Below are 1007273 nucleotides of genomic sequence, written 5' to 3' on the forward strand. Positions count from 1 at the left end.
GGGATATTAACTAAATGGGGCTCCCAGGTGATAAAGCTAGTGGTAAAGAACCTGCCTGCCAATGCAGGAGATGATATGTGATGCAGGTTTTATCCCTGGGTTGGAAGGATCTCTTGGAGCAGGGCATGGCAACCCACTCCAGTAGTCTTCCCTGGAGAATCTCATGGACAGAGGAGCCTGGCAGGCTACAGTGCATAGGGTCACAGAGTCAGACACGACTGAAGTGGCTTAGCGCACACGCGCGCGCGCACACACATACACACACACACACCACCTAAATGAAGGTCCCCACAGTTGTTAAGTATTATTATTGGTCTGGAATAATAATACTTCATTCCTGTAGAAAGCCACTTTCCTCCGTTCAAAAAACAAATCAAGTCTTTCCTTACTCTCTGATTCCTACCAAAGCCTGGACTTATGTTACATTTCTATAGGGGAAAAAATGGGACAAGTGGGTGGAGGAATTTTTTTTCTTATATGTAGATTTAATTATATCAAATCTTGCAAAACTTTTCAAATGAATTACACTCAGGTCTACACTAATAACTTACTTTTCTTGAAAAAAATTAATGAAGTAAAATGTAGATTGCCCAGGAAAAAGAAAGCAAAAGCATTACGCCCTGAGGGTCTTACTTCTAGCAGTCTGACAACTCAGACATTTTCTGATGTGAATGTGTTACAAGAGAAAGCCTGCTGAACAGCACTTGGGCTTCTAAGTATCTGCATTTTAATAGAGTCTACTTGAAAATCAGACTTTTCTAGACCCCAATAATGGGACTTTAATCATGGGCTGACCTGTTGTTGAGCTAATGTTTTGGACAATAGTCCTTATTTTCCTAGATGATCTTGTCACAGCTGTGGTCTCCTCAAAACTCCAATACTTCTTCTGATCTCTTTCGGCTTATGACTTTTTCCCTGTTTCACTGAGAAAAAGAGAAGCAGTCAGATGAGAATGGCCACAAATGTCAACCCCCAACTCCCCACATGACTGCATCTATCACCATATATCCTGCCTTCCCTCCATTTACCAAAGACGAATGGTCTCTGCTTCCATCTAAGTCCAAGCCTCATGCTTTATCATCCTCTTTCATCAGCTCACTAACATCATTTAACGTCCTCTCTCCTGTATCAACATTTCTTTCCTTTTCTATTGGACCATTTCCATCTGCATACAACTCTGCTGCAATTTCATCCATCTTTAAAACAAAAGAAAACAACAACCACAAAAATAAGACACCCTCTGTTGACCATATATCTCTAATCCGCTTTATAGAAAATGCCTCAAAAGAGTTCTCTTTATTCATCATTTCCTCCTCTTCTTTTCTCTTGACCTCATTTGCACACCAAGTTTTATCCCTACCACTCAATGAAATAGCTCTTTTCAAAGTAACCAATAAATTCTGAGCTCTCTCTTCCTGGATGAAGCTGAGGTATTGAACATAGTTGCTCAACCTCTTCCCCTTCATTTTCTTCTCTTGGCTGCCAGGATGCCAAGCTCTTTGGCCATTGCCTGTCTTCTTTGATACTTCATCTTCATGTCCTCATTAATATTGAATGGCCCCAAGCTTGGTGCTTCATCCTCTGCTGAATCTCTGCTCTTCTAGAGATGTCATCTAGTTTCCTGTTTTTAAATACCATCTTTTCACTGCATGTGTATCTCCAAGTCAGATCACTCTCCTGAATTCCAGTCTTGCATAACCAACCACCTGCTTGGCATCTTCACACAGTTATTTCGGTCTTCTCGACCTTAAGATATCACCTTGAACCTGCTCTTCATATAGTCTTCCCTCTCTCAGTAGATGTCAGCTTTATCCTTCCAGCTTCTCAGAGCCAAAACCTTGAAGGCAGAAAAAGGAGGACAAAAATAGTACCTATCTCATGGGCCTATTGCGTAGATTAAATGAGTCAATATTTGTCAAGAACTTGGAACAGTGCCATGTATATAATTAGCACTATATAAACTTCTCTTGAATAATTAAAATAAATCATCATCTTTGGCTCTTCTCTTTTTCTCACACTCTTTATCCCTCGTGGCTCAGACGGTAAAGAATGTGTGCAATATAGGAGACTGGGGATCGATCCCTGGGTAGGGAAGATCCCCTGGGGAAGGAAATTGCAATCCACTCCAGTATTCCTGCCTGGAAAATTCCATGGGCAGAGGAGCCTGGCAGACTACAGTCCATGGGGTTGCAAAGAATCAGACATGACTGAGTGACTAACAGTTTCACACTTTCAAATTTCTGTTAAATATTTAAAATAAATTGTCATCTTTGGCTCTTCTCCTTCTCTCACACCCATTACCTAATCATTAGCTAATCATGTCGGCTCTTCTTTAGAAATATGTATAAAGCATGGGAAACACTGGGCTGGAGGAAGCACAAGCTGGAATCAAGATTGCTGGGAGAAATATCAATAACCTCAGATATGCAGATGACACCACCCTTATGGGAGAAAGTGAAGAAGAACTACAGAGCCTCTTGATGAAAGTGAAAGAAGAGAGTGAAAAAGTTGGCTTATAGCTCAACATTCAGAAAACTAAGATCATGGCATCCAGTCCTATCAGTTCATGGCAAATAGATGGGGAAACAGTGGCTGACTTTATTTTTCTGGGCTCCAAAATCACTGCAGATGGAGATTGCAGCCATGAAATTAAAAGACGCTTACTCCTTGGAAGGAAAGTGATGACCAACCTAGACAGCATATTGAAAAGCAGAGACATTATTTTGCCAACAACGGTCTGTCTAGTCAAGGCTATGGTTTTTCCAGTAGTCATGTATGGACATGAGAGTTGGACTATAAAGAAAGCTGAGCACCAAAGAATTGATCATTTTGAACTGTGGTGTTGGAGAAGACTCTTGAGAGTCCCTTGGACTGCAAGGAGATCCAACCAGTCCATAATAAAGGAGATCAGTCCTGGGTGTTCATTGGAAGGACTGATGTTGAAGCTGAAACTCCAATACTTTGGCCGCCTGATGCAAAGAGCTGACTCATTTGAAAAGACCCTGATGCCAGGAAATACTGAGGGCAGGAGGAGAAGGGGATGACAGAGGATGAGATGGTTAGATGGCATCACTGACTCAATGGACATAGGTTTGGGTGGACTCAGGGAATTGCTGACGGACAGGGAGGCCTGGTGTGCTGCGGTTCATGGGGTCACAAAGAGTCGGACACGACTGAGCGACTGAACTGAACTGAATAAAGCATGGTCTCTTCTTGTCTCTCCCATTGCTTACACCCTGATTTAAGCTACCATCACCTCTTGCCTATATTATTGCAATAATCCCAGCTTCTGTTCCCCAGCTTCTACCTCTGTCCTACTGCAGTCAGCCTCAACACAGCAACCAGAGTAATCTTGTTAAAACAGAAGTCAGATTGTATCACTTCTTTGCTCAAAACCCTTCACTCAGAGTGAAATCACAGGTCTTAAAATGCCCTGCAAGACCCTTCATGCTCTACAAGCCACACCAAGTCTACGCCTCTGCACTAATCTCCACCATGTACCCTCTCCACTCCATGCCACACCCACTCACATGCCCTTAAATGAATACACCGAGAGTGCTCCTGCCTACAATCCTTTCTACACTGTGTTTTCTCTCTGCCTGGGTTGCTTTTTCCCAAAGGAGCTGCATGATCCCCTCCCTTGCTTCCTATAGATGTTGCTGTCGTTTAGTCGCTCAGTCATGTCCGACTCTTTGCGACCCCATAGACTATAGCCTGCCAGGCTCCTCTGTTCATGGGATTCTCTAGGCAAGAAAACTGGAATTTCCTTCTCCAGAGGATCTTCCTGAGCCAGGGACTGAACCTGAATCTCCTGCATTGGTAGGTGGATTCTTCACCAATGAGCCACCTGGGAAGTCTACCTGACACAATGCCTGCATTTTAATATAGCATTTGTACTAAACCTCATCTTGTTGGAAAAGCTTTGGACCTCCACGCCACATACAATGGTGACTGCCACTTCTGTCATTCCAATTTCTCCTTTTCCTGCTTTTCAAGGTTTCCCAAAGTCCTAACAGACCAAACATCAACAATTATTTGTTTTGTGATTATCTCTCCCACAACTGCAGACCCCATGAGAGCGGGAACTTTTGAATACAGCTGTGCCTCCAATACCTAGAACAGTGCTTGGCACAGAGCAGTTGTTCAATACATATTGGCTGAAGTAATGAAGTCTTATTACTAGGGCAGCTGCTCACTTGCTTCCTTATAAGATCGGCTTTCATGTGCATATAGACCAAGGAACCCATATTTTGGAAACATTCTGAAACATGAAATCCTTCATATTCCACTTGTGCTAAAGAAAAGAAAAAGACGTATTCCATGAGTGTGTGTCAAAGTTGTCTAGGCACATCTGATAAAGGCTCTCTTCAGCTTGTGAATATCCCACTAACAAATGGCCTGTTTACATAATGCATTTGTCTCTCTCAAACTATCCTGAGGTCTTTCGATTAGCAACTAAGCTTTAAGTGCCAAAAGTACCACCTAGTGGATGAAGGGTTCAGAATCAGAAAAGGGTCAGAAATGAGAAAGGGGTACAAGAAGCTGCTTTGAGTAGATAGAATGAGTTATAGTGAAGACATGTAATAACTCAAATGCTAGGCTTTAGATTTTATAGTCCATGGAATATGGTTAGTTTTTTAAATCTCAATTGAGTAAACCACTAAAGATTGAGCAATCTTAATGAGCTGTGCTCCAAAGAGAACATAGTAAAGGTACACTTCCTGCTTATAGCATCTTCTGCTGATGAGAATTAAACACTATAGGCATTTTTTAAAATAATAGTTACCCTGAGATATAATTTTTGTGTAATAAAATTTGTCTATTGTAATTACACAATTAAATGACTTGCAGCAAATTTAGAGTATTGAGAAAGCATCACTACATTCATAGGTAGGAGAAATTCCAACTGAGAAATTCTATTAATTGTGTGGTTGAATTTTTAATTATGAATGACTATGATGTTTTGTCAAATGCTTTTACTGCTTCTATTGATGATCATGTGGTGCTTGTCCTCCCTATTTTAAGCTGATTTTCAGATCTTGAACCAACTTTGCATTCTTGTGATAAATCTTACCTTGTCTTCATTTTTTATGTCACTGGATTCAATTACACTAAAATTGTCTTAACTATTATTGTGTCCATAATTATAAAGGTTATTGGTCTGTAGTTTTATTTTCTTGTGAGGTATTTGTTTGACTTTGGTATCAGAGTAATACTGGCCTCATAAAATGAGTTGGGTAGTGTTCCCACTTCTACTTTCTGGAAGGTTTTGTGAAGGATTGTATTACTTCTGTAAATATTAGATAGACTATTAGATAGAATTCACCAATGAAACTCTCTGGACTTGAGTTTGTCCTTGTGGGATTTTTAATTACTAATTTAGTTTCTTTATTTATTACAGATCTATTTCAATTTTCTATCTCTTCCTGAGTCAGTTTTGGTAATTTGGAACTTTCTCAAAATTTGTCCATTTAACCTAACCTGTTGAAATTATGGGTATACAGTTATTCATAAAATTCCCTTTTAATCCTTTTAATTTCTCGAGGAAGAGAATTAGCTTTCAGCCTAAACTCTGCACCAGTTTTTATTATGTGCATGTATTATGTTGATATAAAAATGTTTAAGAGTTTATAGTTTTTTCAACAAGTGAAGAATCAGTGCTGTCTACATGCTTAGTACTAAAATTGTACCAGTCAATATGACCTAGATATTTATCTACTTTTCTTTGAAGAAGTCATGTGTACTAAACAATGACATAGGTACTGTGCTTTACTCCTCTGATATAGAAATCAAATAATTTTCAATGCTGCTTCATTAAAAAAAATTCTCCTGCTCCCCACAGCTATTTTTATTCCTTTTAAGATGCCAGTGAGTATTAATTCAGAATGCCTTTTTTGTATTGGCTTCCTGTGATTGCTGAGTCAGTTTCACCAAACCAAAACCAAGGTATCAACAGAGCTGCCCCTCTCCAGAGGTTGTCAGGAAGACCCCATTCCTTGCCTCTTTCAGCTCCAATGGCTGCCAGCACACCTAAGCTTGTGGCCACATCACACCAACTGCTGACTCAGTGCTCACACTGTCTTCTCCTCCTCTGTGTCAAATGTCCTTCTCCTGTCTCTTATAGGAATGCATGTGATTATGTTTAGTGCCTATCCAGATAATCCAGGATGATCACTCAAGGTTCTTCACTTAATCACATTTGCAAAATCCTTTTTTGCCATGTAAAATAACATTCATGGGATCTAGGGATTAGAAAATGGATACCTACTGGGGGCCAGTGATCCATCTCCCAAACTTCAGTTCTTTAGATTTTTAGTCATTGAGTTAAATTCCAATGTCTGCTTAAATGAAGGAACTATCTTTGAGGTGAAAATGAAATTTAAAAATTTAAGTTATTTAGGGCTCAGAATCACTGTGAAATGTAGGAGGAAATGGCAACCCACTTCACTATTCTTGCTGGGAAAATACCATGGACAGAGGAGCCTGGCAGGCTATATATAGTCCATGAGGTCGTGAAGAGTTGGACACGACTGAGCTACTGAGAGCACCACTGTGAAACTGAAGTATGTGATGGCAGAAAGTGTTCACATTTTCAGAGTTAAGTATTTTGCTTAATTAGAGTAGCTTCTCCTACTCTTTATACTCTCCCTATCTTATATAATGTTCAACTTCTTTTTACTCATTTAAAATATTTTGTATTTCATTAATGTCTTTAAGTTGGCAAAGGATTAATATAATGAACTGAATAAAAATATATCTACAAGAAATTCATGTTTTCATTTATTATTTGTTAATAACTACGTTGCTCAAGTCCATCATAGTCTTTCTTCAAATGTTAACTTTGTTTTATAAAAAGGTATGTGTTTGACTTTTGTACATATTTGCTTTAGACAACAAGAAATTCTGTGGATATGGAGTCTCTGTTTACCTGTAGTCTGAAAAATGCCTCTAATCACTAGGTGTTTAAAACTTCATCCTTTTACAAGAATAGCATTATGTAATTTTAGCTTTCTTAGACACAATCACAGTTCATAATAAAAATCATCTCCCTTTTCTGTCAGATTTTCCTTTCATTAAAAGTTTTGAAAAAAAAGAAAGAAAGGAAGGAAGGAGGAAGGAAATAAAGAAAGAAAAAAAATGACATAGAAAAAGGAGTATTTAAAGGAGTTTCATAGGTCAACACCCCAAAACATTTACTTGTTCAAGTCCTTTCATTGACTGGATCTTCCAGCTTGGTGCCAACGTCCTGGAACAAAGAGAAACCATTGTGGTTAAACAAGTGAGTAAAACTGAAGGTTCTCGTCTGGATCTCAGAGGGAGACCTGGTACTCTCTGCAAATATGGATAAACCACGCCACTTGTAAATTACTGGTTGCTGGTTTCTTAAACCAAGTCGTGCCTTCTCTTAACGGATATGTAAGCCCTGGGGACTTAGTGAGAAAGCCATCTAGCTTTCTCTTCCCTGTTGTGTCCCTATTCTAGCCATAACAAAATATCTTAACAGTTGGCTTTGAAAGATTAATGTCCCCCATGACTTGTGTGTGGATGGCGCTATTCCATTTCAGGTACTAATTTTATAAAAGGGCTTCAAGGAAACATTTGCCTTATTTTGCAATGTAGCCCTTCTTCTTGCCTTTCTGAAAAAGAGTTCAACCTTCTAAATATCAAATCTGAAGTAACATGCAATTATAAAAAGTATTTGCATAACCCAAGCTCAGTTTCTACTCATGTATCTTCCTTATGTGTGTGTGTGTGTGTGTGTGTACATATGTCATATGTGGGAATGAGAAACAGAGAGGCAGACTTCCCATGACTGCATGGCTTACAAACACTCCAGTATCTCCCAAACTCTTTTCCCAGATCCCAAATGGATCTGACCTCAACTTACCTCCTCACCCCTATCTGGTAGCCGCCTGCCCCTTCGGCACTTTGATTAAGATTCCTTCATCTTCTTTCTCTGATTGCCTAACCTCACTGTTAGGTATGAACTCTTGCTGTTCCTCCTGCCTGGAATGCTTTCCCTCAAAAATCATTTCTTCTCAATACTAAGGTCCCAGATCAAATGGTATGTCCCAAAAGAGGTCTTCCCTTATTATCTCAATGTTGCCATGCCCCTACACTCTCTCCCAAAAGACTCTGCTGTTCATAATACTTACTGCTATCTAAAATGTTTTTGTTTGCTTACATTTCATTGTCTGTTTCTCCTGCATGAATGTAAGTTTTGTTACTCTCTATACAACCAGCTCCTAGAATGATGACTAACACAAAATAAGTATTCAACAAACATGTATTAGAGTGTTAAATCTTTTACATTTCCTTTTCCTCTTGCTTTTGCTTCCCCACCCCCACCCCCACCCCACCCCAGTGGCTCAGCAGTAAAGAATCTGCCTGCAATGCGGGAGACGTGGCAGGAGACTCAGATTTGACCCCTGGGTCCGGAAGATGCCCTAAAGGAGGAAACGGCAACCCACTCCAGTATTTTTGCCTGGAAAATCCCATGGGCAGAGAAGCCTGGTGGGCTACAGCCCATGAGGTGGCAAAGACTTGGACACGACTGAGCCACTAAACAACAAACAAGAGGCACAATTGTTCTGAAAAGGCTCAGAGCATTCAAAGATCTGTGGATCCAGTTGTAATAAAAGGCACATTGGGGCTAAGATCAGTTATGGGCTTGGAGGGCTAAGACCGTGAATGCTTGGGGATCTGGCAAGGAGAGATAATACCCACACTTCTACTTACCATATTCCCATCCATCCACCCCAATCTTGGCTGGCTTAGTAGAGCCAAGAAATAGCTTCCTAGTCACCTCTTCCCTAAAAGATGCTTGGACAATGGAGTACAAAAATGATTTAATGATCTAGGTGCTATTGCCCATGTCTGGTAGATGAGCTTTGGGACAGCGTGAATAGGCAGGCTGAAATGATGGTGCACACTCACATGGCCATGTTACAAGCTCCCTGCCCTGTTCCCACACTGCAAGGGGTTGCCTGGCTGAGTTATTCCAGGTAGGGGTAAGGCTGGGCAGTAGAGCCAGCTGTGGGGAAGGCCTCCTTCTGGAACTGTGATTTTCTTGTCCCAGAGGAGGAGAGCTGAAGTGGAAACTTCTAGCTAAATAAAGTTGAAAGGTGGGTAGCAAGGATAGTGGTGGTCCTGTCTTTCTGCACCAGGCTGAATCACTTTCATTATCGTTCAATTTGAGTTAGGTTAAAAGCAGACAGGTTGTCTCTTCAGTGTTGTTTTTTTTTTTTTTCTCCTTTCAGTAGGTATCCAAAAGTCTAGAAATTGATATGATTTAAAGTTAATGAAAAGAAAGTTCAGCAGCTGCATCGTATTTCATGCCATTCTTTCCTTGTCCTCGGTCAGGCCTCTCCCAGCTCCCCCCAGCCTTCTGTTGTGTTGCCAAGGGCACCACACAGAGCAGAGGAGCCTGTTCTGAGACCGTGGCAGGCTTCCCCATGGCTGATTTCACATTATTCACTTGCTCAGCAGGAGATAAGCAGGAACCCAGTCATTTTTTCATGTTGAACAGGTGAAGAATGTTTCTGTTTTGGTGGCATTGACCGATGATGGTGCTTGTTTCTGTTTTACCTACTAACTCCACAGTCTGATGTGTTTTAGCTTTAAGTTGCATGTTTGATTTATCTGTCAAATGCAGTGGGGAAGGACAATCCTGATCGCTTTGGAAGGAGTTTACGCAATTCACCAGCTTACCCAGTCATTGTGGGTGTCACCCGTTTGCACTGGTGGTTGTACACAAGACAAAGATGAAAAAGCAGAAGCAGTGGAAGTTTCTCCTGCAGCATGGTTCCATTAGAGTCACAGAGATTTCTAGATCACTGTTTTTCTTCCTAGCATAAGATGGCCTTCAAAATCTGCTGATGTCAGGCCCATTAACTGCCACTGGAAATTTTCTTTAGCGCCTCTCCTGACTTTTTTGTGTTATGTGATACTTCCTGAGAGATCTACAACAACCCTTCTAAAGGCAAAAAACTGACACAATACTAGAAAGAGTGATGACTTGATGAAGGGGAGAAATATCTCATTATTTGCACACCAAACCTCTTCATGCATCTAAAAGGGCTGGCTCTGAAATCTTGGTGCTCTTTAGAAATATCAGGACGTAGCTCCGCAGGGGATAAGCCCAGGTTTGAAAAGGGAATCACTAAAGGGACAGGAAGATGACTGGGAAGAAGTAACTACTGCTTATTGACAAGGAGCTTACTGTTTGTCATTCAGTCGTGTCCAACTCTTTCTGACCCCATGGACTGTAGCCCACCAGGAGAATTCTGTCCATGGAATTCTCCAGGCAAGAAAGGCACAGTGGGTTGCCATTCCCTTCTCCAAGGGATCTTCCCCACCCAGAGATCAAACCCGGGTCTCCCACACTGCAGGCAGATTCTTTACCATCTGAGCCACAAGGGAAGCCCAACATTTGGAGCAGTGACCCCAAATAGCAAGATTGAGGTTGGTGGGACTGTCATTCCTGTTGTAGTCTCACGTCACACTGAGAAAACCCAGTGTATATTAGATACACAGAGGTTTGTTATATTAACCAGAGGCCAGACTTTCATCTAAAAGTTTGAAGTCTATGAGAAAATTCTCTAAGAAAGCATGTTTTGGAAACTGTTCTCTATTTTGAATGTTAATTGTGAGCAAGTATGCCTTGATGACTAGACTAGACTAGATGGACCTTTGTTGGCAAAGGTCTAGTCAAGGCTATGGTTTTTCCAGTAGTCATGTATGGATGTGAGAGTTGGATGGTGAAGAAAGCTGAGCACCAAAGAATTGATGCTTTCGAACTGTAGTGTTGGAGAAGACTCTTGAGAGTCCCTTGGACTGCAAGAAGATCCAACCAGTCCATCCTAAAGGTGATCAGTCCTGGGTGTTCATTGGAAGGACTGATGCTGAAGCTGAAACTCCAATACTTTGGCCACCTTATGCGAAAAGTTGACTCACTGGAAAAGACCCTAATGCTGGGAAGGATTGGGGGCGGGAGGAGAAGGGGATGACAGAGAATGAGATGGTTGGATGGCATCACTGACTCGATGGACATGGGTTTGGGTAAACTCTGGGAGTTAGTGATGGACAGGGAGGCCTGGCGTGCTGCGATTCATGGGGTTGCAAAGAGTCGGACACTATTGAGTGACTAAACTGAACTGATGCCTTGATGGTTAAAGTTGGGTGTAGGGTTAGGAGAAAGGATTCCTCTTGTCCAGTCAAGATATCACTGTGCTATTTTCCTGAGCATCTGGTTGAACATGATAAAACAGTTCCCTTACTCTTCCATCTTTGGCTTGTATTTCCAGATTTAAAGTTGGGCTGGGAAACAGGGTTCATTACAGGTAATGATAATAATAAGCACAGATTGATCCTTTACAATATTCTAGGCACTGTTTCCAGTACATTACAGATACAAACTCTTACAATCTTCACAACGACTCTGTGAGGTAAGTGCTCTTATTAATTTTATGGATGAAGGAACGTAGGTATAGAGTAGTTAAGGAATTTTTCTAAGAGTCTGTAGTTGGTTGTTGTGGTTGTTGTTGTCATTTAGTCACTAAGGAAGATCCCCTGCAGAAGGAAAGGGCAACCCACTCCAGTATTCTTGCCTAGGAATTTCCATGGATAGAGGAGCCTGGTGGACTATAGTCCATGGGGTGGCAAAAGAGTTGGACATGACTTAGTGACTAAACCATATGTCCTGATAAATAGTAGCAAAACCTAGATTTGGACCCTTAGCAATCCGACTGGTTCTGGAGTATGTGTCTTTAAGTGAGGGCAACGGCAGCTCCCTGGAGGATTCCAGTCCCCAGCGTCATCTCATCAGCACGAAATGCACATTGTCCGGGGCTGTTTATTCTGCCCCTCAGTGTTCCCCAGTCACTTAGAGCTGCTCCTCTTCAAGTAGGTTCTTGGGTTCCCCTGAATCACTCTTTCCTTTCCTCTGCTTACTCAGGGTAATTGAGGTTGGGAGCACATGAGTAACTTTTATTTTATTACCTTATTTTATTCTACAAAAAAACAGTATAGAAGAAATGTCCTGGAATATATTAGCAAAATGAATGTGGGGTTTTCACCTTGTTCCGGAAAAATACAAAACCACGCTTACTCTCCTTGAGAATATGGAGTGGGGATTTCCAATCTGTTGAAGTCATAAAGTGTGTCATTGCAGATTCCAATCAAACAGCAAAATATGGCAAAGAGTAAAGAAACAAAATAGAAAGAACTTATGCCAAAGACAAGTTAAATAGAGAAAAGAGAGAAGTTGAGTAACCTTGAGCAAGTCACTTACCCTCATGTGGCCTCAGTTTGCTTTTCTGTAAAAGGAAACAAGTTGGACAAGAGGCTTCCTTCCAGCTAAAATGCAATGATGTTAAGATAAAGAAGCAAATGCTAAGGAGAAAGGTTTGAGAGCGAACTACAGAAATTGTAAAACATTTTCTTTTCCCTTTTCATATTTTTTCCTTATTACAGTAAAACAAGTGTACTGAATAACTGATCCTGTAAATAACAAGACTCAATAGTTAAAACCTGAGAGCAGACAAATATTTCTCCTTTTGGATTTATGTCAAGGGCCCTGACTGTACTTGGAAAAAAAATGCAAGGTTGTAGAGTGTGGAAGGGAGTAGAATCTGGGGATCAGAGGACAAAAATACTATTTCTAAAAAAACATTTTAAAATCTGATAATTTCATTAAAAAAACAACAACAAAAAATCACCTACTCTCTCAAAAGGGTACACGAACCTTCAGTAAATCCTAGGTTTCCATAGAACATAGTGTAAAAAGAAAAACCCTGGTGCTGCCCTTTGAGCCCCTCACATGTGTATTCAGTCTGACCTTCCAAGTCTTTTTCGTCCAGAACTGCTTTTGGAGGAAAGAATACAAAATACACAGTACAAAACTCTGCGGGCACATATCCTGTCCCCACTCTTAGCCCCGCCCCATTGTGTGTCTTCCTCTACGTGAAAAAAAAGCGTGAAAAGAGAGCGAACTTGGGGTAGAAGGGGAGGTGGTTTAGAGTCAGGGTTAGTCCTGGGTGGTGGTGGTTTAGTCACTAAGTTGTATGGGACTCTTGCGACCCCATGGACTGTAGCCTGCCAGGCTCCTCTGTCCATGGGATTCTCCAGGCAAGAATACTGGAGTGGGTTGCCATTTCCTTCTCCAAGGGGTAGTCCTGGCTATGCCCTATTTCTACAATTATCGGAGTCATGGGTGTGGCTTGTAGTGTCTGCTGGTGGTCAGATGAGATCTCAGTACATTTCTCCTAAAGAAAAGAAGAAACTGCCCCCTAATCAAATAGTTCTCTTCTTGTCTGTATTTAATTTCTATTTTTAATGCACAGGCATGCTGTGAATCTAAATCTCATCTGTCTCAGCTCTTTAGAGAACCCAAGACGTCAATTTATAGAACTCTGCATTTATAGGCCCATTTATAAGCCTGAGAGGAGGCTTCCATCTTAAGCCCACTCTGGCACCTGCCGGGGGCCTCTGGGGCCAGCAACATGGCCTGGTAAGAACAGCTTTGAAAAAGTCCTCTGCAGATTTTATCTCTTGGCTTCTAGGGCTGACCTTGGCTATCTAGACATGGATCCAAAAAGTTCAAAGATCCCAGTTTGCTTTGAGCCATCTTACTATCACACAGAGGTCCCTCCTAGGGCTTTGCCAAGGTCCTGTCCCTGTGTGGAGCCTGGTGCTGGGCACAGACTCAGAGCTGATGGACGGGGAGGAAGAAAGCAGTTCTTCCAGCTGGGTTTGAAAGAAGAAAGAAGTCACATGTAACTGTGCAAACACTTAATTCATAAACCATCTAGCATCTCCAAAGCAGAAATGGTGGTTTCCCTTCCCAGTGTGTACTGCCCATGATTGGAAGTTCTTTGTGACTTTTTTACTCCCTCAAAGCCTACATGAGGCTTTTTTTTTATAACCTGGAGTTCTCTATATCTATGAGAGTAGACAAGTGGCCCACGGGGTGGCTCTGGGCTCTAAAAATCTTCCTCTGGCCCTGGTACATCATTTCCCAGGTCAGTGAGCCTCAGGCTTCCCAGATGCCAGGACTGCAAAGCCCTGAGTAGAGATCGTGGCTGGGAAATAAACATAACAATATCATCTGAATTGCACTTCCAATGTTTGTAAGGGGCAGAGGGATCACTGTTTCGTACTTAGGCTCCAGAGTATTATTGTTGTTCAGTAGCTAACTCGTGTCTGACTCTTTGTGACCCTATGAACTGCAGCACGCCAAGCTTCCCTGTCCTTCACCATCTCCCAGAGTTTGCTCAAACTCATGTCCATTGAGTCCATGATGTCATCCAACCATCTCATCCTCTGTCATCTCCTTCTCCTCCTGCTCTCCATCTTTCCAAGCATCAGGGTTTTTTTCCCAACGAGTCGGCTCTTTGCATCAGGTGGCCAGAGTATTGGCGCTTCAGCTTTAGCATCAGTCCTTCCAACGAATATTCAGGATTGATTTCCTTTAGGATTGACTGGTTTGATCTCCTTGCAGTCCAAGGGACTCTCAAGAGTCTTCTTCAGCATCACAGTTTGAAAGCATCAATTCTTTGGTGCTCAGCCTTCTTTATGATCTGACTCTCATCATCTGAATTGCATTTCCAATGTTTGCAAGGGGCAGAGGGATTAAATTTTGTACTTAGGCTCCAGAGGACAGAAACTATTAATTTGTGTGTTGCCGCACCATGATTTGTTATAGGAATTACAAGTGCTACCACTGTTTTCCTGGTTTCCTGACATTTCCCTTAATTTCAGTTGCTTGCAGTTTACACTCATCAACGAGTTTCCCAGGTGGCGCTAGTGATAAAGATCCCTCCTGCAAATGCAGGAGACATAAGATGCAGTTTTGATCCCTGGATTGGGAAGATCCTCAGGAAGAGGGCATGGCAACCCACTCCAGTATTCTTGCCTGGAGAATACCATAGACAGAGGAGCCTGGTGGGCTACAGTCCATAGAGTCGCAAAGAGTCAGACATGACTGAAGCGACTTCGGGCACATGCACACACTCACCAGCTTCATCATCATCAGTTACATAGCACTGACCATAGGCACCATTCTAAACCTATTACAGACAATCATCTGTTCATTCACTCATTGGTTTAGTCTTCACAAAAACCTTATAATTACCCTTCAGATGAGGAAACAGAGTCAGAGAGGCACAGCAAGGGTATTTGGCTTGCCCGAGGCCACACACTAGAATTTAAACCCAGGCAGCCTAATTTTAGAACCATGTACTTAATGGCCATTATATATATATGTATATATACATATATATATATACACACACACACATGGCCTCTCAAATGCATATAAACACTGAATTCAAAGGGTCCTTAAAATAGCTTTCTGGGATTTCTCAAATCTACTCAAACAGGACTGTGTTTTTGCATATTATTTTAATGCATACACTTAAAATATGTAGTCCAAGCTTAAGAATTTTTTTCATTAAGTTTTATTTTTGTTGTTACCTTAAAATAATAATTTTATATTTCAAATACACTCCTATCTACTGTTCCTTAACTTCCCTACTTTTGACTCTGTCTCCAAAATACCCCAAGCTGGAAGTATTTTTAGCGATAGAAGAGACCAGGAGACAAATAAAAAGGGACAGTGACAACATTAGAAATCTGTTGGTTTGGTAAATTCCCATGATTTACAGTTGAAAGAATTTTTTTCTTATAATTCAGATAAGATTATTTTGTAGTCTGGAAAGACTGGGATTCTATAATTGCCCTTGGTAATCTCTTCCATATCTTGCACATTAATAGTTAAGAATGCCATTCTAATATGTATTTTCATTCATTCCTAGGCAGCAAGTTAGCATTAGAAAAGAAGATGGATTTACAGTGTCACTTCCATTAGCTGTGATGAGTTGCCTTTTGAGTTGTTCTTGCAGTACAAGTAGCCCTCATCCACTTCCGGCTGCAGATTGTATTCAAATAAAACAGAAACAATCTGATGTTCTCACTTAAGGCAGACTTGAACTCCGCTTTGTCTCCTGGAAATCAGAAACCACAAGAAGCTAAACTTTGTTTCTTATTATTTCAAGGTTGGTTGCGATTTTCAAACTATGTGCCCTAAAATTTTTCACTGTAATGCAGCCCTGTAGCTCTCGGTTCTTGTAGAGGCTTGGGCTTCAGAGATCCTTGTAAAATCACTCTTGTGAAGCCAGAATGGAAGCCCTGTTCTGCTGTCAGCTTTTTCTAACTCAGTGAGCTGATATGATGAGACCTGGAGGCATATTTGGGCTTCCCAGGTGGCGCTAGTGGTAAAGAACCTGCCTGCCAATGCAGGAAACATAAGAGATGTGGGTTTGATCCGTGGGTCAGGAAGTCCCCTGGAGGAGGGCATGGCAACCCACTCCACTGTTCTTGCTTGGAGAATCCCATGGACAGAGAAACCTAGTGAGCCACAGTCCATAGGGTCACAAAGAGTTGGACACAACTGAAGTGACTTAGCATGCACACGGAGGCACATTTGCACACAAGACTTGGCACAGCACAGTTTCTTACACATTTAGTTTGGTTGCTGTCCAGAGACACACACACACTGCACTCGGTGGACTGGTATCTGGTACAAAGACCTCGAGTAAATGGCAGAGGGTAGCAGGCACAGGGGGAGGCAGCCCCTCACCTCTTCTCTCCAGGCTGCCGGGGGACACTTCATGAGGCAGTTGGAGTTGGCTGCACTTCACCAAGTTTAGGGAGGGGCCCCTTCTGAAAGCTTTGCTGAGGGCTCCCATGTCACCAAGCAGGGACAGAAATGTACCTCCAACTGAAACTAATCACATGTTCGTCCCAGGTGAGAAAACGTCTGCTGCAGAAAGAAATGAGTAAGAGCCTTGAGGGATCCTTGAAGAAGAAGAGGTCCATGGGGAAGAACGAGCAGGCTGAAGCAGGCTGTCCCCTCTCTCTCTCTCTCCAGCATCTCTCTCTCGGGCGGCTCTGGCAGCAGAACCAGATGTCACCTAATCCAGAGTGTTTTATTCGTCCTGGTCTACACCCCTGCCTTATATAGCAAAAGCTCCTTGGCAACACCCTGCAGAGATTCTTCTCATTTTTAATTGAATCCAAGGAGGTTTTTTTCTAGAGATACCAGCTTATAACTAATTCCCAGCAGGGCTAATCAGGGATTCATAGACAATAAAGATGGAGAAGACCTTACCAGTGGGTTTCTGTCATTCTTCTCAGAGGGTTCTCCAGTCTGGGGCAGTGATCACAGTTCTTGGCATCATGGGCTATTAACAGGAGCCTTGAAATAAATCCCTACTCAGTGAGATAAGAACAACTGATTTCACTGCCTGAGTATCTCTCCTCTGGTGACCAGACACACACACCTTCCATTTTCATCAGTTGTTTATCAAAATCAGATTAGTAAGAGAATCATCAGATTGGAGTTGTTTATGCCTGTCTCAATCTTGAATTACAAATGACTTTCTTGTGCTGTTTGAGCAAAACACCGTGACCTATAGATGAACCAGGCTTTGTATTTCCTGAGCCTTGTCCTGAACTTATAATTCCCCAAAGACCACAGTTGTTAAGTCTCACTGGAACTGGGATTGTTGATCCAAGTAAGATAGGTGAGGCTCACTCCTTGGGGGCTGTGGCTAGGTGGGTAATAGATTCCATCTTTGTGATAAGTCATAAGTCACGAATGGGTTATTTTGAGCTCTCCCAAGTGGAAGACAATGGAGCATTTAGTAGGTTGTGTGGTTACGTAAGACATCTCTTTCCAAACAAAGAGGAGGCAAGACACCCAGCCAAAGGATTGAGCCCAGGAGGCTGTGTGGTCTGGTGGTTCCAGGGAGAGACATGGGGCCAGAGCTTCCTGGGTTCAGCTACCAGCCGAGACTCTGACTCAGGGGGAGTGGAGCCAAGTCTCTTGGCTTGAGGCAGAAAGACTGTAAAACCCAAGAGAGAAAACCACAGGTCTGTGCTCAAGGACTCTGGGGGGAAAGCACATTTTGGAAATAAAAAATTAGAAAGAAGATCATCCTGTTAAGTTACAATTTGGGCCTTTTTCAATAAGACATGAGCATTTTTTCCTGCTTATTGCCTGACATGTTCTCCCCTGGGCATCAGGGTGAAGCCAAGCCAGGCTCCGAGGGTGTTCTGTGTGGGATGAATAGGGGAGCCTGGGGTCTGAGCGAAGGCAGTCAACCTTGGTGAGTTGTCACAGGCAATGCTCAGGGAGCCTGGCACTGGGGGCAGCGAGGTTCCGCATGGATTCTTCCCTTTGCCTCCCCATTCTGTCTTCCACAATAAAGAGCCCTCTGAGATGGTGGGAGGAGAGAGCCCTTCCCACAGACTCTGCATACTTCCCTTCCATGAGTCTGAGCTGGCGTTTGCTCAGCTGTAACCGGCGGCCACAGCCTCCACAAACCTACGCGGGTTCCCAAGCCACAGCCGGAGTCAGGGCCCAGGGCAAATGTTCTCCACGTCCCGCAAGCTCTGAAGCTCTGTTTCCCCTGCCCAGACAGAGTAGGTGGCTGCCCACAGGGTTGGGTTGGAAGGATAACTGGGCAGGTCTCCCTCTTTGGCATCATGCCTCCTTTCTCTGGACCTGAGACATTTTCTGATCTTTAGAAATAGCCTATGAAAATGGAAACCATACTTTCAAGCATCTCTGTGTTTAAAGGAAATCAAACCTGAATCAGTTCAGCTCAGTTCAATCGCTCAGTTGTGTCCGACTCTTTGCGACCCCATGAATCGCAGCATGCCAGGCCTCCCTGTCCATCACCAACTCCCAGAGTCCACCCAAACCCATGTCCACTGAGTCAGTGATGCCATCCAGCCATCCCATCCTCTGTCATCCCCTTCTCCTCCTGCCCCCAATCCTTCCCAGAATCAGGGTCTTTTCAAATGAGTCAGCTCTTCGCATCAGGTGGCCAAAGTATTGGAGTTTCAGCTTCAAAATCAGTCCTTCCAATGAACACCCAGGACTGATCTCCTTTTGGATGGACTGGTTGGATCTCTTTGCAGGCCAAGGGGCTCTCAAGAGTCTTCTCCAACACCACACTTCAAAAGCATCAATTCTTCAGCGCTCAGCTTTCTTTATAGTCCAACTCTCACATCCATACATGACTACTGGAAAAACCATAGCCTTGACTAGACAGACCTTTGTTGACAAAGTAATGTCTCTGCTTTTCAATATGTTGTCTGGATTGGTCATAACTTTCCTTCTAAGGAGTAAGCATCTTTTAATTTCATGGCTGCAATCACCATCTGCAGTGATTTTGGAGCCCAGAAAAATGAATATCAACCCTTAGTATTCATTGGAAGGACTGCTGCTGAAGCCGAAGCTCTAATACTCTGGCCACCTGATGTCAAGAGTCAACTCATTGGAAAAGACTCTGATGCTGGGAAAGATGTAGGGCAGGAGGAGAAGGGGGCGACAGCAGATGAGGTGGTTGGATGGCATCACCGACTCAATGGGCATGAATTTGAGCAAATTCTGGGAGATGGTGAAGGATAGGGAAGCCTGGTGAGCTGCAGTTCATGAGGTCACTGAACAACTGTATTCAAGGTCTTTACCCAACCCTGCACCCTGCACCTGAGTGAACACCTTAGTTGAGTCTCATGGGCATGGGTCAGGACATGAAGAAGGGGCAGGTTTTGCTGTGGAATGGGGTGGAGGTGGGGAGCTGTCTCTTCTCTGGAAGAGTAGAGAGCCCAGAAGAGAGATATACATCTCAGAAGTAGAGGTGGCCTTCTTGGACATTTGACCTAGAGTTGTCAGGTCAACTTCAAAATCTTCAAAATCTGGCACTGTGAGGGTTGTACCAGGATGGCTGCTGTTACTCTAAGCCAAACTGAGCCAAGTAGAACCCAGTTTCCCTCTCACAGCCCTCTCACCAGGGCCCAGATATACTCAAGATATCTCTCCTCGCTACATCTGTCCAAGGACATGCTCCCAGCTGCTGGATACATAGCCAAGTTCAATGTCCACAGTGTAAACTTCTCCATAGTAAAATACATAAGTGCGCTCTCTCCTTTCAGTTGTATAACCATCCTTTGGTCACTTTCATTGCAATCTAAGAAAAAAATTTAATAAAAAATTGGAAATCCACTCTTGCCCATAAAAGTATCTGAGGGAACATTACCTACTTTGTAAGAATATGTGAATTCTATCCTGAGGGAAAGAGAAGTAAACATAATCCAATGAGGCTGGTAAGAACTTTAATCCCATAATGTTCAGACTCTGGTTCCTCTACTTCTGATGGTTCACTCTGCTGGCACACCACTTTCACACCCTCCCTAGGTACTAACAGTCTATTAAACACGGACCTTGGAAGATGTGGGCTTCCCAGGTGACACTAATGGTTAAGAACCCGTCTGCCAATGCAAGAGACATAAGATATGCGGGTTCGATCCCTGGGTCAGGAAGATCCTTTGGAGGAGAGCATAGCAACCCACTCCAGTATTCTTGCCTGGAGAATCCCATGGACTGAGGAGCCTGGCAGGCTATGGTCCATAGGGTCACAAAGAGTTAGACATGACTGAAGAAACTTAGCAGCAGCAGCAGCTAGGAAGATATTGGGAGACGAATCGTAAGATTACAGTCATCTTCTCCGGTCACAAGAGCCATTGCTTCTTTGGTCCTTGAGAGTAATCCTCTTGCTCTCTACAAGCACACTCGATTGGGAAGACAATACACTAAGTTTCTGGAGAGAAGGGTCTGAATAGAAAGTCGGAGTAAACAGAGAACTCCACCCAGAGAGATGTGTCTCCAATGTGTCCTGGTCCAGAGACCCCAAAGTGCCTCTGGCCTCTCACTGTTCAGCCCCTCTTCGGGCACTGTCCAAGCCTCCTCCGTAATTCCTGGCAGCAGCATCTCGGGGACCCCTACCTCCCTCTCCAGAAGGACTCATATGGAAGAGGAAGAACCAACACAAGTCCCACAAATGAATCTCCAGTCCTCACCCCATCTTCATCCCTTGCCCCAGTCAGAGGGTCTTGTTAAACAAAAGGCTTCATTCTCAGTTGAAATCAATTCAATTGAATTGAAAGAATTCAATAATTTGAATTATTGCCCTAATATCTGCTTTCCCCCCAAAATAAGGCTGAGTGTATATCCCTCATCTCTTTGATTAAAGAATCTTTCTGACGACCTTTCCAAACAGAAAAAGACTTCCTCTAAGAACCCAGGCTTTGGGAGGAATCAATGAACATGCTCAGCTGTGTGCTTAGTGGCTCAGTCATGTCCGACTCTTTGCAACCCCATGGACTATAGCCCACCAGGCTCCTTTGTCCATGGAACTCTCCAGGCAAGAATACTAGAGTGGGTAGCCATGCCCTCCACCGGGGGATCTTCCAAACCCAGGTCTCCCTCATTGCAGGCAGATTCTTTACTGTCTAAGCCACCAGGGAAGCCCAAGAATACTTGAGTGGGCAGCCTATCCCTTCTCTAGGGGGTCTTCCCTACCCAGAAATTGAACTGGGGTTTCCTGCATTGCAGGCACATTCTTTACCAGCTGAGCTACCAGGGAAACCTGAATAAACATATATGTGTATACATATGTATGTATATATATATATATATATATTTTTTTTTTTTTGGAAAGAAATAGACAAATGAAATATTGTCTCCAAGCTGGCATCCCCACACATTAGTTTTATTTTAATTTGCTTACAATCTGAATTTTCAATGTGCAGTAGCTGACATTAGTCCTGTACTTCATAAACACTAACTTATAAAAGATGAATCTGTCAAGTAAAAAAACAACTTATAATAATTCGACTGAAGTACAAAGATAGATAGACTTTATCAAGGGAAAAAGTAGATTTTTGGCTGTAGGGTTTTAATAATTAAATTCACCACAAATATAAAGATTTATATGAATGTTTTCCTATCCAGCCTGGAGATTCTCTGGTGTTTTCTGACTGTACACAAAAATAAAACCTTTTATGATTGTTGAATAAGAATCAGTGATCCACAGAATCAAGCATATTAAAGGTGTTCGATGGTTGGTTTTTAAATAAATGAGGGATTGTATGTTACAACCTAATAAGCAGTAGAGTGATAATGCATAATACCAATGCTTGATAAAGTTACACTTTAAGAGTTGGGGTTAAACCTGCTTCTGTTACATTAAATTCCAAGGGCTATGAAAATCAGGAGAAATGTCTCAGTTTCTACTTCTGCCAGAGAGAAGAGTTGAGAGAAGATGACACATCCAGGTGTGTAAGCCAACAAATAGGGATCCCACCAGCAAATGATTCCATGCACATCATGAGTAAGAACTGGTACTATCTTATTTTAAAAGCAGAATTTCTGTTTGAGGTCCATTTGATATTGTTCCTGGCTTATTAAAAGGAAGTAGCACCAGTGTTAAAGAACCCACCTGCCAATGCAAGAGATGCAGGCTCAATCCCTGAGTTAGGAAGATACTCTGGAGGAGGAAATGGCAACCCACTCCAGTATTCACGCCTGGAAAATTCCATGAACAGAGAAGCCTCGCAGGCTACAGTCGTGCATGCTAAGTTGCTTCAGTCATGTCTGACTCTTTGATATCCTATGGATTGCAGCCCATCAGGCTCCTCTGTCCATGGGATTTTCCAGGCAAGAACACTGGAGTGTGTTGCCATTTCCTCCTCCAGGGAATCTTCCCAACCCAGAGATCAAACCCACATCTCTTACATCTCCTCTTTATCAGGCAGGTTCTTTACCACTAGTGCCACCTGGGATGATGCAATTGATGGGGTTGCAAAGAGTTGGATATGACTGAAATGACTTAGCATGCATGCATGCAAGGAAGGAGGAAACCAAATAGTCATCAAGCCCTTTCTATGAGCCATTTTGCGAAGTGCTATTTCATCTAACCTTTCCCATGACTCTATGAGGCAGTTAGGTTTTTCTCCACTTTACAGATGAAGAAACAAAACTAAATGGTTTGTCCAAAGTCACACAGCCAGAAAGTGACAATCAGATTCCTAACCCTAGGACTTGCAGTCTTAGGACTATGGATAGTAAGTCCAGCTCAGAGCATGTGTCCTAATCGTTACCCCTTTCCTCTGGCATTCTACAAGCTGAACTACTTCATTTTACAGTTTAATCAACTATTTAAATTGCCTTCGAGTTGGTATAAGGAGCCCTTGTTTTCAGATTTGAAATGGAATAGGCTGTCTGTTTTTATGTATAATTCAGGGTTGAATATGATTGAGCATGTAATACTCGACATGTATCCCATTCTTTTAGGCCAAACTTGGGGCTTCCTAGATGACTCAGTGGTAAAGAACCTGCCTGCCAATGCAGAAGCAGCAGGAGATGTGGGTTCGATCCCGGGGTCAGGAAGATCCCCTGGAGGAAGAAAAGGCAACCCACTGCAGCATTCTTGCTGGAAAATCCCATAGTTAGAGGAGCCTGGCGGGCTACAGTTCATGGGGTCAGAAAAAGTTGGACACAACTGAGCTCGCATGTTACTTAACATTTATATGTATAAATGAAGATCAGTATTCCAAGTTTTGCATCAGTATTCCATCTTTTGCAAAAAAATGTTTTCAACTCCCTTGGCCTAGGGCAAATTTACAACCTCAACTTCAACACTGGAACAAAGGAGTCAAAATTCATATTGGTGCTTGTCTACTCTAAACCCAGATTTTTGATGTAAACACTAAATTGAGAGATTTTATGTAGACTAGTTCATGTGCAATGTACCATCACTTTAAAACATATTCAAACACAGCATTTTCTGAGATTATGAAAATTTTATTAACAAAGAAAATCTACATGATACACACCCTCTCAAAAACAACCACCTCAAACATGTAAGATACGCTTTGTTTTCTACTCACTATACCCTCAATGCCAGAAGAACAAAACCGCAGCACCAAAGTTCAGACCGATATTTTCAAAGGGGCTAATTCTATGAGATAATAAAATACTAGACAGTTAGAAGAACCAATCACAGGCTCATTTCACAGGCTGAGCCACTGAGGCTTTATCCAAATGCATGTTTCCACTGTGAGTCAACATATGTGGCCATCCACACTTTGTAACACTACCCTGAAAACACAGCGTATATCTAAACACACAATCGAGTTCTTTGAGTACAGTGAGAACTGAGTCAACAGGACTTATAGAAATGTATGGCTACACAGCAACAGTTCAGCAACAGGAGCTAGAAAACATAAAGGTATGCGTCATGATAGGATGTGATTGGTTTTTCAAGGCAACTTTTAAGTTCATTTCTGATTATCGTTAACTGATCCATCTCTGTCCCTCGGAAACTCCCTTGGATACCCTCTATCCCACCCTTTACTAAACAGATCTATAAACATAGTCCAGATATACTACATGCAAGAGAGGAAGTGCAAGAATATGAACAGATCCTGATGTCCTGGATACAAATAGAAAACACATACATAACGTGTCTCGCTGTCAGAACACACTTGATGCCTGCAGCTTGAAAGGTCCCTCAAAAGAGATCTAATGGAGGTTTAACTCAAGGAGGGAAAAAACTTAGGCCTGTTACTTGACTACAGTTTCCAGGGCCTGGTGTAGCTATATTTTTAGGAATGGCTCCAAGGAGCTGCCTACACAAATTTGGATGGAGCGAGGGAGGCACAGATGGTGGTCACGTGAAAGCACAGACCGAACTCGGGTGGGCTTGGTTACAAAGTCTGCACATTTAGGCTGCTGTACTCCTCCTATTTCAAGTGCTGCCAAGTCCTGACTGTTTCCCCTCTTTTCAAAATCTTGATTCATTTAATTCTCCTGAAGGAGGTGAGAGAGGAGGAGGATTGCGCAAATCTTACTGTTTCATGGTTTAGAAGAGACAGTCACCATCTTGGCTCCTTGTCAGATTTTAAATGTAACATTTTGCTAAGTGTAAAGCTCTGTATCTGTTCCTTTTTTGTTGCCATTACTGTAACTTCAATATTTGCAAAACACAACCTCAAAATACTTCAAGTTCAGCCCAAAGCAGTTTGTTATTCATGCAACACAATTCTCACATGTATCAATACACAGTGAATTTGCAGCACAGAAATCTTCCCTTTTTTAATTTTTTTCATTTAATTTTTTATTCTTTCACTTAATGATTTTTTTTCTTTCTTTATGGATTTCAGAATGATTCAGTCACACAATAGCAAAATTCTCATTGTATATACAACATATATGTGTGTGTGTTCACTCAGTCGTGTCTGACTCTTTGTGACCCCATGGACTGTAGCCCGCCAGGCTCCTCTATCCATGGGATTCTCCAGGCAAGAATGCTGGAGTGGGTTACCATTTCCTTCTCCAAAGAATCTTCCCAACCCAGGAATTGAACCCACGTCTCCTGTGTCTCCTGAATTGGCATGCAGATTCTTTACCACTGAGCCACCTGAGAAGCCATACACCATATATATATATATATATATATATATATATATATCCTAATTATTATTAAGTTTATCATTATGTCAGTTCTTACTGGCTGCATTATTTTACAAAAAGGAAGCACATAACCTAGAATTATTCTATCATTTGAAACACCCTGTGAGTTGCTTGTAAAGCAGGGAGCACCTTAGTCTTGTGTAGGATTTAATTTTCTGATAGAAAAATTTGTAGTGTTTGCCATAAAAAAGTTGTTTAAGGTATTCAGAGTGTGCTTCCAGGGTGCCTTAATTAGCATTAAAGCACCAGTTTCTTACTCTTTAAAAAAGAGCCCACAGAGTATCAGTCATTTTCTTTTGTAGGAAACTATCAAAATAAAAAATGGACTCAGTTATTGGAATTTTTTAAAAACAGGGCACAAAGTATTTTTCAGGTCGTCACCAAGAGGCTTGGTGTTGTGTTGATGTAATTTTTGTGCATGATCAAACCTCTGCTCTCGAGTCATCCACTAAGCCCCCAAATGTGCATTTTTGGCCTGAGCTAGTGTGTAGGAAGGTCATTTTTAAAGCAAGTCAATACATAAAAAGGTTTTAACATCTGTTAATCAAGTGTTTTATCTGGAGGCATAAACTGTATTTACAATCCTCCAACTAACTTAATATTTCCTGTTTTTTTAATATTTATATCATGTAATAATTGACACTTCTGTCACAATCAATGGAATTATTCAAATGCCTTTTAAGGCAAACATGGAAATTATTTTTTAAGGGTAGGATTTAATGATTAGTAAAATATATCTATAGGCAATGTGGAGAAGGAAGCAAATTAAGCTCAATTATTATCTTGAGTTTCTGCTTTCAACAGAGCAGCGTAATAGAGAAAGTTTTTGGTAACATTTATGATACATGAATTTGCATCTGAGCTCCTTCCTTAAAGCATTGATATTGTTCCAAATTCAATGATAACAATAATTAGGGAGGAAAGTCTCCCACCATAGTGTACTTGTACTCTTTTAAGTCAGTCACTTCAAAACAAAACCAAACCAAAAACTACCCTACAAGTCAATGGCCCAATGTTCAAACAAGGACCTCAAAATGTTAGTTTAAGGCTCTAGCTGACTGTGCATACAAATCAACAATAGGATTACATATCAAATAGAGTTTCGTGAATGGAACACATCAGCATTACCCAATCTTCCTCAAAAGTACTTAGCTGCCCAGAGAGAAACTTTATAAAACATCACAAATGTGCTATTTGTATAAACATTCCCCATTACAAATGCTCTTGTTTTTATTTAAATGAGTATTTTTAACCTGAGCTATTAATAAAAAAAATTTTTTTTTCTCCCTTGTAAAGCTTGGCTTTCAGAAGGAAGAATCATTGAGTCTCCTCTCTTGTGAGTAATTTCTCCTAATACCGATGGTTCTACGTAAGTACAGCCAGAGCTCATTAAATAGGCTTCTGAGCATCGTTATAATTAACAATTAGCTAGAAATTAGTTTTAATGATTTGTTTTAGATGACAGAATAGAAGCATAATGTAATTATTTTTAAGCCTTCTACATCAGGGAAGCCCCATTAAGAATATAGCTACCACCAACTTTCAATTATTGAGAAGCAGACAATCATCCAAAGTATTCACTAAGTGATCTGCTTACAGACCCAAACTGAGGGAGCGCAGGAGAAAGGCTGCCCCAGGCCAGGTGTTTGTAATTATTTAGCCTTTACAAAGTCTCTTCCTTTTCTACTCTGCTCTTTTAAGCTGTTTTCATGCCTTGGAGACATCGCTACCAGGGAAAAGAGAACAGAAAGAGGCAACCTGGCTGTTCAGTTCTCCCCTAGGTCCTGCCTCCTGCCTTCCTCTGAAGTGTAGTGACAGTCATGGCAGGAAGGGTGAGGGGCTGGAGGAAGATTCCAGAAAATTTAGCAAGTGGGCCTGAAACTATCCTAATGAAACTGGACTAACAGGAAAGAAGATTATATAAGTAATAGATATAAGAGTATTAAGAATAGACTCCAGACTCTAAAGGTAGATCTATACCTTTCTCTCTCTGTTCTGTGGTTTTGTTTTGTTTTTTCAATATCTCAAAGTCAATTTAGATCTTAAGAATTTATTTAAAAAAATACTATGGAAACCTGAAAAAGTGCTCTTTCATTTCTTGAAAAATAGAAAAATATTCATTTAGAACGGTGAATACTGATTATTGTCAAAAGTTTTACTTCCTTTTCTTTCTCTTCTTTAAAAAAGAATCTCAGTTAGGCTGCTGTTTTCTTTTCCACCTTTGAGCAAGAATGTTAGACCTTTTGCTGCTGACCTTCGGAAGTTGTCCCAGAGCACATCCTGACACCCACATAAAAGACCTGGTACCTGTGTTTCCACATCACAAAGCAGGCCAACAAGCACACCAAGCCACAGACCAAGTTCAGAATCATCTGGATGAGTAGGAACAGTTTGAAAGTGCCAGTGATGCTGGTACAGTCAGTCACATCCTGGTACACAAAGGTCCTGCTGAGGGGCTCGGAGGAGGGCAGTTTGCACTGGCAGGAGTCGAACGCGGTTCCGCAGGTAAACTGTGCGAGCTGGGCATAGTGGTGAGCGGCGAACGCCACGGCCAACACACAGACTGTCAGGCCAAGGGCACTCAGCACAAAGTACAAGAGCTGCAAGAAAGCAGAAGAAAGGCTTTCCAGTGACAGATAATGCTGGATGACTACCGCTAAAGCTAATACAGAAGACTTCTTCTCTCCTAGTACGCTCCCCCTCTATCCTCAGAAACGCGGTGCCCAAGACGTGACAATGGCTCCTTACAGACTGTTAGTGAGCCTTCCTGGAACTCTGATGGTCTTTTCATTTGTCGTACAGATGGAGGGTGTTTTCATGAATCGAGCCAACAATCTGAGCTTGATCTGGGGATGTTTGTGTGTGGGTGTAGCAGGCAGCTTAGATGAATCCCAAACATAAGAGCCATCCCTGAAGGACAGACTGTGCTTGTTTTGACCTTAATGATTGCTGATATAAAGACTGCAACTACACTAGAAGTGGAGAACAAGTTTCTGTGATGTAAACACTGTGTTGGCCAAAACTGGCAATGATTGGTCAACTAGCAACATGTGTTAATAAAAAAACAAGAAACTATGTTCGGCGGCTTGTGTATGTGCTAAGTTACTTCAGTCGTGTCCGACTCTTTGCGACCCTATGGACTGTAGCCCGCCAGACTCCTCTGTCCATGGAATTCTCCAGGCAAGAATAATGGAGTGGGTTGCCATTTCCTTCTTCAGGAGATCTGCCCAACCCAGGGATTGAACCAGGGTCTCTAACATCTCCTGCACTGGCAAGCAGGTTCTTTACCACTAGCATCACCTGGGAAGCATGCTCAATGGAGTGGTTGCCAAACTATGTCCAGGAATGCCAAGATCCCCAGTCAGAGGTTGCTGGGAGAAAAAAAATATAGCTCCAGAAAGTAGGTTGCTCAATGTTAGCTTCATCATCTATAAGTCTCATCTCAAGACCACCTATAACCATGTAGTTTCTGAGCATAAAAATAAGCTGTTAAATGGTCCCTTGGTCACCAAGGTCCTAAACACCATTAGCCTACGTGTTAGCCTTGGAATGGAAAAGTCTGGTGAAAGTTCTAACTCTGCTATTAAAGAACCATAGAATCCCTGAACAACTCAGACATTTACCCTAAACCTGAAATATTTTGATCATGAAATTGTGAATGCTTGTTGATGTGACCGCTATATAAACCATTTTATAGAACAAGAAATCTTCTTGTGATTGGACTTCCCTACTGGAATCCTTCCTCTTAATGGTCCAGCCTACTGAGGATCTAGATAAGGAACAGAGTCCCCAGCTGTTGGCACTGGTGTACTGAACTAAGTTCTTAGTGTAAGAGTTACACACCTATAGTCAAAAGGTGCTCATAGAGCAGTTCTGGTGCATGTGAACTCCTCAAAGGAAGATCAGGTACATCCAGTCCAGGTTCAGATTAAAGTTGATCTGAGGGAGGGGGAGGGACTCTCAAGAGGGAGGGGGTATTTATATATATATATCTTTGAAAGTGTTAGTCGCTCAGTTATGTCCGACTCTTTGTGACCCCATGGACTGTAGCCCGCCAGGCTCCTCTGTCCGTGGAATTCTCCAAGCAAGAGTATATAAATATATATATATATATATACATATATACACACACACACACACACACACATATATATATATATAATGACTGATTTCCGTTGTATGGCAGAAACCAACACAACATTGTAAAGCATTTATTCTCCAAATAAAAAATTGCTCTGAAAAGATTATGCCCTCCTCCCACCTCCAAGTAAATGCAACTCAAAATAAAAATATACATGTAAGATTATAAAATACATGCACATAAGTCCTACAGATAAGTGATTTTCCACACAGGGACAATTTCAAGTCTTAAATATACAATACTTCAAAATTTATTTTTTCCTTCTTGAGTGGGGTATGTGGTGTGTGTGTGTGTGTGTGTGTGTGTGGTGTGGTGTGTGTGTGTGTGTGTGTGTGTGTGTGTGTGTGTGTGTGTGTGTGTGTGTGTGTGTGTGCTGTGCATGGATCTGGCTTGGAAGCTTCACTGCAGACACAAGAAGAGAACAGACCCCAGTTAAAGCCACTTGGACTTCACGTGTCTGTAGGAGCAAAGAATGCAGGGGTTCTTTGGATCTTCTCAACAAAAACATCTTAAACACACACTCCCTTTTTCATTTTCAAATCATATGAAGGATTGTCACATATAACCCATGTTTCTTCACATGTGACACAGTTTATGGAAATCCCTATCTCAGGGACGTAACAAGGATAACCTATGCACAACATGTTTAATCTCTCTTGGAGGAAGGGAACCACACACTCACACAGTGGCACTATTTCAATAAAAATTGAGAGGAACTATTTGATTTGTAATATTGAATGCATCGCCTTGGTTCTGCCTGTCCCCCAAATTTTCAGTGGGCATATTTTCTACAAAAATAGACTAAAAAGTATGGATTTATTCTGTGGGGTCATTGAGGTAGAAAATCTGAAACAGTTTGGGTTGTTTTGAAATATTCAGGTTTGACAACTGACTTTAAACCCTTGATGCCAAGGACCAGACTAAACTGTGCTGGCCACGTGGTGCGTGCCTGACTCTGGAAGCTGCGTCTCCAGCGCAGACGCAAGGGACTGGGAACAAACTGCTCTGGGAACACGGACACAGCAGAGACTCTACCAGCAGAGAAGGCTTAAATTAAAGGGATAATTTCCCACCCGAGAGTCACCTGCTTCTTTAGAAAGGCCCCAACTAGAGTCTTCTTTACACATTTTATTGTCATCAATGAATGGCACTAAGGAAGTCTTGTCATAACACGCCCCCCCGACCCCCGCAACACACACATATATATCCTTAGAGAATTTCTAGAGCATCCACTGATGTATTATCTTGAAACAATGACAATAATCCCTTATTCTTGATCTGTAAGTTAGACAAACTGTTGCAAAAAAAATTTTTTTCTCATAGCCATTATGAAAATCCATTTGCTGAAATGACAGTTTTGTCTCTTTTTAAAAGAGAACTTTTTGGCCTAAACATCAAAAGATTTGCCAAGACATTTACCAAGTGCACAGCAGGGCTGGATGAGGATTACAGGCATGTGCTGGGGAGCCAGACAGCCTGGGTTAGAATCCTGGTTCTCCCCCCTTAACTATGAACCTTGGGCAAATTAATCAATCCCATGTGTCCCTCTGTTTCTTCATCTAACACTGGCTTCACAGCATTACTCTAAGGATCCAAAGAGTTGATGTATGTACAGGGCTTAGAACACTGGCTGGTACCAGTAGCACTATTTAAGTATGTGTGAAATAAATACATTAGTAGACGTGGGAAGAGCTGCCTGTTCTCAGGACTTTCAGGATATCAATCCTACTGACTTTGTTTTCTATGTCATGTGAGAGTAACAACACATACTTGGCTTGTAGAAAAGATGTAAATATTTACACAAATACGGAGAGATTACTCAGTTTTAACCGAGTATCTTAAATATGATAAAAGGCTCAAGAGCACCAATGAAAGCCATGCCCCTCCGCTCCTTTAAATATAAATACATTTTCATTGGTGCACTAGCTCACACATGGTGATTCTGCTTCTCCCACTGCAGAAAAGCATCGGGCCAAGTAAACAAGAGTAAGCCACAGCATCAAGTTTCTTCTCCATTTCAAGACATAAATATAGACTTGATCGGCCAAAGCCTATGGGCCACTTCTGCAGCGCTATAGCCTTTTTCCTTCGCGGCTTTCAACTCAGCCGACAGCAACAAGCTTCTGGGTCAGAATCTGTAATTTAAAATCAAGTGGCTGGTTTTACCTACAAGGCATAAATAAACTATCAATGAAAGTGTTTACGATGACCTTGGGAATGCCAGCAAATATATCGTGCTAGCAACGCGGCTCCGGCCGCATCTGTCTTGCGGGTGACAGGCCGGCGGTCGGCGCAGGACAGCGGGCGGAGGCGGGCGCCCCCTGCACTTATGTAACCGCGGCCCCGCGCTCGCCGCCTCAAATTGGTACCCGGCCGCCGCTTCAGCGTTCAGTTACTTCGGGAGGAGGGCGGTTCGGCTTCAATTTAATTATCTTCCCGGTGCCAGGCGGGGTAAGGCCCCTCTGCTCCTCGATGGGCAGGGGGAAGCGGCGGCAGCCCAGGGGCCTCCCAGAGGGCGGTGGGTACCGGGCCTTTTGCGCCTCCAATACCCTTGTGGGGGAATGTAACTCCAGAGTGTTCCGCAAGCACATGAACCGGACACGATTCTGAAAACCATCAAGGTGAGCCCTGAGGAAATAGAGCCACAGGAGGCCCAATCTGCGGCCGAGTGGCCCCCCAAGCCCAGGAGCAGAGTCCAGGGAGAAAATGGAAGGATGCTTACAGGGCCTGCCAAAGGGCCGCCGGAAAAGACTGTGCTAGCTTGAGATGAAAAGACAAGCCGCTGTGGCTATTGTCTGTAAGGAAAAGGGGAGGGGTGTGTGTGTGTGTGTGTGTGTAAGGAAAAGGGGAGGGGTGTGTGTGTGTGTGTGTGTGTAAGGAAAAGGGGAGGGGTGTGTGTGTGTGTGTGTGTGTAAGGAAAAGGGGAGGGGTGTGTGTGTGTGTGTGTGTGTGTAAGGAAAGGGGGAGGTGTGTGTGTGGGTGTGGGTGTGTGTGTGGTGTGTGGGTGTGTGTGTGCGCACTAGCCCAGGCTGCAGTGAGGCGCTGTCATCACCTCCGGAGGATGGCTTGTGCTGGCTATCTGGGCGTTCAACACAAGGAAATAAGTTCTCTCCAAAGTGTGGCCAGGATATCAAGCACTAAAATCGTTTTGCTAGTGAGAAACACCGCAGGAAGGTGCGTTTCATCCCCTCTCCTCTAAACGATGTGAGAAGCACAAGGGTAGTGTGGCTATAACCTGTCTTGATTTTGGAAAACCGGGAGATTGACTGAAGCTCATTTTAGACCTGAAGATAATACAGCGGGCACCTCAGAGAGCTGGAAACTAGCATCACTAAAGGTCACATTCGGGAAAAGAGAAAGCGTCTCTGTATTTGTCAATGTCTGTCACAGGTGGGGGAAAAAAAAAGCTAATGAGATCTTCCTAGTGGGGACTTCTCAACCTGGCTGACATTAGCAATGCCTTTTTTATTTATTTGTCCTTACTCCTTAAGTGAAGACGTTGAGATGGCTTTAGGGGCCTCTGTGAAGATGATGCTGTTGCCTCTACCGTCTCCTGGAATCATGGGGGAGAGGGAGATGAGGGCGTTTCACATAAACTGATGAACCCAGCTTAGAGCCCTTTTTACCTGATGAATGAAATTCACATGGTTTAACATGTCATTTCTTACTAGGCTTTCTGGCTTTGAAAAAAAACATTACTAAGCCTTACAGTTTATTCAGACTTCTACTCAAAAAGTAAACAGGGATGATGTCTGCTTAGTCTGGCCCTCAGACAGAAAAAGTAAAACTTCCAAGCGAGGCATATCCACCAAAATTCTAACTCTATCAATTTTTAAAATAGCATCCATTCAATTTTTAAATTAGAAAAGTTACATCTAACTATTGGAGAACACCTCAAAATTGAAGGAAAAACCTACCAAAATGTATCTATGATCCCACCACTCAGAGAAACTATTGTTTTCCTCTGTATGTAAGAGCTATTTTTTTATTTTTGTATAATCATACCATATATTTTGTGTAGCCAGTTTTTTTGCTAGTCAAAATAATTTGAATATTTCTTCACTAGTTACTCTTTTACAGTGTGACTTAAATACGTATACATATATGTATGTATCAGCACATTTTTTTTTATGTCAACATGCTAGAATATACTGACATCTTATTTTCTGCATTTTTGTAATTTCCAAATGACATAGTTAACTTACTCTTATGCCTTACACTTTCTTATTTTAGTGAACAAAAGAGTATCCAGTTTTTATGTGTTTTCTTGTAGAAGAAAAGTAAACAATGTGAGTGGCCCCCCCCCCAAAAATAAACACCACCAATATTACAGAAAGCTTTTTGTTCTCTGCTGCAGGAGTTGAAAGAGAATGTAGGAACTGAATTTCTACTAATTCTGATGGCTGAGTGGGGTATTTATCTCACTAAACTCTGAAAGGGTGTTGTCTGTGTTTCCCTTTGGAGCAGATTCTACTGTGCAGTGAAAATGCTGTGTACTTGAATTGGCTCCAACGAAACGCACCATCTCTAACAGGAAAAAGACACATACAGGAAAGACACACACATTTGCTACACCAAGCATATCCCTATCTCCCACCTTTGCCCTCAGATTCTTGGCACAGATCATTTGGGTGCACCCGATATACTTTTCTCTGTCTCACTGATCCCACCTACAAGGGGAAATGCACTTAGACTGCTTCATTATTAAAGCATTCTGAAAAAAAAAAACAAACAAACCCAAAATAGGAAAGTGGGCACTGATCTAAGACACCTTTTCCTTAGCCAAGTGTTTTGTTGACCTGATGAATTGTCTATATTCCTTTTAAGGGCATTGGAGGACAGACTTCATATGCTCCGTGCAAATACAGTTCATGGAAATTAAGACTTAACCCCCCCCCCAAAAAAAATCTGCATTACGTCTGGGGGCTGGATGAATGCCCAACTAAAACATTTTTTGGCCTGCCTAAAAATCCAATTTCTAGAATAATCAGATATGCAACCCCTTAAAAAGTCCTCCTTGATTTTGTACTCATGTTTCTTTCTATGTGACAATAAAAGAGAAAGAAAAATGACAACTTACTTTCATGGCAAACTGGATGCATGTCCGTTCGTCAACTTGATAGGAGACACAAAGCATAAACAAACCGAGATAGGCCACTAGGCAGACCTGCAACCAAGAACAAGGATGAAAGGATGTTATCAGGGCAAGCTTTCTAATAACATCAATCTCTGTGCCTTTCACCAGTAACATCCTTGTTATCAAGGTGTTCATTTCATTTGCTTATCTTTATGGGATATTTTTCCTCAGCTTGTGGAATGGAGTTTTAAAAATAGGAAAGTCAATTTATTTCAATTTAGCCAGTATTTATTAAGTCCTTTTGATGTGCCAGGTGCTATGCAAGGTCCTTCAGTGCATACAATGATGAACAAAATTTCCTCAACCTCAGTAACTGTATAGTCCAGGCCAGGCCACAATAAGTGCACACACTATTCTAAGGCAGGGCATTCTGTGTCAAATGCTATTCAGAGAAGTACAAAAAGAGGAAAAAAACAACATTGAGTTGGGCAATTAAAAAAGCCTTCGCTAAAGAGGTGGATTTGAAATGGTTCTTGAAAGGGATGATGATAATAATAATGATCACTAACGGTCACTGGATACTTACTTTGTGGCTGGGGCTTTTCTAAGTGCTTTGTGTGGATTTCTTCATGTAATCAGGACAAAACCCTATGAAGTAGGTGCTATTATGATCCCTGTATTATAAATGGGGAAACAGAAGCACAAAGGTAGTAAATGCTAGAACCAGCCCTCAAATCAGGTAGCTTGGGTGAAACAGTATGGGCAATAGCACAGATGCAGGAGTGTGTGTGGAAAGAAGGGTAAACATGTATCCACAGTGGAAATAACAAAATATAGAGCAGGAAAGGTAGGTGGAAAATCTGCGGAGGTAGAACTGATTTAGCAAAGAGTGGGGCTCCCTTGAGAACTTTTGATCAGGTGAATGACATTTTTCAAGACATGTTTCAGGAAAATGAGCAGTGGATGTTGGGTGGTTTGGCAGTGAAAACATCAGAATCTTGTTTTACTAATCTAAAAGCAGGATTAATCCATCCAGTGGGCCAGAGCTCAGAGGGTGGTGGACAAAGTCAGAGAAAGAGATGAGAGGAAAGGTGAAGTAAAAGTAAAATCTATACATCTTGACTATTGTGTGACTGATGGGTGGACAGTGAATGGGAGAAACAGAAAGCTATCTTCAAGCTCTTGAGTGTCAGTGATGGAAAAAGCGGGGCTGCACCTGACAGAAAGAAGGCTGCAAGAGGCATGGCAGCTTAAAAAACATAATCAACATTTAAAACAATTTTTAAAATCAAAGTACAGTTAATTTATAATGTGTTAGCTTCGGGTGTACAGCAAGGTGATTCAGATACACACACACACACACACACACATATATATTTCTTTCTTAGGTTCTTTTCTATTACAGGTTATTTTAAGACACTGAATATAGTTCTTTGTGCTATACAGTAGGTCCTTGTTGTTTACCTATTTTATATAGTAGTGTTTATCTGCTAATCCCAAACTCCTAATTTATCTCCCTCCTCAGACAGTAAAGAATCTGCCTGCAATGCGGAAGACCTGGGTGCAATCCCTGGGTCAGGAAGATCCCCTGGAGAAGGAAATGGCAACCCACTCCAGTATTCTTGCCTGGAAAATCCCACAGGCAAAGAAGCCTGGCAGGTTACCATTCATGAGGTCACAAAGAGTCGGACATGACTGAGCAAGTAACACTTTCACTATATACATATATTTCTTTTTAAGGTTCTTTTCCATTATAGGTTATTACAAGACACTGGATATAGTTCCCTGTGCTAAAGAGTAGGTCTTCGTTGTTTATCTATTTTATATATAGTAGTTTGTATCTGCTAATCCCAAACTCCGAATTTTTCTCCCCCTCCACCCCCACTATCCCCTCTGGTAACTGTAATCTTGTTTTCTATGTCTGTAAGTTTATTTCTGATTTGTAAATAAGGTCATTTATATCATTTCTTAAGAGCCCATATATAAGTGATATCATATGCTATTTTGCTTTTTCTGACTTCACTTAATGTGATAATCTCTACGTCCATCCATGTTGTTGCAAATGGCATTATTTTATTCTTTTCTATGGCTGAATAATGTTCTGGAGAAGAGACTAATTTCTAAAGGTATGAACTCCAGAGTTCATAGCAGCACTATTTACAGTGGTCAAAACATGGAAGCAACCTTAGTGTCCATCAACAGATGAGTGGATAAAGAAGATGTGGCACATTAAACATGTGTGTGTGTAGTGCTCAGTTGTGTCCAACTTCTTGTGACTCCATGGACCAGCCAGGCTCCGCTGTCCATGTAATTTTCCAGGCAAGAAGACTGGAGTGGGTTGCCATTTCCTACTCCAGGGGCTCTTCCTGATCCAGGGACTGAACCCACGTCTCTTGTGTCTCCTGCACTGGCAGCAGATTCTTTACCACTGTGCCACCTGGGCTTCCCGACATAAAACATACTCGATCTGATTTCCTTTTTAGTGTATTAGAGTTTCTTAAACTCTGATTTAGAGTTTCTAATCAAAGCATACCTATTCACACTCAACTTTGGAAACTTTAAAATGTTGCTAAGTTCTACTTTAGGATGGAAAACATAAGCAACCAAACTGCATTTTCCAATAAGCACAGTTTTCCTAGATACAAAGTTGGAAGCGTGGCTGAGAGTCGCCCAGCAAGTCATCTAATGGCTGGTTTGGTGATATCATAACTCCTAACCCCCAGGGCCAGCTTTGAACCTCGGACCATCTCTGCTAGAGCAGTAGATCTATTTATTTACAAAGCCCACAAAGCATTTTAAGGTAGCACCTCTATTCCATTCTCCCTTTGATTACAAAATCAGCAAGTATCTTGTGCCTTCACGGGTTCCCAAGTTGAGAGTTGGTCAGTTTCCACTGGGCTGTGCAGCCAAAGCCAAGCCTTCTTTGAGTACAAGCTGTTTTCAGGGTTTTCTGCCATTAGGACAGGCTGATGGTTAAAGAACATAGATGACATTTCTGGTGGAGAGACAGAGTGTGGATTGGAGAGGTTTGGGTAGAAAATACAGCAGATAGAACCCAGAAAGGCAGCTTTTCAGCAGAGCACTGACAAATGTGGAGGTAATGATACAGAAATTATTCGTGTAGTCCACAATGTGGCTGTATTTTCAAGTGAGGCATGAAGTTCTTTTTCAAATTTTGTTTTAAAAATATATCTAGGGAGGGAGGTTCAAGAGAGAGGGAACATATGTACATCTATGGCTAATTCATGTTGATGTATGGCAGAAATCAAACCAATATTGTAAAGCAATTATCCTTCCATTAAAAATAAATAAATTTTAAAAATATATAAATATATCTAATTGAAGTGTAAATTTGATAAGGTCTATAGGAGCTTATTATGTATTTTTCAAATTAAGAATCTACAGAACTGAAACAATGGAAGAAAGACCTTTTTTTGTTTATTGGCCACAAGCCCAATGGAGACTTTTAAACTTGCTTCCATGGGGACTGTCAGACCCTAAGCACCTGTCTGGGCTCCTTTGTTAACATCTGTCCACAGGTGCACAGAGTCAGGATGTCTCCCACGTAACTGCTTTTGTCCCTAGCGGCTGCTGGAAAGTTGGCAACTGCCAAGACTCTCCCCTTTGTCTTTAGGACAGACACGTTCCAACAATCAAGCCTAACTGGCTAGCATCTTAAAAATCTAACTCTGCCTTCCTTGCACAATTTTTTTGACTTCAGTAGTATCTACTTCTGTGAAGCCTTCATTTAGCTGGTTTCCAGCAAGAAGTAGTACAGGAACATATAATGTCACTCTAGAGTATTTCATTTAGTCATTTGATAGGTTTTTTTTGAGGCCAGACTTTTTTCAACATCTCCAGGAACTGAGTGGTAAAAAAATAGTTTCAGCCTTCAAGGAGCTCTCAGTCCAGTGGGGAAACAGAGTGAAGTTACAATACCATGTAAGTTCTATACCGTGTCTGCTGTAATACATGGAAGGGGTGATTAATCTGAAGGTAACCTGAAGAAACTTCCTGGAAGATGGATTTTAAAAGGTAAGCAGAAATCAAGCAGAAGGATGTGAGAAGAGTAGAGAGAGTACTAGCAGGTACAGAAGCATGGAGAAATGCAGAGTAAACATTTGAAGACTCCCGTAGTTCTGGTGCAGAGGATAGAAGAAGAAAAAGCAAAAGATGAGCCGGAAGTAGGTCACAAAGGACTCTTATTTCAGTCTAGGACATTTGAAGCAAAGGAATTATGTGATTGACTTTGTCTTTTAGAATGGGCTTTCTGGCTGTGAAGAACAGATTAGGGGAGGAAGACCAGGTAGAAAATTGTTCTCATCTACAGAGAAATGCAGCATGCCTGAGTTCAGGTAACTGAGAGAAAGTAAGTGTGTCTGAGTGATGTGAAGGAAGCAGAATTCAAGGCTGTGAGAACTAATTAGATGTGAGGGCTGAAGGAGAGGGAGGGATCTGTGAGGTGCTCAGTTACTGGCATGAGCTGCCAGGTGGATGGAGTTCACATTTAATAAGTCACGTTTAATAAGAGGAAAAGCAGAATGGGAACTGAAACCAATGAAGCCCACGTGAACTCAAAGGTCAGTCACACGGGCCTAGAACTCAGGAAAGAGGTCTGAGCTGAAGATAAGCCCTTGAGGCAATGGAAACCATCAGAAATGCTGTTTCACCCAGAGACAGTCTAGGGAAAACAAAAAAGAGCCAAAGAAGTTACCCAGTTATGAAGAACTTTTGGATAGTTTGAACAGGAAGCACCTCAAATACACTTCTTAAAACTTTGGTTGTACCCCATGACATATCTAAATACTATGAAAATGATCATCCTTTTTTGGATTTTTGAAACTTTCAGCTTCTATGTTCTAGTATAGGTTATTTGCTATAAAGCCTGGATCAGTCCAACGTATTTTAACTTCTTGGCTCAGTTGGCTCTGGAAGGATAGTGAGGGAGTTCATTTTCTCACCTACAGCTCTGCATATTAGAACAATACTTTTTTTTTTTTAATGTTTGTCCAAATTATTTTAGATAAATGTTAAAATACAAAATATTATAGATACAATTGACACCATTATTACCCTCCCAGTCCCAAGGATGAACACTATCCTGAGGTTGATCTGCAACTTTCCTAATTATTTTTCCCATACCCTCAATTACATATATCTCCATAACAAAACATGGTATCATATTACTTCTTAAATTTGTGTAAGTCTTACCATACTGCAGTATGCTTTTGTAACTTGCTTTTAAATTTATTCATTTTTAATTTAAGGATAATTGCTTCACAGTATTATGTTGGTTTCTACCAAACATCAGTATGAATCAGTCACAGAGAACAATACTTCATCAGAGAGTTTATTGGAGTTTAGAATGCAAGCACCTTATAGAAAAGCAGTATTTATTGAATCGTTGTTGTTCAGTCACCAAGTCGTGTCCGACTCTTTGTGACCCCATAGACTGCAGTACTCCAGGCTTCCCTGTCCTTCACCATCTCCCGGAGTTTGCTTAGATTCATGTCCATGAGTCAGTGATGCTATCTAACCATCTTATCCCCCACCGCCCTCTTCTCCTTTTAGCTTCAATCTTTCCCAGCATCAGGGTCTTTCCTAATGAGTTGGCTCTTCCCATCAGGTAGCCAAAGTATTGGAGCTTCAGCTTTAGCATCAGTCCTTCCAGTGAATATTCAGGGTTGATTTCCTTTAGGATTTATTGAATAGTTAAAGCTGAAAGCTTTATGACCACAGGAGGCAAAGCAGATTTCTCATACCAGACCAAGGGTCTTGTTTCCTGAGCTGGCAGGACCTGGGCATGCCAGGAAGACACGGTGTTCTGGCTTCCCAAGGTGGGGAAGGGCGAGTTTTTGCTCATGAGCAGTGACACTCGCCAGGCGTCTCTGGAACAACATTCTTAGATTCTGGGCAAGGGCTTCCATTAGATATGGTGAGGTGAAGCCCATGGAATAGGAAAAAGGCAGTTATGTAAGACATTTAAGAAGGCATCCATTGGACCAGGGGCAGACAGGTGGTATCACTGAACAAAATCAGACACGACCTGGGTGGCAATGAGAAAACTGGTGCTAGGGGTTAGCCTTGAAAAGCTTGTTAAGATCTAGTTCATGTACAGATGGATAATTACGTTGATAGGAAAAGCTTGAAAGAAGTTTTTAATGAATAAAGAAAAAAGCCATCATTTAAAACCTATTCTTGGATGCCTGTTTCTGCAGTCTGTTTAGCAAGAAGAGAAAACCTAAGTCCTGAATTTCACATTCTAAAGAGCTTCTTTGTCTGCTCAGAGTGAAGACTGCATCGTCTCTTGTGAGTTAGAAAGTTAAGCAGAGTTAAAATGTTCTCTGAATCTTAAGAGTTAGAAAGTTAAGCAGAGTTGAAATGTTCTCTGAATCTTAAATCCATGTCCTGAGTCTTGTCACTCTTGGTCTTTGTTTGTGTTATTTGGCCTGTTGTACCTGCAGTGGTGTATTTTGAGGGTTGGCTTATTATGAATAAAGAGTGAATGTTGCACTCAGCGTCTTGCAGATTTACCTACATATCATTTTTTTCCTTTCCATTTTGACATAGCAAGAAGGTATCACCCTAAAACATTTTGTGTGAATGTGAATTATTGGTATTTACTTCACTCCATGTCATATTTATATTCTGGTCTTGTGACATTCACACAACCTCCAATTTATTTGTTTTCTTCTTTTTGTTGTCGACAGAGCTGCCTGACAGGGCTATCTGGGGAATATAACCTCCCCTGTCAAATGCCGTTCAAGGTTTCTCTCCTCCTTTCATCCCCCCTTCCATTTGTGTACCTGAAATGTGATTCTATTTCTGTAAGTTAATCAACGTTCATCCTTGTATTTAAAGTACTTTAATTCAGTCAATAGAGTAACAACATGAACTCTCTTCTCATGTTTGCACAGCCAAAATGATCAACAAGAGATGAAGCAGAACTATAAATGCTTCTCTGGATATTTCTTAAGAGAATTTCTATGGATTTTCACCTATTTAGTAGAATTTAAGGTAGTGTATCAGAAATAATTTGCAACAAATGATGTATTACGATCTGTCAAATGAAGCAGTCTCAAAAGAATTGCTTATGAATACACAGCTTATCAGAGGCTTAAATAATATACAAGAGGACATTTCATGAGAAATTATTAAAGGATGTCTATTGGATCAAGATTTCAGAAGAATGGGACAGAATATTTTAGTACAGCTTAAGCATTTTAACTAGATTCTCATTGAAACTGCCTCTGGTAAGAGGTAACCACAAGTCTAAGCTAGTGGTTCAGAGTTCCTTGGAAGACTTGGTGAAAACTCGTTTATTTGGTGAAAACTCGTTTATCACCAGAATTTCTGATCCAATAGGTCTAGGGCAGAGACTGAGAACTTGCATTTCTAACAAGTAAGACCACACTTTGAGAACCACTGCCTGCCTGCTAAGTTGCTTCAGTCGTGTCTGACTCTTTGCAACCCTATGGACTGGAGACCACCAGGCTCCTCTGTCCATGGGATTCTCCAGGCAAGAATACTGGAATGGGCTGCCACACCATCCTCCAGGGGATCTACCCAAGCCAGGGATCGAAACCCCATCTCCTGCATTGCAGGAGGATTCTTTACTGCTGTACCACCGGGGAAGCCCTTAAAAACACTATTCTAAGCTAAAAATGTACTCTTCTAAATGCTGATGCCGAGTATGGGGTTTATCTGAATGGTTAGGGATTAGAAGTGATACACTGACTTGTGGGGTTTCCTACAGAAGAGTTGTTTATTACCAGTAGTAATGAGATGTAACAACAGTTTCCCCATAAATAAATTCAGTCATGGCTATTGTAGCAAAATTCCTTCAAACTGGAGGGAAAAACGCTTTGTCTTCATTACTACTTGAATATGACCTCATTCTAGAGTCTATAGCCTCAGTGTGTGTGGTCGATGATTGGGGAGCATATCTAAATCATCACAGTGTGATGTGGCACTCTGCTACTGTTGACAGGCACTGCCCACTACACTCCAAGCCAGAGCAAAGCAAACATCCAATACTGGGCCATCTCTCTAGCAGGGTGCTGGTAAATGATTACCAGCTGCAGGGGTGGGAGCTGCTATTTGCAGCATTTGCTAATTTTCATGGTGGAAATACTGCTACCAGTGCTGATTTAAAGCTACCAATGTGAAGTCACTGAGCACAGAGTTGGGAAGAGATGTACACAATCAGTTTTCACTAGCCCATCAGCTGTACCCTAGCACACCCCACACCCCTACCGCACTGTCTGTCCATCAGAGGTGCCCTAGAGCACCCTGCACCCCCTACCACATTGTATGCCTCCTCTTTGGAAGCATCTCGTTACCACGTGGGATTAGTTTGTAACTAAAGAGCAAAGTTTGGCACCTGATGCAAAAAGCCAACTCATTGGAAAAGACTCTGATGCTGGGAAAGATTGAGGGCAGGAGGAGAAAGGGACGACAGAGGATGAGATGGTTGGATGGCATCACCGACTCAATGGACATGCGTTTGAGCAAGCTCCAGAAGATGGTGAAGGACAGGGAAGCCTGGCGTGCTGTACTCCATGGGTTCACACAGTCAGACATGACTGAGCAACTGAACAGCAACAGCAAAGAGTAAAGTTTGACACATTACTTTTTATTAGTTGTTTGGAATCACTGAAACTAGCCTACAAAATCAGTATAAAGGTGAAATAGTATAAAGGTGCAGGGGAATAAGCCAGGGAGAAATCCTAGTACTCATTTCCTCATTTGTGAAAATGGAGTAAGAATTGTGGCAGCACAGTCTCTGAGCTCATCATGACCATGCCAATGTAGGCATCAGTCCCCAACTGAGTTGAGCTCAGCAGCTTTATTGTGGTAGGCACTAGGAAGAAGAGTAAGATAGGGTCTTTGTTTTTCAGAAATTTACAGTTTAATCTCTACTTTGCAGAGAAATTGAGGCATGGGAAAATTAATTTCCATGGAGAATGTCATTTGACCAGGACAGATACAGTGTAAGAATGAGCAGCCCATAGCAACTCATTTAAACTGTGACTTCCTGACTGCCCATCAAAACCTCTCATGCTGGGACTTCCCTGGTGGTCCAGTGGTTAAGAATCTGCCTGACAATGCACAGGACCCAAGTTCTATCCCAGATCTGGGAAGATCCCACATGCTGCGGGACAACAAAGCCCATGAGCCACAACTACTGAGCCCAAGCTCTACAGCCCATGAGCCACAACTATTGAGCCCATGTGCCATAACTACTGAAGCCTGTGCACCTACAGCCTGTGCCCCACAATAAAAGAAGCCACCAAAATGAGATGCCTATGCACTGCAACTACGCAGTAAGCCCCTGCTTCTTGCAACTAAAGCCCATGCGCAGCAACAAAGACCCAGTGTAGCCAAAAATTAATTAACTAATTAATTAAAAAACTCTCATGCATTCCATAATGTAAGGAACATTGAATCAACTGTGATTTTTTTTTCCTGCTGTGCCTTAGTTTTTAAAGACAACAAAGTGTTTTCTGTTAATCAGATAGGCTGTAAATATGGTAGAATGATCCACTCTCCACGTTTGTTATTATTGTCATTTTAAGTTGCATTTTAAGGTAAAAGCAAGATAAAAGGACTAAAAACTACTCTAATCAGATGAGATGAGAAAGGTAAAAATAACTCAAAAGCACGAAATATCAAGTTACAGTTCATTCAACAAGTGATTACTGCTTCTTTAGTTTTGTTAAAATCAAGTCTAGAACTATAATCAAGGAGACAGTGCTGCATAGTGGAACAAATGTGGACTTTAGAGTCTGAATCTTGACTTTGCCACTTTGCACCTAAATGATATTGAACAAAATTATAGCTTCTTAGCCTTGGTTTTGTTATCTGTGAGATGGAAACAATATTGCCTTCTTTTGATGGTCAATTAAAGAATTAATGACAATGTAAGTAAGGGGCCTAGGATAATATCTTAACAAATGGATAATAACTTCTAGTGGTTACTACCATAATTATTATTGCAATTAGAGTCACTCATACATTTATTACAGTAAGCCAAATTTAGAGTATATTTCAAGGGTCAGAAAATGTATTACCAACTTAAGCAGGTTTAGAACTGAAAACACAAGTTCTGTCTTGGTTACAAATATTATACTGTCTATTTTTTATTAGCACCAGTGGATACTTGGTGTGATCTTTATGTAAGAAAAACTAATTAACAAGTCTAGATTGTTTGACATTTTAATGTGAATATTGAACAGTTTTATGTGCCAGGCATTAAACTAGAACTCTTTGAAATTATCCTCTTTGGTCTTCGTAAAATATGCTTGAGTTAGTTGCTGTTATTATCTCATTTTTATAGATGAGGAAACTAAAGTTCAGAACAGTTTTATGCTCAAGGTCATATAGCAAATACAGAGCTCAAGGCTGTTTGTGGTCAGGAGTACAGAGCCTGACTCTTAAGCATTACAAATCCTGGCTGCCTCTCTCTGGAGGACTCTAGACAGCCCTATAAGAGAAGGAGAGCTGCAGAGATTTAGAAAACATTCCATCATCTGCTCCTCTCCTTGTGGGAGGGCAGGAAGCCCTGCTCCTGAGCCATTGTGTAAAGATCAGTCTTTGAGATCCAGACTCTGTCTAAGCTGGGGGATGGGGACACAGTCGTTGAGACTCAATCTCATCATGTATAAAACAGAGAAAATAAAACTTACTTTATAATTTAAGGATCATAAATAATGTGCCCAGAAGAGTAGTAGGTATTATTTTTTCCATCTCATATGACCTCAAACTGTGCCAGTGCAACTTACTCTGAAATTTGAGCTGAAATGAACGATATAAATAAATGTAGCACTCTATCACATCTTAGAAATAATCTCATTCTCTTCATTTAAAAAGTGTTTACTGTGTATCTACCATGTGTTAGAAAGTCTTTCACGCTCTGGAGATACTAGAGGCTCCAGAGGCTCTGGCGAGTTAAGAGAAGAGGCAAAAATCGCTGCTTTGATAGAGCCAATGCTTTAAAGTGGAGAGGCAGACCTTAACAAGTAAATTAAGTAGAAATATAATGTGTTGGGGCTTCCCTGATGGTCCAATGGCTGAGACTCTGTGCTCCCAATGCAGGGGGCCTGGGTTTGATCCCTGATCAGGGAAGTAGATCCCATATGCCACAATTAAGGATCCCACATGCCGCAAATAAGATTTGGTGCAGCCAAATAAATAAATATATGTTTTTTTAAAGAAATGTAACGTGTCAGTCATTGAGAAGAGCTATGGAGAGCGTAGCACTTAACATCACGGCTTCTTTTTTCACACAAGCATGACATATAGTAATCAGCAAAAGATAAATAAATAAATAAATCCTTAAAGTGATATGTTCTCCCTAAAAATGATTTGGTAATACCCAGCAATTCCTTAAGAAAATATGGTAGACTCTAGGTTGTTTCTTATGAGAATCTCATTGATTATTATTCCAAGAACATGTATCCACTCTAAGTTAGCTAAGACCTCACAGGCTCCCAGAGAACGGACAACAGAGGGTAACTACATAGAAGTTTAGAGCAAAACGGGCTGCATCCAAATGGCAGAAACTGGGTCAGTATATCTTAGCTCTGGATCTGACAGATTAGGATTCAAAAGCCACCTCCATCACTTTCTAGCTTTCAGTCTCAGACAAGGTAACCTCTTTGAGCCTCAGTTGCATCATCTTGGGATGATAACCACAGTACCTACTTCATAAATTGCTGTGAAGATTATATAAGACAGCATGTGTAAAAGGTTTATTATAGTACCAGCACACATGAAGCAGTCAATACTTGTTTGTCAAATACATAAATGAATAAATGAATCCATTCATTGAGAGATTTGGGCTACTTTTGCTTTCATAGCAAAGACCCACTTTTCAAAAATCTTTCTAATAATGTGACCTAAATAGTTTGCAAACACCTAAGAATTATAAAACCTCTTTCTCTATTTCTTTTCTTTTGTGCTACAAATCTAAATATTTATTATGTACTACTCAGGAAGTGCCAATCCTGGTAACCATGCCAAGCTGTATATGTTTCTCTGATTACACTATTATGGTTTTACAAAGATAAGCATTTAATTTCTGAAAAAAAATGCCATGCAGTTAAAAATATTTTCTATCCATAACAGATCCAAAATTAATGTTACTTTTTTTAAAAAGCAAAATTGTTTTAGCCGAACTTAGTGTGCAGATATATTATAGGAAGTTCCAAAAGTGAAAAGCATGTAAAAGTAAAGGTTCCAAATTAACCAGAATTTATGGCAGAATTGAACATCAGGATGAGAAGAGAACACACTTATGGTCAATTAATCTACAACAGAGGCAAGAATATACAGTGGAGAAAAGGCAGTCTCTTCAATAAGTGGTGCCAGGAAAACTGCACAGCTCCATGTAAAAGAATCACATTAGTATACCATCTAACACTGCATACAAAAATAAACTGCAAATGGATTAAAGACCTAAATGTAAGACCAGAAACCATAAAACTCCTAGAGGAAAACATAGGCAGAACACTGTTTGACATAAATCATAGCAATATTTTTTGGATCTGTCTCCTAAAGCAAAAAAATAAAAGCAAAAATAAACAAATGGTGCCTAATTAAACTTAAAAGCTTTTGCACCGCAAGGAAACCATTGACAAAATAAAAAGGCAACCTGCTTAATGGGAGAAAATACTTGCAAATGATATGACCAATAAGGGGTTAATATCCAAAATGTATAAACAGCTCATACAACTGTTTATACATATCAAAAAAACAACCCAATTTAAAAATGGGCAGAAGACCTAAATAGACATTTTTCCAAAGAGGAAATGCAGATGGCCAACAGGCACATTAAAAGATGCTCAACGTTGCTAGTCATCAGGGGAATACACATCAAAACCACAATGAAGTATCACCTCATACCTGTCAGAATGGTTGTCGTCAAAGAGAACACAGATAACAAATGTAGGCAAGGATATGGAGAAAAAGGAACTCTCCTGCACTGTTGGTGGGAATGTAAATTGACACAGTCATTAAGGAAAACAGTTTGTAGGTTCCTAAAAATAGAACTACCATATGATAAAGCAATTCCATTCTCAGGTATATACACATGAAAAAAAGAAAAACATAATTTGAAAAGATACATGAACCCCAATGTTCATAGCAGCAATATTTTCAAAACAGGCAAGACATGGAAGCAACCTAACTGTCCATCAACAGATAAATGGATAAAGCAGATGTGATATATATATTATATATGTGACACATATGATAGTGATATATATGATCTATATATGAAGATGTGAGATATATATATATATATCATATACACATATATAATGGAATACTACTCAGCCATAAAAAAGAATGAAATTTTGCCATTTGCAGTAATATGGATGGACTTGGAGGGTATTATACTAAGTGAATTAAGTCAGACAGAGAAAGACAAATACTATAAGCACTTATATGTGGAATCTAAACACAATAAACTAGTGAACACAACAAAAAGGAAGCAAACCTACAGATATAGAGAATAAACTACTGGTTACCAGTGGCAAGATGGGGAGAGGGCAATATAGGGGTAGGAGATTAAAATGTTCACATTATTTTGTATAAAATAACATACAAGGATATATTGTACTACACAGGAAATATAGCCAATATTTTATAATAACCATAAATGGAGTATAACCTTTAAAAATTGTGAATCACTATATTTTACACCTATAACATATAATCACCTATACTTCAATTTAAAAATTCCAACAAGAATAAAAAAAGATGAGGGGGTAAACTGTAACTATCTGTCTCTAAACACTACAAATATAACTGTATAAGCATTAAAATATAGCACACTAATTATAATTTTGAAAAAAAATTTCCTTGGTTTTTATCAAACTAAGCTGGTAGTGCTAGAGGTAAAGAACCTGCCTGCCAATGCAGAAGACACAAGAGACCTGTGTTCGATCTCTGGGTCAGGAAGATCCCTGGAGGAGGGTACAGCAGCCCACTCCAGTATTCTTGCCTGGGAATCCCATGGACAGAGAAGCCTGGCAGGCTATGGTCCATAGGGTTGCAAAGAGTCAGACATGACTGAAGCAATTTAGCGTGCAAAATGGCAGCTTCTTTTCTACTACAAATAAAGCTATAGCTAGCAACAACTTTTTATAGCTAGTAAGTTTTGCTAAGGAGTGTTTTATTTGGCTTACATATATTAGGAAGATACTCAATGCCTTTCCACTTGCTTTAGGAATCTACAACCCCAGAACTTCTTTGCTCTACCCTTGCTATTTTTATTTTTCCATTTCAGTAAAAGTTGCCAATGAAGAGATGCAGTACAGAAATACTCTCTTCATCTAAGGATTAAGTTTCACCTGGCCCAGGAAGAGTTTGGGTTATGACACACATCCCCATCTGTGCATTTCTACTCATTTCTTGGAGGGAACAATTTGTAATCTTTAGTTTGCAAGTAAGATTATTTTTACAAGAAGCTGATAAAGATCCAGGTCAAAATTTCTCAGCAAAGAGGTAATTCTAGATGATGAATTCTCTCAGAGAAAATTATTTCTTTGCAGAGTCTAAAGAGAGAAGACACTTGCTGAACCACACCTAAGCTGAGCTCATCTGTAACATCTCAGTCTTTTTCTTCCCCTTTGTTAACTATCATTGTCTTCTCACCTGAGGAGTTGATTCCTGACAGATCTATGTCTGAATTGCTGTAATTCTATGGACCTTTCATCTATGAGTTTGCAAAGACATTCCAATTGAAGCAAAATGAGTGATTTATGTGCTAATAAATTGAAAAAAGCAGGTCTATCATCACCTAGAACTTTCTTTAATCTAGATCACTTTGGAAAATAAATTGTAGAAGTAAAATTTCTAAGAATTTAGGAGACAATTCTTCAGGAAATTATTGGTCTTGCCATTGCCAGCAATGAGAGTAGATTCAACTGATTTGTTGTGATAAAAGATCTGATTGGCTGGCCAAGAAGTATGAAGTGTTAAGAAGCACATACCAGACTGAAGTCCTTTGTTTGGTAAAATATATCCTTTCTAATTCCAAGTAATGGGTTTTATCATGATTTGAAGCTATCCAATAACCAGAATTTTATATCTATATCTGTGTTTATTTTGATATTAATATAGCTATATATCTTTATAAATCTCTTATATACAGAAAGATTACATATATGTATAATTCATGATAGGTAGATTTTATACATGTGTTTAGAAAAAATTTTTAACCAGTGTTGCATTATACTTTGCACTGCTGTGGAATTTAGCCAGATCTGTTGTATCAACACATCATCACAGTGTGGGAAGGACAATGTGCTTGTTAGGTGACTACCCTGTTTCTTAGCACACATTGTGCTTTGCAGATGTTTGCTTATATCTCCTATGTTGCTTTAGAAGATGTTAGAAAACTATCTTGATGGGACTGATAAAAATGAGTTGGAACCTGTGACCAGCAGCTGGATGAAGGAAGCCTGAATTCTCCAAATCCTATGGATATAGTGTGCTTTCCTTGATGTTCCTGCCAAAATAAGGTTGGAAAGCTAGGGAGATCTGCAAGAAATGTGTCAGAACAAAGCTGTTACAATTTCTAAGTTTCAAAAACCTTGCTTGCAAATGACTGCAAATTAGCTCATAATTTTAAACCAATAAATCTCACAACTGTTTCATCAAATCACTTACAGAAAACTGAGAGAAAAATCTGATAACTATCCTAGTGCATGACTTGTCAAGCAGACATTCAAGTAGAGTCCATTTAGTTTGGGTCCTATTTTAATATTGCAATGCAAATTTGCACATCTATGCCAAGATACATGTTTTATAGGAACTGCTGAGACCTTTGCAATTACACCCTCAAAAAACTGAATAAGCACAGGGGACTTCCCTGGTGGTCCAGTGTCTAAGACTCTGCACTCCCATGCAGAGGATTTGAGTTTGATCCTTGGTCAAGGAACTAGATCCCACATGTTGTGGGGCAACAAAGCCCATAAGCTGCAACTAGAGAGGCCCATGCACTGCAACTACTGAGCCCACATGCTCTAGAGCCCACATGCCACAACTACAGAGAAGCTCCTACATGCTGCAACAAGACCCAACACAGCCAAAAATAAACCAAAGTCTGTAAATGACATTAAAACCTTTTAAAAAAAGATTGAGTAAGCATGAACAACAAAATTGTAGAGGAATAAAGTTATTTCTTTATCATCCTGGTATAGTACTCCTCCTTCAACCATTTTGAATCTAGTATATTCATTCTTCAAACTCTGTTCAAAGATCCTCTATACTCATTGCCCACTTTGTACACTTTAGCTCATTTATTCCCCCAAACAAGGTAATAAGAAAAAAAATTACCCCACTTTATAGAATATTATAACTTAGGTTAAGAAATTTGCAAAAAAAAAATCCAAAGAAGATTTTTTTAAAGCAGTAAGAGGTTTCACTTTTACATAGTATTAAGGACAAGATGGTAAGAGACTTCTCTCTATAAAACACTTTCAAATGCATTGAGCTTCTATAGGCTAAGAGATGGAACCAAGACCATGGCATAAAGGTAGGCCCCTAAATGGCTACACCCTTGTAGGACTACAAAACAATTAACCTGCTGCTGCTGCTGCTGCTAAGTCGCTTCAGTCGTGTCCGACTCTGTGCGACCCCATAGACGGCAGCCCACCAGGCTCCTCCGTCCCTGGGATTCTCCAGGCAAGAACACTGGAGTGGGTTGCCGTTTCCTTCTCCAATGCATGAAAGGGAAAAGTGAAAGTGAAGTCGCTCAGTCGTGTCCGACTCTTCGCGACCCCATGGACTGCAGCCTACCAGGCTCCTCCGTCCATGGGATTTTCCAGGCAAGAGTATTGGAGTGGGGTGCCATTGCCTTCTCCAACAATTAACCTAGTAGCACTGAAATTCATCAAGAAAATTGTTTTGTCTCAGTCAACAGTGTGGGGTAGAGACTTTGATGGATTTTAATTGCACAGTCCTGGAAACCATGAAGGTGAGAAAGTAGAAAGTAACATGAAAGTGATCCTGAAAAAAAAAAAGTGTTCTTTTTCAACAAATAAATTGTAAGAGGGAGAGAGAGAGAGAGAAGAAAGAAAGGAAAAAGGCAAAGAGAGAAGACAAAGGAGAGAGAAAGGTAAATCTTTGAGTAAAGGGGATGTAAAAAATATGTGAACCAACTGCTGTTTGTGAATTTTGTTGGGATCCTGATTTCAACAAACGGTGAAGAAATATTCACGAGTTAATCATGAATGTTCAAACTCCGATTTCATCTTATTAACTTCTTAGGTGTGACTGCTATTTTGATTATTTTTTAGTCTTCATCTTTTGACTTAGTGGAATATTTATGGATGAAATTACATAATATCCAAGATTTACTTCAAAATAATCCAGTGTGTGATGTGTCAGTGTGGAGAAAGTGCCAGAATAGGCAAATGAAGCAACATTGATCATCTTGTAATAATTACTGAAACCGGATGGTGGAATCATAGGAATTCATTATACTATTTTATCTACTTTTGAGTATGCTTGAAAATTTTCCACTGTAAATAGGTAAATTTTTTTAAAAAGGCAGTTCTTGGATCATGATACCATTGGGACACTTGGCAAGGCAAACTGTCTGGAAAGGTTACACCACACCAAATTATCACATATAAAGCCTCTTAGAAAATGAACTCACAGACCACTTACACCAAACATATGAAGAACCAATTCATTAGTAAAAGCCAGCAACCACACGCATATAAATGTGTACGTATGCACATGCACACATTCTCTTTCTCTCCTCTCTCTTTTCCTCTTTCCCAGAATTAAAGCCACATGAATTTCAATAGCAGAACTAACAAATAGAGCCTATAAAAAAGTACATTCAGTATATAACTATACTATTGCTTTACAAAATAATTTTATATTACATATATGATTTGTAACTATTTTTTATATAACCATCTACTGTGAATATATTTGAATAAATAAACATTTTTCAAAGTACATTCAAAATAAACAGATGTAAAAGAAGGAATTGAAAATACAAATAAACAACAGGGCACTTTTGAAAATTCCAGGAACATATTAAAAAATCAATAAAAGCAAAATAGAAGCTCTAGCAATGCAATGAAAAATAAAATCATTGCAATTAAAAGCTCCTGGAAAAGTAAGAGGCAGATTAAATTCAACTGAAAAGGTGAATATTGAACTAGAGAATAGATATGAAGAAATAACCCAAAATATGGTATAGAGGATACAGGGAGATGAAACTTAACAGAGAGGTTGAGAAATATGGAAAATAAAACAAGAATGTCCAAATACATCTGACAGCATTTCCAGCAAAGTGACTAAAGGGAAGAGGGAGATAATATTTGGAAAAAATAAATAATGGCTCAATCTTTTTAATTGATGAAAGACACAAAAATCTTAGATTCAGGAAACATACAACAGAACCCACAGATAGGCATATTGTAGTTAAACTACAAAACCCCAAAGGGAGAAAATCAGAAAAGCAACCAGAGGAAAGGGGTATGTTATCTATAAAGGAAGAAAAATTCTACACCAAACTGCTTAGCAGCAATAACCAAAGTCAGAAGACAATGAAATGGTATATTTTTTAATGGGAAAAAATAGCTGTTAACCTCAGACTAGAGAAATATTTTATAATCACTATCTTGTACGTAGTTATTAAGTAGACTAAAAATGTTTAATGAAAATGGGAGAACGAGGAGAAACATTCATCTAACGTTGGGAAACTTGAATACACATCTCTTAGTGTGAACTTCATATCACGCTGAAAAACATTGGTAAAGATGCAGAAAATTAAACAACATGATTAAAAAGCTTTATTTTTAGATGAAATACAGAACCCTAATTTCAAAATGAGAGAATTCACATTTTTTCCAAGCTAGATGTAACATTTATAAAAAAATTAGTCACATACCAGATCACAAAGTAAGTCTCATATAATGTCAAAGGATTGATAGTATGAAAAACACATGAAATGATCACAAAGGAATTAAGTTGAAATTAATAATCAAAAGATAACCAAAAGGGATATTAGAGAAAATTCAAATAAATGGTGAGATATTCTTTGCTCATACAGAAAGTACAAACTGAATGAAAATACAAAAGTATTTTTCTTGGAACATGATAAGCCAAGTCTAAAATATATACAGAAGAAAATATAGCTAAGACTCAGGACAATTTTGAAGGCGAATAAGATAGGGGTAGGATTCCCAGGTGGCACAGTGGTAAAGAATTTGCCTGCCAATGCAGGAAACACAGGAGTTACACGTTCGATCCCTGTGTCAACAAGGTCCCCTGGAGTAGGAAATGGCAACCCACTCCAGTATTCTTGCCTGGGAAATCCCATGGAGAGAGGAGCCTGGTGGGCTATAGTTTATGGGGTCACACAGAGTTGAACACTTATGAGCGACTGAGCAACCATGCAGGGAAGAGTGGGAGTGGATTTGCTTATGCCATCATCTTTGTAACAAGATGCATTATAGTGCTACTTTAATTTAGACAATGTGATATCAACACAGTGACGGACAAATAAAACAACGAGATTGAAGAGAATCATAGATACACTCCTCAAATCTAATATGGAAACTTGGTAGATGATAAGTGGAAATTGCAGATCAGTGTGAATGGACTGATTATTGATGGTATTAAGATAATTAACACTCCAAGAATAAAATATGAACACTACCTCGCATCCATATGCAAAAAGTTAGACCATTTAAAGATATAAATACAAAAGCACACCTTCAACATTTTCAGAAAACACTAGAGAAAAATACCTTTTTGACCTTGAAGTTGGGGGAGATTTCCTTAAAATATATCAAATCATATACCATAAAAAGCTTAATATATGTAAATGCATTAAAATTAAGTATTTTCCACAACAAAACTATCATAAACAAAAGTAAAAGAGATGGTACCAACTAGGAGAAGATATTTGCAGCACCTAAAACCACAAGTGCTAAGTCACAATGATAATAAATCTTATAAAACAATAAGTAAGAGAAAAACAACTCACAGAAAATATTCACTGAATAAAAAAAGGATAGAAAACACAATTAAGCTGTCAATAAACATATATGTTCAACTCCAGTAGTAATCAGAAAAATATAAATTAAAATAACATTGCACACAAATAAGAGAGGCAAAAACTAAAATTATCTGCTACTTTGCCATAAAAAATAATGAAATTTTCCCACTTGCAACCAAATAAATTAACTTGAACAGCATTATACAAAGTGAAATAAGTCAAACAGAAAAAGACAAAGAACAAATACTATATGATATTGCTAATATGTGGAATCTAACAAATACAACAAACTAATGAATATAACAAAAAAAAAGCAGACTTATAGAACAAACTAGTGTTTACTGGTGTTCAGGAAGGAGCAATATAAGATGAGGGGCAATGTTCACTGCAGCACTGTTTACAAAAGCTAGGACATGGAAGCAACCTAAACGTCCATTGACAGATGAATAAATAAAGAAGCTATGGTACACATATACAATGGAATATTACTCAGCCATAAAAAGGAATATATTTGAGTCATTTCTAATCAGGTGGATGAACCTAGAGCCTATTACATAGAGTGAAGTTAAGTCAGAAAGAGAAAAACAAATAAAGGGGGGATGAGAAGCATAAAATATTGGATGTACGATAGGCTCAAGGATGTTGCACAACCTGGGCAATATAGCCAATATTTTGTAATAACTGCAAATGGAAAGAAACTTTTAAAAACTGCACTAAAATTTGTTAATTAAAAAATAAAAGTTTTTTTTTTAAGTTAAAATTTTCTGGAAGTAACAAAAGTTGGCATGTATATAGAACAGCGGGTGGGACTTCTGACTTACTGGGAGTGTAAATCTATACAACTTTGGGTTTGCAGTACTGATTTGGCAATATCTAAAAAGTTGAAAATGTCTGTATCTGAAGACCCAAATTCCTAGGAATATTCTTTAAAAACTTTGAAATGTATGTGTAAAGAGCCATGAACAGAACATCCACTATGTCACTGTGTGTAATTGCAAGGAAAAAATTCTCTTTTGAAAGCAACCTAAATTTTCATTAACAGGAGAATGAGTAAATTAATTGCTGCACACTTGTATAATGAAATATAGTATAGCAAAAATGAATGAATGATATCCATGAATTATTATAAATAAATCTCAAAAACAATATTTAAAAATGATATTTTGCTACTATTTATATAAAATTTAAAATAGAAAATAATTGTTGGTTATGGATCTCTACATTAAAAAGTATGAAAACATGCATAGGCATGATAAATACCAAATTCAAGATATAATCAATAGATACCTCTGGAGAAGGAGGGTGAGGTAGGAGAGTATGATTAAGAAAGGAAAGAGGCAACTTCAATGTATTGCAGTGTTTTCTTTCTTAACAAAATGAAAACAATTATGACAAAATATTAAAACTTGAGGAATCTGGATAGGAAGTTGTTTTATTATTCTGTCTATGCTATTATATAGGATTCCCAGGTGGCGCTAGTGGTAAAGAACCCTCCTGCCAATGCAGGAGACGTAAAGTGATGAGGGTTTGATCCCTGGGTTGGAAATATCCCCTGGAGGAGAGCATGGTAACCCATTCCAGTATTCTTGCCCGGAGGATCCCATGGACAGAGGATCCTGGTGGGCTACAGTCCATAGGGTCGCAAAGAGTCTGACATGACTGAAGCAACTTACCATACATACATGCATGCTATTATACAGTTACACCTTTTCATAGTTAAAATCATAGGATTGTATACAACTGGCTATACTTGTTCAAACCCACACAAAAATAAAAACAACCTAAATTTATTTGAAAATGGTAGAGCTGGGATTGTACCCACATTTGTTTTATTCCAAAATTAGAGCCCCTCCTGCAATCTCAGGCCCCTCTCTTTGTCTTTTCTGATTCTTCTCAGGCAAGATTAATCACATCTTCCTCTGTGCCACTTTCTTCAAACACTTGGTTTTTAAACTTATTGTAGTTGATTGTATGTGTGTGCACGTTCGTGTGTGTGTATTCCCCCATACACAGCTCCTGGTGGCAAGGTGGATGGCATATGGAAAGACACAGGGAGAATGGCTAAATGTGAAAGGTTTCTGTTTTACAAGTCAGTAATCTTTCTTTAGGGCTTCTCAGGTGCCTCAGTGGTAAAGAACCCAACTGCAATGCAGGAGATGCAGGTTCAGTTCCTGGGTGGGAAAGATCCCCTGGAGGAGGGCATGGAAACCCACTCCAGTATTCTTGCCTGAAGAATCCCATGGACAGAGGAGCTTGGCAGGATACAGTCCATGGTGTCGTAAAAGAGTTGGACATGACTTAGCGACTGAATAACAATCTTTCTTTTATAGGCTTCTGTTCTGTTGCTTTTCAACCACCTACCTCACTCTTGTGGTGACTTACCAGGAGCTAATCATCAATAGGTTCTACAAATACATACTTTTGCAAAGTAATCTATTTTCAAAGAATATAAGAGAAACTAAAATTGTGTTTCAGCATTTCTCATGAATCAACACAAGGGTTAGAAGTGCTACATATTTGTAGGAAAAAATAAAGTACAGCTCATTTGTTCCACTTTGGGATTTTTCAAGTCCTCAGAAACGAAAGGAATCTTATAAATGTGGATTTAGCCTACTCCAGAGGTAGAGAGAGGCTTCCCAGGTTGTACTAGTGGTAAAGAACCCATCTGCCAATGCAGGAGACATCAGAGACATGGGTTTAAATCTCTGGGTTGGGAAGATGCCCTGGAGGAGGGCATGGCAATCTACTCCAGTATTCTTGCCTGGAGAATCCCATGGACAGAGGAGCCTGGTGGGCTATGGTCCATAGGGTTGCAAAGAATGGGACATGACTGAAGTGACTTGCACACACATGCAGAGGTATAGAGTTCGGCTGTATTTTATGATACAGGCATAATTAAGTAGGTTCTCAAATTAGGTCCCATTTTAGAAATGATTGCACAGATAGTTCTACATGAATACTCCTGGGCCCATCTCTCTGAAACAGCACAATAAATGAAATTTGATGAAATGGTCCAGTATATAGGAATTATACAGTAAATCAATACAAAGTCAATCATAACTGGAACGTAAACGAGAGAACCATCCTGTACAGCCTTTAAAAAACATTATCAGGTGGCTTTTCTAATGAAGAGTAATTTTTACCAAAACAACAACAACAACAAAACAGGATATAATGGAACACCAAGTAATATAGAGTAATATTACTTCTTTAAAATGTGTTTTGTCCTCTTCATCATGAAGAGGTCAGTGTCCCCAGGCAGCCTGTAGCCTCTCCTGCATTTCCTCTCTTCCCTTCCATGGCAACATGGGTTAGCAAGACACTGAGCTTTTTGTGATGTGTGTATGAGGACAGGGAGAAGGGGGAGCAAGCCTTCAGGGAGGTCTCCAGGTGGAAAAATTCCTGACGCACTAGATTCAGTGACTGATTGAGAATTGTTTACCGAGGGTTCTCGAACACAATAGTTACGGTTACCTTATGTTCATTTTAGAATTTTTTGCATGGTCTCAGGGCCCGTAACTCTGAAACCCTCTCATCGTAGGCATCCCAGACAACTTATTCATGAAAGGTTACATGACAAAGCCAGCCTGAGTGGTTTGATCCGTCTGTTTCAGCATCTGAGTAGCCGGATGCATGACTGACATGCATAAACTTCCCAAACGTGGAACGTGTATACTAAAATGGTCAAATTCTGCCTTTCGTTTGTAGGCAGTCATGGAGAAGTTATTTTGCTTCAATTATGAAGTGTCCACCTTACAGAGACCTAGCTTGCCCTTTCACTGCCTCCCTCCACTGAGGCAGGAGGGATGTTTTTCCTGTGTTCTCCCTGCATCCTCCACCCTCCACCAGAAAGGATGAAGGCTGAAATGCTATTTCCCTTATCTTAGAAAATGCCTCCTTCATACTTTTCCTGGCACAGCTAAATGGCATGGCTTACAGCCTCATATGTGTGCCACACCTGATACTTTAGAAGGAAGCTGGTAAGTGTTATTTTTTTCCTTAGTAATAAAGCAAAAATCCATTCCCTAGTCAGGGTCTAGTTAACACATTAGCGATTCCCTCTTTTTTTCTTGTCACCTGTCATTATCTTCTACACAAGAGAGACGCCTTGATAACAATCTATCTTAAAGGGATTTTAATGGCTCGTTACAGCAAATGCCTAATCAAACACTTTCAAAGCAACAGTTGAGTGGGATGCCGCTAAAAGAGCCTCCTTGAGGTTTCCACAGCCTCTCCCAGCCAGGGAGAAGTTGCTCATTTCTGCAACAACAGACGCAGGCCCAGCAGAGCTTCTTCAGCAGAATGTGGGAATGCGATTTGTGAACAAACCATTTGCTTTCTAACAGCCACTTAGCGGCCTCATGTCAGAGCGCAGGAAAGACAGCACTGAAGTACTCAGATTCATGACTGTGTTAGGCTGTGGATGTGGCTCTAACAACCTTAGATCAGAGAGCATCGACTTTAAATAAGCTCAAAAATCAAACCAGCGACATTCCAGGATGTCTCTGGAACCATGGCCCTGCCTTTGTTTACTACTCGTTTTGGACTGGGATTGGACCAAAAGGCGGTGTAGCAGATGGTTTTAGTCACTCCTCTAGTCTTTCTCTCTGGGATGGTTGGGGTTTGTGCAGCACAGTTCAGGATTTCTAAGCTGGACAAACAGGATCAGATGAGAAGCACTGTGCGTGAGTGCTCAGTCGTTTCAGTCTCGTGTAACTCTTTGAGACCCTATGGACTGTAGCCTGCCAGGCTCCTCTGTCCGTGGGATTCTCCAGGTAAGAATACTGGAGAGAGTTGCCATGCTCTCCTCCAGGGGACCTTCCCTACCCAGGGATCGAACTCACATCTCTTGTGTTTCCTGGATCACAGGCAGGTTCTTTACCACTGAGCCACCGGGGAACCGGGCAGACTCCCTGATGGTAGACCAAGGAGGGGTCCACCAGGGGCTGCGGGCTGGAGGCTGTGACAGCATGAGCCCCCAGGTGGAAGCACCCCTCAGGTTTTATTTTGACCCATTCCACAGAAAAAAGACTGTTCACCTAATTTTCAAAATCATCATCATAAAATGAAAGCATCAGCTGCATTATTATAAAGAAATCATTAGCTGCATATTAAAAAGCATCAGCTGTACATTATTCGGGGAAGGGAGCTGGCTTCCCTGAATTCTAGAAAGACCAAGCCTGAGATCACTGCTCCCAGAGGCCAGAGGGCTCATCCAATTGCTGAAAATCTGAGCATGACCCCAAGGCTGGGCTCAGTCTGCCATCCTCATTTCCTTGCCTCAGAAGCCAGGGTGTCATGTAGCTAGATCTTGACAGTGACTCACTCCTGGAGCAATAAGAAAAGTTAGAGATTTACTAAACGGTGAGTACTAAGCTGTAAAGAACTGAGGGGAGAAGTGAAACGCCTAAGCTACCCTTAGAATTGTATGCACCACCTTAATCTACTTGATATTATTTTTATTGAAATTTGACACACACACACAAAAAAAACAATTACTAAAATGCCCTGAAAATATCTTCCTCCATATGTTTCACTACTGGCATGAACCTCAGTCATGCCACCTCACAGCACTGCCAAGTGTCAGCTAACTGACACAACATTCAGACTTCTAGATGTTCCATGAAAGCCATGGGATCTTCATGAAAAAGATGAGAAACACATTTATGAATCACCGAGGTGGCTGTACAAGTGGATATTCTTCACTGAAAGGGCTATGGACTGAATTATTCCCCCCTCCACCTAATTCCTAAATTTAAGCCTTAATTCTCTGCTGCTGCTGCTACTGCTGCTAAGTCGCTTCAGTCGTGTCCGACTCTGTGCGACCCCATAGACGGCAGCCCACCAGGCTCCCCCGTCCCTGGGATTCTCCAGGCAAGAACACTGGAGTGGGTTGCCATTTCCTTCTCCAATGCATGAAAGTGAAAAGTGAAAGTGAAGTCGCTCAGTCATGACCGACTCTTAGCGACCCCATGGACTGCAGCCTACCAAGCTCCTCCATCCATGGGATTTTCCAGGTGAGAATACTGGAGTGGGGTGCCATTGCCTTCTCCCTTAATCCTCTATGTGACTGTATTTGGAGATAGGGCTTTTAGGAGGTAATTATGGTAAAAGAAGTTATAAGGTGAGGTCCTAATCCCACAGGACTGGTGATCTTAAAGAAGAGGAAGATAAAGATCCCCTGTTCTCTCTTCATACATGCATCAAGGAAGGGCCACATGAGCACATAGCGAGGGAAGCCATCTGCAAGCTAGGAAGAGAGCTCCTCACCAGAACCCCACTGTGCTGGAGCAGACGAAGACAGAAAGGAAAATGCACTTTAGTTATTGCTGTACATGTAAGAAGAGGTGGCAAGAATACACAGAAGAACTGTATAAAAAAGATCTTCATGACCCAGATAACCACGATGGTGTGATTACTCACCTAGAGCCAGACATCCTGGAATGTGAAGTCAAATGGGCCTTAGGAAGGATCACTACGAACAAAGCTAGTGGAGGTGATGGAATTCCAGTCGAGCTATTTCAAATCTTAAAAGATGATGCTGTGAAAGTGTTGCACTCAATATGCAAGCAAATTTGGAAAACTCAGCAGTGGCCATGGGACTGGAAAAGGTCAGTTTTCATTCCAATCCCAAAGAAAGGTGATGCCAAAGAATGCACAAACTACCACACAATTGCACTCATCCCACACACTAGTAAAGTAATGCTCAAAATTCTCCAAGCCAGGCTTCAATAGTATGTGAACCATGAACTTCCAGATGTTCAAGCTGGATTTAGAAAAGGCAGGGGAACCATAGATCAACTTGCCAACATCTATTGGATCATTGAAAAAGCAAGAGAGTTCCAGAAAAACATCCATTTCTGCTTTATTGACTACGCCAAAGCCTCTGACTGTGTGGATCACCACAAACTGTGGAAAATTCTTCAAGAGTTGGGAGTACGAGACCACCTGACCTGCCTCCTGAGAAACCTGTATGCAGGTCAGGAAGCAACAGTGAAAACTACATGGAACAACAGACTGGTTCTAAATAGGAAAAGGAGTACGTCAAGGCTGTATATTGTCACCCTGCTTATTTAACTTATATGCAGAGTAACATCATGGGCTGGATGAAGCACAAGCTGGAATCAAGATTGCCGGGAGAAATATCAATAACTTCAGATATGCAGATGACACCACCCTTATGGCAGAAAGTGAAGAAAAACTAAAGAGCCTCTTGATGAAAGTGAGAGAGGAGAGTGAAAAAGTTGGGTTAAAACTCAATATTCAGAAAACTAAGATCATGGCATCTGGTCCCATCACTTCATGGAAAATAGATGGGAAAACAGTGAGAGGTTTCATTTTTGGGGGCTCCAAAATCACTGCAGATGGTGACTGCAGCCATGAAATTAAAAGACGCTTATTCCTTGGAAGAAAAGTTATGACCAACCTAGACAACATATAAAAAGCAGAGACACTACTTTACCAACAAAGGTCCATCTAGTCAAAGCTATGGTTTTTCCAGTAGTCATGTATGGATGTGAGAGTTGGAGTATAAAGAAAGCTGAGTGCCAAAGAATTAATGATTTTGAACTGTGGTGTTGGAGAAGACTCTTGAGAGTCCCTTGGACTGCAAGGAGATCCAACCAGTCCATCCTAAAGGAGATCAGTCCTGGGTATTCATTGGAAGGACTGATGTTGAAGCTGAAACTCTAATACTTTGGCCACCTGATGTGAAGAGCTGACTCATTTGAAAAGACCCCGATGCTGGGAAAGATTGAGGGCAGGAGGAGAAGGGGACAAAGGATGAGATAGTTGGATGGAACCAGTGACTCAATGGACATGAGTTTGGTTAAACTCTGGAAGTTGGTGATGGACAGGGAGGCCTGGCGTGCTGCAGTTCATGGGGTCACAAAGAGTCGGACACGACTGAGCGACTGAACTGAACTGAACTGTACATGTAAGTTCACATATATAAATTTTAAAATCTACCAGGGCGATCAAGTGAGTTGCCTTGCTCAGTCTTCTGACAGTCCTGCCAAGTTTTATCTCATACACTGAGATCCAAGGCAGCATCCAAACCATTTGAAAGAGGACATGCCTCTAAAATATGCTTTCATACAGCTGCAAATACTGTTCCCAACATCCATACTTTAAAAGAAGTTCCCCTTCAGTTAATAAACTCATTGTATTAAGCCTAGACTTGAGTATTTATAGCAAGTAGTAACTAGAGGGTTAAATATGTCATCCCTAGGTCTCATACAACTCTGGATTTTGATGCGCTCTTTTAAGCAACATTTCTCTGGTTTTCCAAGACCTACGTCCTAAAAGTGAACTATGCTTTGCAGCAAAATGGTGTCTAATTAAAGCTTAACGAGTCGATTCCACCGTTATTCTACAGTAACACAGAAATATGCACACTGAACTCTTCACATACCTTTGTGTGGATCGATGGCAGTCCTTCAGGGTGCAACACAGGCAAGTGGACCCAGGTAAAGAACACCCTTAATAGAAATGTCACGGGCAAGGCTAATTGCAAGAAAAAGTCTAGAAAACATCCATTTCCTCAGACCAAATTGAAAGTAGACATCATAATGGCAATCTATGAAACTATTAGACCAAATATTAGGAAAACCTATACCATTGCTCTCTTTGTAAAAAGGTAAGGTTGCAAATATTGACATCTATCATTCAGCCACATCGATCCCAATTTGTCCTAATTTATTCAAGTTAGGGGAATGCAAAATAAATCATGTGACTTCTTGTTTCTTTTTTAAATCCTGCAGTCATCTTATAATCTGAAATAAAATATCTCAATAATGCTAAGTTAACATATTCTGAATATTTTTGAAACTCAAGAGCCCAAAATGGAGTAATAATACACTCCTTATTATTACCTCTCAGCGTTTTTCAGGATTATCAATAAACTTAAAATTCTCTATTTTGGAAAATACATTTGTAAGTCATTTTTTCAAACCATAGTTCAAAGTGGATATACACAAGTTCAAACAGAAACTCGAATAATAAGTATGGAATACAGTTCAATTCAACACACATTGGATACCATGTGTCAGAATACATAATGGCCCCATGGATACCTAATACACTTAAAGAGAATTACCTGCTTTACTTTTTATTTGATCACCCCCAAAGTCTATGCAGGGCTTCCCAGGTGGCACAGTGGTAGAGAATCCATCTGCCAATGTAGGAGACACAAGAGACACGGGCTCGATCCCTAGGTTGGGAAGATGCCCTGGAGTAGGAAATGGCAACCCACTCCAGTATTCTTGCCTGGAAAATTCCAAGGACAGAGGATCCTGGCAGGCTACAGTCCATGGGGTTGCAAAGAGTTGGGACACGAGTGAATGCCTGAGCATACACACACAAAGTCTATGTATTCCTATATCTAACATAAAAAAATCAAAATGATTATTGTCAATATTAAAAGTTTCTAGAGACTGACTTACTAAATTGAATATCCACACTACAAGGCTAATAAAAATCAGAACCTGTCCCTTATCCTTATTTTAAAAGGAGAGAAAAGATTCAGGAACAACTTTCTCATTGCATAACTACTCCCTTGGCCTTTGCATATCTGGCTTAGTATGAGGCTAGCAGTAGAGGTGAGAACACATTTTCCTAATGATTCTGGATTCCCTGGTAAGTCAGATAAATGGTAAAGAGCCTGTCTGCAATGCAGAAGACCTGGGTTTGACCCCAGATTGGGAAGATCCCTTGGCGAAGGGAATGGCTACCCACTCCAGTATTCTTGCCTGGGAAATCCCATGGACAGAGGAGCCTGGTGGGCTATAGTTTATGGGGTCACAAGCGTCGGACATGACTGAGCAACTAACACAATTCTATGCATCTAACGATTTTGTTCCAACTTTACTTATTTTTCTGTTTTTTTCTTTTTTGTTGTTTTCTTTTTATTGTTGTTATTTTATTATTTTTTTATTTTATTTATTATTCTTTTGTTTTTTCTTTTATGTTGTAATATTATAAGAATATTATTTTATTCCTATTAATAATAACTTACTCTTTATTCAGTATTCTTAAAATTTTTTAGGAAGCCTGTCACCAAGTTCTTGAATATTCCCTTTTATGTTCATACACTTATTAAAATTAACTTTTTGCCAAATTAATTATATTCCATTTCTATACTTATTACAACATGCTCAGCTTCATGTACCTATAGGATAATTATCCTCCCATTATTTATTGTACATACTCAGTGGAGACTGAGTTAGGCCATGTAATTATCACTCCGCAGGTCCTAACAATCCTGTGACAGTTGCTATAATAAAAGTTATTAATATTTCCCAGTGGTACCAATGATGCAATATTACTTTTAGAAGCATATTAAAGCCATAATATGAAAAATAATGTACTAGTATTCAATATGTTCCTAAAATTATAGTTCCAGATGACATTCTCAAATGTCAATACACCTAAATAGAAATTTGACATCGTTTTTTGCTTCTTGACTTATTTCAGTGTCTGTCCAAAACCCCAGCACCAGATCTTTCTCACTTCCTATTTTTCTTCATAAGCATGATCAAATCATTTAGTCAAACTATTGTGTCTCCACTAATAAATTATAGATAATAACAATGCTTGTTCCTTATGTCCCATATATATGTGTCACATACCTACTTGTGAATTTCAGAGTACATTCTGTTTCAAAATAAATAACCCCCCAATTTTCCCTTCCATTAAGATTAAAAATCGGCTTAGAAAAATCTGAATACACCAGGTTTTTAATTCCTTAGAGTAAGTTAACATATGAAAACTGTTAATAAAATCCTTGACAGGACTCTTAATTATTACAATTCATAAGATAAGTTTTATGAATGATATTAAAGAAAAACAACATTCTTCCCTAAAAGCCCTTTTCTTAAACTTTCTAAAGTGATTCATGTAGTATATATCTCAGGGATTTTATTCCAGGTAGACGGGGGTGGGAGGTGGGGTATGTGAGCAATGGAACAAGAGTGAGGAAAACTAAAACCACAATAAGGCGAAAAAGTTCCCACTTTTCATGGGAATATTCCCTACATGGGCCAAGAGACTAACAAATACTAAACATCCCCATTGGGATGAGAAGCAAGAGTCTGCTCTTAAATTGACTTCAGAGTAAAGATGCCAAAGCAAATAAATCACTGTAAGTGAAATACTTTGAAAGGTAAATGGACTTTAAAAATATTTGCGTAGGTTAAATTTTTTAATCGGAAGTATTCATTACTGTCAGATATGATAAGGCCACATGTCCATCAGGATCTCTGGAGATCTCCTCCTAGTATATGATTCATTATTTTTAAACCAATACTCATCTGGGCAGACATCCCCAACAAATGTTACTGAGTGAAGAAAAGTAAGCCAAGATTCAAACATGTTATGCTTCACCTAAACCAAAACTGTATTAATTTAAGTAAAATGGAAGCAAAGGCCCCAAAGTTCTCAGATTTCTTCAATCCACACCCAGCTTTTCATCAAGAATAATTCTGGAATGACGACAAACTCGAATGCCTATTCAACCCAGCTACTCAAGCCATTAATAGAATAAAACGCTGCGCAAACTTGTGTTTCCTAGAATCCCTTTTCCCTAGCCAAGTGCATCCTCAAAGACCCTGGTTCACTTTGCATTGTCTTTATGAAGTGACTTGCAACCCTGAAGCTACGTAGAAAAAAATTTAAGAGAAGAATGGCATCTTACAGGTTACATAGTCTCCATAGTGGCTCCATTTTTTTTTTCTTTCCTTTATGAGAATCTTTTGTAATTGAAGTAAAAAGACTTCAGTCATCTCTCTGATGGAGAGTGAGAGGTAGGTAAGAAATAAGGTGTTTTTCTAAAATTCCTCAACATAAATCTCAGATCAGAGAACACCAATGTCTTTTTTATAACTAGAATTTCACTGCATATTCCTCAAGTCACCCAGATACTGGTCACGAAGAAGTTGCTTAAGTGAATTTATCCATATACCTAGATTCTATCATGGGAATGGTGATACCCAAATCCCAACGTAATGGGATAGCAAGCCTTGTAAAATGAAGGAAGTATCATGGTCAGAGGCAATCAATACAAACAGAAATAGAGGAGTGAAGCAGGTCAAGCTGTGGATGAGGAGGGTGCCTCAGTCCAGGTGCCCTGCTTGAATTCAGCATGCATTCCAGAAGCAGGACTCTGCCCTATTCCCAGGGATTGTTGACCTGTACTTTGGTCTAGTATGTCTGCTAAACAGGGCAAACTTTCCAGTATTCCCTGGAGGATATACCAGGCCAGAATCACTCCCTGTCCCAACGGAAAAATGACCCCGAGGAGGCCTTTTCCCCCCACCCCCCAAGTTAGTTTTTAGAAACCTCCAGAGAGATTCGGAAAGTTTTTTCAGTTCAGTCGCTCAGTCGTGTCATTCAGAAAGTACCGGACTCAACTAATACCGCTAAGACTGCTAACAGTAACTTGGCTGAGATCAGAGAAAGGTGAGATGGCCGAGCCGATACTTCCTTTAAGGTTCAAACTGGTCTTAGAAATGGAGCAAGTCCAAAGTGACTGTTCTTCATGATCAGAGATAAAACAGAGCTACTGCTACTTCCAAGAGTGCTGCTACCAGTGACTGCTTCACTCTTCGCTAATAAAAAGAGCAAACTCACTGAACGTGTACCCCAAGTCAGGACTCTAGGTGTAAGGACATGTATTCACTTATCTATTCCTCAGGACAACCCTAAGAGGTAGGAATTATTATTAACATTTGGATTTCATCAATGAAGACACAGAAGCCTGGAGAAGTTAAAGGAACTTGCCTTAACTGAGTTATTCACCTCAGAGTTATTCAGCGAATAACGGTGAGGGGTGGGGGGCTGGGTTCGTCTCCAGGCAGAGTTCTGCTTCTGTACTTTACCATCCTGCCTCCCTGCCTTTTCTCTTCCCTGAAAACTTGGAAGAGCGCCCCAGGACCAACCACAGACAGCGTGACAAGGACAACAAGCATGGTGTCCGTGGGAAATGGAGACAAGTTGCCTGCAGCTTTGGCCCAGCTGGGTTGAATTTTTCCTCGCCAGGCTCCTCAGGGTCCCTCCCCACTTGTCTCAGGCCATTTCCACTAACTGCTCTGCTCTACAGATGCCCTCCGTTGAAAGAGAAGACTACAGATATCATCAGCACAGATATCACTACCAGAAAACTCCAAATGGATCCCAGATCATAACCTATAAAATTGAAAAGGAAAAAAAACCAGAACTGGCTATAGATAATGCTCTTTGCAACACACCCAAGGAGCTTCCTGAGCAACTAGGAACATGTGATGCTCCTACAAGGTGCTCATGAAATTTCAGAGCTGCAACGTTTGTACGCTCCTGTCTTGAACATTAAGACAATTTTTTCCCAGCTAATCTGCTTTTTTGGCACTGGACTTTTTTAAAGTTGGAGTAAAGAATGGATAGAAAATACATTTGCAAATAATATTCAAAACCATCACCATATAAGAAGTTTCATTCCTTTCTTCTATGAATGCGCCTAGCCTTAAAGAAGAGACATATTTTCCCTCTGAGTCTGTTGACAGTCACTGAAGTGACTAAAATACCCAGTATATCTTAGCGAAAAGCTATTTTTAAAATCACTTGATTTAGAAAACTCCAATCATGATAATTTCATGGGGACTTCTTAGTACACAAATTAAAAGTTTTAAATTACTCTGCAAAAATTTGAGAGTTCAAATACTCTTAATTAGAAAATACCTGCATCAATGCATATTTAATCAGGTGTTTTTAACATCTGTCCCTGATACAAAATTATTTTGAGGGTTGTTTTGTGAGTTCCGGTTCATCTGGTCAGTAATTACAGTGAGGATGCCATGTGAGACTGGGAGCCAGAAATGTGGATCCTGGTCCCTCCTGGCTCTCCCATGCCTCAACTCTGGACTTTGAGAACGTCATTTAACTTCTCTTAGCCTGTTTCCTCATGCCCACAGATGAATGACAGTTCCCACCTCAAAGTGTTGTTTCATAGACCAAATGAAATGATGCAGGTGGAAGAGATTTTAGTGTCTCTGAGGCAATATCATATAATATTAAAAATTACAAAATAAATGTAGGAGTGGAACAGCTTAGTGAGGAAAGCTCAGTTGTATTCTGGGGCAAAAAGGGATCAACTTGGCTGATTTGCCAACTCATGACCTTGGTTCTCTCAGCTGAGAAATGGAAGGCTAAGAACTACCCCATAAGACTGATGTAGGGTTAGAAATAGTATGTAGGGCCTCTAGCAGGACAGGCCCAAGTAGGTGCTCAATAAATGGCACCCGTTTTGTATCAGAGAAAACCCTTAATTAAGCTAAGTATGCTGTGTGCAAACACAACAGCTGAGCAGGGTTCTGCTTGGAACAGTACATCCATTAGCTGGGTCCCAAATAGACTCCCGCCTCGGCCAGCGCCCTGGGTTTATCCCACTTTGGACTCCAGTGGATTAAGGCTGTGCTTCCTGTATTCGCATTTCCTGCCTTCCACCACTGTTTTCTAAAACTTCCTAATGGAACCTCCGATTTAAAAAATAAAATCAATTCTACCTAATGGGGCCACTCCAAGCACAGGATTTTTCCTAACTTGTTTTCACAAGATGAACTTATTCACTTTTTTGCTACTCCTGGAGGGACGAGGGTGGGGTCCGCGGGGCTAGGGAAAGGAAAGAGCCGAAGTGGATCTGCTGTTGTTACTGAGAATGTTCAACGTGACCAGAATAAACAGCCTGGGCCTCGCCTCCCCAGCGCCAGCGCCCGAGGGTCAGGAGTGTTGGAGGCGTTCGGAGCCGCAAGCAGGACACGGGCACGAGCCCCGCAGCGCCGGGCCTGGGCAGACCCGGTGCGGCGGGCATCGGTAACTGAGCGGGCGCGAGTTAGAGGCTTGTTGTCGGGGAAGGGCGCATGCAGGTGGGTTAGTGGTAACTCGACCATGCGGCGTGGCATTCCTGTCTGGCAAACGCGCTCAGGCAAAACAGACTCGATGCTTACAATAATCCCAGCCCAAAATGGAGTGTCTCTGACTAGCAGGGAGGAGCTGATGCCGGCCATGAGGAAGCCCACCACGGTCACGGCGATGCCCAGCGCCAGCTGCAGCAGCGCGAGCAGCAGCGGGAACCGGCAGCCGCAGCACGTCCGGGCCTCCTCCTCCCCACTCTCCTTGGGCGCCCCCGCGCCCCTCTTCGGCCCCATGTCGTCGGGCCCCGCGGCGTCGGCGGCTGGCGGTCCCCCTTGGCTCCGCGCGCCGCGGCCGGGCCGCTCCCTGCCCATGGCGGCTGCGGGGGCGGCGGCGGCGCGGGGCGGGTCGCGCCGGCCCGGCTCGGCGAGTTACGGAGGCTGAACAAATATGGAAAACATTTGGAGCGACTGGCCGAGCCTCCGAAAGCCACGGGGAGCCCGCGGCGGAGGGGGAGTCGAGGGGGGTCGCCAACTGCCAACGCGCCGGGCAGGACGCAGCGCCCGCAGACTCCGGCAGGGTGGCCGGGCGCCTCCCCAACCCCGCGCTCTTTGGACAGGCTGCGTGTGCGCGCGCGTGCGTGTGTATATGTGCGCACGTGGGGGTGGGGGTGGTAGGGTGCGTGCATGTGCGCGTCTGTGTGTGCTGTCTGTTTTCCCCACTTCAAACCCCAGGATTTTTTCGCTTTTGTTTTTGTGTTCTGAGAGGTGCAATGCAAGGTGATGAATGTTTAAATCACTTGAGTTTAATTAGTAGACAATTTAATCCAAAAGAGGCGTTGCTAGGCTCCAAGCTGTGAAGTCGTTTCCAGAAGTTAAATTGTTCCCTATTTTCCAACCAAGGCCTGGGCTCTTTCTTTTTATTAAAGTTCTGCGATTCAGCTGACAAATCAAGGCATTTTTCCCATTGAGGTATTTGCTTTTGAAATGACTGTTTATAGAGATCCTCGGCTAATTGGGAACTCTCTCACGTGTATTTGTTTTTAAAAGCCCGTTTGTTTAATCGTTTATGCAAAGTCCCCAGCCAGTCTTTGCCAATCTCCACAACGGTGCCTAGTGGGATTATTATATACCTTGAAGCCAGAGGATTTAATAACTCTGTCCACATTTGAGATATGGTTAACTCACCTACAGTGTGCTAGAAAAGAAGGATGCTCAAGGTAGATTTGGTCCCTGCCTTAAGTCACCAAACAAATCAATAAAACCAATTATTCTTATTCCTACATAGCTCTCCTCAGTAGCACTTAGAGCAAACTTCAGTAAAACCACTAAGAAATGATCCCATCACTTTGGAGTATTTTTATCTACTTTGGTATGGTCATTTTAGCGTTCAGAGAGCTTTATTAGAAAATAAGTGATGTTGCCAGGATGCTAGGATAAAGGCTACTCCTAGATTGTTTGCTATCAGCTAATTTAAAGAAAAATCGAACTCCTTGCTTTGTCTCCAAATAAGAAACTGATCGTCATCAGCTTTTCCTTGGGTACCTTTGAAGTGAAGTGAAGTCGCTCAGTCGTGTCCGACTCTTTGCGACCCCATGGACTATAGCCTACCAGTACCTCTGAAGGTATTAAATATATTCTTATTTTATGAACTGCAGTGTTTTCCTTATACCTTCTTTCTGGATCAGGCTTCCCAGATGGCTCAGTGGTAAGAGAACCCACCTGCAATGCAGGAGACACGGGTTCAATCCCTGCGTCTAGAAGAGCCCCTGGAGAAGGAGATGGCAACCCACTCCAGTATTCTTGCCTGGAAAATCCCATAGACAGAGGAGCCTGAGGGGTTTCAGTCTCTGGGGTCGCAAAGAGTTGGACTTGACTTAGGGACATGTGAGTCCTTCTGGCTCAGTGAGAAAAATATGGTCCATGGAACAAATGCAGTAACTTAAAAAGCAGAAACCAAACTGCACTTCGCAGTGCTCCACCTACAAGCAGTAGAAGCAGCACTCACTCTCGCAGGAGGAGCAGTGGGAAGGAGGAAAGGTTGCTGTCAGCTTTGGGGCCCTTATGCCATTAGGATTTTTAGTGAGAACAAATGAAAGCTCTTGCTACACCAAGGTACCCACGTGACTTGTGCCTGATTGAGAACAACCCAAATGACCAAGTGTTTCTAGATAAACCTAGAAAACATTTTTAGGAAACTGACTACCTGGAATTAATTATTTGTTCTTAGGGATGATCCAGCTACTGGTTACTGAGTATGTATTCTGTAACAAGCACATGGTAGCTACTTTATTTCCTGACTATTACTCCTTACAAACACCTTGTAATTATAGTTTCTTCTTTTAAAGATGAAAACATTGAGTATCGGAGTTATTCACTAACCAGATTGTTTTGTGACACGTCTAGTTAGGGATGAGTGAGGGGAATTAAATATGAACCCTTGTAGATTATCTGTTTTATTCATTATTTCCTGTAAACAAACAAGTGGGAGAACTGTTTAAATCATTTGTGATGTGAAACAATTTAATGATCATTGTTGTTTGTCACCAAGTTGTGTCTGACTCTTTGCGACCCCATGGACTGAAAGCACGTTAGCCCTCTCTTTCCCTCACCATCTCCCAAAGTTTGCCCAAATTCATGTCCATTGCTTCGGTGATGCCATCCAGCCATCTTGTCCTCTGATGGGCCCTCTTCTCCTTCTGCCCTCAGTCTTTCCCAGCATCAGGGACTTTCCCAATGAGTCAGCTGTTCTTATCAGATGACCAAAATACTGAAGTTTCAGCTTCAGCATCAGTCCTTCCGCTGAGTATTCAGGGTTGATTTCCCTTAAGATTGAATTGTTTGATCTCCTTGCTGTCCAAGGGATCTCAGGAGTCCCTTAATGATCACAGGTAGTATTTTATCTATCACAGAATTCAGTATTAGCCTTGAACCTAAGAGTATTTGAGTACATTACAAAAAAATATGTTGATGTTGATCCACCACCATAATATATATGATCGTTGATTGAGACCCTTATTTTTATTAATGACATACCTAGATACAAGCTTTATTTGCTGACCATTCTACTGGGTTATCAGTTAGTTAAGAACACTCTTAGCCTTTTCCTCAATACCTTAAATTGGAATAGTTAAATAAAATAATAGGATATTCCTGTAGGTTGGTCTTCTGAGTTTCAGAACTAGTGTGGCTTACGGTGGCACATAAATTATTATAATGAAGGCTTACTTTTAATTGCCTAGCTGAGACAAGTTACAAATGAAACCAGTAGCAGTGAACAACAGCCCAGATAAATTGCAATCCTTCTAGTCTGATTACAACTGCCAACTTCAGTTTTCAGCTTCCACTAGAGGAAGGTGGCAGTAGCTTGGGGAGCCTTACACTTGCTCAGATTCTCAACCGAATTCTTAAATCCGTGTCCAGTGGGGGCCTGGTCTTTGGTAATACCACAAGGGAGTAGTGATGCGGATATTTTCACTTCATTGATGTTACGTAGTAGAAACAAAGAAGAGAGTGAGAAAAGTGGTCAGAAAGTTAGTGGCTTCTCTGGTGGCTCAGTAGTAAAGAATCCACTTCCAGTGCAGGAGACATAGATTTGATCCCTGGGTCAGGAAGATCCTCTGAAGAAGGCAATGGCAACCCATTCCAGTATTCTTGCCTGGGAGATCCCATGGACAGAGTAGCCTGGCAGGGTACAGTCCATAGAGTTATAAAGAGTCATGACTTAGTGACTAAACAACAACAACAAAAGTTATAGAAAGCAATCAAGGCTACATTGGGATCAAAGGGTCTTTAAAGACAACAACGAGAAAGCTCTTCCTTTAATATGTCCTTCCCACGAGAAAAATCACCATTTCTAGTTCATCACATAGTTTAACAGAAATGAACAGGATTTTTTAGTATTCATAAATTATAACGTCTCTGTTTTATAGGTTAAGCAATAACCTCTTCAGATATTTATATTACTAGGAAAAAAAGGCAAAGTAGAAAGAAATTGTCTTCAGATACTCTATTGGCTGCTTCCATTATTCAAAACTGACAGAGATTGTAAATTAGAAATTGCAGTGGCACCCCACTCCAGTACTCTTGCCTGGAAAATCCCATGGACAGAGGAGCCTGGTAGGCTGCAGTCCATGGGGTCGCTAAGAGTCAGACACGACTGAGCGACTTCACTTTCACTTTTCACTTTCATGCATTGGAGAAGGAAATGGCAACCCACTCCAGTGTTCTTGCCTGGAGAATCCCAGGGACGGAGGAGCCTGGTGGGCTGCCATCTATGGGATCGCACAGAGTCGGACACGACTGAAGTGACTTAGCAGCAGCAGCAGGTAATATAAGGCTTGAGATTATTTTGATCCTCTGGGGAAAATAACAAAGATAAGCTTAGTATTTCTATTTGCTGTATTTCAATATTATTTGGACAAACTTATGCTTCAGGATTTAGAACTGGCGAAAAAATTAATGTCATTACAGGAAGTCCTTAGGAAATATTAATACAACTAGAAATAATCCAAATCAACATGATCTTAGATTCACTGAGAACAAAAAGGTTTCATAGGAGAAATTATTACAGTTTCAAAGTCTGTGTCAAGTTTCTTTAGCATGTAATGAACTCTATTTTAAATATTCAATTAGGTTTGATTTAAAGAAGTATCAAATACTCTACAGAGAACAACATTTATGATTCGAAGCACCATTGACTTCTCTGTATCATCTAAAATGACACGAGATATTGCCGATGTGTGTGTGCACACAACAAATAAAAGAAAACCTAAAATTTTTTGTGTTTTATTTATATATCATTAATTCTAATGATATCTTCTGGCTCAATTTTTCTCTAAAGAATCGACCTATTTATGATCTTTGTACAACAATTTGTGTTCTCGAGTTAAACATCATATATGCAGTGTACTCTCTGTGATACACAGGAGGCTTATAACTTTCTAATTCTGTAGAGAATTGATAGTGATAACTATCAATTCTTTACTAATGTATTCCACCTCTTTATATGACGTTATTTATAATACCAAATTATTCTATGTGTAATTTTGTAAATATCTTTGTCTATACAATTTTGATATGTCCACTGCATATAAGGCAGAAATAACTATTTATTATAATTAAGAAACACAGGGAGAAGAATGGACAAACAAATTGTGGTGCGATCATACCATGAACACTACTTGCTAATTAGAAGGAATGAACCACTGATACAGGCAATGACTTGAATGAATCTCACTAAGAGTTTGCTGAGTGAAAGAAACTAGACACAGAAGAATACACACAGCGTAATTCCACTTATATAAATATTAAAAAGGCAAAATCTATGATAATTGCATTTTAAAAGTATTTGTGGAGTTGGGATGAGAGAATTGACCAGAAAGGAACAGGAGGGGATGCCCTGGGGTGCTGGAAGTCTTTTATATCCTGGTTTGGGTAGTAGTTACAAGGGTGTTAACAACTGTGAAAAACTCACTGAACAGCACTTAAGATCTATGCATATTACTATATGTAATGATGTCTCAATTTTTGAAATGTAATAAAAGGAGAAATATGGGAAGTGATTGTATATCCATTGGTTATTAACAATAGAAAAAGTAAAGTTTTTTTATCTGAATTATCTTACTGAATTTATTTTTCCCATGCCATTCTGATTCTTCTATTGCTGTATAATAAATCACCCAAAACTTAAAACTTACTAGTTTGGAATAACAGTAGTTTTTGTGTGTTAAATATTCAAATAGGGTATAGCAGGGATCATTTGTTTTTCACATTTTCTGGGGTCTCAGCTGAAAGACTTAAACACTGGGGCCTGGAACTATCGAAGTATTGAATAAGGCAGAAAGATTTATTTTCAAGGTGGCTCCTTCATCCGGCTGCAGGTTGGCTCCTTTCCATGAGGCCTCTCCCTGCATTGGCCATTCCACAGGGTTGGTTGAGTGTCCTCAAAACATGGTGGCTGACTTCAACAAGAACAAGAGATTCAGAGATTGAAAGAACAAGACAACAAGCTATCCTTTATATGACGCAGCCTCAGAAGTCACTTAGCAACAATTGAACCACTTTCTTTTCTTTAAAAGGGATTCATTCAATCCAGATCACACTTAAGGGGGAAAGAATTAAGACCTGTCTATTCAAAGAAAGAGCATTAAAGAATCAAAGAGTATTCATAATGAGAACCTACTGTATAGCACAGGGAACTCTACTCAGCACCCTGTGGAGACCTAAATGGGAAGGAAATCCAAAAGAGAGGGCATATATTTATATCGGTGCTAGTGGTAAAGAATCAGTCTGCCAATGCAGGGGACATACGAGAGGTGAGTTCAATCCCTGGGTCAGAAAGATCTCCTGGAGGAGGGCATGGCAACCCATATTCTTGCCTGGAGAATCCCATGGACAGTACGGTCCATAGGGTTGCAAAGAGTCAGATACAACTGAAGCAACTTAACACACCCACATGAAGGGGAAGAAAGAGGAAAAGCTGTAGCAAAGGGGATAATTTAGAGTTGAGGAAAAGTCTGCCTCTCTTTTTATCGACAATTGATTAGATAAGTTCCTTGAGGTGGGAGAATCAGTCAAAAGGAAAGTCCCTTCACAGGCTGAGATATAAAGAAAGAATGTAAGATTAGATAAAACACAGGTTAGTGAGCAGGTGTAGGAGGAAGGCGGTTGATGGAATTTCTATCTTCTGGCCTTGTCTAGAATATGCAGACAATGAATATAGTCTCAATATTCTTCTAAATGATACAGAGCCACTCTACTTCCAAAGCCATCCCATAGCACATTTTACTGCTGTATCTCATGGATAAGTTCTAATGAAACTACATTATTTTCTGAAATATTCCTCTGAAAGAACAAAACCCATTGTTTTCTATAAAGTACAATAATAATGATGTCTGGGATGTATATACATATATAGATATATACACACACATACTTACATATATTTTATAGGTTGTGAAGTACTCAAATGATTAAATCTAACCAAAACCCTATGAAGTTGAAATTTCTTCAGGGGTTAAGTGACTTGTTCACGGCTACATTTTTTAAACCATTCTTAAAATTATAATTAGTTTACACTGTTGTGTTAGTTTCAGGTGTGCAGCAAAGTGATTCATATATATATATATAATATACATATATAATATTTTTGAAGATTCTTTTCCATTAAAGATTATTATAGGATATTAAATATAGTTCCCTGTGCTATAGAGTAGGTCCTTGGTATTTGTCTGTTTTATATATAGTAGTGTGTATATAGGGCTTCCCAGATAGCTCAGCTGGTAAAGAATCCTCCTGCAATTTGTGAGACCCCAGTTCGATCCCTGGGACAGAAAGTTCCCCTGGAGAAGGGATAGGCTACCCACTCCAGTATTCTTGGGAGTCCCTAGTGGCTCAGATGGTAAAGAATCTGCCTGCAATGAGGGTGGCCTGGGTTTGATCCCTAGGTCAGGAAGATCCCCTGGAGGAGGGCATGGCAACCCACTCCACTATTCTTGCCTAGAGAATCCCCATGGACAGGGGCGTCTGGCAGGATACAGTCCATGGGATCGCAAAGAGCTGGACATGACTGAGCGACTAAGCACAGCACAGTGTGTATATGTTAATCCCAAACTCCTAATTTATCTCCCCCAACTCTTGCTATCCCCTTTGAAGGCTACAAATCCTAAGCTCTAATTCCACGGCTCTTGCCACTTATATTTTAGCTGAATGACATGGAATTTTTTTTCAGCTTTATTGAGATTTGATTGGTACACACACACACACACAAATTGAACAAAATTACTGTATATATCTTGATGAATTTTTACTGTATATATCTTGATGGATTTTATTGTTTTTATTGAGAAATGGCATTAATACATTGCACACACAGGCAGTCATGCATGGTTGAGGCAAATGTGTGCTAACATATATATTAAATATGCTCACATATATGTTAAACGTACATATTTAGGGCTATGCTCTCAATTCTATTGTGTGGGTTTTCCCACCAAGCAATTCTCCAATACCAGCTGGCTGTCCTACAATTCAACTCAATTCTGACACTGTACTAGACTAGGTACACCATCAGAGTCTACAGGTTAGGGCGGTCCCACAAGACTGCCCCCACTTCATATGCAAATTGAAAGTGCAGATGGTAATCTGTACTCCTGACCCATTGATGATAAATCAGAGGTTTCCAAAACTCCTTCCTTGGGGTCCATGAATTTAGAACTCAGGAAACGAGTTTACTCACTAAATTGCAAGTTTATTACAAAGGATATTAACAGACACAAATCAATAATCAGATGAAGAGATACAGAGTCAGGTTCCTAACAAAGGAGCTTCTGTCCTCCTGGAGTTTGGGGCCATTCAGTGTGGCGTGTGGAAGTGTTCTGGCTCACCAACCTGGAAGTTCTCCCAATTCTTTTCTTTTTTGTTTGATTTTTAATGGAGTCTTCTACCAGGAAAGCCCCAGTGACATAGGCATGATTGATTAAATCAGTGGCTGGTGGCTCAGACAGCATAGAATCCTCCTGCAATGTGGGAGACCTGGGTTTGATCCCTGGGCTGGGGAGTCCCTGGCGGAGGGCATGGCAACTCACTCCAGTATTCTTGCCTAAAGAATACCCATGGACAGAGGAGCCTGGTGGACTACAGTCCATGGGGATGCAAAGAGTCCGATAAGACTGAGTGACTAAGCACATTGGTGATTGGTTCAACCTCCATGGTGGGAGGGGGCAGTGCAGGCGGCAGGGCTGTCTTCCCTGGGGGTCTTGGGGTTGGGACTGAGATTTCCAACCCTCTAATCACATGGCTGTGAAAGATGATGCTGTGAAAGTGCTGCACTCAATATGACAGCAAATTTGGAAAACTCAGCAGTGGCCACAGGACTGGAATTCCAATCCCAAAGAAAGGCAATGCCAAATAATGTTCAAACTACTGCAAAATTGCACTCATCTCACATGCTAGCAAAGTAATTCTCAAAATTCTCCAAGCCAGGCTTCAACAGTAGGTGAACAGTGAACTTCCAGATGTTCAAGCTCGATTTAGAAAAGGCAGAGGAACCAGAGATCAAACTGCCAACATCCACTGGATCATCGAAAAAGTAAGAGAGTTCCAGAAAAACATCTAATTCTGCTTTACTGACTATGCCAAAGCCTTTGACTGTGTGTATCACAACAAACTGTGGAAAATTCTGAAAGTGATGGGAATACCAGACCACCTGACCTGCCACTTGAGAAATCTGTGTGCAGGTCAAGAAGCAACAGTTAGAACTGGACATGGAACAACTGATTCCAAATCGGGAAAGGAGTACGTCAAAGCTGTATATTGTCCCTCTGCTTATTTAACTTATATGCAGAGTACATCATGCGAAATGCTGGGTTGGATGAAACACAAGCAGGAATCAAGATTGTTGGGAGAAATATCAATAACCTCCAATACGCAGATGGCACCACCCTTAAGGCAGAAAGGGAAAAAGAACTAAAGAGCCTCTTGATGAAAGTGAAAGAGAAGAGTGAAAAAGTTGGCTTAAAACTAAACATTCAGAAAACTAAGATCATGGCATCTGGTCCCATCACTTCATGGCAAATAGATGGGGAAACAATGGAAACAGTGAGAGGCTTCATTTTTTGTGGCTCCAAAATCACTGCAGATAGTGATTGCAGCCATGAAATTAAAAGATGCTTGCTCCTTGGGAGGAAAGTTATGACCAACCTAGACAGCATATTAAAGAGCAGAGACATTACTTTACCAACAAAGGTCCATCTAGTCAAAGCTATGGTTTTTCCGGTAGTCCTGTATGGATGTGAGAGTTGGACAATAAAGAAAGCTGAGCGCCAAAGAACTGATGCTTTTGAACTCTGGTGTTGGAGAAGACTCCTGAGAGTCCCTTGGACTGCAAGGAGATCCAACAAATCCATCCTAAAGGAAATCAGTCCTGAATATTCATTGGAAGGACTGATGCTGAAGCTGAAACTCCAATCATTTGGCTACCTGATGCAAAGAACTGACTCATTTGAAAAGACCCTGATGCTGGAAAGATTGAAGGTGGGAAGAGAAGGGGATGACAGAGGATGAGGTGATTGGGTGGCATCACCAACTCTATGGATATGAGTTTGAGTAAGCTCTGGTGATGGACAGGGAAGCCTGCAGGCGTGCTGCAGTCCACGGGGTTGCAAAGAGTCGGACAGGACTTAGCGACTAAACTGAACTGAACTGAACTGAATCACGTGACTGGTTCTCCTGGTAACCAGCCCACACCTTTAGGTGTGTTCCAAAAGTCATCTCATTAACATAACAGAACACAACTCTGTGGCTTTCTCACTTAGGAAATTCCAGGGATTTTAGGAGCTCTATGCCAGAAACAGTGATGAAGACCAAATATATATCTTTTGTTATAAATCACAAGAGCATAAGTGCCTTGTGCATAGATATTCCTACCAAGTTCCAGGGTAGTAAGAACAGAAGTGATGTAGAGTCTGTACCATAAACATGGTGAGGGCAGATATCTTGCTTTTTAGTCTCTATTGTTTCCACAGTACCCAGCTTGGTGCCAAGAACACTGTATGGTTTTAATAAATATTTATAGATAATTGGGGAAGGAAATGGCAACCCACTCCAGTGTTCTTGCCTGGAGAATCCCAGGGACAGGGGAGCCTGGTGGGCTACCGTCCATGGGGTTGCACAGAGTCGGACACGACTGAAGCGACTTAGCAGCAGCAGCAGCAAAGATCCTAAATATTCATACAATTTTTACACACAAGATTCATCTGGATTCAGATATTTTTTATATATAAAATATATCTTTAAAATCCTTGAACTGCATATTTTGTCCATTTTTCTTTTTCTTTTAAGAGTTGTCTTTAGGAATAACTCAACCAAGGCAGTTTGGATGAATTCTAATCAGGTTTTCTAAATAATAACATTAAAAACACCATGAAGTCATTTTAAATATCCTATGTGTTATAAACAAACTGTATGATTTTCACTTTGACTGCTAATCTTCCTCTTTAGAGTAACTGAGTCACTGTCTGACTTTAAGCCAGACTGACATCTTTTTTCATTTTTATAATATGCAGAGTTCCATAGACTTTACAACTCCCTGCATTTGATTCTATATCCAGTCCTCACTCTCTCTAGAGACATTTTTGGCCCTAAGACAAATCTTTGTAGTCTGTTCTTTTCCCCCTACCGTTCCTCTATGGATTCTCTCTCATATTTATGTGGCAATTAGTGCAAACACCAGACTCAGACAGCCTGAGTTCCAACTGAGGCTCTAATTCTTACCAGCTGTGTGTTCCTTCACCTCTCTAGGCCTCAATTTCCTATCTATGAAATGTGAATATTAGAAGTACTTACCTCATTTATACTATGTAGTGTAAATACAATAGTTCATGCAAACACAGAGGATGTTTCCTGACATGGATAACTAATCAGCAGTTGTTAACTATTGTCCTAGCCTCTCTCTCTTTTCTAAATCACTTTTCCTTCCTCTGCATTATCTTCCTTTGCTTTTTGGTAAGTCTGTCCTTGTTTCTCCTGCTACACTCCCCACAGAATGTTTAACCCTCCCCATTGTTCTCTTATACTCAGTATCTGATACCTCTGAAATTTCATCTACTGAATTGTTTGCTTCACAACGTAATTTTATTTTTCCTCATCACCACTCTCTACTCAGTCCCTTTTCCAGAATGACCTGTAGAGAAAGATGAGTTATCCCCCTAGAACACTAGAAATAGTGTTCTATTTCTTTAGAGGGCCCCCTCACCTGAGCTTTGACCCCACCCCCTGCTTCAGAGAAGGGTATGTGCTCAGTTGCTAAGTCCCGTCCAACTCTTTTGTGACCGCATGGACTGAAGCCCGCCAGGCTCCTCTGTCCATGGCATTCTCCAGGCAAGAATACTGGAGTGGATTGCTGTTTTATCCTCCAATCGGATCTTCCCAACTCAGGGATTGAACTCTCGTCTCCTGTACTGGCAGGTGGATTCTTTACCACTGAGCCACCTGGGAAGCCTCTCAGGGAAGTGACCAAACTGAAATACTGTCTGTCATCCACCCCAGACAATCAGAAAAGGATTGCCATTTTATTTATAATCTTTTGCTATGCCCCTTGTGAAGGTAACATCAAAATAAATAGGAAATTCTCACTTGATTTCCCCAAATGATTTCAGATTATTTCACAGAATTACTGATATTGCTGATACTTCAAAAACAATGTTTTGATCATCTCACATTAAGCTAGATTAGTGAAATCTTGACAAAAAGAAAGTTCACATTTCTCAAGTGCTATATTCCCTAAAAGAGCATACATGGTATAGTATATTTGTCAATGATTTTGGCCTAATATCTGTCTTTATGTTGGGGGAATGACTCCTTACCCATGCCAACTGCTGCCCACCCCATGATCACAAGAGTGGGCCTTTGGACATGGTCTGGCCAATTGTAGTACCCCTGCCCTCTGCCCTATGTATAAGGGCCAGGCACATGAAGGACTAATTCAATGCAGGCATGAGATAAGGATGCTGGGATGGGGTATGGTCCTCTCTTCTTTCAGAAGGAAGGCTACCAATTGTAGGGTTTCTTTCCCATAACCCACTCCAGTACTCTTGCCTGGAAAATCCCACGGACGGAGGAGCCTGGTAGGCCACAGTCCATGGGGTTGCTAAGAGTCGGACACGACTGAGCGACTTCACTTTCACTTTTCCCTTTCATGCACTGGAGAAAGAAATGGCAACCCACTCCAGTATTCTTGCCTGGAGAATCCTAGGGACAGCGGAGCCTGGTGAGCTGCCGTCTATGGGATCACACAGAGTCGGACACGACTGAAGCGACTTAGCATAGCATAGCATTTCCCATAACCTGGAGGGGTTATTCCTATGATAGGTGAGAATAAGGCCAATGAGCAAAGAGGAACAGAGGCTAGAAGAACCAAAAAGATTGGGGGGTTTATGGAGGGGTGAAAAGTAGAGAGGTTTGTTGACATTTGAGCCTCAGAAAACAATTGTACCGAAAGCAGCTCAAACAATTGCACCTAAATCAGCTCACTGATGTTCTGACATCCCAAGGCAGGAGGTGGTCTTGCTCACACTGCACCATCACTCTTGACCTGCACAAGGGACTCAATCAGTATTTGCTGAATGGTTAAATAAGTAAACAAGACAACAAATATTCCTTTTGCTTAATTATTTTTATCCCTCGAAACTGAAGGTACCCTGAATAATGCACCCGCCCAGGTGAATCTCAGCTCTGCTGTGAGCATCCTTGCCTCAGCAACACCAGACCTGCAGTCACCTAATAAAAACATACAGGAGTAACAAGTGAGCAGTGAATTCATTTCCAAAGACAGGAATGTTAAAATATCGAGGTGGGGTTTTCTCTGTCGAATTATATCAGAAGATACAAATTATATCAGAAGATATGAAGCCTTTGTAGGGCAGGATAGATATTTTATAAAGTGTCTATTTACAATATGTTTGCAATGTGGCAGATGAGGAAATGCCAAGTGCTATTTTATAATCTACACCACTTTCAGCTTAGATGTATTTGTATGAGTATTATGCTCAACTAGCTAATTATACTTGGAATTTTTGTTGCTCTTTTATTAGCCTAAGTCATAAAATTAAGTACTAGGTTAACAGATACTTGTATGCACTGCTTTTAAGCCAGAGATGTTGGTGGGAATCACCTATAGAATATTGAAGACATGTTTTTGTTTTGAATGTCTGATTTAGTTATATTTTAGGTGGGATCTAGGTAGTTAGTCCATTTGGGTTGCACCCGATCCCTGGGTCAGGAAGATCCCCTGGAGGAGGAAATGGCAAACCACTCCAATATTCCTGCCTGGAAAATCCCATGGACAGAGGAACCTGGTGGGGTACAATCCTTGGGGTCTCAAAGAGTCAGACACAACTGGGTATGCATGCTTGTGATTACCACTCTGAAAATTTGCCCAGAATACACTCCAAGCTAACTCAACACTCTATCACCTAAGGCAATAAGAAACATTCCTTTTTCAAAGATCAACTGTAACTTTATAATTTTATTTCTTCTTGGTACTTCTTTCTCAAGAGTGAGCAATGTACCATGTTCTTTCTTGAGTTCATACAGTAAACATTTATTGACTACTTAATATGGCCAAGTAAGCCAGCAGGCACTGATGGTGAAAAGGCAGCAGGTTCCTGCCCTCAGGGAGCTCACACTCAACTGGAGGGAGACAAACACATAAACAGAGAAGTGCAATAAAGTGTTACATGTGCACGGACAGAAGAGTGTATAAGGTATAGCAAAACTAAGGGTGCAGTGACTCTACTAGAGTGCATCACAATCTAAGGCACACAGCCTATGTACCTGGGAAATGTGTGTGGAGCAGAGGGACCATTCAACCTTGTGGATTTTTATCTATGGGGTAACTCTTGGATGTGAGATGTTGGACCTACTGGGTCAGACTTACCGCATCATGGCATCCAGTCAACAGCTCCTTCCTTATGCCTGGTCCTTGAAGACAAACCTTCCAAGTTTCAGTTTGGTGGTCCTCTACTTCAGGATAGTGAAGATATAATCAGATCAGGACACGGTGGGCGGAGCTGATTGATTCAATGTGTGCACGTTAAGTCATTTCAGTTGTGTCTGACTCTTTGCACCAGGCTCCTCTGTCCATGGGATTCTCCAGGCAAGAAGAGTGGAGTGGGTGGTCATTCCCTTCTCCGGGGATCTTCCTGACCCAGGGATCGAACCCAGGTCTCTTATGTCTCCTGCTTTGCCAAACATGTTATTTACCACTAGTGCCACACCTGGGAAGCCCCTCAACCATATGGCTGGGCCCTCAGAGGACAGCCCTCTCTCAGCTCTCCTAAGTACTGAAGAACCAAGGTCTTTCTGGAGTTCATGAACCCCATGCCTGTCAATCATTTGCAACTTTCTTCAGCATCTATTTTTCACTTAGTCATATTTTTTATCCCTAAGCCATTTGAAGGGGCATTGTTTTCAATATCATGCATTATTTTTTTTCCTGTTCCTAAAAGCCTAAACAATCCATATTTTAAATCAAAAGAATCTTCTTGTGCATCCTGTTTAGAGAGAGCTGAGAAAGCATGTGAAATGCTTATTGAAGGAAGCTCCTTGAGGCTTAATAAGAATGAAACTAGCACCTAGAAAAAAATTCATCAAGATGCTCAAAGCGGTTGCTTGGGGGCAGTGGGACATGCATGATGTTTTCCTCTTCTTCCTATATTTCTATTGTTCATGAATGGGCACATTGTATTATGATGTAACCAAAACAAAACACAAACCAAACTAAACACCCTCCTATACCCTTAGTTTTCAAAAGAAACTCACTTCAGTAGAGATTGAGTCTTTAATTTATTTTAGAGTCACCCAAATAACGGAGACTTAGGTACATAACAGATGCTCAGTTAAAAAGATACTATACTTGGTAGATAAAGAAATTCTCTCTGAATTGAATCTTCATATATTAATTTAATTTAGTTTCAGTAATGAGATTCTGCTAAGGTTACATTTTTAAAAGAAAATATAGGTATAATATACTAAGATAACAGCAAAAATTTCTGAAAGTATGAGGGATTACAGTAAGCCAGTGGTTCTTATCCTTGACTGTATCAGAATCACTCATAATACTCTTTTTAAATGTTTGTGACCAAGACCTTCCTCTAGAGATTCTAATTCAGGAAGTGGGTTGACATACAGCGTCTGTACTTTTCAGAGGTTCCATAGATAATCTTGATGGATAGCTGGGGTTGTAGGCCATTATCCCAAATGAAATTCATCAATCAATCCAGGCACCTGGGTCCTCCAACTTTGTCAATGAAAAGAAGGTAAACTTTTACTAAGTAAAGCTCTAATTGCTCAAACATTTGGAACTTTTCTTTGGGAAATTTAGTAAAAAGATGATTGAAGAGCCAACCAATAATCATCCTTATTACTTAAGGCTTGTGTAAACCTAGCCTGCTAATTTTATTATATTAAAGATTGATTGCTAACTTGGGACAGAAATGTAAAATCAGGTAATCACCTTATCCCTCCCATCCCGTTATCTGCTCTGCATAGTGAATGCTGGCTTAGCTTCTATTGGATGAACAAGTGAGTGAGTGAGTGAATGAATGGATGAATGATTCTGCTTCCTCATTTTCACCGAGGGCCTCAGGTTAGCTGTGCCATTTGCCCACGGACTCACGACTAGTCGATGGCCGTGTTGTGTCTCAAAATCAGAAGGGCACATTCTCAGTGCTCCATTCCCCTCAACCGGCCACACGCTTTACTCATCTCCAACAAGTGTTGATTGTCCCAAAAGATAAATCCATCCTTCTAAAATACTGTTAAGCTTCTTTAGAGAATATCTAAAATAATGTGCCACACAGAGCTTAAAAGCAATTCTATAACCTTAATTAACAAAACTACCTAGAGCAACAGTAACACCATGTGAGTGGAACACCTTCCAAAGTGACTGCTTTGAAAGAAACAAATTGATTCTGGTTTCTTAAAACTCAGTCTTTGATTTCTAAGTTGCACAGTGTAACTTTCATTTGTAGGTGTTCCAATGAGGGGCATCAATGTGCCAGGTTTAGTTACTGATTTCCATCAGGCCAGTATCTCACTGGACAAATTTGGCTCAGATCACCCTACAAATAATAATAAAAAAAAATAGCTAAACTTTGATCTGTAATTAATGGGCATCTCTGTTTCCACAGCTCTACATTTTTAGATATGATTGCCAGATTGCCTACCTAATTGCCTTGTGTAAACTGTCCTGTCAAATCAAGAGAAACTAGTTTTTTTTTTAATGCATTCTCACTACACCCCTTTTATAAGCCACCTTTGGGGAAAAAATTGTAAGAAAAAGGTATCACAAGAAGGCTACCATTGTTGACCAATCTCCTTTCATCAATAAGAAAGTTGGAGTAGGACTTTGGTCTTAAATAATAACTTTTGTTTAACAACACAATTTTTGCTGTGATCATTTCTTCAAATAGAAGATAACACAGAATTTGGATAAACAAAGAAATGGATAAAATGCCTCAACTATACTGAGAACAGCTTCTTTAGATATAAAGGGGGAAATGAGTATTAAACTCTAGGAAAAGAAAAGGATTTTCACAGATATCATAGTTTTGTGCTGATATGACCAAAATGAGAGGAAAAAAAAAAAGTGTGTGTATGCTCAGTAATGTCCAACTCTTTGTGACCCCATGGACTGTAGCCCTCCAGGCTCCTCTGTCCATGGGATTCTTCAGGCAAGAATACTGGAGAGGGCTGCCATTTCCTATTCCAGGGGATCTTCTCAACCCAGGGATCGAATCCGTGTCTCTTGCAACTCCTGCACTGGCAGGCAGATTCTTTACTACTGCGCCACCTGGGAAGCCCAAGAAGGAAAATAAATCCCTTTTAAGCAAAAGTAAAACCTGTATGAGATTCTGTGCAGTGTAAGAGAATCATTCTGGTTTTGTTAAGCCTGCTTCTCATTCTCAAACAGTATCTTCTCTGGAGCACAGCCAAACCAGCAAGGATTATGGAGGGTGTATCAGTGTGAACATCTGAATGAACTGGCAGACAATAGGGCTTATTTCTCCCTTGTTGTTGTTGTTTATTCACTAAGCCATGTCTGACTCTTTTGGGATCACATGGACTATAGCTCACCAGCCCCCTTGTCATGGAATTGACATGGGATTTCCCAGGCAAGAATGCTGGAGTGGGTTGTGATTTCCATCTCCAGGGATCTTCCTGACCCAGGGATAGAACCTAGGTCCCCTGCATTGCAGGCAGATTCTTTACCGCTGAGCCACTGGGGAAAACCTATTTCCCCCTTACACGATTTTAATTCTTCTATCCAGACCTATAAATTCTGCTGTGTATCTTTCCACTTTTATTCTTGCCCTCAGGATGCTCTATGCATGCAAACAATCCTTGATAGATGTTTAGCTTGGAGCTGAACTCAGCATTTGAGTCCCTTACTTATGTGAGATGCTGTATGATTAGGAGAAAATGAAAAGACAAACAAAAAAATCTAATTTCCTCTCCATTCCTCTGAAAAGATCTCAAGCACCTTTCAAGTTTTCTTGTATCTTAAAGTAAAGCTTCTTTCACCCCAGAATATCTCTCTGGACTCAAATTGTTTTGTTATTAAACCATGAATTTGAAAGTTAAATTTCAGATTTGGGAAAAATATGCTATTGTACCCAGAACACCCAGGAGACAGTTAAATGAGAGAAATCAAATTTCTTAAACTCAGCGGTGCAGTTTATATTTTGTAGCCTGAGCTTATGTATGTCAGGTAGGTCGTGTGACGCTGGGGATTTCTGAGCTGGTGTGGGAGGTGAAGTAAAAAGTCCCTTCCCTTCCTGTCACCTCTGACGAGGTTCTGCCAGCATCCTAGTGTCTAAAGGTGTCGGGACATTCTGTTCATTGTGTCAAGAAAAGAAAGTTCACCACTCGTTGCAAGATTGTGTGAATGAATATTCAGCACCTCCAACTCAGATTCTCGGCTAATGGTCGAGATGCTGAATTTTCAAGGGCCAATTGTGTGGCCTCCTTCTTGCAAGCTGCCTTTCCTTTTTAGCAGTTTCATTATTTGTTCACACCTCCAGGAGAAGAAGTGGAGAAAAAAGATGAAATATAAATTCACCAATTTTTTTTCAACTACTTCCAAAGTTCTTCAACTACTTGCCAAAGTACTGTAGTTCCGAGAGGGCTTGTGGGAGAGCGCAGACTAGTCATGGGGCGCTAGCCTTTGCTGTGCGAACAAAAATGCCACACGGGGCACACTTCTTTACATCAGGACCAGCTGAGTCTCTCCATACAAAAAGACAGCGTCTGAAGTAAATATTTGACTATGGCACTGAAAGAAAGAAAATAAAAGAGCCTGGCTAAACCCAGGATCCAACTCTCTGAAGGTGCCAATTACCCAAGTGCTGCCCTGAGCAAAGAGACTGCAGCACCATGTGTGTGTGTGAGGAAGACACACGCAGAGTGTACACAGCGGAAAATGGATCGGTTCTGTTGCCGCTTTCAACAGGTAGCCTTAAGCTGAGGCATGAACTTGAGTTTGTTTGTTCTTGATGACTTTCACATAGTTTGCTGACACCATTTTGCAAGGCCTCATAGAAGGTATTTGGAACTAAAATCATAAGCAGGACAGCCAGTGTTTCTGATGCTGTTGTGGGTACAGTCCTGAGAACCTGAACATAACGCCCATGCAGAGCTTTTGTTTATCAGTGATGGATTAAGGAATACAGAGTCCCCAGGTGAAACTGTGAAGTAGAGGGGATTTCTCTTGACATGGGCCTGCATTGCTTTTGAATCCTCCTGTGTCCTGATGGTACCGTGTTCCCAACCTCCCTTCCCCACCGCATGTCCTAGTGCCTGGCTTCTACACCCAACAAAAGAGGAGAAGGTAATCTATCAGAATGCATGAAAGCCAGTCCATAAGTGACAAGTTCAATCTCTTCCATCCCTTCCCATTACCCTCTGCAGAAAAGTGCAAACCTCTTAGCCAGATTCCCTTGCTGTTCACTCTGCCCTCACCTTCTCCTCACTGTCTCTTCTCCAGCCACATGAGAATCCTTCCCTCCCTCAAGATCTGCTACCTTCTTGTCAGTCACTGGGGCTTTGAACACTCTGTTCTCCGTGCCCGGAACACTCTTCTCTGCCCTCCCCTCCTAGCCATCTCCCAGGGAGCCTGCTTGGACCTCACAGCCATGGTCAGCTCTGCCCTTCAAGCCCTTTTGCAGAGCACCCATGCTTCTCCTGTGAAAGTCCCCCATCATGGTTAGTCCTTTGTGTCCTGTGATTCTTCCTCTGCTGTCAGCCTATGAGTGTCTGAGCACTTACATGTTTATTGCTGCAGTCCCAGCACAGAGCCTGGCCTACAGAAAGTGCCAAATAAATACTTACCATGCTCTTAATTGGGGGACTTCCCTAATGGTTCAGATGGTCAAGAATCTGCCTACAATGAAGGGGACCTCGGTTCAACCCCTGGGTTGGGAAGATCCCCTGGAGAAGAAAATGGTTCAGTTCAGTTCAGTCGCTCAGTTCTGTCTGATTCTTTGCGGCCCCATGGACTGCAGCACACCAGGCCTCCCTGTCCATCACCAGCTCCCAGAGTTTACTCAAACTCATGTCCATTGAGTCAGTGATGCCATCCAATCATCTCATCCTCTGTCATCCCCTTCTCCTCCCGCCTTCAATCTTTCCCAGCATCAGGGTCTTTTCCAATGAGTCAGCACTTTGCATCAGGTGGCCAAAGGGTTGGAGTTTCATATTCAGCATCAGTCCCTCCAACGAATATTCAGGACTGACTTCGTTTAGGATGGACTGGTTGGATCTCCTTGCAGTCCGAGGGACTGTCAAGAGTTTTCTCCAACACCACACTTCAAAAGCACCGATTCTTCTGCACTCCGCTTTCTTTACAGTCCAACTCTCCCATCCATACATGACTACTGGAAAAACCATAGCTTTGACTAGATGGACCTTTGTTGGCAAAGTAGTGTCTCCGCTTTTTAATATGTTATCTAGGTTGGTCATAACTTTTCTTCCAAGGAGTAAGCGTCTTTTAATTTCATGGCTGCAATCACCATCTGCCGTGATTTTGGAGCCCCCCAAAATAGAGTCTCTTACTGTTTCCACTGTTTGCCCATCTATTTGCCATGAAGTGATGGGACCAGATGCCATGATCTTAGTATTCTGAATACTGAGTTTTAACCCAACTTTTTCACTCTCCTCTTTCACTTTCATCAAGAGGCTCTTTCGTTCTTCTTCACTTTCTCCCATAAGGGTGGTGTCATCTGCATATCTGAGGTTATTGATATTTCTCCCAGCAATTTTGATTCCATCTTGTGCTTCCTCTAGTCCAGCATTTCACATGATGTACTACTCTGCATAGAAGTTAAATAAGCGGGGTGACAATATACAGCCTTGACATATCCCTTTCCCAATTTGGAATGAGTCCATTGTTCCATGTCCTGTTCTAATGGTTGCTTCCTGACCTGCATACAGATTTCTCAAGAGGCAAGTAAGGTGGTCTGGTATTCCTATCTCTTTAAGAATTTTCCACAGTTTATTGTGGTCGCCATAGTCAAAGGCCTAGAGCAAGATACTACATCTCAGTTTCTTCATCTATAAAATAAGGATAAAAGTAGTCCAGACTTGTAAAGTTACTGTGATGGTGAAATGTGATAATTTATATAAAGTAATTATTTTTTATTACTATTAGAATATAGTTGCTTCACAATGCTAATTTCTACCGTACAGCAAAGTGAATCAGTTATATGTATATGTATTACACAGTTATACGTATACATATATCCCTACTTTTTTGGATTTCCTTTCCATTTAGTTCCTAGAGCACTGAATAGAGTTCCCTGTGCTATATGGTAGGACTTCATTAGTTATCTGTTTTATACATAGCATCAATAGTGTATATATATTAATCCAAACCTCTCAATTCGTACCACTGGCTTTCCCCCCTTGGTATCCATACACTTGTTCTCTATGTCTGTATCCCTATTTCTGCTTTGTAAATAAGATTGTCTATACCAATTTTTTCAGATTCCACATATATGTGTTAATATACGATATTTGTTTTTCTCTTTCTGACTTATTTCACCCAGCATGACAATTTCTAGGTCCACCCACGTCTCTACAAATGAACCAGTTTCATTCCTTTTTATGTCTGAGTTAATATTCCATTGTATATACGTTCCACGTCTTCTTTATCCATTCCTCTGTTGATGGACATTTATGTTGTTCCCTTGTCCTGGCTGGGGTGGGCTCCCTGGTGGCTCAGAGGGTAAAGCGTCTACCCGCAATGTGGGAAACCCAGGTTCGATCCCTGGGTCAGGAAAGGCCCCTGGAGAAGGAAATGGCAACCCACTCCAGTACTCTTGCCTGGAAAATCCATGGATGGAGAAGCTTGGTAGGCTTCATTGGGTCGCAAAGAGTCGGACATGACTGAGCAACTTCACTTTCACTTTTTACTTGTCCTGGCTATTGTAAATAGTGCTGTAATGAACATTAAGGTGCATGCATCTTTTGAATTATGGTTTTCTCATGATATACGCCCAGTAGTGGGATTGCTTGGTCATGTGGTAGTTCAATTTTTAGTTTTTTAAGGAATTTCCATACTGTTCTCCACAGTGGCTGTATCAATTTACATTCCCATCAACAGTGCAAGAGGGTTCCCTTTTCTCCACACCCACTCCAGCAGTTATTCTTTGTAGCTTTTGTGATTGTGGCCATTCTGACCCATGTGAGGTGATACCCATTGTAGTTTTGATCATGCTTGACAAATGATGAGCACTTTTACATTTACTATTACTTTTGTAACCGAATGAACAAAGCTGTGTCTCTCCATCTCTGCCCTTTGACTAATAAGTGAGACCAAAACAGGAGGTAATATCTCACTCGGAAGAAGCACTTGCTCAATAACTATTTATTCGATGAATTTCAAAATATAAAATATCAGATTGTGAACAGAAGCAAATTTCCTCTAACATACTTGGAATTAGCAAATCACAGACCACAGGGAAAAATTAGAGTAATGACAATAGATGATTAGAGAAGAAGAGGTGAAGCATACAATTCAGAAATGGGTATATAGATTTTTCACAGTTCTTTGTTACTTTGAAAGGATTTCAATAGTGATAATCAATCCACTTGTTTGGATCTCAGTAAATACATAAAGACTCTTAAATTAGCTCTATATTCGAAGTCGGCTTTAATGTCATTGGAGGAAGATGGTCTGATAATGGCTTAGAACAGTTCTTACTCAGAGCAATTGGAACTAATTCTGCACATTTTGAAGACAAGTTTCTTAGTTCAGCTTTATCCTATACTTACTGAGTTACACTGAAAATAAGTTATTGCTGTCAGTCCTCACTTATTTCCTAATTTTAATGATATGTAGTAGTGCTGAATATTCACTTACATGGTATACATTCAGATGTACCCCAAAATACAATTTCTTTATTATGTTACAACTTTTCAGATTTAAGTCTGCACATTGTTGGAGGATTGCAAAGTGTGAGGGTGGTCAGTGGGTACATAGTTTCTTTACACATAGTAATCCTATCCAGTCATTTCCACTATCTCTTCAGATAACACAGCTTCTGCTTAGATGACTTCAGATAAATGCTTAGCCATTTAGAAGTCGCCTCCCTCCTCTGTTCCTCTCTTTGAAAGCTTCTGGGTGTAGGATAGGGGGCTGAGGCTCTGCGTCCTCGTAGCAGAAGCTTGGGGAGATGTGGAGTGTGCCACTCCTTAGACCGGTGACCTCTGAGATGTGACAAAAAAGCTGTCTAGCTTTTTTCTAGCTTTTTTCCGATTAGATTTAAAAACTCGGTCTTTTTTGTTGTTGTTGTTATTGAAGTGGAAGGAAAGCTATGACAAACCTAGACAGCATATTAAAAACAGAGACATCATTTCACTGAGAAAGGTCTGTATAGTCAAAGTTATGATTTTTCCAGTAGTCCTGTACTGATGTGAAGAGTTGGCCATAAAGAAGGCTGAGTACAGAAGAACTGATGCTTTTGAACTGTGGTGCTGGAGAAGATTCCTGAGAGTCCCTTGGACTGCAAGGAGATCCAACCAGTCCATTCTAAAGGAGATCAGTCCTGGGTGTTCATTGGAAGGACTGATGCTGAAGCTGAAGCTCCAATACTCCAATCCTGATGCTGGGAAAGATTGAAGGCGGGAGGAGAAGGGGACGACAGAGGATGAGATGGTTGGATGGCATCACCAACTCAATGGACATGAGTTTGAGTAAAATCTGGGAGTTGGTATGGACAGGGACGCCTGGTGTGCTGCAGCCCATGGGGTCGCAATGAATCGGACACGACTGAGTGACTGAACTGAACTGAACTGATGCTGGGAAAGATTGAGGGCAGGAGGAGAGGGGAAGGCAGAGAATGAGATGATTAGATAGCATCACCTACTCTGATGAATTTGAGCAAACTCTGGGAGATAGTGGAGGAGAGAGGAGCCTGGTGTGCTGCAGTCCATGGAGTTGCAAGGACTCAGACACAACTTAGTGGCTGAACAAGAACAACAAAATAGTTGATTTACAATGTTGTGTTAATTTCTTATGTACAGCAAAACGATTGTTATACACACACACACACATTCTTTTCCATTATAGGATGTTGAATATAGTTCTCTGTGCAATATAGTAGAATGTTGCTGTTTATTGTCTAGCTTTTGAACTGAAAGCCTAGTCTCCAACACTAGAATCTGTGGTTCAGGTTACTTGCCTCTAAGTCTTCAACTCTTCAGTCTCCTCTCTCCATACCTAAGCCTCTGCTGGTCTACAGCCTCTTTCTGCACCCCTGGCACCTTTGCAGGAGGGTCCCCTCTAAGGGCACATATGTGAGCAGGAGGAACCAGTTGCTCACCTCTTGACCCGTGTTGCCCTCTACCCTGATGCCACCTTCTTCATGCCATCTTGGATGTGTATAAAGCCAAAGGCTGGAGCTTTTTCTCAAAGCCACAACTTCTCCTACAACACTAGCATCACAAAAGTAAGACATCAGTCCAAATGTCCTCAGCTTCCACATACCTATCTGGATGTTTCTAAAACCTTACTAACGGAGCTTTCAGTTTCACATGGGAGGTAGGAGTGCGAGGTTGATTATCTGACCTCCTCAAAATTCTTGTCTTCCTTCCCTTGGACCAGAAGGCACAGGATTCAATTTTTCTGCTTCATCTGTGTCATATCTGTTTTTCTCCTCAGTCAGCCACCTTCATAGCTTAACTCTCTTAAGGAGTAAGAGCTATCTTCTCTGAACTGTGGAAGAAAATCTATGATTTAAATTATCATTGCTTAGTCTTTATAGTTAAAGAAACTTAGAAAAATCTTTCCTTCTGGGAGAAATCTAGCTTAAATGACTATCGTCTTTTTGAAAATCATATTTTAATGTCTGAGGATAAATACTAACCCCACAGAAGCCCTTTGTATTTATTCCTTCTATAACATTCCTAAATCCTCTCAAGGCAAATGGATGCCCTGGAAGAACGAGAGAAATATATGAGAAAACCTAATAAATATATTTCAAAAACATCCCTCATCATGAGTGATTTTCATTACTCAGAATCCAGGCAACATTATTCAGTTCAGTTGCTCAGCCATGTCTGACTCTTTGCGACCAGGACCGCATTGGACCCCATGGACCGCAGCGCGCCAGGCCTCCCTGTCCATCACCAACTCCCCAAGCTTGCTCAAACTCATGTCCTTTGAGTCAGTGATGCCATCTAACCATCTCATCCTCAGGCAATATTACTGGACAACATTAATTTGCACATTAACTGAAACCCTTCCAACTACTTTTGAAAGGCTGAAAAAAAAAAGAGCCAAAATTGTTAGTAAAAAGCAGAATCAATTCTTTGGGAGTTTCAAAACTAAAGAAATGCTTGCTGACTATAGAAATAGTTTTCAAAAGTTCCCCTAGCATTCCATAATTCCAATCAGCTAACAAGATATTTGATGTTGGATAATCCACCATTATATTGAATTATTTTTCCAAAACTATGCTCAGAATCTTTCTTTTTTAAAAATTTAGGGCTTCCTTGGTGGCTCAGTTGTAAAGAATCCACCTGCCAACGCAAGAGACGCGGGTTCAATCCCTGGTCCGGAAGATCCCACACATAGAGGAGCAACTAAGCCCATTCACCACAACCATTGAGCCTGTGCTCTAGAGCCCGGGAGCCACAACTTCTGAAGCCCTCATGCTCTAGAGCCCGTGCTGTGCAACGAGAGAAGCCACTGCAATGAGAAGCCTGTGCACCACAACTAGAGAGTAGCCCCTAGAGAAAAGCCCAAGCAGCAACAAAGACCCAGTACAGCTAAAAATAATTTTAAAAAATAATTTAAAAAAAACCTTAAAGTAAATCTAGCTTTCTTTCTTTATCTTTTAATCTTGTTGAGGGTACCACATTTCTCCCAGCCTGACAATCATCTTCAGCCCATTTCATCCAAACCACATTTGAATGGCAGGTACCATGTTAGCCACTGTGGCTTGTCTAGGGCACAAACACTGTCCTCAAGGAAACTTCTATATAGAGCTCTATATCTAATCAATCACTAAGCCATACAGATCTAGCCTTTGAAATGTGTCTCATGTTTCCTTTTGTTCTTCTTTGCTACTGTCACCATGTCCTCATGTCTGAATGACAGCCATGGCAGTTTGATGCCCACCCTCTCCACACCACCTTCCTCCTGTCAACCAAGTACACCATCTTCTGATACTTTTTAACCTCCATGTTGCTGAGGTTAGATTAGATTTAATTCCACTTTCCAAAGCCCCCATAGATGACTCTGACCAGCAATAAGAACTGTATCCAGAGGTAAAGAGAGAGGATAGTCTGCAAGGTCAGTATGATTTCATTCATGGGGAGCAACCATCCGTGCTTGCCGCCTACTCCCACTGGGTGGTCCACAACTGCCTTGGAATACTGGGTCAGATAGATCCTCCCTTCTTTGCGTCATTCTGGCATTTTTTGAACTTATTTTCTTCATCTTTCTGTGGATGTCTTATGTGCAGAATAATTTCTTAGTGTCCCTTCTTTCAGTGTTTTGTGTCAGTCACAAATTTAATCCTATGTTTTCTTTGCTATTTATTTTCATTCTTACTGTCTCAAAATATTGAACCAGCAATATTAAGGAATGATGATACCATTACCTTAAGGACTGCAATTAATGGCCATTTCCTCACTGGGGAAGGAGAGGAAGGAGCTGGGTGTTTGGTATCTAAGCTCCAGAACCACTTCTACTTCAGAAAAACTCCCACTTTGCCTTGCTCCTGTGTTAGTCCTTAGATCACTGTGAAGAACGTGCACGCTAAATCACTTCAGCTGTGTCTGACTTTTTGAGACCCTATGAACTGTAGCCCACCAGGCTCCACTGTCCATGGGATTCTTCAGGTAAGAATACTGGAATGGGTTCCCATGCCCTCCTCCAGGGGATCTTGCTGACCCAGGGATCAACCCGCTTCTCTTACGTCTTTTGCACTGGCATACAGGTTCTTTACACCTACCACCACCTGGGCACACAGAATACCATTAAATCTCTTCAGAGAAAAACTTGAAGTTTCCTCACATGGTACAACTATTGGTAAAAGCTTATCTATCTTTTCTGAATGGAGGGAAAGTCTTTCATGCCTATTGGCTCCTTGGGTGGATGTGGGTAGAAAGCAGAGAAGGTTTTTTAAAAGAAAGCCTGTTTTTTCCTTTTATAGAGAGAAATATGCTAACTGAGGAGATAAAGACTGAGAAGTTGCTGGAGCAGAACAAGCCACAGACACCAAAGTCAAGGGTCCTCTGCAAACCCCACCGGGCAGTTTCAGTCTTACAGAGAGCTGTTCATCATCCTTCTGTGCATTCTGATGCTTTGTCCAATATTTCTCTACAAGGTTTTTAATATGTAAGTAACATAAACATCATAAAAAAAAAGTAAAAGGAGATGAGAAACAAAATCTATAACTTTTCCCCAGTTGCTATGTATAAATGTTTCCAGGTTTTTTTCCCCCTCTCATGTGTATATCTCAATAATATTCTAGACTCCAATAAATGTTTGTTGGATAACTAAATTAATTTTTTAATTAGAGGATAATTACTTTACAATACTGTGATAGTCTCTGCCATAGATCAGCATGAATTGGCCATAGGTATACTTATATCCCCTCCCTCTTGAACCCCCCTCCCACCTCCCTCCCCCTCCCACCTCCCTCCCCATCCCACCTCCCTCCCCATCCCACCTCCCTCCCCCTCCCACCTCCCTCCCCCTCCCACCTCCCTCCCCCTCCCACCTCCCTCCCCACCCCACCTCCCTCCCCATCCCACCTCCCTCCCCATCCCACCTCCCTCCCCATCCCACCTCTATAGGTTGTCACAGAGCACCAGTTTGGGGTGTTGGATAACTAAATTAATTGAATGATGAAAGGCTATAATTATATAGTTACACAACTTGGTGCTCTGATTTTTTCCACTTTAGTTAACATAACCATTTTACTTTTCAATATTGTTAATGATGCTGAAGCTGAAACTCCAATCCTTTGGCCACCTGATTCAAAGAACTGACTCATTGGAAAAGACCCTGATGCTGGGAAAGATTGGAGGCGGGAGGAGAAGGGGGCGACAGAGGATGAGACGGTTGGATGGCATCACCGACTCAATGGACATGAGTTTGAGTAAACTCCGGGAGTTGGTGATGGACAGGGAGGCCTGGCGTGCTGCAGTCCATGGAGTCACAAAGAGTTGGACCCAACTGAGCGACTGAACTGAACTGAACTGATTGTTAAATTGTCACTGTCTTCTTTTTTCATGGTTTTGAAACATTCCATTGAGTGGATGTGACACAGTTTACTTAATAATTCTTATATACTTGGGGAACCTTTACAATTTTTCCCAATTTTTCTATGTAACACTATGATGACAAGAGTATTCTATTCTTCTGGATAGATTCTCTAGATCAGGAATAGGCAAACTGTTCTTGTGAAGGGCCAGATATAAATCTGTTTGGCTTTGCAGACCATATGGTCTCTGTCTCAACCACTCAGCTCTGCTGATGTAATGCAAAAGCAGTCACAAATAATATGTAAATGAATGAGCATATCTGTGTTCAGAGAAAACTTTATACAGGTGCAATGAAATTCAAATTTATTTAGCTTTTAATGGGTCATTAAATATTAATCTTTTAAAATTTTGGTTCAATCCAGTGAAAACCATTCTTAGTTCACAAGCTGTACAAAAATAGGTGGCAGGCCTATGGCCAGATGGCCTACAGTTTGCTCTAGAGTCTAAGGATTCCTGAGTCAAAGAATATACAATCAGCCAGGGCCTTGCTGGTAATTTTGACAGCTTCCTTCAACCATATTTCTTGGTTGTTAAATTTCCAAGTGTAGGTATTTAAATAATCAATGTTTTTATCCTAGAGTACATAATTATTAAGAGATTGTGCAAAAGAGCTCCCATTGCAGTTTGTTACCTCTAAATCATAACAGTTTCCTGAAATTGACTTAAGTGATGAGATTGTATGAGATCATCTGATCCAACCTTCTGCAGTGGCCATCTGAAGCAAGAAAACCCAGTTAAAAGGTGTCCAGCAGGAGCATTCCAGAATTTCATCATTTAACCTTAATCTTCCCAGTTCCAACACATTTCATTCTAATTCTTCAGTTGAGTCTGAGAACACCTGGCCAGCTGCCACCTTAACACACAAAGACAATTATTAACTTAATCGCTTTGCATTTCTTTTTCTATCCTGGATTGATAATGATGAATAAGAACTATTTCCTTTTGTGGGTTGTGAAACTGAAGTATAAAAGTACCTTTTCTCTGATTGCTTGGTGACTCAGAGAGAAGGAAAACCATGTTCCCTGCCTCTAGGGCTAACTGTCGTGGTCATAAATTAATATTTATTAACCATCTACTGCTTGCATTACACTGTATGAGGCAAAACAGCTATTAGTCCCATTCATTACTGTACATTTAAAAAAATTTTTCAATTTATTAAAACTGTATCCCAGTTGATTAGATTGCTTCAGGCCATAAGTACAAAATTGAAAATATTCAATTAGGAAGCACAAAACAAAGCAGCAGTAGTTAAAACATGGTGCATTAAAATATCAGCTTGACAGCCACTATTCTCAAAATCTAGAAGGGCAGATTTATAAGATGTCCTGAAGGCCAAAGGACTGGGTCAGACCAAGAAAGACAGTGAACTCTTTACAAAGAGGAAATCTTTTATTTTCCCAGATTTCTATAGATGCTATTTGGGGCTCAAGATTTGTGGTGACTTATCTTCTAGAGCTTTTCTCAGTTATTTATTAATTTTAAAATATGAAGATGGTATAAACCTTTATTCTTATTCCAACTAGAAGTTAATAACCTTTCAAATAAATATACTCATTCAAGAACTCTTCTTCCTATAACCACCGCTACCCCTACCCCACCCCCACCACCCTCTAAGTATTTTTGTATGGGATGTTTGTATAAACCAGACAATAAACTATGTACAAAGAAAACAGTCATTTATCTTTATGGGAATGACATGAGAGTTAAGGCCAAAGTTACTTATGGTTGAGGACCACTAATGGGTAAAGTGATATTCCACAAAAATCCGTTTGAAGAGAAGAGTTAGGAGGGGGTTTGCCTATCTCCATCTTTACAAATAAAAGAAGAAATCAAATGTGGGCTTAGTAAATATGTCACTAGTTCTAACTTATACTGAACTGTTGAAAAATACTATAAAGAAAGAGATAAATTCAAATCAATAATAGAGTGTCATTAGGAGATAAGCTAATATAAATTTAGGATATTTTGATGTTTGTCATCCTGTCATAGGTTCAGATGTGTAAAAATCATTCTGTGTTAAACCCAAACAGCATGACTCTGAAATAGTGCCTGAGAATTACCTAGAGATTCTTTAAAACAAAGACTCCAGCACCCAACACTGCAAATATGATATAGTAAGTTCTTGAGAAGGAATCTCAAGAATCTGTATTTTAAACAAGTTTGAAACATAATTTATATGCAGGTTTGTCTCTGGACGAGGCTTTGAAAAACATTACTCTAGGGGGTGATCAATTCTTTTTTAGTCACTGTTTGTAGTTCAGGTATCTACCCTTGGTACGTGGTGCTGCTATAACTTTCAGTTGAGTGATCTGCTTACTGGGCTTTGTACAGACCTGAGAATTAAGAGTAGCTATAATACATTCATGCAGGCAATCCACTTCTGCTTTTTATTTCTTTTAAAACAACTCTTCATTAAAACAATTGCTCAAAAGATACACAGTATGGACAGAATTTCCTCTGTCCTCTAAGCTTCTTGAAAGCAGGAACTGTTTTTGTTCACCCTGGTGGCCTTAGTACTTAGCACACTGGAGTTCCATTATATTTTTTGCTCTATGTTAGGCACAGCACTACTGATGTTTAATGTTTTGAGATATGCCATATGATATATAACATATCTGTGCCTAAAGAAATATAAATCTTTACTGGAGTAACAGAGGTTCCCACTTTTAAGTAAATAAGTAAGTGTTGGTCACTCAGTTGTGTTTGACTCTTTGTGACCCCATGGACTGTAGCCCTCCAGGCTCCTCTGTCCATGGAATTCTCCAGGCAAGAATACTGGAGTGGGTTGCATTCCCTTCTCCAGGGGATCTTCCCGACCCAGGGATCAAACCCAGGTCTCCTGCATTGCAGGCAGATTCTTTATTTTCTGAGCCACCAGGGAATCCCTTTCACTTATATTCAAGCTTTATCACTATGAATAGAAAAATTTTCTCACTTATTCTTATGTTCCACATTCACCTATTTCACTTGCTCTGGCTGAGGACTTCAGAGTCATTTCGTATTATCTTAACAACTGATTACAACTTGTCAGAGAAAAGGTATTGATTGCCTTTTTAAGTCTAGTGTGTCTCACTAGACTCCCTGCATTTTACTGTCAGTACATTCAAGTCTAAATCTGCCCTCACTCAAGAAAAACTGCTTTTCTTGTCCTACCAAACTTAGCAGGTAGGCTTGGCCCAGGCTGATACTCCCTCACAACCCCACCCTGCCAAACCCAGCAGGAGTGCAGTGCATATAGGGGACACGTTTTGGCATTGGTGGTCAGGGAATTTGCATTTCAGGGCCCCACGGGACTGAAACAATCAGAGAGACAAGTCTTGGCAGGCTGACTCCCCCAGGGCACTTCACAGACAGTAGACTAAAACACAACCCCAGTGTTCCTACAAGCACTCCTTCAAGACTGGAAGGGGTAGTTATTTCATGTTACACATAGAAACAAACACAAAGAGTCAAGAAAAAGGAAGTAGCAGGGGACTGTGTTCCAAAGGAAAGAATAAGACAAAATCCCAGGGGAAAAAAAAGCAAAAGCTTAGTGAAACAGAGATAACTAATTTACCTCATTAAGGGCTCAAAGTAATGGTCACTAAGAAAACTTCCCAATCTCAGGAGAAGAATGGGTGATCACAGAACCTCAATAAAGAGACAGAAAAATATAAGAAAGTACCAAACAGAAGTCATAGAGCTGAAGAATATAATAGCTGAACTGAAAAATACAGTAGAGGGCTCAACAGAAGACTAGATGAAATTGGAGAAAGGATTAGAGATCTGAAAGACAGGGCAGTGGAACTCATCCAAACAGAGCACCAAGAAGGAAAAGGATTTATTAAAATGAAGATAGTTTAAGGGATCTCAAGCTATATACATCAAGCAGAATAATATTTGTATTACAGGATCTCAGAAAGAGAAGAGAGAGAAAAGGGACAGAAAAGCTATTTGAAGAAATAATGGCTTTAAACTTCCTTAACCTGAAGAAGGAAACAGATATTAAGATCAGATTCAGAAAGCTCACAGAGTACCAAATAAGTTGAACACAAAGATATCCTCACCAAGACATATTACAGTTAAAATGCCAAAAGTTAAAAGAGAGTATCCTAAAAGCAGCAAGAAAAAACAACTTGTTATATACAAGGGAACCCCTATAAGACCAGTGGCAGATTTTTCAGCAGAGACTTTGCATATCAGAAGGGAGTGACATGATATATTCAAAGTGCTGAAAGCAAAAAACTTCTAACCAAGAACACTCTACCTAGCAAGGTTATCATTGAGAACTGAAGGAGAAATAAAAGGGTCCTCCAGTTAAGCAAAAACTAAAGGAAGTCACCAGCACTAAACTTGTCTTACAAGAAATATTAAAGGAACTTCCTTAAGTTGAAAAGAAAGGGCACTAGTTAGTAACAAGAAAACACAGGAAAGGAAAAAATCTCACTAGTAAAAGTAAGTGTATAGTAAATGTAGTGAACTAATCACTTGTAGAATATGAAGGTTAAAAGACAAAAGTATATTGTCACCTTGCTTATTTAACTTATATGAAACATTAAGTAGAATAATATTTGTATTACAGGATCTCAGAAAGAGATGAGAGAGAATAAGGACAGAAAAGCTATTTGAAGAAATAATGGCTATAAACTTCCTTAACCTGGAGAAGGAAACAGATATTCAGATCAGATTCAGAAAGCTGAGTACATCATGTGAAATGCAGGGTTGGGTAAAGCACAAGCTGGAATCAAGATTGCAGGGAGAAATATCAATAACCTCAGATATGTAGATGACACCACCTTAGAGCAGAAAGTGAAAAGGAACTAAAGAGCTTCTTGATGAAACTGAAAGAGGAGAGTGGAAAACCTGGCTTAAAACTCAACATTCAAAAAACTAAGATCATGGTATGTGGTCCCATCACCACATGGCAAATAGATTGGGAAACAATGAAAACACTGAAAGACTATTTTCTTGGGCTCCAAAATCACTGCAGATGGTGACTGCACCCATGAAATTAAAAGACGCTTGCTCCTTGGAAGAAAGCGCTGACTAACCTAGACAGCATATTAAAAAGCAGAGACATTACTTTGCTGACAAAGGTCTGTCTAGTCAAAGCTATGGCTTTTCCAGTAGTCATGTATGGATATGAAAGTTGGACCATAAAGAAAGCTGAGTACCAAAAAACCGTTGCTTTCAAACTGTGGTGTTGGGAATACTCCTGAGAGTCCCTTGTACAGCAAGGAGATCCAACCAGTCCATCCTAAAGGAAATCAGTCCTGAATATTCATTGGAAGGACTGATGTTGAAGCTGAAACTCCAATCCTTTGGCCACCTGACGCAAAGAACTGACTCATTGGAAAAGACTCTGATGCTGGGAAAGATTGAGGCAGGAGGAAAAGGGGATGACAGAGGATGAGATTGTTGGATGGCATCCCCGACTCAATGTATATGAGTTTGAGCAAGCTCCTGGAGTTGGTGATGGAGTAGGAAGTCTGGTGTGCTGCAGTTCATGGAGTTGCAAAGAGTTAGACATGACTGAGTGACTGAACTGAACTGAAAAGACAAAAGCGGTAATAGTTAAAGGATCCACAAAATAAAAACGATGCAAAATATGACATCAAAAACTTGTTAATATGTGGTAGAGGGAGTAAAAATGTAGTTTTAGAATGCATTCACATGTAACAATTTCAACTTAAACTAAACTAATATATATATACACACACACACACATATATATATATATCTTTTGGTAATCATAAAGCAAAACCTATAGAAAATACCAAAAAAGATAATGAGAATGGGATCTAAACATAACACTAAAGGAAATCATCAAATCACAAGGAAAGAGAACGAGAGAAGAAGAAAGGCACATAGAGGAACTGTAAAACAACCCCAAAACAATTAACAAAATGGTAACAAATATATAACTATCTATAGTTACTTTATGCAGATAGTAATAAGTATGCACTGACCTATAATTATTTTAAATGTAAACAGACTAAATTCTCAAAAGACATAGAATCAGTCAGTTCAGTCGCTCAGTCATGTCCGACTCTTTGCGATCCCATGTACTGCAGCACGTCAGGCTTCCCTGTCCATCACCAACTCTCAGAGCCTGCTCAAACTCACATCCATCGCATCGGTGACGCCATCCAATGATCTCATCCTCAGTCCTCCCCTTCTCCTCCTGCCTTCAATCTTTCCCAGCATCAGGGTCCTTTCCAATGAGTTAGTTCTTCTCATCAGGTGGCCAAAGGATTGGAGTTTCAGGTTCAGCATCAGTCCTTACAATGAATACTCAGGACTGATTTCCTTTAGGTTGGACTGGTTGTATCTCCTTGCAGTCCAAGGGATTCTCAAGAGTCTTCTCCAACACCACAGTTCAAAAGCATCAATTCTTCAGCACTCAGCTTTCCTTTTTTTTTCTTTTTTCTTTATCTATTTTAATTGGAGGCTAATTACTTTACAATATTGTGGTGGTTTTGCCATACATTGACATGAATCAGCCATGGGTGTACATGTGTTCCCCATCGCGAACCCCCCCTCCCACCTCCCTCCCCATCCCATCCCTCAGGGTCATCCCAGTGCACCAGCCCCGAGCACCCTGTCGCATGCATCGAACCTGGACTGGCTATCTATTTCACATATGATAATATATATGTTTCAATGCTATTCTCTCAAATCATCCCACCCTTGCCTTCTTCCACAGAGTCCAAAAGTCTGTTCTTTACATCTGTGTCTCTTTTGCTGTCTCGCATATAGGGTCATCGTTACCATCTTTCTAAATTCCCTATCTATGCATTAATATACTGTATTGGTGTTTTTCTTTCTGACTTACTTCGCCCTGCATAACAGGCTCCAGTTTCATCCACCTCATTAGAACTGATTCAAATGCATTCTTTTTAATAGCTGAGTAATATTCCATTGTGCATATGTACCACAGCTTTCTTATCCATTCATCTGCTGATGGACATCTAGGTTGCTTCCATGTCCTGGCTATTGTAAACAGTGCTGTGATGAACAATGGGGTACATGCATCTCTTTCAATTCTGGCTTCCTTGGTGTGTATGCCCAGCAGTGGGATTGCTGGGTCGTATGGCAGTTCTATTTCCAGTTTTTTAAGGAATCTCCACACTGTTCTCCATAGTGGCTATACAGTTTGCATTCCCACCAACAGTGTAAGAGGGTTCTTTTTTCTCCTCACTCTCTCCAGCATTTATTGCTTGTAGACTTTTGGATAGCAGCCATTCTGACTGGCATGAGATGGAGCCTCATTGTGGTTTTGATTTGCATTTCTCTGATAATGAGTGATGTTGAGCATCTTTTCATGTGTTTGTTAGCCATCTGTATGTCTTCTTTGGAGAAATGTCTCTTTAGTTCTTTGGCCCATTTTTTGATTGGGTCACTTATTTTTCTGGAATTGAGCTGAAGGAGTTGCTTGTATATTTTTGAGATTAACTCTTTGTCAGGTGCTTCATTTACTATTATTTTCTCCCATTCTGAAGGCTGTCTTTTCACCTTGCTTATAGTTTCCTTCATTGTACAAAAGCTTTTAAGTTTAATTAGGTCCAATTTATTTATTTTAGCTTTTATTTCCATTACTCTGGGAGGTGGGTCATAGAGGATCTTGCTATGATTTACGTGAGAGAGTGTTTTGCCTATGTTTTCCTCTAGGAGTTTTATAGTTTCTGGTCTTACCTTTAGATCTTTAATCCACTTTGAGTTTATTTTTGTGTATGGTGTTAGAAAGTGTTCTAGTTTCATTCTTTTTCAGGTGGTTGACCATTTTTCCCAGCACCACTTGTTAAAGAGATTGTATTTTCTCCATTGTATATTCTTGCCTCCTTTGTCAAAGATAAGGTGTCCAAAGGGGTGTGGATTTATCTCTGGGCTTTCTATTTTGTTCCATTGATCTATATTTCTGTCTTTGTGCCAGTACCATACTGTCTTCATGACTGTAGCTTTGTAGTATAGTCTGAAGTCAGGCAAGTTGATTCCTCCTGTTCCATTCTTCTTTCTCAAGATTGCTTTGGCTATTCGAGGTTTTATGTATTTCCATACAAACTGTGAAATTATTTGTTCTAGTTCTCTGAAAAATACCATTGGTAGCTTGATAGGGATTGCAATGAATCTGTAGATTGCTTTGGGTAGTATACTCATTTTCACTATATTGATTTTTCTGATCCATGAACATGGTATATTTCTCCATCTATTTGTGTCATCTTTGATTTCTTTCATCAGTGTTTTATAGTTTTCTATATATAGGTCTTTTGTTTCTTTAAGTAGCTTTATTCCTAATTATTTTATTCTTTTCATTGTAATGGTAAATGGAATTATTTCCTTAATTTCTCTTTCTGTTTTCTCACTGTTAGTATATAGGAATGCAAGGGATTCCTGTGGGTTAATTTTATATCCTGCAACTTTACTATATTCATTGATTAGCTCTAGTAATTTTCTAGTGGAGTCTTTATGGTTTTCTGTGTAGAGGATCATGTCATCTGCAAATAGTGAGATTTTTACTTCTTTGTTTCCAATCTGGATTCCTTTTACTTCTTTTTCTTCTCTGATTGCTGTGGCTAAAACTTCCAAAACTATGTTGAATAGCAGTGGTGAGAGTGGGCATCCTTGTCTTGTTCCTGACTTTAGGGGGAATGCTTTCAATTTTTCACCACTGAGGATAATGTTTGCTGTGGGTTTATCATATATGGCTTTTATTATGTTGAGGTATATTCTTTCTATGCCTGATTTCTGGAGGGTTTTTATCATAAATGGATGTTGAATTTTGTCAAAGGCTTTCTCTGCATCTATTGAGATAATCATATGGTTTTTATCTTTCAATTTGTTAATGTGGTGTATCACATTGATTGATTTGCAGTGTTCAGCTTTCTTTATAGTCCAACTCTCATATTCATACATGACTACTGGAACAACCATAGCTTTGATCGGAAGGACTTTGTTGGTAAAATAATGTCTCTGCTTTTTAATATGCTGTCTAAGTTGGTCATGGCTTTTCTTCCAAGGAGCAAGCATCTTTTAATTTCATGGCTACAGTCACCATCTGCAGTGATTCTGGAGCCCAAAAAAATAAAATCTCTCACTGTTTCCATTGTTTCCCCATCTATTTGCCATGAAGTGATGGGACCGGATGCCATGATCTTAGTCTTCTGAGTGTTCAGTTTTAAGCCAACTTTTTCATTCTCCTCTTTCACTTTCATCAAAAGGCTCTTTAGTTCTTCTTCACTTTCTGCCATAAGGGTGATGTCATGTGCATATCTGAGGTTATTGATATTTCTCCTGGAAATCTTGATTTCAGCTTGTGCTTCATTCCAGACCAGCATTTCACATGATGTACTCTGCATATAAGTTAAATAAGTGGGTGACAATTTACAGCCTTGATGTACTCCTTTCCCGATTTGGAACTAGTCTGTTGTTCTGTGTCCAGTTCTTACTGTTGCCTCTTGATCTGCATACAGATTTCTCAGGAGGCAAGTCAGGTGGTCTGGTATTCCCACCTCTTTAAGAATTTTCCACAGTTTGTTGTGATCCACACACTCAATGCCTCTGGCGTAGTCAATAAAGCAAAATTAGATGTTTTTCTGGAATTTTCTTGCTGTTTTGATGATCCACTGAATGTTGGGAATTTGATCTCTGGTTTCTCTGCCTTTTCTAAATGCAGCTTGAACAACTGGAAGTTCACGGTTCACATACTGTTGAAGCCTGGCTTGGATAATTTTGAGCATTACTTTGCTAGCCTGTGAGATGAATGCAGTTGTGAGGTAGTTTGAACATTCTTTGGCATTGCCTTCCTTTGGGATTGGAATGAAAACTGACCTTTTCCAGTCCTGTGGCCACTGCTGAGTTTTCCAGATTTGCTGGCATAGTGAGTGCAGCACTTTCACAGCATCATGTTTTAGGAACATCTCAAGACACAGAATAGCTGAGTGGATAATATGCTGCCCAAAGAAATTCGCTTCAGATATAAGAAAACACATATGTGGAAAGTGAAGAGATGGAAAGACATGTTTCATGCAAAAGAAAACCAAAAAAGGCTGGAGTAGCTATACTTATATCTGACAAAATAGACTTTAAAACAAAAATTTTAATAAAAGACAAAGATGAACACTATATAAATGATAAAAGGTCAATCCAACAAGATGGATATAACATTTGTAAATATTCATCATGCACCCAACATAAAATCACCTAAACATGTAAAGGAAATAGTAACAGACCTTAAAAAAAAGATTTACAAAAATATAGTAGTAGTATATGTTGTTGTTATTGTTGTTAAGTCACTAAGCCATGTCTGACTCTTTTGTAACCCCATGGACTGTAGCCTGTCAGGCCCCTCTGTCTATGAGATTTCCCAGACAAAGTAGGGGACTTCAGTACTCCACTTACATAAGTAGATAGACAATCCAAACAGAAAATCAGTAAGGAAAAATTGGCCTTAAATAATACATTAGACCAAATGGACTTTATATATAAGCACACACATAGAGAGAGAATATTACAAATCATGTATGTGATAAGGGGTGAATATCCAAAATATATAAAGAACTCATATAACTCAGTAACAAAATATACAATTAAATATTACTCAGTCCTAAAAAAGAATAAAATCTTGCCATTTCCAACAACACGGATGGACCTTGAGGGCATTACACTGTCAGACAATGAAAGACAAATACTGTATGATTTCACTTTTATGTGAAATCTAAAAACACAAAACAGTCAAAATAAGACTCATAGACACGGAGAAAAGATTGGTAGTTGTCAGAAGGGAGGAAGTTTGGATGGTAGGCAAAATTGGGGGAGGGGGTCAAGAGATACAAACTTTCAGTCATTAAGAAAAAGTAAGTCAGCATATAATATACAGTATGCTGACTATAGTAATAATATTGCATTATATGTTTTGTAACTTTGTATGGTGACAGGAGGAAACTAGACTTATGATCACTTCATAACATATACAGATTGTTATGTTGTACACCTGAAACTAATATAATGTTGTATTTATAATATTATACCTCAATTTTAAAAAAAGAAAGAGAGAAAGAAAACACTGCTTTCAATTTCTTCATGCTGTGATGCTATGGCCATATTTGTATTCTATGTTCCAAAGTCCCAGGCCTCATGCTTTTTGTTCTGTTGGTTAGCAGATACTGGTCTCTCTGTCACTTTACCCCGCCCCAACCCCCCACACACATACATTGAAACATACAATGTTTGGTTCTGATTAATCCTCTATATCTAACCTTTCTTGTCCCCTCTAGTTAAACTTCCTCCTACCTAATTATTGACTTCATTTGGATGGTCTGTAGAATTTGTTTTCAGGTAACACATTAAGTCATCTTCACAAGATTTCAGGTCATTTTGAAGTTGTACCTTAATGGGATTTTTCCTACCATGAACATTTTAGTGTTTAAACCAAGCAAAACTCTTTTAAGACAAGTTTATGTGGTTTCCTCATAAAGGCCATTCTTGCTCCCCACTAAAGTCTGAACTTTAGTCAACTGATGCAGTCAGTAAATTGCTGTGAAATATGTTTTTTAAAGTGGCATCTTTTCAGGAAAAAACTATGTCTCCTGGAGAAAGATTAATGGTATTGGTCTATAGACTAGAATGCTGAGGGTTAGATTTATTTTCTTCAGCTACATGGAGGGCTTCGTGGGAAGATATGTCTGGTGACTAGTTATCTGGGTTTAAAGAGAATAAAGGAGAAATTCAGGGCTTCAGTTAAAGCAAGAGAGCCATAAGTTTAACAGCAGGAGGAACTCAGCTGCAACAGTCAATTGATAACAGCAAAGTCATTGGATTTTCATTTGCCTAAAAGTAGGACTGGCTGAGAGGCTCTCTTGCAGTCTTACAGACCTGGATGAATGACAGAAAGCACAATTACATGGGTAAATGTGGAAGTGATTTTTCTCAAGTTAAAACAAAAAATTGAGGATTTGATACCATTGCATGCAAGATGATCAAATGAGATAGCAACAGGTACCCAAAAGGCAAATGAGGTGATGACTAAAAGGACTGGCCAGTGATACGTCACACAAAAAAAGGACAAATGTTCAAACAAACTGACATGTACCACAAATATTTGCTTGTTCACTCACTCACTCAACAATATGTACTGGGTTGCTACTACATGCCAAATATTGTTCTAGGTACTTGAACAAAATACAGATCCTTGTCTTTGTGGCGTTTACATGCTATTAGAGGGACAGTAAAAAACAAGCAATAAACATTAAGTGAAAGTGTTAGTCACTCAGTTATGTCTGACTCTTTGCAACCCCATAGGACTGTAGCCCACCAGATTCCTCTGTCCATGGAATTCTCCAGGCAAGAATAGTGGAGTGGGTTGCCATTCCCTTCTCCAGGGGATCTTCCCAACCCAGGGATTGAACCTGAGTCTCCCACATTGTAGGCAGATTCTTTACTGTCTGAGCTACCAGGGAAGCCCCATAAATAAGCATAAAATGCAAGTAAATCATAATGTATTTTAAGGCAAGAAAGAAAAGAAAAAATAGAGCAGGTTAAGGGTGGCTGCTGCAGAATAAAACTTTGGTTCGCGTGCTGGTGCACAGTAAAGCCAGTCTACCGACACCAGGTTGTGGTAAGAGAAAGTGAAGCATTTATTATAGGGCACCAAGCAAGAAGTCCAGACAAAGGTGAAGGTGACAGTTGCTCAGTCATGTCTGACTCTTTGCGACTCTATGGACTGTAGCCCACCAGGCTTCTCTGTCCATGGAGTTCTCCAGGCAAGAAAACTGGAGTGGGTAGCCATTCCCTTCTCCAGGGCATCTTCCCAATCCAGGGGTCAAACTCGGGTGTCCTGCATTGCAGGCAGATTCTTTACCACTGAGCCATCAGGTAAGCCTGGAGTTCAGATAGCTAGTGCTCAAAACTCTCAAACTCCTTAATGGATATCATCAAAGTATTTTTAAAAGCCAGGTGAGGGAGAGGGAGTCCCAGGGCATGTGATCAGCTCACGCACAGTTCTCTAATTGGCTGACAGTGAGGTAACAAGGTGGTGTCACAGGGGTTAACATTATTAATTCCTAGGTGCCAGTCAGTCTGGGGGCTATGTATGCATTGGCATCAAGTAGTTAATTTCTTCCATTTGGTGGTGGTTTTGGCATTTGTAGAAAAACACAGGAAATGTGCATCAGATACTGTTATCTAGGTACTTCAGAGAAGGGCTAAAGCAGAGGATTTGGGGGAGCAGTCTGTCCCAGGAAGGCCCCATACCTGCTCAGGTACAGGATTAGGAGCACAGAGGGGCACAGTGAGTTGCAGATTAACAGTGGTCAGGGCAGGCCTCACTGAGAACAAAGATTTGATCAAAGACTTACGGAAGACAGGGAGTGAGCCTGATGGCTGTCATTGGGGAAGACTGTTCCAGGATGATGAAAGAGCTAATGCAAGGGTTCTAAGGCCCAAAGCACTTGATAGGTTCCAGGAACAGCGTGGAAGCCACGTGGCTGGGAGTGAGGGAAGAGAAAAAGGAGATTGAAGTTAAGAAGGGTGAAAACAGATCATGAAGGGCTCTGTAGACCTTGCTAAAATACTCTGAATTTTACTGCGAGTGAAACAAGAGCCATAGCAAGGGTTTAAGCAGAAGAGTGATGGGATATGACTTTATTTTAAAATGCTCTCTCAGACTGCTGTGTTGGGAATAGGCTGAAGATGGGAAGAGCAGAAGCAGAGCGATCTTCCTGAGGCTCCTGCCATAAGACTATAGATGGGGGGCTTTCCTGGTGGTTCAGTGGTGGAGAGTCCACCTGCCAGTGCAGGAGACATGGGGTTCAATCCCTGATCCAGGAGGATCCCACATGCCATGGAGCACCTAAGCCTGTGTGCCACAACTACTGAGCCTGTACTCTAGAGCCTGGGAGCAGCCACTACTGAGCCCACATGAGGCAACTATATAAGCCTGTGCACCCTAGAGCCTGTGCTTGCAACAAGAGAAGCCACTGCATTGAGAAGCCCATGCACCACAACTAGAGAGTAGTCCCCCAACTCCACAACTAACAGCCTTCACAGCAATGAAGATACAGCACACCCAAAAATAATAAATAAATAAGTAAAGACTAGAGATGGCAGTGGCTCTGACCAGGGTGGCAACAGTAGAGGTAATAAGTGAGCAGGAACCAAGCAGGTTATAAAGAAGGAAGAAAAATGGTGAAAGAGCTGCCATTGACAAGCTGGACTGATACAGAAAAAATTCACACATCCCTTTCTCTTATCAAGGAGACAAACCACGGTATGTTTATGGTGAATGTTGCTGCTTGCATAAATTCTCAAAATGACTGACAGCATTTGATATAAAGATGGGCTTGCTCTGACAGTAACTGTAGAATAGCAGAGGAATTTCTCGTACCACCTAACACAATGATGTCATTTGTGTTTAGATGGCAGTGATTAGTTGGGTCTGCAAACAAAGTAAATTGACTTCAAATTGGAAATAAAAATAAAGAATAAACTTGAAAGTATAAAAGCAACATGAAAGGGCAGAGGGGAATTAGAAATATAAAATGAGTGTCCATGTGTATATTATATTGCGAGGACAGGGTAGTCAACGTCATGTCCGTGGTATGAGAACAATCTTTCAACAGCATTCGACGAGGACTCACAGCACCTGGCTTTCAAGGGGCCACTATGTGACACTGGGCAAATCAGAGTGTCCTAGACATAACAACTAAATGAGATCCTAGTGGTCCTCTTTGGGAGCAGCCCTTCCTTCTGGGCTCCTCAGCTCTATATGTTTAGCAACCTTCCATCCAACTTCTCTCGGCGAGGACCTTCTCTGCCTCTTCTGGTTACAGAAAGGATTGCTAGCGCCTTTTAGAGTCAGTGAGGATTGTCACAGGGACTTCCTGCCAGTCTGTGGTGCAGGTGTAAGAAGCTCTGTCATTCAGAGCTTAAAGGCGCTACAACTAAGCCATTAAGCTGTCTCTCTCCTGGCCAGTTTGTTGCCCAGGGATGTTAGATGTGGCCAGAAAGGTTATGTGTCTGTTTAGACAACCCGGGCAGGGTAGGCTCCTACATGGGGAAGAGGAGGTCTAGAACAGGAAGTAGGTAAGGATGTACAAATACAGAAGCTCAGTCACTCAGTTGTGTCCAACTCTTTGCGACCCCATAGACCATAGCCCACCAGGCTCCTCTGTCCATGGGATTCTCCAGGCAAGAATACTGGAGTGGGTTGTCATTTCCTCCTCCAGGGGATCTTCCTGACTCAGGGATCAAACTCACATCTCCTGCATCTCCTGCACTGGCAGACAGATTCTTTACTACTAGCACCACCCGGGAAGCCCCACAAATACAGAATAATTAAAAGCAAAAGGAAGGAAGAAAGACAGAGTTAGAGGAAGGAAAGGATGAGGGAAGGGGGGAAGAAGGAGAGAGAGAGGAAGGAAAGGAGGGAAAGAGCAAAAAAGAAAGAACAAAAGAAATGACAAAAGTGAGGGAGGGAAGGAGGAAATACGGCGAGGTGGGGAAGAGACTGAATGGTGAATGAGGGTTAGCAGTTAAGATTCTAGAGATCTTCTCTCTCACCAAGCTACACTGATTAATATCCCACTTCTGTCTTCTGTTATGTTAAAACAAACAAGCTTTCTACCATCTAAAACAAAACTTCTTCTCCAATTCTAATTGCCTTGGATTTGAGATTTTGAGCAAAGAAAAAAGATAAAGTACCCCTTTATCACAGCTCAGAAGGTAGATAATGAGATTTGTGTGCTTTTTCTTGTAAAAATACTTTGAATCCTGAACAAACCATGTCAGAAGGAGAAATGATCAAGCACATTACCCATCTGGACTCAGGAAATAGCTGATTCTTCATGAAGAGCCTGGATAGTGGTCAAGGCATTGATTTTTGTCCTCTACTTTGGGGTTGCCACGCTGTTAATGAGCCACTTAGTCTTACTGATACCAGGGAATATTTATTTTATCCAAATGGAATGAAGCAGGGATGCCGAATATAACCACAGAGTGTCTACAGACATTCAACAGAAAACTTTAAAATCACTTGGACCATAATTTCTAGTGTCTTCTACTCATCCTAGTACAGAAATTGGGAAAAGAGAGCTGGGCATTTTCTCTGACTTCCTTAAAGAAGAGCAAAATTGGTTATCTGAACAGTCCAAGAGTGTCAGCATGCATTGGTAATTGTGAATATATCCAACATAAAGTTTTGTGGGATGAAATGAGTGGATTCTATTTTGAATGGGTCAGAGTTCATTCAGTCCAGTGTACTCAGACAAGTTTAAGAGTGAAACAAAGACTTCAGGGTCAGGGTGAGGGGTGGGGGTTGGGGGGTGGCTGTGGTGTGCATTTCCCAGCTGTCAGTTTACATCTGTGAATGACCTTTAGCTGGCCATCAGAGAATTTCTTTCCAGAGGATAACTGTATCCTGGATGGCTGCAAACAAAAGGATCTGCTGTCAAATCCCCAATCACTTTGTGAAGTCAGCGTCCACCTTTGTTAATTATTAGCTCATACAGGGTTAAGGTTCTATATGCATCCGCACCTGGAAAATACTACGGCAACCAAACACAGCATGAACAAGACTGAACTGAATGTCATTTTCATCTAGAAACCAAGGTTGCTTTTATTAAAAACTAGAAAAGTTTTTTAAAATTGCTACCTGTATGGCACAAGTAAAGAGCTCAGCTCAAAAATATTTCCCGCATAATCTGAATCTCCAAATTCACCATTAGAAACATATTGCTTTACATGACAACTGGTTCATGTACTAATCACACTTGATTTAGGGTCTGACACCTAGAGTCTAAAACTTAGGCACCACGGGCAAGTCCTCAAACTCTATGAGCCACAGTTTCCTTCTATGCAAAGTGGTGATAATTAAACCTAACCCACCAGCTTTGCAGGGTTGTTTTTCATCCACAGCTATGTGGCTCCTGATCCTATCTATACAGTAACCACACTTCCTGCCAAACACCTCTAGAGAATGCATCTTCCTGAGCTCCTCTCTGTTTATCCTTTTTTAAATGATTGTTTTCTGTGACATATCTGTTGCAGTCAGCAGCAGTATGTCAATTGTCTGGAATCTCTTTCTTGTCACAGTTTGGGGTTTCTTGAAATCACATGTTTAGCATCTCTGAGCATCTCATGCAATGACCCATGTTGGCCTTTCTGAGCCATTCCGTTGCTTTGTTTGTCACTCAGAGCCTTGAAGAGAGACCTCTTTGGCCAAAGGAAAAAACAGGTGGTGTGAGCTTAATTATCACCTTGTGGTCCTCCCTTTCTCATTTCCTTTTTTTGTCTTTCTAGTCATGCTTTATTTGCATGTTTGCCCCACCATTCGAAGGAGAGGCCATTTCTGCTCTCTCACACCCAGCCTCAGCACTTCCTTTCCCAAGGCAGCTGTTCAAATGGAAATACTGTGGGCTTTCTAATGCAGCCGACAGCGGTTCTAATCCTGGCTCTGGTATTTACGAACTCAGTGATTAACGGTGACTTCTGCACTTCGATCTCCTCATCTGTGTGAACGGAAATCATGTCTATTTCAAGAGTTCTTGGGTGATGAAGAGACATTATATATGTGCTCCTGAGTTTGCAAGATGATCAATAAATACGAATTCCTTTACTCCTTTAGAAACATTTTCCTCTTTGCTGTGTCTTACTTTCATTTTAAAATTCTTTAACATCAAAGTTCTTTGTATTCCCCCTTCCCAGTCCTTTCCGGAGCTTCATCATCTTCTCTCAGCTGGGCAGAAGGCTTAAGCACCCGAGTCATTGTCTCAGAGAGCCTAGATGTGAAATTCAGATCTCCTGCCTCCAAGACCCACCTCCACAAAGTTATCAAGTAACCCCATTAAGTGGGGTTAACCAAGGACTCATCTTATGGGTGGCTGTCATTCAATCTGGCGGTACGTAAAAGGCTTGCCATGGTGGGCTTCACGTGTCATAAGTATATGGTTCCTATTGTTAGCGCTAATCTTTGTGCAGCTTCCCTTGTGGCTCAGCTGGTAGAGAATCTGCCTGCAATGCGGGAGACCTGGGTTCGATCCCTGGCTTGGGAAGATCTTTGTCCCCCTGATTCATTACTAAACCTTGCTCTTTCCTTTACATTCATCATGAATGATCTGCTTTCATGTTCTCCTAACCTCAGATTTCCTCTTATAGATTAACTCTTCCCCTTTCTGCCAAATCACTCTCTCGCCTACACACCTATTTCAAAGCCATTTAAGGGGCATTAGTCTATTACTGATGGGCCAGGAGATACTTTCTTAAACGTTAAGGTATTTTTCCTTTGAGGTCTTAAAGTTGTATGCTATAGCCATTCAGGGATAAAGTCTGGGTCATTTTTACATTGTTAAGGCTTGTTTATCTCTCATTTTTTTCTCTACCCCAAACCATCCCCTTCTATTTCAGACACCTGCTCCTATTCCCTACATCTGTGGCCCTCTCTTCCCTGTTCACAATTATTTCTTCTTTTTCTCCACTTATCTGGTGATTTACCTCTCCCTGGTCAATCTGAACTGGTAACTTTAATTCACGATTCTCTCCCTATTATTTGACCTACCCAATATAAGAATGAACAGAGGTTACCCAGTGACCTGGCCTCATATGATGAACCGTCATTCATTTAAAATGAGCCCACAGCAAAGTTGTTCTGCTTCAATGGTCTTGGAACATGGTTTTGCTTTTTTCTCTAAAAAATAGATATTCAGAAGTGAAGAACAGAGATTCTCCAATATTTTGATAAATATCCAGATATCATTCCTAATAACATTTTCCATCTATGAAAACTGATTTATTACTGATTTATTCCTCTGTCATTCTATTGTCATGAGCAACCATCTCATTACACAGTTACCATCATGGTGCCCAACCTCTAGGCCCAAACTCCACTTCTTCCTAAGGCCCAGGATCTGCTATGACTCTGTGTTACTGGTTCCAGTTCTACTGTGCTCTAGACACTCTCCTGTTCTTTAATCTGCTTGCTGATAATATGCAAACAAACAGCATTCTATAGCTTCTAGTCATTGAGCTCATACTAGGTACCACATTCTGAGCTAAAAAGTTTCCTTACTCTATCTCAATTAATTCTCATAGGTACCATTTGTATTCTTATTTTACAGATTAGGAAACTCAGAGTTTACAACCACTGAGGAAAACATTACAGTTCCTCCCATTTAACATACTGCAAAGTTGAGACATAAAAAAGGCTAAGTAATTTGCATGAGTTCATGGGAATAAGGTAATAAGACAGACAATGGTAACGTGGAGAGTGGGGGCTACTTTAGATAAAATCATCAAGGAAGACTCTCCTAGACATTATATTAGTTAGAGTTCTCCAAAGAAACAAGAACAATACAGGAGATAGATAGACAAACAGATAGATGATAAAGAGATTTATTATAAGGTATTGATTCATGTATGGGCTTCCCTGGTGGCTCAGATGGTAAAGAATCCACCTGCAGTGCAGGAGATCTGGGGTTGATCCCTGGGTTGGGAAGATCCCCTGGAGGAAAGCATGGCAATCCACTCCAGTATTCTTGCCTGGAGAATCCCCATGGACAGAGGAACCTGGTGGGCTAGAGTCCATGGGGTCACAAAGAGTTGGACACAACTGTGCACCTAAGCACACACATACACATTAAGCCATACTTAGTCTCCAAATATAGACAATAATGAAGTCATAACTCCACCTAACCTGATCTACCTATCCTTCATGCAACCTATAACATCCTAATCTCTTCCTCCGAAGAAAAGGTGAAGTTCTGAGCATTGTTGACTCTTCTCTCTGATTTCTCATAACTGAAATACTATGATATAAATTAACAACACTTAAAAAGACTATGATATAAAATCAATATATCTTATGTTACATGATAAGGAAATGAGAGGGAAATAAAGATATTTGATACACACACCTATTCATAACTAATTAAGGAGGAAATACTCTTTATAATACAATCCTCATTTCTGTGACTGGTCACAGGGTATTTATAACTATTTCCTTCTTCCATTACCCACGCCATATTCCCCTTGCCTTCAGTAAGCACCAAGCAAAGTGAACAGCTAGGAGCACTGCTCAAAGTTCTGCTCCCTGAGAAGATTTCCCTTCACCACTCTCCTTCAGGGATGGCCCAGAAAGGAGCTGTAGTGCCCTAGCTACCCACCTTTGGGTTCTGGCTGCATGACATGCAAAACCATCTATACACCAGGCCTGCGTCTTCTCTCTTCTTCTATGAACTGATTTTCAGGAAGGCCCCATCAGGTCTCAAGTACAGTGTGGGAAAGAGAAGCCAGTGCAGCAGGAGTGGGGACCGTGGGCAGTTGCACCACTTCTTTATGCAACTTACTGATATCTCCAGAGCCTGCTCAGGCATGATCAGAGATACTAACCTTCCAACTGAGGATGCAGTGCTGCTGGGCATGTCTGATTTTATGGCTTGGTGGACCAGACAACACCCTGTTCATGACGGGCAGCTCAGGTTGCCTGGTAACTTGGTGGCCCATGGTTAACTGTTCAGTCTCTACTAAGACCCAGTAGCAGGTCAAAAACTGTTTCTCAAAAGGAGAGTAATTATCTACAGAGAGTGGAAAGGCTTTGTTCTAAAGCCATAAGGGCCCACACTGTGATTCTCCTATGTGAAAGAGAAAGTCACATATGACTCTTTGTGATCCCATGGACTATAGCTGCCAGGCTTTCCTATCCACAGAATTCTCCAGGCAAGAATACTGGAGTGACCTGCCATGCCCTTCTCCAGGGGATCTTCCCAACCCAGGGACTGAACTTGGGTCTCCCACATTGTGCGCAGATTCTTTACCATCTGAGCCACTCCTACAGAGGCTGCCAAATGCTCCAACAGCATCCCTCTCTGCCTCTGACACCTGAAGGACCACTAGATCTCCTGGGTCACATGGTCCAAGTGGCAGAGCAGCTTGCACAACAGCCCAGACCTGTGGCAGAGTCTTCTCTTGTTCTGGGTCTCATCAAAACTCGCAGCTGTTGGATCCCTGGATTGGGAAGATCCCCTGGAGAAGGGAAAGGCTACCCACTCCAGTATTCTGGCCTGGAGAATTCCATGGACTGAATAGTCCATGGGGTCGCCAAGAGTTGGACATGAGTGAGTTACTTTCACTTTCTTTCAGATCACTCAGTAAATGGGCCACAGCAACACACCCCAAATGAGGACTATGTTGCCCCTCAAATCCAAAGAGACTGACTAGATGCCATGCCTCTTTCTTGGTGGTAAGAGGGCCTGGGTGGAACAATTTATCCTTCAGCTTAGAAAAAATCTCCCTACACGCCCCACCCCATCAGTTCAGTTCAGTTCAGTTCAGTCGCTCAGTCGTGTCTGACTCTTTGCAACCCCGTGAATCGCAGCACGCCAGGCCTCCCTGTCCATCACCAACTCCCGGAGTCTACCCAAACCCTTGTCCATAGAGTCGGTGATGCCATCCAGCCATCTCATCCTCTGTCATCCCCCTCTCCTCCTACCCCCAGTCCTTCCCAGCATTAGGGTCTTTTCCAATGAGTCAACTCTGCATGAGGTGGCCAAAGTATTGGAGTTTCAGCTTCAACATCAGTCCTTCCAATGAACACCCAGGACTGATCTCCTTTAGGATGGACTGGTTGGATCTTCTTGCAGTCCAAGGGACTCTCAAGAGTCTTCTCCAATACCACACTTCAAAAGCATCAATTCTTTGGCGCTCAGCTTTCTTCACCATCCAACTCTCACATCCATACATGACTACTGGAAAAACCATAGCCTTGACTAGACAGACCTTTGTTGGCAAAGTAATGTCTCTGCTTTTAAATATGCTATCTAGGTTGGTCATGACCTTCCTTCCAAGGAGTAAGTATCTTTTAATTTCATGGCTGCAATCACCATCTGCAGTGATTTTGGAGCCCCCAAAAATAAAGTCTGACACTGTATCCACTGTTTCCCCATCTATTTCCCATGAAGTTATGCCATGATCTTAGTTTTCTGAATGTTGAGCTTTAAGCCAACGTTTTCACTCTCCTCTTTCACTTTCATCAAGAGGCTCTTTAGTTCTTCGCTTTCTGCCATAAGGGTGGTGCCATCTGCATATCTGAGGTTATTGATATTTTTCCCAGCAATCTTGATTCCAGCTTGTGTTTCTTCCAGCCCAGTGTTTCTCATGATGTACTCTGCATATAAGTTAAATAAGCAGGGTGACATTAGGCTCCAACATACGTGAACCATGAACTTCCAGATGTTCAAACTGGTTTTAGAAAAGGCAGAGAAACCAGAGATCAAATTGCCAACATCTGCTGGATCATCAAAAAAGCAAGAGAGTTCCAGAAAAACATCTATTTCTGCTTCATTGACTATGTCAAAGCCTTTGACTGTGTAGATCACAATAAACTGTGGAAAATTCTGAAAGAGATGGGAATACCAGACCACCTGACCTGCCTCTTGAGAAACCTATATGCAGGTCAGGAAGCAACAGTTAGAACTGGACATGGAACAACAGACTGGTTCCAAATAGGAAAAGGAGTACGTCAAAGCTGTATATTGTCACCCTACTTATTTAACTTCTATGCAGAGTACATCATGCGAAACTCTGGCCTGGAGGAAGCACAAGCTGGAATCAAGATTGCTGGGAGAAATATCAATAACCTCAGATATGCAGATGACACCACCCTTGTGGCAGAAAGTGAAGAAGAACTAAAGAGCCCCTTGATGAAAGTGAAAGAGGAGAGTGAAAAAGTTGGCTTAAAGCTCAACATTCAGAAAACTAAGATCATGGCATCACTTCATGGCAAATAGATGGGGAAACAGTGGAAACAGTGAGAGACTTTATTTTGGGGGGCTCCAAAATCACTGCAGATAGTGATTGCAGCCATGAAATTAAAAGACGCTTACTCCTTGGAAGGAAAGTTATGACCAACCTAGATAGCATATTAAAAAGCAGAGACATTACTTTGTCAACAAAGGTCCATCTAGTCAAGGCTATGGTTTTTCCAGTAGTCATGTATGGACATGAGAGTTGGACTATAAAGAAAGCTGAGCGCTGAAGAATTGATGCTTTTGAAGTGTGGTGTTGGAGAAGACTCTTGAGAGTTCCTTGGACTGCAAGGAAATCCAACCAGTCCATCCTAAAGGAGATCAGTCCTGGGTGTTCATTGGAAGGACTGATGTTGAAGCTGAAACTCCAATACTTTGGCCAACTCATGCAAAGTGCTGACTCATTGAAAAAGACCTTGATTCTGGGAAAGATTGAGGGCAGGAGGAGAAGAGGACGACAGAGGATGAGATGGTTAGATGGCATCACCGACTCAATGGACATGAGTTCGGGTGGACTCCAGGAGTTGGTGATGGACAGGGAGGCCTGGTGTGCTGCGGTTCATGGGGTTGCAAAGAGTCAGACACGACTGAGCAACTGAACTGAACTGAACTACAGATTTCAGGGGGACAGAAACACCCAGTTGACAGCATTCCTCAAGGGAACCCAGCCTCCCCTTCATTCAAGAGGCTTTGGGTCTGTAAACTGGCTTAAGTCGGGATTTAGTTAAAGGGCCATGACCCTGTTCAGGTTAGATTTCACTTGACCTAGAATGTTCCTGCTTATAAAGGAAAGAATTTAGTAAGCATCCTATCTACTTGATTTCTAGAAGCACCATGATCAACATCATAGGCAACTCCATAGGTCTGCATGAGTCAGGCTATTCTGATTGCTGCTTTGATTCTACTGCTCATCACAGTGACCATGCTCACTTTGCCATTGGTGATGAGTGCCGCCAATTGGCCCCAGCTGCCTTTGATCCAATAGCTCCCATTGCATTTAGATTTCCCAATTCAGTGATTATAGTTCTCACTGTGAGGACTGGCCTGCAGAGAACAGTCAAAGGACTCTTTAAGGATGTCAGGGTCCCCCTCCCAAATTGATTTTTCACAGTGTTAGTGAAAGGTATGTCCTCTGAATTCTCCCAGTATAGGTGAGAAAGTCTTAAATGACAAATCCACTGTAACATTCCAGTCTCCCTAAGCCATTCAATCCTTTCCTATACTTTAAACAAAGGCAAGTTGGGCATTTTCAATTCATTCCCTTGGGCTACCTTTGATCTATGTTTCAGCCAACCAAGCAAACTTTCTAAATCTCTAAACTACAACATTAAATGCAGAGTCTCTGCTTAGCAATCCATATCAGTCAATTTGTTTTCATGCAACCTTATGTTCCTTTCTCCTTTATCCCACATTCTTAGTATCCATTCCAGCACATATTGCTTGTCTTTTTAATCTGTGTAAATTAGGAAACTCAAGCAGTTCTTTTGGACTGCAGTGTACTTCCTTGTGGGTCTGTAAACTCTGTACTCATCTCTTGAGGTCTGCTGGGATTTGAGTCTAGTTATCTGTCTAGAAGCAAAGTGGGGAGGGAGGGGTGAGTCCTGAGGAGAAGCAGCTTTGTCTTGCACGGCAACTGCTTCAGGAGGGGCCTTTACAAATTCTCAGGAAATACAGGGTTAACTTTCCATACTGTTCATGGGGTTCTCAAGGCAAGAATACTGAAATTGTTTGCCATTCCCTTCTCCAGTGGACCACATTTTGCCAGAACTTTCCACCATGACCCGTCCGTCTTGGGTGGCCCTACATGGCATGGATCATAGTTTCATTGAGTTAGACAAGGCTGTGGTCCATGTGATCAGATTGGTTAGTTTTCTGTGATTGTGGTTTTCACTCTGTCTGCCCTGTGATGGAGAAGGATAAGAGGCTTATGGAAGCTTCCTGATGGGAGAGACTGACTGAGGGGGAAACTGGGTCTTGTTCTGATGGGCAAGGCCATGTGCAGTAAATCTTTAATCCAATTTTCTGTTGATGAGTGGAGCTGTGTTCCCTCCCTGTTATTTACATGGGGCCAAACTATGGTGGAGGTAATGAAGATAATGGTGACCTCCCTCAAAAGATACCAGGCATGTACTGCTACAGTCTGTGCCCCCAACCCTGCAGCAGGCCACCACGGACCCACGCCTTCTCCAGAGACCCCAGGACACCCACAGTCAAGTCTCCTGTGGGGTCACTGTTCATTTCTCCTGGGTCCTGGTGTACAAAGTTCTATTTGTGCCTTCAAGACCCTGTTTCCCCAGTCCTGTGTAAGTTCTGGCAGCTCTATGGTGGGGTTAATGGTGACCTCCTCCAAGAGGGCTTATGCCATGCCCAAGTCTGTTGTACCCAGAGCCCTTATCCCTGTGTGGCAGTCCACTGCTGACCCAAACCTCCACAGGAGACGCTCAAATACAGTTCTGTCTCAGTCTCTGTGGGGTCCCTGGGTCCAGGTGCACACAAGGTTTGTTTGAGCCCTCTGAGCATCTCTGGCAGGAATGGCGTTTGATTCTAAACATGAATTCACCCCTCCTACCGTCTTGCTGGCACTTCTCTTTTGCCCTTGGACATGGGGTATCTCCTCACAGCTGCTCCAGTGCCTACTGTCTTACTGGGGTTTCTCCGACCTTGGAACTGGGGTATCTCCTCACGGCCAGTCCAGTGAAACGTAGCTGCCACTTCTGACCTTGGATGTGGGGTATCTCTTCACGGCTGCTCTAGTAAAGTGCAGCCACCGCTCCTGACCTTGGATGTGGGGTATCTCCTCTCAGCCTACCCATCACCCATTTGAATGCAGAGTTCCAAAGAATAGCAAGGAGAGAAAAGAAAGCCTTCCTCAGTGATCAGTGCAAAGAAATAGAGGAAAACAATAGAATGGGAAAGACTAGAGATCTCTTCAAGAAAATTAGAGATAAGGGAACATTTCATGCAAAGATGGGCTCAATAAAGGACAGAAATGGTAGGGACCTGACAGAAGCAGAAGTTATTAAGAAGTGGCAAGAAAACACAGAAGAACTATACAAAACAGATTTTCATGAACCAGATAACCAAGATGGTGTGATCACTCACGTAGAGCCAGACATCCTGGAGTGCAAAGTCAAGTGGGCCTTAGGAAGCATCCCTACGAACAAAGCTAGCGGAGGTGATGGAATTCCAGCTGAGCTATTTCAAATTCTAAAAGATGATGCTGTGAAAGTGCTGCACTCGATATGCCAGCAAATCTGGAAAACTCCGCAGTGGCCACAGGACTGGAAAAGGTCAGTTTTCATTTCAATCCCAAAGAAAGGCAATGCCAAAAAATGCTCTCAAACTACCGCACAATTGCACTCATCTCACATGCTAGTAAAGTAATGCTCAAAATTCTCCAAGCCAGGCTTCAGCAATACGTGAACTGTGAACCTCCAGATGTTCAAGCTGGTTTTAGAAAAGGCAGAGGAACCAGAGATCAAATTGCCAACATCCGCTGGATCATCAAATAAGCAAGAGAGTTCCAGAAAAACATCTACTTCTGCTTTATTGACTATGCCAAAGCCTTTGACTGTGTGGATCACAATAAACTGTGGAAAATTCTGAAAGAGATGGGAATACCAGACCACCTGACTTGCCTCTTAGAAATCTGTATGCAGGTCAGGAAGCAACAGTTAGAACTGGACATGGAACAACAGATTGGTTCCAAATAGGAAAAGGAGTTCATCAAGGCTGTCACCCTGCTTATTTAACTTATATACAAAGTACATCATGAGAAACACTGGGCTGGATGAAGCACAAGCTGGAATCAAGATTGCTGGGAGAAATATCAATAACCTCAGATATGCAGATGACACCACCCTTATGGCAGAAAGTGAAGAAGAACTAAAGAGCCTCTTGATGAAAGTGAAAGAGGAGAGTGAAAAAGTTGCCTTAAAGCTCAAATTCAGAAAATTAAGATCATGGCATCCAGTCCCATCACTTCATGGAAAATAGATGAGGAAACAGTGGAAACAGTGGCTGACTTTATTTTGGGGGGCTTCAAAATCACTCCAGATGGTGATTGCAGCCATGAAATTAAAAGACACATACTCTTTAGAAGGAAAGTTATGACCAACCTAGATAGCATATTAAAAAGCAGAGACATTACTTTGTCAACAAAGGTCCATCTAGTCAGTTCAGTTCAGTTCAGTTCAGTCGCTCAGTCGTGTCCGACTCTTTGCGACCCCATGACTTGTAGCACGCCAGGCCTCTCTGTCCATCACCAACTCCTGGAGTCCACCCAAACCCATGTCCATCGAATCGGTGATGCCATCCAACCATCTCATCCTCTGTCGTCCCCTTCTCCTCCTGCCCCCAATCCTTCCCAGCTTTAGGGTCTTTTCCAATGAGTCAACTCTTCGCGTGAGGTGGCCAAAGTATTGGAGTTTCAGCTTCAACATCAGTCCTTCCAATGAACACCCAGGATTGATGTCCTTTAGGCTATGGTTTTTCCAGTGGTCATGTATGGAGGTGAGAGTTGGACTATAAAGAAAGCTGAGCACCAAAGAATTGATGCTTTTGAAGTGTGGTGTTGGAGAAGACTCTTGAGATCCCTTGGACTGCAAGGAGTTCCAACCAGTCCATCCTAAAGGAGATCAGTCCTGGGTGTTCATTGGAAGGACTGATCTGGAAGCTGAAACTCCAATCCTTTGGCCACCTGCTGCAAAGAGCTGACTCATTTGAAAAGACCCTGATTCTGGGAAAGACTGAGGGCAGGAGAAGAAGGGGACGACAGATGATGAGATGGTTGGATAGCATCACCGACTCAATGGACACGGGTTTGGGTGGACTCCGGGAGTTGGTGATGGACAGGGAGGCCCAGCACGCTGTGGTTCATGGGGTTGCAAAGAGTCAGACACGACTTAGCGACTGAACTGAACTGAGTGATTTCACAGAAACCTAATGAGAACGAATCAGGCCCAGAATTCTGTGAAAGAAGAAAGAGCATTTCCAGCAGAGGGAAAAAGTGCCAAGGCCCCAAGATCAACTATGTTTTAGAAAAAGAAAGGCAAGTGTTCCTGAAATGTAGTGCTTGAGTAGGCCAATGGGCAAGATGAAGTTGTATGGGAGGCTGTAGCCAGATGATGTAGGGTGTTAGCAGGCACAATAAGAGTTTGGGTTTTCTTCTAAGGACAATGAGAGTGTTGAAGATGGGAAGTGATACTGCTATGATGTGATGTACATTTTAAAAGTATGACTCTGGTTACTGTATGAAGAATGAACTGCAGATAAAAGTGGAGGCAGAGAGAGCAGGGAGGAGGACATTGCAGGGAGGAGGACATTGCAGGAACACAGGTGAGACGTGTTGGTGATGAGAAGTATGATGGGAAAAGGGAAGAGAGTGATTCAAGGTGTGTTTCAGAAGGAGAGTCAATATGATTTGCTATTGGACTGAAGGAGAATGATAAAAGAATTAGAGGGATCATTTATGATTTACTCTGATTTTGACCTGACACAGTGACTTGTGAGAGTCAATTCTTAAATTTTTAGGAATTCTATAAGCCAGTTGTTAAAAATAGCCACTGTTAAAAATTAAATTGTATAAATTTATAATTATATTAAAATTTTAATGTTTTAAACTCTCAAAAATCCACCACTTCCTAAATATTTTACTTGCACTACATGTTTACTATATCTAGGATCTTGAAGTCATCTATGGCTACATATCTGTTTGGTGGAAACAGTATATAATGATGAACTGTGGCACTTCTTGTCTACACTCACTGACGTCACATCGGCAGCCTGAAATCAGCCACGATCAGAGTATATACACCATGGAAACTGTAAATGCTATAATCAGGGCTTGACTTACTGTTCTGTTGATTGTCTAGACTTACAAAAATGACGGGGGAAATGTAAACCATGCCAATTAGACAAGTGTGTTGTGTCTATAGTCACTGAATTATGAATAGCACAAAATATTGAGAAAATGGTCTTCCAGCATACGGACGTACCTGAGGCAGCACTTCTTCTTTCAGTCCAGAGACTAAGTATTACCCCAGAGCAATACATCGTTGCATTGGATGAGAAAACATCTAGCTGTTTTGTTTTTATTTTCTTCCAGGCAGAGTACATAAGGAAGATCAGATCACATATGAACAAAATTTTAAAAAATATTTATTTTCTTCATGTCTGAGTATAACATGTTAGTGAATTTCCAGTCACACTACAAGCAATTTGTAATAGACCCCTTTGGGCCACATGGACCCTTTAAGCAAGCTCAAGTCTGGCTCTTGTCATTCACAGATATGTCAGATGCTCTCTGTGAGCTAAATTGCAAGGTCCCTGAGAGCAGAGAGAGTTGTCTGTTCACCAACGTAGCCTGAGAACTTTGAACAACTCCCAATAGACACTAGGCATTTAATAAATATGTGTTGAATTTTCTAAATGTGACAGTGGAAGTTTATATGAAAAGTATAAACTTTATTATATAAATATGTATATATATATAAAATATAAACTTCGCCAAAAAGAAATTTAGAGACTCAATCAAGGATTTTAAGAAGCAGTCGTGCTGGGTAACAGCAAGAGAAAAATTAACACAATGTATGTGACTAATTTTTCACAGTCGACAAGAGATCTAACCAGGAAAATAATGTAAATATAAATCTAAATATTCCAGAATGAACTTTTTCTCCCTTCACTTTCTCTCTGGCTCTCTTCTAACACCTCCAAAAGGATTTGGTAATGTCCGATGGTTTTACTTGGGTATTCTAACAAAAGCTGATCTCATGCTGGCATTACAGTACGATTGTTTTATTCAACAGACCTGTTCAAAAGACAAACAGGCGCTTAAAAGTTCTCTGAGAGAAAGAACAGTCCTAGAGATTTTCAAATATATAATAGCCCCTTTATTTCTAAGTCCCACCCGAAAACCCCACCAAGATTTGTCTTTCCAGGGCCTGAAACACAATGAAGATGAATTTCTGTATCTTCACAAATTGTGGAAAGGATTGCTACAGCAAATCATTTCTTAACCACTGTTCACACTGGCTGATGAATAGCATTCTTGAGTCCTCTAGTAACAGAGCCAAGCAAGTGACTTCAGACTTCAAATCCCAGGGGTGATTTTGGCCTGGCTCTGACTTTCCCAGAGGCAAAACTATCCTCATGCAGAACACATCACAAATCCCACCGATGCCTCTCTTTCCAGGTTTTAAGAAGGGTCTGAGGAAACAAAGCCTTTGCTTCCTTCCAAAATCCACTTGCATTCACAGCTCTGGGCCTTATGCTCATTTATTACAAAATGTCCTCAGCTCAGGGTCTCAAGAATCCCCCTTAAGACTTTTTTTCAGTAGGTAAGTAGGTTATAATAATTTTGATGACTCCCTAAATTAAAAATGTACAGGGATTTGCACAAAAAGAAAATATGTAGCTTTTCTCTTGACTTTTTTTTTAACAAGGACACTTATAAACAGCTCTTTATGAAGCATATTTAAACTCTATGTATAGGACAAAGAAACAACTTAGTCATTCCTGGGAAGATAAAATCATGAGCTTAAAATCAGTTTTATAGAGTCAATATGATGTAAAACTATAACTGGTTAATAATAGACTCAACTCTGAGGGTGCCTTTTGGGGGTGGCTGTCATATAGACATTAATAAAAAACTTTCACTAAAATGCGGTGTTCAGGATTAGAATATTTAGCTGTGAGATGTTGCCACAGCACTTTGTATGAAGTGGAATGTGTGAGACCATGGGTAGGACAATCACAGCACCCTTGTGCTGCCCCAGAGTGAAATCCACTTTTTGATCTCTGCAGAGTGCTTTCTTTCTTCCGGCTAATGCAAGCTTGGCCTTGAGCCCTCCTGACACAATCAAGAGGGAGCTATAAACCATGGGTGCCCTAGGTTAAGATGGTGTTCAGTCAGCCGGAATTATCTTCAAATTTGAGACAGTGCACCATATAGCATAGTTATGTGCCCATGTTTCTTCCTGCATTTGAGAAGACATGAGATAGTATTGACCTTGGGGATATATGTATCCCAACATAGGAGGATTTAAATTCTAGGACCTCTCCTTAAAAACTTCAGATGCAGACTTGTGGACACAGTAGGGGAAGGAGAGAGTGGGACGAGTGGAGAAAGTAGCATCGACATATATACACGATCATGTGTCAAATAGATGGCTGGTGAGAAGCTGCTGTATAACACAAGGATCCCAGCCTGGTGCTCTGTGATGACACAGAGGGGTGGGATGGGGGGAGGAGAGGGAAGCTCAAGAGGGAGGTCTTATATGTATAGTTATGGTTGATTTGTACAGCCGTATGGCAGAAAACAACACAACAGTGTGAAGCAATCTCCCCCAATTAAAAATAAATTTAAAAAAACTTCAGATGCAGTGTATATGGACTTGTGTGTGTGTGAGCATACATGTTTATACATGTGTGCATAGCTACATATATTACCTACATAATAAAAAGTGTAGTAACTGAGTCATAGGGTATCACATTATTTGATTAATAAAGATTACAACCCAGGTCCCACATAGAATAACACGTATTTCCAAAGTAGTAGTATTGTTGCCATTGCTGTTGTTGACAATAGCAAGAGGCAACACGTACTGAAGACAAATTATGTGCCAGATAAGTATATGCATTGGCTTGCTTAATTCTCACAAGAAACTTATGAGCTATATGTGATTATCAATGAAACAGAGATGAGGAAAAGGAGGCTAAGAGATGTGAGATAACTTGCCCATGATCAGAGCTAGACAAAGATGAAGCTGGGCTTCAAGTCTGATGTTTGGCTTCTCTGAGGCTAATTTTTTATGCTAAAATAAAATGAATTAAATATTGAAATCATTAGGGACAAAATTTGTTCTTTCTTTGATGATTTTTTAAAAATTCCCATTGTCCCAGTGCCTCTCAATCACCAATTTGGTCACTAATTACCACATATGATAAATGTATAAAAAGTAGAAAGTATTAAGATTTCCAATCCTGAGAGTTACAAATGAGTAAACTTTCATGGATGCTTACAAATGCAGCAACACAAGCAAATAGACACAGTACTTTTGAGGTGGAATTTATAAACTGCATCACATCTAAGCCAATTTAAAAATAGTTTTTATACACCAAGTAAAGGGAGCAAGCCCTACATTCATCAATTTATACTAAGTGCTTCTCCACAATAGATAAATGTTTCAGAAGGAAAATCTACCATTACTTTAAAATACAACATCATTTGATGCTTTTCTAATTGCAAACCTTAAACAGGAATAATGCTTGATGGGGGACAAAGAGAATTTCTGATTAAAAAAAAAAAAATCCAGGAATTGGCATGGGTCACCTAGTAGGTCTGAGTATGTAACAATACAGATGAGAATGGTAATTGCACTAAGATTAGCCAGTAATGATAGGGCAGACAGAGCATTTTGTCCACTATGATTCTGGAAAGTCTTCATTTATTTTTAAGACATTTCTGAATGGAAATGTCGCTTAAGAGCACCACTGAGAGAATCTCATAAGATAAAGAAAGCTTTTTTAAGAAGAAAAATTCACCATGTTACAATCCTTTGAGCTCATGGTGTTCACTTGATGTAGACATAGTTTTAGAAAGCCATGATGAAACAAGATGGAATTGAATGAAAATATTATAGAACACAAGATGCAAAAATCATAAAACCTGAAGCAAAGGAATTCTGACTTGTTCCAACCGAAGTTTTTACTTACATCCATTCTATAAAGCTGCACATCAAGTTGGTCTATATTTTATCATCACACAAGCCTACAGTATTCATTTATTTGTCTTACAAAATCAGAACTAGAGGGTTCAACTGCCTGGGTTTTATTCAGATCAATTAGGGTTTCCTACCAGCAGCGCCCAAAACAAAAATACAAACGAGGCAGTATCCTACTTTATTTACTTCACAATAGCATTATCTTGGGCCATGCCACCTATTAGAATGTGAGGAAGCAGCTAGGTGACTCTTCAAAGTAAGGTTGGGATACACAAAGCCATGGAGGTAACCTGACTCTCAGTGCGTAAAAGGAGGAGTGGTAGGAGGATGGAAAAGGAGCCAGAGCTGGATCACACAGATCCTTAAAAAGTGGACTGTGTTAATTTACAGGGTTTTATCCACAGGCAAGATCTCTGAGTCCCTCCCTTAACAGAAATTCACATAATAGAATTCCAAATCACAAAATAAATATACTAATTATTTTTAATCTCTTGGCCATCTCTATTAATGAAGCTTTTACTTCATTATATAAATATTAAGATGTATTCTAAACTCCAAAAAGTTCTTAGATACAATGTAGATATGTATTTTAAATACTACTTCTTAGGTTGAATAAAACAAATCTTAAAAATTTTAAGCTATTTGCACTTATTGCCAGTAAATAAGGGAGATCATGACTTCACATGCCTCACTTTGACATTTGTCATGCCATCTATTACTTACAGTGTGGAGAAATTAATACCCTCCTATACTTCTGGTGGGCGTGAATGATGCAGCCACTTTGGAAACCCTTCTGGCAGTTCAGGTACCATATGATCCAGCAATTCAACTCCTAGTTCTATACCCAAGAGAACTGAAAGCATGTGTCTACACAAAAACTTGTACATGAGTATTTACAGGAGATTATTCATAATAGCTAGAAGCGGAAATAGCCTAAACATCCATCAACTGATAAATAGAGTGTAGTATGTCTTTGCAACTCCATGGACTGTAGCCTGCCAGGTTCCTCTGTCCATGGGATTTCCAGGCAAGAATACTGGAGTCGGTTGCCATTTCCTTCTCCAGGGGATCTTCCGCAAACAGGGATCGAACCCAGGTCTCCTGCATTGTAGGCAGATTCTTTACTGTCTGAGCCACCAGGAAAGCCCCATATCCATAAGATGGAATGTCATTCAGCTATAAAAGGGAATAAAGAATTGATACATGGTATAACATCAAGGAACCTTGAAAACATTGCCTAAGTGAAAGAAGCCAGTAACAAAGGACAACATGTGATATGATTCCATTTATATGAGATGTCGAGAATAGGCAAATTCATGAAGACAAAGTACATGGATGGTTGCATAGGGCTGGGGGGGAGGGGGAAATACAGAGTGACAGATAAAGAATAAGGGGTTATTTGAGGGGGGTGATGAAAATGATCTCAAGTTGATGGTGGTAAAGGCTGCACAACTCTGCAAATACACTAAAAATTAGTTGTACATTTTGCATGCATATATGCTAAGCTGCTTTAGTCATGTCCGACTCTGCATGACCCTGCCAGGCTCCTCTGTCCATGGGATTCTCCAGGCAAGAATACCAGAGTGGGTTGCCTTGCCCTCCTCCAAGGGGTCTTCCTGATCCAGGGATCGAACCCTCATCTTTTATGTCTCCTGCATTGGCAGGCAGGTTCTCTACCACTGGCACTACCTGGGGAGCCCCATTGTACGCTTTAAATAGGTGGATTTTGTAGTATGTGAATTATACCTCAATAAAACTGTTATTTAAAAAATTTACAAACAGTAAGTTTCCCTTAACTCGCTCTCTGCATGGTTTAAAAGGTTAATAGTTGTGTGTGGAGGGGGTTGGGTTCCTATTACTGCTAAAGTTAAGATGAATTTGCATTTTAAGAAATTATACAGATAACTAAATCAACTGATATCAGAGAATCACTCCTGGGGGATACAATTCAACAGCATAAGGGTTCCTTACACCTCTTAACTTGAAATGGTTCCAACAGAGGTCAGAATGAGGATGAGACTGAGGTTGCTCCAAAACTCACCCTAAGAGTGAAGGTAACTAACCCAATCATACCTCTGTCCATCCCAGCACATACACCAAAGTAGATTACGTCTCTGGAAGAGGAACGTTATTTAGAAGCAACTATCTCAAGGCAAGCACGAGAACTGCAGGCTCTGGTGGAAGGACACCAGGCAGCATTCCAATTCTATCCTCATGGAGTAGGTAGTCATCTTCACCAGTACCCAACCCAAGGCTGTGGCCCCACTCCTATATGAGGAGTGTCAGGAACATGTCTAGGATAGTGGGAGCAATAGGGAGTGAAAGCTAAGACTGGGTCTTGGATACTTGGAGGCATTCTGAGGAACCCCAGAAGTATTAGTGGACAGAGGCTCTGTACACATCAGAATTCCCTGCTGTCCCCAATGTGGGAGCCCACAGCCATTGGGGAATGAATGCTGATGTCCCAGGGGTAGGGGACACCACCGCTTTTCCTGCCCTGTGCCCCCACCCCTTTGATATAGATCCCACCTCACTCCCAATCATAAGGGCAGACCTGTCACTGAGGCTAATGGATCAGAGCCCCTTCCCAGTCCTTCTAGGACACTTCTAGGACATAAAGATGATCAACTCCCAAGAGGAGCCAGTCAGAATCCTTGAGCTAAAACTGAAAGGGTTAATCCTTCTCTCTGATGACAAATCTGTGAAGACGGTCTTAAAGCCGCAGCCCCGCCCCTCCACCCCCAACCCCCATCCCCCACCTCTGGTTTAGCCTGGGGAAGGAACTGGCTTGAGAAGAAAAAGCTAATTTGCCGAGAGAACTCAGATGAGAGCGGGAGAGAAGGACACCTAGTGATGTTCTCAGCTGTAGTTCTGTCGCCTTGCCCTCTGCTCAGTTGGTTCCAGTCACCGTTAATCTCTCTCGCAGCTTAGGCTAACTTGAGTCTGGTTTCAGCCACTTGCAGTGGGGTGAATCCTAAAGAACACAATGGTGTTATCTGACCAGTGAAGTCTGAGATATTCTGATTACACAAATATAGAGTGACAGGAGTTTGACAGACATGTCAATTCTAGTTTTTCTTAATAACCGGCAAAAACACAGACTATATACAATTCATAGACCATGGATTTGAGTGGGTGGGTTTGACGGTATTAGAATTCTTTCTTGCTCCAACATATAATAAAAAAGTCAGTCATTTAACTTTGCTCTGTTATTGAATTAATTGAAATAATAGTTGAAAACATACTATATGGGGCTATAGAAGTACTTACATACTAGCAAATTTATCATTATGTTGAAGAATCTGGAAAAGTAAACTGAAAATAATAGTTTGTACTGCTTTGGCAGAGAAAAAAGGTGACCAACTACTAATTTTTCAATAGGATTGGACTGTGAATAATATAATCACAGACTTTGAAATGGAAAGATTTAGTATATATTCCGTTTCACCTGTCAGACAGTTATCCCATTCTATAAAACCATTCTTCAACAAGTATTCGCTGACTTCAGGATCTGTCTTGGAGGTCAGTGGCAAACAAAAATGGCAGAGCCCCTATCTCTGATAGTTTGTACCTGCCTCATATTGCAAAATTGCTACAGGTTGTAGCCTACCCATTGACAGATCTTGTTTTGTATTTGTTACAGCATAATGGGGAAACTGAGCTCTGCTTGAGAGGCTCAAAGCCTGAGAAAGCACAATTTATGTATTATAGGTTACAATTTCAACAGGCCAGTGGGAACAAAGACCATTCCCCAGCTTACTGTTAAACAGTCAAGAACCAGGAGGACTGGCTACTACGACTAAGGCTGAAGTAACAATTTCTCTTAAAGCTCATCTACTTTGGGCACTGAACTCTCTTTAGGTCTTTCACTCCATTAGATTCACTTGCTCCTACCTTAGAGTATTTGGCCAGGATTTTATTTTCGTGCTCTTGTATACTATGGCAAAATTCTGCATCCCACATCTCTAACTAAATGAATTGATCTTATTCTAGTATTTGTTTCAATCAGCAAGTCTTTTGTTTCACCAAAGAAATGCAACTGTTTGTTTCACATGCAAATATATTTTTATTTCTAACCATTCAAAATGCATACCTGCGTATGGGCAATTAATTACAAAATCCTTTTGTAGGTCTCTGAAGTACCCCCTCTTGTATTCTACTTGCCTTGGCTCAAGACTGCCTACAAAGTCACCTGAAAGGCACTAGAGAGACAGGCTCTGAAGACAGGCTGCCAGCTTTAAATCTTAGCCTTTCATTGACTGTGTGGTCCTAAGCAAGTTACTCAACCTCTCTGAGATTCCTATCCTTCACCTGTGAAATGGGAATAATAATAATACCAACCATATAGGTTATCGTGAAGATTAAAAGAAACCGTATGTATAAAGCTCTTGTAGAATGTCTGTGACAGTAAGCATTCCGTAAATAATTCCCTATTATGACTACATGGGAACTCATAATGACCAAGTGTCTCAACATGATACACTTCAGTCATCTTGAAGAAATACTTGGTTTAGCTGTTTGGTATCACCTATATTTATTCAAATGATTACTACTTTCTTTTAAATGTGAATAAATGTTGGTCTCCAAAATATTTGGTACATTCAGTGGTCATATTCGTCATAAGCATATGTGTGAGATATTCTACCGAGAACCGCAAGACATGAAAACTAAGTAAATCATTGTCTCTGCTTTCAAGAAATTTACAAGCTAGGAGGGAGATAATTAGATTAAAGTACAAAAAAATACAATGTAACAACCACCATAAGATTGGTACAGGTGAGGAGTGGTAGTAATTCGATGAAAAGTGATGGCATTCATCTGAGATGACCTGAAAGGGCAACATTTGCAACAGGTGCTAAATCACAAGTGCAGATGAAGAACCCAGGCACCTCTGGGCAAGAGAGTTTATTCCTGATTCTTTTCCTTCCTCTCTGACTATTCCACCTTGGTCCCATTCTTGGATTACTCTTCTTCCATCCAATGCATAAAAATTTCTACTCGACAGCGTTCCACCATTGACCCACTTCTCTTCTAGTCTCTGTGGAACTCTCTCAGCCACTCACATCATGTATGCCATTGACTCTCAAATGTAAACCTCACACCCGATCCTTCCCACAAGCTTCAGATCCAATTATCCAAGGGTCTCTCAGGCGTCTCCTCCACCCTCTTGGCACCTCAAACATGTCATAGTGAGATCCGTCTCACATTCTCCTCCTGTACTCTCTATTCTTGTTGGTGGTATCACTCTCTGCCCAGTTACCCAAGCCAGAGCCCTGAGAGCCATTCCTAATCCTTCTTCTCCCTTATTCAATGCAATAAATTGGTCTTCAATCCCATAAAATCTACTTCTAAACTATTTCTCCCTATCATTCTCTATCTTCATTGCTACTTCCCTAGGGTCTTTTGTCTTGACAATGGCAATACCTACCCAACTAATATCCTACTTCAGCATCCCTCCCCTTCAATCTATTCTCCAGAATATCATCAAAATAAATTTTTTACAATGCAGAAGTGACACAGCTTATAACCCTTCAAGGACCCCTGTCACTTGGACAAATTTAAAATCTCTCTGTAGGTCATACAAAGTCATCTGTGATGAGGCATTTTCTTACTTTTCACTTTAGGCTCCCAGGTAACCAAAACACCTGCAATGCCCTTAATACCTTTCTATTTCACACCACTGTGCCCTTGCCCCACCAACCTCCTCTGCCTGAAAACCCACCTGCTCTTTTTCTCTTTAACCTGTCTTTACTTTCCTATTTGTGCATCAAGATTCTTCCCAGTAGTCATTCCTCTGGCAAGACTGCCAAGGTATTTTTCCTACAGATGCCTAGAACACCCCATATGAACCCCTTTCATTGCAGTCATTACATTGTTCCATGAACCCCTTTCATAGCACTTCTTATGCTGCTTCATTCATCTTCTTGTCCATCTACTGTGTGCATCCTGGGGCAAGATGCCTGTTTTCATTCATTTTTTTCAACAAATATTCACTGAGTGCTTACTGAGTGAATGTGGTACACTAGATTTCTGATTTCATGAAGTTTCTGTTTTAATGATGTGCCTGGTAAGAGGTTACAAAGACAACAAACATTATTAAGACAATTTCGAGCCCTGATTAAGGCTATAAGGAAAATAAAATGCAGATGCAGACGTGGAGAACAAACGTGGATGCACTTGGGAAAGGAGAGGGTAGGACAGATTGAGAGAGTAGCCCTGAAACTTATACATTACCATATGTAAAATAGACGGCTAATGGAAAGTTGCTACATAACACAGGGAGCTCAAGCTGGTACTCTGTGACCACCTAGAGGGGTGGGATGAGGTTGTCCTAGATGGGAGTGGGAGGGAGGTTCAAGAGGAAGGGGACATACGTGTACTTACAGCTGATTCACATTGTTTTACGGCAGAAATCAACAAAACATTGTAAAGCAATTATTCTCCAATTAAAAGTTTAAAAAAATAAAATACAGATTAAAAAGCGACTGGGGGATGGTGCCTTTCTGAGGAGGTTTTGAAAATCCAAATGATGGAGAGCCAGCTGTGCGAAGATTTGCGGAAGAAAGTCACAGGCAAAGTCACAGCTGTACAAAAGCCTTAAGGAAGGATCCGCTTGTTATGTAGACAAGATGGAAGTGCAGGTAGCTATAGAGCATGCTGAACATACGCAGAAAATGCGAGCAGGTGAGATCACAGAGACTCACAGGAAGTAGATCTGGTAGGGTCTTGTAGGCTATTGTGTTACTATTCTGTTGCTGTTTTATGTAACAATTGTCACAAATTTAACAGCTGAAGTAATGCACACTTATCTATAGTCCTATCACTTAGAAGGCTGACAAGATTTTCACTGGGTTAACATAAAGCTGTTGGCAGGCAGCACTCCTTTCTGGAGAATCTAGAAAAAGCCATTCCCTGCAGCTTCCAGCTTCTAGAGGCTGCCATAGTCCTTGGATCTTGCCCTCCTTCCTCCGTATTCAAAACCAACAGTGCTGCATCTCCCTGATCGTTCCATAGTCACATAATTCCTTTGACTCTCTTCTACTGTCTTTTCCCATTTTTAAGGACCCTTGTGATTACACTGATCCCACGTGGATCATCTTCCTATTCCAAGGTCCTTAATTTAGTTACATCTGCAGAGTTCTTTCTGCCATGTAAGGAAATATGTATTCACAGTCTCCAAGGACTAGGACACATACACGTTTGGGGACCCATGACTCTGCCTACCACAGACACAGAAAGAATTAATGGACTTGAATTGCAATAAATAACCAATGGAGAGATTTTATGCAAAAAAAAAAAAAGTGACATGAGCTGGGTTATATTTTAAGAGTTAATTCTTCATACTTTGTGTAAATTTAGATGAGGGCAAAGTGGAGAAGGAAGATCAAATGAGAGTCTCTTCCAAGTCCCAAGGGATGAGACCAGGCTGGTAGCACTGAAGATGGTGACGACTGCCCACATTCAGGAAATATTTTAGAACAGAACTTGCTATTGGACTGGATACAGAGAGCAATGAGAGTGGAGGACCAAGGATATGTCTTAAATTTGGGGTTCAAATTTGTACAGTAAATTTGTACTGTAGTGTCATTGATTGAGAATTGTGAAAAACAGAAGAGCGGCTTTGGGGCAGAAGGTGGACATTAAGATGTATCAGACTGAAACAATCAAGTTTAAGACAACTAGTTTAAGATATCCAAGGGGAGTCATCAATTAGGCAGCTGGATTTATGAGTCTGGAGCTTGCCATGAGAATGAAGGTAGAAACATAAATTTGGAAGTCATCAAGGTAAAGAAGATATTAAAGCCATAAGCCTAGATGAGATCATCAAGGGAGAAAAAGTAGGTAGAGAGAGAGCAAGCACATGTTTTGGGCAGGCTCTGTTCATATTTATAGCCCTAGCACTTAGTCTTGGCAAAGAGCAGCCCCTCAATAAAATGCTGATGAATACAAGACTAATTCTGGGCTAGACATTATTAGAAATTAAATTATATCAACAGAAACTAAATAAATCATATTAACAACAAAAGTAATAAATACTCAAAACTCATCACTTCCTAATTGTTTTACTACATTTTTCTATTCTCTGTCCTCTTGAGATTAATTATGTCTATTGTAGCTTCCCAATTCCATGTTCAGTGATATTGCATCAGTAGCTTAAAATTGGTGGTGGTAGGAGTGTGTATGCCGTGGAAATTGGCAAGCGCTACAGATGAGGGCTTGGTTTACTATTTTGTCAACTCTTAGACTCAAGAAAGTGATAGAGAAAATGTTAATCATGCAGATTAAATGTGTCATGTCTATAGTCATCATATGTGAATAGGACAAAAAAATGCAGGAAATATTTTTCCAGAATGTGGAAATTATCTGGTTTAGCAAAGAAGTTGCTCATATCGTTGATGAGTGATTGAGGTTCTACCAGATGTCTTCATTCCTTCACTTTCACCTTTAGTTATGAACATAATATTACAGAACATTAACATAGCAACTCATAACATAACAAATAAAAAAATAAACCAACATTCATGTAGGAATTACACTTGTAAATTAACTGCAACCATAGGTTGGCAAGGGATAAAGAGTTTGGCAAAAAACCAATAAAAGCATTCAGTGAGAATCAATTGACTACATGGAGTTTAGAAGATAGTGTAATTTTATTGTCATGTGTAAATGTGTGCTTTGCTACATATTCTTTAAAATAGTAAAAAAGTATACTGAACTATATACATATACACAAACATACATGCACATATTTTCCCCAGAGAACTAATTAATAGTTTACCAGCATCCTACTTCTTACATACAGATCCAATAGGCATATGGTATTATATGCAGTATTAAAATTATTACATTACTATCTATTTATGGGAAGCAACTAAAATATTCACAGCAAATTCATGATCAAAATATTGATGAGCTATGTCATTTGGATTCCAGTAAAATTAAAATGGATCTGTCAAACATCATAAAACCCAGAGGTTGAGGGCTATAGCTTCTCTTTATTTGCTTGAATTTGTGCTTGATAATTGGTATTTTTTCTTTCCCACACAGAGGTCTTAGATACCTTAGAAAAAGAACAGACTGAGAAACTGACTTGACTTTTTTTGAAAGAATTATCTGCTTGTGAGCCATTTGGACCTGATTAAACCATCTACACTTTCAATGAGCAATACAATTATCCAGTAAGCACATGTGGCTATTTAAACTCAAATTTTAATTCTTTAAAATTAAATAAAAATTGAAAATCAGTGTCTTAGTTAAACTAATCACATTTCAAAAGCTCAATAACCGCACGAGGCTAGCGGCCACCATTCTGGGCAGCACAAATTATAGAACATTTCCATCATCACAGAAAGTTCTGCTGAACAGCACTGATGAAGAAAATGCTTTCCACATAGACGTGCTTCATTATTAACTGAGTGATCAAGTTTTTCCCTATTTTTCTAAGCTGAAAAATTAAAAGAAGGCAAGAATTTAATATTCAGGAGGAAAGAAACCACCAATAATTGGGCATTTGGATATATTTAGATATTTAGTAAACAACGTAGGGACATCCTTCTTGGGCATGCATCCTTCTATGTATCACACGAAGTATTTGTCACCCTCAAAACAGGTATATAATATCTTCACTATATAAATAGTGAGGATGCTGGGGTTTGCAGAAGCTTAATACCTTGCCTTCAGACAAACAAGGCAAAGTTTAACTTTGTGCTCAGAGTTTCAGGTTCCAAAGCCCAAGTTCCTTCTGGCACCATGAACCTCTCTTCTCTAAACAAAAGTCACGGATGGCAAATAGAAATGTTTCATTTTCCTCTGGATATTGGAGAGGCCATTATGCAGAGAGGCAATAAAACAGGGGATTGTGGGCACTGACTATGGAACCCTGGCTCTGCCACTTACGAGCTGTGTGACGCGGGCAGATTAGTGCTTCCTGTGCCTCAGTTTCCCTCTTTTCTGAATGGCTTCATCACAGTTTCCATCTCAAAGGACCACTTAGCAGTTAGATAAGTTAACATTTGTAAAACACTGAGACAGAGCATGACACCAAATAACTGCTATAAAAGTGCTTGCTATTATCATTAGGGTAGATGGCGTATAGCAGAAATAAGACCATGTATACTCTACGGCCAGGTAACAAAACTTGAAACTGAGGGGCTTCCCTGCTGGTCCAGTGGTTAAGAATCTACTTTGCAGTTCTGTCCCTGGTCCAGGAAAATCCCACATGCCCCGGGGTAACCAAGCCCTTGTACCACAACTACTGAGCCTGTGTGCTGCAACGCCTGAAGCCCGTGTGCCTAGAGCCCATGCTCCGCAACAAGCAAGCCACCATAACAATAAGCCTGAGCGCCGCAACTAGAGAGCAGCCCCAGCTAGCCGCAACTAGAGGAAGCCCGGGGGCAGCAACAAAGACCCAGTGCAGCCAAAATACATAAATAATTAAAAAAAAAAACACACCTTGAAACTGAATTCAGTCATGTCATTCAGTGAAGACCTGAAGAAGACTTTAATTAAGACAAAGCATGGGCTGACAGTGTCTCCCCACACTCATGCAAAGATGTGGAGCTGTGTGACCTCTCAGAAGAGCTTTCTGATGAAAAGTATGATTCAAAATCATATGGTTGTGGTGAGTGGTGCCCATTTTCAACCAGGACATGAAACAGAATTACACCTCGTTAATGGAAAATCATAGAGACAGGTCTGGCCTTCTATTTTACTGTTATTCACCTATTAGCAAAGGAAAGAATAACTGAAAGCAATAGGTTTACCTCTTGAACTTAAAATATGTTAGTTAATCTATCAATTATTTTCAAACCATACTCTATGATACCCATAATTTTAACCTGGCAGCTAAAGGAAGATAATAATAGCTGTCATTTACTGCTCACCTCTTTGGCCACCTGATTTGAAGAGCCAACTCACTGGAAAAGACCCTGAGGCTGGGAAAGATTGAAGACAGGATGAGAAGGAAACAATGGAGAATGAGATGGTTGGATGGCATCACTGACTCAATGGACATGAGTTTGAGCAAACTCTGGGAGATAGTGAAGGACAGTGAAGGCTGGTGTGCTGCGGTCCATGGGGTTGCAAAGAGTCGGATACAACTGAGCAACTGCACAACTGGTCACCCAGTAGGCTGCAGGGGTTCTCCATGCACTGTTGCCAACCTGCACAAAAACCAGGTAGAGGTAGGCACCAATACCTCTGTGCTACATTTGAGAAAACGGACACATGAATAACTTTCCCAAGGTCAGCTGGACAGGGGAAAGCAACACTTGAATGCAAGTCTCTTGGTCTTAAAGCCAGAGCCCACAACGTTCTGCCACCATAAGCAGGAATGTGAAATAATATGAAACAGGAGAGAAATATGCGATGTGTCTACTTCATTACCTATGTCTGAGGCAGAACTTCTAAAACATTAAAAAAACAAAACAAAACCATAGGTTCCGGAAAAATCATTAGCATTACTATCTAAAATCACAATAGGCTCAGAGTTGTATGAACCGGATCACCAAGGACCTGGGTTTGGTATGTGTAGCCTTTATTTTGCAACCTCATGATCAGGAAAATCAATGCAATCTGTCTGAATATATTAGGAAACAGGACCTCTGTGTTTCTGCAAATATGAGTGCCAGGAGTAAATGCAAAGTTGGTTTGGGGGTGAGGGTGGAAGTGGTTCTCCCCACTGGAAAACACCCCACATCAGCAGCATCTCATGCCGACCTGGTTCCCGCCTCCTGCGTCTCACTCCAGCTCTTTTGTGTGCACTGTCGCCTCACTCCTTGTCTCCTCTGTGCCTACCAGTTTGGCATTCTGATGGGCTGGCTTCACTGGCTCCCAACCCTCCCACTTTGTTCCGCAGTCTGAGGACTGACTCCTACACCCTGGCACAGAGCTTGTTTCTCGCTGCACTCCTGGTAACCGAGCTCGCTGGCACTGCCCCATGACCCCCTCCTATGATCCACTCTGCCCAGCAGACCTGTAAACACAGCCTGCCATGCCAAACACTGCACCCTCTCCCCACTGCTGGCCTCAGAGAGCCAGGCCCTGGATGTCATATCACCAGCCCACAGTCTCTAGAGGACCTGTGGAATTCAGCTGGGCTAGTTTCAGCCCCTGAAGTTTCCGCCTTGCCTATGCACACTGCAAAAGGAAGTACAATTCTGTGAGTGAGAACACCAACTCACCAAGACTGGTAGGAAGCATGCTGGCAGAGTTGACTGCCTTCTGGGCACAGAACACGTCCACCCTGGCATGGTGACCAACGGCCATTCCAGAGGCCCAGAGCCTAGGTTCCAACAGAACTGCCTACGCCTCCAGTAGAGACCCTGCTGGGCTCCTGGGGTTCCTGCTATCTTAGGAGCATTTATGATTCTGATCTTCATATACCTGGCAAGGCCAAGAAAGAAATATGCAGAAGTGCCTAGTGCTTCTGCTCATCAGAGCCAGATCATATGGGGAGGTGCCAAGAGGAGGATGGGAGGGTAGGAGCCAATGCTACATTTCCTACCTCCTGCACCTATGAGGCCCCTTCAAATGCTAGGTGGCTGGCTTATGACTTTTCCTGGAACAAGGCTTCAGTTCACATGACCCTTGAAAGATGACTAGGAGGACAAGAGTTGAAGGGAGTTTGTGATGTGGGGAAAAGGCATTTCAATCTGTTGGGAAGTTGGGACAATATTAGTGAAGGACCTGAAAGGTCAGGGTACATTTTAAAAAGAAAGATTAAAGGGAAGCCAGCATGCTGGAAAGAGAGACAGAGAAATGAGAGATGCATGGAGGACTCTGGCAGGGGCCAAGTCATAGACAGTGTTTCTCAGGCCACTGAAGAATTTCTTATTTTTATTTTAACCTGACGGAAATAGAAAACAAAAAGTTTTGATCAAGGGACTGACATGAACAGAAAGATTGCTCTGGTCATCGTGTAGAACTGAATTAGGTGTGGCAGAGGCAGAAGGCAGTCCTACACAGTGGGTACGGGCGTGAGCTGTCTGCTGTCAACTCTACCCTAGATCCACTGCCTTCTCCCCGGGGTCTCATGACAGGTGGTTTGGGAATGACGTTTTACACTCTCCCGTGCCCACAGGGTTTCAGGTTAGATGACACTGATGAGAGGCCCTTGTGCAAGAGGTGGAAAGTGGAAGAGATACACTATGTTTCTCCAGCCACGTCAGCGGAGAGGAGGTTCATATTCGCTTCCAGGCAAGCCCCTGCAAGTCAGCCTCTTCAGCAAGGCAGACTGCTGAGCCCAAAGGCATTCAGGCTTTCCTGAAATTTCAAACGGTCAAGATTCCCTTAAGGTTGGTAGCTATTATTTCTAACCTCGATTGCCCCAGCTTATATATCCAAAATTATGTATGCTTCCAATCTCCTAGGTTAAATCCTTCCTACTTGAGATATGTAGAGTTTCTGTTTTCCTCACTCAACCTCAACTGTTACAGTCAGTTAAGAAATTTTTGCAGTATTGGGAGTAAGAAATTATGAGGGCTTGATCTTGGGTATAGGCAGTAAGGATAGAAAAAAAATTAAGATGGATTTAATGTGGATTTAAGAAATGGCATTTGCAGGACATTGTTATTAATTGGATGAGGGCAATAGGGAAGAAGAAGGGGTCAAAAATCACCACCAAGTTTTTGGCTTTATGTTCTAGCAATCTTATTAAATTTGCCATCCAGCCCATGCAGCAAAAGGGGTATGGACACCAGGCTGCTCCAAGTCGCCAGCCCTACCCAGGCTCCTTTCCAGATTGAAGAGCTGAAGCCAAAGAAGTGAGGAAGTCAACAGACTGGTGGTGAGGAAGACGTGCCCTTTTACAGGATGGAAAAATCTATACCGTGGATGCTAAGGGCCATTGTAATGGCTTATCATCTTTTTCAAAACTGCTCCAACTTGTTGTGGAGCAGAGGAAGTCAGTTAAGCCAAGATCTGTCCATATCACCCCCTAAAAGAAGGGGCAACAACCAAGCAGCTGGGGCCAGGGTGAGGGCTGAGTGACAAGGATGAGTAGGAGCTTTGTACTGGAGACTACAAAGGATATGGAACACCAAGGAGGCAAACAGATTCATAAGCCACAGGGCAAAGTTTAGATTCAAAGATCAAAGAGAGAAAGCTCAAACACTAAGCTATGAGAAGATCACAACAGAGGTCACAGGAGATGGCGGAATAAGAGACAGAGCAGATAAGAGCATATAAAGTAAAGTTGTAGATGCTTGGAGAGGGTGGGTATTGAAGGGGGCATTCCCACCAATATCAAGAAGTCAGGGTACACCAGGGGAGGATAATGATGGTCTCGGCAGCTTGTGGGAGCGGGGCAGATAGTATTTTCCTTGTCCATCTTCCCATTGAGGGATATTCTGTTTACAGGAGGACAAGGCTTACCCGTAGACAAAGGTCACTGACTACACCTTCTGGAATGACTTCCAAAGTGCTTTCTAGAGAAGCATAGCTGCAAGTGTTATCTCAAATGCACTGAAAAGGAGGTGTCTGAATATAGACCTTGGAACATGAGAAGGCTTTAGGATAACTACTCAGCTTCCTTAGTGACAGCTCCTCTTTGAGAAGTTATGATCCATTAAATTGTAAGGTTGTTGAGACAAGGTTCCTTACTGAATCCCTAATGCTCCTCACAGTGCACAATAAATATCAGTTTAGCAGGTGAAGATAGAATGGCAGATTTCAATATGCTGGGCAGCTTCATCCAGTGGGCTAACCACAATGCTTATCCATGTGTCCATCTGTGAGGAAACACTCAGAATTCCCACTCAGGAACACCCGTATCAGGAATACCACTCCACAATTAGAATGGGATCAAGACTGGCCCCTCTCACTATCTTCTTCATTTCTCAATAACTCCTCAAAACAGCCTCTGGGGATGGCCCCCAAAGCCTGGAGTATCGGCTTTACCAAAGGAGGTGAAAGTCTGGACTGGGGATTCCCCTGAGGGCTGAAGGGGGAAGGTTTCTGTAAGAGCACTAGACTCCTGCTGGTGACACCACCAGGAGCACACCTCAGGACCCGGGTTCCCAGCTGTCTGGCTTTGCAACTTACCTAAAGTCTCTAAATCTGAGTTTATCCAGCTATAAAGTGGAGTTACTGGTGCCTCATTCAAAAAAACGGAGAGATCTAAATAATGTTTGTAAGACACCTGCCTTAATAACTGTCCACTAAAATGTTCAAAAGCTGCATTCTCTTCCAGAATTCACCTCCCAATTCCAGTCTCAGAGACTAGCCCTGCTTGCTGCTGCTGCTGCTAAGTCGCTTCAGTCGTGTCCGACTCTGTGCGACCCCATAGACGGTAGCCCACCAGGCTCCCCCGTCCCTGGGATTCTCCAGGCAAGAATACTGGAGTGGGTTGCCATTTCCTTCTCCAGTATATGAAAGGGAAAAGTGAAAGGGAAGTCGCTCAGTCGTGTCCGACTCTTAGCGACCCCATGGACTGTAGCCTACCAGGCTCCTCCATCCATGGGATTTTCCAGGCAAGAGTACTGGAGTGGGGTGCCATTGCCTTCTCCACTAGCCCTGCTTACTCTCATCTTATTACATTCACCCACCTCTCCTCTCCTCCCTCATCTGCTCCAAAACTCAGTGCAGTCACAAAGCTCTTCTCCTAATCTCCTGATATAAAGTATCCTATATCAACATGGCTCCAAGCAGACAGAAAAACAAAGTCCTAGCTCCCTTCAGGTGGGAACTATCAGAAGATAAATTTCTGCTGGAAGTTTTTGTTCAGTCGCTCAGTCTCTCTTCAATTCAAATGCCTGGGACAGAAGGCAGAGCAAGAAGACAGATGCAACTACATTAAGAGGAAGACAATTGTTTTCCAGAAAACACTGCAGCTGCAATTTGCATTCTAAAGGAAGTAGAGCAAACACTTTAAATTCCCTCCCTTGAAAAGCAGAGTTCTGCAATTAATAGAACTTAAAAATACAGATGTTAAAGACCATGTGCTTAAAGAGTTCGTTAAGTATATGCAATTGCATATGGAAAGACTGAAATTTTTCTGAAATTGGTTTTAAATACCTTATACAATAAAGGGACATTGCCAACACATGGCATGGTGGAGGGAAAAAAAGGCCCACTGTTGAAAAAATGAAAAGGACCCGAACAAGCCATTTCCTTTAGTTGTTACCACCACAGAGATGGCTAGTGCCAACTGAATATCTTCTCTACTCCCTCTTTACTAAAGAACTCCCTACATTTTGGAGGGAGCCTTAAATAGAAAACTGTATTTCTAGTCCCTTGTGATAGGATTGCACAAAGCAGAAATCAATGGGTGGAGCTTATAAGAAAAGCTCTTTAAAGGAGACTCAGCTAGTAAACACCCTTTTAGGAGCTCCAGCATTCATGTGATGACAATGAGGCAATCCTGAAGATGATGTAGAATGGAACACAAGTCTGGGACAGTGATGGCACTATTACTACTACACATTACCCCTGGACTCATTTCCCCCACACTTCTTTTAAGGGATAGGGAAAGAAATTCCTCCTTTGTTTAAGCTGCTATTATTTTGGCTTAAATGCAGTTCTTAACCGCACTTAACTCATACCTAGCTTAGGTTGCCATTAGTTTCCTTGTGCATGAGAACTATAAATTAATATCATAAACATATGATTTTTTTTCATAATTATACATGAATTCTTGCTTTAGTGAATAAAATTTATGCCAATAATTCTAAGTGTAGGTTAAATCTAGTCTTTTGCTGCCTTTATAAAAGTGCCAGATCTATTATAGATAACTCTCTGTATTGGGTGGACACCATCAGAAGACTGAGTCAAGAACCATGCCCTTAGTGGGCAGGTGAAATAAGTGGCTATTTAGTATATCTTACTCCTATTGTGTTTCACACAATAGCACAAACATATCTCTCTCTCAAAGAATTTCTAAGGATTTTCACCAACAGTGACAAAAGAAACACAGGAGTTAAAAAGTCCCCTCTTCATGCAGCTTCTCTTATTGGCACTATCCAGCTGGCCTGAGAACCCAGAAATGGGCAGTGATCACTTTGCGAAAATTCTTACGGATGTGTCATCTGCTTCTCACTCTACTTTTCCAGTCTCTGTTAGTATGAGAAGCCCCTGGGCACGGAGGAACCAGGCAGATACTTAAGAAGAGAAGAGCCAGGGGGATCCCCTGCAGTGGTCTTAGGCGTGGCTCTCCTCTAGTTGTCTTCTGTATGTAAGAACTCCAGGAACATTGAGCATATGTTAAATTCAGGCCCACATGCATGAGTGTTTGTGATAAGCACAAAATAATTTCATATAACTATTTCAACAATTTCAATAATTCTGCAGATAATTTCAGTAGTAATAAAATTCATTTCCTATATTTAATATTACCTGCTCCATGGTGCTAAGCAAAGTCTAGTAAGTATATAAACTTCTTGAGCGGTGCTGCATATATAAAATGTGATTCATGTGTATGTTTACAACCACAAAGACACATTAATTGGTAGCCTACGGAAAGACTGAAGTTCTTTTACGAATTAAATGGAGACACTTGTGCTAATTCGCTGAAGATGCAACTAGAAAACCCAGCCTTCTATTCTGGGATCTTAAACCTGGCGCCTTCAGCAAAGAGAGTTATCAATGATGTGAAGTCATATTTGGCTTCTGGTGAATAGCAGTGGGGTTTTCCCTCCTAAGATGCTCCTACGAGGTGTGTCTTCTTTCTGTGATGTGCCTGACAACACTAACCTTCCTCCCCTGAGAGCAGTGTGCATGCCCAGAGGAGGCGTACCCAGGGGCTTCACACATCCCTGATCTATCATCTCCCTCTGGTCCATGGCCCCCATGGCCTCCACTTGGATTTTCGCATCAAGCCTAAACTTTTTTGATTTTCTTAAACTGATTCATGAAGGTTTTTATTTAATGTAAAATGATACAGAATGACCAAATTCTTGTCAACTACCCAAAACAGAGGTGATTAAGAAAGGCCTCTGCACACCTGATGGCGCACCTCTACAGCAGGACAGGCAGGAGGCTCCACACCCCTGGGCAGATCTGGGGCCTTAAAGGCCATTAGAGATGCAGGGGTAGTTTGTCGCGAACACTGTAGTCACTGCTCCAGGAGACTGGCAAAGCTTGTAGAATCCTAAAAAGATAGGACACCTCTTCTCCATGGAAACTCTAATCCTCTCTGGAGAGTTCACTTTCTGTTGGAAATTCAAGACTTTGCAAACACCATAAGACCTTCCAAAGTCACAAGGTGACTATAATGAGTGCTGGGCTTAGAATAATTAGGCCGGGGTGACAGGAGAGGGGTGGGACCTGCAGTAAGTGTTCTCTTTAATTAGAGTCCCAAATGATTTTAAGTGATTTCCCTACTTAACCAAAAAAAGCAATAACAGCAGCACCCCCTCCCTCCACCATTAAAAGAAGAAAGATGAGTATCTTTAATTGAAAGCAAAGCAGCACAAAACTCTTTAATTATAGGCTCAAAGGGGCTTTGAGCTCACCTTGTAGCTTTTTGGCTTTCAGCAGGACAGTATTAAACCTTCCTAAAAAGATAAGACTCAACCTATTTTTAAACATACCCAAAGAGGGCATTCTAGTCTTCTGTTCCTTTGTTGCTGCTGCTAAGTTGCTTCAGTCGTGTCTGACTCTGTGCGACCCCATAGACAGCAGCCCCCCAGGCTCCCCCGTCCCTGGGATTCTCCAGGCAAGAACACTGGAGTGGGTTGCCATTTCCTTCTCCAATGCATGAAAGTGAAAAGTGAAAGTGAAGTCGCTCAGTCGTGTCCGACTCTCAGCGACCCCCATGGACTGCAGCCCACCAGGCTCCTCCGTCCATGGGATTTTCCAGTCCATGGGATTTTCCAGGCGAGAGCACTGGAGAGGGAGTTCCTTTGTTAGGGAAGTTTTTTCCTTTTCTAACCTCACCACAGGTGAGCTTCCCTGTCACTAACCTGAAACATCACATTCAAATTTCACTTAGTTTGCTCAGCAGAAGTGAACAGCTGGTCACAATTAGCCTTTGTCTAAACGGTCCTTTCCTCTGTCCATCTGTATGAAATTATAACAAATTATGACAATTAATTAAGATATTTGGGTTTAAGTCAATACGTTTGGGGCTAGATGCCAATGAAATCACTTACTGATTAAAGACTGCCACCCTTCCTTTTTTTTTCGTACCTTTTACTTTCTCTACCATGGGCTCCAATACTAATGTCTCTCCCTTTCCCATCTCTCTTCTACATACACACACACAACAATAACAAATGTGCACATTCCCTCTTAATGTAAATTAAGAAATATCCCTGAAACAGCTAGTTAATGTTTAGATCTTGTCCTCACTGTTCACATCCAGGGGTAATAGTGAAGGACGCAGACATTGGAGCCCAATGTCTGAGCTTAAATTCTAGCTCTGGCACCATGAGCATATTTTATCTCCCTACGTGTCTCTTTTCTCATCTGAGGAGTGGAGACAATAAATAGTATCTACCTTACATGAGTTACTACGTTAAAAGCCTTTTAGAATGGTGCCCAGTACTCTAATTGTATGTGCTATACATTTGTAGTTATTGTTACACTCTCCTTGCAGCAAAGTGACATTCAGAGGCATTAAATGATGCCTGATGTCCCAGTAGGCAAAAGTCTGTGAAAGAAAAGGAGTAGGATTTAAGTTTAAGGGGAGTGAAAAAGCAAGAAGAGTGAGGTGAGAAATTTAAAAAGACAAAAAGGAAATAAGACAGCAAAAGCTACAAGGAAAGAGTAAAGCAGACATTTAATGAGGGGAAAGGTAGGAAGAGAAAAATACAAGGCGGGGGTCGGGGGAAGCAGTAAAAAGCAAACAAGAGTAAAAAGGTGGGCATGAAAAAGGAAGAAATGGAGGAATGAGAGTAACAAAAGAGACCAAACATGAGAAAAGACTCCACTTAGAGCCTGAGCTATCAGAAAAAGAAAGGAGTGAAAGAGAAAACAGAAATGTTGGAACAGAAGAGATAGGGAAGAGAGGGAGATGAAAATGGTGACAGGAAGGCTTCATTTGCAGCAAGGCCTCTCTGTCTTTGAATTAGGGGAAGTTTACACCCAAAATTAACACACCTCTGATCGTCCAGACTTCCTTCCCAATTCTTCCTATTGCCTTAGAGTCTGCCCCGGACTAGCTCCCTAAGGTTTGTCCTGGTCAGCTGTCTGCCTTGCGTCTGGTCCGCTCTACCCTCAAGGCCAAGACGCAGTCTTCACTACGTTTTCCCTAAATACTCCAACCATCCTTTTCAAGTGAAAAATTAGCTCTAGAGCAAATATTTACACCCTCTTCCTTCTCCAAACCGTCAGAAACCTATAAGGGGTGCTGGTATTTCATTTTTTTAAATTATTCACTTTGAAACATCCCCCGCCCCCCCTCTTTTTTGGGGGGCGGGGGGAGGGGGGTTTATTTAGAACAAGAGGACAAAACGATCCAGTGCCGCAGGGGTATGCCGCTTTTAGACCTACCATTTGTCCTTCCCACCAAAGGGAATTAATCACCCAATCAGTTGGAAACGAAAGGCTGGCTCTAGGTATAAAAAATACGATCAGTATTTAACAAATACTTTTTAAGTATTATCATGATTAAATTGCCTGTTTGGTGCAAAATACGCCTCCCTTTTGGAGGAAGTCGAGAGACCTTAGAGGGCCCTCTGGGCAAACGGAGCGGACGGGCAGCGAGCGTCTGCTCACGCTGGGGTGAGCCTGGGCCGCCGCCGCCGCCGCCGCCGGAGTCACGAAGCCAGACGCGGCGCGTCTCCGCCCAGGACCCGGGAGACTGCAGCAACGCGGCCGCAGCCCCGGCGGTTCCCGGAGGCGGGGAGGAGACGCGACTCCCGCAGACACGTGACCTCCTCCCGGCCGCCGCTTCCCGCGACCCAGACCCGTCCCCGGAACCCGCGCTCGGCGGGGCGGGCCGGGGGACACGTAGCGACGGCCCCGGTCCCTGCTGCGCCCGGGTGCGCGTGTATCTCGGCGTACTTCGCCCCTTGGTTCACGTGCCACTGGCAATAACGAAATGTTTCGGGGATCACCCGGGAGAATGCAGGAAGGAAAGACATTGGGTTTGAAATCGATCTACTTGTATACAGACAGATTTACATATCTGCTCTCCATCCTTGCCCTGGCAGACGCGAGTGGTGGCAGCGGGGCCAGAGAACTGGGGGTCCCGCAGAAGGCGTTTCCCTACGCTTGGTCTCCAAGGCCCCTTGCCCTCCGCTGCGCAAATGCGGGCACCTCCGGGTAACTCTCACTAGCAGTGAGTCATGCTCCCGGGATGGCTCTGGGAAAGGTAGCCCTGCTCCGCTGGCCTGTGCTTTCCCCGCGCCGAGCGCCGAGCGCCTCGGCTGCAGGGCGAGCGCGCGCGCGCACGGGTTCCCCGCGCAGTGATGTGGCAGCCGCGGCAGGTCGGATCACGTTGCTGGCCCTGTGCTGGTACCCGTTGGAGACAGGATTAAGGAGGGAGGCTTTGGAGGTGCCAGCGGTAGTAAACGTGGGCTCTGCACACTCCCGGCGTCGCTTATCACACGCGGGGGGAGGGGGCGGGGAAAGCACGCAGCGCCACCCGAGGCGCGGAGGGGCGGCGAAGTTGAGCCGCGAACGGTACTGCTGCATTGCTTCTCCGCCGTCGCCCCTCTCTTGCCATCCCATCCTCTCCCCCTCCCTCCCCGCCGCGTCCCTCCGGGAGCGCCTGAGGCCCCGAACGTCGTCATCTGCGGCTGTGACTAGTGGCACCGCAATTCCGGCGGCTGCGGGAAGTTTGGGTGGCCCAGGGACACCGTGTGGCCGAAAGACACTGGGGTTGCGACATTCTGTCCTAGTGGCTACAGTTGCATTGATCTTAAATCCTTTAGGGAGCGGATTTCAAATTGTCCCTTTTCAGGACAACCTCCAATCAGGGCTATAAGAGGTTCCCCCCAACCCAGGCCGCCCAGCAGCGAGCAAACAAGTTTCCAAATTGTCCTCTGGGACTGAAGTTGACCCACCGCGAATTCTCTTTCTCTTTCCTTTCTCTGGTCCAAACCAACAGCACAGTCGGTGGAAAGGCAAAAAGCCACGTTCACGTTCCTGAACCGTCATGACAGACCGGTGGAGGGAGTCGCACTTCCGAGGCGAGGAAGCCCCGGCGGCCCCGCACCCCCGGCGCCCCCTCCCACTCCCCAGCTGACTGCACCGCCCTCGGGAAGATGAATAGCTTGGCTGAAGTTGTTTTTCCTTTCCGGTGGCCCTGATCAGGTGTCCCCGCCCCCTGCCGCCGTTCGCCTCCCCTCGCAGCCTGCTCCCTGCGCCCCCTCCCGGCCCGGCCCCTCCTCCCCCGCCCCCCTCCGGGCTGGACCGCGGATGGTACGTTCCGCACGTGAGCTGGGTGCTGGTCTGGCCGGCGACGCGCGTGCCCTGCGGCCAAACACTGCCCGGAGTGAGAGCAAACTACCAGCGCAGTGGGGCCGGCGCGAGTGTGCGTGCGTGTGTGTGCGTGTGTGTGCGAGAGAGCAAGCGCGGCGGGAGGGGGGACTAACTGCTTCACACTTTCAACACTGCACTGAAGAGGCAGAGAGAGAAAGAGAAAGACTGGAGACCTACAGATCCCCCAAGAGCTCCCAAAGCTACCGTCCCACAGATTATAAACCCCAAAAATCGAAACAGAGGAAACGGACAGCGGTTGAACATGGACGAAGGAATTCCTCATTTGCAAGAGAGACAGTTACTGGAACATAGAGATTTTATAGGGTAAGGTGCACGCACCCTTGCGAATATCTGTCTAGGCTTCAGTTTGATTTTTTTTTTTTCCTCCAGAAAGTGGTATGGAGCGGGCGAGGGCAGAGCCCCTCCCCGAATGGGTGCCTGATGCTGATTTCTGTTTTGCAGACTGGATTATCCCTCTTTGTATATGTGTAAGCCCAAAAGGAGCATGAAGCGAGACGATAGCAAGGTAAGTGTAGTTTCCGATGTTCCCCATAACCTGCCTGGGTAGTTAATTAGGGCCATTGATTTCACAGGGAAGCTCTGCCCGCAAATATATTCCAGCCTTTGAGCTTCCCCAACTGTGAATTTTAAGTGGTTTGCTGGATATTCTCAAGGGGAGATTAAACATCATACCTGAATTTAAATTGCATTTCAGAACAGCCCAGAGGAAAGAGGTGTGTTGGGCATAGTTTCTCACATAGTATGTGTGTGGGGGGGCAGTATTATTATATCCAGTAAGTGAATATTTAGCTTATCGTTTTTTCTCTTCCATGACTCTCATATTTGTAGGATACCTACAAATTACCGCACAGATTAATAGAAAAGAAAAGAAGAGACCGAATTAATGAATGCATTGCTCAGCTGAAAGACTTACTGCCTGAACATCTAAAGTTGACAGTAAGATGCACATTTTTATTCTTTGCTGTTCTCTAGGGTCGTGCTAATAGCCTGGTACCACTCCCAAGAGATAAAAGAATAAATGTAAATATTACATGCCTTACAACTTGTGCTATAGTGTAGAGTTTCCTGCAAACTCAAGAGTAGGTGTTCACAACTGAAGGCAAGAAATCATTTATAACCTGTATGGTGGAAAACTCAAGAAGTATAGGAATAGTACTTCTTTCAAGTATTTGCTTAAGTTGCTGTGCCGAATGGAGCGCCAGTCAAGCCAAATGTATGTTTTTAAGTAACCAAGTGCCCCCTTCTTTTTTGCACCATTGCAGACTCTGGGGCATCTGGAGAAAGCGGTAGTCCTGGAATTAACTTTGAAACACTTAAAAGCTTTGACAGCCTTAACGGAGCAGCAACATCAGAAGATAATTGCTTTACAGAATGGTAAGTCAGTTCAGGGAGGCCAACCCACCCCCGATGAAGCAGGGCAACCCACAGAGAAGCAGTGTTAGGATTCTTCCCCCACCTCCACCTCCTTCCCAGGGCTCACTTTCATTTGTTAAATTGCTTACACTTTGCCTTCATTGGAAAGTGCCCACTTCCCGAAGCATCCCAGAGGCTTCCAGCAGAATTCGGAGGAATCAAATTTTTATTTAAAGTGGTGGTTGCGCCCTCTTCACTTTGGTTTCTCAGCTGGGACTAGAGCGCCCCCCTGCTTCCCCACCCCCGCCACCCCCTACTCCTCCCACCCCTCGGCAACCGGTGGATAATATCATTCGAATACAGAGGAAAAACCGAGATCACTTTAGTCAGTGCAGGGCCCACGTGATAAGCAGATGTTTCAACGTCGATATTTTTCTTCTTGCCTTCATTCCTCTGTGTTCTTCCCCCGCCCCCACCCCTTCCTCATCCTAGGGGAGCGATCTCTGAAATCGCCCATTCAGTCCGACTTGGATGCGTTCCACTCGGGATTTCAAACATGCGCCAAAGAAGTCTTGCAATACCTCGCCCGGTTTGAGAGCTGGACGCCCAGGGAGCCGCGGTGTGTCCAGCTGATCAACCACTTGCACGCCGTGGCCACCCAGTTCTTGCCCACCCCGCAGCTGTTGACTCAACAGGTTCCTCTGAGCAAAGGCACCGGCGCGCCCACAGCCACCGCCCCCGCCGGCTCCGGGGCCGCCCCCTGCCTGGAGCGCGCGGGGCAGAAGCTGGAGCCCCTCGCCCACTGCGTGCCGGTCATCCAGCGGACTCAACCCAGCGCCGAGCTCGCCGCCGCCGAGAACGACACGGACACCGACAGCGGCTACGGTGGCGAGGCCGAGGCCCGGCCGGACCGCGAGAAGGGCAAAGGCGCGGGGGCGAGCCGCGTCACCATCAAGCAGGAGCCCCCCGGGGAGGACTCGCCGGCGCCCAAGAGGATGAGGCTGGATACCCGCGGCGGCGGCAGCGGCGGCGGCCCGGGGGGCGGCGCGGCGGCGGCAGCGGCCGCGCTCCTGGGGCCCGACCCGGCCGCCGCGGCCGCGCTGCTGAGACCCGACGCCGCCCTGCTCAGCTCGCTGGTGGCGTTCGGCGGAGGCGGGGGCGCGCCCTTCGCGCAGCCCGCGGCCGCCGCGGCCCCCTTCTGCCTGCCCTTCTACTTCCTCTCGCCTTCGGCGGCCGCCGCCTACGTGCAGCCCTTCCTGGACAAGAGCGGCCTGGAGAAGTACCTGTACCCGGCGGCGGCCGCCGCCCCGTTCCCATTGCTGTACCCCGGCATCCCCGCTCCGGCCGCCGCCGCCGCCGCGGCCGCGGCCGCCGCCGCCGCCGCCGCCTTCCCCTGCCTGTCCTCCGTGTTGTCGCCCCCTCCCGAGAAGGCGGCGGCCGCCGCCGCAGCCGCGACCCTCCTGCCGCACGAGGTGGCGCCCCCTGGGGCTCTGCACCCGGCGCACCCTCACGGCCGCACCCACCTGCCCTTCGGCCGCGCTCGCGAGCCCGGGAACCCGGAGAGCTCCGCTCAGGAAGATCCCTTGCAGCCAGCAAAGGAAACCCTCTGAATCCGTGCTCCACTCAAGAGGGGACCAGGGTTCACGCGGAATAATAATATTAATAAGTTAAAACACCCGTAACGTTTTTAAGGGAGGAAGTGTAAGAGATGCACGACAGGCTTTAAAAAAAAAAAAAAACCAACACAACAACACAGGTGTTTTGTGTACATGTGGAGTTCCTGTTTTGCTCACCCCTCACCGCCCACTATCCTCCACACACCTACATCCCTTTTTTCCCCCACCAGCTGTCAAAGAACCTCATAGATACCGATTCTTTTCTTTCTTTGAAGAACTCCCCATAATAAGTTTGGCCTTCTTTTAGGACACGTACCATTCTCTTTTAAAATACAGAACCGAATTCTCGAGGAAGTGAGAACGGTCTGCTCTCTGAACCAGGGTAGGAGAAGGTAACGTGGAACCCCAGGTCGCTGGTCTCTGCTTGCGTCTCAGAGCTGTCCTGCCTGCTTTAGGAGGGTTTCCACAGGCAGAAGGAGGACCTTTTCGAATTCGACTTACTCTTCAGTATTTTGTAATGTTCAGCTTTTTTAAAGGCGTGCATTTGTCCAAGAGGAAGAGGTGAGAGTGCAGGCGCTCGCGTTGCAACCCATTCTGAAGTGGTTTGAGTGGTATCTCTTACTTGGTACTTGTACTCGTTTGAAAGAGATGCGGAGTTGGGCCATGGTCGGAACTAAGTCAGGGAAAGAGGGATGAGGAAGGCCAGAGTCATTCTCAGTACATTTGCTAGCACTTTATTGAGAAATTGACCGTGAATCAATTAACTCATCTTAATTTCATATATATATACATATATATGTGAAATTGAGTGCCTCTGTTCTTACCCTGTCATTATTTAATCCGTCATGTTTCTAAGTTTGCATCATCTTACTGTTAAAAAAACAAAAAAAAGAATGTGCACTGAACTTTAAAAAGTCCAAACTGATTTATCGTATATTCTGTTAATTCACAAAAGTGGAGGAGGAAGGCATGGACAGTTTCCTTTGGAAATGCTGTAAACATGTGGAATGGAGCCCTGTGAGGCCTTCCTATCTCCAAGTCTATGTATTTTCTGGAGACCAAACCAGATACTAGATAATCACAAAGAAAGCTTTTTTAATAAGGCTTAAACCAAGACCTTGTCTAGATATTTTTAGTGTGTTGCCAAGGTAGCACTGTGAGAAATCTCACTTGAATGTTATGTAAGGGGTGAGACACAACAGTCTGACTATGAGTGAAGAAAATATCTGGGTCGTTCAGTCCGTTTGGTGCATTTGCTGCTGCTGTTGCTACTGTTTGCCTCAAACGCTGTGTTTAAACAACGTTAAACTCTTAGCCTAAAAGGTGGCTCTTATGTACATAGTTGTTAATACATCCAATTAATGATGTCTGACATGCTATTTTTGTAGGGAGAAAATATGTGCTAATGATATTTTGAGTTAAAATATCTTTGGGGGAGGACTTGCTGAAAAGTTGCACTTTTGTTACAATGCTTATGCTTGGTACAAGCTTATGCTGTCTTAAATTATTAAAAAAAATAAATACTGTCTGCAAGAAACCAGCTGGTTTAGAAAAGTTTAGTATGTGAAGATAAACTAGAAATCATCTTTATATTCTAGTATTTTCAGCACTCCGTAAATTCTGTTACCGAAAATAAATATTGCCACGCTATTTTGTGATTTTAAAATTCTTACTAAGGAATAAAAACTTTAATATATGTATGCTATGAGATCGTCTAATAATTAAAAAGGCATAGGGGATGCTCGATTAGTTGTAAGAGATCTAAGAATACAGGGATGAAGGTCATTTAGGTTCTCAGACACCCAATTTTGTCTTTGGCTTGATATCACACATTTCAAATGTCTTGCAAATCTCCAGGTTCTAGCTGTATCTACTTGCTTGTTCCCAGAGTATCTACGTGAAAAGTGCAAAAGAAAAACCTACTAATCACTCACCTAGTTTGTTTATGTCACACCCAGTTTTTTAATGCTTTCATGATTGAGGGGTGTTTCCCTTTTCATCTTTGACACCAGATAGCCTCTGATATATGGCCTGGTGTTTCTCTTTTACTGGACCCCATATAAATACTATACCACTTAGGAGTGGCTAATTTCTCAGTATATTTTAGCTTCTGAAGCTTTATAAAGTAAGTCTCCTGTGGGACTTTATTATGGAATTCAAGTAAGAGAAATAATTTCTAGGCTTTTCTCAAGTTTATAATCAGATTTGTGATTTGATACCAACTGTGTGAAGAACTGTCAATCTTTAGTTTCAATAATGTTCACAAACGCCTTGATTTCTTAGAGGTATTGAAATAATAGTCAAAATTTATGAGATGTAGAAAAAGTGCTCCCTCTGCTGACTTTATGGCAACCAAACTGCAAGTCATAGAAAGTGGATCCGGAAGGAAGCTCAGAGAACAGCTGTCCAGTCCCCTGCATTTTAAATAGAAATGAAGCCCAGAGTGATCAGGTATCTGCCCAAGGTCACACAGCTACCTAGAGCGAGCACTAGAGGCCAGATCTGTTGTATTCCCCAGTCAGTGAACTACTGCCCACTGCAGCAACTTGAACCAAATAAACCAAATTTGATTGGGCAGCATTCAAATAAGCCACAGGAACAAAGGAAACAAATATTAACATTGCAAAACTATATAGGATTTTTGAGCATTTTAACTTATTGAACTTGAAAAAAATATTCTGTCTAAACCAAAATAAAGGAAAAAAATAGCATTTTGAATACTTTAAGCTACATGTTAATGACATGTTGTAATAATACATTTTATAGCCAAAAGAGATGCAAAGTCAGGATAATAAAATGTTTTTGCATTTGTATCATTTTGGTGTAATGAAAAAACCTTAGGGTTGGATCAGATTTTAGAGATTAGTTTTTTAGTTCAAATGCCTTTACACTAGCATGGTGATCTTTTGTTATTGCCCATTACCTGAGGTTTGTTCAAAAGTATGTCAAGCCTCAGGCTGTTCCTGTCCATGTCACAGGTCAATTCTGAACCTCTTTATGGGAGGTGAACTCCAGTAGAGACTCAGAGAAGACAAGGCTGTACAGACTAGGCAGGACTTTTTACTTTAGACAGAAATGATCAGAGCCCTCATGAACAGATTAAGCCCATTATAATGCCAAAAGTTGGCTATATTATTGTGATAATAGTGTTTTACTTCAGAGAGCAGTCTGAAGTTTTTCATTCAACAAAAATTCTTAACCTATTAGACCCTCAGATCAATCTACTTAGGCCCACCCATTGTTCTAACTGTGCTGTTTTAAATAAGTCCAAATGGGTATAGAGTGCATATGTGTGTGAAGTCACTTCAGTCCTGAAGTGGGTTGCCATTTCCTTTTCCAGAGGATCTTCTTGACCCAGGGATCGAACCCACATCTCTTGCATTGCCTGCATGGGTGGCGGATTCTTTACCACTAGGGTCACCTGGGAAGCCCCCATGAGGATGCGTAACTCTCCATACAGTGCATGCTGAAGCCCAGTGTAAGTTCCAGTTTTTCATAGAATTTAATAGGGGATTGACATAGAAAATTATCACATTTTCTATGATTAGGATGGGATTTATACTAAAAACTTCTTGTGCAGCATGTACTTTTAAAAAAATGCTCCGGGAAAGGAACTGGACACTTGTCTTAAAATTAGGTTTTTTGCACATGTTCAGTGATTCCACATTGAAAACTCTGAACAAATGTAAAACTAAACCTTTATATAAGTAGATGTTTTAAAATCTTGAACTAAGTGATGTCCAATTTATGTGACTTCAGGGAATGATATGTGCCCCATGAAACAATGGTTGAAGCTTTTATGTGCAGATGCCAACACTGTCTATCTTTTATTTTTTTTCTTTAGTATTTCAGTGAAAAGCTTAGTAAAATATGTTACACATATCTTAGAAAGAAATACCTTATCTGTAGTTAACCTTTCTCAATAATTCAGGGTCATCATTATAAACACCACTTCTGCACTACGAATATCATCTGAGAAGACTGGCACCTGCACTAAATCTCTTTTTAGTCCTTATATCTGCTTTTTTATAGGTTTTTCAGTCTCTTTGCTCAGGGTCAGGCTACCAGCTTCACTTCTTGATGTGTCAGAGCCTCTGCCTCCAAGTCTTATCTAATTTGCTACTTCTGCCTTACTGTAGCCTGGGAAACCATTTAACCAAAACCATACCCTTTGAAACTCATATAAAATGAGAATAAATACGTTCTAACAGAGTACCTGAGGGACACTTCTCTAAATTCTGTGAGTTTGTAGAATCAATGACATGTTGGTTTTGCCAACTTATTTTCTTCCTTTAACTTTCACATTCTCAGCAATATTCCATATCAGAAACACTTATGCAAAAGCCTTCAAACACTTTATATGTATATATATTTAATCATTTTATTACATAAAAATGGTTTTATTTTACAGTTACTGCAAAATAAATTCCAATGCCAGAAGCCAATTATTTGATTTGATGAATACTCTCTCAGGTTGATGGGAATAGGGGACCAGTGGCCTTCAGGGAAAACTGATCCTGCATTTTGATTCACTGATGACTCTGGACCCTGCTTCTGGTGTACCATCTCCTCTGCCTCTGGGTTTTGGATATCTTGGTTGGCAGGTCCAGCTAAAGCACTCTGGGAACTGACAGGGAAGACATCTAGGCCCCGATGCTGCCTCTGAATTTAGACATGCCCATTGGAGAGCCTTGAGAGGTCCCAGACTCCTTGTGTGTGGGTTGCAACAGACTCCTTTTTCCTTGAGCCGACATATTCAAGAAATAGTGGACATGGGGTTACGGGCATTTGTTTTTCTCCTACTGTATGTGAGGTGCTGTGGTAAGAGCTGGAAAAGCAAAGATTAATGATCTCAGGATCTCAAAGTCGTCTAGGAGTGACAGACCTACACTAAGATAAATTACAATGCAACATAGTAAGTGCTCTGTAGCCGTGATTATAATACTTGGGGGTGAAGGTTGCTAACTTCATCTGGGTGGACCAGAGAAGACCTTAAGTAGCTGGGTTTTACAGAAGGAATAGGAGAGTAAGTCCATCTCCAAAGAGAAGGCTCTGGCACAGTCTGGTCCTGTGCTAAGCACCAGGACCATTTAATTGGTTATATTTGACTTGAAGTTTGAGTAAGTACTTCCTAACTTCTCAAGTCTCTTTCTAACTTGACTGCCATACTGACTCTCACCAACATCTCCTCCTGAGGATCTGGGCCATAAGGTGGGATTGAGGCAAGGTCATGATATTTCCTACTGCAAAGAATAGTATTCATAACTTGATAATATCTAATGAAGTAAAGCGGGAAAAAATAGTACCTGGCAAGCAGCTCTGTCCACCTCACCCATCCATTTTAAAAAGAAACTAAGAAGGACTTCTTCCCCTAGAGGTAGGGGCATGATGATCATGTTCTCTACTCAGTACCCAAAGGGGAAATGAGAGAAAGGAGCCCTAGAGGGAAACAAGAATCGTAAAGCCTGTTTTTCCAAACTTCCGGGACAAAGCTGAAGCAGCCAACTAATCCGAGGTCAGGTAGCTCAGTAAGTCACAGAACCAAGACTAGAACCAGATTTTTTGGTTTTAAGTTCTGCATATTATCCTATAGTCTAGTAATTAGGAGGCGATAGGCTGAGGTTTTCTCTTGAAATGAGGTAAGCCAGTCCATTTGAAGTCATAAGAAGCAGACTATATGTTTTTGGTGAACAAGGTAAGATTAGCACGGTGATAGCCTTTTCAAATTATGTCATAAGAGCATGCAATAATTATGATGGCGAAATTCTGGAAAAACAATTTTCAACATACCCTACAAAGAACCATACAATTTTGCTGTCTACTCACTTTGGAGACATCCAGAAAGGTTTCCTCCTTGGTTTGGAAGTCCGCACATAATCTGGTGAGCTTACCACCTCTGTCTCTACCCCTCTGTACCTAGTGATCCTAAAGTTTCTCCATGAAAGAAGGGATCAAGCTAAGCCAAGCATCTGGACCAAGAGAATCTTTAGAATTGAGGAAGTAGAAAAGAGGGTGATTTGCTACAGTTTTTATATGGGGTATTTTTAGGGTGTTGTCAACTTTACAAGGCTTCCCTTGTGGCTCAGCTGGTAAAGAATCCGCCTGCAAGGCGGGAGACCTGGGATCCATCCCTGGGCTGGGAAAACCCCCTGGAGAAGGAAAAGGCTACCCACTCCAGTATTCTGGCCTGGAGAATTCCATGGACTTTATAGTCCATGCGGTCACAAAGAGTCGGACACGACTGAGCGACTTTCACTTCACTTCACAACTTTACGGTTTCAGTTTGAAGTCTCTTACATAGGGGTTTGCACGTGTATGTACACAGACTATCAAATGCTGAGTATCCACCACGTAACTCTGTAAGACTTTGCTTTCATATGCGGCTTTACAGGTTCAAGCAGTGTTTCAAAAGCTAGTTTTGACAGGGGGACTGCAGTTTGGATTAAATTTCTTAAGACCTCAGTTACTTCGAGTAATTATAAAATTCCCTCTGATAGGGGATTTTAAAGACACCGGCTTCTCTTTCGGTGGTTTAAGCGGAGTTTTGTTTTCGAGTATATATGTGTTAACGGGGCTTATCTGCACAGCTAGAACGTAGCTGTGTGGTCCGCATGAGACCCAACTGGTGAAGAAACCCGACTAGCCACCCGCATCCTGGCGAGCTCTGCAGACACAAGTGGGCGCGATAAAGGATCTATTTCTGAGCTCTGTGTTTGAAACGTACTCATTTAAAAACTGGAAAACCAACCCTAGTTCTGAAATCGCCGTTCGAGCGCGGCGTGGTGGGGGGAGTTAAAGCAAGAGGGGAATAATGTCATCAGCCTGCAGATCTTCAAGGAGCTCTAGGATTGGAAAGAGAGACGCATTCTTAGGTTGCCTAGCGATAAATCGGCCGATGATATCATTCTCCCGGAGGCCGGCCTCCTCCTCCCGTCCCGCCCGGCTTTCCTTCCTCCGGCCCCCCTCCCCCTCCTCTCCCCCCTCCCACGCCCGGGTTCAAAGTACAGCCGAGCCGGGTGAGGGAGCCTGGGCCGGACGCGGCGCTGTCACGTGCACCCACACATGCCGCGGCGCACGCTGCGCAGCACGTGAGAGGGGGCGGGGCGGGGACCTGGAGACTCCGGCGCGCTGCTTTCTGCGCGTGCGCGCTGGCCCCCGTTCTCGCTCCCCGCCCCCGCCAAGAAACGGACTCCAGGGAGCCGGCGGGCTGCTGGGGTGGATTGGAGGGCGGTCGGGGCGGAGGGCCGAGCAGAGGGTTGGGTGAGGCGGTCGGGCGGGGACGGGGACGCGCCCTCCCCGACAGCTGCGCCGCACCCTTCTTCTCCGAGTCTTAGCGGGCCGGCCCGCGGTAGTCATTCCTCCCGAATTAAAGCTGGCTGTGACTCCGTGCTCCTCAAACCATTCTGACACAGCAGTTTCCGAGCAGCCCTGCCGGGCGCGGGTTAGAGGAAGGTCGACAGCCGCCCCGGAGGGCCTGGGGGCGGGAACTTCATGCCTGGGCTGGCCGCAGCCGGGGGAAGTGACAAGCTGGGGGGTGGGGGGTAACACCCTGTGACACACCCGGCGGCGCCGGGACGCGGGCCATACCCTGGCCTGACCTGGGCACGTCTTGTTGGAGAAGCCTCTGGCAGTGGCAAGGGGCAAGGTTGGGGGGGCGGGGTTTGGGGGAGCATCTTTCATTGGTCTCAGTTTTGCAAATTGAATTAATTAAGCAGAAGGGGATTTATTTACTTGTGATAAATATATTGGGACTTTACAGGCAAGGTATAAAGTAAAAGGAGTGATTCTATGGCTCTAAAGGATTCTACAGGGTGCAGTAAAGTGGAGGAAATTATTCAGGGGCTGGGGGATGGGTTTTATATATTTTTTAATTATTTAGAAACGCTTTCTGTTAGGAAAAATGAGCAAGTCTCACACTTTGACTTTTTGAAGTGATCGCAGTAACTTGATTTGGTAACACGTCTGGAAACGTGCATGTTTATAAAGGATCTAAAGTGAGTAATTCCTCTGAAGGAATGTGGAGTTCATGAGGCCCTCTGGCCAAGCGGGTGCACACGGCAGTGTTACAAAGATAGAGAAGCCTCACTACCCCTTTGCAGATTTGGTTCGGGTCATGTGATGGAAAGTGAGCTCGGGGGTTGCCAATAATATTTGGACAAGTCAGGTGCCAGTATTTGCTGAGACGTGCTAGAGTGGTTGCAAACTCTCCAGAGTAAAGGGCACACTGAGTGCCACCCTGGAGGCAGACTGCTGTGAGCAAACAGACATTCACAAAGCACAAAACGAATTCATGGTTGTTTGCCTCTTAATGATAGATATGCATAATGTCTTAGGTTGAGTTTGAATAACACTTCTGTACCACCCAGTGTTTGTAGGAGACAGCTTAGTTATCAGAAATACTTTGAAAGTTGAAAAAGCAAAGGTAGACTTTGAACATTCAGTCAACAAATATCTATCAAGTTCTTACTATATGCCAAGCATTGGCCGATACAGCAGTGACCCATATAGACGTATTCATCACCCATCACGGTGCTCAAAACTTGCAATAAAGCCTTGCAAGTTCCCAGGCATTTGCCAACCAATTATTATTTATGGCCTCTAGAGATCATATCTCTCAGTGCACTGGATTTTTTTCATTTGGTGCTTAGGAAGAGGCCAGGCAAAAGGCATCAATTCCCCTCCCCTCTCCCTTCCCTCACCTCTTGGAGCCTGCTAGCCTCCCTGCTGCTCTTCCAGCAGGACAAGCTTGATCCTTTCCGGTAATGTGTGCGCTTGCTCATACATCTGCCTGCAACACTGCGTCCCCAGAAGGGGATAGCTGATTCCATCCGCACCCCCGCCTTTTTTTAGGTCTTTGCTCAAATGCCAGCTTCTTCAGAGAGGTTCCCCCTGAGCAGCCTGTAGGCAATATATAAAATGCTACTTCTCTATCATTTTATTTTTGCTCTTCTTTCTTCATAGCAGAAATCACCCAGACATCATGTATGTGCGGATTTGTATGAATACACAGGCATATCATTTGTTTATTGCTTGTCTCATTGGGATGAACATGGACTTTATTTTGTTCACAGCTCTTTGTCTAATGCCAAGAATGGCTGCTGCTGCTGCTGCTGCTAAGTCGCTTCAGTCGTTTCCAACTCTGTGCGACCCCATAGACGGCAGCCCACCTGGCAATAAATAAATATTTATTTGCTTTTTTTTTTTAATGTATGCTGCGAACCGGGTTTCTTTGGTTGCAGTGATCAGGGGCTACTCGTCATTGTGGTGCATGGCCTTCTTATTGTGATGGCTTCTCCTAGATCACTGGGCTTTAGGTGCATAGGCTTCAGTAGTTGCATCACATAGGCTCAGTAGTTGCAGCTTGCTGGCCCTAGGACACACAGGCTTCAGTAGTTGTGGAGTGCAGAGGCTTTGCCCTTCGGCAGCATGTGGAATCTGCCCAGACCAGGGATCTACCAGAGTCCCTTGTGTTGGCAGGTGGATTCTTATCCAACTGTGCCACCGGGGAAGTCCTATTTGCCTTTTATTTATTATTTGTTACTAAACATGTATTGATCTTCGATAAACATTTGCTGGATGAATGAATGAACATCTCTGGCAAGCATTTCAGCTTGATTACCTCACTAAAGACAACAGAACACAGCCTCTCAAAGCAACCCTTGCATGTTAAAGTTCATTTCCTCAACACTTATTGAGCACCTGGGTGACACAGAGCCACCAGCAAGTGGTAAGGAGTCAAAGGCAGTTAACGCCTGATACCTGCAAATGGGAAATGACTTGGGAGTGATTTGGAGGCTGATTGAATTTTATTGTCACAATAAAATTACAGATATGGTATTTAAGCATTAATAGGTTTCCCCTAACGATAGAATTAATATCATTTCCACCTTAGTCCAAATGATTACAAGTTATGGTTAAAAGAAATTGTTCACGAAACTGAAATACTTGCTTTGAAATTAAAAATTAGACTGATCATTTCCCCATCCCCTGAGGCAACTTGTAGAAGTAAGTTTCAAAGATTCAATCTCAGCTCTTAGATGGCTACTGAGCCTATGTGGAACTGAGTGGGACCCTCAGACTTCAACCCATGATGGAATTTACAGTACATAGGGCTTGAAGGTCCCAAATGCTTCTATTCTTCATTGGCTCTGCCGGGTGTGATAACCTTTGTCCCTTAGGCAATGAGCTTCTTCACGGGGAGAGCCAGTCGGTATTTGTCAGTGTATGCTCAGCATCTAGCACAATGCCTGGTATACAGTAAGCGCTCAATAAATGGCTGATGAAATCCAAACTCTCCTCTCCATTTCCACAATCATTGTCCTAGTTCCAAGTATTATCGTCTCACACCTGGATTATTGCAAGAACATGCTCAGTGGCCTTTTCCCAGTCTTTCTTTCCCATGCATTGACCACACCGCCAGCTCAGTTAACTCTTTCAATATCAACACTAAAGAATAGTTAGAGACAACCCATTACATGAAGAAGTCATGAAAACTTCAATTTCCCTTCTAGTTTTATTTCCCTTGACTCTGCCTCTTCTCCTATTGCCCCCAGCCAGACGATGGGTGTCAATTGCCCTAGTTGCACTGAACTACCACAAGTTCCTTAATATGCTTTGTACTCTCAAATGTTTGTCTTTGGGTGAAATAACCTTATTGGGAAGTCTCCTATTCATGCGTCAAAACTCAGCCCAAATTACATCTCCTTTGTCAAAACTTCCAGAACTATCTGAATCAAGAGGGAACCTCACCTACTCCTTTGCTTTGTGTTCTCTTAGCCCTTTCTTTAAATCTCCACTTGGCTGTTTAAACTCTCACTGCACAAGCATGCGTATGCAAGAAATGATGTCCTTATTTCTCTCATTAAGTCTAACTTCAAGCCACCTCCCCAAGGGCTGGTGGGAAGAAATCTCAGTCACTATGGGCCGTCCCGCTTCCACCCTCCTTAGGATTTCACAAGGACTTGGGACTCCAGGATAACAAGGAAAGGCCTTCTTCATACTCATACTGTCTGAGATACTTGTCAGTGTCCAAGGCTGCCACTTTCAGTATAGTCTTTGCTGAGGCTGGGGATCCAGACCTTAGGGCCGTTGAGTCCCCATTCCCACTTAGGCCTTTGCCACATCAAAAGAACTGTAGACCTGTGACCCTGATGCCTTATTGCTTCTGCCTCTACTCCTAAGGTAATCTCCAACTTTGGAGAGGGTTATAGGAACCAGGCAGTTAACCTAAATGAGTGATGTTGGCTGAGAATAAGACCATAGAGAATGACAGAGGCCACAGTGAACTGGAGGTTGTACCCCCGTAAGAGAGGCAGACATTACTTCAGCTAATTGTAGCCAGGTGAAAAGGTCACCCAGGACTTCCAGGTCACTGGACTTTTCCAGGAGAATCTGAAGTCTAGATTTTAATGTGAAATCTACTCCCAGAATGTTGGCAACTATTTTTAAAAACCTCAAAACACTATTCCTTATAAATGAAGCATGTCTGTCAAAAGTATTGACCTGGGGAAGTCACTCTGAGACCTCTGCTCTAAAGGAGGGTGGGAGGAAGGCATGATGAGAGGTTTTCTTCAAGCATTTAACCCCAAATTTCCCTGATACAAATAGCCCTGAAGTCATTCTTGAAAATGGGTGAAGGGAAAAATGCAATGGGAACAGACATTGATAATGTCTCAATAAATTACCCTGTCACCTGGGGACTGTTCACATTGTGTTGTAATTAACTGGGTGTGTCTTCCACACCCTGGCACCCAAACATTGCTCCTGCTCAGATTGGCACCATCTCCAGCCTCTCTCGGCCCTCGCTGCTGTGACTGTTGACTTGTCCTTAGCTCCTTCTCAGATTTCCTTTATGATTCTCCTCTGTCTCAGACCTCTGTCCCACTTACCTCAAGTCCTCTGCGAATCTTCCCAGTCTCAGGAAACTCCTACTTCAAATCATAAGGCATCATCTCCCAGCTCTCTCCTCTTCCTACCTACCTCCTCCCACACTCTCGTTTTCCTTCCTGCCACTACAGAGGGAAAAGTCACCCTTCTGTTCAGAGCCAGCCCTTCGATTTGTGTCACTGATGACTGTTAAACCACCACTGTCCTTTCCACACGGTGAGTCCAGATTTCTGTTAAAGGAGTTCTGTTATTCATTCATCATTGTATTCCTGGAGTCTAGTACACTGTCAGGGACAGGCAAGATGCATAATAAACATTTATCAAATAAAGTGTGAAAGTGTTAGTCTCTCAGTCATGTCCGACTCTTTGCAACCCCATGGACCATAGCCCGCCAAAATCCTCTGTCCATGGAATTCTCCACGCAAGAATAATGGAGAGTAAAACGCGCCTCCCCCCCCCCCCCTTTTTTAAATCTGGGGGCTATAGCCCAGTTCCTAAAAAATTGTCTAGATAAGTAAGACAACTGTTGACACCTGATGCTTCGTGGGTATTGATGTAGAGACAGTAGTTTCCCCTGACTCTTGAGTGTGGGCTAAATTTGGAGGAGATAATCCAGGCGTGAATGTGGCTGGCAGGCTAGGGAGTTCCTCCTGGGTCAGGGCAGTGCCGTCCAGCTGTGAGTCTGCTGTATTAATACCTCCTATTTGTCTTCTCTGATTACTGCTGGTGAGGCTGGCTTCTGGCACTTGCTGAGGAGAGCAATGGGGAAGCCTCCATGTCCAAGGTGTCACATTGCTCTCTGTCCCCTTGGGTTCTACCTAAGGACACCACTGTTGAGTTACCAGATTGTCCCCTGGAGAAAGACTATAAAAGCACTAAGCTTTCTTACCTCTTGTATGTTTTGAGACATTTTTCTATTCTCTTTCCCTCCAAATTTTAAACCTTTAAAAAATATATTTTGATGGTATTTTAAAGTCTGTATAAATTAATTATATTTATCTTTAATCCTACTCTCATATTCTAGTTTATATCTTCCTTATTACCCTGTTCACCTTCAAACCTTTTTTTATTTTGATTTTCATCTGTTTAAAATTATTTCATAACTAACTTTCATTTTTATTTTAATTTTAATAGTTATTTTAACCTTCTGGTATCCTTGCAAATTTTACGTTCTTGTTCTAATCTTTATTCAGCTTATTTTATAGTCCATGTTATACTTCTGTTTTTGTAAGTTTTTATAATTCTCCTGGTTTAAGATTTCACCTTGTTATTCCTTGAAGAGTTTCTTATTTCTGAATTTTCAGCTTTTAATTGGTTTTAAGTCTTCCAGAATCTTTTAGGATCACATTTTAATCTGTATTCTCTCTTCCCTTCCTTTTTGGCTCTGTAATTTTCTACATTTTCTCTTATTTATTATCTGTCAATCAGTCTAGTTCAAATAATTATTTGTAAGAAGCACATTGAAATTAAGAAAATATCTGTCCCCTACTAGCTGCCAGCCATCATTGTAAGTACATTTTTCTTTTTGCATTCATGTTTTTTTGACACAGCTTTCTGTGCAATCTTGATTTTCATATTGTGTATTTTTTAATCTATGGTTTCTAATGTTTTAATTAATTTCTTTTGGTTGCAAGGAACAGACTCACTCCAGTTCCCTCAAGTGATGGCATTTTATTTTAAGAATGAATGTGCAAAAGAGAAAACAGGAGTCTCAGCCACTCTGCAGGCCAGGTATCATGCCTATCCTATGGACTGTCTTCAGCAAGAACTGAAACTGTTATGCATTTGGGCACCAGAAAAAAAAATTAGAAGCAAATGTCATATCAAAGTGGGAATCTTCATTCTGTTCTTTGTTAATACTCGTAACCTGACTAAATCCGAATTTCAAAGAAGAGAATCTTATCAATACCCAGGAATAAGAATCACGTTACCCAAAAGGGGAAAAAGAGGAAAAGTTCAGGTAGCTCCAGATTCCTCCACAGCAACATTCACTGCAGAGGAAAGAGGAGTAGCACTGTTACCCAGAAGTGTGGTACATGAACCAGCAGCATTGGCATTTGGGGGAGGCTTATTAGAGATGCAGGGTTTCAGTCGCCATTCCATAGCTGTTGAATCAGAATCTGTGCTTGACCAGGTTTTTGGGTGACTCCTAGGCTGCTTATTTGAACTTTGCTTGCAATTTTCTTTGGTCCTTTGTTTTTCTTTTTCCTAAGAAAGCCTATATGTAATTTGTTTGAAATTGGAAGTATTTGTCTGCAAATTATAACCACTTGAGGAATTTCTTAAAAACCTCTGTTGCATGGATCATATGCTCAGAGAACTTGATTGAATTGGTCCGAGAGGATGACCAGAAGCCAACAGTTTTTCAGAAGCTGCCAAGGTCATTACAAAATGAAACTCAGACTGAAAATCATTGAATCAAGGGAAACCAAATCCATGATTCCTTTTTTCAGCAAAAAATTACTGAAAGATGGACATTTAGAGAACAGAGAAGTGAATCAAAAGAAAGAGTTCAGAAATGAAGATGCTGTGGTGAAATAATTATGGAGGTAAATAAAAAATACACTACCCCTAAATAACTCGAAGTTGTAGTTAAGTAATATCTAATTGGCACTCTAGAAGGTAGACATGCTACTGTGTACTCTCTAAATTTCTACTTGTGTTCGGGGCCCCCTCTGTCCCCAGATCCATTACTTTTTGTGTTTTCTATCATTTGTCCTCAGGGGTTCACACAAGTGATGGCTGCTCCTGGTCCCTCTTTTTGTCACGTCACCCCTGGCAAGCTCTTCTTCAGCTGAGAGACTTGACAGTGAGAATGGTGACTTACCTTACCAGTCTGCTCTGGCTTTCTAAGAGTGCCAGCAGTATGGACTAGAAGACTAGGGAAAGCCTTGTGATACTAGATTAGAGTTGGAAGGATCAGTGTGAACTCATGATGGTATTTATATAAACGGCACAGCTCCTGCCTCTGAGGCCCTGCCTTGCAGATTCCAGTGCTTCAGCTGCCCGAGGCCCCGTCTCCTCCTCCTCAGCTCAGAGGGACTGCTGCTCTCGGCTTGGATTCAGCTCGCTACACTGCAAGCAGGCAAATTTCCCCAGGCAGACAGCCGGGAGTCATGAGGCACAGCTCTTAGGTTTCCCTGCCTTCAGGGATTGATTCTCTGCCTGCTGTACCCTGTGTTGTTGCTTCTCCAATGTCTGAAGACACTTGCCTTAGACATTTCGTCTAATTTTATAGTTAAGGTGAGAAGCTTAGTACCAGATCCTCCATCACAGACAAAAGCAGAAATGCTGAACTCTATCGTATTTGATGATAGTATTGTATTTATGTAAAAGTTCCTGGAATTGATCACTGTAGTGTGGCTATGAAAGAACTCCTTATTCTTGGGATATACATGTGGAAGTATTTGGGACAAAGCTGTCTAAAACTTACTCTGAAATGGTTAGTCAAAACAATAACAATACAAATAGTATTAATACGTAGATTTGTAGAGGGAGTGAGAAAGACTGATAAAGCTTGTATGGAAAATGCTCTTGGGGAGAAACTAGATGAAGCATATATGGGAATTCATCACGCTATTTTTATTAACTTTTCTGGAAGTTTGAAGTGTTTTCAAAATAAATAGTAAACAAAACATCCTGCTGGAGTGTAGACTGGGATTAGGCTTCACATCCAAAGTTAGTATGGAAAGCAAAAGTAGTAATTTATAGTGAAGAACCCTGGAAAATACCACCTTCACTCGGATATCAAGGTCAACATCACCACTTGTAAGTCAGGTGAACATCAAGTATCCACTAACACTATGTGATGAGCAGATTTTCTTAACTCAAAATTCACAACCCAAATTAAGAACTAAAGGGGATCCTTAAATACACGTTCCCTTAAATACATTTTCAAATAGATAAATATTAGCTATTTCATTTATGTCTACCCAATTTACATAGCATCTGTCTCTAGAGAAATAAGGATGATATATCTGTATTTATCAACTCTATTCTAGTTTTAGAGTCCTGAGAAATTCATGACATTGAGAAATCAGGCGCTCTGGCCACTGTCCTCCTACCCAACCCCACCCATCCCATCAGAGTGGTAGTCTGGATCTCCCTCACTGTGTGGCCTCTGTGTTACCTGTTGATAAAGGCCTACCTTCTTACAGCTGACCTGGCTTGAACCCAGATTGTCCAGTTTCAAAGGACTGGATGTCAAGCTGTTGAGTTGGCTTGCCATGTCAGTAAACTCTCCACCTTCCTGTGGAGACTAGGACTCCTTTCCTGGAAAGTTGGCTGTGGTAAGGATCGAGATGCGCTGGCTCTCCTCACAGGGTTTAGCATCAGCCTGCAAGTCATCTGAAAGTTTAATACTCCGCTTCCCTCCCCACATTTGTGGTTTTAGTCATTTTTCTTTCAGGTTGTTGGGAGTAGATATTTTGGTAGAGGCAAAGATGAATTGCCCATCTTTATTATTTTTTCAATTTTATTGGAAAATAGTTGATTTATGGTAAAGAGTCTGTCTGCAATGCAGGAGACCCAGGTTCCATCCCTGGGTCAGGAAGACCTCCTGGAGAAGGGAATGGCAACTCACTCCAGTATTCTTGCCTGGGAAATCCCACGGACAGAATAGCCTGGCGGGCTACAGTCCATGGGGCGGAAAGAGTTGGACACAACTCAGCGACTGACACATGCACGTGCAGGCATACACACACACACACACACACACACACACACACACACACACACACACACTTGGGCTTCCCTGGTGGCTCACTGGTAAAGAATCTGACTGCAATGCCATAGACATGGGTTCAGTCTCTGGGTCAGGAAGATTCCCTGGAGGAGGGCATGGCAAACCACTCCAGTATTCTTGCCTGGAGAATCCCGTGCAAAGGGGGGCCTGGTAGGCTACAGTCCATAGGGTCGTAAAGAGTCAGACACAATTGAAGTGACTTAGCACGCAGGCGGAGTTAATTTACAATATGTGTTAGTTTCAGGTGTACAACAAAATGATTCAGTTATACATAAAGTCATTATTTTTCAGATTCTTTTCCCATATAGGTCATTACAGAATATTGAGCATAGTTCTCTGTGCTTTATAGTAGGTCTTTGTTGGTTATCTATTTTATATATAGTAGTGAGTGATTCTTAATCCTGGGAACATTTTTTTTTTGATGGTGTCACGTGGCTTGTGGGATCTTAGTTCCTCAACCAAGGATTGAACCCTTCCCTTGGCAGTGAAAGTATGGAATCCTAACCACTGGACTGCCAAGAAACTCCTGAATTGCTCGTCTTTACATCTATCAAGCTCCAAAGCACTGTTATCAGGAATTCAAGGTTATATTTCAGGAATCTTTTTCCTTCAGTTTGGATATAGGTTTACAATAAACTGTAAATGTTTTGTCTTACCATTGATAGGTTCTGCCCAAAAAACATGTAGTTGGTTTGAAGTGCTTGTCACCCCTTTTCTCTCACAGTGGGAGAATGTGTGCTCTCTGGCTCCCATAGACAACAAAGTAATTGAGCCAGAATAGGACAAAAATAATGTCTCCTAAATTCTATTTTGGAATTTTACTCAAATGTCCTCACTTAGAATACTTCCAATGGACTTACTTTTCTTGTTGCTGCTCATGAAGTTATACTGATTATATTGACCACGTAGGCTACTGGGTTTTGGTTAATTATTAATCTGGATAGCCCCAGTACCTAACACCATGCCTGGCATTAAGTAAATATTTTAAAAATTAGTTAATGCATCCATTCACCCATAAAATGAATGGACCTTCTAAAAGTTTAATATCTCTAATATTGGAAATAGGTAAAATTTGGCAGTATCGATAATTTATTATGTAGTTGAGAAAAGCATTGCATTACTTTTTACTTCACGGGCTGAAAATATTTTTGAGAAAGTTTTATCTTGTGAGAATGGTATATTCTACATTTATTATAAATTGATAGTTGATAAATTAACTAGAGCTTCCTAGGTGGCTCAGTGGTAAAGAATCTTCCTGACAATGCAGGAGCCATAGGAGACCTGAGTTCGATCCCTGGGTTAGGAAGATCCCCTGAAGGAGGAAATGGCAAGCCACACCAGTATGCTTGCCTGGAAAATCCCATGGACAGAGGAGCCTGGTGGGCTTCAGTCCATGGGGTTGCAAAAGAGAGGGACACAACTGAACACCCATGTTACTTGAGATAACATTAAATAAACTTTACAACTGAGCCTAAAGAGATAAACTGGTGAAACACTGTATCATGTTTTATAGCTGAGAAACATAGTTTTCCCGGGGAGGGAGGGGAAATGTGGTGAAACGGGTATGAGGTTATTGATGCCTGTAACTCTCTTTTACATTGAGACACTAAGGTCCTTGTGATCGCAGACATCACTGAGCTCACAAGACCTCCTGGTGATGCCTGCCAGTGTTATGAGACAGGCACCACCGAGGCTCAAGACCAGCTTGGGGGCTTCAGCTGTAACCAAGATTGTTATCTCTATTTTCTTTCTCATGCTCAGCAATCCCCTCTAGATTTAACTACTCTTCCCTGTCAGATCTTCTGAAATCCACAGTAAGCAGTAGGTTATTGGATCACAGTAGTGGAGTGAGCTTGAAAATTTAGAGAGCTTTTGTCCTCAAGGGGGATGGAAGGTTCTCATCTTGTGATCTCTTACTGAGTCTTGGCTTCTTAGACAGACAGTTCAGTTCAGTCGCTCAGTCCTGTACAACTCTTTGCGACCCCATGGACTGCAGCACGCCAAGCCTCCCTGTCCATCACCAACTCCCAGAGTTTACTTAAACTCATGTCCATTGAGTCAGTGATGCCATCCAACCATCTCATCCTCTGTCATCCCCTTCTCCTCCTGCCCTCAATCTTTCCCAGCATTAGGGTCTTTTCAAATGAGTCATGTCTTCACATCAGGTAGCCAAAGGATTGGAGTTTCAGCTTCCACGTCAGTCCTTCCAATGAATATTCAGGACTGATTTCTTTAGGATGGACTGGTTGGATCTCCTTGCAGTCCAAGGGACTCTCAAGAGTCTTCTCCAACACCACAGTTCAAAAGCATCAATTCTTCTGTGCTCAGCTTTCTTTATAGTCCAACTCTCACATCCATACATGACTACTGGAAAAACCATAGCCTTGACTAGACAGATCTTTGTTGGCAACGTAATGTCTCTGCTTTTTAATATGCTATCTAGGTTGGTCATAACCTTCCTTCCAAGGAGCAAGTGTCTTTTAATATCATTGCTGCAATCACCATCTGCAGTGATTTTGGAGCCCCCCAAAATAAAGTCAGCCACTGTTTCCACTGTTTGCCCATCTATCTGCCATGAAGTGATGGGACTGGATGCCATGATCTTAGTTTTCTGAATGTTGAGCTTTAAGCCAACTTTTTCACTCTCCTCTCTCACTTTCATCAAGAGGCTCTTTAGTTCTTCTTCACTTTCTGCCATAAGGGTGGTGTCATCTGCATATATGAGGTTATTGGTATTTCTCCCAGCAATTTGATTCCAGCTTGTGCTTCCTCCAGCCCAGCGTTTCTCATGATATGCTCTGCATATAAGTTAAATAAGCATGGTGACAATATACAGCCTTGACATACTCCTTTTCCTATCTGGAACCAGTCTGTTGTTCCATGTCCATTTCTAACTGTTGCTTCCTGACCTGCATACAGGTTTCTCAAGAGGCATGTCAGGTGGTCTGGTATTCCCATCTCTTTCAGAATTTTCCACATTTTATTGTGATCCACACAGTCAAAGGCTTTGCTGTAGACAGACAGTGCTTGCTCACTAAAGCTGGAAGGATTTCCATGTGGAGTGGAATACTCCTGACCTATTACTTTAAAGATATTGCTTAAATCTCAAGGTGTACTCTGCAATACTCATCTTCAATAGACAAGACATTTCCAGATTACACAAATCCTACATGTCACTGTAATATATCTAGACTGTACAAATGCAGTAACCAGGATACAGGTTATCATCGGGTAATTCTATCCGTGTAAAAGCGGTGTCTGGACAGGCAAAGCAAAGGCAAAAATAGGTGAAGGTCTTGGCCTCAGCACTCTTTCCCCTTAAGCTGGGTGCTCAGCGTAGCTCACCCTGTTCCATTTGAGCATTCCAATTGTAAATTCTGCTGAGATTCAAAACGTCTGGGGTGCAGATCCTGGCTCCACTGTCTAATTGCATAAACTTGGGAGAATCGCTTGCACAGCCTTCTGTCCATATCCTTACCGATGTAAAGAAACGGTGATGGTATAAGATCCTTGAGTGTTTGGAGCTTCATGAATGTTCAGATGCTAAACAAACGTTAGCTGTAGTTGGTTCTTAGGAGGCAGTCTAGCACAGAGGTCAAGAGCATGGACTCTGAAGTGAGACAGCCTAGTTTCAGTCTCACTTACCGCTTTATAACCTTAGGTGTTACTTCTTTAAATCTATGTTTCCTTGCCTGTAAAAAGGATGATTTTAATGAGCTAAAAATAGCTATAAGGGTTAAATGACGTCATCTTAGACTTGCTGTATTTGCATTACTTTCTGGGTGAGTCCCCTGGCCATGCTGTGGAAGGAAGGGAGACAGGTGTGGTCTCTGCTTGGGATGAGGGATCAGCATGCCCCAGCTAGGTTGGCCCTTTCTGGGGCCACAGAGCTGCTGAGGCTCTGCAGCTCATTCCCACGCTTGTCCCTTTGGGGGGCAGTGAGGGGCAGTGGCCCTGCTCTTCCTGCTCCCCAGACAATGAGACCAACCTTCAGCCACTCTGTAGGTTGTAAAACTAGTTTTCTTTGTGTCTCACCATCTAATCAGTTCTCACGTGAGGGTTTTTCTGGGTCAGAGGACCGTGAGCTCTTGCATTCACTGTGGTCAGAGTCAATAGCCACTCTACAGGAAGCTGCTTCACGAATGAGGTACGAGATAACTCAGAATTTCTTCAAGAAGTTCTGTCTGTTGCTGGGTAACAAACTCCTGTATCTGAAATCCACACAGATCTTCCATGTTTCTAACCAGCACAAAACTGAATATCTGCTTAGTCAGAACATCCCAGGAGTCCCAGGCGGTCAGCTACCCTTAATTGCATCCAGACAGATCTCATGTCTGGAGCCCTGAACTGCTAAGGAAGTCACGTGAGTCTAGTCAGGTCAAGATGGTCTTTTCTCAGTCTGGATGGAGGAGAGTTTGGGGGAGAATGGATACATGTTTACATATGGTTGAATCCCTTTGCTGTACAGGTGAAACTATCACAATGTTGTTAATCGGCTGTTTTCCAATATAAGGTAAAAAGCTTAAAAAATTAAAAAAATAGAATGTGTAATGCCCTGTAGCCTTGTAGCATAGTTAATGCTTAAAAAAAAAAAAAAAAAAAGATGGCCCTTCCTGAGTTAGGCGATTGTTCCCATGAACGGTCTTTGTATTTCTGGTGTGGAAAAGGGATATGATGGTGGCTATTTGCTATGTGCCTCTTACTGTATATACTGCTGGGTACTGTGCTAAGCACATAGCATGCACTAATTTATGAAATTTATGAAGTAGGTGCTAACAGATAAGGAAACCCAGGCACTGAGAGATTAAGCAACTTGCTCTAGTCACACAGCCACCCTCTCCGGGCTTGTTTTGCCCTTTGCTAGTCTATACCTGATTTTAGCAACCAGTCAGAGTTAAGAAAAACAAATTTCTGTAGTAATGTTTGATTTGTCTCTAATAATTGCTGAAGACTTCTTTCTATCACTAAACTTACTGTAAAGAATTTGATTCCAAATAGTTATATAAAAGAACTTCAAAAACTAGACTAATTTTACAGTCATGTAATTCTGACTCTAAGAAATGTATATTTGTGTTAAAAATAATGTATCATTTTATTACTGAGTTGTTTTCTTAAAAATTGCTTTATCCCCCTAATGTGAAATCTTACTTTCATCTTATTATTCTTGCATATCTACTCTGCTTTTGGTTTATTGGGACCTAACCTGCCTAATACGGATAGGATTCTAATTAAATGCTTCCAAATATCCAGACGAAAATTTCATGCAGTGAATAGGGCTTCCTTGTGGCTCAGATGGAAAGAGTCTGCCAGCAATGAAGGAGACCTGGGTTCAGTCCCTGGGTTGGGAAGATCCTCTGGAGAAGGGAGTGGCAAACCAGTCCAGTATTCTTGCCTGGAGAATTGCATGGACAGAGGAGCCTAGTGGGCTATAGTCTATGGCGTCACAAAGAATCAGACACAACTGAGCAACTAATGCTTTCACTTTTTTCACAAATTAAATGCTTCCAAAATATCAAGATGAAAATTTCACCCAGTCAATTGTTTTGTCATGTATAGTAAATAGCCTTATATTAAAAACCATATTTTTTTTTGTTTGTTTCATTTTACCAGAATGAGATTTTCTTTACGGTAACAATGATTTTGTTGCTATTTAGATACTTAGCTGTTTAACTGCAAAATGTCTTACACCTAGTAGGGACTTAATAATACTTAATGAATGACATTAATTAATATGTACTTTTCACAGTTCTATATTTATACCCATATCATATGAGAATGCTCAATTTATAACTGTTTGTTTAAAAAACTATTAATCAGAAGAAAAATTTGTTCATGGACTAGCTACTAACCATTTCTTATTACTTACTATTCCCTTCTGTGCAAACATCAAGAGTATGGTGGGGCAAGGAGGAGGGATGATGAGGTAGCTACACCCTTAGAACTTTGGGTCTCAAACCTATCAGACCCAAAGCCCCCTTTGTATAACAAATATTTTGGTATCTTCCCTTACTACCCTGAAACAAAATCCATAGAAAATATAATCTATAATACACATAATCTAAAAATATATATTATTTTCCCTGTAATATAAAGAAGAAATAACTGGAAAGAAATATATTAATGTATATGAAAATACATAGATATAACTCTGCTGTAAAACACAATGTCATCAGATGCTTACACTGATAAGTGAAAGTGAAAGTGAAGTTGCTCAGTCGTGTCCGACTCTTTGTGACCCCATGGACTGTAGCCTACCAGGCTTCTCTGTCCATGGGATTTTCCAGGCAAGAGTACTGGAGTGGGTTGCCATGTCCTTCTCCAGGGAATCTTCCCGACCCAGGGATTGAACCCAGGTCTCCCGCATTGCAAGCGGACACTTTACCCTCTGAGCCACCAGGGAAGCCCCTTACACTGATAATATGTGGAATTTAAGAGATGTAGGAAAATCTTCAAGTTGATTCTCTTGTATTTGACATCATGAATGAAGACCGAGAGGCAGTAAGTCTCCTACATACTGACAGGTTCCATACCAAGAACATATTCATAGGTCCAATTTGTTCATAAGTCCAACAAATTTAGCCTAGGTACTCAACTAACACAATCCGTTATATAGTGCTGTAATAGGTTTATAATATGTTCGCATCTTTGCAAGTTTACAACTTGAAGGTTCATACATAGGGAACTCACTGTATTTAAATGTACACACAGAATCACCATAAATCAAAAGTTACTGACACAAACTGTTGCCAGTGTGTTCTACTGATAACCCAGTACCATAAGTGGAGATGCTGCTGGTGACATGATCTTCAGAGATAGTTCACGACTGGTAAAGTTTGGAAAAAATAAAGCACAAGTTTCCCTCGATGAACCTGGTAGTTATATTCTTGGAACGCTCAATTTTATTAAAAACACACTAGAAATGATTCGTGCTTATACATAAAATAGACTTCATTTCCAGGATCAAAAGATTATTCACAAGTTTTCCACTGGTCAATTGAAGTGTTAGTCACTTCAGTCATGTCCAACTCTTGGCGACTCCATGGACCATAGCCCACCAAGTTCCTCTGCCCATGGAATTCTCCAGGCAAGAGTACTGGAGTGGGTTGCCATGTCCTTCTCTAGGGGATCTTCTCAATCCAGGGATTGAACCTGGGTCTCCTTGCAGGTGGAGTCTTTACCATCTGAGCCACCAGGGATGCCCTGGTAAATTTAAGGCAGGGCGTTAAAAGCTGTGAGGCACACACGGTGATACTGTTTTATTGTTTGCGGTTCCCCTGGACATTGTAGGAGGTTTACCATCCCTGCTCTCCACTGTGCACCAAGGTGGTAGTGCCCCTAATTACTGATGCTGCCAGGAATACCCTGCAGATCTCCAAATGCCCCTCGTAGGTAGAACTGCCTTTGTTGAGACGCACCTCCCTGGATGTTGGTGATAACCTGAGATTTTTTTTTTTTTTTTTTAACAAAGGCTTTCCAAAGAGTCTGGAATACCCAGAAATGGTTTCTTATTATATTGTTTCACTGAACTTTCAATCTAGTTTTTACAAAATTTTTATTTGGGAAATCTTGTTGGAGCAATGGAATATGATACTGCTATGTTTGAGCCAAATCATCTGTAGGGTAATGCTATGCCCACTTTACGGTAACTGGATAGCTTTCCATAACTGGACAAATAAAGTCATTTTTATAAATTATTTCCTTTAAAAATATGGACTTGTAGATTCTTGTTTCTGTTTAGGACACTCCGATTCTTCAGTAATTCAAGCCAAGTTGAGTGACTGAGTGTGGACTTTGCAATGGTTACTAATCCTTGCAGTCTTGGCAGTAATCTCTGAAATCTGCACACCCTTCATGAGTTACAAAATTATCACCTGACAGCTGCTAAGTGGCCTCAGTGAAATGAGTTGTTCTCTTTGATCAAATGCATGGGAGATAAAAATGACCAATGGCTACCAAGTTTTACAGAGAAACTGTTTAAAACCATCTTTCAGACTGTATTACTTTGTCACTTTAGAAATGAGTCACAGAGTGTGAACAAATAAAATATGTTTACTATTTATTTCTTTTCTGGCAAAGAAACACTCTAAGTCCTTGGGGTAAGAGGTCCATATACTTTCAAAAACAATACAGCAAGGCAAATTAAAATAAACAGCAAACTTCTTAGGTAGCGAGTACTTTCTGTCTCTTCAAGGACGCCTAATCCTGCCTAGTTGGAGCCCCAGAAAGTTGATGAAGGGTAGCTGCTGCCCCCTAGTGTAGAGCTTCTTGTTACTGCAGGCATCTCCAGTAGCCCACTGCCAGATGCATGGGAAATAAACGAAGGTGCTGTGTTTAAGTGATGCAGATAATTGAGAACTTTTAAAAGTGTATCATTCTCTTAGAATGAGTAGCTATAAAACTTATTTGTAATTGTTTGAAGAAAAAGTCGTATAAATGTTTTCCTGTCATTGCTTCAAATTTGATGTTCTCATCATCATTTTCTGCTTTTTCCGTTTCAGGGCTACGCACCTAATGTGCAAAGCCCACCGCTAAATGAAAATGTGGGATCATTTGTTTAAAAAGCGGGACAAAAGTACCATTAAAATTACTAAAATGTATATTAAAATATTTTTCTTTTCTACTTCAACCCTTCCCTTAACTTGTTATGGTGATTTTATTTGCTATTTTATGTAAATAATGTAAAAATTAAAAACAAAATTTTATTACTTGAATGAATTTTATCTTTCATTCTTATATTGTGCAATATATTATGCCCCTTATCTTGTGCCCCACATGAGCTCTGACAACATTTAAAATGTTACAGGCCCTGGACAAGTTTTGCCTACTTCACTCTGTGCAAATCCTTAAGAACAAAAAAGTGCAAATATAAGAATAAATATAATTCTATTAGGCACAAATGTAGCTCACACTGTGAAATTATTGAAACTACACAATTCGTATTTTGTAGCTCATATGCACTTATGTATTTTATTCTTCCCAGAACAATGGAAATGCTCAACAAAAATACTTCAACTATTTTTTTTTATTTCACTTCCTGATTCACGCACATTCAACCAACATTCTTTACCTTTGGCTTACTGATGAATAAGTAAGGATGGAAAGGAAAAGGGACTGTGGGTTGCCCAATGTTTCCCCCTTTTCTTCTATGTCAAAACATACAGCATAAATGCTTGGATAGATAACAGGAGGGGGAAAGAATATGATAGGGTTTCTTAGTCATTTTGTGTTTTAAAACACCACTGCCTTCTATTTGCACTGAAAGCAAGTTATGGTTCCAAAGGAAAGAATGTCTCTCCTTGCTCCCACTGACTCAATCATTAATGTAGACACTTACGTCATACTAGCCTTGCATGTTGCTGAACTCCTTGGCACTGTGGGCCCACTGGGCTTCTGTGCTCATGGGACGTGGAGAATGCCGTTTGCAGATGAGGGGCCAAGGAACGATGGACACGCATGTCTTGTATATCTCTTCTGCTCACGGGCTTGCTCCACTCTCCAGTTTGACTTCACTTACAAATCACAAAGTCAGAAATAAAATTATCATGAATTTCATGACAGTCACAGTAGAGCATTAATCCAAGCACAGGGAGGGCCCCTCAATTTCAGGGCCCTGCACAGACTGAAGGCTTTGTGTAAGTTTCATCTGTTCCACAAATGTACATCCCAAATCTGTTTTGCATGTTCGGACTTCATCAGTCCTGAATGGGAATGTGTAATTCCGGGTCTTTGGGAGAATATGGAGGCACTTTTCTTCGTGTAAAATCACCAGTCGACAGTTACTTGCAGGCAGGGGCAGATGAAGTGACAGCTTGGGTCCTACCTGGGGGGAGGGGGGGTTCACTCAGCGCCATCATTTTGAGGTGAGAATAAAGATCATTATTGTAGGAATTGTGAGGGCATGTTTACTACATCTAATGGGGCATATTCTAAAACAGCAGTTCCCAATCTTTAGACAGTAAAGAGTCTGCCTGAAATGCAGGAGACCTGGGTCAGGAAGATCCCCTGGAGAAGGAAATGGCAACCCACTCCAGTATTCTTGCCTGGAGAATCCCATGGACAGAGGAGCCTGGCTGATTACAGTCCACAGGGTCACAAACAGCTGGACACGACTGACTGACTAACACACACACAACCTTTTTGGCACCAGGGACTGGTTTCGTGGAAGACAATTTTTCCTTGATTGGGGGTGGGGGGATGGTTTTGGGATGATTCAAGAGCATTACATTTATTGTGCACTTTATTTCTATCATTATTACATCAGCTCCACCTCAGATCATCAGGCATTAGATCCTGGAGGTTGGGGAATCTCTGTCTAAAAGACTAGAAAGATATTTGCTGTAAAGAAACTAGAAAAGATTTTCTGACTCCTCAGCATAATTATGTGACAAGAGGCAAACTTAAGTTAAATTTTTCAACTTCATAATATTTAAGAAGAGACTAGTACTAGTGTTCCTTCAGCTTAAACTTTCAAGGTGTGACTAAATAGGCCTGGTATCTGGACCAAATTTTAGTTGAAAATTTGTGCAATTAATTTATCAAGGATTCAATCACAGTGCACTTGTTCTGTGAGTCTCAGGCTTAGAGCCTGTGCTGAGAGTGAGGGAGTCTGGAGGTAGAAGGCAGAATTCCTGCCTTCCAAGACCCATCTGGTTTGGAAATCAGAACAGCAGCCACAAAATTATAAAGAAACAGTGTAAGGCCAGTTTTAAATTTTTTACTAGTCTTGTAATGAAATTTTAGCTTACTCAGTTTAAACAAAAAATCTCTTAAAGGCATAGCTTGGCTTCCCACTCTCTTCAACCATATCTTGAACGTGGTTTGATTTTTTTCTTGATGTCCAACCCTAACTGGCATTAGCCCATTAGGATTTTAAAATTATTTCTTCTTTTCTGTCTTTTCCTCCTCCAAGAATTTTTTTCCCCTCTTTTCTTCCCTGGATGTAGAGTTATCAGCTGTTCCTTCTGCAAATGATCAGCTTATGTGTTTACCAGACCTTTGATCTGTTTCTACCATTTCTTCATTTGCTGTCTTTCATCTGGTAGAGGCTGGAATATGAGCAAATGAAATTTGTTCTCTTTACTCCTTTGGGTAGATCCATACTTCCAACTGGTATCATTTTCTTTCTGCCTGAAGGACTTCCTTGAACATCTCTTGTACTTCAGGTATTTTGGCCATGGAATCTTTCAACTTTGTTCATCTCTACTTTTTTAAAAAAGATGATAATGATCTTCACAATCAGCCAGATATGAGATTTGTTTTTGAATGCACGTGCCTCTGTTTTAATTAAGCTTTTATTCCACTGATATTGCGATCTTGACCAATTAGTCCACCGCTGTAGATATGTATTTGATTTTCCTACAAGAAAAGAGTCTATGGATTTGGCTTCATTTCTTCTAGTTTATAAAGCATTATGCTACTTTATGAAGAAGTAAAGTCTTGTCTCTTATCAATTATTAAAAGCACTGTATACTGACCTATAAGTCCAAACCACAGATCTATAAGAATTAGAATGAATCTTAGAATCGTGTAGTCTTACTGCCTGCCGTTAAGTCCACACACAAAACTACATTTTACAGATCAAGAAGCTGAGACAATCATATAAGAATTTTCATTTGCCACATATATATAAGAGAAGCCATATTTTATGTATGAAGATCATATTCCTCTTCCTCAGATTATCTGTCCACATCAGGGACTGGAGATCCAGTGTCATATCTTTGAAATCAGTTTGGGGATAAAGCAAGAATAATGAGGAGCAGGCAGCAACACATTAACTTCTAAACAGCACAGGAACATTTCGTCTTAGCTTTAGTTTACAGGGTCCAGGGTTAGTCTGTCTTTGTATTCACAGGACCTGGCAGAATATCTGACTCATAGTAGGTGCTCAGTAAATGTTTTTATTGTTGGTTGATAAAAGATCATTAACTATTATCCTTTCAGAGTCTGATGCTGGATACTAAAGAATCTACAGAGTAAAGAAATATCTATGTAATACATAATTGGAAAGAGGATGGAGAAAGAAAGAAAAATTTTTTAAAAAAATTTAAAAAACATGATCAAAATGACTATGGTGTCATCGCTTTTTCTTGAGAAATTTACATGTAAGATCATTGACCTCTGTTTAAGAGAGTACAGCAAATGCAACAGACTCATAAATATGACCAGTAAATAGCACAAAACACAAGGTAGGGGATAAAAATGATTATAGGACTTTTTTAAAAAGTGATAAATATTGACAGAGAAAGGTGACCCAGGAGTAAGCATAAGGTGACTAATTCTCAGAGCTGGAAGAAATCTTAGGGAATCATGCTGGTATGGCCTTTAATTTTACAGAAAATAACACCAAAGCCCACAGGAGTGAGATGGCTTTTCAAGGCATCACAATAAGCAGAAGATGAGGCTTAGAGCCTAATTTCTCTCTCACCATAACCCTTTCTACTCTTCAGCTCAGCCTGCTCCAAATACTTTCTCTTCAATCTGGAAGATCAAATGAAATATAGACTTAGGTTAAAGATCTAGAACAAGGGGAAAACAAGATTTGAAAGTCGGCCACTCACCAGAGTTTCTGTGTAGACAGACATTTTTTAGTGAAATTTAGTAGCGTGGAAACAAATCCCCAGTTTTAAACAGATGGGAATTTAGGGGGGCAATTAGCAGGTAACAGTGTCACAAGATCAGGCTTCCGGTTTTGTAAAGACTGCGGGAACTTAACTTGAGGGAGCTTTGGCTACAATGAAGCCAAGACAGAGTACTCCTGCAGAGGGCGCCGGCGACCAGGCAGGGAGAGCGTGGCTGTAGCTCACTGCATCCCCTGGGAAGGTGAGAGCCTTAAATCAGGCTTTGATTCATAATCACTCTCCAGGGCAACTGAATCACTTCCGGCTTGACCTTCGTACTCCACGCAGGCAAACGTCCTCACTCTTTCTTCACATGTTCTCGGTGCTAAGGCTGGTTTGGAAAAAGACTTTTTAAAAAATCCAATAAATGGTCAACAGAGGTAGAGGAAAGTCTGTAGAGAATGCATTTTCTCTGAGTTGTGATAAATAGAACAAACAAGTAAAAGGATCATTGAAAAGTACTTCGAGTCATTCAAACTTTGAGAATTTGCTTCAATGACATTATACTGCGAAAAAGGGTAGTTAAACTAATTTCCATTTAGGCAAGAATGTGTTTATCCTATTTTTCTTGGGGATATTAAGCCTAATGGAATTTTGAAGAAATATTTTATTTATTGAAATATAGAGGATTTACAATGTTAATTTCTGCTGTACAACAGTGATTGTTATATAGCTATATACATTTTTTCTATATTTTTTTCTGCTATGGTTTACTCCAGGATATTGAATATATAGTTCCCTGTGCTCTACAGTAGGACTTTGTTGTTTATCCATTCTATATGTAATAATTTGTATCTGCTAATCTCAAACTCCCAAGAAAGATTTTAATAAGAGGGAGCCGTGGGCATGGAAGACAGAAAGAGGGAGGTAAGCAGATGTAGCAGATGGAGTGGACATGTTGAGGAATGTAGCTCTGGGCAAGAGAAAGGAAATTGAGGCAAAGGACACCTGGGCTTTGGAAATGGACCTCGAGCTTGGCTTGGTGGATCAGGGACTAGCCTCAGGTTACATAACCCAGGTATCTGGGACACAGACGGAATTGCTGCGTTAGGAATGAGAGGTGATCCTACTGGAAAAAATGAAAGTACCATATGTTTACACGAGTGTTTGTGTACTGGAAGAAACACAAGATGGAATCAAGATTGCCAGGAGAAATATCAATAACCTCAGATATGCAGATGACAACACCCTTATGGCAGAAAGTGAAGAAGAACTAAAGAGCCTCTTGATGAAAGTGAAAGAGGAGAGTGAAAAAGTTGGCTTAAAGCTCAACATTCAGAGAACTAAGATCATGGCATCCAGTCCCATCACTTCATGGCAGATAGATGGGCAAACAGTGGAAACAGTGGCTGACTTTATTTTTCTGGGCTCCAAAATCACTGCAGATGGTGATTGCAGCAATGAAATTAAAAAATGCTTACTCCTTGGAAGGAAAGTTATGACCAACCTAGAACAGCATATTGAAAAGCAGAGATATTACTTTGCCAACAAAGGTCCGTCTAGTCAAAGCTATGGTTTTTCCAGTAGTCATGTATGGATGTGAGAGTTGGACTATAAAGAAAGCTGAGCGCTGAAGAATTGATGCTTTTCAACTGTGGTGTTGGAGAAGACTCTTGAGAGTCCCTGGGACTGCAAGGAGATCCAACCAGTCCATCCTAAAGGAGATCAGTCCTGGGTGTTCATTGGAAGGACTGATGTGGAAGCTGAAACTCCAATCCTTTGGCCACCTGATGCGAAGAGCTGGCTCATTTGAAAAGACCCTGATGCTGGGAAAGATTGAGGGCAGGAGAAGAAGGGGACGACAGAGGATGAGATGGTTGGATGGCATCATCGACTCTATGGACATGGGTTTGGGTGGACTCTGGGAGTTGATGATGGACAGGGAGGCTTAGCGTGCTGTGGTTCATGGGGTCGCAAAGAGTCGGACATGACTGAGAGACTGAACTGAACTGAACACTTCAAAAGCATCAGTTCTTTGGCTCTCAGCCTTCTTTATTGATCTCTGGTTCCTCTGCCTTTTCTAAAACCAGCTTGAACATCTGGAAGTTCACGGTTCACATATTGCTTAAGCCTGGCTTGGAGAATTTTGAGCATTACTTTACTAGCGTGTAAGATGAGTGCAATTGTGCGGTAGTTTGAGCATTCTTTGGCATTACTTTTCTTTGGGATTGAAATGAAAACTGACCTTTTTCAGTCCTGTGGCCACTGCTGAGTTTTCCAAATTTGCTGACATATTGAGTGCAGCACTTTCACAGCATCAATTCATGTTGATGAACAGCAGAAACAAATGCAATATTGTAAAACAATTAGCCTTTAAATAAAAATAAATAAATTAAAAAAAATAAACATGACTGAGTGAAAGCTAACTAGTTCTTCCAGAGCCTATGCTCTCTCCTTGATCAGAGCTTGTTCCTGCTTTCTGCTCACCTCTGATGTGCTCCAACAGCACTCTGCCCTCCCAAAAAAGTAACCTCATTATTGATTTGACTAAAGTTCACGTATTCCTTCTGGGATTTATTATTTTCAGAGTGTTTAGGGGTGATAAGTATTGTGATAAATTAAGATTCTGCACATGGTTCCCCGGACTCAATTCCATACACATACAAATCAGGAAAGACTTGACTAGCAGCAGAAAATGTAAAAAAACCAAAAAACCAAAAACCAGGATTTTAGCCAACTTTCAGCTCCATGATTCAATAATGAAACAAAGTTCACCAAAACCTAACCACCCACCCAGTTGAGTTTTAGGCTGCATAACAATGAATCAATTTCCTCCATGTTGACCTGGTCAGATCACAGATGGAGTTTTGTGCTCAGTTCTCTTTGCCACATTCAAGTGTGGAGACTGGAAAATACACTATTTAAAGCTTTGGAAAGAGAACACTTGAGGGCATAAGAGATGCCTTCAAATATATGTGTGTGTGCTCAGTCGCTCAGTCATGTCTGACTCTTTGCAAACCTATGACCTATAGCCCATCAGGCTCCTCTGTCCATAGGACAAAGATATTGGAGTGGGTTGACATTTCTTTCTCTGGGGATCTTCCTGACCCAGGAATCAGACCCACATCTCCTACAGGTGATGGTGGGTTGGCAGGTGGATTCTCTACCACTCCTGTGAAGCCCTCAAACATCTGATGTGCTGTCATATTGGTGAAAAATTGTTTCTTCTGTCTGGGTTTTAAGGAAAGTTGGAAACAGCAAGGAAATCTATTTAGGCCCAATAAAATGGAGATCTTTTTAGCCTGTCGAGGTGGCCTGGGTGGGTTTAGTCCTTGGGGGTTCGGATGCAAGCTGTGTTTGGTGGGGATAGTGTGGAAGCAGTTGAGCAGTGCTGTGACTGCCCCTCTGGGTAGAGTGGGGCATTCCTGGTACATACTGCTCACCCCTGCTCTCCCCAGCCTCTTGTGTGCTGTTTGTGGCTGTACAGCATGTAGCTCATTGTGTTCTTTGCTTAAAGTGTCTATGATTTGCTTTATTATTTAAAAACAGCATTTATTACTAAGAATTCCAAGGAAACAAGGAAAACAACAGAAAGGGTAAGACGAGAGATCTCAAGAAAATTGGAAACAATCAAAAACCCAGCAGTGGCCACAGGATTGAAAAGCTCAGTCCTCATCCCAATTCCCAGGAAGGGTAGTACTAAAGAATGTTTGAAACACCAGACAACTGCACTCATCTCTTCCTTTGTAGTTCAGTCGGTAGAGTCTGCCTGCAATGCAGGAGACTTGGGTTCGATTCCTGAGTCGGCAAGATCCCCTGGAGAAGGAAATGGCAACCCACTCCAGTATTCTTGCCTGGAGAATCCCATGGAGCCTGGCAGGCTACAGTCTATGGGGCCGCAAGAGTCGGACACGACTGAGTGACTAAGCACACACACACCCGTGCAAGGTTAGACTAGAGATCTCTTCAAGTAAGGTTATATTCAAAATCCTCCAAGCTAGGCTTCAGCATTATGTGAATCGAGAACTTCCAGGTGTTCAAGCTGGGTTTAGAAAAGGCAGAGCAACCAGAGATCAAATTGCCAACATCCACTGGATCATAGAGAAAGCAAGAGAATTCCATAAAAACATCTACTTCTGTTTCATTGACTGTGCTAAAGCCTTTGACTGTGTGGATCAAAACAAACTGTGGAAAACTCTTAAAGAGGTGGGAATACCAGATCATCTTACCTGTCTCTTGAGAAACTTGTATGCGGGTCAAGAAGCAACAGTTAGATCCCTGTGTGGAACAATTGACTGGTTTAGGATTGAGAAAGGAGTATGATAAGGCTGTTTATTGTCAGCCTACCTGTTTATTTAACCTATACGCAGAGCACATTATGCAAAATGCTGAGCTGGATGAGCTACAAGCTGGAATCAAGATTGATGGGAGAAATATCAACAATCTCAGATATGCGGATGATACACTCTAATGGCAGAAAGCAAAGAGGAACTAAAGAGCCCCTTGATGAGGGTGAAGGAGAGTGAAAAAGCCAGCTTAAAACTCAACATTAAAAGAATTAAGATCATGGCATCCGGTCCCACCACTTTACGGCAAATAGAAGGGGGAAAAGGTGGAAGCGGTGACAGATTTCCTCTCCTTGGGCTCTAAAATCAGTGCAGATGGTGACTGCAGCCATAAAATTAGAAGACAATTGCTTCTTGGCAGGAAAGCTATGACAAACCTAGACAGTGTGTTAAAAAGCAGACATCACTTTCCTGACAAAGGTCCGTCTAGTCAAGGCTATGGTCTTTTCAGTAGCCATGTACGGATGTTAGAGCTGGACCATAAAGAAGGCAGAGCACTGAACAATCGATGGTTTTGAACTGTGGTTCTGGAGAAGACTCTTGAGTGTCCCTTGGGCAGCAGAGATCAAACCAGTCAATCCTAAAGGAAATCAACCCTGAATAGTCTTTGGAAGGACTGATGCGGAAGCTCCAATTCTTTGGCCACCTGACGCGAAGAACTGATTGATTGGGAAACACCCTGATGCTGGGAAAGATTGAAGGCAGAAAAGGGAGACAGGATGAGATGGTTGGACGGCACCACTGATTCAATGGACACAAGTTTGAGCAAACTCCGGGAAATGGTGAAGGGACAGGGAAGGCTGGTATGCTGCAGTCCCTGGGGTTGCCAAGAGCTGGACACGACATGGCGACTAAACAACAACAAAATCCCAATTCACTTATTTTTCACCAGCGGTTGCAAGAAACTTGTAAATACTGACTTGGCATAAACAGAGGTGAGTTTGTATTGTCCATCTTCTCTTCGCTTCTTTTCATTCTGGACCAGTCAGACCTTTCTATCATCTTGGGTATGTACTCATGGCAGATGAATGAAAGTGGTGGATGTAGAACACAAAGTGAAGTATAAATGTGGGAAAAAAGGACTTCAACATTTCAGAGGAAGAGACTGGGATGATTAAATTTGGTGCTTCAAGGAGCTTTTCCCTCAAACCTCACCATTCTCACAGGAAAGACTGCAGGGGATGTGTATTGGGAGGGGGCTCACTGAAGGCCCATCTCTCAAATACATATTCTCTGTGTCTTGATTCTCTCCCTTCCCTTCCTCCTGTCCCAAGCTTTTCCTTTTAGCAAACAGAACAGAGTACCTGGACTCATCCTTGAGACCCACAATACCATTTCCACCCTTTCATTTAAGGATGCAGACAGCTGTCAAACACCTGGGGTTTCTTGGATTCTTTTTTCCCTCCTTTGCCATTTAAACATCATATCCTTTGCTACTGTCTACTTCAGATGTTCATGATCTGTTTGGTTCTCTTTTCCTGATGCATAGTAGGTGCTCAATAAAACTTGTTACTGAATACACCCCAACAGCCTTCTTAGTTCAGTATCCCAGACGACTGCAGAGCTCATAAGTGGTCCTTCTTGCCTCTAGTCTTGACCCTTCTGGCAGTTCTCCATGATGCCACTCAGAAAGATCTCTCTAATATACTAATCTGATCACTTCATTTCCATGCTTAAGACTCCTCTGTGGCCCTAAGGATAAAGTCTAAATTTCCAGGGCAACCCAGGCCCTTCAGGATGGATTCCTACCTTCTCTCTTAGCCTTCCCAGCCTTTTCATCATTCTGTCTTCTAGTCTGTGCGGGCAGCCCTCTCCAGTTTACATCCTCCCCTCTGGGGTTGCCAACAACCTGGGTTGGGGTGAAGCCCTCCTTTAGTGGTGGTCATTAGACTATAAACCTCCTTGAGGTGCAAAACAGATCATATTAACTTCAGTCCAGTGTCTGGCCAATAGCAGAGGCTCTCTGAATGTCTGTAGAAAACATGCATGTGCCTAGCATGTTTATGTCCGTTTTATTGAACTCTGCTGGTCCTTCCTTAGGGAGCCAGCACAGACATGTGGAGTGGGCAGCAGGTAAGGAAGACAGGATGGAAATTAAAATTCTAAAAGCCCTCCAAATTAAGACATAGAATAATTTACACTTGGAATTACTATTTCTCATTTCTCTTTGCTTTTATAACATACTATTATTTACATGTATAATTTCATGATCAAGATCTAAATTCTAATTATAAAAAATATAAAGACTATTTATATACTTGCATATTACGTCCCAGGTGGCACTAGTAACAATCTGCCTGCCAATTCAGGAGATGCAACAGATGCAGTTGGATCCCTGGGTCGGGAAGATTGCCTGGAGGAGGAAATGGCAACATACTCCAGTGTTCTTGCCTGGGGAATCCCATGGACAGAAGAACCTGGTGGCCTACATAGTCTATGGGGCCACAAAGAGTTGAACACGACTGAGCACATACACACAGATATTCGGTTAAGTTCAGTTCAGTCGCTCAGTCGCGTCTGACTCTTTGTGACCCCATGAACCACAGCACTCCAGGCTTCCCTGTCCATCACCAACTCCTGGAGTCTACCCAAACCCATGTCCAGTGAGTCGGTGATGCCATCCAACCATCTCATCCTCTGTCATCCCCTTCTTCTCCTGCCCTCAATCTTTCCTAGCATCAGGGTCTTTTCCAGTGAGTCAGCTCTTCGCATCAGGTGGCCAAAGGATTGGAGTTTCAGCTTCCACATCAGTCCTTCCAATGAACATCCAGGACTGATCTCCTTTAGGATGGACTGGTTGGATCTCCTTGCAGTCCAAGGGACTCTCAAGAGTCTTCTCCAACACCACAGTTGAAAAGCATCAATTCTTCAGCGCTCAGCTTTCTTTATAGTCCAACTCTCACATCCATACATGACCACTGGAAAAACCACAGCCTTGACTATTACTTTCACATTAATAAGTGATTAGGGACCTTCCTGGCAGTCCAGTGGTTAAGGCTCTGTGCTAAACCAGGAGACGGACAAGGCTGAGCACACGTGCACGCACATATCATGCACAACTGAGTAGGACGCACGGGGAACCTAAGACCCCCCATGCCAAGCAGCGCAGTCAAAAAAAGAGGTGGTTAAAATGTAGAAGCTGGTTATTGTATAGCTGATTACACAGCTTTATCATGGAATACAGGAAAGGACTTCGGTATCTGGAAGGACTAAATTCAAGGGCCCTGTGAACTACTCATGAATTATGTAAAGTTCTGGAATGGTGGAACACACCTCCTATTGTGCCCGGCAGGCCAGGTGGGAAGTCCTGAACTTCTTTTTCTTCCTTTCACTGGTGGTTTTAAAGAGATCTGGGAATACAGAGCTACAATAATAAATAATTTTTCTTTTACTTTTGAAATAAAAGCGAGGCGTATTAGTTTAATTCAGTTTCATTTAGATGAAGCAGCTGTCTTGGCAGCAACAGGTAATACCTTACCTATAATAATTGACATTACTTTTAGAAAAATGTAATTCTGTGTCACTGCTAGGCAGACCTTTTCTCTTGGGCATCTTTTTAAAGGAAATAAAATTATATTTCAAAATATTAAAGAAACAAGCCAGCAACTGTAATGCCCCAGTGAATCCTGAAAATTTATTATTTGGGAGAATATCAGATATTGATCCTTTGTTTTACAACTCATGATAATAAAAGGAAAATATACATTTTGAAATGACAGTCAAAAGAAAAGAAATAATTACATATAATACAGATTACAGGTATTTTACTTGTACATAAGCAAAGCAGTACTAAAAGCATACTTATGGGTTCATAGTAGGTGAACATGGCAATTTTCTGTTTAAAGCTGCAGCAACTCAAATCCTTTTTGGGTCAATAAAGAAAGACAGATTGAGAAATACATTTAGGGCTTATCACTGTGTCTGGCTGTAAACCTATTTTTTTAACCTTTCCCCTCCCCCCATATATATATGTATATACTTTATTGCCTTTATATTTCTGCTGGTTTAATATAATTAGTATACTAAATAGTTATCTGCATTTATTTGGTTTCTAAAAATATATAAAATGCATTGGAATAGAGCTCCTGCAGCTTTCAAGCAGTCACTGTCCTGGCATCGAAAGCTTATTCTGGAAATGTAAAGCAGCAATACTGAATAAATAGTGATTGTTTTGTCTTCTCCATACAGCTGATGGCCTTCAATCCAAACTGAAAAACACTGTAGCAAATAGCATAAACATGCAACTTAAAAAAACAAAAAACTGACATAATATAAAAGACTTAACAAGCTAAATTTTAATACAATATGGACCAATAAAGACAACTTTCGGTAGAGGAGGGATGTGAACACAGCACTGTTATTTACATATAAATTAAGGCCCAATTTTTCAAAGGCAATGTACACAGGGAACCATCCATCTGCTCATGCCCTTTGCACACCTGAAGTCAAGAGTTTTCTTTTGCCTTTTCCATGTTATTTCCTCAATCCGTTATGATAGTTCTAACTTGGAAAGGTTCACAGAAATGGATTTAAATGAAGTTTCTTTTTCTTGAAAGGCCACTTTGCTCTTATTCACAAAGAAAATATTCTTTTAGTGGAGGTACAAAATGTATTTATGTTCTGGAAGCGAGTGCTTTTTTGTTCTTCTTAAACATTGTTAATATTCACATTTCACACCATAAGTTCTATGTTTTTACTGTCTTAGTCTTGTTTTAGCTCTCATCTACAGTTAATTTGAACTACAGAAATTGATGACTAGCTCAGTGATGGCTGAGGGAATTAATTAATTGGGTAACTCCTATTAACACCAACCGAAATCTCACATATAAATTCCCCATGCATCAGGAAAAAAAAAAAAAGCTAAACAAAATATTTCATCAGAAAAAAAAAAAGGAAGGACTGAGGCAACCCACTATGGATCATTCTCTGAGGATGACAAACACTCCAAAGGGTCAAATACACTAACACTATTTCAAATTATCCTTCGGTAAGAAAAAAAAACAATCTTCTAATGTATTTAATATCTGTAGAAAATCACAATAAAACAACTTTCATAGTGTAATAATAATTTTAAAAACTTATAATCCAATTTAGTATTCAGAAACTGAATATTCCCCCAGATGCAAAATTTTCTATTTAGTATTTTTGCATACCAGTGCCCACTTCCCCTCTCTGAAATATATCCAAAGATGTGGTACTCAATCTAACTCATTGTATTTACAATAGATAAAAATGATCAGAAATAGACTAAGATATTTTTAATAGGTTCTAGGGAGATGAGTTTTCTTTCCTCTATTTTAAAAAAAGACTTAGAAAAGATTTCTTAGAGGTGTACTTCCAGAAGTTATATAACTGATTAAAAAGTACAGCTGCTCGTTGTATTAATCAAGTTCACATTTATATCATCTTATCTAGGAAATATTATTTCTATCTGTAATTAGGTCTGTGAAGATTATTTGGCAGCTTGAAAATTCAGATGAACTGTCAGGATCTTGCCAGCCTTTCTTTAAAGTTATTAGGTTAATGCTGATAATAATTGACAACAATTGAGTTGGATCCTGACTGCGTTTTTCATGGTATGCCCAGGCATCTTTGCAATGAAAAATTACAAAGTCTAATATGTCTTCAGTTTAACGTTTTGATTTAAATAGAATGTAATCAATTTATAAAAATTGTCTTTCTTTGTGAATAAGATCTCAATTCTCTGAACACAGTAACAAAATGACACAGTATAGAATGGAACCTTTTAAAAATAAGGCATATATCGGGCATACATAAACCATTATTATCAGAAAATCTACAAATTACTTTGATTTTTTAATTCTAATTTTTAAATATATATAGATATGAAATAACTATTACAAACTGAGAGCAAATGTGTATAGGTTGTGGTTATTAGGTAAGAATCATTGATTTATCAAGTTTTTTTGCAAAACAATATAATGGCAAGGTCAACTTGGTAATTCTAAGAACCGCCCCCCCAAAGAAAATATCTTTAGTTGAGGTCTGCCATCTAGCTGTCCTAGAAAAGGCAACTATGCATTATTACTTTCAGTTCTCTAGAAGCTTCTACATATTGTCATAGCCATTCTTAAAAATTTTCATTGGAAACCTAAATATAGCAGCATTCTTAGCATTCATTAAACCAAAAATACGTCAAATATGTTTAAAACATCCAAGGTTGCCCTCATGCATAGCATATAACTTACATCTTTTTATTGTTACCATGGCATTAATATACTAACCCACTTTTATTCTGTTGCATGTCAATAATACAGACAATATGTTTTCCTCAGAATTAAAAACTATTTTAAATTTTAGAATAAAGTCTAAATTATATTGTACCAAATTCTGATCAGAGGGAATGTAAAAATGGCTAGGTATCTGACCACATTCCATCCAAATAATCTGGTGCATCTCAGTTAGGTCAGTACTCATGGGAGGGGTGTTGACTCATTTTTGGTTTTATAAATAAGAAAATAGATGCACAAAGGGAGCTTCATGTCCTGTAAAAGTTGAACTGAAAATTAATGAAAACAAACACTGAATTTAACTTTATTTCCTTAGTAAAAAGTACCTAACTCCAATCTACTTTCTGTCTAAATGACTGGAGAAATTGCAACCGTTTATAATGTACACAGTAAATTATGTGCAAGCAATAACTTATCCAGGGTGCTTTCAGCAATAGACCATACACACAAAGTGGGTTATTTAAAAAAATATATCACTTAAAGCAACCTTCCTGAAAATAGCCTCAGACATCTCTAATTTGTCTATTATGGCAACTCTGAGGATCCATGAGACTAAAAGAAAAGTCAGGGCAGAAACAAAACACATCATGTTACGGGAAACCCCATACCTGTTTGGATAGATATTCAACAAGTATATTTTTGTTCAACAGTGTCTGAAGCACTGCAAACTTTTAAACATATATATAAAATTTACTTCATGAAAATATTTCTGTTTTTGTATGTGGTCATTCCTATGCTGGAAATACTGTAAAGGAAAAATTAAGCTTCAGATTAAAAAGAAAACCTGAATTCTCTCACCTAATTAAGCTGTGCCTAGCATGGGTTCACAATGGCAGAGCGCCCTATGACACTCGTGGAGCGGTAAATCAGCAATGCGTGGAGTCTGGCGACATGCACACAAAGTCATTATCACACGATATGTAATGTAATTCAGTCACAGGATAAGTATTAATAAAAAATATTAAAACATCAACATTCACTCATTAATTGATTACATGGAATAAATAAACTAAGCCAGTCACATATTTCTCTTCACTCTTAAGTCACGGTTTTATTTACGTATGCACACTGTATAATACTTTCCTAATGCTCTCAAAATGCTACAAATAAAAATGAAGGCTTGGCATTACAGCTGCTGGACAAAAACGTCAACACTGTGGATGTGTGAAAACACAGTTTCTTTGTTCTTTAGCATCAGTGCACAGGGTATGGCTCCAAGTGGTATGCAACTTAGGACAGAAAAAAGATACGGTGGCTTGTGAAATAGATCCTCTGTTCATCATTGGCACAAAATCAAAGAAGGAATCTTCACTATCCTTGGTACCTTTACTGGATCTCTACCCTGAAGACAGGTAACATTATACATATATGCCTTCAGGATTAAAACCGGACGAGATAGGATTCTGTAGAATACGCAGGTTACTGGGGAGCTGCCGAGAGGAGCCAGGCCGCTTCAGAGACCCGGACTGGAATGGTGCCTCTAAACAAGAAACAGAGAAAGTCGTTTGATGTTTGCACCAGTGACCTGATATGTCACTGATATGAAAAATTAGTACTCACTGATATGTGAAATTAGAACTTTCCCTGTTTTCAAGAACCAAATGATACAGAGTAATGACTGCACCCCCATGGGTTCTGGGTGAGAGGACAGGCTGAGTCTGCTTGACCCTCTCAGTTGATAAAATAATTTCCAGTCATCTGAGCAGTTCATGATCTTTTAAAAAAGGTGAGCACTGTGCCTCTCTTTCTGGGTTGTTCGTATCATATACATAGGCAGATTTAGAACTGTCTTTTAAATGCCAGCACAAATTAATAACGAAGACTTTTAGGAGAGGAAGAAGGGGCCTTAGGAACAGAGAGAAGTTAACACTCAATTTAATAGACCATGCTGCTGCTGCTGCTGCTGCTGCTGCTGCTGCTGCTAAGTCGCTTCAGTCATGTCCGACTCTGTGCGACCCCATAGACGGCAGCCCACCAGGCTCCTCCGTCCCTGGGATTCTCCAGGCAAGAACACTGGAGTGGGTTGCCATTGCCTTCTCCAATGCATGAAAGTGAAAAGCGAAAGTAAAGTCGCTCAGTCGTGTCCGACTCTTAGCGACCCCATGGACTGCAGCCCGCCAGGCTCCTCCGTCCATGGGATTTTCCAGGCAAGAGTACTGGAGTGGGTTGCCCTAGACCATGATTCACACATATTTCAGGAAAAGTTTGCAAGGAAACAGTTTAAAATTAATGATAGGATATCTGCCCATCTAAGTAAATAAATAATGTAAATATTATTGATTCTTCCCAGAAAAAATTTCTGTAAGTGACCCAAGAATCAGCTTTGAGTAGTAGGAGAATGTTGCAACCAAATGTAAGCAGTTTATTCAAAGTTAACAGTGAAAATAAAGTTTTTTAAAGATGGTTTCTCAAATCTTACCCCTTTCTATGTCTGCATGCAAGGCCTCCACTTCAATGGGTTCCGCTGGCAGAACGGTGACTTTCGTCCCTGTCTGCTGGATAAACTGCTGGAGGTTGACTTGCCGCAGCTCTTTGGTCAACTGCTCCAATTCTTGTTCTTTGTCCTAGACGGAAGTTAAATTTTTTCTAAAATTTGAGGATTCACTATTGGCCAGCTACAGACATCCTGGTCACTGTCCACCTGCTATGGAGTTAAATGTGGGATGCTCACTTTGACAAGAGTGCTTGTAACAAACCCAGTTTATATTGACATACTGGGCTGAGGAGGTGAAGTTCACTCTGTGGCATGGGCCAAAAAATAGGCAAATAAAAGACAACAGCTTCTTCAGTTTGTCCTTTTAAATGTCATGCCTTCCTCTGCTAGGAGTACACTATATACCTGATGAAATAAATCTATGTCTACAGACTTTCATGAATAAAATACTGGATGCCATCTATCCCGGTGTTTACAACAATCTTGCTAAGCTCTTCATAACTGTACTTCCCCATTATCTACTTCATAATAAGTGTTAGTCAATCAGTTGTGTCCGACTCTTTGTGACCCCATGGTCTGTAGCCCATCAGGCTCCTCTGTCCATGGAATTCTCCAGGCAAGAATACCGGAACGGGTTACCATTTCCTTCTCCAGGGGATCTTCCTGACTCAGGGATTGAACCCAGGTCTCCTGCATTGCAGGCAGACTCTTTACTGACTGAGCCACCAGGGAAGCCCATCTACTTCATAATGTACAGCAAAATTAACAGTCATTTGGTTCATGAGATTTGGGCTCCTTGTTTTTTTTTAAAACTGTTTTTAAGTTTTCATGAGATGCTTTACTGAGATTTATTTTAGAGCATGAGGAAAGCAAGATTCCCACTATGGGGTTTTTAAATCCTTGACAAGCAGGTCTGAGAACTGAAGAGCTCTAAAGTAAGGAGACCAAGTTTGGATGGCCAGAAAGCTCTAAAAGCAAGGAGAAGCATTCTGTTATTCAAATGGACTTTCTTCTCTTTCTCTCTTAGGGCACTGTAAGAAAAGGCAGCAGGGCCTCATCTAAGCTGGGTGTGTCTGAAGGACCTGGTAAGGGTAGGGAAGAGAAAAGAGAAAGCAGGGGTTGTTTTTTGCTACTTTGAGTGTAGGGGGTACTTGGAGATATGTGAGTAATTTGATTATCAGATACTTTTCACAGGCGGTGGGGTTTACTAATAACAATTTTCATAAATTAGTGTGTAATATCAAGGCAATATCATTTCCAAATGTACCCTTAAGTGTCTAAATAAGGGGTTGACAGAGGATGAGAAGGTTGTATGGCATCACCGACTCAATGGATGTGAGTTTGAGCAAACTCCAGGGGATGGTGAAGGACAGGGAAGCCTAGTGTGCTGCAGCCCACGGGGTTGCCAAAGAGTCAAACACGATTGAGCAAATGAACATAACAGTACAATACTGACCAAACATAGGTTAAGAACCTTCTATTACTGAGAAATTCCTGATTTTCCAAATTTTGGTGGTAGTTCTAACTCTCACCGTAATGAGTGGCAGAGACAGGAAATCCTAACAGTTCTTCCTGAAACCTCAGCTTTCTCTGCTTGTGGAACTGTTCCTCCTCTAGAGCATCTCTTCTCAAACTCCAATGTGCGTGGGCGCTATTTGGAGATGCTCTTACTACAGTCTGAATTTCTAACCATTGTGCCCTGGAGCCTCATGGTTCACTCTCTGACCCATGATTACAGAGCTTCTACGCCAGCACTGTCCAATACAGTAGCCCCCGAACATATATGCTACTTGAGCACTGGAAATGTGGCCAAATATGACTAAAACAGAAATTTAACTTAATATTAAATATATTAATATTTTTAAACAGCTTTATTGAATATTATTTAACTTCCATTTAAATGTAAGTAGCCAGGGACTTCCCCTGTGGTGCAGTGGTTAAGTGTGATTTCTATCCCTGGTATGCCTCATGACCAGAACACTAAAAATAAATAAATAAATAAATAAAACAGATGCAATACTGTAACAAACTCAGTAAGGACTTGAAAAATGGTCCACATCCAAAAACAAAAAATTTTTAAAAAAAAATGTTAAGTAACCATTTTATAATCAATTGTGTCTCCTTCTCATTTCAGCTGTTAGAAACTGATACCTCTTTGCAACTCCCATAACATTTACTACCACACTGTCTTTCCAAGAATGGGCATCCAAGAAATATAAGCTGAGTGATCACGGTCTGAGTGTGAAATATAAATGTTCCTGTATGTGGGTTAGAGATGGGAAAAAGTCAACAGAGGAACCTGCCCGTCTGGAGAGGAGAGAAGACATGGTTAGCAACAAAGGAGAGGCGATCAGCTACGCAGCCAGCTAGCCACACAACCTTTGTGAACCTCTCCTCGGTGATCTCTTTCAGCTTTGGTTTCTCTACCGTTAAAAGGAGGAGGTCAGATTCACTATCTCATCATTAGTGTCCACTCCCGCTCTGAGATTCTCATCTCCTGTCTCCAATTACCTAGTGCTGCCACCGCCACAGTAAGAAAGCTGCTTTCAGGGAACAGGACCTGTGGCTCCAGCTCTCATCTCTGTTTAGTCTCCTATCTTAGCATTGTCATAAGTCACAGAAATTCTAAGAAACTTATAAACCAAGGTAGCTTTCTAACTCTAAATGTAAGGGGAAATGAATAATCATTAAAGAAGATGCCAAAAGATATTAATTCTTTTAAACAGATGAAACATTCTTTTTATAAAAATGTTCCTACCTGTAATCGTTTGGTGGCTTGGCCAAGAGATCTTTCCACAGCTTTAATACCATTTTCCAGCCTTAGACTCTGCTGGCCTTGAATGTCAATTTCCCCTCTGACCTTACCGATCTTGCCTTTAACCTCTTCTTCATTTACTTGTGCCTCTTGGACTTCCCGTTGCAATTTTTCTGCTTCAAGACCACTTTCCATTGTCTGAATTTGAGCCAAATAGTCCTTTAACTTGCTTTCACATTCTGTTATTTTCTGTCTTATTTCTTGAAGTTGATCTTTCAGCTGTTTTTCATTTTCCTGTTCAATCTGTAATTCATTTTCCCAAAACTCTTCCTCTTCAATTTCTACATCATTTCTTTTGATCTTTTGCTCCAGGCGGACAATTTCCTCTTCAAGGTTAGAATTATATTTTTGCTCCCAAAATCGTATTTCTATGTCATTTGATTCTAGCTCTTTCTCAATGGATTGGAGCTTCTCTGTCTGCAAACGGATCAGCTTCTTCAACTCATCTGCTGTTGTTTTGCAGTTATTCAGCACCTTTTGCTTAAATTCAGTTTCTTTACCTTTTCCAAAAATGTCCATTAATCCTTTGGCACCTCCTGTAAATGTTAATGATTTTCTTTTAGGTTCTCTCCTTTTGATTGTTTTGTCAATCTGAGGCCTCAGTTTAGCTAAGGGGGGCAAACTCTGCCTGTACAAAGTTCTTTCAGGAATTCGAGCCACACTATCCGACGTGGGTCGCTCGCTGAGAGATGGCCCCGTACGACGTAAGATCAGCTGTACATCACTAGCATACTGCCCCCACTTGTTTAAGGATATGATAGGATTTTCATGAGGTGCTAAGTGCCTTTCAGTATCTCTCCATTTTTCTATAAGAGTGTACCTTCCAGTTCGACCTAGATAAAAAAGACAAAAATAAACTTTCAAGATGGGATATGTAATAGCTAAAATAATGTCTCCAAACAGAGGACCAATAGGATAATTATGTCTTCTCAATAAGCATCACATTCCAGTCTATGATGCCTTTAAAACTTTCACTTGAAGATACTGAACTCCTTAAGATATGTAACACATAAAATATGGGATGTGAATTGCATATACCCTTCAGACTTGCTTTAGAAAATCATCTCTCTACTTTAAACCTCAATGAGAATCTTAACCTATCTTCCTGTCAAATGTCTGACTGCCCAGACCTCGTCTGGGGCAAGACCTCCCACTGAAACTAAGGAGGGCACTGGAGAGTCCTGCTGGAAGCCAGGACCTGGTTCAGGAACCAGGCAGGACTTCAGAACCCGAGCAAACGTCTAGCTGGTGAATCCCACTGATTTCCCTGCACATCAGGACTTGGGAAGCTGGAGCCCCTGTTTCTCCTCCTGAAGGGAGACATGGAGCCAACGGAGGGCCTGCTACTCAGTGAAGAGGCACTGGACAGGCCTTTCCTCTGCCCCCACCTTCCTGTACACCTGTGGCAAATAAAAAAAAAAACATCACCTCAAAGAAAACAACCCTTCAAAACAATTTCATATAAAAAGTGGGACCTGAAGAGAAGTCCTGCTCACTTTTGATAAATAATAACTTCAAAGAGTCTTTAAAAAAATTTAACAAGGCAAAAATGATACTATTAAAGAACAAAAATAGAATAAAATTATATTTATACTAAAATATACTGAATATAACAGTAATTATGGAAGATAAAGATTCAGAAGAATTTATGTCATATAGTTTGAATACACTTCCTAAACATTTCCATTTAAGATGTATGGGTCAGCGGCGGCGGCAGCTACAAAAAAAAAAAAAAAGAAAAAAAAAAAAGATGTATGGGTCAGATGGGTATTAATTTGTGAAAAGTGCTCATTAGACATCTGAAACTAATGTTATAAATCAATGAAAGTGAAAGTTGCACAGTTGTGTCTGACTCTTCACGACCCCATGAACTGTAGCCTGCCAGGCTCCTCTGTCCATGGAATTCTCCAGGGTAGAATGTTGGAGTGGGTAGCCATTCCCTTCTCCAGGGGAATCTTCCCAACCCAGGGATGGAACCCAGGTCTCCCACATTGCAGGCAGATTCTTTACCATCTGAGCCACCAAGGAAGTCCCTATATATCAATGATATCTCAATTTTAAAAAGTATCCATTAATAGTTAATATTATTACAAAAAACCTCACCCTGCCATCTAGCAATTATAATACTGGCATATACAGCTACAGATTTATTTTCTGTGTCTTTTTTAATTTCATGAACTTCTGGACCAGTAGCAGTATTTCCTCAACTACTGGTCCAACAAATGGAAATCTGGATACGTACATATGAACAGCCACATATGCAATTCAAAAGCTGAAAAATGACATTGCTGTAAGTATATGTATATGATCTTCCTTAAGGAAACCTGAATTTTGGATGCAGGGGAAAACTTGGAAGATTTGAAAGCAAACAGACTGGAGTTTCCATTTTGGGTAAAATACTGAATGGATGAGCAGCAGACCTTCACTTCTACAAGGGCGAGGGCAGTAGCACCTCACAGGTTCTGAGAGTCAGTGTGTTAGTCACTCAGTTGTGTCCGACTCTTTCCGACCCCATGGACTGTAGCCCGCCAGGTTCCTCTATCCTTGGGATTTTCCAGGCAAGAACACTGGAGCAGGTTGCATTTCCTACCCCAAGGGACCTTCCCAACCCAGGGATCGAACCCACGTCTCTTGTGCCTCCTGCATTGGCAGGCGGATTCCTTATCACCAGTGCCATTAGTTGTTACTATTATCGAAATACCTGGGCAAACAAGGAGACCGAAATGTCTTAGCACCCTGGATTTGGCTTTCCGCAATAAAAGTGTTCTTAACATTTTTAGGTTAAAAATGACTGTAATTACCCCCAGAAAAACCACATGACCAATCTTCAAGGTTAAACTCGTTCCACATGTATACACTGCTTCAAAGATCACAGCACTTTGTGTTCCTGGCTCTGGTGTCTGTCAGCAACTTTTAGGATCTCCCTCCTGCCACCTGGACCCCGTGTCCTCACCAGTTCATATGAAGGGTTAGACAAGACCAGTAGAATGTTCTCTAGTCCTACCAGGCCATGAAGTGTCTTTAAAAAGAAAACTGAATAATTACACTGTGTGAACGAAATTAAAATTTTTAAGGCCTGTAACTGAGTCATAATTATATATAAAGCTGATTCTTCCAATGCTTAATGGTACTGCTACTCCGTGAGAATGCCTTGGTAGGTTATTTAGAATTGCTTTTACTGCCAGCTTTTCCTTTTTGTTAAATAATGCATATTTAGTGCAATTAGGCAAAAAAAAAAAAAAAAATCCAGCAACATAAAAAAGCTTTTTAAGAGGTAAACGAATTAATACTTTGATTTTATTATAGAAATTGGGTTTTAGATAGTTTATGTAAGAGTAAATCCCATAATCACTGTTTTTAACACCTATACTTGGCAAGGTTTAACAGAATCTGAATACTTCATTTAGACAGATTCCAATTCTTCCTGCAGAACTCCCTTTAGTGCAGTTTATTAAATGGATACATTTAGTTCTACCTTGTATACTATCTCATGTAGCCTAAGACAAATAAAAAGGAATATCTACCTATCTGTGATATCTGTAGTTTAAACTTTTGGCTGCCTGGGTCTGAATGCCATAATCTGTAATGATAAATAAAATACTGGCTACACTTTAGAAGAGTTGAAGCAATTGAGTATAATCCCAAGAATCATTAACTTCATATAATAAGGAAAATCACAAAGAGATTTTAGTACATTAGTAGAATCTCACTGTATAAGTGACATCATAAAAAGGAGGTGACAGATGCCTTTCACCTAATTTAAAGCAGAATACATGACTATGGAGTAATATGAAGTTTTAGGAATATATACCCAAATATATACTCAAATATTATGAGTCATCCAGAAGCATTATGCCCTTATTTCAACCATTTAAAAAGAGTGGCAACTATTGTTTTAGAAACAATTTTAGGAAATTTCTCCTTAGAGACAAAAAGTAAAATCATCATTTAAAAGGGTCACATCTTTTTATTTATTCAACAAATATACACTGAACAAACACTTATCAGAAATAGTGTCAGGCCATGAAAATATATTCAATTAAACACCCTGATTATGAATGCTCTGCAGAAATTTTAGTTTTAACTGACATTTGATTTTTTTCTCCAGTATCAAATTCTCCTTACTCCAAAGATGAATAATGTATGTTCTTCAAAAGAACATGACAGAGAGCTAGTACTGATTTCTTATGAGCTTAATGCTAACATATCCTCCTGTTTCTGGACATATTATAAGTAATTTTAGTTAACATTTGGCTTATTCTTTATCTGTAGTGAAAAATCTATCCTGCCCGACTCAGTTTTTCTGACAATACTTTGCCCCTTGAGTTACAAACATTTTGGAATTAGTTAGTGAACCTAATTAATTCATTCCATAACGGCTTAGAATTCTTACAATAAACATTGCTCTGTAGCAGAACTTACACTGTATCATATATATAAATACACACACACACAGAGATATACGGTCTCTTCCCTGGTGGCTCAGGTGGTACAGAATCTGCCTGCAATGCTGGAGACCTGGGTTCAATCCCTGGGTTGGGAAGATCCTCTGGAGAAGGGAATGGCAACCCCATGGATTTCCCAGACAAGAAAACTGGAGTGGGTTGCTTCTCAGGGGGATCTTCCTGACCCAGGAATCAAACCTAAGTCTCCTGCACTGGAAGGCAGATTATATACATATACATATACACACATATATATATATAAATTTCCTGGTGATATACAAGTATTCTGCAAATTTGTCAGTGAATTTTCTATAGGTCCTGCATGTAGCTATTAAGATAACTTACCACAGAGTATTTATCTTATGATGACAGTGACACAGTATAACCTGTCAGCTAGCTGTGCATTCAACACATTGTTAAATCATTCCCAGTGTGTTGATGAGACTATCACATAATCACAGAATTACTGCATATTAATTTAGGACTTACTTAGGATTTTATTACAAATTTACTACCATTAAAAATAATAAACATTTATTGATTTCATAATGATTAACATTGAGTATGTTCCCTGTATGCTAGGCTTTGTGCTGGTTACTTAACATAAATAGTATTAACCAAAATAATAGCTAACACATCAATATAAACCACTAAGTTTTGGGGGATTGTTTATTAATGCAGTATAATCTTACCCATCCTGACTGATGCACGTTGTGCATCACATGTGTTCACACTCGTTAAAATCTTCTAGGGATGTGGAAAATAAAGAAGATACTTAGAATTATGGCTGATACACTATACTACTGCTATAAATATAAAAATTGTAAAAGATGATCTTGGTTATAAAAAAGCCATATATTTTACTACTAAGGATTTTTAGTTTTCACTTCAATGTAATTCAGTCGGTAACTATATTTTCTAACAGTTGTCCACTGGGATTATAGAGGATATAAATAACGCAGTATAACAGTAGTTATTAGCGGGGTTCTTGAACCAGACTTCTGGTTTGAATCCCAGGATGCTCCTTACCAGCTACAGGAGCTTGGGCAAGTCATTTAACATCTCTTTGCCTTGCTCCATCCCCTCCAAAATAGGGGTCATAACAGGGCTCTTCTCATAAGACTGTTATGAGGATTAAATGATATGGAAAATTTAATTCCCAATTCAGTAGTGAAAAGTGAGACTTTAACTATGAAGCTTTATGAAGAGTGAAATCTTTTTTTTTTAAAAAAGCTCATCTGTAGGTACATACAAAGCATTGCTTGTAATGTTTACTTCTAGGAAGCAAGGTCATGAGTGATTCTTTTACCTTCCCTGTGTTTTGTTAAACTTCAAAACAGTCTACAATAGATAGTGCCACTTTGTAAGCAGATACAAAATTAACCAATTCATAATTTTCTAAAGTTGATCATTTATATATGAAATTAAGAGTTAAATGTGATGATATATTATTTTCTTTATCTTCTAAAGGATCATATAATCTTACAGATGAATAGGATATTAGATGGTCACCAAGTTCAGTCTGCACTGTACAGTTCAGCCTGCATCAATTTCAACCAAGTTCACAGAAACTTTAAAAAATTCATTCATATATTCATAAGTATGTGTGAGTGTCTACTACATGCTAGACATGGTTTTAAGCTATGGCAATAAGGAACAACCAAACAGTGGCAATACACAGCATATGGATGAATGAACGTAGGTCTATTCATTATCCAACAGGTCTGTCCATTATCCAACAGCTTTAAGGTCAGATATGCTAAAAATTAAGAATTTTTTGGATGACAGAAAGACAGCAGAGTGCGATCCTGCAAGTCCACAGTCAAACATATTGAAAATTCTAAAGTAAAATATATCAATTTCATGCTGAATTGAATAAATATAGATTAAAAACAGCCTCAGCTTCATATAAATCACATCAGTTTTTACTCCCAAATGAGTTCAAGGCATACAGGTATGGCTAACAAACTATGATTAAACTTTAGGGTTTCAGAATTTGTTAGGTTTCAAAAATGTGGATAATGGATTGTGGCCTCTAGGTAATGTATTGGGGTACAATAGAGAAAAATAGAGCATGGCAGATGCGGAGTATGTGCATGTGTGTGGATATGTGTGCGCAGGTGTGCATGGATGGGCAGTCAGGGAGGGGCTCTGGGATAAAACGGCATTTAAGAGACCTACTTAAAAGCTTTTGCACAGCAAATGAAAAACAGAAACAAAATGAAAAGCAACCCACAGATTGGGAGAATATATTTGCACATGATGTGACCAAGAAAGGATTAGTCTCCAAAATTTACAAACAGCTCATGATGCTTAACAGCATCAAAACAAACAACCCAGTCAACAAGTGGGCAGAAGAACTAAACAGACATTTCTCCAAAGAACACATACTGGTGGCCAATAAGTACATGAAAGATGTTTGATATGGCTAATGATTAGAGAAATGTAAATCAAAACTACAAGGAGATATCACTTCACACCAGTCAGAATAGCTATCATCAAAAAATCCACAAACAATAAATGATGGAGAGGGTGTAGAAATAAGGGAACCCTCCCACCCTGTTGGTGGGTATGTAAACTGGTACTGACACTATGGAGAACAGTATGGACATTCCTTAAAAAACTAAACATAGAGCTACCATGTGACCTTGCAATCCCACTCCTGGGTGTATATCTGGAGAAAAACATGATCTAAAAGGATACATGCGCCCCAGTGTTCATTGCAGCACTGTTTATATTAGCCAAGACAAGGAAGCAACCTAAATGTCCACTGACAGAGGAATGGATAAGGAAGATGTGGCATGTACATACAATGGAATATTACTCAGCCATTCAAATAAAATAATGCCACTTGCAGCAACATGGATATACTAGAGACTGTCATACTGAAAGAAGTAAGGCAGAGAAGGAGAAATATCCTATGACAACCCTTATATGTGGAATCTAAAAAGAAATGATATAATTGTACACACTGTTATACTTAAAATGAATAACCAACAAGGACCTACTGTATAGCACAGGGGACTCTGCTCACTGTTATGTGGCAGCCTGGATGGGAGGGGAGCTTGGGGGACAATGGATTGTATATGTTTGGCTGAGTCCCTTTGCTGTTCACCTGAAACTATCACAACACTGTTAATCAGCTGTGAAAGTGAAAGTTGCTCAGTTGTGTCCTACTCTTGGTGACCCCATGGACTATACAGTCCATGGAATTCTCCAGGCCAGAATACTGGAGTGGGTAGCCTTTCCCTTCTCCAGGGGATCTTCCCAACCCAGGGATTGAACCGGGGTCTCCTGCATTGCAAGTGGATTCTTTACCAACTGAACTATATTCCAAAACAAAATAAAAAGTTAAAAGAAAAAGACCAAGTGCTAGCCAAAAATAAATAAGTAAATAAAATTATTAAAAAATATTTTTAAAAAGATGACATTTAAGCAGTGAGCCAAGGAAGTGAATTTGGAAGATATCTGGGTGCACAGTAGTCTCAGCAGAGAGAAGAACAGATACAAAGACTAAGGAAGACATGTCTCTGATATGTTTAAGAGGAAGCAATCAACAGTGAATGAGATTGTGGGTAGAGCAGGGATTCATCTAGGGCCCTGAAGACCAGTGCGTGGACTTTAAAATTTTCTGAGTGAGTCTCGTGACTATTAAGGGGTTTTGAGCAGAATACTGATGATAATGTGCATTTTCAAAGTATTACTTTAAAATAAATCTGTTGAGAATAGGCTGGAGGGGATCAGAATGATACAGGGAAATGAGCTGGAAGGCCATCACAAAAATCTGAGTTAGTCATGATGGTGGTTTCACTTTCAGTTACTGTCTTGTAATTTTAGAAAGTGTTCGATTTCTACCACCCAAATATAACCTGTCAAGTAGTCAAATATCAGAGCAGAAAGGATTTTCATCTATACTAGTAGATAACATTTAAAATCTTTTATCAAGGGACTTCTCTGGTGGTCCAGTGGTTGGGAGTTTGCCTTTCAGTGCAGGGGCCATGGGTTCGATCCCTGGTCAGGGAACTAGAAGCCCACGTGCTGCAAAGAAAGATCTTGCCGGCAGCAACCAAGACTCGATGCAGCCAAATAAATATTTAAAAAAATCTTTTATCAAATTATGGTTTGTCTTAAACTCTTTTCTAACTTCATTTGATTGATCAGTATTAACAACATTGAGTCAGAAACTGTTGGCTGTCATATATATTTGCAAACTGCCAATTTGTGTACATGTTTTTATATCCTGATGGTTTCCTGAAAGCAATTTTAGCTATCCAGAAAAACTCAATAATCCCTAATCATATGTATAGTGCCCCTATATGAGGCAAATAAGTGGACTTAAACCCAAGAAGCTATTCTATAGGTTGCTTCACTATAAATTTTTTAGAAACGTCTGCAGTTTTGCTCAGTCCATATGCTGCTATTAGTGTAACTAAACTTTTACTATGTGAAGCCACAGAGATTTCTCCAGCTATTTGTTATAGCAGAAATTTCCCTAATTAATAAGTCCTCTATTATTTTTTACAGTAGAAATAAGGTCAAAATAGAGTAACATTTTCATTTAATGTTTAGAGGAGTATCAATAACTCTCATGACAAGGGAGATAAATATATAAGTGTGTATCAGAAGCACACTGAACATGAGCCTGAGAAAATCTCATGGCACAACAGAAGCGGGGATCAACAGTTGAATCATCTCTCAAGTGAATTCTAAATTCAATGAAGTATTTATGAATCAGAAAAAGAGTTGCTTAGCCAGGTATGGAAAAATGTCATAAAGCATCTTGTACTCAAGTTGTCAACTTTTCAAAACAGATCTGGACTGAGTTACTGAGACAGCAAAATTGGGGGATAGGTTCAGTTAAAGCTTCTTTTTAGCTTGTCCAAAAACAAGTATCCTTTTTAGTCCAAACGGATAAACACACACCTGGTACATCTGGACAGTTTCCCCTTGAAATTCTGTGTAGAGAACATGGTTACCATTTGAACAGAGGCAGCTTATTGTAGTCTTCAACTACTCTGACTTTTCTAAAAACTTATTGTTGTTTTCTAACAACTGTCCATGCCTTGATTCTCAAATATAACAAAAGAAAGTTAGATTTGATACCTGCTAATTCTAGTTTTCACTAAGAAAAATAATTAAACCAACAATACTAAACATTTAATCCAAATAAATTATGTGAGGCTTTTAAAGGGGGCGATGACTAAGTTGCAAAGAATATGAGATAAAATTAAATGCCTTAATTTCCTCCTCTCTAATAACTAAATTTATGTCCATAAACATAACAATAGTGCCAAATGTAAGAAAATTTCAAGGGATGTGAAAGCCTAGCACTCTCAGCATTGTTTTAATATATGAATGTGCTATACAGTGTTTCAGGAAAAATCAAAAAGGCGTCAGCATTAAAGGAAAGCCTCTGTCTTTGCAAAGGGACACTGACAACTTCTAACAGTGCATCTGCCACAAGGCTGGGCTATAGTCACCTCTACCAGATGCAAAGGTGCCATAGCAACAGTGACTTGTCTTCAGCCTGAGCTAGCTCGACATGCTTGCAATAAAATCTAGCATGACACCTAGCACAGCGAACAATGCAGGGGTTGGGGCACCAACTCTTCACACAGTTGAAAATCTGCCTGTAACTTACAGTCAGCTGGCCCCCTCTATCTGCAGATCCTCCACATTCATGGATTCAACTAACCTGGAATTGTGTAGTAGAGCAGGATTTACTACTGGGAAAAAAGCCACATGTAAGTGGATCTCACAGTTAAAACCTGTGTGGTTCAAGGGTCAACTCTACATGTTTGCTAAGTGATAGATTTAAGACTCAAATACAAACTTTAGCCCACATCACTGGCTTTACTGGTATAGGTGTTTATGTGCTCATCATGTTCCAAAAGGAATTACGGCAACTAAAAAATATGCATAAAATATGATAAAGATGAATTGAGAATAAATAAGAAGAAAAGTTGCAGCGGGGTAAGTGGATAAGATGCAGCCAGCAAGCATGGATTTGACAACTTCACCTTCACGGTGTAAAATTTAAAAAGTGCATGTTATCTTCCTGCACTTTTTACAGGAAGAAATATGTCATTTAACTTGTTGTATTTTCTTTTCTAATAGTATTCAGAATAATAAGTAAATTGGATATTCCCTAATGAAGGGTCTTAGAACTTGAAATCCATGTTTTGGCTCAAGAAAACATTTTCAGCTCCAGAAGTTGTTGTTTAGGATAAACATCAGGAGATGAAAAGACAGTGCGGACTCTAGACTCAAGATCAGTAAAATCTAGGAGAGGCAGAGAAAAGCGGCTTCACAGATTGACCTAAGCTGGGCGTGGGGGACAGCGATAAAGAAAAGTGCACCTGAGAGACGTATTACAGAACCAGGTGAACGAAACCCACACGACTCCTACACTTAAACAAAAAGAAACAACGGCAGAGAACATAGGTATAAACTGTCTGTCTCAGACACCCCGAGAGTTCACTTACCTATTGCTTGAGCTAAGGCTATGACAACCTCCTGGCAAGTTGTGACCTCGGTGACCCCGCAAACAATCCTCTGAACTCCGTCCACCCATACTTTTAGTTCCATGGTGCCCCAGCCAGTCACCCGAGGGCCCTGAGACTGGTCATCAAGGTGTCAGGTCATGTCTCTGCCCACGAAAACACGGAAAAGGCAGAGACTGTGTAGTCAGCTAAAAAGAGGAAAAAACACTGTTAAGAAAACAAATCTTAACATTTCTTCTAACAAGTAAATGTTACCAAAACAAATTTTAATACAGCATAGTCCTACCACCATTAATGACCATGGGCTTACTTATTCACAGAACTGAACTGAACTGAACAGTGTAAATACAACCATGGCCACCTTTCATGACATCTCATGGTACTACCATCTTCACAATTGGAGTATTACTCATAACATCACTCTCCATTGACTATAAGAAATCATATTTACTTGCCTAAGCCCTTTTGCTCAACTTACAAACTATTAATTAAAAAAAAAATATTTCATTAGGATAATTTCTGAGGTTAAAAAAAAGAAAAAAGTTTTTTCTGGTCATTTTAGAAATCATTAATAATTGAACCAGCTTCTGCAGCATTGCCAACATTTGTAAAGATAGCTTCCTAAGGTTATGTAATCCTTCTTTGACTGAACTTTCCCATGTATGAGCTACTTGTCCTCTTCCTATTTATTTAACAAGAGTTAGATAATTGCCTTAAATTAAAGAGTTATTCCAATAATGTAAACCTTCACCTTTTTCTTGTTTTACTTGTTGTGCTTCCCCAGTGTTTGATATTTTATTTAGCTGCATAAATAAAGTGAAACAGAAAATTTCACATTCTCATACGGTCAAATCAAATGCCTTGATTTCTTCTATTGATTAGAAAGTTATTACTACCCTACTAAAAATCAATTACATGCAATTCTTTTTCCTGTGGGTTTTTAAAAACTCAACTGGTCCTGTGTTTAATAAAAATCCTTAGTCAGTCTACAATTTGTTTGCCCATTGTCCTGTCATCTTCCTATTCCTTTGCTGTTTTTAAAAAAGAATGTTAAAGTTTATGAGATATAATAAAGATTGATTTAATTAAAGAAAACATCTAAATGTGTTTAATGGTTTACAATGGTACTGGCATTTCAGGATTAATTACTTATCAAAAAACTTATTTAAAAAACAGTAAAACTTATCCTACAAAATATTAACTTAGTCCTTGCACATTCTCTTACAGGACCTAAGACAGTTCTAGGTCGCCTGGTCACCCGGCTAGAGTCAGAACACATGTGAAATAAAGGCGAATAAACCTAATTACTTTTTCTAGAGAAGGTACAAAAATATTTTCTATCATCCTGAAAACAAGGGGAAGAAAGACCTGAGGTTCCCAGTATGCTGCTTCAGCTCTCTGTCTCCACTGAAGCCAAGGTGGCTTCACAAACTCCCTTTCTGCCCAGAGAAAGGGCCATTTTCCTGCAACAAGCTGATTCCCATAACTGTGTTCCTTCACTTACAAAGTAATGTAAGATGTTAAAATTTCTGGGGAAATAGGGTTCCAAAGCCAAGGAAATGTAAGAATTCCAGTAGAAAAAGCCTGAAAAGTTCCTTTGCAGCTAGACTTCCTGGAGCATTATATAGGCTGGTGTACACACCAGATTTCAAACAAGAGGTCTATATGCTACTATTCCTAATCTATTTACAGACCACTTATAGAAAGGAAACCTAAGAGCTCTGACTTAAATAAGATTGATTTTCTTCTCTGGTAGGCTCTCTATTTCCTAAAAATAGAATAGGCATTATTTGTTTTGGGGATAAATTAAGATGAAAAGTAGTCAAACACTAATATATTGTATTACATTAATATATTTAAATTATTTTATCAAAAATAAAAAACCGCTGAATTTTTAAAGCTGAAATAAAACGTATTTAATACCTAGTCCTTTATGTTTCATTTAAAGATTAAACTTGGACCTAATTAAAAGCTTTTGCCCAGCAAAGGAAACCACTAACAAAACAAAAAGACAACTTACTGAATGGGAGAAAATATTTGCAAATAATACGGCTAGTAAAAGATTAATATCCAACATATATAAAATAGAGTTCATACAACTCAACATCAAAAAAACAAACACTTCAATTTAAAAAAATAGGCAGAAGAATTGAATAGACATTTTTCCAAAGAGGAAATGCAGATGTCCAATAGGCACATGAAAAGATGCTCAACATCACTAGTCATCAGGAAAATGCTAATAAAAATCATAAGATATCATCTCACATCTGTCCGAATGGCTGTCATTAAAAAGAACACAAATGACAAATGTTGGCCAGGATGCAGAGAAAAGGGAACCCTCATACACTGTTGATGGGAATGTAAACTGGTGCAGCTACTGTGGAAAAACAGTATGGAGGTTTCTCAAAAAAACTGAACAAAGAACTACTATATGACCCAGCAATTCCACTTCTGGGTATATATCTGAAAAAACCAAAAATGCTAATTTGAAAAGATACATGCACCCCAATGTACACAGCAGCATTATTTACAATTGCCAAGACAGGGAAGCAACCTAAGTGTCCATCAACAGATGAAGATGTGGTATATATATCCAATGGAAACTGCTGCTGCTGCTGCTAAGTCGCTTCAGTCGTGTCCGACTCTGTGCGACCCTATAGACGGCAGCCCACCAGGCTCCGCCGTCCCTGGGATTCTCCAGGCAAGAATACTGGAGTGGGTTGCCGTTTCCTTCTCCAGTGCATGAAAGGGAAAAGTGAAAGTGAAGTCGCTCAGTCGTCCGACTCTTAGCGACCCCATGGACTGTAGCCTACCAGACTCCTCCACCCATGGGATTTTCCAGGCAAGAGTACTGGAGTGGGGTGCCATTGCCTTCTCCGCAATGGAAACTACTCAGCCATTAAAAATAATGAAAGTCTGCCTTTTGCAGCAACATGGACAAACTTGCTATGCTAAGTGAAGTAAGTCAGAGAAAGACAAATACTATATATCACTTACATGTGGAATCTAAAAAAAAATACAATAAACTAGTGAATATTAAAAAAAAGGAAGACATACAGAGGACAAACTAGTGATTACTAGTTGTGGGGGACAATATAGAGTGGGGGAGTGGCTGGTACAAACTATTGGACCTGAGATAGGCTCAAGGATGTACTGTACAACATTGGGAATATAGCCAATGTTTTGCAATAACTGTAAATGGAAATAAACCTTTAAAGTATTAAAATTTTAAACATTATAAAAGTAAACAATTATTTTTAAAAAGATTAAATTTGGGAAAAATAACAAGAAAGACAGCAGATCTCATTAAAAGTCCTCCTCTCCCACCCCAGGAAGCCTGTTGTTTAAAAGAAACCTCTGAGGCTCATTATTAAGTTCCATAAAGGTTTTAGTATACCATCACATATTTTCCTATCTGCATTATTGCCTTTTCACCTTGAATTTTTAATCATTAACTGAATACAAATAAACATAAAACATATACATCTATTAAATATCACAGGGTATAGTAATGTTGTGGGAAAACACAGAGCATAAATAATACTGCTTAGTTAATATAAACTTCAGGGTATTTATCCTCTTGATCAGAGACATCCTACCACAGCTCATCATTGCGAAGATCAGCATCTGCGTTTTTAACACCACTAGCAATATCTTTCAGATTCTTAAGAAGGGTAGGAAACACCCTTATGGATCAGATCAAAGAACCATATGGTCCAAAATTCTATTGCAGAAGGATCACTTTGCTTTTGTCAAGTTTGGAGCTATATTGATAATAATCCCTTCCTTTCCTTATGATCAGGGTTACTCATGAGAGTCATTTGAAAAATATCTTCCCAGCAGAAGCCCCAAGTACTATCTTTTAAAAGCTGCAACCCTGTTCTTTCCTTTATACCCTCTGAGTCCAACTCTTAAGCTCTGCTCCCAGAACTAGACTAGAGGGGAAAATGGAAGTCCTACACTGCAGATGCGTGTGGTGGATTGGTCATCATTGGAACTAAAAACTCAGGAAGCAGAAGGACCATAGCATCTTAATTGGAATTTGGAATACATTTTTTCCATGGAAACAGTGATGTAGGTAGAAGTAAGGTTCTACTGTAGAGCTGTTATTGTTTTCATTGTGAGGTTTCTATATTCAAATCACTATTATTTTAATAATTTTTATAATGAAGAACTAGGTTTATTCAGTAACTTGCAACTGGGGAGCAAGTATTCTTTTAGCTAAGAAGTATTTATTATCTTAAAAGTTGATTGGAGCCATGCACTTACAGTCAACTAATCTATGACAAAGAAGGCAAGAATATACAATGGAGAAAAGACAGTCTCTTCAACAAGTAGTGTTGGGAAAGCCAGATAGCTACATATAAATCAAAGAAATTAGAACAGTCCCTTACACCATATACAAAACTACACTCAAAATGGTTTAATTATAAATTTAAGACATGACATCATTAAATTCCTAGGAGAGAAAATAAGCAAAACATTCTCTGGGACAAATTGTAGCAATGTTTTCTTAGATCAATCTGCCAAGGCAAAAGAAATAAAAGCAAAAATAAGTGGGACCTAATCAAACTTAATGGGTTAGGTTGGTGGCTCACTCGTAAAGAATTCGCCTGCCAATACAGGAGCCGTGGGTTCGATCCCTGGTCTGGGAAGATAATGCTGGAGAAGGAAACGGCAACGGCAACCCTACTCCAGTATTCTTGCCTGGAAAAACCCCATTGACACAGGAGCCTGGTAGGCTATAGTCCCTGGGGTGGCAAAGAGTAGGCTGTGACTTAGTGACTGAACAACAATCAAACTTTAAAGTTTCTGCACAGCAAAGGAAACCATCAACAAAACAAAAAGACAACCTACAGACTGGTAGAAAATACTTGCAAGCGATGCAATAGACAAGGGGTTAACTTCCAAAATGTACAAATAGCTTTTACAACTCAGTATAAAAAACATCAACCCAATCAGAAAATGGGCGGAAGACCTAAACAGACATTTCTCCAAAGAAGACAAACAGCTGGCCAACAGGCAAGCAAAAAGATGCTCAACATTGCTGATTATTAGAGACATGCAAATCAAAATCACAACAGGGTATCACCTCACACCAGTCACAATAGCTATCATCAAAAATTCTATAAGTAGTAAATGCTGGGGAGTGTGTGGAAAAAAGGGAACCCTCATACACTGTTGGTGTAGTAGTTGTAGTAGTAGTGGTTTTAGTCGCTCAGTCGCGTCCGACTCCTTTGCGACCCCATGGACTGTAGCTTGCCAGGCTTCTCTGTCCATGGAATTCTCCAGGCGAGAGTACTGGAGTGGGTGGCCATTCTCTTCCCCAGGGGATCTTCCTGACCCAGGGCTCGTACTGGGTCTCCTGCACTGCAGGCAGATTCTTTACCATCTGAGCCACCAGGGAAGTCTAACACTGTTGGGAATGTAAATTGGTGCAGTTACTATGGAAAATAATAGAGATTCGATAAAAAACTAGAGCTACCACTCCACTCCTGGGTATATATCTGGAAAAAAATGAACACTCTAATTCGAAAAGATATGTATGATTTCTCTGTATGTTCATATACCCAAATGTTCACAGCAGCAGTATTTATAATAACCAATACATAGAAACCACCCAAATGCCCAATCAACAGACAACTGGCTTAAGAAGACGTGGTATACATATATACAATAGCGTATTACTCAGCCATAAACAAAAGAATGAAATATTGCCATTTGCAGCAATATAGATGGACCTAGAAAATATTCTTAGTGAAGTTAGACAAAGACAAATAATTGTATTACATGTGGAATCTAAAAAATAATACAAATAAATCTACATACAAAATAGGAACCGACTTACAGACACAGAAAACAAACATGGTTACCAAAGGAGGGAAGGAGAGAGGGAGAGAGAAATCAGGAATATGGGATTAACATATACAAACTGCTATAAATAAAATAGATAAGCAACAAGGATTTACTGTATAGAACAAGGATTCAGTATTTTGTAATGACCTATGTGTGTGTGCTAAGTCGTTTCAGTGTGACCCTATGGACTGTAGCCCACCAGGCTCCTCTGTCCATGGGATTCTCCAGGCAAGAATACTGGAGTGGGTTGCCATGCCCTCCTCCAGGGGATCTTCTCGACCCAGGGATCCAACTTGTGTCTCTTATGTCTCCTGCATTGGCAGGCAGGTTCTTTACCACTAGCACCGCCTAGATTTATAATGGAATATAATCTGGAAAAAAAAAAAACAACTGAATCATTTTGCTGTGCTCCTGAAACTAACACAGTATTGTACATCAACTATACTTCAATTTTAAAAGTGTCTATTAGAATTAAGCACCTAAATATGTGGAGACATATCCCCCCAAGACCAGTGCTTTTAATAAAGCAATTACATTCAATCCTCATTATTTGTGGATTCCTTACATGTGAATTCACCAACTCACTAAAATGTATTTGTAACCCCCAAATCCACACTTGTGGTGCTTTCATGGTCACTCATAGCCACGTATAAAGAGGTGAAAAATTGGAGTTGTCTGGCCTACATGTTCCCTGCTGAGGTTTGAAAAAAATCAGTGCTGTCTTATTTCAGCTTCCATTCTGTCAACAAATGTCCTTTTCTCAGTCTATATAGGGTCATATTTTGCATTTTTGTAATTTCTGTTGGTGACTTCACTGTTTAAAATAGTCCCCACGCACTGTGCTGAAGTGCTGTCTAGGGTTCCTAAGGGCACGAAGGCTCTGATGTGACCTAGAGAAAAATACACATTGTTAGGTAAGCTTTGTTCAGGCATGTACTGTAGTGCTGTTGACTGTGAATTCAGTGTTGGTTAATCAATGATATATATTAAATAAAGTGTCTTTAAATGGAAAAACACATAAAGCAAGGTGATATACTATCAGTTATGAAACTGTTGTGACCAAAGGCTCTTGCAAATGATGAGAACTGATGGCGTATCTCTAAATGATACAACTTCCTTGTGATAGCAACCATCAAACTGTTGAGCAAATCTCAACACTCCCTGGACACTGCACACAAGCATACACTAGCTTACTGCCAACTTTAACATTTCTTTTGTTGTTAGCTTTGTTCAAGATCTGACATTAATGCACATCAAAGAATTCTGTATAAAAATAGCATACAGATAAACTGGGTTATAATAAAATTTTCACGATCAAACTAGTTACTTTAGTTAAGTCAAATACTGATGCTGGCCCCTAGCTCTTTCTGCATCACAGAGAAAGAGATTCAGCACAATGAACACAATATATATTCTGAACAGTACTTATAAGAACTACTAATAACCAGATACTAAAATTCTCCTTTGTGTAAAAAATTGGTAAAAAAATATTACTAAAAGGAGTTCATATTAGCTCATTCTAAAACTAACTTGATGTGAGAATTCAATGAAATTGTATAGAATAACTGCTACCAACTAAAGAAGTATTAACTTCTTAATGTTCAAATATTACTGATGTACAAAATGTCTATGGGTACCTGCTGTCTGCAGAAATGGGAAAAGAACTGAAGAGAAAAACAGCCTGGAGAGCATGACAGGATGAAGCATAACGTGAGAGGAGAAGAGAGACAGTGAACACACATTAGAGAAAAGGAAGGTGATGAGAAACCAGATTTGGCAGCTAGAGGTAACAGTCTTTGGAGAGCTGCCTCAGATGCCAGTCAAAGGTTACTTTAATCAAACCCATTATTTCATTAGAACACAGTTCTGTAAATGGTGTCACAGAAAGTGGGTTGTTATAAAAAGGTACACAAGGTCAAGAGTGGTGCTAAGGAAGATGACCTTAGTAACATAAATAAGCGTCTCCCAAAATGAATTCTGGATGAAGCACAAGCTGGAATCAAGATAGCTGGGAGAAATATCAATAACCTCAGATACATAGATGACACCACTCTTACGGCAGAAAGCAAAGAAGAACTAAAGGGCTTCTTGATGAAAGTGAAAGAAGAGAGTGAAAAAGTTGGCTTAAAACTCAACTTTCAGAAAACTAAGGTCATGGCATCTGGTCCCATTACTTCATAGCAAATAGATGGGGAAACAATGGAAACAGTGACAGACTTTATTTTTTGGGGGTTCCAAAATCATTACAGATGGTGACTGCAGCCATGAAATTAAAAGACGCTTGCTCCTTGGAAGAAAAGCTATGACCAACCTAGACAGTATAATAAAAAGCAGATTATGGCAAAACCACTACAATATTGTAAAAAAAAAAAAAAAGCAGCAGAAATATTACTTAACCAACAAAGGTCCATCTAGTCAAAGCTATGGTTTTTCCAGTAGTCATGTATGGATGTGAGAGTTGGACTATGAAGAAAGTTGAGCGCAGAAGAATTGATGTTTTTGAACTGTGGTGTTGGAGAAGACTCTTGAGAGTCCTTTGGACTACAAGGAGATCCAACCAGTCAAATCCTAAAGGAAATCAGTCCTGAATATTCATTGGAAGGACTGACGTTGAAGCTGAAACTCCAATTCTTTGGCTACATGATGCAAAGAACTTACTCACTGAAAAAGACCCTGATGCTGGGAAAGATTGAAGGCAGGAGGAGAAGCGGACGACAGAGGATGAGATGGTTGGATGGCATCACCGATGTGATGGACATTTGAGTAGGAGTTTGAGTTTGAGTTTTGAGTAGGCTCCAGGAGTTGGTGATGGACACGGAAGCCTGGTGTGCTGCAGTCCATGGAGTTGCAAAGAGTTGGACACGACTGAGCAACTGAACTGAACTGAAAATGAAACCTTGAGGATGGCAGTCCTGAGAGACGCATCATGAGAAATAAAGTCTTCCAGTTCAGTAACTTTGGGAAACTTTTCATAACATGTCATCTCTGGGAGACAAAGGTTCTGATACTCCATGGTAGAGAAACTAGTGAAACTCTGTTAAACTTACTCAGTGACTTAGCATGGGGGGTGGGGGGAAGGTGAGCAGTGAAAGTGGCCACAATGCCTATAAAAAGTCTCTATACTATAGGATGCAAACTACTAGCTTTTAGAAAATATGTCTATGTATAAGAATAAGATTTCTGCCCGCTCTTCAATGTATTCTGAGGCACTGAGAGGCACTTAGAAGTGGTGATGGATACACTGTTGGAAGTTTTACTTGTAGGAACAATAAAGGACAAATGAGAAAATTTAATAGAACCCTTGCTTTCTCTTTTGCTTATAAAAAAAGGTCTTCATTGCCATAACAAAGCCATCTCTTCTAAAGATGGGCTTTATATCGTTTCTTTTCAGATATCTAAATCATAGAATTTTTCTTTAATAGTATGTTTTTAAAGGTTCATAATGCTAAGTACTACGTGTGTATTAACTATTAAATCCAATAAACCCATAATCTTTCCTCTATCACTCATCATCCTCAGGTCACAGCATTCAAACACATGCAATGACCTAATACTTCCCAACCAGGACACGTGCATGTGACCACTCTGCAACCATGGCAAGGAGTGGCATGAGTATTACCCATCTGCCAAGCTCAGAGTATAATGCCTCATTTATTCCTTACAGCACAGTTCACTGAGTTTGGTGCCACTCACCTTATTTTAAAGGTGAAAAAACTGAGTCTCAGGAAGCTTAACTAACTAACTGTCTCGAGGTCATGAACCTAGCAATTTGGGGGCATATATTCGCAACTGGGGTGAATAAAGAAACCAAGAAATGAATAAGGCTAGTCTCTAAAAGGATTCACTGTACCCAAATAAATGCTCTTAAAATGTCCTAAATTACACTTAAAAATCTCATCTGTCATCTCTTGGAAATTTACTTCTAGTAATAAACAACGAGACAGTAGGTACAAATCTGCCATTCCAGGAGAAAGAGGAGGCAAATCAACTATTAATAAACTGTGCTAAGAGACTACAGTTTTAGTTCAGAGAAACTATGATAAATAAATGTGCATTTCAGCAAAATAAGTGTTTCATCACATTTATTTTTCAGTGCCAACAAATAATTCCTCCGGTTTTAGAAAATTATGTTGACATTTATTTTACAGAGTCCCTAAATAAAATATGCTTGCCTGTTTGTGATGATTTTTAACTCTTGCTTTAAATATACAGCAAAGCTTCTTAGATACTTCCAGCATTTCCTTAAATTCACACTATTAAAAACTACTTCCTGGAATAAGCCACTTTTTTCAAGGGAACATTGATCAGGGTGATATAGCATTCGGAGATTCAAATCCTGAGTATATCACTTCAGTCAAGATGCATAACTTCTCGAGTGACATTTGTGAGAAATAGAATGCCTTAAAAAAAAAAGTCATTGATATGAAAATACTGATCCTTCTACTAAGAACTATCTTTTTTAAAAAATAAAATTTTAAAATAAACATATCTAGCAACTTCAGTTTTTTCTTTAGCATGAAATTTTGAGTTTCTTATTGAAAGCTCATTTCCAGATACCTTATTGACAACTATTTTTTTCTGAATCAAATATAAGGTTAAACCCATATCTATGATTTTGAAATGGAGACTTCTCCCACACCAAGAGGTGTAAACCAATAGGTCATAGAGCAGTTATCGAAAATCTTTTAGGAATATAGTACTTTGCCAGGACAGTACTTATATATGGGCTAACAATTTGGGTAGATTTTGATCTGTGAATTGAAGCTCTGAATAGGAAATACAGGATTTCTATGTAATAATTATAATTTAAGGAAAAGCAAAATCTTTCATTATCCATTTTAGAGAACAGATGTTTTTCCAGTAACCAAAGTTCATCTCAAAAGCAAGCTCTTCTAAATAACTCCTTTTATCAGTCTAATATACTGACATCACCAAAAAGTAATTTATTCCCTAATGCTCTCAAAATGGTTACCATTTGTAAAATGATTCTAATACCCCATGGAAACACAAAGACATGTTTATTAGCTTGAATTCTTTGACTTCTGGCTAACAGAATACTCATAAGGGAAGTGTTCGGCTTTGGAATTTAACCTGGAAATTCGTATCTTGGAAAAGGTCACAGGAGAACAAGTCATGGAGAAGCCAGGGAGCTACGGGTGGCTGAGACAAAGGCCACTTGGTTAGTCTGAAGGCATGTCCTCAAAGTGATGGAAATGAAGCAAGACCAACACACAAAGATGAACAATTCAGTCTAGGTCAGGGCCTCCAAGACCCTCTACAGCCCTGACTGTAAGCCAGTTCCTGATGGCTGAAATCTTCCAAGTGGTAGTAACCCTGAGTCAACTTCATCTGGAATGCCACCATTCTGCATGAATGCTACTGACCTCAACATGCTTCTTTCTTCTTTTTTTCTGTTGTTTCAGCCTTGCCATATTTTCCCTTTTAAGTCACAAGCCTACCAATGTCAGTCAAAAATAATCTGGCTCTGCAGGGTGAGGTCCCAAGGAAGCTGTGGATTCTTTACACCTAGACATGAAAGGGAGGGATGACCACATGATAGTGCTTTCTGCAGACACAGACGGGCACTCACTTCAGAGAGCTCACTGAAACCAGATGCACAGATACCTTGCTTTTCAGAGCTAGCAATCTGCTGTCCAACAGCTAGTATAATCAGTTCACTGAACAGAGAAGGCTGAGGTCTGGCCAAACTTTATCATTTGATCAAGGTCACATGGATAGACATTAGCCAATCTCTGGAGTAATATCAATTTAGATTATTCTGAAAACTGAGATTAAATAATTAAATTTAACACACATTGAGATGAATTAAGTGCCCAGTATAGAAGATGTTGAGGGAGCTGCTCCTGTTAAGAACTCGAACGAAAACAGTTGGACCATAAAATGGGGGTTGCCACTGACATAAGAAAATTAGCATGAAAACACTGTATGTTGCTTGTTTTTGCCAATTTTCTGAAATGTTCATGGAAGGTGGAATAGTGGGTGACCGTTCAACTTGATTTTACTGGCTAAAAAAATCTAAAAATACAAAAATAACACACCATTGGGGTCCACTTTGTGCTGCCATACTATTGACAAAAAGGAACATAAAGTCATCTGTTTTGAGATGGATAATAAACAAGTGAAAAGATGCTGAACACCGCTCATTAGAGAAATGCAAATCAAAAATACAATGAGGTATCATCTCACACCAGTCAGAATGACCATCATCAAAAAATCTACAAACAACAAATGCTGTCGAGGGTATAGAGAAAAGGGAACCCCCTTGCACTGTTGGTGGGAATGCAAATTGATACAGCCACTGTGGAGAACAGTATGGAGATTCCCTTAAAAAAACTAGGAATAAAACTACCATATGACCTAGTAATTCCACTACTGGGCATACACCCTCAGGAAACTATAATTGAAAAAGACAAATGTACCCACCCCAAAGTTCACTGCAGTGCTATTTACAATAGCTAGGACTGGTGGCTCAGACAGCAAAGAATCAATATACTGAAACATACGTATTGCCCAAAGTAAAAGAGACAGCCAGTGGGAATCTGCTGTATGATGCAGGGAACCCAGAGCCAGTGCTCTATGACTACCTAGAGGGGTGGGAGGGGGAGGGAGGGGGGGTTTAAGAGGGAAGGGACAAGTGTATGCCTGTGGCTGTTTAATGTTGATGTATAACAGAAACCATCACAATACGGTAAAGTAATCATCCTCCAATTAAAAATAAAATAAAAAATTTAAAAAGTCATCTGTTTTACAGTTACATCTTCTGTAGATGTCCGAGTCTACCCTGTGACACTTTAGAGACAGCTTCAGGCATGTGTGTAGAGCCACCTTCTGTGATGGTTTTTCTGTTGGAGCTCTCAGGACCAGGAAAGATATCACATTTAATATGAAAACCCTGAATTCTGGCATCAGTTAAATTATGCTTTTTATTACATATGCTATTTCATGGCTCTCCTTTAAGTTCATTAGAAAACCGGCAGCGAGCAATAATGGTATTTCTACTAAAACAGTCACTGAAAACTTGGTGATATTTTAAAAGACAGATTGAAGTACAAACAGATTTGTGCTGTGTGCTGTGCTTAGTCGTTCAGCCGAGTCCGACTTTTTGTGACCCTATGGACTGTAGCCCGACAGGCTCCTCTGACAATGGGGATTCTCCAGGCAAGAATACTGGAGTGGGTTGCCATGCCCTTCCTCCAGGGGAACTTCCCAATCCAGGAATCAAACCCGGGTCTCCTGCATTGCAGGCGGATTCTTTACCAGCTGAGCTACCAGGGAAGCCCTGATTCATGCTATTTCTCCTTAAATAGATACCAAAGTATATATATGTATCAAGATACCTCAATTGTAAACCAAACACTTCACATGAAAGTATGTCTTTGTTACTTAATCTAGCAACAACAATAATCAACAGCTAACACTTACTGAACTCGTACTATGTGAGAGATGCAAAGTTAAGTGTGTATATATTTATATGTATCATATATGTAATAAGTGTGTGTATATAAAAGTTTATGTAATCCTTCTGATACTCATCTATGTGACATGAATTATTATGAAACAAATGAGGAAACTGAGGCATAGAGGAATCAGTAACTAGGCCAGCGTCACTAAACCAGCACGTGGCAGATCCTTATCTGATAATACTCATAACTACTAAAAAATTTATTTATACTGGAGTGCCCTCACCTGGGCAGTTAAAGGCGTGGCCAATCACTGCTGCTGCTGGAGGGGTGCAAGCTCAGAGGTCATCAGGAGATCGGAGGAGACTGTCAGAGCCTGGGAGGCATGGGGCTGTGTCTGTCACTGTGCCAGGGAAGGTGCCCGGGGACCACTGCCCCTGAGCGAGCCCAAGAGCTGTTTGCATGGAGACCCTGGATTCTGACCCCTCAGGATGCTGACCCCACCAGAACTGGAAGTGAGCCTGAGCCAGGGGGTGAACAACAAACCTTTGGGTTGAAAGGGCCCTGGGGTTTCAGCATCCCGTAAGACTTCAGCTACCCATTTCTAAGTGTCAAGAGTGTGAGCCTGAGCCAGGGGGTGAACAACAAACCTTTGGGTTGAAAGGGCCTTGGGGTTCCAGCTTCCTGTAAGACTTCAGCTACCCATTTCTAAGTGTCAAGAGTATCTGCAGAGTCCCAGGGAGAAGGCGTCAGCCAGTTTCCCAGTGTGAGTCACATTCACTTCTACAACAATGAGTAGCAGGAGGAAGACACCCAGCCCTCCCACCCCCAGTGCGAGGAGGCCCAGGAGGAAAGAGCAGAGACAGGTCGATGAACCCACGATGGTGATTTGGAGGCCGCGGTGGCCTCAGTGGTTAAGGGTTGACTCCCTGACTATGTCCCTCCAGGGGGTGCTGTGTGCCCCTCATCCAAATAAGTCAGTTTCTCATGCACCCACCTCCCACCACACCCATCTCCCATGCGCCCTAAGGGACAGCTGTGGGAGATGGCCATGCCAGGACACGTTGTGTTCCCACTGGCGGTACAAGGACATAACCGTCTCTGGTCAGCACCTGATACATAGGACAGGGCCTTTACTCATCCTTCTCCTGGTGAGTCTTTGTGCTTCATTCATACCTTTGAGAAAGGATTCAAGGACCATGAAGTTTGCATCCCAAGGGTTGTTTCTTGGGTGGGGCCAACTTTCAAAGCACCTTCAGTAATGTCACTGTGCTGATCAAATTGACATTCCATGTCAATTAGTAACCCACCCATGCCTCTCGCTTAAGCTGAGACCCCTTATTGGGCTATTTCCACTTCTGTAAAAATGATTTAGATACTGTCCAAAGTTGATTGTGGCTCCTTAGTGGCATTCTGAAAAAAAATTTATTTATGGAAAACACATAAACACACGGAATAATTTCCATAAAAGTAACAAAGTAAAAAGATAAGGAAGGGGAGGCGAGACCATTCTGGATAAAAATGTGTATGATTCCTGTCTAAGGGCTGCTTGTATGAATAGAAGAGCTTTAACTCTTAGTTGGAATCTGCTTTTGGGTCGCTGGAATAGAACATTGCTGTTTTCAAAGTATCGAATGCAATATTATTTTCAGCTTTTTATATTTTGATGACCAAATGATCGTATTCGTCAAGGTTTTTTACTTAACTATTTTACATGTGATTGTCTTCCCAGTTTCTACTTGAAGCAAGTAGTTTGAAAGACAAAAAAAAATTATTCATACTGATGAAATAAAGTTACTAGTAAAGCTTGCCAGGACATTTGTAATCATCAGTCCTGGCTCAGAAGAGAAAGTAATCAAGTAGATAGAACCATCAGTCAGTTCAGTTCAGTCACTCAATCGTGTCCGACTCTGCGACCCCATGAATTGCAGCACGCCAGGCCTCTCTGTCCATCACCAACTCCCGGAGTCTACCCAAACCCATGTCCATCGAGTCGGTGATGCCATCCAACCATCTCATCCTCTGTCGTCCCCTTCTCCTCCTGCCCCCAATCCTTCCCAGCATCAGGGTCTTTTCCAACGAGTCAACTCTTTGCATGAGGTGGCCAAAGTATTGGAGTTTCAGCTTCCACATCAGTCCTTCCAATGAACACCCAGGACTGATCTCCTTTAGGATGGACTGGTTGGATCTCCTTGCAGTCCAAGGGACTCTCAAGACTCTTCTCCAACACCACAGTTCAAAAGCACCAATTCTTCGGCGCTCAGCTTTCTTCACCGTCCAACTCTCACATCCATACACGACCACTGGAAAAACCATAGCCTTGACTAGACGGACCTTTGTTGGCAAAGTAATGTCTCTGCTTTTAAATATGCTACCTAGGTTGGTCATAACCTTCCTTCCAAGGAGTAAGCGTCTTTTAATCTCATGGCTGCAATCACCATCAGCAGTGATTTTGGAGCCCAAAAAAATAAAGTCTGACACTGTTTCCACTGTTTCCCCATCTATTTCCCATGAAGTGATGGGACCAGATGCCATGATCTTAGTTTTCTGAACACTGAGCTTTAAGTCAACTTTTTCACTCTCCTCTTTCACTTTCATCAAGAGGCTCTTCAGTCCTTCTTCACTTTCTGCCATAAGGGTGGTGTCATCTGCATATCTGAGGTTATTGATATTTCTCCCGGCAATTTTGATTCCAGCTTGTGTTTCTTCCAGTCCAGTGTTTCAGGAGCTATTAATTCTAATACCACTAGGCTGAATGACTTGAATGTATGTGTGCTAAGTCGCTTCAGTCGTGTCCAACTATTTGCGACCTACGGACTGTAGCTTGGCAGGCTCTTCTGTCCATGGGATTCTCCAGGCAAGAAAACCGGAGGGGGTTGCCATTTTTTTCTCCAGGGGATCTTCCCGACCGAGAGATCAAACCTGCATCTTTTATGTCTCCTGCACTGGCAGGCAAGTTCTTTACCACTGCTGCTGCTGCTGCTGCTAAGTCACTTCAGTTGTTACCACTAGCGCCACTAATACCACTAGGGTGAATAACATACTTAGCCTAATTACTGCCACAGAACTGAGAAGCAGCACGGAGCTGATGTTCAATGATCCAATCAGACTTAGTAAGGAATACATGATCCCTGAGGTTCCTGCCAGTCACCCTCGTCTCAGTAAAGCAGGGACAGAGCTTGTGTCTGAATCCAAATGCTTTCAGACTTCTGGAGTCTATATTCTTTCCACTACAATAAGCCATGTGCAAGGTAGAATTATTTTTCTTCTCCATACCCAAATAGATATGGGACATTTCATTGTTGGTTTTCATCCATTTACATGATATTAAATCAGGTTCAATCCTTTATAGCCTCCATTCAGGTAAAGGGAATCTGTTTTCTAAATTTAGCATTAATGACATTCTGCAATGACACCCATAGTTTTACTTAATATAAGATAAAAGTAAATGTGCTTTTCATCTATAGATTTCTCACTCTTAATATCATAAACATCAAGTCCATTAATTCTGACAAACAAGCCCATTTTTACAGCTATGATGAATTAAGTGCATAAACTTTTCGACAAAACACTTTTTGACTAACAGTTACAAAAGTGAAGTCGCTCAGTCGTGTCCAACTCTGCGACTCCATGGACTGTAGCCCACCAGGCTTCTCCGCCCATGCGGTTTTTCCAGGCAAGAGTACTGGAGTGGGTTGCCATTTCCTTCTCCAGGGGATCTTCCCCACCCAGAGATTGAACCCAGGTCTCCCACATTGCAGGCAGACGCTTTACCCTCTGAGCCACCAGGGAAGTCCTACACAGTTACAATGGTGACTTAAATAGCCAAATTTTATATACTGAACATGGGCTTCCCTTCTGGTTCAGTGGTAAAGAATCCACCTGCAATGCAGGAGATGGGGGTTGGATCCCTGGATCAGGGAGATCCCCTAGAAGGAAATGGCAATTCACTTCAATATTCTTGCCTGGGAATTCCCATGGACAGAGGAACCTGGTGGGCTACAGTCCATGGGGTTGCTAGAGTCAGACAACTTAGTAAATAAATCACTACCACTATATATCAAACATGCTCCTTTTCAGGTATGTATTTCTAAGCTAAATTAGTATATGAACATTTCAAGGCCAAAATAATAATCTGAGGAGGAAATAGTAATAAAATAAGTATATAAAATTAAGGAAAAGGTGAGCACCTTTCTTTGACTGACTGTCAAAGTGGTTATTAGACTATAAAACTTTACAACTTCAATTTTAAGATTTAATTAACACAATAGAGCAAGGGTAACAACTGTCTTTCTTAAATACAAATTTGACTTTACACTCCTGCTCAGATTCCTCCCATGGCTCTCTACTGCCATCAGGAACGGGCTTACAAAGAGGCTGGTGGTAGCGGCTGTTGGGAGGCCCTTTTGTAGACTGATTTGTTTTCTTCTGTGCATTGGTCTTTGTTTCCATCACTTCTATGACACCCCTTCATACCAAACAAGTGGTCACTGTCTCATGCTACCCATGGCTCCCTGGCCTTTCCAGGCCTTCTTCTCCTGGGACCAGTTGATATAAGTACGAAATGCTTTAAAAGTATGGAAGGTAGAAATTATATTTGGTGAAATTAAACAGGCGTGATCTCTAAGAATCTTTGTTAAATTAGAACTATAACAAATTGCAGAAAGAAAATTTTAAAAGTATCTACTCAAACAATTTGAAAAGGTAGTTTAACCTTTAAGAGCCAAAATTATTTTGCTTATTCTATGTATTTCCTGAAGAAAATACAAGTTAATTAAGTAATGAAATCCCTAGATGATGTGCAAAAATAGGTACATCTTTTGGTGATATTTTAAAGTACAGGCATAGTTTGGAGATATTGAAGGTTTGGTTCTAGATCACTGCAATAAAATGATTACAGCAATAAAGTGAGGCTCACAAATTATTTTCTGTTTTCCCAGAGCATATAGAAGTTATGCCAAAGTCTATTAAGTGTGTGATAGCATTCTGTCTAAAAAAACAATGTACATACATACCCTCCTTAAAGAATAACCACCATCTGAATCTTTTTTGCAACAGCAACATCAAAAATCACTGACCACCATAACAAATACAATAATAGTATGAAAGTTGAAAATACTGTGAGAATTACAAAAATGTGACACATATGTTGTTGGAAAAATAGTGCCAACAGACTTACTCGATGAAGGGTTGCCATAAATATTCAATTTGTAATAAACACAAATTGAAGAATTCCTGGAGAATTCCATGGACAGAGGAGCCTGGTGGGCTACAGTCCATGGGGTCACAGAGTCAGAACTAGGTAACTAACATTTTCACTTTCACTAGATAGAAGGGGGTTGGGAATGGTCCTGGGGTAATGTACATGCCTAGCAGTTGAGAAAAGCTGATTTTTGAAGAAACATTTTAATTAAAGTAAAACATACTACAGAAAAATTCAGCAATTAAGTGTGATGAATTTTCACACAGCAAACACACTCATGTCTAATCACTTCCAAGATCAAGAAGAAGCCTTCTGCTAATCCTGACCCCTCCTTGAAGGGGCCTCTCATCACAGACTAGTTTTGCCTGGTTTTGGATTCTGCATAAATGGAGTTTATCTTATGAAGTGGTGCCTGTTTTTTTTGGTAATGGTATGTTTGCTGGGCTTCATCCACATTGCTGTTCAAATCAGGTACTTCATTCTTTCTCACTGCAGTAGGATTTCCCATTGTACAAATAACCATGACTTATTCTTCTGTCTTCTGTTGATGGACAGCATGGTTGTTATAATTTTTGGTTATTACAAACAAGGCCACCTGGCTTGGAGTGGAGTTGCTCCAGTCTGTGATGGCCTGCCAACTGGTCCCTCTGCCTTCCCTCCCATCTCTCTCTCTACACATTCATTTTATACATTATTGCTATAGAAGATCTTTCTTAAACACAAATTTGATTCTATATTCCTGCTCAGAGTCCTTTGATAGCTCTCCGCTGCCCTCTGGTCATTGATGTACTACCACTTATTTACGTTGCAACTCTCCCACCTCCAAGATATTTCAGTTCTTTGAATATATCATTCTCTCAAGCATCTTTACCCTGCATCCACTGCTCTCCTTCACCGGAAAACATTTCTGATTCCTGCACATCCTTCAAGTTCATTGCAACCTCCTTCTAGGCATCGTTCTCCAGTCTTTTGGCCCCTGTTCCGATCTGGAGGTGGCTACTCTCCCCTGTGCTTCCAAAGCACTGTTTTGGTTTTACCATGGCAGCTCTCAAAGTGTTTATCTGCTAACTCCTCTGATTCTCATTCTACCTCCTGAACACTCCAGCACAGTGGCTGACACATATGTTTGTTGAGTAACATGGATGCTAACTGAACATGAAAGAAATCACAGTTTATATTTAACTGAGGGGAAAAAAAGCACAGTCGGTGTTGGAGAAGACTCTTGAGAGTCCCTTGGACTGCAAGGAGACCCAACCAGTCCATCCTAAAGGAGGTCAGTTCTGGGTATTCATTGGAAGGACTGATGTGGAAGCTGAAATGCCAATACTTTGGCCACCTGATGCGAAGAACTGACTCATTTGAACAGACCCTGATGCTGGGAAAGACTGAGGGCAGGAGGAGAAGGGGACGACAGAGGATGAGATGGTTGGATGGCATCATCAACTCGATGGACATGGGTTTGGGTGGACTCCGGGAGTTGGTGATGGACAGGGAGGCCTGGCATGCTGTGGTTCATGGGGTCGCAAAGAGTCGGACACGACTGAGCGACTGAATTAACTGAACTGAACTAGTGAGAAAGTGTCAGTGTGAACCTAGAGGTGACAAAATTGGCATTCAAGTATTTTAAGGTCAGTAAAACCTTGTGTTATTGATTTAAACTAAATCAATAAACTGAATAAATGTTAAATCTTACCATTAAAGATGCTACTGTGACTATTACACCATATTGTAAAGTTCTTAAATATATCCCAAGTCAATACCTAGAGAAGGAATACTATTGTTTTAACCTACAATTTGTGGCTTCCATGTGATCTCAAATAACACACACACACACACACACACACACACACATACATATATATTTTGGGGGGCAGGGGTGTGCCATGTGGCTTGCAGGATCTCAACTCCCTAACCATGGATTGAATCTGGTCCATGCAGTCAAAGCCCAGAATCCTAACCACTAGGCAACCAGGGAACTCCCAAATAAAACATTTCATTTAAATAATTTTAGAACTATTAGTTTTAAAATAATTAGTGAAACAAAATGCACAAGTACATCACACTTATGAAAGAGGAGAGAGAAAAATAATTGCAAAAAATGTCTAATGTTGTTCAGAAGTGGCCAAAAAAATCAATGTAGTATAAAATTCTCCTGACACAGCTCTTTCTCAACACCTTATCACCTAAGCAAAGCTTCTCCCTCTCTAAAAACAAATTAATCAAAATAGGCCAAATGTCACCAGTCAAGAAGGAACACAAGCACCACCCTACAAACTAAGAGGGTTTTTAAGAAAAAGAATGTAAGGAATCTAATGAAATCAAAACAAAGGAGTTGATAAAAGTAAACAGCACAGACTTCTCAAGCCATTTTCAGATTCTGGTTTATGAACTATCTATCTGAATAACTTAAGATTATGGAGATAAATAAACCCACAGACAGCCTGTGGTTAATATCCTTTCCCATTTCATAGCCTGGAAATATACAGAGTGAATACAACACATGCTCTTTACCCAACTGTTCCTTCAAATACATTATTTGTTTTCTCGGTCAGCAAGTTCCAAAATTTCTATGTTTAGCTTCTTTAGGTAGGGAAAAGATAAACAGACCTTTTTGACTTATATTATTTCAGGATAGAACTAACATATACCTCATCTCATTTTTAAAACTAGACTCTAAAAATGCCAAAACATCCACAATAACTAGCAATTCATTATCTTAGTGTGATTCTGCCATAAATGAAAAGTTAATTATGTTTTAGGTATTTTGAATTTGTAAGAGCAATAAATATTTCTGTAGAGCATCCAACGAAATTAAAATTTGTACTTCGTACTAAGAAGACAGATCCAACACATCGAAGTATCAGAGAGGAGACATAAAGCTATAAAACTCACTCATGTGTATGCTAATTATCCTTTAAAACAGCTTCTCTTTAGAATTACTGTACAAATTTATATTGGGTTGTCCTATGCTTTCACTTTACGACTGACCTAGACAATTAGTATTTTAGATCTAGCAATTTATATTTTAACACATGTATATGTGTATGATGGTTTCCCTGGTGGCTCAGTTGGTAAAGAGTCTGCCTGCAATACAGGAGACCTGGGATTGATCCCTGGGTCAGGAAGATCCCCTGGAGAAGGAAATGGCAACCCACTCCAGTATTTTTGCCTGGAGAATTCATACATGTGTATATACACATGTATATGCTAAGTTGCTTCAGTCATGTCCGACTCTGTGTGACCCCACAGACGGCAGCTCACCAGGCTCCGCCGTCCCTAGGATTCTCCAGGCAAGAATGCTGGAGTGTATTGCCATTTCCTTCTCCAGTGCATGAAAGGGAAAAGTGAAAGTGAAGTCGCTCAGTCGTGTCCGACTCTTAGCGACCCCATGGACTGTAGCCTACCAGGCTCCTCCGTCCATGGGATTCTCCAGGCAAGAGTACTGGAGTGGGGTGCCATTGCCTTCAATATATTTATGTATATATACATGTATCTATATTATACATATGCACATATATTCACACAAGTGCCCATGTATACATATACACACTCTCTTTGTTTATAGCTTAAACTAGAAATCAGGATACCCTCTTCTTCAAAACTATTAATCCTGTAAACACACTGCATGCTCATTAATTAATGAATTACCCAGTAGATAACTGTTAAAATTATATAATCATTCAATGTCAAAGCCAGGAGATTTATGCATTTCTGATTGCCTAAATTTCCACAAATCCATAATATTAATCTGAATTCCCAAAGAAGCAACTGTATGAACCTCTAAGGAATAAGTTAAACAATGAAATACTCTAAAAGCTGTATATTTGAAAACTAATGTGAAAAAATTCATAGCTTGTGTTTAATATGATGGATAACAATATATTCGGGAGAGAAGATAGATTATTAAATTTTAGATATGAAAACATCATACAGAATAAAACTATGCTAATCATGGTCTAAAAAATGAAATAAAATACTGTTAGTTCTATATATTCAGTGCTCAGAAAACAATAAAAAGTCAAAGTCCAATAAAGAGTCAGCAGTTACCTCATTAATAAAAGGGGAATCAAGGATTGATTCAAGACCTAAGGAGTTTACTCTCAGATGGCGGGGTTGGGGTGTGGGGAGGAGGGTGGGGTGGGGGGAGGCGGGGTGGGGATGGGACTAATATTTTCACTGTCAAGAGGTGTCTACCGCCAGTCATCTGAAGCACTAGTAGAAGTCTAAATCTGGACTCCTTGTGAAAATTTACCCACTGTTCAAAATTTACCTAATAGTGGCAAAATGATTAGAGAATGAAGCTGCTAATTTTTTTTTTTGATTCAAATCCAATCATTTGTGCTTAGCTACTGAACCATAAATCTTACATTATGGAGAGAAACAATGTGCTAAATTCCTTTTGAAAAAGTAAGAATACTATTCATAAATGGGGTTATTTGACATAAAAAAAAAGTACTGTCTTTAAATATTCCATCTTTGGCTTGAAAATATCCTTCACTTGTATAGACCCTAAGCTGGAGAGCTTTCCTTTCTGTCATTTCCCCTTTGCTTTCATATGACCACATGTTTTCCATACCAATCACTTAGCAAAGAAGTGAGCTCTCTCTTCATTGTTTTAGAGTTTTGCTTGTCTATTTAGCATTCCTTTTTGAGTCTTAAGATGTATGGAACAATAAATGTCATTTAATGCTGAAAAAAAAAGTAAGAATACTAGTATGTTTAGTTACTATTCAAAATTAACTAAAAACACAAAAACAATGTGACTATTTCTAATAAAAAAAACAAAAAGGCCACTGTTTAAATGAATCCAACACAAATTTGTGGAGAGAATAATCAAAGTCAAGGAAATAAAATTATTTTAAATATACAACGTGATTCCCATGCTCTTTGTTAATCATGGTACCATTGGGATCAGACATTCAGCAACATGTGATTATACAGAAAAGACACAAGTAACAAATATTCTTTTTCTTTTCATAGTTACTCATTAAATCTAGGCAAATTAGTTGATTTCTCTAAATTAAGCCAGTAGTTATAATTTTTTCCCAGGTGGTTTAGTGGTAAAGAATCCACCTGCCAATGCAGGAGACGCAGGAGACAAGGATTCGATCCCTTGGTCAGGAAGATCTCCTGAAGGAAAGAAGGAAAATGGCAACCTACTCCAGTATTTTTGCCTGGAAAATCCCATTGACAGAGGAGCCTGGTGGGCTACAGTCCGTAGGGGCACAAACAGACACGACTGAGCACGGATAATCTTTATCGAAATAAATCCACTCAAGAACTAAACAGCAAGTAAAAGCAAAAGGCACCCTTTCAACTCTCAAGTCACAGGAAGACTCCTTTGAAGGTAACAGGCTAAGAGCACTGACATGAAATCATACTATTAGAAAAATCAGGAGCCAATGACATGGAAATCATTAATTACTACTGTTGTTTACAGACCATGATGTTTTACACAATTGACCACAGTGTGGGAATCATTAAACCTCAAGATAATATTTCTTTTATCCTGAAAGATTCAAATAGTGTTGATAAGTGTTAGATCATTTATAAAGTTAGGCAAGGCAGTTATCACAATGATTTTGTTAACACCCCTTCCTACCACCAAAAACAAAACAAAACACAGCAAAACAGCTGGTTAGCTAAACTGCTCAAGAGTTAAGTTAATAAGAACTCAGGTTTCTAATCTTCAGTTCTCTAATTGCCAGCACTAATAGAATTACCATAAAACTCACCATTCAGACCCCTATCATCTCCCCTAATTTATCACAAGGAACTATAAGCAGATGAATCAAAAGGCCACTGTACACCTGCCTGCAAAACCAAGGAATGGAGATTGACCTGTCTACTTAGCAAAGCTAATTCTTCTGGAAAATGCTGTGAAAGTCCCCTTCCTGACCTTTGGAGCCTGATCCTGAGCAGTAGGCTCTATTTCACTGGCGGAGGAGCCTCACAGGTAACCCACAGTCTTGGATCCTGTTTCCAGCTGAGTCACGAGGAAATCCTATGATGTTCCTCCCAGTCCTGTGATTCCAATACCTCACACTGCAAGTGCCATTAACGTAGTTTTTAAAAGAAAAGACAACTCAAAACACACTTGAAGAATATAAATATTTTCTATGGAAAAAAAGAAGTCCTACAATCATATAGGAAGAATGAACATCTGTGAATGTTCCACAAACCTCTAAGTAGAAAAAACTAACAGAGACCTGAGTGATAGGAAAGGTTTGTCTCTGAAAACAAAGGAGTAATTTATCAGGCCAATAAATTCATTGTGAAGACACTAAAGTCAAATTAAATAAAACCAACAAGAGACAAAGCAATGTCCTAGTTTTGTGTGCTGGGAGCTGAGGCTTCACTGAGCACTAATTATATCTGCTTGGAAATGAAGCAAATTAAATATGTTCCCTTTTAAATGGGCTTAAAGAAAAAAAAAAACACCCAAAACTTTTGAAGAAGAAAGCATTTTGAATTATTTTCCTAAATTAATTTTGGGAATTAGAGTAGGTTATACAAGTAATTTTTTTTTCTAACATGCCCTGGGTAAAATGATGAAAGTGTATGCTGAAGACATATTTAAAAACCAAATATCTAGTTCTACAGTTTTGGGCTCTCCAACATGCCTCAGAAGCTGGAGTTCTAAACACAAAGTATAAAAAACATAAGTAATTATGCAGGGTCTGGGGTGCTCAAAATTAACGGAGAATGTTAATGCTTTCAGGAAACTGTCAAAACCACATATTTTGGCTTATTTGTCTTTGTGGTCTTCATTGCTTTTTTTTTAAAATGGTCTCTTTCCAAAAGGGCTTAGGAAGCTCTCCTTTGAGACTTTGATTCTGAAACAAAGCTTCACTCTAAAAGTGTAACAGTAGAGAAGACATTATTCAGAGAACAAACTTTTATTATGTGGCATGAGTTCATCTCAAGCACATATATAATACTATGGTATGGCTTGTTTACAGACAATCACAGGCTTGGTATGCTAAGTGACAGTGGAGACATGTAGGGTAGAAAGACAATATCCCAAAGAGAAAGTGAGATCCTAAGTATACACACATCACAGGCACTCAAGTTCAGGTCAAGAATTGAGCTGGGCTCAGTTTAATTTACATTGAGGTTGGCTGGGCCATTACTTTCCTTTAGTCTCTGACTCTTGGGGAAGTGGTGACCTTTAGAGGCAGCTTTTGATTTTAGGACACAACCACTCTTCTGAAGCTCTTTCCCTGCAACCAGCTTCCTTTCCTCAATCCGTGTTCATGAACATGTAAATGCGCACCTCCCCCCCTCCCTCCCACCCCTGCCAACCACCACAAGTAGTTGTGGAGGTCCATGGCCATACAAAGGCTGACGATGCTATGAAACAGATTCGCTTTTGAAAATAATTACCTACATTTACTGTGCTAAACTTATCATTTCAATGCTAACCTGACTGCTGGTTGTCTAATGAAAAAAATAAGACATTTATTAATCTTTGCTAAATAATTTTCTGTTTATTCCCCAGTTACGATTTTCCACTTCAGAAAAGAGAAGTCCTTGTCAAAAGGTTTGAAATGAATCTATACAGTGAGTCACAGATTTCTCCAACATGCACTGCAATCACAGAGGTATGATTTACAAACAATATTCAGATGGTTTCTATCACCAATGAACTAAAAATTCGTTAAGCCAGTTGTTTCTAACTCTTGTCAAAATGTGGGTACAGAAACAAGAAGGAAGAAATATCATGGAAACCATGGAAACCTTTGAAGATACCTGCCATAACCCAAGTTAAATGTAGATATACAAAGCACCACCTTTCTGAATGTTCTGGTCTTCTCCATATTAAATTGAGAGGCTGAAATGGTTTCTCGCCTTTGTTTGCTTCCTATTTTTCCTTGCTGCCAATTAAAAGAAGAGAATTTAACCAACTCTGAGGAAAACAGGGGCTTCCCTGGTGACTCAACAGTGCTAGGCTACTGTTTTTCATCATCTCCTAACTAGTCTGTTTTAATATGCTCTACTTCAGAGTGATTGATATTCAGAATTCATTGAAACATACATGCTACATCGCCAGGCACAATTGCTTCTCCACCTTCTGTTTTAGGGCAGTCTCCCACCTACCTTGGGCTTCCCAGGTAGCTCTGTGGTAAAGAATCCACCTGCCGAGGCAGGGGCCGCAGGTTCAATCCCTGGATCGGGAAGATCCCTTGGAGATGGAAGTGGTTACTCACTCCAGTATTCTTGCCTTGGAAATCTCACGGACAGAGGAGCCTGGTGAGCTACAGTCCAAGGGGTCACAAAGAGTCGGACACAACTGAGTACACATGCACGCCCATCTCCCTTACTATGGGAGTTCTTTAGCAGCAATTACACACATTTAAAAGGGTGTGGACCTCTTGCACTTGAAAGGACCTGGAGATCATCTGGGTCAGGGTTTCTGTGTCTGTTTTCCAGCTCTGACATCACAAGGACAGGATACTCAGCTTCCACGAATACAGTGGCCAAGGGCTGAGGCAGGGGGATGGGAGATGTGTCCACTGAGGCACGAAGGAAGAGCCCCATGCTTACCTAGGATTTTCATCACTCTTACTACTTCAAAAAGTAAAACTTTTGAGTGGGAATGATCAAACAAATAATCTTCTTAGAAGATTACTCATGATTTTTTTTCTGATAGGCTTAGTAACTCCAGGTCCTCCAGCATTTACTGTCTGCACTTCAAATTCAGAAAACTTTGCAACACTTCCTGTGACTTTATTAAAAAGCAGAGCGGAAGGGGAGGTGAAGTCAAATAAGGGTGAGACATGGTCCAAATACAGCAAAGTATTTATTACGTCTTTTCTATGTAATATACCCATTAAAATTTGTGATACTGGATTAAGAACTGTTTTAAAAGTCCATCTAACTAAAAACCATACAGCAGATTCACCAAGAAGCTACAGAGTTGTTCTAATTGGTCTGGTATAGACTGTTCTTACCTTTTCAGGTACCGTCTCTGTATTGAAACAGTTTGGTTTTAATTTCTACGTGTATTAGTCGTTATGAACTTCATCCTATCTTTGAGATTCATGAAGATAACTCCAGTGTTTCCCTATAAACTTTAATGGGCATTTTTCCAATTGTTCAATACCATTGATAAAAATTATTAACTCCCAGAGGTAAGGTTAATGAACTTCTCTAGGCTGTACCAAAGCAATGACCCTTCTTGCGTGGGCATGACTGTCTGCCAGTTTTACTCTTGCTTAATGAGTTGTATGGTTTAAAGACAGTCCACTCCTATCTTCACAGTTGGCTGAGAATAAATCACCTGGGTTGAAAAAGAGCTTTTTTCATACATTTAACATTTCTTTAACAACAACAAAAAAAGAAATGTTCATTGAAGGGGGAAAAAAATAGAAAATACTGAAAAGATGAATATATAAAGCCACCTATGCCTCATTCCTCTAATCATAAGTGTTCAAACTCAGCCTACCTAGCAGATACTAGACTCCCCTGTGGTCCAGTGGTTCAGACTCTGTGCACACTACCCTGTGTCTGATCCCTGGTCAGGTAACTAAGACCCTGCAGCTGTGCAGTGCAGCCAAATAAAAAAAGCAGATACCATGACAACCTCTTAAGTTTTAGCTTTTTCTCAGAAAAAATGTATCCAAAAGTAACCTAGTTCATTTCCTCATTGATTCCTTCCTTCATTCACTCTTAATATACATCTAGGCCTATTATGCTCAAATCCATGACTGTTCCTCACTGACGTTTAGGATAAAGTCCACGTTCCTACCATTGCCCATGTCACTCCAGCCCCTTCCTCAACTACACTTTCCCTTTGTGAGGCAACCAAATCTCCCTGTCCCTCCATGTATAATATTCTCTGCTTGGAACATCTTCTTCCTTCCTATCTACCTCCCCAGGTGAGCCCCAGGTACCTTCTGGTCCTGCTTGATGGGGTAGTGGTAGTAAGGAGGCACCAGCAGATGCCAAGAGCTTCCTCTATGCCAGGACACTTGTGAACTCAGAACCACTAAGGAAATGCTGTTATCGTGCTCATTTTACAAGTGAGAATGTAGAGGCTTTGAAAGATTAATTAACTTGATACAATACAGCTAGTACATGGAGATGGGACTTGAACTGAGTCTGACTCTAGTCCTTGTGGTTAATCTTTACCTGGAGGGTTGCAAACCCCTCATTGGCCAGGCAGGTTTGCATATTAAAGGCAAAGAAACAGTTTTCACCTCCACAAGGAAATATGCTTAAACAAAACGATACTTAATGACTCTTTAAGTTTATTTCTGTGAGGATGGGAATATCCACTTTCATGTAATATCTATCATAGGAAAACCAACAACCCTTCATGTTATTCCTTTTCCTTCTAAAATAAGAATCTAGATAAATAATGTGATTTTTCTAGAGAAACTATTTCTATTCTGGAAAACTTTAATATGCTTAGGATGAAAGAGTGAGATAACTTACTAAAAGCATACCTTAGGAACATAGTGGAAAAAATATGGGAAAGCTCACTATTCTTGTTGTTTTATGTTGTAAAACCAAAAAAATGATACTAATAATTCGTGGTTTTTCTGTTGCAACCTGAAAGATCACAAGTTTTACTTAGAGCTTCAGTATTTATGTAAGTAGATACCAAATTCTTTTGATCAAAGGAGTTCCAATAGGTTCTGTAGCCGCCTGGGAACTGAGCCACACAGTTTTAGTAAGAATTTGATCTCCAACTGATCCCGTCTGTCTCATTATGGAGTATTTGGGGTTGAACTGAACTCTTCAGCAACATTTAACCTGTCCTTATTTTTACCTTAAAGAAAAAGTCACGTTTCAAGGGTAGTTGAAACATCTGATATATTTAGTTCCTAACACATCTGCTTTAAAATAAGATCACACACAAAAATTGCTCTCTGTAGGACATCTGTGGGTAAGAAGCTCTTTTGACTGACTAGGTTTAATATTTTAGTTTTGGTAGTAAAAGATTCCAGATGTTTACCCTAACAGCTTTTGTAGACACATGGGATTAATGTTAGGCACATAATCCCTGGGTTTGGAATACAGCCAAAGTGTGTACATATGCCATTTAATTATGTGGACAATCTTGGCATTTCAAACATCATCAGAATTTCTCAGCTGGTATTCCCACTACTAATCCTGTTTTAAATAATCAAAGAGGGGTAAAGAAACTGGCCTTGCACAGACTAATGAAATCTATGTAGCCCCTTTTAATAGATTTGGAGATTTTTATGGATTAAAAATTCATGTGTTTTATGGATTAAAAACACAGGTAAATATAATATAAAAATTGCCAGAAAATATTTTCTTCAAAATTTTTTGCTTCATACCAGTGTAGCAATTTCCAAATTCTTTTTTGTTATCGTTCGTCTTTCTAAAATTTCATCTATCCCAAGGGAACCTTTGACTAAGCCCTGATGATTTCCCATGAGTCCTCGAACTTGACTTTGGGATATACTTCTCTATACAAACAGTGCCAGAAGTTTGTTTTGAATAAACATTCCAAAGTTCCTTACCTAGATGATTTTGAACAACCTGCTGTGAATTGAAAAGCACACAGACACAGTAGAATTGTTGTATATTAATGACTCAAATTTCTCCCACTTCCTTTTAGGAAAAATGCAGCAAAAACAAGAAAAATATTTCCACACGTTTTCCATAAGACATTTAGAAGTTTTATATGTGAAAATAAATTAGTAAATCATCACAAAAAGAATGGATGAAGTGAACTAAAAGAAAGTGCTACAAACTATCCGAGAGGAAAGATATTTTCAGTGAAGCAAGCTCAGTGGAAAAATTCCTAATCCAAAAGTTTTCCAGATATAAAATTTTCAAGTTTCCCAAGGCCATAATTTAGTTAGTTGCTCTCCTGGGATATAGGAAGTTTCCTTTATGTGCTGTAGGCTGCTGTATCATGCATATAAATTTAAAATAAACACACACAAATATATACTGCATTAAAATAGCATATGATGATGAGAAACAAGATATTTTGCTACATTTATCTGGAACATATTTATAAGTAAAATATAGGTCAGATCAAACCATTAAAGCATTTTTTTTCATATTTGTTTAATTTCTTTAAATAAGAAATATTTTTAATAATGATGGGGACAGCTGTAATTTTACATGTAAATTTTTACTGAAATCTCTATTAAACCCTCTTTTCTCAAGCTCTCCTACCCCAACTCTGATTATCCAGACTTAAAAAGCACCTTTAGAAGCAGACATTGGTTTTCCAATACTTTATTTTGAAATTTCTCAGTCAGTTGACTGACATTCTCACTGCCAATAGTTCAAACCCCTTATTATCTCAGGCATTCATAACTTTATAACTGCTATGCCTTTCTACTGTCCACCTGGCCCACTGCTACCAAACTGTATGCTTCCCTCAGCCTGGCTCAAATCTGGTCTGTATCTCTATTAAGCTTCCCTGGGGGCTCAGTGGTAAGGAACCTGCCTGCCAAGACAGGAGACAAGAGTTTGATTCCTGAGTCGGGAAGATCCCTGGAGAAGGAAATGGCCGCCAACTCCAGTATTCTTGCCCGGAAAATACCATGGACAGAGGGGCCTGGTGGGCTACAGTCGATAGGGTCACAAAGAGTCAGACACAATTTAGCACACATGTACACCTCTACTAAGCACAATAACAGAGGTTTAAGAAAAGGTGGGTAATCCAGCTCAAGAACTCTATATTAACTTCATAGCATCTTGATGAGGAAGGATGGATCCCAAATGTAACACAGAGCCAAAGCATACTCTGAAAATTCAAGTAAGTGATACAACTGAAAAGGAAAAATCCTAACCAAATCTAGCACCCTGTAGTGTTGACATTTTAAAGGTTTGAATGAAGTCGCTCAGTCGTGTCCAACTCTTTATGACCCCATGGACTGTAGCCTACCAGGCTCCTCCATCCATGGGATTTTCTAGGCAAGAGTACTGGAGTGGGTTGCCATTTCCTTCTCCAGGGGATCTTCCCGACCCAGGGATTGAACCCAGGTCTCCTGCATTGCAGGCAGACGCTCTACCATCTGAGTCACCAGGGAAGTTCCTTTAAAGGTTCAGCAGTTAGCAAAATCAAAGTAATCCAGAAATCTAGCACAATGAAACTCCCCAAACCTATGCCTGAGGTAAGGAGACTATAATGCTGGCAAAATGATATGAAAGACATCCTACCATTATCAAATGCTTCATTTACAGAGTGGCAAAACATCATAAACTTCCAAATACCTCAAAAAATAGAAGAAAAAAAGTCTGCAAGTAGATCCAATGTTTGGGAAAGCCGACTGCATTGTTTTGTCAGGCAGTATATCACTGTAAAGAATCTTTGAAAGTGAAGTTGCTCAGTCGTGTCCGACTCTTTGCGACCCCATGGGCTGTAGCCTACCAGGCTCCTCCATCCATGGGATTTTCCAGGCAACAGTACTGGAGTGCTTTACTGACGGTGAAAGCAGCAGCAGTCAAGCTGGTCAGAAGTCAGATATTTATACTGCTTCAACTTGTTATCTCTATGATCATATTGCAAGGGATTATTAGTAAGCTATGTATGGCCTGCTGCTTGTTTCTGTAAATAAAGTTTTTTTGAAACAGAGTCATGTTCATTAACTTACCTACTACTGTCTATGGCTGCCATGTGCTACAATGTGGGAACTGAGTGGTTTTACCATATGGCCAGGAAAGCCTGAAATATTTACTGCTTGGCCCTCTACAGAAACAGTTTGTAGACCTCTGACTAGATGATAAAAAGGAAGATAAATAACCTTGATGTGAAGTGCAGCCATGAGAGGTGTGGTAGCAAATAAACTACTTTTTCCCCTCTTTACATTATATTTACATTATTATTTTCTAATCATGTTTCAACAGTGAATAGGATAGGAAACAATAGTGATTAAAATATTACTATGTTTCATTTAAAAATTCTGTAAACACAGTAATTGGATGTATGTTCCTATATATGGTATAGTATATTTATTTGTACTTTACAGATCATCTCCATGGTACTGATACTCTGTAAAACATATTTGCAGAATTAAGTAATTAGTACATTCTTTCTGTAACAATTACACAGTCTCTATATTGCTTTATTACCATATGACATTGAAATACTCTTTCTCTAGGAACTAATACATTAAAATAGTGTATTATATCTATCTGAGATTTCAAGATGTCTTAGATTATCAATAAAAGTGAAAGTTGCTCAGTTGTGTCTGACTCTTTGCAACCCCATGGACGATACAGTCCATGGAATTTTCCAGGCCAGAATACTACAGTGGGTAGCTTTTCCTTTTCTCCAGGGATCTTCCCAACCCCCAGATTGAACCCAGGTCTCTTGCATTGCGGGCGGATTCTTTACCAGCTGAGCCACAAGGGAAGCCCAAGAATACTAGAGTGGGTAGCCTATCCCTTCTCCAGCGGATTTTCCCAACCCAGGAATCGAACCAGGGTCTCCTGCATTGCAGGTGGATTCTTTACCAACTGAGATATCAGGGAAGCCCAGATTATCAACAGAATAGTGGTTAATGGTTCAAGAAATGTAGTAATTAAGCATAGTCTGGCTTTTGACTTAATTGCTTTCTTTGTGCCATAGTTTTGATATTTTGTGATACACAATTGACCTTGAAAACCAGTTGTTGGTATACTATATGTTAAAAAAACTCCTTTTGAGTCTTAACTGTTTGAGATGTTACTTTGAAGTTGCTTATCTATAAAAATCTAATTCTGGGAAAAAAAGAGAAATTCAAAGATACCTACTTGATTTACAATACAGGTTAAATACTATCCACTAGAATACACTTTTCTACTACATTTAGAGTAACATGGGAATTACTGTATCATAGCAAGTGTTAGTTGCTCAGTTGTGTCCGACTCTTTGCAACCCCATGGACTGTAGCCTGCCAGGATCCTCTGTTCATGGAATTCTCCAGGCAAGAGTACTGGAGTGGGTTGCCGTTTCCTTTTCCAGGGGATCTTCCCGACCCAGGAATCAAATCCAGGTCTCCCACACTGCAGTCAGATTCTTTACTGTCTGAGCCACCAGGGAAGCCCCAAACACCTCGGCAAAAATGCCTGTGGTATGAGTGACAGTTCTGCTGAACATAACAGGCTGATATTTCTGGGTGTGATAGACAAAAATTCAATACTGGATTATAAAATCCATCTTCTCCAGACAAGCAGCTTTAAAAAGTCATCCCACAGAGCCTCGCCTCACAGAAAGTTCTTTCAAAGCAAGCATAATTATGTGGAATGAATTCACTTCTGCTTCTTAAAATCCCACTACTCAGGATTATAAGGCATGAGAAACAATGTAGGTCTAAATTCTGAAAACCATGCTGCTGCTGCTAAGTCGCTTCAGTCATGTCCGACCCTGTGCGACCCCATAGACGGAAGCCCACTAGGCTCCGCTGTCCCTGGGATTCTCCAGGCAAGAACACTGGAGTGGGTTGCCATTTCCTTCTCCAATGCATGAAAGTGAAAAGTGAAAGTGAAGTCGCTCAGTCGTGTCCGACTCTTCGCGACCCCACGGACTGCAGCCTACCAGGCTCTTCTGTCCATGGGATTTTCCAGGCAAGAGTACTGGAGTGGGGTGCCATTGAAAACCATGGCTCCTGAACAAAAATGCCTTTTATTTTCTTGTGAATATAAAGCATTCTTTTGATCATGGGGAAAAACTACCAAGAATTATTTTATCATTAACTGTAACTATATTGATCACTATAACATTTATCAACTGCCTATTAAAAAACAAATGAATTAAAATCAGTTTTGAGAAAATTTTGGGATACAATAGTGCAATCTGTACTCTAAGAGAAAGATCCCTTTATCTCTTTGCCTCATTTTTACTTTAAAATAATTTTTATACTTTTTAGTTATATGCTTTTGTTGCCCTAAAGCCTTTTTTTTTTTCTTTTAAAACAAAGTGAGGCAAAATAACCAAACCAATGAAAACTACCTGAAAACAAAACTGACATTCTGGTTGCCATTTACTGATGGACTAAACAAGTTAAGGATAAGTATCTCTGAGGAAGCAACTCAATTAAATATTGGATAGAGAGTTGATTCAAAGATAAACAGAAGCTAGGAGTATAAATCATACAGCATAATTTCAGGTAGATAGTTTCTTTAACCATTAGGTAAAACTGTTTTTCTATTAGAATGATCACTAACAATTAAGAACTTAAAACTAACAGAAAAGTTTTAGGTTTAATTACATAAAAGAGTATAAAGAAGACAGTCTTGTTAGGAAACATTCTGTTAAGGAAATATTTTGGATCTTGAATTAAGGCCAAGCATGAATAAGGAACACAGATGATGAGTAACAAAAGAGGCAGTATTTAAACATGGTGGCAAAAACACTGGTTTACTTGGAATGAGTACATGGGACACTGCAAAAAAAAAAAAAAAAAAGATAAAACACGAACATTTGCACACAATTTCAGCAGAAATGTGATACCTCAAGCTTTAGATCTCTTGAATTGGGGCTTGTTGTTTCAGCCACCAGATGTCACCCTTCCCCAGAGAGATAAAAAAAATGTGTGAAGCACTTGTGTTTTGTTATAAGGATACAATTAAAAAAAAATACATGTTTGCAACATTCTTCTCTCCCTAGACTCCCCCGCCCCCTGCCACCACCTTGCTCCTTAATGAAGAATCGCAGGTACTGGAGAACAGAAGTGAAAACAGCCTGAGAGGCTGACACGATAAACAGAGTTGAGTTAAGCAGTGACGGATGAACACGGGGATGCAGTTTCTTGGCAGAAGTAAAATGTGTCGAATGGCTACCATGCTAGAGAGGGAGAAGGGAGAGAACTGGATGAGACTTGAAGACTTTCTACTCTGTATTATAAAAATAACCATTCTTGGACATTTTCAACTAAAGGCTGCCGTAAAGATTTATATTGCTTTTTAAATCTAGTTTTGCATGTCAAAGCTACATTTTATCTACCAAATCTAGCTTTCAGGAAAAAGGAAACTAGCCAGGGCTAATTGGAGAGAAACAAACAAATTGGAGAGAAAAAGACCCTGACTTCTTCACAGTGTTTTGCACTAAACACATGGTAGGTAAACACTTTTCCACTCACCACACCTCATACATAATACAAGCAAGGAGGTGATGATCAAAAGTTCAATCTCTTTTTTTCAGTCCCATTAGGTAAGCGAGGGCCCTATTCTCTCTCTTTGCTGTCACTCTACTACAGCTACAAGGAGAAATAAAACTCAAGGGTTAGAATAAGTTAATAAGTCCATGTGTGTGGATTATAGTAGCCAAAAGACAATTCAGCAGAGACTCTTACGATTACCCAAGGCTTCAGAACTTTCCAAAACACAATTTTTCTTATTCCATGTAAAATTAAAGGAAATTCCAAAGAAAAGGGTCTTTTGTAGCCCAGAAATTTTTAGCAAAATTGTGAAATACTTGTTTAGACAACATTTTTTTGTATTCCAACATATTGATAGATAAGGCTATTGCACACTGTTGTATCTTTTGGATACATTCTGGATACACTGTATCTTTTAGACACTTTCTTTCTCAACTACAAAGGCAAAATATGTTCATTATAGAAAATTTCAAAAGAAGGCAGGCTCCAGATAATAAAATCACCTATAATCCTACAGAATATGGGAAAAGAGAATGAAGTTATGAGTGAGACATATTTTCAAATACACAAAATATTAAATTTACACATGGTTCAAGTTTTTACAATTATAATTCATTTCCATTCATCTCACAGAATTCACTATAACCTGTCCTCCATTTACCAATGAAATATTCCCAACAAGTTTCCCAAGAATCTCATGCTTGGTGGCCCATATCTTCATACTCAGGTTACTCTTTTATCTTCTTTGGTGCTTCTACAGCACTGATGCTGCTGACCATTCTTTTGCAAACACTCTTTCCTCATTTTTTATATCCTACTTTTCATAGCTTCTCCTATCCATCTGGTCATTCCCCACTAGACAGCATTGTGGGCTGTTTTTTTTCAGGCTGAGGTTAACTAGTGAATTTCCGGCTCTACCCTCTATGCCACTCATTTATACCCTCTCCCTGAGTGAGCAAAGTCATTGTCATGGTATCAATGACTAGCTACATATTGACAGGCCAAACGCACAATAGATGCTTAATATGTTTAATTTTATTAATGACTTAACAACTTTCAAACCCAGTCTCCAGGAAGTTCTTAGCTCCAAGGCCAGAGCTTCATAGCAGAAGTCTCTTATCTACTACAATTGAGAATGGTAATTGGCTGGTTAAATTGTAAACGTGGGTTAGGCAGTAAATAATAACACATGACAAGTATTTTACATATTTGACATTAATCAAATACATGTCCAATCATCTGCCAATATTTTTAGAGTCATTGTCATGAGATAATGGTAATGGGTAAAATTCCCCAGGAAGACACAACAGTTATAAAATACATGCACTCAAAATCACAACATCTAAATATATGAAGCAAACATTGACAGAACTGAAGGGAAACACAGACAGCAATACAATAATAATAGGGAACAGCCATACCCCACTTTAAACAATGGGTGGATCATTCAGAGTAGATTAGGAAACAAAGGATTTGGACAACACCACAGACCAAATGGATCTAAAGACATATATATACACAGAACATTCCACTCAACAAAAGTAGAATATATATTCTTCTCAAGTGTACATAAAACACTGTCCAGGATAGATCAAATATTAAATAACCAAAAAATTTTATCAAATTTAAGGTTGAAATCATAACATGTATCTTTTCTAACCACAATGTAATGAAATTAGAGACCGATGACAGAAGCAAAACAGGAAAATCCAGAAATATTCAGAAGTTAAACAGAATGTTCTTGAACAACCAGTGGGTCAAAAAGCAAAAGGGAAATTAGGAAATACCTTGAGACAAAATAGAAAACACAATAAATCAAAATTTATGGACCAACAAACTCAGTACTAAGGGGACTGTTTACAGCAATAAACATCTATATTAAAAGAAAAAAAAAAAAAACTCAAATAAACAACCTAACTCTATACCTTAAGGAACCACAAAAAGAAAAACAAACTATGTGCAAATTTAGCAGAAGGAGGGAACCAATAAATATGAGAGCAGAAATTTTAAAAAACTGAATTAATGCCACTCTTTCTCAAACTCTTCTTCTCAAACTCCTCAAAAACTGAAGAGGAGGGAACATATCCAAACTTATTTTGAGCCCAGAATTACTCTGATACCAAAGCCAGACAAGCATAGTATAAGAAAATTAGAGGTCAATATCCTGAAGAATACCAAAGCAAAAATCCTAAATAATATACAGGCAATTCAAATTAAAAAACACATTAAAAGGATCATATACTATGACCAAGTGCAATCTACCCCTGGGATACAAGGATGGTTCAAAATACAAAAACCAATTAATATGACATCCCATATATCTGAGTGAAGGATAAAAATCACATCATCTCATCAATGTAAAAAAGCATCTGACAAAATTCAATGCCTTTTCATAATAAATACTCTTAACAGACTAGGAGTACAGAAAATTAACTCAACTTATAAAGGCCACATATGAAAAGCCACCATCTATCATCATCCTCAAAAGTGAAAAGTTGAAAGCTTTTATTCTAAGATTGAGAATAAGGCAAGGATTCTCACTCCCACCACTTCTATTCAACATAGTACTGGAATTCCTAGCCAGAGCAATTAGGCAAGAAAAAGAAATAAAAGCCATCCCAATAAGGAAGAAAGAAGTAAAATTATCTGTTTGCAGATGTTACTATCTTATATGCAGAAAACAAGCATCCACACACACAAAAAATGTTACAACTAACAAATTCAGTGAAGCAGGATACAAAACCAATACACAAAAATCAGATATCTATACACTAATGACAAAACATCCATTAAAAGACATTAAGAAAACAATTCCATTTACAATAGCATTAAAGAATGAAATACTTAGGAATTAAGTTAACCAAGCAGGTGGAAGACCTGTAAACTAAAAGGAAGACTTGGATGAAAGAAATTAAAGAGTACAACAAATGGAAAGACACCCTATGCTCGGGTACAGATAGTTTAGTACTGTTAAAATGTCCAATCTATCAAAAGTAATCTATAGGGTCAATGAAATCTCTATTAAAATCTCAATGACATTTTTTACAGAAATGGAGAAAATAATTTTAAAATTCATATGGAACTGCAAATAACCACAAATAGTACCGCCCCCCAAAAAAATCTTTAGAAAGAAGAATAAAGCTGGTGGCATCACACTTTGCGATTTAAAAACATATAATAATATATCCACAAGTAAATAAATGAAATTGGACTCTCATCTCACAGAATACACAAAAATCAACTCAAAATGGATTAAAGACTTCAATGTAAGACCTGAAACTGTAAAATTCTCAGAGGGTAACATACTAGAAGCTTCATGACATTAGGCTTGAAAATAATTTCTTGGATATGGCACCAAAATCACAGCAACAAAAGCAAAAATAGACAAGTGGGAGGACATAAAACTAAACAGCTCTGTACAATAAAGGAAGAAGTCAACAAAGTGAAAAGGCAACCTACAAAATGGGAAAACATTTGCAACACTTGCAAAACATATGTGATAAGATTTTAATGTCCATAATTTACAGGGAGCTCTTACAACTCAACAAAAATGAGCAAACAAAAACAAAAACAACCAAATAACCGAACTTAAAACTGGGCAAAAAATTTTGAATAGATAATATTTTTCCAAAGGTGACAAACATATGGTCCACAGATGCTCATCACTAATCATCAAGGAAACAAATATCAAAAACACAGTAAAACATCAACTCACACCTGTTAGGACAGTGATTACTAAAACAAAAACAGAAAGTGCTGGTGAGGATGTGGAGAAACTGCAACCTTTGTATGCTGTTGGCAGGTGAAAGATCATGAAATGGTGCAGGCTCTTTCAAACAGTATGGAACTTCCTTCAAAAATAAAAATAGAACTACCATATGAACCAGCAATCCCACTTCTGAGTATTTATCCAAAATAACTGGAAATCAGGATCTCAAAGAGATATTTATACACCTACGTCCACTGCAACATTATTCACAGTAGCTAAGAGCTGGAAATAATCTAAGTGTCCATCAATGGATGGATGCATAAAGCAAATGTAGTATATACATGCAACCAAAAAGAAAAGAAAGAAATCCTAGCATAGCTACAACATAGACGAAGCTGGAACACATTATGAAGTGAAATGAGGCAGTCACGGAAGGACAAATTCTGCAACATTCTCCTTATATGAGGAATGCAAAGCAGTCAAACAGAAGCAGAAAGTAGAATGGTGGCTGCCAGGGGATGGGGTGCCAGGCACTGGGGAGTTGCTGTTCAATAGGTATAAAATTTCAGTCAAGCGAAATGAAAAAGATCCAGTGATGTAATATATAACAGTGTGTGTATAGTTAGCAATACTGTATTATATACTTAAGTTTGTTGAGTATAAATCCCATGTTATTACTATTTTTAAAAAAAGAACTTCCTTTAGGATTACTTGCAAGGTGAATCTGTAAGCAAAAATTCTCGAGTTTTGTTAATCCGGAAATGTCACTTTGACTTTATTTCTGAAAGACAGTTTTATAGGACAGAAGACTGTTAATTGACAATTTTTTCTTTATCATCCTTCTGACCCCCATTATTTCTGATGAGAAGTCAGCTATTAATTTTATTGGGATTCCATTCTAAGTGACTGGTTGTTTTTTCTTTTTGCTGCTTTTATAACAGATTTTCTCTTTGTTTTTCTGCATTTTATAATGATGCGCCTGAGTATGAATCTCTTTTTGTTTATCCTTGTTGGAGTTCATCAAGCTCTTTGGATGTATAGATTAATGTTTCTCATCAAATTGGGGATATTTTCAGCTATTATTTATTCCATTTTTTCCCCTGCTCTTTTCTCTTTCTTCTCTCCTTCTAGTACTCCCATTACACCTATGTCAGTAGCCCTAGTGGTACCATTCTCTGAGGCGCTGTCCATTTTTCTTCATTCTTTATCCTACTTTTTTTTTTTGTATTGCATGGCCTCCTGTCAATCCATCTTTGAGTTCATTAGTTTCTTTAGCCAGTGCAAACCAACTGCTGAGCCCCTCTAGTGAATTTTTCATTTTGGTTACTGCACTTTTTATTGTACTTTAGAATTTCTATTTGGCTCTCTTTTACAGTTTTCATACTGATAATTTATTTATTCTCTCAATGCGATGAGAAGCTGTCATCATGGCTTCCTTTACTTCATAAAACATAGTTTCCTTTGGTTATTTGAAGATCTTTACAACAGCCGCTTTGAGGTCTTGTTCTGTTAAATTCAACACCTGAGTCCTCTCAAAAGCAGTTTCTGTTACCAGTTACCTGCACCCCCACCTTACCCCCGCTTAAGGTATCTACCTAGGTTTGGGGCTTAAGGAATTGCTGACTGATTGCTCTATTGTTGCAAACAATGCTATGGGGCATAAATTGTTTCATAGTCTGATGCAATTCAGTGTGGGCAGTGGCAGTTTTTTCAGCTAGTCTTTGAGGTTTGTTCTGACTTCAGGAAGGCTTTTCTTAGCTCTTTCCCTAGGTTCTCTTTTGTGAAACTGGTCTATGGTTTAGCATTTTGCTTACTAAGAGGGTCTACCAGCCTTTTTTCATTTGCTTACTCTAGAGATTTCCATTGTTTTTGAGAGTATCCTGAAACTTGAACTTCCCCACACTCTGTTTCAAATAAAATCAGTTCCTGTGGAAAGAGCTTTGAAGCTCTCTGTTCTTATGGACTGTCTCTTCCCCTAGGTAAAATCTCTTAGCCACTGCTCCAAGGGCTGAGTGCAGGCAGTAGCTCTGGTCTTCTTGGCTTGCCTCTCCCAGTGTGGAACTTCTGACCTTCAAGCAAGATGGAGTGGCGGCACTTGGGGCCCTAGTATTCCAGGCATGGTGTCTGCAATGGTGTCTTCATTCTGTCAGCAGGGGCTGAGTGAGGGAAGGGAGCTCCTGACCTCTTAGCTGCACTTACCAGGAATCCAGCCTCTGTAACTTGACACTGGAGGGGGTGAGAAATGCTGGCAGCCTACCCTCCTGGTAAGACATGGTATCCTTTCATGGGAGATGAAAGGAGAGGAAGCCTGTCTTCTTAGCCACACCAGTTGAGTGGAGATATTGTAATGCTGAGCTGAGGGCAACAGGGTAGGAGTAGGTCATGATTCGGCTGCCATATTGGTTGTTCTTACCAAGTGTGAGCAGATTTTCTTGAATAAATCTTTCTTCATTTGGTACATACCTGTGGGGCAATACCCAGTGACTTTTTTATTCTTTTAATAGTTTCTATCAGTTATGTTTGTAGTCTGCTGTGGGGCAGGTCTGCTATTGTGGAAGTGGAGCCTTTTTTCGTATCTGTGTTTCAAACGCAGGAAGAAGGAAATGAATTTTGAAGTAATTAGGTAAAGAACTCTCCTAGATTAAAATTTGTTACACACAAACAAAAACACTACATTGCACACTTAAGAGTATGCTAGTCATTGTTTTCAGCACTGAGAAAATACCACCACATTTAGTTCTCTATAAGGTGCATAGGTTGTTTTATCATGCTTTTTGTAGATGGAAACAGAAGCTTAGGAATCTTCAGTACTTTGCCCAGACTGCACAGCTAAGAAGTGGAAAAGCAAGGATTAAATTAAGGCAGATTTGTTCCATAGGTTGCTTTTTACTTCACATTTCTTTTCCTATGGAATAGATTAACTAGATACTTAAAATTTGGTTCATAATGTAAAAAAAAAAACAAACTGTTTTTACTTAGGATTATGTGGTAGTCATATTTTGACCTTAAATACTCTTGGAAAACAGTTTCTAATAGCTCTACAATCTTGTTCCATTTTGAAGTGTATGAAAATGCTTGTCTTATTATCTCCTCACTATCACTAAATACAATAATCTCTTTTATTTTATTTTATTAAATTAGTTTATTTTCTATTTTTTAATTTTGCAATATTGTATTTGTTTTGCAATACAATGACATGAATCCACCATGGGTGTACATGTTTTCCCCTTCCAGAACCCCCCTTCCACCTCCCTCCCCATCCTATCCCTCTGGGTCATCCCAGTGCACCAGCCCTGAGCACCCTGCATCATGCATTGAACCTGGACTGGCAATTCGTTTCACATATAATTTACATGCTTCCATGCCATTCTCCCATATCATCCCGCCCTCACCCTCTCACGTGGAGTCCATAATACTGTTCTATCTGCGTCTCTTTTGATGTCTCGCATACAGGGTTATCTTTACTGATTGACTAAATACCATATATATGTGTTAGCATACTGTATTGGTGTTTTTCTTTCTGGCTTACTTCACTCTGTATAATAGGCTCCAGTTTCGTCCACCTCGTTAGAACTGATTCGAATGTATTCTTTTTAATGACTGAATAATATTCCATTGTGTATATGTACCACAGCTTCCTTATCCATTCATCTGCTGATGGGCATCTAGGCTGCTTCCATGTCCTGGCTATTGTAAACAGTGCTGCAATGAACATTGGGGTACACGTGTCTCTTTCAAGTCTGGTTTCCTCAGTGTGTATGCCCAGCAGTGGGATTGCTGGGTCATATGGCAGTTCTATTTCCAGTTTTTTGAGGAATCTCCACACTGTTCTCCATAGTGGCTGTACTAGTTTGCATTCCCACCAACAGTGTAAGAGGGTTCGCTTTTCTCCACACTCTCTCCAGCATTTGTTGCTTGTAGTCTTTTGGATAGCAGCCATTCTGATGGGCGTGAAATGGTACCTCATTGTGGTTTTGATTTGCATTTCTCTGATAATGAGTGATGTTGAGCATATTTTCATATGTCTGTTAGCCATCTGTACGTCTTCTTTGGAGAAGTGTCTGTTTAGTTCTTTGGCCCACTTTTTGATTGGGTCATTTATTTTTCTGGAATTCAGCTGCAGGAGTTGCTTGTATATTTTTGAGATTGTTTGTCCATTGCTTCGTTTGCTATTATTTTCTCCCATTCTGAAGGCTGTCTTTTCACCTTGCTTATAGTTTCCTTTGTTGTGACAAAGCTTTTAATTTTAATTAGGTCCCATTTGTTTATTTTTGCTTTTATTTCCAATATTCTGGGAGGTGGGTCATAGAGGATCCTGCTATGGTTTATGTCGGAGAGTGTTTTGTCTATGTTTTCCTCTAGGAGTTTTATAGTTTCTGGTCTTACGTTTAGATCTTTAATCCATTTTGAGTTTATTTTTGTGTATGGTGTTAGGAAGTGTTCTAGTTTCATTCTTTTACAAGTGGTTGACCAGTTTTCCCAGCACCACTTGTTAAAGAGGTCTTTTCTCCATTGTATATTCTTGCCTCCTTTGTCAAAGATAAGGTGTCCATAGGTGCGTGGATTTATCTCTGGGCTTTCTATTTTGTTCCATTGATCTATATTTCTGTCCTTGGGCCAGTACCATACTGTCTTGATGACTGTGGCTTTGTAGTAGAGCCTGAAGTCAGGCAGGTTGATTCCTCCAGTTCCATTCTTCTTTCTCAAGATTGCTTTGGCTATTTGAGGTTTTTTCAATACTCTCTTTTAAAAAGTAGTTATCATTCTCTTTGTAAAATATTTTCTCCTATGATTTACCTTATATCTACATTTTATCATTGCATTTGTGTCATTACTGAGTATCTTAGTTCAGGCTGCTGGCACAAAATATACAGACTTGATAACTTAAACAACAGTTATTTCTCACAAGTCTGGAGGCTGGGAGGTCCAAGATCAAGATGCCAGCAGATCTGTTGTCTAATGAGAGCCCACTTTCTGGTTTTTAGACAGCCACCTTCTTGTTGTATCCTTATATGATGGAGAGAAAGAGAACTAGCTCTCTGGTCTCTTCCTATATGGGCATGAAATCCATCATAGGAGCTCTATCCTCATGACCTCATCTAAGCCTGATTACCTCCTGAAGGTCTCACCTCCAAATACCATCACAATGGGGTAAGACCACAACACATGAATTTTAGGGGAAAACAAACATTCAGTCCATGCACAAAGTGATCAACAAAGAATTTTCTCTTACAGTTCTAGGGATCAGAAGTCCAAAATCAAAGTATCAGCAGAGCCAGGTCCCTCCCAAGGTACTGAGAGAAGTTCTAAGATTCCTTCCTCAAACCTCCAGTGGCTCAGGCATTCCTTGGCTTGCGACCACATCACCATCACTATTGTCTCTGCCTCCCACTGACTTATCATCTTTGGCCTCAAAAATTCCCTCTGCCTCTCTCTTGCAAGGATAGATATGACTGCATGAGGGCTCATCTAGATAATCCGGGATAAGGATTTGAGATCCTTAACACTTCTTTTTCCATATAAAGTAATATTCAGTCTTTTATCACATGAATATACTTGTGATATGTACCAAATGATATTTATTTTTATACTTTTCCTGTTACATCTTAGACAAATGCCATAAAGTTATAACTTTTAAACTATAACCCCTAGAGACACAAGTTAAAAATCACTATCAAACAATGGATATTTGGAAAATTAAATTCCCTTTCATGAGAGAATTATCTAAAATACCACAATTTAAAATGTGGCATTAAAATCTAAGTAGTGCGTTTTAAAAACTAATCCAAACATTTCTTTAAAAGAATAATAACTCAGTGTCCTGCAAAATGATAAATTAAGAAACAATCCAATTACAACTACATCAAAATGAATAAAATAGAAATAAATTTTGCCAAGGCAGTAATATGACATTGGTGAAATATGAAGAAGACACACTAAATGAAAAGATATTCTGTGCTCCTGGGTTGGAAGAATTAGTACTGTTAAAATTTCCGTACTATTAGTGATTTACAGATTCAATGCAATCCTTATCAAAATCTCAATGGTATTTTTCATAGAAATAGAATTATATAATCCTAAAATTTATATGGAATCACAGAACACCCTAAAGAGTCAAAGCATTCTTGAGAAAAAACAAAGGTATTCAAGAGGCGTCACACTCCCCGATTTCAAACTATACTATAAAGCCATAGTAATAAAAACAGTGTGTTACTGGACTAAAAACAGATACATAGATCAACGAAACAGAAGGGAAAGCCCAGAAATAAACCCTTGTATATATGGTCAATTCATTTATGATGAAGGAGCCAAGAAGATATAATGGAAATATGACAGGTTTTTCAAAAAACAGTTTTGGGGAAACTGGACAGCCACATGCGGAAGAATAAAACTAGGTTACTATTTTACATTATATAGAAAAATTAACTAAAAGTGGATTAAAGACTTTAATGGAAGACCTGAAGACAAAAAATTCCCAGAAGAAAAGATAGGCAGTAAGTTCCCTGACAGTGGTTTTGCTAAGATTTTTTGAATCTGACTTCAAAAAGCAGAAGCAACAATAGCAAAAATAAACAACTTTGGGATTACATCAAGCTAAAAAGTTCCTGCACAGCAAAGGAAACTCAAGAAAATTAAAAGGCAAGATGTTGAATGTGAAAGAATATCTGCAAATTCTATGTTCAATTAGGGGTTGATACCCAAACTATATAAAGAACTCATACAACTCAATATCAAAAATAAACAAAAAACCCCAAAGCCAAGCAACCAGATTAAAAAATGGGCAGAGGACCTGAATAAGCATTTTGCCAAAGAAAATATGCACATGGCCAATAGGCGTGTGAAAAGATGTTCAACAGCACTAATCATTAGGAAAATACAAATGGAAATCACAATCAGGTATCACCTTACACTTGTCAGAATGAATATTATAAAAGGACAACAAATAACAAGTGTTGGAGAGGATATGGAGAAAAAGGAAGCTTGGTGTACTGTAGGTGGAAATGTGAACTTGGTGGAGAACAGAGGTCCTTTAGAAAATTAAAAATATAAGTATATACAATCCAGCAATTCCACTTCTGGATATTTATCCAAAAAAGAAAAAACACGCTAACTCAAAAATATATATCTTAGATAGTCAGTGGAAATTTGCTGTATGATGCAGGGACTCAAACCTGATGCTCTGAGACAACCTAGAGGAATGGCATGGAGTGGGAGGGAAGTTCAAGAGGGAGGGAATATATGTATACATATGGCTGATTCATGTTGATGTATGGCAGAAACCAATACAATATGGTAAAGCAATTATCCTTCAATAAAATAAATGAATTTAAAAAATTGTCAATAATTTCTGGCAATGAGAAAATTCTTTTGGGAATAAAAACTCATGTATTTTTGTAAGTGTGTAACAAATGTGAAAACAGTAGTTTGTTAGATTAATGTGAAACAATTTTACACATGCTGGAAAATACATCTGTTATAGATATATTAAGATAAACTTGGACAATCTAACAGTTTTTATTCCAGATATTTTTAATTTAGAAAATGCTTTAAAATAATTAAAGGGTTTGTAAAACAGGTATATCAGGAGTATGCATCAAATAAACTCACCTGCTATTTTCTCTCATTCTCAAGACAGGTTCAACATATTGATTCATTACTTTAACAAAACAAATACTCAAAAATTGATTTGTATGTATAATGCACATGTATTAAATACTATGATTCTCAAAAGAAAATCATACATGCACCCTTATGTTCACTGTAGCATTACTTAACAATAGCCAAGAAATGGAAACAACCTAAACATCCATTATGGATAAATAAAGAATATGTGGTATGTATATACATACACATAAATATTATTCAAGGAAATCTTGCTATTTGCAACAACATGGAAGGACTCTGAAGCATTACACTAAGTGAAATAAGTGAGAGGAAGATATATCATGTGATCTCATTTGTAGGTGGAATCTAAAACAATAACAACAAAACCCCAAGTTTATAGCTACACAGTGGTGGTTGCCAGAGGCAGGAGGTGATGGAGGGGGTGGGCAAATTGGGTTAAGGGAGTCAAAAGGTACAAGCTTCCAGTTATAAAATAAGTAAGCATGGGGATATAATTGGTAGCTCAGATGGTAAAGAATCTGCCTGCAATGCAGGGGACCCAGGTTTGATCCCTGGGTCGGGAAGATCCCCTGGAGAAGGTCATGGCAACCCATTCCAGTATTCTTGCCTGGAGAATCCCATGGACAGAGGAGCCTGGAGGGCTACAATTCATGGGGTCACAAAGAATCAGACACAACTGAGTGACTAATACACACACACACAGGGTGACTCTAGTTAGTAATACTGTATTTGAAAGTTGCTAAGAGAAATCGTAAAAACTCTCACTGCAAGGAAAAAAAAACACACACACATACAAAAAGAAAAAGTTCTCATTTTAAGAAAAAACACATCTTGTAAGGGGCTGGTGTTAACTTACTGCAGTGACTGTTTCACAATATCAAATCCTTATGTTGTACACCCAAAATGAATATGCTATATGTCATTTTTACCTCGATGAAATATTAATATATTAAAAAAGCCCTGAGCCACTTGGTACTCCTGTGTGTTTGAACTGGTCCCCATGTTCTCCTCTGCAGCCTCTGGACTCTGAAGACTGATGAGAGACATTTGCAACCCAGTCACATAAGTGTAATAAGGAAGTATTGGTCCTGATGGAAGAAGAGCAAGATTTACCAGTGAAAATACCAAGATACAGGAATCAGGAGAGCAAACTTTAAGTCAAGTAAGCAACTCTGAAGTCAATGATCAGAAATCCCAAACTTCACGTCTTGCTTCAAACCTGATCATGTCAGGAAAGGAGGTACCATTCTCAATGAACCATGCAAGATCGGTGATGCCAATCTTTTAAAATTGGTTTTCACTGATCGCCTTGTTTGTCTCAGAATACCCAGAATCCTTTTGTTGCCTTGTGCATCTTCATCCCTGTGCTCCCTGTAAGTCTTACTGACATACCAGCTAAGGAACAAAATCACACGGAATCCACTCCCCAGGGTTTGGTGATTGTGTTTTTGAGGTTGGATATTCTTCTAAAAGTAATAAATAGTGCTTTACTTAAAAAAAAAAAAAAAAAAAGCCTTCCTTTGTCTCTACCCACCCACCCTGCGTCACGCATCAAACCCCAAATTGTGATTGTAAAATAGGCAGCAAGAATATGCAGATTAATTAAAGTAACGTTACCTGAAAAATCCTGGACACACAAGCTATGGTCCGAGGTTATTGAGAGATGTTAAAATTAGTGAGAAGTTAATTATTTATCTAAAGGAACACTATAAATCAAGCAAAGAAAAAGCACTGGTTAGACATCAGAAAAAGGGTGTCACAAAATCCAAAAACAAAACAAAAAACACCAATCAAACAAGCAACCAAACCCCCAAATAGCCCATCATAACTTCCAGGCTTTTAAGAGTTTAAAACAAAAGAAAATGAATGAATTTCCCATGTGTTTCAAGGGTAAATAGGCTCTTCCTGTCTCTAGTTAAACAAACTCTTCAGTTAAAGGTTTTGACTCTACAATTTTGGACAGTATGACTGCCTGACAGGCAAAATACAGGATAAAAATAAAGATAATAGTAATTTGGTAACAAATTATAAACTTCAACTGGCCACCAGCACTTCAAAGTAACCATTAGTTAGAGTTAGTGGGTTCTGTGGTCACAGTCTTACAGAGAAGTATTATCTTCTGTTTTAAAAGTATGAATAGCTAGAACCTTATCAATAAGGAAGAAATAGAAATGGTATTACTGAGAACAAGCAGAGTGACTGAAGAAATACTGCTGCTGCTGCTGCTGCTAACTCGCTTCAGTTGTGTTCGACTCTGTGTGATCCCATAGACGGCAGCCCACCAGGCTCTGCGGTCCCTGGGATTCTCCAGGCAAGAACACTGGAGTGGGTTGCCATGGCCTTCTCCGGAAGAAATACTACTAACCAGTTATTTCATTTCTTTGCAAATTGAGATAAGTAACTTAAAGTACTTAAAGTTACTTAGGTTAAAAGACACCCACAAAAGACAAGCAATTTTCCATGACCTTACACATTCTTCCAGGGGACTCTTCTCAACCCAGGGATCAAACCCAGGTCTCCCGCATTGCAGGTGGATACTTTACCATCTGAGCCATCAGGTAAGCCCAAGAATACTGGAGTGGGTTGCCATGACCTTCTTCAGGGGAACTTCCCGACCCAGGAATCAAACCAGGGTCTCCTGCACTGCAGGTGGATTCTTTACCAGCTGAGATACAGGAAGCCCCACATTACACATTAATTTGGATTAAATCTCACCCTCAATCTCTGTTGATTGAATTGCCTACCTATAAAAACATACTTTGATATGTTTTCTATTTTCTATTTCTCAGTTTATATCTCAGATTTCAGAGGAGAAAAGAATGAATTTTCTAGAAATTTGAACACTAAGCAGCAGACAGGAATGACAATTGAATATTGTAGGTGTTACTGATCTTTGGCTCAAGAATTCTGACACTGAATTCTGTGCCAAGATGCTCTTCAATAATCCTGCAGTGGGAGCAGCCCCTTTATATCAAGGAGTCAGAAGAGGGGCTTTCCAGGTGGTCCAGTGGTTAAGAATCCACCTGCCAATGCAGGGAACATGGGCTTGATCCCTGGATCAGGAAGATCCCACAGGCCTTGGAGCAACTAAGCCCGTGTGCCACAGCTACTGAGCCCACTGAGTCTGTGTTCTAGAGTCTGTGAGCTGCAACTACTGGAGCCTGTGTGCCTAGAATCAGAGCTCTGCCACAAGAGAAGCCACGACAATGACAAGCCTGCCCATCGCAACTGAAGAACAGCCGCAGCTTGCTATGACTTGAGAAAGTCTGTGTGCAGCAATGAAGACCCAGCAGCCCCCCCAAAAAAATTAATTAATTTAAAAAAACTTAAAAAGGGGAGAGGGGCAGGAGAGACACTGGAATGTCTATCTAACCATTTGTGGAATTAAAAATAAAACCAAAACCCACTATCTTCAGTTGAAGTAGCAGCTACGGTCAAAAGGAAAAAGGACTGAATAACTAAAAGCTGTAATCCTAACAATTTTCACAGTTTTAACCATAACACAATTTTAAATTCAATGCTTAAAGGATTAGTATTTTGATCTATGATTAAAATTTAATAAGGATTCCATAGTTAGTTTCTGCTGATTGTAAAAAAAAAATCTAATTTCATTAAAAACTCCGTGAGCATTGTCAAAATTTGTTCTTTTATTTCAAATATCTGTGAGAAAAATTTCAAATAAATGTACATAAATCAGTAATCAACTTGTCTTAAATTTTTTTTGACATGGGGATCATTTTATGTTATTTAAAGTGGAATTTAACCTGTATTAAATTTAATTGTTGAAGAGGAATTGAAGAGCCTCTTGATGAAAGTGAAAGAGGAGAGTGAAAAAGTTGGCTTGAAGCTCAACATTCAAAAAACTAAGATCATGGCATCCAGTCCCATCACTTCATGGGAAATAGATGGGGAAACAGAGGAAACAGTGACAGACTTTATTTTTTGGGGCTCCAAAATCACTGCAGATGGTGACTGCAGCCATGAAATTAAAAGACATTTGCTCCTTGGAAGGAAAGTTATGACCAACCTAGAGAGCATATTAAAAAGCAGAGACATTATTTTGCCAACAAAGGTCCATCTAGTCAAAGCTATGGCTTTTCCAGCAGTCATGTATGGATGTGAGAGCCGGACTATAAAGAAAGCTGAGCACCAAATAATTGATACTTTTGAACTGTGGTGTTGGAGAAGACTCGTAAGAGTCCCTTGGACTGCAAGGAGATCCAACCAGTCCATCCTAAAGGAGATCAGTCCTGGGTGTTCATTGGAAGGACTGATGTTGAAGCTGAAACTCCAGTACTTTGGCCACCTCATGCAAAGAGTTGACTCATTGGAAAAGACCTTGATGCTGGGAAGGATTGAGGGCAGGAGGAGAAGGGGACAACAGAGGATGAGATGGTTAGATGGCATCACCGAATCAATGGACATGACTTTGGGTAAACTCCAGGAGTTGGTGATGGACAGGGAGGCCTGGTGTGCTGCATTTCATGGGATCGCAAAGAGTCGGACGTGACTGAGCGACTGAACTGAACTGAACTGAACTTCAACCAAGACCTGTATAGAAAAATACTGCATGTTTGTTCTTCTGATAAAATACAGCAATTATTTACTTTATTACTTCCCCAAAGCAAATCAGTCCAATTTCAACACACCCACTGGTGTGTTGAATTCCACGGAGAGGAGCCTGGTGGGTTACAGTCCATGGGGCCACAAAGAGTAGGACATGATTGAGCACAGACATTGACAGGCAGCACACACACGTGACATATTTCACCATCCCTCCTATGGAAGCTGCTAGTTAGGGACACATTTTAGTGCTCAGACAGCCCTGGGTTCAGATGCTGACCTCTCCACTCATTAGGTATAGTACCTTAGACAAATTACTAGCTTCCTTGGCTCTAAAATGGGAATTGTTGTTGTTTCGTCACTAAGTCATGCCAAATGGACTATAGCCCACCAGGTTCCTCTGTCGATGGGATTTTCCAGGCAAGAATATGGGAGTAGGTTGCCATTTCCTTCTCCAAAATGGGAATAATAATCCTTACATTTGTCAGAGCTAAGTTACAATAACTATGAAGACTTAAATACAACCTGGCATGTAGTAATGACTTTAAAAATAGCTGCTATTAGTATTACTGAAGGAGTTTGAGTCTTTCAGAGCTCATTAGTGACTGATCAGTGAATGTGATCTTGGAATAGGCAGGCCTCTGCCCACATCTGCTGAGCAGACGCACTGGCAGCTCATGCCAGGCACACAAACACAACTCCACGAAGCAGCGAACGGCCAGGGCCACCCTCTTACATACCTCAAACCAATGCTACGGGTCTGCGGTTTGTCCACGCAATACAGAAATGTGCCTTTTACTCAGAATGAGGCTTAGGAAAATAATGGTTACAAAAATAGAACCACTTTACCCCTCCTGGGACCACTCACCTACCTACCAGTATAGGATAAGAACTGGTAATTACACTTTTCTAAGAATTTCAGAGCCTTAATCTAGGCCTGCTCAATACCAGCTACAGTGAAAGAGAACAAACTTCAGTCAACATGAAATCCACTTTAAAGACAAGGAGTATATATCTATATACATATATATACATAAAATGAAAAAAGGACTTTTAAAAATGTAAAGCTGGTTAGAAGATTCTTATGTTATATGTGAATGAACAATATTGCTAAAAGGAAACTAGGTCCTTTTATTATAAAAAGCAGCTTTCAACAGTTAAAAACAGTATCAAATATAATAGCATTACTTGAAATTCTAACTCCATGATTATGATTTCTAATTAATAGGATTGGTTTTGACACCTGGTACTATTACATGATTTTACTGAGCCTGAGTGACTCTGACTGGACAGCAGGAAAATGGAAGGGCCTAGGATTTAAAGAATCAGCAGACCTGGGGGTTCGCTGCTTATTTTACTGTCTAACCCCGTACACCCTTAAACCCATGGATTCTTATTTCTCCTTCTGTAGAATACTGATAAGATTATTTCTCTCCTTAGTTTGCTGTGACTGTCAAACCAGACTCATCTACTTAGAAGTGTTGTATGAACACTGAAGTGCTGTCGCACCAGGTGGCTATTGCTAGAGAAGCCACATCTTACCATGGATTTATAAAACAGACTCGGGTTGTTGGGAACAAATCTGGAAGCTGGGAGGGTGGTCCCTGGGCACACCACACAAGGAGAACTCTGCCCTCATTACTGGGCAGAACTGCCAAGCTCCCTGAGGACAAGTCCATGCCAACACAGACCCAGAGGATAACAGGGTACTGACTGCATGGAAATCTCATCTTTTTTTAAATTCTGGAGATACAGTTTCCTTTATTTTGATTCTATAAATTTAGGTGGAGGGACAAAGCAGAAAGATGGACAAACTCACATGATATGAAAGATCATAGATACTGAAGGTCTAAGAAAAAAACAAATCAAGATATTAATCACAATCTCCACCAATTTTTAAAAATCCAACTTACTCTCATATGAGCACAGTTACGTTTAGGTGTCCAAGGTGATCTATAGACATGAGGCCAGATAGGAAGATGACTTCTATTTCTCCATTTTCAGAAATACAAGAAGCTGTTCACAGCCACTGAAAAAAGGCTAAATAACTACAGTTCACACAGCCAATACTCAAAGCATTCATTGCCAGTTATAATTCTATTTGGGGAAAAAGTGGAGATTTGGTTTTCTCACTTAAAAATATTAAATGCCTGACAGCTTTTGTTAAAGTATTAACATTTATTAAATATTTACCATATGCCAGGCACTATTCTAAGTGCTGTGAATGTAAAAATTTAATTCTCATAATAATCTTAAGAGACTAGTACCATTATTGTCCCTACTTTTTAGAAGAGGAAACCATGGCACAGATAAGTTATAAAACTTGCCCAAGACCACATACCTCATTAGGGGAAAAGCCAAGACCTGAATTCAGGCAGCCTGCAAGCAGAGATCAAACTCTGAACTAATAAATACTCTACTGCCTAATAAAATGATAAATAATTAAGCAGAATATATACTTTTTAAAAAAGCATCTCCTAAAGGCCTACTATTCTTGCACATATGAAACAAAAGATTTAAAGACACTAGATTTAAATGGAAGTTCATGGGCCAATCTCCATTTATTAGTTAATTAATCATGTCATCGAATTTATTTGGCTTGGGTGTTTGAGGGATAGGAGGTGAAGAGGAAGTAATGGCTGAGAAAAGTTACTACCACTATTAAAAATAATATTGCTTATCTGGGAAACACCTGACTAATCTAGTCTTCATAAACAGGTTTGATCCTAATCAGTCTCCCTTCTACTCCAGGTTCCCCATACACTCTCCTTGTAGGGATCCAACAGTTCCTCATGTTGCCCTTTGTTCGTCCAAAAGCCCCGATCAACCATCTCCTGCTGTGCCATCACAATAGAATTTTGCAGCCCAGAGCACTCTTCATCAAGTCCTCTTCAAGTTGGCTCCAGTGGTGAAGTCAACCAGATATGAAGGCAGAAAGGGTATATCAGACTAACTAAAGCTCTAAAGTTTCCCAGGTGGCCCAGTGTAAAGAATCTGCCTGCTAATGCAGGCGACGCAGGTCTGATCCTGAAGCAGGAAATGGCAACCCACTCCAGTATTCTTGTCTGGAAAATTCCATGGACAGAGGAACCTGGAGGGCTACAGTCCACGGGGTCGCAAAGCACACACAACTGAGCATGCACACAGAGAGAAAGTAAGTACATTAAATTCATTTCCAACTAGTAATATGAGAAGAGATAAATAGGGCAAAGAGCCTTCCTGGTGGTGGTTGTTTAGGTGCTTTAAAGAGAGCTTCTTAGTTGCTCAGTGGTGTCCGACTGTTGTGACCCTATTGACTGTAGCCTTACAGGCTCCTCTATGGGATTTCCAAAGCAACAATACTGGAGTGAGTTGACAATTCCCTCTCCAGGGGATCTTCCTGACCCAAAGAGCGAACCTGGGTCTCCCGCATTGCAGGCAGATTCTTTACCACTGAGCCACCTGGGAAGTCCAAAGAGCTTTCCTACTGTCCCTTAAACAAATCACAGCCCCTTTTCAGGTAAGTCGGGGGTGGCAAGCACAGCACAAAATGTAAGGGAGCTTCACTGTCAAGTGCCAACACTACATGCATGACTGAGAGCGAGTGTCTCCTTACACTCCGTGCGCTCCTCGGTGTCTCACTTTCCTTATTCTAAAGGCCTTGCATCATTCTGCCTGCAAGTCAAAATGGTTAAGATGGTTCTACCGGACAGGAAGGGAAAACTTTACCTGCTCTCAAGTCATTGCCTAAGGTGAAGCAACTGATTCTACTTTCCTTTCTAATTTTCCAATGATTTCTAATTTAGTTTCTGGCTAAAATCTAAGCTCTTGGTTGATGGCTGACCAACTTTCTTACACAAAAAAGAAATACCAGAGAATGGGAACACCTCTGGCCTGAGGGCCTCAAAACCTATTAGGTATGGGTTAGCTCTTCCTGGGTTACAGCACACTAGCTGCCTCAAGAATGGGTGCTGCAGCCTCAAGGACCCCGTGGAGAACCAGGATGCCAGCCCACACACATCTGCTCCAGCAACACCGCTCTGTCCACTAATTTTTATACTGGATCAGGGAATAAAATAAGTCAGTAGCTGTCTTAGTCATCTTAAAAACAGCAAAAACAAAAAACATAAACAGGGACTCCCCTAGTGGTCCAGTGGTTAAGAATCTGCCTTCCAATGCAGGGGACATGGGTTTGATCCCTGGCTGGCAAATTAAGATCTCACATGCTGTAGGGCAACTAAGCTTGTGAGCCACAACTACTGAGCCTGCACGCTGCAGTGAAGAGCCTGTGTGCCACAAGACCCAACACAGCCACATGCACACACACAACACATACACAAACAGCATTCTTCTGATCCCACTTTCCCTACCAGCTATCCTTCATTTCTCGTTCCCTTTTTATTTTCTTACCTCCCACTCTCTACTGAGCTCATTCCTGTCAGGCTCTTACCCCCATCACTCTACCAAATCCCCTTCATCAAGGCCACAAACCACCTTAATGTTGCTAAATATGGAGTCAATTTACCCCTCTGTCTTCCTGATACACTTTCTCCTTTGGCTGCCAGGATGCTTTCTTAATGCCTGAGGGTCCCAGATCTACTCTTGGTCTTCCACTCTTTTCTCTCCATATTCATACCTTTGATGGTATCATTCAACTTATAACTTGAAATGCCATATACTTGACAATTCCCACATTTGTATTTTTAGCTCAGACCTCTCTCTGACTTCAGCCTCAAATTCAGACGCCAACTCAACACTGGCACTTGGGTGTAGACAACTTGAACTCAACTGCCTGCCAAAGGAACTCTTTTTCTTTCTTATTTATTTTTAATTGAAGGATAATCACAATATTGTGTTGGTTTCTGCCATAAATCAACACGGATCAGTCACAGGTATACATATGTCCCCTCCCTCCTGAGCATCCCTCCCACCTCCCACCCCAACCCACCCCTCTAGGTTGTCATAGAACCCTGGTTTGAGTTCCCTGAATCATACGGCATATTCCCATTGGGTATCTGTTTTACATATGTTAGTGTATATGTTTCCATGCTGCTGCTGCTGCTAAGTTACCTCAGTCGTGTTTGACTCTGTGCGACCCCATAGATGGCAGCCCACCAGGCTCTGCCGTCCCTGGGATTCTCCAGGCAAGAACACTGGAGTGGGTTGCCATTTCCTTCTCCAATGCATGAAACTGAAAAGTGAAAGTGAAGTTGCTCAGTCGTGTCCGACTCTTAGCGACCCCATGGACTGACTGCAGCCTACCAGGTTCCGCCGTCCGTGGGATTTTCCAGGCAAGAGTACTGGAGTGGGGTGCCACTGCCTTCTCCGTTACTCTCTCCATTAATCCCACCCTTTCCTTCCTACCCCCACCCCATGTCCTTAAGTCTGTTCTCTATGTTTGCATCTCTACTGCCGCAAATAGGCTCATCAATACCATCTTTCTAGATTCCACATATATGCATTAATATACAATATTTGTTCTTCTCTTTCTGATTTACTTCACTCTGTATAATAGGCTCTAGGTTCATCCACTTCATTAGTACTGACTCAAATGTGTTCCTTTTTATGTCTGAGTAATATTCAATTGTGTATGTGTGTGTGCACACACATATATACCATAGCTTCTTTATCCATTCATCTGTCAATGGATATTGAGGTTGCTTCCATGTCCTAGCTATTATAAACAGTGCTGCAGTGAATACTTGGGGACACATGTTCAAAAGGAACTCTTGATCTTACCTCTCTAATCTGTTGCACCCACACTCTTTCATCTCAGTTCAAACCATCCAGAATGCATCCTTTTAGGTGCTTAGGCCAAAATGCCTACTGTTATACTGACTCCTCTCTCTCATTACCCATTACCCAATCTGTCAGAAGGTCCTGTTGGCTCTGAGTCTATCCACCCTACGATACTCTCCACCTGAATTACTCCAACTGCCTCCTAATGAGTTTCACTGCTTCTCCCTGCACTTCCTTCACCTTCAAATTGATAATTCTCAACACAGAAGTCAGAGAGAAGAGAAATAAAAGAAAAAAATATGAGACATTAACTTAAATTCATAAATAATAAGACATATGAAGTACAGCTGACCCTTGAATAACCTGAGTTTGAACTGTGTGGGTCCACTTACAGATGGATTTTTATTCAATAAATACTAGAGTACTACATGATCCACAGCTGGTTGAATCTGTGGCTGCGGACACTCAGCCATGGGACTTCAGCAACCTCAGATTTTGGTATCTGTGGTGGGTCCTGGAACCAGCCCTCCGCAGGTACTGAAGGATGACTATAACTAACGATAACACGTACACCTATATCATGACTACAGCAATGATGAAGTACAGGCTACTAACAGGTATGCCGACAGGAAACTCAAATCCTGTAAAAGACACTGCTGTCTGTGAAACAGGTTTTTTAAGACTGGGACAATACTTTTTCAAATTCTAATTAAATATGTTTTCCCTTAACTGGGGCTTCTCTAGTGGCGCAGATATTAAAGAAATACTACTACTAGGTTAATAGTAAAAGTCACTATTTATATTTCTACCTCTTGATATAATGAAAAGATTGCGAGTACACATTCAAATGACCCTTGGAAGCAAAATGGAGTAGAAATGGCAGTTAATATCAGCCTATTTTTCTGAAAGGCATTATTTGTCTTTAAAAAAAATGCAGTCTTTAATGATTTCATCCCTCACACAGTCCCCATTCTGACAAGGCAAAATTTGCAAAGAATCTGCACAGTAACATTGTCCAGTGGCTGGAGCAGCTCACAGGAGAAAGTATTAAAGTGAATGGAACATTAAATCAACTGGCTAGAGATAGTATAGCTTTCAGTGTTATCTGTTTATACCTATTTTTTAAAGTGAGAACATTTTATTTATTTATTTATTTTTTTAAAAGTGAGAACATTTTAAAGTAGCAATCTCCTTCTGAAGAACAAACATGTTAAATATTTAACTTCTTGAGACTATAATGAAATTATCAAGAATGAAAAGCGTGAACAAATTTTTTTCCTTACAGAGATATCTGAAGTTTAGGTTACTCCAAACCATCAATATTTCTACTTATCCTCCAACTAGAACTTTATTTACTTATGTATCATTTTGATCCATTCAATTACCATAAAGCCCAGAGCCCCTAAAAGGAAAGCTTGTTTCTATCAAACTAGAAAATGAATACTGTTTTTAAAAATCAGTCATCTGCTTCTCATCCATATTCATCTTTACACCAAGATGTACTTGTTTATCCTCAAACACATCATGCTCCTTATGCGCCTTTCTAGGTTCTGTATATGCTATTTCCCAGGCTATTCGAGAAGGCCTTCGCCTGCCTCCCTGCAGACCAACTCATCTTTAAACAGTTGACTCAAATGACCTCCACAAGCAGTCTTCCTTAACCTCTACAGCTGCAGTGCTCCCCCATGGGCTCCCACAGCACCTCCATCATTCCACTATCTTTCTTTTTAAACTTTTTTGTATTGGGGTATGGTCAGTGGCTCAGATGGTAAAGAATTTGCCTGCAATGCAGGAGACCTGGGTTTGATCCATGGGTTGGGAAGATCCCCTGGAGAAGGAAATGGCCACCCACTCCTGTATTCTTGCCTGGAGAATTCCATGGACAGAAAAGCCTGGTGGGCTACAGTCCGTGGGGTTGCAAAGAGTTGGATACAACTGAGTGACTAACACTACTACTATCATGGCTGATTAACAATGTTGTGACAGTTTCAGGAGAACAGCTAAGGGACTCAGCCAGACATATACATGTATCCATTCTCCCTCTCATTTCAGTAATGCATAATTTATAACATGACCATAACCACTCACCTATCTAGCCCCTAGTAGACTCTCTGTGAGTCAAAAGACTGGGCCATACCATGTCCAACAGAATTGCTGATGAAGAGAACAGCTATGGAAGATAATGGTGAAAGGCTCCAATCATTTTACAAAAGATCCAAACTTGGAGGTTTACTATTTCCTCCAGTTTTGTGTTGGGACTTCCCTGGTGATTCAGTGACTAAGAATTCACCACCAATGTAGGGAACACAGGTCTGATCACTGGTGGGGGAACTGAGATCCCACATACCAAGGGGCAACTCAGCCCTTTCACTGCAATCAGAGAAGCCCATGTACTGCAACTAGAGAAGTCAGCACATCACAACTAAGATTCCGTGGGCCACAACTAAGACCCAATAGAGCCAAATAAATAAATCAATATTAAAAAAAAGAAAATACTACCAATTATCCTATCAATTTAAGGTTTAGCTAGTAGATTTTTTTTCCCAGGGAAGAAATACATCTCTACAACTGACATTTAAAACAAGTGTCTTTGATTCACACAAAGTCTATTAAATGCACATAAACATTCACACTTACCAGATATTTACCAAAAAAAAAAAATTCCCCTTTTTAGATTATGATTCATCCAAAAAATAGTAAGCACACATACCAAAAAGCATACCACAGACACTTCACAGGGAAAGTGGGTGTGGCTACTGAATACTACAACTCATGCCTTTCAGGGTCAAAAAGTGCTTGAACTTGGGCAAACTCCAGGAGATAGTGAGGGACAGGGAGGCCTGGTGTGCTGCAGTCCATTGGGTCACAAAGAGTCAGACACGACTTGGCAACTGAACAACAACAAGACTAAACTCCCACTGTAAACTGTAGAGCCATGTGTGCAGTTAGTTACGATTACCACCTACAATGTCCACTCAAAAGATACAGAAAGGAAGTATGAGAGGTAAGTACATAGCACGCAGAAACATCTATGCACAAAACTTAGCCACCAGAGCCACTAAAGTAATCTACAGAGATGGAGAGGGGATTTAAGAGGTATGCAATTATCAGATGTACACTCCATGCTTTATGAGATCACGGTTTCATTTCATCTTTACAGCCACCATGTAAGACAGTTATTGTTAACCTCAATTTACCGATTTAATGATTTCTGATAAACCCTGAAAGACAAAAGCAACCTCACTTGTCCCATGTGCCCCCATCTCACTCAATGGACAACGGCCCAAGTTCTCTGAGCCTGCACCACAAATCAGGTACTAGGGACGTATATACACCTGGGGTGACCACTCATCCAGGTTTGCCTGGAATAGCCAGAGTTTACATTGGTATGCCAGCATAATTACCAACAGCACCATGGTTCAGAGAGTAAAGAATGTGCCTACAATGCAGGAGACCGGGGTTCGATCCCTGGGTCAGGATACCCTGGAGAAGGGAATGGCTACCCACTCCAGTATTCTTGCCTGGAGAATTCCATGGACAGAGGAGCCCGGCAGGTTAGAGTCTCTGTATCACAAAGAGTCAGACACGACTGAGCGACTTAATACTTTCACTTCACTTTCACTCTCTAAAGTGTCTGGTTTGAACAATTACATAGTCTCCTTAACCACAAAAGAAAGAAAATCTACTTACATAAAAATACATCTAGCCTTTGTCTGAAATGAGACTGAAGCATTTGGGGAGAATGCACTATTTTGATAAAAATGATGACCGTTATCATTCATTAAATTTTTCACATACAATATCCTTTACATATGTAACTTACTCTTACCCAACATCAAATGAGAAAACTGCAGTTAGAGGATTCCAGATCACACAGCGAACTGAATGGTACCTAGACTGAACGGTGCATTCAGGTAGATGGAGGCACTGTCTCAATTCACTGGGATAGAAACCAGGTCATAGACAACGACTCTACTAAGACGAAAGTCACTGGTGCAATCAGGAGGAGATGTGGTCAGTCTCATATAATTACATACTAATCTCATTTTCACAAACTTAGCCAAATGGAAGAATGGAAACCAGCAATAAATATTCAATGTGTAATCTGATAATCATATTTGCCTTTAAGATTATTTTGGTGATAAAAGGAGTCAACTTGTAAAGAATCTTGTGTAATACACACACACACGTGTGTGTGTGCGTGCAGATGCGGCAATTGTTATATAATTTTAAAAAAGATACAAATACATGTTCCTTGCATACAAATATACCCAAGAAACTGTTAACAGTGGTTACTTTTAGTTAAAAGATGAAAACTGAAAGGAGGTAATCTTATTTTGCATTTTATCCCTTTCTATACATTTTGTACTTACTGAATTACTTTAAGTTAGCAATTTCTTTCAATATAGAAGTTAATACTTCATCACAAAGGGGCTGTGGTGCCCTCAAATCTATAAGAATTACTGGAAAATATAAGGTCATCGTTAAGAGTTGTATTCAGGAAAAATAGCATAAGTAAATTAACAAGGTAATACTTCAGCATTGAGAGGTACAGCATCTCTGTGAAAAGAAAGAACTGGGGACAGAAGGGAGACTGGTTAGGACAATCTTGTTTACGAAGACTACATTAGAATAGGTGTATTTCCTAAAAATTCCTTAAATTTCTTACTCAGGTATAATCACTGTAAACAAAGCAGAGTCAATGGGGAAGTGGGGCAGAAATAAATCATAAATCAAAGTATCTATGAAATTAAAATAAACATCCTAATTCTCTCATTCAATCTATAAAGATTTTATTAAGTTTGATTCAATGTCACTGGCAATCAATCCTGGAACATTTAGACTGCCGTGACCCTTGATATCACAGGCACGGGGAAAGGGAGAAGATTTAAACATAGGGACCCACTGCTGTTTATCATTCCCAGGGATGCTGGGTCCCACTTCGGGGAAGCACAATCCCAAATACACAGGTACATGCCACAGTCTAATATGAATGGCAGCCTGGGAATGCAGACTGTTCAGCCCTGCCCAGAGACTGATGATCCCTTCAATACTTGATTCCGTGCATAGTCCATCTCAAGAAATATGTCTTTATGGTAAAATTTTCTTTTCAATAAGGCATAGGTTGAATCTCAGACATGGTCAGAGTCATGGTCAAATTTAAAAAAAAAAAATCTATTTTCAAATTTCTGAATACAAATATATTTGTTTCAGAGAACCTATAATAAACTATCTACAGATAAACAGGTAGGTTAGGTAGACAAAAAGATTCTAGTACTGGCCACAGAGTAGTCTATCTTCTAATTGCATTACATGAACACTTTGATCTTTCTTATTTCTCCCAGTGCCAACATTAGGAATTACACGTCTGCTTATGTTACATTTTGCATACAGGTCACTCATACCACATGATATTAAAACTGAACAAACCTTTAGGTCTACACCTGTTTGTATTTTTGTTTAAACTGTCCACTAGGAACTATTTAATACAATCTAAGTTTTCTTTAGGTTGTTATGGAATATTGAGCAGAGTTATACAAGAGGTTCTTGTTGGTTATCTATTTAAATATAGTAATGTGTTCATGTCAATCTCAAACTCCAAAGACATACAGGGGGCCAAGAGGCACAAGAAAAGATGCTCAACATTGCTAATTATTAGAGAAATGCAAATCAAAACTACAATGAGATATTATCTCACACCAGTCTAAATGGCCATCATCAGAAAGTCTATAGTAAATGCTTGAGAGGACATGGAGAAAAGGGAACCCTCCTACACTGTTTGTGGGAATGTAAACTGTATAGTGACTATGGAGAACAGTACGGAGGTTCCTTAAGAAATTAAAAACAGAGCTAAAAACTAATTTTTTCAAAAATATTTACTTATTTATTTTTGGCTGTGCTGGGTCCTCGTTTTGGCGCATGAGCTCTTGGCTGCGATACTGGGCTCTGTAGCTGTGGTGCACAGCCATAGTTGCCCAGCAGCATGTCAGATCTTAGTTCCCAGACCAGGGATGGAACCCAAACACATGTCCCCTGCACTGGCAGGTGAATTCTTAACTACTGGACCACCAGGGAAGTTCCTACGAACTAATTTTTAACTGGGCATTTATTTTCTTACTGACTTGAAGGAGTTCTTTACATACGGGTATTAAAATGTTCAGAAAACTTTCCTACATCCCACAACTTACAAAGAATAATGCTCCATATCTGTTCAGCAAAAACATCAACAGATGTCATCCCATTTCTTACAGTGTAGAAAGGACTGCAGAAAGTATGCTCTGGGGAAAGTATGCTCTGGGGAGAAAGTCTGACCAGAAGACCTTCAAGATGTTATGATTTAATGTAAACAAAATTTTACACACACAAAAAAAATAAAAATAAAAATATATATGTAATAATATTCACACACACACACATAGAGAGAATACTTTTTATGAGTTGACATATGCAAATTTTAATTATTTTTAATGTAACTATATGTATAAATCATTCTCTTTTTAAATCTTTACATCTGTATTTTAGTTTATCTTTCCCTAAACCCCAAGACAGTTATTTCTGAACATTCTCTTCTAGTGTATTTATTACTACATTTTTATATTTGTTAGTTGTCATTTTTAATCAACATAACATTCTTCTGAGCTGTCTATTCTGTTTCAAGTATTGTTCTGCTATTTTTGACATCATGCTATTTTTGAATCACTATTTATTAAAAAGCAGAGACATTACTTTGTCCACAAAGGTCCATCTAGTCAAGGCTATGGTTTTTCCAGTAGTCATGTATGGATGTGAGAGTTGGACTATAAAGAAAGCTGAGCGCTGAAGAATTGATGCTTTTGAAGTGTGGTGTTGGAGAAGACTCTTGAGAGTCCCTTGGACTGCAAGGAGATCCAACCAGTCCATCCTAAAGAAGATCAATCCTGGGTGTTCATTGGAAGGACTGACGCTGAAGCTGAAACTCCAATACTTTGACCACTTGATGCGAAGAGCTGACTCATTGGAAAAGACTTTGATGCTGGGAAAGATTGAGGGGAGGAGGAGAAGCGGACGATAGAGGATAAGATGGCTGGATGGCATCACCGACTCAATGGACATGAGTTTGGGTGGACTCCGGGAGCTGGTGATGGACAGGGAGGCCTGGCCTACTGTGGTTCATGGGGTCGCAAAGAGTCGGACATGACTGAGTGACTGAACTGAACTGAGTTCACCTTTATTATTCTTTATATAAATATTTCTCAGCTCTTATTTATTTTATAAATATGAAATTCAGAATCACTGACCTGTAAAAAAATTCCTGCAGATACTTTGATTAGATTATATTAAACTTACAAATCAATGTAAAGAGATGGAAAATAATTAATGAATTTTCTTCCATAAGGGAGTCTCTGCATTCCTGAAAGGTTAATGGTTTCCTTCCTACATGCCACTTGCAGTTCTCACAAAGTTTAATCCTCAGCACAATTTTTGTTGCTACTATGAATGGGTTCCTTTTTTCTCACATTTTGGAACAGGTTATTACTACTATATAGATCATGATATTTCCGTTATTTGCGTTGGAACTTTACTACAGTCTATAGGTTTTAGTTGATTGTCTTTGTGATTTTTTTTCATTATCTACAAATAATTTTATCCTCCTTTCCAACCGTTTTCTCTCTTGCTCTTTTTTCTTAATATACTGATTAGGTATTTCAAAGATATTTTAGGTAGTAGTGTTGACAGCTAGTTTGCTGCTTATTCTAATAGGAGAAAAAAATCCTGTGTTTCACCATTATTGGTATTCTGGCTATTAACAGCTTGATTCCAATTTTGTTTATAAAATTATAGCTACTTCCCAGACAACAGAAAGAGCTGAAATATCTCTCAACAGTGAGATAGGGGGTGATTTTATTTTGCTTCACATTTTCCCAGTAAATTATTGACTAGGTTCTCTCAATCTACCTTTATATATTTTAAAATTTCAATTTTATTGATTTATGTTTTTTAAAAAATCATCCATTTGGTTAAGAGTCTCAAACATATGTGGAGAAGTATATACAAAAGCATTACCACTTTTCATTTAGATAACTAGTTACATCCCATAACTGCTCGTTGTGTATATATTTGTGAAATGAGACTAGCCATAAACTCTTCCAATTTATTTTCCATGTTTCCTAAATTGAATGGACACACACATGCTTACCTCACTATTCCTAAGATTTCTTGCTTCAGGAGAACACTTTTAACTCCAAATGATCTTGGTTAGCAATCAGTATCTTGCAGAAGGCAAGAAAGAAGCAAACCCCCAAAAAACTTTCTCTTTAGAAATATTGTATTGTTCCTTGTAAAAGATAACAGATCTAAACATAATATCTAGATACAAATTTCTCAAAGTAAACCTATTTTGCTAATAAAAATGAACTTCATCCACTTTATTAAAATATATTCATGCTTAAGACAACAGTCCAAGATGCTATAAAATATTAACAATCTGATATTAGGAAATTCATAACATTCCCAAATCACAGCTTCATGAAAAACAGATTCTAATACTGTTTAAGACTTGCATGTTAATAAATGTGTGTGGCAATCTCTTCAAATCCTCAGCAAATCCTGTTTCTTTCATATTTCATTAAGTAACCATTATACTGAATCTGTCTTGCCATCTGAAATAGCTTGAGATACATTATCAGAAAAATATCAACTTCCAATACAAGCAGCTACATTTTTCATTTTTACCCTACCAGGGAAGTTTCAAAGTGCTAAAAAATGCAAACTGCTAACTGTTTTCTAAAAACAGAAATGAAATAATTAGGTCACAATAGACAGCTCCTTTCTCTTAGAGAAAAAAGATGATGATGAATGCAACTGGAATGTTTATTGTCACTGAAATTCTTCAGGCCTGGATTCCAGGCCTTGATGCAGGTTACTATGACAACTTAAATTACAGAAAATATTCCCCCTTCTTCTATCAAGTTGCTTTCTCCACATGACCATTTCAAGCCTCCTGAAGCCTGTATGGATCAATCTATAACAACAAAAAACATCTCTTTACAAGTTTTAACAAAAATGCCCCAGTCTAAACCCTTAAAACTAAGAACAAGCATATAAAAATAAATTCCATTAAATCTACAGGGGATAGAACACCTAACCTGAAAATGTACATACAAAGCTTCAAATATAAAATCCTGAGAGTACTCTGAAACTGCTCCCCATTACCAGAGGCACAGGGTGTATTACCACCATATGCTTCATTACAGAAACTATGGGAAATTACTTGCAAGGCAGTTTTGAAAGAAGATTATAGAGCTAAGCCTTGTTTACCATTATTTTCCCCTCACTAATGCTTTTTACAGGAAAGCACCAGAAAAGGAGGGTGGGGGAATACTACAGTGCTATTTAGAACAGAAAGAGAAGCATAAATAAGCAATCTGTAAAATCCAAACTTGGTTTTACCTAATCGTTTACACAAAACATGGGCTTTATAGTTAGCTCTCAGAGAGCCTCAACTTTATAAAAGTAACAAAGATGCCTTTTGATAAATAACACTGTGAATTATTCTCTATCCTCATTCTCTAAGAGAATAATGGCTTGGGAGAAATTGCATTGTGATGGAGAAATGTAATTTAGTAGAGTTATTCTGATTTTTAAGTCAGTAAAAATTTAAAGTAGCTGCATTTAAAAAAAAAGAGGTAGTTTTACAATATAGCAATACTAAGAATTTCAAAGTTGGTTTTGCTGCTCATCAAAGTTAACATGACTAAAATGACATGCTTCATTTGAGAAGGCTAAGGAACTCACACATCCTGTTTGTGTGAGTAAGCTGGCTCAGTATTCGGCATGGGCAAAAAAGTTTTGTTAGTTCAAACAAAGCTTTATTTAAAAAAGAAAAACAGAGCAGTATGCTAAATGCTAAAGGGGTCTCTCTGCTCTTGAAGTCAAGAATCAAAGAGTGTTACTGAGCATTTAAGAAGAAACAGTAAAAAATGAAAACTCTTTAGCAGTAAACTTCAAACAACTCAGACATCGCTGTCCTATTTGTATTAATAAATAAGTACTAGTGTTCCAAGAGAAACAAAATAATTGAAGCATTCAAATACAAATGTATACAATCCTTAAATGTTAAACCTGAAGCACAGTTCCTTCACGGTGTGACTTAAACATCAATCCTCCTGTATAGAAAATAATGAATGTGTAAGAGAAAGACCTGTAGAACAGTTCCATCAATAATAGAAGCTAAAACTAAAACTTAAGTGATGATACAATCATGGAGAGAATTTAGTCAATGGAGCTACACAATACAATACAATTCTTCTTTATGCTTTTTTCTTTATTTTTCTTTTTTATTTTTTTGATCATGCCTATTGCATATGCTTTATTTTTATTTTTTTTAATTTTAATTGGAGGCTAATTACTTTATAATATTGTGGTGGTTTTGCCATACATTGACATGAATCAGCCATGGGTGTACAAGTGTTCCCTATCCTGACCCTCCCTCCCACCTCCCTCCCCATCCCATCCCTCAGCGTCATTCCAGTGCACCAGCCCTGAGAGCCCAGTCTCATGCATCGAACCTGGACTGGCAATCTATTTCACATATGATAATATACATGTTTCAGTGCTATTCTCTCAAATCATTCCACCCTCGCCTTCTCCCACAGAGTCCAAAAGTCTGTTCTTTACATCTGTGTCTCTTGGTTTTTTTCTTTAGACTGTATTACAAATTGCAGGGCTCAACTAGGATTTTTCAGTGCTCACGTGAATATAATGAATTTACCTTATTACAACCAGACTATCCTTCATTCTCAACACTTGGAGCCTTCCACTCATGGCTTTTGCTAATGCCAGAGCAATGCAGTAGAGTAGAGTCCACAAGAGAACTGAACCGGTGCGGATGTGAACTTGTGGTTCTAGAAATCCACTCCTTCCACAGCCTAGCAATTACTAGAAGGCTCTAAGGGGAAATTAATTTATAGGAGACCTTCAAAACTCATCATCTAGGCAAAAATGCAAGCACATAACTTTTGTAAATGAGGGACTATGGAATTTATATGACAGCATGCTGGTTGGTGCCCTTAAAGAGTTTATTCACCTGTAAAATGTGAACAGTTTATTAGTAAGTGATTCACTGACTACAAACAAGGTCAAATTATTTCCCCTCTTGAGACCAATAAGTCACCTTAATGTTCAAGAGACAAGAGACCATACACATTGAACATACAAAAAGCAAGTGGAAAATAGTTGTATATTCGCACCTCAGGGGCTTTTGTGCCAAGTTATTTAATGAAGCCAATTATTGACACTATTACATTAAGATGGAAACGCAAACTATAGGATATATTTCATACTTGCCAAGATCTTCTAATCTTCAACTGTTAGAAATTACTTCTCTGTTTTAAAAGAAATTGCCAAGTTTAAAGCATTAATAGAACAGTGCTCAGGAAGCCCAAGAATGGTGATACACCAGTTTGCAAAATGTTGCCTCAGACTCCACGTTTGAATCTAGAATTTATAATGCAGTGAGACAAAAGATATTATTGCTAACCACGCTTCATACTTATTTAAATGAAGGGTTTACAAATGATGATTTGCTAGTGAACACAAGCTCTGAAAGTCTCTGAAAACTTTGAAAATTATTCTTTAAAAAGCCACTGGAAGTGGTAGTCTTCTAGGATGTAGGAATGAAGTACAAACTTGCTGACTCACCTTCTCGTGCTGGAGTCCCCAGCTGGGAGCAGTGTGAGGTAGTCTTGAGGAAGGGCGGAGCACCAGACAGGTATTCTAGGAGGAGCTACACAGGCACCTGAAAAGGGACACAGTGTTCTTACAATCCTGGCTAACTTTTATCTTAGACATGCGAAATCATTCCCATTTTAACTCTTAATGAAAGAGAAAAATACATAAGCTTTTAGCTCCAAATGGTTTTTCCAAAAAGAATTTTTCCTCCCCTCGTGGGCCCTCCCCTCTGGTCATTTGACTGCAGTGCTTGTGGGGTAGATTGGTTTGGTTTCAATTAGTGTGCCTTTGAAAGAGGAATTTTCGTTGTTTCTCTAAAAGGTCATTTGATGGGCCCATGGTGTTCTAGGAAAGATGTTGTGCCTTCTTTTTCTCCTGACCAAAGTTCTCTGAAATACCACAATAATTTCTTGAAAGCAGTTTAGCAGTTAGACATTTGGAAAGTTGCCTAAAGCCAGGGTCTAAAAATGAAGCTGAAGGGGAGAACTTGGGGTTTTCAGTCTTTAAAAAATAAAAACAAAAACATGCCGCATTCTTCCTTGGTGAGTACAAATGACAACCATTGGCTAACCTAAGAAACAGGGTAACTTGGCACCAGTTCTTTTGACCATTCACTTGCCTAATACTGTGAGAATGTGAAACTCTGCCGTGACATTAGTTATAAAGAAAGCCGGAGAAAGAAATCTTGGCCACAAGACGGGAATTGACGCAATTCTTATGTCTGCCACATTCAGACTATGCCCTTTGCAGAAGTTTCTGCGTTTATTTATAGAAAGGTTGACTTTAGTAACAAGACCATGTTCCATTAACGATACTTTTTAAAAATATACCAAAACACCCAGCTACTTTTATTATGAATAGGAAATACCACCCCCAAAAGTTGATAATCCTTAAAGTCTTAGCTATGACATAAAACAAAGTATCAAATTAGAAACAGTATAGAACTATCTGGTGGACCCCAAATCTGAAGCAAGCTATCAGAAAATATATACATTCCAAACACAACTGAGAAGGGAAAATTAGACCAAACTTCCCTCTTCCAGAGAGCACTGGGTTCTCCCTGTTCAGCTTCTACACCCCTGCACGGAGACATTGCTTTCAAATCTGGTTACTAGTCAAGTACTTCATATAAGTCAATAGCTGTTGTAAAAGTGCCCTTCATTTTCAAGTTACTTTTTCCATGGTGTTACAGCTCCAAGTGCAGAGGTGCATTAGTGCATGCTTCTAAGTTTTAAAGGAAAGAGTAGCACTCACATTAAAATATCTTCTAATGAAAATGAGCAGGCTTTAAGCCAACTAGATACCATAGAATTCTTGTTTCATCATCTTCTATCAGATGGGTTAGAGCCTTCTGGCTTCAACAAGACCGACATACCTCCTCAAGAAGCTACAAGACAGAAACAGATTTGAAGCTAACACCTCTTTGGTAAAAGCCTGTCTACAGAGTGTGACATTGTCCAAAAAGCAAGGAAGGGTCCACCCTGCTGGGGGAGAGGGCTGGCAGAGAACTGGGTGGCGAATTCAGAGCCACGTGAGAAGAGGCGAAATAGACTAATTACCCTGATTTCCACCTTGGACCTAGAAGCTATCTATATGTAGTTTGGCTGGCAAAGGGATTCTTAATTATATAATTCAGAATTTCTTTCCCCATCCATCTTCTTTTCTTTTAAGCCTCATCACTCTTTTTAGCTTTGCTTTTAAGCAAGTCTTTTGGAATTGGGAAGTGGGTACTTGAAAAACAGTTTCTAAAACTGACATTTGTTGTTGTTTAGTCGCTAAGTAGTGTCTGACTCTGTGACCCCATGGACTGCAGCACGCCAGGCTTCCCTGTCCTTCACTGTCTCCCAGAGTTTGCTCAGATTCATGTCCACTGAGTCCATGATGCTATCTAACCATCTCACCCTCTGCTGCTCCCTTCTCCTTTTGCCTTCTATTTCTCCCAGCATGAGGGTCTTTCCCAACGAGTCAGTTCTTCACAACAGGTGGCCAAAGTACTGAAGCTTCAGCTTCTGTATCAGTCCTTCCAATGAACATTCAGGGTTGCTTTCCTTTAGGATTGACTGGTTTGATCTCCTTGCAGTCCAAGGGACTCTCAAGAGTCTTCTCCAGCAACAGAGTTTGAGAGCATCAGTTCTTCTGTGCTCAGCCTTCTTTATGGTCCAACTCTCACATCTGTACATGACTGGCTTCCTGCCAAAAACCTGATCAAGTTTGCCAGGCCTGTGAGGAAACTACCTTGGCAGAAGATCTTCTAGTTCCAGTCAAGCCTTCCTGTGGACCACTTACATCACAGGAAGAAATCTGGGCCGCAACCTCATGAAACATCTTGAGCCAGAGCTGCCCACCTAGGACTTTCCTGATTTCCTAATACAAAGAAACTGCTGCTGCTGCTGCTGCTAAGTCGCTTCAGTCGTGTCCGACTCTGTGCGACCCTATAGACGGCAGCCCACCAGGTTCCGCCGTCCCTAGGATTCTCCAGGCAAGAATACTGGAGTGGGTTGCCATTTCCTTCTCCAGTGCATGAAAGGTAAAAGTTAAAGTGAAGTTGCTCAGTCGTGTCCGACTCTTAGCGACCCCATGGACTATAGCCTACCAGGCTCCTCCGTCCATGGGATTTTCCAGGCAAGAGTACTGGAGTGGGGTGCCATTGCCTTCTCCGACAAAGAAACTAGGTGAGATAAAATGCTTAAGTCCCTAAGTTTCTGGCAACTTGTTATGCAGCAATAGATACTGTCACCCAAACATCATTTAAATTAGCTCATAAGAATGCAAACAGAAGTTGTTGATGTAAATGAACACAGTATCAGGATATTATGGGCTTTCCAGGTGGCTCAGGGTAAAGAATCTGCCTGTCTTTGCAGCAGTCACAAGAGATGCAACCCCTGGATCAGGAAGATTGCCTGGAGTATTAAATGGCAAGCCACTCCAGTATTCTTGCCAGGATAATGCCATGGACAGAGGAGACTGGTGGGCTAAAGCCCATGGGGTTGCAAAGAGTCAGACACAATTGAGTGACTGTGCACGCATGCATGTATCAGGATATTGCAATTCCTAGATACTGAGTCCAAGCAAAACAGGATGATTAAGGATAACTCAAGAGCAAAGTAAATTCCAGTTTCTAACAAGTGTTGCCTTTTTTTTCCATTAGAATGCACAAAATGCAAAAAAAAAAAAAAATTTTTTTTTTTTTCCAAGAAGGCAGGCCCTTCATTTGCTTGTATTAATACATGTCTCTGCACAACTGCTGATTAATTGTTGGATATATTCTCTTCCCCAAACTAGGTCCACCAGGATGGATAATAAATGGACAGTAGGGGCATTTTTATTACTATAGAAATCAGAAAAGAGCTTATTGCTCTGCCTGTTCAAGTCTCACAGGTGATATAAGAAAAAGCCTAAAGGAAGCTACTCTCTACTCTCCAAGATGCCAGAAAGTTCAAAAAGCACATTCCTTCTTATTGAAAAGAGAAAGCCATCTATCTAAACATTCAAATGTAAATATTCAACTGTAAATAAAATGTGATAGCACATTTTCATAAGTGCTATCCTTTTATTTTCACAAAATAAAACCACAAATACAAAAATCAGAAATTCTCCTAAATTCCTAATTTTTTCTAATAAAAGAAAGTAGGAACATTCAGGTTTTTTTTTCCTTTTTTGATACCAAAACTCACAGATGTCCCACATCTCTGAATCATCAGCTCTGCTAAGAGCAACATGCAAAGGTAGTCGGAAATGTATCTTGGGTTCTACATATTCCATATGAAATATTAAAACAATAACATGACTACAGAAACAGTAATGGAGATTTTCTATGGAAATGAATCCATTATGAGGCTACCAGCTATATTAGTTTGTAAAGCAGAGGGCAATGGTAGTAACAATAAAAATAATTATTCAATTTTAATAAACATTTACTAACTCCTTACTATATTTAAAATACAGTAGAAATATAAGGGGCTTTCCTGGTGGCTCAGATGGTAAAGAATCTGCCTGTAATGAAGGAGACCCAGGTTGAGTCCCTGGGTCAGGAAGATCCCCTGGAGAAGGGAATAGTAACCCACTCCAGTATTCTTGGGGCTTCCCTGGTGGCTCAGATGGTAAAGAAACAGACAGTAAATAAATTATGAAGGTAAATTAACAAATGAATTTCATTCTATCAACTGTGCAGTTTTGTGAGATGTAACTAATATTGGGTTGACCAACCCAATATGTAGTTATAATACCACCAAATAAATGTTTTGGAAGCATTAAAAAGACTTGTACTTGTAAAAAAAAGCCTACAGTAGAGTTCATATCCTGGGAGATATTCAGGGAGTTTTTGTGAAATAAGTCTTTCTACTTGTACTATGGCTGTAAATTTTCTTAGCTTTTTCATATTAACATGTTTGAAGTCCCTAGATGACAAAGCTGAGTTTCACAAAGATTAGACAATTTGATTTGAACCCAGTTAATGCCTTTTAAATGGTTGAACCCATGTATCCTGTGGCTCTTGCATTGGTAGGTGGATTCTTTACCACTTGAGCCACCTGGAAGCCCAAGTAATAGTTCAGTTTGCTCAGTTGTGTCCGACTCTTTGTGACCCCATGGGCTGTAGCCAGGCTTCCCTGTCCATCACCAACTCCCGAAGCTTGCTCAAACTCATGTCCATTGAGTCTTTGATGCCATCCAACCATCTCATCCTCTGTTGTCTCCTTCTCCTCCTGCCTTCAGTCTTTCTTGGCATCAGGGTCTTTTCCAATGAGTCAGTACTTCGCATCAGGTGGCCAAAGGGTTGAAGCTTCAGCTTCAGCATCAGTCTTTCCAATGAATATTCAGGACTGATTTCCTTTATGATTGACTGGTTTGATCTCCTTGCAGTCCAAGGGACTCTCAAGAATCTTCTCCAACACCACAGTTCAAAAGCATCAATTCTTCAGCACTTAGCTTTCTTTACTGTCTAACTCTCACATCCATACATGACTACTGGAAAAACCATACCTTTGACTAGATGGACCTTTGTTGGCAAAGTAATGTCTCTGCTTGTTAATATGCTGTCTAGGTTGGTTGTATCTTTCCTTCCAAGGAGAAAGCATCTTAAATTTCATGACTTCAGTCACAATCCGCAGTGATTTTGTAGCACAAAAATATAGTCTCTCACTGTTTCCACTGTTCCCCCATCTATTTGCCACGAAGTGATGAGAACGGACGCCATGAGCTTAGTTTTTTGAATGTTGAGTTTTAAGCCAACTTTTTCCCTCTCTTCTTTCACTTTCATCAAGAGGCTCTTTAGTTCTTCTTCGCTTTCTGTCATGAGGGTGGTGTCATCTGTGTGTCTGAGGTTATTGATATTTCTCCCAGCAATCTTGATTCTAGCTTGTGCTTCATTCAGCTCGGCATTTCTCATTATGTACTCTGCATATAAATTAAATAAGCAGGGTGCAGGGTGACAATATACAGCTTTGATATACCCCTTCCCCAATTTGGAAGCAGTCCATTGTTCCATGTCCGGTTCTAACTATTGTTTCTTGACCTGTATACAGATTTCTCAGAAGGCAGGTAAGGTGGTCTCGTATTCCCATCTCTTGAAGAATTTTCCACAGTTCATTGTGATCCACACAAAGGTTTTGGTAAAGTCAGGAAGTCAGAAGTAGATGTTTTTCTGGAACTCTCTTGCTTTTTCAATGATCCACGGGGTCTCAAAGCGTCAGACAGGACTGAGTGACTAAGGCACACCCACAGGGATGCTGGCAATTTAATCTCTGGTTCCTCTGCCTTTTCTAAATTCAGGCTCAACATCTGGAAGTTCACAGCTCATGTACTGTTGAAGAGTTATTTTCAGAAGATCAACTGCAGAGTTTGTAGAAAGTAGTCTCAAATTATCTAGGTGTCTTCACTGAAGATCCTTTACTCCAGCTTCAGTTGGCCCCAAACCAAGAACACTGTTAAATGCATCCAGATGAAAGGACAAACATAACCATGCTAATAGAAGCTGTGTTTCCTTATAGAACACTTACCAGAAAAACGTGACACTGAGACATGTGAAAGAACTACATCAAGCGAGCACTGAGAAAAGAACAGGAGGATAATGGGTGTGGCCCAGGGATTAGGGCAGAACACATGGTTGGGTTAACCTTTTAAGAGGAAACAAATGGGAGAGAAATGTTAGCAAGGAAAAAGGCCTGAAGAATAGAAAAGGAAGCAGAAACAGGCTCCTTCTGCAAAGGACATATCATAAAGCTGTCTTTGCCGCTGCTCAGATAGTGCAAGGCTCCGGGAAGGCACAGTGATTTTCAGAAGAATTTTAGGTGGAATTGCTATTCCACCTCTGAACCCCTATACTCTTCCACGACTGGGACAAACTCAAAGAAATTAACTGGTCTTTAATTTAAATGAAGTAAACTACAAAGGTTAAAAAAAAAAAAAAACCTGATAAAGTTGTGAATTGTTATCAGCAGATAACAATTTTTCTGAACACAATGAAAAGATTCTTTGGCAGCTTCCACAGTCTGTTGTGTTATTTGTCAGACCCACGCCCCTCCTGCATCATGGACTTCTGTCTCGTTTCTTCTTTATAGTCCCAGCACCTAGCACCAAATCTAGCCCGCTCAATAAACGAGGATGAAGGGCAGGCCAGGAGGAGGGTCTAGATAAAGCAGGAATTTGACATGCTATTTCCTGAGGTGGCAATGCAGGCAGCCAGCTGACAAATTTCTCTTTTCCTTTTCTCCCTACAAGGAAGGACTGGTGAGGGAGACTGGAGGAGGGTAATTCTTTTAACTGAAAGAAAACAATTTTTAACTACCAAACTTGTGGCTTTATTTTTGCATTAATGTAAGTGAAAGCTCAAATACTGATTTCAACTGCCACTCCCCAATGACCCTGGAAATTTTCCTAAATACTACAGATTGATCTAGTTAACCTCTTCCTAGCTTATCAGATTTCATTATTCAGCTGGATTGCTATCAATTAACCATCTGTTCAATACTGCTACCAGACAACAGGAAAAATCCCAAGGTTGTTTTTAAAGACCTGACAGTTCTGACTAGAAGGTTGTTTGCATGGATGTTTTAAACTTTCTCCTATTTTTTTCCCTAATGGTCTCAAGAGAACTAATTTTAAAAAGCCCCTACCTAGGTGGTTCAGTGGTAAAGAATTTGCCTGCCAATGCAGGAGCCACAGGAGATGTGGGTTTCATAAGATCTCCTGGAGGAGAAAATGGCAACCCCATACCAGATTCTTGCCTGGAGAATCCCATGGACAGAGGAGCCTGGCGGGCTACAGTCTATCGGGTTGCAAAGAGTCGGACATGACTTAGTGACTAAATATGAGGGATTTCTTTTTTAAATAATGTGAATTAATTTCAAGTGACAATGATTTTCATTCTTCATTTAAAATAAGGGACGGTGGAAAATTTTTAGCCTGTGTTTAAAAAAAAACAAAAATAATAAAGAGCAAAGAATATTCTACTACTAAAATTGAAAATTACTATAGTATGTTGGCATGTTCAAGTACACTTTAAACAATTACCTAATTTCCTAAGTTGCACTATTTCAAAATTACATTAATCTTGAATAAATGTCATTTCAATACAAAGAAAAGTATAAGCAATAAGGCTACCTTAAGCTGCAGAAAAGAGTACCTTTATGTTTAAACACTACTTATGCCAGGCACTTGTGTGGCTTACACTTTACCAATTTCTGAAACCTTATCACTTCTTGTCTGAATGTCTTAAAGAAGGGACATCCTTAGATCGTTTTTGGAATTACCATCTCCCACAGTTTGTGGACTTCTGATGTACTCTCTCCCCTTGCTGAGAGCACATGGTATTGACTATAATGCTGTGTTAATAACATCCACTTTGGCTCCAGGCTAATTAAAAGAACGCTGAGAGGGGAGACTGCACAGATCATAGCACCTATGATGGATTCAACTCAGACCTTGTTCAGTGCGGGAAAACGGCAGAAACACACAAGGGCTACAAGCAGGGAAAGAGGGTAAAGAAGGGGAAATTATTAAAGCCAACAGAAGCAGCAGCAAGTCGCAGAGAACTTCATCAGAGTTGTGAGAAGCCAGTGACCACAGGTCAGACACGAGGGGAACTCAGAGAATAAGTCAATGGATATCTCTTCTCCACACACTTTAGAAAGAAACTGGGTTAGGAGGGCAGACGGGCTCCCCTAAAAGGCAAGCTGCCCTGGCACGCTGTGCACAGTCTGCATCTCAAAAGGCCCCAAAGGGCACATGGAATCCAGGAGTCCCGATGGCCCTGCTGACCCAAGAAGTGCAAGGTCATATGCACTGTATGAAGTCAGGGCTCCAAAGAGGAAACTGGCCTTGTCCTCTGCACATCCTAGAAGCAGCACAGCCCATACCCTCCCCCAGCTCTGCTGAAGTGACTCTGGAACAGTCAGAACCTCCCTGGGCCACACGGTCTCATCTGCAGGGCCAGCTCTGGGGAATGAGTGCAGCTGAGTGTCTGTTCACTGGCAACATCCCTCTGGCCCTGGAAGACCACAGGATCCTGGAGGAGGAGGACCTGATGCATGTCAATCATCAAGGCCACGCCCACCTTCCTGGTGCAGGGAGAACCCAGATTGGGATGCTGGGGAAACCAGACCAGATACAAGTATCTCAGCCCCTTCAGACTGAGGGCAGGCTTGCTACAGGCCGGAGACCAGGAGAACTGTCTGCTTCTTCTGGTGTTTCTCTCAACACTGCAGTTTACAGCCTTTTCTGTGTCAAGCCACTGTTCTAAGTACTTATACATATTATTTCATTTACTTCCATTAATTCATAAGAATCTCTCATTTTTTTTTTATTTTCCTTTAGCCACAGACTTTGTTTGAATATTTGCAACTATTATTCTATACACAGGTTTTAATTTCTTACAAAACTCTATATTCTGTAATTGCTAGGTCACTTCACTCTCCATTTTATGCCACATTTCCATCCAGAACTATTTCCTCAAATCAGTCTGCCTGATTGTATGCTGTTGTTCAGTTGCTAAGTTGTGTCCAACTCTTTGCAGTGCCATGGACTGTAGCCCACCAGGCTCCTCTGTCCATGGGATTCTCCAGACAAGAATACTGGAGTGGGTTGCAATTTCCTTTCCTAATCCCTGATTTTTTGATGAGGTAAAAGACATGGGGTGGTTAGACAGCTTACAACCCAGCCCCTTGCCACCATGCACAACACCCCCCGCTCCCTGCCCCCCGCTAGCAAACAGCAGTCAGCACATGTGCCCACTCCTGCTACTGCAGTCCGTGCTCTGAAGCTCCCCCAAACACAGCCTCTGGCAGGGAACCCGGAAGCTGGCTCTCCTGCCTAGAAGGCCTTCTCTCCCCCAAATGACTGATTTCAGCCATCCCTCCCTAACTTCCACATCAGTAAGATGGGGTAAGACCACCACTTTCTCCCCACTGAAACAGAATATTTTAATGTGAAAATGACTAACCATTATATGAAAAGATGCTCTACACTAGGAGTCCCCAGCCCCTAGACAGGTACCAGTTCGTCGTCTGTTAGGAACTGGGTCGCATGGCAGGAGGTAAGTGGTGGGTAGAAAGTGAAGAAGAACCAAAGAGCCTCTTGATGAAAGTGAAAGAGGAGAGTGAAAAAGTTGGCTTAAAACTCAACATTCAGAAAATTAAGATCATGGCATCTGGTCCCATCACTTCATGGCAAATAGATGGGGAAACAATGGAAACAGTGAGAGACTTTATTTTTGGGGACTCCAAAATCACTGCAGATGGTGACTGCAGCCATGAAATTAAAAGACGCTTGCTCCTTGGAAGAAAAGTTATATGCTAGACAGCATATTAAGAAGCAGAGACGTTACTTTGCCAACAAAGGTCCATGTAGTCAAGGCTATGGTTTTTCCAGTAGTCATGTATGGATGTGAGAGTTGGACTATAAAGAGAGCTGAGCACTGAAGAATCGATGCTTTTGAAATGTGGTGTTGGAGAAGACTCTTGAGAGTCCCTTGGACTGCAAGGAGATCCAACCAGTCAATCCTAAAGGAGATCAATCCTGAGTATTCATTGGAAGGACTGGTGCTGAAGCTAAACTCCAATACTTTGGCCATCTGATGCGAAGAACTGACTCATTGGAAAAGACCCTGATGCTGGGAAAGATTGAAGGCGGGAGGAGAAGGGGACAACAGAGGATGAGATGGTTGGATGGCATCACTGACTCGATGGACCTGAGTTTGAGTAGGCTCCGGGAGTTGGTAATGGACAGGGAAGCCTGGTGTGCTGTAGTCCATGGGGTCGCAAAGAGTGGGACACGACTGAGCGACTGAACTGAACTTAGCAAGCAAAGCTTCATTTGTATTTATAGCCAATCCCCATCACATGCATTACCACCTGAGCTCTGCCTCCTATGGTTCTGCAACAGCATGACATTCTCATAGGAGCTCAAATCTTACTGTGAACTCTGCATGTGAGGGATCTAGGTTGCCCCCTCCTTAAGAGAATCATCCGGAAACCATCCCCCTGACACCTGTCCCAGTCCGTGGAAAAACTATCTTCCACAAAACCAGTCCCTGGTGCCAGAAAGGTTGGAGACTTCTGCTCTACACTGTATGTCATCAGGGAAATGCAAATGAGCACAACGAGATCCACTATACGCCTATTAGAACGGCCCACATCTGGAACAGACGCCACCAGATGCTGGTGAGACTGTGGAGCAACAGGAACTCATTCACTGCTGGTGGGAATGCAAGATGATGCGGTCACTTTGGAAGGCGGTTCAGTGGTTTTCTTATAAAACTAAACAACCTCTTACCATACAGTCCTGCAACTGTTCTCCTTGGTACTGACCCAAAGGAGTTAAAAACTATGTGCACACAACACGTGCACAGGGGTACTTGCAGCAGCTTTATTCATAACTGCCAAAACTTGAAAGTACCCAAGATGTCCTCCAACAGATGAATGGATAAATCAACTGTGCCACATGCAGACAATGGAATATTACTTAGCATTAAAAAGAAATGAGCTAACAAGCCCTGAAAAGACATAGAGGAAACACAAACGCCTGTTACTAAGTGAAAGAGCCAGTCTGAAGAGGCTGCACACTATAATTTCAATGATAGGACATTTAGGAATAGGCAAAACCATGGAGACAGTAAAAAGACTAGGGGTTGCCAGTGGTTAGGAGAGAGGGTGAGATGAGTGGGCAAAGCACAGAAGATTTTCAGGGCAGTGAAAATACTCAGCATGAGGTTATGATGGTGGATACATATCATTATTTGTATGTCATTAGGATACATTTGTCCAAAAACACAGAATGTACAACACCAAAAGCAAACAGTAATGTAAACTATGGGCTTTCGACCACAAAGACGTGTTACTGTAGGCTAGTCAGCTGTAACAAATGTGCCACTCTGGTAGAGGGATGTTGGTGATAGGGTAAGCTATGTGTATGAGGGGGTGGGGGTAAACAGGAAATCTCTGTACCTCCCCCTTGACCTTACTGTAAATCTAAAACTGCTTTAAAAAAATGAAAGTCATGCCCAACAACAGCTGGCACACTGCAGATACCCAATGATCACTAATTCACTCCTTCACCTCACGTAACCACCACCTAGATGGAGGCCACCCTCTGCCCAGCCCTCCATGTTTACATCTAGCTGAGGCCCTGGTCATACTGGCTCCCTGCACAGCCAAAGAGCAATCACAGGACGGAGACTGCCTTTCCCCCCAAAAGCACCAGATGAAACTACCCAGTGTGTGTGCCCCTGTGAAGGACACAACCTGAATCAAGAGATGCCCCGAGAGCTATGGACAGCAGAGGGCTTGTCTGAAGCCAGCAACAAAAGATCCCCCGTTTCTGAGCTGTTGGATGGTATACTATTAGAACATGCCACAGGCCCACAGTTATAGCATTTGACAGAAAAAAAAAAAAAAACTTTAGCAAACCACAGAACAACTGTGGGATGTTTTTTAGAACATCTTTCTGTACAGTGCAGCAAAGGCACGTTACCCTCAGAGTTTACCTGGGAGCTCTCTCCTACTTCTACCAGCCAACAGACCAGGGGGAAATCAAAACCCCACACTCAGAATCCACGTGATCTGCATCTGAAAAATGAAAGGCTCACAAGCAGGTCTGTATCACCACCCTGGATGTTTTCCTCTGGACACACTCCAGCTTGTTAATGTTCAGAAAACTTGGCTCCCAAATGGCCTGATTTGCACAAAGATTTACTACCTGTGCCGATCCCTCCTTGGCTTTCTCGAGTTAAATTATTTTCATTAAATGTTAAATAGGTACAAAATATAAAGAATGAGATGCTTAGATAGCATCACTGACTCAACAAACATGAATCTGAGCAAACGTCAGGAAATAGTGAAGGACAGGGAAGCCTGGCAAGCTACAGTCCATGGGGTCAGAGTCAGACATGACTTGGCAACTAAACAACAACAAAGAATTTCAAGGGAGCAAACATTTGTGTACCCATGACCAATTTTACAAAGAAAAAGTAAATTACTAAAACCTCTGAAGCTCCTTTTGACTCTTCCTTATACACTCCCTTTATCCTCCATTAGCAGGCAGTAACTCTAAATTCTGTGTTTATTCTTGCCTTTTAAAAATAGTCAAATCACACCTCTGTATCCCTAAACTACTGTATCCCTAAAATCTACCGTTTGGTGTGCTCAAATCTCTGAACCTTATCTAAGTAGAATTAGACCACATATGATCTTTGCCTTCTGCTTTTCCCACTCAACATTATGTCGATATATGAATCAGTGATCCATTCATTTTCAAAGCTGGGAAAGGGGCCGACATGCACAGGTGTGGGCTCAGGGTAGCTATTTCTGGGCAGCGTCCCTTCTGACTGAGTGGTGTCTCGCTGTACTGGCTGTTCATCATTTCCAGTATATTATTCCATTCTACAGTAGTTCACTGCATAAACTATACCACAGTTGTTTTATACAATCAATGTTTTGTTTTCTTCCAGGTGTTCTGTGGTGGGCCACGTAAAGTGCTGTGAACAGTGGTGGCTATAACAATATCCATGTTTTCAACTTTATTAAAATTAGTTTTCCTCAAAACTGTGGTAATGACCATTGTGGTTTGTAAAATTTTCTAGATAAAATCCAACTCTTTTTTTTTTAATGAAAAAGTGCAAATTAGAAAGGAAAACAGCAAAGAACACTACCCTTAGGAGGATATGATCAGTTTCTCAAAACGTTGGCTTAAATTACACACATGTATCTGTAGGTCTACACGTGTCAGTAAATGAGTGCCTTACTATGAGTCACAGTCAAAAGGCTCAGAACCTCCTTCTAGTTGATTAACTCTCTTTGCCTATGTCAAATTTACCATTAAGCCTGTTTGATTTTTAAATTCCAATTATATATTTAATTTCTCAAAGCTCTATTTAGTTTTCAGACCTCCTCTGTCATGTTTACATTCATTTGCTATTTACTCACATTTTTAACCTTCTAATTTCTTCAGTACAAAGCTATTTTACGTTCTCTGTCTGACAACTATATCTGGAATCACTACATGTCTAATTCTGTTCCTACTATTTAGGCTGGTTCTATTCATGACACTTTGCTTTACTTGTCTGTTTTATAGTTTTTGACTGTGAGTTAAATTTTCTTGTGGTTACATTTTTTTTGAACTCTTTGAAGCCTAGGTTGAAGAAAGATTCCTCCAGAAAGATCCTGTGCCTGCTTCTGCCTTGAGCTACTATGCTGGAACCACTGTTTACAACTGTATATATTTCCCCCTTTAGGGGCTTGCCTGTATAGATTCAAATTAGGACTGTAAATCTGCACGGATACTGGTTACTGGTTATAAAATATTAGATAGGCAGTTTTCCTTTGAGTTGCTAAGGGGCTGGGAGGAGGTCAGGGGGAAAGCTGTGTTTCTTGTTCAACACTGCACTATGGAAGTAGCCTTCAGGGAGGTGGTCCCAGATTTCTGTGGAGACATCTTATATCAAACATTTTCCCCTAGCACAGACTCTGGGCTTTGTCTCCTGCCTCCAAAGCAACAGGAGACCGAGGAAATCAAAGCATACATTTGCTGGATTTGGCAAGCACTCTCACACTGGATGTCCACTCACCTCTCTGGGTTCTCACTTTAAGTCCAATGTTTCTTTCTCAACAATTTTATAGCTATATTTACAAAATTTATCTAGCATTTTTATTTTTAGTTTGTGGTGGAAGAGTATACAGTCTCAAATACCACCAGAAATCAAAGTTTGGGTTAACTTCTTAAACAACCGGTATTTCCTATTAGCTTGTACTAAACTTGTTCAACTAAAACCATTAGGTCTTTTTCATATGAGCTGTGTTAAGTTTCCTCATTCCTATACTTGCTTAACTGTTATTATTTTGAATCTAAATGCAGAAATTCATATTCTGACCCATTAAATTTAGTCTTTTAGTGTTTAATAAGTCATTGTTTTAAGTCATTAAAATCATTCTGAATTCTCAATCTGTCATTTTTAGATTTTTATCTATGTCCTCAGACTTTTCCATTCACAAACTTGATTAACATACCCCTATAGATTAATCCCAAATTGAAAAAGATGTGGACTATCATATTATCCAGCATATAATTCACTATAAAAATAATTTCTGAAAACAACTGATATATCCAGAAAGTAGCACCCAATATCTCCAATTTTATACAAGATGTTTGCCTAGAAATGTGCTTTTCTATCAATAAAATCAATGTTTTATTATCTTTACCTCAGTGCAATTTAAGGATGATTATGAAGAAGTTTTAATATAGACCCTTGGCACGGGGATTGCTATGCTTCCATCACACACAAGTTAAATTTGATACAGACGTGAAAGTAGGAGAGTAGGTTAAAGTTAACAAGAAGGATGCCTTTGAAAACTATAAGGTAGAAATCATCAATCACCCTTTAAGTGGTGCAGACAAGTAAAACCCTGACAGTAACAGCAAGATCCTTCAGGAAAGGCTGAGAGTCACTCTGAGGTGAACACGCCTTTGTTTCAATGATTAATTTTACAAGAAGTAGCACGGCCATCCAGCACGCCTGCCTCATTCCACCTCTACGGGAAAGAGACCAGCAACTAAAAAACACATTAATGTTATGTAGGGTGACCATATAATTTATCATTCAGGACAAATTATCTTCTATGCCAAAATAAGACAAGTGAAACAGGCCTGACCCAGCAGATAAGGAGAGAATTCACCCTAACAATATATGTCTTTCCTTTTTTAATAAAACAATTGCCTCAGTATTTCCTTATACTGCCTATAAACCCATAAAAAGCACTCATCCATTGCTTATTTTCTATTGGACAAAATCTAACTTTACAGGATAATATGTTAATAATGTCCTTTAACACTCCCCAATATTATATTTAATATATTGTTTGTTAACACTGGCAGTTTGATATCCTTCATTCTTAAGGTGAAAGTTTTAAAGGAATTTATCTTTAAAAAAATCACTGAATTAAAATCTCATTCCATGAATTAAAAAAAAAATTAGCTTGATTTCAATTATTCTTGAAATGAGACTCTCCTGACAGTCCAACATTTCCATCCCCCGGCAGAGGCTCCTCAGGCAGCCAAGCAGTCCTCTCCCACAAGCCTAGCACCTTAGCGCTGCCCCGACCCCACTCCCACCAGCTAACAGGGGGACACTGTTAAAGTTTTCAAAGCACAAACCCACCTTCCGTTATCTGGGATTTTGTTCTGTTTGACCAAAGTAAGTGGTTGTCTTTTTTTTAAGGATGGAAGTTACCCCAAAATTTCAAACATATGACTTCTCTGAAAAAAAGCCTTGAAGATTTGTCAAACCCTGGTCCACTCATGTGTCCTAACGGCAGTGATCAGCTGGAGCTGAGCAGGGACTGCCCCCCACCACCCACCGCCTTAGGTAATTCCGTGCTTTCTGATTTGCCACAGTCCTCACCACTCATCTTTACACCAAAGCCACTTTTCCCTTCATGCCATCTCTCTGCTTGCTGCCATGAGTGCAAACTCTGCCATAAAGGGCTTGTAAATAAACACGACCCCCCCCCCGCCCCAGACGAGAAGGCTCACTCATGCAAGACCAGGGAGGGCACTGTGTGCCCAGAGCCCCCAGCACCACCCCAGGCGGCATTCTTGGCTCAGTGAAGGCTCCTCCTCGGCTCTGCTGCTTCTCCATATGCCAACCGCATTCTAGCAGACCAGTTTCCCCAGTGGGCACTTAACTTTCTGTCGTTTAAGAAATCTCTCCCAGGCTATTTTCTCATTTCTTAAATGAGTAAATTTACCTCGCAGAATTGTGAAGATAAACCAAAATGTGAGTGAAGAACTTACCACAGCCCTGAACATATGATAACCACTTAGTTTGTGGTTCTTACTATTATTTAGGTCGAAAAACCCTCAAGCAAAACCAAGAGTGAGCCACTGGAATAAAACAACTTTTGGATAAGTCAACTGTACTTTAGTAAAAAAAAAAACAAAAAACACCCCAGAAAAAACCCTGTTTTATGGAATTTATTGGGTTTCAAAAAGTTATAATTTGCTTGCTTTTAAAGACTAGATAGCAAAACTATTACATAAATAAGAAACAATAAATTCAGCTGCATCACATAACCACATAGAGGAGAGCAGGCACCTGTGGCCCAGAGGGACATCCACTCAGAAGGGCGGGAGAGATTTCCAGAACTGTTTGGTGCTAATTTCTCCGTTCTCCTCATTTAGGCAACAATTTTATTTCTTGTAAGGTGCTTTTAGGGAAAGCACAGAAATGATTACAGAAGAAGAGTGAAGACTCCACAGAAAGCATAATGGTTACTCCATCTTTTTAACCAAAAAAACTGACCACTTTACTGCATATACGTATGTGCTTTTTTCTTAAAATAGAACATGCGAGGGAAGTCTTTGGTTTTTCTTTCTCTAGAGAGAAAGTCACATGTAATTATGAGTAATAGAGCACACTGACGCACCTAGCCAAAACAAATAACAACAAAATGTCCACATTTGTGGGTTCAAGACCTCATTAGGACAAACTCACTGCAGGCTTTTAAAGACATGGAATGTTTGCTTGAGTCAGTTTTTAACCATGAGAGAAGGGTACTTAGAAAATTTGATAAAAACATAAAGAAGTAGACCTAAGGATGAAATCCAGTTTCTCACATGTGATGTTTTAAATCAACACTCTGAAGTTTGCCACTGTGAACCTCAGTTTAAGGGTCTTCTTCTCCAAGAGGCCTTTCCTGATTCTCCTCTCCCACCTCCCACCACGAAAGCTGGCCCCGGCCTCCCTGAGTCCTGACTCCACCTCAGCAGTGGAAACTACCTGTGCTGTTGAACCATCCTCAAGCCTTGTGAGATTTCCTCAAGGCACTGTCTCTGCGTCACCATCACTCAACTCAGGACAAAGAATACATGAGCACCAGCTTCTCTCATCCACAGTGAAGCTTCAGGATGAAATGGCAGCTGACGTCCACAGTGGTGGAGCCATGCCTGAGTTAGAACCCGAGCTCTTCTGCCCGGCTCTTCCACCCCTGCGAGTTTGGGAAATTATTCTGTGCCTCAATTTTTGCACAGATTAAAAGGTGTGGGAAAAAGTAGAGACTCTCTGAAGTGGTTGTGAGATTTAAATGAATTAATGCATATAAAGTGCTTAGGACCTGGTACATTACAAGTACTCAGATACATTATACATCAAATGACTCTCATCATTTAAAAATCGGCCTACATTTCCTCAGACTCCTTAACTCAGTGTTACCTCACTCTTCTGGAGACAATCACAAAGGCTCTCCTCATCGCCAGAGGTTAAGTCCTTACCCTACCTGGCTTCCATCTTCAGCCTCAGCGCCGCTGGCTAGCTCTTTGTTCATGAGGCCGAACCCTTCACGTTTGGGAGGGTGCTTCTCTCAGTCTTTCTCTCTAATTTACCTTCCTGCCCGGGCCAGTGTGAGCGCTCCCCGCAGCTGACTCTCTTCTTCACCAGCTTCCAGCACAAGCTTGTCTAGTCATTGTTCTTCATCTACTACCAACTGTGGTAACTACTGCCACATGTTGGTAAGTAGAGTGGAAAATTCAATATATTTTTCCTTTGGGGGACAGCAATAGAATATAGTGACATATAGGTTAAATTTGGGAGAAGGCAATGGCACCCCACTCCAGTACTCTTGCCTGGAAAATCCCATGGACAGAAGAGCCTGGTAGGCTGCAGTCCGTGGGGTTGCGAAGAGTCGGACATGGCTGAGCGACTTCACTTTCACTTTTCACTTTCATGCATTGGAGAAGGAAATGGCAACCCACTCCAGTGTTCCTGCCTGGAGAATCCCAGGGACGGCGGAGCCTGCTGCTGCCGTCTATGGAGTCGCACAGAGTCGGACACGACTGAAGCGACTTAGCAGCAGCAGCAGCAGCAGGTTAAATTTAAATTAAGACTTAGAAAATACATATACATGCATGCCATTGCCTCACATCTATTCTACAGGTAATGCATCCAACCTCTCTCCCCAAATCACGTATATCAAGTTTAACTCCCAAACTGCATCTACCACATACTCAAATATGTAAATATTTGCACATAGCATTCACCAGGCTGTAGCTTGTCTAAAGTGTTTGTACGTATGAGTGGGTGTCAAAACCTTAGCTTTACCTCAGCTAGAAATGTTTAAATCTTTAGCCCATATGTTTTCTTAGAAAATTACACCTGAGACTCACTCAGTCTTTAGGCTGTCTAAAATTGGTATAATGCAAACAGACATTAAGCAGATAATACACACATGTCCAACCCACGTTACCTTAGTTTGGGCAAAACCCACTTTCCACATTTTGTTGAGACTATCCTCTAATCAAACTAATGTGACCACTAATAAGCACACTTCTCTTTTTTATTAAATAGAGCACACAAATAATAATGTAACCTTCCAAGATATTGCAACAGCCGAGATGAGTTTCAACATCTGTAATATACTTTTGGAAGCATTTCAGCAGACACAGCCTGTGCTAGTCTGTGACAGTGCTGAGGCTGATGGGAGAAGGAGTGCATTGTCCACGGGGGGCGGCCCACACTCGAGAGGGCTTACAACAGACAAATGCTTTGGGGACACTTAGCTCATTACCTACTGGGTGGATTTTCTTTGATGGAATCAGCAGCTTGCTAATTAGCATGATGAGTGTTAGAAACAGGATCACATTGGTGAAATTAGACAATTCTGGTAAGTGAGCTTGCTAAAGTGTTTCAGAGACACCTCTACCCTTGAATGAACAGGGTAAGATCATCTAGTAAAGCCTCAATCTCTGATGGTAACTGAAAGACCAAGAACCTTCTCTGCCATGCTGTTGTCTGTTTTGAGTAAGCATTTCTCGAAAGGTGTACCAGAACATCTAAAGACACAAAGCTCAAAGCTTAAAAGTCAACTGCGTGTGCAGTAGTAGAGTTGAAACTTGCTTTTAACCTGATTGTGAGGTTGTAAGAGAACAGAGAAGCCCTGCTGATTCAGACTTCTTTCATAGACACTCTCATGTACTGACTCTCTCAAAAAAGACACCTAGAAGATGGCCAAGACCAATGTGACTGTGGAAGAATGTTCTGGATACCTGTTATATTAGACGATGTAGTCTTTCTATGATTGAACTTGACATGGAGAATGTGAATGATGTTTAAGCCTACCTTTCGCACACGTTTGCTGTGATCATCAAATAATTGAAAAGATGTAAGATCGACCTGAGAGCTGTAAGGCACCACCGTCATGGGCAATACTCTTATAACTTTATTGACTAGACTTTGAAACTGAAGGACGCTGGCCTAGCTGTTGCCCTGCCTCTTTCCTGGATATGAATTTTATCCATGTGCCTGTTTTTTAAGGTTCTCATCCCACGGCTTTCAAATTGGCTCCCCACCAAAATACATGTACACATGCAGGATTCCGTCTAAAATTGAAAACATTCTGGACTGCAAGTGAAACAATATTTATTATTAACACAATTAATATCATTATTGATAAATTATATACATAGTATGTGTATAATCAATGTAATATTAAATAAATACAGATAGGAATGAGGGAGCTTGGCGGTTTTGTAACTACCACTGCAGGTATTCTTACTAAACAGGAGAGGCTGGCCAGTCTGGCTTCCAGATATATATGGGTATTATATTCAGGCCTTGCCCCAGTCATTTAGGAGCTTAAAAATAACTTGATTTGACCTTAGAATTTTACAAAGTGTTCCAGAATGGCTCTCTCTACTGGCAGCTCAGATGCCTCTGCATACTTGATTAGAGTCTATTTTATTTTTTAAAATAGTATGTTAGACGAGTTCCATCTTCACAGGCCTAAAACTTATTGTCATTAATATAATGCCATCAAATTGCATTCACTCAGTGCTGATAAACAACTACTTACTTTTATCTATTCTCTCTTCAGTTCCTTTGTTATCAGACGAGGAAATGCCTCCATCTCCCACACTTCCTTCAGAGACAAGAAAGGCCAGGTAGGGGAGTGAGGCCTGGCCCTACTGGTAGCAGAGAGCACTTGAGGATTTGAACAGAGAAGTGTGGCAAATTCAAGTCCCACATCAACCACTATGTGACCTCTCACTTCTATTCTCCAGGGGCTGCTCTCTCCCAAGCCTCTCCCAGGGTCACCACCACCACACCTCTATAGGAATCCTACAGGTTAGTACTCAATGTCAGTGGTTAATTATAAAAACCAGTATCTTCTCCCTTATTATAGCTGCCTCACAACATAGTTGTTTTCAATAGTGACTGTCAAAGCGCCAACTCTGCTGCTCTGGACAAAATCAAAGAGCATATTTATAGAGCAAGTTTCTCAGTTTTTTTTTCCTTACAAGTATTTTAAGTTGTGTACTTAACTTGGCAAGTTCTATTGCTTAAAAATGATTCACTAAAGTAGTACACACTTAACTGTCTTAGCTTGCTAAATATCTGAAAGACGGAAAGACAATTTTCCTGCTAAATGTATGAGGTTAAGAATAAAAATTCCAATGATTTGAGTGGATTATTTCCAGAAAAAAAAAATCAGTTGAATGATAAATGCTTACTAAGAAGTTAGGCTGTACCTTAGAGGAAAAATAATAATATGGCTATGGGCAAACTCCCATATAAGCCAGTCAATTTCTATCTGTATAATAATTATGGATGTAACCCATAATCTCAGCCATTTCAAAATACTTAAGTCACACCTTATTGCCAAATTCAGACTTAAATTGAAGAAAGTAGGGAAAACCACTAGTCCATTCAGGTATGACCTAGATCAAATCCCTTATGAGTATACAGTAGAAGTGACTAATAGATTTAAGGGACTAGATCTGATAGACAGAGTGCCTGTGAACTATGGACAGAGGTTCGTGACATTGTACAGCAGACAGGGATCAAGACAATCCCCATGGAAAAGAAATGCAAAAAAGCAAAATGGCTGTCTGAGGAGGCCTTACAGATAGCTGGGAAGAGAAGAGAGGCGAAAAGCAAAGGAGAAAAGGAAAGATATTCCCATCTGAATGCAGAGTTCCAAAGAATAGCAAGGAGAGATAAGAAAGCCTTCCTCAGTGATCAATGCAAAGAAATAGAGGAAAACAACAGATTGGGAAAGACTAGAGATCTTTTCAAGAAAATTAGAGATACCAAAGGAATATTTCATGCAAAGATAGGCTCGATAAAGGACAGAAATGGTATGGACCTAACAGAAGCAGAAGATATTAAGAAGAGGTGGCAAGAATACACAGAAGAACTGTACAAAAAAGATCTTCACGACCCAGATAATCATGATGGTGTGATCACTCACCTAGAGCCAGACATCCTGGAATGTGAAGTCAAGTGGGCCTTAGAAAGCATTACTATGAACAAAGCTAGTGGAGGTGATGAAATTCCAGTTGAGCTATTTCAAATCCTCAAAGGTGATGCTGTGAAAGTGCTGCACTCGATATGCCAGCAAATTTGGAAAACTCAGCAGTGGCCACAGGACTGGAAAAGGTCAGTTTTCGTTCCAATCCCAAAGAAAGGCAATGCCAAAGAATGCTCAAACGACTGCACAATTGCACTCATCCTACATGCTAGTAAAGTAATGCTCAAAATTCTCCAAGCCAGGCTTCAGCAATACGTGAACCATGAACTTCCAGATGTTCAAGCTGGTTTTAGAAAAGGCAAGGGAACCAGAGATCAAATTGCCAATATCCCCTGGATCATCGAAAAAGCCAGAGAGTTCCAGAAAAAACATCTATTTCTGCTTTCTTGACTATGCCAAAGCCTTTGACTGTGTGGATCACAATAAACTGTGGAAAATTCTGAAAGAGAAGGGAATACCAGACCATCTGACCTGTCTCTTGAGAAACCTGTATGCAGGTCAGGAAGCAACAGTTAGAACTGGACATGGAACGACTGGTTCCAAATAGGAAAAGGAGTACGTCAAGGCTGTATATTGTCACCCTGCTTATTTAACTTATATGCAGAGTACATCATGAGAAACGCTAGGCTGGAAGAAACACAAGTTGGAATTAAGATTGCCAGGAGAAGTATCAATAACCTCAGATATATGGATAACACCACCCTTGTGGCACACAGTGAAGAAGAACTAAAGAGCCTCTTGATGAAAGTGAAAGAGGAGAGTGAAAAAGTTGGCTAAAAGCTCAACGTTCAGAAAACTAAGATCATGGCATCTGGTCCCATCACTTCATGGGACATAGATGGGGAAACAGTGGAAACAGTGTCAGACTTTATTTTTTTGGGCTCCAAAATCACTGCTGATGGTGACTGCAGCCATGAAATTAAAAGACGCTTACTCCTTAGAAGGAAGGTTATGGCCCATCTAGATAGCATATTTAAAAGCAGAGACATTACTTTGCCAACAAAAGTCCATCTAGTCAAGGCTATGGTTTTTCCAGTGGTCATGTATGTATGTGAGAGTTGGACGATGAAGAAAGCTGAGCGCTGCAGAATTATGCTTTTGAACTGTGGTGTTGGAGAAGACTCTTTGGAGTCCCTTGGACTGCAAGGAGATGCAATCAATCATCCTAAAGGAGATCAATCCTGGGTGTTCATTGGAAGGACTGATGTTGAAGCTGAAACTTCAATACTTTGGCCACCTCATGTGAAGAGTTGACTCATTGGAAAAGACCCTAATGCTGGGTGGGATTGGGGGCAGGAGGAGAAGGGGACGACAGAGGATGAGATGGTTGGATGGCATCACTAACTCGATGGACAAGGGTTTGGGTAGACTCCGGGAGTTGGTGATGGACAGGGAGGCCTGGCGTGCTGTGATTCATGGGGTCGCAAAGAGTCGGACACGACTGAGCGACTGAACTAAGTCACACCCAATGGGGATGAACCCATGTAAACATCTTCTCGATGTCATAACAACAGGGTAGGCATGCATTTATAAGCCGTCAGAATCAGCAGAATGGAAGGCCATGGCATAAGGACTTCATGGAAGGAACCCTGGACCAAAGAGGGTCCTGACGTTGCTATTTCTAATCCGTCCTCAAATTCTCCTAGCTGAACCATCTTGGGCTACTCAGTTAGGGTTTTGGAAGTGATTTCTCTGACTGTAAATTATCTGATCTATTTCCAGTAACTGTTAACAGTTAAATTATAAAATGAACACAAAAATGGTTGAAAAACTGAATAGTGGGACTTCCCTGGTGGTACAGTGGATCACAGTGGATAGGAATCTGCCTGCCAATGCAGGAGACGTGGTCCGGGAAGATTCCACATGCCATGGAACAGCGAAGCCTGTGTGCCACAACTACTGAGCCCTCTTGCCTAGTGCCTGAGATCAGCCACTGCAATGAGAAGCCCACGCACCACAACGAAGAGTAGCCTCTGCTTTCAACAACTAGAGAAAGCCTGCGCTGAAACAAAGACCCAGCGCAGCCAAGAATAAAAAAATAATTTTTCATTTAAAAAAGAGAAAAATAGGCCACACTCACAGGGGAGATGCAGATCACATCCCCCACGAGACACATGACTGCCAGAACCAAGACCCTTAAAGGGACTGACAAGTGTGTCATGGGTGAAAAAAAACAGAAAAAGAAAAACTGAATTGTGTTCTGAAAAAAATCTAAAGTGAGAATCAACACTGAGGGATTAAGCTTCAACCAGGGAAACATCCTTAAGATTTTAAACCAAAAATCACAACTTTCCTGGTAATCTGTGCAAAACCAGGAGAGCCCCAGTCACGTGGTGTCAGGATAAGGTCTACTGGTTTTTCCTTTTTTTTCCTCTTTTGGCCACAGCCTGCAGCATGTGGGATCTTAGTTCCCTGACCAGTGATTGAACCCATGTCCCCTGTAGTGGGGGGCTTCCCTGGTGGCTCAGACAGTAAAGAATCTGCCTATGATGTGGGAGACCTGGGTTCGATCCCTGGGTTGGAACATCCCTTGGAGGAGGGCATGGCAACCCACTCCAGTATTCTTGCCTGAAAAATCCCATGGACAGAGGAGCCTGGCGGCTATGGTCCATGGGGTAGCAGAAAGTAGGACACAGCATAGCGACTAACACTTTCACTTTTCTTTCCTCTGTAGTGGAAGTCCAGGGAGTCTTAACCACTGGACCATCAGGGAAGTCCCAAGGTGTTTTCAACCCAGCAGATAGGAGACTAGAGACAGTGATGGCCTGGGATGGAGAGAAGACCCATAGAAAACTTGTTCGTAAAAGCTTGGAATAAAGTCCAAATTCCTCAGCGCAGCAGGTAAGATACTCACGGTCGGGGATCAGCCACATTTTCAGCCCTGTTTCTCTTACTCCCAACAACACTCCCAACAACACCCCCAGACTGAGTGACTCCAGACACTGTGCTACGTCCTAAGGGTACTCTACATACCCACGATCCTGGGCTGGCCTCCACCGAGCTCCTCTTTCCAGCCCTGGGCCCACCTTCACACCACTGTCCACCTGTCACATTTCTTTTGGTCCTTCAGTCCTCGATCAGAGTGAACCGTCTTCTAAATAGATTTCTCTGGTTTCCATGGTTGTAAGGAACAAGCCCTTCCTCTATGCTTTTGGTATTATCTTTATTTCCATAAGGAGGCTTTTGAAAGTTCAAGTTTGCTTTGTTAACTGTAAGCTTCCTGAAAGGCAGAAGCCATTTCCTGTCTCTGTATTACCATCCACAGCAAAGAGAATTCCTTGGACTTCACGTGTGCTTCACGAACGTTTGTGGGCTAAATAAAAGGTGACCTCAATACACTGAACAGGAAGGCACAGAATCCTGGCTAATTCTGAAACAATCTCAACATTTCCCAATGTAAAATCTGAAGAGGTAGAACTCTTAATTCAGGATAGAGTTGGAAAAATTGTGTTTCTCATAACCAACATTGTTATCAACAAAAAACTAAACAAACTTCAGGAGAAGGTGATATCCTTTCCCCTAGGGAGGATCAATGACTCCTATGCTGAGCTCCTGCCATTCCCCACTCCAGGATGCCCATCTAACCTCAGTGACACCAAGACTAGCTGCAGTTCTCCAACAGGCCACGTTCTCCCTCCCACACTGTACCTTTGTACCTACTATTTTATCAGTATGGAATACACACAGGAGAAAAAGCCTTTTCATCCTCAAGTCTCAGTTCACTCAGAGAGTGAACTTTCCTTTTAAACCTCCCCCTGATTTCCTCAGACAGACTAAGGACCACCTTTCCAGCAGCACTCACTTCCAACCCCTCCCCCAGGATCCTACATCTCCACTTGATCATTATCACATTCCAAAAATGACTTCTTCAAAGGCCCAGCCCAGATAAAAAGGAGCTCAAAGATAAGACTGGTTCTTTTTCACTTTTGCATATCCAGCCCACAGGCCCTCAACAGATGCTGTCTGAAGGGATTAACAATGAGGAAAGAAAGGTGCTTTACAAACTACCAACCTCACACAGCTAAGCTCTACAACTGGTTCAGGGTGAGCTGCTCAGCCACTGCTTTCCTTGGAAGAGGCTGACAAGCTAGACTGCATCTCCAGCAGTTTTCACCAGACTGGAGTACCACTCCCATAGAAATCCTAGGTAGTGCTAATGGTAAAGAACCCGCCTGACAATGCAGATGTCAGAGATGCAAGTTCCATCCCTGGGTCATAAGATCCCCTAGAGGAGGGCATGGCAACCCACTTCAGTATTCTTGCCTGGAGAATCCCATGGACAGAGGAGCCTGGCGAGCTACAGTCCACAGCATCGCAAAGAATTGGATATGGCTGGAGCGACTTAGCATGCACCCATACAAACAATACTACCCATGATTAGGGTTCCAGGCTGGCCCTTGAAGCCCTCTTCTATTTGAAAAGATCTCAAATAATTAAAATTGCTAGTGCTTTGAGGACTCTCAGAGCTAGAAAACATAATATGGGCACACTTCATCTTATTGCCCTTCACTTCACTGAGCTATAGAGATAGTGCATTTTTTACAAATTGAAGGCATGGGGCAATCCCGTGTTGAGTAAACCTATGGGCACCATTTTTTCAACAGCATTCTCCACAGCATTGTTTCTATGTCATTTTTATGTATTTTTTCACAATATTTCAAACATTTTCACCATTATACTTGCCACAGTGATCTGTGATTAGTGATCTCTGATGTTACTACTGTAATTACTTTGCGGCACCATGAACCCTGCTCCTAGGAGAACTTAATCGATTGATAAATGTGTGTGTTCTGACTGCTCCACCCACTGGCCTTTTCCCTGTTTTTCTGTCTCTCCTTGAGTGTGTGCTAAGTTGCTCAGTCGTGTCCGACTTTGTGCGACCCTATGGACTGTAGCCCTCTAGGTTCCTCTGTCAATGGGGATTCTCCAGGCAAGAATACTGCGGTGGGCTGCCATGCCCTCCTCCTCTCTCTTCTTGGCCCTCTCTATTTCCTGAGACACAACAATATTAAAATTAAGCCAGTTAATAACTATACAGTGGCCCCGAAGTGTTTATAAGAAAGGAAGAACTGCATGTTCTCACTTTAAATCCAAAGCTAGAAATGATTAAGCTCAGTAAAGAAGGCATGTTGAAAGCAGAGGCAGGTCAAAAACTAGGCCTCTTGGGCTAAAGAGTAAGCCAAGTTGTGAATGCAAAGGAAAAGTTCTTGAACAAAATTAAAAGTGCTACTCCAGTGAACAGAGACATAAGAAAGTGAAACAGCCTTATTGCTGATATGAAGTTTTAACAGTCTCCTTAGAAGATCAAGCTAGCCACAACATTCCCTTAAGCCAAAGCCTATTCCAGGTCAAGGCCCTCACTCTCTTCAATTCAGTAAAGGCTGAGAGAGGTGAGGAATCTGCAGAAGAAAAGTTTGAAGCTAGCAGAGGTTGGTTCATGAGGCTTAAGGGAAGAAGGTGTCTCTGTAACATGAAAGTGCAAGGTGAAGCAGCAAGCGCTGATGTAGAAGCTGCAGTAAGTAATCCAGAAGATCTAGCTCAGATAGTTCATGAAAGTGAGTACACTAAACAACAGATTTTCAGTGTGGATGAAGCAGCCTTCTGTTAGAAAACGACACTACCTAGGACTTTCATAGCTAGAGAGGAGAAGTCAATGCCTGGCTTCAAAGCTTTAAGGAAAAGCTGACAATTTTGTGAGGGGCTAATGCAGCTGGTGACTTTATACTGAAGCCAGTGCTCCTTTAGCGTTGTGAAAATCCTAGGACCCTTCAGAATTAACACTAAATCCACTCTGCCTGTGCTCTATAAAGGGAACAACAAAGCTTGGATGATAGCACATCTGTTTACAACATGGTCTGCTAAATATTTTCAGCCTATTCTTGAGCTCAGGGGGAAAAAAAAAGATTACTTTAAAAATATTACTATTCACTGACAGTGCACGTGGTCACCTAAGACCTCTGATGAAGATGTATAATGAGATTAGTGTTGTTTTCAAGACTGCTAACACAACATCCATTCTGCAGCCCATGGATCAAGGACTAATTTTGGTTTTCAAGTCCTATGATTTAAGAAATACATTTCATATGGCTATGGCACCCACAGGTAGTGAGTCCTCTGATGAATCTGGGAAAAATAAACTGAAAACATTCTGGAAAGGAATCGCAATCCTGGATGCCATTACGAACATTCATGATTCATGGGAGGAGGTCAAAACATCCATTCACAACAGGAGTCTGGAAGCAGTTTGTTCCAGTCCTCATAAATGACTTTGAGGGATTCAAAACTCCAGTGGAGGAAACAACTGCAGATGTGGTAGAAACAGCAAGAGAACTAAAATTAGAAGTGGAGTCCAAAGACGTAACTGAATTGTTGCAATCTCATGACCAAATGTGAATGGGTGAGGAGTTGCTTCTTAAGGACAAGCAAAGAAAAGTGGCTTCTTGAAATTAAATCTTAGTCTACTTCTGGTGAAGACTGTTGAAATGACAACAAAGGATTTAGATTAGTATATCAACTTAGTTGACAAAGCAGTGGCGGGTTTGAGAGGAATGACCCTAATTTTGAATGAAGGTCTGCTGTGGGTGAAATGCTAACAAATAGCACTGCATGTTACAGAAAATTCATTTGTGAAAGGAACAGTCAATGAACAAAGCAAACTCCACTACTGTCTTATTTTAAGAAATTGACACAGCTACCTTAACCTCAATAATCATCACAGTGATCAGTCAGCAGTCATCAACAATGAAGACCCTCCCCTAGCAAAAAGATATGACTTGTTGAAGGTGCATACGATACTTAACATTTTTTTTAGCAATAAAATGTTTTAAAATTATGTACATTTGTCATTTTAGACATATGCTATTGCATACTTAATAGACTATGGTATAGTGTAAACACAACCTTAAATGCACTGGAAAACCAAAAAATTCGTATGACTTTGCTTTATTGCAGGGGTCTGGAACTAAACCCATAATATTCCTGAGGCACACCCATATTAATAGAAGTTCCCTGCCTCTGTTGTGGGCACGACTAAAATCTTGGCCTTCCCTTTTAACGTAAATACCATGGAGAAAGATAACCTGAAGTCCAAATCACCATGGACTTTATGGGATTCACATTATAATCAGAATGTACTCTCTTTGTGGATTGGTAATGGCCCTTCTTATGTGTCAGGTGGGCTTTCTCCCTCCTTCCCTTTTCTACCTCCTCCACTTGTAGGATCAGGAAGAACTGGTTGAATATTAGCCCAAGTAAATCATATAAATGCAGCTTCTAGAAGAAAAACTCATACACTGCCTGCACATTTATGCTCCCACCATAGCTGGGCCCTCAACAGGGCTGAACTCTCCCTCTATTTTCCCTGGAATCCCCAGCTCACCGAGGACTTGCACTGCCCACCCTAAAGCTTCTCTGCTGTGCTCAGACCCCCACCTCAAAGCTATGTACTTTCACTTGTGAATAACCCCCACCTCACTTCATAGAGAAAACGAATGGCAACTGGACAGGAGTTCCCTCCCTGAGCATCTGCCCTTTCTAACTCCAAATTTTATCCATTCATTTTTAATGTTTGTTTATTGGGCTCCACCGAGTCTTCGTTGTGGCATGCAGAATCTTTAGCTGTGGCATGTGGGATCCAACTCCCTGACCAGGGATTGAACCTGGGCCCCCTGCACTGGGTGCACAGTCTGTGGCTAACTCCAAACTTTAAATGAAGGACCTCACCATCTGGCTGACCACCTCACAGACTCATCATGTGATCTCAATCAATCCTCATGCCAGGTTTCTAAGGAAGATATCATCACACCCAGATGAACTGAGGGTTAAAGAAATTAAGGAATTCAAGGATGTGTCCACAGTCCCATGATCACTAAATGACAAAACAGAATCTGGGTCTCCTAACGCTGAGTTCACATTGTACTGTACCACATGTTTCAGGACAGCCTCAACCTACATTCTCAACTCTCCTTCACACGTCCCGTGGTTTAATCTAATTGACCAACTGAGTCTACACAAGCACTTTACAAATAAATTGCCTTTGCTCTTTAAAAAAAAAAGCTTTTTCTGATTGTAAGATACATGCTCGTTATAGAAAATTCTGGAAAACATAGGAAAAAGATGAAAGCGTAAGATTAAAAGTCATCCATAAAGGACTTCCCTGGTGGTACCGTGGCTAAGAATCTGCCTGCTAATGCAGAGGACACGGGTTCTATCCCTGAGCCAGGAAGATCCCCCATGCTGTGGAGCAACTACTGAGCCTGAGCTCTAGAGCCTGCAAGCAGAAGCTACTGAAGCCCAGGCACTAGAGCCCGTGCTCTGCAACAAGTAGCCCCTGTTCTCTGCAACTACTGAAAGCCCACATGCAGCAATGAAGACCAGCAAAACCAAAAATAAATAAATAAATAATTTTAAAAAGTCATCCCTAATAATAAGAATAAACAATCTACAGTCATACACAATGTGGATGAATCACACAATGCTGAGTGTGAGAAACTAGACATTAAAGAGTACATGCTGTCTGATTCCATTTATATCAGGAACAAAAAATACTCAACTACAGAATGCCATTAGAAGACAGGAGCACACAGGCGTTTGTGGGAATGAGGGTAACATCCTATTTCTTCATCTGGGCACTTGTTGCATGAGTATGTTCATGTGTGAACATTCAATGAAGCTTAATTTATGATATGTATGCATATGTATACATAACTGTACATGTACAAACATACATACACACATATAATATACTTGAAGTCAGACAAAATGTTTATATTTTGGTGTTTTCTTCCTGGTGCTTTTTTTTCCATTGTTAAATTATGATTACATTGTATATAGAACTTTATATTCTATCATTTCAGTAACAAAAAGCATATGCACTTACCCCAGTTACTATAAATGCTTCATAAATACTTTTAATGGCTGTGTGACAGTCTCTGGTGCCTGTATCAGGCAGGTGCCCTGCTATCAACCATTTAGATGTTTCCAATGTTTATTATTACAGATACTGCTGTAAGTGAATACCTTTACCCTTTAAGTCATTTAGGCACTCTCCTGCTCTCCTTTATATATTTATAATATTTATCTTACGGCATATTCTGCCACAGGTACTCACTAATCATACCCTCATTGTTCATAATAAGCTTCCCCACACTACAGAACCACATAACCTTCCCTGCAATCTCCACAGAACCTTCCTTCTGAACACAGTAAGCGCTTACTATTTGTTGAAGTGTTTCCAGAAGCCAAAGAAAACCTTCATTCCTACAAACCTAGATTTTAGTTATCATCTCAGTCATTCATGTAAAATGAATGATTCAGTCAGCTATATGCCAACTCTTAGTTTAGTCAGCATAGCTAAATACTTAAGAGGCAGTTTAGCACGGTTCCTCTTGAGGGGATAAATGTTAGCCAGAATTCATCCAACAACTAACAGTGTTGTTAGTTGTTAGTGTGTTGATCCAAGTCCTAAGGATCTAATGAGAATCAAACAAGTTCCTCCCATCAAAGAGTTTACAGTTGGTGGAGCGTTAAATATAGATCTTGCATTCAGGAAACCGTAGTCTAGTAGGAAAGGTAACAGGAAACAAACCTCAACTCCTCCTGAGCTTTCAAATCACAACTGTACAGATGGGAACAAATACCGGCCCCAGAGCCAAGTTCTGAAGACTCGGCCTGGGTGGGTGCCTTCATGTCTGTTGTCTGTGAACAAAGATGCTTGCTGTCTTTAAAATACACTTTAAATAATTTTACAAATACTGTTAATCCCATCATATCTGATAATGTAAAAAGTACAACATGTTTAAAGTGCTAATAAAAAATAGATGCAAATATGACAAACACAAAAGGAAAGCTAATAAAAATAGCTGAGTAGGGTAAAAAATATTTTTTCCCCTTTTGCATATGGAATGAACATTGGGAAGAAGCCTGAAGAGCAAAGGATGAATGGGGCGAGGGTGAAAAAAGTTAACTTACACCTATTATAACCTAGCAGTCATAATTAACCAAAGAACTTCAGATGCTTCTCCATCCTGAACACAACAGGATGATCAGAACCAAAGGCGCAAACTTGGCCCAATGTTAGTTCAGGAGGCCAGGAAATTGCTCTAGAACAGAAAGGCTGAGCACACAGGGCTGAGCCCATTGAGGCTCCTGCAAATCAGGAGGTGATGAGTGACCCTGGACACCAAGGGCTACTAAAGGGCTCCCCAGGGCTCCAAAGAGAGCATGGAGGAGCCACCTGCCTCAAGAGATTTTTAATATGGACAAAGCCACTCCACTTCAGAAAGAGATGCCACACAGAACATCCAGCAGCAAGGGCAGAGCGGGCTATAAAGCTTCAAAGAGCCAACTTACACTCCTTGAACCGGATCAGGAGACTGCAAGCTTAGAGTCTTCTTAGTCACTTTGAACCTGTGAACAAATGAGCTTAAGAAGAGCCCCTCAGAAGCTCAGCTGTTTGAAGTAGAGAGCCTCTGAAATTACAATGCAAAGGAAGGAGAGAAATATACATGCACGTGGTAGAGAAGGCAGGCAAGATGGACTCCTGAGGGAGTGAGCACCTCCTTCAGGAACAGAGGTTAGCCAGGTTGAAGGGTATTTTCGTAGGGAAGGGAAAGGTTGAACCGTTTTTTTCATGTGATCAAATAGCACGTTTAGACGTTTTAGCATCAGTGCATGAAACAGCGTGTTAATTCAGTTCTGCTAGAGCCTGGCTCGTCCAGATGACAGGGGAAAGCTGGAGGACAGCCAAGCCGGGAGGCAGGGAAGCCACAGGGTGGGAGACCAGCGGCGGCTTTCACAGGTCTTGTGGGCTGCAAAAGAGTCCGAACTCAAGCCGGCAGGCAGTGACGGAGTGGAGCTTTTAGCAAGTCAGTGAGCTCCATGTATCCAAAAGCTCTGGTGATATGCAGAAAATGGGTCTCAGGCAGGGAGACCAATGATGTGGCAGCTGTCCAAATGAGATGCTAAATTAGGGTAGTGAATGGTGGAGAAATGGAAATGATTTCCTGAGCTATCCAGAAGAGCGCATCAGGACTAGATGGATTAGTCAAGGTGAGGCAGTACAGGAAAGGCAAGATTAGGAACAAGGTGGATGATGGTGCCACAAACCCAGGTCAAGCATCAAGGAAGAAGTCAAGTGGCATGCTGATCCTGAGGGGGTGCTGTATGTTTTGTGGAGAGGGGTCTGCAAGTCACAGTACAGAAACAAACAGCATTTTGAAAAAAATATTCCAGGTGGCTCAGAGGCCCCCTGCTATCCACATAGACCTGGAGTTTAAGAAATCATCGGTGTCGGGGGCAGAGAGGGAAGGTAGAAAGGAGGTCTCAAGCAGCCTTTCTCAACCGGAAGGCTACTAACAAAATACAAGGGGCATGTCTTCACCATCTGGCCCAGGTTCTGCCCACTACACATCGGAAATACCTGGACTCGGTGACAACCAAAAGATGCCCCATGTATCTCCAAATGGTACCTGTGTTTGGGAGCTTCTGGTCAAAAAGGAGAGGAAAAAGCAAAGAATGTTTAGTCTGAAAGATCAGAGATGGAAGGAAAAGCAGATCTCACCCTCCCCTCCAGCCAACAGGTCATCCCCCTTTTCCAAACACACCACTATGTGACCCTTCTCTCCATTTACACCACTAGCATCTTATCTACTCCATCCCTTGCGTGAATTATTGCAGCCATTTCCTCACTGCTCTTCCTGCTTCCATTCTTTTTTTTTCCTTTTTATTAAGTCACCATGCTGTATATGACTTCCCTCGGGACTTATAACTTTAAGTTTGTACCATGTGACCCCCTTCACCCATTTCATGCCCCCCTATTTCCACGCCTTGTTTGTGCAATTGTAAAAGACTGCACATATAAGAGAGATCGAGATCATACAGTATTTGTCTCACTCTAACTTGTTTCACTTAGCATAATGCCCTCAAGGTCCATCCATGATGTGGCGAATAATGGGATCTCCCTCTTTCTCCTGGCAGAATAATATTTCACTGTATATGGACACATTTCCTTTATCCATTCATCCACTGATGAGCACTTAGGCTGTTTCCACCTTTTGGCTTCCCGCTTCTATTCTTTTTTAAAGAATATTTATCTACTCATTTATTTGGCTGTGTGGGATCTTTTGCTGCAGTGTAAGGACTCTCTAGTTGTGTCCTGCTTCTGTTCTTAATTTCCCTTGACAAGCCCTTTTTACAAGACAGCAAAGTGAACCTTTTCAATATTACTATTTTATCTAACAAATACTTTTGTAATGTTTGGGGCTTCCCTGGTAACTCAGATGGTAAAGAATCTGCCTGCAATGCAAGAGACCTGGGGGTTCAATCCTTGGGTTGGGGAGATGCCCTGGAGAAGGGAATGGCTACCCCTCCAGTATTCTTGTCTGGAGAAATCCATGGACAGAAGATACAACCCACGGGGTCACAAAGAGTCGGACACGACTGAGCAACTAACCCTTGACAATGTTTACGATCTGCCATGCTCTGTTCTTTACAAGCATTAACTCACTGAATACTCAGAACACTGGGAGAAAGGTATCATTCCTAATCCAACTCTACCAGTGAGGTGCAGAAGTTACTGGACTACTCCAAGGTCACAGAGCCAGTATATGCAGGGCTGGGATTTCAACCCAGACAGCCAGCCCCCGAGTTCATGCTCTTGCCGACTACTCCATGTTACTCTCCAATTCATTCATTCCTCTGTTCAAGACCCTCAACTGTCTTCTCACTCAAGAGTAAAAACCAAAATTCATGTTACAGCCAATAAAGCTCTAGTACAGGGGTTCCTACTACCTCTTTTCCTTCAACTCCTACAACTGGTCTGGCTACTCTGATGGGCACACCCCATATGTGCCTGCTCCAGGGTCTCTGCACTCACTGTTCCCTCAACCTGGAGAGTGTCCTCCTCCAGACAGCTACAGGGTTGGCACCTTCACTTCATTACTGTCTCTGCTCAAATGTGCTCTCCTCAGTGAGAACTTCCTGCCCATCCAATACCAGATTACATCTCCATTCCCACCCTAGTACTCTCAATTCCTCCACCTTCCTGTATTTTTTCCTCCAAAACATTTATCATTATAAAATGAGTGTACAATTACTCATTCATTTATTATCTAACTCCCCCTAGTAGGGTACACTTTTCATGAGAACAGGAGTCCGTGTGCTTTGTGCTGTTACAGCCCCACACATGGAAGGGCATGCAGTTTATTTTTGAATGAATGAATAAATGAAGGAACAAAGAAAGAGCAGTGACAAGGAAGCCAAGGAGAAGTTTCGAAGCAAAGAGAGATAGTTCAATAGTGTAAACACGCTACAGAGAGCTTTGGTGATATTGGGGTTTTCATATTGAAAAGCTCCCATTGATTCTGGCAACTAGCATATTGGTGCCTGTGGCAAAAAATGTATCTAAGAAATGGCGCCTTTGGAGAGTGAGTTGGCAGGTAATGTAGCAGAAGTAGTAAGCACAGACAACTCTTGTAAGAAGTAGGCTGTGAAAGGAGACAGAAGGAGCAGGAAAGTCAAGAGAGACTTGGGCATGTTCTTTCCAGACTGAGGATAAGTGAGACAGAAATTTAATGAGGGACTTCTCTGGTGGTCCAGTGGCTAAGACTCTGCATTCCCAATATAGGGGCAGGGGTTCAATCCCAGGTCAGAGAACTAGATCCCACATGCCAAAACTAAAACCTGGCACAGACAAATAAATAATATTCTTTTAAAAAAAGAAAGAAAAGAAAAAGAAATTCAATGAGAGGAAGGGTTACCAATGGAGAAAGGCCGTGGGGACGGCTGCCCCCAGACTGCTGGGGTGGGGAGGGCCGCCCATGTCAACTAGCAAACTTTCTACTCCCACCCTGGGTGACTGACACCGACAGTGCTCTCCCTGACTCAGGTGCTCCCGGACCATCGGTCTGGACAAGCTGCAGGGGACTCAGTACTAGTCCTCTCCAAAGAGCCCTGAGGCCTGTTCAGACTTCCAGTTCAGACGGAGTTCAGAGAGCTGGGTGAGGGGAAAGGCACCAACTCCTCACTGAGACACTTCACATACTTTCATTTCCACATACACACAGACATCTCTTTTATTCCAAACCAGCCCTGAGTGACAAATCAGTAGCCCCATTTAAAGACTGGGAGACATGAGGCTGGGCCAGTATCATAACTTTTCTAAGGCTACCCAGGTCCAGCCTGGCTTTTAACTGAAGTGGTACTCTTTCCAATATGCATTGTATGTCATTACTCAGTAGAATGTAACACGAGGAGTTGCCCTATGGCATCTTACTTAGCTCCCCGACCACGGATCAAACCCTTATGTATTGGAAGGTGCATTCTTAACCACTGGCCCATCAGGGAAGTCCCCCTAACTTTTTCAATGTATAAACTTATATCTAGAAGATTAATGTAATCTTAAGTTATTTTCGATTTTCCAATATGAAAATTATGTTCATCAAAAAGATGAACATGATTTAGCACTCAGAAGCCAATGACAGGAAAGGAGAGTGACAAAACATATTGCCCACATGAATAAAACCTCGTGGAAAACTATCACAACTCTCCTCTTGTTAAAACCTGTATTTTTATCTGATTTCTTATCAAAACAAAGAATAAAACATATACTTCTGAATGAGAAAATGCCTTTCTTCATGCATAAAACTTGGACAGCACCAGAGTTAAATGTAGTGAGATCTGTGATATATCTGAATGTGACCAAAAAAAATAAAATTGCCAAAAATAAGTCTTCTAAATCCTATAGCAAGGCTGTGAAATAAATAGGTAATAAATGCTATTGATGCTAAAACACTTTTGGCAACTTCAAGGTCATGCAGAGTAGCCAGTAAACATGTATACACAAGGGCTTCAACAGTAACTTTCTTCTCTAGCACAGGGTGGCTGGAGGTCAGGTGGTGCGAATGGTAAAGAATCCTCTGCTAATGCAGGATTTGCAGGTTCGATCCCTGGGTCAGGAAGATCCCCCGAGGAAGGGAATGGCAACCTACTCCAGTATTCTTGCCTGAAAAATCTCATGGACAGAGAAGCCTGGCAGGCTACCAATCCACGGGGTTGCAAAGAGTCATACACGACTGAGTGTGCACACACACACAGGCTGCGAGTATCCTGTGGCACAGAGCCTTCCCACAAAGGCATGTCACACCGTGCACCCCTCTTCAGTCCCACTCCCAGTATTTTTATACAAGGAAAATCAGGTGTAAATAAGGACCAAGGTGAGGAAAACTATCTGGCTAGAGAGGGCATTTCTACTTGTCATACCTTCCTGACTAGAAAATAAAAGATGGGAAAATGAGGGAACGACAGAACAATCTCCTTGAGTGAAACCCATGTATGAAAAGCTGAAGATTTCTTTTCATGATGTTGACCAGGTAAACTACCCACTCTGCTTCCATAAGAACACCTAGCCCAACACTGTTGGTGGGAATGCAAACTAGTACAGCCACTATGGAGAACAGTGTGGAGATTCCTTAAAAAACTGGGAATAGAACTGCCATATGACCCAGCAATCCCACTGCTGGGCATATACACCGAGGAAACCAGAATTGAAAGAGACGCGTGTACCCCAATGTTCATCGCAGCACTGTTTACAATAGCCAGGACATGGAAGCAACCTAGATGTCCATCAGCAGACGAATGGATAAGGAAGCTGTGGTACATATACACAATGGAATATTACTCAGCCATTAAAAAGAATACATTTGAATCAGTTCTATTGAGATGGATGAAACTGGAGCCCATTATACAGAGTGAAGTAAGCCAGAAAGAAAAACACCAATACAGTATACTAATGCATATATATGGAATTTGAAAGATGGTAATGATAACCCTATATGCGAGACAGAATAAGAGACACAGATGCATAGAACAGTCTTATGGACTCTGAGGGAGAAGGTGAAGGTGGGACGTTCTGAGAGAATAGCATTGAAACATGTATATTATCATATGTGAAACAGAACACCAGTCCAGGTTCGATGCATGAGACAAATGCTCAGGGCTGGGGCAACGGGATGACCCAGAGGGATGGGATGGGGAGGGAGGTGGGAGGGGGGTTCAGGATGGAGAACACACGTAAACCCATGGCTGATTCATGTCAATGTATGGCAAAAACCAATACAATATTGTAAAGTAATTAGCCCCCAACTAAAATAAATAAATTTATTAAAAAAAAAACACCTAGCCCAGAGCTTGGCACATAACAGGAGGTTCAAAATGCTTTAATCTCCCTTGTTCTACTCTCCCAACCTGAGGGCATCCAGCTTTTAGGTAGCAAAAACTCAGGGTCCAAACCACAAAGACACAGAACATTTGGGGGAAAACTAGAGGTTGAGTGCAAAGAAATAAATCCTACAATCAACTCCTAAGTCCCCTGTACACTTGGTGACCTACCAGATACAAAATTGGGAAAGAACTGGAATTACTACACGCTGAGGGTGTGAGGGGTAAGTTCTAAAAGAAAATCAAAGTCCTAAAAAACTAAAGTCAAAAGAACATGTGGGTGATTATGCAAGAAGTAGAGGCCAGAAACATTAATAAAGACATAAATACTTCAGAGTCATAGTGCATCAAGTGAATATTTTGTAAAGAGCAACCACATGACAAAAACACTCAAAGCTTTAAGCCTTGGCCTTGGAAAGTCATGAGACTTTTTTGGCTAGAATAAGGAATGCTTTAGAGAGAGGGGAAAAAGAACTTCCATACCTCTAGGTGGCTCTCACTTTTAAGCAACTACCTCTCTACCTTAACTAAATGGCCAAGTGATACCTAGTTATTTATACAAGTTACAGCAACAGCTGGACAGTATTGGCCATCTTCAGGTCTATAACTCTCCTTTTTCTACCAATTTGTCCTTCCTTCTTTTGAATTAGATCACCGTGCAACTCACAGCTGCTGACTAACATGTTATCACATGACATGCAAAGTAATATGACATGGTAAGGTTTTTTCATCAGCACAGGATTACTGAAAGGAAAAAAAAAAAAAAAAACCTAATCCCTTTAATGATGTACTTAGAAAAAAGGATTATCTACAGAAACTCACAAGAGTAACACTAATTAAAAGGTGTCTCAGTTTATTTATGAATTTTTCACAGAGCCTCAATGTATTCATTTTACCTGATATGTGCAAAGGTTATTTCATGGTATACATAAAACCAGCAAAGAGGAATGTAGGAGATAACCAAGCCTGGCTTTTGTGTTAGGAGAAGTAGGTTTAACAGTGATAAAGAAGGCAATCAATATACAAATCACAACTTGTATTACTATCTTATTCATTACAATAATATTAAGCATTTACTATACACACAAGAAGCACTGATATCTATAGACTAGTGAATAAACCAAGCATTGTTTCTTCTCTCAAAGGCATGAGAGAAACATGAGACAAATAATAATTATAAATTGTGGTAAGCAGTAAGAAGGAAAAGCTAACTCTATGAGGGAGACAATAAAGGGGTTCTAAGTTGCATGACTTTAAGAGTGGCCTTCTCAGAGAAGACCTTTATAGAGGATATCAGAACCAGCACAGAGGATGAGAAATTCCTCAAGGGGGTGATCCTGAAACAGACCACCAGCAGCAGCCCTAGCTGAGTTGGCTGTAGAGCTGGATCCTGTGGCTGACCAGAGATGATGATGGGGGACATGGCCAAACCACACAGGACCTCGTAGATTTTATATTTTATCCCAAGAAGAAGAGCTCTGAAGACTTTAAACAGCAAGTGACTTCTTTTTGCCCCTTCTGGCTGCTGGTGGGAAGAAGGGCTGGAAGGGGGGCAGAGCGTGAGCACCCGGTCTCTGCAGTGGGGAATGAGGATGGTGGCTTGAACTAAGATGGGAGCCCAGCGGAGACTGAAAATCAGGTTTCAAAGAGATTATGCCAGAAAAAGTAGACAGGACTTTGTGACAAACTGGCTAGGTGGGGGTGACAGAACAGAAGACCTTGACTCCAGCCTGAGCCACTCATTAGGCAGATAAGATGAAAAACAGAGGAGGAACAGTCTGAAAAGTGGAATAATCGTGAGCTTGGTTTTTGAGAAGTTGCAGATGCTGCCATTTATTGGCTAAGATGTGTCGGGCATCACTTTTACTAATAATATCCCCATTTTACAGAAAGCAAACTGTAGCTCACAGATGTGGAAGCAGCTCGGCCAAGCTCACTCAGCTGGGAGTAATAAAGTCACACTTACCACCTGAGTCTGGCTGGCTGGCTGTGGGGTAAGCATTCTTTCCACTATAGGGAGCTCTTGGAAACTACCTCTGCACTCTGAATTTTGAAATCTATTTAGGGTTGGAGCAAGCTAGCATTCAAGGAGAGTAAACAGGTGATACGCTAGTTTTAAAACCCATATCCTCAGAGTTATGCTGTACAATGCTTTCCTGTCTCACTCTCATCCCCGCTCCATTTCTACCTGCAAAGATTTTTGCGATGTTTTAAACACTAGCAATGCAACCCACTCCAGTATTCTTGCCTGGAGAATCCCAGGGACGGGGGGAGCCTGGTGGGCTGCCGTCTGTGGGGTCGCACAGAGTCGGACACGACTGAAGCAACTTAGCAGCAGCAAACATTAGCAAGACATTTGGGACCTTAATGCCATACAATAAACAAGCGAAGTCATTATTCCAGGAATCAACCATAATGAAAAGAGCAGTAATATTCAATAACGAACAATATTTTTACTCTCAAGTCATTACCTATATCGACATAAGATAGACCAATTAATGAGTAAGAAACTCTCAAACCCTTATCACAGCTCAAAATGGCCAAGGCATTCAAGTCAAAAATTAACACAAGCCACCCAGTACAGAGGCTACAAAGGCCAAGCATTGAGATTCACATTAAAAAATCAAAACCTTAACAAAAATAAAATTTTAGGCAAAAAGAAATGATACCACAACCTTATAGTCTAAAATCTGCAATTCCCAAGTATCTCAACCAAATGCCAAATTCAGGAAACATGCACCCTAAAAGCAATCTAAACATTTTCCCTTCTTTTTAACTGCTTTTCCCTGCAGCATGCTGACACTTCAGCAAACTGAAATGGCTTTCCTCTCTGCACAGTCTCATGATTTCCTCCCTCTCGGATGTCCCCCTTAGCTACTGAAGCCCCCAAATTAGGCATCATCAACGAACCTGGAAAGAATTCAAAGCATCACTGCCAACTGTGTCTCTTATTGAGAGCACCAGTTTGAGACTCTTAAAAGGAGGAAAATGAGGAAGAGGAGATTTTTGGAAGGTTTTTACCACCTATTTTACAAATTTTATTTTTGTTGGGTCTGATCCTTCAAAAGAACGACCATCAAATCACATTTGGTTTTAAGTGGGGGATGGTCACATGTAATGTTTATGGTTTGGGGACAGTTCCCCATGGGGATAAACAGGATTAAAAGTCCAATTAATATGCCGGAGAGAAGATAACATCTCACACAGACCACCCTCCAAAACTACAGAGCTCTGCTCTGTCCTGCCTCCTGATTCCCGGGTCCATTCAGCACTGCCCCGCAGAGGGCTAGCTGGCATTCACTGCTGCCTCGCCCAGGCGAAGGATGGGATGCTGAAAATCTATCAAGAAAGCTTCCCATTTTTCTGTTCCTTCACAGCATGACTGCCAACTCCTGGCAGCCCAGACATGACAGACTTAAGAAAAAAGAAAATAAAAAGCAAAAATAAAAGACTACCTGGGGCCTCCTACCAGAATGGGTGGTTAATCCAATCGACACAAAATTAGAGATCTATACATATTTAAAGGGGCTTCTTGCGGACAAAACAGATCTAACGAAGCACTGCTGAGCTACATTATACTGGAAAATCCATAAATGTTCGTCCTCGCTGTCACCAGGCTGGAGGATAAAAAACAAAAAACAAAAACGCAATGCTTCCATGTATTGACTGCGCTAACCTGACGGGTTTAAGTCAGCTATGAAACGTGCCCTGCATCTACTTCCCGTCTGAATGCCTAAAGATTAGTGGACAACTATATCCGACGCTTGTACTGCTCAAGATGCCGTTTGATGCTGAGAAAGTAGTGGTCTAGCAACCCCAGGCGGCTCTAGGATGCTAAAATAACAACGCAACACTCGATTAGGAGTCCAGGTACTCGGCTTGTAAGACACTGTGCCACCCGTGGACCTCATATTCAAAGCTCACGTCCCTTCAGGTTCAATCTTACTAAAGCTTTCCGCGACGAATCCTCTCAAAGTTTCTAGCTTGAAAAACGGAATTACTTTCAAAGTCCCCTCATCTGGACTCCCCTCCCCAGACGGCTTGGCGGCAAGCGGGAACAGGAACAGAGAGGATGGCTAATCGTTCAAACAACATTTAAAAACCTGTAAACCAATCATCGTTTCAGAGGAAAGAAATAAGCGTTCACCAAGCAGACGCTGGGCAAGCGAGCATCCGATTTCCATTCAGATAGAAAAATATTAAAGAAGCCAGACATACGTTTCCCCTCCCAACAAAAGTGGCCTCTAAACTCCCCGGCCAAGGACACTGGGAGGAAACAGAGGCTGGGAACAAGCTCGTTGTCTTGGTCAAGGCGCGGGTCTGCGGCGGGGAGAACGCGCCAAGGGGGAGACAGCAGGCAAAAGGTGAACCGGAGGAAGCCGGAGCCCGCGGCGGCGGCGGGGCTGGAGCTGATCGGGCGAGGAAACCCGAGGTGCAGAGAGAGGGGCGGGGAAGGGAGAGCCCAGAGGCTCGGGAGGAGGAGGGAGGGGTCCCCGGACGCTGCCCAGAGATCGCGGCCGCCCAGTAAAGTTAATACTTACTCAGTTTCGCAATTGCGCCGCCCCCGCAGGCCGCCCCGCGGGGCCGGCTGGGGCGCTGGGGACGCGGCGGCGGCCGGAGCCCAGCGGCCGCCCAGCGCCGGTCCCCGGCCGCGCAACCCCGCGCGCCTCGCTCCCCGGCGCTCCGCCGGCCGCGCGCCCCGCACCGGCGGGAGGCCCCGGCTCCGCGGCGCGCCCTCTCCGCGCACCTCCGGGCCGGCGCTAGGTGAGCGCGGACGCCCCGGGCGGGGGTGCTGGGGTGTGCGAGCGCGCGGGCAGCCGCGGCGCCGCCGGCGGGAGCTGCTCCCAGCGCGGCGCAGATGGCCGCGAGCGGGCGGGCCGGTGAGGATCGGCGAGCAGCTGGGCGCCGGACGCGGTGCGGGGCGCCGGACGAGCGCGGGAGGCAGACTCGGCGGCCGGCTCGCTCCCGCGGCCGGTGCCTCTGGGCGGGGGGCCGGGCTGGGGGCCGGGCCGGGCCGGGCGGCCGGCGGCTCCGCCCCTTCGCCGGGCCGCGGGCTGAGCGCGCGAGAGCGGCGGCGCGGGGGCGCCCCCCTCGGCCCTGCGCTCGGGTTACAGCCGCCGCTCCCCGGCTCCCCCGCCCGCGCCTCGCCGGTTCGCCGGCGCCGGGAGAGACATTGTAACGGAACTGGGACGCCAGCGCTGCATTGTGGGATCTTTTAAAGCGGCGGGGAGCGCGGCCCGGCCGCTCGGGCCCCCACCCGCTTCGCCGGCTCGGCCCCCGCGCCACCCGGCCCGCGACGCACCCCCGCCCACCGAGGCCCCGCGGTCCCGAGAGCCAGGCACGGTGCCTCGCTGACTCTCACGGAGCAAAATCTTCCATCGCCCGGGGGTGAGACTTGTAAAACTGCCCTCCTCGGTCACCCCGGAAAGTAGGAGGCTTTTTCTGCAGACTCTGTTTAAAAAAAAAAAAGAAAGAAAAGGGCCCTTCCATCCCCCCAGGACTGACGGTCTGAATTGCTTTTCATCTGGAGTGGCAGTGATTCAGCGACCCCCTTCTCAGCAGCAGGCAATGACAGAGACAGGAGACGAAAAACACAGCGAATGAATCAGACGTGAGTAACCAAGTTTAGAAAGAGCTGGGCTCAGATTCAGAAAACCGCTCCCCCACCCCACCCCAGCCCCTACACACATCTACCTTTGAATAGAGCACATCGTCGAGGAAGGAGAGCGGTGCTTTTGTTTGGAAACAGCACATGTATGTGTCGTTTTCACTGTTCCACCTCTTTTCTATGGCATGCGGTTACTCTAGTCACCGGACAACATTCGGTCTTCGGTTCAGACTTGTAGTCACACAAGCGCACAACTCAGGAAGGGCTTTCAGTTTGGAGGGAGATGGTATGAGGATAGATGATGAATGAGATGCAAGGAGACATTCCGAAGATAAAGTGTCCCTTTTGATTCTCCAGACACTCGTTTTTTTTGTTGTTTTTTTAATAATTGAAACCGGGATAATTACATCTGAAGCACAGCTTGTGACCACTCCCCTTACTCAGGGCTTGACTTGGTTGGAGTTTGGATTGGTAGACTTTTTGTTTCTTCCTCTTGTTTTTTTGACCTTTAGCTCTTGCACAGCTGATTAGTTCCTCTGCTTTGGAGGTGAACTGAGGAGAGAGATGGTGGTAAGACTCAAATTTGGCTAATCAACCGTTGGAGAATTTGGGGACAAGAAGAGTTCTCTATGATTCAAGTGTAAAACCCTGGGGAACTTTTTAAAAGATGGAGGGCATTGGATCCTCTTCTCAGAGGAGTTTTCCAGCCTTAATGTTAACATTTCTTAAGCTTTCATTCCTTTGTCAACCTTTCACTCCGCTGAATAACATCAGTCACTGCCTGGTTGCCAAATGTGATGGAAAAATTTAGCCCCCATGTGGCATTTGCCAGTGTTGACCCCTCCTTCTTTTGTGGAACCTGCCTCCCTTGTTTTGCTGGAATAGTCATCCTTCTTTTATGGAGGTCCTGAAACAGGGATGAGTGGTAACAGTATGGGGTGTGGTTATTGTTGTACCTGGGCTCCAGATCTTACCAAGTAGAAGAACCTTAATCTTGTTTCTGTTGGTCACCAGGAGGGTGCTGACCTCGATTTTATCATCCGTCCAGAGGTGAACAAGTTGACTGACTCATGACAACCACCTTTCATACGACCATCGTGTAAATCAAGATGAAATTTATTATGATTGAGTAACTGTGTCCACTATTTAAGAGAAGCACTTACTAGGATCCAGGAACCTGATGAGGTGTCTTCATACCCATATGTGCCCTCTTGGTGGCTACAGATGCCAGTGAACTTACCACTGTCCAGCCTGAATAAACCCAGACAAGTCTCTTCCCTACCTTAGCCCCATGTGGTTAAATCATTCTTTGTTCAGCCTATAGTATAATTTGTTCTGAGCTTTCTTAGCTGTAAATCACATCCCTGTTAAGCTTTCCTGAGATCACACCAAATGTCCTTGGCAGGATTTGTAAACAACCCTTATTTCTGGTCTCTAATTATAGTCCCTGAAAGTAACCTAACTTGAATAAGTGAGTATTCATGCACTTAAAGCCCTGTGACACAGTCAGATTTTATTTGCAAGAGAAGAATATGAGAGGGTGGATTCAGAAAGGAGAAGAATCCCAAGGGAGAGAGACATATGTCTCCTCTTTCCTGAATCAGTGAGAATGAATTAGTCGACAGCACCTAGAGATATGTTGTATGTATTATTAGTTTCCTGCTGCTAACTGTAAACAAGTTACCGCAGACTTAGAGGCTATAAGAATGTGTTATTACAGCTCCAGAGATCAGGAATCCCCAAATCAAAATATGGGCTGTTGTTTGTCCTGGAGGCTCTAAGGGAGAATCCAATTACTTGCCTCTTCTAGTTTATCCATCTCTGGGCTTATGGTCTCTTTCTCCATCTTCTAGGCCGTAGAATAGAATCTTCAAATCTCTCTTTTGTGACTTCTGCTTCATGGTTAGGAAGACATCTCTTTCTCTGGGCTAGGCAAAGAAAGTAGGAATTGATGTAGATACATTTCTAGCCATATATGTCATGAACTGAATTGAGTTATTTGCAGAAAGAAAAGATACTGTCTTCATTACTAGTGAAACTGTCATCTGAATAACTTTTTTGACTGTGTGATTGCTAAAATTGGTGGCTCATTAGTCCAGTGAAACCTCTTTCCTTCTGATGACCCATATAACTGAAACCCAAGGTGTTAACACACTAAGTTCACATGTGCAGTTCATGGAAATAAATTCCTTTCTCTGGAAATCCCTGGCAACTCTTTTTATTGTGTCTATGGAATCATATGGCTAAGCTAGAGAAATATGTATCTAGACCAGCATTTCCCAAACTGGTCCACCAGGGAACACCACCTTGTAAGATGGGACGCTGGGAAGACAGTTGTACTGTGCTCAGATAAGGCCCATGAAACACTGTCGTGTCTATGGCTTAGGCCAGAAGAAGCTTGTCAGTGGGTCAGATCCATTAAGAGCCACATGTCGGGAGGAAGTCCCAAGGGAGAAACAAACATTTTTGTCACGAAGAAGGTATGTATGCTGAAAGAAGTAAATTGTGGACTTATGAATGTAACTTAGATATTCCATTATTATCTAACTCCACTTTTTTTCCTTCTTTTCCCCTCCTTCGTTCCACACTCTGTGTTTTACCCAGAGTACTTTATAGCTGCCTAATCTCAACCAGTGGCTCAGGACCACTCCTAGGTTCTCTTACCAAGTGACCCTGAAATTGCTTGTTTACCAGTGGAGCCTCCTTCTACTCCCCAACCTCTCTCCCCCACCCCTAAAGCCAGGGGCTATCTTGCATTTGTCTGTGTATCCCCCGTGCATGACACAGGCCTGGCTCAGACTGGGAGCTCAATTAATATGAGTTGAAATAACAGTGAAATGAATGAATGACAGTATAAATGCAGTAAACTCATGTCACCTGCTCATGTTATATTTGCCTTGGATCATCTTTCTAATGCATAACAAGCAGAGAGTTCCATTTCCTTAATTAATAAACATAACAAAAGCATAATAAGTATGGTATTGTGCTAGGTTCTGAGCTTACACAAATTGACATGACATAATCTCAGCCTTCTGTGAGCTCACAGTCCATCTGAGAAAAGTGGTGCGAAAAGAGGAAAAGAGGCAAATAATGCTAGTTGCCTGTCCCATTCTCTTTCTCCACTTCTTTCTTAGAAATAGAAACCTGATTTTGTGCTCAGTGAGAAGTTCTCTCTCACAGCCTTCCTTGCAGATAAGGGTTATTAAGTTTTGGCCCTGTGGACCGAAGGTGTTGTATGGGCCTTCCAGGAAAACTCATTTGTGTGTCCTCATTTATGAGCAGGGCTGACTCAAGCACTATTCTTGCCTAAAACACAGATGTAATAGCTGGAGTTACAACTCCAGTCTTGTGACATCAAGGCTACCTAGAAGCCTGAGGTCATCTACTAAAATTTGTACAAATGGGATCATTTAGAGTTTTTCAGACACTTACCAACCCTGCATTTAGTCACTGTTACTGACAAGTTTAGAAGGAAAAAAAAAAATCTCTTCCTCTTCAGTATGTGTGTAGAAAGCAATTAAATGTGCCTTTCTTTACCATTCCTAATGAAAATCTTGTACACATACTGAAACACAGCAAAGATCTAAAATTATTGTGATTTATTTGACCAACATAAAGGGTTTTTTTAGAAACAACCAACAATTCTCAGATCTGTAAGAATTTTTAATTTAATGATAGTTTCTTGTTTAAAAAAATAGTAAAACATTTAGATACCAAATCATAAACAGCTCCTTAAAAGACCCTCTAATAATGTGATGGGGTAGGAGGATGATGATCAATATATTTTATTAAACAGTGAAAAGCAATATGAAAAGAAAAAGCATAAACTGTAAAAGGAAATTATAACAGTATATCAAAAGGAATAAATGCAAATATATTTAGAAATAGGATTTAAAATGTGATTGGCTTCTTATTTAGGTAGAAGTTTTTGAGAGGATAATCCCATGAAAATTTTCTTATTTTTTTAATTATAGGCTAGCAGAGTGGATTTAGTCAGCTGAGACTAGCTCAACAAGAGCCTATGCTGGGATTAGAATATTGGGGAAAAACAGTGAATGTGGTGCCTGTTGTTATGAAGTTGTACCTTTGTAAATATGTGCAGTAAAATTTGAATTGTCAGACATTCTTTCAGCCTGAATGCCACTCACCAACTTCCTCCATATCGCCAGTGCTATAATTGGGGTTTATAATGATGATCCCATATGACTCTGATTATAGCAGAAAAATTAAATTATCTTATGCTTTGCCTTCATGTATTCAATTATATATTTTTATTAATTGCAAACTGGAAATCTGATCTGTTTATAACACGGCCGGTTTAACCAGAGCCTTCTTATCAAGGACCCAGTCATGGACAGTAATAGAGTTTATAGTTCCTGGAAAGGAAACAACCCAACAACAAATTTAAAATGTGAGATTTATATGATCATAGTAAGAATAATTATTATAAAATAATTTAGAATCATTCAGCAACATTTGAAAGAACTGTAACATGTATTGATTAATAATAAATGCTGCACATCCAATTCTTTTAACAAGTATAATAATTCATATTCTGTAAGAAGAGAAAAATTAGAGTATGAACAAAATAAATCTTCATTTCAAATTTGGTAGAAGGTGAACTGTTAATGTTAGCAGAAGGGCAGATATTAGGTGTAGGCCCAGGAAGAGGGAGCAGCAGAGGATGACATGGTTGGATGGCATCACCGACTCAATGGCCATGAATTTGAGCAAACTCGGGGAGATAATGGAGGACAGAGGAGCCTGGCATGCTGCAGTCCATGGGGTGGCAAAGAGTCAGACATGACTCAGTAACTGACCAACGGCAACTGGAATATTATACACTGAGTTGGATTATATGTCCCAATTTGGTTACGGTCCTGTCAAGCTGTTCCTCTTCTCACCCTTGGTTTCCCCAGAGATGTATTACTATGGTGACAATAAAGGACCTCTAGTAAACACGAGATGAGCATGTATCTTGGATCAGGTTCTCTGGAAGTAGAGCCTGAGGCAGGGATTCTGTGCTTCAGGAGAAGGGGGAGGAGGGATGTAGCACAGGGCCAAGGGGGATAAAGCCGAGTAAAGGGCCTCAGCTGGAGCCCAGCTCCAGCGTGATCCTATGGGGAAGTCTAGAGCAGGAACTGGGTTGCAGAGTTGGAGCCTTGGGGCCATTTACACCCCTATTATCGGTCACTCATTGGCTGTGGGTTGGTGGTAACACCTAAGGCATGGCACCTCCTATTCCCCAAGGGCAAAGAGGATTCTCTGAGAGGGAGGCACCTGCATTTAGTAACCAACACACAGCCCGAGAAAGGGATCTGAGAAGGGTACCAGCTGTACCCACTAACAAATCAGAGCCAAATCACACCAACCCTTACTGATCCTGTAACAACTGAAGCATACTACTAAAAAGTTCCTCAGAGGGCAAGTACCACATGTGACCATGTTTCTAAAGGAAGCTAGGTTCAAAGCACAACTTGGAGCTGTGAGGAGCCATCCCCTCTTCCAGCACAGGCTTGGAAACACCCTCCCTCCTCACCTGCGCGTGGTGCTAAGCAGGGGTGGATGGTGGTGGCTGCAGGGACTGAGGTGAAGTGCCCAGCAAGGAAGGAGCAAAGGATGTTAGAAAAATGTAGGATAGCTCCAGACAGGCTGGGATGGGACAAGGGCACCTTGGGTTAAGGCTTATGTCTGAGGCCAACTTGCCAAGCTCCCCCTTTCTTCCACCGCTGCTAGAAACGGTACTTGCCTGTTTATCTTTCTTCCATCAATCCCTGAGCTGCACACCAGGGTTTCTATCTTCCCTGGCCACTGGTACTGTACTTGCCTTTCTTCAAACAGCTTTTCCACTGCTCTTTTTTTCTTTTTTAATTAAAGTTGATTTGCAGTCTTGTGTTAGTTTTGGGTATACAGCCAAGTGATTCAGTTATATGTTCCTTTTCAGATTCTTATCCCTTTTTCCCCACCACTCTTGATATAATAACATTCAACTTCAGCTTCTCTGACATGTTATTTACTTTGACAGCTAAATATGATGGTGGACATGGGGAGATTTTTAATTTGTCAGTTACTAAGTCATGTCCTACTCTTTGTGACCCCATGGACTGCAGCATGGCAGGCTCCTCTGTCATTCCCTGTCTCCCAGAGTTTGCTCAAACTCATGTCCATTGAATTGGTGTTGCTATCCAACCATCTCATCCTCTGTCATCCCCTTCTCCTCCTTCCTTCAGTCTTTTCCTAGCATCAGGGTCTTTTCCAGTGAGTCAACTCTTCACATCAGGTGACCAAAGTATTGGAGCTTCAGCACCAGTCCTTCCAGTGAATATTCGGGATTGATTTCTTTTAGGACTGACTGGTTTGATCTCCACGCAGTCCAAGGGACTCTCAAGAGTCTTCTCAGCACCACAGTTTGAAAGCATCTGTTCTTCAGCATTAAGCCTTCTTTATGGTCCAACTCAGAGAAGGCAATGGCACCCCACTCCAGTACTCTTGCCTGGGAAACCCCATGGACGGAGGAGCCTGGTAGGCTGCAGCCCATGGGGTCGTGAAGAGTTGGACACGACTGAGTGCCTTCAGTTTCACTTTTCACTTTCATGTACTGGAGGAGGAAATGGCAACCCACTCCAGTATTCTTGCCTGGAGAATCCCAGGGACTGAGGAGCCTGGTGGGCTGCCATCTATGGGGTCGCATAGAGTCGGACACGACTGACGCAACTTAGCAGCAGCATGGTCCAACTCTCACACCTGTACATGACTACTGGAAAAAACTATAGCTTTGACTAGATGGACTTTCGTTGGCAAAGAGATGTCTCTACTTTTTAATACACTGTCTAGATTTGTGATAACTTTTCTTCCAAGGAGGAAGTGTTTTAATTTTAGGGCTACAGTCACTGTCAACAGTGATTTTGGAGCCCAAGAAAATAGTCTCTCACTGTTTCCATTTTTTCCCCATCTATTTGCCATGAAGTGATGAGACCAGATGCCATGATCTTCGTTTTTTGAATGTTGAGTTTGAAGCCAGGTTTTTCACTCTCCTCTTTCACCTTTATAAAAAAACTCTTTAGTTCCTCTTCACTTTCTGCCATTAGGGTGGTATCATCTGCATATCTGAGGTTGTTGATATTTCTTCTTGTGCTCTTGATTCAGCTTGTGCTTCATCCAGCCCAGCATTTCTTATGATGTACTTTGCATATAAGTTAAATAAGCAGGGTGACAATATACAGCCTTGACATACTCCTTTCCCAATTTGGAACCAGTCTGTTGTTCCATGTCCCTTTCTAACTGTTGCTTCTTGACCTGCGTACAGATTTCTCAGGAGGCAGGTAAGGTGGTCTGGAATTTCCATCTCTTGAAGAATCTTCTGCAGTCTGTTATGATCCACACAGTCAAAGGCTTTAGCATAGTCAATGAAGCAGAAGTAGATATTTTTATGAAATTCCCTTGCTTTTTCTATGATTCAACGGATGTTGGCAATTTGGTCTCTGGTTCCTCTGCCTTTTCTAAATCCAGCTTGTACATCTGGAAGTTCTCAGTTCACATACTGTTGAAGCCTAACTTGAAAGATTTTGAGCATTACCTTGCTAGGATGTGAAATGAGCGCAATTGTACAATAGTTTGAATATTCATCCATCCCAGGCTGTTCCCCTTTCTAAGTTTAGCTCCATGAGCCAAGCCCAGTGTGGGTACTACAGTTGGTCTTTGAGAAAAACAGAGGCTGTGCTGTAAGGCTGCATTCCAGGGGAGCACCCCAAGGCTATCCTGGGAGGTGCTGAGGAAAGGCTCTGTGGTCCTATGGGGGAGTGAGGGAGGCAGATGGAGAGCCCCCCGGGAAATACAGGTGTGGGCAGGTGTACAGGAGCGGTTACAAGGCAGTTCAGGGTGTTCCTCTAGCAAACTCAGAGACTTTCCTTCTCTTCCTCCCCTGGCCCTTCAGCCCCAAGCCTTCCACTGAAGGCACCATTTTAGACTAATGGAAGGTACATTTTTGACACAGATGAATAGATGAGTATGGGGCAAGAGTGTCAGATACTGGCTATTATAGGCTCTGAAGGAAGGGAGGAAAACCATAATTTTTTCCCTAATCAGGGAATGAAAGAGATGTTCCCTTTACCCTACAGGCTGGGATAGAAATAAATGACTCCAAGAACTACTGATATTGAGATTACGAATAGTACCACCCTGGCTGGAACCAGAATATTTCCCAATATGGTTCTCAAATAAGTAAGGAGTTGGGGTGCCCTTAGCAGTACAGCCCATGTAGGTGCCGTGTGACACAACAGGGTGGCTGGTTAAGACAGTAATGGTGATATCATCTTATTCCTCACACTTTCCAGGAGAGACCCTTCCCTTCCTGCTGCTGCTCATCACCGTGGGTGGGGATCCCAGTCTTCTTGACCTGCATGGAAGGTAAGGCCGTCTGTTGAAATAAAAGAACTTTAAGAGAACTCTAAAGCTCTTTTCTCAGATTGGGAGGATATCAAGACAGATCTTGGTTCAAGTCCTGACTCTGCTTCCTACTACTTGAGACCTTAGCTTTCTTATCTGCAAAAAAAATAAGGGGTAGGGGAGAAGAGGATAATATTGGTAGCATGTAAAGAGTTACTGTGATTAACTGGAATAATGTGTGTAAAGCATTTAGTACACTGCTTGATAATTAAGTGTTGTTGTTGCTATTATTATTATTATCTGCAGGCTTATAGGTGAGAATATACTTTCAGTTCAGTTCAGTTGCTCAGTCGTGTTCGACTCTTTGCGATCCCATGGACTGCAGCACGCCAGGCCTCCCTGTCCATTGCCAACTCCCAGAGTTTGCTCAGACTCATGTCTGTTGAGTGGGTGTGCCATCCAGGCATCTCATCCTCTGTTGTCCCCTTCTCCTCCTGCTCTCCATCTTTCCCAGCATCAGGATCTTTTCAAATGAGTCAGTTCTTTGCATCAGGTGGCCAAAGTGTTGGAGCTTCAGCTTCAGCATCAGTCCTTCCAATGAATATTCAGGGTTGATTTCCTTTAGGATTGACTGGTTTGATCTCCTTGCAGTCCAAGGGACTCCAAGAGTTTTCTCCAGCACCACAGTTCAAAAGCATCAGTTCTTCGGCACTCAGTCTTCTTTATGGTCCAGCTTTCACATCCATACATGAGTACTGGAAAAGCCATTGCTTTGACTAGATGGAACTTTGTCAACAAAGTGATGTCTTGGCTTTTTAATACTGTTCTAAATACCTCTAACATAATGAATTTTAAAATATAACAACCCGTATCATATGTACTATTATCATACCCATTTTATAGATTAGGAAGCCAAATCATAGTCTGTCATTAGATGTGTCACAGCTGAGATTCAGATCCAGAAAGTCTGGTTTCAAAATCTACACTTTTTCCCAGTATGATATGTGGTTAATGAGCGAGGCAAGACTTAAAAAGAGCTGAGAGAATGAAGCATACAGTTGGCATGGGTTCAGGGTGCAGAGATTAGACTGGAATTGTAAATTGAGGTCTGGGTTAGGCAGATCCCTTTCACCTGATCCCCCAAGTGTGCTAAGACTGAGGGGTAGAGAGTGAGGATTAGGGCAGTCCCAGCAGCGTCAAAGCTTTCTCACCATGGACTGCTCACCCAGCAAAATAAATTAACCTACTATTTTGGAATGATTGAAAAGTTTCCAAGTCAATTTGCAAGCAAATCAGGCATATAACCCACAAGTGAACTGTGGCTAAGACAGTGATGTGCATTTTCAAGGACATTTCTGGTCTTACATGTCTTTTACCAGATAAGAGACCATCCTGGTAAATAACCCACTGAGTGCTAGTTCTACTTAATTAGCTTTGTGACCCTGGGCATGTCCATTTGCCTTCCTGCACCTCTGTGTGGTAGAAGCGTGGCCTGACAGAGGTTCTTTGACCTCAGCATTGACTGATAGAACTGGCTGCCTGATAGGATCCCCTTTCCTTTTCCACTGTTCCCTGAATACTCTCCATCTGTATTTATTCCAAGTGGACCAAATATACAGGTGGGTCTGCATTCTTTTCACAGCAAGGGCTTATAGAATTACCTTAAATGTCACATCTAGCTCTAACATTCTGAGCATATGAATCAGAAATTAAAATAATTAGTGCCATTGAAAGAAAAGAGACATAGAAGGCTTGCTTCAGCTTCTAATAATGACCCAAAGAGCAGTTCAGAAATCTGATTAAGAAATCCAGAAAAAAAAAAAAAAATGAGTTAGCCTTCATTTGCACCAGGAACATAATACTCAGTGAATGTAACTTTGTTATTTATTTATTTTTTTACCTTATTCTGTGACTTCACTCCTAGCATTCGATTTGTATATTGATTTCTGAGCATTGGTTTCCAAAACAGTCATCATCCTGTAAGGAATATGGGACACCAGAGCTTTATAACAAATAAGTGGCAAAGACTGGATACCTTATGAAGAAATAGCCTTGTGTTTCTTGCTGCCCTCAAAACTGGGATGTCCATGTACTAATAGGGGTCATGACAGCATGTCAAGCTGCAGGAAAAACTGCATAATACTCCAGTGATTCTAGACGAAAGTAGATAATCAATTCAGCCCTGGACAGCTTCAGAGAGTAAGTCAAAAAGAGATCTTTTTATTTCCCTCAGGGCAGAGATGTTTTTTGGTTCTGTGTTTTAATTTTAGCACCTGCTGTTTTCTAGGGAAGTGTTGGTTAAAACAAAAACTCTGTTTATTAGAACCAAGTGTCAGGAATTAATCAGAGATGAATAGCATGTCAGTTTCCCTTCTCCTGTAATATAATAAAAGAATAATCATGACTGTGACTCTGGGGGTCTGTGTAGGTAAGGAGTCTAGTACTCTCTGGCCATTTTATGTAGCCACAAATAAAGGGATATAAAGGAGTTATTAGGAACAAGTTAAGTTTAAAAAAGCAAGACAAACAAGACAGAATGAAACATGGGAGCTAAAATTCCAGGCCTTGGCCATCAATCCCTAGACCTGGGTGCTCTGCAGAAAAAGGAAACTGATAGAGACCCCATGGCAGGTCATTTTAACTTCTGCCTTTCTAGTAGTCGGGAGTTGGAAAAGGGAGGTAGTGATCTGGGGTAGGAACTGCTTTACATGTAACAAATAGTTTACTGTGAGCGCTCAGAGGACATCCTTAGGATATATTTTAGAGATAGTGAAGAATTCACATGAATAAATTAAAACTGAGAGAGTGTACACTATGGTGAAACCCTAATTTCTTAGTATGGGCAGAAAGTAACATGGGCAGAAGAGAAGATGCATTGGGAAGTAACATAGGTTTAGGAGATTTGAAAGGTTTCTGGGACCGGAATATAATCCTCCCAGGGTGTGGACAGCATCTTGAAGTGTTCTCTTCTTTCAGACCTGCTCTCCAGCAGCCAGTTCAGTAGTTACTATGCACAGAAGAGGTGCTTGCATGAGTCTTTTTGTTAGATAAATGAAAAGCAAATTAATGCACTTTTCAGAACTCAGAGTCCTGAGCCTGAGCAAGGACAATTAGCAAAAGCCATAGACTATTTGAGAATGAAGTATATTGAAGTCTTCTAATGCTGGTTGTCAGTTTTTAACTCTTCTTCCTCCTGGCTACTCTTGCCCCACTCTTGAGAACAGAGCCCTGTAGATGCCTCCAGGCAACCCTGAAGTGAATGGATTAGCATCTAGAATAGGGCTAATAGGGCTGACTTCAGGATGTTTATCTGTCTGGGCCTCCATTTCTGCATGTATAAAAAGAGATGATGATAATGAATATTTACCAAATAATGTGATTTGACCTAGAGTGGGCCCCAGTTCAAGGTAGCCTTTATCCTTACTCTTACTATAGACATCAGAAGTTTCAGGTTGAAGGCCTGATGTTTTAGTGAGATGCTTTCCCTTCTATCTCATGGTGGGACAGTGAGTCAAGTGTGAGACCAGAAACCCAGCCTCTTAGTTAGGAATGGGGAGAGCAATGCCCTGATGATGATTCAGAAACGAGCACCAATATCAGGTGGGCAAATGTGAGACAGAACAGTTTCTTCACACAGTTGTTTGTTTTTTGGGTCCATTCTGCTGATAAACATCCTCACTCAGAAGTTATTACTTCAATTGAAAAATACTGGTAACCCAGCTGATTTGGCTGAACCAGTTGCTGAATCTCTCTGTAAACCAGTCAAGTTCCCTGTCATGGCAAACTGAAGCTGAGAAAACTTGAATTACTGCCTGTCAGTTTAGCTGGATGGGGTCTTAGGCTCATCTCATCCAATGTCTTCGATTACTGGTTGAGGAGTCAGAGCCAGAGATGTCTGGGGACTGCTCAAAATAATGCAGCAAATTAGACTCAGAGTTAAGACTCAAGATGGGATGCAGACAAACATTTATATTTATTAAGCTACACACCATTTCTATTCCTTGTGTCACAAACTTGTATCTCTCTGCAAAATAGTCAATGCAGCAATAAACCGGGATAAGAGAAATTTGTGAGTGAAATTGTGCTGACAGGTTTGGGGTTGTCTTAATAGTCTCTGAAACCACAAAGAGCATTTGATTCAATAGTTTGCAGCCAATTTGAGAATTTATATTTATTTTCAAAAGGTGCTTTCATTTTCAGAAGTTAAAGAAATCTCTGTTTCATGTTCAGTCTTCAAAAAGGCTGGGTGGGCCCGTGGTGATGGTTCTTTGTGGCCGGTGCCACTGTTAGACCAAGTACTGCTCAGAAAGCAATTCGAGCCAATTTTGGAGGAGCCCAATGTCATGTCTTTCTGATTATAGTACGTGCGGTTGTCAAGCGAGAGAAACCACATCCCTTGGTGAGTTCTGCAATCAATGGGCTGTGAGCAGTCAGCCATGCTCGTGGGGAACAGCTTTCCACTGTATTTAAGACACAAGACTTAACCCTGGATCAAGCTGCTCAAAATTGCCTTTTTACTCAAGATCAAGCATCTTCAGAAGTCCTATTGTATTAAGGAACTATTAAGTTGTACTGAAATAAAACAGCTAGAAAGAAAAAAAATATGTGTACTTGAAAGATGCAAAGAATTACCTTCATAGGGGCCCCGTTCAGGTGTATCTTTTCTGCCATCAAGATTCTTCTAGTTGACATTTTTTTGACTGTGCTGGGTCTTCGTTGGGGCTCAAGGACCTCTTTCATCTGGTACGGGGGCTTAGTTGCGACATGCAAGCTCTTTGTTGTAGCATGTGGGATTTTAGTTCCCCGACCAGGGATCGAACCCACATCCCCTGCACTGGAAGGCAGATTCTCAACCACTGAACCACCAGGGGAGTCCTCTAATTTGCATTTTGATATGTTTTCCTTTTCTTAATTTTAAACCACAAATTTTCCTTGTGCCAATTAGAGGGAAATGAAATAGAAGTCAGTCACTCCCTGAATTCCTCTTAGACCGTGAACATTCTTTCTCTCCCAGTGGTCATTGTGCATGCTGCCTCTACCAGTCTGAGACCCTCATGGCAGGCAGTAATCAACGTCCTGGAGATGGGATCAGGGAAAACTCAATCCTCATTATTCCCATCCTTCCCCCTAGATGGATGCCTGTGTCCGTCTTGGTTCCTTTCCTCCACACTCAGCTGTGTCTTTCCTTCTGCTCATCTCTTTATTCACGCCTTGTACACTAGAGGCTTGAGCACAGGAGATTTTTCCTCCCTTCCATTCTCTTTCCTGGTTACCTTATAGACCTCTCTCCTCGTACACCCCTGTTCATTATATTCTCCCTCCCATGTTATTCCAAAAATCTACCTGTAATGCATGGCTGGTAAGCATATTCATTTTGCTTATGATTAATCTCGAAAGAGGACTGCACATTTTGGTGTGTTTTTAAATTAAAGAACCACCACCAGAATACTTCTGAGAGTTCACTTTGACTTTATATTACAAGTATTAATATTCATTTCCCACTCCCCTCACCACATCCTTCTCTAATTAAACTTAATTTCCTTACTGAAAATATTTTAAAAAATTATTTCTGGCTCACATCTTGAGTGCTGCAGAACAGTATTGTGTTCCAGTACTTTTCATTGCAGATGTACCACAGGAGGTAAATGAGCCCTTTTGAAATAATTTTGGAACCTAGCCATTTTTAGGACGTTGTTTCTATGAGAAAACAAATTCCCAGCTTTTAGAACATGATTTATTTTAAGTGGGGTATTTCCTTTATGTGTTTGGTACAAAAAAAAAAAATCTTTTTGATGTGGTGACATAAAATCAAAGCAACCTGCCTTAGTTTTTACCTTGTTGAATATTTTCATAGTAGAAAAAACTGAGCCTGTTGATTTCTTACATTTTATTGTTTTAGGTAGCATTCTAGAGACCTTTGCAATGCATGTGATTGGTGATTTGGGAAGTTTTCATAGTTAAAGTATGTGGAGACTGCAGTTGTCCACTATTTCTGTTTTTCCCCTCTTCTTTCTGGGCCACATAAAGAGACTGCCATGATTTTCCAGTCTGCCATGGAGCCAGGTGTGGCCGTGGGACTGGATGCTTGCCAATGGAAATTGAGTACAAGCGGTTTGAAGAACTTTTGCCTTATCTGCTTAAGTGGATCTTCCCTGGCCAGAGACTCCTCTCTTTCCCCTACTTGACCAGCGAGACCTGAACAGCCCTGCACACCAGCTGTTGAAGGCAGAACTGTTGCCAGCTTGGGTCTCCAATGACTGATGCAGAGCTGCCCACCAAGCTGGGGCACTTATCTTGCCCTGTTAGCTGGGAGACAAATAAACTTCATTGTTCTTGGAGCCACTGTACTTTGGGGCTCTTTTCTTAATAGCAGTTTAGTCTACTCCATAAAATTACTACAAAAATTATTTTACAAGATGTCCTATTGTAAAGTATTTAACCTCAGTATACTGAATAATCAAACTATATAAACACAGTCATTTTCCTCAGAAAACAAAACTCTATAGACATTAGTCTTTGTTTCTCCTAGGAGTTTTCTCTATACATTAACAAATGGATAAGGCTAATTTAATCTTCCATTCAAACATAAAAATCTGTTTGCCAAAGCCAGACATATTTTCCAAAGAGTAAGGCTCATTTACTCTTCCATTCGAACATAAAAATCTGTTTACCAAGGCCAGACATATTTTCCAAAGAGTTGTTATTTGAAAAGGGTAATATGTTCTGTCCTTCATTATATCTATTAAAGGAAAATAGGTAAAAGAATACCCACCTCAGAAGCACATTTCTTTGATATAGTATCCCATGATAATCCTATCTTAATTAGGGCCAAATTCTGCTTATGATCAAATGCGGTCTCAAGAAACAAAATTCTTCAGGGGTCACTTTATAACACAATAATGAAAGAAGCTTAAAGCAAGGTTAACATCATTGAATTTCAGAAGAGAAAAATTCTAAATTGGAATGAAGGCAGAATCACACACATATTCATGGTTTGTTTTTATACCACAATTGGTGTCATATCTAATGGTACTTCTTTGCTGAATATTTTTGTTTATATAATTTGTTGATATGCTTTGTTTTCCTCACAAAGTAAAATAACATTTATAATTAAGGCTTTTTATATGCTTCTTCTGTTAGTATCCATTAGAATAGATACTAACAAAATAACATAAAATATGAAAGTTAAATAGTGTCAAATTGGCCCATGGCTAAAGAGCAAACATGGAGGCCTTGAATGAAATAGGGATGAATTCATTCCTCAAAATCTTAATATTGGAGAAGTAGGAAATGGGGTTACAGAAGAATCTATGAGATTAATGTCGCTGTTGTTTAGTCGCTAAGTCACCTCCAACTCTTTTGCAACCCTGTGGATTGTATAGCTCACCAGGCTCCTCTGTCCATGGAATTCTCCAGGCAATAGTACTGGAATGGGTTGCAATTTCCTTCTCCAGGGGATCTTCCCAACCCAGGGATCAAATTCATGTGTCCTGCATTGGTAGGCAGATTCTTTATCACCAAGCCACGAAGGAAGCACTAGTGAATATTACTGTATTCTTCATGGAACTCAGAACTCTGGGTAAATTCTGAGACAGAACTTTTAAGAGGATGAAATAAGCATTCAGTTCAGTTCAGTCACTCAGTCATGTCTGACTCTTTGCGATCCCATGGACTGTAGCATCCAGGCTTCCCTGTCCATCACCAACTCCCAGAGCCTACTCAAACTCATGTTCATCGAGTCGGTGATGCCATCCAACTATCTCATCGTCTGTCATCCCTTTTTCCTCCTGTCTTCAGTCTTTCCCAGCACAAGGATCTTTTCCAATGAGTCAGCTCTTAGCATCAGGTGGCCAAAGTATTGGAGCTTCAGCTTCAGCATCAGTCCTTCCAATGAACAACCAGGACTGATCTCCTTTAGGATGGACTGGTTGGATCTTCTTGCAGTCCAAGGGACTCTCAAGAGTCTTCTCCAACACCACAGTTCAAAAGCATCAATTCTTCAGCGCTCAGCTTTCTTTATAGTCCAACTCTCACATCCATACACGACCACTGGAAAAACCATAGCCTTGACTAGACGGACCTTTGTCAGCAAAGTAATGTCTCGGCTTTTTAATATGCTGTTTAGGTTTGTCGTAACTTTTCTTCCAAGGAGCAAGCATCTTTTGATTTCATGACTACAGTCACCATTTGCAGCGATTTTGGAGCCCAAGAAAATTAAGTCTGTCACTTTTTCCGTTGTTTTCCCATCTGTCTGCCATGAAGTGATGGGACTGGATGCCTTGATCTTTGTTTTTTGAGTGTTGAGTTTTAAGCCAGCTTTTCACTCTCCTCTTTCACTTTCATCAAAAAATTCTTTAGTTCCTTTTTGCTTTCTGCCATAAGGGTGGTGTCATCTGCATATCTTAGGTTATTGATATTTCTCCCAGCAATCTTGATTCCAGCTTGAATCCAGCCCAGCATTTCTTATGATGTACTCTGCATATAAGTTAAATAAGCAGAGTGACAATATACAGCCTTGACTTACTCCTTTCCCAATTTGGAACCAGTCCATTGTTCCATGTCTGGTTCTAATTGTTGCTTCTTGACCTGCGTACAGATTTCTCAGGAGGTAGGTAAGGTGCTTCAGGAAAAAATGTCATTCTCTCCTGACATATTTTAACTAGTAGTAAATTCATCTTACTTTAAAGAAATACAATCCATTAAGTCCCCTACATACGAATGAATTTCATTCTGAGAGTATGGTTGTGAGGCCAATTTGTAAGTCCAGCAAAGTTAGCCTAGTACCCAACTAATACAATTGGCTACTCAGTATTGTACTGTAATAGGTTTATAATAACTTTTCACACAAATAATAAAAAAGAAGCACAAAAAATCAAACATTTTTAGCCTTACAGTACAGTACCTTGAAAAGTGCAGTAGTCCAGTACAATAGCTGGCATTCAAGGATTGGCATCAAGTGAAAAGGCAAGAAGAGTTACTGACTGGAGGAGAGAGAGGAGGTGGGAGATGATAGAGCTGAAGGATCATCAGCAATAGGAGACAGAGGGCCAGCTGCAACTTTTCTCATGCCTGATGTTGATGGCACAGGTTTTGGTTTCTTGCTGGAACCAGATGCATGTTCTCATCTTGAAAGTTTGCAACTTGAAGGTTCTCATGTGGGGGACTTACTGTACTGGACTTTAACTCTGTCTGCCAGTAAAAGATTATGATAGCTATTATCTAGATCTTCTTTACACATATGAAGATTTTTACTTCAACCTTATACCGACATCTGTAGATCTTTGCTATAGTAAACATTGCTTCCCTTCTTCCACCAATCCCTGGCTGCCTGACTAAGCTAAGTGGAAGCATCGTAACTGGCCATCAGACCAATGAGAGAACATGCTTATATCAGTGGGAGCCAGTATAATATGGATCATAGGTCTGAAAAGAACCTTGATTAAATTTTGTGTCTTGGTTTCTGTGCTTAAAAATATAATATATATATTATAATATAAGCCACATTATAGTAATTGACTGCTGTGTGACCGTTCTTCTAGAGACTTAGTGCAAAGAATCTTCAAATGCTGGCTTTAGTGCTACTCAACTCTTTGATAGATCCAAACTGGGCCTCAACTTCCTTATCTGCAAATGAGAATACTGTATTAATATTTTTTTTTCCTAAGCCCCATCTAGAGGAAGTCTCTACCTGCAGGAAATAATGTGGCATACAACTGTTCATTTAAAACAAACATAAAGACAGCTTTTAAGCAGTATCACAATGGGGAGGGAGGAATAAAGGGCTGAGGAACACGTGACTGTGGTGATGGCCCTAGGATGGGTCAGCCAACCAGAGGACCAAGTCCAGCCTGCTGCCTGTTTTGTTAAGAGCTAAGAATGACTTTTCCATTTTTTTAAAATAATACTAATGTTAACATTAATATTCTTCAAGGTGGATAATTTATTGTTTTTTTATTTTGGACCATATTTGAAATGGTTTTGGAGTCTTTCCCAAAAGTTTGGTAGCTTAGGTGTGGAGATGGTGTTGAAAGGATCAGAGACTGAAATTAACATGGAAGATTCGAGAAAAGGAATGGAATATGTGTTCAAGAAGGCAATGTTGGGTTGTCTGGAGTCCAGATTGATTGGTAAAGCAAGGGAAACCAGAAGGAACTTGATCAGCTAGGATTAGAAAGAAGACTTAAAAAAGAAATGAGACCAAGGTGTCGTTTCTATAGGATAAAGCAAGGACAAACGATAGAAATCAACGAAGATGAAATCAGAAAGAAAGACTTCTCTCATTCACCATAACCAAATTAAAGATCCTGTAGTACTGAGACTAAGGTGTAAGATCTGGCTATTATGGTGACTGTGGGAATCTCAGAAGAAATCTGAAGATGCAACTCTAGGAAAGTCTGCTTTATCCTGGAAGGCATTTGTTCCACAGGAAGTTTTTCTGTCCATGGATAAGTGATGTCTGAGCTGTTGCTAGTGGGACTAGGTCACAGAGAATAGCCTTAGCCAGAGAATCTTAACTTGAACCTCAGGGGTTTGGTTGAAACTGAATGTTCCTTAGGAATGGAGCTGAACAATGACTCAACTCATGGACTTTGGCTCACTGGGCACCCTTTCCCTCCCTCCTAGGGAAACTGAGATTGAATGAATAATAGCTGTGAAATACTCTCTTGAGAACAAGACTCCTACACACTAATAAATACTAAATGCTTTTTCATTACAATTTAAGTGAATGACTTGCTTCCCTTTGAAATGCCTCGTAAATGAATGGCATGAGAAAGAATGATATTTCCCCAAAATGTTGCTCATTAACACTAATTTATTATAGACTCATGAATGTCTACAGATTTTGTTGATTGAAAATTAATTTGCATAAATATTTGAGGAATGGTAGGAAGGAACTTATAAATATCTGAACCATTTAATTATTTGAAGTACCTAGACTTAACTAAAATTTACTAAAGGATAAATTTAAAGCTTATTCATTAAATAGTGATATTTGGGCCTCATTTGAAATTTTTAAAAATCTTTTTTTTTTTTTTTTTTTACCCCTGGTCCCAGTCCCCATCCCATCCCCCTTGTCCCCAGATATTCTTTCAGAAACTCAGCAGTAATAGGAAGGAAAATATTCACATATTATAGAAAGCAAATAATTTCTTGGTCTTCATGACATGAGAATACTAGCTCTCCCACAGAGAAGCAAATTGGATGACAATTTTAGGATAATTGAATTGCTTGGTGCTTTTCAGGTTGTTGGGAAACTGGTGCTGTGAAAACCAGTTTATTTTTCAGTGCTACCTGTAGTTTCCTCTAGCAGGAGATTTTCTATTTACCCATTAAAAACAAAACACAGAGCAAAGACTTGCAGATTTGTGAGTAGGTTTATGTTATCCAGTGGCTTTGAGAATGGATACTTGGTAAACTAAATTAAAACAAACTGAGTTGCCCAAATTTTCATTGAGTTAAGTATAATAATTTGGTAATTTTAAACCATCTGAGGGCCAAATAGTTACTCTTTTTTACCCCTTTTGGGATGGAGATGAGGGGTTGGTAATTAGGGCTTTCAGGTATGAAACAATTGATAATGATACCAAGCAAAATGGTTGGTAATCACAAAGAGACTAAGGCACAAAAAGAAAAGTATCTGGGCAGAGACAAATCATGGAACTGAACAGAAACTGAATGACTTAGGCCTTTGTTTTCAAGGTTGACCATGCATCAGAATTACCTGGAGGGCTTATAAAAACACAAATCTCTAGGCCCCACCCCAGGAGTTTCTGACTCAGTTGATCTTGGATGAGGCCTGAAAGTTTCCTTTCTACCAAATTCTCCAAAGATGTGGTTGCTGCTCGTTCACTTTAAGAACCAAATTTAGGTTGATTTAGGGCAGTGTCTAGAGATGGAAAGGTTTAATAAGAAAGCATTGAAGGACTTCACTGGTGGTCAAGTGGTTAAGAATCTGCCCACCAGTATAGGGTGGTAGTGGTTTAGTTGCTAAGTCATGTCCAACTCTTATGACCCCATGGACTATAGCCTGCCAGGCTCCTCTGTCCATGGGATTCTCCAGGCAATAATACTGGAGTGGGTTGCCATTTCCTTCTCCAGGGGATCTTCCCGACCCAGGGATCGAACCTGAGTCTCCTGCATTGCAGGCAGATTCTTTACTGACTGAGCTGATGTATGGGTTCTGTCCCTGGCCTGGGAAGATCCCACATGCCACAGGGCAACTTGGCCTGCACGCCACGACTGTGGAAGCCTGCACACCTAGAGCCTGTATTCCACAACAAGAGATACCATGGCAATGAGAAGCCCATGTTCTGCAACTAGAGGAGCCCCCACTTGCCTCGCTCGAACTAGAGAAAGCCCACGTGCAGCAATGAAGACCCTTTGCAGCCAAACATTTATTAAAAACCAACATTAATAAAAAAAAGTGTTGATGACTATGATGAGAGATAAGAAGAAGCCAATTTATTGGAGGAAATCAAAGGGAAGATGGAATTAAGACAATGGGGTGATGACTAAAATAAAATTAAAATAAAAGCAAAGTAAACTTTAATTAAATGACAAGCTCTGTACTAGGCTCTTTACCTTCACATTTCTGCCAGATAGTCAGAATAATAACACTCAGAAGAGGCACAAGATGTTCACATGAGTGGATAAGAATGACTGTAGTAAAATAGCTTTGCAAGGTCAACCCAGTTAAAAAGTGGTCCTGAGTTCTAAGCCACTTAAGAGATAGACAAGGAGAAAAACAGATGGAGATCAGAATACCATATTTATTACTGATTAAGGCTGGGAGGGATAATGTGGGGTTAGAAGTGCAGCAACTCTGGGCTTGTTAATGCTATAGCTCAGAAATAGGCAGACCAATCTACTGGGCCAGGCCAGATGGACATGTCTCCTCCCGTGAGGGCCTCCTCTTGTAAAACTTCCAACATGGAGGACAAGATGTGCATACATGTGCATTACTGGAGCCATTCCCCAAGGAAGGAGAGCTTGACAGTGGCTGAGCTTTTGCAGGCCTTATTTACTTTTCTCAAATTTATCATTCAGTAATTTGCTGTTCATTCTCTGAGACAGATTGGTAAAAGAGTAAGGAGGCTAGAAATGTTACATGAACTGAGGTCTCTCTAGATGCAAGGAAAAACATGAGGAGTCTGGAATAATAATCCTCTCCCTATAGGTAGGAGAACCTAGGACAAAAGCAGACTTTTTCCCTCTAAAGCCTGTTCTGTTTCAATGATTCTGTTGGCTTCTAGAAAGAAAGCACAGCAAAGACTGGGGAGTCAGGAATGATATTTTAAAAGCTAGGATTCTCGGGACTTCTCTGGCAGTCCAGTGGTTAAGACTTTGCCTTCCAATGCAGGGGGTGCAGGTTTGATTCCTAGTCGGGGAGCTAAGATCCTACATGCTTCATGGCCCCAAAAAGCGAAATATTAAACAGAGACAATATTTTAATATATTTAATAAAGACTTTAAAAATGGTCTACATAAAAAAAAAATTAAGGAAAATAGAAGCTAAGATTCTTAATAAAGAATCCTAGGAAGATGCAAGGTGAAGGAACCAATTCTGTGTTTTGGTAGCATGATAACCTAAATTACTGCTGCCCAACCACTGGTGATTGCCTGCAAGGCTGAACACTGGAAATATGCCTGACTGGTGGCTGAGTCAGTATCCTGAGGCTGATTGATCTAAATTTCATGCACATCTTCCTAATCTGCTCCTCTCTGATTGTGGCTATTTTGACTAGTTTTTGTTTTCAATATACCAATGGCTGTTAGTTTGCTCCTTAGGAAAATGGCTCAGATTGACATTTGGATACATTTGGGAAGGAAAAAAGAAACTAAAGAGCAAACCTATTCTACTCAAACAATGTGCAATCAGGCTAATATTTCCAGTAGTACAAGTCTGCCACAAGTCCCAGCTCATCACATCTTCAGAGGTGTGTGCTCTGTTGCCTGGAGAAGTGGAGTGCCTCTTCCATTCCCCTTCTGTCCCCTCACTATGGTGTCAGCTTGCTCTCCAGAAGTCCTTGCAGTGGTGCACATGTCCGCATCCACTGGATGAGGGCAGACTGACCCTCAGAGAGGGCTCTCACCACCTGACGTTTCCTGCTCCGTAGAGCACTTCCTGGGCACAGTGAAAGTTAAGTTGGACTTTGTTGAAATGTGCCCCTGGAGGCACATTTTAAAGATGATATATTAATTGTATGCCAAGAACTACTGCTGTGTATCTTCTGTGTATCTAATTGAGTACCTTATGTAGTTCTAAGACCCTTAAGGATTTTACCCCAATGGGTGAAGTTTTATGTGTTCAGTGGGTTTTTGTTGTTGCTGTTTCAGGGTAAATGTTTGAATTTTGACAGTTCTTGCTAGGAACACAATAGAGAAATCAGAAACTGCGCAAGAACTCAGTAACTGAATGGCTGAAGATGGATGTAGGGAAAAAACAGTGGGAAAATGGTATCTGAACTGACTGAAGTACAGAAAGTCCTAGAATCTGCACACATTTCTTTAAAGTTCTCTAAGATGTCTAGATTTATTTGACAAGCTAGAAGGTTTGTATTTGTTTATTATCTTATAGTGGGGATAACAGAATTTAGACCTGAACTTGAAGTTAGACCTATAGTTTTATCAAAATTTTAGCTAAAAACAAAAGAAAACTTTTAATATCTCTTCTAGAAGTTTCAAGCACCTATATAAAAATTCTCAACACTTGGAAAAATTGTAAATTTGCAAGTATTGTTGTTCAGTTGCTAAGTTGTGTCTGACTCTTTGTGACTTCATGGACTGCAGCATGCCAGGCTTCCTTATCCTTCACTCTCTCTCGGAGTTTGCTCAAACTCATGACTATACAGTTGGTGATGCCATCCAACCATCTTGTCCTCTGTTGCCCCTTCTCCTCCTGTCCTCAATCTCTCCCAGCATCAGAGTCTTTTCCAATGAGTTGGCTATTTACATCAGGTGGCCAAAGTAGTGGAGCTTCAGCTCCAGCATGTGTCCTTCCAATGAATATTCAGGGTTGATTTTCTTTAGGATTGACTGGTTTGATCTCCTGGTTGTCCAAGGAGCTCTCAAGAGTCTTCTCCAGGACCACAGTTTGAAAGCATCAATTCTTTAGTGCTCAGCCTTCTTTATAGCTCACATCCATAAGTGACTACTGAAAAAACCATTAATTACCATAAATGTGTCTTCCTGATTATTTTCTTAATATTAGTAAAATGACTTCAAAATTTCCTTCTCCTAAATAATCACTGAGGTTAGCGCAAGTGTTCACTGTAGTTTATAAATACTCATTTAAAAACAGAGAGAGGAAGAAAATGAAGAGAGCAAGCTTCTAGTCTACATTCTGCCATAAACCAGTGGTATGAGCCAGGGGCTGGTTAGTTTTCTCGTGATTCAAATACCTATTGTAGTGTTCAGAGATATATCATAAAGATAAAATGAGAACATGTATACAAAGCACTGAAAAGAGTTTGAAGTGTTACATGACTTTTAAAGTAATTTTAGGGACTTCCTTGGCGATCCCTATAAGAGTGGCTAAGATTCTGTGTTTTCACTGCAATAGGGTCTCGGATTCGATCCCTAGTCATGGAACTAAGATCCTGAATGCCACTCATGGCCTGGCCAAAAAAAAGGGAAAAAAAAGTAACTTTATTATCCTTATCATTTTAAATAGGTGAATAGCATAAACTGAAGATGTTTGGCTTAGGGAAGTTAAGATTGAAGTGGTAAAGCAAAATGTCTTCTGATATTTGAGGGCTGCTCAGTTGATCTGAAGGACAGACTTTAAAAGCTGGTGGGAATGCAGTCCAGTAGTTTTCAGCATAACATAATAAAACAACTGTCTGGAACCATGAGCAGATGGTCTTATGAGAGAGTGATCCAACTGTCCATGATGGTGTGCATGCCAAGTTCCTATACCGATTGTCAGGGACGCCTTTTGTGACATTTGCTGCTGTAATTTATCATTGGACCAAGAGTCCTCTAAAATCCTTGACAACTTTCAGGGCCTTTGTTCCTGTGTCCATCCAGATAACGAATCAATGGATTTTGTGGCCCTTTGATTCCATTGACTATGTTTGTATGACAGGATAGAATCAGGGGGGAAAATATATTCGCTTAGGCATACCATAATGATCATATGTGTTCTCCAGAGAACAGTGGTATTCGCAGAGCATGGGAGGGCAGTGTGCTTAGTAGGGAGGCCTTAACCCTTCCAGAAGTGCCTTCATGAAGCAGCAGTGCTTGAGACCACCAGTCCCAACCTTTTTGGTACCAGGGACCAGTTTTGTGGGAGGCAGTTTTTCCATGTATGTGGGGGTGTGGGAGGAGGCTGATGGTTTTGGGATGACTCAAGTGCGTTACATTTATTGTGCACTTTATTTCTATTATTATTACATTATGATATATAATGAGCTCAGGCAATAATGTGAGTAATGAGGAGCAGCTGGAAATACAGGTGACACTTCTCTCGCTCACCTCCTGCTGTGCAGATGGGTACCAGTCTGTGGCCTGGGGTTTGGGGACCCCTGCTTTAGACAGTCATTTGATGTTAGCAATAAAAATCCTGTTGAAGATAGTTTATACTATATTACATTATACAGCATCATTTGCTCCATATGAGGGCTATCTTTCCAATTTAAAGTCAAGGAAAGCCTTCCTTTTTTTGAGGAATTAGAATATTTCCTTATTCCAGTAACAAAGCTTTATAATTTAGTGTGCCCACTGTCCTCACTTTAAGGAAACACATCGCAGATTTGAAACAATCATGACAACTCTGATGGTTCTCAGAATTGTCTTGTTTACATTATCTTTCCCCCACTTGATCTGAATTTCCTTTCTCTTTTACAATGTTTTAAGCTGTTAAAAACTATTTTTAAAAGGATGATCATACTTTTAAAATAGTCACTTAGATGCCCTCAGTTGATTTTGCTAAAAAGTCTTTTATGCTTTCTTTAGCAAACAACCTTTGCTGTTTTCCACAAAGACACAGATGTGAGTGTGTGAGTACACACATAAACACACACACAAAGTGTACTAGTCTCTTCTTTTCAAAATATGCAGGAAATAAATTTAATAAAGCACAGTAAATTATTTGCAGCTCTGAAGGGTTTGACAACCAAATAAATCTGATCATGTCCTTCTTTCAGATGATGCCATATTTACCTAAAGATCAGGATGATCTGTTGCTTCTTGGTCTTCTCCAGGTTGCAGAATCTGTGACATATATTACTTCACAGTCCCCATGAGGTGTTTTAGTGACGGCCAAGAGGTTTTGGACAGTGAAGAATTTGGGACTCTTTTGATGCTTATGGCAGATGTTAATTTGAAGTTCAGAGATACATAGTCTCTGCCAGTTTTTCTTGCCATTTATTTATTCGAATTGTATTCCTGTAGCCTGACCCTCATTCCTGATGATAGCACTTAACCCTTTCATAAAGAAGCTTCCTTTTGTCTTCATAAGCTCCCTTGAAGTCAACTATTACAGTGAATACTTGGCTTTCAATTCCATGGACATTCTTTTGCTTTTTCAGAAAACTCTGGAAAGCAGACACCTTCATCTTCATGTCTGAACCTGCCACAGATCTAACATGGAAAGCTTTTGTATTTCATTTTGAACACAGATTCTGTATGCCTTTTATTGTAAGCAGCTAAATTTTTTTGAAAGGAAGTTATCTTTTTTAAAATATTGAAATATAGTTGATTTAAGATGTTGTGTTAGTTTCAGGTGTACTATATTGTTACTTGGCATTTGCATGTATATTACAAAATGAACTCCACAATAAGTCTAGTAACCTTGTGTTCCAATTCAGAGTTACTACAATATTGTTGATCATATTCCTTATGTTGTATGTTAATATCCCTGTGGGTTATAAATTTCATAACTAGAGGTCTGTGCCTTTTAATTTCCCTTACCTGTTTTACACAACCTTCTACTCATCTCTATTCTAGCAACCATCCATTTGTTCTCAGTATCTATGAGCCTGTTTTCATTTCATTTTGTTTGTTTTGTTTTTTTAGAATCTACATATAAGTGAGGTCATACAGTATTTGTCTTTGCTTGTCTGATTGATTTCAATTAGCCCTCTAGATTCATTTATGTTGTTGTACATGGCAAGATTTCATTTTTAATGGCTGAGTAATATTCCGGTATGCATATGTGTGTGTGTGTCTTTGTATATGTAAATCACATCTTTATTCATTCATCTATCAATGAAAACTTAGGTTGCTTCCATATTTTGGCTATTTTAAATAATTCTACCATGAACATTGGGGTGCATATATCTTTTGGAATAAATGTTTTTGTTTTTGTTTTGTAAAAAATACCCAGAAGTGAAATTACTTGATCAAATGGTAGTTCTTTTTTCAATTTTTTGAAGAAGTACCATACTGTTTTCATAGTGTGTGAATCAATTTACAGCCCCACCAACAATGCACAGGGTTCCTTTTTCACCATATCCTCACTAACACTTAGTTGTTATCTTTTTGATGATAGCCATTCTTACAGATGTAAGGTGGTATCTCGCTGTGGTTTTCATTTTCATTCCCCTGATAATTTGAGATGCTGAGTATCTTTTCATGTGTTTGTTGGCCATCTGCATGTACTTTTTGGGAAAATGTCTATTCAGGTCCTCTGCCCATTTTTGAATCAAGTTGTAGGTTTGTTTGATGTTGAGTTGTGTAAGTTCTTTGTATATTCCAGATGTTACCTATCATCACATATGTCAGTTGCAAATATCTTCTTCTACTCAATAGGCTGCATTTTCATTTTATTGACAGTTTCTTTCACTATTTGAAAGGTTTTAGTTTGATGTTATCTCATTTGTTTATTTTTGCTGTTATTTTGCTTGCCTGAGGAGACAAATCAGTGTGTAATCAAGGATTGTGATGCCTCCAGCATCGTTCTTGATCTCAAGGTTGCTTTGGCCATTAGAGATCTTTTGTGTTTCTACACAGATTTTAGAATTATTCATCCTAGTTCTGTGAAAAATGCCATTGGGATTACATTGACTCTGTAGGTTACCTTGGATAGTATAGTAATTTTAACAATGTTAATTCCTCCAGTCCATGAACACAGTGTATCTTTTCATTTATACTCTGATCACTTTCATCAGTGTCTAATAGTTTTCAGAGTACAAGTCTTTTACCTCCTTGGTTAGATTTATTGCTAGGTATATTTATTCCTAGATATATTTCTTTTCAATGAAATTGTAAATAAATGAGATTGTTTTCTTTTATTATACTTTTATTTATTTTTGTATGTGCTGGGTCTTCACTGCTTTGGGGGCTTTTCTCTAATTGTGATGAGTGGGGGCTACTCTCTAGTTGTGGTGTGTGGCCTTCTCATTATGGTGGCTTCTTTTATTGCGGAGTATGGGCCGTAGGGAGAAGGAAATGGCAGCCCACTCCAGTATTCTTGCCTGGAGAATTCCATAGATGCAGGAGCTTGGCGGGGTCACAAAGAGTTGGACAGGACTGAGTGACTAACACACATGGGCCCTAGGGCATACGGACTTGAGTAGTTGCAGCGTGTGGGCTTAATAATAGCAGCTCCCAGGCTATAGAGCACAGACTCAATAGTTGTGGTGAACAGGCTTAGTTACTTTGTGGCACATGGAATCTTCCTGGATCAGGGATTGAACCTGTGTCTCCTGTATTGGCAGGAGGATTCTTTACCACTGAGCCACCACGGAAACCTGAGATTGATTTCTTAATTTCTCTTTTCAATAGTTCATTATCATTGTATAGAAACACTGCAACTTTACTGCAATTTTACTGCAATGTATCCTGCAACTTTACTGAATTCATTGATAAATTCTGGTTTTTTGGTGGCATCCTGAGAATTTTCTGTATATAGTATCATGTCATCTGTAAACAGTGGCAGTTTTTTACTTCTTCCTTTCTATTTGGACTCCCTTTATATCTTTTTCTTGTATAATTGCTTTGGGTATGACTTCCAATGTTATGTTGAATAAACTTGGTGAGAGTGGACATCTCTGTCTTATTCTTGATCTTAGAGGAAATGCTTTCAACTTCTTGATCTTAGAGGAAATGCTTTCAGCTTTTCATCTTTGAATGTGGTGGTAGATTTGTCATAGATGACCTATAATATGTTGAGGTGTGTTCCTTCTGTGCCCACGTTGTTGACAGTTTTTAATCATAAAGTGGTTATTAAATCTTCTCCAAAGCCTTTTCTTCGTCTGTTGAGATAATCATGGGTGTCCCTGATGGCTCTGTAGTAGAGAATCTGCCTGCAATGCAAGAGATGCAGGTTCGATCCATGGATCAGGAAGATCCCCTGGAGAAGAAAATGGCAACCCACTCCAGGATTCTTGCTAAGAAAATCCCATGGACGGGGGAGCCTGTCAGGCTACAGTCCATGGGGTTACAAAGAGTCGGGCATAACTGAAGTGACTGAGCATGCATGCATTGAGATAATCATATGATTTTTATAGATTGATTTGTGGGATATTGTGCATCCTAGTACCCCTGGGATAAATCCCACTTGATCATGGTGTATGATCATTTTAATTTACTGCTGAATTCTCTTTGCTAGTATTTTGTTGAGGATATGTGCTTCTATGATCATCAGTGATACTGGCTTGTAGTTTTCTTTCTTTCTTTCTTTCCGTCTTTCCTTTCTGTGGTGTCTTTGTCTTGTTTTGGTCTCAGGGTAACACTGGCCTCACAGAATGAGTTCGGAAATAATCATTTCTCTTCAGTTTCTTTTGGAATAGTTTGAGAAGGAAAGGTATGAACTCATCTTTAAATGCTTGGTAAACTCATTTGCAAAGCCATCTGGCCCCGAACTTTACGTTTTGGGGGGAATTTTTTTGTTTTTATTTTTTAATCACTGATTCAGTTTTGTTGCTGGTAATTGGCCTTTTCATATTGTCTATTTTTTTCCTAAGTCAGTCTTAGGAGATTGTATGTTTCTAGGAATTTATCCATTTCTTCTAGGTTGTCCAGTATATTGTGTGTAATTGTTTATAATAATCTCTTATGAGTCTTTGTATTTCTCTGATGTCAGCTGTAAGTTCTCTTTCGTTTCTGATTTCATCTATTTGGGCCCTCTGACTTTTTTTCTGATTGAGTCTGACTGAAATTTTATTAATTTTGGTTATTTTTCAAAGAACCAGGTCTTAGTTTCATTGTTTGTTTATATTGTTTTTTCAGTCTCTTATTTCATTTATTTCTGCTCTGATTTTTATGATTTCTTTCCTTCTACTAAATTTGGGGTTTGTTGTTCTTTTCCTAATTCCTTTAGGTTTAAGGTTAGATTGTCTATATGAGATTTTTTCTTGTTTCCTGAAGTAGGCTTGTATCATTGTAAACTTTCCTCTTAAAACTGTTTTTGCCCCATCCCATAGTGGCTTGTACAGTTTCAAATCTGCCTGCAATGCAGGAGATCTGGGTTCGATCCCTGAATCAGGAAGATCCCCTGGAGAAGGAAATGGCTACCTATTCCAGTATTCTTGCCTGGAGAATTCCATGGACAGAGGAGCCTGGTGGGCCGCAGGTTTGTTGACCCATTCTTCTGTATCATGTATCTACTGTTGCTTCCTTCTAGTGTATTTTCTTATTTCAGTTGTTTTAATCTTCAGCTCTGTTTGGTGCTACTTTATGTTTCCTAACTCTTTGTTTAAATTCTCACACTATGTTCATCCATTCTTCTCCTGACTTTGGTGAGCACCTTTAATCACGACCATCATTAATCAAGCAGATAGATTGCTTATCTCCACTTTGTTTACTAACATCTTTTTCTGATGTTTTTGTCTTATTCCTTCATTTGGAACATAATTCTTCTGTCTTCTCATTTTGTCTAATCCTTTGTGTTTATTTTTGTGTGTTTATTTCTAGGTGGGTGGTTATTTCTCCTGATACTGGAGGAGTGGCCTAATGTAGGAGGTGTCCTGTGGGACCCATTCACATGTTTTCCTGTGGTCACCATAATGATAAGCTTCCAGGAGTGTCCTCTATGTGAGCTGCAAGGGCTTATCTGTTGTGTGGGGTCAATTTCTGTGAGCATGCTGGTCCATGGGTTTGCCTTTGGCTCAGTTCGATATGAGGTTCTGTCTCTTTCTATGGCTGTGGGCTCACTGGTAAACAGAGCTGGGTCCCCAGGCTGCTGGCTGCTTGGCTTCTGTGGGCCCACTGGTTGGCAGGGTAAGCTCCAATACTAATTAGATCAGAGGGAAAATTCCAAAATGGTGCCTGCCAGTGCAGGTGTCATCAAGATAGATCGAACTCCAGAATCGGCTGCCATCAGAATTTCTGTCCTCAGCAGGCGTCCCAGTTGCCTTCTCCCTCTCTGGCAGGCTCTCCAAGATCAGTAAGTGGGTCTAACCCCAGCTACTTTCAAACTACTGCCTCTTTGCTTGTACTTAGAGCGTGTGAAACTTTTTTGGGTCTTTTAAAAGTGGAGCCTGTTTCCTAAAGGCCCCACCGACCTTCAAAGCCAGTTGTTCTGGGGGCTCATCTTCCTGGTGCAAGACCCCTGGGCCTGGGAGCCCGACATAGGGCTCAGACTCTCCACTCTTTGGGGAAGACCTCTGCAGTTGTGGTATTCTTTCATTTAGGGTCGCTGGGGGTGTTTGTTGTTCCTGAGCGTGTCATGCCTTGGCCACACCTGTCTGTCTCCTTGTAGCTCCTTCTTTTTGTCTTCAGTTGTGGAAGCTCTTCTGCTAGTCTTTAGGTCATTCTCATAGACTGCTTCTCTGTAAGTAGTTGTGATTTTGGTGTGCCATGAGAGGAGGTGGGCTCAAGGGTCTTCCTACTCTGCCATCTTGGCCACACCCCAAAGATGTTATAAATAATCAAACAAACAAATTAATAAGTCAGCTTATCTTCTTCTGTTTATACAGCTGTTGACATATGATTGAATTTTTGATTTTGAGGCTAGATATCCTGGTTTGTGGGCTTCCCTGATGTCTCAGCGGTAAAGAATCTGCTTGCAATGCAAGAGCCATGGGTTTGATCCCTAGGTGGGAAAGATACCCTGGAGGAGGGCATGGCAACCCACTCCAGTATTCTTGCCTGGAGAATCCCATGGACAGAGGAGCTTGGCAGACTACAGTCCATAGGGCGGCAAAGAGTCGAACATGTCTGAAGCAACTTAGCACAGTACAGCATCATGGTTTGTGCCTACTCATTACTTGATTTAAATTGTTCTGACTACAGAACATGTGTAATTAAGATATTATTGTTTTTTTAACAATCAAAATTATTTAGTGGGGCAATAAACTTGGCTTTTTTGTTGTATATCGTCTGTTTAAGAATAGAATATCTAGGGGAATTCCCTGGCTGTCCAGTGGTTAGGACTTGGTGCTTTCACTGCTGGCGGCCGGGTTGAAGTTCTGGCTTGGGAACTAAGATCCCACAAGCCACAGTGCATAGCCAAAAAAAAAAAAAGAAACCCCAAAATAGCTAATGTTATAGGTAATTTCCTAGTTTTTGACCTGTCACTATGAGGTTTTTTACCATTGTAATTATTTTTGTTTTTAAAATTACGTGAAGTGTTTTAAAAGTGTCAGTGCAAGGTTTGTAAAAGATATCCGATACTACTTAAAATGATATCATTTTAAAGGATGACAATAACAAATATAACTATAAAAAGAATGTAATTTCATATATTCTTTTTCTCACTTATATCCTTATTAAATTTGCTACTTAGTTCTATAAATAATATTTTTAATTGCTCCTGTTGTTGCCATCTTCCTTGGGATGTGAAGGCTTTCTGCCTCTTATATCTTATAAAAATTTTGTAGAAAGAATTCAGATGACAGTGATAGTGATTCGTAAACCACACTTCAGTTCAGTTCAGTTCAGTTCAGTCACTCAGTCATGTCTGACTCTTTGCGACCTCATGAACTGCAGCATGCCAGGCCTCCATCACCAACTCCCGGAGTCCACCCAAACCCATGTCCATCGAGTCGGTGATGCCATCCAACCATCTCATCCTCTGTCATCCCCTTCTCCTCCTGCCCTCAATCCTTCCCAGCATCAGGGTCTTTTCCAATGAGTCAACTCTTCACATGAGGTGGCCAAAGTATTGGAGTCAGCTTCAACATCAGTCCTTCCAATGAACACCCAGGACTGATCTCCTTTAGGATGGACTGGTTGGATCTCCTTGGAGTCCAAGGGACTCTCATGAGTCTTCTCCAACACCACACTTCAAAAGCATCAATTCTTTGGCACTCAGCTTTCTTTATAGTCCAGCTCTCACATCCACACTTAAACGAGGTTAATTTTCCTTCATCAGATTTGGGATAGAGGGGTAGTTTTGATTTCTTGGCAATATTTAAAAACTCAAAGGCAGCAAGACTGCATAATTAATTCTGGTTCATTTTGGTAATTTTTTCAGTTGTAAGTTTAAAAATGATCCTTCTAAACTAGATATCTATATAGTTTTTGTAATTTATATATGGGGAGACACTTTTAAAATAGGTAAATAGTGCCATTTCTCATAAAACTTTTACCAACTAGCTTTAGTATCCATTGATGATCTTTTGTCTCCATTATTGTTTTCCTTTATTGGTTGATATTCTACTATAAGGAAGCACGATCCCTTCTTATTTATTTCATTGGATAAGGACTCATAGATTCTTATTTTATTAAATAGGTTATAATCTATTACTATCGTCATGCATTCTGATGCTCAGATTATCCTACATTTGGCTGGGGAACCTCCAGTAATTCTTTAGTGTCACTTTTATGTGCTGCATTATTTTTTACTTATTTGTTTATTTGTGGTTGTGCTGGGTCTTCGTTACTGTGCACGGGCTCTCTCTAGTTGTAGAGAGCAGGGGCCACTTCCCAGCTGTGGTACACAGGTTTCTCATTGTGGTTGCTTCTCTTGTTGCAGAGCATGGGCTCTAGGTACATGGGCTTTAGTAATTGCAGTACACAGGCTCAGTAGTTGTGGCACAGGGGCTCGTTAGTTGTGGCTCTCGGGTCCTAGAGCATGGGCTCAGTAGTTACGATACACAGGCTTAGTTGCACCACAGCATGTGGAATCTTTATGGACCAGAGATTGAACTGTTGTCCACTGCATTGCAAGGCAGATTCTTATCCACTGTACCACCAGGGAACTTTTATACCCCATTATTTTTTGAACAATCCTTTACTTTTTTGTGAAATAAGAGGTTCTGAGCTCATCTTACACTTACTCTGCCTCAGTCGTGAAATCAACCATTTCTCCAGGCAGCTATACTTCCTTTTAATAGAGAATGACACCAAGATCTGAGTGTTAAATGTGCTTATTGCTACTGGTATGCTGTTATTTCCAGGCCATTTCAGAGGGGAAAAAGATAGGTAGATATGTAATTTTAAACTTCCTAGTTGCCATGTTTAAAAAAGTAAAAAAAAGAAACAGTTGAAATCTATTTTAATATCTATTTAACACAATGTATCCATTTCAACATACAATCAGTATAAAAAGTTATTAGTGAGATATTGTATTTTTTCCCTCTTATAGTAAGTCTTCCTAAACTAGTGTGTATTTGATATTTACAGCATGTCCTCAATTTGGTCTAGCCACATGTCAGGAGTTCAAAAGCCATATGTGGATAATCCCTGCTCTGTTGCACAGCTGAGTTCTAATTTCCTTACTTTCTGTATTGGTTATCCCATTCCTCGATAAGGAGAAACCTGGCTCCCATTATTTCCAGAAGCCTAGCATTTTGCTCAAGCCTAGAATATGCAGGAACAAGTCTCAGAATGGCTACTTTATACCACTGGAAAAAAAGAAAAACTATTAATTAATGTTTGCTTTTAAGTTTTTAGATCAGAAGCATACAGCAAAAGCCATAAACCTTATATGTGCAATTCAATGAGTTTTAACCAGTGTCTACACCTGTGTAACCTACATCTCTAGCTTTTCCATCACCTGAGAAATGACCCCTGCACTCCTTCCTAGTCTGTTATCTGCCCCTTCCAGAGGCAACAGTTTTTCTGACCTTTTCCATAATGGAATAGATTTTCCTCTTCTAGGAATTACATAAATATAATCACATTGTTGTTTTTAGTGTGTATATCTGGCTTCTTTCTCTTGGTATAATGTCTATGAAATTCACCTAGTAGTTGCGTCTATCAGTAGTTATGTTTTTAGCCACTGAAAATTATTGAATTGTATAAAGATATATACTCTGTTTCTATGTACAATTTATACACTCTATTTTGGGGGCTTCCCAGGTGGCTCAGTGGGTAAAGAGTCTGCCTGCAATGCAAAAGACACAAGAGCAGTGGTTTCAGTCCCTGGGCCAGTAAGATCCCCTGGAGAAGGGCATGACAACACACTCCAGTATTCTTATTCTTGCCTGGAGAATCCCATGGACAGAGCAGCCTGGCGGGCTACAGTCCATGGGGTTGCAAAGAGTTGGACACGACTGAAATGATTGAGCATGCATGCATACACTCCGTTTATCTCTTGCACTGTTAGTAGACATTTCTGTTATTCCAGTTTGGGCTAATATGAATAAATCTGCTAAGAGCATCTTTATTTTAATCTGAGGACCTGCATTTTCATTTGTCTTGGGTGAATATCCAGCAGTGGAATTACTAGGTCATGGAGGTTTGATTCCTGGGTCAGGAAGATCCCCTGAGGAAGAGAATGACTACCTACTCCAGTATTCTTGGGGCTTCCCTGATGGCTCAGATGGTAAAGAATCTGCCTGCAATGTGGGAGACCCAGGTTCGATGCCTGGGTCAGGAAGATCACCTGGAGGAAGGAATGGCTACCCACTCCAGCGTTCCTGCCAGGAGAATTCCATGGACAGAGGAGCCTGGTGGGCTACAGTCCATGGGGTCACATGACTGAGTGACTAACACACCCAGGGTAGATGTGATAATTGTCTTTTATTTGGCTAGATAGTGCTAATACTTTAATGTTATTAACTATTTTATGTTGAAATCATTGACAATACTTTTATCTACAGTTTGGCTTTAAAAGCTAACTAATGGCATTTATATTATTATGATAGTTTTTCATGCTGAGTCAAGTAGCATGCCAAGATAACCTTTTCTTCTTTTCAAGTTCAGTATCATATCACCCTTTCCTCTGTTTGTACCCTTCTCTCCCTTCCTTCTCCCTTGGACTGGATATCTTCCTCTCATCCTCCAGGCCTCACTTCAGATCTGACTCCTCTTGGAAGCCCGCTCTGACCTTCCTAGTCCGGGTGAGATGACCCTCCTTCTCCTTTGTTTCTTCCTACCATGATCTGTGTCACCCAGCTCTGTGAACATTGTCATCTGTGTCCATCTCCTCTTTTCCATTGTGAGCTCCTTGAGAACAAGAATTGTTTCCCCTTTTTCTTTGCATGCCTGTTGCCTAAGCATGTTGGGTACAGTAGACCCTCAGCAAATGCTGGTTGAATGAATAATGAAAAGTCAGGTAACTACTTAAGGTCTGAAGTGTGTTAAAGGTAAAACAAGAACTTGAATTTTGGTTTTAAATTCATTGTTTTCCTCTTAATTTTATGGATCATACATTTTATTTCAGCTAAAACAAACATAAGAGATTTTGCACGCTTGGTTGAGATAAAGGTGCTTGCGAGCGTGCTCAGTCACTCAGTTGTGTCCAACTCCTTGCGACCGCATGAACTGTAGCCCACCAGGCTCCTCTGTCCATGGAATTTTCCAGACAAGAATACTTGAGTGGATTGCTATTCCCTTCTCCAGATCATCTTCCCGACCCAGGGATCGAACCCGTGTCTCCTGCTTTGGCAGGCGGATTCACCTGGGAATCAGAGAAACTAGTAAATCTCCAGAGGCCATATGTAAGCATCCCAGAGACAAATAGTTGGTGCTGTTGGTGGTACCATTGAATTCCTGGGTGGGTGAATAGCAGAGCCTGTGGGTTCAAGACCTCAGGAGAGCCTGTGGAGCCAAGGTAGGTCAAGGGTGAGAGCAGGACCCACAGGCATGGGGCTTTCCATAGCACGGAGCCCCTTCCCTGGGATGCTCTTCCTACCGAGAAAGACAGAGCTCTGACTTCAGCCACAGCAACAGATACCAACACAATCTTACAATCTACAGTTTAGGTCCCTTGGCCAGATTTTTCAGTATCCATGGTGACACATCGATCTATTGTTTCCAGGGCTGGATTATACTCCAGGGGAAAGAGATGCACAACAGTATGTACAGACATACATGTGTAGACAATAATATCATTGTCAGTCACTGTCAAACAAAACAAGGTTTGTGGTTGTTTTCTTCCCCAGCCATTTGTTCTAAGTGATACTTCAGGTTTCACTTAAAATTTGGGATTGCGTAGTGTTCAGAATTATTTGCTATTGAGATTGAAATGGAGTTCTGGCTTTTAAGAGTTGCAGAATGGGACCAAACCAAACAAAGCAACAACAATAATAATAAAGCCAAATGCTAGACAGGAGATCAAAGCTCCTGGTCAATTCACAATCCACCATCAAATTTTTGTTTATATTTTTAGACTGCAGAAGGGTTGATTAAGGCACATTAGTGAGAATGTTACTAATAGTAAGCCCAGTATTTTTGGAATCAACCCAGAATGTATTTACTTTTCCTCAGAGCAGCAGCAGCACACAGAGTGGGGACAGATGGCAGGATTTTTTTTTTTAATTCAATCTCTCTGCCATGTTGATAATAAGTAACTACAAGTTTTGATTATAGGACTGTCTTTTTTGTCTTTTTTTTTTTCTTTCCTTCCTGCAAGATAAAACCTCAGTCTTTAGCCTTCCATTTGTTTTCTTTTTTCCTTTTGCTTTGCCTCAGACTTTTTCTGGTTTTGACCAAGTTTCCCTAGTCATTTTGATTATAAATGGAATCTTGATTTTATCTCTCGGTCATATTTTGTGATTATAAAACATTAAAAAATCTTATATCCAGAAACTTTTAGCATCAGTGTAATCAATCCTCTTTCCATTACTGAGACTAGATAGTGTCATAGTGCTAATCCAAAAAGGCAAATTATATTGGTGACCTGTAGCAGCCTCACAGATTAATTTGCCTATTTAAAAAATCAATTACCACAAAAGTATTGATGGAAGCATGACATCTTTGTAGTTCTTTTCAACAAATTTTGCAGATAGTGAACTATGCTAGTTTAACCTCCATAAATACAGTTGGAGATATGTTTATGTTAATAAATACACAGTAATATAGATATCACTTTTATAAATGAATGAAGTCCTGGGCTTTCTGAGTAGAGAGAGAAAAAATTCAGCTCAGAAGTTACCCTTTCCATTTGTGCTTACAGAAGCAACTGATTAATCAGGGCTGGTCTAGTTTTTCTTCTTTCAGGATGTCTTAGAAGGGGAATTACAGTTAGGAAACACTGAGGGGATCGCCCTAAGGATTACAGGCCCAGCTTTATGTATAATCGGATGAAGGACATCCTCAAGGTTTTTAAGTTGCCTGTTTAAACATTTCCCTTGTTTGTTGGTGATTTGTTCCAGATGCCATAAAAAGCATATATTTTATAGGGCCTGGCTTCCACGAAGGTCAATCATGACTTTCCTCAAATTCTGAGGAGTTTTTATGAATTAGTTTGTTCATCATTGTATGAGATGTCTGTCTGGAGACGTTATACAAAGAGGATATAGAAATGAGATCCTATATGTTTAAACTGTTTTACCACATGTACAGATATATTAACAAATACTATCACATAACCTTCATAGTCAACAAAAGAGTCGAAATGCAGTACTTGGGTGCTGTCTCAAAAATGATAGAACGATCTGGGTTCATTTCCGAGGCAAACAATTCAATATCACAGTAATCCAAGTCTATGCGCCAACCACTAATGCCGAAGAAACTGAAGTTGAATGCTTCAGTGAACACTTACAAGACCTTCTAGAACTCACAAGAAGTGTCCTTTTCATCATAGGGAACTGGAATACAAAAGTAGGAAGTCAAGAGATACCTGGAATAACAGGCACTTGGCTACAAAATGAAGCAGGACACAGGCTAAAACAGAGTTTTGCGAAGAGAATGGGCTGGTCATAGCAAACAGCTTCTTCCAACAACACAAGAGACAACTGTATACATGGACATCACCAGATGGTCAGTACCAAAATAAGATTGATTATATTCTTTGCAGGCAAATATGGAGAAGCAAGATGGCGGAAGAGGAGAGTGAAAAAGCCGACTTCAAATTCAACATTCAAAAAACGAAGATCGTGGCATCCGGTCCCATCACTTCATGGCAAATAAATGGAGAAACAGTGGAAACAGTGACAGACTTTATTTTCTTGAGCTCCAAAAGCACTGTGGACAGTGACTGAAGCCATGAAATTAAAAGACGCTCCTTGAAAGAAAAGCAATGCCAAACCTAGACAGTGTATTAAAAAGCAGAGACATTACTTTGCCTACAAAGGTCCATCTAGTCAAAGCTATGGTTTTTCCAGTAGTCATGTATGGATGTGAGATCTGGACAATAAAAAAAAACTGAGCACTGAAGAATTGATGACTTCAAACTGTGGTGCTGGAGAACACTCTTGAGAGTCCCTTGGACCGCAAGGAGACCAAACAGGTCAATCCTAAAGGAAATCAGTTCTAAATATTCATTAGAAGGGCAGATGCTAAAGCTGAAGCTCCAATACTTTGGCCACCTAATGTGAACAGCCAACTCATTGGAAAAGACCCTGATGCTGGGAGAGATGGAAGGCAGAAGAAGGCGATGACAGAGGGTGAGATGGTTGGATGGCATCACCGACTTGATGGACATGAGTTTGAGCAAGCTCTGGGAGATGGTGAAGGACAGGGAAGCCTGGCGTGCTGCGGTCCAGTGGGGTTGGAAAGAGTCAGACACGACTGATTGACTGCACAACAACTCTTCATTTGAGGTTAATTGAAATTTTTTTCTAGTATATTCAGTGTATTTTCTTTTATAAAGAAGTAGCTAAATTTATGTTTTTGTAAAGATATTTTATGGACAGATATTTCAGCATGTATTTGTAAAAATAATAAGTTTTTTAAATTAAAAAAACCCCACTCTCCTTGCTATAATTCTCACATCTGTAACATGAATGTAAGTTTTGAAAAGTTGGGAAATAGTTTGGGTTGTACTGGTTATAATTATAAATAATAAATTGATATTATCTGGAAGTTAGGGGAATTGCCAGTCACAAGTGTGAGTATAATCATTGATAAAGAATGACAATATTCTCTGTTGTGACTCTGAGCACTGACCTTAGTCACAGCAATGGAAACCAACACAGTCTTACAATCTGTAGTTTAGGTCCCTTGGCCGGATTTTTCAGTATCCATGGTGAGACATTGATCTAATATTTCCAGGGCTGGATTATACTCCAGGTGTAAGAGATTCCCAACAGTATTTACAGACTGATAATATTCTCTGTTGTGAGTCTGGTATCAAATAGAATATATAATTCACATGAATCATTTGATATCCGTACTAAGAAATGAAAGGAAAAAATGGGAAGATAATTTTGGAAGAATTTAGAATTATGGCATTATGTCCGAGGAGGGTCTTATTAACTATTGAAAGTCCTGTTTACTTTGATCTTATCAACCCTGTTAATTCTCAAGTTTGAGTAAAACCCCATTATACATTTTTAGTGCCCTATTTCTCAGTTAATGAATATTTCTTGAGAAATTCATTCTGTGCATTATTTAATCTTTTCCAGACCCTTAATGCACTTTGGTGGTCTTTTAATTGATCTACATTTGATTTCCTGTGACATGCATGTAGATGATAAGAAGTCAGACATATCTAGATGAGCCCCACAGATACTAGAGAAGGGCAAGGGGAAGGGGCATAAAGCTGGTTGGAGGGGAACATTTCAGGGATCAAATGGTACTAGGAAGTCATCAACATAGACTGGAGAGTGAGACAAGTCACGCCTTCAAACTCAGGGCCAGATATCAAGCAGGAATTACACAATGCATCCATTACAAAGTTATCTGGGAAATCCCCAAATATCCTCAAATGACACATTCTCAATCTATGGGTGAAAGAAGAAATCACAAGAAAGTTTAGAAAATATTTTGAACAGAGAGAAAATGAACATACAACTTATAAAAACTTGTGGGATGCAATCAAGGTAGTTTTAGAAACAAATTTATAACATTAAATGCTTAGACATGAAGAAAGGTCTCAAAAGAAGGATCTCAGAAAAAAAAAAAGAACTAGAAAAAAAGAAACAAATTTAACTCAAAATAAGCAGAAGGATGGGAATAATGGAGATCAGTAGAAATCAGCGAAAAAGTAAGCAGACAATAGAGAAAATCAATTAAATTAAAAACTGGTTATTTGAAAAGATTAATAAACTTGAAAAAACTTTATCTAGACTTGAGATAAAGTTTTTTCAGACTTTCTCAAGTCTAGATAAAGTTTTTTCAAGTTTATACAATAGATTGGGAAAGCCTAGAGATCTCTTCAAGAAAATTAGAGCAACAAGGGAACATTTCTTGCAAAGATGGGCACAATAAAGGACAGAAATGGTATGGACTTAACAGAAGCAGAAGATATTAAGAAGCTGTGGCAGCCATACATAGAAGAACTATACAAAAAAGATCTTCATGACCCAGATAACCAGGATGGTGTCATCAGTCACCTGGAACCAGACATCCTGGAATGCAAAGTCAAGTGGGCCTTAGAAAGCATCACTACAAACAAAGCTAGTGGAGGTGATGGAATTCCAGTTGAGCTATTTTAAAACCTAAAAGATGATGCTGTGAAAGTACTGCACTCAATATGCCAGCAAATTTGGAAAACTCAGCAGTGGCCACAGGACTGGAAAAGGTCAGTTTTCATTCCAATCGCAAAGAAAGGCAATGCCAAAGAATGCTCAAACTACCCCACAATTGCACTCATCTCACATGCTAGTAAAGTAATGCTCAAAAGTCTGCAAGCCAGGCTTCAGTAATATGTGAACCGTGAACTTCCAGATATTCCAGCTGGTTTTAGAAAAGGCAGAGGAACCAGAGGTCAAATTGCCAACATCCACTGGATCATTGAAAAAGCAAGAGAGTTCCAGAAAAACATCTATTTCTGCTTTCTTGACTATGCCAAAGCCTTTGACTGTGTGGATCACAATAAACTGTGGAAAATTCTGAAAAAGATGGGAATACCAGACCATCTGACCTGTCTCTTGAGAAACCTGTATGCAGGTCAGGAAGCAACAGTTAGAACTGGACATGGAACAACAGACTGGTTCCAAATCGAGAAAGGAGTACATCAGGGCTGTATATTGCCACCTGGCTTATTTAACTTATATGCAGAGTACGTCATGTGAAATGCCAGGCTGAATGAAGCACAAACTGGAATCAAGATTGTCAGGAGAAATATCAATAACCTCAGATATGCAGATGACATCACCCTTATGGCAGAAAGTGAAGAACTAAAGAGCCTCTTGATGAAAGTGAAAGAGAAGAGTGAAGAAGTTGGCTTAAAACTCAACATTCAGAAAACAAAGATCATGGCATCTGGTCCCATCACTTCATGACAAATAGATGGGGAAACAGTGGAAACAGTGAGAGACTTTGTTTTGGGGGGCTCCAAAATCACTGCAGATGGTGACTGCAGCCATGAAATTAAAAGACACTTGGTCCTTGGAAGAAAAGCTATGACCAACCTAGATAGCATATTAAAAAGCAGAGACATTGCTTTGTCAACAAAGGTCCATCTAGTCAAAGCTATGGTTTTTCCAGTAGTCATATATGGATGTGAGAGTTGGACTATAAAGAAAGCTGACAGCTGAAGAATTGATGCTTTTGAACTGTGGTGTTGGGTGTTGAGACTCTTGAGAGTCTCTTGGACTGCAAAGAGATCCAACCAGTCAATCCTAAAGGAGATCAATCCTGAGTATTCTTTTGAAGGACTGATGTGGAAGCTGAAACTCTAATACTTTGGCCATCTGATGCAAAGAACTGACTCATTGGAAAAGACCGTGATGCTGAGAAAGATTGAAGGCGGGAGGAGAAGGGGACGACAGAGGATGATATGGTTGGTTGGCATCACTAACTCAATGGACATGAGTTTGAGTAAGTTCCAGGAGTTGGTGATGGACAGGGAAGCTGGTGTGCTTCTGTCCACGGGGTCGCAAAGAGTCAGACATGACTAAGTGATTGAACTGAACTGAACTGAGACTTGAGAAAAAAAAGAAAGAAAACACTAATGACCAATATCATAAGTGAAGAAGGGAAACTTACTACAATTCTAACAAATTATATTGTGTTCTTACACAGTCATTGAGTCTGTCCTTAATTTGTTTTTTATCAGCCCCCAACATTTAACGGATGATAAGGGTATATTATGAGCAACACGTGAAATTGACAAATTCCTAACGAGATGCAAACCAGCAAAGCTCACTCAAGAAGGAATCGAGTATATGAATTGTCCTGTATCTGTAGAAGTAACGAAATTTGTATTCATTTAGCTGAACCCGTCCTAGATTTGTTTGACTCCAGAGCCACTGTGAAATGAGGTGGTTGAGGTTGTTCAACAAAAACTGTCTTGCTATTCTGCCTGTCCTCACAAAATTTCTCTATGAGCCCATCCAATCAATTTTCTATCCCTCTTGAGTCTAAGAATAAAGTGTTTCTAGTCACTGACTCTCAAATGTACTTGGTTTTGCTCATGCAAGCAGGATGAATTAACTTTCAAATAGGAGTAGGATGAATCATGGAAGACTTCACAGGGGAGATAAAATTTAATTTGGGTGTTAAAGTATAAGGATTAGTGGACATAGGAAAAAGGTAAGAAAAGTTTTCTCAATTGTAGTGCCATGCTAGGACATTCTTGATGAATTTCTAAAATGGCCTCTATTCATTGGAAGGGTTACTGAAATTGAAACTACAGCTTTGTTTCTGTACCTGGAATACAGTTGGAAATCGAGATTAAGTAAAGATTGATTAAATGCTAAGAAACATAATTTGTTAGGGCAAAGATTTATTTTCCTGTAAGAGGACAACAGGCATTTGGTCAGGGCAAAGCTTTTCGAGGAGATTTTTAAGTTATTAACTGATTGAAGAACAAATTCTGTCATGGATAAATGACTAGCTTGGAGACCTAAAACAAAAGCATAAGTATTTTCTAAATAAAATAGATTACCTGGGATCAGTACTAGAATTGAGTTTATTTAAAATTTTTATAAATGAATGAAAATTTCAGATTCACAAATGATATGGTATTTTTCTAGGTGGAAAGATGCCAGCTGCAAAGGGAAAATCTAAAACAATATCTGAGGCTGAGTTAATGGACAGGAAAGTGGCAAATGAGTTTCTTTCTGACAAACGTAGATTATCATTCATTTACACAAAAATGTTTCAAACTATATTTATCAAACAATGAGCTTCAATATGTAGCCATACTTCTAAAAAGGAATTCGGGAGTTACTGTAAACTATCCTATTTCCCTGATTTTAAGAGGAAAATTAAATAAGTAGAAAAGGGAAGAAAAAATGGGTGTGTTTGTGAAAATATTTTAATGTCATTAAAAATGTTCAAGTTCTAACCAATGTCACCAGGCAGCCTAAATTGCCCAGAAATGGCTTGCATGTATGCTCAGTCACTTTAGTCATTTCGGACTCTGCAACCCCATGGACTATAGGCCGCCAGGCTCTTCTGTCCATGGGATTCTCCAGGCAAGAATACTGGAGTGGGTGGCCATGCCTTTCTCCAGGAAATGGCATAGTGTTACATTATAGTCATTCATTAAAGTCCAGGAATAAAAGGAGTCATCGTTTTAAGAAATCCAGCAGAGCGTCTTTGGGTAGATGGCAGTGAGAAGCACAGGTTGTAATTTGTAATTACATCTGTGTGTATAGTCACATGTTTACTTCTTCTTGATGTCAGTCAGCATGAAATAATTACGTGTTTCAGATGGGCGTGCATTCAAAGTTCTGTTTAGAAAGTTCACGCAGATATCCCACTTTGCTTTAAGAAAAATCTGCTGCTGGTGTTATGCTCCCCTCTGGCATTCCATAAATGGGCACCTAGAGATCAGAATAGCTAATAAATAGGACAACTTAAGAATAGCTTCTCGCGAATCTAACTGGAACAAATGTGAGATCCACCTAGCAGTAACCAATATATGCTTTCCCAAATCACATACACACATTTAAGCTCTAAGTATATTGTATTAACAAATTTAGGTTTGAGCCTCACTTTAGGTTGGGCTCTAATAACGCAATTTAAGAAGAGAGAAAGGCTTTACTTGTTCAAGAAAACTGAAGTAGAATATTAAACAAAGAATATTTAACCACATTTTCCTTGTGGAGTGTGACAGCCATTGTTTTTCTTCAGTTTAGCCCTTATACACCTCAGTGCACCATTTAGGAGAACACTATGGTCTTCATTTCAGCCCTTTGTTCCCAGCAGCCTCCATCTATGAGGTTATTTTAACAAACATTTGAACAACGCTGTTATGGCTGCTTCCTCAGATGCATCTGTGCTTAGGTCAGGCAGTAAAAATAGTGAATGTTCAGGGGGTTAGGTAGGGCCCAAGGAGATTGAATCATGAAAGCAATTACAGATGATAAAATTCTTCCATTATCCTACTCAGATTTCTAAGAGAATCTTTATTCAGTTGCTCGACCCCTTGCTCTGAATCCCTTCATTTCTATGTACTGAAGAAGCCTGTGTGCCACTTAGTTCCAAAAAAAAAGCTCTTGAGGAAAGGGTCTGAGTGGTTTTGGTCTCATGGAAAACAAGGGGTGAATTTATTAAGTATAAGAGCACAAAATTTCTGTAGGTCCACACTCAGTTCAGTTCAGTTCAGTCACTCAGTCGTGTCCGACTCTTTGCGACCCCATGAATCGCAGCACGCCAGGCCTCCCTGTCCATCACCAACTTCCGGAGTTTACCCAAACCCATGTCCATCAAGTCGGTGATGCCATCCAACCATCTCATCCTCTGTTGTCCCCTTCTCCTCCTGCCCCCAATCCTTCCCAGCATTAGGGTCTTTTCCAATGAGTCAACTCTTCACATGAGGTGGCCAAAATATTGGAGTTTCAGCTTCAACATCAGTCCTTCCAATGAACAACCAGGATTTCTCTCCTTTAGGATGGACTGGTTGGATCTTCTTGCAGTCCAAGGGACTCTCAAGAGTCTTCTCCAACACCACAGTTCAAAAGCATCAATTCTTCGGTGCTCAGCCTTCTTCACGGTCCAACTCTCATATCCATACATGACCATTGGAAAAACCATAGCCTTGACTAGACGGACCTTTGTTGGCAAAGTAATGTCTCTGCTTTTAAATATGCTATCTAGGTTGGTCATAACCTTCTAAGTGCGCTCTATTAATAGTTCAGTGGCTTAAATCAGATAGTCACCGAAGAATCACAGATTTGGTCCTTCACACACTTTTTGTTTTATTTTTTTAGTTAAGAATTAAGTGTTTTTACAAAAAAAAAATTTTTTTTACATGACACGCTGCTATATTCGTTTGTTTATTACTTATTTATATATTTTTGGCTGCACTGGGTCGTCATTGCTGCAGGGGGCTTTTCTTTGGTTGTGGTGAGTGGGGGCTGCTCTCTAGTTGTGGTGCACAGGCTTCTCATTGTGGTGGCTTTTCTTGTTGTAGAACACGGGCTGTAGGCATGTGGGCTTCAGTAGTTGCAGCCCACGGGCTTAGTTGTTCTGCAGCATGTGGAATCTTCCTGAATAGGGATCAAACCCGTGTCCCCTGCATTGGCAGGCAGATTCTTATCCACTGTGCCACCAGGGAAGCCCCAAACACACTTTCGATACTGAATATCCTTGCTCTGCACAGAGAGAGAATCTTCTGTAATGAAGTAAGTGGTTCATGTTTCTGACTCCACTTTTAACCTTCATTCTCAATTGTTTGTGATGTAGGCGCTCAGCAGAGAGCATGAGACTGTCTAGGATCAGCATCGTTGAATAGGGGTGTGTTTCCAGGGCTTGGAGTGACCACTGCATGTGAGTCCTGGCTCAGACGAGTGACAGGAGCTCTCTAAACCAACGTAAGTCTTTTGGTTTGTAGGTAGTAGTAGTAATAATAACAACAACAAGGCTACGTTTTTCCCCACATGTGTTTGATTCAATTTAATATAGTTTTACTTGGAGCTGACTGATAGGCTGTATTTAGTCCAGTGTCCTAAGTTTATGTGGTCCTTACAGAACAGCAGCAAGGCTATTTGTCTGGTACTTTTCCATCCTGAAGATGGAAAGAGTTGTGTTTGAAGATACTTTGTAATCTGTAAAGCATCCTGCTAATGTTCATTATTGTTATTGTTCCTTGTATTTGATAACAACACTTCTACCATTGTTATTTCTTAAGCCAGTTTTCGACTAGCCTCTGCATGGATTCTAAATTGTTTGAAGTGGACAATGACTGGCAATTGATTATTGCCCTCTGCTTGCTATGCACGCGTAGTCCAGAGGCACACAGTGCACTGCCCTTGGCAGGTGTCCCACCATTGTCTCAAAAGCCAGAATAGGTTTTGCTTTTGCCTGCTGCAGCACCAGTATAAACTCAGCTTCCCCTTGGACTCTATGGCTCCACCTTCAGTTGCATCACTTAAGATACACATGGTGGTTAAGTATTTAAATATTTATCTGGTTTTTGCTTGATCTTCAGAACTTCATAAAACATTTAAAAAAATCTGTGTGACCTTGAACAAGTCATGTAATCTTTCCAAGTCTTTTTTTTTTTTCATTTATAAAAGAGGTTAAACTACATTATCTTCTGCAGTCTTCTCCAACTTAGAATTTTTGTGATGCTACTGTAATGTTTCCCTAACTGGTTGGAAAATGTCACCAAATAAGGATGCCATGTGTAATAGGGTTTTCCTATTTTTAGAATGGATTAACATTTTTGGAAACTCTTTGGCTAAAGAACTTTCCGTGAACTCAGTGTCTCGTTCTCCAACCTGTTGACTTCAGGGTATTTCTAAGTGAATTTAATATTGCTGCTAAGTCACTTAAGTCGTGCCTGACTCTGTGTGACCCCATAGACGGCAGGCCACCAGGCTCCCCCGTCCCTGGGATTCTCCAGGCAAGAACACTGGAGTGGGTTGCCATTTCCTTCTCCAATGCATGAAAGTGAAAAGGGAAAGTGAAGTCAATCAGTCGTGTCTGACTCCTAGAGACCCCATGGACTGCAGCCTACCAGGCTCCTCCTTCCACGGGACTCTCCAGGCAAGAATACTGGAGTAGGTTGCCATTGCCTTCTCCGAATTTAATATTAAGAAAGATTAAATTTTGACATCCACAGGCATCATCATCTCTGTTTCAATCTTTTCATGAATATAACATGTCAGAGTTACTACCCTGCAAATCAAAAGGGTTGTTAACCATCACAATTCCAGGTACCAACTAAGCAGAAAAACCCTTTGTCTCCATGGGACATCTTCAGATGTGGGTGAGAGCTGTTCAGGCCAAGACCGAGGGTGCTGTCCCGAGGGTGCTGTCCTCTAATGGATTCTTTGTTCACCAGAGAGAAGCCTTCTCAAAGTGAGGGATCAGAGGCTGGCAGGACACTGTGGACCCCTGGAGAGCTTGATGGAGCTGTGCTTTTTTCCTTTCTGTTACTCTGCCCAGGGCCATTACAATCTCAAATTCTCTCTCGGTGGTATCCAAAGCATAAAACTAGTAGAGTTTTGAACTTCTCTGGTGGTCCAGTGGTTAAGAATCTGCTCTCCAAGCTGGGGACGCAGGTTCAGTCTCTGGTCAGGGAACTAAGATCCAGATGCTGAGGGCCAGCTAAGCCCCGGTGCTTCAACTACTGAGCCCACATGCTGCGATGAAGACCCAGAGCAGCCAAAATAAAATTAAAAACAAGCAAAAAAAAAAAAAAAAAACAAATAAGCAGAGTTTTAGGTAGTTTGACACTTACACATACTCTGCATATAAACATGTGCATTTGCATAGACATAGACATGTATAAAGGTATGAATGTGTGTATTACTATTAATCTTTAAATACATTATCTTTGCCCTCAAGAAATTTACTGTCTTGAAGGATGGAGATAGAAATGTGCAAGCGCTTTGGTAACCTGGGTGTTCCTAAACAGAGATATACACATGGATTATCCAAATATTTTATGACAGCTGGCATTTACTGAATATATACCATGTTCTAGGACTAACTTAAGCTCTTTACACATGTTGGCTCAGCTAATCCTTCTAAACAACTTTGTAAGGTAGGTGCTATTTGATGTATGTATGTTTGTATGTATGTATATCTATATCTGTATATGTATTTTGTTCAGTCACTAAGTCGTGTCTGACTCTTTATGACCCCTTGGACTGCAGCACTCCAGGCTTCCCTGTCCTTCACCATCTCCAGGAGCTTGCTCAAACTCATGTCCATTGAGTCTGTGATGCCATCCAACCATCTCATCCTCTGTTGCCCCTTTCTCCTCCTGCCTTCAATCTTCCCCGGCATCAGGGTCTTTTCCAGTGAGTCAGTTCTTTGCATCAGGTGGCCAAAGTATTGGAGTTGTGCTTCTGCATCAGTCCTTCCAGTGAATATTCAGGACTGATTTCCTTTAGGATTGACTGGTTGGATCTCCTTACCATCCAAGGGACTCTCCAGATTCTTCTCCAGCACCACAGTTAGTTATGTATAATATATATGTGTATATATATATGTGTGTGTGTATATATATATATATATATATATGTATGAGGTAGATACTATTATATATTCAATTTATAGGTACTATTATATATTTAAATCACACAAAGATTAAGGAATTTGCTCAAGGTCATAGGGCCAAGCAAGTGGCAAAGAGGTAGGACTCCACCCAGGTATTTGGCTCTAGAACCCAGGGGCTTATATCCTCCCCTAGGCTGTGTCTCTGGTAAATGCAGTTTCCAGCCAGCCTGTGGTAGGCAGGTACTCTGAGTATGCCTCTCCACACTCTCCCGGGTTCTCACTGAGTGGCTGGACACAGGATTAGTGGCTTGTCAGGAGCCTCGCCGGCAGGATGGTCCTACCAGATTCTGTCCTTCACTGTCAAAGGCCATTTGTAGACTGATTTGTAGACTGTAGACCATTTGTAGCCCGTTTGTAGACTGATCTTACTTAGGGTCTGAGATGGAGATTTGCGTGCAGGCAGTTATGTAGTTGGTGAGAGCTCTAAGGAGCCCCTGTGAGGGGCTGAGGGAACAAGGAAGAGTCAACATCCATGAGAGGGACAGACCTGGGCTGTGATGCAGTTGTCACCGAGGCCTCAGCAGATCTCCAGTGAAGTTCAGGAGCTAAAGTCCTCTTTCTGAATTGAGGCAATGGTGCTGGGCCTTTGTACATACCCCTCCCTCAAGGAGTCCCTGAATGCAGGCTTCCCAGGGAGAGCAGGGCAGTCCTCTTTGACTGAGAGCAGTTCCTGGGGAGGAGGTCAACTGTGAGGCATCAGCAGATAGCAGTCCCAGCAGCAGAGGGAACAGGGGCGCAGCCTACAGGGGCATCTGCAGCCACTCTGATGCTATGAGTCATAGCGAAATGGCAGGTGTTGACTGTAGTACTTGAAGAAAGGAGTTCTCCACTGTTCCTCTGCAGTGATCCTCTGCCTCCAGAAGGCAGATTATGTTCTGGAGAATGATGTGTGTCTATGATGGGGGATGGTGAGCAGGAATGAGGGAGATGATGCTATTTCCCACTCCCACTTCTTTCCATGCTGGGCTGGATTACCAAAGCTCTTGAAAAAAGAGGTTGGGTAGACTCAGACTTTGTCAGTCTCTCTGGAAGGGGATGACTGATGGGCAATCTCTCCCACTCCTTTCCCTTGAAGAAAATTTCTTGCCCGTTCTCTAGGAAGTTAAAGTAATATATCCATCTAAGTGGAAGCTGACTCAGTATAAAAGCCATAGCTCAGGTGAGTTCTATATTAAACCTGAAATGCTGGAATGATAAAGTAACAAAAATATGTTTCAATAGGCTTCTCCTTTCGCAACAGCATAGAATTATTGCCCTCTTCTCTCCCTTCTCTTCTCTCCATACCCTTGGGGTATGTGTATGTGTGTGTGTTTTGGGGAAAACATGGAGGGTTATTATATATTTATAGCAATGTTTATCATGTTTTGAAAGGTGCCTATATGCCATATACTTTGTGAATTAAGGGCTTCCCTGGGGCTCAGCTGGTAAAGAATCTGCCTGCAATGTGGGAAACCTGGGTTCAGTCCCTGGGTTGGGAAGATCCCCTGGAGAAAGGAAAGGCTACCCACTCCAGTATTCTGGCCTGGAGAACTCCATGGATTGTATAGTCCATGGGGTCGCAAAGAGTCAGACACAACTGAGTGACTTTCACTTTGTGTATTAATATATTATTGCTAACTAGGGCTTCCCAAGTGGCTCAGTGGTAAAGAATCCACCTGCAGTGCCAAGAGATACTGCAGTGCAAGGAGTCATGGATTCAACCCCTGGGTCAGTAAGATCCCCTGGAGGAGGAAATGGCAACCCATTCCATTATTCTTACCTGAAAAATCCCATGGACAGAGGATCCCGGTGGGCTGCAATCCAAAGGGTCACTCAGAGTCGGACGTGACTGAGCACATGCACACCCACATTGCTAACTATCCCAATAACCCTGCACAGTAGGTATTAATCACACTGTTTTCCACAATGAGAAGTTGTTGCCCAAAGAGTTTATGTGAATTGCTCATGATCCATAGCCATTAAGGGATAGAAGCACGTTGTGCAAATCCTAAACTCACATCCACTCTCCTTCTGTCTCATCTGGGGTGTCTTGGGTCAGTAGTTAGCAAGATGAAGGGCAAGACAATAAGTTTAGGTGTGAATGACTAGGACGGTACTTAGGCTCCTACCCACCTTCTCCAATCCACTCTTTGTATCCTGCGTGTGATGGCAGGAGCTAATTGCTTACCCATTCCCAGGAACACAAAGTCTTTTTTACCCAGAAAACTTTAATAACTGGTTTTTGCCTCGCTAGTAACAGCCTCTAATCTTCCTAGTAGAAGGTGGGGAATTTTCCTCTCACAGCTGGTCCAGGCTTCCATTACAATAGAATAGTTAACTACTCATCTGTGGCAGGAACTTGAATAGGAATACACAGTATACAATCGTATAATGTTGTAATCCAAACTCAAATGAGTCTGCCTTTAAATATTGTTTGCAGAATGTTTCCATGCTGTTTAATATTGAAGCTGGTAAACTTATCCGAGGACTTAAGACCCTTCCTGCCAGACATCTGCAGAGAATTGTTGTTATTGCGTCCAGCTCTTTTGTGACCCCATGGACTGTAGCCTGCCAGGCTTTTCTGTCCATGGGATTTCCCAGGCAAAAATACTGGAGTAGGATGCCGTTTCCTTCTGCACGGCATCTTCCTGACTCAGGGATCAAACCCATGTCTCCTGTATTGCAGGCAGATTCTTTACTGCTGAGTCACTCAGGAAGCCTTCTGAAGAGAATGCCATTATCTAAGTGATTACTCCTCATGGTGAAAATGATTGGCTTTAGTGCCTTCCAGTTAGAGAGAAGGACCCTAATCTTTGCCACTTGCTCCCAGGTCAGGAGCGCCCCCCCCACCCCCCCAAAAAAGATAAAGTCACTATGATGGCACTTTGGTCCCTACCTTGGATTCAGAATGGGTACAAAGCTGTGATCTCCCATCTCCCAAGAGCCTTCCCAAAGATGCCTCTTCCACAGGAGTCTGGTCTCCTACATGCCCAGCCTTTAGCCCATGATACTTTTTCCTTAAACAGTACCAGGTTTTAGAGAAAGAAGTAAGGTTGTCAAATTAGAGCAGGTTAAGTGTTTGTGCAGGTTAAGGCCTTTACTCAGCGCATTGAGTTACTGAAAGATTAGCCCTTATGCTGAAATACTCAATGGCTGTAGAAGAAATCTGAGAAATACCATTTAATATTATTAAAAACTTGAAGGGACAGGAACTGAGTCATGAGAACAGAAAGAATTGAGGAGCAGGGTCAGTTGGCTGAAGACTTAAGAGACATGTTAAGATCCGTACTAGAGGGAAAAGGAGGAAGTAGAACTCTTATCAGTTTTTACTGTAGTCAATTTTAGTACTATCTTACATCAGTGGTACACAGATGGTTAAATATTGCCTACAGGTAACTTGAAAGACTTGAAAGCAGTGTAGCTTTCTGAGTTGTGACCATGAGAAAGATGAGTGCATTCGGCTTATGATATTGTTTGGTAAAAGATTACTGCAAAATCTTTAGTGACAACATGATATATTAGCCAGCACAGCATAACAGGACAGAAACACAGTAAGACATACACGCTGAGCAAGGATGCCGTAGGCAGTTCCCACCATGTCAGGGAAGACCCCAGAAAGGACACCCTGAAGAGCAATTTTGTTCAGCACAGACCCCATTGGTCTTAGCAGACAGCTTTAGGACATGAAGACAGAGGGCTATGAAAAAAATTTTTTTGGTCTGTGCTGGGTCTTCATTGTGGCCTGAGTGCTCTTTGTTGAGGCACACAGTCTTCTCGCACACAGGCTTAGTTGCCCTGCAACCTGTGGGGTCTTAGTTCCCTGACCTGGAATTGAACCCACATGCCCAGCATTGAAAGGTGGATTCTTTACCACTGGACCTTATAATTGCATATAAAGTTGTTAATTTTATAGCAACCTTATGAAGAAAGGTTAGTGTAGTACAGTAATAAAAATCCTGTGGCACAGACAGTGTTATATGGAGTTCACCCCACAACTTCTAAGGATATTGTAATGTGTGGTTTTGCAAGAGGGAACGCTCCAGAACAGAGAGGCTGGCTGTTTTATCTGAGGGCTCCCAGCAGAATGAATATAGCCAAACTATAGTCCTTAGTACCTCCTGAAATTATGCTTCTTATCTCCCTTCCCTGGTAGCTCAGCCGTTAAAGAATCTGCCTGCAATGCAGGAGACTGCTGTTCAATTCTTGGGTTCGGAAGATCCACTGGAGAAGGTATAGGCTACCCACTCCCATATTCTTGGGCTTCCCTGGTGGCTCAGCTGGTAAAGAATCTGCCTGCAGCATGGGAGACCTGGTTCGATTCCTTGGTTGGGAAGATCCCCTGGAGAAGGGAATGGCTACCCACTCCAGTATTCTGGCCTGGAGAATTCATGGACTGTGTAGTCCATGGGGTCGCCAAGAGTTGGACACGACTGAGCGACTTTCACTTTCTGATCCATTGCTCATGATTTTCCTTCCTGCCTAAGAAGAAACGGTGTGACTCTATCCCATCACCCCCTCCTTCTCCTTTCTTTCAAGTGCAATCACCTAATCGCCTTCTTTCTCAGTCACTGATTCCACTCACCCCCTCTGCTGTCTTTGATAATGCACAGTGCTTATTGCCTACAGTTTTTAGTGTGTTTGAAAAATATAGTTTGCCATGAATTTCATCTTGATTTTTAAGATCTGTCTTCCCTTAAATAGAAGAAATAGGAAATTTATTTGTATTCTAAAACTATTCTTATACTTTTTATGTTTTTACCCAAACTTCTTAACGCTAAACTCAGAACAAGCAGTCAGCAAACACATAGTTGAAAATGAATGAATGAAGCAGTTGTGTCTATTAGGAACTGCCAAATCACTAGTAGCAATTATGTGATAATAATGACTTTTAGAAGACAAATGTTTATTTTCCTTTACCAAAAAAAAAAAAAAACCCAACTGAAAAAAGTCTGCAAGCAGGAAGTCTAGGGCTATATAGTAATTATTCAATATTGTCAATGCCCTCAGGCTCTTGCTGGGTTTCTGTTCCATTATCTTTAGCACGCAGAGACTTTTTAAAGGTTTCCTCATGGTGTTAGAATTGCGGCTGAAGTTCCAGTCATTATATATCTCAGTCATAAAGAGGAAAAGAGGAGAAAGGACAAAAGGAAACAAACCATCCAGATGAGTTCGCCTCCATTTGAGAATATTTCTGGGACCTCTCCCCAGATGACTACTGCACGTCTTTCATTGATGACCTCTATTTGAAAGGGAATCTGAGAAGTGTAATCTTTGGTGCTGCACATTGTCATGCTGAAAAGAATTAGATTCTATTAATGTTAGGAAGGAAGACAGATATGAGATCGGCAGTTACTAATCTCTAAGTAATGATCAAAGTTGCCTCCTGATTAGGGTTTAATCTCTCAGTACGTCTACAAGATGAGATGTTCTCCCAGTGCATCTGAGGGAGGGGGAGAATAAGAGTGCTTTGGAATTTAGACAAGGAAATATGTAAAGAGATTTTATATCAGTTATCCTAGATGGAAGTTATGAGCCAGGGATTTGAAGATGTCAGGTTGAGACTGTAAGGAACTGGAGATTTTGATGAAGTTGAAAAAATAAGTATCATGGGAATGAAAGGCATGTAGGAGCTAGAAAGAGAGGCAGCTGTGGTCTGCATGTGGAACATAGGATTTAAGACTCTAGAGGCTTAGCTGTTCCAGCAAGTGAGGGAAAAGCTTCAGGCCCTGGTTTTCAAAATACACAGAGCTGAAGGTCTTCAGAGTGGAAAAGATATATATGCTCCCATGGAATAGAATCATATCTATTGAATGAAAAGCGAAAGTGAGCGAAAAGTGAAAAAAGTGAAATTTGCTCGGTTGTGTCTGACTTTTTGCAACCCTATGGACTATATAGTCCATGGAATTCTCCAGGCCAGAATACTGGAGTGGGTAGCCTTTCCCTTCTCCAGAGGATCTTCCCAACCCAGGGATCAAACCCAGGTCTCCGGCATTGCAGGCGGATTCTTTACCAGCTGAGCCACAAAGGAAGCCTAAGAATATTGGAGTACCTAGCCTATCCCTTCTCCAGCAGTTCTTCTCAACCCAGGAATCAAACCAGAGTCTCCTGCATTACAGGCAGATTCTTTACCAACTGAGCTATCAGGGAAGCCCATTCTATTCTATTGAATGTGCTTTACATATTTCTTAGCTGTGCCAAGCACAAATGGATTTTCTTTATTGCTGAAAAAATAATTACATATTATAAAATAGAGGGGGAGAATCTTCACATTTCCACTGTCTACACAACTCTTTTTCGGTTCCACATGGTTTACATAAGTTGCAACTATAGCTTACAGATGGTTGCTTATCTTTTAATTCAACACGATAATGTAAGCATTTTCCATGTTGTAACATAGTTATTAGAATTAATTGGTAGGTTCTAAGTAAATATTTCAAATTACAATTTGGGGATACTCCAGATCTTCCATCAATGTCACTTTCTTGTGAAACCAAAAAAAAAAAAAATTGTGAAATTTCAAACAAATTATCAGAAGTAAAGAGGGACATGACTCATTTTTGTCTTGCTGAAACTCATGGGCTTCTGGTTTCTCTTATCTTGATGTTACAGATATCACTCTTTTGCCAACTGCATTCCTCAGCCATTTGAAGTTAGAGATATTTTAAATTTGTGGAGTACAAATCAGGATCTGTATGCAGTGAATGTAAGAATTTCATTAGATGGATCTTCCTGCATCCCAACCCCACCCCAAGGCTTTCCTTCAGAAGGCACTAAGAAGATAAGCTTGGACTTCCCTTATGGTCCAGTGGTTGAGCACCTGCCTGCCAGTGCAGGAGACATGGGTTCGATTCCTGGTCCAGGAAGATCTCACATGAGAGAGGTAAGCCCATGCACCATGACTACTAATCCTGTATGCCTAGAGCCTGTGTTGTGGAATAAGAGAAGCCACCGCAGTGAGAAGCCTGTACACTGCAACGAAGAGTAGGCTCCACTCACTGCAACTAGAGAAATCTCATGCACAACAAAGAAGACCCAGAGCAGTGAAAAAAAATTTTTTAAGTAAAAAGCAAAAAAAAAGATTAGTTCTATATTCTTATTCCTGGTACAAGTAAGAAAGCTATAAAATTTCACTGGATTCTTATTTCTTTACCTGGGACCAAAGAGCATCTTTTGTTTTCTCCTGAGTTGCAAAAAATTTACTTTAAATTTGCTAAAAAATGATACTTTAGTGGAACAATAATTCATTTTACACAATCGCTGTGTTGGCTATTGAATTCAAAGAATACTCAATTTCTCCTGGTTTGACGTCCTTCTTTATGCAATTTAGATTCAACTGTTTACTCACTAGGACCCTCAAATCTCTTGACGTTGCTTCCTCCTGGCCGATGTGTCCAGCAGACTCCCCACCAGGGTTCAGTTTACCCACTCTTTTGGGTCACCTTATGTTGCTATAGAAACTCATGTGGCCCTGTGGATAGAACTCCTGCAAAAGTAAGTTTTCCATTAGACCAGGCTCAGTGCCACTTGGTAAACTTTATACTTGTCCCTGGCCTTTTCTCCCCCCATTTCCCCCACAAAGGCTGATGCAAACATTCCCATGTCAACTTCTTACATGTAGATTCTTCAGGGTTCTGCCCTGAGTCCTTTCTCTTCTCTCTTTTTTCATTTCCCTGCTGTAGCTACCATTTGTTGAATGTCTATCTCTGAACTCCACCCTGATCCCACACTGGACACAGGCACATTGCATCCAGTACTTGGATATTTGTGCTCTTTGGATATCACACAGGCATTTCAGAATTAAGCTCATTATATTTTATAAATGTTAAAACTTTCTTGTTATAGGTTCTACACCTCTTCAGCCACCAATTCAGAAATCTGGAATGATTGTTTACTAGTTTCTTCTCCCTGACTCCCCATAAGTATTCTCATGGTGATAGCTTATGGTGAATGGTGTCAGATTTGTGACCTCCGAAGAAGAGAATTTAGCTTCGGGACCAGAGATGAGGCTTGATTCCTTAAAGCTTTTGTGTAGCATAGTTTTATTACATTGAAAAAGGAACAGAGAAAGCTTCTGACATAGACATCAGAAGGGAGCAGAGAGTGCCCCACTTGCTAGTCTTATCAAGGCCTTATATAATTTTTCACTTGCTTACTAACAATAGAAAGGTCTTACCAGACCAGCTCCCACAACATCTTAAGGGGATTAGTCTGAAGGTTCCTGTAAAGAAGGAGAACTATGTCCTCAGTTCAGTTCAGTCCCTCAGTCATGTCCGACTCTTTGAGACCCCATGGACTGCACAGCATGCCAGGCTTCCCTGTCCATCACCAACTCCTGGAGCTTGCTCAAACTCATGTCCATCGAGTCGGTGATGCCATCCAACCATCTCATCCTCTGTCGTCCCCTTCTCCTCCTGCCTTCATTCTTTCCCAGCATCAGGATCTTTTCCAATGAGACAGTTCTTTGCATCAGGTGGCCAAAGAATTGGAGTTTCAGCTTCAGCATCAGTCCTTCCAATGAATATTCAGGACTGATTTCCTTTAGGATTGACTGGTTTGATCTCCTTGCTGTCTAAGGCAATCTCAAGAGTCTTCTCCAACACCACACCTTGAAAGCATCAATTCTCTATCGTTACTTAGAAAAAGTTCAAATTCTTTAACACAGCAAACAAAGCCCTCAGTAATGGGAACTCACTCTCACCTTCCTAGAGTCATCTCTTGCCTCCCTCATTCTCCTGCAGTCAGCCACACCAAACATTTATTTCAGCAAATGTACCCCTCTTTTACATTGTACCATGCTGTCCCTTCCTTCCCCAGGTGGCGCAGTGGTAAAGAATCTGCCTGCTATTACAGGAGATGCAAGAGATGTGGATTTGATCCCTGGGTTGGGAAGATCCCCTGGAGGAGGAAATGGCAAACCATTCCAGTATTCTTGCCTGTGAAATACATGGTCAGAGGACTCTGGCAGGCTGTGGCCCATAGGGTCGCAAAAGAGTCAAACATGACTGAGCATGTCCCACAGATGTTCTATTTTCTGCTGATCATCTGCTGGGCTTCGGCTGATTCACCTACTTCCTGACCTCTAAGCAAAGTCAGGGGCTTTCTCCTCCCTCTTCCCCTGGTTCTTCAATCATACTTCTATCACCACTGTCATCACATTTTACTGTGGCTGTTCATGTTTCTGTCTCCTGCACTAGATTATGAGTCCCTTGAAGGCAGGGATCAGATCTCAACATAAAATATCTTCCTAGTGCCTGACATATATTAGTTATCTTGGAAATGTTAAAAAAAAAAATATAACAACCTTCTTACACTGGGTCCTCTATAGCTCCCATCTTGCACTCATTTCCCTTCTTCCTTCTTGAATGAATTTTCAACGCCATGTAGCTATCCCCACCCTTTACTTCCCATTCACCTTTCCAACTTGGGGTACTCAATTCAGTTCTACCATCTCTGCTTCCAGCAGGCACTCTTGGAAAAGTCAGTGTTACTAGCATATTGCCAGACCTCATGCACACTTTGCAGTACTTGACTTACTTGATTTACCTCATGCCTTTGACACTGGAACTACTCTCTTTATTGCAAACCAAGCGTTCTCTCCCTCTCTCTCTGACACTGGGCACTCCTCTGCCATCTCTACTTCTTTGTCCTCCTTTGTAAGCTCTTCTCTGCTTGCTCTTCTCCAAGGTTTGATCCTTAGTCCACCTCTATCCTTTTTTTCCCATGCTCAGTGTAGAAAATGTCCACGGTGTCATTTCAGCTCTGCAGGTTTTGTTTTTGTTTTGCCATGTGGGATTTTAGTTCCTCAAGGGATCAAACCCTCACCCCCTTCGTCGGAAGCTCAGTGTCTTAATCACTGGGCTACCAGGGAAGTCCCCCGTGCTTGTGCTAAGACGCTTCAGTTGTGTCTGACTTTTTGAGACCCTGTGAACTCTAGCCCACCAGGCTCCTCTGTCCATGGGATTCTCCAGGCAAGAGTACTGGAGTGGGATGCCATTTCCTCTTCTAGGGGCTCTTCCCAGGGATCGAACCTATGTCTCATGTCTCCTGCATTGGCAGGTAGGTTCTTTACCACTAGCACCACCTGGGAAGCCCAAGGAAGTCCCCTAGCTCTGCAGTTTTCACTACACTGACTTTCTAATATGTCTCCCAACTGCATCCAGTGCCTGCCTCTCATCTACACTTCAGATTTGAATATCCACCTGAAACAGGAGGGAAGCAGGGTAGCAGCCACACACAACCTTTAAAGAATGACATAGCCCAAGGACACAAGATAAGCTGATTAGAACCAAATAGGTCCAAGATGGCAGACAAGTCAACTTCTACTAGACCTTGAGCCTCAGTATATGCTTGCTTATTGCTTACTGTAACACATCAGCAAGCTAAATGACACACCCAGAGGCTTCATGACAGTTCCAAAACCAAGCATCAGAGGCCAAAAGGTGGGTGGTGGCCCAATTCCTGGAAGTCCCCTAGCCTTTGCCCAAAATACCTGGAATATTCCTCCCACTCATTAGCCTATGAAATTACCCAGCCATGTAAAAACTGACAACCCGACACCATGGTGCTGTTCTCGCCTTCTGAGATGGCTCCCACTCAGTCTGTAGAGTGTGTTTTTCTCTAAATGAATCTACTTCTTACCTAACACTTTGTCTCACTGAATTCTTTCCGCAATGAGACATCAAGAACCTGAGCATTGCTGTTGTTCACTCAGTTGTGTGCAACTCTGCAACCCCATGGATTGCAGCACGTCAGGCTTCCCTGTCCTTCACCATCTCCCGGAGGTTGCTCAAACTCATGTTCATTGAATTGGTGATGCTATCCAACCATCTCATCCTCTGTTGCCCCCTTCTCCTCTTGCCCTCAGTCTCCCTTCTCCTCTTGCCCTCAGTCTTTCCCAGCACCAGGCTCTTTTCCAATGAGTCAGCTCTTCACATCAGATGACCGAAATATTGGAGCTTTAGCTTCAGCATCAGTCCTTCCAATGAATATCCAGAATTGGTTTCCTTTAGGATTGACTGGTTTGATCTCCTTGCTGTCCAAGGGGCTCTCAAGAGTCTTCTCCAGCACACAGTTTGAAAGCATCAGGTCTTCAGTGCTCATCCTTCTTTATGGTCCAACTCTCATATCCATACATGATTACTGGAAAAACCATAGTTTTGACTAAACAGATCTTTGTCAGCAAAGTTATGTCTCTGCTTTTTAGTATGCTGTCTAGGTTTTATTCAAAGGAGCAAGTGTCTTAATTTCATGGCTGCAGTCACTATCCACAGTGATTTTGGAGCCCAAGAAGATAAAACTTGGCACTGTTTCCACTTTTCCCCCCATCTATTTACCATGAAGTGATGGGACCAGTAGCCATGATTTTAGTTTTTTGAATGTTGAGTTTTAAGCCAGCTTTTTCACTCTCCTTTTTCACCTTTATCAAGAGGCTCTTTAGTTCCTCTTCCCTTTCTGCCATTAGAGTGATATCATCTGCATTTGTGAGGTTGCTGATATTGCTCCCGGCAATCTTGATTCCAGCTTGTGCTTCATCCAGCCCGACATTTCCCATGATGTACTCTGCATATAAGTTAAATAAGCAGGGTGACAATATACAACCTTGATGTACTCCTTTCCAAATTTTGAACCAGTCTTTTGTTCCATGTCTGCTTCTAACTGTTGCTTCTTGACCTTCGTATAGGTTTCTCAAGAGGCAGGTAATGTGGTCTGATATTCCCATCTCTTTAAGAATTTTCCACAGTTTGTTGTGATCTACACAGTCAAAGGCTTTAGTGTAGTCAGTGAGCAGAGGTAGATGTTTTTCTGGAATTTTATTGCTTTCTCTATGATCCAATGGATGTTGGCAATTTTATCTCTGGTTCCTCTGCCTTTGCTAAATCTGGTTTGTACATGTGGAATTTCTTGGTTCATATAGTTCTGAAGCCTAGCCTGAAGGATTTTGAACAGCACCTTGCTAGCATGAGAAATGAGCACAGTTGTACTGTAGTTTGGACATTCTTTGGCATTGCCCTTCTTTGGGATTGGAATGCAAACTGACCTTTTCCCAGTCCTGTGGCCACTGCTGAGTTTTCCAAATCTGCTGACATACCGAGTGCAGCACTTTAACAGCATCATCTTTTAGGATTTGAAATAGAAAGAAAGAAAATGAAGTTGCTCAGTTGTGTCCAACTCTTTGCGAACCCATGGGCTGTAGACTACCAGGCTCTTCTGTCCATGGGCTTTTCCAGGCAAGAATACTGGAGTGGATTGCCATTTCCTTCTCCAAGGGATCTTCCTGACCCAGGGATTAAACCCAGGTCTCCCACATTGCAGGCAGACACTTTACCATCTGAGCCACCAGGGAAGTCCAAAAAAAAAGAAAGAACATGGGTTCAAGATGCAATCTAAGTTTCTAAGTTGCATGATTTCACAACTGCCCACGGGACACATATATATGTTGTATAACTCCCTTAATCACCAGTGCTAACCTGCATTAAACATCTGCCCTCTAGCCTTCCTCATCACTGTGCACCCCTCCCCCTCCACACCAAAGGCTCCTTCTGGATTCATCCTGTGAGTCAGCAGCACCACCAAGCAATCAGTCAGCTTCCAGCCATCTGTGCTTTCTCTCTCCTGCCTCCTCCGCAGCTAATTCTTGAGTTCTCAGTATGGCATGCACCTTAAGCTCTCCCCTATGAGGAACACAGAAGTTGTGCTCCCCTATGTTGTGAAGCACAGATCCCACCTTGTCCTTCCTTATTTTAAGCTGTTGAATGGTGTTCTGTCCTCTAGGCTTAAGCAGACATTCTTGAGCAGAGCTCAGCAGGCTCACCTTGACCTGGCCCCAGCTCCTTCTCCATTTCACCTCCAGGCACTCCCTGCTTTGCTTGTTTATGCTCTAGTAACCTTGAACTACTTGTAGTTCCACCTTACCTCTTTGTTTTGTTTGTGGTAGTGTGTCTGTCTAGAAAGCTCTTTAACTCTTATTCGCCCTGATGATCTTAATCATAACTCAAATCTTCTTTCAGGACGTTTTCTCCACCTCTCCAGGCTGGACCACTTTCTCCTGCACACTCCTGCCTGACAATCTTCCTCAGCTTGGATCACTTTATACCAGAGATTGTCTTCCTCTGTTACCATTCAGCTCTTATCACCTCATACTGAGACTGTCTTTCTGTGTTACTGTTTCCCTCAGGGAAAGACTAGGGACTCTGGAATTATTCTGCTTGGGCTCAAACCCTGTTCCACACCTTATTATTAATAGCTGAGTGACCTTGGAAAAGTTTACTAAACTCCTCCAATTTTGTGTCTCCTCAACTAGCAAAACAGAAATCAAAATAGAAACTAATTTACAAAGTTGTTAGAAAATTAAACACAGATGCACAGAGCCTGCCTCAAGGCAAACGCTCAGTAAATGTTTTATAACATGATTATCATTCTTCTGCACTTTGCCTTATCTGTTCTTATCATCAGATCTAAGCAGTGCTTGGCATATTGCAGGTACTCATCCTATAGTTTTTGAATTGAATGAAGTTAAATGAATTAATGAATGAACTGGAGAATATTTATGCAGGGTGGCACATTAAGAGTGTACAAACGAGCCAGACAGAACAAATCTCAGTTAAAAAGTGCCAATTTATGAGTCTCACAGGTTAAGCACCAACATTCTATGGTAGAAAGAGGCTAATATTTATGTATTTAGTGCCCTGGTGAACTTCTCCATTCACCCTTCAGGGTGGGAGTATTCACTCCTCCATGGCTGGGAATGTAATGCTGACTTCTCACAGCTAAGTGAGTAGCCCTCTCTGGTCACTGCGCTGGGCCAGAAACAGCCACTTTATTCAAGGTGCTGCCCCTGCCTACATCTAAGTACTGGTTGGCAAGAGGGACCTTGCTTCAACTCGGCACAGCTTTGCAGGGCCATCCCAGCTGTAGGACTGGGTGAGGCTCTGCTGGGACTTCATTACAGCTCAACTGCTCCCTCCTTCCTTAACATTTGTACAAATATTAACCCCAAGAACACACCTTGTAACACCCAGTGCATAGTCTTCTGTTTTAGGGTCTGTTTTCAGGAGAATTTAATCTGCAACATTTTGTGAACCATAAGAGTTTGGTGAATTACTTGTGTTGTTTTTGTTGATTGTGCTGCAAGATTTGCAGGATCTTAGTTCCCCGATCAGGGATTGAACTGGGGCCCATGACACTGAAAGTGCCTGCATCCTAACCATTGGACTGCCAAGGAAGTCCTGCTTTTAGACACAATGAATATGACAAGTATAGGAAGTGACTCACAGTATGGCTGACACCAAAATGGAAGATATGATGATGATGATTTTTTTGGGGTGGTAGAATTTAGATGGGGGTGCCAAGATAGAAGTGATTGGTCATGCCAGTTCTAATCCCCAGCTCTTGCTGTGCTTTGAGTAAGATAGGTTGTAAGTCCTATAGGCTCTGTGCCCTCTTGAATGTATTTTTTTTGTCACTTGTGTTCCACTGGGAAATGCAAATGTGGAAATTTTAAAAAAAAGTCTGTGAAGTTCCTGCCCATGGCGTGCTCCTGGGGAAACTGGTAAACCCAGTGTTGTGATCTTGTAGCCCCTGGCAGGCAGTGATTGAGTCAAGTGGCGTGCTGCATTTTTATTCCTTAAAAAAAGGGTGGTAACGTTAGAAACAATGTGTTACCTGTCCATATTATGTTAGAATTTTACTTCAAAAGTATTTGTGGTAGAGAAAAACTCACTACATAACTAAATCTAAGAGGTTTTAGTTATTAAGCTTACCACAAGGGTCTTGCTCAGCATAAAATAATTCTTAGCATGCATGACCTGGGCAGGTTGGTTTTTTTTTCTTTTTAATTATAGGGTATATTATAGTTTTTTGTATGAATTACAAGGGAAACAAGTATACATTTGACTGTGCATGATACACACACATAAAAAATTAAATAGTACAGAATTATACAAAGTAAAAGACTTCTCAGGTGGCACAGTGGTAGAGAATATGCCTCCCAGTGTGGAGATGCAAGAGACATGGGTTCGATTTCTGGGTCAGGAAGATTTTCTGAAGTCGGAAATGGTAACCCACTCCAGTATTCTTGCCTGAGAAATCCTAGGGACAGAGGAGCCTGGCAGGCAATGGTCCATGGGGTTGCAGAGAGTCTGACACAACTGAGCTACTGAGCAAGGAACAGCATATGAATTAAGAAGTGGAAGTCCTCCCCCAGCCAATTCACCACTATATCACTCCTCAGAAGTAGTCACCATTAAGAGTATGATGTACATCTCACCACTATATCACTCCTCAGAAGTAGTCACCATTAAGAGTATGATGTACATCTGGGAGAATGTATCTCTTGTATATTTATAATATATAATAAAACATCTCTCATATATTTATAATGTAATATTTATAATTTTTATATTTTTAAATATTTATAATTTTGTATATAATGTAATATTTATAATTTATAATATTTATAATAACATAAATATATTTCTGTTTATGGTGAAAATACATAACCATGGATAATGAATCTAAAAGTTAAATTTCTTAAGCTAATAAAGGTAAATATGAAAACCTCTACTCTCTCCATCATCCTTCTGTTCGGTTGAATCTCCTGAGTATATAACATTGCTAGAGTATTGCCATTTTTCTTTTTCCTTCTTTCCCAAAATGTCCCATGAGAACACTAGTGGGCCCGTATGTTTCTTTGGAAGTCAGCTTCTTTTGAAAATGGTGATATCTCATCACACTGCAACCTTATTAGGAGGACTTCTTCTTTCTCCCGCTTTTTATTTCTTGAGTCCCCATGTTCATGCTGCATTGAGCGAGATTTGCTGCTTTCATCAGTTCATATCACTTTCAGCCCAATAACAACAGAAAACTAGAAAGTTTCTGCTTCTTACCACATTGCTAGTGTTTCTCTTTCAGACGGTGGGTACCTCCGACTTGTTCTCTCTCCTGTCCCCAAAACCGACTGCGTTTCCGGTGTGCATGACAGCAAAAGGCCTCAAAGTCATTCCTGCAGAAATCATTAAGAGAGAACTCCAAATCTTCAGGCCCATAAGCCATGAAATGCACTCCCATTGAAAATAATACCAATTTCCTTGGAAAATTCTAAGACATAAAAGGTTTGAACATAAAAGATTAAAAATCATCCAGTTTCATTTCACTGAAGATGTATATTTAATAGCACAGCAGAATGATGTAATATAACATAAAATATGTCAGGACTATGAATGACTTAGAACCAAGTGCATTTAGAGACCAGAATATGGACAGATACATTTGGATAAATAGATTCAAAGCTTTGATGAAGGACCTGGACCAAGTCCTTTGTGTTAAGAGAGAAGATGTTACTACTGCTTTTGAACATTTGCAGCAAACTCGGCAGAAACTAACTGATCTAAAATTGTACCAGTTAAGTGAATAAGTTTTTTAAAAAAGGAGGTGTTAGCCAAAGCTGGAATTTTTAATAAAAGAGTTATAAATCTAGATTTTTCAGGTTTAAATGAAAACATGTGGTCCTTAATTATAGACAGCTACTGTTTTTCTTAAATAAACAAAAGGCTAATTTATATTTGTGTTTTCTTTATCATAAAAAGTAGATAGAAATAGACACCAAATTGCTATCTCTGCAGCCCTAACTGTAAATAGGATATGTTTTTTAGATTCTTATCGGTCATTTGCAAGTCTTTAAATCCTTGCTTTGAAATTAGCCTTGTCATTAAAACTCCTCCTTTAGATTGAGTAGGACCTCCCTTCAAAGAAGAGCATTCTGTGGAGTGATGAAAGGCCTGTGCTATGTAATGCCCACCAGCAACGAAGGGATGCAACTATGATAAGAATTTAAATGTAAAATGAATCTGTGAAATGAAACTGTGAAAAACATAAACATACTGGAAACTTAATGTACAATATGGTAGAATTCTTTAGAGGGAAAAATAAAAAGCTGTAATGAGTCAGAGAATCAGTCATGAAATCATTTCTCTGAGACAGTAGAACTGATAGACAGGCATGGAAACCGTCTTTTACATTATCCATTTTATAGGCCTAGAACTTTCATCTTAACGTGGTCATCCTTCTTAGAACAAAAAAGATGGTCCAGGAGGTGGGTAGTGATCTTCAGGATACAGAAAGACTATAGATCTTCCAATTGCCATTGTGGTTTTGTACCAGACACCATCTAAATTTTTTTCTTAGTCTGTTATAATAAGCGTACCTGAGCTAGTCAAGCACAGACCTTCATACAATAAATGTTTTGAATGCAGTGGCTATTAGACCCTGGCTGTTATTTACTCAGACCTAATACAGTTCACCACACCTAGGTAAATAGAAGACATTGCCCCTGCAACTATGAGCACAGCCGGTGCCCAGGACAACATACAACAAATCCTATTGCAGGGATCTAAGCCTGAGATTGGTGATTTTATACTGAGAGTCTGTTGAATCTTCCTGGCACTCATGAGGTTAAATCCTAGAACATCTAAGAAGAAAGAAAGTAAGTACTTCTAACACAATGCTGGAAAGGGGCTAATAAATTCTTCAACGTTAACACCATAGTCTGATGCAAATGAATTTAATCTCCTTTAATCTCCTTGACATTCAGGGAGAAATGAAAGCTAGTGGATTAAATATGCAAGTCTTCTTTTGTTGCCAGTATTGCAAATATGGCAATAATCTTGAATCGTCAACATTATTGGAAAGCTACCTCTTAGCTATATTGAACATATTTCCCTATTGAACATTTGTACACTTGGAATTTTGATAATGAACGCATTAATTAATTTTCAAGATCCTGAACTTTTTCTTTCATAAAATTTTGAATTTTTGGAAATAGACAAAGAAGATTTGTGTATATGTTACTACACCAATATCTTTTGAAATAGATAAGCTGTTTTACTTTTGCCATAAGTATATTGAAAGCTTTTTTTGTGCTATCTTAAAAAGATCTGCTAACCATAAGGTTTTTGTGAGAAAGCAAAAGAGATTAGGAATTTTTAGACTTTCTATCTAATACCAAAGTGTTCATAAGATGATGAGAAATATGTTCTCATAGTAAATATTTTCTGTTATATTTTTATAGCCAAATGTTTCAATAAGATATTTCAAACTGGAGTCACTCCCACTCATATGAAGTTTAAATATGTATTTCTCAAGTCATTAATTCACTAACATATTGGTGGAAGTATATTTATATAGCTCAGTGCATTACACTTTCCGCTGACAGTAAGAAAAGAATTCAGAAAAGGGTGAGCTGATTTTGTGAACTGGTTATCTTGACAAGTTATGGATTTGTACTTAGTCTAGCTCTTTCTTTGAATTAGGGAGGAGGTTAATTTTGGTTTTGTAATGGGCTTCCCTGGTGGCTCAGTCGGTAAAGAATCTGCCTGCCAATGCAGGAGACTTGAGATCTATACCTGGGTTGGGAAGATCCTCTGGAGAAGGGAATCGCTATTCTTGCCTGGAGAATTCCATGGACAGAGGAGCCTAGCCGGCTACAGTACACAGGGTCACAAAGAGTTGGACACAACTAAACAACTAACACACACACACACACACACACACACACACACACACTCACACACATTGGAGCTTGAAGTGAAAGCAGAATGTCTCTTTTCTACCACCATATTAAAAAAAAAATCAGTATCTTTCAGAGATTATATTGTCTGGAAAGGTCAATGGAAAGCTGCAAGAGATTTTTCACCAGTGTGTGTATAAATACCATACAATAAAATATTCAACATAGGAATATTTGAGCCAAGTTTCATTAGACATTACATTCCTTGCTTGGAATGCATGGCACAGTGCTCAGTCTGCCAGCCACCTTGTGCATCGGTTCATTTGGGTTTGCATGGATTATCTAGAAGCCACAGAAGACCAACACTGGCCTCTACATAAAAGACTGCCTTGCCTGGAATTATTTTATTTGCATCAGTGAGACCATATGCAACTTTTAAAAACCTAAGATGCCAACAGTGGTCTCTTCTTCTCCCTACACTTCTTTATCTTTTCTTCTTTTCATTTTTTTTAAAAAGCAGAAATCCTTCCCTAGAGCCATCAAGTAAATGGTAAACAGACTACACCATTTATTAATTCCTTCGGTGATACCAGCAATGGATTTGGGGGTTTTCTAAAAGTCTTGATGGCAGGAACTTCCCTGGTAGCCCAGTGGTAAAGAATCTGCCTTGCAATGCAGGAGAGCACACCATGGGTTCTGTCCCTGGTCATGGAACTGAGATCCCACATGCCTCAGAGCAACTAAGCTCATGCGCCACAACTATTGAAGCCAGTATGCTCTGGAGACCCCTGCCACAGAGAGTCCACGTGCCACATTGAAAGATCCTGCATGCCTGACACAGCCAAGTAAATAAATGAATTAAAAATATTAAAAAACAACAACAAAAAGTCATGATGGCAGAGCCATCTGTGTGCTTTCCAAAGATGAATTCTCATCACACATTTCACATAAGATGGTCCTGAAAAATCTGGTGGTGGCATTCTCCCCATTCCCACAACAGTATGACACCTTGTTCCATTCAGTTAACTAAGAGCTGGGAAATACTTTCTCTAGAGCTGATAGGATAGTGAGTGCCCTTACTAGGAAGCTTCCCCAGGAGTCAGAGTACTAAGGCCGTGCTGAGTCCACCCATCCTGCCCATATTCTCTGGTGTTTTCCAATACATTCCTCAAGTGTTTAGTGTTAAAATATTGGACAGCTTTTTTTTTTTTTTTTCCCAGTTACTGATACGAAGAATCATTTGACTAGTCCAAAATGGTTTTGAGAATAAAAAAACTAGATTTAGAGACATATCAAACCTCTATAGGACATTTTATCAAATTCTTACCTCTTCTGGAAGGTCTTAAGTCTTAAAGAAGCAAATTCTAAAAAGGAAAAGAGTGTTTAAAAAGGAAGGAGAAAGCCAATTTTCGCCATCATCAGTTTAGTTTATTTCAGTTCAGGTCAGTTCAGCACATAGTTACTGAACATCCATAGGTACTGGCATCAAATGAGGTGCTGGAGATACCAAGAAGAAGAAGATACAGTCTCTTCATCCAAGTAAATCAAGGTCTAATGGGTGAGACAGGAATGTAAAATGGACACTTTCAAAAATATGGCAAAGACGATAATCGGAGTTGTTCTCAGGATGCTCTAGGACTCCAGAAGAGAGTGCTGTGGTTAGTTCACTGATGGGTAGATGGATGCTGTTGAATGATGATAATGCCTTAAGTATGTTTAAAGTGTGAAAAGGAGATTGCAGGCTAAGGAAGATTAAAGTGGGGAAAGGGAAAAGAGGTGAGTCTGGGAAGGTTAGAAGGCAATTCAGAAGGAAAGAATAACATGGACAAAGGTGAAAAGACGCAGAATAGGATGTGCTTACTGGAGAGCTATGAATATCTATGAACCCTGAGTATATATTATGAGGAGGGGAATGGTAGAGGATGAGGCTGGAAGGACAGGTCCACTCAGGTCATTGAGGGCTTTAATGAGAACATGAAGTGTATGGGGAGAGTTGGACCAAAGACCAGACCTTAAGAAGCATTAACATTTAAAGGCTAGGCTGAAATTAGGACATGGAACAACAGACTGATTCCAAATTGGGAAAGGAGTATGTCAAGGCTGTATATTGTCACCCTGCTTATTTAACTTATATTCAGAGTACATTATGCAAAATGCCAAACTACATGAAGCACAGCTGGAATCAAGATTACTGGGAGAAATATCAATAACCTCAGATATGCTGAGGAAACCACCCTTTTGGCAGAAAGCGAAGAAGAACTAAAGAACCTCTTGATGAAGGTGAAAGAGGAGCGTGAAAAAGTTGGCTTAAAACTCAACATTCAGAAAACTAAGACCATGGCATCTGGTCCCATCACTTCACGACAAATAGATGGGGAAACAATGGAAATGGTGACAAACTTTAGTTTTTGGGGCTCCAAAATCACTGCAGATGGTGAGTGCAGCCATGAAATTAAAAGACACTTGCTCCTTGGAAGAAAAGCTATGACTAACCTAGACAGCAATTAAAAATCAGAGACATTACTTTGCTGACAACGGTCCTTCCAGTCAAAGCTATGGTTTTTCCAGTAGTCATGTATGGATGTGAGAGATGGACTATAAAGAAAGCTGAGCGCTGAAGAATTGATGCATTTGAAGTGTGGTGTTGATTAAAGATCTAAATGTAAGACCAGAAACTATAAAACTCCTAGAGGAAAACATAGCCAAAACACTCTCGGACATAAATCACAGCAGGATCCTCCATGACCCACCTCCCAGAATATTGGAAATAAAAGCAAAAATAAACAAATGGGACCTAATTAAAATTAAAAGCTTTTGCACAAAGGAAACTATAAGCAAGGTGAAAAGACAGCCTTCAGAATGGGAGAAAATAATAGCAAACGAAGCAACAGACAAACAATTAATCTCAAAAATATACAAGCAACTCCTGCAGCTGAATTTCAGAAAAATAAACGACCCAATCAAAAAATGAAGTGTGGTGTTGGAGAAGACTCTTGAGAGTCCCTTGGATGGCAAGGAGATCCAACCAGTCCATCCTAAAGGAGATCAGTCCTGAATATTCATTGGAAGGACTGCTGCTGATGCTGTAGCTCCAAAACTTTGGTCACCTGATGCAAAGAGCTGACTCATTGGAAAAGACCCCAATGCTGGGAAAGATTAAAGACAGGAAGAAAAGGGGACGACAGAGGATGAGATGGTTGGATGGTATCACTGACTCAATGGACATGAGTTTGAGCAGCCTCCAGGAGTTGGTGATGGACAGGGAAGCCTGGTGTGCTGCAGTTCATGGGGTCACAAAGAGTTGGACACAACTGAGTGACTGAACTGAACTGAAATTAGGAGGTACCCCTAACTTCTTCAGATAAGGCGTGTGTGTGTGTGTGTGTGTGTGTGTGTGTGTGTGTGTATGTAAAGAAGGGATTAGAGAATGTACCTCAATGCTTAAACAAAACGACTCTTCCAAAGACCCCTAACTCTGAAAATCCTCCATACTTTGTAAGTCATTCATTCTTCATCAGGACAAAAGAAAGCTTCTAAGAAATTTAAGAGGCACACTCGCATTTTCTTCTCTTTTCAGTTTGTGATTTTGAGAATAAAGTTAATTGGTAGGGACTTTGGTTAAGCATTCGAGACAAAAACTGCTTCCTTCAGAATCTTTTTCTTCATTTCATGCAGGAAGGGCATATTGGTGGGTTTGTTCCACTCTTTTCTGAATAGAAATATGGCTTCAGTCATTAGTCATTTATTTCTTTGACGAGAAACTTAACAAATATTTGGTGAGCGTCTTCAGTGTACATAGCAGGCACTGTGGAGGATAGAAAGATGGAAGAGGCACAATCTGCCTGTTTTTAACCAAAATAATGGCAACACCAAGAAGAATGTGATCAGTGTCTCAAGAGATGGTCACTAAAACTGTGTGATGTCACTGATTGAAAAATCTGGTGGTGGCAGATTTGTCTACTACTTTGTCTACTACTCTTGGTAATTATGCCTAGAAACATCCAGAAAATATTTCCATGTATCCATACTTTTAAGTCGTAGTGATCTGTAGGTCCAGATAGAGCAAACTATAAATTAAAACCACACGACCTGTCAGAAGGATTTGTGATAAGAGAGATGAAATTCAGTCAACACTATTGCCATCTAAGTTATAAGAACAACTCTCTTTGGTAACTTGTTAAATATGCTCATGTTATAAGAGTAGAAAATGCCTGCTTTTAAAAAATGAATATAAGATAATGTGAAGATAGTGTTCAAACAATGTTTTTTTTTAATCTAAATAGCAATAAAAAATTTAAATCTTTAAAAATATTTTTAAAATTTAAAAATATTTAAACTGGTTTAAAGTTAGGTAGAAAACAACCAAGCAAATAAAAAGCAGAGATTCTTTCTTGCTTTAGCTCCAAAATCGAAGAGTCTAATATTTATGGGAGAAGGTAAGTTATATTGTCACAAGATTTAAAAATTTCATTATCAGTGCAAAATAAGTCAAACCTATAGTCAATTTCTTAATGTCACAAGCATATATCAACATTTGAATATGAAACAAGTCTATACTTCCTTTCTTGAATTATTCATTTTTGTATCAGAGATAATGTTGATACAAACCAATGAAAGTTTGTTGGCTATGAGTACATTCTTTGGTGGTTTACTGTTAACCCTACAGAGATAGAAGCTGTAATTTTTATTTCTCAATTTTGATTTTAATTTACATAGTTAAAAAAGCCCCTAGATTTTTAAAGGCAATTAAGCATGTTCTACTGGAGGATCTATTGATTCATCCTTTTGAACACTCACTATGAATATAGGTAGTATTAAATCACAGCTGAGTTTAGGTACTATATTCACATAGCATTTGCATCTTTAAGTATTGATGGTTGTGAAAAAATGCCTATTTTCGTTCATCAGAGAGAATTTCTTTGACTGACTCGTTTAATAACAGATCTGACAAGGCCTTTGGTGACTGAGTTCTCTCAAGGCTCAAGCCAATGTCAGCTTAACCAGCCTCTCCCCACCTCATTATGTTGATAGTCTATTTAGAAATTGCAGACTAACTCTGTAACAGCAAATAACCTGGTTCAGCATGATCAAAAACTCACGTCTCCTCTCTACCCAAACCTGTTCCTTAAAGAGGAGGGTAAATTTGCCCAGCCCTAAGTAAAAGAAGTTTGTAAATGAATAAAGATATATTTGGAAAATCTCAATCCCCCATTCATTCAGTTATAGAGCTTAATGAGCAGTATTACCTGTACTCAGCGTGCACATATAAATGCTTCTAATGTCACCTCATCAATGCTTTATGCTCTTTGGCTCCTGCTCTTCTTCAGCTCCTCTGTAGCACATGTCTGAATAAGTGCAAGTGTATCTTAAATATAACTCCTAAGTTCATTGCTGAAGTTAATTTTGTTTTCATTGGGCTTTGAGTTTCTCAGGGGAGGGGCTGCCTCTGCTGTTTCCTTTACAACTTTCCTGATAGCAAGAGATGCGTGCTTGCCATTGGGACTCAATGGGCATCATCACTTTCTTGCCATCAGAGCTTTATTAATAAGCAAAGAACTGAAAAATTAGGTTGGTTAGAGAAGCATGTGATAAAGCCAGATGGAAGGCCTTACCTGCCAGGCAGATTTGGACTTGATAATGTGTGAGTGTGAGCAGGGTGAGCGGAGCCACAGGAGCTGCGCCCGAGTCAGCTGGGCTCAGCAGGTGGACAGCGTGGGGTTTTGGGGAAGAGGATGGACTAGGCAGTGTGCAGCCGCTGGAGTTTAGGCAAGAAGAGGCAAAGGCCATACATATAGAGTGTAAATGTATATCACAGTGAAGGAAAGCCCTGATCATCGACGTCTAAAGGAAGTGGTGCGATTCAGAGTTGGAAGAAAATAATTGAGCAAAATAGGGAAAGGGAGACTATTCTAGTGTGCTACAGACATTAATGGAATTAATGAAATTAATGAAATTTCAACAATAAAATTATTTTTGACAAAAATTCATGTCTTCCTCACCAGGTTAAACAGTTTTTTTCCTCTCTCCTTTCCTTACTTGTGTCTCCTCCTTCTCTTCCTTCTTCAATGAACACTGTCAACAAATCCTACATCTTATCCCACCCCACCCCCACCCCACCCAGTGTCTTGGTCTGATTTTGTTGGTTGGAAACTGCCTTTCTTGGGACTGTTCATTTCTGCAAAATACATTATCGGACCTTGAAATGAATGACACAGAAAAGTTTAAGAATAACTTCTCTGGAGATTTTTTTCTCAGATAAATATGCAGAATTTTATGGACGTGGATTTTTGAAGACTCCTTTTCGTTCCACGATTTCCTTGAACTCCCTGGGCAGAGATCTGGAAATTCTCTCAGCTTCTTCTAAGATTTGCATGTCTGCTCAGTCACTTCAGTCATGTTGGACTCTTTGCGACCCCATGGACTGTAGCCTGTCAAGCTCCTCTGTCCATGGGATTCTCCAGGCAAGATTACTGGAGTAGGTTGCCATGCCCTCCTCCAGGCGATCTTCCCGACTCAGGGATCGAACCTGCATCTCTTGCGTCTCCTGCATTGCAGATAGACTCTTTACCCGCCGAGCCACCTGGGAAGCCCATTAAGATTTATGCCTGTTAAATAAGGCCTGAATCTCTAGGAATGTGATCTGGAGGGACATACATATTGCTCTCTTCCATCGGCATAGCCTGCTTTTCTCGTCAGACCCTCCTCCCCTGCTGTGTGTGTGTGTGAGAGACAGAGAGAGAGAGAGAGAGAGGGAGGAGAGATGGCAGGCAAGTGAAGTGTCTTTTATCAAAGGTATTAGCATATAGGGCCAGAGGACTGAACACGCTCTTGGGTGTTCGAATCTAAATTGAGTCACCAAGCAAAAGACTCCATTAAGAGAAAGGAGAATTGGGACTTCCCTGGTGCTGTCAATGCAGGGGCCCAGGTTCCATCCTTGGTCAGGAAACTGAGAGTTTGAATGCCGCAACTGAAAGATCCTGCATGCCCCAGTGAAGATTGAAGACCCCATGTACCACAACTAAAACCTGGTTTTTTTGGTAGGTCACTCAGTCATGTCTGACTCTTTGTGACCCCATGGACTATACAGCCCATGGAATTCTCCAGGCCCAGAATACTTGAGTGGGTAGCCCTTCCCTTCGCCAGGGGATCTTCCCAATCCAGGGATCGAACCCAGGTCTCCCGCATTGCAGGTGGATTCTTTACCAGTTGAGTCACAAGGGAAGCCTTGTGCAGCCAAATAAATAAATATTTTTTTAAAAGAGAAAGCAGAGTGGAACTCCAAGTATAGTCGATGCTGATCTGAGAAGTTCCAGAACTGTAATGCTAATATTAGAGTCACTCTTTAGGAGGGACCAGTTGACTCAGTGAGGCGCTAAATTTACGTAAAAGATTGGAATGGTTGGAGTTGTCTTTCCTGGTCCAAAGTTACCAAAGTAATGAAGCTTAGGAAAAGCATCTCTCCAATATACTTTGTTTTTCATTTGCAAAAAAGAGGAACAAAATGCTCCTTGTTTTGTAAGTCATCAACTGCTCTAAATCTTTAATCAGCTTTATTCCAGGAAAGAGGGAATTGATTGAACTGGATGATTTTCAGAGATAGTATGCATATAAGCATGCATGCTCAGTCTTGTCCAGCTCTTTGTGACCCCATGGACTGTAGTCCGTTAAGCTCCTCTGTCCAGGGAATTTTCCAGGCAAGAATACTGGAATGGGTTGCCATTTCCTACTCCACAAAGACAGTATATTTTTGGTAAATTGAAGATACATAGCTTTATGGTTTAAAGTTCAGTCTCTAGAGTCAAACAAACCTGGGTTTAAATCTTCGTCTGATATTTTATTAGCTTTGTGAATTTGGGCAAGTTGCTTAAACTCTGTAACTCTCTGTTTAATAATCTATAAAAGGAGGATAACAATAGAACTTATCTCTTAAGATTTGGGGGATGATTTAATGAAGTTAAAAACATAAAGTTCTTGGAACCATGCCTGACATAGAGTAAATGCTCAATAATGTTAGTGATTTTTACCATTATGATTACTTTCAGTCTAATTTTTCCTTCCCCCAGATTAATATTGAATTGCTGTTCTTTTTTCTTTTTAAATTTATTTTTGGCTGCACTGTGTCTTTATTGCTGTTTTGGGCTTCTCTATTTGCTGCAAGCAGGGGCTGCTCTCTAGTTGCTTCTCACAGGCTTTGGAGCGTGGACTTAGTTACTCTGCTGCATGTGGGATCTTCCCAGACCAGGGATCAAACCCATGTCCCCTGTATTGACAGGCGGATTCTTAACCATTGAACCACCGAGGAAGTCCTGAATTGCTATTCTTAAATGACTGTATTTATTCCTATCTCTAAAATCTCAATGTACTAGAGTCAGCTATCTAATAATTTAGCAATGTTTTTATTATTTATTAGGTACAAATGACTTTAGCAGATGCTGTATGAGAGGTGAGAAAGAAATGAAAAATTGAATATTGGTCATGAGACTCCTATTGCCAGGTTAAAGAGACAGAAAATAAATACACAGAAAAAATAGAATAAAATGTGCAAATGAGTACTTTAATAAACAAATTAATTTGCTATTAACAGAATTAATAAAAGAAAAATAAGTGCTGTAGTTTTTATTATTAACATTTTAACAGTTTTTTGGTTAAATTATTCATACTCATGGGGAAAATATAGACAGAACACAAAAGTATACACTGATATTTCAAGATTCCTTCTTTTATAATTTACTTTCTGTTTCAGGAACTTCCTTTAGTCATCCTTTTAGAGTAACTCTATTGATGACAAATTCTCTTTGTTTTATAATTTCCTCTTCATTACCAAAGGATACTTTCACTGGATATAGAATTCTAGGTTGCTGGATGTTTACTTTCAGCACCTGAAAAATGTTGTGTCACTTTCTATAAGCCCTCATGGCTTCTGATGAGAAATTCCCTGTCATTTAATTGTTTTTCCCCTCTAGGTAAGACATCATTTTTCTCTTGCTGCTCTTAAGAACTTTTTCTTTGCCTTTGGTTTTCAGAAGTTTGACTATGATGTGTGTTATTGTAGAATTCTTTTGAGTTTCTATTTGGTGTTTGCTTAGTGTCTTCAATATGCATGCATTGTTCCAAATTTGGGAAATTTTCAGCCATTATCTAAAGATCCTTTTTCAGCCCTGCTTCTTTCTCCTGTCCTTCTGGAACTCCAATGACACAAATGTTAGGCCTTTTGTTATAGTCCCATAGACTCTGTTACCCACCTCCTTTTTTTTTCTAGTCCATTTTCTCTCTGTTCTGATTGGGTTATTTCTATTGTTCTGTCTTCAAGTTTACTGATTATTTTTTCTGTCCTCCCCATTCTCTTGTTGAGCATATCCATTACATTTTTTTCTTTTTTTTGATTATTGTATTCCTCAATCCTGAAATTTCTATTTGTTTCTAATTTATATCATCCTTATAAAAACTACAGCTTTCTGTTGTTTTCATTTGTTTCAAGCGTGTTCACAATTGTTAAAGTATTTTTATGATGGCTGCCAGGAAGTCTCTGTCAGATTACCCAACATCTGTATTATTTCAGTGTTGGCATCTAAACAGATGAACACAGTTTTTTTTTCCTTCGAGTTGAGATTTTGCTTTTTTCCTTCGAGTTGAGATTTTGCTGCTTCTTGTATGACAAGTGATATTCAATTGTATACTAGACATTTACAGTGTTATGTTATGAAACTCTGGATCTCATTTAAATCTTCTGGTTTAGGAGACTTTCTCTGACACTTTTCCAGAGAGGAAGTTGGTGGGGGGCAGCCTCCTCACTGCCAGGTGGTGGTAGAAGTCTGGGTGCCCACTTGGTCTCTGTTGACACCTGAGGGACAGAGGGGGCAGGAGTAGTCCAATAGCTGATAAGCAGGCAGAAGAGTCAGGCTCCCCGCTAGGCCACCAGTGACATTACCCTGGCCAGAGGGAGATGGGTGCCTCATTGCTGCTACCCACCTGGTCTCCACCAACACAGCTTTGAGGGAAGAGCACCTTGCTATAAGTGAGGGTGGCAGTCTACATATAATACATATGGGGAGATAAAGGGGTGCTTCATTACCACCAGGTGAGGTTCAGAGTTCAGGCTCCCCCTGTGATCTCTACTGACATTGTGAGTGAGAAGCAATGTTACTGTCAGGCTAGAATGAAATTCCTGACTCCACTAAGGGAGGGAGTGGCCTGTTGCAGGCCAGCAAGATCTCTAATCCCCTCTCAGCCTTTGCTGACAGCGCTGTGAGTGGGCTGTACATTTTTCTCTCACCTTTGGGGTGGTGTCCGTGGAGACATTTGGAAGCCACCCCCTGCTTAGCACCAATGGTGGAGACCAAGTGGGGAGCAGGAATGAGGTACCCCTGTCCCTTAGGCTAAGAGTGGATTGGGGTAGGGGCAGTTATTGTCTAAATGTTCTCTGTCTTCCTTGGTTACTCCTTTCCGAGTCCTTTGGTTAGAGAGAATTGACTTGCCTTGGGGCTTTTTTCCCCCTTGTCTGTGCTCATTGGCTCTTACAGGTGACTGCTTCTCCAGCAAAAAGAAAATCCAGGGGAGTCACTTCAGTGTCTTTCCCCAGGTCCTGAGCTCTCTACCTTCTCTCTCCCTGTCAAAGTCTTCGTTTTTTTTAAAATTGTTTATTTATTTTTGGCTTTACTGAGTCTTCATTGCTGTGCATGGACTGCAGAGAGTGGGGGCTACTCTCTTTTGGTGGAGCATGTGCTCTTGGGTGTCCAGGCTCAGTAGTTGTGGCTTGAGGGCTCTGGAGTATGGGTTCAGTATTTGTGGCTCATGGACTTAGTTGTTCCACGGCATGTGGGGTCTTCCCTGACCAGGGATCGAACTGGTGTTTCCTGCATTGGCAGGTGAATTCCTAACCACTGGACCACCAGGGAAGTCCGCAGAATCTTCTTATGTTTATTTTATATATAATGTCAGGAGTTTTAGTTGACCTCCTTTTTGTCCCTATCTTTGAGCCATAACTCATAACTGGTGAACATGTAAATTTATTCTGACTTTTGTATTATAAATAATCCTGCAGTGAACATCTTTATGACTAGAACCTTAGGATAGATGAACAGGAAAGGAAATAACCAACCCGAAGTATGTGAACATATTTAAAATTTTTGATATCTTTACCAGATTATTTTCCAGAAGGAACCTACCCACATGTACTTTTACTAGCAATGTGTAAAAATACTCATTTCAAAAGATACTCTACACAACTTTAAAATTTTCTTAATTTTAAAGATGCAAATTGGTATGAGAGTTAGATATCTACCGTGGTTTTAAATAATATGAAGGATTAGCATCATTTATTATAAAATAATCCACCAAACAAAAGATATAACAATCATAACATCACCTTTTTGAATGCTTAAAAAGTGTCAGGCATGCTGCTGAACCTTTAACATTTTATTCTCATACCAACTTAATGAGGTAAGTATTATGATCTTCATTTTATGAGACTTGGCGAGTAGAGACAATTTGCCTAGGTCACATAATTAATAAGTGGTAGAACTGAAATTTAATCCAGTGTTCTCCAGCTCCAGATCTCTCTCATGGATTCACTGTAGGCAGCAATAGTGAGCTGATTTGTTTAAATGATTCACAGGCTCATTCACTGTCAGTAATGGAAGGCAGCATTAGAACATTTCCTCATCGAGTATCAGCAGATGGCACAAGAAAAAACCTTACTCACTCTACTGATTCCAATTTCAATATACAACTATTAATAAGTGGTGATGGAAAAAATCAATCAAAGATGCCAGATCTTCACCTTAATTGCAGGCTATTAAAAACCTTCAAATCAACATCTAGTTTTAAATTATGTGAATGATTTATTTTATGAGATCTGCATCCTGGAAATAACGATCAAATCTGGAAGAAAACACAAGCTGACTTCTATCAAATTGGGGTTTGGGTGGGATTAGATGTGACTAAGGCTTCAGTATGCTAAGGGATGGAAAAAGAGATCTTCTGCTTTTAAAAAATTTTCACTCAGCCCTTTAGAGATGAACTTTGATTACCATTAATGCTCTGCTATGATGACAATGCTTTGAAATACTCAGAGGAATGAGCCAACAAGATACTTCCTTTCCAATCTCGTCTAACGTAGCAATTATAATTTGAATCAGAGCCAAGGGAATTATAGCAATTGCACAGAGTCAAATGGCAGGAAAACCAAGGTTTATTCCTCACATTTAGACCATCATTAGTGAAACCCTGTGGACGGTCTGAAGAATATGAAAAATGTCATAAATTGGTGCAGGTGATTTTTATGCAAAGTGGACAGAGGTACAGAATTACTGTAAAAAGAATTTTTATCTAATAATTTGGAAGTCGAGAGTATGTGCCTGTATACAGAAATAAATTAGGCCCCAAAGTTCCAGTTCAACTATTTACCACAGCTGATTAAACTGACCCTAAATAGGGAGAGATCAATTATTCCCAGTTGCTGTGGTGTGGTATCATTTGAACAGCCCAGATTTTCCCTTTGTGTCACTTGTTCAAATGGGTGGTGTGTGGAAATGATAAGGCCTTGTTAGACATAAATCAGAGTATGAAAAAAATACTGAAATCCACGTTTAATGCCTGTTGTTACTTGCAGTGGGATTCTGATAAAACAAAAAGCCTATTATATATAAAGTTTAAATATTATGTTAATCAGAAGGCCTGCTACTGTTGACATCTATTTTTATATTTAATTTTTGTTAAGTAATTAACAGTGTGTTTATTTAGAGAGAAGACAATACCTTATTAAATAGCTTTTTCATACAAACACAAATGAAAGATTATTTGACAACCAATATGCAAATAGCACGTATTCATTTGAGAAAATGTTTGAGGGAAATCTTTTGCCTGCAAAATTTTAAGAGTATTTATTCATATAATATATATATAAATAACTGTATTTTTCTATTTGTTTGCTTATTTATTCATTTATTTATATAAATCCTTGTTATTTATATGCATGCTTGTTTTTCTGTTTCTCTAAAGATCATTAAACATTTTCTCTAGGTGAGGAAACCCTGCATTTCTTTATAAATTATTGAGAAAATTGATTAGTAACACTTCAGTTGTCAATTCTATGCTAGGATGACATACAGTGCAATCCATTGTGACCTAAAGATGAAGGTTAACTCAACCCTGATGAAATTTGTTGAAGATAAAATTAGGAGATGTAGTCAAAGCATGAAAAATGCAAAAGAATCTGATTAAGTTTTGCTTCCTCTAACGAGATGAGATTTTATATGTAGAAGCTAGAGTGATTTACATTTAATACGTATGTGTTTGTTGCACTCAAAGTTGTCAAAAAAAGTATTTATTTTTATAAAAACAATGAATTAATATAAAATTTGGAGAAATAATATATATAAATAAAATAAATCACAACATATTCAGTGGAAGACCATACCTGTCCATAGTTCACAGTACTTGTATATGGTTGGATATATATGAAAAGAGTCAGTCACTCAGTCGTGTCCAACTCGTTGCAACCCACTAGGATCCTCTGTCCAAGGAATTCTTCAGGAGAGAGTAGCCATTCCCTCTCCAGGAGATCTTCCTGACCCAGGAATTGAACCTGCATTGCAAGCAGATTCTTTACCATCTGAGCCACTAGGAAGCTCATTGGGTATATATAAAGTGTATATGTGTGTGTGTGTGTGTATATATATTTAAGTATTCTTTTACGTTCAGTTCAGTCGCTCAGTCATCTCTGACTCTTTGCGATCTCATGGACTGCAGCATGCCAGGCTTCCCTATCCATCACCAACTCCCGGAGCTTGTTCAAACTCATGTCCATCAATCCAACCATCTCATCTTCTGTTGTCCCCTTCTCCTCCTGCCTTCAATCTTTCCCAGCATGAGGGTCTTTTCCAGTGAGTCAGTTCTTTACATCAGGTGGCCAAAGTATTAGAGTTTCAGCTTCAGCATCAGTCCTTCCAATGAATATTCAAGGCCGATTTCCTTTAGGATTAACCTGTTTGATCTCCTTGAAGTCCAAGGGACTCTCAAGAGTCTTCTCCAACACCACACTTCAAAAGCATCGATTCTTTGGCACTCAGCTTTCTTTATAGTCCAACTCTCACATCCATACATGACTACTGGAAAAACCATAGCTTTGACTGGAAGGACCGTTGTCAGCAAAGTAATGTCTCTGATTTTTAATTGCTGTCTAGGTTGGTCATAACTTTTCTTCCAAGGAGCAAACATCTTTTAATTTCATGGCTGCACTCACCATCTGCAGTGATTTTGGAACCCAAAAAATTAAAGTCTGTCACTGTTTCCATTGTTTCCCCATCTATTTGCTATGAAGTCATGGGACCGGATGCCATGATCTTAGTTTTCTGAATGTTGAATTATAAGCCAACTTTTTCACTCTCCTCTTTCACTTTCATCAAGAGGCTCTTTAGTTCTTCTTTGCTTTCTGTCATAAGCGTGATGTCATCTGCGTATCTGAGGTTATTGATATTTCTCCCAGCAATCTTGATTCCAGCTTGTGCTTCATGTAGTCTGGCATTTTGCTTGATGTACTCTGCATATAAGTTAAATAAGTAGGGTGACAATATACAGCCTTGACGTACTCCTTTCTCGATTTGGAACCAGTCTGTTGTTCCATGTCTAGTTCTAACTGTTGTTTCTTAACCTGCATACAGATTTCTCAGGAGTCAGGTTAGGTGGTCTGGTATTCCCATCTCTTTAAGAATTTTCTGGTTTATTGTGATCCACACAGTCAAAGGCTTTGACATAGTCAATAAAGCAGAAATAGATGTTTTTCTGGAACTCTCTTGCTTTTTCTATGATCCAGTGGTTGTTGGCAATTTGAGCTCTGGTTCCTCTGCCTTTTCTAAATCCAGCTTGAACTTCTGGAAGTTCAAGGGGACTGTTGAAGCCTGGCTTGTAGAAGTTTGAACATTACTTTGCTAGCGTGTGAGATGAGTGCAATTGTGTGGTAGTTTGAACATTCTTTGTCATTGCCTTTCTTTGGGATTGGGGTGGACTGACATTTTCCAGTCCTGTGGCCACTGCTGAGTTTTCCAAATTTGCTGGCATATTGAGTGCAGCACTTTCACAGCATTATCTTTTAGAATTTGATATAGCTCAATTGGAATTCCATCACCTCCACTAGCTTTGTTCAGAGTGAGCACTTGACTTCACATTCCGAGATGTTTGGCTCTAGGTGGGTGATCACACCATATATATTTTACATATATATATATAAACTTTTAACTTTGGGAGATAAAGTTTAACAGTATGTTTTGTTATATGTGTTTTAACCACTTTTGAGACTCAAAGTATTGTTGGGTATAGCTGTAGCAAATAAGAATTTTATCCATGTTACTGGGAAACAAATGAATATATTTACAATTTATATTTTATATCACACTTAATATAAAAGAATACTTACAAATTAATAAGAGAAGAAATAACCCAATTGAAAATTTGGCAAACTTTGAAAGAACCTGAAAAAAATTAAACCTCAACTGTAATCAACTATAATGAATGAGATATGATATATTGCTCACTGAATTGGCCAAAAAAGGGCAAATATTCAGAGCTGGTTGGTGACGGTATAGGGACCTGGGTGCTGTTGATGGAAGTATAAAACAGTATATATTTTTAGAAAACTTTTTGACAATATATTAAAAATGTATGCATGTAGCTGATTAATTCCATTGTAAAGCAAAAGCAGCTATCTCAATTAAAAAAAATGTATATGCCCTTTAATCTCACAATTGGACTTAAACAATTTATCATACAGAAATGTTCATATACCTGCACTAAGATATCTGTGTTTGAGTGTTCACTGCAACCTTGTTCATAATGCCATAAAGAGTGATATTTAAATGTTCATTTATAGGGTAGTAATGACAAAGATGATGGTTTTGTATACTGCTATGAATTCATTAACCAGGGAACTTTATATTAGGACCATACAATTTATCATCCAAACTAGGCTGCTTTTGACAGTGAAAAAGGGCACTATTAATAGTTAATCCAGGACAGTGGGATAAACCTAGACATGTGATTTCTGAACTCAGTATGCACTGATGTGGAAAAAATGCCCAAAACACATTGTTAGGTAAAGAAAGCATTTGAAAGAGAGAGAGAGAGAAAGAAAAAGAAGGGAGGGAGGAAGGGAGGAAAGAGAGAGAGAAAGAAATAAAGATATATATATGTATTTGAATCTTCCAAAACTAAAACTGTGGATGTGAATATTTGTATAAATGCATAGAAAGAAGCATAGAAAAATACACACTAGACTGCTAATATGTATTAACTTCTGGGGCAGGCCGTGGAATTAAGAAGGGTAAAGGTAAACTTATTCTTTTAAACTCTTATCTACATGTATATATTTTTTTATAATGACAGTCATTTATGATTACAAAATGAAAGAGCAATAAAAACCTTCTAAAAATTAAGATCATTAAAGAATGGTCTTAGTTTAGTCCAGTCCAATAATTTAGTTTTGTTAATTGTGATGATTGCTTCAGCTGATTTGGTCACCTCCAAGTCAAGACACTTTTCATACTGTTCATGGAATTCTCAAGGCAGGAATACTGAAGCGGTTTGCCATTCCCTCTCCAGTGGACTATATTTTGAAAAACATCTATTTCTGCTTTTTTGACTATGCCAAAGCCTTTGACTGTGTGGATCACAATAAACTGTGAAAAATTCTGAAAGAGATGGGAATACCAGACCACCTGACCTGCCTCTTGAGAAATCTGTATGCAGGTCAGGAAGCAACAGTTAGAACTGGACATGGAACAACAGACTGGTTCCAAATTGGGAAAGGAGTACATCAAGGCTGTATATTGTCACTGTGCTTATTTAACTTAAATGCAGAGTACATCATGAGAAATGCTGGGTTGGATGAAGCACAAGCTGGAATCAAGTTTGCTGGGAGAAATATCCTCAGATATGCAGATGACCCCACCCTTATGGCAGAAAGTGAAGAAGAACTAAAGAGCCTCTTAATGAAAGTGAAACAGGAGAGTGAAAAAGTTGGTTTAAAGCTCCACATTCAGAAAACTAAGATCATGGCATCTGGTCTCATCACTTTATGGCAGGTAGATGGCTGACTTTATTTTTCTGGGCTCCAAAATCACTGCAGATGGTGACTGCAGCCATGAAATAAAAAGACTCTTACGCCTTGGAAGAAAAGTTATGACTAACCTAGACATCATATTAAAAAGCAGAGACATTACCTTCCCAACAAAGGTCCATCTAGTCAAGGCTGAGTTGGACTATAAAGAAAGCTGAGTGCCGAAGAATTGATGCTTTTGAAGTGTGGTGTTGGAGAAGACTCTTGAGAGTCCCTTGGACTGCAGGGAGATCCAACCAGTCCATCCTAAAGGAAATCAGTCCTGAATATTTGTTGGAAGGACTGATGTTGAAGCTGAAACTCCAATACTTTGGCCACCTATCATGAAGAGGTAACTCTTTGGAAAAGACCCTGATGCTGGGAAAGATTGAAGGCAGGAGCAGAAGGGGACGACAGAGGATGAGATAGTTGGATGACATCACCGACTCAATGGACATGAGTTTGAGTAAACTCCGGGAGTTGGTGATGGACAGGGAGGCCTGGCGTGGTGAACTGAACTGAAGACCCTAAGATGTCTAACTACAAGGCTGAAGGCAATGAGAGGATTTGCAACAAAAACCCTTTCTCAGTAGTAATGAGTAATGAATGTTTTGTTATTATCAGATAGAATAGAAAGGTACAATCATGAATAAGTGCAAATTTTATATGAAAGAATTTAACACAGTTTTATAGTCATTAAATGTCAAGTGAAAACTGTGTATAATTATTTTTAAAATTTTGTTTTTAATTGGAGGATAATTGCTTTGCAATATTATGTTGGTTTCTGCTGTACAACAATTTGAATCAGCCTATAAATTAATTATTAATGTTGTGACCGAAGTCCTAATTATAGTGCCTTATACCAACTTCTGTGTTGATGGAAACAGTTCAGACTGTATCTGACTTTGCTAGTGACTTCCTGAAGGAAAAAACAATAACTGCAGGGTTCTTTCTGTGGTAATGATTTTGCTGGTCAGTCTTTTAGGTCTTCAGAACACCATGGTTGACCATCATGCTGGACCAGCAGTTTATTCATTCAGTTTTTACCATGTGCCTGGTACTGTTCTAAGCACTGGAGAGACAGGAAAACATTAAAAATCCGTGCCCACAAGGAACCAACTTTCTAGTTGTAGGTAAGTGGAAGATAGACATTAAGTGATAAATAAAATAAAAGTATTAGATTGTGTTGAGTGTTATCAGAAATGTAAATTGAACAGTGTTTAGTGATATTAGTTTAGTGAACAGGAGGAATATTTTATTTTTAAATAAAGTGATAAGGAAAGGAGACCTGATGCAGTTGAGGGAGCAAGCCAGGAGGATAACTGGAAAACAAGAGAAGCAAGTGCTCAGTTTGCTAGTGTGTCTGAAGACCTAGGAACAGTGAGGAGGCCAGCGTCACTGCCCCAAAATGAGGGAGGTAAAAGGATTGAAGAATTGAGGTCAGGGAGTAGGGAACCTGCTCTTGTAGGGCCTGTGGGTCATCGTAAAGATTTACTTTTACTCAGAGTAAGATAGAAAGACACTGAAAGATCTTAAGTAAGGGTGAGATGATTTAACTTACATTTTAATAGGATTACTCTTTAAGCTCTTTCTTCTATCAGCTGCGTCCATCCATTTAAGAAGCCAACTCACTAGGGTTCTGATTGACTATTGAATTCCTTTATGGCACGTACTTCCAGGGAAGAGTTGATAGAAGGTATCTCTAGAAATGTATTTATAGTTAGATCTTAATCTCAAATAACTTCAGATGAAAATACAATTGTTATCCAGTCCATGGAAGAAGAAAGCCAAAATGTTTTATTCACATATACTTAGATTCTAAGGAGAAATTCAAAACAATTGGCATCTTGTGTCTCAGTTAAGAGAGATGAAATCTCTTAAGTCCATCTTTATTTTTTTCATCTCTGCTGCCCCAGACTTGGTTCAGGACAACATCATTTCTTCCCTGGAGGATTGTGATAATATCCCCCTAACTGGTTAGCAAACTTTGAACTAAACTTCCCTTCTGTCAATACCATAGTTCAGATATCATTCTTTTTCTAAAAGTACAACAACAGCTTCCCCTAACCTGTCTTTCTGCCTGCATCCTTGCTCTGCCTTCAGTATACTTTGAATTGTGTCACCACAGAACTTTTTCTATTATGGAAATGTTATTCTCAATTAAAATTTTTTGATAGCTATGTAGAGGATTCAGGTTAAACTTTTTAGGGTGGCAGAGAGACTTAATGATCTTATCTAGTCCTGCATACCTCTATCTAGTCTCACACTGTCAATGTTATCTTTAAAGAACTACTGAAAGCTTCCTGAATATGCTGTGGTTTACCTTCATCCCATACCTTTTCACATGCTACTTCCTTGGTTCACTTCTACTTATAATTTAAGACTCAGTCCATGTGCTGTCTCTTTTTGGGAAGTCGGGGTTACCTGCCTTTTCTGTATGCAACCACAGTTCAGTTCAGTTCAGTCACTCAGTCATGTCTGACTCTGTGACCCCATGAACCGCAGCACACTAGGCCTCCCTGTCCATCACCAACTGCCAGAGTTTACCCAAACCCTTGTCCATTGAGTCGGTGATGCCATCCAACCATCTCATCCTCTGTCGTCCCCTTCTCCTCCTGCTCTCAATCTTTCCCAGCATCAGGGTCTTTTCAAATGAGTCAGTTCTTCAAATCAGGTGGCCAAAGGATTGTAGTTTCAGCTTTAACATCAGTCCTTCCAATGAACACCCAGGACTGATCTCCTTTAGGATGGACTGGTTGGATCTCCTTGCAGTCCAAGGGACTCTCAAGAGTCTTTTCCAACACCACAGTTCAAAAGCATCAATTCTTTGGCGCTCAGCTTTCTTTATAGTCCAACTCTAACCACAGTATATTTTGTAATTATATAACTGCTGATCTACTCCATTGGTTTATGTATTATTTGAATGGAGAGTCTAAGTTTTATTTGCCTTTGTATTTTCAAGACCTAACATACAGCAGATGATAAATAAATGATCGCCAAAGGAGATAAAGAAATTACCTTGAAGAAAGTAAAGAGGGAAAATTGGTATGTAATTTAGAAATGACCTCTGTCCTGAATTATAAAGAGAAATGGAATAGAGATGCCAATAACTGACCGAAGTTATGTGAGGCAGAAGAAACTGGGTAAGCACTCTCCCTTGCCCAGAGTTCATTAGCTACTTAAAATAAATCAGAATATTGAAGCAGAACTTGCAAGTTATGACTGCTCATACTATTAATATCATTATCATTAGTGTTTCAAATGAAGATTTTTGTAATTCATACATAGATCTGTTCATCTACATTTGATTATAATTTTTTTCTTTGCAATTCCAAAGAATATGAAGGTATCATAGTGGCCTCTTGATAGATTAGACTAGAGGAAGAATTGCTCCTCTAACAGCTATTGCTACATTGATTAAAGATCTTTCAGTAGATTTGCAAAGAAGATATGGGAAAGTAATTCGTGTGATAAAGTCTGTTACAGTTAAATGGAGTTGGGTGCAGATAACAGAATGCATTTATTTAATTTAACAAAGATTTGACGAGCTACGATGGGCCAGGTGCTGACCTAGCTACTGGAGATAAAATTTTAAACTAAAAATCATGCTACCCTAAAACCCATGCTACTTGTATTAGAATGTCTTTTCTAATTTCCATTCTGTAAATGAGCATGGGGGAGAAATGGTGTGAGACCAAAAGATACAACAGGTCTAGTTTGGCCTTGAAAATGAGGGAAGTGGAAGAAATCTGAAAACTTAGCTTTCTGTCATACCCCTGGCAATTCTGTAGAGTCAGAACTGAACTAAAGGAAACTTTGTTCATACCACTTTCCCAATGGGTAAGTTTCTCTCATGGAACAGAGACATGTTTACTTTGAACACAACATTTTGGAATTCTGCTTGGCCTTAATTCCTTTCCCCGTATATGGTTTTTGGTGTCTGTGTTGGAATTTCCAAAAATTCTTATCTTTCATTTTTTATAATTTTTCATCTTCATGAATTAGGACACTCTGTATTTGTATTAAATTTTTAAATTTATTTATTGTATTTTTGGCTGCATGGGCTTTCTGTAGTTGCAGTGTTCAGACTCAGTAGTTGTGTCCTGTGGGTTTAGTTGCCCTGAAGCATGCGGGATCTTAGTTCCCTGATCAGGGACTGAACCCGCATCCCCTGTACTGGAAGGTGAATTTTTAACCACTGGACCACAGGAAAGTCCCTGTGTTAAAATATTTGAAAAGAGAATATTACTACTTCCAGATAGTAGGGTGACATATTGGGGCCACAGCAAACTTCCTTAATGCTAAACAACTAATAACTTTGGCAGCTAAGTTATAGGGTAAATGCATAGTGTGTTATAGCTATAAGAACTCATTTGTCATGTTTTCCCAATTATTCCTTTGGCATTCATAAATCTTCAGTGTACAAACCCAGCTAAAGTAGGTGATTGCTAGGTAATCATCATAGCAGCAACTGGAAGTTACAGATCATATGTTAAATCAGTGAATGGGCACAAAGATTTGGTCAACTCAGTTGGAGATGACTTTTTATTTTAGTCTTTATCTTATTCCCAAGGAGAATCTGGTGGGGTATTGACCAAAAACAAAAAAAAACTTGGAAAGAACACTAGGGTCATAAATAGCAAAGTGTTCTGGAGCTGGCCTTCTTGCCCTGAAAAACAACTTTATGTTGCATTACAATGTATTTTTTTCTATTACTTATTCTTTTTCTGTTATTATTGTTACTCTGTTTCTATCACTAATGTTTTTCTCTCCGTATATATATGTGTGCATGCGTGCTAAGTTGCTTCAGTCGTGTCTGACTGTTTGTGACCCTGTAGACTGTAGCCCACCAGGCACTTCTGTCCATGGGATTCTCTAGGCAAGAGTACTAGAATGGGTTGCCATGCCCCCCTCTAGGGGATCTTCCTGATCCAAGGATTGAACCCACATCTCTTGAGTCTCATGCATTGGCAGGCAGATTCTTTACCACTAGTACCAGCTGGAAAACCCTTACAGGTTATTATAAAATATTTAATGTAATTCCCTGTACTATACAGTAAATCCTTGTTGTTTATCTATTTTATATGTAGTAGTGTGTATCTGTTAACTCTCAATTCCCAATTTATCCCTCCTTTCCCTTCCCTTTGGTAACCATTATTTTGTTTTCTACATTTGTGAGTCTATTTCTGTTTTGTAAATAAGTTCATTTTTTTTTTTTTTTAGATTCCAAATGTAAGTTATGGCTCAGATGGTAAAGAATCTGCCTGCAGGATGGAAAACCTGGGTTTGATCCCTGGATTGGGAAGATCCCCTGGAGAAGGAACTGGCAACCCACTCCAGTATTCTTGCCTGGAGAATCCCATGGACAGTGGAGTCTGGCAGACCATTGTGGTCTGGCCACAAAGAGTCAGACATGACTGAGTGACTACATGATGTGATGATGATATAAGTGATATGATACTTGTCCTTCTCTATCTGACAACTTCACATAGTGTGATCATCTCTAGTTCTATCCGTGTTGCAGCAAATGGCAAGATTTCATTCTTTTTTATGCTGAGTCATATTCCATTGTGTATGGATATCATATCTTCTTTATCCATTATCTGTTAATGGATACTTAGGTTGCTTCTATATCTTAGCTATTATGAAGAGTGCTGCCATGAACTTTGTGGTGTATGTATCTTTTTGAATTAGAATTTTCATCTTTTCCAGATATATACCCAGGAGTGAGATTGCTGGATCATATGGTATCTCTATTTTTAGTGTTCTGAGATAACCTTCATACTGTTTTCCATAGCTGCTGCACCAATCTACATTCCCACCAACAGTGTTAGCAGGTTCCCTTTCCTCCATACCCTCTGCAGTGTTTATTACTCGTAGACTTTTGGATGATGACCATCCTGACCAGTGTGAGGTGGTACTGGTCTATAGTTTTGATTTGATTTTCATTTTTGTGATGTTGAGCAGCTTTTCCTGTGCCTGTTGGCCATCTGTATGTTCCCATATCTTTTGTAACAGATTTTTATGTAATCCTTACCAATTAAAATTATAGATACTATGGCCATACAGTAATAAATTACTATAGAATTTAATAAGTTAAATTTTAACAACTCAGCCCTTGGGTGCTAAATATGTATCTGTTAGAAAAATTAATGAGTTAGTTAACAAAGCTGGCAAGTTAGCAAATCATTCATTGTAGAAGAGAAAAAAGATACCAGCAAAAGAAGTGGGAAACGCTTTTAGGGACTGTGAATTTTTAGGCAGAAAGCTAGTGGAGCAAAAGTCATGTTTCCATTGTTTCTTTTTCACTGGAGTAGGACATGTGAAAGATAGAGGGATCTCTGGGAAGAGAACTACTGACAATGTAATTACTGTTAATAAAATGGGCTTAGATACCTGGACCATGATTTAATATCCTGGAAAGATAGGCTCTTGGCTAGAGTGAGGTGCATATTGCAAAAGGGAAAGGAGAAACATGTTTTCCCAGAGGTTAGCTGACCTGTTCAAGAGGGCTCTGTGTTGAAAATATAGGGACAGCAGAATAAACTCCCAGATAAAACCTTGATGCTGATTTCTTTGTAGGACAAAAGATAGTATCTAGAAAGAAAAACAGAACTGAAAGAGTTTCTCAGTGATTCACATGGGGAAATAATGAGAGGAGACTGGAAATATTACTTAGAAATTCAAATACCAAAGCATATGTAAAGCATATAGGTTGTAAATGAAATGAATGCACCAGCACAATGTATATACATATATAAACTAATGAGAAGTACTAAGACTTGTTGAAGTATTTTTATGAAACAGTTCATCTCATGCACCAAATAAATAATTACTAAAAATGTGATAGGAAGGAAAGTATGTCAAGAAGATGCAACTTTAAGGATATCCATAAAATACATACCTTTTAAATGGATAAAAGGGACAGAAATGATGTTGAACTGACTTTAGAGAGGAAACACATGATGTATTCTTGATATATTTTACACAACTAGCAGAGAATCAAGATATATAGTAGTAATGGGAATATAATCTGGCCATCTGCTGGAAGCCTTGGTCTGCTGAATACAGAGCATCTGACAAGTTCTTGACCTGCTTGACGAAAATTCTGACTCCCAGAGGGTGAAGCAAAATGTCAAAACTCATCCCGGAAGTGGCAGAACTAATACGCTAGCATTTTGCATTTTTATAAAAAAGAAAAGAAATTGTGCATGATTATGTGTTGGATGCATTTTTATACTTATTTTCAAAACCTCAGTGAGGACACAGGAGGAACTGGTGGCATCTTTTCTCCATTTCCTGGAGGTTGGTGATGGAGGAAAAGGGATAGCACAGATAATTTTCACTGTTTGTTTTATGTTAGAAACTTTGAAGTGCTTATTCCAAAGGTAAGTTAAAATAATAAAAGATATCCCTGAAAACAAAAAAATACAAATTATCATTTATGCTTGGTAACAGGGAAGGATTCTTTTAAGGTAAAACAACATTTTGCATAAGACTGTATTAAACCATCTATATTGTATTGCAATAATGTAATAATATGAGGAGGCCTCTTAAGCAGTTTACCAGATTAACCAGAGAATTTCCTGCTGTCTGTAAAATACACTGTTAGATGCCGCAGGCTCTGTGGATGCTCCCAGCTGGGAGTCCCTCTTTCTTTCCTCAAGCCTTTGTCTCTCTCCAGGTGGGGTGTGTACTTACCAAGACTCAGTTGTGTGTGTATTCAAACCTGATCGTGTCCGTTGTACTTGATATTTTAAGACATGTAATTTAATTAAATACAAAACTGATGAGATACTAAGTGTGGAGTGAAAGAGTTATTATTTATTGTTAACTTATCTGAATGCTTTGGAAAGACTATAAAAATAAGATGCTAAAACAAGTGCTGTTAGAATAGATATGAGCAAGACAGCTGTAAGAGACTGGAGGAAAAAAATCACAGACTCTACATGGTTTTAGGACTCCAATACTTCTACAGTATTGTTATATTTTTACTCTATTTTAAATAAACTGAAACTAGAAATGGTAGATTATGTGTTATGGCTCCACAGGAAAGACAATGCAAAATTCCACTCAGCAATCGCACGAAAGGGCTTGACGCTCTATCTTAAAGTTTGGTGAATGAATGTATATTTTAAAGGTCTAAGTTGTAATTATGTACTTCATTTTTTTATGTGTTGTGATTTTTATGTGTTGTGATTAATAGTTTCTGTTTAACCAACTGACCACAGACCTTATCCTTCGTTAGCTTACATATCTGACTTTTTCATAGAAAAACTTTTAGAAGAGGAGCCGTGTCTTGTTCATCTTTGTAAGCCCTGTGCATCACGTGGATCTAAGAACACAGTGTATGGTCAGTTAATGTTTAATTGATAGTGTTAATTGTTAAATGTTATAAATGAATAAGCACTATGCCAAAAGAGTTGAAAGTGGCATACGTATGTATTTTTTAAATTAATTGGTATATGTTTGACTGCACTGGGTCTTCATTGGTGCGTGTGGGCTTTGTCTAGTTGCAGCAAGTGGGGACTGCCCTTCATTGTGGGGCACAGACTTCGCATTGCAGTGGTTTCTCTTGTGGAGCATGGGCTCAGCAGTTGTGGCACACAGACTTAGTTGCTCTGCATCGTGTGGAATTTTCCAGGACAGGAATTGAACCCATGTCCCCTGCATTGGCAAAAAGTGGCATATATTTTGGCTTAGTTTTGATACTGAGGAAACACCAGACCTGTCAAAAAAACTTAAGAAAGGTGAAGTGAAAATGTCCCTGGGGGAAACTGAATTCAGGAGCTGAGTTAAGAGAAAGAATAACCAGGTTAATGTAAGGAGCTGGAAAATCTCATCTTTGGTCAGTCTAAGAACTAAATACGAATTTAAAGTCAAGACCAATAGAAAATGACAAAGAAACCAGAGGGAAAAAAATCAACATATTAGGAGTTCCAAGGCAAGAGTAAATTCATTTGAAATTTTATGGCCATGCCCTTTTCAACATTCCTCTACTGACTTTCAAGACAAAATACTTAGAATGAGCTTTCAATAGATGAAATTCTGGAAATTGCTAATTGCTAAGATAGACCTAATTCTTTTTTTTTATGTTTTATTTTTTTTTAATTTTTTATATATATATTTTTAATAAATTTATTTATTTAAGTTGAGGGCTAATTACTTTACAATATTGTGGTGGTTTTTGCCATACATTGACATGAATCAGCCATGGGTTTACACATGTTCCCCATCCTGAACCCCCCTCCCACCTCCCTCCCCATCCCATCCCTCTGGGTCATCCCATTGCCCCAGCCCTGAGCATTTGTCTCATGCATCGAACCTGGAATGGTGCTCTGTTTCACATATGATAATATACATGTTTCAATGCTATTCTCTCAGACCGTCCCACCCTCACCTTCTCCCTCAGAGTCCATAAGACTGTTCTATGCATCTGTGTCTCTTACTATGTCTTGCATATAGGGTTATCATTACCATCTTTCAAATTCCATATATATGCATTAGTATACTGTATTGGTGTTTTTCTTTCTGGCTTACTTCACTCTGTATAATGGGCTCCAGTTTCACCCATCTCAATAGAACTGATTCAAATGTATTCTTTTTAATGGCTGAGTAATATTCCATTGTGTATATGTACCAGAGCTTCCTTATCCATTCGTCTGCTGATGCTGGAGAGGGTGTGGAGAAAAGGGAACCCTCTTACACTGTTGGTGGGAATGCAAACTAGTACAGCCACTATGGAGAACAGTGTGGAGATTCCTTAAAAAACTGGAAATAGAACTGCCATATGACCCAGCAATCCCACTACTGGGCATACAGACCGAGGAAACCAGAATTGAAAGAGACACGTGTACCCCAGTGTTCATTGCAGCACTGTTTACAATAGCCAGGACGTGGAAGCAACCTAGATGTCCATCAGTAGACCTAATTCTATAGGAGTTTGTTGATAAGAGGAAATGAAAGTTTTCTTGGAAGAAAACTCAATCATTTTAGAATGTGTGATAACCAGGGAGCAGGAAACTTTTCTTCGATGCACATAGTAGACCAGAATTTCCCAAAGTGTGTTCCATGGAACCTGAGATTGCAATATGTTGCATTCTCTGTACTACACAGAATACATTTTTGTTTCTTTCTTTTTTAATTAGAGTATAATTGCTTTACAATGTTGTGTTAGTCTCTGCTGTACAATGAAATGAATCAGATATATGTATACATATATCCCCTCCCTCTTGAATCTCCCTCCCACTTCCCGCCACCCTCTTCCCACCCTTCTAGGTCATCACAGAGCACCAAGGTGAGCTCCTTGTGTATACAGCAGCTACCCATTAGCTATCTATTTTACACATGGTGGTATGTATGTATCAATCGCAATCTCCCAATTCATCCCCCACCTTGTCCCCCCGCCGTGTCCACAGGTCCATTCTCTACATCTGTGTCTCTACTCCTGCCCTGGAAATAGGTTAATCATTTTCTTAGTTATTTGTTCTCTATTCTCTGTTTCTCCTTCTGGAATGTGATCATCACAAGAGAACTGGCTCTTCTGGCCTGTCTTGCTTATTGCCACAGGCCCACAGTCTTAAATAGTGCTTGGCACGTATGAAGTGCCTCAGGAATATTTATTAAATGAAGGGCCGTGGAGCAGTGTGGAGCAGCAGGACCCCACACAGCCCCAGAAACAGCAGGGACAGAGGTTCACAAAGAGGATTGCAGGTGAAAGTCATTGTGATCCCAAACCCCCACCACCAAATGGGATATTTTATTTATAAATTGAAAATAAACAGAGCTCCTTTTTTTTTTTGCCCACTACAAGGCGTCATAGTAGAGATGCAAGCTTCCAGGCATGAATGCCTAGGAGCTTGGTGGTAATATTGTTAGAAATAGAGAAGACATATCTCTATGGAAGGTGAAAAGGCTCGTTAATTACTTTTATAGAAATTCTTATCTGCTTGGTTTATGGCAAAAAAAAAAGTTCATTGGCTGGCAAACATAGTTTCAGTAATTTAAAAATACAATTTATGAGACTGTTTCATAGTAACTGTAGGAGCTACTGTATCATTTCTCTCTAAATCACTCAAATGAAAAGACAGATTGATTATGCAGTCATCTTAATTAAAGAGATCATGTTCATATCATAACCTTTTTAAAAAATGACTAAGTTGGGAAACTTCAGAACAAAAGAAAAAGAGAAAAGTGCTTCCTGCCTTTGCATATATCATTCCACAGAGAGCCGTAGCTCTCAACGCTGCTAGAATCACCTGAGAACTTTAGGAAACAAACAGATGGCAATGACTTGTCATCCCAGAATTTCTGAAGGTGGGGCCTCAGCATCAGAATGTTTAACATGCTCTCAGGGTGAGTCTAATGTGCAGTGGACCGAGGACAAGGAAACAAAGCCTGCTATGAAGGGAAGTACTGGAGACTGTCTTTTACGAGAGTAGGTCTGAACTGTAGTCGGAAGTTGAAACAAATTCATGTCCACAGTTTCAAATCTGAATGCTCTAAATATGTGTTATATGGAACCTCTTTAAATTCTCATATTACTATACATTTTTTTTTCCCACTGAGGATTCAGTACACTAATCTGGAAGTAAACTCTTCAGAAAAGATAGAACTGGAAAGGATAAGATCATTAGAGACAGAATATGATTACCCACTGGAAATGGTCACTACTTTTGTGCTGTGTTCAGTCGTGTCTGACTTTTTGCAACACTTTGGACTGTAGCCTGCCAGGCTCCTCTGTCTATGGAATTCTCCAGGCAAGAATACTGGAGTGGGTTGTCATTCCTTTCTCCAGGGGATCTTCCCGACCCATGGATTGAACCCGGATTTCCTGCACTCCAGGCAGATTCTTTACTGTCTGAGCCATTGGGGAACCCCACCCTGGTCACTATATACCAACCTGATTTTTTAAAAATATCTTTTTGAGCTAAAGATTGTGACCCACTGAAATAATTTGTCAAGAGAGGTTGTGAAGATAATTTCTTTATAAATACTTGAAATTAAACTCGTGGTATATATTTTGAGGTCTTTGAATTGAACTCTGCCTAGTGAAAGAGAGACAGAACAGATGATTTAGGGAAATTATTTTCCAACTAGAAAGCTTACTTGTTTTATGTTTTAATCTATGGGTAAATTTTGCTGAAGGACTCTTGAAGTCGGTTCGGTGGTGTCTGGTACTGCGACCACATATTCCATTTTTAGGAGGATGGCTAACAGGCTGCCCAGTGGGTGTGGACGGATGCCTGGTCCCTGACGGCTGTGACAGAGTGGCTCACTCCAGTAAAGGGACACTCCATTTCCTTCTTCTCCTCCTCCCCTCCAATGTCAGTCAGCTTTCCCAACCTCACAGTCAGTCCTCTGGGCCACTGTTCTACTCCTACTCTAGACTGAATACTTAACTCTTTACAACTCCATGGACTGTAGCCCGCCAGGCTCCTCTGTCCTTGCTTTCCTTGGCAAGAATACTGGAGTGGGTAGCCATTCCCTTTTTCAGGGGATTTTCCCAACCCAGGGATCAAATCTGGGTCTCCTGCGTTGCAGGCCGATTCTTTACCGTCTGAGCCATCTGCCTACCAGCAGTTATAGGCCAGGATCTCACAATCCTGCTACAAGATATTGATAGATACTATTAATATCTCAGCTTTCTTGATGAGGAAAGAAGGGCATGGAAATGTAAGGCAACTTTCCTAATCACCCAGCTAGTGAGTCTTAAAGCCATCCTTGGAGCTGAGGTTGGTCTGGCCCTTCTGTCCATCTCAAAAGCATTACGTTAATATTTGCTGCTTCATCCTTTCACTGTGGATGGATTCCCAGATCACACTCTGGGGCTGCTGCCCGCTGGAGTCAGATCCTGTCTATCCAGCCTGTAACATGGAACACTTCTGCCCCTTCTTACTCTTCACTATGTGGATTGCTCATCCTGACCCTGGATACCACACCCAGGATATGTGGCATCTAGGAAAATCCCACCAAAGGGTAAAAATCAAAGCATTCCCCTGCTGCCCACAGCCTGTGATTTTGCTCAAAGAGTAAGTCCAATGGTACTTTAGTCTCCCCCTCAACCATTTCCTCCTGTTCCCCCTGGCTAGAGGGTCATGGTTGCTTTCTGGCTATTACCTTTAGACTTTCCCTCTTGCAATGGAGCTGAACACTTCTGCTAGGATCTCTCTCTTTAGAAGACCCCAGGAGGCTTCTCCATAATCAGTAGATCAGGTCTCCCTACAGTCTTTATAACCAAATATTTTTTAAAAATATGTATTTAAAAGCAAGTGGTGGCTGTTATCATTGCTGCCCTAAAAGTATTATAGTTCCCTTAAAAGGAGGTGACTGACTTCTATCTAACACTATAGATATTTCAAATCAGAACCATTGACTTATTAAATGCCTTTGCATAATTTATCCTAAGAAGCAAAAAGTCATTCACTCAGAACCTTGTTAACTGCCAGGAGAAATCAGTGTTATGCTCTTTAGAAAAAGAAGGGGAAAAAAGTGTTAATTGTTGTTTATGCTGACAACCCTAGTGAATTAGTCCTCTAACAGCATAAAGGTATCCAGTATTGCTTAATCAACACAAAACTACTTGGAGGCTCAGAATAACTGGATCTGTGAGTCATATTAGACGCCAGTCTATCCTCATTTGCATCTGAAATGATACAGTTCACCTCAAGTGCAGTAGATCTTGTCTGAGGAGACCCACTTAGGTGAAGAGTTCTCTAAAGAGAGAGAACTTATAGTACAAATATTTTGGGTAAATCATAAGGATGATCAATTATATACAAATAAAATGCCTAGGAAAATATGACTTTGAATCAGGTGCTAAGTTTGTTTTTCATATTGACAATTTCAAATATTTAAAAAAAAGCAAATTTACGTAGAGGGTCCAGTTGCCCCAAATCAGTTTGTAAAGAAATGCAAAGCACATTAGACTCTACCTGCTTAGTCTTGGACCTTATACGAGGCTCTTTAGTTGATGATAATGTAAAGTTTTTTTATAAGTATGTAGATGCTATGGCAATCTGCTCCACTATTCTTGCCTGGATAATTCCATAGACAGAGGAGCTTGGTGGGCTACACATGGGGTCGCAAAGAGTCAGGCATGACTGAGTGACTGAGCCCACACACAGATGCTGTCAGTGGATTCCAGGAAGAAGATCCTTGAAGAGAATATCGTAACACGAATATTAAATAGTTTTTGTCCTTTGAAAAGGTTAGTAATAAAGCAAGTTGAGAATGAGTAGAAAATTTACTGGGCCTCAAATCTTAGAACCTGGAAAGTGAACAAGAGAATAACATTTGCTGGTCTATTTATTATCATATTAAATTCTCTACTTGTTTTCTTACTGTTCCATCACTGCATGTATTGTGTTATACTATGGAAAATATCAAGTCAGTGCCATAAAGTAAACATTTTGGACTCAATTGCATTAACAGCTGCACAAATAGATTGAATGCAGAGTGTATTGTTTAGAGACTCAGGCTGATGGAATGCTATCAGGAGTCAGCACGGTAGACGCCTGGTGGTTTTGCTTGCTCAGTATTACTTCTCCTTAAATATAACACACCTGTCCTTTTGGGGGTCACCCCTCCACTCTGAGTCCACATGGTTTCAATCAGGTGACTATATATTTGTACAGATGTGAGAGTCGGACCATAAAGAAGGCTGAGTGCCGAAGAAGTGATGCTTTTGAATTGTGGTGCTGGAGGATGTTCCTGGACAGCAAGGAGATCCTAAAGGAAATCAACCCTGAATATTCATTGGAATGACTGATGCTGAAGCTGAAGTTCCAATACTTTGGCCACCTGATGCGAAGAGCCGACTCATTGGAAAAGACCTTGATGCTGAGAAAGATTGAAAGCAGAAGGAGAAGTGGGCAGCAGAGGATGAGATGGTTAGATGGAATCACCAACTCAGTGGACTTGAATATGAGCAGACTCAGGGAGATGGTGAAGGACAGAGGAACCTGACGTGCTGCAGTCCATGGGGTCATGAAGAATTGGACCCTGAACAACAACAACAACAATATATTTGCCATCAGGGATGAGGTACATGATTCAGATCTGGTCAGTGAGAATACAAATCCTCTTGACCACTGAGCATGGTTCCTGTTGACTATGTGACCCAACTCAGGACAGTTAGAGTCCCTCTCAGGGCTTCAGGAGCTGACAGGAAAGAACACACTTTTGCAAGAGTAGAGATGCTGAGTTCAGTGATGAGTGAAACTAATAATCATTGTTAATGTTACACATGAAATAAATGCAAAACAAAGAACAAAGAAAATTGATCCAAAAACAGAGAAGAGCTTAGATGTGGAGAGAGGTCAATATCTAAAGATGTTTGAACACTTGAATCTTACTCTACCCAAAACCCTTGAATATCCCAGATATGTGAATCATCATCTTTGCTTTTGCTTAAACAAAATAATACTATGTTCTGTTCCTTACAAATAAGCAATCTTATTAATACACCTAATTCAGATAGTGGTAACAGTAAGTAGCTATTTTAATAGTGCCAGAGAAATGTAATAACCAGGCAGAAATTTTAAAAGGAAAAAATCTATGCACATCAAATAGCACACAAAGCAAGAATATATTTTACTAGACCATTTCAAGTTTTAGATAGGTTTATAGAATGTTAGGACTATCGTGATTACTTCTTTCAACTTTCTAATTTTTAAATTTGCAAGAAAACTGAGGTCCAGAAGGAAACATCTAAAATATTCAATAAAGATTATTGACAAGTGCTTCCCTGTGATTATAAAAATATAAATGAACACTGTGTTGCTGAAGGAGTTGTTGTTCAGTTGCTCAGTCCTGTCTGACTATTTGTGTGACCCCATGAATTGCTGCACACCAAGCTTCCCTCTCCTCCACTATCTCCCTGAGTTTGTTTGAACTCAGTCTATTGAGTCAGTGATGCCATCCAATCATCTCATCCTCTGTTGTCCCCTTCTCTTCCTGCCCTCAATCTTTCCCATCATCAGGGTGTTTTCCAATGAGTGGGCTCTTCGCATCCAGTGGCCAGAGTATGATCTTAAAAGATTTCTGTCTTTCAAGGGCAACTTTGACTATTAGGAACCAAGTCAATACTATTCTCATGCAATCTAATCTGGCCAAAAGGAACTTTAGGAGTGAAATAGAATGTGTCTACTATGTAAAACTCAGTTAACTCCTTTTCCTTAAAAGTGACTGCACTCTTCCTTCAACTAGGAAATGTAGATAAAATTTACAAACAGGTATGCATCCAAAAACATGAGTCACTTTATGTAATGTTAAAATATTTAGTTTGTTTACTCTTTAAAGAAATAATAAATGCTAACCCTATTGAAGTCAAACTTTGGTTAAAATTACACTTAATTATAAATTAACTTTAATTCCTAAGCAACTATCAGTATTTTCCCATCACCAAAGTTGATCTAGTCATTGGGGAAAAGTGGGGCTCATGGAGCCCAAACAGATGGCAGACTTAGATAGTCTTCACTCTTCCGCAGATTGACTGCCATGGCATGCTGGCCTGGCAGAGAGTTTGAGGACCCTGAATTTGTTTTTAAAAATTACACTTGGGAACAATAAAACCCAGATGATTGGTACTTTGAAGTATGTTTTAAAAATTATTTTAGTCACTAACTAATTTATAATTGTGAATCTGAATGTGGAATTATGGGTTGGACTTTTTATGGGAAGATTTGAAAGGTTTCAAAACAGAAAAGGAACTACTCATCCCATCTTTGAAAAAAGCAACAGAACACAGTGGAAATATTTCACATCACATGACGATAATATATAAATAGCAAGAGGATTGTGTCAAGTCATTATTAGTATCAACACCAGGCACACTTCCTACTCATCTATCTTTTGTGAAAAGTACACATACTAAAACAAAGCAAAGCCTATTGTTAGCTATTGTTAGCTTTCATTACAAAAGGTAACAGGTTATATAGCAAGTAAGCTCTCCTGAAAAAAATAAGGTTATCCAGTCTCATTGAAATAATCATTGAAAGTTCAAAAACTGAAAAAACAGCAGAGATATGGACACTGATCAGAAGAACATATAGAAAGACGTTGAGTGAAAAAGGCTGAAGTCACCCAATCCGTGTTGGAAACTCCATGATTAACAGCATTGTTGGTTCATAAACCAGTGACTTGAGCAACTGTAACAATTTGGCAAATGATTGACCACATTCCATGTTGTTAGAAAGTCATTAAAATTTTGCTCAGCTGATTACATGGTAATTATACAGAAACTGTGATCTGGAAGAGATATTACTAATAAACATTGAGAATATAATATGAAACAATACAAGTAGAACCAAATATGATTATTTATATACTAAAATGCTGGTAGCATTTCCTCTGTTTAAGGGGTCAAATGAAAATCTTCAGAAATTATGTGAAACTCATCAAGAAAACCAAGTCAGATATTAGCATGTTGCTAGTCTGAAGGCAAAAGGAGAAGGGTGTGGCAGAGGATGAGATGGTTAGATAGCATCACTGACTCAATGAACGTGAACAAACCTGGAGTTTTGAGCAAACTCCAGGAAATAGTGGAGGACAGAGGAGCCTGGTGTGCTACATTCCATGGGGTTGCAAAGCGTCAGACATGACTTAGTGACTGCACAGGCACATACAGTCTGTACGGGGCTCCAGGTTAGAGCAGATTGTTTACTGCTGTTGTCAGGTCCACTGTTCCCTTAGGTAGAGGCTTCAATAAACAGCTGACTTCAGGTCACATCCTTGTTTTAAAAAAATAACATAGAAGTGAAACAGGTTAAGATGAAAAAACTTCTTTATCCATATGTGATTATTCTCAAAGACTTTTCTATATACATGAGAACATATCAGGGCCAGGACTAGGGTAGGCAAGTGAGGCATCTAGGATGTATAATTTACATAGATACAGAGAGTTTTGTGCTGTAGGCATCTCACTCACTTCCTTCTGGGCCTGAAACATGTGCAAATATATGTATGCAATTTTGTACAAATTTACAAATAATATACTTAAAATGGAATCATAGTGTATGTGCATAACTTGCTTGATTCACTCAACAATATATGCCAAGCATCCTTCCTTGTGACTGTATATAGATCTGTATCATTCATTCAAATATCTGCATAATATGTTGTAATTTGAATGTACGACAATGTATTCAATTCCCCCTCTGTTGATAGATGCTTGTATCACTTCCAGTTTTGGAGTACTGCTCATCATATTGCAATTTTGTATATACATACAGTTTTGTGCATTTGTATATTTTGACTGAATAGATTATTGTCAGCAGTACAGTTGTACTTTCAACTAATCACATTTTAAAAGGTTGATGAGTACTGACAACGTTCCCTCTAAACTGCAGCAATGTCAAATCAAACTTTAGAAGATGATGGAAATGTTCTCTGCATAGTCCAAATATGGTAGCCACTAGCTACATGAGGTCACTGGGCACTTGGAATATTGCTAGTGATACTAAAGAACTGAATTTTAATTTTATTCCGTTTTAAATCTAAAATTTTTAATTGACTGTCTTTGTCTGTCTTGGCTTATGACCATTGGCTAGGATGTCTGTAAAAACGTTGAACATAGCTGTGAACAAGCTGACTTTTCATGTTCTGAGCTTTAATTAGGATCCTTCATGTGCCTCACCATGTTGTGACATTTGTTGTTGGTTTCTGATAGATGCTTTTCATCAGGGTAACAGAGACTGCTGATTGCTAACCCAATATTTGGGTTAGTGGGCTAACCCAAAAGAGATTCTGTGACCTCTAACTATGGATGCTGAAAGAGCCAGTTACTTCCTCTGTTAAGGGGAAGTCTGTGGACATCTTAAGAGAGAGAACATTTGAATCCTCTTAAGCAGGGATCCCCAGCCCCTGGTCTATGGCCTGTTAGGAACAGGGCTGCATGGCAGAAGGTAAGTGGCAGGCGAGTGTGAAGTGTCATCTTCTGCTCCTCATAGCTCGCATTACCGTCTGAACCATCCCCTGCCCCCACAATCCATTGAAAAATTGTCTTCCATGAAACCAGCCCCTTATGCCTAAAAAGATGGGGACCACTGCATATGCGTAAGTGCATATGTGAGTGCAGAGCTAGTTAACAATTCTCCTTCCCTGCATCCAATCTTAAATCTGTGGCAGCCCTCCTGATAATAAGCAACCAGTATGACAATAAAGAGCTGACAGCTAAGCATGGTCAGAACACAAAGATGGAATGAGATGAATCCCAGGTTATATTTTTTACTCACTAACCCAGTTCTGAGACTGTCTGCTTATGAAATGCTTATAAATCCAAAAAATTATTATAGCTTAAACCACCACTGGGCTTCCCTTGTGGCTCAGCTGGTAAAGAATCTGCCCACAATGCAGGAGACCTGGGTTGGATCCCTCAGTTGGGAAGATACCCTGGAGAAGGGAAAGGCTACCCACTCCAGTATTCTGGCCTGGAGAATTCCATGGACTGTACAGTCCTAATAGAGTTTTGCCAAGAGAACGCACTGGTCATAGCAAACACCCTCTTCCAACAACACAAGAGAAGACTCTACACATGGACATCACTAGATGGCCAACACCGAAATCAGATTGATTATATTCTTTGCAGCCAAAGATGGAGAAGCTCTATACAGTCAGCAAAAACAAGCTTGGGAGCTGACTGTGGATCAGATCATGAACTCTTTATTGCTAAATTCAGACTGAAATTGAAGAAAGTGGAGAAAACCACTAGACCATTCATGTATGACCTAAATCAAATCCCTTATGATTATACAGTGGAAGTGAGAAATAGATTTAAGGACTAGATCTGATAGACAGAATGCCTGATGAACTATGGACGGAGGTTCGTGACATTGTACAGGAGTCAGGGATCAAGATCATCCCCAAGAAAAAGAAATGCAAAAAAGTAAAATGGCTCTCTGAGGAGGCCTTACAAATAGCTGTGAAAAGAAGACAAGCGAAAAGCAAAGGAGAAAAGGAAAGATATACCCATTTGAATGCAGAGTTCCAAAGAATAGCAAGGGGAGAAAAGAAAGTCTTCCTCAGTGATCAGTGCAAAGAAATAGAGGAAAATAATAGAATGGGAAAGACTAGAGATCTCTTCAAGAAAATTAGAGATACCCAGGGAACACTTCATGCAAAGATGGGCTCACTAAAGGAAAGAAATGGTATGGACCTAACAGAAGCAGAAGATATTAAGAAGAGGCGGCAAGAATAGACAGAAGAACTGTACAAAAAAAATCTTCACAACCCAGATAATCACGATGGTGTGATCACTCACCTAGAGCCAGACACCCTGGAATGTGAAGTCAAGTTTGCCTTAGAAAGCATCACGACGAACAAAGCTAGTGGAAGTGATGGAATTCCAGTTGAGCTATTTCAAATCCTGAAAGATGATTCTGTGAAAGTGCTGCACTCAATATGCCAGCAAATTTGGAAAACTCAGCAGTGGCCACAGGACTTGGAAAGGTCAGTTTTCATTCCAGTCCCAAAGAAAGGCAATGCCAAAGAATGCTCAAACTACCACACAATTGCACCCATCTCACACACTAGTAAAGTAATGCTCAAAATTCTCCAAGCCAGGCTTCAGCAATACATGAACCATGGACTTCCAGATGTTCAAGCTGGTTTTCAAAAAGGCAGAGGAACCAGAGATCAAATTGCCAACATCTGCTGGATCATTGAAAAAGCAAACGAGTTCCATAAAAACATCTATTTCTGCTTTATTGACTATGCCAAAGCCTTTGACTGTGTGGATCACAATAAACTGTGGAAGATTCTGAAAGAGATGGGAATACCAGACCTCCTGACCTGCCTCTTGGGAAACCTGTATGCAGGTCAGGAAGCAACAGTTAGAACTGGACATGGGACAACAGACTGGCTCCAAATCGGGAAAGGAGTAAGTATGTCAAGGCTGTATATTGTCACCCTGCTTATTTAACTTATATCCAGAGTACATCATGAGAAACGCTGGGCTGGATCAAGCACAAGCTGGAATCAAGATTGCTGGGGGAAATATCAATAACCTCAGATATGCAGATGACACCACCCTTATGGCAGAAAGTGAAGAGAAACTAAAAAGCCTCTTGATGAAAGTGAAAGAGGAGAGGGAAAAAGTTGGCTTAAAGCTCAACGTTCAGAAAACTAAGATCATGGCATCCAGTCCCATCACTTCATGGCAAATAGATGGGAAAACCGTGGAAACAGTGGCTGACTTTACTTTTGGAGGCTCCAAAATCACTGCAGATGGTGCTTGCAGCCATGAAATTAAAAGATGCTTACTCCTTGGAAGAAAAGTTATCAGCAACCTAGACAGCATATTAAAAAGCAGAGACATTACCTTGCTAACAAAGGTCTGTTTAGTCAAGGCTATGGTTTTTCCAGTAGTCATGTAGGGATGTGAGAGTTGGACTGTGAAGAAAGCTGAGCACCGCAGAATTGATGCTTTTGAGGTGTGGTGTTGGAGAAGACTCTTGAGATTCCCTTGGACAGCAAGGAGATCCAATCAGTCTATCCTAAAGGAGATCAGTCCTGGGTGTTCATTGGTAGTACTGATGTTGAAGCTGAAACTCCAAAAGTTTGGCCACCTGATGTGAAGAGCTGACTCATTTGAAAAGACCCTGATGGTGGAAAAGATTGAGGGCAGGAGGAGAAGGGGAAGACAGAGGATGAGATGGTTGGATGGCATCACCGACTCAATGAACATGGGTTTGGGTGGACTCCGGGAGTTGGTGATGGACAGGGAGGCCTGGTGTGCTGCGGTTCATGGGGTCGCAAAGAGTCGGACATGACTGAGTGACTGAACTGAACTGAGCTGAAATGATAGTTGATTAGCAATGTTGTGTTAGTTTCAAGTGTACAGCAAAATGATTCAGTTGTACATATACATGTATCTCTTCTTTTTCAAATTCTTTTCCCATTTAGGTTATCACAGAATGTTGAACAGAGTTCCCTGTGCTATATGGCAAGTCCTTGTTGATTGTTTTGAAAATAGCAGTGTGTACATGTCAATCCCAAACTCTCAATCTATCCCTCCTGCCCACACTTCATCCCTAGCAACCACAAGTTCATTCTCTAAGTCTGTGAGTCTATTCCTGTTTTGTAAACAAGTTCATTTGTATCATTGTTTTTTAGCTACATTAAGTGATATCATATGATATTTGTCTTTCTCTGTCTGACTTATTTCACTTAGTATGATAATCTCCATGTTCATCTATGTTGTTGCAAATGTCATTGTTTTACTCTTTTTAATGGCTGGGTAGTGTTCTTGCCTGGAGAATCCCAGGGACGGCGGAGCCTGGTGGGCTTCCATCTATGGGGCCACACAGAGTCGGACACGACTGAAGCGACTTAGCAGCAGCAGTAGTCCATTATAATTTGTACCACATCTTCTTTATCCATGTATCTGTTGATGGACATTTAGGTTGCTTCCATGTCTTGGCTACCGTAAACAGTGCTACAGTGAACACTGGCATGCATGTGTCCTGTAGAAGCATGGTTTTTCCTGGATATTGCCCAGGAATGGGGTTGCTGGATCATGTGGTAGCTCTATTTTTTGTTTCTTAAGGAACCTCCATAGTGTTATCCATAGTGGTTGTACCAACTTATCTTCCCACCAACAGTGAAGGAGGGAGGATAAACTGCATTTTAAGACACCTCTTGCTTGTAACTGCATAGAAACCGATCAGTATGATCTTGTGATTCTAGCAAGAGGAGGTTTGGAGTATCATGAAGTCATGAGGATGCAGGATTCAAAGAGTTGGGGCAGGCAGGGGTGAAGGTGATGCCTCCAGGACCTTTCTCAGCTAGCTAGATCCCACCAATATTTGAAAATGAGAGGAGATCAGTGAAGAAAGTGATGATTTACAGGGTAATGGAATTATACCGTCATTGTTCTCCAGATCAAGTTCATAAAGCAAATGCAGGCAGGCATAGTTTCTGTGGTTGCTACCACTTGATTTAAAAGACATTTATTAAGAGAGTTGTTTTGGCATAGAAAGAGCAAGAGATAATTTCTTAAAGGTTAAGACCATGTTTCTCCCTAATACAAATTGTATATCATAGTCTTTTACAACTGCAATTGTTACTCATGAAAAAGTTACTTTAGAAAGATGGCAAATTGCTTAGATTTATTTTTGCTTTTAAAGTTACAATGATGCATTAACTTTAGTTAAAAGGGAACTTCAAAATCATTCTTTTATTCTATCTTATCTCCCTTGTCTATAGATCTATAATATACTCAGTGTTCGTGTATAGTCTGTACTAGTTCAGACTCAAGATAGATTGATTCCACTGTACTCTTTAGAATATTCTATGGCAGAGACAGCAAATTAGTGTGTATGTTATTTTCTTCACTTCATTTGTATTTAAAGTCTCACCAGATTTTTGTCTTCGTCTTAACTATATTGAATAAAAATGTAATCAAAGAAAAGCAGGTACTAAATCCCTAAAGGTTACTGTTTGCTTTTTATTTTTTAACAGAAATAGTCACAATCAAATCAGAATCAGAACATAAATATGTCTCCCATAGATGTCTTAGCAGTGTCTATAGCTTTTCAAACTATATATCAAAGTAAATAGTCTTGGATTTTTTTTTTAACATATCCAAGGAATCTGAAGAATTTCTTTACCTTAAGCAATTGGAGTAAATGGGAGTTTGTAGGCTTTTTGGCTGGGATTTTCTCAGTGGCCTCAAGGAAGATCTTTCACATCCATCCTTCTGTAATTAAATGTCAGGCATTTAGAGAGATGAGAAGCAGGCTGTCCACTCAGAAGCACCATCTCACCAATCAGGAAGAGCTCCCAAGTTAAGGATCTCTGAGATTCCATACCAACAACAATAGAAAAGAAGTTTGTGCTGCAGAGGGATCTGGATGTAGTCAGGAATGTAGGAAGATGCTCACAAATGAAAAGTAAGTCTGTAATTTCTAACACATGCTCTTGCGTATCTTCTTTGAAGGATTTTAAATGCTATTCGAGTTCCCTCAACTGTTTTCCTCCTCCAAGGTTGAATCACTGCTAACATTTACTAAAGGAAAGTGGATTCTTTATCTTGGTCTTAAGAAAAATTGTTAAGTTTTTGCTCAGTCTCAGTGAAAACGGTAATCATCCTAGTGGAGGAATTAGATGATTTAAATAATTTTGGGGAAATTGAGCTTTGTTTTGTGGTCCTGCTCTCTTCCACTTACTATTTGATCTCAGTCACTTTTTAAGCCTCTGTCCACCAGTGTCCTGGTTCTACAAAACTGAGATAATAGTACCCCAAAGCACTGGAGAATTGTTCCATATTGATATAAGCATTGTTAAATGCATGCTGGAGTAGCCTTTCTACCTGGTGACTTTCAAGTATAAAATCTTTGTCTGATAGGTGAAGGACAGTGACATCAACATTGGGCATTACTTCTGCACATGAGATTTGAGTTGGCAGTTGAGAAAAATGAGAACATGGTCCTGACCTTAGACACATTAAATTTTATCTATGTGCATAAAATATACAGTTACAAAGTTGTTTTCAGTTTTAAAAATTTATTGAGGTATGCACTTTGTGTACTTTTAATGCATGTTATCTATCAATAAAAAGTTAGAACAAAAATAAACAATTACTAGGGCGACCCTACAACGTGGAGTGTGAAAAAATGAAGACATTTATAGCCCAGCTGAAATTAGAAATTAGAATTAATAGCTTCCCTTTTTTGGAATCACCACACTAAAAATAAAGTAAAAATCATCATAAATCACTACTAACCTGGTACCCTTTATAAAATTGGAATTGGTTCCCAAACTGTTTGAAAATATATGCCTGTTTGTAGGACAACCAAAAGAAATGACTTACACTTTGTCTACACTATTTGAACATGACCTCCTAGAAAGTTTCAAGAAAATAAGTCTTCAGAGGAGTTTGCTAAATTAATCTGTGACCCACCAAAAAGCAGGAGAGAGTTTTTCTTCTCACTCTAGCAGAAGAGTTCTGGGACAGAATGGATGGCTCTGTGCTTATCAGATGCCTCTCTCTGAACCAGGCATTGAGTTTAGAGGGGTGAAGCTGTCACCTGGCTTGTGACATCATGGGGAGTGAGAGCACTGTGACCCACAGTCCCCAAAGCAGCATGTTTTGGGAAGATGGTTTTCTGGAAAGAAGTGAAGATAGGCGGACAGTGTCTACTTTTCTTTAGGTACCATGTAGAGAAATTTAGACATTCTCCTGCTTGATCACAATTTCAAAGTGGAGACCAGGAACTGATTTAAAGCTAACTGTTTCAATTTAGGCAGGATCAGTGAGGACAATGGCTAAGGGCAAGCGATGTGATAGGATCTGATATCAGGAGGTAGTGTCTATAGAAATGACTGACTCATTGACTGCAGAGGACCTATGAACTACAGGGAAGATCCAGGGTTGGCACTCGATACAGAGACAAGAAGAGAAGTCAGCTGAGGCAGAAGAAAATGATGAGTTCAGTTTTGGACATGATGAGCCATAAAAAAGAATAGTAAGTTGGGAAAACATAAGTAAAACCATACAATAAAATTAAAAAAAAAACAAACCTAGATTCATATGACAAATCCAAGATGTACTTCATTGAAAACATTTATAGAGGAAAAGAAAGAAAGGAGAATTAAGTAACTGAGTTTCTTCTGGCAAAGCAAGTTCATTGTGCAGCCTGCTTTATTTGGGTAACTGAAGCAACTTTGGTTTCTATTGAGAATATCTTTGTTCCACTGCATTTTATTATTACTAAGAACACTCCTTTAAAAAATATAATTTTCTCATTTCAAAGTAATTCCTTCCTGTTAGGGGCAATTTGAAAAAAGCAAAATAAAACAATAAATCATATGCACTAATAAATATCTTGACACAGCCCCATGTTTGCAGTTATAAATAACTTTTGTCATTAAAAGAAACAGTATTGCAATACTGAAAAAGATCACTAAAGAGCATTTTTTTCTTGCATTTCAATGCCTTGAGATAGCCACTGATAGTATTTGTGACTATGTTTTTATGCAGTTCACACACACACACATGCACATATACACATATAGATGCAAATTTATTTAAATAAGGTCCTATCACTTACCCTTTTTTTAAATCATCTCTATATTTTTTAAAACTTTTATTATTTACTTGTGTTTTTTCCATATCTTCCTTCTTCTCTTATCATTTCTTTATTATCTCTCCAAAACAACTTAGGTTAATTATACATATCAGTCATTGCTTTGATGTTCTTAAAATCTAGGGTCATATTATAGACACTTTTGTTTCAATTAAGGAGCTTTTCCCCGTAAAAATACATTGTGAAAATCCCCCAAGTCAGTTGCTTTAGGTATCATGTAAGAGTATCTTAGCTACTTGTTTTCTGTAAGACCTTGTATCGCATAGCATACAGCAGGGACTTGAGAATGAATATGCTGATATTATCAATAGTTTGAAGCCAGTTCAGTTCAGTTCAGTCACTCAGTCGTGTCTGACTCTTTGCGACCCCATGAATTGCAGCACGCCAGGCCTCCCTGTCCATCACCAACTCCCAGAGTCCACCAAAACTCATGTCCATCGAGTCAGTGATGCCATCCAACCATCTCATCCTCTGTCGCCCCCTTCTCCTCCCGCCCCCAATCCTACCCAGCATTAGGGTCTTTTCCAATGAGTGAACCCTTCGCATGAGGTGGCCAAAGTATTGGAGTTTCAGCCTCAACATCAGACCTTCCAATGAACACCCAGGATTGATCTCCTTTAGGATGGATTGATTGGATCTCCTTGCAGTCCAAGGGACTCTCAAGAGTCTTCTCCAACACCACAGTTCAAAAGCATCAATTCTTCGGCGCTCAGCTTTCTTCACCATCCAACTCTCACATCCATACATGACCACTGGAAAAACCGTAGCCTTGACTAGACGGACTTTTGTTGGCAAAGTAATGTCTCTGCTTTTAAATATGCTATCTAGGTTGGCCATAACCTTCCTTCCAAGGAGTAAGCGTCTTTTAATTTCATGGCTGCAATCACCATCAGCAGTGATTCTGGAGCCCAAAAAAATAAAGTCTGACACTGTTTCCCCATCTATTTCCCATGAAGTGATGGGACCAGACGCCATGATCTTAGTTTTCTGAACGTTGAGCTTTAAGCCAACTTTTTCACTCTCCTCTTTCACTTTCATCAAGAGGCTCTTTAGTTCCTCTTCACTTTCTGCCATAAGGGTGGTGTCATCCACCTATCTGAGATTATTGATATTTCTCCCAGCAATCTTGATTCCAGCTTGTGCTTGATACAGCCCAGCGTTTCTCATGATGTACTCTGCATATAAGTTAAATAAGCAGTGTGACAATATACAGCCTTGATGTACTCCTTTTCCTATTTCGAACCAGTCTGTTGTTCCATGTCCAGTTCTAACTATTGCTTCCTGACCTGCATACAGGTTTCTCAAGAGACAGGTCAGATGGTCTGGTATTCCCATCTCTTTCAGAATTTTCCACAGTTTGAAGCCAAGCTCTTGAGAATAAAAATATCTGGGCTGAGCAGTTTGTCAAACCTCATTTATGTGAAGCATGGAGTGACTGAACTCAACACTTCATGAGGTTGATAATACTTTTACTCTGATTTCACAGATGAAGAAAATGAGCTATACAGGCTAAAACATAACTTTTCTAAGCACACAAAACCTGTGCATTACAAGCCTCTACACACCAGTCTCACAGATGCCAACCAAATGGTTGTTTTGCAAAGTCAATGGTAACCATGATAAAATCAACATGCCCTTCTTGTAATGACTTCCCTGGTGGCTCAGACGGTAAAGTGTCTGTCTACAATGCGGGAGACCCGGGTTCAACCCCTGGGTAGGGAAGATCTCCTGGAGAAGGAAATGGCAACCCACTCCAGTACTTTTGCCTGGAAAATCCCATGGACGGAGGAGCCTGGTAGGCTACAGTCCATGGGGTCGCAAATAGTTGGAAACGACTGAGCGACTTCACTCGACTTCTTGTAACGGGGTCATTTATCTTGCGGACTTACACCACAGTCTGTGCCTGGAGCTTTTCATGCTTCTGCCATGGTCACAGTTTTCCTCTTTAGTGGTCCTCTGTGATGAGTAGTGGACATCTGCTTTCACATTCCATCTGCAGAGGACAAGAATGAGACACAATGAGGGTAAGTTATTTGATTCAGTGACATACAAGAAGTCAGCAAAGGAAAGAGACCAAAGAAACAGTTCTGTTGATGCCCAGGCTAGAATTCTGCCTCCCAATAAAATCTGAATTCTGGAAAACCCCACATAGCTTAAGTTTTCTTAGAAACGTGAATCTCAGTACTTCTTTAATTTATGGCTTTTAAGGGGTGCTTGATCTGGAGTTGGTGCATACCTGGGAAGGCAGAGCCAGGCCACATCTCTCCTGAGCTGGGTGTGCTGTGCTGATCGCCCGCATCTGTCTCACAGAGAGCCTGTTGAAAGGCAGAGCCTCGGTCCACCCCCGAATCAGAAATCTGGCTGAGCGAGCCTGGAATTTGGGGGATGGACTCTGTGGTACACACGTTTAATAAACATGCCGGATAACTTTCATACATACAAATATTTGAGAAAAACTGTCCTTCAAAGGTCCCTTTTGGGCATCTTGGCTTGGTAGGAAAGGCAGCTATTTACTGCTACTATTGGCTCTTGGGGAATTACTTAAATCCCCATAACGATAAGGTGAGGATAACAGCACTTATTAACACTTATAATTATTGTCAAATTAAAAGTAATGTATATAAAGATTCTGGCACCCAGAGATTAAAAGACATTCAGCCTAAATTAATCATAGTAAGAGCAAAAGCTCATTGAAGGTATTCTAGAAACCATCAGTTCAGTTCAGTCGCTCAGTCATGTCCAACTCTTTGTGACACCATGGACTGCAGCATGGCAGGCCTCCCTGTCCATCACCAACTCTCGGAGTTTACTCAGACTCATGTCCATTGAGGCGGTGATGCCATCCAACCTTCTCATCCTCTGTCATCCCCTTCTCCTCCTGCCTTCAATCTTTCCAAGCATCGGGGTCTTTTCAGATGAGTCAGTTCTTCGCATCAGGCAGCCAAAGTATTGGAGTTTCAGCTTCAGCATCAGTTTTTCCAATGAATATTCAGGACTGATTTCCTTTTGGATGGACTGGTTGGATCTCCTTGCTGTTCAAGAAACTCTCAAGAGTCTTCTCCAGCACCACAGTTCAGAAGCATCGATTCTTCGGCACTCAGCTTTCTTTATAGTCCAACTCTTACATTTGTACATGACTACTGGAAAAACCATAGCTTTGACTAGACAGACCTTTGTTGACTAATGTCTCTGCTCTTTAATATGCTGTCTAGGTTGCTGACAACTTTTCTTCCAAGGAGTAAGCGTCTTTTAATTTCGTGGCTGCAGTCACCATCTGCAGTGATTTTGGAGCCTCCCAAAATAAAGTCAGCCACTGTTTCCACTGTTACCCCATCCATCTGCCATGAAGTGATGGAACTGGATGCCATGATCTTAGTTTTCTGAATGTTGAGTTTCAAGCCAGCTTCTTCACTCTCCTCTCTCACTTTCATCAAGAGGCTGTTTAGTTCTTCTTCACTTTCTGCCATAAGGGTGATGTCATCTGCATATCTGAGGTTATTGATATTTCTCCCGGCAATCTTGATTCCAACTTGTTTTTCATCCAGTCCAGCATTTCTCAGAACCTGGTTAATTTCATGTGGTTTTCAGTTGGGAAAGAATTTTTTTTAATCAATTTTATATTTATTTATTTATTCGGCTGTATGGGTTCTTAGTTGCGGTATGTGACCTCTTAGTTGTGGTCCGTGGGATCTAGTTCCCTAAACAGGGATTAAACCTAGGCCCCCTGCATTGGGAGTGCTGAGTCTTAGCCATTGGACCACCAGGGAAGCCCCCAGAAAAGAATTTTGAAGAAAGGAAGTTAGGAACCCAATGATATACAGCGACTAACCCATAAAGAAGGTCAGGATTCTCAAACGCCAAGTGAAGCAGCATCACTCCCTCATTCTTTAGGAACAGATGGGTGGGTAATGTAACCGGAGGCTGAGCCAGGCAGAGGATGGAGCAGAGGAGGGCAGTTGTGAAGCATATGCAGATGCGGCGGTACTGTTCAGATAATGGTGATAAAACTATATTAAAGTTGGTGCCAAAAGGTAAAGCAGTGATGCCAAGACAAACTGGAAAACAGCAGCACACATGCAGGCCTCTTGAGAAAAGATTAGGCTATGCCAAATTAGGAAAAGCAAAACAAATTGCAGGATCTTCATGAATTATAACTTTGTAAGTGCATGTGGTAGAAAAAAAATCCATATGTTTTCTCAAAAAGAGAAGCAAACGAAAAATGAAATTTAGAAGCAATTCTGATGAATAATGTGAAAATTTTATCAGGAGAACTTAACTAGGAGTAAGTCACAATCTCCCTTAGCTTTAGCGATCTCAACTCGGGAAAAAATAAGTAATTGCTTCTTAAGGCCTGTTTCAGTGAGAAGCTGCCCCGATCCCATAATAGCATGATAAAATACTGGCTTTCATCTAACTTTGTGTAAGTCCTATCTGAATTAGGAATTTTAACCAAAGATCATTTCCTTTGGTAGTTTCCCTTTGTTATGCAGCTTGCTTTATGTTCTCTTATGCATTGTTCCTTTCTGAAAAAACCAAGTTAATCAAATCCTGGAATGAAAATATGAACAGTTATCATTTCTGAGTGCTTGGGCTTAAACTGAATCTAAGCTAAGTTAACTTAGGCTGGGCACTTAGTTAAGTCTTAATGGTAAATGTTCTTATGATGCCCATTTTAGTTACGAGGAAATAAAGTAGCTGGCAAAATCACCAAGCTGGTAGGGTCTGAGGGGGGTTGGACCCATGCCTCAGATTATGCACTAATAACAATTTGGAGAGAGAGGACTGTGCTTTGTTGTTTGATGTAAAGAATTTAGGAGGGAAGGTCTTGATTCCTTCAGTGACTGGAGAAACAATGCTTGTGTTAGATTCTGTTATACGTTCACTCCAGTATTTGCACTGCTTTGTATTCCTGAAATCATCCCCTCAAGAGACCCAAAGGGTAGCATTACAGCAATGAAATGAGCCATCTGTCACTGAATGTTTTGGCTACAAAGCTTTATTTTGGATCCAGTAGGTGAGAGAAAGATCTGACAGGGCTTCTGCAGGGTGAAGTCCAGGGCAAAGGTCTGGTAATAACTTTGATGGTGAATGAAACCCTTCATTTCCACCCCCCGAAGGGCTTCCACCTGCCTGCTCTCCAAGTTTATTTTGATGATCTTGGAAATATTAGAAGGAAATGATTCTGTCTACTGTCATACTGCTTCACTTTTGTTATCTGGAATGAAGGAGAACTTCCCTGATGATGTAGGTGGAAAAGAAACAAAATATTTTAAATGATGATAAGACGATTTTCAGCCTGTGGCTAAGAATACTTCGAATATTCTTTATTTTTTAAAATTAAAAGATCATGCTTTCATGTAGATTCCCAAAATTTATTTTTGAAGCAAAGTTGTCTGCTTTGGCAAAGATTCCACATTAAACAAAAAAGCATGGAATTTCACAAGTCTGTATTTCAGTTTAGGAAACCAAGATAGGTAACAGTTTTAAAAAATGGAACGCAGGAAGAAAACTTTATTATACTTGCATGAATATAGCAATTACTAATCAAAACCTGTTTTTTTTACTAACCAGAAAAAAAAAACAAACAACAACACACTTCCTGATACTGGCCTCATAAATGGGCTTGAATCTGCAGGAACCGGGGACTGTACTTACCAGGAAACTAGCTACAAACAACTTTTGTTCCAGTCATACAGAAAAAGGCACCTCAGAATTCTTCTATTAACTTCTCAGCTTCTCACAGCATGGCTGGCAATTTACCAATCATAAACCTGGGCTCATCTTTAATAACCTTATAGGTTTGGGCATTTGGGCAACATATAGGCATTAAATTGGTTTAGGATATCTGTCTAGAACACCCCAATACCATGATCACCATCATCCCTGGGCAAGTAATTTATAAAGCACTTTAACACTTGTTGGTACCTTGTTGATCACCTGCAAGGGTGCAGAATATAGGAGAGATAAGATAGACCCAAACATAAAGGAGACACAAGTTGTTTTAACTAAGCAATTGAGTAAAATAAATAATAAGTGATTGATTTTTATCATGTGTCAATGGAAGAACAATGTGCGTTGCTTGGTTTCTTTAAGATACTTCCTTGGAGTGTTAAGAGTATGCCATTTAAACCTTGAAAAATTTCATGTCTAGAAATTTAGACTTGGTTCTCAATATTATTTCTAACTGCTTCTTTCTGTACTTACAATATGTTTATCTTTCAAGAATATGATAAACCTAACAATATTTTTATTAATTCTACTTGCTAAGTGTGGCCGCCCTGGTGGCTCAGATGGTAAAGAATCTGCCTCCAGTGCAGGAGACTTGGGTTTGATCCCTAGGTTGAGAAGATCCCCTGGCAAAGGGAATGGCAACCTACTCCGGTATTCTTGCCTAGAGAAATCCACTGACAGAGGAACCTGGGAAGCTACAGTCCATGGGGTTGCAGAATCAGACACGACTGGGCAACTAACATTTTCACTTTCAAGTGTGGTAGACAGAAGCTTAAAGTGGTCCCCCAAGATTCCATGCCCCCCCAGTCTCTGGAACCTGTGAAAGTGGTGTATTGTATGGCAGAGTTAACCTTTAGAAAGAGAGATTATCCAGGTAGGTCTAATCTAATCACTGGAACCCTTAAAAGCAGAGAGATTTGTCTTGCTGATGGCAGAAGAGGAAAAGAGTTTCAAGGCAGGAGAAGGATTTCATATACTAATGTTGGCTCCACAATGGAGGGGTCATGTGATGAGGAATGCAGGTGGTCTCTAGAAGCTGAGAGCAGCTTGGGCTAAACAGCCAGCCATGAGATGGAGGCCTCCGCCCTTGGTGACAAGGAGCTGGGCTCTGCCCATGGTCTGAATGTCTTTGTGAACAGAGTCCTCTCTGGAGCATCTGGATAAGAGCTCCTCCCAGCTGACACTTTGACTTTGGCCTTGTGGGACCCTAAGCAGAGAACCCAGCCAAAACCTTGAGACTTTCACCTTACAGAACTGCATGTTAATAAAAGAATGTTGCTTTACTTTGCTAGTTTGTCGTAATTTGTCACCCAGCAGTAGATAAATGTGTTATCTGTTATGTCTAGACAAGTGGGACTCCTGGCTGAGTGATGGAATAAATGAACCTCATTTAAACTTTCATTCTAAATTTCCATGATCCTGTGGCTTCATCCTCCCTGACATTTCTTCATTAGCATTCACTCTACTTAGTTGGGCACAGGAGTATGATTCAGCTTCGGTGTGCGGCTCTCTGACAGCCTGGAATGAATGAGGCTGCACTTAATTGTGAATCAGCTGATGTAGTATTTAGCTGCTGAAGTCAGGTTCACCTGCTGCCCTGTGCAGGGAAATCACCCAGACGGTAAAAATTTGCCTCAACTGTCACTCACCCCTAGAAATTTTCATTTTGTTGTTGTGGTTGTTGTTCAGTCGCTCAGTCATATCCGACTGTTTGTGGCCCCGTAGACTGCAGCACGCCAGGCTTCCCTGTCCTTCAGCATCTCCCAGAGCTTGCTCAAACTCATGTCCATTGAGTCGGTGATGCCATCCAACCACCTTGTCCTGTATCATCCCTTTCTCCTCCTACCTTCAATCTTTCCCAGCATCAGGGTCTTTTCTAATACCAGGATAAAATGTTTGAAAAAAAAAAAAGCAGATTCATTACAGGTTGTTAATTTTAGGGTGCTGCAGATAGGGAAAAAAAACCAAAAAACTCTCAGTCTTTAAAGCAGGCAGATTCTCAAAAGGTATCTGGGGTGCAGCGCTCGCTGCTGTTCCTCTTGGACAGATGTTCTAGAGAGCTTGTGCTGCTTATATATTCATGAGAGAGCTGCCACGGGGTACAAGGAGAGGCAAATCCAGCTAATTCTGGAAGGATGTCCCACCTTCCCTTCAGAACTGGGACTGTAAAGCCTTTTAAAAACATGAACAGAAGCAAAATGATCTGCTTTATGTTTTATCTTCCTTCTCTCCTCGTCCTGAGTATGAAAGGAGGCAAGAGTCCAAGCAACTATCTTCGGGCCTGATAAGCTAATGTCAAGTGTCACCCTTAAGTGTGCGTGGAAGGACACAACCCCCACCTACTGGGTAAGAACCAAGGTGGAGCAATGAGTTCCAGTCCCTTATCTGATCGGAAAATTAGAACCTCCTCATCTCAAAAATAGGGAACACAATACTTACCTCCTAGGGCTGTCATGAGAGTTAAGGGTAGAGTGTGTGGAAAGACTTCATTACTCTGCCAGGCAGTTGTAAAGGCTCCCCATGGAACAGCTTTTGTTGTTATTTTCACTTCCTGCTTCTCTGGAAAAGGCACAGCAGTGTCTGCCTGGAGCACATTGTTAATTCCTGGGATGGCTCTTGCAACTTAACATTTAAGTTTTAGTTTCCAGTTAGCAATGGCCAGGCAGCACGAGAATTACAGGGCCCTCTGATGCTGGATAGTGATTAACTTAGTTAAAATGTGCCAAGCACTTTCAAATATAGCGCTGATTTAGGAGCTGCATTTAGAAAGGATCCTGATAGATGTATGGCATTCTGTGCACGTAGTTATATCTTTGGACATACACACCTAGCTGATAATCATCAATTGTAATATAGGTCTTTATAGAGAGTATAGCGCCTTATAGCAGGATTTTGAAGGTAACTAATGTCTGTTATCAGATTTTATAGTTTGTAAAGTGTTCTATAGCAGTTATTATAATAGTCCTTTAGGTTACAATAAAGTATCGTCATCATCATTATTATCTCCTTTATACAAATGATGACATTAAGACTTAGGAAGGCAAAGTGACCCACCCAAAGTTGTACTTTAAATTCCTAGGAAATAAGATTGTTATTTTCTCTCTAAATGTCTTTGTGAAGGGTAACTTATTCCAAGAAGTTATTAATACACTCAATTGTGGAAAGAGAGATTAACTCTTTTATGCCACCAGGAAATCAAATTAGAGATTATCTCTGTATAACACAATGATTTATAACATTCCCAATTGGTTATCAAGACAGGTAAATTAAGAAATCAAAGTTAGAAACCTTCAGTGTATTTGTACTTAAGAATATAGTTGAAGAATGGGGTGATATTGTATTTGTGATATTTAAAAAGATGGTAGAACCATGCAATACGTTTCCTAGGCAGTTCTATTTCTCTCTTTACTTATTCACAACATAAATTCTGAGAAAAGAAAGACATGTTTTGTCATTTACTTTCATTTCTAATTGTATATCTGTGGTCATGGAAAAGTAAACTTCTTGTCTATAAATTCAGAGATTTGAAAAAAATTCTGGAGTCATAGCCACTTAGAAGCTCGTTTATAACAGCTCCGTAACCTCAGCCTCGTGAAGTCACTTCTTACAGATCTCTCTCTTCATCTGCCTTCTTTCCTCTGTCTACATTTTGGAACAGGTGGAATCTTGGTAATAAAACCACTAAAGTCAATGTTACTATAAACATTGCAGGAAAAGAAGTCACAGGCTGACCCTCTGGAGAGTGTGTTTGAGGAAAGGGTAACCTTACCCCATATCCTTGGTGATACTGCTAGAAATGACAGATTGCTTATGTGATCAAGATGTTTGTATTTTGCCCCCCACCAACTAACCAGCTGTTGCTTTTCTTCCAATAGCTACCCAAGCCTCAGTGTTTAACGTGGTTCCCAAAACGCAGGGCCTTGGGCAGTTGCCTGCAATTTGCCGTAGGTTGCTTGGCATTAACCCATACGTTCTTATTTCTATGACAACAGTAGTTCTACATGTATAACTCTGGTGCAGTTTAGAACGATGCTGTTGAATTTCTGTGGACTTCTGCCTTGAGGTGATGAGATGTAGATCATCTGACAGTAAAATCAAAAGGAATCTATCCCCTGGGGAAGAGCATATGCCTTTTAGATAAGTATGGAAATAACCATCAGCCGGGCTTCCTTGCTGGCTCAGTGGTAAAGAATCCACCTGCAACGCAGGAGACACAAATTGGATTCCTGGGTCAGGAAGACCCCCGGAGGAGGGTATGGCAACCCATTCCAGTATTCTTGCCTGGAAAATCTCATGGACAGATGAGCCTGGCGGGCTGCAGTCCATAGGGTCACAAAGAGTTAGACACGACTGAAGTGACTTAGCATGAGCACAGCCATCAGCTGGGGGAAGCCTTTCCCTTGAGGTTGGGGAAGGATGGGGAATAGTTTCAGAGTATTCTGATTTGCAGGATAAAATAGGTGCACAGAGGAGGCTGTCGCTGGGGTAGGGAGCTGGGATACATGCAGTGGGGGAGAGATCCTCAGGGAAATAAACAGAGAAGCTGAGCTGTCAGCAGACATTTTGCTCCTTGGTCTCTCCCTCTCACTCAATTTGTTGTATATTTTGATGATATCAGAGCATCTGGTTAATGAGGAGTTTTGGTCCCTGTGATGACGTAGAGAAATGTACTGTGTACCAGGTATTAGTCTGGGGCTGATGAGGATCAGGGAATTGCCTGACCACTGCCAAATATCAGTCAGGAGGACTGAGCATCCAGCGAGGCAGGAGCAAGTGGCCAGCACTCTCTCTTAAGTGGATGGAAGGGCAGGGGGCTGCCTCAGTGGCTGGTCCAGATCAGTCCACATGGAGCAGGGTATGAAATGGTATTTTTCCTGTTGCATCATTAGGGGATTAAAGGCACCAAGTACTTCACATTCTGCATTTACAGTGACAGCAGCAGGAGGGCCAGCTACCACCTCCAGGGTGGAGGCAGGGCTGAGAAGCAGCCAGTAACCAACCACCTTCCCTACTCTCTCCCGCCCCCAGCTAAGGCCCCCAAGTTAACATGGGGGAAGGGAGAGATAAAATGCTGTCTTAAAAAAAGGTGCTATGCTTGTGCAGAAAAGTTATTCTTTCTGCGTATACACATTATCACCTCCTGAGAGACAGGGAAGGGAGATCCCAAGATCATTGCCAAGAAAGTTTGCAGAGCTGGGGATAGGAGTAGGTGGAACGAGAGTGGAGAGTAGGTGGGGGTGAGTGGAGTGGGGGTGGGGTGGGTGGAGTGGGGGTGGGGAGGGGAGGGGAAGAGGTACCTGAACTCTTCTGCTGTCTCCAACACCCCCTCCACCCCCACCCCCCGCTCAGGGAGGAGTAAGAGTAAGGATCTCTCCTTTGAAATTTGAGACCCTTTGGGCTTGCTGAGCTTAGTGCTCCAGGGACCTGGAGAAAGGTCAGCAAAGAGGCTGGGACAGCAGGTCTCCCAGACATACTGGCGCTCCCACCATCTGGGGTGAGGAGGAGATGTGAGTTGAGTCAGATGCGGCTGGGTTATTTTCTGAAAGAGTTCTCTAAAGCAAGAGGCTGGGGCGCTGATGGCCTGTGGAGGGAGCTGAGAGTGAGTGAGTGGTCTCCTTCCAAATCTAGAAAACTTGCCATGGAAGGGTTGGCCTTGCAGAAAACCCATGTGTTTGACTCCCTGACACGCAGATGATACCAAAGCCAGTAATTCTGGGCCAGAGAAACAGCAGCGACAACAGTCTCACTCAGTCAGGGGTCAAGTACGGAGGGCCATTTCTTCATTTTCTCAGGACTTTGACTCTAGGGGAGACAGCGTGGGAAAGAGGAGAGCAGGGAGTCCTGCTCAGGGGAGAGACTCCATGTCCCTGAGACCCACCATCATTCCCCCCCCCCACACATTCCTGTACAGAGAGGCCAGTGGGAGCGAAGGAGGCAAAAGGAACAATTCTTGAATCCAGCAACACTGGAGTTTTCAAACAAGTAGTACTGCATCTTTCTTTCTTTCATTATTTCTTTTTTTCCCCTTGCTTTCCTTCCTTTCTTTCTTTCCGGGGTCTTCGTTGCTGTGCGCAGGCTTTCTCTAATTGTGGCAAGTAGAGGCTACTCTCGAGTTGTACACGAGCTTCTCATTGCGGTGGCTTCTCTTGTTGAGGAGCATGGGCTCTAGAGCACGCAGGCTTCAGTAGTTGTGATGCACGAGTTTAGCTGTCCCGCGGCATGTGGAATCTTTCCAAACCAGGGGTCAACCCCTGTCCCCTGCGTTGGCAGGTGGGCATCTAACCACTGAACCACCAGGGAAGTCCAATGCTACCTCCTAAACACTGGAATCAGACTATTCTAATGAGTAAAATAGCTGAAAACGTTTTTAAGGGAGTTGATAAGCAAGGGGGAAAGGAGAGCATTGACAGAAATGTTGGGAGGCCATTGCTTATTGGAAGAAATTCTTTGTTTACACACAGAGCAAATGGAGGTTCTTCAGTAAACTGGAGCTGATCTGACTGGGCAGACTCTGGAGCGTAAAGAATACAGTGCATCAGGCAAAGTGAGTGCTTCCAATAAGGGAGGGAGAGAAAGAAAAGAAGGAAAAGAAATGAAGGGAAGGAGGGAGGCAGTATAGCTCTTTCTTGGCTCCTCCCAAGTGGAGGGCTGTTGAAACTTAATGAATTTGAGAAGCTGCCCTTAATGGTGTCCGAGTGGAGAGGGTGTTCTTCAACCTGCTATGTTACGTCTAATCCTTGCCTAATAAGCGAAACCAGTGGCTGCTCCCTTTCATAATTGTCGTTTAAGTGTCTTCTTTTTGAATTGAACATGCATAGTTTGATGCATGTTTGATGCATAGTTTGGTGCATAGATTGAACATGCATAGTTCCTTTCATCAGCAAAATCTTTCATCATTTTTACTCCCCTTCCCTTGCTCTCAGAAATGTCTCCCCTTTGACTTTTTTAAAAAAGTATTTTAACAGGCATTATTTTCTAAGTCTTTCATTTCCCTTCATGCACATAAGTTATCTGTTGATTTCATGCCCTGGATGTAAGAAGCAGTGGCTAAATCAATACTACTGAATACATTTGCAAGAGAAAAGAATTTTTAAACAAGTGTTCCTAGGCATGAAAATAGATGAACTGGTGGGATAGATTATTCCTTTCATTTCTAGAAAACAGAATAGTTATAGATTCTTTTCACTAAAGCAGAAAGAGTTTATTTCTTGCCATTCTTTATACTGTTTGATGCCAAAAGACTAAGGCAATGTCTGTAGTTATTTGGACAAACTGTTGCCACTGAGATTGCCTACTTTTTGATTAAAAAAAAATACTTTTTCTCTTTTCTTGATCAAGGAAATTTTATCTCACCTCCTACTCCCAACCTGGCTAAATGTAATTATCAAATAGCCAAAATAAGTGACCTTTAAATTGAGAGTTTTATTGAAACAATCAACATAGACAGCTGCTGCCATCCCTGTATGAAGGGTCATAAATACATCACCTTGAATGCTTGAAGGAACTTTCTGGAAGGGTATAAATTTTACTCCCACATGCTTTTGATTTTATAGGAGACCATAACTTCTGGAATTCCTAATAAAGAAGAAAAAAAGGGTTATTTTTAGTGGATGCTTTTAGAAGAAACAATTCTACATATTCTGCCAGCAGCCTTAGAGGCTGTGCAGGTGCCTTGTAAATACCCAGGTTTAGCCGATGTCAGGAACACATTTATTGCTTTGATACTATTAATAATACAGACATTTACTATCCAGTATGACTCCATAGGAGAGCTCACATCAAGCACACTTAGATCACAGGATCTAAGAAAAGCTGACTTTGGGGTATACTTGAAAAAACAAAACCATGAGCTACACTGTAGGCTGTGGATTAATGACTGTTCATAGATATCAAAGGTTTTTATTTTTTTCTGCTCAAGATCTTCTTAAGCAAAATGCAACAAGTTAGTTTGTGACTTTCATATATGTGTATATATATACACATATATAATCATTTTCAAAGAAGTTCGCCATGTTTTAAAACTATTGCTTTCTAGATTCCTTTTCCATAAACTTCCTCTCCCCCCCCCCCCTCCACCCCCACACATACATCGGAGCTTTCCTAGTGGCTCAGATGGTAAAAAACCTGCCTGCAATGCAGGAGACCTAGGTTCAATCCCTGGGTCAGGAAGATCTTCTGGAGAAGGGAATGGCAACCCATTCCAGTATTCTTGTCTGGAGAATTCCATGGACAGAGGAGGCTGGCAGGTTATAGTCCGTGGGGTCGCAAAGCGTCAGAAACGACTGAGCAACTAATGCTTTCACTCTTCAGTGAAGGTATTTTGTTAAACAACAACTTTAATGAAACATTTGCAGTGAGTTACTAAATTGTTCAAAGGGATTCTTTTTTCTCTTCTTTACTTTTGGGTATTCTGTAAGGGTTTGCTTACCACTGTCTAATCCTCCTCTAGAAATGTTCACTCTCCAGTCTGATGGTAAGGACTGTGAGAGTAACCTCAGGCCACAGTGCCAGACTTCTTTGCTCCTGACTAAAGAAATTTAAAAAAAAACAACGAAAAACTATGTTCCTTTCAGTCATTTTATAATTGGGATCTATAAATTTTTAAGTTGTGTTTAAATTTTTTTCTGTTACTAGGAGATAGAAAGTATTGAACATCTTGTAAAACAAAATGAGGATTGATTGTAATTGGATGAATATTTTACAATATAGTTTGATGAAATACATTTTAATATTTTAATTACCTTATGAAATAAAGCACACTGAACAACAAAGAAGGCATGTAAAATTTATAGCCATGAGGGTTTTTCAAAGTATCTTAAAATTTTTGGTAGTCCTGCAAAGCATTCCAACTACGATAAAAAGAATCAATGTCTCTGATACATTTCCTCAATTGTTCTGAATTCAGAAAAATTATGGGTTAAAATACCATCTTTTTTAAAGAAAAGTGTCCTTTCACTTTCTTTTTTTATTTTTAATTGAAGTATAGTTGATTTACAATGTTGTGTTTATTTTTTAAATTTTTGGCCATACCCTGTGGCACTTGGGATCTTAGTTCCCGGACCAGGAATTGAACTTAAAATTATTTGTGTATACAAATGCTTAAGAATTTGCCAAGTCCAATATAAAGACCAATTATCTAGGCAGTATCTTCTGCTGTCTCTTACAAATCTCTTAAGATTTTACAGGGCACCAAGAATGTGACTCTCAAACTGTTCTGAGTCCTTGATTTCCTTATTGGAGTCAGGCTGACTAATAAATAAACATGTGAATAGTGACAATGTCAGGATTCAATGGCATGCTAGTAAATGTTTAACAACTGGCTGTTGAGGGGAAAAGGAAGCCTGATTTGTAGCTTTTGCCCATTTCTGTGACGTAAATACTCCCACAGTGGTCTGTTTCAAGCTACAGCATGAAATCATCTGCCTTGCAAAATTCCTGAAATTAACAGTCAGCTCTCAGGCTCTCCTGAGCTGGTCCAAGCCAGTTGTAGCACATCAGGGTGTCATGATTTATTCACTATGCTGTTCTGATCAGTCAGCTTGAAGGTCAGTGGGTTTGTGGTCCCCCAGTATTTTTCAGTATCGTTGTTGTTCAATCGCTAAGTCGTGTCTGACTCTTTGTAACCCCATGGACTGCAGCATGCCAAGCTTCCCTGTACTTCAGCATGCCAAGCTTCCCTGTACTTCAGCATTTCTAGAATTTGCTCAAACTCATGTCCATTGAGTCAGTGATGCCATCCAGCCATCTCATCCTCTGTCGCCCCCTTCTCCTGTCCTCAATCTTTCCCAGCATCAAGGTCTTTTCCAATGAGTCAGCTCTTTGAATCAGGTGGCCAAAGAATATGAAGCTTCAGCTTCAGCATCAGTCCTTCCAATGAATATTCAGGGTTGATTTTCCTTAGGATTGACTGGTTTGATCTCCTTGCAGTCCAAGGGACTCTCAAGAGTCTTCTCCAGCACCATAATTCAAAGGATTAATTCTTAGGTGCTCAGCCTTCTTTATGGTCTAACTCTCACATCTGTATATGACTACTGGAAAAACCATAACTTGGACTATATGGACTTTTGTCAGCAAAGGGATGTCTCTGCTTTTTAATATTCTGTCCAGGTTTTTCATAGCTCTTCTCCCAAGGAGCAAGAATCTTTTAATTTCATGGCTATAGTCACCATCCAGTGATTTTGGAGCCCAAGAAAAGAAAAGCTGTCACTGTTTCCACTTTTTCCCCATGTATTTGCCATGAAGTGATGGGACCAGATGCCATGATCTCAGTTTTTTGAATGTTGAGTTTTAAGTTTTTCAGTATGCATGCTTTTCCATTTACATACTTATAAGAAAGCAACACCTTTCTTCTGGCTTCGATCTGACACCTCCCTCTCCATCTGTACCATTCTCTGGCCTTGCACATAGACTGATGAGTGACCTGTCCTTCCTTGGTGACAGCCTACTGTGGTTTCCTCCAAGTGTGTGAAAACTACATTATGCTTCTGGGACCAAAATTAGGCAATTGAACAAATGTCTATTTGCTAATATGTTTTAAAAAACAGTTGTTGTTAAAATGGCCTGTTTTACTCATTTCTTTATCTTTGCAATTTTGGTTGTATATTTTGTGTATTTATAAAATACTTGAAGATATCATTATACTTACTGAGTCATGTCCTCCTGATTTGATCTCTTGGAAGCAGACCCTGAGATAAGTATTTGCGTGCAGTTTATGAGGTACAGGAAACACCACTAGGGGAGCAGAGAAATGATGCAGGGAAAGTGAAGTAGCCCATCAAAGGTATATTATTGAGTCAGCTACTGAGTGAATGACTACTGCTTGCTTCTCTGGGTAAACCCTAGTGAGTAGTGTAAAACACATGCTTCAGAATTACCCGGTCCGAGAGGCAGGGAGCCGGGACATGGTTAAGAACTGCTTCGGAGGTTGTTCATTTCCTGTCCTTCCATTCTGCTAAGGACATGGGCCTATTGGGCCTCAGTCCTTAGGCCAGAGATGCAGATATTGGCAGTTGGAAAAGGCCCGAGCACATTGAGAAGTCAAAGAGTAAAGGTGGGCAAGAACAATGTCTGCTGTGTTTAGAAGCTTTTACCAGTTATGGTGGAGAAGGAAATAGCAACCCACTCCAGTATTCTTGCCTGGAGAATCCCATGGACAGAGGAGCCTGGTGGGCTACAGTCCACGAGGTTGCAAAGAGTCAGATACAACTGACACATAGCATACATGCACGTAGCACACACACACACCAATTGTGGGTGTGCTTTATAAGTATTATTATTTTACATAATATATAAAATAGATTTTATACATTATCAAATATATAAAGCATCTCCAGTTTCTTATACAGCATGTGCATGGCGCCTAAAGAGACCAAAACCAAATCAATCTGTTGATCAAGTCTTCTTACACTAGTTGGACGTTTCTGTGAGAATCTCATAGGGAAAACAGTTCCAAACACAAAAGCCAGAGACCCCACTTATTCTGGTGTTTTTTTTTTTTTGGCCGCGCTTTGCAGCGTGTGGGATCTTAGTTCCCTGACCAGGGATACAACCATAGCCCCCTGCATTGGAAAGAGGATTCTTAACCAGTGGGCCACCAGGGAAGTCCCAGCCCCACTTCTTCTTTAATGCATCAAAATTTGAGAGTCTTTAGAAGCTGATTCCCAAATGCTGGAAGAGGAAAGTTTGTTATGGAACAACCGTCTGGGGTTCTATAGATCCAGGGTTGCCCTCTAGACCCCCTTTCTCTAGAGCTGTGGCCATCTCAGAGAGGATGGGAGCTTGGTGCTCTTTCCCACTTACCTTGTCCTACTCACCTCTCCCATCTGGCTATCCCTGAGTTTTATCCTTTTATAGTAAACTGATAAACAGAAGGAAAACAATTTTTTTATTTCTGGAATGTGTGAGCAACTTCAACAAATTAATCAACCCCCTGGAGGGGGTTGTGGAAACCTATAATCTATATATATTTGGTCAGTTGAATCGCAAGTGACAACTTCAACTAGAAATTCGCACCTTAAGTACGTGGGGTGGGATGGGTGGGGCTGTCTTGTGGGACTTTAACATGTAGAATCTGATGGGCTACCTCCGGGTAGATAGTGTCAGAATTGAGTGGAGTTGTAGGGACACCTGGCTTGTGTCAGAGAATTGCTTGGTGTAAGGAAAAAAACCCACACATTGGAATTTTTGTCAGAATCTTAGAAGCAGGCCTGTGGATTTTCACCAACTCTGCTTAAACGTTTTATTATTATCATTATTATTTTAATTTTGCCTCTCTGAGTGGCATGTGGGATCTTAGTTCCCCATGTAGTATTGAACCTGCAGACCCTATATTGGAAGCGTGGCGTATTAACCACTGGACCACCAAGGAAGTCCCTCTGCTTAAGCATTTTAAAGAGGAAATCTTCCCCTTTTGTCACACAGTTGAATAATATCTTGCCTCCTCCTTACTCACATCCTCCAGTATTTGTCTTCCTAGATTCTCTGTGATAAACACTGAGTATTTTTAAATTTTCTCTTATACAGACTATTTTCTTAAAAATTAAATTAGAAATTGTGCTAGGTACAACAGCTCTTCCAGGAAGTCTTCCCTGATTTCACATCTCTCCGGCCTCCTGTCCACCAGTAGAGGCTTATATGGAAATGGTGTGCTTTGTGTTAGTAGTTTCTGCAGGACTGCAGGCTCTACCAGGTGTGGGCCTGGTTTTCTCATCTTTGTGTTCTCATCCTTGAACACAGTATCTAGTAAACAGTAGGTATTAAAAAGTAACCGCTACGCAAAACCACATTGCTCTTTAGGAGCATATGAAAGAAACCCAGGAAGATAAACATTCTTTGTGAAACAAAAACATATATGAGCCCTTTTGAAAGTGAATGTTCATCTCATAAGTTGTAAAAACTGATAGGCTTTCATAAACGAGCATTTGTACTTAATTTCTAAAAGGATTGATTTGGTTAGTGTTCCTGCAGTAAAAATATTCCAGCTATTCATGACCTTGGACCAGTCACCTCTGTGTGTCTGTGTGTGCCTTTTGTTGTTCTTGTTCATCAGATAATGAATATGGATGCCTTTTACAGGACATTGTAGACAGCAATGTTATCTGTGATGATCAAGATTGTCATAAAGGCAGTTTGGTTTATTAATCCCTTAACTCAAAATTTTTTTAGTAAAGAATGGCAACCCCCTCCAGTATTCTTGCCTGGAAAATCCGCGGACAGAGTTTGGCGGGCTACAGAGCACGGGGTCACAAAGAGTCGGACATGACTTAGCAACTAAACAGCAGCAAACGGCAACACATCATTTGTTAAAAGGCACTAAAGGCAAAAGAAAATAAGAAAGAGGCTAAAAAAAGATGGTGAACTAATTAAAAATTTCCTGCTAACAACTTGTACTAATAAAATTATGCAAAAAATAAAATATTAGTCTGATGATGTGAGAAATGCCCTTTGTGAAATATGACTAAGAAATGAAAAATTTTCAATGGTTTATGGAAATATGTTTTGTTTCATTACTCTAGAGTCACACCCTGTATAGTCAAAGCTGCAGAAGAAATTATTGGGAAGTGTTACAAAATTTGTTTCCTTGGGGAATCATAAGGTGAGGTTTAAAACCCCTCTACCTGATAGATTCCACCAGTGGTCTGGCTTAGACTAGAAAACCCCTTGAGTTTTCTTCAGTTCTCAGAATCTGTAACAGTGCCTAAATAGGTCAGACTGGGTTAGAATAAATTTATTTCAAGAATAAATTCATCTTTATAAAGAGAGAAAAATGCTGCAACTCAGTGATAATGCTATATTTATTTTGAACTCCTGGGATTCAAATTGTTATAAATCTGAATCATATAGAAATTATAGTATGCAGATGATGTAGTTGAAATGCTGGAGCTTGCTCTCATGATATTAAAATTAATCCTACCAGGGAATGCTGAATGTGAAGCAGAAAAACATATTCTCAAATGAATATTTGATTTCATATTAAAACAACAAAAATCATCATTTTGTATCATTTGATACTGGCTGGTAATTCCTTATGATAAAACAAGGTTTTCTCCCTCCCCTCACTTCCCTTTCTTTTTTCCTCTAGAGGTTCCATTGTTAGTTCTTGATTTGGTAATATTTTTATGAGTTCCTGATAGGAGCTCATAAAAAACAAAGGAATTGCTGAGTCAGTGATAACATGAAGAGCACAGTTGTCTCACTTTGTGTTGACAAAGGGGAAGAGGAAAAGAAAGATAAAGATTGTATGAAAATATCAGCTTTTAAAAAAATGGAGAATGGCTAAAGTGCTCTTAAAAATGGCCAGATTTATAGCCCCAAGACTAAAGGCCCCATTTATTCACAGAGGAGGCTGGAAGGAGTTATCTCCACTGCCTGGTGACTCATCCAAGAAGCTGGAAGATTCGCCTGCAGATGGGAGGCTAATTTGGTTTTCTAGAATGGTTCACTCTTCTTCAGTTTACTCACAAAGGTGCTAATTAAAGGAAACTGTTATGGTGTTACTTTTTCACTTTCACATCTATTCCCCATGATCTGGACACGGAAAACTAAGCCATTTTGTAGAAGCATCCAGGGCAGTTGGATGGCAGTGGTTTTGAGTCTTTGTTATGGTAAGTTGGAGTGTAAACCAGAGCCTGTGGATGAAGGGATCAGAGCCGCATAAATCCATCAGGTCCCCCTGTTCAGGTAAATAAACTGTCCATGCCAAGGTTAGGAATCATACCAGCCAATCCAGTAAAAAAAAAAAAAAAGAAAAAAGAAAAAAAAAAACATAAACCCCCCAAAACAGTAGCTTTTGCACTAAAGAGAGATGAAATAATGAGTATGTTTTCACTTTTTTTCTTAGAAATATGAATGCTATTTGTGCCTGGCATTGTCCTAGATGCTTCACATGTAGGATATTGTTTAATCCCCACAGCAACCTCAGGTGTAAGGGAGGTATTATTGTTATTTTTTTTGTTGCTGAGTCATACCAATCTCGATTTCGACCCCCCATGGACTGTAGCCCACCAGACTCCTCTGTCCCTGGAATTCTCCAGGCAAGAATACTGGAGTGGGTTGCCATTTCTTTCTCCAGGGAAGCTTCCTGATTCAGGGATTAAACCCACGTCTCCTGCATTGGCAGGCAAATTGTTTACCACTGAGCCACAGAGAAACCTGTCGATATTGTTATCACCCCCATTTACAGAGGGCAAACAAGCATGCAAAGTCATGCTACTTCAGTGAGGAATGAGATGGTTAAGTGATGGGTGGTAAGTTGAGGATTCTAACTCAAGCAGTCTTAGAACTAAAAATAAAATGAAATATCTGTATGTTTATACTTGTATTTAGACAGAGAAACAATCAGGACATATTGCATTACAGAAAGCCTGGTAGTCTTTACATGAAGAGTTGATCCTAAACTAACCCAAGTGTATCATTCAAGTTTTGCCTACCAAGACAACATAGAATTAAAAACTTAGAATTAGGACTTCCCTGGTGGTACAGAGGGATAATCTGCCTGCCAGTGCAGGGAATGTGAGTTTGATCCCTGGTCTGGGAAGATCCCACATACTGCAGAGCAACTAAGCCCATGAGTCACAACTACTGAGCCCGCATGCTGCAACTACTGAAGCCCTCGAACCCTAGAGGCTGTGCTCCACTACAAGAGAAGCCACCGCAATGAAAAACCTGCCCACCACAACAGAGAGTAGCCCTTGCTTGCAGCAACCAGAGAAAGCCCGCACACAGCAACAAAGACTCAATGTACCCAAAAATAAATAAATAAATTAAAAAAAAAAACACTTAGAGTTAAAAATTTAGAGCTTAGAATTAAAAACCTCTAGAGGGACTCTCATGGCCCTGCAGTGATTAAAATTTTGACCTTCCAATGGAGGGGCCGCAGGTTTGATCCCTGGCCGGGGAACTAAGATCCCACATAGCATGTGCTGTGTGCCACAGCCAAATTAAAAAACAAAACCTTCACAATCTAGTCCTGTGATATCTTGATACTTGCAAGAGTCTCACCTACTCTACGAGTATTCCCCACAACCCTCACTGCCCATATTATGTGATTTCAAGTGTGAACACTAATTTGAATATCCAAACCGGGACCCAGGGGAGAAGCTAGTATAAAAAGCTAAAACAAACTCTTGCTTCCATTGTACATTGCCTGTGGGACTATCAAATATCTAAGAGAAGCTGCAAAATGATACCATCCCAGTGATCTCTTTTCCATTACTATACACAAAGCCCATAAGTGGTTATTGTTATTGCTGTTTTCTTAGTCCATTTTATATAATGTAGATATCAAGGGGCAGAGAAATCTAGTAACTTTTCACTACATTTGGAAAAAAAGATTGATGGAAAATCATTTGTGGTATAGAAAAAAACGCTATTTTAAAAAATATGGGTCCCAAGTACTTATTCAGCAAACTTGGTAATATATAGAAATAGAAGATTTTGAGTGTCTGATAAAACTCTCCTGTAATTTGCTTTCAGTTTCAATTTCCTATCGATAGGAAACTTTCCTCTGCTGTTCCGCTATTTGTTCATATGCTGAAGAAAAGAATTTTTTTACTGTTTCCTTTTCATTGGCGTCTATTTGTTGGCATAAGAAAATCATTCTCTATTGGTATCATGTTATCCATTGAATAGGAATCAAAAAGATCTTAATTAAGCGTCTGAATTACAACTTTTCAACTTCTGAAAAGTATTTCTTGATTTTTTACTGATTAGAAGATATTTTGGATACTATCAATTTCCAATGTAGTACCTGCCATCACATTTATATCGCGTTTCATTCCCACTGTTGCCATAGATGGTTACACTAGGGGTGGCCAAAGCTTCTAGTCTAAATTATATATGATAAATAGAGAATATTTTGGAGGGTACATTATCAAGATTATCTTTCTGTATCTGCTTTGTCATATGGTTTTTTTTTGGAAGTTGTATAATTCTGTTTTATAAACTTAATTTTGTACACCATTCAAGGTTTGGCAGCCTATTCTTTTCTACTACATGATCAGAAGAACATTCCACTAGTGAAAACATAGGAAACATATGAATAAATCTTCTGGTATGTAACATTTTTAAAATTTAATCTTTGTAAATACAAAAATTATTTTCCTTGCTTTCCTTATCCCGATGTAAGTACTCCAGTCATCAGCTGTTTCTGTTTTGGAAAGCCTTCCTGTCGCTCAGTCATGCCTGATTCTTTGCAACCCTGTGGACTGTAGTCCACTAGGCTTCTCTGTCCATGGGGTTTCCCAGGCAAGAATACTGGAGTGGGTTGCTGTTTCCTCCTCCAGGGGATCTTCCCAACCCAGGTCTCCTGCATCTCCTGCATTGCAGGCCTATTTTTTACTGCTGAGCCATCAGAGAAAGTTTAGAGAGGCTGTTTGTTCAAGGTCATTGTGTTACCACGTGATGTTAGGAGATGGTTTCTGTCACTTACTCCACAAACATTTAATTTTTCTCCAGGTACGATGCGTATGTTTCAACTTTCCTCTTGTCAGTCATGCACTTCATGAGCAACTCCAATCTGAACTGAAAGGGCTGAGTCATGGTTGATGTAGCTATGGATGTGTGATGCAGTTTTGGCCAAGGAGACAAACATTTTTATGCCCATTTCACATTTTTATGCCCATTCATCATCCAATTAGTAATGGAACTAAATTGTGTTCCTGATCCCAAGGTCAGCCATTGTCTTTCTTCTGTACACAGGAGCACCCAGGGAGATGATGTGTATTTTTAATAATGTGTTTTAATATTTATTGACCATCTGTAATATCTGTTGCTGCATACCAATCCCCAAACTTTGTCACTTACAACAACAAACATCTATTGTCTCACACAGTTTCTGAGGTTCAGGCACCCAGGAAGGGCTTAGCTGATGGCCTTGGCTCACGCTTTCTCATATAGTTGCAGTCATACTTGGCTCACTGCCAAGACATTTGATGGCAGCTTCCAGAAACAGAGAAAAATAAAGATACAGGGATTTGGGTTAAAAATTCTATTAAACTTTTTCACAGTCTTTGTGTCAGAAAATTCCCAATTGTAATTTGTGAGATCTTAGGAGAAAAGAGAACAGTTACTGTAAATTTCCGTATTTGGCATTTATCATACTATATTGCAGTTATTTACATAATATGTAATAACCTACATTGTTATATATAATGATGATTCTCCTTTTAGACTAGGGTTCTTAAACACTGACCATAAATTATAATTACTTTAGGAGCTTTTACAAAATATTCATACGTAGGCCCCACTCCCATCCAATTAAATCAGAATCTCTAGGTATGAGTCCCCAAGTTATTAGCTTTTAAAAGCTTCTGAAGAGATTCTAATAAATATCTAGAATTGAGAACAGTTATTCTCATAATTAATTCTTATTTTTTGTGTATGTTAAACTTTTGGGGATTTAAGGAAAACTGTGGATAAATATGATCTGCACCTTCATGAATTTATATTTCCATTTCACAAAAAAATTGATGGGGATCACCTAGAACCCAGGTTCCTGACCTCAAGGCCAACCATTGTCTTTTTTCTATACAAGGGAACACCCATGGAGAGGGTGCTTATTTTTAGTAATGTGGTTTTTTTTCTTGTATAATGTTTAAATTTTATTTTATTTTTTATTTTTTTTTCCAGTTTAAATGTCATAAAATTTATTATTTTAAAAGAAACTCTTACTTTGTTTATTGGAGGATAATTGCTGTTTAATATTTATTTACCATCCATATTGTTGTCTGTCGCTGCATAAGAACTCCCATACTTGTCATTTGGAACAACAAACATCTATTATCTCATACAGTCTGAGGTTCAGGAACCCAAGATGGACTTAGCTGATGGCTTATCCTTCTCCATAGATAAATGTGATCTGTACCTTCAGGAATTTCTTGGTATAATTTCAAGGCATTAGACATCCCTGATTTAGGTTGTGAACTCCTCAATGGTAGCAAGTGTGTTTTTCATCTGTGTGTATTTTTACTGTGAACTTTGCACTGCCCTTACCCACCTCCACTTCTAGAAGTGAGAGTTTGAGTCTTGGCATAAGGATGGACATTATATAGACCAATGGATTAGAACTGAGACTCTAGAAGTAAACACACACATCTATGGTCAATTGATTTTTGACAGGGGGCCAAGACAATCCAGTGGGAAAAGAATAGTGTCTTCAACAAATGGGGTTGAGATAAACTAGATATCCACATGCAAAAGAATGATGCTGTACCCCTACCTCACACCATATACAAAAATTAATGTAAAATGAAACAACAACTTAATATATAAGATTTAGATCCACAAAACTCTTAGAAGAAAACATAGCCCTTAAATCTTTGTGAGTTTGGATCTGGCAATGCATTCTTAGGTATGATTCTAAAAGCAGAAAAAGGATAAGTAAATTGTACTTCATCAAAATTTAAATCTTTTGTTCATCAAAAGACATTATCAAGAAAGTGATAAGACACCCTACACAGTGGGAGAAAGTATTTGCAAATCATATGTATGATAAAGGTGTAGTAATTAGCGTATACAAAAAATCCTATAACAACAACAAAGAGACAACCCAATTAAAGCATGTACTGTGCACTTGACTAGACATTACTCTAATGAAGATAGATGGCTAATATGTACCTGACAGATGCTTAATATAATTAGGCATTAAGGAAATGAAACTCAAAAACACTGAGATACCACTTTACACCCAGTAGGATGACTGTTTATTTAAAAACAAACAGGGGACTTCCCTTGTGGTCCAGTGCTTAAGATTCCACACTCTGAATGCAGGTGGCACGAGTTTGGGCCCTGGTTGGGGAACTAAGCTCCCACATACCACACTTCACAGCCTAAAACAAAACCCGAAACACACCTCCCAAACAAATCTTGGCAAGATATGGGGAAATTGGAAACCTTGTACACTGCTGGTGGCTATATAAAATGGGTGCAGGCACTATGGAAAGCAATTTGTTGTTTTTCAAAAAGTTAAACACAGAATTATGATATGATCTAGCAATTACACTCCTGGGTATATACCCTAAAGAACTGAAAAATAGATACTCAAAAACACTTGTACACAATGGATGTGCATAGAAGCACTATTCACAATAGCTAAAATGTGAAAAACACTCACTCTCTGTCCACTCTCAACAAATAAATTTAGGATATACATAAACAGTATTATTCAGCCATTAAAAGGAACAAAGTATTACAACATTGTAAAGCAAGTATATGCCAATAAAAATTAATTTAAAAACAGAACAAGGTGTTGATACATGCTACAATGTGGATGAACCTCTAAAACACTACACTAAATCAAAGAATCCAGATGCAAAGAGTTACATGTTGGGAAAAGAGAGGAGTAGGTAGACGTGGAGTACATCTCTCTCCATGGGTATATCAGGAATATACCTTCAGACACAGAAGTGCATGCACAACACCAGCTGAGAGTGATCAGCAGAAAAGAATATACAGAACCATGTAAAACTCGAGATCAAGCCCTGAGCCTTCGGAGTGGGAGCACTGACTCCAAGACCCTAGACTACCAGAGAACTAACCCTAGGGAGTATCGAATAGTGAGAACTCCCACAAAGGAAACCATTTGAATACAAGACGTGGCATCACCCAACCACCAGTAGCACCCTGTGCAGGACACCTCATCCAAATAACAAACAAAACAAAAATACAACCCCAATCATCAGCAGACAGGATTACCACCTCACTCAGCCTTGCCCATCAGAGAAAAAACAAAACAAAAAAACTCAGCACAATCTCACCCTATATGAAGCTTAAACAAACCACCACACCAACCTTAGGAGGGCAGAAATCAAAAGGAAAAAAGAACTCAACCTAGAAGCCTGGGAAAGGGAGACCTCAAGCAAGTAAGTTTAAAAAGAAATAATGAAAAGGCAGAGAAATACTGTACAAATGAAGGAACAAACTAGGATTTGAAATAGCTCAATTGGAAAATTTACTGAATCCTTGCCTCGTGTTAAGTGTTTTATGTGCACCATGTCATGTGATTCTCCCCAGCGCTGTGCAACAGGTATCTCACCCCAGCTAGGCCACAGGACTGGAAAAGGTCAGTTTTCATTCCAATCCCAAAGAAAGGCAATACCAAAGAATGGTCAAACTACCGCACAATTGCACTCATCTCACATGCTAGTAAAGTAATGCTCAAAATTCTCCAAGCCAGGCTTCAGCAATACCTGAACCATGAACTTCCAGATGTTCAAGCTGGTTTTAGGCAGAGGAACCAGAGATCAAATTGCCAACATTTGCTGGATCATCAAAAAAGCAAGAGAGTTGCAGAAAAATATCTATTTCTGCTTTGTTTACTATGTCAAAGCCTTTGACTGTGTGGATCACAATAAACTGTGGAAAATTCTGAAAGAGATGGGAATATCAGACCATCTGACCTGTCTCTTGAGAAACCTGTATGCAGGTCAAGAAGCAACAGTTAGAACTGGACATGGAACAACAGACTGGTTCCAAATCGGGAAAGGAGTATGTCAAGGCTGTATATCTTCACCCTGCTTATTTAACTTATATGCAGAGTACATCATGAGAAATGCTGGGCTGGATGAAGGACAAGCTGGAATCAAGATTGCCAGGAGAAATAGCAATAACCTCAGATATGCAGATGACACCACCCTTATGGCAGAAAGCAAAGAAGAACTAAAGAGCCTCTTGATGAAAGTGAAAGAGGAGAGTGAAAAAGTTGGCTTAAAGCTCAATGTTCAGAAAACTAAGATCATGGCATCTGGTCCCATCACTTCATGGCAAATAGGTGGGGAAACAGTGGCTGACTTTATTTTTTTGGGCTCCAAAATCACTACAGATGGTGATTGCAGCCATGAGATTAAAAGACGCTTACTCCTTGGAAGGAAAGTTATGACCAACCTAGACAGCATATTAAAAAGCAGAGACATTACTTTGTCAACAAAGATCAGTCTAGTCAAGGCTATGGTTTTTCCAGTGGTCATGTATGGATGTGAGAGTTGGACTATAAAGAAAGCTGAGCATAGAAGAATTGATGCTTTTGAAGTGTGGTGTTGGAGAAGACTCTTGAGAGTCCTTTGGACTGCAAGGAGATCCAACCAGTCCATCCTAAAGGAAATCAGTCCTGAATATGCATTGGAAGGACTGATGTTGAAGCTGAAACTCCAGTATTTTGGCCACCTGATGCGAAAAGCTGACTCATTTGGAAAGACCCTGATGTTGGGAAAGATTGAAGGCAGGAGGAGAAGGGGATGACAGAGGATGAGATGGCTAGATGGTATCACCGACTCAATGGACATGAGTTTGGGTAAACTTTGGGAGTTGGTGATGGACAAGGAGGCCTGGTGTGTTCATGGGATCGCAAAGAGTTGGACACGACTGAGCAACTGAACTGAACTGAATGAAAGAAATCAAAGATGACATAAGCAGATGGAGAGGTCTTCCATGTTCCTGGGTAGGAAGAACACATGTTCATATGCTACTATTTTTTCCCATAGTATAAACATGTTTCTTTCTCTCTTTTTTTGAATGTTTTATTTTGTATTGTGGTGTAGCCAATTAATGGTGGTGTGATAGTTTCAGATGAACAGTGAAAGAAAGCAGCCATACATATACATGCATCCATTCTCCCCCTATCCAGGCTGCCACATAACATTGAACAGAGTTCCATGCTCTATACAGTAGCTCATTGTTAGTTATCCATTTTAAATATAGCAGTGTGTGCATGTCTATCCCAAACTCCCCAACTGTCCCTTCCCACCAGCAACCATACATTCAATTTCTAAGTCTGTCAGTCTCTTTCTGTTTCTGTTTTGTACATTAGTTCATTTGTATCATTTCTTTTTAGATCCCACATATAAGGAATGTCATATGGTATTTCTTCTTCTCTTTGTGACTTATTGCACTCAGTATGACACTCTCCAGAGAGTGGCTGCAAATGGCATTATTTCATTCTTTTTAATGACTGAATAAGATTCCATTTTATTTAAGTACTATATCTTTATCCATCTTTATGGATAAATCCATCTTTATCCATTCCTCTGTCAATGGACATTTAGGTTGCTTCTGTGTCTTGGTTGTTGTAAATAGTATATGCTACTATTTTAGACTTATACCCTTATGTTTAACACTACCACATCTAACAACACATTCCTGGATACTAAATTACTAAGTCTTCCACACATATTCAGTACTTGCCTCTGAGAAGCTCAGAATATGCTGTGCATTAAGTGAGACTCATTATAGTTCACACATGGTTACTGTTATACCAGGTTGAGAGGAATAATTACAGCATCTAGTTTTGTAATCCTTTCAATTAATAAAGTAGATGTTTCATATTTCAAACAGGATCAGCAATAAGGCTATTTTTAGGTAGATCTAGGCTCATTGCCATTTCTGATAGAGTAAATCCGAGTCAATTCATAAAAAGTGCATTAAACAGGCATTTTTTATTTCAGTCACTCTATCCTTTCCTCAAGTCTGTTCACAGTCTCTTGTCTTATTCATGTCAATGCCACCATGGACCACCCAGACATTCAGCATTGGAACATGAGATTCATGGTGGATTCTTCCTTTTTCTCGCCTCCTGGCACCTCCTCCACTACCAAGCCACATCTCTTCACTTTTGTCCATCTCCTCTGCCCCATCTTAGTCCAGCTGCCCACTTCTCTTACCAGGGCGCTTGCAACCAGGGCTCCACTTTTGCTCTTGTCCTCCTTCAGTCTGTTCTCTGTAAGTCAACCAGAGCGACCTTTGCAGAAGTGGAGCCAGACACTGGGGTTTCTACCTAAAAACTAACCAAACTGATCACATAGACCACAACCTTGCCTAACTCAGTGAAACTATGAACCATGCCATGTAGGGCCACCCAAGACAGACAGGTCATAGTGGAGAGTTTTGACAAAACGTGGTCCACTGGAGAAGGGAATGGCAAACCACTTCAGAATTCTTGCCTTGAGAACCCCATGAGCAATATGAAAAGGCAAAAAGATAGGACACTGAAAGATGAACCCCCAGGTTGGTAAGTGTCCAATATGCTACTGGAGAGGAGCGGAGAAACAACTCCAGGAGTGAACAGACTGAGCCAAAGTGAAAACAACACCCACCTGTGGATGTGTCTGGTGGTAAAAGTAAAGTCCGATGCTGTAAAGAAGAACAATATTCCATAGGAATCTGGAATGTTAGGTCCATAAGGCAAAGTAAGTTGGAAATGGTCAAACAGGAGATGGCAAGAGTGAACACTGATATTTTAGGAATCAGTGAACTAAAATGGACAGAAATGGGTGAATTGAATTCAGATGGCCATTATATCTACTACTGTGTGCAAGAATCCCTTAGAAGAAATGGAGTAGCCCTCATAGTCAACAAAAGAGTCTGAAATGTAGAACTTGGTGAAGTCTCAAAAACAACAGAATGATCTTGGTTCATTTCCAAGGCAAACCATTCAGTATCACAGTAATCTGGGTCTACGCCCCAACCACTAATGCCGAAGTAGCTGAAGTTGAACGGTTCTGTGAAGACCTACAAGACCTTCTAGAACAAACACCCAAAAAAGATGTCCTTTTCTTCATCGGGGACTGGAATGCAAAAGTAGGAAGTCAAGAGATACTTGGAGTAACAGGCAAGTTTGGCCTTGGAGTAAAAAATGAAGCAGGGCAAAGGCTAACAGAGTTTTGCCAAGAAAACGCACTAGTCATAGCAAACACCCTTTTCCAACAACACAAGAGACAACTCTACACATGGACATCACCAGATGGTCAATATCAAAATCAGATTGATTATATTCTTTGCAGCCAAAGATGGAGAAGCTCTATACAGTCAACAAAAACAAGACCAGTCAGATCATGAACTCCTTATTGCCAAATTCAGACTTAAACTGAAGAAAGTAGGGAAAACCACTGGGCCATTCAGGTATGACCTAAGATAAACCCTTTATGATTGTACAGTGGAAATGACAGATTCAAGGGATTAGATCTGATAGACAGAGTGCCTGAAGAACTACAAATGGAGGTTTGTAAATTGTCCAGGAGGCAGTGATCAAAACCATCCCCAAGAAAAAGAAATGCAAAAGGCAAAATGGTTGTCTGAGGAGGCCTTACAAATAGCTGAGGAAAGAAGTGAAAAGCAAGGGAGAAAAGGAAAGTATACCCTTCTGAATGCAGAGTTCCAGAGAACAGCAAGGAGAGATAAGAAAGCCTTTTTAAGTTAACAATGCCAAGAAATAGAGGAAAACAATATAATGGGAAAGAGTAGAGGTCTCTTCAAGAAAATTAGAGATACCAAGGGACCATTTCATGCAAAGATGGGCACAATAAAGGACAGAAATGGTATGGACCTGGCAGAAGCAGAAGATATTAAGAAGAGGTGGCAAGAATATACAGAAGAACTATACAAAAAAGCTCTTCATGACCCAGATAACCACAATGGTGTGATCACTTACCTAGAGCCAGACATCTTGGAGTCCAAAGTCAAGTGGGCCTAAGGAAGCATCACTGTGTAGAAAACTAGTGGAAGTAATGGAATTCCAGCTGAACTATTTCAAATCCTAAAGGATGATGCTGTGAAAGTGCTGCACTCAATATGCCAGCAAATTTGGAAAACTCAGCAGTGGCCACAGGACTGGGAAAGGTCAATTTTCATTCCAATCCCCAAGAAGGGCAATGCCAAAGAATGCTCAAACTACTGCACAATTGCACTCATTTCACATGCTAGCAAAATAATGCTCAAAATCCTTCAACCTAGTCTTCAACAGTATGTGAAAAGAACTTCCAGATGTACAATCTAGATTTAGAAAAGACAGAGGAATCAGAGATCAAATTGTGAATATCTGTTGGATCATAAAAAAAGCTAGAGAATTCTAAAAAAACATCTACTTCTGTTTCATTGACTACACTAAACCCTTTGACTGTGTGGATTATAATAAACTCTGTAAAATTCTTCAAGAGATGGGAATACCAGACCACCTTAACTGCCTCCTGTATGCAGGTCAAGAAGCAACAGTTAGAACTGGACATGAAACAATGGACTGGTTCCAAATTGGGAAAGGAGTACATCAAAGTTGTATATTGTCACCCTGCCTTTTAACTGCTGTGCAGAATACATCATGTGAAATGCTAGGCTGGATGAATCACAAGCTGGAATCAAGATTGCCGAGAGATATGTCAGTAACCTCGGATATGCAGATAACACCAGAAAGAGTCAGAAACTAAAGAAAGTGAAGAGGAATTAAAGAGCCTCTTGATGAAGGTGAAAGAAGAGAGTGAAAAAGCTGGCTTAAAAGTCAACATTCAAAAAGACAAAGTACATGGCATCCAGTCCCATCACTTCATAGCAAATAGATGAGGAAACAATGGAAATCATGATAGACTTTATTTTGGGGGGCTCCAAAATCATTGTGGATGGTGACTTCAGCCATGAAATTAAAAGACGCATGCTCCTTGAAAGAAAAGCAATGACAAACCTAGAAAGCATATTAAAAAGAAGAGACATTACTTTGCCAACAAAGGTCCATATAGTCAAAGCTATGGTTTTTCCAGTAGTCATGTACAGATGTGAGAGCTAGACAACGAAAAAGGCTGAGCACCAAAGAATCGATGCCTTTGAACTGTGGTGTTGAGGAGACTCTTGAGAGTCCCTTGAACTCCAAGGAGATCAAACCAGTCAACCCTAAAGAAAGTCAGTCCTGAATATTCATTGGAAGGACTGATGCTGAAGCTGAAGGTCCAATACTTTGGCCACCTGATGCGAATAGCTGACTCATTGGAAAAGACCCTGAGGCTGGGAAAGATTGAGGGCAGGATAAAAAGGGGATGCCAAAGGATGAGATGGTTGGATGGTATCACTGACTCAATGAACATGAGTTTGAGCAAACTCCAGGAGATGGTGAAGGACAGGGAAGCTTGGTGTGCTATTGTCCATTGGATTGCAAAGAGTCGGATATGACTGAGCAACTGAACAATTCTACCTAAAGGGGGTCTTCCCTGGTGACTCTGTGGTAAAACTCCACCTGCTAATGCAGGAGTTTCATGCTTGGTCCCTGGGTCAGAAAGATCCCCTGAAGAAGGAAATGGCAACCCATTCCAGTATTAATGCCTGGAGAATCCCATGGATGAAGGATCCTGTCTGGCTACAGTCCATGGGGTCACAAAGAGTCAGACACTAGTGAGCATGCATATATTCTAACTAAAGTGGGTGTCCATCCCCAATATACATCAGCCATTATTACCTTTCAGCCCTTGTTTGTTTCTTTCATAACATTTTCAATTTTATAATAATTTTATTAATGTTTGTTTGTTTGTTAGTTAGCTTTTCTACCTTTAGAATGAGAGTTCCATGACAGTGGGGCTGCATCTTAGTGATTGTAGTCTGTCCAGCTTGGTCAGTGAGCCTGGTCACTGCTTACAGGATCAATGTGTCATTTTCCTGAGAACCTTCCCACTTCCTCTGGCTCTTCTACAACTGCAGCCCTCAAGCCTCTGCAGATTCACTAGAAGCAGGTAAAATGATTGAGAGAAGTTAAACAGTCTTATTTGCTGCCAAAAGGATTTTCTTATGTATTAAAAAATTTTTTTTCTTCCCCCCAAATATATGTGTGTGTAGGAAACATGTGAATAGGGAAGAAGAGTGTGGAAGATTTACATATTTTCTTTCCAACTTGTGAGAGGTAGAAATGAAAAGGGAAAAACTTTTATAGAAAGTATGAAAATTAAATGTCTTTGGAGGAAGGGTCATGATTGATTGCCACGCACCCATTTCATGTAAAATGAACCTAGTAAAAGATACATCACTATTAAGAATTCGGGGAAATAGGTAATAAGAACCTACTGGTTAGCACAAGGAACTCTACTGAATACTCTGTAATGGCCAATATGGAAAAAGGATCTATTAATTAAAAAAAAAAAGTGGAGATATTTTGTTGTTGCTATTTAGTCACTAAGTCGTATCCGACTCTTTTGTGACCCATGGACTGTAGTCCACCAGGCTCCTCTGTCCTTGAGATTTCCCAGACAAGAATCCTGGAATGAGTTGCCATTTCCTTCTCCAGGGCATATTCCTGACCCAGGAATTGAACCTGTGTCTTCTGCATTTCAGGCAGATTCTTTACAGCTGAGCCACCAGGGAAGCCCTGAGACAAATATGTGTGTGTGTGTGTGTGTGTGTGTGTAAAGATTCACTTCACTATACCTGGAACTGATACAATATTATAAATCAATAAAAAAAGAATTTGGAAAAAAAGACATAAGACACCCTTCTGGGTTTTTCATAGAGTTTTACCCTAAGTAGATATACAAAACTTCCTTTTCTTATATCAGCTTATCATTTATTTGTTTTCTCTCTCTTGACATATGTTCACCCTTTTTACTCTTGTACTTTCACCCGATATGGTTCACCTTTTTACCCAGTGAGGCATCTCATGTGATTCAGCCAGTTTCCCGAACACATTTTGTCCCATCAAAAAGCCATATCTTTTAAATTACTTTCTGAAAGAGACCATGTCTCCAGAAAGCTTGGGATATAGCACACCTGCTTTAATTCAGGGGATGTTCCCAGAAATGGCAGGATCATTTCTCTGTGGGCTCATAGGCGAATAGCCTTAAGGAGATGCTCTCCAGACAATCAACAATCCCTCTTTGCTGATCAGTCCTCCCACTTGCAGTGATGTTTATGACGGTCAAGTGAAAGTGAAAGTTGCTCAGTCATGTCCGACTCTTTGCGACCCCAGGGGCTATAGTCTGCCAGGTTCCTCTGTCCATGGGATTCTCAAGGCAAGAATACTGGAGTGGATTGCCATTTCCTTCTCCAGGGGATCTTCCCCACCCAGGGATCGAACCCAGGTCTCCTGCATTGCAGGCAGATTCTTAACTGTCTGAGCCACCAGGGAAGTCCTGTGAAGGTCAGAGGACCTTTAACAATAAATAAGTGCTTCATGATCTTTATTCTCTGATTCCTAAGTCATTTTCTTAGGATACTTATGGTTTGCTTATTGTTTGCTTATCCCCTTACCACCTTTTTTAGATGTAAGTATTGCTTGCATACATTTTGACTTTTGTCAGATGTTATGGGTCAGAACTGTTTACCATAACATGCAATAAATAGTGGAATAGCAAGGTATTCTGATAGCAGCGTAAGTGCTGAACTGAGTGAAACATTTGCTTTGGTCTAGAGTGGTATTCATTTTACTACAGGAAATATTCAATAAATATTGCAAGTAACCTTTGCAAAGAAAACAAACAAAGGAAAGAACAGCCATTGCCTAGCAAACAATACATGTTTTAGAATCCATGAAACTCAGGAAAATGATGCTGAGTACTCTTTGGTTGAGGGTCTTTGCATTATGATGAACTAATACTCTTTAGCCAGGAATATGTGAACAATACAGTTTGTTGGCTAGATCTCACTGACTGAGAAGGCACCGGGAACTTGGGTGGGGAGGAGGAGAGACATCTTTATGCATAAAGTTTATTGTAATGTATATTATGTGTATGTGCATTACATGTACTCCCATTACATGTTACTTTTTAAAAGAAAATATTTCAGAGATTTATAGAAACTTAATCAATCAGCACTGTGTATAGCATTATCAAATTGGGTCTATATGTATTCCCTACAAATGAATTTCCAGAAAATGCTTAAGGGAATGCTCCCAACAAATTATAACTAGATTTAGATAGTATACCTGGTGTTTCATTTCTTTGTGCAATTAAGTTAGTTGAAGATATTTTCATTTACAGCTTACAACTGAGAAAACAGAAATCTGGCTATATCATCCAAATAATTCCACTGGACCCTGCTGCCTCTCAGAATTCAGTGAAACAAGTATTTAGACGATGAAACAGTTATTTACAATTTTAATTTACTTCACCCTGTTGTTTCTCACAAATCATCTGTATGCTGCCTTGTAAGTGCCCTGTGTTTGCTGTTAATTAAAATCCTAAAGCAGCAGAACCAGCAAAGTGTGTCATCATTATTATTCATGGTACATTGTTGGCTAAGCCTTTTATAATAAATGTGTAACACAAAATTGTACAATGTGACTATTTATGAATTATCCTATAAAGAAATTGAGCTCTAAAGAAAATCTAAGCAAACTATACTTCATGAGGGAAAATCTAGTTTATAAAGGAGGAACCTATCGGATAATCTATTGTAATGATTAAATGAATGAACTTGTTAAAACATGAATTGGCTATAAAATGTCATAAAATGTAGCAGATTAAGCTACTTTTTTTGAAGTCTTGCCAGATTTTTTTTTTTAATGAGTTAATATATTGCTTTTTAACAAAGAACTCCTGCAGGCAGAAAAGAAATTATATCTGACTTGAAAATTCCCATCATGCTTCATTCTCTGGTGGAATTTTGCAGCCTTGATGGATTTGTTACATAATCAGCTTTCAATGACTTCTTTTATTATAAAACAGAATTCTTGCCTAAAACAGCCCCACTCCCTTTTTTTTTTTTTTCTGCTCTCAGTTTCTGAAATTACAAATGCATTTAAACAATGATCAAGTCATGCTGCAGCAGGCACAGGGAGCAAATGAATAACTGCAGCAAGAAATTGCTAAACTTCGGTCTGAAATGCTAGCATTGGAGAAAAACTTGAAATCAATAGTACTCAAAAGTGTGAGCTGATAGAAAATAGGATATAGCTCCATGGGAAATAGGATATAACTGCTGTTTATCTTTGCTCTTCACTTAACACGTGGACAGCTGGTATTATGGAAAACATTATAAAACAGTGACTTGCCATTTCTAACTATGTGTATTTGGAAGTATACTGATGCAACTGTCATACTTTTCTTTTTTTTAATACTGGGCAATATAATAACTAGAAAGAGATAAAATTTAATTAATGCAATAAAAAGACTATTTGACTTAAAATTTGCTTTACGATCGACCCAACAGGTAGTAGATAGAACTCCTCAAACTCAAAGTATCCTTGAGCCTTCGGATCCCATTGAAAATATGTTGCTGCTTTTTATTTATTTCAGAAAACATCTCAACCTTCCTCCACATATTATTAAAATATTAATTTCCTCCAGATTAACCCAATGTATTTTCTCAGCAACAAAAACCAAATTTTTCACTCTCAAAATAAGAGACGTTTTCTTACAATCATGTAAAATCTGCCAAAGATATACGTGAAGTTTATATAAGTATCAGCAGCTATTGCTACAAACTCTTTTAATCTAATATTTTATTAACAAAATAGTTCTTATCTGATGATGATGGTCGCACAATGTGAATATGCTTAATGCCACCCAACTCTATACTTAAAAATTGTTAAAATAGCCAATTTTGTATTGCATATATTTTGCTAAAATTAAAAAAACACAAAAAATTTCAAAAATAAGTTATGCAGTGTTCCCTGGATACCCACCACCAAGCTTAAGAACACTTTATTGAACTTTGCCATTTTACGAGAGTCCTTCTAAGATCTCATCCTTCCACTTCCTGTCTTCACAGCCCATCCCTGTCCTGACTTGAATTTTGTGTTATTATTCCCTGGTTGTATCATTTATTTATTTTTAATTAATTCATTCATTAATTTTTATTTTTCTTTGTACTCATCTTCTTTGCTGCCAGTGGGCTTTCTCTAGTTGCAGTGAGTGGGGGCCACTCTCTCGTTGTGGTGCATGGGCTTCTCATTGCGGTGGCTTCTCTTGTTGTAGAGCACAGGCTCTAGGGTGCTTGGGCTGCAGTAGTTGTATCATGTGAGCTGCGTAGTTGCAGCGCAAGGGCTTAATTGTTCCACTGCATGTGGAATCTTCCCAGATCAAGGATCGAATCCATGTTCTTTGCATTGGCAGGTGAATTCTTATCCACTGTACCACCAGGGAAGTCATATTGCATCATTTAGTCTTGCATGTCAAAGAACTTTATAAATGGAATCTCGTACTATGTCCTTTTATGCAATAGCTTTTTTTTGTTTAACCTTTAATCACTGAAATTCATTCACATTGTTACATGTAATTGTACTTCCGTTATTTTCACTGTTACATAATATTCTATCACACGGTTCTATCATATCTACTTATTCGTTTATGGTTGATCTTTTAATTGATATTTGGTTGCTTCTCTTTTTTTTCTTTTCTTGGTTATTACACATGTGAACCTTTTTTCTCCATGAATCCATGAACAATTTTTTTTAATAGTAGTATTTTAGCTGTCCCTGGAACAAATGACAGCTCTATCGATTCCTCTACCTCAGTTTGCCTGCAGTTTATTCAGAACCATACAATCTAACAAACATAGAGACGCCCTATTTTCCAAGATGAGAATAAGTGGCAGATATTCATGACTCCCACATCAAGAGCACAGACTTTGTAGTCAGACAGACCCAGTTTCAAATACTCCCTCCTTCTCTTAGAAGTTATATGAAGTGAGACAAGATCTCTGGGCTTCAATTTCCTTAAGTCTCTCTTGGGACTAATAATACCTATCACGTAAGGGTTTTGAGTAGATTTAATTAGATAGTCTACTTAGAGTACTAATTATTTAATACATTCTCAGTAAATAGTAATGATTAGTGATATCATAATTACAAAATAAATGGCTATACCAAGAATCACTATGCAGAGATACTTCAATTTTATTAAAATAAAGGAACGGAAATTTAAACTTCAGGGAAGGTTACTGTAACCTAGATCTCAGAGCTAAGAGCAGCAGGGCAGATGAGTTGGTGACATAGCACCAGGGCCAGCATCCATAAGGTAAGGCAAGGGTACAAAATGTCCTCACCTTCTCCTTCTCACCCCAAGTCCCCGTTAAGCTCCTAGTTTAATCCAACTGAGCCATGGTGAGCAATAAGGAGTAGAGTGATTAGGGAGATAGATAATGGCACAAGACCACAAGGAGGATTTCTTGGAAGCTGGACTACAGTCCTTCACCAGCTCTCTATTCATGTTAAGCTCATGGGTAGCACAAAGAGCTTGTGATTAACCCTAAATCATGAACAAAATGACATTATTGCTGCCCAACTATAATCTAGTTGGGAAGTTAGAAATCCTTATAACACTATTGGAGAATAATGAAGAAAAGGTGATTGTCCAACTGTGAGTTTTAATTTAATAGCCACATCCCAGGAAAAGCTACATGATACAGTAAATCCTTATCAATTAAAATTGGCTATTTGTTTCAAAACTTGCCACTTTTTTTTTTTAAAAAGGCAAATGTTCTCTACATCTGCATCTTTATTCCTCCCTGCAAATAGGTTCATCAATACCGTCTTCCTAGATTCCATATATATGCATTAGTATACAATATTTGTTTTTCTCTTTCTGACTTACTTCACTTTGTATGACAGGCTCTAGGTTCATCTGCATCACCACAAATGACCCAATTTCATTCTTTTTTTATGGTCAATTAGTATTCCATTGGATATATGTACCACAACTTCTTTATCCATTCATCTGTCAATGGACATTGACATGTCCTGGCTATTGTAAACAGTGCTGCAGTGAACACTGAATGCATGTGCCTTTTTGTATTATGGTTTTCTCAGGATATATGTGCAGGAATAGGATTGCTGGGTCATATGGTAGTTTTATTTTTAGTTTTTTAAGGAACCTCCATACTCTCCTCCATAGTGTTTGTATCAATTTACATTCCCACTAACAGTGAAAGAGGGTTCCCTTTTCTCCACATCCTCTCCAGCATGTATTTTTTGTAGATTTTTGGATGATGGCCATTCTGACTGGTGTGAAGTGATACCTCCTTGTAGTACGGATTTGCGTTTCTTTAATAATGAGCAATGTTCAGCATCTTTTCATGTGTTTGATGGTCATCTGTATATTGTCTTTGGAGAAGTGTCTGTGTAGGTCTTCTACCCATTTTTTGATTGAGTTGTTTGTTTTTTTGATATTGAGCTACATGAGCTGCTTGTATATTGTGGACACAGTGAGGGAAGGAGAGGATGAGACCAACTGAGATAGTAGCATTGACATATATACACTGCTGTGTATAAAATAGCTAGCTAGTGGGAACCTGCTGTATGCACGGAGTGTTCAGCAGGGTGTTCTGTGGTGAATGGGTGGGATGGGGGTTAGGAGGGAAGCTCAAGAGGGAGGGGACATATGTATCCATATAGCTGATCCATGCTGTTTTACTGCAGAAACTTAACATTGTAAAGAAATTATACTCCAATTTAAAAAAAATAAAAAGGACAGTTTTTAAATAAAAATATAAAGGAGAATGTGCTTATAATTCAGTATTTTGTTCCCTATCCAAATGTCATCAGTGGTGGTTCAACCCGATATATCTATTTCAAGTTAATTTGCTGTCTTTGTCTGTATTCATCAGTATCTTAAAAAGTGGTTGTTCTCTTGATTGACAAGGAAGGTGGATCAATTCCCTGCAGTTTAAGTGACTGAGCCTGACCAAGGTTACCTGCAGACAGGGAGTCGTTTTCACAGACAGAGCTGAAATACTGACACTCGTCGCTCTATACCTCTCCATTCCCTGCATTCCCAATTCAAGTAAAGATCTATTTTTGTCTGGGAGGTAAGTAAGGCAGCGTGTTGGTGACAGGATGAATGACTCTCACAGGGAACCTGAACTCCAGCTTCTCAGTGACAGCCTGACCCTGCCTCTCCCCCGGGGTGCTTCGCTGCTTATCAGTGGGACGAAGATAAGTAGACGTAGGTGCCACTGTGCTACAGTGCCTTCAGAAATACAGCACCCATGGATATAAATCAGGACTTCCATTTCTGAAGCAATTGCAACAACTCTTTAGCCCAGAGGCTGGTTGCAGTTTGAGAAGGTAAATTTGCAAAAGCCGTTTTACATTAAGATACCCAGAAAACAAAACAAATGACTTGAAAGAAACAAAAGCATCCGCCACTCCATTGTAAAGTTGAAAAGACTTCTCTCTACTTACACTTGTTCTGAAAGTAAATCTACTCTTCTCCCCAGGTGGCAAATACAGATGTAAACACCCAGCTAGCAAAATTTTCCTCTCTGAGTGTATACATTGCCTTGTTTCCAAGAATAATGGTTTTGTGAAGGTGTCAGCTGTCATACTTACAGCCATCACTCATGCCACAATTGAAATGATGTGCTGTGTATTCATCCACGCTTAGGACAGGATGCTTATCATCTAGCCAAGAAATGAGGCTTCTGACATTCTCTTTAGCTGTTAAAGATAAAATGCCTAAATATGTGTGCTAGCTCACTGCTGAGTAAACATCTTCATTCACAGTACACTTTTGACAATCCTTCCTGAGGTCATCAGAGTATACATGTTCCCTCTGACCACACTGAAAGCAGTTGGGGACAGCTAGTCTACCTTCATTGCCTAAAGGGGGTGACTGCTTTTAGAAAAAAATTCTAAGAACAATAGACACTGTTAAAAAGAGATAAACCAGGGTATTGGTTTCCATTCTAACTCTTGTGTTCAGAGAAGCCAATAATTCTGCAAGTAATTAGGGCATACCACCTCTTTAAGGTATTCATATAGTCAAGGATTTTTCTCATGTGCTTCCTTATAAAATAATTGCTTAGTATAGAATTAAAATCTGTTGAAATCAAGTGTGAATCTGTTTTATACTAGAGAAAGTGGAGAGGAACTGTTTCATACAGATAGGCCCATCAGAAAAAAATTTTGAAAGAAAGATTTGTTATCATTTTCCCAAAGGATCTATCTGGGGACTCACCATTGGCATATGTGCAGGAATGGCCCAGCTGTTTATTACTGAGATATAATTGACACATGACAATGTATTAGTTTCAGGTGTATGAAATGGCCAAGTTCTGATAAAGACAGTTGGTTAGGTACCTGGTTTTGTCTTTGCTCTTTCACCTCACAAGCGATATTACCTTCTTTTGGTTACTTCTCTAGCTACTTGATCAATGTCCATCAGGTTTCTAGAGTAAAAATGTTTCCAGAGTTTATGCCTTCTGCTCATGGATAAGTGTAAGTTGGTTTTTAGCATCAAAATGTCAGAGAGCTGTTTTGTTGGAAGGTGAGGGGCTCCAAACAACAGGTAGCTGTTGATTGAGCTTTCAGATGTTTTCTGTGATGCTGAGTTAGAGGGTACATGCCATGGTCCCTCCCTGTTCATTACTAAGTTCTGGATTCCTCCTCCCTACTTAAGTGTGGTGGGAATCAGTAGCATCCTTGGTACCTGGAGGTCTGTTAGAGATGCAAAACCTCAGATCCCTTCTTTAGGTTTACTGACTCAGAATCTGCATTTGAACAAGATCTCCAGCTGAACTCTAGGCACATGAAAGTTTGACAAGTGTTTCTCTACTGTATCAAAGAGTCATCCTATTTGGACTTTACTGATCTCTCCCTTTGCCCTGTTACTTTAAGCCACCCCATCAGTTCATTTCAGTTCAGTCGTTCAGTTGTGTCTGACTCTTTGCGACCCCGTGAATTGCAGCACACCAGGCCTCCCTGTCCATCACCAACTCTCGGAGTTTACCCAAACTCGTGTACATAGAGTCGGTGATGCCATCCAGCCATCTCATCCTCTGTCATCCCCTTCTCCTTCTGCCTCCAATCCTTCCCAGCATCAGGGTCTTTTCCAATGAATCAACTGTTCACATGAGGTGGCAAAAGTATTGGCATTTCAGCTTCAACAGCAGACTTTCCAATGAACACCCAGGGCTGATCTCCTTTAGGATGGACTGGTTGGATCTCCTTGCAGTCCAAGGGACTCTCAAGAGTCTTCTCCAGCACCACAGTTCAAAAGCATCAATTCTTCTGCACTCAGCTTTCTTCACAGTCCAACTCTCACATCCATACATGACTACTGGAAAAACCATAGCCTTGACTAGACAGACCTTTGTTGGCAGAGTAATGTCTCTGCTTTTTAATATGCTACCTAGGTTGGTCATAACTTTCCTTCCAAGGAGTAAGCATCTTGTAATTTCATGGCTGCAATCACCATTTGCAGTGATTTTGGAGCCCCCCAAAATAAAGTCTGACACCCTTTCCACTGTTTCCCCATCTATTTCCCATGAAGTGATGGGACCAGATGCCATGATCTTAGTTTTCTGAATGTTGAGCTTTAAGCCAACTTTTTCACTCTCCTCTCTCACTTTCATCAAGAGGCTTTTTAGTTCTTCTTCACTTTCTGCCATAAAGGTGGTGTCATCTGCATATCGGAGCCAGCCCAGCATTTCTCATGATGTACTCTGCATATAAGTTAAATAAGCCACCCCATATTTCTTCACTATTCAATTTAATTACCCATGGATAGGGATTACAGGTTAGGTTCTGCCTTTTCTGATAGAGAATATGAATTCTGGATTAAGGAATGACAGTACGAAAACTGGGACACTTATAAATTAAATCTTAGACATTCTGAGTATGTTGCATGAAAAAAATGTATCCTTGGGACTTCCCTGGTGGCCCAGTGGTAAAGACTCTGCCTTGCAATGCAAGGGACACAGGTTCAATCCCTGGTTGGTGAACTAAAATCCCATGTTGCTGCCGAGCAACTAAGCCTGCACACCACAACTAGAGACTCCATGCACCACATTGAGAAGATCCCACAAAGATCCTCCATGCTGCAACGAATTCCTGATGCAACCGAATAAATAAATGAGTAAATTAATTTAAAATGTATTCTTAATGTATTGGTCTAGTCAAAACCCCTGGTTAAATAGAGTATTTACTGTGCTATGTGCTAAACTGCTTCAATCATGTCCAACTCTGAGTGACCCTTGGGCTTTAGCCCCCCTGGCTTTCCTGTCCATGAAATTCTCTAAGCAAGAATACTGGAATGGGTTACCATGCCCTTCTCCAGGGATCTTCCCCACCCAGGGATCAAACCCACATCTCTTATAGCCCCTGCATTAGCAGGTGAGTTCTTTACCACTATAATGATAATTATTATAATAATATCATAAGTGAAATAGGAGAATGAAACTTTTTTTTTACCTCCGAATTACCATATTTCATGTTTTTGTCAGTATCATAATTGCCATCGCTTTGGGAAAGGATCAAACTGATTTAAACCTGAAGAAAATAAGTAAATAGATGCCAACATCTTAGAGAAGGTTTCTGAAGGTAATGTTTTCAGCATCTGAAAATTTAAATGAAAATGTGTCTTCTGTTCTCTTCTTGAAGCTGGATACCATGGATAATTTTTGTGTCACACATGTCTGTGTCACAAGAGGCTAGACTTCTTTGGGGGAATGTCACAGTTCTACTGGTTCAAGTCATTCAGAATTCTGTGATGGTCTCTTCATTTGACCTCTATAGGGTCATATCAGTGATTTCAGCTCAAATCTCCATAAGCACATTGTATTAGATGTGGTCAAATTTTATGAAGAGAAAAAGATTATTCAAAAGTAAGCAAATAGGCAAATTACAGTATTCTAACACCCCACAATGACAATTGTTTCCAGTATGCCAATTACTGGGCTTCCCAGATGGCTCAGTGGCAAAGAATCCGCCTGCAATGGAGGAGACACAGGTTCAATCACTGGGTTAGAAAGATCCCCTGGAGGAGGAAGTAGCAACCCACTCCAGTATTCTTGCCTGGAAAATCCCATGGACAGAAAAGCCTGGCAGGCTACAGCTCATGAGGTTGCAAAGAGTGAGTGTGTGCATGCGTGCGCATGCACACACACACACACACAGACAAACATGCTGAAAGTGAAAGTGAAAGTCGTTCAAGCTTGTCCAACTCTTTGCGACCCCATGTCCATGGACATGTCCATACAGTCCATGGAATTCTCCAGGCCAGAATAATGGAGTGAGTAGCCTTTCCCTTCTTCAGGGGATCTTCCTGACCCAGAGATCAAACCCAGGTCTCCTGCATTGCAGGGGGATTCTTTACCAGCTGAGCCACAAGGGAAGCCCAAGAATACTGGAGTGGGTAGCCTATCCCTTCTCCAGCAGATCTTCCTGACCCAGGAATCGAACCAGGGTCTCCTGCATTGCAGGCAGATTCTTTACCATCTGAGCTACTGTTAATTAACTTGGTGTGCATTATCTTCAAATCTATTACATAGGAACCATTATTCTGGTCTTAGGGTTCAAGAAACTAATGCTCAGAGAAATCTAAAAACTTTCCCAAGTTTATACAAATAGTAAATGATGGAGTTCTCAAACTGAAATCTGCCCTTCCCACAGATTGGGTTTTAAGAATCTATGTAGCTGTTAATCACTTGACATATGATGAGTAATTGCCATTTCAGAAAGAAGGGAGAGGCAGCTGCAGGTAGGAGCCTCCTGAAGTACTTCTCAACCATGCATAATGGAGTCCTTGGCACTGCTGGCCTGTAATAACTGTCTATTGAAATGCTAGGTTGAAGTGAGCCCAGGTTTCCAAAGATCCGGCTTGAACTGCCCATAAGGGATTTGAGTTCATTTGGCTATTTGTTTTTATAACTACTGTAACTTTTACCAATGCTATTTCCTGAAGGTATTTACTCTATTATTAGTCCTTCTCACTTTTATATTCTACCTCTCCATCAGTCTCTTTCTTTCATTGTTATGGGGACACTCAAACCTCCATCCTAGGACTTCTCTAGTGGTCCAGTGGTTAATCCATCTGCCAGCGCAGGGTACACAGTTTTGATCCCCGGTCTAGGAAGATCCCATATGCCAAGGGGCAACTAAGCCTGTGTGACACAACTATTGAACCTGTGCTCTACAAGAGAAACCACCACAATGAGGAACCCATGCACTGCAATGAAGAGTAGCCCCCACTTGCAGCCCTCACTTCCTTGTGCAACAATGAAGACCCAGGACAGCCAAAAATAAATAATAATGATAATAATAAAAAACTTCTACCTTAAAAAGACAGCCAACCACTACCCACAGACATGCTTCCTTGACTCTGATTCTCCTTCATACTATTGTTCCTACATCCCTTTACCCTCTTACTTCTTGAAAGAGTAGCTGTATCACCAGTTCAGTTCACTTCAGTTGCTCAGTCATGGCTGACTTTTTGCAACTCCATGGACTGCAGCATGCCAGGCTTTCCTGTCCTTCACCAACTCCTGGAGCTTGCTCAAACTCATGTCCATTGAGTCGGTGATGCCATCCAACCATCTCATCCTTTTTGTCCCCTTCTCCTCATGCCTTCAGTCTTTACCAGAATCAGGGTCTTTTCCAGTGAGTCAGTTCTTCGCATCAGGTAGCCAAAGTGTTGGAGCTTCAGCTTCAGCATCAGTCCTTACAATGAGTATTCAGGGCTTATTTCCCTTAGGATTGATTGGTTGGATCTCCTTGCTGTCCAAGGGATTCTCAAGAGTCTTCTCCAACACCACAGTTCAAAAGCATCAATTCTTTGGTGCTCAGCTTTCTTTATGATCCAACTCTCACATCCATACATGACTACTGGAAAAACCATAGCTTTGAATAGATGGCTCTTTGTCAGCAAAGTAATGTCTCTGCTTTTTACTATGCCGTCTATGTTTGTCATAGTTTTTCTTCGAAGGAGCATCTTTTAATTTCATGGCTACAGTCACCATCTGCAGTGATTTTGAGCCCAAGAAAATAAAGTCTGTCACTGTTCCCATTGTTTCCCCATCTGTCTGCCATGAAGTGATGGGACCAGATGCCATGATCTTTGTTTTTTAAATGTTGAGTTTTAAGCCAGCTTTTTCACTCTCCTCTTTCACTTTCATCAAGAGGCTCTTTAGTTCTTCTTCACTTTGTGCCATAAGGGTGGTGTCATCTGCATATCTGGGGTTATTGATATTTCTCCTGGCAATCTTGATTCCAGCTTGTGCTTCATCCAGTCTGGCATTTCACATGATGTACTCTGCGTATAAGTTAAATAAGCAGGGTGACAATATACAGCCTTGAGGTACTCCTTTTCCTATATGGAACCAGTCTGTTGTCCCATCTCCATTCTAACTGTTGCTTCTTGACCTGCATACAGGTTTCTCAGGAGGCAGGTAAGGTGGTCTGGTATTCCCATCTCTTTAAGAATTTTCCACTTTGTTGTGATCACTGTATCACTTACTGTCTATAAATCATTATTTTTCATTCATTTCTGAGCCTGTTACCCTCCAGTTTTCTCTTCCATCACTCACTGAATCAAATGTAACCCTATTTAACGGGTCTTATTACACTAAGGAAGGCCCAACATTCTTCCTAATGGAGGAAAATGAAATAGAATATAAACTATGTTTTTGGAGTAGCTATTCTAAGCCATCTTTATTCTGTGAATTTTATATATTTTTTCTCATCTACCCCTGATAGTAACCCTGTGATATTTTAAATCACCAGCATGATTATTTAAAACTTAAGAAACAGGTTCAGAGCCTTCAATAAACATAAGGTAGAAATCTGACCCAAACACAGTTTGATCTGGCTCAATATGCCATGCTGTTTTATTACCCCAGGAAAGAAAGAAAGAAAGGGAAGAGGGAGAAAAATCAGGAATGGAAAGAAAAGAGGAGAAAAGGACTGCAGGCAAGTTGGAGGTAAAGATTTGAATTCAGAGAAGTTTCTCTGCAACAAAGAAGAAATTCATGGTGACCATTCCATTGGTTTCATTGCTACTTCTGTGTTTTCATTTTATTAACAAGAATACCTTAATATTGGGCTTCCCGGTGGCTCAGCAATAACGAATCTGCCTGCAATGCAGAAGATGCTGGAGATGCAGGTTTGATCTCTGGATCAGGAAGACTCCCGAAGGAGGAAATGACAACCCACTCCAGCATTCTTGCCTGGAGAATCCCATGGACAGAGCAGCCTGGTGGGCTGTAGTCTGTGGGGTCACAAAGAGTCAGACATGGCTGAGCACACACATACATCCACCTTAATATAGGCCTAAACACAGATCATAGACAAAGGGGGAAAAAACAACGTTAGCAAAAATAATGCAGTATACTCAATGGAAAGGCCTCTGATTCTGTGTTCAATTATGTTTTCATTGAAAAATGTTTTGCATTTAGGGTATCAGCTTGCTAATATGGACTTCCCAGGTAGCTCAGTGGTAAAGAATCTGCCTGCCAAGCAGGAGTCTTGGGTTTGATCCCTGGATCGGAAAGATCCCCTGGAGAAGGAAATGGCAACCCATTCCAGTATTCTTTTCTGGAGAATCCTATGGACAGAGGAGCCTGGTGGGCTACATACAGTCCATAGGGTCAGAAAAGAGTCAGACATGACTTAGCGACCAAACAACAACAATCTACTTGCCAATACTGCCACCTTGCTCAACTTTCTGAAGTTTCTGCTAGTGCCCAAGAAACTAGGGTATAGAGCTGATAGGGAAGGAATTTACTGATCTGTGTGTGCTATTTAAATTTCTTGAAATTATTCAGATTTTTCTGGCCTAGAAATCAGGGCAGAATCTCAGGACAGATGGCTTGGTAATGAGTTTTTCACCTCTTTCAGCTGCCAAGCAATTTGGAAATTGCACGAGGCCAGGCCCTGTCAGTGCAGTTCGGCACTTCAACTTGAAGACTAGTCTGACACCAGGAAGTTGTCATCAGCAGCAGCTAATGCTTAGCAAATGTGGCACACCAAGTGTCATGGAAAGGGAAAGAAAAAAATGTTCTGTTCCGATTATAGCCTCCTCACATGTTTGGGATGCAACCAATTTCTCTGTTGAGTTAGACGCTCAACTTCTATCTCCAGTCCAGGCACTCTTCTTAGTTTTGTTCTCATGAATTTGATTATCTATTGGGCATCTCTACTTGTATATCATGCAAATACCTCAACATGCCTATCCTCAAAACTGAGTTCTTGATATTAGCCGAGAAAACTCTTCTTGCTCCAGTGCTTCCTATTAATATCTTCAATTCAGTTCAGTTCAGTCCCTCAGTTGTGTCCGACTCTTTGGGACCCCATGGACTACAGCACACCAGGCCTCCCTGTCCATCACCAACTCCCAGTGCTTGCTCAAACTCATGTCCATTGAGTCGGTGATGCCATCCAACCATCTCATCCTCTTTGTCCCTTTCTCCTCCTGCCTTCAATCTTTCCCAGAATCAGGATCTTTTCCAATGAATCAGTTCTTCATATCAAGTGGCCAAAGTATTGGAGTTTCAGCTTCAGCATCAGTCCTTCCAATGAGTATTTAGGACTAATTTCCTTTAGAATTGAATGGTTTGATCTCCTTGCTGTCCAAGGGACTCTCAAGTTTCTTCTCCAGCACCACAGTTCAAAAGCATCAGTTCTTTGGTATTCAGCTTTCTTTACGGTCCAACTCTCCCATCCATACCTGACTACTAGAAATACTATAGCTTTGACTAGACGGACCTTTAAGGTCTCCCATTTTTAATAAGCTGTTTAGGTTGGTCATATCTTTTCTTCCAAGGAGAAAATAAGATATACCTTATAATATTTATATTCTTATTTATAAAAATAAGAATAAGATGTTTATTAATATCTTAATAAATATTAATATCATACATCCGTCTAATGGCTTCCTCTGTGGCACAGCAGTGAAGAATCTGCCTGCCATGCAGGAGACGCAAGTTTGATCCCTGGGTCAGGAAGATCCCCTGGAGAAGGAAATGGCAACCCACTGCAGTATTCTTGCCAGGACAATCCCATGGACAGAGAAACCTGGTGGGCTACAGTCCATAGGGTTGCAACGAGTCAGACATGACTGACTGCGTATGTCTATTGGTTACACCTGAAATCTTTCTTGACTAGTCATCTCCCTCCCTGCACTATATCCATCCACTCACCAAGGTGTGTTGGTTCTGTTTCCTAAACATTTCCTGAATCTGTCCACTTCTGTCCATTCCCATCCAGACCATCAAATGTGGCCCATACAGCATATTAAAAAGCAGACACGTTACTTTGCCAGCAAAGGTCTGTCTAGTCAAGGATATGGTTTTTCCAGTAGTCAAGTATGGATGTGAGAGTTGGACTGTAAAGAAAGCTGAGTGCAGAAGAATTGATGCTTTTGAACTGTGGTGTTGGAGAAGACTCTTGAGAGTCCCTTGGACTGCAAGAAGATCAAACCAGTCTATCCTAAAGGAGATCAGTCCTGAGTGTTCATTGGAAGGACTGATGTTGAAGCTGAAACTCCAATACTTTGGCCACCTGATGTGAAGAGCTGACTCATTTGAAAAGACCCTGATGCTGGGAGGGATTGGGGGCAGGAGGAGAAGGGGATGACAGAGGATGAGATGGCTGGATGGCATCACCAACTCGATGTACATGAGTTTGGGTGGACTCTGGGAGTTGGTGATGGACAGGGAGGCCTGGCATGCTGCAGTCCATGGGGTTGCAAAGAGTCAGACACGACTGAGCGACTGAACTGAACTGAACTGGCTATAGGTCCCTCAGTGAAGCTCATTACCTTTTCTTCTTCTGCCCAATTCATTTTCTCTGCGAAGTTAGAGTGATACTGCACATCAGATCATGCTATTCTCTCGCTGGAAACTGTTCCATACTTTCTACTGTTTGGAAAATGAAGTCTGATCATCTCAGCGTAACTTAGAAGACTGTTATCAACCTCTTCAGCATTATTTCTTACTAGTTAGTCATTTAGTCAGCAAATATTTATTGCGTTTCAGGCCTTGTTTAGGCTCTAGAAATACAGTAGAAACTTACATACTATTGGCTGCCGGAGTCCAGCTCCAGCAGGTCCAGGGGTTCCCTCAGGATGGACGGCGTCGGCGATGCGAATGAGAAGACACAGCGAGTCTCAGCGTTTCCAAGTGTCTCCCAAGTGTCTTCCAACTTTATTATTTTTAAGACAGCTTTTATATTTTTTGTGATACATAGAAACAAATGTTAAGTATAGAGTCATACCAATTCAGCTTAAGGGACATACCGATTCAGCTTAATGGGTATATCTTAATGGGCCTATCAAGTTAGCTTAATGGGCCAGCAGCTTCAACCCTCATTGAAGCCGTTTGCATGTCTTTAGTTACAAAAAAGCCTCATTTTGTTTACATCATCTTCTGGCCTGGTGGCCTGCTAACACCTTGTGACTCTCTATTGATAAAGGTTGACAATTAGAACACTTTTGTATAGGGCACATCAGGAAAGAATTCATCCACAGGAAGTTTTAAGGTAAAACCCGTTTTTGGTAATTCACTCTATGCCTTGAGCTTAACAGAAAAGAATGCAGTTCCATAAAGTCAAAGAACAGCAAGCTGAAGGTCAGCTCTAAGTAAGAATCATCAGTTAAATCTACAATTGTCTTATTATTTGTATTAAAGCTAAACTTTTATTTATATAAATTTTTAACTATTATGCTTTTATTATATAGGCTGTTAAGAGTAAAAACATAGTGAGTAAATATAGACTAAGTAACAGTTTCATAAAGCAATATTTCTTATATTTCCTAACAAGCCTTTTTTCCTGCGAAGGGTTTTGTGCCCATTGGGGCTTTCTGTGCAGAGGCTCTCAATGCTGTTTTATTATTAAGGAATAGTCATGCAAATTAGCTCCAAACGCACAGGTACATTTATTAAACAAACCAATATGTTAGCAGAAGGAATTTAGATCAGCATACTCTATATCCCAGATAATTTTATTTAGGGTGCTACCATTCAGGGGCCTTGTTGATATGAGGTTTCAGAATGATCTTTTTTAGAAGGGAATCAGGAAAGGCCTTTTACCTAAGTCATAGAAAATAAGAAGAGGTTTATTATAGCAAGCGTCAGAGAGAGAGATCTCATTTTTAAGGTGAGCGCTGAGGCAGCCTCTCGAGAATCCCTGAGGCCTGAGTTGCTCTGCTCGTCAGTCCTTCTCCTCATGACTCTGTCATGAGTGGGGATCTCGTGAGCTGGCTCCCGGCAATTGGCAGTACACTGTCAGTAAACATGGAAATAAATAAATGAATAACAATTTTAAGTACTGACAAGTATTCACAAGGGATGTGTTCGTGGTATTTACCTCTTACAAGCTTTCCCTTGTCCCATCTAAACTAACTTATGTGCTTCTGACATGTGCTCTCCTGTAAGCACACGTTGTTGTTGTTGTTGTTTAGCCCCTAAGTCATGTCGGACTTTTCAAACCATGGACTGTAGCCCACCAGGCTCCTCTGTCCGTGGGATTTCCTAGGCGAGAATACTAGAGTGAGTTGGTTGCTATTTCCTGCTCCAGGAGATCTTCCCAATCCAGGGATTGAACTCCTGCACTGCAGGTGATTCTTTACTACCAGTGAGCCACTAAGGAAGCCCAAGCACATGTTAAAATTGTTGTAATTTAGCAACCTTTATTCTATTTCTTGCTTATCTGTCTCCTGTGCTCGATCCTCACAGATTTGACAAGAGCAAAGATTCTTTTTTACATTTTTGTATCTGACCCCAGTGCCTAGCTTTTGCCTGGCATGTCAGGTGTTTAACAAATATTTATGAAATGAATAAATGTTACTCCTTCCTTAGTATAAATTGATTAATAAGTTCTTATCTGATTGGGTGAGAAAAAAGATATATGGTGAAATAAAAAATTGAGTGAAAATAAAAACAAAATAGGCCTTCTGAAATTTGTGCTTTTCAGATATTATAGACTTACATGAATTATGCTGAACTTTCCAGCATAGAAATTGACTAAACTATTCACTCCAAAACACTAAATCCTTGAAGATAATAAAATTCTGTATATTACTGATTTCTTGGCTTTTCTCCTTTGCTGAGAAAACCAAATTGAGAAAGAACTTTGGAAAATTGCAAAATGATAAAAATATGGTCTGCAATTAAAACACTTGCAAGGAAGAAATGTAGATGGCTTCTATGGCTGTATTAGGCATAAAAAAAAAAAAGAAAAGAAAATAAGAAAGCAAGTGGGATAGAAATGCATGATCATTTTGGGAGATGCTATGTTAATACCATTGGTTTGTTCAGTGCATTTACCTTTCTAAGATTACACCTATTAATCTATTCTATCAGACTTTAAGTTTTTGTAAGGAGTAGTAGAACAGTGTTTTGCCCTTTGAAAGGGAAATACAGTGACCACATGATCTTCCATTTTCAGGCTCTGTGGAGAGCAATTTTGTCTACCTGTGCTTACTACAAAGCAAGAAATTCGCAACACATATCAACTTGATTAAAGGTTTGGATTGGCTTTTTAAAAAAAATAGTTTGTCCCACCCTTAAAACAAAGTATTTGGTTACTCATTTTTGCTGTTTTATCCTGCTATGGGTGAAAGAAACTTCTGGAAAGTTTGAGTGCCAGTCCGCTATTATTTTCTTCTTAAATTCTTTCTTATAACATCCTGTGCTTTTTCTGTGGTGGTTTAGGGTGTGTACCAGAGTTTCTGTTACAAACATTAGCTTTCAAAAAAATCTTGGCATACAAACTCCAAGAATAGTTGTCTTATCAAATTCTTTTAAAGATGAATAGTGCTTTTTCACTCACCGCTCACCAAGCTCACAGCTTGCAAATATTCCATTCTGTATGTTTAGGGTTGGAAATCATAGTTGCTGGGTTCCCAAATGGAAATAGTCACAGACAGAATGCAGCACAATGTTTTGGAAAAACCATGGGCTTTGGAGTTACAGGCCACCAGGCCAGGGGTGTGTGATGCATGCCATCTCCCTTTTCATCTCTCCTCAATTCTTTATGTCAAATTTACTTCTTGAGTCCCCCAGTTCCAAACCAGTCAAGGACTTGGTGTTGGTGTCCTTGGAGTTGCTGGTTTAGCCAGCCTACTGTCTTTGTAGAAACTCTACAAAGCTTTGTAGAAGCTCTGGGAGATGGTGAAAGACAGGGAAGCCTGGTGTGCTACAGTCCATGGGGTCGCAAAGAGTCAGCCCTGACTGAGAGACTGAACAACAACAGAAACTCTTCCTTGCGTATAAACTCCAGTACATAAACCTTTAGTAGAACAGAAAACCTTCCACATACTTCTTAACAATTATAATGTACCTGACACCTTTCTGTACATATCCTGTACTGTCAAGTAGTTACTCTACCTCTCATTCCATAACTTAAACCATGAGTAAAAGATGGACTAGTAAGAAGAACCTGGTCTGGAAAAATATCTTGCTAAGGAATTCTGCAAACCTATGTGGCGGCCAAATAAAGACTCTGAAGTCTCAACTGTTTAAAAAAAGGGAAGAAAAAAATACAAAGATCACAATTACCAGTGGCAACTTGGAAAAACCCATAGAGCATGCCACTGGCAAAACTCCTCAGAGAGATGGCTTCCCAAATATGGAAAATATAAAACAAAACCTTCTTTATTTATGAAAATGATTTGAATTTCTAATTCTCTAGGCCTTATGGGTTTATTATGAAAACCAAATTCAGTTCCCTTAAGGGGTGAGAAAGAACCACTTCCTATTGCATCAAGTTATGGAATAGCACATTTTTAAAGCTCTATAATTTGTTTCTGGGGTAGCATTATATTGTCCTCTTCTGGGTTACGTAAGTCTGTCTTGGCCTTTCAAACACAGAAACATTTTACCCTTGACACAATTTGGAATTTGGAGCTGCCTGTGAAAACATAAAGAACTTCATTTTTGCATTTGAAAAGTCCCTAAACACAAACTGATAAATTCTCAAAGAACTTCAGTGCAGAGTTTTCAGGCTAGCACTTCAACTGCCAAGACCTATATTCAAAGTGTTTGAACTGCCAGAAAAAACACAGCTGTTATTCTATATCTCAGGCAAACTATGCACTATCTTTTAGGTAGAAGAGATTGCAAACTGGGCCAAAGGTTAGATGCAAGTCCGAGAAGAATAAAAAATCAGTACTGGGAGGGAACCTATCTAAAGTCCCAGATATTAATACTAAGTTGGAATATCAGAAGTTTTAATTTACTGCTTATTTTGAAAGGACCCTCTCTCCTCCTGCTTCCAAAAAAAAAAAAAATCACAGGCATCCATCAACCAAAAGTTTTCTCTGAGCCTTCAATTCTACTCTTGATGAATGTTCTTGTGTTTTGTTTTACCTACGATTTAAAGGGTTGTGGTAGCCTACAAGCTGGCCACCTGGGGTAATTTCATGGCCTTATGGGTGATGAGTGTCTCATGAGGTCAAGGCGGCTGTGACAGAGACAGTCTCTGATATTTTCATAAACCAAATTGAATTCTTGGCACATTCTGAGCTTGGATAGCATGAGTTTCCAGCCCTGCTCCTTAGCTTGATCAATTTTGCTTGAATTTCTGATCTGATAATGTGATAAAGTGGGCCATTTTTTAGTTGAACTCTGATGATGATCTAAATACAACAAACTGTTCAAATAATAAAGGAGTTTGTTTGTTAAAATGTGAAAAGTATCCTTGTATTTTTCTCAGTGTCTTTTATTATTAGAGTATATGTTCCTATGTCTAACACCACCAGGGTGAATCTGCTGCTATAGAAATAAGATAAGCTTTGGGCTACGTGTTATTTCCAACACCCACGCTCTAACTCCTGTCTTTTTCCACCACTGGTGCAACTCCCCGGAGAAGGCACTGGCGACCCACTCCAGTACTCTTGCCTGGAAAATCCCATGGACAGAGGAGCTTGGTAGGCTGCAGTCCATGGAGTCACTAAGAGTCGGACGTGACTGAGTAACTTCACTTTCACTTTTCACTTTCATGCATTGGAGAAGGAAATGGCAACCTACTCCAGTGTTCTTGCCTGGAGAATCCCAGGGACAGCGGAGCCTGATGGGCTGCCATCTATGGGGTCGCACAGAGTCGGACACGAATGACGCAACTTAGCAGCAGGTGCAACTCCCCAGTGTGTTAGGATATTCTCATGAGAAACCTTGTCCTAGATATTCTGGGATCTGCTCAGTAAAACCAATTGGTTGCTCACACTCTTTCACTTCAATGAGTATATCTACCTTATGTCAGCCTTTTATAAATAATGTTTTGATTAACCCTTACAAAAACCCCTATTTGCAGATGGAAAAATGAGTCCAGAGACTTAAAGTATTTTGTCCAAGCATACACAACAAATAAGTGGCATGCCAAGAAGTCAGTTCATGTTCTCTGAAACTACTATTCTTAGATACCATTACTTACTTTGAGATCCCTTAAGCTGACACACGAGAGTCCCTTGGACTGCAAGGAGATCCAACCAGTTCATCCTAAAGGAGATCAGTCCTGGGTGTTCATTGGAAGGACTGATGTTGAAGCTGAAACTCCAATACTTTGGCCACCTCATGCAGAGAGTTGACTCATTGGAAAAGACCCTAATGCTAGGAAGGATTGGGGGCAGGAGAAGACGGGGACGACAGAAGATGAGATGGCTGGATGGCATCACTGACTCGATGGACATGGGTTTGGGTAGACTCCGGAAGTTGGTGATGGACAGGGAGGCCTGGCATGCTTCAATTCATGGGGTCGCAAAGAGTCGGACACAACTGAGTGACTGAACTGACTGAGGCTGACACAGTGGATGCATGTATCACAATGGAAACCGTGTGTCTTCGGGACCATTGGGACTAGTAATGGGTTCAGTGAGGTACCAATATGGCCCAGGGAGTGCACTCAAGGACCTAATTTTTGCTTTCTCTCTGACATTGGATTTTGTGGGTGCTGGTGATGTAAAAATTTGTTCAATACTATAACAAATTGATATTTCCATTTCAGAAACTTATATAACTTGCAGTCAGTATTAATTACATCAAATATGTGTGCTCAGTCGTGTACTCAATCACTGAGTCATGTCTCACTCTTTGCGACCACATGGACTCTAGCCTACCAGGATTCTCTGTCCATGGACTTCTCCAGGGATCGAACCTGTGTCTCCTTCATTGACAGGTGTATTCATGACCACTGAGCCATCTGGGGAGCCCAATGCTATCAAATATCAATGGTCTATTATTCCATAGGTCTCAAGAGAATGATAACTAGCACCTACATATGCATATTTCCTATTACAATTTAATGAACTGCCTCTGAGCTTCTTGTTACCAGGTACTTTATTAAATGTAATGAATGGCTTCTCTTAGGCAATTCTTTTTTTCAGGATGCAGGTAACGTTGAGACACTCTCTGGCAGCTGAAGCTATGATTTTAATTGGATTCGCGTCACTGTGATCCAAACTTCAGGATCTCCCAATGAAAATCACAAAACTATTTGAGTAGGGAGAAAACCTTAGAAATAACTTGTCTGAAAGTCTTAAACTGACAGCCTCCAGGCCACAGATGGTCCTGACTGTGTGTTGTTTTTTCTCCAAAGTGATGACTCTAGTTGAGTTCTTATAGTTTTTTTTTTTTTTTTTTTAAATAGTAGTGTCTCTGTTTTATTTATGTATTTATTTTTATGTTTGACTGTCCTGGGTCTTCGTTGGGACACACAGACTTTCTCTTGTCACAGTGCGCAGGCTTTGTTGCCCTGTGGCACGTGGGATTTTAGTTCCCCAACCAGGGATCAAACCCCACTCTGCTGCATTGGAAAGCAGATTCTTAACCACTGGACCACAGGGAAGTCCTGAATTCTTGTAGTTTTTTGAACTGGTCACCAAAATTTTTGAGTGTGTTTAAAATAAAAAATCTAAATGTTAGGCTTCTCTTGAAAAATTGGAATATTAGGCATCACTGGGCCTGCATTCCTGCATAGAAGCCACCAGCCACAGTGGGTAGTAGATGCTGCTGTAGATGGGGCTGAATTCCAGCAGTCTCTGACGGGCTGTGAATATTGTAGACAGCAGTCTGTTGACCTTGATCATTGTATTTGTATTATTGTTTTCTTGTTGTGGAGTTAAGAAGAAAGATATTTCTGTCATAGGAAAATAGGATATAATCTGAGGGGGCACTGTGTTTTTTTAAAAAAAAGAACAGGTTTCTTTGTGTAAGAGAAGAATGTGCCTTTTGGTTAATATGCAAATGAAGCATCTTGGCTTCGTTTATTTACGGTATTTCCTTGGCCCTGCAACCATTTGAGAGCCATGACATAGTCTTCTCTTGGCCACCTGAATACAGAGATGAAAAGAGGTTAAATGGCTTCCCCGGGGTTAATATTTTTCGGCCATAACTAGAGTGAAGTGTACCTTTAGTACAGTGCTTTTCATGTGAATGAAAACAAATAGTTGAATTACTTTGTGGGCTGAAATCTAAAAAAAATTATCTTAGTGCTTTGAAATGTTTTAAGAAAAAGATGAATTGACATATGATATTAAAGAAATTTATATAAATTCAAAGTGGGCACACAAACTGGGAGATAAAAAGTTAGTTCTGTGGGGTCTTTGGAATTAGCTGTCTTTCCTCTTATCAGGTACTTAAGCAAGACAACCTTTTGCCATCTCCTGTGTCTGTCAGGTGTGTGTTTTGTCTGCCCACTGCAGAACTGTACTGGAGTATATCTCAAATCAAACTATTAGGCCAGAATAAATACTTTTAAGAAAAACTTTTCTTTCTCTCTCTGACACACACACACAGGCGCGCGCACACACACACACGCACACACACACACACACACAAGCTCAGAAAAATAGTCTACAAAATTTATATTTAATCATTCATATGTTTCAGGGTTTTTGTCTTTTTCTTCTGTTCCTATAAGATTTCAATACTTCTTTGGTTAAATTAAATGTTTCCTTCCTACCCATAAGCCCTAACGGAAGTCTCAGGAAACACTGAAAAATAAAGACATGGAAAAGAGAGGCCTGTTTTCATGCCTTAATTTTTTTTCAGTCCAAACTAGTCACAAGAGTCGGCTCTTCTTGGAGGCACCGCTATCTTGAGAAGTTATGGGTCCATTCCTTACCATCTGACATCACCTAAGGTATCAATCCAGACACTTTTCAAGGTGTTCCAGACGCAGTCATTCTACACCTTAAAGGAAAGTAGGAAGATTCCTACACATGCCGAGGTTCTAGAACCTAAGTGTAGCCTCTTGATAGTTCACAGTATCTCTCAAATATTTTATTGGTTTCTGTGTTTATTATTATTTTCTCTCAAGAGGAAGAGATTCCAAAATGACAATTACGCTCAGAAATCACTGACAACCTGTCTTCACTGTCAGGAAGGTGTTTCTCATGTTTACCCTTGACACTGCATGAGAACCTTTACAATCATTGCCTCTGTTTAGTCATGTTAAACAGAAAACAGCTGATCACCATCCTCAAGAGAAAATGATTTTCCCCCTCTAGTTAGTCTCACCTCGATCTTCTTTTCTGTTGTTTGATAACTGTGGATTTGTTTTTTTACAATATTTATTTGTTTATTCATCTGCACTGAGGCTTAGTTGTGGGACACAGGATTCTTAGCTGTGGCATGTGGGATCTAGTTCCCTGACCAGGGATCGAACCCAGGCCCCCTGCATAAGGAGCCTCGAGTCTTAGCCACTGGACCACCAGGGAGTCCCAACTGTGGACTTTTAAAAAGTGGTTCAAAGATAAGGCCTGCATGATGTCAGCGATTTCGAAAGGAGAATTAAAAGGTGGTCAGGGACCCTGGCGTACTGCATTATCCCAGAGTAGCTGGAGGTCCCATACCCTGTGCATTCTCCTGAGCAAACACCACAGATTGGTCCACTTCTGCTGCCCTGACTGTTGGAAAGGCCCCAGGGCATCATGAACCCTGATGGGGAGACACCTTGAGATGCCGGCATTTGCTCTTGAGGCAGCAGAGAGGCAGTGTGGCCTGCATTGTGAGGAGGTATTAGCAGGAAGGTAATTTAGAGGAAAAACTATAGGCTTTGGATCCAGACAGTAGGACTTCAAACCCTGATTCTGCAACTTATATGACATATGACATTGGACAAACTTCATAACCTCCCTGTTAATATTTCTATTTGCAAAATGAAGTCCCACCTTGGTCAGAATGGCCATCATCAAAAATTCTACAGATAATAAATGCTGCAGAGGGTGTGGAGAAAAGAGAACCTTCCTATATTGTTGGTGGGAACATAAATTGGTGCACACACTAGGGAGAACAGTATGGAGGTTCCTTAAAAAACTAAAAATAGAGCTACTCTACAATCCAGCAATCTTACTCCTGGGCATATATCGCAAGAAAGCGATAATTCAAAAAGGTACAGGCACTCCAGTATTCATTGCAGCACTATTTATGATAACCGGAACATGGAAGCAACATAAAATGTCCGCTGTCAGAGGAATGGATAAAGGAGATGTAGTACATATATACAATGGAATAATACTCTGCCATAAAAAGGGACAAAATAATGCCATTTGCAGCAACATGGATGGACCTAGAGATTGTTGTACTGAGTGAAGTAAGTCAGAAAAGAAAGACAAATATCATATGATATGGCTTATATGTAGGGTCTAAAAGATGGTACAGATGAACTTATCTTTAGAACAGAAATAGAGTTGCAGATGTAGAAAACAAGCCTACAGTTACTGGGGCAAAAGGGGAGGGGAGGGACAAATTGGGAGATTGGGATCGACATATATGTACTACTATGTATATATAAGGACCTCCTGTAGAGTACAGGGAACTCTCCTCAACACTCTGTAATGACCTATATGGGAAAGGAATCTTTAAAAAGGGGGATATATGTATATGTTTAACTGATTCATTTTGCTGTATACCTGATAATAACACAACATTGTAAATAAAATGTACTCCAATAAAATTTTTTTAAAAAAATAGTTCTATGAGAAAGAGAAAAAGTAGTTCCAGCCTTACTGTGTTGTAAGGATGATATCAGATGTAAAATGCATCAAAGCTCCCTGCTAGACTTATAGAAAATGTTCACTAAGTGCTATTATTGTTGTTGTCAATATTATTATTACTCCCATGTCAAGAACCTTCTTCTCTCTCTCTTTCTCAAACTTATATTTTGATTTGTCTTTGATTGTCTGGAAATTCAGTACTCAAAATAAAAAGGCAGCACTTAAATTCCATTCAAGGTCTTCTGAAGTCCACCATCTTTTCTCTTGAGTGTTAGAAGGGGAGGCTGAAAGTAACTGGTACTTTCTGTTAGTAGAAGAAAGTGTCTTGATGAGAGGGTACTGGTAGGAGGCACCACCCTTTAAATTTCAAGTCCATACTAATTATTCCACCTTCAGAGCATTTATTCCTGCAGGTCTTGAAGTATTTTCTAGAGCAGCCTATTAAACTATCAACATCTCTAATGGAAGATCACCCCAGATGTCTTTGTTCAGACAGGTCCCTCTTTTTCATTTCTTCATCACCTTGCACTGTAAAGAAGCAGAGTCTGGTGGTCAGGACCTGTGCCTATTAAAATTAAAAATTAAAATAATAGCCACATGTGACTAGTGGCTGCTGTGTTGGAAAACACAGGTTATAGAACATTTTGATCACCATAGAAACTTCTTTTGGACCATGCTGCTCTAAAGGCAAAATGACCCACCAAAATGACTGGATTTAAATGATATCTTTAACACTTACTGTCTGTGGGACTTTCAGTTCAGTTCACTTCAGTCGCTCAGTCGTGTCTGACTCTTTGTGACCCAATGAACCACAGCATGCCAGGCCTCCCTGTCCATCATCAACTCCTGGAGTCCACCCAAACCCATGGCCATCGAGTCGATGATGCCATCCAGCCATCTCATCCTCTGTCATCCCTTCTCCTCCTGCCCTCAATCTTTCCCAGCATCAGGGTCTTTTCAAATGAGTCAGCTCTTTGCATCAGGTGGCCAAAGTATTGGAGTTTGAACTTCCACATCAGTCCTTCCAATGAACACCCAGGACTGATCTCCTTTAGGATGGACTGGTTGGATCTCCTTGCGGTCCAAGGGACTCTCAAGAGTCTTCTCCAACACCACAGTTCAAAAGCATCAATTCTTCGGCACTCAGCTTTCTTTACAGTCCAACTCTCACACATGTAAGTCTCTTACATGACTACTGGAAAAACCATAATCTTGACTAGACAGACCTTTGTTGGCAAAGTAATGTCTCTGCTTTTTAATATGCTATCTAGGTTGGTCATAACTTTCCTTCCAAGGAGTAAGCGTCTTTTAATTTCATGGCTGCAGTCACCATCTGCAGTGACTTTGGAGCCCAAAAAATAAAGTCAGCCACTGTTTCCACTGTTTCCCCATCTATCTGCCATGAAGTGATGGGACCAGATGCCATGATCTTAGTTTTCTGAATGTTGAGCTTTAAGCCAGCTTTTTCACTCTCCTCTTTCACTTTCCGGAGAAGGCAATGGCACCCCACTTCAGTACTCTTGCCTGGAAAATCCCTGGATGGAGGAGCCTGGTAGGCTACAGTCCATGGGGTCGCTAAGAGTCGGACACGACTGAGCGACTTCACTTTCACTTTTCCCTTTCATGCACTGGAGAAGGAAATGGCAACCCACTCCAGTATTCTTGCCTGGAGAATCCTAGGGACAGCGGAGTCTGGTGGACTGCCATCTGTAGGGTCGCACAGAGTCGGACACGACTGAAGCGACTTAGCAGCAGCAGCAGCAGCAGCTTTCACTTTCATCAAGAGGCTCTTTAGTTCTTCCTTGCTTTCTACCATAAGGGTGGTGTCATCTGCATATCTGCGGTTATTGATATTTCTCCCAGCAATCTTGATTCCACTTATGCTTCCTCCAGCCCAGCGTTTCTCATGATGTACTCTGCATATAAGTTAAATAAGCAGGGTGACAATATACAGCCTTGACGTACTCCTTTTCCTATTTGGAACCAGTCTGTTGTTCCATATCCAGTTCTAACTGTGGCTTCCTGACCTGCATACAGATTTCTCAATCTGTTATATATAAAGCCTTGGCTTTATCATCTATAAAATGAGGATGTAAGAGTCAACTTACTGGAAGCCTTAATGATAAATTAGATGTGTTAATATATGTAATATATTTAGAGCTACCCTTAAATATCACATGGTATTTTCTCAATAACTGCTGTTAATCAAAAATCAGAGAAAAACATCTATTTCAGAAACAAAACATAGAATATATAGATCAAATGAGAGTGGCTCAGAGTCATTGCCCATTATCTGCATTCCTTAGATCCATATGATCCAAAATTGTTGTGAAACTCATCATAAGACATTACGATTTTCTACGTCTATGTCTTTTTTCTTTACTAGACTTCATGCCTTGGGAATTCAAGGACTAGTGTCTTATTCCCTTTCATACCCCTAGCACCTGCCATGGGGCATTGCGCACCCATGACACTCAATAAGTACTTTATCTTCAACAGTCTTGAACTAAGTTAAGTGCTCAAGAACCAACAGGCTTCTTACTTACTATTAATATTATCTTAGTGGGAATAGTAGGATTGGAGTTTAGCTAATCTCTTTGTATTTTTTAACCAGATAGGGATAATGAACGTATAATTGGGTTTAAGGACAATGAGGAAGAATATTTAAAATCAAGAATGGATGAAAATATCCAAAACAGATGATCACTTCACAAATTGAGAGGAAGGAAATGAAATAGAGAAAAAAAAAAAGGAAATAGAGCAGATAAGTCATCTGGGAGAAAGTTCAAAGAAAAATTTTCCCTACTTCAACATTTTACCACAGGCAGATATAATTATCTTGGCTGGAATGCCTGGGCTAGAGTAAACAGAAATCTGAGTGTGTCAACAAATTATTTAATTAAATAGAGTAGGTGGCAATGTGCAAGCAAAGTCATGATGTGCAACAGGATAATGTGATTGAAGGCTTTAGCTGTGATGGAATGTGGAGAGAATAAGACATGAGTGAAAAATTATGCAGTCCTGGAGACTAACGTCTGGACTTGGTTAGCCAATGTGACAAATTAAACACGAAATAAGACTTTTTTAAAAAAATGGAACTCTTTTATCCAAGAAAACACTTCTTGTGTATAAACATAAATTTAAAAGCAATTGAGATTAAGCCATCACTTTAGATGAGACAGGGGTCAGGAGCAGGACTGCAAGTGTCATTAAAAAGAGCCTGAGGATTTGTGCCATCAGCATAAAAGTGGCAGTTACAATTAAAAGCAGAAGTGAAATGTCTAAGAAGTAGAAAAGCTAGAAATGAACAGATGCTCAGGCAGGCAGCATGCTAGGCTACTCAAATTGGGTATATTTTACATTTCATTCCAAGTTCACAAATATTAGGACATTAAAATGCATGAAACATGGTCTATATCCCATCTTGCCATGTTTTTGTTACTAAGTTAGAATTAGGCAGCACAGACTGTATGCAGATGCATCAGTTCAGTTCAGTTCAGTCTCTCAGTCGTGTCCGACTCTTTGCGACCCCATGAACCACAGCACGCCAGGCCTCTCTGTCCATCACCAACTCCCGGAGTCCACCCAAACCCATGTCCATCGAGTTGATGATGCCATCCAGCCATCTCATCCTCTGTCTTCCCCTTCTCCTCCCGCCCTCAATCTTTCCCAGCATCAGGGTCTTTTCAGGTGAGTCAGTTCTTCGCATCAGGTGGCCAAAGTATTGGAGTTTCAGTTTCAACATCAGTCCTTCCAATGAACAACCAGGACTGATCTCCTTTAGGATGGACTGGTTGGATCTCCTTGCAGTCCAAGGGACTCGCAAGAGTCTTCTCCAGCACCACAATTCAAAAGGATTAATTCTTCGGCGCTCAGCTTTCTTTATAGTCCAACTCTCACATCCATACATGACTACTGGAAAAACCACAGCCATGACTAGACGGACCTTTGTTGACAAAGTAATGTCTCTGCTTTTTAATATGTTGTCTAGGTTGGTCATAACTTTCCTTCCAAGGAGTAAGCGTCTTTCAATTTCATTGCTGCAATCACCATCTGCAGTGATTTTGGAGGCCAGAAAAATAAAGTCAGCCACTGTTTCTGTCCAAGCAAATGCTGCGTCGGGAGAGATCAGGAAGGTCAGCTGGGTTTCTCTTTTCTAAAGAAGAGCCTGGTCAGTTGTACACTGAGCATCCTTTGTAGGGCTATTCCTAAAGTGGTCACTCATGTCCAGAAAGACAGTGAAGAAGGTTAGATTGCTGGTGACATTTTCTTTAAGAAAATGTCAGTGGCCAAGCCTCCTAGCCCATTTATTTTCAGTACAAGCATTACAAACTTAGAGAGTGTGTAGAATGTTGACTCAATGCATGGAAGATGTTTTTATTGGACTTTAGTGTGTCATTTACCCTAAGCAGTCATTAATAAAATGTAGCTGCACTATGATCAGTTGCTCTTTAGTTACCAAGTCATGTCTGACTCTTTTGAGACCCCTTGCACTATAGCCCACCAGGCTCCTCTGTCCATGGGATTTCTCCTTCAAGAATAGTGGAGTGGGTTGTCATTTCCTTCTCCCAGAGGTTCTTCCTGACCCAGGGAATGAACCCGAGTTTCCTGCATTGGCAGGTGGATTCTTTACCACTGAGCCACCAGGGAAGCACTTACAATGATCAGTAGACCTAGGTAATACCAGACTGTCATTATGAGACTGTTTTTCACAAACTTTCTGTTGAGTCTGGAGCTTTATTCATGGGTTGACTGAGGCCACAGGGTGAGAACAAGGTTTTCATTGTTTCACAAGCTTATTGATTAAGAAATATGAGTATGTTTGACTGACTGACCTCTCTTCAACTTCTTTGTTTGATCTCCATCCATGACTAGGGTTCTGTAAGCAGATGATGACTCTGATTCTCTAATGGAAAACTTCTTAAGTTTCTTTTTGCATGATTGGGAAACAGCACATGTGTTCTGGGCCACCAGGTTCTTGTCTCTGTCTTCAGCATTCATAGTGATGCATTCCTGGAAATGAAGAGAAGTTTCATCCTCCCCAATTTTCATTTTTACTTGAACCAAGATAGTACTATATTCATTCATTCAGTCAGTCATGTAATCTATATATTTTGAGTGCCCACTATATGTACTAGGTACTGAGCCATGAACTTAGAATAAAAGGGTCTTTGTACTTGTGTTTAAAAAAAAATACTAGCTTTCTCACCGCCTGTGTTTATTAACTCTGACTCCTTTTGACATAATCTAAATGCAGTGTAGAAAAACATCTTCAAACCTAACATCAATGGAAGCTGCAGCTGCACACATAAAAAAATACTCGAGTGTATGTGCCATTCCCCTATTTGCAACTCTCACCTGCTCCGAGTTACGGCCAAGAAATACTGTATACAGAAAGGAGATATCTGTAAAAGGCATCAGGTTGTGAAGTCATTGGGAGAAGAGTATTTAGCTTCCTCTATGCACCATACTTTATTTTTTTGGGCTCCAAAATCACTGCTGATGGTGATTGCAGCCATGAAATTAAAAGACGCTTACTCCTTGGAAGGAGGGTTATGACCAACCTAGGTAGCATATTTAAAAGCAGAGACATTACTTTGCCAACAAAGGTCCATCCAGTCAAGGCTATGGTTTTTCCAGTGGTCATGTATGGATGTGAGAGTTGGACGGTGAAGAAAGCTGAGCGCCAAAGAATTGATGCTTTTGAACTGTGGTATTGGAGAAGACTCTTGAGAGTCCCTTGGACTGCAAGGAGATCCAACCAGTCCATCCTAAAGGAGATCAGTCCTGGCTGTTCATTGGAAGGACTGATGTTGAAGCTGAAACTCCAATACTTTGGCCACCTCATGAGAAGAGTTGACTCATTGGAAAAGACTCTAATGCTGGGAAGGATTGGGGGCGGGAGGAGAAGGGGACGACAGAGGATGAGATGGTTGGATGTCATCACTGACTCGATGGACATGGGTTTGGGTAAACTCCAGGAGTTGGTGATGGACAGGGAGGCCTGGCGTGCTGTGATTCATGGGGTTGCAAAGAGTTGGACACGACTGAGTGACTTTCGGTTTCTTTCACTTCCTGGTGGTCCAGCGGCTAAGACTCCACTCTCCCAATGCAGGGGGTCTGGATTCAATCCCTGATCAGGGGACTAGATCCCTTGTGCCACAGCTAAGACCTGACATAGCCAAATAAGTAAAATATTTTTTTTTTTATAAAAGGAAGGGATGCAGAGCACAGAAATAGAATCCTTTGGCAGCTTCCATCATAATTATTGCATGAGTATGGATGGTACAACAAGCATGACCAGTAGTGATGGCAGGAGGAGGGATAGGATGGAAAAAAATGATGAGAGAATGCCAAGATGGTACCTGGACTACAGTAATAGCTATACTGCTGCTAATTTAACACATAATGCTATATATTTATATTTAATATTTTGACATATATGTACACATATATGCAGATAATCTATGCATAAGTTATGTACCAGTAGTAAATAGAAGAGTCCTCTACATTTTCAAAGTTTATAAATTATAAACAAAATTTATAATTTATAAACGTGCTTTCTTTAGATGATAGCAGGGTTAAGCCACCTTTATTTATAAATATAAACTGTATATCAAAAGTAATTTAAAAATCCATCTGTTTGAAATTTGGTGTAAAGAATGAGTATATTTTAAAACTAATAAAATATGTATATCATTTATATCCATACCCAGCTATGATTACATGATTTTTTAAAAGTAATTATTTCAGTATTCATCTAAAATATTCTGATTGAATGAGGAGATAAACAAATCTGCGATTAAGAGATGAAAGGAACATGTATATGTAAAATCATCAAAGAGTATACTTGAGAGGATTACAGAAATGCTTGAGGAAAATTTATGTAAATATTTTTTAGAAGCTTAAATGCAAAAAAGTTCTAAAAGTAATATATTATGTCATAAATATGTATCATTCTAAAAGTAATGCTGAAAGCATAAAGCATTCCTTTTCAGAATAAACAATATTTAATGAAAATAGGAAAACACTTCAGAAGCGTCTCGATTGCTAAGTGTTTACATCAGCTACAACTATTTCACTAAAAAATAAACATAGATGTTTCAGCAAAGAGGACCAGTGATGTATGCTCTTTCTTCATCATATCTGGCTTAAGGATTAGATATTTCAAAGATATTGTTTTAAGAGCTTTAAATGAAGAACTACTAAATTGAACAATAGAGTATATTTTCAAGGACATTTTTAAACTATAAATTCTTTTCACTAGCTCTGCAGTGACTTTCATTCTCCCAATTATGGCCTCGTGGTCTTAGAACACAGAACAGAAGGCACAGGTAGAAGCATGGATGAAAGAGACACTGGGCTAGAGGATGGCATACCCACTAATGCTAGGAATTTGAGATCCACTTCATAAAAATAAGTGGCTAATATTGAGTGCTTACTACATGCCAAGTATTGTGAAAGATGGTTTTTCATTTATTTAAAAAATTTAATCCTTCCCAAACCCTATGAGAGTTACAATCATTACCCCCATGTGCAGGTGAAGAAACAAAGACGTAGCATGATTTATATGAACTTGCCCAAGGCTGAGCAACTAGAAAATGGGCAGCTCAGGATGAAACTTAGAAAGCTATGCCTTTAACCACTACTCTGGACTGCCAACCATATTAAAACCCAACTATAATTCTTTATGATTAATTTTCTCTCTGGAAGTCAGAGACCTGTAAAATAAGCTGCCCAAGGTTACTTCACAGATTAAGTGTCAGAGCAGGATTTAAACCCAATCTGTCTGACTCCAAAGCCACCTTCCACTGTACTTTGCTGCCTTTCATTTGAGATGTTGCTAAATACTTGTGCCACATACTGGCATCTGCAGTTTATTGGGCGAGTGGCATCTGGTCAAGGACCCTCACAGGGTGCTAGGTGTGAGTAGGGGCCAGAGGAGGACTCTTGCCTTAAAGTCCATCCAACCTGTCCAGTTGCAGGTCACAATTTGTTTACTTTATGCCATGGTGACTCAAAGGACCGGCATCCTCTACAGTATGGAACTGACCACAGTGTCTCAAAATGAGTTAAAATGTGTGAAAAGCCATAAATCATGAGAGGTATATTCGAGTCAAAAAGTCAGACTAGGCATATTATTAATAATAAGGAGAATAAGAATATCATATATGTACTGGAGTTTCTAGAAATTAAACAAACAGTAAGAAATTTATCTTAATATGTATAATCTGTTATGCAACTAAAATACTGACTTGCTTAGAACCAGATTTTTAAATTAATGTAGCCTTTTGTAGCTAATAATCATAATACTATCCATTATTAGGGATAGTAATGAAAATAAGCATTATTCTTTGGAAAAACTTGATGTCAGTAACGCGTATCCTTTATTACTGAAACAGGATTCTTCTGCTTCAGTGCCAGTTGTGTAGCTCTGTGGGTGAATTTCCTCAAAATAGCCCTTGAGGGTCTAGATACTTAAAATGTGTATGTGTGTTTTACAATAGCTTGAATGTGGATATGCTGACAATGGAAATAAGAACTTTGGAATTCTTAGAAACGCACGCCCTCAAACAGATTGTTTTTAGTGAATACAGAGGCGTTTTGAACTTTGCCGGAACAGGTGTTTCATGCAGAGAAGGCTGCTGAGACCAAATGCTAGAATTATTAAGGAACCATTAGAGAAATTTGAGGTAGAAAGAGTGCAGTGAAAGGACAGAATTTGATGAAACAAATGACCTTTCAGTGTTGCTAAGGAATTCTGGTGGTGAATTTTTCTCCTTAATCCGATAGCCAGCAAGTAAAGCAATAAATCTGAACCTGCCCGACCACTAGGAAATCATTTCTCCTGTGAAAAGGAGTTATAATAGGAAGCAGAACTCAGATGGTCGAGCTGATGAAGTCCTGCCCCCATAGGGCCCATCCTTCAGTGGTGTGCTTTCCCGAGAGTACTGGGGCTGATAAGCTGCTGACTCGTTGAGTCCTGCCCCTGCCAGCTGACATTAAGTGGCCAGACACAGAGCAGATCTGTCCCTCTGCATCAGCCAGCCTCACCCTCCTCCTGTCCCAGACAGAAGGGACTCCAGGGCAGTCCACGCCGGCCCAGTGTGACACAGGGACTTCTGCCATGTACTTCTTTTTCCTCCTCCATCTGTTGATTCCTGCAAGTCTGGAGAACTGGAAAAAATCCCTGAAGAAATAGAACTCATCGCTGTCCTGCCAGGAGATGCTATAATTTAAGAAAAAGGTTTTTTCTTCACTAAGGAGTGGATGTTATTGAGATTGTTTTAGGGCTCTCTTTATTCGACAAAACTTGAAAAAAATACTCGCTACATTTTGTGACAAAAATAAAGCAAATATGCATAAATAAAATAAGCAAAGCCTGTCTAAAAGGTATTTTATACCCAAAGTTCCCATTATGCGCCGATTTACTATTCTTTGTAAATTATTGCACTAGTTAAGTTGCTGCCAAGTGAACCATTTTTAAGGACAGAGTTATAGCTGGGGTCTTGATCCTGGACCAAGTGCTTGTTTTTTGGGTTTTTTTTTTCTGTTTTGTTTTCCTCCTATCCATAACTTCATTGTTCTGTATTTTAAGAAAGTCTAATTTGGTTAACCATAGGATTGGATTGTTCTTTCACCAGGATTGCCTGTTTGAGAAATTTCATGATGCTAACACATTAAGGGATAGTATCATGAAACTTCTCAAACAGGCAATCCTGGTGAAAGAACAATCCAATCCTATGGTTAACCAAATTAGACTTTGGATTAATTCACTATTAAATCTACTACTCTGCATCTTGTCCACATGTGGTTATCAGACAGATCTTCCTTTTAATGCCTCTCTCAAGGCACAGCCATGACACTGCTTAGCTCTCAAAATATGTTAACACAAATAAGATCTCCATTAGGAAAAAAAATTTTTAAGTCAAAGCCCTAGGAAAAGATGATGCCAAAAAATGTGTTTTCAAGAAACAAGCAAACAACCTTGTTTCTGATGAGGCTGATTCTCCGATCCACTGGGAGAGGCTCCCTGGTCCACAGGCCTGGAGTTGATTTAGTATGGCAAAGCTAAAAGATCAACTCTGGAGAGGAGCAATTTGGGGTATTGGGCTGGGAACTGTGAATCTTGGGTTCTAATCCTGGACTTTGCCAGTAACATGCTGGGCCAGGTTAGGCAATGTTATTGTATCCCTTGGATTTCAATTCTCTTATTTATTAGATTACAGGTAAGGCTTTTTAGCAGATTACTATGGTAGTTGCCAACCTAACATGCCATGGTCTCAGCTGCACTTGAACTAGCATGAATACCTAAGTCAGACATACTGCTTAATAATAATTGGAAACACATTTCAGATTCTCATGTAAGTGTATTTGGAATTATACATTGTGTGCACGAGTGATTTTTTTCTCTACTTATTTCTAAGTAATCATGAATATAAGATAGTTTCATTACATGTTTAGTTCCAAGAAAAAGAATATAGTTGTAGGATAATTTGGGCAGATTCTGTATTTAAGGGACAGTCACTTTTACTACATTCCTACTGAAAACCCTAAATGGGATTTTACATTTCCCAGGAGCTAATGATCCTACAGGTATCCCTGAATTTTATCCAAGAAGAGGTCTCAGTGAAGGTGAGAGTCTGTTTCTTAAACCATGATTTTTTTCTACATTTTTTTTCTAATCGAGTAATTAGAATAAACTCATTAATTCATTTTGCTATTTCTGAGTGTCTACTAAGTACAGATTACTGCTAGGAACTGTGGGGATTAGAGAAATAAATGAGACACAATGCCTTCCCTCAGTATAGGATTACGTTTATATGCTCACAAGATTCAGACATTCAAAGAACTGGTAGAATATGTCAGTTATTTCCATACTATGTTTCTTTTTTCTTCTCTTTGTTCTACTTATATCAACGCGGGGAGAAGAAACATATGCCATTTTTTAAAAGACCACATTGATAGGGGGTAATGCTTTATCACCAGGGAGAAAGTTTTTCTGATGCAGAGAGGAGTTATCTTTAGTCTGGTGATGCTAGGGTTGAAACCATGCACAAACCATGTCCATTTTGAAACACAACCTGCACTAATCCTTAGGCATCAGGGTGTGCCTGACGTTCATGTCAGCACTCCTTTGAAGGCTCCTGTTTTGCATCACAAAGCAGCTTCAGAGAACTCTTGTGTAGGTGTGGTGAGCAGTGCTTCCTATCTCTGTAGCAACTGCAGTGTGTCTTCTTTCCATCCATACAAAGACTGGGAGCGTGAGAAATATCACAGGGCAGAGGGCCTGGGGTGCTGCAAAACTGGACAGGGCTCGTTTGCCGTACCCTTGGATGAAGTGCAGATGAGGAAGCCCTAATCTGTTTCCAGATTTTTCATGCCAAACCGCATCAGAAATTGGATCGCTACAGACTGTAACCTTCAGTTAGTGAATGCTGGCTGTGAACGACACAATAAACATGAGAGATATATGGTGACCACACCCAGTTGCAGTGAAAGACTTGTTTTACTGTTCTTTGGTGGCAAGACTTGACCTCACAGAGTCACTTGGAGGAGAAAGGAGATATGTCAAAAAGTGGAGAATTTTCAGCCAGTTAAGAATGGTGTGAAGGTGGAATTGGTCACCCACCCAGTGTTCACAGCACAGACAAACCAGGACTGCGTGACCACAGTTGGAGATGAAGGAAGTCAAGTTTTTGATTCGAACTGTTCTGTCTCTGTGATTCTGTGGCTTAACTCACCTGTTAAAAGTCTCTACTGGACACTTTGAAGTAGATAAGTGTAGTACAGATTTTCCTCAGTTCTGTCCCATGCAATATGAATTCTTAGAGATTCCTGTTATACCAGAAATAAAGGAGTTCTGTGATAAAACATGTTTAGAAACTGCTGGACACTTAGACCCTAGATCCCTTTGCTGGGGATTCATGGTGGGCATGACCAGTGCATTTGAACAGTGAAAATGAAAGTCACTCAGTAGTGTCTGACTCTTTGTGACCCAATGAACTGTAGTCCATGGAATTCTCCAGGCCGGAATACTGGAGTGGGTAGCCTTTCCCTTCTCCAGGGGATCTTCCCAACCCAGGGATTGAACTCAGGTCTCCCCCATTGCAGGCAGATTCTTTACCAGCTGAGTCACAAGGGAAATCCAAGAATACTGGAGTGGGTAGCCTATCCCTTCTCCAGCGGATCTTCCCAACCCAGGAATCAAACTGGGGTCTCCTGCATTGCAGGCGGATTCTTTACCAACTGACTGAGTTGGTAGTAAAGAAACTTGTTTTAACTTTAACTTGGTATTTCCCAAGCACTTATTTCAAACACCGTAACTCATTGTTTTCATAAAGCTAGTGTTCCAAAATCCACAGCTTGAGAAATGTCCTGTGATAAAAAGAATGTGACTTTTTGAGTCGTGTCAGCTTGGCGGCAAGTGTGACTAAAGCCACCGATTAATTGCTTGAGCTTAAAGGAGCTTGTTACCATGGCGAGCTTTCATGCCTTTATCTGAAAAATGGAGGAAATACCCATGTCGGGTTTTATGAGTATTAAAATAAGTCTTCTAAAATGCCTAATGGTACCTGGGCAACAGCAAGTACTCAATAAATTATGACTACTTCTGTCATTACTATTATCAGGACTTTTTTCTTTTTTCACTTGTGCACCTAATCATTCCTCTTGCAGTTTAAAATCTACTTCCTTTTATCTGTCTTTGATGGAGATAGGAATAGTGTCATTAATCATCAAAATAACCCCGATTGCACAATTTGGTAAAACAGCCGTGGCTTCAAGGCCCAGTCTTTGCCATGGGACAAACGACCTCAGCTGTGTGACCCCTAGACCCTAATTACAGGAAGGAGCTTTATTTTTATCATTCCTCCCTGATAAACCAGAGCTGATGGGTGCAGTATCACAAAAGAGCACCAAGCAGAGTGTCTGAAGATTGAAGAACATCTGCTCAAACAGTAGTTCCCCTCTCTGAACTTCCACAAAATTTTGTTTCAACTCCAGTTATAGGACTAACGTTTTAGGACTTTTTTCTTTTAAAGACAGATTTTAAAAATATTTATTTATTTATTTTTGGCTGTGCTGGGTCTTTGTTGCTGCCTGCAGGCTTTCTGTAGTTGCGGAGAGGGAGGGGCTACTCACTAGTTGTGATGCAATTGTTTCTCATTGCCGTGGCTTCTCATGTTGCAGAACATGGCCTCTAGGGCATACAGGCTTCAGTAGTTGCAGCGCATGGTCTCAATAGTTGAAGCTCCTGGGCTCTAGAGCACAGGCTCAGTAGTTGTGGCACACATGCTTAGTTGTTCTGTGGCAATATAGGATCTTTCCGAATCAGGGATGGAGCCTGTGTCTCCTGCATTGGCAGGTGGGTTTGTTCTTTACCAGGGAAGCCCCATCACTGTATTTTGAAGTTCATTTCTTAACAATCAGACGATTATCATCATATAACTATTTATATGTGTCGTTTTGTTGGGTTTTGTGAGATGATTAGCAAACAGAAAGTTTCATTCCCACTAGGAATTTACAGTCTCCTCTAAATGTAATCCTGCTATGAATGAGTCATTTCACCTAAACACAGGGAGGAAACAAATTTTCTTAATGATGTCGCTGAATCTTCACTGAATTAAGAAATTCAGAAATCATATGTATTCCACAACTTTTTCCACTAGAGAGAAATACAGTTTAAAATTAGAGGTATTTAGGAAGGACTATCTTATAAATTTAAATTTCATTTAAATTTTTTACCAGGTCTCTAAAATATTTATTCATCAGATTACATTAGTGATTCCATATATTATTATCCTCAGACTCCTTCTGGTAGCTTTCTATATAGGGATCAACAAATATTTTTGAATAAAGGGAATCATGACTAAATTAAGTTCGATGACTTCTAGATGGCACAATATATGGGCATGCCATTGCACTGTTTTTTTTTTTTTTAGAAGAGAAACTTAACAGTAAAAGCTAAGAGGGAAACATTGATGTTGGTAACAATCCAAACGTAAGGCAATAAGAGATTAGCTGACAGTGAGGGAAGGTGGGAAACTGGAGATGCCAGTTTGTTAGAAAGGACTTATAGGAATGAATTTTCCTACCACCATGACTGTTACACAGTGCTTTAGATTTTCACAGCTCTGAGCCTTCCATTTCAGCTGAGGGAGAAACATTTCTTACATCAACTAAAGCTTTTCCTCATTTTTAACTTTTAAAACATGAAGATGAACCATAATTTTTCTGTTTTTTTTTTCTCTAAACCAGAATATGACTTGAGTTGTGAATACACCTTTGGTTTTACTGATTTCTCTTATAATTTACATTGTTTGACTCATTGATAGGAAAGTAGGAAAGAACTGTGGCATCTGGGGTTACAAGCAATAAATGTTTGAGTGTTCTTTACGCTAATATTGCCCAACTTATTTTCATCTTATAAACTGCATAGAAACCCTAAGTGTCTTAAAATGGATTCTTCCCAGAGTTCATACAGCTAGTCCAAGGAAGTTACATCACTCCCCACCAGCTCCAAAACACCCAAACTTTCCTCATGTTACTGAACTCACACATCTTCCAAACTAGATCAAGTCTCTTCGACTAAAAATCACAGATTGATTCTGACTCACAGATTAAAGCAATTATGTCACTTAGTGCTTTGTCATACAAACAACATAAAGTGAACCCATATGTTTTGTGTCTTTCTCAAAGTTCTCTCAAGACTTTCAGGACAGAGCATATCTAACTTTACTGCAAAGGTTAATCAGATTTTTTTCTTTCTTAATATATAAAAGCTCACTGTTTCAAAATCATTTGCTTTTCTAACTATAGGTGTACAAGAAAAATAAACATGTTATTAAGTGCTTTAGTAATACCAGCTGCTGGGGTGTGTGTTCAGTTGCTCAGTTGTATCCGACTCTTTGTGGCCCCATGGATTGTTGTTCACCAGGCTCCTCTGTCCATGGGATTCTCCAGGTAAGAATATTGGATTTGGTTGCCGTGCCCTCCTCCAGGGTATCTTTTCCACCCAGGGATTGAACCCCTAGTCTCCTGCGTCTCCTGCTTTGGCAGGCAGATTCTTTACCACTAGTGCCACACGGGAAGGCTGGAGTGAGGAATAACTGGGACTCGTATTCACTGCTGATGGGAGTATAAATTGATATGATCACTTCAGAAAATCATTTTTCATTATCTGCTAAAGCTGAATATGAGCTTCCCAGGTGGCACTAGTGGTAAAGAATCTGCCTGCCAATGCAAGAAACATAAGAGACATGGGTTTGATCCTGGGTCGGGAAGATCCAAGGGCGTGGCAACCTACTCCAGTATTCTTGCCTGGAGAATCCCTATGGACAGAGGAGCCTGGGGGGCTATAGTCCATATGGTCACTCAGAGTTGGACACGAATGAAGCAACTTAGTATGCATACAAAGCTGAATATATGCATACTCATTGACAAAGAAAGGGTTACATAATGTGTAGCTGTGTTCATAAAAAACCATGCATAAGTATGTTCATAACAGCACTTTTTATAATAGCTAGCAACTAGTAACTATCCAAATGTCTACCAACATTGGAATGGGTAAGTAAATTGAAATGTATTTGTGTAATTGGATACCACACAGCAGTGAGATTTCAGAAACCGCTGCTACAACAAAACCATATGCTTGAAGTTCAGAAACTTACGTTGGGCAGAAGAAGTACTTGCAGTATGATTCCATTTACATAAAATTCAAAAACAAAGCCAGAATACTGATTGCCTTGGAGTGCTAGGGACTAGGAGAGGGCATGGAGAAGGGCTCTTCTGGGGTGTCTTAAACTCATCAGGCTGTGTACTTGTGACTTGTGTACTTCTCTGAACATGTGTTATATATTTCCCTTAAAAGTATATTTAAATTCTCTAGTGTTAAAGTTAAGATATTGAACTGATGGCACTCTAAATAATGCTATATGTATTAATATGAAAATTGGTTACCATTTTTTCCAGAAAAATCTGAAACGATTCACCACATTTATGACTCAAGTTTCATGAGCTTTCCCTCTTACACTGAACTTCATCCTGGACATTTGATGTCCTGTTTCCTTCAATGCATGAGTTAGTTGCCTCTCTGTGTGTGTCTGAAATGTAGCTCCCAGAGGCAAAGGATCATTCATTTTATAACTTCTGTTTACCAGAATTACCCGAAGTCCATGGATAGCATTTTCTCAGTCTTTTCAGAGGTAGGAGAAGGCAGTGATGCTCTGTATGTGACTCCTGACTCAGTTTTGCTATAATTGGATTAAACAAGATGAAGTATGTAAAAACTGCCTTGTAAACTTAAGTGCAATTCAGATGTTTGATATAATGTGTCTCATTATTTCAAAACATTTCTCAATAAAATATGCAACATTAAGAAATCGATTAAAAGAAGCAACCAGGAGTGAAATCCTTCAATGAAAACATCAACTGTAAGATAAATCTCTAGATGGGATTTGCCCATTCATATACATGTATTGAAAGCATTTTGACATTCTAAGTGACTGTCAAAAGATGGAAACGAACATTCTTAATAAGAAAATTATCACTTACCTTTTTGTACTTTTTTGTACTGTTGATATATAATCATATAAGATCAAGTATTCTGTTTCATAGGATGTTATTTTACCCGCAATTCACAATTTCACTGTGGTATTAAAGAATAAGCACCACACTGATGAAGTTCCTTAGGCACCACACACACTTCTGTCAGTGGCTGGAGGATCTTGGAAAGGAGTTTAGAGTGGCAAAAAATTAGAGATGAACCTGCCATTTTGCCAATGAGGATGCCAAGACTGTGAAATACTGGATTATTAGCAATGGATCCAAGACTAGCACTCAATTCTCTAAAAACTAGTATGCCATTATTATAATATTTAATTTAAGTTACATAATTTAAAATATATCAGTTCAGTTCAGTTCAGTCGCTCAGTCATGTCTGACTCTTTGTGACCCCATGAATCGCAGCACGCCAGGTCTGCCTGTCCATCACCAACTCCCGGAGTTTACCCAAACCCATGTCCATCGAGTCGGTGATGCCATCCAACAATCTCATCCTCTGTTGTCCCCTCTCCTCCTGCCCCCAATCCTTCCCAGCATTAGGGTCTTTTCCAATGAGTCAACTCTTTGCATGAGGTGGCCAAAGTGTTGGAGTTTCAGCTTCAACATCAGTCCTTCCAATCAACACCCAGGACTGATCTCCTTCTTAAAGGACTGGTTGGATCTCCTTGCAGTCCAAGGGACTCTCAAGAGTCTTCTCCAACACCACACTTCAAAAGCATCAATTCTTCGGTGCTCAGCTTTCTTCACCATCCAACTCTCACATCCATACATGACCACTGGAAAAACCACAGTCTTGACTACACGGACCTTTGTTGGTAAAGTAAGCCTCTGCTTTTAAATATGCTATCTAGGTTGGTCATAACCTTCCTTCTAAGGAGTAAGCATCTTTTAATTTCATGGCTGCAATCACCATCAGCAGTGATTCTGGAGCCCAAAAAAATAAAGTCTGACACTGTTTCCACTGTTTCCCCATCTATTTCCCATGAAGTGATGGGACCAGATGCCATGATCTTAGTTTTCTGAACATTGAGCTTTAAGCCAACTTTTTCACTCTCCTCTTTCACTTTCATCAAGAGGCTCTTTAGTTCTTCTTTGCTTTCTGCCATAAGGGTGGTGTCATCTGCATATCTGAGGTTATTGATATTTCTCCCGGCAATCTTAATTCCAGCTTGTGTTTCTTCCAGCCCAGCGTTTCTCATGATGTACTCTGCATACAAGTTAAATAAGCAGAGTGACAATATACAGCCTTGACGTACTCCTTTTCCTATTTAGAACCAGTCTGTTGTTCCATGTCCAGTTCTAACTGTTGCTTCCTGACCTGCATACAGGTTTCTCAAGAGACAGGTCAGATGGTCTGATATTCCCATCTCTTTCAGAATTTTCCACAGTTTATTGTGATCCACACAGTCAAAGGCTTTGGCATAGTCAATAAAGCAGAAATAGATGTTTTTCTGGAACTCTCTTGCTTTTTCAATGATCCAGCAGATGTTGGCAGTTTGATCTCTGGTTCCTCTGCCTTTTCTAAAACCAGCTTGAACATCTGGAAGTTCATGGTTCACATATTGCTGAAGCCTGGCTTGGAGAATTTTGAGTATTACTTTACTAGCATGTGAGATGAGTGCAATTGTGCAGTAGTTTGAGCATTCTTTGACATTGCCTTTCTTTGGGATTGGAATGAAAACTGACCTTTTCTAGTCCTGTGGCCACTGCTGAGTTTTCCAGATTTGCTGGCATATCGAGTGCAGCACTTTCACAGCATCATCTTTGAGGATTTGAAATAGCTCAACTGGAATTCCATCACCTCCACTAGCTTTGTTCATAGTGATGCTTTCTAAGGCCCACTTGACTTCACATTCCAAGCTCTAGGTGAATGATCACACCATCGTGATTATCTGGGTTGTGAAGATCTTTTTTGTACAGTTCTTCTGTATATTCTTGCCACCTCTTCTTAATATCTTCTGCTTCTGTTTGGTCCATACCATTTCTGCCCTTTATCGAGCCAATCTTTGCATGAAATGTTCCCTTGGTATCTCTAATTTTCTTGAAGAGACCTCTAGTCTTTCCCTTTCGGTTGGTTTTCTCTATTTCTTTGCACTGATCGCTGAGGAAGGCTTTCTTGTCCCTCCTTGCTATTCTTTGGAACTCTGCATTCAGATGGGAATATCTTTCCTTTTCTCCTTTGCTTTTCACTTCTCTTCTTTACATAGCTATTTGTAAGACCTCCTGAGACAGCCATTTTGCTTTTTTGCATTTCTTTTCCATGGGGATGGTCTTGATCCCTGTCACCTGTACAATGTCACGAAACTCTGTCCATAGTTCATCAGGCACTCTGTCTATCAGATCTAGTCCCTTAAATCTATCTGTCACTTCCACTGTATAATCATAAGGGATTTGATTTAGGTAATACCTGAATGGTCTAGTGGTTTTCCCTACTTTCTTTAATTTAATTCTGAATTTGGCAATAAGGAGTTCATGATCTGAGCCACAGTCTGCTCCCCATCTTGTTTTTGCTGACTGTGTAGAGCTTCTACATCTTAAATCAAGTCAATTGCAAAATCTTAAAACTGGCATCTGACTATTGCTTCAATTACTCAATCTTTTTATTTTTATAGTTTACTTTTATTTAATTTTGAAGAGTTGATATATAACTATCTAGGCTTTTCTGTTCTCCATTAAAGCATAGGTTTTTCTGTATTAGAATTTAAGGACTACACAGTCATACACTCACACACATACAAACATATGTTTTAGATGAGAAGTAGCTCATTTCATCGGGAGAAGGCAATGGCACCCCACTCCAGTACTCTTGCCTGGAGAATCCCATGGATGGAGGAGCCTGGTAGGCTGCAGTCCATGGGGTTGCTAAGAGTCGGACACGACTGAGCGATTTCACTTTACTTTTCACTTTCATGCATTGGAGAAGGAAATGGCAACCCACTCCAGTGTTCTTGCCTGGAGAATCCCAGGGACGGTGGAGCCTGGTGGGCTGCCATCTATGGGGTCACACAGAGTCGGACACGACTGAGGTGACTTAGCAGCTCATTTCATTCCTTGTAGTTGGGATCTCCCATAATTTTGAATTCCAATTCATTCTAGCATTGAAGATTGATATAGAGTTGAGGGTCATGAGAGCACAGATAGCACAGGAAAAATAGAAGTTTTCCTCCATAAACCATAAAATTTCCTATTACATGTCTTATTTTTATCAAAAATGGAAAAACAAGTCCCCATCTATTTCACTGCATAGAATGGTCAATGAAACTTTACTACTTTGAAGTTGTAAGAAGTTTGGTTGCTAACCAAATTGAGAAAATAAAAGCATAACTTTCCTTTTTGTCAGAGATGAAATTATACAAGAAAAATTTCAAAATTAAGATTTTCATCTAGAACCTTAAAATGTATTTCTCATCTACTAGATGTATAATTTTGTGATGACTAAACCACTTGAAAGCTCAGAAATGGTAAACACACACACACACACACACACACACACACACACACAAAACAGAAAGTAATGAGAATTGGTTTTGAGGTAGCATCCTGCTGCTTTCATCTTGGGCAAACCATTTGGTCTCTCCTTAACAGGTTTCATGTGACAATTAGGTGAGATTACATCTGTGAAAGTGCTTTGGAAAATGAAGTTTATAATTGTAAAATGGTATTATTGTTATTAACTCAATATATATGCCTGATAAAAGGATGGCATAATTTTTTCAGTGCTGGCAAGCCCTTTTCTGTTTTGCACCTTCCTCCCTTCCAAATTTTCTTCAAGATTTTTTTGCAAGTATGTTTTCTTGGCCAGCCCAATTTTAAGACTCAGTAGGAGAAAACAGTGGATTCCTAGTACATTACAAAGAAAAATAATTCGTGAAAATGAGAAAATTATTTCACAGTTTTAAGAGATCTCATCAAAAACTCCTTTGGTGAGAAGAAGATCCAATCTTTGAGTCACAGATCCACACACAGATCTCACAGTGTAGTGCTGTTGTCAAAATAGCATCCGTTTTGTGAATGATAATCTCATGAATTGAAATACATGGAGAAATGCGCCTCATGGAATGTATTTTTGCTGTTGATTGCTATGTTTAAGGATAGATGTATTCTAGAAAAAATATTTGTATTTTGATGGAATATACAATAGCATGAAAAAAATGAAAAGTGAAAGTGTTAGCTGCTCAGTCATGTCAGACTCTTTGCTACCCCGTGACTGTAGCCTGCCAAGCTCCTCTGTCCATGGAATTTTCCAGGCAAGAATACTAGAGTGGGTAGCCATTCCCTTCTCCAGGGGATCTTTTCGTCCAGGGATTGAACCTGGTTCTCCTGCACTTCAGGCAGACTCTTTACCATTTGAGCCATCAGGGAAGCCCATATAATAGCATTCGTGCTAAGTTGCTTCAGTCATGTCCAACTCTGTGCAATGCTATGGACTTTAAAGCCTGCCAGGCTCCTCTGTCCGTGGGATTCTCCAGGCAAGAATACTGGAGTGGGTTGCCGTGTCCTCCTGCAGGAGATCTTCCCAACCCAGGGATGGAACCTGCGTCTCTTACATCTCCTGCATTGGCAGGCTGGTTCTTTACTGATGAGCCACCAGGGAAGCCCATATAATAGCATACTTTGTATTAATACTTACAGAAATAGATGTATATGGAATTGTCAATAATCTAAACACACCTAGAGACAAGACTAATTCAAAGAAGTTCTATTCATGTCACAATTGACTCTACTACTTTACTACTGATAGATGTTTAAGATTCTATATTTGCAAGTCTTATTTAACTAATATTGATGAAGTGCCTTGGCAAAGCACTGTGCATAGTGCTAAGGCTTTGTATAGATGATGAAGGGCATATTTTTCACTCCACAACATTCCTTTCCATCTTATCTCCGAGTTTCTCATTTCTCTAGGTTATAAGCTCTGGGCAGAAATCATGTTTTATAGTGCAAAATGGCAAATTAGGGGGGAAAAAGGACATAATAAATGGTCTTAGGAGAAATAAAGAAGGAACCTAAGATGATAAAAGCTACAAGAAGGAAATTATGACTTTTGTTTTATTAATTAAAGAAATTTATGGATAAAGACTCAATATCGTCAAGGTAATCAGTGCTTTCCGACTTGGTCTATAAATTCAATGCAATCCCACTCAAAATCTTAGAAGGTTACTTTGTAAATATTGAAAAACTTACTCTAAATTTAATACAGAAAGGCAGAAGCCCCAGAGTAGCCAACGGAGTATTGGAGAGGAACAGAGTTAGGGGACTGACACTACCTGACTTCAAAATTTATTATGAAGTTACAGTAATCATGATAATATGGTATTGATGAAAGCATAGACAAATAGATCAGTGGAACAGAGGAGAGAGTCTATAAAGAGACCCACACAAATATCACCAACTGACCTTTGACAAGGGCTTCCCTGGTGGCTCAGATGATAAAGAAGCTGCCTGCAATGCAGGATATCCTGATTCAGTCCCTAGATCAGGAAGATCCCCTGGAGAAGGGAATGGCTACCCACTCCAGTATTCTTGTCTGGAGAATTCCATGGACAGAGGAGCCTGATGGGCTACAGTCCATGGGATCAAAGAGAGCAGACATGACTGAGTGACTAACATTTTCACTTTTCTTTGACAAAGGAGCAAAGACAATTCATTATAGCAAAGATAGCTTTCTCAATAAATGGTACTGGAATAACTGAATATCTATGTGCAAAGGAGTGGAACTCAACACAGACCTTACATCTTTCACAAAACCTAACTCAAAATGGATCTTAGATCTAAATGTTAAAACACAAAACTATAAAACTCCTTGAAGATAGCATATAAAAAAAATATAGATGACCTTGCATACAACACAAAAGGCACAATTTGTGAAAGAAAAAAAATCAACAAGTTGGACTTCATTAAAAAAAAAAAGAAAACTTCCATTTTGTGAAAGAGTGTTAAGAGAATGAAAAGACAAGTCATGACGGCTTAAAAAAAAATTGGCAAAACACATATCTGATAAAGGACTGGTATCCAAAATATGCAAAGAAATCTTAAAACTCATTATAAGAAATAAGAAAACCAGATTCAAAGATGGGCAAAAGATCTGAAGAAACCCCTCACCAAAGAAAATATAGATGGCAAAGTAGCCTGTGAAAATATGCTCCACACCATAGGTTATCAGGGAAATGCAAATTAAAGTAACAATGAGATACTAGTATATACACCTATTAGAATAGCCAAAATCCAGAATACCAAATCCAGAGCACCAAATGCTGATGAGGACATGATGGGAGAACTCTCATTCATCGCTGATGGGAATACAAAATAGTACAGACACTTGGGAAGACAATATGTCAGTTTCTTAGAAAACTGAACTTGCGCTCTTATCTTAAGATCTAGCAATCGCACTCCTTGGTAATAACCCAAATGAATTAAAGACCTGTCCACACAAAAATCTAGCAATTCTATCGCAGTTTTATCCATGATTGCTAAAACTTGAAAGTTACCAAGATACCCTTCAATAAATGGATGGATAAACAAATTGTAGTACATCCATACAGTGGACGGAGAAGGCAATGGCACCCCACTCCAGTACTCTTGCCTGGGAAACCCCATGGACGGAGGAGCCTGGTAGGCTGCAGCCCATGGGGTCGCGAAGAGTCAGACACGACTGAGCGACTTCACTTTCACTTTTCACTTTCATGCACTGGAGAAGGAAATGGCAACCCACTCCAATATTCTTGCCTGGAGAATCCCAGAGACAAAGGAGCCTGGTGGGCTGCCGTCTATGGGGTCACACAGAGTCGGACGCAACCGAAGCGACTTAGCATACAATGGAATACCATTAACAGTAAAAAGAAAAGAGCTATTAAGTCATGAAAAGACATGGAGGAAACCTAAATGCATATTGCTAAGTGAAAGAAATCAATCTAAAAAGCTTGCTAAATGTGTGATTCCAAACATATGACATTCTGGGAATGGCAAAACTCTATAGACTGTGAAAAAAATGCATGCTTGGCAGGGATGGGGGAAGGGTGAGATGAGTAGGTGGGACACAGGGGATTTTTAGGGCAGTGAAACTCTTCTATATGATACTGTAAATGGTGGACACATGTCCTTATACATTTGTCGAAACCCGTGGAATGTACAACTCAAAGTGAAAGTTGCTTAATCATGTCCAGCTCTTTGTGACCCCATGGACTATAGTCCGCCAGGCTCCCACGTCCGTGGAATTCTCCAGGCAAGAATACTGGAGTGGGTAGCTGTTCCCTTCTCCAGGGGATATTCCCAACCCAGGGATTGAATCCAGGTCTCCCACATTGCGGGCGGATTCTTTACCAACTGAGCCACCAGGGAAGCCCAAGAATACTGGAGTGGGGATCCTATCCCTTTTCCAGTGGATCTTCCCAACCCAGGAATTGAGCCAGGGTCTCTTGCATTACAGGTGAATTCTTTACCAGCTGAGCTACCAGGGAAAGTCACAACACAAAGAGTGAATCCTAATGTAATATATGTACTTTAGTTGATAGTAATGTCTTAGTATTATTTCATAAGTTATAACAAATGTAACAGGCAATGCAATATGTTAATAATAGGGGAAGCCTGGGAAAGGATGGGGAGATATGGAAACTTTCTGTACTTTTCATCTAAATTTTCTAAAAACCTAAAACTGCTTTAAAAAAATAAAATATTAATTAAAAAGTAAATAAAAGGATCTCATGTATAGCCTCCCTTGGAAGCAATTAACTATTCAATTAGCAAACAAGTTTTTAAGAGTCTTTATAAAACCTGCTCTAATGTTTGAATTTAGTGAGGGTCATATTGTCTAATCATAAATTGTAATAGTTCATGAGAAAAGAGTTTGAAGTTCTTACTACAGCAATTGTATTTGAATCATCACAATGTTTTTATGCCAGCATTTTTCAAATTAAAAGCCTAAAGAGTGTTAATCCTACAAGATGGTCTTGGAAGAAAGTTTCTGTGGTCAAATTATTTAGGGAAATACTGAATAATATTCCTCTATTGGAAATTCACAATGCATATTTACATAATAAAATCTCCCAGAAGTCCTGCCCAAAATAAATCAATTAGCTGTGTTTAGCTCCAACATTTTCAATTGTTAAACCACAGAATACCATTTTTGAGTAAAACCTATTAAAATCCAAGGGATGTTAGTTCTGACGAACGTACTTGCCAGAGTCCTCATAAGGCACTTACAGAATGCTTTATTTTAAATAAATTGTGCATATGCTCAGTCGCTCAGGCATGTCCAACTCTTTGGGACCCTGTGTACTGTAACCTACCAGGCTCCTCTGTTCATGGGATTTCCCAGGCAAGAATACTGGAGTGGGTTGCCGTTTCTTCCTTCAGGGGATATTACCAACCCAAGGATGAAACCCATGTCTCCTGCGTCTCCTGCATTGCAAGTGGATTCTTTACTGCTGAGCCATTGGAGAGATAAATAAATTGGGCCCAACTAATTTTTACAGCTGTATTAAAGTAAACTTAAAATATGCTATTGAATGTTCATGTACCCCAGCTCCATGCCACATTCATACCTTGAAATCCTATCCCCCAAAGATGATGGCATTGGGAGATGAGACCTTTGGGAGGTATTTAGACATGAGGGTAGAGCCCTGGTGAATATTAGTGCCTTATAAAAGAGGCCACAGAGAAACCCCTAACTCCTTCTACCATGTGAGGACAAAGCGAGAAGTCTTCTGCTGTGAAGAAGGAAGAGGGACCTCTCCAGAATGCAGCCATCCCTGTGACTTGATGTTGGACTTCATAGCCACCAGGGCTGGGAAAAATAAATGCTGCTTAAGCTACACAGTCCATGGCAATTCATTATGTAGTCCAAACTGACTAACACATAGTATGTACCCCACCCCTTTTTTTTTGGCTTCTCTCACCCAGCATAAATATTTTGAGATTCATCCATGTTGTTGCATGTATAGTTTGTTTTGTTCATTATTGAATGTATTTTATTTCATGGCTACTCCAGTATTTTTAAATCCATGGATCAGTTAGTGATCATTTGGATTACTTCTGGTGTTTGGCTATTATAATAAAGTTGCTATGCACATTTGTGTGCAAGTCTTTGTATAGACATATGTTTTCCTTTCCCTTAATGCATAGAAATGGAAAAGCTGAATTATATAGTAGGTTCATGTTTAATTCTTGAACTATTTCTCAAAGTCATTGAACCATGTTATAGTCCCATAAGCAAGGTATACAAATTCTTCGTCAGTCCTTGGGATGCTCAGACTTGCTAATTTTAACCATTTTAATAGATGTGTAGTAGTATCTGATTTTTTTTATATTTACATTCCTTACTGGCTAAAGACACTGAGCATTTTTTCATGTGCTTATTTGCCATTTCGTAGATCTCTGATGAAAGGCTATTCAAATCTTTTTCCCATTGAAAAAAATTGTGTTGTTTTCTTACTATAGAGATTAGAAAGTTCCTTATATATTTGGGATATAAGTTCTTTGTTAGATACATGAAGTAAAGATATTTTTACTCAGTCTTTGACTCTTCTTTTCATTCTCTCTTAACAGTGTTTTTCAAAGAGTGGAAGCTTTTAATTTTGGTGACATCTCATCTATCAACTTGTTTTTCCTTTTGTGAATTGTGATTCTGGTGTTGTATTTATTGAATTGTGAGGAATGGATGAGAGTTTTCGTTTGATTTTGGGTTTCGCATGTGGGTGTTCAGTTGTGCCAGTATCATTCATTTCAGAGGCTCCCCTTTCTCCACTGGATTGCCTTTACACATTTGTTAAACATCAGTTGCCCAGGACTTCCCTGGTGGTACAGTGAATGAGAATCTGCTTGCCAGTGCAGGGGACGTGGGTTTGATCCCTAGTCTGGGGAGATCCACATAGCATGCAGCAATTAAGCTTGCGCACCACAACTACTGAGCCCGCAGGCTGTAACTACTGAAGCCTGTGCACCTGGAGCCTGTGCTCCATAACAAGAGAAGCCACAGCAATGAGAAGCTCTCACACCACAACGAAGAGTAGCCCACCCACCGCAGCGCTCGAGAAATCTCACGTACAGCAGTGAAGACCCAGTGCAACCAAAATTAATACATAAGCAATTGATTTAAAAAATCAGTTTCCCACCTATTTAGCCCACAGAAAACTCAAGAGATAATAAATGATATCAGACTGTAATTGTAGATTTGTTTATGTCTCCTTTAAGTTATATCCATTTTGCTTCACATGTGCTGAAGCTCCATTGTTAGGTGTTTAAATGTTAAGGATTATTAGGCCTCTTGGTGGATTGACTCCCTTCATCATTATGAAATGCTTCTCTATCCATGGTAACGTTTGCTCTGATATTAAAGGAGTCACTCCAGCTTTCTGATGCACACTGGCAAGCTACATAGTTTTATATCCTTTATTATATTTGACTCATTTGTAGCTTTCATACCAAACTGTATACTTGGCTTTATTTTACCCAATCTAACAAGCTCTGCCTTTAATTAATGTCTTCAGATCTTTTACATTCGATGTGATTATTTTAACCTATCATGCTATTTATTTTCTATTTACCCTATATATTTATTCTATTTTCTCTCTTTCTCACCAATAGTTTTAGATTGAGTTCTTTTGTTTTTGTGTGTGTGTGATTTCACATCATCTCCTTTGTTAGTGTATTAGCTATAGCCAACTTTTTGCATTAGTTTAGTTGTTGCTTTAGAATTGATAGCATTCATCTTTAACTTATCACAGTTTAACTTCAAGACTTGTATACTTCAAGTATGACATCCTTATAAAACATACCTCCATTTGTCCCTCCCCGAGTCGTTGTGTTGTTGTCATACATTTTACTCTATATATGTTATAATCGCCACAATGTGTTATTAATATTTCTGATTTAATCTGTTAATTAACTTTTGAAGAGATTTAAATCATACATTCTTTAAAAAATATTTACCAGGGAAGTTACTTACCATTTCTAGTCTTCCTTATTCTTTTTTAAGTTTTTATCAGATATCATTTCATTCTGCTTGAAGGATTTACTTTAACACATTTTGTAGTTATGTTATCTGGTTATTATTTTTTCTTTTATCTCTATGAAAAAGTGTTAATTTCATCTTTAAGATATTTTCATTGGGTGAAAAGTTATATGTTGACAACTGTTTTGTTTTGTTTTCATTTAGCCCTTTAAAGATGTTGCTTCAGTTCCTTATAGCTTGCATTGTTTCAGTGAGAAATCTGTCACTTTTTTCATTGCTCCTCTGTATGTATCATATCAGCCACCCCACCCCACCCCGTGTGACTTTTAACATTTACTCTTTAATTTGGTCTTAAGGAATTTTGTTAAGATGTACCTTGGTAATCTTGTTAATTATGCTAGGAGATTTTTGGAGCATTTACATTTGTATGTTTATCATTTTTATCAACTTTGGAAAGATTTGATAATGATTTCTTCAAATATTTTTCTCCCACTTCATTGAGGACTCTAATTATACATATACTTGGCTACTTGAAAGAATACCATAGTTCATTGATGGCTTTATTTTTCTGTCTGTGTTTCATTTTGGATGGTATTTATAGCTCTGACTTCAAGGACACTGAGCTTTTCTTCTGAAATGTCTAACCTGTTTTTAGATTTCGTCTCTAAAAGTTCAATTTCTGTCATTTTTATATTTTCCATATCTTTATTTAATATGTCAATTTTTCTGCTAGCTTTTTGAACATTTGAGATGTAATAGTAATTATTGGTTTATTGCCTTTGTCTACCAGTTCTACCACCTGTGTTATTTCTGAGTCAGTTTGGTTTTTAATCCCACACTGTTGAGGCAAAACCCTTATTAATATTCTAATTTATGTCTCATGGGTTTTCCATTTTGGCTTCTGGGATTAGAGCCTGTTTCCTGGCCCTATTTGAGCTTCAGTTATTGGTCTTCTAATAATTTCTACTGGATCTTTACCCAGTGTGGATAGTTTCCACAGACATACACCTAATCAGTACTCAACTGAATTCTTGAGAGGGACTTTCTATAGTTCTTTCGAGTTCTGTCTTTACACAGCCCTCTCCTCTTCTGTACTGTGCCCTGAGAACTGTAGCCACCTTGACTTTCCCAGGTTCCTGGCTCTGTCGGCTTATTTCAGGGCAACTGCCAGACTCGTCCTCAGTTCTCCTCTGTGCTGTAGTCAGAAAATGTTCTCCAGGCAGTAGGCAGTAGCAGTTACACTGCCTCACTTTACTTGCTTTCCTCCTCATAAGGTCATTGTTCTTTGTTGCCTGATGTCCTATTGTTTCATGTATTTTGCCCATCTTCACAGTTGTTTTAAGTAGGAGGGTAAATTCTTATCCTTTCACTCCGTCTTGATTGGACATGGAATTCTGAGTTAACAGTTTCTAGAAATATTATAACAATTAGGTCCTCAGTGGAAGAGGAACTTAACATTTACTGAGGGCTTCCTGTTTGGGGCACTGTGTTCAGTTCACATTATCTCAAGCACAATGAGAAATAAACACCGTGAACTAAAATTGTAGATAAAACAGAGCTTGAAATAGTTTATACAAAACCATACAGCTAGTAAACAGTAGAGCTGAGATTTTAAATGTTGAGAAAGCCCAATTTGTTTTGATTTTAAAGACATCATCACCCTCGACACTTTATTAGACTTCTGCTAATAAATTTTCCTCCTTACAAGTGAATTTTAACAACCTACCACCAGTATTCCATTGGAGCGTACGTGATGAGGCTTGGTTCATAGAAGCATATATAATACATGCTTTTCCTAATTAAGCCCAATATGTCACATTGGTCCCACAGAAAGGATGGGCAAGATACCATAATGCATCTCAATGTGACCAAGTAAAAATAAGTCAAAACCTCTATTTCCCACTGATGGTTTACTAGCATCATCTATATATTCAAAGTCTTGATATATCATTTTTATGTGCTGCTTGAAGCTGAGACCCTCACATGTTAGTGTGCTAGAAAATTTTTACTCTATAGCCAATGTGCACTTTTTCTTTGTTAGAATTTAAAAAGTGGCATGATAAATGCTTTTAGCTACAATTTAAGGGGGAAGGGTATCTGAATTATGACTGTTGCAAAATAATTTCTGGAGTCAATGTTTCTGAATTTATAATCACCTAAGAAGATACTTTTTAAATGAATTTTTCTTATCACTGTATCCCTGTTTTGTCACAAGGCAGACACAGGTTTTGACCCCCTGGAATGACCCGTGATTAAGGCAGAGCCAATGAGTAACCATAGAATGTCAGTGTAACCACCATAGCGGTGTTGTCTCTGCTGCACCCAAGCCTTCCTTGTGGCATTTTTCCTCTCCAGAAACCAGTTCTTCTCTATCACCGTGCTGTGAAATATTACCTATGCTCTCTTGTCCTCAGAAATACCTTTCCATAGCTAGGCAATGCCTGGAAACCATGTCCTGTCACTACTGAAATGAGAGAGCTTTTAAATTTAAATGTTGTCCTCATCTGCTCATCATCTGAAGATGAGAAACATTGAGACGAATTGCTGATAATGCGTGCATATCCAATACATTCTAGTGAATTCTTCCTAGATGATCAGAGTCCTTCTGGAACAGTTAAATAAATGAACAAAATTATCTCGGGTGCTAATTTCTATACTGACTTTTAAATATCCTCTTATAGCTGAATGCATTTACATCTGGCACTTAAGAGCAAGCCACTTGGGGTGGGCGGGCGGGAACTGTTGAACATAAAATTTCACATAGATTGCGTATAATGTGGAAATGTTCGACATTTGAGTAAAGAAGAGAATTGGGAATTAGTCTGTTAAGGGCCAACTGTGTCTCAATCACATTCCAGATTTATAAATACAACTGTTTACATAATTTAAACAACACTTGCATTACATTTGCACTATGAAATCCATGACATGAATATGCTCTGTGAAAGGACAGTAGCTGCAGCTAGAGGTCCAATGAGGTAAGAAGTTTTATACTTTAAAATTACAAACCCTTTTTACAACTAGTTTAGGTGTCTTGCATAGAGAAAGTGCTAAATAAACATTTGCTAGGTTTGAGTCATAGATTGTTCATACCCATGAATACTGGAAAAGTTATGGAGAATTTGACTGCTTGTTCACTGATTCTTCAGGTCAGCCACTCCCTTGATGGCCCAGTGAATAGCTGTTTCTCTCACACCCTACAGCATTGTACTTCTGACCCGCAAAGTGAAGTTGTGGTAAGAATCAGCACAGTTGATTGTAAGTTAGTCTGGTCAGTGGCAGCCAATGAATGTTGCCCTTACTTGAATTTTCCACAAGCTTAAATATATGACTTACAACTTCTATAGTACCTTATTAAGGGCAGCTTGAAACAGTTCCAGTTGTAGTAGAAGCTTCAAATTTCATTTTAATTATGTGCAGTAGTGTAGAAGCTCCCTTTCTTGTAGGAAATGGGAAAGTCTCTTCCCATTTACCTTTCAGGAAATTGACCAACAGGCAGGAAAGGATGTGTACTCACTAGTTAATATCAGAAATGATAAAATATGATCACATATATGCAGCACGATATTAAACCAATTACCAGATCTTATTCAAGAAGACATGACAATGTACCTGGTGATTCCTAGATATTTCTAGGAGGGATACTGCACTTTCAAGCAAGTGGGAGTTGGAAGCATTGGGATTAGAAAATTAAAATTATTAACTGATTAGGTTAGATTGTTATTCCATACCTACACTTTGATTCCCTCAATTCTTTTAAACTTCTTTGTTTAAATGCCCCTTAGTAGAGATGTCTTTTTAAAAATTTTAATAACATTTCATTGACCCAATGTAGCCAAAATAGTATCATTTAAACGTGTACTCAATAAAAATTATTAATGAGACATTTCAGCTTTTGGTGCTGAATCTTCAAAACCCAGTGTATATTTGGCACAATATATCTTCATGTGGACACTAAATTTTCTTTGGAAATTCTTTTTTTTTCCTTTTCCATTATGGTTTATTACAGGATATTGAATACAGTTCCCTGTGCTAAACAATAGGACCTATCCATCCTATACGTAATAGTTTGCATCTGCTAATCCCAAACTCCCAATCCAGTGCTTCTCCACTCTACCCACCACTAGAGCAATCACAAGTCTGGGAGAGACCACAAGACTGTGATCTTTTTTGATCGTACTTTTTCTCTGTATAGCACTTTACTCTGTCATTCTTGTTTCTCTTTCTTCTTGCTCTGTTTTAGTCTTCTTATTAGTACTTATGCTACCTAACATATATTTAGACTGATTTGTTTATTTTATAAAATCTGGGATTTTGGTTCATTTACTTCTATATCTCTAGCACTTAGAATAGAAACATGTAGTAGGTGCTCCATCAAGTGTTCAACAGATCAGTATTGATAGATATGATTGCACATGTGGGTAATTTATTATTTATACAGTACCTGCTCTGAACAAGGCTTTGTTGTGCTGTGCTTAGTCACTCAGTCGTGTCCAACTCTGTGTGACCCCATGGACTGCAGCCCACCAGGCTCCTCTGTTCATGGGATTCTCCAGGCAAGAATATTGGAGTGGGTTGCCATGCCCTTTTCCAGGGGATCTTCCCAACCCAGGGATCAAACCCAGGTCTCCCTCATGAACAAGGCGTTAGGCAGATATTAAAAACCCAAAAGTTCTAGACCCTAGCTGTCTTCATGGAGTTTGCTATTTTGTGGGATGATCAAGGGAAGCCTAACTATTCGATTTTCTCAATAACTTCTCGGTTTATTCTCTCCTCTCAAACCCTAGCAGTACTGCCAAGGAAACAGCACCATTCACAGGTTTATAAACCCTCAGACTGTCTTTATGATTTCGTCTCCACTTGAACTTCAAAACTGACTTTGATGTTCATTTTAGTGTCCAGAGAAAGCTAGCACATGGTGAGCTTGGTCACTGTATCTGTTTGGCTGACATAATTGTTCTGCTCTTGAGGTCACAGGATCCATAAAGGACAATGACTGTATTAAAGGGATGAAATATTTGTCTGACACTTTCCTTCTAGAAGACATCCATCTTGACTCACCTACTTGTCTTGGGTCTGAGGTTAAGCTGTATTTCCATGACATGATCTGGAACATTTCTCAGCAGTTTCTCAGAAGGCAGAGTCTCCTCTCCTCAACACCATCATTCCTTCCCTAGAAAATACAGAGTAGAAGTTATTCCACTTAGACACAGGAAGACGTTTGGCATTTGGCTGACCAGAATGGGATCAGGTTGTTCGGTGTTCAAACAGAAGTTCAGTTCTGCTAGAGCAGCATGGCACAGCAGAGAAAAGTCAACTGAGAGGTCAGAGGACTTGCATTTGAATCTGAGTTACATACATGCTGGCTCTGTGACCTTGGGCATTTAATCTCTTCACGCTTCAGTTTCCCCTGCTGAATAAATGCCAAGGATAATAGCAGTCCTTATCTCCTATGAAAGTTTTGAAGATTAAATAAGAGAACATATGTAAAATGCCCTTAGCACTTGGTGCCTAGTCTCAAGACTTTTCCTTTCATTAACATTAGAATAAGAGACCTCTTAATATTAGACATTTGGAATAAAGCAAAATGTAGATACTAGATACAGACCAACTTAGACAGCATCTTCACTTAGTTTTAATTTGCAGTGTTAAAAATAGAGATTTGTTTTGCATTTTCCAACCGTATATGTCAGCACATGTCTGGAACTAACCCTTGTATGTGAATATTTGATGTTTGTATATCTGTGTGAACAGTTGATTGATAGACCAACCAAAAGATGTTTATATCCTGATTCCCCCAATCAAATAAAAAATTATCATTAGCTTTTTGCATCTTCCATCTCATACATCACCGTACCTCAGAACCCACAAAATGCCCTTTTTGCTCCCTTGAGCTATGGAAATATTGAATTCCTCTACATTTAAACAAATTAGATAAAATTTGTACAAATCAAATAAAAGAGAACCCCTGATTGATTGGATGCTGGGAAAGGTTGAGGGCAGAAGGAGTAGGGGGTGACAGAGGATGAGATAATTGGATGACCTCACCAACTCAGTAGATATGAGTTTGAGCAAATTCTGGGAGATAGTGAAGGACAGGGAACCTGGTGTGCTGCAGTCCACGGGATCACAAAGAGTCGGACACAATTTATCGACTGAACAACAGCAACAGCACCAATTGAAATGTCCTATAAAGCTTATCATTTTCTGACGTGAAGTGACCAGTGTCACTTTCTTATTGTTTACTGATTTTCAAGTGATCAGTGTTTCAGAGAAAATAAAATAAATTCCCACTGCTTGACCTCAATACCAGGGTGAGGTTTGTTTTATTTTTAACATGAATTATTTTGTGTTAAAAGTGAATTATCAAAAAGTAAGGATCGCAACAATGACAACCTTTGCAAGATCTCACCATTCAAGTGGAACCAAAATAGCACACTGGAGTAGATGTGGCTTCTGTCCTCTCGACTTTATGGCCATCAGAGATTACGAGTTTCTTCAGGCTGACAGAACAAAGTACTGGAAGCCACGTGGGGTGAAATAAATAACCTAGAGGTTGAGGTGTACATGAAGAAACACGTAGGAATTTTCTTTCACTTCTAAGCAAAGTCAATTTAGATTATGAGGGCATGGACCTGGCAGTTAGAAGGTGTGACTGCTGAGAACTCTCTGTGAACTTGAGCAAATCATTTAACCTATCTGACTGGGCTTCCCATTCTAGGAAATAGGACATGCGAGCTAAGGACATGAGAACTAAGAAAAATAGCCAGAACTTATGAGGGTATTGGAATATAAAATAGTTCTTGGTTAATGTCACTTAGGTTATTTATATTAGAAGAAAATACAATTATGCAGAAGATTTTAATAAGTCTGGAGGTTCTATTACAGTATTACAATTTAAATCCTTTCCCTCCTTCAATTATTCTAGAATTATCATTGGGAAGGTAACAGTCTTCCTGGACAGTAAATCTCTGAATTGAGGAGTCAAAAGACTTGAACTTAGATTCTTGAATGCCAACACTATGGGAAAGCCGTTTAGTTTCATCCTTCTGAGCTTACTCATTTTACAAATTAAAATATCAGTACCTCACTTGGGAAGCTATTGAGAGGATCAGAGTTTAAGAATCGCTGATATTCTGAATGAATTATCTTGCTGAGTGGTTTTAAGGATTCTTTTCATAGGAAAAGTTAAGAGATCCAGTTGACATTTTTACTGGTAGCAGTTAGAAAATGGAGAATGGTATCAGTTTCTCTTGCTCTGAGCCTAATATAAATTATTACAGTTTACGATAAATTATCTTAGAACTAATTATTTTTCAATAAACCCACAAGTAAAAAGAATTGCATAGCTTGATGCAAATGTTCAGGGACTGTGCATTCATTTTCTCCCTCTTCCTGAACAGTTCTGTCCAAATTGCATTAAATTGGGCTGAGCAAAGTAGGCTTCTGGGAATTGGGGTGGCAGGTGGTACCAGAATGGCTAGAGCATGGTGTCACAATCCAAATGGAGTGGGGGGATCCATGTGGGGTGGCAGCCTGGTCTGGGGATTTTGGGTGAAGAACATCTATGCCAGTAGAAGAGGGAGGCAGTGGTAGTAATGGCAGATTGGCTACACAGTGGGGATTAATAAGAAATCTGCACATTTATTTGTACAAATAAGAAATAAGAACTTTACAAAAGATAATGACAGCTAAGTTCCATACTGTCAGTGAAGGAGTACAAAGATGAAAAGAGAAAACTAGAAGAAATCTATGGTATTGGACTGGAATTGGAAATAGCTGTTTGAACTCAGGCCTTTCAAAGTATGGAGCTAGATATGGGAGTAAATACATGTGTATGTATTAATAAAGAGCATGCCTAGCACAAATATCTCTGTTTCTAAGTACCATTCTCTGCTAACAAGAACCAGGGCTTCTTGAAAAAAATGCCTGATCCTGGGTTCAGGGCAGGAAAAGTATTAAATAAGTCAAGAACACGTTTATGTACCGGAAACAAAGATGTACACAAGTAATAATAGAGTCATGTACTCTGGGAGTGGGGTGTTGAAAATGGGGGAGAAGCGACTTAGCAGCAGCAGCAGCAGCATACATGTGTGGGCGCAGGGAATTTATGGGAAGTCCCCATACCTTTCCATCAATTTGGCTGTGAAACTCTTTAAAAAAAAACATATTGAAAAATAAAAAAGGACATAGACACCAGATTGAAGGGGCTCCCTGGCCAAACCTGTGACAATTTGAGCAGCAGAATAAATATTTATAGTAATGGATTAAAACTGATGAATAAAATATGAATCCATGAGTCTGTACCGATATAAATCAATGAAAAAGTTGATAGTTTGATGCCAAATGCGACATTTATAGAGTTTCAAAGTACTTTCCCACAAACTGCTTATAATTTCAAAGGGAAAAAGTAGCTTCACAGAGGAGAATTCTGGCAGACACCTTAATCGAGTGATTTCATATCTCCAGTGATGAAAGTGAAAGTCACTCAGTCGTGTCCAACTCTTTGCGACCACGTGGACTATTCAGTCCATGGAATTTTCCAGGCCAGAATAATGGAGTGGGTAGCCGTTCCCTTCTCCAAGGGATCTTCCCAATCCAGGGATAGAATCCAGGTCTCCCACATTGCAGGCAGTTTCTTTACCAGCTGAGCCACCAGGGAAGCCCAAGAATACTGGAGTGGGTAGCCTTTCCCTTCTCCAGCAGATCTTCCCAACCCAGGAATCAAACCAGGGTCTCCTGCACTGCAGGTGGATTCTTTACCAGCTGAACTACCATGGAAGCCCTCCAGTGATGGGACAAATAGAAATGGATGGGATGCAGTGAAAAGAACACGTCGTCACTTCCTTGATGTTACTGCCAAAGAATCGAAATCTAATCAGGAGGAAGCCTTGGATAAACCCAAACTGAGGAGCGTTCTACAAAATAACTGACCACCTAGAATCTTCAAAACTGTCAAGATTATGAAAGTCCAGGAAAGACAGAGGAACTTCCCAGATGCCACAGCAACTAAATGCAGCATGTAATTCTGGACTGGATCCTTCTTCTTTAAAAGAAATTATTGAAACAATTTGTAAAACACCAGTGGGATCTGGGGATTTATTGTTAGTAATGAATGCATCAGTGTTAATTTCCTTATTTTGATGGTTTATTTTGACTATGTATGCTAGAATAACCTTACTTGAGGAAATCCCCAATAACGTATTTGGGGATTATCAGACATCATATCAACAGCTAACTGTTGAATTAGTTCAGAAAAATAAAAGTTTTGGGGACTTCCCAGGGTGATCTATGATTCCACAGCAGGGGGTATAAGTTCATCCCAGGTTGAGGAGCTAAGATCTCACATGTTGAGGGGTACAGCAAAAATAGATAAATTTAATTTAATTTAAAAAGAAAATGGAAGTTTTTATACAATTTCTGCAATTTTTCTAGAAATTTCAAGTTGTCTAAAAATTATTGATAACATAGCTATGTACTCGAAGAGACAACATAAATAAAATCAGACTGTTTAGTTTTTAACAGATTGAACAATTCTCACTTTATTTCAGCTAAAAAAAAATACATTTAGTGGTTAAAAACCCTAGTAAAATTGTTGTTGTTCAGTCGTTCAGTCATGTCAGTCTCTTTGCTACCCCATCGAGTCACAAAAGCTTGCCTGTCTGTCACCATTTCCTGGAGCTTGCTGAAACTCATGTATTTTGAGTCGGTGTTGCCATCCAATCACCTCATCCTCTGTCGTCCCCTTCTCCTTCTGCCTTCAGTCTTTCCCAGCATCAGGGTCTTTTCCAATGAGTGAGCTTGTCATATCAGGTGACCAAAGTATTGGAGCTTCAGCTTCATCATCAGTACCTCCAATGAATATTCAGGGTTGATTTCCTTTAGGATTGACATGTTTTATCTCACTGCTGGCCAAGGGACTCTCAAGAGTCTTCTCCAACACCACAGTTCAAAAGCATCAATTCTTCAGTACTCAGCCTTATGGTCCAACTCTCACATCCACAAGTGAATACTGGAAAAACCTTTGTTGGCAAAGTAATGTCTCTGCTTTTTAGTATGCTGTCTAGGTTTGTCATAGCTTTTCTTCTAAGGCGCAAGTGTCTTTTAATTTCAAGGCTGCAGTCACCATCTGCAGTGATTTTGGACCCCAAGAACATAAAGTCTCTCACTGTTTCCATTGTTTACCCATCTATTTGTCATGAAGTGATGGGGCCAGATGCCATGATCTTTGTTTTATTGTTTTTTAATTTTTTAAAATTTATTTATTTTTTTATTGAAGGATAATTGCTTTACAGAATTTTGTTGTTTTCTGTCAAACCTCAACATGAATCAGCCATAGGTATACATATATCCCCTCCCTTTTGAACCTCCCCCCCACCTCCCTCCCCATCCCACTCCTCTAGGTTGATACAGAGCCCCTGTTTGAATTTCCTTAGCCATACAGCAAACTCCCAGGGGCTATCTATTTTCCATATCATAATGTAAGTTTCCATGTTACTCTTTCCATACATCTCACCCTCTCCTCCTCTCTCCCATGTCCATAAGTCTGTTCCCTATGTCTGTTTCTCCATTATTGCCCTGTAAATAAATTCTTCAGTACCATTTTTCTAGATTCTGTATATATGCATTAGAATACAATATTTATATTTCTCTTTCTGACTTAGTTAACTCTGTATTATAGGTTCTAGGTTCATCCACCTCATTAGAAGTGATTCAAATGCATTCCTTTTAATGGCTGAGTAATATTCTATTGTGTATATGTACCACAATTTCTTTATCCCTTCATCTGTCAGATGGAAAACTAGGTTGCTTCTATGTTCTAGCTATTGTAAATAGTGCTGCAATGAACGATGGGATACACGTGTCTTTTTCAATTTTGGTTTCCTCAGGGTAAATGGCTAGGAGTGGGACTGCTGAATCATATGGTGGTTTTATTCCTAGTTTTAAAGGAATCTCCATACCGTTTTCCATAGTGGCTGTATCAATTTATATTCCCACCAACAGTGCAAGAGTGTTCCCTTTACTCCACACCCTCTCCAGCATTTATTGTTTGTAGACTTTTTGATGATGGCCCTTTTGACCAGAGATCAAATTGCCAACATCCGTTGGATTATTGAAAAAGCAAGAGAGTTCCAGAAAAACATCTATTTCTGCTTTATTGACTCTGGCAAAGCCTTTAACTGTGGGGATCACCAAAAATTGTGGAAAATTCTTAAAGAGATGGGAATACCAGACCACCTGACCTGCCTCTTGAGAAATCTGTATGCAGGTCAGGAAGCAACAGTTAGAACTGGATATGGAACAACAGACTAGTTCCAAACTGGGAAAGGAGTACATCAAGGCTGTATATTGTCATCCTGCTTATTTAACTTAGATGCAGAGTACATCATGAGAAACACTGGACTTGATGAATCACAAGCTGGAAACAAGATTGCTGGGAGAAATATCAATAACCTCATATATGCAGATGACACCACCCTTATGGTAGAAAGTGAAGAAGAACTAAAGAGCCTCTTGGTGAAAGTGAAAGAGGAGAGTGAAAAAGTTGGCCTAAAATTAAACATTCAGAAAAACTAAGATCATGGCATCTGGTCCCATCACTTCATGGCAAACAGATGGGGAAACAGTGGAAACAGTGACAGGTTTTATTTTTTTGGGGCCCCAAAATCACTGCAGGCAGTGGCTGCAGCCATGAAATTAAAAGATGCTTACCCCTTGGAAGAAAAGTTATGACCAACCTAGACAGCATATTAAAAAGCAGAGACATTACTTTGTCAACAAAGGTCCATCTAGTCAAGGCTATGGTTTTTCTAGTAGTCATGTATGGATGTGAGAGTTGGACTATAAAGAAAGCTGAGCACTGAAGAATTGATGCTTTTGAACTGTGGTATTGGAGAAGGCTCTTGAGAGTCCCTTGGACTCCAAGGAGATCCAACCAGTCCATCCTAAAGGAAATCAGTCCTGAATAATCATTGAAAGGACTGATGCTAAAGATGAAACTCCAATACTTTGGCCACCTGATGGGAAGAACTGACTAATTTGAAAGGACCCTGATGCTGGGAAAGATTGAAGGTGGAAGGAGAAGGGGATGACCGAGGATGAGATGGTTGGATGGCATCACCAACACAATGGACATGAGTGAGTAAACTCCATGAGTTGGTGATGGATAGGGAGGCCTGGCATGCTTCAGTCCATGGGGTCGCAAAGAGTCGGGCATGACTGAGTGACTGAACTAAACTGAACTGACTCTGGCTGGTGTGAGGTGATATCTCATTGTACTTTTGATTTGCATTGATTTCATTTTGGTAATGAGTGATATTGAGCATCTTTTCATGTGTTTGTTAGCCATCTGTATGTCTCCTTTGGGGAAATGTCTGCTTAGGTCTTTTTCCCACTTTTTGATTGGGTTGTTTGTTTTTCTGGCATTAAGTTGTATGAGCTGCTTGTATATCTTGGAAATTAATTCTTTGTCAGTTGTTTCAGTTGCTATTATTTTCTCCCATTCTGAGAGTTATCTTTTCACCTTGCTTATAGTTTCCTTTACTGTGCAAAAGCTTTTAAGTTTAATCAGGTCCCACTTGTTTACTTCTGTTTTTAATTCCATTACTCTAGGAGGTGGGTCATAAAGGATCTTGCTTTGATTTACGTCATCAAGTGTTCTGCCTATGTTTCCTCTAAGAGTTTTATAGTTTCTGGTCTTACATTTAGGTCTTTAATCCATTTTGAGTTTATCCTTGTGTATGGTGTTAGGAAGTGTTCTAACTTCATTCCTTTACATGTAGCTGTCCGGTTTTCCCAGCACCATTGATTGAAGAGGCTGTCTTTGCCCCATTGTATATTTTTGCCTCCTTTGTCAAAAATAAGGTACCCATAGGTGCATGGGTTTATTTCTGGGCTTTCTATCTTGTTCCATTCATCTATATTTCTGTTTTTGTGCCAGTACCATACTGTCTTGATGACTGTAGCTTTGTATAATCTGTATAATCTGAAGTCAGAAAGGTTGATTCCTCCTGCTCCATTCTTCTTTCTCAAGACTGCTTTGGCTATTCGGAGCCTTTTGTGTTTCCATATGAATTGTGAAATTTTTTGTTCTAGTTCTGTGAAAAATGCTATTGGTAATTTGATAGGGATCACATTGCATCTGTAGATTGCATTTGGTAGTATAGTCATTTTCACAATATTGATTCTTCCTACCCAGGAACATGGAATATTTCTCCATCTGTTTATGTCATCTTTGATTTCTTTCGTCTCTTATAATTTTCTGTGTACAGTTCTTTTGTCTCCTTAGGTAAGGTTACTCCTAGATATTTATTCCTAGGTATTTAATTCTTTTTGTTGCAGTGGTGAATGGGATTGATTCCTTAATTTCTCTTTCTGATTTTTCATTGTTAGTATAGTATATAGAAATTCAATTGATTTCTGTGTATTGATATTGTATCCTGCAACTTTGCTAAATTCACTGATTAGATCTAGTAATTTTCTGATAGTATCTTTAGGGTTTTCTATGTACAGTATCATGTCATATGCAAACAGTGAAAGCTTTGCTTCTTTTCCAATCTGGATTCCTTTTATTTCTTTTTCTTCTCTGGTTGCTGTAGCTAAGACTTCCAAAACTATGTTGAATAATAATAGTGAAAGTGGACACCCTTGTCTTGTTCCTGATCTTAGAGGGAATGCTTTCAGTTTTTCTGCTTTCTCTCCTTTGAAAATAATGTTTGCTGGAGGCTTATCATATATGGCCTTTACTATGTTGAGGCAGATTCCTTCTATGCCCATTTTTTGAAGAGTTTTAATCATAAATGGGTACTGAATTTTGTCAAAGGCTTTTTCTGCATCTATTGAGATTATCATATGGGTTTTTTTTTTTTTATAAATTTATTTATTTTAGTTGGGGGCTAATTACTTTACAATATTGTAATAGTTTTTGCCATACATTGACATGAATCAATATGTTTTTATCTTTCAATTTGTTAATGTGGTGTACCACATTGATAGATTTGCATATATTGAAGAATCCTTGCATCTCTGGAATAAACCCAACTTGATCATGGTGTATGAGCTTTTTGATGTGTTGCTGAATTCTGTTTGTTAAAATTTTGTTGAGGGTTTTTGCATCTATGGTGATCAGTGATATTGGCCTGAAGTTTTCTTTTCTTTGTGTTGTCTTTGTCTGGTTTTGGTGTCAGGGTGATGGTGGCCTCGTAGAATGAGTTGGGAAGTGTTCATACCTCTGTAATTTTTTGAAAGTTTTAGAGGGATAGGCATTAGCGCTTCTCTAAATGTTTGATAGAATTCTCCTGTGAAGCCATCTGGTCCTGGGCTTTTGTTTTTTGGGAGATTTTTGATCACATCTTCAGTTTTAGTGCTTATAATTGGGTTGTTCATACTTTTTATTTCTTCCTGGTTCGATCTTGAAAGATTGAACTTTTCTAAGAATCTGTCCATTTCTTCCAGGTTATCTATTTTATTGCCATATAGTTGTTCATAATAGTCTCTTATAATCCTTTGTATTTCTGCATTGTCTATTGTAACCTCTCCTTTTTCATTTCTAATTTTGTTGATTTGATTCTTCTCTTTTTTCCTTGATGAGTCTGGCTAAAGGTTTGTCAACTTTGTTTTTCTCTCAAAGAACCAGCTTTTAGTTTTATTAATATTTACTATTGTTTCTTTCATTTTTTTTTTAAATTAATTAATTAATTTTTTAATGGCAACTATTGACTTTATTACAATCTTTAGTTCTAGAATTTTCTTTTTCATTTATTTCTGCTTGGATCATTGTGATTTATTTCCTTCTACTAATTTTGGGTTTTTTTTGTTCTACTCTTTCCAGTTGTTTTAGGAATAAAGTTAGGTTGTCTAGTGAATGTATTTTTTGTTTCTTGAGGTAGGATTGCATTGCTATAAACTTCCCTCTTAGAACTGCTTTTGCTGCATCCCATAGGTTTTGAGTTGTCATGTTTTCATTGTCATTTGTTTCTAGAAATTTTTTGATTTCTTCATAACGTGTTGGAAGTGCTCGGTTCATGTACCGTTGAAGCCTAGCTTGGAGGATTTTGAGCATTACTTTGCTAGCGTGTGAGATGAGTGCAATAGTGTAGTAATTTGAACATTTTTTGGCATTGTCCTTCTTTTGGATTGAAATGAAGACTGACATTTTCCAGTCCTGTGGCCACTGCTGAGTTTTCCAAATTTGCTGGCATAGTGAGTGTAGCACTTTAACAGCATCATCTTTCAGGATTTGAAACAGCTCAGCTGGAATTTCATCACCTCCACTAACTTTCTTCACAGTGATGCTTCCTAAGGCCCACTTGACTTCACACTCCAAGGTGTCTGGCTCTAGGTGGAGTTCAAAGACAGTAATCTTTTTTAAAAAATTGAAGCATAGTTTATTTACATTGTTGTATTAGTTTCAGGTGTACAGCAAAGTGACTCATTTATGTATATCTATATATATACATGCTATATATATATATATAGTCTCAGATTCTTTTCTTTTTTTTTTTATAAATTTATTTATTTTAGTCAGGGGCTAATTACTTTACAATATTGTAATAGTTTTTGCCATACATTGACATGAATCAGCCATGGGTTTACATGTGTTCCCCTTCCTGGACCCCCCACCCTCCTCCCTCCCCATCCCATCCCTCTGGGTCATCCCATTGCCTCGGCCCTGAGCCCTTGTCTCATGCATCGAACATGGAATGGTGTTCTGTTTCACATATGATAATATACATGTTTCAATGCTATTCTCCCAGAACGTCCCACCCTCACCTTCTCCCTCAGAGTCCATAAAACTGTTCTATGCATCTGTGTCTCTTATTCTGTCTCGCATATAGGGTTATCGTTACCACCTTTCAAATTCCATATATATGCATTAGTATACTGTATTGTTGTTTTTCTTTCTGGCTTACTTCACTCTGTATAATGGGCTCCAGTTTCATCCATCTCAGTAGAACCGATTCAAATGTATTTTTTTAATGGCTGAGTAATATTCCATTGTGTATATGTACCACAGCTTCCTTATCCATTCGTCTGCTGATGGACATCTAGGTTGCTTCCATGTCCTGGCTATTGTAAACAGTGCTGCGATGAACATTGGGGTACACGCGTCTCTTTCAATTCTGGTTTCCTCGGTGTATATGCCCAGCAGTGGGATTGCTGGGTCATATGGCAGTTCTATTCCCAGTTTTTTAAGGAATCTCCACACTGTTCTCCATAGTGGCTGTACTAGTTTGCATTCCCACCAACAGTGTAAGAGGGTTCCCTTTTCTCCACACCCTCTCCAGCATTTATTGCTTGTAGACTTTTGGATAGCAGCCATTCTGACTGGTGTGAAATACCTCATTGTGGAATCTCAGATTCTTTTCTATTATAAATTATGACAAGGCAGTTCCCTGTGTTGTACAGAAGGTCCTTATTGGTTACCCATTTTATAAATAGTATTGTTTATTTGTTAATCCCAAATTCCTAATTTGTCCTTTCCCCCATCCTTTCACCTTGGTAACCATGGTTTTGTTTTCTAAGTCTGTGAAGATTGCTTATTTTTATTAAACTTATACATAATATTCAATGCCCAAGGCTCATAAAACACATGTATCTTAATCCAATTAATTAAATCACGTCAGCGATGAACAGGAACAAGAGAACAGAGAGTGATATGTTTACTGATTTAGATCTGGGGCAAGGGAACTACACCTTTAAGTATAGACTAGGAAGCCAGACAGTTTGAATTCAATCCCAGCCTCATCAGTAACTAGCTGTATCACCCTGGGGATGGATATATATACACACACACACACATATGCTGCATAGCAACCAAGTTTATTCTCCTTTGATTTAAAATTTTCTCTTTCTTTTTCCAAATATAGGTAAACTTGCCTTTAAAAACCAAGCTCATTTTTCTTAAACAATGAAATATGTCAAATTTTATTCATGGATTTGTAGCAATGTTGAAAGTAAAAACATAAATGGCTTCTTTTCAAAGACATCATGAAGGGGATTACAATAGATTAAAATGAATTAAATATAATGTAAATATATAAAAACAAAATGCCACTTGACATCATTAAACTGGGTTACTTCTGTGTTGCTGTTGGGTGTCCAAGAGCATAAGCTTCTCAAGTTCACAGAGGAAAGGAAGTGTCAAATTCCTTAGAAGGGAGTAACTGCTGCTGCTAAGTCGCTTCAGTCGTGTCCGACTCTGTGCGACCCCATAGACGGCAGCCCACCAGGTTCCGCCGTCCCTGGGATTCTCCAGGCAAGAACACTGGGGTGGGTTGCCATTTCCTTCTCCAATGCATGAAAGTGAAAAGTGAAAGTGAAATCGCTCAGTCGTGTCCTACTCTTAGCGACCCCATGGACTGCAGCCTACGAGGCTCCTCCGTCCATGGGATTTTCCAGGCAAGAGTACTGGGGTGGGGTGCCATTACCTTCTCCAAGAAGGGAGTAACAGTGTGACCCATAAAAAGATATCGATCAGCACTCTCTGATGTGGGCATAGCCCAGTATCTGTATAGTATCAAGAACCACTTTTGAGTAGATGGGGATATGATTAAGCTATTAACAGTTTCACTTTTGTTAGAGGATCCATCAGATTAGACACTGAGAACCATACATCCAAATGAAGTTCAGCAGAAATTAACTGATGCTTTGGTTTATAGATAAGCCAGGAATGAATGACAGCCTCATCATAGAAAACCTGTATTTCAATTCCATACAAATGAACAGAACAATCAATTTCAAGTTCATTTGTTTGCACTTGAATTGCCCAACATCCAGTCCCCAGAAATAATTCACAGTGCTTACCAATTCCTCTTTAGTGTTCTTTTAGCCATTGCACAAAAATTTAAAACAGCTACATCCCACCAACAGTGTCTTGCCCAGAACACATCCAAATCAAGGAAACGAGTAGAAGCCATTGTCCTCCTAACTCCACAGAGGACATGATGCAGGCTCAGAGCTCCTCAGACAATAGAAAATTTGTATATATATTAACTTAACTTAGACACTCTACTATATGTAAAATAGGTAACCAGCAAAGACCTACTGTATAGCACAGGGGACTATATTTAATATCTTGTAATCACTTATAATGGAAAAGAATATGAAAAAGATCTATGAATCACTTTGTTATACCTAAAACTAATATACAATATTGTACCTTAACTATATTTCAATTAAAAAATGGCTTAAAAAAACTAAGAATTTATTCTGGGAGCTTTTGGATGGTAGGTACAAAACAAAGCCTGAGTCTCAGTGAGAGCTCTAAAAATATTTCTGTTGAATTGTGGAGTAATGTTGGGCTTCCCTCATACCTCAGTTGGTAAAGAATCTGCTTGAAATGAAGGAGGCCCTGGTTTGATTCCTGGGTTGGGGAGATCCACTGGAGAAAGGATAGACTAACCACTCCAGTATTTTTGGGCTTCCCTTGTGGCTCAGCTGGTAAGGAATCCACCTGAAATGTGGGAGACCTGGGTTCAATCCCTGGGTTGGGAAGATCCCCTGGAGAAGGGAAAGGCTACCACTCCAGTATTCTGTCCTGGAGAATTCCATGGACTGTATAGTACATGGGGTCACAAAGAGTCAGACACAACTGAGTGACTTTCACTTCACTTTCACTTAACTGATTAATTAGTTGACCATAAATAAATGCCTGGGTTTATTTCTGGGCTTTGTATCCTATTCCGTAGACCTGTATACTTTATATATATATCTGTTTTTGTAGCAGTACTGTACTGTTTTGATGACTGTGACTTTGAAGTATAGTCTGAGCCTGGTGGGCTACAGTTCATGGAGTTGCAAAGAGTTGGACACAACTGAGCATGCACACTGTGTATGTGTGTCCACATAGATTTTAAGGTTTTTTTGTTCTAGTTCTGTAAAAAATATTATTGATAACTTGATAAGGATTTCATTGTATTTATGGGCTTCCCTGATAGCTCAGCTGGTAAAAAATCTGCCTGCCATGCAGGAGACCCTGGTTCATTTCCTAGGTCAGGAATATCTGCTGGAGAAGGGGTAGGCTACCCACTCCGATATTCTTAGGCTTCTCTAGTGGCTTAGCTGGTAAAGAATCTGCCTGCAATGCGGGAGACCTGGGTTCAATCCCTGGGTTTGGAAGATCCCCTGGAGACGGGATAGGCTACCCACTCTAGTATTCTGGCCAGGAGAATTCCATAAACTGTATGGGGTCGCAAAGAGTCACAAAGAGTCAAACATGACTGAGTGACTTTCACAATGTGTCACACACAATGTCACTGTATTTATAGATTCCCCTGGGAAGTATAGTCATTTTGACAGTATTGATTCTTTCATTCTAAGAACATGGTATATCTTTCCATCTTTCTGTGTCATCTTTGCTTTCTTTCATCAGCATCTTATAGTTTTCTGTGTACAAGTCTTTTGATTTCTTAGGTAAGTTTATTCTCAGAAGTTTTTTTTATATATATATATAATGTAAATGGGATTGTTTCTTTAATTTCTCTTTCTGATCTTTTGTTTTTAGTGTATAAAGTGCAATAGATTTCTGTGTTTTTAATTTTTATATCCTAAACTACAGATAGATATTACCTCACACCAGGCAGAATGGCCATCATCAAAAAGTCTACAGACAGTAAATGCTAGAGAAGTTGTGGAGAAAAGGGAACCCTCTTACACTGTTGGCAGAAGTGTAAATTGGTACAGCCACTGTGGAGAATAGTATGGCGGTTCCTTAAAAAGCTAGAAATAGAGCTACCATATGAGCCAGCAATCCCATTCCTGACCATATATCTGGAGAAAACCATGGTTCAGAAGAAAACATACACACCAATGCTCATTGCAGCACCATTTACAGTAGCCAAGACATTGAGGCAACCTAAGTGTCCATAGACAGACCAATGGATAAAAAAGATGTGGCATATATATATATATATATATATACAATGGAATATTACTCAGCCATTAAAAAGAATGAAATAATGACATTTGCAGCAACATGGATGGACTGGAAGATTATCAGACTAAGTGAAGTAAGTCAGACGAAGACAGATATCATATATCACTTATATGCAGAAGGACTTCCCTAGTGGCTCAGATGGGAAGGAATCTGCCTACAACATAGGAGACCTGAGTCTGATCCCTAAATCGGGAAGATCCCCTGGAGAAGGAAATGGCAACCCACTCCAGTATTCTTGCCTAGAGAATTCCATAGGCTGAGGAGCCTGGTGGGCTACAGTCCAGGGGGTCACAAAGAGTTGGACATGACTGACACATGACGAACACTTACATGCAAAATCTAAAAAAGTGATACTAATGAACTTATTTACAAAACACAAACACTCACAGACTTAGAGAATGGTTACCAAAGAGAAAGGGTGGGGTTGGAGCATGAAGGGATAAATTGGTAGTTTGAGATTGACATGTACACACCAACAGGGAACTACTGTTAGCACAGGGAACTCTACTCAGTATTCTGTAATAATCTAAATGGGGAAAGATTTTAAAAAGAATAGATACTTGTATATGTGTAACTGAATCACTTTGCTATATACCTGAAGTAACCCAACGTTGTTAATCAGCTATACGCCAATAAAAAATAAAAATTTTTTTAATTTCTTGAAAAAAAAAAAGCTAATGAAAAATCTGACTTGACTCAGCCTCTCATCAAAACACTTAAATAAAATTTATATATACGATGATTTTCTGTAAATATTTTCTTGAGTCTTTTTGAGAGAAAGAGGGGAGGAGAATGAGTAATTATCTTCCTCTTGATAACTACCCTTCATATGCTTGGGAACCATGTGTGAACAAACTCTTGTCTGCTTTAAGCAAGAGCAGTTGTTTTCCCATCTGATTCATTTTCCAATAATTAAACATGTTTGTCATTTCCCTTTGGGATTGCTTCCAAACCTCTCTCTTCTTTGCGTGCAAGGCTCCAGATTGTCTCCACTATTCTAATGGATGCTTAGTTCAGTCCAAATATAGGACTGGAGGGATAACCCAATTTTATTCCTCTAGTCTTCTCATTACGACATGAGCAACATATACGGTTTGTGATTTATCTTCAGATAATTTTATTAAATATCTGTGAGTGTGATTTTGCCATGCTAGGGCAACACATAACAAGCTAAATGGGAAAAGCCCTCCTTTCTAAGAAGCAAAAATAAATCAGATAATGTGATTTATAAGACTCACAAAAAATGGCAAGAAATTTTAAATGGTACATGAAATAGAAGGTTACAGAATAGCAAACCTCAAAATTATGAAATTATTAAGTATAAATATTAGATTTTTCTTTTATGCCTGTAACAAACAACTTCCCCATTTTATATAAAATAGTTAATATTAAGAGAAATGAGATATGGAATATTGACTTAAGTTATTAGAAAATAAGAAAATTAGAGCAATATTCTTGAAATGAGTTTATCGTAGTCTTTTCTGTTTCTTTCCTAATTTGTTTCACAAAGAAAACACTTCACAATGTGTAAGAAAGATTTAAAGTGAAATTATAATTTATAATCATGATTTCTTAAATAGCAAAAGTATTAACATTTTTCCAGCTTTATTGAGATGCAATTGACATATAACATTATGTGAGTAATAATAACATTTTTTTAACTTTTTATTTTTTAATGGGTTATAGCCTATTAACAATGTTGTATGATAGTTTCAAGTGGACATCAAAGGACTCAGCTATACATATGTATACATGTATCCATTCTCCCCCAAACTCCCCTCCCATCCAGGCTGCCACATAACATTGAGCAGAGTTCCCTGTGCTATAGAGAAAGTCCTTGCATAGTTTAGAATGGAATTTCTTCTTTTAACAGCTTAAGAAGTAAAACAAAAAATGTTTTATCTATTGTTCAAAGAAATATTTCTTTATACTGTCACAAGGAAGACAGAAATCTTTTTTTATCCATGGTTACCCAACATTTGGATCTCACATAAATAAGACTTAAAATCCAAAGAGAAGTTGTTGGATGAACTTGGTAAAGTTTTTTAAAATCAAAGTACAAAGAGATTTCTTGTCCACAGTAAGGTTCTTACACACATGCAAGGCAAATCAGACCAATGTCCTTCTCTTAGTTGAAGCCTAGGATAAAAATCCTAGACAGATAATTTTGGATTAATGCAAACTATTTGTGGAAATAATGCACAGCATAATGAGCATAATGAGGGCTAAGAAAATCATCCTTCTTTTTTCTTTTTTCCCTTTGAAAGCCAGCAGTGTAAGTGGCCTGTGGACCTCCAGTACTGGAGGAGATGCATTTATCTCCTAATGTTCATTTATGAAGCATTTAGCTTAAAATGTGAAAAAAAAAACTTAGGTAATTGTTCTTAGAGCAGATTTATTATGAATAGAACATTTGTGTTTCTGTGTGTGTGTTTGGGACTGTTGTTTTCCCAGGCACATACAGAAGACAGATTGTTAACAGTAAATGTTTAGTCAAGGGTGAGGCTGTTTTTGTTTTAGTTACAAGATCTTTTCTACCAGCCAGATGATAACTTCTCCTTTCAATCAGTGCTGAAGAAGCTTTTGTGCGTTATAGGAGTGCTGCTAAATATGATGAAATGGCCTCATCTTTTAATTTAGTCCCAGTAGGAGAATAAGCTGTTCTTCTTTTACTAGGCAACAGACGGGGACTTTTTTATGTTACGTAAAGCTCAGCTGGGCAAAGCCTTTTGAGAGATGGTGCTATCAAGTCAGACTTTCTTGAATCATTTACTAGAGGCAAATGGTTGTCTGCATTTTCTACAAAGCATTGATTTTGAATTAGAATGCTCTTTACAAGGGAGCCTGTCGAGGCAATATGTACACATTTAGGGCATTGCTTGACTGCTTTATACTTGATGGGTGTGATGGAAAAAAAGGAGTTAACTTAGGAGGGTGGCTCTGGCTTGGTTAGCTCAGTTCCTTACCCTTCCAGCAAATGAAGGAAGGCTTCACCAATTCCAGGCAAATCTTTAGACTTTCATGATGGAATGAAGATGAGATAGGCCAAAAGCAAAGCCAATGGGTTTTTGACAGAAAAGAAAAGCAGAGAAGAGCTCTCACATGCTGGGTTCTATGTATATGCATGCATGCGTATGTGCTCAGTCATTTCAGTCATGCCCAACTCTTTGTGACCCTATGGATTGTAGCCCGCCAGGCTCTTCTGTCCATGCGATTCTCCAGGCAAGGTTACGCGAGTGGGTTGCCATGCCCTTCTCCAGGGGATCTTCTCAACCCAGGGATTGAACCCAGGTATCCTGCATTGCAGGTGGATGCTTTTACCCACTGAGCCACCTGGGAAGCCCCCAGGGGTCTATAGACAAGGCATATCCATTGCTAAGGGCTCTGGGAAGAAATGATGAACTTTTGGAAGGAATGGTGTAGAAACATAATCAATTCTTCTGGAGAAGGAAAGTGGAAGGCTTCCAGAGGCTTGAGGCATTATATTGAGTTGGCCAAATGTTAGTTCAGGTTTTCCCATAACATGTTATGAAAAACCAGAGCAAACATTTTGGCCAAACTACCCCCTTCCCCCCTCTCCCCGCCTACAAAAAAAAAAAGTAAGGAAAGAGAGAATTTTAATGAGTTTTATTGTTTATCCTCTTTAAAGGTGTTGAAATATATACATAAACATTGGACGTCCTATCTGAAATATAATTTTCTGAATGTAACAGCCGTCTGGGCCTCAGCCATGTGACCATGGCTTCCTTGGGATCATATCTGTAGGGTAGTTTTGAACCTTTATAATGGGCTTCTTCTTTGGATGTTTCCTACTTTAGACACATTTTGGTACATTGGAAAATTTCCAGTGATGAGAGGTTTCTGTGGGTATATGATTTTCTATCTGTGAACCTATAGACTTATTTATCTACAAGGCTATGAAGTATTCTCTATGTCACCCAAGCAGTATATCAGCTGACACTGCTACCTCATAAAATAAGATTTGTGATACCATTAGAGATACAAGTTGGTGAGTGATGTTGACGGAGCACAACATCTTAAGAGCGTGAAGGTGAGCTTGAAAAATATAAAATCAAGTTTTAAGAGATTTATTTAGCAGCATTAGTCTAGAGAACACTTGGCAGAGTGTGTAGAAAGAAGTAAGTATACAAGTCCGCTATGAAGTCACTAGTCTTCCTTTCATTCAAAATCTTCCCATTGGGTAGAATTCTAATTGACCACTTGCTGAATGTTCTCTTGAATCTCTGAAATTTTTCTGGGACTTTATAGCCATAATAAAAGATTTTCAAAGGCAAATCTAATCTAAGCATACCTCAAGAATAATTTCCATTTCTAAGCATGCATCTCTGATCCTATATAGTATAATCAGTTTTCTAACTTTTAAAGTCCTCTCTATGCCCACTTGTTTTAGGAGTCACAGTGTCACCACCCATGAGCCTGAATCTACCCCAAAGAAAGACAGTGGGTTGTAATAATCCCTTTGGTTTAAATCTTCAGCAAGGCTCTTCAGTCACGTTAGGAGATCCTATTGCTCTGACTGCAGCCAAGGTTGTGGGGACCCTGGGAAGGATGAAGGACAAGACGAGCCTTGGAGCACAGAGTTTTGACCCCAGGTCACGTTTGCTCTCTCTTCATGCTGTGCTCCTCATTTTATGTAAACTACTTACACCCATTTCTGTGTACAAATAAGTTGTGTTGTCAATCACAATACAATGCTTTATGTGGAGAACCGTGATTTCCCATGAGGTCCACGTTGCCCGTTAGCTGTAACAAAGGATTTAGAAAAAGAGAATCATGGGGATAGTCCCTTTTTAAAGAATTTTGTGGGGGGACGTAGACCATTTTTTAAAATATTTATTGAATTTGTTACAACATTTCTTACATTTTATGTTTTTGGCCATGAGGCATGTGGGATCTTAACTCCCGGGCCAGGGATCAAATTGGCACCCTCTGCTTGGAAGGTGAAGTCTTAACCACTGGACCAAAAAGTCCCATAGAGATAGTTTTTCTTCTGTGTTCTGAGAGCACATTTATTTATTTATTTTCTGAGAGCACATTTACGTCAACCTTTTATAGATATTTTAGTGCTTGAAGTAACCCATGAGGAAGGTGTTTCTCCTAGTTGGGATAATTCAAGCTGCTTTAATAAGCAACCTCCAACTCTCACTGATTTAACACACAAAACATTTATTTCTGGTTTACCCAAAGTCCAAAGTCACTGGTCCTGCCTGGTAGTAGGACTTCTGCAAGGTCATTCAGAGGCTCAGACACCTTCTAGTCTGTAGTTCTGTCATTCCCTGTGGGTGGGGAGTCCTCTATTAGATCTGCTGGTTGGACCTAGAAAAAAAAGGAGATCATGGAGTGTTACTTGGATGGTTTATGTGGGCCAGACCTGAAGGTGGCATCCATCACTTCTGTCCTTATCCTAGTGGTCAGCACCATCTGGTCACACTCAACTGCAAGAGAGGCTGGGAACATAGCCTAACTCTGTGACCAGGAGAAAAGGGATTTGTGTTTGGAGAGAAACTGGCCAGTCTCTGGCATAGTGACCCACTTTACTGATAATGGGTAAACTGAGACATAAATGGGGTCAAGAAATATACCAAAGTCACCTGACAGGTAGTAAACTAGTATCTGAACCCAGGAATCTGCCCCCAGAATGTCCTGTTAAACTACAGGGCTGCCTCCCAGATAATTAATGCATGGTGCTTCCCATTACTTCAAATAAGTTTAAAAAAAAAGGTGAAGGAAGATCACATACCTCCTCCTAGTTGATAAAATGCAACAGACACAGGAATAATATTCCTTTACTCCTTGGAATTACAGTCCCATATAGGATGAGTGGGGACCCTTTGATTTCAGTGGTTTTCTTCCTGAGCCTCTTTGGAGAAGAGGAATGTATGTTCCAATCTCACTGGATATTTTAAGGTGAGCCAACTTATTCAATCACCTGAGACTCTTTTTTCCAACAGCATGCAACGAAGGAGACAAATGATTAAAATTAGGGATCATGGAATCAGACAGGCAGGCAGTATGACATGGGGTTAAGAGGCAGAGTCTGGAACCAGAGCTCCCAAATCAGAAAAATCCAACCCAAACTCTGCCACCAGCTGGCTGTGTGACTTAAGTTAGTTAATCTCTCTGTGCACTCGTTTGTACAATATTGGAAATAATACCTACCTTGTACACTGTTAGGTAATTCATACATGTAAGGTGCTTAGAACAGTATTTGACATATCATAAACAATTAAGTTTCCATTATTATTGATGCTATTATTTACTTGCACCTGATCAAGATAAAGGCATTGCGCACCTTTTGCTGACACACAAAGAAAACTCTCATCTCAGTAAATGGCAACTTCAGCTGCTCAATGGCTCAGGTTATTGGACTCTGGCCTTCCTCATCCCCAAACTGCAATCCGTCAGTCAGCTTTGTCAGCGCTACTTCCAGTGTATTTATTATAATTAGTTCTCTCCATCTTCCCTCCTTCACCCCAGTTCAAGCCTCTATTATCTCTTGCCTAGACCACTGGAAAAACTTAGGAAGTTCCTGCTTTTTCTTGTGCCCCTACAATCCAGTTGCCACATAGAAACCAGAGTGATCTTTTAAAATATATATATAAATCAGACCGTGTAATTCTCCTGATTCAACCCACTGATGACTTCCTACCTCATTGAAATAAATCTCAAGTTCTTCCCCGGGTCTTTGTCTCAGAAAGGGGTACCTAATTTCTTGTGCTGGTGCGAAGTTCCTTCAGTTATGTCTGACTCTTTGCGATGCTATGGACTGTAGCCTGCCAGGTTCCTCTGTCCATGGGGTTCTCCAGGCAAGAATACTGGAACCGGTTGTCATGCCCTCCTCCAGAGGATCTTCCTGACCCACGGATTGAACCTGTCTCTCTTACGTCTTCTGCATTGGGAGGCAGGTTCTTTACTACTAGCACCACTGGGAAAGAAAAAGTGAAAGTAAAGTTGCTCAGTCATGTCTGACTCTTTGCAACCCCATGGACTGTAGCCTACCAGGCTCCTCCATCCATGGGATTTTCCAGCCAAGAGTACTGGAGTGGGTTGCCATTTCCTTCTTCGGGGGATCTTCCTGACCCAGGGATCGAACCCTGGTCTCCCGCATTGCAGGCAGATGCTTTACCCTCTGAACCACCAGGGAAACCCAGCACCACCAGGGAAGCCCCCATAATTTCTTAGTAGGTCCTGATTTGCTCAAGAAATCTTAGCTTATACTATTGTTCAAGGATTTTTATTAATCTCCTTTCACTCTCAAAAGTGTCCTGACTTAGATGATGAATTATATGATTATCCTACCTATGGCACCTGAGCATCTTCACCCAAATACTGCTTTGTAATAAATCTTTTGGTGATGAGGTCACCCCCTAAATTAATTAAATTTCATAAGCCTTAAACACAGAGCTTGGAGAAATTTGATTGCAATACTGAAGTTATTATCTAGTTTGATTAGCTTTTTTGCTGTATTTTAAAAGAATCCTTGAGTTACTTGTATGTGGGCAGCTCTGTCCAAACCCCGACTTTTTTTGTAGAGGGACTCCGCCATCTCTGGAATACAGCCTGAGGCCACCAGCTACTCTCCACGGCTGTTGTACATAGACCACCTCAGGGAATGTGGACTCTGACTCTGCAGACAAGGGAAGATCTGATCTCCAACTACCATCACAACCTCTCCTTTGCTCTCTCTCCACTTGTATCTCACCTAGAGTAGTGAGAAGCTTCACCCACTGACTCCCCTTTTTGGCTGGGGGTTATCCCTTTTCTCCTGCACCTGGGATTTGGGAAAACAGGACAGAGCCTCTCACCTCACTTGTGCAGTACCTATGCACACCTTGTGGGGCCACGCTCTGTGTAAGGTCCATTCACTGAGCGAAACTAATCTATTTCTAGTTATTGACACACTTTTGTGATCTGGCCTCTGCCTATTTCTTTGACTTCAGCACCTTTCAGTCTTTCTCTAGATTAGCCACACTGCTTATATTCTCTTTGTAGAATATCCCAACCATCATCCTGCCCCTGTCACAAGGTCTTTGCTCTTGCAGATCTTTCTGACTGGAATGCTGTTCCCCAGGTCTGTTTGACTCAGCTTAAACATCACCTTTTTAAGAGATCTTCTCTGATGATACAGTCTAACTTAACTTTCACAATCACTTTCTTTGTCAAAATCCTGTTTTATTTCCTTCACAGTACTTATCACTCTTTAAAACTATTTTGCTGACAATAGACTTGCTATTGTTACCAACCCTCTGGAGTCAGTCCCCAGTAAGGGTCCCAGTGCCCAGTATCACAGGCACCAATAGAATCAGACTGATTTCAGTTCAGAAGCGAAGGAAAGCTTTATTCTTCAATCAAAGAATGGAGAGGTCCAAGCTCAGACTCTAGAGCATGTGCTCCCTGAAAGGCCATAGGCAAGGCTGCTTTATAGGGTTCCTGTCTGCAGAGGGAGGGGTGGGATTCACCCCCATCCTGCACAGACATACTACTCATGGCACCCCAGATCCAAGTACTGGGTGCAGTATCTCTGCACATGGCCCGCTGCCACTATCTTGAATGGAGGTGTGCAGCACTTCTCCATGTGGCTTGAAGTCAGGGTGTTGGGAACAGCAGTTCTATGCTGTTCCAATCCAGTCTGTTAGGTGCAAGATCTCTGCACTCAGCCCCCTACAGGAAAACACAGAAGAAGAGATAAGACCTTGTCTAATCACCCAGATTCCATCTTATTTTTCCACAGGGATCCCAGTGGGCTTTGTTGAGCTTAACCTTCTTCTAAGTGCTCTAGTTTGATTAATTTTAAAATCTTTACAGTCATCTCATGAGATAGGCACTATTATCATTCCCATTTTATTAAATTTTTAATTTTTTAAAAAAGAAACTGAGATTAAGAGAAATAAAGTAACTTGACTAACATTACAGAGAGGAAACCAGAATTCAGGCCTAGACAGTGTGGTTCCAGTGTCTAACCTGAACCACCAGGCAAGACTGCCTCCATCGAAGTCCTCCCCAGAGGACAGAACTTCTGTGTCCTGTGTGCACTGTATCTACTTCTGTTATATTGTGATTTATAATAAGAGATACATATTTGGTCTTTGTCCAGGCTTTGGCATAGGGCTCCTAAAACCATTGAAATTTCCTAAGTGTTGAGAGCAATAACAGTTGTCTTCTGTGATGGTACTAAGTGAACTCTGGAAAGCACCTGAGGATGGGTGCTGGTCGCCAGGGGGGCTAATCATGTGATTAGAGGGCTGGACCTTTCAGCCCCACCCCTTGATCATGGGGGAGGAAGGATGAGCTGGAGATTCGAGTTCAATCACCAATGGCCAATGATACAATCAATCATGATGGATTGATTGATTCCATGGAATGAAACCTCCAATTCAGTTCTGATCAGTCACTAAGTCGTGTTTGACTCTTTGCGACCCCATAGACTGCAGCACACCAGGCTTCCCTGTTCATCACCAACTCCCAGAGCTTGCTCAAACTCATGTCCATCGAGTCGGTGATGCCATCCAGCCATCTAGTCCTGTCATCCCCTTCTTGAAGCCTCCAAGAAACTTCAAAAGAAGAGAGTTCTGAGAGTTTCTGGGTTGGTGAACACATGGAGAATTGGGAGAAGGGAGTAGAAGCTCCACACTCCTTCCCACGTACCTTGCCCTGGGCATCTCTTCCATCTGGATTGTTCCTGAGTTGTATGCTTTTATAATAAAACCATAATCTAGGAAGGAATATGTTTCTCTGAGTTCTGTGATCTGCCCTAGCAAACCAATGGAACTCGAAGAAGGGGGTCATTGGGAGCCCTGTTCTATAGTTGTTTGGGGGGTGCAGTTTTATAAGATTGAACTTTTAAGCTGGGGAATTGGACACTACCTCCAAGAAGCCAGTGTCAGAATTTAGTTGAATTGTAGGACACTCACTGAGAATTGCTTGTTTGTCTATTGTGGGGAAACTTGCCCCCCACCCGCCACCATGCCAGAATTGGCTCACACAATACTTGGCTCAATTAATGTTGGTTGAACTTTGAGTGAATAAATGTTGTTATAAAACCTCAACCCTGGGACTTTCGTGGTGGTCCAGTGACTAAGACTCCATGCTCCCAATGCAAGAGGCCCAGGTTCAATCCCTGGTCAGGGAATTAGATCCTGCATGCCACAACTAAGATCCAGCACAGCCAAATAAATAAATACATACATATTCAAAAACAAAACAAAAAACCTTGACCCTGTTTGATTTTTATAAACAAAGAAGAAAACTTCTCATTTGCCTTTCTAATAGAAATGCCAGAGCCCAGTCTCTTGTTAAGAGCAGCTGGAGGCAGGGGCCCAAACAAGGACTCCCCTGAAATGTGAATGGCGGAAAAGTGCTGTGTAGCCCCATGGCAGATCCTGCATGGAGTTCTGAGAAGTTTCTAGAAGTGAATTTCCATGGAATTTCTGAGTTAGTCATAAAGTAGGCCATCCAGGTTACTGATGTTAATGGGAGCAAAATGCCAACATAGAAGCCAAGCACAGAGTGAACTAACAAATCTCCTCACACCTTCCCCACCATCAAGGTGGGCACAGAAAATTAAGGTGTCGCAGATTGAATTTCTGCTCCTTGCAGCTGACTACTAGGGAACCTTCTTTCTGCTTCTCTGTTACACTCCTGGGCTCCCCAGCGTTCTGAACAAACCTGGATCTCTTAACTCGTCACTTTATAAGAATTTCACTATCAATCTGTCTCCCATCCCCTCTAAAGGGTAAATAAAGTCTTTTAACAATACCATGTCTAGTTTATTCTTTATATACTACGGCACAGTTAATGTTATAATAACATATGCTTCCTAACGTTAGCTGAATCAACCTGACCTATGTCAATTCTATTCTCTGAGAGTGAAGGTGAGAGTCACACAAGTGATAAAGAATGTCACACAAGTGACACAAGTGATCCTCAAGTTGTTTCCATGGGCTGCATCAGTAAGGTGAGGACTGTGCATGGCTTTTGGTGTAGATTCAGGCCCCGGGACAAACAGATGAATCTTTGTATGCGCTGTGAATCTGGTTGTGATCCAACTAGTTTTTAACTAGATGAATATGCCCTTTGAATGTCGCGTTTCCTTTTGTCCTGGTATCTCTTCCCTGCACTGCTGGTTATTTATATATTTAATATGCAAATAAAGACACACCAGCTCATGCATCAGAGGCCTGCACTGACATCCCTGGGTTCTGTTAGGAGCAGATCTGTATATCTTGACTAGAGTGAGTCCCTTTGAGGCCATTCATCTGGGCTGGCTGTGTTTATAAACTGAGGCTTCTCTTTTTTCTCCCGCTTACTCTCTTTGTATTACTGATATTTGTAAAACTATTGTTTAGCTCTCATTTTTGTGGACATCTTTTATGCAGCCAATCATTTAAAAAAAAAATCTAAACTGAGCTAAACATATCAACCATAACTATACTTCCTTCATTCTCCAGGCAATTTCAACCTATTTCTCTAGCTGCAGAATGTAAAGTCGCTGATTTATATCATTTATGTTATTCTAAGATTAACCATGAATGTGCTGAAAGCCTTAAACAAGTTCTGGGATTTCTTAATCATCAACTTCTTTACCACTGAAAACAAACAAGAGAAACTGAACCACTGTGTTTCACAGCATTGAGCCTAATAATCTTTAACTAAATTGAAGGCATTTAACTCCATAGGGATTTTCTGCTGGTAGATCTGTTTTTCTTCTCTCATAATCACTCATTCAATAAATATATATGTTGAAAGTCCTACGTGGAGGAAGTAAAACTCAGAAGCCTCAAATTTTTCATATTGAGTCCATTTATTGACCATTTTTTCAAAAATTTATTTTATTTTTAATTGAAGGGTAATTGCTTTACAATATTGTGTTGATTTCTGCCATACATCATCATGAATCAGCCATAGGTATACATATGTCTCATTCCTCTGAACCTCCCTCCCACCTCCCACCCCATCCCATGTTCTGTGCCTCCTTGGACTACCTTAGCTCCTCCATTTCTTTATTCAGATGTGAGACCCCAACAGTATTCTTCCAGACCCAGCACAGAGTGTATAGAGAAAAGACTTAATGACGTTCCTTTCTAGAGAAATTAGAGAATATTTTGTTTCCTGGCATGTAGGTAAACAGTATGGAGTTTTTGCATAAACATGAATGGATGAAGTTAAACTCAAAATAAAAAATTTCAAGTGATACTGCACAGGCTGCCTACCTTCCTCCTGTTACCAGCCCTCTTTTCCTTTATCATCAGCGGACTCATGGGTCTCTGTGAGCTAAGAACCTTTCTGCCCCATTTCCTCTCCTCATGTCCTTACCCATTGACCTTTGTGGTTTTCTAGGAACAGTGTTTTGAAGGTTTTAGAAACAGAAAAATCCATGGTTATAGTGTTAAACTTTGTGCTGATTCTCACAGCACCTGCAATGAGAGGAAGTGGAAGAAGAGAGGAAAGCATGCATTTAATTCAACAAATATTCATTGAATATTTACATGATTTAAATACTGTAGGTATCCTGATTTAAATACTGAAGGTAAATAAATAAACAAAATGAACAATGTTTTTATTCTTACAATGGGAGAATAGAGTAAACAAGCCATTATAGAAATAGAAAAATATCAGAGAAGGGGTATTTTGGGAGAATTTAAAGTGGAGTGCTGAGATAGAATGTGTCTGCTAATCGCTTTACCTTGGGAGATCAGGGAAAGCCTCTTTGAGGAGGTGATTAAGATATTCATGTTTTCCATTTTCTGTGTTTTATGATGTGATCTTGGGGCCTTGCTAATCCTGGAGAAGCTGCCCCACTCCCCCACCCCACCCCGAACTAATCCTGCAGATAGCAGATGATTCCCCAGGGGGCATGCTTTGCTATGAAAACCTGAGTTCATGCCTCCATCACCTCCTCTTATCAGGCTTCTGCAGTGCAGGACACTATTCCCTTCCCCAAATTACCCAAGATTAGTACCAGACTACTAGGACAATTATTCAAACTATCCTATCCTAAACTTACTCGGGGGCTTATACCGCCTTGCTCATTCCTCCCCATGAAAACCACAGTAAAGGCTCAGGACCATGCTTTCCTCTTGTCCTTTCTGTTTCCTGACCAACTTCAATGCTTCCCCATGTGGTCCTGTGTGCTACGCGTTCTGTTTCTAGGGACCTCTGAGTATAAAAACCTTCTTTCCTCGTAGTAACCATTTCTATGTCTGCAGTTCTTCCCATGCCTAATCAAAACAAATTCCAGCTACATTTTTATACAATAATACTTAAGCTGAGCTGAGAAAGAAATGGCAACTTGCTCCAGTATTCTTGCCTGGAAAATCCCATGGACAGAGGAGCCTGGCATACTATAGTTGATAGGGTCTCAAAGAGTCGGACATAACTGAGCAACTAAACAACAACAACTTCAGTTGAGATCTGAATGATAAGTAGGACCAGTCACACAAGGATAGAGATGAGAGCATTCTAAGTAATAGTGCAGAGACTCTAAGCTTGGCAAATCAAGGACCACAGAGGGACACGCCTGGAGAAAACACCCCTCTTACCTCCTACTTCTTTTACTTTACCTTCCAGACATTTCTTGATCTCTATTAATCCACAGATCCCTAAAGGCGAATATCTCTAAGGGAGTCAGATGTCCCACCATCCCTTTTATACAAGTCAGCACTTGAGTAAGTAGATGACTGATGAGAAGAACTGAAGATCTCATTAAAGCAATTTACACCAAGGTGTGCAAGAATCTTTGCTAATGTATTTTCATTGAAAGAGAGAGTTTATTAAATGAAACACATTTTTTAATATTCCACTCAATAGTTTTGTGTCTTAACATCACTCAAATACCCAATATACACTTATCAAATACATCTCTCATTACACCCAGGTTCTAGGGATGGAGTGAGGAGCAATATCTTTCCTAAGGAGTCAGTGACTACTGTGATCACTCTATGCACTTGTGATTTCTTGTTCAGAGTCCATCTTGTCCTTTATATTATAATTATACCCAAAGCTACATGAGGGTGGGAGGTATGTTCAACTCCTTATCACTAGCAAAATTTAGTGCCTGGCAGACTGCAGCCATTCCATTAATGACTTCAAAATGAAAATTATTAAATCAAGTTATACTAAAATTTAAGTTATACTAAGATAAATATAAATATGAAAGATAAAGGTAATTTCCAATATTTTAGTCCCTTAGGACCCAAGAAGGCTGAATTTCTTAGACTTAATGGATTTCATTTCTGGCTGAACTTAAAATCCACCAGGAAGTTTTTAAACTGTAACAGTATCACTCCCTATTACAATCAGCTGAGTCAGAACCTAAGGGTGGAATCTGGGTATTAGCATTAAAAAAAAAAAAATTCTCCAGGTTATTCTAATATGCAGCCAGGGTTGAGGAACACAGATCTAGGCTAAACAGCTACAAACAGTAAAGGTTAATGCATCTGGCTGGTATCTTTAGGCAATATGAAGAATAGCTATCAGAATTTGCACAAATCACTGGGAAAGTAGAATTCTCAAGGACACAGAGGTTCACAAAGTTCTATGCTTCAGAGATAGAGGGAAATGGGCAGAGAAGCTTTAGACAGAGGCACAAGCTGTGCAACCAAGAAGGAAGAAAGTGGATTGTCATATGCCCCCAAATGAGTTCTTTTGTGTTCATTTTCAAAGTGCTTACAGAATTTCAGGTGACTGGAGTCATTGGCAGGCATATTTGCAGAAATATAGATCATAATATTTGAGAAACAAAAAGGAGAGACCCTGAGGGCAGAGTTTATATTTTTCTTTTCAGAGATGACCTGGAAAATTATACTTCTTTTTGCTGCAAGAACTTATTATGCTGGCAAATATTTGTAAAAGTGTGAGTTCAACTCATGAGTTTTATTTTAGCAGACATCCAGAGTAAGGTCCACTTGCATAGAACAAATGCCAACCTTCCTTTCCATTCCCAGGTCCAGTACTGGATCTCAGTTTATGCTTTCTTATAATGAGATCTGCCATGAAATTTTAAACTAACAAATGGCTATGGTTTACAAAAAGCTGTCCAAATGAATCCTTATCAACTGGAAGCCTTGTTAACGATTTGGTATCTGAATTTATTACTAAAAAGTTCTTTGGGAACAAATTCAAACACCAAGTAAAAATCAATTAAAAAGCAAAATAGATTAAAGTCTCATCTTCCATGGTTATATAGATGATTATTCTGTTAGTTGAATCCAAAGTTTGCCCCCAACTTCTCTCCTTTTTATTTCCTAGACATTATGGTTTGTATTTCTGCAGAGATGCCTGGCAATGACATCAGTCACCTGAAGCTCTCCAAGCATCTTTAAAATTAACAGTAAAGAACTCACCCGGCTGATGCACATTTGAGAAATATTGTTTCAGCCCATGAGTTTTATTTAAATAGCTAAAAGTGATCCTACCATAGGTTCATGATTAAAAGCGTAATCTCCTGATCAAATCCTGACTCCACTATTTCATAAAATCAATACTAGTTTAACAAATATTTATTCAGTACTTACTAGTAATAGGCACTAGATGTTTTAGATGATTGGAAGGTACTGGTGACTAAAAGAGAGAAATATCTGTGCCTTCTTGATTCTAACACTGCTACTGAAGGAGACTAACATTAAAAATAATAAAATAAACTGAATTTATTAACACATTGTATAACACATTAAAAGTTCAACATGTACATATTTTTTTCAATAAGGGGTTTGGGGATGCTGAAAGGATCAGGAGTGTTTTATAATATTAAATAGAGTAAGCAAGGTAGCTTTCATTGAGAAGGTGATTATATGAGTAATTGCTTGAAGGAGATGAGGGGATTGGCCTTGTGGATATCTAGGGGGAGAGTGTCTGGGAAGATGGAACAGCAAGTGCAAAGCCTAGTAGCAGAAGTTTGCTGATGTGTTTGATGACAGCAAGGAGGCAAGAGTAGCTAGAACAATGTGAACAGGAGGAGAGAGAAGTACAAAATGAGGTGAGAGAGTTTGGAAGAGGGAGGCAGGTCACAGGGTCTGATGGGCCATTTAGGGACTTTGGCTTTTCTTCTAAGGGAGGATGGAAGGCCTTTGGAGGATTCTAAGAGGAATAGCATGATCTGACTTCTGTCTTAAAAGCTTACTCTGGAAGAGAGTTCCACTTCTGGCATGACAGTGGGAGGAGCTCCACAGATCCACTCCCCACAGAAACTGGTAAAAATTATTATTATTACTTTTGATCTATTACCTTTTAATAGTTTTTTCTTTTTTTAAATTGTCGGATAATTACTTTACAATATTGTGATAGCTTTTGCCATACACCAACATGAATTGAATAGACATACATATATCCCCTCCCTCCTGAGCCCCTCCTCCACCTCCCTCTCTACCCCATCTCTCCAAGGTTGTCACAGAGCATAGGCTTTGGGTGCCCTGCATCATACATCAGACTCCCACTGGCTATTTATTTTACATGGGGTAATGTTTATGTTTCAATGTTATTCTCTCAAATCATCCCACTCTCTTTTTCTCCCACTGATCCTATGTGTAGGGCAGCAAAGGAGACCCAGACATTAAGAAATTGCTTTTTGGACCCAGTGGGAAAAATTACTTTTTTAAATGAACCATTTAAGGTCTCAGGGAATGGCCCAGACAGCATATGGCAGATAAAGAAACATTTATTCAAGAATCTACTGAAACTTGGTAAAAACTACCAGTTGTAGCATTTGAGCCAAGAACCCTAAGTTCCCTCCCAGCTCAGTGATACTGAAACTGTGCTCCAGAATTGTACAGCCATGAACACAGGTTCTCTTTGCCAAGCCCCCAGCTGGAAGGACTACCTTCTCGGGAAAGGTAATTCGTAAATATTGTTTGTCTTGTCTCAGTCACCTACTGGTGAAGCTAAATTCCTGGTGCGTGTGGTTGGGAATTGCAGGCTCCTTCTGTCTAACCACCACTCATGGGATGGAGGCTATACTGTAGCCATGGCACCACTGAGAATACTAGAGCCCTGATTGCTCTTTCCTTGGCTTGTGAGGGTAGGAGTTCTATGCTGAGAGAGGCAAGCCAATGAGACCTGGGGCTGCTGACGTTCCAACCACTGAATGCTCAGCTCCTGAAGTGGAATGTCACTCAGAGAGAAGGGTACCATTGTCCCCATTCATAACATCAGTGACATGGCTAAGAGATTTTTGCCTAAGAGAAAGAGCAAGCCGTACAACAGAGTTTGAAATTCCTCCCCAAAGACTTCATTTGCAACCGTTCAAGACTAAAGTCAATCTCAAAAACAGTGGAAGTCTTAGTGAAAGGCCAGATTGACAGATTCTTTGGAAGTAAAGGCTAAACTATAGGCCAGGTAGCTTTCCAGAAAGATATGGGGAAAGACATGGCTAGGAAAAGCCTTCCTAGAGTCAGTTCAAATCTCACACATTGACTTTGAGAACTATGCCTTTAAAAGAGCCAAATTTGGATTGGATTAGTCTCTGTAGTAATTTATGTGCCAATGCACTGTTGAAAACAATAAAGCAATCAGTCTGCAATTAGTGGCACTTGACAACTAGGTGTGCTCAAGGAAAGAGATAATCAGAAAGAGCCCTGCCAAAACCACTGTCATCTCGGAGTACCTGTGGGTCTCAGAGAAATGTGGGGCAGCATTCAGTGCACCAACATAGTTGTAATGGGAATACCAGTAGAAGAGGAGAGAGAGAAAGGAGAAGGAAAATGTTTGAAGAAATAACAGCTGAAAACTAATGAAACTTATTTTAAAACATGAATTTATACATCCAAGAAGCTTAATGATTTCCAAGTAGGATAAACACAAAAAATATACAAGTAAACACATGTCTAAAATCCAAAGACAAGGAGAAAAGCTTGAAATCAGCAAGAGAAAAGTGACTTGTCACTTACAAAGGAATTGCAATGAGATTAACAGCTAACTTAGAAACAATGGAGGCAAGTGCTCAATGGGAAAAAAATATATCAAGAATCCTGTATCCAGCAAAACTATTTTTGAAGGTGAAATAAAGACATAAAGACATTCCCAGATAAAGTCTGAGTGAATTTACTACTAGCAGATTTGCTTTAGAAGAAATATTTAAAGGAAGTTCTTCAGGCAGAAAGCAAGTGGCTCTAGATATTGATTGGAATCCACATGAAAAAACAAAGATCGCTGAGAAAGATAGTTAATATAATTATAAAAAACAGTATAAGTGCATATATTTATCCTTCTCTGAACTGATTTTAAAAGTAATTGTGTAAAATAATAGGTATATAATGTATTTTGGGCCCTATAATATATAAAAATGGAATATAATTGCCAATAATAGAAAAAAGAATTGAGTAGGAGCAAAGATGTATTGGGGCTTCCCTGGTGGCTCAGACAGTAAATAATCTGCCCGCCATGTGGGACACCTGAGTTCAATCCCTGGGTTGGGAAGATCCCCAGGAAAAGGGAATGGCTACCCACTCTGGTATTCTTGCCTGGAAAATCCCATGGACAGAGGAGCCCGGGGGGCTACAGTCTATAGGGTTGCAAAGAGTTGGACATTATGAGTGACTAAGCAGAGCACAGCATAGCAAAGATGTATTGAGCTAAGGAAATGCCTCTATATGCTAACTCAAATTTATAGGAAAAAATGGAGTGACCTGGTGACAATAAATAAGAAGATTAATATAACTAAAGATAAAAGTGTACATTTGCTATTCTTATTTTTCCCTCTCAGCTTCTTTAAAAGACTAAATTGCATAAGGTAATAATTATGACAGTGTAATTTTCGATTTGTAACATTTATAGGTGCAATTAGTATAACAATAATATCACCAAAAAGGGAGAAAGGGAACAGATCTAATAGAAGTAATGTTTCCATAGTTCATTGAAATTAAATTAGTGTAAATCTCAAACTAGTTCTAATAATGTAAGTCCCAGAACAACCACTAAGGAAATAACTCAAAAATACAGTGATAAAAATCATTAAAGAAATTAATGGAAGGACTGATGTTGATTTCATTAAAGAAATCATTGGAAGGACTGATGTTGAAGCTGAAACTCCAATACTTGGGCCACCTGATGCAAAGAGCTGATTCATTTGAAAGGACCCTGATGCTAGGAAAGATTGAGGGCAGGAGGAGAAGGGGACGACAGAGGATGAGATGGTTGGATGGCATCATCGACTCGATGGACATGAGTTTGGGTAGACTCTGGGAGTTGGTGATGGACAGAGAGGCCTGGCGTGCTGCTGTTCATGGGGTTGCAAAGAGTTGGACACGACTGAGTGACTGAACTGAACTGAAAGAAATTAAAATGATATTTTAGAAAATATTCGCTTAAGACAAATGAAAGCAGTAAAGTAAGAATAGAGTAATGACAACAACAAAAAGACATAATATAGAAAACAAAAAGTTAAGTGGCAGAGCTAAATCTGACTGTAGTAATAATTACATTAAATGGCAATGGATTTAAAAGTCCTATCAAAAGGCAGAGATTGTCAGATTTGATAAAAACAAACTAGATACAGCTATATTCTGTCTATAAGAGACACATTTTAGATTAAAAAATACAATAGATTGAAAGTAAAAGTGTGAAAAAAGATAATCACGCAAACATCAATGACAAGAAATCTGGAGTGTCAGACAAAATATACTTCAAAACAAAAATTGTTATTAAAGAAGGACACTGTGTAATGGTAAAAGTCGATGAGGAAGATATAACAATTATAAACATATATGCACTCAACAACAGAGTGCTAAAATACATGCAGTGCAAAAACTGAAAAGGCAATTCAACAATAGTAGTTGGAAACTCCAACAGCCCCCTTTCAATAATGGGTAGAGCAACAAGGAAAAAGATGAGCGAGGAAACAGAAGACGAACAACATTATAAACCAACTGCACCTAGCAGACATACATAGAACACTCACTCAGCAGCAGTAGAGTATGCGTTTTTCTCAAGTGTGCGTGGAATATTCTCCAGGATAGACCATATACTAAGTCATGAAACAAACTTCAGTAATTTTACAGGATAAAAATAATAAAAGAATACAAAATATGTTCTCTGACCACAGTGGAACTAGAAACCAATAACAGAAAGAAATTTGGGAAATACTCAAATATGTGGAAATTAAACAACACATTCCCAACTAACTAATTGGTTGAAGAAGAAATCAAGAAGAAATTATAAAATACTTTGGGTGAAAGTGAAGTGAAAATGAAAGTGAAGACACAACATACCAAAACTTTATGCAGCTACAACAGTGCTTAAAGGAAAATTATAGCTATAAAGCCTATATTTTTTAAAAAAGAAATTTCAAATCAATAACCTATACTTCTACCTAATACACTGGCAAAAGATCAAACAAAACCTAAAGAAAGCAGAAGAAAGGAAATAATCAAGGAAATTAATGAAGTAAATAATGGAAAAACAATGGAGAAAATCAATGAAAACAAAAGCTAATTCTTTGAAAAAGATTAATAAAATCAACAAACCTGTTGCTAGATTGACCAAGAGGAAAAAAAAAATAGAGAGAGAAGACTGAAATCACTAGAATCAGAAATGACAAAAGAGAATATTTCTACCAACCTTAAAATAGTAAAAACAATTATACAGGACTACTGTGGACAATTATATGCCAATAAATTAGACAACTTAGATGAAGTGGATAAACTCCTAGATAGATATATTCGCTTACTCAATAAAGTGTTTAAGATTTCATATAGAGTCAAGGGTGAAAGTAGAGCTGTTGGTTGTGAATGGCAGCAGATGATGCTGACTCCACAACAGTACTAGCAGAGGAAGTGGTGAAAAGTGGTCAGAGTCTGAATACATTTGGACAGGAGAGCCAAGGAGATAGCTTGGCTGATAGATTGGCTCCTGATAGATTCGAAGTGAGGGAATCAAAGATGACTCCTTGTTTTTTCTTGGAGCAAGAAGCAGGAGGGCTTTTCCATCAGCTGATAGAAGGGAAGACCCTAGGAGGAGTTGCTTTGGGTGTGGGCAAGATATCTTTTTATTTGCCCCTGTTAGATTCACTGTCTAGCCTTCTTCATTTTGTTCTGTGCCCCACGAGACTGACTTCTACAGAGCTCCTCAGCTCTGCACTCTGGCTTTCCAGGTATGTTCAGTTACTTGGGAATACTAAGAGAATTAAGGGTGGGAGGAGTTACTTTAAACACATGTGCCTCCACCAAGGGTCACAGCTCCTGTCAGTTGACCTTCTACCCGTCTCTCTATTTCTGTCTCTCTTCCTCTCCCTCTGCACCCCAGTAACCACTGCTTCCTCCCTTTGTTCCTTTACCCTTCGGAGTTGATGGGACAATACTGCCTTTGTTGCACTGGAGTATTGTGCTATCTTTTGTGGCTTCCCTACATCCTGTAAACAGCTCCTTTATTAAAATGGCCTCAAATTACCAAAATTAAGTGTGTTGCCTGTTCTTGGGCTTCCCTGGGAGCTCAATGGTAATTAATCTGCCTGCCAGTGTAGGAGATGTGGGTTCAATCCCTGGGTCAGGAAAATCCCTTGGAGAAGGAAATGGCAACCCACTCCAGTATTCTCGCCTGGGAAATTCTATGGACAGAGGAGCCTGGAGGGCTACAGTCCATGGGGTCGCGAAAGGATCGGACACAACTTACCAACTAAACAACAACAACCTGTTTCTTGCCAGAACTATGGCCGATATGGGGAGAAGATCAGAAGTTTGATTTTGTACATACTAACTCTGAGATCTCAAAGGGAGAAAGAGAGTAGGCAGTTGGTTATTTGAGTCTGGAATTCAGGAGAGTAACATAGGCTAGAGATAAGAATTTGAAAGTCATTAGCAGAAAAAAGATAGCTAGAACCAGGAGATGAGATCACTGAGGGAGTGAAAGAAGATCGAGAAAAGAGGACTGAGACCTGAGTCTTGGACACTCTAATGTTAAGAAGTTGGATGGATGATGGGGAACCAGAAAAGCAGAAGGAGCAGTTAGGGAGGTAGGAGGAGAACCACAGGAAGCCAATGGAGGAACATATACCAACGAGGGAGAGTGATTCACTGTGTCGAATGCTGCTGAAAAGTCAGGTGCAAACAGGACTAAGAATTGAGCACTGAATTTAGCAATGTGGAGGTCATTGGTTACCTTGGCAAGAATAACTGAACTAGGGTCTGGGTAGCAATATCTGTGTAGAGTGTGTTTTAAAGAGAATGAGAAGAACTTGAGAGAGCTCTGTACTCAGTGGCTCAGTCGTGTCCGACTCTTTGCCGTCCCATGGACTGTAGCCTGCCAGTCTCCTCCGGCCATGGGATTTCCCAGGCAAGAATACTGGAGTGGGTTGCCAGCTCCTACTCCAGGAGATCTTCCCAACCCAGGGATCTAGCCCTCATCTCTTGCATTGGCAGGTGGATTCTTTACCACTAGCGCCACCTAGGAAGCCCCAGAGAGAGCAAGTTTAGACAAATGAATTTTGCTATAAAGGTAACAATATACAGTTAGTGGCTAGGGAGGGAAGAGAAATTTTATTTTTGTGATCATTTATTTTGTTTTATTGAGGTGGGAGAATAACAGCAAGTTTGTATGCTGATAGGTATGATTCAGTGAAAAGAAAAGATAATAATGCAGACGAGAAATGGGAGACTTGATGAAGGATGCTCTGGAGTAGGAGAGGGTGGAGTCTGAGGCACAAGAAAGGTTGCCTAAGGCAGGAACACAGAGCACACAGTTCATCTATAGTGACAAGAGAGAACACAGAGCGTGAAGGTTCAGAATTTCTCTTCTGACTATTTTCTCAGTAGAATAGAAGGTAAAGTAATCGACTGAGAGAAAGGATATAAGAGAGGGGTTGGAAATTTTAGGCGAAGGTGTGAATCGTTGCCTACAGGTGTAAAAGTTAATGACCTAAGGAAATGTAGTATGAATGCTGGCGCATCAAGAAATCCCTTAAAGTTCACTATCATGAATTTAAAAGGGAATCGTGTTCAGCTGAAGGGATGCAGTTAGAGAGTAATAGAAAGTTGGATTCAATAAGAAGTTAAGGTTTTCTTAAGCAAGTTTTCTGGCCTCATATATAAAATTGGAATAATAATACATGAGAGTTGCTATGTGCAACCATGAGAGTTTTCTTAAGCAAGCCTTCTGGCCTCATATATAAAATTGGGATAATAATACCATGAGAGTTGCTATATGCATTAATTAGGTAACACAAATAATGGTTTATCACAGTGTCTGGTACATAATAAGTACATGAAAAACTTGTACAGTAATTATTGGTATTCTAACATCTAGTAGGGCTCAGAAAACTTCCAGAATGGGAATATCTGTTTTAATCATTCCTGTAATGACCAAATGGGGCTTTCCAGGTGGCTCAGTGGTAAAGAATCTGCCCGCCAATTCAGGAGCCACAGGAGACGCGAGTTTGATCCCTAGGCAGAGAAGATCCCCTGGAGGAGGAAATGGCAACCCACTCCAGTATTCTTGCCTGAAAATTTCCAGGACAGAGGAGCCTGGCAGGCTATAGTTCATGAGGTCACAAAGAGTCGAACATGACTGGGTGACTGAACATGAGCAGAACTCTTCTTAGCACAGATCTTCTTACCAGATGGAGACCTAGACACTATATCTATGCTGTCTTTACAACATTTTGCTTCCACTAGGCATAAGCCTGCACAAAATAGCCCAGGGAACCATTTACATATCTCGGAAATGCTTCAGTTCCATTGTAGAGCAGTAGCTGGATAGCCTTGCTCCTGTTTGTTAGAGACTTGTGACATTTGATCTTTTTGCTAAATTCTTGGCAATGCCCTTAAGACAAGTAGGAATCAAGTTGCTTACATTAGTATAACTTTGAAGTTATTCCTCTGTTTCTAACACTGGTACTCTAAAAATAGGAATTTCAAAAAAGTACAGATAGCTGGTATGCCTTTCTTGACCCTTCAAACATTATTTCTTTTATTCTGGACATTGATTGTACTTGATTAAGCTCTCTATGTCACATTACCTTGACTGTGGTGTGTGTATGTTAGTCGCTCAGTCTTGTCCTACTCTTTGTGACCTCATGGACAGGGCTCCTCTGTCCATGGAATCTCCTGGCAAGAATACTGGAGTGGGTTGCCGTTCCCTTTCACAGGGGATCTTCCCGTCTCAGGGATTGAACCCAGGTTTCCTGCATTGCAGGAGGAATTGCACAAATTCCTTACCAACTGAGCCACCAGGGAAGCCCCTACTTTGACTATATTTACTGTTATATTTACTGCAAAGATTTTGCTTTGGAGAAATCTACATCATCCACTGAATAATATACTATTCAATATAGTAATACACTCAACACATTTTTGAAGAGAATTAACATTATCTCTTTGCTGAGATTTTCTAGTTTTTCGTTTGTTTCAAGAGGATATGTACTGGATTGTTGAAGCATTTTTATTATGGCTGCTTTAAAGCCTTATCACATAATTCCAACATCTGATTCCTGTCAAAGTTGGTGTCAATCAATTGTCTTTCCTCATCCAAATTCTGATATTCTTGGTTCTTGGTATGACAGTTGGTTTTTTTTATCTTGTATCCCGGGCATTTTGTCTTTTATGTTAGGAGACTCTGGATTCCTATGTAAATATTTTATTTTAGCAGGCTTATGTAGGTTTAGCACTTGGTCTACTTTTATATGTTGTGATTATAATGCAGTTTAATTCTCAGAGCCTTATTTTGATCTGCTTGGTTTATCTTGGTGCTAATGAGTTCTCAATCATCCGGGTTGGTGCCACCTAACGGGGTGAGGAGGTGTCCCCAAGTCAGGCTACTGAGTGTCTCTTAGTCTGGGAGGGATATGGTGACATCTTCCCTGTCAGTATCCCCAAGCTGCCTACTGTTTCTGGACAAGGAAAGAGAATTCTCTTGAGCCCCTGGGGACAAAGAGCCTTCCCAGTTCAAACCATTTGCTGTGTAACTGAGTGAGTGCCTTTGGCCAATTTTATTCCTCGTTCACCTCTTCTGATGCCTTTAGGCAGTAAATACAGTTATGCTATGCAAATCATTCTCTCTTCTACAGAACAAGTTTTAAAATAATATGAAGAAATCTGACCAAAATTAAATAAATAAGTATATAAAAAGCACTCAGTACTTTTAATTAAAAAATTTCAACCTCATAGAAAAGTTGAATAAAGAACAATGAATACTCATATACCCCTGTCTGGATTTATCTACTATAGAGTTACCAGGTAAAATGCAGGACTCACTCCCAGTTAAAACTGAGTTTCAGATAAATGATGAATAATTTTTAATATGTATATGCATGCAGTATTTGGGACATGCTTATGCTAAAAATTTATTTGTTGTCTATCTGAAACTCAGATTTAACTGGGCATTTTGTGTTTTCTTGGGAAGTCCGACAGCCCTAACTTGCTGTTAACATCTGGTCTCACTTGTTCCCATACTTTTTCTTATACATTTCTCCTTTGCCAAACCATCTGGGGAGCATTAAAAAGGTAAAATCTCAGATAAGCTTTGTATATGTATATGAAGAAAATTCATTTGCATTGGCTTAAAAAAAACCCCATCTTATTTTGTATTGAAGTGTAGCTGATTAACAATATTGTGATAGTTTCAGGTGGACAGCAGAGGGATTCAGCCATACATATACATGTATCCATTCTCCCCCAAACTCCCCTCCCATCCAGGATGCCACATAACAGTGAGCAGAGTCCCCTGTGCTATACAGTAGGTCCTTGCTGGCTCTCCACATATTGGCTTTTTTTAAAACTAGTGCATCTGCCATTTGTTATTATACAGCACTAATCCCCTACTCTTGCCTAAATCCTGGGCTAGTTCTTAGTGCACATCCATATGTAGTTACAAAAGCACTTCAATTCTCATGTCGAAAAACCAGTTTCTATCACCAATGGGACAGTAATCAAGTGGCCTCTGAACTCATACTTCAGAACTTCTTGAACTCATACTAAAGCCATTTTTAAGCTAACGGTAAGCCCTCTACAGAAATTCTTGTATTGACTAAAGAATTACCACTGCTTGGTTCTGGTGGATTTTCTAGCTTTTCTCAATTACTTTAGTACGAGAGGTCTTACCTAAGTTCTCTTTTCTTTAGACATATCCTTATTTGTAGAAACTTTAATGAAACAGTCAAGAGTACAAGTCTAGGAGTCAGACGATCATGGGTTAAAATCCTGTCTTCTGTAGTCATGGAAGTTCATGTAGTTCTAGTTCACATAATTCAAAGAAATTATTTCTCTGTGACTCATTTTCCTCATCTGTAACATGGAGTAAAATGTCTACCTGCAAGGTGAGCCCTGTGCCTGGTACACGTAACCTGGAGATCATGATGTAGAGTTCTACCAGGCCTTTACTGGAGTCAGTTTTGCATATGTGTTTCTTATCTTTCCCTGAAAATAACTTCCACACTGGGTATGACTACTGCTAAACCATAGCTACTGCTCCCAACTTTGTGACAACAGACCAGATACTCATATATAAAAGAATGGAGGTTAAAGGGGATGATGTCTCTGTTGTATGCTGAGATCCCTGATAAGGATCTAAGATACAAAGGTGTGGGTCAGGGAGCCTCATTCAGATAGAAGTATAGTAGAGAAGGAATTTGACTCCATCATCAACCATATGGTGTGTGTGTTTGTGTGCACATGTGTGTGCTAGGATTGAAAAAATGGTACCAGGATATATAAGAGATTATGAGTTATATATGGAAATTTATGTTTCCTTCATGCTTCATATTGCTCAGACATTATCAGATCAATATGTCCAGTGTGGGTCATCAGACCTTTAGAAGAATGTGGAGAAACTGGAACTGATGCAGAGAAGAGAATCACAAATATGCAAATATTATATGAAAAAAAATTGAGAGACTTGAAACTGTTTAGCTTTAAGAAGGTCAAGAATGACTTGGTTTGTTTTTAAAAATAGGAAGAGCTTTTCATAAAGATTCAGATCAGCTATTCCTTTTGTCCACAAAGGATCAAACAAGGGGAAAGGAGTAGATTAAAATCACTGGTAGTTTTTATTCTGTGTAAGGAAGAATTTATTGCAAACTTGGTGATAAAATAGTCAATCGACTGCTGAGTTAGTTACAGGGTCTGCAGTAGGGGAATTTTCTCTTAAAGTTTTGTGGATAATCACCAGACCTAGTTATTTTCAATTTGGCATCTACCTAAACCAGGTTGCTGCACCAGATGAATGCTGAAGGTTATTTCTAGCTTTGGAGTATAACTGGAAAATAGCAAGGGGTTGCATATATAAGATATGTTGCACAATTAAAGATCTATATATTGAAGAAGTGGGTCAGCCACAAAGCAAAGGCAAGCGTTTTAGCATGCTCTCACTGTTTCACAGAGCACAACGTGCGACCCATCAGTCAGCTGCTAAGAGACAATCCAGGTCAGCCAGACTGACAGCATTTTTAGAGCTGATTGCATTGAATTTGCATTTGCTATTACGAAAGGGGCAACCAACAATTTCTTAGAATAGTGTGTATGCGTTGACCCATAACCAGTGAAACAAACAAAATTTAAAAGACTGCTGTTAGATGAATAATTCTTCAGATGGATAGGAGCTTTTTCCTTATTAAATTCAGAGTGGATTCATTCTAGGAACAATTTTGGTGTAGAGGCTCTCTCACTTGTTATAGATTACTGACTACAGTGCTATGCTGCCAAAATACTTTGGCTCATTCTCAAGCCCCAAGAACTGCATAAATTTTTCCTCTCATCATGCCCCAGAGCCATCAACAATATCTCTAAATGTCTTTTCTTCTCATTTTATTTACTTCTTTTGTCTCAAGTTCCCCAAGAATTTTTGTGTACTGTTTATTCCATAATATGTTAATTACAAGTCATAGTCATACATTGATTCACATGATCCATATACTGAGCACATGATTGTGTACCTTTGTTCCTTTACCTGATCTCTATGTTTTCTTAACCTGTCCACAGTCTCAAGCATCTGCAAGTCTGTATTATTCCCCTTACCTGACTGTGGATTGGCACAGATACTGACACACAAATGTATTTTTCAGCCAATGTTTGTTGTCTCTGACCATATCTAAAAGACTTGATTGTCTGTATGTAGCAAACAGAACAGAACAATAATAGTAATGAAACAAATCAAAACTGAAGCCTTGTTAAAATCAGCTGGAAATTTATCTCCCACATGGAAAGATCTGGAAGTGAGAAGTCCAGGGGTGCTGAGGCAGCTCCAGCATTACCGTTTTGGGTTCCTTCCAGTTTTGGGTTCCTTCTGTTCAACTATCCTGGCATCCTCCCTGCATGGCCTTGTTGTCCAGGTGAGTTGCTATAATGTCAGCCATCACATCCACATTCCAGGAAGTAGAATGGAGGAAAAGAAGGAAGAGCCAATTCACTTCCTTCCAGAAAATTTCTTGGAAGGTCCACACATCACTTCTAGTTGATTCTCATTGGCTAGAACATTGACACGTGGCTGCTCCCAGCAGCAAAATGTGTTGGTAGATATAGTTTTTTACTCCAGGTGACAGTGTACCTGACTATCATGGATAAAGGAATCAATGAGGTGACAAAGTAGACAATGAGCAGTCTTCACCCCAGAGCCCAAATGTTGCATTAGGAAGAAGAGGTTCAATCCTGGTACAGTGATTTTAAATGTCAGAGTGACGTGGATATTTCCCTTTGGCAACTAGGCACCAAGCACCATGCATAATTTATTCATTAAGAACTACATCCAAAATTGTTCATGAAAACCTGGGAAGAAGGTGCTGCTTTAAGTCGTACTAAGACTGAGGACTTCCCAGTTCATGCTAAAGTTGGTAACTGAACCCAAAAGCCAGATCCTTGACCCTGTATTATTAACTGTATCACTGTGTTGTCTGTATAGTAACATAGGAACATTGCCTTTCTAGGAGTTTTTCAGCATAATCTGTGGCAGAACTTTCAGGGACTCTGTGATATTGCCTTTATTATGACAACACACATGAACATATTTAAACATATTCTATCTTATTTAAACACATTTATATCTATGCCTTCATTTGGGCATGATATACAATTTTCAGGAGATGCTCTGAACTTTTATAATTGGTTAGTGGTGACATAGTGCCACTACTTCATTTTTCATTTGTTCAGTGTTGTTTTTAATTTTCTGCTTCATAGAAATGTGGAACCATTTAAAGTTTGTGTTAATTAAGTCCAGTTGATGCAATGCATTCATTCTGTTGCAGCATTTTATTCTTACAGCTATAACTGAGATATACTCATGATTCAAGATGGTGACATTAGGCTGTTTGGTTAGGGAATGGCCAAACTGTTATAAAGCCTTGTCAACTCAGGCACAGGATGGATGACAGGCTCATTGTAGAAAACAAGATTAGCAGGTTTTAGGGGGGTTGATTTTAGTTTAGAAAAAGGTGTCCTATTGTTTTGGTTGTAGAAAAAAATCAAAAGTTTCGTCATTATACAGTGACAGATGTTTGACAAATTGAAAAATATACCTTAGTCCTATTGAATGTCAAATTAATAGAATGTTACCTTAGGGGAAAACTAATCTCAAAATGATTTTTTTAATTCATATGTTTTCTAACTCAGTGATTATATTTCCTTCATACCAAATCAAAACCTTCTAGTCAAGGGTCCATGATGTCAATATCTCATGTCAGTTGATGTGTGAAATAGCCTTCTTTTTCAATAACTGATGAAAGGATAGGGAAGATTTGATGCTTATGGAATTCTTTATTATTTCAGACTACTCTTAAAAGGGATTTTCCTATTTCTTTATTTCTGTGAGTCATGTCATAGTTTTCCAAAAAGCATTGAAAAAAAATGGGATAAAGATATCATAACAATATTTTTAAAATGTTTATTACAGCTTTTAGTTTTGTTAATTTTTGCTATGGTCTCTTTTGTTTCTTTAGCATTTATTTCTGCCCTAATTTTTAAGATTTCTTTCCTTCTACTAACCCTGGGGTTCTTCATTTCTTCCTTCTCTAGTTGCTTTAGGTGTAGAGTTAGGTTATTTATTTGATTTTTTTTCTTGTTTCTTGAGGTACGCCTGTATTGCTATGAACCTTCCCCTTAGCATTGCTTTTACAGTGTCCCATAGGTTTTGGGTTGTTGTGTTTTCATTTTCATTCGTTTCTATGCATATTTTGATTTCTTTTTTGATTTCTTCTGTGATTTGTTGGTTATTCAGAAGCGTGTTGTTTAGCCTCCATATGTTGGAATTTTTAATAGTTTTTTTCCTGTAATTGAGGTCTAATCTTACTGCATTGTGGTCAGAGAAGATGGCTGGGATGATTTCAATTTTTTTGAATTTACCAAGGCTAGATTTATGAGATGGATGAAACTGGAGCCCATTATACAGAGTGAAGTAAGCCAGAAAGAAAAACACCAATACAGTATACTAATGCATATATATGGAATTTGAAAGATGGTAACGATAACCCTATATGCGAGACAGAATAAGAGACACAGATGCATAGAACAGTCTTATGGACTCTGAGGGAGAAGGTGAGGGTGGGACATTCTGGGAGAATAGCATTGAAACATGTATATTATCATATGTGAAACAGAACACCATTCCAGGTTCAATGCATGAGACAAATGCTCAGGGCTGGGGCAATGAGATGACCCAGAGGGATGGGGTGGGGAGGGAGGTGGGAGGGGGGTTCAGGATGGGGAACACATGTAAACCCATGGCTGATTCATGTCAATATATGGCAAAAACCACTACAATATTGTAAAGTAATTAGCCCCCAACTAAAATAAATAAATTTATTTTAAAAAATGTTTATTACAGAAATCATCAAACACAGGAAACATAGGCATAATAATACTAGTATGAATTCTCAAGCACCCATCCCCCAGTTTCAGCAGCTATCAATCAACATATGGTCAATCTACTTCAACTTTCCCTCTGTCCCATCTCCTTCCTTTCTCCATGTTAGATTATTTTGGAGTAAATCTCAAACATAATCTCATCAATCTGTAAATACTTCATTATGAACTTATGAAAAATATGGATTCTTTGTTTTTTAAACATAAAAATGTGTGTGAAAGTGTTAGTTGCTCAGTCGTGTCTGACTCTTTGTGAACCCATGGACTGTAACCTGCCAGGCTCCTCTGTACATGGGATTCTCCAGGCAAGAATACTGCAGTGGGTAGCCATTTCCTTCTTCAGGGGATCTTCCTGACCCAGAGATTGAACCTGGGTCCCTTGCTTTGCAGGCAGTTTCTTTACTGTCTGAGCCACCACATATGTAAACCCAAACATAATATTCCTTCTGCAAAAATTAATAATGGTGTCGAGAACATGATATGTTTATTCTTTTCTCTCTTCTTTTTAATAGTTGGTATGTTTTAATCAGAATTCCAGCAGGTTTACGTATTGCATTTGGTTGTTATGTCTCCAGTGTTCTTTCAGTATATAGGTTCATTTTTCTTCTATTTTTCTTGCAAGTTATTAGTTGAAAAAAATTATAGAGTATCTCACATTGCGAATTTTGCTGATTTGTGTTCCTGTGGTGTCACTTATTATGTTTCTCAGTTCTTTATTTTCTATAAATTAATAAGATTCAGGTTTCATTTATTTTTCCTTTTTAACAAGAATACTTCCTAGATGTCATTGTATACTTCTTACTGCATCATATTAGGATGTAATGCTTTGTTGTCTCTAATTTTGTGATATTAATATTGATCAATTTTTGTTAAGTAATGTCAGCCAAATCTTTTCGTTATATAACCTTTCCATTTCATCAGCATTTCACCTAACAATTTTAATAGCCATTTATGATTACCACCTAAACCAATTATTCCATTAAGGATTGCAAAATTGAGATAATCTAATTCTATAATTTATTCTTCACTTATTAACTAGAATTCTTCTATAAAGGATAGCTTTCCTACATCAACTATGTGGTTACCTTAAAGTATGTGTGTGTGTATTAGTTGCTGAGTCATGTCCAACTCTTTGTGACCCTATGGGCTATAGCCTACCAGGCTCCTGTCCATGGGATTCTCTAAGCAAGAATACTGGAATGGGTTGCCATTCCCTTCTCCAGGGTATCTTTCCAACCCCAGAGTATAGGAAAGGCATATAAATTCTTGGTTCTTTCCTTCATCTATTTTCAGAATGCTAAGCTAATTCCTTAACATTGGGCAATGTTCACCAGTGGACTTCTAAGTATTCTTGTAAACAGATGGTCTTAAAACATATGTATTATGTTTCAGTCTACTGTTGTTGTTTTCATTTCTGTGTTTAAATTATTCTTTGAGCAGTGAGAACATCTTCAAATTAGATCTTGGGTTTTTTTCAGGACTTTCTGGTTCAACCAGATGATCCATGTTCATTTTGTACATTTCTGACCTAGATCTCGGATCATCTTCAGTGTTCCTTTTCACAGAGAATGGTATTTAGAATACCCAATCTAGTTACTGGGTCATTTTTGTTCCTGGACCTTTTCAGTAGGTCAAAGCTAGAAAAAGAGTTGAGAAATTCATGCTAATATTTTCAATTCAAATTCTGATTGCTGAGTTTTTACCTATTCAATTTGTAGTTGTATCTTTTTACTCTTTCACTGAAAAACTTGGTTTCTAAAAGAATAATGTAATTATGTATTTGCTTTGTCTGATAAAAATTTCAAGGGCTTCGCTGATGGCACAGTGGTAAAGAATCCATCTGCCAGTGCTGAGACACAGGTTCGATCTCTGGTTCGGCAGTATCCCCTGGAGAAGGAAATGGCAGCCCACTCTAGTATTCTTGCCTGGGAGATCCACAGACAGAGGAGCCTGGTGGGCTACAGTCCATGGGGTCCCAAAAGAATCAGACACAACTTAGCAACTAAACAACAAAATAAGAATTTCAGAAGAATATATTAATTCTAACAGTATGGTTATTGAAAAGAGCTTTGATTATTGGGGAGAATTTTTTGTTTTTTTTGGTCAGGGCTTCCCTGGTAGCTCAGACAGTGAAGAATCCGCCTGCAATGCAGGAGACCTGGGTTTCATCCCTGGTTTGGGATGATCCCCTGGAGGAGGGCATGGCAACTCACTCCAGTATTCTTGCCTGGAGAATCCCCATGGACAGAGGAGCCTGGTGGCTATAATCCATGGGGTCGCAAACAGTCAGACACGAACTGAGTGACTAAGCACCCAGAAAATATCCCACTGGGGACAAGTTTTGCTGTTTTAAAGCAAAATTACTGTTTTAAAGTCACTTTGAAATAACTCTTCCCTGAGTGGTTAAGTGACAAACTCAAAAAATATTTTTTCCTTTTAGCTTTCTAACTTTGGGGGTTGATTTTTTAAGTTCTTATTTTTTAGACCGCTATAAAGCATTTATATGTTTCCACAGTAAAATCTTGCAAAATATTTTGAAAATCTAACTTCCATCTGTATTCCCTTACCCAATTCCCATTCTCACTAAAGGTAAACATTGTTATTAGCTTTTGATTTATCTTAGCATTTCTAAAATAAAAAAGTGTGTATGTGTGTGTGTTTGTATTGCCTCTCTTTCTTAGCTATAAGATGACATAGTATGCACATACTATACTTTTATCCTTTAACAATTTATCTTTGTGATCACAACTGCATAGTACTCATTTTGTTGGTGTGACCTTAGTTTATTCAACAAGTGCACAACAGAACACAATTTGGGTTCTTTCTGATCTTTTACTATCACAGAAACGTTGCAATAAATAGCCTTCTTTACAAATACGATTTATTTGACCCATATTTTGATGTGGACATTTGAAAGGATTATTTCAAACATTTCTTTTTATAAACCGAAGTGTGATAAGCATTCTTGTACATGAAACTGTGATTATCCTACTAGATTATAAGCTCCCTGAGAGTAAAGCGTTTATTTCTTCTATGTGCATAACACAAAGCACATCAATGTGAAGGCAGTGATTGATTAAGCTAAATGAGTCTCGAAAAATACATCAGGAAAACACATTCATCTTTTTGGAAAACACGCACATCAGCTTGTTACTGATCTTCAAGCCCAACAATGTAAAGACTTTTTCACTGAATAGATTTGTCTCTGTATTTTGTTTACAGAAAGTTTCTGTAAACAGAAATTACTCCCTAGTAAGCACTGAATGAAGTTAAAGGGAGTACAAGAAAGAGTAGTACCATTTATTGATCATCTACCATACTCAAATTAGTCAAACAGACCACAAAATTAATTGAGATTAAGTAATTCAGGTGTTAGAAATAGTGTTAAACTGTAGACGGCATTCATGTCTCAAGGAGCCTATTTTCTAGTGGGGAGACATAAGTGGGAAAACACTGATAATAGATACATAATGACATATACAATATATTTTAGAAAACTGATAATCATGGGAGAGAAATTCTTGGGAAGGGAGGTAGGGTGGGATACAAAGCACAAGCAGTGGATACAGCCTTGGGTAGGACCAGAGGCTGGTGGATTTAGGGAAAAGAAAATAAAGTAGTCCCTTTTTATTTCACATATGTTCTAGGGAAGAATGCAGTGAGAGTGGGTGGTGAGAGGGTATTAGAAGGGGTGAAGTCATTAATTTGGAGAGTGAGAAAGTATAAGGTACTAGGGGAATGTACTTGATATCACTCTTGGTTCTTTACTTGTGAGAAATTATTTAACAAAAACTGTCCTTCCAACAACCTCTGTTAAAGGAAATTTTGCTACCTATGGTGTGGCCAAGGGGATTAAGAAAAAATTTTCCCCCTACTCTCACTAGGCTAATTTGAATAAGAATTAGCACTGGACTAGTAGGAAATCCATAGATAGCAATGTCTCTCTCCTGTACGGTGTATCACCTTTGACACAAACGACCTTAGCAACAGTTTCCTTCCTTTGGAATTTGAAACTAGGAACTGAAGAGAAAGAGGCAATTAGCAAAAACTGAAGGAGAATAGTAAGAGATGGTATTACATAGAGTCAGGGTCCTGACAAGTTAAAGTCAGGAGAAAGCAAAATCTATGCTGAAGCTAAAGAAATCTTTCAGAAAGAACAGAAAGGATATGCAGAGAGAAGCAAAGAAGGAAGAGAGGTGAAACAGAGTCTTTCTAACTGCTTCATTTCCTGAACACATTCCAGACCCAGTTTCTTTTTTTCTTTTTCTAAAATTAATTTTTATTGGAGTATAGTTTTTCCAATTTAGGAGCAGGAGGAAAGTGAAAAAGCTAGCTTAAAACTCAACCTTCAAAAAACTAAGATCATGACATCTGGTCCCATCACTTCATGACAAATAGATGGAGAAACAATGGAAACAGTGACAGACTTTATTTTCTTGGGCTCCACAATCACTGTAGATGGTGACTGCAGCCATGAAATTAAAAGACGCTTGCTCCTTGGAAGAAAATCTATTACAAACCTAGATAGCATATGAAAAAGCAGAGACATTACTTTGCCAACAAAGGTCCGTCTAGTCAAAGCTATGGTTTTTCCAGTAGTCATGCATGGATGTGAGAGTTGGACTATAAAGAAAGCTGAGCACCAAAGAATTGATGCTTTTGAACTGTGGTGTTGGAGAAGACTCTTGAGAGTCCCTCGGACTGCAAGGAGATCCAACCAGTCCATCCTAAAAGAAATCAATCCTGAATATTCATTGAAAGGGCTGATGCTGAAGCTGAAGTTCCAATAATTTGGCCACCTGATATGAAGAGCCGACTCATTAGAAGAGACCCTGATGCTGGGAAAGGTTGAAGGCAGGAGGAGAAGGGGATGACAGAGGATGAGATAGTTGGATGGCATCACTGACTCAATGGACATGAGTTTAAACAAGCTCTGGGAGATGGTGATGGATAGGAAAGCCTGGCATGCTGCAGTCCATGAAGTCAAAAAGAGTTGGACACGACTGAGTGACTGAACAACAGCAATAGCAATAGTTGCTTTGCAAGTTGTATTAGTTTCTACTGTACAGAAAAATGAATCGGCCATACATATACATATACATTATTCACTCAGTCGTGTCTGACTCTTTGCAGCCCGTGGGCTTGTAGCCTGCCAGGCTCCTCTGTCCATGGAATTCTCCAGGCAAAAATACTGGAGTGGATAGCTATTCCCGCCTCCCTTTTGGACTTCCTTCCCATTCAGATCATCACAGTGCATTCAGCAGAGCTCCCTGGGCTGTAGAGTAGGTTCTCATTAGTTATCTTTTTATCCATAGTATCAATAGTGTATCTATGTCAATCCCATCTCCCAATTTCAATTTCAATCAGTATGTTTCCTTAGAGAAAATCCACTTTGACTGGAAGGAGGTTGAGTGGACGGCTGCCATCTCAGTGTACCCAACATCTACTTTCTCTGGCTAATAGCAGGCTCATTCTTCTCTAGGAAAACTATTCTTCCTCACTGAAGTCCATGAAATTTGGATGCAGCTGACTTCCAGGTAGCTTGTCATTCTTCTCCACCTTACTGCAACTTTCTGATTTATAAAAGAGAAGGCACCAGAGCTGACCTCTAAGGCAGAAAGAGGAAAAAAACTAGAACCTGTGCTCCCATCTCCTCTACTCACCCACCTCCTCCTGGCCTGTGACTCACTGAGCCTGAATTCTGCCTTAGTCACTGTCATGAGGGATAGATCCTGTTTGCTTCATCTGCTTGAGGTTTCTTAAAGCCCTGAATTCTGTCATCTCCTGGAGTTGATTTCTTTTGATAAATAATTGACAGCAATCAGGAGAGAAATTCAGTCTTAGAATTTTAAAGTTTTGTCTCAAAGCTTAGTATTAGGGTATAGGCTACATAAATGAATTCTGACAGATTCTAGTATTAAGTATACCTAAGACAAAGAAATTGTGCCATTACAGGGAAAAATTTGCCAAATTTTCTTTTCTTAAGAGCCTTGAAACATAAGATACAGTGACTGCATCACCCTTTCATAGTCACCCAAGCATAAAACATGCCATCACCTATGGCTGCTCTGAACATCAAATCAGTCACTAGGACCTTGGCTACATCTGTTTCTTCATGACCATTCCCATTGCCATCAGGCCTGGTCCAGGGCTTCATTATCTTATGCCTAGATCATTGCAGTATGGTTACAATTTGTCTCTGACTGGATTTTTTTTTCACTTGTTTCACTATGCACACATGTTCCTGTGGCCTTGCTAAGATGATAGATTATCACAGCATCTCCCTGATCAAAACCAAAACTCCATTTCATAGCTCTACAAATCCTCATGATTTGGTCCATACCTCTTTTCACTCATAAATACTTTCAAGTATTTATGGGGTAGTAGGATCTGTTATATGGCTGGATATACAATTAGGAATAAGATAAGATACTGCCTTTATCATCCCAAAGCAAATATTCTACTGGAGCAGCCATACAAGTTGGGAGGAAATAAGATCCACTGGAGTGAATTCTACTCCAGTGAGAGCATGGAGAATTAGGGGATACCAAAGCAGTAGCAACTCATCCAGTTCTGGAGGGCCCAACAAGGCTTGTTGAGAAGATGGCATCTCCTTTGAGTCTTGTAAGACAAGTAGGCCCCTTTGTTCTTTGACCCAACATATGAGAGACACCTTTCAAGATGCAGCTCAAACTTCAACCCCTGAAATAATTCCTCACCACCTGGTTAGTGCCTCTCACCTCTTGCTGCTCTGAGCTGCTGTTGTTGTTCAGTCACCAAGTTGTGTCTGACTCTACATGACCCCACAGACCTGCAGTGCCCAAGTCTCCTCTGTCCTCCACTATCTCCTGGAGTTTGCTCAGATTCATGTCTGTTGAGTCCGTGATGCTATCTAACCAACTCATCCTCTGCCTACCCTTCTCCTTTTGCCTTCAATCTTTCCCAGCATCAGGGTCTTTTCTAATGAGTCAGCTCTTTGCTTCAGATGGCCAAAGTATTGGAGCTTCAGCTTCAGCAACAGTCCTTCCAATGAATATTCAGATTTGATTTTCTTTAGGGTTGACTGGTTTGATTTCCTTGCAGTCCAAGGGACTCTCAAGAGTTTTCTCCAGCACCACAATTCAAAAGCATCAATTCTTCAGCACTCAGCCTTCTTTATGGACCAACTCTCACATCTGCACATGACTACTGGAAAACCCACAGCTTTGACAGTATGGACCTTTGTCGGCAAAGTGACGTCTCTGCTTTTTAATACGCTGTGTAGGTTTGTCATAACATTCCTTCCAAGGAGTGAGCTGCTATAGCATTCATCTATTCGTTCATTCAATCAACAAATATTTAATATGTCCTAGTAGATATCAGGAACTTCTAGGTTTTGAGATACAGCAGTGAGTAAAGAGTAAGTCCTTGACCTTGAGAACTTATATTCAAATGGAGCAAAGAGATAGTATTAGACAAACATGTAACATGTCATGTGGTGGTAGTCCCTGTGAAGAAAAATAAAACAGGATAAGAAACAGAAGGTGGGGAGGAGCTATTTTAGATAGAATGAAGTCTCCCTGCTAAGGTAACATTTGAGTAGAAAGACGCATTAAGTTTAAAAAGCTGAGGGAAGAAGTTTCCAAGCTGGAGGACCATTGAGTGTAAAGCCATGTAGCCAGGAGTGTGTGGGGTTATAGGAACAGTGCTGACCTGAAAACAGTCATTTGACTTTTCAGCGGCTTATTGGTGTTCAATTGCCAAGTTGTGTTCAACTCTTCATGACTCCATGGACTGCAGCATGCCAGGCTTCCCTGTCCCTCACCATCTCCCGGAGTTTACCCAAGTTTATGTCCATTGAATCGGTGATGCCATCCAACCATCTCATCCTCTGTTGCCCTCTTCTCATTCTGCCTTCAATCTTTCTCAGCATCAGGGTCTTTTCCAGTGAGTCAGCTGTTCGCATCATGTGGCCAAATCATTGGAGCATTGCCCTTTTCATGTGGGTCTGAGCCGTTCCTCTCAAACATGTTTTCGGTTTATGGAGGCTAAGAACTTCCAATGAATATTCAGGGTTGATTGCCTTTAGGATTGACTAGTTTTATCTCCTTGCTGTCCAAGGGACTCCTCTATAATTGTCTCTACTATTCTTGCTTCTAATTTTCTGCATGCAGTCCAGTGTCCCCGTGAGGCTATCAGGAAGTGTTCACTGACTGAAGGAAGTGAGATTTACGATTTACTCATGCTTTCGATGAATTATTATGTGTTGTAAGGCACTTGTCGGAGAAGGCAATGGCACCCCACTCCAGTACTCTTGCCTGGAGAATCCCAGGGACCGCGGAGCCTGGTGGGCTGCCATCTATGGGGTCGTCTAAGGGGACACGGCTGAAGCAACGTAGCAGCAGCAGCAGCAGTAAGGCATTGTACTTCCCTTACCTGCCTGATATTAAAAGAGCACACTCCTTAACCACAGAAATAAAGGGGGGCGTGGTGGGAAGGCGGGTGCAGAAACTGAAGCTATCCTCGGAATATCAATTTCAGGAGCCCGAGAGTCTGCCTCTAAGAACTCGAACACTTCTGGCAGTGTTTCTGTGGATTTTAACATAGTAGGGACAATCTGGGAATCAGAGCTGGATGGATGACTCCCTCAAAACTGATTGAGTGAATTGTAGTCTGTGGGCTGATTAAGTATTGATCAGTGACTCAGCTCAGGTCTGAAACAGCCTTAGAACTACCTTCTGACTAAGCCATAAAGAAAAAGATGTGTTCCGTGATTTAACTGACAGTCTCATTGGGGCTGTGAACTTCTTTAAGAATAGGAAATTAAGAAAGTTTGAAAATTTGCTTAAATGTTTGACTTAAAAAAATTGATGCTCCAGATATCACTCAGGCACATAAGATTAATTAAGGAACAGATGGCCCTGAAATCTCCAGATTTATTCTTATTTGAGGCTCAGGAAGTACCTGATTCACTTTTCATTAGTTATTTTAAGATATGTTTAGCATGTGAATTCTTGAGGGGCTAAGTTTGACTAGTGTGGTCTGTGGACCTCTGGGGACCCTGTGACATTGAAATTATTTTTGTAATGATGTTAAGATGTCATTCTCTATTCACTGTGTTAACATCTGCACCAGTGGTAGGGATGTCTGCTGGTGCCTTTGCGGAGATCAGGTAGGGAGCCCCAGACATTGTTTATCATTGCAATGCACTCAGTTAAAAAGATGCAAGTCTTACCATGTCCTTGATGAAGCAGTGAAAATTCATTAAATCTCAGCCCTTGAGTGCATGTCTTTCAAATAGAGTGTACACATTAAGCACTACTTCTGCATACCAAAATACAATGATTGTCTATAAGAAAAGCCGTTGTTTGAGTTGCAAGCAGAACAACATTTTTACCTAAAGGAATATCTACAAGCCATTTGTTTTTTTAATCAAAAAATGAATAAAGTGGACCTGTCACTTCAAGGAAAATAACTGATATTATTATTCAAATTATTACTTGAAAGCTTAAATTTTATTATTGTTACCAAATGTCAGTTATTTTCCTTGAAGTGATGAGCCCACTTTATTCATTTTTTGATAAAAATGATGGTTTGTAGCTGTTCCTTTAAGTTAGAATGTTGTTTAGTTTGCAGCTCAAATGATAGACACAAACTGATATAAACATCTTCTTAGGCTATCAACTTTAGGATCCTTAATTAAATAATCGTTACATAATAAAATGATCTAATAATCTAATCAGTAACCAGAAAACTTTCTCACTTTCCCTTGTTGGCATGAATGACTGCCTAGATAAATGAATCTGTATATGCATGAATAAATATTTAGATGGATTCTTTCTCTCAGCTTCAGTCTTGGAATCAGAGGGTTAAGTTAAATACCAGCCTCAGTTCATAATTAATGGTCCCTATAAAGCTCTGGTCCTGTGTTCTTTGAACTCTTCTAATGTTTGCCAGATATCCTTTCTTTTTTTTGCATGTGTACTTGTAAACACATATTATGGTTTCATGTTGCATATGTTTAATTTGCATAAATGTGATATGTTACAATATATACATAACTTATTTTTCTATTTTTCATTTTAGCACTATATTTTAAAGATCTAGCCACTGCATGCCAATAAGAAAAGCTGTACAGAAACAACATCTGACCTACGTACATTTTTCTTATCGTATGTAGCTAGAAATTTTATGGCAGCTTTAGAAAGTTTTGTCCTTTAACATGACAAACACAAAAAACCACCTCTAAGCTATAAAATTTATACAACCAAATACAAAATAACTTTACCATTTGCTCTCAAAGACCATAGCACTGAACAGCTTTTATTGATGGTCTATGTGGGCTGTGTGCGTGTTCACACCATGAGGGTTTTGAATAAACATAACTGCAAGGCTTCAAAATCTTGGCTCCACAATTGTCTGATCGTAGGCAAGTTATTTAACCTGTCTTTCAGTCTCATTATCTGTAAAGTGGGGTTAATAATTGTACCTACACCACCTACATCGTGTTGACATGAGACATGACATTAAATGTATTAATATTTGTCAAGTGCTGAGAACAGCACGTGGAACATAGGAATCCTTCAAGCGTTATATAGGCATTTGTGAAATGAACTGAATGACAAGATATGCTATCAGAGAGCATCAGCTTGTTCCCATGAATCATAATCTGCTTCTCCCATTAGAGCATTTCTCCCCTTTATCTTCCTGAGGAAAGTGTTTTGGTAATAAAGACACTGAATGATCATGGATAGAGTTAGATGGCTAATACTCATTATTTTAATAGGTATTCAGTTTTCATATCTCAGAAAGAAATCTTAAAGGCCCTGAGAGTGACATCACATCCTTTGAAATTTTTTTTATAAAATATTCTAAACAGCTATTAGATTCTCAGTATAAGAATGAGGAACTGAGATTCATGGATCAGAAAGATTCTTATGCATTTGCATGCTTAGTCACTCAGTCGTATTCAACTCTTCACAACCCCATGGCCTGTAGCCCACCAGGCTCCTCTGTCCATGGGATTTTTCAGGCAAGAATACTGGAGTGGGTTGCCATTTCCTCCTCCTGGGGATCGTCCCAACCCAGGGATCTAACCCACATCTCCTATATCTCCTGCATTGCAGGCAGATTCTTTACCCACTAAGCCAGTGAGGAAGCCCTTGGTGCATTTACACTAAGAAAAGAAAAGGATGTACACTTCATATCAAATACAGTAAGTTGCCAAGTTCTTTAAGGGCCGCAGGCCATCGTCTTTTTCCCCATCAGGACTTCTATGAACTCACCGGTCCCTCCTGGCCACAGAAAACAGAATTCCCAGTCCAGAGTTGTGAAGTCATAGCAACTACAAGCACCTCCAGGTACTTTCCATGACCAAATAATTCCCGGCATGAGGCACTACAGCGTTCACTGTTTTTCCCCTTATCACTAATGATGATATCATTTGGATGCACTAACTGAGCATCAGAAATAGATGAGCATTTTAATGGGACTTGGAGAAGGCTTTCAAATGAAACACCAACCACGAGATGAATTTCTTAATTTGAAAACCAAGCTAAATGTAATCTTTCCAGACCGTTTTGCATTATAGGCCATTGCTAACGTCCTTCCCAAGAGTGCTTGCAATCACTTCCTTTTCAGATTGGGCGCCCTGGGATATAGCCAGATTAACTCTGAGCTGTGAATTTTACAAATGCTCTCGTTTAACCTACAATCGATTTAAATAGAGCCATTCCACAAAAGGCAAACATAGTAACTGGTGGAATTTTATTCTATTTTTTGCATGAAACAGGGTAAAAGAATATGCTGGCTTTGACTTTCTGGATCTTTGCACAGCCAGAAGTCTGAGAGAATAAGCACTGAAGTTCAAATTAGAGCCCCAGATGGAAACACAAACAGGGGCCACCACTGTGTCTTTTTCATGCTTCAGAGCTCAGTTCTGGACAGAAATGTGTTTCTAGTTAAAACGTAATCATTTCCAATTCCTTCTGATCACTGGATCATATTGGAAAGAAACAGCCCGAGGACTACAGTTGCTTTTAATTACCAGTGAATGTTGATTGAAATGATCATTTCCTTCCTATACATTTGTATTTTTATAGAATAAACAAGAATAAAGACATGGCATCTTTATACTTTAAGTGTATTTTGAGAAAGATCCTTGTTTAACTTTACACTCTTTAGGTTAGAATTTCTTTTTCAGGATTGGATTTTCCCAAGTTAACCTCACGATGGATTGCAGAAAGAGCCAGGTCAGTTTAACATCCTTGAAGGATCAAGTTTTAAAATATAGGTGGTGTTTTTAATATTCAGTAAGACTGTCGAGAGTCCATGTGCTTCCCTGATTGAAAAATTCATACTGTAAGATACCCTGGACAAGGTCTTTTTTTTCTAACTCTACCATCTTCCTACTTTCCCAAACCATTTTGAAAATGAATAATTATTGAGAAAGACAAGTGAAAAACCAAAAAGCCAAAAACACCCTCTTTCACACTAATGTCATAGTATATTCAATATTTAAAATTTTATGTTAGTCTTGATATTCATATATTTTTGAAATGCTGTAAATAAAACCTATTCCTCTTCTTAGCTGGGACCTGAGAATTGTATCCTAAAATCCAGCAATGAATAGTGGCACGAAATTCTGCTCAAAATAGGAATGAACAGCAAACATGAAGAAATCACAAACCTGACGTGATGATTTCCTCAGCATCTTAATTCTGAACAACTTACATGGCTAAGTAAATGTGCTTTCTGATATTTTCCTGATTATTTCAAGATTTCTATTTACAAGTTGAAGAGAAATGTCTCTGGAAATTGATTCCATTGTAGAAATACACGATCTCTAAAGTGAATCCCGTATTTGGGTTTCCTAAGGAGACACTGGCAATAAAGAGAGGAAATTTATATGCATTATCTGGCAGGATCTCATAAAGCAGTATGTTTAATCAATCCACAGAATGTTAATTAATTGCATAAGATGTGGAGTCACAGATTTCTAGGTGGTTCAGATTCATCATTACTATTTCTGTGACCTTGGGCAAATAATTCAACTTCTCTATGTTCAAATTCTCTCACCTGATAAATGGCTAATTATAACCCCTCCCTCAAGAGCTCTGGGAGAGAAATAAATCAGATAAAATGATGTGTTTGGCAAGGCAACAGAAACATAATTAGTCTTGAATAGCAATTATTATTAATATGTGTGGGTATATGGCAATACACCAGAAAGAATCAACTATTGGCCCTGCCTTCAGGAATATTATCCTCTCCCTTAGGTTTTGATACACATTCATGAAAAGACATATTTATTGCAAATCAGGATATAATTTAGTGAGCTTAGTAAAACTTTAGATCTCTAGAGAGAAAGAAATTGCTGGAGAATGCAGTGGTGTGATAAGGTTTAATGGGGTGAGAGAATTTGAGCTGGACCATAAATGAAATGTAGGATTCAGACACTGAGAAAGGAGGTATGGTTTACTCCAAATATGAACAGTGGGAGGGAAAATGGTCTTGTGTGTGGGACTTTGGGGGATGTCTCTAGACAAATGGATATACACATTTGGCTACAGCAGAAGGTCATTCTTGTACAAGAGAGTATGAGAACTTGTGGAAAGGTAGGTTATAAATGTCTTTAATGGCCCTGAGAATTTTTGAGTAAGGGAATGAGATGGTAATAGTTGAGGAAGATTTATTTTGTTGCTTATGTTCAGTGAGCTGAAGGAAGGATCAGATGGAGGAAGGATGATGAAGTAAGAGGTAATTTATATGTGGACCAAAGTGGAAGTCAAGAGCTTGGAAAGAGAAGATAATGATAATACTAAATTAAATAATGCAGTTTATAGCCATAACCTGATTCAATCTATCCAACAACCCTAAATAATAGATACCATTATTTTAGCCACTTTGTTGATAAGAAAAGGGCTTCCCAGGTGGCACTAGTGGTAAAGAACCCTCCTGCCAATGCAGGAGACATAAGAGACGCTGGTTTGATCCCTGGCTCAGAAAGATCCCCTGGAGTAGGAAATAACAACCTGCTCCAATAATCTTGCCTGAAAAATTCCATGGACAGAGGAGCCTGGCAGGCTACAGTTCATGGGGCTAAACACAGCTGAGCAACTGAGCACGTAATTGATGAGATAACCAAAGCTATCAAGGTTAAGCAAATAATTAATCTGGATAGCACATCTAGACTGTGAAAACAGTAGGATTTAAAGTCTGGTTTCCTGATTCCAGAATTCAGCCACTTACCCATTGTACCATACTGCCTGCTACTTAGGAGAAAATTGGTGCCTAGAAATTTATATGGTATTTACCTTATAGAATACCATTTCTTCTTAGATCACATCCTACCTTGATTAATACTGTGGGGAAAAAAGGAAAACCAACCAAATGAGAAAACCAAAGTGGGAAAGCTTCATAGTGGAAAAAAGAAAAGGCTGCAGGTATGCCATGATTGAGTGCTATTGGCATGAAGAAACTGTAGGCAGGCTAGCTAGAAATGGGGCATCTTATGTGATTGATGAGGGGTGTACACTTAACTTTCCCTGGTTGGTACTAAGTTGGGAGTGGGCACAAAAATGAGGGAAGCTGTCAGTTATTAATCAAACCCTGGCCTTTTGGGGTCAAGTGGCCTGACTGTTACAGAAGTTACTGTTTAGTTTTCTGGATTGTCACTCGAGATAGCAATCTGGTTTTCTCATGTCTGACTTATAGCTGGCTGGTTTCTTGGGTTGTTTATTATGCATAAAGGATTTGGTTTCCTAGGCAGCTTGCTGCAGATTGTGGACCAAAGTTCTGTTTTTATATACAGTTTTCTGGCTGTTTCCTATTTGTATATTCAATCTCTGAATACTTTTTTTAGGGTTTAGTTGTTTTAAAACACCTTAAGGTATTTTCTGATTTTGGAAAAGAACATAATTCAAGATTTAAATGTTAGAAATTCAGTTGAAAATTTATTTGGCAGCACAAAATTGAAACAGAGTATTTGAGGTTTACAGATGTACGATTTTTACCCCAGAACCAACTACAGGCACAATCTACCCATGCCTGGTTGTATATCTCATCTTCATGCCCACCCCTTTCCTGTATTTTCCTTGGATCACAGGGGAGGAACTCTGGGACTACATTTCCCAGAATCCCAAGCTAAAGAGGAAATCCATTATTCTACAGCTGCAGCCATAGGCAGGCAAGTGAGGGTTGGTGGATGGTTCACAACCGGTGTTGCCAGTGGTTTCCAAAACATGTCCTAAGAATCATTGTATTTGTTGAAACAGCTGAGATCCAGGAAGCAGCTTTCCTGATTATTTTTGTACTTGTAAATTTCCTGAAAGCTTGCAGGGGCTTTCCTGATCTTTGCTCTCTTAGCCCTTGGAATGGTTTGGTAAATCTTTAATTCCCAACTGTTAAACCGTGTTTTATTCAAAATCCGTAGAATGATTTTTGTCATTCTCACTGACCCTGACTGACTGATCAGACACTCTGCCAAGTTTAGGGGTACACACAATCCTCTGAGACTATGCTGGATGAAACTAGGATATGCTTTATTGTTAAACAACCAAGACAACTGGGACAACAAGAGTAAATGCTTTAGGTTTCACATATTATACTTAGCTTGTTAATATAGAAAAGTGACATGTTAGTCACTCAGTCGTGTCCAACTCTTTGCAACCCCATGGACTGTAGTCCACTAGGTTCCTCTGTCCATGGAATTCTCCAGGCAAGAATACTGAAGTGGGTAGCCATTCCCTTCTCTGGGGGATCTTCCAGATCCAGGGATAGGGTCTCCTGCATTGCAGGCAGATTCTTTACCATCTGAGCCACCAGGGAAGGTCTTTATATAGACATCCTTCCTTATTTTCTTTATCTTCTCTATGTTCAGCACAAAGCCTAGCACAAATTAGTCACTCAAAATAATTTCTGTTAAATCAAACTGAATTAAATAAACAGGTGAACGGAGGATGAAATAGGAATTTTGAAGCAGACCAATGCAGAAAAGCAATTGATCAAAAATGAAAGTAGATATAAAAAGGAAAATAATGTAATCATAAGTGACAGTAAAAATATATCCTGCTAAGGCCATTCTACAAGAGGAAATTCAACATCAAAGCATTAATTAGGAACAGTCTTAGAATTATCCTAGGGCTTATTTCTGGTTGTATTTCACCTTTTAAGGCTTTCCCTAACATTCCTTCATGTCTACTTCTCTTAACTCCTTCCAGACTGATCTCAAATCAGTCTCAAATTTGAGACTGATCTCAAATCATTTTCTGCCATCTCTATTGTTTCTGTCCTAATCTGAACAGTGCTTGTCTCACTAGACTTCTGCAGTAGCCTCCAAACTGGGCTGTTGCTTCCACTGCAGCCCCTCTGATTTATTCTCTAGTGCTGCACTGTCTGCATGGTAGCTACACAGCCACATGTGGCTACAGAGCAGTGGAGATGCTGCTTGTTTGAATTGAGATATCTGTAAGTTTAAAACACACACTGAATTTCAAAGACTTAGTATGGGAAAAAAATGTGAGATGTCAACAGTTTTTTGTTTTTTGTTTTTAACATTGCTTATGATAATGATTGGGCTTCCTTGATGGCTCAGACGGTAAAAAATTCACCTGCAGTGCAGGAGACCTGGGTTCAATCTTTGGGTTGGGAAGATCCCCTGGAGGAGGGCACAGCAACCCACTCCAGTATTCTTGCCTGGAGAATCCCATGGACAAAGGAGCCTGGTGGGCTGCAGTCCACAGAGTCACAAAGATTCTGAAGTGACCGAGTGACTAACACTTGCTCTAACTTCAGATCTATCCCTAGAGCTGTCGACTGGTCTGCAGCAGTCAGAGATGCACATGCAGATTTTTATATTCAATCCCTAGAGGAATCAAATCCGTATCCAGACAAAGGTCCATATAGTCAAGGCTATGGTCTTCCCAGTGGTCATGTATGGTTGTGAGAGCTGGACTATAAAGAAGGCAGAGCACCAAAGAATTGATGTCTTTGAACTGTGGTGCTGGAGAAGACTTCTGAGAGTCCCTTCAACAGCAGGGAGATCAAACCAGTCAATCTTAAGGGAAATCAACCCTGAATACTCATTGGAAGGACTGATACTGAAGCTGAAGCTCCAGTATTTTGGTCACCTGATGTGAACAGCCAACTCATTGGAAAAGACCCTGATACTAGGAAATAGTGAAGGCAAAAGGAGAAGAGGGAGTTAGAGGATGAGATGGTTGGATGGCATACTTATGCAATGAACATGAACTTGGGCAAACTTCAGGAGATGGTGAGGGATAGGGAGACCTGGTGCGCTGCAGTCCATGATGTCACAAAGAGTCAGACACGAATGGGCGACTGAACAACAACATAATAATGATCAGATAATTTGGATATGTTGAGTTAAACAAAGTACATCAGTAAAATTAATTTGATATATATAGTTTTTACTTAAAAACATGACCAATAGAAAATTTGAATGCCCTGTGTGGCTGCCCTAGACAATAGTCAGTGATCTTTTTAAAACAAAAATTAGTTTATATTGTTACTCTGCTTTAAATCTTGCCCATAGGATAAAACCTAAAATGTGTACTATTTCCTTCAAGTTCCTGTCTAATCTGGCATCTGCCCACCTCTCAAGCCCTATTTCATGCTCCTCAACTGCTGACAACTTTCTCCTTCTTATAGTTCCTCAAACGCATCCTTTTCTTCTTACCAGTTGCTTTTCACATGTTCTCTCCAACCTGAAATACCTTTTCCTTGTATCTTTTTGTAATAAATTAGTAATCTAGTAAGTAAACTGTTGAAAAGACCCTGATGCTGGGAAAGATTGAAGGCAAGAGGAGAAGGGGACGACAGAGGACGAGATGGCTAGATAGCATCACTGCATGGACATGAGTTTGAGTGAACTCTGGGATATGGTGAAGGTCAGGGAAGCTTGATGTGCCGCAGTTCATGGGGTCGCAAAGAGTCAGACTCAACTGAACAGCTGAAGGATGACAATGAGCCACTGTAGCAAATTATCGTATCAAATCAGTGTGGTGTTGAAGAGAGGGCCTGGTTGGTTTTGTGGACCCTCCAATTTATAGCCAATCAATCAGAAACACTGGTGACAACCTGGATTTATAATTGGTAGCTGAAGTTGGGCAGTGGGCACTGCCATTAGCTGAATCCCACATCCTGCCATCTCTGGCCACCAAGTCACTTTCCTTGTTTGTGGCTACACTTCAATGGTGGGAGTGCCCTAGAGTAAGTTTTTCAGTGGACAGTGTTCATCTTTTCTTAAAACTTTGTGCAGTTGCCAGCCGTCTGCTTGTGTATGTATATGTTAAAAATCATGACTGAAATTAGAATTATAAAATCGGAATTTCAAAAAGCTGCATGAATTTAAGGTTTATATCATGGGAGAATACTCCTTTGTCACAACCTAAAGCCCCACCAGAGTTTAAGGCATGGAGATGAAATTTCTGTCACTCAAAATGGGATAACACACGGAAGTGATCCTTATTTAAAGGTCTGAAGCATTAGGGAAGACCTAACCTTAATTGTATTGTATCTTCTCCAAGTTGGGTATTATGTAGCAACACTCCATCTTTTCAAAAGGAAACTTCAGGCCAACTATTCTATTATGCCATTTCTCTGCCAGGTTTTATCCTTTCAGTGCAGTTGTTTGGTTTTCCAATGTACTATCTTAAATGAATTGTCAGCAAGATCTAGTCTCAATTACTTTACACCTGAGCACTATTATAACTCTGTTTCTCTCTACTCTGTCTCATCACAAAAGCCTATGATAACTACTGAAGTCTATTTCATCATTCATCATTCTATCAGTCAGTGGTTTTTTGATGGCCTGGATCTACCTGTACCACATTGATGTGCTGATAGATCCTAACTATCTGTTCCACTGTGGAACCTCTAACAAAGTACTCCAAAAGGCAGAACAACCCTAGGTTGAAAATCCTCTCCTTTTAAATATGCATCCAAACAATGTGATACAACCACTCTATAAATTAGATGCATATCTGCCTTCAGAAAAAAGTTCTGATTATTTTAATGGTTGGAAAGTTACAAAATACTTGTTAATCCAGGTCCTCCCAAATTTCAATGCCAAGATGGGATTAAACACACCAAAAAAAAATGTAATTAGGGAAATGGCTTTGGGAGAAAAGGGGAGACAGAGAAGGCTGAGAGATTCTTTTGATCACAGTACAAGGATAGTGAACAAAAAGAGGGAAGGAAGGTTGGATGGAAAGATCTGAAACTATCGTGTGATCTAAGAAGGTTCAGCAAGGTCCTCAGGGAGTCTTGAAGCCATAACTGGACACCAGAGGAGTCCTGCACTCCTAGGAATGGCCTGTCTTAGAAGTCCTGCAGTGCTCAGTCCTTACTGGAAGGAGCTCATGAGAAGCCTGGCCCCAGTGCAAACCCAGGGATGGATCTGAGAGTATCGTAGCTGGAGCCCTTGATCAAGTTCTCTGGTTAGAGGTATGCGAGGCCTGTTCTCATGTCCATTACAATATTTTCTTAAAAATTTAAATATAGGACATTCCTGGTGATCCAGTGGTTAAGAATCCACTTGCCAATTCAGGGAAGATGGGTTCAGTTCCTGGTTTGGGAAGATTCCACATGCTGTGGGGAAACTAAGCCTGTGTGCCACAACTACTGAGCCTGCATTCTAGACACCATGCTGTGCAATAAGAGAAGCCTCCACGGTGAAAAACTCGTGCACCGCAACTAGAGAGTAGCCTAGAATTGCCACAACTAGGAAAAGCCTGTGAGCAGCAGTGAAAACCTAACACAGCCAAAAATAAAATTTTAAATATAATCCAGGATTCAGGAATTCATTTCATATAAATTATTCAAATGCACCTAATTACAATTTCTATCACAGTAGGATTTTTATATTTTTACTGAAACAAGGCTAGACACAGTACGAAGTAAAACAAATAGCTCTCAAATCAATATACTTCATAAATCAGGAGCAAAGGAATCTTGCTGCCAAGGTCCCAGTGAGGAGCTGATTTCATTTACTCCTTAAAGCTGACATTGTTATGGCTTAGGCAATAAAATACATTAGGCTACACTTTTTTAAAAAAATATATTTTTTAATCCATTTTTATAAGAAAAATTAATTTTTATTTATTTTTTTCTGTTAACATATCTTTTTTTTTCATCTGAAATTTTTCTTTTATATTGTGTGTGTTAGTTGCTCAATCATATCCAACTCTTTGTGACCGCATGGATTGTAGCCTCCCAGGTTCCTCTGTCCATGGGATTCTCCAGGCAAGAATACTGGAATGGGTTGCCATGCCCTCCTCCAGGGGATCTTCCCAATACAGGGATCGAACCCAGGTCTTCCACATTGCAGGCAGATCTTTTACAGTTTGAGCCACCAGGGAAGCCAGGAATACTGGAGTGGGTATCCTATTCCTTCTCCAGGGGAGTATTCCTGACCCAGGAATCGAACCGGGATCTCCTGCATTGCAGGCAGATTCTTTACCAGCTGAGCTAACAGGGAAGCCCAGTTGTTCATTACCCTGGTATATAATTCATCTAGATCTAGAGACCTGAAATCATTTTTATAATTTAGTGATAATAATTATAATAATTGAGTATTAAGCAGGTCAGGCATTGTTCTAAGAAGTTTACACATATTATCTAACTGTGGGATATTATTTAAATTATGGGATAGATTCTATTTTAATCCCCATTTTATAGATGACCTTGCTGAGGAATAGAGAGGTGAAATACTTGCCCAAGATCACACAGTTTCGGAATCAGGTTTGAAACTATAGATCTATCTCTGTCTGGAGCCTGGATTTTTACCAAGTTTAAGGGTCCCTGGATTTCTCTTCCAATTTCCTTGCCTAACTTGGGTTTCAGTCCCCCTCTACAATGTTGGCTCACTCGCTTGGCTGCAGAAGACAAAGCAAAGTAAGACTGGGACAGTTCCAACTTCCTTCTGCTATCTGATGACATTAAACCATTCTCTACCCATACTTTCTGTCAATTCTGAATGCTTGTCACTCAATATTTACTAATTCAGTGTTTACTAAAAATTTTCCTGATAGGAAGTTGCTTCAAACATAATATCAAGTAAAATCGTTTTTAACAGTGCTAAGCAAAAATAAATAATAGAGAAGTAAGAAAAATGTAATGCTCAGTTATTAATAAAATGCCATTAATTTCTTTTGCAAGAATTTAAACTGATATGTGCCTTTGCCCTTGCTTCCTGGAAAGCAATAGAGGTTTTCTTTCACGTTTAGGCCCTTTGGGCATCAGTGCACTCCTCTGAAAAACTGAAGCTAGACTAGAAGATCTCTATAGCTTCAATCAGTTCTTTAAATTCAGTGACATCAAAATATATGTTTGTTTGGGGGAAAAATAATTCAACAGAATCCTGCCTGTTAATGATGCAGGACGCTGATTTACCAGTAAATATCACAGCCATTTCTGACAAGTGCCTTTGATGATAGACTTCTCATTGATCTTGTAGGCTGCTTATGAAATGGGCTCTGTTTCAGTGGGTGGGTCCATTTCGATGTAGTTGCTTAAATGGTCTACCTTGCTCTGATGAACTTCTACCTCTTGGAGGAAATCTGAAACAGTTCTCATTTATTTTTTTTAGCTTGATCTACTCCAGTTCTCCAAATACTGCCTGCTTCAGCCACACCCGTGATTAACATCACTTAGCTGTCAGGCTCAGCAATGTCCAGAGTGAGGAATGTTGCAGAAGGGACTTCCTAGTGGTCCAGTGGTTAAGAATCTTCCTGCTGATCCAGGGTACACTGGTTTGATCCCTGGTAAAGGAACTAAGAACTCACATGCTGCAGGGCACATAGAGAAAGCCTGTGAGCGACAACAAAGAGCCTGCACAACCAAATAAAAATAAAAAAGAATGTTGCAGGAGAACTGTGTGCAGTAGATATATGGTTGGACTACCCGACTTCTTAGGGTGATGAGCTGTCTCAGTTTCCCAGGGACTATCCAAGTTTTAACACTGAAGGTCCTCAAACCCAGGAATTCCTAAATTTTGGGGAAACCAGGATAGTTGGTTGCCTTTTCTGAGATTCTTTAAGTCCTAAGACTCTAGATCTAGTGCTGGCCCACAGAAGTTTCTCCAATGATGGAAATATTCTGTAGATACACTGTCCAATTCAATAGCTTGTATGGCTGTTGAGAACCAGAAAAGTAGTCAGTGCCATTGAGGAACTGAATTTTTAATTAAATTACCTTAATTTAAGTAGCCACGTATGACAAATGGCTACTATATGGAATAGCTCAGCCCTAGGTGATGCCATGAAAATGCTTATTAGTGAGAAGTTTAGTGGAAAATGGTACAATTGCACACTTGTCTGACACAACCCCCCAGCTTTATGCCTTGTATCCATTGTTGTACTGACAAGACAGTATAAAATTTTGTCCAGAAATATTTGTAAGACCTACCTTTATCAAGTTTGTGCATGCTAAGTCACTTCAATCATGTCCAGTTCTTTTCAACCCTATGGACTTCAGCCTACCAGGCTCCTCACACTTGAGGTCAAAGGATTGGCTGACTCTTAGAGAAACGTGATTTAAGTTGTGTAGTCAGTCTGAGTTTTAGTAGGTGGGTAGTCATATCCAACTTACATGCAGAGTACATCATGAGAAACGCTGTGCTGGAGGAAGCACAAGCTGGAATAAAGATTGCCGGGAGAAATATCAATAACCTCAGATATGTAGATGACACCACCCTTATGGCAGAAAGTGATGAACGAAGCTTCTTGATGATAGTGAAAGAGGAGAATGAAAAAGTTGGCTTAAAGCTCAACATTCAGAAAACAAAGATCATGGCATCCGGTCCCATCACTTCATGGCAAATAGATGGGGAAACTGGAAACAGTGGCAGATTTTATTTTTAGGGGGCTCCAAAATCACTGCAGATGGTGGCTGCAGCCATGGAATTAAACGACGCTTACTCCTTGCAAGGAAAGTTATGACCAACCTAGACAACATATTAAAAAGCAGAGACATTACTTTGCCAACAAAGGTCTGTCTAGTCAAGGCTATGGTATTTCCAGTAGCCATGTATGGATGTGAGAGTTGGACTATGAAGAAAGCTGAGTGCCGAAGAATTGATGCTTTTGAACTGTGGTGTTGAAGAAGACTCTTGAGAGTTCCTTGGACAGCAAGGAGATCCAACCAGTCCATCCTAAAGGAAATCAGTCCTGAATGTTCATTGAAAGGACTGATGTTGAAGCTGAAACTCCAATACTTTGGCCACCTGATGTGACGAGCTGAATCATTGGAAAAGACCCTGATGCTGGAAAAGATTGAAGGTGAGAGGAGAAGGGGATGACAAAGGATGAGATCGTTGGATGGCATCACTGACTCAATGGACATGAGTTTGAGTAAACTCCAGGAGTTGGAGAGGGACAGGGAGGCCTGGCATACTGCAGTCCATGGGGTCGCAAAGAGTTGGATGCAACTGAGCGACTGAACTGAACTGACCTGAGTCATATCCAAGGGCTTCCTGGGTGGCTCAGTGTGATACAGAAGCCACGTGCCAATGCAGGAGACATGGGTTCAATCCCTGAGTCAGAAAGATCCCCTGGAGAAGGAAATGGCAACCCACTCCACTATTCTTGCCTGGGAAATCCCATGGACAGAGGAGCCTGGTGGGCTACAGTCCGTGGGATCACAAAGAGTCAGACATGACTTAGTGACTAAACAACAAATCACATCCAAATAAAAGCACTCTGGTAGTTAGAACTTTGTGGATTTGCTACTGTGACATAAAAGCAGTTGTAGGTTTTAGGTGTTTGAAGAGTGAGCCAGTTTTGACCCAGCTTGGTGGTTTAGTGAAGTAGGGGATATTGTACCAAATTAAGTTTCAACTTGGAATAAAGACTGATAAAAATTTTTCCTCTCGAAGACAAACCTAGGGAACTCTGAAAATTGCTTCATGACATAATAGTGAGCATTTAGTGGAGATAAAAACACAACATTACATCCTAAAAGAGAAAGAGTATTTTCTTGAATTGCAGAATGTTGACACCATACATCTGTTCGACATCAAAGCTGTTGGTTATAAATCAGGCAGATAGAGGATAACCCCAAATCCACAAAGGCACAAGTTGAAAGAGAACTTGGAACATCCCAAGAAGCAAAGAAACTCCTCAGCCGCTGCACTAAGTGAACCTCGTTAGAATGTGGCATATATCTTAGGTTTCTGCAGGACCGGGCTGTCTATTTAAATGCTAATGTGCAAACTGGCATATCCTAGGAATTAAAGTGCTGAAGCAGGCCGCAGCTCTGGAAATTTCAGAGTGTTGTTGAATATTAAGTATCCACATGCTAAAGAGCTCAGGTATACTTTTAAACGTCAAAGAACAAACCACATTATGCCGTGTTCTGAATTCTTTTGGCCACGTTCCATTTTTTTAAGGAAAGTATGGGTCATTTGCGTTTGCAGAGATTTTTTTATTCAGTTGATTTGATAAGCAAAACAAGAGGTCATCACCTGTGAATTATAGGCGGGGAATTAATTAAAAGGCAAATTCAAAAGTTCCTCTTGGTTGAAGTTTTTTTTTTTTAATCTCTTTAAATCTCAATTGTCATCAGTTGTGAGAACTAAAAACTATCAGGCATTTCAGTGTTTTGTCTGATTTTCTTACTCTGTGTTATGCAGCACATTAAAGCCTTATTAAGATATCAGTTAGCCAGCAATAGGCAGACACTTTGAGAGGTGGTAATAACTGTTATTAAAACTGGTGCCTTGAGAAAAGGAAGGAGATGTCCAAAGGCTGATAGTTTCCAGAAGGTCGAACATAGTGACTAAACAACAACATCAAATCATTGCTGTATGGATAACTGCTATAGCCTCCAGAGAACGTGGGTTCTTCTAATTCATTCCAAACTTTGTAGTCTTCCATGTGTCAGGCATGGAGCTAGGTGCTGGAGATAACAGTGATACTAACAAGCGCTCATACACTAATTACCCCATGAAGAGGACTATGTAAATGCTTTCCTTATACTAACTTACTCAGTCCTGTAAGCTTGTAAATACTCTTTGTGACCCCCATGGACTGTAGCCTGCAAGGCTCCTCTGTCCATGGAATTTTCCAGGCAAGAAAACGAGTGGGTTGCCATTTCCTACTCCAGAAAATCTTTCTGACCCAGGAATCGAACCCTCGTTTCTTGTGTCTCCTGCATTGGCAGTCAGATTCTTTACCAACTGTGCCAAACACAGACAATCATCACAAATTCGACACTCTTAAAACCACAATTGATGTTGTTTTAGTCACTGAGTCACATCTGACTCTTTTGCGACCCCAGGAACTGTAGCCTGTCAAGCTTCTCTGTCCATGGAATTTTCTGGATAAGAATACGGGAGTGGGTTGCCATGCCCTCCTCCAGGGGATCTTTCCAGCCCAGGGACTGAACCCACATCTCCTGCATTGGCAGTCGGATTCTTTACCACTGAGCCACCAAGGAGCCCGCAAACCGTGATCCATAGTGCCTTAATCTTTAACGTTACATTCTAGTAACATTTTGACCAGTCCTCTATTCCAAATTTCTTTAAGTATTTTTAAAAACTAAAATCCTGGTTCTCACTAGCTTTGAGATTCCCCCATAGTGTGGTGACTTGTGTATGAATTGGATGTTTCGTCAATGTTTGTGGTACAGTGTAGTGTAAGGTGGAGGGTTTGTGAAGTCAGAGGAACGTGGATTGGAATCCCAGCTCAGCTACTTCCTCAGTTCATGAATTCAATTCCTTCATCTGCAGACTAGAAATACTGTGAGGATTAAGTTATTGTGAGGATTGAGTGAGAGAATGCTATAAGGTTTTTAGTACGGTACCTGACACATGACCAACTTGCAAAAAACACTATCATTGTTTGAGTAGATAATTTGTTTTAAACAATCCTTAAGTATTGCTTCCACCTTAAACTAGAAATGAACTCAGGAATATGGAGCTGTAAAACCCTGAGAGGATCTGAGCCACACCTTGGAGCTGAGAAGTGAAGTCTAATCAGACAGGAACCCTGATCACTTAATGTGCAGTTGAGGTTTTTATACAGAGAGATCCTTCCTCCCTCTCTCCATCCTTTCTTTCCTTCTATTACAAACTCACTACTTCCTGTTCAGCTCACTCAATATACTTTTTATTGAGTGTGTTCCAGCTCTGGCTTCATCATTCCTGACTCAGTTTATGTTATAGGAGTGGTTCTTGGAGTGTGTACCATGGACCAGCAGCAGCAGCATCCTTTGGTGTGATGACTGATTTCATGTGTTAACTTGACTGGACCACTGGGAGCCTGACTGGTTGGCCAAGCATTATTCAGGATGTGTCTGTGAGGGTGTTTCTGGATGAAATTAACATTTGAATTAGTGGACCGAGTAAAGCAGATTGCCCTCCCTGATGTGTGTGGGCCTAGAGCCATGGATTGAAGACATCAATAGAACCAAAAGGCTGAGTAAGAGGGGACTCCTCCTGCCTGACTATGTGAGCTGGGGTATTATTGGTCTTCTCCTGAGTTTGAAATTAAACTTAAAAATCAGTTCTTCTTGGGTCTCAAGTTTGCTGGCCTTTTAAAAAAATTTTTATTAGAGTATAGTTTATTTACAATGTTGTGTTACCTTCTGTTGTACAGCAAGGTGAATCAGTTAAACGTACATATATCCACTCTTTTTTAGACTCTCTTCCCATGTAGGTCATTATAGAGTATTGAGTAGAGTCTCTGTGCTATACAGTAGGGTCTTTTGGTTATCTATTTTATATATAGTAGTATATATATGTCAATCACCAATTCTCCCAATTTATCCCTCCCCTCTTCACCCCCCTCATAACTATAAGATTGTTTTCTACATCTGTGACTCTATTTTGTTTTGTAAATAAGTTCATTTGTACCTGTTTTAAAGACTCCACATATAAACAATATTATAGCAATATTATATAATATTGGTCCTTCTCTGTCTGACTTACTTAACTCAGTATGATGATCTCTAGGTCCATCCATGTTGCTGAGAATGGCATTATTTCACTCTTTTAAATGGCTGAGTAATATTCCATTGCATATGTGTATCACATCTCCTTTGTCCATTCCTCTGTTGATGGATGTTTAGGCTGCTTCCATGTTTCGACTATTATAAATAGTGCTGCAGTGAACACTGAGGTGCGTGTAACTTTCTGAATTATGCTGGCCTTTGGACTAGAACTTACACCATCAGTTCTCCTGGGTCTCCAGCTTGCTGATTGCAGATCTTGAGTCTCAGCCTCCATGATCACATGAGCCAATTCCTTTAAATCAATCAACAGTCAACCTTACTGGCTCCACCTGAGAGTGGGGCCCCTTGATCTTATCTAGCAAAGCCACCCAGGTAACTCTGATGTGTACTAAAGCATCAGAACTGCTCTGCTCAAGGCACACAGTCCCAACTATCCTGACCAGTCAGGAGGACAGAATTCTGACACCAGCAGAGTTAACCTCCTGAGTCATTACTTATTTTCAGATATCACAAATGGACATTGCTTCCCTGAATTAGTCCATTTTGACAGCAGTACCTTTCCTTCAATAACAACCAGAAAGCCCTGACTGTCCAATCTCTCTTAATGAGCTTCAAAAGTGAAAGTGTCTTCAGTCATGTCTGACTCTTTTGGGACCCCATGGACTGCAGCCCACCAGGCTCCTTTGTCCATTGAATTCTCCAGGCAAGAATACTGGAGTGGGTTGCCATTTCCTCCCCCAGGGGATCTTCCCAAACCAGGGATTGAATCTAGTGTCTCCTGAGTCTCCTGCATTACAAGCAAATTCTTTACCCGCTGAGTCATCCTGGAAGCCCAAATTGGATAAATATATATATATATATATTAATATAAATAAATATGTTCAACATTTGTTGTTGGTGTTGTTTAGTATAAACATATTCTAAAGACTAACTGAAACAGGTAAGAAAGCTTTCCTCAAATCCCGCATGGATTCTAACTGCTTTCGCTTTTCGTGTGTTATGGACCTTATCTAAAGCAAGTGCACTGCAGTAATGATAAAATATTTTCCACTCCCCGGAGTCCAGCAGAGCCTGCCGGAATTCTGTAGTGCTCCCTCCCGGACGCCCTGGTCTCTATTATTCCTTCCTTGTGATTAGACATCTTCTGGATGTTCAAGGACAGTCAGCGGTACTGCAGGGATTCACATTCTGCTGCATCACTAGCAAATCATGTGCTCTGTCCTCAGGGCTATTCTAGGTTCCTATGAACTGTTGGTGGGGCCCATTTACCATTTTTGAAAATAAGAGTCTATAATGAAAGTCACAGGGTTTGTTTTTTTTTCTTTTTTTGCTTCAAGGAAGATCATCCAGAAAGACTTTTATTTCTTACCTAATAGAAGGGTCATTTGAACAGATAATAGACCTCTTGTGTCAAACACACTGTATCAGTGTGTGGTACAAGTATAATATACCCACAGAGGTAAGACAGACTGTCTGCTGAACAGTGGGCTCTGGAATTCTTTGCAGACAGAGCAGCAGTCTATTTTTTAGTAAATGCACACAACAAATAGCTTGTAACCTGTTATGGGCTGTTAATCATATTTGTCCAGTCTTACATCACTTGACTACAAGTATTCATTGAGAACTACTGTGTGCAAGGCAGTGTCAAATAGTATGATACAAATACACATACATACAAACCTTAAATTATCATCATCACCACCAAGTATGTATTAGTGCCTACCATATAAAAGCTAGTGTCCTAGGTAATTAGGCACAAACACCTCAAGAATAAAAAGTGATTTGTTGACTGTCTTTGTATAGAAGTGCCTTTATTAAGCCATTATGTGTATACAAGTGCTCAGTTGCTCAGTCATAGCCACCTTGTTGTGACCCTTTGGATTATAGCCTGCAGTTCCTCTATCCATGGGATTTTTCAGGCAGGAATACTGAATGGGTTGCCATTTCCTCCTTTAGGGGATCTTCCCGACCCAGGGAGCAAACCCGAGTCTCCTACGTCTCCTGTGTTGGCAGGCAGATTCTTTATCACTGAGTCATCAGAGAAACCCCATTATGTGTGTGTGTGTACATATGTGTGTACATAAAGAGCTGGACACGACTGAGCAACTGAACTGAACTAAACTGATATACATATATGTGCATGTATATATACATACACACATACATATACACGGGCTTCCCTGGTAGCTCAGTTGGTAAAGAATCTGCCTGCGGTGCAGGAGACCCTGGTTCAATTCCTGAGTTGGGAAGATCGGGTGGAGAAGGAATAGGCTACCCACTCCAGTATTCTTGGGCTTTCCTGATGTATCAGTTGGTAAAGAATCCTCCTGCAATGCAGGAGACCAGGGCTCGATCCCTGGATTGGGAAGATCCCCTGGAGGAAGGCATGGCAACCTACTCCAGTATTCTTGCCTGGAGAATCCCCATGGACAGAGGAGCCTGGCAGGCTGCAGTCCATAGGGTTGCAAAGAGTTGGACAGGACTGAGCAATTAAGCACACATACATATGCACGTATATACATAAATATATATGTATATACATACACATTAACATACATGTATACACAGGCTTCCCAGGTGGCACTAGTGGTAAATAACCTGACTGCTAATGTAGGAGACATAAGAGATGAGGGTTCCGTCCCTGGGTCGGGAAGATCCCTTAGAGGAGGGCATGGCAACCCACTCCAGCATTTTTGTCTAGAGAATCTCATGGACAGAGGAGCCTGGCGGGCTACAGTCCATGGAGTTGCAAAGAGTTGGATACGACTGAAATGACTTAGCACAAATATATGTATATGTATACATATATATATATATATATAAAACTAATATCCTCTCAGCATTAAATGAGGCAGGCATTGTTGTTACTGTTTGATAGGTGAGAAAGCAGCATACAGAACTGTGGAATAATTTGCTCAAAATCACTTCTTTGGGAAATGGCAAAACCAAATCTTAAATCTACATTTTTCTGAAACTAAACTCTGTAAAATTTTCCCATGCTTCCCAAAGTTTTTTTTGTCTAAGTGGTAAACCAGAACACAAACATTAACAAAGCAAACAAACAAACAAAACTTCTCAACAGTAAAGTAAATATGCAAGTACCAAGTGACAGGTGAGGGCTGAGAAGAGTAAGAAGAGATGGACATGGATACTGTTCTACCAAGGTCCAGCCAGGAGACCAGAAGCCACCCCAGATGTTCTAACAGAGAATTTGACCAAATGGATATCGGAGGACTGAAAGTGCAAAGGAGAAGCCAGAGGTAACTGCAGGCAGCAGCCGTCACTCCCAGACTGCAGAAACAAAGATGGGAGTTGGCATCATCAGAACATAAAAGCTCGGATTAGAGGCCCTGCCCAGTTGAACCAGTCCTCTGAGCAGGGAACACTATTGGCTGGTGCTAGTAATTCTGAGAGGTGGTGGTCAAGTTGGTCTTGGGGAGGTGGGGTTGGAATCTGAAAACTGCAGCCAATTGTGACTGCAACTGCTTTGAAAGAAAAACAAAAAAACATTGCTGGGGAGACACTCAAAGGAGTAGGAAGCAGCCAGGGGGCACTCAGAAGAAGTGTAACGGAAAGTAGAGTCCAGCTGCTCACCACTTAAAAGTCAATAAAGGGACAAGATTGGTGGAAAGGAAAGCTTGCTTTATTTTGGATGCTGGCAGCAGTAGGGGTGGGGAGGGGTGAGGCACACATCTGCAAAGACTGACTTTCCCCCACTGACAATCAGTGAGCAAGAGATTTTATAGGCGAAGGGAGGGCCTCCTTGCAGGCGCAGCACAGTCAGCTCTGGCAGTCATGTGCAAATTGGTCATCAGTGGTCTGATCAGTGTCATCTTGATTGTTTTAAGGAGAGTTCATCTTCGGTTCTAGGGTCGGTTTGTTCCTGTTTCCTTGAGGCCAGTTCATTCTCAAAACTGTGGCAGCTTATATCATGGCTACAGTCTGGTCATCTTGTAGTTAACCATTTCCACCTGGTAGGAGTCTCAGTATCTATAAGACGGTTCAAAAGATATTGCTCAGAATACTATTTATAGCCCTTGAGCAGGAACTAAAGGAACTATGCTTAATGACCAGACTATTATTATTTGGTCTCCTTTGATTGTTTTCCTTTGTTTCTGCATGTTCTCACTTCTCTGATTAAACTGATTCTTTGGCTAAAGTTTTTCCACAGGCGAAAGGCAGGCTGCGGGCATGGGGAAGGGAAAGAACCACAGGATCTTGCTCCATGTCAGAAGCAGAGAAACAAATTCCCTTGTCCTCATTCAGCCTTGTAGTCTGCCACTCATGCTGCTATGGTCAGAGCCTAGCAAGGACTCAGCCAGCAGAGTAGAACTGTGTGCTTCTGAAACCCTCACTGCTCCTCACTAGTGACACCCACTTCTGCACAGATTGGGCTTCCCTGGTGTCTCAGATGGTAAAGAATCTGCCTCTAGTGCGGAAGACCTGGGTTCGATCCCTGGATTGGGAAGATCCCCTGGAGAAAGGAATGGCTATTCACTCCAGTAAGAGTCGAACACGACGGAGTGACTAACGCTTTCACGCTTTCTGCACTGATTGGTTCATGAACTTGGAGGCAGGGCCCCAAGTATGCATTGTTCAGTCTCTTTTATAGCCTCAGCTCCATTTAGTGCGGCTCTACTGATGATCTTGGCTCAATTCACTCTTACAGATGAAAGAAGGTAACATTTGCTGGGTTGTGCACAACAACTTGTAGGCTTCCCTGATAGCTCAAGTAGTAAAGAATCTGCCTGCAATGCATGAGACACAAGAGCCTGGGTTCCACCTCTGGGTCAGGAAGATCCCCTGGAGGAGGAAATGGCAATCCACTCCAGTATTCTTGCACGGAAAATCCCATGAACAGAGGAGCCTGGCTGCTACAGTCCATGAGATCACAAAGAGTTGGACACGACTGAGCACACATGCATGCCACCACAAGTTAGTAACTAGTATCTGAATTCACTGACTCAGCTTTGTAAAATTTTACTAGTTGCCCCTGATACATTGCCCCCTGCAATAGAGTAGATTTTCCTCCCATATGGTACGTCTTTCTGATTTTCTTCTCTTTTTACAAATAGAAGCCCAAGGAAATGGCAACCCACTCCAGTGTTCTTGCCTGGAGAATCCCAGGGACAGGGGAGCCTGGTGGGCTGTCGTCCATGGGGTCGCACAGAGTCGGACACGACTGAAGCGACTTAGCAGCAGCAGCAGCAGTGTTTATATTTTCTTTTTCCACATTATTATCTTCTGATTAGAATTAGTCGTCGTTCTTATCTCAAGATAAGAATGGGGTCTGGGACTTCAGAGGAAAGGCTAGTATAGCAAAAAGAATCATCAAATATAATCAATCAGTGGTTCTCCAGACTTCAGACCAGTGCTGGTTTATGATGTTTTCTCTAGTGAAAAAGAAGGACAATGTCAGGAATATGAGAGGCGACAGGTCACCATGGTTAAGGGTTCGGACTGTGGAACCAGTCTGCCTGGCTCCAGTGCTGGCTCCGTGATCTTCTGGAAGTTATATAACCATTCTACACCTCAGTTTTTTTCATCTGTATCATGTAATAGAAATAATTGTAGCAAAGGGACTTATGATGATCTGATGTTATTACATGTAAGCACATGGAACAGTAAGTACTCAATAAATGATAATATTATTTTTGGAAAGATTAAGGATGCTAATGTCTCTTCCTTAGGAAGAACTGCCTATATGACATCATTTCTAGTTTTTTCTATCTGAAAATTCTTTCTTGCATAGAATCAAATTGACAGTAAATGCAATGAAATGAAAGTCTTAGAACACTACAATGAACTACTCCTAAGATATACAAAGAAATGAACAAACATCAAACAAAAATTTGCTCAAGGCTTTTGAGTTTATAAACTATTAATTTACTCATTCAGCATTAGTCTATAGGGTGCCAGCCATATACCTGCCAGACCCTGAGACCATGCTGGAAATACCATGATGAGCAAGACAGGCATGGCTCCTATCCTCAGGGTGGTAAGTCTACAAGACTTTTCACGTAACTTACTTAATTTGATCCTCACAATCAACTTAGGAAGGGATAATGTTATTATTATCCCTCTTTTCAAGAGAAAACTGAAACCTTGTGAGAGGAAAGTCATTCTTTCCATAGCACAGTAGAAGAAAATCGGGGATTCTTTTCATTATAACTTAATGATATGCTAGTGGGACTCTATCGGAGTCCAATGGCACCAATGGCACCCCACTCCAGTACTCTCGCCTGGAAAATCCCATGGACAGAGGAGCCTGGTAGGCTGCAGTCCATGGGGTCGCTAAGAGTCGGACACGACTGAGCAACTTCACTTTCACTTTTCACTTTCATGTATTGGAGAAGGAAATGACAACCTGCTCCAGTGTTCTTGCCTAGAGAATCCCAGGGACGGGGGAGCCTGCTGGGCTGCCGTCTATGGGGTCACACAGAGTCAGACACGATTAAAGCGACTTAGCAGTAGCAGCAGCGGTAGTGGGACTCTATGGAGTCCCAAGGTCCATATAGTCAAAGCTATGACTTTTCCAGTAGTCATATACGAATGTGAAAGTTGGACCATAAAGAAGGCTGAGTGCTAAAGAACTGATGCTTTTGAATTGTGCCGGAGAAGACTCTTGAAGGTCCCTTGGATAGCAAGGAGATCAAACCAGTCAATCCTAAAGGAAATCAACCCTGAACATTCACTGGAAGGACTGATGCTGAAGCTCCAATACTTTGGCCACCTGATGCAAACAGCCGACTCATTGGAGAAGACCCCGCCGCTGGGAAAGACTGAGGGTAAGACTGAGCGTAGAAGGAGAAGGGAGCAGCAGAGGATGAGATGGTTAGATAATGTCACTGACTCAATGGACTTGAGTTAGAGCAAACTTCAGGAAATAGTGAAGGACAGGGAAGCCTGGCGTGCTGTAGTTCATGGAGTTTCGAAGAGTCAGACTCGATTTAGCAACTGAACAACAACAATGCTGTGTGTTGGTCTAGTCCTTCTCCCAGGAAGTGTATCTCTGCTCTTTTAAGGGAAGTCTGTGGGGAAATGTGCTTAATAAACTTGTATGAAGCTCAGTTTTTTCTGGTACACATCTAGTCTGTGAAATTAGACCGTTCTTTCTCTAGTAGAACACTTGGCTCTGAAATTTAACAACTGGGTTCCCAGTCATCTCACATCTTACTATTAGTTGAATGTGAATTGTATCTTTAATGCCTTGTGACCTGTTCTTTCCACCTTCTTCACGACCTTTCTGCCTTTCCTGTCTGCCAAGAGGACACTTTACTATGCTAATATACCTTATGGAGCTCCAAATAGGGGAAGAAAACATACTTTGTTTCCCTTCTCTTTCCACCTATTTGTTTTTTCTGGCATTATCTTTTTAAAAAAATTGTATTGGAGTATAGTTGATTTACAATGTTGTGTTAGTTTCAAGGGAGCAGCAAAGTGATTCAGTTATATGTGTACATATATATTCATTCTTTTTCAGATTCTTTTCCCATATAGGTTATTACAAAATATTGAATATAATTCCCTGTGCTATACAGTAGGTCCCTGTTGGTTATCTACTTTATATATAGTAGTGAGTGATATCATATGATATTTTTCTTTCTCTGTCTGACATACTTCAATTAGTATGATAATCTCTAGGTCTATCCATGTTGTTGTAAGTGGCCTTATTTCATTTTCTAATGGCTGGGTAATATTCCATTGTATATATTTACCACATCTTCTTTATCCATTCTTCTGTTGATGGACATTTAGGTTGCTTCCTTTCATTAGCTATTGTAAATAGTCCTGCAATGAACCTTGAAGTGCGTTTATCTTTTTGAATTATGATTTTGTCCAGAGACATGCCCAGGAGTAGGACTGCTGGATCATATGGTAGCTCTATTTTTATTTTTTTAAGGAACCTTCATACTAAGTCCATACTGTTTTCCATAATGGCAGTATCAATTTACATTCCCACCAACAATGTAGGAGGGTTACTTTTTTTCTACACCATGTCCAGCATTTATTGTTTATAGATTTTTTGAGGATGGTCATTCTGATCAGTGTGAGGTCATATCTCACAGTAGTTTTGATTTGCATTTCTCTGATAATTAGTGATGTTAAGCATCTTTTCATGTGCTTTTTGGCCATCTGTATATCTTCTTTGGAGAAATGTCTGTTTAGATCTTCTGTCCATTTTTTTGATTGGGTTGTTTGCTTTTGTAACCTAGAGCTCCATGAACTGTTTATATATTTTGGAGAGTAATCCCTTGTCGGTCACTTGTTTGCAAATATTTTCTTCCATTCTGTGGGTTGTCTTTTCATTTTGTTTATGGTTTCCTTTGCTGTGTAAAAGCTTTTAAGTTTAATTAGGTCCCATTTGTTTATTTTTGTTTTTATTTTCATTACTCTAGGAGGTGGATCAAAAAAGATACTGCTGTGAATAATGGAAATAAAAACAAAAATAAATGGGACCTACCTAAACTCCAAAGTTTTTGCATAGCCAAGGAAACAATAAACAAAATGAAAAGACAACCCACAGATTGGGAGAAAACATCCGCAAGTGATATGACCAACAAGATATTAGTCTCCAAAATTTACAAACAGTTCATGATGCTTAACAGCATCAAAACAAACAACCCAGTCAACAAATGGGCAGAAGACCTGAATGGATATTTTCCCAAAGATGTTCAGATGACGAATAGGCACATGAAAACATGTACAACATCACTAATTATTAGAGAAATGCAAATCAAAACTACAATGAGATATCACCTCACACCAGCCAGAATGGCTATCGTCAAAAAAAAAAATCCACAAAAAATAAATGTTGGAGAGGGTGTGGGGAGAAGGGAACCCTCCTACATTGTTGGTGGGAATGAAAATTTGTACAGCCACTATGGAGAACAGTATGGAGTTCCCTTAAAAACTAAACACAGAGCTATCATATGACCTTGCATTCCCACTTCTAGGCATATATCTGGAGAAAAACATGATCCAAAAGGATATATGTACCCCAGTATTCATTGCAGCACTATTTACAATATCCAAGACATGGAAGCAATCTTAATGTCCATCAACAGAGGAATGGATAAAAAAGATGTAGTACATATATGTAATATTACTCAGCATTAAAAAGAAGGAAATAATACCATTTGCAGCAACATAGATGGACCTAGGGAGTGTCATACTGAGTGAAGTAAGTCAGACAGAGGAGAAATATTGTATGACGTCCCTTATATGTGGAATCTAAAAAGAAATGATACAAATGAACTTATTTACAAAACAGAAAGAGATTTAGAAAATGAATGTATGGTTGCTAGGGGATGGGATAGTTAGGGAGTTTGGGATGGTCATGTACACACACCACTGTATTTAAAATGGATAGCCAACAAGGACCTATTGTATAGCACATGGAACTCTGCTCAATGTGATGTGGTAGCCTGGATGGGAAGGGACTTCGGGGAGAATGGATACATGTTTATGTATGGGTGAGTGCCTTCTCTCCTCACCTGAAACTATCACAACATTGTTAATAGGTTATACCCCAATATAAAATAAAAAGTTCAAAAGAAAATTAAAAATGAAAAAGATACTGCTGCAATTTATATCAAAAGTGTTCTTCCTAGGTTTTTCTCTAAGAGTTTTATAGTGTCTGGCCTTACATTTAATTCTACATTGAGTTTATTTTTGTGGATGGTAGAGAATGTTCTAATTTCATTTTTTTCACGTGTAGCTGTCCAATTTTCCCAGCACCACTTATTGAGAGGACTGTCTTTTCTCCACTGTATATTCTTGCCTCTTCTGTTGTAGATTAATTGACCATAAGCGTGTGGGTCTATTTCTGGGCTTTCTATCTGGTTCCATTGATCTTTATAGAGAGAACTTATCCAACATAATAAAGACTGTATCTGACAAACCCACAGCTAGCATCATTCTCAACAGTGAAAGGCTGAAAGCATTTCCTCTAAGATCAGGAACAAGACAAGGATGTCTGCTGTTGCCACTATTATTCAACATAGTTTTGGAAGTCCCAGCCATAGCAATCAGAGAAGAAAAGAAATAATAGGAATCCAAATTGGAAAAGAAGATGTAAAACTGTCACTTTATTTGCAGATGACATGATCCTATACATACAAAATCCTAAAGATGCTACCAGAAAACTACTAGAGCTCATCAATGAATTTGGTAAAATTTCTGGATACAAAATTAATACACAGAAATCTCTTGCATTCCTATACACTAACAATGAAAGGTCAGAAAGAGAAATTAAGGAAACAATCCCATTTACCATCACATCAAAAGAATAAAATACCTAGGAATAAACCTACCTAAGGAGGCAAAAGACCTGTACTTCAGAAGCTATAAGATACTGATGAAAGAAATCAAAACTGATGCAAATAGATGGAGAGATATATCATGTTCTTGGATTGGAAGAATCAATATTGTGAAAATGACAATACTCAAAGTAATCTATAGATTCAGTGCCATCTTTACCAAATTACCAATGCCTATTTTCACAGAACTGGAACAAAAAATTTTTTTAATTTGTTTGGAAAGTCAAAAAACCCAAATAACCAAAGCAATCCTGAGAAATAAAAATGAAACTGGAGAAATCAGGGTCCCTGAATTCAGACTATACTACAAAGCTACAGTAATCAAAACAGTATGGTACTTGCTTCCATTATCTTTTAAGCAATGTATGCAAAGAGGTGATTTGTTAACAATAAGATGATAAAAATGTCAAGCCTCAAAGGAATGGAATTCTGAAATGACAGAATTCTGCTGTCAAAGAGCAGAAAAAACAGTACTTCTGCTCTTTGTTTTAGCTTTTGTCCATTAATGTCTCATGAACCTATAGTCACTGGGATAAGATATTCATGATACATTTACACCATCAACTTCTGAGGTAGTATGGCAGCTGCCTTTCATACACAAGCTTATAACTCCTTGCAGGAGCCCAGTAGGTAGGTACCTGATATCCAAAAGAGGAAACAGAAGTTGCCTTTAAATGTCCTCCCTCCTTTACATCCTTTTTTTATAATAACTTGGAAACTTAATTAAAGAAAGGATTTACCAAAAGGTTAAGTCAATGAAGCATGTAACTAAAAAGCATTGGAGCTAAGATTTGAACCCAGAACTCTATGGCAGCAAAGTCTGTGCTTTTCCACTTATACTAGTGCTTCTCAAACTTTCTACAGCCAGACATGAATTCTACAAGCTATTCAAATGACGTCCATGATCAAATATGTTTGTGAAACACTGAATGTATTTGATTTCTTTGGAGATTCACAGTGTATACTTGGCAAATTTAGATGCTAGGGACTGCTAAATAGAAAAAAAAAAAAAACCCACCTATTTATGTAGCTTAACCTAGTATTTGAGTTTCTGTTCCCTTCCTAGTTCAAACACTTAAAACACTCACTGTAGGATGGAGAAATGTGACTCTGCAATACAGCAGTTCAAGCAATGAGAAAATCAGGACAACTGCTAGGCTTGAATAAAAGACTTCCACGTGGAGCCAGGGTCACTGTCTGGGTCAGAATGACCTGCTACAATCTAGAAGGCGGTGTTAATTATGGTCTTAGGAACAGAAAGTGTCATGTGAGGAATGGAAAAAGTCCTTTAAAAGGGGGAAAGATGTATGTGGAAAGGATCCCATTTAGCTGGAAGTATAGCTACAGTATGCTAAGTAAGCAAGGAGAGGCTACAATTAAAAATAGAATCATCAGGTTGTATTTTTATATGTAGTTATAATTGGGTCCTTTCTCATTTTTCAGAATAAGACCAACAAGAGAGATTGTTTCATTTTCCTAGAGTGACTAACCATCTCAGTTTGCAGGATTATCGGTCTAAAACTGGAAGAGTCTTGAGTAAACCTAGACAAGTGGTGAAGCTACATTTACTGAAAAATGATTATTTGCAAAGGTAAATACTCAGGCACCACATCCATGCAATCTGAACATGTTTTAAAAGTTCATTCTCCTCATCAAGGGTTCACATGAATAATTGATGATACAGTTTTGATGTAGAGTGAAGAATTCTCACACGTTACATGTCAATCATATAGTTTGAGATTCATCAAGGACCCATTAAATTTTTATTCTTAGCAAGTCAGATCAGAGGGCAGTGTAATTAATCTGATACTGGCACCCTTAGTGATGTCGGCCTGACCCAGGGAGAACTGTGCCAGTTCCAGGGCTGTCAGAATCCACCTGGGAGGCAGAAAGCAGCGAGTTTCAGGTTGCTGCAGCCTCTAGCAGGCTTCCCAGGTGATGCTAGTGGTAAAGAATCTGTCTGCCACTGCAGGAGACATAAGAGACATGGTTCCTATTCTTGGGTTGGGAAGCTCCCCTGGAAGAGGGAATAGCAACCTACTCCAGTATCTCTCTCTGGAGAATCCCATGGACAGAGGAGCCTGGTGGGCTATAGTCTATAGGGTCGCAAAGAGTTGGACATGACTGAGCAACTAAGCAGCAGCAGGACTTGCTTCTTTTATAAAGAAGATAGCAGTCTGTTTGTTTTCCAGTTAAAAGAAAATGAAACAGTGCTCTCTGAAATTTCACTATTGGAGTTCATGGTCCTGCATAGCTTCTGAACCTGCATAAAAACGTCTGATTTGCAGGAGGCTGGTTGTTGAATTATGATGCTGAGAACTGTGCCATCACACTCTAAGACCTTGCAAAACAAATGCCCTTATAAAGTCTCCATTGAAATATTACACTTTTTCCACTAGGGCATCTTATAGAAGGTTTCAAATGACTGGAGGGGAAATAAAGAGATTAATCACTTTTAAGCACCAATTAATGTGGTCATGAATGGATGTGAGAGTTGGACTATAAAGAAAACTGAGAGCCGAAGAATTGATGCTTTTGAACTGTGGTGTTGGAGAAGACTCTGAGAGTCCCTTGGACTGCAAGGAGATCCAACCAGTCCATCGTAAAGGAGATCAGTCCTCGGTGTTCATTGGTAGGTCTGATGTTGAAGCTGAAACTCCAATACTTTGGCCACCTGATGGGAAGAGCTGACTCATTTGAAAAGACCCTGATGCTGGGAAGGATTGGGGGCAGGAGGAGAAGGGGACAACAGAGGATGAGATGGTTGGATGGCATCACTGACTCAATGGACATGGGTTTGGGTAGGCTCCGGCAGTTGGTGATGGACAGGGAGGCCTGGCATGCTGCAGTTCATGGGGTCGCAAAGAGTCGGACACAACTGAGTGACTGAACTGAACTGAACTGAATATGGCTCTGGACAATCAATTTTTTAAAAGACATAAAATTTCTAGGACTTAACACTGCTATGCTTCAGCTAATGACTGTTTATTATTTCCTGGCTTAACTGGCTTATATCCTTAAACATATCCTAATTTATGTAAGGTTTATTTGTTGTTGTTGTTGTTGTCGTTTTTCAGTTGCTAAGTCATGTCTGACTCTTTGCAAACCGATGAACACTAGCTCACCAGGCTCCTCTGTCCATGGGATTTCCCAGGCAAGAATACTGGAGTGGGCTGCCATTTCCTTCTCCGAGGGATTTTCCTGACCCAGAGATCAAACTATCTCCTGCACTGGCAGGTGGATCCTTTACTGCTGAGGTTTATATCCTTATTCATATCCTTAAAGTCCTAACAATTATTTCTTTGACTTGAGTGTCCAGTTTCAGATTTAATACTCTATGGTCAGTTTGTCTGAAAGGAAAGATCTAGAAACAAAGAAGTGGTATAATTTTCTAAAAACAACTATGTAGATTATAAGTTGACTTCCTTGAGGAGCAACTTTCCCAGATCTTCTTCTTACATCCCTAGGTAGGCTTACCCAGTTATTTAATTATCACTCTATTAAGCTCACTTTTTGCTGCTCCTTTTAATGTGGACAATCTTAGGGTTTTGTGGTCATTTTTGCTCTGCTCATGTACTTTCTCTAGACCATCTCCTCAACAGCCATTACTTTAACTGACATCTCTAAACGTACGACACTAAATTTATAGTTCTACCCGAGACTCTCTCTAAAGCTCTTTTTACACTTTTCCCTGGAAATTTCATAGTCATCTTAAACTCAACATCTCCAAAACTGAGCTGGCCATCATCTCCTTCTCTTCTATTGTCTACTTCAGGAAGTGCCACCACCACCACCTATCAGCCAGCCAGGCCAGAAATTATTAATTGTTTTAGATTTTACTCTCCCTACAGAGTGACCCTCTATAAGAGTTGCTCACAGTCCACCATGAGCAAGTCCCCTCTTGCCATCATGTGTGATTCTTCATGGCTCTGGTCATCCGTCTCACACTGGAAGATGCCATTAAAGTTCTCTTGCAGCAGTAACGATGAATGGAGGTCTGGAGTGAGGGGAGAGGGGATGTCCCCTCAACTCTCTGGGTCATGTGTCTTAAAAGCCAAATCACATCTCCAACTCCTCTCTCTCTCCTTCATCCAGCTGCGATTCATGATGGTGAGTACAAGACAGCTACCAAACTGCACTGGGTACCATTCCTGTATTTTACCTGCAGACGTGTTTCTGGAAACAGTATGGAGGAGTCTCCAAAAAATTAAAAATAAAACTTGCACATAATACAGCAATTTCACTACTGGGTATTTATCCAAAGAAAATGAAAATACTAATTAAAAAGATATTAATACATACATCTCTGTGTTCATTGCAGCATTATTGACAATAAGCAAGGTATGGAAGTAACCTGAGTATTCATCCATGGATGAATGGATAAAGAAGATTGAGTATATATATATGAATATTACTCAGTCATAAGAAGAATGAAATCTTGCCATTTGCAATAGCATAAGTGGACCGGAGGGTATTATGCTAAATGAAATAAGTCAGAGAAAGACAAGTACCATACGATTTCACTTGCAGGTGGAATCTAAGAAACAAAACCAACCAGCAAACTAAAAACAGGCTCATATATAGAGAACAAATTGCTGATCACCAGAGGGGAAGATATCTGGGGTTGGGCAGAATAGGTGAGGGGAATCAAGAGGTATAAACTTCTAGTTGTAAGTAAGTCATAAGGATATAATATACAGCAAAGGGAATATAGTCAATACTATTGTAATAACTTTGTGTGGTGACAGATGATTATTGGACTTAGCATTGTGATCAATTTATAAAGTATATAAATGTTGAATCACTATGTTGTGCACTTGAAACTAATATAATGTTGTATGTCAACTATACTTCAATTAATTTTTTTTTATTAAAAATAAGATAGGTCTGAGTTCTCCAAAGGATGCTTCTGGGTATCACTCTTTACACGTCCAGAACATCTGAACCTAGTTTAGGCTCAGGCTAGAATGTCAGGCATCCACTTAGACAAATGATATGTGCAGCTTGAGGCTCTAGACAATTTCTGAATGCCTTTATTGACCAGGTTTGGGGTCATGATTTGAGGAGTTACTTGAAAACCACCATTCACTTGTCCAAATACAGCAGTTCAAGTGGATGCTCTCATAACATTTGAAAAGTCCTTTGGCATTTACACGAAGAAGTTAGAAAGAGGCTCCCTTCCTATGGTCCCTGCAAATAAGGCCCTTTGCTAAACAAACATGCTGTTTGAAACAAAGTTCTTTTAAACCCTCTGCCCACTAGAAAGGGCTTCCCAGGTGGCTCAGCAGTAAAGAATCCTCCTGCAGTACAGGAGACCTGGTTTCAATCCCTGGGTTGGGAAGATCCCCTGGAGGAGGGCATGGCAACCCACTCCAGTATTCTTGCCTGGAGAATCCCATGGACAGAGGAGACTGGTGGGCTAAAATCCATAGGCTCGCAAAGAGACACAACTACAGCGACTGAGCATGCATGCACACAAGCCCACTAGAAAAGAGGACTCTGATCATCCAGCTTGTAAATGTGATCTTGAGTCTGCAGTGATTTGGCCCTATGGCCCTGCTGAACAAGGGCTGAGTCACCCACCAAATGGGGAAATGTGAGAACGTCATTTGTACATATTTGGTGATCTCACTTGAAGTCATTACTGAATTTCAACCAATTTCCAAGAGATTTTTTTTTTCTTCAGTGTCCATCCTCAGTGTCATACCACTGTTATGAAACAAAAGGTCTGAGATTTTTCTTTTCTGACATTTTTTTTTTTTTTGTGGAAGGTATATTAAGCTTTGTAGAAATCTGCAGTTCATTTTAGAAAGAGTTTGCCCTTTAGTACTAACAGGTATGCATGCATAATCTTCAGAGCCTCAGACCTTTCACAGGTATTTAGAGAAATACTGAATTTATGATATTATCTAATTAAATGAATGAAAAACTAAGAGTACAACCAACTGAAATTTGGCTTTCCTCTGATCACCCCACTGGAATCACAATACTTTCAGAGGTCATCCCTTTTTCCCTCCCTACTCCTTGGGAGCAATGTCAGCATTTTTTCTTACATTCTACTACTTCCTCTTCTTCTTTGTTTTTTTTTTTTTTTTTCTTTTTTCATCCTGAGAATGACATGGTCAAATTGATATTTTAGAAGGACCAGCCCAGTATCTGAGAGGAGAATGGACGGGAGGACAGACTGGTGGGGGGTGGAATTAGGCTGGGGGCAGATGCCACATTCAGACAAGCTGAGAGCTTGGCTGATAGAGGACTGGAGGGTCAGGTCAGTAGTACCAGGTACAAGAAGATCCAAGACAGTTCTGCTCTGGCAGAGGTATAGCTTCTGGAGATGGATGGGGTGGAGGGTAGATGCGGATGAGGGGGTTGCTAGGGTGGAAGTGCCTTTGGGACATCCAGGGAGCATGCTCAGAGACAATTGTCTTGGAGGAACTTGTGTCTGTAAATGGTATGGGTGATATTCCCTAAAACAGATCTGAACTTCCCCACAAGCCCCCTAAGCACTGTGCATCCAGGGTGGAGGGGGTAAGGGAAAGCCAATCAATAAACATCATTTTCCTCTCTAGTTTAAATCGTTTAACCCCTTTGAGTCAGTGCTCAGTCTTTGTTTTTAAAATTTAATTTGCGCTATGTACTTAGTCAGTCATGTCTGACTCTTTGTGGCCCCGTGGACTGTAGCCCGCCAGCCTCCTCTGTCCATGAGATTTCCCAGGCAAGAATACTGGAATGGGTTGCCACTTCCTACTTCAAGGGATCTTCCCAACCAGGGTACCGAACCTGGGTTTCTTCTGTCTCCAGCGTTCGCAAGCACATTCTTTACCACGGAGCCACCTGGGAAGCTCCACAATTTAATTTATTTCTCTCTTCCTCAGTAAGTCCATAGCATCTGATTATATGAGACTCCGTCCCCATCTCTATCTCTGTGGGTCACTTTTTGTCTCTGTGTCTTTGAGGAGCAAAGAGAAGGCCCCTGTGCCCAGAGAATAGAGAGCGGGGTTGTGGGGGCTGGTCTCTGCCAGGTGAATCTGAGCCAGACCATGAGGACCTGGCGAGCTATATTGGGAACTTTGGTCCTTATTCCAGCGTGGCGAGAGGAGGACAGGGCCTCTGCAGCTGCGGTGACAGTGAAGGTGGGTGAAGTGTTAGGAGACAAAATGCGCAGAACCTGGGGACTGTTTAGGTGGAGGTTCCTGAAGGAGAAGTCTAGCATGATTCCAGGGTTTCTGTGAGGAGCAACAAAAGACATGGTAGTCATTGTCTACCATGAGGAGGAGGAAGAGCAGACTGGGAAGGGTGAGGCTTCTCCTAAATTTCCGCACCCATTTCTCCTCCCCCATCTGCCTGGCCAGTTCTAACTGCCACTCCCCTTTCCAGACGGTCAGCTGCAGCCACAGAGATAAGTTGGCCACTGACCACTACACACGCCTATTCTCCAACCTCAGCTGGACCTCCTGGCTCTTCGGGAATATTGTATCAATTTCAAATTAAATCTTTCTCTGTTCCTCATATTAAGTTTTAAAAACATTTTTACTCTTTCTGTATTTCTTTTTTAAATATTATTTCTTTTCTTCACTTTATTGTAGTTTCAGTAATGCCATTATAAGCCCTTTAAAAATATGAATGTATTAAAGGAAAAACATACAATATCATAAATAGTATTATCTTTTAACCTTCTAATTATACTACAAATAATATTATATACTATAACTATTATTATTAGTATCTTTTGACCTCCTTATTCTATTCAGCTCCATGGCAACCACAAGATACATATTAGTTCCTGTTGAAAATAGGCTTTTCAAGAAACCCAAACTTGGCCTCCTGGGTCTCCTAGGTCCCAAGCTTCCTTACAACGTATCTTTCCCATCTGTCACTTGCCTTCCTATTTAAGTTCAATGGCTGTCAGTATTTTTATTTATTTCTTAAATTAATTTTTATTGGAGTATAGTTGCTTTGTTTCGTTGTAATGTGTTAGTTTCTACTGCACAGCAAAGTGAACTAGCTTTATGTAACATATACCCCCCACCCTCTTTTTGGATTTCCTTCCCATTAAGGTCACTATGGAGCACTGAGTCGGAGAAGGCAATGGCACCCCACTCCAGTACTCTTGCCTGGAGAATCCCATGGATGGAGGAGCCTGGTAGGCTACAGTCCATGGGGTTGCTAACAGTTGGACACGACTGAGCGACTTCACTTTCACTTTTCCCTTTCATGCACTGGAGAAGGAAATGGCAACCCACTCCAGTATTCTTGCCTGGAGAATCCCAGGGACGGCGGAGCCCGGTGGGCTGCCGTCTATGGGGTCGCACAGAGTCGGACACGACTGAAGCGACTTAGCAGCAGCAGCAGCAGTAGCAGGAGCACTGAGTTAGAGTTTCCTGAAATATACAGCAGATACTCTTTCCATATTTCTGGTTCTTTCTTCCCTCCTCAGTTTTAGCAAACTACCTTGGCTCTTAATTTACTTAAAAATATAGAAGCCAAAGGATGTGATTTTCCTCAAATTTTCTTATCCCCAGTTTAGAACTCTGAACCTTCATTCATTCTCTTTTCTTTCTTGCCTCAGTGGAAGAAATCTGTCTCTCCCCTTCCCAAGCTTTTTTTCTCCTTCTGTGTCCCCATCCCACCCCATTCCACTTTTCCTGGAGCATTGTCTCATAGACTACCCCCATCTCATATCTCATGTTGAAGGAAATGGTGTTTTTCTTTTTCATTTTGAGCCCAGTATTTATACACTCGATGTAGAAAATTTGGAAGATACAGAAAGAAACAAAGATGAGTGCAAAATCCACCCACAATCTCATACAATAGAGAAAACCACATTTGATTTCTAATATTAAAAAAAAAAATTATCTTGCTACTGATTCCCTCCCCTCAGCCTGAAAATATGTTCAGTTCTTCTCTTATTTCTCCTCATGGTTTTCCTATTTCAGTTAGTGGTGTTATTTTTTTTTATCTTATTATCATTTATTTAGGCAGGGTAGACAATAGGGAATCATCTTTGAGTCTTCAATTTCCTCAATTCAACATAAAATTCTACTGATAATATTATATTGATTACTTACTTGTGTTAGGCACACTGCTAAGTACATTAGCTGTGTTTTCCCAATCTTTCACTGCACCACATTATTCTTGTTTTACATGTAAGTAAGCAGAAACTTTGAGGTTCACAGCTAAGCAATGAAGTCAGAATTTGAACTCAAGCCTGTTTATTTCCAAAGTTTCTGCCATTTCAATTTGTCCTCTCCTGACTTTTTCCACTAGTGTTGCTCTGTGCATGAGTGCTAAGTCGCTTCAGTTGTGTCTGACTCTGTGCAACCCTATGGACTGTAGCCCGCCAGGCTCCTCTGTCCGTGGGATTCTCCAGGCAAGAATACTGGAGTGGGTTGCCGTGCTCTCCTCCAGAGGATCTTCTCAACCCAGGGATCGAACTCAAGTCTTCTGCAGCTTCTGCACAGGCAGGCGGGTTCTTTACAGTTAGCACAACCCTGCTGTTGCTCTAGCTCACATTATCCAATTCCCAAATAGCCAAATCACCTCATTAACAACACTTCCCAGTCTTCATCCACGCTCATCATTGGAGATTAGTAGAGGTCTGGTACATTGAATTGCCCTGGTCCCATCGATTTCGTTGTATCTTTACCAAGAAACAGTTGTATTTTATCAGCAAGCCAATCAATGCACTTGTACTGTTCATTATGTTACAGCATTTAATTACATATTATATAAGCCAATGAAACCTTGAGTGTAAAATAGAGTTGTTCCTATGAGAACTAAGTTGAGATTCTTTGGAAAGACTTGGTGAGAGTGAGTGGCCTGAAAATATTATAATCCAAATCAGTACAGGAAAGGTGAACCAGACATGATTGGGAAAAGTTTGTAAACGTATCTTTTAAGATTCTGCACTCAGATTGCTTTTTGCTGCAATTTAAAGAAACAGAAGCTTGAGTGTGGCTCTTACAAGAAAAATGATACAACTCTAATTAGCAGACACTCAGAGGAGGGGCCTTGGCATTCTATTCTATTATACAATTGCTGAATGTACTCATATATGTCTTAGGTTAAACTATAATATCTAAGATAAGTGTGTATAACTTTTTTTAATTCCCTGCCTGTTAAACCAAGTAAGTAAGTGTTAGTTGTTCAGTTGTGTCTGACTCTTTGCAACCCCATGGACTGTAGCCTGCCAGGCTCCTCTGTCCATGGAATTCTCCAGGCAAGAATACTGGAGTAGGTAGTCATTCCCTTCTCCCCGCTATCTTTTCGACCCAGGGATGGAACCTGCGTTTCTTGCGTCTCCTGCATTGACAGGTGGGTTCTTTACCAGCTGAGCCATAGAGAGGCCCTTTCATAGAGAGGTCATATCATGTTAAAAAGAATTATTCCCTTTAGGGCTTGTCATTTTACATAGTCCTTCCTTTCAAGAATGGTTCCCATTTTAAATCTAAAGCATGGCACAAATAAATCTATCACAAGAAAGAAACAGACTCATAGATATAGAGAACAGGCTTGTAGCTGCCAAACGAGAGGTGGGAGGGAAAGTGATGGACCAGGAAGTTGGGGTTAGCAGATGTAAGCTATTATAAATAGAATGGATAAACATCAAGGTCCTACTGTATAGCACAAGGAACTATATTCAATATCCTGTGATAAACCATGATGGAATTAAAAAGCATGTATATATGTCACCCTGGGGTGGAATGACTGCAAATTTATCCTAGGATAGTTCTCTTCTTATTAAAACCTTTTAAAATGGGAGGCATTCTTGGAGAAGGAAATGGCAATCCACTCCAGTATTCTTCATTCGAGAATCCCATGAACAGAGGAGCCTGGCAGGTTACAGTACAAGGGGTCACAAAGAATTGGACATGACCGAACAACTAACACTAACACACCTCCCATTTTCCCCAGGGTAAAGAAGAGAGTGGCCTTACCTATGATTGGTCAATGGCTGCAGGTGACTCTCCATGCATCAGGAATGTCATTGTTTTCCTTACTCACTACAGCCTGAAGATTTGGCAGCCAGGCTGGTGCTTATATATAGAAGGAAGCTAATTACTTCATTTCATTCTTTTGTTGGAACGTTTTCCTACCCACTTACCAATAATCTTCCCTCTCCTTTCACAGCTCCTCTCTGAAGAGACCAACAATAGTGCATTCATCAGAAGAGCTCCAGTTGGAGCCCAGAAGAGACAACGGAAGGCTGGGACCAGGCGGGCTGGCTAGAGGTCAGTGTCCACCAGCTCCTGGGTAATTGGCTCCCAGTCTCTCCAAAGGGAGCTCTTAACAGAGGCAGATAGAAACTTTCATTTAATTCCATGTGGTATAAAAATGTAATTGTTTCACCCATAAAGGCAGTCATGTTTCTATAACAATGGCTTCATTCATGGCTTTCAAGAGTCATTACTACAAGTTCTTTTAGGGACTTAAAAGCAATTATTTTCTTGATCTGAAGCAAAAAAAAAGAATCAGAACACAAGGCTCTCTTTTTCCATTTTTGTTTTCAATAAATAAGGAAAGACATCACCTAAGTGCTTTAACCATGAACATCTTAGAGATGACAGTGGATGTGGGGCACTAAATTCATCTCTGACCTAAAGTCATAGCACTTTAGTCAGTCTTGATGCCCTTTCACGGAGAAATTAACAGCTCAATAAGGACAACTCATGGAAAAGGCAGGTAATAAACCAAGATGTTGGTCCTCTTATGTGCCACCTGGCAACTCTATTTATTTATTTGGCTGCGTTGTGTCTTAGTTGTGGCACAAGGAATCTCAGTTGCATCATTCAGGACCTTTTGCTGTGGTGTATGCACTCTCTAGACGTGGCTCGTGGGCTTACTTGCTCTGTGGCATATGGGATCTTAGTTCTCTGACCAGGAATTGAACCCATGTCCCCTGCATTGGAAGGTGGGTTCTTAACCATTCAACCACCAAGGAAATCCCCGTCTGGCAACTCTTGATAATACAAAATAGCTGAAAATTTCAAGAAAAGCCTCATCCAGTCTAAGAGGGATTCTGTTTATTGTTTTTTGTTTGTTTGTTTGTTTTAACATTTCCAGTATATATCTGTAAATTTAAGAGCAGACTTGCCATATATGGGATCTGATCAGCAAGGCTAAAATCGATGGGTGCTCTGGCCAGCAAGCCCTATGCCCTGGCTTCCTCTAATTCATATATATGGGCTAGTGGAAATTCACTTTCAGAGTAAATAATAGAAAATTAACAAATAACCTAAATATTCAATAGTAAGATACTAGCTGAAAAATACACATGAAATCATTAAATGAAATTATTAAAGTAATGTTATGTGTGTGTGTGTGTGCGTGCTAAGTCGCTTCAGTCTTGTCTGACTCTTTGCCACGCTATGAACTGTAGCCATGGTATATATGTATATAACTACATGAAAAAGCAGGTTAAAAATAAGTATAATATATAGCTCCATTTTTGAGAAATATATGTAAACATACAGAAATACAAACATATGCTATATATGTGTGTGTGTATTTATCTATTCAGGAAAAACAATTGGAAGACTACACACCAAAATGTTGACTGTAGTTATCTTCATCTGATAAGTTTATTTTTTAATTTATTTTTTGGCTGCACTGGATCTTCATTGCTGTGCATTGTCTTTCTCTAGTTGTGATGAGCAAGGGCTACTCTCTAGTTGCAGTGCACAGGCTTGTCGTTGTGGTGGCCTCTTTTGTTGCAGAGTGTTGGCTTTAGGGCACGCAGGCTTCAGTAGTTGCAGCTTGTGGGCCCCAGAGTGCAGGCTCAGAAGCGGTGGCACATGGGCCCAGTTGATTCACCCCATGTGGAATCTAGTTCACTGACCAGGATCAAACTCATGTCCCCTGCATTTGCAGGTGGATTCCTAACCCCTGGACAATCAGGGAAATCCCCATCTGAAAAGTTTTTGAGTGACTTGACTCTTTGCTTCTGCTGAAGAAATTGTACTAACTTCTTTGTGTGTGTGTGTAAGAGAGAAAGAGATAGATTGCTATTTTTTATGTGATTAAAAAAGAGTTAAAACCCTAAATAATGGATTGGGGCTTAAAAATAATTAATAATAGTTACTTTAAAAGAGGTATTTGTGATCTAGAAACCTGAAATACATCGAAAACCACCTAGGCAAGTTAAAAAGAAAATCTAAACATTCTGAGGACAAAATATTATTGACTCATTTGCCAGTTTTCCAACTGTAGTAACTATGGCTTTATAACAACATATTCATAAGAAAAAATTAGGTGTTAAAGTGAATCATCAATTTAGAAAGGTAATTATAAAGTAATCCAACCTCACATGTTGATTGCATTCAACAATCCCATTCAGAAGAGAAATATTATATTCCCTTTACTCTAAGCCATTTGTTACTGAAAAAATAAATGAAAAGTGAAGAAAGCGTTAGTCACTCAGTTGTGTCCAACTCTTTTCAAATGGACTTTAGCCACCAGGCTCCTCAGTCCATGGAATGTTCCAGGCAAGAATACTGGCAGCTCTTGAAAATACAAAATGCAGTGGGTAGCCATTCCCCTTTCCAGGGGATCTTCCTGACCCCGGGATTGAACCCAGGTCTCTTGCATTTCTGGCAGATTCTTTACCATCTGAGCTATCAAGGAAGCCCAAGCCATTTGTTACTACAACAGTCAAAAGATACAGTGTATAAAGGAATTATACATTTTGGACTCTGCATTAGTTTATTAGGAAAATGTGGGAAAAGAAGTGGGTTTAGATGTGGTTTTCTTTCCCTGATTTCTCCCCTTGGAAGAATTATATTCTGGTTAATCCCCAAGGTAAGAAGCCGAGGCTAATATTTATCAGCACATGTTAGAGTATCTATCAGGAACCATACTGGCACATTTAACATTCACAACAATCCTGTAAGATATAGGTGTTTGCCATTTAAGAGACCAAGGCTCAGAGAAATGTCCTAACTTCATGGTCACCCAGCCAGTAAGGTGGTGGTACCAAGATTCATATGGGGCCTTTCTGACCCCATATTTCCAATTAGGCCACAGTTCTAACATTCCGTGGTGATAGATTGCATGGTTTTTCAGTATTATTCAATCTTCCCTTTCCTATAAGACTATACATTCTGTCCCATTGCCTTTGGGTCTGGCCATGTGGCCTGCTTTGACCACCGGAGTGTGAGCAGATAAGATGAACACTGCATACTTTAAGAGGCATCGTGGGTTTGTCTACCTTGCTTTCTCTTTTCCCTCTGTCATATGAATGTCCCCAATAGAGAAGCTTCTTCAGTACGGGTTCCAGAACGTGAAGGCACATGCAGCAGAGCCAAGCGGGTTCTAGCAGCTGCCAACACAGAGCTACCAAAATGTGAATAAGTGTGCACTCGTTTTCTGTTGCTGCAAACCAATTAACACAAACTTAGCACCTTAAAACCATAATATATCATCTCGTGTTTCTATAGGTCAGATGTGTGGGCATGGTGCTCCTGGATACCCTGCTCAGTATCTCACCGGGCTGAGATCAAGGTGTCAGCTGCTATTCTCATTTAGGATTTGAAGTTCTCCTCCGAGCTCACTGGTTATTGGCAGAACTTGTCTCCTTTTGATCGTAGGACTTAGGTTCGGTTTTCTTACTGGCTATGGGCTAGGGCTTGGCCTCAGTTCCTAAGGGCTCTTCTCAAGCCTTTTTGGTATGGCATCTTTCATCCTCAAGCCAGTAATGGCACATTGAATCTGCACCCTGGCAAGTCTCTGACCAGAACACACTCTGCTTTTAAAGGGCTCACATAATTAAGGGGATCAAACCAGTCAATCCTAAAGGAAATCAATCCTGAATAATTGGAAGGACTGATGCTAAAGCTGAAGCTCCAATACTTTGGCCACCTGATGCGAAGAGCTGACTCATTAGAAAAGACCCTGATGCCCGGGGAAGATAGAAGGCAGAAGGAGAAGGGGACAACAGAGAACAAAATGGTTAGATGGCATCACCGACCCAATGGACATGATTTGAGCAAGCTCCAGGAGATGGTGAAGGACAGGGAAGCCTGGCGCACTGCAGTCTATAGTGTCACAAACAGTCAGACATGACTGAGCAACTGAACAACAGCAACAACAGTTAGGTTAGGTCTACCTTGATAATCTTATCTTCAAGTCAACTGACGCATAAAGAGAAGGTGCCGAGGAAGACAGCAGACTTGAGCCTGTGCACTGCTGGCTCCATAAGGGGGTCCCCATGGCACTCCTGGGGACCCTGGGTGGTGTGGGAAGGAGCTGGGCAGGAAGAGCCAGCACCAGGACAGGAGCAGGACAGGAGCACACGTGGGGGCTGGACCAGAGGGCAAGGAGCCCAGCAGGAACTGCAGAATCCCTTTGCCATGTAAGGTAATATCATCACAGGAGTAACACCAAGGGATAGAGACCATGGGGGCCTTCTTAGAATTGTGCATACCACGAAGAGAAAACTGTTTGTGTTGAAAGCCATAGAAATTTTGAAAGATTGATTTTTACCACTTCATAACTGACTAACGCAACTGGCTGCCTGAAATTGTGTGTCTGTGCATATAGAAAAGGACACAGATCTAAGGGGCAGCTCAATGAGCTTTCACAAAATGAACACACCTCTACAACCACCACCCAGATCAAACAAATATACAAAAACAAGCAAATAGACAAAACCTAGAAAATGATTAACAACACAGAAACCCCTTTGCATTTCCTAGATGCTAAAATAACCACAATCCTATCTTCTAACACCATAGATTATTTTTGCCTGCTTTTGAACTTGTACAAATGGTCTCTGGCTTCCTCCTCTCAATACTACATCTTTGAATTCCATTCCCTTTGTTGTGTGCAGTTTTAGTTCCCTCCCTCTATTATATTTCATTATGTGGATTTCCACAATTTGTTTTTACATTCTTCAGTTGTTGACAGGCATTTGGTTAGTCTCCAGTTTTTACTTGTTACCAGTCATGCTACCCAAGCTGTTTATGCTGAGATTCTTTCTCTCCCTGTCCCTCTTCCTGCCCCCTTCTCCCTTTTTCTTCCCTTCATTCCTTTTTTTCTTTCTTTTCTTGCTTTTCTCTCTCTTTCTTTTTCTTTCTTTCAGATGTCTTTATATCTTAGATCTAATCTTTCCTCTCCCCAAAAAGGAGGGAATCCAATCTCCTATTGTCAATACCTTTCAAAGTTATCGGCCATTTAAGAAACCCTCTCTGAAAGATTGTTTGGAAAACCACGGTGAATGGATTCAGACCAAGAATGTAGGGAACTGCAGGAGGGGTAAGTAACAAGGTTCACACCCTTGGTTTATCTCAGGGCAGAAACTGCTTAGGGGAGACTAACATCATTTCAACCATCACTCTGAGTTGAGCCATGCAGTGTAGTGGAAAACAAGGTAGACCGGAGGTACCATTAAGGGCTCCGAATCGGTTCCTTTTTCTAGCTGATAACCTTGGCAAGGCTACCTCTCTGAGCTTCCTTTCCTCCATCTGTCATGGAGGCAGTGATAACTTTCCATTCAGATGTTTCTATGCCCTTCCATACTTATACCCCTTATTCAGAAAACAACAACACATTTTGCCCCGGCCCCATTGCACCATCTGTTTTCTGATCTTCTCTGCCTTGCTTGTGTCCCGGAAAACCAGCCTCTGTAGACTGTATCACCTGGTTCTGTTACTGTTTTGCTCTGAACTGGGTTCAGCCAGTGGAAGGCACTGGCAAGGCATTGGAGGGAAAGAAGGGAAAGAGGTTGGATGATTCTCTTGCACACACACTGCTCCCTCCCTGCCTCACTGTTGTTCTGGAGTGGCTGCGTCCCCTCAGGCCACAACACCTTTGTCCCTCTTCTACTTTTTTTTAAATTAAAAAATTGTTTTAAGATCTGCCATGTATTTTATTTTTTGATTACTTTTTATTGGCATATAGTTAATTTTGTGCAAACTCCAGGAGATGGTGAAGGATAGGGAAGCCTGGCGTGCTGCAGTCCATGGGGTCACAAAGAGTCAGACACGACTGAGTGACTGAACAACAATAGTTGATTTACAATGTGGTGTTACTTTTTGCTGTGCAACAGAGTGAATCAGTTTTACATATACATATATCCACTCCTTTTAGATTCTCTTCCCATATAGGTCATTACAGAGTATTGAGTAGAGGTCCCTGTGCTATGCTGCTGCTGCTAAGTCTCTTCAGTCGTGTCCGACTCTGTGAGACCCCATAGACGGCAGCCCACCAGGCTCCGCCATTCCTGGGATTCTCCAGGCAAGAATACTGGAGTGGGTTGCCATTTCCTTCTTCAGTGCATGAACGGGAAAAGTGAAAGTGAAGTCGCTCAGTCGTGTCCGACTCTTAGCGACCCCATGGACTGCAGACTACCAGGCTCCTCCGTCCATGGGATTTTCCAGGCAAGAGTACTGGAGTGGGGTGCCATCACCTTCTATGCAGTAGGTCCTCACTACATATATAGTAGTCTGTATGTGTCAATCCCAATCTCTTAATTCATTCCTCCCCTTCCCTTACTCCCTGCTAACCATAAAGTTGTTTTCCATGTCTGTGACTCTATTTCTGTTTTGTAAATATGTTCTTTTGTACCATTATTTTTTAGATTCCACATATAAGTGATACTGTATATTTATCTTTCTCTGTCTGACTTACTTCACTAACAATCTCTAGTCCATCCATATTGCTGCAAATGGAATTATTTCATCCTTTTTATGCCCGAGTAATAAATATTCCATTGTGTGCTAAGTCACTTCAGTCATGTCTATCTCTGTGTGACTGCCAGGATCTTCTGTCTGTGAGATTCTCCAGGCAAGAATACTGGAGTGGGTTGCCATTGCCTCCCCAGGGGATCTTCTGGACCCAAGGATCGAACCTGTATCTCTTATGTCTCCTGCATTGTCATGTGGGTTCTTTACCAATAGTACCACCTGGAAAATCCAGTTCAGTTCAATTGCTCAGTTGTGTCCGACTCTTTACAACACCATGGACGGCAGCACGCCAGGCTTCCCTGTCCATCAACTCTTGGAGCTTACTCAAACTCATGTCCATCGAGTTGGTGATGCCATCCAACCATCTCATCCTCTATCGTCCCCTTCTCCTCCCACCTTCAATCTTTCCCAGCGTCAGGGTCTTTTCCGATGAGTCAGTTCTTCACATCAGGTGGCCAAAGGATTGGCGTTTCAACTTCAGCATCAGTCCTTCCAATGAATATTCAGGATTGATTTCCTTTAGGATGGACTGGTGGGATCTCCTTGCTGTCCAAGGGACTCTCAAGAGTCTTCTCCAATACCACAGTTCAAAAGCATCAATTCTTTGGTGCTCGCTCAGCTTTCTTTATAGTCCAACTCTCACATCCGTACATGACTACTAGAAAAACCATAGCTTTGACTAGATGGATCTTTGTTAATATTCCATTATATGGATGTATGTATTTGGGTTTCCCTTGTGGCTCAGACAGTAATAAAGTATCTGCCTGCAATGTGGGAGACCGGGGTTCAATCCCTAGGTTGGGAAGATCCCCTGGAGAAGGGAGTGGCAACCCATTCCAATATTCTTGCCTGGAGATTTCCATGGACAGAGGAACCTAGTTGGTTACAGTCCATGGAGTCACGAAGAATCAGACACGACTGAGCAACTAACACACACATACATATCATATGTAATATACAATATAATATAATATGGTATATATATATATATATATATATATATACCTTCTTTATATAAAGGAATGCCATATCTTCTTTATCATCCTTCTGTTGATGGATATTTGGGTTGCTTCCATGGCCTGGTTATTATAAATAGTGCTGCAGTGAACATTGGGGTGCACGTATCTTTTTGAATTATGATTTTCTCCAGATATATGCCCAGGAGTGGAATTGCTGGATCATAAGTTAGCTCTATTTTTAGTTTTTTTAGTCCTTCTTCTACTTTAAAGGTGATTGTTATTTCTCATTCATTGGTGTTCCACCATCCTTTGCTTTTTAACCCCGTCCTTATCTCTGTAAACAGTTCCTTTATTATATTGTTAGGCTTAAGCCCTTTGAAGTGGATACTTGCGATGTCCCTGATACTGGAGGAGGGAGTCCTATTATATTGTCAAACATGATGGGGAACTAGAAATAGTATCAAAAGCTGGAAGCCGAAGAAAACCAGGGATTTGAAGAACCAGAGAGATGAGATAGAGGAATGATGAATCATAGAGTCATATGAACAGTTTCTGCAGTCTCTCTTAAGTTCTTTACCTGCATGGCATTTAACTTCTGTGAGTTAATATAACTACTTAATCTAGAAGTGAGGAAACTATGCCTTAGAGTGGTTAAGTAATTTCTTGACAGCATTCTTTCATAACTGACAGAGCTAAGATTTGAATCCATGACATTTTACCTCCCAAACCTCTGCTCTTAAACAAAACAGAAATTTACTTTCTATTGCAGAAACAAGAACTGTGGTTGACTGCTAGCTTTACATACTTTCAAGACTTAGTATGCAGCATAACTGTGTCTTGAAGACACAGAAATGGGACAGATCATTTGAAGATACTTAGCAAGTTTATACAAGTGTTAATGAGTACAGAATTGGAAGGTCACGATACGAACAGCTGGCATCTCTTCTCTGTCACTTCTTGGTCCCCAAGCTTTGACAGCTCCTCATTGACCCCAAAACAAAATCCAACCTCCTTTGCTTGCCCTTTAGGGTTCTCTGCAATCAGACCGCATCTCTCTTTGGGGATGACCTCCTGCCCATCACGTACTCAACTTGCTCTGATCAAACTGACTTACTCTTTGTGGTTCACTTGTTTCTTCATCAAGTTGCCTTCTATTTTTCTTCTTTGAAATTCTCTTAAGCCTTTTTGTCCCACTTAAAAGCTACTTCCTCCAGACAGATATTTTCCTATTACATCCCTCCTCTGAACATTGACAGCTTTGTTTAGGCTACTTTCTCTGCACATATATGCTACTTGGAGTTCTAGTTGTCTACATTCATCTCCCTTAGACATTAGGAGCTTGGAGGATGAGGAACACTAAGAAGAGGAAAATGGAACTCCTACCCACAAGGTGGTAAGAACACAAAGAACTATAAATACCAATGCCTCTGTGTATTTGGGGATTTTACTTTAGGCCACTGATAAGAATATGTAAAAGAGTTAATATTCATATATAGTTGAGGGAATCAGGGAAGGTTTCTTGGATAAAAAGACATTTGGTATGTACCTGGAGCTCTGGTTGGGCTGTCTGCCGTCATAAGCTGGGGAGGACATTCTTGGGAAAGACAAAGTGTTGCTTTCATTGTGCATCCCGGTATCTCTGATGATCAATGAACCTAGTAACAGTGTCTATCATTTACTGAGTGCTTAATAGATGCCGGACATTGTGTTACATGCTTTTTGTACATTATTTCATCTAATTCTCATGAGAGCATCCCCATTTTACAGATGTGAAAAACCAAGGCTTAAAGAGATTTGGTAATTTGTCCAAAGTGGCCCAGTTAGTAAGAGGCAGAACTAAATCTTATACCTGTATCTAACTGATTAGAAAAGTCAAAAAGATGAAATATGAGGCCACATTGCCTTTCTTGTTACAACTTGATACGATATATAATCCTTATTTATGCATGTACCACCAACATTGCGGAGAAAATTCAAATCTTCAAAGAACTATATGAAGCCAACATAATCCTCACATAATATTTATAAACTGACAGATTTTAAGCAATCTAATTATTTACAATGTCTCTGATGCTCTTTTTTTTGAGAGTTCTACATTTTTAAAAATAATATTTCAAAACAATGTTCCATTTATATTCTTTAGATTGATGCATTAAAATTATGCCTCTTTAATCTGAGGTACCTAATTAATTCCAAAATGTCTTTGGTTTTCTCTTGAAGTATTTTCTAAAAATAAAATGTGGTCCCACAGTAATTATGTTAGTCACCATTCAAATCATGGTCTCTATTTAAATTCAAAACTGTATCTAGTAAGTTTAAAAAAAAAAGCTTGGTCTTTGATATTTTTATCCGGATAAAAAATGTCACAGTGCCTTCTAAATCTATGAATGAAATTAAATTTGGAGTTATGAAACTGCCATGCATTATAGGATATGGGTGAAGTTACCAAAATCAGTGAGAGTGCATTTTCCAGATGCTCAAGCAATGAGCATTAGCATTGGAGTTTCCTGGGTGTAAGTTATAAATTAGTACAAGCTGAGAAAGAAATCTCAGTATTTTTTTCTTAATTCATAAAACCCTTTTTCCCTGCTGTTATGAAATATTTCTGTGCCCTGTGTGAGAACAGTAATGAATTTTCCTATTAACAAAATATGACTGCACATCAAAATGTTGACAAGTATGTGACTCAAAGTCTTCAACCCCAGGATGAATTAAGGGGCAGCCTCCATATTGCACTCTGTTAGAAACAGAGCACCAAGGTCAGTGAGCTTAAGGACAGATTGCTGGCAAAATCTGCTAAAGAAGTGAGAGAGAGGGAGCCTTCCAGGGGTACATTATTTTCTACCAATAGGCAGAAGAACGGCAGATGTTCACAGGTGTGGCTCCACCAAATAGAGTGCTCTTTCTCAGGCCTCTCATTGGATGCCTTGCATTGGTGCAGAGAAGCAGCTTTGGAGAACTACAGGAAATGTTAAAGCTTTAGTAGAGACTCCAGTGCTAAAGATTTGGGGGAAGAAGTCACATCTGAAAGACATAAAGTTTGGAATTGTTGGAGTTTTTGTTCCGTTTCGTAGAACTACCAGTCACTAGAAACAAGAGGACAGTGAAAAATGGAATCGGTACAATTTTATCGAATCATTGTTGTATGCATGCATCAACATACGAACTTTTGGGCAATTAACAAACAGTATGGGCTTCCCTGGTAGCTCAGCTGGTAAAGAATCTGCCTGGAGTGCAGGAGACCTGGGTTGGATCCCTAGGTTGGGAAGATCCCCTGGAGAAGGGAAAGGCTACCCACTCCAGTATTCTGGCCTAGAGAATTCCAAGGGGTCACAAAGAGTAGGACACAACTGAGCAACTTTCACTTTCCAGATCACATATTCTTGTTAAGATATGTAGAGGGCTGAAAACATCTCCCAGAATGATCACAATTGTCTATTGTTATGCTTGGCAGGAATTGGACTATAATATGGATAAAAGTTTAATTTGTTTAAACTATTTTTCACTCCCTAGAAAATACCTCCAGCATCATGAACATCAGTAGGCTGATAAACATAATGTATCTTATGGAACAAGACTCAAGATGACCAACCATCCTGGTTTGTCTGGGACTGGGGAGTTTCCCCAGGACGTGTGTCTTTCAGTGCCTCTGAAACCACCACTAGCCTGGAGTAGTACCAGGCATGCATGGATGGTTGGTCAACCAACAATAAAATCAAATGTTTCACTTTCTGTTTCATATGCTAAATTGATATGAAATTTAAAAGTGCTAAGAACAACAACAACAACAACAAAAACCAGCTCTTTTATTTTTAAGCCACTAACTTCTATTCCTGGAGAAGGCAATGGCACCCCACTCCAGTACTCCTGCCTGGAAAATCCCATGGATGGAGGAGCCTGGTAGGCTGCAGTCCATGGGGTCTCGAAGAGTCAGGCACGACTGAGCGGCTTCACTTTCACTTTTCACTTTCATGCATTGGAGAAGGAAATGGCAACCCACTCCAGTGTTCTTGCCTGGAGAATCCCAGGGACAGCGGAGCCTGGTGGGCTGCCGTCTATGGGGTCGCACAGAGCTGGACATGACTGAAGCGACTTAGCAGTAGCAGCAGCAGCAGCAATTTCTATTCCTTTTTAAAAATTTTTATTTATTTATTTTGGCTGCAGTGGGTCTTAGCTGCCCTGCAGAGGATCCTTTGCTGAGACGTGGAGGCTTCTTTCTTAACGGTGGCGCATAGGCTCAGTAGTTGCAGCCGACAGGCTTAGTTGTCCCACAGCATGTGCTATCTTAGTTCACTGACCAGGGACTGAACCCTCATCCCCTGAATTGGAAGGTGGATTCTTAACCACTGGGCCACCAGGGAAGTCCCTATTTATTTATTATTATTATTATTGATTTGTTGGAAAACTGAATTTTTTTTTTAGAAATAAAGTAATCCAATAAAATGTTACCTTCTATTATAAACTGAAGATTTTTTTAAAATAGCTTATAAGCAGTGATTCAATCAGTTCGTTACATTAAAGCATATCAAAGCTGTTGCTGTAAATATAGAACAGATAAATAAGCCAAGTCAAAAAGCAGGCAATGAAATGAGTCCTGAAAACTAATACAGTGAAAGAGAAGATGCAGCTATATGAGACAGAGCTGTTGCATTCGCGATGTTCATTATTCTGATGGGAGTTCTGCATTGGGATGCGTTGAAGGACTGAAAGAAGCTGAGATACAGCAGACATCTGCGTCTTGGGATGAAAAGAAGTGATGGGAGGAGTTGAGCCGCTCTGTGCCACTTCCTTGTACTTGGACCTCCTTGACAAAGGACAAACTGCAATTGCAGTGGGAAGAAGAGCAGGATAGAATGTGAAAATGCATACTAACACCTGAAGATCATCCTTTTTTTTTTTGTGCTTCAGAGCAGGGCTTCAGGCATTTGTGATTATTGCATTAGAATTTAATAATAGCTGAGTGGTTTTAAAAATACATTTTAGAAAGTACATTGCACATGTTTGTGGTTCATTCTAATTTAAAATATAAGGTGTTGGAGAGAGGGGGCTAAGATGGCGGAGGAATAGGACGGGGAGACCACTCTCTCCTCCACAAATTTATCGAAAGAACATCTGAACGCTGACCAAACTTCACAAAACTACTTCTGAAGGCTGGCTGAGGACGTCAGGCTTCCACAAAAACTGCGCATTATCTTCAAAAGAGGTAGGAGAAATTATAAAAGATAAAAAGAGAGACAAAAGAGTTAGGGACGGAGACCCGTCCCGGGGAGGGAGTCGTAAAAGAGGAGGAATTTCCAAGCACCAGGAAACCCTCTCACCGGCGGGTGTGGGGGAGGATTTTTTATCTCGGAGGGCAACGTAACTGGGAGGAAAAAATAAATAAAATCCACAGATTACGTGCCTAAAGCAACTCCCAGCAAAGAACCCCAGACGCTCGCATCATCCGCCACCAGCAAGTGGGGGCTGAACGGAGAGGAGCGGGCGGCATTGCCTAGGGTAAGGACCGGGCCCAAGTGCCCCGAGGGCAATCTGAGGGAGCTAACGTGAGATAGTAACCTAAACTGTGGGACAGCGAGAGAGAGAGAGAACTATCCCGCGAAAAGCCCAACTCTAAGGCACTGCCGGCCCGCTCACAGAACAAAGGACTGAGCGATACCAGAGGAGAGCTAGCCGGCTGCGGACCGCCCCATCCCCCGCCGGACACAGCGGGCAGGCGGGGCCCGCCAGAGCCGGAAAGGGGCAAACTCCGCTCCAGAGAGGGCACCCCCTACCAAACTGCAAACAGGCTCCCAGTTTCTAAGCAAAGACTGCCTGAGATCCCGGAGGGTCGACAGCCGCCGGGAGGGTCGCAGCCAGAGACCAGCTCCCCAGAACCGACACAAAGCACACCGGAGCCGGGCGCGCCCGTAAACCGAGGCGGGGACCAGGGAGGTGATAAGCCGCACCGCCCCAACAGGGGAGAGCGCCCTCGCCAAACTCCTGGCAGCTCCGACCGGGAACGGCACAAGCCGCGGGCGAAACCGAGTCTGCGCCTTTGTGGAGTAACCGGGAGCCTGAACCTGAGCGGCTTAGACCTGGGAAGTGCACGCAGCTCAGGGCCCGCTCCCCGGCCGAGTAACCTGAAGCCTGAGCAGGGTAGACGGGGAAAGCACACACGCCGTGAGCGGGGGCGAACCCAGTGCGGCCGAGACACTGCGAGCTTACCACACACACGCCAGAATTGCAGTGTTCCTTCCTCCCCACAGCACGATTGAACAAGCGAACCTAAAGAGATCACCTCCACCGCTTTGTTGCAGGGCGGAAATTAGATACTGAAGAGATCTCCAAACAGAAGCCAAATAAACAGAGGGAAGCGCTTTGGAAGGAACAGGCCAACAGATTAAGATCCCTGTAGTTAATACCGACTGCATTGAAAAGGACCTATAGATCTTGAAAAGTATAAGCAGGAATAAGGATCTATCTAAAACTGAGCAGATCCCACACTGCTCACAACAGCTCCAGAGAAAGTCCGGGATATATATATTTTTTACTATTTTTTTTTTTTTAATTAAAAAAAAAAATTTTTTTTTTCTCTTCTTTCCTTTTTCTTCAAGTCCTCTATTACACCTTTAACTTTCATTTTCATAACCCACTATTAACTTGCAAAAAAAAAACCCTATTTTTGAAGCAAACTACATACATATATCTTATACCTTTTGTTTTCTTTTTTTTAATGTTTTTTTTCCTGTTCTACATTTTTTTACTGTTTCCTTTTTTTACTGTTTTACTGTTTTTTTTTTCTTTTTACACTGTTTCCTTTTTTTCTTTTTTTTCTTTTTTTTTTTTAGATTGTAAGTTTTATAAGAGTCTAACCTCTACTCTAGATTTTTAATCTTTGTTTTACATATTTGATATCAACTTTGTACATTTAAGAACCCAATCTTTAGGACCCATTTTTACTCAGGAGTGTGATCACTGGCCTGATTACTCTCTCCCCCTATTGATGCTCTTTCTTCTCCCCCAGGGAACCTCTATCTCCCACCCTCCTCCTTCTCTTCTCAACCCAATTCTGTGAATCTCTGAGGGTGATCTGGGTGCCGGAGAACACTTGAGGAACAGGATACTGCCCAGATCTCTCTCTCCCCTCTTGATTCCTCCCTTTCTACTCATGCTCACCTCTATTACCTTCCTCCCCCCTCTCTATGTATCTCTGTGAACCACTCTGAGGGTTCCAAACTGTGGAAAGCACAGAGGGAAGTGCTTACTGGCTAGATTGCTCTCTCCACATTTGAATTCCCCTCTTCCCCTCCTGGTTACCTCAACCCACCCCCCCCCACCTCATCTCTCCATGTAACTCAGTGAACCTTTCTGGGTATCCCTCACTGTGGAGAATCTTTTCACCATTAACCTAAAAGTTTTATTATTGAGGCTGTATGGAAGGAGAAGTCTTCAGGCTACTGCAAGAATAAGACTGAAAGCCAGGGGAAACATTAATTAATAAGAGACCATCCAATAGCCTCCATAAATTCACTGAAACCAAGCTCCACCCAAGAGACAATAAGTTCCAGAGCAAGACATACCACGCAAATTCTCCAGCAACGCAGGAACATAGACCTGAGCATCAATATACAGGCTGCCCAGAGGCACACCAAATCCATAGACATCTCAAAAATTAATACTGGTCACTCCATTGCACTCTAGAGAGCAGAAATTCAGCTCCACCCACCAGAACACCGACACAAGCTCCCCCAACCAGGAAGCCTTGACAAGCCAACTGTCCAACCCCAACCGCAGTGAGGAACCTCCACAACAAAGAGGAACTTCATACTACCAGAATACAGAAGGGCCACGCCTAACACAGCAATCTAAACAAGATGAAAAGGCAGAGAAATACTCAGCAAGTAAAGGAAAATGAGAAATGCCCACAAAGCCAAACAAAAGAGGAGGAGATAGGGAATCTATCTGAAAAAGAATTTAGAATAAGGATAATAAAAATGATCCAAAATCTTGAAAGCAAAATGGAGTTACAAATAAATAGCCTGGAGACAAAGATTGAGAAGATGCAAGAAATGTTTATCAAGGACTTAGAAGAAATAAAAAGGAATCAATATAGAATGAATAATGAAATAAAGGAGATAAAAGACACTCTGGAGGGAACCAACAGTAGAATAACGGAGGCAGAAGATAGGATAAGTGAGGTAGAAGATAGAATGATGGAAATAAACGAAGCAGAGAGGAAAAAAGAAAAAAGAATCAAAAGAAATGAGGAAAACCTCCGGGACCTCTGGGACAATATGAAACGCCCCAACATTCGAATCATAGGAGTCCCAGAAGAAGAAGATAAAAGGAAAGGCCATGAAAAAATACTCGAGGAGATAATAGTTGAGAATTTCCCTAAATTGAGGAAAGAAATAGTCACAGAAGTCCAAGAAACCCAGAGAGTTCCAAACAGGATAAACCCAAGGCGAAACACCCCAAGACACATATTAATCAAATTAACAAAGATCAAACACAAAGAACAAATATTAAAAGCAGCAAGGGAAAAACAACAAATAACACACAAGGGGATCCCCATAAGGATAACAGCTGATCTTTCAATAGAAACCCTTCAGGCTAGAAGGGAATGGCAGGACATACTTAAAGTAATGAAAGAGAATAATCTACAACCCAGATTACTGTACCCAGCAAGGATCTCATTCAGATATGAAGGAGAATTCAAAAGCTTTACAGACAAGCAAGAGCTGAGGGAATTCAGCACCACCAAACCAGCTCTCCAGCAAATGCTAAAGGATCTTCTCTAAACAGGAAACACAGAAAGGATGTTTCAACACGAACTCAAAACAACAAAGTAAATGGCAACGGGATCATACTTATCAATAATTACCTTAAATGTAAATGGGTTGAATGCCCCAACCAAAAGACAAAGGGTTGCTGAATGGATACAAAAACAAGACCCCTATATATGCTGTCTACAAGAGACCCACCTCAAAACTAGAGACACACACAGGCTGAAAGTGAAAGGATGGAAAAACATATTCCATGCAAACGGAGACCAAAAGAAAGCAGGAGTCGCAATACTCATTTCAGATAAAATAGACTTTAAAATAAAGGATGTGAAAAGGGACAAAGAAGGACACTACATAAAGATCAAAGGATCAATTCAAGAAGAAGACGTAACAATCATAAATATATATGCACCCAACATAGGAGCACCACAATATATAAGGCAAATACTAACAAGTATGAAAGGGGAAATTAACAATAACACAATAATAGTGGGAGACTTTAATACTCCACTCACTCATATGGATAGATCAACTAAACAGAAAATTAACAAGGAAACACAAACTTTAAATGATACAATAGACAAATTAGATTTAATTGATATTTACAGGAGTTTCCACCCCAAAACAATCAATTTTACCTTTTTCTCAAGTGCACATGGAACTTTCTCCAGGATAGATCACATCCTGGGCCATAAATCTAGCCTTGGTAAATTCAAAAAAATTGAAATCATCCCAGCCATCTTCTCTGACCACAATGCAGTAAGATTAGACCTCAATTACAGGAAAAAAACTATTAAAAGTTCCAACATATGGAGGCTAAACAACACGCTTCTGAATAACCAACAAATCACAGAAGAAATCAAAAAAGAAATAAAATTATGCATAGAAACGAATGAAAATGAAAACACAACAACCCAAAACCTATGGGACACTGTAAAAGCAATACTAAGGGGAAGGTTCATAGCAATACAGGCGTACCTCAAGAAACAAGAAAAAAATCAAATAAATCAACTAACTCTACACCTAAAGCAACTAGAGAAGGAAGAAATGAAAAACCCCAGGGTCAGTAGAAGGAAAGAAATCTTAAAAATTAGGGCAGAAATAAATGCAAAAGAAACAAAAGAGACCATAGCAAAAATCAACAAAACTAAAAGCTGGTTTTTCGAGAAGATAAACAAAATTGATAAGCCATTAGCCAGACTCATCAAGAAACAAAGGGAGAAGAATCAGATCAACAAAATTAGAAATGAAAATGGAGAGATCACAACAGACTCCACAGAAATACAAAGGATCATAAGAGACTACTACCAACAGCTATATGCCAATAAAATGGACAACTTGGAAGAAATGGACAAATTCTTAGAAAAGTGTAACTTTCCAAAATTGAACCATGAAGAAATAGAAGATCTTAACAGACCCATCACAAGCACGGAAATCGAAACTGTAATCAGAAATCTTCCAGCAAACAAAAGCCCAGGACCAGACGGCTTCACAGCGGAATTCTACCAAAAATTTAGAGAAGAGCTAACACCTATCCTACTCAAACTCTTCCAGAAAATTGCAGAAGATGGTAAACTTCCAAACTCATTCTATGAGGCCACCATCACCCTAATTCCAAAACCAGACAAAGATGTCACAAAAAAGGAAAACTACAGGCCAATATCACTGATGAACATAGATGCAAAAATCCTTAATAAAATTCTAGCAAACAGAATCCAACATCATATTAAAAAGATCATACATCATGACCAAGTGGGCTTTATCCCAGGAATGCAAGGTTTTTTTAACATCCGCAAATCAATCAATGTAATACACCACATTAACAAATTGAAAGAAAAAAACCATATGGTTATCTCAATAGATGCAGAAAAAGCCTTTGACAAAATTCAGCATCCATTTCTGATTAAAACCCTCCAGAAAGCAGGAATAGAAGGAACATATCTCAACATAATAAAAGCTATATATGACAAACCCACAGCAAACATTATCCTCAATGGTGAAAAATTGAAAGCATTTCCCCTAAAGTCAGGAACAAGGCAAGGATGCCCACTTTCACCACTACTATTCAACATAGTTTTGGAAGTTTTGGCCACAGCAATCAGAGCTGAAAAAGAAATAAAAGGAATACAGATAGGAAAAGAAGAAGTAAAACTCTCACTGTTTGCAGATGACATGATCCTCTACATAGAAAACCCTAAAGACTCTACTAGAAAATTACTAGAGTTGATCAATGAATATAGTAAAGTTGCAGGATATAAAATTAACACACAGAAATCCCTTGCATTCCTATACTCCAATAATGAGAAAACAGAAAGAGAAATTAAGGAAACAATACCATTCACCATTGCAACAAAAAGAATAAAATATTTAGGAATATATCTACCTAAAGAAACAAAAGACTTATATATAGAAAACTATAAAACACTGATGAAAGAAATCAAAGAGGACACAAACAGATGGAGAAATATACCGTGTTCATGGATTGGAAGAATTAATATAGTGAAAATGAGTATACTACCCAAAGCAATCTATAGATTCAATGCAATCCCTATCAAGCTACCAATGGTATTTTTCACAGAACTGGAACAAATCATCTCACAATTTGTATGGAAATATAAGAAACCTCGAATAGCCAAAGCAATCTTGAGGAAGAAGAATGGAACTGGAGGAATCAACCTGCCTGACTTCAGGCTCTACTACAAAGCCACAGTCATCAAGACAGTATGGTACTGGCACAAAGATAGAAATATAGATCAATGGAACAAAATAGAAAGCCCAGAGATAAACCCACGCACATATGGACACCTTATCTTCGACAGAGGAGGCAAGAATATACAATGGAGAAAAGACAATCTCTTTAACAAGTGGTGCTGGGAAAACTGGTCAACCACTTGTAAAAGAATGAAACTAGAACACTTCCTAACACCGTACACAAAAATAAACTCAAAATGGATTAAAGATCTAAACGTAAGACCAGAAACAATAAAACTCCTAGAGGAAAACATAGGCAAAACACTCTCCGACATAAATCACAGCAGGATCCTCCATGACCCACCTCCCAGAATATTGGAAATAAAAGCAAAAATAAACAAATGGGACCTAATTAAAATTAAAAGCTTTTGCACAACAAAGGAAACTATAAACAAGGTGAAAAGACAGCCTTCAGAATGGGAGAAAATAATAGCAAACGAAGCAACAGACAAACAATTAATCTCAAAAATATACAAGCAACTCCTGCAGCTGAATTCCAGAAAAACAAACGACCCAATCAAAAAATGGGCCAAAGAACTAAACAGACATTTCTCCAAAGAAGACATACAGATGGCTAACAAACACATGAAAAGATGCTCAACATCACTCATTATTAGAGAAATGCAAATCAAAACCACAATGAGGTATCATTTCACACCAGTCAGAATGGCTGCTATCCAAAAGTCTACAAGCAATAAATGCTGGAGAGGGTGTGGAGAAAAGGGAACCCTCTTACACTGTTGGTGGGAATGCAAACTAGTACAGCCACTATGGAGAACAGTGTGGAGATTCCTTAAAAAACTGGGAATAGAACTGCCATATGACCCAGCAATCCCACTGCTGGGCATATACACCGAGGAAACCAGAATTGAAAGAGACGCGTATACCCCAATGTTCATCGCAGCACTGTTTACAATAGCCAGGACATGGAAGCAACCTAGATGTCCATCAGCAGACGAATGGATAAGGAAGCTGTGGTACATATACACAATGGAATATTACTCAGCCATTAAAAAAAATACATTTGAATCGGTTCTACTGAGATGGATGAAACTGGAGCCCATTATACAGAGTGAAGTAAGCCAGAAAGAAAAACAACAATACAGTATACTAATGCATATATATGGAATTTGAAAGATGGTAACGATAACCCTATATGCGAGACAGAATAAGAGACACAGATGCATGGAACAATTTTATAGACTCTGAGGGAGAAGGTGAGGGTGGGACGATCTGGGAGAATAGCATTGAAACATGTATATTATCATATGTGAAACAGAACACCATTCCATGTTCGATGCATGTGACAAGGGCTCAGGGCCGGGGCAATGGGATGATCCAGAAGGATGGGATGGGGAGGGAGGTGGGTGGGGGGTCCAGGAAGGGGAACACATGTAAACCCATGGCTGATTCATGTCAATGTATGGCAAAAACTATTACAATATTGTAAAGTAATTAGCCCCCAACTAAAATAAATAAATTTATAAAAAAAAAAAAAAAAAAAAACAAAACCTAAAAAAAAAAATAAAATAAAATATAAGGTGTTCTATTTTCCTTCCTTGCTGTTATACTGTGCTAATTGTACCTAAATGTACCTCATTTAGCTTTTGTCAAATGAGTGAAGCTGGATACAAAGCAAGATGGCAACTGTGGTTTAGGTTTTTTTTAAAGGGCATATTTTATATACATCAAGAAGAAATAAGTAAATCAAATTTATTAGTGTAAGCTATTTCCAGGCTGGAAAATAACAAATTTTAATTTTATTTTGTGTTATTTCCCATTTCTCTAAAATGAACGTATATTATTTTCAGAGTAGAACTAATAGTCTTTCAATAAACATTCTTTTTCAAGAAAAATGAAACATTTTGATTACTTTAATATTTATTAGAGAAAGTGATAAAGTGAGAAGCATTTCATGACTATTTCCTACAAATAAAGAAGAAGGCATGATCAATACCCTCAAAAACTGTAAAACATATCAGGAAAGGCAGACTGAACCTGAAAAAGGAAAAATCATAAGTATTAGGTTGTGATAATAAAAGTCAGTATTATTCAAATTCATTCACTAAAAAAGCAGTTTTATGGGGACTTCCCTGGCCATCCAGTGGTGGAGAATCTGCTCTGCAACACAAGGGGCCCTGGTTCGATCCTTGGTTGGGGAACTAAGATCTCACTTGCCACAGAGAAACTAAACCCTGGGGCGCAACCACTGAGCCTGCACACCTCAAGGAAAGATTCCTGCCTGCTGCAACGAAGACCTGATGCAGCCAAATAAATAAGTAGTTTCAAACAGCAATTTTAGTATTCTTTTGTGCTATGTCCTACATCATACATATATTGAAAAAAAAAACCACTCATTAGAATACCCCTTCATCCTGGAGTACAGAATATGTTCCAGAAACTGCCCCCGTCCCCTGCCATAAAAGCTTTATACATAGCTTCCCAAAACAGCATCTAGTCTAAAACAATCCAGTTTACCTCAAACACTGATGAATGTTCACCCTCTCTTCAATCACTTCCAACTCTCCATTTGTCATTCATCTCACCAATAGGTGTCTGTCTGTGTTAAATCTCCCTATTTTATAGAGTCACTGGAAAACCAAACCAAATGGAGAAGGAGAAAAGGACCACATTTTCAGAGTTTTAATATCATCTTTGGATTCTAACTGGATCTACTTTGCTTACAATTCTAATCATTCGGGTCAGTCATTTTCATTTTGTGCTGAGATAGATTACCTGTATTGTGATGCTTCTCTTTACTCATCTGTAAAATGGAAATAAAGCTGATCACATAGAATAAAGGTGATGCTATATCTTCCACTTGTTGAGAAATATTACATTGTCTGAAGTCTTTGTGGGAAAATTAAACATCAAACAATTATAATGGTTGATCACTAAATTTTTAAAGGGCAAGAGAGCCTCTTTTTTTCTGTACCAAAATAAATGGAAAAATAAAAAAACAAAAACTATTCTCTAAATGGAACAACTAAAAATTGTTTTTCACCTTCCCTAAGAAATCAAACTTGTTATTGTTACCATGGCAACAAGTTGTCAGTCTGAAGACGGGAGTTTCTCTGGCCTGCCTGCTTATTGCTGCTAAGTCACTTCAGCCATGTCCGACTCTGTGCGACCCCATAGACGGCAGCCCACCAGGCTCCACTGTCCCTGAGATTCTCCAGGCAAGAACACTGGAGTGGGTTGCCATTGCCTTCTCCAGCCTGCTTATTGAGCAGAAGGAAATAGAACACTTTATTAGTATTATTTTATTTTAAAATAAAAAATCATCAATGTGTTGAACTTCCCTCTTGGTCCAGTGGTTAAGAATCCACCTGCCAATGCAGGGGACATGGATTTGATTGGGTCCACATGCTTCAGGGCAACTGAGCCCACTTGTCACAATACTGAAGCCTGGGCGCTCTAGAGCCCATGTGCAGTAATTAGAGAAGCCATCTTAACAAGAAGCAAGTAGAGAGCAGCCCCAGTTTGCCACAGCTAGAGAAAGCCCTCACACAGCAAAGAAGACCCAGTATAGCCAAAAATAAATAAATACATAAATAAAGTTTAAAAATTAATGTCTTTATGTTCTTGAATGGTCGGAATACACAGAGTAATAAGAACCACATTGCAAAAGGAATTTGGGCAGGGGTACTAACTAAGGGAGCTAGGCTCAAGGCACAGAATTTGCCATCTCTGACCTGCTGGTAGCTGGGCAGTGACCTCTTGGCTATCCTGACTGGACTCTGAGTCCCTTCACTTGGCCTTGTTTCCCTGTCTCTGGTGGGAAATACTGGGTCAGTGACAACATGTGTATGAAAATCCATTTTCTCACCAGTCAACAAGTACTTATTCAGTGCATACTATCAGGCTGGTGCAAAAGTAATTGAGGTTTTTCACTGTTGAACTTTACCATTTGATATTGGAATACATTCTTAAATAAAAGTGGTTATGTTCTACATCATGGGCTTCCCTGGTGGCTCAGGTGATAGAGAATCTGCTTACAATGTGGGAGACCCAGATTCGATCTCTGGGTTGTTAAGATCCCCTGGAGAAGGGAATGGCTACCCGCTTCGATATTGTTGCCTGAAGAATTCCATGGACAGAGGAGCCTAGTGAGCCACAGTCCATGGGATCATAAAAAGTCAGACATGACTTGAGTGGCTAATACTTTCACTATATATAATTTTAATGCACATTTCTTGCTTTATGTTTTTTTTCTAATGACTTATTACTTGCTGTGTATTTTATATGTATTTGAGACTATGGAAATGATATTAGACAAAAAGCAAATTCAAGCGATTTTCTTATTCGAGTTCAAAATGGGTTGTAAAGCGGCAAAGAACAACATCAAAAACACATTTGACCCAGGGACTGCTAATGAACATACAGTGCAATGGTGATTCAAGAAGTTTTGCAAAGGAGACGAGAGCCTTGAAGATGAGCACAGTGGCTGGTCATTGGAAGTTGACAACAACCATCTGAGAGCCATCATCGAAACTGATCCTTTTACAACTACACAAGACATTGCTGAAGAACTCAACATCAACCATTCTACAGTCATTTGGCATGAAGCAAATTGGAAAGGTGAAAAAACGCAATAAGTGTGTGTCTTGTGCATTGACCACAAATCAAAAAAATTGTCATTTTGAAGTGTTATCTTCTCTTATTCTATGCAACAACAACAAACCATTTCTCTATTGGATTGTGGTGTGCAGAAAGTGGATTTTATATGACAACTGGCAATGACCAACTCAGCTCAGTGGTTGGGCTGAGAAGAAGCTCCAAAGCACTTCCCAAAGCCAAACTTGCACCAAAAAAAGGATATGGCCATTGTCTGGTGGTCTGCTGCCTGTTTGATCCACTATAGCTTTCTGAATCCTGGTGAAGCCATTACATCTGAGAAATATGTTCAGCAAATCGATGAGATGCAGTGAAAACTGCAACATCTGAAGCCAGCATTGATCAACAGAAAGGGCCCAATTCTTCTCCATGACAAAGCCCAACTGAACGTCGTACAACCAACACTTTGAAAGTTGAACTAATTGGGCTACGAAGTTTTGCCTCATCCACCGTATTCACCCGACTTCTCATCAACTGACTACCACTTCTTCAAGCATCTCAACAAACTTTTGCAGGGAAGACACTTCCACAACCAGTAGGAGGCAGAAAATGCTTTCCAAGAGTTCCTGAGGCATAGATTTTTACACTACAAGAATGAGGAAATTTAATTCTTGTTGGCAAAAATGTGTTGATTGTAATGGTTCCTATTTTGATTAATAAAGATGTGTTTGAGCCAGATATAATGATTTAAAAGTCATGGTCCAAAATCACAATTATGTTTGCACCAATCTAATTGGTGCAATTTCAGGACCTGACATCATGTTTGAGCAAACAGACAAAATTACTCCCACATGGGCTCACATTCTTGTTGGGGGGAAACAGGCCAAAACCAAACAGGTAAACCAAAACATAATATCAGGTAGTAATAGAAACCACCAAAAATATAGAGCATATTAAGACAGTAATAGGAAAATATTTGAAAGAAGAGGGAAATACTGAAAACTAAAAGCTTCCAGAAAACCATAATATTTTAATGCATGTACACCTAGGCCTGATAGATGTAGATATTACACATGAATGTACTAATATATCAGTCATTTTTTAAAAGCAAATACAGATTGAATAGGACCCTCTGTTTGTCAGGTACTGGGATCATTGCTGAGAAAAGTGAGACAGACTCAGTTCTAGAGCTTAAAGTATTTCAAGCCCAAATACTGCTAGTGAAAGCCCCAAATTTGAGATCTTCAATTCTCTTAGGACCGTATATTTTATCCCTCTTAAGTAAATTCCTTTAAAGTTTCCCAAGTATACTTTAAAAAAAAAAAGAAATTATTTTTAATTGGAGGATAATTGCTTTACAATATTGTGTTGGTTTCTGTTGATGTATTAATAACAACATGAATTGGCCATAGGTATATGTATGTCCTCTCTCTTCTAAACCTCCCTCCCTCAAGTATACTTTATTGCTCTAAAAAATGCCTTTTAGGATATTTATATGTAGTTTCTTACCAAAAAAAAGAGAGAGAGAGAAGACTTAAAACTTTCCATTGTCTGGCTTACCATTTTACATAGCAAGTTTTTCTGTGGAACTCAAGATTCTTGAGAGTCCCTTGGGCTGCAAGGAGATAAAACCAGTCAATCCTAAAAGATTTCACCCTGAATATTCATTGAAAGGACTGATGCTGAAGCCAAAGTTCTGATACTTTGGCCACCTGATGTGAAGAGCTGACTCACTGGAAAAGACCCTGATGCTGGGAAAGAAAGATGAGGGTAGGAGGAGAAGAAGGTGTCAGAGGATGAGATGATTAGATAGCACCACAAACTTAATGGACACGAGCTTGAGCAAACTCTGGGAGATAGTGAAGGACAGGGAAATGTGGCATGCTGCAGTCCATGGGATGGCAAATAGTTGGAGAAATTTACTGACTAAACAAACGGAAGAAAATATACGTGGATTCTGAAAAAATTTTGAACAGTTTTGCGAAAAGCGGAGCCATTCCTAGCAACAAAGTAATGTTGAAAGGTTTGGAGTGTGCACTCTGCTAAGGAGCCTATAAAAACAGAGATTGCACCTTGGGATGAAGAACTGGGCAAGGCATACAGTTGCAGAAGGACAACCAAGCCCTCCCTCTCCTGCTGAGGTTGTGCTGGCAACAGATAACAGAACTTCAGGAATACTGGACCACACGGTGTGGCAATTCCTGTGATCTTATCTGATTGTATTTATTCTTTATTGTCTCATAAAGAACCTTTCACCTACTGGGCAACTTTTCCAGATAACACCTAGGCACTGTATTTTTATGTGGCCGTAAAACAACATCAGTGATTGCGGTAAGCACACTTAACTGCTTTTTGGATGATCAGCGCTCAGCATGGATTATAATTGTTTGCTTTCTTTACCTGGATTGAAGACCATATTCTGAGATGCTCTGTAAATGATTCTGAGATGTTTTGTAAATACTGTATGCAGCAACATAGAAATGTTTGTTTTAACAGAGGTAGACAGGGTTGAGCAAAACAGGGCGTTCACAATAGAACTCTTGGGAAATACTGAGTCTAGAAACTTGCAGATGCATTTCTAAGGGTTGAAAGCTGTACTCTTCCTCCTCTAAAGTTTTGTTTTTTGTTTGTTTGGTTGATTGGTTTTGTTTGTTTGCTTTGTTTTGTTTCAAGCGCTTGTTAATCTTCAGATCATCAGAATAATATCCTGTTGCCCTTGGGTGAATCTTGCTATCCCAATTGGAACACGACTGTGTTGTGTCAGGTGCCTTTGAGAATCTCATCAAGGTGAGCAGTTGATCAAGTTGAGACCTACAGCATCTCTGATGAAAGTTTAGGGAAAAACTATTCATGTAGGAGCTTGTCCATCTCTGGGCTTTGTGCCCAGGCCTCTCTTTTCCACTCGCAATCTTACATGTACCCCCATTAATTCTTTCACGAGAGGCATTTTTGGTCCTTTCCAATTCAGAGGATATTGTAATAGGAGCACCATTAGCACAAGTTTTGTGTGGTGGAACACCGTGGTTCCGCCCCTTTCTTCCAACAGAAGAGCCTGTACCGAGGCAGGCAGCAGCAATGCTTTGGAAGATGCTGACAGTCAGTTAATTAACGGCAGAACCCAGGTGTGCATAGGGGATATTATGACATGTTCCCTCTGAAAGATCATTTCTACTCAAAGTCAAAATGTTAATAAGCTAATGAGCCTGACAATGATTTTTTTTTCAGATTTGGAGACTGATTTTAATTGCAGTGTATCAATCGAATCAACACATTCTCATTTTCCTTTCTACATTAATTTATTTATTTTGAAATGCACAGATTGTGGAGATTGTGTAAATTATAACTTACACCATCTCAGCATTGCCCTGTGCTTGCTACAGGTTCACAGCATTGATCTGCCTCTTTCAAGTTCTTTGTGTTTTCCTTAATTTCCAGCCTTGCCTGAATATGGGCTCTTTTGCCTTTCTTTTCTATTTGCCTTCCACAAACCAGATCAAGGCTCAGCTATTTCCTTTACTTGCCATTCAGCCCTCAGAAATCAAGGTTCTACTTTGACTTTTGAAATACTTGTCTGCCTTCCGTACTTCACTGGTTTATAGATTATTTTGGTTGGGTCATCATGACATGCTGCATCATTTCTTAAGTTGTTTTCTTACATCCTTGCCTGCAATTCTATTTGATTAGATATAAGTGGATGAGTCATTTTGCCTGTTGTTGTTTAGCTGCTAAATCACATTTGATTCTTACAGTCCTGTGGACTGTAGCCCACCAGGCTCCTCTGTCCACGGATTTCTCCAGGCAAGAATACTGGAGTGGGTTTCCATTTCCTCCCCAAAGGGATCTTCCCAACCCAGGGATCAAAACCAAGTCTCCTGCATTGGCAGGCGAATTTTATACCAGTGAGCCACCAGGGAAGCCCCCACTTTGGCCTTATATTTGAGTAAAATCTGCTCTGTCGTCAGCTGTGTGTGTGTGTGTGTGTGTGTGTGTGTGTGTGTGTGTATGGTGAAGGCTAGTGGTGGTGATGGGGTGAAGAAGAAAATTTGGGGAGAAAAACCTTCTTACGCCTGTGGTATTAGCAGCTTCTCCCAGTCCAAGGAAGGAGTTGAAATTTTCCTAGAAATACAGAGACTCCCCAAAATGCTTACAGAGCAGCCTAGGTTTCTCTCCAAATCCAGACATTCTTAGGGCTGACTTCTTGGCAAATATAAGCAAAGAGATCTCTGAAAATAAGAATTTGCTTTGCAAAAGCCCCACACCTGTCCAGACTGATTTTTTTTAATTAAAAATTTTGTTTTAAATTTCAGGCTGGTCCAAATGGTTAGTTTTTTTCAAATCTCCCCAGGAGCCTGTATCATGTGGGGGGAAGGGGTTTAATGGGCAGAGAGAGGGATGATATAGACGTTCACATGTGGTTGATTGAAAATGTATGTGGGTGAGCAGGTCAAGATCTTTCTTTTCATTGACAGTGAGTGATCTGTACACAGTAGACACTCAGAAAACATTTAATTTAAACATATTTAATATTTAGTGTTTATTGCTTACCAAAAAAGCTTTTGGTAGGGATAAAAATACAGGTTGAGTTGACTGACAATTTCATTTGAGTTTTCCTATAACATCATCCGAACAAACTGGCCAACCCAAGATAAGCTAAAATGTTTTAAAATAACTTCCCGAACCTTGTGTAAGTAACAATCAGGCAGAGATGGACCAACCAGTGCTCAGCCCCAAGAAAGGGCTGGAATGAGGAATACAGGAAAATCCTGCTTAGCACGTTCTTCAGGGGCCACTACCTAGCCAGTGAGCTGGCATCGCCAGTGTCCCACCCTAATTTGGTTTCATGACCCCAGGCTTTGAAGGGTCACCTTGAAAGGTGATCTCAGCACCAGGTGCCATGGTCACTGACCTGGTATGACCTCTCTCAAATCTGTGTAGGCCCCGGAGCTAAGGAAGCTTTCACACTCCCAGATCCCAGTAACTCTGTGGGTGTCCCTGTCCTGGTCGGATCTGCCTGCAGGCTGTTGTTCTTGCTGACCCACACTTAACAGGAAGCATGAAATCAGACAGAAGCTATTTGCCTCTGTGCTCCTCTACATTCCTCAGCCCCGCTCCGCTGTTCCCCAGGGAAGCATGTCCCCTGGAGGTGCAGTCTGGCCGAGGACCAATGTCCATCAAGCCAGAACAGAGAGAAGCTGGGGAATTTTGCCCTCTCCTAATCCTCCCAGCCCAACCTCAGCCGATGAGGCCTTGAGTCAGTCTGGCAAATGTGCTGGACAAGAGATGCCAAAACCTGGGGATAGTCGCTATTTGACCTGTGCCATACCAGCCCCTTTTGGGTGACTGTTTATGCACTAATAGGGACTTCCCTGGTGACTCAGATGGTAAAGCGTCTGCCTATAATGCAGGAGACCCAGGTTCAATCCCTGGGTCAGGAAGATCTCCTGGAGAAGGAAATGGCAACCTACTCCAGTATTCTTGCCTGGAAAATCCCATGGATGGAGGAGCCTGGTAGGCTGAGCGACTTCACTTTCACTTTCTTTTTCACTTTATGCCCTAATAGGGTTTCCCAGGTGGCGCTAGTGGAGGTCTACGGTCCATGGGGTCGCAAAGAGTCGGACACAACTGAGCACACAGCACATCCTTCCTTACCCTCAGCTCAGCTGGCCTCACTTTTACTCAACCCTGTTGCATTGTCTCCAGTCTTTCAACAGTCTGAATTCATGGTGGAGCCATGAATTCAGGAGTCCCACTCCCTGGAGTCTTGCTTCTTGCTTCTGTGCTCCAGTGGGTATCTACCTATGCTGTACTAGAACTTGATGTGGGGCCACACTCACTTTTTTTTTAGAGTTTCTGTACTATACAGTATATTCTCATTAGTCATCTATTTTATAAATAGTAGTGTATATATGTCAGTACTAATCTCCCAGTTCATTCCACCCTTCCTCTTCCCCTCTTGCTATCCACTCATTTGTCCTCTGTGCTGTGCTGTGATTAGTCACTCAGTCGTGTCAGACTCTTTGCAACCTCATGGACTATAGCCTGCCAGGCTCTTCTGTTCATGGCGATTCTCCAGGCAAGAATACTGGGCTGTTATGCCCTCCTCCAGGGTCGTTTGTCCTCTCAGTTCAGTTCAGTCGCTCAGTCATGTCCAACTCTTTGTGACCCCATGGACTGCATCATGCCAGGTTTCCCTGTCCATCACCAGCTCCTGGAGCCTACTCAAACTCATGTCCATTGAGTCGGTGATGCCATCCAACCATCTCATCCTCTGTCATCCTCTTCTCCTCCTGCCTTCAATCTTTCCCAGCATCAGGGTCTTTTCCAATGAGTCAGTACTCTGCATCAGGTGGCCAAAGGATTGGAGTTTCAGCTTCAGCATCAGTCCTTACAATGAATATTTAAGAGTGATGTACTTTAGGATGGACTGGTTGGATCTCCTTGCTGTCCAAGAGACTCTCAAGAGTCTTCTTCAACACCACAGTTCAAAAGCATCAATTCTTCTGTGCTCAGCTTTCTTTATAGTCCAACTCTCACATCCATACATGATTACTGGAAAAACCATAGCTTTGACTAGATGGACCTTTGTTGACAAAATAATGTCTCTGCTTTTTATATGCTGTCTAGGTTGGTCATAACTTTTCTTCCAAGGAGCAAGCGTCTTTTAATTTCATGGGTGCAGTCACCATCTGCAGTGATTTTGGAGCCCAAGAAAATAAAAATCTGTCACTGTTTCCATTGTTTCCCCATCTATTTGCCACGAAGTGATGGGACCAGATGCCATGATCTTGGTTTTCTGAATGTTGAGTTTTAAGCCAACTTTTTCACTCTCCTCTTTCACTTTCATCAAGAGGCTCTAGTTCTTCTTCGCTTTCGTCCAAAAGTGTGATGTCATCTGCATATCTGCTGCTGCTGCTGCTAAGTCACTTCAGTCATGTCCAACTCTGTACAACCCCATAGACGGCAGCCCACCAGGCTCCCCTGTCCCTGGGATTCTCCAGGCGAGAACACTGGAGTGGGTTGATATTTCTCCCGGCAATCTTGACTCCAGCTTGTTCTTCATCCAGCCTGGCATTTCTCATGATGTACTCTGCATATAAGTTAAATAAGCAGGGTGACAAAATACAGCCTTGATGTACTCCTTCCCCAATTTGGAACCAGTCTGTTGTTCCATGTCCAGTTCTAACTGCTTCTTGATCTGCATATAGATGTCTCAGGAGGCAGGTCAGGTGGTCTGGTATTTGTCCTCTGTCTATCTATTTCTACTTTGCAAGTAAGTTCCTCTGTATCATTTTCACACTCACTTTTCAAACATATCCAGTCTATTGGCCACTTTCTGGGAGGTCAGAGCCACTGCTGGTTCAGTTTTCAGAGCTAGAGTTCTTGTTTCCTCTTCTTGCCTACTGGCATTTGCCACGGAGGTCCCAGCACACACTCATGCATCTGTGTGCAGGGTAAGAGCACACACCCTTCTTCTACCTGTTAGAACTCTGATCTATCTAGATCTCATGCTGCCCCTAGCTGGCTAGAGTACTTGCCAGTTCTCTCCTGCTTGTCCAGCTCCCTGGTCCTGATGCTCCTCTCCTGTAACTAGTTAGGTCCTGGCAGGACGGAAGGTCCTTTCAGGTCATTACTGTTCTTAGTGATGCTTTACTTACCAATCAGCTTCCTGGTTTACTCCATCATCTCCACATAACCAGCCGAATCTGTTCAAACTGTGTCAAGGATATTCATGCTCAATAAATATTTGTTGCCATTGATTTGATTTGCCCAATTATTGTGTGCCTTATAAGCTGTGTTCTCTCAAAGAAACTCAATGAAAATGAACTGAGCTAAGACAAATTGGGTGATAGTGTTAGTCGCTCAGTCGTGTCTGACTCTTTGCAACCCCATGTACTGTAGACCTTCAGGCTCCTCTGTCCATGAAATTCTCCAGGCAAGAATACTGGAGTGGGTAGCCGTTTCCTTCTTCAGGGAATCTTCCTAACCCAGGAATCGAATCCGGGTCTCCCACATTCCAGGCAGGTTCTTTACTGTCTGAGCCACCAGGGGTGATAGTCAATGGCTTTAAAATGGATTTATAAAAAATATCAACAGAGTGTGCCTTTATATACTGTTCTGGTACATTTCTAACTACTGACAGAAAGAGGGATAGAGAAACAGTGTCAGGAACGGTACTAGCAGACAATCAAGCATACATAAAGACAAAGTATATTTAAGCCAGTAAGAGTTGATTGCCTAAATTTTATTCAGCCACAGCTAGTCAGTAAGAGCTAGATTAAAGAAAGCTTCATTAGAGACTAATTTGTATATCACAGATGAAATTGTCTCTATTCTCCTTAAACTTCCAACTTCAAGTCTTCTTAATGCTGGAACAAAAGTTAGCCACTATCCATCTCATCCTCCATTTCTTTTGTTTTTAATTTAAAAAATTTAATTAAAGTATAGTTGGTCTACAACGTTATATTAGTTTCAGGCATATAGCATAGTGATTCAGTGTGTTTACAGCTTATACTCCACTAAAAATTACTACAAGGTAATAGCTGTACTTCCCTGTGCTACATTCTCATCGCTTATTTATTTTATATAATAGTTTGTGTCTCTAAATTCCCTACCCCTAAACTGCCCCTCGCCTCTTCTCTCTCCCATTTGGTAACCACTAGTTTGTTTTCTATATCTGTGAGACTGTTTCTGTTTTGCACATACATTCACTTGTATTATTTTTTAGATTCTATGTAAAAGTGATAGGTCTTACCTGGTGGCTCAGTGATAAACCATCCACCTGCAGTGCAGGAGACCTAGGTTCAATCTCTGGGTGGGGAAGATCCCCTGGAGAAGGAAATGTCAACCCACTCCAGTATTCTTGCCTGGAGAATTCCATGAACAAAGGAGCCTGGTGGGCTACGGTCCATGGAGTTGCAAAGAGTCAGACATGACTGAGTGACTAAGCACACACACACACACACACACACACACGCGCGCGCACGCGCACACCCAAAAGTGATATCATACAACATCGCAGTGTCTGTACACAGACTCCTCAGCCTTTTTCTCTGGGAGACAGTGTGGTGAAATGGACAATGAACATGGCTTTGGGGCCTAAAAGTCTGTAGGTGTCACTTGTTAACAGAATGGCATATAACTAGATCAATTACTTATCTAGACATAAATAGATGAATTGTTGAAGGCATCTGTAAAATGAGGGCTACCACATATCTCTTAGGTGGCACAGTGGTAAAAAGTCCACTTGCCAATGCAGGAGACTCCGTAGATGTGGGTTCAATCCCTGGATTGGAAAGATCCTCTTGAGAAGAAAATGGCAATCCATTCCAGTATTCTTGCCTGAAAAAGAGGAGCCATGAAGTTGACACGAGTCAGATACGACTGTGCAACTGAGCACACACATATCTCTGGGGCTTTGTAATGACCAAATGATGAAATTTCTGTAAAGTGTTTTACAGAGTGTACAGCTCAATACGCAGCAGTTTCTTATCCCCTCTTTCTTCACTTTTCATATTTTCTCCCAAAGGAAGGAAAAAGAGCACGACCAGGAGCCTCTCCTGTGCTGCACTGTTGCCCCAGCTCTCCCACGACGGCTCCACTCACACCTGCCCTCCCTTCCAGGTGCAGTAGCTCCCCTCACCCCAGGCACTTTGTCTTCTGCTTGGGATGGCATCTTGAGAATATCTTCTGCTTGTTTCTTAGTCTCTGATGATTTTCTTCTTCTTTTCAAAGATAATACACTAAGATGAGTTATGAGTTTTCACTACCAATTTTCTCACCACGTGTCATCTCCTTAAGTCTTTTATTGATTTATTTTTAAATTTATTTTTAATTGGAGAATAATTGCTTTACAATGTTGTGTTGGTTTCTGCCATAGAACAACGCAAATCAGTCACAAGCATATGTATGTCCCCCTCCCTCCCATCCCTCTAGCTTGTCACAGATCAACGGTTGAGCTCCCTGTGGCTCACACACTTTTAAGTCCCTCTAGAAGGGAATCTCCAGTCTGGGATGCTGTCCTTCTGGCTTGATGAGATGACTAGTAACTTTAAAGTGTTCTCCATGCTTATCAGATGATAGGAGTGTTTTTGCATGTGTAAAGAGTTAAAGACCTTAGAACTTTTTATATTGTATTGGAAAGGCTGCCTTAAAGAAAACAATAATACAGGAATTCGGGTCATAAAATTAGAAAATTCTGTAGTATTGTATTTCTATCAGCAGTAAAAATTTGTGTTTCTGAAGCAAGATATAATATGTAATTAATAATTGAATGATAATCTCTAAATTGGTCAATATAACAACCAATAGGAAATGGGCTTTAGATATATATGAACAAAAAAACCCAGAAAGATTGACTTGAAACATCTGTTATTATTTTGACCAATTTTGCATAGAGTGAAACCCTTCTAGAAGCATCATGCACTATACTGCTACTACTAAGTCACCTCAGTCGTGTCCGACTCTGTGTGACCCCATAGGTGGCAGCCCAGCAGGCTCCACCGTCCCTGGGATTCTCCAAGCAAGAACACTGGAGTGGGTTGCCATTTCCTTCTCCAATGCATGAAAGTGAAAAATGAAAGTGAAGTCACTCAGTCGTGTCCGACTCTTAGTGACCCCATGGACTGCAGCCTACCAGGCTCCTCCATCTATGGCATTTTCCAGGAAAGAGTACTATACATTTGGCAAATTACAGCACTTTTACCTAATTGCTCCTTTAGGAGTTAATGACCCCCTTTGCAGCTTTGTCTAAGACACCTAATGCAATCATCACAGAAAAGGTATGCTCAGTCTCATCCATTGCTTTGTAGATTTGCACTTAGTTCAAAATTAAGTGCAATTTCAAAGTGTCTTTAAAAAAAATCTAATCAATCTAGTATACTATAAGCATTGCTGAAACTTACACATTTCTAAAAATTTGTAAAGGTGACTTTGGTGAATGGATTTTTGTCCTTAAATAGACACAGCTTGCTGTATATGCAAAATAACTACTTGTACAGAATCAACCCTGGAAATTCGCAGAATGTGCCCTTTGCTCACTTAATATTGAAAATCACAGCATAACCTGAGTGACCTCATTTACTTAAGAAATCTGTGTGTGATTATACAAGTACCATGCAGAAACCTTATGATGATCTATGCCCAGCATGCTTTTCTGTTATTTGTAGAAGTTGATTTGTAGATTGGATTTTCTATTATTTTTGAATAAATACTTGATTTCTTGGCAAATAAAAGATGTTCAAGGTGGATTTAGAAAAGGCAGAGGAACCAGAGATCAAATTGCCAACATCCATTGGATCATTGAAAAAGAAAGAATTCCGGAAAAACCTCTACTTCTGCTTTATTGACTATGCCAAAGCCTTTGACTGTGTAGACACAACAAACTGGAAAATTCTTCAAGAGATGGAAATACCAGACCACCTGACCTGCCTCCTGAGAAACCTGTATGCAGGTCAAGAAGCAACAGTTAGAACTGAACGTAGAGCAACAAACTTCTTCAAAATTGGGAAAGGACTGAGTCAAGGCTGTATATTGTTACCCTGCTTATTTAACTTACATGCAGAGTACATCATGCAAAATGCCAGGCCGGATGAAGCACAAGCTGGAATCAAGCTTGCCGGCAGAAATATCTATAACCTCAGAAATGCAGATGACACCACCCTTATGGCAGAAATTGAAGAGAAACTAAAGAGCCTCTTGATGAAAGTGAAAGAGGAGAGTGAAAAAGTTGGCTTAAAACTCAACATTCAGAAAACTAAGATCATGGCATTCGTTCCCATCACTTCATGGCAAATAGATGGGGAAGAAATGCAAACAGTGACAGAGTTTATTTTCTTAGGCTCCAAAATTACTGCAGATGGTGACCGCACCCATAAAATTAAAAGACGCTTGCTCCTTGGAAGAAAAGCTATGACAAACCTAGATAGCACGTTAAAACAGAGACATTACTTTGCCAACAAAGGTCCGTCTAGTCAAAGCTATGGTTTTTCCAGTAGTCCTGTATGGATGCTGAGGGCCAAAGAATTGATGCTTTTGAACTGTGGTGTTGGAGAAGACTCTTTAGAGTCCCTTGGACTGCAAGGAGATCAAACCAGTCAGTTCTAAAGGATATCAATCCTGAATATTCATTGGAAGGACTGATGCTGAAGCTGAAGCTCCAATACTTTGGCCACCTGATTCGAAGAGCCAACTAATTAGAAAAGACCCTGATGCTGGGAAAGATTGAAGGCAGGAGGAGAAGGGGATGACAGAGGATGAGGTGGTTGGATGGCATCACCGACTCAATGAACATGAGTTTCAGCAAGCTCCGGGAGACTGTGAAGGACAGGGGAGCCTGGTGTGCTGTAGTCCATGGTATCGTAAAGAGTCAGACAAGACTGAGCGACTGAACAACAACAAAGCTTCATAAAGCTTAAAAATAGCTTTCTGTAAAAAGATGAATAGTATAATTCAAAACTACTTCTCTATTCATAGAATCTGAAAATTGTAAAGCTGGAAGAGACCTAAAAATATAGTATATTCCAATATCCTTACTACACTGGTAAGCAAAAAGAGATCCATGAAAGACCAAGTGACTTGCCAAGGTCTATTTCTCCTTGAAAATTTGTTACCAAACCAGGATAAGAACCTGGTTTATGAGATACTTGACTGCGTGGAAAAGGGGAGGCCATACACACTTAGGAAGGGATTTTTCAAGAATTTAAAAATCATTTCATCGAAATCATGACAATATGGTGCAGAAGTAAACAGGCTTATGTTGGAAAACCATCATTCTAATTAGTTGATTTTTTTCGCCCAAATAGAGTATCGTTTTCCAACTCAATTTTGTATTTGTTTACATTTCTTTGAAGTGAAAATGAGTAATCAATAATTATTTTCATTTGGAGTTTCACAAACTAAGGATTGAATTAGTTACACTGATAGAAAAGAAGTGTCTTAGGTAAGTATGATATATGAAAGCTGTAATGAGTTTTTTACCTATACAATATAATCATCTATAAGTATTATCCATTTATAGATAAATATAGCCAGGGGACTGTTAGTTTTGCTAATTACAGACAATCTTTATTCATTGTAAGATATTATCTACTAGTTTAACCTGGCTTTGGTGGTTATTTTTACCTAAAAATAATGAGTGTAGAAATGAATATAGACGACTCTTTAATTCTAACTTTTCACTCACATCAATTTGTATTATAGTATATAAACTGAGAGGATTTGCTGATGGTGGTATTTCTCTGAAATATGTTTCCCTGCTGCATATGTTCAGTCTACTTTTTCCTCCTGTAATAGTCAAAGCCAGGGAGTACTGAAAAGCCAGGCCTTCAGATTAACACATGTGGGTAGCGGACACCGTCAGTCCCAGCCTAGCTGCCCCTCTAAGGAGCTTTGAGAAAATCTCAAGTTAAACCCAAAGAGATCCAGGGCCAAGTCAGGTACTTGCAGTCCATCAACAGGAAAGCAGAAGACAATTTAAAAGGGAGTTTGGATGCTGTAAACCAAGATTAACTGAAGAAGGTAGCACAATCAAATGATAAGTTAGAGGCAAATTAGAATTCAGAGCAACAGGAGAGGGCTGTGAGATCAGAGGGAGCTGAGAGGGAGATTAAGACAAGGATGGTTTCAGAACCCATTTGTTATACAAACACTGACCCCTAATTGCCACAGACTGTCTGGGAATAACTGGCCTCCACCTGCTGGGCTGGAGTAGGTCTGCCATCAGGCACCATCTAGACCACCACCTAGTTTGGGGTTCATCATCTACCAGAAACATTAATAAACATCTACTATGTATGAGTATGCAAGGTACTGAGACTACAAAGAGGAATAAGACAAAATTGTTATTCTTCAGAAGTTCAGTCTAATGGAGAGTAAAAGAAACTCAGACATCCTGAAAACCCACTATGTGTTGGCTGTCGTGGAGGGATTTTACATACATCATCTGTGATGAGTTGAATTGTGATCTCCGAAGTGATATGCTGAAGTCCCAGCCCCAGTTGGGGCATCCCTGTAGCTCAGCTGGTAAAGAATCTGCCTGCAATTCAGGAGAGCCCCGTTTGATTCCTGGGTCAGGAAGATCCCCTGGAGAAGGGAATGGCTTCCCACTCCAGTATTCTAGCCTGGAGAATCCCATGGATTGTATAGTCCATGGGATCGCACACGACTGAGCAACTTTCACTTTCAACCCCAGTACCTCAGAATGTGACCATATTTGGATGTCCCAGGTGTCATTAGTTACTGGACTAGTAGGTATATATTAATTCAATGTGTATCTGCAGAAGTGCTTATATTAATATAAGAAGATGAGAAGAGACACAGAAACAGAGGAAGATCCCAGTGTGAGGACACAGGCAGGGAATAGAAGGATGATCTGTCAGCCAAAAACACCAAGGACTGCGGCGGTCACCAGAAGCCAAGACAGGCATAGAACAAACAGATTGTCCCTCAGAACACTCAGAAGGAAGCAACCCTGGTGACATCTTGATTTTTGATCTAGCTTTCGGATTGTATGGCTCAGCGGGTAAAGAATCCACCTGCAATGCAGGAGACACAGGAGAGGTGGGTTCAATCTCTGGGTTGGGAATATCCCCACGAGGAGAAAATGACAACCCACTCCAGTATTCTCGCCTGAAAAATTCCGTAGACAGAGGAGCCTGGTGGGCTACAGTCCATGGGGTCACAATGGTTGGATACCACTGAGCACACGGAGCACAGCAGATTGTATGCCTGTGAAGTACTCAGAAACTAATATACCGTCTAATTTAATCTTTATAAGAATTTGCATGGTAATAGTATTGTGTATCGGAGAAGGCAATGGCATCCCACTCCAGTACTCTTGCCTGGAAAATCCCACGGACGGAGGAGCCTGGTAGGCTACAGTCCATGGGGTCGCGAAGAGTCGGACACAACTGAGCGACTTCACTTTCACTTTTCCCTTTCATGTACTGGAGAAGGAAATGGCAACCCACTCCAGTGTTCTTGCCTGGAGAATCCCAGGGACGGTGGAGCCTGGTGGGCTGCCGTCTGTGGGGTCGCACAGAGTCGGACACGACTGAAGCGACTTAGCAGCAGCAGCAGCAGCAGTATTGTGTATGTGTGTACTCAGTCGTGTCCAATGCTTAACTCTTTGTGACCCCATAGCCCACCAGGCTTCTCTGTCCATGGAATTTTCTAGGCAAGAATACTGGAGTGGGTTGCCATTTCCTACTCCAGGGGTTCTTTCCAACCTAGGAATCGAACCCATGTCTCTTGTGCATCTCCTGCGTTGGCAGACAGATTCTTTACCACTGTGCCACCTGGGAAGCCCAAGTAGTATTAGCCCCACTTAAAAACTAGATTTTAAAAAAGAATGAAATAAGAGCATTCTTTAATACCGTACACAAAAATAAACTCAAAATGTATTAAAAACCTAGATGTAAGACCTAATACTATGAAACTCTTAGAGGAAGACAAAAACACTCTTTGACATAAATCACCACAATATCGTTTTTGATCTGTCTCCTAGAGTAATGGAAATAAAAACAAAGATAAACAAATGGGACCTAATTAAAGTCAAAAGCCTTTGCACGTCAAAAGAAACCATAAACAAAGTGAAAAGATAACCCAGAGAATGGGAGAAAACATTTATAACTACCTTTATTTCAAAATAAATAGCTTTGGGATTAAATTGAACTGGATTCACATTCTGGTCTGTCACTGACTAGCTAGAAAAACTTGGACAAATGGTTTAAACATTCCTAAGCCTACATTTGTCCATTTGTATGGAGATCATCCCCCTTAGTTTCATACTTCCCGACTCACACTGGCCACTAGGAAGCTAATGACCAAATTTATAGCCCAAGTACACAGGATCCCAGGTATGCTATTTCGTGTGTTTAAAAATATTTTGCTACCATATAAATTTTTATTTGGCTGCTGTAAATTTTTGAGGGGGGTAAATTAAGTTAGAAATAAACATAATTTTAGATGAGGCTGATCCCAATAAAATATCATCCATAAATCACAGGACAAGATTGAAAATATCCTACCACAATCTAAATGATTAGCCTCCAAAACAGGGCTTTACAACCCATGAGATGAGGGCTGGGGGAAGAAAATGTTAGAGCTAGTATTTATACTTTTATTTATCTCGAAAAGAAAGGGAATATGTTTTCCTAACATTTGCTAAATGTTTACACTCATAGTCTCACGTGATCCATGTTAGGACAGTCAAGTGTGAGACAGCTGGAGAAAGAGCAGGAGTTGACGGCTGACTGTAGTGCTCACCCTGGTTCTTCCATGAAGGCAGATTGTAAAATGTTGCACCTGATCTGTGCCTACTTAATTGAAGTTATAAATCACATTATTTAGCATGACAAAGCTTACCCTCATAAAACAGACACGTGGCTTAAAAAGAGACCTGCAAACAAATGGTGGATAGGAGATAATACGCAAATGCAAGTGAACAAGAAAATTGCAGAGTGGACACTCCTGCTCCTAGGAAAAAAAACCTCATTTTCAGCTACATTGTGCAATTACAACAATGATGATTTAATTATATATGATAAGAAATTAACCCCTGAAATTCAAAATCATCAGTAAGATTATTTGAAATATGAATTGCATTCACTGTCATGAATAAGCCCAAAGTATATACTGAGCTTTGAAATGTTAGCTGAAAGTAGTCTATACAAATTATTTTATAAATTGCCTGAAGAATGAACATATGCTCATCATCACCCTCTTCCTAAATCTCTCTTTAAGCTTCCTTACAGAATTGTTTCTGTAATTACAAAACCAGTATGTGAAGAGGCATCAAAATGTTTTGAAAAATGGATCCAGTGTGATAGGTTCAGAAACATAATTTATTAACAGCTTTGATATTCTCTTAGTGTCTCCACTAGCGTTGTCCAATGGAACTTTATATAATAATAGAAATTTCTATATCTGTGCTGTCAGTATGGTAACCACTAACTACATGCTGCCATTAAATACTTGAAGTATGGTTAGGGTGATTGAAAAATCAAGGTTTCAATTTGATTTAATTTTGATTAATTAAAACTTTTAATTTAAATACCCACATGTGGGTAATGCCTACATTACTGGACAGCACAGTTCTACTGCATGAGGTCCTTGAGACAGGCTGCTGAGTTCCTTCTAAGATTTCCTCAGCACTCAGCACACTGCCTGGTACATATTTGTTATATGAAATGATAAATCAGTAGATGTAGCACGCATTATTAGAAGACAAGAATAATTCCCATGGCATGCATGCATATCATTACAGTGACCATTGCACTCGTTATCCTAATATGTAATGTGGAAAGAATTTACTTAGGAAAATAATCGTGAAAAGTCCTTTGTTTACAGGCTAATTCATATAAGGTAAAATACTTAAAAATAAACTTTCTGTATGATTAAACTGGGTTATCAAGAAGATAAGATCCCATAAAACCTATAAAACTTGTTAGAGCTTTGCCAGGGCATGAGAGTAATAAACTCACAGGCTGACTTCCTTTTAAGGTGACTGCCTTTCTGGGTGAGATAGGAGCTTATCCCACTCATGCCGGGCGCTCCCCTGTTGCTTCCCCGAGCAGGCACGTCAGGCCAGCCATTCTGTCCTTTCACTGATGTGAAGCGAAGGAAATTTGGCTGCTCGAGCTGTTACTATGACCATGTGTGCCAGACTGCTAGGTCTGAGTAAAACAGGAGAAAGGCTGGGGGAAGGTATTTTCAACAGTCAGCTAGAGCAGGCAGCACTGGCATTTCCAGACTCGGCACACTAAATGGGAAATGGTGCTGGATTTTTTCCACTGGGCAGTAAACTGGCTTACCTCATTGCCTTGCTATGCTATTAACACCTGACACTTTAGAAAATGGTCATTATTTGTCATCACCGCTGATAGGAAAGAACAGTATTCACAAATGTGTTAATGAAACTTCTAAGATAATGAAAATGACATGAATTAAAAGGCTATTTTTGAACAAAACATAATACAGTCTATTGTGAAGTGAGAAAAAAATTTAACAGATACACAGTATGATCCCAGGATTGTGGAAATAAACATGCATGTATAGAGTAAAAAGGGCTTCCCTGGTGGCTCAGATGGTAAAGAATCAGCCTGCAATATGGGAGACCTGGGTTCGATCCCTGGGTTGGGAAGATCCCCTGAAGGAGGGCACGGCAACCCACTCCAGTATTCTTGCCTGGAGAATCCCCATGGATAGAGGAGTCTAGCGGGCTGCAGTTTATGGGGTCGCAAAGAGTCGGATACGACTGAGCAACTAAGCACACAGACTAAAAGCAGGAAAGACTCATGAAAACATAAACAGAAGTATCTCACAGAAGTGGGCTTTTAGGTGATCATTCCTTTTGGCTTATCAGTATTCTCCGAATTTTCTCTAACATAAACATGTTACTTTTATAGTGAAAATAGCTCTATATTTTAAAAACTACATTTTCTATCTTGAATAACTAAACAGTCCTTTGCTAGTGATGATAGTAATGGGCTTCCCTGGTGTCTCAGCGGTAAAGAATCTACCTGCAATGAGGAAGACTCAGGTTCAGTGCCTGGGTCAAGAAGATCCCCTGGAGAAGGAAATGGCAACACACTCCAGTATTGTTGCTATGAAATTATATGGACAGAGGAACCTGGCGGGCTACTAGAATTAGCCAGGTTCTGTAGAATCAGACATGACTTAGAGACTCAACAACAGTAACAGAATAGGCAAAAAAAAAAAAAAAGAAAAGTAGAAAGAAGTACTCAAATTTGTACTAAAAGCTCTACTTTTATCAATTTTCAAAATTTTTTCTGTCAGTTGCAATGAAATTGACTGTTTTCACAGACCCTTAGTCAAGAGAAACCATTTTGGTCAACTGGAGACGGTCGACCCAGTTTTAAGATTTTAAATGAAATAAATTTATTTAAAAATAATGATAAATGCTTTTTGGGGTAGATGATGCTGGGAACTTAGTGGATGATAAAACTGATTGGTTGAAATATTTATTCAACTGGTTAGTGCTGGAAATGAGACAACATGCTAGGGATGAAAGAATGACCAAGACAGACACAACCCCTTTATCACAGATTTAACCACACGTATTTTTTTTTTTACTAATAAAGTAACTTGTTCCAAAAATTGGGTGTGTTGGATTGTAAAAAATTCTACAAGAAATTATTGTTTTTTTTGGAACACCACAGTATGGAATGGCCAATCTATTTGACATAAAGGCATCGAAACCCTATTCTACCATTTTAAAGGGACTTTCCTGATGACTCAAGCAGTAAAGAATTCGCCTACAATTGAGGAGACATAGGAGACCTAGGTTTGATCCCTGGGTCAGGAAAATGCCCTGGAGGACGGCATGGTAACCCACTCCAGTATTCTTGCCTGGAGAGTCCCATGGACAGAGAAGCCTGGCAGGCTCCAGTCCATGGGGCCGCAAAGAGTCGGACACAACTGAACATACATACATGCGTATGTATGCATCAGCCACCTCTCATATGTGATATGTACATGGTATGAAGTTTTTATATTAATGAATTATGAAGTTTAAAGACCAAAATGTAAACACTTAATCTGAAAGCAAAGTTTCTAGAGAAAAGCTAGATTGCATGTAAACTTCCTGAGACCCAGTAGATCCCACCTACTTTATAGAGATTTTCTAAGGCCACTGGGACATCACATTTGAAAATTTTTTCAACTCACTACAATTGGAATTTTGTTTTGGCCATCTGTTCAGTTAGTAGTGATTTCTCTCTCTCTCTGATATGTGGTTGACACTTCCTCGCTGCCTATTTCCAGTCTACTTTTTCCTCCTGTAATAGTTAAAGCCAGAGAGTACTGAAAAACCAAGACTTTGGGTTGGCACGGTGGGTAGCAGACACTATCAGTCCCAACCCAGCTGCCCCATGAGGTGCTGTGCTCAGTCGCTAAGCCGTGCCTGACTCTTTGCAACCCCTTGGACTGTAGCCCAACAGGCTCTCCTGTCTGTGGGATTTTCCAGGCAGGACTACTGGGGTGGGCTGCCATTTCCTCCTCCAGGGAGTCTTCCCAACCCAGGGATTGAACCAGAGTCTCCTGCATTGCAGGCAGATTCTTTACCACTTGAGCTACCTGGGCGGCCCCTCTAAAGAGCTCTGAGAAAATCTCAAGTTAAAAAAAAAAAAGAGAGATACTGGACCAAGTCGAGTACTGGTGGTCTGTTAACAGAAAAGCAAAAGACCATTTAAAAAGGAGATTCAGTTCAGTTCAGTTCAGTCACTCAGTCGTGTCTGACTCTTTGTGACCCCAAGAACCACAGGCCAGGCCTCCCTGTCCATCACCAACTCCTGGAGTTTACCCAAACTCATGTCCATTGAGTTGGTGATGCCATCCAACCATCTCATCCTCTGTTGTCCCCTTCTCCTCCTGCCCTCAATCTTTCCCAGCATCAGGGTTTTTCAAATGAGTCAGCTCTTCGCATCAGGTGGCCAAAGTATTTAGATGCTATAAAACAAGATGAACTAGGGAAGGTAGAATTCATAGCATCAGGAAAGGGCTGTGAAATCAGAGGGAACTGAGAGGGAGGTAGAGGCTAGGATGGTTTTGGGACCCATTTACAAATACTGACCTGTAATTGCCATAGACTCGCTGGGAATAACTGGCATGCTCCTGCTGGACTGAGATAGGTCTGCCACCATGCACCATCTGGAACACCACTGCCATGTCTCCTAGTTTTGGATTTATCATTTATTTAAAAAAACCATAAATGTCCAGTTCCAGTTAGAACTGGACATGGAAAGACAGACTGGTTCCAAATAGGAAAAGGAGTACGTCAAGGCTGTATATTGTCACTCTGCTTATTTAACTTATATGCAGAGTACATCATGAGAAATGCCAGGCTGGATGAAGCACAAGCTGGAATCAAGATTGCTGGGAGAAATATCAATAACCTCAGATATGCAGATGACACCACCCTTTTGGCAGAAAGTGAAGAAGAACTAAAAAGCCTCTTGATGAAAGTGAAAGAGGAGAGTGAAAAAGTTGGCTTAAAGCTCAACATTCAGAAACAAAGATCATGGCATCCGGCGCCATCACTTCATGGCAAATAGATGGAGAAACAGTGGAAACCATGGCAGACTTTATTTTTTTTGGGCTCCGAAATCACTGCAGATGGTGATTGCAGCCATGAATTAAAAGACACTTACTCCTTGGAAGAAAAGTTATGACCAACCTAGACAGCATATTAAAAATCAGAGACATTACTTTGTCAACAAAGGTCTGTCTAGTCAAGGTTATGGTTTTCCCAGTAGTCATGTATGGATATGAGAGTTGGACTATAAATAAAGCTGAGCGCCAAAGAATTGATGCTTTTGAACTGTGGTGTTGGAGAAGACTCTTGAGAGTCCCTTGGACTGCAAGGAGATCCAACCAGTCAATCCTAAAGGAAATCAGTCCTGAATGTTCATTGGAAGGACTGATGTTGAAGCTGGAACTCCAGTCCTTTGGCCACCTGATGCGAAGAGCTGACTCATTGGAAAAGACCCTGATACTGGGAAAGATTGAAGGCGAGAGGATAAGGGGACGACAGAGGATGAGGTCGTTGGATGGCATCACCGACTCAATGGACATGAGTTTGAGTAATCTCCGGGAGTTGGTGATGGGCAGGGAGGCCTGGTGTGCTGAGGTTTATGGGGTCTCAAAGAGTTGGACACGACTGAGTGACAGAAATGAACTTAACTGAAAAAAGAAAAACATTAATCCAGGTACCTTGATTTCATTTTTGATCTCTAAATATGACTAGCCAAGAATTAGACCTTCATTCCTGTCATCAAAATTATTATATTATTATATAAAATCCCAACATAACCAAGCCAGATTTCACTCTAACTCATAACCCTATAAGGAGAATCCTTTCCCTTCCTTCTGGTTGACACATCCCTTCACTGCCTACTCTCAGAGCACAAGCTTCCTAGATGGATCCCAGACTACCATGCAGCAGTGGGAACATAGCTCTTTATTTTCCAGTAGTTAATATTTACTGAGAACCTATTATTTCTAGGCACTTTACATGCATTATCTTTCTTCAGGTGCATAATAACCCCTGGGTAACCATACCCCAGTTTAAAAGGATAATTCAGCATTCAAAGTGGTTAAGAAATACACTCCTAGATGTATGCCACAATCAGGATCGGAATCAGTTTGCTCTGACTTCAAGCCCAAGCTCTTTGCATTATGCTGTGATGGTATTCCTGTTGTTCAGATCTCACGCTATGTGGTCCATTTTACTGTGTCGTTGCTGAATTAGCACACTATAGCTTCCTAATCACATGGCTGCTTCTCAGCCACACATAATTGTACCCTTTACTAGCAAAAGCCAGGCTCGGCAGGTACTTTGGTCTTTTTGAAAAAGTTGTAGTAAATGCAAAGTAATAATGTATGAGCAATCTAACTCTTGAAAGTGGGAACTTGTTCTAATGGTCACAGTCCCTAGTCCTTCAACTCCCTTACTCTAGAGCCTCTATTGCCATTTATTCCTTAATTTTATGAAAGCTTCCAGTCCACTGATGCTGCCACTTTTTCACAATTTTCACTATTGTCTTGGCTTCTCTGTATATCCAGCTTACAATTCACAACCTATTATCAAATAATTTTCTTGAAAACTTGCTAAATTCAAGTATAGGCCCCACTCTCCCTGTACTTGCCTGGCTAGACCCCAATCCTACAAGAGTCTACTAGCCATCTTCTCTATGCCTCTACCTACTGGAGATTATATCACAGTTGTCTGTTGTTTGCCCTTTAAATTTGTGATTCCAAACCTCAAATATGCCCACATTACTGCCAAAGGGCCTCTGCTACCTTTCCCTAATAAAGTTCCCTTTGGAGTCTTTGAAATAACTATTTCATATTTCCTCTCTCCTCAAACCTCCCACACTGTCTCCCAGCTCATTCTTAGCTGATGACTTAGACTCATGCTTAACTGAAAAAAATCTAAGCCATATTACAGGAATGTTTGCATCTTATTAAATCTACACACCTTTCAGTCTCTGTGCCCATATTCTTTCTGTATTCTTTTTTTTTTTTTTTTAATAAAAGTATCTTTTCCTATCAGAGTTTGATTCTTCCACTCATACTCTGATCCCACCAGTCTCACCTTTCCAAGGATTTTGCTCTTATATTTTGTTCTACTCTATATCATCAGTGTCTTTCTCTGCACCAGATCATTCCAGGCAGCAGAGAAACAAATTCTGTAATCTCCCAAATTATAATAACCCAAACCTTCCCTTGTTGATTCCCACCATTGTATTTTTCTGTGCTTTTCACAGCAAATTTTCTCAAAATACTTCCCCAGCTTTAATTCATTCTTTGGTTACTCTATCAAGCTTCTGCTTAAGAAGTCACTGAGTCAGCTCTTGTCGGGGCACCAACAATCTCCTAATTACTAGATCCTGTGTACGCTCCTTCTGTTCTCAATGTACTCTCCTCTCAGCAACATCTGATCCAACTGCCCAACCTTTTTTGGAAAACTTCTCTTTTGGCTCCTAAGACAAATACTGTCCTGCAACTAGGTCTGGCCTGTCTTTTTTTTGTTTCTTCTCCTTTACCTAAATATTGGGATATGCCAGAACATAATACTGGACTGTCTTTTAACTATATAAACACTTTTCTCAGGTGATCTCATCCAATCCATAACATTAAATATCAGCCATTTGTAGAAGACTTCATCTGCCAACCATCTGACACCCTTCCCTGAAATCCAGATTTGTGTAACCAACTGACTACTTGTCACTTTGACTTGCATAGCATAGGTTTTGTGTGGTACTTTCCATCAAAAGTCTACCCAACAGTCATTCCTCCCTTCTTCCTTGCCATCAGAAACCTCGAGTTTATGTGGTTTCCAGGTGGACCATACCCGGGGGTGATTAGACATCCAGGTGAAACTTATTATAGAGCTACCATATGATGCAGCCTAGTCTCACTCCTGAACATACTATTCAGAACATACATTCAGGAAATAGGGAGAAGGCAGTTGTCTTGAATCAGGAGTAGGGCCCTAACCAAGAGCTGATCATGCTGGCACCCTGATCCTGGACTTGCAAGCCTCCAGAACAGTAAGAAAATGTTTTGTTGTTTCAGCCACCCATGCCATAACATTCTATTATCACAGTCTAAATGGACTAAGACACCTCATCTCTCTTTGGCTATCTCTGCTGACAGGTGCCAGGGAATTCATATTAGCTCTATTTTCCAAATATAACTTTTTTTCTTTCAAAAGAAAGTTTCAAAGTTCAAAAAGGTACATGCATGCACCTCTATGTTCCTAGCAGCACTATTTACAATAATCAAGACACTGAAGCAACCTAAGTGTCCATTAACATATATATACACATACACACACACACACACACACACATATGTATATATATACACACACACCACATATTCATATATAATGGAATAGTATTCACTCATAAAAAATTAAATATTGCCATTTGCAGCAACATGGATGGACCTAGAGATTATACTAAGTGAAGTAACTCAAACAGAGAAAGACAAATATCCTTCAATATCACTTATGCAGCATCTAAAAAATAATACAAATGAACTTATTTACAAAACAGAAACAAACTCACAGACATAGAAAACAAATTTACAGTTACCAAAGGGGAAAGGAGGGTGAAAAAATAGGAGTATGGGATTAACAGATACAAACTATACATAAAGTAGATAAACAACAAGAATTTGCTACATAGCACAGGGAAATATTTTATAATATCTTCAATATCTTATAATCTAAAATGAATGGGGAAAAAATGGAAACAGTGACAGATTTTATTTACTTGGGCTTCAAATCACTGTGGATGGTGACTGAAGCCACAAAATTAAAAGACGCTTGCTCCTTGGAAGAAAAACTATGACAAACCTGAACAGTGTATTAAAAGGCAGAAACATCACTTTGCCAACAAAGGTCCATCTAGTCAAAGCTATAGTTTTTCCAGTAGTCATGTACGGATGTGAGAGTTGGACCATAAAGAAGGCTGAGCACTGAAGAATTGATGCTTTTTGAACTGTGGTGTTGGAGAAGACTCTTGAGAGTCCCTTGGACAGAAAGGAGATCAAACCAGTCAATCCTAAAGGAAATCAGTCTTGAATATTCATTGGAAGGACTGATGCTGAAGCTGAAGCTGCAATGCTTTGGCCACCTGATGGGAAGAACCTGCTCACTGGAAAAGACCCTAATTCTGGGAAAGATTGAGGGCAGGAGGAGATGAGGGCAACAGAGGATAAGATGGCTAGATAACACCACTGATTCAATGCACATGAGTTTGAACAAGCTCTGGGAGATAGTGAAGGACAGCGAAGCCTGGCATGCTGCTATTCATGGGGTTGTAAAGAGTTGGAAATGACTTAGCAGTTGAATAGCAACAACAAAATGGAAAAGAATCTGATATATATATATATTCAGTTGTTTGCTGTATAACAGAGACTAACACAATCAAAGTGAAAGTTAGTCACTTAGTTGTGTCCAACTCTTTGTGACTCCATGGACTGTAGCCCACCAGGCTCCTCTGTCCATGGAGTTCTCCAGGCAAGAATACTGGAGTGGATTACCATTTCTTCTCCAGGGGATCTTCGCAATCCAGGGATCAAACCCAGGTCTCCTGCATTGCAGGTGGATTCTTTACCAACTGAGCTACCACGGAAATTTTCAACACGTTCAACTATACCTCAACTTCAAAAAGTGCATGTGATATAATTCTGGCCAGTGAATTGAAAGGAAAGTTGCTACAGAGCCTTCAGGAACATTTTCCTAGCTATTAAATAAATAAACATGTAAATCAGGTCCTATCTTTTCCCTGTTTATCCCATGTTCTATAAGGCCCTCTACAATCAGGCCTTTGCTTATGTTTTTCATTTCATGCCATTCTTTCCTTTGCTTATTCATCATGCTCCTGTTTTTCCAGCACACCAAGCTTTCAGAGTCTTGGCCCTGCCTGGTTCCTCCAGTTCTTTGTATGTCTTGCTTTTTCTTATCATGAGTGACTTAAATGTCATCTGCTTTAAAAACTCTTCCCTTGCTTATTTCACTGTGACTCATTTACTGTTTAACTCTTATCACAATCTAAAACTGCTATTTTTATATGTCTATATTCTCATTTATTTTGTCTTTTCCACTTATCTTAGAATATGAGATCCTTGAGAAGCTTATTCTTGAGAGAATATTCCTCAAGGCTCTTATTTTGTATGATATTTCCAGTCCCTAAAGAAGTGCTTGGCATATTTGCTGAATCACTGAATGTCTGCTGGCCTCTAATATTGAAAATCTGTGATAAACATGACAAGACCAGATAGTATACTTGAAAATATAGTCCTGAGAGGTTGGTTTGCAGGCAGTATATATATATATATATATATATATATATATATATATATATATATATATATATAAAATTTCAATTGACTTTAATTGAGCTCAGATTGAAATTAATCCAGATATGGCACCAGAATGAAATTAATCCATTAACACCAGCTAGGGGAGCTCTGTCTCAAAATAGAAATTCCTGAGAAACAGTTTCTCAATGCTTTTCTTCTCCAAAGTGAGGAGAGGAAAGGAGATCAAAAGATAGATTTGTTGTTTATGTATTTTTTGAAAGAAAAAAAGTTATATTTGGAAAATAGAGCTAATATGAATTCCCTGGCACCTGTCAGCAGAGATAGCCAAAGAGAGATGAGGTGTCTTAGTCCATTTAGACTGTGATAACAGAAAGTTATGGCATGGGTGGCTGAAACAACAAAACATTTTCTTACTGTTCTGGAGGCTTGCAAGTCCAGGATCAGGGTGCCAGCGTGATCAGCTCTTGGTTAGGGCCCCACTCCTGATTCAAGACAACTCCCTTCTCCCTGTTTCCTCACATGGTGGAGTGAGAGACCCCTGGTCTCCTTATCCCCTTCCGGGGACACTAATTCCATCCTGGGGGCTCGAAGACCTGATCTAACCCTAATTACCTCCCAAAGGTACCACCTTCAACACTATCATGGTGGGGATGAGGGCTTCAGTGTAAGAATTTGAGGAGGACACAGATTTTCAGCCTGTAACATAGAGGTATTGTGAATAGTAATGACGCTAAATAGTTGAACTCCCCAGGTCGATAGGTCCCCAATATGCTACTGGAGAAGAGTGGAGAAGTAACTCCAGAAAGAATGAAGAGATGGAGCCAAAGCAAAAACAATGCCCAGTTGTGGATGTGACTGGTGATGGAAATAAAGTCCAGTGCTCTAAAGAACAATATTGCATAGGAACCTGGAACATTAGGTCCATGAATCAAGGTAAATTGGAAGTGGTCAAACAGGAGGTGGCAAGAGTGAACATTGACATTTTAGGAGTCAGTGAACTAAAATGGACTGGAATGGGCAAATTTAATTCAGATGACCATTATATCTACTACTGTGGGCAAGAATCCCTTAGAAGAAATGGAGTAGCCCTCATAGTCAATAAAAGAGTCTGAAATGAAGTATTTGGGTGCAATCTCAAAAACGACAGAATAATCTCTGTTCATTTCCAAGGCAAGCCATTCAGTATCACAGTAATCCAAGTCTATGCCCCGACCAGTAATGCTGAAGAAGCTAAAGTTGAATGGTTCTATGAAGACCTAAGACCTTCTATAGCTAACACCCAAAAAAGATGTCCTTTTCACCATAGGGGACTGGAATGCAAAAGTAGGAAGTCAAGAGAAACCTGGAGTAACAAAATGAAGCGGGGCAAAGGCTAACAGAGTTTTGCCAAGGGAACACACTGGTCATAGCAAACACCCTCTTCCAACAACACAAGAGAAGACTCTACACATGGACATCACCAGATGGTCAACACCGAAATCAGATGATTATATTCTTTGCAGACTCTGTGCGACCCTATGGACTGTAGCCTACCAGCCTTTTCTGTCCATTGAATTCTCCAGGCAAGAATACTGGAGTGGGTAGTCATTCCCTTCTCCAGGGAATCTTCCTGACCCAGGGATTGAACTTCAGTAATGTTCACTATTTTGAAAATCTGAGAGCCCTTCAGAATTATGAGACCTCTACTTTTCCTGTGCTCTATCAGTGGAACAAAGCTTGGATTATGGCACATCTGTTCACAACATGGGTTACTGAATATTTTAAGCTCACTGTTGAGAGCTACTGCCTGGAGAAAAAGATTCCTTTCAAAATATTACCACTCACTGACAGCACATGTGGTCACCCAGGAGATCTGACAAGATGTGTGATAGGATTCATGTCATTTGCCTGCCTTCTAACATAATACCCATTTTGCTGCCCATGGACTAAGGAGTAATTTTTTACTTTCAAGTCTTATGATTTACAAAATGCATTTCATAAATCTATAGCTTCCATGGGTAGTGAGTCCTCTGATGGATCTGGACAAAGTAAATTGAAAACCTCCTGGAAAGGATTCAAGATTCTAGATGCCATTAAGAACATCTGTGATTCATGGGAAGAAGTAAAAATGCCAATATTAGCAGGAGTTTCAAAGAAGTTATTTCTAAACTTCATGAATGACTGCTGGTTTCAAGATTTCAGTAGAGGAAGTAACTACAAGTGTGATGGAAACAGCAAGATAACTAGAATTAGAAGTGGAGCCTGAAGATGTGACTGAATTGCTGCAATTTTATGATAAAACTTGAGCAGATGATGAGCTTCTTAATTGATGAGCAAATAAAGTATTTTTTGCCATAGAATCTATTCCTGCTGAAGATGGTGTGAAGATTGTTGAAATGGCAACAAAGGATTTAGAATATTAAGTAAACCTAGTTGCTAAGGCTGTTTGACAGGATTGATTTTAGTTTTGAAAGAAGTCCTACTGTGAGCAAGATGCTATCAAACAGCATTGCCTGGTACAGAGAAATGGTTCTGGAAAGGAAGAATCAATTGCTGCAGCAAACTTCATTGTTGTCTTACATGAGGAAATTGCCAGTCACCCCAGCCTTCTGTAACCACCATTCTGATAAGTCAGCAGCCATCAAAATCCTGGCAAGATCCTCCCCATTGAAAAGATTACAATTTTCTGAAGGCTCAGATGATAGTTAGCATTTTTTAACAATAAAATATTTTTTAAATTAAAGCATATATGCTTTTTTCAAGTTTATTGAACACTTACTAGATTACAGTTCAGGGTAAATGGAACTTTTATATGCACTGGGAAACCAAACATCTTGTGAGTCACTCTATTGTGATATCCCCTTTATTGTGGTGGTCTGGAACCAAACTCACAGTATCTCTGAAATATGCCTATAATAATAACCTTACCAGGTAGGGAGTATATTATTATTATTATTCCCCTTTAATTCATGAGGTAACTAAGACTTAAATAATTTGTGTTACGTTACATTGGTAGTAAGTGCCAGAGATGATATTTGAACCCATTTTTTCCTGACAATAAGCCCCAGAACATTTTCGTTGTATCTAGCTTACTACATCGGCCAATAATTTTGTTATTGCTATTTGTTTTTGCAGTCAACCTACTAGTTTATAATACCTAACTTGTAAAAGAAAGGAAATTAGTATATAAATGTTACCTATTCTTGGTAAAATTCCATTTCTGATACTTTAATAAAGTTTTACAAAAATAAATACAAACAGAACACTTCTACTTACCAGACCTATTCTATACATCTATTAATCCATTCAAAACTTATTATTTTTTTTAATAAATTTATTTATTTTAGTTGGGGGCTAATTACTTTACAATATTATAATAGTTTTTGCCATACATTGACATGAATCAGCCATGAGTTTACATGTGTTCCCCTTCCTGGACCCCCCACCCACCTCCCTCCCCATCCCATCCCTCTGGGTCATCCCATTGCCCTGGCCCTGAGCCTTTGTCTCATGCATCGAACATGGAATGGTGTTCTGTTTCACATATGATAATATACATGTTTCAATGCTATCAAAACTTATTTTTGAGCACATAGTATATGCCAGGCTTAGTAGTAGGTGCAGAAAGTATTTTTTGTTTAACTTTTCATTACTGAGCACTTCCTGGTGTCCCATAAATGTTTGCAGTATGAGTAAATGAACAGAAATTAAATTAAAAATTTAAATTAAATTAAATTAAAAAGAAACATTCAATCACCCCCAAAAGAAGCCCTGTACCCATTAGCAGTCACTTCTTATTCCCCTCCCTTGTCCCCTAGCTTGGATCAACCACTAACCTATCTTCTATTCCTATAGATTGTCATATCCTGGTTATTTCATATAAAGGAAGCTTATAATTTGTGGTCTTTGTGGCTGGCTTCTTTCACTGAGCATAATGTTTTCAAGGTTCATCTGTATTGTAGCATGTATCAATCCTTAATTTCTTTGTATTGCTCAATAATATTCCATGGAATGGATGTACTACATTTTGTTTATTCATTCATCAGTTGATGGACGTTTGGATTGTTTCCATTTTTTTGGTTATTACAAACAACATTTCTATAGATATGTATGTACAAGTTTTTGTGTGGATATATGTTTTTGGGTATATATCTAGGAATGGAATTGATGAGTCATAAGGTAACTCTATGTTTAACACTTTCAGAAACTGCCTTTTTCCAAAGTAGCAACAGCATTTTACATTCTCACAAAAAATGTATGTGGCTTACAATTTGTCCACATACTTACCAAAACTTATTGTTGTCTCTTTTTATTAAAACCATCCTAGTGTGTGAAATGGTATCTCATCGTGGATTTGATTTTTATTTCTCTGATGGCTAATGATGTTGAACATCTTTTCATATGCTGGATAGCTATTTGTATATTGTCTTTGGATAAATGTCTGTTCAGGGACTTCCCTGATGGTCCAGTGGTTAAGGCTCTGCACATCCACTGCAGAGGTCATGGGTTTGATCACTGGTCAGGGAACTAAGATTTCTCATGCCACACAGCACAGCCACAAACCAACAAAAAAAGAGGTTTAAAAGAGAAATGTCTGTTCAAATACTTTGCCCATTGTAAAATTGAATTATTTGTCTTTTCATTGGCAAAAGTTCTTTATATATTCTTTGTATGAATACAGGCTGTATTTAATGTAAATTTTAAGATCAACTTCCCAATGTCTGCAAAAAAAAGAAAGGTAGATGGGATTTTTATAAGATTGAATTGAATCTGTAGATCAATTTGGGGAGTACTGTCGTCTTAACAATATTGCATCTTCCAATCCATGGGCATAAAATGTCTTCCTCTTTCATTTATTTAGATCTTTCTTTCAACAATGTTTCGTTTTCTGAGTACACATTTTGCATTTCTTTTGCTAAATTTATTCACAAGTATTTTATTCTTTTTGATACCACTGTAAATAGAATTGTTTTCTTAATTTTGATTTTGGATTATATATTGCTGATGGATAGAATTACAATTGTTAAGTCCTATCGGATAGAAATACAATGGATTTACATATATTGACCATGTACTCTGCCCCTTCACTGAACACATTTATTAGTTCTAACAGGGTTTTTAGTATATTCCTTAGTATTTGTTCTATACAGGATCATGTTATTTGCAAATAGAGATAGTTTTACTTCTTTCTTTCCAATTGGCTGCTGCTGCTGCTGATGCCTTTTTAAAATACTCTTGCCTGATTTTTCCTGACTAGACCAGTCTGAAGAAAGAAAGAAAATGTCCTTCTTGGCCGCACCCATCCAGGATAGATCTTCCATTACATTGAACTGGGGGACAGGTAGGAAGTTGTAACTTGAATGCCAAAGGCTTGATATGCTTCATGAGATGTAGTAGATTTTCTTAAATTTTAACTATTTCTCCATTTTCTGTATATCCTTAGGACAATTTTCAGAGGCTTTAGATGATTGTTGTTTGTATAATTTTCATTAGGTATGATTTTTTCACTGAGGAGAGGATCCACAGAGTTCCTCACAGCACCAATGAGAAGTCCTTCTCCCTAATATGGAGCATTCATTTCCTACAGCTGCTGTGACAAATTACCACTAACTTAGCGGCTTAAAACAATGCAAATGTATTCTCCTACAGTTCTGGAGGCCAGATGTCTGAAATCAGTCTCACTAAGCCAAGCCAAGGTGTTGGCAGGACTGGTTCCTTCTTGAGGCTCAAGGGAAAAGTCCATTCCTTGCCTCTTCCAGGTTCTGGAAGGGGCTGGCATTCCTTAGCTTGGGGCCACAAAATCAGATCTTTGCCTTCATCGTCACAAAGCCTTCTCTCTGACTCTGACTCCTCCTGTATCCCTTTTTAAAGGAACTTTGTGATTATGTTAGGCCCACCTGGATAACCTAGAATAATCTCATTTCAAGATTTTTAACTTTGATCACGTCTGCAGTTTTCCTCTTGACAGGTAAAGTAACATTGCCCAGGTTACGGCAATTGGTGCATAAACATTTTGGCGCAGGGGGATGTGGGGAGAGGAGCAATTTTTCAGAATTGTACAATTTTAGTGTTTGGAAGAAACTTTAGTCTTTGTGCGTGAAGAACCTGTAGCTTGGATTGTTAAAATCATAATGAAGGTCTCATGACTACGGTGTGACAGAGCTAGAAACAGGTCTCCAGGCTCCTGGGTTTTTTTTTTTAGTTTAGTTTCTATTTTTTAACTTTACAATATTGTATTTGTTTTGCCATACGTTGACATGAATCCACCATGGGTGTACATGTTTTCCCCTTCCAGAACCCCCCTTCCACCTCCCTCCCCATCCCATCCCTCCAGGTCATCCCAGTGCACCAGCCCCGAGCACCCTGTATCATGCGTCGAACCTGGACTGGCGATTCGTTTCACATATGATAATTTACATCAGACTCCTGTTTTAGAACATTAGATTTTAATGACTAAAGAAAAATAAAAATATTTGTGGATTCTAAGCCATAGATAAAAATTTCAAATTGGAGAATTACGAAAACTCAAAATTAGTTTTTATCAAAACTGGCTTGTTGTTGTTCTGTTGCTCAGTGGTGTCCAGCTCTTTGTGACCCCCTGGACTGAAGCAAACCAGGTTTCCCTGTCCTCCACCATCTCCCAGAGCTTGCTCAAACTCATGTCCATTGAGTCAGTGATGGCATCCAACCGTCTCATCCTCTGTTGTCCCCTTCTCCTGTCTTCAATCTTTCCCAGCATCAGGGTCTTTTCCAATGAGTCGGCTCTTCCCATCAGATGGCCAAAGGACTGAAGCTTCAGCTTCAACATCAGTCCTTCCATGAATATTCAGGATTGATTTCCTTTAGGATTAACTTGCAGTCCAAGTTTTATCAAAACTGGCTGTCTAAAACAAAAATAATATAAGCAACTCAATTGTTATATTTGAATTTTACCTTTTATAACATCCCTTACCTTTTAAAGACAAGAACTGGCTGCAAGCAAGATGTTTTCCCCAAGTTAATTTAATTCATGTTCATGAATATATACAACAAAACATAGTTATTACCATATGCACTGTGGAATAAACATACACACACTTAGATAATTTATAAGCATCTGTCATTTTGTGATTCCAAATGAGAGAAATTATCCACAATTTCAGAAAGAATCTGGAAAACTTAATTGAATGAACTGTGTATGATATGAGAGGATCTCTTTCCAAAAAAATATTTTCACTAATTGAAATTTATAAAGTGCGATTCTCTCCAATGCTTTTTTCTAGGTTGTTTTTCTCCCCAGCTCCTGAAGGACGTTCAAAGCACTAACATTTCTCCATGACATAGAATGACCCGTGGAAAGCACTGATTAATGATTGCACAGAGTTCTTTGAGGGAAAAAGTCATCATGAGAGTTGGAACTGTTCCTTTTAACAACAGTGTCTGCACTTAGAGTTTTTCAAAGCTATTTCAGTTAAAAAAAAGAAAGAAAGAAAAAAGAACACACCTCCTTCCCTCTGTCCCCCCCCTCCCTCCACGAATGCCTTTCTCAGACACATCACCATCACTCAACAAGAAGTTGAACAATAAGCTATTGTCAGTTATAAGCAGTAGTTACAGAGAAAGAATCTGGCCCTTGAAAGGGATCGATTCCACTGCCAAAGAGATTTCATCTGACCCTCTCGTTAGCATGTAAAATTCCCTTTGTAGTATCAGTTCAGAGAAAGGAAAAAAGGTAGCATGGGGGTGTTTTCTGGGCACAGGATTTGGGTTTTGTGGAATAGATCCTTTTTTTAAATTGTAGAATGTTCTTTACTAGACTTACAGATTTACTGCTATTCTATAAATTGAGTGCAAAACTGCATCAAACATTTTCTCAAATGACTGAATTTTAAGGCCTCCTTTAAAAGAATCATAAAACAAATCTCTTTAATCAAGAAAAGCCATTGTTTGATGTATTTTCAAGGGATGTTCAAGCTCATTGAGAATACTTTTGAGGTTTTGAGTTGGGTGGGAGCAATTTTTTTATGATTATTCTGTTGAAAGTTCTACCATCTGCATAGCACTCTTAGCCTGGGAATAAACAGGGAGAAATAGTGACACAGTGCAATGCACGTTTACAAACTATAGAACTATAGAACAATGTTTCTAATCTCTATTGTACTCTACCCCTTAACCAATATGTTCATTTTTAGTGGGAAAGGACAAAGCTCTTAGGTTCCAGTAACTGCTGGAGAATTCAGCCTGGAGAATCACTAGCTATATTGATCAAATTGTACTTAATGCATGTTCACAGAACATGAATCTTGTTACAATTCCTGCTCCTCTGGAGTTGAGTTTTACTTGTTTATATTAGGGGAAAATATTATTGACATGGCAGCATTTTAAAAATCATAGTCGGTTCACTTAACTTAAAAATATTTGTTGACTGCACCCCAGTGTTGATAGCAGCATTATTTACAATGGCCAAGATATGGAAGCAACCTAAGTGTCCATCAACAGATGAATGGATAAGATGCGATATGCATGTGCGTGCACACACGTGCATGGGCACACACACACATACACACAGGAATATTACTCAGCCATAAAAAGGAACAAACTTTTGCCATTTGCAGCAAAATGGTTGGATTTGGACAGCCTTACACTAAGCGAATTAAGTCAAACAGAGAAAAACAAATACTATATGACATCATTTATCTTTGGAACCTAAAAAATACAACAAACTAATGAATATAACAAAAAAGAAGCAGACTCATAGACACAGAGAACAAACTAGTGATCACCAGTGGGGGAGGGCAATATAGGGGTGAGGGAGAGGGAGGTATAAACTTTAGATATAAGATAGGCTCAAGGATGTATTGTACAACATGGGGAATATAACCAATACTTTGAAATGACTGGAAATGGAAAGTAACCTTGAAAAATTGTATAAATTTTTTAAAAAAAATTGTTGGAGCATAGATACAAAAAATATCACGAGTATTCAGGTCTATTAATTTTAACAAATTTAACACAGCACTTAGAATAACCAATATGTGAAGAGGACTGAATTATTAGTTTTAAATCCACAGACTCTTTACGACTGTAACTTTAGAAACAAGTTCTGTACACAGCTCAAGCTGTTGGAGTCCACCACTAGAGGGAGACAGGGTCACTACCCAGGCTCAGGTTTCTCTGGGCCATCACCTGGGCCTGTCTTGGTGGTGAGGCCAAGGACCAGGCCACACTCTGGCAACCATCAGGCAGAAAAAGTCTTTCTTGACAAAGTTCACTGCTCAGATGATGGGAAGGTAAGGAGTAAGCATAGAGGTCTGAAAAGAGTGGGTTTAAAAGAATAACAGGAGCTGAAGAGACCTGACCTGGAAGAGGCAGAGAAGGGTCTAGAATCTCTCAGAGACAGCAGACCAGAGTATGGGGTCCATTTCTCAGAAACTGTTCAGTGACTTCCCTAATATTATCAGTAGAGAAGCAGAGACCTGAGTGGGGTTCCCAGTAGTAGGAATGTGAATGGTGATGCTTGGACCAGAACACTCTTCTCCCTGGCCTCTAGAGCTCATTTTGTTCTTTATTATTACTCAAGTCGCATTATTTTGATACTTTGTATTACTGAGTTGTGCCGCAAAGGTGTAATGGTTCAGGGACCTGAAAGTTGAAAATTAGAGCTAGGGAGCATTGAAAGCTATTGATTGAGAGTTACTGTGAAATCAGATATGTTATTATTCAAAGAGTTCCTCACGCTAACATTACGCTCAACTGGCTAGGAAAAAATGAGGAGAAGTGTAAATGAAACGAACTTAGCTATAGGGATATGTCCATTAGCACTGTGTTCTGTGTGTGTGTGTGTGCCTGTGCACATATGTGTGCACCCAACACTCAGATCTTTTGTTGCTATTGTAATGCTATTACATATTTATTTACTTCTGGTCTACAGAACTCAGCTTTTCCATAACACCTGAAAATATTAAGAGCAGAATAAAAGCTTCATTGGCAAGGGCAATGTGTGGATGCTGGAATGTTTGCCATTTCATTTGCCTTCAGTCAGAGGTTATAGATAACTTGTTTTTTTCTTTTTAAAATTTTTTACTTTTATTTTATTTTAAATTTTTATTGGAGTGTAGTTGATTTACAATGTTGTGTTAGTGTCAGGTATACATATACATATATCCACTCTTTTTTTGAGATTATTTTCCTATATAGGCTATTACAGTGTATTGAGTAGAGTTCCTTGTGCTATATACATAACTTGTTTTTATAAAAGTGAGTCTGTGGTCTTCATGTGTTTTGAAACCCAGGTCATGTGGTTAAATGTAATTTAGTTTTAAATTAAAGAACATCTGAATAATGCAAATAATGGTCATTTAATCCTCCTTTACCTTACACAAAAATTAACATTATTAAAAACTTGTAAAACTTAGTGGATGTGTTTGGGTTTTTCACAGACCCTCTAACTGTGGCTGCTGCTGCTGCTGCTAAGTCGCTTCAGTCGTGTCCGACTCTGTGCAACCCCGTAGACGGCAGCCCACCAGGCTCCGCCGTCCCTGGGGTTCTCCAGGCAAGAACACTGGAGTGGGTTGCCATTTCCTTCTCCAATGCATGAAAGTGAAAAGTGAAAGTGAAGTCGCTCAGTTGTGTCCGACTCTTCGCGACCCCATGGACTGTAGCCTACCAGGCTCCTCCGTCCATGGGAGTTTCCAAGCAAGAGTACTGGAGTGGGGTGCCATTGCCTTCTCCACTAACTGTGGCTAGATAGCTCTTTTTTCTACTTTAAACAAGCCAAGGTCACTGGTTTAATCCTTACATTAACTCTTTTTTTTTTTTTTCATAGCTTTGTTCTGTGTCACAGCTATGGACTGAGTACCTCTTCCTTGTTTTCTATTTTGTAAATGAAAATTTCTGAAAACCAAGGAATCCCATGTAAACTGAGTTTGGTAGCTTTGCAGACAGTATTCAGGTTAAGATTGATAGCAAGCTTTAAGGATAATTTAAGCCTGAAGATTTATGAGTTTGAGACGTGAGTTTGAGGAAACTCCAGGAGATAGTGAAGGACAGAGAAGCATGGTGTGCTGCAGTTCATGGGGTCACAAAGGGCCAGACACAACTTAGTGACTGAACAACAACAACAAAGATTTATGATTCTATGAGTTAACCATTTCTAAAAAGAAAAATCACTAACTCAGAAACAACTCAAATTGCATCCTTATTGATGTTATGCTGGTTGTGTCCTTTTTATACGTGAAAGGTATTTTTCAATTCATGTTGAATATAAGAGCAGTCACGGTGAGGTCTGAAGGGGACCAATTCAAGTACAGGTCAAGTTTGGACTAAAGCTAGGGTGAGCTCTGAGGTGCAAAGGCCCAGTGAGAACTCATGGATACCTGATGTGTGTACATGCAGCCATTTCCCAGGAAATTCCAAAACTTGGATTCAGGGAAGCTAAATTTTGTCATCAGATCCACTTCTGAGTGCAGGCAGCAAAAGGCAGGCCAGAGCTTTGGAACAGACGCTGGCTGCACGCTGGAATGGAATTGGATGGGAGAAAGGGGGCAAGTGATGTGAGAGGGTCTGGGGCAGTTGCTGAAAATAGCAAGGCATGTCTGGGGTGTGCTTTTAGTGTCTGTTCACCACGTATGTGGTCGTGTGTGTGGCACACAGGCCAGAGGACTGGATCAGAGCAGAAACCCAGTGTTACCAGAGAATGAGATATTTCACTTTGATAGATTTTCCAAATACCTGAAACAAATCCTTCTAAATGTGTACATTCAATATTTCCAGAGAAATCTTTTATATGGATTGTATGTTTCCTAATTTTTTAAGGCAAAATGTATGAGTTTAATGTTGTTGTGATTCAGACGCTAAGTCATGTCTGACTCTTTGCGACCCCATGGACTGCAGCATGCCAGTCTTCCCTGTCCTTCACTATCTCCCAGAGTTTGTTCAAACTCATGTCCATTGAGTCCACAAGGACATCCAATCATCTATCCTCTGTCGTCCCCTTCTCCTCCTGCCTTCAATCTTTCCCAGCATCAGGGTCTTTTCTAATGAGTTCTCTCTTCGCATCATGTGGCCAAAGTACTGGAGCTTCAGCATCAGTCCTTCCAATGAACATTCAGGGTTGATTTCCTTTAGGACTGACTAGTTTGATCTCCTTGCAGTTCAAGGGACTCTTGAATCTTATCCAGCACCACAACAATTCAAAAGCATCAGTTCGGCACTCAGCCTTCTTTATGGTCCAACTCTCAATCTGTTCATGACTACTGGTAAAATCATACCTTTGACTATACAGACCTTTGTAGGCAAAAAATTGTCTCTGCTTTTTAATATGCTGTCTAGGTTTGTCACAGCTTTTCTTCCAAGGAACAAGCATCTTTTAATTTCAAGTTTAATGTAAACCTTACTAAATGACCATTCCTGACTATATTGTGCTTTAAAATAGTGAGGCCTTTAGGTTTATTAAGCTTTAACAGACTTCTTGTCCATACAAAAAATATGAAGTCTACCCAGACTTACACAGTTTATTAAAAAAAAAATCACTTTGTTTATTTAAATTTTGTATTTTTTCCTCCTTAGCAGTGCAGTGGTATTTCTTACTACATCTAACCCTTCTCTGTGTGACCACCTCTGTTACTGCTCCTCCCTTGTCCTCTACTGCCAACTTGTTTCTGATTTGTCTATTTTGAGCTACAAAAAAAGATGTTTAGGTTTGTTAAAATCATGTATAAAGTAAGAATGGGGTCCTGAAAAAATGTCTTCTGAATTAAGCATATAAACTTCAGTGCATGAATGCCCAATTTCATACATCTATTAAACTACTCAGAATCCTTTTAGTGTCTTTATGTTTTCTTCTGGGTTTTTGTTTTGTTTTTTAATTTTTTATTGGCATATAGTTGATTTGTAATGCTCTGTTTGTTTCAGTTGTATGGTGTTTTTTTCCCCATAGCTGAGACTGTCAGTGGTTACCTCTGATTATCTGAGGCAGTAACATAATCTGAGGTGATATTTGGCACTATCCATCGGCTCTCATGTCTTTTCTAGAACTGTGACTGACAGAGTGAGGGTTTGACAAATATTTTTTGTAAGAATAACAACATTCATTGATGAATGAAAGCAGGATGTGCAGTTTCTATCATGCAAAATTCAGCTACGTGCCCAGTTTAACAAAAGGTACATATCAATATTAACTAAGAATAATGTGGATGAAAGCCAATATGTCTGATCATTTTGCGGGATTTGCAAACTCAAGTTCAAGGGCAACATGGGCCAGCACAACTTTTTATTTTATGTCACTGCCTGTGGTCAGGCATGTACTCCAGTTCACTGGCCTCACCACTGCTTTGCTGTTTTGTACTTGGCCATGTCATATAATTAGGTGCCTGCTTGGCATACCCTAAGGGTGTTTAGATTTTTCCGTCTCTGAGTTGCTGTCTTGTGTGCTCAGTCATGTCTGACTCTTTGTGACCCCATGAACTGTAGCCTGCCAGGCTCCTCTGTCCATGGGATTTCCCAGGCAAGAATCCTGGAGTGGGTTGCCATTTCCTCCTCCAGTGGATCTTCCCGACCTAGGGACTGAACCCGTGTCTCCTACATTGATGGCAGATTCTTTACCACTGAGCCACCTGTGAGCCTTCCTTTAGGTTACTCACTTTCAAAGGTGCTACCAGAAAAGCATTATTCCCTTTTGCATCCCCTTGCTTCTGTTGTTGCTCCTTATTGTTGAATACTTTTAAAACAACATCTACTAATTGAGAAGGATTCATATCAAATACACCATCTAATTTCCATAATTTTTAATCTCTGGGGCACTTTGCCTGATGAAGGTCATATTTACCACCTTTACATTCTCAGGGGCCTCAGGGGCCTCAGGCCTCATGATCCTCAGAGTTGCTGTCTTACATCATTGTTATTGAATATTCTCACCATACAAAGCAGTCCGAGATGGCAAGAAAAATGTTCAAAATCCAAGTTCTTGATTTTCCTCCAATCCCAAGCCTAGTTCTCGCAGAGCCTTCCCAATTCAGTAAACGCCCTCCTTCAAATGTCTAAAACCTTAGGGCTGTTCCTCTTCCTTTCATTTCCCATGTTCACTCCATCAGCAAATCATACCATCTTTGAAAGATATTTAGGATTTAGGTATGTTTCATCCCCCCCCATCACTACTCTGCTGGTCTAACCTACCATTACCTTTGGCCAGGACTATTGGAATAGCCCCTGACCTGTCCATCTGCTTCCATGTGTGCCCTCTTACAGTTCTCCCACAGGGAGATTCTTTTACTAAAGAAGTAAATCCCATCACTTCTCTGTTAAAATCATCTATTAGTTTCCTATCTCACTCAGTGTAAAGGCTAAAGTTCTCTCCATGGCCTATAAGTCTGTCCCTTCCTCCACTTCTCTGACTATCTGTCTTACTCCCTTCCTCTTTGTTCACTAGAACCATCCACACCAGCCCCCAATTGCCCCTGGAACACGCCCAACATGCTCCCACCTCATGGCCTTTACACCTGCTCTTTCTTCTCTTTGGCTCTGTTCGCCTAGATAAGCAAATAATTCACTTCCTTCCCTCCTTCTGGTGTCTGCACAAGTGTCTGCCTTTTAGACAAGCCTTCCACACCTACCTTTGCTAAAATAGCACTCTTCTGTCATTTTCTAGCCTCTCTCCCATGCTCTTTTCCTTCACAACAACTCCTTACCTAATAGTAACTTGGGACTTGACTGGTGGTCCAGTGGTTAAGAATCCACCTTTTAATACAAGGGGCATGGGTTTGAACCCTGGTTGGGAAACTGAAATCCCGTATGCCTTAGAGCAGCTAAGTCCTGTGCTGCAACTAGAGAGAAGCCCATGTACCACAGGAGACCAGAACGACCAAAAAAAAAAAAAAATGCTGTCTCTTTTTTTTCAAATAATTTTGTCTATTTGTTTATTTTTGACTGTGCTGGGTCTTCATTGCTGTGTGGGCTCTTCTCTAGCTGTGGAGAGGCGGGCTGCTCTCTAGTCTCAGTGTGCAGGCTTCTCATTGCAGCGTCTTCTCTTTTTGTGCAGCATGGGCTCTAGGGTGCTTGTGCTTCAGTAGTTTGGCACATGGGCTCAGTAGTTGCAGTTCCCAGGCTCAATGATTGTAGTGCATGGGCTTAGTTGCTCATGACATGTGGGATCTTCCCAGACCAAGAATTGAACCTGTGTCTCTTGCATTGGCAGGCAGATTGTTTACCACTGAGCCACCAAGGAAGCCCAAATGTGATCTTCCTAAGGGGAGACACTTTGTTCCTGATTATTTCTTGAGTGTGTGGAATAAGGCCTGGCGTTAGGGGCTCAATCAAAATGTTTTGATTGAACAAATGAATGAATAAGTGAAAGAAAAAATCAACAAAAGAGATATATTCAGGTAAGAAATATTCGTTTTGTGTTCATTATGTGTCACGCATTGCTTGAGGCCCTTGGGATACTTCAGTGAAGAAGCCAGAGGAGACCTGCTCTTCTGGAGGTGGGGTTCAGCAGTGCATGGATAGAGGATACAGACAGTGGCAGCCCAGGAGTGTTAGGAGCCCAACTCTGATGCCAGCTCACCCAGCTTTGAGTCCTCTCCCTGCCACTTGCCTGACTCTCTTGAAAAGTTACTTAAGCCTCTGACACTTCAGGTGGCTTTGGCCTGCAACAGCTTGAAGCAGGGTTTCGGGTCCCAGCCAGAGACTGAAGTCAGGTAGTGGCAGTGTGAGTGCAGAATCCTAACCAGTAGATCCCTGCCCACCCCAGGGAATGGTGGCCAGTGATAAGGCCCTGGCGCATCAGCTGTATAGAAATGAATTTCCACATAGAGACGGTAAGTAATAAAATAAGTAAAGTGTTTACCAGAAGGAAAAAGGGTTCAGTACATGTGGATAGACTCACGGGCAGGCCCAGAGAGAGCTGTGCCCTACTGGCAGTTTGAGTCACTTTTATGGGGCATTTTTTTCCAAGTTTCCTTTGGCCAGCCATCTTGCTTTGCCTGGTTCCGAGTCTGTATTTGGTGTATCTCAGGGTCCTCCCATGTGTGCACACAGCTCTTAGCCAAGATGGATTCTAGTGAAGAGGCCTGTGGGTAGGTTGACATCACTTACTATGAGGTGATGCCCCTCCCTTTTTGACCATCAAAGAAACTATCTGGACACATATAGTTGGGAAGATCTCCTTGACTTCGGGAATGAGGAATATGAGGTCTTTTTTCTGGGCAGGTCTCAGTTCTTCTCTAACTCGTGATATTTTGGAGTTTGTGTCCATGGGGTACAAACTCCAGCTGCTCTCCCTGGAGCCCATCTATCTCCTGCCTCAGTTTCTCTCCATCTGTCTTTAGTTTCAAGTTTCAGTTCAGTCCCTCAGTCGTGTCCAACTCTTTGTGACCCCATGGACTGCAGCACACCAGGCTTCCCTGTCCATCAACAACTCCCAGAGCTTGCTCAAATTCAGATCCATCAAGTCAGTGATACCGTCCAACCATCTCATCCTCTGTCATCCCCTTCTCCTCCCACCTTCAATCTTTCCCAGCATCAAGGTCTTTTCTAATGAGTCAGCTCTTCACATCAGGTGGCCAAAGTACTGGAGCTTCAGCTTCAGCATCAGTCCTTAAAATGAATATTCAGGATTGATTTCCTTAAGGATTGACTGGTTTGATCTCCTAGGATTCCAAAGGACTCTCAAGAGTCTTCTCCAACACCACAGTTCAAAAGCATCAATTCTTCAGCACTCAGCCTTCTTTACTGTCCAACTCTCACATCCATACATGACTACTGGAAAAAACAATAGCTTTGACTACATGAACCTTTGTTGGCAAAGTAATATCTCTGCTTTTTAACACGCTGTCTAGGTTGGTCATAGCTTTTCCTCCAAGGAGCAAGCATCTTTTAATTTCATGGCTACAGTCACCATCTGCAGTGATTTTAGAGCCCAAGAAAATCAAGTGTGTCATTGTTTCCATTGTTTCCCCATCTATTTGCCATGAAGTGATGAGACAGTATGCCATGATCTTAGTTTTCTGAATGTTGAACTTTAAGCCAACTTTTTCACTCTCCTCTTTCACTTTCAAGAGGCTCTTTAGTTCCTTTTTGCTTTCTGCCATAAGGGTGGTATCATCTGTATATCTGAGGTTATTGATATTTCTCCCAGCAATCTTGATTCCAGCTTGTGCTTCATCCAGCCTGGCATTTCTCATGATGTACTCTGCATATAAGTTAAATAAGCAGGGTGACAATATACAGCCTTGACATACTCCTTTCCCAATTTGGAACCAGTCCATTGTTCCATGTCCAGGTCTAACTGTTGCTTCTTGACCTGCATACAGATTTCTCAGGAGGCAGGTCAGGTGGTCTGGTATTCCTATCTGTTGAAGAACTTTCCAGAGTTTGTTGTGATCCACACAGTCAAAGGCTTTAGTGTAGTCAATGAAGCAGAAGTAGATGTTTTTCTGGAATTCTCTTGCTTTTTCGATGATCCAGCAGATATTGGCAATTTGATCTCTGGTTCTTCTGCCTTTTCTAAATCCAGGTTGAATATCTGGAAGTTCTAAGTTCACGTACTGTTGAAGCCTAGCTTGGAGAATTTTGAGCATTACTTTGCTAGCGTGTAAGATAAGTGCAATTGTGCGGTAGTTTGAGCATTCTTTGGCATTGCCTTTCTTTGGGATTGGAATGAAAACTGACCTTTTCCAGTCCTGTGGGCTAGCTGGGGTGAAATTCCTGTTACACAGTGCTGGGGAGAATCACATGACATGGTGCACATAAAACACTTAACACGAGGCAAGGATTCAGTAAATTTTCCAGTTAAGCTATTTCAAATCCTAAAAGATGATGCTGTGAAAGTGCTGCACTCAATATGCCAGCAAATTTGAAAAACTCAGCAGTGGCCAGAGGACTGGAAAAGGTCAGTTTTCATTTCAATCCCAAAGAAAGGCAATGCCAAAAAATACTCAAACTACCACACAATTGCACTCATCTCACATGCTAGCAAAGTAATATTCAAAATTCTCCAAGCCAGGCTTCAACAGTACGTGAACTTAGAACTTCCAGAAGTTCAAGCTGGATTTAGAAAAGGCAGAGGAACCAGAGAGCAAATTGCCAACATCCATTGGATCATCGAAAAAGCAAGAGAGTTCCAGAAAAACATCTATTTCTGCTTTATTGGCTATGCCAAAGCCTTTGACTGTATGGATCACAACAAGCTGTGGAAAATTCTGAAAGAGATGGGAATACCGGACTACCTGACCTGCCTCCTGAGAAATCTGTATGCAGGTCAGGAAGCAACAGTTAGACCTGGACATGGAACAATGGACTAGTTTCAAATTGGGAAAGGAGTATGTCAAGGTTGTATATTGTCACCCTGCTTATTTAACTTATATACAGAGTACTTCATGAGAAATGCTGGACAGGAAGAAACACAAGCTGGAATCAAGATTGCCAGGAGAAATATCAATAACCTCAGATATGCAGATGACACCACCCTTATGGCAGAAAATGAAGAACTAAAGAGCCTCTTGATGAAAGTGAAAGAGGAGAGTGAAAAGTTGGCTTAAAGTTCAACATTCAGAAAACTAAGATCATGGCATCCTGTCTCATCACTTTATGGTAAATAGATGAGGAAACAATGGAAACAGTGACAGACTTTATTTTTTGGGGCCCCAAAATCACTGCAGATGGTGACTGCAGCCATGAAATTAAAAGATGCTTACTCCTTGGAAGAAAAGTTATGACCAACCAAGACAGCATATTAAAAAGCAGAAACATTACTTGGTCAACAAAGATCCATCTAGTCTAAGCTATGGTTTTTCCAGTAGTCATGTATGGATGTGAGAGTTGGACTATAAAGAAAGCTGAGTGCCGAAGAATTGATGCTTTTGAACTGTGGTGTTGGAGAAGACTCTTGAGAGTCCCTTGGACTGCAAGGAGATCAAGCCAGTCAGTTATAAGGGATATCAATCCTGAATATTCATTGGAAAGACTGATGCTGAAGCTGAAGCTCCACTACTTTGGCCACCTGATACGAAGAGCCAACTAATTAGAAAAGACCCTGATGCTGGGAAAGATTGAAGGCAGGAGGAGAAAGGGACGACAGAGGATGAGATGGTTGGATGGTATCACCTACTCAATGGACATGAGTTTGAGTAAACTCTGGCAGTTGGTGCTGGGCAGGGAGGCCTGGCGTGCTGCAGTCCATGGTGTCGCAAAGAGTCAGACACGATTGAGCGACTGAACTGAACTGAGAACAAATGAAGACATGGCAGCAAACAGTAATGGCTTTAGAGATGAATACAATCCACTCAGGGTTTTGTGGGAAGAACAAGGTGACCTGGTGCCTGAAGCTGCAACACTGAGTTTAGACTTTTGTGTTCAACACAAGAAGAGATGTCAGTTCAGAGAAAAGACAGGGAGAGAAAAGTCAAATTGAATGACCTGCTCTGTGAGAAGCTGGCATGTCCCTGGAGCCCACTAAGATGGACAAGTCGGGTAGCAGTTTCAACAGTTTTTGTTTTGCTGTGGCAGGAAAAGCTAGGAGCTTTACTCCTATCATGTTGAAGAAAAAGAAACTTTTACGTGGAAAAGGTATATTTTAGCATGTACCTTATGCTTTAGAGAAACAGCAGCAACAACAAAACAGACCCATTACATTTATTTTGCTAACTGTGAATATTGGAATTGAGTTCATAGAATTGAAGAGAAGATGTTAAAGTTCTTGTTAACATTTAAAAAGGCCTATCTGCCGTGTTTTTTTGTTTTTTGTTTTTTTTTCCTGAAATGCCCTTTTAAAACATTGAATGGGGGACTTCGTGATCTGGTGGTGAAGAATCTGCCCTGCAATGCAGAGGATGCGGATTCAACCCCTGGTCAGGGAAATAAGACCTCACATGCCACAGGGCAACTTAAAGCCCATGCTCCGCAACTAGAAAAAGCCTGCATGCCGCAGAGAAGACCTGGTGCAGCCAAAAGTTTAATAGTGTGGAAAGCCCACAGGCTCCCCTGTCCACAGAATTCTCCACTCAATACTGGAGTGAGTTGCCATTTCCTACTCCAGGGGATCTTCCTAACCCAGGGATCGACCCCCGGTCTCCCACACTGCAGGCAGATTCTACCATTTGAGCCACCAGGGAAGCCCATAGGTATTGGTATTCCATCTAAAATACAATCATATATGGGAACATACAGTTTCCTCTGGAAATGGAACTCCATCATAACTGAAAGTAAGCTATGGCAATAATCAAGATTTTTTTCCTTTTTCTCAGCATGGCACACCCAAATTTCAAGTCGAATTTACATCATAAACTACACATGGTCATCACTGTATGCATTTTACATCTCTTGAATATTTAAAAGCTAAAACTTTTGGAGATAGAGAGTTCAAAGGATTCTCTGAGAAGGGTCAGAGACTTCCACTCTGAGTTATTTATTGGATTACTGCCAGAATTTACATGTTAGTAGAAAAATCTTACAGTGAATGCTTCAAGAAGGGGGAATTAGCAAATCGATCCATGATGAGCTTTAGCGAAAATTCTCTTGTATTAGTTATGCCCAGGAAAGTTTGATGGTCCAGTTTGCTAAAAGGAGTCTGTCCCTAGGCAGGGCAGGGCAGGGAGGGTGGGGGGAGGGGTTGGTGAACAGGAGGGAAAGGCAGGAGTGCTAGGGAGGGGCTGTAGGCGGCCCTGTGCTCTGCCCCACCAGCTGAGCGCTGGAAGTTTGCTTTGGAAAAAACAGCAGAAGGAGCACTTGCAGCCTTAGATCATTCTTTCCTGGATCTCAGCCTGACTACCGTCAGGCTGCCCGGAAGAACCATCTGGAGATGGGAATATTCTCCTAAACAGCTTATCTGGCAAAGATAGACATAATGGGTGGGGTGGAGTCAGAGTAGTAGTCTCTTTTAGCCATTTTATAAGCTGATTACAAAAGGGGGACTCAGAACTTTGAGTTTATTTATTATATATTTTACTTGCACTGGAAAGAAGTGAAAAGGTGATTCTAATGTGTAGCTGGGGCTGAGAATTACCAACTTAAATGAAAGAAGAGTTCTGAGGAGGAATAAAAGAATTTTAATACTTGCAGTACCTTTACTTTGGGTTAAGAATTTTCTCCCTTAAAATGGAAATGCTCTAAGAGTTTGGAGCCACATATTAAGCCTCTAAAAAGATCTTAGTGGGAGTGATTTTGTCAACTTTCCTTTCTCCTCATGAGTAGATCTTCAGGAAGGGCCGGCAGTAGAATCAAAGAAGCCAGGGTTAACTAGAAAGCCATTGATTTGCTCTGCGTTTATTTTGTTATTTAGAATTTTTATACTTTAAGTCAAATTGATAATCTCCTCATATTTTTCATTTTGTATATTAATTGTAATATAAAGTTGGAAACCTAGTTGATAATGTATAAAAGGTTACTAAGCACATACCACCAACCCAGCAATTCTACTTTTTTGGATATGTTCTGGAGAGACTGCTGTGTGAACGTACAGGCAAATATATGCAAAGGTGTTTTTTGTATTGTTTTTAAGAGGAAAAATTGGGAACAATCCAAATGTCACTGAATACAGAAATGGATCAATAAATTGGAGCAAGTTATAGAATGTTCTTAAAATAGTGTGGCAAAGACTGTGATTCAATCATTAAACCTCTCTTCTGGGGCAAATCATTTCACAGTGATGAAGATGGGTGATGAATTTCACTCATTCAACAGGTGTGTAATGAATGGCTGCTAGGTTTTAAGTGTAATAATACTATGCTAGGTACTGTGGATACAGAAAGACAGATCACCTGCTTTCACGAAGCTGATAGCCTGGCCATCTTTGTATTTTACTGACCAAAGTATGATCCTAAAATTTATTTAGAGTTATCTTTTGATAATTTTAGCAGCTGACTTGGTCTTGGAGTCAATTATTAAGTTATACTGACAAATACTCAAATTGACATCAAATGGTTTTACTGACAGAGCAAATCATTGACTTTCTAGTCAGCCTTGGCTTCTTTGATTCTACTGTTGGCCCTTCCTGAAGATCTCTTCACAAGGAGAAAGGAAAGTTGATAAAATCACTCCTACTAAGATCTTTTTAGAGACTTAACAGGGTGCTCCAACCTCTTAGAGCATTTCCACTTTAAGGGAGAAAATTCTTAACCAGCCAAAGTGATGGTACTGCAAGAATCAAATTCTTTAATCTACCCCTCAGAACTCTTTTCATTCATTTATGTCAGTGACTCTCTGCCCCAGCTGCACATCAGAATCATCTGGGGAATGATTCTTAAAAACATTGATCTCTGAGCCCTAATCGAGACCAATTAAATCAGAATTCCCAAAGGTATAGCCTGGGACCCGGAATTTTCTAGGAGCTCCCTTGGTAACCCTAATAGGCAGACTTGGTTGAAATCAATCAAAATGTCCATCTCCAGTAAAATTCTATGGTTAGCTAATGCATAAACAACCACAGAGGGACAAACAGGAGATTGAAAAGGCCATTCTTAACTTATGATGATACTAGTGATGAAGAATCTGCCTGCCAATGCAGGAGGCACAAGAGATGCAGGTTTGATCCCTGGGTTGGGAAGATTGCCCTGGAGGAGGAAATGGCAACCCACTCCAGTACTGTTGCCAGGAGAATCCCATTGGCAGAGGAACCTGGTGGGCTACAGTCCACGTGATCACAAAGAGTCAGACATGACTGAGCGTCTGAGCACAGTTAGTCTAGAAAAGTTAAAATTGGGGAAATGATTGAGAGAGCAGTCTCTGGAGTCAGACCAGGCAAGTGTATGTCAATGCTGCACACACAAGCTGTGTGAGTGGGTACATCAATCCCTTGACCTGTAACACGGGAGCAGGAATAATACCTACCTCTCCTAGGATCAGTATGAATAGAAATTTTGGGTTGGCCAAGAAGTTCATTTGGTTAGTGAATGCATTGTTCAATAAAGTTCTTGGTGAAAATGAAAAAAAAAATGTGTCTAATTTTTTACTTAAAGCTGAACACACTTTTTGGCTAAGTCAATATTTAGGCCAGAGTCTGTCTATTACCATTAGATCCTTCCAGTGCTGCTTCAGATTTCCCCTACTCTTTAAAACTTTCTTTCAGTCACTCAAGAAGAGTATATTACTTGCTTCTCTGGGCTCACACTGTCTCTACTGAGACTAGTATTTCTTAGCTGTTTGTCACTTGGCATTGCAGTTGATGTTCTTCTTGTCTATCTCCCCTTACAGTAGTTTTCTGTTAAGTGAAGTGTTTTATACTAGGGAGAATTACCTTATCACTAAAGGAAATAAACATCAATTTGTACTTTACTGATATTTTAAAATCACCCTTCCTATTTTAACTCTTTGAGAAAGTAGAAGCCACCAGAAGAAAACGTCTGCAGGCTCCCACCGCCACCTCTACCCACCGCCTGCATCCATGCCAATACACCCACCTTCCTTCACTACGATGGATACATGATCCTCTCCCCTAATAAAAGCCTTCCCCTCCACTGGTTCATGAGGTCTCATCCTTTCTTGTCTACTAAGATGCTGCCTTCTGGATTTGACTAGTATCAGTGAAGTGTCTGGACTTGGTGTTACCTCCAATCAAGAGGCAGCTGGTACCCAAGGTTGAACAGGAACACTGGAATTCTGTAAAATTTACTCCTTACCTAGGTACTACTCATTAAAAATAAATAAGGGAAAACCCTCTACCCAACAGGGCCTCTTCTTTGATATTAACAGTAACGTTAATATTAATTTCAGGCCATTATTCATCCATTAACATTAATGTTAATATTAAAGTTAATTGTAATATTAATAGCAGCAAGGGAAAAAGCAAGTCTCAGCCAGAGCTTGTGAGTCTTACTAGAATGTGTAAGTTACTGGGCAAGTTATTTATCCTCCCTGAGCCTCAGTTCCTCTTTTGTAAAGCAAATCATGATAAAGATTCAATGATATAGAGCCTAGCACAAATGTCTGACACATAGTAAGTGCTCAAGAAATATTGGGTATGATTTATCCAAAAAGTGAAAGTGAAAGTTGCTCAGTAGTGTCTGACTCTTTGCGACCCCATAGACTGCAGCCTGCCAGGCTCCTCTGTCCATGGAATTCTCCAGGCCAGAATAATGGAGTGGGTAGCCGTTCCCTTCTCCAGGAGACCTTTCCAACCCAGGGATTGAACTCAGGTCTCCCACACATGCAGGCGGATTCTTTGCCAGCTGAGACACCAGCGAAGCCTTGATTCATCCAAGTCTTTCCTTAAATATTTCTTGCTTAGTCCTTCCCTAACCACACTATCTAAAATAGGATCAGTGATGTCATCTCTTTTAACCTGCCTTATTTATTTTCTTCATAAACCTTATCACTATCTGACATTATGAAGTGTGTGTGTATGTGTGTGTGTCTGTATGTGTGCCTGTGTGTTAGCAACCTCAGATAGAGGTGATTAATTATAGGGAATGACATGCTTTTTCAGACAGTTTGTTCATTTATGTTAACAAGAAACATTTGAGTTTCCCCTAAAAATGTTAATTTTGCTGAATCTCTATCAAATGCTGTGGCATTTTTCTTATTTCTGCAGTTAGCAGTAGAAAGAAAAGCTCTATCTCACTGAACTCACAAAAAACCCTTTGGATAGGTCCAATTATGTTAAAGGTTAAATGGCAAAGCAGGTTTAATAGGCACATTCTACTCCTGAAGTTTTGCTGTTTCAAGGAAAAGTATCTTTGACTGATAAACATTTACTCTTTAATCTACCACACACAATAAAGGGAAGCAGCCAAAATGGTGAGCAAATGAAACATAAATTTATAAAGAACCATTTATATAAGAAATCAGGTTAACACAAAATGAGTCCCATTCTAGTATCATATTTGATGTAAAGCTCTTGTTCTCTCAGGACCTAGGATTCAGCACTGAAAATGTTCTCATTTTACTTAATTTACCTGCCTGTATGAAATAATTTCATGGTCAATATGAAGTTAACTTGGCTTGTCAAATCACTTTTCTGGGAGATAGATCAAGATGGACAGGAAGACCCAGAAAGAGGCAGGAAAGGCAGTGGTCTATTTCACAATCATATTTTGGGAGTTTTTTTCATTAAACTTCTGTTCTTTTGGAAAAGGAAATTGCAACCCACTCCAGTACTCTTGCCTGGAAAATCCCATGGCCAGAAGAGCCTGGTAGGCTACAGTCCATGGGCTCACAAAGAATGGGACAGGACTTCACTTTCACTTTTTTCTTTACGGTAATATATTGCAAATGTCCTTAAGTTGAATACTTGAATGCTAGCACTAAACCATTATATTTGACTAGACTATGGATAGGATGTACTTAACTATTTCAACTCACCTACAGAGTCAAGGATTCCACAGTGTGCCTCCCACCTCTCACCCCTCCCTCTTCACTGTGTCCTTTAACTGCCTGTGTCCCAATCCTTAATAAAACCAACAACTCCCTCCCACCCCCATCATAATGATCAAATAGGTTCCTTTGATCTTATTAATCTTTTCCTTCACTTGAGTGGCAGTTTTCTTTATGTCATTAATTTTTGTGGTCTCCCCTTCCTCATGACCTACTCATAGCCCAACATCTTAGGTAATTGCTCTCTGATACGCCACTAAAATTACCCTATATGTATTTTTTTTCTTTGACTAGGTAATTTTTTTTAATTAGTTTATTTATCTATTTTTTAACTTTACAATATTGTATTTGTTTTGCCATACATTGACATGAATCCACAATGGATGTACATATTTTCCCCTTCTTAATCACCAAGTGGGATAGCTTTCTCTCAGTATTTATTCTCCTTGACTTCTCTGGAATTTGATGATTTAAAAAAAAAAAAAACTCTGGACAGAGTTCAGTTCAGTCTCTCAGTCGTGTCTGACTCTTTGTGACCCCATGGACTGCAGCACGCCAGGCCTCCCTGTCCATCACCAAACCCCGGAGTTTACCCAAACTCATGCCCATTGAGTCGGTTATGCCATCCAACCATCCCATCCTCTGTCGTCCCCTTCTCCTCCCGCCGTCAATCTTTCCCTGCATCAGAGTCTTTTCTAAGAAGTCAGTTCTTCGCATCAGGTGGCCAAAGTATTGGAGTTTCAGCTTCAACATCAGTCCTTCTAATGAACACTCAGGACTGATTTCCTTTAGGATGGACTGGTTGGATCTCCTTGCCGTCCAAGGGACTCTCAAAAGTCTTCTCCAACACCGCAGTTCAAAAGCATCAATTCTTCAGCGCTCAGCTTTCTTTATAGTCCAACTCTCACATCCATACATGACCATTGGACAAGCCATAGCCTTGACTAGATGGACCTTTGTTGGCAAAGTAATGTCTCTGCTTATTAATATGCTGTCTAGGTTGGTCATAACTTTCCTTCCAAGGTGTAAACATCTTTTAATTTCATGGCTGCAATCTCCATCTGCAGTGATTTTGGAGCCCCCAAAAATAAAGTCAGCCACTGTTTCCACGGTTTCCCCATCTATTTCCCATGAAGTGATGGGACTGGATGCCATGATCTTAGTTTTCTGAATGTTGAGCTTTAAGCCAACTTTTTCACTCTCCTCTTTCACTTTCATCAAGAGGCTCTTTAGTTCTTCACTTTCTGCCATAAGGGTGGTGTCATCTGCATATCTGAGGTTATTGATATTTCTCCCAGCAATCTTGATTCCAGCTTGCAATTCATCCAGCCCAGCATTTCTCATGATGTACTCTGCATATAACTTAAATAATCAGGGTGACAATATACAGCCTTGACGTACTCCTTTTCCTATATGTCAAAAACAAATTTATGGTTACCAGGGGCTAAGAGCAAGGGGAGGGATAAATTGGGAGATTGGGATTGACACATACACACTATTATATATAAAATGTATAACTAATAAGGACCTACTGTATAGCACAGGGAACTCTACTCAATATTCTATAATGGCCTATATGGGAAAAAAAATCTAAAAGAGAGTGAATATTTATATACATATATATATATATATGTATAACTGATTCACTTTGCTATAAAGCAGAAACTAACACATTATAAATCAACTTACTCCAATAAAAACTTAAAAACAAAGAAAAACTTGATCCCTCCCTTCATATCCCTACCCTGGATTATACGAGTTCTCTTCATTCTCCTCTGCTTCTTCTGATTCCTGTAAACCCCTGAAAGTAGATGTTTCTCAAGGTTCTCTTCTCTCTTTAAAGACACTGCTTTGAGGGTCTTACCCACTCCTACAGTCTCAACTGTTAAGGGAAGAAAGCTCCCCAGTTTTCCTTCATTCTTAGCCTCTGCTGCCACCTCAAACTCTACATGTCCAAAACCAAACCCAACATTTTCCCTTGCAGTTGATTGTGCCTTGAGACTTCCTTGTTATATCTGATGAATGAAACCACTATTTTCCCAGTCCAAATTAAAAGCCTTGGAAATTCTGTGGCTTCTCCCTCTCCCATCTAATGAGGTGTCATCTAATGAGGTATCTACATCTCCGTGCCCTTCCCATCACACACCGTCTGCACTATCACCACTCTAAACCAGCCTTTCATCGCCTTTTTCCTGGAACATGACTTTGCACGCATGCAGGCGTGTGTGCTGTCACTTCAGTTGTGTCCGATTCTTTGCGACCCTATTGACTGTAGCCTGCCAGACTCCTCTGTACATGGGATTCTCCAAGCAAGAATACTGGAGTGGGTTGCCATGCCCTCTTCCAGGGGATCTTCTCAACCTAGGGATCAAACCCACATCTCCTATGGCTCCTGCATTGCAGGTGGATTCTTTACTGCTGAGCCACCGACAAAGCCCGGACCATTACCTTATTTCCTAATATCTCCCTCTTTCTGGCCTCCAGTCTGTCTTTCACTAATGCAACTGTAGCTGCTGACAGCCTGTGCTCAAAAGCCTTTGAGGCCTTGCATTGCACTATATTAAGTCTAAATGAAGGGGGCCTTAATCTGCATCAGTTACGTGAGGATGCCTATGAAAAGAGTAAGAGGGGTAGTAAACTGCTTCTCTGCACATAATGTCTTCAGAATTGTGTGCCATGGAAGTGATTCCCCTAAAAGGGACATAAGAAACACTGAGTTCAGTCAGAATTCAGTGGCCAGGATGGGGGATGATGAATGACCATATCATAGAACGAGTGGTTTTAAAAATTGGAGATATTTTGGCCATAAGGACCACAATTGGAAAAAAAAAAAAGAGACATTGGAAAAGGGATTTTTTTTCTGTGTGGCCATAAGACATAGAACTTGAGCAAACAGATTCAAGCCGTAAGAAAAAAGATTTTAGCTCAATAAAGAGAAAATAGAAGTAAACATATTTGGGGCAGGAACTCTCAAGAGGTAGCAGATTCTGTTGTCAGAGGTTGCCATTTAAACTAGATGTATTTGCAAGAATGTTAAAGAATTGAATCAAGAATACAATTCTTTTCAGTCAGGCAATTGTTTGGTTGCATAGCTCTTTCTTAGTCTAGTAGGAAAGACCCAACTCATTTTCAGAGCTTTCTCTCTCAGTTTTCATACATATCTATGTTATTACTTAGCTGCAATTTCCTTGATGTATACTTTCTCATGTCAAAATCTTACCGACTTTTGAAGGGCCAAATCTTCTATTTCGGTATTGAAGTATAGTTGATTTATAATGTTGTTGTTGTTGAGTTGCTCAATTGTGTCCAGCTCCTGCGAACCAATGGACTGTAGCACAACATGGTCCTATGTCCTCCACTGTCTCCCAGCAGTTGTGCAAATTCATGTCTATTGAGTCAGTGATGCTAGCCATCTCATCCTCTGCCACCTCCTTCTCCTTTTGTTTTCAGTATTTCCCAGCATCAGAGTCTTTTTGAATGAGTCAGCTCTTCACATCAGGTGGCCAAAGTGTTGGAGCTTCAGTTTCAGCAACAGTCCTTCCAATAAATATTCAGGGTTGACTTCCTTTAGGATTGACTGGTTGATCTTTTTGCGGTCCAAGGGACTCTCAAGAGTCTTCTCCAGCACCACAATTCGAAAGCATCAGTTCTTTGGTGCTCAGCCTTCTTTATGGTCCAGCTCTCACATCTGTACGTGACTACTGGAAAATCCGTAGCTTTGACTATACAAAGTGATATCTCTGCTGTCTAGGTTTGTCATAGCCTTTCTTCCAAGGAGCAAGAGTCTTTAAACTGCATGGCTGCAGTCACCATCCACAGTGATTTTGGAGCCCAAGAATATAAAATCAGTCACTGCTTCCATTTTCCCCTTCTATTTACCATGAAGTGATGGGACTGGATGCCATAATCTTAGTTTTTTTGAATGTTGAGTATAAGCCGGCTTTTTCCACTCTCCTCTTTCACCCTCATCAAGAGGCTCTTTAGTTCCTCTTCACTTTCTGCCATTAAAGTGATATCATCTGCATATCTGAGGTTGTTGATATTTTTTCCCTCAATCTTGATTCCAGCTTGTGATTCATCCATCTTGGCATTTTGCATAATGTACTCTGCATAGAAGTTAAGTAAGCAGGATGATAGTATATGGCCTTGTCATACTCCTTTCCCAATTTTGAACCAGTTCATTGTTCTATGTCTAGTTCTAACTGTTGCTTCTTGACCCACATACAGGTTTCTCAGGAGACAGGTAAGGTGGTCTAGTATTCCCATCTCTTTAAGAATTTTCCACAGCTTGTTGTGATCCTCACAGTCAGAGATTTAATGTAGTCAGTGAAGCAGAAGTAGATGTTTTTCGGAAACTCCTTTGCTTTCTCCATGATCTAAGGAATGTTGGCAATTTGATCTCGTGTTCCTCTGCCTCTTTGAAACCCAGCTGGTGCATCTAGAAGTTATCAGTTCATATACGACTGAAGCCCAGCATGAAGGATTTTGAGCATAACCTTGCTAGCTTGTGAAATGAGTGCAATTTTACAGTAGTTTGAACATTTTTTGGCATTGCCTTTCTTTTTGGATTGGAATGAAATCTAACCTTTTCCTGTGGCCACTGCTGAGTTTTCCAAATTTGCTGACATACTGAGTGCAACACTTTAACAGCATCATCTTTTAGGAGTTTAAATAGCTCAGCTGGAATTCTGTCACCTCCACTAGCTTTGTTCATAGTAATGCTTCCCAAGGCCCACTTGACTTCACACTCCAGGATGTCTGGTTTTAGGTGAGTGACTGCACCATCATGGTTATCTGGGTCATTAAGATCTTTTTTGTATAGTTCTGTGTATTCTGTGCCACCTCTTCTTAATCTCTTCTGCTTCTGTTAGGTCCTTACCATTTCTGTCTTTTATTGTGCCCATCCTTGCATGGTGTTCCCTTGATACCTCCAATTTTCTTGAAGAGATCTTTAGTGTTTCCCATTTTGTTGTTTTCCTCTATTTTTTTGCCTTGTTCATCTAAGTGGACCTTCTTATCTCACCTTGCTATTCTCTGAAACTAGGCATTCAATTGGGTATGTCTTCCTCTTTCTCCCTTGCCTTTCACGTCTCTCTTTCCTCAGCTAATTGTAAAGCCTCCTCAGACGACCACTTTGCCTTCTTGCATTTCTTTTCCTTTGGGATGATTTTGGTCAGTGCCTCCTGTACAATGTTACAAACCTCTGTCCATAGTTCTGCAGGCACCATGTCTACCAGATTCAATCCCCTGAATCTATTCATCACCTCCACTGTATAACCCTAAGGTATTTGATTTAGGGCTTCCCTGACTCAGATGGTAAAGAATCTGCCTGCAATGTGGGAGACTCGGGTTTGATCCCTGGGTCAGGAAGATCCCCTGGGGAAGGAAATGGCAACCCACTCCAGTGTTCTTGCCTGGAGAATTCTATGAACAGAGGAAACTGGAGGGCTAAACTGGGGTCAAAAAGAGTTGGACATGACTAAGTGACTAACACACTGTATGGCCTAGTGGTTTTCCCTGCTTTCTTTGATTTAAGCCTGAATTTTGCAATAAGGAGCTCATGATCTGAGCCTGACCATCTTGGGTGGCCCTGAACAGCATGGCATATAGAGCTTCATTGAGTTATGCAAACCCTTCACCACGACATGGCTGTGATCCTTGAAGGGTTTATAGTGTTGTGCCAACATTATATTGAATATAGTTCCCTGTGCTATACAGTAGGACCTTGTTGTTTATCTATCCTTTATATCATAGTTTATATCTGCTAACCCCAACTCGCAGTTCTTACCTCCCCAACTCTCCTCCTTCTTGCCAACCACAAGTCTGTTCTTTATGTCTGTAAGTCTGTTTCTGTTTCATAGATAGGCTCATTTGTGTAATAGTTTAATTCTACATATAATTGATATCATATGGTATTTGTCTTTTTCTGACTTACTTCACTTAGTATGATAATTTCTGGTTGCATCCATGTGCTGCAAATGACATTATTTCATTCTTTTTTATGGCTGAGTAATATTCCATTGTATCTATGTACCACATTTTCTTTATCCATTCATCTGTGATGGACATTTAGGTTGTTTCCATGTTTTGGCTATTGTGAATAATGCTGCTGTTAACATAGAGGTGCATATATATTTTTGAGTTATAGTTTTGTCTGGATATATGCCTGAGAGTAGGATTGATGGATCATATGGCAATTCTATTTTTAGTTTTCTGAGGAACCTCCACGCTATTTTCCACATTGGCTGCACCAACTTACATTCCCACTAACAGTGTAGGAAGGTTCTCTTTTCTCCACACCCTCTCCAGCATTTGTTATCTGTAGACTGGCCATTCTGACTCGTGTGAGGTGGTACCTCATTGTAGTTTTGATTTGCATTTATCTTATAATTAGTGATACTGATCATCTTTTCGTGTTGCCTACTGATCATCTGTATGTATTCTTTGGAGAAATGTCTATTAAGGTCTTCTCTGCCCATTTTTTGATTGAGTCGTTTGTTTTGTTGTTTTTGAGTTGTATGAGCTGTTTATGCATTTTGGAGATTAAGCCTTATCTGTTACATAATTTGCAAATATTTTCTCCCATTTTGTAGGTTGTCTTTTCATTTTTTATGGCTTTGTTTTCTGTGCAAAAGCTTGTAAGTTTGATTAGGTCTCAAGGGCCAAATCCTATTTTATATTTTTAAAGAAAATTTCTCTCTTCCACCCTCAGACCCCACCATGAATTTTTGAGTTGTTCTTCTACTCCAAAGCTTCAGTGCTTCATGTATCCATCTGGGGCACTTTAATATTCTTGCTCATGTTACTTGTGTATATTTCTCCTTTTGCCTAATGGGATATCAATTTCATGGGGCAGGAATTACCTTTATGTCCTCTATAAACCTTACTATAATAGAATTCCTTTCTTAGTCATTCAACACACATTTATTGTTTCTTTTGAATTAAAAGACTAGACTAAATCATCTCTAAGGAGCCTTCCAACTTAAAAAAGTGTATGAATCTAGTTCTAGAACTTATATAACGAATGTACAAAAGACCTCTCTGTGCCCATATTGACTATGAGAGTTAAGAGACAGATATGCTGATGTCACACTGGTGTTATAGGAAAGTTTGTAAAATCTGATTTTGAAAAGTAGGTAAGTTTATTTTTCAAGAACTTTTGCAACCTTTCTATTGAGATATTCAACACATGTTCCTGATAGAAGTTTGAACATTAAAAGAATTGCACATCTGGTTATAGTTTTATGAAATTAAGTGACACTAAATCAGAGCTCCACAAAGTTAAAGGTTGTATAATTAAGAACATCCAAAAGGTAAACAGGGAACTCTGGCAAGAGTTAAGAAAGGGAACATCTTATTGTGATCTATCAGAAATATTTACCACTCATTTATCTCTACCATTTCTTCCTGCTCTTTACGGCAGCAACCACTGTTGCTGACTTGTGCTTGGCAGATTGCTGCCAAGAGTCCAGATGTTTCTCAGTGTACATCTATGGAAACTTGTGTTGTCCAAATTTCAGAAGATGGGCTCTCAGACTAGGTTAGATAAAAAAAGGAAAAAAAATAAAACCCAGAGCAACTTAGAAAATGAAGCCTGAGTTTTTTTGTCTCAACTTCTCTCCTCCTCTTTTCTCTTCCCATCTGTGTGCAGTTCTCAGTGACTCAAATTAGGGAGGTTAAAACCCAAATTAGCTGGAAGGCATGACTTCTACCTGCAGGAAAATCCAAGTATATGGAAGTCTAGTGGGGTAATTTGATCAGGTCAGAAGTGTCTTTTACTTTCGGTCCTTCTCAGGAAATAGTCTTCAGAATTTTTTTGACTGTCAGTCATTAAAGTGAAGTCTCTCCATCATGTCTGACTCTTTGTGACTGCATGGACTGAAGCCTGTCAGGCTCCTATGTCCATGGGATTTTCCAGGCAAGAATGCTGGAGTGGGTTGCCATTTTCTTTTCCAGGGGGTCTTCCTGACCCAGGGACTGAACCTGGGTCTCCCACACTGCAGGCAGACTCTTTACCATCTGAGCCACCAGGGAAGCCCTCAGTCATTAAAAGCCCCTTAGAAAAGTTTGAGAGGAAGCTTTTCCATGTAAGTCTGAGGCAAAGGTGATGCTGAAAAGAAGAGAAAGTCCCGCAACTCCCTAACCACAAGGGCACCTCCAGCATTCACAAAACTCAGTGGTTTTCCTCAAAGCACAGCCTACACTTTATTTTATTTTTTCAAACTTTGTATTGCGGTATAGCCGATTAACAGTGTTGTGGTAGTTTCAGGTGAGCAGTGAAGGGGCTCACCATATATATACATGTATCCATTCTCCCCCAAAGCCCTCTCCCATCCAGGCTGCCACATGACATTGAGCAGAGTTCCCTGTGCTGTACAGTAGGTCCTTGTTGGTTACCCATTTTATATATAGCAGTGTGTACACGACCTTCCCAAAGTCCCTAACTGTCCCTTTTCCCCAGCAGCCATAAGTTTGTTTTTTAAGTCTGTGAGTCTCTTCCTGTTTTGTAAGTAATTTCATTCATTATTTTTAGATTACACATATAAGGGATGTCATACGATATTTCTCTGTCTGATTTACTTCATTCAGTATGACACCCTCTAGGTCCATCCATGTTGCTGCAAATGACATTATCCCTGCAATCCCACTCCTGGGCTTATATCCAGAGAAAAAAATATGATCAGAAAGGCTTCATGCACCCCAGTGTTTGTTGCAGCACTGTTTGCAGTAGCCAGGACATGGAAGCAATGGCTTATGCTTTCTGCTGCTTGCCCCTCCATCCTCTGATTTCTCCTCCCTTTCAGCCTGAACAGGAGAAAGTCAGAATAATACAGTCCAAAAACAGTCAACAAGATGGTTGCAAGTTCTTTCTTTTCACCTGGATACATGCTCTAAAGAAAGAAAAATTAAGGATTAACAAGTTGCAATGAGAGTCATGCTGCCCAATTGCAAGTGTGATCTCATACTTTTCTGGTAACTTGACAATGAGACTAAAAGATTTTAAAATTTAATATGACCCCCTTCCTGCTTTTTCTGATATTATTAATTAATTAGATTTCTAGGTTATAAAAGAAGCATGGTTAAAAATCATCAAACTCTGACGTTATTACCTAAAACATGCTTTCTAACGTCATGGCATAGGCATAATGGTTTTCAACAAGAGTAGAACATGAGGACTGATGATTAAGTATTGATTTTCTTTTCTGATAAACTTGTATCTTGTGCTTCCAAAGCATTAGCCTTGTTTTGCAGGGGAATTGAATCTTCTCTTGGGCTTTAATCCCCACAAACTTCTGAGTTCTCTGAAGTAATGTGTGTAGGATATGGGTGGCCGATTTGGGCTCAGCTTTGATATAAAACACTTCTGCCAGTGCAGGGACTCATGGGGTAAGTGGACATGGGATATCTGCACACTGAATAATTGTTTGTGCAATCTACATCTGCACTCTCCTAAGTCTAACTGGTAAACTATAAAGCATTTTTTAAAAATAATTATTCCATGTGGAATAGTCTTGCCATAAAGATTATAAACCTCATAATCCCTTCCTGGAAACTTGTCTGGTACCTTGGACATCAAAACAATAATAAGATTCTTTATTTTTAATGTCAACAACTTATAAAATGAAAGATGTGATATAATCAAAAAACATATGTAAAATAGATGTAATTTAAAAATAAGTAAAATGAATGAACTTCTATCTACCACCCAGCTTGAGAAATAGGAACAAATAGAGTGTTAACAATGTCTTATAGTCACCTGCGTGTCCATTCTCAATCCCAGCCCCCAACAGGCACCCTCAACCATCACCCTAGTTTGGTGTTTATCAGTTCCTTTCTTTTCTTTGCAGTTTTACCCCTTATGTATGTATCTCTAACACGCATGTATGTAATTTTGTGAGTTTTTAATTTTATATTAAAAAAAATCATACTTTTTTTCTGTTGACTCGATTTCCTTAACATGTTTGTAAGATTCATTCATGTAGATGTGTGTGCTCAGTCGCATTTGACTCTTTGTGGCCCCATGGACCACAGCCTGCCAGGCTTCTCTGTCCGTGGGATTTCCCAGACAAGAATACTGGGGTGGGTTGCCACTTCCTACTCCAGGTGATCTTCCCATCCAAGGATTGGACCTGCATTTCTTGCATCTCCTGCGTTAGCAGGCAGATTCATTACCACTAGCACCACCTGTGAAGCCATAGATGTGTGTAGCTCTAGTTAATCTATTTCTGACTGTTAAATAAATAGAAATGTTATTCTTTCTCCTGTTGATCAATACTTGAATTGTTTCCAAAATTTTGCTGTTATAAATGATGCTGCTATGAACATCCTTATGTGTATATCTGGGCTTCCCTGATTGACCTGGGTTCGATTCCTGGGTTGGGAAGATCCCCTGGAGATGGGAAAGGTTCCCCTCTCTAGTATTCTGGCCTGGAGAGTTCCATGGACTGTATAGTCCATGGGGTTGCAAAGAGTCGGACACAACTGAGCGACTTTCACTTCCACTTTCTTTTCATGTATGTATCCTGGACAGTAATTGCTGGGTTGTGGGCATACATGTGTTAGCTCTGCTAGATAATGCCCCAGTTGTTTTTTCAGTTTGGTTTCCAGTAGCTTACAGAAGTTTCTGTTCTTCCATAGTCTCACCAAGAGTTGATATTATCATACTTTTTAAGCACATTTGGTGGGTTTTAAGTGGTATCTCATTGCATTTTTAATTTGTATTTCCCTGATTACTAATGGTGTTGAGAGTATTTTTAATGTTTAATGACTACTCAGTTCTGATTTTATGCCCAGTTTCCTATTGGAATGTTTCATTTTCATTTATTAACATGCAGGCCTTCTCCCCTTTTAATTGTGAAATATACATAAACAAAATTCCACACAACATTTATGTACAATTTAATAAACAATTTCAAGGAAATATTCATGTAAGTACAACCTATGTCAAGAAATAAACATTTCCAGTATATGCAGGGAGGAGATCAAGACGGTGGATAAGAAGGACGCTGAGCTCACCTTCCCTGGGGCACACATCAAATTTACATCTACATGTTTCAGGAAGGGAGACCCCTTCCAGGGCTGAGAGTGGGCTGTTGTCTAATACTGGGAAATGAATTGTTCAAGGAGACACACATGCTGACTAAGCAAGAGACTTTATTGGGAAAGGGCACCTGGGCAGAGACCAGGAAGGTAAGGGAACCCAGGAGAACTGCTCTGTTATGTGGCTCGCAGTCTCAGGTTTTATGGTGATGGGATTAGTTTCCGGGTTTCTTAGGCCAATCGTTCTGACTCAGGATTCTTCCTGGTGACGCTCCCATTGCTCAACCAAGATGGATGCCGGTGAGAAGGATTCTGGGAGATGGTAGGACATGTGGCATCTTCTTTTGACCTTTCCCAAGCTCTTCTGGTTGGTGATAGCCTATTCCGTATTCCTTACCAGGGCCTTGTGTCACAAAATAACTCATGCAAGTGGCTACTATGGTGCCTGCCTAGAGTGGGCAGTTTCAGTGTGTTTCCCCTAACATTCATGTGGAGCAGTTCTCACTGAAAACAAACTGAAGACTGCCAAAAAGACTCTTCTACAACTAAGACTGTAAAGAAAGATCTACCTGGAGCCAGGTAATAAGGGAAGGAACAGCCACCAGGGCAGGGCCTACACAGAAGAGGAGGGGAATTACACAAGCTCGGAGATCCTAGGGATTGAGGGATCCAAACCATGTACTGGGGCCCCCACCCTGGGATCCAACACCAGGAAAATGAGTCCCCTTATTTGGTTTAAAAGCCAGTGGGACTTACAGGAGGGCTGTAGGAAACCAAGGCTCCATTCATGAAGAGTGTGCACACACTTGCTTACTTCCCTGCACAAGGCGGGAAGCAGATTGAAACTGCCCAGGGCTCTGGCCAGTTCCCACCCCCCAAACCTCCAGTGCATGCCCCAGCCCCTCTAGCTCCAGTGCATACCCTCACCAGGGAGAAGGCTGCCATACCAAAGAGAGTGCACACTTTGGGTGGGGGGGACAGAGCCAGCTGGGACCCAGTACTGCCTCTGAGTGGGGTGTGGTTGGCCATTGCTGGTGCTCCCTGAGGCAGTGGATCTGGATCAGTCTGCAGATTAGACTGGTGTTCTGGGACCATCCCAGTATGTACCCTGGCTGACACTGGGTGCCCACTCTGACCCACTTCCTTTAGCGCTGTTCCCCACTGAGTTGAAGGTGCTATTGCCAGGAGATGGGAGAGTGCACATTTAGAGGGAACAAAATCAGCTCAGACCAGAACTCAGGGCTTCTGATCTAGTATCTTAGGACCAAGCTCAGCCTAGATAGGATGGTGACAGCCGCTGAGCATAGGAGAAGCCCCAGATCACACATGGCTCTGGCTCCAGCCTCTCCATTTTCAGCCCCACCTACCACCAAGGTAATAGCTGTCATCACACCTCAGGAAAGGCGGGGCTCATCCTCACTTCAGATCCAGCTCTCCACCAAAGTCACTGGGTACACGAAGACTGCATAAGGATGCTCCCACACAAGGAAACTCCTTCAAGACCTGGATAGATAACTATTTAATCCAATTTCATAGAGACAAGAAGTTTCCCCGGTGGCTCAGCATTAAAGAATCCACCTGCAATTCAGGAGATACAGGAGATGTGAGTTCAACCCCTGGGTCAGGAAGATCCCCTGGAGGAGGGCATGGCAACCCACTCCAGTATTCTTGCCTAGAGAATCCCATGGACAGAGGAGCCTGGCGGGCTAAGCCCATAGGGTCGCAAAGAGTCAGACACTACTGAAGCAACTGAGCACGTGCATAGAGACAAGGTTAACAAAATCAGACAGGAATTTGTTTCAAATGAAAGAACAAGGAAAACCTCTGAGGAAAAAAAAAAACTAACAAAACAAAGATAAATAATTTACCAGATTAAGAGTTCCAAGCATTAGCAATAAGAATGCTAACTGAACTTGTAAAGAGAATAGATAAACACAGAATTTTAACCAGAGGGTTAAAAAAACCACTCAGACCTGACGAATACAATAACTGGAATGAAAAAGAAGGAATTAACAGCAGACTAAGGGATAGAAAAGAATGCATAAGTGATTTGGAAGATAAAACTAATGGAAATCACCCAAACAGAAAAGCAAAATGAAAAAATAATTGTTAAATGAAGACAATTTCAGGGACAATATCAAGTATACTAACATTCACACTGTAGAGGTCTTAGAAGAAGAGAGAGAGAAAAGGGTAGGAAATATATTTGATGAAATTGTGGCTGAAAATTTCCCGTATCTGAAGAAGGAAATGTACCTTCAGGTACAAGAAGCAGAGAGTGTCCCAACAAGATGAACCCCAAAAAGCCTATACCAACATAAAAGTAAAATAGCAAAAGTTGTCAAAGAGATAATTCTAAAGACAGAAAGATAAAAACAAAGGGTCACATACAAGGGAACCACCATAATGCTACCAGCTGATTTTTCTACAGAAACATAGCAGGCCAGAAAGGAGTGGTGTGATATATTTAAAGTACAAAGGGGAAAACCTACAATCTAGGATACTTTACCCAGCAAGGTTATCATTCAGAATTGAAGACGAGATAAGGAACTTCTCAGACAAGCAAAAACTAAAAGAGTTCAACAAAACTACACCACCCAAGGTGTTGAAAGTGGAAAAGAAAAGGCTATAATATGAAGTAAAAATTTATAGGAAGGGAAAAATCCCACTAGTAAAGGCAAATATTTACTAAAGGCTGTGGATCAATCACTTAAATAAGCTAGCATGAAGATTAAAAGGCAAAAATTGTAGTATCAATTATAACTGCAATAAATAGTTAAGGGATAGGATAAATATGATGTCAAAAACACAAAAATGGAGGAGGGGAGTAAAAACATAAATTTTTTAGAATGTCTTTGAACTTAAATGACTATCATTTTAAAAGTAGATATGGGAGGCCGTGTAAATATGGGACATGATCAAATCTATGTTTCAGGAATATTACCTTCAAGATTTTGTGGAATTTAAGAGGTCAGCTGTATGGTGAGTATTAGGGTTGACTTGATTGATAGTAACCCAAAATAACACTACTTTAAAAAGCTTTGTCCACCTGAAACAAACACAACATTATAAATCTACTGTACTCCAATAAAATCTTTTTTAAAAAGTCATGTCCAGAGACCCAGTTCAAGGTCTAATATGGCATCAAAGGCTCCCTGGTGTCAAAGACTCAGCGTCTTCTTACATTGCTGTTCTCATGAGTGGTCCCAATCTAATGCCCAAGATGGCAGTGTCCACATTTCAGGCAGCAAACTTCAGTAGGGACACAGTATAAGAGGTCAAAGTATGTCCATCAACAGCCCTTTTAAGAAGATTCCCAGGAACTGTCACATGACTCTTCTACTTACCTCCCATCGGCCAGAACTTAGTCACATGGTCATACCCACTGCAAGGTAAACAGGGAAATGTAGCAGAAAAAATGGAAGTGCAGGCAACTGGCAGTTTTTGCCACTGAGAAACAAAATATTGGAAACCAGAGGGGAGCAATAACTACTGCAGACTACTGCAGTATTGCAGTAAGGAATAACAGGGACTGTGTTTGTGAGGATGAAGCGTGAAGGCAAGATCTAAGAGCTGTCTGGGAAGCAGATGGCTTCAGAGATGGTGATCTAGGGTGTGGGTTGATGGCTCTTGATTTCTGGCTTGAGGGACTGAGTAGATAGAAGTCTCACCAGAGGGAATTTTCACTATCACAAAGCAGATAGAAGGAAAAAACAAAATGAGGGGGAAAAGGTAAAATAGTTTGGATTTGATTTAAAAGCAGAAGTAGGGATACAAATATCCAAATAACATAGGATGCTGGGCATTTCCTTCTAGCCAAGACAGTGGAATTGACAACTTCTAGACCTGACTGTCACCAACTAGAAGAACAACTGTGGGCAAGTGATTTCATCCTCTGGACATTAATTTTCTCATCTATAAAATGGCTTCCCTGGTGGCTCAGATGGTAAAGTGTCTGCCCACAATGCAGGAAATCTGGGTTCAATCCCTGGGTCAGGAAGAACTCCTGGAGAAGGAAATGGCAACCCACTCCAGTACTCTTGCCTGGAAAATACAGTCCATGGGGTCGCAAAGAGTCAGACATGACTGAACGACTTCACTTTCATAAAATAGGAAATTTCCACCAGATAATGTCTAAGTTCTCATCAGCTGTAGAACTATTTGATTCACCAATCAGACCAGTCACCTGTGCTAACCATCAGGATGAATTACACAACCTTGCATCACTCCAGCCCATGCATTCTGTGCCAATGGAGAAAAGTAAAGAGGTTATGTCTTTAAGTCCAAGTAAACACAATTTCCTGTGTAATTGCTTCATATCTCTTTTCAACTTAACTGTTGGAAACCTAGTTTTGTGTGGTCGATGGTATTAAACTTTGGCAAATTTACAAAGTCTCTCATTAAAGTGGGGGTGGTTTTGTGAAACTTCACTTCAAGATCATTTTAAAAGGTTTTACTTGGTGAGAAAAAGATTACTTTTCCTATTATGTACATAAGTCTACATGTGGTAGTTGAAAATATCTCCCTTGAGTTAAGAATTTTCCCTTTTGGTTGGTCAAGTATCATTGTTCCACTGACTACAAAGGATTAAAATGACTTGTATCATCACAGAGCAAAATAATGGCCACAGCATGTGATTTTTGGCAGAAAGAACACTTTGTAATTGCTAATTTCCTATATCCAAATTCAGCTGAAGATTGCACCCTGAGTCCACAGTGCTTTGCAAGTCTTAAAAACAGGACCGAAGGACTCTACCAGGCTTTGTAAAATGCCAATGAATCTAGACTAGCAGGGAGTTTGCTGAGAACGAGCCTTTTGAAAGGAATATTCAAATCCAAGACCCCAAATGCTTTATGGAGACGTGAAAGAGTCCACAGGACACAACTGGTAGACTCAGGTGTTGGCTTTGGCTGGTGTTTCTCTTCTCATCTTCATTGTGTTCTATGCCAACTGGCAGCTGTCCTCAAGGTCAGACTCTTTTTTAAAAACTCAGCGATTTAAATGAGAGCCAGTGGTGCTTTCAGCAGGTATAATCCCTTTTACTTGGAAAGTGTTTCAGCTAGTATTTCTTTTGATACAAAAATGTTTGGAAATCTGATATAAGTATAATATTTTCGAACTCATCTCTCACATCAAATTTACATTCCACAGCCAAAGAAAAATATTCTTTACTGAATAAGTATTAGATCCTCATCTACAATGAAAACATACATTTTCTAAGTAGCCAAAAGAAAACAAATGATAATGAAACTATGATGATATAATCAACTTTGATGCCACAGTTTTCTATCCCTCTAGCCCCCAAATAATCTTCAACCCTGTCTCTTGTATTTTTTAATGAATTATTCTTTGCATTCGAAAACCAGACCTTAAAGTGCAAATGTCTTTACTCTTTGTCAAAGCATTCCATGTAGATCCATTTGCAGAATGTGGGAACTGGAGTTATAGATGATACCACTGAAACACCACCCTCCTAATTAGGTCTATAAAATATCTTGAATTATGTAAAATCTGTGAATTCTCAAAATCCCAAACACTGTGTTATGACTTTTGCTGACCAAGAACTGGAGATATGTGCAGGAACCACGGTGCTAAAGGGCAAAGAGAATAGGCTTGGTATAACCACTGAGTCATACTCAAGGCCAAGTTTGTCCCTACCTAGCAAGGTGACCTTGGGTAAACCAGTTGGCCTCTCACCAATAATTTCTAATTGTTTCAGTAACTCTTTAAGTGAGAAACATCATCACTATGTCGCATATATGAGATAGGCTACCTATCCTGTCTATATCTACCTTATCTGTTGGATTGGCCAGAGTTCGTTTGGGTTTTTCCATAGCATCTTATGATTTGTTTTCAAAACAAATGTTTTGGCCAACCCAATATCTATCTATCTATCCATCTATCTATGTATCATTCATCTACCTATCAGTAAACTAGTAGCTTGAAACTAAATCCTTGAAGTCATCTTGTCTTCTCACCTCTCACTCCTCACTTCTAATCTACCACTGAATTCTACCAGCATTTCCTTCAGAATATACTCAGAACCTGACCCTTCTCATCGCCTTCATTGCACATGGTGGTACCCATCTCCATCAGCTCTCCTTGGATGATGGCATTGATCATCCCCCCTGATTTCTCTGCTTCTTGCTCTCCTTCAAGGCATTTTCAATACAGAAGCCAAAGTGACCTTTTAAACACAGAAGTCAGATCCTCTCAGTCCTCAGCTCAATGACTGATCAGCCCCTGAGGATATGGCCTCCCTCATTACTCTCTAGCCCTTTTCCTGCCTCTGCTCTCTCTGCCGCAGCCTCAACAGCCTCTTGCCAGACATGCCAGTGCCTCAGATCTCTGCATTGCTGCTTCCTCTGCTGGCAGAGACTGGTTTACTAACCCAAGTTTGAGTTAATGTGGGCAAAATATTAGCATGGAATTATTGGGAATGAAAACGATATAGTAAATCTAGAGCACATTCTTATAAAGTAAGAATGAAACTTTATAAGTATTCGTTGCTCAGTCATGTCTGACTCTTTGCAACCCCATGGACTGTAGGCTGCCAGGCTCTTCTGTCCATGCAATTCTCCAGGCAAGAATACTGGAGTGGGTTGCCATTTCCTTGTTCAGGGGATCTTCCCAACCCAGAGATTGAACCCGGGTCTCCTGAATCGCAGGAGGATTCTTTATCCTCTGAGCCACGTTCCTAACAAAGGCACAAACTTTACAGGACTCAGTGACAAATTGGAGAAAGGGATTAAAAAGGGTAAAAATAGGTCTGTGTTCCTATATGAACCAAGGATATTTTAAAATATTTTTTATATTATTTAAATAACATTATATATTATGTTCCAAAGTTTTTCAGGTGTGAAATTAGTATACATTTCAAGTTCAGCATTTCAAAGTATCTTCTAACTCTAAAATACTATAAATAACAAGTACTATGAAATAATTATGTAAATCAAATACAGATATGCTTTCTCACATAACTGTGCTTATAGAATATTGATACAGTCTTATATGGCTTCCCTTGTGGCTCAGCCAGTAAAGAATCTGCCTGCAATACGGGAGACCTAGATTTGATCTCCGGGTTGGGAAGACCCCTGGAGAAGGGAAAGGCTACCCACTCCAGTATTTTGGCCTGGAGAATTCTCGGATATGACTGAGCGACTTTCATATTCACTTATTTAAATACTAGATTTATGTTACTGTATTTAAGATAAAAAAATTTTTCAGCGACATTCACTTATTTAAATACCAGATTTATGTTACTGTATTTAAGAAAAAATTTTTTTCAGCTATGTGGTTTTATGAGAAGTATTTTTCTACTTTTCAGAAATAATTTATGAAGAACCAGTGAAGTTTTAATTTTAATTTTGAGCATTTCATCTTGCTCTTGCTAGACTGGATGTGTGTGTGTGTGTGTGTGTGTGTGTGTGTGTGTGTGTGTGTGTGTGTGTGTGTGTGTGTTATGTGTGTTTAATGAATCCATTAGTTCATGCAGAAGCCAAAAATTAAAGTGGATCACCAGTTTCAGGCAACTAAGCCACCTATTATTTCTTGTATGCATAAAGATTGATGTTTTTTAACCTATGTGATGTATTTCAACCTACATGGATCAGATATAAAAAGGCTTTCTGTGCCTGTCCCCTGACCCAGTGCCAAGGAGAAAAGAAGTTTAAATAATTCTAACTTCTTAATAGCTTATCCAGACAACAAAGCCTCTGCCTTTGGATAATGCTGCAGTTTCTTTAAAGTAGTGTTTGCACAGCACTTTAGAAGAGCTATTATTAAAAATGTGGGTCTTTGAGCCTTGTTCCAAACCTTCTGAAAGGTATTTCTAGTGCTGAAGCAGGAATCTGCTCCCTAGTTGACCCGCATATGTTACAATTTGAAGATTACTGTGAAGAAGGTATATTCCACATTTGGTATGAAAATGAGAGAAAAAAAAAAACAAAAAAAAAAAAGAAAGAAAATGAGAACCTAACGAGCATTGCTTGAGGATTCTAAGTCAATATGTTGAAAACATTCCCTTAACATTATCAGTCCTGTTTTGTGTTAGCCACTAGGCTGTGTTAAGAGCTCTGGGTATTCAGTTGTTATTGTATTACTGTTATGTAACAGCATTATTCAGAGCTAATTTATATACATCACTCATTCAAAGTGTGCTGTTTAATGGTTTTTAGTATGTTCATAGTTGTGCAACAATCCTAACAATTAATTTTAGAACATTTTAATCATTCTCAAAAGAATCTCCACACCCCTTAGCTATAACGTCTTTCCTCCTCAGCCCAAGGCAAACACTAACCTAGCTTCTGTGTCTATAGATATATCGTGAACATTTGTGTACAAGTTTTGAGGTTAACATATGTTTTCATTCTCTTAGGTTTTTACATCGAGTGGAATTGCTGGGTCTAATTGCAACTCTGTGTTTAACTTTTTGAGCAACTGCCAAACTGTTTTCCAAAGTAGCTGTACCATTTTACATTCCTGCCAAATGTTTGAGAATTCTGATTTGTCTACATTCTCACCAACACTTACTATCTGTCTTTTTGATAACAGCCATTCTAGACAAGTGGTATTGATTGGCATTTCCCTAATGACTATGTCAAGCATCATTTCATGTGTTTATTGGCCGCTTGTGTATATTCTTTGGGGAAATGCCTGTTCAGATCCTTTGCCAGTTTTTTAATGAGTTTTTTTTATCTTTTTATTATTGAGTTATAAGAGTTCTTTCACATAGTCTAGATAGCCCCTTATCAGATGGATGATTTGCAGATATTTCCTGCCATTCTATGGATTTTATCATTTTCTTGGTAATGCCTTTTGTTGTACACAAGTTTTTAATTTTGCTGAATTCCCATTTATTTCTTCTCTTGTTGCTCATATTTTTTTGTCCTAGCTAATAATCTGTTTGCAAGTTCAAAGTCATGCAGATTTACTCTTTTGTTTTCTTCCAAGTGTTATAGTTTTAGCTCTTAACATTTAGATTTTTGATCAGTTTGAACTAATTTTTGTACATGGTGTGAAGTAGGGGTCCAGCTGCATGCACATGTCCAGTTGTCCCATTACCATTTGTTGAAAAGATTATTCTTTCCCTCATTGAGTGGTTTTGTTATTGTTTAGTCGCTAAGTCGTGTCAACTCTTTTGCAACCCTATGGACTGTAGCCCTCCAGGCTCCTCTGTCCATGGGATTTCCCAAGCAAGAATACTGGAGTGTGTTGCTGTTTCCTTCTCCAAGGGATCTTCCTGACCCTGGTATCAAACTCGAGTCTCCTGCATTGGCAGGAAGATTCTTTACCACTGAGATAACAGGAAGCCCTTGAATGGTTTTAGCACCCTGTAAAAAGTCAGTTGATCATAAATGTGAGAGTGTATTTCTGGACTCTCAATTCTATTGCATTGATCTATTATATATTCATCCTTATGCCAGGAGGATACTGCCTTGACCACTGTGGCTTTATGATAAGTTTTTAAAATCAGGAAGTGTGAGTCCTTCAACTTCGTTCATCTTATATTAATAAAAGATTTTTTTGGTTATTCTGGGTCCTTTGGGTTTCCAAATGAATTTTAGGATCAGTATGTCAATTTCTACAAAGAAGTCTGGTAGGATTCTAATAGAGATTTCACTAAATTTATAGATCAGTTACAGAAGTAAAGCCATTTTAACAGTGTTAAGTCTTCCAATCTATAAACATAAAATGTCTTTCTATTTATTGTTAAGTTCAGTTCAGTCACTCAGTCATGTCCGACTCTTTGTGACCCTCATGAACCACAGCACGCCAGGCCTTCCTGTCCATCACCAACTCCCAGAGCCCACCCAAACCCATGTCCATTGAGTCGGTGATGCCATTCAACCATTTCATCCTCTGTCATCCCCTTCTCCTTCTGCCTTCAATCTTTCCCAGCATCAGGATCTTTTCAGGTGAGTCAGCTCTTTGCATCAGGTAGCCAAAGTATTGGAGTTTCAGCTTCAACATCAATCCTTCCAATGAACACTCAGGACTGGTCACCTTTAGGATAGAATGGTTGGATCTCCTTGCAGTCCAAGGGACTCTCAAGAGTCTTCTCCAACACCACACTTCAAAAGCATCAATTCTTCTGTGCTCAGCTTTCTTTATAGTCCAACTCTCACATCCATACATGACCACTGGAAAAACCATAGCCTTGACTAGACAGACCTTTGTTGACAAAGTAATGTCTCTGCTTTTTAATATGCTGTCTAGGTTGGTCATAGCTTTCCTTCCAAGGAGTAAGTGTCTTTTAATTTCATGGGTGAAATCACCATCTGCAGTGATTTTGGAGCCCCCAAAAATAAAGTCAGCCACTGTTTCCACTGTTTCCCCATCTCTTTGCCATGAAATGATGGGACCAGATGCCATGATCTTAGTTTTCTGAATGTTGAGCTTTAAGCCAACTTTTTCACTCTCCTCTTTCACTTTCATCAAGAGGCTCTTTAGTTCTTCTTCACTTTCTGCCATGAGGGTGGTGTCATCTGCATATCCGTGGTTATTAAGATTTCTCCTGGCAATCTTGCCTTCAGTTTGTGCTTCTTCTAGCCCAGCGTTTCTCATGATGTACTCTGCATATAAGTTAAATGAGCAGGGTGACAATATACAACCTTGGCATACTCCTTTTCCTATTTAGAACCAGTGTGTTGTTCCATGTCCAAGTGAATTAGCATGCATAATAAACCAGTGATCTAGAGAGTAAAATGTTTCTCTGAGTTTTGTGAGCCACTCTGGCAAATTAATCTATGCAACGAGGGGAACCTACTATCTATAGCCGGTTCTTCAGGAGCCCATGTGACAGCCTGGACTTGGGATGGGCATCTGAAGTGGTGGTGAGGGTGAGCATCGTATAGGACTGAGCCCTTAACCTGTGGCATCTGATGCTCCCTCCAGGTAGATAGTCAGAATTGAGTTAAATTGCCGGACAACCAGCTGTTGTCTGAGAATTTCTTGGTGTAGGGGAAAAAATTTGCACATTGTAATTGGGTGCAAAGTATAGAAATGCTCAAAAGACTTCAGAACAGAATGTTAGACATTCAGCTCTGTTATTTGCTTTGCAACAGGCTCACCCAAATCCTCTGTACTGGTCTGATGCACTATATGCTATATACATCATACAGCCCTGAGTAGGAAGCAGTTTGGGGCAGGAAGGATTCTGGTGGGGTCCAGCCTGATGGTTGTGTTCAGATGGTGGGAAAAGACAGCACATGCAGAAGGCAAGACCAGAACAGCCCAAGTTGAATTCAGAAGGAAGTCATTAGTGACCATGGGAAACTTTTCCTCCGCCTCTCTGGTGGCATTTAAACTCCCATTTAAGGAAACGTCATGTTTTAGGAATTTAGGTTTGTCCACAGTAGTGTAAAAGTGATCAGCTAATCTTCCCAGTCTGTGTGTGTGTATACATGTACACACATACAAAGGTGTGCTCTGTGATGTAAAATGCTTGCACGCATGACCTGCTTCCTGTTGTGCTCTGTGAGGTGGGAAAGGAAGACAACCAAGCAGGTGTATAACCAGGAAGGTGAACAGTGCAAGAAGCCTCTCAGGGAGTGAAGCTGAGGTACTAGCAGGTAGAAGGAGTCAGTCCACTGGGACTAGAGAATGGGTTCTCGCCATCCCCTCTAATCCCGGAGAGTCTCCTACATGGGCTCCATTAAGACAGGATGGGGAGACCAGCACAGACCCTCACATGCCCTACCCTTTTAGAAATCTATTTTCTGAATGCAAGGGTACTTCCTAATGGGTCTCTGGAAGAGAAGCAACTGGTCCCAGTCAAAAGGTCAAAGAAAGAGAGGTTTGTTTTTACTTTCTATCTCCTTCATTGAGTTTTTTACAGACCATTATGTATTTTTTCTCAATACATAATGGAAACAATGTATTACATCAATTCTAAGATGATTTTTTTCACAGTTTTACACCTCTGAAACTGAGATGCATCCTATGATTAATGGCAATTTATGGGATTGATGTTGCCTGGATTGAATTTCTTATATGAGCATGTATTTCCACTAGGGTCACTACCGACCTGAGACCACTTTAAATTAGATTATCTCCCTGAGTTGTTTGCAATGCACTGGTGGTGTGAGTGCAGATCTCATACCTATGTGAGTAAAGATTATGGTTCAGAATCTCAGGGAAGGGTTTTCTTTTCTCTCTCCTACCAGGGCTGAGGTTGAAAAATGAAATTGTCCTTTGGGGATTCCAGCTTTATGCCAGGGTCACTTATTAGACTCCCTATCCTGGACTTTTTTTCTTGGTAGTTGATAAAATAATGGTTTATCTCATAGCCAAAAGAATTTAAGAAATTTCATAATGGAATTGAAAATGCTTGTCTCCAGGGACAAGCATTCTTCCCAGTTTCTTACTTCTGAGCAGCAACACTGCCTTCTTCAGGTCTTCACTTGTCTTTCAGAGCCTGCCAGACCTCTCAAAAAAGAGCCAGGTAATCACCCTGCAGATGAGTGATTCACTGTGCAATTTGTAGATATAATGGGATTTGTTCATTTGTAATTTCATCAAGATATAATTTTTGAGTAAATATTGTGATAATGCTATAATTACCACTGTGGTGAATTTGTTAATTTCCTTTGGCAAATATTTATAAGGTTATCTATTCTATGCACTGGGGAAGGGAAAAAGATGTCCAAGAAATGGCCGCTGACTTCAGGGACTTCGAGTCTGTTATGATTGGATGAGGCATGTGCTAAATAACTGTAATGTAATGTAATGTAGAAAGTGATAATACCAGGGGAAAGGAATGGAAAAGCTATCCCATGATATTCAGGAGAGAAAGAAATCATTTCTAGTCTGGGAGAATCAAAAAATACTTTATGGACAATATGGGTTATAATATTAAGGGGGAAAGTAATAAGGATTACCGTTTTAAATGCTTTGTGTGGTTAGTCACTCAGTAGTGTCTGACTCTTTGTGACCCCATGGACTGTAGCCCGCCAGGCTCCTCTGGCCATGGAATTCTCCAGGCAAGAATACTGGACTGGGTTGCCAAGCCCTCCTCTATGCCATGCCTCTTCCTCCTTTAGATACATTATTTTATGTAGTCCTCTATGAAATCAATGTAAATTCCATTTTACAGCTGAGAAAACTGGTTTTGAAAACTGAATAGATTTTTAGAGGCATAAGCCGTTTTGGGAAGGCCGATGCTTATCAATGGGAATAGTCAAAACAAAGGCAAGAATGTGGGAAAGCCAGGAGGGGTACATGCACAGATACTACACAGACCATTGGATGGGTAAAGGCAAGTGATAAGAGAGATAAAACTGAGTGCTTTGTTTTAGCTAGGTAATGAAGGAATCGATGAGAGTTGTCATGGAGATAGAATAAAATAACCTGGTAGATGATTTACTGAAGTTCTAACAAAGGAGGAATATTTGTCAAAGATGAGGCAGTGATTCGGGATTGAGTGTCTAGGAGAAAGTAATACTAGAAGAAATAGTGAGCACAGGAGAATATGGGACATCAAGGCCCTGCCTTAATAAGCTTAATTATAAGTATCCCAATAGTGTCTGTGCCAGCAGAGTAAGAGTTTAGGAGAAAGGGCCAAGCAATTATAGGATGTAATCAATGGTAAGGCTAGTGCCCATGGAGGGATAATCTTAGACCAGAGTGCTTCAGACTCAAATATGGTTCAGTGAGGTACCATGATATACAAAAAGTGATCCTTATAGCACGGACCTTAGTGACTCATGAAGTACAGGGAGACTCATTCTCATGGGAAGACCGTTCAGTGCCCAGTGAGAGACACTGAGAGAAAATCTGAACCACAAGGCAAAGGACTGATTTATGCTAAAGGGGGCTTCTCTGGTAGCTCAGCTGATAAAGCATCTGCCTGCAATGCAAGAAACCCTGGTTTGATTCCTGGATCAGGAAGATACCCTGGAGAAGGGATAAGCTACCCACTCCAGCATTCTTGGGATTCCCTCATGGCTCAGATGGTAAAGAATCCACCTGCATTGTGGGAGACCTGGTTTGATCCTGAGCTGGGAAGATCCCCTGGAGGAGGGCATGGCAACCCACTAAAGTGTTCTTGCCTGGAGAATCCCCATGGACAGAGGAGCCTGGTGGGCTCCAGTCCATGGGGTTGCAAAGAGCCAAACACGACTGAGACACTAAGCACCGCACAGCACAACATGCTAAAAGCACTGATTGAAGCCAGTTCTGCCCCCACAGCTAGTTACCAGTTTCCTAGGGTACGAGGTTGACCTTTATCACTAGACAAACTGGCATAAAAATTGGGCATCAGAGACTTAGGTGGAAGGAGCAGCCAAAGAGTCTTCTGGCTGGAGATTTGTGGTCTTTCAATGGAAGACTGAAATGTTATGCTCTCCACTGCTCTAGGGATCTGTTAATTTCAAAGCACCCTTACATCAGGCATGAAGAAGTCAAAGGATTACATTACTTCTAGTCCATGTTTGTTTACAGAGAAAGTAACTGATATCTACTGCCAGCCTGAGTTCTCATTTATTCTAACTATATTTCTTTTTTTTATTTTTGACTGTGCTTTGTTTGGATCTTTGTTGCTGTGCATGGGCCTTCTCTAGTTGTGGAGAGTGGGGCATCCACTCTAGTCAAGGTGTGGGGACTTCTCGTAGCGGTTTGTCTTGTTGCAGAGTGTGGGCTCTAGGCGCATGGCTTCAGTAGTTGTGGCTCCCAGGCTCCAGAGCGCAGGCTTGGTAATTGTGGCACTTGGGCTTAGTTGCCACATGGCATGTGAGATATTCCCAGACTAGGGATCAAACCAGTGTCCTCTGCATTTCAAGGCAGATTCTTAACCACTGGACCACCAGGGAAGCCCTCATTAATTCTAGGACAATTATGGGTAGCTTGAGTAGGGTTGGAAAAATCTGAAACCATCAGTAGGCAGTTGAAATTGCTCAATTAGTTTAAGAGGAGAGCATAAACGAGAGATTTTAAAGTGATGAAGATACAATGTGTGTGTGCTCAGTTGTGTCCAGCTCTTTGAGACTCCCTGGACTGTAGCTTGCCAGGATCCTCTGTCTGTGTAATTTTTCCAGGCAAGAATACTGGAGCAGGTTGCCATTTCCTCCTCCAGGGGATCTTCCTGACCCAGGGATTGAACCTGAGTCTTTTGCATCTTCTGCATTGGCAGACAGATTCTTTACCACTGCACTACCTGGGCTAAATAGATACAATGGTTGCAAGTACTTTTTTTTTTTAAGTGAAATTGTTGAAGGAAATAGGAAAGGGAAAAAGCAAACAGAGGGAAGATCCAAGGACTGACATAAAGGGATCCTCTGAACGTGGAGAAAAAGAGGAGGAAGGGGAGTTGGACAAGAATTTGGAGGGAAGGAGGACAGGAGAGAATGACAGATGTCATACAGAAACAGGGAAGGAATAAAACCATTAGATGGTCTACTAGGAGGTCATTGTGACCCCTAATAGCAAGCATGATTTATGCATGAGTGAACAAATCATACCACAGTGGATGTAACATGAATGAGCAGTAAGGAAATGAAAGCAATGTAGTTTTTTTCCCCTCAAAGATACTTGGCTGTGGAAGGAAGGAAGGAAGGAGGGAAGGAGAAGCGGGGAGGAATTCTGAGCATAGAAACTCAGAGTTAAGAGAAGTTTTTCTCTTTGATTTTCAAATCTTTGAGGTGTTGTCTTTGAAAAGAATTTTCTCTAATCTTCATTGTCTTATTGCTTCTATTTTAGGCCTTGGGATTAGAGTCAGAGGGTCCTGGATTCAGTTTCTGCTGCTGTGTACTAGCTTTACCTTCCCCATGGAGCACAAGGTGTATGATTTTGACAAGTTATGTAATCATACTTATTTCACATGCAGATGAACACTACACTTTGTTTACTTTGTGATCCTTCTTCCCAGGAGAAGGTCTGATTAAATCAGTTGTCATCATTCAATGAAGCACAACACTTCTAAAGAGACTAGTTCACCAAGACCTTCTCAGAGGTGCTGCTAATCTGTGTGCACAAGGTTTTTACAAGATAAATGATTATGAGTCTAGAATAGTAATACCACCTTATACATGCATTTTTCTTTAAATATTTACAAAGAACATTCACAAGCATCTTCTAATTAAATTTGCATAACATACTCTCTGAAAGCAGAAAGAGTGAAGTAGCTAAAAAAAAATAAACAAAAAAAACTAGATAATGAGGCCAAATAAAAATAAAAATTGCCAAGTAGCAAAATAAATTGAATCTCACCTTGAATTTGTCATGGAACCTATAAGCTATAGGACCAGTTCTTTTGTCTAAGCACAATACCAAAGGGAATTTTCTTTTGTTGACACTAATATATATTGTAAAGAGTTGAGCCAAAAGACATACAAATATTTTATTTAAACAATATGAGAATCAGAATTTAGTAAGGGCTGCCCAGGTAACTTGGACTAATTCTCCTACTGAAAACAAATAGAAAAGCTGGCAAAATGTAATAGAACTAAAGACACCAAAATGCTATCAAGTCAGTCAAGCATTATGATTCCAAGACCCAGAAGAATGAAAAGACCCAGAAAGATAACCAATCTGTAAATTCAGATTTGCCCTAAACTTGTTAGGTTATTTTGGGAAGAATTGGTTGAGAAAATAAACAGAGATTTTACAGATTTATGGATACAGAGGACAAAAGTTGGAGTTCAAGGCCCAACAAAGAGAATAACTGGTAACATCTCCCTCCAGATTCTTGTTGGAACCTTGTAAGTCCAACCTAGGAGTAAGAATAGAACAGACAGAGACTGACCTTCACTGAAACAGAAACCCAGCTCCAAACTGTCCTAAGTCCTAACTGAGTTAATTAAGTTAATATGGACTTTCTGTGCCCCAGCCATCAATTAGATATTCTCTAAAGGAATGTATCATCTTAGGCCTAAATTAGATCTATAGTTTTTTCATAAACTAGAATTGTTAATCAAGAATACTCAGAAATATGAGGAAATAAGACAGGTGCCTGAACACTAAGAAATAATAGCTATAAGGAACTTACACTACTCATAGGGAAAGATATATATGGTTGTTATTTATTTGCTGACTTGTGTCTGACACTTTTGTGACCCTATGGACTATAGGCCACCAGGCTCCTCTATCCGTGGGATTTTCCAAGCAAGAATATGGGAATGGGTTGCCATTTCCTTCGCTGGTGGTTCAGACAGTAAAGAGTCTGCCTGCAACACAGGAGAGCTGGGTTCAATCCCTGGGTCAGGAAGATCCTCTGGAGAAAGGAATGGATGGCTACCCACTACAGTATTCTTGTCTGGAGAATCCCATGGACAGAGGAGCCTGGCAGGCTATAGTCCATGGGGTCACAAAGAGGCAGACACAACTGAATGACTAACACTTTCACTTTTTCTTTCTCCAATACATACACAGACACGTATATAGATATAATCTAGTAAAACAAAAAATGGGCAAAGGACCTGAATAAACATTTTCCCAAAGAAGACATGCAGATGGCCAAGAGGTATGTGAAAAGATGCTCAACATCACTAATCCATCGGAGAAATGCAAATCAAAACCACAATGAGATATCACTTCACACATGGAGATGGTTTTTGTCAAAAAGACAAGCAATAACAAGTGTTGGGTGAAGATGTTGGGGAAAGGGAATCCTTTCACACTATTGGTAAGAATGTAAAATGGAGATGAAATCTGCAAAAAATGATGAATCTTCACTGTCTGTAATTTTTATAAGTAGGAAAAAATCAGTGAAGATAAAAATAACACAATTATTGCTGTTACTTTAATTGAGACATATAAAACCCTATACTCAACAAATTCAGAATATGCACTCTTTTCAAAAGTAATGAAAAAATTTTACAAAAATGGACCATATGCTTGCCATGAGGTAATAAAATTTCAAATAAATTATTCAAAGTATGAACTCTGGCCACAGAGGGATTTAATTAAAAATCACTAACGAAAAATAACTTGAAAATCTTTATATGTTTGGAAATTAAGCAACAGCTATCTAAAAAACTATGTAAATTAAAAAATACATATTTAAATAAATGATAATGAAAATACTGAATAGTAACATTTATGGAATAAAGTTCTGCCTATATTAGAAAATAAAAATATGATTATTATCTAACTATCCATCTCAAGTATTCACAAAAATAATAGCAAACTGAACCCAAAGAAAGTTTAAAAATGTATAATAAAGAGAATCAAAAGCCAGTGCTTGGTTCCTTAAAAAGACTGAGCAAATTAATGAAGGGAAAAATATATAGAAGAGCCAAATAACCAGTATCAGTAATGAAAAGGAGATAACATCATGGATTCCACCAACATCAAAGAGATTGTAAGAAAACACAGCTTACCAGAAATCAATGAAGAAGAAATAGAATATATAATCAGCCCTATAACTATTACTGCCCAGAAAGTAAAGTCCAGAAGCAAAATATTTCATGAATAAATTCTACAAAGGACATAAGGAAATCATAATGCCAATCCTGAGCAATGGAAAAAGAGAAAACATTTACCAACTTGTTTTATGAGACCAACATAATCTTTCTTTTCTTTTTTTGGACAAGGTAATGGCTATAATTCCCCATGTTGTACAATGTATTATTGATGCTTATTTATTTTATACATAGTAGTTTGAATCTTTTAACCCCATTGCCCTAACTTGCCCTTCCCTCTTCCCCACTGGTAACCGCTAGTTTGTTTTCTAAATCAGTGAGTCTGTTTCTGTTTTGCTACATACATTCATTTGTATTATTTTTTAGATTCCACATATAGGTAATATTATACCCCAACTCAGGCATCAAACCCAGGTCTCCTGCATTGCACACAGACTTCTGCATTGCAGGTGGATTCTTTACTGACTGAGCTATGAGGGAAGCTCATTTATGGCTGAGTAATATTCTATTGTGTGTATATGTGTGTGTGTGTGTGTGTGTGTGTGTGTGTGTGTGTATAAAACACATCTTCTTTATCCATTCATCCATTCTTGGACACTTGAGTTATTTCCATATATTGGCTATTGTAAATAGTGCTGCTAGGAACATTGGGATGCATGTATTCTTACAAATCAGTGTTTCCATCCTTCCCAGACACATACCCAGGAGTGGAATTGCTGGATCATCTGATAGTTCTATTTTTAGTTTTTTGAGAACCCTCAATACAGTTTTCCACAGTGACTGTACCAATTTACATTCCCCACCAACAGTGTACAGGTGTTCCCTTTCCCCCACATCCTTCCCAACATTTGTTATCTGTAAACTTTTTAATGATAGTCATTCTGATAGGTGTGATACAATAGCTCATTGTTGATTTGATTTGCATCTCTCTAATAATTAGCAATATTGAGCATCTTTTCATGTACCTGTTAGCCATCTGTATGTATTCTTTGGAAAAATATCTGTTCAGGTCTTCTTCCCATTTTTATTGGGTTATTTGTTTTTTGATTTGAGTTGTATGAGCTGTTTATATATTTTTGGATATTAACACTTTGTTCATTGTCATTTGTGAATATTTTCTCCCATTCTATAGGTTGTATTTTCATTTTGTTCATGGTTTGTTTTGCTGAGTAAAAGTTTAAAGTTTAATTAAGTTCTATTTGTTTATTTTTGCTTTTATTTCAGAGACCAGCATAATCTTCATACCAAAACCTGACAAACTATTACCAGAAAGGAAGATTACAGGTAATCCATTCTTTCCAAATTGATCCGTACAGTCAGTGCAACCCCAAACAAAATCTAAGCTGGTATTTTTACAATTGATAAAGTGAAAGTGAAAGTCGCTCATTTGTGTCCGACTTTTTGTGACTCCATGGACTGTACAGTCCATGGAATTCTCCAGGCCAAAATACTGGAGTGGGGAGCCTTTCCCTTCTCCAGGGGATCTTCCCAACCCAGGGATCAAACCCAGGTCTCCCGCATTGCAGGCGGATTCACCAGCTGAGCCACAAGGGAAACCCATAATTGACAAGATTATTCTAAAAATTCACATGGAAATCAAAGAATCTAGAATGGTCATGGTACTATTAAATTTTTTTTTTGAAAGACCTGTATACAATACTGGGGCTTCTCAAGTGGCTCAGTGGTAAAGAATCTGCCAGCTGATGCAGGAGATGAGGGAAGATCCCCTGGAGAAGGAAATGGTAACCCACTCCAGTATTCTTTCCTAGGAAATCCCATGGACAGAGGAGCCTGGCAGGCTACAGTCCACGGGGGTCTCAAAGAGTAGGACACAACTTAGCAACTAAAACAATAACACAAAGTATACTACAAAGTTACCTTAATTAAGACAGTGTGGTAATGGCATAAGGATAGACAAATATACTCTACTCATAAAATGCATCTTTCAGAGACTGAAAATATAAATTGTAATCTGAGAGAATGTATTTGTAATACATAAATCCTGCAAAGAAATTTCATCTGGAATAAAGAACACCTATGAATCCAAAAAAGAAAAAGCAAAACACACATACTCTTACATACAAATAGAAGCAAGAAACCCCTGAAATATCTTGTTCAGTTCAGTTCAGTCGCTCAGTTGTGTCCAACTTTTTGTGACCCCGTGCACTTATCATGCCTGGCCTCCCTGTTCATCACCAACTCCCAGAGCTTGTTCAAACTCATGTCCATCGAGTCAGTGATGCCAACCAAGGAAATATTCTGTAATGAATCTAATTATTGACATTGTTGTTGTTTAGTCCTTAAGGCATGTCTGACTCTTTTGTGATCCCTTGGACTGTAGCCCAGCAGGCTCCTCTGTCCATGGGATTCTCCAGGCAAGAATACTGGAGTGGGTTGCCATTTCCTTCTCCAGGGGATCTTCCTGACCGAGGGAGCAAACCATCATCTCCTGCATCTCCTGCACTGGCAGGTGGATTCTTTGCCACTAAGCCACCAGGGAAGCCCATGTAGTGCATACTGAGAGTGTATTCTACTCCTTGGCCTGGGTTCACAGCCCTCTCTGACCTGGTCTCCACTATGTATCTGACTCTACCTAGCACTGCACACTCAGGTCATCTCTCTGCCTCAGCCATTAATATGCCTACACCATGCCTATCCTGGATTTGGATGTTCTCAGGAAAAGTACATTCAACGCTGTTGAGTCACAACACAAATAATTAATATGTCTCTGTTGAGTGAATGCATGCATGAAAGAATAAAATGATATCTTCCTTCCTGTTCTCCGCTTTTCAAAATCCTATCTATCCTTTGAGGTCCACACATACGGCATAGCCCGTCTCTTCTATGAAGGCTTTCCTACTAATTCTTCCCTGAGTTCTTCTAGCTCTTAACAGAACTATCCTTTGATTTTTATCATATTCTGTAATGCATTCTTTTTTGCATATTCACAGATACTATTGTCCCGTCAAAAGAATAAATTCCAGAAGAGCAAGGAACATGTCTGTCATCCATTTATATTATAAAGTATCTGTCCAACTGTCTTGTAAACAGTGGTGCTCAATATTTTTCAGGGAATGAAGAAGTGTAATGATGAAAAAATGCAGTCACTAAATTCAGATAGACCTGAACTCCGGCCTTGGTTCTGCTGTGTGACTGCTCTAAGTGTTGGTTTGCTCATCTGTGAAAGATGGATAATAATACATCCTTAAAAGGATGCAATGAAATAATATACATAGAGTGCACGCATGTGTGCATGCTCAGTCTTGTCCTGACTCTTTGCGATCCCATGAACTGTAGCCCTGCCAGGCTCCTCTGTCCATGGGGTTTTCCTGGCAAGAGTACTGGAGTGGGTTGCCATTTCCTCCTCCAGGGGATCTTCCCCACCTAGGGATCAAACCCACATCTCCTGGGTCTCCTTCATTGGCAGGCAGATTTTTTTACCACTGTGCCACCTGGTAAGCCTATAATATACATAAACACAAATAGGAAATACATGTTAAATGATAGCTAGCAGTAGTAGTAGTATTCAGCATTAATTATGGCTCTGACTTGTAAAAGCATTCACTCTGAAAATTAACAGAGAAACAAACAGGAACACAGAACAGTAACCAAAAAACTAAGAATAATAGAACAGCCAAAGAAAATTTCCAGTATGTAAAAATGTCCAGCTTGTCTTTCTTCTACTGCAGACTAATCTACACATGGCCAAAGGTCTTTAGGGAGTTCTGTTTCCTAACACTGCAGGAATTTTCTCATTCCATCTCAGATGTCTGCTTTCTCCCCTCTTTCTGTTATACGGGGTCTCAAGCAAATGACACAGGATAGCTTCAAACACAGTACTATCCACCCCAGTAATTTCTTTTCTGTTTGTAGTGAAGGTCAGAGGTGTCCTTCTCTTGCAAAAGACATAATGCAAACCTCAGGGTTCTTATATCCTTAGGATACTCTCAATTTCTTCTCCTGTCTCATTAGCACATGAGGAGAAAAGCTGCTAAAAAACTTACATTTAGTTTACCGATTTACATTTGTTTATACTTCAAATTAAATGGTTAGATAGTATCACCGACTTAATAGCAAACTCTGGGAGCTAGAGGACAGAGGAGCCTGGCATGCTGCAGTCCACGGGGTCACAAAGAGTCAGACACAACTTTGCAACTGAATGACAACGAAAATACTTCAGATTGTCAGGAGAATAATGAAAGCATCTTCATTTATGTATCTAGTATTCTCACAGGATTTCTCAAGAGTAACTGATCCATCCTTAGTGAACTGTACCCCTTATTGCCACCTATTGCCATCATTATCATCAATGATGAATAATGCTGAGAGTAGCTACCACAGATAAAATTTGTTAGGTGTGCCCTAACCAAGGAGGAAGGGGTGAGGCAGGATTGAAGCCCCTTCTTGCCTGGGTGTGCTTCCACACTGAGTTGAGAGAGGCTCCATTCAATCTTATATTTGTGCCTAACACCATGGGCAGAGCCCATATTCAGGTTTCTAATAACTCTTTTTCATACTCCTTTAATCCATGGCTACTCACACTTGTTCCCAAGGGGCACTAGTGTTCCATAAGCTGTAGAGAGCAAGCGTTTGACTGTAATATTGAATGATTGCCTTTACCCTGTTTGCAAAGGAAAAATGTTAATGGATCACATATTCTCAATTCAAATTTTTTCTCCAATCATTTTTTACAAGTCCTTGTCTCCAGACACCACTTTCCTGCTTAAGGGTGCCAGTAGATTAGAGAAGAAAATGAAATTGCAAATTCCTATGAAGAGGAAATCTCAAAACCAATCATTTGTTCTTGGCTGAACACTTTGTTGGGTGATATATTTTATTTTAAGATGTGTGAGCTGGTAGTTGTGAGTTTATATGGTATCCAAATAATATAGGTGCATTTCTTTTTGCTAGTAAAATATATATAAAACTAGTGTGTAGAGGAAGTAAAAATGTATTGACTTGTATTTTTGAAAATATTTAACAAAGAAAATGTTGTTCTGCAAATAAGAGCATATGTTCTGGATCTCTGCCCTTCTGAACAAGTCTGAGATGCCCTGTCTCAGAATAGATATTTTATTCCTCCAAAGAACATGGATAGAAATGATTCATGGATAAAGGCTGAGCCTCAGTACATGTACTTGTTTATTTTACATGTAATTACATGTATCTATGTAGTTATTTATGAACTGTTGCTGAAACTGATATGAATGTTTGAGGATTCAAGCCATTGTTTGACATTTTGTATCGCATAAACAAATCTGAGTTCTTAGTGTTGGCAATAGAATTTTGTGATTGGGAAGGGACATGAAGGTATTCAGAGCAAAATATCTGAAACTTGAACCTCCCAATAACTGTCCTCTCCTTTGAACACCTCCAGTAGGACCTTCACGTGACCCTGAGTTCAAGGTGAAATAATAGCATCTCTGTTCAAGGTTGTGTTATTTACATGTGGATCTGTGTGAAGGAAATGAAGCAATACAGCACATTTTTAGACTAACAAGATGCTTTACAATAGGAATTTGTACTATAATATGAGTGCAAATGTGAAAGTGTATCCCTATGTATACAAATTCCTTGAATCGTAGATAGTGGAGCATGTCATGTTTTAAATTGTAATCTTCAATTACATGATACTCAATTTGGAAATTTCCATCCATGGCATGAGAGGGGAAGTAAATTCTCTTTATATATACTACCTTCATTCACACAAGATATTTTATTTATATTACTGATTTAATCAAAATCTCCTACTGTGCAAATGTTCTCCATATGGGGAAACAGAAGACCAGAGTGCATAAAGCCAGTTCTTTGTGTCTTTCAACTTTTAAAAAATTATGGACATATAATGTTTTGCCTATTTTTTTTTAGATTACAGAATATGGTATTTTTTTTCTTAATCAAGGTAAAAGCTCACAATATAAAACTCAGTTATCATCATCTTATTTTGCCCTATATATACTCTTTCAATTTCTCATGCAAAATTCTGATGTCTTCCCAATAGAGGATATGGCCAAAGAGAAATGACACAGAGTCTGGACGATGGGAGAGAGTGATCTGAGACCATAGCAAAGAGAAAGATCAGGACTGAGCTGGTTCAGGGGCAGAGAAGTAGTTAGGCAGTTACTATGGGAGCAGTTAGGAAGCTATTGGACAGGAATTACAGCAGAGAAACAGGGAGTAGAGTGAAGGGGATTTTGTAAGAAATGGATGTGAGACCAAATCCTGGCTCAGCCATCCAGTGGCCATATAACCTTGGAAGAGGTTTTCATCTCTCTGGACTGCCACTTCCTCAAATAGGGAGACTCCTATCTTCCAGAGCTGTGGTGAAAGGACCTGTGTGAGGCTGGTGAACCTCATAAACAGTGTTTTTGCTTTTCCCTTTCAGCTCTAACTTGACTCTGTCCTTCCTGAATTAGAGACAGCCATGATGATGATGTTATCAATGTAAGGAGTCTGTTGTTATTATTGTTCAGTTGCCCAGTCGTGTCTGACTCTTTGCGACTCCATGGACTGCAGGACGCCAGGCTTCCCTGTCCTTCACTGTCTCCCGAAGCTTGCCCAAGCTCATGTCCATTGCATCGGTGATGCCATCCAGCCATCTCATCCTCTGACACCCTCTTCTCTTTTCGCCCTCAATCTTTCCCAACATCAGGGACTTTCCCAATGAGTCAGCTGTTCACATCAGGTGACTGAAGTTTCAGTATCAGTCCTTCCAATGAATTCAGAATCTACACAGCCCCAAATGACCCTCTCTTTTCACTACAGAGAATTTCAAAATTTATAGAAAAAATAAACAAAATGTATAACAAACCTCCGTGTACCCATTACCTAGTTTCAACAATTACAAGTCACTGCCAATCTTTTTCATCCACAACTCCATCCACTCCCTACTTTCTGCATTATTTTGAAGCAAATCTAGACATCATATCATTTTATCTACAGTGTTTCAAGATGTATCTCTAAACAAGGAATCTTTTTTTAAAAATATGGTCATAATACCATTGTTGGTTGTTTTGTTGCTGAGTTGTGTCTGACTCTTTTGCAACCCCATGGACTCTAGCCCACCAAGCTCCTCTATCCATGGGATTCCCCAGGCAAGAATACTGGAATGGGTTGCCATTTTTCTTCTCTACATAATACCATAATACACCTTAAATATTTAACAGTTACTCCTTAATGTTATTAAGTATCCAGTGTACTTAAATTTCCAATGTCTTTTGCATTTTTTAGTTTGCTTGAATTCACATATAAGTTATATCCACAAATTACACAGGTTGTCTTTTAAATATCTTAATCTATTAGCTAACGTGCTCTTCTGTTCTCTGTATTTTATGTAAATGAGAAGATTCATCAGATTCATGTTGATTTTGTTATTGTTGTTGCTACTGTTATTACCTATGTCAGATAAGTTATATCACATGAACACACCAAGTGGTGTTGCCTTTGATGATGTAATTTTTCCAGCTGATGAACAACTTTTGGAAAAGATCTGAACAAACCAATCTATAATCTTCCCTCAATATAAATAATGCATAGTTACTTCCTGGAAATTTTGGTAAATATTAAAATGTACAAAAATATTTTTGACTTATATGTAATATGGAGTTGGGCTTTAGGCTCAGATAATTATAAATTATTTTTCATCTCCGTGAATGTCTGGCAAGTCAGATGGTACATGAGAAAATTCTTTTCCAAGGAGGATTATCTGCCACCTTCTAGAAAGTCTAACATTTCAGGATCCTGTCCACTAAATGCCAGTAGCACCCCACCAAATCTTTATGACTACTATTAATGTCCCTTCATGGGATTTCCTGGTGGGTCAGATGGCAAACAATCTGCCTGCAATGTGGGAGACCCAGGTTCAGTCCCTGGAAGATCCTCTGGAGAAGGGAATGGCTACCCCACTGGAATATTCTTGCCTGGAGAATTCCATGGACAGAGGAGCCTGAACAATGTCCCCTCATATTCACAAAATTCCCTGTGATTCACTTCATTTCCTGTTGAAAACTATTGGCTTAGTTTGAGAAGCAGCAAAAGAGGAAATTGATTTTAATTGCATATACGCTCTAGCTTGGGAAGTAGATAAAGAAAACGTCTTATGTGGGGAATAATTATTGAAACCGTCACAATTTTAAAGCTTTTCAACACTTTTCTCCATTGGCAGAATCTTGTTTCTCCAAACAATATTGGAAAATGTGAATAGGTTTTCTGATAAAACAAATGATATCATAATGACATCATGGAAATATATGTAGTTCAAGTACAAAATTGTTTAATAGCTAGGAAACCATCCCCATAGGAAGATGTAAGGAAACTGGGATGATGGCAAAAAATAGTAAATTCATTTTAATTCTTTTCTGAACATAAATATAAATTTATAAATCTCTTTGTGCTGATATAATTGGCCTATAAGTCTAATAAGGAATTTCCCTTCATCTCTGAGATGAAGAAAATATAGTCAAATGTTTGCTCTCCTCAAGTTTACTTGTATCATTATGTGATATACTTCTTGCCTTTTTCTTTTATTAAAACAGTTACTTTCTTCATTGTCCTTTGTATTGATATTTAAATACTGTTCATCATTCCAAGATGGAAGCCATTTTCTAATCTAAATTAGAAGATATTTTATCATTATTCCTTAAGGCAGGAATTGTTTGTTCATTGTACCTTGAGGGTTCCTGGTAATAGTAAATGCTTGTTTAAATATCTATTGAATGAACTTACTCATCCAGTAATCGTCATTAATATATCTTATTACTATGCACAGTTATGTACTTTCATGTATGTTAATTGTATCCCCATGCCATTATTATTTTGACACATTATATGTGGATCTTTCACTCAAGGTAGAATCTTAGCTAAGTGATCTCTTTTTTTTTTTTTATTTTTTTATTTTTTAGTGATCTCTTGTAAATCATATTGCTGGAATAACTAGGAGAAGAATTTAGAACTCCTGGCTTTGGTTTCATTATTTCTACCAATAGGTTTCTTTTTGCCTCAACATATACAAGTTTTCTGTTTGTGCTGTCTAGTTGTTGCCATGTCTTCAAAAAGCATTTGTCAAAACAAATGAACCAACCCCCTCCCCCAGAACAGTGAGTAACTCCCCCCAAATTTGCATACTAGCTGTAACACTCAGAAATTCAAAATAACAGAACAAACATTTTGATGACAGAATTTGCCTGGTAGGAGAAATGGCTCTCTTAAAAGCAAGTTACTGTTATTTGATGTGTGCGAACTGCAAAGCAGGTGCAACATTAACACAGTAATTGTTCAGAGGCTGGAACTTTGTAACTATGGAGACATTACCTCATAGTGTTCTAACAGGCAGTGTCCGCCAGATGTGAAAGTTGTAATCATAAAGGTAGCTTTGCTGGGTTACCGCTGTGTCTCTTGAGTTGCTTCCAGTGAGTGCTACACACCTTCATCTTGATTTAACATTCTTAGCCAGTATCAGTATTGGCTATGTTGGTACTTACACATTCATATTAGAATCCTGGCATCAGCTTGGTGAAGAAATCATGATGTCTGGAGAGTGCTTTAAGGTAGTTAGATTAACAAGTGAGGTCACTCGAAAAAGAAAATCTGCCTTGAATCTCAGTTCTCTTCATTGTCTAATGCCATAATTTATTTTTCCAGAAAAGAAAAGAGTCTTGTCTTCCAGCCAGTGTGAGAGGCGCAGAAACCATTCAGGAAATGTCGGTGTTCCTGCAGAGTGGAGTCCATGAGCTAGAAGATAAGATGGAGACTCAAACACAGTAAGAAAGTCACAAATGAGATTCAGAGGATGAGGATGGAGCATTTGACCTTTTGTTTCAAAACAGCTATAAAATAGTGAGAACTAGAATCGAGTCTACAAATTTCTTAAAATTAATGATAACATACTACAGTTTCCTCAACCACTGTTTTATAATGTCTAGTCCCTGAGTAATAGCAAAATTCACCTAGACAGATCTCCATCATATCAGACCTGGTAGAGTTTCCAAAACTCATATCTAAACATGTTAAAGTAATTGGCAGACAGTTTCTTTAAAACTACTTTACTAACAGATAACTGCTGGAGAATTTTGGTTTAGGAAATGTCTAGGAGGATGTTAAAATTACAGCTCTCTGTTTTTACTACTAATGTAAATCATTTTATCAACTAAAGCATCAGCATTTGTTTTCCAATGTTTTGTTAAAAAATGATCTTTATGAAAAACAACCGTATATTAATGCATATATATGGAATCTAGAAAGATGGTACTGATGAATCTATTTGCAGGGCAGCAATGGAGACGCAGACATAGAGACCAGTCATGTGGACACAGTGGGGGAAGGCAAGGGAGGGATGAATTGAAAGAGTAACATGGAAACACGTAGATTACCATGTGTAAAACAGATAGCCAGTGGGAATTTGCTGTATGACACAGGGAGCTCAAACCTGGTGCTCTGCGACAACCTAGAGAGCTGAGAGGGAGGGGACATATGTATATCTATGGCTGATTCATGATGATGTATGGCAGAAACTAACATAATATTGTAAAGCAATTATCCTCCAATTAAAAATTTAGGGAGGTGGGAGGGGGGTTCTGGAAGGGGAAAACATGTGCACCCATGGTGGATTCATGTCAGTGTATGGCAAAACAAATACAATATTGTAAAGTTAAAAAATAGATAAATAAACTAACTTAAAATTAAAAAAATTTTTTTAATGATCTTTAATATTGAATATACACAATTTAAAGCTAATGTTACTTTGGACCTGGATATCCTGTGTCTACTGATCAGTTCAAGTCCATTTTTAAAATGTTTGTTCTTAGAGGTCATCTGAGAAATATTAATAACTGTTGTCAGTATGACCAAAGCCGCATTGAAATAACATTGAAATGCTGGAATTGAACATTTATAACTACCTCTGCTTTAGTGTTAATTAGTTACAGAGGAAGCAAAATACCAAGTAAGGGCTTGGAAAATTCCACATGAGAAAGGGAAACCTAACCACGCACCAGGAAGAAAGTCTCTCATCTTCCAAACGGAGTCTAATAGGTCTGCGAGGGCAGGGTTCAGACAGTGGGCTGCTCCATGCTCATCTCTTCCTGAAATGTTTTAGCTTTTCCAACAGTGCATGCTGCCATTAGAAACTTCTTGTTCGGCTACAAAAACAAGAACCCCCCTGTGGCCCTAGACCAGATTTCTTTGATCACAACATTTGCAAAAGCTCACTGGGAATCTTTCATGGAATTAAATTTATTTGGAAATGCAATTGTTTTACCAAAGGAAGAAAAAAAATCGGAGCTTATAAAATGAACATACTGAAAAGATATAGTCAGTTGTCTTTAATGAAACCCAGATGTAAGGAACTTTGAAAGAGAAAGGTCCTTTTCCTGCTTATTCTAGACAGTGTCAGGGAAAAATTATGTCATATGATCTGTCTCATTTTAGACAGAGATGAAATGTTTGCGATTTGACAATAGACCTCTGTAGTCTCCTTTTCATTACCACCCCTGTCATACTCAAGAGGGTGTCTTTATGGGTCAGAGCTTCTTTGATGAAAGATGAGTGGTTGGGAAGTCAGTAGAATAGCATGTGCTGAAGCTTTCTAAGTACTGCACAGTAATAATGCAGGCTTTCCAGGTGTCACTAGTGGTAAAGAACCCACCTGCCAGTACAGGAGATACAAGAGACACGGGTTTGATCCCTGGGTTGGGAAGATCCCCTGGAGAAGGGCATGGCAACCCACTCCAATATTCTTGCATAGACAATCTGGTGGACAGAGGAGCCTGGCAGGCTACAGTCCATAGGGTAGCACAGAGTTGGACACGACTGAAGCAACTTAGCATGCACAGTAATAATGCAGCTGCCAATGCCATTTAATTCTTTTTAAAAATTGCCTGAGATATCTGTGCCTTGTGAGAGGGACACTTGGAGAAGTCTGCTTTTGAGTAGAAAGCTCTTCAGATATATAACATTTCTGATGAAGGAGCTTACCAATTATAGAATAAAACAATTGTGACTACCTTTTGGTAAACAAAGAGACTGAGAGGAGCACCAGAAAGATGGCAGATTAGGAAGTTACAGGCCATTGCTCCCTTACAGAAAGATTTGGAAAAACAAAAACAAAACAGGACTGGCTCAAATAACATTTTGGGAACTCTGGAAGATGAGATCAAAATAGAGATGGTGCATAGAGGCAAAAACACTCAGTTCATAATTTATAGACATGTGGCCCCCAGGAAGGGGGGGCTTAGGCTGGCCATGAATCTGGTTTTTCAGAGCTAAAGAATGGGACTCCGGGACCTTGCATTAAAAACATACACATTCACATGGATTGCTCTGAGGTTACTGAGAAGAGCCTCAATGTGAGTCATAAAATGCAGTTGTCATAAGCCTTTTCACAAGCTACTCCATCAAAATATAGTTTTACTGATATAATATCTGTATTGTGGTTTAGGGACTTTGTTCAAATCAATGCATACTATGTTTTTATATTTATAAAAAAAGAAAACAATACTCTTTATTCATAGTAAGATTTACTTGCAAAAATAATGCCTGAAAAGTAAGTCTTTCTTCTCTCTTTTGTGCTATTCCCTTCAGCATCCACACACACACATACACAAATACACACACATTTACACATGTGAGCTATATTTGTAGTTATTAATTTGTAGCATGTATTTGAAAGCATACATTAACTGTAGAATCTTTATAAATGCAAGACATTTAAACATCAAGAGAAATTAAAAGGAAAAGGTATAGTAAACAATGATGTATTAAACAGAAATGATAATCATGTTTTTTCATGTTAACGGAAAGGGGAGATATAATACGTGATGAAAGTGGGATGGGTGAATTTAATTCAGATGACCATTATATCTACTACTGTGGGCAAGAATCCCTTAGAAGTAATGGAGTAGCCATCATAGTCAACAAAAGAGTCCAAAATCCAGTACTTGGGTGTAACCTCAAAAATGACACAATGATCTCTGTTCGTTTCCAAGGCAAACCATTCCATATCACAGTAATCCAAGTCTATGCCCCAACCACTAATGCCGAAGAAGCTGAAGTTGAACAGTTGTATGATGAACTACAAGACCTTCTAGAACTAATACCAAAAAAAGATGTCCTTTTCATCATACTGGACTAAAATGCAAAAGTAGGAAGTCAAGAGATACCTGGAAAACAGGCAAGTTTGGCATTGGAGTACAACATAAGCAGGGCAAAGGCTAACAGAGTTTTGCCAAGAGAACGCACTGGTCATAGCAAACACCCTCTTCCAACAACACAAGAGACAGCCCTACACATGGACATCACCAGATGGTTAATACCAAAATCAGATTGATTATATTCTTTGCAGCTGAAGATGGAGAAGCTCTCTACAGTCAGCAAAAAAAAAAGACCAGGAGTTGACTGTGGCTCAGATCATGAACTCTTTATTGCCAAATTCAGAATTAAATTGAAGAAAGTAGGGAAAGCTACTAGACCATTCAGGTATGCCCTAAATCACATCCCTTATGATTATACAGTGGAAGTGACAAATAGATTCAAGGGATTAGGTCTGATAGAGTGCCTGAAGAACTATGGATGAAGGTTCATGACATTGTACAGGAGGCAGTGATCAAGACTATCCCCAAGAAAAAGAAATGCAAAAAGGCAAAAGGTAGTCTGAGGAGGCCTTACAAATAGCTGAAAAAAAGAAGAGAAGCTAAAGGCAAAGGAGAAAAGGAAAGATATAACCATCTAAATGCAGACTTCCAAAGAATAGCAAGGAGAGATAAGAAAGCCTTCCTCAGTGATCAGTGAATGCAAAGAAACAGAGAAAAACAATAGAAAGGGAAAGACTAGAGATATTTTCAAGAAAATTAGAGATACCAAGGGAACATTTCACGCAAGGTGGGCACAATAAAGGACAGAGACTCTATGGGCCTAAAAGAAACAAGAGATTAAGAAGAGGTGGTAGGAATACACAGAAGAACTATACAAAAAAGATCTTCATGACCCAGATAACCACTATGGTGTGATCACTCACCTAGAGCCAGACATCCTGGAGTCCAAAGTCAGGTGGCCCTTAGGAAACATGATACAAGCAAAGCTAGTGGAGGTAATTGAATTTGAGCTGAGCTGTTTCTAGTTCTAAAAGATGATGCTGTTAAAGTGCTGCACTCAATATGCAAGCAAATTTGGAAAATGCAGCAGTGGCCACAGGACTGGAAATGATCAGTTTTCATTCCAATCCCAAAGAAAGGCAATGCCAAAGAATACTCAAACTACCACACAATTACACTCATCTCACACTCTAGGGAAGTAATGCTCAAATGTCTCCAAACAAGGCTTCAACAGTATGTGAACCGAGAAATTCCAGATGTTCAATCTGGGTTTAGAAAAGGCAGAGGAACCAGAGATCAAATTGCCAACATCCGTTGGATCATCAAAAAAGCAAGAGAGTTCTAGAAAAACATCTACTTCTGCTTTATTGGCTATGCCAAAGCCTTTGGCTGTGTGGACCACACAAACTGAAAATTCTTCAAGAGATGGGAATACCAGACCACCTGACCTGCCTCCTGAGAAATCTGTATGCAGGTCAAGAAGCAATAGTTAGAACCGGACATGGAACAACGGACTGGTTCTTCATTCGGAAAGGAGTATGTCAAGGCTGTATATTGTCACCCTGCTTATTTAACGTATATGCAGAGTACATCATGAGAAACGCTGGGCTGGATGAAGCACAAGCTGGAATCAAGATTGCCAGGAGAAATATCAAAACCTCAGATATGCAGATGACACCACCCTTATAGCAGAAAGCAAAGAGGAACTGAAGAGCCTCTTGATGAAAGTGAAAGAGGAGAGTGAAAAAGTTGGCTTAAAATTCAACATTCAAAAACCTAAGATCATGGCATCTGTTCCCATCACTTCATGGCAAATACATGGGAAAATAGTGGAAACAGTGACAGACTTGACTTTTTGGGGCTCCAAAAAAAATCACTACAGATGGTGACTGCAGCCATGAAATTAAAAGATGCTTGCTCCTTCGAAGAAAAGCTATGACCAACCTAGAAAGCATATTAAAAAGTAGAGACATTACTTTGCCAACAAAGGTCCTTCTAGTCAAAGCTATGGTTTTCCAGTAGTCATGTATGGATGTGAGAGTTGGACTATAAAGAAAGCTGAGCGCCAAAGAATTGATGCTTTTGAACTGTGGTGCTGGAGAAGGCTCTTGAGAGTCCCTTGGACTGCAAGGAGATCCAACCAGTCCATCCTAAAAGAAATCAGTCTTGAATATTCACTGGAAGGACTGATGCTGAAGCAGAAGCTCCAATATTGGCCACCTGATGGGAAGAACTGACTCACTGGAAAAGACCCTGATGCTGGGGAAGCTTGTAGTCAGGAGAAGAGGATGACAGAGGATAAGATAGCTGGATGGCATCAATGACTTGATGGACATGAGTTTGAGCAAGCTCCAGGAGTTGGTGATAGAGAGGGAAGCCTGGCATTCTGCAGTCCATGGGGTGGCAAAGAGTTGGCCACAACTGAGCAACTTAACTGAACTGAAAAGTGGGATATGAATGGTTTGCTGCTGCTACTGCTAAGTTGCTTCAGTCGTGTCCGACTCTGTGCAACCCCATAGACGGCAGCCCACCAGGCTCCCTGGGATTCTCCAGGCAAGAACAATGAAGTGGGTTGCCATTTCCTTCTCCAATGCATGAAAGTGAAAAGTGAAAGTGAATTTGCTCAGTTGTGTCCAACTCTTAGCGACTGCATGGACTACAGCCTACCAGGCTCCTCTGTCCATGGGATTTTCCAGGCAAGAGTACTGGAGTGGGTTGCCGTTGCCTTCTCCTATAAATGGTTTATAGAGTCTCAATTTTGAGTGAAAAAAAAAAGTCCTGGAAGGAAAAAATATTGAATCACTAGGTTGTACATATAAAACTAATATAATATTGGAAATCAATTGTATTTCAATTTAAACATTTTTAATAAAAATAAAAAGCCTGGAAGGAAATGGTAAAAATTTTAGTTGGTGGGATTGTAATAATTTTTATTTTCTCCTTTCAGGTTTTACACTTTCATAAAACTCTCTGAAATAGGAATTTATTGATTTTTAAGTAGAAAAAAGAAAAGCTTGACTTGATACTGAAATGTTTTATTCAGATTGTTAAAACTAAAAATATAAGATGCTGTTCTGTTAGATGCATAATACCATTGAAAAGCAAAATCTTGAGTAATAATGACAGTTAATGCTTCTTGTGTTCATAATCTATCATTTTGACTGTCTCACTTTGTTTATTATACTCATTTTTGTACACAGAATAGAAGACTCACAGGACGATTTCCCAAAGAAACTGCCATCTTTAGTACATTTCTTTCCAACATCGACAGATTCAGGTAGCACAACGCTGCCATGTTCACGGTCCTTATCTGATGAAATTCCTCTCAGTTACTGTCTGTCTAGCCCTCAAGTTAGTGGAGTAACTATATCGACAATTGGACCAAAACCTCTTAAACCTGCTCTAGTGACCCATTCCCACTCAGAAGACAGCTTGGGTAAGCAAAACACAGACTTTTTAAAAGTGATTTTAAGGCATATAGTTTGAGTCATTATATGCCTTGAAGCCAGAATGATGTTTTATCATTTGTCTTCCGTATCAGTCAGTTCAGTTCAGTCGATCAGTCGTGTCTGACTCTGCGACTCAATGGACTGCAGCACGCAAGGCCTCCCTGTCCATCACCAACTCCAAAAGTTTACTCAAACTCATATCCATCAAGTCGGTGATGCCATCCAGCCATCTCGTCCTCTGTCATCCTCTTCTCCTCCTGACTACAATCTTTCCCAGCATTAGGGTCTTTTCAAATGAGTCAGTTTTTCCCATTAGGTGGCCAAAGGACTAGAGTTTCAGCTTCAGCATCAGTCCTTCCAGTGAATATTCAGGACTGATTGCCTTTAGGATGGACTGGTTGGATCTCCTTGCTGTCCAAGGGACTCTCAAGAGTCTTCTCCAGCACCACAGTTCAAAAGCATCAATTCTTCAGCACTCAGCTTTCTTTATAGTCCAACTCTCACATCCATACATGACTACTGGAAAAACCATAGCTTTGACTAGAAGGACCTTTGTTGGCAAAGTAATGTCTCTGCTTTTCAATATGCTGTCTAGGTTGGTCATAGCTTTTCTTCGAAGGAGCAAGCATCTTTTAATTTCATGGCTGCGGTCACCATCTGTAGTGAATTTTTTGGAGCCCCAAAGAGTCAAGTCTGTCACTGTTTCCACTATTTTCCCATGTATTTGCCATGAAGTGATGGGAACAGATGCCATGATCTTAGGTTTTTGAATGTTGAATTTTAAGCCAACTTTTTCACTCTCCTCTTTCACTTTCATCAAGAGGCTCTTCAGTTCCTCTTTGCTTTCTGCTATAAGGGTGGTGTCATCTGCATATCTGAGGTTTTAATATTTCTCCTGGCAATCTTGATTCCAGCTTGTGCTTCATCCACCTGGTATTTCCCATTATGTACTCTGCATATACGTTAAATAAGCAGGGTGACAATATACAGCCTTGACATACTCCTTTCCGAATGAAGAACCAGTCCATTATTCCATGTCTGGTTCTAACTGTTGCTTCCTGACCTGCATACAGATTTCTCAAGAAACAGATCAGGTGGTCTGGTATTCCCATCTCTTTAAGAATTTTCCAGAATGTCTCCAGTATTCAGTTCAGTTCAGTTCAGTCACTCAGTCATGTCCAACTCTTTGTGACCCCATGAACTGCAGCATGCCAGGCCTCCCTGTCCATCACCAACTCCCGGAGTCCACCCAAACCCATGTCCATCGAGTTGGTGATGCCATCCAACCATCTCATCCTCTGTTGTCCCCTTCTCCTCCTGCCCTCAATCTTTCCCAGCATCAGGGTCTTTTCAAATGAGTCAGCTCTTCGCATCAGGTGGCCAAAGTATTGGAGTTTCAGCTTCAACATCAGTCCTTCCAATGAACACCCAGGACTGATCTCCTTTAGGATTGAATGGGTGGATCTCCTTGCAGTCCAAGGGACTCTCAAGAGTCTTCTCCAACACCACAGTTCAAAAGCATCAATTCTTCTGCACTCAGCTTTCTTTATAGTCCAACTCTCACATCCATACATGACCACTGGAAAAACCATAGCCTTGACTAGACGGACCTTTGTTGGCAAAGTAATGTCTCTGCTTTTTAATATGCTGTCTAGGTTGGTCATAACTTTCCTTGCAAGGAGTAAGCATCTTTTAATTTCTTTGCTGCGATCACCATCTGCAGTGATCTTGGAGTATACTCGTTTCTTAATGCCATATGCAGAATAATTTAACTATACTCACCATTGATTCTAGCACTGGGAGTCATATTCAGGTCACATAAATGTATGTGGCCAAATACCTCATCTCTGTGATTAAAATATCTCATGTTGTCATAATGGTTCATGGGTTGACCAATTAGATAATCTAGAATTGCTGGATAATTGAAAGTTTTGTTGTATGGCATTAACTCCCTTTCCTCTGAATGCCACCAGAAAGATTAACAATATTGTCCATTTGTGCTTTAGAACTATGGCTTATGGAAGGAAAGACAGATAAGAGAAAGAAGAAATATAAAGTAGATAATAACGTGGTGGGGAGAAAAGGGAGAAACAATCATTTGGAAATGAGGAAAATGACAGTACAATTTCGACAGTTGCCACAATGCACTCAGCAGGGTTCACACTATGAGGTTTATGTTCCTCCCTGTGTTTGGGGAACTTTGAGTTTTCAGTGTTTAATGAAAAGACCACTGTCTTTGGAAACAGAGAACCTTGGCTCAAACCTACAACATGAAACACTTGGAATTAAATTAGTTCATTCCCACTTGAATGAGAATTTGCTTAATCTTTACATGAGACATTAGTTTAGATATGTGGTATCTCTGAGTATCATTTTCCATAACTACAAAATGCAGATTAAAATATCAACTTCAAGGGCTATTCTAAGTATTAAATGAGATATTTATGAAAATCACCTAGCACATAATAAGTGTGCTCAATAAAGTTAGTTGTGAATCTGAACATATCTGTACCTTCTCATAGAATGGGCTAGATTTGAGGTTTGTATTACCAGTCAACTAACAAATTTCAACATTGTTAGCACATACACCCATGACTACTTGATGTCTTCATTTTCCCCTACCATTCTGTGCACATCTACAACCTCTATATTTCACTTTGTTCCTGATATCTTCCTAAGATTTTGACACAGTGTCATACAAGATTTTGACCTTCTGCCATTATTGCCGTATTCCCTGTGCTTCGGTGTTTGTATGCCTAAGGTACATTTTTCAAAGAAGCCTCCTAAGTTCACACTGACCTTGAGCAATTACCAGTATCTATATGCTTAAAAGTCAAAATACATATTTTATATCTAAGGAGGTAATATTTCTCATCCTTTGGCGCTGTATCATTGTGTATGTTCTCTATTTGGGTTGAAATGTGGAAGCTCCTAGTATGGAAGAAAAAATAAATATACTGGTTTCCCCTTGCAGGATGAGAGTGGTGCTGGGAGAGTCTTTTCCTTCAGTCACTGTAGATCCTGACTCTGTAGATAAGTATCTGAGTCTCCCAAGACTTGTTTTGCATTTGGTCCATTTCATTTCTAGATGAGATAATAACTGGAATCCAAGATCTTCTTCCCTTTCAGAGTACAAAGATTTTCATCCCTCAAGATGAGCTGTTAACGATGCTAAATAGTCTCTTTCTTCAAAGGAATTTAAAGATTTAGCAAATACTCACTTGAATGGGAATGAACTAATTTAATTCCAAGTATTTCTTCTAAACAAAATACTCTAAGGAATCCTCTTTAGGAACTATGTGTTTTTATTTTTTTCATGTTTTGCTTTGCTTTGGTTTTGTTAAAGACACAAGAAGATAAAGCACACTCTAGATTGTCTTAATCCTTTGATGATTTTGGACCCAGGGTCACATTAGCCAAAGTCCCTGGGCTACAACAATAGCTATCATCTATTGAGTACCTGCTAAATGCTAGACACTTATCTATATTATCTGCAATCCTCACATTGCCTCACACAAGGTAGTATTATCCTTCTTTTATTTTCAAGAAAACCGAGAATTGGAAGGTTTAAATCATTTGGTTTAAATCAGTAAGTGACAAAGCTGGGATACAAGTGTGTCTAAATCTAAGCCACAGTGCTCTATTTCATCATGATGTCTCTCTGTAACGTTTCTCTCTGCAGATACACAATTAGATTTATCCAGCATGATTCCTTCTATGCAAAATCGTGAAACCTATTTTATATTTGAATGTTAGTATTGAGAATTTTAAACGAGTAAATTTCCAAGAGGACATTAGAATCTGATTAAGCATTACTTTATCTTCCTAATAAAGTATTTCAGTTGATTAGAGGAAATTTAAGTCTACCTGGCAAAACATACACCATTGGTAGGAAAGAACTCATTTGAGACTTTAATTTATGCATAGCAATTTGGGGAGAAGAGCTGATATAAAATAGAATAAACTGTACATATCCAAATTTGAGAGACTCAAATGTTTTACCTACTCAAAAACTTACTTACATTGCTTCTACTATAACTTAATTAAATTATAATTATGCTGGTGATTGATAGTTTTACGATAACTGAAATAATCGCTAGGAACTGAAAATAAAAATAATCACTTACTGGTTATTTTACAGACTTTGGTTTAAAGTTTCTAACTATCCTCATTGAGTTTGACTGTGACAGTAAAGTGTATAAAGAATATTATTTTGTATAGAAGCGAGGAATAAAGATGGTAGCTTTGGGTCCTTTTACTCTTTTATATACTTCTCTATATTTGGTTTCTTTGAAAGGATGCAACATCGTCAAAACTCCAAAGAAACACTCTATTCCAGTCCTTGCTGGTGAGCCAGCTGTGATTGGGGAAGGGGAAGATTATTTTCTGTCTTTGTTTGGTGATGCAAGGAAACTTGAGCACTCATTCCGCAATGAGAAAACTTGGAAGCACTTCTCTATGATTCTTGAAGAAGTGGGCCAATCTAGATCCAGGTATGTACTCTATTTGAACTATTTATGTCTTCTATTGGACTAGGAGTAATAAATTAGTAGGAAATAAAGATCTAACCTGTTGTTAGATCCATGGTCTCTTCTACAAACCCCAAGCAATCCATTAAAATATAACTATTGAATATTGTGGGCAATTAAAAGGGATAAATGCAACTTTCTAGGGAACCAAACAAGGAATGTTAATTCTTCTAAGATGCCAGAGAAAACAGCCCTACATAAGTCTTACCAATAAAGTTAACTCTATATAAGAACCTTTTTATTATTGGCAAATCATTCAGATGGATTTAGAATCTTTTTTCCATCTGCTCTGAGTTCAAGACAGAGGGAGAAAGGTGGACCTATAACTCACTTATAAAAAATCCGTTTTAATGGTTGTTAGTATCTACAGAAAAAAGAATTGGTCAGAAAGAAAGTTGATGTTAGAATAAAAATAAAAGATGACTCATTTATGCATTTACTTCACCCTGCTTTTCTTGTCACATGAGCAACAGATTAAATTGTGAATTTTTAGTAATAAACATATTTTTAAAAAAAAACTTATAGAAGAATAGTTGGTTTACAGTGTTGTGCTAGTTTCAGGTGTACATCACATTATTTGTGGGCTTTTTAACGACACTCATTCTGATAGATATGAGATAATTCCTCATTGTGGTTCTGATTTGCATTTCTCTATTAATTAGGAGTGTTAAGCATCTTTTCATGTGACTGTGTGTTTTCTTTGGAGAAACATCTATTTAGATCTTTACCTATGTTGGATGTTTTTGTTTTTGTTTTTTTTGCTATTAAGTTGTATGAGCTGTTTGTGTATTTTGTGTATTAACCCCTTGCCAGTTGCATCATTTGAAAATGTTTTCTCCTATTCCATAGATGTCTTTTCATTTTGTTTATAGTTTCCTTTGCTGTGCAAGAGCTTTTAAGTTTAATTAGGTTCCGTTTTTTAATTTTTCCTTTTCTTTTTGCCTTGGGAGATTGATCTAGGAAAATATTTCTACAATTTATGTTAAATTATATTCTGCTTATGTTCTCTTCTAGAAGGAAATGGCAATCCACTCCAATATTCTTGCCTGGAGAATCCCATGGACAGAGGAGCTTGACAGACTATGGTCCATAGGGTTGCAAACAGATATTACTGAGCAACTGACCATGGATGCACAAAGCTATAGTAAACAAAATGGTGTGGTATTGGCACAAAACTAGACATAAGGATCAACATAACAGGATAGAAAGCCCAGAAACAAATCCACACACATATTACCAATTAATATTGTGACACAGGAAGTAAGAATATACAATGAATAAAGACACTCTTCAACAAGTGGATATTTTTTTTACAAGTGAGTTATACATCCACCTTTCTCCCTCTCTTGAACTCAAGATAGATGAAAAAAGATTCTAAATCCATCTGAATGATGTGCTAGTAAGGTTATGGTCAAAATCCTTCAAGCTAGGCTTCAGCAGTATGTGAACCAAGAACTTTGAGATGTGCAAGCTCGGTTTAGAAAAGGCAGAGGAACCAGAGATCAAATTGCCAACATTCATTGGACCATAGAGAAAGCAAGGGAATTCTAGAAAAAACATCTGTTTCTGCTTCATTGACTACACTAAAGTCTTTGACTATGTGGATCACAACAAACTGTGGAAAATTCTTAAAGAGATGAGAATATGAGACCACCTTACCTGTCTCCTGAGAAACCTGTATGCAGGTCAAGAAGCAACAGTTAGAACTGGACATGGAACAACACACTGGTTCCAAATTGGGAAAGGAGTATGTCAAGGCTGTATATTGTCACTCTGTTTATTTAACTTATATACACAGTACATCATGTGAAATACTGGCAGGATGAATTACAAGCTGGCATCAAGATTTCCAGGAGAAATATCAGTAACCTCAGATATACAGATGATAATATATGGATGATACCACTCTAATGGCAGAAAGTGTAGAGGAACTAAAGAACCTCTTGAAGAGGGTGAAAGAGGAGAGTGAAAAAGCTGGCTTGAAACTCAACATTAAAGAAACAAAGATTATGGCTTCTGGTCCCATCACTTCATGACAAATAGAAGGGAAAAGAAAAAGTGGAAGCAGTGACAGATTTTATTTTCTTGGGCTCCAAAATTACTGGATGGTGACTGCAGCCATGAAATTAAAAGAGGCTTACTCCTTGGAAGGAAAGCTATGACAAACCTAAACAGTGTATTTAAAAGCAGAGACATCACTTTGCCGACAAAGGTCTGTCTAGTCAAAGCTGTGGTTTTTCCAGTAGCCATATATAGATGTGACAGTTGGACCATAAAGAAAGCTGAGCCCTGAATAACTGATGCTTTTGAATTCTGGTGCTGGGGAAGAAAGACTCTTGAGAGTCCCTTGGACCAAAAGGAGATCAAACCAGTCAGTCCTAAAGGAAATCTACCCTGAATAGTCATTAGAGAGACTGATGCTGAAGCCATAGTTCCAATACTTTGGTCACCTGATGCGAAGAGCTGACTCGTTGGAAAAGACCCTAATGCTAGGGAAAATTGAGAGTAGGAGGTGTGGCAGAGGATGAGATGGTTAGATAGCATCACTGACTCAATGGACATGAATTTGAGCAAACCCCAAGAGATAGTGGAAGACAGAGGAGCATGGCAAGCTGCAATCCATGGGTTCACAAAGAGTCAGACATTACTTAGTAACTGAACAACAAGAAGAAGGAGCTATATGGTGTCATATCTTACATTTAGGTCTTCAAACAATTTTGAGTTTACTTTTGCATACGATGTGAGGAAATATTCTAATTTCATTGATTACACCCAGCTTTAGCTGTCCAGCTTTCCAAACATCACTTGTTTAAGAGATAGTATTTTCTCCATTGTATATTCTTACATCCTGTGTCACACACTAATTAATGTTAGGTGTGTGGGTTTATTTCTCGGCTCTCTATCCTGTTGCATCGATGCGTATGTCTGTTTTTGTGCCAGTACACCATTTTGATTACTGTAGCTTTGTGCGTGCATGCTCAGTTGCTCAGTCAATTCCAACTCTTTGCAATCCCATGGACTGTAGCCGGCCAGGTTCCTCTGGCCATGGGATTCTCCAGGCAAGAATACTGGAATGGGTTGCCGTTTCCTCCTCCAATGGATCTTCCAGACCCAGGGATCAAACCCAGGTCTCCTGTGACTCCTGCATTGACAGACAGATTCTTTACCACTCTGCTTTCTGGGAAGTCTACTGTAGCTTTGTAGTATAACCCAAATCTGGAAGAGTAAAACTGCCAACTTTGTTCTTTCCTCAGGATTGCTTTGGTAATTCTGGTTTTAGTTTCTTACTCTTGTTTTGGCAGTTCCATATAAATTTTAGGATTATTTGTTCTAGCTCTGAAAAAAATGCCATGGGTATTTTGATAGAGATTGAATTAAATCTGTAGTTTGCTTTGGGTAGTAGGGCCATTTTAATAATATTCTTCCAATCCAATAGCACGAGATATCTTTCCATTTCTTTGAATCATTTTTATTTTCCTTTATCAGTGTGTTCTAGTTTTTAGCATAGAACCTCCTAGCATAGGAGGTTTTTAGTATAAAACCTCTAGTTTTTAGCACCTCCTTGGCTAAGTTTACACCTAGGTATTTTATTCTCTTTGATGAGATTTGAGGGTTGTTTTTGAGAATTTTTAAAAAATTTTTCTTTCTAATATTTCATTATTAGTGTATAAAAATTGAATAAATTTCTGTATATTAATCTTGCATCCTGCTACCTTGCTGAAATTATTTATGAGTTCTAATAGTTTTTGTGTGGAGACTTTAGGGCTCTCCATGTAGAGTATCATATCATCTGCAAATACTGACAGTTTTACCTTCTTCCCTTCCAATGTGGATATCTTTTATTTCTTTTTCTTTTCTGATTGCTATGGCTAGGACTTCCAATTATATGTTGAATAGAAGTAGTGAGAGTTGGAATCCTTGTCTTATTTCTGAATTTAGCAGGAAGGCTTTTAGCTTTTCAGAGAAGGCAATGGCGACCCACTCCAGTACTCTTGCCTGGAAAATCCCATGGACAGAGGAGCCTGGTAGGCTGCAGTTCATGGGGTTGCTAAGAGTCAGACACGACTGAGCAACTTCACTTTCACTTTTCACTTTCATGCATTGGAGAAGGAAATGGCAACCCACTCCAGTGTTCTTGCCTGGAGAATCCCAGGGACAGCGGAGCCTGGTGGGCTGCCGTCTATGGGGTCGCACAGAGTCGGACACGACTGAAGCGACTTAGCAGCAGCAGCAGCTTTTAGCTTTTCACCATTGAGTATTATTTGCCTATGGGTGGCTTTAGTTATGTTGAGATATGTTCCTTCTATGTCTTGTTTGGAGAAATATCAATTTAGATCTTCTGCCCATTTTTTTATTGGGTTGTTTTTTTGTTGTTGTTATTAAGCAGTATAAACTGTTTGTATATTTTGGAAATTAATCCCTTGTTGGTAGCATCATTTGCAAATATTTTCTCCTAGGCTGTAGGTTGTCTTGACATTTTGTGATGATAATGTCCTATTTTACATTTTCATAATTATCCTTTTATTATTTATTATGGTTATAATCACTTTTACAATTTTTTCCATTTTTTAAAATCTACATACTAACTTATTTAAGTGATTTTCAATGCTTCTATATATTTGCCTTTCCTATTCTGATTTTTTTTCCTTTCCTATGGATTACTCTTTCTTTTCTATTTAGAGAAGAGCTTTCAGTATCTCTTTTAGGGTAGGTTTGTTGTTGTTCAATTGCTGAGTCTTATCTGACTCTTTGCGACCCTGTGGACTGCACCACATCAGGCTTCCCTATCTTTCACTATCTCCTAGAGTTTGTTCAAACTCATGTCCATTGTGTCGATGACACCATCCAACCATTTCATCCTCTCTCACCCACTTTTCCTCCTGCCCTCAATCTTTCCCAGCATCAGGGTCTTTTCCAATGATTTGGCACTTCACATCAGGTGGTCAAAGTATTGGAGCTTCAGCTTCAGCATCAATCTTTCCAATAAATATTCAGGGTCGATTTCCTTTAGAATTGACTGGTTTGATCTCCTTGCAGTCCAAGACTCTCAAGAGTCTTCTCCAGCACACTTCAAAAGCATCAACTCTTTGGTGCTCAGCCTTCTTTATGGTTAAAATCTCACATCTGTACGTGACTAGTGGAAAAACCATAGCTTTGACTAGACAGACCTTTGTCAGCAAAGTGATGTCTCTGCTTTTTAATATGCTGTCTAGGTATGCCATAGCTTTCCTTCTAAGGTGCAAGAGTCTTTTAATTTCATCGCTGCAGTCACTGTCTGCAGTGATTTGGAGTTCAAGAAAATAAAATCTGTCACTATTTCCATTTTTTCCCCATCAATTTGCCATGAAGCTATAAGATCAGATGCCATGATCTTAGTTTTTTTTAATGTTGAGTTTCAAGCCAGCTTTTTCACTCTCCCCTTTCACCCTCATTAAGAGACTCTTTAGTTTCTCTTCACTTTCTGCCGTTAGAATGGTATCATCTGCATATCTGAGGTTATTGATATTTCTCCCAGCAACCTTGATTCCTGCTTGTGATTCATCCAGCCTGGCATTTCGCATGATATACTCTGCATTTAAGTTAAATAAGCAAGATGACAATATAAAGCCTTGACATACTCCTTTCCTAATTTTGAACCAGTGCTAAATTCTTTTTGCTTGTCTGAGAAATTTTTTCTCTCTCTTTCTATTCTAAATGATAATCTTGCTGGGCAGAGTATCCTAGGTTTTAAGTTTTTTTCCTTTCAGGACTTTGAATATATCATGCCACTCCTTTCTGGTCTGTAAACTTTCTGCAGAGAAACCGGCTGATAGCCTTTTAGGAGTTCCCTTGTGAACTGACTTTTTGTTTTCCTCTTGCTGCTTTTAGAATCCTCTCTTTATTGTTAACTTTGGTCATTTTAATTATGACATGTCTTGATGTGGATCTGTTTGGTTTCACCTTGTTTGGGACTCTCTGTGCTTCTTGTGCCTGGAGATCTGCTTGCTTTAAGGTTGGGAAGTTTTCAGCCAAAATTTCTTCAAATACCTTTTTGATCCCCTTCTCTCTCTCCTGCTTCTGGAACCTGTCTTATGTATAGGTTCACATGTTTTATTTTATATTATTCAATAGATCTGTTGCTTTCTTCTCTTCTTTTTTTTTTTTTTTTCTGGTTTTTCTGTCTGCAATTCTGATTGGTTGATTTCCATTATTCCACTTTTCAGATCACTTATTTGTTCTTCTGTGTTATTTAACTGGCTACTCATTGCTTCTAGATTAGTTTTTATCTCAGCAATTGAATTCTCTATTTTTGATTAGTTCATCTTTATCATTTCTAATTTCTTGTTTCTGTGATCTGCATTTCTATCAATAATCTTTCTTAGCTCACCATTTTTATTATCACCTTTTTTGAACTTGGGAGTCTAGTAGACTGGTGAACTCTGTTTCATTATTCTTGCAGAGATTTCCCTTGTTCTTTTAACTGGGATTAACTCTTCTGCCTTTTCATTTCACTCAACTTTCTCTGTCTCTATGAATTCAGGAAAAATAGTTATCTAATGTAGTCTTGAAGAGGTGTTTTTATGTGGGAACATTCCTGTGTAGACTGTGTCCAGTGTTCTTGGTGTGATGACTGCTTTTGCTATGGATATCTGTGTATATTTTCTAAGGGTATGCTGGCCATTATCCCTGTGGTAGGCATGTGGTTGGTGTTATAGTGTCTAGAGTCTGTGCAGGTTGTGAAGCAGGGCTTGCTGCTCTGCTCCGCTGCTGTTACTGTAAACCCTATCGGAAGCAAGGTGTACTCCTCAGTTGTTGGAGCAGAAACCCTGAGTGTCAGACTCTGTTGCCCTTGAGTGCATGCCCTGCCCCAAAGGAGGTAATTGCTGAAGCAAATGAGGTCTGTGCGGTCACAGAGGACCTTTGAACCACCTGTGTAGGTGTCTGCAGTTCTGCTCAGAAGCAGCCCCAAGGTCATGTACCTTTCTTTGTTTTGTTTGTCCCTGATCTAGTGCAAAGCTGTGATGTGGAGTTGCCTGGGGTTGGAGCTTCAGGTGTTGTGGCTACTGAAGTTGAGGTGGTTCAGCTGCTGAGATTTGGGCTGCTTCTGTGGCATCTTCTTCCAGGACCTGTCTGCCCTAGATCTAGTGCTAAGCTGCAGTGTGGGGTGGGCAGAGCCAGGGCACTCTCACTAGGAGAGCTGCTGCATACTCCTGACTGTGCTGATGGTGGCCACCACCACTACACCCAAACCACACTTCAGGCTCTCCTTATTGTCTCTGCATAGTGAGACTGAGTCCTCTTCCAGGGCCTGTCTACCCAAGATTCAGTGCCTACTGATGGCATCAAAATACTTGCCAGTTTCCATTTTTATGTCTTCTTTGTTCCTTGAGTATTTAGAAGTGCATTATGTAGTTCCCAAATAATTTTACAGATTTTCCATTTCTAATGATTTACCAGATAGCCTTTTTAAATTAATTAATTAATTATTATTATTATTGGCTGTGCTCACTCTTCATTGCAGCACTCAGGCTTTCTCTAGTTGTGGTGAGCTGGGGATACTCTTCGTTGTGGTGCACAGGCTTCTCATTATGGTGGCTACTCTTGTTGCAGCTCACGGGCTCTGGAGTGCAGGCTTAGTAGTTGTGGCACATCGGTGTAGTTGGCCCTATGGCATGTGGACTATTCCCAGACCAGGGATCAAAGGATCCCCTACATTGGCAGACGGATTCTTAATCACTGGATCACCAGAGAAGTCCCAGATATCTTTTGTTATTGATCTCTAATTCAGTTTCATACTGGTCAAAGAATATAATTTGTATGACTTAAGTCCTTTTAAATGTATTGAGACTTACTTTTTAGCAGGATATTGTCTATACCGGTAAATGTTCACTTTACAAAGAATGTATATTCTGATATTGAGTGAAGTGTCTCGTAAATATTGATCAGGTCAAATTGGTTGATGGTGCTTTTTGTCTTTTTTTTTTTTTTTGATGTTGTTGATTTTATGTCCATCAGTTGTTGAGAAAAAGGTGTTAACATTTCCAGCTATAATTGTGGATTTGTTGATTTCTCTTTGCAGTTCTCTCAATTTTAGCTTCATGTATTTTGAAGCTCTGTTTTTAGGTGCATAAACATTTAGGATTGTCACTTCCTCTTGATGAACAGATGTCTATATCATTATGAAATAACCTTTATCCCTGGCATTATTCTTTGCTCAGAAATCTGCTGTATCTGATATCAATATAGCCATTCCAGTACTGGTATTAACATGGTTATTTTTTTAGCCTTTTAGTTTTAGCCCATTTGTGTCTTTATATCTAATGCTATGTTTTATAGGCAGCATGTAATAGGCTTGCTTTTTCACCTTCTGACAATCTCAGTCTTTTAATTTGAGCCTTTAAACTATTCACATTTAAAGTAATTATTAATATGGTTGATAATGTCTGTTATTTGTTTTTGATTTGTTGCAACTGTTCTGCGTCCTATTTTTCTTTTTTCTCTGTCTTCTTTGGAACTAATTATTATTATTAATTTCATTTTGTCTCCATTGTTGGCTGATTTACTACAACTGTTATTTAGAAGTTCCTTCCAAGTTTATAGGATACATCTTGAGCCCATTGCAGAATACTTTCATGTTATCTTTTACAACTTCTCAAATAGTATAAGAGCCTTAGAATACTATAATTTCATTTGTCTTCTCCCAGTCATTGTGCTTTTGCTGTCATATATTTTACTTCTACATATGTTGTAAATCCTTAAATCATTAAAATTTAATGATAAGAAAAATAGCTTATATATTTACCCTTATGTGTTTTCACGGCTTTTCTTTGCTTTTTATTTCTTTTTGTTTATTTGTTTGTCAGTTTTTGGGGAGGAGCTCTATAAATTATATTTCCATCCATTATAATTATCCTAGTACCTGAAAAGAACTTCCTTTAATATTTTTTATATTATGGGTCTGCTCATGATGATTTATTCTTTCAGTTTTTTTAAACAGTTTTATTGAGATACATTTCCATAAAAATGCATTATTTAAGATGTACAGCTTGATTTTTTTATCTTTTGGGTTTTTTTTAATTGAGATATAATTGACAAATAGCATTGTGTAAGCTTACACGATGATGACTTGATACCCATATGTATTGTGAAATAATTATCATAATGTTAGTTAACACATCCTTCACACAATTACCTTTTTTTCTGGTGAGAACATTTAAGATCCACTGTCTATAGCAATATATTTTTAACTATAGTCACCATGCTATACATAAGATTCCCAGAACTTACTCATCTTGTAACCAGAAGTTTGGATCCCATAACCAATATCACCCCCATTTTCCTTACCATCTATTCCCTGACAAACACTGCTCTAATTTCTGTTTCTGTGAGTTCACTTTTTTAAAACTACACATATAAGTGAGACTATACAGTGTTTGTCCTTCTCTGATTTATTTCACTAAGCATAAATGTCTTTAATATCCATCTGTGTTATTACAAATGGCAGGTTGTCCTTTGTATTATAGCTGAATAATACTCCTTTACAGATATAGATATGGATTTCCCAGATGGATCAAGTGGTAAAGAATCTACCTGCCAATGCATGATATGCAAGAGATCCCCGGGTCATGAAGATCAATCCCCTGGAGGAGGAAATGGCAACCCATTCCAATATTCTTGCCTGGAAAATCTTATAGACAGAAGAGCCTGGTGGGCTACAGTCCGTGGGATCACAAAGAGTCAGACATGACTGAGCAACTGAGCACATATATAGATGTGTGTATATATATATATAGAGAGAGAGAGAGAGAGAGACAGAGACACAGAGAGAGAGAGTTACACATACAAACAATTGACCCTTGAACAACACAGGTTTGAACTGCATGGGTTCACTTATAGGTGGATTTTTTTTCAATTAATACTCCATTACTACATGATTTGTGGTTGGCTGAATCTATGGATGTGAAACCACAGATATGGAAACTTGACTGTAAAGTTATATGCTGATTTTCCACTGTGGGGGGGGCGGTCAACATCCCTAACTCCTGCACTGTTCATGATCAACTGCATTTATAAAACATATACCATGTTCACTTTATCCATTCATCTGTCTATGGACAATTAGTTTGTTACTGTGCCTTAGCTCTTTGTGAATAATGCTGTAATGAACATGATGTTGCAGATAACTCAGCAAATGGTCATTTTATTTCCTTCAAATAAATACCTAAAGGTGAGATTACTGGATCATATGGTAATTCTATTTTTCATTTTTTGAAGAACCTCCATAGCGCTTTCATAGCTTTGCATCAATTTACATTCCCACCAACAGAGCACAAGGTTCCCTTTTCTCTACATCTTTGCCAACACTTATTATTTGTTGTCTCTTTGATAACAGCCATTCTTACAGGTATGAAGTGATATCTCTTTGTGGTTTTGATTTGTGTTTCCCTGACGATTAGTGATGTTGAGCACATTTTCATGTCCCTGTTGACCATTTATACATCTACTTTGGAAAAATGTGTAGTCAGGTCTTTTTCATTTTTTTAATTGGATTATTTCATTTTTTGCTATTGAGTTGTGTGAGTTCCTCATGTAGTTTTTATATTAACCCCTTATCATACATATGATTTGCAAATATTTTTCCCATTTTGTAGGTTGCCTTTTCATTTTGTTGATTGTTTCTTTTGCTATACAGAAGCTTTTTAGTTTGAGATAATCCTCAGATTCAGTTCAGTCACTCAGTCATGTCTGACTCTTTGCAACCCGATGGACTGCAGCACGCCAGGCCTCCCTGTCCATCACCAACTCCCGGAGCCTACTCAAACTCATGTCCATTGAGTTGGTGATGCCATCCAACCATCTCATCCTCTGTCGTCCCCTTCTCCTCCTGCATTCAATCTTTCACAGCATTAGGGTCTTTTCAAATGAGTCGGTTTTTTTGCATCAGGTGGCCAAAATATTGGAGTTTCAGCTTCAGCATCAGTTCTTCCAATGAATATTCAGGACTGATTTCTTTTGGGATTGACTGGTTGGATCTCCAAGGGATTCTCAAGATTCTTCTCCAACACCACAGTTCAAAAGCATCAATTCTTCAACACTTAGCTTTCCTTATAGTCCAACTCTCACATCCAAACATGACTACTGGAAAAACTATAGCTTTGACCAGATGGACGTTTGTTGGTAAAGTAATGTCTCTGCTTTTTAATGTGCCATCTAGGTTGATCATAGCTTTTCTTCCAAGGAGCAAGTGTCTTTTAATTTCATGGCTGCAATCACCATCTGCAGTGATTTTGGAGCCCAAAATAATAAAGTCTCTCACTGTTTCCATCGTTTCCCCATCTATTTGCCATGAAGGGATGGGACCAGATGCCATGATCTTAGTTTTCTGAATGTTGAATTTTAAGCCACCTTTTTCACTCTCCTCTTTCACTTTCATCAAGAGGAGCTTTAGTTCCTCTTCACTTTCTGCCATAAGAGTGGGGTCATCTGCATATCTGAGGTTATTTGTATTTCTCCCAGCAATCTACTTTTCTATAATTGCTTTTTTTGCCTGTGCTTTGGTATTATACTCTGTATAATAGGCTCCAATTTCATCCACTTCATTAGAACTGATTCAAATGTATTCTTTTTAATGGCTGAGCAATATTCCATTGTGTATATGTACCACAGCTTTCTTATCCATTCGTCTACTGATGGACATCTAGGTTGCTTCCATGTCCTAGCTATTGTAAACAGTGCTGCGATGAACACTGGGGTACACATATCTCTTTCAATTCTGGTTTCCTTGGTGTGTATGCCCAGGAGTGGGATTGCTGGGTCGTATGGGAGTTCTATTTCCAGTTTTTTAAGGAATCTCCACACTGTTTTCCATAGTGGCTGTACTAGTTTGCATTCCCACCAACAATGTTAGAGGGTTCCCTTTTCTCTGCACCCTCTCCAGCATTTATTGTTTGTAGACGTTTTTTGATAGCAGCCATTTTGACTGGTGTGAGATGGGACCTCACTGTGGTTTTGATTTGCATTTCTCTGATAATGAGTGATGTTGAGCATCTTTTCAAGTGTTTGTTAGCCATCTGTATGTCTTCTTTGGAGAAATGTCTGTTCAGTTCTTTGGCCCAAGTAAATGGGATTGTTTTCTTAATTTCCCTTTTGGTTAGTTAGTGTCCAGAATCATCACTGATATTTGTATGTTGATTTTTGTATCCAACAAATTTAATGAATTTGTTTTGTGATGTTCTTAGTGTTTTTTACTTATAAAATCATGTCATCTGCAGAGATGATTTACTTTTTCCTTTCTGATTTGACACCTTTTATTTCTTTTTCTTGCCTAAATGCTTTGGGTAAGACTCCTAGTACTATCTTGAATAGCTGTGGTGAGAATGGGTGTCCTTGCCTTGTTCTGGATCTTAAAGGAAGTTTTAACTCATTGATTGTGTTAGTTGAGGGATTTTCAAATATGGCCTTTATTATGCTGAGGTATGTTTTTTCTTTACCTATTTGTTTGAGTTGTTATAGTGAAAAGATGTTGAATTTTGTCAATTTTTTTTTTCTGCATCTGATGTAAAAAGTGTGATCATGTGGTCTTCGTCTTTCCTTTTGTTAATGGTAGCTATAAACATAGGTGTCAATCTTCTCAGATAATGTTAGATACATGCATATTGGAGGAACTGAAATGCTAAAGATAAGATTAGTAAGCTTCAGAGTAGCAAAACCCTAAAGGCAGATAAGTAGCATGGAGCTATCAAGTAGAACCCTACAAGTAGAGAAATTAGAGCTTAAATAATGAAAAATTATCATTTAAGAAATAAGTGATATGGCCATTTGTCTTTTCAATATCTATAAATCAAAGGCTACTGACAGAACGCTTAGTATATCACTCTACACTCAGCCCATCTCTCTCAACTTATAAGCAGAGGTTTCAAGTCATTTTCCTACTAAATAAATATTGGAAGGGCTTACAGGGAAGGAAAAAGATAACTATAAAAGGCTGTGTGATAGCAGATTAACAGCCCTGGCTCTGTGAATTTCCTTGTATTGTGTGAAGTATTTTTGTGTAACTTTTGGCATTATATCAAAAGGAAGGCAAATGAAATTACTAGCCCCGATATGGACAATAGTATTTTTTCTTTCAGACAAGCTAATCTATTCTACTTATATACATAAAATAAAAATTTGGCATCACTGAATAAACATTTCACTTGGATAATAGAACATTTTTGAAAAGCAACTATACATATCCAAGTACACACAGATACCAAAGGGATAACTGAGATATCCTAGGGTCTTATCTGTTTAAAAGAAACACTCAACCTACTGCTCATCATCCCAGGCAGAAAAGGCACGTATGAAAAACAAAAAGGAATTCTGTCAAGAAATGAAAACATCCCACAGAGAATTCAATAGCACTAGAATGAGGATGACATTGAGAAATTCAAGGGCTATCAAAGAATCGTAAAAATGTTATATATACAACTTAGTAAGAACCATAATGCTAATGTAAAAGAAAAGAACTGGTATATAAATTGCTCACAAATGAACCTTTACAAAATAGGCATCCTTGTATAATGTAGTATGGGTATAAAATGAGACTGCTGAAGGCAGTTTGTTAGTGTAGATTAAGATTTCATAGATCTTAATTTATTCTCCTTTATTCTCACATAAATCATCCTTTATTCTCACAAGCCCTCTTCTAGGAGAGGGAACTCAGAGTGATAGCCTGACATTTGGAGCCACTTTTCTCCTCAAAACAGTTGTCGATTTGAAAGCAGCAGCTAAGAGGCTGAGAATTTAATCAGAGATTTTGGCAGTCTCACTAGCTTTCCTGGTGGCTCAGCAGTAAAGAGTTCACCTGCAATGCAGGAGACTCAGGTTCGATCCCTGGGTTGGGAAGATCCCGTGGAGAAGGAAATGTCTACCCACTCCAGTATTCTTGCCTGGGAAATCCCATAGACAGAGGAATCTGGTGGGCTACAGTCCATGGGGTCACAACCTACCACCACCAAGAGGCTGAGAATTTAATCAGAGATGTTGGCAGTCTCACAAGACTGGATGAATAAAAACTGAATTTCAGGGCCTGTCAAGAAGGAGGGTCATCCCAGATTTTCAGTTATAGCTTCAAAAGTACATCCAATAGTAAGGCTATATTCAAAATAAATGGCTGACCACCGAAAGAAGTACAGTTCCAATATTGTAGAGAAGCGGGAGGAAGCGATCTCACTGCCACGTTATGTGTGTGACATGAGGACTCACTAAGGAAGGACGTTCACTTCACTCAGTGAAACCTGTACTTAAAACTCTAATTCCACCTGCACATGCATGCAAGCACCTAGTATAAATTCTCTGTAATATGTTACACTTAATTAATGTATTAAAAGATTATAACTAGCTAAATTTATTGTCACTATGTATATACTGTTTGAGGTGACATATATTTTTATAAAGTACTGTTTGGTTGGGAAAATGTTGCCTTAATGTTTGAAATGTGTGAATTTTTTGGAACTTACTTAACAGAATGATTTAACTTTTAGTTACATTATTTTCAGATTTAGTATTTTTAATGGTGGCATATTTTGGTTCTTAAATTTTTTGCTTCTTAAACTAATAAGACCCTGACCAAACAATACACTCCTCATTTTTGTGTGTTACAACCCATGCATTCAAAAAGTAAAACTTTGGTTCTAATTTTTGTATCATAGACTCTTCAGATAAAACATTCAATTGCTGAAGCACTGCATAAGAACATTATAAAGTTTTTATTTTCTACTGTTCCTCTTATATAATTGCTGATATGTAGATGATCTCTAATGTATACATAATATTTAAAGTATGAGTAATGTTGATAATGCCATTTATCATGTTTTAAAAATAGTACACAAAAATGTTGTTACCTTATGTATTTACACCTTTCATACAGAGAGAGTGACCATATTCAGCCTTTTTGGTTAAATGCCACATCCAAAGACTCATGGCAGTATGTTACGTCACAGTTTAAAGCAAAATCAAACAAAAACACCTGACCCTGTTAATTTAGTTTAATTTGAAACTGTATATAGTTATTTGCTAGGAATTTGCTATTTGGAGAGAAGAAAGTATAGCTGACCCTTCATATGGAAAATATTTGAAAAAAAATTCCATGAAATTCCAAAAACCAAAACTTGAATTTGCCACTCATCTTCAACTATTTATTTAGCACTTACATTATATTTGGGCTTCTCTGGTGGCTTAGACAGTAAAGAATCTGCCTGCAATGCATGAGACACAGGTTTGATCCCTGGGTGAGGAAGATCCCCTGGAGAAGAAAATAGCAATCCACTCCAGAATTCTTGCCTGGAGAATTCCATGGACAGAGGTACCTGGCAGGCTACAATCCATGGGGTCGCAAAGAGTTGGACTGAGTGACTAACACTACTACTAACTGGGGCCAAAGCTTAGTGTCAAATTATTTTACACCCTGATTGGGTTAAAGCGGTTTCCCCTCAATGTCGATGGCTGCCAGAAGCTAAAGTAAATCCTCTGTGGACTGAGAAAACATTATACATAGCTTTATATTACCTCTGCAAAGTTTAATATATTATATTGATACTAGGCACTAAGTCAAACATAACAAGATATACAAGCAGTAAAACTTGACCCAAAGCTAAGATTAAAAATGAACACAAAGGTGTTCAGATATTATGGTTATCCAAATATTATGGGTATCTGATAGGGATTTTTAAATAACGTTGACTAAAATAGTCAAGAAATTAAGTGGCAAGGTTAACATTTTTAGCATAGAATTGGAAACTAAAATTAAAGAATCAATAGGAAATTCTAGAAATAAAATAAATCCAATAACAGAAATTACTATTTCAGAAGTATATGAGTTTAACAATATATTTGATGCAACAGAAGAGAGAATTATTGAACTGGACCATTCTCAGAAAAAAACATCCAGACTGAATTATAGAGAGCAAAGAGATTAGGGGAAAAAAACAGAAAAAATAAAACCAAGCATAAGGACAAATTAGGCTAACATTTTAAAAAATCTAAATTCTTGCAATTGAAGTCATTAAGGAGAAGAGAGATTGAGGTAGAACAGTACTGGTGGAAGCACAGCAGAGAATTTGCCCTAAAATGAAAAACATCAAGCCACAGATATAAGCAGCACTACCTACTCCTAGTAAGAGAAAAGATGGGGCAGGGTTAGGGGGTGGCGTGGATATACCCTAGGTATATTGTCGAAAAACTTCTCAAACAGAAGTAAGGAAATCTTAGAGAGTCAGAGGAAAAGGACACTTATCTTCAAAGGAATAACAAAAAAGTTGATTGTTGGTTTATCAACAGAAAAATACAAAACAGAAGACGCTGAAATAAATCTCTACTGAGGGTTTTGGGACCAAAACTGCAAGCATTAGCACAGTGATTCTAAAATTCATAAGTGTATGTTAGTTTTCTTTTGCTGTCATAACAAATTATTACCAACATAGCAACTTAACGTCGATAATACCCACTTATTGCCACACAGTTCTTCTTCTGAAAATGTGTGTATATTTAAACGCTATGCTATAAATCAATCATAAAAATATAAAACATCTCTATTGAAATGGACAAAATTTTATGAAAAGACAATTTACAGAAGAAGAAAACTGAGTAGCCAATAAGTAGCTTATTCAACTGAATTCAATTGATTTCCATCAGGGGAAATCAATTTAAAATAACAATGAGATATTTTGTGCCCACGATACTGAAAGTATTAAGAAATCTGAAAATTTCAAGTGTTGGGGAAGAAGAGGAGGGACTAGCACATGCATAGGCAATGGGTAAGCGTACAATGACATAAGTTATTACAAGTCTTGTGAGAAATTCTTGGGGTTACAGTTTAAGCAAAATAGGAAATAGGGAAAAAAGAAATAAAAGAGGCTGATAGATTACTTAGGGCCTTATTTCCATGCTGTAACACTGGTGTTTTCCCTAGAAAGAAATGATCAGACTTTGAAAGATTTATTCTTGTACAAAGATTGCTCTGGAAGCAAAATGTTGAATGGTTAGGAGGGATGGGAGCAAGACTGGAGAAACCAGTTAGGACATCATTACAATGTGACACAGAAGTGATGAGAACCTAATGAAGACAGCATCAGTGAGGATGGAAGAAAGGAAACATATAGAGAAGATACTAAAGAATAATACTAACGAATGTTGTCACAGATAAGGCAAGAAAGATAAGAGACCAGGAGAGTAATAGAAGTTTCAGGCATGGCCAATGGGATGAATAATGATGAAACTCACTGGAATAGGGTTCCTACTTTTCTAAAATGATGAGTTCAGTCTGGGGCATGTTGATTTAGAGGTTCCTTTGGTGTCGTCTCTTCTTTGTGGTCAGTTGTTTCTGTGGATCTGAAGCTCAGCAGAAAGAAGATTTAGATTTAGCGGTCATCAGTATATTAACGTTACTGAAAGCCCTGTTCATGGGTGATATCTCTTGTATAGAGTGTGATGGAATAAGAGAATCAGAACCCCAGGGATTAACATCTGAGAGATGGGTGAAGGAAGAGAAATCTGAAAAAGAGACTAAAAAGGGACAACCAGACTGGTAGAAGGAAAACAGTGACCTTGGGGAAACATGGCGAATAGAGACTATCTGGCAGAGGCAAATACCACAGAGACATTAAGACAGAGATTGAGTTGGTGGGAATGTAAATTTAACCACCATAGGAAACTTGTGGAAGTCCCTCAAAAAATTAAAAACAGAACTATCATATAATCCAGCAGTTCCCCTTTTGTATATTTATCCAAAGAAAGCAAAACCTCTAATTCAAGAAGGTATATGCACCACCATGTTCATTGCAGCATTGTTTACAATAGCCAGGATACTAGAAACAACTTAAGTGTCCATCAATGGATGAGTAAATAAATGAGTAAATAAAATGAATCAATAGTAGTAGTAGTAAATAAAATAAATAAAATGAGTGAGTAAATAAAATGTGGTATAAATATAAAATGCAATATTATTCAGCTATTAAAAAATTAAATTTTGCCATTTGCAACAACATGGATGGGTCTTGTGGGTATTATGCTGAGTAAAATACGCCAGAGAAACACAAATACCATTTGACCTCACTTACCAATGAAACCTTAAAAAAAAAAAAAAAAAGAACTCATAGATACAGAGAACAGATTGGTTGCCAAAAGCAGGAGTAGGGGGTGGCAAAATGGGAAAGGAGGGCCATAAATTTCCATTTATAAAACAAATAAATCATGGGAATATAATGTACAGCATGGTGACCATAGTCAGTATTCAGTAACACTGTATTGTATCAAAAGTTTTTAAGAGAGTAGATCTTAAAAGTTTTCATCACAAGAAAAAGAATTGTAGCTATATATGGTGATCAATGTTAACTAGCCTTATCGTGATCATTTTGCCTTAGGTACAAATATTGCATCATTATGTTGTATACCCAAAACTAATATAATGTTATATGTCAATTATACCTCAATTTTAAAAAAGACAAAGACTGAAAAGTTACCACTCAGTTCACCAACGGAGAAGGCATTGATCGTCTTGTTCTAAGGCAGAAATACACTGTTATGGGTTAAGGAAGTGAATAAGAGATGAATTCATGACGTCATCTTTCCTAAAGCTGGGTTGTGATGGCACTGTGAAGTGGAAGAGGATGGTGAGAATTGTGTTTTTCTGCTTTGAATGGTGTAGCACTTGGCAGATATGTACATATTTGCGGGGAGAGAGGCAGTTTGAGGGAGAGGTTAGTGTCAAAGGAAGAGAAGGAATGGGACTGAAACACCAAAGCAGCCGGAGGAGGCGGTAAGCCAAGTTTCACTTCCGATGGAGAAGGGTTCCTCCTGCACTGAAAAGAGATGGCTGGGATGAAGAGGTCACTGTGGACAGGAGTGAACCTGTTTCTAAGGGGAATGCGAGAAAACACACTTCTCTCTGATGGCCCTATTTTCTTAGATCCTTTTCTGACAGTAAAGCTGGAGACATGAGGCAGGGGTTTGAACGTTGTTGAAGGAATGACAGAATGTGATGGCTCAGTTCATGATCACAATTTGTTGCCAATGATTAAGGAGCCAGGTGTGGTTGGAGACCACTGGTTCATTTGATGTCAACAGTCTGCTGTGTGTGTGTGTGTGTGTGTGTGTGTGTGTGTGTGTGTGTTCTAACAGTGCTCAACCACCACGTTGCTTGCAGGATTTGAAAATTTTCAATGATTTGACCAAACCTCTTTGAGAATTTACTAGTTGAAAAAGAAGAACAAGAACTACATTTATTGAATGACCTTGGACATGGTAATTGATGTCTCTAAACCTCAGTTTGCTTATCTATGTGCGTGCATGCTAAGTCGCTTCAGTCGTGTCCGACTCTTTTCAACCCTACGGACTATAGCCCACCAGGCCCCCCTGTCCATGGGATTCTCCAGACAAGAATACTGGAATGGGTTGCCATTTCCTCCTCTAGAGAATCTTCCCAACCAAGCGATTGAACCCATGTCTCTTATATGTCTCCTGCATTGGCAAGCAGGTTCTTTACCACTCGTGCCACCTGGGAAGTCCCTTCCTTATCCATAAAGTGGGATTAAAAATAGCATCTGTCTCACTGGGTTGTTGTGAGAATTAAATGAGATGATGAAGTATTTCTCAAATTTTTGACAGTCACCTTCAATAAGTAATATGTAGCCTTATTGTGACAATTAAATGGGTAAGTGCCAGTCCACAATATCTTCACCAAAATACTTGGAGATTTACATGTTTCTGAAGTCAGAATTTGGAGGATTTTAAGAAAGTAATATAGTGACTAGAATACATATGACATAACCCCCTAAAAGGGCTGAGAGAAGTATCCAAAATCAAGCAGTAATCTTTCCACAGTCAAACTGATGAGTAGTCACACAAACCATGAATGAAGACTATAACTAACCTGGCCTCAGTTTCAGGTCAGATTTTGCCATCAAAGGAATTCAGTCAAATTTTGCTTTAAATATTTTTTTGGGTTTTTTTTTTTGAAGAAAGCTTTTGGTTTTTCAGATAGTTTTGGATTTTGGAATTATGGAAATGAAATTATAGCTATATAGAAATATAATATTTTAAAAGTCCCTGGTATGTCATAAGTATGGTTCATATTGTTGGTTCCATTTTAAAAATGATGACCCTAACCCACCAAAGGAATTTCATGATGTACTAATAGGCTGTGACCCACACTTTGAAAAATGCTTATATATAAATGGTTAGCCTGGTCCCTGGTACATGCTAAGATCTCAACATATATTAGAAAAAATACCATCTTATATTTATATATTGTTTTAAGTTCACAGAATTCTTTTAAGCACATTAGTTGCTATTCATGTTCACAGCAACTTTATCAGAAATAAACTAGTTTAACTTTCTCTTGACCTACCTGAGAGTTTTATGTCTCAGTGGTTTTGTGAAGACCAGTAAGAAATTTAAATAATAATAATTCACCTCCCTATGGCATCTTTGGACTTCCTAGGTAGTGCTAGTGGTAAAGACCCTGTCTGCCAATGAAGGAGACTTAATGAGATGCAGGTTCGATCCCTGGGTCGGGAAGATCCCCTGGAGGAGGACATGGCAACCCACTCCAGTATTCTTGCCCGGAGAATCCCATGGATAGAGAAGCCTGGCAGGCTATAGTCCATAGTGTCGCAGAGTCAGGCATGACTGAAGCAACTTAGTATGGCATGGCATGGCATCTTTAGGGCTTCCCTGGTGGTCCAGTGGTTAAGAATCTGCCTTGCAATGCAGGGGACACAGATTCGACCCTGGGTCAGGAAGATCCTTTGGAGAAGGAAAGAGCAACCCACTCTAGTATTCTTGCCTGAAAAATCCCATGGACAAAGGTGGTGGGACAGAAGAATCCCGTGGGCTACATCCGTCCTTGTCCACAAAGAGTTGGACACGACTTAGCAACTAAACACCAACAATGGCATCCTTACCTTGATATCTGAAGCATTTTTTAAAGTTTTCTTTAAGTATTTTATGTAAAAATAATTCTTTTCCACAGATAAACATGCAGAACTAAGAAATCACACCATTTGCTTAGGGCACAAAATACACTATTTCTACATGGAATTTGTCCAACAGAATACACTGCTCAGCAACAACTTCCAAAGCATATTTATTTTTCTATTCTTAAAGTGAGCTAAAGACCTGCTCCTCTGAATGCAATTTATAATCTTTGCATTTTATTTGCTAGTGCTCTTGGAGACATTAAAATAGCTGAGGTGAATGTCAAAGGTTTATTCGTGAAGCTCATTAACTCTTCCCCCGACAAAGAGCTGGAAATTGGAAATCATACTCTCCAACAAAATGTGGACGGACAAACAGTTTCTCTCTACCGATTCCTTCCTGGTATCATAATGCAGGCCAATTCCACAGTAACGGTGAGTATAAGATATAAATACTATGAACTAGAATTGTACAGGAAAAACTTCATTTCCCCAGTCAGACTGTGGCTTAGCACTGGTGGTTTCTTTGATCTCTCTGTTAACTGTGACTTTTGGGTTGTTGTTAGTTAATTGTGTCACTTTGTCCATCTCTGAAAATAAATTCTCATAATTAAATTTCTGTAGCTTTCTTCAATTTGGCATGCAATACTTTGTGTTTTTATGCTTTAACTATCAAAATGAAATATCTAAGTTCTTAAAACTAAACAGCATGGTTTTTAAAAGAAAGGAAAGAGAAGGTTTGCTTAGGTGATGCTAAAGAGCTCCTCCGTCTTTCTCAGGCATTCCTCTAACCTACATACACTAGCTTCGCAGTTATACAACTTGACATTACAGATTATTGTTGTCGTTCAGTCGTTAAGTCATGTCTGACTCTTTGCGACCCCATGGACTGCAGCACGCCAGGCCTCCCTGCCCCTCACTTTTTCCCGGAGTTCGCCCAAGTTTGTGTCCATTGAATCAGTGATGCCATCCAACCATCTCATTCTCTGCCAGCCCCTTCTCCTTTTGCCTTCAGTCTTCCCCTAGCATCAGGGTCTTTTTCAATGAGTCTGCTCTTCGCATCAGGTGGCCAAAGTATTGGAAATTCAGCTTCAGCATCAGTCTTTCCAACAAGTATTCAGGGTTGATTTCCCTTAGAATTGACTGGTTTGGATGTCAGTATATTTTAAAGACCTCTGGGACTTCCCTGGAGGTCTAGTAGTTAAGATTTCACCTTCCAACACAGGGAGTGTGGGTTCAATCCCTCATTGGGAAGCTAAGATCCCACATACCTTGAAGCCAAAAAACCAAAACATGAAACAGAAGCAATATTATGCCAAATTCAATAAAGACTTTTTTTAATCTTACAAAAAAAAAAAAACTCACTTGTTTAAAAGATGTGTTGCAATAACTCTTACAGTTATAAAACTACATTGAACTCCACCGGCAATTGCCATTAACAAAATCTTTTCTTACAGGTCTGGACAGCAGCATCTGAAGTAAAGCATCAGTCACCATCTGATTTTCTTTGGAAGGAACAAGACAGGTTTCAGACAGGCCCAAACTGTACAACAATCCTGTGCAAACCTAATGGTGAAGTCAGTGTCCAGTCCTTAATTATGGTTTTTAGTAAGAACAGATAGCTCTGCCTGTGTCCTCCTTTCCCCTCTTAGCTCGCTCAATGAGTTTTCCATCCTTAAAAGCTTGGAAAGAACCATCACTAACTGTCATAACATGTCAGGCAAATCAGTAGCAGCCTCTCCTCAGTGCCAAAGAGGTGCTTATAGTTTGGCAAAGATAATTTTGATATCCTGTATTTCTAGAAGCGACTTCAAGTCTCAGAATCAAGCATGGATTTTATTGATGGCATTCAGCCTTCTCCTGAAGAGAAGGATGAGAAAGGAAGGAACTACACGTGGGCTTTTTTCTATTAGTTTCTTCATTTCTCAATTGCTTGTTGAGATTCTTCTCTATTCCCAGGGCTGTGATAAGCGTGATAAATGTTGGGAATATAACACAGGTCAACATTCCTACTCTCAGAGGACTATAGACTCTAACTTGTAGCGACCATATACTTTATTCGGGCTTCCTAGGTGGCGCTAGTGGTAAACAATCTGTCTGACAATGCAGGAGATGCAAGAGATGCTAATTCGATCCCTGGGTGGAGAAGATCTGCTGGAGGAGGAAATGGCAACCCACTCCCAGTATTCTTGCTTGGAAAATCCCATGGACACAGGAGCCTGGTGGGCTACAGTCCACTGGGTAGCAAGGAGTTGGACATGACTGAGTGACTAAGCACACACACACATTATACTTTATTCACTGTAAAATTAAGCCAACTAGAATTAACTCTATGATTCAGGAGGGAGAGGATATATGTATACCTATGGCTGATTCATAGGTATATGAATAAGTTTGAGGTTTGACAGAAAGCAAAATTCTATAAAGCAATTATCCTTCAATTAAAAAATAAATTAAAAAAATAAATAACTCATTACCAATATTCCGCAATTTTATAATTTCACTCTGCCTTTGTTGGTATAATATTAGCCTAAATATATACCCCAAAACATGCCAGTCAATTGTAAAGGTATCGTTTTTTACAACAAAAAATTTACTCCTTTCTCAGAGCCATTCTTTAGATTTTTTAATCTCTGCCTTTTCTTACCCCAAGCCTAAGTTACTATGGCCTATAATTACTAATTCACACAATATATTGATTATTTCTGAGTTTCTTTCTTGCTGCATTATACCTGACTATCCCTTCAGAGTAGATTTGCTAATTAATTAAGAGCCATTTAATGTCTTTCTGTGAGTACACACAGTTAGCATTAGATGGAGTGAACACTCTTTAGACGTAATTTGCAGGCTTTACTCACTTATTGTCTCATATTTCTATGGGCACAAACTGAATTCTCTAATACTTCCAGTAGTTGTCACTGACAGGGAAAATAAGGTTATGTAATCTAAGTTACTTACTCAGCCTCATAAGAAATCATTAGCAGAACTCAGGTTAGGATTAAGGCATTCTTGTTTCAGACCTTTCACCACATTTATCCACCCATTTAGCCATCATGCAGATACTTTGGGCTTCCCTGGTACCTCAAGACGGTAAAGAACCTGCCTGCAATGCGGGAGACCTGGGTTTGATCCCTGGGTCGGGAAGATCCCCTGGAGGAGGACATGGCAACCCACTCCAGTATTCTTGCCTGGAGAATTCCACAGAGAGAGAAGACTGGTGTGCTACAGTCCATGGGGTCACAAAGAGTCAGACACTTTGTGTGTACAGTGTCCCAGGCACTGGGTGTTGAACCAGACAGACAAGGTCCCTGAGCTCCTGGAAGGCACATTTTAGTGAACTGAAAATTCACTTGCCACTGAATTAGATGTGGCATTTTGAGTTTTCCTTTTACCGATTGGTTTGATCTGCTTGGCACATCTAGGTTCAGACCATTTCTTCAGGGTGATGTAAACACAAGTAATTTTGTCTGCTAGTATAAGAGTGAAACTGGTTGATTCATCCAGGAAATGTTTACATATATTTATTATCTGCCAAGCTTTGTGCTAGAAGCTAGGGGAAAAAACGTAATTGTTGCATGATTCTTGTCCTCAGAAAACTCATGAGTCTGGTAGTAAAAATTGATATGTAACAATAAATAATTGCATTACTGTGAAACAATGCTTTAGTAGAAGTTGGTGCACAGAGTGTGGCAACTCAGATTAGAGATTCAACCCTGTAAAGGAGAGCATTAAGAAAAATATTAGAGAGCATAAAGCACTTGTTTTGAGTCTACAGATGAGAGTTCACTCAGTTGACTTCAATCATAGTGTATTGCCCCTTTCCTCCTCCCTAACTCACACCTCCCTGTGGCTTCTCTTACTTTCCAGTACTTAATTGCTCCCTCAAGCCACAGGGCCTTTGCACATGCTTTTGCCGCTCCATAAACTCTTTCTCTCTTCCTCTACTTATCTATTAATTCCTACTCACCCTTCAGGCTTCAGCTCAAGCCTTTTTTTTTTTAAAGTCACATCCTATTGAAATTTCCAACCCATGGTAAAGCAATCAGCATTGTTTAATTCAAATAGAAAATATTTCTATTAAATACACTGAGGTGTGACATTGTCAATCTAAAAATCCTAATATAAGCACAAAATTCTCCCCCCTTTTTTTAAACAACAATTAATTCCTATTCTCACCTCAATGATACTGGATATCACTATCTGCAGTTGCCAGACAAATTTTCCTTGAAATGATAGGTTGCTACAGTCCCATAGACATGCTGAAAAACAGACAGATCCAGGCTTTCTTTGCAATCCTGGAATTGCTTTCTGTTGCTATAACTTGTGTGTTGAAAATAATTCATATCTTGTGGGAACAGTTACAGAACCTGAAATCTGACTAAAACAATAGTAGACAATGACATAGATTAGAATAGGTCCTGTGTCTGGACTTGAAAAATACTTTTTTTTAAAAAAAAGTGTGGCAAAGAAAAGTTACATCGTTGTTCAGTCACTAAGTCATGTCCAACTCTAAAAATAGAAACCTAAAATAAAATATGACAGACTACTTTTTGGTTCATCACTAACTTGGCAATGGTTAATATTCAATCAGCTACAAACCATATGGTGTAATATAAAGGTAGATTTAGTCCTGTTCTGTCATGAGTTTATGTAAGATTATATAGTACAATCACTATGATTCTATGAGGCTATTGATTTTTAAACAAGGCTAGATTTTTTTCACCAACCACATTGTTGTCCTATATGATTTGTAGCCTCTACACAACTGTCAAAAATTTAATAGGCATCTCATATGACTGAATGCCTTGAATTTTCCCAATACATTGTTCTCAGAAAATATGGAGTAGCGAATTCCTGTGCTGTAGCAACTCATGAAGGGCTGTTTATATGTGCATTATCTCCTTTGAGTCTTAGATTATTTAAGCATTTTACAAAGGAATAAAATGGGACTTGGAAAGTTAAATGGCTTTCTCAAGGTCACATGACTGGCAAAATGGCAAAAGTAAAATAAAACCAGACATTCTAACTCCAAAAATTTTTCTGTTAGGTACTAAAAATAGCCTACAGGGTTCATATGGTCAACATTCCAGAAGTGAGATTAAAACTGTATCATTTTATTTGATCACATTATCATTGCCATTATCAGTAGATTTTTTTTTAAGTCCCTTATAATACAGGAAGAAATAAAATATTGCTCTTGGCTCGGAAAGGCTTACAATCTAATTGAGAGAGATTTCACTTGAAAGATGATTAACATATTTCCCACAAAAATATCTATTTGAGCAGCAAAAGAGGAGAATCTCTAACTAATGACCAGAACCAAAAGTGGGGTTTCCTGCTGTGATCTATGAAATTAAATTTTTTTAAACAATCTTTCATCTTTCTCTTTCTTTGCCTAGCTGAACTTGCTTTGTGTTGTCTTTATGTGTGTTTCACTAATCAAGGCAAACAGAGGGTTTTTCAATGGATACAACATTAATCCAAGCCTCTGTAATTTTATAAACTAAAAACAGATCACAAGAACAAGTAGATTGTTTGGGTACACTGCAGTGCTTAACTTTCTCTGTTGAACAAAGACAATAATTATCAGTCCATACACATGATTATTCTGAATGATTTTTGTGCATATATGTTCTATTCAGTTCAGTTCAGTCGCTCAGTCGTGTCCGACTCTTTACGACCCCATGAATTGCAGCACGCCAGGCCTCTCTGTCCATCACCAACTCCCGGAGTCTACCTAAACCCATGTTCATCGAGTCGGTGATGCCATCCAACCATCTCATCCTCTGTCGTCCCCTTCTCCTCCCGCCCCCAATCCTACCCAGCATTAGGGTCTTTTCCAATGAGTCAACCCTTCACATGAGGTGGCCAAAGTATTGGAGTTTCAGCTTCAACATCAGACCTTCCAATGAACACCCAGGATTGATCTCTTTTAGGATGGACTGGTTGGATCTTCTTGCAGTCCAAGGGACTCTCAAGAGTCTTCTCCAACACCACAGTTCAAAAGCATCAATTCTGCGGCGCTCATCTTTCTTCACCGTCCAAATCTCACATCCATACATGACCACTGGAAAAACCATAGCCTTGACTAGACGGACTTTTGTTGGCAAAGTAATGTCTCTGCTTTTAAATATGCTATCTAGGTTGGCCATATCCTTCCTTCCAAGGAGTAAGCGTCTTTTAATTTCATGGCTGCAGTCACCATCAGCAGTGATTCTGGAGCCCCCCAAAATAATGTCTGACACTGTTTCCACTGTTTCCCCATCTATTTCCCATGGAGTGATGGGACCAGATGCCATGATCTTAGTTTTCTGAACGTTGAGCTTTAAGCCAACTTTTTCACTCTCCTCCTTCACCTTCATCAAGAGGCTCTTTAGTTCTTCTTCACTTTCTGCCATAAGGGTGGTGTCATCCGCGTATCTGAGGTTATTGATATTTCTCCCGGCAATCTTGATTCCAGCTTGTGTTTCTTCCAGCCCAGCGTTTCTCATGATGTACTCTGCATAGAAGTTAAATAAGCAGGGTGACAATATACAGCCTTGACGTACTCCTTTTCCTATTTGGAACCAGTCTGTTGTTCCATGTCCAGTTCTAACTGTTGCTTCCTGACCTGCATACAGGTTTCTCAAGAGACAGGTCAGATGGTCTGGTATTCCCATCTGTTTCAGAATTTTCCACAGTTTATTGTGATCCACACAGTCAAAGGCTTTGGCATAGTCAATAAAGCAGAAATAGATGTTTTTCTGGAACTCTCTTCCTTTTTCGATGATCCAGCGGATATTGGCAATTTGTACATGTATATATGTTGTATACATGCCACATATTCAGGAAACCAAAACAAACTGCCCACCTAGGATTCTAGCTTGGAGAACGTGATTTCCTCTTCATGTCTTTAGCTTTAACACCCATTTCCCCATCTCAAATAATATATGTATATATTTATATATATATGTGTGTGTGTGTGTATGTGCTAGTCACTCAGTTGTGTCTGACTCTTTGTGACCCTATAGACTGTAGCCCGCCAGGCTCCTCTGTTCATGGAATTCTCCAGGCAAGAATACTAGAGTGAGTAGCCATTCCATTCTCCAGGGGAGTTTCTCCAGGGATCAAATCCAGGTTTGAAGATGAAACCATGAATTGTAGGAAGATTCTTTACCATCTAAGGTGGATTCTTTACCATCTGAGCCACTAGGGAAGCCCATATTTATATTATCTAATATATGTTTTATATTTATACTATACTATAGGGCTTCCCTAGTAGCTCCCTTGGTAAAGAATCTGCCTGCAATGCAGGAGACCGGGGTTCCATTCCTGGGTTGGGAAGATCCCCTGGAGGAGGAAATGGCAACCCACTCCAGTATTCTTGCCTGAAGAATTCCATGGGCAGAGGAGCTTGACGGGCTACAGTCCATGGGACCGCAGAGTCGGACACAACTGTGCAACTCACTTTCACTTTCATTGATACTATATTTAACATATAATATATTTAATATTGTTGCTGTTTAGTCACTGAGTCGTATCTGATGCTTTTACAACCCCATGGACTCTAGTCTTCCTGGCTCCTCCGTCCATGGGATTCTCTAGGCAAGAATACTAGAGTGGGTTGCCACTTTCTTCTCCAGGGGATCTTGCCAACCCAGGGACTGAACCTGTATCTCCTGCCTTGCAGATGGATTCTCTGCCACTGAGCCACCAGGGAAGCCCCATATTTAATATATATATTTATATTATATTTAATTTATATATAAATTATTATATAAATATATATATACAAACTATATTAACTATTAAAATTTAACTTATTAATACAACTTTTGCACAGTTCCTTTTAATTATGAAATTCAGTAGCTTAACTGAATCTCATAACGCCGTCATATAGCCACCACCTTCCCCATTTTACATATGAGGACACATTCCAAGGGAGTAAGTGACTAACCTGCCTGAGGAGATGCAGCTTGAAATTTTCAGAGTTGGAAACTAAGGCAGGATGTCTCACTATAGCCTCATTGTGTGTTTCACTAATCATTTCACAGTACATAAATGACATTACAATTTGACTGAAATTTTATTGTAGTAACCCTGAAGTGAAGTGAAGTGAAAGTCGCTCAGTCGTGTCCGACTCTTTGCGATCCCATGTACTATACAGTCCATGGAATTTTCCAGGCCAGAATACTGGAGTGGGTACCCTTTCCCTTCTCCAGGGGATCTTCCCAACCCAGGGATCGAACCCAGGTCTCCCACATTTCAGGTGGATTCTTTACCAGCTGAGCCACAAGGGAAGCCCAAGAATACTGGAGTGGGTAGCCTATCCCTTCTCCAGGGGATCTTCCTGACCCACGAATCAAACCAGGGTCTCCGGCATTCCAGGCAGATTCTTTACCAACCGAGCTATCTGGGAAGCCCGCAATAAGCCTATGTCATTTTAAAAACCTAACTCTAATAGTATTTAATATTAATGAATCATTTTTGTTAGGCTGTTGCCTGGTACACTCCCATTCACTGGAAGCAAGCGTGGGAGAAATTAGAGACTGACATCGAATTTGACAGATGCTCAATAATAAGTGCAACACCTCAAAGACACATGTTTCATTGGCCAGCAGTTGCAACTACAACTAAAGAAAAACGAGATCAGTGTAAGAGAGATTCCTCAAAATGCCAGGTGGAACAAGTTCAAGCTTCTCTTAAGAGGTAAAAGTTGCTTTTTATTTATTGCATGTTTGGCTGTGCTAGGTCTTTGTTGCTGTGCAGGTTTTTCTCTAGTCGTGGAGAGCGGGGGCTACTCTCTAGTTGTGGAGCTCAGGCTTCTCATTGTGGTGGCTGCTCTTGTTGCAGAGCTCGGGCTCCAGGGCATGTGGGCTTCAGTAGTTGTAGCACATGGGTTCAGTATTTGCTGCTCTCAGGCTCGAGAGCACAGGCTCAATATTTGTGGCACATGGGCTTAGTTGCTCCTTGGCATGTGGGATCTTGCCAGATCAGGGATCGCATCCATGTCTCCTGGATTGGGAGGCAGATTCATTACCACTGAGCCACCAGGGAAGTCTGCTTGATTTTTTTTTTAAATCGAGTCCTTCCCACAATTAATAAGGGTTGAACAGGTGGGAATGACTAGGTGACAATGTGATGAATAGATAAATCGATAAAGACAAAAAAAAAAAAAAAAACTCCTATTTTGAATAGGACCATAAAAACCATAATAGCTTTTATGTTTTGAAACACGAAACCACAGAGCAAGCAGAGACACACTCATGAGAAAATAAAGGCTGGCAATTTCCACTAGTTGATATTAAGACCCCCTCTGGCTGTTTCATTTCATAACAGCCCTGCTGTTAGTGGTAAAGCCAAGGAGCAGTGCAGAGAATAAGTCATCACCACGCCTTTCATAGTGCTTAGGTGGAGGAAGATTTGCATCATCTAGAAATTTCATCTTGGATCAAGAGCTGGCTGTGGCTAAAAGTACAGAATTTATGTTATTTATACGTAGTCAAATACTTCTGATGTTATAACAGTGCTGCCCACAAGACTGGAAAAGCCATGCTCTCTGATCTTGGAACATGCTTTAGAGTGGCTTTAGAGTTCAATTGGGCTCAATTTTTCTTTTACAGAGAAAAAGAAATCCCACCAACCCTTTTTCCCACTCGCAGCCCATGGTGCCACAGTCCTAATGTCCCACCACACCCCTACTGTGCACTGACCGATGCACCCAACACCTCTGTGGCTGAACACAGCTTAAACAGACAGCCCAGGTCAACCCGGACTGATCCAGTCCAGGTAGGTCAAAGGGATACTATTGCAGTGGAGAGTAAGTGATGTATGTGTGCGTGTAGAACTAGTAAAAATGTGGTTAAGTAGTAAAAGTCTCTTAAGTGTTAAAAACTATTCATAGCCTCAAGAATAGATGGCCTCTAAAGTCAGTACCATGAGCTTGTTGACTTATGTCCGTTTGGGTTTTCCATGCGATGGAGTGGAAAAACCCAAACAAACTTTTAGCCAACCTAATACTTCGGCTCTAGCCCAGTGTCTGAGTTGTGGTTGTTGTTGTTCAGTTGCTAAGTCGCGTCCGACTCTTCGAGACCTCATGGACTGTAGCATGCCAGGCTTCCCTCTCCTTCACCCTCTCCTGCAATTTGCTCAGATTCATGTCCAATGAGTGGGTAATGCTATCTAACCATCTAATCCTCTGCTGCCCCCTTCTCCTTTGGCCTTCAATCTTTCCCAGCATCAGGGACTTTTCCATTGAGTTGGCTCTTTGCATCAGGTGTCTGAATGCATCATCAAAAGAACATCATGAATGACAAGAGGACATAGGATTCTTTAAGTGTGGTCAAAAGTATATTTTGTTTCTCATTAGACAGGATAAATGGGTCCTACAGGTTTAGCTATGCAAAAAAAAAAAATCCATTTTTTATGAACACATTCTAATATTAATCCCAAATTCTTACTCTTTTTTCAACCAGAAGTTTCTTATATAAATCCTTTAAGTAAAGCTTTTAGAGTTGGTGTTATTAGCCCAGGTTCTGTTCATGGACTTCAGGAAGTCCACGAATCTGTTAAACTTGGAGAAAAAAAAAAAAGTAAGCCTCTGTGATGTTTTCTGGCAAGAAAGTTCACAACGTTCACCAGAGGCTCCCAAATAATTAAGAACTGATTAGATATGGTGCCAGATCCTAAGCTTTAATATAGCAGCTAAATCCTGGAGAAGTTATAATGATTTATAAACATATTTAGCAGAAAGATGTGTTTTTAAGTGAAATCTTGGGCAGAATCCCAATATATGAAATGGATGAAAACAGACCCATCCAAGTTGAAAAAGAGTGATTCCCACTACCCACTACAGCTATCTTCTTCTTTTATTTATTCATTTATATTAATATTTGGCTGTGCTGGGTCTTAGCTGCCATGCACGGGCTTCCTCTAGTTTCAGTGAATGGGGGAAACTCTCTAATTGTGCTCGGGCTTCTCACTGCAATGGCTTCTCTTGCTGCAGAGCTCAGGCTCTAGGGTGCTCAGGCTCAGTAGTTGTGGTGCATGGGCTTAGTCGCCCTGTGGTATGTCGGATCTTCCTGGACCAAGGATCGAACCCATGTCCCCTGCATTGGCAGGTGGATTCTTATCCTCTGGACCACAGGAAGTTCCACCCATTTTCTTCTCTCCTCCTCCCCTGTGACCTCTGAGGCACTTATTTGGAATCACAAGATTCTGTACACTCAGTATGAAAACCACCATGCTAGCGTGCTAACACATACTAGAAATAGCACCCCCAAAATAATGCCTTTTAGAAGTGGAATGATGGAAATGCTGTAAATTCCTGAATATGTTCCATTTCATAAAATTAAGTATCCTATGTCTTTGTTCCTGAGTTGATCCATCTATAAAGTATGAGACTTGTATCTGAGATTTAAAACACTCTTTCAGCAATAAGTTTTATATATATATATACATTTAATATACATATATATTTTATAGACACACATATTTAGGACTTTATGACTTAGACTTGAGATTTTAAGAAGTACCTTCATGTTTTTCTCCAATTAATGATAACCTTCACTTATTCTGAACAATTTGTTTACCAAAGAAATTTGACTTCAAATTTCTTGATACACCTTTCTATAGTGATGGCAACTTACATTGATTATTCAGTAAATTTCTTGTTCAACATAAATTGCACTATATTTGTATATTATAAAGTGATAGTTTTTAAAATTTATTTATATATTTATATTTTTTTTACTGTGCTGGGTCTTTGTTGCTGCACTGGAGTGTTTTCTAGTTGTGGCCAGTGGAGGCTACTTTTTGTTGCAGTGTGAGGTCTTATCATTGTGTGGCTTCTCTCACTGCAGTGGCTTATCTTGTTGCAGAGTATGGACTTTAGGGTGCATAGGCTCAATAGTTGCAGCTCTCAGGCCCTAGAGCACAAGTTCAGTAGTTGTGGCGTACAGGCTTAGTTGCTCTGCAACATGTGGGATCTTTCCAGATCAGGGTTCAAACCTGTGTCCCCTGCACTAGCAGGTGGATTCTTAACCACTGGACCACCAGGGAAGTCCCATGTAATGATAATTTTAAAAAACAATTGCTTTAATGCTTTCAGGGCCTCTGTTCATTACATACCTTTTAAATTTTCTATTCATTAAATTTTTGCTATTAACAGATATACATCAGAATTTTAAGAGGTTTTCTTTGACTTCAGTTGAGAAAATTGCAAATATATTAATTCATAAAATATATTGTATAATTGAAATATTTTAATTTACATAAATAGCACTAAATACAGCACATGACATATAGTAATTGCTTAATGCATGTTGATGAAGGACAGAGTAGGTGACACTGAAGGTTTTTAAAGACGCATCTTTTAGAGTTTTATCTGAATTTTAAAAGAGAATTTTAGAAGCAGTGTTGAAAATGAAGTGGAGTGGAAAATATTCCAAAGTCTAGGAGGAAAGAAGGAAGGAAGGAAAGAATAGAGGAGGAAAAATAAGGAAAAGAAGAAGAAAGCAGGTTTGACAAAGAGACTGGGGAATAAGAGTTGTAATTTGAGTCCCAAAAGGACAGGAGAGTAAGATTGGGGCAAGAGTTATATTTAAGGAAATAATGACAAAAGTCTCAAAAACTGATGAAAGACATCAAGCCACAGAATCATGAAAAATAAATTCTAAGCAGCACAAATTCAAAGGTAGCTCTATATCATAATAAAACTTTAGAAAACCAAATACTGGAAATCTGAAGACTAGGGAATGATATCTTCAGTGTGCTAATGTGCTAAAAGAACTACTGTCTTAGAATAGAAAGATACATGTGAATGTATGGCTGAGTCACTCTGCTGTGGCCCTGAAACTATCACAACATTATTAATCACTATACTCCAATATAAAATAAAAATTAAAAAAAAAATTTTTAAAGAACAATTATCCTAGAGTTCTACACCAATTAAAAATCAACTTCAAAATATGAGATGAAACAAAGACATTCTCAGGCCAACAAAAACAGAGAATTCATCCACCACAGACCACATTAAGAAAATACTTCAGCTAGAAAGAGAATGATCCTAGAAAAGGATGCCCAGAGATGTTGGAAGAAGTGAAAAAAATACAGAGTCAAAACATGGGTCCCACATAAATGAATGTTCACTGCACAGAATTATACTAATATTGTCTTGTGGGGGTTAAAATAGAGAGAGAATTTAAATACATAACAGCTGTTTTAGTTTCCCAAGGCTACTGTAACAAAGTACTACAAACTCGGTGGCTTAAAACAAATTTATTCTCTCACCGTTCTGGAGACTAGAAGTCTGACATCAGGTTGTCAGCAGGGTCACACTTTCTCTCTCTGAAGGCCTTAGGGGATTATCCTTCCTTGCCTCTTCCTACCTTCTGTTGGTTGCCAGCATTCCTTGGTGGTCCTTGTCTTGCGGATTGCATCACTCTAACCTCTGCCTCCATCTTTCCACAATCTGTGCATCTGTATTCATATTTTCTTCTTCTTATAAGGACACCAGTCATTGGATTAGGGCCCACTCTAATCTACTAGAAATTCATCTTAACTTGATTACATCTGCAAAGACTCAATTTCCAAATTAAGTTACATTCACGACTTCAAGCAAGAGGTTAGGACATATACATATACATTTGGAGGGATACTACTTAACCCAAATAACAACATCAATAGCACAAAAATTAGGAGGGGAGAAAATAGAGTTAAAGTACTCCAAATGTCATGATTTGTTCAATAAGTTGTAAAAATATCCATTTATATTAGACTTTAGTAAACCAATTATGCATGTTGGAATTTAGGACAAACACTAAAAGAATAGTATATGAAATGTTGTGTTTCTGGCATGACGTATGCCATACTTTCATTATCATTCAGTTCAAAATATATCCTAATTTTCAATGTGATTATCTTTGATATGTGGGTTATTTGGGGATGCTGCTGCTGCTGCTGCTAAGTTGCTTCAGTCATGTCCGACTCTGTGTGACCCCATAGATGGCAGCCCACCAGGCTCCCCCGTCCCTGGGATTCTCCAGGCAAGAACACTGGAGTGGGTTGCCATTTCCTTCTCCAATGCATGAAAGTGAAAAGTGAAAGTGAAGTCGCTCAGCCATGTCCGACTTTTAGCGACCCCATGGACTGCAGCCTACCAGGCTCCTCCGTCCATGGGATTTTCCAGGCGAGTGTACTGGAGTGGGTTGCCATTGCCTTCTCCGTATTTGGGGATAATTTATCACAAACAAAGTTTATTTCAAGAATGCAAAGTTGATTCAAACTTTGAAAATTAATTAACAAAATAAAAAAGAAAATTATAATCATCTCAATAGATGAAATTCAAATATAATTTCATGTCTACAAAATTCTTAATGTAAGCTATCATACTAAATGGTAAAGTAATTGAAGTTTTCCCCTTGAGATCCAGCTCAAGCCAAGAATTCTCTTTATGACAATTCCCACTCAGCATTGTACTAGAAGTCTGAGTGCAATAGGGCAAGAAAAATTAATTAACAAATATCCCATAATTCATCAGTTTTAGTCCCAGGAATCATATATGCCTAACAAATAGACACATATGTGGACCAAATGACAAAGACGATAACGATCACAGCAACTCTTTTTGTAATAGCCAAAAACTAGGAGCAATACTCGGAGATCAAACCAGTCAATCCTAAAGGAAATCAGTCATGAATATTCATTGGAATGACTGATGCTGAAGCTGAAACTCCCCATACTTTGGCCACCTGATGCGAAGAACTGGCTCATTAGAAAAGACCCTGATGCTGGGAAAGATTGAAGGCAGGAGGAGAAGGGGACGACAGAGGATAAGATGGTTGGATGGTATCACTGACTCAATGGACATGAGTTTGAGCAAGCTCCAGGAGTTGGTGATGGCCAGGGAAGCTTGGCATGCTGCAGTCCATTGGGTCACAAAGAATTGGACATGATTGAGTGACTGAACTGAACTGAGAAGCAATACAGTTGTTCATTAACAATATCATGGATTGATTATGATATATTAATACAATCCCATCAGCAATGAAAATGAACTACCGTTATATGCAATAACACCAATGAATCATATAAGCATGATATTGAACAAAAGATGCCAGTCTGAAAGGAATACACATAATATGATTTCATTTATATAAAATTCAAAAACATGAAAATTAAACCATGGTGTTAAAGGTCAGAATAGCATTATCTCTGGAAGAAAGAAGGAAATAGTACTTGGCACTTAAACAAAACTGCTTCTAGAATACTAACAATGTTCCATTTCTTGATCTGAGTGGCATTTACATGAATCATTGTTTTTATCATGCTGTGAAGTTGACTTGTGAACTTTTCTGCATGTAAGTTATCCTTAAATAAGTTTATTTTTAGAAGCTTGATAACCAAAAAAGGAACATTAGAAAGGAAAGGAAGCATAGTTACAGTAATGAACACTCACAGCTTATATCTTGTCAAGGAAGGAGAAAGAAAACCTAAAATTATAGACCATTTATTTATTTATTCACTTTGAATATTAATAATATGAGGCATATTTAGTGTAAGAGAAAAATAGTCTTACCTGAAACATATATAAGCATATCAGTATATTGCAATATATTAGTCTTATGATAGTTCATCAGAGCTCAGTTATTTCCAGAAACACTCATGGCAGAGATGGCTAATTACTGCCCCTAAACCATTGTTCCTTTAGACACAAGACCCACAGGTCCAGGGAAACCTGAACTCATGGCCACCAAGAATAAAGCCTGTTTTTCTCAGTCTCTGTATCTAGGCAGGACAATGCGTCTACATTCTGTATGATGGAACGTGAACAGAAGTTGTGTACACAGCATCTGGATCATGGCCTTGGACAGTGCACTCCTCTGTGTCACCTCTGTACCATGATTACAGAGTGGAGCTGCCATATCTCAACCTAGGGATGAAGCCATGTGTTGAGGATGGAAACACCATCCTAAATGCCTGTTGGCACATCTCCAGACTAAGTGAGAGAGAAACCATCTTGTGTAGGCCATTATTATGTCTGAACCTGATGGCCCACATGGGGTCACTGCCATTTAGTTTTACTTAATAGACTATTGGCCAGAAAGAAAGCAAAGCAAAATTCTCAGCTAGACAACACATTTTAAGACAATTAGGTAAATTTGAATATAGAATGAATATTAGATGTGACAAATCTTTGTTCTTCCCTTAGGTGTGTTTATTGTGTTGCAATCATATTGATTGTTCTTAGATCAAATACAGAATCTTTGCTTGATTCCTAATGGTTTGGTGTGACATAAGCATGGATAGATAATGCAAATGTGCCAACCTATTAATTATTGAATCTGGGTGACAGGTATACAGATGTGCTTGTGTTATTCCTTCAAAATTCCTGCATGTTTGGAATTATCCACAATAAGAATTTGAAAAAACAAAACAAGTAAAACATTTTTGATAGGATGTAGTGTGCACTTGGAGCTATCGGAGCACTGACTACAGCATAAAAGAGTCACTCTTGGAAAGATTAAAAGCCCTTCAACAAAGCACATGTGTTTGCATTGTGCTGCTGCCATTGTTCCCAGACTAAGTGTGTGCTTTCATCTTGCTGAGGAGAGCCAACAGACTATGGACAACTTTACCAACTTTCTTCTGTCAAATGGCAGAAACTAGTTGGAAGAGAATATCCTACAGACACTGCTACAAGCTAACAGTGCGGGTGTGTGCAGTTTGAGGCACTTTATTTGCACACTAATACACTTACCTACCATCTGTGATCCATATCGTACATTGCAGTGCATTCATTTTAATTAGGGACTCAACAGCTGCTACCATCTTCCATACCAATGTTGTTATAGTGTTGTTTTGTTGCCAAGTCGTGTCCTACTCTGGCAACCCCATGGACTGTAGCCCACCAGGCTCCTCTGTCCATGGGGTTTCCCAGGCAAGAATACTGGAGTGGGTTGCCATTTCCTTCTCAGGTGATCTTCCCAACCCAGGGATTGAACTTTCGTCTCCTCCATTGCAGGTGGATTCTTTGCCATTGAGCCACCAAGGAAGCCCATTATTATAGTAAGAATGACAGTAGTGTTCCTGATTTCTGAGGCTTGCAGAGCCATACTTTAACAATCAATCTATTAAAAAACAGATAAAACCAGAACATAGATTATGCAGGAATGAAACAGTTAAAATTTCATCAGTGTAAGCTCTATATTTAGATCACATTCTTGGAATTTTAGTTTAGTTTAGACTATGGGCTATTTATGACTCACTACAGTTCAATAAATTCAGCTTTATCTGTCCTGAGATCAAAGTGTTTTTCTCCCATAAGAATATACTTGTAATATCACTATAACTTCTGTAGGAGTTTCTTTTAAAAAATAGAAAAGAGAGAACCATTTATGCATCTCTTCTTACAGCTGAAATAAAGGTTTCTTTAATGACCATATAAAGAATTCCAAGATATTAGCCCAATGATAGAATGATTGGGTAACTTCATGACTAGATCTTTTATTTCAAAACATTTCAACATTATAAAACAGAAGTATTTTAAAGTTATGAAAGATTATAATCTAATTTATGAAAATACATCATTAATGATCCCTTGCTTCACAAAAGTAAAAATACTATTTTAGGAAGTCAAAATATTCAATTAAAGTTACTAGGTGCTAAATATTTCAGGCTCAAATAACCCAAGAAATTACCACCATCACACTCTGAAATGGAAGCACTACCAGTGATAATCCCATCATTAAAATTCAAGAAATTATAGATGGGAATTTTCTGTAAGTGTTTGCAGCTCTAAAATACAATACTCTGCTGAAGAACAAGCTTTTGGGGTGCAATTCAAAACCTTCATCTTCAGGCTCGTCATTCTGGAAGGACACACATGAAATATTTACAAGAGTGTTTCATGCCAACAAATTGCTCCAGAAGATGAGAAGCGACGGCTAAATTGTTCTGTCTAAACCATTGCCTGTCTAAGGAAAATATCTTAGAAACCTGTTTACATTCCAGGTCCATAACTCACTGTTCAGAAAGTTAACACTGTGATGTGCCAAACAGCATCCTGATTCATTAGATTTAGAAACCTATTAGTGGCTAAGAGAATCACTGTGTTAACCAGCAACGCCCTGTGTTTTTGTTACTCTTTCTTGCACATCACATTTTCACACTTTGTACTCAAATACTAGCAATTCACTTGACAGTTCTTCTGAACTCACAGAGAGAAAGAAAAGAGATAGGCATGACTAAGGAGCTTCCCCACAGTGGTCTTTTCCAGAGGAGTGCATTGTTATCTGCACCTAAAATATTCTTTTTCTTTCCTCTCTTGTTTTACAAGAATAAAATAACATTTCATCTCTGGACTAGAAGTAATTTGTACTTGGGATCATCCATCCAGCACTATTTCAGTTTGATACACTTGGTTTTTTCTATGTAGGAATTATATTTCAACAAAGTGACTTTCAGTCCCTGCCCAAATAGATGGAAGTGAGGGAGGCCACCACTCTACCCTGGTGATGAATAGTCATTCATCACCAGCATAGAGCCACCTAAATTGGCAGGCCAGGCGGTGTCTGCTTCTGTCCACACATCTTGTATTAATATCTCTCTCCTGATGCAAACTTATTCCTGAACCTCCCTTCACTGGCTACTGCATCATTGTGGCTGCTGTAATTGTAGAAAGCATTTGAGGAATTTTATAGGCTGGTAAAATTATTCTGCAACCTCAGTTTTTAAAAATACATCTTCCAGATATTTCTTCTCTCAAAGTTTTAATTATATCTTGAAATTTATGTTCCCTTTTAAAATGACTCAAAGTTTGGACTTACCGATCAAATAAGTTTTCCAGTGGTATTTAAACCCTTTGATTCAAGTTACTATTAAATATTGTCCTTATACCTTAGATTTTTTTCTTCAAATGAAAGATAATCCTTTGGTTGTTAGTTTATTCCAGGGTTTATTTTAATGTGGAAAAAATAATGCTCGGCATATAGGATCTTGCCCATCTGCCTAATCTCCACCCCTTTTTTGGGTTTGCAGAGATCAAGAAAAAACAGGACGTCTGAGTTACAAAAGCAATAGGCAGTCAATTCAATATCTAAAGGTCAGTATATAGAGACATTGCAAATTTGCCTTCTTTGCAGAAAAAGAAAACTAAAATAATTTGTAGATACATCTTTAGAAGCCATCAGATCATGGAATTTTTTCATATATCCTGTAGTGATTTATTTTCTGTTAAGTATTTATGTTGCTTTTGGAGCCATCAATTTTTGTCATCGCTGTTGTATGATAAACTTTCTAAGAATGGAAACAAAGAAATAGCACATCTTTACTTTTTGCCCTCATCCTACCTCTTATATCCTCATCCTATCCTTGTTGATGGGTAAGTAAGTGTGACTGAAATTCAGAGTCAGTTAGAATACTTGCAGAAATGCTCTGTGACAACCTAGAGGGGTGGGATGGAGGTGGGGGTGAGAGGGAGGTTCAAGAGGGAGAGAATATATGTATACTTACGACTGATTCATGTTGTTGTACAGAAGAAACCAACACTTGTAAAGCAATTGTCCGCCAAATAAAAATAAATTCAAAAAAATTTAAAAAACTGAAACATTAAAAAAAATAATAATAATAACAGCCAATGTTGGCAAGGATGAGGAGAAACCTCCATTTTCATTCATTGCTAAAGAGAGAACAAAGTCCTTTCCAAACTTTAAAAACTATTTTGCAGCTATACCAGTACATTTTAATTCCTATGAGCAACAAAATATTAATAGTATAACAAAGTTATTCTGGTTAAGGAGACTGTGGAAGCAGCGTATCTTTTAAATGGTGATGAAAGAGGGGGAGTTCTGGCCTCTGCTATTTAGTTGATAAATGACTTTGCATTGTTTAACCAGTCACTTCCTACATTGCCTCATCTTTTTCGTGCTGATATCTACATCTAAGAGATATCTACAGTGGCTTTCTGTTTTATAAGTGGTTGTGTTTAAACTCTTGTCCAAAGAACTGATGACAAGGCAATTTTGGGTCAAGGAATCTTTTTGGTCAGTATTCTTCTTTAGTTGACATCCTTTGTTTCCCTAGTCCATAACTGATCTACTTATATGTCTTATTGATCTTTCTTTCTAATGAAGCTTTAGGTTTACTCCTTGATTTCAGAATAAAGCTACAGGCTCTGGATCCCTAAGTTGCCAATATTCTAGATTCTACTGACAAAAATGACTTAACGTCACTACCCTACACAGCCTGCTGGCCTTTCATGGTCCCACTAGCCACCCACGTCTATGTACCAACCTGTCAAGTTTTCTCTGGTTGCTCAGCTGTTCAGTTTCTTTCACTTTGTCTCTGCCTCGGTTTTCTTCTATTTTTCTGAATGTTACCTACTCATACACAAGTCCACTCTCTCCATTTCTATAGCCTCATTATCCTTGAGCTTCCAACCTCTTAAAAACATGATGGCTGCCTCTTCCTACTCTTTTGGGAAGTTGTCTTCTCAGACACTTCTCATAAAACATTAGGGCTGTAAAAGAATTTATTTTAGCTACTTCATTCTAGAGTGAAAGAAACGAAAGTCTGTGGAGACAAGTTTACCAAAGTTCACCTAGTAATCAACCACAAGGCCAAAATTAAGGGTTTTTTCATTGCAAAGAACTGGAGAATCCAGCCTTGGCCACCACTGATATAATCTCCACTCCCAGAAGTCTTCCCGAGTTTTATCTACACTGGGATCCGTTTCTTCCAGTTGGCATAGCCTTGAGCAAGGGGGGTCATTGAAATGCAGAGGATGGGATCTGGAATCTGTCACAGACATGAGCAACCAGCACTGCTATACTTCAATTACCCTTCACTTTCTGTAACCAGAAGGGAATTGCACTGAATACTGAAAGTGCAGATGAGTTGGAATAGGGACATAATATTAAAAACAGGACTTTGTTCTAGTCGGTTTTGGTTGGAAAAAACTGTTCTAAATCCTCTCATAGGATATTGAATAACATAATTTTGGCAAAAGTTTTTAACCTTTGTTGGTCTTCTTCAGTCATTATTCTGCTTAACTACCATGGTCACAGATCTGTTCTCTGAGTCCCTCTGTGGGGAATTCTTTGGTAGTTCTGAGTTTTTTTGTACCTACTCTGTTTTGAAAAGTCCTAGTTTTCTTGAGATGCATTTCTTTTGTTTTCTCAGAGCCTCCATCCCCAGCTGGTGACATCTTTAGGATGGATCATTAATGTGCTCTCAGAATATTTTCTGAAGCTTTTAGTGGGAGCAAAATTTTACTTCATCTGTCAGTGAATGACTTCTGTATTGCAGTCATATCTGGTGTGTCTGTTCTGAGAAAACTGTTCAAAGTCATTATTCAGTTCCCACTGGTATTCATGATCATTCCTTGGTGACTTATATTGTTACACATCTGTATAGGATTTCATGGTTTTCACATTATCTTCTTTGAACCTATGAGATATAGGTAGGGCTGATATTATCTCCATTTTATGGTTGTAGAAACTTCAGCTCAGTGATTCAGTGATGTTCCTAAAGTCACTATGACAGTAAGTGGCAGAGTGAAGACTAGAATCTTAGCCTAATGCCAGTGCTCTTCCACATCACTCTACTAAAGCCTGAAGATTGTCTGTCTGATTGTACCCCACCCACTTGTCTGAAAGGCAAGTAGGACTAGAAAAAGACATCTTCATTCACATGAAAAAAGCAGTTTGCTACCATGAGACTCTTAAGACATCTCCTTACACCAAAAAAGAGTCAAGTCTTATTTCTAAAACTGCTAACTGAAGAGTGTCAGTTACAAACACAGAAAATAAAAGTTCAATCTCCAGCATCTCTGACTGCTAATTACATTTTTACACTAACCACATTTCTGTGCTACAACTGAATAAATCCATGCCTTGCACTTGGAATCACAGCTCCCAGAAGCTCTTTGCTCAGTTCTTTGCAAGGAATGTGTGAGAGTTCTACTATCTGACTAATGGGCCATGCATGTGGATGATGCCACAGAACTCCTCACAGGTTAGAGTAGAGAACTCTGGCAAGGCCAAGTCATGTCTCTGTCTGCCACCTGCCCCATAAGCTCTCAGACTTGCCATGAGACACTGAGGAATCTAGAACGGAGAAAGAAGAAGGAAGACAGATCAAGGGCAGAAGTGGAACTTGTTACATTTCATCAGTACTGTCCTCAAGAGTATGCCATTGCAAAAAAAAAAAAGAGGGAGAGAGTATGCAATTGCTTAGGACCTGGGAGGAGAGCAGCAAAATTGCAAACATGGCATATTAAGTTCATAATTGGCTAAAGTTCTTACACTTGTAAGGCAATCTTGTATTAGGGCTCCTAAAAAAGTAGTACTGGTAGAGTCCTTTCATGAACTGGTCTGTGTTCACACACCACTTACTGTTTTAAATGGCCCAAACTGGACAGCTCAAACATGGATGTCCTTCTTGCCCTCCTCTGAACCTTCCTTGGGACCCTGACAAGAACTTGTGAATATGTATGTTAGTCACACAATCGTGTCCAACTCTTTATGACCCCATGAACTGCAGCACGCCAGGCTTCCCCGTCCTTCACCATCTCCTGGAGGTTACTAAAATTCATGTCCATTAAGTCAGTGATGCCATCCAACCATCTCATTCTCTATCATCCCATTCTCCTCCTACACTCAATCTTTCCCAGCATTAGGGTCTTTTCCAATGAGTTGGCTCTTTGCATTGGGTGGCCAAAGTATTGGAGCTTCAGCATCAGTCCTTCCAATGAATATTCAGAGTTGATTTCCTTTAGGACTGAGTGGTTTGATCTACTTGCTGTCCAAGGGACTCTCAGGAGTCTTCTCCAGCACCACAGTTTGAAAGCATCATTTCTTTGGCACTCAACCTTCTTTATGGCCCAGCTCTCACATTCATACTTGACTACTGGAAAAACCATAGCTTTGACTATTCCGACCTTTGTTGGCAAAGTGATGTCTCTGCTTTTTAATATGTTGTACATTGTCTAGGTTTGTCATAGCTATTCTTCCAAGGAGCAAGTGAGTTTTAATTATGTGGCTGCAGTCACTGTCCACATTGACTTTGAAGCCCAAGAAAATGAAATCTGACACTGTTGCTACTTTTTCCCCATCTATTTGCCATTAAATGATAGGACTGGATGCCATGATCTTCATTTTTTGAATGTTGAGTTGTAAGTCAGCTTTTTCCACTCTCCTCTTTGACCTTCATCAAAAAGCTCTTTAGTTCCTCTTCACTTTCTGCCACTAAAGTGGTATCATCTGCATATCTGAGGTTGTTGATATTTCTCCCAACAATCTTGATTCCAGCTTGTGAGTCATCCAGCCCAGCATTTCATATAATATACTCTGCATATAAGTTAAATAAGCAGGGTGACAATATACAGCTTTGACATACTCCTTCCCCAACATTGAATCAGTCCGTTGTTCCGTGTCCGATTCTAACTCTTGCTTCTTGTCCTGAAAACAGGTTTCTCAGGAGGCAAGGAATGTGGTCTTATATTCCCATCTCTTTAAGAATATTTCACACTTTGTTGTGATCCATGCAGTCAAAGGCTTTAGCGTAGTTAGTGAAGCAGAAGTAGATTTTGTTGGAATTCGCTTGGTTTTTCTATGACCCAGCATATGTTGGCATTTGATCTATTTTTCTTTTACCTTTTCTAAATCCAGCTGGTACCTCTGGAAGTTCTCAGTTCACATATTACTGAAGCCTAGCTTGAAGGATTTTGAGCATAATCTTGCAAGCATGTGAAATGAGTGCAATTGTACAGTAATTTAAACATTCTTTGGCATTTCCTTTCTTTGGGATTGGAATGAAAACTGACCTTTTCCAGTCCTGTGGCCACTGCTGAGTTTTTCAAAGTTGCTGTCATAATGAGTGCAGCACTTTAACAGCATCATCTTTTAGGATTTGAAATAGCTCAGTTGGAATTTCATCACCTCCACTATCTTTGTTCATAGCAATGCTTCCTAAAGGCCCACTTGACTTCACACTCCAGGATGTCTGGCTCTAAGTGAGTTACCACAACATCCTGGTTATCTGGATCATTAAGAGCTTTTCTGTACAGTTCTTCTGTGTATTCTTGCCACCTTTTCTTAATCTCTTCTGATTCTATTAGGTCCTTGCCATTTATGAAAGGAGTTTTGGAAGTCTAGTGATTAAATTTTCTGATGTCAGCGTTTTCTACGTATATTTTGTCGTGTATTTCTTCCATCTATGTCTTTCTCCTCTCAGTGCTCAAGGTGGACTGTTTGCAAAATTCTTCAGTCAGTTGAAATTTCAAGAATATTTGTTTCTCATAACCTCCTTTCTTTCAAGTCTGTCGGCTACCCTGTTCTCTGTGTTCCCAGCCATACCTTCCTGTGCCACAGCAAGGTTGCATGAGAGGAGTAAAACCACCTACAGTTTAGACTCTTCTCCACGCTGCATCAGAGATGCTCCATAGGTTAGAGGAAACTACACGTATGTGAGATGTCTTCAGCTCCATTTCCTCGGAGGAGGGAGAATATAAACATCTCAGACAGAAGTCTCCTGCTAAGACTCCTAGAGAAGACTCAAGCAGTTGCAACAGAGAAACAAAACTTTCTCTTCTTTTTTATGTATGTTACCTGGTATGTTGTAAATTTGGGGCATATCTTAGCTATTTAGTGGAAAAGCTAATCAGATTCTACTTAAGCACCACTGAGAAGGAAATGGAGGGGTGAAAGTTTAGAAATGAGTCATTAAGCTGGTTGTCTCAGAATCATTGTGATCTTCATAGTTAAGACCAGAAGGAAATAGTATCCATATCCAGGTAGTGAAATAGCTACACTGCTTAGGAGTCATGACTCAGCATAAGAACTGTAACCTGAATAAGCACACAAATTACCAAGTCGAGTTAGAACAAGAGAAAAGTGAATAATCCTTTTACCCTGGCAAAAGTGAGGAATCAGCAAAAAACTTCTTCCTGTTATTGTCCCCCATCCATGAGTCTGTTCTAGATCTGCTATTTCCATGTCTTCATTTAAGAGGAATGTGAAGAACTTGATCATTTCTACTTTATGTTGCTCTGACAATTTCAACATGTTTACAGTCTGTATTATATTTCACCATGCATTGCCATTTTATCTTTTGTTCAGGATAATAATATTCTAGTCTGGAGAACAACACAAGGATGCCTGACATGATGCAGCCTGCCTTCCACACAGGAAAGGAGAGGAAGCCAGCAGCAAGCAAGAGCATGGTTTCTTTTAGAAAAGATAATTCCTCAGGACTTTCCTGATACCATTTTTTAAAGAAGGGAGATAAGAGTTTGTGCACAAGTTGAAACATTTGTTGTCCAGGCTGTTACAAAGAAAAATACTGGTCAAAAGCAAAACAATCACAGTTTTCATTTTATGCACATGAAGTTTCCCAATCATTAATTTCAGTCTTTTATACCCTGCCCAGATGTTAGGTCAACCACTTCTGCCATTTCTGCAGATGCATTTTCCAAAAACACATGTTTTAGGAATTCCAAATCTTGTGGTCTGTCTGATTCTCTACACTTGGAGTCTGTCTCCCTAAAGCATGTGTCAATCTGGCTTCCTAATGTCTAGAAGTAATAGAGGAAGTTTCTATGGGATAACTAGTTGGCAGTTTTTAAACCTGCCTGCACGTAACTCAGATTCAGCCAAAATAATCTCTTCCACCTTGTGACACTAGATACAAAATCCCATAGATAGGAAATATCAAGAGTGTTTTTATTAAGTAATCTGATGGAGCTACTTTTTTTTTACACAATTCTCACTTCTTATTCTTTAGCGATCTTATTCTATACTCATTAAGAGTATACAAGTTGAAAAACTAATGATCTTGTTGATTTTTAATGTTGACCCTCTCTTCATAGGCAGAAGGTATGATTGCTGCTGTTTCTGAGAACAAATCCTGTCTATTCCTCATAGCCCAGCTTAATTTAATTTTTGTTTATTTATATAACACATGCAGAAGATGGGGCATATGAAGTCTTGAAATGTGAGAAGGAGCAAGAAAAGTGAGGATTTTCCCCAAATATACTCTGTTTGAAAAAATACAGAAATGTAAAATAACCCCCAAACCCATTAGTGGTGACCACTGAGTTTTGTTTATTATATGCAAATATCAAGGACTAAAAACACTTTATTTTTAAAAAGTCACATGCCAAGGGACTCAACCATATACTTGTATACCAGTATTAATAGCAGACTATTTGTAAGTAATAAAAAGTGAAAACAACCCAAGTGTTCATCAACAGATGAATGGATTCTTAAAATGTGGTATATACCCATAACAGAATGTTATTCATCCATTAAAAAAAAATAAATGTTAATATATGCTACAAGATGGTTTAAACCTTGAAAATATTATGCTAAATGAAATAAGCCAGACACAAAAGGACATTTGTCTGAGGTACTGAGAATAGGCAAATTCATAGAAATGGAAAGTACAATAGCACTTACCAGGGGCCAGGTCAAGGGGAGAATGAGGAGTTGGTGTTTAAGGGGCACAAAATCTCTGTTCAAGATAATGAAAAAGTTCTGGAAACACTAAAGATAGCTGCACAATATTGTGAATGTACTTAATGCTGCTGATTTGTATGCTTAAAATAGTTACAATAGTAAACAAACAAATAAAACTCTAATAAAATCTGATCAATGTTTCCAAGATGGGAAAAAAGGCATATGTCAGTTCTAAAGCATCTGAGAAGACTTATACCACTTGACAATAATTTGTCATAAACTTTTTGGTTTGAGATAAAAGGAGTTCACATCAACCCCAGCATAATGATGCAGCATAAATATTTTCTAGTCACTAGGCCACACTGATGACATCATTTCCTTAGTCTTTAGACACTTAGGAGTAGACTTGTACATTTTCAGGCAACTCTCAGTAACACCTTATGCCACTTTGAACTGTGAAGTGTGATCTCTGAATCACACATTGGCTGAATTGTGTAGGCTCTTCTGTCTTTTTCATAGTTACCGTAGAAACTGGGTAGCCATTGTGTTGTGAGGAGACAATAAGAGCATCTAAGGGTGTACAATCAAAGTTAACTTGTTTCATGGTTCATAATCTCTTCCAGCTGACTCCATGTGTGATTATCATGCTCACATTGGGAGTATAAACATACAACCCAAAGGACTCTGGGAACTGAAGCCAGGAAACCATCTCACCCGTGCAGGCATCCCTCCCAACCTCCTCCCCAAGAAAGAAACAGCATGTGAGCCTCAGGTGTTTCCAATTATATCCCTCATGTGCGCAGAGGCTTCCTAATTCAAAACATATTTTAGCTCAAATAGCCTTCCTTATACTTGAAGACTGTGTATCTTCAGGAGAATTTCATCTGATTCATATCCTATTCATTGACACTTCATTAATAACAACATCTCCTCTGAGCTCTTCTGTAAGAGCACTTCCTCTCTGGGTGGTCAAAAATACAGTGCATTTAAGTACTGATTATTTTTACAAAGCACACTCTCAGAAAGTGTATAACCTTTTGCCCTTGCAAGAAAAAGAGAAATAAATGCTCAATGCTATAGATTTCTTGTCAGTGACATCACCACAGAGTTTTCTAGCACAAGCCTAAACCATCTTCCTGCTCAAGGACAGTCAGTCTCTCTCTAGAAATGGTATAGAAGGAGGAAGATCGAGTGATATAAATATATCTCCTATGCTGATATAAATCATTAACTGCCTAAATGTTAATACTACTCAGGCAAGACTATTGAGGGATTACAAAGGAAGAATGTGGGTTTGGAGCATTTTGTTTTCCTACGTTTCTTGAATGAAAGATTTAAGACTGATCCTTTAGGCTTCAGCAGTCTTAGATAGCAGCAAGCTTTCTCTTACTGTCCCAGAACTTTGCCACATCATTGTTGCCTCTATGAGTTGGGTGCAGCACTCTGCTTATAGCCATCTTATAGGAGCTGTGTGAGGATTATTTTATGAAGTATCTGAATAATAAGTATTGTTAAATAATATTCACTGCTTAGGGAAACAAATTCATCTACAGATGGATGAACTACATGAATTACAATGAAAATAAACCCCAAACTTTTACCTTCTGCTGAATATGCCACAAAAATAGGTGAATATTTTAAGCCCTACCCCAGTACTTTTCCTCTCTCTCTTTCTCTCTTACACACACACACATACACACACACACACACTTTATGATTTTGGCATGAAATAGTGAAAGAAATTATGAAAGGATAAATTGTTCTTATAATGAAGTGTTTTTGGTTAATTGCCAATGAGCCTTGTAGAGGAATCCAAATATTCAGATCAGTATCAGGGCTAGAGTTCTTGGGGATAAACGCCTACTCTTGGCACTTAATCCCAAATCCAAGTAGAGGAGGCATTCGTTAGAATCTAGCCATCTGAGCTAAGTTTTAAAATGCGTGGTAACAATACAACTTTGTGCTCAAATAATATAAATGGTTACAACTCAATTATGTTTACAAAAATACTCACTTGAACTATATCTAATAGTTATATCCAGAATGTAGCCATATTCGTTAGAGTACAGGACAAAACAAATGCAAATGGAAATTTTATTTTTCAGTTCAGTTCAGTCACTTAGTTGTGTCTGACTCTTTGCAACCCCATGAACCGCAGCACACCAGGCCTCCCTGTCCATCACCAACTCCTGGAGTTTCCCCAAACTCATGTCCATTGAGTCAGTGATGCCATCCAACCATCTCATCATCTGTCATCCCCTCCTCCTCCTGCCCTCAATCTTTCCTAGCATCAGGGTCTTTTCAAATGAGTTAGCTCTTTGCATCAGGTGGCCAAAGTGTTGGAGTTTCAGCTTCAACATCAGCCCTTCCAATGAATACCCAGGACTGATTTACTTCAGGATGGACTAGTTGGATCTCCTTGCAGTCCAAGGGACTCTCAAGAGTCTTCTCCAACACCACAGTTCAAAAGCATCAATTCTTTGGTGCTCAGCTTTCTTTATACTCCAACTCTCACATCCATACATGACTACTAGAAAAACCATAGCCTTGACTAGATGGACCTTTGTTGACAAAATAATGTCTCTGCTTTTTAATATGCTGTCTAGGTTGGTCATAACGTTCCTTCCAAGGAGTAAGCATCTTTTAATTTCATGGCTGCAATCACCATCTACAGTGATTTTGGAGCCCAGAAAAATAAAGTCAGCCACTGTTTCCCCATCTGTTTGCCATGAAGTGATGGGACCGGATGCCATCATCTTAGTTTTCTGAATGTTGAGCTTTAAGCCAACTTTTTCACTCTCCTCTCTCACTTTCATCAAGAGGCTCTTTAGTTCTTCTTCACTTTCTGCCATAAGGGTGGTGTCATCTGCATATCTGAGGTTGTTGATGTTTCTCTTGGCAATCTTGATTCCAGGTTGTGCTTCTTCCAGCCCAGCGTTTCTCATGATGTACTCTGCATAGAAGTTAAATAAGCAGGGTGACAATATACAGCCTTGACGTACTCCTTTTCCTATTTGGAACCAGTCTGTTGTTCCATGTCCAGTTCTAACTGTTGCTTCCTGACCTGCATACAGGTTTCTCAAGAGGCAGGTCAGGTGGTCTGGTATTCCCATCTCTTTCAGAATTTTCCACAGTTTATTGTGATCCACACAGTCAAAGGCTTTGGCATAGTCAATAAAGCAGAAATAGATGTTTTTCTGGAACTCTCTTGCTTTTTTGATGATCCAGCGGATGTTGGCAACTTGATCTCTGGTTCCTCTGCCTCTTCTAAAACCAGCTTGAATATCTGGAAGTTCATGGTTCACATATTGCTGAAGCCTGGCTTGGAGAATTTTGAGCATTACTTTACTAGTGTGTGAGATGAGTACAATTGTGCGGTAGTTTGAGCATTCTTTGGCATTGCCTTTCTTTGGGATTGGAACGAAAACTGACCTTCTCCAGTCCTGTGGCCACTGCTGAGTTTTCCAAATTTGCTGGCTTATTGAGTGCAGCACTTAACAGCATCATCTTTCAGGATTTGAAATAGCTCAACTGGAATTCCTTCACCTTCACTAGCTTTGTTCGTAGTGATGCTTCCTAAGGCCCACTTGACTTCACATTCCAGGATGTCTGGCTCTAGGTGAGTGATCACACCATCGTGATTATCTGGGTCATGAAGATCTTTTTTGTACAGTTCTTCTGTGTATTCTTGCCACCTCTTCTTAATGTCTTCTGCTTCTGTTAGGTCCATATCATTTCTGTCCTTTATCGAGCCCATCTTTGCATGAAATGTTCCCTTGGTATCTCTAATTTTCTTGAAAATATCTCTAGTGTTACCCATTCTATTGTTTTCCTCTATTTCTTTGCTCTGATCGCTGAGGAAGGCTTTCTTATCTCTCCTTGCTATTCTTTGGAAATCTGCATTCAAATGGGTATATCTTTCCTTTTCTCCTCTGCTTTTGGCTTCTCTTCTTTTCACAGCTATTTTTAAGGCCTCCTCAGACAGCCATTTTGCTTTTTTTGCATTTTTTTTTTCTTGGGGATGGTCTTGATCCCTGTCTCCTGTACAATGTCATGAACCTCCGTCCATAGTTCATCAGGCACTCTGTCTATCAGATCTAGTCCCTTAAATCTATTTGTCACTTCCACTGTATAATCATAAGGGATTTGATTTAGGTCATACCTGAATGGTTTAGTGGTTTTCCCCACTTTCTTCAATTTAAGTCTGAATTTGGCAATAAGGAGTTCATGATCTGAGCCACAGTCAGCTCCCAGTCTTGTTTTTGCTGACTGTATAGAGCTTCTCCATCTTTGGCTGCAAAGAATATAATTAATTTGATTTCAGTGCCGACCATCTGGTGATGTCCATGTGTAGAGTCTTCTCTTGTTTTGTTGGAAGAGGGTGTTTGCTATGACCAGTGCTTCTCTTGGCAAAACTCTATTAGCCTTTGCCCTGCTTCACCCTGTACTTCAAGGCCAAATTTGCCTGTTATTCCAGGTATTTCTTGACTTTCTACTTTTGCATTCCAGTCCCCTATAATGAAAAGGACATCTTTTGGGGGTGTTAGTTCTAAAAGGTCTGGTAGGTCTTCATAGAACCGTCCAACATCAGATTCTTCAGTGTTACTGGTCGGGGCATAGACTTGAATTACCGTGACATTGAATGGTTTGCCTTGAAAACGAACAGAGATCATTCTGTCATTTTTGAGATTGCATCCAAGTACTGCATTTTGGACTCTTTTGTTGACTATGATGGCTACTCCATTTCTTCTAAGGGATTCCTGCCCACATTAGTAGACATAATGGTCATCTGAGTTAAATTCACCCATTCCAGTCCATTTTAGTTCGCTGATTCCTAGAATGTTGTCGTTCACTCTTGCCATCTCCTGTTTGACCACTTCCAATTTGCCTTGATTGATGGACCTAACATTCCAGGTTCCTATGCAATATTGCTCTTTATAGCATCGAACCCTGCTTCTATCACCAGTCTCATCCACAACTGGGTGTTCTTTTTGCTTTGGCTCCATCCCTTCATTCTTTCTGGAGTTATTTCTCCACTGATCACCAGTAGCATATTGGATCCAGTAGCTGGCACAGGAGCAGCGGCAGCTCAGTGCAGGAGGGCCGAGAAGAGATACCCAACGTCCAAGGTAAAAGAAACCCAAGTAAGACGGTAGGCGCTAAGGGAGGGCATCCAAGGGCAGACAGACTGAAACCACAGTCACAGAAAACTAGCCAATCTGATCACATGGACCACAGCCTTGTCTAACTCAATGAAACTAAGCCATGCTGTGTGGGGCCACCCAAGACAGACGGGTCATGGTGGAGAGGTCTGACAGAATGTGGTCCACTGGAGAAGGGCATGGCAGACCACTTCAGTATTCTTGCTTTGAGAACCCCATGAACAGTATGAAAAGGCAAAAAGATAGGACATTGAAAGATGAACTGCCCAGGTCTGCAGGTGCCCAATATGCTACTGAAGATCAGTGGAGAAATAACTCCAGAAAGAATTTTGTTTTTAGAGGAGTTTTATTTTCCTAATACTGAGATTTTATTTTATTTTTCTTAGGCTAAAGACAATTTCAGCATGCTGTGCTGTGCATGCTCAGTTGCTCAGTCATGTCCGACTCTTTGCAGCCCCACCTGCCAGGCTTCTCTGTCCAAGGAATTTTCCAGACAAGAGTACTGGAGGAGGTAGCTATTTCCTTTTCCAGGGGATCTTCCCGACCCAAGGATAGAACCTGCATCTCTTGTGTCTTCTGCATTGGCAGGCTGATTCTTTACAACTGCACCACCTGGGAAGCCCTCAGCATGTTGAATGCCGTGAAATCATATAAGCCTGTTGCTTATGTTTTACCACAGTATGAACAGTGTAAAACCTTCGGGATTATCTGAAAACAGAATCGTCTGTTCTAAATAGGCTGAGTTTGTGTCTGTATGTGGTCCTAGAAAGAGGGGGAAAGGTTTCTCTAAGTAAGAGGCCAATAGAATTGCCGTGCAGCCAAATTTTGCCTTGATATCAACAGGTTGCAAAGGTGAATAATAATACTATTTTCTGCCTGCATTACACATTATATTTTATATTAGTCAAGGAATAATGATTTTAGGTCTAGAAGGAGGAACATTGTAACCATCAGCAGAAGTACCACAGGAACTGCTTTTTAAGCTCAAGTCTCATACTTCTTGCTCTGCTGAAAACAGGGAAACCACAAGGCATTCAGGATGGGTGTAGCTGGGGAAGATACTCACTCCCAAGATGGTTCATTCACATGGCAGGCAAACTGGTACAGACTGCTCTCCCCAAGGCAGTTTGGACTTCCGCTCACACAACTTACTCAGGTTCCAAGAGTGAATGTTCTCAGAAACAGGAAGTGAAAGCTACCCATTCCTCAAGGTCCGGATGCAGAACATACACTTTGCCATATTCAACTGTTAGTCAAGCAGTTACAGAGCCCATGCTCAAGGAGAGGAGACATAGACACCACTTCTCTATAGGAGACCCTATTTTAAAACCACCACCTGTATAAATCATCAAAATAAAAGCATACTTCTTTTTAATTTGATCTTGCCCTTATAATCTTACCTGGGCATGTCTGTCCCAATCTTGGAAAATTAAGTGCATCCCCAAGTTCAGCTAGCAAATCCTGATGTTTCAAAGAATCACAACAAAATAGGCAAGAAACTGTGTGACCTTACCTTTATTTAGGGGCTTCCCAGATGGCACAGTGGTAAAGAACCCACCTGCCAATGCAGGAGATGCAAGAGAGGCAGGTTCGGTCCCTGGGTGGGAAAGATCTCTTAGAGAAGGAAAAGGCAACCCACTCCAGTATTTTTGCCTGGAGAATCCGCATGGACAGAGAAGCCTGGTGGGCTACAGCCCATGGGGTTGCAACGAGTTAGACACAACTGAGCAATGAACAACAACAACACAACTGAGCAACAATAACACCTTTAATGGGGTATGTTGTCAATTTAACTGAAACAAGGGAAATCGCTTTGAAATATTGTCCTGAAGCAATAATTGGCTCCAGAGATTACAAACTATCTCTTTAACTTCTTGCACCACCATTCAAGAATCCCTTAATGTTTTCCCCTCTTCCTTTAATCTCTGAAATCTAGGTGGATTAGCTGGAGATATATCTTAAAGGGCTTGTAGTTGTCTGTTGAGTCTGTGTTTTGCAAGCTTATTTTTTCCCTGTCATGAATTCTTAATCACTAGTTATTCTGAGCGTCTACTATATGCTAAGCACTGGGATTTTTTTCAAAATACATGATTTGTTCTTTTATGGGAGTCATAGACCAGTGGGAAAGATACTTTTAATAAAGTAAAGAATCCTAAAATAAAGAATCAAAGAAATACTACAATAAAGCTAAATATAAAATTACATGTGCTTTCTGGAACATGGAAAGTTCCAAATAGGTGCCATGGAGCTGATTTTAAGAAACAAGTGTATATGTACCACAGCTTCCTTATCCATTCATCTGCTGATGGACATCTAGGTTGCTTCCATGTCCTGGCTATTGTAAACAGTGCTGCGATGAACATTGGGGTACACGCGTCTCTTTCAATTCTGGTTTCCTCGGTGTATATGCCCAGCAGTGGGATTGCTGGGTCATATGGCAGTTCTATTCCCAGTTTTTTAAGGAATCTCCACACTGTTCTCCATAGTGGCTGTACTAGTTTGCATTCCCACCAACAGTGTAAGAGGGTTCCCTTTTCTCCACACCCTCTCCAGCATTTATTGCTTGTAGACTTTTGGATAGCAGCCATTCTGACTGGTGTGAAATGATACCTCATTGTGGTTTTGATTTGCATTTCTCTAATAATGAGTGATGTTGAGCATCTTTTCATGTGTTTGTTAGCCATCTGTATGTCTTCTTTGGAGAAATGTCTGTTTAGTTCTTTGGCCTATATGCGGGACAGAATGAGAGACACAGATGCATGGAACAATTTTATGGACTCTGAGGGAGAAGGTGAGGGTGGGACGTTCTGGGAGAATGGCATTGAGACATGTGTATTGTCATATGTGAAACAGAGCACCATTCCATGTTCGATGCATGTGACAAGGGCTCGGGGCCGGGGCAGTGGGATGATCCAGAGGGATGGGAGGGGGAGGGAGGTGGGTGGGGGGTTCGGGAAGGGGAACACATGTAAACCCATGGCTGATTCTTGTCAATGTATGGCAAAAACTATTACAATATTGTAAAGTAATTAGCCCCCAAGTAAAATAAATAAATTTATAAAAAAAAAAAAAAAAAAAAGAAACAAGTGAAGATGCTTCAAGCAAATGAAGAAAAGCCGATCAGCACATGTGGCAAATAAATAGAAGTCACTAGGTGGGCGGCTCTGAGAAATGGTCATTCATATTAGTATGTGTGTAGAAGACAGAATAAAAGAAGGAACAAGGAAATGGGGCTGGAAAAGCAGGTTGAGCCAAATCATGAGTGTTGTATTCTGGGGCCAAGTGTTTGAACTTGCTCTCGTGTGTTATAGAAGGGAAATAGTAATTCCAGATTCCCTTTTAGAATCTGGCAGTACACTGGCTAGTGACAGAGAATTTACCCCACGATAATACAGCGGTTATTTTTCGAAGAAACCTCAACTTTTCCAAATTTGGTTTTTATAAGACTTGCTTTAAAAGAAAATATAGATCAGAGAATTTCTAGCTACATATACACAGTTGATAAACTTAAAAACCATAGAGCAAATAAGGTGATTGATTATTCCAAGCTTTGACAACCGAGCAGGACCCACCAAACTTCCCTGGTGGCTCAGATGGTAAAGAATCTGCCTGCAATGCAGGAGACCAGGTATCCATCCTCGGGTTGGGAAGATCTCCTGGAGAAGGAAATGGCAACCTACTCCAGTATTCTTGCCAGGAGAATTATTTGGACAGAAGAGCCTGGTGGACTACAGTCCATGGGGTCACAAAGAGTTGGACACGACTCAGCCACTAACACATACACACAGGACCCCATGGTGCCTTCCTGGGACAGACTCCTCCTCCATACTCTCTGCTTTACCTCCTCTCTGAGGTACCCTGATGGCAGTATTTGATGCACATTTCCTGAGTTGTTTTACACATGCGAAAACCCCCCACCAAATGGAAGATGTTAATTACTTGATGACTATGAGCACATAGCCCCAGGCCTCTAGGAACCAACGGACTGAAAAAGTTAACCCCTGTGACACTACCCTGTTACCTAACCATCAGCCAGTCAGAGAACTGTGCACAAACTGATCACAAGGTGCGACCACCCCCACCCACCTCCATCGCCTGGCTTTTAAAAATGCTTTGTCGAAACCCTTTGGTCTTTTGAGGGGTACGAAGATTCCCTGGAGAAGGAAATGGCAATTCTTGTCTAGAAAATTCCATGGACAGAGGAGCCTGGTGGGCTACAGTCAATGTGATCACGAAGAGCTGGACAACACTGAAAACACACGCACACACCTATCTCCGTGCATCCTCAGTTCCTCAGTGTTAGTCGCTCAGTCATGCCCGATTTGCAACCAATGGACTGCAGCCCACAAGGCTTCTCTATCCATGGGATTTTCCAGGCAAGGATACTTGAATGGTTTTCCATTTCCTTCTCTAGGGGATCTTCCCAACCCAGGAATTGAACCTGGGTCTCCTGCACTGTAGGCAGATTCTTTACCGACTGAGCTACCAGGGAAGCCCTTCTCCATGCATGGCCCTACATTAAACCTTTCTTTGCTCCAAACTCCAACCTTTCAGTTTGTTTGGCCTCACTGCGTGTTAGGCACACAGTTTATGCAAACACTTTGGGTTCAGAGTAAAGGTCTGTCTTTACAGTCATCATGGTTCTCTTAAAATGCTTTTCACCATTATATGCTGTTAGAACAAAGCATACAGATACTCAAAGGCAGCCATGGTCTGTGTGATAGTTCCCCCTTCCCTACCCAGAAATTTGGTGTTAAGGCAATATCAATTTATACAATGTAGCTCATATTCCCTGGCTAATAGATGGCATATTTTCCAACCTTCCTTATGAAAATATGCTATCGGGAAATTGCCATGTTCAAAGAACTGTCTTAGGAAATGAGGAGGGTATCTTATTAAGAGAAAAGAATGGAGGTGTGAGCCTAAATTGAAAAGTTGTCTTGAGCTATTCTACCAATGTTTTATAAAATTTTCAGGTAAAAACTTCCTGGGGGATGGGAAGATACTAATTTTAAAAAGACTTTTGAAAATGTCCTATTGAGATTGATCAATATGCTTTCCTGGGGGCTTCCTAGGTGGCTCTGTGGTAAAGAACCTACCTGCCAGTGCAGGAGATGCAGGAGCTACAGGTTTGATCTCTGGGTTGGGAAGACCCCCTGGAGAAAGAAAAGGCAACCCACTCCAGTATTCTAGCCTTGGAAATCGCATGGACAGAGGAGCCTCTTGGGCACAGTCCATAGGGTCTGAAAGAGTCAGATACGACTGAGCATGCACACAATATGCTTTTCTAAACATGCCCTATTCATTTTGCCAAACTGAAAATCCACAAAGTAAAAATGAAACACATTACAGTTCAAGACCTACAATAGCTCTTAGTCACCTATCGTCTGAAACCTCGTGAAATCTAAAGTGTATTAAGTCTTCTAGCTGATTTCTAGTCTCTCCCTTCTATATCTATATACACATTACTGTCTCAATTAGCACCTTATTTTTATGTAGTCATCTCCCTAAAAATGTTCTCAAAGACTCATTATCCTGCCCCCCTTCATGTGAAGCCCCCCATCTCTCCTGTATTGCTGGGGATTGTTGATTGTCAAGGGGTTAAGTTTCCCATGGTCACTAATGATTTCCTTCTGAATTCAACATGGGCTGTTCTGGTCTTGCCTTCTGCATGTGCTGTCTTTTCCCACAATCTGAACACAGCCATCAGGCTGGACACTACCAGAATCCTTCCCGCCCCAAACTGCTTCCTACTCAGTGATGTATGATGTATACAGCATATAGTGCATCAGACCAGTACAGAGGGTTTGGGTGAGCCTGTTGCAAAGCAAATAACAGAGCTGAATGTCTAATATTCTGTTCTGAAGTCTTTTGGGCATTCCTATACTCTGCACCCAATTACAATATGTGAATTTTTTCCCCTACACCAAGAAATTCTCAGACAATAGCTGAGGGTCCAACAATTTAACTCAATTCTGACTATCTACCTGGAGGGAGCATCAGATGCCACAGGTTAAGGGCTCAGTCCTATGCGATGCTCACCCTCACCACCACTTCAGATGCCCATCCCAAGTCCAGGTTGTCATATGGGCTCCTGAAGAACCGGCTATAGATTGTAGGTTCCCCTCGTTGCATAGATTAATTTGCCAGAGTGGCTCACAGAACTCAGAGAAACATTTATTCTCTAGATGACTGGTTTACTATGCGTGCTAATTCACTTCAGTAGTATCTGACTCTTTGCAACCCTATGGACAATAACCCACCAGGCTCCTCTGTCCATGAGATTCTCCAGGCAAGGATACTGGAGTGGGTTGCCATACCCTTCTCCAGAGGATCTTCCTGACCCAGGGATGAACCCATGTCTCTTGTGTCTCCTGCATTGGCAGATGAGTTCTTTACCGCTAGCTCCACCTGGTTTATTACAAAAGGACATAACACAGGAACAGCCAGATGAAAGAGTGTTGTGGTCCTTTAATGGACCGGAACATGGGGGTACAGAGTCAACCGATAAGAAAGTAAAAGAAGGAAGAAAAGAGGCTGCTATTCCCTGGTTTACACAGTATGCAAATATAACTCTAAGACAAAGAGCTAGCACCATCTACGTAGGCTCAGGGCGCCCTCTCGAAGAGGTCTTGAAAGCCCGGGTAAATAAGTAGACATGGTGGACACCTGTGCTCCGTAGAAGTAGCCTGAAACGGAGAGAGAGAGAGAGCGAGAGAGAGAGAGAGAGAGAGAGCGCGAGAGAGAGAGAAAATGAGGAAAGACACGGGAACCAGTGCTCCGATGGAACAGAGGCGTTTATTCAACATATTGTGGGCATATATATACTCTCCTACAAGATAGCCCTTTTTAGCAGGGACAGGGATCAAAAATCTAACAAGTCATCCAGAAAGCCAGAAGCTAGAATCATTCTCAATAGAGGGGGTTGTAAAAGTTATTTTACATATAGGAAGGGAAGAGTTGTAAATGGCTGCTGTTCACCATATGGAATTTCCATACGAATGAGATACATGAATTTCTATTATTCCCGAAAGCCGGCTTGCCAGCTCTCTGGCACCTGTATTCAGGTGCTGTTAAGGAACATAGAATTCATGCAAGACTGAAAACAGCACACAGGAAGCCTCCTGTTAAATGTATCCTGACAAAAGAGATGCACAGGGCAAGGTGTGGGGAAGGGGTGCAGAGCTTCCCCCAGAGCACACCACTCTCCTCCGATCTCCATGTGTTCACCAACCACAAATTCTCCAAACCCATCCTTCCAGTGTTTTATGGACATGTCACTACAGAGCCATGTCTGATTAAGTAATTGGCTGCTGCTGCTGAATTCATCCTTTCTTCCCTCCCTGGAGGTCAGTGAGGATGGGATTGAGAGGTCCAGCCCTCTAATCACATGGTTGGTTCCCCTGGCAACCAGCCCCCTCCTTAGATGTTTCCCAAAAGTCACTTATTAACGTAACAAAAGAAATCTTTGCTCTCATCACAGGAAATTCCAAGGGTTTTGGAAACTCTGTACCAGGACAGGCGTGAGCATGCGTGCTCGGTCACATCCAACTCTTTGCAACCCCCTGGACTGTAGCCCACCAGGCTCCTCTGTCCATGGGATTTCCCTGGCAAGAACACTAGAGTGGGGTGCCATTTCTTCCTCCAGGGATCTTCCTGACCCAGGGATCGAACCCTTGTCTCTTATGTCTCCTGCATTAGCAGGCAGCTTCTTTACCAACTGAGCCACCTGGGAAGCCCCACCAGGAACAGGCAGAAGACCAAATATATATTTCTTCTTGTAAATCACAATGTCACACCATCTCTGGGAACTTCTCAAGGCCATTCCCCTCATAAAAGCATACTGCTCCATCAGCCTCCCTTCTTAGCCCCACGTCCTTAGTTTCCTAATCTGTTTTTAACTCTCCACCCACCCTACCACCTCCACGGTTAACTTCGTTGTTTCTCCTTTTATGGAAAGTTACCCTTGCCAGCTTGTTTTGTTAAAGCCAATCATCTTCCAAAAGCAACAGTAGTTTCAGATTCATTAAGTAATGTCTTCTGCACAAAGTTCTCTAATCCGCATTGGATTTTATCAGTATGAAATGCTGAAATGTTATCTGGTTGTGCTCCCTAACAGTTTCATTTGGTAACTATTTTTATAGAGAGAAGAGAAAAATACAGCTATTGAGCATACACTTGGTACAAGCCACTGAACTAGATACTTTAAGGTTTCATTTTATCCTCAGGCAACATGGGCTCCTCACACCAAAATGGGCTGGAGTTTGGTTGTGGCTGCTTTTCTTACACCTGGCCAAGTGCATGAGGGATTACTTCTGACAACTGTCTACTTCACTTTCACAGAGGCGTGCAACAGTGTTTTCTCGTGCTGTGTAGCGCACGGGCTTCCCAGGTGGCGCTAGTGATAAAGAATCCACCTGCCAATGCAGGAGACAAAAGAGACACGAGTTCAATCCCTGTGTCAGGAACATCCCCTGCAGGAGGGCATGGCAATCCACTGCAGTATTCTTGCCTGGGAAATACCATGGACAGAGGAGCCTGGTGGACCACAGTCCATAGGGTCACACAGAGTCAGACACAGCTGAAAATGCTAGTCAAAGATTAATCTCTAGAGCAGTTGCATTGAATCACCTGGGAGCTTATTAGAAATCCATCACCTTAGAATCCACCCTAGACCAATTGGGTTAGAGTCTACATTCTAATTCTATCCTTTGGTGGTTAGTATGCACATTGAACTTAGAGAAGCACTAAATTAGAGAACTCCGTACATTTCTATGATCATATAAACTTCATAAATGCTTGTTCATTAAGCTCTGTATTCAACTAGGACTGCTGGCTCAGAGTATGAGGATGCCAATTGCCCTATATCTCCCCTCATCGCCTTCCCCCGAAAAAAGTTTAAAAAAATTAATATTTATTATTTTTGGCTGTGCTGAGTCTTTGTTCTGCACATCGACTTTCTCTTGTTGAGATGAGTGGATGCTACTCTTCATTGCAGCGCTCGGGCTCCTCAATGCGGTGGCTTCTCTTGTGGTGCTCAGGCTCTGGGCGCGAGGGCTTCAGTAGCTGCAGTTTGCGGGCTCAGGAATCATGGCACACAGGTTCAGTTGCTCCCTGGCATGTGCGATTTTCCCGGATCAGGGATCAAACCCATGTCCCCTGCATTGGTAGTTGGATTTTTATCCATTGTACCCCTCAAGAAGTCCAAAAAATCAAATAGTTTAATAAGGTAAGAGAAAGGAAAGGCTTTAGTTCCAAACTGAAGCTATTCACAAAAACTTAAAAATAATTTTCAGATTTCCAGTTCCCTTCCATAACCCCATAACATAAGGTTTTTTTTCCCCACACCTTTGTAAATGCTTCATTTTTAAAGTTTGTGAATTTATCCACTCCATCTAGATAATAAATGTGTTACTTTCGTTTGTTAGCAACTAAAGAACATACACTTTGTTAAGAACAATTGCCATGCTTTAGAAATTATGTCCCTGAAAGAAGTATTACAGTTTAAACTTCACTTATATTAGGAACATTTTACAAACATACATAAATGCTCTTTGAATTTGCCAAATGGAGAGTTTGCTAGTTCTTTTGCAGCTAACAAAAACTACTATAGGTGTCCATCATTATCTGGTGTTTCTTTGCTAACTTTGGGTTTATTTGCTTATTTTTTTTTTTGCTATCTTTTTAAGAAGAAGAGATTAGAAAAGATATGGGAATGTGTTACAGAAGAATAAATTACACACTACAGGCTTATTCAAACTCTTCAAATATTGAACAAATGGGGAGGGGTTCAGGAAGCTCAAAGGAGATACGCTCAGTTGGCTTTTATTTAAACTCAAATAGTTTTTTTTAAAAAAACTTAACTTTTCAGTTTCCTTTAGATTTTATCAGCAAAGTTTTCACAGGCTCTCCTTGGTGTAAAAATAAGCCTAATATATTACTTTGAATTAAAATAATAAATGTATAGCCATATCATAAAGATTTTGAAAGCTATAGAAATAGGCACACTTGAAGTCAATACATACAATCTTGATATCCTGTTGTTTTTTCTTCTCTTAGTTTATCAGTAATATCACTGGACTTTCTTATGTAATTTTATTATAGGCATGGTACATGTTGCTTCACAGTCTTCATAAACTAGTTAAGATGATCATTGGGTCCAATATCATGACTTATTTATCTATTCACTTACTATTTCTAAATGTTTCCTATTATAAAATGCAATGCTTCAAGAAACATATTCAGGGACTTCTCTGGTGGTCCAGTGGTTAAGAATCCGCCTGCCAATGCAGGGACATGGGTTTGATTCCCGGTCTGGGGAGATGCCACATGCCACGGAGCAACTAAGCTTATGTGCCACAACTACTGAGCCTGCCCTGTAGAGCCCGAGTGCTACAACTACTGAAGCCAGTGAGCCTAGAGCCTGTGCACCGCAGTGAAGAGTAGCCCCTGCTTGCTGCAACTAGAGAAAGCCTACGTGTAGCACAAAGACCCAGCATAACCAAAAATAAATAAATAAAATAAAGTGTTTCTTTTAAAAAAAAGAAGGAAAGATCATATTCATGCATATTGATTTTCTACATACTGGATTTTGAGGGGGTATCCAAAAATGCTAAAATAAAATAAAATACAGAGAAGAGTTTAATTGAAAGCTCTAATTGGATAAAACATGAACATTTTCTAAATGACTCTCCCATTCTCAAATTCAAAAATGAAAGAAAAAAATCTGGAAGAAAAAGCTCACTGTAACTATCCAGGTAACTTAAAAACACTTGCTTTTTTCTCAATAATTACCTGGCAGGTTTGAATTTAATCCCCTTCCTGATTGAACTTTGCTTTACACAAACAGACACCATCCTTAAGGTTAGTAAGTACAATTAAAGCTCTGGGTACTCCAAGTCTTAGCACTTCAAATTATTTATGTCAGCAAAGAAACATTTTAACCAAGGGTGGAATGTTTAGAATTTTAATTCATACATTTTGTGGGGTTACTACCAAGGAATATCAGCTTTATTAATTAACTGTTCATTCTTAGAGAACCATACTGATATTTCTTTTTAAAATTTTTGTTGGAGTATGGTTGTTTTACAATGTTGTGTTAGTTTCTACTATACGACAAAGTCAATCAGCTATGCATATAGATATATTCCCTCTTTTTTGGATTTCCTTTAGGTCACCACAGAGCCCTGAGCAGGGTTCCCTGAGTTATATTCTCACTAGTTATCTATTTTATACATAGTATCAATAGTGTATATGTGTCAATCTCCCCAAAATAGACAAAACTGGGTCACCTGTGGAGACATGGATGGACCTAGAGAGTGCCATAGACAGTGAAGTAAGTCAGAAAGAGAAAAACAAGTATATATTAACACACACATGTGAAATCTAGAAAAATAGCACAGATGATCTTATTTGCAAAACAGACACAAATATAGAGGACAGATGTATGGACACCAAGGAAGGAAGGGGGAGTGAGATGAATTGAGAGACTAGGATTGACATATATATACTATTGATATTTCTTATACTCATTTATTCTCTGCTGATGGTCTTTCATTTTCAAGTGTATGTCAAAACCCAATGGAAAAAAAAATCTCAGACAAATGACAAACAAGCACTCTAAAGTTAAGAGAAAAAGATTAGTGGATTGTGTGACAATAATTTTGCAAAGACATTGTCGCTACTTTGAAAACCCTAAAGCTACCTTCCCAGACTAGATGGGTGATGTAGACACAAGCATGTTCAGAAGAGCACCGTGGCCTGGCAGCATTTTCTTCTGTGAACACAGAATTTCTGAGCTCAGAACACTGTTGACAAATGATAATTAATTTAATTGTGAGCAGCTGTTTCCTAAGCCTGTGCCTTTTCAAGTGAGGGGGCTGAACACAAACACAGTCACCAGCCAGGCGCTGGGAGGACAGGACTTCAGAGAACATGCTCCACTTGCTCTGGAGACACTGAGAAGTCCATCTTCTGAAAAACATGGAAACGTGATAGATTCCACTTTACTTCCTATTTCTTCATTTTAGGAGGGGCCCCTTGTCTCCACTTCTTGAATTTCATTACTGAATCTCACTTGGGAACATTAGCAAGTGACCTGTCCAAAATGTAACTGGTTTTGTCCATAGGAAAAGAGACAACCCCAGATCATTCTCAAAAAGCATAGTGAGTCAACGGTTAAGTGTTACAATTCCTTACTGAGGCAGTTAGATTTGTGTTAAGTCCTGGAGTGTACCTTTTTTTTCTTTATGAAAGTAGATTGTGTTAGAAATTCAAGATTAATGATCTCTAACAACTGTAAAAAGTATAATTAGTGGGAAATGTACAATTAAACATGGTGGAGACTATTGAGGCTGAAGTGATTCTGGGCTCAATATGCACTGTTATTAGGTCCCAATATGCTTATCTCCTGTTGATTCTAATCAGACTCAGCCAATCAATCACTTTAACTCATAAGTCAAACATATACTGCCGACAACAGCCATTTTATAGCCTGATGTTTAGAGAATGTAGAATTCTTCATTGCTGTTATTTGTTTTTGCCTCCATTTTACTCTTAAACTTATTCTGAACTGTTTTTCAAATTACTTCACTTCCATCTATTCATTTACAATTAGTTTTGTTCCATTACCACAAAGAAAAATGCTGTAGAAGAGGTATATATATTTTTTTTGTTGGCTGCACTGCACAGCTTGTAGGATCTTACTTCCCCAACCAGGTATTGAACCCAGATCCTTGGCAGTAAGCATACAACAAACTCTTAACCACTGGACCACCAGGAAATTCCTGCTGAAGATGTGAGTTTCAAAAAAAAAAGTATTGCTTGACTTGAAGCCTTTAAATGGAACCTCAGAAGAATTTATTTTCAATCATATCTATACAATAGAGCATATATATCAGAACATACATATAATAAATACACATATATGTATATCAGAAGAAAAAATATCATGTTAGTATATGCTGGTGACTGAAGAACGTATCCACTGACCTAACTTATTAAGTAAACTACGTGGTTACTTAAGTTTGGGATTGAAAGAAGTCCTGGGAAATCTGGCTGCCGAAGAATATCGGTACTGTCAAAACAGTTACACCAGGTACCCTTTGAGGGTTTAAAGGATTTCTACTGGAATTTAGCTATTGTCTATCCAGGCACAATTTATCCATGGTAAGTTCTAGATTTTACAGAGCCAACCTGATTTCAAATCACTATTCTATTGTCTTTGAATCATCAATGTTTCTCAAAAAAAAAAGATATATTATATACCATCAGTGCCCAAACTCTACATCCCAGGTTGTGCAAAAGTCTGGAAGTGATTCACAAATGCCAGACCAATTTTTGATTTATAATATACTTTGGTCACTGTATATATAATTTTAAAAAGTAATATATGAAACTATTTGCGAGCAACGTATTCAACACAGAATGACTGAGTGCCAGCTCTGTTCTCACCGACTGTTCACCCTGCTGCGGGGCGTCCTGGACTGGGGTAGGGGTGAGAAACAGACAAGGAATCTGCCTTCACAGAGCTTATATTTTAGTGACGGGAGACTAACAGTGAACAAAATAAGTACGTACAGCAATGCAGCCTGTTAGAAGAGGCTGTTATGCTGGGAAACAAAACAGGAGGGTAGGAAGGGAAGGCTAGAGTGGGTTTACTGAAATTTTAAATACGTTAGACAGGGAAGGAGTCCCTAAGAAGGTGACATGTCAGCTGATAGGGAGGAAGATGAAAAACAAGCCAAGTGGAGACATGGAGGAATCTCATCAGGAGGATAGTAAGCACAGGGATTCGGGGTGGGTGTGGGTCTGGTGTGTGTGAGCAATAGGAAGGAAGCACGGCTGGACTGGAGAGCATGGAGGGGAGTAGAAGGTCAGATCAGAGAGGTAAGAGGGAAGCCTTATTGAATAAGGGACCTTGCTTAAGGATTCCTGATTTTAAAGAGTGTCACAGGACATTCTTCTATGTTTATTGCAAATGTCTAAAGGAATCTAGGATAAACAGGTTAGTTGTTTTTCACTTAGTTTTGAAGGCTTAAGGGGTTTTGTATGTTATTCCTCTTGTTTTCCATCTGGCGTGAACTGCTACTGCTAAGTCACTTCAGTCGTCTCCGACTCTGTGCGACCCCACAGACGGCAGCCCACCAGGCTCCCCCGTCCCTGGGATTCTCCAGGCAAGAACACTGGAGTGGGTTGCCATTTCCTTCTCCAATGAATGAAAGGGAAAAGTGAAAGTGAAGTCGCTCAGTCGTGTCGGACCCTTAGCGGACCTATGGACTGCAGCCTACCAGGCTCCTCTGTCCATAGGATTTTCCGGGCAAGAGTACTGGAGTGGGTTGCCATTTCCTTCTCCGTGAACTACTTATACTTAAAAAAAATTAAGCTGACAAGCAATAAGAAAAAGCTACTGAAGCCTGAAAGTTGGTTAATATCAGTTACTTTCTCATGTCTAATAACTTATACCTGGGAAACACAACTCATTTGTTATAAATACCCAATGCAAATCAAGAATAAACAGTACTTTGTTTTAAAACAAATAAATAAAAATAAAAAGTAAAGAGTGCCACAAGCCTCATAGCTTCAGGCAACAAGGAAGACAGGTTGCTCTCTAGCCCATGATGGGCCGATATGGACAATAGTGTCTTAGTGGCTCAGCTGTAACTCGGTCATTATTTGTGGATTTCAAATCACTTTGGGACTACAAAGACAAATGCATCTGATAATATAGTAATACAAAAACTACAATAATAAAATATAGTAATAAAACATAGTGCCTTGTGAGTTGCAGACAAGGTGCTGGGAAACATACCTCAGCAGAGAAGATCAGGCATTGAACACAGGAGAGGATTTCAGGAGGAAGGGAGAATGAGACTTGTTTCCCACAATCCATGGTATTTAGGAAAGAGCAGTGCAGAGTGGGACAATTCTGCATGAGCTGAGGCAGAAGAGCACAGGTCTGCCCGGCACACAGAAGCCTGACATTTTTCGACTTGCATCTTACCACCCATCATATTATTTTCCTACCCCTCTACACTCAGAGCTGCTGCAAACCAGACAGCATCTCTCTGCCCAATTTGAAAAAGGCTCCCCTTCTTCTAGACAGTTTGCTTTCATCTGCTAGAATCTCATAGCACATTGATTTTATGAGAACAAGATGCTTTACTGCCATCTGCCAGAATGCCAGGATAAAGCACACATACTGCATCCACAGTGGGAGCACATCTTCCCAAGTTGTGCAGTGCACAAGCTGTACAACTGTGCGTGGTGACTGTGCGGGTAGGAGTCAGTTGTGAATAAGGCAGGGCAACAACTCTTTAATCTGGTGCTGCCCAGAAGGATGGGGAAATCTCAGGACTATATTCATTGGTTCCGAAACAAATCCACATTTTTCCATCCTAGCTGGACCTCCATGCTGGTTGCATCCCCCGAGGAAGATTTTCCAAACTTAATCTACTTTTCTCCCATCCCAGGTGATGCTATTGGTAAAGAACCTGTCTGCAAATGCAGGAGACATAAGAGAAGCAGGTTTGATCTCTGGGTTGGGAAGATCCCCCAGGGGAGGAAATGGCAACTACCCACTCCGGTATTCTTGCTTGGAGAATCCCATGGACAGAGGAGCTTTGTGGGCTACAGTCAATGAGGCTACAAAAGAGTCAGACATGACTTAGCAACTGAGAATGTGTTAATCTACTTTTCTCCCACCCCTAGTCTTATCCCTGACCTCTCAAATTAACCGGTAACTTATCTTTCAGTTTTCTTCCTTCCAACTCATGGTTCTCTGTCTTCCCCATCTGTCCCTCTCCACTCTGGACAAAGAGCTGCCCCCACTGCTTTCTTCCACAATCTGTAGTCACAGTTTTGTCCTCGCCCATCCGCATTAGAACAAAGCTCTATGGGTCACTCTTCCCTACGTCCTCAGTCTCTCCCCCTCTGTTGCCTCCTTTCTCTGAATCTAAAACATGCCAGGCTCCATCATGCACTAACGTAAACTTTGGTCTCCTCTTTCCCTTCAAGATATCTTTACCATCTAGCTTTCTCTTTGATGCCAAACCTCTAGGTAAAAACCTAAGGCAGTGTTTCTCCATAGGAAAACTATGAATTTCCCCTCGGAAAATATGTTCCTATCACCTACATATAAAATTTTCACCTGATTTCAAGAGATTAATGAATCCTCTGAAGCCCTTCCATGGATCCCAAGGGTCTGGGGGTGGGGGGCAGAGGGCTCATCAGTTATACTGACCCAGACACTCAGGCTGGTACAGCAGCGATGATAACAGATGAGTCTGGCTGCTGGTAGCAGCTACATCTCAGCTACTTGTTAGATCAGCCCTGAGCATCCGGGGAGATTCCCCCAAAGTATCATTTCTGTGACTCGGTCCTATAAATGACACTGACGATCATATTCCAGTCCTCAGCCATCCAGGGGTGTGTTTCCTGCCTTCAGTCAGGAATGCTGCCCACCATGCTCACAGATGACTTTCCAATTTGGTTGTAATATTCATGTAAGTAAAATATACGGGGCTTTCCTGGTGGCTCAGCAGTAAAGAATCCAGCTGCCAATGCAGGAGACATGGGTTCAATCCCTGGGTTGGGAAGATCCCCTGGAGAAAGAAATGGCAGCCCACTCCAGTATTCTTGCCTGGAAAATCCCATGGACAGAGAAGCCTGGTGAGCTACAGTCCATGGAGTTGCAGAGAGTCAGAAATGACTGAGCATGCACACAAAAACAAAGTCAAGTAAAATATAGAATCCAGGAGGGTCGAAACAAGGAGAAACTCTAGAAATATCGAGTCTGGACCTCTCCGTTCTACCAGGTCAGCCCCACAGCATCCATGTGACCTTGGGCCAGTTTTTAACCTCTTTATTCCTTGGCCTCCTTACCTGTAAAATGAAGGGAGTAAACAGCTACCTCACAGAGCTGTCAAGCTAATGGAATAAATTACTTGAGAAAGAATGTGAAGAATTTAGCACAGCGTCTGACACATGGAGATCAGTAAGGAGGTTGCTCTGCTTTTCCTATGGTTCTTACTCATCTGGTCCATCCCCGACTTCTTAGTAGCAAAGCAAGAAAACTCAGGTGCATAAGGCCTGTTCCGGCAACCTCCCCACTACACCATGCGTGTATAACTATCACGTTTACATGTAGGAAGGATACAAAACTTTGTAATAGTGTATACAATTGATGTGTGATAAATACTTGATGAAATGAAGAGTTGGGCCACATTGGCCTTCCAAACTCCAGAGAAAGACAAGCTGATAGCATTGTCAAATGAATACAATTATTTGCCTTAGATTTCTCTTTTTAGTCAACTTATTTTGGGTACAAAACTCACAAAAGGAGAGCATGTGCAACTGTTGAGCCATTTTTCACTGAAGTGAGTATCTTCCCTCATAACTTTGCTGCATTTCATCAAAAATTCAGTGGGATATGGAATGGGATCCTGCCTAACCACAAGCTGGGTGAGTAATTATCTGTCCTGATTTTTGAGATTACTCTTAGCCTACATGCCAATTGTGTTTAAATGATAATATTAAACTAGCAGGGATTTATCATCACCAGGTCTTCATTGCTGCATGCCAGCTGGCTCTAGCTGTGGCTAGTGGTGCTACTCTCTAGTTGTAGTGTGTGCGCTTCTCATTGCAGTGGCTTCTCTTGTTGCAGAGCACAGGCTCTAGGCACACAGGCTTCAGGAGTTGTGGCACATGGGCTTACCTGTCCTACAGAATGTGGGATCTTCCCGGACCAGAAATCAAACCTGTGTCCTCTGCATTGGCAGGCAGATTCTGAACCACTGGAGCACCAAAGAAGTCCTATCATTTATTACTGTTGTTGTTGCTGTTATTATTATTAGAAACACACCAAAGAGATTCAAAGAGTAAGTAGCAGAGAATCCAAGTTACTTTACAAAGGCTCAGAAACTGAGCACTGTCTTTCAAAAATATGTGAATGTTCTGAAAATTTTTTAAAGTTTAAAAAATGTGAGAATGCTATATGCTGTAATACTTAAAGTTATTAACTATGTCATAGTTAAAGAATAGTCATTTGGTAAGTATAAAGTGGGAGGCTTTCCAGGTGGCTCACTGGTATAGAACCCGCCTGCCAATGCAGGAAACATGAGATGTGGGTTCAATCCCTGGGTCAGGAAGATCCCCTGGAGGAGGGCATGGCAACCTACTCCAGTATTCTTATCTGGAACATCCCATGGAGCCTGGCGGGCTACAGTCCATGGGGTTGCAAAGAGTCAGACATGACTGAGCATGCAAATATAAAGTTAATCCAGTAAGAGCTATTTACACTTTTGTTCATTTTTCTATTACTAGTTGTTTTTTTTTTAATCTATTAAAATATAATCAGTTCACCCTCCTACTTTCAAGCAGGACCACACTTAGAAGCACTTTACCAGACTTTCTTTCCTTTATCCATGAAGATCACCAGAGGAGGCTCTGTCATCTTCCTTTCTTTGCCTCTCCAGCAAAAATAAAATGAGCCAACAAACCAAACACACTTTCTCTTCATGCTCTTAATGAACGTCAAGGACTTATTTTTCCTTTCTTCATCTCTTACATTTTACAAAAACATGTTGCTAAATAAAGTGTTCCCAAGAGAGGAAGCTGGAGTTACCTATGCTGAGTCAGGCAGGTCTGATGCCAGCAGTCCTCGGGTGCAGTTTTATCTTTAGGGTCCCCCATGCCCTCCTCTGCTATCTACCACATTGCTGCACCACCTCTCAGCAAACCCAGCATTTGCCTAAGATCTTGAAAGGTGTGGCAAACACTTTAAATGCCTACCTATACCCAACATCCTTGTTTCTCCTCTTCCTTATCACAGCCCCAATTTATACAAGGCAGCAATATGACCACCTAAAGGGTGGCACTTCCCAATGACATTCTGGCTTTCAGAATGTAACAGAAGTGCTTGTGACTTTCTGGAACTATTTCTAGACAGAGGGCATGCCTTCTTTCTCCTTTCTCCCCCTCCCCCCACTGTGTCCCCTCCTTACCTTCTCTTCTCTTCCTTCTCTCCTGCTTCTATGTTATAGAATGTTATATGTTATATGTTATATATAAACATAGTCATGCTATCAGCTGGATCACTAGCAACCATACTGAACCATGGGGTGAGCATAAGAATGGAAATCATGTGCTTAGGATGACAGATAAGGGAAACAAAATCTTGGATCACTGATGAACTTGGACTGCTGAAGACAGAAATAAACCGCATCGAATTTAAGTCACTGTTATTTTGTCTTGTTTCATATTGTTATTTTGTCATGTGGAACTGAACTTGATCCGAACTGAAGCTCCAATACTTTGGCCACCTGATGAGAAGAGCCAACTCATTGGAAAAGACCCTCATGCTGGGAAGGATTGAGGGCAGGAGGAGAAGGGGGTGACAGAGGATGAGATGGTTGGATGGCATCACTGTCTCAATGGACATGAATCTGAGCTAACTCCAGGAGATAGTAAAGGACAGGGAAACCTGGCGTGCTGCAGTCCATGGAGTGGCAAAGAGTCGGACATGACTGAGCAACTAAGCAACAACAGAAGATAACATGGATGTTTCAGAAAATGCAGAGGGAACATCAGTGAGATAGTACCCATCCACCCCACCCACCATGCCTTCCCCAGGACAACACCAGAATTAGAACACATACATGGGTAAACAACAGTTTTAAGTTGAACCTTTAATTGAAGTTTATAAGATATCATGAATTGGTTTAAGGATGTTCTATCATAAAAAGATCAAAGAAGGCAATGGCACCCCACTCCAGTACTCTTGCCTGGAAAATCCCATGGACAGAGAAGCCTGGTAGGCTGCAGACCGTGAGGTCGCTAAGAGTCAGACATGACTGAACGACTTCACTTTCAGTTTTCACTTTCATGCATTGGAGAAGGAAATGGCAACCTACTCCAGTGTTCTTGCCTGGAGAAACCCAGGGACGGGGGAGCCTCGTGGGCTTCTGTCTATGGGGTCGCACAGAGTCGGACACGTCTGAAGTGACTTAGCAGCATCATAAAAAGATCACCCTGATTATGGACTATAATGAAATACAGGAAATATAGAAAACTACATTATGGATTTCTCTTCTCAACCTAAGTGTCCATTGACAGATGAATGGATAAAGAGGATGTGGTACATATATATAATGGAATATTACTCAGCCATAAAAAGAATGAAGTAACACCATTTGCAGCAACATGAATGGACCTAGAGATTTTCATACTAAGTGAAGTAAGCCAGGCAAAGACAAATGTCATATGAAAACACTTATATGTGGAATCTAGGAAAAAGGATACAAATGAATTTATTTACAAAACAGAAATAGACTCACAGACATAGTAAACAAACTTATGATTACCAAAGGGGAAGGAGGAGATGCATACATTAGGAATTTGGGATTAAAATGTACATACATATATACATATATAAAGTAAATAACCAACAAGGATCTACTGTATAGCTCAGGGAACTATACTTAGTATCTTGTAATAACCTATAATGGAAGAGAATATAGACACTATATACATATGAATAACTGAATCACTTTACTGTATACCTGAAACTAATAATAAAAAATTTTAAATAAATAAAGTTTTCTTCTCAACCAGAAGAGTATGCATGCGTGCTCATGTCCAACTCTTTGCAGCCCCACAGACTGTAGCCCACCTGGCTCTTCTGTCCAGGGGATTTTCCCGACAAGAATACTGGAGTGGGTTGCCATTTCCTTCTCCAGGCAACCAAAGGAACTTCATCCATAAATGTTATCTTCTTGATATTTAACACTTTCTCAATCTTTCAATCATGTGTTTACAGTTTTCTCCCACTATTCAAAAAGTAAAAGAGAAGATTTCAGTGAGTACCACTGATAATATGTATACTAATATTTTATTGCTATTTGAAAGAACATGGTAATGCTGAAGTATAACTCTTAGTCCTCAGAGAATATTTCATTCTTCTGAAATAAAAGGAGTTGAATTTTTTGTAATAATATAAAAGATAAATGTATTTTTAAAGCACCCAAATAATTCATAGAGGCACTGTTTGTAACAGCAAAGAGTTGAAAATAATGTAAATGGTCTTACAGCAGAACAGAGAATCTGTAGTATGTTCATAGGATGAAACACGTGTGACACAGTAATAAAAATGAGCAGCTATGGAAACAATGTAGATGAACTCACAAACAAGGGCAGTGCAGAAGAAAAGAAAGTTAGCTGTTCAGTCGTGTCTGACTCTTTGCGACCCTGTGGACTATAGCCCACCAGTCTCCTCTGTTCACAGAATTCTCCAGGCAGGAATACTGGAGTGGGTTGCCATTCCCTTCTCCAGGAGATCTTCCTGACCCAGGGATGAACCTGGGTCTCCTGCATTGCAGGCAGATTCTTTACTGTTTGAGCCACCAGGGAGGCCCCAAAGAAGGCAGATTCAAAAGAATATAGGCTGTATGAGCCCATTTATGGAAAGTTCGAAAGAAAGGAAAACTAATCATTCAAGTTAATAGCTAGGATAGTGGTTTCCTTTGTGGGAGCCAATGGTTGGGAGAAAGTAGGATGGAGTATCAATGAAACTGCTAATGTTCTATCTCTTCATCTAGAACACACACCTAATATAAAAGCTAAGTTCACTTTGTAAAGCTGAACTAACTATAAATTTATGAGCTTTTACTTTTATGTATGTAAAATAAAATCAGATGGTGACTGCAGCCATCAAATTAAAAGGTGCTTACTCCTTGGAAGAAAAGCTATGACAAACCTAGACAGTGTATTACAAGCAGAGACATTACTTTGCCAACAAAGGTCTGTCTAGTCAAAGCTATGGTTTTTCCAGTGGTCATGTATGGATGTGACAGTTGGAGCATAAAGAAGGCTGAGCACCAGAGAACTGGTGTTTTTGAATTGTGGGGCTGGAAAAGACTCTTGAGAGTCCCTTGCACTGCAAGGAGATCAAACCAGTCAATCCTAAAGGAAATCAACCCAGAATATTCATTGGAAGGACTGATGCCGAAGCTGAAGCTCCAATACTTTGGCCATCTAATGCGAAGAGCCAACTCATTAGAAAAGAAAGATTGAAGGCAGAAGGAGAAGGGGACAACAGAGGAGATGGTTGGATGACATCACTGACTCAATGGACATGAGTTTGAGGGAGCTCTGGCAGATGGTGAAGGACAGAGAAGCCTGGCGTGCTGCAGTCCATGGGGTCGAGAAGAGTTGGACGTGACGACAACAACAAGATATACTTCAAGAAGTTTACTTTGATAAAAGCAAATTGAAATAATCACCATCTGATTTGATATTCCCACCTTTGCTTCCCAAGTCCAGCTGAGAAGTTAGAACATTTGCTATCTTACCTCCAGCCAGCATCAGGATTTTGAGTGACATGAGGGTCACCTCTTCTCTATCTTTGCTTCTCCTTGATAGTTCCATTTTTGAATGGAAATCACCCAGTCCTATGCATTCCTTTTGTATTTTCTCTAACTTTTCCTCCAGGATCATATTTGAATTATTTGGGGGACACTCAAAATTCTAGGTTTCTTTCCATCATAGTACTTTTTCAATTTTTTTTTTTTTACATTTGCTCCCAGTGGCAGACAGGGAGTTTCCATTGTACTTTCATCTATTAATAACTGAGCCTCAGTCCTAAACCAAAAGATCTGCCAGGTCACTGGCATGGCTTCAGCAGTACATATTCTAGATATGACTGATCAATGGCTCATCCATTACCCTAGCAGGTTATTATACCTGGAGCACTCACTTTAAATTAGCTCATCTGAGGAGGTTAACGAACTAATTTGTCTGCTATAGCCTTGACTTTTAAAGTTCTTTTATTATTATTTTTATTACTATTGTAAATGTTCTCTGCACTTTCACTATACTTTTAATAATTGAGAACAGAGCTCCAAACACCTCCAAGCCAGGCCCAGAGGACTCTCAAGTCAGAAGGGCATAAGCTAATCCATGGCAGCATCTCTCAGGAGCCTCAGGAGGCCTGCAAATGCAGGCATGACACCAGACAGCAGAGAGCAACAGTGCCACAGCTGCAAAAACCCTTCTTCAGGGACTGAGGATTTTGGCCTGTAAAGTTCTTCCCAGTGGTACCCTTATCTTCAGATAAATTCCTCTGCTGATAAAATAAATGACAGAGCAAAAGATGTTTTTGATAATGGCTGATACTATGGAATTGAGAGTGGTTTGCAAACCCTTCTTGACCTTGGAATCTTTCATGTAAGTCCATTAAGGTAGAAGGGTCCTGCCTGCTTGAAAGAAGGGCAAAAGAGGAGCCTTACCCCCTGAGGTGCTCCCCTCCCATCAACAGCTTCTAAATGGGCTCCAATGGGTCACTGGGCACCACTGCACTGAATCTTTTTCCTCATAAAGTGGTATAGTTCTCAGGCCACTGGAAGAGCATTTCTCAAATTTAATCCTGCAATGGATACCAGATTGCATAATAATCCCTGGGAGAGCTGGTTAATACTCAGATTCCCAGGCCTGATCAAATTCAGTAGTGGATCCTGGGAATCTGTATATTTAACAAGATCTATAGGTGGTTCTGATACACAGACAAGCTTAGGAATCATGGTCGTGACCTAGACAAAAACCTACACCCATGTTTTTGGAAGTGAGGACCAAGGACCATCAGTACCAGAATCACTTGTGTGTTTGAGTTGTGCACATTAGCACTTGTGAGGCTAGGCTGACATGTGAGCATGGGGATACCTTAGTTGAGTTGAATGAAAGTTCACATCTTCACTGTATTGAAAGCAAGACACTCTTGGATCTGAAAACCTTCCACGTGGATCCAAGTTGCTGCCCACAGTTTCTCTGATAGAGTTTCTGCACTTCAGACCAAGGTGCCTTCTAAGAGACCCACCAATGTTTTTGCTCAATTTGATTACTTTCTTCTCTCTTTTTCCCCCATTCAAGAATCTTTTATCTAGGCTTAGGGTTAGAAAAATCAGCTCAAATTGATTCATGTTCTAAGTCTCTTGTCATCTTCTTGGATCTCTGCCAAAAAATCAAGTTGCTTTTCTCTGTGATCTGCTGAGACCTCCTTTTCCCAAGACCTGAAGTTGGAAAACTCCAGCTGTTTGAGGTAGAGAAAGAACCTCAGGGGGTACAGGTAAATGCAGAGGGCATGGACACCGGTTCATGAAAACATCCATTTCTTCAGCTGCCTGTTAGGCACCAGGTATGTTCAGCTTGGGCTTCCCTGATAGCTCAGTTGGTAAAGAATCCTCCTGCAGTGCGGGAGACCTGGGTTTGATCCCTGGGTTGGGAGGATTCCTTGGAGAAGGAAAAGGCTACCCACTCTAGTATTCTGGCCTGGAGAATTCCATGGACTGTACAGTCCATGGGGTCGCAAAGAGTCAGACACCACTGAGCGACTTTCACATGTTCAGCTTGTAAAAATACATGGATTTGTACAAAAGTACACTTATAATTTGTGCATTTTTCTGTCTGTATTACAGCAAGACCAAACCAGTCAATCTTAAAGGAAATCAACACTGAATACTCATTGGAAAGACTGATGCTGAAGCTTCAGTACTTTGGTCACCTGATACAAACAGCTGACTCATTGGAAAAGACCCTGATGCTGGGAAAGATTGAAGGAAGATGGAGAAGAGGGCCACAGAGGATGAGATGGTTGGATGGCATCACTGATTCAGCGGCCATGAACTTAGGCAAACTCCAAGAGATAGCGAGGGACAGGTAAGCCTAGCATGCTGCAGTTCAGGGGGTCACAAAGAGTTGGACACGACTTGGCAACTGAACAACAACGTATTATACTTTTATGTATATGTATTACAAATTTTATTAAATTTACAATAAAAATTGGTTAATATCTCAAAACCAATACAGATTGTTGATTGGTAGAGACAAAGATAGAGATACAGATACATTCTGAACAGAAATTGTCAGTGGAGACACTTCCCTGGTGGTCCAGTGGTTAAGAATCCACACTCCCAATGCATGGGGCATGGGTTAGATCCCTGGCTGGGGAACTAAGATCCCATCTACTGTGAAACAACTAAACCTGTGCACTCCAACTATTGAATTTGTGCACTCTAGAGCCTGTGTGCAGCAACTAGAGAAAGCCCACATGCTACAACTAAGAGTGCTTTGCTACAACAAAGACCCAGCAAGGCCAAAAAAAAAAAACAATTGTCAGTGGAAGTTGTCTCAGTATTATAATTAATTACAAGTGATTTTTATTTTCTTCACATTTATCCATATCCTTCAAATTGACTATCATAAACTCTTAAATATTTTTTTAATTCTTAAAGTTTCTATTCTAAATGTGGACAATAATTAACAGCAAAAGCAACATCCCCATCATGTTACCTGGAGGTGACCTCTGGGGCCTGCTCCAGCAGGAAATTGTGAGCATGTTGTCTTTTACATCAGGTAGTGGTTGCGGAGTTCATTTGCACAGGAACAATTTTCATCTCTGTATATATCTGTACACACTTGCTGGAGCCAAAAGAAAACTTCAAAGAACTTATAAGAAATAGAATGCTTTTCAGAGACCTTTGCAAAGTCAGAGCCCTGTAAGTATTTATATAAGAAGCCACTTAATGTCTGCTTGACTGATGGGAACTTAAATTGCAATAAGGCAGCTGCTGAATAGAAAGGAAAGTGTTCTTAGAGATGAAAGAGACAAAGTTCCTGTCTGCTTTCTCCCAAGGGTCAGCGTGATCCAGCATCCATGCCAAAGGCTCGCATGAGGTCTTCCTGAACAAATTGAAGGCTGGCTTAACAGAATTTGGAAGCAGGCAGAACTGGCTTTGGTGCCCGAACAACTTTCCCCTCAGAACCCCTCTCTTCCCCATCCCAGCCTCTTCTCCCACCCCAACTACTCACCATTTCGTTTTCTATTCTTTTTCCCTCTTTCACTCAGCTGGAGGACATTAAATACACATAAAGGGATGAACTGATTACTGTTACCTGAAGACAGGTAACATGTCCCCTGTGTCCTTCCCTTTGTAAACAGGGAATTCTGGAAACAGAGGGGTTTTCAGATAGGTGGTCAGGATGGATATTTCTGGGCAGAAAGGAGCCATCTCCACCTCACCTCAGTGTTGTCCTAAGAGGCATGTCTCTGCATGAAGCCAGCTCAGTCCCTCTCTTGCTTTTAACAGTTCACAGGAATGCCAGGAACCCATCTCCTCTGCTACCAGGCCCAGCAATGAGGTGGCCTCTGTGCCAGTGGCTTCTTCGTAAAGGTAAGGAATGTGCCCCATGGCTCTCTCCACCACCACATATCTGCCCCCGCTCTATGAGCAGGTACATGAATTTGCAAAGGTTTAGGGTGTCTCCCACCCCTCCCCGACCAGACAGCTGCCTCCTTCCTGATCCACAACCTAGCCTTCAGCATGTGAATGCAATGGTGAATCGAGATTAGTACCCCAGACCACATCCATGTGGCCCTTCAACATCAGTGCTGGCAACTGCTTGGAACAATGTGTGTTTTACTTCTCCGGGCCTCTGTTTTCTCATCTGTAAAATAGGAAGAACAACAGTGCCTATCTTATGGCATTAATGGAGATAAAATCAAATTAAATCAGGCAAAATGCTCAGCACAGTGTCCTGCAAATAGTACTAAATACATGTTAGTTGTTAAAACATCCAAAATCATTATTTTCAGAGACTGTCCACAGGACAAGGGTGAGAACTTCTGGTTAACACCTTATTAACACCTTATTAGCATTTTGTATTGGGCTTCCTTGGTAGCTCAGCTGGTAAAGAATCCACCTGCAATGCAGGAGACTCCGGTTTGATTCCTGGGTTGAAAAGATCCCCTGGAGAAGGGATAGGCTACCCACTCCAGTATTCTTGGGCTTCTCTGGTGGTTCAGTAAAGAATCCACTTGCAATGCAGGAGACCTGGGTTCAATCCCTGGGTTGGGAAGATCCCCTGGCAGGGGTGGGGTGGGGTGGGGCATGGCAACCCACTCCAGTATTCCTGCCTGGAGAATCCCAGTGGACAGAGAAGCCTGGTGGGCTACAGTCCATGGAGTCGCAAAGAGTCAGACATGACTGAATGACTAAGCACATAGCATTTTGTATTAGGATCTGCATCAAGCAGTCCTCTACCCAAATGCCATTCACCAATGTGTCATAGCTCCATTCACTACTGCTCACTACATGCCCAGCACCCTTCACCTGTGCCATCTTCCTTACTCCTCATGACAACCCTATGAGGCCAGTGCTGCTGTTCTCCCCATTTTATAGATGACAAACTGAGGTGCACCGAGGTTAACTAAATGTCCAAGGTTGTGTGGCTACTAAATGCCAGGACTGACATTCGAATAGAAGCACTCTGGCTCCACAGTCCACATCTTGGCTACTGTTGCAAACACACGTGGTGGTGTGAGAGTCTGTCTGGCTATGGCACACCTGTCTCCTGCACTAACCAGGGCTTGCACCCAAATGATGGCCCAGTGATGGAATGTTTAATGTTCTAAGTGCTTTGAAAATTTCAAGTATGTGTAACACCCATAGTCTGTAAGCATGTCCCTTGGAGAGTCAGGAATAAAAATAGCACAGCTTTTAAACAACAAATACTTTAGCAGTTACAGGGGAAACAACATCATTTTGCCTCTACTTTCCTGCGCTCTTTGGTGGTCACCCTCCATAATAAAAGACAGATCAACAGAAAAAATATTTTTAAGTATATACGTACAAGAGCCCTACATAGATATGAGATACCAAAAGTGGCCAGAAATTGAGGCTTAAATACCATCCTGAGCTAGGAAAAGCATAGGGAACTAGGACTTCAAAGAGAAGGAGAGTGAAAGTTTGGTAAACACAGGCTGCCCTGTTATGCTCTGATAGTAGCTCTCTTCCTGGTACAGGCCCCCTTTTAATGTAAATTTCCCTTCTCCTCTGTTTTCAGAGTTTCTCGTGTGTCTGCAGTTTTTCAAAATAATCTTATACCAAAGAGGCATATTTTGGGGTGGCACAGTCTGCTCACCTGCACAGTTAATGTACTCTAGGAATTGGGCTGAGTGCTTTACGTGGAGGGGCTTCCCAGGTGGCACAGTGGTTAAGAATCCACCTGCCAGTGCAGGAGACACAGGAGAGGCGGGTTCGATCCCTGGGTCGGGAGGAAATGGCAACCCACTCCAGTATTCTTGCCTGGAGAATCCCATGGACAGAGGAGGCTGGCGGGCTACAGTCCATAGGGTCACAAAGAGTCAGACGCAACTGACTACGCATGACAGCTTTACATTGATCCTATCTTCATCTTCACAACAACTCTATGAAATAGGTATTGTGGTTTCACTCATTTTACAGATGGGACCCAGAAGCCACACAGTGAGTGTTAGCACCTACCTTGTAGGGCTGTTTGGGGAATTAAAGGAGATAACGCACGTAAACAAGTGCTTAGAATAGAGCGCTATTCTAACTGTTGGTCTAATCCTTGACCAAAGAGGTTATTAGACAGGCAAACCTTCCTCTTCCTAGTACTGACCATTCTCACAGCATAACTTGGATATGTAATCAGATTAGAAGTCGCCTTCCTATCATTTGTGCTGTTCACAGACTAATGCGTTTTAGTAGGGTTCTTTGTCTCACTCTCTTAGGAGAGACCATTCGGACTCAGTCAATATGGAAAGAGATCATTACCAACTAAAACAGCCACACCAGTCACCAGCTAGAAGAAATATTTTTAAATCAACTGCCTATGAAGAATATCCAGATTCAACAAATTTCCCCTTTTAACTCAAATTAACTTTTGGATCCCCAACTTACTCAATTTAATAAATCTAACAGTAGAAATTTTCAGGAAGAATAAACTATAGTCTGGACTACATCATATATTTCTCTTTTTATCATTTAATCATATTCTTGCTATTTAAAAATTCGGTGGAAATTATAATTTATATCCTGACATTTATCAGTTCCAACAGAACGGACACTTTATTAGGATCTTTTCCTTTTCCATTCCTTCTCCCACTCAAAGGCTCTGACTCTATCTTTCCATCCACCACATCTCCAGAGCCAACTCAACCATTGCTCCTGGTTCCATATTGGGATGTAACTGGCTTCCCAACTTTCCAATGGAATCCTTGACCAAAGAGGTTATTAGACAGGCAAACCTTCCTCTTCCTAATATTGACCACTTCTCATAGCATAACTTGGATACGTAATCAGGTTAAAAGCCTCCTTCCCATCAGGGGTGAGGATGATGAAGGGAAGAAAAGAGAAAGAATACCCTGCTGTGCCACTCTCTGTGTTACACTTTCCCAGCATGTGGGAGGGCCAGTGCTGAGTCAGAGCAGAAGAAGCCATGGTTGACTCCTTTGTCCCCTCTGCTGACCTCTTCTGGGAACCTGTGTCTTTAAACTCCCAGAGTTTTCAAAGGATTAACAAGCACACTCTCAAAATGCATTCTTTCTCCCTGCCCTTTCCTCCCCGCTCTGACTCTTTTAACTCATCGCTTTGTTCAATGGAGTAAACCCCTGGAGGCACTAGCCCCCACATTTCTCCACGGGCACTGAAAGGTGAGCAGACACAGTACAAATGGCAAAATGGACAGCATTTTAGTCACCTCCCATCCACCCCACTGTTCAGGGAGAGATTCCTGTCCCAGGGTTCTGAGACGATGGACAATCATGTGACAACCAGCCCTGGACAGATGGGATGAATGGCAGTTTACTAGTCACATACAGCTCAGACAGTGAAGAGTCTGCCTGCGATGCAGGAGGCCCGAGTTTGATCCCTGGGTCAGGAAGATCCCCTGGAGAAGAGCACGGCTACCCACTCCAGTATTCTTGCCTGGAGAATTCCAAGGACAGAGGAGCCTGGCGAGCTACAGTCCATGTGTTCGCAAAGAGTTGGACAAGACTTAGTGACTGACACTTTCACTTTCTACACTCACAGCTCAAGGAGAGAAGATAGTACTCACACAGGCCACATGGAGGTTGTAGTCAGAGGCACAGTGAACCACCACCAGGGGATGTGGGAGGCAGGCTTTGCAGTATCAAGAGGACAGGGAGCCCCCTGATTCCCGTAGGAGGATGCAATGGGTTAGTTTAGTTTAATAATCCCACAGGCTGTCAGGAAACTAAAACTCATCAAGAATAAGCAGAAACTGTACCTGGTCCCTTGATACAGAAGGTTTTTTGGCTAGGGGGCATTATCCATGAGAGCAGAGTGAAGCCGGAGACATGCATTAGGCCACTCAAGGCCCTCCCCAATTTATCAGCTGTCAAGGTACCAACATAATATTAATTTTAGGCCTTACATCACAGAAGGTGAGTACAAAGGGGAATCTGTGAAGACAGCTTTTGGCATACACAACTAGGTGAAGAGCAGGTTAAAAACTTGAGAGACAAAGTCTATCATGCAAGCCTGGATGCACTTCTTTAAAGCCAGAAAGAGTGTGATGATCAAAAGCCTTCCATAAAAGCAAAGCTCTTCTCTCAAATCTCCAAATGCTTGTTTTACTTTTTTCTTCTTTTGTAAGATTCTTGGGAATTTTGTTTGCTTTATATTAAACCTAAGTAATGATTTGGGAGAAGAAAAATTGTTAGAACTATATATGGACACATATATGGAAAGCACATAAATTATACAGCCTTATATCAATGTAGGGGCTTCCTTGGTGGCTCAGATGGTTAAGAATCTGCTTGCGATGCAAGAGACCCAGGTTCAATTCCTGGGTCGGGAAGATCCCTCAGTCTTCAGAGCAACTAAGCCCATGTGCCACAACTACTGAAGCCTGCACACTTTAGAAGCCACTGTAATGAGAAGCTCTCACACTACAACTAGAGAAAAGCCTGTGCAGCAACGAAGACCCAGCAGAGCCATAAATAAATAAGTAAAATTTTTAAAAAAGGAAAGGAACACCTCAAGAAACCGGCAGGATCATCCCTGGGACTCACACAGGACTAGAAGGACTTTGTGTTCCCGCCAGCCAGAATGGAAAAATGCCCTAATATACAAGGCATCAGACAGAGAAGACAGCAGAAGAGTAGCACCTAGTAATGAGCCTAAAGGCTGCTCTGGTCCTGCCTAACAAGGCTCAAAAGGATCCTCAAAAGGATCAAACTATTTTCAAGCAACCTAACTGCAGGGGGGAAGGCTTAAGAATATTTAAAGTGGTACTGTAATATCCAATAAGCAACAAGAAAAATTTGCCATATCCGGCATCCAATAAAAACCTAATAAGTATGCCAAAAGGTGGGAAAATGCAGCCCCTGATGAGGAGGAAAAATAATCATTCAAGGGAAAGAGTCCCAGAAATGACACAGACAATAAAATTTGCAGACATGAACATTAAAACAATTATAATAAATATATTCCAAATGTTCAAGAAGGTAGGGAAAAGATTTAGCTTGTTAAAAGGAGATGTGGATGGCACGAAAAAGACTCAAAACTTTTAAGACATGAAAAATACAATGGATGGTATTTCCGGTGTCCAGGACCACCCACATGGAGAAGGGCTCATTACCACAGAGGCGGTATAATCATAGCTATCACTTATTGCAGCACAATAATACACAGCAGGCCCAGCAAGGGGAAAAGACTCAGAAGGTGGAGTCTGGAGGGATTCAGACACAGGCTTCCAAAGTTCTCCCTTTGGGGCTGAAAAGGGGAGAGTTGGGAGGGTCACAGAGAACACTTAAACAGAAATCAGTGTTTCTTCCCAGCCAAACCTGCTTAAGACTCAAAGTCCAGGGTTTTCATTGGTAGCTGGTCATGTTGGCACTCTCTGCCTGTGTGACAAGCCACAGCTACCAAAATTCCAGACTCCCAGTAGGAAAGCAGGTGTTTGCCATGGATACACCGTCTGTACAGTTAATCTAGGCAAGCTGGAGCAACAGGGTCAGAGCCCAGGTGGGCAAAACAGCCTTGTTGTGTAGGGAGCATTCCAAAGTCAAGTGCCAAGATGGCAGCCAAGAGCTAGCCCTTCAAGTAGTGCTTTTTAAAGGTGTCCAAACTGTCTCCTGCCCAGATGAGATTAACATCAGATCACATACTGCTGAAGGAGAGATTAGTGAGCAGTAGCAATCATCCCAAACAAAAGCAGATGAAGGGCTTCACTGGTGGTCCGGTGGTTAAGACTATGCCTTGCAATCTAGGGGACACCAGTGTGATCCTTGGAACAGGAAGATCCCACATGCCTCGGAGCAACTAACCCCATTTGCCACAACTAATAAACCTGTGCTCTAGAGCCCAGGAGCTGCAACTACTGAGCACACATGCCACAACTACTGCAGCCTGCATGCCCTAGAGCCCATGCACTGCAGCAAGAGAAGCCACTGCAGTGAGAAGCCCGAGCTCCACAACTAGGGAGCAGCCCCTTTTCTCTGCAACCAGACAAAGCCCACGCACAGCAAAGAAGACCCAGTGCAACCAAAAATAAATAAATAATAATAAAGAAGATGAATGTGATGACCCTTAAATTTCTGCCTTGAGCAATCTAGAAAATGGTGGCACTGGCAACATAAGCACGAGCAGGCGTTCCATAATTCTTAAAATATAATTCTTGAACAAGAAAGCACTAAGATAACCCATTATACAGTTTTATGTAGACACCAAGCACCAGTCAGGTCTTTATCTGAGTGTTAATTTCTGAAACATCCTTACCTGAAGCTTGATAAGGATATTTCTACATAGCCAAAAAGCAAGAAAACTAAAATTTTAAGCTAGTAAACATTTTAGTAAATGATCTCTGTCAGAAATAAAGAGAAAAAGAATATAAAAGGATGCAATGTATTGATGAATACGAGAGACTGATGGAAGGAACAACATTCATTGTTTGTCTATAAGGCACTGCCTATACAAGAATCTGACTTAATCTTCACAACAATTTAAGTAAGAATTATTTTACAGATGAGAAAGGAGAGGCTAAAGAGGGTTTAGTAAATACTACACAAGCAAACAGTTAATTTGATGGGAACAAGAAATATAAGCCCATAACTCTGTCTTCAAATCCCTTTTTTTTAGGGGTGAGAGAGATTATATTCAGAAGGATACTTTTAAAACTTTTTACTTTATATTGGAGTATAGCTCATTAACAATGTTGTGATAGTTTTAGGTGCACAGCACAGCAACTCAGACATCCATATACATGTATCCATTCTCCCCCAGACTCCCCTTCCATCCAGGCTGCCACAGAACATCGAGCAGAGTTCCCTGTGCTATATAGTAGGTCCTTGGTGGTTAACCATTTTAAGTGTGTACATATCCATACCCAACTCCCTATCTATTCCTTCCCCCTGTCCTTTTCTCCTGTCTCCATATTCTTTGTGCTTTCCATTGCCTTCTGTTTTTATTCAAACTGAAGACAGACAGAATGAAAGAGGTAATTTTTAAAACAAATATAAAGAGAGAGTTCTTCAAATGACTCACATGAACTGAGAGAGGGAGCATATCAGTGCTAGGAAGGTGGTAGGCCACAAGTGTGAATTTAAAAGCCTGAAATCACCCTAACCTCGGCTCCCTCATCTCCCTCCTGCAGAAGTGGAAGCAACAGTATAAGTAAACTCTATTCCACTAACAGAATTTTTATCTCTAGAATTTTATTCCTTTGAAAGGAAATAATTCTAGCATAACTAAAAACCATAAGGCAAAGATGGCAAATAGGCAATCACTCTTTCCTTTCATAGAAAGGAGCCATTGTTCATATATCATGGCCCTTTTCCCCTCTAAACCCAGACACAGCCCCAGAAGCCTTCGCAACACATCATTTCAGGCAGCCCTTTCCAGTGATGGAAATTAGAACTCAGAACGAAACTTCTTCAGTATGTTTACTCTCAGAGTCTAATCACATAGTGGTTAGATTTCAAGTTCCAGACCTTGGCTGTGCATGCATATTAAGTTCTCAGTTGTGTCTCAGACTCCGTGTACTGAGAACCTCCAGGTTCCTCTGTCCATGGAATTTTCCAGCCAAGAATATTGGAATGGGTTGCCATTTCCTACTCCAGGGGATCTTCCTGACCCAGGGATCAAACCCAGGTCTCCTGCATGGCAGGAGGATTCTTCACCACTGAGCCACCTGGGAAGCTTGGCTTGCCTGGACTCAAATGCTATCCTCACCACTTACTAACTCTAAGTGAGTTTGAATAATTAACTTAACCTCTCTGATTCCTCCCTGATTTCATCTATAACTTGAGGATAGTAAGGGTGTCTACATTAGAAGTTTCTGTGAGAATTAAAGGAGTTAAAATAAATGTAATGCTTAGACTAGAATCTGGTACACGGTAATCACTATAAGTTCAGCTGTTGCTGCTGTTATTGTTGTTATTAAAACCAGATAGATGAGGTCTTGATAACTGGTTTTGGCAATAAGCAGAGAGAGAAGGGAGCTGAAGGTTTTGGGCAACTGAGCAAGAGGAAGAAAAGAAGATAGAATGGAATAAATCCTTCACACAACTTTACTGTCTCAGTCCAGCTTACAGTGATGATTGGAGGCTGGTACACAGAAGTGAGAACCAGACCATCCCTCCAAGCTTTTTCTATCCTTCTAAACTGCATAACGTTCTTGTAAAGAAAAAAGGAAACTTATACAAGTACTTCTACCTAAAACATTTCAAATGTCCAACAACAAAGTATTTACCAGTATAAGCTCTGATCTGTTCATACAATGAAATACCAAATGTCTCCATTAAAATGCACATTTTAGAAAATTTGAGCTCTTAGGAAATAAAATATATTAAGTTAAACAATAATACTCCAAATCATATATGAAATTTTGGGGTTTTATAAAATATATACAAATATTAATATGTAAGAAATATTCTACATGTTTATTTGGTACATATATTGCCATATTATACATATCAACATAAAATAAATAAAACTATATATGTAAAATATACACATATCCTATCTACAGGAAACATGGGTAGACATATACCAAAATGTTAGCATGCTGTATTTGAATGGTAAGAATATAACTGATTCTTAGTTTTTATACAGTATTGTATTTATCAAATTTCTAGATAAGTACATATTATTTTTTATTTAGATTTATTTTATTTTAACTATATATTTAACCGTGGTCAAAATGTCAACATTTGTTGGATAAAACTGGCATTTTTTTACTTGTCCTCAACAGGGTGTTAATTCAAAAGATATACACTATTAATGAAGACAGAAATCAATAAATCTATAATTCCATAAAATAAAAGCATCAAGGTATTTATACAAATTCATTCACATAATTTGCTTCACACACACAAAAAAATCCCAATTTCTTTCTATATAATTTAGAGAAAAGTTATTTTCCCTGAATAATTGTGTCTAACCTATATTTCCTTGTATCAAACCAAAGACAATTTCTTAAAAATCCTTTCAAAAGTCCACAAGTCAGGCACTCAAACTTCAAACAGTGCTTCCCAATTTTCAGTACAGAGGACTATTTGTAACATCAGGCGTCAAAGCTTCTAAGTCAGGCTGTCCCACCACGTCTTGGCTCCAGTCCCCTGGGAAACAGAGCCTCATGTACAGTTTACACGCTACCACTCCTGCTCCCAGGACAGCAAGAGTCTGAGGGCAGAGGGGGATGGCAGACATGCAGGACAGAAAGCAAACACAAGGCAGTGTGTTAGAGAGCTGGCCACGGCCCCACAAGAAAACCTTGCTTTGCTGCACAAATATCTCTGAAAAGGCCATTGGAACCACTGAACCTCAGGAGAGTAGATTAAGTGAAGGATGAGAGGAGGATTTATGCTCTGGTCCTCCTCTGTTTCCTGTCCAAGTAAGCTGCATGACCAGCACAACCCCCTGCTGTTGTTCAGTCACTCAGCTGTGTCCGACTCTTTGTGATGCCATGAATTGCAGCACGCCAGGCTTCCCTGTCCTTCACCAACTCCCAGAGTTTGCTCAAACTCATGTCCATTGAGTTGGTGATGCCATCCAACTATCTCATCCTCTGTCACCCCCTTCTCCGCCCGCCTCAATCTTTCCCAGCATCAGGGTCTTTTCCAATGAGGCTTTTTGAATCAGGTGGCCAAAGTATTAGAGCTTCAGCTTCAGCATCAGTCCTTCCAATGAATATTCAGGGTGCATTTCCTCCTAGGATTGACTGGTTTGATCTCCTTGCAGTCCAAATGACTCTCAAGAGTCTTCTTCAACACCACAGTTTGAAAGCATCAGTTTTTTGGCGCTCAGTCTTCTTTATGGTCCAGCTCCTACATCTATACATGACTACTGGAAAAACCATAGTTTTGACAGCTTTGACTAGACAGACCTTTGTGGGCAAAGGGATGTCTCTGCTTTTTAATATGCTGTCTAGGTTTGTCATAGCTTTTCTTTCAAGGAGAAAGCATCTTTTTTATTTCATGGTTGCAATCACCATCTGCAGTGATTTTGGAGCCCAAGAAAATAATATCTGTACTTCCAGGCTGTTTCTATCCTCTTGGGGCAGCTGCTGGGGAAGCCAGATCCTGATCCATAGGAAGTACTTCCTTGGAACCTGGAAGAGGCAGCAGGAGCCAGAGCCTGTGTGAGACACTCCATCAGACAAGGATGCCTGAGGAACCCTCACCCACAACAGGCTGAGATAGCAGGTGATGGCAAGTGGCCAGGGTTTCTCCTTGAGAAAGTTGCCCAGGCCTAAGGGACAGCTGGGGGAGATGCAGAAGTGAGTACAATGTCTGCCACTAGGCCTGACTCACCAGCCTTAGGCCACAGTTTCCTCCTTTTCCATAGTCCTTAAGAATTAAACTACCACTCCTAATATGAAGGTTCCACGGAAACTGCTCTGAACTAACTCAACTTTGCCTACCAGGTGTGATTTGGCAAGTCACCTTCTCGGGAATTTCTCACTACAACTTTATTGCATTCATCTTCAATAATTTTTCCTTATTAAATTCCTCTTCAGATATTAAGAGAGTGACATGCTTCCCACTGAAAGCATGAAATAATGCAAAAAAGGAAAATGAATAAGCTCACTTCCCTACTTAACCCCCTTCTGAGTTATAACTGATATTTACAGCCCACCCTATGAGTACACATTTTGTAAGCTGGAGAAACATGTGGGAAAAAAGGGTCCAACTTGTATAAGCCTTCTATTATTTTCTTCTTATTCCCAAGGAACCATAACATTCAGTTATTCTAAAATCTGGTTTTCTTAATTATAATACATCAGAGACTTTCCTCCAGGCAAATATGTACAGTTCTACCTCATTCAAGTACAGTCTTCAAATACATCCTGAAACATTTTCTTGTGATAATGGAAATTTTTATTTTCCTATGTAAAATTATTTATTGTTTCATTAAAATTATATTTAGATTTTCTTCCTAACATAACATAGAGGCAATATAGCACAGTGTCTAAGCATGCAGACTTGGATGCAGGGGTGCTTGAGTGTAATTCCTAACTACCACTAGGACAAGGTTCTTAATCTCTCTGTGCTTCAGCATCCTTATCTGCAAAAGAGATTACAGTTCTTGCCTCCTGAATCATACTGGAGAATTAAATGAGTTAATACAACTAAAGCACTTAAGACTGTGTGTGTGTGTGTGTGTGTGTGTGTGTGTGTGTGTGTGTGTACAAAGAATCAGACACAAGTGCCAAGTGGTACTAGTGGTAAAGAACCCACCTGCCAGTGCAGGAGACATAAGAGATACAGGTTCGGTCCCTGGGTCGGGAAGATCCCCTGGAGAAGAGAATGGCAACCCACTCCAGTATTCTTGCCTGGAGAATCCCACAGACAGAGGAGCCTGGTGGGCTACAATTCATAGTGTCACAGAGTTGGACATGACTGAAGCAACTTAGCATGCATGCATTCTTGCATCTGAGGCTGCATGCTTAGGTACTCTGCTATATTACCTCTATATTATGTTAGGAAGAAAATCTAATTTTAATTAAACAGAATAAATAATTTTAGATAGCAAAAAGTGCCTAGCACATAAGAAGCACTTGAAAGAATAAAACTGAAAGTATCATGCTACCTGATTTCAAACTGTATGACAAAGCTCTGTGACCAAAACAGTATGGAACTGACATAAAAACAGACACACAGATCAATGGAACAGAATAGACAGCCTGGAAATAAACCCATGCATTAATTTATAACAAGGGATCCAAAAATATACAATGGAAAAAGTACAGTATCTACAATGAATGCTGTTGGGAAAACTGGACAGCCACATGCAAACAAATGAAACTTGACTGATGAAATCTTATACCCTACAAAATTAACTCCAAACGGATTAAAGAACTGAATGTAAAACTTGAAACCATTAAACTCCTAGAATAAGAAGCATTCAGTAAATGTTAACTATTCAGTTCGGAGAAGGCAATGGCACCCCACTCCAGTACTCTTGCCTGGAAAATCCCATGGACGAAGGAGCCTGGTAGGCTACAGTACGTGGGGTCGCTAAGAGTCAGACACGACTGAGCGACTTCACTTTCACTTTTCCCTTTCATGCACTGGAGAAGGAAATGGCAACCCACTCCAGTATTCTTGCCTGGAGAATCCCAGGGACGGCGGAGCCTGGTGAGCTGCTGTCTATGGGGTCGCACAGAGTCGGACACGACTGAAGAGACTTAGCAGCAGCAGCAGCAACTATTCAGTTCAGTTCAGTTCAGTTCAGTTGCTCAGTCATGTCTGACTCTTTGCAACCCCATGAATCACAGCATGCCAGGCCTCCCTGTCCATCACCAACTCCCAGAGTCTACCCAAATTCATGTCCATTGAGTCGGTGATGCCATCCAGCCATCTCATCCTCTGTCGTCCCCTTCTCCTCCCGCCCCCGATCCTTCCCAGCATCAGGGTCTTTTCAAATGAGTCAACTCTTCACATGAGGTGGCCAAAGTATTGGAGTTTCAGCTTCAACATCAGTCCTTCCAATGAACACCCAGGACTTATCTCCTTTAGGATGCACTGGTTGGATCTCCTCACAGTCCAAGGGACTCTCAAGAGTCTTCTCCAACACCACAGTTCAAAAGCATCAATTCTTCGGTGTTCAGCTTTCTTCACAGTCCAACTCTCACATCCATACATGACTACTGGAAAAACCATAGCCTTGACTAGATGGACCTTTGTTGACAAAGTAATGTCTCTGCTTTTTAATATGCTATCTAGGTTGGTCATAACTTTCCTTCCAAGGAGTAAGTGTCTTTTAATTTCATGGCTGCAGTCACCATCTGCAGTGATTTTGGAGCCCCAAAAAATAAAGTCTGACACTGTTTCCCCATCTATTTCCCATGAAGTGATGGGACCAGATGCCATGATCTTAGTTTTCTGAATGTTGAGCTTTAAGCCAACTTTTTCACTCTCCTCTCTCACTTTCATCAAGAGGCTTTTTAGTTCTTCTTCGCTTTCTGCCATAAGGGTGGTGTCATCTGCATATCTGAGGTTATTGATATTTCTCCCGGCAATCTTGATTCCAGCTTGTGTTTCTTCCAGCCCAGCGTTTCTCATGATGTACTCTGCATAGAAGTTAAATAAGCAGGATGACAATATACAGCCTTGACGTACTCCTTTGCCTATTTGGAACCAGTCTGTTGTTCCATGTCCAGTTCTAACTGTTGCTTCCTGACCTGCATACAAGTTTCTCAAGAGGAAGGTCAGGTGGTCTGGTATTCCCATCTCTTTCAGAATTTTCCACAGTTTATTGTGATCTACATAGTCAAAGGCTTTGGCATAGTCAATAAAGCAGAAATAGATGTTTTTATGGAACTCTCTTGCTTTTTTGATGACCCAGTGGATATTGGCAACTTGATCTCTGGTTCCTCTGCTTTTCTAAAACCAGCTTGAACATCTGGAAGTTCACGGTTTACGTATTGCTGAAGCCTGGCTTGGAGAATTTTGAGCATTACTTTACTAGCGTGTGAGACGAGTGCAATTGTGCGGTAGTTTAAGCATTCTCTGGCATTGCCTTTCTTTGGGATTGGAATGAAAACTAACCTTTTCCAGTCCTGTGGCCACTGCTGAGTTTTCCAAATTTGCTGGCATATTGAGTGCAGCACTTTCAGCAGCATCTTTCAGGATTTGAAATAGCTCAACTGGAATTCCATCACCTCCACAAGCTTTGTTCATAGTGATGCTTCCTAAGGCCCACTTGACTTCGAGTCCCAGGGTGTCTGGCTCTAGGTGAGTGATCACACCATCGTGATTATCTGGGTCATGAAGATCTTTTCTGTATACTTTACAAAATATTTTTTTTAACAAAATAAATTTTTTTGTTAACTATTACTGTTATAATTATTAGCAGTTCATGATGCCACATAAACAGAAATATACCCACTTAACAAAGAAACAAAGTGAATTGAGCCCTGCTATGTGTCTTGTGCTAAATGCATAAGGACAACCAAAACTTAATCTCTGCCTCTGAAGATTAGTGAAAAAGATACAGTGGCAAGTACATCACCATATCACATGGTTCAGTTCAGTTCAGTCGCTCAGTTGTGTCTGACTCTTTGCGACCCCATGGACTGCAGCACGCCAGGCCTCCCTGTCCATCAACAACTCCCAGAGTTTACTCAAACTCATGTCCATTGAGTCGGTGATGCCATTCAACCATCTCATCCTCTGTCGTCCCCTTCTCCTCCAGCCTTCAATCTTTCCTAGCATCAGGGTCTTTTTAAATGCGTCAGTTCTTTGCATCAGGTGGCCAAAGTATGGTCTAAAAACAATAGAGACCAACAGCTGTGAGGCTCTGTGATGGGAGTAAGTAACTGAGTCTCAAGACACCCTTCAGGTTTGGCTGGGTCTTGAAAGATCAGCAATAGGAATTTGCAAGTTAGAGTGGTAGTATTTGAGTGGATGTTCTAAGACAAGGAAGCAGTATATACAAAAATGAAAATATTCCTCTGGCAGCTGACAAACACGTTCCATGGAGATAGTAAGACATCACAGTTTTCTTCCTACTTTCCAAAATGTGATATCTCAGTAGTTCAAGCCAGAGCGTTTGGTCATTTGCCAAGAAGCACTTTGCAAAACGTTTTGGTTCCAGTGACTCATCACCACCATAGACTAATCAGCTGCTATGATTCATTTCAACCCTCTTGGATTTGTACCAGTGCAAAGCATATTTTTGCATGAAACATGCCTCCAACTGAGTGACTAAAAACTTGTTAAGGACTACACTGGACAGTCACTAAGCATAACTGTCATACTTACTATAGTCTATGCCCTGACACTGATTTCGGCACTGCCAGGGAATTTGTCAGGGACCAAGAAATTGACATTGACATACCTAAACAAAAGGTAGAGATGAGCAGTCTCCATATGAGTCAAGGAGTTTCATATGGCTACTTTATTGATGTGTGCACAAGATACTATATAGCAAATACTGCAATGGTACAGTTTAAAAAGCAATGACTCACAAGTGGTGACACTAGTAGTAAAGAACCCACCTGCCAGTGCAGAAGATGTAAGAGTTCAATCCCTGGGTTGGGAAGATCCCCTGGAGGAGGAAAAGGCAACTCATTCCAGTATTCTTGCCTGGAGAATCCTATGGACAGAGAGGCCTGATGGGCTACAGTCCATAGGGTTGCAGAGTCAGACACAACTGAAGTGACTTAGCATGCACAAGTACTTATAAACTCTGATGATTCCTTTCTGTCTCCATGACTTCATAGAGTAAGAAGGATGAAGAATTTGAGAAAATCCTGTTCATCTAAACTATCTGTTTTGTTTGATCATTTAAAATGAGACTTTTCTGCTTTTAGGGTATATGGACTTTATCACTGTAAAGTAAGTATCTTATAATAGTGGCTCAGATGGGAAAGAATCTGCCTGCAATGCAGGAGACCCAGGTTTGACCCCTGGGTCAGGAAGATCCTCTGGAGAAGGGAATGGCTGTCCACTCCCAGTATTCTTGCCTCGAGAATTCCATGGACAAAAGAGCCTGGTGGACTACAGTCCATGAGGTCACAAAGAGTCAGACCTGACCGAGCAACTAACACTTTCTCTTTCACCATAACAGTTGGAAAAAAACTAAATGCCCATCAGTAGGGGAATATATTAATACATAAGGTATAATCAGCCAGGAAACATCATGAAGCAGTTGAAACAACTGAACCTGGATCAACTTCAAAAATGTAACATTGGGGCTTCCCTGGCAGCCAAGTGGTTAAGAATCTGTCTGCCAAAGGAGGGGACACAGGTTCTAATCCCGGGTTTGGGAAGATCTTACATGCCCGGAGCAACTAAACCAGTGTGCCACAACTACTGAGCCCTCATGCCACAGTTGTTATAGCCTGTGTGCCTAGAGCCTGTGCTCCACAAGAAGAGAAGCTACTGCTCACCACAACTAGAGAAAGCCCGTGGGCATCAATGAAGACTCAGCACAGTCAAAAATAAAATAAATCAGTAAGACTTAAAAACAAGACACTAAAAAATGTGATGCTGAAATTTAAAAAAATGCAACATGGAGAACACATACATGTGATGCTATTTCTAAAACCACATGAAATATTACTACATGTAAAATATGAGTTGGAAGTACATAAACAAAAACTCAATAGAGTGGCTGCTCTGAGGGAGAAGAGAATGTAAAATGATATTGGGAGGATGATGAAAATTAAAATAGACTTAACTTTAAGGTTAAAAAAGACAAAGAAAAATGTTGACAGTTAGGACTTTTCTGTACTTTTTCATTTTTAGATAAAAATGTGATCATTTCTTCTGTTTTACAGCTTATTTTATAGTTTCCTATTTTCTTTACTATCAGAGATATGAATTGGTCCTACCATTTGAACTTCAGACATGAACACTAATTACAACTTTTTACATCAGAGAACAATTAGAAAAACAGAAACAATTCTGTGTGTTTCAAACAGAAAAGGATTAGTATATTGAAGTAGATGCTTTCAAAACCACTGGAAGAGCTGGGAGCAGAAATTGCAGGAGAGGTGGGGACCACTAGCCTTCGGTATATTTTGTTAATTTTTATTGGAGTATAGATGCTAAACTAGCCTTCAGTATTTTGGTGAAGTTTTGGTCCAAAGAATCAGCAGGATCCTGCTGCTACCCAATGGTCTATAAACTGCAGGAAACCACTGCTGAAAGTCACAGCTGCGTACAGTCCTGGTGAGGGTAGTAGAGGTCCTGGTGAGACTAGCAGGGAAGTAGAGTAGGCAACTGTAAAACCCACATTTGCTCAAGTTCACACACCTGCCACTGATGCCTGAGGAACTTTCCTTTACCTTCTAAATGTCACATGAATACATCTCATTGTCATTATTTAAATTAAATCCAAACCTCTGTAGGAAAGGGAGTCTGGAGATGCAAATCTTGGTCTTTTCAGCTCCTGGGGTACAGAAGGTAGCACAGAAAGGGACGGAAATAGTGCAAAATTTTGTAAAGGGCAGATGAGCAATTCTTTTACTTCAGTCACCATTTTTTCTCAGCCAGGGTTAAGAATAAATTTAAAAAGTGTTCCGCTAACCATTCATCCTGGGTGATAAAATCAGCAAGGAGCAAAACAGGGACCACCTCACCCCAACCAGGAAAGAGTTTTTCTTCTTACCAAGAGGTATAGACCACCTCCTCTCTATCAAGTAGTGTCTGACTCTTTGCGACCCCATGAACTGTAGCCCGCCAGTCTCCTCTGTCCGCAGAATTCTCCAGGCAAGCATACTGGGGTGGGTTGCCATTTCCTATTCCTGAGGATCTTCCCAGGGACCAAACCTGAGTCTTCTGCATTGTGGGCAGATTCTTTACCACCTGAGCCACCAGGGAAGCTGATGAAGCAAAGCTGATTACTAATTAAGCAAGCTTCCTTCTGTCTTAAATAAGCAAATCCTATGTATTTCCAGATTGCCAAATAAATGATGTGATTGTGTCTTCTGACCCAATGCTGAAGAGCACACAAAAGCAGCATGGTATCAGAGTTTGGCAGAAAGGACACCGAATCCACAGTCCAGAGACCTATATTCTCTCTCCAGCCTTACCACTCACTGTTTAAGAGACATCAGGAAAATCACTCAGCTTGCCTAGAAAGATGAACTGTATCGTTACTCAATGCTTCCAGCTCTCTAATTCAGTTCTCAAGTTTTATTGGTACAGCAATGTGGTAAAACTAAATGTCACTCTTAGAAGTCATCATTCTCACCTTATCACAAATAATCCATTATTTGTGATATCCATATCATATTTTTCTTGCAGAGAATGAGTAGTTAAATATTAGTTTCTCTTGGCACTTGTAAACTGAATACATCAGATGTGGCTTCCAAATCTTGATGAGATACTAGATCTAAGTAACCATCATCAATGGTCGCTAAAGTGATTAGGTATAAGGCTAATGGTGAACTTTATAATGGATAAACAAGTTGACAATATCTTAATGCATTGATCATCCTCATCATCATGAAAAGAGAAATATATAGATACTATTTGCTTCAAGAATGAATGTCCTAAACACTCAACTCTGTCTCTGAAATATTAGTGTCTTCCTCCTCCTCCCATCAAATCTGTTTAGGTATCTGGATCCAAATAGAAGACTGCAAGAAATACAGACAACAAAAATACTAGATTCTAGGAAAACAAAGGAAGAAGTAAGATATTAAATATCAGCAAAATCCAGTAAATGAAAAATTCTATAGGACGAATAAACCATTTTTTGCAAAAAGTAAATGGCAAGGTAAAAATGAGAGCAGAAAACCTATGGATTAGAAAAAAACATACTAATTATGTCAGCCAAGTTCAATAGGTGAAATTTGTTTATATCTGGGACTCAAGCCAATAGTAAAATAAAACATTTATAAGATAATAGAAAAAAGAACACTAAGAATTTGATAATATTAAGGGATTCATTTTAGGGGGTGAATGGCTTTATGGGTTGCTTTTACTTTGTTATTGTAGTTTTGTACTAGTTGGATTCTATACAGCATCAGAGGTATGGGGAAATAAGGTGCTGACCTAAATAGCTTTGGACATGAGTAAAGCCTGTAAGACTGAAGACAAAAGAAATTGTACACAAGAACTGTATCTTAGCTGATAAAGTTGTTTCCTTGGAGGTTGGGTTCACATTTCGGAAACCACTGTGTGTGTGTGGGGGGGGGGTGTGGGTGTGTGGTGTGTGTGTGCGCTAAGTTGTTTCAGTCATATCTGACTCTTTGCAACCCCATGGACTGTAGCCCTACAGGCTCTTCCATCCATGGGATTTTCCCAGCAAGAATACTGGAGTGAATTGCCATGCCCTTCTCCAGGGGATCTTCGCAACCCAGACATCGAACCTATGTCTCTTTCCTCTCTTGCATTGGTAGGAAGGTTCTTTATCGCTAGTGCTCCCTGGGAAGCCCCTATACATGTATACTGGTATTAAATTATTAATACTATATAAATGGATGGCAGACGGCAAGAGCCAGGATTCTCACTGGTGGAGGGGAGATTAAAAGAGCAGAAAGCTTGAATAGGCTTATGTGGTATTGAATTAGAGTTGGAGACATTATTATGAATTCATTTTTTGTTTAATATATATATATATGGTTACATATAGAAATACATATTGATATGTGTACCCACAGTGTATTTCTTTGCAGAGCCTGGACCCAGTGATACCTCAGTAATGATAAGCACCCCTAGCACCTAGTTCTTAGTTTCTAGTTGTTATTGTTGTTCAGTCGCTCAGTTGTGTCCAACTCTTTGCAACCCCATGGACTGCAGCATGCCAAGCCTCCCTATCCTTCACTATCTCCCAGCTTGATCAAAGAACTGCCCCCCAATAAAAAGAACCAAAAGTGACTGATTCTAGGACTGGGGCAGAAAATATACAATACATGCCTTAAGCAAGTAAGGAAGTGCTTGAAAAACAATCAATCCAAATTTAAAAAACCCACAATGTTGTGGATATATAAAATGGACGCAGGAAACCAAATGAAAGAGCTCCCAGTGGCTAAAACTGGAACAACTGGAGCAAAAAATAAATAAGTTAGTATGGGTTTATAACTCAAGATATAAGACAAATACCTGTGAGTATATGTGTGTGCATGCATGCTCAGTTGCTCAGTCATGTCTAATTCTCTGTGACTCCATGGACTGTAGCCAGCCAGGCTCCTCTGTCCATGATATTTCTCAAGCAAGAATACTGGAGTGGGTTGCCATTTCCTCCTCTAGGGGAATCTTCCCAACCCAGGGGTTGAACCTACGCTTCCTGTGCCTCCTGTATTGGCAGGCAGATTCTTTACCACTGAGCCACCTGGGAAGCCCTATGAGTATATACTGCTATAAACAAATAACTGAATAAATAAGTAAACAGCAGACAATGGACAAACCTCCCAGCCAAATTGCAGATAATCTATGTAGGTATTTCCCTTCAAGAAGGTAGAACATAATTTCCCTCTCATTATATGGACTGTACAGCAAGTCATTCTTCCAGAGAGTACAGTATGCAAACAGGGATGAACAGTAATTTTACAGTGAAGGGAACTGACAGCACTATGTCGTCAGGTGATCAAGGCTAGCAGTGGTAGTGACACATCTTGTTGATGATATACCCCAGTGATATGATGTGATGAGCAGGGCACTTCACCTCTGTAGCTTCTGTCCCCAGAACTCAAGGTCCTAGTCTACTTTTGAAAAAAAAAAATCAGACCAGTCCCAATTAAGGAACATTTTACAAAAATGTTTGACCAGTATTAAAAAAAAAAAAAAAAAACAGGAAAAAAACAGGGAAAGTTTGAGGAACTGTTGCAGCCAAGAGGAGTCTAAGGCCACATGATAATGAAATGTAATGTGGGGTCCTGGATAAGACCCTAGAAAATGGACACTGGAGAAAAACTAAAAAAAATCAGAATAAACTGTAGACTCTAATTAGTACAAATGTATCAGTATTAGTTCAGTAGTTTCAGCAAATTTATCACACTCAGTCCTGGGTGTTCATTGGAAGGACTGATGTTAAAGCTGAAACTCCAATACTTTGGCCACCTGATGCGAAGAGCTGACTCAGTGGAAAAGACCCTGATGCTGGGAAAGATAGAAGGCAGGAGGAGAAGGGGATGACAGAGGATGAGATGGCTGGATGGCATCACTGACTCGATGGACATGAGTTTGGGTGGACTCCGGGAGCTGGTGATAGACAGGGAGGCCTGGCGTGCTGCGGTTCATGGGGTCGCGAAGAGTCGGACATGACGGAATGACTGAACTGAACTGAACACCTAAAACAAGATTGGGACTGACATATACACTACTATGTATAAAACATATAACTAACGAGGACTGATTGTATAGCACCGGGAACTCTACTCAGTGCTCTGTGGTGACCTAAATGGGAAGGAAATCCAAAAAAGAGGGCTATATGTATATGTATAGCTGATTCACTATGCTGTACAGTAGAAACTAACACAACTTTGTGAAGCAACTGTATAGTCCAATAAAAATAATAATAACTACTTTCAAGCTTTCCTCAGAAATTAGACAAGTAAGAAGAGAATGGACTAAGATATTTTAAAGTGTTGAGAGAAAAAACCCACCAAACTAAATTCTGTATCCTGCTTAATTACCCTTCAAAAGTGGAAAGAAAAATAAAGGTTTTCTCAGATGAAAAAAAAAAAGGCCAAGAAGTTATAACTGATTAAGCGGAAATTGTGAGTATGTCAGGGATCACTGTTTTTCTGAGGTACAAGTTATGTTTCTATATTTCCTGTAATAGAACCACTGATCAGCACTTATTCATGTAACACTGGGAAGATGAATGAAGTATGGATTTTGTGGTTAAGAATAGCCACATGTTTCTCAGTAAACAGTGGGTACTCTGGGTCAGGGAGCATAGCGTCATAGCCCAGCACACCAGGCAGTTACTCTGCCTAGTGTGTCTGAGTCTAAAACACTGAACTATCCACCCAGGAGATTATGCCATGATGCTTTCAAACCATGTAAAGAACTCCTTCTGTCCCAAAGAACAACATAGCCACTCATTTACTCCAGAATGTAGTAGAAATTCCAGAACACATAGTGGAAGTCAATTTGATTTTTACTTCATGAGAAATTTTATATCATGAGTCTGAACCAACTAATATACTTAAAATATTTCCTGAAACATACATATTTTATATGTTTTATTTTAATCTTTACAGTGAAATCCAGGGAAAAATATTAATGCCAGATAGTGATATACAAAGAATATACCTTATTGAGAAAATACTTCTATTTTTATGATCTCTGCCTGGACAGCTGTAAGTTTCTCAGCTGTTGAAGTTCCTTGGCCTTTAGACATAAAATATTTCTAAAGTAGCATTTTTATATGTTGCAGAACAATTCATTATTGATAAGGGTAGAGCAACTTGCTTCATGATTTAGGTAAGAGAATATATTTTAAATAAAAGAATATAATTCATTTTGCTAAATCTGTTCTCTCATGTTTACCATCTTCTTTTTTAAGGCATGGTTTAAAATAGATTTATTCTAAACATTCAGTTAAATGTGTATTTCTTCTTTAGGAAATAATTAAATTAATAAAATTTAGTGCTGTAGTCTTTATCAAATGCTTTGGTGAATTATTATAAATAATTCATAAATTACCTTTTTGGAAGACATAACCAGCAGAATCAGGAGACAGAATAATGTAGTACTGTCCTGTGCAAAATGTACTCCACACAATTCTAGCTCTGTGGAGTGTTACTTGCTATTATTTGCTGGGGTGGGGGAAAGTCCTGAAGTTAGATAAATTTAGAAAACACTGTATTGATGGGAAGATAGCCTACAGCATTTCTTAGATTAATTTGACCACAGAACACTTTCTTTTTTCTGAGTCACCTTACAGAAGACCATTTATAATAAAAGGAGTAAAGGGCAGGTTGGGGAAGAGAGGGGGCACAGGTACTGGAGGCATGGGAAATTCAGTCTGCAGTGAAATTCTGACTCTACTACTTACAGATGGAATGATGTCAGGCAAGTGGTCCACTCTAAGCTTCATCTTAATCTTAAAGATGACATTAACCCTGGCTTCCCTGGTGGTTCAGTGGTAAAGAATCTGCCTGCAATGCAGGAGACGTGGGTTTGATCCCTGGATCCAGAAGACCCCTTGGAGAAGGAAATGGCAACACACTTCATTATTCTTGCCTGGAAAATTCCATGAACAGAGGAGTCTGGAGGCTATAGTCCTTGGGGTCACTAAAGAATCAGGACATGACTGACCAACTAAACAACAACAAAGGTGATATTCACCTTCAAATAAAGGTGATGATATCAATTTGCATGGTTTTCAGAGGGATTAAAAACAATTTAGATGAGTTCTGTTTTAGGTTACAATGTAAAAGTCTACAGCAGGCTAGAGCTCTTACTCTAACAAGTAGGGAGAAAATGGATAAACTGGAAAAAAGGAAAAATGGATGCAAAAATGTGTAGAGGAATTAACTTCCAAACAGGGGAGAACCTTTTTCTCCTTGGTAGCATCTGCTAAGTGTGGGATAGGTAGGTAACTGAGCTTGTCACGTGAAAAGGAAGTCTTCTTCCAAGGGAAAGGAAAATCTAACAATGTCTAACATTGCCACAATAGCCTGAGTGATATATTTGAACCTAGAGGAATCCTCCAAGGAACAAGCTGCTCTCCGCATCAGCCAGTCTTTGCCCATGAGCCTGCTGATGAACACTGGGCAGCTTGTGAAGCGAGGGCACTACATTGGAAAGGTAGAGAGAGCTCCCCATTAGTGTGAGTGATTAAATCTCAAAGTCACATGGAGGGAGCCACTGTACTGAACACAGGACAGATCTCAATACATTAGAAGCCAGATGTAGTCATCTGCTTAGGAACTAAAGCAACATAAACCTGTGACCCTTTCCAATCCCAACTCAATTCCTGATGGTACTGAAGTCATTAGCCCCTCAACTTTGCTGCTTGATAAAGTAAAATGTGTGCCCTACCTGAAAAGAAATATAATTAAATCATAATACAAAGCCTAGCACAAGATGAAAATTAACAATAAAAATGACATGCAAAGATGTAGGAAAGTCTAACTTATAATTAAGAAAATAATAGAAGCAAAACAAAAGATGATCCAGATGATGGAATTAAGACACATATCAAAATAACTATTATGAACACGTTTAAAGAGAGGAAAAGATGAGCAAACTGAATGAAAATATGAAGAATTTAAGCAGGGAAGTAGAATCTCCAAAAAGAACCAAATAAACTTTCTAGGACTATACAATACAGAAAATTAGGCTTTCATGGAATGAGTCAGTGAATTCAAAGACAACTCAAAATAAATCATTCAAACTGAAGCAGATAGGAAAAGGAATTTAAAAAGAGAAAAAGACAGTGTCAAACAGTCTAATGTGTGCTAGAGTTGTAGAAGAGGAAAAAAGGAATGGAGAGAAAGAGTATGTAAAGAGATACCGTCTCTGAATTTTCCAAAACTGATAGAAGACATCACCACAGACTCAAGAAGCTCAGTGAACCCCAACTGAGATAAATACAAAGAAAAAACTCCCAAGAACATCATAATTAACTGCTCAAAGCTAAAGATAAAAGGAAATTTTAAAAACAGCCAGAGGGAAAAAAAGACATTTTCAAGGGAACAATTACATGAATGCATATGCGTGCTCAGTCGCTTAGTCATTTCTTACTCTTTGTGACCCACCAAGTTCCTCTGTCCACAGGATTCTCCAGGTAAGAATACTTGAGTGGGTTGCCATTTCCTCCTCCAGGGGCTCTTCTCGATCCAGGGATCAAACCTGTGTCTCCCACATTGGCAGGCGGATTCTTTACCACTTTGCCACCACCTGGGAAGCCCAATTATGTGAATGGTGGAAACCAAAAGACAATTAAATGACATTGTCAAAGTGCTAGAAAAAAAGAAAAGGAAAGAGAACTGCTGACCTAAAGTTCTTTACCAGTGAAAATATCTTTCAGAAGTAACATGGATCATCACTTCCCTGGTGATCCAGTGGTTAAGAGTCCACCGGACAATGCAGGGGACAAGGGTTTGATCTCTGGTCTGGGAAGACTCCACATGCCTCAGGGCAACTCAGCACGTGTGCCACAACTACTGAGCCTATGGTCTAGAGCCCACGAGCCACACTACTGAACCTTCATGCTGCAAACTACTGAAGCCTGTAGGCCTAAAGCCCATGCTCTACAGCAAGAGAAGCCACTGCAAAGAGAAGCCCATGCACCACAACAAAAAATAGCCCCCTCTCACCAAAACTAGAGATAGCCCTTAGGAAGCAATAAAGACCCAGCATAGCCAAATAAAATAAAATAAAGTAGATTTTTTAAAGTTTTTAAAAAGAAGTAAAAAAAATAAAATAAAATAAAATTTAAAAATAAGAAAATAAGTAAAGGTAAAATAACGGTATTTTCAAACAAACCAAAGCTGAGGAAAATTTTCACAAGCAGATCTGCAATAGAAAAAATCCTAAAAGAAGTTCTTCAAGATGAAAGGAAATGATCCCAAATCGAAGCATGAAAGTTTTAAAAAGAATGAAGAGCTCCAGAGAGAATAAATCTAGGATAAATGCAAAAGACTAAGCCCTTCAAAACTGTTTAGAAGACTAGTGACTATTAAAAACAACAAAAACAATAAAAACAATAACATGTAATAGAATTTATAACATAGGTAGGAGTAAAATACATGACAATAAAAGCAAAAAGAGTAATCATAAGTAGGGCACTTTTCATGATATAAGCTTTTTATATTGTTCGTGAAGTGGTAAAATACGACTTACAGACTCTAAGAAGTGTAGAATGCATTTTATAATCTCTGGAGCAGTGGTTTTCAAAGTACAGTCCCCAGACCAGAAGCATCAGCACCACCTAGAAGCTTGTTAGAAATACAGTCCTGGTTCCTATTCCAGGCCTACTTAATCAGAAATTTGGGGGTTGAGTCCAACAATCTATGTGGTTTTTTTTTTAATTATTTATTTTACTTATTTATTTTTGGTTGTGCTGGGTCTTCACAGATGCGTGAGGGCTTTCTCTTGTTGCAACAAGCCGGGGCTAATCTTCACTGCAGTGCACAGGCTTCTCATTATGGTGGTGTCTCTTGTTGCAGAGCACAGGCTCTGGGCACACAGGTTTCACTAGTTGTGGTTCTCGGGCTCTAGAACAGGCTTAGGTGCTCCATGGCATGGAATTTTCCCAGACCAGGGATTGAGCCCGTGTACCCTGCATTGGCAGGCAGCTGTACCACTAGGGAAGTCCCCAGCAATCTATGTTTTGAACAGCTGTTCAGCTAATTCTAATGCAAACTAAAACTTCAGCAACTCCGTTCTAGATCTGGAAAGACAACAGAGAGGAAACTCTTCTCAATGGTAGACTGGTACACGTACAACTGGTCATTTGGATAGAAGGAGAAGTGATTCAAAGTGAGGATGTAAATATTTATTTATAAGAGACTAGGAGGCCTGTGGATAGACAAATAGGTGACAGCATAAAGGGTGAAGACTTGTATATTACATGTGGATACAGACCAGAAAGCATCTACTACAGAAAAGCTCTGAACAACCAAGAAGACAAAATGAATAGTCACTTGACATTAGCCAGTCTCTGTCATCAGTCACACAGAGGAAGCAGAATAGACACACAAACAGAGCGCACACGGTGTTTGCCCAAGAGCATGAACAGAAGTTATATGTAAGCCCAAGAGCATGAACCCCACTTACCAAGGCCAATCCAGCTACTGCTGCCTTTGAATGTCCAACTTGTCAGCAACAGAGATCAACACTGAGCCCCCAATATGGTGTCATTGCTCAAGGAAGTTAACCAGCCACTTAGCAGCAAGCTGACTATATGGAGCCCCTCCATCCTGGAAAGGCCAGCCATTCATCCTCACAGGGATAGACACAAATTCCAGAGTCTAAGCCAGCATCATGCCCAGGGGCCTGTGCAGCGCCTCAACCATAGGCTTGGACACCCATATAAAGCATCCAACCAGGAGACCTACTTCACCATGAAGAAGATGTGGGAGTAAACCCAAGACCATGGGATCCACTCATCACCACATCATTCAATAATGCACCATCCAGAGGGAGCCAGAATGCTAGGGCCAGGACCACTCCTTCTTGGGTAACAAAAGACCTTCTGTCATTTTTACTCACTCTGTTTTCATACTTGGCCATGGAGATGCGAGAAGTGGAGAATACATATATACAGAGGGCAGAATGAAGTAATGACATAGAGAACAGCAAACGCAAGAGACTGAGAGTGTCCTGATGTCTAGTTTCCAGTTCTTGTGTTGGCCACAGTCCATGGGACATCTCTGTTTCCTGACAATAAATTACCGCTCCCTTTTTGCATAAGTCTGCCTGATTTGGTTTCCATTGCTATGCTATGCTAAGTCGCTTCAGTCGTGTCCGACTCTGTGCGACCCCATAGACGGTAGTTCACCAGGCTCTGCCGTCCCTAGGATTCTCCAGGCAAGAATACTGGAGTGGGCTGCCATTTCTTTCTCCAGTGCAACTAAAGGTTCTTGTCTAATAAAATGAATTCTAGAGGCAGACTTTGCACATTAAGAATTTCTGATGAATAATACAGTTGTCCTAAAATGGAAAGAACGTCTCTTACCATTTTTAGATTTTGATAGCCCCTCATCAGTGAGTGTGTAGAAGAGACTTTGCCTGTTATAAATAAGCCCTGATTTTCGGAAAAATATCAGGAAAAGTATGATATGGAGAATGGAATTGTTGCACTGTTTGGCATAATGATGAGTCCCTAACTGCATAATAATATTCCAAAAGAAGATCTGCAAGAATACATAACATTGGAGGAGAAAAAAAATGACAGATACATTTTTAGAATTTTTTAAAAACCTTAAAAAATTTTACAATTTATTTTTTATTAAATTAACCCACCAAAAGGCTAGAAGTTAAGTATCTTGGGTGCAAAATAGAAGAAAAATAGCAAATAAAATATCCTTTGTATGTACATTATTATTTACTGCTGAGATGAAAATGGAAAAAAAAAAAAAAACTCAGGAAAAAATAGACAAAATTCTTTGTTTTACTTTCTCTTGATATCACTGCCAACAATGCCCTCTAGCGGTCAAGTAAGTAGATACTGAAGAATGGAAAAAGTGAAACCTAATTAAGCAGCCCTGTTAAACTCATTGCTAAGATTTTCATGAAAATATGAACTTTTACACTTCCAGTTGGTAACTGAATGTTATATTTGGCAAGAAAATGAATCTTTACAAAGTATCACACCATATACCTTAAAGCATAGCCATTTCAAAGCCAACTTTCCCCTGTGGTTTTCCTGAACACCTGCCAAACAGCACATGAAAATAGCCATCTGTAATGTCTTAGAGGGGCATTTCTGGGTCACAACTTCCACTGTGTACCCAAAACGAAAGCAAAATCTACTTTTATTGAGGAGGAAGTCAATCTCCGAAATACTTCTGCTTTTAAACCCAATTACCTTCAAGAATTATGGCTTCAGACAACACTAATGACTCTGGTACCACTTTCGAGATCTTATCTGAATTCTGAGCTCATCAACTAGACACAATCCCTTTGCTTGAGAATTCTTCAAACTACAGCTCTCAGCTGCTAGAGTGAGCCAGTCAAAACAACAGTTTCAGTCACAGGAATGAAATTTCTCCAACCCACCCAGGCTCAGCGAAGAGTTTCCCAAAGGAACTTGAGCTGAAGGAAGAGAAAGAAGACAAGGCACAAAGTTCACTCCCCTCTAATTCAAACCAGCCAACTGCTGGCTCTAGTCTCTGACTTAAGAGTCCTTTGTCTCTGCAAATTGTTCTCCTTTTTCTGGGTTCCAAGCCTCCTTGACTCATACTTTCCAATCATCCTATGTTCCCTTCAGTAACTCATTACCTGTATGATTTTGAGAGACACTTAGAGCCTTTTGTGCTGACTAGATTTGCATGAGAATATTTGCTGTGAGGCTCTGAATGACTTTCACTAAGGCATCAGCCTACTACTCTGTTCTGAGATTTCATTTATTTAAATAGAAAGAAACACACTCTGAGTAGCTATGCTGCGCATCGACAGGGGCCATTAATATTAATATTAGTTCCCTTAGAAAGACTGGGATGACCTCATATTGAGAATGCTAAACATTTCCTGGGTTTGCACTGTGAAAATGAAATCCAAGCACTAGAAATAAGTCTTTGAAGACTTGCTTTCATCACCCTTAGACAAAGTCTAATGAGGCAACCTAAATGTCAATATCATTTTCTCCATTACCATTTCTGATGTACTAGATAGACCTCAACTTCTGGAGTCAGGTGTAAATCTCATCACTGCCACTGACTTGGCTATTCTGTTCACCAAGTAATTTATAAAAGCCAGTTAAGTTTTGGGAGGATCTGCAAAATAATTAGCTGACAATATCCCCCACACTTAGTTCTAGGACAAATGAAAAAATACTCTATGCTGCCATACTGTACTCTGTTTCCCTAAGCATGTTCTGTAGATCGATTTTTAATTTATTTGACCATGGAATTTTTTCTCAGGGCATTTTAGGAAATCAAGGTATGAAAAAACTCTTTAGGGAATGGTAGTTTCTCTGGAAACTTTCAACTTCAAACTATACTCCTTAAATGTTCTCAGTTGCACTAGCCACATTTCAAATGGCTACCATATTGGACAGTGCAGAGTTGAACATTCCACTATCACAGATAGTTCTGTAGGATAGCACTAGTCTAGAGTTTTCCTTATAGCCTTTTAATCATATTCATAATGGAATCCAGTCCCTAAAGACACTCACAAAATACTAACTTTAGAGAAAACTGTTAAGCAACATCTTACCTGAGTGATCAAAGATAACAGCCCAACAATGGTCCACAGAGACATCATGTATCTCCTGTAATGCATGTTAAGAAGAACACAATATCTCATGTCATGTTTCTGCCAACAATACATAACCTGAACCTAATCATTAGGAAACATCAAACACAAAGATATCCCATAAAATAACCTGTCTGTATTCTTTAAAATATCAAGGCCACAAAAGACAGAGGAAGGCTAAAGAACTGTGCTAGATTAAAGGAAAATAAATAAACATGATGACGAAATATAATGCATGTTCTTTAGTCAGGGAAAAGAAAAACTAAAAGAAAAACTATAAACTACAATCATTAGGGCAACTGATAAAATTTGAATATGGACTATGGGTTAGATAATAGTATTATAAAAATGTTTATTGATTTTGATTATTAAAAGGTAGTCATATAAGACAAAGTCCTTCATCTTAAGAAATACTACACTGAGGGAATTCACTTGTGGTCCAGTGGTAAGAACTCTGTGCTTCTACTGCTGAGTGCCTGTGTTTGATCCCTGGTCAGGGAACTAAAAACCCACAAGCCACATGGCACAGCAAAAATAAATAAATAAATAAGAAAGAAAAAGAAATACAACATTAAAGTACTTAAGAAGTACTTAAAATCAAAGAACTCTCTGAGTTCCAAATGAAATGGAGACAGCATATCCCACTCCGTCTCTCCCACCGAATGCAATTAAGTCCCTTAAAGAGGGTGTATGGAGGACTTTGAAAAGTCAATGGCAACAGGTAGACTGGGAAAGACAAACAAATATCTGAGAACTACTAAACTGGGGGTAGTTCTCTGAAATCTAGTTTCTCCCAGGCTGAATTCAAAGACAACCTAAAATCCACAAGTATATACTGGAGCAGATGGAAAGTGCTCCAAAAGTCCTCCCTTTCTTGTCCAAGAAGAGAATAAGAATGGCTTCTTTTGGGTCAGAAAGATTGAGGGAAATCCCCTGGGTTTTTCATTCCCTCTCTTGTCCCGGTCCCTATTTAATCCTACCATGACACAGAGGCAACAATAGCAGAACAAATGACTAAAACTTAGAGAGAGGAAACTCTTCTCTCTGAGCAAAGAAACCATGGATTCAAGAGTGTGAGAGAAATCCCTGTTGCTCTTTTCTCCCTGATCTCTCACTACGAGGTCCCAGTAGCAGACACAGTTGTGGGCAGTGCACAACACATCAGGGAAACTAAAGCCATGACTTTCTAGTCAGAAGACCAGGAAAGGGGTGCCTAAGAGCAGGAAAGATTTCCCTGGGGGGAAGGCATAGAGAGAAGGAAGTTTCAGAAAGCCATGCCTTAAAACTATGTATGAACTCCTGGGCTCATCTCTGAGTTGTGCATACATGGGCCCGACCCTAAACAGCATTGAGGACTGATGAACAAGATGGGTCACTGCCTAAGTCCCAGACTGGTCACTGAGTGTGACACACAGATTGTGTGCGTGGGCACAGAGTTGTGTCCAACTCTTTGCGACCCCATGGACTGTAGCCAGCCAGGCTCTTCTGTCCAAGGAATTTTCCAGGCAAGAATATTTGAGTGGGTACCCATTTCCTCCTCCAAGGGATCTTCCTAACCCAGGGACTGAACTCATGTCTGTTGTGTCTCCCGAAGTGGGAGGAGGGTTCTTTACCAGTTAAGCTGCTAGGGAAGCCCTACACACAGGAGACAGACCCAAGTAGCACAGCAAAAATTTTGAAAACTGAACTGATGTTGGAATCACAGCCCAAAAGAGTCAGGGTAAGGACTTGCAAGGTAAACCTAAACTGTTTAATTGCCTACTACACAAATGAACTTCAAACATTCTCTATAGGATTTAAACAAGACCTAAAATCCCATTACATACTATTCAAAATGTCCAGGATCAAATCCAGAATTATTCAGCATATAAAAAACTGAGAAAATCTTGACGTTTCTCAAGGGAAAAGGCAATCAGTAGCCAAGAACACAGATGTTGAAATTAAACCAAGATTTTAAAAGCAATATTAAAATCATTCTTTAATAAGTAAATGTAAAAACCCTTGAAACAAATGAAAAATAGAAAGTCTCAAGAGAGAAACAAAAGGTATAAAAAAGAACCAAAAGAAAAGGTTGGAACTGGAAACATACAATGACTGAAATAAAAACTTACTAGATGGGCTCACTAATGAACTTCAAGATATCAGTAAAAATTATCCAATCTGAAAGATAGGGATTTTAAGTGTTTTTTGTGTAAAGCAGAGCTTAAAGAACCTATGGGACAATAGGTGAAACTAAAACAGAAAAAAAACTCAAAAATATTCATATCTAGATAATATCAGACACAACCCAAAAGGCTGAAAACAAAAGACAAAGTATCTTGAAAGCAGCCAGAGAAAATAATAGCTGATATATAGGTGGTCATAATTTTGATCCAAATGACTTCATCGTCATCGTTTTGGTTAGTCGTTCAGCCGCATCCAACCCCATGGACTGTATCTTGTCAGGCTCCTCTCTCCATGGGACTTTCCAGGCAAGAATACTGGTGTAGCTAGCCATTTCCTTCTCCAGGGGATCTTCCTGACCCAGGGATGGAACCCAGGTTTCCCATATTGCAGGCACATTTTTTACCATCTGAGCCACCAGGGAAACCCTGAATGACTTCATGTTTCTCATTAAAAACCATGAGAGTCAGGAGGCAGTGAAACATTTTTAAAATGCTGAAAGAAAATAGCTTTCAACCCATAGTTCTATATCCAGTTAAAATATCTTTCAGGAATGTAGCTAAAATAAAGATATTCTCAGATGAAAAAATGACTGAGAAAAGATATCATCAGCAGACTTGCTCTAAAAAAGTGCCAATTAAAGTTTTCCAGATAGAAGAAAAATAATAAAAGTAAGAATGCTTATAAATCAGAAAAGACCTAGTTAAGCGGAGACACATTCTATCAATATGATGATAGATTGAAAGAATCAGTTTCACATGCCAATTCTCCTCAATTTACCTATAGATTTAATGTAATCCCAATTAAATTCCAGCAAGATTTTTTGTAGTGATAGACAAGCTGAGTCTAAAATTTATATGGAAAATCAAAGGAACTTGAATACCTAGAACAATTTTTAAATGAATAAAGTTAGAGGATTCATACTGCCCAGTTTTAAAGCTACAGGGCTTCCCAGGTGGCACCAGTGACAAAGAACCCGCATGGCGATGCAGGAGACTTACAAGACAGGGCTTCGATCCCTGGGTGGGGAGGATTCCTTGGAGGAGGGCAAGGAAACCCACCCCAGTATACCTGCCTGGAAAATCCTACGGACAGAGGACCCTGGTGGGTCACGGTCCATGGGATCGCAAAGAGTCAGGGACGACTGAAGTGACTTGGCATGTATGCACAGAGCTACAGTATTATAAAGTATACAGTGTACAGTGTAAAGCATACAGAATAAAAAGGCAATATGGTATTGCAAAGCAAAACACAGAGATCAATGTAAGAGAATAAAAACCTCAAAAGTAGACCACACGAATATGGGCAAAAGTGTAAAGGTAATTCATTGGAGAAAGGACAGTCTTTTCAATAAATGGTTTTGTAACAATCAGCATCCAGATTGAAAAATACAGACACTCACATATATATAATTATCAATCTAAGCCTTGCAACTTGTAGAAAATTTCCAGAGTTAAAACCCAAAACTTTTAGAAGAAACCTTCATAACTTGCATTAGGCAAAGAGTTCTTAAATATGACACCAAAAGCACAATCCAGAAGAGAAAAAATAAGCTGGACTTCATCAAAGTTAATAACTTAAGGTAGTACAAAATATTTGCAGATCAGATATTCAACAAAGGATTGAATATTGAAAAAACTCTCAAAATCAGCAATAATAAAATAAACTACCCAATTTAAAAATGAGTGAAAGATCTGAATATTTTATCAAAGATGAGTATACAGGTGGCAAATAAACACATGAAAAGATGCTTATCATCACTAGCCTGTAGTGTAAATTAAAACCACAATGTCATACAATCACACACCTATTAAATAGTTAAAACTAAAAAAAAAAAAACTGACAAAATTAGGTGCTAACAAGGATGCATAACAATTGAACTTTGCATACATTTCTAGTAGTTATACAAAAAATTAAAGTTGTCTTAGAAGATAGTTTGAAAGTGAAAGTGAAAGTCAGTCATGTCCAACTCTTTGCGACCCCATACAGTCCATGGAATTCTCCAGAACAGAATACTGGAGTGGGTAGCCTTTCCCTTCTCCAGGGGATCTTCCCAACCCATGGATCGAACCCAGATCTCCCACATTGCAGGTGGATTCTTTACCAGCTGAGCTATCAGGGAAGTGCTTAGAAAATAGTTTGGTAGTTTCTTATTAATTTAAATATACACCAACCATATGACCCAGTAACTTCACTCACACCTAGATATTTACAGTAGAGAAAATTCAAACTTATTGCTTAAAAACCTGTACATGAATGTTTATCACAAGTCTATTCATGATTGCCAAAAACAGAATCACCCCAAATGCATAAATGTGAGAATGGCTAAGCTATAGTACTTCCATATATTGCAATACTCAGAAAATATAAAAGGACAAATGACTGTTACATACAACGTGAATAAATCTCAAAATGTGCTAAGTGAAATAAGCCCATCTCAAAAGGTTACATTTGCATAATTGCATTTATATGACTTCATGGAAAAGACAAAACTGTACCAAAGGATTACAGATCTGTGGTTGCCAGGGTTTAGGGGTAGGGATGGGGCAGCATGAGAAAGGCTTTGTGGTAATGGAGCCGTTTAGTATCCTGACCATGGCTTGGTTACATGTACTAAAACATAGAACTGTACACCAAAAGAGACAGGAAGTCAATGTTACCATAGGTATTTTTTAAATTAGTGACAATAATACTCTAAGTAAAAGAGCAGAGGAGCATGATGGCTACAACATTCTCTCAACTGGCTCAGAAAAATCTCTCTGTATATAGATTGACAGGCAGAGATAATGGATAGGTAGAATGATAGAGCAAATGGAGAAAAATATACACAACTGGTGAATCTACATTAAAGGTGTAAAGCAATTCTTTGTATCATTTTTGCAACTTTTCTGAAAGTTGAAATTATACCCCCTAAAAAGTTGCTGCAGAAGTATATAAAAAAATACATTTGCAATAAAATACATTTACTAATATTTCCAAAAATATCACATGACATACATTATGCCATTTTTTTTATCAACGGCATTCAAAATGATCTCTCTTCTAAATCTGAGCTTCAGAAGTACCGTACAATAAATCTGGAATGGCAAATAGTTTTCAACTTGTGTGCCTATTCTAATCTACTCTTTGTGGGAAGTAGGAGCACTGAGTTGAGGATTACTTAGCAAAGGTCAGGCTCATGAAGGAAGAGTTCTGTTATTGATCACTGATGCCTGCCATGGGAGCAGACTAAGATTCTATCAGGATGCAGTCCAAGAACACCTTTATGAAGCTTATATCATCCTCTTACTGATGACCATATTTCTTCTTAAAAATCACTGCTTAAAGTTTTAATAGTCAATGAAATTTTTATTAATTAATATACAGGAATACCTTGGAGATATTTCAGTTTAAAGTTCTAGACCACCATAAGAAAACAAATATCACAGTAAAGTAAGTCACACAAAATTTTTGGTTTCCCAGTGCATATAAAAATTACTTGTGCTTTTACTGTAGTCTGTTAATTGTATTATAACATTATGTCTAAAAAAATGTGCATAACAATTTTAAAAATACTTAATTACTTAAAAATGCTAACCATCGTTTGAGCCTTCAGTGAGTTATAATATTTCTGCTGACGGAGAGTCTTGCCTCAGTGTTGAGAGTGGTTGACTAATCAGAGTGGTGGTTGCTGAAAGTTTGGGTGGCTGTGACAATTTCTTAAAATAAAACAACAATGCTTGAATTGATTCACTCTTCCTGGTATAAATGATTTCTCTGTAACTTGCCATGCTATGTAATAGCATCTTACCCACTGTAGAGCTTCTTTCAGAATTGGAGTCAATTCTCTCAAACTCTGCCACTACTTTAGCAACTAAATTTATGTACTAATCTAATTCATTTGTTGACATTTTAACAATCATCAGAGCATCTTCACCTGGAGCAGGGTCCATCTCAAGAAGCCACTTCCTTTGCTTATCTGTGAGAAGCAACTCTTCATTCGTTCATGTTTGGTCATCTGTGTGTATGCTCAGTCGTGTCCAACTCTTTGCAACCCCAAGGACTGTAGCCCCCAGGCTCCTCTGTCCATAGGATTTCCCAGGTAAGAATACTGGAGTGGGTTGACATTTCCTTCTCCAGGTATCTTCCCGACCCAGGGATCAAACCCACGCCTCTCGAGTCTCCTGCATTGGCAGGCAGGTTCTTTACCACTAGCGTCACTTGGGAAGCCATGTTTGGTCATGACATTGCAGCAATTCAGTCACATCTTCAGGCTCCACTTCTAATTTTATTTCTCTTGGTTTTTCCACATCTGCAGTTATTCCCTCCACTGAAATCTTGAACCCCTCAAAGTCATCCATGAATGTTGGAATCAACTTCCAAACTCCTGTAAATGTTGATATTTTGACCTCTTTCCATGAATCATATATGTTCTTAATGATACTTGGAATGATGAATCCTTTCCAGAAGGTTTTCAATTTACTTTGCCCGGGTCTATCAGAGGAATCACTATCGATGGCAACAATAACCTTACAAAAGGTATTTCTCAAATCATAAGACTTGAAAGGCAAAATTACTCCTTGTTCCAAGGGCCCTAAAATGGATGTTGTGTAGCAGGCATGAAAACATGAATCTCGTACATCTCCATCATAGCTCTTGGATGACCAGTTGTTTGTCAATAAGCAGTAATATATTGAAAGGGATCTTTATTTTCTGGGCAGTAGGTCTCAACAGTGGGTTGAAAATACTCAGTAAACCATGCTGTCAACAGATGTGTTGTCATCCAGGCTTTGTTGTTGCACTGACAGAGCACCGGCAGAGTAGATTTAGCATAATTGTGAAGGGCCTCTTCAGGATCTTAAATGAGCATTGGCTTCAACTTAAAGTCACCAGCCACTTCAGCCTAACAAGAGGATCAGCCTGTCCTTTGAAGCTTTGAAGCCACGCATTGACTTCTCCTATCTAGCTACGAAAGTCATAGATGGCATCTTCTTCCAATATAAGGCTTTTTCATCTATATTGAAAATCTGTTTAATGTAGCCACCTTCATTAATTATCTTGGGTAGATCTTCTGGATAATTTGCTGCAGTTTCTTTATCAGTACCTACTGCTTCACCTTGCACTGGTTCTTTCTTTAAGCCTCATGAACCAAACTCTGCTAGCTTTCAATTTTTATTCTGCAACTTCCTCACTTCTCTTAACCTTCACAGAAATGAAGCAAGTTAGGGCCTTGCTCTGAATCAGGCTTTGGCTTAAGGGAATGCTGTGGTTGGTTTGATCTTCTATCCAGACCACTACAACTTTCTCCACATCAGCAATAAGGCTATGCTGCCTTTTTTTTTTTTTTTTTTTTTTATCATTCATGCGTTCACTGAAGTAGCACTTTCAGTTTCCTTCAGGAACTTTTCCTTTGCATTCACAACTTGGCTAACTGGTACAAGAAGCCTAGTTTTTAGCCTATCTTTTCAGATTTTCAATATGCCTTCTTCACTAAGCTTAGTCATTTCTAGCTTTTGATTTAAAGTGAGAGATCTGTAACTCTGTCTTTCACTTGAACACTTAGAGGACGCTGTACAATTATTAATTGGCCTCACTTTGATACTGTTGTATGTCAGGGGATAGGAAAGCCCCCAGGAGAGGGAGAGAGATGGGGGAACGGCCTGTCTGTGGAGCAGTCAGCACACACACATTTATCAAGTTCATCATCTGATATAGGCACAGTTTGTGGTGCCCCAAAACAGTTACAATAGTAACATCAAAGAGCACGGATCACAGATCACCATAACAAATATAATGATAATGAAAAGCTTAAAATATTGCTAGAATTACCAAAATGTGTCACAGAGACACAAAGTGAGCAGATGCTGTTGGGAAAAAAATGGTGCTGTTGAAGTTGATCAATGTAGGGTTGCTGCTGCTGCTGCTGCTGCTGCTACAAACATTCAATTTTCAATTTGTAAAAAAATACGTATCTGCAAAGTGCACTAAGGTAAAGCACAATAAAACGAAGTGAGACTGTACATGTCCTGTGACCCATTAAGATAGTTTTAAACAGCTCTTTTGTGTTCATGTGTGCTAAGTCACTTTAGTTGTGTCTGACTCTTTGAGACACTATGGACTGTAGCCCACCAGGCTCCTCCGTCCGTGGGATTCTCCAGGTGAGAATACTGGTGTGGGTTGCCATTTCCTTCTCCAGGGGATCTTCTTGACCCAGGGATTCAACCCATGTTTCTTGCATTGGCAGGCAGATTCTTTACCACTGAGCCAGGAAGCCCAACTTACAATTCTGCCTTACTTAAAATCTTTTATCAGTTACTATTTATCTTTTCATATCTTTTTACATTTCTTTTTCTCCTTTCTTCATACACAAATAAATCCTTATTTGATTTTGCCTAAACAGTGAACTTCAATTCATCATACAGACAGTGGGTTCCTGAAGCATAGATTAGATCGCATTTATTGACTGCCTATGAACCAGAATCTATGCTAAGCATGGGAGATGAATAATGAGGATTCAAGCCCTACCCTCATAAATTCATGTCCAGAAGAAAAGATCAGTATGTAAACAGATGATTATAATACACTGAACATTTTCTTCATATCTATAAAATAGAAACAATAATTATACTTACTTCCCAAAGTATGGAGAGGATTAAGTGAGTTAATAGCTAGTTAAATGCTTAGCATATAGTCTGGCACATAGTAATCTTATTGTAAGCACTGGTCATTAATATAATTAGCTCCCAACTACCAAGTAGAATGTTATGAACTGTGATTAATCTAATTTCCAGACAGTGAATTTATTTTTTCAAGCCACCCAACGTGTCAAGGAATCTTGAACAAAGCCAAAACTTTGAAGTCTATTTACCCAGATCTTCCATAAAGGATTATGATTTTACAAGTAAAATAAACTGTGTCCTTTTAACTATCTTTTTCCAATATGCTTTTGAAGATATTTCCTTAATTAATTTCAGCAGAAGATGATTCCCATTTTCTTCTCAATCATGTAGTTTTTACAGAGGAGCCCAGTGATATAATCCCCACATTCTATTTCACTATACTGTACCCTATAATTCTTGCCAGCATTAACAGCTCAGGCATTTTTTTTCCTCTTCCAATAGTCATACATATTTATTGGCATAAAATGAAATCTCTTCTTCAACAAAATGAATTATGAATATTAGATTAAAAAATAATAGCTACAATGAAAGGGCAGTATGGAAAAATAAGCCTCAAAACTCCTAACACCCTGAGGATTTGAAAAATAAAATGACATTATGTCTTCCTGAACCCCAAAGATAATCTTTGTGTCCCAAAGAAAGCCTGGAGGATATGGATAAGAATCAAAAACTATCATCCATTTCTAAACATGCCCAGAAAAATATGTTTTCTTCAAGCTGCCAAGATAAATGCAAACCAGAAGGTTTTTTTTTTGAATCTCATATTACGCCTTTTTATGTGTTCCAAAATTTAAAAAACCGACAGGCTGCCCTTGGAAACAGGAATGCATCAGGTTCTTGCAGTGCAGTGGGATGGAAACAACAGAATGCAAAGACCTGTGTTCTGAAGTGAGCAGCACACAGAACTGGCTGTGTGATTCTGCACAAGATACTTAATCACTACGTTAAAGTCACGGAAGTTGGAGATAATGACATCTATTCTTGCCTATCTTGCCTACTGTTGCTACTGAGAACAATAGTATTTGTGCAGGGATCTAAAAACTACCTTTTCCTTCACAAATACCATTTTATTTAGTTACTAGTACCCTGTGAACAATGTATTCTTATTATCACTATTATTATTATTATCATTATTATTACTATCATCATATTCTTTTGACAAATGAGGAAGTTGACATTCAAAGAATTTTGGGGACTTCTGGGGTGGTCTAGTGATTAAGACTCCACCCTTCCAGTGCAGAGGGCATAGGTTTGATCCCTGGTCTGGGAGCTAAGCTACTGCAAGCTGCACTGTGCAGCCAAAAAATTTTTTTTAATTAACCTGCCTAAGGTCAGAATAAGTGATAAGCAGGACTCAACCCAAATCTTCTAACTCTACACCTCTGTTTGACCCATTGGATTATAATTCTTTGAATTCGGGACTTCTGGTCATCATGTGCTATTCTGCACTCAGTCGTGTCTGACTCATTGCAACACTTTGGACTGTACCCCAACAGGCTTCTTTGTCCATGGGATTTCCCAGGCAAGAATACTGGAATGAGTTGCCATTTCCTATTTGAGGGTATCTTCCTGACCCAGGGATCAAACATGGGTCTCCTGCATTGCAGGAGAATTCTTTACCACTGAGCTATCAGGGACATAGTTTCAGGCCAAGCATCATCCTTGGAACATAATAGCTACTCAGTAAACATGATAAACTGTGAGGAACATACCATTGTGGGAGGTCTGCTTCACCAAATGCCACCAGAAAGACAATGAATTCTATGAAATATGAGGAAAGGATATGGATTTTTTCATTTCTATGATTTAAATTTAATCTAAAATATCACACCAAAGGAATATTTATCTCCTTCATGGCTTTTAGGCCTTCTGGTATTAGGGCCCATTTGGTTGGTTGTGAGGAACAAAGACTCACTTGATGGGGAAAAGTGACAAATCTCCCTTATAGAAGAATGTCAAAAATCTGTAGAAACTCTCCCAGCCAGGAGGTGGAGCTTAATCCCTCCAGTCTTGAAGGTGAGTGTGATGACTAATTTTATGTGTCACCTTGACTGAGTAACAGGGTGCCCAGATATGTGGCCAAACATTATTCTGGGTATTTGCATGAGAGTGTATTTGGATGAGATTAACATTTATATCAGTAGACTGAGTAAAGCAAATTGTCCTCCCCAATGTGGGTGGGCCTTACCCAATCAATTGAAAGCCTGAATTAAACAAAAAGGCTGACCACCCCTTGAGTAAGAGAAAAGATACCCAATATCATTAGTCATTAGGGAAATGAAAATCTAAACCACAATGTGATATCACTTCATACACACTAGGATGGCTATAATAAAAAATGTAAATAACTTATATTAGAGCAAATATAGATAAAGTGAGGGGGATGGAAATGCAAAATTGTGCCGGCACTGTGGAAAGCAGTTTGGTAGTTCTTCAAAATGCTAAATATAGAGCTATCATATGACTCAGCAATTCCACTCCTGGATATATACTCAGGAGCACTGAAAACATATGTTCAAACAAAAACTTGTACATGAATGTTCATGGAAGCATTATTGATAAAAGTCAAGATACAATCAGAGGATACAATCAACATGTACATCAATTGATGAATAGTAAACAAAATGCTGTCCAACTGATTAGTGTTTGCTAGAGGAAAGGTGGAAATAAAAGTGACCACTAACAGGCTTGGGGATTCTTCTTAGAGTAATGAAATACTCTGGCATTAGACTGTGGTGATGACTGGTCAACCTTGTGAATTTACTAAAAACTACTGATTTACATGCTTCAAAGGAGTAAATTCCAGTGTATATGAATTATACTTCAAGTTTTTAAAATAGTGTGATGTCAACAATGCAGTGCTTGGAGAGAAATCTACAGCTTTAAATTTATAGAAGAAAGGTCCAATGTGATGTTCTAATTTCCAATCTCATTAATCAAATAAAAGTATAGCAATTAAAATCATAATAAAAAGGAAAGAAGCAACAGGAAAAATCAAACTGATGAAAAAGAAAATAAACAACAGGGAAAGTCAATGAAATAGAGACTAAAAATTGGGGAAATACAATTATTTGAAAAGAAAAAAATTACAAACCTCTTGCTTAGTTGATCAGGAAAGTAACAAAGAACACAGAAATTAACTGTATCAGAAACAAAACAGAAGACTCACTACAGATGGTACAGACATTGAAAAGGTAACAGGAAAATTACACAAAACTTTTGACAATAAACAAGTTATACGAAATGGATAAATTCCTTGAAAGACTCCTATTACCAAAACTGACTCAAAAATGAAACAGAAAATCTGAGTAGGTATAATTCTAATAAAGGAATTGAATTTAAAATTGAAAACCTTCCCAGAAAGAAAATGTCAGATCTGGTGAATTAATATCAATCCTACCTAAGGTCCTTCAGAAAACAGAGGAGGAGGGAGCACTTCCCAACTCATTTTATAAGGTCAGCATTACCCTGAAACCAAAAACCAAAAGTATTCAAATAAATTACTAGTTAATATTCCTTATGAATATTAATATGAAAATTTTTAATAAAGTAATAGCAATATGAACTCAGCAGATATATCTGGAGAAAGGCAATGACATCAGATCTCACCACTTCTATGTAACGTTGTACTGAATGTCCCCACCTGTACAATCAGGAAAGAAAAGAAACAAAAAGTCTACAGATAGCAAAACGGAAAGAGAACTGTCTCTTTCTGACCATATGACCACCTATGTAGAAAATCTTTAACAATCTTAAAAAAAAACAAAACTATGAACTCGTAAGGGAGTTTAGTAATGTCACAGAATAAACGTAAAACCTCAACTGCTATGTAATAGCAATGAACAATTTGGAACTGAATATTTTTAAATAATATTTACTGTACAGTAGCATTAAGAAATATAAACTATTTAGGAATCAACAAATATTGTGAAAGACTGATATGAAAACTACATAATATTGTTTAGAAAATTTAAAGAAGACCTAAATAAACAGAGAGACATATCATGTTCATGATTTGGAAGATACGATATTACTGAAGTGTCAAGCCTCCCCAAATTGATTGATAGATTTAATGCAATCTCAGTCAAAATCCTAGTTCATTTATACAGAAATGCAAAGGAACTAGATAGGCTGGGACAATTTTGAAAATTAAAACAAAGTTGCTTATGCTACATGGTTTTAAGACATACTATAAAGCTAGAAAAATCAAGACAGTGTAGTGTTTGCATCAGAATAAACATACAGAAAATAATAATAATAATAAAAGAACAAACACACTTATGAATGAAACCAAATATAAAGTCCAGAAATTGACTTATACATATATGGTCAATTTTTGACGAAGTTTCCAGAGTAATTATGTATGGAAAGGATAATCTCTTTAACGAATGGCATTGAAATGACTTGCTATCCACAAGAAAAAAATGCAGATCTCAATCCTTACTTCATAGTATGCATCAAAATAAACTTAAAATGGATCACAAGCATATAGATAAAAGCAAAGACTATATAGGTATAAGGAAAAAAAAATAGGAGACTATCATTTGACCCTGAGTTAAGCAAAGAGTTCTTAGATATGACAGGAAAAATCATCAAAAAAGAATTAAAATTTATAAATTGGACTTTGTCAAAATTGAAGACCTTTACTCTTTAAAAGATATTAAGAAGGTAAATAGACAAACCACAAACTGGAAAAAATGTTTGAAAAACATATCTCATAAAAGACATACATTCAAAGTGTATAAAGAACACTTTTAAGTCAACAAGACACAACTCAATTAAAAATATGGCAATATCACTATATATCTATTAAGCCAGATGAAAGAAAAAGACAAAAAATCCTGGAGGGGGGGAAGGAAGGAAGGAAAGAAATAAAAAGGAAAAGAAACATGACAATATCAAATATTGGCAAAAATGCAGAGAAACTGGATTTCCTGTACATTGCTGGCAGGAATACAAAATGGTACTGCCATTCTGGAAAATAGTCTGGCATCTTCTGAAATTAAGCCTGCACTTACCATACAACCCAGAAACTGCACTGTTGGGCATTTATACAAAAATTAAAATAAAAACCCATGTTTACATAAAAATCTGTACACAAATGTTCACAGCAGCTTTACAAATAGCCAAAAACTAGAACAACCCAAATGCCCAAATGTTTTTCAATGAGTAAATGTTAAAACTCTGATACATCCATCATATTATGGAATACTATACATATAATATAAAAGGATCAAACTACTGAGAGACACAATGTGTGTAAATATCAAGGGAATTATGCTGAGTGAAAAAGCCAATCTTAAAAGGTTGGATACTATATGATTTTATATATTTTCAAAGTGATAAAATCATAGAAAACAAACATTGGTACTAAAGGATAGGGACAATGGATGGGATGGGGTGTGTAATGGGGTGTGCTTGAGAGAGTCTTTTTGCAGTGATAGAATAGTTCTGTATCTTGATCACTGTAGCAATCGCACAAATCTTTGCATAGGATAAAACTGCATAGAATACACCACACACACACACACACACGGGATTCCCAGGTGGCGCAGTGGTAAAGAATCTGCCTGCCAATACAAGAGATGCAAGAGACGTAGGTTCTATCTCTGTGTCAGTATGATCTCCTGGTATAGGAAATGGCAGCCCACTCCAGTATTCTTGCATGGAAAATTCCAGTCAGAGGAGCCTAGCTGGTTACACTCAAGAGTCAGACTCGACTGAGCACACATGCATGCATGCACACTCACACACACAGACACACACATATCCACATACATAAATGTAGGTTTATTAAAAATGAAAGCTGAATAAAGTCTGTTAACAGTAATACCAATATAAATTTCCTAGTGTTGATACTATGTTATAAACTATATAACATGTCAACATTGGAAAACTAAGACAAGTACACATCAGAATTATTGTACTATTTTTGCAACTTCCTATGAGCCCATAATTATTTCAAATAAAAAGGTGTTTTTTAAAAATAAAGGATTTGAACAGACACTCCTCCAAAGTATGTCTACAAAGAGCAAATAAGCATTTCATTTAATAATAATAAAGAAGAGCAAAATACTCAACATCATTAATCATCAGGAGAATGCAAATTTAACCACAGTGAAATACCACGCACTAAGATAGATGAAATTAGAAGAACAATAATAACAAGTATGGACAAGAATGTGCAAGCAATTGGATCTCTCATACATTGCTGGAGGTACGGCCATTTGGAAACCAGTGGCTATCTCTTTTAAACAAACATATTCTTACCATATGACTAAGCAACCTAACACTTAGGTATTTACCCAAGAAAAATAAAAACTGCATGACACAGAGACCTGTTCATGGCAAATATATAGCACCTTCATTTCTAAAAGCCCAAAACTAGAAACAAGTCAAATATTCATTAACAGGAGAGTGAATTAACAAATCTATGGTATATCCATACAGTGGAATAATTCAACAATAAAACTGGTGAATCTCAAAAAACATTATGCTAAGTAAGAAGATCCAGACATAAAAGAGTACACACTCTATAGTTTCATCTACATGAAAGATTTTAGGAAAGGTAAATTTAATCTACAGCAATAAAGAGAAGATTGATGTTTGCCTGGGATGAAGGAATAGGGGGACAAGTGACAGATATGGAAAGAGAACAGAGGAAATTTTGGGGTGCTGGAAATGTTCTGTATCTTGATTGTGTCAATTGTTACATGGACATGAGCATTTATCACAACTCATTGTACTGTACATATACAGTGTATGTAATTTTGGGGGTAAAGTATGCTTCAATAAAATTGTTTTTTTTTAATGCAGACCTTAAGGTCTTTCTGGAGTTTCAGAAATGAGAGTGAGACGTAAGTCAAAGAAGGTAATAGTTTAAAGTCTCAGTGATTAGCAGAATGATAGTGCTGTTAATAGACCTGTGACTTTCAGGAACTCTAAACTCAACATGAGCAAAATTGAACTAAAGACCTCCTTTCACCTTTAGCCCAAAACTATTCTTTCTTGGGTGTTTCCTATCTCTGTGAATGGCATCCTCAGATGTGCAAGGCAGAGAAGTGGCCAATATTTTTGACACTTCCCCTTTTCGCTTGACCCCCATATCTAATCAGTTACTCAATCCTTCCAACTGCATCTCCTAAACAGATTTCAAATGTGTTGGCTTCTCTCCAGCTCTATTATGACCACACTGGTCCAGTCACTATCTCTCACCTTTATCACTACTACCTACTGAATCTCAATGCTCAAAATTCTCCAAGTCAGGCTTCAACAGTACATGAACCGTGAACTTCCAGGTGTTCAAGCTAGATTTAGAAAAGGCAGAGGAACCAGAGATCAAATTGCCAACATCTGTTGGATCATCGAAAAATCAAGAGAGTTCCAGAAAAACATCTACTTTTGCTTTATTGACTACACCAAAGCCTTTGACTGTGTGGATCACAAAAAACTGGAAAATTCCTCAAGAGATGGGAATACCAGACCACCAGACCTGACTCCTGAGAAATCTGTATCCAGGTGAAGAAGCAACAGTTACAACTGGACATGGAACAACACACTGGTTCCAAATTGGGCAAGGAGTACGTCAAGGCTGTATTTTATCACCCTGCTTATTTAATTTATATGCAGAGTACATCATGTGAAATGCCGGGCTGGATGAAGCACAAGCTAGAATCAAGATGGCCGGGAGAAATTTCAAGAACCTCAGATATGCAAATGACACCACCCTTATAGCAGAAAGCGAAGAAGAACTAAAGAGCCTCTTGATGAAAGTGAAAGAGGAGAGTGAAAAAGTTGGCTTAAAACTCAACGTTCAGAAAACAAAGATCATGGCATCCGGTCCCATCACTCCATGGCAAATAGATCAGGAAACAGTGGAAAAAGTGACAGACTTTATTTTCTTGGGCTCCAAAATCACTGCTGATGGTGATTGCAGCCATGAAATTAAAAGACACTTGCTCCTTGGAACAAAAGTTATGACCAACCTAGACAGCATATTAAAAAGCAGAGACATTACTTTGCCAACAAAGGTCCGTCTAGTCAAAGCTATAGTTTTTCCAGTAGTCATATATGGATGTGAGAGTTGGACTACGAAGAAAGCTGAGTGCTGAAGAACTGATGCTTTTGAACTGTGGTGTTGGAGAAGACTCTTGAGAGTCCCTTGGACTGCAAGGAGATCCAACCAGTCCATCCTAAAGGAAATGAATTCTGAATATTCATTGGAAGGACTGATACTGAAGCTGAAGCTCTAATACTTTGGCCACCTGATGCAAAGAACTGGCTCACTTGAAAAGACCCTGATGCTGGGAAAGATTGAAGGTGGGAGGAGAAGGGGACGACAGAGGATGAGGTGGTTGGATGGCATCACCAACTCTATGGACATGAGTTTGAGTAGACTCTGGGAGTTGGTACTGGATAGGGAAGCCTCGCGTGCTACAGTCCATGGGGTCACAAAGAGTTGAACACAACTGAGCGACTGAACTGAACTGAACTGATCTGATCTGACCCCTACAGCTGACAATCCAGAGAGAAAAGATTATCTCTTTCTTGAGAGTTTGAGCAGATGTCCTAATCTAACCTAATCTAACCTCCTATGTTGGTCTGGACTCTGATTGCAAGAGACAGAAATTCTACTCAAAGGGATGGGATGGGGAGGGAGGTGGGTGGGGGGTCCAGGAAGGGGAACACATGTAAACCCATGGCTGATTCATGTCAATGTATGGCAAAAACTATTACAATATTGTAAAGTAATTAGCCCCCAACTAAAATAAATAAATTTATTTAAAAAAAAAAAAAAACCAAACTAGATTACTTTTATAAAGGAAGTATATTTATTGCATCACATAACCAAGAGGGAATAAACTATTCACGACTGGATCTAGAGATTTGTCTGATTTTTTCAGGAATCTGTCTTTCTCTACAGCACTTGGTTATACTTCCCTCTAGGTTGGTTTCAGTCTTGGAGGGGGGGGTTCCCCTAAAATAATAGAAAAAATTACTGATATTTTCCCTGCTGATCTGAGCTGGTGGGTATATCTTTCCTTTTCTGCTTTGCCTTTAACTTCTCTTCATGCTTTTGAACTGTGGTATTGGAGAAGACTGTTGAGAGTCCCTTGGACTGCAAGGAGATCAAACCAGTCAATCCTAAAGGAAATCAATCCTGAATATTCTTTGGAAAGACTGATGCTGAAGCTGAAGCTCCAATACTTTGGCCACTTGATGTGAAGAACTGACTCATTGGAAAAGACCCTGATGCTGGGAAAGATTGAAGGTGGGAGGAAAAGGGGACGACAGAGGATGAGATGGTTGGGTGGCATCACTGACTTAATGGACATGAGTTTGAGCAAGCTCTGCGAGTTGGTGATGGACAGGGAAGTCTGGCGTGCTGCAGTCCATGGGGTCACAAAGAGTTGAACACAACTGAGCGACTGAACTGAACTGGTCTGATCTGATCTGGCCCTTACAGCTGACAATCAAGAGAGAAAAGGATTATCTCTTTCCTGAGAGTTTGAGCAGATGTCCTAGGGAGTATGCTGGTTACTCTGACTTGGATCACTGCCCACTGCTGAACCAAACACTCAGGCCAAGAGAACAAAAACTCTGATTAGTTACATTTAGATGGGTTATTTGCCCACACCTGCAATGGAGGGTGCTGTGCTCAGTCATGTCTGGCTGTTTGCAATCCCATGGACTGTAGCCCACCAAGCTCCTCTTTCCATGGGATTCTCCAGGCAAGAATACTGGAGTGGGTAGCCAGTTCCTGCTCCAGAGGATCTTCCTGACCCAGGGATAGAACCCTAGTCTATTGCATATCTTGCATTGGCAGACAGATTGGCAGACACTGAGCCATCTGGGAAGCCCATGTTATGGGGGATGAGGGAGAGTCAAATTTTGCCCAAATCACAGGGAAATGATTCTCCACAAGCAGAGGGATTCTGTTACCAGAAGTGCAAGGCAAGTGTGCAATATAAGTCCTAACTACAAGATTTCACTTCCATTCTCCTGACAGTAGCTAGTTAGTCTATTTTACTTTTTAAAAATTAAGTTATTCTCCTGCTTCAAATCTTTCTATGGCTTTTTATTACTCTTAGAACAAAATTTAAAGTCTTCCAGATGGTTCAAAGACCTTCATGCTCTAAACTCTTCTTCACTAGACTAAATTTTACATCACTCTCCCTTCATTCTCTGCCAGAAACCCTATCTTTTGCTCAGTTTCTTTAGGAAACATATGCCTCCTCACAACCACCTTCTACAGATACTGATTCCTCTGGACACATTCACAGTATCCCATCAGGGGACACTTAGTCATCTTGAGAGCTCACCTTGGACACGTCTCCACTAATGAAGCTTTCCTGACTCCCCATATTAGAACAAACACCTCCAGTTAAACTCACTTGTAGCACCTGAGCATGTCCTTCATAGCACTTGTCTCAATTAAAGTCACATAATCAAGATATTTATTGTTTACTATATGATCTCTGGGGGCTTCCGAGGTGGCACTAGTGGTAAAGAACCTGCCTGCCAATGCAGGAGGCATAAAGTGATGTAGGTTCAATCCCTGTGTCAGGAAGATCCCCTGGAGTAAGAACGGCAACCCACTCCAGTATTCTTGCCTGGGAAATCCCACGGACAGATGAGCCTGGTGGGCTACAGTCCATGGGGTGGCAAAAAGAGTCAGACACGACTGAAAAACTAAATAACAACAATCTGATCTCTACTATTTGAATGATGGAAACTCCATAAGGGCTGAGACTTACTGTCTCTTCACCACTGTAGTCCTAGCACCTAGCCCAGTGCTTAGAAGAAAACTCTCAATTTTTTTCTTCAACAAACGAATAAATTCAGTGAGGAACCAGAAAGGGCTGATAAATTCAGTTTTACACAGATTGAATCAGAAATTCTGACAAGGCAGAAAGTTAGAAATTTTGCAATAGTTGAAAATATGGGAATTCTATGCTGATAGAGTCTAATGTTCCATGGGACTAATGTTGAAAAGAAAAAAAAGCAAATATCAAAATATCAAAAATGTATTTTGTTTCTCCAAATGAAGATTGATTTCCACTGAGGTGTTGTGAATTGATGAACCTAAGAGTATAAAAAGCCCCAGAGCATTCTGAAACTATTTACTGTCTACACACCTGGTGCTTTACTTACAAGCATAACCCAAACTGGAAGCCAACTGTGGGCAAAAAAAGGAGGGAAGAACATTGCATAAAGAAACCTGAGGTAATTTTAATTTTATTTACACAGGTCATTCACCTTAGAAACTGAAGGCAGATTTAGAGATTCAAACAGCCCCTGTAAAGGGTACATTTTCTACCCTCCTTCCCCTCAGTAAATAGCTTTCAGAGACACTAAAAGCACAGAAACTAAAAGTACAGAATTTCTTTGTGAGAAGAGCCCACTGTTCCGTGTCTTTTTCAACATCCTCTTCTCCTCAGGATCCACTCTATGCCAAACACAAAGGTTTTACTTGTGTAGGGTTATTCTGGGTTTAAGGAGTACTTCTCAAGAGAGTAGTCAAAGGGTGTTTCTGTATTTTCCTTTCTGAGGTGTGTGCAGGGGAAAGAAAAAAAAAAAATTCCACAGCTACGCTCCCATTCAAAACAGTCCAACAATCATTTTTCTTAATAATATTTATCAGTGAGTGGCTAGAGTCCTGAAACTTTCAGGTATGTCAGTTCTTTAGTAAAGAAAAATGAGACTGATGTTTTCAAAAACCAGCTTTGGTTGTAAAATACAGATATTTGGCTAATTTTTAAAAATTATAAATGTCCAAACTTAAGGGAAAAAATGATGGGGAGGAGGAAAAGGCACAAGAAAAAGGAAACAGCTGTGCTTTAGATTCACTCCAAAGCTAAACCAAACCCTTACTAAATTCACAGTGTACATTGTGAGTAGCAAATGAAAAAACCTCAGGCCCAGGAGAGAAAAGCAGATGAGAAACTCTTAGAAGAGAAGGGTGTGGGAGAAAAAGAATCGATGTGAGCCCTTCTTTGAAGCTAAATGTGGACAAGCTTTTCATAGCTTGTCCTCTGAGAATTTTCTCCATGCACAAGCCACATGTGTTTTTTATTGTATTTCCAAAGCGCAACAGGAAAATGAAGATTTAACTTGAGCTGAGAACTTGGTGAGGTCCTTGTCCGCTTGTCCACTCCCTTTTTCCATGTTGAAATCTCTTCTTCCTTCCCCTTTCCTGGCTCTTCGGTTGGACAGAGAGAAGCGGTAGGTCACAGGTTCCTGAAGATCAACCAGACCATCAGTAGCAGCATATTGCATATATGCACAGTCTAAGGGTTCAGAAACAGAAGGCAGGTAGGAAGTCCCATGCTATCCAGGCCCATTACCTGCTAACTGGACTAGAGGTCATCTGCATCTGATATTTAAGTGCACTTGGACTGGTCCTTCATTTTTTTCAAACCATCCTTTTGTTCATTAATGCCTAAAATTTCAGGCTTAAAAAGCAAAACTTTGTGGCTAAAAAGGCAATTTGGCTAAATTCTAAATATTGTGTAAATTATTGTTACTATAGTCTTTTTCAGAAAAGAAGTTTTGACTGGTGTATGAGGAGAGAGAAGAAAGAAATAAGGGGTACTTATGAACAGCCAAGAGAAAGGGCATGGAAAGGCCAGGCTAGAAGTAGAGAAGACAAGCTCTGCTTTTGTTTTTTTATTTTTTAATTTATTTTTATTTTTGTAAAAGTCACATAATATAAAATATACTATTTTAACCATATTTAATTGTACAGTTCAGTGGCACTAAGTATATTTACACCCATCTCCTGATTTTTTCACCTTCCTAAATTAAAACTCTGTCCCCATTAAACACTAAGACCCCATCCCCCTTCCCCACTCCTCCCCAGCCCTGGCCGCAGGCATCTACCAATATACTTTCTGACTCTATGAATTTAACTCTTCTAGGAACCTCGTATTAGAGGATAAAAACCAACTCTGATTTTGTCTCCGCTATTGAATTCATGATATTTATAGCTATTTTCTAAGAGGTCAATGTTAACAGATAAACAATAACACACATTTACACATAATTGTGATTAAAGCATCTAGGCGGTACTGAAGCCTGCACCCTAGAGCCTGTGGCTCCACAAAAAGGGAAAGCACGTCAATGAGAAGCTCCTGCACTGCAACTAGAGAGTGACCTCCACTGCCATAACTAGAGAAAAGTCCACCCAGCAATGAAGAGCCAGCACAACCAAAAATTAATTAATTAATTAAAAACTAATTTAAGAAGAAGCGGTAGTCCATGGGGGTTGCCAAAAATTCTTTACGAAGTCTAAGCAGTATCTTTACTTACATACTCTCTATGTAAGGAAATGGTTTACTATGGATTCTGACTCAGCCCCAGTCCCCAACAGAGAAAAAATTTCTCCTGGTTACACACATTAAAATAACGCCAACCAGCGTAATTTGGAAGTGAATCATATATTAGGTTGGTGTAAAAGTAAGTGGTTTTGCATTATTGAACTTTGCCATTTGATATTAGAATACATTCTTGAATAAATGTGGTTATGTTAATCAAGGCATATTTCTTGCTTTATGTTTTTTTGCTAATGGCATTACTTGCTGTTTATATTTATTTTAGACTAGGGAAATGATGTTAGACAAAAAGCAAACTTGAGCAATTCTTATATGGGTTCAAAATGGGTCGTAAAGCAGCAGAGGCAACTCGCAACATCAACAACACATTTGGCCTAGGAACTTCCAACAAGCATACACTGCAATGACAGTTCAAGAAGTTTTGCAAAGGAGATGAGAGCCTTGAAGATGAGGAATGTAATGGCCAACTATCAAAAGCTGACAACAACCAGTTGAAAGGATCATCAAAGCTGATCCTCTTATAATTACAACAGAAGTTGCCCAAGAACTCAGTGTTGACCACTGATAGTCATTCAGCATCTGAAGCAAATTGGAAAGGTGAAAAAGCTCGATAACTGGGTGCCTCATGAGCTGACCACAAATTAAAACAATCATCACTTTGAAAAATGTTGTCTTCTCTTATCCTATGCAACAACAATGAATCATTTCTTGATCAGGTGGTGACATGCCACAAAAAGTGGATTTTATGCAACAACAGACAACCAGTGATGACCAGCTCAGTTGCTGAACTGAGAAGAAACTCCAAAGCACTTTCCAAAGCCAAACTTGCACCAAAAAAAGGTCATGGTCACTGTTTGGTGGTCTGTTGCTTGTCTGATCCACTACAGCTTTCTGAATCCTGGTGAAACCTTTACATCTGAGAAGTATGCTCAGCAAATCAATGAGACACAGTGAAAACTGCAATACCTGCAGCCAGCATCGGTCAAGAAAAGGGGCCCAATTCTTTTCCACAACAACACGCAACCATACACACAACCAACTCTTCAAAAGTTGAACGAATTGGACTATGAAGTTTTGCCTCATCTGCCATATTCACCTGACCTCTCGCCAACTACCACTTCTTCAAGCATCTTGACAACTTTTTGCAGGCAAAATGCACAACCAGCAGGATTCAGAAAATGCTTTCCAAGAATTCAACAAATCCTGAAACACTAATTTTTATGCTACAGGAATAAACAAACTTATTTCTCATTGGCAAACATGTGATGATTTAAAAAAGAGTGGATATATGTATATGTATAATCAATTCATTTTGTTGTACAGCTGAAACTAACACAACATTATAAATCAACTATACTTCAATTAAATTAAAAAAAAACTTTACACTAAGCAAAGGAGCCAGGAACAAACAAACAAAATGTGTTGATTGTAATGGTTCCTATTTTGACTAATAAAGATGAATTTGAGCCTAGTTATAATGATTTAAAATTCACAGTCTGAAACAATAATGATGCTTGCACCAACCCAGTATCACATACATAATGCTATGGACTGAATGGTGTCCCACCAAAACTTGTATGCTAAAGCTCAGATCCCCAAGTGATGGCATTTGGTGATGGGACCTTTGAGAGGTAACTGTGGTTAGATGAGGTCATAAGGGTGGGGCCCTAATCTGATAGGATTAGTGTTCTTTAAGAAGTGACACTAGAGAGCTTGCTGCCTCTTTCCTCCATGTGTAGACACAGCAAGAATGTAACCATCTCCAAGCCAGGAAAAGGGCCTTCACCAGAAAAGAATTGGCTGGCACCTCCACTTGGGATTTCTCAGTCTCCAGAACTGTGAGAATCAGATTTCTGTGGTTTTAGCCTCCAAGTCAATGGTATTTTGTTATGACAACCCAAGATGACGAATACCGATTTTGGCACCAAGAAGTGGGATGCTGCTGTACCAAATACGTAAAAATGTAGAAGCAGTTTTGGAACTAGGGAGTGTGTGTGCTGTGTGCTTAATTGCTCAGTTGTGTCCAACTCTCTGGCTCTTTGAGACCCCATGGACTGTAGCCTGCCAGGTTCCTTTGTCCATGGGGATTCTCCAGGCAAGAATACTGGAGTGGGTTGCCATGCCCTCCTCCAGGGGATCTTCCCAACCCAGGGACTGAATCCAGGTCTCCTGCATTACAGGCAGATTCTTTACTGTCTGTGCCACCAGGGAAGCCCAGAAAGTGGGTAGAGGCTGGAAGAGTTTTGAGGTGCATACTAGAAATATGGACATTAAATGTGATTCCAAGGAGAGCTCAGAAAGAAAAGAGGAGCCATGGAGAGAAAACGTCCATCTTCTTAGAGAGTGCATAAATAATCATGAACAGAATGTTGGTAGAAATATGGATATTAAAGGCAATTCTAGTGAAGTCTCAGAAAGAATGAGGAATAGGTTATTGGAAAGTGGAGGAACAGCGATGTTTGTTTTAATGTAGCAAAACTGGCTGAATTGTGTTTTATGTTTTGTGACAGGAAGACTTCATAAGCAATGAAATCAGATAAATTTAACCAAGGAGATATCTATGCAAAGTGTTGAAGGAGCAGTGTGATTCCCTGATTGCTTATAGTAAAATGCAAAAGGAAGGCAATGAATTGAAGGAGGAAATGTTAAACAAAAAAGAACTTAGAGGTGTAGAAAATTCTCAGTCTATCCATATTGGAAAAAAAGATAAAAAGTGAGAAAGATTGTTCTAATCAGAAAATAAGGGTGTGGCTGAACAACTATTATAAACAATCTGGTTATCTGAACAACCAGATAAAAAGATCCTAGGTGTGACTTGGATTTAATCAGCCATCTCAGCAGAAGCCAGGAATAGAGATGAGATTATTGACAGGTGGGACTAAAGGAAACATAAAAAATGGGGCAGGATAAAGGAAGGCTATTGGACTTTTTAGATCCTTACAGGACCGGATCATGAGCTGGTTGGCTGAGAATATATACTATTCTCAAAGAAAAGTAAAGAATAACCCCAAAGGTGATTCAAATCATTAGTGCTGCTCCTCAGTTTCAAAGGGTGGGACCACCACCTGGGTTTCAAACAGCCAGACGGTCTCTGCCTAAAGTCTCAGAGGTGGGGACATGCTGCAGAGCCATGGAATTGGGGGTCCCTGGACCCTTGGGAGTGGACCTTGCCCAGGAGGGTTAGGACCACCATGCCAGTGGATCCAGAAAGCAGGACCTTGCCCCTGTGGGTTTGGAAGGAGGGCATTCAGTCAAAGAGGAGTCTTAAGATTTAATGGAATTTACCTTTCTAGGGTTTGGACTTGCTAAGGAGGCATCATCCCTTCTTTATGTTCTATTTCTCTATTTGGGGATGGGAATGTCTATCCTATGCCCATCCCAGCATTTTATTTTGGAAGCATGTAATTTGTCTGATTTCATCAATTTATAGCTGGAGAAGGATTTTTGTCTCAGGATGAATCATACCTCAGATCTCACCAATTTAGATATCTAAATGAGGCTTAGACTTTAGAGTGGATGCTAGAATGAGTTAAGATTTTGGGGGCTGTTGGATTGATATGAATGTATTTGGCATGCAATAAAGACATGCGTTTTGGAGGGCCAGAGGCAGAATGCTATGGACTGAATTGCATCCCTACAAAATTCCTGTGTTGAAGTCCTAAACTTCCTGAGAGATGGTATTTGGAGATGGGACCTTTGGGACCTTAGGATTAAATAAGGTCATGGGGGTGGGGTCCTCATTTGATAGGACTAGTGTGCTTATAAGAAGATACACCAGAGCTTGCTAATTCCCTCTCCACCACATGAGGACACAGCAAGAAGGCACCTATCTGCAAGCAAGGAAGAGGCACTCATCAGGAACTGAGTTGGCCAGCACCTTGATTTTGAACTTTCTAGTTTCCAGCACTGTGAAAACTAAATCTCCAATGTTTAAGCCTCCCAAACAATGGAATTTTGTTAAGTCAGCCCAAGAAGACTAATACACATACTAACATGCATCATACACATATACAATGATTCATAATTGCACTTATCCTACAGACATAACAAGAGAGCAAACAGAATGAAAACCACAATCACAGAAAACTAACCAAACTGATCATGTGGACCACAGCCTTGCCTAACTCAATGAAACTATGAGCCATGCCGTGTAGGGCCACCCAAGACACACGGGTCATGGTGGAGAGTTCTGACAAAACGTGGTCCACTGGAGAAGGGAATGGTGAACCACTTCAGTATTCTTGCCTTGAGAACCCCATGAACAGTATGACTCAAGAGTATATTAAAACACAGATCAAAATATGAACAAGGGGAGTCAGACTGCATTACTTTAAAATTATCTTAAAAAGCGAATTAAGTTTAAAATCAACTGAAATAATTCTGTCTATATGAAAATTCAATATTTATTTATTCAAAAAACCGATGTTTCTGATAGGGATACAACAGAAGAGTTACACGGGTCGCTATAGAAGTTCCAGAAGGGGATTATGGATAGAGAGGGAAACCTAAGGAACTGGGAGACCACTGTAAGTTAATGATCACCCAAGAAAGCTATCAGAACATGGTAGAATGAAGCAGACTTACTTAACTATTGTGATTCTTCAGTTGCTCAGTTGTGTCTGACTCTGCAATCCCATGGACTGCAGCACACCAGGCCTCCCTGTCCTTCACTTACTGAGTTTGAGCTTACTCAAACTCATGTCCATTGAGTGGTGATGCCATCCAACCATCTCATCTGTTGCCCCCTTCTCCTCCTGCCCTCAATCTTTCCCAGCATCTGGGTCTTTTCCAATGAGTTAGCTCTTCACATCAGGTGACCAAAGTATCAGAGCTTCAGCTTCAGCATCAATCCTTCCAATGAATATTCAGGGTTGATTTCCTTGAGGATTGACTGGTTGGATCTCCTTGCAGTCCAAGGTACTCTCAAGAGTCTTCTTCAGCTCCACAGTTCAAAAGCATCAATTCTTCATCACTCAACCTTCTTTACGGTCCATCTCTCACATCCATACGTGACTACTGGAAAAACCATAGCTTTGACTAGAGGGACCTTTGTTGGTAAGTCTCTGCTTTTTAATATGCTGTCTAGGTTTGTTACAGCTTTTCTTCTAAGGAGCAAGTGTCTTTTAATTTCATGGCTGCAGTCACCATCTGCAGTGATATTGGAACCCAAGAAAATAAAGCCTGTTACTCTTTCCATTTCTTCCCCATTATTTGCCATGAAGTTATGGGACTGGATGCCATGATCTTAGTTTTTTGAATGTTGAGTTTTAAGCCAGCTTTTTCACTCTTCTATTTCACTTTCATCAAAAGGTTCTAAAGCCACGAATAAAAGCAGAAGATATGTCCCAAGCCACCAAATGAAAGAAAAATGTTATTGCCCTTCTACTGATTTAAATAAGCGCCATGATAATCCTACTTTGACCTCATAGGGTCAGACATTCTCCTGCCGGATAGGAGGAGCTAGTGACATAAGCCTGACTTCTACTTGAAGCAGTCAGTCTTTTCCCCTCCCCCACTTCCCTTTGATTATAAAATTGTACCCCACTTAATCCTGGGATCAGAGCTCCCTTGCCTGCCCACTTGTATCTCTTACAAGTGTCCTATATTAATATATCTGTGTGTTTGCTAAGTCTCTTCTGTTGTGTTTGACTCTGCGACCCTATGGACTATAGCCCCCATCACTTTGCCTCTCGCTGAATTCATTCAGCACCAAGACACAACGAACTTAAGGAGCTTCATTATGTCCTGAAACCAGGTGTGTGATTTCAGCTGGAATATCATAGGTTTTGGCTGGGTTTGAGTCCTTGCACATGGTTTCAAGTCCCGATCTGAGAAGAATAGTTTCATTTCCATCAGTCTTGGCCTAGCTGAACTCTGCCTGCTTCTGGTAATTCTCCTCCCCGTGGTCTTCTTACCTCCTTTTACCTTTGACCTGAATTTATATAAACTGCCATTTCCAAACCAATTCACCTCTTCCGCCCCTCAGACCCTACAGCCTTTATGAGGTTTTTCCAGCCAATCTGACCAGCGCCTGCCCTCCTCCCAGCACCACCTGTGATCTCGTCAGCTCCTCAGCCGCAGAGCAGCACAGAGCTCACTGTCTTCCTCTTCACTCTGTCTCCATCCCCTGTGACTGCATCACTGACACACTATCCCATTCAACACCATGCCTTCTCAGTCTTGAACTTTTTCTCTCCAATAATCCTTTTATCTTCTTCCATTTAATCCTCTTGGACTTCCCTGTAGCTCAGAATCTGTAGTAAAGAATCTGCCTGCAACACAGAAGACCCGGTTTTGATCCCTGGGTTGGCAAGATCCTCTGGAGAAGGAAATGGCAACCCACTCCAGTATTCTTGCCTGGAGAATCCCATGAACAGAGAAGCCTGGTGGGCTACAGTCCATGGGTTTGCAAAGAGTTGGACACGACTGAGCAACTAACACTACTCTACCCTATTTAACCCTCTCAACCCTAAAGTCAAAACTTCTTATTGTTACCAATCATCACATTACCTCCTAAAAAGTGACCTCATACCCTTCCCTTCCTCCCAGTGTGCTTGCTCTGGTACCCATCTCAAAAATGCTTTGGCCTCACTGAGAATGCCTATCTACTAACCCTACAAGTTTTTCAGTATCCGTTATTCACTTTGTGGCTTCACATCCCTCTTTCCATATATTGTCTATTTCTGCCCAATAAAACATAAGCTCGATGAGGACTTTCTCACTCATATCTCTAGCATCAGGAACAGAAACAAGCCTGGGTACAAACAAAGCACTCAATAAATATTGGACACATAAATGCCTCCTGTGGGCCAAGTATGTGGCAAGAATAAAGAAACAAAAACAGCCTCTCCTCTCAACAAGTTCAAACGAATATATATTATGCATAAGTACCAGTGCAGGCACACAAATTTCAACTATTTTTAGGTCAACAAACTACTTGTTCTTAGCCTATTTTAAAAATAGTTTTATGTTTCATTATTCTAATGTCCTTATACTGCGTTTGGTAAGTCTCTCACTAGCAAGAAAATCTTTGAACTTTCCAAACATATATTTTAGGTGTAACAAGTAATAGTGTAAGGCATTTAGAACCGGTAAAGATTTAGTTGGTTTTTTTAATCCATCTTGTACAAATAATCTGTCAACTCAAAAAGCACCAGGAAGTGATGATTTTAGCAATGCACAAAAAAGGACAGTATCCAGGTGTTAGGGGTTTCATATTAGTCCCACCTCTGGCTCCAATGAGAGTTCAAATGGCACATTGTGCAAAAGTAGAAAGACATGTTTTTTCCATTTCCTGGAAAAAACACAGTAATAACTATACAAACCCACAATGACTACAAGTATGAATGGTTCTCACTAACATACAGTTTTACAATTTAAAAGTGTTGGTTTAACCCATTATTTCCAAAACGTATTTGATCATGGAATCTTTCCTCATGCCATTCACATCTATCATATGTAATTAACATTTTCTGATATATGATTTGGAAAGTATTGCTCTAGGATACCATAGAAAGTGAGTAGTATTAGGCCTATGGCTTTCATTTTCAATTTTATATATTTGCAGTATTCTCTGAGGGTTTTACCTAGAGTCATATGGACTTGGATTTGATTCCTAGCACTGACACTAACTTGGATCAATTATCTTCTTTATAAAATGCAACCATAGTGCTAGCCTTGTTAAGAGACTTCGGTTGATCCTTGATATATACTAATTCTAGTAATAATATTCTTTAGGCCATCTGATGTATAGAGCAAAATTACATAAAGGGAGATGAGTTTAAATGAGGAAGCACAGCTGTGAAGGAGTAATTATAAAAGATAAAAATCAACCAGATTTTGTTATAAATTTATTTTTACAAAAACAAAATAGTTTTATTCAGTATTGTGAGCAGAATTTATGAGCTCCTCAATAGACAGCATATACAAAATGAGTCGTATGTTAATACAGAAAGAAAACCCAAATTTAATAAGTATGTATTTCATACTTCCGCCATAGTAAGTGTAAATACTCCCACATCCACATGCTATGGGTCATATAATCTCCTTGTCAAGTAAAGACATTGGCAATACAGTTTAGAGACCATCCCTTGGTCAATGGACCAGACAAGCCAGCATTATAGTCTACTGCAAATTAATTAATTTATTAATCACCCCAGGATCTCAGGGATAGGTTGACCTAACTGCAATGAAGCTGGGCCAATTCATAAGCCTTTTGTTATGTATCCAGTTGCTCCCATGCACGGTACAATATAAATAGAACAATTTGTTATTATCACTAAATAAATGGGGGGTGGGGAGACAAACAGTTGCCAGGCATATTCCCATGGCAGCTGTGAGCATCCATTTGAAAAAGATGCAGTTCCTGCACCAGTAACTGGGAAAAGGGAGGCCAGTTCACAGGGCAGGTGGAGCACTTGACTTCCTTGACCATGCTACACTGCTCACCCTGGGCTTACACAAGGACAGAGTCTTTCTACACACCGCCCACCACCCCACCACCCAGTACGTTTTTCTAAATACATTTCTCAGCATAATAACGGACTCTATTTCCATCTCTGACTCTGCAACTGAGAGAGAATCGAGAACCACAGGCTAATTTGTGATCATTATCTGTATGTTTCTATAAACAGTGGTAAAGTGCTTACTGTGAGGAATGCAGCTGAAAGGCCCATATTAGCATTTACAGCAGAAAATACATGCCTCCCTTATCTCTTCATTTGTGGTTTACCAGTTATCCTCTTACCTCCTAGTGATTCAAAGTTGTACCAGTGGCTAACCTCTGACTGTATCTCTTTCTTCCTTAAGATGAGCAGCTCTGAAAAATGAGAACCAGTGGAAAGAGCAGTCAAGATGTACAGTTTGCAATTTACATAGCTACTTGGGACTTTTTAAAACTGCTTTCATCTCAGCACGTTAATACGGATAACAAAGAAATGAATTAGTATAAGAAACATTAACATTAAAAAGGGGGGGTGAGGAAAATACTGTGTAAGTACAATAAATACATGAATACTACAATAAAATGACATTCTTTATAGTGAGGAGATGACAACCAAAAAGGCAGCTGTTATAAGCACATTTCTACTTGGCCTGGGGCACCAGAAACACTGGTGAAAACAGAGAGGAAAAAAGCTAAGAAGGAAAACGCTGATGTAAGTTGTTGCAATTAGTGTGTGTTCAAATTAGTCAAAATTTAATGATTGATATGACACAGCACTAAAATCACTGGAAAAAGTATTTCAATGATTAAAGCATTTTTTTTCTTACTTTGGTAGCTATTAATGCAGAGAATTTTTTGTTGTTTGTTGTTTAGTCACTCAGTCGTATCTGACTCTTTGTGACCCCATGGACTAGAGACTGCCAGGTTCCTCTGTCCATGGAATTCTCCAAGCAAGAATATCGGAGTGGGTTGCCATTTCATTCTCCAGGCGGGATCTTCCCAAACCACAGATCGTACCCAGGTCTCCTGAGCATGTCCTGCATTGCAGGCAAATTCTTTCATCACTGAGCCACTGGGGAAGCCCAATGCAGAGAATACTGACTGTAAAACAAGTCTATCTCCTGCTTTTGTATTGGTTTTAAAACATAAACTGCTATGTATTACTGTGGAAATGAGAATGAAATTTAAGGTAGTATTCACAACTGAATGATCCTATTTGCTTAGCATAAATGATTAAAATGGCTAGAATTACAAAATGAATTGCAAAGACGTAAAAATATCCCAAAGTTCACCTTGCCAGTTTTAGGGTGGGCATACTCCCAAGCATTTCACTTTTCAGGCGCGTTGCCCATAAACAGTTTGGCAGCAGAGGGCGCTCTTCAGTTAAAATCCGAAGTTCTTTTTCAAAAAGCTTTTAGATACATATTCGCTACATCCAAGCAACAGTAGTTAAAAGAGTGTTGTAGAATAACAAGAGTCCTGTGAGCTTTGAGCTTTATTTAGGGGGAAAGGACATTTATGAAACATAATTGAATGAGACTTTAGATTTTGAGCAATGCTTAGTTTCTTCTAATGAACATATTTGATTCACACCACTAGTATTTTCTGCTGACTGACTCGGTGTAAGATACTTCTAGCGTCTTCCCCGGATACTGTTACGGGAAGACTTGGACCCTTACCATGTGCTTTCTGCGCTTTAGGGCAGGACATTTTAAAACAAAATGAGGAAACCGAAAGTCATCGTATTTATCACATTCAAAAGTAAGGAGTTTACTATGTTGTAGATTTTACCTAGAATGTTTGGAACAATCGGCAGCCACAGTTCCTATTCTCAGGTTACATCCTGAAGATAAAACGATTTTCATAACATCTGAATACTAATACAAAACAATATCTGCACATTTATCTACATTTATCTCCCGCGATCAATAGCATCTTCTCGACAGAATCCCGAGTGCCAATATTCCCCGCAAAGTCGGATTGCTTCCCGGATTCCAAAGCGCGGTCTTTCCCCACCCTCTTTGACCCTCTCAGCTACTACCCGCCTCCCCAGAGCCAACCAGCTCCAGTCAGGGCCAAGTAGCTGAACATTTTCAGTTGCTACAAGAGAATCTTTCCCCCTAGCTTCTTATCGATGAATGGGTGCTTTTCTGAAAACTTAGCTTTAAACCTCTTTCATTTCCAGAACACTTCTGGTTTGGTTTTCAAACTAACGAGGTCTGACTAGTGACCATTCAAAAAGCCTTTTTTGATCACCCCAAGGCGCAAGTCATTGGACAGGGCTCTGGCTGCGTGGCCAAGGTCTCACGTGGTGCCTCCGCCAGCCACCCAGCGCATCTGCTCGGGTGAAACCCTTCAAACTTTTTCTTTCTGTGCTTGAAAAGCAAAATGACCCGGTCTAAAGGCGCTGGTCTTCGGCTGCGCAAAACTGATCCTTCTGGGAGGCGGCCGGCCTCCCGGAAGACCGCCGCATGACTCAAGACTCGAAATGTTCCGGAGTTCAAGTCACTCTGGACGTCGCCACCGCCGCTTCGCACTCGTCGCCGGGCCGCGCGGCAGCCACCCAGCGGTCCCCGCCCGCCCGCCCCGAGCGGCCCGCGCGCCCGCTGCGGGGGAGGGGCGCGCTCGGCTGAGGTCGCCGCCCGGTTGAGCAATCCGACTATGCAAATAACGGGGTTACGATAGCCAATCGGAGGCCGGATCTGCGGTGACGCGCGCGCCAAGCGCCCGTAGTATTTATAGATCGTATTTAAAGAGCCCTTGGGAGTCTCCCCGGGCTCGGCTGGGCGGTGGCAGCGGCTGCGGAGCTGCAGTTGGCCCGGCGCGAGTGAGGTGGCGGGGCGGTCGCTGCCGGTCCTTTCCCTGTGGGGGTGTGGGGCGTGGAGAAGCGTCCTAGCACGTTCCGTAGTAAATAGTTTTTACCCACTTCCCAGCTCTGTTTCTCGAGAAGGGGAGGAAACGCTGCAGCTCCGACCATAGTTTTGCTGGAAACAAAGCCAGGGATTTGGCATCTCAAAGCAGAGGGTGGGGGTGCAGAGAAGGTTTGAACCGACCCCGCCCCAGCCCCACATTTGAGCCACAAACCGTCGCCTGTTTCCTGGTGCTGGGCTGTGTGTAGAGGCGGCCTTCCTGGGGGGAGGGGAGAACAATACCGCCTGAAAAGCCAAAAGTCGTGGAATTTGGGGGCGGGGTGTATTCGTGGAAAATAAACTGCAAGATAGTGGCGGTGATTATCTTGGCGTACAATCCATTGATCCTCAGACTTACCGGCCAGTGAGCTGCACACTGCAGTGCGAAAGCAGGAAACTGACATTACGTCAGAGGAGAGAGAAGAGACCCAAACTGCAAGGGCTGCATCTGCAGAGCTGGTTGTTTCTCCTCGGAGGGGTTCTGCGGGCCCGGGGTGCTGCCCCGGGCGGGGAGCTGCGGGCTCTCCGGCAGAGGGCGGGCGCTGGGGGCGTTCTGGGGACTCCTGGCCTGGGCCGCCCCACGTTGCCCTCACCAGCGGGCTCGGTAGGAGCCACGACTAGTACTTTTAAAGATAGACCCGCGGGGTCTAGCTTAGCTGGATGTCCTGAATTCCAGGAGGGAGGGGCCGGGGAAGCGCACCAAGTGTCCCCTGCTGTCCTTACTTTAGCGCGAGCTGAAGTCCATCAGAGGAAAGGTGGTGGTGGTGGAAGCGGATGGGGGGGGGGTGGCTCCCAGGGAGTCACCAAGGGTTCCAGCCTTGTGTAGAACTTGACAGGTTCTCCGCACCTTATCAGGGATTTTGTTTTCTAGGTATTGAGGAACGTGGTCACCAGAAACTTTCTCTCTGCCAGGGACCTAGCTCCTGAGGCCTTGCCACTGCTTCTTAGAAATCTCTTGAGGACAGACAGGCAGCAGGAGAATAGCGTCCATTAGTACATTCTGTCTCTTGGAAGACTAGCTCAGGGTCATCACAAGGTAACCGCAGTAACCAATTCTCCTGGGCTCCCGGCCCACTCCGCCGGTGACGAGCTTAGTGCAAAAAAGGTTGGTGACAGCGGCCAATGATGATTGTTCCTGCTGGGTCCTGAGTGCTTTGGCAGGCTATCTCATTTAATTCTCACAATAACTAGATGGGGTGAGTACTCTGAGCCGCATTTTGCAGATAAGGAAACAGATTCTGAGAACCACTGTGTCCTCTTCTGCGGATGGGAACCAGGCAGTCTGACGCCAAAGCCTGCACAGTCTGTGGGGGCAGGGAGCTGGCTTTGATCGGGGCATCTTCCAGGCTCACCTCAGTTCACAGCAAGAAGGCAAGCAAGAGCCTTTGTTCACTCCTGTTGTCAGTCAACTGCAATAAACCTAGTCCTAGTTAAACATGGTGGTTCTCAGGTGGCGTGTTTAATCTCCTGGAGTAAGAAAGACTGCTCCTGAACACCAAATTGTTTAAGCCAATTTTCTCATTGCTCCCTGTTTGCAACAGTGTCTTATAAAATCGTTTAATGATTAAACTTTATATAGCACTTCATTCCTAGCTCAGGTCATTGGATAACGTCAGATCTAAAGAACTGAGTGAGTTACCTTGTAAATTAAGAGTTGGGGCCATGTTCAGAATTAGTCCGCAGTCTCATTCAAGGTTGGATGAGTCCTTTCCTTGCTTTTCCCATTGGTTGCCTTATCCCCCATGATGGTCATCAAGGCTGGTGGGGGGAGAGAGCCAGGGAAGGGGAAGAAGACTGGAAGATAGTGATTAGTGTCTGGGAAGGGAAATTCAAAGGAAGAAAGTTACGGGGAAGAAGGTTATACCTCTGTATATAATTACAATTTTTTTTAAAATAGAAACAGGTGATTTGAAAGCCAGGAATCTGATAGAGGTTGAATACTGTTTCTGTCTCACGTCGGCTGGAAAGCCTTAGACCTGCTGTGAATGTGAGACCGACTGTCTTCATCTGTAAAATGGAAGTAACCTGCTACCCGTCTGCTGACATTCTCCTCTACTGCCCCTTTTTCCACGTCTACTCTTCTGGATTCTGGTGGTTCTCAAAGTTCTCTCCAAGGCTAAGTCTCTTCTCACTCAACACACTCTCCTGGATGATTTTACCCAAAGCCTGACCCCAATTGCCATTTGAAGTCTTTCTCTCTTGCCCAGGTCTCTTTCTGACCTCCAGATCTGTACTCAGGACATCCCAACTTGGACACCACCAACTTAAATGTTCCAAACTGAGCTGCTCCTTATCTATCTCCCAGCCACCTACCATGAAAGGTTGGCACTACCCCTGCACATCCCCACCCAGTTATTCAAGCCAAAGCCTGGCTAATTCCCCTTTCCCTTAACTAATACACCAAATTAATGGCCAACTCCTACCTTGGATTAGCTGCCTTCTGTCTACCAACCCCTAAAATCACCTCTACCAGGCGGCCATATCCCCTCCATCAGTCCGCTTCGCGGGCCGGCCCCTTGTGTGCCCACTGCTGGAGCGGGGAGCAAAGCTAGCTCTGGCAGAAGGAAGCAAACAGCCATGGGAGGCCTTTGCAAGCAGTTGCTGGGCCGCCCCACATTAGGACTCCCACTAGGGAGGGTAGTGGGACCCACTGCCCTAAGAATGACTCCTGACACAAAGCCACCCAAGATTGAGCCCAGACCTAGGACTCTGGCTGCTCCCCTTGCTTGCACACCGCCCTTCAGCCATTCTGAAATTTGTGCAGTTTGTCTAATGATGCCAAATTCTTTTGTCATTTCTCTGAGCTTTAGCAGAGGCTGTTCTGAGAATGCCATCATATCAAGGCATCTTATCCCCATGCCCATGTTTCTGACTGAAAGCTCCTACCACTCTTTCATTGCTTAGTGTATGTCACTTCCTCCGGAAAGTTCTTTGCACTCCACCCAGCTTCACGGTTTGTGCCCCTCCAGCTCGTTCAAAGAGCTGTGCTTTCCCATCACAGCACCCAGACACTGTAGACTGAGTGTCTTTTCATTTCCCTGAATCTGTGTCTTTATTCATATAGAAGGGGACTACACCAGAATCATTCAACGTGCTTCATTAGCCTACAGCTCAAAACCCCATTCACCCCGAACACTTCCAGTCTGCCATGAGTGTATCCTAAACTTCGGAACACAATGAACCCATGGGACCAATGATATGCTGTATCTCTCATGAGTGTAAGGGTAGAAGACAGGTTGAAAACTGCTGTCCAAGACTGGCAATTCAACAAGGAAAGAATCATTATTTCCCTTGTACCTGGCTCAGTGTAAGGCACAGAGCAGAACACACTCAGGAGGTACTTGTGTGATTGACTGGGGTTGTGAGGATTAGATCAAATTATGTATATGGAGTTCCCAGGACATAACAAGCATTGGGTAAATCTGGATTGTCTTGCCCACCAATCACTAATATAGAGCTTAGGAGTCATCACTTAATGCTTCATGTCTGTTGTCCTTGTCAACCTTTATCCCCCATGAGAGTGAAAGTGAAAGATACTTACAGTAGGTTCCTAGAGCCCTGCAACTTCACTACAGCTATAAAAAAAAAAAAGCACTAAACTAAAAAACACTGTATGAAACCTAGGCATGTTTTTGGCTGACTCTGTTATTGGTAAGCAAACTGTCCCACATGTATTGTTTCTCTAGTGGTCTTAGAAACCACTAGAGAAATTAGTGGTCTTCCCTGATAGCACAGTTGGTAAAGAATCCACCTGCAATGCAGGAGACCCTAGTTCAATTCCTGGGTCGGGTAGATCTGCTGGAGAAGGGATAGGCTACCCACTCCAGTCTTCTTGGGCTTCCCTTGTGGCTCAGCTGCTAAAGACTCTGCCTGCAATGCGGGAGACCTGGGTTCAATCCCTGGGCTGGGAACATCACCTGGAGAAGGGAAAGACTACCCACTCCAGTATTCTGGCCTGGAGAATTCCATGGATTTTATAGTCCATGAGGTCACAAAGAGTGACACAACTCAGAAACTTTCACTTTCACTTAGTGGTCTAAAGGTTGTTTTTTTTTAGTGGAGAAATATGTCTCCCAAAATCCTTTTGGGGGAATCCATTTTCAGCAGGGTTTCCCTGGTGGCTCACACAGTAAAGAATCTGCCTGCAATACAAGAGACCCTGGTTCAATCCCTGGGTTGGGGTGATCACCTGGAGAAGGGAATGGCAACCCACTGCAATATTCTTGCCTGAGACCTCCATGGACAGAGGAAATTGGCAGGCTAAAAGTCCATAGGGTCGCAATGAGTTGGACACAACTGAGTGACTAACACATCTTCAGAAAAAGAACTTTGTTCAGATTGTCTTTGAGGAAATGGGAGGAGTCAAGTTGGAGGTGAATGAGAGCCATGGCTCTTCCCTGAGTCTGGGCAGAGCTCTGCTAGCAGATGGATGGCTGTGAGGCATTAATGGCCTGCGATAGTCCTGCCCGACAGAGAGGCCTGGTGTGCTGCGGTTCATGGGGTCGCAAAGAGTTGGACACGACTGAGCAACTGAACTGAACTGAACTGAGTCCTGCCCGAAAGAAAACAAGATGCAGCTAGCTTTAGAGTCAAGTCTGCATCTGAGCTTGGCTATGTGGCCTTGGTCAATAATAGTACAGCCTCTCTGGATCTGTTCTTGGCTTCCTCCTTGGTAAAGTAGGATTTCATTTGTCCTGTTGTTGACCAATGGGGTTTATTTGCAGAAATACCATGTAAGATGTAAATGTAAAGTACTTTGTAAGTATAGGGGCTTGGGAGACCCAGGTTCAATCCCTGAGTCTGCAAGATTCCCTTGGAGAAGGGAATATAGTCTGTTGTTAAGGTATAATTATAAATATAAAAGTGGAGTCGCTCAGTCGTGTCCGACTCTTTGTGACCCTATGGACTGTAGCCTACCAGGCTCCTCCGTCCATGAGATTTTCCAGGCAATAGTGCTGGAGTGGACTGCCATTTCCTTCTCCAGGGGATCTTCCTGACCCAGGGATCAAACCCGGGTCTCCCGCATTGTAGACAGATGCTTTATAATTATAAATATAAGGTATTAAGTTATAGATTGGAAGATACTACACATTTATTGTGTATCACGTGGTTAAGTGATAGGGCACAAAGATGAAGGAAAAAGGAACGGAATTTATATTTACTGATCCTGCCAACTTCAGTTCCAAGTGTTTCATAGTCATTATCTCATCTAATAGCACCAAGATTCTGTCTTCAAGAGGCTCACATTATGAAAAATTCATATAAAGCAACTATGAGGGCTTCCCTGGTAGTTCAGTGGTAAAGAACCCGCCTGCCAACACAGGAGACAAGGATTTATTCCCTAGATCGGGGAAATCCCCTGGAGAAGGACATGGCAACCCACTGCAGTATCCTTTCCGGGAAAATCCGTGGACAGAGGAGCCTGGCGGGCTGCAGTCCATGGGGTCACAAAGAGTCGGACACAACTTAGTGACTAAACAACAACAAAAGCAACTATGATGATGTAAATTGCCAAATGGGAACACAGATGATGGAGCACAGGAAAAGTGAAGGAGACATAAAGAAATAATATTGATACCTGGGCCTTGAAGAATGAACAGACCATAAGGACGTAAAGTGCACGTCCTTTACGTGGAGGAGACTGCAATGATAAAAGGATGGAGCTAGGAAGATGTCCATCGGTAAGGGGAGAGGTGAAAGCTGCAGGGTGCAGTGGAGAAGGTGTTGGCAGTGCGTGGAAATCAGGGTGAAAAGTGGAACTGGGACTGGTCTTTATATGTCAAGCCAAGAAACAAGGATTTTAGTCTATAGGTAATGGTGTCAGACTTCCAGGATATTTTTTTTTAAGAAGGAAAGTGACATAGTTAGGTTTGTCCCTTTTATTAATAGAAAGGTAACTGCCTGGAAGCCAGACAAGAGACAAAGAGGCAAATTGGGAAGAAATTGTAGTAGTTCAGCAAGTGATCACGAAAGCCTAGAACAGTGGTTTTCAAATTGTGGGTCACAACCCACGAGTGTATCTTAAAATGATTTTCATGACTCACACCTGCATTTAGAAAAAATAGACTTAAATGGGAAAGAAAATATTAAAGAGTCTTTTGTAAAAAGGATCAACGTTTCATAAAGCCTCTATTTGATTTACTTGTTGTGCATAAACTTTGTGGGCAATTTGAATTTTTAATAAATTCACCCCCACAATAGATTTAAGTCTTCAAAATGAATAAAGTGGATCTACTTAAAATTTAATGTGTCTAAGTATTTTTGTTTTAACAGACCCACCATTGTTTTAGTTACAAAGCATGACAGAGTTGAAGCCATTGAGTATAATGTAGGGTTTATTAACTGGAAAATAAAAGGAAAAAATGAGAAAAAAAAATGAGTGATTAATTATTTGATTTCAATCTTGAGTAAGTTTCCTCTTGGTTGCATTTTGCAAATTGTTTGTATCTTAGAAGTGACTTCAGGGACTTCACTGGTGGTCCAGCAGCCAAGACTCTGTACTCCCAATGCAGGGGGCCCAGGTTCTATCTCTGGTAAGGAAACTAGATCCCACATGTTGCAACTAAGAGTTTGCAAAAAAGTGAAAGTTTAAGTCACTCAGTCGTGTCAGATGCTTTGCGACCCCATGGACTATACAGTCCATGGAATTCTCTAGGCCAGAATACTGGAGTGGGTAGCCTTTCCCTTCTCCAAGTGATCTTCCCAAACCAGGGATCAAACCAACCCAGGGATCAAACCCAGGTCTCTGCATTGCAGGTGGATTCTTTACCAGCTGAACCATAGGGAAGCCCAAGAATACTGGAGTGGGTAGCCTATCCCTTCTCCAGTGGATCTTCCCAACCCAGGAATCGAACCAGGATCTCCTGCATTGCAGGCAGATTCTTTACCAACTGAGCTATCAGGGAAACCCTTAAGAGTTTGCATGTCACAGCTAAAAATCCACATGTTTCGAGGAAGTTGGAAGATCTTGGGTGCTGCAACTAAGGCTCGGCGCAGCCAAATAAATAAATAAATTTTGTTTAAAAAAAGTGACTTTATTAAAAACTTTAACTGCAGAATGCATATCTTGTGTCATGGTGCAAAATGTATTTATCAATAAGGGTCATGGTCAAAGAAACTTACAATGACTTGGAAGATTGGGGCAGAGGCTGTGGAGTGAGAGAGAAGGATCATGGTATCAGAGCTATTTCTGAGGTAAAATTCAGACTAATTAGCTAATTGGATGTGAAGGTAAAGGAGAAGGAAATGGGGATAACTAACAGCTTCCTGATTTGGCTGCCAGGGTTCAGGAGTTATAGTTCAGCTCACTTTAACCAGTTATCTCTTGATAGGAAGTACAGAACCAGGGACGAATGAAGAAGGCAGGGGTGGGGCTCTCAAGGCACTCGACGGAGGCAAAAGACACTCATAACAGGAGATGTTAATATGTTAATATGTTAAATGTAGGCACAGGAAGTGCGACCTGGGTCCTCACAGAAGCTTTCTAGAAGAGACATCTTTGAGCTGAGTTTTGAAAGAGAACTAGTCAGTCGCAAGTGGGTAGGTAGGAAGGAAACACTATAACAAAGACCAGAGAGAAGAAACAACAGGATGTTTGTGTGAGTGGGTGTGTAAGCCAGCGTCATAAGCAAGTTAGTGTCACTAGAACATTGAAAAGCTAGAGACGAAGTTGGCAGGGGAAGGGAGACAGGTTGTGATAAATTGTGTCTGTCACAGTTTTTCTTAGCTAAGCTAAGAAGCTTAACTCTTACGTGAGATGAAGATGCCCCGAAGGGGGATTTAAGAAGCATAGTTAAGAAGGTCACAATAAGATGACTGTGTTTTAGGAAGCTCGCTCTGGCTGCAGTGTGGAAAAGGGCTTTAAGGGAAGCTAGACGAAAGATACTAGATCAGTCCACATGAGAGATGATGCCTGCATTAGGGTGGTAGGAAAGGGATGAAGAAAAATAGAGTCAAAAATTGGCAAGGCATGGTCACTAGTTGGAGAGAGAAAATTCTGTCCATCAGTGTCTGATCAGGAAAACAAAACCCAGGCCAGCAAGTTTCATAGAAGAAATTTAACTGGGAATTATTGTACAGAGGGGGCTTTCCTGGTGGCTCAGACAGTAAAGAATCCGCCTGCAATACAGGAGACTGGAGTTCCATCCCTAGGTCAGGAAGATTCCCCTGGAAAAGAAAATGGAAACCCAGTCTAGTATTCTTGCCTGGAGAATTCCATGGACAGAGGAGCCTGGTGGGTTACAGTCCATAGGGTCACAGAGAATCAGATATGACTGAGTGACTAATACTTTCACTTTCATTCTATTGTAAAGAGTGTTAGAAACATAAAAGGGCAAACAGGAAACAGTTGGAAACCCCGAGATTAGGAAGAACAGGGATACTGCCCCTAAGACTGGAGGGACCAAAGGGACGGGTGCTGTCACCAGAGTCGAGGAGCTGTGGCTGCCGGAGGGGGATGAGGGGTGAGGGGGAAAGCTGGGCCATGAAAGAGATGCAGTCACCTGAAGCAAAGAGAGGGAAGAAGGGCCTTCGCTTGGCCCTTTTACTCTGTTGGCCAAGCCTAACCAGGAGCAAGGTGGCAAGGGAGCCTGAGAAATGTGGCTTGCTGTGTTTGGCATTTTGCAGGAAGAGCAAAGGAGAAGGTGATGAGGAAACAGATATGGGCATAAACAGTCAAATTAATAAGGCAAAAGGATAAAGCAGAAGTAGATTAATTCCTTCCTACTATCTGGCTTGGACTGAGGTTGGATGGTGGTGTTGAAACTTGAGATTAGGAAGCTGGTGGGGATGAAAGGGGTGAGGGAGGAGAGACACAGTTAAGGGCAAAAATAAGCTGAATTTTAAATACTCATTCATAGTAATATTGCTATATATACAGGATTAGTAAGTAGAATTTATTTTAGAAGAATAGTTCTTTTTTTTTTTTTTTTTTAAATTTATTTAGTTGCAGTATGTGGGATCTAGTTCCCTGACCAGGTATAGAACCCAGGCCCCCTGCATTGGGAGCAAGGAGTCTTAGCCACTGAGCCACCAGGGAAGTCCCAAAAGAATAGTTCTAATAAATGTTTAGAACAGCTTTGTATGCGGAACAAGTGTCTTTTAACATAGGGAGAAAGCTTTCAATGCTTTGAAATGTACAAAGTTTTTTTTTCCCTAGTACTTTAACCTTTCCCTGGATCTCATTTGTAATGTTAGTGTTTGCTGTCTATTAAGAAAAGGCCGGAGGGGTGGGGGGGAAGAATTTATTTAATACTTACCATGTGCCATCCACTGGTTTACATAGAATTTGCAAACAGAAGATGACACGTATTATCACATTTAAGCCTTACAATAGTTTTATGTGGTTGGGGTGATTATCCTTCCTTTTCTACAGTTGAGAAAACTGGTATCTGGGGAGGGTGCACTTCTCACCTAAGCCTCTTAGGCAATATACGTCAGCCGGGACTGGGACTTGGGGAATGTCTGACTCGAAGCCCATGCCCTTCGCCTGTGTACTACAAAACCTCACACAAACTTAAAAGTGCTTAAGTCCAAATAAATAAAACTGTGATAATATAATTGTGTCCACATATCCAGTTGCTTATGGGTATTTCAGTGGGTTTTCTCACATCTTGCTTGCTCTAGATTTTAACAGTTATTACGCTTTTGCTTACCAGTCTGTAAAATGAAAGTGTATTAGTCAGGACTCTTGGTGGTGAGTGACAGGAATGTAAGTCTACAGAGGTTAAACAAAAACAAAGCTCACTGGGGCTCCCTTGAAATAAAAACTCCAAGGTTTGGTTTGTCTCTTCCACGGCTGTACATGGCTCAAACATTGCTATGAGGCTTCTTTTTCATTCTCCATTTCTTGGCTTCATCTCTTTCTGGATTCATTTTCTTGAAGACTCTCTCCCAGTGGCAAGAAAGATGGTCTTCCACCATCTCAGGTTTACATACCCTGGCTAGCTGGTGGTCTCAGAAGGAGACAAGGTTCCCCTGAAACCATGCTAATCTCCAAGGCCCGGCTAGGACCTATAGTGTCCTAGATTAACCGCTGTATCTGTATCTCTGATGCTCAGGCCTGTGGTGGGGCAGAGTTGTCTATTTGACTTTCAGTATCCTATGCAGCTGGTTGTTGTTGTTCAGTAACTCAGTCGTGTCTGACTCTTTGCAACCCCGTGGACTGCAGCACGCCAGGCTTCCCTGTCCTTCACTGTCTCCCAGAGGTTGCTCACAGTCATGTCCATTGAGTCGATGATGCTATCTAACCATCTCATCCTCTACTGTCCCCTTCTCATCCTGCTCTCAATCTTTCCCAGCATCAGGGTCTTTTCCAGTTGGAGAGAGAACCAATTGCTCAGAGCAGGGCCTATAGGGCACCACAAAAGTCACAGATTTTCACAACAGGGAACATATAGAACTCTCAGTTTGCCTGCTTATCCAAACAGAATCCTGGAAGTATTTCAGGACCATTGGATAGTTGTGCATTTTTATCTTCATTTGGATTAAGAAGACATTTCCTAATGCTTCTTTTTTATTTTTAGTAACACTTTTACTTGGAATTCTAATCTTCTGTAAGGGCAGTGTTAAAGCATCAGTGAAAGTATTAGTCCCACAGCCATGTCTGACTCTTTGTGACCCCACAGGCTGTAGCTCACCAGGCTCCTCTGTCCATAGAATGCTCCAGGCAAGAATACTGGAGTGGGTTCCCATTCCCTTCTCCAGAAGATCTTCCTGACCCAGGGATTGAACCTAGGTCTCTTGCATTGCAGGCAGATTCTTTACTGTCTGAGCCACTAGGGATAAAGTATCAGGGTTCTATCTAATTCTGGAAACATCCAGAACATCTCTAGCAACACCACTTTTCTATTTCCCCTTCTCTGCCCTCTAAACTCCCCTTACCTCTTCCTTCAAGGAATGTGAATCATGATTCTATAGGAAACCACTGGGTTTCTTGATATGTATGGTCACTAGTGTGGTCTAGGGTCTAAGACATTATTTTGGCACTTAGTGATGCTTTTTTTGAGGGTGGGGTGTCCAAAGGAAAAAATTAAAGACTCTCATTTTATTATCAAAAAGATTTTAGAAGATTTCAAAAGAAGTAATAAGTAGCATTTAATACAGCCCCACGCTATTTTGCCATCTTTAATCTTAGACTAGCTTTTTTTTAAAATTGTAAAGTTAAAAAATAGATAAATAAACTAATTTAAAAAATATTATTTATTTTTTAAATTATTTATTTGGTTGCATTGAGTCTTAGTTGCACCATGTGGCATGTGGGATCTTAGTTCCCCAACCAGGGATCAAAGCCACAACCCCTGCATTCCAAGGCAGATTCCATTTACCACTGGACCACCAGGGAAGTCCCCTAGCCTGGTTTAGTTTAGAAACTAGCCTAAAATGACCAACTTTATTCTTTAAAACACTGAGACTGTGGCAATGCAGATACCTCACCGAAAGTAGACAGGGACCCAAGAGTCAATCATTTGTCTTTTCTCCTGTTGGCATGGAGCCTAGCTCTAAAGTCTAAATACTACTACTGGATATTCACATCTGTCAGTACATGTTAAGTAGGCCCTATGCAATTATTCATAAAGCTTGCTGTAACTTGCTAATATAGCTAGCTAGACGTTTATGTGATTTAGCTATTCTACTTCTAGAAGTATCCACAGCGGGTACAGTATGCTGGCCTCCTCATTCATGGTTTTCTCCATAATTAATAATAGTTGGGAGTATTTATTCCTATAATGAAATATTTGAATATTTATCTAGTAATCCAGAGATACCACAGGAGTTCCATCACTCAGCTAGAGTTCCGCTTTCCTGGTGTTTTCACATCATGGAGATTTTCTCAGCTGATCTGGCCAGCTATTTTGGAATCAAATGGTAGAACCAGTTCTCACGTAAGTGTTTGTTGTTGCAAACTTTGTGTTCCTATTTATTTAATTCTATGTTGTTACTGTCTGGGTGGTTAGGAGGTCTAGATGTAATTTGTCTATTTTATTTTTATAGCCCACTAAGTTACATATTAAGGCCATTTAACCTTCTTATGGATAAATAAAACCAGTTCCCTTTCCTTACCATTTTTTATGCCCAATTTTCTAACTCTTTAATCAGTCTCTGTGCTATGCTCTGTTCCCTTTCTGACTTTCTTTCAAAAAATATGAAGCCTCAGACTGGATGTGAGTTTCTAACATGGGTTTAACCATCCCTACATATATTGGGAAAAATTACTTCATGGTTTTGCATGTCCTATTTTGGTTAGTATACTGTAGGATCATGTCAGCTTTTTTAAAATAATAGTTCCACACTGCTGACACATTCACCACGACATAACCTGCACGCCTAGGTGGTACTGTAAGACTTCCTTTAAACTATTTTAGGTTAAAGTATCATGAAACTTGTTATAGCGGCTGTAACCACCCTTCAAGAAAAATATGCTCCAAAATAGAGCAGCAGCAGCATCATAGTCTATATTTTAAAGCCATTTTTACTTCTAATAATTCAAAATCCTTTGCAATAAGTTGTCTAGCATCAATTAACTATATGGTTTCAAAATAAAATTTCATACTTATATTCTGTGCATAATTTTAGACCCCCAAGTGAATTTTTCCAAGAAGGGCTCCCCTTTGCCAATACTCTCAAATACTTTCTTTCTTCATTAGTTCTTGAGGGCCCTCCTTCTGGGGGTGCTTTGATTTCTCACAGCTTTTGCTTAAGACTTCTCATGACAAAATAAAATCAGTAGCTGTTCATAAAATTAGCATATCTCAAAAAATTCCTATTCAGAAATATTTTTCACATGATCCAATTACTTCTTTTCCTCCCTCCTACTTCTAATAATCATGCCTAATATCACTTTTGAATAGCACTTATCCAAAGGAAAATATAGTACATTTAAGGGTTCTGACAAATGCTTTTTTATTTCAAACAATATTCAATTTGCATGCACTATCTAGCCTTCTCTTTGGAGTTCACTAGATTACAAATAGACAATATCCATCTAAACAATGTGAAGCCATTCCTTTTAGCTAGACTCAGGAGTTGTTTTGGTCATTATATTTATTGACAGTATTGTGCCATCATCCATTTAATTTTTATAGTCTAGAGATGACTATAACCATTTCATTTCTGTATTGGTCAGGGTTCATTTGCAGAGGATAAAATCTACTCAAGCTAGTTTAAGGAGGAACCATTTATTATCAGTATTAAATGGCTTAAGAATCTTTGAAATGGCTGAAGAAACAGACTCAAGATTGAGCTTTAAGGATAATTTGCATGAATTTCCTGGAGATCCAGTGGCTAAGACTCTGAGTTCCCAATGCAGGGTTCCTGGGTTTGATCCCTGGTCAAGGAAATAGATCCTGCATGCCACAACTAAACCCAGTGCAGCCAAATAAATAATTAAAAAAAGAAAAACAATTTACAAGGTATCACCCTTCTCCAGTCAGGAAGATATAGGCTCCCGAACTACATGACCACTGCCATGATCAGGGAGCTATTGGGAGCTACTGGCTTCAGAACCCTTTCATACTCATTGCAGTCCAAACCAGGAAAACAGACATTCCACCTCCTGCCTTTGAAGCTAGTGACTAAACAGTGGAGGTGCTGTACTAACGCAGTCACATAAAACCCAGCAACTCCAGAACAGTGCTTGCAAGCAGAGGCAGCAGAAGGATGGTTTGCTCTTACACAAGTGTACCTCTCTGGCTGGTCCTAAAATTCTAGGACCCAGGTGCAAGGAATCTGGGAGACTTCCCTGCCTCTGCAGACTAGGCAGCTGCATAGAAAGATGATGGAAAAATGCTGAGCACCCATCTACAAAAGCCATCACCACCACAATCAAATGGCGTCTTAAATTCATTGGAATGGAAAAGAGTTATACCTCCAAGCCTTGCATGAGAAGTGGAAATATCTTTTTTAAAAAAATAAAATGACCATCACTTTCAAGGATGAATTATAAATCAGGTTTGTTATTGAGGATGGGAGAAGCCCTTCCTTGTAACTCTAAAATACCCCTCCCAAAAGATTTTGATAAAAGATTAGTAATTCATTAGCCTACCACTCTCTGTGATGATGGTCAATGGGTCAGTTCTGTTCTTGTGGAACAGTATACGTGCATCTGCTCTGTGCATTGTACTGAGGTAGGTACAGTAGAGATTGTAAATGAATAAACTCGTATCACATTGCCTCTTCCTTCAAACAACTCACATTATACTGGGAAATAGAAATAACATGAAAAGATGGGTTTTCCAACTGAAAAAAACCCAGGTTCAAATCTCTCCTATATTATGTAATAATAATAGATGTTTAACATAGCCATAGGTGTATACATATACCAAGAGTAATTATAATGCAGGTCATCTAGTACCTCAGTAAATAGTAAAAAAGTGTTTGCATCAAGGGAACTAGGTCAAGTAAAGTCTTTTTAAAAATTGCCAAATAGAATCGTGAGAAGAGATAGGGAGTTTCGGATGGACACGTACATTCTGCTATATTTAAAATGGATAATCAACAAGATCCTACTGTATAGCACAGGGAACTCTGCTCAATGTTTTGTGGCAGCCTGGATGGGAGGGGAGTTTAGGAGAGAATGGATACCTGTATATGTGTGACTGAGTCCCTTTGCTATCCACCTGAAACCACTGCAACGTTGTTAATTGGCTATACTCCAATATAAAGTAATAAGTGAAAAAAAGTAAAATTAAATTTAAAAATTGCCATATATATACAGAGAGAGAGAGTCAGAGAAAGGGAAAATAGTGAGAAAATGGCTCAGTAGGCCTTATATTAGTAGGTCTTTCATAAATTATAGCTATTCAATAGTTGTAATGATAAAAGCAATATACAAATTATAAGAGGATGCAGCAAATGATAAATAATCAAGTGAGTGATGAAGGTTAAGTACCTTGTAAAATGTTTGTTCATGGGGATTGTAGGAACTAATTTTAGCCTATAGAGTTAAGATTTCCATCCAGACTGCCTTTTAAAAACTTATTCTCATCAAGTTTTCTATAACGAAGATAAAAAGTTTTGGGACAACATAAAACCTCCATTACCTGTAGACTCAGTTTTCCTTCTGATGTAATGTATATTCAGCATCATTTAGTTAACTCTAACAGCAAACTCTTTGTTCAAACTAGTTAAGTCTAATTTTATAGTATATTTACTTAGATTTCAAGTTACAATTTATCCCTTTTAGTGTTCAGTTTCACGAGTTTTGACAATGCACAAAGTCAAGGAATGACAACTGGACTTCCCTGGTGGTCCAGTGGTTAGGAAGCCACCTGCCAATGCAGGGGACAAAAGTTTGATCCCTGGTCTGGGAGGATTCCACATGCCCAACGGCAACTCAGCCTGTGTGCCACAATCACTGAGCCCAGGTGCTACAACTACTGAAGCACAGAAGCCTAGAGTCTGTGTTCCACAACAGGAGAGGCCACTACAGTGAGAAGCTTGTGCACCACAACTAGAAAGTAGCCTCCCCTCCCTGGAACTAAAGAAAGCCTGCATGGAGCAACGAAGACCCAGTGCAGCCAGCAAATAAATAATCTTTTTTTAAAAAGGAATGACAGCCGTAGTCACGATACAGAACATTTTCTTCAGCTCAGAAGGACTTACCAGGCAGTCCAGTGGTTAAGACTCTATACTTCCAATGTGGCTTCCGTCACTGGTCGGGGAACTAAGATCCCACGTGCTGTGGGGTGCAGCCCCCGAAAAAGGTCCTAATGTGCCTCTGCAGTCACTGTCCTTCTCCTGCAGCTCCTGGGAAGCACTGATCTATGTTCTGTTCCTTCACTTTTGCTTTTCCAGAACCTGATATAAATAGAATTATCCAGCAGTGTCTTTTGTTTCTGGCTTCTTTCATTGTTGTTGTTCTTCAGTCGCTAAGTCATGTCTGACTCTGCGACCCCATGGACTACAGCACGCCAGGCTCCTCTGTCCTTCACTATCTCTCAGAGTTTGCTTACACTCATGTCCATTGAGGTGATGATGCTATCTAACCATCTCATCCTCTGCCTCCCCATTCTCCTTTTGCCTTCAGTCTTTCCCAGCATCAGGGTCTTCTCCAGTGAGTTGGCTGTTCATATCAGGTGGCCAAAGTATTGGAGCTCCAGCTTCAGCATTGGTCCTCCCAATTCTTTCATTATATACATTATATTTTATTTTAAATACTATGTTTTCATGATAAATTTTATATTTTAAAATAAAATGTACAAGTGGACCTAGAGTATTTAAGAAGCTTTTAACTAACTTGCAAATGTGTAAAATTATATAGTTAGGTGCCTTTAGTTATCTTTGGATTTTTACTGAAGAACTAACCCTCAAAAACCTTTTGTATTACAGGGAGACAACAAATTCTAATTAACAGGATTTTTTGTTGTTGCTACTGTGTCACAAGTAAAAAACTGAACTGAACAAAAAATTGGACTTATTTGGAGTCACCGTTACATATATAAGGTAACCTATAGAAAAACAGTTTCCTCGTAATCCTTTGAAATCACTGAAATGCAAAATCTCTAATATACTTTGTTGTGGTGACAGTAATGTCTATGAAAGGCACACTTTTTTCACTTGTCAGAATTTCAGTTTTGTGTTTTACATTTGTCTTGATAGTTACTGCAAACAGCTGTAGCTATTCTCTCTTCAGTTCTAACGGCAAGTTCAAAGTCTATCAGATTTATTGTCTGAGCACAGAGTGAAGCATAACTTTCAGCTTAAAAAAGACTCCTGGTTGTATTTCTTAGAAAATTTTTTAAATGCACCACTAGGGCATCTTAAAATTTGATTTCAGCTTTGGTCGTGAACATGTAACTACTTAGAAGCAGGACAAAAACAAGGTTTGAACTAGAACCATTCTTTGGGTGATTTTTTTTTTGCACACTGCTAATCCTTTAACCAAATGTTTTCAGGGTCATCCATGACAATTTTGAAAAGCAGCTTTATTGAGATATATTTCACAAAACTCACCCATTTTTAGTATGTGATTCAGTGATTTTTAGTATATTTACATAGCTGTGCAAACGTCACCATAATCTAATTTTAGTGCATTTTCAGCAACCAGAAAAGAAACCTTGAACTCATTAGCATACATTCCCCATTTCTCTCAACCCCCAGCCCTAGGCTAATCTACTTACTGAATAACAATTATTTTTAATGTGATAAGATTTTTTTTAAAGCTCTGTAGCTAAAAAGAGGCCACATTTTTATATCTACTCATGTTAAATTCTGTAATTTTAAATATCAACTTGGCATAATTTATTACCTTTGTTAGACTACCTAGATCAATCTGAATTTTTCTAAAAATATTTCTTTTTTAAAAATGATTGCTTCCTTCTTTGAAATTTTCAATGCTGTTTCTTTGAATCCTTTGAACATGTAACTAAGGGGCAGTTGGTGCTCAGAAAAGCAAATATTAGCCTGAATGTTTCCAGAAACCCCTTCCTTTAGCAATTAACACAAAGTTTACATAACTAAAAATATTTCAGTAACACACATTTTCTCAACAGGTTACTTAGTGAAAGTAAACAACAAAAATTCCAAAATATATGAACAGCAGTGCTTTTGTTAAATGTGTTTTTTAAGGTTTAGTTCTCTTTAGGTCTTAAAGGAAAACCTGTCCGGTGGGGTGGAGAGATATTGCCTAACTGTTACTTCATATTCTTTTACTGGTGACCTCAGCCCTGGACTGAATTTTTACTTCTGGTAAAGAAAACAGTGTTTGTATTTCTCTCTGTAACAGAGATCTCATTGGCTGAAGACAAATGCTTAATTATTAGAAACAGTGTCCTAAAGATGGCTTCCCTAGTGGTTCAGTGGTAAAGAATCCGCCTGCCAATACAGGAGACTTGCGTTCAACCCCTGATCCGGGAAGATCCCCTGGAGGAGGAAATGGCAACCCACTCCAGTATTCTTGCCTGGAAAATTCCATTGACAGCAGAGCATGGTGGGCTACACAGTCCATGGGGTCACAGAGTCAGACACAACTGAGCATGCGCATCTTAAAGTTATGCATAGACTCAGAAGGAGCAAGGAATCAGAAAACATAGTCCACTTATGGTAACGTGGCCTAATCTGACATCTTAAAATGAACTTCAGAAGGAGAGGTTGTTGTTAAACTTACTGAGACATATTTGTTAAATTTATTTTTGTTTATGTATTAGTTATTATTGTTGTATAACAAATAGCCACCCCTAATTTAGGGGCTTAAAAGAACAATAAACATGTATTATGTCTCCCAGTGTCTATCCAGAGACCAGGAATTAGGAAAAGGCCTCTCTGGGCACTTGGGGCTCAGTCTTCTCAAGAGCTTCTCAGGTGTCCTCTGAGACTGATCTCATGAAATGGTTTGACTGGGGCAGATGGTGACCCAGTCCCGTGATTGTCAAGTTGGTGGCAGCTGTTGGCAGGAGACCTTAGTTTCTCCCCCATGTAGGCCTCGCCATAGAGCTGGTCAACAGCCGTAACATGACATTTGCCTTCTCCCAGAGTGAATGGTATCTTTTATTATTAAAAGACAGGGCATAGCTTCAGAGTCTCCTAGTCTCAGAAACCATTCCTCTGGGACTTCCCTGGTGGTCCAGTGGTTAAGACTCTGTGCTTCTGATGTAGTGGCTGTGGGTTTGATCCCTGGTCGGTGAAATAAGATCCCACATACTATGTGGCATGGCCAAATTTTAAAAAAAGAAAAAAAAATTATCTGTGTCTTACTTTTATTGGTCACACAGAGCAGGCTTGTTCATTGTCAGAAGAGGCTATATGAGAGCATAACACCAAGGAAGTGAGAATCCCTGGGGGCACTCTTGGAACCTGGCTACACAGCTTATACTGTAAAGCCTTCCAGATAATTTTTGAATGTTATCAGAATGCAAAAGCATTACTTTCTTTTCAAACATAATGTATTTGTATTATACATTAAATATTTTTTATATTATATATATGCTGCTGCTGCTGCTGCTGCTAAGTCGCTTCAGTAGTGTCCGACTCTGTGCAACCCCATAGACGGCAGCCCACCAGGCTCCGCCATCCCTGGGATTCTTCAGGCAAGAATACTGGAGTGGGTTGCCATTTCCTTCTCCAGTGCATGAACAGGAAAAGTGAAAGTGAAGTCGCTCAGTCATGTCTGACTCTTAGCGACCCCATGGACTACAGCCTACCAGACTCCTCCGTCCTTGGGATTTTCCAGGCAAGAGTACTGGAGTGGGGTGCCATTGCCTTCTCCGATTACATATATGCAGTCATTATATATTTAGTATGTAATATGATACACATTATATATTATATAGTATATTACATATGCGTGTGTGCATGCTCAGTCATGTCAGACTCTTTGCAACCTCATGTTTTGTAGCCTGCCAGGCTCCTCTGTCCAGGGGACTTGGCAAGCATACTGGAGTGAGTTGCCATTTCCTCTTCCAGGGGATCTTCCTGGATCAGGGGTTGAACTCACGGCTCCTGCATTGGCATGTGAATTCTTTACCACTAAGCCACCTGGGAATCCCTTGTATATTATATATAATGTATATCATGTTACATATACGTAAAATATATATGTAATATTACACATATACACACAAATATGTAATTTCTCCAGTGAACAGCAAAGGCCTGGTGAAAATACATATCTATTTTAGATTCCAAGACAATTACTGATCTATTCATCGAGAATATGCCATTCGCCTAAAACTATGCTAGGAACATATGTTAAGGGATGTGGCAGAAGTGACAGAGTCATCTCAGAATTTTATCTCAAGGATATCTTTGTAACACTGTTTAAGGACGATGTCCTCTGCCAAAAGTTAGGCAAGGAATTCAACTTCAGTCCTCAGGGTTATGCCTGTAGCTCCAAATTCTTTAGAGAGAATTCCGGTTTTCTCCTGATCCTAAAACAAAACAGAATGCCTCCTATTAGAAACAGGGACAGTTTGTCCAAACATAGGGCTTCCTAGGTGGCTCAGTGGTAAAGAATCTGCCTGCCAGTGAGGGAGACACAAGTTCGATCCCTGGGTCAGAAAGATCTCCTGGAGGTGGAAATGGCAACCCACTCCAGTATTCTTGCATGGAGAATCCCTTGGACAGAGCAACCTGGTGAGCTACAGTCAGTGGGGTTGCAAAAAGTTGGACATGACTGAGCACACACGCATTAATAGCGGATATAGAATGATATGTCACCTTCTCACAGAGAAATGTAGATTCTGGACATGCTTTGTTTTGAGTGTTGGTATGCATCCAGCATGAGTAGATACATTGGAATTTTCCTGTTTTTCTACATTTGCTCATGAGAGAAAAGGAAGGTATGCATCAAACTATTAACAGAGGGTATATGAACAGTTATCTACTCCCCACCTTTCTTCTCTTCTGGAAACAACAAGCCACACCCCCTAATAAACCACTGTCTTCTTGCTCTTGTCAGTTGTTCCAAATGGAAGCTGCCATTTTATTTTCAATTCTATCTCTTGGGCTGCAGGAATTGCTTAACTGTGCTGTCCCAGAGTCCCTGGCCAAAGTGGTTAGTTCAGAGATTAGACTGTGACTCAAATCAAACAAATCAACGTGCTTGCTGAGGGTTTTCTGGAACTGGCTTCTGTTAAGAGGAGAAAGATGATTCTTGAACTGCCAGGGCCCAATTTCATTCCCAATGGAAAAGAATCTGTCTAGGGGAACAGGGGCTTCCCTGGTGGCTCAGATGGTAAAGAATCTGCTTGCAATGTGGGAGACCCAGGTTCCATCCCTGGGTCTGGAAGATCCCCTGGAGAAGGAAATGGCAACCCACTCTAGTGTTCTTGCCTAGAGAATTTAATGGACAGAGGAGCCTGGTGGGCTACAGTCCATAGTGTCACAAAGAGTCCTACACTACTGAGTGACTAACACTTTCACTTTCAGTACCTATATTCTTGTAATTGGTGCAGGAATGGGCATGTGACCAAAACCAGGCCAATCAGAATCCTTTCTTGAGATTTTCGCTGACCCAAGATGGGGAAGGAAGAACTTTGTTCTCTGATATTGTAAACAGGTAGGCCTAGAATCTCCCAACAATGGCCATGTCCCCACAGGTGAAAAAAGCAAGCCTATAATTAAGGAGGTAGACAGCTGAGATCCAGAAAGAAAAAATAGTAGAGATTGTTGATGGCGTTTAGATTCTTGACTCCAGATATTCCTTAGGCCAGCTTCACTCATACCCTTGACACATTTGAAAACATGATCCAGTAAATTCTCTTCGCTTATGCTAGCTCAAGTAGAGTTTCTATCATCTGCAGCCAAAATAAATTCTGAGTAATACAATTAATGCATAAAATTGAAAATGGAATCCTTCCAAACCCCTTCTCTAGAAACATTAGTCAAGGCTAATGGATATTAGTGACAGAAACCAAATTTGATCCATCTTAAACAAATAGGGAAATTTGTTTGCTTCTATAACCAGGCTTTTGGAGGACCAAGTGTGTGAGGGGGGCTGGAGGACTCGAAGAGCCAGGGCTCATGACTAGCTCTAGCCTATCTTCACTTTTCTCTGCCTGTTAACTCCATTCTCACGTGTGTGTTAGTTGCTCAGTTGTGTCCGACTCTTTGCAACCCAATGGACTGTAGCCCATCAGGCCCCGCATTGCAGGCAGTTTCTTTACCAACTGAGCCACCAGGAAAGACAATGTAAGTACTATCATTACTCAAATTGGTTTCCATGCCTCTCCTTGAGCCTATGACCAGGTGTGCAGAGAGCTTGTGGATTGTGGAGACCTCAAGGTCTTGGCGGTTCGTATCTAGAAGCAACATCTAGGGTGAGAAGAAGTTTTACCTTTGAAATTGGGAGATAAATTGGCTCTGACATAATCACTGGGGAACTCATTTAAAGTAAGACAGCAGATAGGGACTTCCCTGGTGGTCCAGTGGTTGAAACTTCACCTTCCAATACAGAGACTATGGGTTTGATCCCTGGTTGGGGAGTCAAGATCCCATATACCTTGTGACCAAAAAATAAATAAATAAAACAGGAGCAATATTGCAAAAAAGACTTTAAAAGACTTTCAACAAAGACTTTAAAGATGGTCCACATGAAAAAAAATCTTGAAAAAAAAAAGTATTACAGAAGATGCCACATTTTTGTGTTTACCACAACTCTATAGTGTTCAGTGTTCACATATTTTATAACAGATAGGCAACACTTTAAAAAGATATTCAGTTCAGTTCAGTCGCTCAGTGTCCAACTCTTTGCGACCCCATAGACTGCAGCAGCCAGGCCTCCCTGTCCATCACCAATTCCCGGAGTTTACTCAAATCATGTCCATTGAGTCAGTGATGCCATCCAACAATCTCATCCTCTGCCATTCCCTTCTCCTCCCACCTTCAATCTTTCCCAGCATCAGGGTCTTTTCAAATGAGTCATCTCTTCGCATCAGGTGGCCAAAGTATTGGAGTTTCAGCTTCAACATCAGTCCTTCCAATGAACACCCAGGACTGATCTCCTTTAGGATGGACTGGTTGGATCTCCTTGCAGTCCAAGGGACTCTCAAGAGTCTTCTCCAACACCACACTTCAAAAGCATCAATTCTTCTGCACTCAGCTTTCTTTATAGTCCAACTCTCACATCCATACATGACCGCTGGAAAAACCATAGCCTTGACTAGACAGACCTTTGTGGGCAAAGTAACGTCTCTGCTTTTTAATATGCTGTCTAGGTTGGTCACAACTTTCCTTCCAAGGAGCAAGCATCTTTTAATTTCATGGCTGTAGTCACCATCTACATTGATTTTGGAGCCCAAAAAAGTAAAGTCTGCCACTGTTTCCACTGTTTTTCCATCTATTTCCCATGAAGTGATGGAACTGGATGCCATGATCTTAGTTTTCTCAATGTTGAGCTTGAAGCCAACTTTTTCACTCTCCTCTTTCACTTTCATCAAGAGACTCTTTAGTTCTTCTTCACTTTCTGCCATAAGGGTGGTGTTATCTGCATATCTGAGATTATTGAAAAGATATTAATCTATATTATATATTTATTTGGTTTTAGTATTAAATGCTCTCCGGCTGAAGTAATATCAGATTTGTAAGAAATCTCAGAAATCATCTAGTTTGACTACTATTAAAGCAAAATACCTCCTTATGTTGCGCTAAACCAGGGGCTTGAATGTCTTTATATCTTCACCTATGATGTGAAGAATGAGCGAAAATACATTTCTCTTTGAAACAAAAAATCGGGGCATAGACCTAAAGCATAAGTTGACAAAACCAGGAGCAATTAATTCACCTGCAATCTTTGTATTGCCTTGGGGAAATCACTGTTAATCTGATTTTCTTTTCTTTTCAAAAATGAGCATAAAGGTTTAAATATACTGTGGGGTGGGGGTGGGGGAGTGGTGAGAGCAAGGGCTCCAATATCTTGTAAACACAGAATAGGACGAACAATTTTAATCATTTCTTTTGACCATTATGAAAAAGGTATCCGTTTCATTAAGGTATAAAATTAGCCTGAAATGTTGAATGGTAATTTAAGTTCAATTGGTATATCCTTTAGTATTTATTGAATACCAACTTGTTTGAGATTCCTTATATGGTACAAAATGTAATCTTTGTTCTCCTCCACAATTCTTCAGTGAGAGTTTTGTTTGCTCTTTAGGGACACTGTCTTTTGTCAGTGAAGTGCTTTCCCCTGAAGTAGACTGAAATCTTAAAGATGTAAGTGGCATTCACAATCATGAATATTTGAAAGAACGCAGAGTGACTATGTCTGTCTTAAGTGTTTAGACGAATATGACATTAAGTATCAAAGCATTAAGAAGGTAAAAATCAATATGAAAGCAAAAATTAAAGAGAGCAATTCTTGCAACATTATGTTTGTCCTACTTGAATATTCAGCAAAATAATAATGGTAACAGTAACCAATGGGGAAGAACATGAACAAATGTAGATTTCAATCCTGTTCTACCTACTGGCAGTGTGAACTTTGACTTGTGTGGCTTAACCTGCATAAACCTCAGTTTCCACATCTAAATTTAAATATATACACACATATATATTTAAGTGTATAAAAATGAATTTATGTATATATATATAAAACATACATATACATATTCTATAGCAGCAACAACTTTGCAGACTTCTGTGTGTTACATGAAATGATTATGTGAACCACGGAGTTTGGAATATGGTAGGCATTCAATAGATATTACCTGGATTATATTTATATCATTCGGTCATGGGATAGCCCCACTGCTCTGAAGGTTATTATGGCTTAAAGAACAAACTGTAGAACAGTGAAGACAGTGAAACTGGGTAAGTGACTGTTGGCAGAGCACTCCTAGGGTAAAGGTTTCAAGGGGGTCGTGATAGACCTTCCTCCTTCAATGGGTGGAGAAAGGGCAATTCAGACCCCCTTCAGTCTATCTGCCTTTCTCATTCAGTGCAGCCTGATGTCTTCTGAACGTGTCTGAGTTCCTTTGACGTGCAGCTTGGAAAATGGGTGCTTAACTTAAATGGTACCTGTCCTTCCTTCTCCACCCTTCACCCCTGACACCTTAGGTGGCTTGCTATCTGGCTTCAGTCCTGTCTATGCAGCTGTCAGCAGGCAGAGGAGAGAGGTGTTAGGAGACACCACTCAACATGTTGTTGATGTGATGCTTTAGGTGATGCAAGTTTGTGTTTTGGAATAATATTAAACCCAACAGGATGTGGAACTAGGGCCATAAAATTAATTGTGGTTAATTAGCACAATGGTACATTTCCCAGTGATGTCAGCTTGAGAGTTACAAGAGAGAACTGTCCTTGAGGGAGAGTATGTGGTGCTGGAGAAGACTCCTGAGAGTCCCTTGGACAGCAAGGAGATCAAACCAGTCCATCCTAAAGAAAATTCACCTGAATATTCATTGGAAGGACTGATGCCAAAGCTGAAGCACCAATACTTTAGCCACCTGCTGTGAAGAGCTAACTTATTGGAAAAGACCCTGATGCTGGGAAAGATTGAGGGCAGGAGGAGAAGGGGACACCAGAGGACGAAATGGTTGGATGGCATCATCAACTCAATGGACATGAGTTTGAGGAAACTCTGGGAGATAGTGAAGGACAGGAAAGCCTGGTTCGCTGAAGTCCATGGGGTCACAAAGAGTCCGACACAAGTGAGCACAAGTGAACAACAACACGTGGAGACACAGATCCTTTAATCTAGCCATACTGGTTACTGAGTGGTCACTGCTTTCCAGAAACTCTTCTCTCCCTTTGAAGGGTCAGCATGGCACCACGAGACCAAGGAGTCTAAAATCACTAGCTAAACCAACAAGAGATGGCTGTGTTAAATAGAGTGACAAAGTCTTCATTTAAATGAGAAAAGTAACTGACAAATGCAACTGAATCTCCAGTTCATTTCTCAATGCATTCTCTCCCTTTGAGTGGTCAAATGCAGGTGGTAGCTTAGTGAGGTAGAGAAAGACAGCCAGGGAGGAAGCTAGTCTCGAGGACGTACTTCATCCAGGCCCAGGTGAGCTGCTCTGTCCTTCACAGAGAACAAAAGTCTTTCATAACTAAGGTGCCACTTCACTGCTCTTGGACTATTCTCTGCAAGGCTCCATCTGTTCTTGTAAATAAAGCTTTCCTTCATTCATTGTATATACACAGTGGTTTATTTTTTGTGTTTCTTAGTTATAATTAGCACATCCATTCATGCCTTCCTCAAATAACACTCTAAACACCTTGACTAGGGTTTGTTTTGTGAGTTTCCAGGCCCCCCCACCCCAAAAAAAGAATGTTCTGTTGCCAGAACTCTGGCAATAGAGTTACAATTATGTATCACTGTTCATGGGGTTCTCAAGGCAAGAATACTGAAGTGGTTTGCCATGCCCTCTCCAGTGGACCACATTCTATCAGACCTCTCCACCATGACCCGTCTGTCTTGGGTGGCCCCACATGGCATGGCTTAGTTTCATCGAGTTAGACAAGGCTGTGGTCCATGTGATCAGATTGGCTAATTTTCTGTGATTATACTTTCAGTGTGTCTGCCCTTTGATGCCCTCTCGCAACACCTACCATCTTACTTGGGTTTCTCTTATCTTGGACGTGGGGTATCTCTTCATGGCTGCTTCAGCAAAGAGCAGCCGCTGCTCCTTACCTTGGAAAAGGGGTATCTCCTCACGGCTACCCCTCCTGACCTTGAATGTGGAGTAGCTCCTCTCGGGACTCCTGTGCCTGCACAGCCACCGCTCCCCAGGTCGATAGGTGCCCAATATGCTACTGGAGATCAGTGGAGAAATAACTCCAGAAAGAATGATGGGATGGAGCCAAAGCAAAAACAACACCCAGTTGTGGATGTGACTGGTGATAGAAGCAAAGTCTGATGCTGTAAAGAGCAATACTGCATAGGAACCTGGAATGTCAGGTCCATGAATCAAGGTAAATTGAGAGCGGTCAAACAGGAGATGGCAAGAGTGAACGTCGACATTCTAGGAATCAGCAAACTAAGATGGACCGAAATGAGTGAATTTAACTCAGATGACCATTATATCTACTACTGTGGGCAAGAATCCCTTAGAAGAAATGGAGTAGCCATCATGGTCAACAAAAGGGTCCGAAATGCAGTACTTGGATGCAATCTCAAAAACGACAGAATGATCTCTGTTCGTTTCCAAGGCAAACCATTCAATATCACGGTAATCCAAGTCTATGCCCTGACCAGTAACGCTAAAGAAGCTGAAGTTGAACGGTTCTATGAAGACCTACAAGACCTTTTAGAACTAACACCCAAAAAAAGATGTCCTTTTCATTATAGGGGACTGGAATGCAAAAGTAGGCAGTCAGGAAACACCTGGTGTAACAGGCAAATTTGGCCTTGGAGTACACAATAAAGCAAGGCAAAAGCTAACAGAGTTTTGCCAAGAGAATGCACTGGCCATAGCAAACACCCTCTCCCAACAACACAAGAGAAGACTCTACACATGGATATCACCAGATGGTCAACACCGAAATCAGATTGATTATATTCTTTGCAGCCAAAGATGGAGAAGCTCTATACAGTCAGCAAAAAACAAGACCGGGAACAGACTGTGGCTCAGATCATGAACTCCTTATTGCCAAATTAAGACTTAAATTGAAGAAAGTAGAGAAAACCACTAGAACATTAAGGTATGACCTAAATCAAATCCCTTATGATTATACAGTGGAAGTGACAAATAGATTTAAGGGACTAGATCTGATAGACAGAGTGCCTGATGAACTATGGACAGAGATTCGTGACATTGTACAGGAGACAGGGATCAAGAAAATCCCCATGGAAAAGAAATGCAAAAAAGTAAAATGGCTGTCTGAGGAGGCCTTACAGATAGCTGGGAAGAGAAGAGAAGTGAAAAGCAAAGGAGAAAAGGAAAGATATTCCCATCTGAATGCAGAGTTCCAATGAATAGCAAGGAGAGATAAGAAAGCCTTCCTCAGTGATCAATGCAAAGAAATAGAGGAAAACAACAGAATGGGAAAGACTAGAGATCTCTTCAAGAAAATTAGAGATACATTTACTATAGGGAACATTTCATGCCAAGATGGGCTCAATAAAGGACAGAAATGGTATGGACCTAACAGAAGCAGAAGATATTAAGAAGAGGTGGCAAGAATACACAGAACTGTACAAAAAAGATCTTCACAACCCAGATAATCATGATGGTGTGATCACTCACCTAGAGCCAGACATCCTGGAATGAGAAGTCAAGTGGGCCTTAGAAAGCATCACTACGAACAAAGCTAGTGGAGGTGATGAAATTCCAGTTGAGCTATTTCAAATCCTGAAAGATGATGCTGTGAAAGTGCTGCACTCAATATGCCAGCAAATCTGGAAAACTCAGCAGTGGCCACAGGACTGGAAAAGGTCAGTTTTCATTCTAATCCCAAAGAAAGGCAATGCCAAAGAATGCTCAAACTACCGCACAATTGCACTCGTCTCACATGCTAGTAAAGTAATGCTCAAAATTCTCCAAGCCAGGCTTCAGCAATACATGAACCGTGAACTTCCAGATGTTCAAGCTGGTTTTAGAAAAGGCAGAGGAAACAGAGATCAAATTGCCAGCATCTGCTGGATCATCGAAAAAGCAAGAGAGTTCCATAAATCATCTATTTCTGCTTTATTGACTATGCCAAAGCCTTTGACTGTGTGAATCGCAGTAAACTGTGGAAAATTCTGAAAGAGATGGGAATACCAGATCATCTGACCTGTCTCTTGAGAAACCTGTATGCAGGTCAGGAAGCAACAGTTAAAACTGGACATGAAACAACAGACTGGTTCCAAATAGGAAAAAGGAGTACGTCAAGGCTGTATATTGTCATCCTGCTTATTTAACTTCTATGCAGAGTACATCATGAGAAACGCTGGGCTGGAAGAAACACAAGCTGGAATCAAGATTGCCGGGAGAAATATCAATAACCTCAGATATGCAGAAGACCCCACCCTTATGGTAGAAAGTGAAGAAGAACTAAAGAGCCTCTTGATGAAAGTGGAAGAGGAGAGTGAAAAAGTTGGCTTAAAGCTCAACGTTCAGAAAGCTAAGGCCATGGCATCTGGTCCCATCACTTCATGGGAAATAGATGGGAAACAGTGGAAACAGTGTCAGACTTTATTTTTGGGGGCTCCAAAATCACTGCAGATGGTGACCGCAGCCATGAAATTAAAAGACACTTCCTTCTTGGAAGGAAAGTTATGACCAACTGAGACAGCATATAAAAAGCAGAGACATTACTTTGTCAACAAAGGTCCATCTAGTCAAGGCTATGGTTTTTCCAGTAGTCATATATGGATGTGAGAGTTGGACAGTGAAGAAAGCTGAGCACTGAACAATTGATGCTTTTGAACTGTGGTGTTGGAGAAGACTCTTGAGAGTCCCTTGGACTGCAAGGAGATCCAACCAGTCCATCCTAAAGGAGATCAGTCCTGGGTGTTCATTGGAAGGACTGATGTTGAAGCTGAAACTCCAATACTTTGGCCACCTGATGCAAGAGCTGACTCATTTGAAAAGACCCTGATGCTGGAAAAGATTGAGAGCCGAAGGAGAAGGGGACAACAGAGGATGAGGTGGCTGATGGCATCACTGACTCGATGGACAAGGGTTTGGGTAGACTCTGGGAATTGGTGATGGACAAGGAGGCCTGGTGTGCTGTGATTCATGGGGTCGCAAAGAGTCGGACACGACTGAGCGACTGAACTGAACTGAACTGAACTGAACTATGTATCACTAATATCACCCATCCTTTATAGTAAAAAAGTGATTTTATTTTTCTAGTTTCTACTCTCTTTCTCTCCTCTGTCAGCATTAGCCACAAGCCATGGTAATGCTGTATTCAAATTTCAAAGTCCTGGAAGAAGTAATTAGCTGATTCAGGGTCTATGAATTTACAGTAGAATTAAGTACTCAAAATGCCTTATGCATTTTGAGTACTGAGTTGAATTGTGTAGTACTTGGATAGTACTTCAATAGATGGGTTTTAGGTGACTAGAATTGTTATAAACAACCTTTTGGACAATTTAAAAAATGTACCTTAATGACTTGGTACTAGATTTTTCTCCATATTTCTGACTGTATATGGGGGAAGATTTTTAAATTATGTTGTCCATAATGATTACCACCACAAAATATTAGGTGGCTGTCTCAAACTGTAAAGAGTCTTATGTGACCTCAGGATAAAAAAGGATTCTGGGCAGCTCCTGGTAAATTATTCCATGATCTAAATAGCTATTTTTTAAAAAAGAACTCCATCAAAACTGGGAATTTTTAAATATTTTTAAGTGTTAGAGTAACAAGTACAATAGTAGTAAATTCTTGCTTCCACAAATTGTGATTATGATTTTGTTCAGTTGCTCAGTCATGTCTGATTCTTCATGACCCCATGGACTATACCATGCCAGGCCTCCCTGTCCCTCACCATCTTCTGAAGCTTTCCCAAGTTCATGTCAATTGCATCAGTGATGCCATTTAGTCATCTCATCCTCTGTTGCCCTCTTCTCCTTCTGCCCGTAGTCTTTCCCAGCATCAGGAACTTTTCCAATGAGTTGGCTGTTCACATCAGGTGGCCAAAATACTGGAGCTTCAGCTTCAGCATCATTTCTTCCAGTGAGTATTCAGGGTTTATTTCCCTTAAGATTGACTGGTTTGATCTCCTTGCCATCCAAGAAAGTCTCAGGAGTCTTCTCCACACCACAGTTCTAAGGCATCAGTTCTTTGGCACTCTGCCTTCTTTACAGTCCAGTTTGCACAATTGTACATGATCACTGGGAAAACCCGGAGAAGGCAATGGCACCCCACTCCAGTACTCTTGCCTGGAAAATCCCATGGACGGAGGAGCCTGGTAGGCTACAGTCCATGGGGTCACTAAGAGTCGGACACGACGGAGCGACTTCACTTTCACTTTTCCCTTTCATGCACTGGAGAAGGAAATGGCAACCCACTCCAGTATTCTTGCCTGGAGAATCCTAGGGACGGCGGAGCCTGGTGAGCTGCCGCCTATGGGGTCGCACAGAGTCGGACACGACTGAAGCGACTTAGCAGCAGCAGTAGCAACCGGGAAAACCATAGCCTTGACTATATGGACCTTTGTTGGTAGAGTAATGTCTCTGCTTTATAACACACTGTCTAGGTTTGTCATAGCTTTCCTGCCAAGAAGCAATCGTCTTCTGATTTCATGGCTACAGTCACCATCTGCAGTGATTTTAGAGCCCAAGAAGAGGAAATCTGTCACTACTTCCCTCCTTCCCCCTTCTATTTGCCATGAAGTAATGGGGCCAGATGTCATGATCTTAGTTTTTTTCTTAATATTGAGTTTTAGGTTGGCTCTTTCACTCTCCTCCTTCATCCTCATCAAGAGGCTCTTTAGTTAATAACAAGTGATCACAATTAATGACAACACTGTGATTCCCGGGACTGAATCATGGTGACAGTCACAGCAGCTCAAACCTGTAAAGTAACGCAATCTGTGTCCTACTTTGCATAAGATATTGAACCAAATTGTCTTTCTTGAAATACATTCTATGTAAATCAATTACAGTATATCAAGTAATAAACTCGATGTCTCTTTGAAACATTTTTTCAAGTACATTTTTATATGGGGGACTTCCCTGTGGTCCAGTGGTTGAGAATCTGCCTTCCAGTATAGGGGACACAGGTTCGATCCCTGGCCCAGGACAATCCCACTTGCCAAGGGACAGCTAAGCCTGTGTGCTGCAACTACTGCGCACTGTAGAGCCTGTACTCTGCAACAAGAGAAGCCACTGCAATGAGAACCCGCACACCACAATTAGAGAGTAGCCCCCACTTGCTCCAACTAGAGAAAGCCTGAGCACAGCAAAAAGACACAGTACAGCAAAAAAATAAATAAAATTTTTATGTTGAAATAATTTCAAATTTACCAAAAAGTTTCAAGAACAGTACAGAAAACTTTGATATACACTTTATACAGATTCACCAAGTGTTTTAACTTGCTACATATTTTATCAGTCTATTATTTTTTGGACCATTGTAGTGTGGGTAGCCTACATCATGGCCATGTGCCACAACTACTGAGCCCACCTCTAGAGCCCAACCTCATGCCCAGGCTTAGTTGCTCTGCATCATGTAGGATCTTCCTGGACCAGGGATTGAATCCATGTCCCCTGCATTGGCAGGTGGATTCTTAACCACTGGACCACCAGGCAAGTCCAAAGATTATGTATTCTTACAAAAGAGACGTTAAGCCCTTGTCAAGGTATTCCTTCCGTAATGGACACATGATATCCATCTCCTCTTCACTGGCAATTTAACTTCGGTTAATTAATCAAAGTATAGTCTTAATTCTCCCTGTATGGCTACTGGTTTTCCCACTTGTGATTGTTACACAATCTATGGGGTCATATCTATTCTTTAGACCGTGTTTGCACCATATGTCAGGACCATTACAGAATTTCTAATGTTTCTTTTTTCTAAGTATGTAATGATTCTTGCTATGTTTCTATAAAAAAAAGTTAACATGTCCATATATAACATTGATATCTAATTGAATTCAGTCGAATTAGTGATTGAGACTACAGCCCCTAGACTTGCATGGCTTGGGTTTGAAATTTCAAACCTATTTCACCACTTTTCTGCCAGAAAACTTTGAGAAGTTATCCTATGCTTCAAATTTATCATCTATAAAATTTAGAAGGTGAGAATACTGCATTGGCTATCCTCCAATGTAAATAAAAAAGATGTTAAAAAGGAAAAAAAGAAAAAACAACAGAAAATGTTCCCTTTTATCATCATCTTTTCTTATTTAAGCTGCTGATGTTGTTGACTACATAGTTCTACTTAGAAAGTAGATGCATAAACACTTCTTCCTTTCCTTGGTGTATTTTCTATCTTAGTTGGTATGGATGCAAGTCTTCCTTTGAAATATGCTTCATGTGTACTAAAGTAAACCAAAGCTAGAGCTGACCTCCTAGCACACATCATCATTCCTTCATTTCTCCAGTTTTCCATTTGCCTCCTTCAGTGCTCCAGATTATCTTTTGTGCCTTTTGAGATCAGGGTTCCTCCTGTGACCCTCTTGAATGGAAGGTATTCGGGACTTAAAAGTCAGACAGACTTTCTTTTTTAAAAAAAAAAACTTTTTATTTTATATCGGAGTATAGCCAATTAACAATGTTGTGATAGTTTCAGGTGGGCAGAAAAGGGACTCAACCATACATATATACATATCCATTCTCCCCAAACTCCCCTCCAGGCTGCCACATAGCATTGAGCAGAGTTCCCTATGTTGTACAGTAGGACCTTGGTGCTTACCATTTTAAAACTAGGAGTGTGTACATGTCCATCTCAAACTCCCTAACTATCCCTTCCCCCTTGGCAACCATAAGTTCATTCTCTAAGAGACAAACTTTCATTTGAAACTGGGATTTACCACTTACCAGCTGAGTGAACTTGGGAGAATTGTTTAGCCTAGTAGAGGGAGACAGAGGATGAGATGGTTGGATGGCATCACCCACTCAGTGGACATGAATTTGAGCAATCTCCAGGAGATGGTGCAGGACAGGGAAGCCTGGAGTGCTGCAGTCCATGGGGGTCACAAAGAGTCGGACACAACTGAGTGACTGAACAACAAAACAACTCTAAATCTTATCTGTAAAATGTAGGGTAGTTGCAAGGTTTGGATGACATTAAGCAAAATTTTATACGTAAAAGCTTAATAAAATAGTTTGTCTGGAGTTGAAGGTACTTGTCAAATATAGCATCCTCTGGCTCAGCTCAGTCTGGGAACCTGTGTTGGTCTCATGAGTCTCTCTCCACGGAGTCCCTGAAACTGATCCAATTCCCTTCAGGACAGGATTTCTTACCCTGGGAAGATAGCAACTATCTGGATGATGAGGTATTTTCCAAAAGTATCTCAACAGGCTAGTCCAGGTTTTCTTACCCTGGGAAGCAGAGATCCTAAAGCTCTGGAACCCTGAAGACTGAGTGAAGAACGCTGGGGTTGTGAAGGCGTGAAGAGCAAGCTTTGCCTATTCTCACTGGCGTGACTGTTGTTTGTGCTGACATAGCAGACATTCTTGCCCTTTCTAGTTCTGCTCCATAGCAACTCTGCTTCTTTTCCCTTTTTTTTTTTTTTTAATTATTGGGATGTAGTTACTTGACAATGTTATGGTAGTTTATACTGTACAACAAGTGAATCAATTATATATGTGTGTGCACTCAGTCATGTCCGACTCTTTGCGACCCATGGACTGTAGCCTGCCATGCTCCTTTGTCCGTGGGATTCTCCAAGAAAGAATACTGGAGTGGGCTGCCATGGCCTCCTCCAGATATATATATATATATATATATCCCTGTTATTGGATTTCCTTCCCACTTAGGTCACCACAGAGCATTGAGTAGAGTGCTCTGTGCTATACAGTAGGTTCTCATTGGTTATCTATTTTATACCAAGTATCAATAGCATATATACATCAATCCCAGTCTCCCAATCCCATACCCCTCTTCTGCTCCTAGTTCTTGATGAAGTATTTTTACAGCATTGTTTTTTAAATCCTAATGAATTAGAATTTAATGTTTCATCGTAATCTTTAGTTCACTGTACTGATGCACCTACCATGTCTTTTAGGGACTAAAACTCAGTGAGAAATTATGGGATATGTTGGGAATTTGGGAAAGTATTTATGATAGCCAAAGGCAGCAACTGGAGTCATTTTCTTTTTGTTAAAACTAGATGTTTGGTTGTGATTACAAAATAACATGTTCTTAAAACTGGAAAAATTAGAAAGCTATCAAAGTGATTGTGTCTATAGTACTCCAGGACAGTATTCCTCAAAAATGTGATCTGCTTCTGAATCTCCTGTATGCTGGTTAACAACATCACTTCATGGGCCTTCCAGTAATACTAAATCAGAGGTGACATTTAATGAACTTCACACTTGACTCTTCAGACAGACTGAAGTCCCATAACTAGGCTCTCACCATGCATTTAATGTTTCTTGCCCTTCAACTACTAAAGTTTTTTCATCCCAATATATGAAAGCAAGTAAAGATTCTGAAAATGTCTTTCGTAAAATGATTTGCAAGTTTCTGTAAAACAATATATAAGTTTCTAGTGAACTCATGCTTTGCCAGAAAAAAAGCTTTCTGCCCTCGGGTATAAGAAAAACATTGTAAGCCCATGGCTGATTCATGTCAATGTATGGCAAAAACTACTACAATATTGTAAAGTAATTAGCCCCCAACTAAAATAAATAAATTTATTAAAAAAAAAAAAAAAGGAAAACATTGATCAACTAGGAAACTAGGTGTCAATTTACATATGTCTGCAAACAAACTCCAACCACCACTTATGGGAGAGGCAGTAGTGGTAAAAGCCAGGAGGGGTGCTCACTGAGGTTGTTTGAGTTAATTTTTTTATCTTAGTTTTAATTCTTATATACCAGGTGTAAGGCTAGTACACAAAATGCACTTCTTATGTTGGAAAGCTGGGGCCAACCTGGGCTCCACCCCAGCCTGAGGCATCTGCGTTTTACCACCCTGCCCAGTGTTTGTTTTGAGTCCTGTGGCTTTGAAAGAGGTGTGGCAACCCAGGTGGAGATTCCACGAGTGCACAGTGGACAGGCTTATACCTGTAGGCATGGCTTTGTCTCTGTGGATTTAGGACACAGTGTACCAGTATGATGTTTTGAGCATCAGGACTCATTGACCCCAGAAATGGTTGACTAAGTCTGATTTTTTTTTTTTTTTTCCCAAGCTGAGTTGCATAAAGGGGAGGATTTAGAAAATGGACTTTAGGGTCAGATAATCCTAACTTCAAATGCTGATGCCACTCTTCTGAATTGTGTGACCTAGGTCTCAGTTTTCTTATATGCAAAACAAACACAATTTCTAGCAGGAGAATAAGGATTAGATGTTATAGTGTGGGGCTTTCCTGAAGGCTCAGTGGTAAAGACTCTGCCTGCCAATGACATGGGTTCGATCCCTGGTCTGGGAAGATTCCATGTGCTGCAGAGCAACTAAGCCTGTGCACTACAATTGTTGAGCCTGTGCTCTGGAGTCCGGGAACCGCAACTACTGAAGCCAAGCACTTGGAGCCAGTGCTCTGCAACAAGAGATGCCACCGCAATGAAAAGCCCATGCACTGCAACTAGAGAGTAGCTCCTGCTTGCTGGAACTAGAAAAAAGCCCATGCAGCAGCAAAGACCCAACACAAGAAAAATAAAATTAAAAAGAAATAAAAAATAAATCGCTATAGTATGTCAGTTTGTCATAAATTTTCATATACTATGACAATAAGTTGTCATAGTATATATGCTTAGCCATCTTTATGCCAGCTAAGCATATATAAAGTGCCAGGCACATTGTGGTCTTAATAAATGGTGCTAGAATTATTATCCTTTCACTTAAATATTGAATACCTGCTCAACACAAACTGAGAAGGGAGAAAGATGAAATGAACCTAACACGGTTGTTGTTTAGTCGCTAAGTCGTGTCTGACTCTTGGGACCTGGAGGACTATAATCTACTGGCTCCTCTATTCATGAGATTTCCCAGGCAAGAATACTGGAGTGGGTTGCCATTTCCTTCTCCAGGGGATCGAACCTGCATCTCCAGCACTGGCAAGTGGATTCTTTACCACTGAGCCACTAGAGAAGCCCCAATCCTAATACAGACAGGTAGTTTTTCTCTTTGTAGGGAGAGGGGAGCCAGTCTGAAGCTACAAGCCTCTTGATGAGGATGGGCTGACCATACCCAGACCCAGGCTCTATGTCAGCTCAGCAAAATGCCTGCCCAGTACTTCCCAGATATTACAAAGGACACATCATGGCAGCAGAGATGGAGGGAGAGCAAATCTGAGACCCTGAGTCAAAGCCCTAAGCCATTGTGCCAAACAGAAAGTTTTGCTTTCTACTTCACAATATATTCATGCTTATTTTTATATAAAAATGGTGGCGTTCCCTCCCCAAATCTTCAGGGTAAGTTGGTACTTGAGGGAGCCGCACTATGTTTATCCTAAAGCCTCAGATGGCCGTGAGTGAGTACATACACAACAGTTTGAGGAGCAGCCATCTAAAATCTGAGAGAATAAGACCACATTCCTTCTTCAGGAATCCAAGTGCTATTTACTCTCCTCTTCCCAGCTTCCCACACACACCAACTCCACCTCCACCTCCCAGACCCAGCTGAAAAGACACTCTGGATACATCCCACAGTAACCTTTCCACTGCTCCAAGGAGAAGGATCTAGCTTTTTCCATCTTTGTATCCTTCTAGTGCAGGGATGAGCTTCCTTGGTTGCTCAGATGGTAAAGAATCTGCCTGCAATGTGGGAGACCTGGGGTTCGACGCCTGGGTTGGGAAGATTCCCTGGAGGAGGGCATGGCAACCCAGTCCAGTATTCTTGCCTGGAGAATCCCCATGGACAGAGGAGCCTGGTGGGCTACAGTCCCTGAGGTCACAAAGAGTCAGAAACAACTGAGCAACTAAGCACAGTGCAGGGATACTTACAAGCACTCAGTAAATAGTTAATGGGCTTAATAGATCAATGAAAGGAAAACATCTGGAAAGGAGCTCTTTTAAACATTTTAAAAAATAATTTTATTTATTTATTTCTGGCTGTGCTGGGTCTTTGTCTGCACAGGCTTTTCTCTAGTTGCAGTGAGCAGGGACTACGCTCTGGTTGCTGTGATGCAGAGGCTTAGTTGCTCTGTAGCATGTGGGATTTTCGAGGATCAAGGATTGAACTCGAGTCTCTTGCATTGGCAGGCAGATTCTTAACCAATGAGCCACCAGGGAAACCTGGAAAGGAGCTGTTTTATAAGGACTTTTCCTCCTCATACCAGGACTGTCCTCTGGTCAAAGAGGATAGCCTGAGCGCAGTATTTTAGAGGAAGATATTCTGAATGATGTTAGCTCATATGTGTTCATGTGGACCCCAGAAACCTGATACAAACAGAAAGGCTTTGCACTAATTATATGGCCTTTTTATACTTCTTTTCACACTATGTATTTTTAGAGGACAACTTTTAACTTAAAACCTTTAAATTTTGCAGATAGATCCAGTGTCAGAAAGCGAGGCGAGAGATGAGTTGCTGAAACTGATTTATTTTTGCTTTCAGATTTTGTAGTTTGTCACAGCAGGCAAAATTCAGTCTTTCGGTAATTTTTCTCAGAATTTTCCCCCATTAAATAGATAAATAATGATGTGGAAAAGCACACACACACACACACACACACAGCTGTTGAGAGAGGGAAGAACAAAACCATTACTAGACTCCACTGCTCTAGGAATCTTGCTATATATGGCTTTAAATAGACAACAAGCGCTGAAAATTGTTGGATGCAGCAGTTCAGTTCGTTTCATTGCAGATACTAGAAATAACAACCACCAAGAAAAGACAGCAAAGAAAAAGAAATCTACTTGCAGACTGATTTGCTCATAAAATGTATTACTGCCCTGGAGGTCTGCGTTACCTCTTACCTACTAGCACTTTAGTAATCCTGTAGAGTCCTGGGGCTTATCAATATCTTGAAGAAATACATGACCAGAGTTCTAAGTTTGTTTTTAATATTTAATTCTATTCTTACTTATCCTTAGTCTAATTGCTTTAGGGCTTATTTGAGAGTCCAATTCAAGAATTATTTATTCAGCTTCCATTTTGTGTCAGGTCTGTGTATACTTCACGATTTCAGACCCTGACCTCTAGTAACTGACAATAAAAGAGAGAGAGATGTAAAGAAACACATACAATACAGCTTATTTATAAAGTCCAGGAATCTAAGGACTTCACTCATTGATCTAATTAGTATGTGCTTTATTTTTATTAACAAAATTATAAGCATAATTCTCTACAAATCTCAAATCCACTTCAAAATGCAAATCTATATATACACACACTGATGCTGGAAGAGGCAAGAAGGATAGGAATTTGACTGTTAGAGTAGTATTTTTCATTGGAAAATATGCAAGATAAATTATTACTCACAGTCTAAGCCTAGCTTTGAAAGAGGCATTTTTTATTTTAGGCAAATATTGTAATAGTTCTTTCCCACTAAAATGGAAACTATACCACTAAACTTAAAAAAAAAAAAAGGAAAAAATTTAAAGCCATGACTATTTTCCTCAGAATTTTGCCCCTAATTCAACCTTATTGAATTACTTAATGTTTTCAAAAGTAGAAACTGTCAGCCTTTTCAGAGATGTTTTTTGAAGTTATGCATTAGTGAATAAGCAAGGAATTTTGAATATTTCACATAAGGTTGCTTCCCACTAAGTATGGAACATTTCTAGGTGGTTCAGAGTACTGCTGAATTTTAATTATTGCTTTTCTCTTGCCTTAGTGAGCATCACATGTTAAACCTCTGTGAACAAAGATCACAGAGACCACTGTGGTTGAAAATGGATCAAAGAGAATTCCCAATGTCCAGAAGGAAACATGGGGCTATGAGGTGAATATTATCAGAGTCTCACCCCAGAGAAACCAAACCTGTAAGCACTCAATAAGTGTTGAGGAAGGCTGGTAATCTACCTTGAAACTCAGATGAAAAATAATCACTGTGAAATGGCTTAAGAGTTTATCATACACAGAAACTATGTCCAGTTAGAGATGTTGTTTTCAAGAGCCACTGAATGTCAATGTGATTTACATTTGATTTAAATTTGATTTTCCTGGAAGAAAATCAAAATACTTTCATGAAATCTGATTTCCCTGGAGGAAAGTAAGGCTGGTGTTCTTTAGCCAAGACATTTATACTCTGGCACCTTTACCAAAAGATCTGCAGAAAGATAATTTACTCATTGAAACAGTGATTCAGACTCGACTTACAAAATGACTGTAATATCTTATCATTTTTGCAGCTGGCCAAGCTCGGGTTAAAATCAGGCATTCAGATTTACACTTCTCATTGTAGAAAGGAAAAAGGAAGCTTTAAAGATACTAATGAGCTATTCCATTTCAAAGCTATATTTGAAATTATCTGTTACTGGTAAAGTAGAATTGTGACATCTGAAGCTAGATCTCCAATAAATTAAGTCTTCAATGAGTTATGGCAGATTTGGGGGAAAATCATGGTGTTCTTGTCCTCTCATAGTGCACTGAACTTATTCCTACTGTAAAATTTGACATACTCTATTATTCACTCTCTCCATATATTAATTTTTTTCAGGGCACAGATGGCATTTTATTCACCAATGAATTTCCAGTGGCTAGGACACTGCCCAGGACATGTTAAATCCTTAAAATAACAGTAGTTAAAGGAAGACATGGACATCCATTAATATATAATCTAATGACTACTGGGTCAGCAGTGCTATATTCCAGATATAATGAAGCAACCTGTTAGAAAAGTTCTCTTTCTTCTAAAAACCTAGATTTTTATTAACTGCAATATTAACACAAACAGCTAACAGGATTGTTAACACAATTTAAGTGGTATAATGACCCGTGTTAATGATACAAATCATTAAATCATTATAATACAAAGGGGGAGAAGATTATGCATTTAATATTTTCATACAATTCTAAGATATTCTTGGAAGTTCCTTGTACATTCTTTTTTTTTTTTTTAATAATTGTATATACCATTAGGTGATATTCTGGAACATATCTTTACACTCTGGTCCAATGGATTTTTTAAAAATGTCTTCAAGGGAAAAGCAGGTGAATAGTTTAGGAGTATGAAATCAACAGATACACAGCACTACACATAAAAAAAATAAACAACAAGGATTTACTATATAGCTATAGAGAACTATATGGGGCTTCCCAGGTGGCTCAGTGGTAAACTATTCACCTGCAATGCAGGAGATGTGGGTTCGATCCCTGGGTCGGGAAGATTCCCTGGAGAAGGCAATGGCAACCCACTCCAGTATTCTTGCCTGTGAAATCCCATGGACAGAGGAGCCTGGTGGGCCATGACTTAGCAGTTATACAACAACATAGACAACTATATTCTCCATCATATAATAGCCTATAATAGAACAGAATCTGAAAAAGTATATATATATGTATACATATATATATGTATGTATGTTTAACTGGATCACTTTTCTGTACACCTGAAACTGAAGCAATACTATAAATTAACTATAGTTTAATTATTTTTTTTTAAAAAAAGCAAAAACAAAATGTTTTCTGGACTGTATCTGGCAAAAGAAATAAATGAATAAACATTTGTGGATTTTATACTATGCCCCCAGATGCTGTGCTAAATGCAGTCTTTATTTCTTTATTTGATCAGGATAATCTTGTGAAATAGCTGTTAAATTCCTACTTCATGGGTAAGGAAATTGATATCATTATTTGTAACCTTTCAAAAAGTGAGAAATATCTGCATTGGAAGATGTCTAGAGCATGACTGTGCTCAACCCTGAAATATATCAGTACTGGAAAGTGTCTAGAGCAAACAAAATAGATCAAAACACTGCTCCCCAAAGAGTAACCACATGTCACAGCATCTACTGTAATAAATGCATACAGTATTGTTGAATGTATTCCCACAGGGTCTTCTGCATTAATTGGGATGGAACTAGGATAGTTTAAGCCTTGTGGGTGAGGTTGCTAGTGGAGAATAGATAAGTCACTCATCTTTGAGACCAAGCTGCCCTGTTTGGGTCACAGGAAAATGTTGGTGTACCCCCCAGGGCTCAATTCTTACAATTCTTTATATATATATATATATATTCTTTATGTATGTATATGTTGTTTGTATATATACTGGTGGTTGTGGTTTGGTCGCTAAGTTATATCTGACTCTTGCGACCCCATGGACTGTAGCCTGCCAGGCTCCTCTGTCCATGGGATTCTTCAGGCAAGAATACTGGAGTGGGTTGCCATTTCCTTCTCCAGGGCATCTTCCTGACCTGGGAATTGAACCCGGGTCTCCTGAATTCTTGATTAGGCAGATTCTTGACCAACTGACCTACAAAGGAAGCCCCTTGTATATATACTGCTGCTGCTGCTGCTAAGTCGCTTCAGTCGTGTCCGACTCTGTGCGACCCCATAGGTGGCAGCCCACCAGGCTCCCCCGTCCCTGGGATTCTCCAGGCGAGAACACTGGAGTGGGTTGCCATTTCCTTCTCCAATGCACAAAAGTGAAAAGTGAAAGAGAAGTCGCTCAGTCGTGTCCGACTCTTAGCCACCCCATGGACTGCAGCCTGCCAGGCTCCTCCATCCATGGGATTTTCCAGGCAAGAGTACTGGAAAGGGTTGCCATTGCCTTCTCCAATATATATACTACACATTTATAAATAACTTGGCTAAGTATATATGCCAAACTTGTAGCCCCCAACTTGGACCTCTCTTGAGTTCTGGACTCATAGATAAACTAATTGCTCGACATTTCCACATGTCAGCTCCTCCCATGGTCTCCTTCTCTGTCAATGGCGAGTCAGTTCATAAGGCCATTCATAACTGGCACTCTTTTATGTCTCTGAACTCATCTTCTCTTGCTCTCACCTTTGCCCACTTTGTTACAGTCACATGTCCTTTCTTTCTGTTCTTTAGCATACCTGGCAAGCTCCTGCCTCAGGACCCTTCCTCTTGCAGTTCTCTATTTGGGATATTTTTTCCCCAGATATCCCAATGGCTTGCTCCCTTATTACCCTCAGGTCTATTCATGAATATCACCTCAGTAAGAACTTCCCATCTAAAATTGAAATTCAGGGACTTCCCTGGTACTCCAGTGGTTAAGGATCTGCCTTGCAATGCAGGGTACATGGGTTTGATCCCTGATTGAGAAACTAAAATCTCACATGCTGTAGAGCAACTAAGCCTGCTCACCGCAACTAGTGAGCTCCGGAGCTCCGCATGCCACAGCTAGAGAGTCTGTGTGCTGCAACCATAGATCCTGTGTGCCACAGCTAAGACCCAACAAAACCAAATAAATAAATAAATATTTAAAATTGAAATTTACCCCTACCTGATACCCCAATGTTACTTGCACTTTCCACCCTTCCTTCTTGCTTTATCACTATCTAATCTATATAGAATATAGGAAGTGCTTAATAATTATTTGTTGAATGAATGAATATACATGGAGTATTCAGATCTCCTCAAATCTGCTTTACCCACTCAGATCTAATAAAGTTCTGGAGAATTCTGTTGTTAAAGTCATTGCTTTGGGAAAGTTATAAATACTCAGGAGAACCTGATTACAAAGTAAATGTGTTATTTGGACAAAGATAACTTTAGCCAAGGGGTACCCATTAACACCTTAATAGTCAGGGTTTTTATCTAATCAAAAACAAGCCCTGAGGGATGGGGACAAAGTTGGTTAGATTAAGACCATGTGGTCAGAACAGGGATTATGAAAGTAAGCCTCCTTAGGAGCTAGTTTCCTGGGACCTGAATGTGAGGGGGGAAGTAGAAAGAACTAAATGACCAAATTTGTCCTCTCAGATTTTGCATAGGACTTGACTATGCCCAGGGGCTACAGATTCTCCTTTCCTTTCCTTTTGCCTTTACTCTGTAAGTTTTCTCAGCATCTTTTTATGATTGTCTCCACTAACCAAGGAAGAAAGGTCTCTATGTATTTTAGTTCCTTTTCCCTCCAAAAAAAAAAGATAGTACATTATTTGCCTAACACCACCTGAGATCTAAGGTTTCTCTTGTGGTTCAGATGGTAAAGAATCTGCCTGCAATGCAGGAGACCCTGGTTTGATCCCTAGGTTGGGCATATCCTTTGGAGGTGGAAATGGCAACCCACTCCAGTATTCTTGCCTGGAGAATTCCATGGACAGAGGAACCTCATGGGCTACAGTCGTTGGGGTCTCAAATAACCAGATTAACACTTTCACTTTCATTTGAAACCTAAAGCTTTTTCACAGTGTCCACCTATAATCTTGCTGCAGTTTAAGCTTATTCTTTCTTTCCATTATCTCTAATGGAAAGAAAATATCTGTTTAGTATATAATGCATAGAATATCTCTTTTTATATTCAGAGATCCTCAAATTCTGTATTTAATAGGCTAGGTGAAGAATAAAAAATTAGCTCTATTTGCTTTAATGTGGGGCAGGGGAATGTGAGAAAGGGGAGTTTAAGTACTCCAATCAGTATTTATAAGCCAAATTTAGTCAATTAACTTTGTTGAGACACTTTACCTTGTTTTTCTCTAGTTTAAATATTTCAGGTGGTTAAACCTTTTTCTAGGGGGGCCTATTTCACAAATTTTTAATTAATTTTGAGGGGTTTTTCATAAAATTATCTCAATTCTTTCTCTTCTTTCTAATAGCATGAAAACTTTGCAATCAAATCTCTTAATTCAAAACATGTATTTATATCCTCACTTGTATCTTTTAATAATTTATTTTCTTTTTACTTAAAACTCTGATAAGCCAATCAGCTTATATGTATCACAGGAATAATTCAATCAGGAATAAAAAGTTTGAGATTTGAGACATAGACAACTCAGTAATTATCAAAGGTCTATACTCGTGCAATTGTATTAATCTTGTGTTAAAACTCACATTAAAAAAAATTATCTTACAGGGAGGGTTTTGTGTGCATAAAGAAAAGAATTATTCAGAATTTTAAACTAAAATTACACATTTATAAAGAGTAGTTTTTAAAATGAAGGTGTTAAATTCAGTTTACCAATAATATTCTATGTCTAATAAATATTTTCAGTCACATTTGAGGGCCATCACTTAATGTCTGATCTCATTTACAGTTAAAGGAACTCCTTTGAGCATCATAAATTCTATTTACAAGTTTAAAATACAGGTTTTTTTAAAAAATAATTTTCTAGCAACCTAGATGTCCATCAGCAGACGAATGGATAAGGAAGCTGTGGTACATATACACAATGGAATATTACTCAGCCATTAAAAAAATACATTTGAATCGGTTCTATTGAGATGGATGAAACTGGAGCCCATTATACAGAGTGAAGTAAGCCAGAAAGAAAACCACCAATACAGTATACTAATGCATATATATGGAATTTGAAAGATGGTAACGATAACCCTATATGTGAGACAGAATAAGAGACACAGATGCATAGAACAGTCTTATGGACTCTGAGGGAGAAGGTGAGGGTGGGACGTTCTGGGACAATAGCATTGAAACATGTATATTATCATATGTGAAACAGAACACCATTCCATGTTCGATGCATGAGACAAATGCTCAGGGCTGGGGCAATGGGATGACCCGGAGGGATGGGATGGGGAGGGAGGTGGGTGGGGGGTCCAGGAAGGGGAACACATGTAAACCCATGGCTGATTCATGTCAATGTATGGCAAAAACTATTACAATATTGTAAAGTAATTAGCCCCCAACTAAAATTAAAAAAAAAAAAAAAACTACTGAAGAAAAAAAAAATTTTTTTCTGATTTAACAAACAAAGTCTTCCTGGTACCAAAGAAATCATAAATCTAATAAAAATAAGCTCTTAAGTACAATGAACTTTGGTACCTCTTTACTATTCTAACAAGTGTATCATCTCAATAATATTTCAACTTAAATCACAAGTCTAAATCCATTATGTACCAGGCGTTTACACTGGTAACCAAAAAACTGATCTGCTAACTCTGATAGACAAATTCCAAACTTTGAATGTACCAAGACTGCTAAGTACACACAGATTTCCTAACACAAAATATGTTCAAACCATGAAAAACTTTCTAAATTTTCTTGGAATTGAAAGATGCTTAACCACCAAGAAAGTAATTATATCATCTTTCACAGTTTGGATGGTTACCTCCCCATGAAATTTTTACATTGTCTTTTCAGCTTGCCAGAGCTTCATAAGGACCAGATGGTACAGGCTGAGGCAACACTGGATCCTTGTTTGTAACACTAGAGGGGCATCTGGCATACTGAGCCCTATTTATAGCTCTAACAGAGAGTTCATCATTTAAAACAAAAGGTGGTCGCTTAGCCAAGGACCTTAGATTTGAATCATTTTATCCCTAATTTTCAAGTCACATTAGGTTTGTGACACCCACTCTTGAAACTGCCTCATTTGATTTTCTATTTCTTTGACTTTCAATATATTTAAAGTTCTTTTGAGTCAAATACTTGTATTCTTTTTATATATTTCTAAAGTTTTGGAGCCACTCAACTCTTTTAGATATTAAAACAACAATCCATTAAATTCTATCTGAGTCTCATGGGTTTGTCTGGTTATTTTATCATAAGTTCTAAAATCATCAAAATGACACCTTACAAATCCCTTTCTAAAAATGCATTCCAAGGAAATATTTATAGATGTGCAAAAGAATTTAACCACAGGGATTTCATCACGGCATTATTTTTAGTAGAAAATGACCTAAATGTCAAACAAAATCTTTTTTGTTATTTAAAAATCCTATAAAGGCAGGAACCAAAGTTTGTTCATTTTTCTCGTCTCTCTTTTCACTTAGAACCTACCTAATGGCATTGAATATAGAAGGCGTTCAGTAAATGCTTGTTAACTGAATAGATAACTGAATAATCTCTTGAATACTCCTCTGCAGCTATTTTGACACTAGGACTATGACTTGGTAGAACTTTATATCCCAATACATCTCCATGAGCCATTCTTTAAAATGAATAATTAATGTATTCTACCTCTCCTGTCAAGTGCTATGCAAATTCACAGCTTTAATCCTCTCCTTATAATAATAGTACATGGCCCTTAGGCCTCTCTGTAAAATTCTAGATCTGCCACTCCTCTGTAAGATGGAGTTCTGAGAAAAAGAGCTTCCACTTGTCACATCTGTCCTCTGATTGGAGCAGAGTATGTGGAGAATGTCTCCAAACCCACTAAGAGATGCCTCTGCCTTTGTTATCAATTAATCATATCAAAATTTTCCAAAGTTTGTTCATTAAACACGGATTCCTTTTGTTGGTGTTTAGTCACTAAGTTGTGCCCGACTCTTTGCTACTTCGTGGACTGTAGCTGATCAGGCATCTCTGTCCATGGGATTCTCCAGGCAAGAATACTGGAGTGAGTTGCCATGTCCTTCTCCAGGGAATCTTCCTGACTCAGAGACTGAACCTGCATTTCCTATATTGGCAAGCAGATTCTTTACCACTGAGCCACCTGGGAAGCCCCAGGTTCCTCCTGTAATAAAGTAATATAGATTTTAAAATTATGCTTAAATAATTCTATAATCTGCTTTCAACCTTTTTCACCAGGTGTCTAAATGCTCTCAATGGCCAATGGCAGGGACTTAGACATTCAGCAGCGGTGTCACCCCACAGACTTTGGAGACAGGGGCTCTGCTGGGCAGAAATTCATTGTCATTGAAAACTTCACCTCTACCACACAAGAGTGAACCTGGAAACTCAGAGAGCAAAAGAAGGAGTCCAGAAAATATCCCAAAGCTTCAGTGACAGGCCAGTTTCTCTCCTGGGAGCACTGCCTCCCTCCTTGAAACGGAAATTCTCACAGGTTTGCAAATTCAAGCTCTTTCCCAAGTCTTCCAGTAGAGAGTGAGGATATTCTGTTTCCCAAGATGAGGCAGACAGGTAACCAGAAAACATGATGTGGACTGTAAAAGAGGTGTAGACAATATCACTGTCAATGTTGAATAAAGGGATAAGATGTACTATGAATAAACAGAATAGTCAGCAGGGCCTGAAGAAGAAGAGTGACAAGTGGGAAGGAGTCATAGGAGTTAACTACCGTCTACGATTTAATCCCTGAGTTGGGAAGATCCCCTGGAGTAGGAAATGGCTACCCACTCCTGTATTCTTGCCTGGAGAATCCCAAGGACAGAGGTGCCTGGTGGGCTACAGTTCATAGGATCGGAAAGAGTCGGACACGACTGAGCAACTGATTGCACATACTGAGTGGGGTTGCTGGGAGTACTCACATCCTTGGCAGCAGTCCTGAAATGTTTGCTAGAGAAGATGGAGTTTCAGCTTATTTTGAAAACAAGTATCAAAGAATATTATAGAAATCAGTACAATATCCAATTATGCACTCTACCACCAAGTTGTGAAATGTTGTAGACAAATGAGGAAGTAGGAAATATGTTTTTGGGGTCTCACTGAGAACCTCAAGATTGGTGAATTCATAGTACCTTGGACCATCATCTTAGAATATGTCTGATGGTCTCCTCTCTATACAGTCCCATTCAGCCCCAGTTTACCTGCTATCCTCCCATCTCCACCCCGATAGTTCTTGATGGCCCTCCACACTTTGACTCCCCCACCCTCTGTGTCCTTCCCTCAGTTATCCATTGGATATTTAAGAATAGAATAAAAAAATCATTGCAGTATATGATATGGATATGGACAAGTATGTGATGTGCAATACTGTGGTTAAAGGCAAACAACACCCACATTCTAATCCTGGCTCCACTAGTCTCTCTGAGCCTATTTTATTACAGTTAAAATGAGGATAATCATGCACCCTTCCCAACATTGTTGTTAGGATAAAATGAGATCATGTCTGCAAAAGCACCAAGCCTAGTGCTCAACTTAATGTGTGATTGAATGATAAACGAGTATATTTTCCAAAACATGAAAATATGGCCAATAACAGATGAGTTTTTCCATAGTCTGATTCTTTTCCTTCTTTAGTTTTGCAACAGGTCTCCTGTCAGCTCTTTCTCAAGTTCTGGACAAAAGAAAATAATAGTCATAGTAACCACATACAACTGAAACGCAGTGTTAAAAACAATGACTATAAAAACACTACTGACCATGAAAATGCAGAGATTTTTAATTTACAATCCTCCCACTGAAACTAAGTCCTCCTAAAACTTAGGGGGACTTATGCTTAACTTCTACCCTGAATTTTATTCCATTTCTTGTCCTGCCACTGGTCCCCTCAAGACTGAGGAGTATCAAAGAAAAAGGAGATTGAAACAAGGCAAGACGTTATGGGGCCTTCTTGGGTACAAAAACACCTCTGGGTTCCCTGCTTATTGTTTGTAGAAAAAGGCTTTAGTCTACTAGGCCTTTCCTGAGTTTCAAAGAGTAGACTCAAGTTATTGATTAGAGAAGTGAGGGAATGCAGAAACAAAGGAAAAGCAGTTCAAGTAAGATAGTTTAAACAATAGTTCAGCATTAAAACAGGGTCCTACTTCCTCTCCAAGGGATGTGCATAGTAATCTGATGTGTATCTCTAAGTTGTTCTGCAGAAGAAACTAAGACTCTCACCTAGGTAGAGGATGGTGACTGCATGCTGACCACAAGCACACAAACCCCAGACTGGTCAGAACCAGAAAGTTAATGATTAAGATTCTAGAAACATCACCTGTTACCTCACCACCAACCAATCAGAGGAAAGTCCACAAACTACAGCCCTTACCTCAAACATTGTTTTAAAAACCCTTCCTTGAAAGCTATCCGGGAATTCAGGTCTTTTGAGCAGAAGCTGCCCATTCCACTTGGTTGGTGCCCTGCAAATAAACACTGTACTTTCCTTCACCACAACTCAGTATCATTAGACTGGCTTTGCTGTGCAGCAGGCCATGAGACCCAAATTTGGTTTGGTGACAGCATGTGACTTTAGCATCTAGGTCTTAAGTGAGAGCCAAGAAAGGCTTCTCTTCCTGAAGCCAAGCTTTCCTTCCCTCGTCTACAGTCTACTGCATATGTGGACTTTACCGTTAAAGGATAAGGAGTTTCTTAGCTGCCCTGTACTACCTAACCCTTCCCTTATTGAGTACTACTCATAGTACTTACTAGCCATGAAACTGCAGTAGAGACTTGGTCATGAAAATTATATAATCTTTTATATATAACCCTGCAAAGTAGCTCTAATTATCCTGGTTTTACAAAAGAAAGCATTAAGGCTAAAAGAGATTAGGTAGCAGTGATAGAGTTCGGATTCAAAGCAGAAAGCTTTCACCACACTATCCCATCTTCCAAATATGCTTATTATTTATTCATTTGGCTTTTTCAATTTGTCGGTTAATTAGTTCATTTGTCTCCCTTTCCATAAACTATTAATGGCAATACCTCTGAACAAAGGACTTACATTACAATACAGTTTACTTGCATTTGTTTCATCTTCTCTTTAAGTTACAGTCACCTGTTAAACAAAGCTAATGCCCTCCGGTTCTCAGGTCCTGTCACTGTAGATTTTCAGGACAAAGCTAGGGTTGCTAAATACTCTCTATATATACTTATTAAACTAACTGAACTAAAGAAGAATAAGGGAAGTTATAATGAGAACCCCAAGTCATTGCCGTCATTCAAATTTTGAACCTGAGAACCTAAGTCAATATGCATTAATATTGACTTAGGGTCTAGCTAAGTGTCACCAATTTTCCAAATGAAGGGCTCGAGTTATTTGTTTTTCATGATGAAGTGAGCCATTGTAGGGCTAACTCAAATCCTTGCTTCTCAAATGTTTTTTAAAAAATAAATTTGAAAGTTGATATTTAGCTATAACCAAACACATTCAAAAGGTGGCAATAACAACCACTGTTTTTTCATCACCTGGTTTTTTTAAATAGCTTACCTATGTGTTACTTGTTTAGACATTCAGATATTACTAAATATATTCTCTTACTAAAATGCTAACTGCCAAGATTCAGCCCACAGGCATATTTTTATAAGCAAGTTACATATCCCTGAAAAATTATCGTAGAAATACACAATAACGCCTACATCCCCAGGGCCAAAATCCACAAACAGCTTCTACAGACCTATGTGTCACAGGAGGCAGCAGTCTTTCCCAAATGAAAAGAACTCATAAAAATCTCAAAGGAAATGAAAACATCTCTTTAAAAACATGATGCATCAAACTGTCCAGTCTCTTAAAAAGGGAAAACACAGACTAAAAATACATCCCATGTTCTTTCCAATCCTGTTTATTGTACTCATAAATAAAAATGTCTTATATATTTTATTCACGCATATACGATGAATTCTATACATATATATTCAGTAAGAACAGGGCTAGAATTTCCTGCCAGTACTGTGGCTTTGTCATTTGCGCTCATATACTTTAGTCCCTATGGTCTTGGTTATTCTCAACAAAAATTACACCTGTGAATTGCAACTGGGGCTTAGAGAAATTGCATCAACAGTCAACTATCAAACATTTAGTGAATGTTTACCACAGGTTAAGATGCTGCTCTAGACATTATGGCCATATTCACAATGAAAAATATAATTTTTCCCTCTAAAATAAATGTGAAATCCAGATATTATTACTAGGTGCTTAAAATGGTACCAGGTGCTTAATATGGTATAGGGCTTCCCTGGTGGCTCAGATGGTAAAGAATCTGCCTGCAATGCGGGAGACCTGGGTTCAATCCTTGAATCAGAAAGATCCCCTGGAGAAGGAAATGGCAATGCACTCCAGTATTCTTGCCTTGGAAATCCCATGCACAGAGGAGCCTGGTGGGCCCCAGTCCATGGGGTTGCAGATTTGGACACAAACTGAGTGACTAACACTTTGATTTCACTTTTTTACTTTAACATGGTATAAACAGATAGCTGATTTCTATAGGCCTTTGAAGACTCAGCCATGAAAAAAAAAAATGTAAAAGTCTGAGTTAAAAATGATTTATCAGTCAATACTTTGATATGATCAGCCTTTGAAATTATGAGATTTTCTCTGTCTTTATTGATTCTAGTACCCTGTATATTGTTGTTTAGAGTGGCATTTACCAAAATGCATTCTAATTTGAATTGAGTGAAACAAAATTAATGAGAATTTTTCAGAACCTTTAATACGGTAATGAGTTCCCCAAACATACTCAATGATAGAAAGGAGTTTTTGGTTGTTTATATATTTGTTTTGGGGTTTTTTGTTGGTTTTTTTTTTTTTACAGTATACTTACTAGCATCTAATGTTCCTATGTTTATGTTCATATTTGTCTCCTTAGGAGTTCTGGAAGTTCAAAGATAATTTTTTAAAAAATTTTGCATTTCTTTCTGTTATCCAAAACAATTAAAACAAATATATGTATATATTAGCAATGTTATAATGACTCTTATTTTTTTTTGTTTTAGCAATTTAGGTAATTTATTTATTAAATATATACTTAATTTTTGGCCCATTATTTTTTCAATTGGTGGAAAATTGCTTTACAATTTTGAACAAGTATCTTTTGAATAATCAGAATGACTATATTATATCTGAGTAGGGTTATGTGATTTCAGTGTTCTCATTTGCATTTCTGTTTATGACTGTGTGAAGAGCAAGTGAGGTAAAATCATGCTATTTTACACAAGCAACAATTTCCCAGTAGTTTCAATAGAGGAAAGTGGTAGAAAAATTGAGTCATTATATTGAGCATGGTATACAGACTTGAAGTCAAGAGAAACGGCTCAGGTTGATAACTTATTATCCTAGAGCAGGATTCTGGTGTATGTATTGTATCTCTATATGTACATTCCAACTTATGATAGCTTATTAACATTAGTATATTTAAAACTGTAAAACAAAAAAAAATTTCTCACAATTGTATTTTACAGGACATTATTAAAATTACTAGTAAAATAGAAGCACATTTGAATCAGTTCTAATGAGGTGGATGAAGCTGGAGCCTATTATACAGAGTAAAGTAAGTCAAAAAGAAAAAGACAAATACTGTATATTAATGCATATATGTGGAATTTAGAAAGATAGTACCAACCATCCTACATGCAGGGCAGCAAAGGAGATTTTTGGACTCACCGGGAGAAGGTGAGGGTGGGATGATTTGAGAGAACGTTTCAATATACACTGAAAAATGTATATCACCATATGTAAAATCGATGACCAGTGAAAGTTCGATGCATGAAGCAAGGCACCCAAAGCTGGTGCTCTGGACAACTCAGAGGGATATGGTTCAAGATAGGGGGGAAACATGTATCTGAATCTGTATCTGAAACATGAATCTGTGGCCGATTCATGTTGATGTATGGCAAAAACCATCACAATATTGTAAAGCAATAATTCTCCAATTAAAATAATTTTTTAAAAAAAGAAAAAAAAAGTAACTGGTGACATCATAGATTGTCATTGCCTGAAGGAACCACTAATAAATTAGTCTAACTCTCCTTTTATGAATGAGAACTGAGGCCCAGGATTAAGAGATTTGCAGACAAAAAATGTTGCCTGTCATTTCTGTAAACAACAAACATTGCCTGCCATCAAGTAATCAGCCACTATACTACAATATAGTATAAACATAACTTTAATATACACTGGGAAAAAAAATTAATAAAATTACTAGTAAAATAAGTGATAGTCAGTATCAAAAAGAAAAAATAACCGCAATGCTAATGGCAGTGCATCAAAGGATTCATCACATGCGAAAGCAAAGTAATCATGTAGACAAGTAGAATAAAATCCACAAACATCTATCTTTCCACTATTTAATGAAACAGTGACAATTTAGTATCAGTAAAACAACATCAACCGTTATGTTAATGTTGTGGATTTATAATGTGTTGGTTTTACCTGACTTTGATTTATAAATTTTGTTTGGTTTATTGTCATATGAGGGTCACAGTAATTAGGAGTTTTGCCTAGTCTTATGTATATGTTTTAAAATTATATTGTAATAAAAATAATGTAAGTCAACACTTCGGGTCTTCAAGATTCTTCCTGTTTACTCAATTTTGAAAAAAAAAACGCTGACGTGGCAAAAAAACTGTAAAGTTGAAGTAAAAAAGAATTGAGTTCAAACTCAACATTTCAATCTCTTTGAACCTCAATTTTCTCATCTGTGAAACTGGAATAAAATTAAACCACTTTTCTCACAGAGTTTTTGGTTGAAGTTACCTAGATTGATATGTGACACATAATAGGAGTTTGATTAATAGTAGTTGATTTTTCATCAATAACAATCTATCAAAATTTATCACTATACAGTTGTTTATAGTCCAAATTTGAAAATTACATTTGACAGTTGAATTAGGAAGCAAAGGTAATCAATACATTAATAAAAGAATGATTTAGTCAGTATGCACATTATGATTCTGTTTATAAAATAATAATAATTATATAAACCAAATAGACCTGGGTTTGATCCCTGGGTCGTGAAGATCCCCTGGAGAAGGGAATGGCAACCTACTCCAGTATTCTTGCCTGGAGAATCCTCATGTTCATGGGGTCACAAGAGTCAGACATGACTGAGCAACTAACACACACACACGCATATGTATCAGATATATATAAATTGCCAAATACACACAAGTGGCCATGTATTAAAATGTTTGTGGTGGGGCTGAAGCTTATTATCACCATTATAGAATCAACTTCTGGGATACAAAAATAAATCTGAAGTGATATTGTTTAAAACATTTTTATGATTATAATTTTAAATATAAAAATTAGATTTTTAAAGTTCGCTATTACAGCTCAGGAACAATCATTGCTTAGCACCGTCAGCTGTCAGATTGTTCTACAGCCTACATTTGTGTTATTGGAGAGATGCCTCATTTCAAACAACATCATTCACTTTTTTTGTGCAAAGCAGAAAATGCTTTTCTGGAAGAAAACATGTTTTCTGGAAGAAAATTTGTACCTAGGATTCATGGTGTGGTTAAGTTTGAAAAATCTTTAATCTTTACATAGGTGGCAAACTATACCAATCATTGTAACTAGCCTTTTGCTTACATTTTTTGAATCCATGGACTCAGAACCATAACAAAGTATCTTATTAAAGCATTGTTGCAAAGTCTATGGTTTTGAAGTTTGAGTAGCTAATACAGGATATGTTTTGAGTAGCAAATCTTTCTCTAATATTATTTTGCTCATGAATGTTATCTTCAGCATAAATGTAGTGTGTATGCTTTTAGAGATTTTATCCATGTGGAATTTATATATGGTGACACTGAATTATTTTAATTCATCTTCACAAGGTACAAAGAAATCCCAAATAGAGACTTTTTTTGGAAAAAAAAAAAAAAAGACCTAAAGTGGAATTAAATACTAACTAAAAGTTAAATACTATCTTAAAAGATGGATTTTATTTAATGTCATGAATCCCAATTCACAAAACAACTCTATTAAGATTAGCATTATGGTATGATGTTAAGACCCACTCCAGTACTCTTGTCTGGCAAATCCCATGGACGGAGGAGCCTGGTAGGCTGCAGTCCATGGTGTTGCTAAGAGTCGGACATGACTGAGTGACTTCACTTCCACTTTTCACTTTAATGCATTGGAGAAGGAAATGGAAACCCACTCTAGTGTTCTTGCCTGGAGAATCCCAGGGACAGGAGAGCCTGGTGGGCTGCTGTCTATGGGGTCGCACAGAGTCGGACACGACTGAAGCGACTTAGCAGCAGCAGCAGCATGATGTTAACAATATCTATTTTTCTATCTAAAGTTAACCACTTTGGTGTGTCTGAACGTTTGTTGGTACAACATTCATGTTTTTTTCATTAGCTCTCTTGCTAATGTCTCTGTTTAAATAGTCCACAATCCTTTATCTGGAATTTAAATATCCAAAAGCTCTGAGAAATGAAAATATTTTCATAACTCATTTGGCTGCAAAATTTGCCTGATCTGATGTGAAGCTTTGTAGAAATATTCATACACATCTTACTAGGCAGTAACATGTTTCATTATTTTCTTTCCCTCATTTTCACCCTCTGGAAGAGTTGATAAATGTGGTGCATGTAATGAACTACCATCTCATCCACTGTCATCCCCTTCTCCTCCTGCCCTCAATCTTTCCCAGCATCAGGATGAGATGGTTGGATGGCATAACCGACTCAATGGACATGGGTTTGGGTGGACTCTGGGAGTTGGTGATGGATGGGGAGGCCTGGTGTGCTGCGGTTCATGGGGTCGCAAAGAGTTGGACACGACTGAGCGACGGACCTGAACTGAATGAATTACCTTCCTAAAATCTGAATATTTCTGAATTCCATAAGAAATTTGGGAAAAGGGATTATGGATCCATATTCATAATAACCCTCAATCTTTAACTATTTAAAAGTTCTTAATAAATGAGGGGCATTTTTGGTACATAAAATGCATAAATTTACAAACAGTAATTACTGCATCATTTTATTCTCAGAATGCATTTATGCTTCAGTTGACAAAATCAGAAAAAGGCACATGAGTGAACTTTTATTCTAAGGACTTTCTAGAACATTTATATTAAAAGCATTGTAATAGTTCCATAAATACATATATTATAAATTTCATGATAATATTTTATTTCTACATTGCTTATATTATAGATATATAATACATAAACATTATAATCTCTTATATTTGAAACTGAATATTCAGATACTAATATTAATCTGAATAACATACTTTGTTTGTATTACTGATGCTACATTATGGTATCAGGTATTTTGACTTTCAAAAACCAAGGTTAAGTCAGAAACTAAAGCCACATGGTAAATTTTGGCTGAATATTTTGAAACCAGGTTTGAACCTGGTTTGAAACCAGGTCTTAGTGGATCCTAAATTATAAGTGCTTGTATATTTCTAATTTTTCTCCAAGTACATCATTACATATATATTTTAAAGTAGTTTGTACCCATAAAATTTAATACAAAAAGAACACTATAACACTGGTGATTATTTTTCAGAAATCAAATTATGGAACTCTATTCTTCAGTATACTTTTTAAGCATAAAATTACTGAAAAGCAAGATTTTTTTTTAAACAAAGGCAAAAAATGAAACTACCTCTGGTGGAGGTGTAGGAGAAGGGATAGTATATGTGTGAGTGAGAGTAGGGATCCATGGAGAAGTAGCTTCCTACAGTGCAAAGCAATGCAGGAGACCCAGGTTTCATTCTTGGGTGGGGAAGATCCCCTGGAGAAGGAAATGGCAACCCACTCCAGTATTCTTGCCTGGAGAATCCCATGGACAGAGGAGCCTGGCAGGCTACAGTCCATGGGCTCACAAGAGTCAGACACGACTCAAAGCGACTAAACCACCACCACCACCACAGTATAAAGACCATGGGCTTTTTGTCCATACAATCTATATTCAAAATTCACTTCCGCATTTTTCTAGCTGAATGATCTTGGGGAAGTTATCTATTTTCCAGACAGTTGGTGTCTTCATTTATAAAACTGAGGCAAGAAAAGCTACCTTTCAGCGTTGTTGATAATATTAAACAAGGTAATTTATGTATTAATAAATACATAACATGGGCTTTCCAGTGGTGCTCTTGGTAAAGAACCCACCTGTCAATGCAAGTAGACCTAAGAGACACGAGTTCTATCTCTTGGCGGGGGGGGGGAGATCCCTTGGAGGAGGGCAGGCAACCTACTCTAGCATTCGTGCCTAGAGAATCCCACGGACAGAGGAGACTGGCAGGCCCATAGGGCCGCACAGAGTCGGACACGACTGAAGCAACTGAACACACACACACAAATACACAACGTAGAGCCTATCACCTGCTAAACAGTCCATAATGTGTGGGGAAATAATTTCTTAAGGGAAAACATTTTGAAGAGGCCAAATATAAGATGTGATTCAACATACTGCCTTTACTAAGCAAACTGAAAGAATATCTGGGTGATTTTTCTGCCTCGTGCTTATTACTGTGCTCATCCACATGATGAGAATTCTCTGGAGGCCAGAGGTGTCAGAACTCCTTAGATGAAAAGCGTTGTAACAAAGAAAAGTGATATTCAGAACAGTTCTTTCAGCCACATTGCAAACGCACCGCACAGGAAGGCTTTAATTTCACCATCCACCTCTCAGATTTTCTCCTGAGATTTTGGCTGCAACAGCTCGTAGATCCTGCTCTTGTCTGTGTTCCTCAGAGAGCCATGAGAATTGAACCAGAGCAGCCACGTACCAACTCTTTGTCTACATGCAGGAAAATCCCGACATCTCTCATCACATCAATCATCTCTCTAGAAAAATGGAGAAGTGTGGAGCTCTTTGCCGGCGGTGGGCTGGAATTCATCCCATTCCACATAAAGTTCATTTTCTTGTCTTTGAAATTCAATCTCTGACCTACAGTTTGGGAGAACTGGGAATGTTTCTATTATTGTTATCAACAGCCATGTTGTTACTTACACTATACTAGATGTTCTTGTCTTGAAATGGGGCAAATGCAATGTGAGGAACAATCATTTAAAGTAAAGATATGCCTCTCATGCTGGTCATCTAACACAAAGCTTAGGTGAATGATTTAACTACCACTTTCAGGAATTCACCAAAAAAAATCTCATTGGGGTTAATTTCAGTAGTTTTATCGCAAGAGTTGTCATTATATCTTATTTATTTATTTATTTACTATTTTGCTACAATTGTATCTTCTTTTGGAATTTTCACTTTTTTCAAAGAATGTTAGATACATTTCATAAGTACTAGGAGACAATTAGAACATTTTAAAGAGCTGGAAACCTGCTGTATCTGTTTGCATGATGCCAACAAAGAACAACCAAAAACAAGCCAACAAAAAGCAGAAAAGAGAAACACAATGTTTACAATGGGATGTTCCACTTCCCTGGTGGCTCAGATGGTAAAGAGTCTGCCCACAATGCAGGAGACCCCGGTTCGATCCCTGGGTCAGGAAGATTCCCTGGAGAAGGGAATGGTCACCCACTCCAGTATTCTTGCCTGGAGAATTCCATAGACTGAGGAGCCTGGCGGGCTACCATCAATGGGGTCACAAAAAGTCAGACACCTGTGAGAGACTAACACACACACACACAATGGATTGCTTAACAGAACTGTGGCTGGTGAAACAGGACGGCTTGGATTACTCTTTCTTCTCCTGTCCCCTCAGTATGCCCACAAGCTGTTCAACTTCAGCAGATCATTATTTGCATCTACTTTATTGAAGAAGCAGAGATCAGGCAACACGGGCTTCCTTCACACACTGCCCTTCACCATGAATTACTTTGGATCTCTCAAGAGAAAGGGGTTTACTTTCCATCCAGAGAGGACTCCTCACCCACACCTGATCGCATCCTCTCCCATCTTCTCTAGGGCTTTGTTCTCCATCAGTGAAGTTCCAGTCACTTTTGCTACTTGAATTCTCCTCAACCGATAAACTTGTTCTATTTTCCGCATCCCTGTCCTAATGACCCACCTGCTTTTCTTCATTACCAATCCTTTACTTTCAAATCTGGGTTTGCTCCCTCTACTCTCCTGAGATAGTTCTCCCAAAGGGCTCAGTAGCTTCCAAATCCACTGGCCTTTCCTCTGTTCTTACCCTGTCTTGATATCAGCAGCATCCGACACTCTTAACCATCTACTTTCTGCTGAAATTCTGTTCCTTGAGGGCTTGGACTCCCTCCTCTGACCTTTCACCTTACTTCCCAGGCTTTTCCTTCTCTTCCACTCATTAAATGAATTGCCACCAAGGGTCGGTCTTTCATGACCCTCATTTATCTTACCCTTTTGTGCTCTCTTTTGGAGAGCTTATCTCAACTCTTTCACCTTTTGGAAAATGATTTCAAAAGCTATGTTTTCAATGATGACTTCTCTCCTGTTTCAGCACCTGAATTCCCAATTGTCTGCAACACACCTCTACATTCCAAAACAATTTAAATTTTAAAATCAAAGCTTAAGCAATCATCCCATCTCTGAAACTTGCTCACCTCAATTAATGCATTTCCAGCCATTAGGAGTATTTGCAAGCATATTCAACTCCTTTTCTCTCATTTCCTCCGTGAACTTAATCAGTGGGAGGTGGGGGGAAAGACTTAGGAATCAGACTGTGTCTAGTTGAATTTCTCTTCTTCCGCATTGACCTGTGACCTCAGGCTAAGAGCTTAATCTCCCTGAATTTCTTCATTTGAATTAATCAAGAATCTGTATTTACCCAACCTACACATTGCACCCCTGGAAAAGGAAGATCGCCTGGAGGAGGGCACAGCAACCTGCTCCAGTATTCTTACCTGGAGAATCCCATGGACAGAGGAGCCTGGCAGGATATAGTCCATGGGGTCACAAAGAGTCAGACACAACTGAAGCAACTTAGCACACACACATTGCACCAATTAAATGAGATGTTTTACAAACCACCTTGAACATGCCTAACTTATAACAGACACACAAATAGTTTTTCTTCATTTTGCTTTTATACTTTTGCTTCCAAATATCGTTTCTTGTCTGAGCATTTTCTTTCTCAAAGTCACTGACCTTGTCACCACCTTAGTGTCATGTCTCATCACTTTCCCAGATCCTTACATCTTTTTGAAAAGTATTTTCTTGCCCAAACAACCTCCCAGCCTCCTGTCCATCCTTGAACTCTCTTGCTTTTTTGATGATCCAGTGGATGTTGGCAATTTAATCTCTGGTTCCTCTGCCTTTTCTAAAACCAGCTCGAACATCTGAAAGTTCACAGTTCACGTATAGCTGAAGCCTGGCTTGGAGAATTTTGAGTGTTACTTTACTAGCATGTAAGATGAGTGCAATGGTGTGGTAGTTTGAGCATTCTTTGGCATTGCCTTTCTTTGGGATTGGAATGAAAACACCTTTTCCAGTCCTGTGGCCACTGCTGAGTTTTCCAAATTTGCTGACATATTGAGTGCAGCACTTTCACAGCATCATCTTTCAGGATTTGAAATAGCTCAACTGGAATTTCATCACCTCCACTAGCTTTGTTCATAGTGATGCTTCCTAAGGCCCACTTGACTTCACATTGCAGGATGTCTGGCTCTAGGTGAGTGATCATACCATCGTGGTTATCTGGGTCATGATCTTTTTTGTATAGTTCTTCTATGTATTCTTGCCACCTCTTCTTAATATCTTCTGCTTCTGTTAGGTCCATACCATTTCTGTCCTTTATCGAGCCCATCTTTGCATGAAATGTTCCCTTGTTATCTCTAATTTTCTTGAAGAGATCTCTAGTCTTTCCCATTCTATTGTTTTCCTCTATTTTTTTGCATTGGTCGCTGAGGAAGGCTTTCTTATCTCTCCTTGCTATTCTTTGGACCTTTGCATTCAGATGCTTATATCTTTCCTTTTCTCCTTTGCCTTTAGCTTCTCTTCTTTTCACAGCTATTTGTAAGGCCTCCTCAGACAGCCATTTTGCTTTTTTGAATTTCTTTTTCTTGGAGGTGGTCTTGATCCCTGTCTCCTGTACAATGTCATGAACCTCTGTCCATAGTTCATCAGGCACTCTGTCCATCAGATCTAGTCCCTTAAATCTATTTGTCACTTCCACTGTATAATCATAAGGGATTTGATTTAGGTCATACCTGAGTGGTCTAGTGGTTTTCCCTACTTTCTTCAATTTAAGTCTGAATTTGGCAATAAGGAATTCATGATCTGAGCCACAGTCAGCTCCTGGTCTTGTTTTTGCTGACTGTATGGAGTTTTTCCATCTTTGGCTGCAAAGAATATAATCAATCTGATTTCGGTGTTGGCCATCTGGTGATGTCCACGTGTAGAGTCTCAGCTGCATGGCGCAGGAGTGGCTGAGAGGAGCTACCCACGTCCAAGGTCAGGAGCAGCGGCCATTGCAATGAGAAGACTGCAACAAAGACCCAGCACAACCAAAACCAAAATTGTTGCTGGACTCGGGCTTTCTCTAATTGTCATTAGCCTGGGGGGTTATTCTCTAGTTCTGTGTGCAGTCTTCTCATTGCAATGGCTTCTGTTGTTTCAGAGCACAGGGTTCTGGGGCATGGGGACTCAGTAGTTGTGGCACACGGGCTCAGTTGCTCCACTGCATGTGAATCTTTCCGGATCAGGGATAGAACCCACATTCTCAGCAATGGCAGGTAGATTCTTATCTACTGTACCATCAGGGAAGTCCAAGAGTCTGCCCTCTTAAATAATCACCATACTGTCTCCTAAACATTTGCTGGGGCAGTGCCAACGTCAGCAATTCCAGCTAAAGTTATCAGTCCAAGTGAAGCTAGACATCAACAGACAGTACCAGCATGTAATGCCAGACAGGTCAGGAATGAAATGCATTGATGTGTGAGGAGATTCAAGGTTGACAGTTGTTAGATGAGCAGATCAGGAATGATGTTGAGCAAAGTTCAGAGACTCAGGACCACTATTAATGCAGTGTTGACCGTGACCTCTGCTGTGATCAAGTTGGGGTCAGTGCAGGACTCTCACACAGCAAGTCCATCTTGTTAACAGTCATTGTGTGTCCCTGTCCCCCATGAGAGATGAACCTCCAGAGAGAAAGAAACATGCTTTCCTTACCTTGGTCGCCTCCATAGTATCTGACAGAACATCTTTATTTAATCTACGAATATTTATCAAGTGCTTATATGTGTTATGGGGCTTCCCTGGTGGCTCAGACTGTAAAGAATCTGCCTGCAGTGCAGGAGACCCGGGTTTGATCCCTGGGTTGAGAAGATCCTCTGGAGAAAGGAATGGCAACCCACTCCAGTATTCTGCCTGAAGAATCCCATGGACAGAGGAAAATGGCGGGCTACAATCTACAGGGTCGCAGAGTTGGACACAACTGAGTAACTAAGCACTCGTATGTGTTATGAACACTGTAGGGTTTAGAACCATTTCATGGTTCCTTCCTTAGAGTTCTTTTGGTACTTTTTTCTCTAATTTAATCTATGAATTGCATTTATACAAGACATCTAATTGCTAAGAGTTCTCTCCATGTTCTTCACAGAAGCTATACAAATCACCTCAAAACTGCAGGGCTGTCTGGAAATGAATTAGGGCTGAGACTTAAAGAAAGGACTCTGGGGAGTTTTAATTAGAACTGCAAATGTATCACGCAGATTCCTTGCCATTTGGCGAATCAAAGTTGATCCCAATAAAATTGCTACACTTGGCTCAATTACAAGTGTTGTGTCTTATCCTTCTCTGGATTCCCCTAGTGTCTTGCACAGATTCTAAATATAGTAGGTTTGCTATATATTCCAGTTGGTAAGAAATGTTAGTGAAAATTTCATACCTGATCACTTTTTCTTTTTGTCTTCAAAGCTTAAAGCTGTTTTCCTTAGGGGAAAGTTGGCTGCTACAATATAGAAAAGTCTGGGTTATTTGTCATAGGTCTCCAGCTCTAGAATTTAATAATAGCAGAAAAAAAGTTTGGAATAAATGCCTTTATTTTACAAGGTTACACAAAGTAAAGTTCATCCTGTTCATTATTATTGACCAGCAACCTAGACATTCAATGTTTTGCTTCTACTTGGGATAAAAAGTTTTTATTGCCCTTTCCCCTAAATTGTGTTACTGTAAGGATTTTGAAGTCACTGGGCCTATTCTTTGACCTTCAGGCGGAACTATATTGAAAAATTTTCCTGAGCATCTGAGAATTAGTGGTGTTCTTAGATACCTTCAGAGCAGATTACACAACTCCCACCAGTAACCACTTGTAGTGTTTAAAAGCGGGTAACCTTGTGTAGTTAGTTTACAGAGTCATTTCTCTTTCTTAAGAAAAAGCATGAAAAAATTTAGGAAATGGAGTTACTGAATTGTATGTGGGGCTATCCTTGACATCAAAGAGGCTTTTATGGATATAGAGAAAAATTACTTGCAGATATGGCATATCTGAACTTGGGGTACAAATACTGAGGTTGAGTCCTGGTTCTAACTCTTACTAGCTATGTGGCTTTCGAGGAATATAATAACATTTAAGAGATTCAGTTTCTTTATGTGGGATCATAATAACCCAACAGAGTGATGTTTCATACACTGGGAAATATGTAAAATATGACTATTGGTATCCAAAGTATAAATGCCTCAGTCCTTGTCCATTTCTACTTTAGCTTTACAGAAGAGATTATTTTTTATCTTCTATTTTTAAAAGATCTAAAACCATGCTTCTTTTGGGATGGGAGTATGTCCATTTAGCCATAATCCAATATTACTCAATTATTACAAAAAAATAAGAAATTACACTTATGTATCTTTTTCATGAGGTTGTACATTTTTCAAAGCAGAGATTCTGTCTTATTAATCTTTATAGCCTCCATATTTGGTGCAATATGCAGAGTAGATATTTAGCAAATACTTATGGGATTCAAAAATTGCCTGACTAAATTATTTATACTACTTTAAATGTTAACTAGTTACCAAAAGGGTGTAATCATTAATTACCCTTAACTCCTTTTCAGCTTCAGATGTATAGAAAGATGTTTTTCTTTCTGTATCCTACATATACCATCATAAAGATCCTTAACATTGAACAATATAGCATATCCTAAATCACAGAAACTCTTCTTTACCCTTTAGGGTATGCTCATCATATGAACTGTATGTTCATCTTAAAAGAGAAAAAAAAAACTGGTGGTTACATAGATCAGTAAGATTAATTATTAGACAAAGAAGCAAGTAAGATATTAAGAAAGAGACATGACTGAAAGAAGCAAAGAACATTTAAATGGCAAACATTTTACTCCAGGGATTTGGCTAAAGTATTTGAAAATCTTGGGGCCAATTATGTGAACTCTAGAGACTGTTGACAGGGTAGCTACAGCTATGTGGGTGCTGGAAAAGAATATGTCTTTTCTTTACACAAGCTTCCAGAACTAGTTCTCATGAATGCCTAAAATATTTGTTTTATAAAATCGTGTCAGGAAGGTTTTTTTTCTCCTTTACTTTAAGAGAAACTATTGTCTTCCTGAGCTTCTTTTCAAATACAATTTGCTTCACGTTAGTGTATGTTATTGGATATTTGTAGCAATTTCATAAATTCTTTCAAGGTTTTCAGTTTAGCTATGTGATTTAAACCTTTTGGTGAAAGCCTGTTTTACCAAAAAGAGTGTAAAAGAGAAATTTTGTTTTACATGTTCTTTTGGGTTGATCTTGTCAACCGAAAGAACTCCTTGAGTTCACCTTCCAAGGTCTGGGGAGGGAATACAGAGAGACATTTTCCTAAAGATCTTTGGGACTGGGCATCTTGCATATGTGGCCAAATGGGCTGATGGTTAAAAAGTGTGGGAGGAACCCAGAACCCACCAAACAGTGTTTTTAGGATGGGCATGACTTATTCATGGCACCTGGGCTACATAAAACCATTCATACCCCAATGCAGAAATTTGTGACCAATCATAGATTCTTTGCTACTGATCCTGGATGTAACCTTATCATTCCTCAAAGTACCTCCAGGCACCTGATAGGAAATCCTCTTACCATCCCAGGTACAGAGAATCCTGACACAGTTCACGTATGTACTTTGAATGACAGGTATTTTGCAGAGGAAAGATACATTCTGTGGATGACTCTTCATAGCAAGAGGGACTCTGTGATTATAGCCTGTCCTCCAGCACCTTCAGCCCTTTTTAATACCTAGATGCCATTTTAATACCTACTGCAAACCAGGGAAATAAGCCAGAGTTAAGCCATGCGATTGGAAATTAATTTGGAATCTATACATCACTTTTGAAAGGATGTCATGTTAAATAAGGGCCTCCAAGGTGGTGCAGTGGTAAAGAATCCCACCTGCCAGTGCAGGAGATGAGGGTTCGATCCCTGGGTCAAGAATATCCCCCGGAGAAGGGAGTGGCAACTCACTCCAGTATTCTTGCCTGGAAAATTCCATGGACAGAGGAGCCTGGCAGGCTACAGTCCACGGGATCACAAACAGTCGGACATAGCTGAGTGATTGAGCACATACATACACACGTTAAGTTGAATGCCTTTCTTTGTAGGAGAAACTATATGAAATAAGACTTCTATCAAAGTGTTTGTTTTAGCCATATTCTACTTTACCCTGGGAATTATTCTCTCAGCACCAGTTGAATTGAACTAAAATCACATCAATAATTAAAATAATTGATCATGGTAGTAGTTGTAAGAAAACAACTTTCAATTTCTGCAACACTTATGTGAATTTCAGGCAATTGCACTTGTTGAGAAGTGGTTATGTTAAGGCTGACAAGGGCAGAGTGATAATTTTTTAGATTTGGAAGGATTATTTCTCCTTAAGGATTGGAGAATTTTCATGAAGAGAAAATTCCTGAAGCAGAAAGACTAGAGGTAACCTCTAGGTAGGTAGGAGATAAGAGTTCTATCTGCATTCTGGCTAGATGGTAAAAAAAATCCAAGTATCTCAAAAATAGGTCCTACTACCTGGGATTAACAAAAGCCTTTTCCATGTGGATGTATGAAGGAGACTGGGATGAATGGACTGGCACTTAATAGTGATGGACAAGTGAAATTCTCTAAACTACTTTGTTGGCTAGATTTTCTAAGTTTTTTTTTTTACTCTAAGTGTTCACTTTCTTTGTAATGGCTCAGACTTTCAGGAAAATTTTGTTTGACAGTAACAGATTTGCTAGACCTGTTAAAGATGATAAAGAGTAGGAAAGAATGAGAATTTTGAAGATGATGTTCCAAGGCTTTAACACTAGGATGGTAACAAAAAACAAACATCAGTAAGGGACTTCCAAGAGGGAAAAGAGGAATTTCATGACCCACTGCAATAATGCTCTGTACCAACCCTCATAAGCTGCTGAGTTTTACCAGTTTAAGGAAAGTGATTTTACCTAGCAGGTACGATTGGAGCACTTAGCCTTGTTATGAATAATATGTTTCCATAAACTAATGAGGTTTTGCAGACATAACTGAAAATTTGGGGACGAGCTGGGGGACATCCATGCATTTTTGCATTTGAGTGAGCCTTAACTTAAGGCTAAATGTAGACATTTAGGAATAAAAGGTAGAAAAGTCTACCATAATACTGGACTGCATGTTGCCAATGGGCAGATATTTGCTGCTAAGGAAAAGGCCATTGTAATGGGGAGAGGAGAGAGCTATTAGAAAAAAACACTGAGGAACTAACCAATACAGAGATCATGGGGTCAGAGGGCCTGGCCCTTTCAGCAAGTCTTCCAAGAATGCTGTCAGTAGAGAAGGGTAGCTGGCATATGGTCAGTCAGTTCAGTCGCTCAGTCGTGTCCGACTCTTTGTGACCCCATGGACTGCAGCGCACCAGGCTTCCCTGTCCAATACCAGCTCACGGACCTTACTCAAACTCATGTCCATCGAATCAGTGATGCCATCCAACCATCTCATCCTCTGTCGTCCCCTTCTCCTCCTCCCTTCAATCTTTCCCAGCATCAGGGTCTTTTCAAATAGGTCAGTTCTTTGCATCAGGTGGCCAAAGGACTGGAGTTTCAGCTTTAGCATCAGTCCTTCCAATGAATATTCAGGACTGATTTCCTTTAGGATTGACTGGTTGGATCTCCTTGCAGTCCAAGAGACTCTCAAGAGTTTTCTCCAACACCACAGTTAAAAAGCATCAATTCTTCAGTGCTCAGCTTTCTTTATAGCCCAACTCTCACATCCATGCATGACTACTGGAAAAACCATAACTTTGGCTAGACGGACCTTTGTTGGCAAAGTAATGTCTCTGCTTTTTATTATGCTGTCTAGGTTGGTCATAGCTTTTCTTCCAAGGAGCAAGCATCTTTTAATTTCATGGCTGCAGTCACCATCTGCAGTGATTTTGGAGCCCAAGAAAATAAAATCTGTCACTGTTTCCATTGTTTCCCCATCTATTTGCCATGAAGTGATGGGACCAGATGCCATGATCTTAATAATGGTAGGAACCTCTAAGATTGCCCCCTATGAACCCCATTTCTTGGTATTCACACCTTTGTATAGTTGCCTATTACATTACACCAAAACAGGGCTTTGTGACCAATAGCATTCTGTAGAAAGTGATGGCATGTCCCTTCTGAGATTACTTTATAAAAAGATTTCAGGGACTTCCCTGGTTATCCAGTAGCTACAACTTCATGCTCCCAATCCAGGGGTCCCATATTTGACCCCTGGTCAGGGAGCTAGATCTTGCATGCTGCAACTAAGACTTGGCACAACCAAATAAATAAAATTAAAAACAAATTTTTTTAAGTCTGCTTTCATCTTGGGAGATTATCTATCCATCTATTCATATATATACCTTTCTATCTATCTTTATTCATGTGTCACTTTCTCTGGAAGAAGTCACATCATGAGCAGCCCAACAGAAAGGCCAATGCGGTATGGAAACAAAGCTACCTGTCAATAGTCGTGAATGGGCTTGAAAGCAAATTCCTTAGCCCCAGTTAAGACTTCAGAGACTGAAGCCTTAACCATTATCAGACTGCAACCTCATACAAAAACTTGAGCCAGAACAACCCAGCTAACTCAATCCAGATTCCTGACCCTCAGAACTATGTGAGATAATGCTGTTTGCTGTTTTAAGTGCTAAATTTGAGGATGAATTGTCACACACTGATAGATAATAAGGCACAGCAGAATGGAGCCAAGAAATCCAAGAGGAATGTCAAATAGAGAGAGACTTATAGCTTACCAAAATCCCAACTCATTCTCAGCACATCTGCTAATGTCAGGGACTTTTGGTTGGACACTAGTTAAGAGATGCATGTGTGCTGCGTGCTAAGTCCCTTCAGCGGTGTCTGACTCTTTGCGACCTTGTAGACTATAGCCTACCAGGCTCCTCTGTCCATGGGATTATCCAGGCAAGAATACTGGATTGAATTGCCGTGCCCTCCTCCAGGGGATCTTCCCCACCCAGGGATCGAACCCCTGTCTCTTATGTCTCCTGCATTGGCAAGCAGATCCTTTACCACTAGTAGCACCTGGGAAGCCCAGTTGAGAGATGAGATGGTAGATTAGCTTGTCCTCTTCAAATCTTCCAACAAAGGAGGGAAGAAAATGCCTGGTGTGGATAACAGAAACTCAATTTAACAGAAGCTTTTGGGAATCTATTCAAGAGTGAAAGGGATTACCTGCCAACATGCAGGAATTGTAGATTAGTGGTGAAACCTGCTTCTTGCAAACATTCCACTTCAAAAGGTGAAGGAAAATGACCATTCAAGACAAGAAGGAGTTCAACTTGTTTTTCACCAGCAGAGTAAGAGATCATATGGGGCAGGGGGATCTGAAAGCTAAGCATTAATGGTAACCTTCTCCAAACAATCTTTCTGATTTCTGGGGAATAGAAGAGCACAGAAGTCCATGAACAGCTTCAAATCAGAAAGAAACATAGCCAGGGAAAGGGGACTTTAAATCTTAACTCTAAGAAGTCATTCTCTTACTTGATTAACCAAAATTTCTAAAGGTCAGATTTCCATGTGAGTGAGGTTAAACCAAACAGCAAATAGGGTGACATGTCTTGCTCTGGGAAACCTAACCAGCTAAATAGAATACTTTGCAGAAGAAACTGCCTGACAAAGTCTACCCAGCAGAAGCACATAGCATGCCCTGATAAACAGGGGGCAAGATAGCTAGTGATTGGGTCCTGAGAGATCCAGTGGATGCAAGGAAATAGAACTGATGGTCATGGTAGTAAGGTCGACTGAGATCTCAATAAAAGACACTTGTTTAGGAATTTTTCCCAGATAAGCAAAATCTTTCTGAGCCCTTTTCTCTTAGGGATGGTGATAAAAGAGTGAGAAGGTAGGAGCTTCCCTACTTCTTGTGGCTCAGTGGTAAAGAATCTGCCTGCCGATGCAAAAGATCCCACATTCGGCAGAGCAACTAACCTGAATGCCACCACTATTGAGCCTGTGCTCTAGAGCCCAGGAGCTGCAACTACTGAGCCCACGTGACACAATTACTGAAACCTCCACACCCTAGAGCCCATGCTCCACAACAAGAGAAGCCACTGCTAGGAGAAGCCCGGCTCGTTGCAGCTAGAGAATGTCCATGCAGCAATGAACACCCAGCACAGCCAAAAATAGATACATATATAATAAAATTATTTTTAAAAGAATGAGAGGTGTACAGTAAGTCCCCCACATACAAAACCATAAATTTTTGAACTTTCGAAGATGCAAGTACACCTTCGCATGCCTAATCACATAAATTAGTTCACATGTCTTAAATACATTGTCACATGCATGCATCCCTTGCAAGTGGTTGCACTTTTGTGTCCTTTACTGTACAGTACCGTGTAGAGTACAGTAATACAATACCTTTATTTCAAGCCCAGGATGTCCAAAAGCAAGTGTAAAAGCAGCAGAGATGTAGCTGGTACTACTGTACTTTTCTAGGTAGTACACTATAAGATTGGTGACTTCGTGGTAAAGAACTTTTTCCCACCTGCCAAGTAGGAGACATGGGTTCAATCTCTAGGTTGAGAAGATCCCTTGGAGAAGGAAATGGCAACTCACTCCAGTATTGTTGCCTGGGAAATCCCACGGACCTTGCAGGCTGCAGGCCATGGGGTCACAAAAGAGTCAGACCCAACTTAGCGACAGATTTTCACTTTTCACTGCAAGATTAAAAATGTTTTCTTTATTTTTTGTGCTTGTTTGTTTTTTATGTACTATTTGTGTGAAAACTATTATAGATCTATTACAGTATGGTACTATATAGCCAATTGTTAGTTGGGGGCCTAGGCTAACTTTGCTGGACTTAGGAACAAATTGGACTTACGTGTCCTCAGAACGGAACTTGTTATTGGCTATTATGAAAAAGATAACAAATAACAAATGTTAGTGAGCATATGAAGAAAATGGAACCCTATGCCCCCTTGGTGGAAATGTAAATTGGTGCAAACACTGAAGAATAGTATGAAGTTTCTTGAAAAATTTAATAGAACTATGGTACAATCCAGCCATTCCATTTCTGAGTGCTCATTTGAAGAAAACAAAGTCACTTATTTGAGAAGAATACATGTTTCCATGTGTTCATTGCAGCATTATTCACAATAGCCAAGATATGAAAGTGACATAAGCACCCATCAATAGATAAATGAATGATGAAGATGTAATATATATATATATATATACACACACACACACAAACATATCATGAAATATTACTCAGCCATTGAAAAGAATGTAATCTTGCCATTTGTGACAATATAGATAAACCTAGAGGGTATTAGGAGAAGGAAATGGCACCCCACTCCAGTATTCTTGCCTGGAGAATCCCAGGGATGGAGGAGCCTGGTGGGCTGCCATCGATGGGGTCGCACAGAGTCGAACACGACTGAAGCGACTTAGCAGCAGCAGCAGAGGGTATTATGCTAAATGAAATGCCAGACAAAGATAAATACTGTATGCTTTTACTTATATGTGAAACCTAAAAAACAAAACAATTGCACACACATAACAGAAACAAGTCATAGATACAGAGAGCAAATAGATTGTTGCCAGAGGGGAAGATGGGCTACCCTGGTGGCTTAGAGGGTAAAGAAGCTACCTGCAATCCAGGAGACCCAGGTTCAATCCCTGGATGGGGAAGAACCCCTGGAGAAGGGAATGGCTACTCGCTCCAGTATTCTCGTCTGGAGAATTCCATAGACAGAGAAGCCTGGAAGGCTACAGTGCATGGGATTGCAAAGAATCGGCATGAGTGAGCAACTAGCTCTTTAACTTTTCAGAGGGGCAGATGGTGAGGGGAGAGAAATAGGTGAGGGTGGTTAAGAGGTATAAATTTTCAGTTACAAAATAAATGAATCAGAAAAAAATAAAAATTAAAAGAGAAAATTAAAGGCGTCACAGGTATAAAATGTACAGTGTGGGGAATATAGCCAATCATGTAATATCTTGGTATGGTGGCAGATGACAAGTAGACTTACCATGGTGATCATTTTGAAATGTACAGAAATACTGAATCACTGTGTATGTACCAGGAACTAAATAGTGTTGTAAGTCAATTATATTTCAAAATCAAACAAGCAAGCAATGTCATAGAAAAAGAGATCCAATTTGTAGTTACCAGAGGTGGGAGGGTGAGGAAAGGTAGAATTAGATGAAGGCAATCAGAAGGTACAAACTTCCAGGTATAAGATAAATAAGTACTAGAGATGTAATGTGTGTGCGTTCTGTCACTTCAGCCCTGTCCAACTCTGTGTGACCCTGTGGACTGTCGCCCACCAGGCTCCTCTGTCCGTGGGATTCTCCAGGCAAGAATACTGGAGTGGGTTGCCATGTTCTCCTCCCGGAGGATCTTCCCGATCCAGGGCTCGAAACTGTGTCTCTTATGTCTACTTGCATTGGCAGATGGGTTCTTTACCACTAGCACCACCTGACAAGCCCAGAGATATAATGTAAGCATGACAAAAATAATTAACACTGCTGTATGTTAGGAATGTAATGGAGTTGATTTGTATCAGTCATCTGCTCCCAGCGAGCAAGCAGGAATGCAACTAGAGTTTTGAGAAGTTTGGGGGAAGTTGCCAGAGTATTTACAAGGAACTCTGGATGCTTCTCAAATCTGGTGGAATCTTTGTTAGCACAGATGGTATCATATGTATCTGTATATCCCTATGGAAACTTAGGGAGACTTATATTCAACTGGGAACACGCTGGATTACTGCTTTATATAATATATATAATATTATATATATAATATATCCTTCTCTATAATGTTCAATAACTTTTCCTACTCCAAAATTTTTGAGCCAATTTATTGGCTTAGCGTATATACTCTTTACAAACTTAAGTCCCCTATTACACTGTGTTTTACCTGGTCTTGGATGTGTAGGACAGAGGAGGTATGGGAATTGTAATTAGCTGTTCAGTTCAGTCGCTCAGTCGTGTCCAACTCTTTGCGACCTCATGAACTGCAGCATGCCAGGCCTCCCTGTCCATCACCAACTCCCAGAGTTCACACAAACTCATGTCCATTGAGTCGGTGATGCCATCCAACCATCTCATCCTCTGTTGTCCCCTTCTCCTCCCACCTTCAATCTTTCCCAGCAGCATGGTCTTTTCCAATGAGTCAGCTCTTTGCATCAGGTGGCCAAAGTATTGGAGTTTCAGCTTCAACATCCGTCCTTCCAGTGAATATCTGGGACTGATCTCCTTTAGGATGGACTGGTTGGATCTCCTTGCAGTCCAAGGGACTCTCAAGAGTCTTCTCCAACACCACAGTTCAAAAGCATCAATTCTTCGGCACTCAGCTTTCTTTATACTCCAACTCTCACATCCATATATGACCACTGGAAAAACCATAGCCTTGCATCAGCTGAGAAAATGCTATATAAGCATCAAAGTCAGAAATGTTTGAAAAATATCCTCCCACTCCTGGCTGAGGGCATAGAGGGACTAGTGGGAGCTTTATGGATTTTTATCCCTAAGTATCATCACTGTTCTTCCATTCTTGTGAAATGTTATACTACCTTATGCAATGAGGAAAGATCTGTGCCTAAAATAAATACAAATAATTTTGCATTTAAAAATGGGTATTTAAAAGAATACATTTGAATCAGTTCTATTGAGATGGATGAAACTGGAGCCCATTATACAGAGTGAAGTAAGCCAGAAAGAAAACCACCAATACAGTATACTAATGCATATATATGGAATTTGAAAGATGGTAACGATAACCCTATATGTGAGACAGAATAAGAGACACAGATGCATAGAACAGTCTTATGGACTCTGAGGGAGAAGGTGAGGGTGGGACGATCTGAGAGAATAGCATTGAAACATGTATATTATCATATGTGAAACAGAACGCTATTCCAGGTTCGATGCATGAGACAAATGCTCAGGGCTGGGGCAATGGAATGACCCAGAGGGATGGGATGGGAAGGGAGGTGGGAGGGGGATTCAGGATGGGGGACACATGTAAACCCATGGCTGATTCAAGTCAGCGTATGGCAAAAACCACTACAATATTGTAAAGTAATTAGCCCCCAACTAAAATAAATAAATTAAAAAAAAAAATGGGTATTTGCCACAACTAGAGAGCCCACAAGTCACAAGTACTGAGCCCATTCACCACAACCAGAGAGTCTGTGCACTGCAATGAAAGATCGCTCGTGATGCAACTAACATCCTGCATGCCACACCTAAGACCCAATGCAGCTAAATAAATAAATATTTTTCTAAAATGCAACATTATTAATTTAAAAAATGATATTAGCATCATTGTAATGGAGATTAAGCAAAATTTGGTATCAGAATATCTGAATTCAAGTTTGGCAAACCACCCCATCTTTCTACATCTCCATTTCTTTATCTACAAATGCTTCATGTTTTTAGAGGTAGGTAAAGAGTTCTTATAAAACAAACAAAACAAAATCAATAGCCATAAAGAGAAAGACTGATATATTGGACTACATTAAAAGTAAAGACATTTTATCAGAAAACATCAAGAAGAAAGTAAAAAAGGAAGCCAAAACCCAGGAAAGAACAAGCTGTAATGTAAATAAATGGCAAATAACTTATCCAAAGTACATTAAGAACACCTACCAATCAATAAGAAAGGTAATCCAAGAAAAAAATGGACATGGAATTTCAACAGACACTTCACAAGCAAAGATATCTAAATAGCAATAAACACAATGGAAATGGTGTTCAACTCCATTGCTAATAATCCAAGAAATGCAAATTAGAGTGAGATAGTCCTACACACCATCAAAAAGGGTAAAATAGCAATGTGATAGTGAATAGTAAGAAAAACAAGAACATTTATATGCTGTTGACAAGAGTATAAGTTGGTATAACCAAATGAAAAATGATTTGGTATTATCTAATAAGTACATCAGGCTCTTCCCTGGTGGCTCAGTGGTAAAGAATCCACCTGCCAATGCAGGAGATAGATGCAGGTTCAATCCCTGGGTTGGGAAGATCCCCTGGAGAAGGAAATGGCAAGTCACTCCAGTGTTTTTGCCTGGGAAATCCCATGGACAGAGAAGCCTGGCAGGCTACAGTCCATGGGGTTGCAAAACAGTTGGACATGACTTAGCAGCTAAACAACAAGTGAGCACATATTTTGTGACTAAGCAATTTCACTACCAGATATATTTACCCTAACTTGTATACATGTGCACTTCTGGACACATATTCAAGAAAGTTCATAGAAGCATTATTTGCATTAGCCAAAACCTGAAAACAATCCAAATTTCCGTCAACAGTAAATGGATAAATAAGTTGTGGGATACTTATTCAGTGACAATATTTCATTGCAATGAGAATGAATTAACTGAAGCTGGAAACACTGTTGTTGCTCAGTCACAAAGTTGTGTCTGACTGACTCTTTGAGACCCCATGGACTGCAGCACACCAGGCTTCCCTGTCCTTCACAATCTTCCAGAGTTTGCTCAAACTCATGTCCATTGACTCAGTGATGCCATCCAACCATTTCATCCTCAGTCACCCCCTTCTCCTCCTGCCCTCAGTCTTTTCCAGCATCGGGATCTTTTATAATGAGTCAGCTCTTCACATCAGGTGACCAAAGTATTGGAGCTTCAGCTTCAGCATCAATCTTTCCAATGAATATTCAGGGTTGATTTCCTTTATGATTGACTGGTTGACTCTCCCTGCTGTTTAAGGGACTCTCAAGAGTCTTTTGCAGCATCACAGTTCGAAAGCATCAGTTCTTCAGCACTCAGCCTTCTTTATGGTCCAACTCTCACATCTGTACCTGACTACTGGAAAAACCATAGCTTTGACTGCATGGAACTTTGTTGGCAAAGTAATGTTTCTGCTTTTGAATACTCAGTCTAGGTTTGTCATAGCTTTGCTTCCAAGGAGCAAGTGTCTTTTAAATTTCATTTTAAAGAACCTAATTTTATCTTCCCTATCTACTTCAAATGTCTAAGTTATGTAAGAAATGTAAAGTCATTTTAAAACTATAACCTACCATACGTTTACACTATTGTTGTTTCTATTAATATTAATAGGCAAATAGTTATAAGGAACCTGAGTCATTCTTAACACTGACAATGCTAGAATACCATATTCTCAACTGAAAAATCACATTTCCAAGGGCAGAATGGCTACTAGCCCAAAGCTCTGTTAAAACAAATTCATCCTGTCTAGACCTATGCAGCATCAAAAGTGAAAACAGATGACTTAGCTATTTCCTTTTCTTTTTAAACATGACTAGTAATGCTCATTGATATGACTTTGGGGCCAAATATGGGAAGATTAAGTCAGAAAACTCAAGGTAAGACTTGAAAATCAAGGAGAAAAATTCTAATTGAAGATCTAGAAGCATAATTTAAATCATTATGTTTCTTCCAGTTTGTTGTGTACAGTTGAGGTTTATTTTAAACAGTTACTATTTATTACTATTGATAACATCTATGGTAAAGTTAATAATATAAATAGTGCTGAATTTCAGGGACTGTTGTGTTTAATATTATTCACTTTGTGAGCTTAATGAGGATCTTTTCTTCTGTTCTCAGTACCCTACCATGTCTGCAATCTGTTACCTATTATTATTAATAAATTATTAATAAAATACTACTTTCATTATGCTGTTCTCTCTTCGGTGATTTAGTGACATCCATAAAGACAGGAGTTTTTATGGAAGAAATCATTTATGTATCTCCTAGGAATAATCCTCAACAATCCCCTTTCTCCCTCCACAAATAATCATTCACCTGGTCCTCCTGATTGTACTTCTGTCACTTTACTTAAAAAGCTCTGGATTCTGTATTTTTTTCTTTCTCACTGGCAATGATTTTAGTTCCTTCCTAGGAGTTATTAAAAAGACCTCCTAACTGGGTCTTCTGCTTTTAATCTCTCTCTCCACTAATTCATTCTTCATGTGAAACAGTTTCCAAAACAAGATTTAATCGTGTCCATCCCTCTCCTTGAAATCCTGATGGCTCATTCCAGCTTCAATCTTTATTCTCCTGCCACCAGTCCTTTTCTCTACATCCCCACGGATTCCAGAGATAGGCTATGCTACAGTTACACTGAACCTTTGGGCATTGTCCCAACCCAGCCTTCTTACGCCTGTGTAAGCATCCCATGTCTTTCCACTGGCACACAGTAGGTATTCAGCAAGAGCACATTGACAGTAACGCTGTTAGACTTTATGGAGATGCTTCCAGCTCCCCCAGGCATTTAATTACTTTCTGCTTTGGGCTCCCGAAGTGACTTGGTTCCTGTCTTGATTATCGTTTTGAAACTCTTTAGTCTTTCTTCCAAGAACAGAAGCCCTGTTTTATTGATCATTGTATCTGAATGGTACCTAGTCCCTGAATAGTACTATATATATTTATTTATCAGAGCCTAATAAAAAGCAGGGCTTTCCCGGTGGACCAGATGGCAAAGAATCTGCCCGCAATGTGGGAGACCTGTGTTTGATCCCTGGGTCAGAAAGATCACCTGGAGAAGGGAATGGCTACCCACTTCAGTATCCTTGCCTGGAGAATTCCATAAACAGTGGAGTCTGGCGGGCTACAGTCCATGCGGTTACAAAGAGTCGCACACGACTGAGTGACTAACACTTCCACTTTTCCGGTAAATGACAACTGGACATTTCCTCTGTACCAGTTATGATGCCAGATGCTGGTACACAGTGAATAATAATCCCATTTTCATGCCTCTCTATCCCTGGTGGAATAGTAGATCTACCACAGTTGGGTCTGAAAAAAATGTTTCCTATTTGCCTTCACTCATAGCAGATGCCTGGAATATGCCATGATGAAAGGATCAGCCTTTCCTTTTTTAATCAGCTTTTAAAATAGTTCCTTTCATCCTTTCATCATAAATGCTCATACAAGCATTTCTCAGCTTCTCTGTCACTTGACCTGAGGTTTTCAAAGTATCCCCTGAAGAATCTTATTTGAAAAAAGAAATCGTCAGTTGTGATGAGGTGAAATTGATCCTCAGTCACATGTTCTTCTTTCTCAGACAGCAATACTAACCACCATTCTATTAAGTGGCGCCGATTATGTTTGAGAGCCCATCATGTGACCAGGGGCTATCTAGCCTCATTTGAATGAAATCGTTTAGATTTACAGGCCATCTAGAAAGTAAAACATCACAGACCATCAATAAGCTTTACTCTTCACAATCCACCCTTAGGGTGAACTATATAAAATAATATGCTAAGGCATTCCTTTTGTTTTTAAGAAAATAATTTTCTTCCCTTCTAATGTAATTCACTTTGCATATTTTTGCTCTAACAAAAAGACTTTAAGGAAAGATTTTATGTTAATTATTAAGCACATATTAAATTCTCATCTTCCAGACAGAGTTGAGAATGTAAGTCAAATATCTGTATATCATTCATAGATGATCAGCTTTCTAAGATTTAGAGTTAATAAAATCCGCATAAAATTATAAATGAGTTGATATGGTTTTATGGAATTATAAATAAATTGATAGCCTCAGGAAGAATGAGTTAATAGCTAACTTTAGATATCACCCCACATTGCCTGAAAAATTCTTCATTTTGTCAGATTTCTAATCTTGGATCAATCCAAGTTTTATTTCAGCTAACAAGTTCTGCATTGAGAATATGGAACACTCCAAGGGGCCCAGTCATTCTCAACTTAGTACCATTCAGTACCTGATTGGCTATCTCCCGGAAACATTCTAGTGAATATTAGCATCAGATGGATTTTCCCCTGGAATCCAGCTGAAAATAAAAACAGTCAGATAATGAAAGTTTTAATGAATAATGAATTAGAAGAAGTGGTGAAATAGGGAAGGAGGAACACTGCAGAAAGTAGACTGGATTCTTTCTACTGAAGGGCTTTGTGACACAAAAGGAAAACATGGGAACATCCAGTACTCAGTAGCAAGGTTACTGGTAAAACTACTTTTACAGAAAAATTGATCTTGAAGTCAGGTAGTCTACAAACACAGAGTTCAGCTTCACTTCTCTGTAATCTCTTGCCTTTGCCTTTCTCTGTGTGTTGGCTTCACCTGCAGCCTGTGTGTGGGCATAGTGTGTGCTAGTCTGACTCTTTGCGACCCCATGGACTGTAGCCAACCAGGCTCCTCTGTCCATGGAATTCTCCAGGCAAGAATACTGGAGTGGGTAGCCATTCCCTTCTCCAGGGGATCTTCCTAACCCAGAAACTGAATCCGGGTCTTCAGCATTGCAGACAGATTCTTCACAGTCTGAGCCACCAGCTGCAACAATTCCAGGTCACAACAATATCCAAAGGAAGATGGCACAGTCTCTCCCTGTGTCATTGCAGGATGGTCAAACATTTTCCTGAAGCCCCCCAGACAAACTTCCTTAGTATGCTGTATTGGTTGAAATTATGTCACAAATGGGTGTACAAATCAAACCTCTGGTCACAAATCAGTCTCTGGTGAGGAGAAAGAGAATGACATGACTGCCTTAGATCAATCAGAATTTAGCTCCTTAATAAGCTAGAAGTAGAGCCACTACCTCTTGAAGCACCTAGCACCATGAAGAGGACAGAGACCTAAAAAAGTGGAACTCTAATAGGCAGAAAATTCAAGGAAATTTGTTATTGATTATGCAACCAGTATCTGCTAGGTAGGGTTTCCCTGTGGTTCAGACGGTAAAGAATCTACCTGCAATGCAGGAGACCTGGGTTTGATTCCTGGATTGGGAAGATCCACTGGTGAAAGGAATGGCTACCCACTCCAATATTCTTGCCTGCAGAATCCCATGGACAGAGTAGCCTCGTGGTCTACAGTCCATGGGGTCGCAAAGAGTAGGACATGACTGAGCAACTGAGCACACTCACATATCTGCTAAAGGTGAAGGATGATGATTCTATGAAGTGAAAGAGAAGGGAAGACACAAGGGGGAGACCTCCAAATACAAAATTCATAGGCTTTAAACTTTTGCCTAGAATTCAACTCTGGATTTAAATTTGTCTTTGATGTTAACATCCGTTATCATTGTACACCTGTCATAGAAATACTTGTCAGTAGAGATTCTCTATTTACCAATTACCTGTTAATAGAAACAGTCTATTGATAGATGTATTGAGTATACTAACTAGGACCTCATGCTTCCTTTTTACAACTGAAGCTAGTATAAAACTAATTTTTGCAATAATGGTTTCACAGACAAAACACTATGTATGTCATGTAATTTCATGAAAAGGTAATTTGATACATTCATGGGAACCTAATATTTTGTGATTTAGTGCTGAGAGGAGATTATATGCTGTTTAATATTTAGATTCATAGTCATTAGTTGCATTTTCTAATATTCTGTATCACAGCTGTTATTTATTCATTTATTTTTCCAAATAATATTTACTGCCTATATATTTTATACTACAGTTGTTAAGTTGCTAAGTTGTGTCTGACTCTAACTGTAGCCTGCCAGGTTCCTCTGTCCATGGGATTTCTCAAGTGAGAATACTGGAGTGGGTTGCCATTTCCTCCTCCAGGGGATCTTTCCCACCTAGGGATATAACGTGCATCTCCTGCATTGGCAGGCAGATTCTTTACCACCGAGCAACTTGGGAAGCCCATATATTTTATACCAGGCACTAAGCAAAATTCTAAGAATGCAAAGTGTGGCAAAACCTGAAAGGATTCTCAAGAACAAATAGATGTTTTGCTTGGTAGGTTTAGAAAGATTTAATATCTTATGGGAAACTCATATTTTTAAAATCATCCAAATGTAAACAGACTCTGAAAGAAGTAAGAAAGAAAAAAAATTTCAAGCCAATTTTCTTCAAATCTGACACATAAATAATATGGTGTTTTAAGAATTATTTTGGGGGGACCTCCCTGGGGGTCTAATGGCTAAGACTCTGTGCTCCCAATGCAGGAGGCCCAGGTTCCATGCCTGGTCAGAGAACTAGATCCCACATGCTGCAACTAAAGATCCTGCATGCCACAACTAAGACTTGGTGCAGCCAAATAAATAAATTAAATCTGTTTTTTTTAAAAAAGAATTATTTTCAGAACTTCACTGGCAGTCCAGTGGTTAGGACTCGGCACTTTCACTGCTATATCCTGGGGTTTAATCTCTGGCCAGGAGCTAGGATTCCGTGGTACAGTTAAAAAATAAAAATAAAAAAAATTATTTTCTTAAAAGCATCTTGTGGAGGTGAGTTTACATTTGGGAGGAAGCTGTTGGGAAATATATGGCTTTCAGTCTCTGCTGCTTATCTCCATAGATGGGAAAAACACTTAACATGCTCAAACTGATGATATCATCTACCATTACACCTTTGCAAATAGTTATCTCATTATCATATGTGAATAGAATAATGAAAGAGGGGAAGACTCACAGAATCTGACAAATATATGCCTGTCCAACTAACAAAGCATGCATTTTAAAGATTTTGTGTTTCATAAAATGTAGGAATTTCCACTGTCAAGACCTTGGGGGCAGAGGCTATTTTTACAATTAGACAATTTATGCAACCTCCTGGTGTTTACTATGATACTTTATATTTGACATTGACTTGAATACTTTATACTGAGAAAAAAAAGAGAATTCGTTTCTCATTGTTTATTTGTAAAACTTGCTCATTTGGGAAAAATTCAAAGTAAGGCACTCAGGGATAGAAACAAAAAATACAATTTTGAAACTACTGGCAACTGAAAATGTACTCAAACAGTAATTTCTGAATATACACAAAAATCTCAAAGTTGAATGATATTGAAACAGGAAAAATTATGGAAACTCACAGGGAATATAAGTGCATCCTTCATAACATTCTGCTGCTGCTAAGTCACGTCAGTCGTGTCAGACTCTGTGCGACCCCATAGACGGAAGCCCACCAGGCTCCGCCGTCCCCGGGATTCTCCAGGCAAGAACACTGGAGTGGGTTGCCATTTCCTTCTCCAGTGCATGAAAGTGAAAAGTGAAAGTGAAGTCGCGCAGTCGTGTCCGACTCTTCACGACCCCATGGACTGTAGCCTACCCGGCTCCTCCGTCCATGGGATTTCCCAGGCAAGAGTACTGGAGTGGGTTGCCATTGCCTTCTCTGTCATAACATTCAATTAGATACAATTCAACTAAACAAATGCATTGCAAAATCCTAGATGAAGGCTCAGAGTTGGACAAGACTGAAGTGACTTAGCAGCAGCAGCAGCCGCAGATGAAGGTTAATGAGAGCATAGCTAAAGATACTAGCTTTGAGAATACAAAAACAATTGAGCAATATTACGGCACAGGATAAAATGCAAGCTCCTTAGGGTGGCATGAAATGGGGTCACAATCACGCTTCTCTTGTGTTTCCTGTTTCATCTTTTGCCAACTATCCCACATCCCAGCTGTTGAATACAGTCTGGGATTCCCCACATCCTTAGTATCTTCCTGCCTTTCCCCCAATATTTCATTTGTAATATTTTCAAGCTTGAAAGTTTGAAGAATTTTATAGTGAGCACCCATATGCTCACTATCTAGACTTTATTATTAATGTTTTATTGTACTTATTTTTTATATATCTACTCATCTCTTTACCCCTTTATCCATCAAAGTAAATTATAGTCACTTGTAGTCTTCACCCTAAACACTGCATGCATTTTCATTAACCAGAGATCAGTACTTGTTTATGACCTCTTATTTTCCTACTGAAGAAAAATTTACATGCAGTAAAATGCATGAATCTTAAGTGTGCCATTCACTGAATTTTGACTAATGTTGTGTAATACAAATCCCTATTGAGATATCGCACTATATCATCATTCCAGGAACTTCCTTCAGGCCTTAGTTCCCAGTTAATTCCAGCCCCACCCTTCTACTGCTTACATTTTTTCCACCAGAGATGAGATTTGTCCTTATCGTCAGAGAATTTCCTATAAATGGAATTACTCAGAATATACTCTTCTCTCATCTAGTGTACTGTTTTTGAGTGTATCCAAGTATATCAGCAGTTGATTCCTTTTTTATTGCTGAGTAGTATTCCTTAGTATGGATGTATCACAGTTTGATTATCCATTCTTTTATTGACAGACATCTGGGCTGTTTTCTGGTTTTGTCTATTACAAATAAAGCTACTATGAATGTTCTTGTACAAGTCTTTCTTTAAACATATGTTTTCATTTCTTTTGTGTAAAAATTAGTGGAATTACTGGGTCATATGGTAATTATACATTTAACTTTATAAGTAATAGTCAAATCTTTTCCAAAGTAATTGTACTATGTTACACTTCTCTGCCAGTGTATGAGAGCTGTGATTGCTCCACACACCCATCAACATTTGGTGTTGTCAGTCTTTTTAATTTTAGCCATTCTGGTGGGTGTGTAGTGGCATCTCATTGTGATTTAATTTGCATTTCCCTAGTGAATGATGATATTGAGCCCTTTTTCATGTGCTTATTGTATACTTGCACACTTCCTTTTGTGATGCATCTGTTCAAATCTTTGTCTTTTTATTGCTAAGTTGTAGGAGTTTTTCATATAGCCTGCTTTCCAGTCTTTTGTCAGATATAACTTTAAAAAATGTTTCTCTAGGCTATGGCTTACCTATTTATTTTCTTAATGGTATTTTTAAATAATCATAAGTTTTTGATTTCATGAAATCTTGTTTATCAAGTTTCTCCTTCATGGCTATTGCTTTCCATATCCTAAGAAACATTTGCCTCTTCTTAATTTTGTTTTTCCCTTGAAAGCTTTTATGGTTTTAGCTTTCATGTTTAGATCCATAATCTAACTTGATTTATTTTTTTGTATACAGTGTGAAATGGACATTGAGATTCATTTTTTCTATATTGACATATAGTTATTTAAGAACAATTTGTCAAAAAGAATTTCTTTTTCCCATAAGATTGCTTTGGTATTTTGTCAAAAATCAAATGGATATCTAAGTGAGGATTTATTTGGAGGCTCTCAATTCTGTTCTATTGATCTTTGCTGATATTTATGCTAGTACCATAATTTATTTATTATTGTAACTTTACAGTAAGTCTTGAAATCATGCAGTATTATATAAATGCTTCAATTTTTTTCCATATGTCTTGCATTCTAGGCCCTTTGTGTTTCCATATATGTTTTGGAATCAGCTCTTTGAGTTCTATAGAATATCCTTCTGGGATTATAATTTGGATGACATTGAGCTATAGATCAATTTTGTGTCTTGTCCTTTAATTATTTTTCTTTTTCTCCATTCTTTTTTGTAAGTTAACCCCCCTGCCTGAAATATACTTTTTATGTCTTCATTAAAAGGTGACTCCTATTCATTTTTCAGGACTCAGTTCAAATTGTACTTCTGTTAAGTCTTCCTAGTCAGCCCTCTGTGGAGATAGCATTAATTGCTTATTCCTTCTTTTGTACCCCACAGGTAGTTTTGCATACTTCAGTATAACTTATTATATTGTATTATGATTGCTTTTGGTTACATATCATTCTTCCTTTCCTAGACTGAAAGGTCATGAGCAGGTAGCAATATTTTATTCAGAGTTATTCCCCCTCACCTCATGTAGTAACTGGCACATAATAAACTATCCTTAATTTTTTATCCATGAAACTCTTTACTGTGTATCAACTCTTCACCAGAGGAGACATCTTGGTGGAGGAATACATAAAAGAAACATGTACACAGATAAATGAATAAAATAATTACAGATAAGGCTAAGTGACATAAAAACAATAAAACCAAGGGAAGGTTCAGGGGACAAAAGAATACAATGCAACTGCTTTTCATCAGGTGGTCAAAGAAAGTCTCAGAGGAAGTGACATTTGAACTGAGAAATAAGTAATAAAATGGAACATCCATAAGGACTTCTAGGGGGAAGAGCCTTTCAGGCAGAAAGAACAGGAAATGCAAAAGCCCTGAGGTAAAATCAAGTTTAGACCAAAGAAGGGACAATTATTGGGCAATTAAGCAAATCTAGCAGAGAAGAGTGTCTGGGAAAGTTTCACTGGGCTGAGGCTTGAGAAAATGCATAGGTGTTATCCTGTCAGAGAAGTCAGAGGGAAAATATTCTAGGCAGAGGGATATGGCAGGAAGAAACATATAAAGGGGAGAGTGGTAGGAGACAGGTTACAGAGGTCGGCAAAAGTCAAGCAATGTAGGTCTATGGACCTTAGGAAGGTGAATGATTTTATTTTATTTGGAAAAGAAAGTTATGAAGATGAGAAGTCTACACGGAGTACACTTTGTGGAGATCTTGAGTGGCAGGTAGACACGGTTGGGTGACGGGAACAGTGAAGCCCTTAGACAACAGCGAGACTGCTGCAGGGACTCGGTGAGACATGAGGGAAATTTTGACTGCAGTTCCTCAGTGGAATGAAAGGAGAGGTGCCATCTTTGAGTCCTATTGGAGATGTCACAAACAGGTCCTGTATATGACTGACTCTGAGACATCAGAAGGACTGGATTGAGGATGAGGGCCACTTGTTCTGGCCTGAGTGTGTCATGGGACCATTGAGATGGGGAGAAAGAGCACATTTGGACAGAGTGAGTAGGAGCGGGGAGAGGCCAGGAATCAGAAGTTACAGAGCTTCCCAGGTGGTGCTAGTGGTAAAGAATCCACCTGCCAATGCAGGAGATGCAAGAGAAGCGGGTTTGATCCCTGGCTTGGGAAGACCCACTGGAGGAGGAAATGGCACCAACTCCAGTATTCTTACCTAGGAAATACCATGGGCAGAGGAGCCTGGTGGGCTACAGTCCATGGAGCTACCAAGAGTAGGACCCGACTGAACATTCCCATTATCCTGCTGTGGAAATGTTAAGTTTGAGATGCTATCCAGGAAGAGATGTCATATAGATGATTGGATGTATGAGTCTGGAACTGAGAGGAAAGGTCTGAACTGGATGTACTTGGGAGTCATAAGCATATGGCAGGCATTCAAGGCCATGGGCCTGGAGATCACCAGAGAGAGAGAGAGGGAAAAAAAAAAGAGGACTGAGGAACAATAGAGATTGGGAGTGAGGAACTACTGTGATAGGATAGAATCCGAAGTTTGTGATGTCAAGAAAGCCCAGAGAAGGAAATGTTCCAACAATGAATATAAGTAAGAGATCCAACTAAATGATGAGTGGAAAGCTTGCATGTAAGAACTTTGCAAAATAAAATTATTTGACCATAAAATCCATGTCAGTTGAGTTATATTCACATAGCCTGATCATAGTGGGTTGAGGAGTGATTTCAAGGGAAGAAAGAAGGAGATGGGTAACATGGACAACTTCAAAATTTTTGTCCTGAAGGTGATCAAAGAAATGTATAACAGCTAAGGAGGAATTAAAAGATTTTTTTTAACCATTTATTTTCTAACACAGATGATATTAAAACATGTTTGCATGCAGATGGAAATAACCCAACCACAAGGGGAAAAGTGAAAGAAAAAGAATTTAAGAACAAGATCCTTGTTAAGTTCTAGTCAAAAATTGCAAAAATTTTCTTAAAAAGATGAATATATATTTCTTGGAAACTTTCCAGGAATTTATAATAATTTCAAACTTTAAAAAGTTAGAGGGGACTTCCCTGATGGTCCTATGGTTAAGATATCACCTTCTAATGCAGGGGACGCAGGTTTGATGTCTGGTCAGAGAACTTAGATGCCACATGCTGCAAGGCAGCTAAGCCCTTGTGATGCAATTACTGAGCCCCTGACTCCAGAGGCTGTGTGCCACAAGAGAAGCCCACACATGGCAACGAAGATTCAGTGCAGCCAAAAATTTTTTTAAAAGTTAGAAAATATGAATAGTAATAATATCTAGTTCATGAGGTTTCAGGAAGATTAAATAATTTGATATACATATATGCAAAGTTAGAATAGTGCCTGAGCATACATTCAGCATTATTTAGATGATAGGCATCATTTAAAGGTGATTTTCATTTTTTTTGCTCTGATTCGTTTTTATAGTTTAATTCCCTGAGGGCAATCGTATTTCTTTTAATAGCTCTTGAGGGAACTATGTATGATGTGAATATTATATATATGTGCTACAATTTATAATTTAGTATAGTGCTGTCACCCAGTAGGCTTTTTACAAATGTTCATTTAACATTCTCCTAGTGATAACATCTTTTGTAACTATGCTACATTCATCCAAACTATTAACTCAAATACAGACTATCTGATTTTGCCAGTTTTTTTTTTTTCCCGTTAGTCCTTGCTCTATTCCAGGACCTAATCCAGGATAAACATGACATTAAATGTCCTATCTTCTTAGTCTCCTTCTATCTCAACAGTGCCCTGGTCTTTCCTCATTTTTCACGATCTTTAAAATTTTGAAGAGTTATGGTCAGCATTTCATAGGTTAGTCTGACTATTCTCATGATTAGATTAGGATTACGGATTTGGGAGGGCTTCCAGGTAGCACTAGTGGTAAAGAACCCTCCTGCCAATGCAGGAGACATAAGAGATGGTTCAGTATCTGAGTTGGGAAGATCCCCTGGAGCGAGGACATGACAACCCACTCCAGTTTTCTTGCTTGGAGGATCTCATGGACAGAGGAGCCTGTCAGGCTACAGTCCATAGTGTCACTCAGAGTTGGACATGACTGAAGCGATTTAGCATGCATGCAGGCATGGATTTGGGAAATAATTCCACAGAGGTGAATTGACGCTGTCCTTGCATTATGACATCCACATGACTTATTACTGACAATATTAACCTTGATCACTTTGTTAAGGTGCTAGGTGCCAGGTTTCTTCACTACAAAATTGTTTTGTTTTGTTTCTTTCCACACTTAACAACAAGTCATTGTGTCCAGCCCATACCCAAGAAGCAGGGAATTAAGTTCTACTTCCAGGAGCAGAAGTGTCTAAATACATTCTTTGCAATTTCTTTAAGAAAATTTGTCCCTTAACCCCAGTTTCTTTATTCATCCAATCATTTATTTAAATCAGTGTGAACTTATGGATATTTTATTTCTTGAAAGTGTGTGTTAGTGTTAGTGCTCAGTCATGTCTGACTGTTTGTGACCCCATGGACCATAGCCCGCCAGGCTCCTCTGTCCATGGAATTCTCCAGGCAAGAATACTGGAGTGGGTTGCCATTCCCTTCTCCAATTATTTCTTGAATTATAAGCCAATACTCTATTTTGTTGCTCCAGTTTTGGTCCTTGGGTTCTTTTGTGTTAACTCCTGTGTCTTTTTTACATACTCTCATTCTTGTTTTATTTTTAACCATTCTTTGAAAGCATAGTAAATGACAATGTACACAAAAAAAGTGCCATATACAATTTAAACACATTGTCATCCTCTAGAAACTTAATCTTTGTTGGCAGTTACCTTTAATTAGGCATTATGCAATAAATACTTCCTGATATCAACTGTTTTCATTTAAGGTTTTGTTTTTAAAAAGTGAGGTTCCTTGAAATTTTTCACATATTGTTCCATGACCAAAAAAAGAACCTGAAAAACAACTGATAGAACATTGAGTGTTCCCTATGCTTCTCACTCTCCTGGAAAGTGAGAAACCTGTTAAAAAAATGCTTTAATGATTCTATTTTCCTATTAAAAATAATAGCATGGTAAATATATCTGCTTGGTTGAGAGGTGCGACTTAAAGTGAAGGAAGGGCCTCATGATCTTGGTATCTTGTTGCTTTAGAAATACTAGAATAGCACTGCTAAGTGCTCTCATAATGCCTTTCTAAATATTTATTTGAGAGGTTCTTGCAGAGGCTTTTCTGAGCCATCAGGCATTCATGAGCATGACTAAACTGGCAGTCAGGCAATTTTCTGGAGAGAAATGCAAATGTGATGAAGATCTTTGTATCTATCATCTACAAGTTAGTTCAGAAAGAAGCCAGGAAGCTGAGTTGAAAGAATAACAAAAGCATTTATTTAGAAACTTACAGAGTTTAGTAGATTTGTAATTTAGTATATTTAAAAAAAAAATCTAACAGTGTAAAGTACCTGCTTTGTACTAAGCATTAGAACAGACATGTTCGTCACCTTTCTTTTTTTTTTTTTATTTATTTGTTTTTAATTGGAGGATAATTGCTTTACAATATTGTGTTGGTTTCTGCCATATATCAACATGAATCAGCCATAGGTATGCATATGTCCCCTCCCTTGGGGCCCTCCCTCCCACCTTCCACCCCATCCCACCCCTCTTGGTTGTCACAGAGCACCGATTTGAGCTCCTGGAGTCATATATCAAATTCCCACTGTCACCTTTCTCATAACGTTAGAGGTTAAATCTTTACCCAAGATCGTTGTATTAGTTTTGCTTCAAGTTACAGAAAATCCAAAACTGCGGTGGCAGACATAGAAGTTTATTTCCCTCTTGCGTTAGAGTCTTTGAGCTGATAAGATGTTTCAAGTTATGCATGGACTTGACTTTATAGTCCAAGATGGCTGCATATGTGTTCTAAGCAGGAGGAAGGAAAAAGAGGTCAGAAAGTGCATCCATGCTGCTCTTTAGAAAGATTCCCAGAAGTTTCCCCTTGACCTTTCTGTTTATACCCTCTTGGTCAGAACTTAGGCATGTAGCCATATCTTGCTGCAAGTTATTCTGGAAATGTAGTTCTTTTTCTAAGTGGCTTTGTGCCCAGCCAAGTTTTCTACATCTACAGAGGGGAAGACAGATATTAGGGACAACCGGAAGCCTCTGCGATAGTCGCAAAGGCACAGACAGGATTTGAACTCAGATACGTCCTGCCCTCATAGTCTTTCTAAAACAAATTTGTTCATGGAGAAAGGTATAGAAAAGACATTGAATTGGCCCCACTTTTAGCATTAGCAAGTTGAGTGAAAGAAAGGATCACGTGTGAAACAAGGTATGCACAGAAGCTAAAGAAGTGTGAAGGGGGCTTTGAAAATCCATTTAAATTGCCCAAGAGGTATCTTCATAAGTCTTCAGATCATCCTGGAAAGGAAGAACAATACTGGGACTTCCCTGGTGGTTCAGTGGTTAAGAATCTGTCTGCTAATGCAGGGGACACGGGTTCGATCCCTGGTCCAGTAAGATTCCACATAATGTGGGGCAACTAAGTCCAAGCACCACAACTACTGAGCCCATACTCTAAAGTATGGGAACCACAACAAGAGAAGAAACCACTGTAATGAGAAAACTGCAGACTGCAACCAGAGAGTAGCCACCACTCACCACAACCAGAGAAAGCCCATGTGCAGCAACAAAGACCCAGTGCAACCATAAATAAATAAATAAAACCTTATTGAAAAAAAAGAAATAACAATGATTTGAGGACCACTGTCCACAATTCTAAACTAGACCTGTGCTGTCAAATATTACAGCAGCCATAGGCGATATGTGGCTATTGAGCATTTGGTGACTAGTTAAGATGTACTGTAAGTTTAAAACATGCATTGTGTTTCAGACTTAGTACAAAAAAAAAAATTTAAGTGCATCAGAGTAATTTTTTTCTACTGACTATATTTTGAGAGTATAACATTTTTGCTATATGGGACTAAATAAAATATATTGTTAAATTACTTTCACATATTTCTTTTTACTTTTTTAATGTAGCTACTATATTTTAAATTGCATATGGGACTCACATTTGTGGATGTGTTATATTTCTATTTTAATTTGTCCTACAGCTGTCCTATCGTCGAAACAGTTTTTTAAAATGTTCGTAGAATCTGTGAGAAAGTCATCTCTGAGGGTTCCAGAAGGAAGGATGTGGTAAACTGGCTCAAATAAACGACCTCATGTTCTCTCTGGGATTTCTTGCTCAGCTTCTATGAATGTCAATGATGCTGGCTGATCTCTGGATAACCTGTATGGATTGACTCCAACCCTGGGGTTGTACTGGGCCTCTCCAAGCCACACTTCAGAAGCATATGGCCCTTGTTATTACTAGACAGATAAGATGATTTATTAAGATTACTTTTTGAAAGCACCTCTGTTTGGTTTATTCCCATCCACAAGGGGAATACTTTTAGGTTCGACTCAGTAATAACAGCTGGTCGGCACAGTCTTGAAGAACCTCATGATTTCTCAAAGGTGGCTGAAATAGAGTCCTCAAGCACAAGTAGTAGTATAGTAACTTAATAAGTCTTTGGCTGGCTCAGAAGTATTAAATTCATTAAAGTAATGAGGTGCTTTCTCGTTAACCTCTTATCTATCTCTAGCTTCAGGTTCTCTTTAGCAGTGATTGATCTATACTTTCCAGATGAAAGTTCAGTGTTCTCTACTTAGAAAAAGAAGGAGGATTTGAGGAGTTCTGCATTTTTTTTGTTCATTAGTATTTTATCATATACTGTCAGCAGTAAGTATATCTCTCCCTTATTCTCCTATTCTGAATACACTTTTGTGTATATATGCACATATACATGCATTATATTATTAGTAGTAATAATATAGTTCTTGGGTTGGCCAAAAAGTTCAGGATAGGGGGGACACATGTACACCCGTGGCTAATTCATGGCAATGTATGGTAAAACCACCACAAAATTGTAAAGTAATTAGCCTCCAATTAAATAAATAAATTCATTTCTATAACATCTTATCTAAAAACCAAAAGGACTTTCTGGCCATACAAATACATAATCAACAATAATATAATTATATGATTAATTGATAATAGTATATAATATTATAATTACATTATAATATACAACTTTATTATATAATATAATATAAAATTAAATATAGTATGTTATATATTACATTGTAATACATATTATTATATAACTTTATTTTATTATATATTATATTTATATACATATGTATATAAATATAATATCTTATTTTTCTGAATATTACATATATGTAGGTAGACAAATAGGAATCAATTTTCATACCCTTAGCATTTTCATCAAATTTTGTCTCATTCCAGATTTCAAATATTCTATTTGTCCATTCTGCCGTTGTAATGATCTTTTATTAGTTTCACATTATTCAGCACCTTCAATGTTTCAATGTTCATTTGAACAGTTTGCAAATACACTGTACCAAATTAAAATAGTGCATCATCTATAACATTTAAAGCAAAATATATCTTTGATAACGAACTTTATAAAGTTTTCTTCTTTAACAAATATTGCCCTTGATGGCCAAAAATTTTTTAAAATGTATTGATGAAGTCAAGTGAAAGGAAATGTTGGCAGTGAGGAGAGGCAGTTGTTTATTCAAAGTGTACTAGTTTTTAAAAAGTTATCTTAGATTACTTAAGATATTTAAGTTTTGTAGACCACTATTGTTTGGTTGTCCCTAGTTCTTCTCTTCTGGGACGAGCATCACTTAAGAAGTTTGTCTGCCTTGAGCTTCAGCACAGTGGTTCTTGTAGTAACAGTCAACTGTAGTACCCAAACCAATAACCACAAAAATGATGATGTGGTGCAAGTTGAACTAATAATAGTTTTTCCCCAAGCTCCAGGAGATGGTGAAGGACAGGGAAACCTGGAGTGCTGCAATTCATGGTGTTTCAAAGAGTCAGACATGACTGAGCAACAGAATAACAACAACTACTGCAGGATTTAGAAAAGAGAGCTGTTCTTCACTGAAGAAAGTGAAGGAGAAAGAGTGTGCCTGACCATGTAACTGGTTTGAGAGCATATCACTGATATGCAAAGAGGAACAGATTCATGGGATGGACAGAGAGTTCTCAGAGTTTTGTGTATCTGGTTTTATTAATATCTAAGGCACAGATTCTCCAAGCCAGGCTTCAGCAATATGTGAACCATGAACTTCCAGATGTTCAAGCTGGTTTTAGAAAAGGCAGAGGAACCAGAGATCAAATTGCAAACATCTGATGGATCATCGAAAAAGCAAGAGAATACCAGAAAAACATCTATTTCTGCTTTATTGACTATGCCAAAGCCTTTGACTGTGTGGATCACAATAAACTGTGGAAAATTCTGAAAGAGATGGGAATACCAGACCACCTGACCTGCCTCTTGAGAAACCTATATGCAGGTCAGAAAGCAACAGTTAGTACTGGAGATGGAACAACAGACTGGTTCCAAATAGGAAAATGAGTACGTCAAGGCTGTATATTGTCACCCTGCTTATTTAACTTATATGCAGAGTATATCATGAGAAACGCTAGGCTGGAGGAAGCACAAGCTGGAATCAAGATTGCCAGGAGAAATATCAATAACCTCAGATATGCAGATGACACCACCCTTATGGCAGAAAGTGAAGAAGAACTAAAAAGCCTCTTGATGAAAGTGAAAGAGGAGAGTGAAAAAGTTGGCTTAAAGCTCAACATTCAGAAAACTAAGATCACGGCATCTGGTCGCATCATTTCATAGCAGATAGATGGGGAAACAGTGGAAACAGTGGCTGACTTTCTTTTTCTGGGCTCCAAAATCACTGCTGATGGTGACTGCAGCCATGAAATTAAAAGACGCTTACTCCTTGGAAGAAAAGTTATGACCAACCTAGAGAGCATATTAAAAAGCAGAGACATTACTTTACCAACAAAGGTCCATCTAGTCAAGGCTATGGTTTTTCCAGTGGTCATGTATGGTCGTGAGAGTTGCACTATAAAGAAAGCTGAGCACCGAAGAATTGATGCTTTAGAACTGTGGTGTTGGAGAAGACTCTTGAGAGTCCCTTGGACTGCAAGGGGACCCAACCAGTCCATCCTAAAGGAGATCAGTCCTGGATATTCATTGGAAGGACTGATGTTGAAGCTGAAACTCCAATCCTTTGGCCACCTGATGCGAAGAGCTGACTCATTGGAAAAGACCCTGATGCTGGGAAAGATTGAGGGCAGGAGGAGAAGGGGACGACAGAGGATGAGATGGTTGCATGGCATCACCGACTTGATGGACATAGGTTTGGGTGGACTCAGGGAGTTGGTGATGGACAGGGAGGCCTGGCGTGCTGCGGTTCATGGGGTCACAAAGAGTCAGACATGACTGAGCGACTGAACTGAACTGAACTGAAGGCACAGATATATCCTATCCTTAATGACAATCCAGTTAGGCAAGGCAATAAATTTCCCTTTGCCTAAGTGAATTTGAGTTGTGTTTCTGTCACTTGAGAGCCAAAAGTGCCCTGGCTAATACATTATCCTTTTGGTAGTCAGCCTACAAGACAGCTGCCAAAGATCACCAACTCTGGCAGTCACACCTTTGTGTAATATCCTCATAGATTGAGTAGGAAAGTGATCAATAAAGTACAATGAATGTGACGGTCTGTGACTTTGTAGCTTCACAGAAAGTATTAAGGCTTCTATTTTCATCTCACGCATTGATTGCAGAGGAAGGAGCCAGCTGCCATGTTGTAAGGATGCTCAAGCAGTCTCAAGAGGAGACATACATTGAGAAGAACTAAAGCCACTTGCCGATAGCCAGGACCAATTTGTCACCATATAAGTAAGCCACCTTTGGAACCAGATTCTCCAGCTCCAGAAAAGCCTCCCAATGACTGCATGAGAAACCTGACTGAAAGCCACCTGCCAAACCCCCTTAAATCCTAGCCTTTAGAAACTATAAGAGATAATGAATATTTATCATTTCAAGTCTCTGATTGGGGATAATTTGTTAGCCCAGGCAAATATATTATCTATATCAAAACAGATAACTCCTACAGCTTTGAAGGAATATTGGAAAGAAGTGAAAAGCTTCCTACAGTAATATAGTTCTTTCCCAGAGAAATGGTCAGAGACTAAGTTGGCTGATACCCAGTATTCCTATCCTGTTTGCTTTGCACACTTGCATTAGCATCAATCATAATAGAAGCTGCTATCTCAACATAGAAGAAAAATAGCAAATCAACTCATTTAAATTCCATTTCATGACAAAGTATAATCTGTTGGTTTAAACACGATTCTAGATTGACTCTTACTTAAACATATCAAATCTCACCTGCTATTGCTCATAGAAGAGTAAATATTAACTTCTTGGAGATATTTAAACACATTTTTCCCACTGGTCAATAAAATAAAGGTAAGACTTTCTCTCAGACAAATGAGTAATTGAGAACTACTGTTAATATAATCTGAGGAGGACTCTAACATTGGATTTTCTAATTGGCTTCTCTACTGGAATACTAGATTTTAGTTTGATGTAGTGTAATACACAAAGTTTTATTTTTTGATGTGGTGTTTTTAAGTTTGTTCAGTTCAGTTCAGTTCAGTCGCTCAGTCGTGTCCGACTCTTTGCGACCCCATGAATTGCAGCACGCCAGGCCTCTCTGTCCATCACCAACTCCCGGAGTCTACCCAAACCCATGTCCATCGAGTCGGTGATGCCATCCAACCATCTCATCCTCTGTCGTCCCCTTCTCCTTCCGCCCCCAATCCTACCCAGCATTAGGGTGTTTTCCAATGAGTCAACCCTTTGCATGAGGTGGCCAAAGTATTGGAGTTTCAGCTTCAACATCAGACCTTCCGATGAACACCCAGGATTGATCTCCTTTAGGATGGATTGATTGGATCTCCTTGCAGTCCAAGGGACTCTCAAGAGTCTTCTCCAATACCACAGTTCAAAAACATCAATTCTTCGGCGCTGCACTTTCTTCACCGTCCAACTCTCACATCCATACATGACTACTGGAAAAACCATAGCCTTGACTAGACGGACTTTTGTTGGCAAAGTAATGTCTCTGCTTTTAAATATGCTCTCTAGGTTGGCCATAACCTTCCTTCCAAGGAGTAAGCGTCTTTTAATTTCATGGCTGAGTATTTACTTTTTTCCTGCCTTCATTTTCCATGTTTCTAGTTTTGGTAATTATTATGTGCCTTTTTATTGGAATTCAGTTCAGCTTCACCCTCAAATGATAACTCAGCAAATGGATGTAGGTGTTTGTTCTGTTGGTCTCAACATGAGGCAGAGGCTTGAATGCCAAAAAAGCCATGAATTTTTTGTGGTCCCAGCATTATTTATGGTGTGCATTCACGTACACTCTCTATACTTACTTCTCTCGTATATCAAATAAGTGCCCTGAACATGTACAATCCTAAAATTCTATAAAATTTGGAAAGTCACTGAATATTGAATTTTCAATTATCTGTTTTGTAAACTGGCATGCCAGAAAAATAACCCACCCTGGTACATGTAAAGCAATAGATTTTAGTGTTTTTGATACCTAAGGTTCTGTTTGTATAATGATCTCACTATTGGAAAGATTTTTGAAAAAGAAGCATTATTAATAAGGTAAAATTAATGTTCTCGAATGCTGTTAAGAAAAAGCACCTAGAAGCCTGAAATGAGTCATAATTATAAAAATGATAATACCTTATCTTTCAAAAGCACAGTATTTTCAAGGAATTGTGATTTAAATTAAAATTGAATTACATATTAAATAATACATGTGAATAACCCAATGAGGTAATGCCCCTTCTTTATGTTCTTCCTATTTTCTTGACTGTACAATGAAAAATCTCTGAAAGGCTTGATTTTCACAGTAACAGTATAGCTTGGTATCTATAGTACAATATAATATTTCTATAGCAAAGAATGACTATAACTCAGTCAGCATTTTATTCGTGAAGCTGCTGAAAAATCCTTCTCTAAACCAGTAATAAAAAATATTAAGTCATGACCAGTAGAATTATACTATTCAGTATCTGACATGGAACTAACGTTTATTTAGTTACAAGGACCCTGATGCATTATACATTGTATCTTATTAGATCAGCACATCAAACCTATGAAAGAGGTACCATTCTCTCCATCTTCAAAACCAAGAAAGAAAGGCAAAAGAAGGTAATTAACTTATGCATTTTGACATAACAAGAAGGAGGAGGAACTGGGATTTGACACAGATCTCTTAGGATAGCTTTCAGACTTTGTTTTAAGCTGTAGAATCTTAAGGCAAAAGCTTCTGTGCATGTGAAAAATAGAAAACAGATAAATTCCTGGGTGTTTGGGTTGGCAGCTGGTTTTGTTTTCTGCTTCACTTCTCTTCCTGTCTCTGTCTTTCACTGTCCTGGAACATCCCCAGCTGAAAACTACTGGGTTATGCATTATGCCTATGTTTTTGTGTGTGTGTTTGTTTGTTTTTATGTTTAATTTTGGCTGTGCTGGGTCTTTGTTGCAGCAAGAAGGCTTCTCTAGTTGTGCTCTGTGGGATCTCTACTTGTGGCACTCAAACTTAGTTACCCAGCAGCATGTGAGATCTTAGTTCCCCGACCAGGGATCAAACCATATCCCTGCATTGGAAGGCAGATTCTTAACCACTGGCCCACCACTATGCCTTCCTAGGCTAGCTTTTTTTTTTTTTTTCTATCAACAATCCTCATTTAAGGTGCCAAAACCTTTCCTACTAATAAGAATGTTTGACAAGCCAGAGCAAATCATACTGGGCTTCTCTGGTGGCTCAGTCGGTAAAGAATCCGCCTGCAATACAGGAGACCTGAGTTTGACCCCTGGGTCAGCAAGATCCCCTGGAGAAGGAAATGGCAATCCACTCCAGTACTCTTGCCTGAGAATCCTATGGACAGAGGAGCCTGGTGGGCTACAGTCTATGAGGTTGTCAAGTGTTGGACACAATTGACCAACTAAGCACACACACATTCTATATATTATTATACAAGGTAGACATGATGATGATGATAAATTCTACTTGGTATATAAACAGCATTTGTTTAGTTTCAAAGTTAATAACACATGCACAGGCCTTTTAAGGCACCTAGCTAGTTTTACTCTTCTCTCCTGAAAAGCATTCGCACAGCTCTTTGTGAGAAGTTCTGTTTAGCTGTGTTCAGTTCAGTTCAGTTCAGTTCAAGCACTCAGTCGTGACCGAATGTTTGTGGCCCCATGGACTGCAGCATGCCAGGCCTCCCTGTCCATAGCCAACTCCCGGAACTTACCCAAGCTCATGTCCATTGAATCAGTGATGCCATCCAACCATTTCATCCTCTGTTGTCCCCTTCTCCTCCCGCCTTCAATCTTTCCCAGCATCAGGGTCTTTTCAAATGAGTCAGTTCTTCACATCAGGTGGCCAAAGTATTGGAGTTTCAGCTTCAGCATCAGTCCTTCCAATGAACACTCAGGACTGATCTCCTTTAGGACGGACTGGGTAGATATCCTTGCAGTCCAAGGGACTCTCAAGAGTCTTCTCCAACACCACAGTTCAAAAGCATCAATTCATCTGCGCTCAGCTTTCTTTATAGTCCAACTCTCACATCCATACATGACTACTGGAAAAACCATAGCCTTGATTAGATGGACCTTTGTTGACAAAGTAATGTCTCTGCTTTTTAATATGCTCTCTAGGTTGGTCATAACTTTTCTTCCAAGGAGTAAGCGTCTTTTAATTTCATGGCTGCAGTCACCATCTGCAGTGATTTTGGAGCCCAGAAAAAGAAAGTCAGCCACTGTTTCCACTGTTTCCCCATCTATCTGCCATGAAGTGATGCGACCAGATGCTGTGATCTTAGTTTTCTCAATGTTGAGCTTTAAGCCAATTAAGACTCTCCTCTTTCACTTTCATCAAGAGGCTCTTTAGTTCTTCACTTTCTGCCATAAGGGTGGTGTCATCTGCATATCTGAGGTTACTGATATTTCTCCTGGCAATCTTGATTCCAGCTTGTGCTTCCTCCAGCCTAGCGTTTCTCATGATATACTCTGCATATAAGTTAAATAAGCAGGGTGACAATATACAGCCTTGACGTACTCGTTTTCCTATTTGGAACCAGTCTGTTGTTCCATCTCCAGTTCTAACTGTTGCTTCCTGACCTGCATACAGATTTCCCAGCTGTGTTAGCCTTGTGTTTTTGCCATGTAACCCTGCCTATGAGACAGAGATTGACAAAGGTTGGAGACCGGTGGCCAGTGAGGAAGCCTGGCATGAGAGGCATGCCCTTTCTTCTCTATGGCAGAGTTTTAGTATGAAACATCCAGGGAGGGTCAGCCTTGGGTAAATGCAGAAGTGAGGAGAGGGGTGACAGGAAATAGAAGCCATGAGTAAGCAAAGCCACGAGGCAGAAAGAAAGTGAGCAGCATGGAGTCAATAGCAATAGTTGGAAAAATAAGCAGGTGGAGAGACACAGCCAGAGGAGCTGAGTCATGTGCATGGCAACAAGCCAAGAGTCCCTGTGAAGTCACCAAAGGGGAGCTTATATGGCCAGACTAGAGCTTTTACTCAGTTGTTGCAGAGTGGCTAGAAGAAAAATCTAGCTTTCCATGAGCCTGCAATGAGAACTTTATCCATCTTTTCTACTTCCCCATGTTGTATCCTTTTAAATGATGGTGGTGGTTTAGTGGCTAAGTCGTGTCAGACTCTTTGTGATCCTATGGACTGTGTCCCACCAGGCTCCTCTGTACATGGTATTTCCCAGGCAAGAATGCTGGAGTGGGTTGTCATTTCCTTCTCCAGGGGATCTTTCCAGCCCAGGGTTCAAATCCACGTCTCCTTCATTGGCAGGAGGACTCTTTACCGACTAAGCCACCAGAGACACCATCCTTCTAAATAAACCTGTTTAATTGAGCCAAGTGACCATTTCTCCTTTTTTGCCACCATAAAGAATCTAATTAACACAATGTTGAAAACTTGCACAGTGCCTGGAATGTAACGGGAGCTTCATATAGCATGGCTATTATTATTTTAAAAGAGATCCTTCAAGCAAAAGCAAAAACTTCAGACTAATGCTCAAATCCAAGTGTTGCAGTTGGTTTGGATTTGTAGCTTGGTAGCTGTCCATGGGGTCGCACAGAGTCAGACACGACTGAAGCGACTTAGCATGCATGAATGCATTGGAGAAGGAAATGGCAACCCACTCCAGTATTCTTTCCTGGAGAATCCCAGGGATGGAGGAGCCTGGTGGGCTGCTGTCTATGGGGTCGCGGAGAGTCGGACACAACTGAAGCAACTTAGCAGCAGCAGCAGCAGCAGCTTTTTTTTCTCCCCTGTCCTTTAAAGATTTTTTTAATTCTAGGAGAGTACCCAATTTGGATAAGTTTAGGTGTGGAAATAAAACACATGTTCTAACAATTTGGGAGAGATGGATGAATCTCTTGAGATATGAGGTTTCACAAAATATTTCAAATTATTTTTCAAATATTATTGGCTTGGCAAAAACAAAATGATCTTCTAAAAGAATTTCTCTTTTTAACATTCAAATGTCCTCAAGGGAAATGTAATATACATATTTCTAACTCATTTTACGTAACTCAGTATTATCTAATAGGAATTGATTGATGTTTAAAAATTCAATGAGTATTTTAACTAAGATGGTGATAGTGCCTTTTCAGAAAAGAGTTGAGTTAGATGATTTTTTAAAAGGGTCTTAGAACTTGGCCTTCAAACCTTACCAAATATTTTTCCTTCCTTTGTATAACAGGAAAAAAGTAATATCTGAAAAATCTCCTTTCTTCCAGTGACAAACAAAAATACAGTAATTTGAATTCCAGAAAATTAAGGCAACAGGGGAGAAGCCAAACATATTCTTAACCTAGATGTTAAAAAAGAAAGAAGGAAAACAAAGAATAAAGGGAGGGATAAAGAAAGGGTAAAGGATGAGGGAAGAGGAACAAAGAGAGAAAAAAGAACCAGTGAGATGATAAAGAATTACAGATTTGTGAACCGAATGACATGTAATCAATGATCTAAATTTCTCTGTAGAATGCATGCAGTCTCAGGACTCTCTGGAAGGCTCAGCGGGTATGAAATTATACTTTGGCTCTATTCCCTTGGTACCCTATGCTGCTCCCATTATAATTATCATCAGACTTTATTGAAATCCCTTCATAATGGATAGCCCTGACTCTGTACTGTGTGAGGGTAGGGTCCATGTTTGTCTTGTTCTAAATTATCCCCAGAACTAGCATAATACCCAGCAGAGCAGGTGCTCAAATTATTTGTTGAATAAAATGTTATAACTGTACCTTCTGGGGGCTAAAACACAAGCTCTGGAATCAAATTCAATGTCATTTTCCACCTCTGTAGATTGGATAGAGTAACAGTGCCTGCCTCACTGATTCGTAGTGAGGATTTGATGAGAAAATATACATACAGCCCTGAGCAAGGTGCTTGGCATATGGGGAGTGTTCAAAAAATGTTCTCTGTAAAAATAATCCTTACTATCCCCACATAGCAATGAATCTCAGCATTTGTCTTCAAAAAAAAGAGAGAGGTTTTTACAAAAGCCAAGTGAAGATAGATTTTTTTTAAAAAAGAAACACATAGTGATGTAATCATGTACATTTTATCAGCACTGTCTGAAGTATTGCTGGTGATGTTCCCTTGCAAATGTCTCTTTTTTTTTTCCAATTGGCTGGTTGGCCATTCTCACCAGTAGTGAGTCATTTGATCTTACTAATTTCTGGCTGAATTCAGTTGGCTGTGGAAAAGGCATGCCAAAAAGTATGAAGGATTGTAATTCTAGATTCTTTCAGCCTAGTAAGTATGTCAATTGTCTAAAACAGTGGCCGTGATTTAACGGTTACACAGTCAAGAATTCCTAGAGTAAGACTTCTCTTTTTTCAACACTGGCATGACTCTGACCTTGAACAGAGTGTGCTCAGGTCATTCTGGAAGTATCCCTTGGACAGATGACACAGAGATTGAAAAGCCATAAATGACTTGCCTGTAAGTCCAGACATGACATTAGCGTTTATTTTTTTAATTGTTAAGATTTTTATTACTTTTTTAATAGAGTATAATTCCTTTATAATGTGCTAGTTTCTGCTGTACAGCAACGTGAATCCTCTATATGTTATATATATATATATATATACATATACATACATATATATATATATATATATCTCCTCTTCTTCTGGAATATTAGCCTTTACATGAACCCAAGAATGAGGCCGGAGGGCTATAATAAAAGCCAGAATTTATCAAACATCTATCAAGTGTGAGATGTTTTATAAATATTATTTTCAATTCTTATAAAAAATCTGTGAAAGCCACTCTATATTTCCCACTTTACAGATAAGGAAACTGAGACTCAAATAGATTGTCATTTGCTCAAAAGTTCACAGGTTTAAAAATCACTGGACTGTACCATCTTCACATTTTTTATATAAATTTAAAAATTCTGCAATGTGAAGCTTATTTTAAAAAGCAAATTAAAACATTTCTTTTGTAAATGGAAACCTTCAGAAGACAACATTGATTTAAAAAGTAAATTTCTGAAACATAAACTTTGAAAAAAAATCACTAGACCTGAGAATAAACCCAGACCTGTCTTGACTTTAATGCGAAGAGCCTATGGTTTGCTGCTTTACTAGCGCTTGCATATGGAATTTATAACAAGACGGAAACCATTATGTGGATGGGTGGGGTCTTTGTTTTGCTGTTGGGTCATACTCTTCTTAAGAATAGGAGAGTTGCCTGTCTTATTCACTCTTTTCTCTTTGCCATTCACTCCAATGCCTGGCATAAAATAATATACATTAAATATGAATTGAATGAATGAATACATGCCCCCTTTTCCTTGGTGGCCTCTTGGAATGCAACGAGTAGATACCACTAATTCATCACACATATTGTCAGGCACTGTTTTCATTAAGGTCTTCAATCAGCAAACAGTGCAGGGACTTATTGCTTTAGTAAGTCCCTTAGGATGGGGGGGAATATGAGGATCTCTGAGGATGCACCCCCAGTCTCTCTTACATACACACACCCACACCCCTACCTGCTTTAAAATTCTCTCCACTTGCTAGCCATACTGTCTAATTCACACCACTTAAAAAATTGCTCCATTAAACGAATAAAAGCTCATTTAAGGAAAGTAATAAGGGGAAAGTCTTTTAGCCTTAGGAAGGGAAGAAGAACTCTATTAAAGGGGATGTGACAACTAAAAAGAGCCTGTTGGAGTCCAGGCAAGGAAAGCCAAGGAGCCTGTTTTGAGACAGTAGGTTGAAGATTGTGTACCATGGATGCTCTGAGACCACGGCAATAGTAACTGAGTTTTTCACTCAGGAGCTTCACAGGTAAAACAGCAGAACCCACTTCTGCCTGATTGCTAAGCCAGGCCTTGTTCTCCTCCACTGTGATTCAGTCAGTTCAGTTCAGTTCAGTCGCTCAGTCGTGTCCGACTCTTTGCGACCCCATGAACCGCGACTTAGCAGCAGCAGCAGCAGAACCGCAGCACGCCAGGCCTCCCTGTCCATCACCAACACCCGGAGTCTACCCAAATCCATGTCCATCGAGTTGGTGATGCCATCCAGCCATCTCATCCTCTGTCGTCCCCTTCTCCTCCTGCCCTCAATCTTTCCCAGCATCAGGGTCTTTTTCAGTGAGTCAGCTCTTCGCATCAGGTGGCCAAAGGATTGGAGTTTCAGCTTCAACATCAGTCCTTCCAGTGAACACCCAGGACTGATCTCCTTTAGGATGGACTGGTTGGATCTCCTTGCAGTCCAAGGGACTCTCAAGAGTCTTCTCCAATACCACAGTTCAAAAGCATCAGTTCTTCGGCTCTCAGCTTTCTTCACCGTCCAACTCTCACATCCATACACGACTACTGGAAAAACCATAGCCTTGACTAGACGGACCTTTGTTGGCAGAGTAATGTCTCTGCTTTTCAATATGCTATCTAGGTTGGTCATAACCTTCCTTCCAAGGAGTAAGCATCTTTTAATTTCATGATTGGACAGTGGCAAATGGTTAGCATGGCTTACGTTCCCCATTCCATAAGAATGGGAGCCACGTCTGACCTGCTCACTGGAGTGCCTTGAGCAATGATACAGCACTGGTACTGAGTAGGTGCTCAGTACACATCTATATCAGGCATGTTTTGTTTCAAGGATTTCATTTTCTAATCACTCTTGGAAAAAATGGATACAAGTAAGAAAACCTTCCAATTAGCAGTTGTAATGATTGTATAGCATTTGCAAGAGCAGTTCTTAGTTCTTCTGCTTCTTCATTTCTCTTTTTAAAGGTTATGTATTATTTTATTATTTTACAAGCAACAAATTTAATGGTAAAATTTTTAAATAATTAAAAACTTTAAATTTCACCACCCACTATTTTTTACCATGAATAGTTTACTGGATAGCCTTCTGAATACATATGTAAATATTAATTTCTTATTACAAAAACAGGATCATGTAATTTTATAACCTACTTCTTGATGAAAGTGAAAGAGGAGAGTGAAAAAATTGGCTTAAAGCTCAACATTCAGAAAACTAAGATCATAGCATCCATTCCCATCACTTCAGGGCAAATAGATGGGGAAATAGTGGAAACAGTGGCTGACTTTGTTTTTTTGGGCTCCAAAATCACTGCAGATGGTGATTGCAGCCATGAAATTAAAAGACGCTTACTCCTTGGAAGGAAAGTCATGACCAACGTAGACAGCATATTAAAAAGCAGAGACATTACTTTACCAATAAAGGTCTGTCTAGTCAAGGCTATGGTTTTTCCAGTAGTCATGTATGGATGTGAGAGTTGAACTATAAAGAAAGCTGAGCACCGAAGAGTTGACGCTTTTGAACTGTGTTGTTGGAGAAGACTCTTGAGAGTCCCTTGGACTGCAAGGAGATCCAACCAGTCCATCCTAAAGGAGATCAGTCCTGGGTGTTCATTGGAAGGACTGATGTTGAAGCTGAAACTCCAATCCTTTGGCCACCTGATGTGAAGAGCTGACTCATTGGAAAAGACCCTGATGCTGGGAAAGATTGAGGGCAGGAGGAGAAGGGGACGACAGAGGATGAGATGGTTGGATGGCATCACCGACTCAATGGACATGAGTTTGGGTAAGTTCCAGGAGTTGGTGATAGACAGGGAGGCCTGGCATGCTTCAGTCTATGGGGTCACAAAGAGTCAGACATGACTGAGCGACTGAAATGAACTGAACTGAACTGATTTTCATTTAGCAATATTTTGGTAATAAATCTTAATAAATAATTGCATACCACCATTGTTAGTGGCAATATGACATTCTTATACTATGTTTTATATAAATAATCTCCTAGCATCCATTTTTTACTAGTGTAACTATGCTAAATATGAACCTTATTACACATTTAGAACATATTTCAAACATTGAACAAAGTTTAACTGAAGGCTGTGGTTAACAGGAGAGAATACTACAGAAGACCTAAACTGGATAGTAGAGCTGGTAACTCTGGAGTCCATGGGGCCCCCCAATGGCCTATAGGCTATTTTCAACCTTAATCATAGTCTGTTGCCTCACTGTGGAGTTTTCTCACCCTCATCCATCTTTTGATTTATCTTTAGAATAGACTCTGCCCCTGATTGTTAAAGAAAGCTTCATTGTCCATGGTCTATCTTTACCTCTGTTCTCCCTTTACTTCCATTCCCAGCCAGAAAATGTCATCCTAGCAGGATAGGATTCCAAAAGAAAATTTGTATCTATTGGGGTGACCTCCCCAGCTTTAAACAGGCCATTGGTTTCTGCTCAGTTCTTTAAGTCTCACCTCTAAGGTGGTTAAAGGGGGTTTCCAGGTACCTCTCAAATTCCTTTTTTATGTTTTTAGCCATCTTCATCTCTGCTCAGCTAAGATCCCTAGCCCATCTTGTACTGGCCCCAGGCCCCATCACAGTGACCTGGACCACTCCTTTGGTTCTGCAAACCGGAGTCATCTCCACACATTCTTCTCTCTTTTCAGGTCCCACATCACCTTAGAATGGGCCCCACAGCAATGTATTTATGTTTTTCTAACTTAGAAATTCCACAAGCCATGGCTTCCTCGAACACAGAGAAACAATTGTTCAATTCAATAAATATTTATTGAATACCAGACACTGAGCAAGGTTAAGTTGCAACATGGGCATTGAATGAAGACATTGAGAGGATGAGAGACATAAGCATTGAAAACACATAGGCAGGTAAGTCTGAGAAAGGCAACACAACACACTCCTGAACTTCTTAGACTGTGAACTACACAAGGGCAGGGCATTTTTTGTTGTTGTTCTGCTTTGTTTATTTTTATACTGCTGTATTCTCAGTGCCTTAAATAATGACTGGTATGTAGCAGATATTTGATGAATATTTGTTGGATGTATGAATGAATAAGACATGACTCTTGACCCCAAGAAGCTTTCACTCTAGTGAACAAGAAACAAAACGGTACAGTAATAAGTGCTCCTATAGAGATGAACACAGTAGGAACAAATGTACCAAACCAAGGCTGGAGGTGATGATTTAAGATGGCTGGGGACTAAAGAATTTGGTCTCCCAGTTTTCCACAGTATGCAATCAGGCTGGAAGGGTTCTAAAGCAAATATTTCTGTCTCCTACCTAAACGGTTCTGCTCAAGAGACAAAATGTGTTGAACTGAGTCAAATTTTTATTCTCAGCTTCCTAATAGGTGTAGCTATAATTTTAATTATTCTTCATGGTTGGGTGGGCTTCCTAGGTGGCTCTAATGCTAAAGAATCCACCTGCCAAGGCAGGAGATGTAAGAGATCCAGGTTTGATCCCTGGGTCAGGAAGATCCCTTGGAGGGCGGCATGGCAATCCATTCTAGTATTCTTGCATGGAGAATCCCATGGACAGAGGTAGTGAAGCGACTTAGCACTCACACATGGTTGGGTATACCTTTAACATACCAATTTCCATTTTACTGTCTATCATTAGAGTCCAAATGTAAATTTTGGTTAATAATTTTAATACAACATTCTTTTTTACTTCTGCTATAGGTATTGTGCCTTCTGATCAAGTACTAAAGTGAAATTGAAAAGGAGAAGAGGAAAAATAGCAGTATAGGCCCTTAGAACAATAAAACCAGAGGGAGAGGGGTCTGTGAATTAATGAGTTACTGTTGTTTAGTCGCCAAGTCATGTCTGATTCTTTGCCACCCCATAGACTATAGCACACCAGACTTCCCTGTCCTCCACCATCTCCCAGAGTTTGCCCAAGTTCATGTCCATTGAACTGGTGATGTCATCTAACCATCTCATCCTCTGTTGCCCTCTTCTCCTTCTGCCTTCAGTCTTTCCCAGCATCAGGGTTTTTTCCAATGAGTTAGCTGTTCACAGTAGGTGGCCGAAGTATTGGAGCTTCAGCATCAGTCCTTCCAAAGAGTATTTAGAGTTGATTTCCTTTAAGATTGACTGGTTTGATCTCCTTGCAGTCCAAGGGACTTTCAACAGTCTTCTGCAGCACTGCAGTTCAAAAGCATCAATTCTTCAGTGCTCAACCTTCTTTATGGTCCAGCTCTCACATCTGTATTGAGCTACTAGAAGGTCTAAATTTCTAAAAAGTGCTTTAAATACTTATAGGGAAATTTTCTCATCAAAGAATAAACTAGAGGGTCTTCTTTGGTGGTCCTGTGGTTAAAAATCCACCTGCCAATGTCGGAGACATGGGTTCAATCCTTGGTCTGGAAAGATCCTACATGCCCACAAGCAACTAAGCCCATAGGCCACAACTACTGAACCCTCGAACCCCAGAGCCCATGCTCTGCAACAAGAGAAGCTACTGCAATGAGATGCCTGTACACCAAGAGGAGGAGAAGCCCCAGCTCGCTGCAACTAGAGAAATCCCAGGCGCACCAACAAAGACCCAGTGCAGCCAAAAATAAATAATTTTTTTAAAAAGGAGAACAAACTAGAAATTAAAAGTAAAATAGTGTCTTTCATTGCATCATTCTACTCTAAATATATGAGAAAGAAACTGGAAGCTCAGGCCCAATTGCTGTGTTTCTACTTTATGCTGTTATAAAATAATTTACATTCTATCTTGAAAGTCCCTTGGTTTAGGCCTAAAAGAGAAAAAAGAAAAATTCTTTTAGGAAAGGAAATTATCTCCTGAATGGAACCAAATTATGTTGTTGAACATAACATTATGGGTCCTTGTTCCCAAGTAAACACAGAAAAGGATTCTCTAACAGAGATTGTCAACTACGAGAGTACCTCTGACTCTAAACATATTGTTAGCGCTCACAGATTCCTGCAGGAACAATGCACAGATGGTGTATTATATTGAGATTCTTGTAGGGTGCTCTGTGTGTTGATGATATCAGTTTATGTACATGAGTGACATAGCTTCATTTGTAAATAATAGACAACAAGAACATTTAGTGATAAAATAGAATGCCATTTGGACTATTAACGTTTTCATTATGGCAAATACAGAGTGGTGTGTAAAGTTTTGGGTAAATACGTTTGTCTCTACTAATAGTATGGATGCTTTGCAAAAAAGACTTGCTGAATATAAATTGAGGCTGATGGTGGCCATACATTATGTATAATATTAAGAGCTGTGCCACAAAAGCTTGCATTTCCTGGGTAACAAAACATTTAATATGGAAACTACATATATAATTTCCCAAGTCAACTCAAGAGGTCAAAACTGATGGATCATATATTGAGATAAAATCGTCTAAAGAATTCATCCTGTTCTTTTTTTCTAGTAGAAAGGTGAAATATTCATTTGTTTAATTCGTTAATGCTTTAGAATTATTCTCTAAACAGGGTTGGTGCTGTTTCATACATTCATAATATCTATCTTACTATGCATGTAACATTCACTCCTCTCATTCTTTCAGTTCAAGTAGCAACGTTTCTAAGGAAAAAATTTCCAACTAAATGCTTTACAAAATGATTTTTGTGCTTCTCTTTTCAAACGCTGAGGTAATCATGCAGGAAAAGGAAATAAATTATTCTCTTTTGGGGTGAAAGCATTCATATTTGATAAGCAATTTGAAAGTCAAATGGGATGTTACCTAAACATTTTACATTTTTTATGGACTTATTTTATCTGGTATTCTTTCCAGGAAAGATCATTACAAAAAGAAATATAGACATCAAAAATATTTATGCCAAAGTACAGTTAAAGAAATTTTGGGAAGTGAATGTGAAACAGAACCTAGTGATAAAAAGTTTCTAGGAGAGTAGTGTTACAGACAAAAAAAGTAAAAATGTTTTGTTTTATGTGAATATGGGACCACTACTAGAAATACAATCTAGAAGATATAAAGAAGAAGGGGAAACAACAAATTACTCAGAGAGAAAAATATATATCACAGGAAATGTACCAGTAAATCTCTGTTTTTAGAATGTCATCTGTATCTTCATGTGGCCCCTCTGGATGGCTGCCAAATCAGAACTGGACTAGAAATGTGGTTTTGGGATCTAAAGTTTGTTTCACATTCTTTCTCCAGCCCTAAAATTTGTTTCTACTACATTTAAAACATCAACTGGCAATTAGTTCAGCATTTCATAATGTATACGGAGGCCCCAGGCTCTCATGAAATCTTATGAAACTGTTTATAACATACCACAGTGGAGAAAAAAGCAAACTGACAATCAACCTGCACCTCCACCCCCACCTCTGACTTTGCACCCTCCTTCTGGCTAGAACCATATATAAAAGCAATTAAATTCTATTTCAGTGTGATGGCTGCTGAGAATAGGGGTGATACACAGCCACCTTAGAGAATAACCAGGGCCAGGTTGGACTTCACAGCATTTTGTCAGGAGGTATAGGATTTATACTTGGAGTGTAATCTTGGCACATATCAACGTATATTTATTGTGCATCCACTCTGTGCCAGGTACTAAAACTAGTCTCTTTGGAGGATACAAAAATGAATGGAACACAATTATGTCTTGAAGAGGGTTGCAATCCAACTAGGAGATATGAATCATTACAGCCAGCCATAATAAATGTATGTCTTGTGTGAAGCTTTGATTATCTGATAGTTTCATAGCCAACTTCAAAGAAAAACAGCTAAAAATTGTTACATGTTGCATCCCAATATGCTTTGAAGATTGGATCTGAACCAACACCAAAATCCCAGAGGATGTCTGGGGCACAAGCTCTGCCCAAGACAGGAGTCTGAAATTGATGAGTCCCTCACCAGACAGTCTGATGAAGTTCACCTTCCAAAAGTTAACACGACTGAAGTTGAAGAAGTAGAGATAGATGCTTACTGCCACTGTGATGGCAGAAAAGAAGAATAAGGAGCAAGCAGTGATGTGCTACTTGAGTTCAAATGGGGATGGCTAGCTGAGCAGATGGCTAGAGTCTCTTTTGTGCCTGCAGAGTCCAGAGCACTGCTATGTCCTGGATTTAGACTCCCCATTGATTTGACTGTAGAGACTGTGGTTCTTTCTCTTACTTCCCTACAGAGCTTCATAATATATTTCTATCAATTAGGGGATTGCCTGCAGCTTCTCTGGTGGCTCAGCTGGTTAAAAATCTGCCTGCAATGTGGAAGACCTGAGTTCGATCCCTGGGTTGGGAAGATCCCATGGCGACGAGAATGGCTACCCATTCCAGTATTCTTGCCTGCAGAATCCCATGGACAGAGGAGCCTGACGGGCTACAGTCGATGGGGTTGCCAAAAGTCAGACACGACTGAGAGACTCACCTTTCACTTTTCCACTGGGTGTGCTTATTCCTTGAACACTGAAAAAACTCTAACACACACAAAAAAACAGGAGGGTTCAGTGAAATACATAGCAGCAGCATCATTCTCACCTTGTAGTTTCTGGCACAGGATACCTAGAAGGCCCCACAGATAATGAATAAAAGAAGTGGGTGCAATATGGGACTTCCCTGGCGGTCCAGTGGTTAAGACACCATGCTTCCACTGAAAGGGGCGCAGGTTCAATTCTTGATCAGGAAAACAAGATCTTGAGTAGCATGGCCAAAAAGTTAAAAAAAAAGTGGATATAGTAGTGAGAGCTGAGAAGAGTGGAAATTACTCTTTGCTAAGTGAATCAGACACAAGCTTTTGTGAAATAGTATCATCTGAGCAGAGCCTTGAAGTCAGAAGGTGCCTAGTTGGGAATGAGAGAAGGATGGCTTCTCCAAACAGTCTCTAAAAGTGGGACTTTTAAACTGTTTTTAAGTTATTATGTTGTCATGAAAGTTGTTAAGGGCAAGATGAAAATACATCGGAGAGGTTGTTGTCTAGTTGCTGTCGTGTCTGACTCTTTGAGCCCAGCAGGCTCTTCTGTCTATGGGATTTCCCACGCGAAACTATTGGAGTGGGTTGCCATTTCCTTTTCCAGGGAATCTTCCCAAACCAGGATCAAAGCTTCATCTCCTGTGTTGGCAGGTGGATTCTTTACCCCTGAGCCACCAGGGAAGCCCACTTTGAAGAGGACAGTAGGAAAATAGCAGTTAAAGAGTTGCACTGTTTGAAGGTACAGTGGTCCCTCAGCAACCCTGGGGGACTGGTTCCAAGACCCCTGAAGGTAACAAAATCTGAGGAAGCTCGAGTCCTTTGTATAAAAGGGCATAGTATTTGCTTACAACCTACACATATCCCCCCATATACTTTAAATCATCTCTAGATTACTAATAATATCTAATACAATGTAAATGTTGGGCAAATAGTTGCTGGATATGTGACAAATTCAAGTTTTGCTTTGAGGAACTTTCTGAAATTTTTTTTTTGGAATATTTTCAATCCCAGGTTAGTTAAATCTGTGGATGCAGAACTCATGCATATGGAGAGCCTACTGTATTCACTTTCTCATAAAATGGAAACATAGGTGTCACACCTGTCTATTCCTCCTCCATTAGAACCTGCTTTTGCTAATGTTTGAGGATTAGGGAGGATTCAGACATGAAAACAAGAATTTCAGGCAGCAAATTCTTAGAGGCAGGAAAAGTAGGGAAGCAATGAAGTTTAGCTTAAAGTAAAGTACTTGAAGGAGGATACTAGTGGGAAATGAGATTGGAAAAGTAGATTCAGAGTTGAACTTTATTCTGCATGTATCTGTGTTATAGGCTGTATGATTTTTATTTTTTATTTTTTCGGCTGTGCCTCTCAGTTTAGTTCCCCAATCAGGGATCAAACCAGGGCCCCCTGCAGTGGAAGCTTGGCATCCTAACTGCTAGACTGCCAGGGAATTCCCTATGATTTCTAAATGAGGGAGAGATGTCAGCATTGTGCTTCAAGAGGATTAATCTGATAATAGCATATGAAAGTGGATTTAAAGAGGGAAAAACAGTGGGAGGAGAGAGGGGCAAAAGCCCAGGTAAGAGGTAATGTGGATTATCCTCATTGTAAAACTATGTACTTTACAGTGTTATTATTTACTAATTGTGTAAGTGTCTTGCATTTATATGCATTCCTCATTATTTATTTATTATAGCTCTTTATGGTAAGTCAGGACCGCAGCAATACTACACATCTTTCTTTAATTTATAGAAATAGGATTGCATACTAGATGCAAAATTCCACAACAGCTTGTTTCTTCAACAGCACATAAGGAAAAATAAAAACCACTCCACACACTGTTTACTATTTTGGGTAGAGATGTTACTGAAACCTAACCAGCCCCAAATTCTTTTTACAAAGTAATGCTTTTTTCTCAGCTGCTCTATGAATCTTTAGATTTGAAAGAAAACTGAAAGCAATCTACCTTTGGATGTTGAGTTTTATGTTAATGTCTCAATGCATAACATTACACCTTTTAGGATTTTTGGATTTTATATACTTGTGTTTCACCCTATGAACGTAATATGTATCCCAGCAGCCTGCCTCTGACCATCTGAAAGCAAGCTCCCAATGAATGGTTTTCAAGTGTTCTATTTGAGAAATATTTGAAAAAGATGGCCTGATTCTATATTGATAATGGCATCAAAACTTTTTTTCCTTCTTTTTCTTTATTTTGCAGGATTTCTCATTTTTTCTTAGAAAAAGAACCAGACCAATGATTCTCAGTCTTTTCTCTCTGAGATAATCACATTCATCATAGACTCCTATGGGAACTAGCTGCAACTCCTACTCATGAAAGCACATGAGAATTCAAGTCAGCTTGAGAAGCATGTGCTCGAGATGACTCTGAACATGAATTAAATTTCTTAAAGCCAACTCAAGTATGAAATCTTTTAATATCAGTTACAAATGACTTATAGATATTCTCACAACTTAATCATCTCAACACCTTGCTTAGTTGACAGCTGCTTGCCTTGATGACGCCCTCACCAGCAAGCATTACTCAGTGTGGTAAAAGTAGACACATAACACTCCCCCACTATCCGGATGCGTGCACCTTCCCAGTCTCTCTCTCATTTTTTCAATCTTTTCATTAAAAAAATTTTTTTGGCTGTGCTGAATCTTTGTTGCAGTATATGAGCTTCTTATGATGTAGAGCACAGACTCTACAGCACGTGGGATCAATAGTTGTGGTGTACAGGCTCAGTTGCCCTGAGGCATGTGGGGGTCTTAGTTCCCCCACCAGGGATCGACCCTGAATCTCCTGTATTGGAAGGCGGATTATCAACCACTGGACCACCAGGAAAGTCCCTTCCCAGTCTTAACTAGACACAAAAGTGAAAGTGCTAGTTGCTCAGTCATAGCAAACTCTTTGTGACCACATGGAATGTTGCCCACCAGGCTCCTCTGTCCATGGAATTCTCCAGACAAGAATACTGGAGTGGATTGCCACTCCCTTCTCCAGGGGATCTTCCCAACCCGGGGATCAAACCCAGGTCTCCTGCATTGCAGGCAGGCTCTTTACTGTCCAAACTACCAGGAAGGCTTAACCAAGACATAGACTCTCGTATTTTCTTCATTTTTACCTCTGTTTTCTGAACTTCCATTTTTCAAACTCTATCAACAATCACATACACTTGTGTAGAATTTGTTCTTTGATTTATATATATATATATGATTTTTATGTAAATCACAACAAATTTTCACTTAGAAAATCAGATTGGTTATTGGTTCATTTTGATTTATTTTCATGAAACTGAATTTAGGCTAATAGGTATTCTAAATCATAAAGAGAAAACAAGAAATATTCAATTAGGTTCAAAGGTAGAGTACCTTCTCTCATCTAAAATCATGAGGAGAATTTGCATACCTCTCACGATTTTATCTATTAAACAACTTTTTGGGTTTTTTTACCTTTTAGAAAATGATATAAGCTGTATAACATTGTTAAGCCAGAAATAATTCAGTAGAGTGTCTATTAGTCCTTGTTTCTTGATGTAATAGCTGGTCTCAGGATGGTTTTCTGGAAATAAATATTTATTGTATTTTAGCGTATTTTTGTGGTTTGTCACCTTCTTACCATTATGACACATGTCTAAGTTCTTTTTGTTCTTTTACTCAACAGGTGTTTCTTGAGTGTCTCCTGCATGTTCTAGTGGTGGGAATTCAACATTGAACAGAACAGACACAAATCCTAGCTCATGTATAGCTTGGTTTCTAGTTGAGGGAAGGCAGACAGATGGTGATAAGTTCAATGGAGAAAAGAAGAGTAGATAAAGAGAAGAGAGACAGTTCTGGAGTAGAAGTTGCAGTTTTAAAGTAGGTGGTCAGGAACCTCGCTGAGGAAGTGGCATTTCAGCAAAGACCTAAAGGAAACAAGGGACAGGGTCATGGGGTGGTCAGAGGGGAGGAGCCTCCCGGGTGGTAGAAACAGCAAGTGCAAAAACCCTGAGGTGAGCACTTGCCGAGATGTCGAAGGAATAAGAGGAGGCCAGTGTGGCAACAAAAAAGGAGAAGGACACGCCTCTAGGAAGGTAAGGGGGTCTCTCGTGGGGCATGCTGAGGGCTCTGCTTTTCAATGACTTGAGAAGCTACTGGAGGTTTAGAATAGAGGAGTGACAAGATTTTCTTGCAACTGACTTGAACATCAGTGGGTGGAATACAATACGAATTTGAAGTCACTTAACTGATGACTTCGGAAGGTCAAAGTATTTTATGGGGCTAGGCTAAGATTTAATATCTGAGGAGTTTTATAGTTTGGGTGTTTTTTCAAAAATTTAGAGTGGAAGGAAAGAAGAAAAGAAGGAAGGAAGAGGGGAAAAAGGGAAAGAGGGAGGAGGAAAAAAGGGAAATAAGGAAGGAAGAGAAGGAGAGAGAGAGAAAGAAAGAAAAAGAAAGAAAGGAAGAAAGAAGAAGGGGAAAAAGTTAAGTATTGTTGAGACACTGAGAGTAGAAATTTTCATTTTAACAACATTATCCATACTCCTGACAAACCTGGTAAATTAAAACAATCTGGAGAATATATAGTGTGTTTATAGTCACAATAAATTGATGATAAATTCTTTGTTTTTGCTTACAACTTTCCTTCAAGCCAGGAAAAGCCCTGAGACTCTCTTTGTCAGTTAAACTGTCTGCCAAATACACAAAAATTATATTTGGAAATAATTCCTTTGGTGTCCCGGGAAGTTTAATTAATTGTTGTTTATAAAGTGCTTCAAAATCCTATGGAACACAAAACTGACCTAAAAACAAGAGTTTGCAATTATCACAAGGAAGTACATTATTTGGGGCATCTGTTTTACCTTTGCATATTACCTTAGTGATAATTTCTCCTACACACCATTACTAATGGAAGCCTTCTTTTCTTCTTTTTTTTTTTTGACTGTTGCCTGCCACGTGGGATCTCAGTTCCCCGACCAGGGATCAAACACCTGCCCCTTGCATTGGAAGTGCAGAATCTTAACCACTGGACTGCCAGGGAAGTCCGATGCCCTTTAATAGGGATTCAGAGAGCCTGTTCTGAGAAGTAAAAGAATAATTTTAGAAAAATTAACCATGGCGTTTGTCTCTATTTAATTTGATTCTGGTTTACCAGTAAAAATTTAGCAGTTCTTTCAAACAGTAGTTCTCAGAGTATATGGTTCAGGTACTCCTGGAGATTTGAGGACATTTTTAGGTGTCCCTCAAGGTGGTCAAATCTATATTCATAATAACACCAAGATGTTGTTTTCTTTTTTTACTTTCATTTCTCTTATGAGTGTATAGTGGAGTTTTTTAGATGCTATGTGTGATGTCTAAACAGAGAATCTGTCTAAAGTAGGTATGAAAATCTAGCTTCTATAAAGCCAGGCCTTTAAGAGATTTGCAAACATGTTAAAACAATGTTACTTTTCTCACTATTTTTAAAAACATGGTCATTTTCACTGGATATATGAAAAGACATATAATCTTCCACAGAGACTAGAATTTAGCTCCCCCCCAAAAAGTGTCTTGCTTCTATCATCTGAGGACATATAGATACTAAATTAGACACCTGGTCCCAAACGGTTAATGCCCCTAAACTCCAAAATGGTCAACTGATGTGCAAAGTAAAGCTCTGTTGAATGCACATTACCACAAATGGAAGGGAAGCAACTTACAACTTATCTAATAACTGTGATTAAGGAAGAGAGACAGAAACTAGGAAATCAAGCTTGTAGTCAATAAGTCATCCAATGAACACCTCTTTAAAAAAATACATCTAATTTCTGATTTTCTTAAAAACAAAACAAGCTTTCAGTGAAGTCCTATTGCCTTAGGTAGACAGAGTCAAAAGCAAGAGACTTAAATTAACTTGCCAAGACTTTACTTAGAGTGGATTATTATTAGTTCTTGTATTTTCTTTAGAGCAACCTAACAGCAAATCTTTATGATGTGACTACTATGCACTAAGTTCTCTCTGGGCATCGAGGATTCAGTGGTCTTTGGCTCATGACATTTATATTTCAGGGGAGGAAGAGACAAGCAAACAAATGACGGAGATAATTTCAGATATGAGTGTTAAGCAAAGGAATAGAACAAGCCACGGTGTTAGACAGGGATTAGTTGAAGGGCAGAAGTAAGGGAACAGGGTGGAGGGGTGCTGATTTGGGCAAGGTGTGGGGAAACCTCTCACTGAAGTGCTGTTAAGCTGACACCAGGAAGGCAGGCTGGGGCTCTCCGGCAGGAAAATGCAGGTATGAGGCCTCAGGGAGAGAATGAGGAAGAAAGAAGTGGCTAGTGTAGTTGGAGCCTAGCGAGGGGAAGGGTCTAAGGGTCGTGAGTGGTGTGATCTGAAAAAGGTAGAAACTACTTCAGGGCAGCAGAGGATGATATGGTTGAATGGCCTCACCAACTCAATGGACAAGAATGTGAGCAGGCTCCGGGAGGTAGGGAAGGACAGGGGAGGCTGGCGTGCTGCAGTCCATGGGGCTGCAAAGAGTCGGACACGACTTAGCGACTGAACAAAAACAACCCCATGAAATAGCTTGAAGGAGCTTGAATTTTACTCTGAGTGCAATGAGAGCTTGAGCTGGTCACACGATTCAGTTTACACTTTGAAAAGAATTAGTCTGGCTGCTCTGTTATGGGACTTGATTGCAGAGGAGCAACAATAGCAGCCAGGAGACCTGTTAGCAGTTGACTGTCCCCTGGGAAAGGGATGATGGATGGTGGCTTGGAGAACAGTGGTCACAGTGAGGAACAGGAGAAGCGGACAGATATGAGACAGATGTGCTGTTTGTTTACAAGAGTGTATAAAACTTGTCTGGCTCATCGGAGCTCAACAAACGGTAACCCTTATGTCACCATCCCACTGCTAAACATGAAGCTCCCGGAGATCACCAATTTGTTCTGGTTCACAAGACTGGAAATTCAGCCAGTGGCGCTAGTGGTAAAGAACCTGTCTGCCAATGCAGGAGACATAAGAGACTTGGGTTCCACCCCTGGGTCGGGAAGACCCCCTGAAGGAGGAAATGGCAACCTACTGCAGTATTCTTGCCTGGAGAATCCCATGGACAGAAAAGCCGGGCAGGCTGCGGTCCATGGGGTCACAAAGACTGAGTGAAGGGACTTAACACATATTATTCTCACCATACTGTTACATGATCCACAAAACGCCTTACCTGAGGTCTTTTTTTCTTCCAATCTTTTCTGCCTTTAGCTGCCATTCTAATCTTTCTCAAATGCTGCTTTCATCATGTTTACCTTGCTGATAAGAGTGTTATATGTATTATGTGGGTATTGAGTAATTGCAGTGAACTAGGCTTGTTTGGGTGGGTGAGGTCACACACCTAAGATAGCTTCTCGCCTCTGGGATTTTAGAATTTACTTGGGAAGACATGATTAACTCATATGACATAATAAAGAGAGAGATGAAAAAGAGATGGCATAATTAAGGAAGCTTTCAAATAGGAGGAAGGACTTGTGCTAGATCTTGAAAGAAAGAGAATTTTAGCAAAGAGAGAGGCAAAAAGATGCCTGGTGAAAAGAAAGGAGCAAAGACATAATATCCTAGCTTTGCGGCACAGAAGGGAGATTTTTTTTGAGGAAAAGAAGGCATCTGTTTTGGGAAAAGGCAGGGGACAAAATCTCAGGGCAGGATGGTGCTGGACCATGAGTCTTATCATAAGCTAGGAGCCAAAGATTTGGACTTGATGCAACTGGATATAGAGTTAATAAGGATTTATAAGCAAGAGTCAGTCTTAGTGAAGGCTTAACTGGGGCCAGCGATCATTTCCCCTCTCTAATTTTCTAAGGTAATGATCAGTCTTTATGTACTCATTAGGAACTTAGGTTGTAACTCTTTGCACTTTTAAAATATATAATCTGTTTGAGTGCAGCCTCTATGGAGTCGGTACCGAATATATGTTTGATGACGATGAAAGACATGTGTAAGGAAGATTCACTTGGCAACAGCATGTGACCTGAACAAAAAAGAAGAAAGCCAGGAGGTAAGGAAGCTGTTCTAGAAACATAGATGTGAAGGAAGAAATGTAGATGAGGCAGAGATGAGAAAAGACTAGGAAGTATCACTAAAAGGAGCTTGCAAGCAGAGAGGGGTAAGCATTAAAATTTCAAATCTCAGTGTTTTGAAGGATCATGACAGTGATCAAGTGTGAGGGAAAAAACTGAGAGAGGGAAGTAGCTTGGGGAAATAAGAGGGGAATCTGGGTTTTGACAGGCATTCAAGATGATTGGACATTCATTTAGAAATGATCTGAGAGGGACTTCCCTGGTTGTCCAGTGGTTAAGAATCCACCTTGCAGTGAGGGGGACTCAGATTTAATCCTTGGTCAGGGAATTAAGCTCCCACATGCCTCAGAGCAACTAAGTCCACGAGTTGCAACTACTGAGACTGCATGCCACAACTAGAGAGAGTCCAGGTGCCACAAGCAAAGAGCCTGCATGCACAAACTAAGATTCCGTGTGCTGCAGCTAAGACCGGGTGCAGCCAAATAAATAAACATATAAAAAAAGAAATGGTCTGAGAAGTTAGCTGGAGGAGATGAAGTGGCTGTGCAGAGACAAGGCAGAAGTTTTGTTATAACTCCATTCACTGCATAGAGCGGTACAATGTGATAGAGGATACAGAGTAAAATGGGGCAAGGACTTTGAGAAATTAACAACCTAGTGGAGAAAACAGAACGCCAAAAAGGAACACAAAGTCTGATGAAATAAGTGTCCTGAGGAGACTATGTGCGGGATAAGGGAAATAAATAGCACCTATTCAGGACTTCCCTGGTAATTTAGTAGATGGGGAATCTGCCTGCCAATGCAGAGGACATGGGTTTGATCCCTGGTCCAGGAAGACTTCACATACCCTGGAGCAACTAAGCCCGTGTGGCACAACTACTGAGCTAACACTCTAGAGCCCACGAGCAGTAACTACCGAGCCTGCGTGCTGCAACTCCTGAAGCCCATGTGCCCAGAGCCTGTGCTCCGCAACAAGAGAAGCCACTGTAACAAGAAGTCTGTGCACTGCAACAAAGAGTAGTCCCCGCTCACCACAACTGAAGAAAGCCCGTGCAAAGCAAACAAAGATCCAGAGCAGCCAAAAATAAATTAATGAATTTGAAAAGCCTATCTGCTGCTGCTGCTGCTGCTAAGTAGCTTCAGTGGTGTCCGACTCTGTGCGACCCCATAGACAGCAGCCCACCAGGCTCCCCCGTCCCTGGGATTCTCCAGGCAAGAACACTGGAGTGGGTTGCCATTTCCTTCTCCAATGCATGAAAGTGAAAAGTGAAAGTGAAGTCGATCAGTCGTGTCCGACTCTTAGCGACCCCATGGACTGCAGCCTACCAGGCTCCTCTGTCTGTGGGATTTTCCGGGCAAGAGTACTGTAGTGGGTTGCCATTGCCTTCTCCAAAAACCTATCTAAATAGCACCTATTCAGCAATACAAATTTCCC

General features: G+C 40.1%; 6 protein-coding genes and 10 long non-coding RNA genes across 32 annotated transcripts; 7 read left to right on the plus strand and 9 right to left on the minus strand.

Annotated features, from left to right (window-relative positions):
- Positions 1-464: 464 nt before the first annotated feature.
- SSPN (sarcospan) lies at positions 465-69936 on the minus strand. Of its 3 annotated transcripts, none has more exons than XM_081483710.1 (4): positions 69613-69936; positions 34606-34692; positions 7198-7246; positions 465-923 (listed from the first exon to the last, which is right to left on the minus strand). In XM_081483710.1, the coding sequence occupies exons 1-3, from the start codon at positions 69889-69891 to the stop codon at positions 7202-7204; spliced, it is 411 nt and encodes a 136-aa protein (XP_081339836.1). In that variant the 5' UTR covers positions 69892-69936; the 3' UTR covers positions 465-923; positions 7198-7201. The 3 variants fall into 3 exon arrangements, with proteins under 3 accessions (XP_081339836.1, XP_081339835.1, XP_081339833.1); XM_081483709.1 differs by having other exon boundaries at positions 465-1837; XM_081483707.1 differs by lacking the exons at positions 465-923; positions 7198-7246 and adding an exon at positions 25674-27984.
- A 61682-nt stretch (positions 69937-131618) lies between these two features.
- On the minus strand, positions 131619-134745 carry LOC145503676 (uncharacterized). Of its 2 annotated transcripts, none has more exons than XR_014051649.1 (2): positions 134442-134745; positions 131619-133322 (listed from the first exon to the last, which is right to left on the minus strand). It is a non-coding gene; the product is annotated as an uncharacterized LOC145503676 (long non-coding RNA). The 2 variants fall into 2 exon arrangements; XR_014051648.1 differs by lacking the exon at positions 134442-134745 and adding an exon at positions 133797-133931.
- A 17974-nt stretch (positions 134746-152719) lies between these two features.
- On the plus strand, positions 152720-157408 carry BHLHE41 (basic helix-loop-helix family member e41). The gene is made up of 5 exons (XM_081483717.1): positions 152720-153037; positions 153176-153239; positions 153563-153670; positions 153997-154108; positions 154580-157408. Exons 1-5 carry the CDS (start codon positions 152976-152978, stop codon positions 155695-155697), a joined length of 1464 nt encoding a protein of 487 aa, XP_081339843.1. The 5' UTR covers positions 152720-152975; the 3' UTR covers positions 155698-157408.
- A 4115-nt stretch (positions 157409-161523) lies between these two features.
- Positions 161524-170165, plus strand: LOC145503679 (uncharacterized). 2 transcript variants are annotated; one of them, XR_014051651.1, is made up of 2 exons: positions 161524-161584; positions 169224-170165. It is a non-coding gene; the product is annotated as an uncharacterized LOC145503679 (long non-coding RNA). The 2 variants fall into 2 exon arrangements; XR_014051650.1 differs by lacking the exon at positions 161524-161584 and adding an exon at positions 162891-167805.
- Positions 170166-183034: 12869 nt separating this feature from the next.
- On the minus strand, positions 183035-192600 carry LOC145503680 (uncharacterized). Its single transcript, XR_014051652.1, has 5 exons — positions 192510-192600; positions 191499-191589; positions 189120-189168; positions 187136-187261; positions 183035-185281 (listed from the first exon to the last, which is right to left on the minus strand). It is a non-coding gene; the product is annotated as an uncharacterized LOC145503680 (long non-coding RNA).
- Positions 192601-192848: 248 nt separating this feature from the next.
- On the minus strand, positions 192849-196223 carry LOC145503686 (uncharacterized). Its single transcript, XR_014051659.1, has 2 exons — positions 196096-196223; positions 192849-193454 (listed from the first exon to the last, which is right to left on the minus strand). It is a non-coding gene; the product is annotated as an uncharacterized LOC145503686 (long non-coding RNA).
- A 289-nt stretch (positions 196224-196512) lies between these two features.
- RASSF8 (Ras association domain family member 8) lies at positions 196513-211846 on the minus strand. Its single transcript, XM_081483723.1, has 4 exons — positions 211667-211846; positions 200680-201569; positions 197907-198051; positions 196513-196967 (listed from the first exon to the last, which is right to left on the minus strand). Exons 1-4 carry the CDS (start codon positions 211767-211769, stop codon positions 196846-196848), a joined length of 1260 nt encoding a protein of 419 aa, XP_081339849.1. The 5' UTR covers positions 211770-211846; the 3' UTR covers positions 196513-196845.
- LOC145545701 (uncharacterized) lies at positions 211667-324094 on the minus strand. Its single transcript, XM_081590514.1, has 4 exons — positions 324076-324094; positions 323112-323927; positions 280538-280634; positions 211667-211872 (listed from the first exon to the last, which is right to left on the minus strand). The coding sequence occupies exons 1-4, from the start codon at positions 324092-324094 to the stop codon at positions 211869-211871; spliced, it is 936 nt and encodes a 311-aa protein (XP_081446640.1). The 3' UTR covers positions 211667-211868.
- On the minus strand, positions 251697-256040 carry LOC145544989 (uncharacterized). Its single transcript, XR_014081779.1, has 2 exons — positions 254481-256040; positions 251697-253780 (listed from the first exon to the last, which is right to left on the minus strand). It is a non-coding gene; the product is annotated as an uncharacterized LOC145544989 (long non-coding RNA).
- LOC145503683 (uncharacterized) lies at positions 323771-727464 on the plus strand. Its single transcript, XR_014051656.1, has 6 exons — positions 323771-324181; positions 332512-332584; positions 432472-432647; positions 621587-621687; positions 654696-654790; positions 727405-727464. It is a non-coding gene; the product is annotated as an uncharacterized LOC145503683 (long non-coding RNA).
- Positions 324265-340082, minus strand: LOC145503684 (uncharacterized). The gene is made up of 4 exons (XR_014051657.1): positions 339951-340082; positions 334464-334540; positions 325980-326106; positions 324265-324730 (listed from the first exon to the last, which is right to left on the minus strand). It is a non-coding gene; the product is annotated as an uncharacterized LOC145503684 (long non-coding RNA).
- LOC145503685 (uncharacterized) lies at positions 719352-724016 on the plus strand. Its single transcript, XR_014051658.1, has 3 exons — positions 719352-719618; positions 723518-723597; positions 723687-724016. It is a non-coding gene; the product is annotated as an uncharacterized LOC145503685 (long non-coding RNA).
- Positions 727465-735519: 8055 nt separating the features above from the next.
- On the plus strand, positions 735520-793512 carry LMNTD1 (lamin tail domain containing 1). 7 transcript variants are annotated; one of them, XR_014051654.1, is made up of 11 exons: positions 735520-735725; positions 735820-735938; positions 742466-742701; positions 747012-747207; positions 768425-768611; positions 769634-769753; positions 776650-776864; positions 777779-777944; positions 787194-787257; positions 792506-792766; positions 793274-793512. XR_014051654.1 is itself a non-coding variant. In XM_081483720.1 (10 exons), exons 1-9 carry the CDS (start codon positions 735702-735704, stop codon positions 787233-787235), a joined length of 1305 nt encoding a protein of 434 aa, XP_081339846.1. In that variant the 5' UTR covers positions 735520-735701; the 3' UTR covers positions 787236-787261; positions 793274-793512. The 7 variants fall into 7 exon arrangements, 4 of the variants coding, with proteins under 4 accessions (XP_081339846.1, XP_081339845.1, XP_081339848.1 ...); XR_014051653.1 differs by having other exon boundaries at positions 792506-792754; XR_014051655.1 differs by having other exon boundaries at positions 742466-742542.
- Positions 793513-800279: 6767 nt separating this feature from the next.
- Positions 800280-806288, plus strand: LOC145503687 (uncharacterized). Its single transcript, XR_014051660.1, has 2 exons — positions 800280-803369; positions 804239-806288. It is a non-coding gene; the product is annotated as an uncharacterized LOC145503687 (long non-coding RNA).
- Positions 806289-851213: 44925 nt separating this feature from the next.
- Positions 851214-889954, minus strand: LOC145503688 (uncharacterized). 7 transcript variants are annotated; one of them, XR_014051666.1, is made up of 4 exons: positions 889291-889954; positions 886327-886398; positions 855386-855440; positions 851214-851897 (listed from the first exon to the last, which is right to left on the minus strand). XR_014051666.1 is itself a non-coding variant. In XM_081483725.1 (3 exons), the coding sequence occupies exons 1-3, from the start codon at positions 889334-889336 to the stop codon at positions 876319-876321; spliced, it is 336 nt and encodes a 111-aa protein (XP_081339851.1). In that variant the 5' UTR covers positions 889337-889954; the 3' UTR covers positions 876300-876318. The 7 variants fall into 7 exon arrangements, 1 of the variants encoding a protein (XP_081339851.1); XR_014051662.1 differs by lacking the exons at positions 851214-851897; positions 855386-855440; positions 889291-889954 and adding exons at positions 876300-876486; positions 887316-887516; positions 887815-888654; XR_014051661.1 differs by lacking the exons at positions 851214-851897; positions 855386-855440; positions 889291-889954 and adding exons at positions 876300-876536; positions 887316-887516; positions 887815-888379.
- Positions 889955-894368: 4414 nt separating this feature from the next.
- On the plus strand, positions 894369-936559 carry LOC145503689 (uncharacterized). Its single transcript, XR_014051667.1, has 4 exons — positions 894369-894613; positions 900684-900814; positions 905259-905372; positions 935467-936559. It is a non-coding gene; the product is annotated as an uncharacterized LOC145503689 (long non-coding RNA).
- The last annotated feature ends 70714 nt before the right edge of the window (positions 936560-1007273 follow it).

Source organism: Giraffa tippelskirchi, chromosome 4 (genome assembly GCF_054371585.1).
Source record: "Giraffa tippelskirchi isolate mGirTip1 chromosome 4, T2T-mGirTip1v1.2.pri, whole genome shotgun sequence".
NCBI lineage: Eukaryota > Metazoa > Chordata > Mammalia > Artiodactyla > Giraffidae > Giraffa > Giraffa tippelskirchi.

Excerpts from the sequence above, each read along its gene's own strand:
- SSPN (XM_081483707.1), bottom strand. The coding sequence starts at position 69,891 with ATGGGCAGGGAGCGGCCCGGCCGCGGCGCGCGGAGCCAAGGGGGACCG. Across the intron at positions 34,693-69,612 it reads CATTTTGGGCTGGGATTATT|GTCTGCCTAGTGGCCTATCT; the intron begins GTAAGCATCGAG and ends TCTTGGTTGCAG. Across the intron at positions 27,985-34,605 it reads GCATCCAGTTTGCCATGAAA|CTCTTGTACTTTGTGCTGAG; the intron begins GTAAGTTGTCAT and ends GCTTTCTTGCAG.
- BHLHE41 (XM_081483717.1), top strand. The coding sequence starts at position 152,976 with ATGGACGAAGGAATTCCTCATTTGCAAGAGAGACAGTTACTGGAACAT. Across the intron at positions 153,240-153,562 it reads TGAAGCGAGACGATAGCAAG|GATACCTACAAATTACCGCA; the intron begins GTAAGTGTAGTT and ends TCATATTTGTAG. Across the intron at positions 154,109-154,579 it reads GATAATTGCTTTACAGAATG|GGGAGCGATCTCTGAAATCG; the intron begins GTAAGTCAGTTC and ends TCCTCATCCTAG.
- RASSF8 (XM_081483723.1), bottom strand. The coding sequence starts at position 211,769 with ATGGAACTAAAAGTATGGGTGGACGGAGTTCAGAGGATTGTTTGCGGG. Across the intron at positions 198,052-200,679 it reads AAGCCACCAAACGATTACAG|GACAAAGAACAAGAATTGGA; the intron begins GTAGGAACATTT and ends ACTTCCGTCTAG. Across the intron at positions 196,968-197,906 it reads GCATGCAGACATAGAAAGGG|AGGCACCATTCCAGTCCGGG; the intron begins GTAAGATTTGAG and ends TTTCTTGTTTAG.
- LOC145545701 (XM_081590514.1), bottom strand. Across the intron at positions 280,635-323,111 it reads CGGCGCAATTGCGAAACTGA|GTGCCTGTGTAGCTCCTCCT; the intron begins GTAAGTATTAAC and ends GTCCCTTTTCAG.
- LMNTD1 (XM_081483720.1), top strand. The coding sequence starts at position 735,702 with ATGATGTCTGGAGAGTGCTTTAAG. Across the intron at positions 768,612-769,633 it reads AGGCCAATTCCACAGTAACG|GTCTGGACAGCAGCATCTGA; the intron begins GTGAGTATAAGA and ends CTTTTCTTACAG. Across the intron at positions 769,754-776,649 it reads TGTGCAAACCTAATGGTGAA|GCTGTTGCCTGGTACACTCC; the intron begins GTCAGTGTCCAG and ends CATTTTTGTTAG.
- LOC145503688 (XM_081483725.1), bottom strand. The coding sequence starts at position 889,336 with ATGTCAGTTTCCTGCTTTCGCACTGCAGTGTGCAGCTCACTGGCCG. Across the intron at positions 886,399-889,290 it reads AGTGTGCAGCTCACTGGCCG|AGCTGCTCATCTTAAGGAAG; the intron begins GTAAGTCTGAGG and ends CTCATTTTTCAG. Across the intron at positions 876,537-886,326 it reads CAACTTTGAATCACTAGGAG|ACTGTGCATATATGCAATAT; the intron begins GTAAGAGGATAA and ends CTGAACCCTTAG.